Raw genomic sequence first — 957,635 nt, 5'->3', positions numbered from 1 at the left:
TCAGTTTTGTTCTGTTTGTTTTGTCTTCCCTGTATATACGAGGGTTTAATGAAAAGTAATGCTTCCACCTTCGTTACTTGGGTTTGGGTGGGAATATTTTAATAAGTCAAACGCAGAAATAATCCTGAGAATGTGGTCTTTCACTACCACTATTCACTTTTCCACATAATCACCAGACAATTGGATACATTTCTGCCAATGAAGAACAAGTTTTCTGAAGCCGTCATGAAAGAAGGCAACACTGTTTCCACCACCAGCATCTAACAGTTATTTCAATGTACTCATTGTGCACAGGTCTTCCAATAGCCAAGCAAAACAATAATGTGACCCACACGTTCTTGTGAAATGCCGATTATGGTTGAAATTTCTCTCTTGAGTGATACGACGATCGTCCTGAATCAATCTGTCAACCTTTTGCTTGTGAAACTCGATGGTTGCTGTCACAGGACATCCAACTCTTTGTTTGTCACGCAAATCAGATGTTCCCACCTCAACATCTTTAAACTTTCTCACTCAATGTACTTGCATCAACACAATCCCCATAAACAGCTTGCATTCTCTGATTAATCTCCTTTGGGGTGATGGCAATTCCAGGTGTTTTGGACTTCAACTCCCACAATTCCTAACAATGAATTCAATGACTGCACACTGCTTAAGTCGCATTGACCGACCATCTGTGCAGGGTTCCATACTTCACACTTTAACAACACAACCGTTCAATGCTAAGGCTTCCCACCAAAATGGAACTGTAGAGGAAAGTCTACTGAACAAGCCAGTACCTACCACATACCAGTACTGCCATCTGTTGAGTTATGAAGATGGAGGCATTACTTTTTCTGCTAAGGCTTCCCGCCAAAATGGAACTGTAGAGGAAAGACTACTGAACAAGCCAGTACCTACCACATACCAGTACTGCCATCTGTTGAGTTATGAAAGTGGAGGCATTACTTTTTCTGCTAAGGTTTCCTGCCAAAATGGAACTGTAGAGGAGAGTCTACTAAACAAGCCAGTACCTGCCGCATACCAGTACTGCCATCTGTTGAGGAGTTACAAAAATGGAGGCTTTAATTTTTCTGCTAAGGCTTCCCACCAAAATGGAACTGTAGAGGAGAGTCTACCGAACAAACCAGTACTTGCTGCATATCGGTACTGCCATCTGTTGAGGAGTTACGAAGGTGGAGGCATTACTTTTCATTCAACCTTTTTCCTGTTTGCAAACCCAACTCCTTAAAACCAAGGATGTACCCCTACCATATTATTCTCTTGTGCGTTTTTAAAGTTTTGTCCGCTGATGCAAAGACTGCTCATTAACGCCTTGTTTACACTGTATGCAAATGCACAGGTAACAAATCAGTGGCTGTTTTCGCCAGCAATACTTTCTTAAAATAATGATGCTTCCCAAACAACGTCCTGCATCTCATTCGATGCGCTTGGGTGCATCCCATAATTGCCCCTGGGAACAAAAAAGTTAGTTAGTTATCCCATAATTGGTACTAGTTAATCCCACTCAAGGCACATGTTTAAGCTTTCCCCATGTTTTCACAAAACAAAAAGACAACAAAGACTCAAACTCTACTTTGGACCTTAATCTCCTACTGACAACAGCATTTTGTAAATAGACAAAAAGGATGAACATAGAAAAATCAGAACAACTTCTGACTTTCCTATGATCTAAAATACATTTCCACTTAAAAGGTGGGACTGTTGTTCATAGAATCAGAGTTGGAAGAGACCTCATGGGCCATCCAGTCCAACCCCATTCTGTGTCCTAGTCTCCAGGGAAGCAGAAAACAAGTTCTCTCCCTCCTCCCTATGGCTTCCTTTGACATATTTATCCATGGCCCTCATCATGTTTCCTCTCAGCCTTCTCTTCTTGGGGCTAAACATCCCCAGCTCCTTAAGCCGCTCCTCATAGGGCTTGTTCTCCAGACCCTTGATCATTTTAGTCACCCTCCTCTGGACACATTCCAGCTTAGCAACATCTCCCATCAATTGCAGTGCCCAGAGCTGGACACAGTGTGATTCCAGGTGTGGTCTAACCAAGGCAGAATAGAGCATGGGGAGCATGGCTTCCTTGGATCTAGACACTAGACTTCTATTGATGCAGGCCAAAATCCTGTTGGCTTTTTTTGCCGCCACATCACAAGGTGAGACTGTTCTTCATCTGAAATAAAACTACTAATTATTTAACTAACATTTATTGTTCCTTCCTTTTTCACTCAATTCTCTTTCCTTTCTTCCCTCCTTCCTTCCCTTCTTTTTTCCTTCCTTCCTTCCTTCCCTCCCTTCCCCTTCTGTCCCTTTCTTCCTCATTTCCTGCCTTTCCTTCCTTACCTCCCTCCCTCCCTTGCTTCCTTCCTTTCTGTCTGTCTTTTCTTCCGTTGCTTTTCTTTCTTCCTTCCTTCCTTCCTTTTTTCCTTCTCCTTCCTTCCTTCTCTCCCTTTCTTTTCTTCCCTTCCTTCCTTCCTTCCTTCCTTCCACACTTCCTTCCTTCCCTTCCTTCGTTTCCTGCTATTCCTTCTTTTCCTCCCTCCCTTCCTTTCCTGCTTTCCTTCCCACCCACACTTCCTTCCTTCCCTCCCTTCCCTTCCCCTTATGTTCCTTCTTTCCTTCCTTCCTTCCTTTCTGTCTGTCTGTCTTCTCTTCCTTCCTTCTTTCCCTGCCCTCCCTTCCTGCCTTCCTTCTTTCCCTCCCTCCTCCCTTCCCTTCTTGTTTTCTTCGCTTCCTTCTTTTTTTCCTTCTCCTTCCTTCCTTCCTTCCTTCCTTCCTTCCTTCCCTCCCTCCCTTTCTTTCTTTTCTTCCCTTCCTTCTTTCTTTCTATTCCTTCCTTCCCTCCCTCCCTTCCCTTCCCCTTCCGTCCCTCCGTCCCTTCCTCCCTCCCTTCCTCCTCCCTCCCTCCCTCCCTCCCTCCCTTCCTTCCTTCCTTCCTTCCTTCCTTCCTTCCTTCCTTCCTTCCTTCCTTCCTTCCTTCCTTCCTTCCTTCCTTCCTGATCCTTCTTCTAATAAAGCGGATGCAATTTCCCACCTGGCCACGAGATGGCAGCAGAGAAATGCCTTCGGGTGTCCTACGCACCCCTGTAGCGGGTCTTAATGGCTCAGCTGCCTGTTTCAGAGCCACCTCTCACCCGAAGCCCTCTAAGGCTCAAAGGCGCAATTTCCCGACGTGACCACTGGATGGCAGCAGAGGACAGTACATTAGCGCCCAAGAGTCCCGGGCAAAAGGCGTCTCTGCAGAATATCAGGGGGGTGCAATTCCTGATGCGTCCACTAAGGGGCGGCAAAGGGCAACGGGGGCAGCATGCAGGTGAGCAAGTAGGCAACGTTGGGACCACTCTGCATGTGCTCAGAGGCAAGCTTTCTCTATAATTTCCATGGTCTAGCCCAGGCATGGGCCAACTTGGGCCTTTCAGGTGTTTGGACGTCAACTCCAGAATTCCTAAAAACCTCAGGCCTCGGTCTCAGAATTATGGGAGTTGGAGTCCAAACACCTGGAGGGAGGGCTCAAATTTGCCCATGCCTGAGCTACTCTTAGGCAAGAGGGCCTTTGGGTCGCTCTGCATAGGCTCAGAGGCACTCTTTTCCTCTGATCTCCAAAAGGGAGGGAGGGGCTGCACCATTGGGGTGGTCTGCCACATGGAAAGCGGGGCGTCGCTTGTGCCTTTATCCCCCCCCCCCCCCCCCAATAGCAAAGTCCCCGCCCAGGCAGCAGAGCTATTTAAGCCACAGTTGGAGAAGCAAAGAAGTGGACCTGCTGCCAAGAGCTCAGAGGAGAGCAGCGCGAGGGCGCCACCTGGAGGCCGCAGGGGGAACTACACGGCATCCATCCGTCCCTCCATCCTCCCGTCGGGGCTGTTGTTCATGGCGAAGGCTGGAGTTAGGGTCCTCCAGGCGGCCAGCCTGGCCTGCCTGCTCCTCTTGGCCAGCAGCGCCCTCCCGCCTGCCTTGGGGGGCAAAAGGGACGGGCCGTTCCGGCTCAGGGAGCACCTCTGGGCCACAGGTAAGACCCTTCCCCAGGACTGGGCTTTCCCCAAATGGTCCACAGGTCCGTCCTTCCTTCCTTCCTTCCTTCCTTCCTTCCTTCCTTCCTTCCTTCCTCCCCTCCCCTCCCCTCCCCTCCCCTCCCCTCCCCTCCCCTCCCCTCCCCTCCCCTCCCCTTCCCTTCCCTTCCCTTCCCTTCCCTTCCCTTCCCTTCCCTTTCCTACTTTTTTCCTTCCTTTCCTTAATTCCCTTCCTTCTTTCTTTCCTTCCTTTCCCCTCCTTTCCCCTCCTTTCTTTCCTTCCTTGCTTCCCTTCCCTTCCCTTCCCTTCCTTCCTTCCTTCCTTCCTTCCTTCCTTCCTTCCTTCCTCCCTTCTTCCCTCCCTCCCTCCCTCCCTCCTTCCCTCCCTTCCCTTCCTTCCTTCCTTCCTTCCTTCCTTCCTCCCTCCCTCCCTCCCTCCCTCCCTCCCTCCTTCCATTCCTTCCCCTCCCCTTCCTTCCTTCCTTCCTTTCTTTCCTTTCTTCCCTCCGTTCCGTTCCTTCCCTTCCCATCCCTTTCTTTCTTCCCTTCCGTTCCTTCCTTCCTTTCCCTTCCTTCCATTCCCTTTCTGCATTCCTTTCTTTCTTTCTTTCCTTCCTTTCTTTCCTCCCTTACCTTTCCTTCCTTCCTTCCCTTCATTCCTTCCCTTTCTTCTTTCGTTCCTCCCTTTTCCCTCCTTTCCTTACCTTCCCTTCCTTTCCTTCTTTCTTTCCTTTTGTTCCTTTCCTTCCCATCCCTTTCTTCCTTCCATTCTGTTCCATTCCTTCCCTTTCTTTCTTTTCCTTCCTTCCTTCCTTCCTTCCTTCCTTCCGTTCCCTTCCTTCCATTCCCTTTCTTTCTTTCCTTCCTTCCTCCCTTCCTTCCTTCCTTCTGTTCCCTTCCTTCCATTCCCTTTCTTCATTCCTTTCTTTCCTTCCTTCCTTTCCTTCCTTCCTCCCTTCCCTTCCCTTCCTTCCTTCCTTCTTTCCTTCCTTCCTTCCTTCCGTTCCTTCTTTCATTCCTTCCTTTCCCCTCCTTTCCCCTCCTTTCCTCCCTTCCCTTCCTTCCTTCCTTCCTTCCTTCCTTTCCTTCCTTCTTTCCTTCCTTTCCTTCCTTTCCTTCCCATCCCTTTCTTCCTTCCGTTCTGTTCCGTTCCTTTCCTTCCTTCCTTTCTTTTCCTTCCTTCCTTCCTTCCTTCCTTCCTTCTTTCCATTCCCCTTCCTTCCCCTTCCTTCCTTCCTTCCTTCCCTTCATTCCTTCCTTCCCTTCCTTATTTCTTTCCTTCCTTTCCCCTCCTTTCCTCCCTTCCTCCCTACCCTTCCCCTCCCTTCCCTTACTTCCTTTCCTTCTTTCCTTCCTTCTGTTCCTTTCCTTTCCATCCCTTTCTTTTTTCTGTTCCATTCCATTCCATTACTTCCCTTCATTTCTTTTCCTTCCTTCCTTCCTTCCTTCCTTCCTTCCTTCCTTCCTTCCTTCCTTCCTTCCTTCCTTCCTTCCTTCCTTCTGTTCCCTTTCTTCTATTATCTTCCTTCCTTCCTTTTTTCCTTCCTTCCCTTCCCTCCCTCCTTCCTTCCTTGCCTTCATTCATTCTTTCTTTCCTTCATTTCCCCTCCTTTCCTCCCTTCCCTTCCCCTTCATTCCTTCCCTTCCTTTCCCCTCCTTCCCTTCCCCTTCCTTCCTTCCTTTCCCCTCCTTCTCTTCCCTTCCCCTTCCCTTTCCCCTTCCCCTTCCTTCCTTCCTTTCCTTCCTTCCTGTATTTATCATCTCTTTATCATCTTTCTATCTATTTATCATCTGCATTTATTTCTCTAGCATATATCTATCTGTCTTTTCCTATCATCTTTCTTTCTACCTATCATCTGTATTTATCATCTATCTATCTTTCTTTATCATCTTTTTTCTATCTATCTCTCACCTGTATCTATCTTCCTATCTATTTATCTATCATCTGTATCAATCTACCATATATCTATATGTAACTATCTATTATATGTATCTATCTATCATTGATCTATTTATCTATCTATCTATCTATCTATCTACATCTTAGATGACTGGTGGATGATGGGATTATTGACTTATTTGGTGACCCCATTCATTTCACAGGGTTTCCTGAACAGAGGTTTTGCCCTTTCTTTCCTCTGCAAAATTGCTCATAGACCTGATATTCCTTGGCTGTCACCCATCCAAGAACTATCCAGGCCAGACCCTGCTTAGCTTCCAATATTGGACAGAATCGGTGGCCTTTGGAGTATTTAGCCAAGCCTGAAGTGCAATACCTGTTCAATTTTGTCTTGATTTTGGAGGCTTGGAATGCCATTCATAGGGTGCTGATTTCAGCACTAAGGACAGCTCCAGATACATTCCAATGGAGGGAATCCAGTCTATGAACCAAACACCTGTTGCACTATAGGTGATCTTTTAAAAGTATTGGTATGAAGGTGGATGCATGCAGGCAAACAAATGGGCAAGGTTTCCCCCCCCCCCTCTTTTAAGTGGGCTGCGTGAACGCTGGTCTGAGACGCAGTCAAGCAAAGCATCCCTTTTGCATTCATTCCGTTCTTTGCCTGAGATCCACAGATATGCTTCAACTGCTGTCTGGATGGGGAAAATTTCATTATTTTTTTTCCTGGTAAACTCTCACGCTGGGTTTATTCTTCTCAGTCCTGGAAATTTCCAAATGCAAAGTTGTATGAATGACATTTCGAAAGGAGCAATGACATTTTCTACAGATATTTTTTAAAAACTGACCTTCATTGCTTCATTTAGTATCTAATTACCACACTGAACCAATATTCCTTCCCATGTTCCTTTTCTTCTTTCTTTCTTTCTTTCTTTCTTTCTTTCTTTCTTTCTTTCTTTCTTTCCTTTTCCTTCCTTCCTTCTTTCCTTCTTTACGTCCTTCACTTGTTCCTTCTTTACTTCCTTCCTTCCTTCCCTCCCTCCTTCTTTTCTTTCTTTTCTTCTTTCTTTTTACTTTCCTTTTCCTTCCTTCTTTCCTTCCTGTTTTATGTCCTTCACTTGTTCCTTCTCTTTTTCCTTTCTTCCTCCCTCCTCCTTTTCTTTCTTTCTTTCTTTCTTTCTTTCTTTCTTTCTTTCTTTCTTTCTTTCTTTCTTTTTCCCCCCTTCCCCCCTTCCTGCCTGCTTTACATCCTTCACTTGTTCCTTCCTTCCCTCCCTCCTTCTTTTCTTCTTTCTTTCTTTTTCTTCTTTCTTTCCTTTTCCTTCCTTTCTTCCTGCTTTACATCCTTCACTTGTTCCTTCTCTTTTTCCTTCCTTCCCTCCCCCTTCTTTTCTTTCGTTTCTTCTTTCTTTCTTTTTTTCCTTCCTGCTTTACCTTTTCCCCTTGTTCAATCACTCCTTCCTTCCTTCCTTTCTTCTTTCCTTCCCTCTTTCCCTTCTCTCTTTCTTTTTTCCTCCATTTTCCTTCATTCCCTTTTTTCTTTCTTCCCCCTTCCTTCCCGCCCTCCTTCTCAACTTCCTTTTCTCCTTCCTTCTCTCCTTTCCTCCTTCTCTCCTCCCTTCTCTCCTTTTGTTTCTTCTTTCTTCTCCTCTTCCCTCCTTCCCTCCTTCCTTCTCTTTTTCCTTCCCTTCCCTTCTTCCTTTTTTTGTTTTCTCCTTCCTTCTCTTCTTTCTTTCTTTCTTTCTTTCTTTCTTCACAGATTCCTTCTCTTCTTCCTTTTCTTCCTTCCTTTCCTCTTTTCCTCCTTCTCTTCTTCCCTCCTTCTCATCTGTCTTCCTTCTCTTTTTCTTCCCTCCTTCCTTCTCTTCTTCCTTCCTTCCTTTCCTCCTTTGCTCCTTCCTCCTCTTCTTCCTTCTCTCTTTTCTTCCCTCCCTCCTTCCTTCTATTTTTTCCTCTCTCCTTCCTTCCTTCCCTCCCTCCTCCCTTTCTTTCCTCCTTTCCTCTTCCTTTCTCCTTCATTCTCTCCTTCCTTTCTTCCCTCCCTCCTTCTCTTCTTCCTTCCTTCTCTTCTGTTTTCCCTCTGTCTGTCTGTCTGTCTATCTATCTATCTATCTATCTATCTTCTTTTACACTTACAGTACTAAAGTGTCATAGTTCTCTAAAGCCATGACTGTGTGAGACAGTGAACGCAGAGACCGGGGAGGGAAATGGAGGAGGGAGATGTTGCGTTCATGGAGAGGATGGCGGGAGGATGAGAAAACCATGCCCACAGCTTCACCACACAAACAAAGGAGAGAAAAGAGCCACGGAAAACATAAATGGGTATTGGAGGTACTACTAAACTGGACCATGACCAGAAACAAATCAGCACCTGAATCCTTGTCTATGTTGAGGCTGTGATTAGATGTGGAAAGAGAAACACCCTCAAAAAAACATGAAGTCTCAAAACAATGCTTCCTGGACTGTTGGGAGGAGCCTCGACTGTCAGTCCAAGCTGCTATTATTATTAGTACTAGCTTGGGGACCTGGCGGTGCCCGTGTTATTTGACAAAGGCGTTGTTTGTCTGTGCTCCAAGTTTAGTCTAGAACCAATGTCGGCTAGGTTCAGTGGGTGCGGATAAAACTATAACTCCCATATGCAAGTCCCATCATCCATGGTCCAATGTTATCTACACCGCACCAAGATATGGAGTGGGTCATGGGGGCTTTGTGTGCCACATTTGGTCTTGATCCATCACTGGTGTGGTTCGCAGTGGTCTCAGGAAGTGAGTGAAGGTACTGTAAGTCCCATCATCCATAGTCCTGCCTCTTCCAAACTGCACCAGGATGTAAAAGTGGGTCATGGGGGGGGGGTGGGGTTCTGTGTAGCAAATTTGATCCAGTTCCATCATTTGTGGGCCTCACAGTGGTGTGTTGGAGGTGTATTGGATGAAGATACTGCAAATCCTATCATCCACAGTTGGTCTTCCCACCAAACTGCACCAGGACATTAAGTGGTCCATATTGGGTCTGTGTGCCAAGTTTGGTCCAGGTCAGTCATTCATGGGGTTTGCAGTGATCTCTGAATGTGAGTGAAGGTACTGCAAATCCCATCATCTGTGGCCCATACTCCTCCAAATGTAAAGTGGGTCATGGGGGTTCTGTATGCCAAGTTTGGTCCTGTTCCATCATTGGTGGACATCGCAGTGGTCTCTGGTAGCTGAAGGAATTGAAAGTACTGCAAATCCCATCACCCATGGTCTATCCTCCCAAGAAATGCATCAGGGTGTAAAGTGGGTCATGGGGTTATGTGTGCCAAGGTTGGTCCAGGTCCGTCACTCATGGGGGGTTGCAGTGATCTCTGATTGTAAGTGAAGGTACTGCAAATCCCATCATCTGTGTCCCAAATTCCTCTAAAACACACCATGATGTAAAGTGGGTCATGGGGGTTACGTGTGCCAAGTTTGGTCCAGGTCCGTCACTCATGGGGGGCTGCAGTAATCTCTGATTGTAAGTGAAGGTACTACAAATCCCATCATCTGTGTCCCATACTCCCCCAAAACACACCATGATGTAAAGTGGATCATGTGGGTTCTGTGTGCCACGTTTGATCCAATTCCATCATTGGTGGGCATCGCAGTGGTCTCTGGTAGCAGAAGGAATTGAAAGTACTGCAAATCCCATCACCCGTGGTCCATCCTCCCCCAAACTGCGCCAGGATGTAAAGTGGGTCATGGGGGTTGTGTGTGCCACGTTTGGTCCAGTTCCATCATTAGTGGGCATTGCAGTGATCTCAATAGCCAAAGCAATTGAAAGTACTGCAAATCCCATCACCCATGGTCCATCCTCCCCCAAACTGCGCCAGGATGTAAAATGGGTTGTGGGGGTTATGTGTGCCATGTTTGATCCAGGTCAGTTATTCATGGAGGATGCAGTGGCCTTTGGAGAGGCATCCACGGGTGGCAGCAACCCTAGTGATGCCATTCTATTATGGTCTCCTATTCTTCTTATGCTCACAATATGATTTCAGGGCACTTTATGGGGAAGAAAAGCACCTTGGGCCCTTCGTTTCAGTGGTGGTCTCCGTCGCTGAAGCGTGCAGAGCCCGAGAATATCCCCGGAGCCTCGAACCTAGTGACGGCGGCAGTCTTGGAAGAGGTGAAGGAGCAACTGAGGCGAGGCCTTCTGGCAACCTTCCTGCAGTGGAGCCTGGCAGAGGAGAACCAGGACAAGAAGGTGGAACCCAAGGAACAGGTAACAAGGGGCCTACAGTGGATAATGGGTTCGGGTGCATGTCCGTCCCATGTTCCATGCATTCTCATTTCAGTGATATTCCTATCGGAAGAGTATTTATTACCCACCAACCATATCATACTGAGGGCTGAGAAGGGCAGTATACAAACACAGTAAATAAATCAATAATAAATCAATATCTTCTTTCAAATCGTTGGTTCTGAACGAGTGTGAGATACAAGTATTCCAATATCACAAATAGATGACCTTGTTCCTAATCTGATTAGAATCACTGTACAGTGTTCGCAGTTCGCTTTTCACGGACTCGCCATTTTACGGTTTTTCCATAAATATAAATTTACAATATTTATTGATTTTTTAAAATATTCTCCCCCTGCAACTTCCTTTTCTTCTCCCCCACAACTTCCTTATTATTATTATTATTATTATTATTATTATTATTATTAGATAATAAGTCCCCCCCCCAAGGGTGAGAAAGGCAGTATATCAATACAGTAAATAAATAAATAATAAATCAATATCCTCTATCAGATCATTGGTTCTGAACTAGTGTGAGATACAGGTATATTTCAATATCACAAATAGATGACCTTATTCCTAATCCGATTAGAATCACTGTACAGTGTTCCCTCGCAACTTCGCAGTTCGCTTTTCACGGACTCGCCATTTTGCGGTTTTTCCATAATTATGAATTTACAATATTTATTGAAAATATTTTAAATATTCTCCCCCTGCAACTTCCTTTTCTTCTCCCCCACAACTTCCTTATTATTATTATTATTATTATTATTATTATTATTATTATTTGATAATAAGTCCCCCCAAGGGTGAGAAAGGCAGTAAATAAATACTGTAAATAAATAAATAAACAAAACTATTTAAAATATTCTCCCTTGCAACTTCCTTTCCTTCTTTGCGGATTTTCACTTATCGCGGGTAGGAACGTAACACCCGCGATAAGTGAGGGAACACTGTGCTGTGGAGCAATGCACAAATGTTAAGCTGGCTACAAGCTGGGTAGATGCGGGGAATGCCGTGGATGTAGCGTACCTGGATTTCAGTAAAGCCTTCGACAAGGTCCCCCATGACCTTCTGGCAAGGAAACTAGTCCAATGTGGGCTAGGCAAAACTACAGTGAGGTGGATCTGTAATTGGTTAAGTGGACGAACACAGAGAGTGCTCACTAATGCTTCCTCTTCATCTTGGAAAGAAGTGACGAGCGGAGTGCCGCAGGGTTCCGTCCTGGGCCCGGTCCTGTTCAACATCTTTATTAATGACTTAGATGAAGGGCTAGAAGGCATGATCATCAAGTTTGCAGACGACACCAAATTGGGAGGGATAGCCAATAGTCCAGAGGACAGGAGCAGAATTCAAAACGATCTTGACAGATTAGAGAGATGGGCCAAAACTAAGAAAATGAAGTTCAACAGTGACAAATGCAAGATACTCCACTTTGGCAGAAAAAATGAAATGCAAAGATACAGAATGGGGGACGCCTGGCTCGAGAGCAGTACGTGTGAAAAAGATCTTGGAGTCCTCGTGGACAACAAGTTAAACATGAGCCAACAATGTGATGTGGCGGCAAAAAAAGCCAATGGGATTTTGGCCTGCATCAATAGGAGCATAGTGTCTAGATCTAAGGAAGTAATGCTACCCCTCTATTCTGCTTTGGTTAGACCACATCTGGAATATTGTGTCCAATTCTGGGCACCACAATTCAAGAGAGATATTGACAAGCTGGAATGTGTCCAGAGGAGGGCGACTAAAATGATCAAGGGTCTGGAGAACAAGCCCTATGAGGAGCGGCTTAGGGAACTGGGCATGTTTAGCCTGAAGAAGAGAAGGCTGAGAGGAGACATGATAGCCATGTATAAATATGTGAGAGGAAGCCACAGGGAGGAGGGAGCAAGCTTGTTTTCTGCTTCCTTGGAGACTAGGACGCGGAACAATGGCTTCAAACTACAAGAGAGGAGATTCCATCTGAACATTAGGAAGAACTTCCTGACTGTGAGAGCCGTTCAGCAGTGGAACTCTCTGCCCCGGAGTGTGGTGGAGGCTCCTTCTTTGGAAGCTTTTAAGCAGAGGCTGGATGGCCATTTGTCAGGGGTGATTTGAATGCAATATTCCTGCTTCTTGGCAGGGGGTTGGACTGGATGGCCCTTGAGGTCTCTTCCAACTCTTTGATTCTATGATTCTATGATTCTATGATTCTAAGAGGTATTCATGGATGATTGTGAATGATTGGAAGACACTAAAGGACAGGCATGGGCAAAGTTGGGCCCTCCAAATGTTTTGGACTCCAAACAGCCTCAGGCCCTTTAATAATATTGTAATTTATTTATATTCTTCCCTATCTCCCCAAGGGGACTCTGGGCGGATCACAGTACACATACACGGCAAACATTCAATGCAGAAAGGAGACATGTTGTGTTTGACGTCAGCACCTTGGAAGGTTGTGCCTGAAATGCAGCCACAGGGGGGTGCTGTCGCTCCATCCTCTATGACAAAGAGCCATCATTACTTCCTCTTTCCTTTTTGGTCACTGGTATTTTCTGGACTTTCACTTTTTTATGGTGTCATAAAATACCTCCCCTGCTTGTTTTAGCGGTACCTAATTTCTCTAATTACAGTACAAGTTGTTTTTGAACTGCTTAGGTCAACAGTAAGCTGGGCTTGATAGTCGGCAGCTCACGCTGATCCGGGGCTTCGAAATTGCAACCTTTCAGTTGGTAGATGTTATTTTCTGGAGTTTCACTTTTTTATGGTGTCGTAAAATACCTCCCCCGCTTGTTTTAGTGGTACCTAATTTCTCTAATTAGAGCACAAGTTGTTTTTGAACTGCTTAGGTCAACAGAAAGCTGGGCTTGATAGTCAGGACTTTGAACTAGCAATCTTTCCATTGGTAGATGTTATCATTGCTGGTGATTTTACCACCTGTGCTAAACCCTGGCCCCCTCAGCTGCTTAAGCTGCTTCATAGGAAATCTGCTACAAAACAGGAGCTTTTTTGTTGAGTTCCAGGGTCAGAGAAGCAGATGACGAAGACAGAAGAATGGCCTGGCTCAGGGAACATGCTTGCTCCATCAATGTTTGACATTTACACAGATGATCAGCCACTGCCAGAAGGGACAGAGAGTTTCATCTATGCTGATGATCAAGCCATCACTGCTCAAGCTGAGGAGGAAAAGGACAGGGCCTGAGGCTGTTAGGGATTGTGGGAGTTGGAGTCCAAAACACCTGGAGGGCCCAGATTTTCCCATGCCTGCTATAGAAGCCCAATCCATTCCTGATGGTCTCTCATTCAAATAGGGTTCAAGCCCAATCCTGTTTCCAAAATCAGAAGGCAATGAGTGTTGCCTCTCTCACAGATTTGAAAACTGCTGCTGTGTGTCCTTTCATTGCAGGAAATCTCTTCGTTGAGGAAACTGCTGGCAAAATACATTTAAAAACAACGAATTGAGGACAACGCCATCACCGACAGTTGGAAAATGGCACTGGGGAGGACGCCCTTTCCGTTGAGAAGATGACAAGAGCTGAGCTGTTGAGTATCGAACCCATAACGGCAATCCTAATCTTGATGACTCCGCCAAAGGGCCACGTAGCGACTTGTCCTCCTCGTCCCTTTGGGATGATGGAGGGGTGAATAAAGGCCCCCCGCTTCGCACAGCCGAGAGCAGTCTTTTTGGTGGGTGGCGCATTGGAAGGAAAATGAGAAAAAAGAAAGGAGGAAAGACAGAAAAGGAGGGAGTGGGTTTCTTTCTGGCCGGTTCTAGGTTTCAAACTGAATTGAGGTCTGTTTAGGAACATAAACATCACCTTTTCAGGAGGCCGGCCATAGAAGATGTACACATCCATAGTTGTGACCCCTTGGGCTTTTTTCTTAGGCCCTCCTCTTGCCTTCCTATCCTTCCTTCCTTCTCTCTTCCCTCCCTTCCTTCCCTTTTGTCTTTCCTCCCTTCCCTTCCCTTCCCTTCCCTTCCCTTCCCTTCCCTTCCCTTCCCTTCCCTTCCCTTCCCTTCCCTTCCCTTCCCTTCCCTTCCCTTCCCTTCCCTTCCCTTCCCTTCCCTTCCCCTCCCCTCCCCTCCCCTCCCTTCCCTCCTTCCTTCCTTCCTTCCTTCCTTCCTTCCTTCCTTCCTTCCTTTCCTTTTGTCTCTCCTCCCTCCCTGCCTCCCGCCCTCCCTTCCTTCCTCCCTCCTTTCCTCCCTCCTTCCCTCCCCTTTTGTCTTTCCTTCCTTCCTCCCTTCCTTCCCTTTTGTCTTCCCTCCTTCCTTTCCTTTCCTTCCTTCCTTCCTGCCTTCCAGCCTTCCTCCCTTTTTCTTTCCTGCCTCCTTACCTCCCTCCCTCATTTCCTTCCTTCTTTCCTTCCTTTCATCTGTCCTTTTTGTCTTTGCTCCCTCCCTCCTTCCCTCCCTCCCTTCCTTCCTTCCTTCCTTCCTTCCTGCCTGCCTGCCTGCCTGCCTACCTGCCTTCCTGCCTTCCTCCCTTCCCTTTTTTGCTTTTCTCTCTCCTTACCTCCCTCCTTTCCTTCCTTCTTCCTTTCATCTGTCCTTTTTGTCGTTCCGCCCTCCCTCCCTTCCCTTTTGTCTTTCCTTCCTCCTTCCCTTCCTTCCTTCCCTTTTGTCTTTCCTTCCTCCTTCCCTTCCTCCCTCCCTCCCTCCCTCCCTCACTTCCTCCCTCCTTTCCTTCTTTTCATCTGCCCTTTTTGTATTTCCCCCCTCCCTCCTTTCCTTCCTTCCCTTTTGTCTCTCCTTCCTTCCTTCCTTCCTTCCTTCCTTCCTTCCCTTTTCTGTTTCCTCCCTCCTACCCTTCCTTCCTTACTCCCTTCCTTCCCTGTTGTCCTTCCTCCCTCCCTCCCTCTCTCTCTTCCCTTTTGTCTTTCCTCCCTCCTTCCCTTTTGTCTTTCCTCCATCCTTCCCTTTTGTCTTCCCTCCCTCCCTCCTCCTTTTCCTTCCTCCTTTCCTCCTGGGGGATGTTTTCCTGGGAGAAGAGAAGGTAGAGAGGAAACATAAGAATCATGTTTCAAGATTTCAAAGGGCGTCCCGTGGAGAAGGAGAAGGGGGAAAACTGACTTTCTCCTGCTCTAGAGACCAGGGCGCAAGGGAGCCATGGGTTCAAATGGCAGAGAAAGAGATATGACAGAAAAGATTAGGAAGAGCTTCTCCAGAGTGAGAGCTATGGGAGAGCGGCCTAGTCTGCCTTGGAGTGTGGTGGAGTCTCCTTCTCTGGAGGCTTTTCCGCTGAAGCCGTCTATCAGGTGTGCTTTGATTGTGTTGTCCTGAATGGCAGGGGATTCAACTTGTGACACCAATGGAGTACTTCCTCATTCTTTTTGCAAACTGCTGGAGAGTGTTTTTAAGGCACCGTAAATTAGTTAAATTAGCCTCCCCGCACAAGCGGTACCTAAATTTCCTACTTAACAGATGCAACTGTCTTTTGGGCTGAAAAGGTCGACAGCAAGCTAGACAAATGGCTGGAAGCTCACTCCGACCCAGTCTGGCTTCAAACTCGTGACGTCTCAGTCAGTAGTGATTTTAATGCAGCTGACTCCCATCTGTGCCACAACCCGGTCCTATTCAGACAGCCAATTCTCTCACACCAGATGCAACTTGCAGTTTCTCAAGTTGCTCCTGACATGGAAAAAAAAATCATATGTATCCCAGCGACAATGATGGACATAGTGAATGGTTTTCAGTGTTTTATTAGCAAAGGTGCTGCAGCAAAGCACAACAATATCATAATAATATAATACAAAATAGAACTATGTACACACCTAACTGGCACACCAATAGCATCTGCCAGGTCGCAAACAAACACACTCAGTGCCCAATACTGAGGCATGGGAGAGCTCAGACGTGGGGAAATGTTCATGTATGTCTCTTAAGAGGCTTACAGGCCAGTTCTGGCTTTCTCTTTGATGAGTCTGGGTAATCTAAGTGCAAACAGAAAAGAGGGCAAGACTGCTTTTTTTTTTTTGCATGTATGCAGATCCGAGCATGTTTTGCTAACGTGTTCAAGCAAGTTGTTCAAAGTGAAATGTTTTGGATCCCAAATAGAAGAGAATCAGAGGCAGAAATGGCCTAAGTACATGGCCGGAATCACTGGGTTGTTGTAGGTTTTTCGGGCTGTATGGCATGTTCTAGAAGCATTCTCTCCTGACGTTTTTCCTGCATCTATGGCAGGCATCCTCACAGCCTCAGGCCCCTTCCTTTTGCCCCTCAGCCGCTTAAGCGGCTGAGGGGCAAAAGGAAGGGGCCTGAGGCTGTGAGGATGCCTGCCATAGATGCAGGAAAAACGTCAGGAGAGAATGCTTCTAGAACATGGACATACAGATGAAGATGCCACATAACTAACCCTCAGAGTTAAACCTTCTTTGTGAACTATGCAATCGTTCCACTAAATTTGTGAGCAATACACTTGTGCATTTGCAATGTTTACCTATCCAGAACGTATGCATAATGCGTAGATCCATGTACAATGCATAACCACTTCTGTGGCCGTGAGCAGTATTCAGCCATTCATCATCCAACTGCTTCCATAGTTAAAGGTTTTCCCCTGACATTAAGTCTAGCTGTGTCTGACTCTGGAGGGTGATACTGACCTCCATTTCTAAGCTGACGAGCCGGCGTTGTCCGTAGACACCTCCAAGGTCATGTGGACTGCATGACTGCATGGAGCGCCGTTACCTTTCCACAGAAGTGGCCTTTTGATCTGCTCACCCCGCTCCTTGGATTCGAACTTGCAACCTTTCAGTCAGCAAATTCAGCAGCTCAGCGGTTTAACCTGCTGTGCCACTGGGGGGGGGGGGTTATACTATGATTTTAAGTCACTTTTGTACCTTTCTGCAACAAGAGAAGATAATGTTTCTGCAGAATTAAGTCTAGCTGTGTCCAACTCTGGAGGGTGGTGCTGACCTCCATTTCTAAGCTGGCGTTGTCCATAGACACCTCCAAGGACACGTGGACTGCATGACTGCATGGAGCACATAAGTGGTACCTTTTGATTAAATTGGTAATGGAGTGCGATTACCTTCCAGCCAGAGCGGTACCTATTGATCTACTCACATTTGCATGTTTTTGAACTGCTAGGTTGGCAGAAGCTGGGGCTAACAGCAGGAGCTCACTCCACTCCCCAGATTCGAACTGCCAATCTTTCGATCAGCAAGTTCAGCAGCTCAGCGGTTTAATCTGCTGCACCACCAGGGGGCCCAGCAGATTAAATTGGTAATGGAGTGCCATTACCTTCCAGCCAGAGTGGTAATTGATCTACTCACATTTGCATGTTTTCGAACTGTTAGATTGGCAGAAGCTGGGGCTAATAGCAGGAGCTCACTCCACTCACCAGATTCGAACTACCAATCTTTCGGTCAGCAAGTTCAGCAGTTCAGCGGTTTAACCTGCTGCACCACCAGGGGACCTAAATGCTTCCATAGATTAACTTAAACATGAATGGTATTCCATCCCATAGTGCATAAATACAGTAGTTTAGGGCTAAAGATCCAGACGCATGACTCCCTTACATCGCCTGTCCTTCTGCAGCAGACAAAGTCCTCTTGGGTCAATGCTTTGAGTTCTCTTCCACACTTGGTGGCATTGCAACACCCGTCTTATGGTTATTCTCCGGACTCGACTTAAATAATGAGATCTGAGCCTCAGCTGTCCAAGGAAGCCATGGAACACAAACCCCATTTTGGGGCATTCTTCTGCAGTTAGGACCATGCCATGCTTGGCTTGTCCAGGGCAGAACATGGCCACCGTCCCCATTGAAATCCAAGCCTAACTGTTCTTGACCGTCAGCCTGAAGCTGTGATGCGGAGAGATCTTCCGAAGGTGAGGGTAGCGAGGGTTGACGTAGACCTCTTCCAGCCCGTCCTTCTCCTCCTCCTCGTCCTCGCACAGGTCAAAGAAGGCTTTCAGGAGATCCGGGGAAGCATAGCTGGCGGCGATCACGATTGCGCCAATCAGGAAGCAGAGCAGCCCTGGAAGAGAAGGGCCCAGAAAGGCCGGTCAGTCAGCCATTCAGTCAGAACCAAACTTGGCTCCCGGGCTGGCCAGGAAAGGAGCATTGAGGGTGCGCTTCTGCGTCTCGGGTTCAGGGGAGAGCGCTCCATGTATTGGCAGAAAAGCACCGATTAATCTGTTGTTTATTCAGCCCTTTTCACATCACAAGAGTGCCACCCAACCATAAAACATCCCCACTTTCCGAAGCAGGAAACGTGAAATTCTTAAGGAGGGACAAATGCATTCACATGAGTATTGCAAAGTCTGGTTCACTGAGATGGAAACGGGTGGCACACAAGGATAGCAGACTAACAACACTTTATTGGCCATGGAGTCTGATATTTGGGGGGGGGGGGGTGCAAAAGAGAGTTCAGGTGCATTCTTCAAACTGCAGCACTCTCGTAAATATTTATTTTATTTATTACTAGCCGTCCCCTGCCATGCGTTGCTGTGGCCCTGTCTGTATATATGTGTTTTGTGTGTATATATGTGTGTATATGTGGGTTTGCGCATGCGTTGTAATGTATTTTTTGTTTTTTAAGTCTCTTCTGCTGTTTTTCAGTGTTTTTATGAGTGATGGTCACTTGTTGGCCTGATAGGCCAAATTTGGTGTCAATTCGTCCAGCGAACATTACATTTTTATTTATACAGACTAGCTGTCTCCTGCCACGCATTGCTGTGGCCCACATGGGGGTTCTGTCGTTGGTGGGGTTCAGAATGCTCTGTGACAATTCCTAACAACCCCAGGCCTTCATTTCCCCCCTCAGCCACTTAAGCACCTTGCTTGAGCAGTGATGGCACGATCGTCAGCATAGATGAAACTCTGTCCTTTCTAACTGATCATTTGTGTAAGTGTTAGTAGCTGATCATTTGTGTAAGTGTTAGTAGTAGTAGTAATTTTACTGATTAGCAGCTTGCTTGTGTAAGTAGCTGATCATTTGTGTAAGTAGCTGATCATTTGTGTAAGTGTTAGTAGTAGTAGTAATTTTACTGATTAGCACCTTGCTTGGGTGGTGATGGCACAATCTTCAGTATAGATGTGTCTCTGTCCTTTCTGACAGTGGCTGATCATTTATGTAAATATTAGTAGTAGTAGTAGTAGTAGTAGTAGTAATAGTAATTTAACTGATTAGCACCTTGCTTGGGTGGTGATGGCACAATCGTCAGTATAGATGTGTCTGTCCTTTCTGACAGTGGCTGATCATTTATGTAAATATTAATAGTAGTAGTAGTAATTTTATTGATTAGCCCTTAGGCCGTATCACATTATCAAACAAAACAAGTCTTGATAAGACTTGATTGCACTCTATGTAGTAAGTTAAAATAAGACACTTATAACAATCTATATAAATAAAAATGTAATGTTCGTTTGTGGGATTAACATAACTCAAAAATGACTGGGTGAATTGACACCAAATTTGGACACAAGACACCTCTCAGGCCAACAAGTGACCATCACTCATGAAAAACACAGCGGAAGAGTCTTAAAAAGCCAAAAACAAAAAAATAAATTTCAACGCATGTGCAAAACCACACATATATACGCAAACACACATATAAACACACAAAACACATATACACAGACTGGGCCACAGCAACACATGGTGGGGGACGGCTAGTACAGTAAATAAATATAAGATAAAACTGTTAAAACTGAGTATATACATCATATTTCCTTATCACCCTTACAATTTATCCCAATCAGCCCCACATACAAGATCTCAGATGTATTGTTTTGCTTAAATACACAGCTGTTGTATATGTTATTTTGGGGTGTAAATGTTAAACATGTATGAAGCAGGCACGCTTCTTTGAGGCTTTGGTTTTACCATCTGCTTCTCTGTCCCTGGAACTCAACAAAAAAGCTCCTGTTTTGTAGCAGATTTCCTATGAAGCAGGTGAGGTGGCAATCCTTTGTTTGTGTGTATGTGTGTGTATGTATGAGGGGGGAAAGGAAAGGGCCTGAGGCTGAAACTTGGGCTCTCCGGGTGTTTTAGACTCCAACTCCCACAATTCCTAACAACCTCAGATCCCTTGAGCGGTGATGATCATCAGCATAGATGAAACTCTGAATTATGGGAGTTGAAGTCTGAACACATGGAGGGCCCAAGTTTGCCCATACCTGAACTATAACCTGCTAGGAGTCAGTCCACAAAGCTGAAAAGGGGTCCAGAACTGCTCCAATGAGAAGATTCTTGGCCTATCTTGCAAGGTTGTTGGGAGAGTAAATGGGAAGGAATAACACCCACTCCCCAGAGGAAAGGCAAGATGAGTGATGCTCACCTGTGAAAAGCGTGAGCCAGAAAGACGCTCCGTACGCTGCCTCCAGAGAGGCATGGCCAAACTGGATGATGCAGGCCGGAGCGTTCCTGACGGTGGCGAAGGAGAGGAGGGCGAAGATCAGAAAGGCCCCCGTGACGAGGATCATGTAGCCTCCGTACACCGGAACCGGCATCGAGAAGAGCAGGTTGGAGACCAGCCAGGCGCAGAATGCAACCCTGTAACACAAAGAAGTTGTAGTTGCTGGGATTTGTAGTTCACCTACAATCAAAGAGCATTCTGAACTCCACCAGCGATGGGACTGAACCAACACACAGAACTCCCATGACCAACAGAAAATACTGGAAGGGTTTGGTGGGCATTGACCCTGAGTCTGGGAGTTGTAGTTCACCTACATCCAGAGAGCACCGTGGATATAATGATGGATCTGGACCAAACTTGGCACAAATACTTAATATGTCCAAATGTGAACACTGGTGGAGTTTGGGGAAAATAGAGCTTGACATTTGGGAGCTGTAGTTGCTGGGATGTATAGTTCACCTACAATCAAAGAGCATTTTGAACTCCACCAACGATGGAATTGAACCAAACTTGGCCCACAGAACTCCCATGACCAATAGAAAATACTGGAAGGGTTTGGTAGGCATTGAACTTGAATTTTGGAGTTGTAGTTCACCTCCATCCAGAGAGCACTGTGGACTCAAACAATGATGGATCTGGACCAAACTTGGCACAAATACTCAATATGCCCAAATGTGAACACTTGTGGAGTTTGGGGAAAATAGAGCTTGACATTTGGGATCTGTAGTTGCTGGGATGTATAGTTCACCTACAATCAAAGAGCATTCTAAACCTCACCAGTGATAGAATTGGGCCAAACTTTCCACACAGAACCCCCATGATCAACAGAAAGTACTAAAAGAGTTTGATGGGCATTGAACATGAGTTTTAGAGTTGTAGTGCACCTACATCCAGAAAGCACTGTGGACTCAGACAATGATGGATCTGGACCAAGCTTGGCACAAATACTCAATATGCCCAAATGTGAACACTGGTGGAGTTTGCGGGAAAATAGACTTTGACATTTTGGAGTTGTGGTTGCTGGGATTTATAGTTCACCTACAATCAAAGAGCATTCTGAACCTCACCAATGATAGAATTGGGTCAAACTTCTCACACAGAATGCACATGACCAACAGAAAATACTGTGTTTCCTGATGGTGTTTGGCACCTCATCCAACCCCCCCCCCCTCGTGACTCACAAGGGGTCCCGACCCCAAGGTTGAGAAACACTGCTTTAGGAGTAACTTCCTGATGGTAAGAGCCATTTGACAGTGCAATATCTGGGGGACTGCCCTTTTCTGGAGGTCTTTGAGCAGAGGGTGGATGGCCATCTGTCAGGAGGGCTCACAACCCCCCCCCCCCCGGGGTCCTGACCTCCAGGTTGAGAAACACTGTCCTATGCTATAGGATCACAGGTCTTGTAGTTTTGCAAGGTCTTTCACCTTCTCTGCAAAACAAGTGCCAATGTCTTCCCAAACCACAGCTCCCATAGCATTAAGCCATTGCAGTTAAAGTGGTGGCAAACCACATTCCTTCTGTAGTGTACATGCACCCTTAGTTAACGTGGTTTGCCCCTTTGTGGACATCAGAGAAACGCAGATGCTGAATAAATTATGGCTTGTGGGGAATTACAAAACAATGTGATTGCTACACATTGTGAAGGAGGTCTCGGGTTCAGTTCTGGGCAAATCTAACCCAAAAGCATCAAGGGTCTGAAAAGTCATTTTTCTCACCCAAAGCCTACAGCACTCCACAAGGGATTGGTATAGCCTGTTATATCAGGTCAATGAAAGGGTTGGACTAGATGGCCTTTGTGGTCCCCTTCCAATGATTCTATGCTCTCAAACATCACTGTTTCAGCCATGCATGGGAGGTTTTGCTCACCATAAAGTAGCGGATGCATAATGCCCAGCCATCCGGTAGAGGCTATGCAAGCCACAAGGGCTGTTTCCACTGAACGTCTCTGCCACGTAGAGGATAGGATTGGGCAGGCCTTGGTGCAAACCCTCGTCGTATTCGTGGTCATAGTCGGCACCAAACCACCAGGGAAAATACTCATTGTAGTCGATGGTTTCGTTGAGCTGATCCACAGGGTTTCCTGCAAAAGACAGGAATACACGCTCAGTATTCCAGGGAGGGAAGGGTTCAAGGAAGAACAGGGAGATGTCAAAAGAACGACAATGGATCTCATGGATAAGTTGAAGCGTGTGCCCCAAATAGCTTCTTTTTGCAAGCCTTCCCCTACTATTCCCTGGAACATCCTTTGCCTTGCCAGAAATGCAGTAAGTAAATAAATAAAATACTGAACCAGGTCCAACATGACGTCTAAAACCAACCTGAACCTTGTTGCTTTTCAGTTTAGCATCACAGACTTACCAACTAGTGTGATGTTGACACCCGACAAGCCAATGTGGAGACCGACATCCACATCCACCAAAGCAGAACTGAAGGACTTGTAGGTGGTGTTGGCCTTCACCGTCCCGCTCTGCCAGTCAGAGGAGAAATGAACAGCTGGAAGAGGGAGGGAATCCTTGTGAGTCTTGGGTTGCCTTATTGGAGACCATATTTGCCCAGAACTACTTTGCCCATCACATTCCTCTGCCTGGATTCCTCAACTTATTTCCTTATTTAGGGTGCATCTACACCAGTGGTTCCCAACCTTTTTTTTTTAACCAGGGACCTCTTGACCAAGGGCCACCTTGACCAGGGACCACCTTGACCAGACTCTCCAACATTAGTACCAAAAGCCTGTGCCCCTTGCATTTCAGCTGCCTTGCACTGCACTCGGGGTGCCTCAAGAGCGCCCCTCGGGGATGCTCGCTCTACGCAAATGCATAATTTGCATATTGCTTCAGCTGCCCCTGGAAAGGGCTACGAATTAGTTTTGGTTTGGTTATTTGGAGTGCTGATTCAGAAAATTGCATACTACTACCACATCAGCTCTAGTTTCTGGCACAGAACATATGCCATCCAGGAGTCGCCATCTGCTTGCCCACACAAAACCATAATTTAGTAATCTAGAGCTGATGTGGTAGTAGTAAACTTTCGTTGATAGTCAGCCTCTCCCCTCCTGACATCCCCATTGTCTTGGCACTATTAAGAGGGTTTTGCAAGACCAGTCACTCTCGTCATCACATAGTTTTGAGGCAACAGTGTAGTAATGGTGAGGCCGCAGACCATGTTTCCATTCTTGCGGACCATTGGTGGTCCACGGACCACAGGTTAGGAACCACTGATCGACACTGTGGAATTAATGCATTTTGACACCACTTTAATGCAATGGAATCCTGGGTGTTAAAGGTAAAATGCTCTTTAGCATGCCAGAGCCTCACCAAACTACAACTGGCACAATTCCATCGCCTTGGGCCATGGCTGTTAAAATGGTAACAAACTGTGTTAATTCGGCAGTGTAGATGCACCTTTAGAAACTGTTTGAAGCTCCCCAAGGGTTGGGCAAGGACAGAAGAGGAAAGCAACTCACCGACAATCACTCCTCCAATAAAAAGGCTTATGATGACACGGAAAAGCCAGTAGAGCCTCTGTCAACAAGAAAAAGCAGAGAGTCACAATAAGAAGGGCAACTCGGCAATATCCCTTGGACTAATCGCCTTTGACAAATGCTTCTGAACTTGAATGAAGGGTGGGGCTCATATCTAAGTGGCTGCACCATCAACAAGCCGGAACAGCATAGGTAAAGGTAAAGGTTTTTCCCTGACATTAAGTCCAGTTGTGTCTGACTCTGGTGCTCATCTCCATTTCTTAGCTGAAAAGGTGGTGTTGTTCGTAGACACCTCCAAGGTCATGTGGCCAGCATGACTGCATGGAGTGACATTACCTTCCCGCTGGAGTGGTACCTATTGATCGACTCACATTTGCATGTTTTTGAACTGCTATGTTGACAGAAGCTGGGGCTAACAGCAGGAGCTCTCTCCACTCCCTGGATTCGAACCTTCTTTGGAGGCTGGATGGCCATCTGTTGGGGTGATTTAATGATGTCTCCCTGCTGGGCAGAATGGGGTTGGACTGGATGACCTTTGAGGGCGGGGGTCTCTTCTAATCTATGATCTCGTGTTCAGAAGCATGAGGGAATCCCCTACTTTGGAGGCTGGATGGCCATCTGTCGGGAGTGATTTAATGGTGTCTCCCTGCCGGGCAGAATGGGATTGGACTGGATGACCTTTGAGGGCAGGGGTCTCTTCTAATCTATGATCTCGTGCTCAGAAGCATCAGGGAATCCCCTACTTTGGAGGCTGGATGGCCATCTGTCGGGAGTGATTTAAAGGGGTTTCCTTGCCGGGCAGAATGGGATTGGACTGGATGACCTTTGAGGGCAGGAGTCTCTTCTAATCTATGATCACGTGTTCAGAAGCATGAGGGAGTCTCCTCCTTTGGAGGCTGGATGGCCATCTGTCTGGAGTGATTTAATGGTGTCTTCCGGCCGGGCAGAATGGGGTTGGATTGGATGACCATTGAGGGCAGGGTCTCTTCTAATTCTAGGAATTCATGTTCAGAAGTAGGGAGGATCACAAATGGCACAACCCGACAATCAGAGCTCTCTGTGCCCCAAAAGGGGAATTTGGGGAAGAGAAGGCTCAGAACGACCCCTTACCGCTCTGCCCCGAATGCCAGGCAAGATCAGTAAGAAACTGAAGGCGATCACAAGGAAGACCACGATGACGATGATGAGGTTGACATCGAAGACAAAGGGCTTCCTAGACTGCGGGTAGAAGGGGTAGATGCCGTCGAAGAGCGTCATTTTGGGACCCTAAAGGCGGAGAAGAGCAGCCGTAAATCGGGGTGCCATTGAGCCTGGTTTCTTCTTGGCAGGAGGTAGGCATAGAGAGGCATTCACATTGCACAGTGGCTTGAGCATTGGACTCTGTGGATACTCCAATCCTATTAATTACACTATACAATCCCACCAAGACATTGGGACAGTGGGTCTCAACCTTCCTAATGCCGCGACCCCTTTACACAGTTCCTCATGTTGTGGTGACCCCCAACCATAACATTATTTTCATTGCTACTTCATAACTGTAATTTTCCTACGGTTTCCATTATGAATCATCACGTACATATCTGATATGCAGGATGTATTTTCATTCACTGGACCAAATTGGGCACAAATACCCAATACACTCAAATTTGAATACTGGTGGGGTTGGGGGAGGGATTGATTTTGCATTTGGGAGTTGTAGTTGCCGGGATTTATAGTTCACCTACAATCAAAGAGCATTCTGAACTCCACCAATGATAGAATTGACCCAAACTTGGTACAAGACTCCCACAACGAACATAAAATACTGGAAGGGTTTGGTGGGCATTGACCTTGAGTTTGGGAGTTGTAGTTCACCTCCATCTAGAGAGCACTGGGGACTCAAACAATGATGGATCTGGGCCAAACTTGACACAAATACTCAATATGCCCAAATGTGAACACTGGTGGAGTTTAGGGAAAGTAGAGCTTGACATTTGGGAGTTGTAGTTGGTGGGATTTATAGTTCACTTACAATCTAAGAGCATTCTGAACCTCACTAGTGATAGAATTGGGCCAAACTTCCCACACAGAACCCCCATGACCAACAGAAAGTACTAAAAGAGTTTGATGGGCATTGAACTTGAGTTTTAGAGTTGTAGTTCACCTACAATCAAAGAGCATTCTGAACTCCACCAAGAAAGGAATTGAACTAAACTTGGCACACAGAACTCCCATGACAAACAAAAATACGGGAAGGGTTTGGTGGTCATTGACCTTGAGTTTGGGAGTTGTAGTTCACCTACATCCAGAGAGCACTGTGGACTCAAACAATGATGGATCTAAACCAAACTTGGCACAAATACTCAATATGCCCTAATGTGAACACTGGTAGAGTTTGGGGAAAATAGACCTTGACATTTGGGAGTTGTAGTTGCTGGGATTTATAGGAAAGATCAACCTGATTTTCAGAGGCTGTGTCTACGCTCTAGATTGAATGCGGATTGGCATCACTTGAACTGTTGCGAATCATGGCGGGTGCAGTTTGAGAAGATCTTTAGCCTTCTCTGCCAAAGGACCACTCTGAGGATTCCCTAGCATTGAGTCCATGGAAGCAAAAGTGGCGTCGAACTGCGTTAAGTCTACAATGTGGATGCATCCAAGGAAAGAGAACCAGGGCTCTCTGAAATGCATGCATTCAGAAGTCCAAAGGAAGGGGCCTGAGGATGTTAGGAATTGTGGGAGTTGAAGTCCAAAAATCTGGAGGGCCCAAGTTTGCCATGCCTGAGCTGGATGGGCCTCTGTCAGGAGGGCTTGGATGGTGTCTTTCCTGTCTAGCAAAATGAATCTGGACTAGGTAGTCTTTAGGGTCTTTTCCAACTCATAGAATCATATCATCTCATTTTGAGACCCCACAAAGAGCATTTAGACCAGTGTTTCTCAACCTTCCTAATACCGTGACCCCTTCATACAGTTCCTCATGTTGTGGTGACCCCCAACCATAACATTATTTTCATTGCTACTTCAGAATTGTCATTTTGCTACTGTTATGAATCGGTATGTAAATATCTGATATGCAGGATGTATTTTCAGTCACTGGACCAAATTTGGCACAAATACCCAATACACCCAAATCTGAATACTGGTGGGGTTGGGGGTGATTAATTTTGTCATTTGGTAATGCTGGAGTTGCTGGGATTTATAGTTCACATTAAATCAAAGAGCCTTCTGAACTCCACCAATGGTGGAATTGAATCAAACTTGGCACACAGAATTCCCATGACTAAGAGAAAATACTGGGAAGGTCTTGTGGACATTGACCTTGAGTTTTTGGAGTTGTAGTTCACCTACATCCAGAGAGCATTGTGGACTCAAGCAATGATGGATCTGGATCAAACTTGGCACAAATACTCAATATGCCCAAATGAGAACACTGCTAAAGTTTGGAGAAAATAGACCTTGCCATTTGGGAGTTGTAATTGTTGGGATTTATAGTTCACCCACAATGAAATAGCATTCTGAGCCCCACCAACGATAGAATTGGACCAAACTTTCCACACAGAACCCCTATGACCAACAGAAAATACTATGTTTTCTGATGGTCTTTGGCAAGCCCTCCAACACCCCTTCGTGACCCCCTCAGGTGTCCCAACCCCCAGGTTGGGAAACAATGATCTAGACCAATCCTTTCCATGAAAGAGGACACCATCAAAGCCCTCCCGAAAGGGACCCATGCAGCCTCTGCTTTGAAACCTCCAGGAAAAGAGAGTGCATTGCAGACACCACTTTAACTATCCTGGCTCAAAGCTAGATTTTTCCTCTTCAGCCTACTTTGGTCAGAAGAAGAGCTTGCAGTGAGTGGGATCAAACTGAGTTAATTCTGCAGTGTAGAACCACCTCAACAGAAGTGGGATTTGAATGAGTGCTGATGGCCAGCAGTCCCAGTCCCACCGATTTCAAAGTATGCAAATCAGACTCCTTTCCCCTAAGTTCAGATTAATATAATTTCTTCTAACCCATTTTCCCTTTCCAAAATATACTTATTGGGCCAATCTTTTTTAGGAGTGCCAGACCGCATTAATTATACAGTGCAGATCCCCACCCAAGACTTACCGCCTGAGAGAGAGGAGGAGGAAGAAGAGCAGCGACAGTGTTGTCCTATTCAGAGAAGGAGAGAAGGGAATGGCCCCACAGCCAGGACCCTTCCCTTATATAGGGCTGCTGGCAGGTGTCATGCAAATGAAGTCCCCCTTGGCCACGCCCCTTGACCACGCCCCCAGGGAAACCTTCCTCTTGCCTTGGTCAGAGTGGCATTCCAGGTACAGGCGCCTGAGAGAGAAGCAGCAGCAGCAGGTGACTGCCCAGGTAAGAGAACCAAAGAAGGTATTTACCTGTCTGTGTGTTTCTCTGTCACTGTGTAAAAGCCATTGAATGCTTGCTTATGTAAACTATAGTCTGCTCTGAGTCCCCTTGGGCAGATAGGGCAGAATATAAATAAAGTATATTATTATTATTATTATTATTATTATTATTATTATTATTACTAAGGAAGGACAGAGGAAAGGTAAGAAGTCTTTCTTCCTCCTTTCAAAGCAAAGGAAATCTTTCCCATCTTAAATCCTGGCGAAAGAGACCCTTTCCATCAGTAGCATCATTATTATTGTACTAACCGTCCCCTGCCACGCGTTGCTGTGGCCCACATGACAGTTCTGTGTGGGAGGTTTGCCCCAATTCTATCGTTGGTGGGGTTCAGAATGCTCTGTGATTGTAGGTGAACTATAAATCCCAGCAACTACAATTCCCAAATGTCAAGATTCTATTTCCCACAAACTCCACCAGTGTTCACATTTGGGCATATTGAGGATTATTGTAGAGTTTGGTCCAGACTCATCATTGTTTGAGTCCACAGTGATCTCTTGATGTAGGTGAACTACACCTCCAATACCAGTTCCATCTGAACACGAGGAAGAACTTCCTGAGTGTGAGAGCCGTTCAGCAGTGGAACTCTCTGCCCCGGAGTATGGTGGAGGCTCCTTCTTTGGAAGCTTTTAAACAGAGGCTGGATGGCCATCTGTCAGGGGTGATTTGAATGCAACATTTCTGCTTCTTGGCAGGGGGTTGGACTGGATGGCCCATGGGGTCTCTTCCAACTCTTTGATTCTATGATTCTATGAAAGGACACCCTTCCAATATTTTGTGTTGGTCAGGGGAGACTGTGTGCCAAGTTTGGTTCAATTCCATCGTTGGTGGGGTTCAGAATGTTCTTTGATTGTAGGTGAACTATAAATCCCAGCAACTACAACTGCCAAATGTTAAGATTATATTTTCCCCAAACTATTTTCCCCAAACTCCATCAGTGTTCACATTTGGGCATACGGAGTATTCGTGTAGAATTTGGTCCAGATCCATCATTGTTTGAGTCCACAGTGATCTCTGGATGTAGGTGAACAACAACTCCAATACCAAAGGACACCTTTCCAATATTTTGTGTTGGTCAGGGGAGACTGTGTGCCAAGTTTGGTTCAATTCCATTGTTGGTGGGGTTCAGAATGTTCTTTGATTGTAGATAAACTATACATCCCAGCAACTACAACTCCCAAATGTCAAGATTCTATTTTCCCCAAACTATTTTCCCCAAACTCCACCAGTGTTCACATTTGGACATATTAAGTATTCATGTAGAGTTTGGTCCAGATCCATCATTGTATTCGTATATTGTGTTCAAATTTGGTGTCAATTAATGCAGTGGTTTTTGAGTTATGTTAATCCCATGAATGAACATTACATTTTTATTTATATAGATGATATATTATGATATATAACATGTAATTATATATTATATATCATATAATAATAATAATATTAATAATAATAATAAATTACTAAGTTACTGTATTAACATGATGATAAAGGATCCATCTAAACAAGGCATGGGCAAGCTGGTAGGCTGCCAGGAATTGTGGGAGTTGAAGTCCAAAACACCTGGAGGGCTCAAGATTGCCCATGGCTAGCCTTCAGTGTAGAATGAATGCAGACTGATATGATTTGAACTGCCTTAAATAGTGATGGTGCCTTGTTGTTGTTGTTTTGTTGTTGTTGTTGTTGTTGTTGTTGTTGTTGTTGTTATTTGAAATACAACAAGATGAGTCCACAGCAGAAACTCTGCTGGCTGTTGAATTGGATGACATGTTGGACACTTCCCAAGTACATTATTATTATTATTATTATTATTATTATTATTATTATTTGAAGCACAACAAGATGAGTCCACAGCAGACACTCTGCTGGCTGTTGAATTGGATCACATGTTTCTAGGACTGTGTGATGTATCGGTGAATGATGCGTGTAGATCCCGGTAAGGTGGCCTTTTGCAGCTGGCAGCTGGTAATTTTGTCAGTGCCAATTGTGTTTAAGTGCAGGCCAAGGTCTTTAGGCACTGCACCCAGTGTGTCAATCACCAGTGGGATCAGTTTTACTGGCTTGTGCCAGAGTCTTTGCATATTTATTATTATTATTATTATTATTATTATTATTATTATTATTATTATTATTACCGCTTGTGCAATCCGGATGATAATTTTGTCAGCACCGATTGTGTTTAAGTGCAGGCCAAGGTCTTTAGGCTCTGCATCCAGTGTGTGCCGATCACCACTGAGACCTCCTTTATTGGCTTGTGCCAGAGTCTTTGCATATTTACTATTTATATTATTATTATTATTATTATTATTATTATTATTATTATTATTAAAATGACCGCTTGTGCAATTCGGATGGTAATTCTGTCAGCACTGATTGTGTTTAAGTGCAGGCCAAGGTCTTTAGGAACTGCACCCAGTGTGCCGATCATCACTGAGACCACCTTAACTGGCTTGTGCCAGAGTCTTTTATTATTATTATTATTATTATTATTATTATTATTATTATTATTATTATTTACTAAGTTACTATATTAATATGATGACAAAGGGTACATCAACACTGTAGAACAGTGGTTCCCAGCCTTTGGGCCTTCAGGTGTTTTGGACTTCAACTCCCAGAAATCCCAGCCAGCTTACCAGCTGTTAGGAACTGTGGGAGTTGAAGTCAAAAACACCCGGAGGCCCAAAGGTTGGGAAGCACTGCTGTTGAATGAATGCAGTTCAGCACCACTTTAACTGCCCATGGCTCAATGCTATGGCATCCTGGGAGTTATAGTTTCACAAGGTCTTTAGCCTTTTGTATCAAACTACAACTCCCAGGATTCAAGAGCATCAATCCAGGGCAGTTCAGCTGGGGTCCTGCAATGCAGATCCACCATTCAACTTAAACAGATCCACCCTGAAGTTAAGCATTCGCTTTAAAGTTTCTCTCCATGGGAACCTGTCCCTTTGGCCCATCTATTGGCAGGTCTTTTTGGATCATTTGGACCCAGCTGGTGTTTTTCTTGTCGGAGGGATAGGCTGCCTCAAATGTCAGCTTTATGGCTTCCTCCAAAGAAATGAAAACACACCCTTTCGGAGAACTTTAGTTGCACTCTTTGCATTTGTAAAACATGTATTTTGCTCTTCAATTTTCTGCCTTAATCTCCAGGGCTCCAGGGCTGTGTGGAAGGGCCTCATATAATCCCTACTGATTCCTGATCTGGCAAGAGGGTGGACTAGATGACCTTTTAGTATCTCCTCGTTCTATGAGCCTGTCCTTCTCTTTCTCGCTGCAAACGCACTCAAAGTGAAGGGCAGGATGCATATTTCAGATGCCAAGCTCTTAAACTGGAAAGTTCGGATTTGCTTTAGATTGATCTGACATGTCGTAAATAGTGTTCTAACTCCAATGTGATTTTAGCTTTGAGATAGACAGGGCTGGCTCTAGCAGTATTTATTTATCACTAGCCGTCCCCTGCCATGTGTTGCTGTGGCCCAGTCTGTGTATATATGTTTTGTGTGTGTATCTATATGTGTATATATGTTGTTTTCTGCATGCATTGTAATTTATTTTTGCTTTTTAAGTCTCTTACGCTGTGTTTTTCAGTGTTTTTGTGAGTTATGTCACTGCCTTGTGTCCAAATTTGGCAGCAATTTGTCCTGTGATTTCTGACTTATGTTAATCCCACAAATGAACATTACATTTTTTATTTATATAGACTAGCCGTCCCCTGCCACATGTTGCTGTGGCCCAGTCTGTGTGTATGCTTTTTGTGTATATATATGTGTGTATTTATATGTTTTTTGTACATGCATTGTAATTTATTTTTGCTTTTTAAGTCTCTTACGCTATGTTTTTCAGTGTTTTTATGAGTGATGGTCATTTGTTGGACTAATAGGTGTCCAAATTTGGTGTCATTTCATCCACTAGTTTTTGAGTTATGTTAATCCCACAAATGAACATTACATTTTTATTTATATAGACTAGCCGTCCCCTGCCACGCGTTGCTGTGGCCCACATGGAGCCACAGCAATGCAGGAGGTGTAGGCGATTTGGCCCAATTCTATCGTTGATGGGGTTCAGAATGCTCTGTGATTGTAGGTGAACTATTAATCCCAGCAACTACAATTCCCAAATGTCAAGATTCTATTGTCCCCAAACTCTACCAGTGTTCATATTTGGGCATATTGAGTATTCGTGTAGGGTTTGGTCCAGATCCATCATTGTTTGAGTCCACAGTGATCTCTGGATGTAGGTAAACTACAACTCCAAAACCAAAGGACACTGCCCACCAAACCCTTCCAGTATTTTCTGTTGGTCATGGGAGTTCTGTGTGGCATGTCTCATTAAGTGTGGAATACATGGTGAGATGTATTCCACACTGAGCATGCGAATTCAGCAGCAGAGCAGCAAAGTGCAAGGGCAGGTGTCTTCACTGTGCCTGGTTGTGATCCCCAGGTTGTGCCAGTCAGCTTTCGTATGATATTATTTCCAGCATCCACTTTTTGCTTGATATTCAAGCAGTGCTTCTTGTAAGTCAGAGCATGGCCCAGAGTAACTCCCAGGTATTTGGGTGTGCTGCAATGCTCCAATTGGATTCCTTCCCAGGTAATCCTCAGAGCTCGAGATGCTTGTCTGTTCTTAATATGGAAATTACACGTCTACATTTTAGATGGATTAGGAATCAGCTGTTTTTCCCTGTAATAGGCAGTAAGAGCACCTAAAGCTTCAGAGAGCTTCAACCATTTCAAAGCTCCCTGGTTGAGCGGTGATGACACAATCGTCAGCATAGATGAAACTCTCTGGCAGTGGATTCCTTTGTGTGTCTGTGTATGAGGGGGGAAAGGAATGGGCCTGAGGCTGTTAGGGATTATGGGAGTTGAAGTCCAAAACACCTGGGGGGGGGGCAAAGTTTGATTTACAAGGTCATAATTTACCCGCTCTCATGATTCCATAGCATTGCGCCATTGCAGTTACGCATCTGGTCAGGGTATGAAGGCTGACTTTAATTGCCATGGCTCAATGCGATTCAACATGGGAGGTGTAGTTTGACGAGGTACCAACTTTAATAGAGAGGGCCAAAAACCTTGTAAAACTATAACTCCCACGATCCCAGGGCATTGAACATAGTGCAGATTCATTACTAGAAGGATCTTGGCTTATGTCAAATATTTGAGTGCGGTGGCTTTTGATGACTTCGTTTGTACAAGGCGTAAAGTGCCAAACGTAAACCCAGGTGGAATATCCAAGTTGCACAAGCAACGAAGGAGTCCTGAATTGCAGCACCTCGAAGCTGGAATTCAGGCGCAGGCCGCACACACGCATGGCTCTTTTTGTGACTCTTGTGCTCCGCACCGCTTGTGCGTAATCTGATAAAATAACATTGATGGAATGTCCTATGTATCTCTGATTATTTTTTTCGTTTTGTTCCGGAACTTGTAAAGGCAGGTGACTCATACCTGGGGCATATTTATCCAGCGCAAATAGTGTCCCGTGTTTCCTTTCTGCTTTCTAATGATCATTTGGTGAAGCATGCAAAGTCAGGGAATGCTGCCAGAGATGAAAGCTTATCTGCTTGATAGGGGAATTAGGTGAATCGGTCAACCCAAAAGATGAAGCTTCTGCTAATTGCTCATTGGGGTGTATCTACACCAGGTATGGGCCAACTTGGGTCCTCCAGGTGTTTTGGACTTCAACTCCCACCATTCCTAACAGCCTCAGGCCCTTCACCCGCTTAAGCAGTTTTTCAAGTCGCTTCTGACATGATAAAAAATGTAATATCTCCAATGTTATGGGGCAATGAATCCATTCCATGTTTTGATCAGGTTTAAAGGAGCTCTCCAAGGTGTTGAATCTACTTAGCAATAGAACTTGGCAAGTTCACCAACCCATTGAGTTAGTCATTTTTCCAGACAGTACTTGAATAATGGTATGGAATCTATCTATCTGTCTATTTATCTATATCTATACAAATAAAAATGTAATGTTCGTTTGTGGGATTAACATAACTTAAAAACCATTGGATGAATTGACACCAAATTTGTACACAAGACACATATCAGACCAACAAATGACCATCACTCATTCTTGTTTCTTTGTCAGTGTTGATGTAGAGATTGTCTGGTTTGCCTACTCTGGAACATGCAACATATACAGTAATTGTCCTTCTGTAGGGGTCCCTTTTAAATCTATGATACTATATCTGTGTGTGTGTAAATAATATCTATCTATCTACCTACATCTATGGCTGGATGGTTCTTTGTCAGGAGGGCTTTGATTACATTTTCTTGCCCTGGTGGAGAGAGTTGGACTGGATGGCTTTAAGTATTTTCTGTTGGTCATTGGGGTTCTGTGTGGGAAGTTTGCCCCAATTCTATCGTTGGTGGGGTTCAGAATGCTCTTTGACTGTAGGTGAACTATAAATCCCAGTAACTACAACTCCCAAATGTCAAGGTTTTCCCTAAACTCCATATGTGTTCATATTTGGGCATATGAAATATTCGTTCCAAGTTTGGTCCAGACCCATCATTGTTTGAGTCCACAGTGCTTTCTGGATGTAGGTGAACTATAACTCCAAAACTCAAGGTCAATGCCCACCAAACACTTCTAGTGTTTTCTGTTGGTCATGGGAGTTCTGTGTGCCACGTTTGGTTCAATTCCATTGTTGGTGGAGTTCAGAATGCTCTTTGATTGTAGGTAAACTATAAATCCCAGCAACTACAACGCCCAAATGACAAAATCATTTTTTTTTTAGTGATGGCCACTCCTTGGGTTAGTTAGGTATCTTGTGACCAAATTTAGCAGCAATTCGTCCATTGGTTTTTGAGTTATTCTAATCACACAAACGGACATTGCATTTTTATTTATATAGATATATATTTTAAATGGTGATTAAGTTTAAAAAGTGATGGGGACAAGTGGGTCTCCATCGGGAGGGAGTTCCTTAGCTGGAACTATGATGTGTTTTAGTTTATTACAGGGCTGCATATTTTGTCACCATTGCTATGGCCTTTCCTCATTTTTTTTTTCTGTCAGAAGAAGTTACAGGATGAACTATTTTGCATATTATGCCTTTTTCTGGGAAATATTGTTGCCCGTTTCCTTGTAGTTTGGACCTTGGCGAGGAAGAGATTAGTCAAGGTTGGTGGATCCTTGTGTCCATCCCTTCCGAAGATACCAATGCAATTGTGAGCAAACGGTGGCACCAATGTGTCACACGGAGGGGGGAAAGTCCCAATTATTCCTCTTTCTTCCTGTTCCAAGAGAGACCAGTTTTTCTTCTTTTGCATTCCCTCATTCTTCTTCTTCTTAGAATCATAGAATCCTAGAGTTGGAAGAGACCTCATGGGCCATCCAGTCCAGCTCCCTGCCAAGAAGCAGGAATATTGCATTCAAAGCACCCCCGACAGATGGCCATCCAGCCTCTGTTTAAAAGCTTCCAAAGATGGAGCCTCCACCACACTCCGGGGCAGAGAGTTCCACTGCTGAACGGCTCTCACAGTCAGGAAGTTCTTCCTCATGTTCAGATGGAATCTTCTCTCTTGTAGTTTGAAGCCATTGTTCCGTGTCCTAGTCTCCAGGGCAGCAAAAAACAAGCTTGCTCCTTCTTCTTTTTCTCCTCCTCCTCCTCCTCCTCCTCCTCCTCCTCCTCCTCCTCCTCCTCCTCCTCCTCCCCCTCCCCCTCCCCCTCCCCCTTCTCCTTCTGCTTCTTGTCCTCCTTCTTGTCCTCCTGCTCCTCCTCCTCCTCCTTCTCCTCCTTCACCTCCTCCTCCTCCTTCTCCTCCTCCTATTACTACTCCTTCTTCTCCGTCTTCTTCTCTGTCTTCTCCTCCTCCTCCTCCTCCTCCTCCTCCTTCTCCTTCTCCTTCTCCTCCTCCTCCTCCTCCTCCTCCTTCTCCTCCTCCTTCTCCTTTTCCTTCTCCTTCTCCTCCGCCTCCTCCTCCTCCTCCTCCTCCTCCTCCTTCTTCCTCCATCCTTTTTGCTCCCAGGCCCTCTTTCTTGGTGATGTCGGTATCCCACTCCACAAAGCAAGGAGCCTGGAAAACATTTCTCTTTTTTTGGACTGTGACTTCCAGAATCCTCCAACTATCATGGTCATGCAGCCTGAAGAATATCAATATAGTCATCGTCGTCATCTTCATCATCTCGACCTCTATCCCTTAATTTCAGACACAAAGTGTCTCACAACAACTATATAAATAAAAATGTAATGTTCCTTTGTGGGATTAACTTAACTCAAAAACGACTGGACGAATTGCCACCAAATTTGGACACAAGACACCTACTACCCCAAGGAGTGACCATCACTCAAAAAGCATGGATTTTGTCATTGGGGATTTGTAATTGCTGGGATTTACATTTCACCTACAATCAAAGAGCATTCTAAACCCCACCAACGATGGAATTGAACCAAACTTGGCATATAGGACTCTCACAATGAACAGAAAATTCTGGAAGGGTTTGGTGGGCATAGACCTTGTGTTTAGGAGTTTTAGTTCACCCACATCGAGAGAGCACTGTGGACTCAAACAATGAAGGATCTAGATCAAACTTGCCACGAATACTCCATATGCCCAAATGTGAACACTGGTGGAGTTTGGGGAAAATAGAGCTTGACATTTGGGGGTTGTCGTTTCTGGGATTTATAGTTCATCTACATTAAAAGAGCATTCTGAACTCCACCAACGATGGAATTGAACCAGCACACAGGACTCCCATGACCAACAGAAATAACTGGAAGGGTTTGGTGAGCATTTACCTTGAATTTTGGAGTTGTAGTTCACCTACATCCAAAGTGTTTTCTGATGGGATTTGGTGACCCCTCTGACTCCCCCTTGTGACCCCCCCCCCTCAGTGGTCCTAACCCCCAGGTTTAGAAACACTTGTCTATTTTATGCGGGAGAGTTGAAGCTGGAAAATCATTTATTTCCCCCTTGCTGGTTTTTAATGGGTTTGGTTTTGATTTTTTCCAAAATGCAAAAGACTACAGAAACTCTTCATTTGGAACCATATCATGGCTGACAGCTCACTTTTAGCTAGGAGTGTCCTTTAAAATGCACTCGAAATGGGGAGAACAAAAGGAGTGAGAGAAGAGCGAGTCACTTGCTTGGCTACTGAAGCATTGCATAGAGTTAAGGTGGAGTTCAGAATGCTCTGTGATTGTAGGTGAACTATAAATCCCACCAACTACAACTCCCAAATGTCAAGGTCTATTTTCCCCAAACTCCACCAGTGTTCACATTTGGACATATTGAGTATTTGTGCCAAATTTGGTCCAGATCCATCATTTTGTGAGTCCACAGTGCTCTCTGGATGTAGGTGAACTACAACTCCAAAGCTCAAGGTCAATGACCACCCAACCCTTCTAGTGTTTTCTGTTGGTCATGGGAGTTCTGTGTGCCACGTTTGATTCAATTCCATCATTGGTGGAATTCAGAATACTCCTGGATTGTAGGCAAACTATAAATCCCAGCAACTACAACTCCCAAATGCCAAGGTCTATTTTCCCCAAACTTGATCAGTGTTCCTATTTGGGCATACTAAGGATTCATGCCAAGTTTGAGTCCACAGTGCTCTCTGGATATAGGTGAACTACAACTCCTAAACTCAATGCCCACCAAACCTTTCCAGTATTTTATATTGGTCATGGGAGTTCTGTGTGCCATGTTTGGTTCAATTCAATCATTGGTGGAGTTCAGAATGTTCTTTGATTGTAGGTAAACTTCAACTCCCAAACACAAGGCCAATGCCCACCAAACCCTTCCAGCATTTTCTATTGGTCCTGGGAGTTCTGTGTGCCAAGTTTGGTTCAGTTTAATCGTTGCCGGAGTTCAGGATGCTCTTTGATTGTAGGTGAACTATAAATCCCAACAACTACAACCCCCAAATGGCAAAATCACCCCCAACCCCACCAGTATTCAAATTTGGGTGAATCAGGTATTTGTGCCAAATTTGGTCCAGTGAATGAAAATCCATCCTGCTTATCAGATATTTATGGTATGACTAGCCATCCCCTACCACACATTGCTATGGCCCAGTCTGTATATATGTGTTTTGTGTGTTTATATGTGTGTATAAGTGTGTTTGTGTATATATAGGTGGTTTTGCGCATGCGTTGTAATGTATTTTTTGTTTTTTGGTTTTTAAGTCTCTTCTGCTGTGTCTTTCAGTGTTTTTATGAGTGATGGTCACTTGTTGGCCTGAGAGGTGTCTTGTGTCCAAATTTGGTGTCAATTCATTCAGTGGTTTTTGAGTTCTGTTAATCCCACAAACGAACATTACATTTTTATTTATATAGGTTCATAGTAGCAACATTTATGAAGTAGCAACGAAAATAATATTATGGTTGAGGGCCATCACATTATGTAAAATTACATTTTGTAAAAAAAATAATTATATTATGTAAAAATAATATACATTACATTATGTTAAAAAATTAATTATAGAATCATAGAATCCTAGAGTTGGAAAAGACCTCGTGAGCCATCCAGTCCAACCCCATTCTGCCAAGAAGCAGGAAAATTGCATTCAAAGCACCCCTAACAGATGGCCATCCAGCCTCTGTTTAAAAGCCTCCAAAGAAGGAGCCTCCACCACACTCTGGGGCAGAGAGTTCCACTGTTGAACAGCTCTCACAGTGAGGAAGTTCTTCCTCATGTTCAGGTGGAGTCTCCTTTCCCTGTAGTTTGAAGCCACTGTTCCGTGTTAATTATGTTCCTGTTTTCAATAATATTAATAATAATAATCATCATCATCATCATCATCATCATCATCTTTATTTATACCCTGCCACCATCTCCCCAATGGGGACTCGGGCGGCTTACATGAGGCAAAGCCGAATTACAATAAAATAAAAACCAAAGCACAAAAGAACAACACAATAAAATACATAAAACACTGGAATACAGTAAACAATATAAAAATACAATGAATTTTTTTAAAAATCATGTACAATCACAGTAACAATGAGTGAGCCACATATACAAAATAAAATACTAAAATACTAAAAACTCAGGGTGAGATAGGAATGGAGCAGATTATTTGTGAGGGAGAAGCTCAAAAACAGGCAAGTGTTATTCACTGCTTAATTGTGCACTACTTCCTTTGAAAACAGTTGTTCTACTCCAGAAACTTTGTGTTTGTGGCTGGCATAAACTAGGTTGAACTGGTTGCGATTCGATGTGATATTCATTGAAAAACTATTGTAAAATGTGCTGCAGGATGTCCCTCCCGCCAAAACAAAGTTTTTGCAGTTTTATAAACTTTTTCCAATTAGGAAATAATATTTATTACCCAGGAAGAAAAATTGTGTTACGTGGTGTTATTGGTTCTATTGGCTATTGTTAGAGTTTAGTTTGTTTTATGACTTTTAGGAAAACATCTGCTGAAGAAATGTGGACCAACCCTATGAGTCAAGCTAAAATCGGCCACTGGGTTTCGCTCTGGTTTGCCCTGGCGGCTTTATGGCCTACTTCTGGTAAGTCCACATACAAGTGAACTACTTCAAAATGTACTTGTTCTGACTTACAAACATTCATCTTAAGAACAACCCTACAGAATCTATCCTGTTCTATGAGACTGCTTGTATATGTGTGTATATATGTGCATGTTGTTCATTCATTCAATCATTTCCAACTCTTCGTGACCTCATGAACTAGCCCACGCCAGAGCTCCCTGTCGGCCGTCACCACCCCCAGCTCCTTCAGAGTCAGGCCAATCACTTCAAGGATGCCATCCGTCCATCTTGCCCTTGGTTGGCCCCTCTTCCTTTTTCCTTCCATTTTCCCAACATCATTGTCTTCTCTAGTTGACCTCATGGACCAGCCCACGCCAGAGCTCCCTGTCAGCCATCACCTCCCCCAGCTCCTTCAGAGTCAAGCCAGTCACTTCAAGGATGCCATCCATCCATCTTGCCCTTGGTCGGCCCCTCTTCCTTTTTCCTTCCATTTCCCCCAGCATCATTGTCTTCTCCAAGCTTTCCTTTCTTCTCATGATGTGGCCAAAATACTTCATCTCTGTCTCTACTATCCTTCCCTCCAATGAACAGTCGGGCTTTATTTCCTGAAGTATGGACTGGTTGGATCTTCTGGCGGTCCAAGGCACTCTCAGGGCTTTCCTCCAACACCACAGTTCAAAAACATCTCTCTTCCTTTGCTCAGCCTTCCCTAAGGTCCAGCTCTCACATCCATAGGTGACTATGGGGAATACCATTGCTTTTACTATGCGGATCTTTGTTTCCAGTGTGATGTCTCTACTCTTCACTATTTTATCGAGATTGGTCCTTGCTCTCCTCCCAAGAAGGAAGCGTCTCCTGATTTCCTGGCCTCAGTCTGCGTCTGCACTCATCTTTGCACCTAGAAATACAAACCCTGTCACGGCCTCCACATTTTCTCCCTCTATTTCCCCGTTGTCAATCATTCTTGTTGCCATAATCTTGGGTTTTTTTTATGTCTAACTGCAACCCAGCTTTTGCGCTTTCATCTTTCACCTTGATTAGAAGACCTAATCAAGGTGAACCTTGACAGTATCATCTTTCAAGATTTTAAACAGACTCCTCAGCTCCTCCTAACTTTTGGCCATCAAAGTAGTATCATCCGCATATCTAAGATTGTTAATGTTTCATCCAGCAATTTTAACTTCAGGCTTGGATTCGTCAAGCCCCGCACATTGCATGATGTATTCTGAATACAAGTTGAATGGGTTGGGTGAGAGGATATAACCCTACCGTACGCCTTTCCCAACCTTGAACCAGTCTGTGGTTCCTCTGTCAGTACTGACTGCTGCTGCTTGGTCCTTCTACAGATCCCTCAGGAGAGAGACAAGGTGATTCGGTATGCCCATCCCACCAAGAACTTCCCACAATGTATTATGATCCACACAGTCAAAGGCATTAGAATAGTCAATGAAACAGAAATAGATGTTTTTCTGAAACTCCCTGCCTTTCTCCATTCTCCAGCTTCGGGATATTGGCAATTGGGTCTCTTGTTCCTCTGCCTTTTCTAAACCCAGCTTGTCCGTCTGGAAACTCTCTCTCCATGTCTTGCTGAAGTCTTCTTCCTTGCAGGATCTTGAGCATTCCCTTCCTGGCATGAGAAATAAAACCACTGTATGAAAGTTTGAGCAGTCTTTCGCATTTCCCTTTTTAGGTATGGGGATATAAGTTGATTTTTTCCAGTCTGATGGCCATTCTTGTGTTTTCCATACTTGCTGGCATATGGCATGCATCACCTTGACAGTATCATCTTTCAAGATTTTAAATAGTTCCGCTGGGATCCCGTCGTCTCCTGCTGCCTTGTTGTTAGCAATGCTTCTTAAGGCCCATTCAACCTCACTCCTCAGGATGTCTGGTTCTAATATGTGTGCATATTATTCTAATGTGTGTGTATATATGTGCGTATTCATCTGCATATATGTATATTCCTTGTTTGCTTCTTTCTCAGGTGCTCAGGAGAATATCAACTGGGAAATTCAGCGGTATGATGGCTGGTATAACAACCTTATGCATCACAGGCACAACTCTGCAGGTGAGAGCTTTGGAACAGGGGAGCCTTCGATTCCAGACATGGAAGAAAGTGCTATGAGAAATCCACACCCCAAATGGTTATAGATTTGTGGTGAGAAAAGGGGTCATTAATGGATTATCTTCACCACAGGGGGGAAAAGGTAAAGGTAAAGGTTTCCCTTTGACATTAAGTCTCTGGAAATGGTGCTCATCTCCATTTCTAAGTTAAAGAGCCAGCATTGTCCATAGACGCCTCCAAGGTCATGTGGCTGGCATGACTGCATGGAACACTGTTACCTTCCCATCAGAGTGGAACCTATTGATTTACTCACACTAACAGCAGGAGCTCACCCTGATCCTGGGTTGGAACCACAGACCTTTTGGTCAGCAAACTCAGCGGTTTAATTTGCTGTGAAACCAGGGGTTACCTTTTGAAATTGTTTGAAAAATGTTTTTAAGGTTGCATTTTACCTGTGTGTGTTTGTTGCATGTATTTTAATAGTGCTTTAACTATGTTGTACTTCGCCTCGAGCCACAAGGAGAAGCGAGTGATAAATATACTATTATTATTATTATTATTATTATTATTATTATTATTGGTTGTGTTGGAACATACTATGTAACAAAAACCATGTCACGTCTTTTAATAGGCTTTGCGGCCTAGGGACTGGAGAAGTTACTTCTCAATTTATGTAGCCCTCCATCCAGCTAATACTTGTGCTCAAGGGATGGTGCTAAGTTACTCATATTTGCATATTTTCGAACTGCTAGGTTGGCAAAAGCTGGGGCTAACAGCAGGAGCTCATTATGCTCCCCGGGTTGGAATCACGGACCTTTCGGTCAGCAAGTTCAGAAGCTCAGCAGTTTAACCCACTGCGCCAACGGAGGTTCCTACCACAGGGAAAAAAACCCTACCTATCCAATAACACCATCATGCAACAATGTCTGGAGAAGGGACAACATGGTGCTATGATGCCAAAATACTAGAGGGAGCAATACATCACTATTGCATGATAATGGAGAGATGTGATAATGGTCACATAGAAAGATAGTAGCTCCTAGGTTGAAATAAGGACTGGCAAGTCTGTGACCGCTAGGCATGGTTAGGTTCGGTCGGAATATTCGTAATTCGGAATAAATTCAGAAAGATTTGCTTTTTAAAGCAATTTTGAAGTTTTTAAGGAAACCGGAAGCCCCTTTGCCCTTCCGAAGCTTTTTCTGCCATTTCTGTTAGGAAGCAGTAAGTGAGTCGGAAATTATTCAGCTTTGTCCCCACTTCTGGTCCCTGGCTGGCTCAAGCCAGAGAAGCCATTTTAAACCAGAGTGGATGAATTTCCTCCCTTTCCTCTCCTCCTGCTTCTATCTCAAGCCAGAGAAGCCATTTTAAACCAGAGTGGATGAATTTCCTCTCTTTGCTCCTGCCCCCTTTCTGGAGTAAAACAGCTACTTTCAAAATAAAGACCACCCAATGAAACAGGAAACAACACTTTCAAACTATTAAGGAAGGATTTGAAAGTCTCGGAAGTTTCGAAAAGTTTTGAACATTTTTTTCTGTGAAAATCAGAATTAACTTTAGAATCGAACCTTTAAAAAAAATTGGATCAGACAAGCCTAGTGACCACATCTGATATGTTTATGTTCTCATTAGGATCGCTTTTGTCACGATTGCTCCCTGCCAACTACGCCGACGGGGTGTACCAGGCCCATCAAGAACCAGCAGTGCCCACTGCCCGTAAGCTCAGTAATGCGGTGGCCCAAGGGGACTCCGAATCCCCTTCTCAGGGGAACAGAACTGTGCTGAGTGTCTACTTTGGTAAGCTATATTTTAAAGAAAGCAGTGTTGGTATCTATATAAATAAAAATGTAATGTTTGTTTGTGGGATAAACATAACTCAAAAACCACTGGACGAATTGACACCAAATTTGGACGCAAGACACCTAACAGTCCAGCGAGTGTCTATCACCCATAAACACACACACACACAAACACACACATGAAACCCCAGAGGAACAGACTTAAAAAACCCCAAATACACCATATATACATATATTTTATGTACTTTATTATCTGTTTTTTTGTTATGCTTTTGTGTTATGTTGTGTTTACTGTATTGATGGGCATGGCCTCATGTAAGCTGCCCCGAGTCCCTTTGGAGGAGATGGAGGTGGGGTATAAATACATATTATTATTATTATTATTATTATTATTATTATTATTATATACACATACACTCATATACATATGCACATGCACACATTCATACACACACACACATATATATATGCACAAACACACACAAATATACATACAGCCTGCTGGTGCACCCCAAAGCCTGGTGGGCACAGCTGGGTGAGATTTACCCAGCTATGAGTTTTTTATTGTTGTATTGTTGTTGTTGTGTTTTTTGTTTCTGATGTATTTGGGTTCGGCCTCTTGTAAGCTTCACCGAGTCCTGCGGGAGGTCGTAACGGGGTATAAATAAAGGTTTATTATTATTATTATTATTATTATTATTATTATAACCTTATACACATAAACACACATATACATATCCACATACATATATACACACAAATATGCAAATAGACAAGCACACACATACAGGGGCGGCTCAACCCATTACACAAAGTAAGCATTTGCAGCATAGTTGATTTTGCCCAGGGGGGCTCTTGAGGCGCTCTTGGGGGAAAATAGACCTTGACATATGCGAGTTATAGTTACTGGGATGTATAGTTCACCTACAATCAAAGAGCATTCTGAACTCCACCAATGATGGAATTGAACCAAATATGGCACACAGAACTCCCACAATGAACAGAAAATATATTATTTATTTATTTATTTATTTATTAATGCGCTTGTATACCGCTAATATCTCAGCCTAAATCGGCGACTCATTGCTGTTTACAACACTTAAAAAACAACAATATTCAGTTTAAAAGCATAAAACACATATACAATACAAATTATTGGGCCACCAATAACCATCCAATGCATCTTGTAACTGGAGTCGCAATCCAAATTCATCGTCCATGATTACCAGTCCTTTAGTCATCATAATTCGTTGCAACGGATTAACCGAATGCTTGTTTAAACATCCATGTCTTCAATCTTTTCCAAAACACCATCAGCGAGGGGGCTGATCTTACCTCTATGGGGAGGGTGTTCCAAAGCCGAGGGGCCACCACAGAAAAGGCCCTGTCTCTCGTTCCCGCCAGCCGCACTTGTGAAGCCGGCGGGATAGAGAGCAGGGACTCCCCAGAAGATCTTAGGGTCCTGGTGGGCTGATAGGTTGAGATACGTTCGGATAGATAAGTTGGGCCAGAACCGTTTAGGGCTTTAAAGGCCAACGCCAGCACTTTGAATTGAGCCCGGTAGCAGATCGGCAGCCAGTGGAGCTGGTGCAGCAGAGGAGTTGTATGCTCCCTGCGCCCCGCTCCTGTTAGTATCATGGCTGCCGCCTGTTGGACTAATTGGAGCTTCCGGGCTGTCTTCAAAGGCAACCCCACGTAGAGAGTGTTGCAGTAGTCAGTGCTGGAAGAAGTAAAGACCACCAGCATTGAAGACCACCAGCAGTGATTGGTTGGGGGAGTGGACGCCAAAATACTGTTTGCTTACCATTGAAAATTACCTAGGGCCACCTCTGCACACATATGCATAATATGCATTTACACATACACACAAATATATACACATACACACACACATATACGCAAGCACACATATATACACAAACATATACACACAGAAAACACGTATACACAGACTGGGCCACAGCAACGTGTGGCAGGGGATGGCTAGTAAAATGTACAGTTGTTGGAGTGGGAGAGAATACAATGGGATCCAGAAGGATGCAAGAAACTCAGCGTACATGGCACCCAATGAGTGACTCATTAGACTGGATTCTGTGAGCCTGTTGTAACCACTTACCATCTGATTCCTATTTTTCTGCAATCTTCTACCGTGTTGCAAAGAACACAGTTTCACCAAGTCGTATTATTCAACTTTTTACGCAACTTTATGATGAAAGTTGGTGACAACATGAGTTGTCTTTCTGAAATAGTTCGCAACTGCCTGAGCTTACCTGTGTTTTCTGTTCCCAAATTCTTGTCTTCCTTTAAGTCAATCCTTTTAGTACACAAAGCCAAACCTCCCCCAAGCTAGAATTTTCCTTCCCTAGATATATTGGACTTCAATGCTCATCATCCCACACATGTTGTGGGCCAAAGGATTTGGTGGATGTATTATTGAAGGCTTTCATGGCCAGAATCACTGGGTTGTTGTGAGTTTTCCGGGATGTATAGCCATGTTCCAGAAGCATTCTCTTCTGACGTTTCGCCTGCATCTATGTCAGGCACCCTCAGAAGTTCTGAGGTCTGTTGGAAACTAGGAAAATTGGGTTTATATATCTGTAGAATGTCGAGGGCAGAGAAAGAACGCTTGTCTATTTGAGGTAGGTGTGAATGTTTCAATTGGCCACCTTGATTGCCATTTAATGGCCTATCAGTTTCAAGGTCTGGCTTCTTACTGCCTGAGGGAAAACTTGACTCTTTGAGCAAGCTTTTGAGAATGTAGCAGAGTAGATAACATGAAGCTATGAATGATGAACATGGAATGGCCAGACGATGTTACTGGAAAACGATTTTAACAAGATGATATTGGTGACTACATATTGTAATGGTTTTTATATATGTTTTTATATTGTTATGTTGACTGTTTTTAATCATACTTTTATGAATGCATGGCATCGAACTGTGCCAATCAGTAATCCGCCTTGAGTCGCCGAATGGTTGAGAAAGGTGGGCTATAAATGTCATAAATAAATAAATAAATAAGTTTGTTGGGCGGTGCTTAGCTGGCCCTGATTGTTTTTTGTCCGGAATACCAATGTTTTTGAGTGTTGTTTTTTATTTACTCTTATAATTTTAGAGGTTTTTTTTAAAAAAAAAATACCGATAGCCAGATTCTGTTCATTATCATGGTTTCTTCCATTCTGTTGAAATTGTCCAAGCAGTAAGAAGCCAGACCTTGAAACTGCTAGGCCATTAAATGCTAATCAAGGTGACAATACATTACAATTCATAACAGTATCAAAATTACAGTTCTGAAGTAGATACGAAAATAATGTTACGGAGCCTTATTCTTGATCTGCATCGTCTCCCACAGTGAGGGCATTGGCTTCCAGGCGGAAGGCAGTCTCGATCAGGGTTGGCTTGACACACCTTCCTCTTGGCACTTTTCTCTCTTTCGCCCTCCATTTGTGCCTCTTCAAATTCTGCAGCACTGCTGGTCACAGCTGACCTCCATCTGGAGCCCTCAAGGGCCAGGGCTTCCCAGTTCTCAGTGTCTATGCCAGAGTTTTGAAGGTTGGCTTTGAGCCCATCTTTAAATCTCTTTTCCTGCCCACCAACATTCCGTTTTCCGTTCTTGAGTTTGGAGTAGAACAACTGCTTTGAAAGACGGTGGTCGGGCATCCAGACAACGTGGCCAATCCAGCAGAGTTGATGGCGGAGGACCATCGCTTCAATGCTGGTGGTCTTTACTTCTTCCAGCATGCTGACATTTCCCTGCTTGTCTTCCCAAGAGATTTGCAGGATTTTCCGGAGGCAGCGCTGATGGAATCGTTCCGGGAGTTCCATGTGACGTCTATAGACAGTCCATGTCTCGCAGGCGTAGAGCAGGGTTGGGTGGACAATGGCTTTATAAACAAGCCCCTTGGCCTCCCTACGGATGTCCCAGTCCTCAAACACTCTCTGCTTCATTCAGAAAAAAGTTGCACTCACAGAGCTCAAGCGGTGTTGTATTTCAGTGTCAATGTTGACGCCTGTAGACTGTCCACGTCTCACAGGCGTAGAGCAGGATTGGGAGGACAATAGCTTTATAAACAAGCCCCTTGGCCGCCCTACGGATGTCCTGGTCCTCAAACACTCTCTTCTTCATTCAGAAAAAAGTTGCACTCGCAGAGCTCAGGCGGTGTTGTATTTCAATGTCAATGTTGCCGCCTGTAGACTGTCCACGTCTCGCAGGCGTATAGCAGGGTTGGGAGGACAATAGCTTTATAAACAAGCCCCTTGGCCTCCCTACGGATGTCCTGGTCCTCAAACACTCTCTGCTTCATTCAGAAAAAAGTTGCACTCGCAGAGCTCAGGCGGTGTTGTATTTCAATGTCAATGTTGCCGCCTGTAGACTGTCCACGTCTCGCAGGCGTATAGCAGGGTTGGGAGGACAATAGCTTTATAAACAAGCCCCTTGGCCTCCCTACGGATGTCCTGGTCCTCAAACACTCTCTGCTTCATTCAGAAAAAAGTTGCACTCGCAGAGCTCAGGCGGTGTTGAATTTCAGTGTTGAACTGCATTAAGGGGTTGCAGCATTAGGAAGGTTGAGAACCACGGCTTTACTGGAAAGGACCATGGTGTCTTTTCTCATTCATAAACTTAGATGGTGGGGTTGACTCCCAGGTGATTTACTAACCCCTTGGATTATAGGTTTGGTGCTGCCTCTCAGCAATGGTTGAGAAACCTCCTTGCGGGTTTGGACACTTGACCTCAAAATGATGTGATCCCTTAAACCCATTCCTCCAGGCGTTCATTCATCATGGTCACGGGTATAATTTAAAGCCCTCTGGCATTTCCAGCATGAGCTGGATTGAAGCTTTGGCCATTAACTTAATCCCTTAGGATATGATCAAACAGGCAGAGGATCACTGGGAGGCCATGAATGCTCTTCCGATGTGGTAATGGGAGGGAAAAGGACTAAGCTGAGCCAAGTCTTTCTTATATAATTGCTGTTGATTCACAACGTTGTCCACCTGCAGCAATTAGGAGGCAATCCTTAAGATCTAAATGTTGACATAATATATCCTGGCGAGACCTACTGGCCTAGAACGGCCTGTGCCTGGGTTGGGTTCGGTGACTTAAGACAGATGTAACTTGGATCAACTCTCTTTCTGGGGCCGTTTGTTTTGACATGGAACTCCAAGCATCCCATTTCTGCCAGAATCAGATGATTTAAATCCTCATGTCACAATGCCATTTCACGAGCCAAGATCTTCCATCATGTAGTCCGTCATATACTTCCATCAAGTATATTTACACTCATACATTATGGAGGTTTTTGAGACATGGAAATCTCCATAACTTTTTGGAAAATTTATTTATTTATTTTTATTATGAACTAGCCATCCCCTGCCAGGCGTTGCTGTGGCCCAGTCTGGTGATCTGGAAAATAAAGTAATGAGAAAGTGTTGGTTTCTAATATGTGTAATTTCTTTGTGCTTGTGGGTAAACAGTATTTGATTACATTTTCTTGCCCTGGTGAAGGGAGTTGGACTGGATGGCCTTAAGTATTTTCTTTTGGTCATAGGGGTTCTGTGTGGGAAGTTTGCCCCAATGCTATTGTTCGTGGGGTGAACTATAAATCCCAGTAACTACAACTCTCAAATGTCAAGGTCTATTTCCCTGAAACTCCATCTGCATTCATATTTGGGCATATGCCAAGTTTGGTCCAGATCCATCATTGTTTGAGTCCACAGTGCTCGCTGGATGTAGATGTACTACAACTCCCAAACTCAACGTCAATGCCTACCAAACCCTTCCAGTATTTTCTGTTGGTCATGGGAGTCCTGTGTGCCATGTTTGTTTCAATTCCATCATTGGTGGAGTTCAGACTGATCTTTGATTGTTGGTTAACTATAAATCCCAACAACTACAACTCCCAAATGACAAACTCAAATTTTTGGAGTGATGGTCACTCCTTGGGTTAGTAGGTGTCTTGTGGCCAAATTTGGCGGCAATTCGTCCAGTGGTTTTTGAGTTGTGTTAATCCCACAAACGAACATTACATTTTTATTTATATGGATTTACTATATTTATATACCATCCTTCTCAGCCCACAGGCAACTCGTGGTGGTTTACAAGACCATACAATACAATTTCAATACAATAAAAACAATCTATAAAAATAAAAATGTAATGTTTGAACTCTTGTCTGCTGGAGCTAGGTGTGAATGTTTCAACTAACCACCTTGATTAGCATTTGATGGCCTGGCAGTTTTTTTGGTGTGGCTTGTTAGTGCCAAAAAACTGCCATGCCAACAAATGCTAATCAAGGTGGTCAGTTGAAACATTTACGCTTAGCTCCAGCAGACAAGAGTTCTTTGTCCCTGGTCATTCCACAGATATATAAACCCAATTTTCTTAGTTCCAACAGACCTCACTACCTCTGAGGATGCTTGCCATACATGCAGGCGAAACATCAGGAGAGAATGCCTCTAGAACATTGTCATATAGCCCGAAAAAACCTACAACAACCCAGAGGTGGCATAGTTTCATCACTTGAGAATTGCCACATAGCAGAAACAAATGCATGTGAAATGGCATCATGTGTCTATGTGTGATGAAAGAATAATGATATTATAATAATAACTATTTTTATATCCCGCCACCATCTCCCTGAAGGGACTCAGGGTGGTTTACATGGGGACCAAGCCCAGCATAAACAAGGAATACAAACTAAAACATAACTAAAAACACAATAACATATAAACAATATAATTAAACTGAAAACCAGAAGAATAAAAACATTATAAAAATACATCAAAGATGCATCATATGTGAACCTCCATCCTATAGTGCTGCCTAAAGGTGCATCTACATGGTAGAATCAATGCAGTTTGACACCGCTTTGACTGCCGCAGCTCAAAACTATCAAATCCTGGGGAGGGAGGTATTTTTATACCATCTTGAGTCTTTCCCAAAGAGGGTCGGTGCTTAACTTCAACTTCACAATTCCATATCACTGAGCCACGACAGATACTTTGGTTCTTGACACACCTGATCCACTCCTTTCTGTGACACTGTTTTTCTGGCAGGTTTTCATGTTGTCTCCGAGATCTCAGAGGCCATCAAGCCCGGCTGCCCGGCTGAATTCCTCAATTTGCCCGTCCCCAAAGGAGACCCCGTGTTTGACCCCACAGGCTCAGGAGATATGGTTTTGCCCTTCCAGCGCATGCAGTGGGCTCCAGGCACAGGACGAAGCCCCAACAATCCCCGCGAGCAGGTACAAGCCATTTGGTTTTGTTGTTTGGATGGAGTTGTGCTCCCTTCTCATAGAGTTGTGCAATGTTTCTGCAAGATGTAGGATCAGGAAAGTAGGCCAATTTCATCTCCTGCAAGCAAGACAAGTTGCTCCAAAATGCTCGATGTTCTGCTTAAGATATTTTCAAGAGCATAGAATAATTCCCTCGAAATGGAGAGGATATATGTAAATCCAGGGAACAAACAAAAAAAATCACATTAGGGATGGACAATTCAATGGCTAGCCTAAAATCAATCATAGGGTGTATCTACACAAGGTATGGGCCAACTTAGGCTCTCCACATGTTTTGGACTTCAACTCCCACAATTCTTAACAGGCTTCTGGCTGTTAGGAATACTGAGTGTTGACGTCCAAAAGACCTGGAGGACTGAAGCTTGCCCATGCCTTGTTTAGATGTACCCGTTATCATCATGTTAATACAGTAACTTAGTAAATTTATTATTGTTATTATTATTATATACTGAACCGCGTTGAGTCGCCGGCTAGGCTGAGAAACGGCGGTATACAAGTATAGCAAATAAATAAATAAATCATTTATTATATTATTATTATACATTATTTTATTATATATCATTATATCATAATGTATAATAATAATGATAATATAAAAACAGGTTGCAGGTTCAAATCCGGAGAGAGTGTGGATGAGCTTCCTCTGTCAGCTCCAGCTCCCCATTCAGGGACATGGGAGGAGCCTCCCACAATGATGGCAAAACATCAAAACATCCTGGCGTCCCCTGGGCAACATCCTTGCAGACGGCCAGTTCTCACACAGCAGAAACGACTTGCAGTTTCTCAAGTTGCTCCTGACACAATAATAATAATAATAATAATAATAATAATAATAATAATATAATTTTATTTCTTACACAATTCTTGGCTTGAATTGAACATGCAAGCCAAGAATTCCCATCATGCGGATGCTAATATCTAAGCCATTTGCCATTTTGTGTTAAGTTACTATCTCTCCAATCCTCAGTAATAGAACTGATCTGATCCTACCTGTTCGGAGGTTGTCTACAAATCAACTCACCTGCTCCATTCTGCTCTCTCCATCCGTCAACAGATCAATGGTGTCACAGGTTGGTTGGACGGCAGTGCCATCTACGGCCCATCCCATTCCTGGAGTGATTCTTTGAGGAACTTCTCGCGAGGACAGCTGGCTGTTGGATCTGACCCACTCTTCCCAAAGCAGACCAAGCCAAATAGCTTGATGTGGAAGGCTTTGGATCCGTCCACAGGACAGGGTGGGACTGAACGGATCTTTGGTAAGGAAGGTTCTCTCTCAATTCGTTTTCCTTTGTGCCTTGAACTGTTGACCAAAGTAGGCCGCATTTTTTAAAATCTGTTGTGGAACGAAAATCATGTGTAGTTCACATCTTTACCGGTCTACACACTGTCTTGCCAGAGGAAAGATATGCCACACAGATGATCAGTAAAGAAGGAGTTTATTCTTCGTTATGCAGAGAAACATATATACAATCATGTGAACAGTTTCATTGACTTAAACCATGTCCTTTGAGAGAGGTTCAAATGGTCTTTAGTGTCCATATGAAAGACTTTCTTCCATCAGCCCAGAAGCAAATACTGGGTAAATTGCTGCACAGATAAAGCCTAAATATGTAACTGTTGCCAAAATTCCCACGCTCAGCTAGTCTCTTGGGCATAGCCCAACCAATCAGCTTCGTGTTTTGCATTTTCAGACACAACACACTCACCAACTGATTTTTACATGGTCCAACATTGTCTTCATTATAATTATTGTCTTATTTTCTTTCAATATTTTTGTTGTTGTTGATTCATTCAGTCACTTCCGACTCTTCATGACTTCATGGACCAGCCCACGACAGAGCTCCCTGTCGACGGTTGTCATCCCCAGCTCCTTCAAGGTCAAGCCAGTCACCACCCTCTATCTTGCCCTTGGTCAGCCCCGCTTCCTTTTTCCTTCCATTTTCCCCAGCATCATTGTCTTCTCTAGGTGACCTCATGGACCGGCCCATGCCAGAGCTCCCTGTCAGCCGTCACCTCCCTCGGCTCCTTCAAGGTCAATCCAGTCACTCAAAGGATGTCATCCATCCATCTTGCCCTTGGTCGGCCCCTCTTCCTTTTTCCTTCCATTTTCCCCAGCATCATTGTCTTCTCTAAGCTTTCCTGTCTTCTCATGATGTGGCCAAAGGACTTAATCTTTGCCTCTACTATCCTTCCCTTCAATGAGCAGTCAGGCATTATTTCCTGAAATATGGAGTGGTTGGATCTTCTGGTGCTCCAAGACACTCTCAGAATTTTCCTCCAACACCACAGTTCAAAAATGTCTATCTTCCTTTGCTCAGCCTTTCTAATGGTCCAGCTGTCACATGCATGGGTTACTACAGGGAATACCATTTCTTTAACTATGAAGACCTTTGTTGGCAGTGTGATGTCTCTACGCTTCACTATTGTATCAAGATTGGTCATTGCTGTGCTCCCAAGAAGAAAACATATTCTGATTTCGTGGCTGCAGTCTGCTTCTGTAGTCATCTTTATCGCTAGAAATACAAAATCTGTCTCTGCCTCCACCTTTTCTCCCTCTATTTGCCAGTTATCAATCAGTCTGGTTGCCATCATCTTCATTTTTTTGGATGTTTAACTGTAACCCAACTTTTGCCCTTTCTTCTTTCATCTTGGTTAGAAGGTTTCTCAGCTCCTCCTCACTTTCGGCCATCAAGGTGGTATCATCTGCATATCTAAGGTTGTTAACGTTTCTTCCAGCAATTTTAACTCCAGCCTTGGATTTCTCAAGCCCCACATGTCACATGATGAGTTCTGCATACAAGTTGAATAGGTTGGGGGAGAGTATACAACCCTGCCGTATTTCTTTCCCAATCTTGAACCAGTCTGTTGTTCCGTGGTTTGTTCTTACTGTTGCCACTTGGTCATTGTACACATTCCTCAGGAGACAAACAAGGGGGCTTGGGATCCCCATCCCACCAAGAACATGCCACAATTTATTACAATCCACAGTCAAAGGCTTTAGAATAGTCAATAAAACTTAGAATAGTCAACAATTTGGTAACAATATTAAAAGGCTATGCATCATAAGCTAGGGTGCATCTACACTGTTGAATGAATATCGTTTGATACTACTTATGGAATCTTGGAATGTGTAGTTTGGCAAGGCACCAACACTCTTTGGAAAGTAAGGCTAAAGGTTTCTTCCCCAAAATAACCTCATTCCCACAACTTATTTTAGCAGGAATCAGCAACTGTGTTTTGCTATTGCCTTCCCCTTGTGCTGTTTTTCACAAACTGAAGAAGGCTGTTAAGTTTAATGAGCCCTTCCTGTATTTTCATATGGACGTGACATGCCATCATATTCTCTGCTATTGCTTCTGGTAAATCCAAACATTTTATTGTTTTATATATGTTTATGGTGCCTCGTCGGTTTTATTTGCCGATCAGAAGGGGCTGTTTAGTCCTGGACATTCTCCATATGGCAGTCGTTCAACACTAATTTAGAGATGCAAACAAAATCTCAAAATCAAAAAAAAACTACCATCTGGTGCAGTCTTATTCTTGGGACAATATTGCCTCAATTTGCTGGTGGAAAACAAGAAAATGATACAGACTTGAATATCTCTCATCCAAAATGCTTTTGGGCCTTGGGATTATTATTATTATTATTATTATTATTATTATTATTATTATTATTAGAAACATCACAAGATGAGTCCACAGCAGACACTCTGCTGGCTGTTGTATTGGATCACACGTCGGACACTTCTCAAGCGTTATTATTATTATTATTATTATTAGAAACACAACAAAATGAGTCCACTGTAGACACTCTGCTGGCTGTGAATCATCTGGACCACAGAGTTGTGTCTTTGTTTGTGGTCCGTCTGTGCGATTTTCTTGCAACAGCTGAGAAGATTATTTGTTTATTTATTTATTTATTTATTTATTTGAAACATAACAAGATGAGTCCACAGCAGACGCTCTGCTGGCTATTGAATTGGATCACACGTCGGACACTTCCCAAGTGTCTAGGACTGTGTGATATTTCCGCAAATAATATGTGCAGATCCCAGTGAGGTGGCCTTCTGCAGCTGGCAGATGGTAATTTTGTCATTGCAGATTGTGTTTAAGTGCAGGCCAAGGTCATTAGGCACTGCACCCAGTGTGCCGATCACCACTGGGACCACCTTTACTGGCTTGTGCCAGAGTCTTTGCAGTTTGATCTTTAAATCCTCACATCGTGTCAGCTTTTCCAGTTGTTTCTCTGCAATCCTACTGTCACCTGGGATTGCGACATCGACGATCCATATTATTATTATTATTATTATTATTATTATTATTATTGGATTTCAGATATCTAGCAGATGGGACCCAAGTCTAAACAAACAACTAATTGATGTTTCATATATACTTTATGCACATAGTGTTAAGGAAAACTACCCTAAACTATAGCAGAGCATCCAAAAATTAAACAGGATACTTAAAGTTGAGCATTCTGCTCATTAGCAAGCAGAGCGGGGCGTACTATTGGTTGTGGCTGTAAGAATGAAGAGCATCGGCAGGCAAAGATGCAGAGTCCAATCTTAAGAAGCTTTATTTACAATAATAAGAAATAACTGCATTTCTTAATAAACAAGAACTGGGTCTGAGCTACTCTAACACTCATCTCTTCTAAAGTTTCAAGAGAGGGAAAGAGCAGGCCAGACCCTGTTTTTATGCAGCCTGCCAACGCACAGTTCCAAAACTTCCATAGCGCCAAACCTTCAAATGCATCCTTTCCCTAAGCACAATGCCTTCCAACAGAGCAGAGCAAGGCGGGTGAACCAGACTCCTCAGGTCTGTCAGAATTTGAGCATTATTAGATTGAGTCTTTTACAGGAATATTCTGCTGATGTAGTCCCAAAGTTGTAAATTAATGATAGACATCTTCCATCCTGGCTCCTTCTCCTTTTCCTGGCCAGATGTTGATTCTTCTTGATTGGTGTTGATCTTATGTTGACTTCCTTCTTAACAAGAAATGTTGTAAACATTTCTCTTAACTTGAAAGAACCGGTCCCAGTTCTTATCAGAGTTTACTTTTCAGTTCTTCTGAGCAACTTTTAATTATAGTCCAGCAAGCAGGTATTTAGTCATTGCAGGCCTTAATATTATATTGGTGTCTCCAAAATTATTAACTCCATCCATACATCCTTCCATTCTTACATTCATTCCCACACATATATTAAATTCACATTTATCAAATCTGCACATTGAATTTCTTATTACATGTGTACATTGAAAACAGAGGTGCTACTATCTCAGTCTCCCATGTGGACAATTTTTGGATTTTGGAGTGTTTTGTATTTCGGAATTCCACATAAGACTTGCTCAGCCCTCTAATGATTTATTAACGCTACCAAATGATAGTGGTATTGTTCCACTATAAGTACCAGGGATCTGACCCATTGAGTCCTGGGATTAGTTATCTGGCGATTCACCAGAACTCTGTCATTGAGCATTCCCTTCATTGTCAATTGAAGGATTCCATAAGAGAGAAGCATGGCAGCGGGATAATTGTGCTGTAACTCTGTAGTATGAACGCATCTTCTAGCAACACGAATTACAAAGACTTCTTTGGCACTCATGGATCCTTGGTATCTAATGTTATAATGTAATACATGATAATAATATCATAATGTAATACAATGCTAAGCTATATAAATAAAAATGTAATGTTCGTTTGTGGGATTAACGTACTAAAAAACCACTGGATGAAATGACATGAAATTTGGACACAACACCCCTAACAGACCAATGAGTGACCATCACTCATAACCCCCCCCCCAAAAAAAAACAACAATGGAAAGGACTTAAATCCCCCAAAAAGCAAAATGATGATACAGAAAAAAGGAAGGAAGAGAGAGAGAAGGAAGGGAAGAAAAAAAGAAAGAAAGAAAGAAAGAAAGAAAGAAAGAAAGAGGAAGGGAAAGAAGGAAGGAAGGAAGCATGGAAGCAAAGAGCGAAGGAAGAAAAGAAAGAGGTAGAGAAGGAAGAAAGGAGAGAAAGAGGAAAAGAAAGAGGAGGGAAGGAAAGAAAGGGGTAGAGAAGGACAAAGGAAAGAAGGGAAGAAAAAAAGGAAGGAAAGAGGGAGTGAAGGAAGAAGAGAAAGAGAGAAAGAGGTAGGGAAGGAAAGAAGGAAAGACAGAATGAAAGATGGAAGCAAAAAGCAAAGGAAGGAAGGAAAGAGGTAGAGAAGGAAGGAAGGAGAGAAGGAAAGAAAAAAAGGGAAGGAAGGAAGGAAAGGGAGTGAAGGAAGGAGGGAAAGAAGGAGAGAAAGAGGGAGGGAAGGTTGGCCACAACAAGGTAAAGCTAGTAATAATAATACGAAATAATAATTAGATATTTTATATTACAAGTAATATTACTAATAATACTACAGTATAGTAGTATTGTACAATATATAAAATTAATATTGTGCTATGCTAATAATATATTGTGTGTGTGTGTGTGTGTGTATATATATATATATATATATATATAAAACTTGTGAGCCGCTCTGAGTCCTCTTTGGGGTGAGAAGGGCGGCATATAAATGTCGTAAATCAATCAATCAGTCTATAGATGCTCACGTCCCATTGTATACAGCATGGCAATCCTTACCTAAAATAGCAAAAACAATGTTCATTTTTGGAATGCATTATTGGAAATGTTTTCAAACATAGATGGCTGACTATATCTGATGGTAGGAAATTATCTCCATTTCTTGACCTCTTATCATTTTCTTGGGTTCTTCTCCCCGCTTCCACCACAGACTTTGGAAATGCTAAAGGAAACGAAAACCCATTCCTCCAAGTGATTGGCATTGTTTGGTTCCGCTACCACAACCACTGGGCGGAAATACTTGCCAAAAAGAACCCCAAATGGTCCGACGAAGACGTCTTCCAACATGCCCGCAAAAGGGTCATTGCCACTTATCAGGTGAGTGAGGCATCAGGAAAAGAGAAAAAAATATTTTTGTAATTGTTCTGAAATAATTAGTGTCTGAGCTGGTTTTTTATTCTCCAAACCATTAATAAAGAACGAACCACCATTTAGGGTATGTGTATTGCATAGAAAAGACCTAGTGATGGGGAGATATTGGAAAAAATAGATATTTATTTATACGTAAATTGTATGTACTTTACAAACATTGAAATGTATAGAAAAATCAGGTTCTCTCTCTGTATTAGAAAAAATACTGAAGGAGATCTGTGTCCAAGGCATGGGCAGGAGGGGGATGAACATTCCAGGAAAGGGGGAGATAAGCCTGTCCTAGTAGCAACAGAGATAAGTAAAAACTAAGAAGCCAATCCCCCCTCCCTCTTGACAAGTCAAAGTAGGCCCCTTGATTGATGAATGTAAGCTGTAAGCTGTATGCTGCTCTTTAGAAAGAAATACTTTTGTATGTTGGAAGATAGAATTCAATATTTGTGTGATGTTAAAGTGATGCAGAGAATGATGTCAATGTATGTAGAAGCATGTTTCTTTGTTTGCCTGCATTTGAAGTGGGCAATCGACGCTTTTATTGGGCACTGGTTGCTTTTGGACACAGCTCCACTCCAGGGTCCCAGCTGGAAATAAAGCCATACTTTTCTATCTCCGGAAAGGATCTCTCTTGATATTATCTCTCCTATCATGCTGCAACACTAGTACTGTTAGAGTTTCAAAACAACAAGAAGTGACAACCAATATTCATGTATGGTTGAAGGCTTTCATGACCAGAATCACTGGGTTGCTGTGAGTTTTTTGGGCTGTATAATAATAATAACAAGAACAACAACAACAACACTTTATTTATATTCTTCCCTATCTCCCCAAGGGGACTCAGAATGGATTTTCATATACAGACACAGGCAAACATTCAATGCCCTGAAACAATAAAATACAAATGAAACACAAATACACAGACAAAGGCAAAGGCTTCCCCTTTCTTCTCCGACTCTGAGAGTGGTGCTCATCTCCATTTCCAAGCCAAGGAGCCCGCATTCTCCATAGGCACCTCCTAGGTCGTGTGGCTGGCATGACTACTTGGAGAACCGTTGACCTTCCTGATGAGGCAGTGCCTATTGATCTACTCACATTTGCATGCTTTTGAACTACTAGGTTGGCAGGAGCTGGGGCTAACAGCGGGAGCTCACTCCATCTCGTGGATTCGAACTGCCAACCGTCAGATTAGCAAGTTCAGCGGCCCCACAGTTTAACCTGTTGTGCCACCGCGGCCCCACAGAACATGTATGGTCATGTTCCAGCAGCATTCTCTCCTAACGTTTTGCCTGTATCTATGACTGGCATTTTCAGATGTTCTGTTGGCAACAAAGTGAGCAGAAACAGGAGAACTGCAATCAACAAGCAATCAGGGGCCAGTCAACACTTCCCAAACAGAGGATGCCTCCAGGCAACAAAGGCCAGGCTACCTCTATACCAATACTCTCACTTAGCAAGCTTCATAGCTACTTTAATGCTAATTCTAATAAGACAACCATATAATATGACTTCGCTTAGCATAGGACAGCTTCTCATGTCTCTGTATGTCTTATCCGCATTTTTTCCTCTTTCCTAGAACATTGTGCTGTACGAATGGTTGCCAGCATTCCTGGGGAAGGAAAACATTGCACCTTATGGAGGTGAGGAGCAGGATTTGTGCAATCGATGTAGCACAGGCATGGGCAAACTTGGGCCCTCCGGGTATTTTATTTATTTATTTACAACATTTATATGCCGCCCTTCTCACCCCGAAGGGTACTCAGAGAGGCTTACAAGATATATATACATACAACATATTATATTATTAGCATAGTACAATATTAGTATTAAATAATACTATATTGCATTATACCATTATATTGTAATATTATTAGTAATATTACAAGTAATATAAATATATAATTATAATATCATATTATTATTAGTAGAATTATATTACATTACATTATAATATTATAAATATTATATGTATGTACATTATATTATATTATATTATATTATATTATATTATATTATTAGAATAGCACAGGAGACAAGGTGGAACTGTCCCCTTTTGGACTTCAACTCCCACCATTCCCAACAGCCTCAAGTCCCTTCCTTTTCCCCCTCAGCCACTTAAGCTCCCTGATTGAGCGGTGATGGCATGATCGTCAGCATAGATGAAACTGTCTGTCGCTTCTGGCAGCTGCTGAGAGGGGAAAGGAAAGGGCCTGAGGATGTTAGGAATGGTGGGAGTTGGAGTCCAAAACACCTGGAAGGCCCAAGTTGATCTATTTCTTTCTTGGAGAGAATTTCATCTGTGCTGACGATCGTGCCATCACTGCTCAAACAGGGAGTTCAAGCAACAGAGGGGGAAAAGGAAAGGGCCTGAGGCTGTTAGGAATGGTGGGAGTTGGAGTTCAAAACACCTGGAGGGCCAAAGTTGGCCCAGGCCTGATGTAGAAGGATGCTTTGGGGAAGAAAGCTAGAAATGTGTCATGTTCCTTCCTCTCTGTGTTACAGATTACAACCAGCACGTGGATTCCAGGATCTCTCCTGAATTTCTGGTGGCTTCCTCTCTCTCCTTGGGCACAATGGTCCCATCTGGGGTCTACATGAGGTAGGAAGGAATGGGCTTGGATTCCAACATTTGTTGGTTCAGCCATCAGATGAGTTCTAAACCCTAACTGCGAAACAGCGAGTCCATGGAAAGTGCATCGCAAAACAGCGAGGAAACACTGTGTAACTCCTCAGTCAGATGGAACTGAGAGCCAAGAGGCTTCTTTAAGAACAAGTTGCAGTCAGAATATTAATGGAAAGGAGTGTTTATAATATATAATGCTGAGAAAGAATTACATTTAAGAGAGAAGAAAGTTACCTGACCAAGTTGATATTGGTTATACTGTTCTGAGAGTTATATAGTAACAGTTTCATGTATTCACAAGAGTATAAGACAATTGTAACAACATTCAAGTGGAACTGAAGGAAAGTACTGTGTAACAAATATGCTTTATGTGCAGAAGAATACATAAATGAGCATTTATTTATTTCATGCTGAGTTTCTGAGAGGTTTATTCTTCTTTCTCCTCTTTACCAGCAACATTGCCTTGGTACCTACGTACACATATAATATTAATTCGTGGTAGCGGTAGGATAACAAAATAAAGGTCCCTTCTGCCTGAAAATTTCTATCTTTATTTCCTAACTGACTATATATATATATATTCCCACAGTGGGGTTTAAATAAATAAAGTTTATTATTTTATTATAAACAAGCCAGTACCTGCTGCATACCAGTACTGCCATCTGTTGAGGAGTTATGAAGGTGGAGGCATTACTTTCCATTCAACCCTCGTATATTCGTTACAATAGTTACGCATAATTACAATAATTGAGGAAATTTCAGGGGATCCTTTCTCCCTCATTTTTAAAGCTATTGGAGTGAAACTTGCCACAATGGTAAAATGCACTGACCACTGTTAGCCCACCAAATTTCAGAACATTTCACTTATCCACTGAATTTTGGGGAATTTTCAAAATTTTTATGAATAACGTGTTTTTTTTAAATAAATCTACAAGAGCTATCTCCTTGAATTTTATATACAATGCACAAAATCACCATGGCATCAATCCCCAGAAGTTTCAGAAAGATTCACACATCTACAGAGTTTTGGGGATTTTAAAAAGTTTAGACGAAAACAATTTATCTCCCCAAAACACGACAATAGGAATCCCCTTGAATGCCTGTCTGTCATTATGACACACAACCACAAAACTTCAACCTTGCACAGTTTTATACTGTTACTCCCTTACTTTAATCCTCTTTGCAAACTCAATACTAGTTGTCCCCTGCCACGCGTTGCTGTGGCCCAGTCTGTGTATATGTGCTTTGTGTGTGTGTTGTATGTGTATATATGTGGCTTTGCACATGCGTTGTTTTTTTGGCTTCTTAAGTCCCTACGACTGTGTTTTTCAGTGTTTTTATGAGTGGTCACTCGTTAGCCTGATAAGTGTATTATGTTCAAATTTTGTGTCCATTAGTCCAGTGGTTTTTGAGTTATGTTAATCCCACAAACGAACATTACATTTTTATTTATATAGATGGAGAGTCCCATTTCCCAAAAGGTTATGGCATCATTTTTCCAAAATTTGAAAATACAGTTTAATTTGTATTGAGAGCTTTTTAATTGGGTTATTCAAAGCACTGGACACTACTTTGGATGCTGCGTTAGCAAAGGGTCAGCGTTAGACATAAATAAATAGTTCCAAAATCATGTGCTTTATACCTAAGGAGGTTAGGCATCATCCTCATCCCACGTAAGTGTTCTTCTCAATTCACTTTTTTTCTCCCTTCCTCCTTTTCTTTAGGGACACGAACTGCAATCCCCGAAATGTGCTTAATCCCGAGGGAAACCATTCTGCAGCACTCCGCCTCTGCAACCACTACTGGAGCCGAGGAGTAAGAGCTTTGCTTCTTGTGGGTTATCTAAGAACAGGAATCCCCAGTGGCGCAATGGGTTAAACCCTTGTGCTGGCAGGACTGCTGACCAACACGTCAGCGGTTCGAATCCGGAGAGAGTGGGTTGAGCTCCCTCTGTCAGCTCCAGCTTCTCATGTGGGGACATGAGAGAAACCTGCCACAAGGATGGTAAAACATCAAAACATCAGGGCAATGCCCCCTGGGCAACGTCCTAGCAGATAGCCAATTATCTCACACCAGAAGTGACTTGCAGTTTCTCAAGTCCCTCCCAACATGAGAACAACAAAGTATAGATTGCTAACTAAAGACACATTATATGAATATACACTGCCATATAATCCAGTCCAAAGCAGATAATCTGGATTTTATCTGGCAGTGTAGAAAGGGTCTCAGGCTGGATCTACACTGCCATATAATCCAGTTTAGGATTTTATATTGCAGTATAGATGGGACCTTAGTTTGCAGCAGCTGAAATAAGTTAAGGATAAGATGGGAAAATAAAAGAAAAAACTGGGAACATTTTAGAAGTAGTTTGAAAAGTTAGATGGCAGAGGATTAATTGCCAAATCAAGACTGTTGAAGGTTGAGAATTTCTAAGAAACTGCCTTTGGCCTTATTTATACTAATTCTAAGGCGTCCCTAGTTGTGCAGTGGGTTAAACCACTGAGCTGCTGAAGTTGCTGACCGAAAGGTCGGCAGTTCGAACCCGAGGAGCAGGGTGAGCTCCTGCTGTTAGCCCTAGCTTCTGCCAACCCAACAGTTTGAAAACATGCAAATGTGAGTAGATCAATAGGTACCGCTCTGGCGGGAAGGTAGCGGCACTCCATGTGGTCATGCTCCATGTGGTCTATGGACAACACCGGCTCTTCAGCTTAGAAATGGAGATGTGCACCAACCCCCAGAGTCAGACATGACTGGACTTAATGTCAGGGGAACCTTTATCTTTTTATACTAATTCTATGGGACTTTTTTCTGTCCTGGTCAGAATGTCAATCTCCAGATATCTAAGGATGTGGACGATTTGCTGCTGGGGATGAGCTCTCAGATCGCTGAGCAAGAGGACAACCTTGTGGTTGAAGATCTCCGAGGTAGGCCTTCTAGTCCTCTTCCTTCAAACTCCACCTCTTCTAATGACCAAGACTCTGCTCTCCCTGGAAGTTCTCCTTTTTTGCTTTGCCATTGACCCCAAATATTTGTTTCTCCTTCTACTTTTCCTTTTCCTTCTCTTTCTATTTCTCCTACTCTTTCTTCTTCTCTCTCTCCTTCTCTTTCTATTTCTCCTTCTCCAACTATTTCTTCTTCTATTTCTTTTTTCCTTCATCAATTTCTCCATCTATTTTCTCCTATTTCTCCAATTTTTTCTCCTCCTTTTTATTTTTTCTTCCATTTCTTCTTCTCCTTCCTCTTCTATTTCTCTTCCTTCTTCTATTTTTCTTTATCCTTCTATTTCTCCTTTTTCTTCTTCTATTTATCCATCGATTTCTCCTATTTCTACGTCTATTTCACCTCCTTTTCCTATTTCTCCTTCTGTTTCTCCTTCTCCTTCTATTTCTTTTCCTTCTATTTCTCCTTCCCCTTCCCCTTCTATTTCTCCTATTTTTCCTTTTTTCTCCTTTTTCTCCTCCTATTTCTCCTCCTTCTCCTTCTTCTCCATCTCCATCTTCTCCTTCTCCTTCTTCTACATCTCCATTTCCATCTTCTCCTTCTCCTCCATCTCCTTCTCCTTCTTCTCCATCTCCATCTCCATCTTCTCCTTTTCCTTCTCCTTCTTCTCCATCTCCATCTTCTCCTTCTTCTCCATCTCCATCTTCTCCATCTCCTTCTTCTCCATCTCCATCTTCTCCTTCTTCTTCTCCATCTCCTTCTCCTTCTTCTCCATCTCCATCTCCTTCTCCTTCTTCTCCATCTCCACCTCCATCTTCTCCTTTTCCTTCTCCTTCTTCTCCATCTCCATCTCCATCTTCTCCTTCTCCTCCTTCTCCATCTCCATCTCCATCTTCTCCTTCTTCTCCACCTCCATCTTCTCCTTTTCCTTCTACTTCTTCTCCATCTCCATCTTCTCCTTCTCCTTCTCCTTCTTCTCCTTCCCAGATTACTGGTATGGGACGGTGAAGTACTCCCGCATGGACTTTGTGGCCAGCTGGATTCAGCGAGGACGTGATCTTGGGTTATCCACTTACAATAAATACAGAGAGTTCTTCAAACTCCCCCCTGCAAAGGAGATCCCTCGGGAGAATGAAACGGTATTGCACATCACCCCAACTGTCTTTGGCAGGCACAGTCCCAGTTAACCCTATATATATATTGCCCCACTTTTCAATTGCTTTTAAAATGCCCCACTTTCCCTTTCGTCCTTAGTTTATCTCAGTTGCTGTGGAGTTCAAAATGCATATAAACTGTGTTAATTCTACCATGATTGTAGAGGCATTCATAAAGTAACATTGCCACTCCCAGAATCTGAAACATGGAGCATTGTTTGCATTGGTTTGGAAAGTGGGCACACCTGCACTGCAGAATTAATGCAGTTTGACACCACTTTAATTGAAATAGCTCATGGGATCAAGGGAGTTTTAGTTTTACAAGGTCTTTAACCTCCTCTGCCAAAGAGTTTTGTCCCATCACCCCCCAAACTACAACTCCCATGATTCCAGATACGTGGCAGTTGAAGGAATGTCAAACCACATCAGTCCCACAGTGTGGGAAATGTGTGGTTTTCTCAAAGGCAGATGAGACTTGATGGTTTATTGGGCCCTCCATGTTCGATGAGAGATTACTTTTTTATTGGCAGCTGATAGGAAGCAAAAGGATGTGCATGCGTGTTCCTTTCACCTTGTTAGTTTGTTTGCATTCCATAGATAAATCTCTGGCCCAACCCAACAATCTGGTTGTGTAGGCAATGTTGACATTTTGGAAATTTACAAAAAAAACCAAAGGGGAAACTTTAAAAAAAAATAAACATTGAAATAAACTTTTCCAGCACCTATAATTATTATATATATTTCAAAATAAGTGGGAAAGACCCTAGCTCAGATTTCTGGATTTCTCATTCATGAGATTGCTTATCTCAGATTTCCAAATTTGAACTTACCTCTGGAACTAAGAAAGTGATGCAATGGCCTTCAAGGCATTTGGGAGGAGGAAAAAGCCCATGGTGATGTCTTCATCCTGGATGGGAAACTATCACCTTTCCGGTGTCTTTAGTTTGCCTTAGGAGTTACGGGATGTTTATTTAATATGGCAAGAGTCCACAAGAGGTCTCGGCCCCATCTACCCTGCCAAATAAAATCCATATTATCTGCTTTGAACTGGATTATATGGCAGTGTAGACATATGATCTGTGTTATATGCCTTTCACACAACCATATAACACAGAATAATATTATATTATATTATAGTATAAATATAAAATTAATATATTATTATATTAATTATATAATCATAATATAATATAATATAATATAATATAATATAATATAATATAATATAATAATACTAGCTATTCCCTGCCACACGTTGCTGTGGCCCGGTCTGTGTATATGTGTTTTGTTTGTGTATATGTGTATATATGTGTGTTTGCATATATATATGTGGTTTTGTGCATGTCTTACAATTTATTTTTTTTATTTTTTGGCTTTATAAGTCTCTTCTGCTGTGTTTATTTATTTATTTATTTAGACTTTTATATCCCATCCTTTCTCAACCTCCGCAGAGGGACTCAGGATGGCTAACAAAGCGGCACTCCATGGTGCCCACATCAAAACATAAATATACAATTAACAGTAATGTAATAATAACAATATAAAACAGTATAAACAGTATAAAAACACTATAAAAACAGACAACAAATACAATTTAAATCATTATCCAAGGGCAGTCCATCAGTTCTAAATAAGTTAACACGTCAGTAGGTCAGCCTATTCTCCAAAGGCCTGATTCCATAGTCAGGATTTTACTTGTTTCTGGAAGGTCAAGAGGGATGCAGCTGATCTAATTTCACTCGGGAGGGGGTTCCACAACCAGGGGGCTACCACAGAAAAGGCCCTGTCCCTTGTCCCCGCCAAACACGATTGTGACAATGGGGGGACAATGAGCAGGGTCTCCTCAGATGATCTTAGGGCCCTAGGTGGATCGTAGCGGGAGATACGTTCATTTTTCAGTGTTTTTCAGTGTTTTTATGAGTGATGGTCCCTCGTTGGCCTGATAGGTGTCTTGTAGCCAAATTTGTTGTCAATTCGTCCAGTGGTTTTTGAGTTATGTTAATCCCACAAAAGAACATTACATTTTTATTTATATAGATTAATATATTATTATTATTATTATTATTATTAAGGTGGATAATCCACAATATCTGCTTTGAAACGAAATATCTGAGTCCACACTGCCGTATAATCCAGTTCAATGTGGATTTTATACAGTTTATGGTCAGCAAGTTCAGAAGCTCAGAGGTTTAACCTGCTGCACCACCACAGGCGTATAGGCGTGATCTACACTGCCCTTTATCCCAGGATCATGTGGCTGGCATGACTGCATGGAGCAGTACCTATTGATCTACTCACACTTGCATGTTTTCGAACTGCTACATTCGAAAAGCTGGGCCAGACAGTGGAAGCTCACCCTGCTCCCCGGATTTGAACTGCTGACCTTATAGTGGCAAGTTCAGCAGCTCAGCGATTTAACCCGCTGTGCCACCAGGGGCATATAGGTTTGATCTACACTGACCTTTATCCCAGGATCTGATCTGCTTTGAAGTATGTTATATGAGTCTACACTGGCAGACAATCTGGGATAAGAATATAATCTGGGATCAGATCTAGGGCAGTGTAGATCAAGCCTATATGCCCCTGGTGGCGCAGCGGGTTAAACCGCTGAGCTGCTGAACTTGCTGACCATAAAGTCAGCAGTTCAAATCCGGGGAGCAGGATGAGCTTCCGCTGTCAGGCCCAACTTTTCAAACGTAGCAGTTCGAAAACATGCAAATATGAGTAGGTCAATAGGTACTGCTCCATGCAATCATGCCAGCTACATGACCTTGGGGGCATCTGTGGACAACACTGGAGATCGCACCACCCCTTAGTGACAGACACACCACTCACATTCCCATCCTGGAGGAATATATAGAACAACCTTGGAAGTCACACCATTAATCCCATCCCTTTGGGACAGATGGCTGAACCTAAACTTATGGTTTGTGTCTAGCTTTTTGAGGAGGTAGCAGCCATGTATGATGGCAACCTGGACCACCTGGAACTATCTATTGGAGGCCTCTTGGAAACGAATGGAACCCTTTTCCACGCAATCATCGAGGACCAGTTTCTCCGCTTACGGGATGGTGACCGTTTCTGGTTTGAGAACATCAAGAACGGGTAGGAAGGACCAACCGTCTCTTTGAGTCTTAGCATCCTAAGTAGGTTCAGGCCAGGTTAGGACTTTACTGAGCTTTTGTTTTGTTTTGTTGACATCACTTTAGATTATTCTCTGCTGACGAGGTTAAAGAAATTAAAGCGACTACGTTCGCCAACGTCCTTGCTGATGTCACCTATGCGAATTTGAGTAATCTTCAAGCAAATGTGTTTCAAAAGGGGGCTGGTGAGTGTCGATGTCCTTGACTCCTGATCTCTGAGATGCCCATGCAGAGAGACATGCCATTCGCACTGTTTTTTCTCATCACCTGTAAGGTTTGCCGCCTGAGCATTTTTATGACATTCCTTCCTTCCAACTTGGTACACACAGACCTTTATTGACTCTGCGGAGCGGTTTTATTATGTTTGTATCGCAATGCTAACATCTCTCCAATCCACTGTTGCGGCAAAGTGTAATTTCCAGAATTACGACACACTCACCTCTATAACTGTAAATTGCACGAGGCATTATTTGAGGAACGCACAAATACAAGCAAACTCCATCTCTAGTCACCAAAATACCTGGCACAGTTTGGGGCATTTTGCCCTCGAGGAGCAGAATTCAAATCAAGTTGCTGGCAAAAGTTGGGTACATATTGTTACGGTTAGACGATGTGTGCAAACCAGCAGAAGATTAATTCTTTATATAGTCAAAAAAGAGTAAGTCAAGTAGAAGAAATGCAAAACTTAAATGCAACAGAGTACATGGAGAAAACAGCAACTTCAACACAATCTTTCTAGTAAAGATTAGTTCTTTATATATTCAAAAAAGAGCAAGACTAGTAGAAGAAATGCAAAACTTAAATTTTACTCTTGTGCAGCAGAGTACATGGAAAAAACAGCAACTTCAACACAATCTTTCTAGTAATAATACAGTCACAGTTCCTCTGGAGCAATGTTTCTCACTCTGGGGAGTGGGGCCCCGGGAAGTTCGCAAGGAGGGGTCAGAGGGGTCGCCAGAGACCATCAGAAAACACAGTATTTTCTGTTAGTCATGGAGGTTCTCTTAGGGAAGTTTGGCCAAATTCTGTCATTGATGGAGCTCAGAATGCTCTTTGATTGTAGGTGACTTATAAATCCCAGCAACTACAACTCCCAAATGTCAAGTCTACTTTCCCCAAACTCCACCAGTGTTCACATTTGGGCCTACTGAGGATTTGTGCCAAGTTTGGTCCTGATGGTTCATTGTTTGAGTCCACGGTGCTCTTTGGATGTAGGTGAACTACAACTCCAAAACTCAAGCCCAATGCCCACCAAACCCTTCCAATATTTTCTGTTGGTCATGGGAGTTTTGTGTGCCAAGTTTGATTCGATTCCATCATTGGTGGAGTTCAGAATACTCTTTGATTGCAGGTGAACTATAAATCCCAGAAACTAGAGCTCCCAAATGTCAAGTCTATTTTCCCCAAACTCCACCAGTGTTCACATTTGGACATATCATGGATGTGTGCCTAGTTTGGTCCAGATGCGTCATTGTTTGAGTCCACAGTGCTCTCTGGATATAGGTGAACTACAACTCCAAAACTCAAGGCCAATGCCCGCCAAACCCTTCCAGTATTTTCTGTTGGTAATTGGAGTTCTCTTTACTTATTTATTTTCATTCACTGGACCAAATTTGACCCAAATATCTGATACGCCCAAATTTGAATACTGGTGGAGTTGGGAGATGATTTATTTTGTCATTTGGGAGTTGTAGTTGCTGGGATTTATAGTTCACCTACAATCAAAGAGCATTCTGAACTCCACAAATGATGGAATCGAACCAAACTTGGCACACAGAACTCCCAAAACTGACAAAAAAAACTGGGTTTGGTGGGCATTGACCTTGAGTTGTAGAGTTGTAGTTCACCTACATCCAGAGAGCACTGTGGACTCAAACAATGATGGATCAGGATCAAACTTGGCATGGATACTCAATATGCCCAAATCTGAACACTGATGGAGTTTGAGGAAAATAGACCTTGACGTTTTAGAGTTGCATTTACTGGGATTTATAGTTCACCCACAATCAAAGAACATTTTGAACCTCACCAATGCTAGAACTGGGCCTCTCTAAGTGCTAACAGTGCTAAAAACAATACAACGTACCATTTTAAAACCTACAACAAACAAATGTTAAAGTAGAATTAAACATGAAGCTAATCTAAATAAATATTAAAACATATACTGCCTTATCTTATGTTTTCAGATGCTTGGTGTCATCTTCCCTGGCCAGTGAATCGACAGCAGCTGCCCCGTTGTGTGCATCTAACCATCCTGGATTATTTCAAAGGGAGTGGCGCCGGATTTGGGATCCTCATCACTGCCTTATGCTGCTTGCCTCTAGGTTTGTTTGGGTCCAAGTCTGAATGGTTCCTTCATATCCTAAGGAAATGCTGGGCTGGCTTTGTGTCCTATGGCTGGGCTTTCCTAAACTTGGGTCTTTCAGATATTTTGAACTTTAGCTCCCAAAAGACCTAACTGCTGGCCCAACTTCATGGGATCCTTTCTTTTAGAATTTAAGCCAACTTTTGGAAAACACTCTCCTTAGAGATGCTAAATACCTTTACTCAAAGTTCCAGATATTTCTATTACTACCATTATTATTATTATTATTATTATTATTATTATTATTTGAAACACAACAAGATGAGTCTACAGCAGGCACTCTGCTGGCTGTTGAATTGGATCACACGTTGGACACTTCCCAAGTGTGTAAGACTGTATGATGTATCCGCGAATAATGCATGCAGCTCCCAGTAAGGTGCCCTTCTGCATCTGGCAGATGGTAATCTTGTCAGCGCCGATTGTGTTTAAGTGCAGGCCAAGGTCTTTAGACACTACACCCAGTGTGCCGATCACCCCTGGGACTACCTTGATTGGCTTGTGCCAGAGTCTTTGCAGTTCGATCTTTAAATCCTCATATTGTGTCAGCTTTTCCAGTTGTTTCTCTTCAATCTTGCTGTCACCTGGGATTGCGACATCAACAATCCATACTTTGTTTTTTAACACGATTGTGAGGTCAGGAGTATTATGCTCCAAAACTCTGTCTGTCTGAATCCAGAAGTCCCAGAGGAGTTTGGCGTGTTCATTCTCTGTAACTCTTTCTGGCTTGTGATCCCACCAGTTCTTTGTCGCAGGCAGATGGTCTTTGTGGCAGAAGTTCCAATGAATCACCTGAGCAATTGTGTTGTGCCTCTGCTTGTAGTCTGTCTGCACAATCTTCTTGCAGCAGCTCAGGATGTGATCTATTGTTTCATCTGCTTCCTTGCAGAGTCTACATTTGAGATCTGTTGTCGACTTTTCAATTCTGGCTTTGAAGGCATTGGTTCTAATGGCTTATTATTATTATTATTATTATTATTATTATTATTATAATAAACTTGTCCTTTTCATTGCGCTTTCGGAGAGTGACCATGCACCTCTTTTTTGACACTCCTCCCATAATGTTGTCCTCTTACTATACTTCCCTCCGCCTGTGTGAAAGCCTGTTCTCACTACTCCGTCTCCTATGAGTTTATCCCTCACAAACATTTCTTTTTCTCTTCCTCATCCAGAGTTTTATCATTTTATATTGTACATGTGGCCTGCTCTTTGTGATTGATTTTTCATTGCATTATTTTGTTTTGTTTTATTTTGCGTTATCTTATTGTATTTTTATGCTTTATCTATTTAATTGTGATCTTAGTTCTGTTGTTTTGGTTTCAATTTATTGTATTTTGCTGTAATGTATGTCTGGGCTTGGCCTGATGTAAGTCGCCCTTGAGTTGTAGAGTTGTAGTTCACCTACATCCAGAGTCTCCTTTGGGGAGATGGTGGTGGGGCATAAATAAAGATTATTATTATTGTTGTTGTTGTTGTTGTTGTTGTTGTTTACAACATTTCTACCTCACCTTTCTCACCCCCCGAGAGGGGACTCAGAGCGGCTAACACTGGCAACAATTCGATGCCGCAATATCACAATATAACAAACAATATAAAACCATAAATACATAATAGATTAAAACAATGACATTAATTATACAGTCATATAGCCGTTTCCGTTATCATAACAATCCTCGTATGGTCCAGTTCAGTGTCCAAAGTGCCGTTGTGCCTGCTGGCACGATTTCAGTTTTTTCCTAAAGGAAAGGAGGGAGGACGCCGATCTAATATCACTGGGGAGCAAATTCCACAAGCAGGGGGTCACCACCGAGAAGGCCCTGTCCCTCGTCCCCACCAGACGCGTTTGCGAGGCTGGTGGGACCGAAAGCAGGGCCTCCCCAGTGGATCTTAAACTATAAGGCGGAACGTAGAAGGAGATACGTTCGGACAAGTAAGCTGGGCTGGAGTTGTATAGGGCTTTACTATGAGTTTTGATGTCATTCATTTTAATATCATCCCATTGCAGCCTGATAGGGATTTGTGTTTAGAAAATATGTCATTTTAAAAGATTCCAAGTGTGAATATGACATGAGCCACTGAAGGAGTGATAGTTAATGCAGCAACAGAAAGGAAGATTAAATATCATGTCGGTTACGGCAGGAATGTGAGCCTTGGCTGTTGCCCAACGATACCGATCTTGGCATAACGAGGCAATTGTGGCTACGGTGACTTAACCTATCAGTATTTGTATCTCTGCAGTAAGTCTGTTTGTCGCCTGGGTTGTTGCCATCTTCCGGAGGAGAAATTTCAAGAAACTGCAAAAGAAGCAAACCCCTTCTGACCGGACAGAGGTCAACGTGGATGGAGTCCAAGGTGAGGCATACAGTTTCAAGGATATTTTCCGATTGCAATCAATTCCTTATTTTAAGAATAATCTTTCTGAGCCCGACTGACACGTTCCTTTGTCCTCAGCCTTTGAATGGCAAGACTCCAAGACCCCGAGTTGCCCCGTCTATCTGCAATTGCATGAAGGCAGGTTGATCAAGGTTTTCGACAGCAAGTTGTCGGTGCTTCGGACCATCACTCTGAAAAGCCAACAGCCGCTGGAGACTATCTTGTCTAACAACAAAGGCAACAAGACTTTGCTTCTGAAAATCCCTAAAGAATATGATCTGGTATGTAGCATGATCAATACTTGGCAAATGTGTTGTTGAAGGCTTTCATGGCCAGAATCACTGGGTTGCTGTGGTTTTCCAGGCTGTATGGCCATGTTCCAGAAGCATTCTCTCCTGACGTTTTGCCCACATCTATGGCAGGTGCCGTCAGAGGTTGTGAGGTTTGTTGGAAACTAGGCAAGTGAGGTTTACATATGTCCAGAGTGGGAGGCAAGTGTGTGCTGTGACTCAGTCTGAAACTGAACCCTGTGGGTCTTGTGAGCCAGAGTTCCCTGATGAAGAGGATGATGGGATTCAGATTTCTGTGCCTGCCTCAGACAATGCAGCAGGGGAAACATCAAGTCAGTTCTCAGGGGAAAAGAATGTCAGTGGGATGGATAACGGCCAGGTGGAGTTGTCTTCGTCTCCCCAGCCTTCCCATGGTGATCTAGTCCAGTTGGACCAAGATAAAGAGAGCCTTGAAGATAGTGAAATAATGAGCAGGCAAGAACACTTAGAATTAAGGGTCTGGAGGAGCTCTCGCTTAGCTGGTAAGTGAGAAGCCAAGTCGGCCAAGGGTCACCGCAATGTGTTCATGATTGCAAAGGGCATTTAGCCTTCCCAATTTAAAACTCTGCATGTGCTGTATGATGCACAGCTGCATATGTCCCGAATAACATGCCGGATGTTGCCCCGCAGGTGTTGATGTTCAATGGCGAGGCAGAGTGCAAGGACTTTCTTGGGCAGCTGAAAACCTATCTGGAGAGAAGTGGACTTTCTCTCCACATTTCGGAGATGAAACAGCAACAGCTGCTCCAGAAAGCAGTGACCAAGAAGCAGAGGAAGGACATCCTGGAGATTTTCTTCCGGCAGTCCTTTGCCCAGGTATGTGAAAAGACTTTTTTATGTAGAGGCGGAGCATTCGCCGAGTGTTAGTTTTTCGAAAATCCAATCCAGAAAAAGTAAGAGGAGAAAGTGACGCTGTTAGAAGATAACATTACAAGATACTGAAGCATCCTGAAACAACGGTTCCCAGAATGGTTTGTTTCCCTCAATCCTCTAGTTTTCCACTTTGGAAAAGGATGAGTTACATTCTAGAACAGGCCTGGGCAAACTTGGCCCCTTCAGGTGTTTTGGACTCCAACTCCCACAATTCCTAAGAGCCTCAGGACCCTTCCTTTTCCCCCTCAGCCGCCTGAGGCTGTTAGGAATTGTGGGAGTTGGGAGTCCAAAACACCTGGAGGGCCCAAGTTTTCCCAGGCCTGTTCTAGATGCTGAACTTCCAAACTAAGCCAGTTTACTTCTCCCTTACTATGGGTACAGCATTATCGATGGTGATGGCGATGGTGATGGTAGTGCTGATGGAGGTGGTGGTGGTGGTGAGGTGATGGCGATGGTGGTGGTGAAGGAAATGGTGGTGGTAGTGATGGTGATGGCGGTGGTGATGGGGGTGGTGGTGGTGATGGTGATGGTGGTGGTGATGGTGATGGTGGTGGTGATGGTGATGGCAGTGGTGATGGTGGTGGTGATGGTGATGGTGGTGGTGATTTTGATGGCGGTGGGGATGGTGGTGGTGGTGGTGATGGCAGTGGTGATGGCCGTGGTGATAGAGGTGGTGGTGGTGGTTATGGTGATGGAGTTGGTGATAGAGGTGGTGGTAGTGGTGATTATGGTGATGGAGGTGGTGATAGAGGTGGTGGTAGTGGTGATGGAGGTGGTGGTGGTGGTGGTGATGGAGGTGGTGGTGATAGCGGTGGTGATGGCCATGGTGATAGAGGGGTGGTGGTGGTGATTATGGTGATGCAGATGGTGATAGAGATAGTGGTGATGGTGATGGAGATGGTGATGGAGGTGGCGGTGGTGATGGAGGTGTTGGTGGTGATGGTGATGGAGGTGGTGGTGGTGATCAACAGCATTTAACTGGATTATATGGCAGTTTAGACCGAAATAATCCCCTTCAAAGCAGTTCATCTGCATTCTGAAACTGAATTATATGGCAGGTCAGATCCAGCCTGAGACCCTTGCCTCTGGACAGAGTTACTCATCCTTCCTCATTCTCCTCCTCTGAGTTGCTTTTCTTTGCGGGAAATTCCTTGCCTATCTTTTTGTTCATATTGATGTTCCGAAGCACTGTGACGCAGATTGATCCATTCTTGAGGTTATACATAGACCAATATTTGCAGGGCAGGGAGAAGGGCGTCCCCGTTTTATTTAGATTTCGGTGGCTCTATTGTAGGAGATGTCAAGAAGGCAGTTCCGGGTACTCAACGGCCAACCTTCCCTTTTCAGGTTCTTGACATTGACAGATTAGATGCTGGGGAGCTGAGCCTGGAGGCTTCACAGAAAGCCAAGGAAGCGCTCAAGTCGGAGCTGAGCCGGGCGGAGTTTGCAGATGCTTTGGGCCTCAAGTCCCAGTCCGTGTTTGTGGACTCCATGTTCTCTCTTGCGGACAAAGATGGCAATGGATACCTCTCCTTCCGGGAGTTCCTGGACATCTTAGTGGTCTTTATGAAAGGTGACTTGTGACTTTGAGTCTGAATTTGGCACACAATTCAAGATGCTAGAATATTCCCACAACATATTTCCAAAAAACTTGCTTTCAGAAAAAAACGTTGAATACAGAATAATAATAATAATAATAACAACAACAACAACAATAACAACAACTTTATTTTTTACCCCGCCTCCATCTTTCCAAAGGGACTCAGGGTGGCTTATATGGGGACAAGTATGACCCTTGTATCCATGGGAGATATGTTCCTGGACTTCATGTGGATACAGTAGCCAACCCTATTGAAATCAAAGGACTTTTGACCCATGAATACCATAGAGTTGCACTGGAGGACCTAGAAAATGCCTAGATAGAGCATATTTTATCGCATATGGATAAATGAAACCATGGAAACCAGTCCTGTGTATAGGGGATTGGACTGTATGAAGAGTAGTAAATAATAAAGCAGTGGTGCAGTGGGTTAAACCACTAAGCTGCAGAACTTGCTGTCTGGAAGGTCGGCAGTTCAAACCCAAGGGATGGGGTGAGCTCCTGCTGTTAGGTGCAGCTTCTGTCAACCTAGCAGTTCGAAAACATACAAATGTGAGTAGATAAATAGGTACTGCTTTTGCGGGAAGGTAACAGTGCTCCATGCAGTCATGCTGGCCACATGACCTTGGAGGTGTCTACGGAGAACGCCGGCTCTTTGGTTTAGAAATGGAGAGGAGCACCAACCCCCAGAGTCAGACACAACTAGGCTTAATGTCAAGGGGAACCCTTTACCTATCTATATACCCAGTCATTTTTAGTCTATGGATCTAAATATGCATTTTATGGTATGAATGATTTCAACAAGTTTTCATCTTAGGTTTGTGTTTTTTAATATATGTGTTTTAATGGTTTTATTTATTTATTTATTTACAACATTTATATGCCGCCCTTCTAACCCCAAAGGGGACTCAGAGTGGCTTACAAGATATATATATACATATAATATATTAAAGTATTAGCATAGTACAATATCAGTATTATATATTACTATATTGTATTATACCATTGTATTATAATATTATTAGTAATATTAGAAGTAATATAAATATATAATTATAATACCATATTATTATTAGTAGAATTAATTACATTACATTATAATATGATAAATATTATATGTATATACATTATATTATATTATATTATATTATTAGAATAGCACAGGAAACAAGGTGGAACTGTCCCCTTTTGGACCTCAAGTCCCTTCCTTTTCCCCCTCAGCCACTTAAGCTCCCTGCTTGAGCAGTGATGGCATGATCATCAGCATAGGTGAAACTGTCTGTCGCTTCTGGCAGCTGCTGAGAGGGGAAAGGAAAGGGCCTGAGGCTGTTAGGAATGGTGGGAGTTGGAGTCCAAAACACCTGGAAGGCCCAAGTTGATCTATTTCTTCCTTGGGGAGAATTTCATCTATGCTGACGATCGTGCCATCACTGCTCAAACAGGGAGTTCACATCATTATATTGTCATATTATTAGTAATATTACATGTAATATAAAACATATAAATTTAATATTGTATTATTATTAGAAGTATTATATTTTATTGCATTATAATATTATAAATATTATATGTAAAAACAATATGTTGTATTATATTATATTATATTATATTATATTATATTATATTATATTATATTATATTTTGTACCCTACCTGAAACTATGAGGAGAGGAGATTCCATCTGAACATTAGGAAGAGTGTGAGAACTGGAGGCTCCTTCTTTGGAAGCTTTTGAACAGAGGCTGGATGACCATCTGTCGGGTGTTCTTTGTATGCAATTTTCATTCAACTTTTCATTCAACCCTCATATTTTGAACTAAGGACCTTGGAGAGCTCCTTTCAGCTTCAAACTAGCAGAGCATCTACACTGAGTGAATGTAGTTTGATGCAACTTGAACTGTCATGGCTCAATGCAATGGGGTCCTGGAAATTGTAGTTTAGTGAGGCACTAACACTTTGATAGAGAATGCTAATGACCTTTGCAGACGACAGCTTCCATAATTCCATAGCATTGAGTCATGGCTGTTAAAGCAGTGTTGATGCAATCTTATGTTTACTTATGCTGTGTGTTCCCTCCCTCTTTCTTTTTCTTAGGATCGCCGCAGGAAAAATCCAAGATGATGTTCCAAATGTATGACATAGATGGGAACGGCTTCCTTTCCAAAGATGAATTCTTTAGGATGCTGAGGTACCTGTTATTGCTTTAGGGCCTTGCAGCTTTGTAACCAACCTCTTTTGAGGGGAACCTCCTACTCATTCTACTGCATAGAACTGTGGACTTCCAATCCCCAAATTCTCCCCTATGGACAGCATGGGAAACTAGGCATTTCTATTTATTCTTACTGACTAGTAGTGCACTTATTCTGTGGAATGAATGCAGCTTGACACCACTTAAACTCTAGCTTGGTGAGGCATCAACTCTCTTGGACAGAGAAGGCTAAAGACTTTGGAGAAATACAAATTCCAATGATCCCATAGCATATGAGGTCAAACTGTATCAGTGATACAGTGTAGATGCAGCCTGTGTCATCTGCAAGAGGCCAAATCATTTTGAATTATAAAAATAATATAATATATAATCTATATAAATAAAAAAGTAATGTTTGTTTATGGGATTAACATAACTCGAAAACCATTGGATGAATTGACACCAAATTTGGACACAAGACACCGCCAACGAGTGACAATCACTCATAAAATACTAAAAAACACAACAGAGGAGACTTAAAAGGCCAAAAAAGCAAGAAGACGCTACAGCGCATGCACAAAACAACATATATACACATATAAACAAATATATATACACACACATATATACACACAAAAAACATATACATAGACTGGGCCACAGCAACGCATGGCAGGAGGCTGCTAGTAATCTCCATCACCACCATCACCACCACCTCCTTCACCATTGCCATCATCATCACCATCACCATCACCACCTCCTTCGCCATTGCCATCGCCATTACCATCACCTCCATCACCACCACCATCACCGCCACCACCACCTCTATCACCATCACCACCATCACCACCATCACCACCACCTCCTTCATTCACCATTGCCATCACCATTACCATTACCACCACCACCATCCCCGCCACCACCACCTCCATCACCACCATCACCACCACCTCCTTCACCATTGCCATCGCCATTACCATTACCACCATCTCCATCATCACCACCATCACCACCGCCATCACCACCGCCATCACCACCTCCATCTCCATCACTATCATCACCACCACCTCCTTCACCATTGCCATTGCCATTACCATTACCACCACCTCCATCATCACCACCATCACCACCACCATCACCGCCACCACCACCTCCATCTCCATCACCACCATCACCGCCACCTCCTTCACCATTGCCATCGCCATTACAATTACCACCACCTCCATCACCACCACCATCACCGCCACCACCACCACCACCTCCATCACCATCACCGCCACCTCCATCACCAGCACCATCGCCATCGCTAAGGGAGAAGTAAATTGGCTAAGTTTGGAAGTTCAGCATCTAAAGAGATCTAGAACAGGCCTGGGCAAACGTGGAAGTTGTCGCACTCTTTGGCCAAGAACTCTCAATACTTCTTAAGTTACAGTTCCTATGATTCCATATTATTGAGCCACAACAATCAGAGTGGTGTCAAACTGCATCAATTCTACAGTGTAGATGTTCCTTCCTTATGCCTTTGATTCACACTGTTTTGCTGACCTGCGCTGAATTGTCTCCCATTCTAGATCCTTCATTGAAATATCTAACAACTGCCTCTCGCGGGATCAGACTGAGGAAGCCATTGAGTCCTTGTTCCGGGAGTCCGGATTCCAAGATAAGGAGGAACTCACCTGGGAAGATTTTCACTATATGTTGCGGGACCACGACAATGAACTTCGCTGCACACAGCTCTGTCTGAAAGGTCAGCGGGAGCAAAAGGGAAGAATGTAGCTATGAGGTGCCCTTCCAAAGAAGAATGCTGCCCTTCACGCTTCCAATTTCTGGCATTTCAGTGAGATGTCTCACTGTGAATCTCAAGGCAGATCAACATTTGGTTATAACATAGTTACAGTAACGGCCTGGCTCTTGTGCTCCCTTCCCACAAGTCTGATTATTATAGTATTTCGTTATTTATGGTCTTGTTGTTGCTTATTTGTATTTGTATGACACTTAATGTTATGACATTCCTAAGTGGTTCATAATAAATGGAGATACAGAAACAGTGGGAAAGCACTTTAGAAATGACAAGCAATTAAATGATAAAAATAGTTAGTTGTGCCCAATACGTTCTGAGAATATTTACCTTTCTATCTACCTAGCTGTTTCCTTCCTTCCTCGCTTTCTTCCTTCTTCCCTTCCTTCCTTCCTCCCCCCTTCTTTCCTCCCTGCCTTTATTTCTCACTTCCTTCCTCGCTTCCTTCTTTCCTCCTTACTTTTCTCCCTCACTTCCTTGCTTTTATACTTGCTTCCTTCTTTCCTCTCTGCCTTCCTTTCTCACTTCCTTCCTTGCTTCCTTCCTTCTTACCTTCTATCCTTCTTTCCTCACTTCCTTCTTTCCTTCCTACTTTCCTCCCTTCCTTCCTCCCTTCCTTCTTTGTTTCCTTCTTACTTTCCTTACTTTCTTCCTTCTTTCCTCCCTTGCTTTCTTCCTCGCTTCCTACTTTCCTCCCTTCCTTCCTCCCTTCCTTCTTTGCTTCCTACTTACTTTCCTTACTTTCTTCCTTCTTTCCTCCCTTGCTTTCTTCCTCGCTTCCTTCCTTCTTTCCTCCCTGCTTTCCTCTCTCACTTCCTTGCTTGCTGATTAGCTTCCTTCTTTCCTCCCTGCCTTCCTCACTCACTTCCTTCCTTGCTTCCTTCCTTCTTACCTTCCTTCTTTCCTCACTTCCTTCTTTCCTTCCTACTTTCCTCCCTTCCTTCCTCCCTCCCTTCTTTGCTTCTTTCCTACTTTCCTTACTTTCTTCCTTCTTTCCTCCCTTGCTTTCTTCCTCGCTTCCTTCCTTCTTTTCTCCCTGCCTACCTTTCTCACTTCCTTCCTGGATTCCTTCCTTCTTACCTTCCTCTCCTTCCTACTTTCCTCACTTCCTTCTTTCCTTCCTACTTTCCTCCCTACTTTTCTGCCTCTCTCCCTTGCTTATTTCCTTCTTCCTTCACTTCCTTCCTTGTTTCCTTCCTTCTTTCATCCCTACTTTCCTCCCTCTCTCCCTTCCTCTCTCCCTTCCTTTCTCACTTCCTCCCTTGCTTCCTTGCTTCCTTCTTTTGCTTCTTTTTTTCCTTCTTTCTTTCGTCCCTCCCTTCCTCCCTTCCTTCCTTGCTTCCTCCCTTCTTTCCTTCCTACTTTCCTCCCTCCCTCCCTTCTTTCCTTCCTTCCCTTCCATCCTTCCTACTTTCCTCACTTCCTTCATTCCTTCTTTCCTTCCTTCTTTCCTGCCTAGCTTCCCCCCTTTCTTCCTCCCTGGCTTCCTTGCTTGCATCCTTCTTTCCTTTCTTCCTTTTCATATCCTTTGTAGAAAACAGGACACCAGATAGGTAGATCTTTGATTTGAGAAACCAGCTTGAGAGGCAGACCTTAGCAATATTACTTGGACCACATCTCCCAGAATCCCTGACCAGCATTATGGGAGTTGTCATTCAAACAATAGTTTTGCCAAGCCCTACCAAGGAGCCCCCGGTGGTGCAGTGGGTTAAAGCAAGCACTGAGCTGCTGAACTTACAGCTCCAGCAGGAAGGTAATTGTGCTCCATGCAGTCATGCTGGCCAAATGACCTTGGAGTTGTCTACGGACAACGCTGGCTCTTCAGCTTAGAAATGGAGATGAGCATCACCCCCCAGAGTTGGACACGACTAAACTTAACGTCAAGGAGAAACCTTGACCCTTACTACTCCCAAAGAACCACTCCTTTCCCCTCTTCCCCAAGCTGTGCAAAATCTTTGCTGATAACAGATTTCCTTTTCTGTCATCCAAAGGCGTTCCAGACCGACTGAGACAAAATGCAATCAATCGCATCTCGTTCTTACACAGAAGTAGAGAAAACGGGTAAGCAAACAGTCTGGATCTCAGAGACCTTATGTTTGAAAAATCGTTCATTAATGGAGAATGTCCCTCCCAAACTGGGGTCAAGTAGAGATCATGAAAAGGTGGTAAATTGTGAAGGTTTTGCAAGATATTAAAGGAGAGGATATATAGTTTGCTTAGAGCACACTTTCTCAACCTGGGGGTTGGGTCCAGCCCAGTGGTTTGGAAACAATGGCTTGAACTCTCGGCCTGTCCTAGATAAGCGGCTTCTCTGGAAAGTGTTTGTCTGCCGTTTTTTTGCAGTGAAATCCTAAACCACGACACACCCCCGATTCCAGAGGGCGAGGCTCCGTCTGGAGAAAACCAGGGTCAAGACCTGCGGAAGAGACCGGTCAAAAAGTAGGTGTTTCTTTAAACACGTCAATATTTGATTATTTGAAGCATTCACTTGTTATTTCTCAGCCCACTGGGTCTCCTGAGACATCATTTAGCAAATATTTGAATCTTCCCAAACCAGGAAATATTGCTGATCGATGCGGTATTTGCTGGAACCTCGAATGCATCTCCGAAAGCAACTTTCTGTAGTGATTTTGCACCAACTTGCTGCTAAAAATTGGTCCCACAAGTGACAATTATACTCTTCCAAATAAAACAGAGTGAATATAGGAAGGTTATATATCAGCGTTTCTCAAGCTGGGGGTCGGGATCCTGGGGGGTGGGGTCACGAGAGGGTGTCAGAGGCGTCGCCAAAGTCCGTCAGAGGACATCGTATTTTCTGTTGGTCTTGGGGGTTCTGTGTGGGAAGTTTGGCCCAATTCCATCACTGGTGGAGTTCAGAATTCTCTTTGATTGTAGGCAAACTATAAATCCCAGCAACTACAACTCCCACATGTCAAGCTCTATTTTCCCCAAACTCCACCAGCGTTCACATTTGGACATACTGAGTATCCATGCCAAGTTTGGTCCAGATCCATCATTGTTTGAGTCCACAGTGCTCTCTGGATGTAGGTGAACTACAACTCCCAAACTCAAGGTTAATGCCCACCAAACCCTTCCAATATATTCTGTTGGTCTTGAGAGTTCTGTGTGCCAAGTTTTGTTCAGTTCCATTGTTGGTGGAGTTTAGAATGCTCTTTGATTGTAGATGAACTATAAATCCCAGTAACTACAACTCCCAAATGCCAAGCTCTATTTTCCCCAAACTCCACTAGTGTTCACATTTGGACATACTGAGTATCGGTGCAAAGTTTGGTCCAGATCCATCATTGTTTGAGTTCACAGTGCTCTCTGGATGTAGGTGAACTACAACTTCCAAACGCAAGATCAGTGCCCACCAAACCCTTCCAATATATTCTGTTGGTCTTGGGAGTTCTGTGTGCCAAGTTTGGTTCAATTCCAATGTTGGTGGAATTCAGAATGCTCTTTGAGTATAGGTGAACTATAAATCCCAGTAACTACAACTCCCAAATGACAAAATCAATCCCTCTCCCCAACCCCACCAGTATTCAGATTTGAGTATGTTGAGTATTTGTGCCAAATTTGATCCAGAAAATACATCCTGCATATCAGATATTTACATTACGATTAATAACAGGAGCAAAATCTCAGTTATGAAATAACAATGAAAATAATGTTATGGTTGGGGGTCACCACAACATGAGGAACTGTATGAAGGGGTCGTGGCGTTAGGAAGGTTGAGAAATACTGCTAAATATAGATATACTGTATATCTTTAGACAACCTTATGATTTATTTGCCTTTTCTGATTTATCTCCGGCATCTCTAATCATTGCGTGCCTTGAGAGTCACCATATGACCATAAGTGCCTCCTGGCTTCTGCACGCTGCCGGTGATTCAGTGTGCCGATGACAGTTGTTTATCAGGGCGTTGCTCGAGGCAAACATATCATTTGCATTGTATACACAATTAAATTGTACTTCGGGCTATGAATTGTTTGCCTTGCACTCAGCTTCTGGGCCACAGAGTAAAGGAAGGCTTTGCAAGATGATACGCAAATATGGCCATACTGCCTTTGAGAGTGATCTACTCCAATATCTCAACCTCCAGGTTATAGAGTGAGGCAGAGAGGAGCATGGAGGATCCCAGCCCTGATTCCTAGGCAATCAATATCAACCATATACATCTCATTTTCATCAAGGGCTACATCAGCCTCATCGTTGCCTTCAAAGGGCTGTTAAATCTATGGATGGAGAATCTGTGGATACACAGAGCCAACTATAATTGGGTTGTTGTAGGTTTTTCGGGCGGTATGGCCACGTTATAGAAGCATTCTCTGCTGACACTTCACCTACATCTGTGGCAAGCATCCTCAGAGGTTGTGAGGGGTATTGGAAACTAGGAACATTGGGTTTATATATCTGTGGAAGGTCCAGGGTGGGAGAAAGAACTTTTTGATTGTAGGTGATCTATAAATCCCAGCAACTACAACTCACAAATGTCAAGGTCTATTTTCCCAAACTCCACCAGTGTTCACGTTTAGACATATTGTGTTTTCGTTCCAAGTTTGGTCCCGATCCATCATTGTTTGAGTCCACAGTGCTCTCTGGATGTAGGTGAACTACAACTTCAAAACTCAAGTTCAATGCCCATCAAACTCTTCCAGTATTTTCTGTTGGTCTTGAGAGTTCTGTGTACCAAGTTTGGTTCAATTCCATCGCCGGTGGAGTTCAGAATACTCTTTGATTGTAAGTGAACTATAAATCCCAGCAACTACAACTCCCAAATGTCAAGGTCTATTTTCCCCAAAATCCACCAGTGTTTACATTTGGGCATATTGCGTATCCATGCCAAGTATGGTCCAGATCCATCATTGTTTCAGTCCATAGTGCTCTCTGGATGCAGGTGAACTATAACTCCAAATCTCAAGGTCAATGCTCACCAAACTCTTCCTGTTGGTCATGGGAGTTGTGTGTGCCGAGACTGGTTCAATTCCATCGCTGGTGGAGTTCAGAATACTCTTTGATTGTAGGTGAACTATAAATCCCAGCAACTCCAGCTCCCAAATGACAAAATCAATCCCCCTTCCAACCCCACCAGTATTCAAATTTGGGTATATGGGGTATTTGTGCCAAATTTGGTCCAGTGAAGGAAAATACATCCTGCCTTTCCGATATTTACATTACGATTCATAACAGGAGCAAAATTAGTTATGAAGTAGCAATAGAAATAATGTCATGGTTGGGGGGTCACCACAAGGTGAGGAACTGTATTAAGGGGTCACGGCATTAGGAAGGTTGAGAAACACTGATCTAGAGGCATTTGTAGGTCCTCCAGCACAATTCTGTGGCTGACTTCCAATTAATTCAAAGACCAGGGGATTAAATGAAGACAGTTCATTGACCAGTGGAAGTTGGGCTGATTGGAGCACAAAATAAATCCCTCGTACTGTTAGGGACCCCAATTCAGGGTCCTTGCATTGGGTCTGGTTGCAGGAGGTAGAAAGACAAACACCCAGTCTCAGGAGAAGTACAAAAGCAAGGTTTATTTTCATCATGATCATGAAGAGACGGCCAGCCATACCAAACACGCAGGTCTTGGTACTTTCAAGAGGCTGCTGCTCCCAGTGTCTCTCAGACTCACATTATATAAACAACACTCTTTGGCACTGCAGAAAAAGTCATCCAATTACAAACTACCACCTAGGCTTAATTCCTTATTTAGCACATTGACTAACTAACTTCTCTAATTCCTTATTTGGCATATTGACTAACTGACTTCTTGTAAATCACATGATTTCTTGACAATGGAAAGTACAAGACCCAAATAGCTCTTTCCCCCCTCTAAATACAGAGGGGGTACATTTTTAATTTTGTTTTCTCTTTCATGATTATTGCCCTATCAGTACGAATTCATAATATTTTCCCATTCCTGTGTCACAGGCCCTCTTCCTCAAAGCCCTTTGTGTACACCGAGGCCCGGAGGGAGCGGTTCCAGAGAAGCAAGGTCCACCTGAAGATCCAGCAGTTCAAGCGCTTCATTGAGAATTACCGGCGCCACATCATCTGCGTGGTGATATTCTCCGCCATCACCATGGGCGTCTTTGTGGAGAGGGCATACTGTGAGTTACCAGCCTACTTAACGCCGCCGGCCCGCAAAGTGGGCCCTGAGAGCCAGAACTCCACACCCTCAAACTGTGAGGAAGGAGGGACACCTGCCTCCCGAGGAGGCAGAAAGTGGCCAGCGCCACTACAAGGGCCACGTATGTATCTGCTTGCAGCACAAACTAACCCCCGACTGAAAACCCGGACTCACATCCCAACACTGGCTGCAAGTAGAGCTTATTAACTGCTAACTGAGGAAGTTTGTGACCAAACTTCTTGTCCCTGCCTTTTTTTATTACTTATTTTAGTAGCCTCTTTGGTGACTCAAACCTCTAGGCACTGAGCTGTAGCTTTTAGTCCCCATATTGTTGCTATAAAAGGAAGTTGAATAACCCCACCATAACTTGGACCCCACCCTTTCTGGCGCACAACTCTTTCCAAATATGTATTGCTATTGCTCTTTTGCCCCTTAGGATTGCTTTACATTGACCTGTCGTTGTTTTTTTTAAATGGGACTAACCAAAGGTTTGGAAGACATGTACGTTTGTTTACTATCTAAGCATGCAGAGACCATGGGATCGTAGCCAATGCCAGGCTTTGCCATTCCAACCCATCCCGCTCTTTTCCTAGATTATGGCTTTGCATCTCCACCAACGGGGATTGCGGACACAACCTTCGTCGGCATCCTCATCTCTCGCGGGGCGGGCGCCAGCATCTCCTTTATGTACTCCTTCATCCTGCTCACCATGTGTCGCAACCTCATCACTTTTCTACGGGAAACCTTTTTCAACCGCTACATCCCCTTTGACTCTGCTGTGGATTTCCACCGTTGGATTGCAACAGGCGCTCTCATCTTTTCAGGTAGAGAGAGAGGCTGTAACAGATGCATGCGTTGAAGTTGATGTCAGTATGAGAACCTAACTTTTGGGGGTGACATCAAAGATCCAAATGGCTTAGAGCTTGGAAATGGTTGCTTCGCTGTACTACAAGTACCATTCAAAAAACCTGGTGGTTTCTGAAACTTGTAGCCCAAAGAAGTAGCACACTTTGATTTCATCTTGCTCTCCTGACTACTTACATGCTCTCCTGACTACATCAATGGGTCGACTAATGCTTGGCCTCAGGCCTTAGCCTGAAAGAGAGAGTGCTTGGTTCAGGATCTCTCACTGATTACACACCCGAGCTCCTTTATAGCTCTCTAATTTCCCTTAGTTGCTCAAGAGGAAATCATTGTAGTTCCAAGGAGTTTGAAATCACATTGAAACCTTTATTTTGGTGCAGATAATAATAATAATAATAATAATAATAATAATAATAATAATAATACTTTATTTATAACCTGCCCTCTCTCCCTGAAGGGAGTCAGGGTGGTTTACACAAATAATAAAATGGCAAACATTCAATGCCCAAAAACAGACAAAACATGAAATAAAATAGACATAGTATAACTTATGAACAACCAAAACTAAGGGTTTAACTCAGTGTTTCTCAACCTGGGGGTTGAGACCCCTGAGGGGGTCACGAAGGGGTATCAAAGGGGTCGCCAAAGACCATCAGAAAACACAGTATTTTCTGATGGTCATGGGGATTCCATGTGGGGAGTTTGAGCCAATTCTATCATTGGTGGAGTTCAGAATGTTCTTTGATTGTAATGAACTATAAATCCCAGCAACTACAACTCCCAAAAGTCAAGGTCTATTTTCCCCAGGCTCCACCAGTGTTCACATTTGCGCATATTGAGTATTTGTGCCAAGTTTGGTCCAGATCCACCATTGCGTGAGTCCACAGTGCTCTCTGGATATAGATGAACTACAACTCCCAAACTCTAGGTCAATACCCACCAAACCCTTCCAGTGTTGGAAGGTCATGGGAGTTCTGTGTGGCAAATTAGGTTCAAATCTATCGCTGGTGGAGTTCAGAATGCTCTTTGATTATAGGTGAATTATAAATCCCAGCTACAACTCCCAAATTACAAAATCAATCCACCCCCAACCCCACTAGCATTTATATGTGGGTGCATTGGGTATTTGTTCCCAGTTTGGTCCAGTGAATGAAAATACATCTTGCATATCTGATATTTACATTATGATTTATAATAGTAGTAAAATGACTGTTATGAAGTAGCAACAAAAACAATGTTATGGTTGGGGGTCACCACAACATGAGGGACTGTATTAAGGGGTCACGGCATCAGGAAGGTTGAGAAACACTGGTTTAACTAAATAATATACATTTTATTTCTACCCCTCCACCATCTCCCCAAAAGGACTCGCGTTGCCTGACAAAATACAACAAAGTGCTGCATATCGACAATACGTAAATCTAAAATAATAAAACCATAGAGTTACAATCACGCACATACATAATTACAATGTAAAACATTGAAATTCACAGTTGCAGTCTTAGCTGTGGATAAAAACAAGTCGTTTCCAATATGACACAGCCCAGTGCCGACGTAATGCCAACAGTAAGTCCTCGGACTAATCTTTAAAAACCTATGTAAGATCGAAGGCTTGTTGAAAAAAACTGAAATTGAAGAATTGGCGCAAGGGGGTATTCCAGAGCTGGGGCACCACTACTGAGAAGACCCTCTCTCTCATCCCCACCAACCATATTTGAGACAGTGGTTGGACTGAGAGAAGGCCTCCCCCAGCAGATCTCAATGTTCACACCAGTTCATAGAAGGAAATACAGCCTTGAAGATAGGTTAGTCTCAAAGCATACAGGGCTTTATAGGTAATCAGCTGCACCTTGAATCGGGCCCGGAAACTCATCGGGAGCCAGGGAGCTGCTTTAGAAGGGTGTGATATGCTCTCTTGCTGCTGACCTTTGCACTAACTGCAGCTTCAGAGTCATCTTCAAAGGCAGTCCCACATAGAGTGCATTACAGTAGTCCATTCTGGAAGTAACCAAGGCGTGGACCATAATAACATAATAAACATAATAAACACAAGGAATCAAACCAATTAAAACACATCGCATCAAAAGCATAATATAATATATCACTGAGGTAAGTATGTCATGTCAAGGCAAAGATGTACTGTATGTAAACTATGTTAATCCTCCTCCTCTCTGTGAGCTAAGTTACACAAATAGGTCTTTAAAAGCTTTATAAGGAGAGGAGAGAGGGGACCATTTTTAGTCCTTTAGGGAGGGAGTTCCAGAGGCGGGGAGTGATCACAGAGAAGGCCTCCTCTCTCGTCTTCACCAACTGCGCTTGAGATGGGGGTGGGACCGAGAGCAGGGCCTCGTCCATGTACCACAGTCCTCATGCTGGTTTGTACACGGAGATGTGATTTTTTAAATAACCTGGGCCTGACCATTTAGGGCTTTATAGGTAATAACCAGCACTTTGTATTTAGCCCGGAAGCAGACCGGCAGCCAGTCTGTTTCCACTCCCATGCTGTAACATGGGAGCGGCTCTCTCCCTGTATGGCGCTCCCTGGCTATTAACCTGGCTGCCGATTTCTGAAACAATTACAGCTTCCAAACTATCTTCAAAGGCAGCCCCACATAGAGAGCACTGCACCAGTCTAGGCGGGAAGTAACCAGGGACTGGACTACCATGGCCAAGTCTGGCATCTCACAGGTGTAGCTGACGCATAAATTTTAGTTGTGCAAGGGCATTCCTGGTTACTGCCTACACCTGGGGTTCCAGGGTCAGTGATGAGTCCAGGATCACCCCCAGACTGCGGGCCTGTGTCTTCATGGGGAATGTGACCGCATCCAACACAGGCTGTAACCCTAAATCCTGATCCACCTTCTGACTGACCAGAAGTACTTCTGTTTTGTCTGGATTTACCTTCAACTTATTAGCCCTTGTCTAGTCCATCACTGATGACAGGCACTGTTTTAGGGGCAGGGCAGCATCCTTGGCTTTTGTTGGAAAGGAGTAAAAGAGCTGGGTGTCATCAGCATAAATTTGACACTGAAACTCTAAAACTCCAGATGATCTCTCCCAGTGATTTAATGTAAATGTTAAACAACATTGGGGACAAAATTGAACCCTGAAGGACCCCAACAGCAACAGGCCAGGAAGTCAAACAGGAGTCCTTCAGCACCACCATCTGGGTACGGTCGTCCAGGAAGGACCGGAGCCAATGCAAAACAGTGCCTCCCAGTCCCATCCTGGAGAGACAACCCAGAAGGATACCATGATCTATGCCTTCTCTCTTTGCATTCCACAGTTCTGCACACTTTGGGCCATGTTGTGAACGTCTACATCTTCTCCGTCACTCCTCTCAGTATCTTGTCCTGCCTCTTCAGCAATGTCTTTGTGAATGATGGGTGAGTAGTGAGTGAGTAGTAAGATAAGAACTTAGGATACAATGGAGAGGGTTGAGTTGACCTCAGTTGGACAACCCAAATGACTGGAGAAAGATATGAAGTGTGGCATCTGAGCAATTGTCCAATTTCAGAGCCAGGGTATCATGGTGACAGGGGATACTTCATTTGATGGGTTTTGACACATTTCTTGAACAGAATGGCTTTACTTCCTTGTTCAGCTTCAAAGAAAAGGATGGGAAATTACCTCCCATGAATGACCAGTAGACATTTCTCTTAATCCCATTGGCAAATCCAAAAGTCAATGTGTATTTATTTTCTACGAATGGTTTGTGCTGGAAACAATACCTGTTGAACAAGAACAGTTTAATCTTTGGGTTGCTGTGAGTTTTCCGGTCTGTATGGCCTTGGTAATTGAGATACTTCTCCTTAAATAAATATGTTTTGTGAAAGATCTCCAGAAGAGTTTAAACAGGCTTATGGAAAGTAATTTGAGGTAAAGAGTGATAGGAATCCCCACTAAGAATGACAATGCACACTTGTCTATAGCAACACATTTGTTACAGGAGAATTGAAACTTTGAAGAGGATACCTTTAAGCTTAGTAATCACTGCCTTACCTTGAATGATTTTAGTGCAGTTCCACCCAAGGAGAAACCCAGTTGTCCAGCCCAGTCCTAGCATTGGCATTTGGAGGTTTCAGGAAGAATTTTATCTGGAGATCCCTGTTACTCTCTGATGGTCCTCCATCCAAGTCATAACTCAGTCTAACCCTACCAGTTTTCCAAACTCCCATGTGGTCAGGTGTGTTTAGGTTGGTCTGATCTTCCATCCAAGTCATAACTAACCCTGCTGCTTTTCCAAATTTCCATGAGATCAGGTGTGTTTAGGTTCCATCCAAGTCATAATCTGATGTGTTTAGATTGGTCTGATCTTTCATCCAAGTCATAACTAAGTCTAACCCTACTGGTCTTCCAAACTCCCATGTGGTCAGGTGTGTCTAGGTTGATCTGATCTTCCATCCAAGTCATAACTAAGTCTAACCCTACTGGTTTTCCAAACTCCCATGTGCCCAGGTGTTTTTAGGTTGGCCTGATCTTCCATCCAAGTCATTACAGAGTCTAACCCTGTTGTTTTTCCAAATTCCCATGAGATCAGGTGTGTTTAGGTTCCATCCAAGTCATAATCTGATGTGTTTAGGTTGGTCTGATCTTCCATCCAAGTCATAACTAAGCCTAACCCTGTTGCCATAACTAAGCCATAACTAAGTCTAACCCTACTGGTTTTCCAAGCTCCTATGAGATCAGTTGTGTTTAGGTTGGTCTGATCCTCCATCCAAGTCATAACTGAGTCTAACCCTGCTTCTTTTCCAAACTCCTATGAGATCAGGTGTGTATAGGTTGATCTGATCCTCTATCCAAGTCATAACTAAGCCTAACCCTGCTGCTTTTCCAAATTCCCATGAGATCAGGTGTATGTAGGTTGGTCTGATCTTCCATCCAAGTCATAACTAAGCCTAACCCTGCTGCCTTTCCAAACTCCCATGTGGTCAGTTGTATTCAGGCTGGTCTGATCTTCCATCCAAGTCATAAGTAAGCCTAACCCTGCTGCTTTCCCAAACTTTCATAAGATCAGGTGAGTTTAGGTTGGTTTGATCTTCCATCCAAGTCATAACTCAGTCTAACCCTGCTCCCTTTCCAAACTTCGATGAGATCAGGTGCATTTAGGTTTGTCAGATCTTCCAATCATGCCACTTTTTTTTTCTTTTCAGGTCACAATATCCTCCCAAATATTACTGGTGGTTTTTTGAAACAGTCCCAGGTAAGATTTGATTGAGATAATGGTGTCACATATATGGTGGTCTTCCAGGAGCTTGGTCCTCTACTTCACCACATCTTCCATCTCACTCTTTCTGTCCCTCATAGGCATGACTGGGGTGCTGCTGTTGGTCATCCTCGCCATCATGTATGTCTTTGCAACTCACCACTTCAGGCGAATTAGCTTCCAGGGCTTCTGGATCACCCATCATCTTTACGTCCTTCTCTATATCCTGGTAACCTATTCCTGAACCTTCACACTTAGCTGGTATCACAAAGGTTGTTGGGACAGACCTTGGCAGAACCTGCAGTGATTTTCTGATCTTGATGTGCCTTTACTTGCATGTCCCCTAGGTCATCATCCACGGCAGCTATGCTCTGATTCAGCAGCCCCGCTTCCATATTTACTTCATTGTCCCAGCCCTTCTCTATGGAGGAGACAAACTCCTCAGCTTGAGCAGGAAGAAAGTGGAAATTGCTGTGGTGAAGGCAGAACTGCTCCCATCAGGTACGCACTTGGTTTCAACTAGTCTCTCTCTCCATTAAAGAGCCCAGGATATGTCATCAGCAGCATTGCAGCAATATCTGGGCCTCCTGGGTTTGCTGGGCAGAAGCACCAGGATATTTCTGGTGGGCAGAAGCACCAGGATATTAAGATCTACTGGGGAGACCCAATTAAAGCTTGTGCCAGCTGCACCCGTATCTTGAGAAGTCTGACTTGGCCAAGGTGGTCCACGTTCTGGTTACATCCTGAATAGATTACTGCAACACACTCTATGTGGGGTTGCCTTTGAAGACTGTTCGGAGACTCCAACTAGTCCAACGGGCAGCAGCCAGATTACTCACCGGAGCACCATACAGGGAGCACACCACCCTCCTGTTATGTCAGCTCCACTAGCTGCCGGTCCACCTCTGAGCACAATTCAAAGTGCTGGTCTTGGCCTATAAAACCCTATACGGCTCCGGCCCAGGTTACTTGTCCGAACGTATATCCCTCTACGTTCTGCCTCGTAATTTAAGATCTACTGGGGAGGCCCTGCTCTCGGTCCCATCAGCTGCGCAAACGCGTCTGGTGGGGACGAGGTACAGGGCCTTTTCAGTGGTGGCCCCCTGCTTATGGAATTCGCTCAACAGTGAGATCAGGTCGACAGCCTCCCTCCTTTCTTTTAGGAAAAAACTAAAATCGTGGTTTTGGATCCAGGCCTTTGGCTAGTGGGCATAGCAGCACTTTAGACACTGAACCCAGGTCATAAGACTGTTACGACAATTGGAAATGGCTATGTGACTTTGTGATTTGTGATTATGTGATTTTAATTAATGTTTCTGTTTTTAACTTTGCTATGTATGATGATTTTATATTATGTTACTGATATTGTGGCATCGAATTGCTGCCTGTGTTAGCTGCCCTGAGTCCCCCCTCGGGGGTGAGAAGGGCGGGGTAGAAATGGTGTAAATAAATAAATACATACATACATACATACATATTTCAATTAGCTGGGACAATTATATAGCTACCATGTATACTCGAGTACAAGCCGACCCAAATATAAACCAAGGCACCTAGTTTTACCACAAAAAATGAGGAAGATGGATTGACTCGAATATAAGGTGAGGGCTGGAAATGCAGCAGCTACTGGTAAATTTCGAAATAAAAATAGGTACGAATACAATTATATTAATTGGGGCATCATTAGGTTAAATGTTTTTGAATATTTACCTAAAACTGTAATTTAAGATAAGACTGTCCAACTCGGATTAAACCATTATTCTAACCTTCTTCGATGTAAATATGCTTGCGTATCCTTCCAATAATAATAAAGAGAGTAAAATAATAAGTGTAATAATAATAATAATAATAATAATAATAATGTAAAATAATGGAAATGTAATAATAGAGTAAAATGATGATGATGATGATGATGATGATGATGATGATAAAGTAAAATAATGAATTATCTTGACTCAAGTATAAACTGAAGGAGACTTTTTTAGCCTTTTTAAAAGATCTGTGGGTCAAAAATTGAACACTATTCATCAACAGATCCTAGGATTACCCCATCATCCACTCAAAATATATATGGAATTGACTAGTCCAGGCTAGTTGTTTAGGACAGGATGCCTTGTGCTTTAATGGCAGACAAGTAAGAAATCCTGTTTCCCTGACGCAGGTGTGACTAACCTTCAGTTCCAAAGGCCCCAGGACTTTGAATACAGGTCTGGGCAGTGGGTTCGGATTGCTTGCCTGTCCCTGGGGACCAATGAGTACCACCCCTTCACCCTGACCTCTGCCCCCCACGAGGACACCCTGAGCCTCCACATTCGGGCAGCTGGACCTTGGACAACCCGCCTGCGAGAACTCTACTCCCCTGAAAGCATTGCGGAAATTGGCAAATATCCAAAGGTGAGGATGCGCTTTTGACTTTCGAGTTCCCTGATGTATATAAAACATTTATATTCCGCCCTTCTCACCCCGAAGGGGACTCAGGTCACTCAGAGCACAGCATATATACAGCAAACATTCAATGCCAGGACAAGAATCCATATACACAAACATAAACATTAAAAATATTTATCTAAATATTAAAATACACCATTAAAAACCATTTAAAGACATACATACACACTAGCTGTACCCACCACAGGTTGCTGTAGCCAAACCGTCCCTCCCTCCCTCCCTCTTTCTTTCTTTCTTTCTTTCTCTCCTTCCTTCCTTCCCTTTCTTTCTGTCTTTTTTCCTTCCTTCCTTCCTCCCTCCCTCCCTCCCTTCCTTCCTTCCTTTCTTCTTTCTTTCTTTCTTTCTTTCTCTCTCTCCTTCCTCCCTCCCCTCCTTCCTTCCTTCCCTCCTTCCTTCCTTCTTTCCTTCCTTCCTTAGAATCATAGAATCATAGAATCAAAGAGTTGGAAGAGACCTCATGGGCCATCCAGTCCAACCCCCTGCCAAGAAGCAGGAATATTGCATTCAAATCACCCCTGACAAATGGCCATCCAGCCTCTGCTTAAAAGCTTCCAAAGAAGGAGCCTCCACCACACTCCGGGGCAGAGAGTTCCACTGCTGAACAGCTCTCACAGTCAGGAAGTTCTTCCTCATGTTCAGATGGAATCTCCTCTCTTGTAGTTTGAAGCCATTGTTCCGCGTCCTAGTCTCCAAGGAAGCAGAAAACAAGCTTGCTCCCTCCTCCCTGTGGCTTCCTCTCACATATTTATACATGGCTATCATATCTCCTCTCAGCCTTCTCCTCTTCAGGCTAAACATGCCCAGTTCCCTAAGCCGCTCCTCATAGGGCTTGTTCTCCAGACCCTTGATCATTTTAGTCGCCCTCCTCTGGACACATTCCAGCTTGTCAATATCTCTCTTGAATTGTGGTGCCCTTCCTTCTCTCTCTCTCTCTCTCTCTCTCTCTTTCCTTCCCTCTATCTTTCTTCCTTCCCTCCTTCCCTTCCTTCCTTCCTTCCTTCCTTCCTTCCTTCCTTCCTTCCTTCCTTCCTTCCTTCTTTCCTTCCTTCCTTCTCTCTCTCCTTCCTTCCTTCCTTCCTTCCTTCCTTCCTTCTCTTCCTCTTCCCTTCTTTCCCCCCTTTTCTTTCCCTTCCCCTTTCTCCCCATTCTTCCTTATCTACCTATTCTTGGACTGAGACTTCCAGCAGTCTTCCTGATCAATTTATCTACCAATCTTTCCATCTCTTTCTAATCTATCTATCTGGAGGGTTGCTAGGGGTTGTAGTCCAAGAATAGGAAATTGGGAATATGCAGGGATTGGGATGCTCTCAAAGAAATCCAAGGAGAAGAAAGCTTGCATCTTGGAAGCAGTGCATTTGGATCATCCTCCTATCCCAAAGGGCCTGGTCTGGGGGATGCTGGGAGCTGTAGTCCGGAAGAGAGTGTGGCTATGCTATTTTGTGTGTGTGTGTGTTTGCCAGAGGAGTCAGTTTTGCACATGTACTGTAGCGTCTTTTGCTTTTGTGGCTTTTTAAGTCTCTTCTGCTGTGTTTTTCAGTGTTTTTATGAGTGATGGTCACTTGTTGGCCTGAGAGGTGTATTGTGTCCAAATTTGGTGTCCATTCACCCAGTGGTTTTTGAGTTATGTTAATCCCACAAACTAACATTACATAGATATTCTTATCCATGAGAGTAAGGATTTCATGAAGAGACATGAAAAATGGTGGGCTCAACTGAATGAATGACTTCCAGTAGAAGCATACCATAACACTGTACTGGATGACCAGTTGAAGACCCTTACTAGGCATCACTGGATCCTCCAATGCAACTCTGTTGTCAATGTCCAGCTGCTGCATCTACTTCCCTCTACTAGCAAATCATCCTTCTCATCCTTCTTCTAAATTGTGGACAGAAGTCATGTGGACAGACTCTGAGCAAGAACGTTTCCATATCTCTTTGCAGTTGTACCTCGATGGGCCTTTTGGAGAAGGACACCAGGAATGGAACAAATTTGAGGTCTCGGTGCTTGTGGGAGGAGGCATTGGGGTGACACCCTTTGCAGCTATCCTCAAGGATCTTGTCTTCAAGGCTTCGGTTGGCTCCAGGATCCTGTGTAAGAAGGTGAGGTTAATGAAAGTGAGATACATGAGTTTTTCATATACCTGTCCATCCAAGGACAACAGGCACTGAACTGTCTAGTACAGGCATGGACAAAGCTGAGATGTTTGACCTCTGTCATTGCCAATAAAGGATATATAACAAAGTATTGAGATAAACCTTTGTTATGGACCAAATACTTAATTTCCACCACAATTTGGATATAAATTCATTAAAAAATCAGGCAATGTGATTTTCTGGATGTGTTTTCTTGTGTTGTCTCTCATAGTTGAGCTCTACCTAGGAAGTCAATTACAGGCCTCTCTCATCTTTTTAAGTGGGAGAACTTCTACAATTGGTATCTAACTAAATACCTCCCCCCCCCCCCCCACTGTAGCTGCTTGTGCTCCTATTTCTATCGGTTTTGTACTTATTAGGCATGGATAGAGTCATGTCGGATAACTCGTTGCTCATAATAATTTAGTTAAAATTACCTTTTTGAAGTGATATCGAAGCTTTTTGAAAAACCAGAAGTCCCTTTGCCCTTCCGAAGCTTTTTCCGCCATTTTTGTTATGATTCAGGAAGTGATTCAGCTTTTCCCTGCTTCTGGTCCCAGGCCTCTGCTGAAGCCAGAAAAGCCAGTTTTAAACCAGAGAAGGAAGGAATTTCCTGGCCTCGGCTCAAGCCAGAGAAGCCAGTTTTAAACCAGAGAAGGAAGGAATTTCCTGATCTCAGCTCAAGCCAGAGAAGCCAGTTTTAAACCACACAAGGAAGGAATTTCCTGGCCTCAGCTCAAGCCAGAGAAGCCAGTTTTAAAGCCAGAGAAGCCAGTTTTAAACCAGAGAAGGAAGGAATTTCCTGGCCTCGGCTCAAGCCAGAGAAGCCAGTTTTAAACCAGAGAAGGAAGGAATTTCCTGATCTCAGCTCAAGCCAGAGAAGCCAGTTTTAAACCACACAAGGAAGGAATTTCCTGGCCTCGGCTCAAGCCAGAGAAGCCAGTTTTAAAGCCAGAGAAGCCAGTTTTAAACCAGAGAAGGAAGGAATTTCCTCCGCTTGCTTTTTCCTGCTTCTGGAGTACATCAACTACTTTCAAAGTAAAGACCACCCAATAAAACAGGAAATAACACTTTCAAACCATTAACGAAAGGATTTGGGAGTCTCAGAAGTTTTGAAAAGTTTCAAAAAAAATTCTGTGAAAATTGAACCACCAGCGCCCCCTATATCCGAAATGGGTTTTGAGCCCCCTTTTTTATCAAACAAGCCTAGTACTTATGTATGCAATACGTTTGATATGAAATAAATAACGTTACAGGATCAAAGAGGGTAGGAGAGCTTGATTCAGCATAGGACTTGAAAGCATAGGCTGTGGGAAAACCTTGTGAGAGATGCAGCAGAAAGAGGTAGGAAGGGAAAGCTCGGTCTGCAAAATGTAGGTAGAGGGGTTTATCACAGGGGCCAAACAAATTGCAGTTGCAACAGGACAGCAGTATCTTTGGCAGGGACTTATCCCGTGACATCTCTCTTCTCTCACCTCTTCCCCAGTGGGGGAAAACCTGGAAAGCATTCCTCTTACAAACACAAACGGTGCTTTCATGCCCTCCTTTTGTAAACAAAGGAGAACAATAGGGCAGGATAATTCTATGTGATATTGTCCTACTGTTATTGCGGTTTGCCTGCCTCTCGTGATACACTCCAAGGTTTTGCAAGGACCTCTGGAAATGACCTTATCCCCCTTCCCTCCCCCTCCCAGATCTATTTTATTTGGGTCACCCGGACACAGCGGCAGTTTGAGTGGATGGCTGACATAATCCGCGAGGTGGAAGAGAACGATAAAGGCGATCTGGTCTCTGTGCACATTTACATCACACAGCTGGCTGAGAAGTTTGACCTGCGGACCACAATGCTGGTAAGACCCACTTCCAGAAAACTCACAACTTCAGGACGCTATTGTGTGTGGCCTCCCAAAGAGTTACCAGCTAATTGGGTGTTATCTGCAAACTTGATAAGCATGCCCTCTACACCTTCATCCAAGCCAATAATAAAGGACCGAACCCTGTGGCACTCCACTGTGGCACTCCACCAGTCACTTATTGCCAGGATGAAGTGGAACCATTGGTGAGCGCCCTTTGGGTTCGGTCGTTTAACCAATTCCAGATCCACCTAATAGTAGCATTGCCTAGCCCATATTTGACTAGTTTCCTTGCAAGGAGGTCATGGGGAACTTGGTCGAAGGCCTTGCCGAAATCAAGATCTGCCCCATCCACAACATTCCCTGCTTCTACCAAGCTTGTCACTCTATCGAAAAAAGAGATAAGATTAGTCTGGCATGACTTGTTTTTGAGAAATCTGTGTTGACTTTTAGCAATCACAGCATTCTTTTCTAAGTGATTGCAGACTGCCTCCTTCATGATCTGCTCCAGAACATTTCCTGGTATTGAAGTCAGTCTTTCTTTGTTTCTAGTACATTTGCGAGCGGCACTTCCAGAGGGTCCTCAACCGGAGTTTGTTCACAGGCCTGCGCTCCATCACCCACTTTGGGCGGCCACCATTTTTCCCGTTCTTCTGCTCGTTGCAAGAGGTCCATCCTGAGGTCAGTGCCAGCAGTGGGCAGAGGGTTTTCATGAGCAGGCATGGTCAAACTTGAGCCCTCCAAGTGTTTTGGACTTCAACTCCCAGAAATCCCAGCCAGTTTACCAGCTATTAGCAATTGTGGGAGTGGCACTTTCTGTCCCATGTTGTAGCTTAGAACATCCAACCTAACCTAAATCCTAAACAATGGAGTTCAACAGGACCTTTAGAAAGCCTACCTAGATAAATCCAAATGCATCCTTTTTCTTTAAGAATGTTCCAGCATAGAAAGAGACCTGCTGGATCAGGCCAAAGGTCTGTCTATCTCACTGGTTCCCAACCTGTGGGCCATGGATCACCAGTAATCTGCAAGAATGAAAATATGGTCCACGGCCTCACCATTTCTACACAGTTGCCTCAAAACCACGTGGTAACTAGAGTGACTAGTCTTGCAAAACCCTCTTAAAGTGCTGAAGCAATGGAGGTGCCAGGAAGGACGAGGCTGACTACCCACAAAATATGACTACTACCACATCAGCTCTAAGTGATTAAATATGGTCTTCTGTAGGCAAGCAGATCATAGAATCATTGAATTGGAAGAGAACTCTTAGGCCATCCAGTCCAACCCGCTGCCAAGAACCTTGAACTTCTTGATGGCAACTACTGGGTGGCATATGTTCTGTGTCAGAAACAAGAGCTGATGTGGTCTATCCAATGCAATTTACTGAACCAGCACCTCAAATAACCAACCCAAATCTAAAGTTAGCCAAAAGCCAGTTTGTAACCCTCTTGGTACTAATGTTGGAGCGTGGTCCCTGGTCAAGTGGTCACTGTTCAATTAGTCCCTGGTCAAAGTGGTCCCTGGTTAAGTGGTCCTGGTCAAAGGGGTCGCTGTTCAGGTGGTCCCTGTTCAGGTGGTCCCTGGTTAAGTGGTCCCTGGTCAAAGGGGTTGCTGTTCAAGTGGTCCCTGTTCAGGTGGTCCCTGGTCAAAGTGGTCCCTGGTTAAGTGGTCCCTGGTCAAAGTGGTCACTGTTCAAGTGGTCCTTGGTCAAAGTGGGTCCTGGTTAAGTGGTTCCTGGTCAAAGTGGTTGCTGTTGAAGTGGTCCCTGTTCAGGTGGTCCCTGGTCAAAGTGGTGCTGTTCAAGTGGTCCCTGGTCAAAATAGTCACAGTTCAAGTGGTCCTTGGTCAAAGTGGGCCCTGGTTAAATGGTCCTTGGTCAAAGTGGTCCCTGGTCAAAGTGGTCCCTGGTTAAGTGGTCGCTGTTCAAGTAGTCCCTGGTCAAAGTAGTCCCTGGCCAAAGTAGTCCCTGGTCAAGTGGTCCCTGGTCAAAAAAAGGTTGGGAACCACTGATCTATCTACTCCTCCATCTTAGTTGGGAGGCAACAACTGAGGTTGTGCTGGATTTTACCAAAGTATGCAAGGCGGTGTTTATTTAAGATCACCATGCGATGACCTTCACTGGTGAGTTCCACCTGGGCATCATGTGAAAAATTTACAGCTACCATGGTGGAGAGTTTCAACAGAATAGCACGTAATGACACTTGAAATCATTGGTTGGATAACATGGTCATGGGAATCCAAACACAGTTGCCTAGCTAGATAACAAACATTGCAGGTCCTTCCTTTATTTGCATATATTCCAGATTTGCATGCTAAGGCTCCAATCCTGCACACATTAACTGGGAGTGCATCCCCATCAGACACAGTGGGTCATACTTCTTGAGAACAGGTCAACATGAGGTCGGGAGCAACCCATAGGATTCAGGCAAACTCGGGTTTCCAACTTTTGCTCCTTGGACCCGTCGTAGAGATTCAAGGAAAGTGTTACTCTTCCAGAAATGAGTCACCATGTCACCATGACATTTACGAATAGGGACAGCATGTTCATTTTACAGAGAAATACTTGGCCAGGCTGACTGAAATCAACACTTTAGTATTTAGGAAATCTGTTCAAACATATTTTCTAAGCCTTACAGTATCTTCCCAGGTGATACCTAGAGCTAATATTAGCCCTGGAACTGAAAGGAAAGGCAAATAGACAACAAACAATAACTTTGGCCAAGCCCAGGACTGCTTTTGTTGCAATCTACTCACAGCCCTGGACAAGATAAGAGTTTATTTCAAGTATCAGTATTTTATAGACTTCTTTCTCCTCTAAAGAGCTTTACAGCTGGGAATAATAGGAGTTTTCTCTTGAGGTCTTGCTAGGAGGGGTGTTCATGAAAGATTTCCCCTGACCCACTTGCTGCGGACTGAGAGCAATGCAACTTGGTCCAGTTCTGAGTCCTTCTCTCCATGGGTGCCACCATCTAGGGACACACACTTCTCCCATCTCTTTAAGCAATTGTCTCTTGGTTTTGATGGCCTCCCACAATTTCTGCAGCAGTGAAGCCTAGTCTGCCCCAGTGATCATGGTCCCCTTCGCTAGGAAATCCATCAATCCTACTCCGTGCTGTTCCCAAAATACTGTGAGCATGACCTTGCCTGCTGAGAGTTGGCATGTGCCTTCTTCAGAGGATGTGAGTCAGGATGCTTCCATTGCATCGACTTGACTCAGGATAAGAGTGATGGACCCAGCACCAACTGCTGCTCTGGGACCAGAGTGAAGAGAGGGGGGCAGGAAGACAGTTCCATCTTGTCTCCAGTGTCATCAGTTGGGAGCTCCTTCCCCCAGCACCAAGTGCTGCTCTGGGATCAGAGTGAAGAGAGGGGGGCAGGAAGACAGTTCAATCTTGTCTCCAGTGTTGCCAGTTGGGAGCCCCTCCCCCCAGCACCAACTGCTGCTCTGGGATCAAAGTGAGGAGAGGGGGCCAGGAAGACAGTTCAATCTTGTCTCCAGTGTCGCGAGTTGGGAGCTCCTTCCCCCAGCACCAAGTGCTGCTCTGGGATCAAAGTGAGGAGAGGGGGGCAGGAAGACAGTTTAATCTTGTCTCCAGTGTCGTCAGTTGGGAGCTCCTTCCCCCAGCACCAACTGCTGCTCTGGGATCAAAGTGAGGAGAGGGGGCCAGGAAGACAGTTCAATCTTGTCTCCAGTGTCGCGAGTTGGGAGCTCCTTCCCCCAGCACCAACTGCTGCTCTGGGATCAAAGTGAGGAGAGGGGGGCAGGAAGACAGTTTAATCTTGTCTCCAGTGTCGTCAGTTGGGAGCTCCTTCCCCCAGCACCAACTGCTGCTCTGGGATCAAAGTGAGGAGAGGGGGCCAGGAAGACAGTTCAATCTTGTCTCCAGTGTCGCGAGTTGGGAGCTCCTTCCCCCAGCACCAACTGCTGCTCTGGGATCAAAGTGAAGACAGTTCAATCTTGTCTCCAGTGTTGCCAGTTGGGAGCTCCTTCCCCCAGCACCAACTGCTGCTCTGGGATCAAAGTGAGGAGAGGGGGCCAGGAAGACAGTTCAATCTTGTCTCTAGTGTCACGAGTTGGGAGCTCCTTCCCCCAGCACCAACTGCTGCTCTGGGATCAAAGTGAGGAGAGGGGGCCAGGAAGACAGTTCAATCTTGTCTCCAGTGTCGCCAGTTGGGAGCTCCTTCCCCCAGCACCAACTGCTGCTCTGGGATCAAAGTGAGGAGAGGGGGCCAGGAAGACAGTTCAATCTTGTCTCTAGTGTCACGAGTTGGGAGCTCCTTCCCCCAGCACCAACTGCTGCTCTGGGATCAAAGTGAGGAGAGGGGGCCAGGAAGACAGTTCAATCTTGTCTCCAGTGTCGCGAGTTGGGAGCTCCTTCCCCCAGCACCAACTGCTGCTCTGGGATCAAAGTGAAGACAGTTCAATCTTGTCTCCAGTGTTGCCAGTTGGGAGCTCCTTCCCCCAGCACCAACTGCTGCTCTGGGATCAAAGTGAGGAGAGGGGGCCAGGAAGACAGTTCAATCTTGTCTCTAGTGTCACGAGTTGGGAGCTCCTTCCCCCAGCACCAACTGCTGCTCTGGGATCAAAGTGAGGAGAGGGGGCCAGGAAGACAGTTCAATCTTGTCTCTAGTGTCGCGAGTTGGGAGCTCCTTCCCCCAGCACCAACTGCTGCTCTGGGATCAAAGTGAGGAGAGGGGGCCAGGAAGACAGTTCAATCTTGTCTCCAGTGTCGCGAGTTGGGAGCTCCTTCCCCCAGCACCAACTGCTGCTCTGGGATCAAAGTGAGGAGAGGGGGCCAGGAAGACAGTTCAATCTTGTCTCTAGTGTCGCGAGTTGGGAGCTCCTTCCCCCAGCACCAACTGCTGCTCTGGGATCAAAGTGAGGAGAGGGGGCCAGGAAGACAGTTCAATCTTGTCTCTAGTGTCACGAGTTGGGAGCTCCTTCCCCCAGCACCAACTGCTGCTCTGGGATCAAAGTAAGGAGAGGGGGCCAGGAAGACAGTTCAATCTTGTCTCTAGTGTCGCGAGTTGGGAGCTCCTTCCCCCAGCACCAACTGCTGCTCTGGGATCAAAGTGAGGAGAGGGGGCCAGGAAGACAGTTCAATCTTGTCTCCAGTGTCGCGAGTTGGGAGCTCCTTCCCCCAGCACCAACTGCTGCTCTGGGATCAAAGTGAAGACAGTTCAATCTTGTCTCCAGTGTTGCCAGTTGGGAGCTCCTTCCCCCAGCACCAACTGCTGCTCTGGGATCAAAGTGAGGAGAGGGGGCCAGGAAGACAGTTCAATCTTGTCTCTAGTGTCACGAGTTGGGAGCTCCTTCCCCCAGCACCAACTGCTGCTCTGGGATCAAAGTGAGGAGAGGGGGCCAGGAAGACAGTTCAATCTTGTCTCCAGTGTCGCCAGTTGGGAGCTCCTTCCCCCAGCACCAACTGCTGCTCTGGGATCAAAGTGAGGAGAGGGGGCCAGGAAGACAGTTCAATCTTGTCTCCAGTGTCGCGAGTTGGGAGCTCCTTCCCCCAGCACCAACTGCTGCTCTGGGATCAAAGTGAAGACAGTTCAATCTTGTCTCCAGTGTTGCCAGTTGGGAGCTCCTTCCCCCAGCACCAACTGCTGCTCTGGGATCAAAGTGAGGAGAGGGGGCCAGGAAGACAGTTCAATCTTGTCTCTAGTGTCACGAGTTGGGAGCTCCTTCCCCCAGCACCAACTGCTGCTCTGGGATCAAAGTGAGGAGAGGGGGCCAGGAAGACAGTTCAATCTTGTCTCTAGTGTCGCGAGTTGGGAGCTCCTTCCCCCAGCACCAACTGCTGCTCTGGGATCAAAGTGAGGAGAGGGGGCCAGGAAGACAGTTCAATCTTGTCTCCAGTGTCGCGAGTTGGGAGCTCCTTCCCCCAGCACCAACTGCTGCTCTGGGATCAAAGTGAGGAGAGGGGGCCAGGAAGACAGTTCAATCTTGTCTCCAGTGTCGCCAGTTGGGAGCTCCTTCCCCCAGCACCAACTGCTGCTCTGGGATCAAAGTGAGGAGAGGGGGCCAGGAAGACAGTTCAATCTTGTCTCCAGTGTCGCGAGTTGGGAGCTCCTTCCCCCAGCACCAACTGCTGCTCTGGGATCAAAGTGAAGACAGTTCAATCTTGTCTCCAGTGTTGCCAGTTGGGAGCTCCTTCCCCCAGCACCAACTGCTGCTCTGGGATCAAAGTGAGGAGAGGGGGCCAGGAAGACAGTTCAATCTTGTCTCTAGTGTCACGAGTTGGGAGCTCCTTCCCCCAGCACCAACTGCTGCTCTGGGATCAAAGTGAGGAGAGGGGGCCAGGAAGACAGTTCAATCTTGTCTCCAGTGTCGCCAGTTGGGAGCTCCTTCCCCCAGCACCAACTGCTGCTCTGGGATCAAAGTGAGGAGAGGGGGCCAGGAAGACAGTTCAATCTTGTCTCCAGTGTCGCGAGTTGGGAGCTCCTTCCCCCAGCACCAACTGCTGCTCTGGGATCAAAGTGAAGACAGTTCAATCTTGTCTCCAGTGTTGCCAGTTGGGAGCTCCTTCCCCCAGCACCAACTGCTGCTCTGGGATCAAAGTGAGGAGAGGGGGCCAGGAAGACAGTTCAATCTTGTCTCTAGTGTCACGAGTTGGGAGCTCCTTCCCCCAGCACCAACTGCTGCTCTGGGATCAAAGTGAGGAGAGGGGGCCAGGAAGACAGTTCAATCTTGTCTCTAGTGTCGCGAGTTGGGAGCTCCTTCCCCCAGCACCAACTGCTGCTCTGGGATCAAAGTGAGGAGAGGGGGCCAGGAAGACAGTTCAATCTTGTCTCCAGTGTCGCGAGTTGGGAGCTCCTTCCCCCAGCACCAACTGCTGCTCTGGGATCAAAGTGAGGAGAGGGGGCCAGGAAGACAGTTCAATCTTGTCTCCAGTGTCGCGAGTTGGGAGCTCCTTCCCCCAGCACCAACTGCTGCTCTGGGATCAAAGTGAGGAGAGGGGGCCAGGAAGACAGTTCAATCTTGTCTCCAGTGTCGCGAGTTGGGAGCTCCTTCCCCCAGCACCAACTGCTGCTCTGGGATCAAAGTGAGGAGAGGGGGCCAGGAAGACAGTTCAATCTTGTCTCCAGTGTCGCGAGTTGGGAGCTCCTTCCCCCAGCACCAATTGCTGCTCTGGGACCAGAGTGAAGAGAGGGGGCCAGGAAGACAGTTCAATCTTGTCTCCAGTGTTGCCAGTTGGGAGCTCCTTCCCCCAGCACCAAGTGCTGCTCTGGGACCAGAGTGAAGAGAGGGGGCCAGAAAGACAGTTCAATTTTGTCTCCAGTGTTGCCAGTTGGGAGCTCCTTCCCCCAGCACCAAGTGCTGCTCTGGGATCAGAATGAAGAGAGGGGAGCAGGAAGACAGTGTTGTCAGTTCCTCTTGGCATGTTTCTCTCTTTCGCCCTCCATTCATGCCTCTTTAAATCGTACAGCACTGCTGGTCACAGCTGACCTCCAGATAATATCCCAATCCCAACTGCTTTCCCTCATCAACTGAATGGTCACAGCAAGGGGATTTTGGTCATTGCAAAGGACGGAAGAGAGAGAGAGATCCAACTTCTGCAAGACCAAACCCAAACACGCACAGGTGTGCTTACATTTGCATGCATCATGACCGGGAAACGATTCAGGCTATAAAATTTGACCTTGGTTAGGGTGACAGTTTTAATGTGTTTACCTTTCGCCTTTCAAGTTCTTTTGTTTGCTTCTAGGTGAAGAAGATAGGTGTCTTCAGTTGTGGTCCACCAGGCATGACGAAGAACGTGGAGAAGGCTTGTCAGAAGATCAACAAGCGTGATCAGACCTATTTTATTCACCATTATGAGAACTTTTAACTCTTTTTTTTCAAAGCTCTGGTGAATTCACAGGTTCAAAGGGTCTGTTAGTGTTCAATATGTATTCTTCATCTCCCAAGACTGATGCTTGGCCATGCTGGGATGGACTAGGAACATGGCTGCCGGGCTCTGCAATTAGGTTTCTCAGTTGTTAAACTGATGTACCTAGGCATGTCTTTGAACTGTTAGGGATAAAGATATGCCAATGCATAAAACACACACATATGTATAATAGCAGAGTTTCAGAAGTGTTCTTTTAGTTGCCCAAAAAATATCTACTTTGCCTTAAAACCTCTCAAAAATTAGCAGACTGCTTTAAAAGTTGCACAGTTGGTTTACTCACAAACTTCATATATTCAGCATACAGGTGCTTTGCATATCAATCCAGTTACAGATTGGATTTGAAGCAGTTTCTCTGAGGTAACACAGGACATCTTTTTTATTATCTTAACAGTTCATAATAATAATAAAACTTTATTTATACCCCACCACCATCTCCCCAAGGGGACTCGGAGCGGCTTACATGAGGCCAAGCCTGACAACACATCAATAAAACAAAAAACAATAAGCAAAAACAATACAATTAATATAACTCACATGTAAACAAGGATTTAAAAATTATGGCCAGGCCAAATGTGATAATTTAAAATTTAAAAAATAAACGCTAGGTATCTCTCTGTTCTGAGAGTCTGATAGAGTCTCTGTCTAGTCTGAAAGTCCAGTGGAGTTTGTACAGCCTGAGAGTCTGAAAGCATACATCTGTTTCTACATTGAAGTTTCTAAGCATACAGTTCCTATTGAAGTACTGGGTTGCCATGAGTTTTCTGGGCTGTATGGCTATGTTCCGGAAGCATTTTCTCCTGACGTTTTGCCCACATCTATGGCAGGCATCCAGGCTCTAACAGACCTCTCAACCTCTGAGGATGCATGCCATAGATGTGGCTAAAATGTCAGGAGAGAATGCTTCTGGAACATTGCTATACAGCCCGCAAAACTCACAGCAACCCAGCCATGAAATCCTTTGACAACACTCTAAAGCAGTGTTTCTCAACCTGGGGGTCGGGACCCCCGGAGAGATCACAAGGAGGTGTCAGAGGGGTCACTCAAGACCACCAGAACACAGTATTTTCGGTTAGTCATGGAGGTTCAGTGTGGGAAGTTTGGCCCAATTCAATCGTTGGTAGGGTTCAGAATGCTCTTTGATTGTAGGTGAACTATAAATCCCAGCAACTACACCTCCCAAATGTTAAGATTCTATTTTCCCCAAACTCCACCAGTGTTCATATTTGGGCATATTGAGAATTTGTGCCAAGTTTGGTCCAGATCCATCATTGTTTGAGTCCACAGTGCTCTCTGGATGTAGGTGAACTACAACTCCCAAAACTCAAGGTCAATGCCCACCCAACCCTTCCAGTATTTTCTGTTGGTCATGGGAGTTCTGTGTGCCAAGTTTGATTCAATTCCATCATTGGTGGAGTTCAGAATGCTCTTTGATTGTAGGTGAACTATAAATCCCAGCAATTACAACTCCCACAGGACAAAATCAGTACCCTTCCCCAATCCCACCAGTATTGGGTATTTGTGCCAAATTTGGTCCAGTGTATGAAAATACATCCTGCATATCAGATATTTACATTACTATTCATAACAGCAGCAAAATGACAGTTATGAAGTAGCAATGGAACTAATTTTATGGTTGGGGGTCACCATAACATGAGGAAGCGTATTAAGGGGGTCATGGCATTAGGAAGGTTGAGAACCACTGCTCTAAAGCTTACTGTTTCTAAAATGGAGTCTGAGTCCTGAACAAGCCCAGTTCTGATCACATGCTCTGCAGCCCCTCCGACAACATAGAGTTAAGGGAAACTGCAAACCAATACACACATAGACAACACAGTAAGCAATCTGAATTATATACATAACCAAATAACTTGTGGAGGCTTGAGAAGGTTGCTATTTCCAACAAGATAAAAAGTCCCCTTATATGGGTCTTAAAAATACAAGAACAAAACCTGTTCCAGAATATCTGGCTGGCTTTCGTCAGTATCCAGCAATGGAACACAAACCTCACAAAGAACTCTGATTTCCTTGAAAGTCAATTAGAATATACAATATAAAGGGCTTCTTTTTGTCATATTTTTAGCAGCAGCTTTTATAGGTTGTATTTTAGATTATACTCAAAGTTTGTTCTTGGAAGAAGATGAATTGATGCCTTGTTGGTGAAAGCAGGGACCGGAACGTGTTCTCGCTGGACTCAACTGCTTTCCGAGACTGGGCTTGGCAACACTGAATGTGTATCCCTCTGCTTCAAAGACTAGTTCGCTTTGGATTTTGTTCATCTCTTAACCCAGTTGGTATTTTGTTTCAGCTGTATTTTTGAATATGCTATTAAAGATAATCCTCTAAACTAAAGATTTGTGTGTATGTGTACCACTTTGTCAGGATCTGTGGGACCAATTCTACAAGTACACTGAAACCATAATGGTTTCAAATGGTTTGCAAATGGTAACTTATAGCTGCAATGCAGCATATTTTGGATCAAACCCAACCCATGCCAATATCTAGATCTTCCACTCGTCTCACAAACTGCAAATATAACTGCTCAGTAGGGATGTGCAAAGCTTCAGAACTCCAATGTATTGTCGAAGGCTTTCATGGCTGGAATCACTCAGTTCTTGTGGGTTTTTTTCGGGCTATATGGCCATGTTCTAGAGGCATTTCTCCTGACGTTTCGCCTGCATCTATGGCAAGCATCCTCAGAGGTGAGGTCTTACCTCTGAGGACCTCACCTCTGAGGATGTTTGCCATAGATGCAGGCGAAACGTCAGGAGAAATGCCTCTAGAACATGGCCATATAGCCCGAAAAAACCCACAAGAACTGAGTTTCAGAACTATATTTCGTAATTTTCTAGATTTGTATGATTTTTGATCAATCTTTCTGTCACATAATAATAATAATAATAATAATAATAATAATAATCTTTATTTATACCCCGCTACCATCTCCCCAAGGAACTCGGTGCGGCTTACATGAGGCCGAGCCCACAATACATCGATAATAAAACAATAGCAACAAACAATACAAAACAGTTAAAATACATCTCATAAACTGAAATAAAATAAAATATAAGCAGTACAGTAACACAACAAGCATTTAAAACCTATGGCTGGGCCAAATGTAAAATTAATTTTTTTTTAAAAAAAATGCTGGGCATGAGCAAGGTAGGATATAACTGGGATGGAAATTTTTGGAGGGGGATAGGGCGTGCAAATCAATCAATCCTAAATCAATAATAAAGTGCATTTTGAGGGCATATTGGTGAGAAAGTCATTATTCTGGAAAGGCACACTGGAACAACCACATTTTCAGGCTCCTCCTAAAATTTGCCAGAGTTGGGGCATCCCGGATGTCCTTGGGAAGCGAGTTCTAGAGTTGTGGGGCCACCACCAAGAAGGCCCTCTCCCTCGTCCCCACCAATCACGCCTGCGATGGAGGTGGGAGCATGAGCAGGGCCTCTCCAGATGATCAAAGAGATCGTGTGGGTTCGTACACAGTGATGTGGTCAAGTAGATAGGCAGGTCCCAAACTGTAGGTAAGAACCTGCACCTTGAATTGGGACCAGAAAATGAATGGCAGCCAGTGGAACTCCTTAAACAGGAGGGTTGACCGCTCCCTGTAAGAAGCACCAGTTAACAACCTGGCTGCTGCCCGTTGAACCAACTGAAATTTCCGGGCCGTTTTAATATAGAATCATAGAGTTAGAAGAAACCACATGGGCCATCAAGTCCAACTCCATTCTGCCAAGAAGCAGGAAAAAATGCATTCAAAGCACCCCCCGAGAGATGACCATCCAGCCTCTGCTTAAAAGCCTCCAAAGAAGGCGCCTCATCACACTCCGAGGCAGATAGTTCCACTGCTGAACAGCTCTCACGCTCAGGAAGTTCTTCCAAATCTGCAGATGGAATCTCCTTTCTTGTAGTTTGAAGCAATCGTTCCATTGCGTTCTAGTCTCCAGGGCAGCAGAAAACAAGCTTGCTCCCTCTTCCCTATGACTTCCTCTCACATACTTATACATGGCTATCATGTCTCCTCTCAGCCTTCTCTTCTTCAGGGTATAACGAACATGGGGGAATAGTAGGGAACTTTATTCGATAATAAAAATCCCAACGCTGCTTCACTCAAATTATAACGACCACACAGCAGCCTACCAAATTATAACGATGACACCACCACTACAGATTAGCTCACCAAAAATATAGAGGGAGAATAATTGTTGGCTCAACTGTCTATTTAACAGTTAGGAACTGGGAACTACTGGAACTGAGAGACCTAAAATGATTCTTTAAAAGATTTCCGCTGCCACCATATTACTAAACAGGCTGAGGTATTATTGAGAGGTTGTTCTGTGACCCACTCTGTGTCACTATAGATTTCTTAGGGGCTGATAAAAAGCTGACTTAAATAATGCTTTGACCACAAAGGTATTCACAATGAGGCTGGTATAAGTTGGTAAAAATAACAAGAACGTTTATTGAACAGGCTTGAATATCTCAGGTACAAAAGCTTAATGGTTTCAGTAAAGTTCTGGCATACAAAGCTTGTGGTTTCGTTTGCGAAAAGATCTTAAAACTTCTGGATTACAAGTCTTAAAGTTTCAACACAGAAAATTACTTCAGGAAATGAATCTCTGAAAGTAACTCCCACAAAAATCCCCCTTAGGAATCTAGCCAAAACCTGAACTAGCCTTCCTTACGAAAAGAACAGACCACTAACGGGGTTCTGCTCCACACAGTATTCTAGCTATACTTCTCTATAGCTACCCTGAATACTAAACAAAAGACTGACCCAAAGTTCTTCTTCAAAACCCCAAACTGCTCTCACTAACACCCAATGTCTTCACTCTACCCTTACCAAGCTCCAACTCCCAACTCAAAACTGGCAAACTGGGAACTCCAACCTCAGTTTAAAAGTAACTTTTTTCTTTCAAGCCACTTAGGTTCCGCCCCCATCTTTTTAACCAATCCTAGCTTTCTAACTTTCCCTCCAAGATCAGAACATGCCCCTCAAGGCAAACCTAACCTAAGATGGCTTCTCCCTGTTTCCCTTCTCTAAAATGGATGCTGTGGCTTCACCAGACCCACTCTCTTAGGCATAAGCTAGCTTGCCCCAAGGTAAGGGATTCATAGCACATGTCCTGCTCTTTAAGCCGCCCCTCATAGGGCTTGTTCTCCAGACCCTTGATCATTTTAATTGCCCTCTCAATCTATAACAGACATGGACTAACTTGGGCCCTCCAAGTGTTTTGGACTTCAACTCCCACAATTCCTAACAGCCTTCCCCCCCCCCCCCAGCCGCTTAAGCTCTGCATCTCATGGTGCCAGAGCACAGTCTGTTCAGCGCTTTCCAAGTCACCCAGTCTTCTGTGCACCCAGGAGGGAGTCTCTTGTTCTGTATCAGCCATGGATTGAAGTTCCAGGTCTTAGCCTGCCACTTTTGGACTCTTGCTTGCTGAGGTCTTCCTGCAACTTCTTTCTGCTTGCACATTAGACTCCCAGAAATTGAAGTCAGCTGAAGGTGGGAATGGGAGAAGGAGGGAGGAAAACCAGGACATTTGAAAAGCAGCTGACAACGTGGGAAGATAGAGGATGAATCAGGACTGTCCCTATCAGTTGGGATAGCTGCAGGATACACTTTAATAGGAGGAATCAAGGGTGGCACTTTGTCCTTTGCTCTGGGCCAGCATGGTGCCAAGATGTTTAGTCCACTGGACGGCAAGACGGCGCCTCCTCCCCGCTGCTTTGCATGTTCCTAAGAAGGGTGGCTAATACTTGAATCACACTTTAGTGATGCAAATCAGGACAACCCTCTTCAGGGCCCTTGAGAAGAGATGCCTTACTCTGAGGGAAAAGGGCAGGCCATTTGGCATGCATGGCTTTGCTTGCTCTCCGCCATTTAAGATAGGCTTCTTAGGAAGCCACTTGGAAGTCGAATTTAGACCGCAGTTAAATGCGAGCACTGCCTGGCAAGCATTGCTAACAACCAAAGTTCCGGATTAGAAAACACACTCACAAGGGTCGAAGACAGAGTAATGACATGCATTAAAGGGGTTGATCAATATTGCTTTTCCTTTCCATTAGAAAAACAAAGTTCCTGACTTAATAATTGCAAAGGAATGGATAATAAAAGCTCTATAAGTATTTCCTCTGTATTTGTCTATCAACGGTCTCATGCGGACAATGAGGAAAACAATAATATTCAGACCAAGTATCCAACTGACCGGGTCATCAAGTGTTTTTTGAGATATCACGTCAGCATAACATATTATTTCCAACGAACCTGGGCAACTCCTATCTCGTATGTTCTTTTGAGAAGAAGGAAACACCCTTTCTTCAGAAGAGAAATATAATTGCATATGAGGATCGGCGGAGGTGGATATGATTAGCGTAAATCAAGATATAGAGCAAGGAAGTAGATTTTAGTTTGGAAAGCTGGATATTTACTTGTCCTTAGAACAGCCTCCGGTGGTGCAATGTGCCGGCAGGACTGAAGACTGACAGAGACAACAATGTGATGTGGCTGCAAAAAAAAAGCCAATGGGATTTTGGCCTGCATCAATAGGAGTCTAGTGTCTAGATCCAGGGAAGTCATGCTTCCCATGCTCTATTCTGCCTTGGTCAGGCCACACCTGGAATCACACTGTGTCCACTTCTGGGCACCTCAATTGAAAGGAGATGCTGACAAGCTGGAAGGTGTCCAGAGGAGGACAAGTAAAAGGATCAAGGGTCTGGAGAACAAGCCCTATGAGGAGCGGCTTAAAGAGCTGGGCATGTTTAGCCTGCAGAAGAGAGGGCTAAGAGGAGACATGATGAGGGCCATGTATAAATATGTGAGAGGAAGTCATAGAAAGGAGGGAGCAAGCTTGTTTTCTTTTGCCCTGGAGACTGTTGCCCTTCAACCTACAAGAAAGGAGATTCCATCTGAACATTAGGAAGAACTTCCTGAGTGTGAGAGCTGTTCAGCAGTGGAACTCTCTGCCCCGGAGTGTGGTGGAGGCTTCTTCTTTAGAGGCTTTAAACAAAGCATTGATTCCTTGCATGCTCCAGCAATCTCTGCTGGGCAACAGACCCTACTTGTTGTTATTCTGGCTCAATGCCCTTTGAAAACTATACATCTTTTGGAGTTGGGGAGGGGTTCTGTGTTCGACAACAATTTCACTGTGGTTGTATTGTTGAAGGCTTTCATGGCCAGAATCACTGGGTTGTTGTAGGTCTTTCGGGCTGTATGGCCATGCTCTAGAAGCATTCCCTCCTGACATTTTGCCTGGATCTATGGCAGGCATCCTCAGAGGTTGTGAGAACATGGCCATAAGGTAAAGTTAAGGTTTCCCCTTGACATTAAGTCTAGTCATGCCCAGTTCTGAGGGGTAGTGTTCATTTCCATTTCTAAGTCAAAGAGCTGGCGTTGTCTGTAGACACCTCCAAGGTCATGTGGCCAGCATGACTGCATGGAGTGCCCTTACCTTCCAGCCGGAATGGTACCTATTGATCTACTTACATTTGCATGTTTTCAAACTGCTAGGTTGGCAGAAGCTGGAGCTAACAACCCAGTCTGAGGGTGCCTGCCATAGATGCAGGCGAAACATCAGGAGAGAATGCTCATAGAACATGGCCATAGAGCCCAAAAAACCTACAACAACCCATTAACTATGGTTAATAGTCAGAAACCAGTTCTGAGGAAATCTCTCCAAAATGCTCCCCTTTTCCAATTAAGTTCTGCAAGTTTCCTTCCTGGCATATCCATCTGCTGTGGCTTCTTGCCAGGAGGATCTGCTAATCTGGCCAGTTGATGGGTAGTGTTTGATTAACAAGGACCCCACCTTGGACCAAAGCCACATTTGCGGTTTGGTGCGGCAAGGAATGGCTATAATTATTGTCTAGACGAGAAGCAGCTGGCACCGTCGTCCATGGAGTTGCTGTCCTCTCGGCTCACAGCAGCTCAGAGTTTAGCAACGGTTCCCACAAAACTGGGCAGAGCCACAGAAGGAACCATGCACTAATCCCCACAAATCTCCCCGAAGTTGAGGAAACTGGCAGGAAAAGCTTTTGGGTATTTCCACACAGGGGACTTAAATGCGTTCTGCTCCAGTTTAGTTTATTCAGTTTCAGCCGGTTTGATATCCAGAGATGAAAGCATACATTTGTTATATTCCTCCTCACAACAAATGTCACTCTCTTGCTTTGGGTTGAATGAACGGCATTTTGCAGAAAATCCATATTTGTTTTTTTTCCCTCTAAGATCATGGGGTCAGGAGTCTTGTGTTCCAAAACTCTGTCTGTCTGAATTCGGAAGTCCCAGAGTAGTTTGACATATTCATTTAATGTAACTTTTTCAGACTTGTGATCCCACCAGTTCTCTGTCACAAGCAGGTGGTCTTTGTGGTACACGTTCCAATGAATCATTTGACCAACAGTGTTGTGCCTCTGCTTGTAGTCTGTCTGCGCAATCTTCTTGCAGCAGCTGAGGGTGTGATCCATTGTTTTGTGTTCATTTTCTGTAACCTTTTCAGACTTGTGATCCCACCTGTTCTTTGTCACACGCAGATGGTCTTTGTGGCACAAGTTCCAATGAATCATCTGAGCAAGGGTATTATGCCTCTCCTTGTAGTCTGTCTGCGTGATCTTCTTGCAACAGCTGAGGATGGGATCCATTGTTTTGTGTTCATTTTCCGTAACCTTTTCAGGCTTTTCATGCCACCTATCCTTTCTCACAAGCAGATGGTCTTTGTGGCACAAGTTCCAATGAATCATCTGAGCAATGGTGTTGTGCCTCTGCTTGTAGTCTGTCTTGCAGCAGCTGAGGATGGGATCTATTGTTTCGTCAGCTTCTTTGCCGAGTATACACTGTCGTCGACTTATCAGTTCTGGTTTTGATGGCATTGGTTCTAACTGCTTATTGTTGTTGTTGTTGTTAGCAGGCCTGTAGCGAGGGGGTGGTTTTAGGGGTTCAAACCCCCTCCGAAATGTTTCAGATTTTTTTTTAAAAAACTGGTTTACTCATGAATTTTAACTGGTTAACCAAATCCCCATGCTAAGTCTATGAGATGCAAAAAATTAAGAGTCCCTCCAGAACTGTAAGCACTATCTCAAGCAAATATTGACAATTTATTCACACTGTCATTACTTGCAGCAATAGCCGATGTAGTGAAGCAACCAAGTTGGGTGTGTGTGTGTTGAATGTTCTCATTAAGGAGGCCAGACTTGGTGGAGGTGGTTGACAGGGGTGGAGCTGCAGGCTATTGAAGGTTGCTCTGCCTCCTGCAGGTGTGCTCTTTGCTTCAGCGTGAGCTAGGAGGCAGGTTTCAACCCCCACCCCCTCCCCCACCCCGAAATTTTCAACCCTCCCCAAAATTTTCAACCCCCCCCCCCCCAAATTGTCAACCTTCCCCGAATTTTTTTTCTGGCTACGGCCCTGGTTGTTAGGGTATATAGAATAATGTGTTTATTGCTGAAAGCAACATTGAAGCAAACATGGGTTCGTGAGACAAAAAGGTACCCCAAAGCTGATGCATGTGTGCAAAAATGCATACAATTTTCATGCACATTTTTGTTAAATTGAAGGCTGGAAAGATCAGGATCAGCTCAAGACTGGAAACTGGGAAACCGGGAGAGGCAACAAATACCATCTAAGAACAGTCTCGACAACGCATTGTTTGGATGACACTATGCTACTGTTTTACTTGATGGGAGTAACGAAATGTTATCAAGCTATAAAAATGAAACAGAAATCATAACTGGCTAGGGATAATGCGCAAGGTGTGCCCAGAGCCAACTGACGTTTTTACCTCTTCTTACTCAGATCTGCAGAAGATGGAATTTCCCGGCTCACTATTTGAAAGCTCTCTTCCGCCTGAACGTTGCGCTCAGCGGAGAAAGTAAACAAGGAAGCCGTCATTTTACAAGAACTTTGTGATGAAAACCAATGCAAAAAATCCCATACACTGGGTAAATTCCTTCCTGGGTTGAATATTGAAAAATGTTTCCCACTTCCTGCTGTATAAAAGTTCATTCATGCAGTGCTGGATTATCATAAAGGAAGCAATACATTTCCAGAATTAATCCCCTTACCAGTTGTAAACACTACAGTTCAGTCTGGAAGCACATACAAGAAAATGTTTGGACATGTATAAGATACCTTCATCTAACCCAGGCATGGGCAAACTTTGGCCCTCCAGGTGTTTTGGACTGCAACTTCCACAATTCCTAACAACCTTACCTCCTTTCTCCTTCCATCCTTCAATTCACCTTTTTGTCCGATCTTCCTTCTCGCTTTCCTTCCTCCTTCCCTTACTTCCATCTTTACCGTCCTCCCTTTCGTCCTTCCTTCTCACCTTCTTTCCTTCCTTCCTTCCTTCCTTCCTTCCTTCCTTCCTTCCTTCCTTCCTTCCTTCCTTCCTTCCTTCCTTCCTTCCTCCCTTCCTTCCCTTCCCTTCCCTTCCCTTCCTCCCTTTCGTTTTTTCCCCTTCTCTCTTTCCTTCTTCCCTTACCTCCTTCTTTCTCCTTCCATCCTTCAATTCCACCTTTTCGTCCTATCTTCTCGCTTTCCTTCCTCTTTCCCTTCCTTCCATCTTTCCCTTCCTCCCTTTCCTCCTTCCTTCCTTCTCTCTTTCCTTCTCCCCTTCCTTCCTTCCTTCCTTCCTTCCTTCCCTTCCTCCCTTTCATTTTTTTCCTTCTCTCTTTCCTTCTTCCCTTACCTCCTTCTTTCTCCTTCCATCCTTCAATTCCATCTTTTCGTCCTTCCTTCCTTCTGTCTTTGCTTCCTTCTCACCTTCCTTCCTTCCTTCCTTCCTTCCTTCCTTCCTTCCTTCCTTCCTTCCTTCCCTTCCTCCCTTTCATTTTTCCTTCTCTCTTTCCTTCTTCCCTTACCTCCTTCTTTCTCCTTCCATCCTTCAATTCCACCTTTTCGTCCTTTCTTCCTTCTCTCTTTCCTTCCTCCCTGACCTCCTTCTTTCTCCTTCCATCCTTCAATTCCACCTTTTCGTCCTCTTCCTTCTCGCTTTCCTTCCTCCTTCCCTTCCTTCCATCTTTCCCTTCCTTCCTTTCGTCCTTCCTTCCTTCTCTCTTTCCTTCCTTCTCCCCTTCCTTCCTTCCCTTCCTCCCTTTCATTTTTTTCCTTCTCTCTTTCCTTCTTCCCTTACCTCCTTCTTTCTCGTCCATCCTTCAATTCCACCTTTTTGTCCTTTCTTCCTTCTCGCTTTTCTTCTTCCTCTCCTTCCTCCCTCCCTCCCTCCCTTCCTCCCTCCTAGCAAGGAGTGCTAACATAGGGCCTCCAAGTTAGAAATTTTGCCCATCCATGCATTCACAAGCTAGCTGGTATTGCCCCCTTGGTATGAGACGGGAAGTTGCTGCCAACTGCGAGAGAAATAAGGTTGAACATTGTGAAAGCCACCCACTGCATGGCTACCACTACTCCTCTAAATGTTCTCCCTGCGACAGCAAGAATATCATTGTGGGCAGAAGAACCAGGCAATCTCAACTGGAATCCCCCCCCCCCCAAGGGTCTTCCTCCAGGGACAAACCAAGAATGAGCAACTTGGAAGTCCCTGAACAGACTCAGAAGTGGAGTGGGCACGACCTAGAAGGATCCTCCAACTTGTGCAACTGTGGAGCAGAACAAACAACTCCACGGCTGTATGCTTGTCCACAATGCCCTGCTTCATACACAGAGGAAGAACTCTTTAAAGCTACAGACAATACAGTCGCTGTTGCCCATTTTTGGTCTCAAATTATTATTATTATTTAATTATAATTTTTATTGGTATTGTGTAGAGTTACATAGAAAGTGGGGGAATATTGCAAAGGAGATAGAAAAGTAGGGAAAGAGTATTTATAATTTCTAGGGAAGTAATGCTACCCCTCTATTCTGCTCTGGTTAGACCACACCTGGAATATTGTGTCCAATTCTGGGCACCACAATTCAAGAGAGATATTGACAAGCTGGAATGTGTCCAGAGGAGGGCGACTAAAATGATCAAGGGTCTGGAGAACAAGCCCTATGAGGAGCGGCTTAAGGAGCTGCGCATGTTTAGCCTGAAGAAGAGAAGGCTGAGAGGAGATATGATAGCCATGTATAAATATGTGAGAGGAAGCCATAGGGAGGAGGGAGCAAGCTTGTTTTCTGCTTCCTTGGAGACTAGGACGCGGAACAATGGCTTCAAACTACAAGAGAGGAGATTCCATCTGAACACGAGGGAGAACTTCCTGACTGTGAGAGCTGTTCAGCAGTGGAACTCTCTGCCCCAGAGTATGGTGGAGGCTCCTTCTTTGGAAGCTTTTAAACAGGGGCTGGATGGCCATCTGTCAGGGGTGATTTGAATGCAACATTCCTGCTTCTTGACAGGGGGTTGGACTGGATGGCCCATGAGGTCTCTTCCAACTCTTTGATTCTATGATTCTAGTGAAATTGTCCCAATCTAGAAAAACCTGGGGGAGAGAGAGAAGAAAAAAAAGTTTGTTGGGATTCCATCTATTCTTTGAAGATCTTTTACCAATTTTTTCAGATACAGAGTTGGAAGTAGCTTCCTTATTTTGTTTCTCCTCTTATATCGTTTTATTCCTTTCAAAAAATAATCTCTATTTTTTGTTGTTTAAAGTAGCTTTTTATCAAGTCCCAGTTCGTTCGCTTCTTTGGAATTCCTTCATTCGGTGATAACCAATAGGTTAATTCGTCCATATTAATTATTTCCAATATTTTATTTTGCCAGTCTTCTCTTTGGGATGTTTCCTTCTGTCTCCAATTCATAGCGTACACAATTCGGGCTGCGGTGGTTAGGTAATTAAAAGTTATATCCATATTTTTGTCACCTTCAAAATCAAGCATTCCAAGCAGGAAGAACTCTAGTTCCTTTCTAAATTGTATTTTCAAATTTTTCTGTGTATCATTGTATACCATTGTATACATTTTTTTAGCTTTTGGGCATGACCACCAAATGTGGAAGAAAGACCCTATTTGCTGTTCGCATTTCCAACATTAGTTAGAGGCATTTTTATAAAATTTTGAAATTTTTTGGAGTGTAATATACCATCTGTGAATCGTTTTAAGTAAGTTTTCTTTTAAATTGTAAGAATAGGTATATTTGATTTTTTTGATTCCAGATTTTCTCTCACTGATTCAGATCTATTGGATGGCCTACATTTTGTGCCCACTTAATCATATACGCTTTTATCTGTTCTGTTTCTGTAGCCCATTCTAAAAGTTTTTAATAATTTTTTGTAATTATTTTGTTGTTTGTCTTCATAATATTGTCCCAGAAGATGTCTTTGTCCACAAAGTTTAATTCCTTATCTGTTTTATAACAATCTATAAGTTCAGTTCTTGTGGGTTTTTTCGGGCTATATGGCCATGTTCTAGAGGCATTTCTCCTGACGTTTCGCCTGCAACTATGGCAAGCTTCCTCAGAGGTGAGGTCATAGACGCATTTGGGCGTATTGAGTATTCGTGTAGAGTTTGGTCCAGATCCATCTTTGTTTGAGTCCACAGTGTTCTCTGGATGTAGGTGAACTACAACTCCAAAACCAAAGTACACATTTTTATTTATAGAGATACTCAATACGCCCAAATTTTTCTGTGTATCATTGTATACCATTGTATACAATTTTTTAGCTTTTGGGCATGACCACCAAATGTGGAAGAAAGACCCTATTTGCTGTTCGCATTTCCAACATTAGTTAGAGGCATTTTTATAAAATTTTGAAATTTTTTGGGGTGTAATATACCATCTGTGAATCGTTTTAAGTAAGTTTTCTTTTAAATTGTAAGAATAGGTATATTTGATTTTTTTGATTCCAGATTTTCTCTCACTGATTCAGATCTATTGGATGGCCTACATTTTGTGCCCACTTAATCATATACGCTTTTATACATTAAATAAAAATGTAATGTTCGTTTGTGGTATTCACAGAACTCAAAAACCACTGGACAAATTGACACCAAAGTTGGACACAAGACACCTAACAACCCAATGTATGTCCTTCACTAAAAAAATTGGATTTTGTCATTTGGGAGCTGTAGTTGCTGGGATTTATAGTTCACCTACTATCAAAGAACATTCTGAACCCCACCAATGATGGAACTGAGCCAAGCTTGGCATACAGTTCTCCTATGACCAACAGAAAATACTGGAAGGATTTGGTGGGCTTGGATCTTGATTTTGGGAGTTGTAGTTCACCTACATCCAGAGATCACTGTGGACTCAAACAATAATGGATCTGGACCAAACTCTACACAAATACTTAATATACCCAAATGTGAACACTGCTGGACTTAGGGGAAAATAGAATCTTGGCATTTGGGAGTTGTAGTTGCTGGGATTTATAGTTCACCTACAATCAAAGAGCATCCTTAACCCCACCAAGGATGGAATTGAACCAAACTTGGCAGACAGTTCTCCCATGACCAACAGAAAATACTGGACGGGTTTGGTGGGCAGTGTACTTTGGTTTTGGAGTTGTAGTTCACCTACATCCAGAGATTACTGTGGACTCAAACCAAACTCTACATGAATACTCAATACGCCCAAATGTGAACACTGCTGGACTTTGGGGGAAATAAAATCTTGACATTTGGGAGTTGTAGTTGTTGGGATTTATAGTTCACCTACAATTACAGAGCATTTTAAACCCCACCAACAATAGAATTCACCCAAACCTCCCACACAGAACCCCCATGTGAGCCACAGCAACGCATGGCAGGGGACGGCTAGTTAATATATTTTTCCCAAATTTTAATTAGACCCGCTCTTATATAGTGGTTGTTAAAGTTTTTTTCCATCTTAGTTTTATCATACCACAAATAAGCATGCCATCCCTGTCTTAAGTCAGCGCCTTCTAATGTCAGTAAATTTCTTTTCTTTTTTTTTCTTTTTTTTAGGGTAGTCCAATCTTTTTTCCAACTTAGACCACAGGCTTCGTAGTAAGTTCTTAGATCTGGAAGTCTCAAATTATTTAGCTGCTTGTGCTCCTTCTATTTTATCAGTTTCGATACTTATTTATTTAAGCAATGCTTTTGGTATGAAATAAATACGCCTAAGACGGCACGTACAGAGAACAACTGGGAAGTGACACCAGTCTCCCGATGTTCAGGAAGTGCATATCGGTGACCAAATCTCTTAATTTCTCTGGAACTCTGAATAGGTTAAACATTTCTCTCTGGCACTTTATTGCCATATCCCCACCCATACCTATCAAGTATGCAAATCCATGGCTTCTCCTTTGGTGATGCATTTTGATGACTTTATGGGAGTCAGTTCTATCAGCCTCTCCTTTGGATTGAGTGGCTTATCTTATCAAAGGTGCATCACGTCAGAGAACTTAAGGCATTTCTCAAATTGGGCAGGAATGGACTTCCAGTCACTTCCTTTTATCAACAAAGGGCCTTTTTTGGCCCTAAAATAATACGGGAAGGACAGAAAATACCCCCCAAGCCTCTTAAAGATAATTTTTTAAAACACCATTTTTGGAAGGTACAGTCGTCTAAATTCCCATAGTTCTCCGGCTTTAAATAATCAGACAAAAGCAATAGATTGTTCTGGGTTGCTGTGAGTTTTCTGGACTGCATGGCCATCTTCCAGAAGCATTCTCTTCTGACATTTCACCCACATCTATGGCAGGCATCCTCAGAGGTTGTGAAGTCTGTTGGAAACTAGGCAAGTGGGGTTTATATATCTGTGGAATGATGTCCAGGGTGGGAGAAAGAACTCTTGTATGTTGGAGGCAAGTGTGAATGTTGCAATTGGCCAGCTTGATTAGCACTGAAAAGCCTTGCAGCTTCAAAGCCTGGCTGCTTCCTGCAAAACCCCACCTCCTCCAAGGTGAACTGAACCACCTCAACTGGGCTCCCCAGGCCAATGGAGACTGCACCACAGACATCATAAGAGTTGCAAGGCCAAGAACAAGCCTTGAGAGTCATGACAACAATCCACCCAGAGGAAAAGTGTTCTTGCCATACATCAAGGGGACCACTGACCGCAGAAGGAAGCTGATGAGGAAACATAACATACAAACGAGCTACAGGTCCTGCTGTTAGTCCCAGCTTCTGCTAACCTAGCAGTTCAAAAACATTCAAATGTGAGTAAATCAATAGGTACCACTCTAGCAGGAAGGTAATGGCATTCCATGTAGTCATGCTGGCCACATGATCTTGGAGGTGTCTATGGACAACGCGGCTCTTCAGCTTAGAAATGGAGATGGGCACCACCCCCAGAGTAGGACACAACTGGACTTAATGTCAGGGGAAACCTTTACCTTTACTAATAGATAATTATTCTATCATTATTTATTAATAAGGAGCCCCCGGTGGCGAAGTGGGTTAAAGCGCTGAGTTGCTGAACCTGCTGATCAAAAGGTTTCAGGTTTGAATCCTGGAGCAGCGTGAGCTCCTGCTGTTAGGCCCAGCTTCTGCCAACTGAGCAGTTTGAAAACATGCAAATGTGAGTAGCTCAGTAGGGGCTGCTCCGGCGGGAAGGTAACTGCGCTCCATACAGCCATGCTGGCCATATGACCTTGGAGGTGTCTACAGACAACGCCAGCTCTTCGGCTAGGAAATGGAGATGAGCACCAACCCTCGGAGTTGGGCATGACTGGACTTAATGGCAGGGGGAAACCTTTACCTTTACTAATAAATAATTATTCAATTATTATTATTAAGGGAAACCATTACTTTTACCTTAAGATGGATACAAAGAACTGTGGTTTGAACGATGCAATTTGAACTGCAGTTATGTGCAAACGATTGGGAAAGTGTATAAATATTGTCTAAGCAGGTTTTCATGGCTGGAATCACTGGGTTGTTGTAGTTTCTTGGGGCTGGATGGCCATGTTCTAGAAGCATTCTCTCCTGACGTTTCACCTGCATCTGTGGCAAGCATCCTGGCCTCAGGCCCTTTCCTTTTTCCCTTCTATCCTTCCCTTCCACCTTTCATCCTTCCTGCCCTCTCTCCTTCTCTTTCCTTTCTTCCCTTTTATCTTTCCTTCCTTCTGTTTCCTCCCTCCCTTCCCTTTCTCCATTTCCTTCCATCTTTTCATCCTTCTCTCTTTTCTTCCTCTTTCCCTTCCTTCCTTCCTTCCTTCCTTCCTTCCTTCCTTCCTTCCTTCCTTCCTTCCTTCCTTCCTTCCTTCCTTCCTTCCTTTCCTTCCACCCTTTTCTCCTTCCCTCCCTTTTGTCTTTCCTATCATTTCTTTCCTTCCTTCCCTTCCTCCCTTTCCCCTTCCTTCCTTCCCTCTTTTTTCTCCTTCCATCCTTCCCTTCCTCCCTTTCATCCTTCCTTTCTTCTCTTTCCTTCCTCCTTACCTCCTTTCCTCCCCTCCCTCCTTCTCCTTCCATCCTTCCCTTCCACCTTCTTCCTTCTCTTTCTTTTCTTCCCTTTTCTTTCCTTCCTTCTGTTTCCTAACTCCCTTCCCTCTCTCCATTTCCATCTTTTCAGCCTTTCTTCCTTCGCTCTTTTCTTCCTCTTTCCCTTCCTTCCTTCCTTCCTTCCTTCCTTCCTTCCATTCATCCTTCCTTCCCTTCCACCCTTTTGTCCTTCCATCGCTTTTGTCTTTCCTTCCGTATCTCCCTCCTTTTCCCCTTTCTTCCTTCCCTTTTATATTTCCCTCCTTCCCTTAAGCAGCTGAGGCGAAAAAGGAAGGGGCCCGAGGCCAGGATGCTTGCCAGAGATGCAGGCGAAACGTCAGGAGAGAATGCTTCTAGAACGTGGCCATCCATCCCCAAAAAACCTACAACAACCCAGTGATGTCCAATCATTTGCTCAAATCTGATACAGAGGAGTTGCGGGATTGTATGACAAAGCAGGCCAAATCCACAAAAGTCAAATCTACCTTCGACTCATCCCAGTTGCATGAAAGACATAGAGTTGCGGAGGCAGATTACTCATCGGAACGATTTTATTTCCAAGTTACCCTGAGTTTAACGGACAATGACATTTCGGAAAAATTAGTACCTCGTGATGGCTTAGACGATCTGTAAACGGAGCTAGATGATTGAAAGGCCGGATCAGTGTAATGGGACATTGAGTGAAATATCTTGTTAGTGGTTCCTGCCTGAGGCCCTTGTGGAAGCCCTGGGATTTGGGAGTAAATTACAGTCCCATCTCTAAGCCAGAGCGCTTGCAGAAACATGCCGACATGCCCTTAAGGGGTTTAACGTTATGAGGAAGAGCCTTTTCCTACAACAGTCATGGAAGGCACGGGCTTAGGTCATCCCCACAGGGCTCAAAAGCACAGATCCCTCCTCCCCATTATGGTCACAACCCGAGGTCAAACCAGGCACTTTTCTCCGTTTCCACTAAAATATCTTCTAAGTACTCCATCTTCATTAGAAGTAGGATGGAGCATTCTTGCTTCTTTTGTTTACATTTTATGGATTCTGGTCACTGGGATCACATTTCAGCATGATTTTTATCCCGACGCCTTTTTTGGTGGCTTCAAAAGCATCCAGGGCTTTTTCTAAAGGAAAGCGATGGGTGACCAATGGCTGGACATTGACTTTTTTGGACGCAAGCATCGCAATCGCCATGGGCCACCTACGAAACAAAAGGAGAGAGGTTACAAGTTGACCAAAAGAACCCCCAATGTCCTCTGAATACAAGGGTTGAATGAAAAGTAATGCCTCCAATATCATAACTCCTCAACAGATGGCAGTACTGGTATGCAGCAGGTACTGGCTTGCTCAGTAGACTCTCCTCTACAGTTCCGTTGTGGCAGGAAGCCTTAGCATTGATGGATCTGTACCCAACTTGGCACGAATACTCAATATGTCCAAATCTGAATACCGCTGGAATTTGGAGGAAATAGTCATTGACATTTGGGAGTTGTAGTTGCTGGGATTTATAGTTCACCTGCAATCTAAGAGCATTCTAAACTCCACCAACAATGGAACTGAACCAAACTTGGCACACAGAACTCCCATGACCAACAGAAAATTCTAAGATTCTAAAATATCTAATGTGTGCCACGCAAATGCTTCGTATATGTCTTCCGACTTACAAAACTTCCAATTTTCTTACAATTTCAGAAACTTTTTTTTGCACATGCCTAATAAATACCATTGCATACCTCAGTTTGTATGTTGCAGGCTACAACTCCCACCTACATATTGCCTCAGATATTCTAAGAACAGTGATGCAAAAAGGTTAAATTTCCAGATTATGTCATTTATCTTCCCTAATCTGGCATTTTCTGGATGTTTTTGCACTATAGAACCATAAACCCCAACCAGCATGGACACAAGCTATGTTGACTGGGACGTCAAGTTGGAAACAGCCATCTTACACTCAAAGTTCACTGATGTTTATTCATTTTGTGATATCTGGAAATATGCAGTCTTGAGTAGCCAAGTATTATGTAAAAGTCATTTGGTCATAATATAGACCAATCTCCCTGTTGTGCCACCTCTACAAAGTTCTGGAGAGACTTATGTTGCATAGAATTATGGAAAAAATAGACCCATGTCTGATTCCACAGCAAGCTGGCTTCAGGAAAGTCAAAAGCTGCACATCGCAAGTGCTGAAGCCATAGAAGATGGCTTTGAAAGGCAGCAGATTACAGGAGCTGTCTTCATAGACCTGTCAGCAGCTTATGAGACTGTCAACCACCGCCTTCTCCTGAGAAAAATGTATAATATCACAAAGGACTACCACCTCACCCGCCTCATAGGAAACCTGCTACAAAACAGGAGCTTTTTTGTTGAGTTCCAGGGCCAGAGAAGCAGATGGCGGAAACAGAAGAACCACCTGCCTCAGTCAGGGGAGCATGCTTGCTCCATCCATGTTCAACATCTACACAAATGACCAGCCACTGCCAGAAGGGACAGAGAGTTTCATCTATGCTGATGATCGTGCCATTACCACTCAAGCAGGGAGCTTTGAGATGGTTGAAAAGAAGCTCTCCGAAGCTCTAGGTGCTCTTACTGCCTATTACAGGGAAAACCAGCTGATCCCTAATCCATCTAAAACACAGACATGTGTTTTTCACCTTAAGAACAGACAAGCATTACGAGCTCTGAGGATTACCTGGGAAGGAATCCCACTGGAGCATTGCAGCACACCCAAAGACCTGGGAGTCACTCTGGACCGTGCTCTGGCCTATAAGAAGCACTGCCTGAATATCAAGCAAAAAGTGGGTGCTAGAAACAATATCATACGAAAGCTGACTGGCACAACCTGGGGATCACAACCAGACACAGTGAAGTCATCTGCCCTTGCGCTATGCTACTCTGCTGCTGAGTCTGCATGCCCAGTGTGGAACACATCTCACCACGCTAAAACAGTGGATGTGGCTCTTAATGAGACATGCCGCATTATCACAGGGTGTCTGCACCCCACACCACTGGAGAAATTACACTGTCTAGCCAGTATTGCACCACCTGACATCTGCCGGGAAGTAGCAGCCAATAGTGAAAGGACCAAGGCAGTGACATCTCCAACTCATCCCCTGTTTGGGTATCAGCCAGTACGACAACGACTTAAATCAAGAAATAGTTTTCTAAGATCTGCAGAGACACTCGCTGGAATATCCCAGCAAGCGAGAGTCCAAAAATGGCAGGCTCAAACCCAGAACCTCAAACCATGGGTGATACCAAATGAGAGACTCCCTCCTGGGCACACAGAAGACTGGGCAATTTGGAAGGCACTGAACAGACTGCGCTCTGGCACCATGAGATGTAGAGCCAACCTTCAGAAATGGGGCCACAAAGTGGAATCCACGACATGCGAGTGTGGAGAAAAGCAAACCACTGACCACCTGCTGCAATGCAACCTGAGCCCTGCCACATGCACAATGGAGGACCTTCTTGCGGCAACACCAGAGGCACTCCAAGTGGCCAGATACTGGTCAAAGGACATTTAATCAACTACTAAGCTTGCAAACTTTGTGTTTTGTTTGTTTGTTTGTTTTGTTTTGTTTTGTTAAAAATGTAATACAACTGTCTGATTGCTCCTGACACGATAAATAAATTTGGTCATAATAATGCAGTATGTAAATAATTTCCAAAAGAACATTTGTTTTCAAACTTGGTTGGGGAATCCACATCAAACGTCAGGGTAAATCAGAAAAAGCACCAAGTTGTGTATATGCTTTTGAAATCCCCGCACTGGTTTAGCAGGCAAGATGAAAAAAAGATCAATTGCAAAAGGTGGGGAAAAACATCTTCTCATCTCCTTTCACAACGTCTTTGCCGGGAAAAAGATTTAGAGATCTCAAAAGTATGCGCGCTATTTTGTGCTCTTTTTGATTAACTGATAAAGATATTAACTTGACATTGATATTGTGATTTATTTGATGACCATCATGGTCGCTTCTGCGTTCTGTGTCAAAAGAACATCAAAAGCCACCTGAGGCCCCATCTTCACTGCCACCATAATGCACGTCAAACTGCATTATATGGCAAGTGTAGACTCATATAATGCAGTCTAACTACATTGAACTGGTTTATATGTCTACAAAGTGTTTCACAACCTGGGGGTTGGGACCCATGGAAGGGGGGTCATGAGGGGTTGTCAAAGAAGTCGCCAAAGAGTATCAAAAACACAGTATTTTCTGTTGGTCAGGGGGGTTCTGTGTGGGAAGGGTTTGGTGGACATTGACCTTGAGTTCTGGAGTTGTAATTCACCTACAGTGTTCCCTCACTTATCGCGGGTGTTACATTCCAGGACCACCCGCGATAAATGAAAATCCGCAAAGTAAGGACGCTATATTTATTTTAATATTATTTTAATATTAGCGGTCCCCTGACACACGTTGCTGTGTCCCAGACTGGTGATCTGGAAAATAAAGTAATGAGGAAGTGTTGGTTTCTAACCTATGTAATGTCTTGATGCTTGTGGGTAAACAGTATTTCTTGCTGTTTCTTTGTCAGTGTTGATGTGAAGAGTGTCTGGTTTGCCTACTCTGCAACATGCAACATAGAATTGTCCTTCTTTAGGGGACCCTTTCAAAGCTATGATACTATATATCTCTGTGTGTGTGTGTGAATCACATATATCTATCTCTATCTATGGCTGGATGGCTCTTTGTCAGGAGGGCTTTGATTATGTTTTCTTGCCCTGGTGAAGAGAGTTGGACTGAATGGCCTTAAGTATGGGGGTTCTGAGTGGGAAGTTTGGCCCTGTTCTGTCATTCGTGGGGTTCAGCATGCTCTTTGATTGTAGGTGAACTATAAATCCCAGTAACTACAACTCCCAAATGTCAAGGTCTACTTCCCCCAAACTCCATCTGTGTTCACATTTGGGCATATTGAGTATTCCTGCCTTGAAGGAACTCGCTGGTGTGAACCTCCCTCCAGCCTTGCATGATCTCCCTCGCCCGCATATAAACACCATGCTGCCATGCACTGAGCACGCATGCTCTCCCCTCTCTGCTTGGAGTCTCTGGAACAGTCCTCCCATTGGCTGAGAGGCCTGCCAATCACAGCAAGAGGAGGGATTTTGATGAGAGGATTCGCCGTGTGTTTCCAAAAAGGAAGAGAAAGACAGGCAGAGAGATCTTCAGCCTTCTCTGCCAAAGGGGTTCCTAAGACCATCAGAAATATATGTTTAAGAAAGAAAAATAAGAAAAATAAGAAAGAAAGAAAAAGGGAAAAGAAGAATCACAAGGGCTAAGACATTGCAGGTCACAGATTATGTTTTTTTATTATTATTATTACTCAGGATATTGTGTGAAAGAAGAAATGTACATCTTCACTTGAGGAATCTGGAAGTTTAAGGGGAAATCTATATAATATTTGTACTTTATCGATGTCGATGTGTATGTGGGTTTTTTTCCCTTTTCTTTCTTTTTACCTTCTTTTATTCTTTTTGTTTATGCTTTTGTCCTTTTCTTTTTACCCTTTTGTATGGTAACTTTGGTACCGATATGTAGGTATATTAAGGTATATACATGCGAAACCATACACTTATATATATGTATGGATTTAACACACATGTAGGAAGTCATACAAGTCTTGTTATTGTTGTACCTATTTTCACATTTATATTTGTTGCGTCCAGTCTTCGTTAATAAAAAATGAAATGCAAAAAGAAAAGAAAAGAAATATATGTTTTCTGGTGGTCTTTGGCAACCCCTCTGAAAACCCTCATGACCCCCCAGAAGTCCTGATCCCCAGGTTGAGAAACACTGTTTTAGACATTTCCATGAACAGAGGCAGCCCTAGGTAATTTTCAATGGTAAGCAAACAGTATCCCCAACCAATCACTGATATATATTTTCTGTTCGTCGTGGGAGTTCTGTGTGCCATATTTGGTTCAATTCCATCATTGGTGGAGTTCAGAATGCTCTTTGATTGTAGGTGAACTATACATCCCAGTAACTACAACTTGCATATGTCAAGGTCTATTTTCCCCCAAGAGCGCCTCAGGAGCGCCCCTGGGCAAAATCAACTATATTGCAAATGCTTACTTTGCGTAATGGGTTCAACCACCCCTGTCCATGAATTTTTTATGCAACCTCACAACCTCTGAGGATGCTTGTCATAAATGCAGGCGATACGTCAGGAGAGAATGCCTCTAGAACATGGTCGTATAGCCTGAAAAAATCTACAACAACCCATTTTTATGCAATGTTTACAGTAGGCTCTGCAGAAGATGCTTCAGCTGTACGTCACAAAAAGGAAAATCAGCCTGTTCAGCAGGCCTTGAAAATACTGATTCGTTATCAGTAAATGTTTAAATTCTTCACCTATTTAATATCCCTATACCCCCAGGGACACATAAACATTTATCTGACTGAAAAGGGGTCCCAAAGGAAAAAGGGTAAGAAGTCCAGCTCTAAGGGAAGACCTGGGATTGTCATTTACACGCAAATTGGCTGGTCCTGTATAATGTCACAGAGCTTGGAGTGGTGGCTTTTTTTTTTTAACTGCAATTCCAGAAATCCTTCACCCAACGTGGCCAGTATTTCAAGTTTTTGCACAAACACAATTTAGACTGTTACAGTAAAGAGCATCGCAAAAACAAAGAGCCTTTTCTGAAACCGAATGCATTTCTCGTGGATGTGTCACAGAATTATGAGAAACCGGAAGACGCCGAAATGCAATGGGAGGCAAATACTTATAGGGATTGCGTGCCTTCGGCCATATTGCAAAGTTTCCTTGGAAAGATCTTCTCAAAGGTTGAAAGTGCACGACTTGCCTGAGGTCACCCAGTGGATTTCTATGTCTGAGAAGGAATGCAAAGAGTCATAGTCTTACTTACCTTACTTACTTACTTAGGTGATACCTTGTTATCTGAGGGTGATGGTCCTCCAAATTCGGTGTCCTGGCAGTGGGTCCGTAGCTGACTGTGGAGCCCTATTTTTGACCTGCATGTTCTCCCGCAGTGAGGGCATCAGTTTCCAGGTGGAAGGCAATTCCGGTCGGGGTTGGTTTGACGCGCCTTCCTCTTGGCACGTTTCTCCCTTCCGCCCTCCATTCGTGCTTCTTCAAATTCTGCAGCACTGCTGGTCACAACTGACCTCCAGCTGGAGAGCTCAAGGACCAGGGCTTCCCAGTTCTCGGTCTCTATGCCACAGTTTTTAAGGTTGGCTTTGAGCCCATCTTTCAATTTCTTTTCCTGTCCACCAACATTCTGTTTTCCATTCTTGAGTTCAGAGTAGAGCAACTGCTTTGGGAGATGGTGGTCAGGCATTCGGACAATGTGGCCGGTCCAGCGGAGTTGATGGCGGAAGACCATCGCTTCAATGCTGGTGGTCTTTGCTTCTTCCAGCACACTGACATTTCCCCGCCTGTTTTCCCAAGAGATTTGCAGGATTTTTTGGAGGCAACGCTGATGGAATCATTCCAGGAGTTGCATGTGATGTCTGTAGACTGTCCACGTCTCGCAGGCATATAGCAGGGTTGGGAGGACAATAGCTTTATAAACAAGCACCTTGGTCTCCCTACGAATGTCCTGGTCCTCAAACACTCTGCTTCATTCAGAAAAAAGCTGCACTCACAGAGCTCAGGCGGTGTTGTATTTCGGTGTCGAACTGCATTAAGGGGTCGCAGCATTAGGAAGGTTTCCTTAGGAAGGATAATGTAAGGGCTCACAGGCGTATAGCAGGGTTGGGAGGTCAACAGCTTTATAAACAAGCACCTTGGTCTCCCTTCGGATGTCCCAATCTCTAAACACTCTCTGTGTTGTGACACAGCTGGAATCAGAGTGTTTTTCTGACGAGGATGATGGGACTCAGGTTCACAGTTTGGTTCAAAATGTCCCTACTATAGACAATGAAGAAGAAAAGCACTTCCCCACAGCAAGGCATGAGAGTGTCAATACTGAAAATAGCCAGATGCAGATTGACTCCAAGAAGGAGGTCATCTCTTCGCCTGGTTCTCAGCCTGATAATGAGCAAGCAGGGAAACAGGCTGATGCTAACGAGCAGATTGACCTTGATGATATGGGAACTTTCGATCGGGCTGACTGGTTGGAATTCCGTGTTCGAAGGAGTGAAAAGATAGCTAACAAGAGTGAGGCCAGAGGCCAAAGAAACACCTCATGTTTTGCAAAGGGTATTAAACAGGGTGTTTGAGACCAGATCTTTGTCAAAGCAACTTTGTGTTTGCCTAAGGAGCTTGCTTAGGCTAGGCTGGATTATGTTGCAGTCTTTGTGTTCATGGTTCCAGGACTTTGTCATGTTCTCTTGGGTCTTGCTTTGCTGATGCCTATTGGATTATGCTTCAAGTGCTATGCTATCCTGATCTTTTGGAACATTAACCTTTGCTTTTAAGAATTTTTACCTTTTATTTTTAATAAACCATAAAGACTTCTGGCTGTGTGCAGTTTGGTGTTTTCAGCAAGGTGAATCTACTCTGAGGTGCAACACTCTGCTTCATTTGGAAAAAAGCTGCACTCACAGAGCTCAGGCAGAGTTGTGTTTCAGTGTCAGTGTTGACTTTTATGGAGAGGGGGCTGCCAAGGGAGCGGAAATGGTCCACATTTCTAATGCTACACCATTAAACTGTATCTCTGGCATTGGAGAGGGATTGGCTGGTGACTGCTGGAAGAGGACTTTAGTTTCCTCGATGTTCAATGACAGGCCAAGCTTCTCGTAACCTTCTGCAAAGGGGGTTTAGAGTGGCTTGTAGATCTTCTTCTGAATGCGCACAGACGACGTTGTCATCAGCATATTGGAATTCTGTAACAGATGTTGTTGTGACTTTGGTTTTGGCTTTCAGTCTGTGGAGGTTAAACAGCTCGCCATCTGTCCAATAGAGTATTTCCACTCCGATGGGAAGCTTCCCATCAACAAGATGAAGTATCATAGCGATGAAGATGGAAAATAAGATTGGGGCAATAACACATCCCTGATTCCGTAGTCTAAAGCAGGCATGGGCCAATTTGGGCCCTCCAGGTGTTTTGGACTTCAACTCCCACAATTCCTAACAGCCTCAGGCCCTTTCCTTTACCCCCTCAGCTGCTTAAGCGGCTGAGGGGGGGAAAGGAAGGGGCCTGAGGCTGTTAGGAATTGTGGGAGTTGAAGTCCAAAACACCTGGAGGGCCCAAGTTGGCCCATGCCTGGCCTAAAGTTCATATATATTACAACACACTGGGTCTCACTGCTTATCAAGTACATGTTAAAGCCAGAGAAGCACATCACAACTCCAAGTCACCCATCATCCCTTTCTCTCTCTGGAATATACTCACGTATTGCAGTATCGAAATATCCCCCGGATATCCACTTCCCGGATAGCAGCGTTCACAATAGGCACTGTTACCATTTCAGGGCCAAGGCCCACCAAAACCAGAGTTCCACCAGAACGAGTCACCTGGGGATCAAACAAAATATTAGCCAAAGAGTTCCAATACCATTCATCTTGCTGGATTGGTTGTGGGGAAATTTCGCCCCTAAAGCTAATACTGCACCAGCAAAAACATTAATTTGATGTGTTTTCTCTCATTTCATCCTCCAACAAGTTGTAGAGAGATTGGCAAAATTAAATATTGGACTATAATTAATAATTTATTATTATTATTATTATTATTATTATTATTATTATTATTATTATTAAGTGGTTGAAATAAAAAGAGTAATAGTGTCTTTTTATTATTACCATTATGATTATTATTTTTACTAAGTGACTGCCATAAATAAACATCAATGATGCCATTATTATTGTTATTGTTATTATTATTATTATTTGTACTAAGTGATTGTGATTAAGAGCAATGGTGCCGTTATTATCTATTAATAATATTGATTATTATTATTGATTATTACTATTATTATTACTTTTATTACGTGATTGCCATAAAGAAACAGTAATCGTGCCTCTGCCTCCTCCTCCTCCTCCTCCTCCTCCTTCTTCTTCTTATTATTATGGCGTGTCTGGAGAGCTGTTACCTTCTCACTGAAGCGGTACCTATTGATCTACTCATGTTTTCGAACTGCTAGGTTGGCAGAATCTGGGGCTAACAGCGGGAGCTCACCCCATCCTGGGGATTCTAACCGCCAACCTTTCAGTCGGCAAGTTTTTCAGCTTTGAGGTTTAACCCGCTGCACCACCACCGCTCCCAAATCATCTCTATATGGATCAATATTGATCATTTAAAAGATGCTTACATAGATTCCAGTTTGGATACAGGCCTGAGCTCCAGTGCATTCCAGGCTGATGTCAGGCATGCAACCAAGGGCATTTTTTACTGCCTTGGCCAATTCTTCGGGGCTTTCGCCTTTTACCTGGATGGTGAAATCAGCCCCAATTTCCTTAGCCTTTTCGAGACGAGAGGCAGATAGATCTATAAGAGAAGAACACAGGTAACAAAAACAGTTGCAATTGTACCATTAGAAAAGCATGCTGAGACTGCTAATGTCTCTCAAACAAATCCATCAAGATGGTCGCCACAGCTCCAACATTCCCATCAGAAACAAAACTTTACTTGTCATACAGTTCAGGAGGATCTTATTGCTAGGGAAAACCACCCTAATATAGCAGAGCATCCAAAAACAAACAGGATAGTAAAAGTTTGAGCTTCATCTCACAGCATGCAGAATTATGGTTGTTATTTATGATTATGTTATGTTAAACAAATAAGCTACTGAACTTGCTGACCAAAAGGTCGGTGGTTCGAATCCAGGGAGCAAGGTGAGCTCCCATTGTAAGCCCCAGCTCCTGCCAACCTAGCAGTTTGAAAACATGCACGTGTGAGTAGATCAATAAGTACCGCTTCTGCGGGAAGGTAACGACGCTCCATGCAGTCATGCTGACCACATGACCTTGGAGGTGTCCCCGGAGAACGCCGGCTCTTTGGTTTAGAAATGGAGGTGAGCACCACCCTACAGAGTCGGACACGACTAGACTTAATGTCAGGGAAAACCTTAACCTTTACTGAACAATGCTCTGTTCTGCGTGGACCTGTTTTTCTCTTGGCCCTGAAGGAGCTTTGGACACACGCTGACAACAACAGCACTTAATCCCACGTGAATCTTGAGAGCTGAACAACGTAAAGGAGAAGCAGATGATTGTGTTCCTTACCAGTTATAACAACTTGTGAAGCCCCCATTACCTTCGCAATCAGCAAAGACACAAGCCCAATAGGACCTGAAAAAAAAACAGAAAGGGATACATACATTCAGGGAGCTTTGTATTAGGCCCCTTCCACACCGCTGTATAAAATTCACATTGAACTGGATTATATCATAGTGTGAACTCAGATAATCCAGTTCAAAACAGATATTGTGAATTATCGGCCTTGATATTCTGTGTTATATGGCTGTGTGTGGATTTTTTATAATATTATCCTTCATCAAACATTTCTAAAGTGTATTGTCGAAGGCTTTCATGGCTGGAATCACTAGGTTCTTGTGGGTTTTTTCGGGCTATAGGGCCATGTTCTAGAGGCATTTCTCCTGACGTTTCGCCTGCATCTATGGCAAGCATCCTCAGAGGTAGTGAGTTTACAAAGTGGTTTACAGAGCCATTCTGAGTCATTTTGCTGACAGAGGCAACACTGCAAACAAAGGGGCATGGAAGACTTGCTCCCATCCCCTGGCAAGTGCACTTTGTCTAATGGTGCAATCGTATCTGTATCTCAGACCAGGTCTCGTTGAGGGAGCTAATAATAATAATAAAAAAACTTTATTTATACCCCGCCACCATCTCCCCAAGGGACTTGGAGCCTAGCCCAACAACACATCAATAAAACAGAAAAACAATAAACAAAACAATACAATGCAATACAATGCAATACAAATTAATATAAATCACATATAACAATAACACACGAGGATTTAAAAGCCTATGGACAGGACAAATGTAATAATTTAACATTTTAAAAATAATGCTGGGCATGAACAAGGTAGGATATATCTGGTAGGAGGGTTTTTAAGAAGTGTGTCCAATGCAATCCAGTAATTAAAGTGCATTTGTAAGGACATTTTGCTGGGAATTATTTCTTTATTCTGGAAAGGCACACTGGAACAGCCACGTTTTCAGGCTCCTCCTAAAGACCGCCAATGATGGGGCATGCCTGATATCCTTTGAAAGTGAATTCCAGAGTCAGGGGGCCACCACCGAGAAGGCCCTCTCCCTCGTCCCCACCAAATCGTGTCTGCGAGGGAGGCGGGAGCATGAGCAGGGCCTCCCCGGAGGAGCAAAGAGATTGTGTGGGTTCGTACAAAGAAATGTGTTCACGAAGGTAGGCGGGTCCCAAACCGTTCTGGGCTTTGTAGGTAAGGACCTGCACCTTGAATTGGGACCAGAAGATGAACGATAGCCAATGGAGCTCCTTAAACAGGGAGGCTGACCGCTCCCTGTAAGTCACACCAGTTAGTAAGCTGGCTGCCGCCCGTTGTACCAATTGGAATTTCCGGGCCGTTTTCAAGGGCAGCCCCACATAGAGAGCATTACAGTAATCCAATCTGGAGGTGACTAAGGCATGGACCACCCTGGCCAGATCCGACTTCACAAGGTACGGTCACAGTTGGCGCACGAGTCTTAATTGTGCGAAGGCCCTCCCGGCCACCGCCGACGCCTGAGCTTCAAGCGTAAATTATGAGTCCAGGAGGACACCCAAGCTGCGGACCTGTGACTTTAGGGGGAGCTGCAAGCTTGGAAAAGCAAACAAAAGAGGTGTTATCCATACCAGCACCACAAATGAAAACTTTGCTTCCCAGGGTCACTCCAGCCCTTCTGCAAGCATGGATCCCGACGGAAAGGGGCTCAATGAGGGCTCCTTCCTCAAACGTAACGTTATCTGGAAGCCTGCAACAAGACAAAACAAAGAGACCTTTCACCTAAAATGAAACCCTCATAAACCATTCTGAGTGCCTTCAGGGATAAATAAAGTTGTTGTTGTTGTTGTTTGACAAACAACAAGATTCAAACACAGCAAACAAGATCACTGTCCTGGCTTGTATATTTTATCACACGTTGGACACTTTCCTATGATTATTATTATTATTTGATACACAACAAGATTAGTACACAGCAAACAAGATCACTATGCTGGCATTTGTACACGTCGGACCCTTCCCAAGTGTTTAGGACTGTAATGTATAAAGTTGTTGTTGTTATTGTTATTGCTATTAGGCACACAGCAAGATTCGAATACAGTAAACATGATAACTGTCCTGGCTTTTGTATTTGATCACACATCGGACACTTTCCTATTATTATCATTATTATTATTATTATTATTATTATTATTTGATACACAACAAGATTAGTAAACAGCAAACAAAATCACTATGCTGGCGTTTTATATTGGATCACACATCAGACACTTCCCAAGTGTTTAGGACTGTGATGTATCGGTGAATAATGCATCCAGAACCGAGTAGGGTGGTCTTTTGCAGCTGACCAATGGTAATTTTGTCAGCGCCGATTGTTTTTAAGTGCAGGCCAAGGTCTTTAGGCACTGCACCCAGTGTGCCAATCACCACTAGGACCCCCTTGTCTTCCTTGTGCCAGAGTCTTTGTAGTTTGATCTTTGCAGTTCGATGATGATGATGATAATGATTATTATTATTATCATTATTATTAGAAACACAACAAGATGAGTACACAGCAAACAAGATGACTATGCTGGTTGTTGTATTGGATCACATGGCAGACACTTCCCAAGTGTCTAGGACTGTGTAATATATTGGCTAATAATAATAATAATAATAATATAATATGAGATCTATATGCTGGAGATATGAGATCTATATGCTGGATTGTTGTTGTTGTTGTTGTTGTTGTTGTTGTTGTTATTCTGCATAGACCTTAGGCTGCCTAATTTTCTCCTCTGCCACACTCCTGATTTTCTATTTCATGGAAAAACACTGTTTTGCAAGTAGAAGCAAGCCAGGAAAAAAGGTTTTTTAAAAAACTTTTGTGAACTTTGCATGGCAATTGTAAATTATCAACATATACAGTCAAGGCTTTTCTACTGGGTAAATCATGGAAACAGAAACATAAATCCATCAGGGAGCTTTGTTGTCATTATGCCAGAGAGGCTCATCTAGAAAAGATATCCTGCAGAGAACCTCTTTAGTTCTCAATTGTGTCTTCCCCTTCCTCTTTGGGCCCTTCCACACCGCCATATAACCCAGAATAGCAAGGCAGATAATCCACAATTAGGAGCCCTTGGTGGCACAGTGGGTTAAACCGCTGAGTTGCTTAACTTGTTGACTGAAAGGTCACAGGTTCGAATCTGGAGAGCAGCATGAGCTTCCGCTGTTAGCCCCAGCTTCTGCCAACCTTAGCAGTTCGAAAACACCAACCCCCAGAGTCGGACACGTCTGGAATTAATGTAAGGGGGAAACCTTTTCCTTTACCCAATCCAAAATATTTATTTATTTATTTATTTATTTACAGTATTTCTATTCCTCCCTTCTCACCCCGCAGGGGACTCAGGGCGGATCGCAATGTACACATATATGGCAAACATTCAATGCCAAAGACACACAACAAATATAGACAGACAGTCAGAGGCTATTTAACTTTTCTGGCCGCCAGGGGAGCTGTTGCTTTCATCGTCCATCTGCGACACTGATGAAGTACTTCCGCATTCCCCGCATGCTTTACTGGAGTCTGTTTTATGGCCTCGTAAATTAGTTAAATTAGCCTCCCAAACATAGATGGTACCTCATTTTCCTTCTTGACAGATGCAACTGTCTTTCAGGTTGCAAAGGTCGACAACAAGCTACACAATTGGTCGGAAGCTCACTCCGACCCAGGCTGGCTTCGAACTCATGACTTTTTGGTCAGAAGTGAACTTAATGCAGCTGACTCCCAGCCAGCTGCACCACAGTCCCAAATATCTGCTTTGAACTGGGTTATTTGAGTCCACACTGCCATATAATCCAGTTCAATGTGGATTTTAGACACAACCATTATGCTACTAAAAAGAGAGAAAATAATTCCTCAATGTCACTTCCGACCAAGCATTTCTTACTACTTATCAACTCATCTAGTTAACTGACAACATTTGGACTTGACAACTTTTTCTAATCATCGACTCAAGTGTCTTTTTTACTGTTACTTTCAGCAATGGTTAATAATTGCTTTTTCTTAGTAAGGCTGTAAGAAGACACCGGGCAATGATCCATAATCCTGTCACTCATTACGAGCGATTAGAGGTTTAGAAACACTTGGACGATGAGGATGAATCACATGCCAACTATCTAATCCTTCCTTTTAACCTGCACGTCCAAATACTTCTCAGATCGAAAAATATAATTGTATACAGTGACAAAACAATTACTTTGGTTTTAAACCCCGCTTGGCTCATCTTGCTCCACAATGCACCATTCCCAAAAGGTATCGGCAACTCACTTGTAGCAAAAGTTGGCATCATGCTTGTAATAGCGGCATAGGTTTCCATCATCCGGAGGGGTTGCACAGAAGAAGATGGTCGGGGAGAGGTTGTAGCGCCCCGTTTTGCAGAACTGATCATTTTCTCGGGGAACCCCAGGTTCAATCGCCACTCTGTCACCTGGGAGACAATAAAGGGCAGAGCGAGATAGGAGATTTGGGCAACTTCTCGTGCTTTCTCATGTGTTTAAGGAGTATTCAGACAAGACAGCACTCAGCTGATCTTTGGTTATGGGCCCAGCACTCAGCCGATCTTTGGTTATGGGCCCAGCAGCCAGCTTAACATTAGTTATGGGCCCAGCACTCAGCTGATCTTTGGTTATGGGCCCAGCACTCAGCCGATCTTTGGTTATGGGCCCAGCAGCCAGCTTAACATTAGTTATGGGCCCAGCACTCAGCTTAACTTTGGTTATGGGCCCAGCACTCAGCTTAACTTTGGTTATGGGCACAACACTCAGGTTAACCTTGGTTATGGGCCCAGCACCCAGCTTAACTTTGGTTATGGGCCCAGCACTCAGCTTAACTTTGGTTATGGGCCCAGAACTCAGCTGATCTTCGGTTATTGGCACAACACTCAGCTTAACTTTGGTTATGGGCCCAGCACCCAGTTGATCTTTGGTTATGGGCCCAGCACTCAGCTGATCTTTAGTTATGGGCACAGCACTCAGCTTAACTTTGGTTATGGGCCCAGCACTCAGCTTAAGCGGCTGAGAGGGAAAAGGAAAGAGCCTGAGGCTGTTAGGAATGATGGGAATTGAAGTCCAAAACACCTGGAGGGCAAAAGTTTGCCCATGCTTGGGTTACAGTCTCGGAACCACACATAGGCCTCAGTTCCTAGTCTAGCACCAAGTGGATGGTGAGGGAAATGCTACTATCCTCCAGAATCTTGATTTTGCGAACCATTTCACATGAAAGGCACTATATGAATGTTTCTAGGAATCAATAACCACTCAATCACAAGCAGGAAAATATGTCTTATGATGACAGAATGGCCCTTGCTCACCTTTTTTCAACTGTGTTACTGCAGACCCCACTTTGACGACTGTTCCTGAGGCCTCGTGGCCCAGCACCATTGGGGCCTTCACCACAAAATCTCCAATCCGCCCGTTCTGCCAATAGTGCACATCAGAGCCGCAGATCCCGACAGAATGCATCTTCAAAAGCACTTCTACCAGAAAAGAGACAAGGCAAAGAATGAAAACCTGTGAGAAAAATCTGCGATCTGCAGTATTTAAAAAGTTGGGTGGCTTAAATCCGTAGGTAATTGTACTTGGTCTTAAGAAAAACTATGGACTCAAACAATGATGGATCTGGACCAAACTTGGCACGGATATGTGAACATTGCTGGAGTTTGGGGGAAAATAGACCTTGTCATTTGGGAGTTCTAGTTGCTGGGATTTATAGTTCACCGCCAACCAAAGAGCATTCTGAACCCCACCAACGATTGAATTGGGCCAAATTTCCCACACAGAACCTCCATGGCCAATAGAAAATACTGTGTTTTCTAATGATCTTTGGCGACCCCTCTGACACCCCCTCGCAACCCCCAGGTTGAGAAACGCTGGTCTATACTAAACTAACTGCTCCTCATTGAGAACTTGAGACTTGGGCAGTGTGGGGTTGAATCCCAACACTTAGAACTGACCCACTAAAATAAATGGGAGCCATACTAGTAAACTCACACAGCTTCACTGGTTCTATTGTCAGGACTAAACTGTACAAGAAGTGTTAAATATTGTAAGCACGCCAATGAATAGACCTAATCTTTTAAGCAGAGAGTTGGCATAATGAGGTGGTTTAAATGTTCGATTACAACTCTGGAAAGCATGGTTTGCATCCCCACACTCAGCCATAGAAATTCACTGTGTGGCACTGGGCACGTCACAGTCTCTCAGCCTCAGAGGGAGGAACAGACCATATCCCTCGACAAACCTAATAATCATAATCATCATCATCATTGTCATCATCTTTATTTATACCCCTCCACCATCTCCCCAATGGGGAGGCTTAAATGAGGCCAAGCCCAAACAACAAATTACAGCAAATAAAACCAAAAACGCAAACCAAAAACGCAGACAATAAACAACAACATCATAATTGCATAAAACATGTGAATGCATAGCAATATAAAATTACAATAAACATAATCACAGTGACAATGGGGGGGGGGGCTACATGTAATGATAAAAAGAAAAAACTAATTAAAAACTGGGTTGTTGTAGGTTTTTTTCTGGCTATATGGCCATGGTCTAGAGGCATTCTCTCCTGACGTTTCGCCTATATCTATGGCAAGCATCCTCAGAGGTACCTTTGAAACCTACTGTAGAGGGGACTGACTCACCATAGTGGGAGTTGTAGTTTACCCTACAGCCAGAGAGCACACAGAACCCCATTGTTGATGCATCTAGAGCAAACTTGCCCAACATAACAAACTTTAAGTATTGATGGAGTTTTAAATATGGGCAGTGGCTAAATATCCCCCCCCCCCCCCAGCATGTGATGATCCCAACCTAGCGAGCATTTACACAATTTTATCCCTCTGTCTCATATTTTGCATTGGTGTTGTTTTGAAACATTATGCTACTCATTTAACATAATGTTTAGTCACATGTATAATTAGGCCTGGATCCATTCCAATGCAAAAAAAAAAAAACAACCCCAGAAAGTTTGAAAAGTAGTTGGCTTTTTGGTATTGTTTTCCTAGTTATGTGCTAATCAGAAGGTCTGAAATGGCGACGTTTCATTTCTTGTGTCTTTTCAGAAGACTGTGAGAACATTTCAACGATACGCTACCAACAGCAGGCAGGTTTGATTTGTGGACGTTTGAGTTTAATCACCATGGCCAAGATTTCCGTTGCAAGTTACATGCTAAGACATGTTGGATCTTTAATCTACCCGTCTGCCACATTTCTATGTCAGATTGAACTTGTTAACTTTCTGTTTGCTTTTTCACTCTAGCAGGGAAATCATGGATCAGATCACAGCGTTCAAGTTGCCTATTGCCTTAGGGCAACCCCATGCATTTCATAGGGTTTTCTCAGGCAAGGAATGCTGTGAAGAATCCTTACCTTTAGCAGCCAGAATGTAGGCCTAGCAAAGCCTGGCGGCCTAAACAGTTAGTGTGCTGGTACGACTGTACCAGGAGCTCCAACTTCTTTTCCTTTCTAATGAGTGTTTGCATGTATTCCAAAGTTCCATACATTTTGCAATAAGGTGGCTTCTCTTGGTTTGCAATCATAGGGCCAATAACCCATCAATTATCATAATGTTCTTTAGTTCCGCCCCTTTTTCTGGGTTAAGGAGGGGAAAGGGGGACCTCTAGTTCAGTTCACACAGAGAAGCCTTTCGTACAGGACGTGAATCAGTTCCACCTGTAGAAAGCTTCGTCTTTTACAGCTTTGCTGGGGGAATTCAGTCCCACAGCTCTACAGAGAACTACAGCACAGCCTTTGTTGGGGAATTTAGTTCCACAACTCTACAGCCAGCCTTTGCTGGGAAACAAAGGACTTCTTTCCGTTTGGAAATCTACACAGAGACTTTGGCCTGGTAAGGACCTCTGGCAGCAGCCATAACGCAAATTGGACCGGGTGTAGGGGCCCCACACCAGCAAAGCCTAAATACAGATTGCCTAAGGAGGGGGGTCAAGGATTTCCCTTATAGAAAGAAGAAACAGTTTATGAAGAAAGTTGCCTGTCCCTTGTGGACAAGATTTAAGCAAGCCACCAGTTGATCCAAAGCCTTGAAGTATTTGTTTGATATATTGAAGATTTAAGCAACAATAAAAACAAACTTTCTAAGTCTTTAAAAGAACTTTGTGTGGGGAAATTCGAAAGGCCTCTCAGCCGAGGCACCCCCGTCGTCCCGTTGGCCATTCAGAAAACACGTTTTGTCTACAGACTCTTTCACAGGCCCAGCGTGTGACAGCACAGTTAGAATGTGGGCCTAGCAAAGCCCTGGCAGCCATTTTAGATTAGGAAACAGGGAGAAGCCATCTTAGGTCAGTTTTCTTAGAGGGGGTGTGTCCTAGTCCAGTAAGCAAAGAGTAGATGGCCAGGATTGGTTAAGAATAGGGGGCGGAGCCTAACATTCGAATAGAGGAAAAAAGTGTACCTTTTGAATTGGAGGTTTGAATTTTGGCAGTTGGGATTTGTCAGTTGGGAGTTAGGTAGTCGGTTGGTGTTCACAGTCGGATAGTGCTAGATAGAACTGGGTTAATCTTTTGTAGGATTCAACGGCTAGAGAAATTAGGCAGGAGTACTGACAATGGGAACAGGACCTTGCTTATGGTCTGTTTCTTTTATTCCTGAGGAAGGCTAGGCCAAGGTTGTTTGGCTAGATTCCAGAAAATGGGAATTTGGTTTGGAATTATCATCAGAGATTAGTTTCCTGAGATAGTCTCCTGTTTGTTAACTCTAGATTTGAACCCAGTACTCATCTAAGAATTGTACATCAAACGTAACCAAAAGCTTTTGTGTCATTAACTTACAGAAACCATTACACATTTGTACCAGAAGAGTTTAAGCCTGTTAAATAAACGTTTTATTATAGTTAACACTTTACAACAGCCTGTGTGTGAACGTCATTGGTATTTTAAACCCTCTGAGGAAAATAAACACTATCGTAACACAGAAGGGTGTTACTAAGTATCCTCTCCACACATATAACTCAGCCTGAATACTAAACCATAAGGTGGCAGCGTACCCAATTGAAGAAGCCTTTTAAAAACCTCTCATTTCAAACGTTATTCAAATACATCTGCACACAGTTATATCTTTTCCTGTTTTATCAACTTCCCTCCTGTGATATTCCTTGTAACTGGTGGCACAGTGTTGTGATCCTTAGTGTGAAGTTCCTTATAATTGCTGGTAGCCTGTGGGATTCATAGAATCATAGAATCAAAGAGCTGGAAGAGACCTCATGGGCCATCCAGTCCAACCCCCTGCCAAGAAGCAGGAATATTGCATTCAAATCACCCCTGACAAATGGCCATCCAGCCTCTGCTTAAAAGCTTCCAAAGAAGGAGCCTCCACCACACTCCGGGGCAGAGAGTTCCACTGCTGAACGGCTCTCACAGTCAGGAAGTTCTTCCTAATGTTCAGATGGAATGTTCAGATTCACTATTCAAGAATTCCTTATTCCTTCTACCTGCTAAAAGAAGCTCCTTTGGTGTGAGGCTTTGTTATAAATGCCCAGGTCACCTTGACAATTGTTCAAAGTTGGAAGGAAGGTGGGATCAAGAGAAAAAGGACAGAGAGCCAAGTCAATTTTGTGCATGAATTGCACCTTCACACAATCCTATGCCTGTTTCAATGCTATTGCCATAATTTTATGATGCAATCTGAGTTTTTGAGTTGGGTTGCCTAAGCACCACGTCTATGGTGTTAATAACTTTCAAGATCAACAACACTTTTCTAGATCAGTGGTTCACAGTGTTTCACAGCCTTGGTCTTCCAGGTGCTTTTTCCAACCGTCAGGAAAGCTGGAAGCTGAAGTCTGAAACATCTGGAGGACCAAAGGTTGAGAACCAGGAGACACTGTCTAATTCGGGGGTCCTCAAACTAAGGCCCGGGGGCCGGATATGGCCCTCCAGGGTCATTTGCCTGGCCCTCGCTCAGGGTCAACCTAAGTCTGAATTGACTTGAAAGCACACAACAACAATAACAATCCTATCTCATCAGCCAAAAGCAGGCCCACACTTCCCATTGAAATACTAATAAGTTTATATTTGTTAAAATTGTTCTTCATTTTAATTATTGTATTGTTTTAAAGTATTTTTTGCACTACAAATAAGGTGTGTGCAGTGTGGATAGGAATTCATTCATTTTTTTTTTCAAATTATAATCCGGCCCTCCAACAGTTTGAGGGACTGTGACCTGGCCCTCTGCTTAAAAAGTTTGAGGACCCCTGGTCTAATTAATGAACCATCCTGGTTTCGGATTCAACAAAACAACCTTTCATATACACTGAAGCATACATAAGAAATCATAATTTGCATATCAACAAACCTAGTCAACCTACCATTAGGTCCTGGTTCAGGGATTGGTCGGTCTTCCTGCAAGAAAACAAAAGAAAGAAGATTCAACTTGCATGAAAACTGGCTGCTGCTTACATTAGGATTATATTGGATCCCGTTATTATTATTACCATTATAATTATTATTTTTACTAAGTGACTGCCATAAATAAACAGCAATAGTGCCTTAATATTATTACTAGTATTATTATTACTAGTATTATTATGAATTGTATTAAGTGATTGTGATAAATAAAGAGTAATGGTGCCCTATTATTATTTATTATTTTTATTATTTTCAATTATTACTATTACTGTTATTACTATTATTAATAATTTTATTATGTGACTGTCATAAATAAAGAGTAATGGTGCCTTATTATTATTATTATTATTATTACTTGATATGACTAGTATTATTATTGTTAATTCTACTAAGTAACTACCATAAATAAAGAGCAACGGTGCCTTGTTATTATCAATAATAATAATAATAATAATTTTACTAAGTGACTGTCATAAATAAAAGAATAATGGTGCCCTATTATTATTTGTATTATCATCTATTATTACTATTAGTACTATTGCTACTGTACCCTATTGTTACTATTACTATTAATTGTAATAAGTGACTGCCATAAATAAAAAGTAATGGTGCCTTATATATAGATTCTTATAATCTATTTTGTTGTTACTATTATTACTATTCTTATTTGTCATATATATATATATACATATATATATATAATTACTGTTATTAATTTTATTAAGCAACTGTCTGAACTGCCTATATTCTTATAGTCTATTTTTATTATTACTTTTATTACTATTCTTAATTGTCTTTACAATATATATTTATAGTCTATTTTTATTATTACAGTTATTAATTTTATTAAGCGACTGCCATAAATAAAGAGTAATGGTGCCTTTTATATATATTCTTATTATATATATATATATATATATATAGTCTATTTTTATTATTAATTTTATTAAGCAACTGCCCTAAATAAAGAGTAATGGTGCCTTATTATATACATATATATTTTTATTATTACTCTTATTACTATTCTTAAGTGTCTATATATGTATATATATATATATATGTATATGTATAAATCTATTTTATTACTACTCTTACTACTATTCTTAACTGTCTATATATATATATATGATCTATTATTATTAATTATTAGTTTTATTAAGCCACTGCCATAAATAAAAAGTAATAGTGCCATATATATATATATATATATATTCTTATAATTGATTTTATTATTACTTTTATTACTATTCTTAATTGTCTTTACTATATATATATATATATATGTATGTATGTATTCTTATAATCTATTTTTATTATTACTTTTATTACTATTCTTAATTGTCTTTACTATATGTATATATATATATTCTTATAATCTATTTTTATTATTACTTTTATTACTATTCTTGTCTTTACTATATATATATATATATATATATATATGGCACCATTTCTCTTTATTTATGGCAGTTGCTATATCAAATTAATAACAGTAATAATAAAAATAGATTTTATATATATAGAGAGAGAGTGAGAGACAATTAAGAATAGTAATAACAGTAATAATAAAAATAGATTTTATATATATATATATATATATATATATATATATATAAAGGTAAAGGTAGTCCCCTGACATTAAGTCCAGTCATGTCTGACTCTGGGGTGTGGTGCTCATCTCCATTTCTAAGCCGAAGAGCCAGCGTTGTCCGTAGACACCTCCAAGGTCATGTGGCCACTGGCATGACTGCATGGAGCGCCGTTACCTTCCCGCCAGAGCGGTACCTATTGATCTACTCACATTTGCATGTTTTCGAACTGCTAGGCTGGCAGAAGCTAGGGCTGACAGCGGAAGATCACGCCGCTCCCCGGAATCGAACCTGCGACCTTTCGATCAACAAGCTCAGCAGCTCAGTGCTTTAACCCACTGCGCCACCGGGGGCTCCCCATATATATATATATATATATATATATATAGACAATTAAGAATAGTAATAACAGTAATAATAAAAATAGATTATATATAAATATATATATATATATATATATAGACAATTAAGAATAGTAATAACAGTAATAATAAAAATAGATTATATATAAATATATATATATATATATATATATAGACAATTAAGAATAGTAATAACAGTAATAATAAAAATAGATTATACATATATGGACAATTAAGAATAGTAATAACAGTAATAATAAAAATAGATTATATATATATATATAGACAATTAAGAATAGTAATAACAGTAATAATAAAAATAGATTATACATATATGGACAATTAAGAATAGTAATAACAGTAATAAAAAAATAGATTATATATATATAGACAATTAAGAATAGTAATAACAGTAATAATAAAACTAGATTATATATATATAGACAATTAAGAATAGTAATAACAGTAATAATAAAACTAGATTATATATATATAGACAATTAAGAATAGTAATAACAGTAATAATAAAACTAGATTATATATATATAGACAATTAAGAATAGTAATAACAGTAATAATAAAATTGGTTATATATAGAGAGAGACAATTAAGAATAGTAATAACAGTAATAATAAAAATAGATTATATATATATATATATATATATAGACAATTAAGAATAGTAATAAGAGTAATAATAAAATAGATTATATATATATTCTTATAATCTATTTGTATTATTACTGCTATTAATTAAGCAACTGCCATTAATAAAGAACAATGGTAACCTATTATTATTACCATTATAATTACAATTTTTATTTCACTAAGTGACTGACATAAAAGAGAAGAAGAGTGCCCTACTATTATTATTATAATATTATTACCATTATGATTACCATTTATTTTTTACTAAGCGACTGCCATAAACAAAGAGTAATGGTGCCTAATTCATGAAATGAATGGCAGAGAGATCAGGATGGCTGATATATATAAACAGATCTTGGAGTCTTGGTGGCCAAGAAGGTGAACATGAGCCAAGAGTGTAAGGCAGCAGCATCAAAAGCCAATTTTGGGAAGATTCAAAGGGAGTCTGGTGTGTAGGCCAGGCATGGGCCAACTTGGGCCCTCCAGGCTCTTGGGACTTCAACTCCCATCATTCCTAGCGGCCTCAGGCCCTTTCCTTTTCCCCCTCAGCCGCTTAAGCGGGAAAAGGAAAGGTCCTGAGGCCGCTAGGAATGATGGGAGTTGAAGTCCCAAGCGCCTGGAGGGCCCAAGTTGGCCTCCTCATTCGACAAGCCAGAGACACGCCATCATGGCGGCCTCGCATCCCTACCAGGCGCAGATCTCCGGCCTTGTGCACCACCACGGAGAGGTTGCCCTTCTCGCTCTTCCCGGAAGCCGCCATGACCGTCGTTGCTGGTGTTGCGGCTTCTCCTCCGCTGCCTTGAAGCCAGACACCCCCGGGGCCCCTCTGCCCGGCTTTTATGACATCGCCGCGGGTCAGAGTCCGCACTCGAGGCCGAGGCTGCAGGCCTTGCAGAGCGCTCACGCTTCAGTAATCTCTTAAAGGCGCCAGGCGCGCGGCCTTGAATGGAAGGGGCCCAAGGCTGAGCAACACATTCCTGTTTCTCTGTACTATCACTTAACTGGATTATATGGCAGTGCAGACTCATATATTCCAATTCAGTGCAGTTCAGTCTGCATGATATGACTCTGCGCTAGGACCCATTTATTTGTCATTATTATTATTATTTAATCATTGTTCTATTAATAATAATAACGAGCCCCAGGTTCCTTTTTTTGTATACCATCACTAAACTGGATTATATGGCAGTGCAGACTCATATATTCCAATTCAATGCAGTTCAATCTGCATGATATGACTACACTAGGACCCATTTATTTGTCATTATTATTATTATTATTATTATTATTTAATCATTGTTGTAATAATAATAATAACGAGCCCCAGCTTCCTTTTTTTGTATACCATCACTAAACTGGATTATATGGCAGTGTAGAACCATATATTCCAGTTCAGTGCAGTTCAGTCTGCATGATATGACTCTGCGCTAGGACCCATTTATTTGTCATTATTATTATTATTTAATCATTGTTGTAATAATAATAATGAGCCCCAGATTCCGGTTTCTCGGTACCATCACTAAACTGGATTATATGGCGGTGTAGACTCATATATTCCAATTCGGTGCAGTTCAGTCCACATGATATGACTCTACACAAGGACCCATTTATTTGTCATTATTATTATTATTTAATAATTGTTCTATTATTATTAATAATAATAATAAGCCCCAGGTTCCTGTTTTTGTATACCATCACTAAACTGGATTATATGGCAGTGTAGACTCATATTCCAGTTCAGTGCAGATCAATCTGCATAATATGACTACACTAGGACCTATTTATTTGTTATTATTATTATTATGATGTTCTCCAGATTCCTGTTTTTCTGTACCATCACTAAACCAGTGATGGTGCAGTGTAGACTCACATATAACAATTCAGTGCAGTTCAATCTGCATGATATGACTCTACACTAGGACCCATTTATTTGTCCTTATTATTATTATTATTATTTAATAATTGTTGTATTAATATTATTAATAATAAAAAGCCCCAGATTCCTGTTTCTCTGTACCATCACTAAACTGGATTATATGGCAGTGTAGACTCATATATTCCAATTCAGTGCAGTTCAGTCTGCATGATATGACTCTACACAAGGACCCATTTATTTGTCATTATTATTATTATTATTATTATTATTTAATCATTGTTCAATTTATTATTATTATTATTATTATTATTATTATTATTATTATGTGCTCCAGATTCCTGTTTCTCTGTACTATCACTAAACTGGTTTATATTGCAGTGTAGACTCATGTATTCCAATTCAATGCAGTTCAGTCTGCATGATATGACTACACTAGGACCCATTTATTTGTCATTATTATTATTATTATTATTTAATCATTGTTCAATTTATTATTATTATTGTGTGCTCCAGATTCCTGTTTCTCTGTACCATCACTAAACTGCATTATATGGCAGTGTAGACTCATATTTCAATTCAGTGCAGTTCAATCTGCATGATGTGACACTACACAAGGCCCCATTTATTTGTCATGATGATTATTATTTAATCATTGTTCTATTATTAATAATAATAATAAGCCCCAGGTTCCTGTTTCTCTGTACCATCACTAAACTGGATTATATGCCAGTGCAGACTCATATATTCCAATTCAGTGAGGTTCAATCTGCATGATATGACTCTACACTAGGACTCATTTATTTGTCATTATAATAATAATTTAATTAATAATTGTTCAATTATTAATAAGAATAAAGAGCCCCATATTCCTGTTTCTCTGTATCGTTACTAAACTAGATTGTAGGGCAGTGTAGACTCATATATTCTAATTCAGTGCGGTTCAATCTGCATGATATGACTGCACTAGGACCCATATATTTGTCATCATTATTATTTAATAATTGTTATAATAATAGTAATAATGAGCCCCAGATTCATGTTTCTCTGTAACATCACTAAACCGTATTATATGGCAGTGTAGACTCATATATTCCAATTCAGTGCAGTTCAATCTGCATGATATGGCTCTACATTAGCACCCATTTATTTGTCAATATAATAATAATAATAATTTAATTAATAATTGTTCAATTATTATCAATTATTATTACATGGTAGAAGGGGCCCAAGCCTGAGAACCAGATTCCTTTCTGTTTCCCAATACCATCACTGAACTGGATTATATAACAGTGTAGACTCATATATTCCAATTCATTGCAGTTCCTAGGAGCCATTTATTTGTCAACCTATAATAATAATAATAATTTAATTAATAATTATTTAATAATTATTCAATTATTAATTATTATTAATAAAGAACTCCCGGTGGGTCAGTGGGTTAAACCACTGAGCTGCTGAACTTGCTGACCAAAAGGTTGGCGTTTCTAATCCAGTGAGTGGGGCGAGTTCCCGCTGTTAGTGTCAGCTTCTGCCAGCCTAGCAGTTTGAAATCATGCAAATGTGAGTAGATCAATAGGGACCGCTCCAGCGGGAAGGTAACAGCACTCCATACAGTCATGCTGGCCACATGACCTAGGAGGTGTCTACGGACAACGCTGGCTCTTTGGTTTGGAAATGGAGTAGAGCACCAACCCCCAGAGTCGGACACGACTAAACTTAACGTCAAAGAGAAACCTTTCCCTTTACTAATAAATATTTTATTATTATTATTATTATTTATTAATAAGGAGCCCCCGGTGGCGCAGTGGATTAAACCACCCCGCTTGGGCCAACTGCATGAACGTGGCCACAGCAGCAGCTGCAACTCAGAAGCCTTCTCATTCCTTTACCTTTTTTCCCCTTTCCTAACATTGTAACTAATCCCCCAATAAGAGTATCAATTAATTGCAACCTTTTTTTCTCTCCATAGTGTTACTTTGTGTCGCTTTACTGCCTTAAACCTTTCTTTCCATAAAACTTCCTTCTCCCGGGCTGCAGATGACTGCCGGCCCTCCTGGGATGTGATTTTCGCATCCCAGGGAGGCCGAAACTGCGTTCCCTTAAACTGCGGATACAGAAACCTCTCGGGCCCCCATATCCGCGAGTCAACGGATTGCGCCTCCTCCCCAACTGATGACAACAGCCAATTAGGAGAATGCCAGCTGAGGGGCAGGGGGCGGCACATTTGAACTCTGACAGCTCTGTTTTTCTATAAAAATGTACTGCAATGTATTTAAATGTATGTCTCTCCTGACGAACAATCGCGGTTTGATATCCGTACCAGCTGGATGAAATAAATACAACTTTTCTTCAACTTTGGTGAGATTTATTGGGAAAAATCTGGGAAAATTCTATTGGCTCTTTCCTTTGCTCGCCAGAGTATCAGATCCTTCTTGGTGGGTCTGAGGGCTTCTCTCTCCTGGGTGGGAGCCTCAAAATTCTAGCTCGATATCAAAACCAGCACTTTGAATTGTGCTCGGAAGCCGATCGGCAGCAAGTGGAGCTGGCGTAACAGAGGAGTTGTGTGCTCCCTGTACGCCGCTCCGGTGAACAACCTGTCTGCTGAACGTTGGACTAGTTGAAGCTTCCGGTCAGTCTTCAGAGGCAGCCTCACGTAGAGTGTGTTGCAGTAGTCTATTCGGGATGTAACAAGAGCATGGACCACTGTGGCCAAGTCAGATTTCCCAAGGAACGAATATATTTAATTGAACAAAGCCAGCAAGTATTATTTCCTTAATTCCCCATTCAATTTCTGAATAATTGTTCAACTTTGCCATACTTCTTTATTTGTTTGCAAGTTCAGAACAGCCTGGAATGGTTGCTCTATGCAATCCTGGCATGATAAGATGTAGACAGCAAATAAGCCTTACTCAATAGGTGCAACTGTCCAAAAAACACACCCAGTGAAGAAACAACATTGTGGTTTGCCTTTTTTACTTTGCCCCTCAGGATTTTAAGGAACTCCATAGAAGTACATAACTGTAGAGAGAATATTCAGGTTAGGCAATGATAACAAAAATCGTACCTTGAGTCCAATGTGATAATATTAATTGTGTGCATTAACAAGATAACAGACATGAGCGAGTGCCAAGAATGAGATCTTACCAAAGCTGAAATTCACAAAAAGCACAGAAGACAGTATAGTTTATAAATAAACTAGCCATTTCCTGCCACGCGTTGCTGTGGCCCAGTCTGTGTATATGTGTTTTGTGTGTATATATATTTGTGTATAAATGTGTGTGTTTGCATATGTTTGTGTGTGGTTTTGTCCATGCGTTGTAATGTGTTTTTTTTGTTTTTTGGCTTTTTACATCCCTTCCGCTGTGCTTTTTAGTGTTTTTATGAGTGATGGTCACTCGTTGTTCTGATATGTGTATTGTGACCAAATTTGGTGTAAATTCGTCCAGTGGTTTTTGAGTTATGTTAATCCCACAAATTAACATTACATTTTTATTTATATAGATTCAACCCAAGTGACTGAAATACCAAATTGCCAAGATTTTAGGGGAAAGGACTAACTTTGGGGTTACAACCAAAAATCTGAAACTTAGGGTGCATCTACACTGTAGACTTAATGCAGTTTTACGCCTATAGAATTACAGGCCTTGTAGTTTTACAAGATTTTTGGCCTTCTCTAGGAAAGTGTGCTGATGCCTTCCCAAACCACGACTCCGGCGATTCTATAGCATTGAGCCGTGGTAGGTAAAGTGGCGCCAAACTGTGTTAATTCAACAATGCGGATCCACCTTATGTTCTTTCTAGTAGTGCTCAAATCACAATATTGTGCAAAACTTGGAACAGATCGAAGTTTTACACTACAGCTCCCAAAATCCAATGGCTCTTTTTAGTGTATATATGTTATAGGTTTTTAAATGTAATTTGTGTTGTTTTAGTGTTGCGAACTGACTCTTCTTTAAGAAAGGAAAGCAGGATAGAAAGAAATATAATAATAGTAATAATAATAATAATAATAATAATAATAATAATAATAATAAATATACAGGGTTAGTCAAAATGAATAGGCCAATAAGAAAATTAATTGTACCCGAATTGGCCTATTCATTTTGACTAACCCTGTACAGTATATATATTTGGGTCAGAGGATATTGGTGCCATTGCATAACCTAAGGGAAAACGTCGTGTAAGTTTGAAACTGCATTATATGATGAGTGCAAACTTGTATCATGCAACTTAACAGCATTTTACGGCAACGTAGATAGAAAAAAAAACTGCATGTTGTGTGTTGCGTAATTTGAATCCTGCTGGACAAGTCTCCTGCACTTTGACCAGAGGTCTTGTATTATGCATGGAAATATATTTAAAGTAAAGAGCAAAAGAGCTACTAAAACAAACAACTGCACGAAAGCAAAATTATCATTTATGTCAAATAATTTACACAGCTTGTTATTTATTAATCACTGGTGCCATTTGTTCAGTTATATCATTATTTATCTTCTAGTCTCTGGTTAATATGGCAACTGCTTGTACCGCATCTGACATGAATCAGGACTATCACAACACATGAAACAAGGTGAAACTTTATCCATCAGTAGCAAAGGGCAGACGGGAGCTTGAAAAATTACTGTTTTAGATGAGATTATGGCTGAGGGATTCTGAGAGTTATAGTCTACAAATGCAGAAGCTGTGGCTGTTTGCAATTACTATTATTATTATTATTATTATATGCACAATAAGATTAGTACACACCAAACAAGATTGCTATGCTGGCTGTTGCATTGGATCACACATCAGACACTTCCCAAGTGTCTAGGAATATGATGTATCAGCGAATAATGAATGCAGATCCAAGTAGGGTGGCCTTTTGCACCTGACAAATGGTAATTTTGTCAGTGTCGATTGTTTTTAAGTGCAGGCCAAGGTCTTGAGGCACTGCAACCAATGTGCCAATCACCACTGGGACCCCTTTGACTGGCTTGTGCCAGAGTCTTTGCAGTTCGATCTTTAAATCCTCGTATCGTGTCAGCTTTTCTAGTTGCTTTTCGTCAATTCTGCTAATGCCTAGGATTGCAACATCGACTATCCATACTTTGTTTTTCCCCATGAATGTGACGTCAGGAGTATTGTGCTCCAAAACTCTGTCAGATTATTATTATTATTATTATTATTATTATTATTATTATTATTATTTTACTGACACAAAAACACAGTATGACACAGCAAACGAGATATATATTCTGAATTTTTATTAAATTATAATTATAATTATTATTATTTTACTGACACAAAAACACAGTATGACACAGCAAACGAGATATATATTCTGAATTTTTATTAAATTACAATTATAACTGTAAATATTATTATTATTATTATTATTATTATTATTATTATTATTATTGCTGCTACTACTAATTCCCATGGCCAACAGAAAATACTGGAAGGGTTTGATGGGCATTGACCTTGACATTTGGGGAATGTAGTTGCTGGGATTTATAGTTCACCTGCACTCGAAGAGCATTCTGAACCCCATTAACGATAGAATTCGGTCAAACTTCCCACATAGAACCCCCATGACCAACAGAAAATACTGTGTTTTCTGATTATCTATGGCAACCTCCTTTGCAATGCCCCCCCCCCTGCCATGGGGTCCCGACCCCCAGGTTGAGAAACTCTGAACTAGAGATTACTAGAGAGAACAAGCCCCTAAAAATCCAATCCACAAACTACAAATATGGAGGAACAACTGTGCAATTTCCATCAGCTCCAATGAATGGAAAGTATCAATAAGGCATGTCCTAGGCATAACTTGTGCATGGCACAACCTTACTTTTGCCAGACTACATCTCCCAGAATCCCAATGATCATTGCTTAGGAATTCTGAGAGTCATAGTCTTAGCATGTCATCACAAGTTTTGTTTCCTCCAGTGTGGATTCTCCCATTCCCACCACTTTGACACCCCTCTATCAATTGCATCAGTCAGTGAAGTAGCTGGAAGTCCAGGCTCCATGCAGTATTTTTCATGTGTGACCTTGGAGAGAGAAATATGACGAAACTGCTTGCTGAAATGGGAAAGCACAGTTAACCAAGATAATGACCTCCAGGAAGCGAAGTGTGACGGACATGGGAATGGATGAACACATAAATACAATAGAATCCGATATTGCAAAACTTAAAGTTAACGGGCCATGCACTTCAACAATAAGCAGGCATTCTTGCCCTCTTCGGGGAACTCCTCCTCAGCGAAAAATGAAAGATGAAAGATTGTCAAAGATATGGTGTGCTCATAAGATAGCTATTAGCTTCCCTTGAGGTTCTCCCATGCAAGAAAATAGAATTTCTGATGGATTGCAGGGTTTCCCTATTTCCTGGCCTAAAGTAAAAACCCAACTGCTTGCAAGATATTGCATCAAGGAATGGATGGTAACCAAAGCCTTCATAAAAAAAATTCTTCCTGCTTCTTGTGTAATATGCATAAAATAACGCAAACTTGGGAGCTTTTCCGTGTGAGTATTCAAAGTACCGTAAGAGACATTTTTAGATTGAGAGTAAGGTAGTTCAGGTTCTACTCCTATCCACATTCTTTAAATAAACTGCATATCATTGACTTCTCTGTATCTTTTCCCACTAGCCATCTATATAAATAAAAATGTAATGTTCGTTAGTGGGCCGCTTTAGGTCTCCTTTGGGGTTGAGAAAGACAGGGTATAAATAAAGTAAACAAATCTTCTATATAGATAAAAATGTAATGTTAGTTTGTGGGATTAACATAACTCAAAAACCACTGGGCAAATTGACACCAAATTTGGATGCAATACACCTCTCAGGCCAATGAGTGACCGTCACTCATAAAAATACTGAAAAACACAACAGAAGGGATTTAAAAAGGCAAAAAAGAAAAAAAGATGCTACAGAGCAAGCGTAAAAATGACTCCCCCTGGCAAACAACACACACAATAGCATATCCACACTTTCTTCCTGACTACTGCTCCCAGCATCCCCTAGACCAGGCCCTTTAGGAGAGGAGGATTATACAAATGCACTGCTTCCAAGCTGCACGCTGCATCCCAATCCCTGCATATTTCCAATTTCCCATTCCTGGACTGCAACTCCCAGCTATCCTCCATATAGATTCGATAGAGATAGATAAGTAGGTAGACTGATCAGGAGGACTGCTGGGAGTTGCAGTCCAAGAATAGGCTGAGAAGGAAGAAAGGGGAGAAAGAGGAAGGAAAAGAAAAGGGAAGGAAGGGAAGAAAAAGAAGGAAAGAAGGAGAGAGGGAAAGGAAGGAGGGTAGGAAGGAAGGAGAGAAAGAAAGGAGGAGAGAAAGAGGGAGGGAAGGTTGGTCACAGCAAAACCTGATGGGTACAGCTAGTCTATATAAATAAAAATGTAATATTTGTTTGTGGGATTAACATAACTCAAAAACCACTGGACAAACTGACACCAAATTTGGACAGAAGACACCTCTCAGGCCAACAAGTGACCATCACTCATAAAAACACTGAAAAACACAGCAGACGAGACTTAAAAAGCCAAAAAAACAAAAAATACATTACAACACATGTGCAAAACCACATATACAAACAAACACACAAATATATACATATACACAAATATATATACACACACAAAACACATATACACAGACTGGGCCATAGCAGCGTGTGGCACAGGACGGCTAGTGATTCATATTTCTTTTTAAATCTATATATTTATGTGTTGTTGAAAGCTTTCATGGTCAGAATCACTGGGTTGCTGGGAGTTTTCTGGGCTGTATGGCCATGTTCCAGAAGTATTCTCTTCTGAAGTTTTGCCCACATCTATGGCAACTGCCACATCTATGCCCTCAGAGGTTGTGAGGTCTCTTGGAAATTAGGCAAGTGGGATTTATATATCTGTAGAATGTCTAGGGTGGGAGAAAGAACTCTGTCCAACCTGAACACAGCATATTATTTGAGACCACAGAAATGCTAAACCACTCTGACAACCATCATGTTAGACTACATAGAGAAGCTATGGAAATCCACAAACTTGTGGACAATCTCAACAGAAAGGAGGAAACCATGAAAATTAACAAAATCTGGCTATCAGTATTAATAAATTCTAAAATCAGAATAGTAAATAAAGAGCAACACTAAAAAAAGGGAATTCCAGACAGGAAACAATCAGGGCCAGCTAATACCTCCCAGCAAAGGATTCCCCCAGGCAGGAAACAGCCAGGCCTTGAAGTGACAAGCCTATTCAGTGCTAATCAAGATGGCCAATTGCAATATTCACACTTGCCTCAAGCAGACAAGAGTTCTTTCTCCCACCCTGGACATTCCACAGATGTATAAACTTCACTTGCCTAGTTTCCAACAGACCTCACAATCTCTGAGGATGCCTGCCATAGATGTGGGTGAAACATTAGGAGAGAATGCTTCTGGAGCATGGCTATACAGTCTGGAAAAACTCACAGCAATCTATATATTCATTATTATTCAGAAATATTTCAGTAATATTTTTTTGATTTAAGCTATATATATATATTTTCCAGCAATATGAGTATTGTTATCATCCCACTTCCATACATATATTTTGGGGGAAATTAGAAAGAATTACCAGAGATAACTTTGAGTACTGTGCCTTTCAAAATTTTGGATGAATTTTTGGTAACCAAAAATTCAAAAATAGACTATGGAATTTAATATTTTTTTTAGAATGATTAATAAAATTACTTAACATGGTTGGTGTCCATGTACTTCCTCTACCAAAAGTATTTATAAGATCTGGTAACAATGTACTATATGTGATAACTGCTAGTCTCTGTTTCCTTTTTCTCAATACTATTTATGGGAACGAGGGCTTTATGTCTGGCATGGGAGAAACACACAAAACAGGTAAAATAAGGTATTGGGACAGGAATGGATCCTGAAGGATCTGGAACCATAACATTGGCTCAGAACTCCCCCCAGTCTTTTAGACTGACATGATTTGCACTGGATCAAATATTCTGTCCCCCTCATTAATGTCAACCTCTCCAGGAAAGGATTACTCTAACCATCTGTACTTGGCATAACATTTAATTTTAGTAATGAACATTGTCTTTGTCTATTATTATTATTTGCATATTGTATTCATATTTTTTTTAAAAGTATGATTTTGTAATGTGGGGCAGAATTGCTAAGTCAACCAATTCTTGTGTCATAAAGATTTCTATCTTGTTCACTTCCCTCTTCATGTCACCATTTGTGTTTGTTGAAAAATTCCCACCTTTTTGCGGTTGTCCGTTTCCTTCTATTATTGGACACAGTTCTGAGGTTGCTCAACACCTCTTCTGTGGCCGGGCAGAGTGAAGGTAAATGATTAATAATAAAATGGGGTGTTTGCCTCTCTGTCATTCAAGCTGCTGGATTCAAGACCTTGAAACAGAAAAACCTGAAATTTGGCACGAATAATAACAAGACAGTCTGTGAGAGTGTGCTGGGGAAAGTGAATTGGTTTGCAAAGTTCTTTAGCTAATTTAAATTCACAGACAAGCATCCCCCAGTGGCACAATGCGTTAAACTCCTGTGCCGGCAGGACTGAAGACCGACAGGTCAGAGGTTTGAATCCAGGGAGAGTGCAGATGAGCTCCCTCTGTCAGCTCCAGCTCCCCATGTGGGGACATGAGAGAAGCCTCCCACAAGGATGGTAAAGCATCAAAACATCTGGGCGTCCCCTGGCCAACATCCTTGCAGACAGCCAATTCTCGCATACCAGAAGCGACTCGCAGTTTCTCAAATTGCTCCTGGTATGAAAAAAAATCCATGTTTAAAGCATGCAGCACCATTTTCAGTCACTAGGGGGCAAGCTTTTCTAACCACCCATTTCAATCTATTAATCAAGTAGAGTCTTCATGTTTGCATTTACTCAGAATTGTGCACAAAGACACACAGAATCATAGAATCATAGAGTTGGAAGAGACCTCATGGGCCATCCAGTCCAACCCCCTGCCAGGAAGCAGGAAAATCACCTTCAAAGCACCCCCGACAGATGGCCATCCATCCTCTCTTTAAAAACCTCTTGCATTTGTCTCTGTTGAACTTCATTTTGTTAGTTTTGGCCCATCATCTCTCTAATCTGTGAATATAATTTTGAATTCCGCTCCTGTCTTCTGGAGTGTAGACTCTCCCTCCCAATTTTGTCCCGTCTGCAAACTTGGTGATCCTGCCTTCTAACCCTTCATCTCAGTCATGAATGAAGATCCTGAGCAGGACCAGGCCCAGGAGGGAACCCTTCTGGTGGCACTCCACTCATCACTTCTTTCCAGGATGAAGAGGAGGAAGCATTGGGGAGAATCACCCTCTGAGTTAATTCTCTTAGCCAATTACAGAGCCACCTAACCGTAATTTTGCCTTGCCCACATTGGATTAGTTTCCTTGCCAGAAGGCCGAGGGGGACCTTGCTGAATGCCTCGGTGAAATCCAGATATGCTACATCCACGGTGTTCCCTGCATCTACCCAGCTTGTAACTCTATTTTATAAAACCACATAGGCACACTTACATAGATAAAAAAAAATCTTAAAAGTGTGCAATCAGAGGCCGCAAAACACAATAAAGTAGCATGTGACAGACTTGTGGTTTTTCATTGCCTTTATTTAAATAATATATACATCTGTGGATGAATAGATCCATATGTATTTATATTGTATATTGTAATTGTGTCCTTGGTGGCATTGAATTCTTGCCTTGTAAACCGCTTCCAGTTGCCGGAAGGCAGAGAGGGGCGGTATAGAAATGTGCCAAATAAATAAAAATGCAAAAAGCCTTTTAGAATTTGTTGTCCAATTATTTGTATTTACTGCATCACTAAATTCGATAAAAATTCCACATTGTTTTGAACTGAGATTCGGTTTTGGAATGGGACTCTTCTGAGTACTTCATCACACTGACAGACAACATTACACAAGCGTGTGACGCCATGAAGATTAGTAAATATTTTTCGTTCCTGAGGTTACACCTACCATAGTTGCCACTCTGCTTGTGCGCATCATACTTTTAAATGGTTTTAGTTTAGTTTAGTTTAGCTCTAGCTCCATCTAGGGGCCACAGTCACACTTTATGAGTCCACTGAAACCAGCTGAACATACAACAACAATAATTTTTATTGATTAGCCAGTTGGCCTTATCAAAAACAGACAATGGAGACACAACATACAACAAGAAACCAGCTGAACATAAAAATCTAGATGTCGTTTACGAAGTTTATTGTCTTTTAACTTTTGTTTTTGCAACAGATAGATCATTTGTATCATTTGGAATCCAGTATGCCAAATAACCCGAAGATCCGGGAGTGAAATCACGTATTTCTCCAAGATATTTCTTCATGTCTTTAGCAGAAGGATAACCTGTGAAATTGTATGTAAATTGTATAAATATCACATGTTAAAATCATAGGTAGAAACTCCTATGAAAAAAGAAGGGTAAGCTAAAAGGGGGAAATAACCAGTATCTTCATTAGTTCGGGGGGGGGGGGGGGGACGACAGAAAGTTTCATCTATGCTGATGATCATGCCATTACTGCTCAAGCAGGGAGCTTTGAGATGGTTGAACAGAAGCTCTCTGACGCTCTAGGTGCCCTTACCACCTATTACAGGGAAAACCAGCTGATCCCCAACCCATCCAAAACACAGACATGTACCTTTCACCTTAAGAACAGACAAGCATCCCGAGCTCTGAGGAATACCTGGGAAGGAATCCCAGCATTGCAGCACACCCAAATACCTGGGAGTCACCCTGGACCGTACTCTGACCTACAAGAAGCACTGCCTGAATATCAAGCAAAAAGTGGGCGCTAGAAACAATATCATACGAAAGCTGATTGGCACAACCTGGGGATCACAACCAGACACAGTGAAGACATCTGCCCTTGTGCAATGCTACTGCTGCTGAGTATGCATGCCCAGTGTGGAACACATTTCACCACACTAAAACAGTGGATGTGGCTCTTAATGAGACATGCCGCATTATCACGGGGTGTCTGCGCCCTGCACCACTGGAGAAATTACACTCTTTAGCCGGTATTGCACCACCTGACATCTGCCAGGAAGTAGCAACCAATAGTGAAAGGACCAAGGCAGAGACATCTCCAGCTCATCCCTTGTTTGGGTATCAGCCAGCATGTCAACGACTTAAATCAAAAAATAGTTTTCTAAGATCTACAGAGACACTCGCTGGAACACCTCAGCAAGTGAGAGTCCAAAAGTGGCAAGCTCAAACCCAGAACCTCAATCAATGGCTGATACCAAATGAGAGATGCCCCCTTGGGCACATAGAAGACTGGCGACTTGGAAGGCGCTGAACAGACTGCGCTCTGGCACCATGAGATGTAGAGCCAACCTTCAGAAATGGGGCCACAAAGTGGAATCCACGACATGCGCGTGTGGAGAAGAGCAAACCACTGACCACCTGCTGCAATGCAACCTGAGCCCTGCCACATGCACCATGGAGAACCTCCTTGCGGCAACACCAGAGGCACTCCAAGGGGGCAGATACTGGTCAAAGAACATTTAATCAACTACCAAGCTTGCAAATTTTGTTTTGTTATGTTAGAAATGTAATACAATTGTCTGGTTGCCCCTGACATGATAAATAAATTAGTTCGGGCAATCTAAATAAACTTAAAGGATGTTGGCTCTGACATATATCCAGTCACAGACCTCTAGAGGCATATTATTTCCACCTGAAGAAATAATTCCTCCAAAGACATCCTCTTCTTACCTGTCACCATATTACTTGCTGGATAATCTCCAAGTGGAATGTAACTCCGTTTGCCTGTTTCTAGCGTCTCAGGAGCATGGATGTTTCTCGTGTAACTGTAAAAAGGAAATGTTTTAAAAATGCTTTCAGATTGTTTTTACTATTTTCAATTGATGGGTTGCTATGAGTTTTCTAAGTTGTATGGCCATGTTCCAGAAGCATTCTCTCCTGACGTTTCACCTGCATCTATGGCAAGCATCCTCAGAGGTTGTGAGGTCTCTTGGAAACTAGGCAAGTGGGGTTTATATATCTGTGGAATAATGTCCAGTTTGGGAGAAAGAACTCGTGTCTGCTTGAAGCAGGTGTGAATGTTGCAATTGGCCACCTTGATTAGCATTTAATGACCTTGCATCTTCAAAGTCTGGCTGGTGGGGGATCCTTTGTTGGGAGGTGTTAGCTGGCCCTGAATGTTTCCTGTCTGGAATTCTCTTGTTTTCTAGGTGTTGCTTTTTATTTACTGTCCCGATTTTATAGGTTTTTTTTAAAAAAAACTAGTAGCCAGATTTTGTTCATTTTCATGGTTATTTATTATTTATTGTTTATTTATTTACAGTATTTGTATACCGCTTTTCTCACCCCGAGGGGGACTCAAAGTGGTTTACACATAAGTAATGGCAAAAATCCAATGCCAGTACAATTACAATTATACATTACAATTAGACATAAATCAAATTAAAAAAATACATCCATGAGCAATAAAACAATCATTAAAACAATAAAACAGTATCATCCATCAAATCACTGTTCCAGTCATTGTCTTTCTGAAATGTTGCATACATTTTCTTCTACTGCCCGAAGGCCAGGTCCCAAAACCATGCTTTTATTTTTATTTTTCTAAAAGCCAGGAGGGAGGGAGCAGATCTTATCTCATTTGGGAGTGTGTTCCATAGGCAGAGGGCCACATCCGAGAAGGCCCCGTCTCTTGTCCCCGCTAGGCACATCTGTGCTGTTGACGGGAATGAGAGCAGGGCCTCCCCTGCTCTCACTCCTTTCTGTTGAAATTGTCCACATGCTTTTGGATTTCAATGGATTCTATGTGTAGGATCCTCTCAATTCTGCAGGAGTCTACCGTATGCTATGCAGCTGTGGACAAGTCTATATAAGAACCACCAAACGCAGCAATGCCCAAACACGAATCAAGGAACATAAACAGCACTGCAGACTACTTCAACCAGAGAAGTCAGCCATAGCAGAGCACCTGATGAACCAACCTGGACACAGCATATTATTTGAGAATACAGAAATGCTGGACCACTCCAACAACCACCATGTCAGACTACACAGAGAAGCAGAAAGGAGGGAACAACGCAAATGAACAAAATCTTGTTACCAGAATTTAAAAAACTCCAATATTAGGACAGAAAATAAAGAATAACTGTCAGAAAACTGGGGAATTCCAAACAAGAAACAATCAGGGCCAGCTAACACCTCCCAACAAAGGATTCCCCAGGCAGGAAGCAGCCAGGCTTTGAAGCTGCAGAGCTATTAAATGCTAATCAAGCTGGTCAAACAGGCAAGAGTTCTTTCTCCCACCCTGGACATTCCACAGATATATAAACTTCACTTGCCTAGTTTCCAACAGATCTCCCAACTTCTGAGGATGCCTGCCATAGATGTGGGTGAAATGTCAGAAAATGCTTCTGTAACATGGCCATACAGCCTGGAACGCTCACAGCAACCCAGTGATTCCAGCCATGAAAACCTTCGACAACACATTTTCAATAGAATTTTTTTGTTTTGCTTTGTTTTGGTCTTTTAACCATTATACAGTAAGATTTTTAGATGAGCATTGTTTTAAATTGTTGTAAGATGCTTTTAGTCCCATGCCAGTAGAAAAGCATCATACAAATTAAATAACTGATAATAAAATAAATAAATGTAAATGGTTAGTTGAGAATGTGCTGGTGTGACTGACTTTGGCCAGTCTGTATGATCACTGTAAGCAGGGCATTGCTGAATTATACAATCATAATAGATTTTTTAAAAAAATGAACCTTTTTTCCAGTGGTGTCTTGCTCTTTGGGGTCGCTTCCTCCCTGATTTCTGTGACTTCAACGGGTTGACTGCCCTGTGGAATCTGTGCATAAGTTTAAATTTCACTGTATTTTTACAAAAGTGATGAAGTCACTTTAAAAAATATTTCATAGGCAACAAATGAACGATTAAGATATGTGTCAATAACATCGGATTTTAGCTCAGTGAGCTAAGTAACTAGAAGATAGTGACCATATTTTTACCTAGTGCCAAAAATACTCAGTCTTCAGCTGTCATGGACCAGCAAGAAGTGGGTGCTAGAAATAACATTGTATGAAAGCTGACCGGCACAACCTGGGGATCACAACCAGACACAGTGAAGACATCTGCCATTGTGCTTTGCTAATGAGTACGCACGCCCAGTATGGAATACATTTCACCATGTTAAAACAATAGATGTGGCTCTCTGACATGCTGCATTATCACAGGATGTCTACGCCCTACACCACTGGAGAAATTATACTATTTAGCCCAGGGGTCCTCTAACTTTTTAAACAGAGGGCCAGGTCACAGTCCCTCAAAGTGTTGGAGGGCCGGATTATAATTTGGAAAAAAAATGAATGAATTCCTATGCACACTGCACATATCTTATTTGTAGTGCAAAACACTTAAAAACACTACAATAATTAAAATGAAGAAAATTTTAAAAATATAAATTTATTAGTATTTCAGTGGGAAGTGTGGACCTGCTTTTGGCTGATGGGATAGGATTGTTGTTGTTGTTGTTGTTGTTGTGTGCTTTCAAGTCGTTACAGACTTAGGCTGACCCTAAGTGAGGGCCAGGTAAATGACGTGGAGGGCCGCATTTGGCCCCCGGGCCTTAGTTTGAGGACCCCTGGCCCCTGGTTTAGCCAGTTATTGCACCACCTGACATCCATCAAAAAGTAGCAGCCAATAATGAAAGGTTCAAGGCAGTAACATCTCCAGCCCACCCTCTGTTTTGATATCAGCCAGCATGCCAATGCCTTAAATCAAGAAATAGCCTCCTAAGATCTACAGAGGTACTCGCAGGAACACATCAGCAAGTGAAAGTCCAAAAGTGGCAGCCTAAAACCTGGAAGTTCAATCCATGGCAGATACCGGATGAGAGATTCCCCCCTGGACACACAGAAGACTGGGCTATTTGGAAGCTGCTGAACAGACTGCACTCTGGGACCACGAGATGCAGAGCCAATCTTCAGAAATGGTGCCACAAAGTGGAGTCCACGACATGCCACATGCACAATGAGGGACCTTCTTACAGCAATGCCAGAGGCACTCCAAGTGGTCAGCTTCTGGTCGAAGGACATTTAGTATAATTTAGTATAATGCCAAGTATTTTAACTTTGTGTTTTTAAATACATTATAACTGTATACTCAATTCGCTTCTGACACAATGAATAAATAAATGAACCGCCAAAAGTTTTATTAAGTAGCAAGGAGCAGTTAATCTAAAACAGAATAAAGATGTTGCTTTATGTAGGATTCAGTGAAGGAGAGGAAGAGAAGGAGGGACACAAAGAAGCAAAACAAACCAGAAATGCAGGAAGAAAAGAAAAAGGAAGAACATATCAAGCTAATGATTTCTGCTATATAGTTTTAGTGGTTCATGTTTCATACTACTTATGCAAAATATTTCCTCTTTAAAGTACTACATTTAAAACAGTGGCTCTCAACTTTCCTAATGCCATGACCCCTTAATATAGTTCCTCATGTTGTGGTGACCCACAACCATAAAAATATTTTTGTTGCTATTTCATATCTATAATTTTGCTACTGTTATAAATTGTAATGTAAATATCTGATACGCAGGATGTATTTTCATTCATTGGACCAAATTTGGCACAAATACCCAATATGCCCACATTTGAATACTGGTAGGGTTGGGGGGTTGATTTTGTCATATGGGAGTTGTAGGTGATAGTTCACCTACAATCAAAGAGCATTCTGAATTCCACCAACTATGGAATCAAACCAAATTTGGCATACAGAACTCCCAACAGAAAATACTGGAAGGATTTGGTGGGCATTGATCTTGAGTTTTAGAGTTGTAGTTCATCTACATCCAGAGAACACTGTGGACTCAAACAATGATGGATCAGGACCAAACTTGACATGAATCCTCAATATGACCAAATGTGAACACTGGCGGAGTTTCAGGAAAATAGACCTTGACAGTTGTAGTTGCTGGGATTTATAGTTCACCTACAATCGGAGAACATCCTGAACTCCACAAACCATAGAATTGGGCCAAACTTCCTCCATAGAACCCCCACAACCAACAGAAAATACTGTGTTTTCTGATGGTCTTTGCTCTCTTCTTAGGCGATCCCTCGTTGGCCGAGTAGGATAGTCTTCCAGGATCAGTGTTCTGGTGGGTCCGTAGGTGACTGTGGAGCCCTATTCTTGACCTGCATGTTATCCCACAGTGAGGGCATTGGTTTCCAGGCGGAAGGCGGTCTTGGTCGGGGTTGGCTTGACGCGCCTTCCTCTTGGCTCGTTTCTCTTTTTTGCCATCCCTTCATGCCTCTTCAAATTTTGCAGCACTGCTGGTCACAGCTGACCTCCAGCTGGAGTGCTCAAGGGCCAGGGCTTCCCAGTTCTCAGTGTCTATGCCAGAGTTTTTAAGGTTAGCTTTGAGCCCATCTTTAAATCTCTTTTCCTGTCCACCAACATTCTGTTTTCCATTCTTGAGTTCTTTGACGACCCCACTGACACCCCCTCGCAACCTCCCCTCCCCTGGGGTCCTGACCCCCAGGTTGAGAGATGCTGATTTAAGATGTCATTAAAGGACCTATGGAACAAATTATTCAAAATTAACTTTGTCAAGACCCTTTAACTCGTTGCTAAAATGTACAGAAACCTCTAAATATTAAAAGTAATAGAATGGAGGGGGGGGGAATCGAAATTAATATGGAAAATAACAAAAGTTAAAGTACAAACAAGATTCATTTCTTACCTGCGGCTTCTGCGAATTGGGTATTTGTTCCCATATAAAGCTTCCAATTTTCTCTCTTATTTCTGCAGTGAATGCAAAACAAGTGCGTGTGTGCAAGATGGGGGTGATGCAGTATTTTTATCCTAAAATGTGAAATGATTATCCCTCACAGTATTTCTAAATGAGCTTCCAATTTATTACACTGAATGGCATGAGTCTTGAAAAGTATTTGCAAACACATTAAACTTGCACATTTTTGACAACTTAGCATTAAAATGACAAGGGAGGGGTACTATGGAACACTGAAACTCCATAGACATACACACATACCTTGGTGCAAGCAGGCTGGTGGGAGAAGGAAATGTCCCAATGGCACCGTGTTCCACATATCAGAGTTGGCACAAGCGGTAAGATAACCAGAATGAAAAACCGTAATTCTGTCTTCGAGATAATCTAAGCACTGGTGTATCCTAGAGAAAGATGGGGATTTATCAAAGTAAATACTAAACAGCTAAGCACAAATGTTTTCATTATTGGCACTCTCATTTGAAAGGGTGAACTAGGTCAATCCAGCGGACGGGCAGCTCTGTATGGAGAAAAAGAACAACTGTGTGGCAATATATGGGCCTTGGAGTCACTCATTAACTTCATAGTGTCTTTTTAGACAAGGAATGTCCATCACTGGTTTCCCATTGTCTTCCTTTGAAATATAGTCTACAGTACCTTTGCATTTCTTAGTCGCTTCCCATCCTAGCATAGTGGGCCCTCAATATCTCTACTAGGATCCTCTATAGATACAAAAATCTGTGGATGCGCAAGTCTTATTATATGCAATCTATATATATATAAATGCTCTGTGCATAATGAGTACCTTAAAAACAAAAGAACCAATGAACGAAATCACACCAAATTTGACAACAAAACATCTCACAACACAAGGAGTGACCATCACTAAAAAATTATGAGTATACGGAGATGCGTGACTGCATCTCCGTATACGAACCCACATGATCTCTCTGATCATCTGGAGAGGCCCTGCTCATGATCCCACTTGCATCGCAAGCGCGATTGGTGGGGACGAGGGACAGGGCCTTCTCCATGGTGGCCCCCCTGACTCTGGAACACTCTCCCCAAGGACATCAGTCAAGCCCCAACGTTGGCAGTCTTTAGGAAGAGCTTGAAGACATGGTTGTTCCAGTGTGCCTTCCCAGTGTGCCTTCCCAGAATAGGAAACTCCAAGCATCATGTCCCAAATGCACTTTACTAGAGATTTAAGATTGTCTGCACACCGCACCTACCTCCAAAAACCTATCAATTTCACCTGTCATGTCCAGCATTTTTTAAAAAAATTAATCATTACATTTGGCCCAGCCTTAGTTTTAAATGCGTCATGGTGTTATTGTCTAATGTTTACTGCTAGTCTTTTAATGTTTATTGTTTTGTTTTTATGAGTTTATGAGTTTATTTATTGTTGTATTTGTTATGCTGTTATTTTATTGATGTGTTGTGCCTCAGCCTCTTGTAAGCTGCACCAAGTCCTTCGGGAGATGTTAGCGGGGTATAAATAAAGGATTATTATTATTATTATTATTATTATGTCATTTGGGAGTTGTAGTTGCTAGGATTTATAGTTCACCTATAACCAAAGAGCATTCTGAACTCCACCAACAATGGAATTGAACCAAACTTGGTACACAGAACTCCCATGACCAACAGAAAATACTGAAAGGGTTTGGTGGGCATTGACCTTGAGTTTTGGAATTGTAGTTCACCTCCATCCAGAGAACACTGTGGACTCAAACAATGATGGATCTGGACCAAACTTGGCAGGAATACTCAATATGCCCAAATGTGAACACAGATGGAATTTGGGGGAAGTGAGCTGCTGAGCTTGTTGATCGAAAGGTCGCAGGTTCGATTCCGGGGAGCGGCGTGAGCTTCCGCTGTCAGCCCTAGCTTCTGCCAACCTAGCAGTTCGAAAACATGCAAATGTGAGTAGATCAATAGGTACCGCTCCAGCGGGAAGGTAACGGCGCTCCATGGAGTCATGCCGGCCACATGACCTTGGAGGTGTCTACGGACAACGCTGGCTCTTCGGCTTAGAAATGGAGATGAGCACCACACCCCAGAGTCAGACATGACTGGACTTAATGTCAGGGGACTACCTTTACCTTTTTTACTAGATCTTGACATTTAGGAGTTGTAGTTACTAGGATGTATAGTTCACCTACAATAAAAGAGCATTCCACCAATGATGGAATTGGGCCAAGCATCCCACACAGAACCCCCATGACCAGCGGAAAATACTGTGTTTTCTGGTGGTCTTCTGACACCCCCCTGGTGATCCCCCCCCCCCGGGGTCTTGACTTTCCAGGTTCAGAAATGCTGCCTTAAGGTCATCCAGTCCAACTCCCTTCACCAGGGCAAAAAAACATAATCAAAGCCTTCCTGACAAAGGGCCATCCAGCCATTCACACACAAACGCACATATGTATATGACAGATGCAGTATCAAAGATTTGAAAGGGACCCTAAAGAAGGAAAATTATACGTTGCATGTTCCAGAGAGGGCAAACCAGACAATCTCCACATCAATAATGACAAAGAAACAGCAATAAGTGCTGTTTTTACCCAGAAGCATAAAGAAATTGCATATATTAGAAACCAACACTTTGTCATTACTTTATTTTCCAGATCACCAGACTGGGCCACAGCAACGCATGGCAGGGGACGGCTAGTGATGTAATAAAATGGTGGCCCATATATAAAATGGCAAAGAAACATATGCCAGAGAAAGAGGATATATGAAACTGTGGAAGAATTACATCAGGATGTGTCTACAATTAGGGTAGTGCTTGTTGCATGGCGACATCAAAGTTGGCTTTTTTGGATTCTTCCTCCAAATTATTTCTAAGCTATGTTTGGTTGAACAAATGTATTAGGAAGCAACTATGTAGTAACAATAATATTTATTATTATTATTATTATTATTATTATTATTATCAGCCTCTCCTCACCCTGCTGGACTGGCCACATTGACTGAATGCCCGATCACCGTCTCTCAAATCAATTACTATACTCTGAACTCAAGATCGGGAAACGTAATGTTAGTGGACAGAAAAAGAGATTGAAAACCAACCTTAAAAACTGTGGCTTACACCTTAAGAACTTGGAAACCCTGGCCCTCAAGCACTCGAATTCAGCTGTGACCAGCAGTGCTGCAGAATTCAAAGAGGCATGAATGGAGGGCAAAAGGGAGAAACGTGCCAAGAGAAAGGTGCCTTCCACCTGTAAACCGATGTCCTCACTGTGGGAAAACATACGGATCAGGAACAGGTCTCCACAGCCACCTACAGACTCACTGCCAAGACACTACACTTGGAGGACCATCATCCTCGGGCTACAAGGGATCGATTAAGGAGAAGGAGGAGGAGGACCATCATCCGCAGACTACAAGGGATCGCCAAAAAGAGAGAAGCAATCATGAATGGTATTAATAAAGATTATGTGAAATGGTCAATGACAAAGGATACCTTTTTGTATCAGGATGGGAGGCATCACTGCTGAACAGATAGTCAGCCGCATCCTGGTTTGTAATGACTCCTCCTTCAGCAACTGCAGAAAAGCATCACAGGGATATAATCAGGAGGTTCTTTGGAATACCTTGATTCTGAAATAATGGATTTGCAGAAACATGTCCCTTGCTTTTAGGGTTATGCTTTTCTTTAAAAGAGACTGAGAATTACAAAGCTTTTTATCCATAACAGTGATTCCATTCTTATAGTTATTAATTATCAGTATTTGCAAGTATATTGTCTGGACCAGGCATAGGAAGGAAGGAAGGAAGGAAGGAAGGAAGGAAGGAAGGAAGGAAGGAAGATGGGAGGGAGGGCTGGAGGGAGGGAGGAGGAAGAAAGGCAGGGAGCTAGGAAGGAGGGAGGAAAGAGGAAGGAGGGAGGGAGGAAGAAGGGAGAGCAGAAGGAGGAAAGGAGGGAGGGAGGAAGGAAAGAAAGAAAGAAGGAAAGAAGGCGGGAGGGAGAGAAGAAGGGAGAGAGGGATAAGTAGTAGGGCGAGAAGAAAGAGGAAAAGGAAGGAGGAAAAGAGAAAGGGAGGAGGAAAGGAGGAAAGAAAGAGAGGAAGGAAAGGAAAGGAAGGAGGAAAGAAAGAGGGAGGAGGGAGGGAGGGAGGAAAGGAACAGGAATGGGAAAGGAAGGAAGGCAGGAGGGAGGGAGGGAGGGAGGGAGGGAGAGAGGGATGTAAGAAGGGAGGGAAGAAAGTGGAAGGAAGGAAGGAAGGAAGGTAGGAAGGAGGAAGAGAGGAAGGAAGCAAAGGAAGGAAGAAGGAAAAGGAAGGAGGGAGGGAGGAAGAAGGGAGGAAGGAAAGAAAGAAAGGAAAGAATGGGAAAAGAAGGAAGGAAGGAGGGAGGGAGGGAGGGAGGAAAGAAGAAAGAAAGAGGATGAAAGGAGAAAAGAAAGAAGAAAAGAAGAAAGGGGAAAGGAAGGAAGGAAGGAAGGAAGGAAGGAAGGAAGGAAGGAAGGAAGATGGGAGGAAGCAAGAAAGAAAGAGGAAGGAAAGAGAAAAGAAGAAGAAAAGGGGAAAGGGGAAAGGGGAGGAAAGAAGGAAAGAAGGGAGGAAGGAGGGAAGGACGGAAGGAAGAAGGGAGGAAGCAAGAAAGAAAGAGGAAGGAAAGAGAAAAGAAAGAAGAAAAGGGGAAAGGGGAAAGGGGAGGAAAGAAGGAAAGAAGGGAGGAAGGAGGGAAGGAAGGAAGGAAGAAGGGAGGAAGCAAGAAAGAAAGAGGAAGGAAGGAGAAAAGAAAGAAGGAAAGAAGGAAGGGGGAAGGGGAGGGAAGAAGGAAGGAAGGGATGGAGGGAGGAAGAAGGGAGAAAGAAGGGAGGAAGCAAGAAAGAAAGAGGAAGGAAGAAGAAAAGAAAGAAGGAAGGGGAAAGGGGAGGGACGAAGGAAGGAAGGAAGGAAGGGAGGGAGGGAGGGAGGAAGGAAGGGAGGGAGGGAAGGAGGGACGAAGAAGGGAGGAAGCAAGAAAGAAAGAGGAAGGAAGAAGAAAAGAAGGAAGGGGAAAGGGGAGGAAAGAAGGAAGGAGGGAAGGAAGGAAGGAATAAAAGGAGGAAGCAAGAAAGAAAGAGGAAGGAAGGAGAAAAAAAGAAGGAAGGGGAAAGAGAAGGGAAGAAGGATAGAAGGAAGAAGGGAGGAAGGGGAAGGAAGGAGAATGAGTTCCTTGTGTTGTCTCTTCTGGCCTTAGAAAGCTGCCTCCATTCTTCATTGCCATGGACATGACCCCACTTCCCTCAGTTTCCTCCTCGCAATGCCTCTTTCCCCCCTTTATTCACCCCAAAGTCTGCAGAGTTCTTTGCTGACGCTTTGAGAGAACCAGGCCCGGCCGCCATTGAACATCCTGCTCTGAGGGGGGAAAGCGATCCTTTCCTGCCTTTTCTTGTTGAGGGAATGAGACCAAATCAGGGCCAGGAAAAGGAGGAAGAAGGAGTGCGTCTCCTCTCATCTCCCCACATTGTGGGGTTTTCGCATTTAGGACCCTCTTTTTCCGTCACACGCAAACACGCGACTCCTGTGCTTTTGGTGGCTGTGTGGAAAAGAGAGTTCCTACAACTTGGGTTTTCTTTTAAAATGTCCTCTTCTGCACCACAACTAAAGGGACAACAGCCCTTTCCAGTTTTAACCAGTCTCAAATTCGAAATATTTCGATCATTTTCACTTATCAGGATTGTCCAAGATTTAAATCCATCCCAAAATGGTCGCGAACAAAACAGGCCCAAAGCCTGAAAGAAAATGGCCGCCCGAGGGAAGCCATTTTCCTGTCAGTGAGTCCTTTTGGGAAGCGGCATTGTTCGAGTTTGATCACTCTAAGTTTAAAACAAATTAATTTCTCAAATTGCCTCACGTCAATGGGTCATAGTGGGAAATCTTCCCTACTTTATCAAGTCTTCCTTTCTAGATATCCAAAGGCAAGACTCCATTTTCTACAAATTTTTCATTATTTCCTCCCCGAATACCAATGGAGAGCTTGGCCATTTTGATCTAGTCCAGGCATGGGCAAACTCTGGCCCTCCAGGTGTTTTGGACTGCAACTTCCACAATTCCTAACTAAGAGGAGAAAGGGAGGAGATGGATTTTGTCATTTGGGAGTTGTAGTTGTTGGGATTTATAGTTCACCTACAATCAAGGAGCATTCTGAACTCCACCAATGATGGAATTGAACCAAACTTGGCACACAGAACTCCCATGGCCAACAGAAAATACTGGAAGAGTTTGGTGGGCATTGACCTTGAGTTTGGGAGTTGTAGTTCACCTACATCCAGAGAGCACCGTGGACTCAAACAATGATGGATCTGGACTTCACTCAGGACAAATAATTAATATGCCCAAATGTGAACACTGGTGGAGTTTGGGGAAAATAGACCTTGACATTTCAGAGTTGTGGTTGCTGGGACTTATAGTTCACCTACAATCAAAGAGCATTCTGAACTTCACCAATGATGGAATTGATCCAAACTTGGCACACAGAACTCGCATGACCAACACAAAATACTGGAAGGCTTTGGTGGGCATAGACCTTGAGTTTGGGAATTGTAGTTCACCTACATCCAGAACACTGTGGACTCAAACAGTGATGGATCTGGACCAAACTTGGCACAGATACTCAATATACCCAAATGTGAACACTGGTAGAGTTTGGGGAAAATAGACCTGGACATTTGGGAATTGTGGTTGGTGGTTCACCTTCAATCAAAGAGCGTTCTGAAGTTCACCAACAATAGAATTGGGCCAAACTTCCTACATAGAACCCCATGCCTTAGAATCATAGAATCCTAGAGTTGGAAGAGACCTCATGGGCCATCCTGTCCAACCCCATTCTGCCAAGAAGCAGGAAAATCGCCTTCAAAGCACCCCTGATAGATGGCCATCCAGCCTCTGTTTAAAAGTCTCCAAAGAAGGAGCCTCCGCCACACTCCGGGGCAGAGAGTTCCACTGCTGAACAGCTCTCATGGTCAGGAAGTTCTTTCTCATGTTCAGATGGAATCTCTTTCAAATCTATGACACTATATCTGTGTGTGTGAGAGAGAGAATCATATCTATACTATATATCTATACTTATGACTGGATGACTCTTTGTCAGGATGGCTGTAATTATATTTGCTTGCCCTGGTGAAGAGAGTTGGACTGGATGTCCTTAAGTATTTTCTGGTGGTCATGGGGATTCTGTGTGGGAAGTTTGCTCCATTTCTGTAGTTTTTGGGTTTCAGAATGCTCTTTAATTGTAGTAAACTATAAATCCAAGCAACTACAACTCCCAAATGTCAAGGTCTATTTCCCTTAAACTTCCATCTGTGTTCATATTTGGGCATATGGAATATTCATGCCAAGTTTGGTCCAAGTCCATCATTGTTTGAGTCCACAGTGCTCTCTGGATGTGGGTGAACTACAATTCCCAAACTCAAGGTCAATGTCCACCGAACCCTTCCAGTTTTTTCTGTTGGTCATGGGAGCCCTGTGAGCTAAGTTTGGCCCAATTCCATCATTGGTGGAGTTCAGAATGCTCTTTGATTGTAGGTAAATTATAAATCCCAGCAATGACAATTCCCAAATGTGGAGGACATACATTGGGTTGTTAGGTGTCGTGTGTCCAAATTTGGTGTCAATTCCCCCAGTGGTTTTTGAGTTCTGATGGTATCACAAATGAACATTACATTTTTATTTATATAGATGTAATATTACTAATAATATTACAATATAATGGTTTAGTATAATATAGTAATATATAATACTGATATTGTATTGTGCTAATAATTTAATATATTGTATGTATATATATCTTGTAAGCCGCTCTGAGTCCCCTTCGGGGTGAGAAGGGTGGCATATAAATGTCGTAAATAATAAATAAACCCCTCTGAAACCTCATTGAAACCCTCCCGGGGGTCCCGACCCCCAGGTTGAGAAACGCTATTCTAAATGACCGTGTATTCTAGCATATAAGACTACTTTTTAACCCAAGAAAATTGTCTCAAAAGTCAGGGGTCATCTTATACATGGAGTCATCTTATACGCTGTAGTAGCCTTATGCATGGGGGTCGTCTTATATGCGGGAGTAGTCTTATACGATGGGAGTCGTCTTATAGAGCGGGTGCTGAAACTTCCAATCTGGATTAGAGAATCTGTGGTTGCTGCATATTGTGGGGGGAGCTCAAAAATGGCAGTGGACACATCTCTGCTGTATGCAGCGACTGTATGAAAGCATTAAGGGCGACGCTATACAAGTACGGTAGAAGAAAATCCATTCATCAGGATTCATGGACTTAATGCGATCCCGATGGTGAGGTGAAGGGGCGCCTCATCGGGAAGTGAAGGGAGGAGCAAGCTGCAGGCATCCAGGGCGCCCGAGGTATGGAAAAAAGAGATAGAGTGGCTCTGGGCCCAGACAAACATACCTCTTTTACCTGTCTAGCCCGCTCTTGTGTCCTATCACTGTACTTCCTCCTCTGCCTCTCAGATCTCGCTCCTGAAGACTGCAGTGAAGTGGTGCAGGTGCACATGTGCAAGATCTGAGAGGCAGAGGAGGTGGTACAGTAATAGGAAAATTACCATATTGAAATCAAATCTGATGCTTTTAAAAATTTTATTTGGTGTGTGTTGGAAGAGATGTAGTCTTATATGGCGAGTATATCCCAAACTCTATATTTTAATTGGAAAAGTGGGAGGTCATCTTATACGCCCAGTCGTCTTATATGCTGGAATATACGGGTAAGTAAAGCACAGTCTCAGTGAATTTTTTAACTTAAATAACTTATACAAGAATAGCCTTTAAGCATCAGTGTTTGCCTTTGTGATGCCGATTCAAGAATCCACCGACACAGTGCAGAATTTAGTTGATTTGTTTATTAGACTGCATCTAAACAATACAAAAGGACACGCTACAGTCTTTATTTGGTGTTACTTCTTTGCTCAGAGTTGTGACTTTTCCCAAATTCCAGCATCCTTAAGAGTTTTCCATCTTATCATTTTGGCTTATTGTTTTTTTAATTAGTTTATATCTTAAAACGAAACGTTCCCCACCATAAAGCGATTGCAGAATTCGGAGTCTTAAGGAAAAGTCGCTTTGCTGGATTACAGCTAAATCTCCAGTAAACATTCCTAAATGTTTCCTTGGAATTTGGAGGGTTCTCATTCAAAAATAAAAAAAGCAAAGTGTCCATGTTCTATGTTATATATTTTATAATAAATATGCATGTCAACAATTCTAAATTAGCTTTGCAAAATGAATCTACACAAGTTTAATTATTTTATTTTTTTATCTTTGTTGTTGTTTAAAGAATGGACTGTATGTATCGTAATTACAGACCGTAGATATATTAATTGCAGGCAGAATGGATTGTACATATTTTAATTGCAGACAGTTTACCTGAAACTTGTCTCTTTCCTGCTTGACTAGGAACTATAATCTAAATTATGGATCTAAGTTATAGCAAGACTTTTTCAGACAGGGCAAAACTGTATTAAAATCTGAAAGGTTAAGGATAGCAACTAAGGCAGGCATTGGAATGGGTCTCAAACTTGGAGTAAGGTCCTAAAAGAGGTCCAAATTCACCCTGGCACCGTAAACTGTCTATAAAGTAACTCATAGGCCACAAGAGTTCTGCTTTGCAGATGGACCTTTATTCCTTTATTCCTACATAGAATAGCCAATAATTCTCAGTGGCTGGCTGTTTTCCCCAGCATCGTTCAAACACGGACAAAAATAGGGGTAAAGTTTCTCAGTGAAGGTGTCCATGAAGGTGTAGATGTGGGCCATTTGGTTGGTGTCGTAAAAGGACACCTGGCCGCCTTCGTAATCCACGAGGACCCCGATTCTAGTGGGAATACTATCCAGGGTCAGGCTCTTGGGCTGGACATCTACCGCCTTGAAGTCATTCCTATTCCTCAGCTTGATGAGCCAGTGACCCTCCTTGGGTGACAGGGGGTAGTTCCCTTTGCGGTTAATGCTCTCTTTGACCACCCCCAAGGTCCATTTCGTCTTGTTCTTCACCTCCACCTCCCAGTAATGCTTCCCAGCGGTGAACCCTTCCGATCCCAGGACAGAAACGCTGCAGTCAAATCTCTCTGGGGTGTCAGGGACCATCTTCTTGGTGTCGCCGTGGCTGACGCAGGTCAAGTTTTCGGAGAGAATCAGGTTTGGATGCGCTGTTTTGGGGTCCAGAGTCAGGAAAGTAATGTCTGGTCGAGAGGGAAGAACAGAATGATTGTGCATAGAAAGCTCTCAGGCCCCTTCCACACAGCTGAATAAAATCCCAAATTTTCAGCATTGAACTGAAATATATGGCAGTGTGGAGTTAGATAACCGAGGGCCCTCCCACACAGCCCTATATCCTAGAAGATCAAGGCAGAAAATCCCACAATATCTGCTTTGAACTGGGTTATCTGAGTCCATTTCCTCTAGTTACATCTTGTTACATCCCGAATAGACTACTGCAGCGCACTCTACGTGGGGCTGCCTTTGAAGACTACCCAGAAGCTTCAACTAGTCCAATGCTCGGCAGCCAGGTTGCTCACTGGAGTGACGCACAGGGAACATACAACTCCTTTGTTACGCCACCTCCACTGGCTACCGATCAGCTTCCAAGCACAATTCAAAGTGCTGGTTTTAACCTTTAAAGCCCTAAAACAGTGGTTCTCAACCTGGGGTCCCCAGATGTTTTTGGCCTTCAACTCCCAGAAATCCTAACAGCTGGTAAACTGGCCAGGATTTCTGGGAGTTGTAGGCCAAAAACATCTGGGGACCGCAGGTTGAGAACCACTGCCCTAAACGGTTCTGGCCCAGACTACCTGTCCAAATGTATCTCCTGCCACAAACCATCACGAAGTTAAAGATCTTCAGGAGAGGCCATGCTCTCGCTCCCACCACTATCACAAACATGGTTGATTGGGATGAGAGACAGGGCCTTGTCAGCAGTGGCTCGCCATCTATGGAATGCCCTCCCTAGAGATATCAGATTGGCCACCTCTCTCTTGTCTTTTAGAAGGAAAATCAAGACCTGGTTATGGAACCAAATGTTTGATCAGTTAGCAGCAAGTGGAAGAAGATCACACAACTGATGGCATTGAATTGACCCAGACTGATTTTTGGATTTCGATTTTAATGGATGTGTCTTAATTGTTTTAATAATGGTTTTAATTTTTAATATTTTGATTGTACTGTGGTTGTTTTCATCGTATGATGCTTTTGTTAGGCCACCCTGAGTCACGCTTCGGGGGGAGAAGGGCGGGGTATAAATATAGGAAATAAATAAATAAATAAAATAGTGGACGTGAGTATGTTATCTTGTTAAATTGTATTTTATGTATTACATTGCAACTGGGTGCTGGTTAGCATATCTATTATTTTGTCCTCTTCAGGATTATAGTTTATAAAGCCTCAGAAGATTTTATTTCAAGCAACTGAAGAGACCTTGAAAGAAACCCGAAGAAGGGATACTCCTCCTGAAACAATGTTCGTTCATTCGTTCAGTCGTCTCCGACTCTTCGTGACCTCATGGACCAGCCCACGCCAGAGCTCCCTGTCGGCCGTTACCACCCCCAGCTCCCTCAAGGTCAGTCCAGTCACTTCAAGGATGCCATCCATCCATCTTGCCCTTGGTCGGCCCCTCTTCCTTTTTCCTTCCACTTTCCCCAGCATCATTGTCTTCTCTAGGCTTTCCTGTCTCCTCATGATGTGGCCAAAGTACTTCAACTTTGTCTCTAGTATCTTTCCCTCCAGTGAGCAGTCGGGCTTTATTTCCTGGAGGATGGACTGGTTGGATCTTCTTGCAGTCCAAGGCACTCTCAGCACTTTCCTCCAACACCACAGCTCAAAAGCATCGATCTTCCTTCGCTCAGCCTTCCCTAAGGTCCAGCTCTCACATCCGTAGGTGACTACAGGGAATACCATGGCTTTGACTAGGCGGATCTTTGTTGTCAGTCTGATGTCTCTACTCTTTACTATTTTATCGAGACTGGACATTGCTCTTCTCCCAAGAAGTAAGCGTCTTCTGATTTCCTGGCTACAGTCTGCATCTGCAGTAATCTTTGCCCCTAGAAATACAAAGTCTGTCACGGCCTCCACGGTTTCTCCCTCTATTTTCCAGTTGTCAATCATTCTTGTTGCCATAATCTTGGTTTTTTTGACGTTTAGCTGCAACCCGGCTTTTGCGCTTTCTTCTTTCACCTTGATGAGAAGGCTCCTCAGCTCCTCCTCGCTTTCGGCCATCAGAGTGGTGTCATCTGCATATCTGAGGTTGTTAATGTTTCTTCCAGCAATTTTCACCCCAGCCTTGCATTCATCAAGCCCTGCACATCGCATGATGTGTTCTGCATACAAGTTAAAAAGGTTGGGTGAGAGGATGCAGCCTTGCCGGACGCCTTTCCCAATCTTGAACCAGTCTGTTGTTCCGTGGTCAGTTCTGACTGTTGCTACTTGGTCCTTGTACAGATTCCTCAGGAGAGAGACAAGGTGGCTTGGGATGCCCATCCCATCAAGAACTTGCCACAATTTATTATGATCCACACAGTCAAAGGCTTTAGAATAGTCAATGAAGCAGAAGTAGATGTTTTTCTGAAACTCCCTGCCTTTCTCCATTATCCAGCGGATATTGGCAATCTGGTCTCTCGTTCCTCTGCCTTTTCTGAACCCAGCTTGAACATCTGGCAACTCTCGCTCCATGTATTGCTGGATTCTTCCTTGAAGGATCTTGAGCATTACCTTACTGGCATGAGAAATAAGGGCCACTGTACGGAAGTTTGAGCAGTCTTTCGCATTTCCCTTTTTTGGTATGGGGATATAAGTTGATTTTTTCCAGTCTGATGGCCATTCTTGTGTTTTCCATATTTGCTGGCAAATGGCATGCATCACCTTGACAGCATCATCTTTTAAGATTTTAAACAGTTCAGCTGGGATCCCGTCGTCTCCTGCTGCCTTGTTGTTAGCAATGCTTCTTAAGGCCCATTCAACCTCACTCCTCAGGATGTCTGGTTCTAATTCATTCACCATACCGTCAAAACTATCCTCAATATTATTATCCTTCCTATACAGATCTTCTGTATAGTCTCGCCACCTTCTCTTGATCTCTTCAGCTTCTGTTAGGTCCCTGCCATCTTTGTTTCTTATCATACCAATTTTTGCCTGAAATTTACCTCCAATGTTTCTAATTTTCTGGAAGAGGTCTCTTGTCCTTCCTATTCTGTTGTCTTCTTCCACTTCCATGCATTGCTTATTTAAAAATAGTTCCTTATCTCTTCTGGCTAACCTCTGGAATTGCGCATTTAACTGGGCATATCTCCCCTTATCCCTGTTTCCTTTTGCTTTCCTCCTTTCTTGGGCTACTTCCAGTGTCTCAGCAGACAACCATTTTGCCTTCTTGGTTTTCTTTTTCTTTGGGACATACTTTGTTGCCGCCTCCTGAACAATGTCGCGGACTTCTGTCCATAGTTCTTCTGGGACTCTGTTTACTAAATCTAGTCCTTCAAATCTGTTCTTCACTTCCACTGTATATTCGCTAGGAATGTTAGTGAGATCATATCTAACTGGTCTGTGTATTTTCCCTGATCTCTTTAGTTTTATTCTAAATTGAGCAATAAGAAGTTCGTGATCTGAGCTACAGTCAGCCCCAGGTCTTGTTTTCACCGACTGGATGGATGTCCGCCACCTTTGGCTGCAAAGGATGTAGTCAATCTGATTTCGGTGTTGACCGTCTGGTGAGGTCCATGTCCTGAAACAATAAATACCTGGAAATCCTTGTAGTATTCCCAAGACTTTTTATCTCATCTTGAACTCACATGGGACTATTTTGGATATGTTAAAGTTTGTCCACACGGCTTTTGGAAGATCCCACTAATTATTTTAAAAACATGAATATTATGTTTGTTACACCATTGTAAATAGTCCCATCGCATTTGTTCCCTATGCTTGTGTACTATACGGATTGAGTATTCTCATGATTAATTGAATTGATACTTTTGCTGAAGTTTATAGCAACAGGACATTTGTGTATTTACATTGTACTTACAGTTATCTGAGTCCACACTCAGATAATGTGGGATTTTCTGCCCTGATATTCTGGAATATAGGGCTGTGTGGAAGGACCCTTAGGCTGGATCGCCACTGCCATGTAATTCAGATTATCAAATCACATTATCTGCTATGAACTGAATTATATGAAGCCTCATCTACACTGCCATATCAAATCCAGATTATCTACGTTGATCTGGATTACATGGCAGTGTAGACTCATATAATCCAGATCAATGGAGATAATGTGAATTATCCATCTTGATTATCTGGATTACATGGCAGTGTAGAAGGGGCCTGAGACTACACTGCCATATAATCCAGTTCAAAGCAGTGTAGAAGGTATCTTAAGGCAACCAAAAACATAGCAGACAAGGCCATGATATAACACAGGCATAGGCAAACTTCGGCCCTCCAGGTATTTTGGACTTCAACTCCCATAATTCCTAACAGCCTTGATATTCTGAGTTATATAGCTGTCTGAAAATGTGAAAATAATCCAGTTCAAAGCAGATAACCTGGCGTCAGATCGTGGGATATAAGGACAGTGTAGAAGGAGCCTAGGTAGTTATCACACTAGCCAGTTTTTTCGGGTCATTTCATTTGAAAACAACATTTTCAATTGCATAATTATATAATGATGATATTATGGAATCAGCCTCATCCCCCCCTCCCCAAATTGCCCCAGTCTATTTGTCCTATTGACACTGAATGAGAGATTTCTTCCAAACCATCCCTTTTAATGCTTAGTGACATTTTCATGTTTTGCAGTCTAGAAGTATGCATTGCTATTTGTAGTCGGATATTATGGATTGCTAGTTTATGTTCTGATTCTTGTGCCTACAGTTGTTCTTAAATTTAATTACTAGCCTATGGTTGTTCTTAATTTTCCCCCCAATTACTGCAAGAAATAGTTTCATTTTGGAAACTCCCTTCTGTTAGGCTAAATGGGCAGGTATGAGGGGTTAGCTTACGGCCCTCGTATCCACAAGGAACGCCTCCCCCAATATGGATATGCTAAACTGGAGATAATAAAGTGCTGAATTTAAATTAAGGCCTTCTGGGCTAAGAATACCATTGTGCTGTGCTGCAGTACCTTAGAAAATGTCCAGAAAGGATGTATTTTGTCAGCTGCTGATAAATGAATTTGAGGCTAATGGTCCAATGGACACGGTTTCATCTCATTAAGGAGACAGAAGAAGAAGGTGCATTTTTGATGGTCGTTGTTAGAGCCTACCTATTAAAGAAACTTTACTTTGGTGCAAAGGTGGATAACCTAAACTGGGTGAGCACAGTTATACCTGGGTAAAGAATTGATTTCATCTCCTTCCACACAGCATAATGCACGGGGCTCTTGAATACACCATTGCTGAGAGTACCAGTCACCAGTTCACCAAGAGCTGAATTTTCAGTTCTCTGCTCCATCCTGCCAGAGAACATTAATACACACTGATGTTAGCAGAAAGTGATGGCACCTGAAAATGTTCTAGAAACAAGTATTATTCATATATTCCAGTACTGCGCAGACCTGCACCCAAATATCCAATTCACCATGGGAAAAGAAAAAAAAGGAAAACTGCCTTTTCTAGATGTCCTAGTCATCCGCAAACCAGATCAACAATTGGGTCGCACAGTTTACAGAAAACCTACACACACAAATAGATACCTACATAAAAACTCCAACCATCACCCAAGTCAAAAAAGAAGCACCATTTAAACCCTGGCAGACCATGCAAAAAGAATCTGCGAACCCCACTTCCTCCAACTTGAACTGAACCACCTCAACTGGGCTTTGCGGGCCAATCGAGACTCCACCACAGACATCAGAAGAGCTGCAAGACCGAGAACAAGCCACGAGAGTCAAGACAAAGATCCACCCAGAGGAAAAGTGTTCTTGCCATACATCAAGGGAACCACTGACCGCAGAGGGAAGCTGATGAGGAAACACAACATACGAACTGTCTACAGACCCACCAAGAAAATCCAAAAAAATGCTACGTTCAGCAAAGGACAAGAGGGACCCTCTCACTTCTGCAGGAGTCTACCGTATACCATGCAGCTGTGGACAAGTCTACATAGGGACCACCAAACGCAGCATTGCCCAAACACGAATCATGGAACATGAAAGGCACTGCAGACTACTTCAACCAGAGAAGTCAGCCATAGCAGAGCACCTGATGAACCAGCCTGGACACAGCATATTATTTGAGAACACAGAAATGCTGGACCACTCTCACAACCACCATGTCAGACTGCACAGAGAAGCCATTGACAGCTAATCACCTCTCAACAAAAGATTCCCTCAAGCACTAACAAGCCACACCAAACAACTGCCACGCCATCAAATGCTAATCAAGGTGTCCAAGTGAAACCTTCACATCTAGCTCCAACATACAAGAGTTCTTTGTCCCACCCTGGTCATTCCACAGATATATAAACCCAATTTTCCTAGCTCCAACAGACCTCACAACCTCTGAGGATGCTTGCGACAGATGCAGGCAAAACATCAGGACAAAATGCCTCTAGAACATGGCCATATAGCCCGAAAAACCTACAACAACCCAGTGATTCCAGCCACGAAAGCCTTCGACAATACATAGACCTGCTTTTGTTATATCTATTTTATTTTTCACCAGAATCTTAAGATCCACCAGTGAAACTCTGGTGCAAAAGACATCCAGGAATTCATTCTGAGTGCTGATTGGAGTTTCCCGTTCTTCCATGCACCAATCATTCATAGTCATCCCACATTTTCTTCATATGGGATGAATAGGTAGAATAATTTTGCTCACCTACTATGAACCACTCCTTGATTTCCTCATACCATATGCATACCATACTTTGCAAATGACAAAATATTAACTTGCTATTACTAATTTACAACTTACCTTCTCTCTTTCTCTCTTAAAAAGAAAAAAAAGCCTTCTATGGAAAATAAATAATCTTGAGGCCATTCTGTTGAAACATTCATATCAAAAAGAATGGTTTCCATAGACTGGAACCAAAGCAGTTAAAAGATGTCAAACTGCATTAAGTCTGCAGTGTAGATGCAACCTGAGAAGACCCTCTTATTAACCAGTACTTACCTTTCTATAAAAACCTTGATTCCCTGTCAGAGAGAAAAAAGGAAAAAATGTGTGAAAATTGCCTTTTAAAATAAATAGTTGTACAATATCACTAGGACTATGCTGAAATTATATATGCATTCATAGATCATATATATGGTCTCAGTTAACTCTCTTTTTTAATGTGAGGTGTTTTCTAACACCAAGTGAAAGGAAGTGGCCAGTCTAGTGTCTGTGACACTCTGGGATCAATCCAGAGCGAGACTGCATTTCGAATTCTTACTTTCAAGAAGCTAGCCGAATTCTGCTGGTACAGCCGGGCCTGAATGCAAACCAGAGTATCCTTAGCACTCTGGGTTCGGTCTTGGAGTCTGTTAATATTCGCTTCCATCTCCTGAAGCAGGATTTCACTCTCTTCCTTTAACTGGTTGATTAACTCCTTTTCCTTGCTATGAAGAAATTGGTGCAATTTTAGGAATTCCAAGGAGATATGGTACTGGAGCTGCAATTTGTTCTCCTGGAAATAAGAAAAGTAATTAGATTACGCAAGCAGGACTGGTGATAGATACTACAATGGGCCTTCCACATTTGCTGGAGTTAAGTGGGCAGAGACCTCATAAAAGCTGAACAAGTGCAAATAAAACATCCTCTGAATACTCTACAGCAGCTCTATTGTCAACTTTGGCCACTGGAAGACCTCCAAATATTTAGGAAGTGTTCTCGTTAGGAATTTCTAGGTCTTCCCATGCAACGCTATCGTCAACCTCTGTTGGAAGTTGACTGTAGAATTGCACCGGAGGACCTAATGATTCCTATAGAGCACATATTAATCAAATCCATGAATTATCAAATCCACAAAATCCACTGAAGTGGATTCATAGAATCATGGAATCCTAGAGTTGGAAGAGACCTCGTGGGCCATCCAGTCCAACCCCATTCTGCCAAGAAGCAGGAAAATTGCATTCAAAGCACCTCTGACAGATGGCCATCCAGCCTCTGTTTAAAAGCCTCCAAAGAAGGAGCCTCCACCATACTCCGGGACAGAGAGTTCCACTGCTGAACAGCACTCACAGTCTTCCTCATGTTCAGGTGGAATCTCCTTCCTCTCCTGTAGTGTGAAGCCATTGTTCCATTGTGTCCTAGTCTCCAAAGCAGCAGAAAACAAACTTGCTCCCTCCTCCCTATGACTTCCCCTCACATCTTGATCCATGGCTATCATGTCTCCTTTCAGTCTTCTCTTCTTCAGGCTAAACATGCCCAGCTCTTTAAGCCGCTCCTCATGGGGCTTGTTCTCCAGACCCTTGATCATTTCAGTCGCCCTCCTCTGGACACATTCCAGCTTGTCAATATCTCTCTTCAATTGGGGTGCCCAGAACTGGACACAGTGTGATTCCAGGTGTGGTCTAACCAAGGCAGAATAGAGGGGTATCATGACTTCCCTAGATCTAGACACTATACTCCTATTGGTGCAGGCCAAAATCCAGTTGGCTTTTTTTGCCACCGCATCACATTGTTGGCTCATGTTTAACTTGTTGTCCACGAGGACTCCAATATCTTTTTCACACATACTGCTTTTGAGCCACATGTCCCTCTTTCTGTATCTTTGCATTTCATTCATGATACTGCATGGCAGAAATTGCTTTCTAAAGTTTTCTGAATAATAATTCAGGAGCCGAAAATGGGGAAATACAATTTTTGTTTACTCAACACACCTTGAAGATTGGTTTTCAGTGGGTTTAGGCCAACATTTGGTCCCTCTGATGTTTTGGACTTCAACTCTCAGAAGTCCCAGCCAGCATACCAGCTGTTAGGAATCGTGGGAGCTGAAGTCCAAAACACCTGGAGGACTAAAGATTGGGAATCACTGGTTTAGGGTAATGTCATGTGGTGGTAAGTTGGTTTTTTTTTTTAATCTAGGGAGCCAACATCTGACAGCTTCAGGTGATAATGTCCCCAGTGTGTTCCTTTGCTTCAGAAGTACAAAACACAAGTTTCCATCACCTAAAATACTCAACAGTAAGATATTCAAGTAGAGATCTACTGAATCAATGATACTCACTTTGTGGTTACTGATCTTTTCTTCCTGGGCATTCTTCAACACCTCCAACTTCACCAAGATGGATCTGAGCTGAATTCTCATCATGAGCAACTTTTCCTGTGGGTAAATAGTCACAAAGAATGTTATAGAATAGGTAAGTCATCACACCTAAGTAAAATAGTGACATCAACATTTTCAATTTGGACATTCAATGAATAATTCTATATTTAACTTCTGTCAATTTTATATGTTTGGTTTTAAATATGTTATTGTATTTTTAATGTTTTCAATGTTGATATACTGTATTTTATGTGTGGTGTGGCATCATGTGTGCTATATATAAGACGTACCAAGTCCCTATGGAAGATGGTGGCATGGTATAAATAAAATATTATTATTATCAATAATAATAATAATAATAATAATAATAATTCTATTACATTTTCTCTCTATCTATCTATCTATCTATCTATACTGCTGATAGATAGATAGATAGATAGATAGATAGATAGATAGATAGATAGGCATTCTAGAGAATCTTTATTAGGTGGATGCTTTCCTGGTGTTTTTTTGGCCTAGGATACATTCATAATAATAATAATAATAATAATAATAATAATAATAATAATTCCATTACTCTATCTATCTATCTATACTGCTTATATACCTTGGAAATTCATACTTGGCCATGGTGGTCCATGCTCTTGTCACATCTAGGTTAGATTACTGCAACGCCCTCTACGTGTGGTTGCCTTTGAAGACTGCTCGGAAGCTTCAAATAGTCCAGTGAGAGGCAGCCAGGCTAATAACTGGGGCGGCGTACAGGGAGCACACAACTCCCATGTTACACCAGCTCCACTGGCTGCCAGTTTGCTACTGGGCACAATTCAAAGTGCTGGCTTTGGCCTATAAAGCCCTAAATGGCCCCGGCCATTTACCTATCCGAATGCATCTCCCCCTATGAAACACCACAGAGATTAAGATCTTCTGGGGAGGCCCTGCTCTCGGTCCCACCACCATCACAGGCGCGTTTGGCAAGGACGAGAGACAGGGCCTTCTCAGTGATTTTTTTAATACCGGTAGCCAGATTTTGTTCATTTTCATGGTTTCCTCCTTAACAAAATCTGGCTACCAGTATTAAAAAACTCTAAAATTAAAACAGCAAAACAGCAGAGGGAAAACAATCAGGCACATCTAATCACCTCTCAACAAAAGATTGCTCCAGGCACTGCCAGGCCATCAAAAGCTAATCAAGGTGGTCAGTTGAAACATCCACATCTAGCTCCAACAGACAAGAGTCCTTTGTCCCACCCTGGTCATTCCACCGACATATAAACCAATTTTCCTCGTTCCAACAGTCCTCACTACCTCTGAGGTAGATGCAGGCGAAACGTCAGGAGAGAATGCCTCTAAAACATGGCCATATAGCCCGAAAAAGCTACAACAACCCAATTTTTTGGGTGATGGTCACTCCTTGGGTGAGTAGGTGTCTTGTGGCCAAATATGGCAGTGATTCGTTCAGTGGTCTTTGAGTTATGTTAATTCCACAAACGAACATTACATTTTTATTTATATAGACTGGTGATGGCATGAGAGTTACCGTAAAGATCTGTACAGCATCTGGAATGAGAAGGAACTGTGTGCATTGCTCTTTGGGTAGCAGAGTTTCCCGGCAGGTGAAGCAGGCGAGTTTTTCTTGCGTCTTCCAGTAGAGAGTCATCGGCTCGCTGTGTTCGATGCACTTCTGTTGCAGGCACCCCACGTGGTAGGTCTTAATCCTATCCGCCATCTTCTCCAGGGCGGTGTTCGAGATGTACTTTCGATCGGGGACACTCGCGTGGCATTGTGGACAGAAGATGCCCTTTTTCTTCCATAAGTCTTCTAGGCAATCCCTACAGAAGTTATGGCCACAGGACAGGATAACCGGGTTCTTGAACAGTTCTAGACACACACCGCAGGACAATTCCTTGGTGAAATCATCCGCATGCAGCTCCCATGACGTATCGGAAGGACCCTGGAAGATTGGTCTTTCGTGGATTGAAACAAAGGAGGACGTGGAAGGGTTTTTGCTGGTAGAGGTGGACATGGTCTCAGAAAGAAAATGCTTAAAGTTGCTGCTCTGTCAAGGGGAAAAAAGGAGTGGAATTAAAGTTCAATCTTTATGTCAATGTAGAAGTGTTTTTCATAACTTTGAAATATACGAGGGTTGAATGAAAAGTAATGCTTCCACCTTCATAACTCCTCAACAGATGGCAGTACTGCTATGCAGCAGGTACTGGCTTGTTCAGTAGACTCTCCTCTACAGTTCCATTTTGGCAGGAAGCCTTAGCAGAAAAGTAATGGCTCCACCTTCGTAATTCCTCAACAGATGGCAGTTCTGCTATGCGGCAGGTACTGGCTTGTTCAGTAGACTCTCCTCTACAGTTCCATTTTGGTGGAAAGCCTTAGCATTGAACAGTTGTGTTGTTAAAGTGCTAAGTATGGAACCCTGCGCAGACGGTCGGTCAATGCAACTTAAGCAACGTGCAGTCATTGAAGGTGTCACCCCACAGGAGATTCATCTGAGAATGCAAGTTGTTTATGGTGACTGTGTTGATGTGAGTATTGTGTGTCACTGGGCAAGTAAGTTTGAAGATGTTGAGGTGGCATCTTCTGCTGTCAAGAATTCAATGCCTACACGTTGCTTAAGTCATATTTACCGACTGTCTGCGCAGGGTTCCATACTTCGCACTTTAACAACACAACTGTTCAATGCTAAGGCTTCCTGTCAAAATGGAACTGTAGAGGAGAGTCTACTGAACAAACCAATACCTGCCGCATACCAGTACTGCCATCTGTTGAGGAGTTATGAAGGTGGAGGCATTAATTTTCATTCAACCCTCGTAATAATGATTGATACTCATGTAAAGAAATTGTAGACAGGAGTATGGCTGCCGTATGTCGTTTGACATATGGAGCCACGTTTGCGCAATGAGTTAAGCCCTTGTGCTGGCTGAACTGCTAGTCTGAAGGTCGGCGGTTTGAATCTGTGAGACAGGGTGAGCACCCATCTATCAGCTCTACCTTCCCATGCGAGGACATGGGACTATCTTAAAACTATTTCTTACCTCTCCCCAGTTTATGTATTTAATTGCAAATCCATATGAAGATTTTGATGTGATACAGAACAATAATAACACATGCAATTTTTTTTTAAATCATGTAAGAAACAAAGAGCAGCTATCTATAATCTATATGGCAAGGTAGAAAATACATTAAGTAAGCTTACAAAATAAGTCATGAAAATTGGGAACTGCCATTTGTCTATTGATAGGTAACTATTGCTTGGGGCTGAGATATGCTAGAAGTACTATTCTCATGTTCTATGGTGGGTGGGAAAGAGCCTAAAGACACCCCAGACAATTAAGTATCTGTCCTGGATTTGAATTAAAGAGATTGTCAGCCATCTATCTGGGCATTTGGCATTAATATTACATTGGAAAAGTGTGGCCAGAATTATTAGCATCAGAAATGAGCTAGATGCTAATCCTGGTTTAGACCGAGTTCAGCAACATCTATATAAATAAAAATGTAATGTTTGTTTGTGGGATTAACATAACTCAAAAACCACTAGATGAATTGACATGAAATTTGGACACTAAACCCCTAATGGACCAATGAGTGACCATCACTCATAACCCCCCTCCCCAAAGAAAACCAGCAGCAGAAAGGACTTAAAAATCAAAACAAGCTAAATGACAAAAAGCTAAATGACAATGCAGAAAAAAAGGGAAGGAAGAGGGAGGGAAGGAAGAAAGGGGAGAAAGGGGAGAAAGAAAGAAAGAAAGAAAGAAAGAAAGAAAGAAAGAAAGAAAGAAAGAAAGAAAGGGAGATAGAGAAGGAAAGAGGGAAAGAAGGAGCGAAAGAGGGAGGGAAGGAAAGAAGGGAAGAGAGAAGGAAGGATGGAAACAAAGCGAAGGAAGGAAGGAAAGAGGTAGAGAAGGAAGGAGAGAAGGAAAGAAGAAAAAGGAAGAAAGGAGACAGGGAAAGAGAAGGAAGGATGGAAAAAGTGAAGGAAGGAAAGAGGTAAAGGAGGAAGGAGAGAAGGAAAGAAGAAAGAGGAAGGAGGGAAAGAGAAGGAAGGATGGAAACAAAGCAAAGGAAGGAAAGAAAGAAGTAGAGACGGAAGGAGAGAAGAAAAGAAGAAAAAGGAAGGAAAGAGAGAAAGAGAAGGAAGGATGGAAACAAAGCGAAGGAAGGAAAGAAGGGAAGGAATAGAGAAGGAAAGAAGGAAAGAGAGAAGGATGGATGGAAACAAAACAAAGGAAGGAAGAAAAGAGGTAAAGAAGGAAGGAGAGAAGGAAAGAAGAAAAAGGAAGGAAAGAGGGAGCAAAGGAAGGAGAGAAAGGAGGAGGGAAGGAAAGGATGAAAGAGAGAAGGAAGGCTGGAAACAAAGCAAAAGAAGGAAAGAGGTAAAGAAGAAAGGAGGAAAAGGGGGAGAGAAAGAAGGAGGGAAGGAAAGAAGGAAAGAGAGAAGGAAGTATGGAAACAAAGCGAAGGAGAGAAGGAAATAGGTAGAGAAGGAAGGAGAGAAGGAAAGAAGAAAAGGAAGGAAGGAAAGAGGGAATGAAGGAAGGAGAGAAAGAGGGTACAGCATGGTGGGTACAGCTAGTTATTAAATATTTTCATAGTAAGGCTGAGAGTGCTCCTCTTTTGCGTTCCTGTTTATTTCCCTGTTCATTTCTTACTGACTCACCTTTTATTTTTGAGCTAGCCTTGTCCAAGCAAGTCCTTATCCTTTTCTAGACGGTCCTTTTCCCCCCCTAGTCCATTTCTTACAGATTCACCTCTGTTTTTGAGCTAACCTTGTCCAAGCTGCTCCTTCCAGCTCTGCCTTTCTATTAGGCAGCTTTAGAATCCTATGACATAACTGCCACTGGCCAATTGTTTTCCTGAAGGTTCTACCTGGCTTCCAATGATTCTTTTCCGCTCTTTCTCTGAATGACAAAGATCTTGAAGTGAGGCCTCAATTCACATCTCAGGCCAATGAATGACCATCACTAATTAAAACACTGAAAAACACAGCAGAAGGGACTAAAAAGCAAAAAATCCCATAAAAATACATTACAACACATGCGCAAAACCACACATACACTTTATTTCCTTACTTACTTAGGCGATCCCTCGTTGTCTGAGGATGATGGTCCTCCAGGGTCAGTGTGTAGTATGCCGTGGATCTGTACGTGACTGTGGAGTCCTATTCTTGATCTGCATCTTCTCCTGCAGTGAGGGCATCAGTTTCCAGGTGACAGGCGGTCTCGGTCAGGGTTGGCTTGATGCACCTTCCTCTTGGCATGTTTCTCTCCTTCACCCTCTATTCTTCCCTATTCAAATTCTGCAGCACTGCTGGTCACAGCTGACCTCCAGCTGGAGCGCTCAAGGGCCAGGGCTTCCCAGTTCTCAGTGTCTATGCCAGAGTTTTTGAGGTTAGCTTTGAGCCCTTCTTTCAATCTCTTTTCCTGCCCGTCAACATTCCATTTTCCGTTCTTGAAGAGTAGAGCTGCTTTGGGAGACGGTGGTCAGGCGTCCAGACAACGTGGCCAGTCCAGCGGAGTTGATGGCGGAGGACCATCGCTTCAGTGCAGGTGGTCTTTGCTTCTTCCAGCATGCTGACATTTGTCTGCTTGTCTTTCCAAGAGATTTGCAGGATTTTCTGGAGCAACGCTGATGGAATCATTCCAGGAGTTGCATGTGACATCTGTAGACAGTCCACGTCTCACAGGCACACGCACACACATACACACATATACACACATATATATACATATACACAAATATATACACATATATACACACACAAAACACATATACACAGACTGGGCCACAGCAATGTGTGGCAGGGGACGGCTAGTTTGTAATAAGATTTGATTGACTCTGTTGTTGTTGTTTATTTGTTCAGTCGCTTCCGACTCTTTGTGACCTCCTGGCCCAGACCAGGCCAGTGCTCCCTGTTGGCCGTCACCTCCCCCAGCTCCGTCAGAGTCAAGCCAGTCACTTCAAGGATGCCATCCCTCCATCTTGTCCTGGGTAGGCCCGTCTTCCTTTTTCCTTCCATTTTCCCCAGCATCATTCCCTTCTCTAAGCTTTCCTGTCTTCTCATGATGTGGCCAAAGGACTTCATCTTTGCCTCTACTATCCTTCCCTCCAGTTAGCAGTCTGGCTTTATTTCCTGGAGTATGGACTGGTTGGATCTTCTTGCGGTCCAAGGCACTCTCAGAATTTTCCTCCAACACCACAGTTCAAAAGCATCTCTCTTCCTTTGCTCAGCCATCCTTGTGGTCCAGCTCTCAAATCCATAGGTAACTACGGGGAATACCATTGCTTTAAATATGCCGATCTTTGTTGCCAGTGTGATGTCTCTACACTATTTTATTGAGATTGGTCATTGCTCTCCTCCCAAGAAGGAAATGTCTTCTGATTTCCTGGCTTCAGTCTGCATCTGCAGTCATCTTTGCACCTAGAAATACAAAGTTTGCCATTGTCTCCACATTTTCTCCCTCTATTTGACTCTAGATATCTCCAAAGCACACAGGCAATGTGGAAACACACAGCCCTCCACACCTGGGACTTGAAGTCGTGTCACACCTTACTATTGTCTCTGCTGATGCAGCTTAAGTGACCTCTGTTCTCAACATATGGAAGTTTGGGATCTTTTCCTCCTTGGATGCCTACCTGTAAGTGGAGAGGGGAGGAGTCCAGGATGGCCTGAAAGAGCCATGAGCAAAAAAAATCTTCTGATGGGTACCCTCCAACATAAATGGGCTTAGTCTAATTTTGGCTATGAAAGGTACTTGAATTTATAATTCTCAGGTAAAGGTAAAGATTTTCCCCTGACATTAAGTCTAGTGATGTCCAACTCTGGGGGTTGGTGCTCATCTCCATTTCTAAGCCGAAGAGCTTAGACACCTCCTGTTGTGACTCAGCTTGAATCACAGAGTGATGGTATCAATGATTCTGATGGAGATGATGAGATTCAGATTCAGAGTCAGATGCAAAGCAAGGATGTTCCTGTGTTAGACGAGGATACCAGGACCAGGGGGCAGGAGTTCATTTGTTTCCCACAGCAAGGGTTGACGCTGGGGAAAGTGAAACTACTGAAAGTGAGAACCAGGTGCCTGATGAAGGAATGTAGGAAGGGAGGATCATTCTCAGCCAGCTAATGAGGGATTTGACTTCGATGGGGCCGGTGGTTTAGATAGAGTTGATCGCTTGGAATTGAAAGTGCAAAGGAGTGTCAGGATCACCGGAAGGCGAGAGAGAGAAAGAGGCCCGAGGCCATAGGAACGCCTTCATCCTGGCCCAGGATTAAACAGACTGTTTGAATGTGCCTCAGTGTCAGAGCAACTTCACGCTTCAACCAAGAGACTTTGGATTTATCTTGCAGCTTTTCATGCTCATGTTTCAGGACTTCGTCATGTTCTCATGGGACCTTGCCTTGCCTATGCCTTCATGGATCTTGTTTGCCTATGTTACTTTGGATTGATCTTTTGAAATATACTTTTGCTTTTTGAACCTTTTATCTTTTCTTTTAATAAAACTACAAAGACTACTGCTGGTGTGTTCTTTGGTGTCATAAGCAAGGTGGTTCTACTCTGAGGTGCGACACCTCCAAGGTCATGTGGTTCGCATGACTGCATGACCGCCGTTACCTTCCCGCTGGAGTGGTACCTATTGATCTACTCACATTTGCATGTTTCGAACTGCTAGGTTGGCAGAAGCTGGAGCGAACAACAGGAGCTCACCCCGCTCTCCAGATTCAAAGCACCAACCTTTTGGTCAGAAAATTCAGCAAATCAACAGTTTAACCCACTGCACCACTGGGGGCTCTTATAACCCCCAACATTGTACCAATCTGGAGCCTGAGGATAACTTAAAACCAGGTTATGTATTAGCATTGGGTCTTCCATTGCCAACTTAGTGGTACCTGAGAGCTGCCCAAAGCTGTCCGGAGCTGGTGTATATATTCCATGGTAAAACCGTCACAGCAGTGAATTGATAAGATTTTTAGATCTCAGTTGCGAAAGTGGAATTGCTAGTGAGATGCAAGCTGCGAGTTTCTTCCAAAAGACCAAAGCAAACTTGAGTGGGCAGCAGAAGATCACCGAGGGATTGCCAAGATCAAAGGAGAACACAAAGTGAATTTCTTTGCTGGATCAGGTCAAGGGAACATCTAGTCCAGGAATGGGTTTCCCACTGTAACGGAGATGATATCTGAAGCAACCTTGAGTCATTTTCCTTGCCAACCCTCTTCCCCCACAGAAACTGATACTCATATTTGGCTAATTGTGCCGGTGTCGGCCACATCCATACGTCTCCAATGAAGTTTTACTAGCCATCCTCTACCACGCATTGCTGTGGCCTAGTCTGTGTATATGTGTTTTGTGTGTGTATATATGTGTATGTGTGTGTGTATATATATTTGAATATATGCGTATATATGGGTGTTTGTGTATATATATGTGGTTTTGTACATGTGTTGTAATGTATTTTATTTGGCTTTTTAAGACTCTTCCGCTGTATTTTTCAGTTTTTATGAGTTTATGGTCACTCATTGGCCTGAGAGGTGTATTGTGTCCGAATTTGGTGTCAATTCATCCAGTGGTTTTTGAGTTATGTTAATTCCACAAACTAACATTACATTTTTATTTATATAGCTTCTATTATTATTATATTATTTATATTATTATCTATTTATTATTCTATGTTGTTGTTGTTGTTGTTGTTATTCCCCCTCATGGACTGTCACCTTGTCGTGGTGAGGGGGCTTGCGCGTTCCGATGAACCTGTAGGCACAACAACTGGAGTCGTGCACTCCCAGGAGTGGCCGCGGGGGAGGTTCCAGACCAAGCACAGTCCGAAGACCCAAAGACCTCAACGGCGGAGCAGGCGGAGGATAACATGGCACATGTTACAACGGCTGCGAAGGCGAAAGAAGGCCGCAACAGACTGAGAAGCCACGGTCATTGTGTTAAACTACATCACCAGTGGAACCTCACTCTGTGAAGTCTGTGTGTTGATCAGTTGTGCACTGACCTCCACACATTAAAAAAACCCACGCACAGGCGTCTTCCAAAGAAAATAAAAACAAACCAACCAAAGTCCCATGGCGATCAGCGAGTGGCGACGGGGGCAGGACTGTGAAATCTGGAAGCCCCTAGTCACAGACTGGCACATGGGCGGTGGGTACGGACTCAGTCGTTCTACCTCAAGGTCCGAGGGAGTTGAGTAGTTCGGCAGCTGTATCCGCGACTGAGCAGCCCTATTGAGGACCCACTCTGCTCACCCCACATGGGGAGGGGGCTAGAAAAGGTGCCCTAAACATAGTCTGCCTCACTTATCCCTGACTGGACTGCCGCGTCCAGAGGGGTCACCACCCTGCGGCCAAAAAAGGAAAATGAACTTCGGTACGTGGAACGTACGGACTCTGATGGACAACAGTGGCAGTGAACGCCCCGAACGCAGAACTGCCATCATTGCAAGGGAGCTGGGATGCTTTAACATCGACATAGCAGCCCTTCAAGAGACCCGGAGAGCAGGAGAGGGACAGCTAAAGGAAGAAAAAGGAGGCTACACCTTCTTCTGGAAGGGACTGCCCGAAGAAGACCAAAGAATGCACGGAGTTGGCTTTGCCATCAGGAATAATCTGGTGAAACATCTGTCCGAAGCACCCACTGGCATCAACGAACGACTCTCAACCCTCCAAATCGATCTTGCCAAAAACCAACGGGCAACCATCATAAGTGCCTATGCACCAACACTAGATGCTGACGAAGACATCAAGGAGAAATTCTACTGTCAGCTGGACACCGTCCTATCGGGGATACCTAAGGAGGACAAAATCATCCTCCTGGGGGACTTCAATGCAAGAGTCGGGCGAGACTTCGACCTGTGGCCAGGAACCATAGGAAAAGACGGGGTTGGAAACAGCAACTCAAATGGCATCCTGCTTCTCACCAAATGTGCGGAGCACAACCTTGTCATCACCAACACGCTCTTCAGCCAGAAAAACAAGTTCAAGACATCATGGAAGCACCCCCGGTCAAAGCATTGGCACCTCTTAAACTATGTAATCACACGCGCCAGAGACCGCCGTGATGTGCTCCTCACAAGAGCCATGACAGGTGCTGACGACTGCTGGACTGACCACAGGCTAATTCGATCCTCGATGGCTCTCAAGATTGCCCCCAAGCGCAGACTCCAAGTGAGGAAGACAAGGCGCAAAATGAACACCCAAGCCCTTCAGGAGCCTTCCAAGCATGGCAGAGAGACATCAACTGTGTTGCTAAGAAAAAGATCTATGCCAGTGCAAAAGCTGAGGTCCAAAGAAGGACAAGAGAACTCAAGAACATCTGGTGGACAAAGAAGGCTGAAGAAATCCAACACCTGGCAGATACCCATGATGCTCAGGGATTCTTCAAAGCCACAAAGGTCATCTATGGACCAAGAAACCATGGCATACAGCCTCTACGCTCATCAGATGGAACCAAACTCCTGAAGGACCAAAACTCAATTGCACTACGTTGGAAAGAACACTACCAAAGCCTCCTGAACCGCAGCTCCAATGTGGCCGAAGAGGTCCTCTCACAAATCCCGCAACAACAAACCAGGGACGAGCTTGCAGCACTGCCTAGTTTGGAAGAAGTCAGCAATGCCATCAGCCAACAGAAGAATAACAAAGCCAGTGGACCAGATGGGATCCCTGCTGAAATCTTTAAAGAGGGAGGACTTGAGCTGACACACCAACTCCACCAGCTCATAGAAAAAGTGTGGGTGACCGAGAAAATCCCAGCAGATTTCAAGGACGCCACCATCATCACCCTCTTCAAAAAAGGGGAAAGAACAGACTGCAGAAACTATCGAGGTATCTCTCTTCTAACCTCCGCTGGGAAAATCCTCGCAAGAATCCTTGCAAACCGCCTTCTGCCCCTCTCAGAAGACACCCTCCCAGAATCCCAGAATGGCTTCCGCCCCTCCAGAGGAACAGTGGACATGATCTTCACTGCAAGACAGCTCCAAGAAAAATGCAGAGAACAAAACCAACCTCTGTACATGGCATTCATCGACCTTGCAAAGGCATTCGACACAGTGAATCGCAGCGCTCTCTGGACCATCCTCCACAAAATCGGGTGCCCAAACAAATTTGTGAACATCCTGCGGCTCCTCCACGATGATATGATGGCAACAGTCTTGGACAGCAGTGGCTCCCAAAGTGACCCATTTAAGGTGGAATCAGGTGTCAAACAGGGATGTGTTATTGCCCCAACTCTATTCTCCATCTTCATCGCTATGATACTTCAACTTGTTGATGGGAAGCTTCCCACCGGAGTGGAAATAATCTATCAGACAGATGGCAAGCTATTCAACCTCAGCAGACTGAAAGCCAAAACCAAGGTTACAACAACAGCTGTTATAGAACTCCAGTATGCTGATGACAATGTTGTCTGTGCGCATTCAGAAGAAAATCTACAAGCCACTCTAAACACCTTTGCAGAAACATATGAGAAGCTCGGCCTGTCACTGAACATTGAGAAAACCAAGGTGCTGTTCCAGCAGTCGCCAGCCAATCCCTCTCCAATGCCAGTAATACAGCTTAATGGTGTCACATTAGAAAATGTGGACCATTTCCGCTACCTTGGCAGCCACCTCTCCACCAAAGTCAACATCGACGCCGAAATACAACACCGCCTGAGCTCTGCAAGTGCAGCATTTTCCAGAATGAAGCAGAGAGTGTTTGAGGACCGGGACATCCGTAGGGATACCAAGGTGCTTGTTTATAAAGCTATTGTCCTCCCAACCCTGCTATATGCCTGTGAGACGTGGACTGTCTACAGACGACACATGCAGCTCCTGGAACGTTTCCATCAGCGCTGCCTCCGGAAAATACTGCAAATCTCCTGGGAAGACAAGCGGACAAACGTCAGTGTGCTGGAAGAAGCAAAGACCACCAGCATTGAAGCGATGGTCCTCCAACATCAACTCCGCTGGGCCGGCCACGTTGTCCGGATGCCTGACCACCGTCTCCCAAAGCAGTTGCTCTACTCCGAACTTAAGAACGGAAAACGGAATGTTGGTGGACAGGAAAAGAGATTTAAAGATGGGCTCAAAGCCAACCTTAAAAACTCTGGCATAGACACTGAGAACTGGGAAGCCCTGGCCCTTGAGCGCTCCAGCTGGAGGACAGCTGTGACCAGCAGTGCTGCAGAATTTGAGGAGGCACGAGTGGAGGGTGAAAGAGAGAAATGTGCCAGGAGGAAGGCGCGTCAAGCCAACCCCGACCGGGACCGCCTTCCACCTGGAAACCAATGCCCCCACTGCGGAAGAAGATGCAGAGCAAGAATAGGGCTCCACAGCCACATACGGACCCACAAGGAAATCCATAATGGAAGACCATCTTACTCGTCCAACGAGGGATCGCCTAAGTAAGTAAGTAAGTAAGTAAAAGTGTTGTTATTATTATTATTATTATTATTATTATTATTATTATTATTATATTTCTATGGCCCTCTGTGCATGCTCAGCAACAGTAGCCCAGCTTTGCAGTACTGGATTTCTAATTGTTATTATTATTATATTAATATTATTACTAATAATTTTAATGTATTTTTTGGCTTTTGAAGTCTCTTCTGCTATGTTTTCTAGTATTTTTATGTGATGGTCACTCATTGGCCTGAGAGTTGTATTGTGTCCAAATTTGGTGTTAATTTGTCCAGTGGTTTTTGAATTATGTTAATCCCACAAACGAACATTACATTTTTATTTATATAGAAGACTACCTTCAGGGCATGACTCCTGATACAGCTGCCTTGTTGGAAGACTATTACAGGCTCCACGACGAAGACTCATTTAGTGAGCAAACTCTTCAGGTAGCGCCGAGCATTTTGTCGTCCATCTCTGAAGCCAAGAAAGAGAAGTGGATAAAGCTGATAACAGAAGTCAATATGGGCAAAAGTAAACAGAAGGCAGGCCCTTCCGGTGGTGCAGCAGTTAAACCGCTGAACTGCTGAACTTGCTGACTGAAAGGGTGGTGGTTTGAATCTGGGGAGCAGGGCAAGCTTCAGCTGTTAGCCCCAGCTTCTTCAAACCTAAGTTTTCCCCTGATATTAAGTCCAGTCGTGCCCCACTCTGGGGGTTGGTGCTCATCTCCATTTCTAAGTTGAAGAGCCGGTGTTGTCCGTAGACACCTTCAAGGTCATGCGGTCAGCATGACTGTATGGGGAGCCATTACCTTACCACTGAAGTGGTACCTATTGATCTACTCACATTTGCATTTGCATACTTTGGGCAACCCAAGGGTATATGTGGGCACCCTATCCCTCTTTTGATGCCCTTCAAAACCCCAGATCCAGAATATTCTTTTGATCAGAATGGTAAACTGCATGAAAATTAGTTTGTACATTTACCGCCCCAAACAGGTGAAAAAGGAAACACAACCCAAAGGTCACACTTCAAAGTGACTTCTAGTCCAAACTGGGCAGTGCAGCTTGCTTGTTGTTCATTTGTTCAGTCGTTTCCAACTCTTCGTGACTTTGTGGTCCACGCCAGAGCTCCCTGTCGGCCGTCACCACCCCCAGCTCCTTCAAGGTAAAGTCAGTCACTTCAAGGTAAAGTCAGTCACTTCAAGGTAAAGTCAGTCACTCTAAGCTCTCCTTTCTTCTCATGATGTGGCCAAAGTACTTCATCTTGGCCTCTACTATCCTTCCCTCCAATGAGCAGTCGGGCTTTATTTCTTGATTACCTGTCCCCTGCCAGGCGTTGCTGTAGCCCAGTCTGTTGATCTGGAAAATAAAGCAATGAGAAAGTGTTGGTTTCTAATATATGTAATTTCTTTCTGCTTGTGGGTAAACAGTATTTCTTGCTGTTTCTTTGTCAGTGTTGATGTGGAGATTGTCTGGTTTGCCTACTCTGGAACACGCAACATATCAATGTCCTTCTTTAAGAGTCCCTTTCAAATCTATGATACTATATCTGTGTGTGTGTGAATCTCTCATATATATATATATATATATATATATATATATATATATATATATATATCTGGATGTCTCTTTGTCAGGAGGACTTTGATTACGATTTCTTGCCCTGATGAAGGGAGTTGGATTGGATGGCCTTAAGTATTTTCTGATGGTCATGGGAGTTCAGTGTACGAAGTTTGCCCCAATTCTGTTGTTCGTGGTGTTCTGAATGCTCTTCGATTGTAGGTGAACTGTGAATCCCAGTGTCTACAACTCCCAAATGTCAACGTCTATTTCCCCCAAACTCCACCTGTGTTCATATTTGGGCATATTGAGTTCTGGTGCCAAGTTTAGTCCAGATCCATCATTGTTTGAGTCCACAGTGCTCTCTGGGTGTAGGTGAACTACAACTCCCAAATGCAAGGTCAATGCTCACCAAATCCTTCCAGTATTTTCTGTTGGTCATGGGAGTTCTGTGTGCCAAGTTTGGTTCAATTCCATCGTTGATGGAGTTCAGAATGCTCTTTGATTGTAGGCGAACTATAAATCCCTGCAACTACAACTCTCAAATGACAAAATCGTATTTTTGAGTGATGGTCACTCCTAGTGTTGTGAGACATTTTGTTGCCAAATTTGGTGTGATTTCGTTCATTGGTTCTTTTGTTTTTAAGGTACTCATTATGCACGGAGCATTTTTATATAGATAGATAGATAGATAGATAAAAGCATGGACTGGTTGGATCTTCTGGCGGTCCAAGGAACTCCCAGAACTTTCCTCCAACATCACAGTTCAAAAGCATCTCTCTTCCTTCGCTCAGCCTTCCTTCTGGTCCAGCTCTCACATCCGTAGGTGACTATGGGGAATACCATTGCTTAAACTATGTGGATCTTTGTTGCCAGTGTGATATCTCTACTCTTCACTATTTTATTGAGATTGTCCTTGCTCTCCTCCCAAGAAGGAAGTGCCTCCTGATTTCCTGGCTGCAGTCTGCGTCTGCAGTCATCTTTGCACCTAGAAATACAAAGTCTGTCACGGCCTGCTATGAATATGAAAACTGGCCTCTGGCGCTGATGTATAGGATTGTGCAGTGAACCCATCGGTCAAAGACACCAGTCATTGCAAGTAAAAGGTTAGTAATTGTCCTTTATTAGGTTATTCCAATCATTTTGCTTTTCAGATATGCCAAACAAAAAACAATCCGTCACCAATCTGTAATACGTAATCTCTTGAATTCTTTCCTTATATATTTCTACCAGAAAAGGAAGCAAACTTTCATGATAGCAATTTAGGCAAATGAACAGAAAATTACATTTTTTTTAAAAAAAGCTCAAATTGTAAATATATGAAGGTTACAATCAAGCCATGATAGCGCAAGTTTCAATGCAATCTTCAGTCTCGTCTAATGGAGGATCGACTGGAAAGGCGGAGACATTAGTAGCACGTCGATGCAAGGAGGAACGGGTGGGCAGCGTGCTTGAAAGCAAAGCTTTTCAAACCTGGGAAAGGAAAAACACAAGCTTTTGAAAAGATCAGACTGTGTTATACAGTGAATCCAATGATTGGGATGTTCTTAATAGATGAAGGAAACGTTGCTGTTCCGTCTTCCAGGAGCATGGTTTACGTTGCCTTTTAGCTGCATGGGATAGCATTCCTTTGCATTTCCCCAGGGTTGCTATAGACCCAGCAGCACCCTGGAAGTTAAACAGTATCAGTGTCTGGAAAGCCAGGCTGCAGGCCCTCTGCAGTTATTGGTTTAGAAAGTATCTCTTTGGGTTAGGAGTCTGCCCTTTCTTCCTGGGGTTGAGATCTCCATTTTGGAATCTCCCCTGCCTCCTTCAGTAGAGAAAAAAAAAACCTCAGATGTGCTGTTGGTCAGACAGGTAGCTCTGAAAAGCCATTGTGACTACAATTGAGAAATTGAGATAGATAGAATAGCAATTGAGTAATTGAGTTATTGGGTTATTTAGACAGAGAAAGAAACTGAGTTATTATGAAAAGCAATTGAAATAGAGAAGCTGATTGAGTTATAGATAAATATTGAGAAATAGAAATAGTTATTGAGTACTATTGAGCATTACTTCATCTCCAAAGCTAACCTTGAGCTTAGATAGGGGAAGACCTGTTCTTTCTAACCACAGCAGCTCAGGGTTAGGGTGAAAGATCCCAGGATTTTTTCTACCATTTGGAGAAAAGTTACCTCAGTAATTGAAGAAAAGGGAAAGAAAGAACATATCTATGGTTTCCCAAATTGACTGTTTGTGTTATAACTAAATCAAGCTGTGTCAAGTCTGCCAAGGACTTTGGAAATAAATATTTTGTTGATGTTCCTATCTTGACTGGCATCAGTTGCTGAAAGTATTGAGTTATTTCTTCAAAGAAAGACACCCAGTGGTTCACCCAGATAAAGAGAGAAGCACATCTTAGTTTTAACTTTGCAGTGTCTGGATGTAATGGCACAGTTGCCTCCACATGTTCAGGTATTTCCTTCCCACCATCTTTCCCTGGTTACAGCTTCTGAGAAATGAAATCCAAAATATCTGGAATACTGATGTTTTCCCATCCCTGCACTAAGTATCACTCTTTGAGCCTAACCTCTCAACATTGTGACGAGAATAAATATTATAGAAATGCAAAACTTCATTTACAGGACTAAACAGGACTCCATGAATTGCTGTAATCTATAGGGAGAAAAGGAGGCCTTTGTGGTGCAGTGGGTTAAACCACTGAGCTGCGGAACTTGCCGCGGTTCAGATCTGGGGAGCAGGGTGAGCTCCCACTGTTAGCTCCAGCTTCTGCCAATTTAGCAGTTCGAAAACATGCAAATGTGAGTAGATCAATAGGTACCGCTCCGGCGAGAAGGCAACAGCACTCCATGCAGTCATGCCGGCCACATGACCTTGGAGATGTCTACGGACAATGCTGGCTCTTTGACTTAGAAATGTAGACGAGCACCATCCTCCAGAGTCGGACACGACTAGACTTAATGTCAAGAGGATACCTTACCTTTACTATAAGGAGAAAGACTTAGTTATCAACCTAAAAGTTCTCGATTTGTATCTCACCTGATATGAATTCAGGGCACTTCCTTTCAGCCATATAACCCAGAATATCAAAGCAGATAATCCACAATATCTGCTTCGAACTGGGTTATCTGAATCCACTAAGCCATACAATCCAGTTCAATGTGGATTGTATACAGCTTTCTGGAAGGGCCCTCATTTGGTGGTAAGTCTTAGGTAAGCCACGTTCTCTGCTTCGGCTTCCAGATTTACAGTATAGCGAGAGGAAAACCAACTTCCTGTTTTTAATCTCTTCTTGTAAGATTATGACCAGAGGACATTGCTGTTTTTAAAGGTTGTACAGTACTAATAAAACTATGGATACATCCTATATATTGAGAAAATTCTCAAGTGGGAAAAATAATCTCAATCTCTGTTGGAAATAGCAACCTTCTCAAGCCTCCACAAGTTATTCAGATTGCTTACTATATTGTATATGTGTGCATTGGTTTGCAGTTTTTCTTTAACTCTTTGGTGTGTGTGTGGGGGGGGGCTGCCGATCATGTGATCAAGTCTGGGATTGTTCAGGACTCAGACTCCATTTTAGAAACAGTATACTTTAGTGTATTGTCGAAGGCTTTCATGGCCGGAATCATTGGGTTGTAGGTTTTTTCGGGCTATATGACCATGTTCTAGAGGCATTCTCTCCTGACGTTTCGCCTGCATCTATGGCAAGCATCCTCAGAGGTAGTTGAGGTCTGTTGGAACTAGGAAAAAGGGTTTATTTATTTGTGGAATGACCACGGTGGGACAAAGGACTCTTGTCTGCTGGAGCTTGGTGTGAATATTTCAACTGACCACCTTGATTAGCATTTGATGGCCTGGCAGTGCCTGGGGCAATCTTTTGTTGAGAAGAAACTCTATTAGACTCTCAGAACAGAGAGATGCTTTGGACTATGAACTATTGATTCTGTGTTACCTACACAGAGAAACTACTTCAAATCCTATCTGTAACTAGACTGATAAGCAAAGTACCTGTGTGCTGAATACATTAAGTTTGTGAGTAAACCAACTATGCTACTTTTAAAGAAGTCTGCTTATTTATAATAATATATATTTTAAGGGAAAGTAGATGTTTTGGGGCAATTAAAAATAAATTTTCTGAAACTCTGCTGAATGTGTGTGTGTGTGTGTTTTGTGCTATCATGAGAAGAAAGGAAAGCTTAGAGAAGACCGTGATGCTGGGGAAAATGGAAGGAAAAAGGAAGAGGGGCAAACCAAGGACAAGATGGATGGATGGCATCCTTGAAGTGACTGGCTTGACTCTGAAGGAGCTGAGGGTGGTCACGGCTGACAGGGAGCTCTAGCATGGGATGGTCCATGAGGTCACAAAGAGTCGGAAGCGACTGAATGAATGAACAACAGCAACATATGTTGTGCATTGGTGTATATTTGTCCCTAACAGTTCAAAGACATAACTAGGTACATCAGTTTAACAACCGAGAAACCTGGCATTTGGCATTTTCCCAAAAGGTTATGACATTATTTTTCAAAAGGTTTTGACTTCCAGCAAGGTCATGACTTTCCAAAGACCATAAAATCTCCAAAAAGGTTGTGGAGATTTCCATTTTCCAGTAATCTCTTAATGCTTACTCTATGCTGATATACCAAGTTAATTTTCTTCATGCTGAGCTCTTATTGACAACTTGTTGCTTTGTACAAAACAGGGAACTATGACTCTGCAATACACTTTGCATGGAAGAGTGAGTTCACAGGTCCCATTAAAGTAAGTGTCCCCTTTTAATATGTCTGCTTAAAGGTGGCCAGGAAACACACAAAAATAACCCATGTGATTTTGTTACCAATCCTGCCTCTTTTTTGAAGGGAGGAAAGTAAAATCGTTCTCCTTCCGTACATTCATTCAATTCACATCAACTTAGAACTTACCTTACTTCTTGGATCATTTCCTTAGTAGTCTTGCTCTGTAGAAGAGAACAGTATTAGTACACACAGCTGATGAAATTATCTAACTAAAAGCTTAGAATGCAGTGCCTAAATATTTGCAACCAACAAAATTATGACCGTTCCTCCAGAGTCCAACCGTCTACCTAGAAATAGACCCCAACGGCTTAATTGTTCGTGTCTTCAATAACAGGAAGTGGTTACGCAGCTTTCCGACAAAACTTGTTGTCACTTGAGCATTTATTTGTGAGTTCTACTTTCTCTTTCACGTCTTCGTGTCTGATAAATAACATTTTCATTTATTTATTGCGTCAGAAGCAAATTGAGAATACAGTTATAATAATAGAAAAACCACAAACAAAATTAAAAACTTGGCATTATACTCCCCCCCAGCACCAACTGACACTTTGAAGCCAGAGTAAAGAGGGGGAGCCAGGAAGACAGATTTCCACCATGTCTCCTGGGTCAACGGCTGGGAGCCCCTCCCCCCAGCAACAATACTACATCTGCCTGCCACCTCGGGAGGAGAAAGAGCAAATCCTGCTGCTACTCTCCCCCTCCCAAGCCAGCTAAGAGGAGGAAGGGGACTGAGGAAGAGACATTAAAAGCACATGTCTCCTGGCTGTTGCTTACTACATCTGCCTGCCACCTCAGGAGAAGGAAGAAATCCTGCTACTACTCCCCCCCCCCCCCCCAAGCCAGCTAAGAGGAGGAAGGGGACTGAGGAAGAGACTTTAAAAACTCATGTCTCCTGGCTGTTGCTTACTACATCTGCCTGCCACCTCAGGAGGAGAAGGAGGAAATCCTACTGCCCCCCCCCCCCCCAGCCAGCTAAGAGGAGGAAGGGGACTGAGGAAGAGACGTTAAAAACACATGTCTCCTGGCTGTTGCTTACTACATCTGCCTGCCACCTCAGGAGGAGAAGGAAGAAATCCTGCTACTACTCTCTCCCCGCCCCCCAAGCCAGCTAAGAGGAGGAAGGGGACTGAGGAAGAGACTTTAAAAACACCTGTCTCCTGGCTGTTGCTTACTACATCTGCCTGCCACCTCAGGAGGAGAAGGAGGAAATCCTGCTGTTTCCCCTTCCCCCAGCCAGGAGGAAGGGGACTGAGGAAGAGACTTTAAAAACTCATGTCTCCTGGCTGTTGCTTACTACATCTGCCTGCCACCTCAGGAGGAGAAGGAGGAAATCCTACTGCCCCCCCCCCCAGCCAGCTAAGAGGAGGAAGGGGACTGAGGAAGAAACGTTAAAAACACATGTCTCCTGGCTGTTGCTTACTACATCTGCCTGCCACCTCAGGAGGAGAAGGAAGAAATCCTGCTACTACTCTCCCCCCCCCCCAGCCAGCTAAGAGGAGGAAGGGGACTGAGGAAGAGACTTTAAAAACACCCGTCTCCTGGCTGTTGCTTACTACATCTGCCTGCCACCTCAGGAGAAGGAGGAAATCCTACTGCCCCCGCCCCCAGCCAGCTAAGAGGAGGAAGGGGACTGAGGAAGAGACTTTAAAAACACCTGTCTCCTGGCTGTTATTATTTCTGTTGTGGTTTTATAATGTATTTAATGTTTTTATGTGCATTTTGATATTAATTATATTATTTGTTGCCTGTAAACCGCCTTGAATCGCCGAAAGGCGGTATACAAATAAATAAAGAAATAAAGGCACCAAGGACTCACCCCATTTGACGATCTTTGGAGTGGGCAGGGTGATGTGCTCCACTTTGCAGGCATACTCCGTATACCCATCAGGAGTGACTTGAGCATGGACCAGGCGCTCAAAGGTCCAGTCCGGCTTAAAGGAAAGGTCGGACTGCTTCACGTCCGTCATCGGGACACCATCCTTCAGAAGAGTGATATTGATTTTGGGAGGATGAAAATTCTCCACATAGCAATGGACAGTGTTCTCCTTCCCCTTCACTGCAGGGTAGCGGGAATACACTTGCACATTGGGAGTCTCTGCAAGAAACAAAGAAGGCACAAAAGACAACGTGTCATCTCACATGAGTACGTCTTTGCCATTCAGCAGACACTGCACAGTTTCTCGACCCAGACATTATATCCTTCAGAGAAAGGATTCTAGGCCCCCATCGACACTGACCATTCATTGCCATTTCAAACTGGCATAGAAGAAAGTGGTTTCACTGTGCACATAACACAAGAACCAGTCTGAGACCTAGATGGAGACTGCAGAAACCATGGAGAAATGAGGCCCATTAACAGCTCTTTTGTAGGAGTTTACGGTCTGCATTAAATAGTCAGTGTAGGTAAAGGTAAAGGTTTCCCCTTGACATTAAGTCTAGGCGTGTCCGACTCTGCGGGGTGGTGCTCAACTCAACTTTTAAGATGAAGAGTTTGCGTTGTCCGTAGACACCTCCAAGGTCATGTGGCCAGCATGACTGTAATATAATACATTGTGTGTGTGTGTGTATAATGTAATACAATACAATATAATAGTAATTATAATAATATATTATACTTATATATTTTATACTAGCTGTACCAGCCACGTGTTGCTGTGGCCAACCTTCCCTCCCCCTTTCTCTCCTTCCTTCTCTTCCTCTTTCCTTCCTTCCTTTTCTTTCCCTTCTTCTTTCTTCCTTCTGTTTCTTTCCTCCCCTTCCTTTGCTCTTTGGTTCCATCCTTCCTTCCCTCTTTCCTTCCTTCCTTCCCTCTTTTTTTCCCTTCTTTCTTCCTTCTTTACCTGTTTCTTTTCTTGCTTCCTTTGCTCTTTGGTTCCATCCTTCCTTCCCTCCATCCCTTTCTCTCTTTAGTTCCTTCTCTCCTTCCTTCCCTCTTTCACTTTTTTATTTCCTTCTCTCCTTCCTTCTCTACCTTTCTTTCTTTCCTTCTCTCCTTCCTTCCTTCCTTCTTTCCTTCCTTCTCCCTTTCTGTGTTTGTGTTTTGTGTGTGCACATATGTGTGTACATATTTCTGTATATATGTATATATGTGTGATTGTGTACATACGTGGTTTTGTGCATACGCTGTAATGTATTTTTGTTTTTTGTTTTTTAAGCCTCTTCTGCTGTATTTTTCAGTATTTTTATGAGTGATAGTCACTCTTTGGCCTGAGAGGTGTCTTGTTGTCAATTCGTCCAGTGGTTTTTGAGTTATGTTAATCCCACAACAGAACATTACATTTTTATTTATATAGACTAACCGTCCCCTGCCAGGTGTTGCTGTGGCCCAGTCTGGTGATCTGGAAAATAAAGTAATGAGAAAGTGTTGTTTTCTAATAGATGTAGTGTCTTTTTTCTTGTGGGTAAACAGTGTTTCTTGTTGTTTCTTTGTCAGTGTTGATGTGGAGAGTGTCTGGTTTGCCTACTCGGGAACATGCAACATATAATTCTCCTTCTTTAGGGGTCCCTTTCACATCTATGATACTATATCTCTCTCTGTGTGAATTATATCTATCTATCTATCTATCTATCTATCTATCTATCTCTATGGCTGGATGGCTCTTTGTCAGGAGGGCTTTGATTACGTTTTCTTGCCCTGATGAAGGGAGTTGGACTGGATGGCCTTAAGTATTTTCTGTTGGTCATGGGGTTCAGTGTGGGAAGTTTGCCCCAATTCTGTCGTTGGTGAGGTTCAGAATGCTCTTTTATTGTTGGTGAACTATAAATCCCGGTAACTATAACTCCCAAATGTCAAGGTCTATTTCCCCCAGACTCCATCTGTGTTCATATTTCGGCACATGGAATATTTGTGCAATTGTTTGAGTCCACAGTGCTAACTGGGTGTAGATGAACTACAACTCCCAAACTCAAGGTTAATGCCCACCAAACCCTTCTGGTGCTTTCCGTTGGTCATGGGAGTTCTGTGTGCCATGTTTGCTTTATTCCATCACTGGTGGAGTTCGGAATGCTCTTAAATCCCAGCAACTACAACTCCCAAATGACAAAATCGTTTTTTGATTTTTTTATTTAGTGACGGTCACTCCTTGGGTGAGTAGGTGTCTTGTGGCCAAATTTGGCACCAATTCCAGTGGTTTTTGAGTTATGCTAATCCCACAAATGAACATTACATTTTTATTTAGATTACATGCAATATTACTAATAATATTACAATATAATTGTATAGTACAATATAGTAATATATAATACTAATATTGTACTATGCTAATAATATAATATATTGTATATCTTGTAAGCTGCTCTGAGTTCCCTTCGAGGTGAGAAGGGCGGCATAGAAATGTCGTAAATAAATAATAATAAATAAATCTTCCTGCAGAAGCAGTACCTATTGATCTACTCACATTTGCATGCTTTTGAGCTGCTAGGTTGGCAGAAGCTGGGTTTAACAGCAGGAGCTCACCCCACTCCCCGGATTTGAACTGCCAACCTTTCGGTCAGCAAGTTCAGCAGCTCAGCAGTTTAACCCGCTGCGCCACCTGGGGCTCAGTGTAGATAGTCACCCAAAATACAAACTTAGTGTGGGAACTTTTCACTACAAGTTGCAAATCCTTTATCTTCGTGGCACAAGGTTTTGCACATATGCCGTGTTTATCTCTGAATATCCTGGGATAATCAGGTAGTTATTCGCACCACACCCCAGAGTTGGACACAACTGGACTTCATGTCAGGGGAAAACCTTTACCTTTACCTTTAGACACATATAATCAAGTTCAAAGCAAATAATGTGGGTTGTTGTAGGTTTTCCGGGCTGTCTGGCCATGTTCCAGAAGCATTCTCTCCTGACATTTCACCTGCATCTATGGCAGGCATCCTCAGAGTTTGTGAAGTTTGCTGGAAACTAGGAAAATGGGGTTTATATACCTATGGAATAATGTCCAGGGTGGGACAAAGAACTCTTGTCGGTTGGAGGGAGGTGTGAATGTGTTGTTGAAGGCTTTCATGGCCGGAATCACTGGAATTGTTGTAGGTTTTTTCAGACTTTATGGCCATGTTCTAGAGGCATTCTCTCCTGACGTTTCGCCTGCATCTATGCCAAGCATCCTCACTACCTCTGAGGATGCTTGCCATAGATGCAGGCGAAATGTCAGGAGATAATGCCTCTAGAACATGGCCATATAGCCCGAAAAAACCTACAACAACCCGGAGGTGTGAATGTTTCAATTGGCCACCTTGATTAGCATTTAATGGCCTGGCAGTTTTTAGGTGTGCCCTGTTCCTGCCTGGGGGGAATTCTTTGTTGATAGGTGATTAGCTGTTCCTGTCTGTTTCTTGTCTGGAGTTCCCCTGTGTTTAAGTTTCCAACAGACCTCACAACCCCTGAGGATGCCAGCCATAGATGTGGGCGAAATAGTAGGAGAGAATGCTTCTGGGACATGGCTGTACAGCCCGGAAAACTCAAAAGAGTAACACATCTGAGAGCCTTTGGCTTTGAGATATATAGGACTTTCTGTAAACAATGAGAAGAGAAAAGCAGTTGGTAGTCAGTTTAATGATAGACATCTTCCATCCTGGCTCCATCTCAGTTTCTTTGCCCGATGTTGATCTCCTTGACTGGTGTTGATCTTATGTTGACTTCTTTCTTAACATTGTAAACATTTGTTATCACTGCCCCAATTGCTATCAGAGTTTACTCTTCGGTTCCAATTAGCAACTTTTAATTACAGTCCAGCAAACAGGTAATTAGTCATCGCAGGCCTTAATATTGTACTGGTGTCTCCAAAATTATCAACTCCATCCATACATTCATCTTCCGTTCATTCATATTAAATTCACATTTATCAAATCTGCACACTGAATTTCTTATTACACCTCCAACAGACAAGAGTTCTTTCTCCCACCCTGGACACTCCACAGATATATAATCCCCATTTTCCTAGTTTCCAACAGACCTCACAATCTCTGAGGATTTTTTTTCCGACTTGAGAAACTGCAAGTCGTTTCTGGTGTGAGAGAATTGGCCGTCTGCAAGGACGTTGCCCAGGGGACACCCAGATGTTTTGATGTTTTACCATCCTTGTGGGAAACTTCTCTCATGTCCCTGCATGAGGAGCTGGAGCTGACAGTGGGAGCTCATCCACGTTCTCCCCAGATTCGAACCTGCGACCTGTTGGTCTTCAGTCCTGCCGGCACAAGGGGTTTAACCCACTGTACCACCGGGGGCTCCTATCTCTTAGGATGCCTTCCACAGATGGAGGCGAAACATCAGGAGAGAATCCTTCTAGAACAGCGATTCTCAACATGGGGGTCGCGACCCCCAGGGGGGTCACTGGCCATTTTCTGGGGGTCGCGAAGGCGCCTCGGTTGGCCCCACCCCGTCTGCCTCCTCGATATGGTTGCCTTGCACGAAGCCTCCCTTGCCTGGATTGCACTCCCGCCAGCCCCATGTAAGGCCAGGCCTCGTGGGGGATCCTCCTGTGCCCGGCACGAGGCTCCCTGCCGGATTTGGGCCCAGACTCCAGACTGCACCAAGCAACAGCAATTGTCAAGGTATGTATATTTTCCCCAAACTTCTCCAGTATTTTATGTTGGTCATGGGAATTCTGTATGTCAGGTTTGGATCAATTCCATGACTGTTGGAGTTCAGAATGCTATTTAATGACAGGGGAACTATATTCCCAAGCAACTGCAACTCCCAAATGTCAGGGTCTATTTTCCCCAAATGTCTCCAGTATTTTCTGTTGGTCATGGGAGTCTTGCATGCCAAGTTTAGTTCTAAATGCTCTTTGATGGCAGGTGAATTATACATTCAAGCAACTGCAACTCCCAAATGTCAGGGTCTATTTCCCCCAAACTCCGCCAGTGTTCAAATTTGGGCATATTGAGTATTTGTGCCACGTTTGGTCCAGATCCATAGTTGTTTGGGTTCACAATGCTCTCCAGATGTACCGTATATTCCGGCATATAAGACGACTGGGCGTATAAGACGACCACCAACTTTTCCAGTTAAAATATAGAGTTAAGACGACTCCCATGCATAAGACTACACCCGCGTATAAGACGACCCCTGACTTTTGAGAAGATTTTCTTGGGTTAAAAAGTAGTCTTATACGCCAGAATATACTGTAAGTGAACTACATCTCCCCTAAATCACTGTCAATTCCTCCCAAACCCCTCCAGTATTTTTTGTTTGACATGGGAGTTCTGTGTGGAGGTCTCAGTGGTCTGTGGAAGTCGGAGCTGAATCAGTTGAAGGTACTGCAAATCCCATCATCTGTTTTCCATACTCCCCCAAACATATTTTTTCTGATTAATCACGATGCTTTAATTATGTTGAATTTGTAACGATGAAAACACATCCTGCATATCACATATTTACATTACGATTCATAACAGTAGTAAAATTACCGTTTTAAAGGAGCAACGAAAATAATTTTATGGTTGGGGGTCACCACAACACGAGGAAGCATATTTAGGGGTCACGGTGTTGGAAAGGTTGAGAACCACTGTTCTAGAACATGGCCATACAACCTGAAAAACCTACAACAACCCAGTGATTCTGGGCATGAAAGCCTTCGACAACACATCAGAAAATGTGGGTTTGATAATCTGGATTATATGGCACTTTAGAAGAGGCCAACGAAGTGGTGACTTTTGTCTACTGCGTAGTCACCGGGAGAAAGGGAAAGAGAAAGTATACGCAGCATTGTGACTCCATTTCATTCCCTCTCCAGCAGTTTACAACTTCTGTGAAGCTAAAACTAAGCAGAGGCCTGTGGCAATCCTTGGGAAGCCCCTGGAAATAAGCCAAAATATATTATCTTTTTCAAAAATATTCCTATCAGAAAACCCCAACAGTCCCGGTTTTGCTCTACATCTGACTAAAAGGTAAAGGTTTTCCCCTGACATTAAGTCTAGTCATGTCTGACTTTGAGGGTTGGTGCTCATCTCCATTTCTAAGCCAAAGAGCCGTCGTTGTCCGTAGACACCTCCAAGGTCATGTGGCCATTGACATGGCTGCATGGTGCGCCGTTACCTTCCCGCCATCTTCATCTACTCACATTTGCATGTTTTCGAACTGCGGACTACCAACAGCTTTTCTCTTCTCATTGTTTACAGAAAGTCCTACATATCTCAAAGCTAAAGGCTCCCAGATGTGTTACTCTTGAGTATTCCAGGCTGTACAGCCATCTTCCAGAAGCATTCTCTCCTGACGTTTCGCCCACATCTATGGTAGGCATCCTCAGAGGTTGTGAGATCTGTTGGAAACTAGGCAAGTGGGGTTTATGTATCTGTGGAATGATGTCCAGGGTGGGAGAAAGAACTCTTGTCTGCTGGAAGAAAGCGGGAATGTCCCAATTGGCCACCTTGATTACCCTTAGGCTCTCAGGATGGATCTCCACTGCCATGCAATCCAGTTTCTGAATCCAGATTATCTGCTTTGAACAGGATTATGAGTCTATATTGCCATGTAATCCAGTTTAAAGCAGATAAGTTGGATTTCATATGGCAGTGTAGAAGGGGCCTAAGGCTTTCAGGATGGATCTCCACTGCCATGTAATCCAGTTTCTGAATCCAGATTATCTTCTTTGAACCAGATTATATGAGTCTACACTGCCAGATAATCCAGTTCAAAGCAGATAATCTGGATTTTATATGACAGAGTAGAAGGGGCCTTAGGCTCTCAGGATGGATCTTCACTGCAATGTAATCCAGATTATCTGATTTGAACTGGATGATATGAGTCTACATTGCCACATAATCCAGTTCAAAGCAGAAAATCTGGATTTCATATGGCAGTGTAGATGGGGCCTTAGGCTCTCAGGATGTTTCTTGACTGCCATGTAATCCAGATTATCTGATTTGAACCTGATTATATGAGTCTACACTGCTATGTAATCCAGTTCAAAGCAGATAATCTGGATTTTATATCGCAGTGTAGAAGGAGCCTTAGGCTCTCAGGATGGATCTCCACTGCCATGCAATCCAGTTTCTGAATCCAGATTATCTGCTTTGAACAGGATTATGAGTCTATATTGCCATGTAATCCAGTTCAAAGCAGATAATTTGGATTTCATATGGCAGTGTAGAAGGGGCCTAAGGCTTTCAGGATGGATCTCCACTGCCATGTAATCCAGTTTCTGAATCCAGATTATCTTCTTTGAATCGGATTATATGAGTCTACACTGCCAGATAATCCAGTTCAAAGCAGATAATCTGTGGATTTCATATGGCAGTGTAGAAGAGGCTTTAGGCTCTCAGGGTGGATCTTGACTGCCATGTAATCCAGATTATATGCTTTGAACCGGATTATGAGTCTCCACTGCCAGATAATCCAGTTCAAAGCAGATAACCTGGATTTCATATGGCAGTGCATTAGGGGCCTCAAACACAAATCACCAGGAAAATATTCTCCATGAGTTTGCTCATAGAAAATCTTAGGATGCGTCTACACTGTGGAGTTAACGCAGTTTGATTCCGCTTTAACTTCTTGTGGCTCAAGGTTATGGATTCCTGGGAACAGAGACAGGAAGAAGACTGGGACAGAGAAGACTGGACGCCTTGTTAAAAAAAAATCTCTTTTATTCCGTAGCACTGATCCACAACAGTTAAAGCGGTGTCAAACTGTGTTAACTCTATGGTGTGGATGCCCCCATGATTGGCCTGCTGGAGAAAAAGAACTGGAGCTTTAAGGAGATGATCCGACCCAAGGCATTGTGATAATTTAACCTACCCAACAAATAAATATAATCCGATAGGTTGAGAAACAGGAAGTCGAGAACTAAAGTTTGAGAAGTGTGAGGCAAGTCTTACTTTGGATGGCTTCAAGGCAGGCAATGCAGAGGAGGAAGGCCACACAGGGAAGGAAGACGGCTCTGGCCATGGCTTTGGCCTCGAAAAAGACCCAAATGTTGTCTCCTTCTCGCTCAAAACCCGTCTGCAATTCAGATTAATCCGATTGCAACTGAACCTGGACAAACCAAACCCACGCCTATAACTCTGCGGTCTCAGCCAATGGGAATAATTCCTCCTTCCGCGTCACTAGTATCCGGGATGAGGTTCCTCCGCAAGCGAGGAGAAAGAGTGACTGGGGCTTTCCAGCGCATGCGCACTCTGGCGGCTGGAGGATTCCTACTTTTGCTTTCACTTTCTGGGAAAGGGATGGAAACTTCCCAGAAATGACTCAACACAAAGTCTCTAGGGCAGAGGAATGAAAACACCCCAGAAATGCTGGGATCAACCTGAAAATATGGAGTGAGGGCAAATCAGTGCAACAAACCCTGGAAAAATAAATAGAAAAGTGAAAAGAATGGGAGGATTAGGAGTCTATTGGGCTTTGGAATGCCTGCATTACCATATATGTAGATTAGGTGTTGGCAAACTTGGGCCTTCCAGATGTTTTGGACTCCAACTCCCACATATCCTAAAAGTCTATCGCGAAGCATGTTAATGGACAAGTTAACTGTATTTCACCACACAATAGTTGCACCAGCATTTTTTTTGGGTGGTAAATTTGGTATTCTTGTATTCCTCTCATAAGGTCACAGCATGGGCAAACTTTGGCCTTCCAGGTTTTTTTGGATTTCAACTCCCACAATTCCTAACAGTTGGACACAAAGCGAGTTAACTGACAGCTTTACTGTATTTCATCACATAATAGTTGCACCGGCATTGTTTGGGGGGTGGCAAGATTGGTATTTTTGTGTCGCAAAGCACAGGAAAACTTTAACTTTCCAGGTGTTTTGGATTTCAACTCCCACAATTCCTAACAGTCAGACATGAAGCAAGTTAACTGGCAGATTAACTGTATTTCATCACATAATAGTTGCACCGGCATTGTTTGGGGGGTGGTAAGATTGGTATTTTTGTGTCGCAGAGCACAGGCAAACTTTGGCCTTCCAGGTGTTTTGGACTTCAAATGCCACAATTCCCAAAAGTCAGACACGAAGCAAGTTAACTGGCAGATTAACTATTTCATCACATAATAGTTGCACAGGCATTTTTGGGAGGGTGGCAAGATTGGTATTTCTGTGTCGCAAAGCACAGGAAAACTTTGACCTTCCAGGTGTTTTGGACTTCAAATCCAACAATTACCAACAGTCGGATGCAAAGCAAGTTAATTGATAGATTAACTGTATTTCATCACATAATAGTCGCACTGGCATTTTTTGGGTGGCAAGAGTGGTATTTTAGTGTTCTTCGCAAAAGGGTCACAGAGCACAGGCAAACTTGGGCCCTTCCGGTGTTTTGGACTTCAACTCCCACAATTCCTAACAGCCTACCGGCTGGGAGTTAAAGTCCAAAACACCGGGAGGGCCCAAGTTTACCCATGCCTTCCTTAAGGGGTGCACACCTGGTGGAATGTATTGGAAACTCAAACAAGGAGTAGACATTTTTCCTGGGTGAAGCTAAGCAAAGTTCCCACTGCAAGTGAGTGACGTTCCCCATCTCTCCGTGTTCAGGGACATCTTATAAGTCAGCTGTGTCCACTTCAGTGGCTCAGAAACACAAGAGTGGAATCCATCTCCAAAGGAGGCAAAGCCCACTGCGGCCTCAAGCCCGATCTCATGAAGAGCTTGGATTCCAGGCAGAAGAGCGTCTCGGGGGAATAAAGGCTCTGCAGCACGCCGGCCAGGACCGTGTTGGGCAGCGGATCTAGAAGAGAAAAGGAGAAGGTCAGTGGGACGAGAGCAACGCCAGCCTTGCTCATGTGCTTTGCAGACAAGGAAGTTGATATAACGGTAACCCAAAGGGTTGTGCCCACCTTCCCTCGAAATGAACAGATTGGATCCAGAGTCCAGGTTTTTTATTAGAGTCCAGAGTCTGTTTACACGTGTGACGCCTGTCTCCATATTTAACAAAGAAGTAGGTGTGTCGTTAGAACTTACTACACGATGTAAATATGATTTTTGTTCCTGTGTTATAAATGCCATTTCCTAATTGGTTCTATCATTAAAAAAACATGGGGAAAGTTTATTAAACTGCCAAAACTTTGTTTTTGCTTGGGCATCCTGCTCCTCCTCCTCCTGATTCTCCTCCTGCTCCTGCTTCTCCTCCTCCTGCTCTTCTTCTTCTTCAATCCCTTATAGCCCAAGGATGATGGTCCTCCAATTGTAGTGTCTTGGTGGTGGATATGTTTTTGCTTGGGCATCCTGCTCCTGCTTCTCCTCCTCCTCCTGCTCCTCCTCTTCCCCTTCTTCTTCTTCTATCCCTGGTAGCCCGAGGATGATGCTCCTCCAATTGTAGTGTTTTGGCGGTGAATATGTTTTTGCTTGGGCATCCTGTTCCTGCTCCTCCTCCTGCTCTTCCTGCTGCTCCTCCTCCTTCTTCTTCTATCCCTGATAGCCCGAGGATGATGGTCCTCCAAGTGTAGTGTCTTGGTGGTGGATACGTAGGTGGCTGTGGAGCCCTATTCTTGATCCACATGTTCTCCTGCAGTGAGGGCATCAGTTTCCAGGTGGAAACTGATGCCCTCAGGGTTGGCTTGACATGCCTTCCTCTTGGCATGTGTCTCCTCCTCCTCCTCCTCCTGCTGCTGCTCCTCCTCCTCTTCTTCTTCTTCTTGGATCCCTGGTAGTCCAAGGATGACGATCCTTCAAGTGTAGAGTCTTAGCGATGGATATGTTTTTGCTTGGGCATCCTCCTCCTCCTCCTCCTCCTCTTCTATCCCTGGTAGCCCGAGGATGATAGTCCTCCAAGTGTAGTGTCTTGGTGGTGGATACGTAGGTGGCTGTGGAGCCCTATTCTTGATCCACGTTCTCCTGCAGTGAGGGCATCAGTTTCCAGGTGGAAGGCGGTCCTGGTCAGGGTTGGCTTGACATGCCTTCCTCTTGGCATGTGTCTCCTCCTGCTGCTGGTGCTCTCCTTCTTCTCCTTCTCCTTCTCCTTCTTTGATCCCTGGTAGCCCGAGGATGATGGTCCTCCAAGTGTAGTGTCTTGGCGGTGGATACATAGGTGGCTGTGGAGCCCTGTTCTTCATTCACATGTTCGCTTGCAGTGAGGGCATCAGTTTCCAGGTGGAAGGTGGCCCTGGTCAGGTTAGGCTTGATGCACCTTCCTCTTGGCATGTTTCTCCCTTTCGCCCTCCATTTGAGCCTCTTCAAGTTCTGAAGCATTGCTGGTCACAGCTGACCTCCATTAGAGTGCTCAAGGGCCAGGATTTCCCAGTTATCTTGTCGATGCCACAGTTTTTTAAGACTGGCTTTAAGTCTATCTTTAAATCTCTTTTCTTGTCCACCAACATTCCATTTTCTGTTCTTAAGTTGTGAGTATAGCAACTGCTTTGGGCGACAGTGATTGGGCATCTGGACAACATGGCCCGTCCAGAGAGGTTGATGGTGGAGGACCATTGCTTCAGTGCTGGTGGTCTTTGCTTCTTCCATCATGCTGACATTTGTCTGCCTGTCTTCCCAAGAGATTTGCAGGATTTTTCGGAGGCAACGCTGATGGAATCGTTCCAGGAGTTGAGTGCGACATCTGTAGACAGTCCACGTTTCACAGACATATAACAGGGTTGGGAGGACAATAGCTTTATTTAAAAAAACACCTTAGTATCCTTACGGATGTCCCAATCCTCAAACACTTAGCAAAATGCTGCACTCGCAGAGCTCAGGCAGTGTTGTATTTCAGTGTCAATGTTGTGGAGAGGTGGCTGCCAAGGTTAACTATATTTCATCACAGCACATTTTGGTCTAGTTTTTCAATGAATATCTCAGAGAATCTCAGTCAATTTAACCTAGTTTACGGCAGCCACAAAAACAATGTTTCTGGAGTGTAACAACTACTTTCAAACTAAATACTGCACAGTTAAAAAGGAAATAACACTTTCAAACTAGGAACATAAACTGTTTCACATTTTGCTACATAGTGTTATAGTTCTATCCATAGCGCATTACACAGTCCAACCAGAAAAAATCTTAGTTTTTAGGCCTGTTCTTGGGGTTCTTTGGGGCGCAGATTCAGAAAATTCAATAGGACAGACCGCATCAGCTCTAGCTTCTCAGATATGATTGTTATGGTTTTCTATGTGTGAGCAGATGTTGACTAGTAGATGTTGTGTGTTCCATATCTCAAAAACTAGAGCTGATGGGGGGAAACTGGAACCACTGGAACCACTTTTGGAACCCAGAAACATGTCTTAACAGTTGAGGCACCAAAATAGATTGCAATGCTGCAGTCTTAAACATCTGTAAAGTCACACATTCCCCATCCCTGATGTGAACATATATTTTTAGAACAAATAAACAGCTGATAACTATTATTTTGGCCACAGTGAGAAATACTGATGCCACGGGAGTTTTGTCCCAACCATTAGCATCCCAAAATTCCCACTCAACAACCTGAGCCTTTCCTAGGAAAGCCATTCTCCCCATCACAACTGCTGGACTTACCAGTGGAAGAGGAAGAGTGGATGTATGGGTCTTTATTGAAGTTCACAACAGGTCGGTGGAAGAGTAGAGAACTGGGGCTGGAAGGAGAAGGAGGAGACCTTATTTAAACAGGCAGGATGGGCATGGGGAGCTAGGGCTTATCACCTCCCACCAATGTTTAGATAGCTTTGCTGTTTGACTTATGACAGGCATGGGTAAACTTAGGCCCTCCAGGTGTTTTGGACTTCAACTCCCACAATTCCTAACAGCCAATCACAAAGCAAGTTAACTAACAGGTTAACTGTATTTCATCATATAATAGTCGCACTCCCATTTTTTTTATTGCAAGATCGGTGTTTTTATGTTCCTCGCATAAGAGTCACAGAACATAGGCAAACTTCAGTCCTCCCAGTTTTTTGGACTTCAATTCTCATAGTTTCTAACTTACTTTACTTACTTAGACAATGTAAGATTATCCTCCAAGTTTGGTATCCTGGTGGTGGGTACGTAGGTGACTGTGGGGCCCTGTTCTTGACCTGCATGTTCTTCCACAGTGAGGGCATTGGTTTCAAGCTGGAAGGCAGTCCCAGTTAGGGTTGGCTTGATGCGCCTTCCTCTTGGCACATTCCTCTCTTTCACCCTCCATTCATGCCTCTTCAAATTCTACAACACTGCTGGTCACAGCTGACCTCCAGCTGGAGCGCTCAAGGGCTAGGGCTTGCCAGTTCTTGGTGTCTATGCCACAGTTTTTAAGGTTTGAGCCCATCTTTCAATCTCTTTTCCTGTCCTCCAATGTTCCATTTTCCATTCTTGAGTTTGGAGTAGAGCAACTGCTTTGAGAGACGGTGGTCGGGCATTCAGACGTGGCCAGTCCAATGAGGTTGATGGCGGAGAGCGATCGCTTCAACACTGGTGGTCTTTGCTTCTTCCAACACACTGACATTTGTCCGCCAAAAGATTTGCAGGATTTTTTGGAGGCAATGCTGATGGAATCATTCTAGGAGTTGCATGTGACGTCTGTGGACTATCCACGTCTCACAGGTGTACAGCAGGATTGGGAGGACAATCGCTTTATAAACAAGTACCTTGGTCTCCCTACGGATGTCCCGATCCTCAAACACTCTGTGCTTCATTTGGAAAAAAGCTGCACTCGCAGAGCTCAAGCGGTATTGTATTTCGGTGTTGATGTTGACTTTGGTGGAGAGGTGGCTGCCAAGGGAGCGGAAAGGGTCCACATTTTCTAATGTGACACCATTAAGCTGTATTTCTGGCATTGGAGAGGGATTGGCCGGTGACTGCTGGAAGAGCACTTTGGTTTTCTCCATGTTCAATGACAGGCCAAGCTTCTCATATGCTTCTGTTTAGAGTGGCTTGTAGATCTTGTTCTGAATTCATACAGACAATGTTGTCATCAGCATTAGGCTGCTAGGAATTGTGGGAGTTGAAGTCCAAAATACCTGAAGGGCTGAAGTTTGCCTATGCCTGACTTATGCCAATCCCATCTCTATCCCATGTGGAAAGGATATGCCGATTTGAAGTCCTCCAGATGTTCTGCCATCCCTTCCCACTGGCTACACTGGACAGAGATTACAGGAAGTGCAGACCAAGCCTCTTCAAATCTGGAAAGTGCCCCACTTTTTCCTCTTGGCACAGACCCCAAGGTGGGAAACCTAATACACTTTGGAACAATTGGAAAGACAATTAGAGGACATCAGATTGTCCCTTCTAACACAGCCAGAGGTTACGGGCTTGGGACCACTCTGGTGCCTTGCTATTTGATTCCCTCTTGCTAGTGGAAACAAAACATTGGTATGAAATAGCCACTTGCCTGTTGTCCTCCAGGGAAATGTCATGGTCCACAAGGTCCCTATGAAGAAGAAGAAGACTAAGTGAGTCAACACCTCCTAAACATGGTGCTCTCTGCCCTTGTAATCTCAGCCAGATTACTAACTGGGGCGACATACAGGGAACATACCACCCCCCTGCTATGTCAGCTCCACTGGCTGCCGGTCCATCTCTGAGCCCAATTCAAAGGGCTGGTTTTGACCTATAAAGCTCTATATGGTTCTGGCCCAGCTTATTTGTCCGAACGCATCCACCCCTACATCCCACCTCGTAATCTAAGATCATCCGCGGAGGTCCTGCTCTCACTCCCGTCAACAGCACAGATGCGCCTGGCGGGGACGAGAGACAGGGCCTTCTTGGCTGTGGCCCCCTGCCTATGAAACACACTCCCAAATGAGGTAAGATCCACTCCCTCCCTCCTGGCTTTTAGGGAAAAAATTTAAATCATGGTTTTGGGACCAGGCCTTTGGGCAGTAGAAATAAATGTATGCAGCATTTCGGAAAGACAATGACTGGAGCGGCGATTCGACGGACGAGATGGTTCTATTGTTTTAATGATTGTTTTATTGCTCATGGATGTATTTTTTAACTTGATTTAAGTCTAATTGTAGTGGATAATTGTAATTGTTTGTACTGGCATTGAATTTTTGCCATTACTTATGTGTAAACCACTTTGAGTCCCCCTTGTGGTGAGAAAAGGGGTATACAAATACTGTAAATAAATAAAATAATAATAATAATAATAATAATAATAATGCATTGTCGAAGGCTTTCATGGCCGGAATCACTGGGTTTTTGTAGGTTTTTTCGGGCTATATGGCCATGGTCTAGAGGCATTCTCCCCTAACGTTTTGCCTGCATCTATGGCAAGCATCCTCAAAGGTAGTGAGGTCTCAGACCTCACTACCTCTGAGGATGCTTGCCATAGATGCAGGTGAAATGTCAGGAGAAAATGCCTCTAGACCATGGCCATATAGCCCGAAAAAACCTACAACAACCCAATAATAATAATAATAATAATAATAATAATAATAATTGTTAACAAAACTGGGCAAAAACTGAGACCTGTTTGCTCTGAAGCCTGAAAGCAGTGGTCTCCCCTAAGAGCAGACCTACACGACATTCAGCCCGCGGGCCGCATGTGGCCCTCAAAGGATTTCAAGTGGCCTGAGACTGTTGCCGGTCGGAGCGCATCCCAAACAACAACAATACAAGCCATGGCAGCAAGTCTTTCCCAAGCTATGGCTTAGCTTTCCATTCTCCTTCCCAGTTCAGGTGACACTCACCCCAAAAGGTTGTCCTTGGGGTCCTGCTGGAAGTGCCAGAGCTTCAGGAAGTCTAGGAACTCCTTGGGAAACCGTCTGTTATACAAAAGGATCCCCTGTAGATTAAAAATAATATGCAGGGTTTGCAGTAAAATGTTACTAAATAACAGAAATATAATGTGATAGAGCCATGGCAGCTAATTTTGGGTTGGAAGGCAGTCAGTCCAATTTAAATTTTCTTCTTTTGTGTTCTGGTGCCTATTAAAGATGTGAGGCTCAGGAACACTTCGGCTTCCTTGACCGAGGTGTATCTTTACAAGCTTTTCATGGACTACAGCTGAGTGTTTTTAGTTTTGGTGTTCAAACAACCGACCTGAAGATAGGCTTCCAGACCTTGACGCCGCTGCTCCAGAACCTTGGTCATCCAGTTGGGCACATGCTTTGGAGGGAAGTCCGGAACCTGGCATCTCTTCTTGATCTGGGATGTAAAAGAAGCCTGTCACTATATTGAGGCCCAATGAACTCAATTTGCATATACATTTGCATTTGCTTCACATCTCAGGTTACAAACATCTGACTTACAACTGGGGTGAGACAACAGGAAGAGAGAGAAATCTATCCCTCGGGAGGGAAATTCGCTCCTGAAAGAGTTTTGCAGGTATGGGCAAACTTCAACCCTCGAGGTGTTTTGAACTACAACTCCCACAATTTCTAGCCTCAGGCTCTTTCATTTTCCTCCTCAGCCGCTTAAGCGGCTGAGGGGGGAAAGGAAGGGGCCTGAGGCCAGGAATTGTGGGAGTTGAAGTCCAAAACACCTCAAGGGCCAAAGTTTGCCCATGCCTGCACTACATCCTCCAGTTTGATTCTATGCCCTCTACTCCAGTGTCCCGTTCCCAATATGGTCAGTAAGACTCCATAGCACCAGCCAATCCCTCTCCAATGCCAGAAATACAGCTTAATGGTGTAACATTAGAAAATGTTGACCATTTCCACTCCCTTGGCAGCCACCTCTCCACAAAAGTCAACATTGACGCTGAAATACAACACCGCCTGAGCTCTGCGAGTGCAGCTTTTTTCCAAATGAAGCAGAGTGTTTGAGGACTGGGACATCCGTAGGGATACCAAGGGGTTTGTTTATAAAGCTATTGTCCTCCCAATCCTGTTATATGCCTGCAAAACGTGGACTGTCTACAGAGGTCAACATGTACAACGTATACAAAATACAACACCGCCTCAGCTCTGCGAGTGCAGCTGTTTTCTGAATGAAGCAGACAGTGTTTGAGGACCGGGACATCTGTAGGGAGACCAAGGGGCTTTTTTATAAAGCTATTGTCCTCCCAACCCTGTTATATGTCTGTGAAACGTGGACTGTCTACAGATGTCACATGCAACTCCTGGAATGATTCCATCAGCGCTGGCTCCGGAAAATCCTGCAAATCTCTTGGGAAGACAAGTGGTCAAACGTCGGCGTGCTGGAAGAAGCAAAGACCACCAGCACTGAAGCGATTGTCCTCCGCCATCAACTCCACTAGACCAGCCATGTTGTCCAGATGCCTGACCACCATCTCCCAAAGCAGCTGCTCTACTCCAAACTCAAGAACAGTAAATGGAACATTGGAGGACAGGAAAAGAGATTTAAAGATGGGCTCAAAGCCAACCTTAAAAACTCTGGCATAGACACTGAGAACTGGGAAGCCTGGTCCTTGAGCGCTCCAGCTGGAGGTCAGCTGTGACCATCTGTGCTGTAGAATTTTTAGAGGCACGAATGGAGGGCAAAAGAGAGAAACGTGCCAAGAGGAAGGTGCGTCAAGCCAACCCCAACTGGGACCACCTTCCACCTGGAAACCGATGCCCACACTGCGGGAGAAGATGCAAGTCAAGTATAGGGCTTCACTGCCACCTATGGACCCACCGCCAGTACACCAATCTTGGAAAACAATCCTACTCTGACAATGAGGGATTGCCTAAGTAATAGCACTGAGCCAAGGCTGCTCAAGTGATGTCAAACTGCATTCATTCCACAGTGTGGACGCACCCTTTGCCTGACATACACAAGCCTTACCCTTTTATGAAGAGCGTAGAACTCACTGTAGCGTTTCTCGATGGAATGCTTCCTTCCATTGCACAGAATCTCCACCTTAAATACCTGCAACAATGGGACGCATCATATCAATTCAGCCAGCCTTATATCCCATGCCCAGCCAATGAACACTTCCACTGCACAATAATTTTATTTTCCTTTGTTAACGCAAAAAAAATAAAAATAAAAATAAAAGTGAAGGGTTTCTGGAAGCTGTTGTTCAGAATGGTAACTTTTCCAAGCTCTGATATTATTCAACCATGCTTCCCCATCCCAGCACCTGCCATATTATCTATATAAATAAAAATGTAATGATTGTTTGTGGGATTAACAAAACTCAAAAACCACTGGATGAACTAACACTAAATTTGGACACTATACCCCTAACAGACCAACCAGTGACCATCACTCATAACCCCCCACCCTCCCCCCAAAAAAACAGTGGAAAGGACTTAAAAATCCAAAAAGCTAAATGACAATACAGGAAAAAAGGGAAGGGGAGAGAAGGAAGAGGAGAAAGAAAGAAAGAAAGAAAGAAAGAAAGAAAGAAAGAAAGAAAGAAAGGAGAGCAAGAGGGAGGGAAAAAAGAAGGAAAGAGAGAAGGAAGCATAGAAGCAAAGAGTGAAGGAAAGAAGGAAAGGGAGAAGGAAGCAAGGAGAGAGAGAGAGAGAGAGAGAAAGAAAGAAAGAAAGAAAGAAAGAAAGAAAAGGAAGGAAAGAGGGAGCGAAAGAAGGAGGGGGAGAAGGAGTCATTTGCTGGGGGAGTCATTTTTGCACATGCACTGCAGCATCTTTTTGCTTTTTTGGCTTTTAAAGTCCCTTCCACTGTGTTTTGCAGAGTTTCAGAGTGACCAGAGTTTTCAGGTCACTCGTTGGCCTGATAGGTGTCTTGTGTCCAAATTTGGTGTCAATTCGTCCAGTGGTTTTTGAGTTATGTCAATCCCACAAACGAACATTACATTTTTTATATAGACTAGCCGTCTCCTGTCATGCATTGCTGTGGGCCACATGGGGATTCTGTGTGGGAGGTTTGGCCCAATTCTATCGTTGGTGGTGGTCAGAATGCTCTGTGATTGTAGGTGAACTATAAACCCCAGCAACTACAACTCCCAAATGTCAACATTCTATTTTCCCCAAACTCCAGCAGTATTCACATTTGGGCATATTGAGTATCCGTGTAGAGTTTGGTCCAGATCCATCATTGTTTGAGTCCACAGTGATCTCTGGATGTAGGTGAACTACAACTCCAAAACCAAAGGGCACTGCCCATCAAACCCTTCCAGTATTTTCTGTTGGTCATGGGAGAACTGTGTGCCGAGTTTGGTTCAATTCCAACGTTGGTGGAGTTCAGAATGCTCTTTGATTGTAAGTGAACTATAAATCCCAGCAACTACAACTCCCAAATGACAAAATCTATTTTTTGAGTGAAGGACATACATTGGGTTGTTGGGTGTCTTGTGCCCAAATTTGGTGTCAATTCATCCAATTGAGTTCTGTTAATCCCACAAACGAACATTACATTTTTATTTATATAGATTTGTGTGCTGTTATTGTGTGTCTTGTGTTGCCCATACCTGGTTTATATTGTCAGGGGATTATGGGGGTCGCAATCCGACACACCTGGAGGTCCCCAGATTAGAGAAGCTATCATTGGCTTCTAGACAGAGGAGGCCTGTGTTGCTTTTGAGTTGCTCTGGGCTGAAAAATCCAGCCCTGAGCTCCCAAAGGGATGGCCAGCTTGCTTGCTTGCTTTCCCAACCGCAGCCGGGTCGCTCTTTGAAGCCATTGGGGGGAAAAACCAAAATGAAAAGCCACTCCGACAAAAGCTTCTTTGAGGAGCCAAGGCAAGGCTGGGCTTCCACCCAGAAAGCAGGGCGGGGAGGGAAGGAGGCAAAAATAAACTTTGCTCTGCATGGAAAGCTCAGCCAAATGGAGCCAATTCATTTCAGGACAGAGAGGGGTTTGCAAGCCAATTCTCTGCAGCCTCCTTTAGAGATCAAATAGCCGGTGGTGGAGTCAACAGCAATGTCTTAAAAAGCCCACACATGGCTTACAAGACTTAATATTGTTTAATAACAATGTAAAACCGCCCCAAAGAGTCCCATCTCTTGGCGAAAACAAACTCATGCTCCCCATGCTCTATTCCGCCTTGGTTAGACCACACCTGGAATATTGTCTCCAATTCTGGGCACCGCAACCGAAGGGAGATATTGACAAGCTGGATTGTGTCCAGAGGAGGGTGACTAAAATGATCAAGGGTCTGGAGAACAAGCCCTATGAGGAGCAGCTGAAAGAGCTGGGCATGTTTAGCCTGAAGAAGAGAAGGCTGAGAGGAGACATGATAGCCATGTATAAGTATGTGAGAGGGAGTCATAGGGAGGAGGAAGCAAGCTTGTTTTCTGCTGCCCTGGAGACTAGGACGCAATGGGACAATGGCTTCAAACTACAAGAAAGGAGATTCCATCTGAACATGAGGAAGAACTTTCTGTCTGTGAGAGCTGTTCAGCAGCGGAACTCTCTGCTCCAGAGTGTGGTAGAGGGTCCTTTCTTTGGAAGCTTTTAAAAAGACGCTCCTATCCACAAAAGTCAGCATTGATACTGAAATGCAAAACCGCCTGAGCTCTGCAAGTGCAGCATTTTTCCAAATGAAGCAGAGAGTGTTTGAGGACCAGGACACCCGTAGGGAGACCAAGAGACTTGTTTATAAAGCTACTGTCCTTCCAACCCTGCTATACGCCTGCGAGACGTGGACTGTCTACAGACGTCACATGGAACTCCAGGTGTTTTGGACTTAGACATAGAATCCTAGAGCTGGAAGAGACCTTGTGGGCCATCCAGTCCAACCCCATTCTTCCAAGAAGCAGGAAAATTGCATTCAAAGCACCCCCGACAGATGGCCATCCAGCCTTTGTTTAAAAGCTTCCACAAATCCTTAAATGGCTGAGGGCGAAAAGGAAAGGGCCTGAGGCTGTTAGAGATGGTTGAAGTTGAAGTCCAAAATACCTGAAAGATGGAAGTTTGCCAATGCCTGGTCTACAATGCAGATGGTATCTTGGGCACATTTCCCCCCACATATTTTATTATAAATGTGTGTGTGTGAAATATGCTGTCTTGGAAGATTACAAAGAAAAAATCCCAACAAAGCAAGTTTTCAAAAGTTTGTGATGGGTTATGAGTGGAACTCACACCCAGAAAAGGAGGAACAGGGTCTTGCAATTAAGTCTACAGCAGGTATGGGCCAACTTGGGCCCTCCAGGTGTTTTGGACTCCAACTCCCACCATTCCTAACAGCCTCAGGCCCCTTCCTTTTCCCCCTCAGCCGCTTAAGCGGGGAAAAGGAAAGGGCCTGAGGCTGTTAGGAATGGTGGGAATTGGAGTCCAAAACACTTGGAGGGCCCAAGTTGGCCCATGCCTATTCTAGCTCTCTTTAGGTGCCAAGTCTACAGTGTTGTGTTGTATATAGAAGTCTATTTATCTGTCCTTGGGAGATCATTCCAAGCCTCTGATGGCACCGGCTTTAAAAAGCCGGGTCTGGTCTGAACTGGGTCCTTCTGTCCTACTTGGAGATGCTATTTCGGGGCTGCCTTTCCACCCCCCTCCTGACCTCCTCCTCCTCCTTGTGGGGAGGGGGTCCCTAGAAGGTCCTGCCACCCCCTGGGTGTCTTTCCCGGACCCACCGTGCGTGCTTTATCCTCCTGGCCGGCTTCCCGCAGCCCCGCCGAGGGCACCCGCACCTCCAGCCGCATCCTTCCTCCTTCCCACGCCTCCTGTTTGCCTTCCTTCCCTCCTTCCCTGGGAAGGCTTAAAGGCACGATGGACCCGCCTTGGGCCGCCCCCTCTGACTCATGGCCTCTCTCCTTAAGGTTCCCTTCTTGCAACCCTTTCCCTCCCGACTTTTTTACGGGCCACCCAGGAGAGGTCCTTTATGACTTCTGCTTCTTTCCGGCATAAAGCCACTCGTGGTCTTGACTACTACTACTACTACTACTACTACTACTACTACTATTACTTCTCCTCCTCCTCTTCCTCTTCCTTCCCCTTCTCCTCCTTTTTCCTTCTTCTCTTCGTTCTCCTCCTCCTCCTTCCTTCTCCTCCTCCTCCTTCTCTTCCTTCCCCTCCTCCTCCTCCTCCTCCTCCCTTCTCCTCCTCTTCCTTCCCCTTCTCCTTCTTCTCCTCTTCCTTCCCCTTCTCCTCCTTCTCCTTCTCCTCTTCCTTCTCCTCCTTCTTGTCCTTCTCCTTCTTCTCCTCCTCCTCTTTCTTCCCCTTCTCCTCCTCTTCCTTCTCCTTATCCTTCTTCTCTTCTTTATTCTCCTTCTCCTCCTCCTTCTCCTCCTCTTCCTTCCCCTTCTCCTCCTTCTTATCCTTCTCCTTCTCCTCTTCCTTCCCCTTCTCCTCCTCTTCCTTCCCCTTCTCCTCCTTCTTATCCTTCTCCTTCTCCTCCTCTTCCTTCCCCTTCTCCTCCTTCTCCATCTCCTCCTCCTCTTCCTTCTCCTTCTTATCCTTATGCTTCTCCTTCTCCTCCTTCTCCTTATTATTGTTATTCTTATTCTTAGAAACACAACAAAATGAATCCACAGCAAACAAGGTCACTCTGCTGGCTGTTGTATTGAATCACGCATTGGACCCTTCCCAAGTGTCTAGCACTGTGTGATGTACCAGGGAATAATGTGTGCAGATCCCAGTAAGGTGGCCTTTTGCAGCTGGCAGATGGTAATTATGTCAGCGCCGATTGTGTTTAAGTGCAGGCCAAGGTCTTTAGGCTCTGCGCCTAGTGTACCGATCACCACTGGGACCCCCTTGAGTGGCTCGTGCCAAAGTCTTTGCAGTTCAGTCTTTAAATCCTCACGTTGTGTCATCTTTTCCAGTTGTTTCTCTGCAATCCTGCTGTCACCTGGGATTGCAATATCGACAATCCATACTTGATTCTTTAACACGATCATGAGGTCAGGAGTCTTGTGCTCCAAAACTCTGCCAGTCTGAATTCGGAAGCCCCAGAGGAGTTTGCTGAAGCCTGTTAGTCCGTGGGCCAAAGCCAGTGTCCTTCTCAGGAGTGTGAGGCAAACCTCAGTGTGTGAGAAGCTTCGGTGAAAGAAGCCCTAAGTTAAAGCTCTCATGCATAAAGCTGTGTGTAAAGCTACTCTGTGAAGCTCCTGTGTAATTTCGGTGTGAGAGGAGGCTCTGTAAGTGTAAACCTGTTTATCTGCAGGAAGAAGCAGCCCAGCATGGAAACAAAGAAGGAAGTATAAAAGACTTATTTGTTTTGTGGAAACCTTGTTACTGTAAATAGTGTAACCATATTATTTTGCTACAAAGAAAAGCCTCCTATGGAAGAGATAACATTGGTCTGTGTGTTTTTGTTCTTTTTATCACTTTTGGTTAAACCCTTGTGCTGACAGGACTGCTGACCAAAAGGTCATCGGTTTGAATCTGGGGAGATTGGGTTGAGTTCCCTCTGTCAGCTCCAGCTCTCCATGTGGGGACGCGAGAGAATCCTCCCACAGGATGGTAAAACATCAAACATCTGGGCGTCCAATGAGCAACGTGATAGATGATGAGATTGGATCTTGATTTTAACCAGGAGACTTTATGTTTTATTGACCTTGTTATGATTGTACATTTATGCTAAGGTTTTTAATTGTTTTAAATGTTTTATGATGTTTGTGGGCATTGAATTTTGCCTCTGTAAACCACCTTGAGTCGTCCGTGTGCTGAGAAAGGTGGTAAACAAATATAATAAATAAATACAAAATAAACTAGCTGTGCCCTACCACGCCTTGCTGTGGCCTATAGTAAGACTTTTCGAAGTAGAGGTAGATATCCGGACTATTACGAAAGAGAGGTACCTACCTATTCCTTCCTCTCTTTTTCTTCCCCCTCCTCTCCTTTCTTCCTTCTCCATCTCTTTGGTTTCATCCTTCCTTCTCTCTTTCCTTCCTTCACTCCCCCTTTCTCTACTTCTTCGTCTCCTTTCTTCCCTCCTTGTTTCCTTCTTTCACTTTTAATTTCCTTTTCTCCTTCCTTCCTTCCTTCCTTCCTTCTTTACCTCTTTCCTGCCATTCCTCCCTTTTCTTTTCTTTCTACTTTCTCTTCTTCCTTCCTTTAGTGCCTCGTTCTTTCCTTCCTTCTCTCCTTTCCTTCTATCCGTCCTTCCTTCTCCCTTTCCCTCCTTCATTCCTTCCCTTTTTTCCTCCCTCCTTTCTTTTCTCCTTCCATCCAGTCTGTTCTCCCCAATACCATGGTGGAGTCCCTTCTAACTCTATTCCATGAGTCTATTTAATATAATACAGTATATATATATGTGTGTGTGTATTATATAGCAATATATATAAAAGTAATATATAAAGTACTAGCCGTCCCCAAGCCCTCATGGGGGTTCTGTGTGGGAGGTTTGGCCCAATTCTATCGTTGGTGGGGTTCAGAATGCTCTGTGATTGTAGGTGAACTACAAATCCCAGCAACTACAACTCCCCAAATGTCAAGATTCTATTTCCCCCAGTGTTCACATTTGGGCATATTGAGTATTCGTGTAGAGTTTGGTCCAAATCCATCATTGTTTGAGTCCACAGTGCTCTCTGGATGTAGGTGAACTACAACTCCAAAACTCAAGGTCAATGCCCACTAAACCCTTCTAGTGTTTTCTGTTGGTCATAGGAGTTCTGTGTGCCAAGTTTGGTTCAATTCCATCGTTGATGGAGTTCAGAATGCTTTTTGATTGTAGGTGAACTATAAATCCCAGCAACTACAACTCCCAAATAACAAAATCATAATTTTTTGAGTGATGGTCACTCCTTGTGTTGTGAGACGTTTTGTTGCCAAATTTGGTGTGATTTCGTTCTTTGGTTCTTTTGTTCTTAAGGAACTCATTATGCACAGAGTATTTATATATATATAGAAGAAGATAGATAAACGTCCTTGCAGACGGCCAATTCTCTCACACCAGAAGCGATTTGCAGTTTCTCAAGTCGCTCCTGACATGGAAAAAAATTACTTTGGGCTACTGCTGCTGCTAAGTTATGGCATTAGGAAGGTTGAGAACCACTGTTCTATGCAGAAAGAAGAGAAAGGAGCCATGGGACCCTGATTTTTGCATTTTATTACATAGTTGTCGTCATTGCACGGCAGGGGCCACAAGAATCCTCCCTGGGTCTGATACCAAAAGCCCCAGAAACAGAAACGGACCCACCCCTGCCCACTCTCCGCTATCTACCGCGGGAAGGGGGGGGGGCGACATAAGCAGGAAACTAGTCTCTCTTCAGTAGGAAAATATATAATATTGTGCATATGAACCTAAATGGAAAAAATATACAGTTAGAAGAGTTACTAGCTGGGGAAGCAGCTTCTCCTCCGGGGAGGAGTCGATCAGCTCGGCAAATTCCATCTGAAAGGCCAAGAGGTATTGTGTAGTAAAGGCAAAGTCAGTCCGGGACGGGCCCTTGCTCAGCCGCGTTAGGAGATGGCCTTGGCCTCTGGCAGGAAGGCTTCCCAGTACTTCACAAGCTGCAGGGACATCGAGAAAAGAGAGAAAGAAGGGTCAGTGCGCTGCATTGCTCGCATACTGTGGGCTCACATCTTGGTGGAGTTGGTGATTCACGATTAGCATGCTCTCTCTTGGAAAATTTAGGACCTCCAGCTTGACTCTAAGGCAGGTATGGGCAAACCCTCCAGGTGTTTTGGACTCCAACTCCCACTATTCCTAACAGCCTCAGGCCCTTTCCATTTCCCCCTCAGACGCTTAAGCTCTCTGCTTGAGCGGTGATGGCACGATCATCAGCATAGATGACATTCTCCCTAAGGAAAACATAGATCAACTTGGGCCTTCCAGGTGTTTTGGACTCCAACTCTCATAACTTGGGCCCTCCAGGCGTTTTGGACTCCAACTCCCACCATTCCTAACAGTCTCAGGGCCTTTCTTTTTCCCCCTCAGCTCCTTAAGAGCCTTGCTTGAGTGGTGATGGCACGATCATCAGCATAGATGAAATTCTTCCTAAGGAAGAAATAGGTCACTTAAGTGGCTGAGGGGGGAAAGGAAAGGGCCTGAGGCTGTTAGGAATGGTGGGAGTTGAAGTCCAAAATGCCTGGAGGGCCCAAGTTTGGCCATTCCTGCTCTAAGGTCAAATTGGAGGACGACCTCTTGCACAATTTAATTGTAAACACCACCTTGATGACCCTTTCGGAGAGAAAAGCAGGACATAAATTACCCAACCTTGCAAGCTTGCAGAGACACCTTTCTACAGGTAAGAACATGTTTTTTTGTTTGTTTTGTGGCTTTTGTAACGTATTAGAATATGTCACTCATATTCTGCCATCCCCAAAACATTCAACGAATGAGTCAGGATAAGGGGCACTATTCATCCCACCCTGGAGAAACAAATAATAATAATAATAATAATAATAATAATAATAATAATAATAATAAACCCTACTGAAAACATAAACTTTTCCGATCACTCGCTTACCTGTTGCTGTGAATGTAACAGCGTTTCCAGGTATTTGGTCACATTGGTCTTGAAATCTTTTGTTTTTTCCTTCTGTAATTAAAAAAATGACAGCAGGGGATGATGATGATGATGATAATAATAATAATAATGGAGTCCCCAGTGGCACAGCGGGTTAAACCACTGAGCTGCTAAACTTGCTGACCGAAAGGGGTGCAGGGTGAGTTCCTGCTGTTAACCCCAGCTTTTGCCAACCTAGCAGTTCGAAAACATGCAAACGTGAGTACATCAACAGGAAAGGCTTCGACGAGAAAGGTAATGGCGTTCCATGCAGTCATGCCGGCCATATGACCTTGGAGGTGTCTATGGAGTTGTAGTTTTCCAAGACCGGGAGTTGTAGTTCTACAAGACCGGGAGCTATAGCTTTACAAAACTGGGAGTTGTCATTTTACACTGCAGCCTGAATACAGTTTTGACTCCACTTTAAACTGCCATGACTCAGTGCAATGGGACCCAAGGCCTTCTGAGTGTCAGTACATCGGCAAACTATAGCTCCCAGGGCTCCATCGTTAAAGTGTTTTCAAACTAGAGTACGTCTACAGTGTAGATGCACCCTTGGACCCAGTGGCTGGCTTCATTCAGAGCTTGGGAAAGCTTGAGGGAAACTGGACTGCAAGGCCCAGTTTGGTGCAGAATGAAGGGAACTGTAGTCCTGACCCCCAACCTATTTATTTGCTATGCTCGACTGGAAATTGTGCATAATAAATGGAGAGATGGGTTATTTTTCTCTGTTGCAAATCCTCTACCTGCCTTAAAAGTTGTGTGTGCGTATTTTAATATGTGTTTTTTTGAAATATTTTAATATGGGCATTTTACAAAATGTATTTAGATGATTGTGTGTTTCTGCGATGTTGTCCGCCTCGAGCCATAAGGAGAGGTGGGAAATAAATAAAAATTATTATTATTATTATTATTATTATTATTATTTGAAACACAACAAGATGAGCCCACAGTAGACAATATCACTCTGCTGGCTGTTGAATTAGATCACACGTTGGACCCTTCCCAAGTGTCTAGGATTGTGTGATGTATTGGCGAATAATGCGTGCAGATCCCAATGAGACACAAATACACAGACAAAGGCAAAGGCTTCTCCTTTCATTTCCGGTTCTGGAGGCGGTGCTCGTCTTCGGCTCTGGGGGAGGCGCTGTTCTCCATTTTCAAGCCACAGAGCCTACATTGTCCGTAAACACCTCCTGGCTCTGTGGCCAGCATGAATACATGGAGCGTCTTTTTGCCTCTTCTCGCTGAAGCAGTACCTATTGATCTACTTGCATTTGCATGCTTTCGAACTGCTAGGTTGATGGGAGCTAGGGCTAACAATGGGAGCTGACCCTGTCCCACGGATTCGAACTGTCGACCTTCAGATCAGCAGGAGTGGTGTTCATCTCCATTTCTAAGCCAAAGATCTGGCGTTGTTCGTAGATGCCTCCAAGGTCACGTGGCCAGCATGACTGCATGGAGCCCCGTTACCTTCTCGCAGAAGCGGTATCTACTGATATACTGGCATTTTGATGTTTTTGAACTGCTAGGTTGGCAGAAGCTGGGGCTAACAGCGGATGCTCACCCCGCTCCCTGGATTCGAACTGCTGACCTTTTGATCAGCAAGTTCAGCATCTCAGCAGTTTAACATTAACATTAGGTCAGCCAAAAAAGGCACAAGGATGTGCAGAAAATTCCAGACTTTCCATCAAGTAAAATATTTCAAGTAGGCAGAGGGAAAGAGGCCGAGGGAAAAGAGGGAGCGACAAAGCAGCCTTGCTCTTGATAAGGCTGGAGGAGAAGGTTGTGGTCGGTGAAGGCAGCCTCCAAGAGGCCCGAGCCCTTATCTCCGTGCAGCAGGTCAGCAAATGTTCCTTCTGTACATCAGCACTGCGCAGAACGTCAGGCTTCCCACACTTCCTTTCTCACTCATTAGACAAAATCCACCAAACAAGAGGCAGGAACAAAACGTAGGCGAAAGCAGTGGAAGAACTGCATTGGGTGTTCCCATTTTGCAGAAGGTCCACATGTGTGAACCATTTTTAATTTCGCTACGGAAAACAAGAATATATTAAACAAGCTCAGTTCAGGGTTTCAGAATGAAGACTGAACTTGGTTCCTTTATTTGGAAGTCGATACTGTGATCAACTTTCTGTGTTCAAATATTGTGATTGTATATTGTTCTGATGTGTTTATACTGATGAGTTTATACTGTTTCTTATACTAGATTAGCTTAGGTCCTTAGCTTAGCTTAGCCAGAGCATTACAACCAGCACTCCACAGGCAGCTACTTGCGTGATGTCCTCACACAAGAGCCTCAGCTTTCCCCTGAGAATGACACAATGCTCCCTCCATTTCAATATGTGCTTTTTTGCAGCTACATCGCCTGCTGTGAAACTTCATGAAGACTCCCTGACCTATCTCAACCAAGGTCAGTCTTATTAAATCCGTCTACTTGAGAATAAGAAATTGGGAGAGTTTCAAGATTTAAACACAAAATATGTAAGCTCAGCTTAGGCCCTTAGCTTACCTTAGGCCCTTAGCTTAGGCCCTTAGCTTAGCTTAGGCCCTTATTTTAGGCACAACACGATCACCATAAGCAGCTTGCATTCTCTGATGAATCTCCTTTGGGGTGACACCTTCTGCTCTCAAGAATTCAAAGACTGCACGTTGCTTAAGTTGCATTGACCGACCGTCTGCGCAGGGTTCCATACTTTGCACTTCAGCAACACAACCGTTCAATGCTAAGGCTTATCGCCAAAATGGAACTGTAGAGAAGAGTCTACTGAACAAGCCAGTACCTGCCGCATACCAGTACTGCCATCAGTTGAGGAGTTACAAAGGTGGAGCCATTACTTTTTCTGCTAAGGCTTTCCTGCCAAAATGGAACTGTAGAGGAGCGTCTACTGAACAAGCCAGTACCTGCCGCATAGCAGTACTGCCATCTGTTGAGGAGTTACGAAAGTGGAGGCATTACTTTTTCTGCTAAGGCTTTCCTGCCAAAATGGAACTGTAGAGGAGCATCTACTGAACAAGCCAGTACTTGCCGCATACCAGTACTGCCATCTGTTGAGGAGTTACGAAGGTGGTGCCATTACTTTTTTGGCTAAGGCTTTCCTGCCAAAATGGAACTGTAGAGCTGAGTCTACTGAACAAGCCAGTACCTGCCGCATACCAGTACTGCATTCAGTTGAGGAGTTATGAAGGTGGAGGCATTACTTTTCATTCAACCCTCATACTATACTAAAATCATCCCACTGGTTGCCAATTAACAATGGTACAGACCCATATATCAGGATGACATGAAAATGTTTGGCGTGGAAGCTCAACCCTACCTCAAACCGCAACACTTCCTTGCGGAGCACCGTAGATATCCGCTCAAAGTCCCGTTCATATTGTGTCACTCGAGATTCCCACTGGAAACACAGAAGCAAAGGGTTAAAAAGCAACACATCCTTTTGACTCACATAGAAGATGGGTTATCCAATCAGCAGACTAATTATGACTTTTGTGGAACTTATCAAGTTGCCAGAGATGGCCAAACAAAGTAAACAAAGGAGTTGCTCCAATTCTCTAGCGTTGGCAAGGTCACAATGCATCCCACAGGACTGTGCAAACTTCACTATGTTATTGAGTAAGGCACATAATTTGGACAACTCATCCAGAAGGGCAAGGGAGAAAGGAATTGTCTTTGGATGGCCCTCTCACCTCTGAGATCTCCTCTTTGGCTTGCTGGAGCTTCTCAGGCTTATTGGCCCACAACAACCGAGCCTCTGTCTCTCGTTTCTTTTGCAGCATGACCTGGGCGTCTTGCCAACGCTGCCAAGTCTTCATTCGTTGGTCAAAGGCACCCTGTTGGCAAAGAAGGGCATCCCATTTTAATAATTTACCATATATATGTGTGTGTGTGTGTGTGTGACCTTTCTCCCAGAGCAGCTTAAGTTATAAACATATAACACACAATGCAGAGGCAATTAAAATCATGTGTTGTCGAAGGCTTTCATGAGCAGAATCACTGGGTTGCTGTGAGCTTTCCGGCCTGTATGGCCACATTCCATAAGCTGAGGGTGGGAAATGCAGCAGCTACTGGTGAATTTCAATGCTTTTGAATATTTACATAAAACTGTAATAATAAGAAGAAAAATAGAACAAAATAATGGAAATGTAATAATAATAGTAATAATAAAGTAAAATAATAAATGAAATAATAACAAAAATAATAAGATAATAAATGTAATAATAATAGTAGAGTAAATTAACAAATGTAATAATAACAACAATAAAATAAGGTAATAAATGTAATAATAATAATAGAGTAAAATAAATGAAATGATAACAACAATAAAATAAGATAATAAATGTAATAATAATAATAAAGTAAAATAATAAATGAAATAATAACAATAATAAGATAATAAATGTAATAATAATAGAATAAAATAATAAATGAAATAATAACAACAATAAAATAAGGTAATAAATGTAATTATAATAATAGAGTAAAATAATAAATGAAATAATAACAATAAGATAATAAATGTAATAATAATAATAGAGTAAAATAATAAATGAAATAATAACAACAATAAAATAAGGTAATAAATGTAATTATAATAATAGAGTAAAATAATAAATGAAATAATAACAATAAGATAATAAATGTAATAATAATAAGAGAGTAAAATAATAAATGTAATAACAACAATAATAAAATAAGATAATAAATGTAATAATAATAATAGAGTAAAATAATAAATGAAATAATAAAATAAGATAATAAATGTAATAATAATAAGAGAGTAAAATAATAAATGTAATAACAACAATAATAAAATAAGATAATAAATGTAATAATAATAATAAAGTAAAATAATAAATGAAATAATAAAAATAATAAGATAATAAATGTAATAATAATAGAATAAAATAATAAATGAAATAATAACAACAATAAAATAAGATAATAAATGTAATTATAATAATAGAGTAAAAGAACAGAATTCTTTTTTCAAATTTTGTGTGTGTATGTGTATATATATATATGTGTGTGTGTGTGTGTGTGTGTATGTATATATGTATATGTATATATGTATATATATATACACACACAATTTGAAAAAAGAATGTATATTTATATGGTAAATTCTGCAGTCTATGACTGCGTGATGCAAATAATGTCATTTTTTTTCTTTTTGAAAAGCAATACAAGTCTTCATTTGGCTTGTGTTTTTCACTGCCAAGGGCTGCCCACTTGCAAAGAAAGCAAAAGGCATTCTTACCCTTACGACGGAAAGAAGGCGAATGTAATCGCTCAGGAGCTCAGCCAAGAGAAAGAAGTCGCTGTTGGCTTGTTCCTGGTGCAGCTGTTCAATCTTCTCTTCCACCTCGGCCAGTTGGGAGAGAGCGCGGGAGAGGGCCGTGTTGTCCTCCGAACTCCCCAGCATGGCCAAACTCTTGGCAAACTGGCCCGTGTTCAGGGAGAGCTCTGGGGTGTGAGGCACAATGTTATGACCAGCAGGAAAAGATCCCGGGGGGAATGGAAAAGGAAAACTGTGTTTTATATAATGTACCGTATATACTCGAGTATAGGCCGACCCAAATATAAGCTGAGGCACCTAATTTTATCACAACAAACTGGGAAAAAGTATTGACTGGAGTATAAGCCGAGGGTGGGAAATGCATCCACTATGGGTGAATTTCAAAATAAAAATAGATGCCAATATAGTTACATTAATTGAGGCATCAGGAGGTTAAATGTTTTTGAATATTTACATAAAACTATAATTTAAGATAAGACTGCCCAACTCTGATTAAACCATTATTCTAACCTCCTTCAATGTAAATGTGCTTACGTCTCCTTCCAATAACAATAGAGTAAAATAATAAATGTAATAATAATAAGAATAGAGCAAAATAATGGGAATGTAATAATAGTAATAATAGAGTAAACGAATAAATGAAATAATAACAACAATAATAAAACAAGATAATACATTAATAATGGAGTAAAATAATAAATGTAATAATAATAATAAGAATAGAGCAAAAGAATGGGAATGTAATAATAGTAATAATAAAGTAAACTAATAAATGAAATAATAACAATAATAAAATAAGATAATACATTAATAATAATAGAGTAAAATAATAAATGTAATAATAATAAGAAGAATAGAGCAAAATAATGGAAATGTGATAATAGTAATAATAGAGTAAACGAATAAATGAAATAATAACAATAATAAAATAAGATAATCCATTAATAATAATAATGGAGTAAAATAATAAATGTAATAATAATAATAATAATAATAATAGAGTAAAATAATAAATGTAATAATAATAAGAAAAAGAAGAATAGAGCCATAGAATGGAAATATAATAATGGTAATAATAGAGTAAACGAATAAATGAAATAATAACAATAATAAAATAATATAATACATTAATAATAATAATAATAATAAAGTAAAATAATAAATGTAGTAATAATAACAACAGAGTAAAATAATAAGTAACCTTGACTCGAGTATAAGCCGAGGGAGACTTTTGCAGCCTAAAAAAGGGCTGAAGAACTAGGCTTATACTCAAGTATATACAGTAATTATATTAGTTGAGGTATCAGTAGGTTATATGTTTATGAGTATTTACATAAAACTGTAATTTAAGATAAGACTGCCCAACTATGAGTAAACCATTATTCTCGCCTTCTTCAATGTAAATGTGCTTACGTATCCTTCCAATAATAATAGAGTAAAATAATAAATGTAATAATAATAATAATAAATATGCAAAATAATAAATATAATAAATGAGTAAAATAATAAATGTAATAAAAACAATAATACATGGAGTAAAATAATGGAAATGCAATAATAACAGTAATAATAGAGTAAAATAATAAGTGTAATAATAATAGAGTAAAATAAGAAATGTAATAATAATAATAATAAATGAGTAAAATAATAAATATAATGAGTAAAATAAGAAATGTAATAATAATAGAGTAAAATACTAAATGTAATTAAATTTTTAAAAATAACAGAGTAAAATAATAAATAATCTTAAGTGTAAGCTGACGGGGGCTTTTTCAGCCTTTAAAAAAAGGCTATAAAACTCGGCTTATACTTGAGTATAGATGGTATCTCTATCCTGGGCATGGACAAACTTCAGCCCTCCAGATGTTTTGGACTTCAACTCCCAAGAGAGTTGGAAGTCCAAAACACCTGGAGGGCCAGGATTTGCCCAGGCCTGCTCTATCCCGTCTAGGCTTTTCCAACAGTGTTCTCCAAGTACGCTCTCATTTCCAATGCCATTTGGGAATGATAAGGGCAACCCAATCACTGAATGCAGCACTGAAATATGATGGACAGAGGCAGGAAATGCTATGGGAAGCAATTTTCCAGATGTGTCCAATAAGTGCTTGGATTTATACACTATGTGGCATCTCTTTTGCTACATCTCTCCCTCATACTCAGAGACATAACAGTTACATCTTGTTGGGGAAAGATAATATATAATATTATTATAATATTATTATAATAATATATAAAACATAAATAAATATTAAATAAAAAGTCTTAAACCAGAAAGGAATGCACTTAGCAAAGCTTGGATCGGGCCTGTCTGACAAATAGTGCATCCAATTGTTTTTCAGTTGCACAGAATTAGTTCAGCTGGGAAGTTACCTTTCCGGTGATTTACAAGCATTTCGACAACAGCATGAAGCTTCCGCAGGCGCTGCTCCTCGCATTCCACCTCCTGAAGCTTCTCTTCAAACCACTGGAAGCGGGAGAGAACAGATGAAGTCCCGTTGAAACCATGAAAGGCAATACATATCTTCACTATCTTTTGATACTTCACTTTCTGATAATTTGCTATCTCAATGCTGGCAAATTACAGATACATTCTATTTACTTGATGAAGGCTGTGCTCTTTTACGAGGGTTGAATGAAAAGTACTGCCTCCACCATCGTAACTCCTCAACACAAGGCAGTACTGGTATGCAGCAGGTACTGGCTTGTTCAGTAGACTCTCCTCTACAGTTCCAATATGCAGCAACAGCAGCTCACGCATGTCAGATTCATTCATGTTAATGGTCATTTTGCTGACGGCATCGGTAGCTCTGTTGAACATCTTCAGTTCCATTTTGGTGGGAAGCCTTAGCATTGAACAGTTGTCTCGTTAAAGTGCAAAGTATGGAACCCTGCGCAGACAGTCGGGAAATGCGACTTAGGCAACGTATCCGGCAGGTACTGGCTTGTTCAGTAGACTCTCCTTTACAGTTCCATTTTGGTGGGAAGCCTTAGCATTGAATGGTTGTGTTGTTAAAATGCGAAGTATGGAACCCTGCGCAGACAGTCAGTCAATGCGACTTAAGCAATGTATGCGGCAGGTACTGGCTTATTCAGTACACTCTCCTCTACAGTTCCATTTTGGTGGGAAGCCTTAGCATTGAACGGTTGTGTTGTTAAAGTGCGAAGTATGGAACCCTGCGCAGACGGTCGGTCAATGCAACTTAAGCAACATGCAGTCATTGAATTCTTGACCGCAGAAGGTGTCACCCCAAAGGAGATTCATCAGAGAATGCAAGCTGTTGATGGTGATTGTGTTGATGTGGGCAAGTAAGTTTAAAGATGTTGAGGTGACACCTTCTGCTGTCAAGAATTCAATGAGTGCATGTTGCTTAAGTCGCATTGACTGACCGTCTGCACGGGGTTCCATACTTCGCACTTTAACAACACAACTATTCAATGCTAAGGCTTCCCACCAAAATGGAACTGTAGAGGAGAGTCTATTGAACAAGCCAGTACCTGCTGCATACCAGTACTGCCATCTGTTGAGGAGTTACGAAGGTGGAGGCATTACTTTTTCTACTAAGGCTTCCTGTCAAAATGGAACTGTAGAGGAGAGTCTACTGAACAAGCCAGTACCTGCCGCATACCAGTACTGCCAACTGTTGAGGAGTTACGAAGGTGGAGGCATTACTTTTCATTCAACCCTCGTATTAATTCTTCTTGCCTACAGAAAGAGTGGACCCCTCCTTAAATAACCTTTTAGCTTTATCGTGCATTCAAAAATGATATATATTGTGTTGTTTACATTTTTCATAGCCAAAACAACTTGGGTTCCACTTTTCAACCAATTCCATTTTTGACAGCACTCAGATCCCTAACGCTTCAGATAAATTGGCGCGATTCCTCTATGTACAAAGATGAAATATGCAGCAACAGCAGCTCAAGCATGTTGTATACTTACGATGTCAGATTCATTCATCTTAATGGTCATTTTGCTGACGGCATCGGTAGCTCTGTTGAACATCTTCAGGAGCCCAGCACCACTTAATGTTTGGGTACTAACCGCTCGTGGCAGCTGAGAAAAAATGGGGAAACCCATTATCTATATTAGTATTTGTTTATTTACGACATTTATATGCTGTCCTTCTCACCCCGAAGGGGACTCAGAGCGGCTTACAAGATATATATACATACAATTATATATATCATAATAATTATATTATATTATTGTCATCAATTCTGGAAGGTATTCCTTCCCACATGGAAACCACCTCATTGCCAGCTCTGGAAGGAGGTGAACCTGATCTACTTGCTATTTGCTGTCATAGAGGTAAAAAGGGGAAACAAAAACCTAGTGACCTTACAGCATCCCCGTTTGATCATGTAGCAAAGCAAACTGCACAAAACGGAAAGGGATTGTGCAGCCATTGTTATATTGTCCAATGACCAGAGGCTCTCCAGAAAACCATCTATAGTCCCAGTTACATAATAAGTATTATAATAGCAACAACTCAGTAGTCCAGTAGCTTTGGAGAAGCTCCTACAATCTCTCATACAATTTTCCATCATGTTATTTTGCTTTATTTATTTAATTTTGCTACTGTATGTATTTTATTTTGATGGAATTTCTGTTGTTTTGTATTTTGTATTTTATTTTGCTGTATTGTATCTTCAGGCTTGACCTCATGTTAGCCACCCCAAGTCCTCTCTGGGGAGAAGGTGGCAGGGTATAAATAAAGTTTATTATTATTATTTATTATAATCCAGTTATAAAATAAGTTGTGTTGTCGAAGGTTTTTATGCCTAGAATCACTAGGTTGCTCTGAATTTTCCAGACTATGTGGTCCATGTTCCAGAAGCATCCCCTCCTGACATTTCACCCACATCTATGGCAGGCATCCTCAAAGGATATTACGTAACTAAGAAAGGTTTTGGGTTTTTTTGGTCGTGTCAGGAGCAACTTGAGAAACTGCAAGTCGCTTCTGGTGTGAGAGAATTGGCCGTCTGCCCAGGGGACATTGCCCAGATGTTTTGATGTTTTATCATCCTTGTGGGAGGCTTCTTTCATGTCTCTGCATGAGGAGCTGGAGCTGACAGAGGGAGCTCATCCACACTCTCTCTAGATTCGAACCTGTGACCTGTCAGCCTTCAGTCCTGCCAGAATTCTTGTCTGCTTGAGGCAAGTGTGAATGTTGCAATTGGCCGGCTTGATTAGCACTGAATAGCTTTGCAGCTTCAAAGCCTGGCTGCTCTCTGCCTGGGGGAGATCTTTTGTTTGGAGGTGTTAGCTGGCCCTGACTGTTTCCTGTCTGGAATTTTCCCCTGTGTTCTGTACTATAATCTGAAGATTCTTGGTATAATTTAAGAGTTCATCATTAGTTCTTCCAGATCAACGACTAGGCAATTTTGGAGAGATATTATAGCTTTGCTATTAGAATAAAGGCAGTACACCATTCTCATAACACACAGTTTGCTATGCTTCCTTGGCAGTAGTAGTAGTAGTAGTTGTTGTTAAAAGGTAGGGTGAAAAAGCTTTCAAACAACTCCTTCCACATTATTGGTGAAGACTTCCAAACTTTTTTTGTGGAGTCATATTTGTGTCTTTTTAAAAAATACGAATGCCACACCATCAGGCAGGTTTTTCCAAAAGAGAGAAGCTGTGATACAGAAGTCACAACCAAACCAGGAACGTTTCATAACCGAAAGAGTATGTGATTTAGTCAGCAAAAAAGGAGAAGCAAGTCATGATATCTCAGTTTGAAACCAAGAAGACGGAAAGATCGGCCTCTTTGTTAAAAACGGAGAGACCATCACAGCCGGTAAAAGGAGAAAGTATCCATGACCATGCGCTGTGATGCGTGATAACTTGACCCAGGCACGCATTCCTTTTCCTTAAGTGGCGTCTCTCCTGGATCCAGAGTTTAGACTTGTTTCCAGTCCAGTTGCAATACAAGAGTGATGCTTTCCCTGTCCCCATTCTTGAAAGTTCACCCATCCCTGATACACACCCCTTGAGCTCAAGAACATCTCAACAGATATGCATGAATTCCCAATGAACCATGTTAAGGATGCTTAGGTCACAAGCTCAGTAACATTTTGCAGGAAAGAGAGCACAACTCTCGGGAACAGCGGGAAACAAACCTCCTCTTTTTCCAGGAACTCCCTGACGTCTGGGTCCTGCAACATGGTCGGGTGGCTTACGGTCCTCTGAAGATACCTGTTGAAGAGAAAAGAGTGAGGGGCCTGCATCCTGCACTTTCATATTCTTGATACATGTTTATAACCCTTTCCAATGCCAGAAATGCAGCTTCATGGTGTAACATTAGAAAATGTGGACCATTTATGCTCCCTTGGGAGCTACCTCTCCACAAAAGTCAACATTGACACTGAAATTCAACACTGCCTGAGCTCTGCGAGTGCAGCATTTTTCTGAATGAAGCAGAGAGTGTTTGAGGACCAGGACATCCGTAGGGATACCAAAGTGTTTGTTTAGAAAGCTATTGTCCTCCCAATCCTGCTATACGCCTGCAAAACGTGGACTATCTACAGCAGTGGTTCTCAACCTGGGGTCCCCAGATGTTTTTGGCCTTCCGCTCCCAGAAATCCTAACAGCTGGTAAACTGGCTGGGATTTCTGGGAGTTGTAGGCCAAAAACATCTGGGGACCCAAGGTTGAGAACCACTGATCTACAGACATCAACATTGGCACTGAAATACAACACTGCCTGAGCTCTGCGAGTGCAGCATTCTTCCGAATGAAGCACAGACTGTTTTAGGACTGGGAAATCTGTAGGGAGACTAAGGGGCTTGTTTATAAAGCTATTGTCCTCCCAACCCTGCAATACACCTGCAAAACGTGGACTATCTACAGACGTCAACATTGGCACTAAAATACAACACCGCCTGAGCTCTGCGTGTGCAGCATTTTTCAGAATGAAGCAGAGAGTGTTTGAGGACCGGGACATCCGTAGGGAGACCAAGAGGCTTGTTTATTGTCCTCCCAACCCTGCTATACACCTGCAAGACGTGGACTGGAATGATTCCATCAGCGCTGTCTCTGCAGCAAATCCTGCAAATCTCTTGGGAAGACAAATCTCTTGCTGAAAGAAGCAAAGACCCCCAGTACTCCGCTGGACTGGCCATGTTGTCCGGATGCCCGACAACTGTCTCCCAAAGCAGTTGCTCTACTCTGAACTCAAGAATGGAAAACGAAATGTTGGTGGGCAGGAAAAGAGATTTAAAGATGGGCTCAAAGCCAACCTTAAAAACTCTGGCATAGACACTGAGAACTGGGAAGCCCTGGCCCTTGACCGCTCCAGCTGGAGGTCAGCTGTGACCAGCAGTGCTGCAGAATTTGAAGAGGCACGAATGGAGGACGAAAGAAAGAAACATGCCAAGAGGAAGGCACGTCAAGTCAACCCCGACTGAGACCGCCTTCCACCTGAAAACCTATGCCCTCACTGCGGGAGAACATGCAGGTCAAGAATAGGGCTGCACAGCCACCTATGCACCTACCAGAACACTGATCCAGGAAGACTATCCTACTCGGACAACAAGGGATCGCCTAAGTAAAGTAAGTAATGTGAGGCTTTATTCAGCTGTGTGGAAGGGGCCTGAAACAAGTTTAACAGTAATATCCCAAAGAAAAGCAATTATTTTTGAGTTTGTGTGTCTCACTTAAAGTGAAACCCGCAGAACAAGAACTGGGACATCACCGCTTCCCTTCTTACTTCCCCATTCACTGTGGGATCTTTGATGGCGGTTCCAGTTTGAACAACTCTCACCTGTCACACTTGTTGCCCAGTTTATTCCAGTCAATAGAAAATGGGAAGAGATTTATGTAAACCAGTCAAAAACTTTCATATCAGTGATTACTAGACAAAGGAACAGGCTTGTGTTCAAACCCTTAAAAAATCTTGAGGGGCCGGGGGGACCCTCCTTCCTGAATTCATTGATGGTAGATTTAAAATGAGCAGATACTTCATAGGTTGCAATTTGAGGATTTGAGGATTGGTACAAACAGGGACAGGGTTATTTCCTATCTCAGGAGTGGGCAAGAGAGCTGCATGCTTCATAGTTTATTCATTTATTTATTTATGACATTTCTATGCCGTCCTTCTCACCCCGAAGGGGACTCAGTGGCTTACAAGATATATATACATACAATATATTATATTATTAGCATAGTACAATAATAGTATTGTATATTACTATATTGTACTGTACCATTATATTGCAATATTATTAGTAATATTATATGTAAATTAAAATATATAATTATAATATCATATTATTATTATTAGTAGTAGTAGTATTAGTATTATATATGCCGCCCTTCTCATCCCGAAGGGGACTCAGAGCTGCTTACAAGATATATATACATACAATACATTATATTATTAGCATAGTACAATATCAGTATTGTATATTACTATATTGTACTATACAATTATATTGTAATATTATTAGTAATATTACATGTAATATAAAATATATAATTATAATATCATATTATTATTATTAGTAGTAGTATTATATTGCATTACAGTTGCAATTCAAACACATTCCACCTACAAATTGGGGCTGATTTTACTCTAAATCAGTGTTTCTCAACCTTCCTAATGCCACCACTCCTTAATACAGTTCCCCTACCATAACATTATATAACATTATTTTCATTGCTACTTCATAATGCAATGTTGCTACTGTTAGTAATTGTAAATATCTGATATGCAGTATGAATTTTCATTCACTGGACCAAATTTGGCACAAATACCCAATAAGCCCAAATTTGAATACTGGTGGGATTGTGGGGGGATTGATTTTGTCATTAGGGAGTTGTAGTTGCTGGGATTTATAGTTCACCTACAAGAGCATTCTGAACTCCACTAATAATGGAATTCAACCAATCTTAGCACACAGAACTCTCATGACCAAGAGAAAATACTGGAAGGGTTTGGTGGGCATTGACCTTGAGTTTTGGAGTTGTAGTTCACCTCCATCCACTCAAACAATGATAGATCTGGACCAAACTTGGCACGAATACTCAACATGCCCAAATGTGAACACTGGTGGAGTTTGGGGGAAATAGACCTTGACCTTTGGGAGTTGTAGTTGCTGGGATTTATAGTTCACCTACAACCAAATAGCATTCTGAACCCCACTGAGAGAATTCGGCCAAACTTTCCAGACAGAACACCCACGACCAACAGAAAATACTGTGTTTTCTGATGATCTTTGGCGACCCCTCTGACACCCCCTCGTGACCCCCCCCCAGGGGTCCCAACCCTGAGGTTGAGAATCCCAGCTCTAAATGGTCAATCACACTTCCAAGACACCATATAGCAATATCCCAGTGGTTCTCAACCTGTGGGTCTTTTGCAATTACAGCCATAACAGAAACCAGTATTTGAAATTACCTTTCTAAGGCAGCTCGGCGTTTTTCTAGGAATTCTGTGGAAGAGGAATCTTCTTTTCCAACTTTTACTTTGGTCATTCCTGGAATAAGAGAGGGAAGAAATACCACCAACTGCATCTTAGCAAGCCGTCGGTGACACAATGGGTTAAACCCTTGTACCAGCAAGACTGAAGACCGACAGGTTGGAGGTTCAAATCCAGGGAGAGCGCGGGTGAGCTCCTTCTGTCAGCTCCAGCTCCCCAGGCGGGGACGTGAGAGAAGCCTCCCACAAGGATGGTAAAACATCAAAACATCCAGGCATCCCCCAGGTGACGTCCTTGCAGACGGCCAATTCTCTCACACCAGAAGCAACTTGCAGTTTCTCTCTCTTTTTTTTCAATTGATTTTTAACCAGAAAAGATTTGTAGTGATACAATAAAAGAGGGGGAACATTGTGTGGGTACAGAAAAGTAGGAAGCTGCTGATATTCCGCAGGAAGTTAAAGACCTGGCTCTTTAAGAAGGCATTTGATCAAGAAGTGCAATGACTGGTAATGTGACCATAGGAATGGAATAACGGAAATGATATCGGATTGTGGGTTTGACGATGAGACGATTCGGAATGTAGTAGAAATTTGGTAGTAATGTTGATTTTTTGATAAGATGTTTTTATGATAATGATGAACTGTTGATTATTTTGCACTATGGTTTGTAATTTGCACCTGTTTTTTCATGTTGTACACCGCAATGAGTCGCCCTAGGGCTGAGAATTGCGGTATATAAGCGCAGTAAATAAATAAATAAATAAATAAGCTGCAGGTTCGCAGCTTGGGTGTGATTCTGGATTCATCACTGAGCCTCGAATCCCAGGTTCCGCAGTGACCAGGACAGCATTCGCACAATTGAAACTTGTGCGCCAGCTGCGCCCGTACCTTGGGAAGTCTGACTTGGCCATGGTATTCCACGCTCTGGTTACATCCCGGAAATTCTACTGCAACTAATTGCAGCTCCCGAGCAGTCTTCAGAGGCAACCTCACGTAGAGAGCATTGCAGTAATCTATATGGGATGTAACCAGAACGTGGACCACCGTGTGTGTGCTTTGCATTTCCAGCATCTGCTGTCACTGTTTTTTTTAAAAAAAAATCTATGCAAGTCCTACATACATGCGGGATTGCTTTAGCTTTGGTAGAAAAGCTCATACAGAAGATGAAAAAAAAGTAGTGGGAGAGGGTACTGTTTGTAAATAAAAGATCGCAAGGCAACACGGCAAAGAGTGCATGTGTGTCACATGATATTGCTAGTCAGGTTTACCATTCACACTCACCGATTAAGCTCTTCTCGGGGGGTGGAGGGACAATGAACCCGTTCTGTGCGTGTTTCTCAGACAGTTTCTCATACAAGCCCAAGAAGTCGCTGAACCTTCGCTTGACTGAGAACTGTTTACTCCTGAAGAGCGACAAAGTGGTCTGAAGAGACAATGAACATGAGATAAACATGGTGCCCTCTGCACTAGATTGTATAATAATAATAATAATAATAATAATAATAATAATAATAATAATTCCTGTTCTTTGGTTAGAGTTCCAATCTATATAAATAAAAATGTAATGTTCGTTTGTGGTATTCACAGAACTCAAAAACCACTGGGAGTTGACACCAGATTTGTACACGATACAACTAACAACCCAATTCCTTCCTTCCCTTCTTTCCCTCCCTTCCTTTCTTTTTCCTTCCTGTCCCTCCTTCCTTCCTTCTTCCTTTCCTTCTTTCTATGTAAGATATAAATACAATATTAAATGGGACAGCCAAGAAGTAACGAGAGAAGGAGGGAAAGAGGGAAGGAATGAAGGAGGGAAAGGGGGAAGGAAGGAAGGAGAGAAGGAGGGAGGGAAAGAAGGAAGGAAAGAAATAAAGAAACGTAGAGAAGCAAAGAAGGAGAGAAGGAAATAAAAAAGTGAAAGGAAAAAGAGAGGGAAGGAAGGAGAGAAGGAACGAAAGATAGGGAAGGAGGGAAGGAAGGAGAGAAGGAAGGATGTAACCAAAGAGCAAAGAAAGGGAGGAAAGAAACAGGTAGAGATGGAAGAAAAAAGAGAAATTGGGGGGGGGGGGGGAGGAAGGAAAGAGGGAAGGAAGGAGGGAAGGTTGGCCACAGCAACGCGTGGTGGATACAGCTAGTAATAATAATAAAAAAACTTTATTTATACCCCGCCACCATCTCCCCAAGGGACTTGGAGCGGCTTACATGAGGCCAAGCCCAAGAACAACACATCAATACAAAACAACAGGGAATAAGCAAAATAAACAATACAATTAATATAACTCACACATAGACAGTAACACACAAGGATTTAAAAACCTATGGCCAGGCCAGATGTAATAGCTAAAACTTTAAAATAAGTGCTGGACATGAACAGAGGTTGTATCTAGTAGGAGGGTTTTAAACGAAATGTAAAGAACAACCCACCTCTCGCTCCCACCTCCTTCGCAGGCGCAATTGGTGGGGATGAGGGAGAGGGCCTTCTCTATGGTGGTCCCCTGACTCTGGAAATCACTCCCCAAGGATATCAGACAAGCCCCCACATTGGCAATCTTTAGGAGGAGCCTGAAAACGCGGCTGTTCCAGTGTGCCTTCCATGAATAAAGGAAACAATTCCCTGCAAAATGTCCTCAGAAGCACTTTAATTACCCGTTGGGTTGTTCTTTACATTTCATTTAAAACCCTCCTGCTAGATACACCCTCTGTAAGCCGCCCTGAGTCCCTTCGGAGAGGAGAAGGAGAAGAAGTAGTTGTTTTATTTTTCTACCCCGCCTCCATCTCCCCGAAGGGACTCGGGGAGGCTTACATGGGGCCAAGCCCAGGGAACATACATTTAAAAGCAGAGCAATAACAAAATGCAATTTAAAACATAAAACAAACATCATAATAATAGACAAGCATCAAGCAACAAAAAAATTAAGGGAAAGGGGGAGGCAAAAAATACGAGCTGATTAAAGAGTTCAACAAGGTGGATGAAAATGTATAATAGCATAGGAAATATCATTAAAACAGAGCAACCTAACAGGATTAGAAATAATTCAGTATGACTTATAAAATCTGAATAGTAATGTAATATAGGAAATTCAGGTTGAATGATAATTAGGTTGCAAGAGATGGTGGCGGGGTATAAATAAAGTCTTTTTCTTCTTCTTCTTCCTATTATTATTATTATTATTATTATTATTATTATTATTGTTGTGGAAACATTCCTCAAGGCAATACCCCTCTATTCTGCCTTGGTCAGACCAAACCTGAAATCACACTGTGTCCAGTTCTGGGCACCACAATTGAAGAGAGATATTTACAAGCTGGAATGTGTCCAGAGGAGGGAAACTAATGATCAAGGGTCTGGAAAACAAGCCCTATGAGGAGTGGCTTAAAGAGCTGGGCATGCCTGGCCTGAAGAGAAGGCTGAGAGGAGACATGAGGGCCATGTATTAATATGTGAGGGGAAGTCATAGGGAGGAGGGAGCCAGCTTGTTTTCTACTTCCCTGGAGACTAGGATGTGGAACAATGGCTTCAAACTACAGGAAAGGAGATTCCACCTGAACATGAGGAAGAACTTCCTGGCTGTGAGAGCCATTCAGCAGTGGAACTCTCTGCCACGGAGTGTGGTGGCGGCTCCTTCTTTGGAGGCTTTTAAGCAGAGGCTGGATGGTCATCTGTTGGGGGTGCTTTGAATGCGATTGTCCTGCTTCTTGGCAGAATGGGGTTGGACTGGATGGCCCACGAGGTCTCTTCCAACTCTAGGATTCTATGAACTATCCATCATAAATATCTCTGCTATTAATAAAGGCTCCAACAGAAACAACAATTATATGTGGAAGGATTCCTAAAGAGAGGTTTTGGCAATAGAAGATGGAAAGGCAAAAGCAAACCTACCTGGGTGGAGACCTTGTAGGCGACGTAGGCGTTCATACCATCCCCTGAGAAAAGAAGAAACCAATAGGTCTATCGTATGCTGCGGTGAATGCCTCCATCTAGTGGGGACTTAATACACAAAAACTGTTGAAATGTTAATTGTTAACCTGAAATGCATTCCATACTATGATGTTCAAAACATTGGGCAAAGTCCAATGGTTTTGCAGCCGTGTCTCTGGCCCTCCATTTTTAGGGTCATAAAAAGGATGACCTGCTTCTCTTGGAAGCATTGAGGAGTGATATCATGCCTTTTACATGGATTACATTCCCCTTAATCACTGCATCTATATAAATAAAAATGTAATGTTCGTTTGTGGGATTAACAGAACTCAAAAGGCACTGGACGAAGTGACACCAAATTTGGACACAAGACACCTCTCAGGCCAACAAGTGACCATCATTCATAAAAGAACTGCAAAACACAGCAAAAGAGACTTATAAAGCTAAAAAAATAAAATAAAAATACATTACATTACAACGTATGCACATAACCACAGAAATACACATATACACAAATAATACACACACACAAAACACATATACACAGACTGGGCAACAGCAACGCGTGGCAGGGGACAGCTGTTGCTAGGTGAAGTGGCCCTCTGTGTTGTCATTGAGTTGGCTATTGCTAGTGAAGGATTAGGTGCTGCTACATAAAGACTGTTGCTAGGTGAAATGGCCCTCTCTGTGTTGTCGCTGGGAAAGAAAGGTGACGTGTATGAGAGAGGGACGGAGGAAAAAAAAGAAAGGAAAAAAAGGAATGAAGGGAGAGAGTGGGAAAGAAAGAAAAAGGAGGGAAGGAAGGAAGAGAAAGAAAAGGAGGAAAGGTATGAGAAGAGGGAAAGAGAAAGAAGGGATGATTTTTTAAAAATTAAAATCATGGTTCTGGGACCAGGCCTTCAGAAAGTAAATATATGTAGCATTTTAGAGGGACATTGACTGGAACGGCGCTTTGACTGACGAGACTGCTTTATTGTTTTAATGCTTGTCGATGTATTGTTTTAATTATGATTTATGTTTAATTGTGGTTTTACTATTGTAATTGTTTGTATCGGCATCATATTGGTGCCCAATGTAAGGTATTGAATCTTGTCATTATATATGTGTAAACCGGTTTGAGTCCCCCCGGGGTGAGAAATATTGTAAATACATCTATATATATATAAATGCTCTGTGCATAGTGAGTACCTTAAAAACAAAAGACCCAATGAACAAAATCACACCAAATTTGGCAACAAAACGTCTCACAACACAAGGAGTGACCATCACTCAAAAATTATGATTTTGTCATTTGGGAGTTGTAGTTGCTGGGATTTATAGTTCACCTACAATCAAAGAGCATTCTGAACCTCACCAACAATGGAATTAAACCAAACTTGGCACATAGGACACCCATGACCAACAGAAAACACTAGAAGGGTTTGGTGGGCATTGATCTTGGGATTTGGAGTTGTAGTTCACCTACATCTAGAGAGCACTGTGGACTCAAACAATTATGGATCTGGACCAAACTTGGCACGGATACTCAATATGCCCAAATATAAACACAGATGGAGTTTGGGGGAAATAGACCTTGACATTTGGGAGTCGTAGTTACTGGGATTTATAGTTCACCTACAATCAAGGAGCATTCTGAACCCCACCAACAATGGAATAGGGCCAAACATCCCACACAGAACCCCCATGACCAACAGAAAATTCTGTGTTTTCTGGTGGTCTTTGGTGACCTTTCTAACACCCCCCTGGTGACCCTCCCCCGGGGTCTTGACTTCCCAGGTTGAGAAATGCTGCCTTAAGGCCATTCAGTACAACTTCCTTCACCAGAGCAAGAAAACATAATCAAAGCCCTCCTGACAAAGGGCCATCCAGCCATTCACACACACATATATGTATATGAGAGATGCAGTAGCCTAGATTGGAAAGGGACCCCTAAAGAAGGACAATGATATGTTGCATGTTCCAGAGTAGGCAATGTCCACATCAACACTGGCAAAGAAACAGCAAGAAATACTGTTTATTCACAAGCAGAAAGACATTACATATATTAGAAACCAACACTTTCTCATTACTTTATTTTCCAGATCAACAGACTGGGCCACAGCAACGCATGGCAGGGGACTGCTGGTAAATAAATAAATGAAGGCAGGGGGCATCAGCCCATCCGACACCCAGGCAATGCCGGCCATGTATACTAACAATCTAATAAATATGGGCGCATGAGCAAACTGAGCGGACTTTCCAGGTCTTCTTCAGCTCTCCTTACTGTCCAAGCAACCGGATGCCCCCCCCCCCCCCCCCCGAGTGGCTCCCCAGCAGTGCCAAGGCCTGCCCGTGCTTCCTACAGAGAGGAGCCTGACATCATAATTAGCGACTTGTTCTGCTTGTAGAACCTGGGAGAGCTGGGCACATCTGCCTCAAACCGAACAAGGAAGTGGCTGTGATGGCCCTGAAGGCAGCTGGAAGGGGAAGGAAGAGGGGAGGAAGGTTGCACGCTGGCCCAGCCATCCCTTCAGTGCACGGGGCTTTCATTCTGGAGTTCAGAAAGTATTAAAGCAAAGAGCATAACACTCCACGGGGACAGAGAGAATTTTCCACAATCCTCCTCTTTCCTGTATTAATAACTGTGCATCAAAAACTCTGGAGCAGAATCAGGCACAAGAATGGATTTGCAGCAGTTCCAGGACTTGGAGTAGTCTGAGCCAGAGAATGTTTTTGCAGCTGTTCCTATTCCAAGGGGAACCGGCAGCATTGCGAATGCTGAAATGTAATTATAGTTTGTGCGCCCGCGCGCTCCTTTCAGTCACCCCTGTATGCATGAATCTCACAGGCTTTTCTTAGGCAACCTTACAATATCCCTCCTTCAAGGTCAAGAATAAATCAGATTACAGAGTAAGCCATTACGCAGCAGGCCTTGAACTACTCATCCTTCAAGGCTGTTGGTGGTGTTCAGAATGCTCTTTGATTGTAGGTGAACTATAAATCTCAGCAACTACAACTCCCAAATGATGAAATCCATCACCCTCAATCTCACCAGCATTGAAATTTGGGCCTATCAGGAATTTGAGTCAAACTCTGGTAGGCCACCAGCTTGTCTGTTGTTTGTCCGCAAGCCATTTTCAATGTATGGTGACCCTAAAGCAGCGTTTCTCAACCTGGGGGTCGGGACTACTGGGCAGGGGGTCAGACTACCAGAAAGCAATATTTTCTCTCGGTTCTGTGTGGGAAGTTTAGCCCAATTCTATCATTGCTGGAGTACAGGATGCTCTTTGATTGTTGGTGAACTACAAATTCCAGCAACTATAACTCCCAAAATGTCAATGTCTATTTTCCCCGAACTCCACCAGTGTTCACATTTGGGAATATTGCGTATTTGTGCCAAGTTTGGTCCAAATCCATCATTGTTTGGGTCCACAGTGCTCTCTGGATGTAGGTGAATTACAACTCCAATGCTCAAGGACAATGTCCACCAAATTCTTCCAGGATTTTCTGTTTGTCATGGGAGTTCTGTGTGCCAAGACTGGTTCAGTTCCATTGTTGGTGGAGTACGGCATGCTCATTGATTGTAGGTGAACTACAAATCCCAGCAACTACAACTCCCAAATGATGAAATCAATCTCCCTCAACCTCACCAGCATTTGGATTTGGGCCTATCAGGAATTTGTGCCAAATTCGAACCAGAGCCATCACTGTTGGAGTCCACAGTGCACTCTGGATGGAGATGAACTACAACTTCAAAACTCAAGGTCAATGTCCAACAAACCCTTCCAGTATTTTCTGTTGGCCATGGGAATTCTGTGTGCAAAGATTGGTTCAATTCCATTGTTGGTAGTGTTCAGAATGCTCATTGATTGTAGGAGAACTACAAATCCCAGCAACTACAACTCCCATATGATGAAATCAATCTCCCTCAACCTCACCAGCATTCGGATTTGGGCCTATCAGGAATTTGTGCCAAATTTGGACCAGAGCCATTATTGTTGGAGTCCACAGTGCTCTCTGGATGGAGGTGAACTACAACTACAAAACTCAAGGTCAATGTCCAACAAACCCTTCCAGTATTTTCTGTTGGTCATGGGAATTCTGTGTGCCAAGATTGGTTCAATTCCATTGTTGGTGGTGTTTAGAGTGCTCACTGATTGTAGGTGAACTTTAAATCCCAGCAACGACGGATCCCAAATGATGAAATCCACCCCCACCCCCAACCCCATCAGCATTCAAATTTGGGCCTCTCAGGAATTTGTGCCAAATTTGGTCCAGATCTATTGTTTTTCACAATGCTTTCTTGATGTAGGTGAACTACAACTCCAAAACTCAAGGTCAATGCCCACCAAACCCTTCCAGGATTTTCTGTTGGTCAAGGTTCTGTGTGCCAAGTCTGGTTGAATTCCTGCAACTACAACTCCCAAGTGACAAAATCAATCCCCCCGCAGCACCACCAGCATACAAATTTGGGTGTATCACGTATTTGTGCCAAATTTGGTCCAGTGAATGAAAATCCATCCTGCATATCGGATATTTACATTATCATTCCTACTAGTAGCAAAATTATGAAGTAGCAAGGAAAATAACTTTATGGTTGGGGGTCACCACAACATGAGGAACTGCATTAAGTGGCCGTGGCATTGGGAAGGTGGAGAAACACTGCCCTACATTTATTTATTTATTTACAGTATTTATATTCCACCCTTTTCACCCCGCAGGGGACTCATGTATACATATATGGCAAACATTCAATGCCAAAGACACACAACAGATATAGACAGACAGTCAGAGGCTATTTAACTTTTCTGGCCGCCAGGGGAGCGGTCGCTTTCATCATCCATCTGCGACACTGATGAAGTACTTCCGCATTCCCCGCATGCTTTGCTGGAGTCTTTTTTAATGGCCTCGTAAATTAGTTAAATTAGCCTCCCCACACATAGCTGGTACCTAATTTTCCTACTTGACAGATGCAACTGTCTTTCGGGTTGATGCAAAGGTCGACAACAAGCTACACAATTGGTCGGAAGCTCACTGTGACCCGGGCTGGCTTCGAACTCATGTCCTTTTGGTCAGAAGTGATCTTAATGCAGCTGACACTCAGAGAGCTGCGCCACAGTCCCAGTGCAAATTTACAATGGGTTTCGAATGGATAGCTTTTATTAGATACCTTTTTCCTCAGCAAGAAAGATAAGAGAAATGTTTAGAGCTGATAATCTCTGATGCATTCCATTGTTGGCAGTGATGGCCCAGGTCTTAATTTTCTCATGCAACACAAGTGCAGACCATAAGGAAAAACAGCACTTTGCTCGGTCTGGAAGCTTAAAGCTCAGATCCACGCAGCCTTTCCCTATAATTACGTTATTTCCATTTAATGAATGACTCACCAATCTTCTCAGGATCACTCACTCCCACGGAAAGTTCAAATTTGTCTTCTTCTTCTTCTTCTTCTAGCTGTAAGAGAAACAGAGGAGGACAACACCATCATAGCTATTTATTTATTGTGTCAGGGGCAAACAGACAATTGTATTACATTTCTAACAGAACAGAACAAACAAACAGACAGACAAAACACAAAGTTTGCAAGCTTGGTAGTTGATTAAATGTCCTTTGACCAGTATCTGGCCACTTGGAGTGCCTCTGGTGTTGCCGCAAGAAGGTCCTCCCTTGTGCATGTGATCTGTGGTTTGCTCTTTTCCACACCTGCATGTCGTGGATTCCACTTTGTAGCCCCATTTCTGAAGGTTGGCTCTGCATCTCGTGGTGCCAGAGCACAGTCTGTTCAGCACCTTCCAAGTCGCCCAGTTTCCTGTGTGCCCAGGGAGGAGTCTCTCATATGGTATCAGCCATTGGTTGAGGTTATGGGTTTGAGCCTGCCACTTTTGGACTCTCGCTTGCTGGGGTGTTCCAGCGAGTGTCTCTGCAGATCTTAGAAAACTATTTATTGATTTAAGTCGTTGACTGTTTGGCTGATACCCAAACAGGGGATGAGCTGGAGATGTCACTGCCTTGGTCCTTTCACTATTAGCAGCTATTAGTGACATCTCCAGCTCATCCCCTGTTTGGGTATCAGCCAGCACATCAATGACTTAAATCAAGAAATAGTTTTCAAAGATCTACAGAACACCCCAGCAAGCAAGAGTCTAAGAGTGGCAGGCTCAAACCCAGAACCTCAACCAATGGCTGATACCAAATGAGAGACTCCCCCCTGGGCACACAGAAAACTGGGCGACTTGGAAGGCGCTGAACAGACTGCGCTCTGGCACCACGAGATGCAGAGCCAACCTTCAGAAATGGGGCTACAAAGTGGAATCCACGACATGCGAGTGAGTGCTTTTGGTGGCTCCTCAGAACTATGGGTAAAAGCTGTCTGTGGAAGTGGGCACCCCAACCACATGCATACATACACACACACACACACACACACACACACAGAGAGAGAGAGAGAGAGAGATTTTCACTTTTATTATTATGTATATAGATTTGTGAGTGTAAGAAAGTTGGAGGCAGAGAGGCAGGGTTGTGTGCATATTTTGAATGCACAAACATGTATCCTTCAACCTACACAAAAAGAAAGACTGTGAGTTTACCACGAGTGCTGCAAACCCTCAAATTAGGCCAGGTTACACATATCAGATTGTGTATCCAAATTATTTGGCAGCTCTAGCCAAGCCTCAGTGCACAATGCAAGTTCTCGGGCACCGGAACCACTTTGTGAGAACACTCCATGCTTGAATTAAACACATTACATGATGTACTTAGATTGAATGGGTTATACATTCCCCAGTCTCTGACACCGTGGAAAAATGTTCTTGATCTGAGAAAATATTCCACAATACACAACCAAAGGCAGAAGCACATACCTCCTCGTAGGTTTTTGACTGATGCTTGGAAGAGGAATTTGCTTCTCTTTCAAGAGAAGGGGCAGGACTGAAAACATTCGCGTTCTCCTTCTTCTGGTTGTTTTGTGTATTGTCCAGGGATAATTCCACAGTAGCATCTGCAAAAGGACAAGATTTGTGTAACCAGGTGGAGGTCAAAATCTTCAGCCATTCAGGCTCAGTTTCTTTTCGGCCACAAGATCTGTAACAGGACGAGCATCTCCCCTGACAACCAAGCATGGAGGTTGTTTCAGGTAAAGAGATGCATTTCAGCAACGTGAATATAACATTCCCTGCATCGCTGGCATTTAAAATCAGGTCACAATGAGCATGCATATACATTGTCGAGTCAATGCAATGTGGCATCAACTGTCATGGCTGAAAGCGCCTCAGGGACACAACATGCAAATCTCGTTCAACTCATCTTCTTTATATTAGGGCACTATCCCAATTCCTGCTCTTTGGTTGGAGTTCCAATCTATATAAATAAAAATGTAATGTCCGTTTGTGGGATTAACAGAACTCAAAAACCACTGGACGAATTGCTGCCAAATTTGGTCACAAGACACCTACTAACTCAAGGAGTGACCATCACTCAAAAAATTACTTTTGTCATTTCGGAGTTGTAGCTGCTGGGATTTATAGTATACCTACAATCAAAGAGCATTCTGAACTCCACCAATGTGGCACACAGGACTCCCATGACCAACAGAAAACACCAGAAGGGTTTGGTGGGCACTGACCTTGAGTTTGGGAATTGTAGTTCACCTACATCCAGAGAGCACTGTGGACTCAAACAATGATCTCCACATCATTGGATCTGGACCAAATCAAACATCATTTGATCTGGACCAAACTTGGCAAAAATATTCCCTATTCCCAAATATGAACACAGATGGCGTTTGGGGGAAATAGACCTTGGCATTTGGGAGTTGTAGTTGTTGGGATTTAGTTCACCTACAATCAAACAGGATTCTGAACCCCATGAACGACAGAATTGCGGCAAACTTCCTACACAGAACCCCCATGACCAACAGAAAATACTTAAGGCCATCCAGTCCAACTCCCTTCATCAGGGCAAGAACACTAATCAAAGCCCTCCTGACAAAGAGCCATCCAGCCATAGATATAGATAGATAGATATGATTCACACACAGATATAGTGTCATGGATTTGAAAGGGACTCCTAAAGAAGGACAATTATATGTTGCATATTCCAGAGGCAAACCAGACACTCTCCACATCAACACTGATAAAGAAACAACAAGAAATACTGTTTTCCCACAAGCATAAAGAAATTACATATATTAGAAACCAACACTTTCTCATTACTTTACTTTCCAGATCACCAGACTGGGCCACAGCAATGCCTGGCAGGGGACAACTAGTATATTCAAATAAAAATGTAATGTTTGTTTGTGGGATTAACATAACTCAAAAACCACTGGATGAACTGACACCAAATTTGGACGCAAGACACCTGTCAGGTCAACAAGTGACCATCACTCATAAAAACACTGAAAAACATAGCGGAAGAGACTTTAAAAGCCAAAAAACAAAAAATACAACACACCTATCAGGCCAATGAGAGACCATTACTCTTAAAAACAAAACAAAAAAACACACACAGTGGAAAGGACCTAAAATCCAAATAACCCCAAAAAGACATTACAGCGCATACGTGAAAACAACTCCCTGACCCCGCCCCCTCCACTTCTACTTGAGCCAAGTGTGAATGTTGCAATTGTCCACCTGGATTACCTTTGAATAGCCCTGCACGTTAAAAGCCTGGCTTTTACCAGCCAGCGGGAAACCTTTAGTGGGAGGAGTTCCCTACTCCAGATTCTTTCATGTCTGGAAATCTTCTGTTTTCTGAGGGCCACAGCAATGCGTGGCTGGGTACAGGTAGTGATAGAATATTATCTAAGTCAGTATTTCTCAACCAGAGGGGTGTAATCCTTAGGGGAGTTGCGAGGGAGTATCAGAGGGGTCACCAAAGACCACCAGAAAACACAGTATTTTCTATTGGTAATGGGAGTTCAGTGCACCAAGTTCGGTTCAATTCCACCATTGCTGGAGTTCAGAATGCTCTTTGATTGTAGGTGAACTATAAATCCCTGCAACTACAACTCCCAAATGTCAAGGCCTATTTTCCCCAAACTCTACCAGTGTTCACATTTGGGAATATTGAGTATTTGTGCCAAGTTTGGTCCTGATCCATTCACTGTTTGAGTCCACAGTGCTCTCTGGATGTCGGTGAACTACAACGCCAAAACTCAAGGTCAATGCCCATCTAACCCAGTATTTTCTGTTGGTCATGGGAGTTCTGCGTGCCAAGTTTGGTTCAATTCCTTTATTAGTGGAATGCTCTTTGATTGTAGGTGAACTACAAATCCCAGCAACTACAACTCCCAAATGACAAAATCAATCCCTCCCAAAACCCATCAGTATTCAAATTTGGCCGTACCAGGTATTTGTGCAGTGAATTAAAATACATCCTGCATATAAATATTTACATTACGATTCATAACGGTCGCAAAATTACAGTTGTGAAGTAGCAACAAAAATAATTTTATGGTTGGGGGTTCACCACAACATGAGGAACTGTACTGAGGGGTCGCAGCATTAGAAAGGTTGAGAACTACTGATCTAAGCGATCTCTTAAAAATATAATATTATGCTCTGAGTAGTGGCTAACAATTTGCCACTAATCTTACTCATAAATCATCTTTCTAGCAAGTTGGGCCCACCAGTTTCCAAGCCAGTTGTTAACTGCCAAACAAACATGAAGAAAGCATGAATCCACAAACTAATTTAAGCCCACATACAGCATACTGCGGGCCAGGTGGCTGCGTTTCCTGTTTGGGAGTTGTCACACTTTACCGAAATCTAGAGGTCTATTGATTTTACTTCTCCAAACCAACATAAGGACAAAACAGCTACAAAACTGGGCACAAGCACTCTACAAAAGCCAAAGTTACAACATAATTATTCAGAATATTGGCCCTGTTTGTAAAGTCTTCCTGCCAGAATTAAGAACATAACAAATTTGACAACTTTAGGAAGTCAGCCATATTGAATGCAGTGCAATCCTCCTACACAGAAAGTTTTGGCTTTTCTAAAAACTTGTTTTGGATCATAGAAACACTTTACATGTCTAATATTAATTATTAGTCAGCTTTATTCAAATAACTACTGACCGAGAGGTCATGAGTTCAAAGCCAGCCCAGGTCGGAGTGAGCTTCTGGCCTTTTGTCTAGCTTGCTGTCAACCTTTGCAGCTCGAAAGTAGGAAATTTAGGTACTGCTTCATAAACTCACGACCTTTTGGTCAGTAGTGATTTTAATGCAGCTGACTCCCAGCCATCTGCACCACAGTCTCGGTGCAATTCACACTCAAACACACAAGAGTTCTTTCTCCCACCCTGGACATTCCACAGACCTATACACCTCACTTGCCTAGTTTCCAACAGACCTCCCAACATCTGAGGATGCCTGCCATAGATGTGGGTGAAATGTCAGGAGAGAATGCTTCTGGGACATGGCCAGACAGCCCGGTAAACTCACAGCAACCCAACCCAATATGTGTCTTCTTGCTTAATCTTTGAAGCAAAGTGCTTCAAATGTTTGAGACAAACGTTTCCCACACATCTTGTTGTTGTAATACTTTTTGAAAGGCCAGTCTTCTCATTTCCCAAGGTGCAGAAATACAGCCAACGGAACACTTAGTGAAGTCATGTCAGGAGTAAGACCCAACCAGAATCAATATTTCCCCCATAAAGTTTCTTTAACTCTCAGCCAACACACCTGCAAAGAGGTCCTGCTCGTCTTCTTCCTCCTGAACCCCGTTCGTTTTGGAGTCGCTTCTTTCTTGTGCAGGGGATTCCCTCTCAGGAGACATCGGCTTAGTCTAGAAATACAGTGGACATTATGTAAGCTGCAGAATTACATCCATTGTGGAAGAATACGCAAAAATGCCTCACAAAATAGCCCCCTGTGCTCTCAATTATTCTTCAACCACAAAGATGCCATTAGCTTAAGTATACTAGTGTGTGAAAGCTTTTTTAAAAGCCCCATTAACAACTTTTTTTTACTGTATGGATTTTTTCCAACTGCTTTTTCAACATACTTCTTTGAGTCCGAAAACAATGCGGGCTTTGGTACAATTTACACACTGTTCCACCATTGTTGTGCTCAGCTTATAAAGGCCAACTGTCTCCCCAACAGCTTTCCAAGGAAACAATGCTTGGGTATCTGGAGACAGCGTTGACATTGTCTGCATGGCTGAGTTGGCAGTTTAAAAACAAAACAAGCACAAACAGGGTCGCGGGCCCAAAAGGCACCACAAGCAGAGCTGCCTACGCCAGAAGTCAGGTTCCCTGTTACCAGGCAAAGAAAGCAGAAGCAAACATAGCTGAGAACGTTCCCCAGCAGCTCTGATAAAGCAAAGCGCTTTCAAAAGACGTTTTTAGGTTTTCTCTGCTATCAAGTTGAAGAAACTGTATTGTCATTTCGAAGCTATACGAAAGCCTTTTTGTTCTAAACAAGCTCTGTTGTGCATGGCAAAAACCTGCAGCAAAACAGGACAACACACTGCCTAGTAGACCTGGTTTGTGAGCCTCTTTCGGACTCTACATTCTGTAATGTATTTCTGCAGCTACAATATTTAAAATTAGAGATTATGGATCAGTTAAAAACATTATGGATGCAGCATTCTTAGGAATCAAAGTTTAAACTATAAACCATCAAGGACTTTAAGATCTTCCGGAGAGGCCCTGCTCTCGGTTCCACCACCTTCACAGTTGCGTTTGGTAGGGATGAGAGACAGGGCATTGTCTGTGGTGGCCCCCCAGCAATGGAACTCTCTCCCAAGCCATATTAGGTCTGCCCCTCCCTCCTGTCCTTCAGGAAGAAGCTAAAATCCTGGCTTTGGAATCAGGCATTCGCAGATTGATGGATGATCTGGTATAGACTAAACCATCAAGGACTTGTAAGATCTTCTGGAGAGGCCCTGCTCCTGGTTCCACCACCTTCGCAGTTGCGTTTGGAGGGGATGAGAGACAGGGCCTTCTCTGTGGTGGCCCCCTGGCTATGGAACTCTCTCCCTAGCGAGATTAGGTCTGCCCCTCCCTCCTGTCCATCAGGAAGCAGCTAAAATCCTGGCTTTGGAATCAGGCATTCGCAGATTGATGGATGATCTGGTATAGACTAAACCATCAAGGACTTGTAAGATCTTCCGGAGAGGCCCTGCTCCTGGTTCCACCACCTTCGCAGTTGTGTTTGGTAGGGATGAGAGACAGGGCATTCTCTGTGGTGGCCCCCCGGCTATGGAACTCTCTCCCCAGCGAGATTAGGTCTGCCCCTCCCACCTGTCCATCAGGAAGCAGCTAAAATCCTGGCTTTGGAATCAGGCATTCACAGATTGGTGGATGATCCAATATAGACTAAACCATCAAGGACTTTAAGATCTTCCGGAGAGGACCTGCTCTCGGTCCCACCACCTTCGTAGTTGCGTTTGTTGGGGATGAGAGACAGGGCCTTCTCTGTGGTGGCCCCCTGGCTATGGAACTCTCTCCCCAGCGAGATTAGGTCTGCCCCTCCCTCCTGTCCATCAGGAAGCAGCTAAAATCCTGGCTTTGGAATCAGGCATTCGCAGATTGATGGATGATCCGGTATAGACTAAGAGTTAATAGACAACATTTGGACTGAGTTGGATGATGTTTGAACTTGATGAATTGTTTTATATGTATTTTAGAACTTATTTATTGTGTATGTTGTTTTTATGATGTTTTTTAGTGTGCACGGAGGTAGAGAAGAATGGGATACAACAGTTCTACACTTTATTTTGATTTTATTTTGTTTGTATTTTAACTTATTATGATATTTTGATTTTATTTTGTTTGTATTTTAACTTATTATGAATTTATTATTTTTTAGTTGTATTTGTGTATTGATTTTCTGTTGTTAGCCGGTCTGAGTCCCTCTACGGAGCTAGAAAAGATTGGGGTATAAAAGTTTTAAATAAATAAGTAAATAAATAAAATAAACTCTGCCACTACTCAAGGTGTTAAGGACATTTACTATTATGTATTCACTGGCTTTCTAAGGTTGTTTTCTTTCACTGATAGTAATAATGCAATGTGAATGATAGTTTTGGGTTGTTGTGGGTCTTTCGAGCTGTATGGCTATGTTCTAGAAGCATTCTCTCCTGACGTTTTGCCTGCATCTGTGGCAAGCATCCTCAGCGGTTGTGAACACCTAGATCCAACAAACAAGAGTTTTTTCTCCCACTTTGGACCTTCCAGAGATATATAAACCCAATTTTCCTAGTTTCCAACTAACCTCACAACCTCTGAGGATGCTTGCCACAGATCCTGGTGAAACGTCAGGAGAGAATGATTCTACAATGTGGCCATACAGTCCGAAAGACCTACAACAACCCAGTGATTCTGGCCATGAAAGCCTTCGACAATATGATAGTTTTAATTCTGACGTGGTTTGTCAGCCACTTTTGAGAACCATTATAAGGAAAGAAAATAAATGTCTATATGTATGTGTGTGTATATACACATACACACATATATACACATTTATTATTTTCTTTCCTTCTTGTGGTTCTCAAAAGTGGCTAACAGAAACTATGTCAGAATTAAAACTATCATTGTGTGTGTGTATATATATATCACACAAAACAAATAATAGAGGATGGTGTTTTTCCTGTTAGCTCTAGTGATAGTGAGTGTGTAAGGTTTGCATGTTTTCTCCAGAAGTTGTGCAACTTCCAGCTCTCAAGACTGAGGTTTATTTTCTCTATTTGCATGTCAATCCAACTCTGGTTGTGGTTTTTACCCCCTCAGTATCAGCCGTCTGGAGCCCCCGGTGGCTCAATGGGTTAAACCCTCACCGAAAGGTTGGCGGTTCGAATCCACGAGATAGGCTGAGTTCCCGTCTGTCAGCTCTAGCTTCCCATGCAGAGACATGAGATAGAAGCCTCCCACATGATGGTAAAACATCTGAGCATCCTTTGTGCCAGCAGGATTGCTGATCGAAAGATCGGCGGTTCGAATCTGTGAGACGGGTTGAGCTCCCGTCTGTCAGCTCCAGCTTCCCATGCAGAGACATGAGAGAGAAACCTCCCCCAGGATGATAAAACATCTAGGCGTCCCCTGGGCAATGTCCTTGCAGACGGCCAATTCTCTCACACCAGAAGCGACTTGCAGTTTCTCAAGTCACTACTGACACGAAAAAAAAATCAGCCACTTAAAAATCTCAATTTATTCCCATTCATTACATTTTCATTAATTTTGCATGGACTTTTACCTAAATAATAAATAATATTAAGATTGTGCTATGATAATAATATAATATATTGTATGCAAATTATTAATCCGGCCCCGTTGGGCAGATGATGGTGGGGTATAAATAAAGATTATTATTATTATTATTATTATTATTATTATTATTATTATTATTATTATTATATTATGCTTTTGATACGAAAGAAATAAATAAACTTGTAAGCCACTCTGAGTTCCCTTCAGGGTGAGAAGGGCGGCATATAAATGTCGTAAATAAATAAATAAATAAATAATAAAAGTAGTATTTCCGCTTAGAGTATGATCCAGCTACTGAAACGTGTTCTAATGACAAATCCATTGATGTTTCTGATCTCAGCAAATTATCTGCTTCGAAGTTTCTTGATTCGACAAGAGCAAGACATGCTTTGTTTGCATGTTTTACAAGATAAGGCTTTCTTTTTCATTGCTTTGTAAGATATCTTTAAATGGTTGTCGTCCTCCCTCACTATCTCCCCTAAAAGGAATCAAGGCCGAATCAATTTGGTAAGAATGTATTTGTATCAAACCAATAAATTCTGTATGCCACAGGATGCAGGCAGGCCTGAAATGGATCCTAACACAGTTTGAGGCAAATGGACATGGAGTTTGTTCATATACTGACAAGATAGGCTTTTCAAAACACTTCTGGACAAGGACACGTGAGTGTCAAGACGACAGAATTGTTCTCCTTTTGCCCAGAAGGCCTTCAAAACAAAAAAAAGTGAATTACTAATCCGGCCACTGGACATATTAGGATGGTTTTAAATTAAATTATATTTCAACAGAAACAGGTGCTTTTTAAAGTGCCAACTGACATTTTTTGTGCTATACAATGAAGCGCAAGATTCATGTTCTTAACCATTGGAAAAAAGATACCAGTGACTTTGGAAAGGGCAAAAAACAACAACAGGTGAGTCCAAACTGTGAAGATGAAGTCATCTCCTAGACTTGCAGATAAAATTGAACATGAAAAGCTGTGGAAGAAGACAAAGATCAATAAATGCTGTAGGAGACAATATAAAGAGAAGGGACAAAACCAGTGGGATTTAGATAGCTTCTCCTGATCCAAGAGAGTGAGAAGTGTAAAACTACAGGGTCAATTATAAGTGTTTTCTGCTGTAACACACACCAAAAAGAGATTTTTGAAAGGTAGAAATTTCCAGCAGAGGAGGCAGATTCTGGCCTTGATGTGCAAAACTGGTTGATCCATTGATGGTGATGATAATAATAACTGCAAAGACTCTGGTACAAACCAGTAAAGGTGGTTCCAGTGGTGATTGGCACACTGGGTGCAGTGCATCAAGACCTTGGCCTGCACTTAAACACAATCACTGCTGACCAAATTACCATCTGCCAGCTGCAGAAGACCACCGTACTGGGATCTACACGCATTATTCGACGATACATCACACAGTCCTAGACACTTGGGAAGTGTCCGACGTGTGATCCAATTCAACAGCCAGCAGAGTGTCTGCTGTGGACTCATCTTGTTGTGTTTCTAATAATAATAATAATAATAATAATAATAATAATAATAATAAACGCTAGCATAGTGATCTTGTTTGCTGTGTACTAATCTTGTTATTTATCAAATAATAATAATAATAATAACAACAACAACAACAAATGTAGACTCTGCAAGAAAGCAGATGAAACAATAGATCCCATCCTCAGCTGCTGCAAGATTGCGCAGACAGACTACAAGCAGAGGCACAACACTGTTGCTCAGATGATTCATTGGAACTTGTGCCACAAATACCATCTGCCTGCGACAAAGAATTGGTGGGATCACAAGCCAGAAAGAGTTACAGAGAATGAACTCGTCAAGCTACTCTGGGACTTCCAAATTCAGACAGAGTTTTGGAGCACAAGACTCCTGACCTCATAATCATGTTAAAAAACAAAGTATGGATTGTCGATGTCGCAATCCCAGGTGACAGCAGGATTGCAGAGAAACAACCGAAACAACTGGAAAAGCTGACACGATATGAGGATTTAAAAATCGAACTGCAAAGATTCTGGCACTAACTAGTAAAGGTGATCCCAGTGGTGATCGGCACACTGGGTGCAGTGCCTAAAGACCTTGGCCTGCACTTAAACACAATCGCTGCTGACAAAATTACCAGCTGCAGAAGGCCACCATACTGGGATCTGCACACATTATTTGCCGATATATTACAGTGTCCTAGACGCTTGGGAAGTGTCCGACGTGTGATCCAATTCAACAGCCAACAGAGTGTCTGCTGTGGACTCATCTTGTTGTGTTTCTAATAATAATAATAATAATAATAATAATAATAATAATAAATGCTAGTATAGTGATCTTCTTTGCTGTGTGCTAATCTTGTTATGTATCAAATAATAATAATAATAATACAAAATGCCAGTATAGTGATCTTGTTTGCTGTGTGCTAATCTTGTTATGTATCAAATAATAATAATACTAATAATAATACTAATACTACTACTACTAATAATAAATAACTTTATTTGTAACCCGCCCTATCTCCCCATGGGGACTCAGAGCTACAGAAAAATGGCAAACATTAAATGCCAAAAAATAAACAATAACCCATAAACTACCAAACTAAAACCAAAAAACAAAATAATATAAGAACTTATATCAACAAAGTAATATATTCAAATAGATTAAATAGAACATAATCAATCCAAATCAAAAAGGAAGAAACATGTTTTTAGATTCCCACTAAGGCATGCACGGGCAAACTTCAGCCCTCCAAGTGTTTCGGATTTCAACTCCCATCATTCCTAACAGCCTCAGACCCCCCCCCCCTTTTTTTCTTCTTCTTTTCTGCTTAAACAGCTGAGAGAGAAAAAGAAAGGCCTGAAGCTGTTAGGAATTGTGGGAGTTGGAGTCCAAAACACCTGGAAGGCCAAAGTTTGCCCATGCCTGCTCAGAATCTGGCTGAGGGTGGATCTACACAGACATATAATCTAGTTCAAAGCATATTATCTGGATCCATAAACTGGATTGTACGACAGAATCCCAGCCTCGCCACTCCTGCAGAATCCCAGGACTTGCACAATTTCCTGAAAAGCAGCGAGGCCACATCTCTCCTTGCGACATCTTGAAAGCTCAGATTTATTACAGCGGAAGCTAGAGAGAGGCCAACTCAAGCTGGAAACTTCACTGATTTGAAATCCTGTGTATAGATGCACCAAAAGACTGAGGGGAGAAAATGTCTTTGCGTGATAAATGTACACACAGAGGCTGGGAGAAAACAGGAATAAACAGCACTAGAATGCAAAAAAAGTGACAAACTGAACAGGTCACATTGCATCTACACCAGGCATGGGCAAACTTGGGCCCTCCAAGTGTTTTGGACCCAAACTCCCACCATTTCTAACAGCCTCAGGCCCCTTCCTTTTGCCCCTCAGCCGCTTAAGCGGCTGAGGGGCAAAAGGAAGGTGCCTGAGGCTGTTAGGAATGGTGAGAGTTGGTCCAAAACACCTGGAGGAAGGGCCCAAGTGTGCCCAGGCCCGATCTACACTGTCGAATTGATGCAGTTTGGCACCATTTTGACTGTGGCCAAATACTACTTAAGCGGCTGAGAGGCACAAGGAAGGAGAGAAGGAAGGAAAAAAATAAGAGTAGAGAAGGAAGGAAGGAGAGAAGGAAGGAAAGAAAGAAGGGTAGAGAAGGAGGGAAAGAAGGAGATAAGGAGATAAAGAAGGAAAGAAAGAAGGGTATAGAAGGAAGGAAGAGAGAAGGAGAGAAGGAGGGAGAGAAGAAGGGAAAGAAAGAGGTAAGGAGAGAAGGAAGGAAAGAGAAGGAAGGAAGGAGAGAAGAAGGGAAAGAAGAAGGTAAGGAGAGAAGGAAGGGGAAAAAAGGGTAGAGAAGGAAGGAAGGAAGGAAGGAAGGAGAGAAGGAAAGAAAAAAGGGTAGAGAAGGAGGGAAAGAAGGAGAGAAGGAGATAAAGAAGGAAAGAAAGGGTAGGGAAGGAGGGAAAGAAGGAGAGAAGGAGACAAAGTAGGAAAGAAAGAAGGATAGAGAAGGAAGGAGAGAAGGAGGGAAAGAAGGAGGTAAGAAGAGAAGGAAGGAAAAAAGAAGGGTAGAGAAGGAGAGAAGGATGGGAGAGAAAGAGGGAAGGAGAGAAGGAAGGAAAGAAAGAAGGGTAGAGAAGGAAGGGAGGGAGGGAGGAGGAGAAAGAGGCAAAGAAAGAGGGAAAGAAAGAAAGACAGAGGAGGGAGAGAAAGAGGGAAAGAAGGAGGGAAGGAGAGAAAGATGGGTAGAGAAAGAAGGAGAGAAAGAGGGAGGGAATTAAATAAAAAAGTGAAAGAGGGAAGGAAGGAGAGAAGGAACGAAAGAGAGAAAGAGGGAGGGAAGGAAAGGGACAAGGAAGGATGGAACCAAAGAGCAAAGGAAGCAAGAAAAGAAACAAATAGAGAAGGAAGGAAGAAGAAGGGAAAGAAAAAGAGGGAAGGAAAGAGGGAGGAGAGAAAGAAAGAAAGGAGAGAAAGAAGGAGGGAAGGTTGGCCATAGCAAAACTTTATTTATACCCCGCCACCATCTATCTCCCCAAGGGGTATAAATGAAGCAATACAGTAAAACAATATAACACAAGAACACAGCAGAAAAATAAAGAAAATAAAAATAAAATACAAGGACCAATATAAACAAACACATCAGACAATATTTAGAACACGGAAAATTGATCACAGTGGGCAGGGCCTAAAAATTAAAAACACTGGGTGAGAGAGCAATGTATTTTCTCTGGGGACACCTCTGGAATTTATCAATAATAATGATATTTATTTATTTATTTATCGTGTCAGGCAACCGAACCATTGTATTACATATTTGACAGAACAAACAAACAAACAATAATTAATTAATAATCTTGTGTTGTCAAAGGATTTCATGGCCGGAATCACTGGGTTGCTGTGAGTCTTCCAGGCGGTATGGCCATATCCCAGCAGCATTCTCTCCTGACATTTCACCCACATCTATGGCTGGCAATCTCTCTGACCTCACAAGCTCTGAGGATATCTGTCATAGATGTGAGCGATACGTCAGAAGAGAATGCTTCTGGAACATGGCCATACAGCCTGGAAAATTATATATTCATTATTGTTCAGTAATAATTCAGAAATATTTCAGTAATGTTTTTTTTTAATGTAAGCTATATATATTTTCCATCGATATTATTTATTTACTTTACTTTACTTGTATACCGCACTCTCTCAGCCTGTAGGCGACTAAGTGCAGTTTACTGCCAGGACAATATACAAAGTGCACAACATTAGCATTTAAAATAGTAACTAAAGCAACTACATCGATATAACAATACAACAATACATCAATATAACATCTATACATCTATATAACTAATCCATTACATCTCATCAGTAAAGTCATAATCCGATCTCCTCGTCCATTATTCCAAGTTCCAAGATCAATCAGTCAAGATCAATCAGTTGGTTGCACTGCTTAATTAAACGCCTGTTCAACCAGCTTTCTCTCATCATGTATCCCTTCTCAATGTTCTTGGTCTTTTTGGTCTACCAGTCTTCAGAAGATACAATACTTGTTCTTCTTATGCACTTTCAAGTCATTTTCAACCTTTTATAACTTTACGGTGACACTATGAAGGGGCTTTCTTGGCAAGATATATTCAGGAGAAGTTTTCCACTGTCTTCTTCTGAGGCTGAGAGAGACACATACAGACATTTTCCTGCTGAGTCGACCCTGGTAACAGCTGGTATATGTGGGCACTGACTCTTTCAAGCATGGCTGGGAATTATGAATCTATATTGTTGAATTGCAATCTCAGCCTTCCTCACTATTAAGTGTGTTGCCCTTGGACTTGCAGACCAGCAGCACCAGCAGGACTACCTCTGCTTGGAAGCCATCTCACGTACAAAAATCAGATTCCCTCTTCCTTCATGCTGCTTTTCCAGAAATCTGTCTCCCTGCCACAAGGTTTGGAAAAGACGTGCAGTTCCTTGAGAGTTCAGTCACCACCCTGCTAGTCTTTATTACTGGGTAAATTTAGATTAGAAGGCAGCGGAAGGTCTGTACTCTTCTCCTGAACGCCAGCAGGGAGGGGGCCGATCTAATGTCTGCGAGAAGGGCGTTCCACAGCCGAGGGGCCACCACTGAGAAGGCCCTGTCTCTCGTCCCCGCCAGCCGTGCTTGTGAGGCTGGCGGGATCGAGAGCAGGGCCTCCCCGGACGATCTTAATGTCCTACTTAGTTCATAGGGGGTGAAGCGTTCGGACAATATGTAATTTAAGGTGCAGGTGCTTACCTACAAAGCCCTGAACGGTTTGGGACCACCCTACCTGCGTGACCGCATCTCTATCTACGAACCCACACGCTCACTTCGGTCATCTGGAGAGGCCCTGCTCGTGATCCCACCCGCGTCGCAAGCGCGCTTGGTGGGGACGCGAGACAGGGCCTTTTCTGTGGCAGCCCCCGACTTTGGAACGCCCTCCCAAAAGATCTTAGACAGGCCCCTACATTGGCAGTCTTCAGAAAGAATTTAAAAACTTGGCTGTTCCGATGTGCCTTCTCAGATTAGGAACCCCATCACCAAGTCCTAGAAGCACTTTAGTAGAATTAAGATCGCTGCACACCGCACATCGCACTTACTTTATAATCCTACATTCCTCCCGCCACTTCAGAACTTTTAACCTTGTACCCACTGCTCTGGCCGGCCCAGTTTTAAAGTGTCCCGATGTATTGTTATTGTTGTTGTTTAATGTGCTTAACCGTTTTGATTTGCTTCTGGTATTGTTGTTGTATTATGTTTTGTTGTATTGTGTTTTGAGGCTTCGGCCTATGTGAGCCGCATCGAGTCCTACGGGAGATGCTAGCGGGGTACAAATAAAGTTAATAATAAAATAATAATAATAATTGTTATCATCCCACTTCCATACATATATGTTTAACTGCAACCCGGCTTTCGCACTTTCTTCTTTCACTTTGGTTAGAAGGCTCCTCAGCTCCTCCTCAATTTCAGCCATCAAGGTGGTATCATCTGCATATCTGAGGTTGTTATTGTTTCTTCCAGCAATTTTCACCCCAGCCTTGCATTCCTCAAGCCCCGCACATCCTTGCCTGATGTGTTCTGCATACAAGTTGAATAGGGGCCAATAGAGCCAAGGGGCCACCACTGAGAAGGCCCTGTCTCTCGGCCCCGCCAGCCGTGCTTGTGAGGCTGGCGGGATCAAGAGCGGGGCCTCCCCGGACGATCTTAATGTCCTACTTGGTTAATAGGGGGTGATGCGTTCGGACAATACATATTGTTATCATCCCACTTCCATACATATATATTTAACTGCAACCCAGCTTTTGCACTTTCTTCTTTCACTTTGGTTAGAAGGCTCCTCAGCTCCTCCTCAATTTCAGCCATCAAGGTGGTATCATCTGCATATCTGAGGTTATTGTTTCTTCCAGCAATTTTCACCCCAGCCTTGCATTCCTCAAGCCCCGCACGTCGCCTGATGTGTTCTGCATACAAGTTGAATAGGGGCCAATAGAGCCAAGGGGCCACCACAGAGAAGGCCCTCTCCCTCACAAGTCCCCACAAGTCTCACTGACGATGAAGAAGGCTGGAGATCACGTCAAACTACAACTCCCAGGACCCCACGCATGGCAGCTGAAGCGCTGTCAAAGCGCATTACCTCAACAGTGTGGATGCGCCCTGTACTCAGCTCCCCCCTCACCTTGTGGTGGTCGCTGCTGCCGCCGCCGCCTCCGGTGAAGATGTCCTCGCCTTCGGAGTCGCTGCCGTCCTCCTCCGGGGCGCGCTCGGCCTCGGCGGCGGGGAAAGGCGGCGGGAGCCGGTCCGCGGGAGACCCTCCCGACGCCATGTCGCCGCTGAGGAAGCCACTTCCGCTTCTCGCCGGAAACAGCAACAGGCGGTGTATGTGGGAGGGCCCCCGAGGAAGAGCGGCGGGTGGGAGGAGCCACGCCTGGCCAGCAGCCAATCAGCGGTGGCAAGAGGCGGGACTAGGAAGATAAGGGGCGGGGCCTGGAATCCTCCTGATTCAAAGCAAAGGCTGACTTGTGGAACCCAATGAATTTTGTAGGATTGTCTCAGCAGTTAATATTCCCGAATATAGAAAACTATTTTTCTTGGAGGAGGAGGGAGAATAATTCAAAAATATTTGGCAGACATCAATATTTGATCTATGTCAGGCATGGGCAAACTTGGGCCCTTCAGGTGTTTTGGACTACAACTCCCACAATTCCTTAACAGCTTAGTTTAGCTTAGCTTAGTTTAGGGGTCTTAGCTTAGCTTAGCTTAGTTTAGGGCTCTTAGCTTAGTTTAGGGGTTTTAGCTTAGTTTAGCTTAGCTTAGCGGTTTTAGCTTAGCTTAGTTTAGGGGTTTTAGTTTAGCTTAGTTTAGGGGTTTTAGCTTAGTTTAGCTTAGTTTAGGGGTTTTAGCTTAGCTTAGTTTAGGGGTTTTAGCTTAGTTTAGCTTAGCTTAGGGGTTTTAGCTTAGCTTAGCTTAGTTTAGGGGTTTTAGCTTAGTTTAGCTTAGCTTAGGGGTTTTAGCTTAGTTTAGCTTAGTTTAACTTAGCTTAGGGGTTTTAGCTTAGCTTAGTTTAGGGGTTTTAGCTTAGTTTAGGGGTTTTAGCTTAGCTTAGTTTAGGGGTTTTAGCTTAGTTTAGCTTAGTTTAGGGGTTTTAGCTTAGTTTAGCTTAGGGGTTTTAGCTTAGTTTAGGGGTTTTAGCTTAGCTTAGTTTAGGGGTTTTAGTTTAGTTTAGGGGTTTTAGCTTAGTTTAGCTTAGGGGTTTTAGCTTAGCTTAGGGGTTTTAGCTTAGTTTAGCTTAGCTTAGGGGTTTTAGCTTAGCTTAGCTTAGGGGTTTTAGCTTACCTTACCTTAGTTTAGCTTAGTTTAGGGGTTTTAGCTTAGCTTAGCTTAGCTTAGTTTAGGGGTTTTAGCTTAGCTTAGTTTAGCTTAGGGGTTTTAGCTTAGTTTAGCTTAGTTTAGGGGTTTCATCTTAGCTTATCTTAGCTTAGTTTAGGGTTTTTAGCTTAGCTTATTTTAGGGGTTTTAACTTATCTTAGGGGTTTTAGCTTAGCTTAGCTTAGGGGTTTTAGCTTAGTTTAGCTTAGTTTAGGGGTTTTAGCTGAGCTGAGCTTAGCTTAGGGGTTTTAGCTTAGCTTAGGTTAGCTTAGTTTAGCTTAGGGGTTCTAGCTCAGCTTAGGGGTTTTAGCTCGGCTCAGGCTCAGGCTCCGCTCAATCATGTCTCCTCTCAGCCTTCTCTTCTTCGGATTAAACATGCCCAGCTCTTTAAGCCACTCCTCATAGGGTTTATTCTCCAAACCCTTGATCATTTTAGTCGCCCTCCTTTGGACACATTCCAGCTTGTCAATATCTCCCTTCAATTGTGGTGCCCAGAATTGGACACAATATTCCAGGTGTGGTCTAACCAAGGCAGAATTGAGGGGTAGCATGACTTCCCTGGATCTAGACACTATACTTATCTGCATTGAATCTTTGCATTTCTTTTCTTTAATGTTTGTCCTATTCAGTCACTAGAACTATTGTTATACATCTTAGCCATCCTTTCTGAGGTCAGCATACAACTATTGTGATGGCCCTGTCATCTAGGTACGTGTGTAAATTCTCTGTGGCCATCATTTTTGTCCTCCAAATGTTCAACTGTATGTCGGTTTTGCACATTATTATTATTATACTCCACTTTATCTCCTCAAAGAGGACTCAAAATGCCTTGACATAAAAGCATTAGCATGCAATTTGAAATATGCAAAAATGCAAACGTTCTTCCTTGGTTCGGGCTAAATACGGGATCCCTTATTTAACGTGTTTGGGGCTGGAACTGTTTTGGGTTTTGGAAACCGGCATGTGACATGTGAATGAGGGGGAGGGAGGAAAGAAAAAGAAGGGAAGAGAAGGAAAGGAAGGATGAAGGGAAGAGGAAGAAAGAAAAAGGAGGGAAGGAAGGAAAATGGTAAATGGTAGGAGTGGAGGAGAGAAAAGAAACAGAGGGAAGAAAAAGGAAGACAAGAGGGATACAGGGAAGAAATAAAGTTAAATGGGTTGTTGTAGGTTTTTTGGGGCTATATGGCCATGTTCTAGAGGCATTCCTCTAGAACATGGCCATATAGCCCGAAAAAACCTACAACCCAGTGCCATGAAAGCCTTCGACAATACAATAAAGTTAAAGAAGGGATGAGAAAGGAAAGAAAAGGTATCGGGGAAAGGAAATTGAAGAGAAGAGAATGGAAGAGAAGAAAGAAGGGACAAAGGAAGGAAAGAAGGAAGGAAGGAAGGAAGGAAGGAAGGAGAAAGGAAAGGGGGGGATGTATGAGAGAGGAGGAAAGAAACAGAAGGGAAGAGAAAGGGAGAAAGGAGGGATAGAGGGAAGAAAGGAAAAGAAGGGAAGAGAAAAGAAAAAAGAAAAGGTATGAGAGGACAGTAGCAATTGAAAGGAAGAGAAAGGAAGGGAAGAAAGAAAGGATAAAGCAAGGGAGAGAAGAAAGAAACAGAAGGGAAGAGAAAAGAAAACAGGAGGGAGAGAGGGAAGAAAGAAAGTTAAAGAAGGGATGAGAAAAGAAAGAAAAGGTATGAGAGGGAAAGAAAAATTGGAGAAAAAAGGAAGAGAAGAAAGAAAGGACAAAGGAAGGAATGAAAGAAAGAGAAAGGAAAGGGGGAAATATATGAGAGAGGAGGAAAGAAACAGGGAAGAGAAAGGAAAGGGGGAAACATAAGAGAGGATAAGAGGAAAGAAACAGAAGGGACGAGAAAGGAAAAAGGAGGGAGAGAGAGAGAAGAAAGTAAGTTAAAGAAGGGAAGATAAAAGGGGAAAGTAGGGAAGAAATAGAAAGGAAGAGAAAGAAAGAAGGAAGGAAGGGAGGGAGAGAATAAAGAAAAAGAAGGGAAGAGAAAGGAAAGAAAGAAGAGGAGGAAAGGTAGATAAGAAGGAAAGAAAAAAGTGAGAGTGAGAAGGTGTGTGAGGTAAACGGAGGAAGGAAAGAAAGAGACACAAAGAAAATGCATATGCAGGTAACACTAGGACCTTATACAAGTAGACTGAAAGTAAGGTTATACAATACCTTTAAATAGTTTTTTTTAATAGAGAGAAACCGTGTTTGGGGACACTGAGGAAAGCAAAAATGTCATTATCTTATGGGAACAGCTGGATTTTGTAGTATTTCAGGTTGTGAAATTCCAGATTCCAAGGATGATCAGCCTATATAAAAAATCGCAATGACTTGGCCTCAATGCATATTTAAGACAAGAGAACCACAATGATTTCTTTTCTTTTCTTTATTGAGCCATTGTAAAATATTAAATAGAACGAAAGTTCTATGAACTTTGAGGGGAAAAGGGCATTTTCCACCCCGGCGTGAACATTAAAATATACACCTTGAAATTGACCTACAAATCCAAAACCAAAAATAAACACTGACACAGATGTCCTTTTGTTGGTAAATAAAATGTCAACATTACATATGTACAAATCTACAGCCGTTCCTTTATGAAAGTGCTCTTTTGCAAGTGAATGTAATGTCTGTTTTGAAATTCCAATGAATTCATATTTTTATTTCTCTCTCTCCAGAAATAAAGTACAAGTTTGTACCTCTTGCGTTAGAATTCTTTTATATACACATTTACATGGAATGAAGATCCATTTCTCTCTTTGGAGTCAAGTATTCCCTATCGAAATACCAGAAGTCATATACACAATAAAGCCATATTTGTACAAACAAAGAAAAAAAATCCTGAAGTTACAGGGAATGATGAACATGGAACTGAGTGAGAAATTATGCTTTTTTGCTCTTCAAAGTATTGAACAGATATTACAAAACAGGTGAAACATCATATAATGGAGGCACAGAACTGTGGCTGGATTGGCATTGCCATAGAATCCAGTTTTTGAATCCAGCAGTATCTGCTTTGAACTGGAAACTCTTAACATTTAAGATTATTCATTTCTCCAGTTATATATCCTTGGATTAAGTTAGGAAAAGTTGAATGCCTGTGACTTTGGAGAGCTGTGAAGGAAATATCACAGTTTATGGACCAACGGTGCATCTAAGAAGCAGTTACTTGGAAAGATTTGGGGGTGAAAAGACCCATAAACTGATATTTGAAATGCCAACATAATAATAGTAATGTTTCATTTCCTACCCACCTCTCCTCAAGGTGGTTTACAATATAGTTAAAACACACAGAGGAAAACACGGAGCTGTTAAAACACATATTAAAAGATTAAAAGATATTAGGACAGTGCTAGAAGACTTGGAGAGACCTTGTTAATCAAATCTGCAAAATGTGGAGAGCCAACATCATCACTGTTGTTATTATTAACATCCTACTTTGATATCTATTGAGGCACACAACTGAACTGAAATGACTAGATCAGATGTTAGGATGACTTTCAGATTTTTTTTTAATTGTGTCACAAGCGACTTGAGAAACTGCAAGTCGCTTCTAGTGTGAGATAATTGGCCAGCTGCAGGGATGTTGACTAGGAGATGCCCAGATGTGTTACTATCCTGTGGGAGGCTTCTCTCATGTCCCTGCATGGGAAGCTAGAGCTGACAGAAAGGAGCTCACCCCGCCTCATGGATTCAAACTGCTGACCTTCAGGTCAGTAGTTCAGCCGACACAAGGGTTTAACCTAACTGGTGTGACTTATAGGGAGCGGTCAACCCCCCATTGGCTGCCGTTCATTTTCCAGTCCCAATTCAAGGAGCAGGTTCTTACCTACAAAGCCCTGAATGGTTTGGGGCCTGCCTACCTGTGTGACCGCATTTTTGTGTACGAAACCACACGATCTCTTCTATCATCTGGAGAGGCCCTGCTCTCGCTCCCACCCCCCTCACAGGCGCGATTGGTGGGGACGAGAGAGAGGGCCTTTTTGGTGGTGGCCCCCCGACTCTGGAACTCATTTCTCAAGGATATCAGGCATGCCCCCACATTGGCAGTCTTTAGAAGGAGCCTGAAAACATGGCTGTTCCAGTGTGCCTTCCCGGAAAAAGGAAATAATTCCCAGATGTCCTGAGAAGCACTTTAACTATTTGTTGGACTGTGCTCCCTTCACTTCTTTTAAAACCCTCCTACCAGATATATCCTACCTTTGTTCATGCCCAGCGTTTATTTTTTAAATTTTAAACTATTACATTTGGCCCATAGGTTTTTAAAGCTTTGTGTGTTATTGTTTATATGTATTGTTTTCTGTTTACTGCTTTTTTGTTTTATTGATGTATTGTCGGGCTTGGCCTCATGTAAGCCGCCCCAAGTCCCTTGGGGAGATGGTGGCGGGGTATAAATAATTTTTTTTATTTTTTATTATTATTAACCCATTATACCACCACGGCTCCCTTGACTTCCAGATAAAGAAATCTGCTCAGGCAACCCTGACACTTAACACACATTGTTTTTTCAAAAATATTTTGACAAAACTCGGGAGAGGTTTAGTTTTCTAAGCAAAGGTGAAAGATGGATTTGTAGGAGTTTTTTTTTTTACATCACAGCAAACAAGAAATGGAGCTCGGGAAGAGGACGTGGGCCTTCTTCCGTCATACGCTCAAAATTCCTATGAAAAAGTATCCCCCTCCCCCACTTCCCAGGATCTAAAGAAAGATAAGATGCTTTAGGGCCCTCCCTCTGGAACAGCAAGCAGTCAACCCCTTGAAATAAATGACAAAGCATTCAAAAAACAGTCTATGGCAGGCATGGGCAAACTTCAACCCCTCAGGTGTTTTGGACTTCAACTCCCACAATTCCTAACAGCCTTAGGCCCTTTCCTTTTCCCTTTTTTTCTGCTTAAGTGGTTGAGGGGGAAAAAGAAAGGGCCTGAGGAGTTGTAGTCCAAAACACCTGGAGGGCCCAAGTTGGCCCATGCCTGATCTATGGTCTGGATAATAATAATAATAATAATAATAATAATAATAATAATAATAATAATAAAAGGGCTTGCTGTTTGAAGAAAGATGGCCCAAGATCCTACAGATGGACATAAGATCCCTTTTTAGATCATCGCCTTTGGAAGGAATTATCTGCACAGCAGTGGCTTCTGGCCAGAGCTTGGAAATGTTAATACCAACACATTAGAATTGGAATAATTGGAGAAAATTAATTCCCTTGAGTCAAAATACTGAATGGCCATGTTCATAACTAATCTCATAACATTCATTAATAAAAAAGAGATAATTCAGCAACTGTTTCATTTAAATGACACAATTTTTTAAACTGTGACTTGAGAACATACTACAAGTTGCTTGTGGTGTGAGAGAATGGGCTGTCTACAGAGACTTTGCTAAGGGGACGCCCAGATGTGTTATCATCCTTCTGGGAGGCTCCCCACAAGCTAGAGCTAACAGATGGGAGCTCATTCCCTTCCGCACATTTGAACTGGCAACCTTCAGGTCAGCAACCCAACTTTCAGGTAGTCCAGCCAGCACAAGGGTTTACTCATTGCACCACCACGGCTCCCAAAATGATGACCAATCTCCTCTCAAATACGTTGTGAGTTTTCTGGGTTTTATGGCCATGTTCTAGATGCATTCTGTCCTGATGTTTCACCTGCATCTATGGCGAAATGTCAGGACAGAAAACTTCTGGAACATGGACATACAGCCCAAAAAACTCACAACAACCAGTGATTCCGGCCATGAAAGCCTTCGACAATACATCCTCTCCAATACTCCACAAAAAGCGACACATGTAAAGGGGGAAACATTATGAATCGATACAAAAATATTATTGACACTTTATATAATTTAAAATGTTTTTAAATTCTTGATTTTTTTTTTTTTTTGGACAAAGGAGAGGTCATAAATTCATTTCTAAGAGAATATTTCCAGTATTTGCTCCCAAAAGCCATCCTTCTCACACATTCCTTTCTGAGAAGATCCAGCAAAGGAGAACCCAAAGAACTTGTCACCTCAGATTTCTTAAAAGTGACCAAATGCATCTTTTATTCTGACATCTTCACATAAGGCTGTAATTCTTTTCAGCTAGTTTGCATTGTAGATTCCTCTTTTCCTTTTTTTCCCCCTTTTGGAAAATATATTGACAATTCTTATTCTGATCTAGTAAAAGTCATCTTTCTGTTTTAATTTTAGTTTTTTTTAGAAAAGGGGGGATTTTTTTCTTGGGAGGGGAAAAAAGACAATTTGCTATAAACCTTATTCTGAAGGAGGGCAAAAGGTATTGCTTATGCAACAGGCTCATTTAATTCGCTATTCAAAAAGTTAAAAAAATAGGAACTTACTATAAATAATTTAAAATATTATACAACTCTGGTATGCACTCTGTAACATTTCTCCCTCACCTAAACATTCTCTGTAAACAGTTTTGAAAAAAAGCTTATTTTGTTCACGCAAACTTTTAGTGCATGGTTTTGGTCCATATCTTTGCTTCATCTTCTATTGGATAATATCTCCATGTAGTGGTTTGTAGAGACGATCCCAGTAAACAGAGCCTTCCTTGGTCCATTGTTTACGAGTGAGACAAATTCCATTCTGGGAAATTTGGATGAAAAAGCAATCTGAATGTGAATGGAGGAGGGCGAAAGTCTTTCTGAAGTCTCTCTAGTTCTTTTTTACACACATGAACACTGCAAAGAATTCCTTACATAGCGAATCTTCTTTTTTATCCCTTAAAGGTACGGTTCCCCAAATATTTTCCGACACTCCATCACTCCGGTACTGGGAGGCCTGTCGCAATTGTGAGTGCTCTTGACCTGGTTTGCTGTCAGGCGGTCGTAAGCCATTTTGTACTCTCTGTCGAAAGCATCTGTAACAACAAATTGAAATCAATGGAATCGCTAGACCAGAGGCATAAGGAATATTTGAAAAATATTTGGAAATAGCAACCTTCTTCAAGCCTCCACTAGTTATTTGTTATGTATATAATTCAGATTGTTTACTGTATTGTATATGTGTACATTGGTATGCAGTTTTCCTTAACTTTTATGTTGTGGGAGGGGCTGCAGATCATGTGAACAGATCTGGGCTTGTTCAGGACTCAGACTCCATTTTAGATTTATTTATTTATCGTGTCATCCGCAACCAGAACATTGTATTACATTTCTAACAGAACAAAACAAACAAACAGATAAAAAACCCCACAAATTTTGCAAACTTGGTAGTTGATTAAATGTCCTTTGACCAGTATCTGGCACTTGGAGTGCAAGAAGGTCCTCCATTGTGCATGTGGCAGGGCTCAGGTTGCATTGCAGCAGGTGGTCAGTGGTTTGCTCTTCTCCACACTCTCATGTCGTGGATTCAGCTTTGTAGCCCCATTTCTTAAGATTGGCTCTGCATCTTGTGGTGCCAGAGCGCAGTCTGTTCAGTGCCTTCCAAGTCACCCAGTCTTCTGTGTGTCCAGGGTGGAGTCTCTCATCTGGTATCACCCACGGATTGAGGTGCTGGATTTGAGCCTGCCACTTTTGAACTCTCGCTTGCTGGGGTGTTCCAGCGAGTGTCTCTGTAGATCTAAGAAAACCATTTCTTGATTTACGTCGTTGACGTGCTGGCTGATACCCAAACAAGGGATGAGCCAGAGATGTCTCTGCCTTGGTCCTTTCACTATTGGCTGCAACTTCCCGGCGGATGTCAGGTGGTGCAATACCGGCTAAGCAGTGTAATTTCTCCAGTGGTGTAGGGCGCAGACACCCCGTGATAATGCGGCATGTCTCATTAAGAGCCACATCCATTTTAGATAAAGTATCTTTAGACTTCAGTAGGAACAGTATGTTTAGAGACTTCAGGAAGAAACAGATGTATGCTTTTAGAAGTTAGTTGAAACAGATTACAGAGTCTCAGAATAGAGAGATGCTTTAGATCAGGCATGGACAAACTTTGCCCCCCCCCCCTCCAGGTGTTTTGGACTTCAACTCCCACAATTCCTGGCCTCAGACTCTTTCCTTTCCCCCCTAAGCTGCTTAAGCATTTTACAGTGCCCAGTGTAGCCCAGTGCTTTATAAAATTGTCGCATCTGTGAGAAGGCATGGATCTGGGCTATTTCATAGCTCCACACATCTCTCTATCCAGCTGCATTTATTTATTTATTTCAAACATTTGTACTCCGTCTTTCTCAACGCCCGAGGGGGGGGGCTCAGGGCGGCTTACAATCAGCAGCAATTTTACGCCAACACATACATCATAACAATATAACAGAGATTCAACATTAATTAAAACATTAGATAATAAAATAGTCATTTAAAACATTGTTAATAACAATATAATTGCATCCAAGTTCAATTGAGCAACCCAGTCCAAAGCCTGTGCATTATCAATTCAAATATAACATTGCAACTCTGTTAAGCCTTCTGTCCAAATGCCTGGTTCCAAAACCATGTTTTGAGCTTTTTCCTGAAGGAAAGGAAGGATGGAGCCAATCTGATTTCCCTGAGGAGTGTGTTCTACAGATGGGGGGCTACCACCAAGAAGACCCTGTCTCTCGTCCCCACCAGTCGCGTTTGTGAAGAGGGCGAGACCAAGAGCAGGGCCTCCCTGAATGATCTTGGACTCTCCAGCCTCACAAACAGTACATACCAGTATATCTTGGAATCTCCCAAAACTTTAGGAAACTTCATTAATACCAGATAAGGGATACTCAACATACTCAACCTGTATTTACAATTTCCAAAGAAACCACTAGCAGTGAAGGTCTCTATTACCCTGTAACTCACCTATATCAATGTTCTCTCTTCCAAGGGCAACAAGGGAGAGGAATAAAATCTCTCTGTAAAGGCTCCTAAAAAGATATAATTGGAAAGTGTTACTGAGATTAGACATTGACATTAGACATGGAATTCCAGGTAATCTGGAAGATCTTTTCCAGCACAAATACAAAGTATTGATATTAAATTCAATTTAATGGGGAGGGAGGGGGTACACGCCTTACTCAGCATGGGAGTTTTAGATTTAGAAATATTTCTATTTTCAAGCGAAAAGCTCTCAAGAAGTAAAGCTTCTATCTGAAGGATGCTTCTACTAGCAGACGTAAAGCCATACAATGCAGTTCAAACAGAATGATATGGCAATGTAGATCCAGCCTTTGACTCCCACCATGTAGACCCTGTGGAGCAAATATCTTCCCGCCTTTAAAACACAAAACCGCAGCCTTCTTTGACTGATTTACCTTTGCCTCTTCATTTGTGGGACTCTATTAAGTCTTTCCAGGATTTGACTCATCGGTCCGTAGACGTCATTCATCTTAATGCTCTTCACCATGTTTCTTAAAAGCTCCTGGTTAAAGGAAGAGTCATCCTTCTGCAGGAGATGAACGATGGGGTACTTTTGAGCTGGGAAAAGGAAACAGGACATATTCAAGATGGAAAACAAGAGCAAGGGGAAAACAAAGGTAAAAAAGAAACAGATTTGAGTGTACTTCTTAAAAAAATCAGTATTTTATGATAGAAGACAAAAAGGTAAGGTGTAAAAGGAAAGCTGTAACCTAAAGAGTGCAGCAGCTGCAGACAAAAGGCTAAATTTGTATGTTGCAAGTATGAACACACCAAAATAAATAAATAACCAAAGGTACAAAACCTAGAGGTTGCTGGGACTGCTGCCCACCTGCTTCCTCCTTTCTCCAGCTCTGAGAACGCCTACCTCTCAATGTCTCCACGACAGAACTCTGGCAACACAGAGCAGGTTCTCTTTAAGGCTCCTTCTTTCCTTCCTCTGTTTTCCTCATACACCTTCTCCCACTCTCTTTGCTTCCTTTCTTCTTCCTTTGCTTTCCTCTCTTCTTTCTTTCCTTTCCTTCCTCTTTCTTCCTTTTTCTTCCCTTCTTTTTCTCTTTCCTTCCTTCCTTCATCCCCTTTCTTCCCTTCCTTTTTTCTCTTTCCTGCCTTCCTTTCATACCTTTTCCCCTTTTCCATGCTCCCTCTCTTCTCCTTTCCCTTCTTTTTCTCACCTCCCTCCCTTCTTTTAGCCCTTCTTTCTTCTTTTCCTTTTCCCTTCCCTTTTCTCTCTCCTTCCTTCCTTCCTTCCTTCCTTCCTTCCTTCCTTCCTTCCTTCCTTCCTTCCTTCCTTCCCTTCCTTCCTTCCTTCCTTCCTTCCTTCCTTCCTTCCCTCCATACCTTTCCCCCTTTCCATCCTTCCTCTCCTTTACTCCTTCCCTTTTCTCTCTTTCTTCCCCCCTCACTTCTTTCTCTTTTCCTTTCTTTCCCACCTTTTTCTCTTTCTTCCCTTCCTTCCCCTCCTTCACATGTCACTTTTCTTTCCCAGTTATATCACCTAGCAACAGCCAATGCTTTACCAAGTTGTAGCCAATCCAATAACAGAGGGCCACTTCACCTAGCAACAGCTTTTGTGTTATAAGCATACATACATAGACTTCATATAGAGAGAGTAGGTAATAGTATACAAAATATGCAACTTGGAAGGCGTTGAACAGACTGCGCGCTGGCACCATGAAATGCAGAGCTAATCTCAAGAATTGGGGCCACAAAGTGGAGTCCATGACATGCGAGTGTGGAAAAGAGCAAACCACACACCACCTAGTACAATGCAGTCTGAGGCCTGCCACAGGCACCATGAAGGACCTTCATACAGCAACACCAGAAGCACTCCAAGTGGCCAGCCTCTGGCCAAAGAACATTTAGTCTAATGTCAAGTTTTTAAACTGTGTTTTTTAAAAAATATATTAAAACTGTACCCTCGGTTTACTTCTGATATGATAAATAAACTAAATATGCAAAATATCTGCCAAACTGAATATAAATAACTTACTATGGGCATTCCACAAAATGTACAGAGGTTGCCCTGGATCTTTGTGTAACTTCATGTTATCCCATAACATCTGGATGAGGACATACTTGCTGTCCTCCAAGATGCAGTTTCTTGGAATCTGAAGAGGAAAAACAGAACCAAACAAGTCTATAAATATGTGTACAAGAAACTGCAGCATATCAGGAAACTTGCTTGATCTAACATATGCATAAAGGAGTGGGAACAATTCTACTACAGCTTCATGAGGTTGGTTTTTTTAAAAAGTGGGTCCCCATTTTAAGAGTGACTGATATCTTCTGATGTCTGTCCTTTTTTAATTTGTTACTTTAAAGAATTTTTACCCCAATCTTCAGATACAAAACCACTCAGAGCAATTTTCAAAATGGTAATAATAATAATAATAATAATAATAATAATAATAAATGTAATGTTCGTTTGTGGGATTAACATAACTCAAAAACCACTGGACAAATTGACACCTAATGTGGACACAATGCATGTATCAAGTCAACAAGTGACCATTACGCATAAAACACTGAAAAACACAGCATAAGAGACTTAAAAAGCAAAACAAAACAAAACATTACAACGCATGCGCAAAACCATATATATATATACACACACACACACACACACACATACAAACACACATATACACACAGAAAACACATATACACAGACTGGGCCACAGCAAAGCGTGCAGGGGAGGGATAGCTTGTAGATGTATAAAATCACATATAAACCAGTCTGAAGCCATTATCTTAGTAGAAAGGGAAATAATGCAGGAGAGAGCCTTTTCAGTGCCTACTCAGCCAGTAAGAAAGGGGAGAAACAGAAAGAAAAGTGAGCAAAAAGAAGAACAGGAATATGTGATCTGGGTAAACTGGACATAGTGTCCAAGGCCCAACTAGACAAGGCATCAATCATGCAAAAGGGGGCTTCACTGAGAAAGCGTTGGAGGAAGGGAAAGGGATATATGTAGGCATTAAATCAAACAGGATAGTCTCAAGAAAATCCATTTCTCCTTACCTTTGAGTTCTTATTGCAGTGCTCAGAGGACAGGATTAACCCTGGAAGGTTACTGGGCAGGTCCAGGCGACGGAAGTACCACACTAGGTTCCAGAAGACAATGGGATGGTGGTCCACAAAGGCTGCCACCGCAATTGCATGGTCCCCTTCATTTTCTAGTAAACTTTCAAGCTCTTTCCACACAACCAGAGGACTCAGGTAAGGGACAGTGATGGGCTCTGGGCTGGGGAAATGCCACTCTATTCCCAGAGGGTCCTGGTGGACAGAAAAAAAGAAAGAAAGAAAGAAAGAAAGAAAAGGGAGAGGGAAAGACAAGAAAGAAGCAGGAGCATTATTCATCTCTGTCCTGTAAGATTTTGGTTTGATTGTGCTTTTCCTGCATGGCAAGGGGTTGGACTAGATGGCCCATGTGATCTCTTTCAACTCCATTATTCTATGATTCCCTCAGGAACCTTTGCCATCTGAAGATAAATACAACAGTAAGAGGAATCATAGAATTGGGAGACGCTCCAAGTGCTATTCAGTCCAACCTGTTTCTGCCAGGCAGGAAATGCACAATTAAAGCCCCCCATCCAGCCTCTGTTTAAAACCCTTCAAAGAAGGAGACTCAATTACACTCTGAGGCAAAGAGTTCCACTGAGAAACAATTCTTTTTATAATCAGGAGGTTCTTCCTAATTATGTTCAGGTGGAATCTTTTTCCCTGTGATTTGAACCCATGGCCCCATTGAGTCCTAGTCTCCAGAACACCAGAAAACAAGCCTCCTTCCTCTTCCTTATGGTGTCCTGCCTGATACTTAAAACATGGCTACTATGTCTCTTCTCAACCTTCTCCCTTGGAAGCTAAACAGCTCTTTAAGCCGCAAAGAGAGGAACATTTTGATCCCGTGTCTATCATTCTCTCTCTTGAAACTCTTTCAGTGCACTTCCTGATATCCTCAGGTGACACGCAAAGACATTTACGCCTGCATTTCTTTTCCCATTCGATAGACTTTGAAATCATAGAATAACAGAGTTGGAAGAGACCACATGGGCCATCTAGTCCAACCCCATACCATGCAAGTATCTCTGATAGATGCCCATCCAGCTCTGTTTACAATTTCCAAGGAAGGCGCTTTCTCCAGACTCCAAGGCAAAGAGTTCCACTGTTGAACAGCTCATGCAATCAAGAAGTTCTGCATCACGTTCAGGTGGAATCTCCTTTCCTGTAATTTGAACCCATTGCTCCACTGAGTCCTAGTTTCCAGGGCAGCAGAAGACAAGCCCTCCTCCGTCTTCCTTATGACACTCTTTCCTATATTTATACTTGGCTCTCATGTCTCCTCTCAACTTTCTCTTTTACAGGCTAAACATACCCAGTTCTTTAAGACGCTCCTCCTTTCTGTTGTGATAAACTATTAATTATCTATCTCAGTTCGATTGTTACGGTTGAATTCCCCTTTTATGATTTCATAAAATTGAGCATGTTTAATTGGTGGCATCAAAATGTTTAAAATAAAAAGTGGCAATAGTGCGTGAGTAACAGAATCAAACTCCAGCACCACAACATTCTCCAAAGTGCTATCATATTGAGAGACCTTTCCTTGGCTCTTTTGTACCAGCCCGACAAAGAGAATCACCCTGGACAGGTTTTGTCCTTGCTTAGAATATTCAAAGCGAGTAAACGAAAGTCCATCAACTCACCGCTGTCCCTTGTAAGGAGGTGGGCAGGCTCCCTGTGGGGACCACATGGCCGTGCTTGTGGCCCTCAGTCTCCTCTGCTTCCAGGGGAATGGAGGCGCTGATGCTCCTGGACAAGGGGTGGCTGATGTGTTCAGTGCGAACAGAGTTCTGTTTCCTTCTGGAAGGGATCTGAATACCGCTGGTGCAGCTGGTAGGCGACTGTTTGGACTTGCTGCTGGCAAACAGAAATATTTCACTTTCTTTCCATCTAACAATTACATTTCCAAGACATTTTCTGAAAAGCTCCTCCCCATTTGCCCTACATTACATGTGTCAAACACAAGGGTCGAATCCGGCACTCCGTGTCCTTTTATGTGGCTCTCCTCCAGGGAGCTGTCCTGCCTCTTTGTGAAAACAACCAAAGAAGACAACCTTTCCAGGCAATGTGCGACAAGCCCTGATGTATTTTAGGAGCGCATTCACATTACTCCTCTATAATCTCTTCACCAAGCTGAACCCCTCCTCATATGCTTTGTTCTCCATCCCTCTTTTTATACTTCTCTGAACCCCTTTCAACTTGCCTTCTCAAAATGAGGGGCCCAGAACTGAACATAGTTCTCTGGATGTGGCCAAAGAAGCTCATAATGACGTGACACTACTACTCTCACCCTCTATAAGTTTTCCCATCTAAGGAATCCATAAATAAGTGCCCATAAGCAAACCAGCAACCTCAATCCAACTGCGAGTCTCAAATCGATCAGATGATGTATAATACAAGTAAAGATAAAGGTTTCCCCTTGACATTAAGTCTAGGTGGTGCTCATCTCCATTTTGAAGAGCTGTCCGTAGACACCTCCTAGGTCATGTGGCCGGCATGATTGCATGGGGTGCCTTTTACCTTCCCGCCGGAGCATTACCTATCGATCTATTCACATTTGCATGTTTTCAAACTGCTAGGTTGGTAGAAGCTTGGGCTAACAGTGGGAGCTCACCCCACTTCCCAGATTAGAACAGCCAACCTTTCAGTAAGCAAGTTCAGCAGCTTAGTGGTTTAACCTGCTGTGCCACCAAGGGGGCCACCAGGAAGTATAATATATTAATTGTTAAAATGGTTCAGGTGATACTTTTGTCTGCAAGTTGGGACTGGCAAAAAAAATGAGGCCAAAGGTTTTTTATATCAGATGATACGGGTTGCATTTACCTATCTGAGTGTAAACTGTCATGAGCAGGGACTAGGGATATTGTCAGTCCTGAAGTGGGATCAGAGGCACAAGGTTTTCCTGTATGGTTCGAAACAGAGGAGGGAAGCTGCATGTTCTCTGACGAGGGACTGGACTTCAGAAAATACCTACAAGAAGCAGAAAAATTAATGTGACAAAGGGCTTGTTAAAGAACTGTGACAAGAAACAGTCCAATGAATGGATAAATCTTATCCAGGGGGAGGCTGGAGCTGCGAGATGCAGGAAGGCACCTTTTTTCCACGTTTGATGGACTTGTAGGATGGTACAAGATTTTTGGACGAATGTGGACGAAACAAGATCATTACTAATAAGGTTAAGAAAAAACCCAGAAATGTGTCTTTTAGGACAATTTTGGGAGATAATTAGTAAAGAGAATGAAGCCGGGGGTTCTAGCTTCAGGGAAAAGATTTGTTGTTGTTCGTTCATTCAGTCATTTCCGACTCTTTGTGACCTCATGGACCAGCCCACGCCAGAGCTCCCTGTCAGCCGTCCCCACCCCCAGCTCCTTCAAGGTGAAGCCAGTCACTTCAAGGATACCATCAATCCATCTTGCCCTTGCTCGGCCCCTCATCCTTTTTCCTTCCATTTTCCCCAACATAATTGTCTTCTTTAAGCTTTCCTTTCTTCTCATGATGTGGCCAAAGGTTTGTTAGTGTGTCGTAATGTATCTGTTTTGCTAATTAGTGTATGTTTTTGTTTTTGTTTGTCACTTGTATACAATAAAATTTAAAAATTTGAACCATAAAAGGAAAGAAAGAAACAGCCCAATTAACAGCAATCAGTTACCTTCCAGGCCCCCGGAGGTCCCTGATTTCGATGTTCAGGAAAGGCAAGAACAAGTTCCCACAGAAAGGGCAAGTGGTGTTCAGGTTGGAATCGTCGGCGGTCCATCCGGCCATGATCTCTTCATCATGGACGAGGCAATCGCAGGTCCGGCACCGTGAACAACTTGAGATGAGGACCTGCAAGAAGCACTGAGTTTAAGGCCAGGCCACTGAGTTTTGCCTCACTGATAAGGACAATAATATAAATGGCAGGGATCTCAGGACCATCCAAGTGTGCCCTCTGTAAGGCGCCCCGAGTCTCTTTGGGGAAATGGTGGCGGGATATAAAATAGTTATTATTATTATTATTATTATTATTATTATTATTGGAGCCCCCGGTGGCACAGTGAGTTAAACCCTTGTGCCGGCAGGACTGAAGACCAACAAGTCGCAGGTTTGAATCTGGGGAGAGTGCGGATTAGCTCCCTCTATCAGCTCCAGCTCCTCATGTGGGGACATGAGAGAAGCCTCCCACAAGGATAGTAAAACATCAAAAACATCTGGGCGTCCCCTGGGCAATGTCCTTGCAGACAGCCAATTCTCTCACCTCAGAAGCGACTTGCAGTTTCTGAACTCACTCCTGACATGACAAAAAAATTATTATCATTATCATCATTGAAAAGATATAGCAAAATGTGCTATACCCGGATGCCCCTCCTGCAAAATAACATTTTTGCAGTTTAATACATTTTCTCCATGTTTTTATGATAGAAGCAATTAGGAAGTGACATGTAGAATCTAGGAACAAAAATGATGTTACACAGTGTAATTTCTTATTAGAAATATCTGCAAATGCATTTATTGCATTTGCTATCAATTTTTTTAAAGCATCAGAAAACAAAGAAGTATTAACTCTAATACAAACTGCTTCATGTCAATTAAAGCAATTAAAGCTATAGCTGACGATTCTGGTAATCTATTGGATGTTTAATTGTGTTTTTCGGTTAGATGTTAATTATGCTTGATGTGGGTTTTAAAATAATTTTTATTAGATATGATTATGCTGTTTATTCTTATTGTATGTCATGTCTTTGTTTTTTCTATGTTGTTCACTGCTTTGAGTCCCATTCCGTGGGAAAAGTGGGATAGAAATTAATTAATTAACTAATTAACAATAAAGCCAATTAAAGCTTACAGACCTGGGGGAGGGGGAGGATTTGATTTCAATGAATGAATCCAACAAAGCATCATCATCTTATTATTTGTTTGTTTATTGCCCGCCCCTCCTTGAGGCTCAAGGCAAGGTACAACATGATTAAAACAGTGAGATAAAACAAAACACTATTCAAATACATATACCAAATATACACAAATACAGATTAAAATTTGCCCTGCAGGTTAAAACAAAATGATGTTCGTTACAAGGTGCTTCAAAATCCGCAGTCAAATCCATTTTTAGTACCACCTCTCCCTCCCTCCCTCCCTCTTTGTGACCTAATTTTCAAACCCTGAGATTTAATTCTATTTTCCCGACCTTTTCGTATTTTCATATATTGCTTCACAGTTCTGCCTTCTTTAGTGGATTGTGTCAAGGACACTTCCTTGACACTAGAAATTAATTAGTTTCCTCAACAGAAAAAAAAATCCAAAGGCAGCTGTGAGGATTTGGAGGCAGTCTAATGTCAACAAATTAGATACTGAATTAATGTGTTTATAGAGCTGACAGCAGCATTTCAGATTGATTTCCCAGTTCCTCCTCTCAGCAGACTATCCCTGGGCAGCCATGATTGCTCATTTGCTAACATTAATAGACTTTGGAGGTTTCGTAATAGAAGCAACTGGATGAAGTGCTTCCATTCACATTGGAATTTGAATTTATTAAGAAAAATGTCATCAGGTCTTATACTGTATCCTAAAGTGGTTGACTCCAACCTGATGTCCTTCAGATGGATATTAGGCATGTGTGATCCATTAAAAAATGGTTCAAAGGTACTTACAGAACTGGGGCTGGGGCTTTGTTTCTAATGTGATTCTAAAGTTTTAGTGGTGAAAATTTCAGAATTCTAATGAAACTTACAGAATTTTGTAATTATTTTGTTAATGGCGATTGCAAAAAACGTCCCTGTCAATGAGGAAACTTCAGGGTCTTCTTTCTCCCTCATTTTTGAGCTATCCTGATGAAACTTGCTACAGAACACATTTACCACTGTTAGCTCACCAAATTTCTGAACATTTGACTTATCCACAGATTTTTGGTGAATTTTCAAAATGTTTATACAAAAACATTTTTAATAATAAAGCAAATCTGTTCCTGGTTTGAAAGTGTTTTTTCCTGTTTCATTGTGTGGTCATTACTTTCAAAGTAGTTGTTCTACTCCAGAAACTTTGTATTTGTGGCAGAAACTGTGTAATTGGTAGAGATGCAATATAGCAAAATGTGCTATAGGGCGATGTCCCTTGTGCAAAGACAAAGTTTGCAGTGTAATAGACTTTCACCATGTTTTTATGACATTTATAATCCAGGAACGGAAATCATAGTACAGACACCATCAAGGAGCATCCAGACTGACCCCCTTCTTCTGGGCAGAAAGGCACCATCCAAACTCTCCTGATATCCATTTGCTTCCACTATTGAGTTGGAGGGCATCCTCAAGATGCATTCATATAGGTCATTACTTTTTTTACAGCCCAGAACAGAGATTGGCTTAGAGCAAATCAATTTCTCCCATCAAAAAGCGCCAACAGCAATCCCCTTGAATGTCCATCTGTCTTTATGACACTCAACCACATAACTTCAATTTTGCTTACTATTACTTACTTACCTTTAGTCCTCTTTGCAGATTCAATCATTTTATTTATTATCATTATTGACTCTAAACGGCTAGCTGGCTGCCCCCCACAGTGCCTTCCTTATGGCAATCGGGCCAAAGTAAAAGAATTGTTTTTTTAAAGCAGTTTACTTTCTCTTGGCTTTGGAAAAGGTGCTTAATGCTTGCTTACTTTAGTCCTCTTTGCAGATTCTATAATTTTATTTATTTTATTTAGACAAACCCTAAACAGTGACTGTTGAGACCAGCCCTCACTTGGGTCCTTCAGCTTCATTTGGATCCTAAGCAGCATTACATTCTGGGAAATGTAGTTTAAAGCAGCGCACTTTGCAATCTCTACACTGGGGGCCTGGCCTTCCCAAACTACATTTAAGATGGCTGTGATTAGTCATGCCCACAGTGCCTTCCTTATGGTGGCGCCGGAGAAGATGGGGCCAAAGGAATGAGATTTTCAAAGCACTTTATGTTATCTTGGCTTTACCAAAGTTGTTTCATGGTTATAGTGAAAATTAAACTGACCATGGGAGAAACCTGAACGTTTCAGAAGATTTACGAGAAAAATGGGTAAGTGATACAATTCCTAAATTCCCCCCTCCCCCACCTTTCCTGCATGTCTCAGAAATCACTCCAAATGCCCACATTTAATGAATTTGATACAACTTCCAATTTTGATTTGAAATTATGCAAAAGCCTAATGGTCATGATGGCTGGAAATTTTGGAATTATAATACATATCTGAATCAAAGTATTGTAGTACTAGACTACACTAAAATGATTTCAAGGTACTCCTGAGTCTCTTTAAGAGCGAAATAGTCACATATAACAACAGCAGCAGCAGCAACAAACTGGAAAGCATGCTGCTTGCCTTTTTTGCAATTATAATAAATATGCTCTTTAAAACATTAAAAATGCTGTACCTCCAATGCATAATTCTGGAACACGCTCGTACTGCTCGTACTGCAAGATGACACCAGCTCCGACTTGTCAGGCAAAGGAAACTTTGAAAGGGAGCCTAAAAAGCAAACAGAGACTTATAATTGCAAATGGAAATGTTCTGTTTAACAATGATAATTCTTTCTAGTCATGGAAATCAGGATGTCCTACTCTGGACTTTATGATCTCTGGAATCTCACCTAGGAAATGCAGTTCTCAGTTTTAGAGGCCATTACATTGTTGTTAACCCAAGGAAGAGAAATAGCAAAACAGTAATACAGTAAATTCATAGAGAAAGATCAAGAAGGAATTATTGTTAAGGCCAAACTAGATATGGTTGTGATATCTGACAATAAATAGCAGGTAAAAATGGAAAGAGTACACTTTCTGATGGTTTTTGGGAAAGAAATTATTCATCGCTTTCTTTTTATTTTTATGGTTCCATTAATATGGCTGGGATGAAAGAAAAGGACAGAAGAAGAAAAGAGGGAAGGAAGAAAAAGAAGAAAGGGAGAAAAGAGAAAGAAAGAAAAGGATGAGAGAGGAAAAGAAAAAAGGAAGATGAGAACGTAAGGAAAGAACGAAAGAACGAAAAAGAAGAAAGAAGGAGAGATGGAAAGAGGATAGGAAAGAGATAGGAAGGAAAGAAGGAAAGGAAGAAAAACAGATTAAGATATCTGGCTGAGGAAAGAAAATGGGAGGAATCTCAGAAACTCACTGCGCTTTGAGGAGCCGTTGTTGGAAGCGGAGCTCTCCAGGCTCGTCCTGCTCAAACCCATCCCTTTCAAAACAGAGGAAGTATTCTCTTGAAAGGAAGAGTTGCTGTCGAAATCATTGCAGACGTCTTCATCAGTCAGAGAGGTAGATTCCGAATCCAGGGCTCCCAGAGAGGAAATGCTTGCCCGGTCCGAATTTTGGTCCTGAGGACAAAAACCAAGGGAACTCCTTTGTTAAAAGATATTGGGAAGAGACAGCAACACTCATGAAGTTCAGTGAGAGCCTGTTCCATGGCTCTGTTGGTATAAGCCTCATCCAAGAACTAGCTTTAAATGTCAAAGTTTACTTTCCTTAATCATAAGGGAAAGCTAGGTGCCCAACCCAGTCTTCTGAATAACACAGATGATGAAATTCCACTTCCAAAATCTCATATTATATATAAACATATATTGAAACAAATGCAAAGCTACTTCCCTTCTACAAGTTGAATAATTTGTCCAAAGCAGCATGCTTCCTCTACAATGCAAGACAAATATCCAAATCAATATCTCAGCTATCTCTCTGTGAAAACGCAAGTGTTCCTATTTCCATTTTGAATATCTCAGGAAAAAAGACACACTGGTTTTTGTGTTTCTTTGTTTTTCAATGGTTCTCAAACCATAGGATTCCTACAGACATACAGTTTCTGCAGTAATAGGGATACGTCTGTACATACATCCTCATTACATAAAGGGAGCTGTGCCATGATTAAATGTGTGTATGGTTTGAATAGAATTGAATGAAAGATGAATGAATGAAAGCAAATAATTTTGGAGACATCATTTTAAAAAAATGGGGCCTGGAAAACAACTAGACTCATGGACTGTAATTAAAAGTTGCTGATGAAAACTGTGACAATGATTAACTGTTGACATTGTTGACCTGATGAACCTTTGGGGGAAAACAACATGTTTATATTAGTCAGATACAATGGCTCTTTAAGTTAAGGAAATGTTTACAATATACTTTATGTTAAGAAGTCAACACAGAACTGCTTGCGTCGTTTGTTGTTGTTCATTCGTTCAGTCGTCTCCGACTCTTCGTGACCTCATGGACCAGCCCACGCCAGAGCTCCCTGTCAGCTGTTACCACCCCCAGCTCCCTCAAGGTCAGTCCAGTCACTTCAAGGATGCCATCCATCCATCTTGCCCTTGGTCGGCCCCTCTTCCTTTTGCCTTCCACTTTCCCCAGCATAATTGTCTTCTCTAGGTTTTCCTGTCTCCTCATGATGTGGCCAAAGTACTTCAACTTTGTCTCTAGTATCTTTCCCTCCAGTGAGCAGTCGGGCTTTATTTCCTGGAGGATGGACTGGTTGGATCTTCTTGCAGTCCAAGGCACTCTCAGCACTTTCCTCCAACACCACAGCTCAAAAGCATCGATCTTCCTTCGCTCAGCCTTCCCTAAGGTCCAGCTCTCACATCCGTAGGTGACTACAGGGAATACCATGGCTTTGACTAGGCGGATCTTTGTTGTCAGTCTGATGTCTCTACTCTTTACTATTTTATCGAGACTGGACATTGCTCTTCTCCCAAGAAGTAAGCGTCTTCTGATTTCCTGGCTACAGTCTGCATCTGCAGTAATCTTTGCCCCTAGAAATACAAAGTCTGTCACGGCCTCCACGGTTTCTCCCTCTATTTTCCAGTTGTCAATCATTCTTGTTGCCATAATCTTGGTTTTTTTGACGTTTAGCTGCAACCCGGCTTTTGCGCTTTCTTCTTTCACCTTGATTAGAAGGCTCCTCAGCTCCTCCTCGCTTTCGGCCATCAGGGTGGTGTCATCTGCATATCTGAGGTTGTTAATGTTTCTTCCAGCAATTTTCACCCCAGCCTTGCATTCATCCAGCCCCGCACATTGCATGATGTGTTCTGCATACAAGTTAAAAAGGTTGGGTGAGAGGATGCAGCCTTGCCGTACGCCTTTCCCAATCTTGAACCAGTCTGTTGTTCCGTGGTCAGTTCTGACTGTTGCTACTTGGTCCTTGTACAGATTCCTCAGGAGAGAGACAAGGTGGCTTGGGATGCCCATCCCACTAAGAACTTGCCACAATTTATTATGATCCACACAGTCAAAGGCTTTAGAATAGTCAATGAAGCAGAAGTAGATGTTTTTCTGAAACTCCCTGCCTTTCTCCATTATCCAGCGGATATTGGCAATCTGGTCTCTCGTTCCTCTGCCTTTTCTGAACCCAGCTTGAACATCTGGCAACTCTCGCTCCATGTATTGCTGGATTCTTCCTTGAAGGATCTTGAGCATTACCTTACTGGCATGAGAAATAAGGGCCACTGTACGGAAGTTTGAGCAGTCTTTCGCATTTCCCTTTTTTGGTATGGGGATATAAGTTGATTTTTTCCAGTCTGATGGCCATTCTTGTGTTTTCCATATTTGCTGGCAAATGGCATGCATCACCTTGACAGCATCATTTTTTAAGATTTTAAACAGTTCAGCTGGGATCCCGTCGTCTCCTGCTGCCTTGTTGTTAGCAATGCTTCTTAAGGCCCATTCAACCTCACTCCTCAGGATGTCTGGTTCTAATTCATTCACCATACCGTCAAAACTATCCTCAATATTATTATCCTTCCTATACAGATCTTCTGTATAGTCTCGCCACCTTCTCTTGATCTCTTCAGCTTCTGTTAGGTCCCTGCCATCTTTGTTTCTTATCATACCAATTTTTGCCTGAAATTTACCTCCAATGTTTCTAATTTTCTGGAAGAGGTCTCTTGTCCTTCCTATTCTGTTGTCTTCTTCCACTTCCATGCATTGCTTATTTAAAAATAGTTCCTTATCTCTTCTGGCTAACCTCTGGAATTGCGCATTTAACTGGGCATATCTCCCCTTATCCCTGTTTCCTTTTGCTTTCCTCCTTTCTTGGGCTACTTCCAGTGTCTCAGCAGACAACCATTTTGCCTTCTTGGTTTTCTTTTTCTTTGGGACGTACTTTGTTGCCGCCTCCTGAACAATGTCGCGGACTTCTGTCCATAGTTCTTCTGGGACTCTGTTTACTAAATCTAGTCCTTCAAATCTGTTCTTCACTTCCACTGTATATTCGCTAGGAATGTTAGTGAGATCATATCTAACTGGTCTGTGTATTTTCCCTGATCTCTTTAGTTTTATTCTAAATTGAGCAATAAGAAGTTCGTGATCTGAGCTACAGTCAGCCCCAGGTCTTGTTTTCACCGACTGGATGGATGTCCGCCACCTTTGGCTGCAAAGGATGTAGTCAATCTGATTTCGGTGTTGACCGTCTGGTGAGGTCCATGTATAAAGCCGTCTTTTAGGTTGTTGGAAGAGAGTATTCGTTATACACAGCGAGTTTTCCTGGCAAAATTCTATCAGCCTGCGTCCCGCTTCATTTTGTTCTCCCAGACCATGCTTGCCTGTGATCCCTGTTGTCATTTGACTTCCCACCTTGGCATTCCAGTCTCCTGTAATGAAAATAATGTCTCTTTTTGGTGTATTATCCAGTAGGTCCTGCAGATCCTCATAGAACTGATCTACTTCTGCTTCTTCAGCAGCTGTGGTTGGGGCGTATATTTGGATCACTGTAATGTTGAAAGGCTTTCCTTGCACTCGAATTGAGATCATTCTGTCATTTTTTGGGTTGTATCCAAGCACCGCTTTAGCAAATTTCTTATTAATTATGAAGGCTACTCCATTTCTTCGATGTTCCTCTTGTCCGCAGTAGTAGATCTGGTGGTCATCTGATGTGAAGTGGCCCATTCCAGTCCATTTCAGTTCGCTGACCCCCAGAATGTCTATCTTTAGTCTTGACATCTCACTAATAACAACATCCAATTTGCCCTGGCTCATAGATCTTACATTCCAGGTTCCTATGGTGTGTTGATCTTTAGAGCATCGGATTCGTCGTTCACCTCCAGTACCGTCGGCCGCTAGCCTTCCTTTCGGCTTTGAGCTAGCTGCGTCATCACATCTGGGGCTAGTTGCGTCGTTTACCAATACCAATTAAGAAGAGTCAACATCTGTTGGGAAACTGAGATAAAGCCTGGATGTTTCAGGCTGGAAAAACATCTATCATTCCTTTACAACTTTGGAAAAACGTCAGCAGAAATATTGCTGTATAAGAGAGCTTATTACAATCCAGAAATTGTGACAGACAGCAATGCTGTTCACCTGCCATGCTCTATCAAGAGAGATTGTGTACTTTGGAGAGTGTCAGAGCTGCAATGGAAAGCAGGAGTCTGGACACTTGGCCTCCTTTTCTCAAGGGAAGAGAAAGGAATGTGTTTTGGAGTAATATTCTTAGGGTAAGAGGATACATTTTAGTGTTTTAGAAATTTTCATGTGTTGGCAGATTTGCAAGGAAGCAGTCTGGCCTAAGAGATGATCTTCTCCTGGAGACAGAGGGAGAAATAGTGATGTATGCATGAGGAAGAGTGAATGTTTATGTGTGTGAATGCTGAGTAAAAATGGAACCCCTCCTTTGTTTGTTTGTTAGCCAATGTAACTGTAGGTTGTTTGTGCATCCAATGTAGTTACATAGAATCTGTATGTCCAATGACAATCTTTTTTGTAAAAGTGTAAAATTTCTGCTATACCCTCTAACACTGACATTGCAATAAAAAGAACCTTTGCTTTAAAATAATTTATAACAGCTGCCCATAGCGCCAAAGTAAATAAGACTTCAACGCTTTTCCCAAAATAGCTCACTTTTATCATAATCCACCTGGCATGGAGTGAGTGTGTGTGGAGACAATTGTGAGTTTTAAATGGAATTTTATTTGTATTTATTGTGTTTGCATTTTATATCTACACACTACTATTTGTTTTTTAAAATATTTTTTGCATTTGCTTTGTTTTAAATTGTGATTAGATTGAGTGGTTATTAACTGCCTTGAGTCCTCAAAATGAGAAATGTGTTATATAAATAAAAGTAACAACAACAACAACAACAACAACAACAACAGACCCAGTAGGCTACTAATATGCCAGGCTAAAGACTTCAAATAGTAGTTAGGAATCTTCTGCAAGAGATGATGATGATGATAATTTTTGTTTTTTTTCCTGCCTCTCCTCAAACTTGAGGTGGGTCACAACACAGTTTAAACAGTTATGTAAACAGTTATGTAAAACACATATATAGGCAGTCCCCAAGTTATGAACAAGATAGGTTATGTAGGTTTATTCTTGAGTTGAATCTGTATGTAAGTTGGAACAGGTACATTTTTACAGTGTAATTCCAACCAAATATATATATTTCTTAGCTATGGATCGCATAGGGAAGGATTAACACCCCTGCGGTGTTTCCTTTAATGCCTGTGCCCCTGTTCAGAACATTTCACATCACTTTCTGGATTTTGGATTTTGAAAAAAATGGGTTGTTGTGGAAACAAGGATTGGTGAGAAAGCCTCAGTGGAGAGCTCTTTTCCCCATGATAATTCTTTCAATTCCCCTTCCAGGAGATAGATTTCTCTCACTTCCTGTTGTCTCACTCTTTAACTAGGAGTCATTTGTAAGTTGGATGTTTGTAACTCGGGGACTGCCTATATTAAATATACAGAACAAAAATCAAAATACAGCCAAAGCAAGACAGAAGTTCAAATTTCACAAGTTAGAAAAAGTAAAGACCATTCTGCTCTTATAATGGCACTGATGTCATGCGAGGAAGATGGTATAAGTACTCACAACTTTCTTGACCCATTTTATGAACATGGCCTACGAGACGTACCTTGGATGACGATGCATACGTGGTAAACTTTGAGTACCACTTGCTGGCCTTCTCCGCCACGCCTTTCCCTGCAGTAAACATGCTGTTCTTCAGGACGTCGAAGGTCGGCGTCAGGAGAGTGTCCAAATTGAAGGCAGTGGGAGAAGCCAGCATTACGGTGCCCGCCACATCCTGAGACTGTCCCCTTGAGAAATCGTGTGGCGAAAACACCGGGGAGGACCAAAGCCTGTCCCTGACCCTGTCTTCATTTTTGGCCTGGTAGCTTTTGGATTTGATGAGGCTGGTGGGCCTGGGGGAGTTTGGAGGGAGGCTGGACCGCCGGCGTGGCTGAGCAAATGTCGGGCTCCTTTTCAGAGAGTTCTTGTCACTGCAGGCTTTTTGCAGATCGACACTTGGCGCCCGGCTTGTTAAGGGGCTGTTCATATTGTTCATATACATCTCTATTTCCTCAGCCAAATCTCGCCTTGCGGACGGAGTCGAGGCACTCCTATCCTCCTCTTCCTCCTCTTCCTGCGTCTCTACCTCAGCGGCCAGCAAAGACAATGGATCGAATCCTCTTTCAACACCCATTTTCTCAATAGTCTTTAAGGGAAAGCTGATAGCCCGCTGGATCCTTTGTGGTTTTTTATGCGATGGCTTCATGGTTTTAACTAAGATGGGTTCGTGGTCCAAATCTTCCAAGTCAAATATAACCGGAGACTCCATTTTGTCCACAAAACAGTTCTCGTAAGGCGTGTCCTCGTCACTGGATTCTTTCTCCAGGTTTCCTCTCTTAATGGTTTCCAAAGAAGACGGCTTGATATGGAGAGTCGTGGGCCTGATGCGCTTCTCAAATACTTTGGAAAGGATTTTGGCGTCTACTCCGAGTTTCTCAACAATTTCTTCCGGATTTACTTCCTGGTTAATCTGATTTTTCATGAGTTCGATCAGGGCATCTCCACTCAGGTTGCGGTTCCTGTTCCTCCAAACCGTTCGCTTGTGTTCTAAGTCAGCTGCATTTAAATGCTTGCTTCTTAAGTGTGAAACTTTGGTAACTCTTGTTTTCTTGGTGTTTTCAAAGGAAGAGAACAGTAACCCAGCAGAGCTTTCTGGGAAGGAAAATCAAACAAAAAACCTGAGTGGATTACCTTCCTGACAATGCGTAAAGTTAAAAACTTGCCCTACATTCCAATGAGCTATACATATTCTCTCTCTCATATATGTGTGTGTGTGTGTGTCTGTGTGTATATGTATATGTATATACGTGTGTGTGTGTAATGTTTATTTGTGGGGACCTCATAACTCAAAAACTTATGGACTAAATGACCCAATATTTGGCCATAAGACACCTACTAACCCACAGAGTGATAATCACTCAAAAAAAAAAAAAAGCACTAAAAAATTCCTCCCTCTTCTGGCCAGAGCAGGAACTAGGAACGGACAGTGCAATGGTGGGTCTAGCGGGGGGGGGGGGGGGGGGGGTCTCATTCACTGCCAGGGAAGGAAGGAAAGAGGTAGGGGAGGAGGGAGAAAAGGAAAGAAGGAGAGAAAGAGGGAGAGAAGGAAGGATGGAAGCAAAGAGCAAAGGAAGGACAGAAAGAAAGAGGTAGAGGAGGGAAGAAAGAAGAGACAGAAAAGGGAAAGGAAATGGGAGGGGAAGGAAGGAAAGAGGTAGAGAAGGAAGGAAGGAGAGAAGGAAAGAAAAAAAATAAAGGAGGGAGGGAAGGAAGGAAGGAGGCAGAGAACGAAGAAAGGAGAGAAAGAAAGGAGAGAAAGAGGGCGGGAAGGTTGGCCGTAGCAGTATAGTTGTCCATACATATAAAGGGCATGATAGCAGTATTTTGTATCATCGTCACAGGGATTAGAAAAATACAGTCGCTGTATGAATGAACATACACAATGGGGGCATTTTCTGAGAAAAAAATAAACACTTTAAAAAAGTTAAAAAAGGTAAGAATGAAACTTTGAGGATATCACCTCACCTGTACCAATATTTCCTGCTGCATCTGTTATTTTGCCAATGGTATCACTGATACGAACAATCCTTGAAGCAGTCTTAGTGCTGTTGAAATTCCGATAATTTAATGCATGGAGGCAGTCGCCACTACCTTTCCCATTCTCTATCTCAGATACTGCATTCAGACAAAACACAGGGAGAATTCATCAGGAGCTGACTTGCTCATAATAACCACTGAAAACACCCATTAACAGTAGACTGTTTCTGCTTGGTATTAAGCATCCAAAAGCCAAAACCTTTTAGAGCTTGAGGTTAATGCTTCCAGGACAACTGGAATGGTACAACAACAAAATACAACGTATGCACTACTGAAGAATTAGTCATTAAACTGCTGCTAATATAAACCCAGGTTTGATATAATGATAATGATAACAACAAGAATATTTTATTTATAAACCACCCTCTCTCCCTGAAGGGAATCATATCAAGAAACAGAACAGAGGCTTTGATATTTGATACATACAGGAGCGGGAGTCGCTCTCCTTTTTCTCTTCTTTTTGCTCTCCGTTCTTCTGAGTGGTTGCTTTCCCTTGCTTCACAGCTTCTTTGGAGAGTTTGTAGAAGAGATCCGAATGCTCTGCTTCTATCATGATACAAAAGCAATAGGTGCAAAAGTTAACAATCTGTTTTTATTAATAAAATAAAATACAAAGCAGAGGAAGAACACGGAGGTGGATTAGAACCTAAGGCTGCTTCAAGATAGAATCACAGAGTTGGAAGATGATGCCTTAAAGACACAATCATTAGATTATTACATATGGTACTTTATGAATGCACTCCTTCAAGTAAGTACTTTTCAGGACTAACAGGTGCATATCATGTGAAACGGAGTCCCCGGTGGCGCAGTGGGTAACCACTGAGCTGCTGAACTTGCTGACCAAAAGGTCAGCAGTTTGAATCTGGGGAGCGGGGTGAGCTCCCACTGTTAGCCCCAGCTTCTGCCAACCTAGCAGTTCAAAAATATGCAAATGTGAGTAGATCAATAGGTACTGCTTTTACAGATTTAGATCTACAACTGACGGAACAAGAGGATAAACTTTTTACATATATGATGACTGCTGCTAGAATTGTTTTTGCTAGAGAATGGAAGAAAGACTCAGTACCACCCGTACAGGAATGGGTGGAAAAAATCAGAGAAATAAAGGACATGGATGATTTGACTTTTTTGTTGAAGAAAAATACAGGTATGATACTAAGAAGAATGAATTGGGATAATCTCCATGAATATCTGGACAATTTGGGAAAATAAGAAACAAGAGAGACAATTTCTTTTTGAACTTATTTTATATTTTTGAATAATAATATGATCCAAGAAGATGGAATGGAAGTCATTTTTTTTTTGTTTTTCTTTTTTTTGTGTTTTTTGTGTATTTTTGTAGAATTTTTTTAAGGGGTTATTTGGGATTTTAGTATACTTTTTTGTTTCTTCTTTTTTCTCTTTTTTTCTTTATTTTCTCACTTTCCTATACTTTATTGTTCTCACTCTTTCGTTGTAATCTATATAAAAATTAATAAAATTCTAATTAATAATTAAAAAAAGGTACCACTTTGGTGGGAAGGTAACAGTGCTCCATGCAGTCAACTGGCCACATGACCTTGGAGGCATCTATGGACAACTCTGGTTCCTTAGCTTAGAAAGGGAGATGAGCACCACCCCATCAAAGCGGACATGACTAGACTTAATGTCAAGGGGAAACCTTTACCTTTTATTATATGAAACAATACTTCGGAGAGACCTTGCTGATTTTACTACGGTAGTTGAGGTTTCAGGATTTCTCATAATTTTTCATATAGATGATTATGGATGAATACATTTCCAATAGCTAAATTAATAATCAAGTCCAAGAAATCAACACTGGCACTTCTATTTGAATAGTATATTATTTGCTAGAACTATTTGCCTCACTACAAATATCCACATTCAAATATAAGCCAGCATTTGAAGGGGCCAATGGCTGCTTCTTTCTCTGTGCTTCTTCAGATAAAAGGTATCCTTATTTCACCTTAAATGTTGACTCTGTATAATTTGAGAGGAGTCGTCACAGTCCTTTATACTGAATGTTTCAAACTAAAAGATATGTATGAATGCTTTACCAGAAAGACTTTTGTGGATGCCGTTTGCAGGCTGCTTCCTCAGGACTCTTTTGAACTGTGCTATACCTAAGACGACGTTTCTTATCTTTGTCCACAGAAAATAGCCACTTCGGTTGCTGGATGGCCAGGTGCTTTCCAAAACAGCCTGTAACAACATCACAAGGATATTTATGCATATCTATTGGGGGGAGGCATCATTTTGATTATTCCTTTCTGAATTGAAATCATCCACTGAGTCAGATCAGGATGTAAGACACTATTTCAAGAAATTTATTACAATGAATGGATTAGGATTTGAATCTGTTTCCCTAATTATATTCAACATTCTGGCCTGCTTCTCATTAAAATAACAGTTGTGGCAACAACAGCTTTTTAGACCAAGTATTTGGAGATATGCCTGGCCAATGACAACTGAAGCAGCAGATAAGCCCTGCTACATTACAAATGTGGTGTATTGATTTCCTAATGCATTTGTCTGTTTTCTGAAAGGATTTGTGCCTCACCTCAGCACATGAAACCATTAATACAATCTATAATACACTATATGGTTATACAGAGCTCACAGAAGTTTGGAGAAGGTATTTTGGGTTGGGAATATGATAATAAAAAGGTGAAACATCCCCTCTCTACTGCTCAAAATCGGTATTTTTTCCAAAAACATAGGTCCAACCATCTGGCTTCTTTCATGTTACATCTATTATTTCCACAGGTTATACCAAGAGTACTTCAAGCTATATGCTGGTAGCTATTTGATAAGAAAGTGCGGGCTTTGGATTGCTGGGGCTGATAGTGCTGAGATAGTGAATAAAATTCTACCATAACGAAGCATGGAATAAAATGCTTTCACATAATTTACAATAATCACATGTTGTTGTTGTTGTTGTTGTTGTTGTTATTATTATTATTATTATTATTATTATTATTATTATTATTGGAAACACCACAAGATGAGTCCACAGCAGACACTGCTGGCTATTCTATTGAATCACATGTCGGACACTTCCCAAGTGTCTAGGACTGTGTGATGTATCGGTGAATAATGCATGCACATCTGAGTAAGGCGGCCTTTTGCAGCTGGCAGATAGTAATCTTATCAGTGCTGATTGTGTTTAAGTGCAAGCCAAGGTCTTCAGGCACTGCACCCAGTGTGCCGAACACCACTGGGACTACGTTTATTGGTTTGTGCCAGAGTTTTTCAGTTATTATTATTATGATTATTAATTTTATTTACATAATTGTGAATTTTACATATCCAGTGCTTAAAAATTCTTATAGATACCACTTCCCCATAACAGATTTGTAATACAGAAATATGTATGTCTTGACTCCTATAATATATTCATCCTCTAGCTCTATTACATACTTGTTATTTACCTCTATCTGCCGTCTCCTTGTTAACCCTTCACCTACTGCTTATCCTTCACCCCAGACCAGCCAGTTACAATATTTATTTCCAAATTTCCCCTTACCTTGTTCCCCTTACCTTCTATATATCATTCTCTAAGCCACGTTTCCTCCTACTACTGGTAGTAGGTGCATGAGACAGACGCTGAGTCTCAACAATATATACAAACTATATAAATTCCCCCATAACTCCCCAAAATCATCCTTTTTCAGTAGCCCTCTTTTAATCTTAATATTTCATGTCAATTTATCTATTGCAATACCCCAAATCTCCCTATACCATTCTTCCAATTGCAACAACTGCATCTTGAATACATTGTTTACCTTATTATAATAACCGTATGTAATGGCATTAGGGTCAACTCCAGCTTTTTTCATTTCAAAAAGGACCCTCACAGCTAACACAGGTTGGCCATATTGTCCACATAGCTGCATCAACACTCGGTAGCACACCTGAAAAGGAAGGGTATCTCCGTTTATGATTTCAACGTCAAGATGTTGACATATAACATAAGGATCGCATGCCTCTGAAAAGGTAACTGCATGAGGTAATAATTGACCCTTACCTCATCGGGTGGGTCAATCTTTTTAGTGTGCATCTTCCGCAGCACATCGTAGGCTGTCCTCAGCGCTCTCACTTTGGAGTGGCAGACTTTGACATAGGCTGGGAGGCAGATAAACCACAGGCCGTAACAGTGGCGCAGCAAACACCGGGACCACATCTGAGGGATGGAGGAGTACCTTTTAGCGATCTTATGGGCCGACCTGATTTCCTGCAAAGACACATTGAGAAAAGATACTTAGAGAACGTTACAACTTTGAAACAATGCATGGCTTCATAAAAGGAAGAAAAGGAGAGGATGTTGTGGCCAGCCATTTCTCTGGCCTGGCTCGGCTGTTTCTGGGGGCAGGTCTCCAACAGAGGAAGATTTGTGTCATGAATACTTTTTAAACCTTAAAAATGTTATTTTATCCCATTTTCATTGGGACAGAGTATATCAGGCACTTTACGAAGAAAGAAGGTATACACACAGATTATATAGCTACATTGGTTACACAAACAAAGGGGTTATTGTTGGGCAAGTAGGCTTATTAACAAAAGACGCTCCTCACAAATGCACAGAGTAACTTATCAGCAGCAGCATGACCCAGCACCAGTAGCCAAAAGTAATAAAAAGAACAAAAAACACACAGACCAATGCTATCTCTTCCATAGGAGGCTTTTCTTTATAGCAAAATAATATGGTTGAAATATTTACAAGAACAAGGTTTCCATAACACAAACAAAGCTTTTTGTACTTCGTCCTTTGCTTCCATGCTGGGCTTCTTATATATAGCATTTCTGCTGCTGTTGAAGTTGCAAATTGATCACCCTGTTATCCAGCTAAAACATGCTGACACTCCATCAATTTTCGACAGAACCAACAAATGTTGGTTTTCCTCCTTAATGTAAGGAACCATTGTTTGACTTAACTTAAAGAATCTGGGTCATGTAAACATGTTGTTTTCAACCATATTTCATCAGGTCAACAGTTCTAGTAGTTTTCCTTCATCAGCCTTTTCATCACCTCCATAATGTCATTGTAGGCCTCAATCTTCTTGGGATGGCATCTTCAGTCTTTGCCAGTTTTCATTCATTCCACACATCATACAATTTCGTTTATCCATCCACACAGAACATTTTGAGCAAGCTTGGAAAGGGTTAAACTGACCTCCTCAAAGAAAACATCACAGCCTTCTGGTTTTATCTGTGAAGGCTTGCTGAATCAAGCAGTAGATGAGATCTCTTGATAAAACAGCCTGGAAAAGGATAGATCTTTGATAGCAGAGAACGTTGTCTTTGTCCTCTTGTTCTAGATCTTGGCTCGGTTGTCCTCAGGTTAGAATTGGCTCTGAATTCTGGACTAACTTCCTGGCTCTGGTTATAGGCTTGACTTTAATTTGTATCCTTGACTATTTTGCTTTACTTCGGAACTCTGACTTTGGTTTGTACTTTTCAGATTCTTGGTCTATGTTTTATGAAGCCTCATAAGTGAGCTCCTAGCATCGGACTATTGGATTTTAATCTTTACTCCTGACCTAGTTATTATTATTATTATTATTATTATTATTATTATTATTAACTTTATTTGTACCCCGCGAGCATCTCCCGAAGGACTCGATGCGGCTTACACAGGCCGAAGCCATAAAACACAATAAAATACAGAACATAACAAATAATAATAACAAAGCAAATCAAATCAAAGCAAATCAAAGTCAGAAATTAGCAAGACAGCAATAACAATACATCAAGACATATTAAAAACTGGTTTCGGCCGGCGAGAGGGGTACAAGGTTAAAAGTGCTGACATGATAGGAGGGGCGTAGGAATTAAAGTACTGTGTGCAGCAATGTTAATTGTGCTAAAGTGCTATTAGGACTTGGGATGGGGATTCCTAATCCGGGAAGGCACAACGGAACAGCCAAGTTTTCAGATTCCTTCTGAAAACTGCTAGTGTGGGGGCCTGTCGGAGTTCTGTAGCATTCAGCTTGTCTGCATGAATTGGGACTCTTGACCCTGGCAGTATTCATCATTACTATGGCTGTGTGCTACACTTCTCTCATTTTGGCCAAACCTTGAAAGACTCTTTATAAGAACATATGGTTTTGACTTCCTTGCTTTTGTTTAAAAAAACTCCAGCCTTGGTACTTAGAGAGCCCGGAACACGACAACCAGTAGGATCCTCCCATTAATTGTTTCTGAGAACATTCATGCCAGAAATATTGGAGCTATTGAGGAGAAGCTTATCAGGTAGGCCGAAGCAGCCAAAAGCTTTTGATATGGTCTTTAAAAGCTTTGGGCCCAAATAAACACAAGATGAAAGAGAGTTGTCATGGCATCTCTTTGTATTTTCTTGAAATTTGGTAATGTTAGAATCATGGCTGCAATATGTGAGAGTTTGATTTCCCATTCCTCTCCCCCCCCCCCCCAATACCTGCTGTTAACCCCATGCCCCTTCAAGAAAATACTCCTCCCCAGCACAAATATCACATTTATGATTTACGGAAATGACTTTTTAATGCTGAGAAAGAAGCCAGAAAAGCCTATATTAGACAAGTCTTTGCACTCAGACAGTCCTGAATGAATGTTTTCTTAAGTATGAAGCAAAGGCTGCCTTCAGCCTCTGCCTTGGCTTTCTAGCTCCCTAATCCATCAGTTGACTGTCTGCTGACTGAGAAGCTTCTATGCTTTGCTTCTGAAAGCCCTCTTTTTCACTGATATGCAACTTTGCCCGCCTCGCGAAATAGAGCCATGCCTGGACAGTCAGCTCTGATGTTCATGTTAATGATAATATTGCATCACTCCGAACATAAATTCAGCTGGGTTTTCTCATTGTTCATAAGTGAGAAGACACAAGGATGATTCATTAGGCTAATGGCACGTTAAAAAGAATTGAAATGCAAACTGTTATCCGATGAAATCATTCCAGGGCAATGGCACAGAAGCATTGCTTAATATGGAACATAAATAGTCATCTCAAAGGCAGCAGAATATAAAGTCCATTAGCAAGGAGAATGGGTTTCTGAAACGGTTGCCCAAACCGCAAAACGGATCAGAGAAAAGTCAAGGTGATGGTATGCGAATGATGAACAAGAGCAGATCTGTAGAAAATAATGATGAGCCGCTAGCTCATTTGCACTCGCTGTGCGACCAGCAGGCCCTAGAAAGGATTTCATTAATTAAAGCACTGGGTGGTGTATCGCATCATTCCTACAGGCCAGGTTTTTGGCTCAGAAGAAACAAATAAGGTTGAGTGTTTTAACTATCCAAAATCAGATGTGAACTCTGCTTCTAGCTGCCTGCAACTACCACTGCCAGAAAGATGCTTCCAATCGGGAAGAAAATCTCTTCCACATGCCTTTCTAATTCTTGACCAAGGTTAGGGAAGAATCATAGAGTTGGACGAGACTCCAAGAACAATCAATCCACCCTGATAGATTGCCATTCAGTCTCTGTTTAAAAGCCTCAAATAAGGAGCCTCCACCAGAATCCAATGTAGAGAGTTCCATTACTTAACAGCCCTTCTAATGGTCAGGAAGTTCTTCCTAACGTTCAGGTGGAATCTTCTTTCCTGGGATTTAAACCCATAGCTCCATTGAGTTCTAGTTTCCGGAGAAGCAGAACACAAGCCTTGCTCCCTCTTACTTATGACACCCTTTCCAATATTGAAACATGGCTCTCATGTCTCCTCTCAACTTTCTCATCTGAGGCTAAACAGAGCCAGCTCTTTAAGCTGCTCCTCAGGGGGGATTCATGGCTTCCAGACCTTTGATCATTTTAGACGCTCTTCTCTGGATATGTAACTCTCGCCTTAGATCAGTTGTTCCCAATCTGTGGTCTGTGGACCACCAGTGGTCTGCAAGAATGAAAATATGGTACCCGGTCTCACCATTACTATACTTTGCTTCGAAACCAAGCAGCAACAAGAGTGACTAGTTTCACGAAACCTTCTTATACTGCTGAAGCAACAGGAATGTTGGGAGGGGAGAGGCTGACTACCCACAAAAGATTACTACGACCACATCAGCTCTACTTTTTCAGTGGGTGAGTGGCGACTGCTGGATGGCATATGTTCTGTATCAGACACTAGAACTGATGTGGTCTATCCAATGCAATTTTCTGAATCAGCACCCCAAATAACCAAATCGAATCTAAAGTTATCCGTAACTCTTTTGGTACTAATACCGGAGAATGGTCTCTGGTCAAAGTGGTCCCTGGTGGAAAAAAGATTGGGAACCACTGCCTTAGATGATGATGATGATGATGATGATGATGATGATGATTGTATTTCTTATTCGCATCTCCTTGGGGCAGCACATAGCTAAAAACACATCATCATAAAACATAAACAAAATACACATGCTTTAAAATACACAGAACAAAATGGTTTTAAAATGGGATGAAAGGACTACTTTGCGGAGAATATGTCTATCCAATGGCTGCAAATTTCAATGGCTTCCAGGCTAAGAGGCAGCACATCTCTCAATTCCTCTTCTGTAGAGAGGAACAATGAGGAAGTGCTTTCCTTTCATCCCCACCTTGTGATGCAATAGGCCTAATTCTAGCAGCAGCGTAACGACTGTGATGAACAGCAGCAAGAAAGAAAACGTGGGATTAGATGATCGTTCAGAGCCTCCAGGGAGGATGAAATCCTCTTCGGAATTCAATGCAGACACCAAACTGAAGTGCATGCCATGGAGAGGCAAAGTGAACACTGGAATAATAATTCCTCCAATGCAAGACAAATCTGTAAATCTGGATTGCAACAAGGATATCACTTCTTTTTCTTTTCAAAAGGCCACTATTAGAACAATGCATCCCATGGTTTTACACATTATGGTCACTTATGTCACAAAGTCTGTGTGGTCTGGAAGTTTTCTTCAATTCATCTAGGAGGCCAAGTGCTATTCTAGGCACAACCGTTGGGAATTCTGACATTTTTGCTGCCTCTGAACAACAGCTGCAATTTGACATCCTGTATCATGCTATTCAAATCTCCTGAGTTTCAAAAGCTTTTTCATTTCATGCTTTGATGGGCTGCTTTTGGAGGAGTACTCCAGGCCAAATCCTCACTGGATGTGAGATTTGACAACTGAATTGTATTTAGTGCATATGACAAGAAATTTGGGCTGGGAGCGAAGCAAGAAAGAGACAAATGCTTTTCACAACACTGTGAGAGACGCAGCAAACCTGGGAAATACGGGCTTTCTAAAAAATGAAAGGTGTAGCATTACTACACTGTACCTGTTTTGTTCTCCTGAACATGGGCAGAGGGCTGTTCGGACTGCTGGCTTTGGAAGATAATTTGTGGTTTTGTATTGTCAGGAGTCCCGCCGGCCGCTCAAACAAATCTTGCCTCAGCACAGGAAACCCATTGTAACTGGAGGAAATAAATATTATTACTATAATTATTATTTGTTGCATCCCACTTTTCCTCTTTAAGAAAGGAACTCAAAGCAGCACACAATAAAACCAATACAGTACAAGTTAAAGCCTAAAAATATACAAACACTAAAATAGATTTATTTATTTACCATACTTCTACCCCGCTCTTCTAACCCTAAATGGGACTCAGAGTAGCTTACAGTTTGGCCACTTTAATGCCACGTTGCAAAAACATGGTGTATAAATACATCCTATTAAACAATAAACAAACAAAACATATAAATACAATAAAACTGTTAAAACTGTAAAAAACAAAGCCCTAGACCCGTGGTCATCCTTAATGCTGCTGCATTCGTGTCTGTTCCATATTACACTATTGCACTAATAATAATAATAATATTTATTTATTTATCGTGTCAGGGGCAACCAGACAATTGTATTACATTTCTAACAGAACAAAACAAACAAACAAACAAACAGACAGACAGACAAAACACAAAATTTGCAAGCTTGGTTGTTGATTAAATGTCCTTTGACCAGTAGCTGGCCACTTGGAGTGCTTCTGGTGTTGCTGCAAGAAGGTCCTCCATTGTGTATGTGGCAGGGCTCAGGTTGCATTGCAGCAGGTGGTCAGTGGTTTGCTCTTCTCCACACTCGCATGTCGTGGATTCCATTTTGTAGCCCCATTTCTTAAGATTGGATCTGCATCTTGTGGTGCCAGAGCGCAGTCTGTTCAGCGCCTTCCAAGTTGCCCAGTCTTCTGTGTGCCCAGGGGGGAGTCTCTCCTTTGGTATCAGCCATTGGTTGAGGTTCTGGGTTTGAGCCTGCCACTTTTGGACTCTCGCTTGCTGAGGTGTTCCAGCGAGTGTCTCTGTAGATCTTAGAATTATTATTATTATTATTATTATTAATAATAATAATAATAATTACCAAATGCCACCTATCTGTGACAAAGAACTGGTAGGATCACAAGCCTGAAAAGGTTATGGAAAATGAACATGTCAAACTATTCTGAGACTTCCAAATTCAGAATGACAGAGTTTTGGAGCACAACCCTCCTGATCTCACGATCGGGGGGGGGGGGGGGGCAAGCATGGATCATCAATCCTGCAATCCCAGGTGACAGTAGAATTGACGAGAAGCAACTGGAAAAGCTTACACAATATGAGGATTTAAAGATAGAACTGCAAAGACTTTGGCAAAAGCCAATCAAGGTGGTCCCATTGGTGATTGGCACACAGGTGCAGTGCATAAAGACCTTGGCCTACACTTAAAAACAATCGGTGCTGTCAAAATTACCATCTGTCAGCTGCAAAAGGCCACCTTACTTAGATCTGCACAAATTATTCACCAATACATCACACAATCCTAGACACTTGGGAAATGCCTGATGTGTGATCCAACACAAAAGCAAGCATAGTGATCTTGTCTGCTGTGTACTAATCTTCTTGTGTATCGAATAATAATAATAGTAACAACGATAATAAAACTTTATACCTCACCACCAACTCCCAAGGGACATGGGGCGACTCATAAATCATTCAAGGTGCAAAGAAGTAAAATACAAAGTGCAAAGACAATACCACCAAAGAAGTAACAAACAAACATAAACATCACAACCCCCCCCCCCCCCCGCCATTAAGATCAGTAAAATGCAACAATAGCTGCAGTATGAAACAATTATAATCAATATCAGTCTCATAAAGTGCACGGTGATAATAAGTCTACAGTTCCTCAAATATGTTCATTAAGGGATTCTAAACATGGTCAAAGGCTTCTCAAAATAGCCATGTCTTCAGTTGTATACGGAAGGCTTGGAGAATGAGAGCTAGCCTAATCTCTCTCTGGAGGGCATTCCAAAGCCGGAGAACCACCACCGAGAAGGCCCTTTCTCTCATCTCCACCAACCGCACTTGAGACTATTAATGGGATTGTAAGTATTTATCATCATCATCATCATCATCATCATGTTTATGTATACCCCACTTTATCACTACCGAAGGAGACTCAAAGCGGCTTTCGTTAAAAATATGACCACCTAATTTAAAATATACAAATATGCAAACATTAAAACAGACTTAAACATAACTGTATTGAAAATTCACAGTTCAAATCCATTAAAACATATTTAAAGCTAAAACGCTAAAATAAACAATTACAAACCTATTCCACACTGTGTTATTTACAGTAGAGTCTCACTTATCCGAAATAAACAGGCCAGCAGAACGTCGGAGAAATGAAAATGTCTGATAATATGGAGTCTCCTACTGTTACCTGTCCAACACAGCACTAGACACCTAGAATACTAACAACAGGGACTCAATTGTTAAGGCAAGGCCTCGGGGCTAGAGTGGCCCAGCAGGAAGGGCCCGGATGCGGAAGAGGAGCATGGAAATCACAGAGGAAAGGAGAGAGGACGCTTCCAACCCTGCCTCTTTTCCTCCTCCCTCCTCCTCCTCCTCCTCCTCCTCCTCGTCTTGCCTTTTTCACTTTTTGGAAATGGAGAGAGTGTTGGGGAGTGCTCCTTTAATTGAAGGGGAAATGCTGGAGGAAAAGGTGGGGGGTGTTGGATAAGAGCATCGGATAAGATGGAATGTCAGATAAGCAAAGGTTGGATAAGCGAGCTTCTACTGTACTGACATCCCACATTATCCTGAGGCGTGAAGAGCCATCATGCTGCTCTGATATTCAAAGTACAACAGATACCCACAATACAGCCTGAAATTACATGAGGGAGGAAGTGGAGATGATAATGATGGCATTTCTATCCCACCTTCCACTCAATTTTGGGACTCAAGTTGCCATATAAAAGTTAGTGCGGATATAGTTGAAAGATGTATAAAAACATGTAAATTCAGATAAAAGTTATAGTTAAATGCAGTTAAACTATCCATAGATTTAAACTCATCTAAATCAGCAATTCCCAAACTCTGATCTTCGAGGTGTTTTGAACTTCAACTCTCAGACGCTTTAGCGGCCTTGGCAAAAACCTGGGATTCTGGGACCTGAAGTCCAAAACACTTAAAAAACTAAGGTTTGGGAAAGTGATCTAATACAAATCCATTCCAAGAAGTAGGCCAAACAGTCCCTTATCAAAAGCCTTTGCAGTCATCATTGACCCCTTTTTTTCAACCTAAAGATGACAAGGTTTGCTTGGCATGTCACTGAGTATGGGCTTGGCAATGGCAGTAGGTCAATTGGGAATGGGATACGGCCTTGCCACCCTCTTCTTAGGTATATTGCATGCTGACTTAGCATCCATGTGCTCAGTATTTAACTCAGGTTTGTGTTAAAGTAATCTATTCCACTAGATTGACAAGGTCAGTATTGATTGTATTTATGCGGGAAACGTCTGCAATGCTGATTTATTTTCTAACGGACAAAGCAGGATGGGAAACCCTTACAAATCAATGTCAATCCGCAAATTCGTTTGAAAGAGAAAATGAAGTCGGTGGATTTTATAAAATGGACTTGCAGGAAGACAAAACAAACCCTATTGAAATAGCTTGTCTGACACTTGTAATTACTAGATTCTTTTCCCAATTTGAAGCAAAACTGCAAAACAAGGGACGTTGAAACAATCTCTTCTGGCCTCTCTTCAGGCCTACCCAAACAGTCTTTAAACATGAATTTTAAATGTGTGAGATTCATTTAATCTCCATTTTGTGTATTTTAATGTTTATTTTATAGAGATACATTTTGGTGTGTAGCTTTTATAGAGGTACGTTTTAATATGTGTATTTGTGGTGTTTTTGCAGTGTTTATGTGTCTTAATTGTTTTGTAACCTGCCTTGAGCCATGAGAAGAGGCAGGTAAGAATTATTATTATTATTATTATTATTATTATTATTATTATTAGTATGATGGATTTATTTATTTATTTACTGCCTTTCTCACCTCTGGGGGGACTCAAGGCGGTTTACAACATACTAATGGCAAAAATTCAATGCCAACATGCAGTACACAAGGACATCATAATAACTAATTACTACACATAACTATGAACTTAAAATCAACTAAAACCATTAAACATAAGACATACATAAAATTCAAACATTCAGACAAGCATAAAATCATCCCAGTATAAACATTAAAATCCCATGATTCAGAAATCGTATACCATAGCCATTCCGAATTGCACATGTTCCTTAATAATTCTTTGTACTGCATTATTTATTAGCCAAAGGCTTGATCCTACAGCCAGGGGGGGCACTGATCTAAACTTGCTGGGGAGTTCCAGAACCGAGGAGCCACCACTGAGAAGGCCCTGTCTTTCGCCCCCGCCAACTGCACTTGTGATGGAGGCAGGACTGAGAGCAGGGCCTCCCCAGATGATCTTAGCCTCCAATATGGTTTATAGAGGGAGATACCTTTGGACAGGTAAGTTGGGCTAGAATCGTTTAGGGCTTTAGGCTAAATCCAGCACTTTGAATTCTGCTTGGTAGCAGATTGGCAGCCAGGGATCTTCCAGATGTTTTGGAAGACTCTCACAATTCGTTATCACTGATCATGCTGTATGGGGACTGCTGACCAAACCATTTGGAAACCCAAAAGTGTCTTACAGGCTAGGAGAGGCAAAGCCAATCTAACTGCAGGAAAGAAGATTTCACCTAAACATTAGGAAGAACTTCGTAATTGGTAAGAGTTGTATGGCAATGGAATAGGTTGCCTCGGGAGTCCACTGGAGTCCCCTTCTCTGGAGGTTTTCAAGCAGAGGTTGGATGGCCATCTATTGGGAGTGCTTTGATTGTGTGTTCCTACATGGCAGAAAGGGGTTGGGCTGGATGGGGCATCCTTCCAACTCTAGGATTCTCCTGAGGGAGGCCATTCTATAGACTTTTACTACACCTAAACATTAGGAAGAATTTCCTGACCGTGAGAACTGTTCAACAGTGGAACTCTCTGTGTCAGGGTGTGGTGGCTTTTCAACAGAGGCTGGATGGCCATCTGCCAGGAGTGTTTGGATCATGTTTTTCCTGCCTGGCAAAAAAGGGTTGGACTGGATTGTCAGGAGTTCTATGTACTCAAGTTCAAGTCCTGTTCTTGGGGAAGTGACTTTATTAGTTCCAGTTAAGGAACCAGGTATCCAAAAACACAGTTGTAGTAAGTGATCTTCTTCTACTTGAACAACAAAACACAGACTTTTATTCTTTCCCAAATAAACAGGAAGACTTTTCTTTATCCTTTGTTGCAGCAGTATGCAAAATATATACAAAACAGACAAACTTTACAGCTTCTACTCACAGCCTTAATTCTCCAACACACTCTCCAAAACATCATCCGTCCCCAACAACTTTCATCAACCCTCCTCAAACTTACTTAGTATAATTACAACCTTAATACTATTCCTATTGCATTAACCACCACATCCTAAATACAGTGGCCTAACTCTTCCAACTATATGGTTCTACAATAGAAATGACTCTGTCCAATGTGTCACTCAAAGCCAACAAAGAAACAAAGTTCTCCTGGCTCCTGAGTTCATTAACTGGAATGCCCAATGAGAACATTTTAATTTCTTGACTATTTTTTAAATCACTGGTCTATACCAAATTAAAGTTCAAAAGAAAGGCTGTGAATGCCTATAATAGTCCACTAGGTTCTTGCAATGCACCAAGGGGTTATTTACCTGTACTGCGATGGAAGTTCTTCTCCATTGGGAAGGTGAGGGATCTCAGGGGGAGTGATGAAAACTGTGTGCTCGCTCCTGTAGGACTCGTCCAGTTCCATGAGCCGCATCTCTCCAGTCCTATCCATATCAACCTGTATAAAGGGGATTTAGAATTACTATTGCATAGAATCATAAAATCCTAGAGTTGGACCTGGTAGGCCATCGAGTCCAACCCCATTTTGCCAAGAAGAAGGAAAATCACATTCAAATGAGATGGCCATCCTGCCTCTGTTTCAAAGCCTCCTAAAAAGGAGCCTCCCCCACACTCCAGGATAGAGAGTTCCACTGCTGAACAGCTCTCTCTCACAGTTAGGAGATTCTTCCTAATGTTCAGGTGGAATCTCCTTTCCTTTAGTTTGAAGCCATTGTTCTGCATCCTAGTCTCCAGGGCAGCAGAAAACAAGCTTGCTTCCTCCTCTCTATGACTTCCCCTTACATCTTGATCCATGGCCCTCATCATGCCTCCTCGCAGCTTTCTCTTCTGCAGGCTAAACATGTCCAGTTCTTTAAGCTGCTCCTCATAGGGCTTGTTCTCCAGACTCTTGATCCTTTGAGTTGCCCTCCTCTGGACACATTCCAGCTTAGAGTCAACATCTCCCTTCTATTGCCGTTCCCAGAATTGGACACAGTGTGTTTCCAGGTAAAGAGGTCTGACCAAGGCAGAGCAGAAAGGTAGCATGACTTCCCTGGATCTAGGCACTAGACTCCTCTTTATGCAGGTCAAAATCCCATTGGCTTCTTTAGCTGCCACATGCCATTGTTGTCTCATGTTTAACTTGTCCACGAGGGCTCCAAGATCTTTTTCAATGTACTGCTCTCAAGTCAGGCACTCCCTTTTTGTATCTTTGCATTTCATTTTTCCTGCCCTCAGTGGCGCAGTGGGTTAAACCCCTGTGCCGGCAGGACTGATGACCGATAGGTCGCAGGTTCGAATCCAGGGAGAGCGTGGATGAGCTCCCTCTGTCAGCTCCAGCTCCCATGTAGGGACATGAGAGAAGCCTCCCACAAGGATGGTAAAACATCAAAACATCTGGGCGTCCCCTAGGTAACATCCTTGCAGACGGCCAATTCTCTCACACCAGAAGCTACTTGTAATTTCTCAAATCACTCCTGACATGAAAAAAATGCCTATTTTTCCTTCAAATCATGACATTTGTGCTCATTGGGGACCAGGGAAAGTGGAATCCGCCATTGCAGGGACATGCAAGCAACACAAAAGCTTTCAGCTCTTAATTAAATATCATTAGTTGTCACTTTTTCCAGGCTTTCCCTCTCATCTCTTTAAAATAAAAAGGGAGAAATTCTGGGCCTCCAATTTCTTTTTGTAAATAACTCAAGCAGCTCGGCATCAAGATGATAGGTTGTTTTTCAACACACTGCTTTCAAACGACATCTGCAGTTTCAAAGCAGACTCCTTTAATGTTGAAAACCTCAAATTGACTTGCAAATAATTCAACATTGGGGTTTTTGTTTTCCAAATGAAGGATCTTTTTCAGCCATTCCAAAAACATGTCATGCTTATTTATTAATTTATTTATTATGTGCATATATATTTATACGATAGTTGATTTGGAATGCTAAGCTCATTTCCTTGCTCTGAGGAGTAGACTCTGTCCAAATGAGGAATAACAATCAGATGAATAAAACAGATTTGTTAACAGCCCATTTTTTTCATCGTTTCCTCCATGAATGCAAGCCGCCTGCACTTCGGCTCACAGGGAAAATGGACTGAAATCAATAAAGCAACCCTTGGGGGACCTGGCCACCTTCCTAGGACATGGGGCATAGGCTCCAATGTCACAGCTTTTGTATGCCTCTCAGGTGTGTGACTTGTTCTTTCATGATTGCAACAATTGCCTCAAGGGCACACTTGCTAAGAATAAATGTCACCACCTTCAGAAACATTTCTACGCTTTACAGAAATTTCAAGGGCAGCGGTCTGGATTGAACAAAAGCTGCAAATACGTCAATCCCTTGGCTGATGGACTTCAATTCTGTTCAAAGCAATTATATAAATGCAGTAGAATATATACCATGTGTTGCCCAGATGTCACTGGGATTGCTGTTCCCCTGCTCTTATCTCTTTTTTCTCCTTCCTTCCTTCCTTCCTTCCTTCCTTCCTTCCTTCCTTCCTTCCTTCCTTCCTTCCTCCCTCCCTCCCTCCCTCCCTCCCTCCCTCCTTCCTTCCTTCCTTCCCTCCATCTTCCTTCCTTCTTCCTTCCTTCCCCTTACTTGTTCCTTCCTTCCTTCCTTCTTTCTCCCTTTCTTTCTCCCTCTTTTCAGTCCTTCTTTCCCTTTGCATTCCCTTCTTTCCTTCCTTCCTTCTCCCTCTTTTCCTTTCTTGTTCTTTCCTTTTCTCGTTCGTTCATTCATTCATTCCTCTCCTTTCTCCCTTCTCCAGCTCAGAGGTCCTACTTCCCAATGTCTCCATAGCAACATAGCTCTCTCTGTGTGTCTTTCCTTCCTCCCTTCCACATATACACAGGTCATCTTTCTTTCCCAGTAACATCACAGAGGGCCACCACCTAGCATCAACCTTTGTGGTATAAATAGACATGCTGATAGATAGATAGATAGATAGATAGATAGATAGAGATAGATTACAAGGTACAAAAGCAACATCACAATATGGTGATATGCTCCATTCCTGAATTTTTCTTCTCAGCTAGTCGTCAGCTCTGCTTGACACAATAGTCTTTAAAAAAAAGCATTTTGCTCAATCTACACAAACTAAGACTAGAAGACCCACATAAAAAGAAAATGTGAACAACACAAGACAAGAATCTTCTAATTCTTCTGACAATGAGCAAACTCCACATCTTCTTGAGCAGAGAAGAATGGACCACAGTTGGAAAGAACATCCTTCTCCATGTTGTCTATGTGAAAGAAGTCCACTGATAGAATGTTGCCTCACAAAACAACCCAAAGTCCTGACATGTTTCTTTTGCAGCCTAATTCATGTTGTAAAGTTCTTCCACATTCCAAAATGGAGAGAAAACCATCAGAAAGTGATCAAAATCCCCAGGATTTTGGCAAGGGAATTTAGCCCCAAAAGGTGAGCATTAGACCATTACTTGAAATACATAGGGTATTCTGGGTTCAATTTGAGTAAATGCCTCTCTTTTAGGCATCTCACTGAAAACAACAGGAGTAATAGAAGAGCTTAACTACCTGCTCTGCATTGTATGGGAAGAGGCAATGTGGTGAGAGAAGAATTAACTCAGATCTGATTTAACTGCCTTCAGGAAGAAGCTGTTGTTTCACTGAACTCCTCACTGCACATTCCCATGAATGTTTGATACAGTTGAGTAACCCTCTCTAAATGGCTTAATGTTTGCAAAAACCTTGCCGGCTGTCTACTCGCTTCTTCCGCAACAGAGAAAGATAATCAGGCCCACACTTACTTTGTCGACACAGTCATCAAAAAACGCAAGGCTTGCATCTTTATCGCTCACGAAGGAACATTCCTCGATGAAGCGGATAAACATTTGCGTCTTGGTCATCATGGTGTAAAACTTTTGATGCGAACGATCGCGGCTTTTTAAGAACCCTGCGTGAAACAAGCATATAATAATCATGGTTGGGCAGGCGGGAGGAAAGAGCATTTGTTCTACTGAAAACTGGAATGAAATAAAACAAGTTGTGCAGAAAAGGAGAAAGTGGTTTACATCTGCACAAGCTGGGAATTGAGAACGGAGACCTTCACATGTGTGATTTCTTAGAGTCCGAACTGTTGTTTGGATACTAAATCTTACTGTATTGTTGTTTGGATGCTGTTCAAATAGTGCTAAAAGGGCTTGATAGTGGCCTCTTTGGTGTCAGCTGGTTAAATAGCAGTTCAGCACATTGGGATTAAATGCTGGCTCTGCAAAGCCAACCTTTCTGTCCTTTGAAATGGGAGAACGTGGCTTTTGAGAAGCAATGTGCTCTAAACGCACATTCGCATTGTGCTCTAAATGCAATGTGCTCTAACCACACACAGGCCACCAATAAAGACAGAAAGGGAGGAGGCGAATATGGGTCCCGGTTTCAGAAATTATAGTTTAACAAGCCAGGAAGACCAATCCAAACCAAGCTATAGGCTATTAACAAATAAAGAAAAATTTCCCATATGATGCTTAAATCAACTTGTTTCCAATCATTTCCAAACATACATGTACATTTACACTGGCTAGATCTTTTCATCATTTTATGAAACACCAGAACTTATTTCTTTATTTCTTTAGAATATTTATACCCCATCCTTCTCAACCTCCAAGGACGGACTCAGAACGGCTTTCAGGAGGCAACAATTCAATGCCAATATTTATTTATTTACTGGATCTGTATTCCGCCCCTCTCAGCCTGCAGGCGACTCAGGGCGGTTAACAAGGCAACAATTCAATGCCAACTGCAACATAGAACATTCAAATACAATGTAAACACATAATAAAAACCATCAGATACATAATAAAATAGTTATAAATATACATTAAAAACAGTTCACCAAGTTAAAACCATCATCCAACTCAATCCAGGACTGTGGCGCAGCTGTCTGAGTGTCAGCTGCATTAAGATCACTTCTGACCACAAGGTCATGAGTTCGAAGCCAGCCCAGGTCAGTGTGAGCTTCCGACCAATTGTGTAGCTTGTTGTTGACCTTTGCAATCTGAAAGACAGTTGCATCTGTCAAATAGGAAAATTAGGTACAACTTATGTGTGGGGAGGCTAATTTAACAAAAATTTACGAGCCCATAAAAAAGACTCCAGCAAAGCACTCCAGCAAAAGCATGCGGGGAATGCGCAAGTACTTCATCAGTGTCGCAGATGGACAATGAAAGCAACAGCTCCCCTGGCAGCCAGAAAAAAGTTAAATAGCCCTTGACTGTTTGTCTATATCTGTTGCGTGTCTTTGGCATTGAATGTTTGCCATATATGCGTACATTGTAATCCCCCCTGAGTCCCCTGCGAGGTGAGAAGGGTGGAATATAAATACTGTAAATAAATAAATCCAATTTGCGGTCAAATAAAATCTTGTCTCCAACAGTACAACTTTGCATATTATAGGTATTAAAAAAGCAACAACACAGGGTTGACGCTGAATTTAGCCTCAACGAAACAACAATAGGAATTTTAAGATAAGAAATTCAAGATAAATTAATTGCAGGGAAACCTGCATAATGTTAAAAAAAACTTAGGGAGACTGTTTGTTTACCTTGAAGTTCAAAGAGGGAGCTTGCATCTGTCGCCGTTTCAGATGGCGCTTGGGTAATAGGCCTTAGGTAGGACCGGTAACCTTTCAGGATTGAGGCCATGAAATAGAGAAACGCCTCCTGGATTTCCAAATCCAATAGATGCAGTTTTGAGCCCGAATAGAAATCATAGTCGTTCATGGCCAGCTCCATCAGCGCATCATCTCTGGGTCTTTGTTGCACTGTGAATAAAAGCAAGACTTAAATATGAGAACATTTATTTATTTGTTTATTTATAACATTTATATTCTGCCCTTTTCACCCCAGAGAGTACTCAGGGAGGAGCAAAACATTCAAATGGCAAACATTCAGTGCCGGTGCATAAATAAATAACATCACCAGGGTTTACAATGAGCAGTTTTCTTTCAAAAGTACATGGTTTATTACACTGTCAGGCCCATGAACTAATCCTCTGACATTATTATTTTGTCATGTGTAAGGAATAGATTTCCTATTTTTTCCATCAAAGATTTCTGAAACTGAGTTGCACCTTCATGGCATCATGTGCCATTCCATTTACTACTAGCGTATATATCCGACATCTCCTGGCTTGTCTTTTCTTTGTGGCTCTTTCTTTCCTTCCTTATTACCCTCCTATACCTTCTCCCTCTCTTATTTCTTTCTTTCTTTCCTTGCAACAACATCACTTTATTTGTAGTCTGCCCTATCTTCCCAAGGAGACTGACTCCTACACCTTCTCACATCTTTCTTTCTTTCTTTCTTTCTTTCTTTCTTTCTTTCTTTCCTCTTCTTTTTCTGTCTTCTCTTACACCCCTTCATCTCTTCTTTCTTCCCTTCCTTTCTCTTCTTTTTCCTCCCATCATATATTTTTCCCCTTTCTTTCCTTCCCTCCTTTTTCTTTCTCTTCCCTCCTTCCTTTATTCCCTTTCTTTCTTTCTTTCTTTCTTTCTTTCTTTCTTTCTTCCATCACTCCCTCCCTCTCTCATGCACATGTCACCCAGCAGCCAATCTGCTTTGCTCCCTCTCTTTCCCAGTCACATGTTAGAAGGCCACTTCACCTAGCAATAGCCAATCTGTCACCTAGAAACAGCCAATTCACTTGGTTCCTCTTCTTTCCCTCTGCTCTGAGTCTTAAAGAAATGTGGGATTTTTAGTTCAAAACCCTCAATTATTTTAAGTTGGATCATGAAGGGTCTGTGTGCCAAGTTTGGTCCAGATCCATCAAGACATGGAGGAGGGACAAACCAACCAACCAACATACATACACCAGTTCATTTACATGTACATTTTACAAGGGATGAAATTCTAAACATATATAGATCTAGTACTATTGAAATCAGTGTGGTTAACTTTTCTGGAAAGTGTTGCATGTTTCTTATGCCACTGAAGCACATTGGAAAGGTGAGTGAAAGTGAAATCTATTCAATTTTTCCTTAGTAAAGGAAAAGGTTTTCCTTGACATTAAGTCTAGTCGTGTCTGGGGCGTAGTGCTCATCTCCATTTCTTAGCCGAAGAGCCAGCATTGTCCATAGACACCTCCAAGGTCATGTGACCAGCATGAATGCACAGACGCTGTTACCTTCCTCTGTTACCTTCCCACCTATTGACCTGCTCACATTTGCATGTTTTCAAACAGCTAGGTTGGCAGGAGCTGGGACTAACAGCGGGAGCTCACTTCACTCCCCAGATTTGAACCGCTGACCTTTTGGTCAGCAAATTCCACAGCTCAGTGGTTTAACCCGCTGCACCACTAGAGGCACTATCTATCTATATCTATGGCTGGAGTGACACAATTTTTCCTTACTCAAAAATAATTTACTAACAGATTAAATTAAATTATTATATTTACTATGTACTTGTTAAAATTAGATAAAATATTCAAAATAAATAATTTAACAATATAAAATACAATCATAGAATCATAGAATCATAGAATCAAAGAGTTGGAAGAGACCTCAAGGGCCATCCAGTCCAACCCCCTGCCAAGAAGCAGGAATATTGCATTCAAATCACCCCTGACAAATGGCCATCCAGCCTCTGCTTAAAAGCTTCCAAAGAAGGAGCCTCCACCACACTCCGGGGCAGAGAGTTCCACTGCTGAACGGCTCTCACAGTCAGGAAGTTCTTCCTAATGTTCAGATGGAATCTCCTCTCTTGTAGTTTGAAGCCATTGTTCCGCGTCCTAGTCTCCAAGGAAGCAGAAAACAAGCTTGCTCCCTCCTCCCTGTGGCTTCCTCTCACATATTTATACATGGCTATCATATCTCCTCTCAGCCTTCTCTTCTTCAGGCTAAACATGCCCAGCTCCCTAAGCCGCTCCTCATAGGGCTTGTTCTCCAGACCCTTGATCATTTTAGTCGCCCTCCTCTGGACACATTCCAGCTTGTCAATATCTCTCTTGAATTGTGGTGCCCAGAATTGGACACAATATTCCAGATGTGGTCTAACCAAAGCAGAATAGAGGGGTAGCATTACTTCCTTAGATCTAGACACTATGCTCCTATTGATGCAGGCCAAAATCCCATTGGCTTTTTTTGCCGCCACATCACATTGTTGGCTCATGTTTAACTTGTTGTCCACGAGGACTCCAAGATCTTTTTCACACGTACTGCTCTCGAGCCAGGCGTCCCCCATTCTGTATCTTTGCATTTCATTTTTTCTGCCAAAGTGGAGTATCTTGCATTTGTCACTGTTGAACTTCATTTTGTTAGTTTTGGCCCATCTCTCAAATCTGTCAAGATCGTTTTGAATTCTGCTCCTGTCCTCTGGACTATTGGCTATCCCTCCCAATTTGGTGTCGTCTGCAAACTTGATGATCATGCCTTCTAGCCCTTCATCTAAGTCATTAATAAAGATGTTGAACAGGACCGGGCCCAGGACGGAACCCTGCGGCACTCCACTCGTCACTTCTTTCCAAGATGAAGAGGAAGCATTAGTGAGCACTCTCTGTGTTCGTCCACTTAACCAATTACAGATCCACCTCACCGTAGTTTTGCCTAGCCCAATGTTAGAGATACATTTAATAGACAGCTATTGAAATCTACTTAAACTAATATAAAGCTGTGTTTATTATTATTATTATTAATAATAATAATCTCTTAATAAAGCGAAACTTTATTCAGAGAAAAATACTTTTTTCTTTTTTCCCTCTATTTTAATTATTCTCTCTCTTCTATCATTTCCTACTTTCTCCTCATTTGATTGTTCCAGCACTTTACATGTAAAAACAAAATACTACTCTTTTTCCTCCTCCTTCCCTTACCCTAAATAAAAACATATATAATAAAAAGATATGGTACTGGACTTATTGTTTGGTGACAGCAACACTCCTCTCATTACTATAGGAGATAGTGGAAATTTGGGGTATTGTATATAATCTTTATAATTGATATGCAGAAATAGATGTATTAAAAAGAAAGAAATGGTGACTGTAATAATGACTTTTTTAATGTAATGAGGACATTAAGACAACTTTGCACATTGATGATTGTCTTTCCTCTTTTTCTTTAACCCCTTCCCTCTTCTTTTGTGACGTATTTAATATTTGTAATGGTTTAATCTACTAACAATAATTGAAACTCCCCCTTTCTCTTTCCTGTTTTCCCTTATTTTTCTTGTTGTATACATTTAACATTTTTCAACAAATAAAATATTTTGAGAGACAAAAAAGAAGGGAAGAAAGGAGAATAATAAGAAAAAGCCCAAAAAAATTAGGCGGGAACGACGAGCCACCAGAGGAAATTCAATAATACTTAGGACCCATCTCATGGATATAGCTGTGTTGCTAATTCTCCGGATGCGATGGCTCAAATAAGAAATGCCTAACTACGGCATGACATGGGAGCATGCAAATCGCGAGTCTCTAAGCTGCACAAAAAAAGACCCAGACAAGCGCAGTGGTTGCTATGGGAACAATGACAGTACTGGTCTGAGTGAAAAAAAAAACACCTCAGTGACATCCGTACAAGGACGTTTCACACAAGGTTTGGAAACGCAAGCGTGAGTTCATGCAATGATGTACGCGGGGGAGCAAAATGCTCACAAGGCACAGCAGGTACACTGCTGTATTGTATCTGGATGGTCTGCGCATGGTTCCAGAGCTCTCCTGGGTCTTTTTAAAAGGTGGATCAGGAAGAGCATTGTCACAAAGGTCACACAAGTACTGGCCCTGCTCCTCTGAGCTAGAGTCTCCCCACCTCAATCCTTTTAATCTATTCATGACATCTGTACTCCACCTTTTCTTTAATGCAGTGGTCCTCAACCTTCCTAATGCTGCGACCCCTTAATACAGTTCCTCATGTTGTGGTGACCTGCAACCATAACATTATCTTTGTTGATACTTCACAACTGTAATTTTACTTCTGTTATGAGCTGTAATGCAAATATTTGATATGCAGGATGGATTTTGACCCAAATTTGAATACTGATGAGGTTGGGACATTGATCTTGTCATTTGGGAGTTGTAGTTGCTGGGATTTATAGTTCACCTACAATCAAAGAGCATTCTGAACTCCACCAGTGATGGAATTTAACCAATCTTGCCACCCAGAACTCCCATGACCAACGGAAAATACTGGAAGGGTTTGGTGAGCATTGACCTTGAGTTTTGGAGTTGTAGTTCACCTACATCCAGAGAGCACTGTGGCCTCAAACAATGATGGCTCTGGACCAAACTTGGCCCAAATTTGAAAGTGGTAGGGTTTGGGGGAAATTGACCTTGACATTTGGGAGTTGTAGTTGTTGAGGTTTATAGTTCAAGCCATGGTATTCCCTGTAGTAACCTACGGATGTGAGAACTGGACCTTAGGGAAGGCTGAGCGAAGGAAGATAGATGCTTTTGAACTGTGGTGTTGGAGGAAAGTTCTGAGAGTGCCTTGGACTGCGAGAAGATCCAACCAGTCCAGCCTCCAGGAAATAAAGCCCGGCTGCTCATTGGAGGGAAGGAAACTGGAGACAAAGTTGAAGTACTTTGGCCACATCATGAGGAGACAGGAAAGCCTAGAGAAGACAATTATGCTGGGGAAAGTGGAAGGCAAAAGGAAGAGGGGCCGACCAAGGGCAAGATGGACGGATGGCATCCTTGAAGTGACTGGAATGACCTTGAAGGAGCTGGGGGTAGTGACGGCCGACAGGGAGCTCTGGCGTGGGCTGGTCCATGAGGTCACGAAGAGTCGGAGACGACTGAACGAATGAACAACAACAATAGTTCACCTAGAATCAAAGAGCATTCTGAACTCCACAAACAATGGAATTGAACCAATTTTGGTACACAGAACCCTCATGAACATCAGAAAATACTGTGTTTTCTGATCGTCTTTGGCGACCCCTCTGACCCCCCCAGGGGTCCTGAGCCCCAGGTTGAGAAACACTGCTTTAATGAGTTCAAGGCAATAGGAATGGCTTTCCTCGGATACTTTTCCCCACATAATGGATTGCGCCGAGAGACAACAATTGTCCCAAGGTCACAAGTGAACTTCATGGCTGAGTGGGGATTTAAATCTGGGTCTCCCAGAGGCAGTATGGTGTTTTACTGCTGCATCATAATGTTTCGTGCTGAATATATTCATGAATCCATGCATTAACGGCCACATTCACCATGATTTAGGCTTCTGATAATACAAAAAGGCAGCTACAACACTGAACATCCAACAGGCATCTCTTCACATCTAAGCAATTAGTTAAAAATGAGACTCTCACTGTTAATACTTTAGAACCTCTTAAGAAAATCCTGAAGCAACTTGTTTTGGGAAATGTTCCCTTTAATTCACTAGGATAAAGACTGCCAACAAGACAAAACATTTGCATAATTTTATTCTGTGTAGAATCCTAGAGTTGGAAGGGACTCCAGGGGTCATGTAGTCCAACCTCCTTTTGCCAGACATAAAAAGCTCAATCAAAGCACTAAGAGGTTTCAAGGGAGAGTATATGTTTTGGGCAACTGCAACTGCAACTGCAACTGCAACTTCAACTTCAAAGAAGCATTTTAAAACTCTGCTAGCCAAATACATGTTTTTTTATGCAGTGGCATGTCTTTGTCCCTGGCAGTTCAAAGACATGGTTTATCAGTTTAACAGCTGAGTTACCTGTGTGCTATTACATGAATGCTTGTGAACAGTACTTTTTCAAAGGGTTGACTTCTAACAAGGTCACATCTTTCGTTGACTAGTGGTTTTCAAAAGGTGGACTCCAGATGTTTGTGTAGATTCACATTTGCCAAAAGGATATGACATTTCTCCTTTTCAAAAATGTTATGAATGCCATTCTTTCCCAAAACATTAGTGTTCATGAAGAAACAGGACTATAGAATCAAAGACTCCCAAGAGTTGGAAGGCCACCTAATCCAACCCCCTTCTGTCAGGCAATACGTTTTCCCAGTTTTTGTGGCAAAATCAGCTTATATTCGGGCCAGCTTATACTCGAGTTTATAGGGTATTCATGTTTAGATCTCTCCAGATTTATTTCTGTTTTAGTGTTCATACCCTTTAGCTTTTAACTGCATCTGGTACCTTTTTTAGCACTTAAGAGTATCATCAGGACAGAAAGGGAAGAATATAAATCAATATTTGTAAAAATAATGTTTTTCACCATATATCTGAGACAATAAAATGTTGCCTAAGTTGTGACATTTGCAACCTTCTCATGCTTTCAAAAAATGGAAAACATCACTGCGAAATCCCCAGATACATTCTCATTCGTCAAATAATGCAGATTTCTCTGCATTATTCAAAGTGCTGGTTTTGACCTACAAAACCCTATACGGTTCCGGCCCAGTGTATCTGTCCGAACGGATCTCCCTCTACGTCCTACCTCGGAGTCTAAGATGTTCTGGGGAGGTCCTGCTTTCGACCCCGCCTCTATCACAAGTGAGATTGGCGGGGACGAGGAGCAGGGCCTTCTCGGTGGTGGCCCCCCACCTGTGGAATTCACTCCCCGGGGAAATTAGATCAGCGACATCCCTCCTTTCCTTTAGGAAAAAACTGAAAACATGGATTTGGGACCAGGCATTCGGACAATCTGGCAGATAAAGAAAGGACTTTGACGATGGACAGGAATTGACTAAGTGGAATGGAATTATGGAACTCTGAAAGACGAACACTGAGCATGAGATTAGTTTTATTGATTGTGTTATATACCGACTGTTTTAACTGTGATAATTGTTTTAACTGTTGTTTTGTACGTATGTGTATTTTGTGTAGGCATCAAATTGTGCCTTTTTGTAAGCCGCCCTGAGTCCCCCCTCAGGGGTTGAGAAGGGCGGGGTAGAAGTACTCAAAATAAATAAATAAATTTGTCTCCATCTAAGTGAACTTTTTATTCGTTCCTCATTGCAAGGATTTTAAAATATTCTACACAGCTGTTTCCTGACTCCAGACAGAGGTAACTCTGAATTTCAAATTTTCTACTTTGCCAAACTGTTGTCTTTAACTTTCTTATCACATTCTCAACAGTTGCAAGTATCCAAAATAAGAGAAAGGGAACAGGGACATTGTAAGCTCAGCCTTGGCAAAGGGCATTGCTTCTCTGGACCTTCAAAACCTATCTAGGGCATCTACTGAGAGATGCTAGTGATTGGAATATGGGTCCTTTAGCATGCAGAGCATGTTCTCTATGCTGAGCAACATCCTTCCCAAAATAACTGTCTGTACCATCTGCCCAGAAGAAGATACACCATATGTTTTTCCCCCTGGAGACTGAAGTTAACTTTTTCATCACATCCCCTAAAGCAACTGCGCCTTCTAAATAGCACAAACTGTGTAAACAATGGAAAACATGGACAAAGGCACCATTTTGGCTTTACCCTCACTTACATTCTGCTAGCTGTTGATATAAGTTATTTAAAGTGTTCATCAGGTTTTTGCACGGTTTCTTTGGCAAGATCTTCCAGGCAAGGTTTCGTTTGTCTCCAGGTCTGGAATGAGAAAACAAGCACGATGGAAAACATGGTCTTAACAAAATATAGAGGAAAAACAACTAAAGTGACTGCATAGCCAAAACCAAGAACTAGTATAAAACGTATTTATAGCTTTAATATATTGTTAAACGTGCTTCTAGAAAGGTGTTCCCTTTCCTGTTGGAAATAGCAACTTTCTCAAGCCTCCATTAGTTATTTGTTATGTATATAATTGCTTACTGTATTGCATATGTTTGTATTGATATGCAATTTGACCATAACTCTTTGTTGTGGGAGGGGCTGTAGACCATGTGACCAGAACTGGGCTTGTTCAGGGCTCAGACTCCATTTTAGAACAGTTTACTTTAGACTTCAGTAGGAACAGTATACTGAACAGAAGCCGTTAGTCTCCATTGGACTTTCAGACTAGACAGAGACTCTATTAGATTCTCAGAACAGAAAGATGCTTTGGACTATAGGCTGTTGATTCTAAGAAAGATGCCCTGTGTTACTTACAGAGAGACACTACTTCAGATCTACTTGTAACTGGACTGATAAGCAATGTACCTGTATGCTGAATACACGAAGTTTGTGAGTAAACCAACTATGTTACTTTTAAAGAAGTCTGCTTATTTTGTCTCTTGACAGCATGATTTAAAGGCAAATATATATTAAGAAAGAGTAGATGTTTTTTGGGCAACTAAAAGAACACTTCAGAAACTCTGCTGAATAGATATATGTTTTTTGTGCATTGGCATATCTTTGTCCCTAACCATTTAAAGACATACCTAGGTACATCAATTTAACAGCTGAGGAACCTAGTTGCCTTGCATGAATGCTGGTGAATGCCATTTACGCAAAAGGTTATGACTATAACAAGTCATGCTTTTTACCAAGAGGTTATATCATTATTTTCCAAAAAGGTTATAGCTTCTAACACAGTCATCCCTTTCCAAATCTCCAAAAGGTTCTCCAAAAGGTTCCAAAATTTCCCCTCCAGAAGCCTGCTCTAACTATAAATTGAACCCAAATATGAGACTAGGTGGTACATCTGAGTGGAATTTAGCCATTTGTGAAAACAACAGAATATCAATACTTTAAAATAACTGGTTCAGTGCCTCACCCTTCTTTTCAGAGATACCAAGAAAGTGCTAGCTTTCTTCTATCTTCCTGAATCAAAGAAACAAAAGTTTCACCATCAAATACTAGGGGTCTTTGATTATACAGTATGACAAAATGACAAGGTAAGAGAAGTAAAAGTAGCACCCAAATGGGAGCTTGTCTGTTAAGTCTGCTTATTTTACAGAGAGGTTTCTGCTGAAGCTCCCCCAGCCTTAACTCTGCCCGACAACTGCAAATCATGGAATCTAGACCACCAAGGGCTGCAGGAAAAAACATTTCAGCTCTACCTGCAAAGTGTGTGGTCTTGAAAACCACTCTTTCTTCACAAGCGCCAACTCTTCTTTGGAGGAAAGCTGCATGCTTTTCGCAAAACTCAAGGAGATTAGTGGGAGACTAATCTGTAATTTATTTGGGAGATTCATGCATTCATGTCTTGGCAAAGGCAAATGGTTGTGACAAACAATATACACATACGTATATGTCCTATGAAGGCATGACTCCACCGAATACTTAATGTATATTTATCTGGAGACTAGAGTTAATGTAACTAGAGTTAAGTAGAGACTAAACAAACTGAGTGAGAAGATTGAGAATTAATACATAGAGTTAACTACTGTTTTCTCAGTCTCAGACTATAAGTATTTCAGTATATGCATTTTATGATATTTTGTATCTGGGTGTTTTAATTGTGTTGTCTCAAGCTGTGAGGAATACTAGTCCTTGTGCATCTTATAGGATAGACTAAGGCCCCTTCTACACTGCCATATAATCCAGGGTATCAAAGCAGATAATCCACATCATCCGCTTTGAACTGTCTTATGTGAGTCTACACTGCCATATAATCCAATTCAAAGCAGATAATCTGTATTTTATACGGCAGTGAAGAAAGTTTTCGAAACTTGAAATCTTTATCACCTTTTGGGGATTTTATGATGTTTGGAAAGGGATGACCTTGTTAGAAGTCATAATCTTTTTGAAAAATGATGCCATAATCTCTTGATAAAAGCATGACCTGTTAGAGTCATAACCTTTTGGGAAAATGGCATTCATGCAAGGCAATTAGGTTTCTCAGCTGATGAACCTAGAAATGTCTTTGAACAGTTAAGGACAAAGATATGCTAATGCACAAACATATATATTCAGCAGTTTCAAAAGTGTGTTTTTTTTAGTTGCCCAAAAACATCTACTCTCCCTTAAAAAATATTTGCCTTTAAATCATACCCTCGAGAGACAATAATATGTAGACTTCTTTAAAAGTAACATTGTTGGTGTACTCACAAACTTCATGTATTCAGCATACAGGTACTTTGCATATCATAGAATCCTAGAGTTGGAAGAGACCTCATGGGCCATCCAGTCCAACCCCCTGCCAAGAAGCAGGAAAATTGCATTCAAAGCACCCCCGACAGATGCCCATCCAGCCTCTGTTTAAAAGGAGGAACAAGCTGAAGATTAATCCCGACAAGACAGAGGTCCTCCTGGTCGATCGTAAACTGGACCGGGGTATAGGGTGGCAACCTGTGTTGGACGGGGTTGCACTCCCCCTGAAGTCACAGGTCCGCAGTTTGGGTGTCCTCCTGGACTCATCACTTACGCTTGAGGCTCAGGCGTCGGCGGTGACCGGGAGGGTCTTTGCACAATTAAGACTCGTGCGCCAACTGCGACCATACCTCCTGAAGGCGGATCTGGCCAGGGTGGTTCCATGCCTTAGTTACCTCCAGATTGGACTACTTTAATGCGCTCTACGTGGGGCTGCCCTTGAAAACAGCTCAGAAATTTCAGTTGGTCCAACGGGCGGCGGCCAGGTTGTTAACTGGTGCTCCTTACAGGGAGTGGTCAACCCTCCTGTTTAAGGAGCTCCACTGGCTGCCATTCATTTTCTGGTCCCAATTCAAGGTGCAGGTTCTTACCTACAAAGCCCTGAACGGTTTGGGACCTGCCTACCCGTGTGCCGCATTTCTGTATACAAACCCACACGATCACTTCAATCATCTGGAGAGGCCCTACTCACGCTCCCACCTGCATCACAAGCGCATTTGGTGGAGACGAGAGAGAGGGCCTTCTCGGTGGTGGCCCCTCGACTCTGGAACTCACTCCCTAAGGACATCAGGCATGCCCCATCTTTGGCAGTCTTCAGGAGGAGCTTGAAAACGTGGTTGTTCCAGTGTGCCTTCCCAGAATAATGAACCCTTAGCACTATGTCCCCCAAAAGCACTTTATATTGATTTAGGACTGCTTGTACTTCTCCATCAACGCCCCACCTCCTGCATCTTGTCCATGTCTAGCATTATTTTTTAATCTTCAATTACATTTGGCCCAGCCATAGTTTTAAATGTGCACTGTACCTTGTTTAATGTTTATGCTATTTGTGTATGTGATTTATTTTTAACTGCTTTGTATTGTACCTGTTATTGCTTATATTGCTTGTATTGTTTGTATTGTGGGCTCGGCCTCATGTAAGCCGCACCGAGTCCCTTGGGGAGATGGTAACGGGGTATAAATAAATTATTATTATTATTATTATTATTATTATTATTATTATTCCAAAGAAGGAGCCTCCACCACACTCCAGGGCAGAGAGTTCCACTGCTGAATGGCTCTCACAGTCAGTTATCAATCCAGTTACAAATATATTTGAAGTAGTTTCTCTACGTAGGTAACACAGGACATCATTCTTATAATCAACAGTCCATAGTCCAAAGCATCTCTCTGTTCTGAGAGTCTAATAGAGTCTCTGTACTCTGTTTCAACTAACTTCTAAACTGTACTGTTTCTACTGAATCTAAAGCATACAATTCCCACTGAAGTCTCTAAGCATACAGTTCTTAAAATGGAGTCCTGAACAAGCCCAGACCTGCCCATATGGTCTGCAGCCCCTCTCACAACAAAGAGTTAAGGTATAATGGCATACCAATACACACAAATACAATACAGTAAACAATCTGAATTATATACATAACAAATAACTAGTGGAGGCTTGAAAAAGGTTGCTATTTCCAACAGAAAGGGTCTAAATATCACAGATGAATTACTAATGGCTTCAAATATAAATCTTATCAGGGAATAACATTCACAAATTTTCTGCTACTTGACCAATGCTAAAGAATCAAGTGATGAAATCTATGAAAGCATATGAGATGTCAATGGGACAGAATACCTTTCTTTTGGTATGAGACACTAGAAGACTGAGGAAACCAGATTTCACTCCAACAAGCAAATGAAACAGTACAGAAAAGTGCCTCCATGCTTACTGCGAGATGGTGTTTGTATCTAGGTCAACGCAGCTAACATCTGGCGGAGGGTCGTAGAGGTCAAAGTATCTGGAATCAATTCCTACGATGAATGGACACGGGGCGCTCAGCACATCTGCCAGGGCGAGGGGGCAGAGGGGAATGTAGGGGCAGGGCCAGTGGAAGGGAAAGATCATCTGGAAAAGAGAAGAAGAAGACGTGGAGTGTATACAAACAGAGGGGACCAACCCAGACCATTTCCTCCATCTTCAGCATGAAGTGAGGCATCCCTTTCTGTCCCATCAATGCAACTATAAGCTGAACCTTGTGGGGAAAATGGTCATTCCTATCTTTCATCCCGCTGGAGGCTTTGCTTTGATAACAGACCAGGACACAGTCATCTGGGAAGTCCTCCTGTTCCAACCCTTACATTAAATTAAATGTGTACTGAAGACCTGCCTGGAAGATTATTTATTTAGTGCATGTTCTAATCATCCCTCTAGTCTACAAGTGCCCATGGTCCTTTACAGTAAAGTCACAATAACAACAACTATTTTTAAAATCCAAACAAACCAAACATGAATAAAAATGAGAAACTTTCGAAAATGGAAGAACATATTTCTGGGTTTCACTTATCCATATCTTACAAAATATGTCCTCTCCAGGAATTTTCTAAGTCCTCCAGATGATTCTATGGTGTTCTTCTGGCAGAAGTTGTCATAAAGTCATGCCAGAGGATGTAGCAAATTCCTTCAGGGGATACCTCTCTAGGAATTAAGTCCTCCTAGGCGGCTTTACAGTAACTTAAAGCAGAAGTTTATTTCAAGAGTTTGCTATTATCCAGAGTTAATTAAGCTCAGAAACACATTTCCCAAAGATACGGGGGTTGCACTGTAGTTACGACAAACACAACAGTACAGATCACTGCAAGTGTATTGCAGTAATTTATATGTAAAGTGGTTAACAAATGGGGCAGATTTACTTTACCCAAGAAGAGAGGCAGGAGGCTCTATAGTTGAAGCTATAGATGCTGTTGAACACAGAATCCTAGAGTTGAAGGAGACCTTGTGGGCCTTCCAGTCCAACCCCATTCAGCCAAAAAGCAGGAAAATCACATACAAAGCATCCCCAACAGATGGGAATCCAGCCTCTAATTTGAAGTCTCCAAGGAAAGGGCTTCCACCACACTTCGGGGCAGAGAGTTCCACTTCTGAACAGCTCTAACTATTAGGAAGTTTTTCCTAATGTTCAGGTGGAATCTTATTTCCTGTAGTTTGAAGCCATTATTCCATGTCCTGGTCTCCAGGGCAGCAGAAAATAAGCCTGCTCCATCCTCCCTATGACTTCCCCTCACCTCTTTATACATCGCCCTCATCATGTCTCCTCTCAGCCTTCTCTTCTTCAGGTTAAACATGCCCAGCTCTTTAAGCCACTCCTCATAGGCCTTGTTCACCAGACCCTTGATCATTTTAGTCACCCTCCTCTGAACACAGTCCAGCTGGTCAACATCTCCCTTCAATTGTGGTACCCAGAACTGGATATAACATTGCCATCAATGGATCCACAGAAAGTGTGTGATCCTGTCTAAAGAAGGTTGTACTCTATCTCCAGCTGAAGCGTCTACTAACCAATAGTAGGCTGTCCACTGGTCTGAACAGAATATTCTTTTATTCATTCATTTTCCCAGTGCATCCAGATGATTGTACATGATGTACAAAAACGTTACACTATGTAACACAATTTTTGTTCCTGGGTTATTAATGTCATTTCCTAATTGATTCTATCATAAAGGGATGGAAAAGGTTTATTCAACTGCAAAAAGGACATCCTGCAAAACATTTTTCTCTAGTTTTTCAATGAATATCTCATCGAGGCTCAAACAATTCAACATAGTCTGTGGCAGCTCCAAAAACAAATTTTCTGGAGTAGAACAACTACTTTCGAAGTAAGTACCACACACTTGAACAGGAAATAAGTATTTCAAACCAGGAACTGAACATTTTTCAAATTCTGTTACATAGTATTATCAGAATAACAATTAATATCATAATCCAGCCTACAAACACTGAATGGCCTTCCTGTGGCTTCATGCAGATGTCAAAAGAGACAAGAGTCCAAAACAAGGCTATAGGATGGATATAGTGGAAGGAACAGCTGGTCAGCTTCACCCATCTAAAGACATTTTACACAATATAAACATGAAAGTGTATATTGTGTAAAATGCATTCTTGGATTGTACCAAAGTGCTGTTGACGAAAAGGAGGGGAGAGAACAGAGAGGTGAAGAGAGCAAACGCCACCAACAGTCCACCTGCACAAACATCCTCCGAAAGTAAAGGCAACACCACGCACCAAATATTTAACACTTGACCCTTTGCATGAACGAGAAGCCACAACTCCAAAGAGCTCCTCATGCCAAGGGCATGTGCAAGCTCAGTAGGATTTCTGACTTTATTCCTTTGAAGAATTGGCCTCGAATGTGTCCGAAATGCTCCCTCAGTTTGACATGCAGCTGGCGTTCAAAGCAAAACAGTCTAAAACCACTGGGTACCCAAAACCATTTTTCATGCAGCTGTAGAATCAAGTAAACAAATCCATAGCAAGCCATTGCACACCTGAATAAATAAAGGACTGCACTAATAGAATTTTTAGTACTTAGGTTACAATTTGTTATGTTTTTCTCTCCTGCTTTTTAACAGTATAGCATTTTGAAAATAAATAAAAACAAATGGTACTTACTGAGACAAGTGCTTCTGTCACACTAGTAAGGACCGAAGGCCGCAAAGAATGGATAAGGATCTTATGTTCTGTCACCGCAAAAACAAGAAGAGTTACGGCATTCTCGGGCCCAAGGTTCTGCAGAAGGGCAGAAAATTTGCCTCCACTAGCATATAAGGAAAGAGGAGGAGGAGTAAAGAATCAAGATGAAAACTATTTACATATTACATATTAATATTCATATTAATTAATCACCTTTCCTTCATCTCCACAAAAATTTTGTGAGATAAGATCCCAGGTCTAGTCACTATGAATTTTAAAGCCATATTCCATGTTTATTGAATTTTAACTTTCATTTCATGTACTAAAATATGTGTATATTTTAAGATGTGCTTTTATGGATGTATTTTAACTATGTTGGGCTGTGGTGGTACAGCAGGTTAAACCGCTAAGTTACAGAACTTGCTGACCGGAAGGTCGGCGGTTTGAATCTGTGGGATGGGGTGAGCTCCCACTATTAGCCCTAGCTTCTGCCAACCTGGCAGGTCAAAAACATGCAAATATGGGTAGATCAATAGGTGCTGCTTCGGCAAGAAGGTAATGGCGCTCCATGCAGTCATACCGACCACATGACCTAGGCGTCTAGGGACAACGTCGGCTCTTCAGCTTAGAAATAGAGATGAGCACCACCCCCAGAGTCGGACACAACTAGACTTAATGGCTAGTTGCCCCTCCTCAAGCTGTAATAAGAGGCGGGTAATAAAAATTACTATAATTATCATTATTAAATTCAATTTCTAGAATAACATTATTATTATTATTATTATTATTATTATTATTATTATTTAAAACTTCCATTTCTAGAAAGGCAGTATTGGGTCCTGCCCAAAGAACATAGCAACAGTGTATTTGGGACCTCTACTTCAATTCTGCATTCCAACAATGAATATGTGTATTCACAAATAATGGCTTTTCCTGACTTATGGTGAGCAAACAACACACTGCTGCAATACAGTTTGCTTCATGCCTGCTTTGCTCCATCCTTCAAGAAAGAAAGTAAAATAATTGGGGGAAACTGCCTCATTACTCCCAAATAAGCCATGAATTATACATTATCAATAATGTATAATTAAACAGATAAACTCTGTTTAATCCTGGTTTCGATTAATCCTGGTTTAATCCAGGCTTGTTATGATACAATGGTGTCCATCTCTGAGTTGTTTCACCCAGTGAAGGAAAGAGCAAATCAAGAACAAAACAATAATCAAACAGAAATGTTATTTTGAATATTGACTTCACATCACTAATTTCTCAGTTCCTTCTCATCCATCTGTCTCCACATCACACAAATCAATACTTGCCTCAGTGGCAGAGGTGATGAAATGGGTTGACTAAGGATCAGGCTGTCATGAGGTGATAACTGTTAAAAAATAAAATAAAAACAGCTTTATATTATGTTTTATGCTTCAAGCAACACATAACCAAAGAAAAGTCTTGGGGGAGGGGGGGGAATAAAAACCACTTTCTAGAATCATAGAGCTACACAAGACAGAACGATTATGTAGCAATACCCAAGAAACAGCTATTGTTTCACTGAAACAATGCATAAGTATCCCTACTATTTATCCTTTGTTGATAAGGGAACGGAAGATTTAGATGCTGGAAACTGTTCTTTAGCTTTGCATAAAATATACCAAAATTGCCACAAACAAGGGGAGGGGGGTGGTTATCTATTGGTATTTATTTGAATTCATGTTTCTTTGCTGAAGTAAGCTGAAAAGGCATCAAATAATTTATATGGCTTACCATATCTCTGCAGTGTTAGAAAGAAGAAGTTAGAAAAGGTTTTTTTCTGGACTAGAGCCTCCAATAATTGGCAATTATAGGATTCTGGGAGTTGCAGTCCCCCAAGTTAACTTTTCTATGCTCTGTCGAACCATCGTGGATTGAATAACATAGAACTATTGTAGCACTTTTCAGTGCAGCTATTTCACAGATTTACCTTTGAATTAATTAAGCATATATTTGTCTGTTGCCTGGTCATGGTTTCTAAACATATGAACAGAGAAAAGTTGAAGTTATACTTACTTGGACTAAAATTCTCGGCCTCTGTGGGGATGGAAAAGGAACCTTGTGCATAAAGTGGGAAATATGTCTGTGAAAGAGGAAACAACGTATTTCAACTTAACATAAACAGGTAAAGCAGCACTCGAACATATGAAGAGGTTATTACATTAGACATCTGTGTAAAAACAACAGCAATACTCTCCTCTCCATGTCTTTGCCACCTGCTTCACCAGCTCTCACACCCTATTTTTCATTTTTTTAAAAAACTATAGAAGACCCAAGCCTTAAAGCGGTTTTGATCCACATTCACTTGCTCTGAAACCTGATTATTCTATATCCTTACATAATCCAGTTCAAAGCAGATAATCTGGGATCAACCTGGGATATAGGGCAGTGTAGATCCAGCCTTACTTAGCCCCTGATGAGGCGACATTTAATTCATGCAATGGCAGACATCAGGAAACTCAGATATTAACTGATGGAAAGAACCTTTGGATGTGACACGAGGTCAAACTGAAGGCACTTTTAGGAAGTGCATTCTACATCAGTGTAGATGAGGCCTTAATTAGGAAACCTCTAATGAACAACATTGTGCTTACTACAATACTGGATATGGAATGCAGAAATATTCCATTGAACTTACTTTTCAATAGGCAGGACATGTGGACCGGATATGGAGTAACGATACAGAAAGGTAAGGAATTTCTTGAAAGCATCAAAGAATGGCCAGTGAGAAAGAAGACAGATGCATTTATTAGTCTGGACCGTTTTAGAAGCAGCAGATTTTCCATCTGCTGTATCCATGAGGCCTAGCTGAGACTTCTGCTTTTCTGTGAGTTTGTCCTCGGAATACGTTTCGTAGAACTGAATAGCAGCACCATAGACCTGGAGGTGATAATGCACCATATTCAAGGCAAGGAACTCCAAAAAGACATTTGGTTCACATATAGATTAACTTCAATACATGCAATGTCTTAAAATGAATATTATGAATAAATTATTTAATAATAATAATAATAATAATAATAATAATTCACCTAGGATTGCAATCCCAGATGACAGCAAAATTGACGAGAAGCAACTGGAAAAGCTTACACGATATGAGGATTTAAAGACAGAACTGCAATGACTCTGGCACAAGCCAGTCAAGGTGATCCTAGTGGTGATCAGCACACTGGGTGCAGGGCCTAAAGACCTTGGCCTTCACTTAAAAACAAATGGCACTAACAAAATTACCATCTGGCAGCTGCAAAAGGTCACCCTACTTGGATCTGCATGCATTATTTGCCGATACATCACACAGTCCCAGACACTTAGGAAGTATCCGACATGTGATCAAATACAAAAGCCAGCAGAGTGATCTTATCTGCTGTGGACTCATCTTGTTGTGTTTCAAATAAAAATAATAATCTAATGCTTTCTGTTGTTTTGTAGTAGTAGTAGTAGTAGTAGTAATTTATTTCATATCAAAAGCATTGCATAAATTAATATAAAACTGAATACATCTGTTGCATATCAAATAATAATAATAATAATCCAATTCACACTGCCTCTACACCGCATTGAATCGCATTATATACCAACCACATAATCAAGCTTTCAAGAAGTAACTATTCTACAGATCTAACAAAATCTTGTTTACATTCAGGCAGCCTAAAACCTTTTTATTCGGACAGGATTTTAAGCCACTTTAAGTCTCTTTCAGGAGAGATAAAGCGGGATAAAAATAAACAAACAAATAAATAATTCAGTTTATAATAATATTTCATAGAAAAGCACATAGAGAAACATGGTATAAAAGAGGTAGGAAGTTTAAAACATATCTGAGAGATGCCACTTCTTCCATTCGAAATCATTTTCTATGAGAAAGGAGATTGCACAGATATACAAAAGATGACTTTAATTATTATTGTATCAATTTATGACTAACATTTTGTCATCAACAAAAGAAGGGTTTCCAAGCCTGATCAAATTCAGACAAACGAAGAAATAAGTCGCACTTGAAAATGATAGTCAGTGGGACATACCTTTTCCGCAGAAGCTCCGGTAAGCACAAATGTAGAAAAAACTGGGAGGGGATATTTACTATTTGATGGCCAGCATTCAATTGTGGCACCCATTGGGAGGCAGAAGAGAGGGACTGATACTGGTAAGGGAAATGAATCGTAGTCATCTTCTGGATATCTGCATATTAGACCTAGAGAAAGCCATTGTTTGTGTTATTTATAAAGGCATGAACTCCACTATGCATCATATTGCATTGGTTAACATGCAAACAGAGAAAGAGTAAGATCATAAATGGTAACACTCCAAATGCCCAATGTTTAAACACATCAGGATAATTTTGAATCTTTCTTTTCCATTTAACTGTTTTAGCTATCCTTCTCATATCTGTATAACTGGAATATTTCATAAGCATCTTCTCTCTGCCTTCATAGTCTTAGTTATAGTCTGGCTATTTTCCACAATACTACATTTGGCTCTAAGCGGTTCATGAACAGTTACAATAACCTCATCTGAACCTGTAATATATTAGTAACATGAAACCTAAAATGTATTAATATCAAATGTCTAAATTAGCATAATGACTAGCAGTAGGAGATGGGATAATATTCACATAATTTATAACGAAATGTTGATAGAACCACTAAATGAAAACTTGCTGGTTATCCTGTTCAGCCAAATGCAGACAGTGGTATCATCCTGTTCATATTTTATCAACAGGAGGTTGATAAAATGCTTTTAGCAAATGCTTTGCTAAAAGCAAGAGAGACTGTGATCATGATATTCCCATGCTCTACAAACTAGCAAAACTATCAAAACAGAAAATAAGGTCATGTTGGCATGGTTCAAAATAAAACCAAAGAATTAAGGCATTCTTTTGGAGATGTTAAGCTGTATCGCCTTACCTATCCCCTTTGAAAATGCAAGGCAAGGGTCATATTTGCCTCTTTATGGATCCATCCCACTCTCAGAAGTGAGTAAACATGCTTTCTATCCTGAGGCTTGGATATCATTCTATACTGCATCTGAATAAAGTAGATTTATAGCCACAAAAGCTCATTCTAAAATAAAAGCCAGCTAGTTTTTAAAGGTACTATTATATATTATATTCCTTATTTCTTCCCCCTCTCCTCTTTCTGACATGGATGTGTTGGAAATAGCAACCTTCTCAATCCTCCACTAGTTATTTGTTATGTATATAATTGCTTACTGTATTATATATGTGTATTGGTTTGCAATTTTACCTAACCTTTTTGTTGTGAGAGGTGCTGTAGACCATGTGATCTGAATTGAGTATGTTCAGGATTCTGACTCCCATTTTAAATGCCATTAGACTCTTAGAGAGTAGAAGCCATCTGTATGTTTTAAAGACTGCAGAAATAGTTCAGTTTAGACTTCAATGCAGGAACAGTATGCTTAGAGACTTATTGGACTCTCTGAACTCTCTGCCGTGGACATATCTCTGTTCTAAGGAAGATGCCCTGTGTTACCTACACAGAGAAACTACACAAAATCCTATTGTAACAGGATTCATAAGCAAAGTACCTGTATGCTGTATACATGAAGTTTTGTGAGTAAATCAACTCTGTTACTTTTAAAGAAGACTGTTTATTTTGTCTCTTGAGAGCATGATTTAAAGGTAAATATATTTTAAAGACAACTAAAGGAATACTATTTTGTGCAACTAAAGGAACACTTCTGAAACTCCTCTGAATATATATCTTTTTGTGCATTGGCATGCCTTTGGCCCTAGCAGTTCAAAGACATACCTAGGTACATCAGTTTAACAGCTGAGAGACCTAGTTGCTGTACACGAATGCTGGTTAATGTCATTTTTCCAAAAAGGTTGTGACTTCTATCAAGGTCATGCCTTTCCTCTGACCAGTGGTTTTCCCAAAAGGTTATAATAACTTTAATAATAACTTCATTCTTATATCTCGCCACCATCTCCCCGAAGGGACTCGGGCGGCTTACAGATGGCACAAAGTATCTAAAAACAAGCATAAAAGTGAACACAAGATAAAATGCAATAAAATAAAAATAAAGCGACCTTGAGTCCCTTCGGGGAGATGGTGGAGGGATATAAGCATATGAATCCCATTTTCCAAATGGTTATGGCGATTCGCATTTCCCAAAATGGTGATATTATAGCTAGCTATATAAAAAAGACTGCCCCAAAATTAAATATTGGTTTTGTATGTGTCCGTGGATGTACATAATGGTGAACTTTGACATAAAAGAGCATTACAAACAAAATATGCTATCAAAGATATCTCTGTTAATCTGTGAATATACTAATGGCATATTAAGAGCAATTAAGGCACAAAATATTATAAATCAGTTGGAGGAGGGGAGAAGAAGAGCGCTCAAAGGGGGAAAAGGGCCTGCTTGAGCCTCAAAGAACTGAAATTATACCAGAGGCAGGAGATATTAGGGTCAAGCAAATGGGTTCAATGCCTCTTTTCTTGCACAATTTGGAAATATTTCAGGAAAGAGGGTATCTGCATAATGGTGGTATGATATTAACAATTTCTGGTTACTTGTGTAGCGTGCTATAAGGGAAAATTCGTCCTCCTCCCTGTTCCTTATCTCAGCATAGCCAGTTATCTCTTTGCACTCAGCCATGCTTCCTAAGAAGCTGACAGGCAGCCCTTTCTTTGCCTGAGGCCACCCCAGATGCTTCAGCAGCAATTTTAGCCCAGATCTCCTCTTAAGAACAGCTAACCCCCCATTCGTTGTACCATATTGGTTCTAATACAGATGGGGTTGCTACTTCGTGCTGCTTTCATACATTATCCAATTGATGCAACCCCATTTTCCCAGTCAGAAAATCAGACAAAGCAACTTGGCTTCATCCTCTGCCTATTTATTATTGCAAAGTAATGCTGCTTTCATTTCAACTAGTTCTTCTGTACATGGCAAATTGTATAGGAGTGGCTTCTGAGGAGCCCAATTAAGTGAATCGTTTTGTGTTTTTTATATATATATAAGAACAGATATGACAGAATCCCCATTGTGAGGCACACTGGAATTTAAAACTGGGTTGGAAGACAGAATTATAAACATTATCTTTTGGATTTGGGGGATAATAATTGGATTCCTTCTGTGCCGTAACATTCTTAAGTCTTTTGGAAATTGGGAAATTCATCTTTAAGTCTTAAACACAATATGAAATCGGAGTGTTAATTCAAGTAATTTCTGCATCATGCGACCAATAAACATTGTTTTCAAACAATGACTTACCCGCTTTATATGATATGGTGTTTGTTTTCGCCACTGACTTTTTATAACACAGGTAGACTGCTGTGCCCCACTGAAAAGCAAGGGTGGAAAAACATTGGTTTAATAGACAATGCCAAAACGAGGAGTCTAATCTCATAAAGCAGGAAGAAAAGGCAAAGCCAACTTGTACAAGGTCAAATTCTGCTTTTTAAAAATTAATATACACCTTGGAACAAATAATGGAAGCCCTCATGTGTCAGATCAAAGAACTTGACTCATAAAGTGAAATTGCTCGTTTTTCCTGGACTTGTTTCACTTGATTCATGCTGATGTTTAAGCCTTTTATAACCAGCTTGAATCTCTGAGCCTGTAATTTTTCACTCAGTGACCCCTTTTAACATAAATGTCGTACAATTTCATAATTTCTACACAGTGCCAACTTCCTTATGAGGCTGGCAAAACGATGAGGTAAACAGACATTTATAATACTTGGTTTAAAACAGTGGTTCTCAACCTTCCTAATGCCGTGACCCCTTAATACTGTTTCTACTTCATAACTGTAATTTTGCTACTGTTATGAATCGTAATGTAAATATCTGATATGCAGGATGTATTTTCATTCACTGGATGAAATTTGGCACAAATACCCGATATGCCCAAATTTGAATACTGGTAGGGTTGGGAGGAGGGATTGAGTTTGTCATTTGGGAGTTGTAGTTGCTGGGATTTATAGTTCACTCACAACCAAAGAGCATTCTGAACTCTACCAACGATGGAATTGAACCAAACTTGGCACACAGAAGGGTTTGGTGGGCACTGACTTTGAGTTCGGGAGTTGTAATTCACCTACATTCAGAGAGCACTGCGGATGCCAACGATGATGGATCTGGACCAGATTTGGCACAAATACTCAATATGCTCAAATGTGGTGGATTTTGGGGAAAATAGACATTGACATTTGGGAGTTGTATTTTCTGGGATTTATAGTTCACCTACAACCAAAGAGCATTCTGAACCCCACCAATGATAGAATTGGGCCAGACTTCCCAAACAGAACCCCCATGACCAACAGAGAAAACTGGAAGGATTTGGTGGGCACCGACCTTGAGTTTTACAGTGTTAGTTCACCTACGGGGGGGGGGGGGGGGGGGGGGGCTTTTGGTGGGAGGATTTGCTGTCTGTTTCCAAAAACAAAGAGAAGCCAGAGAGATCTTCAGCCTTCTCTGCCAAAAGGGTTCCTAAGACCATTGGAAATTGGTTTTCTGATGGTCTTTGCTGACCCTTCTGAAACTCCCTCATGACCCCCCTCAAGGGTCCCAATCTCCAGGTTGAGAAACACTGGTTTAATATTAAAGTCAAATGCAGAGGATTCATTTAATTCATTCATTAACGTGCTGGCTCCCTAAGCTATACAGTTTGGGTGTGTTTGCAGATGATTCGTAGCTCTTTTTAAAAATTCTCTAGAACTGGGCCTGTCCCTTTGTTCTGTTCTTCTAGGAAATAACTTAAACCACACTTTATCATTCAGAAACAGTACATTAAACCAGGGAGATAAGAGAAACTCTTTAGTTCTTCACTCATGTTAAATCAGATGTCAAGTTCGTGGGAAAGTTTTTAAAAATTTCAAACAACTGGACAATAATATGATCCCACAAAAGCCAAAATTACAGGAGACACATAACCCTGGCTCAATCTCTCTTTCCCATCATATAAAGCAGCCCTCAGTGAATCTGATGGGAGAGTTTCCACTTAACCCACATTATGCTTAGAAATCCATTCTATAATATTTAGCTTGGAATTGAAATATGCAACCTAACGCACTCATTGGAACATATAGGAAGGCCATTCAAAACTTTCTCTAAATAAATCACGCCAAGAAAAGTCCGCAATAGGGCCACCAAAGACTGGAGCCAACTCAAAGGCATTTATTATAATAAACCCAAAACCGAGCAACTGGCTGATCAAATAGGATAGTTTGGTTTTTTACAGTTCTCTGTTCATTCTACAATATTTGGATGCAGTGAGCTCTTGGCAGGCTGGTTTGATATTCTTTTTCATCAAAGCAGTGATCATTTACAAGAGCCAGCTTCTAAAGTATGAGAACAATCAATATTTTTACAATGTGGACAAGAGGTATTGGAAACTAGATCTACACTTCCATATAATCAAGTTTTGGAATCTAGATTATTTGTTTACACTCAGATTACACTACCATATTATCCAGTTCAAAGCAGGTAATATGAATTCAGAAACTGAATTAAATGGCAATTTAGATAGGGCCATAGTGCAATGATGAGAATTCTAGACTAGGATTCTGGAAAAACAATGTTCAAATCATTACTAAGCCATAGAAACATTATATTATTGTTGTTGTTGTTGTTGTTATTATTATTATTTAGTATATTTATATACCGTCTTTCTCACCCCTGGCAGGACTCAAGGTGGTTTATAACATATGAATGGCAAGAATTTAATGCCAACATACATATAATAAAAATAAAGTCACAATGACTAAACAGTGACATATAACTATAAATTAAAATCATTAAAACAATTAAACATAGGCATACACAACATGTAAACACTAAGGCAAAGCATTAAAAACATCATAAATATTAAAATCACATGATCCAAAAATTGTCCACTGTGGCCATATTTCCTGATTATTCTTTGCATTGTATTACTGGCCAAAAGCCAGGTCCCACAACCACATCTTTGTTTTCTTTCTGAAGGCCAGAAGGGAAGGTGCTGATTTAATCACAGTTGAGGAGCCACCACTGAGAAGGCCCTGTCTCTCGTCCCCACCAACCGCACTTGCGATGCAGGCAGGACCAAGAGCAGGGCCTCCCCAGAAGAAAACCCTGGAAAGGCAATGGCAAACCTCCTCTGAATAAATAGGTCAAGAAAATCTTATGCGTCAACTTGAATGCACACAACAACAATCCAGAAAAAGCTATTTACAATATGGCTCGGAGCTTCAGCAGAATACATCTTTCTATGAGATGGATATGACAAATAGGAGCAGCCAATATCATATTGTGGCAGCTTATGATTGTTTGACTAGAGGGACTCATAAAAATAGTTCTATTTTAATTACATTAGGGCTCAAACAAATAACCTCCTGAGAAGACTCTTGAATTATATTTATTCCTTTGTCCATAGGCACTGAAGAGAGGACGCAGCAAGAAACTTGCAACAGAATACTGGTAGTTCTCTGATTATGATATACATGCCAAGGCATGAAGTACACGCTCACATAAACCCCATGGACTTTTCAAAAGTTTGTATTAATGAGAAATATTGTTATTATAAATAAACATATTAACATTATAAAACAACAAAACACTTTTTTGTACAAATCCAGAAATAAGCTTACCATACTGTTGTTCAGATTCTTGTCAACTTTGCAAAAGGTATGTGGCGGAGTTTCTCCTTTGCTAGGTACAATTAAGCATATATCTGTCACAGCCAAAGTATTCTGTGTCATGTTCTCCATGGCTCTTCGGTAAGTGATGTATACTTTCTGTGAGGAGCTTCCCCCGCTGATATTTGCAGGGCGGCCATAGGGAGTTACTTGAATAATTTCACAACCCTGTTTGAGTCTCTCTTTCCCATCATATAAAACCCTAGAAAGAGATAAACCCCAAAACACAAAGTCAGACTTTAGAAGTATTATATTCAATCAGAAGCAGAACTAAAATACTAATATTGGAGTCTAAAATGCTAGGATTCCCAAAGACCCACGTATAACCCTGCAGATTATGCCTTGGAACTACCATATTTACTCAAATCTAATGCTCACCTTTTTGGGGGGCTAAATTATCTTGGCAAAATTAGGGTGCTCATTCAATCTGCGTCATACAGTAATTAAAAGGGAAGCTGCTTCAGGAGCTTCACATGGAGCTCCTCTTTGAGGGATGGCACCTCAAATTTAATTGCCATGGCTCAATGCTATGCAATCATGGAATTTGTAGTTTGGTGAAGCATCAGCATTCTTTGGCAGAGAAGGCTCAAGACCTTGTGAAACTAAATGATTTCATAACACTGAACCAGGGCAGTTAAAATAGACTCATTCAATAGCTGGCATTCTCAAACTGTGGCCCTCTGGCTATTTGGGCCTTCAACACCCAGAAGCCCTATCCAACTTGTTCAATTGTCAGGAATTTTGGCAGCCGGAGGCCTAAACAGTTGGATGGCTGCAGCTTGAAGATGCCTATTCTAGAGCACAGATGCACCCAAGGTTTTCTTTTCCATTGCGGGAAGCTTTCGTGCTCTAACACGTTTGTTTTTAAAGAAGGAATCCTAAGCAGGCAGCTAATGCAATGCACACTTTTTTTGACAAATTACAAAGAGTGCACTTTTCCTCACTGTGCATTACATTTGCCAGCATATACTTTTTGTTTCAGGGTTTTGAAATTTGTGGTGCACATTAGATTTGAAAGTGCATTAGATATGAGTCAATAAGGTACTCCTGATATGATCAGATATTCCAGGTTTCAGGCCCTTATTTCTTGCTCAAGCTATAGCTAATAGGCTAGTATTTTTTAAATTGAATTTGAAATTTCTACTCATTACAATGAGCCCAATAGCACAGTTAGGAAAAATCGACTCACCCCAGATCAGTTAGTGGAGGTTTGTCCCTTCCTCTCCTGTAGCACAAATATATTTGTGGTCCCACAAGGCTGCCATTGTTGAGATCTGCCGATAATCCTGAGGGAGTCACATCGATGCATCTGTAACCATGAGGGACCTCTTCCCCCAGAGATTTAATTATGACAGCAACATCGGTGATCGGCTCCTTTGGCTTAGCAAGTTTGTGACAGGCATCGTTGAAGTGGATTTCCTCCTCAAGTGGTTTTGAAATATCTGTCAATCCTGCCACAACGAAGTAGTCAGCAACCCGGGTTCCTCTGTCTTCCATTTTCCATCACAGAGAGGTTCTAGCTGGCAAGGAGCAAAGGAAAGTGAGATACAGGAAACCTGAACGCATGGGGGAGTGTCTGTGAAAATCAAAAACATCAGGAGTATGCAACAAAGCACTACATAATTCCATGGCCACTTTCCAGAGCCCAGTCTATGTAAAACAAACTTTTTTCACCCTTTAGATTTAGAACAAAAATAAAGATGGATGCTACTGTTTACTTACATATCTATCTTACCACTTCAGAAATAAAAATGCAGCTTGTTGAGCTTAATGGGATATGAGGTCCGCAAGCTTGCACACTTATTAAAAGAAGGATCTGTCTTTGTAATAAATGCCACGCTATATCCAATACATATAAAAAATCAACAGCACCAGAATCTTTTGAAGCATGCAGCCGGTATACAAAACATTACGTCAAAGAAAAACCTCAACCATCACAAACCGCCTGAGCCAACGCATCGAGACAGAGACCCTTTTCTAAAGCGGCAGTGCATTATATAAGCATCTGTTCCCAACAGCTTAAATGATGCAACGGAGCTTAGTCACTTGCTCACCATCCCTTCTTTTTTCTGCCCCCCTCGGCTTTTAATAAATCGATAAAAGAATACTGTAGAAAAGAAATGCATGCATTGTGGAAACCATCAGAGTATAAAATACAGAGAAGTATAAGCAATGATTGCTGTAGTCAAGAGGTTACGAACAGCCTGGCAGAGACAGAACTGGGTTAGTTAGACTGCTTCCTCTCCCATAAGAAGATTGCCTAAAACTAACTGCCTTGTGCTCATAAATCTAAAGAGAGAAAGGGGGTAGTTAATACCAGTCACTTGCTTATCAGCTGGATTGTTCCTCTCAAGGCGGAACACTAGTTGCCCTTCGGAAAAGAACATGGGATTCTCTCTTCTTCTTGAATCCAATGGAATCTAATTCTCTCCACTTTAAAGAACCTACCCTATATACTCATGGATAAGTCTAGGAATTTCAGTCAAAAACTCAGCACAAAAGAATCCATGATGGAATGGTGGTCTCCCTATCCAGGTCCAGGAACTTAGTCAATAAAAGTCCCAAATAGTTGCCTTCTAAAGTTTATCATCCTTTTGAAAAGGCATAGAAGTCAGGGGGAGGGACCTAAATGTCCCGCCCTGTTGAATATCTCACACACAACGTGACGTTAGCTTGAATGAGGCAATTTCTGATAGAAGACACAAAGCTACTATTTTTTTTAAAAAAAAAAATCTAAAAACATTCCATTCCTCGGGTAAGTTGAGCAACATCAAAGGGCCTCTCATATCCATCCTGTCCTCTTTCCTTCCCTTTTTGGACTTCCCAAACGTCACAAACCACAAAGAAAAGCATCCTCTTTTGCTCGGTCATAGCATTTTAGATAATTTCCCTCAATTGTTGATCACTGGCCAGTTTCAGCACAGCTAATAGATATTTGGCTTGTAGCAATGAACTAATAAATATTTTAGGTAGAAAAAAACCCATCTGCACTTTTTTTTCTGTGTCAGGAGCTATTTGAGAAACTGCAAGTCGCTTCTGGTGTGAGGTAATTGGTCATCTGCAAGGATGTTGCCCAGGGGACGCCCAGATGATTTACCACTCCATGGGAGGCTTCTCTCATGTCTCTGCAAGGGAAGCTGGAGCTGACAGACGGGAGCTCATCCCGCTCCCTGGATTGGAACCGCTGACCTTTCGGTCAGCAGTCCTGCCAGCACATGGGCTTAACCCATCTGCACTGCTAATGGCAGAGTAAAGATGTTAACAAACAGTAGTCATTATTTTGATACAAACTCTAGACAAGTATAATAAAGCTATAGAATATAATGTCGGGATTGTAATTCAGCAACTTCAGTTTCTTTCTTTTAAAGTCTGAATATAAAGACAGATTTATAGCATACAGAAAGATAACAGCAGCAGCAACTTATTAGTTGCTTTTCCTTGTGGTTCAAAGCAAGGTATAACAGAGCAATAAAACACAACACTAATAAAATTCATATAACAAAATGCACACAAGACCACACCATTAAAATGTAGTTTAAAATTTGCAAGTCCCAAGGGTCGTGTAACTAGATAGATATAGTATGGTTTTATTGGGGCTTCCATTTGCATGGGTGAAGTTTCATGACTACTGGAAGCTTTAGTTAATTCCTTAATCAAATTAAATCTGTAGTGTATATATGATAAAAGCCCCATAGTGCTCTTTATGATCACAAGATGAAAGTCCAAAGGTAAGCAAAAAATCTGACCCCCCCCCCCCCCAAAAAAGAGAGACATAAGTTCTGGCTTATTCAAAGAACAGCACACATTATATCAATCAATGCCGATAAGAGATTCGTTTAGAGATGTTCCAAACAATAAACATCGAGTTGCTGTGAGTTTTCCAAACTGTCTGGCATGTTCCAGAAGTATTTTCTCCCATAGTTTTGCCCACATCTATGGCAGGAATCCTCTGAGGTTGTGGGCAAAACGTCAGGAGAGAATGCTTCTGGAATGTGTTCATACAGCCTGGAAAACTCACAGCAACCCAGTGATTCTGGCCATGAAAGCCTTCGAAACACAATAAACACAGAGATAAACAAAAGGTAAATGTGGTTGTACTGAAAAGGCACTTGAAACATAAAAAAATCCTAGAAGGTTGATGTCAGCTTAAAACATATAAGCAAAAGGTAAAAAGATTTTTTCAAAAAAACAAAAAAAAAAACAAAAAACAAACCAGAAATGGGTTATGCAAGATTCCAACCTACTTTTTCAAAATAGAATCACCCTGTTGAAAAGCAGTCTCCCACTCCCATGGATGAAGGCTGTCGATTGATCTAAAGCCAACCAGTCACTCTGGCAGAACAGAGAAAAGAAAACAGAGATGACTCATGCCTGAGACACACAGTGGAGTCCTCTCCATCCTCTTTCTGTAAAGCAAGCTAATTCTCCTTCGAAACAGTTAATTCACAAGATTTCAATGAACTGCAGTCCTTATAATTAAGTTTCCCCTTTAAAGCAACCTAATTATCTCTTATATTGGCTTAAGGTGGCTTAAATATGCAATGAGTAAAAATATCTGGTTTATTTTGCAAGATTCTCATTCTGCCTAATTTTGGCAATTACACAGTTGTAAAATGTGTTTGGTTTCTCCTCGACGGAGTGTCACAGCATCTTGCAAAGTGGGATTTCCAAATTCAAGGCTCACAGTTCCAGGACCTAGCAAAGGTTGAGTCACTGAAACCTCCTTCTTTGTCACCCCATAATTGCCTCAGATTTCATTTCTGGGAAACTGTCGCAGAGTATTTAAAATGAGGATTACATCAGTTTTTATGAAGATTTGCTGTATTGTGCAATCCATTTTAGCATTTGCATTTTAGAAAGGCAAGTTTTTAACACAATTGTAAGTACAGGAGAGCTCAAGGTCCCACTGAGGCCACTGGAAGCTTCCAGTAATTTTGACAAACCAGGATTTCTTACCATGTTCATTTATTCATTCACTTTTGTCATTGTTTCAAAGGAACTTGGGGTTCAGGACATGTCCATTCACTTTCACTGAGAAAGGAAATACATTTCCTAATATCTCCATATAAGAGTACAAAGGACCTTTGCCTGAAATTTTGAGAAGTGAATTCTAATTGGTGCAGTCAATATTCAACTAGTTCAGTGACTCCCATGTACAGAAAAGTGTTCCGTGGGGTCTTTCATGGTTCGGGCCCCGCCTAACTTTGCGATCGCATCTCCCTCTATGAACCAGCGTGAACTTTAAGATCTTCCAGGGAGGCCCTTTCGCTCCTACCACCGTCACAAGCACGGTTGGTGGGGACGAGAGAGAGGGCCTTCTCGGTGGTGGCCCCTCGCCTCTGGAAAGCCCTTCCTAGAGTAATAAGACAGGCCCCATTTCTCCCCTCCTTTCATAAGAGCCTGAAGACCTGATGGTTTAAACAAACCTTTGAGAATGACTAGTTCTAGCTCTGCCCCAGATACTGTTGAAATTGGCCATATCTTCTTCTACCAATTACCCAGGTCAATCTCTTCTGTTAGGCCCTGGAAATGTACAGACATAGACTCTACCTAATTTCCCGGGCCCTCTAAAATTGCAGTAGCCCAGCCCGGCCTTTTAAACTGCCTTGATCAGGCATGGTTATTGTAAATGTATGTGCTTTGTTGTTGTTCATTCGTTCAGTCGTCTCCGACTCTTCGTGACCTCATGGACCAGCCCACGCCAGAGCTCCCTGTCAGCCGTCACCACCCCCAGCTCCTTCAAGGTCAGTCCAGTCACTTCAAGGATGCCATCCATCCATCTTGTCCTTGGTTGGCCCCTCTTCCTTTTACCTTCCACTTTCCCCAGCATAATTGTCTTCTCTAGGCTTTGCTGTCTCCTCATGATGTGGCCAAAGTACTTCAACTTTGTCTCTAGTATCCTTCCCTCCAATGAGCAGTTGGGCTTTATTTCCTGGAGGATGGACTGGTTGGATCTTCTCGCAGTCCAAGGCACTCTCAGAACTTTCCTCCAACACCACAGTTCAAAAGCATGTATGTATGCAAAATGTATGTGCTATTGTGGTTTTAATACTTATATTGTCTTGTTAATTTTATGTTTATGCCATTTTTCTTGTATGTATTGTTTATGTTACTTGGAAACCATTCTGAGTCCCCTTGGGGAGATAGAGCGGTATATAAATAAAGTTTTGTTGTTGTTGTTGTTTTACAAGCTTAGTCAATGCAGCATGGCCGTTGAGGAAGGGGGCCCAGATTCAAAATACACACACATACACACAAACACTTCTCCTGCTGGACATCCCCCCCTTCTTTGTCCCAAACAGAGTCCTGGCTCCTGTTAGAAATTGGGCCAAGAACGCTCATTTCCACTAGCCCCGCCACAGAGACAGGAGCACTCATGTGTTTCCTGCTCTCCCCTTGCTTTCTCACAAGTAGCCAGTGAGAATGGAAATATCTTGAAGAGGCTGCTACTAGCAGAAGGCCCAGGCGGCAGGAAGCCTGGTTGCAAGGAGGAGATTGCAAGCGGGGCTCTGGCAACAGCAGCCTTCTCAAGAGCAAGTAAGAAAGAATGGGTCCAACGCTGGGGAAAGGGAGTTGGCATTTGTTCCTTCATTCCCTATATGCTTTTGAGGCAAGGATGGAAGCCCCATTTGCAGGCTAGAGTACAAGGAGGAAGCAGCCAAAGACTAGATCTACACTGCCTTGTATCCCAGGATCTGATTCCAGATTATCTGTTTTGAAGTGGACTATATGAGTCTACAATGCTAGATAATCTGGGATAAAAAATAATCTGTGATTAGATCCTGGGATATAGGGTAGTGTAGATCCATCTAAAGCCAGGAGGTCAGTGAAGGTTGATACTGAAGGAAGCTCCATCACTGGCTCCTCATATGAAGGGAAGGGGAGGGGAGGGAAGGTGAGAATGTGGGTACCCTCATCTCTCTTTGGCTGGGCCAGCATAAAAGAAGCTCTCTGACCCCATTCTCCCAGACTGGCTCTTAAAGCCCAAGTATTAACAGGAGCCTGTGATGGAAGCTCCTTCTTCAGAGACTTTTAAACAGAGGCTAGATGGCCATCTGTCAGGGGTGCTTTGATTGTGCTTTTCTCGCATGGCAGGGAGTTGGACTAGATGGCTAATGTGGTCTCTTCCAATTCTTGAGTCTACTACAATAAAATGCCAGTCTACCATGACTCGACATGCATGTGGCTTTGAGCAATAGTATCAATCCAAGGATTCCCCGCCTAGTGAAAGAAATGCAAACTCAAAAATCACGTTTTTTAAATTAGGTCTCATGATGGTGTTTTGTCTTTATATCACAAAATAAAAAATGTATATGTAAATATTAGGTCAATGATTAATGAATTAGTTATTTGAAAACCAATTTTATTTCTTTGTGTGTGGCTGACTGGGAGACGGTTGACTGATCTTGACGGCCCATGATGCGTCTAATTTTTGCCTCAGTGGTCCGCGGTCTCTTAAAGGTTTGTGAACCACTGCACTAGATGGACCAGCTGTCTCACTAAGTAAAAGCCAACTTCTTTTGGAGAGTCTTGACCTCAATTAAACATGAAAATGAGACAGTTCCTGAACTGAGACTGAACACTTACATCTGTTCATTCGGCTTCCTTTTAACCTGTTCCAATCTTTTAATATTTTCATCCCTTTTTAGTCATCTGGGATGCATAGTGAAGTGGTCATGGGATGGGAGCATTCCACTCCAAAGCTGGAATCCAAGTTCATCAAATTTACCATGATAAATGAAGGATATGAACTGATTCCACACAGATCACTGGCTGAGAGTTTCTCCAAAAAGAAGCCACATATAATTTTGCTGAAACAACAAAAAGAAGTCAAGGCTGTTGCCAAACAAAAATAATGACTGTAGGACAGTCTCTGTCTCTCTCCCTGGTCTAATGGTCTGAGGTTACAGTGGGGCAGATTTCGATTGATTATTAGGACTTCCTTGTCAAACACATTGCTATAAAAAAGTGATGGGGCCTCCTTCTCTGGACATATTCATAAGTATGCTAAACAGGTAACTGCTTAGATCCTGCGTTGAAAAGTGGTGCATAAAACCCTTTCTTCCTCTATGATTCCACATTTCTATGATTTTTGATAGATGGTTGAAGCATTAAAAAACTTATTTTGTGCTTTATTTCTCCCAATGTGTGTTTATTTACATGTCAGCTCTGTTGAAGGCCCATTTCAGAATACTTCGATTTCATAAACTACAAGACTCAGGATATCTAATAGAGAATGGGTATAGATAATACTAAGGGTTAGATGATAGGCTTTGCTGCCATAAACATCTCTGCTTATAGTTTAGCACAAAGACTGTCTTGCTAATTTTTCTATAAATAAATCAGGTTGTGCCTTATTTAGGAGCCCAGTCTGCAACTGGAAAGTCACTTTGAACAAGCAATGCCAGATGCCTAAGCTAAACCCACAATTACCCTCCAAAGCCCTTCCATTATCATAACTGCTATTCTCTCCATACCCAAACTTATATAACACATTTTCATAAAACAGTACTAAGCAGTATGCACCAATAGAAGAAAACACAACTAAAATGATGAGAACACTTCCAATATCTAGAAAGTATACAACCCAGAAATAGGGAATAAAGAAAAGCATAAGTACATTCGAGTTTGCAGCCAAAGGGCCAGGTCAAGGCCTGCTATCTACTTGAAAGGGAAAATGGAAACAATTCCCATAGAGGATTGATTCAATTTATCAATTTCACTTCAGATATTTTTAAAATATACTGTTACGGCTTTAGTTTGTTTACCCATTACTTAAATCAATTCCCCCCCAGGGATTATATACATATTATTCGAAAAGTGAAAGATTATAAGCACAAGGCTGACTAAAAGAGTTCAGGAAAAATGCAAAATGTATTAAAAAGCTGTCCGACACATCACTCTGTTAATCAGCTTACTTCAAGCATTCAGTTTCGAAATTGCTTATCAGCATATGTCTTAGTTTGGGACTGTTCGGAGACACGTCTGTGCATTCTTTAAATAGAATCAAAGATTAACAAGGGCTCGAAGCTACTAACGCAATTAACAAGCCATTAAGTGTTATTAAAATCTGGCCCACTGACTTTTCAATTTATTACAATCTCAATGCTCCATGCTGTCAAGTTGAGTTTGAGATTTGGTGACCCTATGAATAAGGGACCTCCACTTATCCTATCCTAGACAACCCTGCACAGGCTTGGGCCTTGATTTAATATATCTGCCAATAATCAAATCCTCCCCCTTTTCCTTCTGCCTTCTACCTTATCAAGCATCTTTGTCTTTTCTAGTGAGTCATGTCCTTCTCATGATGTGCCTAAAGTCTCATTTTAGTCCCCTTTAGGGAGAGTTTGAGCTTGATTTGCTTGAGGAGCCATTTATCTATCCCTCTTTTTAGCAGCCATCCCTGGCTTCAGTTGAGAGCCCTTCTGAGTCTCAGTCAATTAGGCATGCAATCCCATTGAGATAGAAAAGCAATCCCCCGATGAGTGAGCTATTAGACACAGGACAAAATAGAAACCTTGCAGCTTCTAGAGCCTACCCTTTTGTGATATTTAAGCAAATGCTCTAATTCACCTACTTTTGATCTTTTCGAGAAATGGATGGTGCCAGAGCTTTCCAATGTATTGTGCCCTCACTAATTAGCAAAAAGGGCTGTTCTGTTTGGATTTTCCACATGAGTATGAAAGTGTGTTGCGTCAGTCTGGAATTATTATTGCCAGAGTAGCAGTCCACCCCAGCTGTAGTTTTCCTAAGGTGTAAGATTCCTGAACACACACCTAGCCTTTCCACATGTTTGCAACATCACAGGGTCACTAGAATAATAATAATAATAATAATAATAATAATAATAATAATAATAATAATAATCTTTATTTATACCCCACCACCATGTCCCCAATGGGGACTCGGAGCGGCTTACATGGGGCCAAGCCCGAACAAGAATTACAATATAACAATACAAACTGCAATAAAATAAACAACATAACATTAAAATATAAAACATCAAAGCATATAGAACACACAGAACACAGGAACTAAACATAATAACAGAATGACAGAGGGTGGGCCGCATGTACATAAAATGACTTGAAAAACTCTGGGTGAGATAAGGGGGCAGAACTAATTGTAAGGGAGAACTCATAGAGAGATAGGAAAATAAACCAACTTTCGTACATGGGGAGGGGCGGGGACTCCTGGGACAAGAACTTTGGAGGAGCACTGGCACAATTTTTTGTGGCTACTTTCTGAAACCGCAGTGGCAGAGCCAGGTCTTGAGACACTTTTTAAAGGTTTCCAAGGTAGGGGCTTTCCTGATCTCTCCGGGCAATGAATTCCAGAGTTGGGGGGCCACAGAGGAGAAGGCTCTCTCCCTTGTACCCACAAGGCGAGTCTGAGAGACTGGTAAGGGCAAAAGGAGGGCCTCGCCCGAAGATCGGAGGGTTTGGGCTGGTTCATGGAGAGATGCGGTCATGAAGGTAGGCGGGTCCCAAACCCACTGAATGCCATTGAAAACTAATGTTTACAAATTATTTATACCTGTAGTCATTCATTCCCCATATGATTTCAAGCCCCCCCCCCCCCGCAATATACACCTTTTTCAAGGAAAAGAGAATAAAAGCCTTAAAATAATTCAAGGACAGGGAGTAATTATATGTAAACACAAATCTTAAGAGACTGCCTCTTTAAAGAATCCTATACTATTTTCATGTGTTGCTAACATAGTTTCTGAATACAAAACATCAAACTCGCTGAATATTATTTTCACCACCTAATATATACCTGGCATTAGTTTAAAAGTTTATAGTTTTCTATCAAATGCTTTCACATCAAATAGTCTATTTTCTAATGTCAAATTTCAGTTTCCATTAGAAACAGGAGGGGGGAATCACATCCCGACACTTCCTGAAATAAAACAAATCCCAGACATCTAAATTTAGACGGCAGCATAATCCCCTCCTTACAGATACCAAAAGACACATAAAATCACAGATACACATGTCAGCCATGGTGAAGAGTCAATGGGTGTTAATGACAGGGAAATCAGTGCATACTTTTCCTAGGAAGCAAGCTCCAGAAGCCAGATGCACACCTCAGCAGGTGCCTTCCTGGAAAACCCCTGAAATACTCCAGGACTTTCAGTGATCACTGCCTTGTATTTCCCCACAATAAAAGGATGAATATACTAAGAAGAGTTGTTCTTCGCTATAACCCCAATATTGGTACAGAACACAAATGGGCCATTCCCACAATATTTGCACTCAGTGATAGCATTTCAAGCAGCAAATGACGCTTAATGATAACCCTTCATCTTTCAAATATTGCAACAACTCCTAAAATCAACTTTTCTAACATTTCCTCTCTAGAAAGACCAGCCTGGCTTCCATCACCAGTCTTACTCTCTATGACTTTATGCATACCAGCAAACAAATAGCAATTTATCACCCATTATATAAACCCCTCTAAAGTTTACAATTTTACAATAAAATAAAATATACTCCAGATTTCAAATGGTGCTGGTCAGCTTCATATTTTATCAAAGAGAACTAGTTAACCCCTCCTCCAATTGTATCATATCATGCCTGTCAAGTTTGTTTCAATGGACCAATCTGATTTGAACTGTAAATAATGGCACACAGACTGAAGGCTTGGGTTGTGTATAGAAGTTGCAATGACAATCCTTGTAGTTGATTTATTTATTATTTATTTGAAACATTTATATTCTGCCCTTCTCACCCCGAAGGGGACTCATATATATGGCAAACATTCAATGCTGGCACATAAATAACCACAAATATACACAAACATTAAAATCAGTTATATCTACTTTAAAAGCAGCTGTTTAAAACCATCTGAAGAGTCCATGCTGGCTCCGGTCAGTGTAGGTTTCCTATTATAGCCTCACTGCACTGCCCCAAAGGCTTGGTCCCACAGCCAGGTTTTTACCATTTTTCTGAAGGACAGGAGGGAGGTGGCTGATCTAGTCTCACCAGGAAGGGAGTTCCATAGCTGGGGGCAATCACTGAGAAGGCCCTCTCTCTTGTCCTCGCCAAATGCATCAATAACTGTAGTGGTGGGACCAAGAGCAGGGCCTTGTCAGAAGATCTTATTCTTTGTGATGGTTCATAAAGGGAGTTGCGTTTTGACAGGTAAACTGGTCCGGGGCTATTTGGGGCTTTATAGGCTAAAGCCAGCACTTTGAATTGTGCCCAGTAGCAAACAGGCAGCCAGTGGAGCTGACGAAACATGGGAGTTCTGTGCTCCCTGTATGCTGCCCTAGTTATTAACCTGGCTTCTCTTGTTGGACTGGCTGATGGTCCATCTCCAAGCCCAATTCAAAGTGCTGGTTTTGACCTATAAAGCTCTATATGGTTCTGGTCCAGCTTACTTGTCCGAATGCATCCACCCCTACATCCCACCTCGTAATCTAAGATCAGCCAGGGAGGCCCTGCTCTCGCTCTCGTCGACAGCACAGATGCGCCTGGCGAGAACGAGAGACAGTGCCTTCTCGGCTGTGGCCTCCCGCCTATGGAACACACTCCCAAATGAGGTAAGATCCGCTCCCTCCCTCCTGGCTTTTAGAAAAAAAATTAAAATCATGGTTTTGGGACCAGGCCTTTGGGCAGTAGAAGTAAATGTATGCAGCATTTCAGAAAGACAATGACTGGAATGGCAATTCGACAGACGAGACTGTTTTATTGTTTTAATGATTATTTTATTACTCATGGAAGTATTTTTTAAATTTAATGTATGTCTAATTGTAGTGTGTAATTGTAATTGTTTGTACTGGCATTGAATTTTTGCCATTACTTATGTGTAAACCACTTTGAGTTCCCCTCGGGGTGAGAAAAGCGGTATACAAATACTGTAAATAAAATAAAATAAATATTTGAAGCTTCCAAACAGTCTTCAAAGGCAACCCCACATAGAGCACATTGCAGTAGTCTATTGTGGATATGCACACTCCGTTCACTTATAGCCTGCATCTATGTACCAAGACATTTTTCATATATAAGCAGTCCTGAAGACAAGGAATTATCCTTTCTTTAGGCATTGCTCTACTACGTAGCCTAGAATTATTTCAACTGCCAAGCAACTAAACAAAATAGCCAGCTCAAATCTTGTTTCTGCTTCTGCCATCAACTCATGCATGAGGTGCCAAGCTGTTGTTTTGCATTTCAAAGAGCAACAGATACAGTTCTAACCTTCAAGGCTACTGTAAGGATTATAATGAGATTAGTTGTGCGTTAAGCCAAGGAAAGGTAAGAATTGTCCTTTTGCAATGCACAAATCAACATTCTAACATGGTTCTTCAATTACATCAGATAGTTCTTGAGAGTAAAATAAAATGCAAGGAGTCGAAGGAAGAAAATGTACGCAAAGTACATTGAATAATGTGTTGAACAAATTGAATTGAGGCTGAAATGCCTATCAATATGGACTGTATCATCGGAATTTTGTCAAATGCTCTGCAGCGTGTCTCTAAGGAAGTTGAAGAAAGCAATGTGGTTATGTACCAGTACCACCACAAGGCTGGGAGGTGTGGCAGTCGGTTTTCCCCCATAAGAGGAAGGGAAATAATTTGTTTGTGGGGTTTGCCCAAGGCATTTTATTGCCTGAGGCACGAGAGGAAACAGCCCACACAGACACATGCAGAAATGTTAACATTACTCAAGTACTTGGTACCTAGCTATGTTCCTCTAAGAAAACTCCCCAAGCACCTCTTCCGATCCCTATTTATAAAAATACAGTAATAATGACAATAATACTTTGGGTTGCTGTGAGTTTTCAGGGTCTCTGGTCATGTTCCAGAAGCATTCCCTCCTGATATTTTGCCCACATCTATGGCAGGCATCCTCAGAGTTGTGAGGTCTGTTGGAAACTAGGCAAGTGAGGTTTAAATATCTGTGGAATGTCCAGGGTGGGAGAAAGAATTCTTGTCTGTTTGAGGCAAGTGTGAATGTTGCAATTGGCCACCTTGATTAGCATTTAATGGCCTTGCAGCTTCAAAACCTGGCTAGTTGCTGCCTGAGGGATTCTTTGTTGGGAGGTGTTATCTGGCCCTGATTGTTTCCTGTCTGGAATGCCCTGTATTTTGAGTATTGCTCTTTATTTACTTTCCTGATTTTACAGTTTTTTTAAATACCGGTAGCCAGATTTTGTTCATTTTCATGGTTTCCTCCTTTTTGTTGAAATTGTCCACATGCTTGTGACAATTCCACATATATATAAACTTCATTTTCCTAGTGTTCAGCAAACTTCACAACGTCTGAGGGTGCCTGCCACAAACGTGCGTGAAACATCAGGAGATAATGCTTCTGGAACGTGGCCAGACAGCCCGGAAAACTCACAGCAACCCAATTATTCCGGCCATGAAAGCCTTCAACAATTCATAATAACACTGTGTTTATTACCCAGCTCTCCTTGTAACAAAGCAAACATCTAACAGGCTATCCTTTTACTATAGCAGATTTCAGAGAGGTACTACATTGGTCTTTTCCAGTAGTTTTAAAAAGGGAATGAAAGAATAGTCTTGTGACAGATTTAATGCTAACCTATGGTACGTATTGCAGGCACTTGTAACACCTTACAGACTGAGAGAACGAAGGTGGCAGCATAAAGTTATGCAGACCGTCTAATTCCTCAGGTGCTATGCTACTAATTTTCCCTCCATTTGTGCTACAAGATCCCTTTGCGTACTGAGATTCCAGACTAATATGGCTATACCTTTGAATTATCACCCCATTTATTTCTGTGCAAGCATTCTGATGAAGTAAATCAGCTATAAGCTCGTGCCAAACTAAACTATGTATTCTTCTGAGCAGGAATTTGAACACTGGTTTCCAGAATCAACACCCAAAAGTACTATCTCAAAAATGCTACTTTTTTCCTTCTAGTGGTTTGCATGCCATACCATGACAATGTAGATTGATGGCAACCGTCTTGGACAGCAATGGCTCCCAAAGTAACCCATTTAAGGTGGAATCAGGTGTCAAACAGGGATGTGTTATTGCCCCAACTTTATTCTCCATCTTCATTGCTATGATACTTCATCTTATTGATGGGAAGCTTCCCACCAAAGTGGAATCATCTATCAGACAGATGGCAAGCTATTTAACCTCAGCAGACTGAAAGCCAAAACCAAGGTTACAACATCTGTTATAGAACTCCAATATGCGGATGGCAATATCGTCTGTACGCATTCAGAAGAAGACCTGCAAGCCACTCTGAACACCTTCACAGATGCATACGAGAAGCTTGGCCTGTCACTGAATATTGAGAAAACCAAGGTGCTCTTCCAGCAGTCACCAGCCAATCCCTCTCCAATGCCAGAAATACAGCTTAGTGGTGTAACATTAGAAAATGTTGATCATTTCTGCTACCTTGGCAGCCACCTCTCCACAAAAGCCAACACTGAACACTGAACTACAACACCGCCTGAGCTCTGCGAGTGCAGCATTTTTCCAAATGAAGCAGAGAGTGTTTGAGGTCCAGGACATCCGTAGGGATACCAAGGTGCTTGTTTATAAAGCTATTGTCCTCCCAACCCTGCTTTACACCTGCGAGACATGGACTGTCTACAGATGTCAAATGCAACTCCTGGAACAATTGCCTCTGGAGAATCCTGCAATTCTCTTGGGAAGACAAGTGGACAAATGTCAGCGTGCTGGAAGAAGCAAAGAGCACCACTATCAACTCCGCTGCACCGGCCACTTTGTCTGGATGACTGACCATCGTCTCCCAAAGCAGTTGCTCTACTCCAAACTCAAGAATGGAAAATGGAATGTTGGAGGGCAGGAAAAGAGATTTAAAGATGGGCTCAAAACCAACCTTAAAAACTCTGGCATAGACACTGAGAACTGGGAACCCCTGGCCCTTGAGGCTCCAGCTGGAGGTCAGCTGTGACCAGCAGTGCTGTAGACTTTGAAGAGGCACGAATGGAGGGCGAAAGAGAGAAACATGCCAAGAGGAAGGCACGTCAAGCCAACCCCAACCGAGACCGCCTTCCACCTGGAAACCAATGCCCTCACTGCGGGAGAAGATGCAGATCAAGAATAGGGCCCCCCAGTCACCTACGGACTCACCAGCACACTGATCTTGGAAGACCATCCTACTTGGACAATGAGGGATCGCCTAAGTAAGTATGTAAGTAAGTAAGATCAGTGTTTAAATTCCTGCTTGGATATAGGCTAACCTTGGGCAAATCACAGTCTGTCAGCCTCAGAGAAAAGCAAAGGCAAACCTCACCTGTATGAATCTTGCCAAGAAAACCCCATCATGAGGGCCGCTTTCAAGAAAATAACTTGAAAGCACACAATAATAACATGCCCCAAATCTCTGGCCTGAAGTGGCTCCCTCAATCAGCCTAATAGTAGGGTTGTCAACACTACCTCTTATGGGAATAAAGGCATACGCTTAAGACATGGCATTTATTGTTAAGCTTGGCGAATAAATCATCAGCCAATCTAACTGCTAGGATCTTCCCTATCCCATCCTGGCTTTAAAATGCCTTGTTTTGATACTGGCCACATAGAGAAAAGATGGGAATTTGAGTCCGTACTGGCATAAATACAATCTGTGGCAAAGATATAAAGCCCTTCAAAGAGATACATAGGTGACAACTAGAGATCAACATTGTTTTCATCTCCATATATGCAAAAATCAGGAAGATGGGAGAGAACAGATGCAAAATGAATGCATCATTTTAACACAGGAAAGATACCACTTCCCCAAATTCTAGACATAAATACAGTTATTTCTTATCGGAAATACTCCAAAATTATCTATACATATGGCTGAGAAAGTTACACTTTGGAAAGTTCAATGTACTCAAACTTTTTTCTTTCAAACCAGGATAAAAATAGCATATAAAATTACCTTCAGGCTATGAGTGCAAGATGCTTATGGTGAATCAACGAATTCCGTGTTTAGATTTGGGTCCCGTCTCCAAGAGACCTCATTAGGAGCGTAGATCCAACTACAGGTATTCCCAAATCCAGAGGGGAAAAGCCCAAAACGATTTTGTTTGCAAGCATTTCGAAGACTGGAGATTCAACCTGTAAAAATACAAAGAACACTGTTTATTTGCAGGATAATTAGAAAGGCCAAGTATCTTGTTCCATGATTCACTCCCATCTTTGCCTATTACATCTTAATAACAACATGCAGACAACACAACTTTAACATCGAAAATAGTTCCAAAAGCATGCAGAGGTATGTTTGTCCTCCTTTTTATTATTATTATTTCTACATCCTTGCCTAATAAAAGTACCTGATGCTTTCAAAAGCATATGAAGATATTGCTTTGCCTCCCTTTTCACTTTTTTTGGAGGGAATCTGGTCAAATAACACTATTAATCCCTCTTTTGCAAATAATTTAACTGATTGTTGTTGTTAATATTATTATGATTTTCAACAACTCCAACTAATAAAGGATCTGCTTGTTTCAAAGGCATGCAGATACATTTTGCCCCCTTTCCATTATTGTTGTTGTTGTTTCTCCAAATCCTTGCCAAGCAATAATAAAAGGACCTGATGGTTTCAAAAGCACGCAAAGACATTTCTTAATCCGCCATTCCACTATCATTATTACCATGACTATTATTATTACTATGATGCTTCCTTCTCCAAATCCTTGCCACATAATAATAAAAGGACCTGATAGTTTCAAAAGCATGCAGAGTAATAATAGTAATACTAATAATGGAAAGGGGGGAGCTTTCCACAATTATTATTATTATTATTATTATTATTATTACTATAATAATAATGCTATTATTGTGTCTCCAAATCCTTGCCAAATAATAATAAAAGGACAGGATGGTTTTGAAATCATGCAGAGACATTCCTTTGCTTCCCTTTCCACTATTATAATGATCATTAATACTATGGTTATTTCTCCAAATCCTTGCCACATAATAATAAAAGGATCTGATAGTTTCAAAAGCATGCAGAGTAATAATAATAATAATAATAACAATAATGGAAAGGGTAGCCTTTCCACTATTTATCCCTTTTATTCCTTCCCCAAAGCCTTGCCAAACAATAATAAAAGGATCTGATAGTTTCAAAAGCATGCAGAGTAATAATGATATTATTATTATTATTATTATTATTATTATTAATGGAAAGGGTAGTCTTTCTACTATTATTACTATTATTATTCCTATTATGATTTCTCCAAATCCTTGCCAAGCAATAATAAAAGAACCTGGTGGTTTCAAAAGCACGCAAAGACATTCCTTAACCTGCCTTTCCATTATTATTATTATCATTACTACTATTATTACTATGATTATTCCTTCTCCAAATCCTTGCCACATAATCATAAAAGGACCTGATGGTTTCGAAAGTATGCCAAGATATTCTTTAACCACCCTTTTCATTATTATTACTATTATTATTCCTATTATGATTTCTCCAAGTCCTTGCCAAACAATAATAAAAGGACCTGATGGTTTCCAAAGCATGCAAAGACATTCCTTAACCTGCCTTTCCATTTTTATTATTGATATCATTTCTTCTCCAAATCCTTGTCACATCATAATAAAGTGACCTGATGGTATCCAAAGTGTGCCGAGACATTCCTTAACCACATTTTCTATTATTATTACTATTATTCTTTCTCCAATTCCTTGTCAAACAATAATAAAAAGTCCTGATGGTTTCCAAAGCATGCAAAGACATTCCTTAACCTGTCTCTCCACTATTATTATTACTACTATTATTACTATGATTCTTCCGATCCTTGCCACATAATAATAAAAGCACCTGATGGTTTCCAACGCATGCAGAGACTTCCTTAGCCACCCTTTCCAAGTATTACTAGTATTATTCCTATTATTCTTTCACCAATTCCTTGCCAAACAATAATAAATGGGTTATAGTGAGTTTTCCAAGCTGTCTGGCTATGTTTCAGAAGCATTCTCTCCTGATGTTTTGTCTGTATCTAGGGCAGGCATTCTCAGAGGTTGTGAGGACCTCACAACCTCTGAGGATACCTGCCATAGATGTAGGCGAAACGTCAGGAGAGAATGCTTCTGGAACATGGCTACACAAACCTCCCAACCTCTGAAGATGCCTGCCATAGATGCAGGTGAAACGTCAGGGGAAAATGCTTCTGGATCATTGTTACAGACCTCCCAACCTCTGAGGATGCCTGCAATAGATGCATCAGGAGAGAATGCTTCTGAAGCATGGCTAGACAGCCCTCCCAACCTCTGAAGATGCCTGCCATAGATGCAGGTGAAAAGTCAGGAGGGAATGCTTCTGAAGCATGGCTAGACAGAGCTCCCAACCTCTGAGGATGCCTGCCATAGATGCAGGCGAAACGTCAGGAGAGAATCCTTCTGAAGCATGGCCAGACAGACCTCCCAACCTCTGAGGATGCCTGCCATAGATGCAGGCGAAATGACAGGAGAGAATGCTTCTGAAGCATGGCTAGACAGACCTCCCAACCTCTGAGGATGCCTACAATAGATGCAGGCAAAACATCAGGAGAAAATGCCTCTGAAGCGTGGCTAGACAGACCTCCCAACCCCTGAGGATGCCTACCAAAGATGCAGGCAAAACGTCAGGAGAGAATGCTTCTGGATCATGGCCAGACAGACCTCTCAACCTCTGAGGATGCCTGCCATAGATGCAGGCGAAACGTCAGGAGAGAATGCTTCTGAATCATAGCCAGACAGCCCGGAAAACTCACAACAACCCAGTGATTCAAGCCATGAAAAGCCTTTGACAATAATAAAAGGACCTGGCGTCCCCTTTGCCCACAGCTAGCCCGTCAAACTTCCTCCCAGAAAGCACGCCTTCTAGCGACAGCCTCTCCTCCGCCGAAGGAGGGATGGAGGAGGATGGAGGAAGGTCTCCATCGCTCCCTGGATGGCGGGGAAAGGAGGGAAAGGGGGAGGCGCGGAAAGGGCCCTCCCCGCTGGCCCTGGGTGCTCACCTTCCCGCCACAGGTGGGCCTCAAGGAAGGAGGAGGAGGAGGGAAGCCTCAAGGGAGAGAACGAAGGAAGGAAGGAAGGGAGTCCCTCGCTCGCGCTCCCCGCCGGAGGCTTCGTCGTCGCCGTCGCCGTCGTGACGGGGAGGAGCCAGGCCCAGGCGGGGGAGCGGGAGGGCGGGCGGGGGAGAAGCGCGCCCAACTCCCGCCCCCTCAGCGCCGCCATCTTGGCTCCCATCACAGAGGGAGGGAGGCATGGGGGCTCCCTCACAGCTTCTCATGGAGTCTCCATAAGCGGGCCCGTTGGAGTGGGTCTCCCTTCTTCAGTTTCCCTCATGGAGTCTCCCTCAATTGAACTCCCTCAAGGAGTCTCTGTTAGTCTTCCTCAACTGGGTTTCCCTCATGGAGTCTCTTTTAGTCAGTCTCCCTCAAATGGGTCTCCTTCGTTGAGTCTCTCTCAATAGAACTCCTTCAAGGAGTCTCTGTTAGTCAGTCTCCCTCAAATGAGTCTCCCTCATGGAGTCTCCCTCAATGGGACTCCCTCAAGGAGTCTCTGTTAGTCAGTCTCCCTCAAATGGGTCTCCCTCATGGAGTCTCTTTTAGTCAGTCTCCCTCAAATGGGTCTCCCTCATGGAGTCTCTTTTAGTCAGTCTCCCTCAAATGGGTCTCCTTCGTGGAGTCTCTCTCAATAGAACTCCTTCAAGGAGTCTCTGTTAGTCAGTCTCCCTCAAATGAGTCTCCCTCATGGAGTCTCCCTCAATGGGACTCCCTCAAGGAGTCTCTGTTAGTCAGTCTCCCTCAAATGGGTCTCCCTCATGGAGTCCCCCTCAATGGAACTCCCTCAAGGAGTCTCTTTTAGTCGGTCTCCCTCAAATGAGACTTCCTCATGGAGTCTCCCTCAATGGAACTCTCTTAAGGAGTCTCTGTTAGTCAGTCTTCCTCAAATGGGTCTCCCTCAATTGAACTCTCTCAAGGAGTCTCTTTTAGTCAGTCTTTCTCAAATGAGTCTCCCTCATGGAGTCTGCCTCAATGGAACTCCCTCAAGAAGTCTCTTTTAGTCAGTCTCCCTCAAATGAGTCCCCTCCTGGTGTCTCCCTCAATAGAACTCCCTCAAGGAGTCTCTTTTAGTCAGTCTCTCTCAAATGAGTCCCCCTCATGGAGTCCCCCTTAATTCAACTCCCTCCAAGGAGTCTCTTTTAGTCAGTCTCCTTCAATGGGTCTCCCTCATGGAGACCATTTTAGGAGATCATGCTCTCAGCATCTCCCTCAACGTTTCTCATGGAATCTCCCTCATGGAGCCTGCACCAATGGGTCTCCCTCAATGGGCATATTTTAGTCAGTCTCCCTCAATGGAGATAGGGAAGGTTATAAATAAAGTATTATTGTTATGGAGTCTCCCTCAATGGGCCTAATTTAGTTGGTCTCCCTCATGGAGTCCCCTTCATAGAGTCTTTCTCAAGGAGTCTATTTTAGTCTGTCTCCTTCATGGAGTCTCCCTCAATGGCCAATTTTAGTTGGTCTCCCTCATGGAGTCCCCCTCCATGAGGGGGGACTCCCTCAAGGAGTCAATTTTAGTCTATCACCCTCAGTGGGCCAATTTTAATTGGTCTCCCTCACTAAGCCTCCCTCATGGAGTCTCCTTCAATGGGCCTATTTTAGTGGCCCCACCTTAGAGCACCTCCTTAAATGAGCGTCTCTCTCAATGGGCCTACTTTATTGGGTCTCCCTCATGGAGTCTCCCTCAATTGGCCTATTTTAGTGGGCCCACCTTAGAGCTCTTCCTCTAAATGGGCCTATTTTAGGGGGTTCCCTCATGGAATCTCTCTCAACTATTTTAGTGGACCTCTCCTCAGAGCTTCTTCAGTGTGTCTCCTTCAATGGGCCTATTTTAGTTGGCTTCCCTCATGAAGACTCTCGTGGAGTCTCTCTCAGTGGGTCTATTTGAGTGGGCCTACCTCAGAGCTCCTTCTTCAGTGGGTCTCCCTCAGGGAACTTTCCTCATGAGCCTTATTTTAGGGGGATACCCTTATGGAGTCTCCCTCAATTCATCTATTTTGGTGGATCTCCCTCAGAGCTCATCCTTCACTGTATCTCCCTCAATGGGCCTACTTTAGTGGGTCTCCCACACTCATGGTGACACTCATGGGGTCTATTTTAATGGGTCTCCCACAGAGGCCACCTCACAGCATCTATTTGGGTTTCCCTTAGTGGTCAACCTCAAGGATCTTACTGCGTATTCCATAGTTTCCCTCAGTTAGTCTATTTTATCAGTGGGTCCCGCTCTTTATGTTTCCCATAGCGATAGTGTTTTAGTGGGTCCCCTCGCTCAGTTGAAGGAGCCTCCTTAAGGGAGACCCCCTAAAATAATGCTCACAAGGGAGGTTCCCTGAGGGAGACCCACTAAAGAAGGAGCTCTGAGGGAGACCCACTAAAATAGACCCACTGAGGGAGATTCTATGAGAGTCTTCATGAGGGAAACCAACTAAAATACTCATGCGTTCTACTGCAGTGGATCTCCCTCAGGGCATCTATTTTTGTGGGTTTTCCTCAATGGTTTCTTCACTAGTGTTTCCAGCACACAGTCTATTTTGGTGGATCATCATCAGTGGATCTCCCACAATGGGTCTATTTTAGTAGGCCACCCTATTTCTGTGGCTTTCCTTGACTGGGTGACCTTCATGAGGCTCCTGCAATGGGTCTCTTGTAGTGGGTTACCCTCAGTGGGTCTTCCTGAGAAGGTCTCCCTCAATGGATCACTATAATGGGGTCTCCCACAGTGGGTCTATTTTAGTAGGTCACCTCACCAGATCCCTTTCATGCGGTAACATTTGGGGGCTGCCCCACAAGTTGTATGTCAGAAGAAAACCATCACTTAAGTATTAATTGTCTAAGAAAATCCTATGAAATTCAAGGTATTGCCATTAGGTCGACATACAACTTGAAGGTATACATAAAGAGAGATGTACTGTATTAGAAATGTGAATTCATCAATATGAGACAAGTCTTAGCATGATGCTAATTGCTTTGTCCCAAATTTAAATTTTGGCCCTTGCAATTGTAATGATATACACACATTGCAATTATTTGTTTTTGCAATATTATAGAATCATAGACTTAGAAGAGACCTTGTGGGCCATCCAGACCAACCCCATTCTGCCAAGAAGCAGGAAAATCACATTTAAAGCACCCCTAACAGATGGCCATCCAACCTCTGCTTAAAAGCCTCCAAAGAAGGAGCCCCCACCACAATATTGACAGCTGCTTCTCCTCCATCCAGGAGGTGAAAGAGAAACTTGTAACCCACAATAGGATTCTGATTTCAAAGTGGAAATAATTGCATTCTTTTTACTGACTTGCTTGTGATGCCCCATTGTCTCTTTCTTGAAGGTTATACTACAAAATAAATTGTGCTTTTGGCTTGGTGTGCTCCTCTTAAAAAGTCAGGCAGCAAAGCCAAAAAAGGTTTTGGATTAGTTCATTAGGAAACTTAGCATTGATCTCTTTTGTGCTTAAAGGGAATGGCATTTGACGAGATTGATTCAAGGGAAGAAGAGGCAGGGAAATGGCATACTTAAATGCAATGGGGGTGATGAGCCAGCAATAGAATGGCATAGCTGTTTTCTTCTGTTTTGCTTCCCAAGCAGGTCTGGGAAAGGAATTTCTTACTTCAGGGAAGCAGGCTGCCTATAAATTATAAAAGAGGAAACGGAATATCATGCATGGTAGTGTTGCAGAGTGCAAATCTCCAGAAGGCACTCTCTAAGCAGCTCAAACTGCAATGAAGCGAAAAGAAAGGAGCAAATTAGACTAGGGGAGAGGTTTCAGAGGCACTAATGTATGGATTGACATACTACGTATTCATTGTGAACTTAATTGTTGCCTCATACTTAAAAAAACAAATATGTGAGGAACTTGCTCAATGTCTGGACTATAGCAAGCTAAAGGGGGGATTTAAAAAAATACTTTTGCTCTATACCAGTGGTTCTCAACCTTCCTAATGCTGTGACCCCCTAATACAGTTCCTCATGTTGTGGTAACCCCAACCATAAAACTATTTTTGCTTCTACTTCATAACTGTAATTTTGCTACTGTTATGAACCGTAATGTAAATACCTGATATACAGGATGTATTTTCATTCAGTGGACCAAATTTGGAACAAATACCCAATACATCGAAATTTGAATACTGGTGGGGTTAGTAGGGCTTGATTTTGTCATTTGGGAGTTGTAGTTGCTAGGTTTTATTGTTCACCTACAATCAAAGAGCATTCTGAACTCCACCAATGATGGAATTGGTCAATCTTGGCACACAGAACTCCCATGACCAACAGAAAATACTGGGTTTAGTGGGCATTGACCTTGAGTTTTCGAGTTGTAGTTCACCTACATCCAGAGAGCACTGTGGACTCAAACAAGGCATGTATTGGGGTAATGATACAAAAGGTTTGCTAGGCTAGACCCTCTTTCACTCAGACTCAGCCCCCCCCCCTGAAACTCAGCCCCCCCGAACCCCCCTGAAATTTTTTTAGCCCCCCCCCCCCCCGAAACGAAATCCTGGCTACGGGCCTGACTCAAACAATGATGGATCTGGACCAAACTTGGCACGAATACTCAATATGCCCAAATGTGAACACTGGTGGAGTTTGGGAGGAAATAGACCTTCACATTTGGGAGTTGTAGTTGCTGGGATGTATAGTTCAACTACAATCAAAGAGCATTCTGAACCCCATCAACGATAGAATTGAGCCAAACTTCCCACACAGAACCCTCATGACCAACAGAAAATACTGTGTTTTCTGATGGTCTTTGGCAACCCCTCTGACACCCCCTGGTGACTCCCCCCCCCCCAGGGGTCCCGACCTCCAGGTTGAGAAATGCTGCTCTATACCATACTTCCCCTCCCAAATCTGTGTTTGCATGGTGAGAAAGGGTCTTCTTGGAGTACAACTTCCTTATGAAGGAAAAGTACTGTAACATGAAATGGATGGCTAAAAGATCACATAGATAACATCTTCACATTTAATTACAGTAATTTAATTACAATATCATTGTCCTCCATATGAGTTTTTCAGAGATAAAAACCATGCAACTGGCCTCATGACTACCTAGATTTAAATCTGCATTTTTTTTCTGATAACCATGCATCGAAGAAGTGGGTAACTGCAGACATGAAGGCAGCTGCTCTTTCTCCAAGCCATTTTCATGGCAGGGCAAGAGCCCGGTTTGCTTGCATGTAAAGTGTTCATTCTTCATAGTCTGTTTTTAATTATGTGTTTATTTAAACATGGATTTATTTATTTTTTTTGCTAATGCCAGGTTCTAAATTAAATGCTCAGTTTTTTATTAGTAATTGAGGTTATGCAAAGTCCTCTTTCTCACTTGGGAAGGGTTGATTTTGCTTAACAAAAGGCCTGTCCTAGGGATAACTAATTAGCATCTTGTTGTAAACTATCTGAATAAACCAAACCTTCATCTATGGTTCTCCCGGAGAAATGCTGCATTGTATTTGGTGATTCCAGAATTAATTAAGGACAACCCTTTTTGGAATGGGAGCTGACTTCGTTTCTGTTACATGGGATGTGTGAAGCAGGAAACAATGTTGTGAAAAATGGTGGTTGGAAACCCTTTTGCTTTCACCAATACTTTCTTGGATAAAGAATGGGAAGATGTCATGTGCAAACAAGCGTGAAATCAAGGAGGCTGCTATGTCCTCTCCCCTGTATTGAACCGGCAGGTGTATGCCCCAATTGCTGATGCTCAGAGTTATTTGAAGAAGAATAAATAATTAACAAGGCCATATTCCAGAGGAAAAGAGTGCAGGAACATTTCTCGAACAAGAGACATCTTCACTTATTTATTTTCTGTTCCACCTGTCTCTCCAAGCAAGGTAGCTCGCCACACAATTTAGGAAATGGATTAAACAACCAGTTGTACATTTGGCTGCTTGAATAAAAAGCCTGGCCTCCAATGGAAGGGAGTTTCATGAATAGTCACCACAAAAGTCCCTTTGCAGAATTTGGTTTGGAAAGAAACAGCGTACAAGGACCATCCAAGGACCTTATCACATTGGGATATACTCAGTATGTTTATTTTAGGACTGGATGCATATTGTATTCAGACGGGATGCATACTCTTTCCATCACACTCAGTTCTTACAATTCAAAAATACTGTGCTTTGACTGACCACGGAAGTCTGTCTCCTCCCCATTAATTGAAATGCCTCCCTGCATAGATAGATAGATAGATAGATAGACAGTAGACAGACAGACAGACAGATAGGGATAGTGCAGTAACATAATCTGGAAGTTTCAAACTACCATTCTCACAAGATTTTAGCTGATGTAAAAACTGCACCTCAGAATCATGAAAAATTGAAGAACATTTGAATCCCACGTACAATTACTCAATTTCTGCTACGTTTTACAGACATATACCAATGGATTGTCGACAGAATGAAGCAAACGTCATGTGATAGGATCTGTTTGGAATTGCGATCAAATGTCAGAATTGGGGTATATTCCAATGTGTTAAAGTTCTATGAAACATGCATAGGAGTCAATAGCATGTGGCTCTGTTCCCTCTTCGGAAACCAGAGGTATGCATATGAATGCTGCCTTGGTCACACTTGACTGTGGGTGAACTGACATCTGATAGCATATCTTCCAGTATTTCACTGATGAAAACCAGGTCATGTGTGACCAAGCAATATCACAGCAAAAGTTACTGGAAGGACAAGTTTACTTTTTCTTGAGCCGACTGAGAAAGACGAGTCTGCTCTTTTCTTTCCTCTCCCAATGACTTAATTCAGAAGAAGCTACTTTGGCATGAGGAGACAGAGGACAAGAAGGAAAGCATATGTTAAAACTTGCTTTAAAAGTGGTACAGCATTAGAGCACTTAATGCCAAATTGAGACACTTGGAGGGCATGTGATAAGCCTGGATCTTCTCTGATTTTGAGGGGGGTGGGCAGTGCAGATGCAAAACAACAAAGCCTCTAAATTGGAAGATTTAACACTACTTTTGGTAAAATTTTGAAAATTGTGCCTGATTATCATATGTGTATTTCATAATGTTTCATAAAGCGAGAGTCCAAAAGTGGCAGGCTCAAACCCAGAACCTCAACCAATGGCTGATACCAAATGAGAAACTCCCCCCTGGGCACACAGAGAACTGGGCGACTTGGAAGGCACTGAACAGACTGCGCTCTGGCACCACAAGATGCAGAGCCAACCTTCAGAAATGGGGCTACAAAGTGGAATCCTCGACATGCGAGTGCGGAGAGGAGCAAATCACTGACCACCTGCTGCAATGCAACCTGAGCCCAGCCACATGCACCATGGAGGACCTTCTTGCAGCAACACCAGAAGCACTCCAAGTGGCCAGATACTGGTCAAAGGACATTTAATCAAGTACCAAACTTCACAAATTTTGTTTTGTGTCTGTTTGTTTGCTTTGTTCTGTTAGAAATGTAATATAATTGACTGGCTACCCTGCCACGAGAAATAAAATAATGTTTATGATGATTATGTATTTTAGTTATGTTGTAACAAACCTCTAGCTGCAAGAAGAGGCAGATAAGAAAGATATTATTATTATTATTATTATTATTATTATTATTATTATTTACACATTTCTCCTTGTGTAGGATCTGATATTTCAAAAGTACAACAAATTCATAAAATACTTCCTACATTTTTAATTTTTTTAAAGGGCACAGATTTGTTGATTGAAATACAATTTCAAACTTGCTGATACAACCCCCTACATATCTGCATATTTTCATTTTGCTGCCATTCTTATTTTAGATTATTCTCATCTCTTGATTAATAAGTGCATATGTTCCCTCTAATTATCCTAATAATTATCTAGCCATGAAAGGCATAATAAGACCGTTTAAAACTTGAAATTCAGCAACAAACTGGCACCAAGGAGCCCACCCACATCACCAGCTGCTTCTGATTAATCCACTTCACATTCCGCAAAGCCTCTGATGAATCCTCTGTAGGACGAAGGCCCATATTTATTTGCAAAAACATCAGAGTTTTCTTCACAGACACTAATCAGGAGGAGGCGCAGGGGCTCCGAAAAAGAAACCTTTGGCTGCATACAAAATGAATATATACATCCAAAATACCTTGAGTACCGCATCTCGGCCTACGAGCCCACGAGGACCTTGAGATCATCCGGGGAGGCCCTTCTCTCGGTCCCGCCTGCCTCACAGGCACGCTTGGCGGGGACTAGAGAACGGGCCTTCTCGGTGGTGGCCCCCCGGCTGTGGAACTCCCTCCCTGCTGAAGTTAGACAGGCGCCCTCCCTCATGGCCTTCCGTAAGGGCCTGAAAACCTGGCTCTTCGAAAAGGCCTTTAATTAAGTGCTGTGTTTGGTATGACCACTGGAATGGACTATGATGACGAGATGGATTACGACCCAAACTAGACGAAGCGGATTTTTAGTTTAATTAATTGTGTGTTAGTAAGATGTGTGTTATGCTCCGGATTGCTGTAATTGTTGTCTTTATGTTCTATGTTCTGTACACCGCCACGAGTCGCCTCCGGGCTGAGAGTGGCGGTAAACAAATGCAAATAATAAATAATAAATAATAAATAAATAATACATCTGATACTGAAAATCAGCAGGAAGCAACCAAGATCTCAGAAGCAGCAGCAAGGATTGTTGGGTATTACCTGCCTTCGATTGTTCCAGATAAAGAGAAATGGTTTTATCACTTTCAACCAAACTCAAGCAGGATGCTCTATTGAAAAGTCAAATAGTACTATGTGGCATTTATTGATGTTGAAAAAGCATTCGACACAGTGAATCTCAGTGTTCTCTGGACCATTCTCCAAAAAATCGGGAGGCCTGACAAATTTTTGAACATCCCGCACCTCCTCCATGATAACATGATGGCAACAGTCTTGGACAGCAATGGACAGCCTCCGAAAAATCCTACAAATCTCTGGAGAAGACAGGCGGACAAATGTCAGCAAGCTGGAAGAAGCAAAGACCACCAGCACCTACGCCATCAACTCCACTGGACTAGCCACCACACTCAACTCAAGAACGGAAAACGTAAGGTTGATAGACAAGAAAAGAGATTTAAAGATGGGCTTAAACCCAACCTTAAAAGCTGTGGAATAGACACCAAGAACTGGGAAGCCCTGGCCCTTGAGCGCTCTAACTGCAGGTCAGCTGTGACCAGTTCTGCAGAATTCGAAGAGGCATGAATGGAGGGTGAAAGGGAGAAATATGCCAAGAGGAAGATGCATCAAGCCAACCCTGACCGGGACAGCCTTCCACCTGGAAACCAATGTCCTCACTGCAGAAGAACATGCGGGTCAAGAATTGGGGTCCACAGCCGCCTATGTATCCACTGCCAAGACACTACACTTGGAGGGCCATCATCCTCAGGCTACAAGATATCACCTAAGTAAGTAGTACTCCATGCAAGTAATATCTCAGTTTACAGAGTTACGTGGCATTTGCAATAAAACATCTGGTACTCATCTTCTGTCCAATTGTGCTGAACATATTTTGGTGCTAGAGTTCTGGAAACTGGGTATAATTCTGCTAAAGTTTAGGCTAAAACTTCAATCTAATTAACCTCTACTATGGAATCTACCAGCTGCCGCATCAATATAAGCATATTTTCGTAAGAGACTTCTGTACAAATAGATGAAAGTGATGGTCTCTTGCTGCTACCGAGTACTATTTACTTCCCAGTTACTCCACTGCTGACTCTAATAAAAGAGTATGTTACAAGATGCCTGTCTCCTCAAAATCACAGTCGGCCTCCCGCCTTTGACAAAATAATAGTTTAAGAAGCATTCTTGGCAAGACTTGGCTTCCACACAGGCTGCTGGCCCCAGTCTGTGAAAACAATAGAAAACAGCTGCTAAAACACAAATCTAGGGGCCCGGGGAATAACAGCTTTTTGGAAATGCATGGCATGCAGAGGAGCGGATGTGAAAAGGAAGAATTAATTAGGAAGCCCACATCTCTTTAGGAAAATCCCATTGAACCGAGGGGGGAAAGATAGATCTGCTTGCATTATTCTCCTACAAATGGATGATTGATCCCTTTTGTAATCTTGGTAATATTGCACCTTTCCTTCACCTAACCCAGTCTGGCACAACTCCAGTACAATTAATGTAGTGACATGTTTTTCATGCAAGAACAGCACCACCAGCTGCTAAAGTCTTATTTGGCACGAATGGCCACACCAGTTATGGACTCATATATAGTGATCATATATTAAACTCATATCTAGTGTGTAAGTGCAATCAACCCCACTTCATCTTCTGGATCCCCTATCCAGATATTTGCCATTGCTGTCTCACCCAGTGTTTTTAATTTTTAATTCCTTTAGAATTGGCCCATCCACAGTGCTTGATCTCTGTGTTTTAAATGTTGTGATTTTATATTGTTGATGTGTTATTTATAATGGTTTTTGCATTGTATTTTTATTTTCCTACATTTTATTGTTGTGTCCTGTTTATACTGATGTATTGTATTGCTGGGCTTGGACTCATGTAAGCCGTACCGAGTCCCCTTGGGGAGATAGTGGTGGGGTATAAATAAATTATTATTATTATTGTTATTATTATTATTATTATTATTATTACTATTCTGCTGTCAGCCCCAGCTTCTGCCAACCTAGCAGTTCACAAACATGCAAATGTGAGTAGATCAATAGGTACCACTTCGGCGGGAAGGTAACGGCATTCCATGCCGTCATGCCAGCCACATGACCTTGGCGATGTCTACGGACAATGCCGGTTATTCAGCTTAGAAATGGAGATGAGCACCACACCCCAGAGTCGGACACGTCAGTAAATAGTGATATGTCCTATACCATAGATGTAGCACATGTATGTGTAGAGTTCATCACTCATTATGAAGCAGAATTATAGAGAAAAATGCTTGTCTTTATATAAACAAAGCTAGAAACTGGATTTTAGATAGCACTTTGTGTAGCTGGGCATCATCTTTATTAAATGTTAGGTGATGCTCTAGATAGTACATAATACAGGGTGGGAAATAAGTACTTAATACAAAAAGCCCCACCAACTTCTTTCCTGCCCAGTTATTTTTGAGCATAGAAAGAATGGCACATTTCTTCATAAGGTCTAGAGGAGTCAAGAGGAACTGGGGAAGGTTTATGACGTCTTTCGCACATTTCGTGATCGTTACCCACAGCGGTTCAAATTCTCTCTGTGTTGCCTAGATGTGTGTTGCATCTCCATGGTGATACCCAGGATTACCGCATCAGAGAAGAACACATTTGCAAGGGGCTGATCAACGTACAGGAAGAAGTGAGCCAACACGGCTTTCGAAAGGGGAAATTGCCTTTGCACGCCTTGGTTGTACATTCTGCATTCTAGAGACCATGCTGGGCCGTTGGATTCTAGGAGTTGTAGTATTCTAGGAACTGTAGTAAAGACAAAGTAACATTTCTCTATGTTGGGCTATCTATGGTTCAGATCCCGACTTCTGTTTTCTTCTCTTTGTGTTGTCCTGCAATGAAGAAGTGCAGGGCATCTGTTGCCTGTCAGGACGAAACACATTCAAAACACCCCTGACAGATGGCCATCCAGCCTCTACTTAAAAGCCTCCAAAGAAGCTTTTAATTGTCAATTCTTAAGTAGCATTTCAAACAGCTTTACACCATCTATCTCCCTCCAGAGAGACTAGCGAAGATGTAAAACTGCACTGACAAATGTTGGAAATGTGGAAAAGAAAAAAGCACATTTTATAACATATGGTGGACATGCAACAAAGTAAACAACTACTGGAAACAGATTCATGTATACAGTACCTCCAAAGGATGCTACATATGAACTTCGAAATGACAACACAAATGTACCTTTTGAAAATGCCAGATGGAGAATTAGAAAATAAATTGAGAAAAAGTCTATTTTACATGACAGTGGCAGCTGAAACAGTATATGCTATATACTAAAAATCCTCACAGATACCCCCCTTAGAAGAATGGGAAAAATGCATGATAGATTTGCTAGTAATGGACAAAATAACTGTACTCTTAAGAGGATAACAACTAGAGAACTTTGTTAATGAAGGCAACTAGTGATTCACTATCTTAATAATAAAGGCAAACTAAAAAGGCATGTAGGGGATCCTATAACACTGTAAACAAGGAGGAAGCAGGTATTAATTTAGAATCTATGATGCTTTTTATCTGTACGAATGAAACAGTGACAGCTGGAAAATATTATACTGTTTGCAACAAGCACTAATAAATGTAAGTCTATTTCAATAAATAAATTGTTTTGTTTATTAAAAATTGACATTACTATACAAGAGATTTCACTTAAACAGTAATTCTCAACCTTCCTCATGCCGTGACCCCTTAATACAGCTCCTCATGTTGTGGTGACCCCCAATCGTAAAATTTTCGTTGCTACTTCCTAACTGTAATTTTGCTACTGTTATGAATTGTCATGTAAGTATCCGATATGCAGGATGTCTTTTAATTCACTGGAGCAAATTTGGCACAAATACCCGATATGCCCAAATTGAATACTGGTGGGGTTGTGGGGGTTCGATTTTGTCATTTGGGAGTTGTAGTTGCTGGGATTTATAGTTCACCTACACTCAAAGAGCATTCTGAACCCCACTAACTATGGAATGGAACCAAACTTGGCACACAGAACTCCCATGACCAACAGAAAATACTGGAAGGGTTTGGTGGGCATTGACCTTGCATTTTAGAGTTGTAGTTCACCTACATCCAGAGAGCACTGCAGACTAAAAACAATTATGGATCTGGACCAAACTTGGCACAAATACTCAATATGCCCAAATGTGAACACTGGTGGAGTTTGGGGATAATAGACCTTGACATTGTAGTTGTAGTTACTGGGATTTATAGTTCACCTACAATAAAAGAGCATTCTGAACCCCACCAACGATAGAATTGGGCCAAACTTCCCACACAGAATCCCCATGACCAATAGAAAATACTGTGTTTTCCGATGGTGTTTGGTGGCCCCTCTGACACCCTCTCCCGAATCCCTAGGGGTCCAGACCCACAAGTTGAGAAACGCTAGAGACTGTCAGAACTATCTGATAATATATTGAAAGGTGGCGGACTCTCCTTTTTAGTCTTTAAACAGAATTTGCATGAACATCTTTCATATGTGCCAGTTATATAATTCCCTTCCCTGCATAGTACAGGGCTGGACTAGATGACCCATGGGTACCTTTCTGCTCCACGATTCTACGATTCTAAATTGCCTTTGGACCACTATTCCAGTTGTGACTATTGCAAACCTGAAGTGTGTCCATCTGTCCGGGAATTACTCAAGATACGAAAGAAAGAAAAGTCAGAAAGATCCAGCAAACCATGGACTCTATTATCAAAACTCTGTTTCAGATTTTCACATTCCGATTCCATGTATAGTTTATTTGGAAGCAGTTCCCTTAGAGATACTTGAGTATGCGTGGACCTGAGCCTTAAAAGTTTACTAAGAGTATTTTTTTTTTGTCTTGTAACATAATTGTAGGAAATAAGGAAAGCAATTGTGAAGCTGTCACTTTTCCCCAGTGCTGATCTTTGTGTGCACACAAAATGTTATTTCAGAGGAGGAAAAATACAAAGGCATTTGTAGGTTCCACCGAGATTTGAACTCGGATCGCTGGATTCAGAGTCCAGAGTGCTAACCATTACACCATGGAACCGCCTTGGAAAAATGCAGCTAGAGCTCCCCCTAAAAAGCATCCACGATGTAGCAGCTTTCCCTTCTTCACTGGCTCCTCCTTCCAGGCCGGGAGCAAAGACTGTACAATAGAATGCATTTTCATTTTAAAGTCTTTGCTCTTGCATATTGCAAAGAAACACTGCAGCTCCAAATCTTAACCAGTTTAGCTTCCCAAATCAAAAGTGTTCTGGTGCCTTTGAGGCATTTCATCTAAAGCCTAAACCCAGCAGTTAGTCCTTCAAATAGACTAGACCAGTAGTTCTCAACCTTCCTAATGCTGCAACGCTTTAATACAGTTCCTCATGCTGTGTTGACCCTCCAAACATGAAATTATTTTTGTTGCTAGTGGTGGGGTTGGAGGGGGATTGATTTTGACATTTGGGATTTATAGTTCACCTACAATCAAAGAGCATTCCAGCGATGGAATTGAACCAAACCTGGCACACAGAGCTCCCATGCCCAACAGAAAATACTGGAAGGGTTTAGTGGACATTGACCTTGAGTTTGGGAGTTGTAGTTCACCTACATCCAGGGAGCACTGTGGAATCAAACAATGATGGATCTGGACCAAACTATGCCCACATGTCAACACTGGTGAAATTTGGGGGAAATAGAGTTGACATGTGGGAGTTGTAGTTGCTGGGATTTATTGTTCACCTACAATCAAAGAGCATTCTGAACTTCAGTAACAATGGAATTGAACCTAGCTTGGCACACAGAGCTCCCATGCCCAACAGAAAATACTGGAAGGGTTTAGTGGACATTGACCTTGAGTTTGGGAATTGTAGTTCACCTACATCCAGAGAGCACTGTGGACTCAAACAATGGTGGATCTGGACCAAACTATGCCCACATGTCAACACTGGTGAAATTTGGGGAAAATAGAGTTGACATGTGGGAGTTGTAGTTGCTGGGATTTATTGTTCACCTACAATCAAAGAGCATTCTGAACTTCAGTAACAATGGAGTTGAACCCAGCTTGACATACAGAGCTCCCATGCCCAACAGAAAATACTGGAAGGGTTTAGTGGACATTGACCTTGTTTGGGAGTTGTAGTTCACCTACATCCAGAGAGCACTGTGGAATCAAACAATGATGGATCTGGACCAAACTTGGCACAAACACTCAATATGCCCACATGTCAACCCTGGTGGAATTTGGGGGAAATAGACTTGACATTTGGGAGTTGTAGCTGCTGGGATTTATAGTTCACCTACAATCAAAGAGTACTCTGAACCCCACCAATGGGGCCAAACTTCCCCCATGACCAACAGAAAATACTGTGTTTTCTGATGGTCTTCAGCGACCCCTCTGACACCCCCTTGCGACCCCCCCAGGGGTCCCGACCCCCAGGTTGAGAAATGCTGGACTAGACCTATTGCACCAGTAGCCCTCGCCCAAGTGTTGATTAATTAACATCCCTGGATTGTTTCAATATTAATGTTTAATATTGTTTTCATATTTGTATATTTTAGGTACTATTGGAGTGCTTTTACTTGTGAACCATTTTGAGTCTCCGTATGGAGAGAAAAAGCAGGATATAAATTAACAAAATATTAATAAACACATAATCTCATGGGTCTAATCTAGTCAGCGCATTGAATGGACACCCTCCAAAGTAACCTTCCCAAGTTAGGCCTGCAACTAATTCATATAAATCCATATACCAAGAAAGAGACTCCAGTTGGAAGAAAACAAGTGATTTGCAAAATTCCTACTCTGTCCATGCTCAGAGGCATTTCCTTATTGGTAAAGGTGCATTGGCATTTCCTTATTGGAAATTGTTCGGAGACATTGTCTTACTGGTAAGGTGCATTGACATGACTGATCAGTTTATATTCGGCTTTATTTCTCCATTCTGTGACACAAAGTGGCTCACAATCAAAAACGTTATAATTTAAAATATACAACAATAAAACAGTATTATCATTATATATGATTATATATATTATCAGTAGTATTATATTTAATATATTAGTATTATTATCTGATATTATTATATTATTATTATATTGTACGATTATTATTATATTGTATTATATTATAATATCACACCCGGTGGCACAGTGGGTTAAAGCACTGAGCTGTTGAGCTTGTTGATCGAAAGGTCGCAGGTTCAATTCCGCAGAGCAGCGTGAGCTTCCGCTGTCAGCCCTAGCTTCTGCCAACCTAGCAGTTCGAAAACATGCAAATGTGAGTAGATGAATAGGTACCGCTCCAGCGGGAAGGTAACGGCGCTCCATGCAGTCATGCCGGCCACATGACCTTGGAGGTGTCTACGGACAACGCTGGCTCTTCGGCTTAGAAATGGAGATGAGCACCACACCCCAGAGTCAGACATGACTGGACTTAATGTCAGGGGACTACCTTTACCTTTACCTTTATGTACATATTATATTATTAGCATAGCACAATATTAGTATTATATTATAATATTTTACTATACCACTATATTGCAATATTATTAGTAATATTACATGCAATATATTATATTATATTATATTATTTATTTACTGTATTTATCTATTGCATTTCTCATTCTGGGGGGACTCAAAGTGATTTACAAAAAATATACAATTTATTGTCGAAAGCTTTCATGGCCGGAATCACTGGGTTGTTGTAGGTTTTTTCGGGCTATATGGCCATGTTCTAGAGCAGTGTTCCTCAACCTGGGGGTCAGGACCCCTGGGGGGGTCACGAGGGGAGTTTCAGAGGGGTCACCAAAGAAAATTAGAAAACACATATTTCTGATGGTCTTAGGACCATGTTAGTCCATTTAACATCATTGGCCACACAATCAACACACACATCTTTGAAATTTAATTAGCTTTTGTAAATTAATTTGGATGTTTTATCTTCACATTTTATGTTAGTTATAATTTGATAAGTTACATTTTTATTTAAGTTAAAGATGTCATGTTTTCTCATGTAGGGTTATTCTGGGTTTTTACATTTGTACTTGTTATTGAGGCACTGAATGTTCAGAATGCTTTTTGATCGTTAATTATAAATCCCAGCAACTACAACTTCAAAATGACAAAATCAATCCCCCCCAACCCCACCAGTATTCAAATTTGGGCATATCAGGAATTTGTGCCAAATTTGATCCAGTGAATGAAAATACATCCTGCATATCGGATATTTACATTTTGATTCCTAACAGTAGCAACAAAAATAATTTTATGGTTGGGGGGTCACCACAACATGAGGAATTGTATTAAGGGGTTGAGGCATTAGGAAGGTTGAGAACCACTGTTCTAGAGGCATTCTCTCCTGACGTTTCGCCTGCATCTATGGCAAGCATCCTCAGAGGTAGTGAGGTCTGTTGGAAGTAGGAAAAATGGGTTTATATATCTGTGGAATGACCAGGGTGAGACAAAGTGATAGCGCCCCAAGCGGCAGGGACTCCTGCCTTCAAGTTGGTTTGAACTGCGGCAGGGAGTTCCGCAGTTCCGGAGGGCCAGGTTGGGCCAACAGATGAAATGTGCCCCAGCCCGCAGCTCACAGCCAAGAACTGCATGAAACCTCTTGATTTTCTTTCACTTTCCCCTTCCCTTCCTTTGTAACAAAACCCTTAATAAACCACTTGAGTCTTGCAACTTTGAATCCTTTCCGCTTGATACTTTTGTGTCCTTTACTGCCTGAAGCTTTCCACATATCTAATGAACCTTTTTCCGAGCTCCGGGGAACCGTGAGCTCACCGGGGATGCCTTCCTGGCCTCCCCGGGCTTCTAAATTTACGGCCGAAAAAACCGCGGATACGGAGGGAATCCTAGTGGCCCCCCTTATCCGCCAAAACAACAACATGGCGGATCGGCCCCGTTCCAATTTTGTATTTTTCTACATTAAATTCTAACGCTAACTGCTATCTCGGTTTTTCCATTTTGGGCTCCGACTCTCGGGAAAAAATTGTGTTTGTTAAATGATTTAATTCGGCCAAGCAACAGCTGATTGTCAAATTTTAGCCGGCTTTCTGGATTGCTTTGCTCCGCTCGCTGCCGCTCGCTCTCGCATGGCCCCCACCGCAGGGGAACCACCGCCGCTGCCCGGCTGGGTGCCCTGGGAAGGGGGGGATTGGGCAGGGAGGCCCGATCCCCGGCTGGGAGCGTGGCTTACACCGGAGACGGAGCGCCAGAGCCTCGCTCCCCCTTCAGCTCCAGCTCCCGATGGACGGAAGGACTGATCTTCTGCCAGCCCGCTGGCACCCCTGGACTGCCCCCTTCGCATCCGAGCCCCCCGACCTGAATTTTGGGACTTTTTTAGTTTCCTTCTTTGCCAATTATGAAATAAATAAAAATGCCTTTTTCTGCGATGAACTGGGATGGGTGGTGGGAGGTGATGAGATATTGCCTGTATATTAATATTATCTATATGGTAGTGATGCCTTATGATTACGATGTATGTAACCCTATGAACTCCCCTGGATCCTCACCCCCTTGACCCTTGTTCCCCCCCAAAAACCGACGTGACCAGGAACTGCCCGAGGAAGGGGCCCCAACCTCTTCCTCAATCACCCAGTGATTAACTCAATTGCATGGACAGTGCTGCAAATCCCTGATCCTATCGTTCGGAGCAAGGCCAGAGGGAAAAGGAGATTTGCAGAGACTCAGGAAGAAAAGACTGATTAATTCAATCAGACATCGTCGACCCTCCGGGTGGTCCAATGTCGACATTGCCATTCATATTTATCCCCAAAACCCATCAAGGCCAAGGAAGTCTTTTGTTTCTTAAGGATCACCCTCTTCCCGCCCGGAACAAAAGCCGCATTCCAGCGGCAGGGGGTTCCAAAATTTCATCATCTTCCCCCTTTGTCCACGGCCGCTCCGCCTCCTCGCTCCTGATTGGTCTAGCCTCAGAGGCGAGCCGAGGGTTCCCATTGGCCCTCCCAGGGGGCGGGAGCGTCCTGATTGGCCAGGAGGCGGGGCGGATCGCCCAGCCTCCTCCCAGCTGTTTCAGGCACAGCCAATCAGGGCGAAGCCGGCCGGCAGAGGGCGGCGGGAGTTTTGAAACTGTTTTTTCCTTTGTCTGCATGCTATAAAAATGCCTGGAAATTCTGTAAAATTATGCTTATGGTGGAAATATCCCTGTAACGCATCCTTTTCAGCTGAATCGCAAAATAAACGCCTTGATCGTTGGATTCTTCCGCCTCGGGTGAGCTGATTACATTTTAACCTTCCTGCATGCTTGGATTGGCTCCCGGAAATCTCGCCGAGGTACCAGGACCCTCTTTGGTGCGGTCCTAGGGCTTTCTCTCTTGGAGAGGCCCCCCAAAAGAGCTCGATATCATTTGGCTTTACCACGAAGGGACTCCTGCCTGAGGTCCTGACTAAATTATAGCCCAAATTTTCAGGCAGGCACCTTGGTCTGATTCTTTGGGCCAGAGCGAAGGAGGAGCGGCTTGGGAAAAGAGGCGCCTCTCCTGATTCGGACCCTTATTTGACCAGCTGACCAAAACTACAAATTCTCCCACAGCCTTCCTTCCAAGCTCTGACCCGGGGTTTCAGCACAAAGGAGCATAGGGAAGCCCTGATCCAAGGACTTCCAGGAAGAAGCACGATCAACGCCTACGGGGAAGACGTCTGAAAGGGTAAGCAACCGGGGTCCCCCAAGACGACCAGGTGGAGGGGTCTCAAGTTTCTCTGGCCAGCTTCGGAGTTTGCCCACTGGAGAGGGATTTTCTTGGGATTCGGTAACAAATCCTGGGTGAGGGGGGCGAACATCTAGGCGTTTGAGGTCCAGACTTGCAATTCAGCTCGCCTTTTTGCGGACCTGATAGGGGCTGCGTGGGAAAGGGAGTCCCCCCTTTTGGACTGCCCAGCTGTTCAGGTGCTGGTCGCTCAGGGCTTTTCCGACTAGGGACCGTTCCGGGTTAGTTCTTTCTGTTCCGGTTGGCAGAGAACGCCCTGATTAGCCACTGGTCTGTGGGGCTAGAAGGAAAGATGGGCGCATGTGGGTCTAGGATCGAAAAACGTTCCATTCCATCAGAAACACCCTTAGGAAAGATACTGGCAGAATGGAATGGAGGGGCGACACGATCGTTGTCGCCAGCCAGTTTGGTAAAGTACAGCACGAAGAAGTGGCCCACCAGGCCACTGGAAGGTGGAGTCTCGTGGCCCCCTCATGGCAGCACTGACCCGGACCTCATCTTGAAGCTCCAGTCAGACTGTTGTGAGAGAGCCAAGTGGACCGAGCTCGCCTACGCTTCATGCTTCTTTACCTTGTACCGGAAGGAGGCGGAAGGGGGTAGTTGTGTCCAGCTCTTGCCATGCAAGGAGAAGGAAACAAAGCCCCAACCCCCTAAAAGCCTCCCTCCAGACCCTCTACCACCTCCTGAGGAGGATCCCCTTGAAGTACTTGCTTGTCCCCCTCCTTACCGCCCCACTGCTCCCCCTCCTGCACCCCCTTCCCAGCCCCTTCTCCCTGGCATCCCTACTCTTCAGGCATCCCCAGCCCTACAACCCAGCAGACCCAGCCCTCGTGAGGCAGAGAAATCTCCTCGCCCAGATTCAGGCCCTTCCATCAGGAGTGCTTCCACCCTGTATCCTTCACTGCCGTCCCCTTCAGCTTGCCCACCCTCCTCAGACACCCCTCCTAGCACCTCCCGGACTCCTTCTTTAGACCTCAATCATCTGCCCTCTCCGGCTTCCTCCTCATTTGTCCCCTCCATACATAGCAGCCCTCTGGAACTTTTCCAGTCCCCTGCCCAGACCCCCCAGAAACCCCCCTGCCCTCCAGAGAAACCATTCTCCCTACAGGACCTTGATCCCCTGGCCCCCACATTCCATCCTCAGCAAAGGCTCCCTGCCATCTGTGCCCCAACATCTTCCACTCCCCTCTCCTCTCATGCCCATCTACCCTGTTGCCACAGAGACACCCCAGGGTCCTCCCAAGGAACCCCTCCTCCGACCCTGATACCTTTGGTCCCCTACCCAGCTCCATCACCTGCCTCTGCCAAATCCCCCATGGATCCAAACAACCCCTTTGAGCCTCTCATCACCAAGGATAGTCTGCGCCGTCCCTATGCCCACATGCAGGCCCCCTTAAGGGAGACTGTGGGCCCCGGGGGCGGCTCTGTCCTTGTGCATGTCCCCTTCACCACCTCTGACCTCATCAACTGGAAGAGGAGCACGGCCCCTCTCCACCAAGATCCCACAGAAATGCAGGACCTGCTCAAGACCATCTTCATCACCCATCGCCCCACTTGGGGGGATGTCATGACTCTGTTAGGATCTCTCCTCACTCAGGAGGAAAAGCGCCGCCTACTGGCCGCTGCGCAGGCTGAGGCCATGAAGGGAGATGTGGATGATGGGGAAGACAGAGAGGTAGTTTTCCCCACCAAGGAAGATCCAGGGTGAAACTTCAATACAGAGACAGGCAAGCTGGCCCTCAAAAGCTTTCATCGCCACATCTTGGCTGGCCTTCCCTTAGTATATCCACGGCCCCTAAACCTCTCCAAGCTCCTAGACATCCAGCAAGGGTCTGATGAGAGTCCTTCTGACTTCTATGACCGGATGTGTCGCATGGCAAAAAATTGGACCAACATAGATCCCACTGACCCTGACAGCCAACGCATGTTAAACACTCTTTTCATTGGAAAGGCTACCAGGGACATCAAGCTCAAGCTTCAGAAGATAGAGGGAGGGGAAGGGATGCCCATCTCCCAGCTAATCAACATTGCCTTTAAGGTTTACCACAACCGTGAAGATGCAGCCGCACAGAAGGAAGAGGACGATCGAAAGGCCCAAGCAGAGGTCCAGGCCACCTGCATGGTGGCCGCCTTGTCAGAAAGGGACAGGAACAGGGGCTCCAGGGACAACAGGGATGGATCAGCCTGGAGGGATCGGGGCCCAGGGAGGCAGGGAGGGCAGAGAGAGATCCAATGTTTCCAGTGCAAGAAATGGGGACACATCAAGAGGGAATGCCCAGAGCTGAGAGAGAGGGAAGCACATGAGAGGGTCATGTGACTAGGAAAAAGGATATCCCTTGCCCCCTCTGATCCCATTGTGCCATTGAAGATAGGAAGAAGGATTATTGACTTCCTCCTGGACTGTGGGGCGACTCACTCAGTGCTCACAGAAGGGTTCAAGGGGACAGAGCTGGGGAACAGGAAGGCTCAGGTAGTAGGAGTCTCAGGGAAGGAGGCAGAGCGTTCTTTCATGAAGCCCATGGAATGTGAGGTGGGAGGGAAGACCTTGTCTCACGAGTTCCTATATATGCCTGAATGTCCTGTCCCCCTTCTGGGGAGGGATATCCTCTGTAAGATCAGGGCTCAAGTTGCTTTTGGGCCGGAAAAGATCATCCTAGCAGTGCCTGAGGAGGAAGGGTGGAGAGCACAGGCTTTCCTGCTCCACCAACCCAACTCAGAGGCTGACCTAATCCCCTTGGCCATTCTACAACAAGTAGATCCCATAGTTTGGGCAGATGGGATCCCTGGGAGGGCCAAGAATGTGGCACCGGTCTCCATCACTCTCAAGCCTGACATCATCCCTCCTAAGATTCCTCAGTATAGGATCTCCTTGGAAGCTCGACAGGGGCTCCAGCCCATTATTGACAACTTCCTGAAGCATTCCTTGCTTAGGGAATGTGCCTCCCCTTACAACACTCCAGTCCTCCCAGTTCGTAAGCCGAATTCTGTGGAATTTCGTTTTGTGCAGGACCTCAGGGCCATCAATGCCATAGTGGTGGATCTGCATCCCGTGGTACCTAACCCCTACACTCTTCTCTCCACTATTCCTCCCTCATGTGCTTGCTTTACTGTCCTTGATCTTAAAGATGCTTTTTTTTCAATTCCGCTTGCTAGAGACAGCCAGGAGATTTTTGCTTTTGAGTGGGAGCACGTGGGCACTGCCAGGCGGGTCCAGCTTTGCTGGCAAGTTTTGCCTCAAGGTTTCACTTCCTCACCCACGATCTTCAGCCAGAGCCTTGCCTCGGAGTTGGAGAAGTGGCCTGATCGTGACCAAGGAGTCCTGCTGCAGTATATTGACGACCTGCTGCTTTGTTGTGGGGACAAGGACACCTGCGAGCGCCTTACCATCAGCCTTCTCAACTTCCTGGGGGAAGCCGGGTTCAAGGTGTTGAAGAAGAAGGCCCAGGTCTGCAAGGACACTGTGAGGTACCTGGGGTTTGATGTCAGCCAAGGACAGAGGGCATTGGGGCCAGAGAGGAAGGAGGCCATCTGCAGGGTCAAGGAGCCTCGGACGAAGAAACAGCTGAGGGGTTTTTTGGGCATGGCTGGCTTTTGCAGGATTTGGCTTGCAAACTTTGGACTCATTGCCAGGCCCCTTTATGAGGCAACATCAGGGCCAGAGACTTTCCTTGTTTGGTCAGCTGAGTGCAGAACTGCCTTTGAAACCATCAAAAAGGCCCTCATTTCTGCTCCTGCCCTGGGACTTCCTGATATGACCAAGCCCTTCTTCCTTTATGTCCATGAACGCCAGGGGGTGGCATCGGGGGTGCTGACCCAGCCTTTGGGCAGCACCAAAAGACCTGTGGCTTACTTTTCCAAGCGCCTGGACAACACCAGCCTGGGGTGGCCAGCTTGTTTGAGAGCAGTGGCTGCCACGGCCCTGGTAGCTGAAGAGGCCAGGAAGCTGACCTTGGGCCAGCCAACGACTGTCTACGTTCCCCACAGTGTCCTGTCTGTCCTGGATGCCAAGGGAACCAACTGGCTTTCTGCTGGCTGGCTCACCCGCTACCAGGCTCTTCTCATCGATCAGGGAGACCTCACCCTAGCCACCACCAACTGCCTCAAGCCAGCCACCCTGATGCCCATCGAGATGGCCGAAGGAGACGACCAGGAGCCCCACGACTGCATCGCCACCATCGAGGAGGTGTACTCCAGCCGCCCAGACCTCAAGGACCAGCCCCTTCCAGATGCTGAGCTCGAGTTCTTCACAGACGGCAGTAGCAGTTGTCATCAGGGAGTAAGGAGAGCCGGGTATGCAGTGGTTACTCTATGGGACACTATAGAGGCCAAACCACTTCCCTCTGGCACTTCTGCCCAGAAGGCTGAACTCATCGCCCTCACCAGAGCCTTGGAACTGGCTGAGGGGAAGACTGCCAACATCTACACAGACTCTAAGTTCGCTTTCCATGTGCTACATGCCCATGGGGCCATCTGGAAGGAGAGGGGGTTGCTGACAACAGCTGGCAGCCCTGTCAAACACCAGGCTGAGATCCTGAGACTCTTGGAGGCTGTTTGCAAACCTGCTGCAGTAGCTGTCATCCACTGCAGGGGACATCAGACTGGGGACCAGGACACAGCTAAGGGAAACCGGAGAGCAGACGCAGCAGCAAAGGGGGCTGCCAACCAGGAGCCCACCTTCCTGGGAGCCCTGATCCCAGACACCACTGTGACCACTCTCCCTGTGTACGGGACTTTGGATGATGAGTTTGCAAAGGGAGAGGGTCTGAAGCTGGAGGAAGGATGGTGGAAGGACAACCAAGGCCGTCTGCTGCTAACAGATCCCCTTATGCGTGAAGTGGCCCTACGTCTCCACAAGAGCACCCATTGGGGTCATGATGCTATGCTGGTACATCTCAGGACTCTCTTCATTGGCCCCAGGATGGCCCAGCAATCCATCTGGGCTTGTCGACGGTGCCTTTTATGTCTTAAGAACAATCCCAAGATCCAGAAGAAGCCAGAAGTGGGGCATCTCAAGGCAGGCCTCCAGCCAGGGCAGGTGTGGCAGGTGGACTTTGCTGAACTGCCATCCAGTAGGAAGTACAAATACTTGTTGGTGTTTGTGGACAGTTACAGTGGCTGGCCAGAGGCCTTTCCCTGCTACTCCTGTACTGCCAAGGAAGTAAGCCATGCCCTCCTGAACCACATCATCCCCCGTTTTGGACTGCCCGCATGTCTGTCCTCAGACAACGGGGCATCTTTCATCTCCAAGGTCACGCAGCAGGTCGCCCAGGTCCTCCAGATCAAGTGGGACTTGCATACCAGCTGGCATCCTGAGGCTAGTGGGAAGGTTGAGAGGATGAACCAGACCATCAAGAGACAGTTGGCTAAGATTTGTCAGCAGGCGAGCTTGCCCTGGCCAGATGCCCTTCCACTTGCTCTCACTCGAGTTAGGGCAGCTCCTAGGGGAAAGTTAAAGCTGAGTCCCTTTGAGATTCTCTATGGTAGGCCCTTTCCTTCTTCTCAGGTTCCTTTAAAGGCTGATCACCTGCATGAGGTGGGATCCGAAAGCATTAGACAAAGGCTGTCGTTCCTTACTTCTATCCTCTCTTCCCTGAATAGGTACCTGCTTTCTCGCCTTCCTGTCCCTCTGGATGCTCCTGTGCACAACTTCTCTATTGGGGATTGGGTCCTCGTTCGCACCTACAAACCGGAGGCGTTGACCGAAAAGTGGGTTGGACCTCACCAGATCCTCCTCACCACCCACACAGCTGCCAAGGTAAAGGGCATCCGTGCCTGGATCCATCACTCCCGGCTGAAATTGGCCCCAGAGCCAGAAGTGGGGCCGATTGAGGGAGAGGAGACCGACGAGCAGTGGACCGTTGAGCCAGTGGAGGATCTGAGGCTTTTGTTCCGGAAGGCCCCTTCAGGAGACCCCCCTGCGGGTGGTCCGGCCGACCCGCCCCCTTCCAGAACCTCTAGGCGAAAAAAAACGTCGTGCAAGAGGACCCAGAGGCCCCCCTGGAGATCCCCACCAAATTCCACGTTCCTAGGACCAAGGGAACCTATTAATCCGCTACTTCCGGGTTTCTGTCAGCCCGCTTTTGACGTCTGTCAAAAGCCGTTCCAGCTGATTTTGACAGGAGCGCCCTCTACTTCACCCCAGCCTAGTTTCACTTTTCGCTACAAGCCGGCAGAGCGAGGGAGCTGTCTGCACTAGCACCACCTAGTGGTAAGCCTATTTTCCTACAATCCACGAGTGTCGCTGTCCAAAAATTTCAGCATGTATCTTTCTCTAATTCTTTGCCTGCTCTCTCTCTCTCAATGCAGGACCGCTAGTCCTGTCATTGATGACTGGTTATCTACAAAGGCCAACTTTTGGCAACAATTGGCATCTAGGGTTCTCAATATCTCTGATTTCTGTCTGTCAAGCGGAGTGACAGCCACGGATCTATTCTCGACTTGTTTGATCGGAATTCCAGAACCTCTGGAGACTTTTCGAAATTTTACCATATTTCAGCATATCCCATCCAAGCCTATGTCATACAGAGACCTGTCTGTATGGGGCAGGGCTGCCAAGGAAAGGGAACCGGGCATGGTGGCGATTAAATTGGCACATAGCCCCCATGCTCCACACTGCTTCAAAGTTCCCAAGTGCGTTGGGAAGTGCCAAAAATTGACCCAGGACAACTCCCTGAATTGCTCATCCATAGAGACCTTGCCTCACATGAATGCCCATTTGGTCTTGCCCCCAGGATGGTTTTTCCTGTGTGGGCAGACAGCCTATAGTTATCTCCCAGCCAATTCCTCCATAGGGAATTGCGCCTTGGGTAGGCTGTCAGTTTTTATGCCTTCCAAAAGTGACCTGGAACTGGCACATTCCCTGGCTAGGGAGGCTCGGTCCCTTCAAAACTTGGACCCAAATTGTGATCCTTCTGTGGTCATCAAGGGCATTCCCCAATTTGTAGCAACTGCCCTGTTCACCCCTGGGGTGGCAGCTGGCATGAACTACAGGGCCATTAAACATCTGGCCTGTGCTCTGGTCAAAAACCTCAATTTCACCTCACAAGCCTTGGCTTCCATAGCCACTGAAATGCACGAGCTGAGGGAAGCTGTGCTGGACAATCGTGCTGCCATAGATTTTTTGTTGTTAAAGAATCACTATGGCTGTGAGAGTGTGCGCCACATGTGTTGTTTCAATCTGACTGACCAGACCCCTGTAGTCCGTAAGGCCATAGAGGGAATGAATGATTTGGCGGCGGGCATCAAGGAGACCGTTGGCTTTGATCTCAGCTTTTTGACAGACTGGCTTCCTTCGTTAGATTGGCTCAGGAAGGGTTTTCTAGTTTTCTTAGGTCTCATAGTCCTTCTCATGGTTTTGAGCTGCTGCTGGTCTCACATTCCCGCTCTGTTCCAAATTTGCAAAAAGGGGAAGCGTTCTGATCCATCTCGCCAGATGGCCCTGCTGCCCCTGGCTGGGTACAATGCTTGGGCGGAAACATTGCGGAGTCCGCCGCCGCGGCTCCTGCAGTTTCCGAGTGGGGGTATGATAGCGCCCCAAGCGGCAGGGACTCCTGCCTTCAAGTTGGTTTGAACTGCGGCAGGGAGTTCCGCAGTTCCGGAGGGCCAGGTTGGGCCAACAGATGAAATGTGCCCCAGCCCGCAGCTCACAGCCAAGAACTGCATGAAACCTCTTGATTTTCTTTCACTTTCCCCTTCCCTTCCTTTGTAACAAAACCCTTAATAAACCACTTGAGTCTTGCAACTTTGAATCCTTTCCGCTTGATACTTTTGTGTCCTTTACTGCCTGAAGCTTTCCACATATCTAATGAACCTTTTTCCGAGCTCCGGGGAACCGTGAGCTCACCGGGGATGCCTTCCTGGCCTCCCCGGGCTTCTAAATTTACGGCCGAAAAAACCGCGGATACGGAGGGAATCCTAGTGGCCCCCCTTATCCGCCAAAACAACAACATGGCGGATCGGCCCCGTTCCAATTTTGTATTTTTCTACATTAAATTCTAACGCTAACTGCTATCTCGGTTTTTCCATTTTGGGCTCCGACTCTCGGGAAAAAATTGTGTTTGTTAAATGATTTAATTCGGCCAAGCAACAGCTGATTGTCAAATTTTAGCCGGCTTTCTGGATTGCTTTGCTCCGCTCGCTGCCGCTCGCTCTCGCATGGCCCCCACCGCAGGGGAACCACCGCCGCTGCCCGGCTGGGTGCCCTGGGAAGGGGGGGATTGGGCAGGGAGGCCCGATCCCCGGCTGGGAGCGTGGCTTACACCGGAGACGGAGCGCCAGAGCCTCGCTCCCCCTTCAGCTCCAGCTCCCGATGGACGGAAGGACTGATCTTCTGCCAGCCCGCTGGCACCCCTGGACTGCCCCCTTCGCATCCGAGCCCCCCGACCTGAATTTTGGGACTTTTTTAGTTTCCTTCTTTGCCAATTATGAAATAAATAAAAATGCCTTTTTCTGCGATGAACTGGGATGGGTGGTGGGAGGTGATGAGATATTGCCTGTATATTAATATTATCTATATGGTAGTGATGCCTTATGATTACGATGTATGTAACCCTATGAACTCCCCTGGATCCTCACCCCCTTGACCCTTGTTCCCCCCCAAAAACCGACGTGACCAGGAACTGCCCGAGGAAGGGGCCCCAACCTCTTCCTCAATCACCCAGTGATTAACTCAATTGCATGGACAGTGCTGCAAATCCCTGATCCTATCGTTCGGAGCAAGGCCAGAGGGAAAAGGAGATTTGCAGAGACTCAGGAAGAAAAGACTGATTAATTCAATCAGACATCGTCGACCCTCCGGGTGGTCCAATGTCGACATTGCCATTCATATTTATCCCCAAAACCCATCAAGGCCAAGGAAGTCTTTTGTTTCTTAAGGATCACCCTCTTCCCGCCCGGAACAAAAGCCGCATTCCAGCGGCAGGGGGTTCCAAAATTTCATCATCTTCCCCCTTTGTCCACGGCCGCTCCGCCTCCTCGCTCCTGATTGGTCTAGCCTCAGAGGCGAGCCGAGGGTTCCCATTGGCCCTCCCAGGGGGCGGGAGCGTCCTGATTGGCCAGGAGGCGGGGCGGATCGCCCAGCCTCCTCCCAGCTGTTTCAGGCACAGCCAATCAGGGCGAAGCCGGCCGGCAGAGGGCGGCGGGAGTTTTGAAACTGTTTTTTCCTTTGTCTGCATGCTATAAAAATGCCTGGAAATTCTGTAAAATTATGCTTATGGTGGAAATATCCCTGTAACGCATCCTTTTCAGCTGAATCGCAAAATAAACGCCTTGATCGTTGGATTCTTCCGCCTCGGGTGAGCTGATTACATTTTAACCTTCCTGCATGCTTGGATTGGCTCCCGGAAATCTCGCCGAGGTACCAGGACCCTCTTTGGTGCGGTCCTAGGGCTTTCTCTCTTGGAGAGGCCCCCCAAAAGAGCTCGATATCAAAAGGACTTTTGTCTGCTGGGGCTAGCTGTGAATGTTTCAACTGACCACCTTGATTAGCATTCAATGGCTTGGAAGTGCCTGGGGGGAATCTTTTGTTGAGAGTGATTTTATTGTTTCCCCTCTGTTGTTTTGCTGTTGTAATTTTTGAGTTTTTTAATACTGGTAGTCAGATTTTGTTCATTCGACAATACAATTAATATATTGTGATATTGTATTATATTGTACTATACCACTGTAAAATTACACGCAATATATAATATACAATTAATATATTGTTTTTTTGTATTATATTGTACTATACCACCATACTTCAGTATGATTAGTAATATTATATCCAATTATTATATTATGATATAGTATTATATGTTCTTATTGGTAAATGCTGCGGCTCCTTTAAGACACGTAACTTCCGGTCTGTTCTTCGCCACCGCTAGAGGCGTTTTGAGCTTCATCTCCTTTCTTCGTTTGTTTTAGACCTACTTCCGCCCTGGACCGGAAGCGGGGCCGCCATATTGAAGCCGTTTGTGGCGGAGGAGTGTGCCCTCTCAAGGAATGGCGGCTGGAACCGGAAGTGCCCTCCACCAAGCGGATGTTTGAGGCCGGAAACGCTATCCGTGTGGGAGGAGACCTGGGCAGAGAGAGAGAGCGAGGAGGGCCGGATAAGGAAGAAGGAGGAGGCCGGCTGAGTCGCTTCCGTGTCTGCCGAGAAGAGGAGCAGAAGAAGGCCTCGAAGCCGCCGCCATGGGGGGCTCCCGCGACGATGAGTACGACTATCTTTTCAAAGGTAGGCCTCAGGCCTCGCTCCAGGGCCTTTGGGGGCGCGTTTCCTTGAGAAAGGCCTGGCTTGGGCGTTTGTTGATTGATTTGTACCCCGTTTTCTCTCTCCCTACGGAGACTCCAAGCGGCTCACAATAAAAAAAACATGACAAATTAACATATGCAATAATAAAACAGTATTATCATTCTATATGATTATATATTCTCAGTAGTATTATCTATCTATATAAATAAAAATGTAATGTTCGTTTGTAAAATGTAAAATGTAATGCAGCTAAACATAAAAAAAACCAAGATTATGGCAACAAGAATGATTGACAACTGGAAAATAGAGGGAGAAAATGTGGAGGCCGTGACAGACTTTGTATTCCTAGATGCAAAGATTACTGCAGATGCAGACTGTGGCCAGGAAATCAGAAGACGCTTACTTCTTGGGAGGAGAGCAATGTCCAGTCTCGATAAAATAGTAAAGAGTAGAGACATCACACTGGCAACAAAGATCCACCTAGTCAGAGCCATGGTATTCCCTGTCGTAACCTACGGATGTGAGAGCTGGACCTTAGGGAAGGCTGAGCGAAGGAAGATCGATGCTTTTGAACTGTGGTGTTGGAGGAAAGTTCTGAGAGTGCCTTGGACTGCGAGAAGATCCAACCAGTCCATCCTCCAGGAAATAAAGCCCGGCTGCTCACTGGAGGGAAGGATACAAGAGACAAAGTTGAAGTACTTTGGCCACATCATGAGGAGACAGCAAAGCCTAGAGAAGACAATTATGCTGGGGAAAGTGGAAGGTAAAAGGAAGAGGGGCCGACCAAGGATAAGATGGATGGATGGCATCCTTGAAGTGACTGGACTGACCTTGAAGGAGCTGGGGGTGGTGACGGCCGACAGGGAGCTCTGGCGTGGGCTGGTCCATGAGGTCACGAAGAGTCGGAGATGACTGAACGAATGAACAACAACAAATGTTCGTTTGTGGGATTAACAGAACTCAAAAACCACTGGATAAATTGCTGCCAAATTTGGCCACAACATACCTACTAGCAAGGAGTGACCATCACTCAAAAAATTTGATTTTGTCATTTGGGAGTTGTAGTTGCTGGGATTTATAGTTCACCTACAATCAAAGAGCATTCTAAGCTCCACCAATGATGAAATTGGGCCAAACTAGGACTCCCATGACCAACAGAAAACACCGGAAGGGTTTGGTGGGCATTGACCTTGAGTTTGGGAGTTATAGTTCACCTCCATCCAGAGAGCACTGTGGACTCAAATAATGATGGATCTGGACCAAACTTGGCACGAATATTCCATGTGCCCAAATAAGAACAGAGATTGAGTTTGGGGGAAATAGACATTGACATTTGGGAGTTGTAGTTACTGGGATTTATAGTTCACCTACAATCAAAGAGCGTTCTGCATCTCACCAATGGCAGAATTGGGGAAATCTTCCCACACAGAACCCCCATGACCAACAGAAAATACTTAAGGTCATCCAGTCCAACTCCTTTCACCAGGGCAAGAAAAAGTAATCAAAGCCCTCCAGCCATAGATATTGATAGATATATTTGATTCACACACAGGAAGATATAGTATCATAGATCTGAAAGGGATCCCTAAAGAAGGACAATGATATGTTGCATGTTCCAGAGCAGTAATGAGAACACTGACAAAGAAACAGCAAGAAATAGTGTTTACCCACAAGCATAAAGAAATTACATATATTAGGAACTCACACTTTCACATTACTTTATTTTATTCACCACACTGGGCCAGAGCAACGCATGGCAGGGGACTGCTAGTATTTAAAATAGTTTTATTACTATCTTAGAATATTATTCTATATTATATTGTATTATTATTAGTATTATAATGTATTATATTACAATGTTATCAAAATTATATATATAAATTGTATAGCCCAATATAATTAATAATGAAACTTTGATAAATAATAAAACAGGCTTTGAAGCTGCAAGGTCATTCAGTGCTCAATCAAGCTGGCCAGTTGCAATATTCACACTTGACTCTAACAGACAAGAGTTCTTTCTCCCACCCTGGACATTACTCCACAGAGAGATATATAAACCCCACTGGCCTCGTTTCCAACAGACCCCTCAACCTCTGAGGATGCCTGCCATATATGTGGGCGAAACATCAGGAAATGCTTCTGGAACATGACCAGGCAGCCTGGGAAACTCACAGCAACCCAATAAAACTTTATTTCTATCCCGCTCAATGTCCCCGAGGGGACTCAGGGTGGTTTACAACAGATATCGGCAAACATTCAATGCCGTGAGAAGCTGAACAAAGATAAAATTAACCAAACCCCAATCCCAAAAACAAATTGGCATCTACGTCAAAAATAATAACACATTATACTGAAATACTATTCAATGTTATTATATTGTACAATATTACAATACGTATGTATAATATACTACCAGTATATTATACTAGTAGTATTATATAATATATTGTACTATTTCATAAGTTGTAGTATATATAATGTATATAATATATTAGTATTATTAGATTACAATGTTGTGGAGGAGGGGAGGTTTTTTTAAGCGCACTTCCTTCCTCCCTCCCGGCCTTCTCCAACTCCCAGAATGCCTCACCATTGAAGAAGCTGGCGAGGCCTTCTGTGAGTTGTAGGCCACAAACAACCGGACATTGAACTCATTGAAATACCCCTTTGGTGATCCTTAACCCCCTGTTTGACCAGCTCCGCCTCAGGGTGCCTCTGCAGGCAGCAAGATGCTGGAAACTGTAGTTTGGCACAGAAGAGGCAGAAGGTCATGCTACATAGATAGTTTATTTAATGCTTAGACCATAGGTTTTTCACATATAGGACAGACAAATAATAATAATTTTATTTCTTATCCGCCTCTCCTCATGGCGAGTTACAAAACAATTAAAATACATAAATACAGCAAAAACACTACAAGTACACACATATTTGTACCTCTATAAAACGTACCTTCATAAAAGTTACACACCAAAACACATCTTTATGAAATATATATTAAAATGGACAAAACCAAGATTAAACAATGGACATGCATTAAAATTCATGTTTATATTTCAAGACTATCTGGGTAGGCCTGCCGGAATAGACAGGTATTCACTTGTGTCTGAAATTCTGACAGCTGATTTAGGTGTCAGCGTTCTACCGGAAGGTCATTCCATGGTTGTGGGATGGCCAATGAAAAGATCCTTTGGGTGGTGTTGCCACTCCCGGTCTGGCTTGTTGGAGCAGATGCCCCCCAGAAGACCTCAGTATTCAGGGCGGATTGCACAGGAGAAGGCAATCCTTTAGGTAACTTGGACCCAAACCATGTAAGCAGTGACCAGGCACTGTTTTCCATTGCAGACTTATCACTCTGCTAATACACACACCATCTCTCTCCTCATAGAGCAGAGCATGATGGGTGGACCAGACTCTTCCAGTCTGCTACAATTTTGGAATATTAGAAGGTCTTTTATATAGCAATATTTCTGCTGATGTTGTTCCAAAGTTTTATTTATTTTTATTTAAGCTATTTCTACCCCACCTTTCTCTGCAGCCAGACCCAAAGTTATTTTTGTTGTTGTTTATTTGTTTAGTCATTCCTGACTTTTTGTGGCCTCATGGACCAGCCCACGCCAGAGCTCCCCATTGGCTGTCTCCAATATCAACAAAAATTAAAAAATAAAATGCAAAATAAATAAATAAATAAAATAAGACAACATATGCAAAAGCTAAAACATACAAAAACACAAATACAATAGAAACCAACTTCCAAAACAATGATATAAGTTTTTCCAGCTTAATTCCATCAGTTCCTGGAAGATGTTGACTTTGCTTCTTTAGCTGATACTGGTTGTTCTTCTTTAGGAACACTGTGCTTCCTTCTTAATGTAAGGAACCTTGTAAACTTTTCCTTAACTTAAAGAGCCATTGTCCCTAACATATTTATTTATTTACAGTATTTGTTTACCTCTTTTCTCAACCTGAGGGGGACTCAAAGCGGTTTACACATAAGTAATAATGTAAACATGTTGTTTTCTACCAAGAGTTCAACAGTTAATCCTTTGTCACAGTTCTCATCTACATGTAGTTGTTTTCCAGGACTCAAAATTTTAGAATTTTGTGTTCAGCCAAATTAGACCCCATTCATACTCCTTTCATACAATTCCATTCAAACCATATAATCATATTTATCCATTACAAAGTTACAAACAAGAGAGGGTCAGCAGGTTTGTTCTTTAGTTGAATTTGTATGTAAGTTGGAACAGGGACATTTTTGAAGTGTAACACCAGCCATATATGTATATGTGTGTATATAGTTTATTTAATGCTAAGACCATTGGTCTTTCATATATAGGACAGACAAATACATAAAAACCAGATTATAAAATACAGTACAAAATACACAATTAAAATATTATATAAATCATTAGAATCATTAAAATGTTAAGTAAATTGATGGCGAGAAAAACTGCATAAAATACTGTATGAATTGGCACAGTAGGCAGGGGCTCCAAATTATCTTTTGATTTGAGTGCCTCACTGATATTTTTTGGCTCAGAGCAGCGGCTACTTCGTCCAGCCTTCCTTGCAAGAAATGCAACAACCAGCAATCACATGTGGTTGGGCTACAAGTTTTGCATCAGTTTTATTTTATTTTTATTAATGATCTCCATTTTTGCAAATACTGGGGTTCATGGCAATTTGCAGCGTAAATTAAAGAATGGGTTAAGCAAGCTCTCAATAAGTTAGAATAGTAAAGCAAAGTAAATAATTTCATGTAAACTACAAAATTGCATGGCAAGGTGGGTTTATTTATTTATGTATTTTATTTTATTGCTCACATTTCTCCCCAAAATGGCAGAACTCAAGACAAATGAAATCTGTTGGAGACAGCAAAAATAAATGTGTGCTTCATTCCTGACAGGACATAATGCATGGACTTGCCAGATCATTTCCGGTGGTCCACCAAAATAGCCGGTAGTTCATTGCTCTTCTTAGTGTACTCGTGTGTCTCCTCTGCTTTAAACATCAGCATAGAGTATATGGAGGGTTGAGAAGAGAGTCTTCAACATCAGGAGTTGGAAAGCCTGTCCCAGAAACAGTCGTGGAAATGCCAGTTGCCCAAGGAGTCAGTTCAGATTGCTCAGGGGAGGCTTCTGGGGCAAAACTAATATGATGCTTCAGTATATGAGAAAGGAAGCAGATACATTTGTGTTAGATGTAAGATGAGTTTCTGCTGGATCACCTGAAAGTACCTCTCTGCTTTGGTACCTTCCACAATTTCTTTTTCCATGAAGGATGAGTTAGAAGTTGCTAAGGCCCTCACCTGCAATGCAGGAGTCCTCTGTGTCTCCGAGATAGACTGTTTCTTGTTATGGAGACTCTACTCAATTAACACAGTGAATTTTAAATAGGAGGAACTTACCTTTACACAAATGCCAACAAGAGTCAATGGCAGCAGAAATGAAAGAGGCCACCAACCTAAAGAATAGATCCACCCCCATCATATCACAGAGGTGGGTCTCCAGACCTCTAATGACTCGCAAATGGTATTTCAGATCTGTCATCCAGGTTCCTTTGTTTCTCTCATATTTGGCTTCTTCCATTATTTGGGAGGTGACCTTATTGGGAGTGTGATTGTCATATTTTTGACAATTCTTGGTGTGGTGACTTAGTTGTGTAAATAAGGGTTGAGGCAATTATTGGATCAAATAGCCTTGTTATTTCTCCTCGTCTTTGTACCCTTCTTTTTAACTTGGTGTTGGAAATAGCTACGCCTTCAGGAAGAATGTTTACCAACTGAAATGCACTCCCTTGTGAGAGATTGGGCTTCATGGTTTCAGTCTTAGGTGAAAGTCCTTCTTGAGTCATTCTTTACCTTGTGGTTTTCCGCAGATGTTTTGCTCTCTGAAAAAAAAAGAGGAACAACCTGGTAAAGAGGCAGCACTAGTCAAGGAGAGAACAAGTGATTGAATGGATAAACCTCAGCTTCCAGCTGTTGTTTTATTTGGAAGTGGGCTAATATTGTAGGCTTGTGCCTTTATTACCCATTCAAGATGATTATTTTTAATGCAGTGTACTTTTCTGCAGGACTGGGACTACATTCCTCTGGGGCAGAGCAGGTTAAACATTCAGACTAATTTCAGTCTGGAATGTTTCTCCCCCTTTTTGGGTTGTGGAGATAGGGGGGCCTGTCTCCTTATCGCTTAGAGGAATGCAAGCCTTGCATCTTGAGCCAAAGGTGGAGGCCTATCTGGAAATGGAGAGGTGAGGGCGCCATGAAGTAACTTCTGAAGATTGATTAGCAGCATCAGCAATTGCCTTGTGTTACTCAGTGGTGCTAAATAGCATTGATAAACAGCAATGCAGGCTTTTTCCCCCCAGCTCTGGCATTGCATTGTTGAGTGCCCCAAGAAACAGTTTTTTGCTGCCATTTCCATCGCAATAATGCCTGCTTTGGCTTTAGCATCCACTGTTTTCATTTCCCTTCTTGTTTTTGTTGCTTTTCCATTAGAACCACAACCCTCCTCCTCCATTGGGATATGCATTCATTCTTCCCAGATTGATTATTCAGCAACTTTTTCCCTAATAGTGTGCAGGATATGTTGAGAAATAACATGTTTGGCTGCCCAGATAACTGGTGCTTCCTTAAGCAGAGGAAGTGTTGCAAGAGGGTCATAAATCCATGTTTTAGCAGTAATTCTGCACTAGTGGAAATGCACTTTGAACAATTTCCTTGACTTTGGAACCAGCTTTCATTATGTCTTCCGGATGTGCCACATTCTGACGATGCACCATTGGGCACTTCATTGATTTGCCCAAGTGCACCACCTTCTTCTGTTCTGCTCTGTGCTAAAGAACGTCTGTCATCCAGATTGCTTGGGCTTGCTTGAGATGTGTGTATTTTAACACACAGGGAACTTTGAAGTTATCAGCAACAGCACTAATGGAGAGCTTCCTGTATTTATTTATTGGATTCCGATCTTGCCTTTCTCCCAGTTTGGGACTCAGGGCAACTTGCAGCATAGTTAAAAATAGTCACAAATAAAAGCATGGTTGAGTTATAACTAAAACATCAAAAGTAAATGTTGCAGCGACAAAGTTCCCTTGAGGGAGGCACAGGTTTCTTCTGAGGTGTGCAGTTTGGCATTTGGCAAGCACAGGAGGTAAATAACATGAAGGCTGTTTTTTTTCCCGTGCCAGGAGTGACTTGATAAACTGCAAGTCGCTTCTGGTGTGAGAGAATTGGCCATCTGCAAGGACATTGCCCAGATGTTTTACCATCCTGTGGGAGGCTTCTCTCATGTCCCCGCATGGGAAGCTGGAGCTGACAGATGGAAGCTCACCCCACTCCCCGGATTCAAACTACCGACGTTTCGGTCAGCAGTTCTGCTGTCACAAGGGTTTAACCCATTACTGTAAAAACAGTGACAACACAGGATAAATCGGCAAATGTCAGTGCACAGATATATGCTACCTTCTGATCCCAAGCATTTCTCTCAAAGCTTTTCACTGCACTTTTTTGAAACTGTAGTGGTGCCTCAGGTTTGTGCATCTGAGAGATGGCTTTTGTCACATTGTTCACTTTCTAGGACTTCTTAGCTGCTAAGGCGTAGCATATCCCCCAACCTGCCCCACTTGGTCTCACTGGTGTTACTGGTAAATGTCTGAGCCAGCTGGCTGCAGAATGAGGTCATTCCCCCCTCTTTCCTGTCTGTCTGTCCTTGGGAGTTGCTGAGTCCAGATGGTTGTTTTTTTTAAAACAATAGAATAGAGCTTTCCTAACATTTCATGTTGATGACACACATTTTAGACATGCATCATTTCATGATGCAGTAATTTAGTTTTACTAGTGAACTGGAGGTTAAACCAAGCCCTTGTAAGAAAATATAGGGGCATAGGCATAACTTGTAATAACAAAATATATGGGGACACAACATAAGAAAACATTTCATTTCAATACAAACAAACATGATTGATTGTTAATTTCCCGTAAACTTAGAGATTTCTCATAAAGCTTACATCCTGCAGACTTCACAGGAATGAATGTGTTGTGACACATAGTTTGGAAAGCTTTGCCCTAGAACAACATATCCCCACACCAACATATTTTGACTTCTGCGCCCATTTACTGGGGAAGATGCATTTTGTAGCCCGGCACATAACCATGTGAAGGTCAGCTCTCGTCTGTTTCTCCCTTTGCTGTCACCCACTTTGTTGCTTACAACACAAACCACAAGAGCTGGCAAGTCCAGTTAGTTTGGCTTGGAGAGTGTGTGCTTACTCATGCAGGTTGTGTACTTAGAAATGTCATAATCCCCCTTTTTTGCGCAGTTGTTCTTCTGGTTCGAAGTCAGTTGCCCTTCCCAGTATAAATGAGAAGTGTTTCATGTGGCCTGTTTTATCAGTGACCTTGGATAAGTTCTGACTTGCCTTAAAACATTCTTACAGCTTGGTTCTTCAGGGACACAGCAATCCTCAGCATTTTTAGATTGTTTCCCTTGAGAGCACAGGCCATGTCCTGCTGCCCTTTGGTAGGCTTTCCCCCAAATTGTTTTGTTTGTTCGAAAACTACTGTATATACTCGAGTATAAGCCTAGTTTTTCAGTCCTTTTTTTAGGCTGAAAATGTCTCCCCCGGTTTATACTCGAGTCAATATTATTTATTATTTTACTTTGTTGTTGTTGTTGTTGTTAATATTATTACATTTATTATTGTTATTATTGTTATTACATTCATTATTTTACTCTATTTATTATTGTTATTATTACATTTATCATTTTACTGTATTATTATTATTTCACTCTATTATTATTGGAGGACATGTAAGCACATTTACATTAAAGAAGGTTAGAATAATGGTTTAATCAGAGTTGGACAGTCTTATCTTGAATTACAGTTTTATGTAAATATTCAAAAACATTTAACCTACTGATGCCTCAATTAATATAATTTTATTGGTATCTATTTTTATTTTGAAATTTACTAGTAGCTGCTGCATTTCCCACCCTCGGCTTATACTCGAGTCAATACATTTTCCCAGCTTTTTGTGATAAAATTAGGTGCCTCGGCTTATATTCAGGTCAGCCTATACTCGAGTATATACGGTATTTATATCCTTGTCTGAATGTAAGCATCTCTGGGAGATACATCAATTCAAGTGATTTTAAACTATTAAAAATGTAAAGCAGTACAAATGAATTAAGTCTCAAAGCATATTAAATATTAAACTGTATAAGAAATTAAAATGAGTTAAAGCCATGTACACATTGCATAAAAGCTTGAAAAAATGGAAGAAAAAAAACTTAGTTTTAAGTTGGGCATTTCCCAACTTGGGTGCCATAGCAGCAAATGGTATATTTCTCCCTGCAGCAGAGGAAGGCATTTTGGTTCTGTGTCCTTCTGCAGTAAAATGTTGTGTTTATCAGAGACATTTAAATGTGGTTATGAATTGAAGTTATATGATCTGCTTGGAGGTCTGAAAGGATACACCATTGGATGATGATGAGCGACAAAATGAATGTTTGACGAGAATTTTATTAAGGCGTGTGCATTTTTCAGTCAGTCAAGGGGAGGCACGGGGATTAGTTAGACTCAGGATAGTTAGGTTCAGCTAGTATTATGAGGAGATAATGGGGATTGCTAGTAGAGTCCCTTTAAGTTTTAGATGTGTTAAATGAGTAACTTTGTGCGGCACTTTGGTTTAATGAATTATTTTTGTCTTATAGCCTGTGCTGTTGAGAATGTTACAACAGTTCTGTTGGTTGAGTTAAGACACATGTTGTTCATGGCGGCAGCGGTTCAAGGGTGGTGGTATCTAGTCACGGGGTCATAGAAATAACGTCTCACACAGGAGCCATGGGGAGATCTAGAATGCCCTACCAATGGTACTGGGACTGGTTTTAAACTTTGGTGTTATAGTGGTAGACCTCACAGAGCCCTCTAGCAATGCCCAGTCCTTGGACAGGTGCATTTTAGAAGTGGCGATCTTTCAAGTACTCTGGCTCCAAGCTTTCAGAGTGAAAGTGCTTAGCCAGATTCTCCTCATTTAGTTCCTTCTCAGACACAAAGGAGCAAATTCTCCTTCCCTTATCAACTCTTTAGAGAGGTTTGCTGTTACTATTCATATGAATTTGGTGATGTCTTAAGTTACCATTAGAAACATGTCCTTAAAGAGTATCTTATTTACTTGAATGTAATGCTCACCTTTTTTGGCAAAATTATCTTGCCAAAATTTAGGTGTGCATTAGATTCACATAATACGGTCATCTTAGTGTTGAGCCAAAGCCAAAGGGAAAGCTGCTTCAGGAGCTGCACCTGGAGGTCTTCTTTGAAGGACCCTGTCCCTCGTTTAATGGCCATGGCTCAATACTATGCAATTTTGGGATTTGTAGTCTGGTAAGACATCTGCATCCTTTGGTAGAGAAGGCTCAAGCCCTTAACAAACTACAGGTCCCATGACTCCATAGCATTGAACCAAGGCAATTAGAGTGGATTCCTTCTACAGCATAGATGTACCTCAAGGTTTCCTTTTCCATTGCTGGAAGCTTTGGTGTTCTAATACTTTTGTTTTTAAAGAAGGAATTCTAATCAGGCAATAACTGGATGACCATCTGTCTGGGGTGCTTTGATTGTGCATTTCCAGCACAATCAAATGTTGGACTATATTGCCCATGTGGTCCCTTCCAACTCAATGATGTTATGCAGTGCAGCTTGGTGCGCATGGATCATGCTCACTTTACTGCTGATTTGGCTGCATTTTCTCCCCCAAACAGAAGCTTTTCCTGCTAAGGAGTTCCAGCTGTGAAGAAAAGGGCTTAAAATAGCAGCAGAAAATACTGGCATCCCTTCTGTAAAGGAACATATCTGAAATGTAATAGTTAAATTTCAAATAGTGCACTTTTTGCTGATCTGCATTGTATTGAAAATTGAGGCGCGCATTACATTCAGTGGTGTATTAGACTCAAGGAAATATGGTTCTATTTGTCTGACCCCCAAGCCACATGCAGTGCTTGACCTCAGACATCCCCAACAGTTACAGTTTACTGCTTGAGATGTAGAACAGTTGTGGGGCTCCTTCACTGTATCCATCTTTCACTAAAACTCTACACCTCAAAGACCACCCAGCAGGGTCCCATCAATCTCAGTGTGGCCAATCGCTGTTTGAATTGGTGATTTGGTGAGGCACGACAACCTTTTTGATCGGAAATCCCCATATAGAAAATCTAGGAATCCACCAGCTGATGATTTCATGGGAAGGAAGCAGCATGACCCTCTGGGGAAACCCAGGATGGAAGACTTGGAATAGTGTCCAGAGACCTGAGCTCAATAAGTTTAGGTAAATGTACCTAACTGGTTCCCTTTTCAGGCAGAGATTGAATAGGCAGTTTCTAATCAAGGTGCTTTTTAAAAATAAGTAACCCAGAGAAGGAATTAGCTCTAAGCTTTGCTGGAGACAGAGACCTGGCATTTGGCTGAGGAAATTCCTCATGCTGACGGTGGGCAAGTTATAACGGCATGATACAAAATGCGATGTAAGAGATGGGCCTCCAGATAAGTGGGAAGGAGCCCTTTCTGCACGAAGGTATGGCTGTGTTTGAGTTGGAAGCTAATAATAATAATAATAATAATAATCTTTATTTATACCCCGCCACCATCTCCCCGATGAGGACTCGGAGCGGCTTACATGGGGCCAAGCCTAGACAACATATTACAACAAAATAAAACCAGAGCATAAACAATAAACAACATCATCAGATTACATCAAGAAAGAAAAAAAATATAAACACAGTCATAAAATAACATTCCAACAGGCACAATCACAATAACAATGGGTGGGCCACATATACAGGATAAAAACTATTCTAAGACTAATGAGATAAAAATAGGAGCAAGTTATGTGCAGGGAACTAGTAATAACATACATAGTTGTGAAGCTAAACTTCCCATTTGGAGGGCGTGTATCCCAGTGGGAAGAGTGTTGAGGGGTGCAATGGTGTCATATTGTGCACCTACTTGCCAAAGGCGCAGCAGAAGAGCCAGGTTTTAAGATTCTAGATTTTGAACGTTTCTAGAGAAGGGGCTTTCTTGATCTCTCCAGGTAATGAGTTCCAAAGTCGGAGAGTCACAGAGGAGAAGGCTGTCTCCCTTGTGCCCACAAGATGAGCTTGTGAGATTGGTAGGGGTGAAAAGAGGGCCTCCCCCGAAGATCTAAGGGCCCGGGTTGGTATGTCGAGAGATGTGGCAGTGACCAGATGTTCCCCTTGGTCCTGGCATCAAACTCCCCTCCCTCAAACAACTTGTGCCTGATCTGAGCTATTGAGGAGAGTACATTGTCTCCATCTTTATCCCCAACATTTGCCAAGTTAATGGAAAGTGGGAAATGCTGGCCTACCTTTCTGGTGGAGGGCTTCCTCTGAAAGTGCTACTTTACGTGTGAATCCTGGGAAGAATGCAAAAGGAAGGTGAAGGTGTCCACTCACAATCATTGGAGGAAACAGTTGGGATTTGTCTCCTTGTATCTTGGCTTAACATCAAAAGGAGAGGACATATCGGGCTCAGACTTAGCCCATGCGCTAGAAACACCCCCTCATCTGTTTTAATGCTTCATAGACTTTCAATACAGGTTCAGTATCCCTGATCCAAACTGCTTGGGACCAGATTTCAGTTTTTTTTGGATTCTGGAATACCTGTATTTGCATATGCATGTGTAATGAGGTACCTTGGAGACAGGATCCAAGTCTAAACATTAACTTCAATGTATGTTTCATATACACCTTATATCTCTGAAGGTTATTTTACACATAATATTTTCAGTGATTTTGTTCATTTAACAAGGTTTGTGACTATGGAAGCCATCAGAAAGTGAAGATGCCACTCTCTCAGCTATCCATGGGGACAATTTTGGATTTTGGGATAATTCCAGTTATGGACCTGTAGTCTGTTTTTCTCTGTTTTTGGTCTTAGATCATTTTGATTTTATTCTAAGCTAGCTTGTGTTTTATGCTTATGTTGCATTTTATAGTTTTGAAATATTTTCAGTGTGCGTTTTGTCGGTGGCGGGTGTCCAAATGTAGTAATTAAATGAGTAAAAATATTGCCACACGGTTTGGGAGCCAGGTGGGTATCCCTCCCAGAGATATATCAGCAGTTGAGCCTCATATGAATGGAGGAACTTTCACGCACATTACGCAGCCCAAAATGTAAGAATTGAATGCATTTCGGAAAATTGCTTTATCATATGTCAAACTGGATTTACCCCTTCCAGAAGACTGAATAGTTTACTAATCTAGGTGGTTAAGGCAGGTGGCAGAGAAATGGTAACTAATTTATTAACAGCTGTACGCCTATCTGTTGTTTATTTCTATTGTTTTGCCATTCTCAGAGCAGTTTTATAGCGGCATCTGCTCGCCTGGTGCCCACCATTTGTCTCAGACGACCACATTCTTGCTTTCCAATTCTAGCCAGGGTACTGGTGAAACTGGTTGGGAATGATAGGAGTTGTAGTGTCACACACCAAGAACACAGTTGGCACCAGATTGGGGGATGTTGAGACATCTTGACCAGAGCTGATGGGAGCTGGGATACAGGAACATCTGGAAAGCTGCAGTTTGTTCTGTTTAGCCAGGAGAGTGGGGTCTGAATTTAGACATAAGCTTAGGGATATAATGTCTGACTTTAACATGTCTTTTAACCTTTCCCCGTTCTCAGAGCTACAAGTCTGTTGGGTTGCAATCCCCATTATGCCCATCCTGAATGGTGGATAATCAAAAGTGATAGGAGTTGTTATTCAATAACATCTGGGTAAAATCTAAAGAGCACCCACCACTATGTAAAAATCCATCTTTAGCCACGGATTCCCCATCCCTGAATTCAACGGCCTTTGAAGGCAACCCTAAGGCTGATGTTGCCCTCCATGAAAATGAATTTGACACCCCTGTCCTAGGCCTAGAATAGCTGCATCAATAGGAGTATAGAGATGGGCAAAAAGATTGGATATTTTGGAATCTTTTTCCCCCCTCTCACAGAAACTATATTTCCAAAATACAGGGTGAGGCAACATAACTTCCTTTTTTCAAAACTTAATAAAACCCATTGTATGAATCAGATTTTTTTAATAATGTAGGCGTATACCTAAAGTTTTGATTTACGTAGTTTTGAAGATCAAATTAGGTAGGTGACGTCCCCCATTCTCCATACACTGAGTAAACCGATTTCTGGTGTTTGTCATGACTCTTGCCAGCATAGCAGGCATTATGTTGGCAATTTCTTCCTGGATGTTGGTCTTCAAATCTTGTCGGGTTCTTGGACGGTTTAGATAAACATAGGATTTCAAAAAACCCATAGAAAAAAATCAGAAGGGGCCAAATCTGGAGAGCGGGCTGGCCATTCCAAATCCGCTCGAAAAGTAGGCCTCAACGGCAAAAGCACGCTCCTCAATGTTCCAACGCATGATGGCGACTGAACTGTGTCAGGACAAAACTTTATACTCCCGCCTCTTGAACGAGACCACTAGCTATGTCTTCAACTGACTGAATGGCGCGCATTTTAAAAAAGGAAGTTATGCTGCCTCACCCTGTATATAACTGGTCTTAATACCCATGGGGTGGTCTCTTTTTCCCTTTGTTTTAATAACAGCCCTGACGTTGATGTTTACAGGACTCCAGGGTGACTGCCAATATATGTGTGTGTGTGTGTGTGTGTGTGTGTGTGTGTGTGTGTGTGTGTATATATATATATATATATATATATATATATATACATACTCACTGCCTTTCTATAAGTTTTCCCTTCTTGTCTTTCCAGTGGTCCTTATTGGGGACTCCGGAGTTGGCAAGAGCAACCTCCTCTCCCGCTTCACTCGCAATGAGTTCAACCTGGAAAGCAAGAGCACCATCGGGGTGGAGTTTGCGACGCGGAGCATCCAGGTGGATGGGAAGACAATCAAGGCTCAGATTTGGGACACGGCAGGGCAGGAGCGGTACAGGGCCATCACCTCTGCGTAAGTGATGCGGTTGGGGAGCTCTATCATCTTGTTTTGTATCATCAGTTTGAACACTACCATCCCCAGAGCACTCTGTTGGGTCTTGGCTGAGGCCAAAGTTAGGTCAGAAGCTTCCTTTGGGGGGGTGGGGGGGTGGGGAAGGGTGTAATTTCTGTTCTATAGAGACTTCCACTTTAGTCCAGGGAAGCAAATGCTGTTCACAGCCCCTCTGGTTGGGAGGTGACATAGATTTAGTATTTCTAGAGAACTAGATGCTGAATTGTATCTTTTTGAGGGGGGGGGGGAGAATAATAGGATTCTAGAGTTGGAAGAGACTCCAGGGGCCATTTAGTCCAACCTCCTGCCATGCATGAAAAGTAGAAAGCCCACCCCCTCTGACAGATGACCCTCTATCCCCTATTTCAAAGCCTCCAAAGAAGGAGCCCTCACCGGACACTGTTCAGTAGTGAGTTCCATTGTTGAACAGCTCTTCTTACTACCAGGAAGTTCTTCCTAATGTTCAGGTAGAATCTCCTTCCCTGTAATTTGAACTCGTGGCTCCATTGAGTCCTAATTTCCAGGGCAGCAGAAAACAAGGCTGCTCCCTTTTCCTTATGATAGTCTTTCAACTATTTATATGTGACTATCATGCGTCTCTCAGTCTTCTCTTCTGCAGTCTAAGCATAAAATGTAGGACTTTATTTTTTCCTTCTGGGTGTTTGGTTTTGAAACAACCTCTAAAACCAAACAGTGACAAAACCAGAAATCTGTAGGGCTTTTTAGGAAGCTGTTATTACAGATGTGGTGACAGATTCTCCTCTCAGGGCAAGGACAAGCCAGGCAGGTTGAAGCTGCAGCCAGGCAGAAGCAGGCCGTGCGCACGTGGGGAGTTTACTAATAGCTCTTAGCAATAGTTAGTAGTCATGTGCATTCGGGCCAAAAGGCATACCAGTTTTGGTTCTGTTTCTGTCAGATCCTTCACTTCGTTTACCAGAAAGTTACCTGAAATGGGAAGGGTGTTTTCCATTTTATTTGGCAGAGATTCAGCCCATTGTCTACAATGGGAAACTTAAAAAAATATTTGTAATTATTTTATTATTTAAAAATAAAAATAAAAAAATACATAGGGGAAACTGTAAAGGCTCAGTCCTCAGCCATTTTAAGGCCTATCTGCATGAAACCTACCTCAGTTGTAGACCCCATTTACGACTGCAGGCTTGCCAAGTTTCAAAACAATTCACCAGTCTACTGATTTTTTAGAATTATTTTAAGTTTTAACCATAATGTTTTTAAAAATAAGACAAACCTCAGAGAGGGTTCTGGGAATTGTAGTTGCCGGTTGTGTCCATTCTCAGCCAATCAGAGAACAGACACCACCAGACTTTTTATTGACTGAGAGACAGGGTGAAAAACTTAAACTCCCTTCATGTTCCGAGAGAAACTTTCAATGGCCACCCTATGCTAGTGCCACTGGGAAAGCGAATTCTAAGGGCCCTTTCTGGAAGAGGAGGAAATTTTCCAAGAAAAAAAATGGAGGAGGCTTCTTTTGCTGGGGAGGGGAAAAGACGCCACAGATCCCCCTGCCTCTGGTATTTTGTGGACTTGTCTCTTTCCGAAAGTATCGTCTTTTAAAATTTGTTTCACTCGTCTTTTTTGCATCTCTTCCCCTTTCTGGTTTCGGAAATCACATGAAAATGGCCATCTGAATACTACAAATCTTTTAGTTAACAGTGATTTGGGCCCAACCCTAATAGTTAGTTTTCAGTTTTATGTGGTGAGAGAGTTGCTGCTCTGAAGCCTTTGAGCTCCCCCCATTCTCACTAGGGCTTGTGTGTGCCTCCCCATAGCTATTACCGTGGGGCCGTGGGAGCCTTGCTGGTGTACGACATCGCGAAGCACCTGACCTACGAGAACGTGGAGCGGTGGCTGAAAGAGCTGCGGGACCACGCTGACAGCAACATCGTCATTATGCTGGTGGGCAACAAGAGTGACCTGCGCCACCTGCGAGCCGTTCCAACCGACGAGGCACGAGCCTTTGCAGGTGCTGCATTTATTTCTACAAAATTTGAATACTGCGGCATCCAGGTGTGGGAGGGCCTTCCTGCCACATTTGGATGCCTCCTGGGTCCCTAAGGAGTAAAGCAAAAAATGTATTAAGAGTTTTTTGTCCCCCAAATGACCTCTACATGGCAAGAGGGCAATTCTACCACGTGGGCCTCAAAGAGGACGTTTTGGAAAGACCCTCAAACATGATTAACCCCTCCTTGCCCCATAGGGAGCATTGGAGGGGGATAGTTGTGGGTATTTTGTGAGATTTATTTATCGTGTCAAAAGCGAGTTGAGGGTACAGTTAACATGTATTTGAAAACACAAAGTTTAAAAACTTGGCATGATGCTAAATGTGCTTTACCAGAAGCTGACCACTTGGAGTGCCTCTGGTGTCGCTATAAGGAGGTCCTCTATTGTGCATGTGGCAGAGCTCAGACTGGATTGTAGTAGGTGGTCTGTGTTTTGCTCTCCTCCACACTCACATGATGTGGACTCCACTTTGTAGTTCCATTTCTTAAGGTTAACTCCATCTCGTGGTGCCAGAGCGCAGTCAGTTTGGTGTCTTCTAAATTGCCCAATTGTCTGTGTGTCCAGGAGGGAGTTTCTCATCTGGCCTCAGCCACTGATTAAGGTGCTGGGTTTTAACCTGCCATTTTTGGATTCTCGCTTGCTGATGTGTTCCTGCGAGTATCTCTGTAGATCTTAGGAAGCTGTTTCTTGAAATGCTGGCCGATATCTGAAGAGAGGATGGACCAGAGATGTCACTGTCTTGGTCCTTTCTTTACAGGTTGCTACTTATTGACTGGTGTCAGGTACAATACTGGCTAAACAGTATTAATTTCTCCAGTGGTGTGGGGCATAGACATCCTGTGATAATGCAGCATGTCTCATTAAGAACTGCATCCATGTTTTAATGTGGTGAGATATGTTCCACGCTGGGTATGCATATTCAGCAGCAGAGTGGCAAAGCACAAGGATAGATGTCTTGCACTGTGTCTAGTTGTGATCCCCAGGTTGTGCCAGTCAGCTTTCGAATGATGTTATTTCTGGCACCCACTTTTTGCTTGATATTCAAACAGTGCTTCTTATAAGTCAGAGCACGGTCCAGAGTAACTCCCAGGTATTGTGTTTGTGCTGCAATGCTCCAGTGGGATTCCTTCCCAGATAATCCTCAGAGCTTGAGATGCTTGTCTGTTCTTAAGATCAAAAGCAAACACCTGCATTTTAGATAGATTAGCAATCTATGTTTTGAGAGAGGGGCTAACGTGGCCCCATGATATCAGTGCCCATAGGAAGCCATGAGTGTAGTTGCACCCTTTATTTCATAAAGAAGTGGTATGCTGCCATTCTGCCTGGTAGCCTCCAGCCATTTGTGTAACCCCTTTCTAAACCTTTTAAGGGGGCAGCATCTTCTTCCAGATGGCTTTTTGGCATTTGGCTGCTCAGGATCTCAGAACGGATAGCAGCCCCCAAAAAGTTGCCTTTCCTAAATGTAGCACTCTCTTCAGTTGTATTTTCTGTGGCCTGTTATATTAAGACTAATCCTTGGCAAGGTAGAAGGCATTGGGAAAAGGCTGCCTTCCAGATGGATGGACTCAGTCAAGGAAGCCACATTCCTGAGTTTGCAAGCTGCGGGTGGAGGTCGCCTTGACTGCAGTTAACACCAACATATTGATCAAGAGGGATGTGTGCATGTGTTTGCATGTGAGTGAATGTGTGCACATTTTTAATTAAATGGGAGCATGTTCCCCCTCCCCATGGTCAGGAGTAATTACGGCTGAAATCATTGGCCTGGCCATAAATCTGAAAGGTTTTCAGGCTCCCTTCATTCTGCCCTGGAATGTGTCTTGCATTTCTTTCCACTAATCATGATTAAAAATGCTTGATTTATGTCCCTTGCTGCCACTGAAGACTTCTGGGGGAAGGGAACGCTGGCATTTCCTGGCTCCCCTCCCAAAAGAACATCTCCCTCCCTTTTCATTGCATCAAAGGTGCAAATTTATAATATTTCTCCAGGCTGCGTCCTCTTTTGTCAGGTGACGCTTGGCTTAATCACTCAAGGAAGCAGGAACAAGAGGAACTTCAGCAGGAAACCTTGAAGCAGAGCCAGCTTTGTTCTCTCTTTTCCTCTCGTTTCAACCTTGCTTGTCTGGGAAACAGAAGGAGGCCAGATTCATGGGGCTACACATTGTATACAACAGCTCTCCTTAACTGTAAAAGAAGGCGGACCTGAGAGGATTCAAATACATAAGTAAACTGGTCTGGAAGGGAGAGAGATCCAGAGATTTACAGACGTCATTAATGGGATTTCCATATTTAAAAATGCTTATAATCCAGTTAACATCTCTCCTCAAACTATGCAGAAGTATCACAAACTTGTGCAGTGAAAACCCTAATATCTAGATGTCTAAATTCCAAAATAAGTTTGCTACCGGGCCCAATTCAAAGTGCTGGCTTTGGCCTATAAAGCCCTAAACGGTTCTGGCCCAACTTACCTGTCTGAACGTATCTCCACTTATGAACCACTGAGGACTTTAAGATCATCTGGGGAGGCCCTGCTCTTGGTCCCGCCTGCATCACAGGCACGTTTGGCGGGGACGAGAGACAGGGCCTTCTCAGTGGTGGCCCCTCAGCTGTGGAACGCCCTTCCTAGGGAGATCAGATCTGCTCCCTCCCTCTTGACGTTTCGGAGGCAAGTTAAAACGTGGCTATTTAAGCAAGCGTTTACAAATACAGAATAGCTAATATAGGAAATTTAATGACCTGACAATGGAATTGGACAATGCTTGAGAATAATGAGACGCTGATGGTGTTGTTTTTATTGCTTTTGTGATGTCATTTTAATGTTTTTTTTAATCTATATTATGTTTTATGTATACTGATTTGTTGGAAACCGCCTTGATTCGGCAATTGGCTGAGAAAGGCAGTATACAAATACAGTGAATAAATAAAATATTAGATAAATAAATAATCTAGATGTCTAAATTCCAAAATAACACCTTTCTCAAAATCAGAGTTTTTAGTTTAGGATCTGGTTTGATTCATCACTTAGCTCAGGATGAGTACATAAGCAGTTGGTCTGAGATCAATTCTAAGAAAGCCCCTCCATCGGCCTTTCTGCATCTCTCCTAACATGTCTGGTTTTTGACATGGCTCTCAAATCAATCAAACAGAGACGGTGGGACATTACCTTTTGTGAGCTGCGCTCTTGCTCTTACATATCTTCCTCCCCTAGGGCCCTGTCCATACATTATGTTGGGCCTTTCCACGCAGCAAACTGTCTAAAGAACTTGCCTGGGCCAAATACCACTGCGTATATTCCCAAGCAAGGTGCAGTGTGCTCCTGTCTGAATTTCTGCGTGGGAGATTTGGGGTATCCCATACAAGGAAAGACTTTGCCCATGTAACAAACAGGAAGTATAATGCATCTAACACATTCTACTGTCATGCAGTTTCGATGAACAGGCCTGAGCACACATAATCAACCCCGTACTAAGAAATTTACTAGCAAGTCCAGTGAAATTTTATGTGAAGTTTCTACTTTGTGACAACCTTCCCCAAGTGACCTTGGTGGTTGCCAAGTTTCTTTCTGAGGCAGCCAGGATTAGACAATTCCCAGTTTTAGACACAGGCTGAAACGCGCCTGCACTTCTTGTGGTCTTGTACCTATGTTTTTAGCAAACTGTTGTAAATGTTATCAATTTGTGTGTTTAATCAACTGGATGTTCTTAATACCTACATACCTTGTACACCCATGGTGCAATAAGGGTCTTTGGACCACAATAAAATGTTGTTGTTGGAGACCCAAACATTGGATATTGCTATTAACTCCAAAGAATACTGAATGAAGTATTTGGAATGGAATTCCATCCCCTTCTTTATTATAATTCTCTTCCATTAAAAAAAACAGGGTTGGGAGCCAAATGAGGAAGGAAAGAGAAGTCCTGCTTGTGGGACTGCAGAGAAGCCTCATTTGATATCCTTAGTAGTTGCAATAATCCCATGTGGGCAAGAAAGGTGAGGGAAAGGAGGTTACCTCTAAGTCACCATTTTCCCTCGTTGGCTCAGGAGTTGTGAAATTCGTTTGCCTTCATAAACAGTCCCATCGATTAAGTGTTCTTCTCTGTGCTTCCCCAGCTCTTCTTCCTTTTGTGGTTCTCAACCTGGGGTCCCTAGATATTTTTGGCCTACAACTCCCAGAAATCCCAACCAGTTTACCAGCTGTTAAGATTTCTGGGAGCTGAAGGCCAAAAACATCTGGGGTCCCCAGGTTGAGAACCACTGTTCTAGGATCAAATGGCCTGAGATGGGGTTGTGACAATTGCTGAATTAATATCTTTCTCCCAGCTGAGAGGAGAGTGCACCCGCACTGCCTGGGGAGCTCTGTTTTGACTTGCCAGGGGATACACAGCACGGGAAAAGAATGGTTATTGAAAGTGATGTTTTCGTAGCTTCCTGGGGAGAATACTGCACAGTTTGTCATTGAGAAGCTTTTGCACTGCAGTCAAGTCAGATCTGTGGGTTTTTTCCCCACTTACTAGGCTCTAAGAAAGGCAAACAGTGATGCCAAAACACGACGCAGGGCTCACTTGGCTGTTAGCATCAGCAATGCTTTTAGATTTCAATTTTGGCACTGAGGATTTTGGCTCTGTTTGTTGGGTTAACAATTGGATGTGAGGGTCACAGTGTCATTGGACAAATGGAAGCATCACTTAGTGAATTGGTTGGCTAATGAACAGACAAACCCAGACCAGAGTTGATTCTGTGCATAAGAGAGCTGGTAGGCAGTGAGGCCACATGGAAAAGGCAGTGGTTGTTATAATTGTATGTGTTATTGTGTTATGCTTGTGCACTGTTTTATATTATATGTTGCATTTTAGAGTGCCTTTGTAAGCTGTTCCGAGTCCCTTTGGGGAGATGGTGGTGGGATATAAATAAAGTTTATCATTATTGTTTATTAAGGTATTAAAATGGACAGGCTGGAGGAAAGTGTCACAGAACAAAAAAAAAGTTCCTTTTATTGAGGCCACTCTATTAGCCTGTGGCCTGAGTGATCCATTGGGTGCTTTCCTTGCTGATCAGCTTCCCCCTTTTCCCACAGAAAAGAACGGTTTGTCCTTTATTGAGACTTCGGCTCTGGACTCAACGAATGTGGAAGCTGCTTTCCAGACCATCCTGACAGGTGCGTTGGGTCCTTTGTCTGGGAACGTTCTTGCTCTTAGAGCTGGGCGCAATGGGGGAGGGGGGGCAGCCACTGCCTTTGGGCTTGGCTCCTGGCTTGCTTCACTGATAGCAGCAGTGAAACAGCACGGTCCTCTCATGTCACCTCCATGTTTTCCCAGGAAAGAGAACCCTGTTCAGTCCATCTGGTTACGAGAGTGACATGGATTGAGTTTTTCTATAGAGCAGATATTCTCTTTGAATGTTACTATATCACTGTAAGCCACCTCTGATGTTAATGTAGTGCCTCCTGAGGTGACTTGGTTTGCCAAAGAGACTGACTGTAAACACCTTCCGGTTTCATGGAGGGATGACACTGCTGTGCTTCTGTTTACATGTTGAAATGTGTTTCTAAGGCTGCCTCACCAGATACTTGTAGCTTGATGAGTTGTAACTGTTCCCACCAGGCCTGCTGATCTGCCAGTGATCTGCCTTTTATTTATTTGGGTAATGGTGGTGCAGTGAGTTAAACCACTGGGCTGCTGAACTTGCTGACTGAAAGGTTGGCGGCTCAAATCCAGTGAGCAGAGGGAGCTACTACTGTTAGCTCCTAATTCTGCCAACCTAGCAGTTCGAAAACATGTAAATATGAGTAGATCAATAGGTACCACCACTCTGGTGGGAAGGTAACGGCGCTCCATGCAGTCATGCTTACCACATGACCTTGGAGGTGTCTACGGACAACACCGGCTCTTCAGCTTAAAAATAGAAATGAGTACCATCCCCCAGAGTTGGACACAATTAGACAGGGGAAACCTTTACCTTTTTTTAACTTATGTATGCCTTAAATAATCAACACGGGTCCATGCTGGCAAATGGACAAAGTGCTGGCGCTATTTGCAAGAGAGCATTTGTGTTTCCTGAACATCTTTTAGATAACAGAAATAATGGCCACATTGTACCAAGAAAGGTTGGGGTGGGATCTCTGTTTTTGAATTAAGAAGAACACTCAGTGAGTTCCAGCAGTGTACAAATAGGATTTCTGGGCAGGTGTCTGTTTAGACCTGAAGTCCATAACAGAGGGACCGATCATTGGGAGGGTGCTGTTTCTGTAGTAACCAGGCTTTCCCCCCATTTTAGAGATCTATCGCATCGTGTCGCAAAAGCAGATGTCCGACAGACGTGAGAACGACATGTCTCCAAGCAACAACGTGGTCCCCATTCACGTCCCCCCGACTACGGAAAACAAACCAAAGATGCAATGTTGTCAAAATATATAAACACGTCCCGTTCCTGGAAAGTTGTGTATATTTCCCCAGGCCCAAGATGGAAATAGATCTTGAGTTCACATTGGCCTTTCTTCCCCCCACTCCTTCTGTCATTCTTGTCTATCCTATTTTATTTTTCTTCCCAGTTTTCTCCATGTCTTAACGCTTTCCTTTTTTTGATTCCAGCGTCATGAGCCATCCATCGTTTGCATGTGGCTGCAGCCTTATCAGAATGCCAGTCCTGGCAGGGCAGTTTTTAGAAATCATGACAAGATTGCGTTTCCAAATGGGTGGGTTGATTCCTAGTGAGGTCTAGATTAAGTTGCAATAACCTTTAGTGAGCATGACATGCCTGAAAGCAAGAGTAGATGATAGGCCCAAGTCCTTTAAGATAGCCTTTCAGTCACAAATATCAGAGGCTGAATGTCCCTTTGAGCAGTGTATGGCTTATTTCATGGCACCTGTCAGCACCCCCACTTCCAATAGCTGTGGTTTCTTGGCACAGCATTGGGTCCTGCTTCCGTTGGCAGAGTTTCTCAACTCTTTGCAGGCACATTTGGGTGTGGGGCCTGCAAGCGACATTCCATAAAGGGCCAAAGCAACTGCCTGCTCTCTGTGTCTTTGTTTGTCCCCCATATTGCCAATTGTATTGTTGTTGGGATGTTTTTTGTGGGGAGGCAACTTGTCACAGCACCACAGACTAGATTTAGATCAGAGTTTTATTCAGTTGCAGCAATCCAAGGGTCATCCTTGTGCAAGCCAGAGGGAGATGGCATGTTGAAGTTAGCTTTGTGTAAATTGTTATTGTGGTCAGTGGTTTCCAGGTGGAGCGGACAAGCGAGGGATTCTTTGTGTTGTGAAGTTTGCTCTGCCTGCTTCTTACGGTGATTTGTGCCAGTTGTGACTGGGCTTCTGGGCCATTTGCCACGTTGATGCTTGTTCTGCAACACAAACAAAGCCACACAAAGTGTAGAGAATGCATTGAGTTGGGTCTTGCCTGGCCTCTCAAACCTCTACCAACCCTGTAATCCTCTTCTGAAGTGTTTCTGGTTCCGAGTTTGCCACTCGCCAGAGGTGAGGCGGCTGCTTCATCGGTCTGGCCAGTGGCACATTGGCACTTCCTCGCTTGTGTTAGGAGCCCCTTCCGCATTCATTGATATCTCTATGTGCCTCCATGGTGCTCTCCAGAGCAATTCTGTGTCTTTGATTTGCAGCAGACTGTGGTTGCGCCTTTCCTAACGCACTGTCCAAGTGAGGGGTGTTCTCTGGAATTTGGAAAGCCGGGTTGAAACCGGAAGAGGAAATGGCTCCCTTGAGAGGAGAGGAAGGAAGCTTATTGCAAAGAGGTGGCCGGCCGGCACAGAGCGTGCCCTTGCCTTCCTGCCGCCTGAGCCAGCCGGCCTTGCGGTGCCCATGACGTGTGAGGCGCACAGAAGGCATTGCTGTAGTCCCTTCACCTCCCTTTTGCGCTCCCTGTTGTGTTTTTATTCATTTCCACACCCAATCCCTTTTCTCTAATCTTTCTTTTCTTTTGTAAATTGCTTTGTACTGTATGCACATCCTGTACCTTGAATATTTTTTAAGGATTGAGTTAAAGCTATTCATTATTGGAAAAATTCTAATAAAAGAATCGTAGGGGACTGTTTGGTGGTTGTGGAGTGGACTTCTTTGGAGTGGCGCTGTCAGGTATCTGGTGACAAAGGTCATTGCACTTAAGGTTTATGCAGCGGGTTATTACAGTAGACATTCTATGGAACGTAGATAATTCTTGGAGTAAATAATGCAAATTGATTTGAAGTACAGATCTGAATAATGTAGTGTGCCGACTTGCATGCTTTGCCCTGGAAGTGTGCCTTTGCAATATGTTGAGTGTTGTGGGGTACTAAAGACCAGCATATTGAAAAGAGCAAAAAAATAAACATTTGTTGGGGGTTTTCAATGGCATAAGAGAGTATATGAAAGGGAAGTGTTCAGGTCTCTCTTTTCTGGGTTGCTGTGACTTTTCTGGGCTGTCTGGCCATGTTCCAGAAGCATTCTGTCCTGATGTTTCACCTGCATCTATGGCAGGCATTCTCAGAGGTCTGTTGGAAACTAGTCAAGTGAGGTTTTTATATCTGTGGAAGGTCCAGGGTGGGAGAAAGAACTCTTGTCTGTTGGAGGCAGGTGTGAATGTTACAATTAATCGCTTTGATTAGCATTGTAAAGCCTTGCAGCTTCAAGGCCTGGCTGCTTCCTGCCTGGGAGAATCCTTTGATGGGAGGTGTTATCTGGCCCTGATTCATTCTTTTCTAGAATTCCCCTGTTTTTTCAGTGTTGTTCTTTATTTACTGTCCTGGTAGCCAGACTTTGTTCATTTTCATGGTTTCCTCTATTCTGTTGAAATTGTCCACATACTTGTAGCAACCAGCCAGACTTTGGAGCTACAAGGCCATTAAATGCTAATCAAGATGGCCAACTGTAACATTCACACTTGCCTCAAGCAGACAAGAGTTCTTTCTTCTACCCTGGACATCATTCCACAGATATATAAACCTCACTTGCCTAGTTTCCAACAGACCTCACAACCTCTGAGGATGCCTGCCATATGGGCAAATCATCAGGAGAGAATGCTTCTGAAACATGGCCATACAGCCCAGAAAACTCACAGCAACCCAGTTAAAGTCTCTTTTTTCTGTTGACAGGCAAGTTTTCATTGGTAGATTTAACAAAAGACATTGGAAAAGAAGCATGTTGGCTGACAGAAATTCAGTTTTATTTTTTACAAGGTACACCACCTTTTGCGTGGTCAAGAAATATTACAAATATGTCTTGCTTTAAAAAAGTATTGCCATTACAATGTCCAGAGGTTCCTTTTTAAAGGAAGGCTCTCTCTCTTTCTCAATATATATATATATATGTATGTATGTACGTATGTATAACATGAATGTGATTTCCATTGCCTCCTGCTGGGTGCAATGCACACTTTCTCCCTCTTCCTCCCAATTCTGGCCATCCACAAAGCCCAAGGACGGTCACCTACCTGGTGCAGTCTCAAGCAGGACAGTAGCGGAGTGTATGCATTGGTTGCAGCTAAGGAAGAGGGCTAAAAGGGTGGGCCCTTGGTGTCCCTATCTGCCTCCATCATTCCCAAGGCAGAGGAGGGACATGGTGGGCATTACCAAAGCCCATAATGTGGGAGAGACGCAGGATGACAAACCCAAGTGTGGCAGCCTGCGTGGCTCTGCTCCATCTGGGCTCAATATATGCAAACTTCCAAGTGAGATGATGCGAACACAGTCGAGAAGCTACCCTGTCTGAATACAAAGCCTTCAGGGAGGACCTTTCGCGTCGCTCGTCGTGAGGTAAGTCATCCCCTGTAATTAAAATATATATCCCTAGTGGCCCTACAAAATAAGGTTCTGCTACTTTTCTATATATATATTTTTGGATAAGGCTTTCCTGGAACGTAAAGCGGCTATTGCTGATCATCGGTCACTTTCCCCCCATGCACACATGCAGCATTCCTGTAAATAATTACATTTTCTTCTGGTGCAGTGGACAAGTCTGCTTCACCTGGGATCTCCCTGGGTTTTGGACTGGCTCTGACAGAACGACCTCCGCAAACCCAGCCCTCTGCCACCTAGAAAGGCCCATTTCAACCAAGGGACTGAGCTTTCCTGAGTCCGCTCAGATTTCAAGGCTTCTCTCCTTTACAATTTGTAATCCTAAGCAACGGAAAGGCCTTCAGAAGAGGTGCCCTGGTGCAAGGCAGATGCGTTGGAGAACGGCTCCCATTAGCCCCGGCCAGCATGGCAACGGGAGGGCAGGCCTAAGGCATTTGGGGAGCAAAAGTCCAATGTACTTGAAGGATTGGGTACCATTGGTGTCAACCATACTGGGATGTTTGGACTATTTTGGGGACAGACAGAATGGTCTTAGCTGGAAGAACAATTAAAGTTGGGTTTGGGAACATTTACCTTTTGAGAGACTTTGAATTATCATTGCTCTAACTATGGCTGAGGTTTCATTGCAAAGCCTTGCAGCTTCAAGGCCTGGCTGCTTCCTGCCTGGGGGAATCCTTTGTTGGGAGGTGTTATCTGTCCCTGATTTATTCTTGTCCGGAATTCCCCTATTTTTTTTAGTGTTGCTCTTTATTTACTGTCCTGATTTTAGAGTTTTTTAAATACTGGTAGCCAGATTTTGTTTATTTTCATGGAAGAACAATTAAAGTTGGGTTTGGGAACATTTGGCTCTTGAGATACTTTGAATTACCATTGCTGTAACTATCCTGGCTGAGGTTGCATTGCAAAGCCTTGCAGCTTCAAGTCCTGGCTGATTCCTGCCAGGGGGAATCCTTAGTTGGGAGGTGTTATCTGGCCCTGATTGACAATGTATACTATTTCAAATATATATCCATACATAATCAAATATAGCTGTAGTACATGTTTTTCTTTTTCTCATTAGTGTAGATTACCACAAATGCAAGGCAACATGTGTAGATCTTTTGTCTATAATACTGTATTTTGTCTGGAATTCCCCTGTTTTTTAGTGTTGTTCTTTATTTACTGTCCTGATTTTAGAGTTATTTTAATACTGGTAGCCAGATTTTGTTCATTTTCATGGAAGAACAATTAAAGTTGGGTTTGGGAACATTTGGCTCTTGAGAGACTTTGAATTACCATTGCTCTAACTATCCTGGCTGAGATTTCATTGCAAAGCCTTGCAGCTTCAAGGCCTGGCTGCTTCCTGCCTGGGGGAATCCTTTGTTGGGAGGTGTTATCTGGCCCTGATTGATTTTTGTCTGGAATTCCCCTATTTTTTGAGTGTTGCTCTTTATTTACAGTCCTGATTTTAGAGTTTTTTAAATACTGGTAGCCAGATTTTGTTCATTTTCATGGAAGAACAATTAAAGTTGGGTTTGGGAACATTTGGCTCTTGAGAGACTTTGAATTACCATTGCTCTAACTATCCTGGCTGAGATTTCATTGCAAAGCCTTGTAGCTTCAAGGCCTGGCTGCTTCCTGCCTGGGGGAATCCTTTGTTGGGAGGTGTTATCTGTCCCTGATTTATTCTTGTCCTGAATTCCCCTATTTTTTGAGTGTTGCTCTTTTATTTACTGTCCTGATTTTAGAGTTTTTTAAATACTGGTAGCCAGATTTTGTTCATTTTCAAGGAAGAACAATTAAAGTTGGGTTTGGGAACATTTGGCTCTTGAGAAACTTTGAATTACCATTGCTGTAACTATCCTGGCAGAGGTTTCTAAGCATTGAAATTCCTAACTTCCTGAGGGCACAAAGTGTCACCCAACATCTCACCTGTGTGTATATAATTTTGCTGCTGCGCCAAGCCTTTGACTGCAGCGAGCCTCACGTCTAATGTTTAGGAAATAGCACATGGAGCGTTGGAGCCTGATAGATAGCCACTGTGCTTTTGCTCTGTCCAGCAAATCTAGTTCCAACGGGACACAAGGCGCCAGGGAAAATCCAAGGGACGCACAGACGCTAATACTCCTTTCTTTGGGCCTTGACACTTACCGCTTGTTCTGAGCAAGGATCGTTTCGAAGCCATTGTAATCATTGGCGATTGCTACCAACCAAACTTTGGCTTCTTCCACCTTTTTGCATTCCACTCACAACCATAAATAGCAGGTTATACAACTCAAGCGTAACACAGAGGAACGAAACGGAGCCCAAACCACATAGTCTAGGTATGGCAGCATTGTGTTTAGGCAACGTTCCTTCCCTGCTGAAGCACCGTTTCCCTGGACTTGCACCGGGAGCGTCACCTTGGCCACGCAGCAGAGTCCCACCTCTTTCCGAACCTCTTTTGTCTCCAAAAAGTAAAAGCACTCCTTAAGCGGGTGATAGTATTGTACAGATGCAGCAGCGGCAGCAGCGATAAGAGCTTGAAGCAAAGGGAGTCTTGAGCTCCCTCCCTCCCTCCCGCACCCCTCCAAGTTAAAAAGCAAAACCAAGTCAAGAACATTTGCATCCGGCATCGGTCTGGAGAAGCCTTTCCAACGCCGGCTGTATGCAGCACTTTCTTGGTTTTGCTGTGATCTGTATCAAAACGGTCTTGTAAAATAAGAGTTTCATGCAGAAGGAAGTTGGCCCCTAATGAGTGTCCACTTAGGTTTGGCGTACAGCGCCTTACTTTTGTTTTGTTTTGTGTTCTCCAGCAAAACGGAAAGGATTGTCGCCTCCTCTTGCATTGCATGTCCGAGAGCAGTGTGTTCATGGGGGAATGGGTCTGTTATGGGCAGCGGGACACAGGCCTCTACGACGGCGTGTCCCAGTGGGTCCCGTGGGCAGGAGGGCTGTGCCGGGTGGGGAGGACATCATAATGGCAAGGGATGTGGCTGTTCCTGGGCAGGTCGTAGGGGTTCTGGAGGTAGCCAGCGTTGCGCGGACGGATCTCGTGGACCACGCTGATTGTGGGCTCTGCGGAGGCAAGAGTGGGAAGACATTGAGTCACATTTCCCCGATAAAGGACATGCTCAGAAATAAAACTGACCTAACGGCACTTCATGCAGACATGCTGGCCACATGACCTTGGAGATGTCTACGGATAACGCCGGTTTTTGGCTTAGAAATGGAGATGAGCACCAACCCCCGGCGTCAGACACAACTGGACTTAATATCAGGGGAAAACTTTTACTTTTACCTATAGAGCTGGAGGGGCTCTCTAGAGGCCCTCACTCCAACTTCTACCACTGGATACATCACAGCTTCAGAGGAAGGGAACGGCAGATCACTTTTGAGGAAATCAGGCTAAAACTTGAAATCATGCAGTGACTGGTTGAAAGAGGGCTTTGGCCAGCTAGCTTGCTTGTCTCCCATAACACAAAACATTTTGTTTATTACACTCTGCAGGAGCCCCCAATGGCGCAATGGGTCAAACCCTTGTGCCGGCAGGAGTGCTGACCGAGTGGGATGTGCTCCCATCTGTCAGCTCCAGGTTCTTCAGTGGGGACATGAGAGAAGCCTCCCAGAGGATGGTAAAACATCCAGGCAGCACCTGGCAACGTCCTTGCAGACGGCCAATTCTCTCACACCAGAAGCGACTTGCAGTTTCTCAAGTTCCTTCTGATGCCAAAAAAACAAACAAACAAAAAACAACTATATAACAACATTTTTGTTCCTGGGTTGTACATGTCATTTCCTAATTGTTTCTATCATAGAAGCATGAAAAAAATATTCAGCAGTAAAAGCTACGTTTTTGTGGGACATCCTGTAGCACATTTTGCTCTAGTTTTTCAATGAATATCTCAACCCATTCAACCTAGTTTGCGGCAGCCACAAAAGCGAAGTTTCAGGACTAGAACCACTGCGTTCAAAGTAAGGACTGCACAATTAAAGAGGAAATAACACTTTAAAACCAGGAACAGGTTTATTTTCAAATTTTGTTACATGATGTTGTTATAATTTATAATAATAATAAGGTTGTTGTTATTAATAATAATAACAGACTCAGAAGTGGAGTAGGCAGATCAAAACACAACCTGGCAAATGGCACTATCTAAAAGAATCCTCCACCTTGTGTGACAATGGCGCAGAACAGACACCTCTGCATCTGTATGCTTGTCTGCAATGTCCTGCATCATACACAGAGGAAGAATTGTTTGGGGCTACAGACAATGTGGTCGCTGTTGCCCGTTTTGGGTCAAAAGATATTTAGCCACTTGTGCTCCTTCTGTTTTTATCAGTTTTACACTAATTTATGCAATGCTTTTGAAAAATAAATTACAATTACTACTACTACTACTATTACTACCACCACCACTACTACTACTACTACAAAACAAAAGAAAGCATTGGATTATTACTATTATTTGAAACATAACAAGATGAGTCCACAGCAGACAAGATCTCTCTGCTGGCTATTGTATTGGATCACACGTCAGACACTTCCCAAGTGTCTAGGACTGTGTGATGTATCGGCTAATAATACGTGCTGATCCCTTCTGCAGCTGGCATATAGTAATTTTTCAGCACCGATTGTGTTTAAGTGCAGGCCAAGATCTTTAGCCACTGGACCCAGTGTGCCGATCACCACTGGGACCACCTTGACTGGCTTGTGCCAGAATCTTTGCAGTTCAATCTTTAAATCCTCTTCTTCTTCTTCTTCTTCTTCTTCTTCTTCTTCTTCTTCTTCTTCTTCTTCTTCTTCTTCTTCTTCTTCTTCTTCTTCTTCTTCTTCTTCTTCTTCCTCTTCCTCTTCTTCCTCTTCTTCCTCTTCTTCCTCTTCTTCCTCTTCTTCTTCTTCTTCTTCTTCTTCTTCTTCTTCTTCTTATTATTATTGACACAAAAGCACAGTATGTCACAGCAAACGAGATCTCTATGCTGGATTTCGTATCACAAAATCACAAGTTGAACACTTCCCAAGCGTCTAGGACTGTGTTGTTGTTGTTGTTAAGCCATCTAATGATCTCACACTTGGATTATAGTTTAAAGTGAAATAGTACCATGTGGATTAAGGTAAAATACATTAAAATATGATGAAGTCACTTAAAATACCCACAACTACCTCCCCAAGTCCCCCACACACTTCCCCAAACTTTCTTATTTTCCTCCTCATATATTCTGATGACAGAGCATGCTCAGTCCTGGTTGCCATTGCGTTTACCGAGACTTGTGGCCCCTTGAACTTATGGTTCAAGGAGTGGAGTACAGAGCACAGGGAGAGTACCAATCTTGGACTACCAGCATCTTTCGTGGATACCAGGCAGTCCCGTGGACTTCGGATCCCAGCACAGAGAAGCCAGATCCCAGCTATGGACTCTAGTGATAGGATTGCTTTAGAATTGTCCAAAGTCGGAAACAACTTGAAAGCACACAAGAACTACAGCCCTAATTAATCAAAAATTGTACCTTTACTTGGAAAGTGAGGTGCTAAAGACCTATCTGCAACCCCATGAGGTTTCACCTATTTAATTTCGGCCCCTTTATGCTGCCACAATGTGCAGGTATGTTCTTTGTTTTGAAAAACAGAGTACGATCAAGTTCTCAATTTCTTCCTCATCTTTGGTTCAGATTGCAACAAAAAATAAAACTTCGCTTCAAAATGCAAATGAATGTCAGGAAGATGAATCGAGTGTTTCTCTCTCCTCCTCCGCAGTAAAAGAGTGTCAGGGCAACGCTATGGAAGAGGCACAACTAACTCCAGAAGCTACTGAATAAGTATAAATGCTGCTATCCAATGCACTTTTCCTTATGAGCAAATTTTGCTGTATGCAGTCAGACTGCTTTCTCAACAAATAGAGAAGCGTGTTCTAAAAACTGCATTTATCCATTGATGGTATTTCTATCCAGTTTTTCTCCAAAATTGGAGTGGGTTTTGCTATTAGTGTTGTGCCTCCTAGGATGCTAAGGTTTCTGAAGCTAGAGCAGTGCTTCTCAACCTTCCTAATGATGCAACCCTTCAATACAGTTCCTCCTGTTGTGGTGACCCCCCAACCATAATATTATTTTCGTTGCTACTTCACAACTGTAATTTTGCTCCTGTTATGAATCTTAATGTAAATATCTGATACGCAAGATGGATTTTCATTCATTGGACCAAATTTGGCACAAATACCCGGTGTGCCCAAATTTGAATACTGGTGGGGTTTGGTGTGTGTGTGTGATTTTGTCATTTTGGGGGTTGTAGTTGCTGGGATTTATAGTTAACCTACAATCAAAGAGCATTCTGAACCCCACCAATGATGGAATTGAACCAAACGTGGCACACAGAACTCCCATGACCAACAAAAAGTACTGGAAGGGTTTGGAGGGCATTGACCTTGCGTTTTGGAGTTGTAGTTCACCTACATCCAGCAAGCACTGCGGACTCAAAACACATGATGAATCTGGACCAAACTTGGCATGAGTACTCAATATGCCCAAATGTGGACACTGGTGGAGTTTGGGGGAAATAGACCTTGACATTTGGGAGTTGTAGTTGCTGGGATTTATATTTCACCTACAATCACAGAGCATTCTGAACCCCACCAACAATACAACTGGGCCAAACGTCCCGCACAGAACCCCCATGACCAACAGAAAATACTGTGTTTTCTGATGGTCTTTGGTGACTCCTCTGATATCCCCCTTACGACCTCTCCAGGGGTCCTGACCCCCAGGTTGAGAAACGCTGAGCTAGAGGATGGTAGAGATCTGACATACTGAGAATTTATTAGGGAGCAGCTCCATAGTGATGCTGTATTGGAGCCAGATTAGACTGTCGGGCTGGGAGATCCAGATTCAAGCCATCATGACCTACAAACTCCTCTTCCTCTCTCCTAAGCTGACCCCACAGGGTTGCTATGAAGGTAAAACAGAGAGGAGGAGAACCAGGACCTTGAACACATATGTTGATCAGCAGAGGGCATTCTACACAGGCCCAAAACCGGTGATGGGTTGCAGGTTAACCTGAGACATCCAAACAGCGTCTCGGTTTAATCTAGAGTAAACCAGGATTTATCAGTTTACTTGAGATTAATAAAAGATCCAGATCTTTCCAGGCACTGGACCTTGGTGGTTAACTCTCGGGACTGCCTTTCGTGATCCCAGGGAACAATCCTGTAAGAGCTTGAACGAATGGGATGGAACCCCCAAATTTCCCTCTTAGCCACTTGTTTTTCCTCCAAAATTACTGGAGGGGCCTGGCTGCATCTTCAGACCCCTCAGAGAAACCTTCTGACTCATCAAAATCCCGGGGTTTAGAGCTGTCAATCCCAAGAAGAGCTGGGATATAGAATCTGAGTTCCTCTTGGTATTTGGGCCTGTGCGGAAGGGTCCTAGGCAAGCAACTGCGGAGCTAGCTCTCATGGGTTTCTGGAGGCACTTACCCACATCATAGATGTTCTTGTTGGCGCTCGACAAAGCTGGCGCATCCGCATACGACGAGTCCCGGTGCCCGGGGGACTTCATTTCCACGTAGCTGCTCTCAGGGTGTTTGCATGTCACAACAGGGGGGTCTTTGATGGTGGCGTAAGGGTTTTCGCTGCTGTTGAGGGAACAGGTGCTGGAGCTGCAGGCCGATTCCTTCATATAGTCTGCAAGACAAGAGCCGGCCCAGCAGCCCCTTAGCCGGCGCGCTAGGAAGCCGTGGGGAAGGGGAGAGGGTTCGGGGGGAGATCTGGCCCTCAAAGCTTCCAGCACCGTGACCCACCAGTTACGCCTCAGGTATCTCCGAACCACTGTCTCTCCAAACCATCTGCTCATCCAAACTCACTCGCAAGTCATTTCCTGAACATTCGGTAGGAAGAAAAACAGCCCTTCAGTGCCACGGCTCTCAGGGTTAAAAGGGTCTCATTGCAATTGTACAACATTGCATTCGGCCCGGCCCACCCGGCGCCCCAGAAGCCTCGCAAGGGGGAAAACCCCATTCCCCTCCATGTGTGTTAAGCCCCTGAAACCATGCGCAGTTGCCCCATTTGTCTGGAATTGATCTGTTTGATGCCCAACCCTCACAAAAAAACCCACAGCCAACCATGCGCCATTTCCCCGTCTGCCCAGAGACAGCTGTTCAACATGAAATGCAACAACGTACTGAAACGACATGTGCCAGGGATTCCCCAAAATGCATCACATGAAGGGTGCATCCACAGGACAGAATTAATGCAGTTTTGATACCGCTTGAATCAAATACAAGGAAATTGTGGGCGTTTTGCAAGGCCTTGAACCAAACTGCAATTTCCGGGATTCCGCAGCATTGAGCTGTGACAGCGAGTCAAAACTGCATTCATTTGCATGAACAGCTATCTGTAAAGGTAAGTAGCAACACAACAGTTGGATTTTGTGATGTTAAAACAGGTCTGAGTGGGAAAATGCATGGCTCATCACTGTAGACATTTTGTCTATGGTAGCATTAAGATCCTATATTTATTTATATTCCCCCTTCACCATTGTTCAGACAAGCATTTCGTATTTTGCAATAGCAAACCAATCCATGGTACTCTCTGCCAATTTCTTTTCTCACTGCCCAACTCACAACATTATGTTTTATACTTGGGTTTAAGGCTATGCCCCAAGCGTTCTTGCTTACAAGCACAATATTATGGTCAATAGCAAAAGCACATTGCACAGTGATACAGAATACACTATTTTCAGGCAAGGAGAGTAAACAAACAGCTGGCTGACCATTTTGCTTGCCTGTGGGCACAAAAATGAAAAGGTTTGGCTCCAGACATTAGCATCTTAAGAGCTCTTGGCAAAAGAGACTTACCTGTGACTTTTAAGGATTTTTTTTTTGCATAGTTCCTTAGCATAACTCCCCAAAGACCCAAACTATTACTGGAAATCCCATTAGGGCTTTGCTTCCCCTGCCATCACCAAACTGCAACTCCCAGAATCCCATAGGATGGAGACATGACACTTTCAGTGTCATGTCTCCATCCTATGGGATCCTGGGAGTTGCAGTTTGGTGACAGACTTCGATAGCACTTTGCTTACTTTTGTGCAATGCCCTGAAACTACTATTTCAAGATAGCCTGGTTCAATCTTCCCTTCCCTTCCTTGGTGCTTTGGGGATGATTAAAGGGGATGCATAGGAGCCTCTGCTTAATCTAGAGTGCTCTCAAGTCCCTTACAAAACTACAAATCCCTGCTTTTGATGGATGAAGGCAAAGTGACAGTAAAGTGATAATGGAACAGCTTCTGTCTGCATAGAATGGATTTATCTGACGCAGCAAAGCAGAATCCTGGCACCTTAAAAGCTCATGCGACCGTCCTGTTGGGAAATCAAATTAATGCACTTTGCTCATCCTTGGGATTTTAATATTATTGATTTTTGCTAAAGACAAGCCTGTCCTTGCATATTCTTCCATCAGAAGTGTGGTTCATTGAGCCACTTGGTTTAGAGCACAAGTTTTACCCATTGGCTCCATGATCCAGGCTGACTTGTGTATGATATGAGTGATCTATATTCGGAGCTATATATATATATGAGTGATCTATATTGGAGCCCCCGGTGGTGCAGTGGTTTAAACTGCTGAGCTGCTAAACTTGTTGACCGAAAGGTCGCAGGTTCAAATCCAGGGAGTGGTGTGAGCTTCCGCTGTTAGCCCAGCTTCTGCCAACCTAGCAGTGAGTAGATCAATAGGTACCGTTCCAGTGGGAAGGTAACGGCGCTCCATGCAGTCATGCTAGCCACATGACCTTGGAGGTGTCTATGGACAATGCCGGCTCTTTGGCTTAGAAATGGAGATGAGCACCAACCCCCAGAGTCGGAAACGACTGGACTTAATGTCAGGGGAAACCTTTACCTTTTTATATTCGGAGTAGCCCATTAGCCACACTGTGCCATTCCTGCAGTGCTAGCTGTCATTTAACTGTCAACGGTCCATCTTGTGGAATCCTGGGATTTGTAGTTTGGCAAAGCTCATTTATAATAATAACTAGCCATCCCCTGCCACACATTGCTGTGGCCCACATGGGGGTTCTGTGTGGGAGGGTTGGCCCAATTCTATCGTTGGTGGGGTTCAGAATGCTCTGTGATTGTAGGTGAACTATAAATCTCAGCAACTACAACTCCCAAATGTCAAGATTCTATTTTCCCCAAGCTCCACCAGTGTTCACATTTCGGCACATTGAGTATTCGTGTAGAGTTTGGTCCACATCATCATTGTTTGAGTCCACAGTGATCTCTGGATGTAGGTGAACTACAACTCCAAAACCAAAGGACATTGCCCACTAAACCCTTCCAGTATTTTCTGTTGGTCATGGCAGAACTGTGTGCCAAGTTTGGCTCAGTTCTGTTGTTAATGAGGTTCGGAATGCTCTTTGATTGTAGGTGAACTATAAATCCCAGCAACTATGACTCCTAAATGATAAAATCAATTTTTTTGAGTGAAGAACATACATTGGGTTGTTAGGTGTCTTGTGTCCAAATTTAGTGTCAATTTGTCCAGTGGTTTTTGAGTTCTGTTAATACCACAAATGAACATTACATTTTTATTTATATAGATAATAATAATAATAATAATAATAATAATAATAATAATAAAACTTTATACCACTCCATCTCCCCAAGGGGACTCTGAGCGGTTCCCAGGTAACATCACAAAACATACAAAGTAAAAAACAACATAACCATAAGAGTAACAAAACAAAATCTAAACATAAAAATTGTCGCCATAACACACATATTAAAAGAATCCTGCCTGTTCAAGGTAATTTAAAATTTTTAAAAGGCCGGGCCAAGATTTGTGCAAGCCCAAAAATTCTAGGGGCCCCAGGAATTAAGTGCAATGCTATGGCAGGCAACAATAATATTAGGTACAGGTCTGTGGCTGTTCATTCCAAGGTCGATTAGAGGAAAGAATCTGGGTAATTGGTAGAAAGAATAAGGCCGTATTCGACAATGTGTGGGGCTGAGTTAGAACTGGTCATTTTCAAAGGCTTGTTGAAACCACCAGGTCTTCAAGCTCTTACAAAAGGAGGGGAGGGATGAGGCCTGTCTTATTTCCCTTAGAAGGGTGTTCCAGAGGCGGGGGTCCACCACTGAGAAGGCCCTCCTTCTCATTCCCACCAACCGCGCTTGAGGTGGTAGTGGGACCGAGAGGAGGGCCTCCCCAGAAGATCTTAGAGCTTGCGCCGGTTCATAGAAGGAGATGCGATTGCGGAGATAGGCGGGGCTCGAACTTTCCCATGTTATTTGTGTATGCTTTGCCCATCCTAAATGGAGCACAGACAGGCAAACTTGGTCCTTTGAGAGCTTGGAAAATAGGTCTCCTAATACCCCAGGATGAACATTGTATGAACTTATGAAGGTCTGTCTTTCCTAACTTCAGATGTATTTGTTTTAGTAGGTCTATTTGAGACATAATTTTATCCGGATCTGTTGTAGATTGGGTGTCCCTCTGAGGCTTCACAATTCTTCCTTCTGCCACTACTAACAAAAACTAGATTTAGGTCTGAAATCCACCATATGAACCAGAGAGAGAACATATGCAGTATCATAACAAAAAGTTATATCGAGATGGGAGATGGGGAGAAAGACAATAACTAAGGTGAAGACTGAGATCCAATTGAGGGTTGGTAAAGTAGACATTTCTCCCAGTATGTTTTATGGCAGCTGTTAGATATTGAGATGGCTCCAGTTATACTGACTTATGTCTCCTAATGCGATGTGCCTTCAGCTTTCTGATGTGTGGGACCAACAAGACTTCACACCAAAGTCCCTGCAGATTATTTGTGCCGCTTGACTACATAATCAATGCCTCTCTTTCCCTGGACTGGCAGCCACTCGCATCTCATTCTGGAGCTGGTCTACGGACAACTACTTGGCCTAGAATCTGATGAGATTCAGGCCAAAACGCAGAGGACTTGATCTGGGAAACTGCCAAAGCAAAGTGCAACAAACAGCTTGTTCTCAGTCTGCATCTTCATACTGGACAGAAATATCAGAGTGAATGGGGTGTTGCCGAATGTGATGATGCTGGGCATGGAAATTTATTTATTTACTGTATTTGTATACCGCCTTTCTCAGCCCGTAGGCAACTCAAGGCGGTTAACAGGGCAAAATTCAATGCTTACAATGTCATAAATGCAATTAAACACATAACATATAATAAAAACTAAACAAATCAGTAAATTATAAATTCATAGTGTCTCCTTGTTAAAAATGTTGTCCGGCCTCATTGTCTAGTCGTTCCATTTTCCTATGTCAGTTACTCTGCATTTGCAAACGCTTGTTCAAAAAGCCATGCCTTGACTTTGTTCCGGAATGTTAAAAGGGAGGTGGCAGATCCAATATCTATAGGGAGGGTGTTCCACAGCTGAGGGGCCACCACCGAGAAGGCCCTGTCTATCGTCTCCGCCAAACTTACTTGTGACGAAGGCGGCAACGAAAGCAGGGCCTCCCCAGACGATCTTAATGTCCTAGATGGTTCATATGGGGAGATGCGTTCGGACATGTAAATTGGACCAGAACTGTTTAGGGCTTTATAGGCTAAAGCCAGAACTTTGAATTGTGCCCGGTAGCAAACTGGCAGACAGTGGAGCTGGCACAACAGAGGAGCTGTACGCTCCCTGTACGCTCCCTGAGCGCCGTTCCTGTTAGCAATCTGGCTGTCATTTGTTGGACTATTTGAAGCTTCCGGACAGTCTTCAAAGGCAACGCCACGTAGAGCACATTGCAGTAGTCTATATAGGATGTACTTTGGCCAAGTCAGACTTCCTAAGGTACAGGGGCAGCTGACGCACAAGTTTTAACATCTTTGGGATGGGTACAGCTGCACCCATCAAGATTGTTTTGGTTTTGCTGCTTGACTTCAAGGCACATGAATCACAGAATCAGAGTTGGGAGAGACCGCAATGGCCCTCCAGTCGAATCCCTGCAACATTCACAAAGTACCTGTTCAATGCCACGATACCTACTCTGCTACTCCCCCTTAGCCTTGGTGTAATTTAGCATGGTTTCTTTCACTGGAGCCCCCGGAGACGCAATGAACTGAACTTGCTGACCAAATGTCAGCTGTTCAAATCTGGGGAGTGGGGTGGGCTCCCACTGTTAGCCCCAGCTTCTGCCAACCTCGCAGTTTGAAAACATGCAAATGTGATTAGATCAATAGGTACCGCTTCTACGGGAAGGGAACAGCGCTGCATGCAGTCATGCTGGCCACATGACCTTGGAGGCATCTATGGACAATGCCGGCTCTTTGGCTTAGAAATTGAGATGAGCACCAACCCCCAGTCAGACACGACTAGACTTAATATCAGGGGAAACCTTTACTTCCTTTACTGTATCTTTACAACCACACTCTCCTTCTTTACACTGTTAAGGAAGAGAAACTGAGATGGAGAGAGTGAGTTGCCCAAGGCTGGGACATGAGTCTGTCGCAGACAAAAAAAGAACCCATCTCTGCCAAACTTGAATCTGGTGGCACTTCTCCTTGAAGGAGAATAGTTTACTGAGGGACGTGTGACCCAGTTGAAGCAACAACATGGGGCAAAGTGAGAAGATCCAGCACTGTCAGGGGAAAGCCCTGCATCCGAGGGAGAGTCCCATCCCCAAAATGTGCCCAGTTGGCGCCCACCTGCTTACTAACTGACCAGTAAGGCCTTTAGACCGGCCAGCTCGGCTCTCCTGCTAAGGGCTCACTTGCCGGCATCGGATACTATACCTTTGAAGCCTTTGTCCATAATGTATGTGTTCTGGCGTCTATTCATCCCACAAGTACCTGCACAAAAATGATATACAACGGAAAATGCATAAATATCTTTATGCAAACTGGAAGACCTTTCCCCCTCTGCTTACTGGGATCCCATAGGGTCGGGGGCAAGCTCAGCCCCCTCCGCTGCTCATGCAAAGGGGGCTTATGGGGAAACTGCGCTGGGCTGTTTCCAGGGAAAGCTGACTCGTTTACGGACCGAGAAGTCTTGGCTTCTCCAAGAGCCACTGAATGCCATCAATTGCACTCATAACTAAATAATAAATCTATGCTGTACCCTGCTACTTTGGTGTTGTTGTTTCTTTGCATCCAGAGAAGCAGGAATGTATTTCAGCCCAACATATTAGACCAGGCCTGCCTCTGCCAAAGCGGGCGTTGACGAAAAGGTTTTGGAAACAGATTCTGTGCCTCCACGCAACTTGCAATTTAGCCTCAGTAAGGAGAGGCCAGGCCCATTAGCAGCCACATGCAAGACCTTAGTATGGTGCAGAATAGAGCACTGGAAATCTCAATATTGTATTGAGAATACATATATTTATGTATATGTTTCTAGGCATCACAGACCAGGTTGAAATCTCAGAAAGCAGATGGGGAACTGAGCAGCTTCAACTGTGAGAGATGCAAAGAGAAGAGCGAGAATTTGCATTTGCATCTTCCTGTTGTTCTGGAAGGTGCAATCCTTCCCTCTCAAAACAAATCAGAAGCATAAAAGTAAGATAATTTGCACTTTCCACAGTCTCCGTACACCTAAGCCAGGCTTGGGCAAACTTGGGCCCTCGCGGTGTTTGGGACTTCAATTCCCAAGCACTGATTTACGAGGCCATAAACTGATTTAGGAGGCCATAAAAATCTCCAGGAAGTATGCAAAGAATGAGGAAGCGTCAGCTCCCCTGGTAGCCAGAAGCTGGAATGTTAAATAACCTCTGACTGGCTGTCTATATATGCTGTGTGTCTATGGCATTGAATATTTGCCATGTATATGTACATTGTAATCCGCCCTAAGTCCTCTGCGGGGTGAGAAGGGTGGAATATAAATACTGTAAATAAATAAATAAATAAATAAATAAATAAATAAATAAATAAATTTCCAAATAGGGGCATCTAACACCTCCCAACAAAGGATCCCCGCAGGCAGCAACCAGCCAGGCTGTGAATCTGCAAGGCCATTCAATGCTAATCAAGTTGGCCAATTGCAACATTCACATTTGCGTCAAGCAGACAAGAGTTCTTTCTCCCACCCTGGATATCATTCCACAGATATATAAACCCAATTTTACTAATTTCCAACAGACCTCACAACCTCTGAGATGCCTGCCATAGGTGTAGGTGAAACGTCAGGAGAGAATGCTTCTGGAACATGGCCAGACAGCCTGGAAAACTCACAGCAACTCATTACTGTATGACGTGCATCCAATGTGTACCCTCATTTTGGCAAGGTAAGTTAGCCGCAAAAAAGTGAGCATTAGTTTCAAGTAAATATGGTCTTCTGATTCTAGTATGTCACTAGAAATAAATGCAATGTATTGAAAGAGAAGAGAAGCAAATACGGTTGATGCACCTGGTTTTCTGGACACTAAGGGCCCTTCTACATAGCTTTATAACCCAAAATATCAAGTCAGATAATCTACAATATCTGAAACCATATTTCCATATAATCCAGTTCAATGTGAATTTTATACAGCTGTGTAAAAGTAGCTCAACACAAAGAGCAGTAGTCTTGGGGGTCTTTGATACTACACCATTATAGCACTATGATTCTAATTCAACTGCCATGACAATTACCTTGGGATTTGCAGCTTTGGATAGACTATTGAGACTTTCCTGCCAAATGACTCCGATGCCTCACCAAACTGCAAGCCCCAGAAATGCATACAGAGTAGCTGAAGTGCTACCAAAGCATGCTGCGTGAAAGTGCCTCTGTTGTGACTGGGGTCCAACATTATGGGACAGCAAATATAAAAATACTAGCCGTTCCCTGCTAGTAATTTTTTTTTTTGGCTTTTAAAATCTCTTCTGCTGTGTTTTTCACTGTTTTTATGAGTGATGGTCACTCGTTGGCCTAACAGGTGTATTGTGTCCAAATTTGGTGTAATTTCATCCAGTGGTTTTTGAGTTATGTTAATCCCACAATTGAACACTACATTTTTATTTATATAGACTAGCCGTCCCCTGCCACCTGTTGCTGTGGCCCACTTTGGTGGTCATGGGGGTTCTGTGTGGGAGGTTTGGCCCAATTCTATTGTTGGTCGGGTTCAGAATGCTCTGTGATTGTAGGTGAACTACAAATCCCAGCAACCACAACTCCCAAATGTCAAGATTCTATTTTCCCCAAACTCCACCAGTGTTCACATTTAGGCATATTGAGTATTCGTGTAGAGTTTGGTCCAGATCCACCATTGTTTGAGTCCACAGTGCTTTCTGGATGTAGATGAACTACAACTCCAAAACCTAAGGACGCTGCCCACCAAACCCTTCCAGTATTTTCTGTTGGTCATGGAAGAACTGTGTGCCATGTTTGGTTCACTTCCATCGTTGGTGGAGAATGCTCTTTGATTGTAGGTGAACTATAAATCCCATCAACTACAACTCCCAAATGACAAAATCAATTTTTTGAGTGAAGGACATACATTGGGTTGTTAGATGTCGTGTCCAAATTTGGTGTCAATTCATCCAGTGGTTTTTGAGTTCTGTTAATCCCACAAACAAACACTACATTTTTATTTGTATAGACTAGCTGTACCTGCCACGCTTTGCTGTGACCAACCTTCCCTCTTTCTCTCCTTCGTTCCCTCCCTCCCTCCCTCCCTCCCTCCCTCCCTCCCTCCTTCCTTCCTTCCTTCCTTCCTTCCTTCCTTCCTTCCTTCCTTCCTTCCCGTCTTTCTTTTTCTTCTTCCTTCCTTCTCTCTTTCCTTCCTTCCCCCCTTTTCTTTCTCTTCTGCTGTCTCTCTATTCTTCCTTCTCTCTTTCCTTCTTTCCTTCCCTCCCTCTTTCTCTACATTCCCCCCTTCCTTCGCTCCCTCTTTCCTTCCTTCTTTCCCCTTTTTCTTTCATTCTCTCCTTCCTTCTCTAACTTTCCTTCCTTCCCCCTTTCACTATCCCTCCCTCTTTCTCTCCTTTCTTCCTTCTCTACCTCTTTCCTTCCTTCCTCCTCTCTTTGCTTCCATGCTTCCTTCTCTCTTTCCTTCTTTCCCTCCCTCCCTCTTTCTTTTCTTTCTTTTCTCCCCTTCCCTCCCTCTTTCTTCCCTTTTTTCTGTATTGTCATTTAGCTTTTCGTCATTTAGCTTTTTTGGGCTTTTTAAGTCCCTTCTGCTGTGTTTTTCAGTATTTTTTGGAGTGAAGGACATACATTGGGTTGTTCGGTGTCTTGTGTCCACATTTGGTGTCAATTCTCCCAGTGGTTTTTGAATTCTGTTAATCCCACGAACTTTACATTTTTAATTATTTAGATAGATGCTCTCTGTAGACTGGAATGCACAGTGTTGTTCCTTCCTTTTCTCTCCTGACCATTCTGTGGTAATGTCTATGTCCTGCCACTAGATGGCACTGCAAGCACCATCTGCTATCCCTTGAAGGTCTGGTGTCACATTCAAACAAAGTTCTGGTTGACATTAAGGCTTCGCAGTAAAGAGACCTAAAAGCATATGCTTCCATTCTCGCTGTACAATACGGCAACAGTAACACCAAGTCCTCCTTCTCCAGATAGAGCTGAAGAGCAGACTTAAGGATGGTTTTGAGAGGGTTGCATTGAGAAGCATCTTCGTACAAGAGAAAAGCACAGTGTGTTCTACGGAAAAACAGCGAATCGTTACAAAACAAAAGCTACATCAATCTGGAAGATGGGGAAATGTACCAAAATGGAGACGGGGAGGTTCACTGTGATGGGCTGGAATGCAATTCATCGGGACACAGAAACAAACCCAACCGGATCTTTGCAAAAATGTAGAAGAACCCAGAACTGTTCTAGGTTCCCCTTCAGAGGATGGAATGCTTGAAATGTACTGACCTAGATCACTGAGATAGCTGTAGGCCCTCCAGTCTGCAGTGTCTCTGTCAAGGGTTTTGTTACTGCGCTGTTCAAAGAGGCACGACAGCAAGGAGTTAGAGGCAAAGCAACCAAAGGAGCCCCACCGAGGAACGATGAGGAGGGGGGATGGCTCTCAATGCAGGCAGATAGGGCTCAAAAGGGGGGCATTTTCCAATATGGGAGAAGGATATAGGACAGGCTGATGAAAGTGGGGCATGCAGGGAACCGAGCTTGCCTTCCAAGTCGAGCAAAGAAATCTAGGTGACGCAAGCTCTTTGGCTACAACCCAGGACAACACCGAAGACGTGGAAAGCGCCGTGTCACTATCACAAGGGACGCACCACTGTCATGCAGTCACACACTAATGGGGAAAGAAAGGGAAAGCCAATAATGTCAACAGAGAGGAGTTTCCCCAGTTCAAGGAACGCTGGAGGAGAATAAGGGAGTCCGAACAGTCCTTAGCCTTCACAAACTGGAAGAGGACAGAGCTGTCAAATGATCTGATCCAGAGTTTAGAAAGGTTGCTTTGGATAATCCTTATATAGAATACCCCAACCTCCACATTGGTCAGCTAGTTATGAAGGTCAAACTCCCCTTTGGCACCAGCATAAAAGGCACCAAGACATTTACGATGGAGAAACAAGGGTCTGATCCTGCTCTGTTTCTTCTGGTTGTCCAACATCCATTCACTTTTGGGCCAAGAGGATTGAGATGTATGGGCGTACTGAACCAGCTGTTGTTCCACACCAAAACAATGCTGTGCAACTTCAATTACTATCAGCATTGTGCAATTCCTGGGAAACTGCACTAGTCTAAATGCCAATCGTTGTAGATTGTATGCCACTATGCAACATGGTTTTTGTTCCTGGGTTATAAATGTCATTTCCTAATTGGTTCTATCATAAACACATGGGAAAAGTTTATGAAACTGCAAAAACTTTGTCTTTATGGGAGGGGCATCCTGCAGCACATTTTGATTTAGTTTTGTAATGAATATCTCATCGAGTCTCAACCAATTCGACTGAGTTTGTGCCACAAAAACAAAGTTTCTGGAGGAGAACAACTACTTTCAAAGTAAGTACTGCAGCATTAAACAGGAAATGATACTTTCAAACCAGGAACAGAAAAAAAAATCAAATTTTGTTACAAAGTGATATAGATATGTCTCTCTCTCTCTCTCTCTCTCTCTCTCTATATATATATGTATGTCAAAAAGGGGTGCGACCATTATGTGAAGCCTAAAAAGAGAGGGCCTGCTCATCTTTCAAGAGACATGATGAACCAAACTGCCCATGTTACAACTGCTATCGTGAGCCTTATTTGTGGGGACAAAAACAGGGTATAAATAATAATAATAATAATAATAATAATAATATGGCATATTCTATAAAAATACCTCTAATATCCTAGGCCCTTGGGAAGAACCCGATAATCAGAGATGAATTCCAGACACTTGGATCTAATGTGCATGTGGGCTGTGCTGTTATGTACATGCAAATAAAATAATAATAATTCATTATATAATAATAATAATAATAATAATAATAATAGCTCTAATATCCTAGGCCCTTGGGAAGAGCCTGAGATTCAGAGATGAAGCCCAGATACTTGGACCTAATGTGAATGTGTGCAGTGTTGTTATGTACATGTAATAAAATAATAAATATAATAAATATAATAATAATAATAATCATCATCATCATCATCATCATCTAATAATAGCTCTAATATCCTAGGCTTTTGGGAAGTCTGATATTCAGAGATGAATCACAGACCTAATACATATGTGTGCTGTGTTGTTATGTATATTGACTGTCTAATAATAATAATAATAATAATAATAATAATAATAATAATAGTAATTTGGTGACTGAAAAACAGGGAAATACAATAAAATTGAGGATGCTATCCTCCCTGAAGTGTCTTTTCAAACTCAACTAAAGATGTCTCCTGTTGTAATGTTCTCAGTGTCTCAAACTTGGGAAGGATGCCAAAGGAGAAGGGGAACGTGCACAGAGAAGGGGAGAATGCGGAGGGACATCTTCCGCCCAAGGTTTGGCCACCAAAGCCGCATGGAGCCATGTTTGGTATCTTTCCTTGAATGGATGGGGAAACAGGCCCAGGGAAGGGGAGAGGTCAATGGGTGGGTTGTCCGGGGGGGGGGGGGGGAGGAGACAAGGTCGATATCTACCTTACTGGAGAGGTTTCCATCCAGATTACTGGGGAAGACCCGAGAGGTCACGCCACAAGGCAAGGTGTGGTAGCTTGGGTTGGAAAAACAGTGAGCAGTGCTGCTACCTTGAGAGACATCTGGGGAGAAAACAAGGTGACACAAGAGTCTTTTTTTGGAGTTGCCAGATGGAGGGGCAAAGCAGGGGGAGGCCGTGCACACACTCTTGGACAAAGGTCTATTGTGGAATCGAAGAATAATAGAGTTGGAAGAGATCTTGGAGCTATGGAGTCCAATCCCCTTTATTCTGCTAGGCAGGAAAAGCACAATCAAAGCACCCCCAACAGATGGCCACCCAGCCTTTCAATAAAAACAGTAATAGTACACAACACAACAACAACAGTGATAGGAGCAAACCAAGGGGCCATCCATTACAACCTCCTTCTGCTAGGCAGGACAAGCACAATCAAAGCACCATCTAGCCTCTGATTCAAAGCCCCAAAGAAAGGGGCTTCCACCAGACTCCGAGGCAATGAGTTCCACTGTTGAAGAGCTCTTCTTGTGGAAAGGAAGTTTTTCCTAATGTCAGGTGGAATTAGGTAAGGTTAGGTTCGGTCAGAGTCTTCGTAATTCAGAATAAATTTGGAAATATTTGCTCTTTGAAGCAATTTTGAAGTTTTTAAGGAAATCGGAAGTCCCTTTGCCCTTCCAAAGCTTTTTCCGCCATTTCTGTTACGAAGCAGTAAGTGAGTCAGAAATGATTCAGCTTTTCCTCACTTCTGGTTTCAAGTCTGAGAAGCGTTTTAAACCAGACTGGATGGATTTCCTGCCTTTTCTCTCACTTCGCTTCTGGTCTCAAGCCTGGGAAGCATTTTAAACCAGACTGGATGGATTTCCTGCCTTTCCTCTCCCCTCGCTTCTGGTCTCAAGCCTGGGAAGTGTTTTAAACCAGACTGGATGGATTTCCTGCCTTTCCTCTCCCCTCGCTTCTGGTCTCAAGCCTGGGAAGTGTTTTAAGCCAGACAGGATGGATTTCCTGCCTTTCCTCTCTCCTCGCTTCTGGTCTCAAGCCTGGGAAGTGTTTTAAACCAGACTGGATGGATTTCCTGCCTTTCCTCTCCCCTCGCTTCTGGTCTCAAGCCTGGGAAGTGTTTTAAACCAGACTGGATGGATTTCCTGCCTTTCCTCTCCCCTCGCTTCTGGTCTCAAGCCTGGGAAGCGTTTTAAGCCAGACAGGATGGATTTCCTGCCTTTCCTCTCTCCTCGCTTCTGGTCTCAAGCCTGGGAAGTGTTTTAAACCGGACTGGATGGATTTCCTGCCTTTTCTCTCACTTTGCTTCTGGTCTCAAGCCTGGGAAGCATATTAAACCAGACTGGATGGATTTCCTGCCTTTCCTCTCCCCTCGCTTCTGGTCTCAAGCCTGGGAAGCATATTAAACCAGACTGGATGGATTTGCTCCCCCCCCCCCCAACTTCTGGAGTAAAATAACTATTTTCAAAGTAAAGACCACCCAATGAAACAGGAAATAATGCTTTCAAACCATTAAGAAAGGATACAGAATCCTCAAAAGTTTCAAAAAGTTTTGAATATTTTTTCTGTGAAAATCGGAATTGACTTCCGAATCGAACCACCAGCACCCTCTACATCCGAAACGGTTTTTGAACCATTTTTTTTTATCAAACAAGCCGAGGTGGAATCTCCTTTCCTTTAATTTGAACCCATGGCTCCATTGAGTCCTCGTCTCCAGAGCAGCAGAATACAAGCCTTGCTCCCTCTTCCTAATGACAGCCTTTCCAATATTTGAACACAGTGATTATGAATCCCTATTCTGAACCCTGCCATAAATCTGCAGGATCTTTACATTACACCCATTTCAACAAGCAGATCGTGAAGATCAAAACAATAGCTCACAGATTAAAATGACCCCACTTTACTAATTAAGCTGCCACTTGCAGATTTATTAACAGGCTGATACGTTTGGAAAGAACAACAAGAGAGGTTTGGAATCAAGGCCACGTAAATGAAGCACACTCGTTCTTGCCCTGTGTTAATTAAAGCCTTGAGGGGTTTTTTTAGTTTTGTTTTATCATTAGAGAAACAAAATGGCAAGCGGCTGAACTGATAGTCACCGGTGCATGGGAACGTGCCTTTTGTCAACAGATAGCTGACTTCTGGATTCTTCGCACCAGGAGTGTTTTGGAGTTTGCCTCTTGATGAGAACGAACACTCTGCCAACCAAGTGCCCTCTGCTATGGATGAAGATCAATGTGTGACGGTGAAGATGGGGTGGAAAATGTGAGAAAGGCAGCCTTGGAACAAACAAAGGGATCCATTTCAAATAAAGACACTTGGGAGTTAATGTGAGAGGCTCAACAGGTCTATTCTGGCATGGCAAGAAATGCTTCTTTTGCAAATAATGCCTCCGAGAGGCCCATCCCAATGGAACCAGTTCTCATCCATAGGCCTGGTGTCTGTTAAATATCGCCTAGTTCGACTAATCCTTGACTTCCATCCCAAACAGATTCATGATGCAAAACCAGTGTCACCAGCACTAAATGACCAGAAGCCTCTCTTCTCTATGGCTCCAAGGAGATGCTGAGACCTGAACCCAGTTCTCTCCAGTTGCCAAAGGAGTTTCTGGAGAAAGGTTTACGTTGTATCTCCACTGCACTTCATTTGGGGCACTTGGGGAAGTCATACTCTCTCTGTTCTTTTCTGGTGAAATGGGCATCTTTGTAACCAACTGAACCAGGTTATGGCCTAATGCTGCCAAGTCCAGACTAGTCTAACCCCATTTCAGTTCACCTCATCTACTTTTAGAACATATCACTTCTATACACGCACACATACATATATATGAATTCCAAAGAATTCATGGAATAAAACAACAACAAAAAATCCTCAATGTGTTGGGCAAAAGTTCTGATGTCTACTAATGGAAGGGTGCACCTGTCTTAAAGGTTTGGGGCCTTCACACTGGGTTGGATCCAAGTTTTGATGTCCACTAATGGAAGGATGCATATGACTTAAGCTTGGGTTGGGCACAAGTCTTGATGTCTACAAATGGAAGAGTCCATCCATCTAAAAATTTGGGGTATTATCAATTGGTTGGATCCAAGTTTGGATGTCTACTAACAGAAAGATGCATCTATCTTAAGTTTGGGGTCTTCACAATTGGTTGGACCCAAGTTTGGATGTCTACTGATGGATGGGTGCATCTGTTATAAATGTTTGGTGTCTTCATGATGGGTTGGACTCAGGTTTGAATGTCTACTGATAGAAAGGTGCATCTGTCATAAGTTTGTGGTCTTCACCATGGGTTGGATCCAAGTTTTTATGTCTACCGATCGAAGGGTGCAACTGTCTTAAGTTTGGGGTGTTCACGATGGATTAGGCCCAAGTTTGGATGTCTACTAATGGAAGGGTGCATCCATCTTACTTTTGGGGTCCCCTCACCCCCCCCCCCCCCAGGCATTAGAGATCCAGATTTAGGTAGCCCATGCCTAAATCTGGATCCCACCCCATTAAAATCATCCATAATACAACAGAACAGTGGTGGGGACATAGTAGAAAAGGTCCTCCACCATGGGGAAAGAACATCAGCATGATGTCTCCTCCTCAAACATCAATCAATGGGGTCGGATGGTGGCTTCCATGTCAGTTTGACACTGAATCCATGCTGGGAATTCATTGGAATTTCATAGAAGTTGTTCAAGATACTGAGCCCTACCCTCCAAAGAGGTTCAGCTCCTCCAAAAGTGGCTTTCAATACAGAATAGATTCACCTTGGGGCCACTGGGCTGCAAGGGCCAGTGTCTTCAAGGTGATCCTGTTCCTGTTCACAAAGATGCCCTGTAGGACATTCTCAGAGCATTCAGAAACAATCACCAACTAGGACCATGCTGATGCACAAACAGTATTATGTCTCCTTAAAGAGACTTACCCTGTTTCCCAGAAAATAAGCCCTACCCTGAAAATAAGCCCTAACATGATTTTTGAGGATGCTCGAAATATAAGCCCTACTTCAAAAAGAAGTTAATAAAAATGTGTATTTGGGGAAAAATAAGACATTCCCTGGAAATAAGCCCTAACACATCATTTGAAGCAAAATTAATATAAGACCCTGTCTTAATTTTGGGGAAAGAGGGCATTGCACAGCCTGAGGTTCTTGTGAGATACACACACACACACACAAGTATATACATCCAAGGCTCCCTCCCCTTTCCCACCTTGCCCTAATGAGAGGTTTTGCCAGGTGGCAAAGATTATTTGGCTTGGAAATCTGCCACCGCGTCTCTCCTTCCGTATCAGAATGTGAATGTCACCGTGACTTTTGCGCACCTCTCAAGACAAATTGGCAGCTGGTACGAAAACCATAAGCGATTGGACGTGTTCCCTTTGCATGCATGGCTCCCGCTGTGAGCCCAGGGTCCCCTTTTCACTGACGCAGTTCGACTTGGGAAACAATAATGGAAGATTTACTTTGGCGAGAAGTAAAGACAAATGTTCTAGCAGGCCTGGTCGACCCCAGTTGACGGCAAAATTAAATGCCGTTCCCAGTGAGAAAAGTAATTTCTCGAAAGCAGGCTCATGCCACAATAAACATTAGGGGGAATGAGGGAACGCAAGGCCTGAAAGTCGGCCAAGTCTATAAGAGGACATTAAAGGCAGGGGCTTCTAATCTCAGGAGATTCAACTGACCACTTTGTTGGGATTTTGGCACCTTCTTTGCTGTTGGAAAATACATGTTCATCGCCTTTTCCATCTATCTTTTTTTTTGGGGGGAAGGGGGCTCAGCGTAAACCTCATCATCTCCAGAAGGTGGGAAATTGGCCTTCAGCTGATTAGACCTGCACAACATTATACCTGTATGTATGTGTGTGCAATTGTACATATATATAGATCTATTGCTATATTAAGGGATGCATACCTCCACCACTGTATGGCCTGAAGCCTACTATTAATCCAAACTAGACTATATCTATTGAATCAACTGAAGTTGCCTGCACATTGACTAGGTTTCCCAGATCGTAAGGCATTTTTGCACCCCAAGCCAGTCCGCTGTCTTTTCCAGTCTGCAGGGCAATGGGGAGGAATCTCTGGGTGAGAGCACTGCAATGGGAAAACACCTACTTCCCTTGTTTGATTGACAAATATTTCCCTTGTTTGTAAGACTTGGAGGGTGCTTTGTTCGACACCACCAACATTGCTAGGGGTCACCCCTAGATCTGGCCCTGAAATCTCCAGGTTCAGTTTTGGCCTTTACTTCCATTGACTTGCCGCCCAACACATGGCTTGCCTCTAGTTGGGATGACCCAACTGGATGTGGGCCTTTTGGCTTCCAGTGTGAATGCCTATGGGCTTCCATGAACACATCATCTACAAAACGGCTTCTCAAAGTGAATGTCCATTGACCGCTGTTGGCTGCCAGTCCCTGACAAAGTAGCAATGAAGGAAGGAAGGAAGGAAGGACGGATGGGAGAGAAGCAAGGAAGGAAGGAAGGAAGGAAGGAAGGAAGGAAGGAAGGAAGGAAGGAAGGAAGGGAAGGAAGGAAAAAGAAAGGAGAGAAGGAAATAAGGAAGAAAGGAAAGAAATAAGGAAGGAAGAAAGGAAGGAAGGAAGGAAGGAAGGAAGGAAGGGAAAAGAATAGAAGGGAGAAAGGAAGGAAAGGAAAGGAAAGGAAAGGAAGGAAGGAAGGAAGGAAGGAAGGAAGGGAGGGAGGGAGGGAGAAAAGGAAGGAAGGAGAAAAGGAAGGAAGGGGAAATAAGAAAGAAGGAAGGAAGGAAAAAATGAGAAAAGGAAAGAAGAAAGGAAAGAAATAAGGAAGGAAGGAAGGAAGGAAGGAAGGAAGGAAGGAAGGAAGGAAGGAAGGGAGAGAAAGCAGAAAGGAAGGGAGAGAAGGCAGAAAGGAAGGGAGAGAAGAAGGAAGGAGATAAAGAAGGGAAAGAAGGAAGGAAGGAAGGAAGGAAGGAAGAGAGAAGTAAGAAAGGAAGGGAGAGAAGAAGGAAGGAGAGAAGGAAAGAAGGAAGGAATGAGTGAAGGAAGGAAGGGAGGAAAGGAAGGAAGGAAAGGAGGGAAGGAAGGAAGGAAGTAGAGAAGGAAGGAAGGAAGGAAGGAAGGAAGAGAAGTAAGAAAGGAAGGGAGAGAAGAAGGAAGGAGAGAAGGAAAAAAGGAAGGAAGGAATGAGCGAAGGAAGGGAGGGAAGGAAGGAAGGAAAGGAGGAAAGGAAGGAGAGAAGGAAGGAAGGAAGGAAAGAAGGAAGGAAGGAAGGAAGGAAGGAAGGAAGGAAGGAAGGAAGGAAGGAAGGAAGGAAGAAAGGGAGGGAGGGAGGGAGGGAGGGAGGGAAAGGAAGCCCATGGGCACAAATATGGCACCCAATCTCTGGCACATTGGGAAGAAGATAATTGGAAGTCCCCCACATCAGATCGCTTAGGGTCCAAACAAAAGACTCATGTTGCTGACTCTCTTATATTTGTGGCTATTTTAGATTGAGGACTGGCATTTCTAGCGCTGTCCTGTAACAAGAAAGGCGCTTACTGGGAAGAAGGGCATGGGGACCTGCACTTTGGAGAGAAAAGGCCATTGGTTCCCTCCCCGCCAACCCATGGAGGAGTTCAGTATTTCATTGTCCCAAAGAGCCTCTTACCGGAGAGGGAGTAATCGGTGTTTGTCATCCGCATGGCTGGAGTGTACGAGACGCTTGGCATGTCGTGGCCTTTCTTCTGTTTCCGCCGATACCACACAAACAGTGCCAGCAAAACCATAATAATTAGCAGGAGGATAATAATCCCAATGATTGCTCCCACTGAATGCCGCTCGGATCCAAGAGCCGGACTAATTTTAGTATAGGGGTTTAATTCTTCCATCATGAGAGCCGCTGTTAAAAATAATTCACAATGTGCCGTTAAAATTGAGTGGCAGCCTTGGGCCATTCTGCTGGAGAAAAAGGGGGCTTTGTGTTATAGAGCTCTTCCCCTCCCTCCCTCCCTCCCTCCCTCCCTCCCTCCCTCCCTCCTTTCCCCGTTTGCACTCTTGTGAAAGGCTGTAGATACTTCATAGGAAAGACTTGCCAGTCCAAGCCTTTTGGCTGCATCGTTTCTCAGCAAAGTGGGGCTTGGCACATGCAAAGGCCTTTCCCATTCATTTCAATGAGAACAGGGCCGGGAATTTTGGGGCCCTCCACATACTGTGGAGATGGCAACTTCCAATGCCTTGCCTGAATTGACCAGGAATGATGGGAGGTGCCATCCCAAAATATCATCACCATCATCATTATCTACATGGCAATAGAATTGCCATCATTTGCCTTATTGAAATTTCCACTCAAAGCCCTCTTATATAGACCAGCCCTATCTGTTGAAATGAATGGAGATGGCTCCATGCAACCAAAGTCTTGTTAGAGACATATACACACAAGGAAGGAAGGAAGGAAGGAAGGAAGGAAGGAAGGAAGGAAGGAAGGAAGGAAGGAGAGAAGGGAGGAAGGAAGGAGAGAAGAAATGAAAGAAGGAAGGAAGAAAGAAGACAAGGAGGGAAGGAGAGAAGGAAAGAAGGAAAGAGAAGGAAAAAAGGAGACAAGAAAAGAAGGAAGGAAGGAAGGAAGGAAGGAAGGAGAGAAGGGAGGGAGGAAGGAAGGAAGGAAGGATGGAAGGTGACAAGGAAGGAAGGAAGGAAGGAAGGAAGGAAGGAGAAGGAAGGAAGGAATTATAGAAAGGAAGGAGAAGAAAGGAAGGAAAGAAAGGACGGAGAGAAGGAAAGATGGAATGTGACAAGGAAGGAATGAAGGAAGAAATAAAGGAAGGAAGGAAGGAAGGAAGGAAGGAAGGAAGGAAGGAAAGAAGGAGAAGAAAGGAAGGCAAGAAAGGAAGGTGAAGGAAGGAAGGAAGGAAGGAAGGAAGGAAGGAAGGAAGGAGAAAAGGAAAGAAGGAAAGAGAAGGAAGGAAGGAGAGGGAGGCAGGAAGGGAGGAAGGAGAGAGAGAAGGAAGGAGAGAAGGAAAGAAGGAAAGAAGGAAGAAGGAAGGAAAGAGAGACGGAAGGAAGGAGAGAAGGAAGGAAGGAATTATGTTCCATTTGGTTGATGAAGGATCTAGAGCAGGCATCCTCTAACTGCGGGCCTCCAGCTGTTTGGGCCTTCAACTCCCAGAATTCCTGACAACTGAACAAGCTCATTAGGGCTTCTAGAAGTTGGAGGCCCAAACAGCTGGAGGGCCACAGTTTGAGGATGCCTGATCTAGAGTAGAAGATGCCTTTCCAAAACATCCTGCTTATTCTACAACAGATTCTGGTTGGTTGTGATTATTCTAGAAAAGCAATGCCTTTTTCTTTATATATATATAAACCTGCTCCATCATGACAGATTCTGGCACAGGTGAAGTATTCCTTATCCAAAATCCTTTTGATTTGGGAGGCTTTTTGTTTAGATTTTAGAATACTTATATTTTCATCTATGTACATAATGAGATGCCTTGCAGTTGGGATCCAATCCAAATCTAAATTTATATTTCATTAGCCTTGAAGGCGGCAGTCTCATACAACACTGGAAATAATTTGGGGATTTGAAACCAAGTCTGTGAAAATGAAAATATTATTGTTTCAGCCACTTATGAAGAAAACGTTGGATTTTGGAGTATTTTGGATTCTGGATTTCCAAATTAGGGATGCTCAACCTAAAGCTGCGAAACCCATTTTGAATTTTGAAAAGCCTATGTTTCCAGCTCTGACGAAGAGACAGCAAACCTGTGGGAATCACCACTCCTTTTTCTTTCTCTCTCCTGTCGCTACAATTCCTTCCCTCCTGCAAGTGTATTCAGGTCACCCACGGAAGTCTTTTTCAGCTCTTCGGGAAGGACAGCACAAAGAAACATCTGAAAGCTCCGTTTCAAAAGAAAGGGGGATGGAATTGGACTCACCTTGGTCGCACCGGATTCCTTTGAAGCCCGGGCTGCAATAACAAGTCCCTGTAACGTAGTCGCAGGTTGCATTGTTCATGCATTCGCACAGCTGCTGGCAACCGTAGCCGAAGGTTCCCGGCGGACACTCTGTGGACAATTCAAAGGGAAAAAAGGGGATGGAGAAAAAAGCTTGAAGACTCTGACAAAGAGAAGCAAACTCAATTTCTCAACAGAGGACTCGGAGAACGGAACCCACTCCTTACACATTTCAGAGAAGTAGGCTCTGAAGAACAGGGCAAATCTGCTCGTATGCAAGCGGAGAGGCACCGGGGAAAATCCTCCAGTCCCGTTGTTCTTTTTGGCCATTTGCAAGCTCTGTCGCATCATGGCGCGGTGGTTTGAGTCTTGCACTATGACTCTGGAGGCCAGGGCCCGAGTCCCTCCTTGGCGATGAAACCTTCTAGATCAGGCATGGGCAAACTTCGGCCCTTCAGGTGTTTTGGACTTGGAAGGATGCATCTGTTTTATGTTTGGGGTTGTAACAATGGGTTAAACCCAAGTTTTGATGTCTACTAATGGAAGGGTGCATCTCTCTTAAATGTTTGGGGTCTTCACAATGGGTTGGAACCAAGTTGTGATGTCTATTAATGGAAGGGTGCATGTGTCTTATGTTTGGAGTTTTAACAGTGGGTTAGACCCAAGTTTTGATATCTACTGATGGAAGTGTGCATCTCTCTTAAATGTTTGGGGTCTTCACAATGGGTTGGAACCAAATTTTGATGTCTATTAATGGAAGGGTGCATCTGTCTTAAAGGTTTGGAGTCTTCACAATGGGTTGGACCCAAGTTTTGATGTCTTCTGATGGAAGGATGCATCGTCTTAAACATTTGGGGTCATCACAATGGGTTGGACCCAAGTCTTGATGTCTACTGTTGGAAGCGTGCATCTATCTTAAAAGTTTGTGGTCTTCACAACGGGTTGAACCCAAAGTTTTAATGTCTACTGTTGGAAGGGTGCATCTGTTTTAAATGTTTGTGGTCTTCATAATGAGTTGAACTCAAGTTTTGATGTCTACTTATGGAAGGATGCACCAGTCTCAAAAGTTTGTGGTCTTCACAACAGGTTGGACCCAAGTTTTGATGTCTACTAATGGAAGGGTGCATCTGTCTTAAAAGTTTGTGGTCTTCACAATGGGTTGAACCCAAGTTTTGATGTCTACTCTTGGAAGGGTTCATCTTCCTTAAACATTTGTGGTCTTCACAATGGCTGGATCCAAGTTTTGATGTCTTAAGAGGCTGAGTGGGGGGAAAGGAAAGGGTCTGAGGCTATTAGGAATTGTGGGAGTTCAAGGCCAAAACACCTGGAGGGCCGAATTTTTCCCGTGCCTGCTCTAGATGACCTTGTGCAAGTCACATCAGCTTCAGAGGAAGGCAAGGGCAAGCCCCATTTTCCAAAACCCAGAATCCACCAACCATCTTGAATCAGGGATTCTGGGAGTAGTAGTTAATACAACCTTTCCAAGTTCAGATGCAGGGGCATCACTGTGATGCCTATCAACAACTGTAGTTGAACCAGGGCCACTGTCTATCCAGGGAGAGGTTGTTGTTGTTGTTGTTGTTATTTATTTTGTTATTTTGTTACACTGTGTAAAACCATTTTTGTTCCTGGATTATAAATGTCATTTCCTAATTGGTTCTATCATAAAAACATGGGGAAAATTTATTAAAATGCCCAAACTTTGTCTTTCCGGGAGGTACATTTGGCATTGAATATGTCATCATCGGGTCTTGACCAATTGCAACCTAGTTTGTGGCAGCCACAAAAATGAAGTTTCTGGAGTAGAATAACTACTTTTGAAGTAAAAACTGCACAATTAAATAGGACTTAACACTTTTAAACTAGGAACAGAAACTTTTTTCGAATTTTGTTACATAGTGTTATCCGTGAAAAAGGTAAAATGAAGTTGGGCGGGGAGATCTTCTTAAAAAGCAACGAGTCACTTACTTTGCTCACACTGTTTCCCCGTGAACCCGGTCCGACAGGTGCATTGCCCTGTGATGTGGTCACAGTCCGCCCCGTTCTGGCACTGGCAGACGTTGGCACAGCTTTTCCCGTAAAAAGCAGGTGGACATCCTAGAAAGTAAGGGATTGCACAGAGAGAGGAGAAAACGGAAGGTGAGGACAAGAAGATTAGCCATGTTTCAATATTGCAAAGGATGCCCCATTGAAGAGGGAGAAAGTTTGTTTTCAGCTGCTCCAAAGACACAACGGAGAAGTGGATGCAAACTACAAGAGAAGGTATTCTATCTCAACATTAGGATGAACCGTCTAGTGGTTAATGCTGCTCAATGCTGCCTTGGAGTCTGGCTGGATGTTTCCAACAGGGGTTGGATGGCCATCTGTTGGGAATGCTTGAATAGTACCTTTCTTCCCACCAAGCAGAATGAGCTTAAATTGGATGGCCTTTGGGGGTCTCTTCCAATTCAAGGATTTTTTGTCATAATGTAAATACTAGGTCTGGAGCCACTGGTGGCACAATGGCACGTGACCGCATTTCTGTTTCCGAACCCATGCAATTTCTTCGATCATCTGGAGAGGCCTTGCTCTTGCTCCCGCCCCCTTCGCAGGCTCAATGGGTGGGGACGAGGGAGAGGGTCTTCTCTATGGTGACCCCCCCCCCCGACTCTGTAACTCACTCCCCAAGGATATCAGACAAGCCCCCACATTGGCAGTCTTTAGGAGGAGCCTGAAAACGTGGTTGTTCCAGTGTGCCTTCCCTGAATAAAGGAAACAATACCTTGCTCTGATCAATATCCTGCAAAATGTCCTCAGAAGCACTTTAACTACCCGTTGGGTTGGTCTCCCTATATTATCCTTTTAAAATCCTCTTGCCTAGATACATCCTATCTCTGTTCACGCCCAGTGTTTATTTTAAATTTTTAATCTATCATATCTGGACTGGCCATAAGGTTTTTAAATTTTTGTGTGTTATTGCTTATATGTGAGTTATATTAATTGTACTGTTTTATTTGCTTGCTGCTTTGTTGTTTACTGATGGGTTGTTGGGCTTGGCCTCATGTAAGCCGAGTCCCCTTGGGGAGATGGTGGCAGGGTATAAAGTATTATTATTATTATTATTATTATTATTATTATTATTATTATGGGTTAAACCCTTGTACCGGCAGGGCTGCTGGCCGACAGGTCAATGATTTGAATCCAAGGAGAGCGGGTTGAGCTCCTGTCTGTCAGCTCCAGCTCCCCATGAGGGGACATCCTCCCACAAGAATGGTAAAACATCAAACATTCGGGTGTCCCTTGGGCAACATCCTTGCAGACAGAAAATTCTCTCACACCAGAAGCAACTTGCAGTTTCTCAAGTTGCTCCTGGGCACCACATTTGAAAAGAGATATTGACAAGCTGGAATGTGTCCAGAGGGTGACTAAAATGATCAAGGGTCTGGAGAACAAGCCATATGAGGAGCGGCTTAAAGAATTGGGCATGTTTAGCCTGAAGAAGAGAAGGCTGAGAGGAGACATGATAGCCAGGTATAAATACGTGGGAGGAAGTCATAGGGAGGAGGGAGCAAGCTTGTTTTCTGCTTCCCTGGAGACTAGAACATGGAACAGGGCTTCAAACTACAAGAAAGGAGATTCCATCTGAACATGAGGAAGAACTTCCTGACTGTGATAAATGTGATAAATCTATATAAATAAAAATATAATGTTTGTTGTGAGAGCCATTCAGCAGTGGAACTCTCTGCCCCGGAGTGTGGTGGAGGCTCCTTCTTTGGAAGCTTTTAAACAGAGGCTGGATGGCCATCTGTCAGGGGTGCTTTGAATGCAATATTCCTGCTTCTTGGCAGGGGGTTGGACTGGATGGCCCATGAGGTCTCTTCCAACTCTATGATTCTATGATCCTGACACAGAAAAAAAATACTAAGACTGAATAATTTCATTATGAACAACAGGCAAAAAGGTTCAAAACATAAAATGTATGGGGAAAACCCTACTAACCCAACTTTTTGGAATTACAGCTCGTCCCCGAGTTACAGACATTCGGCTTACAAGTGACTCCGAGTTAAAAACATGGCGAGATGACAGGAAGTGAGAGCAATCTATGTACTATGTGTGTATGTATATTTGGCTGGAGTTACACTTCAGAAATGTCCCTGTTTTGACTTACAAACAAATTCAGCTTAAGAACAACCCCACAAAACCTCTCTTGTTTGTAACTTGGGGACGGCCTGTAGTTGAAAGGAAAGCTTGCCCTGCTGACATCTGTCTCGGGAGGATGCCAAAAGGATGCAGCACATTCCTTTACAAACTCTGCCTCTCCACCAAAAGAGCGAGAGGCTCTTACATAAGGAAACCTCCTCGAATCCAACACATGGGGGTCTGTTGATTTATTAATCTGTTTGTTCAGGATTCATTTTCTGAGGATTCTCATATTTGTTTGCTGCAGGGGCCAAGCGGTAATAGTATGCTTTTCCAAGAGCTTCAGTGCTAATGATTAACACAAGGCGGCAGTGCATGCTTTCTGGAGATCCCTTCTTCCTTTTTTTTTAGTTTGTGGTTCCAAAACTCACGCTGGGTGCAGTAGGGCCCAGTCCATCCCGGAGTGCATCGGCATTCGCCGTCATGGGGGCTGCATGTAGCGCCGTTGTGACAACTGCAAGAATGGAAGCAATCCGCACCCCAGAAGCCAATGGGACAAGCTGCAGAGAAGGAAGAAAGGAAGGAAGGAAGGAAGGAAGGAAGGAAGGAAGGAAGGAAGGAAGGAAGGAAGGAAGGAAGGAAAGAAAGAGGAGGAGAGAAAGAAATAGGGTTATCTTTCACATTTCAAACTGGAAGAAAGTCAACCAAATAGGATTTTGCAGCAACCATAGAACTGGATAAGGAGCATCTTAAAGAGCTGGGTCTGTTTACCCTCCAAAAGTCAAAGTTGAGACGAGACATGACTATATTGTTGTAGGTTCTCTTCCAGCTCTATGATTCTATTACAATGCAGTCTGAGCCCTGTCACATCCACAATGGAGGACCTTCATATAACAACAACAGAGGCACTCCAAGTGGCCAGCTACTGGTCAAAGGGTATTTAGTATAATGCCAAGTTTTAAAAAAAACTTCATATTTTTAAAATATATTACAACTATACCCTTGGTTTGCCCCTAATGTGATAAATCTATATAAATAAAAATATAATGTTCGTTTGTGGGATTAACAGAACTCAAAAACCACTGGACGAATTGACACCAAATTTGGACACAAGATACCTACTAACCCAAGGAGTGACCATCACTCAAAAATTGATTTTGTCATTTGGGAGTTGTAGTTGCTGGGATTTACAGTTCACCTACAATCAAAGAGCATTCTGAACTCCACCAATTATGGAATTGAACTTAACGTGGCACACAACTCCCATGGCCAGCAGAAAACACTAGAAGGGTTTGGTGGGCATTGACCTTGAGTTTGGGAGTTGTAGTTCACCTATATCCAGAGAGCACTGTGGACTCAAACAATGATGGATCTGGATCAAACTTGGCATAAATATTCCATATACCCAAATATGAACACAGATGGAGTTTGGGGAAAATAGACCTTGACATTTGGGAGTTGTAGTTATTGGAATTTATAGTTCACCCGCAATCAAAGAGCATTCTGAACCCCACCAGACAGAATTGGGCAAACTTCCCACACAGAAACCCTATGACCAACAGAAAATACTTAAGGCCATCTGTTCCAAGAAAACATAATCAAAGCCCTCCTGACAAAGAGCCATCCAGCCATAGATATAGATAGATATACATGAGACACACACATAGATATAGTATCATAGATTTGAAAGGGACCCCTAAAGAAGGACAATTATATGCTGCATGTTCCAGACTAGGCAAACCAGACAATCTCCACATCAACACTGACAAAGAAACAGCAACAGATACTGTTGACCCACAAGCAGAAAGAAATTACATATATTAGAAACCAACACTTTCTCATTACTTTATTTTCCAGATCATCAGACTGGGCCACAGCAACGCGTGGCAGGGGACGACTGGTAAATAAATAAAACAGAAAATGACTCTTTCAAACCAGGAACATATTTTTTTCAAATTTTGTTCCATAGTGTAATGAGACAGTTTGCAAAATGTGCTTTTTTGCATACAAATCCATGTATGCAAAATCCATACAAAGTTCCTTTGGCAGAGAAAAAGTGGGGAATACAAATCATGAGGAAGAGGATGTTGTTGACGTGTCCACACTGGCTTAGGGACTGTGAAAACTGTAATCCAAAAAGGTAATATTTCTAAATTTTGGTGAGCAAAACACTTCTGGAAATATCAAGGAAGTAGAGAAGCGGTTTCCCCAGGACAGCAGCTTGTTAAGATGTTTGGAACCGTCGCTTCCAAAGCAAAACCACCAACCCACCGTCGGCACACATCAAATCAAAATGAGCAGTCATTTCCCAATTACTTTCTAAATATAATGAACAGCCTGCAAAATTGACAGCCGTCCTGATTCGGGTGTTGAGCGACAGCCCTGGGAAGCGGCACAATGCAAGCAAAATTACAGCTGTCTGTTTTTATCCGATCCCTACTTTATCACCGGAGTTTTAATATATTTTACTGCAAAAGGCCTGTCGAATGCCTTCGTCGCGCGGTGAATATGAAGCAACGCTCCCGAACGACGGGGCCGGGGTTTCCCCGGGACGATCTGCCTCCAATTAAAGGTTCGTTTGGGAAATGCCAGTTTTTGGATCCACCAACGTCAATCTTCCTGCCGAAGCAATTCCAGAGAAGTCACGGCACGTCTTTCCAGACTTTAACAAGTAAATTACCTGTAATAGGAATATCTCATCTCTCTAATTTCCCCGCCATATGGGCCTTGCAAGCGCAGGGCTGTCGATGGCTGAATGATTTCTTAAGAGAAGTGTTGAAAAGGATGAAGAGAGACCTTCCTTTCAGGATAAGAACAGGTGCCGCTGGGTTTGCATTTCAAAATAAACACAACCAGGTAAGGCCCAAATAAGAAGCTGGTTATAGACAGAACAAGAGTGTGGATCTGCTTAAAATTTTGGTATTGGATTGACTGTTTCATCAGTTCTGCCTTCTACTTGTAGCTGATTTATGGTTATTTACATGTTTATTTCTTCATCTCTTTATTTACAGTATTTATATTCTGCCCAAGTCACCCCGCAGGGGACTCAGGGCGGATTACAGTGCACATATACATGGCAAACATTCAATGCTATAGACCAGGGGTGCTCAAACTTTTTAAACAGAAGGCTAGGTCACAGTCCCTCAAACTATTGGAGGGCCGGATTATAATTTGAAAAAAAACATGAATGAATTCCTATGCTCACTGCACATATCTTATTTGTAGTGCAAAAAGCACATAAAAACAATACAATAATTAAAATGAAGGACAATTTTAACAAATATAAATTTATTCGTATTTCAATGGGAAGTGTGGTCCTGGTTTTGGCTGATGAGATAGGATTATTGTTGTTGTGTGCTTTCAAGTCATTTCAGACTTAAGTTGACCCTGAGCAAGGGCCGGGTAAATGACCTTGGAGGGCCATATCTGGCCCTCGGGCCTTAGTTTGAGAACCCCTGCCATAGACACACAACATATATAGACAAACACAGGGGCAATTTAGATCATCAGAGAAGGCCCTGCTCTTGATCACGCCTGCTTCGCAAGCACGTTTGGCGGGGACGAGAGACAGGGCCTTCTCTGTGGCGGCCCCTTGGCGGTGGAACTCTCTGGCTAGGGATATTAGATCAGCCCCCTCCCTCCTGACCTTTCGAAAAAGAGTGAAAACTTGGCTCTGTGAGCAAGCATTCGGAACCTCGGGATAAACAGACAAACTTGAATCGGAAAATGACCCAGGAACGGCCAAGACGATGGAACGGTTGAGGATTTGAACGAGAGGACGTAGTTTTTAAAATGTTTATTATTCATTGTTTTATGTTTCTAAATGTATTGTAATGTTTCTTTTTTTTTATTTTTATCAATGTATGTATTTTATACAGGGCATCGAATTATGCCAACTTTGTATGCTGCCCTGAGTCGCCTTCGGGCTGATATGGGTGGGATACAAATAGTGTAAATAAATGTTGGAGGAAAATTCTGAGAGTGCCTTGGACTGCGAGAAGATCCAACCAGTCCATCCTCCAGGAAATAAAGCCCGACTGCTCATTGGAGGGAAGGATACTAGAGACAAAGTTGAAGTACTTTGGCCACATCATGAGGAGACAGCAAAGCCTAGAGAAGACAATTATGCTGGGGAAAGTGGAAGGCAAAAGGAAGAGGGGCCGACCAAGGGCAAGATAGATGGATGGCATCCTTGAAGTGACTGGACTGACTTTGAGGGAGCTGGGGGTGGTGACGGCCGACAGGGAGCTCTGCCGTGGGCTGGTCCATGAGGTCACGAAGAGTCGGAGATGACTGAATGAATGAACAACAACAAAGCTTTATGAGGGTATGCTTGAATTTCAGCCACCGGGGGAGCTGTCGCTTTATGGTCCACTTGTGACACCAAGTCCTTGATGGATGGAGTGCTTCCTCATTCTTTTGGCCACTGCTGGAGATTTTTATGGCATTGTAAATTAGTTAAATTAGCCTCCCTGAATAAGCGGTACCTAAATTTCCTACTTGACAGATGCAACTGTCTTTCAGGCTGCAAAGGTCGATAGCAAGCTAGACAAATGGTCGGGAATTTACTCCGACCTGGGCCGGCTTCAATCTCATGACCTTTCGGCCAGTGGTGACATTGGTGGATACAAGGAATAACATTCCTGGGACTTCTCCACAAGGGAATCATATTCCGCAAACAAGTGCCAAAACAAGGTACCAATGAGATTGTTGAGGAACGGTACTTGCACAACTGGGAGCTGCTCTGAAATAAGGGCAATATTTACATATCAATATTGCAGATCCAGATGTAGCCAACTAGAAGTGGAGTCAGAACAAAGATTACCCATCCTATTAAACATATGCTCTTTTCAATGACGAAATTCCTCCCGTAGTGTGCATTCAGCCAAGGTCCCTTCCCATGTTCATTAAAAGTTTCCTGCCTGCGGCTTCACTTTCTTTGATTGCTTCCTGTGGAGCGCAGCCAGGAAATCAGTGTTGACTAGACTCTCGATTCCTCCGATGAATCCCTTCTCGCTCGATTGGTCGCTCTTTTCCATTTCTGGTTTGGAGAGGAGGATGGTGTGATTATACTTTCCACTCTCTCTCCCTCTGGCTTTAATTTTTCTGCAGTGAAACCATCCAAGCCAATGTGCTTCCTAGTCATTTCTCACCTACGGCAACCCCAAAGCAAAACTTGAAAAGGTTTCTTCGGAACGGGCTGTCATTGTATCCCACTGAGTCGTCCAAAGTCAGGGATTTGAAGCCAGGGCTAATACTAAAGGATGTATTTCTTGAAGGGGATTTTTTTTTTTGCCACCATCACTTTCCTCTGAAGCAGAGAGAGTGAGACTTGCTCAGCAGCACCCAGTGGATTTCCACTGGGTAATTCCGCTCTCCTAATATCTTAGTCCAGGATACAACCACTAGTCCACATGCATCAACTCAAGGCCCACTGGCCAAATATGGCCCATTGTCATATGTTATCTGGTGTCACTGTAAGAAGGTACTCAACTGTGCCTGTGGCAGGGCTCAGGTTGCATTGCAGTAGATGGTTTGTGGTTTGCTATCCTCAACACTCGCATGTCATGGACTCCACTTTGAGGCCACATTTCTTAAGGTTGGCTCTGCATCTCGTGGTGCCAGAGCCCAGTCTGTTTGGTGCCTTCCATGTTGCCCAGTCTTCTGTGTCTCTCATCCAGACTCAGCCACTGATTGAGGCTCCAGGTTTTAGCCTGCCACTTTTGGACTCTTGCTTGCTGAGGTGTTCCTGCGAGTATCTCTGTACATCTTAGGAAGCGGTTTCTTGATTTAAGGCATTGGAATGCTGGCTGATATCTGAACAGAGGATGGGCCGAAGATGTCAATAACTTAGTCCTTTAATTGTAGGCTGCTACTTCCCAATGGATGTCAGGTGCTACAACACCTGCTAAACAGTATAGTCTCTCCAGTGGTGTGGTGCATAGACATCCTGTGATAATGCAGCATGTCTCATTAAGAGCCACATCCACTGTTTTAGCGTGGTGAGACGTATTCCACACTGGGCATGTATTCAGCTGCAGAGTAGCAAAGCACAAGGGCAGATGCCTTCACTGTCTCTGCTTGTGATCCCCAGGTTGTACCAGTCAGCTTTCGTATAATATTATTTCTAGCACCCACTTATTGCTTGATAATCAAGCAGTGCTTCTTGTAAGTCACAGCACGGTCCAGAATAACTCCTCCAGATGCTGGGCTGTAACTCCTGTATTCCTCATCACTAGACATCATAAGCAGAGCTGATGGGAATTTTGATACAGTCACACCTGTTCTGTTTAGTCAGGAGAGAGGGGTTTGAATTTAGATCCTGGTGTATAGGATGCCTGCCTTTAAAACATCCTTGAACCTCTCCCCAAAAGTTTAAGGATGTTTTAAGAGTCACCAGGGCTGTTGGACTGCAATTCCCATTGTCCCCAGTTAAGAGTGGTGAGATTCATCGTCTAATATCATTTGGAAAGCCACCAACTGGGTAAAAACTAAAGAGCACCGACGTTCATGTAAAAAAAAAAGTGATAATTGGCCCTCTGAATTCACGAATTCTCTCTTCATGGATTTAATAACAAAAACTCTGGAGTTTTGAAGGCAACCATGAGGCTGATGGGATCTTTGAAAGACTATGCTCAGTCAAATTAACACATTCACCATAACAGCACAGTTCCCATCTTTCCCAGAGGTCTCCAAACTATGGCCCGCGGGCCGGATGCAGCCCTCCAAGGCCCCTTCCCCATCAATTTGCACTAAACTTTAGACTGAGGGTTGCTCTAAGTCTGAAATGGCTTGAAAGCACACAACAACAATCCTAATACACTTGACTCACTCATCAGCCAAAAGCAGCCCCACCCTTCCCATTGAAATACTGGTAAGTTTATGCTGGTTATAATTGTTCTTCATTTTATATATTATTCCATGGTCAGTAAGAACTGACCATGGAACAACAGACTGGTTCAAGATTGGAAAAGGCGTACGGCAAGGTTGTATCCTCTCACCCAACCTTGTATGCAGACCACATCATGTGATGTGCGGGGCTTGACGAATGCAAGGCTGGGGTGAAAATTGCTGGAAGAAACATTAACAACCTTAGATATGCAGATGACACCACTTTGATGGCCAAAAGCGAGGAGGAGCTGAGAAGCCTTCTAATCAAGGTGAAGGAAGAAAGTGCAAAAGCTGGGTTGCAGTTAAACATTAAAAAAACCCCAAGAATATTGCAACAGGAATGATTGATAACTGGGAAATAGAGGGAGAAAACATGGAGGCAGTGACAGACTTTGTATTTCTAGGTGTAAAGATTACTGCAGATGCAGACTGCAGCCTGGAAATCAGGAGACACTTACTTCTTGGGAGGAGAGCAATGTCCAATCTCGACAAAATAGTGAAGAGTAGAGACATCGCACTGGCAACGAAGATCTGCACAGTTAAAGCAATGGTATTTCCCATAGTCACCTACGGATGTGAGAGCTGGACCTTAGGGAAGGCTGAGCGAAGGAAGATAGATGCTTTTGAACTGTGGTGCTGGAGGAAAGTTCTGAGAGTGCCTTGGACTGCGAGAAGATCCAACCAGTCCATACTGCAGGAAATAAAGTCTGACTGCTTATTGGAGGGAAGGAAAGTAGAGGCCAAGATGAAGTACTTTGGCCACATCATGAGAAGAAAGGAAAGCTTAGAGAAGACAATTATGCTGGGGAAAATGGAAGGAAAAAGGAAGAGGGGCCAACCAAGGGCAAGATGGATGGATGGTATCCTTGAAATGACTGGCTTGACTTTGAAGGAGCTGGGGGTGTGATGGCTGACAGGGAGTTCTGGCGTGGGCTGGTCCATGAGGTCACGAAGAGTCGGAAACGACTGAATGAATGAACAACAATATATATTGCGCTACAAATCAAACATATATATGTCCAGCCCTCCAACATTCTGGGGGACTGTGAACTGGACCTCGGTTAACAAGTTTGAGGAGCCCTGATCTATCCATTCAAGCAGCAGGAGGAAAAACAGATCAACCTTTCCGCATTAAAAGAACCAGACACAGCAATGCAAACGAAGAGGAAGAAGAGAGCTTTCTGCTTACTTTGGGAACAGTCTTTGCCGATCCAGCCGGGGAAACATTGGCAGGAGCCGTCGATCGGGTTACAGGTCCCGTTGTTGGTGCACACACATATCTCCACGCAGCCCTTCCCGTACCTTCCACTTGGACACACTGCAGGGAGAGAAAGGAACAAAGGATTGCCCAAAGTTGAGTCTCAGACACAGGGATTCATGGCTCAGCCTCCAGAAGCCAAAGCTTTGCAGCCATGTCTCCAAAAAAGATCTCACCTCCTGTTGTTTGGGCCTCCAACTCCCAGAAGCCCCTATGGACAGTTTGTTCAATGGTCAGGAATCCTGGGAGTTTGAAACCCAAACAACTGGAGAGCTGGAGTTTGAGAAGGCCTGGAGTTTTGGATTTTGAAATCATGATTCTCATTCCAGCCCTATGCAATTCCCTGGAAGCTCAAATGTGAATGTATGCCTCCCATCTGCAGCAGAACTGAGAGACATTACTCTTTATTAAGATGACAGTCACCAGAATCCAATCCACCAACCAGCTTGAGTCAGGGATTCTGGGAGTAGTTCTTAATGCAACCTTTCCAAGTTCGGATGCAGGGCCATCACTGTCATGTCTGAACACCTAACAACAACTCTAGCTGAACCAGGGCCACTGTCTCTTAAATAAGAGATACGTTGTTGTTGTTGTTGTTGTGTTTTCGAAAGCTTTCATGCCTGGAATCACTGAGTTACTGAGAGTTTTCTGGGCTGTATGAATGTTCCAGAATCATCTTCTCCTGACATTTTGCCGACATCTATGGTATTCATTCCCAGACGCTGTTGGAAACTATACAAGTGGAGACAATATATCTGTGGAATGCCCAGGGTAGGAGAAAGAGCTCTCATCCGCTTGAGGCAAGTGTGAATGCTGCAATTGACCACCTTGATTAGCATTGAATAGCCTTGTAGCTTCAAAGCCTGGCTGCTTTCTTCCTAGGGGAATCCTTTGTTGGGAGGTGTTAGCGCCCATCAGCCAGGTTTTGAAGCTTCAAGGCCATTCATGGCTAATCAAAGTGGCCAATTGCAACATTCACACTTTCCTCAAACAGATAAGAGCCCTTTCTCCCACTCTGGACATTATTCCACTAACAAATAAACCCCATTTTCCTAGTTTCCAACAGAGTTCATAACCTCTGAGGGTGCCTACCCTATTTGTGGGTGAAACGTCAGAAGAAAATGCTTCAGGAACATTGCTAGACAGCCCAGAAAACTCACAGCAACCCATTATTATTATTAATTACACAAAGTAGCATGATTTTTGTTCCTGGGTTATAAATGTCATTTTTTAATTGGTTCTATCATAAAAACATGGGAAAAGTATATTAAACTGCAAAAACTTTGTTGTTGCAGCAGGGACATCATCATACTATAACACATTTTGCTCTAGTTTTTCAACAAATATCACATCAAGTCTCAACCAATTCAACATAGTTTGTGCAACAAAAATGATGTCTCTGGAGTAGAACAACTACTTTCCAAGTAAGGACCGCACAATTAAATTGGAATAATACTTTCAAACCAGGAACAGAAAACTTTTCAAATTCTGTTACATAGTGTTATTACAGTTCCCACTGAGCATCGCTTACTCCAACGTTTCTCAACCTGGGGTTCGGGATCCATCATAGTTTGAGTCCATGGTGCTCTCTGGGTGTAGGTGAACTACAACTCCAAAACTTAAGGTCAATGCCCGCAAAACTCTTCCAGTATTTTCTGTTGGTAATGAGAGTTCTGTGCGCCAAGTTTGGTTCAATTCCATCATTGGTGGGGTTCAGAATGCTCTTTGATTGTAGGTTTACTATTAATCCCAACAACTACAGCTACCAAATGACAAAATCAATTTTTTGAATGATGGTCGCTCCTTGGGTTAGTAGGTATTTTGAGGCCAAATTTGGCTGCAATTAGTCCAGTGGTTTTTGAGTTATGTTAATCCCACAAATGACCATTACATTTTTTATATAGATACTGTGAATCTCCCAATTTTCAACACTTGACGTAAAGTAGAATTTGAAGGGGTGTTCTTCATCTTTTCATGGGATTTCCGTGTGCCAAGTTTGGTTTAATTCCATCGCTGGTGGAGTTCAGAATGCTCTTTGACTGTAGGTGAACTATAAATCCCAGCAACTACAACGGTAAAGAATGGATTTTTGAATGAATATAAAAGAGCAGAAGAAACAGGCCTGAAGGAAAATACAACATGGAGTTCTCGCAAGGCATGATATGGGTCGGACTTGGCAGTCGAAGTGAGTAGGCAGCAAAGCATAGCTGAACAAAAGGTAAAGGTAAAGGTTTTCCCCTGACATTAAGTCCAGTCATGTCTGACTCTGGGGTGTGGTACTCATCTCCATTTCTAAGCCGTAGAGCCAGCATTGTCTGTAGACACCTCCAAGGTCATGTGGCTGGCATGACTGCATGGAGCGCCGTTACCTTCCCGCCGGAGCGGTACTTATTGATCTACTCACATTTGCATGTTTTCGAACTGCTAGGTTGGCAGAAGCTAGGGCTGACAGCGGAAGCTCACGCCGCTCCCCGGAATCGAACCTGCGACCTTTCGATCAACAAACTCAGCAGCTCAGTGCTTTAATCCACTGCGCCACCGGGGGCTCTGACAATAAGGTCTGCAACCAAGCATGTAAGGAGTGTGCAGGTGTACCCCATAAGTCATGTGGCCTGGAATGTGGATGTCCTGAGCTTGAAAAGAACAAGAACTTGAAAGGGACAGAATATTGTGTCCATTTCTTGGCACCAAAATTCAAGAGAGATATTGACAAGCTAGAATGTGTCTAGAGGAGGGCGACTAAAATGATCAAGGGTCTGGAGAACAAGCCCTGTGAGGAGCGGCTTAAGGAGCTGGACATGTTTAGCCTGAAGAAGAGAAGGCTGAGAGGAGATATGATAGCCATGTATAAATATGTGGGAGGAAGTCACAGGGAGGAGAGAGCAAGTGTGTTTTCTGCTGCCCTGGAGACTAGGACGCGGAACAATGGCTTCAAACTACAAGAGAGGAGATTCCATCTGAACATGAGGAAGAACTTCCTGGCTGTGAGAGCCGTTCAGCAGTGGAACTTTCTGCCCCGGAGTGTTGTGGAGGCTCCTTCTTTGGAAGCTTTTAAACAGAGGCTGGATGGCCATCTGTTAGGGGTGATTTGAATGCAATTTTCCTGCTTCTTGGCAGAATGGGGTTGGACTGGATGGCCCATGAAATCTCTTCCAACTGTTTCATTCTATGATTCTATGATTTGATTCTATGAGAACAGCCTGATTATTAAAAAGAAGAAAAATTGATTTTTGCCTATAAATACAGGGGACCCCAAGAACATGCACACTTCCTGATCTGCGGCAACGGAGTGTCCGCACCTCCTTGGAAAAGACTGATATCTTCACTGGATATGATTATGTGGTAATTGTATTTCAATAAATGTTACATGGATAGTATTAAAACCAAATTTGGTCTCTAAAGTGTCTCATTGGTCTAAACCGCCTTACTATTCCTTGAACACACAAAAGAATAGGAACCTCTTTGGGTTCATAACACAACTCCCAAATAACATAATCAACCCCCCCCCCCCCATCAGTATTCAAATTTGGGTGTATTGGGTATTTGTGCCAAATTGGTCCAGTGAATGAAAATACATCCTGAATATCAGATATTTATTTATTTATTTACTTTGCTTATATACCACTGTTCTCAGCCCGGGGGCAACTCACAGCGGTGTACAACATAGAAAGAACAAAATTCAAAAATTCAAGACATAATATAAAATCCACATCCAGCATTAGACAAAAACATCATCATCAAAAACATCATCATTACTACGAAAGCCATTCCACATCGTCTCATCGTCCAAACCACAATCCAGTATCATTTCCGTTGTTCCAATCCTATAGTCATTACCAATCATTGCACTTCTTGTTCGAACGCCTTCTTGAACAACCAAGTCTTTAATTTCCTGCGGAATATCATCAGGGACGGGGCCAGTCTGATGTCCACGGGAAGGGTGTTCCACAGCCGAGGAGCCACCACCGAGAAGGCCCTATCTCTCATCCCTGCCAGCCGTGCCTGTGAAGCAGGCGGGATCGAGAGCAGGGCCTCCCCGGAAGATCTCAAAGTCCTGGTGGGCTCGTAGGTCAAGATGCGGTCGGACAGGTATCTTGGGCCGGAACCGTTTAGGGCTTTATAGGCCAACGCCAGCACCTTGAATTGAGCCCGGTAGCAAATCGGCAGCCAGTGGAGCTGGCACAGCAAGGGGGTTGTATGCTCCCTGCGTCCCACTCCTGTTAGTATCATGGCTGCCGCACGTTGGACCAATTGAAGCTTCCGGGCCGTCTTCAAGGGCAACCCCACGTAGAGAGTGTTGCAGTAGTCTAAACGGGATGTAACCAGAGCGTGGACTACTGTGGCCAAGTCAGACTTCCTAAGGTATGGGCGCAGCTGGCGCACAAGCCTAAGCTGTGCAAATGTTCCCCTGGTCACCGCCGAGACCTGGGGCTCCAGGCTCAGCGATGAGTCCGGGATCACACCCAAGCTGCGAACCTGCGTCTTCAAGGGGAGTGCGACCCCATCCAACACAGGCTGTAACCCTATGCCCTGTTCGGCCTTACAACTGACCAGGAGTACCTCTGTCTTGTCTGGATTCAATTTCAATTTGTTCGCCCTCATCCAGACTGTTACAGCGGCCAGGCACCGATTCAGGACCTCGACAGCCTCCTTAGTAGCAGGTGGAAAGATATTTACATTATGATTCATAACAGTAGAAAAATTACAGTTCTGAAGTAGCAATGAAAATATTGTTATGGTTGGGGGTCACCACAACACGAGGGACCATACTGAGGAGTCATGGCATTAGGAAGGTTGGGAACCACTGGCTTACTCCATAAAACTGGGAGGACAGGGGAAATGTTCTTTCATTCCAAAGGACTGCAGAGATCTCGAGGGAATGGAAAGGAATGCTCCCACGTAGGCAACAGGAGTATCTTTCACTTCTCAGAAGATTATATAGAAAACCTTTAACATTCTAACAGATGGAAGCCGAAAAAACGTAGTCGCGGTTTCCGTCTCCACCATGAAGGAATTGTTCAATCGCAGGGACTGTATTGGATGCTGGCTTCTCTTCTAGGCGAAGACAGGCGCCTGATTCACCCAACTCCCTCCCCACAAAGACCAGATACAGACCATTCATTCATTCCATCTTCACAAAGAAAGCAACACAAATGCAGTCAGGCTCATATCACTTGTAAATAGTAGCAATCTTTTCTTCTTTTTTTTTTAAAGGAGGGGGGATTGCACATCCTCTCTATGCATTATTTTGTATTTGTAGCATTTTGACAATGCGCCGTTTCCGCCTTCACAGAAGATGACCTCAATCTGTTCCCAAAACAATTCAATCCGAGATTGAAATCTGGGAATCATTTACTCTTAGACAATGCGCCGGTCCCAAGCCTGACAATGACAGGATGGCGAGAATCGGCTGGAGACAATCGTACACACAGTCGAGCAACACAACTTATCTCTCCCAAAGCTGATAACGTTGACTTTGAAGCCAAACGCTAAACTGAAGGCATTCTCTCCTGAAAGGAGGCAGAAAAAGTATGACTTGAGGAGAGGTGCTTGAGGACAGGAAGGAAAGAAGGCAAACACCAGAAGCCATCTGTTCACCTGTCTTTCCTTACGGATGGTCCCATTGTTGCGACATCTTTGCAAAGCTACAAAACACAATTCGGGAAAGAGATAGTTCCCATCAAAAGTACTTCCCCAGTAAACTGATTCAGGGAGGTGATTGACATGCCCAAAAGGCACTTGTGTTGGAGCTCTTATCAGCCTCTGAGGTTAAGGAAAGCTGGCAAAGAAGGCAAGCAGATATCCAATTGTCCAAACCAAGCCCTATCCGCAGTGTGTATGAAAATACATGGCTACAGATTAAATGTGATTATCACAGAATCTAAAACAGCAAATACAGACCTCTAATGGAGTAAAGTAAAGGTGCATACTTGCACGTATTTATTCAATTTACATGTTAACTCACTAGTGGGAAACATGTAAAAAGAGGGCGCGCATCCACCTAATCTTGCAAACATGCTCACCAAATTTTCTTACAGGCAGGGATGTGTTATTGCCTCAACCTTATTCTCCATCTTAATCGCTGCACCTTGTTGATGGGAAGCTTCCCATTGGAGTGGAAATCATCTATCGGACAGATGGCAAGCTATTTAATCACAGCAGACTGAAAGCCAAAACCAAGATCACAACAACATCTGTTATAGAACTCCAATATGTCAATGATAACGTAGTCTGTGCACAGTCAGAAGAAAACCTACAAGCCACTCTAAACGCCTCTGCAGAAGCATACGAGAATCTCAGCCTGTCATTGAACATCGAGAAAACCAAAGTGCTCTTCCAGCAGTCATCAACCAATCCCTCTCCAATGCCAAAAATACAGCTTAATGGTGTAATGTTAGAAAATGTTGACCATTTCTGCTCCCTTGGCAGCCACCTCTGCACAAAAGTCAACATTGACACTGAAATACAACACTGCCTGAGCTCTGAAGCAGAGAGTGCTTGAGGTTTAGGACATCCATAGGGATACCTAGGTTGTTGTTTATAAAATTATTGTCTTCCCAACCCTGCTATATGCCTGCGAAATGTGGACCGTCTACAAATGTCACACTCAACTCCTGGAACAATTCCATCAGCATTGCTTCTGGAAAATCCTGCAAATCTCTTGGGAAGACAGGCGGACAAAGGACAGCATGCTGGAAGAAGCAAAGACCACCAGCACTGAAGCGATGATCCTTTGCCATTGACTCCACTGGACAGGCCACGTTGTCTGAATGCTCGATCACTGTCTCCCAAAGCAGTTACTATACTCCCAACTCAAGAATGGAAAACGTAATGTTAGTGGACAGGAAAAGAGATTGAAAGATGGGCTTAAAGCCAACCTTGAAACTATGGCATAGACACTGAGAGAGAACTGTGTCTAACTGGAGGTCAGCTGTGGAATTCGAAGAGGCACGGATAGAGGGTGAAAGGGAGAAATGTGTCAAGAGGAAGAAGGCATGTTAAGCCAACACTTGTCGGGACCACCTTCTGTCTGGAAACTGATGTCCTCACAGCAGAAGAACATGCAAGTCAAGAATAGGTCTCTGCAGTCAACTACAGGCCCACCACCAAGACCCTACACTTGGAAGACCATATTACACAGACATGAGTGATCGCCGATGATGATGGGATCATCGTCATCGTCATCATCGTCGTCGTCGTCACAGTCTATAACATGATATTTGTTCCCGGGTTATAGATGTCATTTCCAAATTGGTTCTATCATCAAAACACGGGGAAAGTTTATTAAACTGCAAAAACTTTTTGCTCTGGTTATGCAATGAATATCTCATTGAATCTCAACCAATTGCAACCTAGTTTGTGGCAGCCACAAAAACAAAGCTTATAGAATATCTCACAACTACATTCAAAGTAAGGATTGCATAATTAAAACAGGAAATAACCCTTTCCAATCAGGAACAAAACCTTTGTCAAATTTTGTTCCATAGTGGGGTTTTTTGTCGTGTCAGGAGCTACTTGAGAAACTGCAAGTTGCTTCTGGTGTGAGAGAATTGGCCGTCTGCAAGGACGTCACCCAGGGGACACACAGATGAATTGATGTTTTTATCATCCTTGTGGGAGGCTTCTCTCATGTCCCCGCATGAGGAGCTGGAGCTGATAGAGGGAGCTCATCCGTCTCTCCCCGGATTCAAACCTGCAACCTGTCAGTCTTCAGTCCTGCCGGCACAGGGGTTTAACCCACTGCGCCACCGGGGGCTCCTGTTCCATAGTGTTATGCCCTATCCTTCTCTTTCTCGCCTCACTTTACAAAATACGCAGGGAGGCAGAATGGAATGGAAAGCAAGGCAAAATAATGGCAAACGTAGCAAGCAAGCAATATAACAAATAACTTTCCATCTCTGTGAGAAGGGAAATTAAGGTGTTTCCCCAACAATGCAATGAATTTGTTTTTTAAAAGCCACTTTAAAAGCTGTGATGTTGTGGCTGGATTTGGGGCACAAACCCTGGTTGTAAGGGATGGAGATGGCGTTCATAGGCCTTTGTGGCACTAATAGGATTTCGGCTTAGGAGCTCAGACTTGTGAATCTCGCTGGAAACAAATATGCCTGGGCCAATTGCAAGGCTGCCTCAGAGATGCAGGAACTGTTTAAACATTTCATTAACTTGGGAGGCAAAAGGCTGTGTAATTTGGGAAGTTGACTCACGGGTGGGGGAAACAAGTCATGGGTGATATATGTCTGCAAAAATGCCTAATGTATCCTCATTCTGCGAGCCATAAAAGAGGAAAATCGGAGCCATTTCCAAAAGAGGCCTGTTTTTACAGCTGATTAAGTTCCTCCCTGAAGCTGCGAGGCACAAACAATGGCAAACATATAGGAGGCATTTTGCCAAGTGGGAAGGGAAGGAACGTGTGTGTGGGTGCAACACCATAACGATTCATTAAACTATGTAACACGATTTTTGTTCCTGGGATATACATGCCATTTACTAATTGGTTCTGTTATAAAAACATGGGAAAAGTTTAGTAATCTGCAAAAACTTTATCTTTGCGGGAGGGACATTGCAGCACATTTTGCTCTAGTTTTTCAATGGAAATCTCACTGAGTTTCAACTAGGGTGTGATTTTGGGGTTAACCTTGATCCGTTTTGTGTCCGTTTTGTGTTCGGTGGGGCCCCCGATCCATTTTTTGGTAACCTCCTGAAATCAAGAGGGCAGATATCTGCTTTTACTTTCTGAAAGAGCAATTTTCTATCGGCCCATTGGGGCAGGGGCTTCCCTTCCTGTCATTTTATGCATTGAAGCTGTTTTACTCTAGAGGAGAGGTGCTCAGCTGCAGGCAGGCCTGTGCTTTAAGGAGGATTCTTACCTGTTTCTACTCTAGAGGAGAGGTGCTCGGGTGCAGGCAGGTGCCGGCGCTTTAAGGAGGCTTCTAACTGTTTCTTTCTACTGTACAGGAGAGGTGCTCAACTGCAGGCAGTCCTGCGCTTTAAGGAGGCTTCTTATCTGTTTCTACTCTAGAGGAGAGGTGCTCAGCTGCATGCAGTCCTGTGTTTTAAGGAGGCCTGTTGCCTGTTTATACTCTAGAGGAGAGGCTCTTGGCTGAAGGCAGGCATGCACTTTAAGGAGGTTTCTTACCTGTTTCTACTCTAGAAGAGAGGTGCTCGGCTGCAGGCAGTCCTGCACTTTAAGGAGGCTTATCTGTTTCTACTCTAGAGGAGAGGTGCTCGGGTGCAGGCAGGCGCTGGCGCTTTTAGGAGGCTTCTAACTATTTATTTCTACTGTACAGGAGAGGCGCTCCACTGCAGGCAGTCTTGCGCTTTAAGGAGGCTTCTTATCTGTTTCTACTCTAGAGGAGATGCACTCAGCTACAGGCAGGTGCGGGCGCTTTCTGGGCCTGCACACCACACACACTCACTCTCTGTCCAAGGGAAGGAGGCAAGTTCTCATTCTTACTCCAGAGGTGGCGCTCAGCTGCAGACAGGTATTCATGCTTTCTGTGCCTGCATGCCACACACATGCAAGGAGGCATGGAGCGCTATGTGCTCATGAAAAGCAGGTGAGGAGCTGGGATCGGCTCCCACTTGCTTTCGTGTTGAGTTGAATTTTGTACCGGGAGGGGGCTTCCCGTTACGTGCTCCCAAAGATAACGAAAGTAACAAAAGAATGGTTTGAATGAAGAAAAATGGTTCCGTGCACAACTGTAGTCTCAACCAATTCAATCGTGTTTGTGGCAGCCACAAAAACGAAGTTTCTGAAGTATAACAACTATTTTCAAAGCAAGTACTGCACAATTAAACAGGAACAACATTTTCAAACCAGGAACAGAAAATGTTTCATTCGCAGTTAGAAATCTAGGGCCAAATCGAGTCCTATTTGGGCGGATCGACTCCTTGTTCTGGATCTATGGCCGCCTTCCTTCGCAGACATCTAACATTCCCTTTGAAGGGGAACCATTTAAGTGGCAGTTCCAATTCAAGGTTGTACAATGCTGGCCAATTACACCTTCAGATCTGAGGCATTGTTCTAGCTTCGTCCATTTAAAACCATCTCGGTTGGCACTTGCTCAATTGATTAAAGTTTTTGGTTTTTTTAAAACCCAACATTCACAATTGCTTCATCTCACCAATTAATCTATCAAACGCTGAAGCCAAGTGTCTTTGGTTTCATTCGTTTTCTTTCTGCCGTGGCTTTTAACGATTTCTCTTAGATTTAATACGACGGGGCTGTCTTGGGCAAGTCATAGGGATTTACGCTTCACAATCAATGTTTTAGTATCAACACATAAAAGGAGAACGTAAGGAATCTCGGCTAGAAATTTAGCAACAAGGAACTACTTGGTACAGTTCAGCAGAAAACAGTTGTGTGGCCCAGAAAGTGTCTCTCGGTACTTTTCTATTTTGGGAAGATTTAAAAAGAAAGGGCTTTTATGAGTGAGTGGTAATGTTTGAATTGTACTGGCTTGTTGTAGGTTTTTAAGGCAGTATGGCCATGTTCTAGACAGGGCCGTAGCCAGAAAAAAATTTCAGGAGGGGTTGAAATTTGGGGGGGGGGGGTTTGAAAATTTCGCGGGGGGGGGGGGGGTTGAAACCTGCTTCCTAGCTCATGCTGAAGCCAAGAGCACATCTGCAGGGGGCAGAGCAGCCTTCAATAGCCTGCAGCTCCGCCCTTGTCAACCACCTCCACCAAGTCTGGCCTCCTTAATGAGAGCATTCAACATCCCCCCCCCCAACTTGGTTGCTTCACTCCTGTTCTGTCATGCTCTGGGCCTGTAAATAATTGTCCTTAGAACAGGATGTGCAAGCTTTGCCCAGCGGGAAGCCAGGGGGCCTAAAGAGAAGTTCTCAGAGGTTTCCACCACAAACAGTCTTTAGATGGCTTGAGAAGTACAACAAAGTCTTTTATTAATGGACAATCAAACAGAAACTTCTCTTGTCTTCAGTAAAGTTAAGCAAATGATTCCAAGCTTTTAGGCAACTGGTGAATTCCTAATCTTGCCCACGAAGGACAGGCAACTGTCTTCAATAACTTCTTTAAAGGAAAATCCCCGTTTTAACTTCTCCCAGGCTGACTGTAATCTAACCCTTACTGATGTGGGCTCCGCTACCGGGTCGAACTGCATCTCGAAAGCCGAGTGGACCTACCAGCAAGGCAGTAGATGTTCTCCAGCTGGAGTTCTTTGGTCTTTAGGGCTGTTTTCCTGGAAATTCTTTGGAGACTCTTAAGACCTTTCTCCCCCGGAAGGTCTTAAGGGTTGAAGCTTTTGTACAAGGAAAGCTTGCACACATCCTATACACAAGCTTACCTGGCTGACACTAACTAAAAATGGCTCCCTTCCCTTCCCAATTGCCCTGAGCAAGGGGCGGGACCAAAACTTAACAATGATGGACAGGTGATTTGCCCTATGACTGCAACCAAAGAAGCCACCTATCTGCAGAGTCCCTGAAACCTTGGACTGCAAGCAAATATTTAATACAAAGGAAATAAAGTTGGAGCTTCTGGTACAGCTGTACCAGAACAACTACATCAGCTATTGCTGCAAGTAATGACAGTGTGAATAAATTGCTAATATTTGCTTGAGCTAGTGCTTGCAGTTCTGGAGGGACTCTTGATTTTTTGCATCTCATAGACTTAGCATGAGGATTTGGTTAACGAGTTAAAATTCATGAGTAAACCAAGTTTTTTAAAAAAAATCTGAAACATTTCGGGGGGTGGGTTGAACCCCTAACCCCCCCTCGCTACGGGCCTGGTTCTAGAACAGTGTTTCTCAACCTTCCTCATGCCGTGACCCCTTAATCCAGTTCCTCATGTTGTGGTGACCCCCAACCATAAAATTATTTTTGTTGCTACTTCAGAACTGTCATTTTGCTACTGTTATGAATCATAATATAAATATCTGATATGAGTGACGTATTTTCATTCACTGGACCAAATTTGGCACAAATACCTAATACGCCCAAATTTGAATACTGGTCGGGTTGGGGTGGGGGGTAGGTGGGAAACTGATTTTGTCATTTGGGTGTTGTAGTTGCTGGGATTTATAGTTCACCTTCAATCAATGACCATTCTGAACTCCACCAACGATGGAATTGAATCAAACTTGAGACACAGAACTCCCATGACCAACAGAAAATACTGGAAGGGTTTAGTGGGCACTGACCTTGAGTTTTGGAGTTGTAGTTTATGTACACTCAGAGAGCACCGTGGACTCAAACTATGATGGATCTGGACCAACTTGGCACGAACACTCAATAATCCTAAGTGTGAATACTGGTGGAGTTTGAATAAAATAGACCTTGAGCTTTGGAAGTTGTAGTTGCTGGGATTTATAATTCACCTACAATCAAAGAATATTCTGAAACTCACCAACAATAGACTTGAAACAAACTTGGCACACAGAACTCCCATGACCAACAGAAAATACTGGAAGGGTTTAGTGGGCATTGACCTTGAGTTTTGGAGCTGTAGTTCACCTACATCCAGAGAGCACTGTAGACTCAAACAATGATGCATCTGGACCAAACTTGGCACGAACACTCAATATGCCCAAGTGTGAATACTGGAGGAGTTTGGGGAAACTAGACCTTGAAATTTGGGAGTTGTAGTTCCGGGGATTTATAGTTCACCTACAATAGAAGAGCATTCTGAACCCAACCGATGATAGAATTAGGGCAAACATCCCACGCAGAACCCCCATGACCAATGGAAAATACTGTGTTCTCTGATGGTCTCTGGCAATGCCTCTGACACTCCCCCATGACCCCCCCCCCAGGGGTACTGACCCCCAGGTTGAGAAACACTCTTCTAGAAGCATGCTCTCCTGATGTTTCGCCTGCATCCATGGCAGGCATCCTCAGAGGCTGTGACGTCTGTTGGAAACCAGAAAAATTAGGTTTATATATCTGTTGAGAGTCCAGGGTGGGAGAAAGAACTCTTGTCTATTGGAGCTAGTGTGAATGCTTCAATTGGCTACCTTGATTAGCATTGGATGGCCTGACAGGTTTTAGGTGTAGCTTGTTACTGCCTGGGGGGATCCTTTGTGTTTCGTGTAGCAGAGCCTATTTCAGTGAAGGGTGAAGACCAATCCCAACTTAAAGAACGGATAGAATGGATATTTGCTGCTAAGTTTTGGACACTAATTCTCCTTAGCACAGACAGGAGTTGGGAAAGATAATCTGTTATGTATGACCATAATTGAGTTGGGAAGTTTTGAAGCCACATTTGTATCACAATATTAAATTTCCTCCTCTTTTTTTTGGGTACATGTTTATAAGAAAAATATATATCATACCCAATGCGGGCTGGTAATGACAAATTGCGACTCCGTCCCCATTTAATTAGAACATGAATATTTGATGGCAATTCTGCTGGTAGATCAACATTTCAAAGGGAGAGCAGGGACACTCAACAGATTGAATTCCAAGGAAACGGGATTGGTCTTAATGAGATAATTAGGCCGGGGCCAGACTTTGAAAGCGGAGTTGGGTTTTCTGCAGCGAAAGAGACACATTTCACGTATTTCACGGGGAAACAAAAGCGAAGTGTTGGGTCGCGGATTAATTGGGGTATGTCTTGATGGCGGTGAGCAGCAAGGAGAAAAAGAAAGCATATGTTTGCACTGAATCCCTGCGGAATGGTTTTGCCAAAGTGCCTCGTGTTAATTTGCAACTCGCCAAATAGCGAGTCATGACAAAAGAGGGGAAGTTCTGTCGTGTCCACTTCTCTCGTCTTTTGAGAAAAGACTGAGGTCCAAAAAGGAGGAATTGCCATTAAGAGCAGGTCCCTGTTTATTGCACAATGAAATGCAATTTTTATTCCCGTTTTATAAATATTGTTTCCTTATTTATTTCTCGTGTCAGGGCAGCCAGTCAATTATATTACATTTCTAACAGAACAAAGCAAACAAACAAACAGAGAAAATACAAAATGTGTGAGTTTGGTAGTTGATTAAATGTCCTTTGACCAGTATCTGGCCCCTTGGAGTGCTTCTGGTGTTGCTGCAAGAAGGTCCTCCCTTGTGCATGTGGCAGGGCTCAGGTTGCATTGCAGCAGGTGGTCAGTGGTTTGCTCTTCTCCGCTCTCGCATGTCGAGGATTCCACTTTGTAGCCCCATTTCTGAAGGTTGGCTCTGCATCTCGTAGTCGCCTTCCAAGTCGCCCAGTCCTCTGTGTGCCCAGGGGGGAGTTTCTCATTTGGTATCAGCCATTGGTTGAGGTTCTGGGTTTGAGCCTGCCACTTTTGGACTCTCGCTTGCTGAGGTGTTCCAGCGAGTGTCTCTGTAGATCTTAGAAAACTATGTCTGGATTTAAGTCATTGACGTGCTGGCTGATACCCAAACAAGGGATGAGCTGGAGATGTCTCTGCCTTGGTCCTTTCACTATTGGCTGCCACTTCCCGGCGGGTGTCAGGTGGTGCGATACCGGCTAGACAGTGTAACTTCTCCAGTGGTGTAGGGCGCAGACACCCCGTGATAATGCGGCATGTCTCATTAAGAGCCACATCCACTGTTTTAGTGTGGTGAGATGTGTCCCACACTGGGCATGCATACTCAGCAGCAGAGTAGCACAGCGCAAGGGCAGATGTCTTCACTGTATCTGGTTGTGATCCCCAGGTTGTTTCCTAATTGGCTCTATCATAAAAACATGGAAAATGTTTATGAGACTGCCAACATTTTGTGTTGTCAAAGGCTTTCATGGCCGGTATCACTAAGTTGCTGTGAGTTTTCTCGGCTGTCTGGCCATGTTCCTGAAGCATTCTCTCCTGACGTTTCACCCACATCTATGGCAGGCATCCTCAGAGGTTGAGGGGTCTGTTGGAAACTAGGCCAGTAGTGTTTATATATATATATATGTCCAGGTTGGGAGAAAGAACTCTTGTCTGTTGGAGGCAAGTGTAAATGTTGCAATTGGCCATCTTGATTGAGCACTGAATGACTTCAAAGCCTGTTTTATTATTTATCAAAGTTTCATTATTCTTATTATTAATTATATGGTGCTATACTAATAATATATATAGGTATAATTTTGATAATATAATGTAATACATTACAATACTAACAATAATACAATTAATAATATAGAATAATATTGTAAGATAGTAATACTAATCTATATAAATAAAAATGAAATGTTCGTTTGTGGGATTAACATAACTCAAAAACCACTGGATGAATTGACACCAAATTTGGACACAATACACCTATCAGGCCAACTGATGACCATCACTCGTAAAAACACTGAAAAACTCAGCATAAGGGACTTAAAAAGCCAAAATAGCAAAAAGACTCTCCCTGGCAAACAAAACACATAATTGCATATCCACACTCTCTTCTGGATTGCAGCTCCCAGCATCCCTTAGACCTGGCCCTTTAGGAGAGGAGGATGATCCAAATGCACTGCTTCCAAGATGCAAGCTTTCTTCTCCTTGGATTTCTTTGACAGTATCCCAATCCCTGTATATTCCCAATTTCCTATCCCTGGACTGCAACTCACAGCAATCCTCCAGATAGAGAGAGAGAGAGAGACAGATACCGTAGGTAGATAGAGCGATCAGGAGGACTGCTGGGAGTTGCAATCCAAAAATAGGTAGAGAAGGAAGAAAGGGCAGAAAGAGGAAGGGAGAGAAAAGGTGACAAGGGAGGAAGGAAGGAAGGAAGGAAGGAAGGAAGGAAGGAAGGAAGGAAGGAGAAGGAGAAGAAGAAGAAGAAGAAGAAGAAGAAGAAGAAGAAGAAGCAGCAGCAGCGGCGAAGGAAGGGAGGGAGGGAGGGAGGGAGGAAGGAAGGAAGGAAGGGAGGAGAAAAAAAGGGAAGGAGAGAAAGAGGGAGGGAAGGCTGGCCACAGCAATGCGTGGCGGTACAGCTAGTATATTAAATATAATACTACTGATAATATATAATCATATAGAATCATCTATGGCAGGCATCCTCGGAGGTTATGAGGTCTGTTGGAGACTACGAAAATGGGGTTTATATATCTGTGGGATGATGTCCAGGGTGGAAGAAAGAACTCTTGTCTGTTGGAGGCAAGTGTGGATGTTGCCATTTGGCCAGCTTGATTAGCATCCAACAGCCTTGCAGCTCCAAAGCCTGGCTGCTTCCTGCCTGGGGGATCTTTTGTTAGGAGGTGTTAGCTGGCCCTGATTTTTTCCTGTCTGTAATTCCCCTGTTTTCTGAGTGTTGTTCTTTATTTACAGACCCACTAAGAAAATCCAACAAATGCTCCGTTCAGCAAAGGACAAGAGGGATCCTCTCACCTCTGCAGGAGTCTACCACATACCATGTAGCAGTGGACAAGTCTACATAGGGACCACCAAACATGAATCAAGGAACATGAAAGTCACTGCAGACTAATTCAACCAGAGAAGTCAGCCATAGCAGAGCACCTGATGAACCAGCCTGGACACAGCATACTATTGGAGAACCCAGAAATACTGGACCACTCTATCAACCATCGTCAGACACACAGAGAAGCCATTGAAATCCACAAGCATGTGGACAATTTCAACAGAAAGGAAGAAACCTGAAAATGAACACAATTTGACAACCAGGATTAAAAAACCCTCTAAAATCAGGACAGTAATTAAAAAGCAACACTCAGAAACAGGGGAATTCCAGGCAGGAAACAATCAGGGCCAGCTAACACCTCCAACAAAGGACTCCCCTGGACAGGAAGCAGCCAGGCTATGCAGCTGCAAGGCCATTCAATGCTAATCAATGCAGCTAGTTCTTTCTCCCACCCTGGACATCATTCCACTGATATATAAGCCCACTTGCCTAGTTTCCAACAGACCTCACAACCTCTGAGGATGCCTGCTATAGATGTAGGCGAAACATCAGGAGAGAATGCTTCTGGAACATGGCCAGACAGCCTGGAAGACTCACAGTAACCCTGCCAAAACTTTGTTATTGTGGAAGTGACATCCTGCAGCACATTTTGCTCTAGTTTTTCAATGAATATCTCATAAAGACTCAACCAATTCAACATTTCCTGAAAGATTTCTTGTGGTTTTCTGATTGGTGTGCAGGCACTTTGTACTCGCAGGCACATACCTCACGTCTTTATTAAGAGCACAATTCACAAGTGTCACAAGAACTGGCAGCAATGAAAAGCAATGGCACAGCCAGGGGACTCTACCATTCCGCCTGCATTGGATTTATACTTAAGTCCCAAGCAATGCATCTGCTCAATTTAGGCCTATTAACATGCTGCTTATTTACAAACTGGAGACTTAAAGTGGCTGTACGCATTTTAATTCTATTAGGAAGGATTTGCTGGCTTGGATTTCAAAGCCTTTCTGGGTTTTTTTATATTATTATTATTATTATTAATAATATTATTAATATTAATAGGCCCCTTGGTGACGCAGTAGGTTAAACTCCTGAGCTGCTGAACTCACTGACCAAAAGTTTGGCAGTCCGAATCCGGGGAGTGAGGTGAGCTTCTGCTGTTAGGCCCATCTTCTGCCAACCTAGCAGTTCAAAAACATGCAAGTGTGAATAGATCAGTAGGTACTGCCTCTATGCGATGGTAATGGAGCTCCATACAGTCATGCTGGCCACATGACCTTGGAGGTGCCTACGGACAATGCCAGCTCTTCGGCTTAGAAATTAAGATGAGCACCAATCTCCAGAGTCAGACATGACTAGACTTAATGTCAGGGGAAATCATTACCTTTACCTAACAACAGCAGCAGCAGCAGCAACAACAACAACAAGTAACAAAATTTGAAACAATTTCTGTTCCTGTTTGGAAAGTGTTATTTCTTATTTAATTGTGCAGTCCTGACTTTGAAAGTAGTTCCTCTCCTCCAGAAACTTTGTTGTTTTTGTGATTGCCACATACTAGGTTGCGGAACAATGGCTTCAAACTACAAGAAAGGAGATTCCGTCTGAACATTAGGAAGAATTTCCTGACTGTGAGAGCTGTTCAGCAGTGGAACTCTCTGCTTCGGAGTGTGGTGGAGGCTCCTTCTTTGGAAGCTCTTAAACAGAGGTTGGATGGCCATCTGTCGGGGGTGCTTTGAATGCAATTTTCCTGCTTCTTGGCAGGGGGTTGGACTGGATGGCCCATGAAGTCTCTTCCAACTCTATGATTCTATGATTGGTTGAGACTCAACAATGAGAGATCTATTGAAAAACTAGAGCCAAATGTGCTATAGTAGGATGTCCCTCCCACAAAGACAACGTTTTTTTGCAGTTTTATACACTTTCCACGTGTATTGATGAGAGAACCAATTAGGAAATGACATTTATAACTCAGGAACAATAATCATGTGGCATAGTGTAATAAATGTATTACCCACCTCTCCCTGTGGCTTGAGGCCTGATACAACATCATTAAAACAAGAGATAAAGCATTATCAAAAGACATACAACAAAATTCATAGAATTAAAATACAAATTAAGATCAATCAATAAAGTATAGATTAAAACCACAACTTGAAATTGACCAGGTAGACTCGAGAGCAGTACGTGTGAAAAAGATCTTGGAGTCCTCGTGGACAACAAGTTAAACATGAGCCAACAATGTGATGCGGTGGCAAAAAAAGCCAATGGGATTTTGGCCTGCATCAATAGGAGTCTAGTATTTAGATCCAGGGAAGTCATGCTACCCCTCTATTCTGCCTTGCTTAGACCACACCTGGAATATTGTGTCCAATTCTAGGCACCACAATTGAAGAGAGACATTGACAAACTGGAATGTGTCCAGAGGAGGGCGACTGCTCTCGAGCCACATGTCCTCCATTCTGTATCTTTGCAGACCGATCGTCTGCACAGGGTTCCATACTTCGCACTTTAACAACACAGCCATTCAATGCTAAGGCTTCCCACAAAAATGGAACTGTAGAGGAGAGTCTACTGAACAAGCCAGCACTTGCCACAACTGCCATCTGTTGAGAAGTTACGAAGGTGAAGGCATTGCTTTTCATTCAACCCTTGTATTCAGCGAGCACATCAACGACTTAAATCAAGAAATAGTTTTCTAAGATCTACAGAGACACTCGCTGGAACACCTCAGCAAGCGAGAGTCCAAAAGTGGCAAGCTCAAACCCAGAACCTCAATCAATGGCTGATACAAAATGAGAGACTCCCCCTTGGGCACACAGAGGACTGGGCGACTTGGAAGGCGCTGAACAGACGGCGCTCTGGCACCACGAGATGCAGAGCCAATCTTAAGAAACGGGTTACAAAGTGGAATCCACGACATGCGAGTGTGGAGAAGAGCAAACCACTGACCACCTGCTGCAATGTAACCTGAGCCCTGCCACATGCACAAGGGAGGACCTTCTTGCGGCAACACCAGAGGCACTCCAAGTGGCCAGATACTGGTCAAAGGACATTTAATCAACTACCAAGCTTGAAAACTTTGTGTTTTGTCTGTTTGTTTGTATGTTAAAAATGCAATACAACTGTTTGGTTTGCTCCTGACATTGAGGATCGAATGGCACCTTGTGGGACACCACATAGCAGCTCCTTTGTGGAGGAGCAGCTATCCTTAAGCCCCACCATCTGGAACTGGCCTCAGAGATAAGTCTGGAAGCATTGCAAGAAAGTGTCTCAATTCCCAAACCTCCTTACAGGTGTTCCAGATGGAGACCATGGTCGATGGCCATTGAGAGGCCTAGGAGCACCAACATGGATCCCACACCCCTTGTCAGTATTAAGATGGAGATCGCCCACTAAGGCGACCATAGCAGTCTCAGCTCTGGATTCTGCTCTGAAGCCAGTTTGAAATGGGTCAAGGAAGTGTGCATCCTCTAAGACTGCCTAGAGTTGGAAGGCACCTGCCTTCACCATCACTTTGCCCCAAAAAGGAAGGTTGGACACTGGTCTGTAATTATTAAGGTCCAGGGGATCCAAGGAGGGCTTTTCCAGCAGCGGTCTAACTACGGCTTCTGCTAAACAGGGTGGGAAAACAGTTTGAAGAAAAACTATGGTAAGCTTGGCATAAATCTGTAACAGGCATGGGGAAACTTTGGCCCTCCCTCCAGGAGTTTTGGACTTCAACTCCCACAATTCCTAACAGCCTCAGGCCCCTTCCTTTTCCCCCTCAGCCGCTTAAGCGGCTGAGGGGGGAAAGGAAAGGACCTGAGGTTGTTAGGAATGGTAGAAGTCCAAAACACCTGGAGGGAGGGCCAAAATTTGCCCATGCCTAATCTATAAGCATTTGGACACCTTTGAGCAATACTCCCATGAAAAGCACTGATGGAGATCATACCTTGGTTGCAGAGTGGGCCAAAAAACCCCGGGAGGCAATCGCAGAGCCCTGTGACGTGATGGCAAGGGACGGTGCTGTGGATGCACTGAGGACACGGCTGGCTGCAGTGATGCCCATAGAAGCCGGGAGGACAAACTGAAATCGGAGAAAAAAATGAGTCATCTAAACGCAAGAAAAAAAACTCACCAAGTTCCTAGCCCTCAGTGTTGCTGCTATCGGTTGCAACAACATGCATGCATAGTTCTTGGAATGAAAGCGCTTTACAGTTTCTGGACTCACAGCAACCTTCAAGAGATTGAAAGAGGAGAGAATTGTCTAGGGAAAAAATATTGATTTGTCTGATGAAGCAGGACCTGAGAAACAGTAAGCCACTTTTTTTTGTCTTGTCAGGAGCGATTTGAGAAACTGCAAGTTGCTTCTGGTGTGAGAGAATTGGCCGTCTGCAAGGATGTTGCCCAGGGGACATCCAGATTATTTGATGTTTTTATCATCCTTGTGGGAGGCTTCTCTCATGTCCCCGCATGAGGAGCTGGAGCTGATAGAGGGAGCTCATCCACCTCTCCCCGGATTTGAACCTGCGACCTGTCGGTCTTCAGTCCTGCCGGCACAGGGGTTTAACCCACTGCGCCACCGGGGGCTCCAGTAAGCCACTTATACAAAGTGTTATGAATAGTTGGAATATCAAATGTGCAACTTATTTATTTCTTCCTTAAGTCAGTCAATGCATTCTTCTAGCTTCGTCACCAGAATTTTCTTCCTACTTTCTTCCAAATAATGAAGGCAAAGGGTGTTGATCTGCTAGGGTTCTTGCCATGCCATGCCATGCCCCAATTTCTCAGCGAATACTGGTTTCCTGCCTATCCTTTCTGGATAAAGGTGGGCACCATCCTCATTGTTAATTTTTTGGGGAACATTCAAAGATGGGCTTAAGCCAACCTTTAAAACTGTGGAATAGACACCGAGAACTGGGAAACCCTGGAACTTGAGCATTCTAACTGGAGGTCAGCTGTGACCAGCAGTGCTCGGGAATTCGAAGAGGCATGAATGGTGGGCGAAAGAGAGAAACGTGCCAAGGCATGTCAAACCAACCCTGACTGGAACCGCCTTCTACCTAGAAACCGATGTGGGAGAAGATGCGGATCAAGAATAGGGCTTCACAGCCACCTACGGAGCCACCATCAAGACACCACATCTGGAAGACAATCATCTTCGATGTATTGGCGAAGGCTTTCATGGCCGGAATCACTGGGTTGTTGTAGGTTTTTTTTGGGCTATATGGCCATGTTCTAGAGGCATTTTCTCCTGACGTTTCGCCTGCATCTATGGTAAGCATCCTCAGAGGTAGTGAGGTCACTACCTCTGAGGATGCTTGCCATAGATGCAGGTGAATGTCAGGAGAAAATGCCTCTAGAACATGGCCATGTAGCCAAAAAAACCCTACAACAACCCAATCATATTCAAGCTACAAGGGATTGTCTAAGTAAGTATGTAAAAGTAAAGCTGCCGGCCCAATGCCGAAGACATGGTAGAAACAAAAGAGATGTCTCACTTGGTTCTTGACTGGAGAATTGCAAAGCCCTAGAGAGTGAACGCTTTCCGAGCACCAGAAAGAAAGGGTCTTGTAATGGAAATGCTCAAAAGCCATTTATAGCAGCAGGGGGTCAAGGACAAGGCTGCCGCAGCTTTTAAATACAAAACGGGAAGAAAGAGAGGTTACAAATTCTTTCGGACAGAAGGGCCTGTGGCAGCGGGAAGGAGGACTAGTGGAAATCAAGTGGGAAATGGGCCTTTTCGGCTCTATTGAGAAAACGTTACTTGCAGTGTTCAAGAGCCCATTTCATTGGCAAAAAAAAGGCATTGGTCCCTTGATTATATACAACCTGCTGTGATAAAGCCCGGCCAGCTCCTTTGGATATCAACTATTACACCATTTGGAGGATGTAACAAAGTAGTGGTATGGATAGCTGGAATCTGCTCTGAGTCCCCTCGGGCGACAGGGCAGAATACAAACAAAGTGTTTATTATTTATTTACGGTATTTCTATCCTGCCTTTCTCAGCTCAAAGGCGACTCAAGGTAGCTTACAAATTGGCAGAAATTTGATGTCACACAGTCATAAAACACAATTAAAACATTTAGCACACACTATAAAAACCATATAAAATAATTAAAAACATATAATCACCAGTAACTTCCTGTTAACTCATTTTCCAGAAGCATTGACTAAGCTGTTCCATATTCACTTTTTCCTAGTTCCATGTTTATCTATTATGTGTTTTTCCAAAAGCTTGTTCGAAGAGCCAGGTTTTTACTGTTTTATACTGTTTTATACTGTTTTATATTGTTTTATACTGTTTTATTTTGTTTTATACTGTTTTATATTGTTTTATACTGTTTTATATTGTTTTATATTGCTATTGCTGTTATATTGATATTGCTGTTAAATTATATATTTATGTTTTGACGTGGGTGCCATGGGGTGCCGATTTGTTAGCCGTCCTAAGTCCCTCTGCAGAGGTTGAGATAGGACGGGATCAGACCCGTAGCCAGGATTTTGATTCGGGGGGGAGGGGGCTGAGTTTGATTCTTGGGGGGGGGGGTCAGGATCTACCCTAGCAAACCTTTTGTATCATTGTCCCAATACCCCCATGCATATGGGGTATATTAAGCATGGTAATCAGATCATGATATGAATAAACATAACAGTTTAAATAATGTACCAGTAAGACCTTCTGAGAATTTCAAGAGGGGGCTGAAGCCCCTCAACCCCCCCCCCCCCCGGCTATAGGCCTAGACGGGATATAAAAGCCCTAAATAAATAAATAAATATACTTTTTTTCTGAAATGTCAGGAGGGAGGGAGCTGATCTAATATCCCTAGGGAAGGAGTTCCACAGCTGAGGGGCCACCACTGAGGAGGCCCTGTCTCTTGTCCCTGCCTGCGTGCCTGCGACAAAGGTGGGGTCGAGAGCAGGGCCTCCCCAGAAGATCTTAAGCTCCTAGCTGGTTCATAAGGAGAGGTACGATTGGACAGGTAAGCTGGACCAGAACCATTTAGTGTTATTGTTTATTGTATTGTGTTGTTGTTGTTGTGGTTTTGCTAGTCATATTAAGGACAGTGTTGGGTGACTGTTATACTGCTGAATCTCAATGTTCGTTTATTCTCTATTCTGTTTATGAGCAATCTAAGATCTGCTTGCCCGGGGATTGGGATTCAGTATCATCTGAGTGCTTAGCTGTAAATAATAACAACTTAGCTGTAAATAATAACAATAACTACTATGTAACAAAATTTGAAAAAGTTTCTATTCCTGTTTTGAAAGTTTTATTTTATGTTTAATTGTGGGGTCCTTATTTTGAAATTAGTTGTTCTACTCCAGAAACTTCATTTTTGTGGCTGCCACAAACTAGGTTGAATTGGTTGAGACTCTATGATGAGATATTTATTGAAAAACTAGAGCAAAATGTGTTACAGGATGTCCTTCCTGCAAAAACAATTTCCCCCCCAGTTTAATCAATGTTCCCCTGTTTTGATGAAAGAACCAATTAGAAAATGACACTTATAACTCAAGAACAAAAAACATGTTACACATGTGCTATAACAGGATGTCCCACAAAAACAAAGTTTTCGCAGTTTAATCAACTTTTGCCATGTTTTGATGATAGAACCAATTAGGAAATGACATTTATAACTCAGGAACCAAAATCATGTTACACAGTGTAGTAAGTAGTAGTACTAATAGCAGCAGTAGTATTTATATCCTCTCTTATTGATAATGTTGTATATTTTATTGTCTATGTTTTAATTTTAATTGCTTGTACTGTTGTTGTTTTGCTTGTATTGTTGTATTCGGGCTCGGCCTCATGTAAGCCGCACCAAGTCCCTTGGGGAGATGGTAGTGGGGTACAAATAAAGTGTTGTTGTTGTTGTTGTTGTTGTTGTTATTATTATTATTATTATTATTATTATTTCCTCTCCAAAAGGACCTTCCTGCACTGAGATGGGGATTAGATGGCCCATGAATCCCCTTTCAACTCTACGATTCTAAGTTAGGACTTGTTGTTGTTCTTGCTATAGGGAGCCCCCAGGAGAACTGGGAAGCGTGGCACAAGGGATGTATGTATTGCCCTTTGGCTGTGGCAAGAGGCCCTTACTTCTTTGGCACATGGGTCCACGGAAGCCCGGTGCGCACTCGCAGGTTCCATCCTCCGGGGAGCAGGAGCCTCCATTTTCACAGCTGCAGGCAATGGAGCAGTTGGGTCCCCAGCGTCCTTGGGCACAGACACTGTCGCAATGGATGCCTGGAGAAAAGCAAGCAAGGAGATTAAGCTCACATTCGAAAAGGAGAGCTCTGGATGCCTGAGAGATTTTAAGGTGAATCTGAACAGCCACAGAGACATATTCTGCTTTGGAACCCAGGACATAACACTGGATCGAATTTCAAAAGCATCCAGGAACTGATCATATCTGTTGAGATTGGAATGATGCAACCAAAAGCAACCCAAAAACTCAACTGTTAGTCCTACTAGAGGAAATCAATGGAATTAATATAACTCAAGCATGGGCAAACTTCGGTCCTCCAGGTGTTTTGGACTTCAACTCACACAATTCCTAACAGCTGGTAGAAACTCACCTTGTTTTAGGAATGTGTCACATAATTACACAGCATTTTAATCATAAAATGGAGGGTTATCAATAGTGGTTCCCAACTGGTGAAAGAGTCAGACAAGACCGCATTTTATCCCCTTTTCTGGATGCTAAACATATCAGATACAAAACTGGATTAGACTCAAGAGGCATGAAAATTGGAGGAAGAACACCATCAATTTCAGGTATGCAGATAGCACTTTACAAGTAGCAGAAAATAGCAAAGACTAGGAACAACTTTTGAAGGTCAAGGAAGAAATTGTTTTCTTGAGATTCGGCTGTAAGCCCTCCTTTGCACTTTCTTCCTTGATTTTCTTAAATAATAATCATTCCAAGACTTTACTGTTTTCTGCGAGTAGTATGGTGCTAGGTCTATATGTGTGTTATCAAGTGCGGGATTTAGTGATCATTCAGACAGTTCCTCTTGCATTTATTTTAAAACTTACACTGCCTTGAGAGCAGTTTTCACTTCCATTCCCACATTTACTATTGGCACAATTTCTGTTGTGTATCCGCACATTGCAATATGCAACCTTCTCTCCTTGACTAAACAATTAGAGGACAAAATAAAAAAATGCATCCTTGTTACAAACTTGCTAAATAGATCAGAATGATGTTCCCCATATGATTAGGCCATAACTGAACCTGTGCTTTACAGGGCACTTAGCATAATCGTTGATCCCACTCTGGATGCCATGTCTCTATTCTCAGAAATGCGTCCGCTCCGCAAATATGCAGAGATGCAGAAAATGCAAATGCGGGCATCAAATGGCTCCCAAGACAATTCTTTGCCATTTATCCCAACATCTGAATCTGCTAAAGTTCAGGGTGCATGAGCTTATATGTGGCGGAGTATTTACAGGAGATTTAAGAAAGGCGCAGTGTGGTATTCTTTTAATTAATACCATTTAAATGAGGGCCTCTGCTCGTTCTCTTGTCAACAAATGAATTAAAATGAGTTGGGACCCAACCCTGCAAATCCCATGTAGTCTATAAAGCTATTAATGAAATGACTAGACTTGCTAAGCAAATACTTTCATTAAATTATTCTAGTATCAATACAAGCTTATAAGGAGCGGTACAGTACAGTACTACAATTTTATTTATCCGTATCTGGAAAAGATGCCCTTTCGGCATTGTCTAAGTTTTCAAGCACAGCTCCATGGTCTTCTTGAACCAGAAGTCTTTCATTTCCATAGGGATTGTTACCATCTCTGGTTTCACATATCTATACAAAGCCTGAGCGGCTATTCCGCACAAATAAGGAGCTGATATGGTACGTAACTCTTTAATACTTGCAAGTGAAGTCAGTGACGTTTTCTGGCGGGATGAGAAGCTTGCAGATACATTGCAGCAGACGACACCGAATCCTTCTGCTTCTATAGTTACTGTTATTTTCTCACCCCTTTCAGGCTGCAATAGCACTTACTGCTATTGCACCCCTTTCAGGCTGCAATAGCACTTACTGATATCACCATGTGTCATGAAATATGATGTATGATTTGAATGGAATTGTATGAAAGATGTATGGTTGAGGTCTACAGAGTCTAGAGCAGTGGTTCTCAACCTTCCTAATGCCGCGATCCCTTAATACAGTTCTTCAAGTTGTGGTGATTCCCAAGCATAACATTATTTTCATTGCTACATCATAACTGTAATTTTGCTACTGTTATGAATTGTAATGTAAATATCTGGTATGCAGGATGTATTTTCATTCATTGGACCAAATTTGGCTCAAATATCCAATACACCTAAATATGAATCCTGGTGGGGTTCGGGGGGATTGATTTTGTCCTTTAAGAGTTGTAGTTGTTGGGATTTATAGTTCACCTACAATCAAAGAGCATTCTGAACTCCACCAATGATGGAATTGAACCAAACTTGGCACACAGAACTCCCATGACCAACATAAAATACTGGAAGGGTTTGGTGGGCATTGACTTGAGTTTTGGAGTTGTAGTTCACCTACACTCATAGAGCACTGTGGACTCTAACATTTTTTTTGTCGTGTCAGGAGTGACTTGAGAAACTGCAAGTCGCTTCTGGTGTGAGAGAATTGGCCGTCTGCAAGGACGTTGTCCAGGGGACGCCCGGATGATTTGATGCTTTTATCATCCTTGTGGGAGGCTTCTCTCATGTCCCCGTATGAGGAGCTGGAGTCGATAGAGGGAGCTTATCCACCTCTCCCTGGATTCGAACCTGCAACCTGTCGGCCTTCAGTCCTGCCGTCACAGGGGTTTAACCCACTGCGCCACCGGGCAATCAAACAATGATAGATGTATACCAAACTTGGCACCAATACTCAATATGCCCAAATGTGAGCACTGGTGGAGTTTGGGGATAACAGACCTTGACATTTGAGAGTCTGGCCCACCTGCTATGTTTTGCTGCTTGGGAAGAAGAGAGATGGTGTATATATTTGGGAGTGGCAGGTCTGCAATGGAATGCGGCCTGGTCACTTGCTCCTTTACTCAAGTGAAGAGAAAGGAGTGTCATTTTGGAGTCATGATACATTTGCAGGGGATCAGTTTCTGCTGTAGGGAAAACAGATCTGATCCCTGGGAAAGAGGATGAGTTTTGAGGGAAAGAGAATCCTTAAAGAAAGAGGATCCTTAGGGAAAGAGGATGGGTTTCGGAAGTTTTGGAACTGTGCGTTGGCAGGCTGCAGGGAAAGCAGGGTCTGGCCTAAGCAAGTGCTTCTCCAAGAAGGGAGAAAGGATATGGTAATATTTATTTATTTATTTATTTATTTATTTATTTATTTATTTACAGCATTTATATTCCGTCCTTCTCACCCCGCAGGGGACTCAGGGCGGATTACAATGTGCACATATATGGCAAACATTCAATGCCAATTTGACATACAACGTATACAGACATACACAGAGGCAATTTAACTTTTTCTGGCCGCCAGGGGAGCTGTTGTTTCATCGTCCATCTGCAACACTGATGAAGTACTTCCGCATTCCCCGCATGCTTTTGCTGGAGTGCTTTGCTGGAGTATTTTTTTATGGCCTCATAAATTAGTTAATTTAGCCTCCCCACACTTTTAAGGTGGTACCTAATTTTCCTACTTGACAGATGCAACTGGCTTTCGGGTTGCAAAGGTCAACAACAGGCTACACAATTGGTTGGAAGCACACTCCAACCTGGGATGGCTTCGAACTCATGACCTTTTGGTCAGAGTGATCTTAATGCAGCTAACACTCAGCCAGCTGTGCCACAATCCCGGTGCTACTTGTATTTGTATGCATGAGGATGAATGAGTGTGTATGGGTAATGTGAATGCTGAGTAAAAATGTAATTCCACTCTGTTTGTTAGACAACGTAACTTTAGGTTGCTTGTGGATTTAATATAGTTACATAGGATCTGTATGTTCAATGTCATTCTTTGTGCAAGTGTAAAAGTTCTGATACCACTTCCTCATACTGGAAAATTGCAATAAAAAGAACCTATATACCATATACTATATAGACATGTACTAGTGGCCCTCAGAGGATAGTGAATACTACAGAATACAGGTTGAGGATCTAAAATGACCTCCATAACAGATTAGAGTCTGGTGGAGGCTTCTTCCTTGGAGGCTTTTAAACTGAGGCTGGGTGACCATCTGTCGAAGGTTCTTTGATAGTGCTTTTTTCCTGAATGACAGATTAGAGTTGGACTAGATGACCCCTGGGGTCCTCTTCAGCTGTATTATTCTATGACTAAGCTCCAAACACTGAACTTTGGATCCTGTTCCACAACCTTTGCACATTTGTGAGGCTGGAGCAGGCCTTGAACATCAAGGGGCTCACCCACTGTTTGGGTGGTTCTCGTGTTTGACCTAATGATAGATTATTTATTCCCCATCGTTTTGAATCCTGCCAAGCTTAGGCTGCTGGGACTAAATTCAAAGGGAGATGAAAGGAATGGTTGTCAAGTCCCATTTCCCCATTTTTTGCGACAGCAATATTTGGACACGGATTCTTTTATTGTAAGATGAGCTATTTATAAACGGAGACAATTAAGGAACATCGCTTCGTGTCTTTGGGTTGGGAGAGAATGGCACTTCTTCTTGCAAAAGGTGGAAGCATTAAAACCCATCTCTCTTCTTTGCAGCAGAAATGTCACTTCTAATGGCAGACTAATGAGCAGAAACTGCTCAGGACTGAATCAAGGCCAAATGATTCCGAATGGGAATATTGTCCTAAGGCAACAGAGAAACCCTAATTGCACGGCAGCAGATCCACACCTTTTAATGAGATTTAGATGCCGAATGCCTGAAAAGCAACGGTGCAAATAAGGTAAAAGAGCATTTTCAGTTGTTTTCAAGTACATTGTGCCGATGTTTACCTTTCATGTACAAAAGCCCAGCATTGATTGCATCTATTTCATAGGCTGAGCGGTGCATACTTTCTCCCACTCCCAGAAACTATAAACTCTGTATATATTACTCCACAATCTGGACTTAGTTTGGGGAATGACCTAACTAGAGGAGACAACACTTTCTTCATCCTGACACATTGGACATGTTTGAAAGTATGAAAAAAAGCATGCAACATAAACATGCGTGATAACTACTTGAAGGTCTACATCTAGCACCACATTCCCGGCACAACCAGGACATTTACTCTCCCCAGTTTTGCACTTTCAAGCGGAAACTTCTCTGGTACAATTTGGGGAGGCCTCAATAGGCATGGCGTTCTCCCTCCTTGTTGCAACTTCTGATGCCATCAAGCAATATTTTCCCATGGAATGAAGTGACATCAAAGAGATTGCCCTTCACCTATTAGTAGCAACCGGAATTCTAAGTGGCTTCCAACACTCCAGGGCTCTGATGTCAGTGAAGGAGTGAAACAATTTTGGGTTTAAATCCAAAACTGAAAGAACTTATCTAAAATGCTGAGCATATTTTTGTGGATACGACTTGGCAATGCAGATGGTTTCTTTAAACTTCAACCTAAACTTTGGATACACTGCACCACTGGCCTAGGAGCCACCAGTCATTCCTGTTTTAGAATCAACTTCTTGATAAGAAATCAATTTTAAACATCCATACATAAGTGAAGAGTCACGAAGAGTCGGAGACGACTGAATGAATGAACAACAACATAAGTGAAGCTGGAACTTGTGAGTAGATTTCCACATTGGAGATTAATATCAGACTGCTTCCATTGATGAATGTCTATATGCATGAAGCACAGGTAAGATTGTAGCCCAGGGATGGGCAAATTTCAGCCCTCCAAATGTTTTGGACTTCAACTCCCATAATTCCTAACAGCCTATTGGAATTATGAGTGTTGAAGTCCAAAACACCTGGAGTGACGGCCAAAGTTTGCCCATGTGTGTTCTAGCCTTTGTTGTTTTGGCTGCAAGTGACTTATCCCAACTGTTCCTGCCCATCTTGATAGTTTTCTCATGAAGCTGTGAGAACTTCTCCAGAAGGTTAACAACCGATCCTTGGGGTGTTTTTCTCACAGGCTTTGAACACCATCATCTTCTCACCCACCTCCTTCTCCTTGGTAGATGCAGAGAATGCTGTGGATGGAGCATCACTTGATTTCAGCCTAGCCTTTGACAAGGTCCGCTATGATCTTCTTGCAAACAAACTAGTAAATTGCTGACTGGGCAATGCTACTGCGAGGTGGATTTGTAATTGATTGAGTAACTGAACTCAAAGGGTGTCTCTCTCCAATGGCTCCTATTCTTCATCCTAGAAAAAAGGTACTCTTTGTGTGCAATAAAGAGGGCTCTGTTCTGGGCCTTTCATTGCTGTTCAACATGTTTATTAATGTCTTGGATAAAGGTTTAGAGGGAATGTGGATCAAATACTGTCTTGAGTCCCTCTTCTGAGGTTGAGAAGGATGGGATATAAATGTTTTAAATAAATAAATAAGTTTGCAGATGGGACCAAATTGAGAGTGAGAGCGATTACTTCAAAGTACGGGATCTGGATCCAAAATGATCTTAACAGGTTAGAGAGCCGATTGGCCAAAACTAATAAAAGGAAGTTCATCAGGGACACATGCAAGACACTCCACTTAAGCAAAAAAATTAAATGCAAAGAGACAGAATGGGAAACAATGCCTGGCTCAACAGCAGGACGTGGGGAAAAGACCTTGGAGTCCTCATGGGGAGAAAGGGGAACATGAGCCAGGAATGTCATGAGGCAGCTAAAAAAGCCAATGAGATTTTGGCCTGCATTAATAGGAGTCTAGTGCCTAGATCCAGGGAAGTCATGCTACCCCTCTATTCTATTCTGCCTTGGTCAGACCACTTAACCTGGAATCACACTGTGTCCAATTCTAGGCACTGCATTTGAAGGAAGATGTTGACAAGCTGGAATGTGTCCCGAGAGAAAGGCGACTAAAATGATCAAGGGTCTGGAGAACAAGCCCTATGAGGAGCAACTGAAAGAGCTGGACATGTTTAGCCTGCAGAAGAGAAGGTTGAGAGGAGACATGATGAGGGCCATGTATAAATATGTGAGAAGTCATAGGGAGGAGGGAGCAGGCTTGTTTTCTTCTGCCCTGGAGATTAGGACACAATGAAGCAATGACTTCAAGCTACAGGAGAGAAAGTTTACCCGTCCGAACGTATTCTCCCCTATGAACCATCAAGGATGCCAAGATCTTCCAGAGAGGCCCTGCTCTTGGTCCCACCACCTTTGCAAGTGCGTTTGGTGGGAACGAGAGGCAAGGCCTTCTCTGTGGTGGCCCCTCGGCTATGGAACTCTCTCCCGAGCGAGATTAGATCTGCCCCTTCCCTCTTGTCCTTCAGGAGGCTAGTGAAATCCTGGTTATGGAACGAAGCATTCCCAGAATAATGGCTGAGACTGGTTACAGACCAAAGTGAGTGACTACATATGCGGACTGAGTTGAACATGATTTTACCGTGGCGATTTGGTATATTTAATCTTGTATTATTGTATGATGTTTTAATTTGCATTAGTAGCATTGAATCATTGCTGTAAGCCGGTCTGAGTCCCTCTACGGAGGTGCGAAGATCGGGATATAAAAGTTTTAAATAAATAAGTGAATAAATAAATAAAGATTCCACCTGAACATGAGGAAGAACTTCTTGACTGTGAAAGCTGTTCAGCAGTGGAACTCTCTGCCTTGGAGTGTGGTGGAGGCTCCTTCTTTGGAGGCTTTGAAACAAAGACTGGATGGCCATTTGTGGGGGGTGCTTTGAATGCAATTTTCCTGCTTTTTGGAAGAATGGGGTTGGACTGGATGGCCCACCAGGTCTCTTCCAACTCTAGGATTCTATGAATTTCTACAAGGAAGAATGTAGGATACTTCATTTAGGTAAGAAATGTTCTATGAAAGTTTCTGAGCCGTAGAGATAGCAAACCTCCCTGTGTTGGTCCTTGCTGCTCCACTCCAGCATTTGTGAAGTGCAGCCCCCTTTTCCTTCACAAAACCAGTTGTTTGCACCTCTCTAGACAATACAGACAGACTTTTCCAAACAGGGGATAGAAAAGAGAACAGGAAAGAGGAAGGTAAAGCAGAATAAATGAGAGCGAGAGGCTTCTATCTGGCTCAGTCTTCCTATCCCCTGGACTGTAGCTGGGTCTTTGCGAGGCTAAGACTTGATGCTGAAATAAGTCTAATTATTTTTCAGGGATGTAAGACTGGGGGAAATGACTGAATGCAGCCATTTTTATTTTCAAAAGAGGGGCGAGGGGAACTCTGCAGGGAGACCGACAGATCAGTGCATCGCTGTAATTATTTCCCTTTCTGAGTTCTCTCTCTCTCTTAAAAAAAGCCATCCATCAACACCTTGAAGCAAGTGCCACTGAAGTTAGCGGTGACAGGGCTTGAATGGATGTGGCGGATCCAACACTAAGCACTCTGCCACTCTCCTCCGTCTTCTCCATGTGACGCAAAGTCATAACAGTCCCTCATCTTTGGCATCCGAACGGCAACAGAAAGAAGTATGGAGAGATGGTGTCCTACATACAGCAGACTCAGGGTTTGAAAAGATGACAAAGAATGATAGGAATCATAGAATCCTTAAAGACAAGAAAGTCCTACCAAAGATTCTCCTCCAAATAAATGGACCAAGGCAAGTGAACGAAGGTATTCCGCTCCCCAGAAGGTTCAGAATGGACAGATGGAATCATAGTATCACAGAGTTGGAAGAGACCTCATGGACCATCCAGTCCAATCCCCTGCCAAGAGGCAGGAAAATTGCATTCAAAGCACCCCTGACAGATGGCCATCCAGCCTCTGTTTAAAAGCTTCCAAAGAAGGAGCCTCTACCACACTCCATGGCAGAGAGTTCCACTACTGAACAGCTCTCACAGTCAGGAAGTTCTTCCTAATGTTCAGGTGGAATCTCCTTTCTTGTAGTTTGAAGCCATTGTTCCGCGGCTTAGTCTCCAGGGCAGCAGAAAACAAGTTCGCTCCCTCCTCCCTATTACTACCTCTCACAGATTTATACATGGCTATCATGTCTCCTCTAAGCCTTCTCTTTTTCAGGCTAAACATACCCAGCTCTTTAAGCCGCTCCTCATAGGGCTTGTTCTCCAGACCCTTGATCATTTTAGTCGCCCTCCTCTGGACATATTCCAGCTTGTCAATATCTCTCTTCAATTGTGGTGCCCAGAATTGGACACAATATTCCAGGTGTGGTCTAACCAAGGCAGAATAGAGCATGGGGAGCATGACTTCCCTAGATCTAGACACTAGACTACTATAGATGCAGGCCAAAATCCCATTGGCTTTTTTTGCCGCCGCATCACATTGTTGGCTCATGTTTAACTTGCTGTCCACGAGGACTCCAAGATCTTTTTCGCGTCCCCCATTCTGTATCTTTGCATTTCATTTTTTCTGCCTAAGATATATTACGTCTGATGCAGCTCCAGTGGCAAGAACAGGGAGGTTTATGGCACACGTGTTTTTGTGGACTGGAGGCTACATCAACGGTGGATTCTTGCTTCCAGATGGAGAATATGGACAGTTTGACTCATCAGGAATGGAATTATTTTCAAGCTGTAAGCAAGAGTCACTCTGGAAGCCAGCCTCTAACCTTCAACACAGTGAAACATAAATCAAATGGTCTTGAAGGCCCCAGGAGAAGACTCTTTGCTACTTGTGCTGCAACAGGTTTAAGATATGTACCTGTCAGGAAAGTTTAAAGGTTTTCTTGGGCTTTGTGTACTTTATGTGAGCTTCTCTCCCTATGGACTCTCTCCCTTCCAACAGACAAGAGCCTCAGGTGACATGGAGACATTTCTCACTCCTGTTCGGATTCTTTGAATGGGAGGTGATGGGAATTACCTGGGAACCTGCTGTGGGCAAGCACATGATCTACAACTATGCTTTTCTGCACCTTCCACAGAGCTGTCATTCATAACATCATGTAACACGGTTTTGGTTCCTGGGTTATAAATAGCATTTTCTAATTGATTCTATCATAAAAAACATGGGGAAAGTTTATTAAACTGCACAAATGTTGTTCTTGGGGGACATCCGGCAGCACATTTCGCTATACTTTTTCAAAGAATATCTCATTATCAAGTCTCAACCAATTCAACATAGGGTTGCTGTGAGTTTTCCAGGCTGTCTTGCTATGTTCCAGAAGCATTCTCTCCTGACATTTCGCCCACAACTATGGCAGGCATCCTCTGAGCTAGGAGCCTCCGGTGGCGCAGTGGGTTAAACCCCTGTGCCAGCAGGACTGAAGACTGACAGGTCGCAGATTCGAATCCAGGGAGAGCGCAGACAAGCTCTCTCTATCAGCTCCAGCTCCTCATGTGGGGACATGAGAGAAGCCTCCCACAAGAATAATAAAAACATCCGGGCGTTCCCTGGGCAATGTCCTTGCAGACGGCCAATTCTCTCACACCAAAAGTGACTTGCAGTTTCTCAAGTTGCTCCTGACATGACAAAAAATAAATAAATCTGAGCTTGAGGGATCTGTTGGCAAACTAGGAAAGTAAGGATTATATATCTGTGGAATAATACCCGAACAGGGTATAGGGTTACAGCCTGTGCTGGATGGGGTCGCACTCCCCTTGAAGGCGCAGGTTCGCAGCTTGGGTGTGATCCTGGATTCATCGTTGAGCCTGGATCCCCAGGTCTCAGCGGTGACCAGGGGAGCATTTGCACAGCTCAGGCTCGTGCGCCAGCTGCGCCCGTATCTTGGGAAGTCTGACTTGGCCACGGTAGTACACGCTCTGGTCACATCCCGCCTTGACTACTGCAACGCTCTCTACGTGGGGCTGCCCTTGAAGACGGCCCGGAAGCTCCAGCTAGTCCAGCGTGCGGCAGCCATGTTACTAACAGGAGCGGGACGCAGGGAGCATACAACACCCTTGTTGTACCAGCTCCACTGGCTGCCGATCTGCTACCGGGCCCAATTCAAGGTGCTGGTGTTGGCCTACAAAGCCCTAAACGGTTCCGGCCCAAAATACCTGTCTGACCGCATCTCGGCCTATGAGCCCACGAGGACTTTGAGATCGTCCGGGGAGGCCCTTCTCTCGATCCCGCTTGCCTTACAGGCATGCCTGGCGGGGACGAGGGACAGGGCCTTCTCGGTGGTGGCCCCCCGGCTGTGGAACACCCTCCCTGTGGACATCAGACTGGCGCCCTCTCTTATGACATTCCGCAAGAGATTAAAGACGTGGTTGTTTGAGAAGGCGTTTGAGTAAGTGCTGCAACAATTGGCAATGACAACTGGAACGGAACATGGATAACGAGATTTGGATTGTGATTCAATGATGAGACGTCGCGAATGATTTAGTGTAATTGTATTATGGATAGTGATGTTGTTTATTGTTGTTGTGATATTGTTTATGTTGTAATTGTTCCTGATTTTATATGTTGTACACCGCCGTGAGTCGCCCTAGGGCTGAGAATGGCGGTCTACAAGTGCAGTAAATAAATAAATAAATAAATAAATAAATAATCCTTTGTTGGGAGGTGTTAGCTGGCCCTGATTGTTTCCTGTCTGGAATTCCCCTGCTTTTTGAGTGTTGCTCTTTGTTTACTGTCCTGATTTTAGAGTTTTTTTTAAAAAAAACTGGTAGCTAGATTTTGTTCATTTTTATGTTTTCCTCCTTTCTGTTGAAAATTGTCCACATGCTTGTGGATTTCAATGGCTTCTCTGGTGGTTGTGAGAGTGGTCTAGCACTTCTGTGTTCTCAAATAATATGCTGTGTCCAGGTTATTTGACAACACAATTCAACATAGTTTGTGGCTACAAAAACAAAATTTTCCCAGGTCTGGTCTAGGTTAATATTTGCCTTCTCATAAAGCTTGCGAAAATTACCATTTGAAAACTTAGAATCCATATTGGATACATCCCGCTGGTGGTCATGACATGCCATAATCCAAAAAGGAACTTTGCCATAGAAAACTGCTCACAAGGTATTGACCAAAACACTGATCCTGCAAAACACCGAAAAGCTTCCTCGTATTTCAATCTGCACTCGCCGGATGCCAAGACCCCACAAAAAGAGCAGCACTATCTATGTCCTTTATATCTCATAATCCGGCACCTGCAAAAAGTCTTCTCTTTTGCTTCTATGGCTAATTGTACAAAGAAAGCATGGCTCTAAATCCACTCATGAATAATGACATAAGCCCTGCTCAACTGTATGTGTACCAAGCATGCTGTCGCATCAATTCGGAGCTGGATCACGGGATACTCGATACGAAGGTTTGATAGGCTTTCCCATTTGATGAGCTCCATATCAGCCACGGGGAGGAATAAGAACAAACATGGGTGAAGAGGACAGATCTCAAGGCAGTAATTCCCAAACGGTATGCCGGGGCACATTAAGACACCATGAGAAATTAATTAAAGGGCCCTGGGAATCCATAGAGCTCATTGCACCTCTGGAGCGGCCACACGGTTACATCGAAATGCTATCCGGATTGACAAAATATTACAAGTAACAAACAAACACCTCTCCAAAATCTACTGTCCTGATGCTAAAATGACACACGCGGAAAATGAATCTATCAAAGAATGTATGCTAAATTGGGCCAAAAATATTGGCCGTCCATTCAGCCTAGACACGTGGAAATGCCTCTGGAAAGTGCAAATAAAAACATTCAGGAATTACGCACTGCCAAAAAATGTTTGATAAAATGTGTTGTCAAAGGTTTTCATGGCTAGAATCATTGAGTTGCTGTGAGTTTTCCAGGCTGTCTGGCCATGTAGCAGAAGCATTCTTTCCTGACATTTCACCCACATCTATGGCAAGCGTCCTCAGAGGAAACTAGGAAAGTGAGGTTTAGATATCTGTGGAATGATGTCCAGGGTGGGAGAAAGAACTCTTGTCTGCTTGTTGCAATGGGCCACCTTGATCAGCACTGAATAGCCTTGTAGCTCCAAAGTCTGGCTGCTTCTTACCTGGGGGAATCCTTCGTTGGGAGGTATTAGCTGGCCCTGATTGTTTCATGTCAGGAATTCCCCTGTTATTTGAGAACACAGAAATGCTAGACCTTACTTATTTACTTAGACCATCCCTCATTGTTCGAGTAGGATTTTCTTCCAAGAGCGGTGTACTGACAGTGGGTCCATAGGTGACTGTGGAGCCCTATTCTTGATTTGCATCTTCTCCCACAGTGAGGGCATCAGTTTCCAGGTGGAAGGTGGTCCTGGTTGGGGTTGGCTTGACATGCCTTCCTCTTGGCACATTTCTCTCTTTTGCCCTCCATTCGTGCCTCTTCAAATTCTACAGCACTGCTAGTCACAGCTGACCTCCAGCTGGAGCTCTCAAGGGCCAGGGTTTCCCAGTTTTCAGTGTCTATGCCAGAGTTTTTAAGGTTGGCTTTGAGTCCATGTTTAAATCTCTTTTCTTGCCCACCAATATTCTGTTTTCCATTCTTGAGTTCGGAATAGAGTAACTGCTTTGGGAGACGATGGTCAGGCATCCGGACAACGTGGCCAGTCCAGCGGAGTTGATAGTGGACCACTCTCACAATTACCATGTCTGACTATACAGAGAAAACATTTAAATCAACAAGTATGTGGACAATTTCAACAGAAAGGAAAAAACAATGAAAATGAACCAAATCTGGCTAACAATATTTAAAAAACTCTAAAATCAGGACAGTAAATAAAGAGCAACACTCAAAACAACAGGGGAATTCCTGAGTTCTTTCCCAGGAATTCTTCCTGAGTTATTTCTCCCACCCTGGAGATTATTCTACAGATATAAATCCCACTTTCCTAATTTATAACAGATCTCTCAACCTCTGAGGATGCCTGCCACAGATGTGGGTGAAATGTTAGGAGAGAATGCTTCTGGAACATGGCCAGACTGCCTGGAAAACTCACAGCAATCCAGTTTACAAAATGTTCTATCATTCTTACATGACACCTGTAAATATAGCCAAAATGCAGCCACCAATGAAAGAAGTACTTGTTGGGAATGTAAACAAGCAATGGGATCATTTTTACACATGTGGTGGTCCTGCATGAAGGCAAAACAAATTCATAAAACTATAGAAAAAGTATTAAAACTAAAAAACAACCCAGTGCACCCAGAGGCATTCTTACTAGACAGAACAGACAAATCACTTTTGAAGACATACGCCAGACGTTTCATTTTGATGGCAACTGCAGCAGGAATTGTGTGTGTGCAAATGCGGAAACTCGAAGATGGAAGAATAGATAGAAAAAGTAACCAAAACAGCAGAAAAGGACATTTTGACAAGATATCTTCAGAAAAAAGACTGTTCAATATTCAAAAATGTTTGGGAACTCCTCAAAAAATTCCTGGAAGAAGAGAAACTTTAAAACAGTGGTTCTCAACCTGTGGGTCCCCAGGTGTTTTGGCCTACAACTCCCAGAAATCCCAGCCAGTTTACCAGCCGTTAGGATTTCTGGGAGCTGAAGGCCAAAAACATCTGGGGACCCCAGGTTGAGAACCACTGCTTTAAAAGGTGAATCAGTTACGATATATATATATATATAGATAGATAGATAGATAGATAGATAGATAGATAGATAGATAGATAGATAGATATCTGGTGTGAGAGAATTAGCCATCTGCAAGGACGTTGCCCAGGGGATGCCCGGATGTTTTGATGTTTTATCGTCCTTTTGGGAGGCTTCTCTCATGTTCCCGCATGAGGAGCTGGAGCTGATAGAGGGAGCTCATCCACACTCCCCCCAGATACAAACTTGCGACCTGTCCTCCCAGCACAGGGGTTTAACCCACTGCATCACTGGGGGCTCCGTTATATTATATGCAATGTACAAGATAATATGGAATTAATAAACATTCCTATGTATAGGAAAGAAGGATAAGTTAAAAAATGACGATTTATTTCAATTAAACGAAGAAGGAGCTGCAATGTGCATCACTGAATCATCTGCAAAGAAGAAGCACAATGATTCAATCCCTGGCATTCCCAGACACCACCATGATTGACAGCCAGAGTTCACAAAACTGATCCAGACTTGCTGTATAAACTAGGCATTCATTCCTCCCTTCATTTAACACTCCTGAACATGATGCAGGTTGCTTCGACCGCACCTGGGGTGAATCCTGGGCGGTTTAAGGGATGGAGAGGACTTAATTGGAGTCTGGAAAGAGACTGCCTACAATTCAGCTCCCTGTCTTAAAGGCCTTGATGCCAGATGTAGGCAAAGGGATCCTGCAGCACCTTTGAGACTAATTGAGAGACAGACGTTGGCAGCATAAGCTTTTCTGGACTCACGTCTGCTTCATCAGACGCATCTTTGCAGACTCAAGTCTCATACTATCAGCTTCTTTTTCTCGGTTAGTCTCAAAGCTGCTGCAAGATCACTTTGCATCTTCATTCGAGATGAAACAGGCTGGGTTGATGCAGACTGTGGCTCACAGACAACAAAAAAAATTGCACAGCCCTACTTATATATATATATATATATATATATATATATATATATAGCCACCTGGGGATAGGTCATCAGTAAGGGATACCGACCTCCTACTCTTTCTTTGTACTTGCAAACATTCGGAGTTATCAAATAGTGACATACAACATAGGCAGATACTCACACTGAGTCACACAGGAGAGAGAAAGATGGATTCTTTCATCCTCCTTATATATATAGCCACCTGCTGATAGGTCATCAGTAAGGGATACTGACCTCCTACTCTTTCTTTGTACTTGCAAATAATCGGAGTTATCAAATAGTGACATACAACATAGGCAGATACTCACACTGAGTCACTCAGGTGTAATATGTTCTGCAGTTGATGGCGGTTGGTGATGGAAGGGTTAATGTGAGTATTAGTTCTAGAGGGTTTGGTAATCTGTAAGTGGGAGTTCATGGGTGAAAGCAATTAGGGGTGGAGGTGTGCAGGAGATGGGTTGCAGCTGGGTGTTATTGGATTTAAGGAGCTAACCTTGTGATTGATCTTTGGGAGAAAAGTATCTGTTGCATTTTGGTGGTGGATGCTGCTGGTTTCCCCCCAGGTCTGTTGGATTTTCGGTATCCTGACCTGTCTCCTTTAATCTTGGAACCCTGGAACCTTTGGACTGGCTTTTGACTATGATATAGACTCTTGATCCCTGGACTCTGTTATTGAACTCTTGGTGTTTAACCACTGGACTGGACTCTTTTGACTGTGAAGTTATTTTTGTTTATTCTGTAGCTGAGTGCTATCTTTGTGTTTTATATTTTGGTCTATTAAAACAGGCAGCAAGTAAATGCAGTTTTAATTAAACTGTTTGATAAAACTGGGAGTTTGATTCATCTCTACCTAAATAAGGCAGAGCCCTGGCAACGTGACAACAGAAGAGAGAAGGACGGATTCTTTCATCCTCCTTATATATATAGCCACCTGCTGATAGGTTATCAGTAAGGGACTCTGACCTCCTAAACTCTTCCCTTGTACTTGCATACAATCAGAGTTATCAAATAGTGACATACAACATAGGCAGATTCTCACACTGAGTCACACAGGAGAGAGAAAGATGGATTCTTTCATCCTCCTTATATATATAGCCACCTGCTGATAGGTCATCAGTAATGGGATTTTGGCCTGTATCAATAGGAGCATGGTGTCTAGATCTAGGGAGGTAATGCTGCCCCTCTATTCTGCTTTGGTTAGACCACACCTGGAACATTGTGTCCAATTCTGGGCACCACAATTCAAGAGAGATATTGACAAGCTGGAATGTGTCCAGAGGAGGGCGACTAAAATGATCAAGGGTCTGGAGAACAAGCCCTATGAGGAGCGGCTTAAGGAGCTGGGCATGTTTAGCCGGAAGAAGAGAAGGCTGAGGGGAGATATGATAGCCATTTATAAATATGTGAGAGGAAGCCACAGGGAGGAGGGAGCAAGCTTGTTTTCTGCTTCCTTGGAGACTAGGACGTGAAACAATGGCTTCAAACTACAAGAGAGGAGATTCCATCTGAACACGAGGAAGAACTTCCTGACTGTGAGAGCCATTCAGCAGTGGAACTCTCTGCTCTGGAATGTGGTGGAGGCTCCTTCTTTGGAAGCTTTTAAACAGAGGCTGGATGGCCATCTGTCAGGGGTGATTTGAATGCAATATTCCTGATTCTTCGCAAGCGGTTGGACTGGATGGCCCATGAGGTCTCTTCCAACTCTTTGATTCTATGATTCTAAGGGACACTGACCTCCTAAACTCTTCCCTTGTACTTGCATACAATTGGAGTTATCAAATAGTGACATACAAAATAGGCAGATACTCACACTGAGTCACACAGGAGAGAGAAAGAAGGATTCTTTCATCCTCCTTATATATATAGCCACCTGCTGATAGGCCATCAGTTGATGTAAGTCCTTTGCAATAACCCTCAAATGGTTGTGACTCAGCCATTACCCAGGTGCTATCAATATTCCATATAGGTTCTTGTGGATTTTTTCGGGCTATAGGGCCATGTTTTAGAGGCATTTCTCCTGACGTTTTGCCTGCATCTATGGCAAGCATCCTCAGAGGTAGTGAGGTCTGTTGGAAATAGGACAATGGGTTTATATATATGTGGAATGGCTGGGGTGGGGCAAAGAGCTCTTCTCTGCTAGGGCTAGGCTCTTTGCCCCACCCCAGCCATTCCACAGATATATAAACCCATTGTCCTATTTCCAACAGACCTCACTACCTCTGAGGATGCTTGCCATAGATGCAGGCGAAACGTCAGGAGAAATGCCTCTAGAACATGGCCCTATAGCCCGAAAAAACCCACAAGAACCTAGTGATTCCAGCCATGAAAGCCTTCGACAATACATTAATATTCCATATGTTCATCAAACAGTCTTTTTTCCATGAGTAGAAATGCTATGTCATTTCTATCATCCCATGGAGAGGAGGAAAACACGACTCTGTTTGAGCATCTTTCCGATGTAAAGATCGTAGCCTTTCTCCACAGGACTCGGCTATAATCCACCTTCTTCCTTCCCACTCTTATCTCCTTATTTGAGGAGGCTTGCTATAATTCATTTCTCCAGCGCCTTGTTCCTTTTCTTGCCCACCATATATTTCCAAGCCAGTGCCCTAAAAAAAGGTTGGCCTCGGACTATCTTTAGAGCCGCGGAAAAGCAAACTTGGGGAAGATAGATCAGGATCTGATGCACCTCATCAAGGCTTTCCAAGCGGCACAATTAAAGCGAGGGCTTCAGAGGAGCCTTTGATATAACTCGGCCAATGCAGATTAAATGGAAGAGGAGGAAAAAAAAGAAATAGCCTGGTATCAGCAGGAGTCATCCTGAAAGGTTCCTTGTCAGAGAGAGAATTTTTAAGCAAAAGGAGGACATTAAAATCTTATCATCTCACTTGAAATTAAGCCAATGAAAAATTAAAGTTGATTTCTAATAGGCTTATGAGACATTTAAAGATTTAGAAGGGCACTCTCAGAAGCCGGAGCACTAAGTGTTCCTATTTCTGACAGGGAGGGAAATAAAAGAGACTTTCTTTCGGAACGGCCCAATGGGGGAGAGCCAAGGGAAAGAGCCAAACCCATGGCGGCCGATTGAGATGCGCAGCTTGCCTCCCGTCCACTTTTCAAAAAGGATAATGCAAAGATGCAGGACGGACGGCAGCCACGAACAATTAGCATGGAACTCTGAGTACGGTTTTCAAATGTATTTAAATGCAAAGTACGGCCGATAATGGGAACAGCCATCCAGAAAGCATGGCTTAATGGGAAACTGGCAGAATCTTCTTTCTATACGATGGAAGAAGACCGAAAAGGAACCAACTGAGCGTAATGCCTTTTGAAAACACACACTAAAATGCACCGTCAGAGCCTTGTTTAACAACCTGCCTGATGCAGCTTGCAAAAAGCTTGTGCGTTATCAACTCGCCGTTTTAAAAAGACGAGCTGAGGTCTTTCAAGGACAAAGGGGGTTGCATTCTGCTTTGGTATTGGAGACAGTAACTTCAACTCATGAGCTTGAGAGGGCAGGTTTACATGACTTGGTTTCTCCCCTCCTTTGAAGATGAAGAATGAATGATACAGCATGTATTTAAATAATATATTCCCTCTTGAAGGGAAAAAGATGTCTGTCTTGCATGGCACGTGCTTTTCCTCACCGCCATTTGCCATTCTCGGCTTTGTGATTGGTGGCTAGAAGGAAAAAGAAAGGTGTGTCTATATTATTTACAGCAGGGGTCCTCAAACTAAGGCCCGGGGGCCAGATGTGGCCCTCCAAGGTCATTTACCCGGCCCTCGCTCAGGGTCAACCTAAGTCTGAAATGACTTTAAAGCACACAACAACAACAACAATCCTATCTCATCAGCCAAAAGCAGGCCCACACTTCCCATTCAAATACTAATAAGTTTATATTTGTTAACATTGTTCTTCATTGTAATTATTGTATTGTGTATAAGATATGTGCAGTGTGTACGGGAATTCATTCATGTTTTTTTTCCAAATTATAATCCGGCCCTCCAACAGTTTGAGGGACTGTGACCTGGCCCTCTGTTTAAAAAGTTTGTGGACCCCTGATTTACAGGATGGGTGATACCTGGCTCCACAACAGAGTTACATGGGAAAGAGACCTTGAAGTCTTAGTAGACAACAAGCTGAACATGAGCCAACAGTGTCACGCAGCAGCTAAAAAAGCCAATGGGATTCTAAGCTGCATCTAAAGGAGTATATTGTCCAGAGCAAGGGGAAATCATGGTGCCTCTCTATTCTGCTTTGATTGGATCTCTGGAGACTCCTTCCTTAGAGGCTCTGAAACAGAGGCTGGATGGCCATCTGTCGAGGGTTATTTGATTGGGACTTTCCTGCATAACAGTAAGGGGTTGGAATGGATGACTCTTGGGGTCCCTTCCAACTATATGATTCTAATGCAGTTTGATACCACTTCAATTGCTATAGAATTATGAGTCTTCTGTGCCAAAGAGTGAGGTACCAAACTACAGCTCTCCAGATTCTAAAGTTTGATAGATGCAGGGAATGCTGTGGATGTGGCATATCTTGATTCCAGTAAGACCTTCAACAGAGTCCCTCACAACCTTCTTGCAAGCAAACTAATCAAAATGTGGGCTTGGCAAGGCTAATATTGGAACTGGTTAAGTGACTGAACCCAAAGGGTGTTTCTCTTCATTGGACCCTCCTCTTTATCCTAGAAAGAAGTGACCAGTGAAGTGCCATTAACAGGGTTCATTCCTGGGTCCAGTTCTGCTCAACATCTTTATTAATGACTTGGATGAAGGTTTAGAGGGTGAGCTTATCAAGTTTGCAGATTTATTTATTTATTTATTTATTTATTTGTTTATTTATTTACTGTGTTTGTATACCGTCTTTCTCAGCCCATAGGCGACTCAAGGCGGTTAAAAGGGAAAAATTCAATGCTTACAATGTCATAAATACAATTAAAAACATAACATATAATAAAAACCAAACAAATAAATAAAATATAAATTCATAGTGTCTCCTTGTTAAAAACATTGTCCGGACTCATTATGTAATCGTACCATTTTCCTATGTCAGTTACTCTGCATTTGCAAACGCTTGTTCAAAAAGCCATGTCTTGACTTTTTTCCCCGGAATGTTAAAAGGGAGGTGGCTGATCTAATATCTATAGGGAGGGCATTCCACAGCCAAGGGGCCACCACTGAGAAGACCCTATCTCTCATCTCTGCAAAACGTATTTGTGATGAAGGCGGTAACGAGAGAAGGGTCTCCCCAGACAACCTTAAGGTCCTAGATGGTTCATAACGGAAGATGAGTTCGGACATGTAAGTTGGGCCAGAACCATTTAGGGCTTTATAGGCTAAAGCCAGCACTTTGAATTGTGCCTGGTAGCAAACTGGCAGCCAGTGAAGCTGGTGCAACAGAGGAGTTGTATGCTCCCTGAGCACCACTCCTGTTAGCAATCTGGCTGCCATTTGTTGGCCCATTTGAAGTTTCCAGACAGTCTTCAAAGGCAACCCCACGTAGAGCGCACTGCAGTAGTCTATACGGAGACCAAATTAGGAGGGAGAGCTAATACTCCAGAGGATTATGAATTTCAGTAAGGATAAATGTAAGATGCAGAAAACAATGAAATGCAAAGATACAGGATGGGTGATGGTTGGCTCGACAACAGTCCATGTGAGAAAGATCTTGGGAGTCTTCATGGGGAACAAGTTGAACACGAGCCAAGAGTGTGATGGAGTAGCTGAAAAGCCAATGGGATTTTGGGCTGCATCTAAAAGAGTCTAGTATTTAGCTCAAGGAAGGTCATGGAGCCTCTGTATTCAGTTTTGGTCAGACCTCTGGAATACTGTGTCCAGTTCTGGGCACCACAGTTCAAAAGAGAGATCGACCCTAGGATGGAAGGGTTCTAGAGGACAGTGACTAAAATGATCAAAGACCTGGAGACCATGAATCTCTATGAGGAGCTTCTTAAAGAACTGGGTTTGTTTACTCTGCAGAAGAGAAGGTTGAGGTGACACATAAGAGTCATGTATAAATATGTGAAAGGTGTCATAAGGAAGAGGGAGAGGCTTCTTTTCGGCTGTGCTTGAAACTAGGACTCAGAGTAATGGGTTTAAATGACAGAAAAGGAGATTCCACTTGACATTAGGAAGAACTTCCTGGCTGTAAGAAAAGCTGTTCAATAATGGAACTCTCTGTCTTGGAGTCTGGTGGAAGCTCCTTCCTTGGGCACTTTTAAACAGAAGCTGGATGGCCATCTGTCAGGGGTACTGTGAGTGTGCTTTTCCTGCATGGCAGGGGGTTTGATTAGATGACCCATGTGGTCTCTTCCAACGCTATGATTCTATGTAAGCATTGAGCTGTGGCTTTTCAAGTCGTGCCAAACTACATTCATTCTACAGGGGAGATGTAGCCTGAGACTTCGTTTCCAGGTCTAATTGCTAAGGAATACATCTCCGAGGGAATTATTAATGGGAAGGGAAATGGATTATATGTATTCCCTTTCATTTTAAGGAGAGAGGAAAAGGTATGCCGTTTAATGGCATTGCACCTGAAGGTTCTGAATCCCGTGATGAATCGTCTACATATGCAAACCATGACTTCCCGTGCTGACTCTCAATGACGGCATTTGCAAGTGTGAAAAAAAGCAACTCCTCTTTATAATTCATGGCAGCACATGTGAACTGATTCCCCTGAAACACGTTGGGCTTGAAACCGGATAGGAAAATATGTTAATTCTCATGGGGATATTTAATCAATGGTTGTTAACTGGAGCAATCATGCAATCAAAACGTTCTTGCGAAGCGGGCGGTTGGCCTCCATTTGTATGAGTGCTGTAAAGCCTGGAAACTTGTCATGCATGTATATATGTGCTTAAGACTTTTTAGGCATTGTATGCTGAATCCTACACCCAAAACATCTTAAGTTCCTCATTAAACTTACACAAAGCGTCCAGTGACATTTTAGTTTTAGACGAAAACAACCCGACTGTTCATTAAGAGCTGATGCAATGCCCTCAACTCAAGTTTACAACATTTAAATACAGCTATTTGAATTAGTAAAACACAGATGTAACTTCTTTCTTTCCCCTTCTCCTCTTCCACAAAGCACATCAAACCCAGCTGTTTTTCCTGTTCTCTCCGACATCACCTGCTTCACAAACCCGGTTAAAAATACCTCCCAGCTCAGCGTCAAAGGGTCCGTTTCTCTCCAAATTCAAAAGCGAACTTCCCCTGAGTAGAAGGGGGGAAAGGAGGCTTTTTTCCGGCGCTCTTGAATTAATGTGTCCACAGGAGACAAGAAACATGTTTCGGTGTGTTTGAGTGACAGTGGAGATGTTGTTCGTGGCTCACCGAGCTGCATTTCCCAGCCAGTTACTTCTCCACACCATTAACTTCCATTGTAAATATCACGACCCTCTATCTCTTTCTTTCTTTCTTTCTTTCTTTCTTTCTTTCTTTCTTTCTTTCTTTCTTTCTTTCTTTCTTTCTTTCTGCCTGCCTGCCTGCCTGCCTGCCTGCCTGCCTGCCTGCCTGCCTGCCTTCCTTCCTTCCTTCCTTCCTTCCTTCCTTCCTTCCTTCCTTCCTTCCTTCCTTCCACTTCGGACAGACCACAACTGCCCTGTATTTAGTACTCTAAATCATAACCCGCTTTACTCCTGACATATGGAACATTTCTAGCCCTGGGTTGCTGTAGGTTTTTTCGGGCTGTATGGCCATGGTTTAGAGGCATTCTCTCCTGACGTTTCACCTGCACTTTGGCAAGCATCCTCAGAGGTAGTGAGGCCTGTTGGACCTAGGCAAAAGGGTTTATATATCTGTGGAATGACCAGGGTGAGACAAAGGACTCTTCTCTGTTAGAGCTAGGTGTGAATGTTCCAACTGACCACCTTGATTAGCATACAATGGCCTGACTGCGCCTGGGGCAAACTTTTGTTGAGAGGTAATTAGATGTTCCTGCCTGTTTCCTCTCTGTTGTGCTGTTGCAATCTGACATGGTGGTTGTTGGTGTGGTCCAGCATTTCTGTGTTCTCAAATAAAATGCTGTGTCCAGGTTGGTTCATCAGGTGCTCTGCTATGGCTGATTTCTCTGGTTGAAGTAGTCTGCAGTGCCTTTCATGTTCCTTGATTCGTGTTTGGGCAATGCTGCGTTTGGTGGTCCTTATGTAGACTTGTCCACAGCTGCATGGTACACGGTAGACTCCTGCAGAGGTGAGAGGATCCCTTTTGTCCTTTGCTGAACGTAGCATTTGTTGCTACGTTCTTGCGAAGCGGGCGGTTGGCCTCCATTTGTATGAGTGCTGTAAAGCCTGTAAACAACCACCATGTCAGACTACAGAGAGAAGCCATTGAAATACACAAACATGTGGACAATTTCAACAGAAAGGAGGAAACCATGAAAATGACAAAATCTGGCTACCAGTATTAAAAAACTCTAAAATTGCAACAGCACAACAGAGAGGAAACAGGTAGGGACATCTAATTACCTCTCAACAAAAGTTTGCCCCAGGCGCAGTCAGGCCATTGTATGCTAATCAAGGTGGTCAGTTGGAACATTCACACCTAGCTCTAACAGAGAAGAGTCCTTTGTCTCACCCTGGTCATTCCACAGATATATAAACCCTTTTGCCTAGCTCCAACAGGCCTCACTACCTCTGAGGATGCTTGCCAAAGTGCAGGCAAAACATCAGGAGAGAATGCCTCTAGACCATGGCCATACAGCCTGAAAAAACCTACAACAACCCAGTGATTCGGGCCATGAAAGCCTTCGACAATAAATTTCTAGCCCTCTTTCTCAATCCCCAAGGAGTCAATTGCAAATATAGGTGCAAAATCCATGGCTGCTGCATTCTTAGAAAATAGAGAACAAATTTGTTGTTTCTATTATAGAAATGGCTAAGGGTCAGCGGGGAGATAGAAGAAGAAGTGCCATCTTTAGATTGCCATTAAAAGCAGGTCTCTGGTACACTATGTAACAAAATTTTGAAAAAAAAGTTCTGTCCCTGGTTTGAAAGTGTTATTCCTGTTTAATTGCACAGTCCTTACTTTATGTTGCACTACAGCCCTGAAACACCTTTTCACCACAAACTCCACTCTGTCCAAATAATCCAGTAAGTAAAAGTTCATTAAGAGAAGTGTATATAAAAATAAGCAAATATACACAGAAGAATCAAAGTTCAAACAGTTATTTCCAAGACAGCCAAGATTCCAAAATCCTTTCAAATATAGTCTCAAGAGTCAATCCCCAGATATAGCCATAAACAAGATAGCGTGAATCCACGGCAGGCAACCTATGCCATACATGAAACTAGAACCAGGAACAAACTTAGAAACTTGATTACATGAATACACAAACATAGGACCAGGAACCGAGAGCTGTTCATCTGTATACAATGGTGCTCTCACCAAGGATTGTACCATCAGAAACCCACTTAAAAGGCCTCAAACCCTCCCATGACATCATTCCTCACACACCTGCTTTTCCTCTCCTTATATCTAAGCTGCTGGGAAAAACGAGTCTGTCTCTGTTGGACGCTCTGCCTATGAAGTTCCAAGCACCTTGATCTGGACAAACATTCATCTCCCGCATTTCTCTCAGTCTGTGCTTCTGGCAGATTCTTGTGGGAACTGCCAGGGATTCCAAAACAACTTTCTCCAAGCAACTTCTATCCTCCTCTGAGCCCTCCAAATCTATCCCAGCATCCCCTTCCCCATCTTCTGAGCACTCTCTTCTTCAGCCTTCTCTTCTTCAGCCTTCTCTTCTTCAGGCTAAACATGCCCAGCTCCTTAAGCTGCTCCTCATAGGGCTTGTTCTCCAGACCCTTGATAATTTTAGTCACCCTTCTCTGGACACATTCCAGCTTGTCAATATCTTTCTGAACACAAATCATGTTACAGTATTGTTAAAAGTGAGGTTGGCAGTCACTTTCAGATAGGCGTGTCTTTCTGACTTTCTCTTTTCGTGTGTGTGTGTGTGCATTTTTTCTTTGCATGTGAGTTGTTCATTATTATATAGGGGGCATCTACAATGCAGAGTTAATGCAGTTAGGTACCACTTTCACTACCCTGTGAATTGTAGATTGATGAGGCCTTACACCTTCTCTGCTAGACTACAAAGCCCAGGGATTCCATCGTATCAAGCAATGGCAGCTAAAGTTGGGCAAAACTGCATTAATTCTATGGTGCAGGTGCATCTTTAGTTACTTTGTCGATGTCGTTAATTTTTTTCCAGTTATTTTTGTGTTCATAGTGGGTTAGTACTTCATTCATAACAGTGTTTGGTGAGAGGGGATATGATAGCCATGTATAAATATGTGAGAGGAAGCCACAGGGAGGAGGGAGCAAGCTTGTTTTCTGCTTCCCTGGAGACTAGGACACGGAACAATGGCTTCAAACTACAAAAGAGGAGATTCCATCTGAGCATGAGGAAGAACTTCCTGTCTGTGAGAGCCGTTCAGCAGTGGAATTCTCTGCCCCAGAGTGTGGTGGAGGCTCCTTTTTTGGAAGCTTTTAAACAGAGGCTGGATGGCCATCTGTCAGGGGTGATTTGAATGCAACATTCCTGCTTCTTGGCAGGGGGTTGGACTGGATGGCCCATGAGGTCTCTTCCAACTCTTTGATTCTATGATTCTACCTTGAATATATGTAAACCTTATTAAATACTCATTTGGAAAACAAAATAAAGAACCACAGCTTCGCATAGGAGCCTAACTAAATAATAGAATCATACATTTGGAAGAGACCGTAGGGGAGTCCTGCTCTTTTAACCCAAGCCAATGGTGAGGGCTGACCCTGTATGGGAGTGTAACCTTTTTGCACACCCCCAGCTATATGTGGCTTTCCTTGCCTTCCTTTCATTCTGCAAGCTCAGAGTCCTATTCTTGGGGGAGAAAGGAAAGGTATAAATAAAGCATTTGAATGGATGAACCGCCTTGCGTCACCAGAGCTATGTCAGCATTATTAACTCTGAGCAAGGATTGATTCAGGCTCTGGAACTGGTTTCAGATCTTCCCAAAGCAAAACAGGAACAGGTGCTATGATTAACAGCCCTATTGGAGTAACTATGATTAATTTGTCATAACTATGATTAATGAGACCGTTGTAGTAACCCTTAACCATGGTTAAGGCTAGGAGGGAGGCAAATTAAGTATAGCAGAGCATCGGAAGGAGAAAATCCACCATTCTTTTATGGTGATGAATATGTATACCCCACTTTCTCTCCCCACAAAGGAGACTCAAAGGAGATATTATTATTATTATTATTATTATTATTATTATTATTATTATTATTAACACTCTGCTTTTTCTCTCCACAAACTTATTATGATTATGTTGTTTTCTCTCTCCACAAAGGAGACTCAAAGGAGACATTATTATTATTGTTGTTGTTGTTGTTGTTGTTATTATTATTATTATTTTACGCTTTGCTTTTTCTCTACTCAAAGGAGACCTATTATTATTATGTTGATTTACACCCCACTTTTTCTCTCCACAAACTTATTATGATTATGTTGATTAATACCCCACTTTCTCTCTCAACAAAGGACACTTATTAAAAGGGGGTGGGCTTCGCACAGCAAGCTAAACCACTGTGCTGCAGAAAAATCCTGCCGATCAGAAGGTTGGCAGTTCGAGTCCAGGTCAGGGTGAGCACCTGCAATTATTTATAGTATTTATAAATAAATACTAGTAGGTCAAAATCGGAAATGTGAGTAGATAAAATGGGTACCGCTTTTAGCGGGGAGGGTAATTAAGGCGTCCTTAAGGACACTGATTGGAAGAAAGCTCCTCGGCATGGAAGATGGAGCAACAGCACCCTCCGTGGCCGGAATCGAGCACAGCCTCCACGATGCTGGAAACAGGATGGGAAAAACTGCTTTTGCCTCTGTTTGTATTTGCTGTCCTTGTGGATTGTATAATCGGCACTGAATGTTTTCCGTATGTGTGTTCTGTAAGCCGCTCTGAGTATCCTTTGGGGTGAGAAGGGTGGGGTATAAATACTGTAAATAAATAAATCAATGTTTATTTATATCCTGTTTTCTCTCTCTACAAAGGAGATTTATTATATGTTTATTTATAACCTGCTTTCTCTCCTCATAAAGAAGGCTTATTATTATTATGTTAATTTATACCCTGCTTTCTCCCTCCATATTGGAAACTTACATATTATGACTATGTTGATTTATACCCTGCTTTTTCTCTCTACAAAGGAGACTTATTTTTCTTAGGTTGATTTATAACCCGCTTTTTCTCTCCACAGACATATGATTACGTTGATTTCTAGGCTGCTTTTTCTCTCCACAAAGGAGACTCAAAGGAGACATTATTATTGTTATTGTTATTGTTATTTACACATCGCTTTCTCTCTCCTCAAAGGAGACCTATTACGATTATTTTGAATAATACCCTACTTTTCCTCTCCGCAAAGGAGACTTTGTGCATGGGTGAGCCTCAGAGAACTGCTGTCTGGCATAAATCCGCCCATGTGAAGCAGGTGAATATAGCATTGAACAAAACATGCAGAATAATCACAGGATGTCTTAAACACTAGGTTTGGGCGGTTTCGTTTGTTAATTTCATAATTTGTTATTAATTCGTATTTAAATTAGCTTACGATCCAATATTGAGCCATGCTGGAATAGTGTGAGGAGTAATTAAGATTCGAAACAATTTTTTCAATTTATTTCATAATTATTTCATAATTATTTCATAATTATTTCATAATTATTTCATAATTATTTTCGCATGTCTGGTGCAAGTTTTATAGTTGTTTGTTTTAACACACCAACAGTCAACAACAGAAGGAGAGGGAAGCTTCAGAAGTTCCTCCTGTCCCATTTGGAGGTTTTTTTTAGCATATTGCGCAATCTCGTCCGCCATTAACGAATCAATTCGTAATTTTACGAAATTTCGTAAATTTCAAAAAATTTTAAAGGAACATTTCGGAATTATTAAAAAAAACAAAACGCAAGGGCCCCCTAAAAACAAAACGAGTTTAGAACCAAATTTTTCCGTGGTTACCCAAGCCTATTAAACACCTGTTGATAGACTCTACAAGCTAATTGGAATTGCCTCCTCCTCTTAATGTGTGATGGGAAGTTGTTACTAACTGTTAGAGAAATAAAGGTGAACACTGTGAAAACCGCCCACTGCATGGCTATCATCCTCTTCCCAGTAGACTCAAATCAAGGGAAAGTTTCATGAAAACCATCACTCCTCTTAATGTTTCTCCAGCAACAGTAAGAATATTCCTGTGGGCAGAAAAATCAGGCAGTTCCAACTGGATGGCCCCCATGAGGGTCTTCCTCAAGGGGCAAACCAAGGATGGACAACTTGGAAGTCCCTGAACAGACTCAGAAGCAGAGTGGGTAGATCAAAAGACTATCTGGCCAAATGGCATGACCTAGAACAGAGGTCCTCAAACTTTTTAAACAGAGGGCCAAGTCACAGTCCCTCAAACTGTTGGAGGGCCGGATTATAATTTGAAAAATCATGAATGAATTCCTATGCATACTGCACATATCTTATTTGTAGTGCAAAAAAAAACCCATTTAAAAATAATAAAACAATAAAAATTAAGAACAATTTTAACAAATATAAACTTATTAGTATTTCAGTGAGAAGTGTGTGGCTGCTTTTGGCTGATGAGATAGGATTGTTGTTGTTGTTGTGTGCTTTCAAGTAGTTTCAGACTTAGGTTGACCCTGAGCAAGGGCCGGGTAAATGACCTTGGAGGGCCGTATCTGGGCCCCGGGCCTTAGTTTGAGGACCCCTGACCTAGAAGAATCCTCCACCTTGTGCGACTGTGGAGCAGAACAGATAACTCTGCATCTGTGTGCTTGCCCACAATGCCCTGCCTCGTGCACAGAGGAAGAACTGTTTCAAGCTACAGACAATGCGGCTGGTCTTGCCCGGTTTTGGTGTAAATTTATTTCGCTGCTTCTGCTCCCTTTAATTTCTCAGTTTCATACTTATTTATTTACACAATGCTTTTGACACAAAATAAAATAAATCAGCCTGAAATTACTATCCAAGAAATTATGTTTGACCAGATCGAGAGACCAGCTGAAAGTTTAATTTTTCTTCTACCTAGACACTGATTCTTGACCCTGATTTTTCCCTGGATGAGAAATGGATGAGAAAATAAAAATTAAGCCAGAAAAGTCGAGGACTGCGTGGTTTGATCAGTTCTTCTCTCTCGGCATATCCTCTCTGCCTTATTCATATTATTAGCTTTAAAAGTAAAATGAATACTATCTCGGGAATCTACTTTTTCTTTTTAAAAATACAGTTATTTCCCTCTCCTTGATCCTCCGCACAGAAGCCGACATCAATGCGAGTCCCATGTGTGGAGATGAACACACAGAATAACTTTTTAAAGATCAGACCGGCGTCGGCCATTAGGATCTGAGCATCATCCGGATCGCCCCAGCCTTTGCCAGCCGCAAAAAGCTTCAGAGCTTCCTGAACTTTTCTGATCTTTTCTAGGCCATGTCTAATGAGGGCAAAATCCAGGACAACGCCTTCTCTTTCCCTGTGCAAGTTCAGCCCCTCCATTATTTATTATGTTTGCAAAACAGACAACGTGGCAATGTCCGCAACTTTGCAAATCTGAAACCGGACTCTTGTTGCTTCGAATGCAATTTCCTCTTGAGAAACTTTACAAATAGAAGGAGAAAACTCCATGCATTGCATGAAAGGAAGAACAAATCCATAAGTGGACTTGAGAGAGATTTTTTTCCCTCCAAAGACAACCGGGAACACAAATATCACAGCCAAATTATAATGCCCAGAAATACTCCTGAATGATTAGTCCTGTATCGTTTCAGGCTGCAAAGAGCAGGATTCATACATTTTAATGCTTCCTTATCTTAAAACACCTTTGCAGGAGGAAAGCTAGAATGTCAGCGAAAAGCTGGGCGACCGTGCCGCTGCAAAATGCTAATTTGCTATATATAGGAAGGCTATAATAAAACATTAGCTCAACTGCAAACATATCCCATGCCTGTTTTTTACCTTTTCATGGGGCATTCTCATGGTCCCCAAACTTCAACAGCACTTTCTTTCTCTAATTTCTCCTTTCCAGAGAGAGATCCCAGAGCAATACAATTATTGAGGGATTATGGGGACCACAATGCTGCCTGGACTGGTTCTCATGGATGATGGTAACCAAACCTTTGCTGGTGGATCATATCATAATCCTTCTTTGCAAATCGTTAAGGAATCAGGAGCATATTTATCTGGCAGCTGCCTTGGTGATAGAATATGGGTTGTTCTTGTTAGATATAAATGGTATAGCATTTCTAATCACATAAAATAGATTAGACCTGGTGGCAGCCAGGTTGTTAACTGGGGCTCCTTACAGGGAGCGGTCAACCCTCCTGTTCAAGGAGCTCCACTGGCTGCCATTCATTTACCAGACCCAATTCAAGGTGCAGGTTTTTACCTACAAAGCCCTGAACGGTTTGGGACCCGCCTACCTACGTGACCGCATCTCTGTCTACGAACCCACATTATCCCTTCGATTATCCGGAGAGGCCCTGCTCTTGATCCCACCAGCATCGCAGGTGCGATTGGTGGGGACGAGAGAGAGGGCCTTTTCGGTGGTTGCCCCTCGACTCTGGAACGCACTCCCTAAAGACATCAGGCAGGCCCCAACTCTGGCAGTCTTCAGGAGGAGCTTGAAGACGTGGCTGTTCCAGTGTGCCTTCCCGAAATAATGATCCCATAGCACTTTGTCCTCCAAAGCACTTTACATTTCTTTAGGTCTGCTCGTATGCCCTTCCGCAAACACCACTATCTCCTTTTCGTCTATGTCCCAACATTATTTCCAATTTTAACTGTACATTTGGCCTTCCCACTGTTTTTAATTGTGTGTTGTCTTATTGATAATGTTGTATATTTTTATTGTCTATGTTTTTTTATATTTAATTGCTTGTACTGTTGTTTATTGTCTGTATTGTTGTATTTGGGCTCGGCCTCATGTAAGTCGCACCGAGTCCCTTGGGGAGATGGTAGCGGGGTACAAATAAAGTATTATTATTATTATTATTATTATTATTATTATAAAATACTGTTTGATGAACATGTGGTTGACTGGGTAATGACAGTGAGGGACAGTTAGGTATTGCATCATGCCATTCATGATGTAATACCTAAGGGGATGTAGCAATGGCTGAATCACAACCATATTGCAAAGGCATTGCATCAGCCAATGTCCCTTACTGATGACCTATCAGCAGATGGGGAAGACTGAAAAATCCATCTCTCTCTCCCCTGTGTGACTCAGTGTGAGTATTTGCCTATGTTGTATGTGACTATTTGATGACTCAGATTGTTTGCAAGTACAAGGAAGGAGGATCTGCAAATCCTGATTGTAAATCTGTATATATTGCAACTGTAATGATAAAAGCCTCCTGATATTTTGAATGAAACCTGAATCCACGAGGTTATTAAGCAGTATGTAGATAAGGTCAGATGCTGGAAGTGGGCTCTGCTGATAGGCAGGTTGAAGCATGTTGTTGCTGTGAAAGAACTGCTGTATTTATGCTTCCTTCTGGGTAACTTGCTATCCAACTTGCAGTGGTTCAGGAAGGTCGTGATTTGGAAACTATAAATCACTTCACGTACCAGCATCCTGAGACAGTTCTCATCATCTGAAGCATCCAATGAGAGCCTATACATTTCTGTATGCAAGGAAGATGCTCAACCATTGACCCATGAAAGGTCTCCCTGGGAAGGTGAAGTTGGCCAAAACATATCCATGCCCTTTCAGAGCAGCCTCCCCTTGAAAACCACCAAAAGCTTGTGCCCCTGATAAAAACCATCTGCTCAGTTCCAACACACTCTTTTGTCTGCGTCCTTCTCTATAAAACAAAATGATTCATGCCTGTGCCTATGCCCTCTATATTTCTCTTCTGCATGCTAATGTTCCAGTTCAAAGAACATTGCATCCTATATTTCTCCATGCGTAGGCTTGCGCTAACATGTAGAGCCCGGCAGCCCCACTTCCACGGAAAGCTGAAGCAAGAGTGGGCCACTTCCGAAGGGACAAGAAGATGCAATGTTCTTGGTAACCCCCTATACGCACCCACACCGGGCCTCAAAAATGGGAAATATGTGCTGTATAAAACAAAGTGGCACTAGAAGGGATTGGGCGTTTGTTTCCTGCTTTGATTTTTGACTTGGAATGTGTATGGATGTGTTCCTTCTCTGCTGTTTTAAACCTAAAGAAAGTTGAGAGGAGACATGAGAACCATATCTGAAAGGATGACCTAAGGAAGAAAGAATGCTTGTTTTGCTACTTCGTTGTTGCAAATAAGTTTTTATTTTGTTTTCAAAGTCAAATAAACAAATTAAAAAGGGGGAAAGATGGGAAAAATCCAGGATATAGTATGTGAGTTATGGACTCATGTTAGTAAAACTCAATGGAGCAATGGGTTCAAATGACAGGAAAGGAGATTCAACTTGAACAGGAGGAAGAACTTCCTAATCACAAGAATAGTGGAACTCTCTGCCTTGGAGTCCAGTGGAGGCTTTTAAACAGACGCAGGATGGCAATCTGTTGGTGGTGCTTTGATTGTGCTTTTCCTGCATGAAGACAGATTAGGGTTGGACTGGATGGCCTTTAGGGGTCTCTTCTAACTCTATGATTCTAAATCTGCTTCTGGATGCTTTCAAGATCCAGTGTTTGCACCGCCTCATTCTGTAATATTTTCGAAGAGGTGGAGGCTTCAAAGAAAGCTTTGAGAGCCCGACGTTTGCTCACATGAGGCTCGGAGGGGATAACGCACCCACCATCCCCACCACCTTCCTTGTCTTTGCAACAATCCCAAGAAACAGATTGCAATAATATCTGTTTCGAAGTGGGGAGAAATGAGGCCCAAAAAAGAAGAGAAGTTGTTTCGTTCATAGGAAAGTGAACAATTGGAGAAGTTATGCATTGTGGTGCATCTCCGACAGGCGTGTGCTTTGTTGACAAAGGCCACTTATACTACAATACCTTTCCAAAAGGTATAAAGAGAGCCTTTGTTGTTTGGCTGCCCATCTGGAATAAAGGCTCTGCAGTGAGGAAACCAGGTGAGCATCTGGCATGACAAAGGCCATGGCCACGTTGTGGATTGCGATGCCGCCGGTGCCTCATCATAAATGTGCTTGGTTTCCAAGCAACGCCATTCCATCGCTTCCTCTCCTTCCTGTTTGGGTTCCTTCCATGCTGAGATTATATATATATATATATATATATATATATATATATATATATATATGGAGTTGCCTTGTGATTTTGGGATGCTTCAGAAAACTTTCTGTGCAATCCCACTGTTTTCTCAGCAGAAGTAATCCAGGGATGATAATTAAGGCCCAGCGCTTTAATGAAGGTGCAGCAATGAATCCAGGGATGCACCAAATTGCTTCCCATCTCTGGTTTGGAGGACACTGGCCACTTTTGCAAAGCAAAACACTGCTAGCCCATCAGCACCACTAGCCCATTTCCTCTGCCGCTGTCCAACTTGGCTCGAATCTGGAGTAAAATTGAGCCAGCATCTCTTAAAAACAAGATGTTTGCAGCATAAACCGCTGCCTTTTAAACAGCTCCCTAGGTTGCAGTGTTAGCCACCCCAACTTGGGACCTCATCCCATGAGAGATGGAAAGTGTCATATTGCCGTGGTGTTTAGTCCCATTGCATTAAATAGTGAATTGTATCATTTATCCATACCCATCACACCGTGTTGTTTCTTGTATTTTCTCCCGAAATTATCTATTTTCAGATTTATCAAGTGCAGCCAGATCCCATTTCTCCCCATGGGCTCTTCTGCTCCCCTTCCCAATAGTTTTTTTTAATGGATTGCTTGCTTTAGTTTTGAAATAAGTGAGGAAGAAAAGGCAGGTAAAGGCGCAATTTTGAACGGTTAGAATTAAACAAAAGCAAAGTAGCGATCTCCTGAAGTAGTGCAACATCTATAGAATAGATTTAATACAATAAAAGACCATGCAAGGATCAGGCAGCTGGATTTTGGGAAATTTGGAGACATTGCTCATAGAGATGCCCATTCCTTCCCATTACCAAAACGATTCAATGCAAGCGAATTTAACAGATTGGATGGGTGATGGATGCAAGGCAGAAGTTTTAAAGCTGTTCAAAAATGAGGAGACGGGGCTGCATGGGATAACATCCTTGGTTACTTTCCACTGCTTCTCAGTGATATCAACCTATTCATGATGTTGTTGGACCCTCAAAAACCGAGGCCAGCTCTTGGAAGAATTCTGGCTTCACATTTAAATAGTCCTGGAGTTTGTGGCTGTTTCCAGAAGCTGGACTTATTCTGTAACATTTTAGCAACCAAAAAATGGCATCTGATAACTCACAGACAGCTCATATGAACCACCCCTCTCAAAGCAAAGAGAAAGAAAGAAAGAGAGAAAAAAGGAAGGAGGGAATAGGGAGGGAGGAAGGAAGGAAGGAAGGAAGGAGGGAGGGAGGGAGGGAGGGAGGGAGGGAAAGAAGGAAGAAAAGGAAGGAAGGAAGGAAGGAAGGAAGGAGGAAAGAAGGAAGGATAGAACGACAGAGGGAGGGAGGGAGGGAGGGAGGGAGGGAGGGAGGGAAGGAAGGAAGGAAGGAAGGAAGGAAGGAAGGAAGGAAGGAAGGAAGGGAAGGGAAGAAGGGAAGAAAGAAGGAAGGAAGGAAGGAAGGAAGGAAGGAAGGAAGGAAGGGAAGAAGGGAAGAAAGAAAGAAAGAAGGAAGGAAGGAAGGAAGGAAGGAAGGAAGGAAGGAAGGAAGGAAGGAAGGAAGGGAAGAAAGAAAGAAAGAAAGAAAGAAAGAAAGAAAGAAAGAAAGAGGGAGGGGAGGAAGGAAGAAAGAAAGGAAGGAAGGGAAGAAAAAAAAAAAGGAAGGATAGAGAGAGGTAACTGAAAATGTACTTCTCTGTTGTTTGTTTGATAGTCATGTAATTGTAAATCCAAAGTAGTCACATAGAATCTGTATGTCTGCATGTCTAATGTCATTCTTTGTCTAAATGTTTTTCTGTAATCTAATGTACCATCTCACACTGGAAATTGCAATAAAAAGAACCTATGCTGTAAAGTTATTGAAAGTTATTCATGACAAATTGGTGTCAGAATGGGATATTCTTTTTCAGTGTAGGAAAGTTATTTATAACAAAGGGTAGAGAAAAAGAAAGAGGGAGGGAGGAAAGAAAGGAAGTTAAGAAAGAAAGGAAGGAAGGATAGAAAGAAGGAAGGAGGAAACAAACAAACAAACAAACAAATAAAGAAGAAAGAAAGAAAGAAAGAAAGAAAGAAAGGAGGAAGGAAGGAAGGCTAGAAAGAAAGAAGGCTAGAAAGAAAGAAAGAAAGAAGAAAAGAAAGGAGGAAGGGAAGGAGGAATGGAAGGAAGGAAATAAAAAGAAAGAGGAAGGGAAGGAAAGACAGAAGAAGTCAGGTATGGATGAAATGAAGTATCCAAGTGTATTTGGGGCATTTTGATATTTTTACTTAAATTACTAATTTCATTCTTTCCAAGGCTCATGGTGAGGCAAAGCACACTTCTCCTTGAAAATCTGCACGTTTGTGTTTCTTAAAAAAAGCACCCAAATCCAAATGTATGTTTCAAAAACAAATGCGACAAAAATGATACACAAATGTACTTTGCTCAAGTGAGAAAAGAAAGTATGAAGTTATTAGCATATATTGAAAAGTAGATCAATAATGTCTATATTGTGTGCAGAAGATGCATATTAATTTCATTGTGGGAAGGGATAATACATTCTTGCAACTAAATATAAACAAAAGGGGAGGAATGCAAAGGGGATCTGGAGAGATAAAATGAAATCAGCACTGAGATCATTTCACAACAGTAGTGTTTAGAGCTCAGGGACAATCCAGATATTGTCCTCGGGTATAAAGTCGGACCACGGCAAATGATACAAACTGAGGAAAAGTGCACCATTTGCATCAATTCTGCAATAAAAAAGAGATATTTGGCACTTTGTTCTTGACTTTGTGCAAGAAGAAAAAGAAGAAGAAGAAGAAAAGGAAGAGGAAAAGGAAAAGGAAAAGGAAGAAGAAGGTCTCTAAGGCCCACCATCCATCATTCCTAGCTAAAACAAATTACTCCAGAAATTCTCCCAAAGGAAAAACGGCTCTTGGACTGGATCTACATTGCAATATAATGCAGTTTAGAATGGTATTCATATGGTCAATGTAGACTAGTGGTTCACAACCTTTTTTGACCAAGGACCACTTGATCAGGGACCCTAAGACCAGGGTCCACTTTGACCAGGGACTACTCTCCAACATTAGTACCAAAAGGGTTACGAATCAGTTTTTGGTCAACTTTAGATTCGGTTTGGTCACTTGGGGTGTTGATTCAGAATATTGCATTGGATAGACCACATCAGCTCTAGTTTCTGATACAGAACATATGCCATCCAGTAGTTGCCATCTGATCACCCACAGAAAACCATATTTAATAAGTCTTGCTACTATAAGGGGTTTTTGCAAGACCCATCACTCTTGTTGCAACGGTGTAGTAACTGCGAGACTGCAGAGGATATTTTAGTTCTTGCACACCACTGGTGGTCCACAGACTACAGGTTGGGAACCACTGGTGCAGACTCATATAATGCAATTAAATGCCCTTAAAACCCATTATATGGCTTTACACAGACTATATAATGCAGTTTCAAACAGCATTATATTGCAGTGTAGATCCAAGTCGGTAGGATAAAACAGAGTCTAAGGATAAAGTTGCTGATTGATCTGGTTGTAGACCGAATATAGCAGGATAGTGTAATTGGTTACATCATCATCATCATCATCACCATCATCATCATCATCATCATCATCATCATCACACTGTATAACACTATATTCGCATTCATATTCTGCTTTTTCTCTCATGCAATTTTACCTGTCCAACCGGCAAGGCAACAGCAATATCCAGTGATGGGATCGCACCCGTCTGCATGGCTGCAGTCACAGTGTTCGCTGCAGTTCAGGCCATATGTCCCATCCTTCCAAAAAGAGAGGAAAAAGCATTACCTAGGCAGAGCTTCTTTGTCATATTTCTTTCTCATTGTATCTCAATGGCTGTGCCAGAGGAGGATGAGAGAAGGACTTACAGGGCAGGGTTCATCGCAGAACTCTCCTTGCCATCCAGGAGAACACAGGCAAAGCCCGTCCATGGGGTCGCAGGCGGCTCCGTTGGCGCAGAAGCATGTCTGGTTGCAGTTGAGGCCCCAAGTGCCACTTGGGCATGGGATGGAGCAGTCCGCTCCCTGCCACCCTGGAAAACCACAAAAAACAAGTTAAAATAAGATTCAAGGCAGAAAGCAAGACAAAGTATCCACTTTGCAGGTCCTGGGAAATGCCATGCTGTTGCACACATATACAGGTTTCTTGGTATGTGTCCAATCGATGGGCAAGAGCACACTTGGAAAAAATATGGCAGCATCTCATCTCCTTTTTTTTGTATCAGGAGCGACTTGAGAAAATGCAAGTTGCTTCTGGTGTGAGAGAATTGGCCAATCAGCAAGTACGTTGCCCAGGGGATGCCTGGATGTTTTGATGTTTACTATCCTTGTGGGAGGCTTCTCTCATATCCTCACAATGAGTTCCATCTGAACATGAGGAAGAACTTCCTGACTGTGAGAGCCGTTCAGCAGTGGAACTCTCTGCCTTGGAGTGTGCTGGAGGCTCCTTCTTTTGAAGCTTTTAAACAGAGGCCGGATGGCCATCTGTCAGGGGCTGAATGGCCATCTGTCTGATTTGAATGCAATATTCCTGCTTCTTGGCAGGGGGTTGGACTGGATGGCCCATGAGGTCTCTTCCAACTCTTTGATTCTATGATTCTATGATTCTATCAAGCTAGAGCTGATAGAGGGAGCTCAACTGTGCTCTCCCTGGATTTGAACCTGCAATCTGTTAGTCTTCAGTCCTGCCGGCACAAGGGTTTAACCCATTGTGACACTGGGGGCTCCATCTCATCTCCTGGAGATGGTACATTATGCTATATAGCACGATCTTTGTTCCTGGGTGATAAATGTCATTTCCTAATTGGTTCTATCATAAAAACATGGGGAAAGTTGATTGATTAAACGGCAAAAACTTTGTTGTTTTAGAACATAGCACATTTTGCTCTAGTTTATCAATGAATATCTGGTCTCAGCCAATTCCACACAGTTAGTGGTAACCACAAAAAATGAAGTTTCTGGAATAGAACAACTACTTTCAAAATAAGGACTGCACAATTAAAAAGGAAATAACACTTTCAAACTAGGAACACGTATAATTATACGGAAACAACTCCTTTCCACTCAATAGTGAAATTCAACTCTGCAAGTTCTCCCTGACCGAATGGTCTCCAGATGGGTTAGACGTCTTCCCTGGTATAGATCCAATATGACCAGCCTCCTTGGGGATGAAGGAAGCGGAGGTTTAAAACACATCAGAGATCCACGTTGGATGTCCTCTGAGGGATTTGAGATGTTTGCTCAGAAATATCCACAAACCATCAGATGTTAGTCGGAGACTGTGCATGACATTGATCACAGGAACAACTCTGGAAACTGTGGCTTCCTTCATGGCCTGAAATCCTTAGGTGAGAAAGACTAATTTATGCCACTTTAGGGAAAAAGGACAGACTTTACCTTCCCTGCAAAAGCATGCGCCATCCACCGGGGAACATGCGCCATCGTTTCTGCAGTAGCAAGCCATTGAGCAGTTGATTCCATAGGTTCCGGTTGCACATGTGACAGAGCAATCCTCCCCCTGAAAAGAAAGAGGAAACAGGACTGAACAAGAGAGGATTGTCTGTTCAAGAATGAAGAAGACTTTTGCATCGGAAATATTTCCAATTCCTTTATAATCCAATGGAGAGAGGGAAGGGATGCACTGCTTGGGTTGCTGATATACTTCGTGGGAAAGGAAGACAATGTGAAACATGTCCGTATTTTGAAAAACACAATTTATTATATAAAACATGATCATAGAAATTATATATTACATATTCTATAAAATATTCACCCATTAGTTGCTCAAAGTGACGTATTCGCAAATGAAACAAAACAGAAGACAGTTAAATACTTGGCCACGGTAATCCACGCTCTGGTTACATCCTGTTTAGACTACTGCAACGCTCTCTACGTGGGGTTGCCTTTGAAGACAGCTCGGAAGCTCCAACTAGTCCAATGCTCGGCAGCCATGATTTTAACAGGAGCGGAGCGCAGGGAGCATACAACCCCCCTGTTGCGCCAACTCCACTGGCTACCGATCTGCTACCGGGCTCAATTCAAAGTGCTGGCGTTGGCCTTTAAAGCCCTAAATGGTTCCGGCCCAAGCTACCTATCCGACCGCATCTCTGCCTATGAACCCACCAGGACTTTGAGATCTTCCGGGGAGACCCTGCTCTCAATTCTGCCTGCTTCTCAAGCACGGCTGGCGGGGAAGAGAGATAGGGCCTTCTCGGTGGTGGCTCCTCGGCTGTGGAACGCCCTTCCTACGGACATTAGCACCATCTCTAATGGTATTCCGCAAAAAAGTGAAGACCTGGCTGTTTGAGCAGGCATTCCAATAATTAGTGCAATGATTGGTTAATGAACACTGGAATGGAACAATGGATGACGAATCTGGAACATGTTTTTGATGACGAGACGACAGTGAATGGGTATTGTAGTAACTGTTTATTAATTGTGTAATGTGTTAGGTTGTTAACTGTTTTTATACTGCAGCACTGAATTTTTGCTGTTCGTATTGTTGTGAACTGCTGTGAGTCGCCTTCGGGCTGAGAACAGCGGTATATAAGTAAGGTAAATAAATAAATAAATAAATATACAACTCTGGAAACCAGGGCTTGAAACTGTGACTGTTTAAGAAATTCCTATGAATCAAGTGTCAGAATAAAGGAACTGAAAGGTAGTTGCTTGCCATTCAAAAATGAACTGCCGGTTGTATCTATGAAGCTCTGCTTGTGCAACTATGACCTGAATATCTATTGCATAATAACTAAAGAAGTACAACCACACACAGAAGTCAACAGACACATGCATAGGATACCAACAGGATTGCAATCCATATGTATGCTAGGAAATTGTTAGTTTTCAGACTATAAATACACTGTTGAGGCAGGATAGGTGCATGATTTATAGTTTTCTTTCCAATCACGCCCTTCCTAGATATGCTGCGCACCGGACTGAGCAGAGTTCTTATCAATTGTCAGCAGAGTGGAACCTTGCCGCATGACCTTGTACTGCTCACTGTTTAAGAAAACTCACTGATTCAGTTTTCCTCCAAACTCACAGGAGGCTTTTAATCTCGACATGTTGCTCTATGTACAAATATATACACACAAATCAAGATCCCCTGATTCTCTATCAGTCCATGGCATATGCAACGATATACTCACAATGAGCAACAGATATCAGCAACAGACATACGGCAAGATGGCAAGACATGAGAAAGAAGACATTTTTTCTGCCTTCTTTTATACACACTGCTTGTTCGTCATCAGCTGGGAACAAAAGTGAATGATGAAACTCTTCGTCATGAATGTCGCATGGTCATGACTCAGCCTTTTACAGATCACCAACTAAATCATGAAGCAAATGTGTGATCACATGCTCATTAGAACTGTATTTACACCAGGGTTACAGCCAATCCATTCCTTTCTAACAATGTGTCATCTATCTAACATGTACCTCTGAATTGTGTGATACAACTATGTGATGTCATATGTTAAGGTATTCAACACAGTGAATCGCAGTGCTCTCTGGACCATCCTCCAAAAAATCAGGTGCCCTGATAAATTTGTGAACATTCTGCAGCTCCTCCATGATGACATGATGGCAACAGTCTTGGACAGCAATGGCTCCCAAAGTGACCCATTTAAGGTAGAATCAGGTGTCAAACAGGGATGTGTTATTGCCCTAACCTTATTCTCCATCTTCATTGCTATGATACTTCATCTTCTTAATGAGAAACTTCCCACCGGAGTGGAGATCATCTATCGGACAGACGACAAGCTATTTAACCTCAGCAGGAAGCCAAAACCAAAGTCACAACAACATCAATTATAGAATTCCAATATGCTGATGATAGCATAGTCTGTGCACATTCAGAAGAAGACCTACAACCCACCATAAACACCTTTGCAGAAGCATACGAGAAACTTGGCCTCTCATTGAACATGAGATCGGCCTCTCATTGACCACCTTCCACCTAGAAACTGATGCCATCACTGCAGGAGAACATGTGGATCAAGAATAGGGCTCCATAGCCACTTACAGACCCATCGTCAAGACACTACACTTGGAGAACCATCATCCTCAGGCTATGAGGGATTGCCTAAGTAAGTAAGTAAGTACATAAGAACATTTTTTTGTCGTGTCAGGAGCAACTTTAGAAACGGCAAGTCACTTCTGGTGTGAAAAAATTGGCCGTCTGCAAGGATGTTGCTCAGGGGATGCCTGGATTTTTCACGTTTTATCATCCTTATGGGAGGCTTCTCTCATGTCCCCACATGAGCTGGAGCTGATAGAGGGAGCTCATCCACGCTCTCCCCGGATTCGAACCTGCGACCTGTTGGTCTTCAGTCCTGCCTGCACAGGGGTTTAACCCACTGTGCCACCGGGGGCTCCTTAACAAAAATTATACAGTTGGCCCTTCGAATTCATGGATTCTGTATCCACAGATTCAACCGTCGACATCTTGAAAATAATCACCCCTCCTAAAAATAAAATTCTAAAAAGCATACCTTAATTGTGCCATTTTAAATACGGGATGCCGTTGTATATAATGAGACTTCAGCATCCAGGGATCTTGCCACTGCATGTAAAAATTTGTATGTGAAGACTTCTATCCAAAAGCTCAAACCTTCGAAGAACAAAAGTTGGGATTCTCAACATTTAAAGAAAGCATCTTTGGGAATCTGGAGATAGATGAAGACACCCAATGCGGATTTTGACAATGTCCTTCTGCACAGCTTGCCTTGTTGCCTGAAATTACCATTATGGCATGAGCCGTTTTGGAAAGGTGTAAAAGGAGAACGGGGACAAAGTCCTGGCAGCGGTTCAGCAGGAGGTGGGCAAGGCAGGACGGCAAATCTCTCCCAACAGCTGTTTGCTCATTACGGAAAACATCACGAACTAAGCGCTAATCACAAAAGATGACAAGGGCTTCATGTCATGTGAATCCTGGCCCTCACCAATGTAGGCGAGCAAACAAATAAAGCAAAGCTCAAAGAAGCGTAACTTCAAAACACCGGGTAAATGGCCTGCCGTACAAAATTATATATTACTTACATTGCTATATCCGTGTGTATGACATTCTTTTCAAATTAAAATAAACGAAAGCGAAGTGGAAGCATGTCTCTAACCCATAGAGGTTGCTGCTTACATTTCAACTGGGCCACGGAGGCGGAGGAGCGATGGGAATAGAGAGAACACACAATCCTCACGGATTCTTAAGATTTAAATGGACAAAGAATATAGCATTATCCTAACAATGAATGCTGGCGACCAAACCAAGAGCTTGTTTACGGAGGATTTTGGTGAAGGATACACACAATGGAGTATTAGATTTGAGTAAATACGGGTAATTCCTGAATCCTATTGGCAACCCCAACTAGAGCAGGCCTATTTTAGTAGGGATTACTACGAGGACTTGGCTCTAATAATGATACAGGAAAAAAAGAAAGAAAAAAGTCCATTTGACACTGGCAGGATCCAGAGTGCCATATAATGCAGTTGGAATCTGCATTATATGTTCAGTGTAGACCTGTCTGTTGTTGTTGTTGTCCTTCTTCTTCTTCTCCTTCTTCGAAACACAACAAGATTAGTACACAGCAAACAAGATCACTCTGCTGGCTGTTGTATTGGATCACACGTCAGACACTTCCCAAGTGTTTAGGACTGTGTGGTGTATTGGCGAATAATGCATGCAGAGATCCCAGTAGGGTGGTAATTTTGTCAGCGCCGATTGTGTTTAAGTGCAGGCCAAGGTCTTTAGGCACTGCATCCAGTGTGCCGATCACCACTGGGACCACCTTGACTGGCTTGTGCCAGAGTCTTTGCAGCACAAGTCAGTCAAGGTGGTCCCAGTGGTGATCAGCACACTGGGTGCAGTGCCTAAAGACCTTGGCCTTCACTTAAAAATAATCAGTGCTGACAAAATGACCACCTGTCAGCTGCAAAAGGCCATCCTGCTTAGACCTGCCCACATTATTCGCCGATACATCACACAGTCCTAGACACTTGGGAAGTGTCCGATGTGTGATCCAATACAAAAGCTAGCAGAGTGATCTTGTGATCTTGTTTGTTGTGTACTAATCTTGTTCTGTATCTAATCTATATAAATAAAAATGTAATGTTCGTTTGTGGGATTAACATAACTCAAAAACCACTGAACAAATTCCCACCAAATTTTGCCACAAGATACCTACTAACCCAAGGAGTGACCATCACTTGGGAGTTGTAGTTGCTGGGATTTATAGTTCACCCACAATCAAAGAGCATTCTGAACTCTACCAATGATGGAATTGAACCAATCTTAGCACACAGGACTCCCATGAAAACACTAGAAGGGTTTGTGGGCACTGACCTTGAGTTTGGGAGTTGTAGTTCCCCTACATCCAGAGAGCACTGGGGACTCAAACAATGATGGATCTGTACCAAACTTGGCACGAATACCCAATATGCCCAAATATAAACACAGATGGAGTTTGGGGGAAATAACTTTGATATGTGGGAGTTGTAGTTACTGGGATTTATAGTTCATCTACAATCAAAGAGCATTCTGAATCCCACCAATGACAGAATTGGGGCAAATTTCCCACACAGAACTCCAATGACCAACAGAAAATACTTAAGGCTATCCAGACCAACTCCCTTCACCAGGGCAAGAAAACGTAATCAAAGCCCACCTGACAAAGAGCCATCCAGCCATAGATATAGATTTTATTTATTTATTGTGTCAGGGGCAACCAGATAATTGTTATAATAATAGATATGTTGTTGTTGTTGTTCATTCGTTCAGTCGTCTCCGACTCTTTGTGACCTCATGGACCAGCCCACGCCAGAGCTCCCTGTCGGCCGTCACCACCCCCAGCTCCTTCAAGGTCAGTCCAGTTACTTCAAGGATGCCATCCATCCATCTTGCCCTTGGTCAGCCCCTCTTCCTTTTTCCTTCCACTTTCCCCAGCATAATTGTCTTCTCTAGGCTTTCCTGTCTCCTCATGATGTGGCCAAAGTACTTCAACTTTGTCTCTAGTATCCTTCCCTCCAGTGAACAGTCGGGCTTTATTTCCTGGAGGATGGACTGGTTGGATCTTCTCGCAGTCCAAGGCACTCTCAGAACTTTCCTCCAGCACCACAGCTCAAAAGCATCGATCTTCCTTCGCTCAGCCTTCCCTAAGGTCCAGCTCTCACATCCGTAGGTTACTACGGGGAATACCATTGCTTTGACTAGGTGGATCTTTGTTGCCAGTCTGATGTCTCTACTCTTTACTATTTTATCAAGACTGGACATTGCTCTCCTCCCAAGAAGTAAGAAGTAATAATAGATATAGATAGATATATATGGTTAACACACACACACACAAACAGATATAGTATCAGATTTGAAAGGGACCCCTATAGAACGACTATTATATGTTGCCTGTTCTAAAGTAGGCAAACTAGACAATCTCTACATCTGCAAGAAATACTGTTTACTCACAAAGCATAAAGAAATTACATATATTAAAAACGAACACTTTCTCATCACTTTATTTTCCAGATCACCACACTGGGCCACAGCAACATGTGGCGGGGGATGGCTAATAATAATAATAATAATAATAATAATAATAATAATAATAATACATTCCCCTCTCATCCCAGGAAAGGATTTTCTGCCTATTCTGCTTCTCTGAGTCACACTCTCAAGCATTTATAAGACTGGAGAGTAAGGCCCTCTGAACTCTTTGGGACTCAGTTCTGAAAAGCACAAATAGGGTTTTAGTATTAATTCTGCAGGAGGCAATGGACAATTCAAAATCCACTGCAGCGGCTGCAAGAGAATATTAATCCTAGGGGAGAAATCATTAACATCCTCACCTCCATTTGTGGTATTGCTTATGGGTATTCTTACGCAAATAATACACCTGCATGCAATCTTCCCACCTCCACTAATAACAACAATGCGCTATCTCCCCTGCCAGTCGTTTACAAGTCCTACATTCCATTGGGCTGGGCGTCCAGTGTTAATTTGGATGCTTTCTCTCCATCCCATTGACTGAGCGTGGGCCACTCTCCTCCTCCATCCCAGCCTTGGCTCCTTTCTCTGGAGAGTGCGGCAACTTAATCAGTGTTGTACTTTCTAGGCCGCAGTTGCGGGAGAGAGTTAAAATGGGAAATGAGAGTTAATTCAGTTTCAAAAAGGTGGAAATGTACAACCCCAGGGGGATGGCGTGTTACATCTATATTAAGGGATGCTCCATAAATAGACTGGTATTTAATACCTCTTCGTTCAACAGCAGTGGAGTCCATATGGGCCGCTGCAATGGCACTTAATTGTTTGCTGTGGGATTTCTGCGCCACGCACCAGTTTGAAGAGGCTGCTCTTCATCCTTCCCTCTGTGGAATTCCAGCGTCTCCTCCCAAGATGTTGTTTGTAATGAAGGGAAAACAGGATAGGAAGCGGGCATTCTTACTTCCTTTAACTGTGGAGCCATTTTCATTGGAGCGTTAAGACAGAATGGTTATGCATCCATGTATAGCTTTGGATACATTTTTAAGGATTTTTTTAAATTTACACACCCCCTCTCTTCTGCTTTGGTCAGACCACACCTGGAATCACATTGTGTCCAACTCTGGGCAACACAACTGAAAGGAGATGTTGACTCTAAGCTGGAATGTGTCCAGAGGAGGGTGACTCAAAGGATCAAGGGTCTGGAGAACAAGCCCTATGAGGAGCGGCTGAAAGAGCTGGGCATGTTTAGCCTGAAGAAGCAAAGGCTGAGAGGAGACATGATAAGGGCCATGGATCAAGATATGAGGGGAAGTCATAAGGAGGAGGGAGTAGGCTTGTTTTCTGCTGCCCTGGAGACTAGGTCGCAATGGAACAATGGCTTCAAACTACAGGAAAGAAAGGAGATTCCACCTGAACATTAGGAAGAACTTCCTAACTGTGAGAGCTGTTTAGCAGTGGAACTCTGTGCCCTAGAGTGTGGTGGAGGCTCCTTCTTTGGAGGCTTTTAAGCAGAAGCTGGATGGCCATCTGTCAGGAGTGCTTTGAATGCGATTTTCCTGCTTCTTGGCAGAATGGGGTTGGACTGTATGGCCATGAGGTGTCTTCTAACTGTATGATTCTATGATTTTAGAATTGTGTTTTAATGTGTATATATTTTTGGATTTTAAATTGCATTATAATGCCTTCTGTTTGAGCTGCTTTGTGTCTCCTTTGCAGTGAAAAAGCGGGGTATAAATGCACATAAACATAATCATAAGCATAACAACAACGAACATAATAACAACAATAAGTAAGTAAATAAGGTAAATCAATAAAGAGAAAAAACCAAAAACCAGGAAACAATATGGGGCAGTTAACACCTTCCAACAAAGGATTCCCAAGGCAGCAAACAGCCAGGCTTAGAAGCTGCAAGGCCAGTCAATGCTAATCAAGGTGGCAAATTGCAACATTCACACTTTCCACAAATAGACAACAGTTCTTCCACCCTGGACATCATTTCACTGATATATAAGCCGCACTTGCCTAGTTTCCAACATACCTCACAATCTCTGCCATAGATGTGGGCAAAACGTCAGGAGAGAATGCTTCTGGGACCAGGCATTTGGACGTTCTGGCAGCTACAGGAAGTACCTTGATGATGGACAGGAATTGACTGAACGGAATGGATTTATGGAACTCTGAACACTGAGCATGAGATTAGTTTACTGATTGTGTTATGTACTGATGATTTTAACCTGTTAATTGTTTAATTGCTGTTTTGTATGTATGTATATTTGACATAGGCATCAAATTGTGCCTTCTTTGTAAGCCGCCCTGAGTCCCCCCTCGGGGGTGAGAAGGGCGGGGTAGAAGTAATAGAAATAAATAAATAAATAAATAAATAGCCATACAGCCCAGAAAACTCATAGCAACCCAGTGATTCTGGTCATGAAAGCTTTCGACAACATAACAACAATTCTTTGTGTAGACAACTACAACAACAATAATTCTTTGTGTCTCTTTCCTTCCAAAAGCACAATTGCATTTAACCTTCCCAAAATGTCTTCTTTTTTAATCATCAGCAGAAGGGAGGGATGCCAAAGAAAGGACATGTTTATAACGACTCAAAGCAAATAATTTGAAATGAATTCTACATTTCTCATCAGAGTGGCATGGAGTGGGAAGGGAGAAGGTGAACGAACAGAGGCCAAAAATCTATAAAACACACAGAGCTTGAGAAACAGGGGGAGACACAACCTTTTTTCTTGGCCTGAGTGACAAAACGGTGGCGGTGTCGGAGCCCAGAAACTACCGCTGCAGATAAGCCGATCCGCTTCATTTCTAAAAAGTACATATTGATATGCCGCAGGAAGCGTGCCAACGTTCCGTTCTGGCGTATCTGGGCATTGGTGCAGATCCCAGATATGGATCCGTATATATTTGCTAACTTGAGGGCAACGTTGACAATTAACCCGCTGGAACTCCCTGCAAAGCGTTCGCCTACAAAGCATCCAGCAACATAAACCAGGGAGAAAATGGCCCTGTTCCATAAATGGAGTCTTTACTAGCCTGGTCTTTTTAAAAATTGACCCTCTGCATTCAGTGATTTTAACTTTCTAGTGATCTCAGGTGGATGCTTATTTCGTCTCAGGGTGCTGCAAATTACTCTCTCTAGGTGCCACGGACAAAATGCTATGTGAAAGGTCAGGATGTGGGATAAACTGCAACAGGGGTGTTAATAGTATGACTGAGAATGATCAATACATCAAGAGAAAAATGTATTCCCATCTGCAAATGCATGGTCCCGAAACATGGGGGAAGCAGATGAGCGGAAGGGTGTCTCGTCTTTTCGAAGCACTTCCTTCCAGTCCTCAGTTTCTTCAATTTAAGCATTGCAATACACATTCAGAAAACCATTAAGAAAGATGGTTTAGGCATCAAAACAAAAGAGGTAAGCCAAGTTAGCCAATACTCCAGAGGACAGGAGCAGGATTCAAAACGATCTTGACAGATTAGAGAGATGGGCCAAAACTAACAAAATGAAGTTCAACAGTGACAAACGCAAGATACTCCACTAAGGCAGGAAAAATGAAATGCAAAGAGACAGAATGGGGGACGATGAGGCCTGGCTCGAGAGCAGTACGTGTGAAAAGGATCTTGGAGTCCTCGTGGACAACAAGTTAAACATGAGCCAACAATGTGATGTGGTGGCAAAAAAAGCCAATGGGATTTTGGCCTGCATCAATAGGAGCATAGTGTCTAGATCTAGGGAAGTCATGCTGCCCCTCTATTCTGCATTGGTTAGACCACACCTGGAATATTGTGTCCAATTCTGGGCACCACAATTCAAGAGAGATATTGACAAGCTGGAATGTGTCCAGAGGAGGGCGACTAAAACGATCAAGGGTCTGGAGAACAAGCCCTATGAGGAGCGGCTTAAGGAGCTGGGCATGTTTAGCCTGAAGAAGAGTAGACTGAGAGGAGATATGATAGCCATGTATAAATATGTGAGAGGAAGCCACAGGGAGGAGGGAGCAAGCTTTGTTTTCTGCTTCCCTGAAGACTAGGATGCAATGAAGCAATGGCTTCAAACTACAAGAAAGGAGATTCCATCTGAACATGAGGAAGAACTTCCTGACTGTGAGAGCCGTTCAGCAGTGGAACTCTCTGCCTCAGAATGTGGTGGAGGCTCCTTCTTTGGAAGCTTTTAAACAGAGGCTGGGTGGCCATCTGTCAGGGGTGATTTAATATTCCTGCTCCTTGGCAGGGGGTTGGACTGGATGGACCATGAGGTCTCTTCCAACTCTTTGATTCTATAAGTTACTAAATGGGAATGAACGCAATAAATAGAAGGGCTGTATGTCACAGCCATTTTCAGCATCTCACTCTCTGCAATGGTACATATTGACGGAGTAGAGAAAAATGGCATGTCCGAGCACAAATTCTCATTGGCGACCATACTTTCATTTCCTGCAATTCCTTGTAGCCTCGGAGAATGTCACCTCCTGAGCGACACAAGACAACTCCTTCGAGTAAAGATATTTCTAGTGCAGTGTTTCTCAACCTTATCTATCTATCTATCTATCTATCTATCTATCTATCTATCTATTTCTACATTTATATACCGCCCCTCTCAGTCCGCAGATGACTCAGGGCAGTTTACAGTCAACATCAAAGCATAAGAATACAGTAAAACAATTAAGATAATATAAGATCATGATAAAATCAATAAAACATATGTCCTAATATTGCAACCACTTAATACAGTTCTTCATGTTGTGTTGACACCCAACCATAAAATTATTTTTGTTGCTACTTCATGACTGTCATGTTGCCCCTGTTATGAATCGTAATGTAAATATCTGATATGCAGGATGTATTTTCATTCCCTGGACCAAATTTGGCACAAATATGAGATACGCCCAAATTTGAATACTGGTGAGATTGGGTGAGGGGGTTGCTTTTGACATTTGGGAGTTGTAGTTGCTGGGATTTATAATTCACCTACAATCAAAGAGCATTCTGAACTCCATCAACAATGGAATTGAACCAAACTTAGCACACAGAACTCCCCTGACCAACAGAAAATACTGGGAGAGTTTGGTGGGCATTGACCTAGAGCTTTGGAGTTGTAGTTCACCTACATCCAGAGAGCGCTGTGGACTCAACAATGATGGATCTGGTCCAAACTTGGCACAAATACTCAGTATGCCCAAATGTGAACACTGGTAAAGTTTGGGGGAAAGAGACCGTGAAATTTGGGAGTTGTAGTTGCTGGGATTTATAGTTCATCTACAATCAAAAAGCATTCTGAACCCCACTAATGATATATTTGGGTCAAACTTCTCACACAGAACCTCCATGACCAACAGAAAATACTGTTTCCTGATGGTCTTTGGTGACCCCTCTGACACCCCCTCATGACCCCCTTGGGAAATGGTGATCTAGTGGAATGAGGGCATTGACTGAGAAGGAAAGATTATGTTTATGTTTATGTATACCCTGATTTTCTCTCCACAAGAAGACTCAAAGCAGAAGGAGGAGGGTATGCTTAGTTTAGAGAAAACCAAGCAACAGGGTGTACTCAATTTAAAGAAGAGGTGATACAACAGATATCTTTCAATATCCGAAGGAATGTCATGGAGAAGATGGAGCCAGTCTGTTTTCTGCTGCTCCAGAGAATCGAATACAAAAAAAAAATTGATTCAATGATAAGAAAAGAGATTCCTCCTAATTATTACGAAAAGCTTATTTAATACAAGTGCTGTTCAATAGTATAATTGACTACTTCAGAGGATGTTGGGCTCTCCATCTTAGCAGGTCTTTAAACAGAGGTTGGATGGGCATCTTTCAGGCATGCTATATGGCCAGGGATAGAATTAAATGGTCATTGTTGGCCATTTCTTTCCATGTCAGGAGCAACTTGAGAAACTGCAAGTCGCTTCTGGTGTGAGAGAATTGGCCCTCTGCAAGGAAGTTGCCCAGGGGTTGCATGGATGTTTTACCATCTTGTGGGAGGCTTCTCTCATCTCCCCACATGAGAAGCTGGAGCTGACAGATGGGAGCTCACCTCATTCCCCAGATTTGAACCGCCAACCTTTCAGTCAGCAGTTCAGCCGGCAAAAGGGTTTAACCCATTTTGCCACTGTGGCTCCTTCCTTCCATTCCTAGGATACTATTATAACTGTTTTCCTTTTGTGGATCCTGTCAAGTGGGTCAGAAAGGTTACAACTATTTCCTCCATGAAAACATTTACAAAGCACAGAGCAAGTGGGGAGTGAGAGCCTTCTGCTAAGCCCACATTGTCATGCAGCGTCCTCACCATGTACGATCAGTTTGCTATTTAAGGTCAAAGTGGTAAAAAACAAACTCATTGTGTTGTTCAAACAGAAAAAACGGTGGCTTTGTTTATGCCATGAATATTTAGCAGGCGAAGCAGGGCCGCTACTGGCCAGGTAGCAAACGGGCTCTTTTGCAAACAGAGGAAGGTCGTTTGTAGCAACGGTGTCCAAGAAAAGTGCCCAAAATTATTGATCGCCGTGTTGAAAAGGAGCAAAGTCCCGCTGCTTGCCTTTCCCAGAGCATCCAATGGATATGATTGAGCATTCAGAAAGGTTTTCCGTGGCTGTTTTAGGGACTGTACAGAGCAGAACCCATTCCATGCGCATGAGAGAAAGAGCCATTTGAGTTGTCAAGAAAAAACAACAACAGATGCTCAAGGAGGATGAGTGATTAGGCATTGTGTGCAACTCAGGTTTGTGCCATAAAACAAACATTTTAAGTATATTTTAAGAGGACGGAAGGTGAGCTGTGTTTTAAGCTGTCATGCTTGGTTCCTTGACTGTGCAGTTTTCTGAAGGCGCATGTGGGCCTTCCGTTTTCAGCCTGAGCACATAAGTCAATGGGGACCGAGCTCCTGCTGAGTCAGGCAGGGCTAGAAGCCACTGTCTCTATGCAACCGCTACCTCAGTCCTTGCAGCTCCGTCTCCGAGGGCCGGTGATGCATGCTGTCATGTCAGTAAGACTTATTACATCCCAAAAGGGGAAAAAACTTAACTGCAGGGATGGATGCAGAAGGATCCGTCTTTGGCTGCAATGAGACCTTTCAACACATCAGAAAGCATGAGGACGTCTTGCAAAGAACAGAGGAAGGATTGATCCTACAGAACTAATGAGAAGAAACTGCCCGTGGAAACAAAGAGGGTTGCAACATTCAGGGAGTATCCTGGCGGATAATAATCACTACTAGGCCTGTGCCATCAATGGAATAAATGTTTCAATACTCATTACAAAATTAGGGAGTGGGGGGAAATAGTTTTTAAAGTGTTTACAAAATTGGATGGGGTCTGTATCATAACGATAATTAGTTAATTACTTTTTTGTTCCTTTTTGTTAAGTAATTATGCCAATGGGGAAACTTAAGGTGCTGCTTTCTCCTTCATTGTTAGAGCTAATGGCATGAAACAATGCTCTCTACGTGGGGTTGCCTCTGAAGACTGCCCGGAAGCTTCAATTAGTCCAACGAGCGGCAGCCAGATTGCTAACAGGAGCGGGGTACAGAGACCATACGACCACTCTGTTACGCCAGCTCCACTGGCTACCGATTAGCTTCCGTGCACAATTCAAAGTGCTGGTTTTGACCTATAAAGCCCTAAATGACTCCGGCCCAGTTTACCTGTCTGAACGGATTCTCCCCTATGAGCCATCAAGGTTATTAAGATCTTCCGGGGGGGGGGGGGGCTGCTCTCGGTCCCACTACCCTCGCAATCGCGGTTGGTGGGGATGAGAGACAGGGCCTTCTCGGTGGTGGCTCCCCAGCTTTGGAACTCCCTCCCACTAGAGATTAGATCTGCTCCCTCCCTCCTGACTTTCAGGAAATTACTAAAAACCTGGCTCTGGAATGTGGCATTTGAGGACGGAATCTATAACCTTCGTCCACATGGAAGAGGATGATGAACTGTGACTATGACTATGACTGTGACTGTATTGACAATTTGGCTTGGGTAATTGTGATGATGATGTTTTCACTGTATTTTATTGTACTATTTTAATCTGTAATGATGTTGTACTCTGTTGTACTTGTATATTACTGTATTTGCATATATGTTGTAAACCGACCTGAGTCCCTCGTTTGAGGTGAGAAGGCCGGTATATAAAACTTCCAAATAAATAATAATAATAATAAATGTGATTATAGAATGCATTTACTACTGTTGGCCCATCAAAATCACCACCTGTCAGCGCTGGATCTGCACACATTATTTGCCATTACATCATATAGTACTAGACACTTGGGAAGTGTCCAATGAGTGATCCAATACAAATGCCAGTATAGTGATCTTGTTTGCTGTGGACTCATCTTGTTGTGTATCAAATAATAATAATAATAATAATAATAATACAATTTTGAATGGAATCATAATACTGGAGGCAGAGGCCCCTTTCTGCGATATGCACACAAAAAAGGGAAACCCAGGTTCAGTGTCATACAAGATCCCATAGACATCCTAAAATCAGAAGCTTCACCTCAGCAAATGATTTCATCCAAAATGCTTCTATGCAATCGATAACACAGAGACGACACAGAGAAGCTCTGAAGATATGATTCCCTTTCTTCCTTAAAATCTGGCTTATCCTGAATATTTCCCAGAACAAAATTGTTTTAACATGCTCTTGACCCCTTTATCAGACTGTGAACTTTGCAAATGTAGAGGGGATGGGGTCATGTTCACGATTTTCAAGGAATGGGTGAGCAAACATAGTAGGCGGTGCTCCTTTTGATAGATATAATGTTTTTAAAAACACTGAACCACAATGGTAAAGGTCCTCCTCTTTAAGTCCCCAAACTAACCCCAATTTTTTTTACTTGAGAACCACCCTGTGAACTCACTAAATGTCCCTTTAGGAAAGATTTAACATGATCCTTTCTATGTCCGTATGAGAGAACTTCTTTCAGCAGCAAGTCAGTCTGTCTCTCTCTGCTTCTCTCTCTCTGACTGCCTGCTGAACACCTGCATAGCTAGAGCCTGAACAAAAATGTTTCTGTAACAAAAGGTCCCAGGCTCAGCCATTAACCTGGGTATTGCCCAATCAATCAGCTTCACACGTCTTATTTTACAGTTGACACACACACACACTGATTGCTTGCATTTTTTAAAAAAGTTTTCTATACCGATCTTCTCACCTACAAGAGGGACTCAGATCCTGTTCACAACATGTGTTCATATACAAAAATACAAACCACACAATGCATAATCATTACACAATTAAAAACATATTACAATACAACATCGTCATCATCACACTTATATAGCCACGTCGTCAAAGCATTCCTGGTCATAATTCACAGTTATTCATTCTCCTTCCATGTGGACCAAAGTTGACTCAGTTATCAAAGGCTGCATTCCATAGCCAAGTCTTTGTTAGCATCCTGAATGTCAGGAGGGAGGGGGCAGTTCTAATCTCCTGTGGGAGGGAGTTCCAAAGCCGGGGAGCCACCATCGAGAAGGCCCTGTCTCTCATCCCCACCAACCGCGATTGTGACAGTGGTGGGATTGAGAGCAGGGCCCCCCCGGAAGATCTTAAAGACCTTGATGGTTCGTAGGGGAGAATCCATTCGGACAGGTAAACAGGGCCATAGTCGTTTAGGGCATGCTCCAGCAGAGAGTATTTGTGCAGCTTCCATACACACAAACTGCCCTATGTAACCTTTGAGCTGCACAACACTCTGGAAAGGCTGCTTGAGTGGCTGTTCGCATGAGCCAGGAAATTAAGATCCAAGACTAGCCCATCTTTGCCTTAGAGGGTCTCAAAGGCGTGCCGTGAAATAGAAAAATCAAATCAAATCCTTGGATCCTATTGTAGATGTTCTCAGAAATATCTCAGGTTGCCTCCTTGGGTTTGCCTCTCTTTCCCAATTTGTGATCTGAGCCCCGAATGAAGGTAGCTCTGGCTCTTGATATGCAAGCAACTGCCTGAAATGAAGCAATATGAAGATATGCCGAAGCCTGAAAATGCATGAAGAGGAAGCCCGCGTACCGCAAAGGCGAGATCGCCCTGTGAAACAGAGATGAAACAAACTCAGTCTGAAGCCTAAAAGGTAAGGCCCCTGCGGTCCCCAACGGCAGCAATGGAAATGAAATCCAACGCAGTCACATTGCCAATTGCGTGGGGACAGAAAGAGAGACGCAGCAATGATTACAAGGGAGTCACCTGTGCTATGGGAAAGCCAAAGACGCAGAGGAGAGTTAGAGGAGAAGTGAAGAAGAGCAAAGGGAAAGGGATGGAGACATGGCTGGAGTTTCCATGACAAAAAGGCAGTGAAGCCGCTCCAAGTTGTAACCTAATAAGCAAGGTACTTAAGGCACTGAAACGCTGGGATGTTCAGCACTTTGGACAGCACTATGAAATACGATTTTTTGTTCCTGGGTTATAAATGTCATTTCCTAATTGCTTCTATCATAAAAACATGGGAAAAGTTTGTTAAACTGCAAATAAACTTTGTTTCAATGAGAGGGACATCCTGCAACACATTTTGCTCTAGTTTTTTTCCATGAATATCTCATCATTGAGTCTCAACCAACTCAACATAGTTTGTTGCAATCACAAAAACGAAGTTTCTGGAGTAGAACAACTACTTTCAAAGTAAAGATCACACAATTAAACAAGAAATAACACTTTCAAACCTTGAACAGATTCCCCCCCCCCCCCCCCAAATTTTGTTACATAATGTAATTCCTTTAAAACTCAGGCATCTGGATCTACACTGTCATATAATGCAGTTTCAGATTAACTACATTGAATTGGATTATATGGCAGTGTTGACTCATATAATCCAATACTGTTAATCTGCATTCTGAAACTGCACTAGAGGAAGTCCATGGGTTACAAAAATCGGAAGTGAGACAACAGGAAGTGCGAGGAATCTTAAATTATATTATTATTTGATGCACAACAAGATTAGTACACACAAGATTAGCTTGAGGTTCCTGGAAGTTAGGGGGAAACTATATGTATTTATGTATTTATGTACTGATGTGTATAGATATCGAAATGTGTTGTAGGGGGAGGGGGGGCTATGACAACATTTAGTCTAGGAATTTGGGCTAGGTAAATAACTTGGTAGATAGGAACGGATACGACTTGAGAAAATAGACATGGATGATTGCGTAGAATATAATACATAGAGAGAAATATACAGCCTTTAAGGCAACTATCCTTTTAATTTTGTATATAAATTTGTCTGTATTGTTCGTCTTGTTTGTCAATTTGTATACATCGAAAAAATCTTTTCAATAAAAATAATAATAATGAACAAGATTAGTATACACAGCAAACAAGATTGCTATGCTGGCTTTTGTATTCGATCACACATTATTGTTGTTGCTGTTGTTGTTATTGTTATTATTATTATGTATTCAATTGCACACATTATTATTATTAATTTATTTTATTTTATTTTATATTATTATTTTCTTTTATTATTATTTTATTATCATTTTATATGTATACAAGTTATAAACATCTGACTTACAAATGACTCCAAGTTAAGAATAGTGCTGAGATAACAGGAAGTGAAAGGAATCTTATATATTATTAGTATTATTATATTACCATTTTATTCTGTTCTATTATTCTATTATTAGTTTTATGATACACAACACACACACACACATGCAGTTCCAGAATTGCAAACACCTGACTTACAAATGACTCCTAGTTAAGAACAGAGGTGAGACAATAGGAAGTGAGAGAAATTACCCCTAGAAATGGACATCAACTCCTGGAAGAGTTATTTATTATCATTGGGTAAAGGTGTCTCCATTGAAGTTTTAACTCCAAACTTTGTTTCCACAACAAGCCAAATTTTCCAAAATCCAATTACCAAGTGTCAGAAAGTGGGGTGAAATCTGAACAGGAGCACAGACAGAAAAGGAAACCCCACATGGGTGTTCACCCTTCCCTATGCTGTCCAAAGCTATCTATCTATCTATCTATCTATCTATCTATCTATCTATCTATCTATCTATCTATCTATCTATCTATCTATCTAGCCACCCACCCACCCACTCACCCACCCACCCACTCACCCACCCACGTATCCATCCATCTACCATCTATCTATCTATCTATCTATCTATCTATCTATCTATCTATCTATCTAAGGTAAAGGTTTTCCCCTGACATTAAGTCCAGTTGTGTCCGACTCTGGGGATTGGTGCTCATCTCCATTTCTAAGCCGAAGAGCCGGCGTTGTCCATAGACACCTCCAAGGTCATGTGGCCGGAACGACTGCATGGAGCGACATTACCTTCCCACCGAAGCGGTATCTATTGATCTACTCACATTTGCATGCTTTTGAATTGCTAGGATGGCAGAAGCTGGGGCTAACAGTGAAAGCTCCTGCCGCTCCCCGGATTTGAACCTGCAACTTTTTGGTCAACAAGGTCAGCAGCTCAATGGTTTAACCCACTGCACCACCAGGGGCTCTATCTATTCACATACATATACGCGTGTGTTTATGTGTATGTGTGTTTGTCTGGAGTTATACTTTTAAATGTACCTGTTCCAACTTGAATACAACTTCAGCTTAAGAACAAACCTACAGAACTGATCTTGATCATAACTTGGGTACTGCCTGTATATGAAAGGGTAGATTTAGCCTCAGACTGAACAGTCAAGTAGATTCACAAGGCTGTGGCCACTAGGTTTCCTGATTGATATTAGCTTGGAATGAATATACTAAATTCATGGAGTGGGAAGGATCCCCCAAAGGCCATCCAGTCCACTTCCCAACTCAATGCAAGATCTCAATCCAAAGCATCCTCAGCAGATTGTTGTGCCGCACCTTTCTGAAGACAGGCACAACCTCTAGGCAACTGGCCCCATTTGAAAACAGTTCTCACTCTCGAGAAGTTATGTCCAAGACAATGGGGTTGGACTAGATGCCCCTTGCGGTTTCTTCCAACTCTATGTTTCCCTTCTCTGGAGTCATTCCAACTTCTCCAGAATGAAATGCAGGGCTCCAGATGAGACCAGAGCAGAACTGAAACTGACTGGTTTTGGAGAAATAGGTTTTTAATGAGGGAGGGAGATGCTACTTTGAAACTATGTCGCTTTTAATTCAATTTTGATTTCCCTTCCTCCCCCCACTGTGTTCTAATATTACAACTCCTTGCATTTTTATTTGCACCTGATTTCCCCCCTTAATCTTGTTGCGGCTTGCTGTTTGGGGAGAAAGCTGGGGCATAAATCAAATGGAATGAATGATTAATTTAATAATTCAAATTCACTATTGCTTTAGCAGCAAGCCATGGCAAAGAACAAAAGGCATGACAGTATAATAAAATAGGGTAACATTTCCACCGAAAATTAAAATACATTGCCAAATCGGAGCATTGGAAGGGTTGTAGGGATCCCAAAGGGCCATCCAGCCCAACCCATTCCGTCATGCAGGAACACACAAGTAAAGCACTCTGGAAAGATGCCCATCCAGGCTCTGTTTAAAGGCCTGGATGGAGCATATACAGTAGGCATGGACAAACTTTGGCCCTCCAGGTGTTTTGGACTTCAACTCCCACAATTCCTAACAGCCTACCGGCTGTTAGGAATTGTGGGAGTTGAAGTGCAAAACACCTGGAGGGCCAAAGCTTGCTCATGCCTGATATACAGCAAGGGGTATAACCTGCCCTATGAAAAACCCCATGCAAATGTCTGTTTCCACTCCCAACATAGATATCCTCACACAGGAAGCAAAACAAAGCACAATTTGCATCAAATTGTGTGTATTTCTATGCACATTTGCAGGCCCAAGGTGGCATCACGTTTGGCCATTAGCCTGGAAAAGGTCAGTCACCCCTACGGCAAAAAGGGAATGATTCACCTTAAGACAAGCAGCCAAAACAAATGTACAGTCCTATGAAACATAAGTGAGACACTAGTGCATTTCCTGTAGCATATCAGTGTGTCGCATTAAATTGCTTTTCCCCCTAGAAGAGAACCCCAGAGGGCATCTAGTCCAAACCCGTTCTGCCACAAAGAAAGGCACAATCAAAGCACTCCTGACAGAGAGACATCCAGTCTTTGTTTAAAAACCTTGAGAGAAGTTTAGTTTGTAGCAGTCACAAAAATGAAGTTTCTGGAGCAGAATAATAATGATGATGATGATGATGATCATCATCATCATGATGATGATCATGATCATCATCATCTTTATTCATACCCCGCCACCATCTCCCCAAAGGGGACTCAGGGCAGCTAACAAGAGGCCAAGCCCGAAAATACAACACAAGAAAATAAAATATAAAACAACAAAAATTACATTACAGTCAGATACATAAAGTAACAAAATAAAATAAACAGTCGTAAAATAATATAATGAAGAAATAGAACAACTACTTTCAAAGTAAAGGCCGCACAATTAAACAGGAAATAACACTTGCAAACCAAGGACATTTTTTCAAATTTTGTTACATAAAGTTATATAAAACGTATCTATAATACACACATCATATGTTATATATATTGTATGAAACTCTCATAAGGGGTTGGTTTAACCTCTGACTGAATGACCATGTCACACAAGGATGCATATCTAAAAAGTGTGCCCCTAACATTAAAAGTTTGGAAAGTTCTGACCTGGATCCTCAGCAGTGAATGCAAAGAGTGAGATAGTACTCTATATTCATGTGGAGAGAAAAAATGGGGTATAAATAATAATAATAATAATAATAATAATAATAATAATAATAATACCATTGCTGAGATGATTCATTGGAACTTGTGCCACAAATACCATCTGCCTGCGACAATGAACTGGTGGGATCACAAGACTGAAAAATGAACACATCAAGCTACCCTGAATTCAGACCGACAGAGTTTTGGAGCACAATACTCCTAACCTCATGATTGTGTTAAAAAACAAAGTGTGGATTGTCGATGTTGCAATGCCAGGTGATAGCAGGATTGAAGACAAACAACTGGAAAAGCTGACACGATACAAGGATTTAAAGATCGAATTGCAAAGACTCTGGCACAAGCCAGTCAAGGTGGCCCCAGTGGTGATCGGCACACTGGGTGCAGTGCCTAAAGACCTTGGCCTGCACTTAAAAACAATCAGCGCTGACAATGTGTCAGCTGCAAAAGGCCACCCTACTGGGATCTGCATGCATTATTCGCCAGTACATCAGAGTCCTAGGCACTTGGGAAGTGTCTGATGGGTGATCCAATACAACAGCCAGCATAGTTATCTTGTTTGCTGTACACTAATCTTGTTGTGTTTCTAAGAAGGAGGAGGAGGAGGAGGAGGAGGCGATGGCAGTAGCAGTTTTTGGAAACTGCACACATTTTATGAAAATGCCTCTAATATCCTAGGCCTTTGAGGAGAGCCCAATATGCAAAGGCAAATCCCAGACACTTGGACCTATGTGCATGTGTGCTGTTTGTTATGTACATGCACATGTACTACTACTACTACTACTACTACTAATAGACCATGTGGTTGTTAGCAGCTCAAGAGTCCAAGGGGCTGCATGTGGCCCCTTGTCCTGGGTTTACCCATACTTGCTCTATTGGATTGCAACTCCCAGCCAAAGGTGAGGCATGCTGGATCTTGTAGTCCAACTCCACATACAAGCCCATACTTCACTGCCCCTGATATGTCAGTGAAGTATCTGCTGTTCTGCTGTTTGCATGAGAAGAGTTACATTCAGAGCAACACCTCCCAGAATCCCCCTACCAACATGGCTAATAGCTGAGGAACTCAACGATTCAAGATAATTTTAAACAGTGTATTTTAATATTGAGAAATGTTTTCAATGTTTATGTATGCATATAATGAATTCATGTCCTGGCACTTAATGTTTGTCATTTGTATGTTATGCTCTGCCCCGAGTTCCCTTCAGGCTGAGAAAGTAGGAATATAAATGTTTTTTAAATAAATAAATAGCCTCCAAAAAGTAACTTTCCCAGGCTCTGGGTGATACCAGGCCATTGCACAAAACTTTGCTATTCTCCTTTATAATTCTTTTGTTTCCCTCATGCTGCTGTTTTCCCCTTATTAAGCCATTTTCTTGCTGACTGTATTTTTGCCGCAAAGCACTTCTGCTCAGAGTGGGACTGTATGACCTCCGCAGTTGCTCTTGACTCTACAATTCAACGAATTTTTACAAAAAGTGCAGTGTACAGACTTCCTCCCTGGATACGGCGACACGAAAATTAAAGTGTCGTCTTTTGGAAGAGTTCCCTGGGAAGTTCATTTCTTGTTCTTCTTCAAGGATATGAAAAGAGATTCTACCAAAGCCCTGCTCTCTGTCTCCTTCTTTTCCAACTTCTAGCTCTTTCCTCGGAAAACATACATGACTCTTTTGCCGTGCAAAATGTTGGCGGGGAAAGGCATCCCAACCTACGAGACGACGGCTGCCCTTTATTTCCAGTGTCAGCAGCAGTCAAGAGATGCGCAGCTGGTTAAATAGAAAGGGATGGAAGAAGATGTTCCCCCCGGTGCAAGGAAACAACAGCCCCTCGCTGAACACACACGGCTCTCTTGTGCCCATAGATAACGCGCAGAAATGAAAAGCTGGCTGGGTTTTGTATTTTATTTTTGCAAAGCAAGGCTCCACTTAATTGGACAACCGCTGTGCCGTAATACCTCTCCCGGTCGCACAGAGAGTGCAAATTTATGCTGGTGAGAGCTAACAAAAGCAGCCCAATAAAACAGGCAAATTTATTTTGCAAATGAAAAAAAGGGGGGCTGTTCACAAAGGGGGGTAAATCTAATGTGCTCACTAAATCAAAGGAGCTCCATTGAACGTTCCCACTCCACAAGATTGTTTTTTCTTTAACTTTCCTGCCAGAAACTCCTGAAGCCAACAGCATTTCCTCTGCGAAATGCACACTTTGGATTGGCACCAAAAGGAAATCGATCATGTCATAGAAGTAAACGGCCAACACAATACGTCAGCAGATGCCATCAGGTTCATGCCTGACATTTAAACACACAGGCAAACAAATATTATCCAGCTTTCCCCCTGTTCTCTACTCAAGGCTAGTTCTGAAACACTGGTCCTCACTTTTCAGTCCTCCAAGTGTTTTTGCATTTCAGTTGCCAGTAGTCTTCACCAAATGGTCTGGGATTCTGGGAACTTAATAGTAAACCCTGGAAATCATTGCTCTCTGAGATTGTGCTCACCAAAAGCAGAGGAGTGTTGGGTTACACTATGTAAAAAAAAAAAACAACCTGTTCCTCATTTGAAAGTGTTATTTCCTGTCTAATTGTGTGGCATTTACTTTGAAAGTAGTCATTCTACTCCAGAAACTTGGTTTTTGTGGCTGTTGCAAACTCTGTTGATTTGGTTGAGATTCGGTAAGATAATCATGGAAAAACTAGTGCAAAATGTGTTGCAGGATGTCCCTCCCACAAAATACAAAGTATTTGCAGTTTAATAAACTTTTCCCATGTTTTTAATGATAGAATCAATTAAGAAATTACATTTATAATCCAGGAACAAAAATCAGGAATGGGAAGAAAAATGCAGCATCGACTATAAGGGCCCCACCTGTGCCGTGAGACGGCCACAAACGCAGAGGAGAGATAGAGGAGAAGCAAAGGAAGAGCAAAGGGAAAGGAAAGCAGAGGGGATGGAGACCTTGCTGGGGTCCCCATTGCAAAAAGGCAGTGAAGCCACTCCAAGTTGAAACCTAATAAACAAAAGATCCAAGATGCTGAAACAGTGAGGAAGTTCAGCACTTTGGACAGCACCACATATCCTGGCTTATAAATGTCATTTCCTAATTGGTTCTATCATAAAAACATGGGAAATGTTTATTAAATTGTGAAAGCTTTGTTTGTGCAGAAGTGACATCGTGCTGTAACACATTTTGCTATAGTTTTCCAGTAAATATCTCATCAAGTCTTAACCAATTCAACACCGTTTGTGGCAGACACAAAACCAAAGTTTCTGGAGTACATCTACTTTCAAAGCAAGGGCCACACAATTAAACAGCAAACAACACTTTTCAACCAGGAACATAATTTATTTCAAATTTTGCTACATGGTGTAATTCCTTTAAACGGGGGAGTAAAATTAATTATACATTCACATTTCCCTAAAACTGAAGCAATAGCGAGCAACTTCATGTTAAGAAGGCAGCCAATGGTAGCCAATAGTCCATGTGGGGAACATCTTCAAGTTGTTCCATATGTGGTCCATGAAACCTGGTCCACCAATTTCCCCTCATTCCATCCATTTAGTCAAGTCAGGACAGCAACCCAAACTGAAACTGCATATTTACGGAAGTCAGACAACCAACTCCTATGACTACAGAAGTTTTTTCACCCAATGTATTCAACTCAAAAGTGAAAGACATGCACCATCGCCAATTGCCCCCAGTGGGGCAATGGGTTAAACCCTTGTGCCAGCAGGACTGCTGACTGAAAGGTCTGCAGTTCAAATTTGGGGAGTGGGGTGAGCTCCCATCTGTCAGCTCCAGCTTCCCATGTGGGGACATGAGAGAAGCCTCCCACAGGATGGTAAAACATTTGGGCATTCCCTGGGAAATGGTCTTGCAGACTGCCAATTCTCTCACATCAGAAGCAGCATGCAGTTTCTCAAGTTGCTCCTGACATGGAAAAAAAATCATCCACCTTTACTTACACCTCCTCTAGTGGGTGACCTATAGATGTATTTTGGACTACTGCAATCCCCACAAGTTCTGCCCAACACAGTGAAGAATGAGGCATAATTATGCATTTCTTGTATGGTGGGGGTTGGACTAGATGGCCCATGTGGTATCTTCCAAATCTATTACTCTATGATTCTAGGATGACGGTTGTAATCCAAGTTGTTGCAGGAGTTGGGCTCCACCGCAAGCTGTGTGAAGACTTGTATCAAGGAACATGGGCAGGAATAACTGGATGATGCGACAGATAAGCTAGCCTACATGAGAAAGGGCATCATACCCAGCAGATGGAGGCATTATCTGGTTGTGCGACTCCTTAAGTTGGCCCAGTGATGAAACTTTGCACAGAGATTTCCTAAAATCATGGTCATGGCATCAAACCAGTGATGCAAGCGCTGCCTGGTTTGATGCAAGAGCTCTGTCTTGAAAGCATCCCTCTTTCCCAATCCCCTCTGGATCATTGCTAATTTTATTACCAGACGTCTGCGGGATATGGCTCTAATGCCTTTGAAAAGGGCACAGGTCTGGGAGACATTACGGACTCTCCCGTTCCAAAGAGCATGTTCTTGTCTTCCGACCAAAGAGAAACAATTCTCCCCAAAGAGTCGTGAAGGGGGGACGGGAGAGCGCCGAGTTGATTCCTCTCCTATCAAAACCTTTCATGTCGGTGATGAAGTGTCAGCTGCTGCTGGCGGCCACGCTGGGTTCAATAACAGTGGACAGGCCTTCGACAAATTGAGGCTTAAAGAGATGAACCCGTTCAAGTAATACAAGTTCTGTCACCTGGCCGTGATATACGACAGGAGCGTGCACCGTGGAGCTAATCTCAGGCAGAGAAGGTCTCTCTTGTCGGCAAGAGTCAAGGGCTCCCAGCTTTATACACTTGCCTCTGGCTCAAGTGCAGAGTAGTTGCATGAGGGGCTCACTTGGGATCTTATCCCATGTGTGTGTGTGTGTGTGGGGGGGGGGGGGTAGTTGCCATTTGGGAGTTGTAGTTTGCTGGGATTTATAGTTAACCTACAATCAAAGAGCATTCTGAAATCCACCAACGATAGAATTGCACCAATCTTGACACAGAGAACTACCACTACCAACACGACCCACAGAAAATACTGCAAGGGTTTGGTAGGCACTGACCTTGAGTTTTGGAGTTGTAGTTCACCTACACCCAGAGAGCACCGCGGACTCAAACTATAATGGAGCTGATCCAAACTTGACATGAATATTCAATATGCCCAGATGTGAACACTGGTGAAGTTTTGGGGAAATAGACCTTGGCATTTGGGAGTTGTAGTTGCTGGGATTTATAGTTCACCTACAATCAAAGAGCATTCTGAAATCCACCAATGATAGAATTGCACCAATCTTGACACAGAGAACTACCACTACCAACACGACCCACAGAAAATACTGCAAGGATTTGGTAGGCACTGACCTTGAGTTTTGGAGTTGTAGTTCACCTACACCCAGAGAGCACCAACTCAAACTATAATGGAGCTGATCCAAACTTGACATGAATATTCAATATGCCCAGATGTGAACACTGGTGAAGTTTTGGGAAAATAGACCTTGGCATTTGGGAGTTGTAGTTGCTGGGATTTATAGTTCACCTACATCAAAGAGCACTCTGAACCCAGCCCACAATGGATCTCCATCAAACTTGGCACACTACCTACATGGCCAGCATTGAATAGTGGTTGGGTTGGCAGGGGGAGTTGAATTCTGGAACTTGTAGTTCACTAACACCAAAAAGGATATGCGAAGAAGTCTTCAGCCTTCTCTGCCAAAGGGATTTCTCATACCATCAGAAATATGTATTTTCTGATGGTCTTTGGTGACCCCTCTGAAAACCCCATCACAACCCTCCCAGGGGTCCTGACCTCTAGGTTGAGAAACACTGAGCTAAGGTTTTCCCTTTGACTCCAGTTCAGGCAACATGGCATTTAAGTTAACAGATAGGCCTGGATGTCTCATTCAAATCTTGGTTTTGGATCTAAGTATTTCATGTTCTTGCCATGTACTCTTGCTCAAGTTTTCCTTATGGACTTAAGCTGCCATGGTGTTCTGGGACTATCTTTGGACTATTTTACCCTTGGATTCACAATGTACAATTATTTGGATTATACTGATTATACTGATTTCAGGATTTTTTTCCTTAGATATCTTTTGGGTGTTTTTACAATAAACTGTTTGGTTCTCTCTTTGTCTCCTGTGTGATGCTGTGGTCATAGGTGGCTTCAGATCTTGAGTGCAATGTCATCCTTATCCCATGCGTGAGTGGATTTCCTGCCCTCTCTCTTTTCAAAAAAATAAATTGGGTCTTACTTAGACATTGCAAGATATCGTACTCTCGTGGTATCAAGATTTGCGCTATTAAAGGCAAAAAAAAATAGTGATTTACTAAAGTAGCGATAGTTCTTAGTTTTCAATGGAATTACTGAAAAGGATCAACTGGCTGCATTATGGCCAAGTACTGGGGACTCGAAGCTGGTTAGGAGACCGTCCACAGGACTGTCCATTTTGCCCACGTCATTGATTCAATTCAATGTGGGCGATTCTGACAGCTCTTATCCCACATGTTTGTGTACTTTTGAAATGGAATATTCCGGTTCCTGAATCCAGAAGATGATCTCAGACAGTTTATGATGTTTGACAACCAAATCATGATGGGCGCAGAATGGAAGTCCCCCTTCATCCGTCACCTTTCATTCCCTCAATGGCTTAGAACTGTTTAAAAACATGGGGAACATGGGATAACATCCTTTGAGGTACAGCAGAAAAACATCTCCAAATCTCAGCAGGGGATATTTAGGTCCTTAACAAACGTTGGCTGTCAGACCAACCAACGGGCAATGGTCTCATGGGTTCCCTGTTCTTCCTATAACAGGCCAATGTGCCACCTTTGAACATGAAACAATTCAAGCCAAAACAACCCATTGACAGTTTGCTTGGAGATACTCCATGTATGTCTCAGCCTGAGGATGCCTAGATTGCTAACCAGCATCCCCAGTGGCCATGCTGGTTGGGTATTCTGGAAGAGGACAAGTTTTGGTGGGACCTTTGCAGCTCCAGTCAATAGTTTACTCAATAGGATGGATATAAGTAACACTCAGATATTTGTGGAGAGCTTGGAGTCAGTGGAATGGCCCGCAAAACAGGTCAAAAAGAGAAGACTCCCTTCCCCAAATTCATGCCCATTGAGAAGTTACTTTTTCAGGCCACCATTCCCAGAATCCCGCAGCCATGCACTCAGCACTCTGGTACATTAACTGCCACATTACATAGTCTCAAAATACTTGTCGAAATTCTGCAAGCAAATGTTGTCACGCCTTTAACCTGTGAACTCACCCCAACTTTTTTTTTGAGCTTGGAAGAGTCTCTTTTGGGGGAATAACACCTCTAACAATCCCCAAGGCATGTTATCCAGGGTGTTCTGGGAATTGTAGTCCATGACATAATAAATTCCCAAGCTCTGGGAAAACAGAATAGACAAGTTGAGTGGGCATCCAAAGGGGTTTTGCAGCTTCGGTTCTGTAACGGCCTAAGTAAAATCCCTTTGGCTAAGTGAAAAGACAACGAAACGAGCTGCTCCTCCTTCTCTTGAAAAGGGGGAAAAATAAGAGAGTAACTGAATGCTAGCTCAGCATCTTGTTAATGATTCTCTCTCTGAGAAAGTTGCAATTAGTTGTGAGGCTTGGCAGGGAAAACACTCCAACGGCGGAGATGTTTCAAGGTCATATCTAATGACCCTCAGAGGGAACTGGCGATTCCCAAGAGTTTTTCGCAGGACTAAGCCGGGTACGGATGGCCGTGGCACTGTGTCATCTTTAATTGACACATCGGTCCTCCCCCTCTTTTGACATTTACTTCCCTTTCAGGCATAAGGTTAGAAACTAAACACAAACTCCAACCCACATGACCGGTTGGCCCCTTATCACCAAACCTTTCCACCTACATGTTCTGACTGTCATAAATGAGAGCAACAGCTTCAGTCTTTAGAACAGGAGGAATTCTGTATGGAAAGGCATCCATCTAAACAATGCAGAAAAACCCTTACAGCCAACCATCATCATCATCATCACCATCACCAACCATCTACCCCTCGGAAGGAAAGGCAATCCACTTATGGAAGAGTTATTATCATGGGGGAAAGGGGTCTCTGCTGAACCTTTCTCTCCAATCCTTGTGTGGTATGTGTGTGATATGTGTGTGGGCCCGTTCGTGGCACAGCAGGTTAAACTGCTGAGCTTCTGAACTTGCTGACCAAAAGATTGGCGGTTTGAATCTGGGCACCAAGGTGAGGTCCCGCTGTTAGGTGCAGCTTCTGCCAACCTAGCAGTTTGAAAACATGCAAATGTGAGTAGATCAATAGGTACCACTTCTGTGGGCTGGCCACATGACCTTGGAGGCGTCTATGAGCAACACTGGCTCTTTGGCTTAGAAATGGAGATGAGCTGGACACGACTGGACTCAATGTGAGGGGAAACCTTTACCTTTTATATGTGTGTGTGGCTGGAACTACATTTATCTGTTCTGACTCATATACAAATTCAACTTAAGAACAAACCTACTCTTGTCCGCCTTCTTGTTCTTAACTTGGGGATGGCCTGTATTTTGATTTATGGCAACTGCAAGAATGAGAAGGCTTCTCTCATGTCCCCGCATGAGGAGCTGGAGCTGATAGAGGGAGCTCATCTGCCTCTCCCTGGATTCGAACCTGCGACCTGTCGGTCTTCAGTCCTGTCGGCACAGGGGTTTAACCCACTGCGCCAATGGGGGCTCCTCTTGGAAACCATTTATCCATATCTTTGGTCATCCAGAGTATCTGCATACCTCTCCTCCAGCACCGAGGCAGCCTCTTAACAATCTTTTTTTGATGTTCAAGGTAACAAAATATGCACACTTAATAAAGTCCCTGAATTATTCCTATATATATTATTCATATAATACTATTAAGGCATAGAGTTCTTCAGATGACTTCATTCTCCAGGCAAAAGAGTGCTTTCATCCCCATTTCAGGGCAGGGAAGTGAAGTGAAAATGGAAGGACACATTCACAGCTCTAGAATTTGAACCCAGGTCTTCTGGGTCACTCCACGGGAAGTGTTCTTCTCACAATTAAGTAGATACATTTGCCAATTGAATTACAGGTGCCCCCTTTTTGCCCGGCAGGTTCTGCTCCTTCCCCTCTCCCAACAGCCAGGCGATGCTGTTTAAGAAGCACAATATTAAAAATAATTGGAATTTATTCCAAGGGGAAAGCAAATTCTGACCTCACTTCAACATAAACCTGAACTTTATCAGACAAGGGCGAAATTAAAGAGAGGGAGCATTTGAACTTTCTGATCTTTTGTGGATAAACTCGGCTCAGGAATGCCGAATGGAGCGGAGGCCGCAGGTGTTTTTCTTCTCCTTCCTAAATGTCCCCTAGACGTTCCCAACAAAGATATATTTGTGCATAGTTTATTGGCTAGGAAATGGAGAGGTTTGCACAGTGTTGCAGAAATCCACCTGCAATCAACCTCCAGGTGTTTTGGACTCTAACTCCCACAATTCCTAACAGCCTCAGGCTCAGGAAGGGGCCTGAGGCTGTTAGGAATTGTGGGAATTAGAGTCCAAAACACCTGGAAGGCTGAAGTTTGCCCAGGCCTGGTTTAGAATATGGCAGCTGAAACTGGTTCCACCCTATCGCCTCCTCTAGAGTAGAAACAGCAGGTAAGAAGAAGAGTCCTTAAAGCTTGCACCAGGAAGAGAAGCCTGGGTGAGAAGCCCTACCTCATAATGGTCCGATAGAAAACAGGTCTTTTGGGGACTGTGGCGCAGCTGGCTGGGAGTCAGCTGCATTAAGATCACTACTGACCGAAAGGTCATGAGTTCGAAGCCAGCCCGGGTTGGAGTGAGTGTCCGACCAATTTGTGTAGCTTGCTGTCGACCTTTGCAGCCTGAAAGACAGTTGTATCTGTCAAGTAGGAAATTTAGGTACTGCTTATGTGGGAAGGCTAATTTAACTAATTTACAATGCCATAAAAAAATCTCCAGCAAGCCTGCAAAGAATGAGGAAGTACTTCATCAGTGTCACAAATGGACAGTGAAGCAACAGCTCCCCTGGTGGCCAGAATACCCTCATGAAAAAGTAGGAATGTTAAATTGCCTCTGTGTCTGTCTATATATGTTGTGTGTCTATGACATTGAATGTTTGCTATGTATATATACATTGTAATCCGCCCTGAGTTCCCTGTGGGGTGAGAAGGGCAGAATATAAATATTGTAAGTAAATAAATAAATAAATTGGGGGTCCAGAGTGAAAACAGGTATCTGCCCTCCCAATTTTGGGAGGCTCCCAAAAAATGAATCAGAGCCCCCACTGAAAGCCGAGACACGAAATAGGTCAAGGTTTACCCCGAAAGCACCACCTTAGTGGGGATGAGGGGGTCTTAACAATGAAAATATTATTGAAGAGAAGGATGTATTTAAAAAAAGAAGGTGCAGACAAAAAATGTTACATGAAAATGAAGTGTGTATAAGTATGAGCACCAACGGAAACTAAGTGTAAGCAAGATATTGTAACAACAATAAAACTATTGTGAAATAAAAAGAGGAGGAGGAGGAAGAGAAGGTTAAAGGGAAGGAGGAGGAGGAGGAGGAGGAGGAGGAGGAGGAGGAGGAGGAAAAAGAAGTGGAGGAGTTGTTTTTGCCTGATCCCATTTTTGAGAGCCAGCGGATTCTGACAGCTCAATAACCCATTATGAAACAGCAACTCGAGCCCCAACGCTGCATATGCATGACAAACACACTTCCATCACAATAAATTAGCAATTCCCAGGCTTAACAACTCCTCCTGGACTAATTGCCAGAGATTATTGTATATTATGAGAGTGCAATGATACTAATGCCTAAATATGCTTCAGTGATTATGGTGCTATCTTCAATAACCAAGCTGTTTAAATGTCAGAGCGGAGAAGGCTCTTTAGCGGGAGATGAAATGTTATTTTCAAAATGGGCCAGAAGAAACTAATCAACCTTTGCGGGAATGTTGCTCTGAAACGATGTGTTGTTATTTTTGGTTACCAGCGGATAAACACACAGGCACACAAAGGGAGCATTGGTTACACCCCTTGTAGGCATTTAATGTTGTGAATCTGAGCATGGAGACAACCTGAAAATGATCTCCCGCATGAAAGTGAGCCTTTTGGGAGCCACACTCAGGATTGTGGGCTGTTGCTATTCACACCTCAACCGTGTTTGTGTGTAAATAGAGAAAGGGCTTGTGACATTTTTAACCTCAAAAGGATCTACATACATGAAAGGAGCCAAACTCTGTTCCAGAGCTTGGAAACTGTTTTTGGTGACCAGCATCCTCCCCAAGAAAGTTGTTCGGAAGCTTCCTGGAGACAATGATTTTTCTGAACCCTGTCTTAATATTAGCACACATCCTTTGCCCCCAGGTAAGCACCATACTGGATTCATGTGAATTAAATAGGAAGAAGGTTAGCTAAAGTATCAGCGTATAGCAGCCTACAGGTTGGTCCTCTACCTGTTGGCCCTTTTTGATGGTCAAGATGATCAGGTTGGTCCTCCACCTGTTGGCCCTTTTTGATGGTCAAGATGGAGACCTGTTGGCCCTTTTTGATGGTCAAGATGATCGGGTTGGTCCTCCACCTCTTGGCCCTTTTTGATGGTCAAGATGATCAGGTTTGTCCTCCATCTGTTGGCCCTTTTTGATGGTCAAGATGATCGGGTTGGTCCCCCACCTCTTGGCCCTTTTTGATGGTCAAGATGATCAGGTTTGTCCTCCACCTGTTGGCCCTTTTTGATGGTCAAGATGATCGGGTTGGTCCTCCACCTCTTAGCCCTTTTTGATGGTCAAGATGATCAGGTTGGTCCTCCACCTCTTGGCCCTTTTTGATGGTCAAGATGATCAGGTTGGTCCTCCACCTGTTGGCCCTTTTTGATGGTCAAGATGATTGGTTTGGTCCTCCACCTGTTGGCCCTTTTTGATGGTCAAGATGATCAGGTTGGTCCTCCATCTGTTGGCCCTTTTTGATGGTCAAGATGATCAGGTTGGTTCTCCACCTGTTGGCCCTTTTTGATGGCCAAGATTATCAGTTTGGTCCTCCACCTGTTGGCCCTTTTTGATGGTCAAGATGATCCTCCATATTTTAAATATGAGTCAAGATCCTGGATTTGGAGAAGAATCCTAACATTCTGCACCGCTTGAACCTTCACATCTCCATCTACTAGCTGGTGGAGACAAGGAGCACCAAAGAAGCATGTGGTCATATCGCCAAAACTGGATTCTCAATGAGTTATCTTCCAGGGTTGTGGAGGAAGACATCTTGTACACAAACTCATATTCCAGCTACACAAGACAGCTTGGATATGTGACATATTTTGGATTGCAAAGCCCAGACTCTTTCATATACACAGGCTGCACCGTCTGGAAGAATCTAAGACTCACCGTCCAAAAAACCCACTTTGCAAACATGTATCCTCCTGGCTGCATACTTCAAACTCATCAGCAAAGAAGAGGCCAGTGTCAAGGCTTATATGATTCCAGCCCAGCTTACTTGTCCGAACGTATCTCCCTCCATGTTCCACCTCGTAGTTTAAGATCCACCACGGAGGTCCTGCTCTCGGTCCCACTGGCCTCGCAAATGCTTCTGGTGGGGACGAGGGACAGTGCATTCTCGGTGGTGGTCCCCTACTTGTGGAATTTGCTCCCCAGCAAGATTAGATTGGCATCCTCCTTCCTTTCATTTAGGAAAAAACTGAAATCGTTGTTTTAGCACCAGACTTTTGGCTAGCAGGCACAATGGCACTTTGGACATTGAATCGGACCATATGATGATTGTTATGATAATGGAAATGGCTATGATTGTATAATTATTGTTTTAATCTATTGTGTTTTTATGGTTTTATATTGTTATTATCTTGTGATCTTGCAGCATCAAATTGTTGCTAATGTTAGCTGCTCTGTGTCTCCTCTCGGGGGTTGAGAAGGGCCGGGTAGAAATGTTGTAAATAAATAAATAAGGCTTACCACATATCCGGGTCCACAGGTGCATTTCCCCGTAATGCTGTCACAATCCGCTCCATTCTGGCAAGAGCAAAACTGCTGGCAGCTTTCACCAAAATATCCCAAAGGACAAGTGTCATTGCAGTAGAGCCCGGCCCAGCCGGCTTTGCAATTGCATTCTCCAGAAAGAGGATGGCAGCTGGGAAGAGAAACCAGGGACAGGTAATTATTACATGAGAAGCTTTGCCAGTGGGAAGGAAAGTCAAGGATACTTTGGGGTATTCGATTAATTAATAAACAAACAATACAACGAACAATTTGTAGGAAGAACAGTCAAGCACAATGCACACCAAGCACTGCCTCATACATCTGCCTCCCAAATCAAAACCCTTTAGTGCAAATGTCATTTTACCAAAGCCTCACATATATTTCTGGTATTTCCACAAAGAACTGAAAGCACATTTTGATGAGAAAAACATAGCTGTAATGATAATAATACATTATGTAACAACAGTTGAAATATTTTCTGTTCCTGGTTTGAAAGTGTTATCTCCTGTTTAATTGTGCAGTCCTCACTTTGAAAGGTAGTTGTTATACTCCGGAACCTTTGTTGTTGTGGCTGCCACAAACTAGGCTGAATTGGTTGAGACTCAATGAGATATTAGTTGAAAAACTAGAGCAAAATGTGCTATAGTAGGATGTCTTGGAAAAACAATGTTTTTGCAGTTCAATAAACTTCCCCCATGTTTTCAGGATAGAACCAATTAGGAAATGACAATAAGACCCCAGGAACAAATATTGTGTGACATAGTGTAAAAATAAAGGTAACAGTTTCTCCTTCATATTAAGCCTAGTTGTGTCCGACTCTGGGGATCGGTGCTCCATTTCTAAGCCGGAGAGCCAACATTGTCCTAGGTCATGTGGCCACCATGACTGCATGGAGTGCTGTTACCTTCCCGTCAGAGCGGTACTTATTGATCTACTCACATTTGCATATTTTCGAACTGTTATGTTGGCAGAAGCAGGGCCGAACAGTGGGAACTCCCCCTGCACTGTTTGGTCAGCAAGTTCAGCAACTCAGCAGTTTAACCCGCTGCATCACCAGGGGCTCCAGAATAATAATAATAATAATAATAATAATAATAATAATAATAATAATAATAATAATATCAAACTGCAAAGACTCTGGCACAAGCCAGTCAAGGTGGTCCCAGTGGTGATCGGCACACTGCCTAAAGCCCTTGGCCTGCACTTAAACACAATCGGCACTGATAAAATTACCATCTGCCAGCTGCAAAAGGCCACCTTACTGGGATCTGCACGCATTATTCGCCGATATATCAAACAGTCCTAGACACTTGGGAAGTGTCCGACGTGTGATTCAATACAACAGCCAGCAGAGTGCCTGCTGTGGACTTATTTTGTTGTGTTACAAATAATAATAATAATAATAATAATAATAATAATAATAACTCAGCTGCTATCAAGACCTCAAAATCAAACTGCAAAAGTTCTGGCATAAACCAGTACAAGTGGTCCCAGTGGTCATTGGCGCACTGGGTGCCGTGCCAAAAGATCTCAGTTGGCATTTGGAAGCAATAAACATTGACAAAATCACGATCTGTCAAACTGCAAAAGGCCACCTTACTTGGATCTGCACACATCATTCGAAAATACATCACACAGCCCTTGACGCTTGGGAAGTGTTCGACTTGTGATTTTGTGATACGAAATCCAGCATATAGATCTCATTTGCTGTGACATAGTGTGCTTTTGTGTCAATAATAATAATAATAATAATAATAATAATAATAATTTATAATAATTTATGTCTTGCCTCTCCCTTCAGTTTGGGGGGATAGGTAAAAATAAAGATTTTCCCCTGACATTGAGTCTCGTGTCCAACTCTGTGGGGTGGTGCTCATCTCCATTTCTAAGCCATGTGGCTGGCATTACTGCATGGAGCTCCGTTACATTCCTGCAGAAGCAGTACCTTCTGATCTACTCACATTTGCATGTTTTCAAACTGCTAGGTTGGCAGAAGCTGGGCCTAACAGCAGGAGCTCACCCTGCTCCCTGGATTTGAACTGCCAACCTTTTGGTCAGCAAGTTCAACAGCTCAGCGGTTTAGCTCACTGTGCCAGAAGGGAGCTGAGGCAGGATATAACATCATTAAAACAAGTCATACAACAAGATAAACAGAGTTAAAATATAAGTTAAAATCGACTGATAAAATGCAGATTAACATTCACAACTTAAAATTGACCAGGTAGGTCAATCTGGTAGTTTTGGTCTTGCTATTAATTAATAAAGGCCCCCAATCACAATAAATTATTTGAAGTGTGCATTTGTTAATCATGTTCCTAATATACTTATCTCCTCCTGTCAGCACATCTCCTGGGATCAAAGTCCACTTCATCTAAGTGGCTCTCTGTTTTATGGTCCAAAAGCGCCCCTTCCCTCTAATTAACTGTATTTCCATTTATAGTTCTCAAGATGTTGTCACATGATTTCCTGCTGATTTTTGATAACGCTGGCTTTAATTTGCAACAACAATATTTTTTTAATGGGATGCAAGTCCTGGAATTTCAGAACTTCCTTGCTGAAGCCAGAGATGCTGGCAAAATTAACGTGGCACTCAAATTCCTTGCTTGGAAACGGCAGCATTCGCATGAAGCCAGACTGCCTTGTCTCAGCAAAATCTGGCACTGGATGAGAAAGATACTTCATCTCAAAATGTATAGCCATTTTTACATATATGCTGGCAGAAAATAATTGTGTCCCTTTTGAAAGTGATGGATGATGGGGGAAGAGATGTAAATAAAAGAGAATGGGAAAGAAGCGTATTTTTGCAAATACCGTTGCATATAAATGGCTCTGTTTTAGCTCATCTTGTTGAAAAAGATGTATCATTTTGCATATTATCTCCTTCCAAAAATCTGGTAGTGTGAAAAAGAAAAGAAAGAACACTCTGTGAATGATGGGAGAGATAAAAACCAGGGTCTCTCTCAGACTACAGTTATAGCCCTTTGTTTCCACTTTAACTGCCATGGCTTTATACCATGTAATATGGGTTTGTTTGTTGTTTTTTTTTTTGTGAGGTACAGAAAACTATCCCCCACATCTACACAGGACACGCTGTAGAAATTTGTTTGAATACACAAAACCACAAATTGAACAAACAACTTCCAGCAGAAGCATACCATATGTTGGAAGACTTAGACAAAGCCTAGGAAATAATTTGCTAGGTTCTCCAACTGACTGTATGGGGACTTTGGGCAGAAGCATGCCATTTGGACAACTGAGAAAATGCCTAGAGAGGATATCTTTTGTCATACAGGGGGAAATGGAGCTGGCTACGAGTCCCACAGTTTGAGGGGGTACACCGTACTTTCAGTTCTCCACCAGAAGTGCATCAGAAAATTCCATGTCCCTCACCAAACTACAGCTCCCCAAGACTCCACAGAATTTAGCCAGGGCAGCTAAGCAGAGGTGCTATAAGGGTGACATGTGAAAGTGATGTGGCTGAAATCCATACAGGACAGTAATGTTTGTTACTGTCATGATGTGCCTCGTTCATGTTCAAACCATCAAGATCCAAGTGCACAGAGAGTTCTTGAACCAAAGTCTACATTTCCAATCCTAGTGCTAGTAAGTCAGTGTCCATGTTCCGAGATCAAACAAACAGTTTGAACAGGAGGTCACAGTATAACTAATTGTAAGACAGAATCCAAAGTACCAAAATCCAGTTCTGGTAGGGGGTTCACACAACAAGTTCACGATAACACCATGTAGCAAGACATTGCTTCCAGCAACAAGACTGCAAGCTCAAGAGTCTTTTATGCTAAGGCTGAAAGTGCTGTTTGTTGATAGCCTGTTTCTCAGCTAACTTGGCAAATCTACGTAATTGAACTTGCTCTCTGTGAAGCTGCACATGAGAAGGAACAGGGTTTTTTTTTTTTTGTCGTGTTAGGAGCAATTTGAGAAACTACAAGTCGCTTCTGGTGTGAAAGAATTGGTTGTCTGCAAGGACGTTGCCCAGAAGACGCCTGGATGTTTTGATGTTTTACCATCCTTGTGGGAGGCTTCTCTCATGTCCCTGCATGGAGAGCTGGAGCTGATAGAGGGAGCTCATCCGCGCTCTCACCGGATTCGAACCTGTGACCTGTCGGTCTTCAGTCCTGCCGGCACAGGGGTTTAACCCACTGCGCCACTGGGGGCTCCTTAAGCAGTTAACTTGTTGGCAGTCTGCCCTGGAGTGCTAGCTTCTACTTATTCTTCCTGTTGGGACCCGTGGCAACTGCAAAGGGTACTCCTTACGCAGCTGCTACACTCTTCTCTGCAGGCTGCTGTCTGTAGCTCCAACCACTTATTCTTGCTATCAGAGCTGACCAAGAGAGTTACACCACCACTTTATATCCAGGGTGCAGAATGTATGGTTCTCCAAATGTTTCAGGATCAAGCACCCAGGACAGAGTATGGAGAGGGTTGCATAAAGACGCAGTTGAAACAACATCCAGAGAGTTGAGTGATCCCCAGTCACTTCTAGTACTCCTCTACAGTAAATTTCAAGGAATCTGGTATGGTACCAAAATTTACAATTGCTGGGAATGGACTGGATGAGGGTAAACAAAGTGAAGCTTAATCTGGAGAAGACCTGGTTAGTGGAAAAGCAGGTTAGGAGATAACACTATGTAACACGAGTTTTGTTCCTGGATTATAAATGTCACTTCCTAATTGGTTCTATCATAAAAACATGAGAAATGGTTATTAAACTGCAAAAACCTCATGCAGCACATTTTTCAACTAACATCTTTGGGGATGCAGCACATTTTGCTATAGCTTTTCAATGAAGATCTCATAGAGTCTCAACCAATTGCAACCCTAGTTTGTGGCAGTCACAAAAACGAAGATCCTGAGTATAATGACTACTTTCAAAGTAAGGATCACACATTTAAACAAGAAATAATACTTTCAAACCAGGAACAGATTATTCTTTTCAAATTTTGTTGCCTAGTATAATGGGCAAAAGTGTGGAGAGAGTGGGTTGTTGTAGGTTTTTTCGGGCTGTACGGCCTTGGTCTAGAGGCATTCTCTTCTGACGTTTCACCTGCATCTATGGCAAGCATCCTCAGAGGTAGTGAGGTCTGTTGGAACTAGGAAAAAAGAGTTTATATTTCTGTGGAATGACCAGGGTGCGACAAAGGACTCTTGTCTGCTGGAGCTAGGTGTGAATGTTTCAACTGACCACCTTGATTAGCATATAATGGCCTGACAGTGCCTAGAGCAAATTTTTGTTGAGAGGTGATTAGATATCCCAGATTGTTTCCTCTCTGTTGTTTTGCTGTTGCAATTTTAGAGTTGTAATCACAACAACCCAGTGATTCTGGCCACGAAAGCCTTCGACAATACATGTGGAGAGAGTGCTCTTCCACTTGTTGACTCAAGATGGTTTCCATGAATACCTCATCCCCTTCCAACCCAGAAGGGAAGCAGTGTCCATTACATTGGTTTAAATTATTCATGTTCAGATAGATTTAGGTTTAATTCTATTTTAACGTTTATAGCCTGTATGATTTAAATTGTATATTGTATTGCTTTTATCACTCTGAACTGTTTTGAGTCTCTTTAAGGGTAAAAAAAACCAAGTGGTATATAAGTTTCATAATAATCATTTTTATCAGGAAACAAAAAAAGCAGCAAAGGCACAGGTAAAACAATACAAGTAATAAATATCTAGCTACCCCCCTGAGAAGGTGATATTACTTTCCCCTCTCTGTAAAATGACCATTGATGGGTCATACTAAAATTCATATTTCTGACCTCCCAAAACTGTTCTCTATTTATATATGAAGTTGACTTAAGTATGATACTTGACACTTGTGGCTTTCCCCCCTTTCTTTGCTTTTTCTCTTCCTTTCTTCCCAGTTTGTTTTCCTGCCAACGGAAGAGAGGAACACCTGATGTTGTGACTAAAAACTACCAAAGTTTTGTTGCTGTCATTTGCTTCTTGGGAGGATTTGAGTAACTAATTAAAACAATTCATCAGCTTAATAAAAACATGTGCGCCACGTTTCCGCTTGATAAAGTACTCCTGGAAATTACACACTGTTTGGTTCACACTTCTGAACATTTAGATGAAAAGTCATAAAATGCTGCTGCTGCTTCTCTCCGCATTAATCTTCATATAACGGGAAGAGAAAACCACACCCCGAAGGAGAAGAGTTGTCTCTTTGGTTTTGCAGCTGTCACAGTGTGCACCAGTTTAGCTTTCCAGCCAACTTTGCACAGGAGTGAAAGGAACTAGGGCCAAGGTAGTGAAGGGTGTGCAAAACTTCATTTGTAATTTGTTTTTTGTTTGTGATTCATTTGATTAGTACATACAAAGTGACATTTAGAAACACAAGGAGTGCCTATGCAAAAAACTTAAGATTCGAAACACTGGCTTATAATATATGGATGAGTTATTTAAGTCTCGTAAATAGCCCCACTTCTCCCCCAAGAGGGCTGGGTTTGGTTCCTCCAAAGGACCCCGAGGAGGGTGGTGAGGCCGGAGTGGAGGGAGAAGCCCTGCTCTTTCCCCTTTTGTGGGAGGGAGGAATGCCTGGTTGGATAGCCAGGAATAGCCCCTCCATTCTGCCTTGGTTAGACCAACCTGGAATATTGTGTCCAATTCTGGGCACCACAACTGAAGAGAGATATTGACAAGCTGAATGTGTCCAGAGGAGGGCAACTAAAATGATCAAGGGTCTAGAGAACAAGCCCTATGAGGAGTGGCTTAAAGATCTGGGCATGTTTTGCCTGAAGAAGAGAAGCCTGAGAGAAGACATGATAGCCATGCATAAATATGTGAGAGGAAGTCATAGGGAGGAAGGAGCGAACTTGTTTTCTGCTGCCCTGGAGACTAGGACGCAATGGAGCAATGGCTTCAAACTACAAGAAAGGAGAGTATATCTGAACATTAGGAAGAACTTCCTGACTGTGAGAGCTGTTCAGCAGTGGAACTCTCTGCCCCGGAGTGTGGTAGAGGGTCCTTCTTTAGAAGCTTTTAAACAGAGGCTGGATGGCCATCTGTCTGAGGTGCTTTGAATGCAACTTTCCTCTGGACTATATGGGCCATGAGGGCCCTTCCAACTCTATGATTCTATGATTGGAGGAAAGCTCCTCAGCATGGAAGATGGAGCGACACCACCTCTTGTGGCCAGAGTTGAGCATAGCCTCCGAGATGCTGAAGACAAGATGGGAAGAACTGCCAATAATAATAATAATAATAATAATAATAATAATAACTTTATTGATACCCCGCCACCATCTCCCCGATGGGGACTCGGAGCGGCTTACATGGGGCCAAGCTCGAACAACATATTACATCAAAATAAAACCAAACCATGAACAACGAGCAACATCATCAAAAGGAAAAAAAATATGAATACAATAACAAAATAACCGCAATGAGTCGCCGTTTTAGGCTGAGATATTAGCGGTATACAAGTGTACTAAATAAATAAATAAATAAAACATTGCAATAAACAAATAACACAGTTGCAGTAATAGTGGGCGGGCCACATGTACAGGATAAAAAGTTAAAAACTCTAATGAGATGAAAATAGGAGCAAGTTATTTGCAGGGAGCTCATAAAGACACACTGGGTTGTGAAACTAAACTTCCCATTGGGGGGGGGGGGGGGGCGTGTACTCCAGTGGCAGAAATGTTGAGGGGAGCAATAGTGTCATGTTTGTGTTTACCTCTGTTTGTGTTGCCTGTCCTTGTTAATTGTATAATCAGCATTGAATGTTTGCCGTATGTGTGTTCTGTAAGCTGCTCTGAGTCCCTTTCGGGGTGAGAAGAGCAGGGTATAAATACTGTAAATAAAAATAGAAGGGCTAGTCGGAACAAAAACTTGAGAAAGAAAAGTTTGAAAAAAAGGAAAATGTGTGTAAATTCTATTAAATTTTAAAAAGTTACTTGCAAAAAATGAAAGAGAGAGAGAGAGAGAGACCCATTCCAAAGTCAAGATGGTTTCCAAGCTCTTTGTTCAGTCGAGATCCCTGGAAACTATTTTCACAAATGCTGGGAAGAAGAGTTTTTCACGAGCGATGCTTCTGCAGGAACATGGGCTTTTCTTAAACCTAATACTAATCATATCCAGGGTGTCTTCGGAAGAAGCCAGTTGTCTCTTGGGTGAGTTGCCCCTTGTCTCACAACTCTGATAGTTGTCTGAAGAGTTCTGGAGACTTCCTTGGGAAGTCAAAAGCGGAAACAACGGAGAGACGAACTAAAAAGAACCTCGACGGATCTACGCCTCTCACTATCTGTTTTGTTCCTCGGTGACCGAGATAAGGCTGAGCGGAATGACAGATGTTATCAACTGAGAGACTAGACTCATTTATTAAGAGGAGGAGATACCATCAGGAGACAAGAAGGCTTCAAGGCAAGGCAGTGGAATATAGATAGACAGGAAGGTAGACAAAAATATACTAGCATTGAATAACATCCTGGCTGGATCAGACAAACACACTGCAAGAATCCCACCAGGAGAAAGGTATTTAATACCATTGAAACCAGAGTCTCTGGTAGCAAAGGGATTCTGGGAGTTTCTATCCAAAAAACAAGTTAAACACCAAGCTCAATTTCCAACATATTGCAAATGCAAGAATCGAATGCTGCAGCTCCCAAGCTTAAATCAAGGCCATCTCCAAAATGAACTACAATGCATATATTCAAATACAGCCATTCCAAAATCCCCCCAAATCCAAGATACTTCTGACCCTAAGTATTTCAGGCAACAGCAGGAGAGTCAGGGTCTCACACTCCTTATTTTAGATTTTAGGAATGACTTAATGGCACATTTGCTGAGGCATAAATTATGCTCACCTTATGGAGAAAGTCAATCCCACCGTCAACCTGCACATTTGTCCATGAGAGGAAGGTGGTAGAAATTAGGAACATGGGGCACCCTCATCCCCCTATTCTCTAAAATATTCAGTAGCTTATACCACTACATCTTCCTGTTTGTCTCTCTGCTGAAAACTGTCAATTTGAAATGTAGTAAGTGGAAAGCCAGAGAACGGGCTGACGAATGAGGATTGTCTTGGTTTATACTGGGACAAGGGAGCTTGAGACTACTCTCAAGTATTGCAGAAATTGAAAGGACACCCAAAAAGGAAGGAAAGAGATAGGAGGATTGCTTCAATGTCAGAAATGTAGGAAATGCTGGAATAAGGCAGGAAATGCTTATTGTGCTGAGCTAAGGAAGGAGGGAGGGAAAGAGGAAAGGAAGGAAGGAAGGAAGGAAGGAAGGAAGGAAGGAAGGAAGGGAAGGAGTGGGGGAAGGAAGGAAATAGGAAGGGTGGGAGAGAGAGGAAGGGAGAAGGGGGAGTGGGAGGGAAGGAAGGAGGGAAGGAAGGAGGGAAGGAAGGAAGGAAGGAAGGAAGGAAGGAAGGAAGGGAGGAAGGAAGGAAGGAAAGAAAGAAAGAAAAAGAAGGAGGGAAAGAGGGAGGAAGGAAGGGAGTGAGGAAGGGAGAAAGGTGGGAGGGGAGAGAGAAGTAAGGACGGAATGCAGGAAGGAGGGAGGGAGAGAACGGAGGAAGGAAACAAAGAAAGGGAGGGAAGGAGTGAAGGAAGGAAGGGAGGGACGGAGGGGAAAGGGAAGGAAGGGAAAATGGAAGTAAGGAAGGCAGGCAGGCAGGAAGGAAAGATAGTTGGATGGATGGATGGAAGCAAGAAAGGAAGAAGGGAGGGAGGGATGGAAGGAAAGAGAGAAGGAAAGAAGGAAGGAAAGAAGGAAGGAAGGAAGGAAAGATGGATGGATGGATGGAAGGAAGGAAGGGATGGAAGGAAGGAAAGGAAGAAAAGAAAGAAAGAATGGGGGAAGAAATAAAAGAAAGAAAGAAAGAAAGAAAGAAAGAAGAATGGTTGGATGGAAGGAAGGAAGGAAGGAAGGGGGGAGGGGAGGGGAGGGAGGGATGGAAGGAAAGAGGGAAGGAAAGAAGGAAGGAAATAAAGATGGATGGAAGGAAGGAGGGAGGGCTCCAATCATGGATAGCATATGCCCCCTACAAACTACCTTATTAGTATGGTCTTCAGGGGAAATAGTTTTTCAATCCTGCTGGAAATCCTTGCCCTCCCAAAGCTCTGGATGGCAATATGATCATGTGGGTGTCCATCTCATTTGCTCAACCCAGTTGCATCCCTTCCTTTGAGCCCATCTAACAAACCTTCCATCAGGTTCCGTTCCATAGGAGAGGTTGCCTTGCTGGGCTTTGCTCAGAGAAAGCCACTCTCACTCGCCTCTTTCCCTGCACTGCCTAAAGCAACATATGTATGTCTTGCTCCCACAGCTAATAGCGAAACATGATGTGCATACCTGGCTGTGTTTGGAGTGTGGCAAGGGCACCTTTTGTTGCATTTGAGCCCGTAGTATCCCTCCGGACACATCCGCTCCTGGCAATGGATTCCGGTGAAGCCTGGGTCGCACAGGCAGGCCCCGTTGATGTGGTAGCACTTGGCCCTGTTCTCGCAGTCACACTTCTGAAGGCACTGGAAGCCAAATGTTCCCACAGGACACTCCTCTTGACACCTGAAAGAAGTATTGGGAGCCATTAGGAACAGTGTGGTGGATGGTCATCTGTCAGGAGGGCTTTGAATGCAAATTTCCTGCTTCTTGGCAGGGGGTTGGCCTGGATGGCCCAAGAGATCTCTTCCAACTCAATGATTCTATGATCAGGTGATGGAGCGTGTGTAAGAGACCATCAAGATATACACATAAGAGGAGGCCTGCAACACAGCAGTACAGGAAATGTGTTGCATGCAAATAACCCAAATTCAGACTCTGCCATCTCCAAGAAGAACTTGCATTCTGACACCTCAGAGAAATGTTTGCTGTCAGGGTTGACTACACTGACTTTGTTGGATGCAAGGACGGACTGGCTTGCTCTAATGTCCCTAGCTCAGAGGAAGAGTCCAGCTGCTACAGGCCAAAAGCCTATCTAGTCTAGACTCGTTTCCACACCATCGTTCCTTCAATGACCAATAAAATGGCCCATATTCATGACGACAACTGATAACTTGCGGAGTGATTTTGTTGCTCTTACAATGTTCACCGTGTCAGTTTCCAATGGTGCATAAGATTGCCCTGTAATCGTAGCAATCCAGTATGTGAGCATTTTCGTGTGCGTTTTCATGCACAATGCATCTTTTAAATGACAGATTTTGAAGAAAGCCGTCGCTAGCAACCTGGAAAGGGAAACCGGGGCTTTCCATGTTGCAACCGTTTGTTTGCAAGTCCCGCTTATGTTGCTATTGAATCCATAGTTTTGATAAAGTAGTCTGCATTCACACATTAGGGTGGCCACGAGAAAGAAATCCATCATGACTCCCTCTGCAAGAAAACCACTTGACAGATTTGTGCTTAAACCTCCTCTGATTTCCGAAAGAGGCCGAGCGTCCTGCAAGAAGCTCATGCCTTTGTCAGTACGATCTGCCACAAAAGACCCCTCTGCCGCCTTGCAAATAAACCTCTTATCGGGAGGGCAGCAGGGACCGGGAATTGCCCAATCAGCATTGGTTTAATCCCAGCGTTGATTAAGATGTTTACTGCAACCACCCGAGGAGAGTGATCGGCACCTTTTTGTGTGTGTCATTTTGCCGACAACGCAGGAGAGAGTTAAAATATGATGATGAGGAGAAAGGATTGAAACAGGCATCGTTGGCACTAAGAACCGAGGGGCGGAGAGGTGGGGGAGGGGGGAAACAGTAATGAAATTGTCTGATGTGAAATGGAAAGTGCTTGTGCCGTTGTGGGTTCAATCTATCTCATTTTTCCAGGGGGGAAAAAGAACTGTAATAAACTTCAACATTGACCATTGCTCTATATACATCTATTGGGAAATGATTCCAAAACCTTTGCAATTATTTCTATTACATACAAATGGCCTTAATGTTAAGAGTCCAGCAGGGTTGCTCCCTTGGGCATCTACCAGAAAGCAGGTACAGTAGGGTTGCACCCCAGGCCTGGAGCCACCTATGACCACAGCATCACACAAGAGTCCAACGTATATCTATATAAATAAAAATGTAATGTTCATTTGTGGGATTAACATAACTCAGAAACCACTGAACGAATTGACACCAAATTTGGACAGCATACACGTAACAACCCAATGTATGTCCTTCACCCATACTGCTGGGATTTATAGTTCACCTACAATCAAATAGCATGATAGAATTGAACCAACATACAGGACTCCCATGGCCAACAGAAAACACTAGAAGGGTTTGGGGTTTTGTTTTGTTTTTTGTTGTGTCAGGAGCAAGTTGCTTCTGGTGTGAGAGAATCGGCTGTCTGCAAGGACGTTGCCCAGGGGATGCCTGGATGATTTGATGTTTTTATCATTCTTGTGGGAGGCTTCTCTCATGTCCCCGCATGAGGAGCTGGAGCTGATAGAGGGAGCTCATCCACCTCTTCCCGGATTCGAACCTGCAACCTGTTGGTCTTCAGTCCTGCTGGCACAGGGGTTTAACCCACTGCGCCACCAGGGGCTTGGTGAGCACTGACCTTGAGTTTGGGAGTTGTAGTTCATATTTGGACATATGGAAAATATTTATGCTTTTCTTATTGAGGGCACTGTGCTGTGCCGGTTGTTAGCTGCCGTGAGTCCCTCTGCGGAGGTGAGATAGGACAGGATATACTTGCCCTAAATAAATAAATAAATGAATAATAACTTACAAATTGTCACTCAGCCTAAGTCGTAAGTCACTTTTGACTTACAAACAGTCCAAAAGAGGCCCCCTTGCCCCCTAAACCAGTTCTAACAGCAAGGCAGAGAGAAACAAAACCTGGACTAGATTCCTAGCCAGAGCAAATCTGGCTCTTTCTACAAGGCAAAAGCTCCAACTCCATGTGATTGTTTCCCCTGAACATTCTGGGAGGAGTCCACCCTAGTGAAGCAGCGTCTTAGTCTAAACAGGGAGTACAGGGCTTCCAGAAGACTGGAGCAGGCATTGTACCTCATAGTTCAGTGCCTCAGCCTGCATGCTTTTGCCTGCGTGCTCTTCTCCACTTTGGGAGACTGCTCTCCACTGAAGAAGTTTGGGTTAGTTTACTGTGTGCTTTTTATTCCTGGTACTGTACGTTTCACTTCAAGAAGACAGAGAGAGAGAGCAAGAGAGGGAGGGAAGGAGACTGGAATTACAGTGTGAAGAAAATGCTGTTTTGCCTTGCTGTTACACAGGCCAACACACATTTTGTTGCCTCAAATGTGCTTCCTTGCCACAGTGGCTGATTGGAACCAAGCACTGACTATTTCTGAACATTTTATTTGCTGTTTATAAAGTACATTTTCTTATTTCAAAACAAAAAAAAAGTGTTTTTTGGGTGCCGGAATGGATTAAAAGCATTTCATTGCATTTCTTTTCTCTTTTTTTTTTGCATTTTATTTTTGCATTTCAGTGCATTTTAATGGGAAAATTTGCTTTGAGACAAGACTCTTTTGACTTAAGAACACAGTCATGGAACGAATTACATTCTTAAGTCAAGGTATCACTGTACATCCAAAAACACTTCTGCCCCAGAGAGCTACTTTACTAAGGCAAGGATTTGTGCCTTTCTATAACACCGGTGGGATTTTATATTTTTTAATGCATTAACCCACATATCTGGAATGAAAAGTGGAATTGAATCAGAAGCCAGCATTCTTGCTTCTGCCCCCCAAAAAACATGCAAATTGGCTCTTAAACTGTGTCTGGGATTGGCTCAATTTCCTTGATTGTATTGCATAAGCGTCCTTGACCCAAAACATGGCAAAGCTTGTAGATCATTTACAATGGCCGCCAATGAATTGTTTGTTTTGGTGCAATTCAGCCAAGTGTTGTTCATTGCAAATGACCATGTGCACCTCCAAGATGCATTGAGGCAACAGGCTTTGCTTCCTTTTGTGTAACCTTGAAAGTATGCAACAGCATAGTTGCACGGAAGGAAAGCCAATGGCCGTCTCCTTTCACTGCCTCTCCGCTGATGGCAAATCCCTGGCATTCCTCCTTCTTTCTGAAGAGTTGGCAACTCCTCCGAACACACTGAAATGGAAACAGGTTTACTTTCTGAGCCCAGTGAGTGGAAATAGTACAATACTCTGCAAGATGAATCGGCAGCCAATAGCCCACTATATCACCTCATATTTATGGGAGATAAAGGCATGATATAGCAGAGCAAAAAGAGCACCGAGAAATGAAATGTCAATGACCTCATCCATTTACATAATTAGCCGCCTTCTCCGTCTTACTGCCCTCCCACAGTTGGCAGGTTACAACTTATTTATGGGGACAGCAACCCCCCCCCCCCTTGCAAATGAATGTGATGCAATGCAAAACCAATACTGGATGGCAAGGATCCCTGCCATTGGAATAACCAACAAAGTGGACATCTTTCACCTTGTTGACAAGCTGCAATGTGTCAAGAGAAGGACTAAAATGATCAAGGGTCTGGAGAACAAGCCCTTTGAGGAGTGGCTTAAAGAGCTGGCCATGTTTAACCTTCAAAAGAGAAGACTGAGGGGAGACATGATGGCAATGTATAAATATGTGAAGGAAAGTCGTAGGGAGCGTCATACAGGGAGCATATCACCCCCCTGCTATGTCAGCTCCACTGGCTGCCGGTCCAGTTCCGATCACAATTCAAAGGTCCATTGAGTGCAGAAGCTTCATCACATGCTGGAGATCATGCAGAACTGTGTGGAGCTCCTCAAACTTGAGCAGGGTGTAATGAAATGCAAAACCAAATTGAGTATTGGTTTTGCATTGCATCACATTCATTTGCGGGGGGGGGGGGGGGTTTGCTATCCCCATAAATAAGTTGTAACCTGCCAAGTGTGGGAGGGCGGTAAGACGGAGAAGGCGACTAATTATGTGAATGGATGAGGTCATTGACGTTTCATTTCTCAGTGCTCTTTTTGCTCTGCCCTATAACATTCTGGCCCAGCGTACCTGTCCAAACATCTCCCTCTACGTCCCACCTCAGAGTTTAAGATCGTCTGGGGAAGCCCTGCTCTCGGTCTCGCCTCTGTAGCACACACGCTTGGCAGGTTACAACTTATTTATGGGGACGAGGGGCAGGGCCTTCTCGATGGTGGCCCCTCACCTGTGGAATTCGCTCCCCATCAAAATTAGGTTATCCACATCCTTTCTTTCAGACAGAAGTTAAAAACATGGTTGTGGGACCAGGCCTTCGGGTAATACGCTGACAATGACAATGGGAATGATGACAATTAGCTATGGAAATGGACTATGAACAAGCTTCTGATAGAGTCTCTGGTCGCAGAATTCGGCTTAGATTAGGCCACCAGACTGTAATGTTTTAAAGAGTCTTTAAATGTTTTATTTATATGTAATTATTGTGTTTTATTATGTGTATATAGGAGCATCAAATCATTGCCAGCTTTAAGCCGCCCTGAGTCCCCCCTCGGGGGTTGAGAAGAGCGGGGTATAAATATTTGAAATAAATAATTAATTAAAAAATAGGGAGGAGGAAAGCTTGTTTTCTGCTGCCCTGGAGACTAGGACACAATGGAACAATAGCTTCAAACTACAGGAAAGGAGATTCCACCTGAACATTAGGAAGAACTTCCTGACTGTGAGAGAGAGCTGTTCAGCAGTGGAACTCTCTGCCCTGGAGTGTGATGGAGGTTCCTTCTTTGGAGGCTTTTAAGCAGAGGCTGGATGACCACCTGTTGGGGGTGCTTTGACTGTGAATTTCCTGCTTCTTGGTGGAATGGGGATTGGATTGGATGGCCCAACATGTCTCTTCCAGCTCTAGGATTCTTGGATTCTAGAATTCTAACCTGCAAAAGAAGCTCCCTTGCTTTGCAAGGGATCCGTCTAATGGGGCCCGCAACACCATTAACAGCCCAGATGCATTGCTCAATTAAATCACACAACGGAGGGGCTGTGCTCGCATCATGTTTCTTGTCCAATTTTACATTGCTTCCTCCTTATCGGAGAGCCACATTATAACCACCGCCATTGGGCTTTTTAAACAAGCGCACAATTATTTGGGGCTGGGTTAATGCGCACGTCAGATTCAGAATTAATGCCCACAGTTTTGCAAAATATTACACAGTACAATGTCCTGCTTAACGCGTAACAATATTTTGTTCCCTCTGCAGACCTCGCAAGAATGGATGCATTATGTCGTCTACTTATTCTCTTGACAGCAATATATTTCAGTGCATTGAAATAGCATCCAAAGAATCAAAATCTTGGGCGATCGCATGTTTTCATAAATACCATTACGAGGTACTTGCGGGTAACAAAACAGCAGGGAAAATAAGCTTGCTCATTATATTTGTGGGCAAATGGATGGAATTGTACTCACTGTATACAGATCCTAATCGCACGGTTCAGCAAGGCAGTGGGATGGAAAAACACAGCGCAAATATATATTTCTTTGACAGCTGAAAGACGGGGAGCTTGTTTCCTTGGCTCATATTCACAGCAAAGCCGGTGCTTCCATTTGAAGGGGTTTACAATGCAAACATTTCCCAATGAATACTTAGATCATATAATTTCAGTGCAGTACAGAAGTTATCTGGTGATATCAACTCGCCGTTTGTCAAGCTATTAAAAATGCACAGCCGTATCCCACTAACCAGAAAGAGAACAAAAAAAAAATGTAGTAATTCAACTCCCACGGGTTTTTTTTTTTTTTGGTGCCTAAGCTATTTCTATCAAATATTTATCTAAAAATACATGTTTTATTATCTCTTTTACGGGACTGCCTGCTGCAGGCTAACACAGATTACCCTTCTCCGAGTATTAAAAACGGGTTCCAGGAGGGACTGTTATAACAGCCCACCCATTAACAGGAACATTGCCTTGATTTATTTAAAGGTCACCAGGAATGCGGAAAAGGGTTTTATTTCGGCCCTTCCATCCCAGGGAGCCAAAGAGACAAAAATGAAATGGGCTGGTTGGTCCCATTCAAATTAAATGGAAACAGCCCCAGGAAATGAAAAAAAGAAAGGGATTTCTTTATTCTATTTTTATTATTATTTTGTCCTTTAGTGAACCAGCAATCCATCATCAGCCCCAGCAGTGGAAACACGGAGGTGCCAATGGGCCTGGCCTTTGGACACAATTTGGAGATCCAAGCCGGTATTTATGTTTCTCTCCGCTTCCAGGATGCTCTCCGTTTACAAATTAGTAAGTATGCAAGTATGTAATGTTGTGTGGTCATACTTTTAATGCAAGCCTCTTTGAGATAACGTGGGGTATGAATAAACAACAACACTTACTTACTTAGGCAATCCCTCATAGCCTGAGAATGATGGACCTCCAAGTGTAGTGTCTTAGGCGGTGGCTGTGGAGCCCTATTCTTGATCCACATGTTCTCCCGCAGTGAGAATATTAGTTTCCAAGTGGAAGGCGGAACCCAGTCAGGTTTGGCTTGATGTGCCTTTCTCCTGGCATGTTTCTCCCTTTCACCCTGCATTTATGCCTCTTCAAATTCCACATCACTGCTGGTCACAGCTGACTTCCAGTTAGAGTGCTCAAGGGCCAGGGCTTCCCAGTTCTCAGTGTCTATGCCAGAGTTTTTAAGGTTGGTTTTGAGCCCATCTTTAAATCTCTTTTCCTGCCCACCAACATCCCATTTTCCGTTCTTGAGTTTGGAGTAGAGCAACTGCTTTGGGAGACGGTGGTCGGGCATCCGGACAACGTGGCCGGTCCAGCGGAGTTGATGGCGGAGGACCATTGCTTCAGTGCTGGTGGTCTTTGCTTCTTCCAGCACACTGAAGTTTGTCCGCTTGTCTTTCCAAGAGTTTTACAGGATTTTCCGGAGGCAGCGCTGATGGAATCATTCCAGGCGTTACATGTGACATCTGTAGACAGTCCACGTTTCGCAGGCATATAGCAGGGTTGGGAGGACAATAGCTTTAGAAACAAGCACCTTGGTATCCCTACGGATGTCCTGGTTCTCAAACACTCTCTGCTTCATTCAGAAAAATGCTGCACTTGCAGAGCTCAGGCGGTGTTGTATTTTAGTGTCGATGTTGACTTTGGTGGAGAGGTGGCTGCCAAGGGAGCGGAAATTGTCAACATTTTCTAATATTACACCATTAAGCTGTATCTCTGGCATTGGAGAGGGATTGCCTGGGGACTGCTGGAAGAGCACTTTGGTTTTCTCTATGTTTAGTGACAGGCAATCCCTCATAGCCCGAGGATGATGGTCCTCCAAGTGTAGTGTCCTGGTGGTGGCTGTGGAGCCCTATTCTTGATCCACAGATTCTCCCACAGTGAGGACATTGGTTTCCAAGTGGAAGATGGTCCCGGTCAGGGTTGGCTTGATGCACCTTTCTCCTGGCATGTTTCTCCCTTTCACTCTTCATTTGTGCCTCTTCAAATTCCACAGCACGGCTGGTCACAGCTGACTTCCAGTTAGAGCACTCAAGGGCCAGGGCTTCCCAGTTCTTGGTGTCTAGACCACAGTTTTTAAAATTAGCTTTAAGCCCATCTTTAAATCTCTATTCCTGTCCACCAACGTTCTGTTTCCCATTCTTGAGTTGGGAGTATAGTAACTGCTTTGGGAAACGGTGATTGCACATTCAGACAACATGGCCAGTCCAGAGGAATTGATGGCTTAGGAGCATCGCTTCAGTGCTGGTGGTCTTTGCTTCTTCTTCCACCATTTGTCCGCCTGTCTTCCCAAGAGATTTGTAGGATTTTTCAGATGCAACGCTGATGGAATCATCCCAGAAGTTGTGACATGTGTAGACAGTCCATGTTTCACAGGAATATAACAGAGTTGGAAGGACAATAGCGGATGTTCTGATCCTCAAACACTATCTGCTTCATTCAGAAAGATGCTGCACTCGCAGAGCTCAGACGGTGTAGTATTTCAGTATCAGTGTTGACTTTTGTAGAGAGGTGGCTGTCAAGGTAGCGAAAATGGTCAACATTTTCTAATGTTACACCATTAAGCTGTATTTCTGGCATTGGAGAGATATTGGATGGTCACTGCTGGACCAGCCTAGCAGTTTCAAGATTTGGCTTCTTAATGCCAAATCTTGAGAGGTGATTAGCTATCCCTGGTTGTTTCTTGTCTGGAGTTCCCCTGTTTTTGAGTGTTGTTCTTCATTTACTGTTATGATCAACAAAGGATTACTCCAGGCAGTAAGAAGCCAGACCTTGAAACTGCTGGGCCATTAAATGCTAATCACGGTGGCCAATTGAAACATTCACACCTACCTCCAACAAACAAGAATTTTTTCTCCCACCCTGGACATTCCATAGATATTTAAACCTCACTTGCCTAGTTTCCAACAGACCTCACAACCTCTGAGAATGCCTGCCATAGATGCGGGTGAAACGTCAGGAGAGAATGCTTCAGAACATGGCCATACAGTCTGAAAAACTTACAACAACCCAGTGATTATGGCCATGAAAGCCTTCGACAATAATTTGACAAAAGTCTGCAGATGCACAGCTACTACTTTACTTCTACTTAGGGGATCCCTCGTAGTTCGAGTAGGATTGTCTTACAGGATGGGCGTCCTGGCGGTGGGTCTGTAGGTGACTGTGAAGTCCTATTCTAGATCTGCATCTTCTCCCACAGTGAGGGCATTGGTTTCCAGGTGGAAGGCGGTCCCGATTGGGGTTGGCTTGACGCGCCTTCCTCTTGGCACATTTCTCTCTTTCACCTTCCATTTGTGCCTCTTCAAATTCTACAGCAGTGCTGGTCACAGCTGACCTCCAGCTGGAGGGCTCAAGGGCCAGGCCTTCCCAGTTCTTAATGTCTATGCCAGAGGTTTTAAGGTTGGCTTTGAACCAAACTTTATATCTCTTTTCCTGCCCACCAACATTCCGTTTCCCATTCTTGATTTCGGAGTAGAGCAACTGCTTTGGGAGACGGTGGTCGGGCATCCAGACAACGTGGCCGATCCAGCGGAGTTGATGGCAGAGGACCATGGCTTCAGTGCTGGTGGTCTTTGCTTCATCCAGCACGCTGAAATTTGTCTGCTTCTCTACCCAAGAGATTTGCAGGATTTTCTAGAGGCAACGCTGATGGAATCGTTCCAGGAGTTGCATGTGATATCTGTAGACAGTCCACGTCTCGCAAGCGCATAGTAGGGTTGGGAGGACAATACCTTTATAAACAAGCACCTTGGTATCCCTACGGATGTCCCGGTCCTCAAACACTCTTTGCATCATTCGGAAGAATGCTGCACTCGCAGAGCTCAGGCAATGTTGTATTTCAGTGTCAGTGTTGACTTTGGTGGAGAGGTAGCTGCCAAGGTAGCAGAAATGGTTAATAATTTCTAATGTTACACCATTAAGCTGTATCTCTGGCATTGGAGAGGGATTGGCTGGTGACGCACAGCATATATGTCAAGAATACAGCCCACGCCTTTAAAGTTCAGACTAAAACCCGTAGCGTATCTTTGCCACCTTGATGAGATGGAAACCACCTGCTGCCAATGCCTTTTCCATTATCTAACCCCACTGTGTTTTCCCCTGAACTTCAGAAATGAAGTGCTTATCCTCGAGATTAATTGGTGTGACTGTGTCTCATTTGCATCTCTTGTAAACACGGAGCCCTCTCCATTAAATTTATTGCTGTAAATATCTAAATTAAATTAAATGTAATCCATTATGCTTTATAAGAGGCATGGGGTGGGGGGTGGGGGGGGGGGAGAGGGGAAGCCACCTAACTAATAATAAAAATGGAGGAGTGTTGCCAATAATAATATTCCGCGTGATAACATCTCTTTAGAAAAATGCATCTAATTTCAGTAACGCAGTATGTTGCATGAGTTTACAAAAGAGGCTTCCCATTTGTCTTGGGCTGTTGTTGTTCTTTTTTAGCACTTGAGAACATCCTTTTCATAACAAACAATTGAAAAAGTAGGCAGACAAGAAAGCGCAACAAGAAAAGGATGTATGAGCAGACAGAATGTATATATTTTCACTCGTATATGTATAGGCCCCATGAGGTTCATAAATAATTCAATTGCCAAGGAGAAAACAATCTTGGCAATATCAGAAACAATTGTGTACAATGTGCTCTGTTCACCATTCAGGTGTTAAGAAGGAGTATAATGCACATCCATTGGGTTAGAATTAATGATCCTGCTCCATGGATCTCAAGATATACATATCAGCGTTCCCATGGAGCACCTTTAAGGGTATCATATGAGAAATTAACTCATTCCATAAAGTCCATACAGAACAGAAGTTACACTTTGGTTCTCCATCATTCAGTGGGATTTTGGGATATGTTGTTACATGATTTGACAGTCTTATCCAACATTCCTCACTAAACATACATACAGGTTTGAATATCCCTTATCCAGATGTGTTCCATATTCCAAATTTGGGGGTATTTGCACAGACTTAATGAGACACTGTGGAGATGAGACCAAAGTCTAAACATGAAATGCGTTTATGTTTCATATACACCTTATACCAGTGGTTCCCAACCTGTGGTCCATGGACCACCAGTGGTCCCCAAGAACTAAAATATGGCCCTGGCCTCACTGTTACTACATTGTTGCAACAAGCGTGACTGGTCTTGTGAAACTCTCTTATAGCGCCAAGGCTATATATGGTTTACTCTGGGCGAGCAGATGGCAACTACTGGATATCAGAAACTAGAGCTGAAGTGGTCTATCCAATGCAATTATCTGAATCAGCACCCTCAATAACTGAACTGAATCTAAAGTTGACCAAAAACTAATTTGTAGCTCCATTGGTACTAATGTTGGAGAGTGGCCCCTGGTCAAAAAGAGGTTGGGAACCATTGCCTTATAATGCACATCAAAGCCAAATTTTGTGTATGAAACAAAAGTGTGTGTACATGAAACCAACCGAAAGCAAAGAGTATCCAATGTTTGGGGAAATGGATGTACGTTGCCTTATGCTTTTGTCATTTCCGGCCCGTCATGATTGTGTGTGCAAGGATCTGTGTTTCTTATTCTATCTAGATTCCTCCTTTAACTTCTTTATTAAATGGATTTCTAAATAAAGCACCATTTTCTGAAACTTTTAGGTTAAACAGAGCCTAAGAATGCCTGACCTTGAAATGGTGAACTGGCCATTTCAACAATCGTGCCTTCTGAGTGGGAATAATAATAATAATAATAATAATAATAATAATAATAATAAATACTGCTAATAAATAATTGTTGTTGTTCATTCATTCAGTCATTTCCGACTTTTCGTGACTTCATGGACCAGCCCACGCCAGAGCTTCCTGTCCGCCGTCACCACCCCCACCTCCTTCAAGGTGAATCCAGTCACTTCAAGGATACCATCCATCCATCTTGTCCTTGGTCGGCCCCTCTTCCTTTTTCCTTCCATTTTCCCCAGCATCATTGTCTTCTCTAAGCTTTCCTTTCTTCTCATGATGTGGCCAAAGGACTTCATCTTGGCCTCTACTATTCTTCCCTCCAATGAGCAATAAATAATAATAAGGACTAAATAATAATAAACACTACTACTAAATAATAATATATGCCACTAAATAATAATAATAATAATAATAATAATAATAATTGTACACATCATGAGGAGACAGCAAAGCCTGGAGAAGACAATTATGTTGGGGAAGGTGGAAGGTAAAAGGAAGAGGGGCCGACCAAGGGCAAGATGGATGGATGACATCCTTGAAGTGACTGGACTGACCTTGAAGGAGCTGGGGTGGTGACGGCTGACAGGGAGCTCTGGCGTGGGCTGGTCCATGAGGTCACGAAGAGTCGGAGACGACTGAACGAATGAACAAATAATAATAATAATTACATATATATATATATATATATATATATATATATATATATATCTAAATAACAACAACAATAATAAAAATATGACTAAAGGAAAAGTAAAGGTATCCCCTTGACATTACGTCTAGTCATGTCCGACTCTGTGGGGTGGTGCTCATCTCCATTTCTGAATTGGTGTTATCCGTAGAAGCCTCCAAATACTGTGGGACTTTCGAATCCAGACTGACAAAGTTTTGGAACACAATACACCAGATGTCACGATTGTGGAAAAGAAAAAAAAATGGATTGTCACCATACCAGGTGACAGCCAAATTGACGAAAAACTGGAAAAACTCAAGACCTCAAAATCGAACTGCAAAGGCTCTGACATCAACCAGTACAGGTGGTCCCAGTGGTCATCGACACACTGGGTGCCATGCCAAAAGACCTCAGCCGGCATTTGTAAACAATAAACATTGACAAAATCATGATCTGTCAACTGCAAAAGGCCACCTTACTTGGATCTGCACTCATCATTCGAAAATACATCACACAGTCCTAGATGCTTGGGAAGTGTTCGACTTGTGATTTTGTGATACGAAATCCAGCATATAGATCTTGTTTGCTGTGACATATTGTGTTTTTGTGTCAGTAAAAAACAACAACAACAATAACTACTAAATAATAATAACTATATAATAATAACCACTAAATAATCATAAATATGTCTATTAAATAACAACAGCAAGAAATACTACAAATAACTAGTAATAATAAATACAACTACTAAGTAAAAATAATAATAAATACCACTACTAATACATCATCATCATATCATCATCATAATTTATTTGAGCACCTTTCCCAGGAAGGCCCGCCTGGCATCATACTTGGTGTCTTTGTAGCTCCAGGAGGAAAAGGCAAAGAGCTTTCTATCTGACAGATCATTCTGGGATGTTTCAATCTGGTTTGTACTTTATTGCTCTCCACTGGATGTTCTTTATTGTGTTCTATTGCTCCCTGGTGCTATTTCATATTTGAGACTGCAGTTATTTATTAATACTCATGCCTTTTTAATGATCCGCGATCTGCCTTGAGGGCTTGCTCACATCGGGGTGGCCTCATACATCTTTTGAATAAATAAAAAGCGATCATTGCATAAGATTCCTCCTCCCAGGGCCTAGGAGACGCAGCATTTCTCAAACACAACAAAGGGTCTCCTGGAACTTTATAGGTTAACTCATTCATAATAACATAAGTCAACACCCCCAACACAGGTATCAAGGACACTGAATTACTCAATGAGTTCCTGTATTGTAACAACTGGAGAAAACTTTAAGTACAATATAGGGAAAAATTGCCAATTGTGGTTGAAATGAAGGTGCTTTGTTGGAAAACTTCAAAAAGTGAAGTCCCGGTGCTTTGCTCTTTCTCGTTTTGCTGATACAGATCTCCTCCAGGCTTCAAAGAATTTGTCCAAACTATCTCCTTTAAAAGTTTGGACTTAAACACAGAGTGGATTCACCTCTCCATGGAAATGGAAGTCACCCTCCCATGAAATCTATTTGCTGTCATAGAAAAGCATTGCTTGGGAGAGCTTTCTGCTGGAAATGAAGGCATAGGCTCACATAGAACGTAATGGTACAGTCCTCCCACGAGGGACGCCTTGTCGCCTGATGATGCATATTTGATAGCTGATCACAACATTTAGAGGAATCGTGCAACATCATCAAGGGATTGTGCTGATTCATAATGCAGCAGCAGGAAAACTCTTCAGGCTTCTTCCGACACACAGTAGACTCATACATCAAGGGGGGGAGGGAGGAATAGCTCTCTTTTTTGACAGCTCTAGTTTGCCACATTGAAGGAGATTCTTACGGAAGGATTTTAACTTGATTGTTCATTGAAGTGGACAGGTTAACTATCCCACAATAGGCCCTGGTGCTGTTTATTCCTTGTAGGAATCTGGGTGATTGACCTTGAATTCTGGGAGTTGTAGTTCACCCGCATCCAGAGACCACTGACCCCAGCCAAAGTTAAAACCAAAGTTAGCACACAGATCAAACATGGCTAACTGTGAACAGGCAGGGTTTGGGGGTGAATTTTGAGAGCTGTAGTTCACAATCATTTAGAGAGTACTGAACCCAGCTGACGACAGATCCAGACTAAACTTGGTACACAGTCCCAACATAGCCAATTGTGGTGCAGCTGGCTGGGAGTCAGCTGTATTAAGATCACTACTGACTGAAAGGACATGAGGTCAAAGCCAGCCCGGGTCAGTGTGAGCTTCCGACCAATTTGTGTAGCTTGCTGTTGACCTTTGCAGCCCAAAAGACAGTTGCATCTGTCAAGTAGGAAATTTGCCGTGGGGAGGCTAATTTAACTAATTTACAACGCCATAAAAATCTCCAGCAAGCATGCTAAGAATGAAGAAGTACTTCATCAGTGTCACAAATGGATGGTGAAGCGACAGCTCCCCTGGTGGCCAGAATACACTCATCAAAAGCTGGAATGTGTCTATGGTATTGAATGTTTGCCATGTATATGTGCATTGTAATCTGCCCTGAGTCCCCTGTGGGGTAAGAAGAGTGGAATATAAATACTGTAAGTAAGTAAATAAATAATACAGATGGAGTTTGAGCATGATTGACTTTGAATTCTGGGAGTTGTAGTTCCCCCACATCCAGAGAGCACTAAGCCTGGCCGACGATGGATCCAGACCAAACTTGCACACAGTCCCAACATGGCCAACTGTGCATACAGGCGGTGTTTGGGGATGATTGACCTTGGCATATGGAAGTTGTAGTTCACCCACATCCAGAGAGCTCTCTAAACCCCACCAATTACGACTACACTTGGCTTCTGGACTACACCTGGCACCCAGACCCAACATGGCCAACTGTGAATACAGGAGGGTTTGGGGATGATTGTCTCACATCAAGTTTCAGAACGTTTCACTTATCTACGGAGTTTTGGGGAATTTTCAAACTTTTATCGACAATACCTTGAAAACTACAAGAGCGATCTTCTTGAATTTTCTGTGCCATGACACCAGATAACAGGGGATCATTCTACTCAACTTTCAGAAATATTTATACATCTACTAATTTTAGGGAATTTTTAAAAGTTTTGGCAAAAACATTTTTAAAGCCACGACAGCTATCTCATTGAATGTCTCTCCTAATAACCAATAGGAACCAATATTAACCAATTCAATATTTTCGTAGTACCCTAGAGTTGGAAGGGACCCCCAAGGGCTATCCATTTATAGATTTCTTCCCAGCCCAGCACTGATTTACTTACTAATACTGAAGTATCCGTCAATCCTCCTCTTTGCAGATTAAACAATTAATTGTAACTCTGGCTGGCTGCTGCAATGGAGGGACACATCTCTTCCCTCTCCTGATTGGGGCTTTCTGATGCTGCGCAGAATTCTGGGAAATGTAGTTCATGGCAGGGCCTTTTGCATTCTCTGGCATAGGACCCCTCCCCTTCCCAAACTACATTTCCCGAAGTTCTGTGCTTTCTTTTCCAGCGAACTCTGCCTTCTCCCTACTGCTTCCCTCTCCTCATGGTGAGAGGCCATTCATTTAAAGAGGAAATGCAGCCTTTTTGGCTTTGTTTTGTTTCCTTGCACTGAATATGAAGCTGACTTTGGGAGGCTTCGGAGATTTACAAAATGCAAATGAAAAAGTATTGAGTAAGTTTTGATGCTTAAGTTTTTGGTGCAGGCCATGCCTACATGTCGAATACTGTGTCATGTATGAATTCAACAAATTTTATACGACTTACGAGGACAAAAAAAATGCACACATCTATTGTTTAGTAAAAAAAAAGACTGAAAGATGGATTTAAAGCTAACCTTTAAAAATGTGGCATAAACATAAACAAGAATGGAAACAAGAGTTAAACCCACCCTTAGAAGGGTAGGTAGAAAAAATTAGGGAAATAAAGGATATGGATGAATTGACTTTTCTGTTGAAGAAAAATACTGGTGATACTTTAAAAAGAACGAATTGGGACTCTCTTCATGACTATCTGGAGAACTTGCAAAAATAAAGGACACGAGAGACAATTTTTTAAAGTAATATTTTTTTAAGGAACAGGAAGATATTATCCAAGAAGATGGAATAGAAGTCAATTTTTATTCTATTTTTTAAACTTTTTTTACTTCTATTTTTTGTACTTTTTGTATTTTTTTGGACTTTTTGTACAACTTTATGTTGTCGTTTTTTTCTTATATGACTCTATCTTTCCCTCCTTTCACTATACTGTTATTGTTCCCACTCTTTCGTTGTATTATGATAAAACGTAATATTTTTTTTAAAATGTGGCATAAACATTGAGAGAAAAAACTTCAGAGCCCTGGCCCTTGAGCGTTCTAACTGGAGGCCAGCTGTGACCAACAGTGCTGTGGAATTCAAAGATGCACCAATGGAGGGCGAAAGGGAGAAACACGTCAAGAGGAAGGAGCCGCATCAAGCAAACCCTTCCAACTGGAAATGTATGTCCTCTTTGTGAAAGAAAGACCATGTGGATCCAGAATAGGTCTCTACATGAACTTACAGAACCATCAAAGGCTCCACTCTTGGAAGACAATTAGATTCATGGACCACGAGGCATTGACTATGAGAGTAAAAGCCATGAAGGAGAGCATGAAATAAGTGACCTACCTGTCTCCGACATAACCCGCTGTGCAGAGGCACACCCCAGTCACATGGTCACACTGCCCTTCATTATGACAGGGGCAATCCTGGCTGCAGTTGACTCCATACGTCCCTGATGGGCATGGCTGGGCACACACAGAGCCCTATGAGGGAGAGGTAGAGATACACACACAGCTTAATTCAGTCTGATACCAGTTGCATTTGGAGACCATCAAAAAAGGCGTGTGGCTTACAATTCCTTCTAACACAGGCACGGGCAAACTTCGGCCCTCCAGGTGTTTTGGACTTCAACTCCCACAATTCCTAACAGCCGGTAGGAGTTGAAGTCCAAAACACCTGGAGGGTCTAAGTTTGCCCATGCCTATTAATAACACTATGTAACCAAATTTGTGATATATAAACATTGAAGCAACATAAAAACTAACATTTTGAACATGCATATATTTTTACTTTCCGATCTGTAATTTTCTTTCTCTTCTCAAGGTCGATTTTGCCCTTCTTAACAGAAATTATAGGTTCCGACCAAAATCCATAGCAGCATAACTATGCCTTGGGATTTGCAATGTAACCACCTCTGCTTTCAGTAATTGTAATGCTCACCGTAGTTAATACCTTCCAGTGTTTCTTTTCTTCTTATGTGGGTAGTGAAGACAACATATAGTTTCCCGGGTTTTCGGTAAGTTTAATTTGTCTTTTATTTGTGCTATCTTGGGTTTGCTTTTCTTTCTTGTATTTTGTGTTATTGTTATTGTTCTAAACCACTTTAAGGGCAGTTATGGAGAAGGTGCTCAAAGGCAGTATGTAAATAAATATACATCTCTATACACATAATAAATATATATGTGTGTGTGGCTAGGGTGTTCACTTGCACAGACAAGCTCTCAAATCCACAAATAGCTATGATCCGCACCCATAAGGAGCCACAAAAGCCCTCCCTCCAATGACATTACAGGTTATAGAGAGCACATTAAAAAGGTCCAAGAGTTCTGCCAATTTCCTCCACAAACACTATACTGCCCACCACCCAAGTGAATGCTTTCATATGGAAACAATTCCATCATAGATTTTATGTGTTTCCTCCACCACAGACATCCCAGTGTTTCTGACTTTCTCCATTGGTGTGGAATTTGCATGACCCCACCCATTGCCTCTCCCATAACCCTTTCCTATTATTTTCTATGGAGAACAGCAAACAGAGGAATTGGTCAACAACTGAACATACTACAGAGGTTTTGGGAGAAATCACCATAGGAGTTATAGGCACCGGGATGTATAGTTCATCTGCAATCTAAACACACCCTGAACTCCACTGACAATAGACCTGGAACTAACAGCACGCAGAACCCCCATGGCCAAGAAAACATACTGGAGGTCTTTGGAGGGATTTATAGAAGTTGTACTTAATCTACACCTAGAGTGTACTATGAACCCAAACAAGGCTGAATCTGGATCAAACTTGGCATGCATACCCAATATGCCCAAATTTGAATACTGCTGGTATTGAGGGGAATTGGCCTGGACATTTGGGAGTTGTAAATACTGGAATTTATAGTTCATCTGGAATCAAAGAGCATTCTGAACTCTACCAAAGGTGGAATTGGACCAAACTTGGCACACAGAGCCACCATGATCAGCAAAAAATACTGGAGGTCTTTGGGGTAATTCACCTCGATTTGGGGAAGTTGTAGTTCACCTACACTGTGAACCCAAACACTGATGGATCTGGACCAAACTTGGCACACATCCCAGATGTGCCAAAATTTGATTACTGGAGTGGTTTTGGGGAAAACTGATCTTCCTTTCTGGGAGTTGTAGTTCACCCACAACCAGAGAAACCGTGACCTTCACCAATGATGGACCTGGACCAAACTTGACACACAGAACCTTCCATGAGTAACTCAACCTATTGGAGGGGTTTGAGAAGACTAACTCACCATAGTGGGAGTTGCAGTTTACCCTACAGCCAGAGAGCACACTGAACCGCACCAATGATGCTTCCAGAGCAAACTTGCCCAACAAAACAAACTTTAAGTACTGATGGAGTTTCTTGGGGTTAACCTGGCATGATGGGAGTTGTAGTTCACTCACAACCTTATGCATTTTGTACAATTAAAAATTGACTTTTTCAGATAACCCAGGCAAGAACCAAACAAGTACTTTATAAATAAAGATTTAAATTCCAGAGAAAAAAAATGAAAAAATATGTTCCTGGTTTGAAAGTGTTATTCCTATATAACTGTGTGGTCCTTACTTTGAAAGTAGTTGTTATATTTCAGAAACTTTGCTTTTGTGGCTGCCACAAACTAGGTTGAATTGGCTAAGACTCGATGGGAAATTCATTGAAAAACTACGGCAAAATATGCTATAGCAGGTTGTCCCGCAAAAGCAAAGTTTTTGCAGTCCAATAAACTTTTCCCATGTTTTAATGATAGAACCAATTAGAAAATGACATTTATAACCCAGGAACAAAAATCGTGTTACATAGTGTAATGCATTTAAGAATTGAAGGATCTCCTTTTAGAAGCAAAGCAAGGCCAACAGAAATAAGGAGTTCACACAGGGGGAGCATAGCTTCTCCAAAGGATTTGGGTCCAGAGGCATTTTGGAATACCTTAATGAGGTCTCGGAGACCTCCTTTAAGTTCCAGAATGCACCTGAGAGCAGATTCCCCAGCCCAATAAGGTGGAAATTACCAAACGCCCTGTTTGCAAGGCATCACTGGAAGAATGTGGCTCCATCATTTGGAACACGCGTTGCTCTGAAACCAGTCATTTCACAAACAATGGCTGTTTTCTGCAGTTTTACAAAAGGCTCCAGCAGTGGCACAGAGTTAATAAAAGCACTTCTCGTTCAATTGCTACTGGCAGTTGACACCTAAAATAAAATGAATGCTCACACAATCATGCCACGTTACTTTGTTACTCTCTCCGAAGGCATGTGGATTCAGCAGCCAAAGACTTTTTGCACCTGGGCAGATTTATTCTCCCTTGTGACAGCTTCATGCGTTCCAGTTCTAAGCCCTGATACTGAAAATAAAGTAATCTGGAGAGAAGCTGCAACACATCTGCTTCTGCAAAAGATGGTCCTGGAAATGGACCTTGTTTGGGGCTCAGGATCCTCCACCGCCATAAAGCTGCATAAATGTAACTGATATAATAAAATTTGTTCTTTGTGACACTTTCACCATTCAGTACATCATCATCACTACCATCATTATCATTTCTTTATTTACGGCATTTATATGCCGCCCTTCTCACCCCGAAGGGGACTCAGAGAGGCTTACAATATATATTTTCATGCAATATATTATACTATTAGCATAGTATCATCAAGATGAGTACACAGCAAACAAGATCACTATGCTGGCTTTTGTTTTTGATCAGACGTTGGACACTTCCCAAGTGTCAAGGACTGTGTGATATATTGGCAAATAATGTGTGCAGATCTGAGTAAGGTGGTGTTTGGCAGCTGACGGAGATTTTGTCAGCGCCTATTGTTTTTAAGTGCAGGCCAAGGTCTTGAGGCACTGTACCCAGTGTGCTGATCACCACTGGGACCACCTTTACTGGCTTATGCCAGAGTCTTTGCAGTTCAATCTTTAAATCCACATATCACGTAAGCTTTTCGAGTTGCTTCTCGTCAATTCTGCTGCCACCTGGGATTGAATGATCTATACTTCATTTATTTCCACGATGGTGAGGTCAGGAGTCTTGTGCTTCAAAAATCTGTCTGTCTGAATTTGGAAGTCCCAGAGTAGTTTGGCATATTCATTTTCCATAACTTTTTCAGGCTTGTGATCCCACCAGTTCTTTGTCACAGGCAGATGGTATTTGTGGCACAAGTTCCAATGGATCATCTGAGCAACGGTGTTATGCCTCTGCTTGTAGTCTGTCTGCACGATATTCTTACAGCAGCCGGGGATGTGATCTATTGTTTCATCTGCTTTCTTGCAGAGTCTACACTTGGAATCTGTCAACAACTTTTCAATTCTGGCTCTGATGGCCTTTGTTCTAATGGCTTGTTCTTGGGATGCCAGAATCAGGTCCTCTGTCTCCTTTTTCAAAGTTCCATTTGTGAGCCACATCCATGTTTTTTCCTTGTCAATTTTGTTCTCAATTCTACCCAGGAACTGTCCATGGAGAAACTTCTTTAGTCAGTTTTTTCTTCTGTTCTGCATTGTGTTTTTATGGTATTCACTCTTTTGTCTATTGCACTTTGGGTAGTTTTCTACTATTGACTTCCCTCAATGTTGGTTCTTGACTGCCTTTCACATAATCTGCCAGTGCATGTTTCTCTTCTTTTATGGTTTGTTTAATTTGCAGAAGCCCTCTCTCTGCCTCCTGATTTTCTGGGCAGATAAAGTTTGTCGATATCACTATGTGGGTGTCATGAGTAGTGGATTGTCATGAGTTTTCTTGTTTTGCTGTCCAGATCATCCAGCTCTGCCTGTGCCCAGTTAACAATTCCAGCAGTGTATCTGATGACAGGGATGGCACATAATACTAATAATTAATAATAATAATAATAATAATTATTATTATTATTATTTAAAGGATTTAAAGATTGAACTGCAAAGGCTCTGGCACAAACCAGTCAAGGTGGTCCCAGTGGTGATCGGCACACTGGGTGCAGTGCCTAAAGACCTTGGCCTGCACTTAAACACAATCGGTGCTGACAAAATTACCATCTGCCAGCTGCAGAAGGCCACCTTACTGGGAACTGCATGCATTATTCGCTGATACATCACACAGTCCTAGACACTTAAGAAGTGTCCGACGTGTGATCCAATACAACATCAAGCAGAGTGATCTTGTCTGCTGTGGACTCATCTTGTTGTGTTTCAAATAATAATAATAATAATAATAATAATAATAATAATAATGGTTATTATTACTGTTATGTTTATTTATATTCCACTTTTTCTCTTCATATGGAGACTCAATGTGCCACACAATTAAAATGATTACAATACAACTGAAAATATACACATATAAGAATATTAAAACACTATTAAACAGTACTAGGAATATGCCTAATCCCTTACGCCTTCTGTCTCCTTCCTAATAACCACCTTACAGCCTTGTAGAGTGAGTGTGTGAACACTGAACAGATCTCAAGATAAACACAATGCCTCTCACATAAGACTTGGAGTTGATTTAGGTTCTATTTCCTGCTGCAGATCCTTCATTCGATGGCCAGGAAGTCCCACCAATGGCTCAAATGGAACACTAAACATCCCAAAGGATGTGGAAATCCTTTCTGAACCTGCTTGATTGGTGGTTCCCTTGAGAAAGAAACTCCTTGGGTTCCTTTCAAGAGCATCTGGGATCTGCCATAACAGTTAGTGTCGAGGCGTGAGCAAGATGCAATATTTGGTCTCTCTCTCCAGGAAGGCAAAATATCTGTTTATCTCCAAAGCAAATGCATTTGCTCATCATGTTTCAAAAAGCACAGGTTTTCTGTCAGCAAATGATGAGAAAGCAATGCCTTGGGATGCATCTCTCCAGAGAGGTGTGAATCGTTTGGCACAAATGTCTGTTAAGGGAATACAAAATGCCCATCTCCGGAGAAACAAATGTCAGAGCAAAGTTGCAAGCGAGCTTTATGCATCTCATCAGCGCAACGCAAGACTTTGGCGCTCTCATTTCTCTGCATCTTTCAATGTCCTTTCCCAATATTAAGCAGAGAAAGGGAACAACCCCACGCTTCCTTATTTCATGGAACAAAAATGACAACAACAAAAAAGTAGAGTAAGAAAAATTGTGGGGGAAATGCATTTTCTGAGAGTTCAGGGACACATAGCAATGATATAACACAATTTTTCCTGGGTTATAAATGCTGGGAGCGGTACCTATTGATCTACACACATTTGCATGTTTTTGAACTGCTAGGTTGGCAGAAGCTGGGGCTAACAGCAGGAGCTCACCCCTTTCCCCGGATTCAAACCTAGGACCTTTCAGTAAGCAAGTTCAGCAACTCAGGTCCAATTTAGCTGTCTGAATGCATCTCCCCCTATGAACCACCACAGAGATTAAGATCCTCCAGGAAAGCCCTGCTCTCCATCCCACCATTGTCACAGGCACGATTGGCAGGGATGAGAGAGAGGGCCTTCTTGGTGATTGCGCCCCGGCTATGGAACTCCCTTCCTGGTGAGATCAGATCAGCTCCCTCCCTCCTATCCTTCAAAAGGATGGTAAAAACTTGGATGTGGGACTAAGCTTTCGGGACAGTGCAATAAACCAGTGATAGGAAACCTTACCAGGCTAATTAGATTTGATGCGGATGATCGAGACGTTTTTGAACAGAGTATTTTAATACTGAGATAAATGCTTTTAATGTTTATGTATGCATATAATGAATTCTTGTCCTGGCATTGAATGTTTGCCGTATATATGCTGTGCTCCACCCTGAGTCCTCTTTGGGGTGAGAAGGGCTGCATATAAATGTTTTAAATGAATAAATAAATAAAAGCTTGGCATCCTCTCAATGGAAAACAACACATTTTAGATGTGGGCCAAATCAGGTGTTACAGGGAAGGGCATACGTCCTGCAGGAAGCATGTCATCTTCCCAACAATATAAATACATGCCTCTGGGAACAGTCTTGCAAACTGAGTCTGGAGAGCTCAAAGCTGATATTAGTCTAGAATATCACTCTGCAAAGAGACCAATATGCTTAATTGTAGGATCATATAGATGAAGTAAAGGACAAGAGATGCAAGATCTATATTTGTGGGGCCGAGGGTGGCACGATGGGTTAAAACCTTGTGCTGCTGAACTGCTGACCTGAAGGTTGGCAGTTCAAATCCGTGAGAGAGGGTGAGCTCCTGTGGTTGGCCCTAGCTCCTGCCAACCAAGCAATCTGAAAACATGCAAATGTGAGTAGATCAATAGGTACCACCTCGGTGTGGAAAAGGCTAAAAGAGGCTCCATGCATTCATGCCAGCCACACAACCAGGAAGTGTCTATGGACAATGCAGGCTCCTCAGTTTGAAAATTTTATTTGTTTGCAATATTTATATACTGCCCTTCTCAAACCTGAAGGGGACTCAGGGTAGTTGACAGCGAAATGGAGATGAGCACAGCCTCCAGAGCCGGAAATGAAAGGAGAAGCCTTTGCCTTTGTCTGTGTATTTGTGTTTCATTCTATGTCATTGCAACAAGGCATTGAATGTTTGCCTGTGTCTGTTTATATGCTGTAATCTGCTCTGAGTCTCCCCAAGGAGAAGGGCAGAATATAAATGAAGTGTTTATTATTATTATTACTGGGGAGAAACAGTTGCTTTGACAAAAATACGTCTTTACTTGAGGGAACAAAGCCTTTAAAAGCATGCTAAACACACAATTGAACCTGACTCTGAGACAGTTAAAAGTCTCATCTGAAAGTACCCTAAGAGATGGCTATTCCTTAGGATCAGTTAAATCAATAAAAAATGAGTGAAAATGTGAGAGTGCCCTGAAATGGAAAAGGAGAGTGACTGTGTATGTGTATCTGCATGCTAGACTTCCTTTTCCACCAGTTATTCCAGTTGGGAACCTGAATCTTTAGGGAGCAAATCTGTTTCCATTGCATGCCTCCCAAGAGAACACAAAAATATTGCAGAAGAGAAGTTTCTAGTCCCAATTGAAACCAAGTTGGCATTGCATTAATATATATGTACCAACTTGGCTTCAACTCAAGAGTTTGTGCACGTCCACAGAATGCACAAAATACACTCCATGCTTCTCCTCAAAGCGCATGGAAATCTGCAAGTATAACATATGCTGGGAAGGAGAATATTCTGCAGACCAGGGGCTGCTAACAGATCATTCAAGTGTAATTCAATGCTCAGCTTCACAACTGGGCTTCAGCAGCCTGTTCCAAGAACGGAGTAGCAAAAAAACACTGGCCAAAGATGAAGAAAAAGTTCTTCCTACTCGGTTGCTGTGCGGTGTCTTCCTCTTTTGTGAAAGCCCTGGAGAGAACCCTGAAGCTGAAAGCCCAACCTTCACAAGTGGAGAGCTTCTTTTCTAAGTTCTGCTTCTTTCCCCAAAGTTGGTGGCCTGGCCTTTTCTAGTTTGTTTGTTTGTTTATAGCTTGGCTCAAAAGCAGACATTGTTAACTGCAGCTGCCCCCCCCCCCCCCCGGAGACCAAAACAGCCAGCGATATGATTTTGAAATCTCTCTGAATGCCATTTCTTTCTGCTTCTTCCCAAATGTTTTGGTGTAGCTCAGACCATTTGTGGCTCCTCCGTGGTTCTACACTTCTATAGTTTCCCTTCCCCCACAAAAATTAATACTTTAGAACAGTGTTTCTGAATCTTCCTAATAACACAACCCATTAATACAGTTCCTCATGGTGTGGTGACCCCCAAACATAACATTATTTTTGTTGCTACTTCATAACTGTAATTTTGCTACTTTTATTAATTGTGATGTAAATATTGGATGTATTTTCATTCACTGGACCAAATTTGGCACAAATATCCAATACATCCAAATTTGAATTTGAATTTGGAAGGATTGATTTTGTCATTTGGGAGTTGTAGTTGCTGGGATTTATAGTTTACCTACAATCAAAGAGCATTCTGAACTCCACCAACAATGGAACTGAACCATTCTTGGCACACAGAACTCCCATGACCAACATAAAATACTGGAAGGGTTGGGTGGGCATTGATCTTGAGTTTTGGAGTTGTAGTTCACCTACATCAAGAAATCACTGTGGACTCAAACAATGATAGCTCTGAACCAAACTTGGCAGGAATACTCAATATGTCCAAATGTGAAACTGGTGGAGTTTGAGGAAAATAGACCTTGGAGTTGCTGGGATTTATAGTTCAGTGATAGAATTGGGTCAGACTTCCCACACAGAACCCCCATGCCTTCAAGGAATTGGCTGGTGCAAGCCTCACTCCAACCTTGCATGCTGTCCCTTAACCGCACATGCACACCATGCTGCCATGCACCGAGCATTCCTGCTCTCGCCTCCTCGCTTGGAGTCTCAGAAACAGCTCTCCCCTTGGCTGAGAGGAGAGGCTGGAAAATTACAGCAGGTGGGAGGATTTGCTGTCTGTTTCCAAAAAGGAAGAAAAGGGCATCCTTCTCTGCCAAAGGGGTTCCTAAGACCATCAGAAATATATGTTTTCTGATGGTCTTTGGCGACCCCTCTGAAACCCCCTCACGAACCCCACAGGGTTGAGAAATGCTGCTTTAGAACATCTCCATCCCCAAAGCAAGAGCCCCATGGCTGTATTTATCTTGGCACAAAGCTGCAAGAACGGACATGCATAATATGCTTAGTAAACGTTGGGATATTCTCCCCGAGGCTCAAGCGATCTCCTTTGCCTTCAGCAGAGAACGGAGCATGATGCTTATAGAACTAACAGGAGACCTTCTTTGTCCATTGAGTTAAATGTTATACGACAAGGAGCAACACTGCGGAGTCACTGCAAAGCAGGAAGGAAGAAACAAAAGCAGAAGGAGTTGTCAACTCCATAGAGAGCTTCTTTTTGGCATATGGCAATTTATGAATGCTGCCGTACATGAGGCACTTCTGGAAGCAATATTGCCTGTGACTCTAGTGTGCTTTCTGTGCACTCAGCATCTTATTAATGGCTACAACGTCGTTTTTATTATTACTCCACTGTTTAATGTAATTTACCGTCCTTTAATATTTTTTTTCGGAATAGTTTGCATACTTCTTGTTGAAGGATGTGCTTGGAAATTGTGGTTGTCTCCTGGGATGTTGCTGAGGTGCATCGGCATATGCAAGGAAGGGTATGCCATGTGTCTTTCCTCCAATTCCACATACATTTGGCATTGGGTGTATTGAAGGGCAAAGCAAATACATGCTTCCATGCTCTGACCATAGGCCACCAGAAGTACGCAGCTCTGAAATATCTTGTATATAAAGTATAATTTGGGCAGGACAAGAAGCAATTGCATGGGAGTGGAAGAACGAGGGAGGGGGGGAATGGAAAAGCCCTGGCAGACTGTGCAAAAAAAAATCTGTGAAGCCCATCTCCTTCAAGGAGAAGTAAACCACCTAAACAGGGCTCTACAGGCCACTGGAGAGTCCACCACAGACATTAGAAGAGCTACAATACCAAGAACAAGCCATGAGAGTCAAGACAAAGATCCACCCTGAAGAAAAGGGTTCTTACCATACATCAAGTGACCCATGGACCGCATAGGGAAGCTGATGAAGAAACAACCTACAAACTATCTATAAACACATTAAGAACATCCAACAAATGCTCCATTCAGCAAAGGACAAGATGGATCCTCTCACCTCTGCAGGAGTCTACTGTATACCATGCAGTTGTAGACAAGTTTACATAGGGACCACCAAATGGAGCATTAACCAAACACAAATCAAGGAACATGAAGGGCACTGCACACTAGGTCAACCAGAGCAGTCAGCCATAGCAGAGCACCTAATGAACCAATCTGGACACAGAGTATTATTGAAGAATACAGAAATGATGGACCATTCTCACAACCTCCATGTGCTTGCAGTCATCTTCTTGCCTAGAAATACAAAGTCTGTCGCTGCCTCCATGTTTTCTTCCTCTATTTCCCAGTTATTAATCCATCTGGTTGCCATCATCTTGGATTTTTGATGTTTAACTTCAGCTTTTGAATGTTCTTCTTTCACCTTGGTTAGAAGGCTCCTCAGCACCTCCTTGCTTTCAGCCATCAAACTGGTATCATGTGCATATCTAAGGTAGCTAATGTTTCTTCCAGCAATTTATCTCCAGCCTTGGATTTCTCAAGCCCTGTATGTTGCATGATGTGTTCTGCACACAAGTTGAATAGGTACTCCTCTCCCAACCTTGCACCAGTCAGTTGTTCCGTGGTCTGTTCTTACTGTTGCTAGTTGACTGTTATACAGATTCCTCAGGAGACAGACAAAATATAGATATAGATATATGAGGGTTGAATGAAAAGTAATGCCTCTACCTTCATAACTCCTCAACAGATTGCAGTACTGGTATGTGGCAGGTACTGGCTTGTTTAGTAGACTCTTCTCCACAGTTACATTTTGGTGGGAAGCCTTAGCATTGAACAGTTGTGTTGTTAAAGTGCGACATATGGAACCCTGTGCAGATGGTCGGTCAATGCAACTTAAGCAACGTGCAGTCATTGAATTCTTGACAGCGGAAGGTGTCATCCCAAAGGAGATTCATCAGAGAATGCAAGCTGTTTATGGTGATTGTGTTGATGTGAGTACTGTGCATCGTTGGGCAAGTAAGTTTAAAGATATTGAGGTGGGAACATCTGATTTGCCTGACAAACAAAGAGTTGGATGTCCTGTGACAGCAACCACCGAGTTCCACAACCAAAAGGTTGACAGATTGATTCAGGACGATCGTCGTATCACTCAGAAAGAAATTTCAAGCATAATCGGCATTTCACAAGAACGTGTGGGTCACATTATTGCTTTGCTTGGCTATCGGAAGATCTGTGCAGAAACAGTGTCGACTTCTTCCGTGACGGCTTCAGAAAACTTGTTCATCGTTGGCAGAAATGTATCCAATTGTGATCATGTTGAAAAGTGAATAGTGGTAGTTAAAGAGCACATTCTAAGGATTGGGTTGTTGTAGGTTTTTTTTGGGCTATATGGCCATGTTCTAGAAGCATTCTCTCCTGACGTTTTGCCTGCATCTATGGCAAGCATCCTCAGAGGTAGTGAGGTCTAAGGATTATTTCTGCATTTGATTTATTAAAATATTACCATCCAAACCCAAGTAACGAAGGTGGAGGCATTACTTTTCATTCAACCCTCGTAGATAGATATAGATATATAGATATATCCTGCATATTCAATGAAACTCATAACAGGTCTATACATTCAAAGGAGGTGGTGCAAGCGGTTGATACATATGGTGTGGGAATGCGAACATGTACAATATTTCTGGCAGACAATACAAAATGTGTCAAACCAAATATTAGGGACTGATTGGGTGATAACAAAAGAAATAATAAAAGAGAGGGAATGGAAAATTACACGGAAATAAAGGAAGCAATAATCGAGTACATACAAGCGGTGATAGTATTGGGATGGAAAGACAAATCAAAGTGGACAGTAAATAAATAGTATCAGTATATGGTGGACCAAATGGAATTTGAAATTATGGATGTAAAATTAAATGATACAAAATGTAATGAAAATAGAATGCAAGAAGTTGAAGAAAGATGGAACCAGGTCAAGAATTATATTATGAATAAGTCTAAAGATCAGGCCATAAGGAATAGAATACAAATGTTATACAGTATGTAAATCTAGAAGGGTTGTCTCAAAAAGGATTAATATGTAAAAGAAAATAATCCTCGTGGTAGTGGTGGGAATTGTAAATGTTGTGTTTGTGTATGTGTATGTCCTAAAATTTAAAAAAATCAATTAAAAAAAATCTTGTGTCTGTCTCTTGAAAAAAAAACTTTTTTAAAACAAACTTTCTCTTCAGCAGAAAGGACTGAAATTGAAAATGTAAAATCGAAATGCTGGGCAATTTTGAGGACTGTCAACTTGGAACGTGCCGCTTTGGCTCTCTTCACAGAGAAATTTATTTTTATTTATTTTGTGTCAGGAGCGACTTGAGAAACTGTGAGTCACTTCTGGTGTGAGAGAATTGGCTGTCTACAAGGACATTGCCCAGGGGACGCCCAGATGTTTTGATGATTTGCCATCATTGTGGGGGGCTTCTCTCATGTCCTCGCATGGGAAGCTGGAGCTGACAGAGGGAGCTCATTTACACTCTCCCTGGATTCGAACTTCCGACCTGTCGGTTATCAGTCCTGCTGACACAAGGGTTTAACTCACTCCTCTTGGAGAAATAAAAAGCAGACTATAAATCATCATCATCATCATCACCATCTGGCTGCTTGGCTACTCCCTGGAATCAGTGATGAGGATCCCATCCCAGTATTGTTTCAGGACCTCCTTGGCTGCTAGATTTTGCCTTTAGTTGCCAAAGGCTTAGGACGCTCCACTGGGTGTACATTACACTATGAAAGACAACTTTATTTCCTGGGTTATAAATGTCATTTCCTAATTGGCCCTATCATAAAAACAAGGGAAAGGTTTATTAAACTGCACAAACTTTGTTTTTGCAGGAGGAACAACCTGAAGCACATTTTGTGATAGTTTGTCAATGAATAGCTCATCATCGAATCTCAACCAATTCACGTCACAAAAACAAAGTTTCTGCAGTATACTTTCAAAGTCAGGACCACACAATTAAACAGGAAATAACACTTTCAAAACAAGAACAGAACATTTTTCAAGTTTTGTTACATAGTGTTATCTTCTAGCCACAGCTCAAGGGTACAGAGTTGATGCAGCTTGACACCACTTTAATGGCCACAGCTCCATCTTATGGAACCTTATATTATTATTATTATTATTATTATTATTATTATTATTATTATGCTATATTATTATTATTATTATTCCTTGAAACACAACAAGATGAGTCCACAGCAGACAAGGTCACTCTGCTGGCTGTTGTATTGGATCACACGTTGGACACTTCCCAAGTGTCTAGGACTGTGTGATATATCGGCAAATAATGTGTGAAGATCCCAGTAAGGTGGCTTCTGCAGCTGGCAGATGGTAATTTTGTCAGTGCCGATTGTGTTTAAGTGCAGGCCAAGGTCTTTAGGCACTGCACCCAGTGTGCCAATCACCACTGGGACCACCTTTACTGGCTCGTGCCAGAGTCTTCGCAGTTTGATCTTTAAATCCTGTTGTCCAGACTTGGCCTCATGTAAGCCACCCCGAGTCCCCGTTGGGGAGATGGTGGTGGGGTATAAATAAATTATTATTATTATTATTATTATTATTATTATTATTATTATTATGCTCCAAAACTCTGTCTGAATTCGGAAGTACCAGAGTAGTTTGACGTGCTTATTATTATTATTATTATTATTATTATTATTATTATTATTATGCTCCAAAACTCTGTCTGTCTGAAGTCTAAATCCAGAAGTACCAGAATAGTTTGACGTGATTATTATTATTATTATTATTATTATTATTATTATTATACCCTGCTTTATCTCCCCAAAGGTATAAGTCATTTGTTGGAGTACTAGAGCTCTCTGATAGAGAAGGGAAAATATCCCACAAAACCACAAATCCCATAATATGACAAAGAGCAGTGGCAGTTCTGCCTTGCAAAGTTGTCATTCGTTGACAATGATTTCATGGCCTGAGCCTCTCCCTGGACTTAGTCCTTTGCATCCTTGCCTGTTTCGGCCATTGCATGCATCTTCTGGTTTCCGTATGCGCCAGATGCAGAGAGTCGCCTCCTCTCCGTTCCCATAATTCACATCTTCCAGTCCTCTCTGTGACCTTCCAAGGTACGGACCAAAAAAAAAGTGCGTCCCCAGAGACACAGGCGTCTCTTCCTCCTTCCCTTTTGCTCAATTCCAGCAGCAGAACTTGCTCACCGGCTAATTGTCAAATGATGGAAGGGCACCAAAAGAATGGAGCTCAGCTGAACGAAGCCTTGGCAAATCCAGAGGGAGTTAATTATCACATTATTGATACAGATTTAGAATTTTTTCGGGGGGGAAAAAAGAGAGAGCTCAGCCTTTCTTCCCTGACACATAGAATTAAAGGCAAGGAATAATCCGTTGCCCATAAGCTAATCACAGTGACCTCCTTAACACTGGTGAAATTCGACAGGAAATCAGTTGGATTATGTCTAAAGGGGGGAAATTGCATTGACCCCTTGCATTAGACACTCCTCTCATGCGGCGGAGCATCCTGCAGATCCTGCCACTTTTCTATGACTTGGTGCACTCCTTATTGTTGCCAATAGAATGAAATACTGCCTATTCACCAGTAAGGACAGGATAATATATAGATGCCCCATGCACAACCTGATCATATGTTTTTTAGTCTGGCCAAGAAACATTAATTCAATCAGGACCAAGAAAGGGGACTTTTCTGAGACAACATCCATTGGCAACCTCACTGCATTATCTACACATGAATGTCTATTTGGTTGTTGTTCATTGCTATCTAGTCAACTTCAACTTATGGCGACTGTACAAAGGCCTTATTGCTTAGCAAAAATTGATAGGCAGTCCCTAAGTTACAAACAAGAGAGGTTCTGTAGGTTTGTTCTTAAGATGAATTTGTATGTAAGTCGGAACAGGGACATTTTTTAATTGCAACTCCAGACACACACACACAAACACAATAAAAGTGTATGTGTGGCTGGCGTACCCACATCTACAGACAACGCCCCACTTCCACAAATAGCTAAAGCTCCCACTATCCAGGGCACACCAGTGGTCCTCCCTCCAATGACATTATAGGTTATAGTGAGCATCATGAATATGTCCAAGAGCCCTGCCAATGGCCTCCACAAACACCACACTGCCCATCACCCAAATGAAGGCTTTCATACAGGGACAATTTCATTCTGGAGTTTATACGTTTCCTCCATTATAGGCACCCCAGTTTTTCTGACTCTCTCCATTGGTGTGAAATTTGCATGACTCCACCCACTGCCTCTCCCTTAACCCTTTCCTATTCTTTTCTATGGCACACAGAAAACAGAGGAATTGATCAGAGACTGAACATACTTGAGAGATTTAGGGAGAATTCTCCATGATTTATAGGAGTTGTAGCTAATGGGATGTATAGTTCACCTACAATCTAAGAGCACTCTGAACTTCACCAACAATGGATCTGGAGCTAACTTGGGACACAGAACCCCATGACTAACAAAACATACTGGAGTTCGTTGGAGGGATTTATAGTTCACCTGCATCCAGAGTGCACTATGAAACCAAACAATGATGGATCTTGACCGAACTTGGCATATGCCCAAATCTGAATACTGGTGGGTTTTCAGGGGAATTGGCCTGGACATTTTGGAGTTGTAGGTAAGGGATTTATAGTTCTCCTGCAATCAATGAGCACCGTGAACTCCACTAAAGATGGAAATGGACCAAACTTGGCACACAGAGCCCCATAACCAGCAAAAAATACTTGAGGGGAAAATTCAACTTGATTTGGGGGAGTTGTAGTTCACCTACATCCAGAGAGCACTGTGAACCCAAAAACCAATGGATCAGAACCAAACTTGGCACACATACCTGATATTCCAAAATGTGATTGCTGGAGGGAAAATGGGGTGGGGGGTGGGGGGAAATGACCTTCCTTTCTGGGAGTTGTAGTTCACCCACAACCAGAGAAACGGTGACCTCCACCGAAGATGGGCCTGGACCAAACGTGGGACACAGAACCTCCATGACTAATTCAACCTACTGGAGGGGTTTGAGGGGACTGACTCACCATATTGGGAGTTGTAGTTTATCCTACAGCCAGAGAGCACACCGAACTTCACCAATGATGCATCTAGAGCAAACTTGCCCAACATAAAAAACTTTAAGTACAAAGAGAACTGTATGACGCATATCTAAGGCGCAACCTTATTTTGGTTAGGTTATTTAGCCTCAAAAGTTGAGCATTCGGTTCGAGTAAATAGAGGACCGACCTCACTATATCCACAGGCAGCCCAGCTCCTTTTAGACTAGCCATAGGCAAACTTGGGCCCTCCAGGTGTTTTGGACTTCAACTCCCACAATTCCTAACAGCATCAGGCCCCTTCCTGAGGGAATCGTGGGAGTTGGAGTCCAAAACACCTGGTGGGCCCAAGTTGGCCCATACCTGTTCTAGAGCATGCATTTATTGTGACCCCGGCATTACCTACCATCCATCCTGGTGGGCAGGCGCATTCCCCTGTGATGTGGTGACAGGTCCCCCCGTTTTGACACGGGCACCGCTGTTCGCACTGAAATCCATGGCTCCCTGGAGGACAGCGCTCTTCACAGCTGGGCAGGTGTCGTTGGAGGAGAAGGAGACACAGCACAAAGGAGAGACACGGAAAAAATTTATGTCAGGAAACTCCTTGGGGGTGACCCATTGCCGTCGCGCTTTATGCAAATCACAGTGGATTCTCACCGACACTGTCAATGGTAAACTGTAGCGATCTGATAGTTATTGCTCCAAAACAGTGCGGCTTTTGTTGCAAACCTTCTGTTCGTGTGAACAGAGCCTTATTCACCGAGACAATGATTCATGGGAGCTCAGAAGCGCTTCCTGGGGAGCACTTGGCAGGACGGGCGGCAAGATGGGCAGAGCGGGTGAAGGCGTGCATTGAACTCTTCGGTTCAACAGGCAGTCTTTTGTGTAGCCTGGCCCCAAGGGTGACATCTTCTCTTCCTGGGGCAAAGGATCATAGGATAACATGGGAGGCATTCGAGAAAGAGATGGGCACCTCTAGGCTAAAGAGGGGAAGGCGGAATGGTGACAGGAGGAAAGGCAGTAGCAAGTATTTGGAGGCAGATTGGACAGAAAGTGGGGCATGTTTTGAGCATTCTACAGGATAAGACTCAACCTACTGGATTCAAATGACAGGAAAATAGTAAATACCGTATATACTCGGGTATAAGCCGCGTTTTCAGCCCTTTTAAGGTTGAAAATGCCACCTTTGGCTTATACTCGACTCAAGATTATTTATTATTTTATTCTATTTTATTATTAATATTATTTGATACACAACAAGATGTGTTCACAGCAGACAATATCACTCTGCTAGCTGTTGTATTGGATCACACGTTGGACACTTTCCAAGTGTCTTGGACTGTGTGATGTATTAGCGAATAATACGTGCAGATCCCAGTAAGGTGGCCTTCTGCAGCTGGCATGGTAATTTTGTCAGCACCAATTGTGTTTAAGTGCAGGCCAGGGTCTTTAAGCATTGCATCCAGTGTGCTGATCACCACTGGGACAACCTTTACTGGCTTGTGCCAGACTTGTTGCAATTATTATTATTCATACATTTATTATTTTACTCTATTTATTGAGTTGTTGTGTGTTTTCTGGGCTGTATGGCCATGTTCCAGAAGCATTATTTCCTGATGTTTCTATGGCAGCCATTCTCAGAGGTTATTATTATTATTATTATTATTATTATTATTATTAGATTTACACAGTTTTACTCTATTATTATTATTATTATTATAACATTTATTATTTTTCTTTATTAACTTTTATTATTACATTTATTATTTTTATCTATTATGTTATTTTTACATTTATTTTTACTCAATTATTATTGTTATTACTACATTTTTACTCTATTATTGTGATTATTACAATTATTATTTTCCTCTATTTCTTATTATTGCATTTATTATTTTACTATGTTATTATTAGTACATTTAATTTTTACTCTATTATTACTGTTGTTATTACATTTCCATTATTTTACTCTATTATTATTATTACATTTTTTATTTTATTATTTTTATTTCTATTATTTTTGAAAGGCTATGTAAGCACAGGTTAGAATAATGGTTTAATTAGAGTTGGACAGTCTTATTTTAAATTACAGTTTTATGTAAATATTCAAAAACATTTAACCTACTGATACCTCAATTCATGTAATTTTATGGATATCTATTTTTTATTTTGAAATTTACCAGTATGCGGCTGCATTTCGCACCCTTGGCATACACTCGAGTCAATATGGTTTTCCAATTTTTGTGGTAAAATTAGGTGTCTCAGTTTATATTCAAGTATATATGGTAACCAATAAAGCATTTACAGGGTGCATCTACACTGCAGTTTGGCACCACTTCCACTGCCATGGCTCAATGCTATGGAATCCTGGGAGTTGTAGCTTTTCAAGGTTTTTAGCCTTCTCTGCCACATGGTGTCTCACTAAATGACAACTCATACCATTCCATAGCATTGAAGCGCGACAGTAAAAATGGCATCAATCAGCATTAATTCTAATGTAAGAAGAATATTCTGGCAGTAAGATCTGTGGGACAGTGGAATGGACTATGCAGGGCCTTCACAAAAACCAAGAATTCTTTAAAAACAGTATTTTTTTTAACAGAGGAATCTCTAGGTCCTTTCACTGGAAACTGGCAACAGAATCACACTAGAGGATACACAGAGGTCTAGAGAAGTGTTCTCTCTAGAAATCCTTGTCCCCCAGTGCAACTCTTTCATCTAGAGATTCCAGATGACAGGCGGACAAACATTAGTGTGCTGGAGGAAGCAAAGACCACCAGTACTGAAGCGATGCTCCTACGCCATCAACTCTACAGGACTGGCTATGTTGTCCGAATGCCCATCTCCCAAAGCAGTTCCTATACTCCCAACTCAAGAATGGGAAATGAGGTGGAGGCTTCTTCTTTGGAGGCTTTTAAACAGAGGCTGCGTGGCCATCTGTCGAGGATACTTTGAATGCAATTTTCCTGCTTCTTGGCAGGGGGTTGAATTGGATGGCCCATGAGGTTTCTTCCAACACTATGATTCTATAATGTTGGTGGACAGGAAAGGAGATTAAAGATGAGCTGAAAGCCAACCTTAAAAACTGTGGTATAGGCACTGAGAACTGGGAAGTCCTGGCCCTTGAGCATTCTAACTGGAGGTCAGCTGTGACCAGCAGTGCTGCAGAATTTGAAGAGGCATGAATGGAGGGTGAAAGGGAGAAAGGTGCCAAGAGGAAGGCACATCAAGCCAACCCTGACTGGGACCACCTTCCACATGGAAACGTATATCCTCACTGTGGGAGAACACGTGGATCAAGAATAGGGCTCCACAGCCACCTATGGACCTACCACTTGGAAGACATCATCCTCGGGCTAAGAGGGATCACCTAAGTAATATAACATTGAATCTACAGTATTCAGTTTGCTGTAATGTACACCCGGTCGCTTAACTTACAAGACGCCTGTGTATCCCGGCGCGCAGTGGCACTCGCCGGTCTTGTGGTCACAGGTGGCCCCATTGTGGCACTGGCACTTCAGCTGGCAGTTTTTCCCATAGGTGCCTGGGTCGCAGAAGTCCTCACAGCGCCACCCTTTGTACCCAATGGAACAGACGCAGGCGCCGGTGATGGGGTTGCAGAGAGCACCGTTCTGGCATTGGCAGCGGTTGCTGCAGTGGGGTCCCCAGTGCTCGCTGTCACAGCCTGGATGGGGAGTAAAGGAAGCAACATGTTCATTTGGCACCATTACTAACCGATTGCTGGAGCACTTCTTTCCATGCTTTGGAAACCTGGGGACCGAAGGGAACAGTCTTCAAAGGTGTGTCTTTATCAAGAACATCAAGGAGCCTATCTGCAGGTTGTCCCTAACTATGCCGTGAGTAGATGACGTCTAACAGAGAAACAAAGAATCCCTCCACATTTTAAAAAACAAGTAAATATAACACTATATAAGACAGCATATCCATCACCTTTTGGAAATTTTAAGATCTTTGAAAAGGCATGACCTTGTTAGAAAAATGATGCCATAATATCTTGGTAAAAAACATCATCTGTTAGAGTCACAACCTTTTGGGCAAATGGCATTAACCAGCATTCAAGCAAGGCAATTAGGTCTCTGAGCTATTAAACTGATTAACCTAGGTATGTCTTCGAACTGTCAGGGACAAAGATATGCCAATGCACAAACATAAGTTCAGCAGAGTTTCAGAAGTGTCCTTTTCAGTTGCACAAAAACATCTACTCTCACTTAAAATATATTTGCCTTTAAATCATGCTCTTGAAAGACAAAAATATTATCTAAAAATAACATCGTTGCTTTATTCACAAACTTCATGTATTCAGCATACAGGTACTTTGATTATCAATCCAGTAACAAATAGATTTGAAGTAGGTTCTCTGTGTAGGTAATATAGGGCATCTTTCTTAGAATCAATAGTCCAAAGCATCTCCCTGTTCTGAGAGTCTGAGCCTCTGTCTAGTCTGAAAGTCCAATGGAGTCTTTAAGCATACTGTTCCTACTGAAGTTCAAAACAAACTGTTCCTGCTGGCACCTGAAAGCATACAGTTCCTCCTGTCTTCTTAAAAGCATACTGTTTCTGCAGTGAAGTCTGAAGCATACATCTAAAATGGAGTCTGAATCCTGAACAAGCCCAGTTCTGATCACATGGTCTGCAGCCCCTCCCACAACAAAGAGTTAAAGTGAAATTGCAAATCAATACACACATATACAATACAGTAAGAATACAGTAAGAAGGTTGCTATTTCCAACAATAAATGTCATTTCCTAATATCATAAACACTTGGAAAAAGTTCATGAAACTGATAATACTTGTCTTCGCGGGAAAGACATCCTGCTGTAGCATATTTTGCTTGATGAGATTAATATCTTATCGAGTCTCAACCAATTCAACATAGTTTGTGCCACAAAAATGACGTTTCTGGAGTAGAACAACGACTTTCAAAGTAAGTACTGCACAATTAAACAGAAATATTACTTTCAAACCAGAATCAGAAAATGTTTCAAATTTTGTTACATAGTGTGTTGTTATTGTTGTTGTTGTTATTTACAGGTAATCATTCCTAGTAGGGAGTTATTCTGAAGAGGTCAAGAGAAGGACCCTTCTCTCTCTTTGGTAATTGTTTCCATTGCTGAAACAAGTTCCTTTTAATGTTAAATAAAAATCTAAAATCTACCTTCTTGTAATTTAAAATCATTGGACTTGGTCCAGCAAAGAGCAAGCCTGCTCCACTCCTCTCTGTGATGTGTTTAGGATGTGATCATGTTTCTAGTGCAGTGTTTCTCAACCTGGAGGTCGAAACCCCTGAGGGGGTCACAAAGGGGTGTCAGAGAGGTCACCAATGACCATCAGAAAACACAGTATTTTCTGATGGTAATGGGGATTCCATGTGGGAAGCTTGGGTCAATTCTATATTTGGTGGAGTGCAGAATGTTCTTTGATTGTAGTGAACTATAAATCCCTGCAACTACAACTCCCAAAAGTCAAGGTCTATTTTCCCCAGACTCCACCAGTGTTCACATTTGTACATATTGAGTATTCATGCCAAGTTTGGTCCAGATCCACCATTGCGTGAGTCCACGGTGCTCTCTGGATATAGGTGAACTACAACTCCCAAACTCAAGGTCAATGCCCACCAAACCCTTCCAGTATTTTCTGTTGGTCATGGGGGTTCTGTGTGGCAAATTAGGTTCAAATCCATCGCTGGTGGAGTTCAGAATGCTCTTTGATTATAGGTGAATTATACATCCTAGCAACTACAACTCCCAAATTACAAAATCAGTCCTCCCCCAACCCCACTAGCATTTACATTTGGGTGCATTGGGTATTTGTGCCCAGTTTGGTCCAGTGAATGAAAATACATCATGCATGTCTGAGATTTACATCATGATTTATAACAGTAGTAAAATGACTGTTATGAAGTAGCAACAAAAACAATGTTATGGTTGGAGGTCACCACAACATGAGAGACTGTATCAAGGGGTCACGGCATTACGAAGGTTGAGAACCACTGTTTAATGTGATCTTCACTGACCCGATGTTTTTTTTTTTGTAGAAGCCATATAAACAGCATTTCCAGAGTAGAACAACTACTCAAAGTAAGGACCACACAATAAACAGGAAATACCACTTTCAAACCAGGAACAGAAAACTTTTCACATTCTGTTACTTGGTGTCATCTGTGGGTAGAAATGTGGCAAGTTTTGCAAGTTGGCTGTGGTCGCTGGGCCTGGTGCTGAGGAGGCTGGATGTGGACCAGATGCCCATTCAATTTGCGCTCTCACTTAATGGCAGATGCCCAGGCGCTGGCGGATCACCACAGCAACACCGTAACCCCCTATTTTAGGACTCCATCTGACACGGCCTTTTCTTCTCTAGCGCAGCGTAGGGAGCTGCTAAACTGGCAAGGGCCCATTTCCTACTTTGCCGGTGCCAAGTCCCACTGTTCCAAAGAGCTGTTGCAATGCAGTCCTTTGTAACTTGCTTGTGAATAATGAGGCAGATGTTGGCAGAGCAAAGGCCCACGGCCCCGCCAGGGAATACAGTGGCAGCTGCTATGTCAGCAAAGTGATGGATTTAGAGAGCTATCCAATGTGCTGAACTCTAACCCCCCATTGGTTCAGCACCTTGGACGCCCCCTTTAAAGTTCAAATTAAAATCAGGACAGGATCACCAACCTACTAACATCAATGGCACAAATTCTGAAGCTTCGTGCCATCCACTTTCAGATGCTAGTTAAAAAGAGATCCATTTACGCAAGCGTCAGAGAACAATGTATGTGTGCATGTGCCTTCAAAGTGCCCACCGACTTATGCTGACCCTATGGATTTCAAAGGGTTTTCTTAAGCAAGGAGTACTCAGAGTAGGTATGATAAAGATGATGATGATGCTACATAATATGATTTTTGTTCCTGGGTTATAAATGTCATTTCCTAATTGATTCCATCATTAAAAGTGTATTAATCTGTAAAAGCTTTTACAGGACATATTGCAGCACATTTTGCCCTAGGTTTTCAATGAATATCTCATAGAATATCTTATACAATCTCCACGATTGCTAGTCAGACTTGGCCAGAATGATCCACACTCTCGTTACATCTCAATTAGACTACTGCAATGCATTCTACATGGGCTTGCCTTTGAAGACTGTTCAGAAGCTTCAAGTGGTCCAATGGGCGATTACTCACTGGAGCAGCATACCGGGAGCATACAACCCCCCTGTTGCTTCAGCTCCACTGGCTGCCAGTGTACTATCAAGCACAATTCAATGTGCTGCCTTTAACCTATAAAGCCCTAAACAGTTTTGGCCCAACTTAACTGTCCAAATGTATCTCCCTCTATGATCCACCTCAGAGGTTAAGATTGTCTAGGGAGGCCCTGCTCTCGGTCCCATCCTCCTCGCAAATGCGACTGGCGGGGATGAGAGACAGGGCCTTCTCAGTGATGGCTCCTCGTCTATGGAACTCTCTCCCCAGTGAAATTAGATAAGTCCCTCCCTCCTGACCTTCAGAAAAAAACTAAAAACATAGCTTTGGGACCAAGCTTCCAGTCAGTAAATGGGAGCAGTGCAATAAGAAACTATAAATAACATAATGATGACTCAGATCAGTCCTGGAATATGACCTGGATTGTGTGATTTTAATTAATGTTTTAATGTTTATGTCTTAATTGGTTTGGATTTTAATGCATTCGTTTATTTATCGATATGTGTTTGTGTATGTGGCATTGAATTGTTGCCTTTGTAAAGCCACCGGGGTGAGAAGGGTGGGGTAAATGCATGTTAACTAAATAAATACATACATACATAAACCTGATTTGTGGCAGCCACAAAAATGAAGTTTCTGGGGTAGAACAATGACTTTCAAAGTAAATCCCACATAATTAAACAGGAAATAACACTTTCAAATTTTGTTACATGTTGTTATTATTATGTTTAAGTCGTTGACATGCTAGCTTATACCCAAACAGGGTATGAGCTGGAGATGTCACTATTGGCTGCTACTTCCCGGCGGATGTCAGGTGGTGCAATACCGGCTAAACAGTGTAATTTCTCCAGTGGTGTAGGACGCAGACACCCCGTGATAATGTGGCATGTCTCATTAAGAGCCACATCTACTGTTTTAGCATGGTGAGATGTGTTCCACACTGGTTTTCTAAGATCTACAGACACACTTGCTGGAACACCTCAGCTAGCGAGAGTCCAAAAGTGGCAGGCTCAAACCTAGAACCTCAATCAATGGCTGATACCAAATGAGAGACTCCCCCCTAGGCACACAGAAAACTGGGTGACTTGGAAGGCGCTGAACAGACTGTGCTCTGGCCCCATGAGATGCGGAGCCAACCTTAAAAAATGGGGCTACAAAGTTGAATCCATGACATGCGAGTGTGGAGAAGAGCAAACTACAGACCACCTGCTGCAATGCAACCTGAGCCCTGCCACATGCACAATGGAGGACCTCCTTGCGGCAACACCAGAGACACTCCAAGTGGCCAGATACTGGTCAAAGGACATTTAATCAACTACCAAGCTTGCAAACTTTGTGTTTTGTTTGTTTGTTAAAAATGCAATACAACTGTTTGGTTTGCTCCTGACATGATAAATAAATAAATTATTATGTTTATTATTAAGTTTATCATTATGTTTATTAGTATCCCGCCATTTCTCTTACAAAGGAGTGTCAAAGTGGTTTTACCAGTTCCTTCCCCTGCAATGTAGCCTACAGCATCCGGTATTAATTATAGTACAACATAATGGTTTACATAATGGAGACATCACACTGGCAACAAAGATCCGCCTAGTCAAAGCCATGGTATTCCCTGTAGTAACCTACGGATGTGAGAGCTGGACCTTAGGGAAGGCTGAGCAAAGGAAGATCGATGCTTTTGAGCTGTGGTGTTGGAGGAAAGTTCTGAGAGTGCCTTGGACCGCGAGAAGATCCAACCAGTCCATCCTCCAGGAAATAAAGCCCGGCTGCTCACTGGAGGGAAGGAGACTAGAGACAAAGTTGAAGTACTTTGGCCACATCATGAGGAGACAGCAAAGCCTAGAGAAGACAATGATGCTGGGAAAGTGGAAGGCAAAAGGAAGAGGGGCCGACTAAGGGCAAGATGGATGGATGGCATCCTTGAAGTGACTGGACTGACCTTGAAGGAGCGGGGGGTGGTGACGGCTGACAGGGAGCTCTGGCGTGGGCTGGTCCATGAGGTCACAAAGAGTTGGAGACGACTGAACGAATGAACAACAACATAATGGATTCATTTGCATTTGATACCATTTGTATGGCTGTTATGATAAATTTGCAAATAATCGTTATACGCTGCAATTTTAGATATGTGGAATTTCATGTTCTTATTTAATACTGTTACCTAGGGCAACTATGAGGAAGGTTGGGGTCTAAGGCAGCCTGTTGCTCCATCCATCAGATAAATAAATAAGTAACATTGCAGAGTCCATTGGGTAGTGGATATCTACTATAGAGCCTTAATGGCAACGTGGGCTTTGCCAGCAGAGAGAATGCGTGGCACAGCCCTGTTTCTGCTCCGCTCTCAGGGTGATCATGTTCTCTGGATTTACAACAAGAACAGAACAAGCCCTGGCAATTCAGCCACTTCCTAGTACATTGCTTTTATGATGTAATAAACAGGACTGGATTTATCTCCTTCCTTTACAGAAGTGTTAGAGAGAGCTTTAGTTTCTGCTAGACTGTTTGGCATGACCTTCTTGTGGCAAAAGGCATGCCGCTGGAAAAGGTTTGGGTCCCTAATGGCTAGTGTTGCCCTCTCTTTTTGCCATGAATGGACCTAGGAAAACTCTTTGAAAGGGGGAATTTTACATTTTCCACAGACAGGCAGGTCCCAGTATGCTTGGGGATACCAACTCTTCCAAAAAGGAGCTGTTATATGGCATCCCACAAGGGGCCATTCTATCTCCAATGCTTTTTTTATATTTATATGAAACTAATGGGAGAGACCATCCATAGGTATAGGGCAAAATGTTATCAATATGCTGATGACATCCAAATATATTTCTCCATGCCTTCCAAAACATCTGAGCTACTGATAGTGAGTCTCCTCTGAATGAATACCTGAAATGTAATGCTGGTGGACAGAAAAAGAAGCAAAGACCACCAGCATTGAAGCGATGCTCCTAAGCCATCAACTCCACTGGACTGGCCACATTGTCCATATGTGCGATCACCATTTCCCAAAGCAGTTACTATACTCCCAACTCAAGAATGGGAAACAGAACATTGGTTGGACAGGAATAGAGATTAAAGATGGGTTTGAAGCCAACCTTAAAAACTGTGGCATAAACACTGAGAACTGGGAAGCCCTGGCCTTTAAGTGCTCTAGCTGGAGGTCAGCTGTAACCAGCAGTGGTGTGGAATTTGAAGAGGCATGAATGGAGGGGGAAAGGGAGAAACATGCCAAAAGGAAGGTGCATCAAGTGCCCTTTACGACACTGGGGTCCCCTGGGTTTTAGATTGAAACCAACCAGCTAGAACCTGACTGGCAACTGTCGCCCAGAGGACATTTCATCAGCCACCCCAAGACTGTGGAATGACCTGCCAAAGGAAGAGCTCTGACAGCTAAACGAGGTGTCAGAATTTAATATGGAATTGAAAACTCATCTCTTCCATCAGAAGGTTGATATAATCATCTTTCAAATATGTTTTGGTTTACATTCTATTGCCCCTGTATGTTAGTTCTGTAGCAGAATAAGTTTTCTTGTATATATGCGTGTGTTACCTTATGTAATTTATTGCATTTTTATGTTCATTTGTTTTTTAATTTGTTGCACCTTGCCTCAAGTCATCAGGAGAGACAGGTAATAAATAAAATGCATTATTATTATTATTATTATTATTATTATTATTATTATTATTATTTGAAACACAACAAGATTAGTATACAGCAAACAACATCACTCTGCTGGCTATTATATTGGATCACACATCAGAAACTTCCCATGTGTCTAGGACTATGTAGTGTATCACTTAATGTTTGCAGATCCGAATAGGGTGGCCTTTTGCAACTGATAGATGGTAATTCTGTCAGCGCCAATTCTTTTTAAGTGCAGGCCAAGGTCTTTAAGCACTGTACCCAGTGTGTCAATTACCACTGGGACCACCTTGATTGGCTTGGGCCAAAGTCTTTGCACTACAATCTTTAAATCCTCGTATTGTGTCATTAAATAATCGTATCGTATTATTATTATTGGAGCCCCTGGTGGTGCAGTGGGTTAAACCGCTGAGCTGCTGAACTTGCAGACTGAAAGGTTGCTGGTTCAAATCCAGGGAGCAGGGTGAGCTCCCGCTGTTAGCCCCATCTTCTGCCAACCTAGCAGTTTGAAAACATGCAAATGAGAGTAGATCAATAGGTACTGCTCCAGCAGGAAGATAATGGTGTTCCATGCAGTCATGCCAGCTACATGGCCTTGGAGGTGTTTACAGACAATGTCGGCTCTTCAGCTTAGAAATGGAGATGAGCACCAATCCCCACAGTCGGACACGACTGGACTTAATGTCAGGGGAAAACCTTTCCCTATTATTATTATTATTATTATTATTATTATTATTATTATTATTATTCTAAAGTATATGCAGAGCCACACAATTTCCCTTCTTCTTGGGTTGCAAGATAGACCGAATATAATAAGATGCCTCTCCTTCTGCAGCAAATGACGGGACAGCACTTTTGGGTCCAGAAAGTCCTATGTAATCCCAAATTTCAGCCCCTCTCTCCACCTTCAGAAATAAGTCACAGACGTTGGACTTCTCTCAGACATTTGCCGATCAATTACGTGATTCCAGTGAGACAGCATCATTAGCCCTCTTAAAAAACCCATCACCTGAATCCTTCTCTGGAGAGAATGCTAATAAGGAAGCAACCTCCTCTAGATCTTTGTGTCCTTAAAAGATCTGGATTAATTTGACCTTATTTTTAGCATTTTTCTCTCTCCGTCTCTCTTGCTTTTGGTCTCCCCTCCTTTGCGGCACGTGACACAATCTATATTCTTTACGTGAGGCATCAGGGGGGCTTCATAAATATTCCATTAAAGGTAAAGAGAAGGAAAAGAGACTTCTTGGCCCAATCGAAACACGGGATGATTCCTCCCTTTACACCACGGGGCCACCCTAGGGCTGCTTGCTTGCTTGCATCCCAATTTGCATCAGGATACACGAGAAGCAGGAGAGCCAGATTCCGCCGGAATAATAAACTCCTCCAGAACATGTCTAATGTCAATTTTTTATCATTTAAATAAAATACTAATCTTGTTAGGAAGGTAGATAACGAACGGAAGGAAGCGAGCGGTACCTGAGATGAGGAGATGCCATGAGATGGCAATTAGAGAGATTTGCTTAAGAAAATTAAAGAGAAGACAACCGATACATTGCAATGGCAAAGAAACCAAGGATCAGTCCAGCAAAGAGAACCACATTGATTTTTCCACAACCATATATATCCTAACATGAAACAGGCTGCAATCGGGATGTTGCAAGACTTATTAAAATCCAAAGCTTTCGAGGGCTCTTTTCCATATTTTATCTTTCGAGTGCATGGCTGTGCTGTTGGAAGGGATATATATACGAACATGGTTTTCACACAGCATGTATATTTGACATCCACTCTCAAAAGCACAGCAAGGGTATAGCAAACTATACGTCTCTTGCCTTGTTGCGTGGAGAGGAATCAATCAGCTTGTCAGCTCTCCTTAACACAACTTACTTTGATCTGAGCTTTTCCAAGTTAATCAATGTTCTCTCTTTATAATAAGCACAAAAGTTCAACATCCATTATAATAATGGCCAACACACGTTTTGGTGCCTCAAATGTTAGACCTGTTTCTGGGTATATTTGACCTGCTGATTCCAAAAATGGCATCCGTTTCCACCTATCAGCTCTTGTTTTTGGGATACAGAACCTGTGCCATGTGCCTAAACTGGGTTTTAAAGGCCAATGGAGACTCCACCACAGACATCAGAAGAGCTACAAGGCCAAGAACAAGCCACGAGAGTAAAGGCAAAGATCCACCCAGAAGAAAAGTCTTCTTACCATACACCAAGGAAACCTCTGGCCACATAGGGAAGCTGATGAAGAAACACAACCTACAAACTATCTACAGACCCACTAAGAAAATCCAACAAATGCTCCATTCAGCAAAGGACAAGAGGGATCCTCTCATCTCTGCAGGAGTCGAACATATTTCATGCAGCTGTGGACAAGTCTACATAGGGACCACCAAATGCAGCAGCATTGCCCAGAGATGAGTCAAGGAATATGAAAGGCACTGCAGTCTACTTCAACCAGAGAAGTCAGCCATAGCAGAGCACCTGATGATCCAACCTGGACGCAGCATATTATTTGAGAACAAAGAAATGCTGGACCACTCGCACAACCACCATGTTAGACTACACAGAAAAGCCATTGAAATCCAAAAGCATGTGGAACATTTCAACAGAAAAGAGGAAACCAAGAAAATAAACACAATCTGGCAACCAGTATTAAAAAAAACTCTAAAATCAGGACCATAAATAAAGAGCAACACTAAAAAAACAGGGGAATTCCAGACAGGAAACAATCAGGGACAGCCATCACCTCCCAACAAAGGATTCCCCCCAGGCAGGAAGCAGCCAGGCTCTGAAGCTGCAAGGCTATTCAGTCACAACATTCACACTTGCCTCCAGCAGACAAGAGTTCTTTCTCCCACCCTGGACATCATTCCAGATATATAAACATCACTTATCTAGTTTCCAACAGACTTCACAACCTCCTAGGATGCCTGCCATAGATGTGGGCGAAACATCAGGAGAGAATGCTTCTGGAACATGGCCAGACAGCCCAGAAACTCACAGCAACCCAATGATTCCAGCCATGAAAGTCTTCGACAACACCGTCAAATCCAACTTTGTTATTCCAACTTTGGAAAATCATTCCAGTTTTAAATCTCTCCTGCCCCACTCCAGAAGACCAACTTCCTCAACATATGGGCACACAAATGCAGACATAACACTATGTAGCAATATTTGAAAAAATATGTTCCTGGTTTGAACATGTTATTTCCTGTTTAATTGTTCAGTGATTACTTTGAAAGTAATTGTTATACTCCAGAAACATTGTTTTGTGGCATGCTGAATTGGATGAGACATCTCTGGCCCACCCCATGTTTGGGTATCAACCCAGGAACAGAAATTGTGCTGCAGGATGTCCCTCTCATAAACACAAAGTTTTTGCAATTTAATAAACTTTTCCCATATTGTTATTATAGAACCAATTAGGAAATAACATTTATAACCCAGGAACAGAAATTGTGTTACATAGTGTAATCTTAAAGTACTGGTTGTGATCTTAATGCAGCTGACTCCCAGCCAGCTGCGCCACAGTCCCGGTATCAGCTCCCACTTGCTTTTGTTTTGGGTGGGTTTTCATACCGGGAAAGCCCTTACTGTTACAGGCTCCCAAAGTACCAAAAGTGCCAACGGAAACGAAAAAAACAAATTCCATGTACAACTTTAGTTTCCATAGCTCTCTCCTCCAGCATCACATTATTATTACTATGTTTATGTTTATTTATACCTCGCGTTTTCACTCTCTACAAAAGGGACTCAAAGTGGCTTACAGTAAAACTGAATGAAACCTAATTTAAAATCTAAAAATATGCAAACATTAAAATAGAATTAAATATTCATGGTTAAATTCCTTAAAGGCTGTTTAAAAACGAACCACAGCATTCCCTGACTTCACCTTCAAAAGACTTTTCTTTAAAAACCTTTCTGAATAAAAGCATTTCAAATGAGTTGATTTGATTCCTATCGAAGTTCTTCATTATCCAGCTCTCAGAACCGTACATAAACATTAGAATTAAAATGGCCTGGACAAACGTTATACACAGCATGAACTATTCCTCAGTTAATACGTCTTGCATGTAGTCTTGACAGCTCCTTGGGAGGTGCTGCTCCACAGGATTCTTCATGCAACAAGGAGAAGCTGCAACCATACTGGTTCTTAAACTAATGTTAGGATTATCTGCCCGACTTCCTCCTTTGGATCCAACTCTTGAGAGGTAAACAAGACAAGGATGGAAACAAAGAGGTCAACACCATTTGCGAACACTCTTGGAAAAGATAAATGATCGCATAGAAGAGGTTAATGCCCTCTTCCTTTGGCTCTAAAGAGATGCAAGAATGTCCTTGGATCCTGGAGGGAACGATCTGACTGATCTTATCTCAACAGTAGTCTCCATCTGATAACACAGAAACAGCTAATACATTCACTGTTTCATCCCAAGGCCCCATCTCATTACCCACCAAATTGCTAATTCAATTGCAGGACATCCAAAAGCTCATGGCTCCCTTTCTTTTTGCACTGTTTGGAAGGTTCTCTATCTGACAAAGATCCGTCCCATGGAGCTCCATTAAAAAAACCCCTTGTCTTGGCTATTTCATCTCCACATTATTACATAACACCAAAGGAAACGGGGCAAAGTTTTTACGTCTAATTGACAGGGCAAAGGGTTGAGCAGGCCTATGCAAACCCTGCCGGCCGATGCTCATAACGATCTTGTCATAGTTTGGAATGGAAACGCATAAAAGGATGAGCAAGACGCCAGTGACAGAAGCATCAAAAAGGGGTCGAAAAGAGATTTTTAATCAACAGTGACTTTGAGCATTATGGCAAGGAAAGGAAGACTTGAAAGGTCTGCCTTATGACACAACGTATGACTTTTTGCAGATAACACTGCCCATTAAATGAGATTCTAGTCCCTTTTCCTGATGTTTAGGTGACATTTTCCCAAACTGCAGCCTGTATCGAATGAATGCTCAGCTTTAATTAATAGGCGAGACAGAGCAAAATGTATTGCTCCAGAGAAGATGTACGCAACCAATGGGTTCAATTGACAAGAAAAGAGATTCCTATGGCACACTTGGAAGATCTTCCTGATCATGAGAGCTATCCAATAGTGAAATGGAAGTTTCTACAATGTTACACTATCTAACAAAATTTGCAAAATCAAAAAAAAAAAAAAACAATAAAAAAAACCAACAACAATCTGTTCCTGGTTTGAAAGTGTTGTTTCCTGTTTAATTGTGTTGGACTTATTTTGAAAGGAGTTGTTTTACTCAAGAAACTTTGTTTTCATGGCTGTCACAAACAAGTTTGAACTGGTTGTGATTTGATGAGATATTCATTCAAAAACTATTTCAAAATGTGCACCGGGATTGTGGCACAGCTGGCTGAGTGTCAGCTGCATCAAGATCACTCTGACCAAAAGGTCATGAGTTCGAAGCCAGGCTGGGTTAGAGTGGGTTTCCAACCAATTGTGTGTAGCCTGTTGTCGACCTTTGCAACCCGAAAGACAGTTGCATCTGTCAAATAGGAAAATTAGGTACCACTTTAAAGTGTGGGGAGGCTAAATTAACTGATTTATGAGGCCATAAAGAAAGACTCCAGCAAAGCATTCCAGCAGGGAAGCATGCGGGGAATGCGGAAGTGCTTCATCAGCGTCGCAGATGGACGATGAAAGCGACAGTTCCCCTGGTGGCCAGAAAAAGTTAAATAGCCTCTGTGTATGTCTGTATATTTTTGTATGTCAAAAATTGGCATTGAATGTTTGCCATATATGTGTACACTGTAATCCACCCTGAGTCCCCTGCAGGGTGAGAAGGGCGGAATATAAAAGCCGTAAATAAATAAGTAAATAAATATAGCAGGATGTTCCTCCCACAAGAACAAAGTTTGGGCAGTTTAATAAACTTTTCCCATTTTTTTCTGATAGACTTAATTAGGAAATGACATTTATAACCCAGGAACAAAAATCATGTTACACAGTGTTACGTATAAATGAAAGAAACACAGAAGGGGAAGAAGATACTTCTGCAAATAAACACACACAAAGAAGCACCACCCTCAGCCTCCATTTGACCAGACAGAGCAGCACTTTGAACAAAACAATGGACTGTCCTTCATAGAGATGAAGAGGTGTTTGTGGGGTGGCGGCGAGTGTGCGGTGAAGGGAAGTGAGTGTGAGCAGCAGTGGCAAGTGTGTAGTGGTGGTGAACGTGCAGCGAGAGTGAATATATATGAACAGCATGTGCGTGTGTTTGGCAGTGATGAGTGTGCAGTGAGGGTGAATGAGTGTGAGCAGAAAGTGCATGTGTGTGGTGGCGACAAGTGTGCGGTAAGGACAGGTAAGCGTGAGCACCAAGTGTGTGTGTGTGGTGACATCGAGTGTGCAGTGAAAGTGAGTGAGTGTGGGCAGTGGTGGTGAGTGTGTAGTGAGGGCAGATGAGTGTGAGCACCAAGTGCATTCGTGTGGTGGCAGTGAGTGTGTAGTGAGGGCAAGTGAGTGTGAGCAGCAGTAGCAAGTGTGTGATGAAGGCAAGTGAGTGTTAGCAGTGTGGCATGTGTGGTGAGGGTGAATGTGTGTGAGCAGCATGTGTGTGAGAGCAGTGGTGGTGGGTGTGTGGTGACACTGCGTGAGTGTGAGCCACAAGCATGCCTGTGTGACAGTGGCAAGTGTGCAGTGAGGTCAGGTGAATGTGAGCAGCAGTGGCAAGTGTGTGGTGAGGGTGACTGAGTGTGAGCAGCAAGTGCATGTGTGTAGTGGTGGCAAGTGCATGGTGAGGATAGGTGAGTGTGAGCACTAAGTGCATTTGTGTGGTGGCAGCGAGTGTGCAGTGAGTGTGAGTGCGTGTGAACAGCAGTGGTGAGTGTGCAGTGAGAGCAAGTGATTGTGAGCAGTGGTGGCAAGTGTATGGTGAGAGCGAGTGAGTGTGAGCCGCAAGTGGATGTGTGTGAACCCATGTCTCCATTTCGTCTCCCAACTAAACGGCACCTTGAGGTCTCCACAGGAGAAACTGGGGTTGAATTTATTTTGTGCATCCTAAAAATGGTCTCACTGTGGAACTACAGCCCTTCCAGACACAGCAAAAATGCACACAGCTCTTTGGGCCTCTTTTTGAAAGCCACCATGAAGCCAGATGGAGAATGGCATCAAGGACAACATCCTCGACTGACCACGCAGTCTGCCATCAGACTCTGAATTCTGTCTTTAATCCTGCCAGTTAGCAATTTATTTTTAAACCAGCCAAGAGAGAATAAAGGGCCAATATCAAGGTTTCCGTTGTACCGGTGCCTCTATTCTCCTGTTCCGCTGCACATTTTGAAAGAGCTCCCCTTTGTTTGCCGTAATTCAGTATCAGCAGTAGTTCCCGGAGAAGTGTGGATGTTCATTCCTCTGACTAACGGATTCTCTTCTTCCCTCTCGCCTCCCCTGCCTCGCTGGAAATATAAAACAATTATGTTCTCTAAAAATTTCAGAAGAGAATGAGGGAAGCAATGGGCTTATTTAGTCTTTGAAATATGGCTGCCTTTCATAATTCAAAAACTTCAAAGCCTGTTTCTCTAGATATCTACATGTAGTTCCATGCTGTTCCCTTTTCTTCCAAGTACATTTAAATCTTCTGATGTCCTTTTAACATTTAGCAAAGAATGCAGGATACTTGAAACGCACCTTTCCCTTTGTCTGTGGATGTACCATTAGTATTATTAGCATCCCCTTTTAACAACACACAAAAAGGAAAGGGACAGCTTTCGGGAGCTAAAGTCTCTGAACCAATTTACATGGTAAGCTAACAAGCAGTGGGTGCCGGGCAATAATCTCTCCTTGTTTTGCGAACCTGATAAAGTACTGCTCACATAAGACAGAACTCCTTTTGAGATCCCAAATATCACTTGAAGACAGGATAAATGTGGTTCAGGTTGATTTGTTTCCAGAATTTCCCACCTTTTTCTCTTTTCAATTGATGAAGGTCACTTTATCCAGAGCTTCCCTCTATGGTTCCCTGGTAATATAAAGCAAAAAGCCTAACAATCTCTAAAGAGAATCTCAAGGCATGCAATTCCCAAGGATGCTTTTGTTGCCTAGTTATTCCAGGAGATGCCCAGATCACCAAAAACAATTCCAGGATTCTAGAATTTAGCAGGATCAGCAATGTTGTTGACATATGAAAAAGCTTCATGCAGGATGAACAGAGCTCGGAATTTTACTTTAAAGGGGAGCGATTTGTTCTGTCTTCTGTCTTAGAAGTCACGTTTCCATCTATGGCAAGTATCTTCAAAGGTAGTGAGGATCCTCACTACCTCTAAGGATGCTTGCCGTAGATGCAGGCAAAACGTCAGGAGAGAATGCCTCTAGAACATGGCCATATAGCCCGAATAAACATACAACAACCCAGTGATTCTGGCCATGAAAGCCTTTGACAATACATTAAATTCATCTTGTTACTGTTGTTGCTAGGTGACTTTGAATCACTTATGATGTATGGTGACTCTAAGACAAAGGTATCATTGAATTTTCTCAGCAGAATTTGTCCAGAGGGGCTTTGTCCTTCCCATCCTCTGAGGCTGAGAGAGTGACTACATCATGAATACTTTTTGAACATTAAAAAGGTTATTTTATTCCGTTTATAGTCGGAAAGGGTAGATCAGGCACTTTACAGAGAAAGAAGGTAGACACACATATAGCTACACTGGTTACACAATCACACACATACATATTTTCATTCATCCCACATGCATATATTACCATTCCTTCTTCCTGCTCCTGGGCCAAACGTCATTCCCCGCAAATCTGCCGTTCTGCAAATACACCACCCTTCTCCATCCCTTTGAGAAAAAGGTGGGTGACCAGACCCTGATGTCTGCCACACTTTTGGAAAATAAAAATGTCTTATACAGCAAATTTCTTGCTGTTATTGAAGTTAGAAATGGCTAACAAGTTGTTTTCCTGCTAAAACTTACTGACTCCACCATTTCCCGGACAGATGTTGGCTTTTCTTCCTTAAGCAATGTTGATTTTCCTTCTTAACGTAAGGAACCATTGTGTTGACTTCCTTAACTTAAAGACTCATTGTTTCTGGTCATGTAAATATGTTGTTTACCCAAGAGTTCATTATTGCCTCTGGTTATGTCAGCAGTTCAGTAGTTTAGTGGTTTTTCTTTCATCAGCTTTTTGCAGTTTTCCAGACTTCATTCTTCTTAGGACAGTGTCTTCAGTCTTAGGAGTAAAATTGGCCATTGGGAGGAACTATGGGGAGAAATGGGGTCTGCCTGCATTTGCTCAAGTGATACATCTGAAAATGCATAATTCTGGGAGAAAAGGCAAGGAACAACATTGTGTGATGGGTACTGACAAATGATATGATTTGCTTTTTAACACAATGGGACTAAACACCACAGGACTCTGAGACTTCCCCCCTCGATGGGATGAGGTCCCTAGTCCAACACTTAAACTATTATATCACAAAGACAAAGTCTGTAATCCATAGTTCCTCAGGCACTGAAATGCTCAGTAATTTTATCCCCGAAGAATTTGGATGCTGCCATTTTTAGAGGTCCTATTGATGGACTATTGAATGCTTCTAGGACACCATGACTTGAAGTTCATCAGGCGCCAGAACATAAAAAAATCTGTTGATCTTAAAGACAGGCTTTTATTTCTTGGAAATGGAACAAAATAGCTTTTGAGGGCAGGTTGTTTTGAGTAATTTGTGAATACAAAAGAAATGACCCACAGGGATAGTTTTTCTATAACCACGGATCAGATTAAGATCAGTAGGTCTTTCTATGCTGTTGGTTGCAAAGAAGCAGCGATGAGTAGCAATGATGGAGCAATAAATCATGAGATAATGTCTGCAGTTTGCCATTTATTTTGTATCTTCCTTTGGTCACTCTCTGTCCAAGTCTTGTTGAGGTCACTTCCTCCATCTTCTGAAAGTTAGTACTTTCGCTCCTTTTGTGCAAGCTGAGAACAGCTCCACAAATGGTTTTTGCTTACCCGCTAAATTTAGAGCCAGAACTTCAATGCCCTGGTAACCTATTACCGATAAACGTTCTTTGTCTGCTTCCTTTCCTATCCAAAGATGGATTTCCTGAGTCATTTATTAAGTTATTAACAGTAATTGAGTTCTTTTATTTCACTTTACAAGAGCTTCCTGAGTAATTACTCCTGTTTCTACCACAGGTGGATGTCATATGAGCTCTGCTGCATAATACAATGACCAAATATTTCTAGACATCTAAGGTGCTAAAGACTCTTTATCATGAATTATGGAATAACAGAATCATAGTGTTGGAAGAGACCCTCGGAAAAGACCTTAGGGGCCATCCAACCAGGCAGGAAAGGCACCATCAAAGCATCCAGGCTTTTTAAAAAGCCTCCGAGGAAGGAGCTTTCAATACTCTCTGAGGCAGAGAGTTTCCACTGCTGAACAATACTTTTTTGGTCAGGAAGGTCTTCCAGATGTTCAGGTGTTGTCTCCTTCCCTGTTTCTACCACAGGTGGATGTCATTTGAACCCATTGCTCCATTGAGTCCCAGTTTCCAGGGCACCAGGAAACAACCTGGGGAGTTTGCTTTCCTGTCCTGGCTAATTGAGTTTAGTGGATGCTCACTAGGCAGTGACCTCTCTAACCACGGTTCTAGCTGAAATCACTGCAAGAAATCACAGCTTATTTTGCCTCCTTGCTCCACTGGGCCAGGAAGAAGTCAAAGTGGAGTAGAGGCAGTTTTGCCAGGAGAAGAAGGCAATCTCTCTCCAGAATCAATTATCTTCTATTCATACTTATGTGGGAGTCAAGGTAACATAGCCTGGATCCCAGCTTTTGATTCCCAAGAAGGAAAATAACATGCTGAAATATAATTCAAATCATGCTGCACTCATCCAGACAGTTGATAGCCAGACTAGAGGTACATCTACATTGTATGAGGTACGTCTACATTTTCCGAATGAACCACAGTGTGTTTGAGGACCGGGACATCTGTAGGGAGATACTAAGGTGCTTGTTTATAAAGCTATTATCCTCCCAACCCTGCTATATGCCTGCAAAACATGGACTAGCTACAGATGTCACATGGAACAATTCCATCAGCATTGCCTCCAAAAAATCCTGCAAATCTCCAGGGAAAACAGGCGGACAAATGTCAGCATGCTGGAAGAAGCAAAGACCACCAGCATTGAAGAGATGGTCCTCTGCCATCAACTCCGCTAGACCGGTCACATTATCCGAATGCCCGACCACCCAAAGCAGGAAAAGAGTTTTAAAGATGGGATCAAAGCGAACCTTAAAAACTGGTATAGACACTGAGAACTGGAAAGCCCTGGCCCTTGAGCGCTCCAGCTGGATGTCAGCTGTGACCAGCAGTGCTATAGAAGCTGAAGAGGCACAAATGGAGGGCAAAAGAGAGAAACGTGCCAAGAGGAAGGTGCATCAAGCCAACCCCAACCAGGACCGCCTTCCACCTGGAAACTGATGCCCTCACTGCAGAAGAACATGCAGATCAAGAATATGGCTCCACAGTCACCTACAGACCCACCACCAGGACACCGACCTTGGGGGGAAATCTTACTCAGACAACAAGGGATTGCCTAAGTTAGTAAGTAACTACATCTACATTGTAGACTGTGGCTGCAGTTTGACACCACTTAACTGCCATGTAAAGAGAACTGTAGAAATAGTCTTTGTTAACAGAAATACACCTGTAATGGAAAAGACAAAAAACCTGCTGAGAGTTTGTGTGGGATTTTTTTTCTATTCCTTCTTTTACATACCAATGACAAGAGGTTAGTGAGATGCATTCAATTGAACTCGTCTGTCATTTCTAATTTGCCCAATTGATTCAAAGGCACTTAATTATCATATAATTGACTTGTTCAATTCTTTTCAAATAATTTAAAGAGAAACTGTGCTCTGGCAGAGAAAAGACACAGATTCCAGGAAAATCTTAAACAAACTGACCCCGGAAAGGAAGTGGGAAACCTTTGAGAAGGAATGTCCATCTTCGGTTAACACTTTAAAAACCGAATTTCCAGGGAAACTGACCAATATCATCAAGAATAGTAGGGGGGGGTTGGACAATATTTTCAGAATACATTAACACTATGCAACAAATCATTCCACAAAGGTTCTTAAGCAGATCCAATAGGAGTTATTATGTTACTTTAAAGCAGTATTATCCAACGATCACTGCCAATCTGCAAACTAAGGTCTCTGGAGTCTTTCAAGAAATAAAAATGTCACATACTGGGATACCACATCAGACAGCATATATCTTAAATCATTTATCCAATGTTTTTTGGCACATTCCCCATTAGGGACACACTTTCCCTCAACTGTTATTGTTGTTGTGCCTTCAAGTCATTTGGAACTTATGGCGACCATACATTTTCTTGGAATTTACTGAGAGGATGGTCTACTTTTGTCTTTTTTTGAGGCTGAGAGAGTGGAACTTGCCCAGTGGCACTCAGTGGGTTTCCATGGTCTCCAAGCCTTAGCTCAATGCTCAAACCACTGCACTCTACCAAAAACTAGTTCCACATTTGGTAGGTAAAAATCCCATGAACGCACACACACCCCAACACAAAGGTTTACCTGTGTATTTTCCATGCGCCATAATCTAAGGACTTGTGTCAAGACCAAAGCCAGCACAGCCAAGTGGATTTGATGCTATTCATGGTGGAACATAGCCATTGCTTCCAAAGGAGATTTATTGATATTTTGTGGATTCAGTGGGTAATATATAGCAGGTAAAAAACCCTCCTGCCCCAGCTACCATGTCCAGAACCCAACAAATCCCAGAGTTGTGCTGAAGAAAACACCCTGTTCCCTGTTTTGTGGGTGCACACACCTACTATCTTGGGCCAGTGTGATTGAATGTGTGCTTTGTACATAGAAAGTTAGACAAAGAACCTCAAACTGGAGAAACTCTTCCTCTCTTTGGAGAAGAATGTTGGCCGCTGCAAGATGTACCCAGAGACTCAAAGAGGTCATTATCTCATGCCATCTTATTTACTGAAATGGGGGGGAACAATGCTATGGAGCGGCTCTCCTTCGCTAAGCCTAGAATAAGCATCTCCCACCTCAGTTGTAGGATTGCTCTATAACAGGGGGCCTCCATACACACACACACACTTGCTCCTCACACTCACTAGCTCTCACTGCACACTCGCCGCCATCACACATGCATGTTTGCTGCCCACACTCACTCAAACTGCAAACTGCAGCCACAGTCTACAATGTACACGTACCTCTAGTCTACACACTTGCCATCGCTGCTCACACTCACTCACCCTCACTGCATACTTGCTGCAGCTACATGCACGCGCTTGCTGCTCACACTCATTCACCCTCACTGCACACTCGCCACTGCCACACACATGCACTTGCTGCTCACACTCATTCACCCTCACCACACATTCATTGCCACTACAACTTGCCACTACTTCTCACACTTGCTTCCCCTCACTGCACACTCACCACCACCACACACACAATTGCTATTCACACTCATTCGCCCTCTCCACACATTTGCCACTGCCAGACATATGTACTTGCTGCCACCACGATTTGCATGCTTGTACCATATGTGTGTGGACTGATCATGCATGTATGGACCTATGGTAGCGGGGGGTGGGGGCGGGAGAGAGGCCTTTACCCATGGGTTTTAGTTTGGGGGGCCCTGTTCTATAATGTTCTCCATATAGGAGAGGCATCTATGGCAACCCTGGTTGATAGCAAGGATGAGGAGCAGCTTAAGGAGCTGGGCATGTTTAGCCTTCAGAAGAGAAGGCTGAGAGGAGACATGATAGCCATGTATAAGTATGTGAGAGGAAGTCATAGGGAGGAGGGAGCAAGCTTGTTTTCTGCTGCCCTGGAGACTAGGACACGGAACAATGGCTTCAAACTACAAAAAAGGAGATTCAATCTGAACATTAGGAAGAACTTCCTGACTGTGAGAGCCATTCAGCAGTGGAACTCTCTGCCCTGGAATGTTGTGGAGGCTCCTTCTTTGGAGGCTTTTAAACAGAGGCTGGATGGCCATCTGTCGGGGGTGCTTTAAATGCAATTTTCCCGCTTCTTGGCAGGGGGTTGGACTGGATGGCCCATGAGGTCTCTTCTAACTCTTTGATTCTATGATGATGTGTGACGACTGTGTTCGTCTCAGACTGGAAAATGTCATGGAAAGAGCAGGGAATCCAGGGAGTGGGAAATGCAGTAGAAAGCTTCCTTTAAAGGGCTGAGTTTTCAGGGTTGTGATGCCTTTAATGTTTCCTTTGTGACACAATATTCATTTTCCAAGGAACGCTAGCGGTTCATTTACAAATGGCTTAGAACTCAGGAAGGCGTTAAGTCTTTCTTTCTAGATTTCCCAGGTTCACCAAAGCCTGTTTTGAGAGTTTTCCAGAGAGTGGAAAGAGACTGATGTATTTCTGCTTGCAAAGCCCATGCGTCAGGTTTAACGGCCATTTCTTTTTTTATTTTAATAACCCCCAACAGAGCTCGAATAAAGGAGATATGAAAGCCAATCTCATAAGCCCCAAGACGCATCCCATCCACTTTGATGAGGTGCCGGAGATTCATTTTCAGTGCGGCCGTTAATGTGATGGAAACTACAGAGCCTAAGTGGGTTTAAAAGGATGTAAGAGGCCTGTCTTCATTATAAGCTTAAAATGATGGGAGTCCATGAGCGGTCAAGTGGCATTCGCATTATTTATATACCTGTACCTTTTATTTCCACACTAAACCTACTTGAAAAAAAGGCAGAAAAGCCCATTCTGAGCTCGGAAAGCAGAGAAAATCATCTGCCTGGCTCTTTTGCCCTGAAGTGGGCCCCATAACGCCGCAGTTTATTAATACTAATAAGTCCCTCAATCCCGACAGAGGCTCCAGTATCTAATTAATAGACAACTGAACACAGGAACTGAATCGTGTCAAGCCAAATCCCTATGTGAGTAGCTGGGATAACAAATCTGTGCAGAAAATTGAATGTAAACATGGATCCATTGCGAAATCTGTCACCTGTGACCCAAAAGATGGTATTGCACAAAGGCCAGAAGGACTTCAGCCGTTCAGTGTGGCACTTATATCTCTCTACATTTGGCTCTCAATATTTGTCAGATTGACTTTTGCATATATCTTATTGTTTGCAGATTTGATGAAAATGTTCTCTATCTAGACAAGGGGTATCAAACCCACTTTCATGGAGCCTTATTATGGTTGCCTTCAAAGGTCCACTGAATCCATGGACAGAAAAAACAGAGTGCCAACTACAATGTATAAAATGACATAATGCTCTTTTTAAATCCAGTTTGGATTCTCAGATGTTACTTGAATGACAACTCTTTGGTTATCCACCATGTGGACGGAGGATAATGGGAATCACAATCCAACTGCACTTTCTGAGGTGTGGAAAGGTGAAAAGACGTTAAATACAGACACCATATCCACAAGACTTATATCTTCAATCCAAACTCAATTGTTCTTACTCTCTGCAGCCTTCCAGATGTGACTGTATCCCAACTCCCAACACCTCTAGTCATGATGTCTAATGATGAAGAATAGAGGAATTGTAGTCCAACATAAAATTATATGTAGGGCCAGATTTCACCCACAGGCCTTCAGTTTGACGCATCTAGGTCATGCAGTGCAACTCTACAGCCAACGTCTAGCAGAGATTGTCCATAAAGTCAAGAAGGAGAAGCTAGAAAGAACACCTCTGTAGAAATACCTAGGTCACCTAGGTGCATTTCTATGGTCAATTTCTGGCACAGCTTGACCCTAGAGCTGTGCTGAGATAGTTTAATATCTTATAAATATCTTATATCACACGCACAGCCTTTATTGACACACAACAACAAAATTGGCATGCAACGCAGGTACAGACAACAAAAGGAAGTCACAGATAAAAATAAAACATGCTTAAAAGTTACTAATCTCAAGGATAAAATATGCAACAGTCTCACAAAAGAATGCCTCAGAGTCATTCAGAAGATATGGAATTTTATAACCCTAACCCTAACTCTTGTCATTGAGAACACTGTGAAAAAATTGAATTCCTGTATTTAATTTGTATATTATCATATTTGGGGAAAACAAAGAATGATGGAGTGTTTCAACAGAGACCAAGTCACTTTTTATATCCCCCATCCAAAAGAGATGATGGCAACACATGACATCTTGCAGTGACCAAAGCTCTTCTCTGAGTGGGACTGATCAAAATGTGAAGATATGCTGCCATGACCCCATGCTCGCATGGAATGAATGATGTGGTAGGGGAACAAGTCGTCTTTGCTGCAAGAGTCAAATAATGGAAGTAAAGATCCAAAAGTTCACTATATATATAATCTTATTTATGTTATATATATGAAGAAGTGACTGAATATGTATATCCTGGACAACAAGTACAGTCGAATAATTTGGCAAATGGTGTAAGTGCAAGAAGACGCAAGGCAGTTTAAAAGGCTTTGAATCGAAACCAGACAGTGCTAACAGATGATAAGCTGCCAATGAAGGTCAAAGCAGATATCTTCAATGCTACAGTTTTACCAGCAATGTTATATGCTTCTGAAACACTGGCAACAACAAAGTTAGTGGAGGAAAAACTGGTGGTGATGCAGAGAGCAATGGAACGAAAAAAGTGTGGAGTGACAATAAGAGATAAAGTCAGCAATAAAGAGCTGCATCAAAGAACTGGGGTACAGGATGTTGTCAGTGAAATCTATGAGGCAAAAAGAAGATGGGCAGGGCATATCACACGCACAAAAGACAACCGATGGACATGTCAACTCATGAACTGAATGCCAAGAGACCACAAGCAGCCCCTGCGCAGACCTCGTACTCGATAGTACGAATAAATGGTTAAGCTATTCGGCCAGAAATGGTAGAGAAAAGCACAGGATCATATATTTTGGCAAATGGTAGATTTGCGTGAAGCCCAAAGGAGTGGATCAATGACAAATTGGATAAGATAGGATAGATCTTATATATTAAAATAGGTTTTTAATGTGCAATTTTCCCCACTTTCACAGTCATCCTGCAGTATTAACCCCAGCACATGTGAACGGCTGTTTGTCTTCGTATATCTATATTCATGATTCCCAAAATCTACTTCTCTGGGTGTTTTGGACTTCAGCTCCCAGAAGCCTCAGTTGCCTTGTCCAATGATCAGGGATTCTGGGAGTAGAAGTCCAAAACATGTGGAAGTCCAGAGATTTGGAAATGCTGACTTGTTTCTCTCTATCTCCCTCCTTTACATGAAGAACTGGGGACAATGTATAGTAAAATCAATTCTAAAAGTTAACAACGATTTAGGATGACAGTCATAATGTTAAAAGACTGAAAGCGTATTAGACCAAGTCACATTTAATTCAAAGGGCTGATACTCATCTCCAAAATGAACTAACAAAAGGAATATGGAGATCCTTTCCAAGGATAGTTTGACTCGCATCTCTACTGCTGTTTTTGCATCAGAAGTGAAAGACCTTTGGCTTAGAAAGGGCCCTTTAAAATTGCATTGTAAATGCTGCTGTTAACTGCTCGTGTTGAAGTTTTCATTGCACATAGATGTTTTGTTTCTTTCATTTTATTAGCAAATAAAAAGAATGGACGTTGAAGGATGGCCCAGAAAGAAATCTCTTAAACAATTACATCCCCTGATCATACTGTTATGTTCCTGGTAAAATCTATTAGAGACACTGTCCTTCCTGTGCAAAAGGATAACAATTCACAGCAGGGTCAACAACTCAGGTGAATTGGAAGAAGCATTAAACTAACGTTAAACCTGGGAGTCGGAACCCCTGGAGGTTCCAACTCTTTGGCATATCAGAGGGGTTGCCAAAGACCATAAGAAAACATAGTACATGGGGGTTCTGTGTGAGAAGTTTGGCCCAATTCTATCGTTGGTGGAGTTCAGAATACTCTTTGAGTGTAAGTGAACTATAAATTCCAACAACTACAACTCCCAAATGACAAAATCAGCCCCCCACCATCTGTTTTCCCCAAACTCCACCAGTGTTCACATTTGGGTACATTGACTATTCATGCCAAGCTTGATCCAGATCCTGATGGATTTGTTTGAGTCCACAGTGCTCTCTGGATGCAGGTGAACCACAACTCCAAAACTCAAGGTTAATGCTCACCAAACCCTTCCAGTATTTTCTATTGGTCATGGGAGTTCTGTGTGCCAAGTTTGGTTGAATTCCATCGTTGGTGGAGTTCAGAATGCTCTTTGATTGTAGGTGAACTATAAATCCCAGTAACTACAACTTCCAAATGACAAAAACAATCCCCTCCAACCCCACCAGTATTCAGATTTGGGCATTTTGGGTATTTGTGCCAAATTTGGTCCAGTGAATGAAAATATTTCCTGCATATCAGATATTTACATGACGATTCATAACAGTAGCAAACTTACAGTTATGAAGTAGCAACGTAAATAATTTTATGGTTGGGGGTCACCACAACATGATGAACTGTATTAAGGGGTTGCAGCATTTGGAAAGTTGAGAAAGATTGCATTAATATATTTCCCAATAGGTTATCATGTAAGGAAACTAATATCTCATTACATAATTAGAAAAAAACCACTCAAGTTTTTCCCTCCCCACAAGTGTTTCCAAAAGAATATAGTCATTCAGTCCCAATTTAAGCAAGACGAATTCCTCCAGAAACAGGTGTTTGCCAATACACCCCAATGGTCACCAATGCCTTCTTTCCTCCAAAAGAGGAGCATCTTGCCAAGGATGATTAAGACTTGCTGCTCTTTAACCACCAATTCTTTTGCAAGGAGATGCTTCTGATGTATCCCTTTCCCATCTGCGCTCTGGATACAACCGCTTCACAAAAAATAACTAAGTAGGAAATTGATTCTTTTCCTGAGCTCAGACCATTTGGCACAACAAAAAATCTGTATTTTCTCAATGCTTAATAAATTTTTTGGAACTCCAGCTCTCTCTGCCTGCCGGAAACTCTCCAAACGCAGTCCCTTGCGGGGCTCATTTAGCTCCGAATGTATATCTACTGCTGTCCTTTTGCCAGGTCCAAGCGATCAGCCACATTTTATGCTATTTACACTGGCTCAGAAGACAATCCTTGTGTGCCGCCAACGCTTTGCAGATTAATTTGAAGGCACTCCATAGTTGTGACCCAATATGCTTGAAAGAGCTCTCCTTCTTTGGTCTCCATATGTTCTCGGTTGCCACTGAGATAGCACTGCTCAGCACAACGATGATATAGTCTTTTTAAACCTGTTCTGGGGAGATATATATATACATACACACACACACATACATACACACACTGCAATTTGCATCCAGCTACTCAGACCATCTCAAGCTTTCGATTGAAGAGATCTTCATTTTCTTTTCAGTGGATCAATATACACAAGCCAAAGACTAGACACACAAGAAAGATCCAGAATGCATCCCAGATGTGTATAGAAAATAAATCCCTAATGAATAGCCTAGGTTTTGGAATTTGTCCCAGACCAACAAGTTAAACACCTTGTTCACAACAGGAATGTGTCACTGGAGATGCTGATTTAAATCCCATGGAACCATGCAGAATATGATAAGTTTGTCTCCTTTCCTCTCACAATGATCTTGCAGTCCAGCATTTTCCCCATAGAATACTAGTTGGAAGAAAGTCCATGGGATATCTAGTTCAACCATGGGCCATGGAGTAAAAGCACAACCAAAGCACCCCCAATAAGTGGCCATCCAGCCTCTGCTTCAAAGAAGGAGCCTCCACCGGATTCAGAGGCAAAGAGTTCCACTGCTGAACTCCTCTGGATACAGCTCAGAATTCCACTGGCTTTTTACGCTCCTGCATCACACTGTTCTGAGAGTGCTTTGGACTGCGAGAAGATCCAACCAGTCCATCCTCCAGGAAATAAAGCCCGGCTGCTCACTGGAGGGAAGGATAGTAGAGACAAAGTTGAAGTACTTTGGCCACATCATGAGGAGACAGCAAAGCCTAGAGAAGACAATTATGCTGGGGAAAGTAGAAAGAAAAAGGAAGAGGGGCTGACCAAGGGCAAGATGGATGGATGGCATCCTTGAAGTGACTGGACTGACCTTGAAGGAGCTGGGAGTGGTGCAGGCTGAGAGGGAGCTCTGGCGTGGCCTGGTCCATGAGGTCACGAAGAGTCGGAGACGACTGAACGAATGAACAACAATCATACTGTTGGCTCATGATCAGTTTTCTGTCCACTAACCAGCTACTCAGACATTGAGAAATTTCACAGTGGTAGACACTCAGCCTCTATTCAAGCATGGAGAGGCATGGAGCTCACTGCATGAGTTAAGCTACTTCTGGCCATCATGCGTAGCCCTCCGTGGTTGAAAAGAGGCAAAAGACATGTGCAGAAGACTCATCTTCAGATGAAGAATCCACAAAGTGCCACTGCTGCTTTGTTGATTCTTGATCTCACAATGAATCTTCTGCACATCCCCTCGGACCTTTGCTTTCCTCCCAGGTTTGCTTTTCCCTACCATGCAAGGTGGGTTTTTTCCTATCTTTCCAATAGTGTGCAATTGTACAGATTCGTATCATCACAAGAGCAATCTCCCATCATTCTGAGGGATGGAGGAGGATCACTTCCATTCCCAATACAAGATTGGAGCAATTCCTGGATGGCTTCGGAAGGAAACTATTGCATGACAAATAGTGCTCACAGGTATCTCCTGTAATGGAAAATGGCGATCGAAGAACCAGTTGGATACAATGCAACAACAGGAATGGCATGGTATTGTACAGTAATCACCCACCAAATATGCTATTATAGCGCTCAATTTGTGCTTTACGAGCCTTGTGTGACAAAGCCCTATGACCTGAAGGGGTAGCTCGTATGAAGGAACTGGATGAGAACCTGAAGTGTAAAGATATTTATATTCGATACTAAAGCTATGATACAGTGAACAGGTGAGACCACTCAAATGCAGTATCAACGGGCTACAAAAAACATCTGGAGAATCGCACAGACCTTATTGGCAAGTCCCCAAGACATAAGTCTCCTTGTGGAGAGAAAAAGTGGGGTACAAATAAACATAAACATAAACATAATTATAATAATAACAACTTGTGCCACAAATACCATCTGCCTGTGAGAAAGAACTGGTGGGATCACAAGCCGGAAAAAGTTAGAGAATGAACATGTCAAGCTACTCTAGGACTTCCGAATTTAGACAGAGAGAGTTTTGGAGCATAATAATCCTGACCTCATGATCGTGTTAAAAAACAAAGTATGGATTGTCGATGTTGCCATCCCAGGTGACAGCAGGATTGAAGAGAAATAACTGGAAAAGCTGACACAATATGAGTATTTAAAGATCAAACTGCAAAGACTCTGGTATAAGCCAGTCAAGGTGGTCCCAGTGGTGATTGGCACACTGGGTGCAGTGCCTAAAGACCTTGGCCTGCACTTAAACACAATCGGCGCTGACAAAATTACCATCTGCCAGCTGCAAAAGGCCACCTTACTGGGATCTGCATGCATTATTTGCCGATACAGCACACAGTCCTAGACACTTGGGAAGTGTCCGATGTGTGATCCAATACAACAGCTAGCAGAGTGTCTGCTGTGGACTCATCTTGTTGTGTTTCAATAATAATAATAATAATAATAATAATAATAATAATAATTATTATTATTATTATTATTATTATTTGCCATCCATATGTAACATGAATGGTAATGCATGGATAAGACACTGCCACAAACCCAGATGCCAACTCTGTCTCCCCATCTCTACTCCAGGAGCAATACAACGGGGGATAATAACATTACTCATAACATTAAAGGTGCATTTGCTTGCTCTTCCTCCAATGCGAGGTATGCCACCCCATGCTAGTAATGCCCCTCTATGCTCTATATATTGAACAAATGCAAGAGGATTAATAGATGCAGATTTGATGCCAGAAGTGGCAATACTCCCCAAAACCCAGTTGAAGAACATTTTAACCTTCCTAGACACACTGCAAGTGATTCACAGGTTGTGGTCCTTGAAGAAGGAAATGACAAAAGAAGGCTAGACGGAGAAACTGCTGGACTGAATTATATGCACAAATTCCATCCCATTAGCAGAGGCATGAAGAAAGACAATGCCTTCATGGCACGCTATATATATTAACAAATGAGGCCTTGCTACTGCACATATAACAAAAAGACTCTTCTCAGAAAGAGGTTTGAACTCAGGAAAACTGGCTCTTGGAAAGCAGATTTATTGCGTTCATAGATCAACACTAAGTAGCCACTGGAAAGATCTGAAAACCCTGTCTGACCTTTCATCATTTAGGGCCAAGGTTTGCATCGTTCTGGATCCTATTCCATCCCACTACAACAATGTAATATGCTTTACACCAAGGAAGTTATTATCACTTTGTATTGAACCTGATTAAGTGGGTTTAAATCCACACCAAAACACACAAAAACAAAAACCAGTTAGTCTTAAAGAAGTTGCTACATTTCTTTTTCTATTCTCTGCTCTTCCTGTTGTAGAACATGGCATACTCCACCCCAAAGGATTTATAATTCACCTAGGACATGCAAGAAAAGAGAGATAAAATGATTTCCTTTATCCTAACCGTGACCCCATGACAGGCCAGCAGCAGGCAATGCCCCCATAGTACTTGCTTTCCACCTTCCATATATATGTGTGTATATATATATATATATAGAGAGAGAGAGAGAGAGAGAGAGGGAGAGAGAGTCCACAAAGATGTGCTGATTTGCACCAGCAGACATACGCAGATATCTTCCACCATAAATCCAATCTCCCATTTTTGATCAAATGTATCCTTTCTCTCCTCCATCGTGTCCATTTCTATATGCGTTTGTCTCCCGCCCTAGTTCTTCCTAAATGTCTCTCCCCATATGCCTATATCTATATGTCTACCCATATCTGCGCATGGGTGCACGAGCGGAGCACTAACCAGAAAATAAAAACAACATCCCAGCCCAGCTTACCTGTCCAAATCTCCCTCTATGAACCATCTTCTTGGGAGGCCCTGCTCTCAGTCCCACCTCCTTTGCAGGCATGACTGGTGAGAACGAGAGACAGGGCCTTCTTAGTGGTGGCCCCTCAGCTATGGAACTCCTTCCTCAGTGATTTTTGATCAGCTTTTACCTCCTAGCCTTCAGAAAGAAAGTTAAAACATGGCTATGGGACCAAGTTTTTAGAGCAATAAATGAATGTTGAATAGATTATGATCTTGGGTTATGTGATTTTAATAATTGATGCAATTGTTTTAGATGTTTGTAATTCTTTGGCTTTCAATGACAATGTTTACCTATTATATGTTATTATAAGGCATTGAATTGTTGCCAATATGTGAGGCTCCCTCAGAGGTGAGAAGGACGGGGTACAAATGGGGTAAATAAATAAATAAATAAATAAACTGACATACTGGCACTTCTATGAAATATATGTAATTAATATGGTTCGCTTAGACTGCTTCCTTTCCTCCTTATATCTAAGTTTATGAAAAGTATTAATTAAATGTGATTTCTGCACAAAGCCAGACACAGAGGTGGCCTCACTGAGGAATTTCCTGAGACATCCCAGATGGGCATGTCCCAGGACAAAGGGGGCAATCAAGATCCATTATGTACATATGCTGGACAAGAGGCGGTTTCCTCTGCAAAATCTGATAACCGTCAGATTGCTTCCATTTCCATTGAGCTGACTCAGGACAACAGAAACTCTAAGTGTTCACGCATACGGGATCCCTTTGCCTGGTACCCAAAACTTGATTGAAGAGATCATCACCTTTTGTCTCAGGACAACTTGCCCTCACCTTTCCCAGGAAACTTCATCATCACACAACTTTAAGACAATTAAAAACAACCAAGGACTTATTTGCATTCCCGAAGGTGGACACAGACTTTCCAGGGCTTGCCTCCACCTAGGAGAGCTGCCCCTCAACAGCTGATTGGTCCTCCCCAGGCCAATCCCCTCCATCTCCTCCCCTCCACCAGGGAATCCCCATTTGGGGGAGGCAACATTATCATTGGCCAATGGGAGAGCGGATCCAAACCTGTCCTCCTTCTGGCCAATCAGGGAAGTCGTGGGTGGAGCAGGAAGTTTTGAATAGCTGTCAAGTGTATAAAGTCTTGCATTTCTATATCTATCCATGGCATGTGTATGTTTTTGGTGCTAGCTGTACACGTATTTCTTCTGGCCTTCTGTTTCTGCTTTCAACCTTGTTGAGTGTGCTTTCGATTGGAGAAAATTTGGGTTTAGTGTAATGCTCACCGGGCAGGACCCTCCATAACCATGGTCCTTACTCTGAATTCGACCTCATTCCATTGAGTTTGCAAGACCTGAACAGGGTTTTGCAGAAGATAAGAAGGACTTGGAAATCTCTCACTTCTGCAGCAGCCATAAGTCGAAGTCAACTCGATGGCTGCGAATAACAGGAAACCATTTCAAACTCATGAAATGTATCCTTGGCCAGTTACCAATCTTCTAAACTAAAATTGTTCAGTGAAAATAAGACACATAGAGACAGGCAGATAAAGCCACTTTGAAGGGAGGGAGGGAGGGAGGGAGGGAGGGAGGGAGGAAGAGGCAAAGAAAAAAACTGATTCCAGATACGATATCCATTACAAAGCTGGCTAATGAAATGCCGTAGCAGAGTGCGGAAAAGCAGCAAATAGCATTAAGGGCGGCTGTAATGTTTTAATATCGAAAAGGAGCCATAAAGTTTCCCTCTGTGGACTCGCCGAGCACTTGATCCTTTAAATCTTGCCATTCACGTCCTCAATAAGAACTCATGCCCATTCATCTCACACAAGTGGCCCTGAACATTTGAATTATGCATGGCAGCCTCGGCATCAATTATAATTGGGGGGTGGAAAGGGGGGAGCAAATCATCATTTCTCAAGAAGTTGCCAAAGTCAATGTTAATTTTCTGGGTAAAAACCAAGAGCTTGGAAAGTTTGTTTTTGTAAAGAGAATTCGTTCCTGCTTTAGCACTTGAGTAGTGATTGCTGTTACCCCTTGCAACATTATTAAAGTAACTTATTCCATTAGTCCACCCCCCCCCCCCCAAACTAAGGCTTGCGGGCCAAATGCAGACCACCAAGGTATTTTCCTCAGCTCCCCCCCCCCCACATACATGCCCCTACCAGTGCATACAGGTACTCCCTTCTCCCCACCATGGAGGGGAAAAAGGAGGGAAGGAAGGAGGGTGGGAGGAAGAGAAAGGCAGAAGGAAGGAAGGAAGGAAGGAAGGAAGGAAGAAAGGAAGGAAGGAAGGAAGGAAGGAGAGGGAGAAAGGAAGGAAGGTGGGAGGAAGAGAAAGGCAGAGGGAGGGAGGGAGGGAGGGAGGGAGGGAAGGAAGGAAGGAAGGAAGGAAGGAAGGAAGGAAGGAAGAAAAAGGAAGTGAGAAAAGGAAGGGAGGGAAAAAGGAGGAAAGAGAGGAAGGAAGGCGGGAGAAAAGGAAGAAACAATGAAGCAAGAAAAGGAAGGCAGGAAAAAATGGAGGAAAGAGAAGAAGGAAGGAAGGAAGGAATGAATGAATGAAAGAAGGTAAGAAGGAAGGAAAGAAGAAAGGAAGGAAGGAAAAAGAAGGAAGGAGGGAGAAAAAGAGGTACGAATTATAGCTAGGGAATAGAGGGAAGGAAGAAAAGTAAGAAAGAGAGAAAGAAACATAGCCCGACTGTGAGAGCCATTCAGCAGTGGAACTCTCTGCCCCGGAGTGTGGTGGAGGCTCCTTCTTTGGAAGCTTTTAAACAGAGGCTGGATGGCCATTTGTCGGGGGTGATTTGAATGCAATATTCCTGCTTCTTGACAGGGGGTTGGACTGGATGGCCCATGAGGTCTCTTCCAACTCTTTGATTTTATGATTCTATGAATCAAAGAGGGAAGGAATTCAGAAAGTGTGGCATAGTGGTTTGAACCTCAAACTGTGGCTCTAAACACACAGGGTGCCTTTAACCAAGTCACTCTCTCTCAGCCTCAGAGGAAGACAAAGGTAAATACCTTTTAAATAAAACTTGACGAGAAAACTCTGTGAGAGGTTTGCTTGCCTAAGGGTCATCCTAAGTCTGAAACAACTTGAAGGCACATAAGAGCAACCCAAATTAACTTGACTCTCTCATCAGCCAAAAGCAAGACCCACACTTCCCACTGAAATACTGTTAAGTTTATGTTGGTTAAAATTGTTCTTCATTTAAAATATTGTATTGTTCTTTCATTGTTTTGGTTTTTTTTTTTTTTGCGCTACACGTAAGATATGTGCCATATGCATAAAAATCTGTTTTTAATGTTTTTTCAAACTATAGTCCTGTTTCTCAGCAGTCTGAGGGACCACGAACCAGCCCTTGGTTTAAAAAGTGCGAGGACCCCATCAGTATTCATTATTCTTGGGATAGAACAGCAACATTGTAATGTCAAGAGGATGGAGAATCTACTCTGGAATGTAGTTTGAACTTTAAGGCGTCTAAAATGCAGAATACAGTGTATTTGGGGCCTTTGGTTCCTCTTATTGCAAAGCTCTTTTAAAATTGAGACAAACACTTGGGACAGATTCATTGCCTCTCTAAAATGGGAGCCTCCAAACACTGCACTGAAAAGGGCATAAAGCTTGAATCCTGTCAAAACGCCTCTAAAACCGATAAATGCCCTTCCATAATAGCTTTAAAAGGTAACTAGTAATTACCATTGCCTTTTACACCGGTAAAAACCATTCCCATTTGCTTTTGGGAAACGTCTTTGTGGCGCCTTTCTTATGAAACGACATTTCGCAATCGCAGAGGCATTAAAATCTGTCACGGGTTGCTAGAAAGGCAATATTTCAATATCTGTTTTTCTTTCCTCTTCCAATGACATGTTAAAAACCAAGACAGCCTTCAAGGGAAGACAAAAGAGACCTTTCTATGAAGCCTTAACATACAACGTTTGCCCTGCCCTGTGTTAACACTGAATCACCAGGCGGAGCAATTAACAAAAAGTTTGACACAAAAATTTCAGAGTTAACTCTATTGAACGTCCTAGTTCTGATTTTTGTGATACCAGGCTCCATCAGCCTTGTTTTTTGCTCCCATCTTTGGACAGTTTTTTTTTTTTTTTTTTTTTGCTGTGACAACCCATTCAAAAAGACCCGCACACGATCCCATCACGAGTGTGTCATTGTTTCCCTTTTTTCCAAATGACATCTGGCCCCAGCCGTGTCCGTAATTGTCACAGTTATCAAGGCCTCCGGAGACAATGTCAAAGCAATAAAACACAATTTCTTTGTGGCTTAATTTGTGTCAATTGATTTCCTATTTTTAATTAATAATTCTAATTATGATGCGGCAAATTTACCCAACAGACACAACGGCTTTAATCAGAGCTCATTGATCGCGAGCAGCAGGAGCCATCCCAGCACTCCTGACACCATCGATTTCCTGTTGGGAGGAGAGCAAAACAATAACGGGGCTGACACCCGCGGCAGTTGCTTGCGCCAGCGGATGCCGATGCTCCAAACCGGTGCGCCCAACCTTAACAAATAGAAGCCACAGCTTTGCCGCTCTCCAAATCGAATCCTGTAGACTTGTTCTCATCCAAATTAGTGAGCTTTAGCAATAGGACGTGGCCATAGAGGAAGCAAAGGCACACCAATGGAAGGCAGAATGGGAAAAATGTCTGGATGCTGTTTTCAGAAACAGATTCCAGCCCAGATCCAAAGACTGACACAACTCATTCAAAACACCCAAGAAGGGCTTGTGTTGTGGAACTAAAGGAATGTTTCAAAGTTAATTTGTCAAGGGGCAAAGAACCTAAATACCTTAAAGGTGTTGGGTGGCATATGATCTTGGAAGCTAAATGAGTCAAGCTAAATGGGGTAGTGCTTGGAGGGGAGACTTCCTTTCTACATTTGCAGGTTTGTCTTTTGCCGATTTGATAAATTCTCTCTCTAGGTATTTCTAGGTTCCCTGAGTCATGATGGCAGACCTATTCTCAGGATGCTTCTACACTGACACTGTAATCGAGCTTGGAACTAGTTTGAGGTCTGAAAGGTGATTACATTTAATATTAAATAATAATAACACTTTATTTGTACTCCGCTACCATCTCTCCAAGGGACTCGGTGTGGCTTACATGAGTCCGAGCTCAACACAACAATACAAGCAATAATAACGACAATACAGCAGTTAAAATAAAAACATAGACAATAAACCACATTATCGATAAGACAACACACAAAACTGTGGGAAGGCCAAATGTAAAGTTAAAAATTGAAAATAATGCTGGAGCATGGATGAAAGATGATAGTGGTGTTTGTGGAGGGCATACGAGCAGACTTAAAGAAATGTAAAGTGCTTTACATTTACTACAGAACCTGCCCCAAAGTAGGCTTGTGCATGGATTCAGAGTAGTTGGTTCCCTCCGGGCAATCTGGCTTGTTCAGCTTGGTTGGATGGCCGTATCGGCAAGGGCCCAGTTGTTACGTTTTTTCGTCCATTATGAAACCACGTGGCAGCTAATCATGGCTCCTCCTCCCCTATTCGGCATCACGCAGCACGCAAATATGATATGTCTTATGCGAGCTGTGTCTGCTTCCTACACCCCGTTGGTGAAACAAAGGCTCCCTTGAAGGGGAAGAAAGGAAAGGTTCCCATGAATGGAAACTGGAGTCTCGTAAGTTCCTCAATGATCTAGCCGTATGTTTTGGTTGCATCGTGAAAACAGCTATCCAGCTACCTGCCCATTTTCGGGAGGCATGCAAAAACAGATACAGGGATCTACCAAAATCTGGCCAGCAGAAACGGATTGAGGTTCAGCTGAAATGCACAAGTCTACTTTGAAAGCCCCTGCCTTAATTTTCCAGAAAGACGAACATCAGAACATGAAAGGCAGGTGTGTGCGGGGAAAATAGTGGTGAGAATTATTCCCTCCTGCTGCCCAGTCATGCCCTGGTGCCACTTTTGGGCGGCTTTAATTTGGGATTCCTTATTGCACTTCAGCAGGGGCGAATGTCTACATTGTGCTCTGTATTTTGCAGATCTGGGTTACACAGGGATTGGCCATAGTGCATTTTTGGACAGAACTCAGATGTCACTGTGATTAGTCTACACAATGATTTCTCCCTGGTGGTGCAATGGGTTAAACCCTTGTTCTGGCAGGTCTGTTGACCAACAGGTTGGCGGTTTGAATCCGGGAAGTGGGATGAACTCCCATCTGTCAAGGTCTAGCTTCTCATACGGGGACATGAGAGAAGCCTCCCAAAGGATGGTAAAACATCAACCATCCAGGCATCCCCTGGGCAACGTCCTTGCAGACAGCCAATTCTCTCACACCAGAAGTGACTTGCAGTTTCCCAAGTTGCTTCTGACATAAAAAAAAACCCGATTTGCCAAAGGAAGTGATCCCACATCAGTTAAAGGAGCTGTTGGAATTTGAAATAAAATTGAAGGCTATTTTTTCCAGCAGGAGGCTGACCCAGTCAACTTTCTATCATGAATTATGATTGACATTATATTGATACTACAGGCGGTTCTCAAGTTACAAACAAGAGAGGTTCTGTAGGTTTGTTCTTAAGTGAAATGTATTTATTTATTTATTTATTTATTTACTTTGCTTATATACCGCTGTATCTCAAGCCCGAAGGCGACTCACGGCGGTTCACAAACAGTAAAAACAGTAGAAACAGCAGTGGTTCCATACAACATATAACAATTGACTTAACACATTATCCATAAATTACCAATAAGCAATTACAATGCACAATTATTACAAAAAACAACCGTACCCAATCTTCTCATCATCCAAGCGTAGTCCAGGTTCGTCGCCCATTGTTCCATTCCTATGTTCCATTACCAGATTGCACTAAATTACTCAAACGCCTGCACAAACATCCAGGTCTTCACCTTTTTGCGGAATACCATTAGAGATGGTGCTAGTCTAATGTCCGTAGGAAGGGCGTTCCACAGCCGAGGAGCCACCACCGAGAAGGCCCTATCTCTCGTCCCCGCCAGCCGAGCTTGAGAAGCAGGTGGGATCGAGAGCAGGGTCTCCCCGGAAGATCTCAAACTCCTCGTGGGTTCATAGGCAGAGATGCGGTCAGATAGGTAGCTAGGGCCGGAACCGTTTAGGGCTTTAAAGGCCAACGCCAGCACTTTGAATTCAGCCCGGTAGCAGATTGGTAGCCAGTGGAGTTGGCGCAACAGGGGGGTTGTATGCTTTGTAAGTCAAAACAGGGGCATTTATTAAGCGTAACTCCAGCCTAAAATGTCTATTTTTAAACTTTGCATAACATAAAGAAAGGTTATCACCCCTGTGGGGTTTCCTTTGTGTTTGTGCCCCTGTTCAGAAGATGCCACCTCACTTTCGGTCCTGGTGGTCACTGGATATTGGAAAATGTGGCTTGTTGTAGAAACAAGGCTTGAGTGGAGACCCCTTTTCCCCATGATAATAACTCTTCCAGGAGTGATTGTCCCTTCCTTCCAAGAGAGAGATTCCTCTCACTTGCTGTTATCTCAGCCTCATTCTTAACTATAAGTCGTCTGTAAATTGGATGTTTGGAACTCAGGGATGGCCTGTATCTGTCAATTTTGTACCTGTGTTTGGTGCCAGTTTTTTAAAAAAATACTTTTGTATTTTTATCTATTGAACATATTTAATGTTTACATGTTTTTGCATTTGTTGTACTTCTCAAGCCCTCAAGAGAGACAGGTAATAAATAAAATGCTTGATTATTATTATTATTATTATTATTATTATTATTATTATTATGAGCTGCACAATGCAATATGCATTGCCATGCTGTGTTTTATGGTTGCCATGGCCTCAAACTACATTATAGACAAACACTTTTCATGGGGGTTGGGAGGACAGTTATTCACAATTTCCACTTGTCACAGGGGTCAGGAGGCTTGTTATTCAACATTTTCCTTTTTCACAAGGGTCGGAAGGATTTTTATTCACAATAATAATAATAATAATAATAATCTTTATTTATTAGATTCTCCCCAAGGGGAACTTGGGGCAGCTAACATGAGGCCAAGCCCAACAATTACAACAGATCAAAATCAAATACACAGAAAATAATAAAATAAAATAATTAATTAATACAGACTCAAACATGTAATTGAAAAAAAAAACACATTTTTCCCTTTTCACTGAAGTCAGGAGGCTTGTTATTCACAATTTTCCATTTTCACGGTGGTCAGGAGGCTTGCTATTCACAATTTCCCTTTTCTCAGGGATTGGGAGGCTGTTATTCACAATTTTTCCTTTCACAGGGATTGGGAGGCTTGCTATTCACAAATTTCCCTTTTAACGGGAGTCAGGAGGATTGTTCTTCATGATTTTTTTCCTTTTCACAAGGATTGGGAGGCTTGCTATTCAGAAATTTCCCTTTTCACAGGAGTCAGGAGGATTGTTCATGATTTTTTTCCTTTTCACAAGGATTGGGAGGCTTGCTATTCACAAATTTCCCTTTTCACAGTGGTTGGGAAGCTTGTTATTCACAATTTCCCCTTTTCACAGGGATTGTGAGGGCTGTTATTCACAATTGTCCCTTTTCACAGATGTTGGGAGAACTGTTATTGACAGTTTTCCCTTTTCACAGGGATCAGGAGGATTCTTATTCACAATTTCCCCTTTTCATGGAGTCTTGTGCCCCAACCACAGTGAATGTAGATATTTTGGAACTAAATCCATCACTCGGTAGCAAATACAATGCCTGAGATGACAGATTTGTGACTATTCTCATTCTTGAACACTTATGAGGTATAATCTCGCCTTTGTTTACTAAACCTGTGTCCATACAAATAAAGAATATGGAATTGCATTACTTAGCTCTCTATGGCGATGCTCAGCTAATGAAAATCCCAGTGTAGTCAGCTGATTGGTAATAGCAATTCTGTAATGGATATTCCTTCCTTTGCCAAACTTCTTGCTAGACATTCTTGTGGGAAGAATGATGCTTTGCAATAGCAAAAGAGATTAAGGCTCCGGCCCATTCTATTACGCAAGATTCCCAGTGGCAGAATGAGCCTTTTCTGAAGGTAGACTGCCATTTGATACAAACCCTATCTATTCAAGTAAAATGGCATTATAATTGGCGCAGCTCACCTTCCCGATGTAAAACCTGGCATGAAAAATAATGGAAGTAAACCAGGTAATAGTGATCATTCATCATGACATAATATGTCGAAATACCATTTACATTTTAATTGCATGAAGTGCATTTTGGTAACCAAAACAATAATTCATTTCAGGCTCTGTATCTAGCTAGGCAGCAGTCAATATTTTAAATACCTATTTTTTTAAAAAATGGCAGGTGATAATATGTTAAAGTTTTTTTCAAGACTGGTGTAATAACATCAGGAGTCTAGGAAGTACAATTTCAGTCACTCAAATGCTGAGGGACAGTGAAATCCAGAGTAACGTTGGGGCATTAGTATTTGGGCAAACCTTTCCAAGAATGTTTGAATGAGACAAATAAACATTCAACTTGTAGAGAAGTCCTACACGGCTAGGAAGTTTGCATAAAGTAGGTAGATTAATCTCCAAAAACAGCCATTGGTAAGATATGCTTCAAGAGTTTGAACTTTCTGTTTGAACACTCCTTGCTCTGATTTGTCACTTGTGGTAGGAATTGTAGAATACTAAAATCGGAAGGGGCCCCAAAGGCCATTCAATTCAACCTCCTTTTGAAAAACAAGAAGACACAATCCCTCCCTCCTGACAGATGACCAGCCAACCTCTGCTTAAAACTCAAGAACAGAGATCAGTCCCTACACCAGAAAATACAAGAGCAGTTTGACAAGATTCAGAAGTTTTCATCGGATTGGACGGCCCTTGTGGTCCCTGCCAACTGTAGGTTTCTATGAAATGAATAATATGAGAATGCATATGTACACAAATACGTTCAGCATCTTCTTAGAATCATAGAATCCTAGAGTTGGAAGAGACCTGGTGGGCCATTCAATCCAACCCCATTCTGTCAAGAAGCAGGAAAATCAAATTCAAAACACTCCCAGCAAATGGCCATTCAGCCTCTGTTTAAAAGTCTTCAAAGAAGGAGTCTGTACCGCACTCTGGACCAGAGAGAGCTCTCTCTCTCACAGCTAGGAAGTTCTCCCTAATGTTCAGGTGGAATCTCATTCCCTTACGTCTGAAGCCATTGCTCCATTGTGTCCTAGTCTCCAGGGCAGCAGAAAACAAGCCTGCTCCCTCCTCCCTCTGACTTCCCCTCACATCTTCATCCATGGCCCTCATCATGTCTTCTCTCAGCCTTCTCTTCTGCAGCCTAAACATGCCCAGCTCTTTAAGCCACTCCTCATAGGGCTTGTTCTTCAGACCCTTGATAATTTTAGTCGCCTTCCTCTGGACACATTCCAGCTTGTCAACATCTCCCTTAAATTGTGGTGTCCAGAACTGGGCACAGTATTTCAAGCATGGTCTTAAGACTACTTGAAGGCTTCTTCCAAAATGTAGACCATGCAACCACATGTGCAAGGTTGTATAGGCCTGTATGACAAACATGTGGGGGTGGGGGTGAGGTGGTATTTTACTGTGTGCCTTCCAGTTGTTTCCATTATATGGGGACAGAAAACCAGACTTATCCCAGGTAAGAAAAGTTCAGAAGGCGTTGACCATTGACTTCCATTGAGGCTGAAAGAGTGAGATGTGCTCAATGTCCCCCAGAAAGTTTCAATGTTTGTTTGTGTTTCAAAATGGTCTCCTGGAGTCAAATCACTATAACTATACTGGACTTCATTTCAGAAAGATTAGTCTGGTTAAAAGCCCTTCCCCTTCTGCACAGAATTATTATCTGGGATTAGTGGAACAATATTATTAAGTGGGTTGTTGTAGGTAGGCATGCAGGCGAAACGTCAGGAGAAAATGCCTTTAGAACATGGCCATATAGCCTGAAAAAACCTACAACAACCCAGTGATTCTGGCCATAAAAGCCTTCGACAATACAATATTATTAAGTGCTGCGTATACAACACCCGCAATATACAGATTGGAGGAACAAAAGAAGCAGAAGAGCGTGCTGTTTATTTATATACATAAGGTTCAAGTGGTATGAAAAGTCCCAAGGCCAATTGACACCAAAGTCCCTGGATCAACTATCTTGGCACGACTGCTCTCTCCCCCTTTATTTCCATCTCCCAGCAAAGGGCAAGAGTGCAGAAAGCAGTTTCTGTTCATTATTATCTAGAATGAATGGCCATATACATTCTTAATTGCTATACCTAAGGAGGGGGAAAAGCTAACGTGCTCATTTAGCCGGAATGAAAAGCTGGGTGCCCAACACCTCCCTCTGCCTTCTTCCCTCCCAAGATAAAGGATGATGTGCTGCCAGAACAGAGCGCACGCTTGCTCACCCCGCAACTAATGCGCTTTCCGCAAAACTGATCAGCCAATAAGGCTTGAAGAAGCTATTATAGGGATGTGAGATCTCCAGGGTGGACCATAACCCACAGCAATGGCTCTGTTATGGCTGCAGAGCAAAGGGATTTTTCAGAAACGGTCCATTCGCCACATGCGTTGAACGCCGGCATTCTTCACACAAGACGGAGCCTCAGGATCAGCAACTCGCCACACCGAAGGGCACCAAACGCTCTCCAACACACACACAAAGTCAAGGGGAACATTGATTATATAGACTGATTTGTCCAAAAGGCTGTTTGGATCAATGGGCTGTCATATCCCAGCAGAGAGAGTCATTCCCTGACAGTCTTGCGGCGGGAGTTTCAGGACTGGCATTTGACAAGGTCAGTTAGTGGGAATCGTTACTTTTAAACAGGGAGATTGATCTTGCCGTAAATACATCAGAATTAAACTTTATCTGAGATGTCTCCCGAAAGGCAGGCTTATAGAAAGAAGTAACAAATGTTACAGGTGTTTCTCCGATTAGAGAATTCCATGTATATCCCATAAAAGCATGGAAGGGAGGGAGTGCAGCAGTGACCAATGGGAGGGGTGCAATTTGGTTAAACCCTGAATTCAGGAGCCGAAAGATCCATTTTTGCTCCAGAAAGATCCGGCCCATTGGCAGCAATGGAGGAACTCCCCAGGCTCCCCTTTCTGTCATTTTTAGGGCATCAGACTTAAGAAACCATCTTTACTGAGGTTCTTTCCTCTAATATCCTTCATTTAGTCCTGAGTTAAGACATCAGTCTTAAGATGCCACCTTTTCAGAGTCGTTTCCTCTCATATCCTTCGTCTAGTCCTGGAGTAAGGCATCAGACTTAAGAAATCACCTTTCCTGGGGTCATTTCTTCTAATAACCTTCATCTAGACCTGGGTTAAAGCTTCAGACTTTTTTAAAAACCCTCCTTTTCTGGGGTCCTTTCCTCTAACACCCTTCATCTAGTCCTGGGGTAAGGCATCGGACTTAAGAAACCTCCTTTTCTGGGATCCTTTCCTCTAATACCCTTCTTGTAGTCTTCACAGGGAAACCCGTGCCTATGAGGCTCTCTGCGCTCCACATGAAGCCAAAAGAGACAGAAAGCAGCCATTTTCAGCAGATGAGTGGTCTGTTGTGGCCAGAAAAAAAGGTGGTGGCACTTGTGCTGTTATGGCTGGCTGAAAAAGCCGAAACAGCCGGAGCCTGTTTTGAAAAACGAATGCATGCACAGCCCTAGTGGCCAGATGGAGCCATTCAGAGAAGGTTGGCTTACAAATTTCATATAATATTATATTATTATATTAAAATTATTATAGTATTTCTTACTATTGGCCACAGCCGAAGGGGCTGTTGGGGAACTGCACTTTTCCAGGCCCTGTATTCAAGGAGATAGATAGATAGATAGATAGATAGATAGATAGATAGATAGATATCTCCTGTACTGTTGGCCAAGAGTGAAAAAGCAATATGTGCATTTAGAATGAACATATACTGCCAAACTATGGAGGACCACTTTTAATTCAGGGGACCAATTTCATTTCACATCCTCAAGACTTCATTGTCAGATGGAGGCCAAAAGAGATAGGATCCAAATCCCCAGAGCATTTGGACTTCCTTGAACCCAGTATTAAAGAGCTGGCCATGTTTAGCCTGAAGAAGAGAAGGCTGAGAGGAGATATGATAGCCATGTATAAATATGTGGGAGGAAGTCACAGGGAGGAGGGAGCAAGCTTGTTTTCTGCTGCCCTGGAGACTAGGACGCGGAACAATGGCTTCAAACTACAAGAAAGGAGATTCCATCTGAACATCAGGAAGAACTTCCTGACTGTGAGAGCTGTTCAGCAGTGGAACTCTCTGCCCTGGAGTGTGGTGGACACTCTTTCTTTGAAAGCCTTTAAACAGAGGCTGGATGGCCATCTGTCAGAGGTGCTTTGAATGCACTTGGCAGGGGGTCGGACTAGATGGCCCATGAGGTCTCTTCCAACTCTATGATTCTATGATTTCAGGGTGCATCTACACAGAATTAATGCAGTTTGACATCACTTAAATGGTCATGGCTCAAAGCTCTGGAGTCCTGGGAGATGTCATTTGGGCCATCACACCCAGATCCTATAAAATTAAAACTAAGATGTGCTTCTCTCTTTGCCTGGGCGGACCATGGCGGTCTTTCTTTAGAAGCTCAAAATTTCTCAGCCACTGAGGTCACTTCAGGTTTGGAACATAAAAACAGAATATTTATTTCTCAAAGTCCTTGCATACTTGGCACAGCTTGTCAAAGTTACAAACAAAACAGTCAATTGGTGAAACCATAGATATGATCTTTCTTTCTTTTTCCTTCAGTTACTGAGGTAACTCTTCCCGAAATGGTAGAAAATATCCTGGGATCCTTTCACCCTAACCCTGAGCTGCTATTATTATAAAAAAACCAGGTTTTTTCACTATCTATAGCTCAAGGTTAGCTTTGGAGATGAAGTAATGCTCAATAATATTCAATAACTCGATATCTATCTATAACTCAATTGCTCACTTGCTATCTTTCTATCTCAATTAGACCCAATATTACTCAATCATATCTCAATTGCTATTCTTTCTTTCTATCTATCCATCTATCTATTTCAATTAGCTTCTTTATCTATATAACTCAATCCTCAATTGTACTTACAATGATTTTTTCAGAGCTACCTGTCCGACCAACAGCACATCTGAAGCTTTCTTTCTCTACTGAAGGAGGCAGGGGAGATTCCAAAATGGAGACTTCAAACCCTAGGAAAAAGAGCAGTCTCTAAACCCAAAGAATTACTTTCTAAACCAATAGCTGCAAATAGGCCTGCAGGCTAGCTTTGCAGACTCTGATACTGTTTAACTTCCAGGGTGCTGCTGGGTCTGTAGCAGCTCTGGGGAAATGCAAAAGAACACTATCCCATGCAACTAAAAGGTAATGCAAACGATGCTCCTGGAAGACGGAACAACCAGAACTCCTTGGCAGAGAAGGCTCAAGACTTTGTAAACCTCTTAGGACTCCATTGCATTGAGCCATGGCAGTTGAAGGAGTATCAAACTGCATTCATTCTACAATGCAAATACACACTGAACTTCAGAAAGAAAGCATTTTGGTCTCTAAGAATGAGGGAAACCCCATGCAAAATCTGTGAACAACAAAAGGATGGTGCCAAGAAGGAGGAAGAGGAGAAGAAGTAATAGAAGTAGTAGTGACTACTTGAAGTAGCCTAGAATGTCAATTTGCATGTAAGGAGGGCCACATTCAACCCCAAAAAATGAAGTTCTCCAGCAACCTGTCCCTTGCAGCATGTGCTGGCGCCACCAGCTTCGTCCTAATGCTATTTCAGAAGAACAGGAGCATAAATGATCAGTATGTTGTACACCTAATCAAAGCAGTTCTTCTTCTTCATCTCCTCCTCCTCCTTCTCCCTTCCTTTCTAGGTTCTATTTTACTTATCAAAGGAATAAAGTACAACTAGCCTCATCAAAAGTCAGTGGAAAAAATGCAACGTACAGATCAAAAAAAGGTTTTTTTTTGTTGCTTTATTAGCAGTGATACTTTAGATTTGATGTACTTCAAGTCTACTTTTTTCCTGTACTCTTGTAATCCCTTGGACAAAGGGCTTAGCGATAAACTATTTATAGGGCTGTTACAGAATGATTTATATGTGCATGTATATACGTGTATATAAAATTGAAAGCACTGAGTGCATCCTGACTGATTGAAAAGTCCCAGATTTTGTCCATGTTTTTTTTCCAGTTGTATACCTGGTTAAAATACATTGACCTTGGGAGCTGCTACAAAAGGTCTGTGATCGTACCATAAATTGAGAAAGAAAATATTCTGGAATGAACAACATGTGTATGGCTCTCCAAAATAAAACTGGAGAGAACACAAAACAAACTCTGATTATACAGTCATCCAGAGCAACCAAGAGATGGACGAACGTTTTGGAAAAGGAGAATTGTTTCTGAAGTTCTTCATTTTGAGATGCTTCCGATGGTGACACAAGGCACGGACATTTTGGTGGTTTCTCTCAGTCTTCAAAACTGAATCTAACCCTTGTAAAGAAATGCTGAAATACTTTAACAGCACACATGTTATTGAAACCCTAGGACCCCAAAACCCATAGCCATGGAAATGTCTCAATAGCCAAGTCCAAGCCTGCACAGATGACTTCTAGCTTGGATATACAAGTTTCACAAACACTTATACACTCAGTAAGGGGAACTTAGGGAAACCTCACCTTCAGGTGGTAGGCATAATCCCCTAACAATGGAGCCAAACCAAAGGTCACAGAAGTTGCCTAACACTTTGCTTCTATCCTTCTCCTGGGAACCCATTCAGGCTGGCTAACACCCATTGCCACCCATTGTTTCACCAGCACAAACCGTTGTCCTCATCCAGGCTGGGGAAACTACCTTCAATACTACTACTACTACTACTAATAACAACAACAACAACAACAACAACAACAATAATAATAAGGCTACCCGCTTTCTTAGCCTTCCACACCAATTAGAAACAGAAAAGGCAATGGCCACAAAACTTCAAACTGAGCAATGACAATTGATTAAAATTCCCTCCAAACCCAGAGACCAAACAGCAACAAGAGCAGACAGTGTATCCCAGCCAATCAACCTGCAGATCCTAGCTGACCACAATCTGAACCAATCAAAAACCAGGGCAGCAAAGGCCTTTGTTTCAAACCACGGTCAAGAGTGCAATAAATATTTCTGTACATTTGCATTGAGTTATGTCAGTTTTTGGAGCACAGACTCTGTTGACATCCTCTTTGGCCAAGGTGAACAAAGCCTCTGTTTTCTGCCTTCATTCCATCTGTGTCTTATTTGGTCCTTTGTGAACTTGACATGCCGGGCTCCTAAATGTGCAGTTCTTGCAGAAGTGAAGTCACTGAACACACAGACTTTTTAAAAAATGGAAGCAGAGCAGGATTAACTCTAGTTAGCACTTGGATGGAGACCATCAACAAATACAAGTTGCAATAGTAGATTATATTTCTGAGGAGGGAACTGGCAAAACAACTTGTGGGTCTTTTTTGCCTAAGAAAACCCTATAACACCCATATGGTTGTCGTAGGTCAACAGGACACTTGAAGGCACATAGACATATAAGATCTGGTCTTTGTTGCTCTCTTTCAAATGCTGCAGAACTTCCAGGGAGTGGGGAAAGCTGCCTTTTTGGATTATCACTCCCAGAATCTCCCAGCCAGATTCTTGAAGTCCAACAAGAAGTCCAGGACAACTACCAAGAAATACTACATGCTATGCAGGCCCGTAGCCAGGATTTCGTTTCGGGGGGGGGGGGGGGGGATCTGAACTTTTTTCAGGGGGGGTTCGGGGGGCTGAGTCTGAGTGAAAGAGGGTCTAGCCTAGCAAACCTTTTGTATCATTATTTATTTATTTATTTATTTATTTATTTGCTTTATTTTTATACCGCATTTTTCAGCCTAAATCGGCGACTCAATGCGGTTTACAATGCAATTTATATAACAATAACAATTAGATTAAAACACAACATACACGACAGACAATACAAGACAAAACAACGTGGTCATCAACGCCTCAGTAAAATCAGATTCCGTTCTCATAATCCTTCTACCATTCCTTTGTTCATTTATACCGTCTTCATGAGTTCAGTTGTCTTGTTGACCGAACGCCTGTTCATAGAGCCACGTCTTGACCCTCCTCCGGAACTCCAGCAATTACCCCAATACCCCCATGCATATAGGATATATTGAGTATGGTGATCAGATCATGATATGAATAAACATAACAGTTTAAATAATGCACCAGTAAGGCCTTTTCGCGAACCACCATGAGAATTTCGAGGGGGGGGGGCTGAAGCCCCTCAAGCCCCCCCCCCCCCCCCGGCTACATGCCTGATGATATGGGCTATATTTCAGAAGAAGGAACAGGCAAAACCTCCAAATCCAAAGAAAACCCTTGCAAAATCCATGGAATCTTCATAGGTCAATAGGTGACTTGAAGGCAAACACACACACACACACAATATCTTTTCCCCAAAAATCTTAGGCCAGGGGTAATATATATATACATAGTACAGGGTGATTTGCAGTTCTCCATGACAGGCCTCTCATGTACCTGCTAATAGAACAGCACATTCCAATTAAGCTGGCTACGGTTATAGCAGATGGCTTTTTACAATGTGAAAAGTCCATAAACCAAGGCCATTTATAGCTACTTCCCTACTAAATATTCTCCTTCTTTTATGGGCAGACTAATGCTTCGCCCCTTTCCCCCCACCTCCTTTTTTGGTCTCTTTGTTCATTCTTTGAAAAACTGAGTTTAATATTCGCAAGGAAGAGCGACAGCACTAGAAAGAGGAAGTCTATAATGTTTCCTATAATGTTTCTTATAAGCAGGGTTCGTGCCATGCTTCACAAGGGGATGAGCTGAAACAAATGATCCCAGGTGGAGAGTCCAGTCTCCCAAAGCCTTGTATTCAAAAGAACTCTGAAGGGAGCGCAAGTTGTCAACAAAACCCTGACCCTTCCAGGTAGTAAATCAGACCTTTGAGATGTGGCTGGATTACAACTAGCAGCAGCCAATGCAGAACCCTTGTTAGGTGTTGCAATTCAACAATATCTGGAAGGCTTCACAAGAGCCTAAATTAGAACCCACTCTCCGTTCCTCAGCTGTGAGCCACCATTGGAGAAGTGGTCCTAACCAAGGAAAGCAACGTCATAGAATTTGTAGGCTTTGCACTGGCAGAACATGGTGGTACACCTCATCGGGTCCACAGTTCAGGTGCAGATGACACACTTCGCATAGAGAAGGTCCCAAGGGTAATTCCCAGCATTTCCAACTGGAAGATGATGAGATTTCATAGCGCCTCTGATAGTCACAGTCAATATGACCATTGTTGCACAGATTGAAAATCTGGTTCTGTTACTTAACAGCCCTCCATATATATCTATCCACTCCAAACTTAGCAGTTGCACATGGTGTCTCTTTATTGCTCTCCTCCTCACCTTTGCTATTAGTTTTTGGACTAATCAGAGTGCCCAAAGAACTTCCTTTCAGACCATTTCAATTCAGAGGTACCCTTGGAAACTAGCTCAGTACTATTGCTTAGAACAGTGGTTCTCAACCTTCCTAATGCCGCGACCCCTTAGTACAGTTCCTCTCATTGTGGTGACCCCCAACCATAACGTTTTCATTGCTACTTCGTAACTGTAACTTTGCTACTGTTATGAATCGTACTGTAAATATCTGATATGCAGATATTTTCAAATCCCAAATACCCAACATGCCCAAATTTGAATACTCATGGGGTTGGGGGGGATTGATTTTGTCATTTGGTAGCTGTAGTGACTGGGATTTATAGTTTACCTACAATCAAAGAGCATTCTGAACACCACCAATGATGAAATTGAACCAAACTTGGCACACAGAACTCCCATGGCCAAGAGAAACTACTGGGAGGATCTGGTGGACATTGACCTTGAATTTTTGGAGTTGTAGTTCACCTACATCCAGAGAACACTGTGGACTCAAACAATGATGGATCTGGACCAAACTTGGCACGAATACTCAATATGCTGAAATGTGAACACTAGAGGAGTTTGAGAAAAATAGATCTTGACATTTGGGAGTTGTAGTTGCTGGGATTAATAGTTCACCTACAATGAAATAACATTCTGAATCCCACCAACGATAGAATTGGACCAAACTTCCCACACAGAACCCATGACCAATAGAAAATACTATGTTTTCTGATGGTCTTTGGTGATCCCTCTGACACCCCCTCGCGACCCCTACAGGGGTCCCGACCCCCAGGTTGAGAAACACTGGCTTAGAAAATTCAAAGGTGGCTCTCTCTGGTTTGGTATTCTTTCCAGCACTACTTGGGGTGCCATGCTTTCCAACAGTCCCAATTTAGTATGGACAGTTCTGATAAATCCCAGTTTTTCATGTCCATTTCCCTCTCCTTGCATTTTCCCTCATTATCCTCAGCTCACTCCAACTACTGCAAACCTAGTTCAATGTGGAGAATGGATTTGCACTAAGAAACAATTTATGCTACCATATAAAATCCAGATTATCAGATTTGAACTGAATTATATGGCAGTGTAGACTCACTTTAATAATCTGGATTATATGGCATAGAAGGGGGCTCAATTAATTCTGCAGGGAAGAAGAGGGAGTGAAAAGCCTACCCTTCCTGGTGGTTTCAGGCAAAAAGGAAACAGCCTCAGCCTCACCTGGATTGTCTGTTCTTCCCCATTCAGAGCTTTTCCCACACTCGAATGCTGCTTGGCCATACATATTCTGGTTTTCACCAGAAATGTTGGAGGATATAGGATGCCATACACTGACTCAGTTGTCTCTGGCATGAATATTAGATATTCTGTCATGCAGCTTTGCATGACAGTCTAATGTGCCATCAAATCTAATGTGCACCCCAATTTTGAAAACCCTGAAACAAAAAAATGTATTTGCTGACAAATATAATGTGCAGGAGCAAAATGTGCACTCTTGGTGAGGGTGCTGATGCCTCACCAAACTACAAATCCCAAGATCCCATCGTATTGATCCGTTGCCATTCAATTAGAGATGAGGTGCCCCAAAGGGACTTGGTGTGCCTCACGGAAAAACTCCAAGTGCCACAGGCAGGCAACAATACATAAGCACAAATATAATGACACAAATACAATCAATAGCTCATAAGGATGTGGATGGACTACAATTCCCAAAATCGTGAGTCAATCTTCTCCAACTCCCACCAGTATTTACTGTTGACCATGTTGAGTCTGTGTGTCAACTTTGGTCTAGATCCGTTGTCAGCTGAGTTTAGTGCTCTTTGGATGCGGGTGAACTACAACTCTCATATGCCAAGGTCAATCACCACCAAATCCTGCCTGTATTCACAGTTAGCCCCATTGGGTTTGTGTGCCCAGTTTGGTTCAGATCCATCATTGTTGGAGGTCACAGGGTTCTCTGGATGCAGGGAGAACTATTTATTTATTTGTCTATTTATTTACCATATTTGTATCCCACCCTTCCCTGTTCTGAGTAGGGCTAAGAGTGGCCTCACATATCGGCAACAATTCAATGTCTTAAAATAACACACAATTGGTAAACATCTACATTAAAAACCAGATACTTAAAACATCTAAAAACAATTACATTGATTATTAAGATCACATCATCCTACAATTACCATCCAGGAAAGGTGTTTCCTTAACTCTATTCTTCAAACCCAACTCTCCCTTGAAAGTAAGGAAGGAAAGGATCCCAGGAACAGAAAAGGGAGCCTTGTAAGCTCCCCACTGCTGCCAACTGGTTGGATCTTCCCAGATCTTTTGGTTACCTAGCCAAAAACAGATTTTTCTATTAGCCGATTTTCAGAGCACCTCCGAAAACGGATATGGGTATCCCATGAAATTAGGATACCAAAAACGGATCACCCTCCAGTCAAATTGCACACGCCTAGAACTCATCCACTGCAATGCGTGAACCACGCAGAGATCATGTACTTTGCAACCTAAACCTGAGTCTATATTGTGTTCCAAAGGTGAGGTGCAAATGGGCTGTAAACAGAGCTCAGGCAGAGCAAAGAAAGGGGACGTCATCTTCTGGATACAAAAAAGGGAATTGCCGGCTTTGCTCCTTATCTGCCTCCTTCCCCTGAAAAGCTGCTGGCGCCAACCCAAGACTGCACTGCAGAACAAGTGATTCCAATCAGATCATGTTATTTTTGGCAATGCCCCAAAGCCTTTACACATACATTTTGTTGTCCCAACAAGAAGAAAGATTTGGAAACCCCTCACGCTGCATTCGGAAGCACAATGTCACTCACTTTTTCCCCCTAATGAGGGAATTATTAGGGATCGCGAAGTTCGCATTCCATTAAAAATAATAAAAAGAGCCTCCGCGTTTCCTAATGAAGCTTTTTGCCCGTATTTCCTCCCCAGAATTCAAATCCATGCCGACTGCCAATAAGGAAACTGCAGTTTGGCTGAGCTATTTAAGCCGGTCCGGACCCTTTGGCTGAGCTATTTCGGCAGCCAAGGCGAAAGATTTCAAACATGATGAACAGGAGACATTTATACGAATCATGCATAATTTGGTCCAATATCCATTTTCTTGAAAATATAGCAGAACTTGATAGAGAGAGACTCGGAGTATTAAAGGCGAAAAATAGAAAACGAGAGCCACTATGAATATGCAGAAGGCCTCAGAGATGGAGGGTGAACGCAAACCTCAGGGTGGAAAATCCAGATGACGGCATCGTTCTGTGGTAATTCAGGCCTTTTTCTACAATGACGGCACATTTTCAAGCTATTTTGTACTACAATGATGAGGGCTGAAAATAACAAATGGCCTTTCCTCGGAGCAGTCTCCTTTGATTACTTGGGCGATACAAAAATTGCTATGCAAGGTTTGGACGGCTGCGTTACACTATGGAACAAATGTTGAAAAAAAATTCTGTTCCTGGTTTGAAAGTTATTTCCTGTTTAATTGTGTTGCCCTTTCTTTCAATGTAGTTGTTATACTCCAAAAATTTTGTTTTCGTGGCTGCCAGAAACTATGTTGAATTGGTTGAGACTTGATGAGATATTCAATGAAAAACTAGGGCAAAATGTGCTATAGCAGAATGTCTCTCTCGAAAAAACAAAGTTTTGCAATTTAATACACTTCTCCCATGTTTTGATGATAGAACCAATTAGGAAATAACATTTATAACCCAGGAACAAAAATGGTGTTACATTGTGTTGTGGTACCGGGGACTCATTGCCCACAGGATAACCCATTTGTCCATGTCATCGATTCGACTCAATGCGGTCGATTCTGGCATCTCCCATCCCGTGTGTTTTTTGGTGTTTTCTAATGGAATAGGGTTCAGTTAAACCATTGAGCTGCTGAACTTGTTGATCAGAAGGTTGGTGGTTCGAATCCGGGGAGCAGGGTAAGCTCCCACTATTAGCCCCAGCTTCTGCCAATTTATTTATTTATTTATTTATTTATTTATTTATTTATTTATTTAAAGCATTTATATTCTGCCCTTCTCACCCCAAAGGGAACTCAGGACGGAGCACAACATATAAATGGCAAACATTCAATGCCGAAACATATTAGACCATACACATACAAAAGCATTAAAAGCACTTGTCTTGATGTTAAAATCCACTAGTTAAAACTGTCTCAATAACCATATCGAATTTGGTTGACATACTAAGGGTTCCTATCGCTGCCTCATTGCACAGTCCCAAAGGCTCAGCCCCACAGCCACGTTTTTATCATCCTTCTAAAGGACAAGAGGGAGGGGGCGGACCTGATCTCATTAGGAAGGGAGTTCCATAGCCGAGGGGCAATTATTGAAAAGGCCCCCTCTGTGCTGGTGCGGCTGTACCAGGAGCTCCAACTTCTTTTCCTTTCTAATGAGTGTTTGCATGTATTCCAAAGTTCCATGCATTTTGCAATAAGGTGGCTTCCCTTGGTTTGCAAGCATAGGGCCAATGACCCATCAATTATCATTATGTTCTTTAGTTCTGTCCCTTTTTCTAGGTTAAGGAGGGAAAAAGGAGACCTCTAGTTCAGTTCACACAGGGAAGCCTTTTGTACAGGACGTGAATCAGTTCCACCTGTAGAAACCTTCGTCTTTTACAGCTTTGCTGGGGGGATCCAGTCCCACAGCTCTACAGAGAACTACAGCATAGCCTTTGTTGGGGAATTTAGGTCCACAACTCTACAGTCAGCCTTCGCTCGGAATTGAAAGCCTTCTTTCCTCTTGGAAATCTACTAAAGGACTCTGTTTGTTAAGGACCACTCACGGCAGCCATAAAGCAATTTGGACCGGATGTAGGGGCCCACCCCAGCAGAGCTTAAGTCAGATTGCCCAGGGAGGGGTCAAGGATTTCCCTTGTAGGAGGAAGAAACAGTTTATGAAGAAAGTTGCCTGTGCCTTGTGGACAAGATTTAAGCAAGCCACCAGTTGATTCAAAGCCTTGAAGTATATGTTTGATTTATTGAAGATTTAAGCAACAATAAAACTTTGTTGAACTTTCTAAGTCTTTAAAAGAATTTTGTGTGGGGAAATCCAAAAGGCCTCTCAGCCAAGGTACCCACAGCATCCCGTTGGGCATTCAGAAAACACGTCTTGTCTACAGACTCTTTCAGAGGCCCAGCGTGTGACAGCACAGTCTCTCTTGTCCCCACCAAACACGCCTGTGATGGTGGTGGGACCGAGAGCAGGGCCTCCCCAAAAGATCTTAATGTCCGTGGTGGTTCATAGGGGGAGATGCGTTCAGACAGGCAAATTGGGCCGGGGCCATTTAGGGCTGTATAGGCCAAAGCCAGCACTTTGAATTGTGCCCGGTAGCAAACTGGCAGCCAGTGGAGATGGCGTAACATGGGAGTTGTGTGCTCCCTGTATGCCACCCCAGTTATTAACCTGGCTGCCAGTTTGCTACCAGGCACATCCAAAAACATGCAAATGTGAGTAGATCAATAGGTATCACTCTCATGGGAAGATAATGGTGCTCCATGGAGTCATGCCAGCCACATGACCTTGGAGGTGTCTACAGACAACACCAGCTTTTCAGCTTAGAAATGGAGAGGGACACCAACCCCCAGAGTCGGACATGAGACTTAATGTCAATGGGAAAACTTTACCTTTACTAATGTAATATTCCAGTTCCTGAGTTCCTGATACGATCTCAGACCATCTTTGCTCTGCTCCCTTTTTTTGGAATAGTTTCAGACATTTTCCTTACGAATCATGACAGGGACAGACAAAAAATTCCCCTGCATCATGGGATGGGATCTGTCACTTTTCATTCCCTCAATGGATTACAACTGTTTTTAAACAAGGGGGGGGGGGATAAAGTCCCTAAAGCTATGGTTCTCAACCTGTGGGTCCCCAGGTGTTTTGGCCTACAACTTCTAGAAATTCCAGTCAGTTTACCAGTTTAGAACCACTGCCCTAAAGAGTGCTTGTGCTTCACCAAACAACAATTATCCTGATTCCATTGCAAATGGTGTCAAATTGCATGGATGCGCTTGTGATTCAAGGAAACAACGAAGTCTCGTTCCTCAAAATGGATGGGGATCAATGATCCAAATGTTGGAAGTTACGCCAGACACTTCAGCAAGAATGATGGGACACTGACACACATAACCACACACACCGATGTGGACACGACTTGAGCCCCACTGGTATGCATGAGAGGCATGCACAACAAACCGCCCCACAAGCCAACGAACACTAGCTGGAGATTGCTTTGGGGCCCACTCACTGTTGAAGGTGTGGTTTAGGCGGCTCCCTGCTGGGGACGTCTTGTGCCCGACTGTCTCTTCTGGCACATCCCTTCCTGACATTGGATGGGAAGCAAAAAAGGAAGGAAGGATGGGGAGCAACAGAAAGGGAGAGTGTGAAGGGAGGAGTGAGGTGAGGGGAGGCAGCAACAAAATGGCACAAGATGGGAAAAGCAGCATCTTTCACTGAACACTAACCGTGACACAAGGACACACAGTTAAGAAAGCAAAGGGACTTGTCCAAACAGCAACACGAAAAAGTAACCCAATTCCCTACAATGGAGAGGAGAACAAGTGCATTCTCCTTATCAAATTTGGGACAGGACAGGGAAAATGTCATTGTAATCAGTCAGATTTAGTCCAGCAGAAGAGTCAACGTAATCCATTCTATTCATCCCTGCTACAAGTCAGGGAAACATCTAATGACAGTGAAATTTAGCAAGTCAAAAACTCAGCAGGGATTGCCAGAGGACAGTTATGGCTCTCAATGTGCACATTTGTGTATTTATTTCTGTTCTCATTCTTGGGCTAAGTGGAGTCGAGTCAAAGCACATTTCTCCCCAGCTTCATATCCTGCAAAATTGTGTTAGCTCCAGCATGGGCTCTGGTCCAGGCTTAGCGCCTATAAGATAAACACGGGCTTAATGTTCAAGTCCAATTGCTGATGTTTGCTCCGAGGAAAAACAGACTCAACAGCAGGGAAGGAGGTTTCCGCTTAAAGTAGGAATGAATGAATAATTTATTATGCTCAACAAATCAGACAAAACAAGTCAAACCAAACAAACAATATTGATAACAAAGGCACATAAAAACAAACACTATTAAATACCCTTAAGTTTATGATGTCCATTTTTTGCTGACAAGAAAGCACTGCGGCACAAAACCTGGCCACTTTAACTATTACCATTGGATTCTGATGGAGCAGCAAATTGTGTATATAAAACTTGTTAAAGCATGCAAGGAATCAGTGAGTGTGTGTGTGTCAACTGGAAAATAAGATGCATGAAGTTGATTGGTTGGGCAATGCCTGGGGAGCAGGCTGAGCCTGGGACTTTTGGACACGGTTACATTTTTGTTCAGGCTTGAGTTTATGCAGGTGCAGAGAGAAACATTTTGAAGAAAGAAGCAGAGGGGGACAGAGTTTGGAGTATACTCTCGCTTCATGAGCTGCTAAAGGGGTTTATCCGCATGGATGAAAAAGACTATTTTAAACCTCTCATAAAAGGACATTATGTGATGCAACTGATCACATTGTACATTTGTTGTTCTGAATGAAGAAGAGTAAATTACTTGTTCTTTATTCTTCACTTACATGGCATATTTTCTTTCCCTGGCAAGGCAGTGTGTGGGGTGATCAAAAGTGAACTACATGTGGTTTATTTTACATTATGCCACAGAACTCATCAGTTCTTCCAGGAATGCTTTGTAGAATTGAGTGGATAAAAGTATGTCGAAAGCCACTGTAGAAGGAACAGTATAACAATACATGACTTATTATCTCAACTGAGTATGGTTTAACTTCCAGATGGAGCCCCCAGTATTGCAATGGGTTAAACTCTTGTGCCAGCAGGACTGCTGATGAAAAGGTCAGCAGTTCAAATCCGTGGAGCAGAGTGAGCTTCCGTCAGCTCCACCTTCTCATGTGGGGACATGAGAGAAGCCTCCAACAGGATGGTAAAACATCCAGGTGTCCCCTGGGCAACGTCCAAATCTCTCACACCAGAAGCAACTTGCAGTTTCTCAAGTCGCTCATGACACGAAAAAAAACAACAACAACAGATTGCTGATAGTGTGAATTCCATGAGCAATTTCACACACGCAAGTGTACATCTATACTGCAGAATTAATGCAGTTTGACCACCTGAACAGCCATGGCTCCATGTAATGTAATCCTGGGAGTTTGGCAAGGCACCAGCATTGCTTGTCAAGCTACAACTCCCATAATCCCATACCGCTGAGCCATAGCAGTTAAAGTGGTGTCAAAAACTGCATTAATTCTACAGCTCGGATACACCTGAAACATCCTTCAATGGGAACATATTGGTGAGGAAAGCAGTAAAAAACAGGATGCTGTCACATTTGGAAAAAGTGCATAATATACAACAGACTTGGAAATTGCCATTCCCTGAAGAGCTGCCGCCAGTCGCCGAGTCTCTGACCTCTTAACCCAATTACCAGAGATGTTTAAACATGGGGGAGATGGTGTAGCAATGCTTTGGGGCCCTCCGCTTGCAGTGCCAATTGCCAAAACTCCCTTCTCTGCGTGAGATGCTGCTCTTCCTGCTGGCCTTCCGTTGCGACCATGTTTTGCACCGGCGACTGGGACGTCTTTCTGTCACCTGAGCAGCCACGGACCGGAATGCCGCATGCGACAGGCATTCTATAAATCCATATTTTATGGTAAATAATATCTCAGTGCGGATCTGCCTTGACTCCAATCCCAGCCTAGCCCCGCAAATACTGCAGAGTCCCCTTTTATGCACAAAACCTGTGCAGACGGCGGAGAGCAGATGCTCTTTCAAGTCCTTCGCCAGCGCTGTCAAAGCCACCTTTTTAAAATGCAAGGGCAGCCCCTCGACTCTCGGCGAAGGGTGACATTCCAGTGCCCTGTATTACAAGCCGTGTCTGGAGGCCAAGCAAAAAGCTGGTTTTTTCTGTCTTCCTTGACTAGCAGTGATTAAACTTCGGGGGCAATGCGTTATTTGCTTCGGCCCTTGGATTTCCAATTCCTGTCTCGCATCCCATTCATAATAGTCAGAACCTAGGCAGGCCATTAAAAACAAAAGATCAAAGGAGCCTCCGCGGACATCTTTCTACCTCAGAGTTTTTGTGTGTACACAGGCTCAACGCTCACATGGTTTATTTATATATCTTAAGCTAGACTTTAAAAAATGGGACTGCTTCTGTACCTTTCTTTGCGACTGTACACAAACTTGTGTTTCAAACTTACATAAATTAAGGACAGGCAGAAGCATATCGACAGCCAGAGGCAGCATATCATAGCAAACAGTAGATTGTACAGGATGTCAATTAAAATGGGAACCCTTTTTTGGAAGGAAGGAGCTTCTGCTACCATCTTGAATCAAAGGAAAAGGGGATTTGGGGTTCTGCAGCTCAGGTGGCCTTTCTCCCTGTTCATCTTTCAGCAGTACATTAATTCTATTATTATTATTATTATTATTATTATTATTATTATTATTATTAGAAACACAACAAGATGAGTCCACAGCAGACACTCTGCTAGCTGTTGAATTGGATCACACGTCGGACACTTCCCAAGTGTCTAGGACTGTGTGATGTATCAGCGAATTCTATTATTATTATTATTGTTATTATTATTATTATTGTTATTATTATTATTATTATTATTATTATTATTATTATTATTATTATACCCTGCTTTTTCTCTCCATAAAGGAGACTCAAAAGTGGATTTTCTCTCTTAGAAGTGTCTTCAGTGCTGTAACCTGCAGTCTAGATCAGGTCTGGGCAAACTTGGGTCCTCCAGGTGTTTTGGACTTCAACTCCCACAATTCTTAACAGCCTCAGGCCCTTTCCTTTTCCCCCTCAGCCGCATAATCTGTATCCAATTCTGGGCACCGCAAGTTAAGGGAGATGTTGACTCTAAGCTGGAAAGTGTCCCGAAGAGGGTGACTCAAATGATCAAGGGTCTGGAGAACAAACCCTATGAGGAGTGGTTTCAAGAGCTGGGCATGTTTAGCCTGCAGAAGTGAAGGCTGAGAAGATACATGATGAAGGTCATATATCAATATGTGAAGGGAAGTCATAGGGAGGAGGGAGAAAGCTTGTTTTCTGCTGCCCTGGAGACTAGGATGCAATGGGACAATGACTTCAAACTACAGGAAAGGAAGGAGATTCCACCTGAACTTGAGGAGCAACTTCCTGACTGAGAGCTGTTCAGCTGTGGAACTCGCTCTCTGCCCCCGAATTGTGGTGGAGTCTCCTTCTGTGGAGGCTTTTAAACAGAGGCTGGATGGCCATCTGCTGGGTGTGCTTTGAATGCGATTTTCCTGCTTCTTGGCAGAATGGGGTTGGACAGTATGGCCCACAAGGTCTCCTTGAACTCTATGATTCTATGATATGCCCAACCACATTGACCATATGCTCACAGTGGCTAAACAGCAGGTTTAGTGTGGCATTAAATCCCACAATGTCGACATGCTTTTCTCCCTTGTAAGTGTCTTTAGTGTTGGATTCACAAATGTATTCACTAAATTTCCTTCACATGTTCATTTCTGTTCTTGCCCCCAAAGTTAAACTTGTGACGAGAACTGCTGCAAGCTTCGTGCCTCCGAAGATGGGTTTCATAGTCCAGGGGAGACAAAGGGATGTCATTTGAGTCCACCTCCAGAGGAATTAAGGCCAGTCCATTCTTAGACTTAAAAGCTTCCCTAGGCAGGAAAAGATGAGATGGGGGAAAGACTGCTGACAGGAGCGCAAGGCAGAAATGTGAAGGACACCCACTATTCATTCCGACAAAGCCCTCTTTTCTATTCCTTCTCCCCTCCCACCCAATTTGTTAAGAAGGGCACTGAGATAGAAAACGTTGCTGCCTGAACCCAGAATAAATACTGGACTTGAGGCAAAATAACACATCATTTGTTCTATTGTAAAGGCCTGTCTCTCTGGTCTGGGTCTCTCCTTAATGGCATCCTCATCTGCCCCAAGGCAAGGCGGCTGTTGTGTGGCTTCTGAGAACGAGGCTCTGATGACCCAGGCCAGAGGTCGGAAAGGAAGAGACAAACCACGGGGTTCATACTTCCCACACTGAGACAAATCTATACCAAAAAACTACATTAAACTATAGTGAGTTGAGAGTGAGTTGAGAGTAGGATACATTTGCAATGTACAGTTGATCTTTCAGTTCTGCAGCCACAGATGCAACCAACCATGACACTCAAACATTCAGGAGGGGAACTCCCAAATGCAAACTTTGTTTGTTTCCATATGCTGAGCATTGCACGGATGTGTCGGCATGCCCTGCTGCAGCATCCCTCGATTTCATAGGTCCTCTGGTTGTTTGCCAATGTGTATAAGGAATGCTGCTATTTATTTATCATGTCAGAAGCAAATTGAGAGTACAGTTATCATGTATCAAAAAACCACAAACAAAGTTAAAAACTTTGCATGATGCTAACTGTCCATTGATAGAAGCTGGCCACTTGGAGTACCTCTGGTGCTGCTGCAAGAAGGTCTCCATTGTGCATGTGGCAGGGTTCAGGTTGCATTGTAGTAAGTGGTCTGTGGTTCTCTGCACTCATATGTCATGGACTCCACTTTGTGGGACCATTTCTTAATGTTGGCTCTGCCAGAGTGCAGTCTGTTCAGCGCCTTCCAAGTTGCCCAGTCTTCTGTGTGTCCAGGAGAGAACTTCTCATCCACCATCAGCCATGGATTGAGGTTCTGGGTTCTGGCCTGCCACTTTTGGACTCTCACTTGCTGAGGTATTCCTGTAAGTATCGCTGTAGATCTTAGAAAGCTGTTTCTTGATTTAAGGCATTGGCATGCTGGCTGATATCTGAATAGAGTATGGGGTAGAGATATCGGGTGGTGCGGATATCGGGTGGTGCAATAAACAATATAATTTCTGTGTTGTCGAAGGCTTTCATGGTTGGAATCACCGGGTTGCTTTGAGTTTTCCAGGCTGTATGGCCATGTTCCAGAAGCAATCTCTCCTGACGTTTCACCCACATTTATGGTAGGCATCCTCAGAGGTTGTGAGGTTAGTTGAAAACTAGGGAATTCCACAGATATATAAAACTCACTTGCCTAGTTTCCAATTGACCTCACAACCTCTGAGGATACCTGCCATAGATGTGGTGAAACGTCAGGGGAGAATGCTTCTGGAGCATGGCCATATAACCTGGAAAACTCACAGCAATCCAGTATAATTTCTCTAGTGGTGTGAGGCATAGGTATCCTGTGATAATGGGGCAGTTCTCATTAAGAGCCACATTCACTGTTTTAATGTGATGAGATGTATTGCACACTGTGCACGTGTACTCAGAAGCAGAGTAGCAAAGCACAAGGGTAGATGTCTTCACTGTGTCTTGTTGCGATCCCCAGGTTGTGCCACTTATACCACACTATTATACAACACTATGTAATGTGATCTTTGTTCCTGGGTTATAAATGTAATTTCCCAATTGGTTCTATCATCAAAACATGAGGAAAGTTGAAAAAAACTGCAAAAAAACTTTGTACAAAACATCCTGTAGCACATTTTGCTCTAGTTTTTCAATGAATATCTCATTGAGTCTCAACCAATTCATCATGCTTCGATTTTGATTATTTGGTTTTGTTTTGATGCTATCTTATTATGTTTTTAACTTTGTGCTCCCTGGGCTTGTCCCTTTGTAAGCTGCCCCAAGTCCTTTACTGGAGATGTGGGGGGGGGGGGGTGTAAAAATAAATTATTATTATTATTATTATTATTATTATTATTATTATTAGTGGCAGCCAGAAAAATGAAGTTTCTGGAAAATAGCAACTTCTTTCTAAGTAAGGACCACACAATTAAATAGGAAATAACACTTCATACCATACCAGGAACAGAAACATTTTCAGATTCTGTTACATAGTGTAATGAGATTTCAATATCCATGGATTTTGGTATGTCTGAGAGGTCCTGGGGCCAAACTGCAGCAAATGCTGAGAGTCCATAGTAACTCGAACTACTTTCAGGCGGAATTTCCCCTTTGCATCTATCTGCCGTAGGGTTTTTAAAGAGTAGCTCCTTCTATTCCATTACTATGCCTTAATTTCAGTCCTATTCTACCATCGCCTGAAGACCCGACCAGAAGTTAATGCTTCAAAAAAAGGAACAACAGATTCTTAACATCTGTTGCATACAAAACGAATATTATGAATATATATACCAACTGAAATCAAGTCTCCTTAAGCCCAGTGCAGCAACGACACCGCTGATGAATAATAATAGTTTCTGCAGCTCTGTATATTGGGAATGGGAACTACTTTAGAAAAAAGATAAGATGTTTAAAAAACCCACCAATAGAATATTTTTACAGGCTGGTCTGATCTTGTAATCTCAATATTTGGTTCACCAGGTATTTTGCACTTAAGTAGACTGAAATCACCAAATCCTCAACCAGAAAATCTCATGGATTCTGGAAGCTGTGGTTCAAAATATCTGGTGGGTCAAAACCAGTGGATGTTGGTGAAACTATTGCATTGAGGCAATGGATTCATGCTGTGCTTTAAATGAATGTCTCATGGAACTGTGTCTGTCTGGATCCATTTCAGTGCTTCAGATCACACTCCTAAAAGGCTCCTGTGAAATCCAGCAAAGCTTCTGTAAACACCGCTGTGGATTCACCACTTGGATACGATGGCACCATTGGCTATTCCTGACCGAAAGTTGATAACTTCTGGCCTTGCCCATCTTATCTTCAGCCTTAGGTGGCCTGGCAATAAAGGGAAATTGCACTGATAGAAAACAACAATCGGTTATGGTACAGTTCAATCAGTTCAGGCTTTTTTTACTTTCTGAAGGAGCAGAAGTTCTGCCTGTAATGAGAAGGAATAATCTCACCCAATAGTAAAGTTTTTTGGGGAAAAGCAAGGGCGATAAAGTTACTTTATTTCAATTATCACAGGATGTCTATGCCCAAAACCACTGGAGAAATTATACTGTTTAGCAGGCATTGCAACACCTGACATACTTTGGGAAGTAGTAGTCAGCAATGGAAGGACCAAGGCATTGACATCTCCAGACCATCCTCTATCAGCCAGCAAGCCAATCCCTTAAATCAAGAAACAGTTTCATAAGATCTACAGAGATACTTACAGAAACACCTGAGCAAGCAGGAGTACAAAAGTGGCAGGCTTAAACCTCAATTGGTGTCTGAGACCAGATGATAGACATCCTCCTGGGCAAACAGAAGACTGCGTGACTTGGAAGGCACTGAACAGACTGCGCTCTGGCACCACAAGATGCAGAGCTAACCTTAAGAAATGGAGTCACAAAGTGGAGTCCTCGAGCCCAGCCACATGCACAATGAAGGACCTTCTCATAGTGACACCAGAGGCACTCCAAGTGGTCAGCTTCTAGTCAAAGGAATTTAGTATAACGCCAACTTTTTAACTTTGTTTGTGTTTTTAAATACATTGTAACTGTATTTTCAATTTGCTTCTGACACGATAAATAAATAAACCAGAAGGCAAGAAAAACTACTGAGAGGGGCAAAGAATTCCCTCATGGGAGATCAACTTGTATCCTGTTTCTCATTCAAACCATGGGCATCTGGAAATGACAGACGGCCGATAATTGGTTCCAAAATCTTCCACCCAGAGCATAACAATAGATGTGCCACAGCGCAACTTGGATTTCTCCAAAGGAATAATTTGAGGCAAACCAACAGCATAAAGGAGGCAGCCAGTTTGCAGAAAACCAGCTGAGTGCAGGCCCAACTTAAAGGGAAATGAAGAGCAAGTTGGGTGCAAGAATAAATGCCAGGGAAGGTACGCAGCAGGAGAAGGCATTCGATGCTGCAAAGCAGATTTGCAAAAAACCAAGAGCCTAGATTCATTCTTAATAGTGAGCCTCTTAGGTTTCCTGCCAGCATATCCAGAGTCTATTTGTATTCTAGACCAAAGGTTACCCATAAATCTGCAAGTTGGAAGAATGAGTGGAGTTTACAAAAAGTAAGAGAGCAGGAAAAGTATACATATACATATATATATATCAGTGGTTCCTAACCTGTGATCTGTGGTCCGCAAGAACTAAAATATGGTCTGCGGCTTCACCATTACTACACCGTTGCAACAAGAGCAACTGGTCTTGCAAAACCCTCCTATAGTGCCGAGGCTTATTAAATATGGTTTTCTGTGGGCAAGCAGATGGCGACTACTGTATTTCATATGTTCTGTATCAGAAACTAGAGCTGATGTGGTCTATCAAATGCAATTTTCTGAATCAGCACCCCAAATAACCAAACCAAATCTAAAGTTGACCAAAAACTGAATCGTAACTCTTTTGGTACTAATGTTGGAAAGTAGTCCCTGGTCAAAGTGGTCCCTGGTCAAAAACAGTTTGGGGACAACTGATACACACACACACACACACACACGTATATATACATATATAAACTGCCTGGATCATAAAGATGGGGGATAATTCTCTGAATGTGCCTGGAGGCTGGTCAAGTTTGTGCAAAAACAACTCTGCAACTTGTGCAAAGTACTCCCATGTGTGTAATTTATCCTGGGGTTAGGAGCTTTGAAGGGTTTGTTTGTTTGTGTGTTTGCTCTTCTTTGCAAAAAGAAAGTAGTTCTGTAAACAGACAAGAGTTTTGCACAAAGTGTATCTTATTTAAATACAAATGCATTTTAAACCGAATGAAAGAAATGTAAACAAATGCAAGGATACAGTCGACTCTCCTTCATCCTTGAATTGTGCCATTTGCAGTTATGTTTAAAAATGTTTTGAAAAGAAATCCAAAAAAAGTAAACTTTGATTTTGCCATGATACCACTGAACATAATGGAACTTGAAGATCTATGGGTTTTGGTATCCATTGGGATCAAACCCCAGTGGATACAGACGGCCACTATAGATGCATACAAGAGAAGACAGCATAGGTTAACATTGGATCAGATGCAGGAGGAGTCTTTCTGTATATATTCTAAGGCAATATGAAAGTAGAGGGGGTTAGGATTCTCAGGAATTCAGATGTGGTGCCAAATTCCACACTACATTTGGCCTGGAACTGCACAGAAAAAAATATAAAGACTTCAGGGGTTCCTTTTGCCCAAAGCATCCTCCTTCTTGCAACTCCTCCAAGTCAAATGGCTTGAGGCCAGGAAGGCGCTGGGCGCAATTGCGGCCACAAAGCAAGGAGAGACTTCTTCAAACAGCCTCTTCCCAATCATCGCTGCATAGCATTCCAACACAGAAGCTTTTAAAAAAAGAATAAAGGAAAGCACAGCCAAGTGTGGTGCCTAATAACACAGCAAGATGCTTATTACACGATACGGCTTTTTAAAAAGCTACCTGCTGTGTCCCTGAAATTGTCTTGATGTTGAGCCAATTCCTCATGGCACATTTGCAATTGTTCCTCACAGATCTGCTTTTCTTGCTCTCTCGTTCTTAGTAGTGACAATAAACCCTAGTTTTCTTTATTTTTAATGAACTAATCGAGGAGAATGACATCATATCTTGGCTTCTCTCATTTATGGGTAGCGCCTGCCATTTCCTTGCTCCAACTTGGAGAGGAAACAAGTGAGAGGCACCCTTTGAAACAACAGTTTATAAAACTTCACAACACGAGGCTGAAAGAGCACCTGCAAGTACCAAAGGTGACACATGACACAACAGCACAATCCACCATTCGCCAAGATGCCACTGCAGATAACCTTTCAGGAGTCGCGAGATACAAATGGAGCAACACCAGCCATCCTCAGATTCAAGGAAGCTGAAAAGCTGCAGAACATGTTTCTAAAAATTGCCAAGTCAGAGTCCTTTTCAACCTCCAAAATACAAAGTCTGGGCAGAAGTCCAGGACAGAAGTGGAGGCGGAGGGTGGAAAGATCTAATCTGTATTCAGGGATTTCTCAGAGGTTATCAATTCCAATGCTATTTGGGATTTTGATTTGCAACAGGGAGAAGTCCCAGTAGCGTTTGCTGCTGGGCTCCCCAAACTACGGTCCGCAGTCCAAATGCAGCCCTCTATGGTCATTCACCCGACCCCTTTCCTTGGAAGAGACCCCAGGGACCATAAAGTCCAACTCTCTGCCATGCAGGAAAAGCACAATCAAAGTATCCCTGACAGATGGCTGTCCAGCCTCTGTTTAAAAGCTTCCAAGGAAGAAGCTTCCACCAGACTCCGAGGAGGATTACACTGTTGAGTAGCTGTTCTTAGTCAGGCAGTTCTTCCTAATGTTCAGGTGGAATCTCCTTTCCTGTCAGTTTCAAGGGCAGGAGAAAACAAGCCTGCTCCCTCTTCCTTATGACAGCCTTTCACATATTTGTATATGGCTCTCATGTCTCCTCTCAACCTTCTCTTCTGCAGGCTAAACATGCCCAGTTCTTTAAGAAGCTTCTCAGAGGGATTCATAATCTCCAGACCTTTGATCCTTGAGTGACCCTCTTCCTCTAGACACCTTCCAGCTTAGGGTCAATATCTCTTTTGAATTGTGGAGCCCAGAACTGGAAATAGTATTTCAGGTAAAGCAGAATAGAGAGGCACCATAACTTCCCTCAATCTGGACACTGGATTTCTTTGGATGCAGCCCAAAATCCCATTGGCCTTTTCAGCTGCTGCATCATAATCTTGGCTCATGTTCAACTTATTTTCCACAAAGACTGCAAGATCTTTTTCACATGGACTGTTGTCAAGCCAGGAGACTCCCATCCTGTATCTTTGCATTTCATTTGTTCTGCCTAAGTGTAGGATCTTAATATGTCCTTGTTGAAATGCATCTTTTTTAGTTTTGGCCAATTAGCTCTTCAATCTTGCTTCCTAATCCTGTCCTCTAGGTATTAGCTCTCCCTCCTCATCTGATGTCATCTGCAAATTTGATAAATTCACACTCTAAACCTTCATTTAAGTCATTAATAAAGATGTAGAACAGAACTGGGCCCAGGACCAAGCATCTTTATAGTACTCCACTAGTCATCTCTTTGCAGGGTGAAGAGGAGGAACCAATTGAGAGAAGCACCCTTTGGGTTCAGTCACTTAACCGATTCCAGATCCACCTAAGAGTTGCCTTGCCTAGCCCACATTGGACTAGTTTGCTTGCAAGAATGTCATGGAGAACTCTGTCAAAGGCCTTGCTGAAATCAAGATATGCTCCACCCACAGGATTCCCTGAATCTACCAAGCTTGTAACTTTATTGAAAAAAGAGATGAGTCTGGCATGACTTGTTTTTGTGCACATGCTCTGCGCACTTTCCCCCTAATGTTGGCTTTATTTAGACTCTAGGTATTTTCCTGATTGACTAAAACACTTTCCTGACTATTCTTCTCAACTGTGCACAATTTAGCTGTGTACATTTTAACATGTGCACCTTATTTACTGTGCACTTTACTTCTCTGAATTATCCTGTGGGCGTTACAAATGTGTGAATTGTTGGGACAAGGTGTTTTGAGGGGGGTTTTTTGCTTCTCACATCCAATCCTGAAATGTGCGAAAAGGCAATTTTCATCAAGATTGGCGTCAGACAAAATTCTCTTCAATCCCAACTTTAATCGTTCTTTTGACAACAGCGATGGGAACTGCGTGCATTGCGTTGTTGTTACCAAGGCTGCTTTTGTGCTTTCAGTAATAGTTAAGTTGAACTCCAATTCCAGCAGAAAATGCTTTTGCTCTCTTTAGCTATCTTAAGCCATGAAGGCCCCAGCTAAAATGTAGGAAAGTTACTGCTTGCCCTTCATTGCCTCCCCCAAATAATGCTTCCAAGGCTTCACAAAGAGCATCGCAGCAGGGCATTGATAGTGGACTGCAAAAGGCTTTGCCCTTTGTGTAGCTCCTTTCTTCTCCCAGGTGAGTAGAAGCAAAGCTCAAAAATGTGCCAAAGAAGCCAGCTGGGGATTGATTGTTGCATTATCCATAGGCACTTCCCTTTCCTTGGACTGAGGAGAACTCAGCCCTACCTCCCATAAGTTACCACTAAGTAGTATCAGAACAAACTTTCACCTCGATTGTTACCATCGTTTGCCCAAACTTGCCAACTAGGACTCAAGACTTGGATGAAGGTTTATAGCGCAGCCTGATCAAGTTTGCAGATGGCACCAAATTGGAAGAGAGAGCTCATACTCCAGAAGACAGTTATCAGGATTCAGAAAGACCTCAGCAGATTAGAGAGCTGGTTGGCCAAAACTAACACAATGGATTTCAACAAGGAGAAATGTAGGATACTTCAGTTTGGCAGAAAAAAATGAAATGCACAGATAAATGATGGGGGACGCCTGGCTCCACAACAATGGTAAAGAGACCTCAAAGTTTTAGTGGACCACAAGCTGAATATGAGTAACAACAGCAGCAGCAACAACAACACTTTATTCATATTCTGCCCTATCTCCCCAAGGGGATTCAGGGCGGATCACAGTACACATACACGGCAAACATTCTATCTTGGTTTGGATAGGCAGGACAGAGACAGACAGAACAGAAAGGAGGTATGTTATGTCAAAGTCCAGCTTTTGGGTGCCTTGGAAGATTATGCTCGAATCCAGCCACAGGGAGGTGCTGTCGCTCCATCGTTTATGACAAAGAGCCATCAGGACGTCCTCCTTCCTTTTGATTGCTGGGCATTTTTCTTTATGGTGTCGTATAATACCTCCCCTGCTTGTTTTAGCCATACCTAATTTCTCTAATTACAGCTCAAGCTGTTTACGAATTGCTTAGGTCAACAGTAAGCTGGACTGACAGCAGCTCACGAGGACCTGGGGCTTTGAACTGGCAAACTTTTGGTTGGTAGGTCTTATCATGCTGGTGATTTACTAGCTGTGCTAAAGTCCAGGCCCAATATCAAGAATGTGATGCAGTAGCTCAAAAAGCCAATGGGATTTTGGGCTGCATCCAAAGGAGTCTAGTGTGTAGATCAGTGGTATCTCAGCCTGTGAGTCCCTATATGTCTTCAACTCCCAGAAATCCTAACAGCTGGTAAACTGCTTGGGATTTCTGGGAGTTGTAGGCCAAAACACCTGGGGACCCACAAGTTGAGAACCAATGGTCTAGATCAAGAGAAGTCTTCGTGCCTCTCTATTCTGCTTTGGTTAGACCTCATCTGGAATACTGTGCCAAATTCTGGGAAAAGAAGGTGTCCAGAGGAGGGCATCTGGAAGGTGTCCAGAGGAGGGCATCTGGAAGGTGTCCAGAGGAGGGCATCTAAAATGATCAATGGTCTGGAGACCATGAATCCCAACTAGGAGCATTTTAGAGAGTTGGGTCTGTTTAGCCTGCAGAAGAGAAGGATGTATAAATATGTGAAAGAAGGAGAGAACAGGCTTCCTTTCTGCTGCCCTGGAAACTATCCACCTTATCATATGGATACATTTCCCAGTTGAAAGAGACTTAAGCTTCCTTTCAAGCATGGAGAGGCAAGGAGCCCATCATATGTTCTGGGCTCCTGTCTCTTATTGCACTTTACTCCTATCTTCACAACAGAAAAACAGATGAAAATGGAGCAATCAAAAGTTTCCCATCCTGTTTCATTGCCTAACCATCAGCAATCTCTTGTATCCTATGAGGTTCCATGCAGATCAAGAGGACCCCATGGAAAGCAATCATTTTAACCTGGAGTGCTGTCTGTTGTATTCTATGGGCTTTGGTGCAGAATCATAGGATCCCATGGAAAGAAGTGGTTTTAAACTGGCGCCAGTCTCCTTTAATGTAAGCAGCTTTGGGCAGGGCAAGGGATCTCTTGGTTTTCTTGGTTTTGGATATTGTTGTTTCTCCTCGTTAAAAACAAAAAAGTAATACTGACTGTGTGATGGATTTAAGATGTGTTGGAGCATGTAAAAAATCAGATGGTGAGTGTGTTAACTGAAAAATGCAAAGCATGAAGCTGATTGGTTGAGCCGCGCCTGAGAGGCTAGCTAAGCCTGGGAGTTTTGGCAACAGTTACATGTTTAGGATTTCTGTACAGGAGCTTTCCAAGACAGTTGGTATTTTTGCTTCTGAGCTGCTGGAAGAAGATCCTTCACATGGACACCTAAGGACCATTTGACTCTCTTTCAAAGGACACTGTGTGAGTCAATGCAACTGTTCATATGATTGTATATATGTTGCTCTGCATAACAAAGAGTAAGCACCTTATTCTTTACTGTTCATCTGCAGGGCATATCTTTTCTCTAGCAAGACAGTGTGTGGATTGGTAAAGACGTGAACTACATGTGATTTTCATTCTGCCACAAGATGTGTGTATTGCCAGCTCTTAAGTTTCCATGTATGAGTGTGATCGGGGGGCAGAACTCAAAATGGGACTGAAAATGTAAGAGGAGTGATCCTCTACGCTTAAAAGGAGGGTCACTCATGCTTTCCCCTGTCAATGTGATGAGGTCGTAGGACTCAAAGGAAAGGAGATTCCGCCTGACTATTAGGAGGGACTTCTTAAAGTTGTTCAACAGTGGAACTCTTTGCCTCAGAGTCCTCCCTTGGAGGCTTTTGAACAGAGTCTGGGTGGCTATCTTTTGAGAGTGCTTTGATTATGTTTTTTTCCTACCTGGAAGAAAGGGGTTGGGCCAAATGACCCCTGTGGTCTCTTCCAATTTTATTATTTTAAGGCCAGAGAATGGTGGTGCAATGGGTTAGACCACTGAGATGGTGAACTTGCTGACTGAAAGGTCACTAGTTCAAATCTGGGGAGCTTCTACCGGACTCTGAGGCAGAGAGTTCCACTGTTGAACTGCTTGTACAGTCAGGAAGTTCTAATGTTCAGCTGGAACCTTCTTTCCTGTCATTTGAACCCATGGCTCAATTGAGTCCTAGTCTCCAGGGCAGCAGAAAGGAAGCCTCCTCCCTCTTCCTTATGACACCCAGCTTCTGCCAACCTAGCAGTTCAAAACCATACAAATGTGAGTAGATCAATAGGTACCGACGGGAAGGTAATGGCGTTCCATGCAGTCATGCCAGCCACATGACCTTGGAGGTGTTTAGGGATAATGCCAGCTCTTCAGCTTAGAAATGGAGATGAGCACCAACCCCCAGAGTTGGACACAACTGGACTTAATGTCAGAGGAAAACCTTTACCGGAGAGCCAGAGAACAACAAATCTCCACTGGCTCTTTGCTATCAACTTTGTGGAACTCTTGTTTGCTATTTCAAAACCTGCGCTGAAAGTAAGACTTCTGACACAGCAGCATCCACCAGCAAAAAAGCTTCTGTTAGCTGACAAAGAAACTTCTTCCCAATCACCTTAGATGCCACACCAAAATAATGAATGTTTCTTGGCTTCTAATGAGGAAGAACCACGACTCTTTGCTTGAGGAGAGGGAAACATTTTTGTAGGAAAGACACTGAATTCTATGAGGAAACTGGAGATGATATAGAATTCTTTCTCATTCCATTACAAGGCTTCAAGTGCTTTTGGTACTTCACGAATGCACTAAATTCATATGCAAAGGTTTTCCCCCTTTTTTTGCAGATTTCTTTCTTTTGAACTCATATTTCAGGTGCCTGCCTATAAGAGAGAAATGATTAAATATTTGCATAAGGCACACTGCGGAATAATTGTGCAATGATTTGCATTGCCACCCCAGCTACCACAGTAGGGAAAAAGAATCTCTAGAGATATACCCAACGCTCCAAGGCAGAGTTGCATCTGGGTGAACTTTAGAAATTTGCTGGCTTTTTATGGAGAGGAACTTTCTCGCTTTGAGTGCAATGAGTACTTTCCTGCTTTCCTGATTTACAACACTGTGGGGATCCTGAATGGAAGACTGTGTGCCAAGGTGAGTTCCTTGGCTTCCATAGACTACTATGAGCCTGAGAGTCAAAACACAGCAGGCAATGTATTTCGGAAGATGGTCGTGAGCCTCTTCCCCATTCACAAAACAACCTTTGATCATTTTCCAAAGCAAAGTTGAGAACACAGCTGTAAATACTAGGCATGGTTAGATTCGGTTGGAATCTTCGTAATTTGGAATAAATTCGGAAAGATTTGCTTTTTGAAGTGATTTTGAAATTTTCAAGGAAACCGGAAGTCCCTTTGCCACTTTCTCCACTTCTGGTCCCTGGCCTTGACTCAAGTGGATGAATTTCCTCTCTCTCTCCTCACCCCTCGCTTCTGCCTGTAGTCTGGGCATGCGTTTTAAAACAGAGTGGTGTATTTCCTTTCTCTCTCCTCTGAGTGCTTCACTGGCCCCTGGGCATGCGCTCTCAGCCCTCTTTCCCCCGCATGCTAGCCAATGCCAGGGCACCTCTCTCTCCCAGCCTTGGGAAGTGTGCACAGAAAAAGGCCCTAGGAGCACGCATCCAGAGCCGTGCTCCACCGCCCGGCCACTGGGCCTCCTCAGCCAGTCGACCTCACTTATGGCGAAGCCACCTCTGGCTGAGTGAAGTGGTTGGCGAGAGTGCCCACCACTGCTTCCTGCCTCCTTCCTCGCTTTGCTGTCCCTCCCGCTTCAGGCTTACACTAGAGAACCCGTTTTAAACCAGCGTGGATGACTTTCCTCCCTTTGCTCCCCCCCCCCTTTCTGGAGTAAAATGACTATTTTCAAAGTAAGGCCACCCAATGAAACAGGAAATAACACTTTCAAACCATTATTAGGAATTCAGAAGTCTCTGAAGTTTTGGACATTTTTTTAAAACATGATTTCCGTCTCGAATCACCAGCACCCCTTACATCCTAAATGAGTTTTGAACCATTTTTTTAAATCAAACAAGCCTAGTAAATACTGCATAAAACAGAGGAAAAAAGATGGACTCCATGTTCTGTAGTGGGAATGCCAATTAAGGCCCCATCTACTTTGTCATTATAATACGGATTGAATTCCATTATATTCTTAGTGTAGACCACACATGGGCAAAGTTTGATCCTTTAGATCACTGGTTCTCAACCTTCCTAAGGCCGCGACCCCCTAATACAGTTCCTCGTGTTGTGGTGACCCCCAATCATAAAAATTATTGTTGTTGCTACTTCAGAACTACTATTGTGAATTGTAATGTAAATATCTGATATACAGGATGTATTCTCATTCACTGGACCAAATTTGGCACAAATACTCAATATGCCTAAATTTGAATACCGGTGGGGTTGGGACGGGATTGATTTTGATATTTGGGAGTTATAGTTGCTGAGATTTATAGTTCGCCTACAATCAAAGAGCATTCTGAGCTCCATCAACAATGGAATTGAACCAGTCTTGGCACACAGACTTCCAATGACCAACAGAAATATATTGGAAGGGTTTGGTGGGCACTGACCTTGAGTTTGGGAGTTGTAGTTCACGTATATTCAAAGAGCACTGTGGTCTCAAACAATGATAGATCTGTGCCAAACTTGGCACGAATACTCAATATGCCCAAATGTGAACACTAGTGGAGTTTGGGGAAAATAGGCCTTGACATTTGGGAGTTGTAGTTGGTGGGATTTATAGTTCACCTACAATCAAAGAGCATTCAGAACTGATATAATTGGGCCAAACGTCCCACACAAAACCCCCATGACCAACAGAAAATACTGTGGTTTTTGATGGTCTTTGGGGACCCTTCTGACATCCCCTCGTGACCCCCCCTCGTGACCCCCAGGTTGAGAAACACTGCTGTAGATGTTTTGGACTTCAACTCCCACAATTCCTAACAGCCTCAGGCCCCTTCCTTTTTTCCCTCAGACGCTTAAGCATCTGAGGAGAAAAAGGAAAGGGTCTGAGGCTGTTAGGAATTGTGGGAGTTGAAGTCCAAAACATCTGGAGGACGAAACATTGCCCATGCCTGGTGTAAACTCATACAATCCAGTCTACACTGACCATATAATGCAGTTCAATCCGTATTATTAATGGAGGATAGTTGAGTCCTGAGTGGTATGCAACAGAAACAATTTGTAACTGATGTTTACTACTCCAGCTACTACGAAGATGATGGCGATGACAGGTCCATCACCGTATGGCACTATAAGACAGAGTGGTTAACGAGATGGCAAGGAAGAAAAGGAACTGATTTCCATTCTCGCAAGTTCACATTCTAATTGGAGAAAAAGGAGAGGAAAATGCAAAGGTACAATAACAGAGTTGGAAGAGACCACATGTGACATTTAGTCCAACCCCCTTCTGTCATGTCCGAAAAGCACAATCAAAGCACCTCTGACAGATGGCCATCCAAACTCTGTATAAAAGTTTCCGAGGAAGGAGCTTCCACCGGACTCTGAGACAGAGAGCTCCACTGCTGAACAGCTCGTACAGTCAAGAAGTTCTTCCTAATGTTCAATTGAATCCCCTTCCCTATCATTTGAAGGCATGGCTCCACTGAGTCCTAGTTTCCAGGACAGCACAAAACAAGCCTGTTCCTCTTCCTTATGTCATCCTTGTACATATTTATCCATGGCTCTCATGTCTCCTCTCAACCTTCTTTTCTGTAGGCTAAACAGACTCAGTTCTTTAAGACTCTCCTTATAGGGCAGTGGTTCTCAACCTGGGGTCCCAAGATGTTTTTGGCCTTCAACTCCCAGAAATCCTAACAGCTAGTAAACTGGCTGGGATTTCTGGGAGTTGTAGGACAAAAACATCTGGGGACCCCAGGTTGAGAACCACTGTTATAGGGATTCATGGTCTCCAGACCTGTGATAATTTTAGTTGCCCTTGTCCTCTGGAGACCTTCCAGCATAGAGTCAATATCTCTTTTGAGCTGTGGTGCCCAAAACTGAACACAGTAGTCCACGTAAAGATGTCTAACCAAAGCAGAATACAAAAGCACCATGACTTCCATTGATATAGACACCAGTCTCCTTTTGATGCACCCCAAAATCCCACTGAAATTTATCAGGTGCTGCATCTCAGTGTTGGCTCATGTTCAACTTGTTGTCCATGAGGACTCCAACATGTTTGTCACATGGACTGTTGTTGAATCAGGCATCACCCTTAGAGTCAATATCTGTCTTGAATTGCTGTGCCCAGAATTGGACACAGTATTCTAGGGAAAGAGGTCAGACCAAAGCAGAATAGATAGGCACCATTATTTCCCTCAATCTAGACCAATGTTTCTCAACCTGGGAATCAGGAACTATGGGGGGGGGGGGGGGGCGGTCACAAAGATGTGTCAGAGGGGTCACCAACCATCAGAAACACAGTATTTTCTGTTGGTCATGGGGGTTCTATGTGCCAAGTTTGGTTCAATTCCATCATTGGTGGAGTTCAGAATGCTCTTTGATTGTAAGTGAACTATAAATGAGAGCAACTACAACTCCCAAATGACAAAATCAATCCCACCCCAATCCCACCAGTATTCAAATTTGGGCGTAAGGGGAATTTGTGCCAAATTTGGCTCAGTGAATGAAAATCCATCCTGCATATCGGCTATTTACATTTTGAGTTATAACAGTAGCAAAATTACAGTTATGAAGTAGCAACTAAAATATTTTGTAGTTATATTGTCGAGGGCTTTCATGGCCAGAATCACTGTGTTGTTGTAGGTTTTTCGGGCTGTATGCCCCCCAGTTTTGTGGTTGGGGGACACCACAACATGAAGAACTATATTAAGGGGTCACGGCATTAGGAAGATTGAGAACCACTAGTCTAGACACTGGATTCCAAGATCCTTCTCACATGGACTATTGTGGAGCCAAGCATCACCCATTCTGTATCTTCGCATTTCATTGCTTCTACCTAAGCGTCGTATTTTACATTTGTCCTTGTTGAAATTCATTTTGTTAGTTTTGGCCAATCAGCTCTCCAATCTGTTGAGGTCATGATCCTGTCCTCTGGAGTCTTAGCTCTCCCTTCTAAGTTGGGACTGAGGGATGTTTATTTGTTTCAACCAATTTTGGGGTCTTTGGAGTGACAAAAACAGGGTGGTCTAGCAAGAGTGTTGGATAGAAGACCAATTCCAACTAACACTAAAGAGTAAAGGACTTCCAACAGTTTGCAACAGTGGGAGGACCTCTTTTTTGGCTGGAGCTTAGAACCATGGGGAGAAGCAGGTAAGAAATAAAAAATTATTATGGTCATGATTATGATTATGAGATGTGAGGCTACCGCTTCAAACAGGACTCTTATCAGCTCTGCGGGTAGCTCTTGCTCATTTCCATCCTGAATTGCAATTCAGAGGGGATTCCTTCCACCCCGAAAGTCTCAGAGTAGATGCATCCCATCCCTTTCCTCACTCTCTGGTGCCACCGAATGAGACTAACCTGGGAATCCGCTGCTGCTGCTATCCAGAGGCAGAATGTGGCCTATTTTCTCTTTGGAAAGACACATTAGCATGGCAGCGGTTTGCTTTATCCTTCGGAGGTTTCAGGGCTCATCTAAATCCTGTAAAATTCAACTCTGGGAGTAACACTGAAGGTTTCCCAGGTAGAAGCATATGTTTAAAAGCTTCAAAGGAATTGTCTTTTAAGAACTACAACAGCATTTGCAAATAGTCTTGTGCACAGAACAGCGCTGATGGACTAACGTAGCATAGTAAACCACGATCAGCCACAAACAGCATCAGAAGTACATAATCCCCTCATCATAACACAAGGCAAAACAGAAAAGCTGCTCAAGGTGGCTTCTTATATTTAAATGAGTGATAAAAATGTTAGCAACAGGGGCTTAATGCAGTTTGGGAACCAAATGGTAAACTCAGTCTAATCTATTTGCTTTAATTGGAATGGAGTTGTTAACATACCAAGTTGTCACTGTATTAGCTGTTAACGTTTGAGTTAGCAATCATCAGATGAAAAGGCATAATAGATCTGACAACAAGGTTTGGTAAAGCATAACTCTACACACGTAGAGCTACACATTGGCTCTACTCTTAGGTTGAACAGCACAAATGTGCGCAACTGAACATAAACTCGTATATATAGCTAAATGCACATCCATGTGCACCAGCATCGTCTGCGTATCTATCCACATATGTATGCCCAACTGCAGCTCATATACTGTATAACTCGGCTTCCACAACTCTGAATGGAGACACTTCATATTGGATAACAATAAGGATATTTCTGCATGCGTAAAACCACTAACCAGATGCCAGATTTGGTCGACTCTATTGCTTACAAGTGGCACATTTTGTTGCTGGAAGATTAAGCTCCTTTCCTTGAATTTGGTACTTTCCAGATACATACAACCCCAGCAATCCAATGGCTATCCATGGATAGTGGAATGTATAATTCATCCTGTCTTGGAAAGTGGTTCACTTTCCAAGTGAACCCTGGTTCAACCATTATGCCATCTTGCCTAGATACTAGGCATGTGTAATCGATTAAAAAAATTCAAAAGTTATTTCAAAATTAGGGGGTGCTGGCACTTTGTTTCTAAAGTGTTTCTAAAATATTGTTGGTGAAAATTCCGTTACAATAACAAGAGTAACAAAAATTCATTACTTTTTTGTTATAGTAATTGTGCAAGTGGGGAAATTTCATGGGTTCCTTTCTCCCTCATTTTTACAGATATTGGGGTACCACTTGTGACAATTGTAGAACACAATTATCACCATCAAGTTTCAGAACATTTCCCTTATCCAATTCAATTCAATTGCCCAATTCAAGGTGCAGGTGCTTACCTACAAAGCCCTAAACGGTTTGGGACTCATCTACCTGCGCGACCGCATTTCTGTATATGAACCCACATGATCTCTTCGTTCATCTGGAGAGGCCCTGCTCACAATCCCACCTGCTTCACAGGCGTGATTGGTGGGAACGAGGGACAGGGCCTTCTCGGTGGTGGCCCCACGACTCTGGAACTCCCTCCCCAAGGACATCAGGCAGGCCCCAACATTGGCAGTCTTTAGAAGGAGCTTGAAAATGTGGATGTTCCAGTGAGCCTTCCCAGAATAAGGAACCCTAAGCAATAGGTCCTAAATGCACTTTATGAGAGATTTAGATTGTCTGCCTGCCCACCTATCCCAAAATATCCCTCCTATTTCCCTTGGACATGCCCAGCATTTAATTTTTTTTTAATTTTTACATCTGGCCCTGCCATTGGTTTTTAATATGCATCGTGTTATTATTGTATTGTTTTTTGCTTTTATGAGTTATTTATTGTTGTTTTGTTGTTGTAATGTTTTATGATGTGTTTGGGCTCGACCTCTTGTAAGCCGCACCGAGTCCTGCGGGAGTTGGTAGCGGGGTATAAATAAAGGATTATTATTATTATTATTATTATTATTATTATTATCCGTGGATTTTTGGGTAATTTTCAAAGTGTTTATAAAACTTAAAAAAAAACTACAAGAGCAATCTCCTTGAATTTTATTCACAATGGCATAAGATAACAGCGGATAGTTCCCCTCAACTTTCAGAAATATTCATACATATACTAATTTTAGGGATTTTAAAAAAAGTTTTGACAAAAACTTCTTTTTAAAAAGCCACAGCAACTACCTCATTGAATGTCTCTCTCTCGTACACATTAACCAATAGAACTTCCATGTAGGGATTTCTTCCCAGCCCAGCACAGAGATTGACTTAATATAAGTCTCAGTCTGTCCTTCTCTTTGCAAATTCAACCATTCATTGCAACTCTGGCTGGCTGCTGCGATGGAGGACTCATCTCGCCCCTCTCCTGATTGGGGCTTCCTGGTGCTGAGAATTCTGGGAAATGGAGTTCAGGGCAGTACCTTTTGCATTCTCTACCATAGGGCTCCTCGCCTTCCCAAACTTCATTTCCTAGAATTCTGTTCTTTCTCAGTCTCTTTCCAGTGAACTCTGCTTTCTCCCTACTGTTTTCATCTCCTCATGATGAGAGCCCATTCATTTAAAGAGGAAAGGCAGCCTTTTTGGCTTTGGTTTGCTTCCTTGCACTGAACATGAAACTGAATTTGTGAGGCTTCCAAGGTTTACAATATGCAAACAAAGAAGTATTGGGTAAGTTTTGATTCTTAAGTTTTCAGAGTAGGTCACCCATATGTCAGATATCGCGTCGCAAATATGGCTCTAATTAATTTGATCCGATTTAATGAAAAAAATTCATGCCCTTACTAGATACCAAACACCACCCTGAGTTTGTCCCTTGGTGAATTTCTTTGGAGCTTTGTCCTGAGCCTGTGTCCGCCCCACTTGCTTGGAGGGCAAAGGAACCTATCGGATTAGCTGTTAAGCACTTTCCAAATAGAAGCTGCTAATGCCGATAAAGAAGAGGAATTTGCCCAATTTTTGCCTTGCTCTCCATTCTGCTCAAACGGATTCCTCCCGCGAATGTAAATGGAGTTTAGATGAAGCAGCAGTCTGGAAAGCAGCTGGTCGTAATCAGCCTGAACATTAAGCTAACAGATCATAAAACTTCATTACCAGAGTCCCATTTTGGGAGAAAATGATGTTTATTTGGGTTGCTTTTGTCGGAGAGAGATTGGCTTTGCTCTTGCGCCCCCAGAATGCCTTTGAACGGCAGAGTCTCCGGCTCAGGCAGCTTACCGACTTCTGCCCCACTTTGGGAAATTGCTTTCATGGCCAATGAGCAGTGCGAGAAAACAGAGCAAGAAACCCCAGCAATTCAGCCTCTGGATCGGCAGCAAAAGCCAGATGGGACTTGGTGGCAAATACAATGATGCATTGGGCGCATTTCTGAAGGATCAAGCAGGTTCGAGTCCCAAGACAGCTTTGGCATTTTTGTTTACTGAGCAGCACCGGCGAGGCACAGAAAGCATGGCTGCCGTTCAAAGGGAAGGAAGGGATTTTAAATCCCCTTGGATTTGCACCAGAGGTACTCTTTGGATGCCGATGTGTGCAGAAGGCCAGCATCGCAGCCACATTGAACAGGGTGCTGGAAAAAGCCCTCGAGGGAAGCAACTGCTTTGCAAACTTACCAACATTACAATAGCCCTGAAAACTCATAGGCAGAATCTGTGGTCTTTAATAATGATCTGGCATGGAGTTTTTTAAAAAGTATTCTTTTGCAACATTCAAATACTACCTTTTACGATCCAGTTAACGATTGCACTTACTGAAACTAATTTAATATGTCATAAAACTTCTTTACTATCATCTTCATTTTGAGGGAGAGGAATGGAAGGAGGAGGGAGAGAGTGAGGAAGGGCAATTAAGGCAGAAAAACATATGTCTGGGAAGGCTCAATGTACACGTGACCTTGCAAATGTCAGCCTTCTGACAATCCAAACTGGAAACGAAGACATGTTTGTAGGAAGGCTGCTGGAAGGTCTTTGTAGCTTCTACATATGTCGCCTTGGCTGTCACATATGTGTCCCAAAGCCTTGCCACTGCTTGGAGTACATTTGGGATGGAATAAGCCCTGTGACCTCATGTTTTCTTAAATACCATTTTTGGCTTCCTTCCAGGCTCAAGTGCCAGTGCTCTGACAGAATTGTTGTTCTTAGATGTATCCAACCCCATGATTACAACACTTCTGCCAGTCCTTCAACTGCTGTGATGCCTCTGCTAGATTACGCTACATTACAAAATGTGAAAGATTTTCTGAAAATGTTATTTTTGTTTAATTGTGCCATACTTACTTTGGAAGGCACCACAATTAAAGGGAAAGGTTGGAATGTGTCCAGAGGAGGGCAACTCAAATGATCAAGGGTCTGGAGAACAAGCCCTACGAGGAGTGGCTTGAAGAGCTGGGCATGTTTAGCCTGCAGAAGAGAAGGCTGAAAGGAGACATGATGATGAGGGCCATGGATCAAGATGTGAGGGGAAGTCAGAGGGAGGAGGGAGCAGGCTTGTTTTCTGCTGCCCTGGAGAATAGGATGCAATGGAGCAATGCCTTCAAACTACAGGAAAGGAGATGCCACTTGAACATTAGGAAGAACTTCCTCACTGTGAGAGCTGTTCTTCAGTGGAATTCTCTGCCCTGGAGTGTGGTGAAGGCTCTTTCTTTGGAGGCTTTTAAACAGAGACTGAATTGCCATCTGTCGGGGGTACTTTGAATGTGATTTTTCTGCTTCTTGGCAGAAAGGGATTGCACTGGATGGCCCATCAAGTCTATTATTATTATTATTATTATTATTATTATTATTATTATTATTAAACTTTATTTGTACCCTGCTACCATCTCCCCAAGGGACTCGGTGCGGCTTACATGAGGCCGAGCCCACAATACAACAATAAAACAATAGCAACAATAATACAACAATAAATAAAGCTCATAAACAGAAAATAGCAATAAACATTAACAATAACACAGCAAATCCTCCAACTCTAGGATTCTATGATTCTAAGAGTTGTTCTACTCCAGAAACTTCATTGTTGTGGCTGCCACTAACTAGGTTTAATTGGTTGAGACACTACTAGAGCAAATCTAGTTCAAAGCAAATATTTTATATGGCAGTGTAGAAGGGGCCTCAGTCTCTTCTGAAACTACAACTCCCAGGATATCATGGAATTGAGGCAGTAAAACTGTTGTAGTGAACTGCAACCGTACACTGTGAAATGGTCAGTAGCTTGTGCCTTCAAGTCATTTCTGACCTATGGCAACCCCAAGCCTATCACCTTGGATCGCAATCCCGCTCTGAAGTGAAGCATTTCTCCAACCCTCCATTGTAGCTGAAAATCTAGCCTTGTTTTTGAATGGGAAGTCCCTACCCACCACAATAATAGTACCCTTTGCCAGGTTCACAAGAAGGAGATAGCACAAAACAGGAAATGTAGGGTGAAAACCCTATTGGAATCTGGAACTGTCTACTTCCAGTTCTGGAACTGTCTACTTTCAAATTCATAGACTGGGAGGAAAAGCATGGAGAAAGGGATGTTCTATGTATTCTTTGCCCCTCTGGGTCTTATTGTATTCTCCGCCCAAGAAGCTAAAGATGAACAATTGCTTTGTGAAGATCACACCAAATTGGGTCTCCATCCTGCCCCATTTTGTTCTTTTCTTGTTCTGAGGTTGGGCTTTAACCTGTGTGCATTTTAATGCACAACAAAGAGGAGTCCCCAACGTCACACTCTTCCACTGAAATGCAGCCAATTGGTTTGTGCCCACATAAAGGCTCAGGAAGAGCAGAAGGTTGCATCCCTTTTTTTACAAAAAGGAAAGAAAGAAAAGCAACCCACAAGTGGTGCTATTTGCTTATTCAAGCTCTGCCAATCCAATCCTGTGATCCCAAGCCAAATACGGAGGGGGGAAAGACTCTGTGAGAGTTGCAAATAGATACCTCTTCTCCCAAATTCACAGAGACGGGAAACTATTGGACCACATTGGCTTGTGAAAGAGTTAGGATTTGGGCTGGTTGGCACTTGAATCATAAAGAAGTGCAAATGAGGAAAAAGACACTTGGAGGAGAAAGAGACACAAATATAAACATGACCCCCTTCTGGGTCCTGACAACTAGGCAACTCCTGGATGCTTAAACAGATTGTTTATTTTTAGATTTACTAGGGACCTCATCAATGACTTTCTCTCACATATTTATACATGGCTATCATGTCTCCTTTCAGCCTTCTCTTCTTCAGGCTAAACATGCCCAGCTCTTTAAGCAGCTCCTCATAGGGCTCATTCTCCAGACCGTTTATAATTTTAGTCACCCTCCTCTGGACACATTCCAGCTTGTCAATATCTCTCTTCAATTGGTGCCCAGAATTCATCAATACCAGGCAAGATTCTGGAGCACATCATTAAGGAATGCTGTGATTACTAAAGGTCAACATGGTTTCCTCAAAAACAAGCCATTCCAGACTAATCTTATCTCTTTTTTGGATGGAGTTACAAGTTTGATAGATGCAGGAAATGCTGTGGATGGAAAAGATCTCCTTGCAGGACATTGCTGCCTCTTTCCAACCCCAGAACATGGGATGAGCTCCATGCCTTTCCATGTTTGAAAAGAGGCTGAAGTGTCCTAAAAGGGGGAAATGTCTCAACGTTATGAGGCCGATTGCTGGAGTTCCCTCCTTTCAGGATACTTCTGCCTCTTTCCAACCATAGAGGGCTATGCATGACATCCGGAAGTAGTTTAACTCCATACCTCTCTATGCCTGAAAAGAAGCTGAAGTGTCCTACGACGGGGAAATTTCTCAATGTGATAAGGTGGTAAGATTACATGTGTGTTTGTCTGCATACATTTGGCAGCTCTATACAATTATCTCTGTGTTTGTCTGAGTGTATAAATTTGTGAATATACTTCATAGGAATGGTTTCCTATGTTGTATGGAGAGCAGACTGAGCAAAGTCTATTTCAGTGTTTCTCAACCTTCCTAATGCCGCAACCCCTTAATACAGTTCCTCATGTTGTGGTGACCCCCAACCATAACATTATCTTTGTTGCTACTTCATAACTGTAATTTTGCTACCGTTAGGAATTGTAATGTAAATATCTGATACGCAGGATGTATTTTCATTCACTGGGCCATATTTGGCACAAATACCCGATACGCCCAAATTTGAATACTGGTGGGGTTGGGGGGGGGGGTTGATTTTGTCATTTGGAAGTTGTAGTTGCTGGGATTTATAGCTCACCTACAATCAAAAAGCATTCTGAACTCCACCAGTGATGGAATTGAACCAAACTTGGCACACAGAACTCTCATGACCAACAAAAAAATACTGGAAGGTTTGGGTGGGTATTGACCTTGAGTTTTGGAGTTGTAGTTCACCTACATAGAGAGCACTGTGGACTCAAACAATGATGGATCTGGACCAAACTTGGCACAAATACTTAATATGCTCAAATGTGAACACTGGTGGAGTTTGGGAAAAACAGACCTTGATATTTGGGAGTTGTAGTTACTGGGACAATCAAAGAGCATTCTGAACCCCACCAACAATAGAATTGGGCCAAACTTCCCACACAGAACCCCCATGCCTTGAAGGGACTTGCTGGTGCAAGGCTCCCTCCAGCCTCACACGCTCTCCCTTGCCCGCACATGCACACCACTCTACCATGTACCAAGCATGCCTGCTCTCCCCTTCCTGCTTGGAATCTCAGAAACAGCCTTCCCCTTGCCTGAGAGGCCAGCGAATCACAGTGGAGGAAGTCTTTTGGTGGGAGGATTCGCCGTGTGTTGCCAAAAAGGACGAGAAGGACAGGTAGAAAGATCTTCAGCCTTCTCTGTCAAAGGGGCTCCTAAGACCATCAGAAATATCTGTTTTCTGATGGTCTTTGGTGACCCCTCTGAAACCCCCTCACAACCCCTCCAGGGGTCCTGACCCCAGGTTGCAAAACGCTGGTCTATTTCCTTCCCAGAGAGAATTGCTTTGAAGGACTTTTTCTAGCCACAGTCACAATAATATCACACAACCATCAGATAAATTGGGGACATTAAAAAAAGGAACAGAACATCCCCAATATTTGGCTTGTTTACTTAAAAACAGAAGAGAACTTTTCGAATTCAGGCCCATCTCCCTGCAACTGTTTTTGACTTTTAACATCGTTTTCTTTCCAGAGGGTTAACTTTGCACATGAATCAATCTCTGCAATCCCTGCGAGAATTTCTGGTTAAGTTTTGCTCCGAAAAATCAATGGGACAGGATGATGATATTTCAAAACCTACAGTCTGCAAATGAAAACCTCTTCATCGATCGTTTATAATGTCTTAAGTTTCCTCTGAATGTGTAAATACAAGCATGCTCAGTGATCCAGATGCAAAAGCGGGAGGATAGCGACGGCAGCGTGGGCAGCGAGATGAAGCACCGAGGGAGAGGAATGCGCTTATTGAAGGATTCTCCAGGTTTGGCAAACGCTTGCATTTTGTCAGAAAGCTATACTGTGCTGTGCTTCAAGGCAGCAGCAAAAAAGACCACCAACCAGGCTTGGAAAAGGTACTACATTGACTCAAGTCTAATGCACCATTGAATCTAATACGCATCTCAATTTTCAAAACCCTGTGGCAAAAGTGCATGCTTTGTCATTTGGCCAATACAGTTGCTGCCTGCTTAGAATCCCTTCTTTAAAAACAAAAGTGTTCAAGTACCAAAGCTTCCAAGCAATCAAAAGTAAAACCTTGATATGCATCTCTGCCATTAAATGAATCCACTTGAATTGCCTTGGTTCAATGCTATGGAGTCATGGAGGCTGTAGCTTCACAAAGCTATTGTCCTCCCAACCCTGCTATACACCTGCGAGACGTGGACAGTCTACAGATGTCACATGCAAATCCTGGAACGATTCCATCTGCGCTGCCTCCAAAAAATCCTGCAAATCTCTTGGGAAGACAAGCGGACAAATGTCAGCGTGCTGGAAGAAGCAAAGACCACCAGCATTGAAGCGATGGTCCTCCGCCACCAACTCCGCTGGACTGGCCATGTTGTCCGGATGCTCGACCACTGTCTCCCAAAGCAGTTGCTCTATTCCGAACTCAATATTGGAGGACATGAAAAGAGATTTAAAGAGAGACCTTAAAAACTTTGAGACACTGAGAACCAGGAAGCCCTGGCCCTTGAGCGCTCCAGTTGGAGGTCAGCTGTGACCAGCAGTGCTGTAGAATTTGATGAGGCATGAATGGAGGGTGAAAAAGAGAAACATGCCAAGAGAAAGGCTTGTCAAGCCAACCCTGACCGGGATCGCCTTCCACCTGGAAACCGATGCCCTCACCGTGGGAGAAGATGCAGATCAAGAATAGGGCTTCACAGTCACCTACGGACCCACTGCCAGAACATCGAACTTGGAGGACCATCATCCTCAGACTACGAGGGATCACCTAAGTAAGTAAGTAGATTAACACGACCTTCAACCTTCTCTGCCAAAGAATACAGATGCCTCACCAAACTACAAATCCCAGCATTGCATAGCATTGAGTCACGGCCATTAAATGCGAGATGACATCCCTGAAAGAGGAGCTTTTGACGTAGCTTCCCTTTTTTTGCTTTGGCTCAGCTCTAAGATGACTGTATGATGCAAAACTAATGTGCACCCTTGTTCTGGCAAGGGAATTTGGCCCAAAAAGGTGAACATTAAATTCAAGTAAATAGGGTATTTCCCCAACCAATAATAGCAGCAGCAACAACAACACTTTTTCCAGACTATTTCTGCCCTGCATCATCAGCCCATGAATCCTAGGTTGCTAGAGTCCTTGAACTAGTCCCAACTATATTGATATAAGTTACCAGTATCATGTTTCTGCATGCAGTAAAAGAATGTTGGAAGCAGAGGTCCCTATTTAACCCCCCAATAATCATCCAACTCTGTAGTTTTGGAGACTATTACAAAGTTAGAACTGTGCCTATTATAACATAGAGACCTCCACTTTTTGCAAGCTTTGGGGAGCAACAATTCTCCTTTCAGGTGGGGATTCGGAAGGAGTGTGGGGCTCAGCCTTTGGTGTTACAGACTCAAAGTTTTTGTCTAGTTTATCATAAATCTACCAGTAGATGTGGATCCTAATGGATTCCAAATTGCCATCCACTTTAAAGCCAACTTAGTGCAAGTTCAGGAATTCTATACATATTAGTAGTAGTAGTAGTAGTAGTAGTAGTCTAAATTCTGTTGGTAGTTTTGAGTAAAGCTGACCCACTAAATAAATTCCCAAATTGCAAACAAGATCGATTCTGTAGGTTTTTTCTTAAGTTGAATTTGTATGTATGTCACAACAGGTATACATAGAGAGAGAGACAGACAGACAGACAGACAGACAGACAGCTAGTTACATTTAAAATATACCTGTTGTGATTTAGAGAGAGAGAGAGAGAGAGATGGTTACATTTAAAAATATACCTGTTGTGACATACATACAAATTCAACTTCAGAACTAACCTATAGAATCAATTTTGTTTGCAATTTGGGAATTTATTTAGCGGGTCAACTTTACTAAAGACTAACAACGGAATTTAGAATACTACTACTACTATTAGTATGCATAGAATTCCTGAGCTTGCACTAAGTGGGCTTTAAAGTGAATGGCAATTTGGAATCCTCTCTCTCTCTCTCTCTCTCTCTCTCTCTATATATATATATATATATATGAGAGAGAGAGAGTGTGTGTGTTTTGTATAGTATAGGAAAGGGTGAACATCCCTGTAGTGTTTGTTTTGCTGTCTGTATCTCTGTTCAGAAGGTCTCCCTTCACTTTTTATCCCTGTGATAATTGGATTTTGGAAAATTTGGCTTGTTGTGGAAACAAGGACTGGAGATAAAACTGCAACGGAGACCCCTTTTTCCCATGATAGTAACTCTTTCAAGAGTGGATTATCCTTCATATGAATAGATTTTTCTCACTTCCTGTTGTCTCACCCTGTTCTTAACTAGGAGTCGGATGTTTGTAACTTGTAGACTGCTTGCACCTATGCATAACACCATTCAACACCTGATTGAACTGGTCTATTTTAGGTGGAAGTAACCAAGAGATGCTCGTTGTCCTCCTCCTTTTCCCCCTTTACACCCCAACTTTGGGTTAGTTCAAGTCTCAAGGGCACCATCGCCTTGGGAAGGCAGGTGACCTTTTATGTCTTTCCCTCCCAGACCTCCACACTATGGGCTGCCATTGAACTGGGTTGCCTGCAGACTCCAGCCTACATGCGTTTCATTCTCTGTATTTATTCTTCCATGTAATAAGGCTCTTGTCGGAATCAACTGTGAAGACGTTGTTCCTCTTTTGTCCTACAATTACAAGCGCAGGCAGCGTGAACTCCCCTGCCAGCCTCTTTAGCTTGGATAGCCATGTGGAAATGGTTTGTTCGTTCTGCAGCATTCACAGACAACTTTGAATGCAAAAAGGTGTTTAGAAGAGGTGTTCGCTCTGTCTTGAGCAATGGGAGGAAGGAAAGGAATCAAAACAGATAATACCTTGCTAGGCTTGCGTTCTAAATGCAGCTTGATTCAGCTGTTGATATATCCTACATACTTTCTTTAATAATAATAATAATAATCTTTATTTAATACCCCACCACCATCTCCCCAATGGGGACTCGGGGCAGCTTTCATGAGGCCAAGCCCAACAGCATATTACAATAAAGTAAAACCAAAACACAATAACAACACAGTAAAATACGTACAACATATGAGTACAAAAACAATAAGCAAAATCATACACAGTAAAATAAAATAACACAACATATCAATGAGTGGGCTGCATGTGCAAGATAAAAACTAAAATACTAAAATCAGGATGAGATAGGGATGGAGCAGATTATTTGTGGGGGAGAAACTCATAAAGGAACCGGGTCATAAATATAGACCTTCATACAGGTGGGGAAATATACTCTTTCTCTTTCCTGGTGGAATTGCATGCAACAGCATTGAATGGAAGATATACCTCAGGCACAAATAAACTTTAGGTCCCATTTCAATGAGCAGAAATTTCAAGTTAAGAGCACACTGTATTATTTAGACTATTCGTAATAATATGAAGGCTCAAATGCAGACATTGCACTGTCTTCTGCAAATACGATAGGATAGACTTCATAATAATATGGAGGCTTAAATGCAGGTATTGCATTGTCATCTGCAAATAGGATAGGATAGACTATTTGTAATAATATGGGGGCTTAAATGCTGGTATTGCATTGTCATCTGCAAATAGGATAGGATAGACTATTTGTAATAATATGGGGGCTCAAATGCAGGCATTCCATTGTCATCTGCAAGTAGGATAGGATAGACTATTTGTAATAATATGGAGGCTCAAATGCAGACATTGCATTGTTATCTGTAAACGGGATAGACTTTGTAGTAATGCAGACATTGCATTGTCTTCTGCAAATAGGATAGGATAGACTTCGTAATAATATGGAAGCTCAAATGCAGACATTGCATTGTCATCTGTAAACGGGATAGACTTTGTAGTAATGCAGACATTGCATTGTCTTCTGCAAATAGGATAGAATAGACTTCGTAATAATATGGAAGCTCAAATGCAGACATTGCATTGTCTTCTGCAAATAGGATAGGATAGACTTCGTAATAATATGGAAGCTCAAATGCAGACATTGCATTGTCTTCTGCAAATAGGATAGGATAGACTTCGTAATAATATGGAAGCTCAAATGCAGACATTGCATTGTCTTCTGCAAATAGGATAGGATAGACTTCGTAATAATATGGAAGCAAAAATGCAGACATTGCATTGTCTTCTGCAAATAGGATAGGATAGACCGTAATAATATGGAAGCTCAAATGCAGACACTGCATTGTCTTCTGCAAATAGGATAGAATAGACTTCGTAATAATATGGAAGCTCAAATGCAGACATTGCATTGTCTTCTGCAAATAGGATAGGATAGACTTCGTAATAATATGGAAGCTCAAATGCAGACATTGCATTGTCTTCTGCAAATAGGATAGGATAGACTTCGTAATAATATGGAAGCTCAAATGCAGACATTGCATTGTCTTCTGCAAATAGGATAGGATAGACTTCGTAATAATATGGAAGCTCAAATGCAGACACTGCATTGTCTTCTGCAAATAGGATAGGATAGACTTCGTAATAATATGGAAGCTCAAATGCAGACATTGCATTGTCTTCTGCAAATAGGATAGGATAGACCGTAATAATATGGAAGCTCAAATGCAGACACTGCATTGTCTTCTGCAAATAGGATAGGATAGACTTCGTAATAATATGGAAGCTCAAATGCAGACATTGCATTGTCTTCTGCAAATAGGATAGGATAGACCGTAATAATATGGAAGCTCAAATGCAGACACTGCATTGTCTTCTGCAAACAGAATAGGATAGACTATTCGTAATAATATGGAGGCTCAAATGCAGACATTGTATTGTCATCTGCAAATAGGTTGGGCCAAAGAACCGATCCATAGTAACCCAGTCAATTTCCTGGCTCAGAGATGATTTGAATCCATATCTCCCTCAGGCCAGTTTCATTAAACTAACCGGTATCCCCACCACTAATTTTATTTTTGGGCTGGTAGGTGTCTTATAACTATCAAAATACAGTTATTTTTTCTTCTCCTAGGATCTGCAGATTATTAGAACAAATCATCAAAAATTCCAATGTGATTCTCAGTCAGCACCTCTATTGACATTTGGGTAATATGCAAATGTATCTAAATATGTCTAATTGTTAAGAGAGAGGGAGGGAGGGAGGGAGAGATAATTAATTAACATTGATTGGCTGGCTGCCCTAGATGTTATTAAAGGAATCCAAGACGGAAGGGCCCAAAAGGTCACCCCGTCTGTGGAGCAAGAGCAGCCTCTGCATCAGTCTACCTTCATTGGCCTTGGGACAGAATGCAGGGCCCAAACCCAAAACAAAGAAAGAGACAGAAGTGGCAATGGGCAGAAGAACATCAGAAATCTGGCAGAGTCAAGCCAAGGCATACACTGCCTGGGAAGCTGCATAGCAAATGGAGAAATTGGATCCCCTCGGCATTGGCTTCTCCAGAAGTATCGCTCAGAAACATTTCCTAAGTTTGAATTCAAAGAGAGTCTCCTGCGACAGGTTGCATATTAATAATAATTGGTGAGCACCCTTTGGGTTTGGTTACTTAGCCAATTGCAAATTCACCTAGAATTTTGGACATTTCTAAAGCAATTGCATTGCCTTTTGATGGCATCTCCTCCACACACTGTGTGCATATTTCTGCAATTCTTTGGATGTCACAGTAGCTGCATCAAATGATCTAAGAAAGGGCAAAATAGGACAAGTTCACAGATGACCACTCAAACTACACTTTACTAGTTTTGTCGAAGGCTTTCATGCCTGGAATCACTGGGTTGTTGTAAGTTTCTCAGACTGTACAGCCATGTTCCAGAAGCATTCTCTCCTGACGTTTCGCTTGCATCTATGGTAGGCATCCTCAGAGGTTGTAAGGTCACACAACCTCTGACGATGCTTGCCATAGATGCAAGCAAAACATCAGGAGATAATGCTTCTGGAACATGGCCATACAGCCTGAAAAACTTCAACCACCCACATTACTAGTTTGTTTGCAGGAAGATCATGGGGAACCTTATCCAATGCCTCGTTCTGTAGTTTGAGCGGTCATCTGTGAACTTGTTCTGTTTTGCCCTTCCTTAGATCCTTGGATGGAGCTGCAACAATATGGCACCCAGTGAGAGGAGGGGATGCCATGAAAAGGCTTATGCAATCACTCTAGAAATTTGATTTCCAAACACTGCACTGTGCATAAATTCACTTCCATGAATTCACAGATTACTACCTGGGGGAAATATAGTTCCTTATCATCCTGGAAAAAGTGACTATTTGGGTGCCATAAAGAGGGTGCTGCCCTACACCTTTCGGTGATGTTCAACTTCTTTATTAATGACTTGAATGAATGTGCTGTCGCACGCTGCGCCTGTGCATATGACTGTAGACAGGACATAAATTCTGTGTGCCCAACGGGACGCCGGGGCTGCCTCAGATTAAAGGACCTTGGACCTCCCCAAAACAAAGTTCTGTAGAGACTTAAAGTAAGTCCAACAAAGTTCTTTATTGATGAAAAACAAACAGGTACTTTAAAGCTTTCTTAACAGTCTATAGGCTCTTGCAATCTTGTTCACTGGGAACAGGCACAATCTTCATAACTATATAATAACTAATAGGGAAATCCTTAACTTCCAATCTGGGCAGTCTGTACTTGCTTCTGTTGGCGTGGAGCCCCTGCACCCAATACCAACTGCGTCTCGATTCCGTGAGCGACCCTTACCAAGCAGAGCTTTGTAGACTTCCAGGGGAAAAGAAGGAATTCAGGTTGCTGTGATGGCTGGCTGAAGTCCCTCAGCAAAGGAGCTGTAAGGCTGCAAAATCCACAGCCAAGCTGTGGGGCCTTTTCTCCCCAGCCAAGCTGTAGGCTGTAGGCTGTATATCTCCCAGGCCAAGCCGTAGAAGACGAAGCTTTCTACAGGAGCTCTTCATTTTGTGTCCTGTGCGAAAGGCTTCTCTGTGAGAACTGACCCAAAAAGGCTCCTATTCCCTCCAAAAAACCCAAAGTGGGTGAGACCAGGGAACCTAACTATAATTAACAGGTGGCTTGCCCTATGATTGCAGCCAAAAGAAGCCACCTATCTGCTGAGTCCCTGAAACTTAGGACTATAACAAACATTAAATGCAAAGCAAACAAAATTGGAGCTCCTGGTACAGTTGTACCAGCACAATGAAGATTTAGAGGGCAGTCTTATCAGGTTTGCAGATGGGACCAAATGGGGAGGGAGAGCTGATACTCCAGAGGACAGGATCAGGATTCAAAACGACCTCAAGAGATTAGAGATGTTGTTGTTCATTCGTTCAGACTCTTCGTGACCTCATGGACCAGCTCACACCCGAGCTCCCTGTCGGCTGTCACCACCCCCAGATTGTTCAAGGTCAAGCCAGTCACTTCAAGGTCAAGCCAGTCACCATCCATCTATCTTGCCCTTGGTCGGCCCCTCTTCCTTTTTCCTTCCATTTTCCCCAGCATAATTGTCTTCTCTAAGCTTTCCTGTCTTCTCATTATATGGCCAAAATACTTCCTCTTGGCCTCTAATTTCCAGAGATTAGAGAGCTAGGTCAAAACTAACAAAATGAATGTCAACAAGGAGAACTGTAGGATACCTTATTTATGCAGAAAAAAATGAAATGCAGAGATACAGGATGGGTGATGCCTGGCTCCACAACATACTGAAAGGGATCTAGGAGTCTTAATGGAGACCAAATTGAGGATGAGCCAACAATGTGATGCAGCAGCTAAAAATGCCAAATGGGGTTTTGGGCAGCACAAAAAAGGGGCAAGTGTCTGGATCAGGAGAAGTCATGGTGCCTCTCTCTTCTGCTTTGGTCAGACTTCACCTGGAATATTGTGTCCGATTCTGGGCACCACAATTTAAGAGAGATATTGACAAGATAGAAAGGATCCAGAGGGAGAGTGCAACTAAAAGGACCAAAGGTCTGGAGACCATGAATCCCTCTGCCGAGCAACTTAAAGATCTGGGTCTGTTTAGCCTGCAGAAGTGAAGGCTGAGAAGAGAGTTGTATAAATATGTGAAAGGATGTCCTATAGAAGAGGGGGCAGGCTTCCTTTGTGCTGCCCTGGAGAATAGGACTCAGTGGAGCCATGGGTTCCAATGGCAGGGAAGGAGAGCCACCTGAATATTAGGAAGAACTTCCTGACCATAAGATGAGCTGTTGAGCAGTGGAACTCTGTCTCAAAGTCTGGTAGAAGCTCCTTCTTTGGAGACTTTTAAAAAGAGGCTTTCTTCTTGGCCAGTCCATCAATCAGATGAATAGTGAGACCCATGCACTCGCTTGGGGTAGAGGGGTGCAGTGATGCCCTGACATACAGCAGCCTTCTCTGTTTCTACCACAATGCAAACTGATCTGTTGCATGCCTAGGGAAGATTACTCCTAGCACTCACACAAGTGTGAATGACACACTATCCATTGAAATTGCCCATCCACTCATAGTTATTGACTATACTCAAGTTTGAACAGCAAAGGACTGATTTGGCATAAGCTTTCATGGACTACAACTCATTTCATGAGCCGCCTTGAGCTGAAAGAAGATGCAGGTGATGTATTATTATTATTATAATTATTATTATTATTCTTTGAAACACAAAAAATTAGTACACAGCAAACAAAGTCACTCTGCTGGTTGTTGTATTGGATCACATGTCGGACACTTCCCAAGTGTCTAGGACTGTGTGATGTAGCAGCAAATAATGCATGCAGATCCCAGTAGGGTGGCCTTTTGCAGCTGACAGATAGTAATTTTGTCATTGCGGATTGTGTTTAAGTGCAGGCCAAGGTCTTTAGGCACTGCACCCAGTGTGCCAATCACAACTGGGACCACCTTGACTGGCTTGTGCCAGAGTCTTTGCAGTTTGATCTTTAAATCCTCATATCGTGTCAGCTTTTCCAGTTGTTGTTGCTATTATTATTTGAAACACAACAAGATGAGTCCACAGCAGACACTCTGCTGGCTGTTGTATTGTATTGTATTGTATTGGATTGTTGTTGTTGTTGTTGTTGTTGTTGTTGTTGTTGTTATTTCATTAAGTGGACTTTGCCAGAGGAGTCCATGGAAGCCCAAGCAAATCAAACCTTGCTGTCTCCACGAAACCACAGGAGTATTTGCTGGTGTTGCTTCAGCAGAGTCATACAGCTCTCCCTCCTCAATATTCACAAATAATAGTGCTAATAATACTTTATTTGTAATCCGTCCTATCTCCCTGAGAGGGCTCACGGTGAATTTCAGCAATCACAAACATCAAGGCAAACAGCCATAAACCCAAATACAATGACAACCCACCTGAATCCCAAAGTAAATCAACATCTAACTGCAAATCAGAACATAAGACTAAAATGAAATCAAATTAATTTATATCTAACCTAAAAACATGAACCTCAATTTCAGAATCGCTATTGTGCACAAGATTTCACTACATATGTTCTACTCTGATCCCAATCTGAAAAGCTAAACATTTCCAACCATATTTGCATTTTTAAATAAATACTTTAAGAAATCCATCAAATGCAAAATGCCAGCAGTGTGCAAGATGGTGCAAAGGGATCCAGGTACCAGGTGTCCGGATTTTGATAACAATAGCTACAAGAATAATGAGACAATTATGTTTTGGCAGGCTGTTAAGGTTGTGTGTGTTTTTTTTTAAAAAAAATCAGTTTTGACATTTATATGAGTGGCATTAATGAAAAAGCTCGGCGCAAGATTATCTCTTTATCATACGACTAAAACAATTAGAGGCATTCCATTGATGGATGCTGTGGTCCTCTCTGCGGCACAATAATTATCTTTTAATGAGCCCACATTAATGTAAATTGGATTCATCAGGAAATAAAATTTGCAACGAATGGGAGGCGCTCCCTCCAGGTAACCTTTCATGAAAGCAGAGTCGGCCGTGTTGGTGGGCTTTCGGAGAGTTTCGTCCCAGACAGGAGACAAGGAAACAGTTCAGGTGAGATCAACGCATCCTTAGGCTCTGCGGCTCTTTTTTACGGGACTCGGAAATTATATCAAATTAGTTTGTTGCTTCGCCTTTGATTAAACATGGATTTATGGTTCATTAATCATGCAAATCTGATCCACCGCCCCTCCCTCCTTTCCTCGGAGCAAGGTTTTGCCGTCCTCAAGGGGTTAGTTGTTCAAAAGTACACACTCATTATTGCTGTTGGAACTACCCAAATGAGAGTCGAACCAGACAAACAGGCGTGCCGTAGCACAAGGGTCAACTAATTCACATTTCGCTCAAACTCCGCCGGGTCCCTCGCGACATCCCACAAATGTGCATCACTCAAAAGTCGAAATAAGCTACTTCACTGGAGTCCCAGGACTCGGTGCTCAAAACATAAAACATTTCTTTCCATGTTACTGTAGTCCAACTCTGAAGCCTTGAAGTTTTCAAACTGAGAGCGATCTCATTTTTTATCTCCAGAAAACAGGATATTTGGGGGTAAGGAGAGGTTGCAGAGTTTGGAGCTTTTCAAAACCCTGCCAAACTTACTCAGTCTGAGCTGACTTGGGATATGAATGGGGTTATGTGCACTGCCAACAACAACTCTGCTAGTATATTACACATGTAACAAAAATTAGGGAAAATTATGTTCCTAGTTTGAAAGTGTTATTTCTTGTTTAATTGTGTGGTACTTGCTTTAAAACTCCAGAAACTTCATTTTTCTGGCTGCCACAAACTAGGTTGAATGGATTGTGACTCCATTCATTGAAAAACTAGAGCAAAACATGCTGCAGGATGTCCATCCCGCAAAGACAAAGTTTTTGCAGTGTAATGAACTTTTCCCATGTTTTTATGATAGATCCAATTTGAAAATGACATTTCTAACCCAGGAACAAAAATCTTACTTACAAATGACCCATAGTTAAGAAAGGGGTGGTTTTTTGTTTTTTTTGGGTGTGTGTCAGAAGCGATGTGAGAAACTGCAAAATTGCTTCTGGTGTGAAATAATTGGCCATCTACCAAGACATTGCCCAGGGGATGCCCAGATGTGTTACCATCCTTTGGGAGGTTTCTCTCATGTCCCCGCATGGGAAGCTGGAGCTGACTGACTGGAGCTCACCCCCTCACATATTTGGCCATCTACAGAGACATTGCCCAGGGGACGCCCGGATGTGTTACCATCCTGTGGGAGGTTTCTCTCATGTCCCTGCATGGGAAGCTGGAGCTGACAGACTGGAGCTCACCCCCTCTCATGGATTTGAACCGCCGACCTTCAGATCAGCAGTTCAGCTGGCTGGCACAAGGGTTTAACCTATTGCGCCACCGTGGCTACCCATCATGTTACATAGTGGGTTTTTTGTTGTTAAAAGAGCTGTGTGTATGTATGTATAACATATGTTACCTAGTGTTTTATATATACACACACACAGCTCTCTTTTAACAACTAATCCTCCCCCCCCCCCCCCATGCTTTTTCCTTGAACCTAGAGCTCAGGTTTATTAATTGATTGGTGCCATTGAATCAGGGCAAATATGTTGAGCTGCAAATATTCACTAAAGCAACCAAACGGAAAGAAGACCATTGACTTCCCTAAGGCAGAAGTGGTCTGCGGTAGAAGGCAATAGTCAATGATGACGGATGGAGACGGCTGCAGTCCAAAACCATTAAGAAGATCACACCTGCTTTAGACATTTCTCACTATCTCAAAACAACCTTGGAGCCAGTAGAAAGTAGTACGCTCAAGTCACCCATCAATGTGTGCCACCTCAGGAATTTAGTAGAGTTTTCTTAAGACATTGGATAGTCAGGACTTGATCACACCAGTCTGTTGTCTTTGCAGCTATCAAACACAGAAGCAATCTCTTTCACACATTCTCCCTCTTAAGTCCTCTGCCTTGTGCAACTGTGGAGCAGAACACACAACTCTGAATTTGTATGCTTGTCCGCAATGGCCTGCCTCATGTACAGAGGAAGAATTGTTTCATGTTACAGACAATGCAGTTGCTGTTACCCGATTTTAGTCAAAAGATATTTAGCTGCTTGTGCTCCTTCTATTTTGTCAGTTTTATACTCATTTATGCAATGCTTTTGATACAAAATAAATAAATAACCCTTTGGTGATGCAGCAGTCTTCCATGCTGCCATACTTGACTCCACCTTCCTTCCTGTCTTCCATAACACACTGTCTAATCATTTCTCTTTTCTTTTTTTATTCGCAATTGTGCAGTTTCAATACTTCTTGTAAGTAGAGACCCCTTATGTATTTGCACAATCGTAGCATGCTGGATTCCCCTCATAAGCACACAGCAGAGCAGTTCCAAATATATCAGAAGTAAAAATCCAGTAAACAGAATAATGTGACATGACTTTTCCCTCCTTGGGGAACGAGAGGGAAGAGGGGAACCATGCTTACTTACACGAAGACTGACAATATTGCACCAGGAACAATTGGACCAGAAACAACAGCTGAATAACATCAGTATTTGGAGCTATTGATGGGTTTTTCCCATCAATGAAAAGGATGGAAATGCAGTGCAGCAACAGGAAAGTCATGATGTCATGTGATAAGAAATGACAGGAGAATTTGGAAGTGGCAAACCTAACCATCAATATTTCCCTGTGGGTTTCACTGGGGTTCACGTAATGCAACTCATGGCAAATGGAACGATTTGCCCCTCAACTCTGTGGTCGGCCTTGAGCGTCTCCACATCCGGATGCTTCCCAGGGGAGGGCGAATCACTTGCCCCAAAGCAGAGTCAAGGTATGGGCCATTCCATTGTGCTCATTAACTGCCACAAAGGGAGCCCCGGAATATTTCTAAATGGCTGTTCGAGCAAAAGACAGCTCCGGGCTAATGAGTCCCGTCTCCGAGGTGGAAGGGCGGAGGGGATGCTCCCTCCCAGGAGGCCAAGCTAATGACTGCCGAGATCCCACCAGGGACACATTAGCCTTCGGCACCTGCTCGCTGCCTTTCAATGTTTGCTTTTTTTTTGCAGCAAGTACACACACAACTGGCAGAGCAACCAGAAATGGGATAAAACCTTCAAGATCTCCATTATGGTTGTAGGCAGAACATAGCCAATGAGCGATGCATGGGAGGGAGCTCATGGGCACTCTTTGGAAAACCACAAAAGGACACAGAGCAAAGCACAAGGAAAAGTCCATAGGTCAAGCAGCATGAACTGTGAGCAGAAGGTAACATAGAATCATAGAAATGAGTTGGAAGAGTCCACAAGGGCCATCTAGTCCAACCCCTGCCATGCAGGAAAAGCACAAAGTATCCCTTGTTACGCAGCGACGTGTTTTGCCTAGTGTCCCAGCGCCCAAAGTTCAAATGCAAAAAACTCTCAGACTGGAGTGAAAGCGAACAGAAAAAATCTTTACACTTTACTCAGCCGAGATGAAAACATAAACTGGCAATGTTGCATACAAAAACAAGCAGTGCAACAAACTTTACAGTCTTTGTAAGAAACACAAAATAAGCAAATGAGAGATCAAAATAAACCTTGAGTAAATGCTATTTCACCATAGCCTCCTTCAGAGTACCTTCTCCAAACTGTTCCCCAGAGCAAAGCCTTTGTCCATGGGTCTCCTCAAAGAAAAGACTCTCCAGATGCTCTCTTTCAGGATCTCTCCATCAGCATCTCCTGCTAGAACTCCGTGCTGTAACTTCAGAATGTATTCAAGAAAGCCCAAACAGATATAGCCCCTTGGGACACACCCAAGCTTGCTGGTTGACCTACATTTCCAGCTGTACATGATAATTAAACACAATAAGGTTTTTCTTCAACACACATATACTTGGTTCTGCAAGGACTTATCATAACATCCCTGGCAGATAGCCATCCAGCCTCTGCTTAAAAGCTTCCAAGGAATGAGCTTCCACCACACTCTGAGGTAGAGAGTTCCACTGTTGAACAGCTCATACGGTCAAAAAGTTCTTCCATATGTTCAGGTGGAATATCCTTTCCTGTAATTTGAACCCATTGCTCTGAGTCCTAGTTTCCAGTACAGCACACACAAAAAGCCTGTTCCTCTTCTTTATGTCAATCCTTTCATATATTTATTCATGGTTCTCATATCTCCTCTCAACCTTCTTTTCTGTAGGCTAAACAGACCCAGTTCTTTAAGACTCTCCTCATAGGGATTCATGGTCTCCAGGCCTATGATCATTTTAGTTTCCCTCTTCCTCTGAAGACCTTCTAGCTTAGAGTCAATATCTCTTTTGAACTTTGGTGCCCAGAACTGGACACAGTAGTCCAATTAAAGATGTCTAACCAAAGCAGAATACAAACGACTTCTCTTGATGTAGACAGCAGTCTCCTTTTGATGCAGCCCAAAATCCCATTGAATTTATCAGGTGCTGCATCTCAGTGTTGGCTCATATTCAACTTGTTGTCCATGAGGACTCCAAGATGTTTGTCACATGGACTGTTGTCAAATCAGGCATTGCCCATTTTGTATCTTTGCATTTCATTTTTTTCTGCCAAAGTGTAGTGTATTTCCAATTAAAAGATCTCATATCTGGACAGAAGACACAATACTTGGTTTGATGTTCAAGAGTGGAACTCACTGCCTCGGAGACAGAAGATGCTTTGAAGCAGAAGATGGATGGCCATCTCTCAGGGGGCCTTAGTACTTTTCCTGCATGAAGGCAGAAGGGGGGTTGGACTGGGGTCTCCTCCAACTCTCTAACTCTATGATGCCACATATGTGAGCTTTCAGATCTGTATGACAAAGGGATGCCCAACCACAGGCATCTTCTACCGCCAATATATGCATTGCTCTTAAGAACATAAAGAGAGACCTGCAAGATTACACCAAAGATCCATGAAGACCCATATTCTTTTCATAGAGTGGCTCATCATCTGAGCATGGAAAACCCACAGACAGGACAAGAGTACATAGTACACATTCCTGCCTTGTATTCCAAAACAACTGTCACACAAAGGCACTCTGTCTCCGATGCAGGAGATGATCCAATTAGTAGCCACCGATGGCCACATCTTCCATTAATTTATTTTATCTCTTTCTAAAGCCATTCAAGTTGGCAGCCATCGCTCTATCAAGGCAGACAGGTCAGCAGTTTATGCACTGAGTGAAGAACTCCTTTCTTTTATCCGCCTTGTGAAATAGACTAAAGTAGAGCTTTCCAAACTGTGTGTTGGGACATACAGTTTGTATTGCTTGTATTGTTTGTATTGGGGGCTCTGCCTCATGAAAGCTGCACCGAGTCCCTTGAGGAGATGGTAGCAGGGTATAAATAAAGTATTATTATTATTATTATTATTATTATTATTATTATTATAGTAGTGTGGTGTTTATAGCTAACAGGTGTGTCGCATGAAAAATGCCTCCCCCACACACACCTTCCCCACCTCCACAAACAAACACCTCCTTCAAAGAGCATTTAGTCCAACCCCCCTTCAGCTAAGCAGGAGACACAGTCAAAACACCCTTGGATGATGTGTTGTTGAAGGCTTTCATGGCCGGAATCACTGGGCTGCTGTGAGTTTACCAGGCTGTGTTCCAGAAGCATTCTCTCCTGACATTTTGCTCACATCTATGGCAGGCATCCTCAGAGGTTGAGAGGTGTGTTGGAAATTTGGCAAATGGGGTTTATATACCTGTGGAATAATGTCCAGGTTGGGAGAAAGAACTCTTGTCTGTTAGAGGCAAGTGTGAATGTTGCAATTGGCCACCTTGTTTAGCACTGAATATATATTTATACAGATAGATAAACCCCACTTACCTCATTTCCAATCGACCTCACAACCTCTGAGGATGCCTTCCATAGATGTGGGAGAAACGTCAGGAGAGAATGCTTTCAGAACATGGCCAGACAGTCCGGAAAACTCACAGCAACCCAGTGATTCTGGCCACGAAAGCCTTCAACAAAATCAGATGATGTTTCCATCTCAGGAGGAGAGCAATCTCGATAAAATAGTGAAGAGTAGAGACATCACACTGGCAATGAAGATCTGCATAGTTAAAGCAATGGTATTCCCCATAGTAACCTATAGATGTGAGCGTTGGACCATAAGGAAGGCTCAACAAAGGAAGAGAGACACTTTTGAACTGTGGTGTTGGAGGAAAATTCTGAGAGTGCCTTGGACCTCAAAAAGATCCAACCAGTCCATACTTCATGAAATAAAGCCCGACTGCTCATTGGACGGAAGGATATTAGAGGCAAAGATGAAGTACTTTGGCCACATCATGAGAAGACAGGAAAGCTTAGAGAAGACAATGATGCTGGGGAAAATGGAAGGAAAAAAGGAAGGGGGGGGAGGCAACCAAGGGCAAGATGGATGGATGGTATCCTTGAAGTGACTGTCTTGACCTTGAAGGAGCTGGGGGTTGCCATGGCCCACAGGGAGCTCTGGCCTGCGCTGGTCCAGGAGGTCACAAAGAGTTAGAACTGACTGAATGAATAAACAACAACAACAATTGATGTACTATTCTGCCATGGGCACAAAGCCGTGGCCAAGGATCTCTGGCTGCGTTCTTTGACAGGAGGGGAGACAACCTGGGACTGATGCAGAATGTCTTGAGTGAAATGCAGTGAGTTTTGAGTTACTTCTGAGCATTATTTTTAGAAGAATGTCTCCACGAGTTTGAAGCCTAGCTTTGTTGAGTACAAAATGAGAATTTTACCCTTCTGCTTGGCAGTAACAACTGGATTTAGGCCAAAGCATCTATAACACTAGAACCATAGAATCATAGAGTTGGAAGAGACCTCATGGGCCATCCAGTCCAACCCCCTGCCAAGAAGCAGGAATATTGCATTCAAATCACCCCTGACAGATGGCCATCCAGCCTCTGTTTAAAAGCTTCCAAAGAAGGAGCCTCCACCACACTCCGGGGCAGAGAGTTCCACTGCTGAATGGCTCTCAGAGTCAGCCTCTGTTTAAAAGCTTCAAAAGGAGGTCACTGAATGAAGTGACTGAATGAATAAACAACAACAAAAGTTCTGATATCCTTTGCCATACTCAAAAACTGCAATAAAAAGAACCTATGCTTGAAAGTTATTGAAAAGTATTCATAACTCAACAAGATGGTCTTCATTTTGGCCTGCAAGGAAAGAGGCAACGATTAGCTTCCTTTGTCCGAACTAGAGGCAACTTATGTCAATATAGGGATCTGTTTTCGCCTCTTATAGATATTAGCACCGTACACAAATGCCTTCTCTCTTCCTAATAAACACCCTCCCCACACATATTCCATCACTGCGTGAACATCTTAAATGTCAGTATTTCCCTCATGATAACAGGAAGACTGTTGAAAGGTTAGCAGATTTGGGGAGTTAATTGCCACCAGCAAATTAGGAAGCGTGAACCAGCCTTGGCTTTTAATCACGGAGGAAGCCAGAGGATGCCACAGTTCTGAGGCTTTGCTATGAAATCGAGAAAATACAGTCGCTTGCTTTGTGTTAATGTTCTTTCTGTCACTGCCGGAAATTAAGTCATGTCCATGAGAAAGTATTGCATTAGTCACAGAATTATCTTTCTTTTTTCTCCGCTTTCTCCTCAAGTTATTAATAGGCTCTTGAAATGGTCCCAAGTCTGCAGGAAGAATCATTGCTGACTGATGTTTTCTGTTCTTGTCTGGAAGTCGGACAGAAACAAATGGATATTGGTGATAAACCATGACTATGACTACGAGGTTGATGAAAGTGCAGAAATGCCACAGTTTAGGAGAATGGCTGGATTCAATCAGCTTTCCTAAGCATCAAATATGTCTTTATGTTTGAAATTTGGAGGGTCTTTATTATATTTTCCATCATTGGAACTGGACAAAAATATAATACTGATCATTTGGCTTCAAATGAACAGGGAAGTTGGTGGAATTGCAATGGATAAAATACACTACTCGCAGCCAGCTTCTCTATAGTGAGCAAAAGCACAAAGGAAGACCTTTGGTCTCACCTATTGAACTCCTTTGGCCCAATTCCCCTTCCCCTCGTAATTTGAAAACACATGTCTTCCGGATCTATATAGATGCATCTCCCTCCAGGGTTTTCTCTGGCAGCAAAAGCACTGCTTCTACTTTCCAAAGGTTCAACTGATGCAAATCCATGAAAACATTTGTTTAGACACCAATGCTAAACATAGGCATTCAGGTTTTTTATGTTCAGGTTTTATATGCTCTAGCATTCTGGGATCTGACAACTTTTAACTGTGCAAATGTTTATTTTGCTTCTTTAAGGAAAGCTATTTTTTAAAGCCCTTGTAACATTGCTCTGGAAGGAGGCCAATTGTACGACTGCCACAGGAGCACATCAGTCACAGCCAGAGACATCATGACCATGGAAAGTAGGAAGATCTCATTGCTCTGGTGTTCAATTCAGTTGGGAAGCCTGGAGGTTAATGCAAATACCTATACTGGCTCAAGTCTAATGGACCATCGAATCTAATGCACAGCTTTATTTTCAAAACTCTGAAACCAACAAGACATATTATTATTATTATTATTATTATTATTATTATTGCCATTTGAAACACAACAAGATTAGTACACAACAAACAAGATCACTATGCTGGCTGTTGTATTGTTGTATCCAAGTGTATAGGACTGTGTGATATATTGGTGAATAATGTGTGCAGATCCCAGTAGGGTGGCCTTTTGCAGCTGACAGATGGTAATTTTGTCAGTGCCAATTGTGTTTAAGTATAGGCCAAGGTCTTTAGGCACTGCACCCAGTGTGCCAATCACCACTGGGACCACCTTGACTGGCTTGTGCCAGAGTCTTTGCAGTTTGAAGTTTGGAGCACAATACTCCTGACCTCACAATCAAGTAAAAAAACAAAACAACAATTATGGATCGTTGCTGTTGCGATCTCAGGCGACAGCTGGATTGAAGAGAAACAACTGAAAAAGCAGACACAATACGAGGATTTAAAGATTGAACTGCAAAGATGCTGGCACAAGCCAGTAAAGGTGGTCCCAGTGGTGATCGGCACACTGGGTACAGTGCCTAAAGACCTTGGCCTGCACTACTACTAGTACTTCTCCTCCTCCTCCTCCTCCTTCTTGTCCAAGGATACCACTGTGTCCTTGTGTGCAACACACAAACACCATAAATTCAATAATGTTGTGTGTAAAAGAAGACTTTATTTCTAAGAAGAAGAGACTGTGCATAGAGAAAACATTACCAATGATGTTGGGACTTTCTGGTTAGCCTAATAAAAGTGTTAGCACAACGTGGATGTTGGAATCCAGCCTGTGGCTGACACAAATATTCTTGAGTTTGGTGCCTCTAGGACAGTTTTGGTATAAGACCCAATATGTCAATTCAAGTCAGGCTGGCTATTTCACTTCTGGTGATAATACGAAGTTATTCTTCCCTCCCGTTCTTTGGGGAGGTCGTCTTGCCACGGAGGCAAAATATGATCAATGTGAGCTTCTAACCCAAATCAATCTTGCAGCTGCTCTTGTGTTGCCTTTTTGTGATGCATAGAATGTATAAATTCTCAAAATCTATTCTTGTACCATCGCCAGCAGCCTGGAAGTCAAGTAAACAAGAATAATAGCAGATATAATGGCATTGTTTATGAGGGAATTACAAAACTGAAAAAATCCCAAAACATGCCCATCTTGTAGTTCATAAATCTATTAAAATACTGCCTCCGCCGGTTTAGAAGGGATTTCTAATTTACTTCTTCTACCTCTGCACAACTGATACAAAATCAAATGAGATTTGCCAAACAAAGGTCAAGAAGTTGGGTTTGAAAGGTGGCATACTTTGAAGCAGTCTAACAATCAGTTCCCTTTGTTCAAACCATTTGCGAGTGGGTTTGGAGATTGGAGAAATGCTACCTTTCAGAGAAAAGAGTCAAACCAGACATTACAGGGACAGATTAGTCTAGCAATTAACACCTCTTTTGATTATAGGAACGGGAGGGGGGAGAGGGGGCTACACGCTTCAGCAAACTGAGATCATGTTTATTTCCTAACGACCAATCACAAAATAAAAAAGCAAATAGGGAAAAGCACATGCCGTGATAAACAGATGTCTTGCACCCTTTTAGGGGAGCTCCTTTGCAACCTCAATGGGATCACGAACCCACATTTGAGAAGGAAATCATACCGTTCTCAAGAAGTGGGTCTGTCTTGCAGGTATAAGTGAATGTGATATGTTCCTTCAACCTACTCACTTTGCCAAAGGACGTGTCAGAAAACCTTCGTAATGTTGAGGCTAAAAGGAGTGAGAAGTGGGCGAAGAGCCAGAAAAGAGCAGGGTTTTTTTTCTTCTCCTGAAGCAGAATGATGTGCAGAAGGAATGGATTGAGTTTAGTAGGACGGCATGGTAAATCCAAACGCAGCAGCAGGGAATAGATGCGGGAAGTCGTTTTTATTACAGCACCATTCATTCAGCAAAGTGACAGTCGGTTCAAGATGAAACAGGACTTCCATCAGGCAAATGTTAAGATGTTCTCTTTGCATTACAGGCTCCGAGGGAAGCTCTGTGCACCCAGGATGTTGACACCAATCTCCTCCATGAGAAAAGATGCACATTTATACTATAGAAAACAATTAAATCCAAACAATTTCATGAAGTAACACATTTTTTTGTTCCTGGGCTATCAATGTCATTTCCTATTTGGTTCTATCATAACACAGGGAAAGTTTATTAAACTGCCCAAACTTTGTTTTTGCAGGAGGGACATCCTGCAGCACATTTTGCTCCAGTTTTTCAGTGAATCTCTCATTGAGCCTCAGCCAATTCAACTTAGTTTGTGCCACAAAAATGAAGTTTCTACAAGGTCTTTCCATGCTTTCAGTTATATCCTTTGTACTATCCCAACGTGGTCTCTTTCTGCTTCCCAATATAGTGTGTGCACACTTCTTTCTATTAGGCTTGTACAATCCAGGTAAACCTTGACCTGTTTCATGTCCCAGCTTTTGATGGGAGCCCCGATCTATTTTTTGGGAGCCTCCCAAAATCGGGAGGGCAGATATCTGTTTTCGCTCTGGGGTGCTGAAAGATCCATTTTTATAAGCCTATTATGGGGGAGTGGGGCTCCCCAGGTTCCCCTTCCTGTTATTTTAGGCATTTAAGCTGTTTCTACTCTAGAGGAGAGGTGCTCAGGAGCAGGCAGATGCATGCAGGCAGGCGAATGTGCTATCTGGGCCTGCACACCACACACAGACTTTTCAAGGCAATGAGACAAGTTTACTCCAGAAGAAGCGCTCGGCTGCAAGTAGGTGCACATGCTTTCTGGATCTTCACGCCTCACATGCACTCTTTCCAAGGCAAGGAGTCAAATTCTGTTTCTTACTCTAGAGGAGGCGCTCTGCTGCAGGTAGGCATGCAGACTTTCTGCACCTGCACACCAAATGCACTTTTCAAGGCGAGGAGGCTGTGTTGTCACGTGCTGGGCCTGTAATAATTGTCTTTTGAACAAGATGTGCACTTTGTGCCCAGCGGGAAGCCTTGCTAGAGAGGCCCTAAGGATTTTCCCCTGGAAGAGTCTTTTAGAGGCTTGAAAGGTTTAACAAAGTCCTTAATTATTGAACAAATTAAACAAATACTTCTTCAATCTTCAACGACAATCATACAAATGACTGGTGGCTTTCTTTATCTTGTCCACAAGGGACAGGCAACTGGCTTTGAGAACGATTTCTTTTCTTTTGAAAGGAAAACCCTTTTTAAACCTCTCCCAGGCAATCTACTATCTAGGCTTTGCTGATGTGGATCCTACTACGGGTTCCAAACTACGTCTTGGGTCCCGTGTAGACCTACCAGTCAAGGCTTTGTAGATTCTCCAGCTGGAGTTCTTTGGGTCTGTAAAACTGTTTCCCCCGAAGCTGTCTCCCCTGAAGCTGTTTCCCCCAAAGCCATAGGGAATGCAGCTTTTCTGCAGGTGGAGCTAGTCCACGTCCTGTAGCTTAATTTCCTTCTCTAAGACTGAACTAAAAATGGCTCCCTCTCCTTCCAGAGCCCTGGGGAAAGGGGCGGAACCAAAACTTAACAATGATTGATGGGTCATTGGCCCTATAAATGCAAACCAAGGGAAGTCACCTTTGCAGAATGCCTGAAACCTTGGAATGCATGCAGACATTTAACAGAAAGAAAATGAAGTTGGAGCTCCTGGTACAGCCGTACCAGCACAGAGGCAAATTCTTTCTTACTCTAGAGGGGCTGCTTGGCTGCAGGCAGATGACCACACTTTCTGGACCTGCACGCCACACACACACACACACACACACACACACACACACACTTTCTAAGGCAAGGAGGCTGCTCACAAAAGAACAGATGTCATGAAGGAATAATGGATCCATGAACTACTCTACTTTCTATATGTATGTAAGACATATATAACACTATGTAACAAATATTGAAAAAAATTCTGTTCCTGGTTTGAAAGTGTTATTTCCTGTTTAATTTTGCAATACATACTTTGAAGGTAGTTGTTCTACTCCAGAAACTTCATGCCACAAACTAGATTGAAATGGTTGGGACTCTGTGAGCTATTCATTGAAAAACAAAATGTGCTATAGCAGGATGTCACAAACAAATTTTTTGGCAGTTTAATAAACCTTTTCCATGTTTTTATGATAGAACCAATTAGGAAATGACATTTATAACCCAGGAACAAAAACTGTGTTACGGAGTCTAATTTGCAACGGTGTCTCATTAGCTTTCCTCTAAAATCAGGAAAAATTATAGAGAGGTTGAAACACCATCTAGCCAAGACTGGCATCCATTATACCCAAACAATTGAGTCTTGTGCCAAAAGTATAGGAAAGTGGATTTACAAGATCTCATTTTGGTCTCATCTATAACTGCAACCAAAAAGAAAAGAAAACTCGTCCCTGATACTTGAGACTTAGTAAATAAACAGACAAAAATGTATCAATGCAAGTTAAAGAAAATGACTATGTTAATATGGAAATGGTACCTAACACCAGTAAGAATAGCAAATATAATTAAAAACTACTCAAAAAATTGCTGGAGAGGATGCCAAGAATCAGGAACATACGTATATATGTGTGATGGCAATGTAAATATGTAAATAATTTTGGGGGGAAAGTATTTAGAGAAATAGAGGATATAATGAACATTAAAATAGAAAGAAGTCCTAGTATAGCTTTAGTATCATTATATAATAATAAACAATTGAAAAAAGAGGTTAAAGATGTGATAACAAACCTATTAACAATAGCAAGATTGCTTATAGCAAGGAATTGGAAAAGAGAAATAAATATACAAATAAAGAAGTGGTACAAGGAAGTATGGAAATTGGCAATAAATGATAAGCTGACGTGTATATTAAAAGTTAAAAGAGCTATATGGAAACAAAGTGATTTTTATGATGTATGGAGAACAATTTTTGAAAAAGTATTTAAAAAGAAAGAAGGAAAGTTACCTCCACAAGAAGAATTGAAATTTTGGACAGATGATATGTAAAAGCTGTGACTTGGGAGCGGGGAGCACAGTGGTGAGGGATAGATAATATGTATAAGCAGAAAAATAACAGTAGATGCCAAAAGTTAAACTGTGGTAGGTTGTATTGAATAATATGTATCTGCTGTAAAATAAACAATATATAACAAATGTATTGAACTATGTAAAAAAACCTGATTTCTTAAGTGACAAGACCTGCTTGCCAGGACAACCCTTGACATGGAAAAGAGACGGTCACTTCTTCCCAGGCTTCCAGGGTTGGCCCCAAAATGTGATGGTCTTTAAAAGTTAAAGACGCATGGGAATTGAATGGCCTCAACTGTCCAAAATAATTTTCTGAAAAATAGGCAATTGCGCTCCCAAGAAGTCTGAATCATCACCTACCCGTCCCTCCTCTCTCCTGGCCTGATTTTAAGGCTTGAAATAGACTTTTTCCAAAACTAGTGTCACGTTCTGAGATCCAGAAAAGGCATGAATGTGGGACAGAATCACACACACACCCAAGACAGATGCCTCACTTTTTCTTAAAAGTAGGTTTTAAGCTGGCATAAGATAGGGAGCTTGGACAACAGAATTCCAGAAGACTATTTCAAATCTGGCACATGTGCACAGGATGGGTGATGTTTGGCTCCACAACAGAGTTACATTGAAAAGGGATCTTGGAGTCTTAGTGAGAACAAGTGAAACATGAGCCAACAGTGTGATGCAGCCACTAAAGGGCCAATGGGATTTTGGGCTGCATCCAAAGAAGTCTAGCGTTAAGAGAAGTCATGATGGCTCTCTAGTCTGCTTTGGTCAGGACTCATCTGGAATAAAAAAAACCCTGTGTCCAATTCTGGGCACCCCAGTTTAACTCTAAGCTGGAAGGTGTCCAAAAGAAGGGTGACTAAAATGACCAAAGGTCTGGAGACCATGGAAAATCCCTCTGAGGAGTGTCTTAAAGATATGGTTCTGTTTCACCTCAAAAGAAAAGGTTAAGAGGAGACATGAGAGCCATGTTTACATATCTGAAAGGATGCTCTAAGGAAGAGGGAGCAGGCTTATTTTCTGCTGCTCTAGGAACTAGGACTCAATGGGACCATGAGTTCAAATGACAGGTAAGGAGATTCCAATGGATCATTAGGAAGGACTTCCTGATTGTAAGAGCTGTGGAACTCATTGCTTCAGAGTCCAGTGGAGGCTTCTTCTTTGGATGCTTTTAAGTAGAAGCTGGATGGCCATCTGTCGGAGGTGCTTTGATTGTGCTTTTCTTGCATGGCAGAAGAGAGTTGGACTAGATGGCCCATGCTGTCTCTTCCAAGTCTATGGTATTTCAATGGCTGTTGACTAACAGCAACATCTGTTATGTCAGCTCCACTGGCTGCCGGTCCAATTCCGAGCACAATTCAAAGTGCTGGTTTTGACCTACAAAGCCCTATACGGCTCCGGCCCAGCTTACCTGTCCAAACGTATCTCCCTCTACATTCCACCTCGAAATTTAAGATCTTCTGGGGAGGCCCTGCTCTCGCCCCACCTTTGGCACAAACACGCTTGGGGGGACGAGAGACAGGACCTTCTCGGTGGTGGCCCCCTGCCTGTGGAACTCACTTCCCAGCGAAACCAGGTCAACAACATCCCTCCTCGCCTTCAGGAGGAAATTGAAAATGTGATTATGGGACCAAGCTTTTGGGTAGCTGGCAGATAATTGACAATGGTAATAATGATAATGTTAAGGAAAATGGACTATAAACAGGCTTCCGATTGTGTTGTGCTCACTGAATTTGTTTCTACATAACGCTAGACAGCCAGTATTATTGCATTTTTCATTAATTTACTTTTTATTTTAAAACTAATGTTGAAATCAATTTACTGTGTTTTTATATGTATTACAGTATGTATTATTTATATGTAATGGCATCGAATTGTGCCGGATGTAAGCCGACCTGAGTCCCGTCCCTCCCCAGGGGTTGAGAAGGGCGGGGTACAAAGGTTTGAAATAAATAAATGAATAAATAAATAAATTTGTGACACCCCCCCCCCCCCAAATATATTGCCGCAAAACACAAATGCAGCCTGCGCCCTGACATCATCTGGGGCATTCAGGAAAGAAAACGGAGCTGCCGGGGGAGTCAGGGAGATTTGCAGTCCGGGATTGCCTCTCGCATAAAAGTTCATGATTTTTAACTCAACTCTGTTCAATTACCTTACCCTTTCGAAACAGTGAAAGACGGGGCTGTTAATCAAACAGGTAATTTGCAAATGTTTTTCCTCGGTAAATGTCAGGCAGAAGTAGATATTTAGAACATACGGCGCAGAAAAATCGCAGCCCGGCAACTCTGCGTAACTTGTATTTATGTTTGTCTTGTCTGTCTCGAGGAAGAACCAAGGAAAGCACACAAAGCATTGACTGTCTGAAGAGAAGAGTTTTCCATCTTTCCTTCAATGGTGAAGGTTTTCAACAGTGCTGCTCTGAGACTTTTTGCTGCCTGAAGCAGAGTAAATACAATGGCCCCCAACTAACCCAGATCCAAAGCCAAGCGAGTTGTTTTGGGAAACGGCACGGAAAAGCCACACGAGCCTCCTCTCTCCTCAATAGTAAAACAACAAAACTACAAACTGCAAAAGCAAGCTGAATGAATAGGAATGTGGTGCCCTCTTATATCACCATGAACCTGCTGCCGGAGGCAATGAATCCATCCTGCCTAATAGAAGGAGCTAGGCCAAAGCTTTGGCAAACAGACTGTGCCATAAGTTCAATTTCACAGCATCACTTGCTCTCAGAATAAAAGTGTTTTCCTCTTTTATAGGTGCATTTCCCATGTTTTTCTTCGGTGCTGTAAATTTATGTTACTCTGCCACACGAAAGGAAAGGGGGTTGTATTTCCTCCTTACTGTGTTTTAAAAAATACAATTCAAGAGCATGTGGATGTTTTGGATTGTTTCTCATTGTCTATGCTAGCTGGGGGTTTGGAGACACTCAGTCCCAAACATCTGAAGAACCAAAGGTTCAGGGCTACTATGGTTCTGCAATAAGAACCTCAAAAACACATATTTTTATTTTTATTATTATTATTATTATTATTATTATTATTATTTACAGCATTTATATTCCGCACTTCTCACCCCACAGGAGACTCAGGGCGGATTACAGTGTACACATATATGGCAAACATTCAATGCCAATTAGACATACAACGTATATAGACATACACACAGGTTACTTAACTTTTTCTGGCCGCCAGGGGAGCTGTCGCTTTCATTGTCCATCTGCGACACTGATGAAGAACTTCCACATTCCCCGCATGCTGGAGTCTTTTTATGGCCTCATAAATTAGTTAATTAGCCTCCGCACACATAGGTGGTACCTAATTTTCCTACTTCACAGATGCAACTGTCTTTCAGGTTGCAAAGGTCGACAACAAGCTACACAAAATTGGCCGGAAGCTCACTCCGACCCGGGCTGGCTTCGAACTCATGACCTTTTGGTCATAGTGATCTTAATGCAGCTGACATTCAGCCAGCTGTGCCACAATCCTGGTGCCAACAGAATTGTTCCGAGTATTCTGAGGAATGTAATCCAAAAACAAAACCCAGGATAAGTATTATGAGCAAGCCACTGTGTTGCAAAAGAGGAAAAGGAAACTAAAAATGCACCCCTCCCATTTCTACACACTTTAAATATAGTTTGAAGACGGAGTCCCACAGGTACAAAACGACTTCCAGACAAAATGAAGTCCGTCTTAAAAATGTGTTTAGAAATAAAGGTTTTACAAGTCAGGTAGCAATGGTTTTCAGAGCTCCCGATTTGCACAGAATAGGTAAAGTTGATTATTTACACGTAGGATGGGAACTGTCAGATTTCCCCATGTTAGATTGTTTTAGTGACAATCCTGTGGGTGGTCCCGAAACATGCCTTGATGCTTCTCTTCTCGCCAGTAATCCTCTTAATTGATTCTTTTGTGGTAATTTTTAAAGTGAATTTATTTGTCAGTAATTGCGCAATTTCGATATATCACTTTGCTGTGGTTATATTTCCCCCTTTTTTGGGACCTAGATTTTGGACTTCGCTAATTGTGAGATTCCCTTAAAATGAAAAAGACTTCTGTATGCATGAGGACTAGTAATGGGAAAACCTGAGGGGGGGGGGGGGAATGGAAAAATTAGAGGAGAAAAAGGTGTAGAATATGTTTTTTCCCAATGATAAATACTATATGACATGCTATTCAAACTATATAACATACTTTTCCCCAATTTTTCCAGAATCTCTAGTGGGGACTACATTAGCCCATGTGATTGTGATTACAGTAGAAACTGACAAACGTACATTGCCTGTCATGTGGATGACTATATTCGTTTTCCTTATAAATAGAATGTTATAGTAAGGATATGATTCCTTCCGCTTTCCTACTCTTGTGGGATGAAGTTTTAAGGAAGTCTAGTTCTAAAAGTACCGAGAGATTGTCATCAAATACCAAATATGGAAATTGAAACTAATTTTGGTCTAGTCCAAACTCTTGTTACATCAAGAATAGACTACTGCCATGCACTCTATGCGGAGTTGCCTGTGAAGACTGCTCAGAAGGTTCAAATGGTGCAAAGGGCGGTAGCCAGATGTCTCACCAGTCCCGCCTCCTTCGCAAGTGGGGATGAGAGACAGGGCCTTCTCAGTGGTGGCCCCTTGGCTATGGAACTCCCCAATAAAATCAGATCAGCCCCCTCTTTCCTGACCTTCAAAAAGAGAGTAAAAACATGGATGTGGGACCAAGCTTTGAACAGTAAAACATTTTTTCAGTCCAATAAGTGCATACGGTAAAGTGCAATGACAAATGGAATGGCTTCAGAGTATGGCCTTGGATTACGTGGTTTTACAATTGGTTTTTAATATTGTGTTTAGATGTTTTAATTTCTTGGTTTTATCATATATGTTTATTTTATTTGTCTTATATTTTGTGTGGCATCAAATCACTGTCTTTTGTGAAAAGCTCTGAGTCCCCTTCGGGGTGAGAAGGGTGAAGTATAAATATGGTAAATAAATGATAGTCCCAATGAAAGCAGCATTTTCATGCTTCCTGTCGCTTCTTGTAAGAAAATGCACACCTCACTTCAAGCATTCACATGAATAAAAGAGTGTTCCCAAGATTTCATAAAATAATATGCATATTGATGGCTAACATAAATGTAATGGGGCAGAGCTTTCCAAACTTGTCATGTTGGTAACATGCTTTTCAGACATGCATCATTTCATAACACATTAATTCAGTTTTACTGGTAAACTGGAGGTTAACACAATCTCTGATAAGGATTTCATAAGGCTTGGAATGTTTCCTTTACACGTACATAGCACAGTTGATTCTTGTATTAGTTTCCTTTATAGCCACCCAGGTGGTTCATCACAAATACTGTCAAGAGATTTGGTTTTCTTAATTAGAATCTTATCCGTTTCAGTGGGAATTACTGAAACCCAATCAACAAATTGTGCAAATTATTAAAGTTATAAAGGCACCAGATGAGAAACATCCCCCGGACACACAGAAGACTGGGCGACTTGGAAGGTACGTGCCAGCCTGCGCTCTGGCACCACGAGATACAGAGCCAATCTGAAGAAATGGGGCCACAAAGTGGAGTCCACGGCATGCGATTGTGGAGAAGAATAAATCACAGACCATCTATTACAATACAACCTGAGTGTTGTGTACTCCTCTTCTGGGGAGGAGGAGGTAGAACAGGAGGCTGAAGATATAGTAGTTGGAGATTTGGGACCAAATTTTGAGGAGGAAGAAGAGGGCAAGGAAAACATACTGCCAGTTCCTACCTTTAAGGAACGTTGAAGGGCAAAAGAAGAAAGGAGAAAGTCAGCTAGAATTGCTACAAGGATGCTGACCTTGCCCTAGGAACACCTATGCTGGGAGCTGAGGGATATAAATCAGCAGTAAAGCAAGTGGTCAATGCTGGCAGCAACTATTCTACTCAGTGTTTCTGTGCTCCAGTTTCCTTGCTTGCAGCACCAGCAAGTGCTTCGCAAAGGGTTTTTTTTTTTTTTTGCCAAAGACTCTGGTTTTATGTCTGATGTAAGACTTTTGCTTTGCTTTTGGGATTTTCCTTTTGCTGCTGTTTGTTAGAATATTATCTTTTTGCTGAAGTAAAGCTTTTTAGTTGTTTTAATCCTTGTTGTAAGGTTGTTTCTGGGGCAAAACAGGACACTGAGCTTTGCCCCATGCACAATGGAGGACCTTCTCGCAGCAACACCAGAGGCACTCCAAGTGGCCAGCTTCTGGTCAAAGGACAATTAGTATAATGCCAAGTTTTTAACATTGTTTGTGGTTTTCCTATACATTATATGAGGGGTATTTTTTAAGTAAAGTCCGTTTTGTTGTAGACACTAGTAGTTTGTGCGCATACCACAACGAGCACGTGTGTTGTGTACCGGCATGCCTCGGGAACAACTGTGCTCAGTTTCCGCTCTGTAGCTAACCTGTACGGTTCTGTTCTGTGCTTTAAAAATGTTTAAGACTATCAACTCACTCTCTGCATGTGAGGTTCGCTCAGTGATATGGTTTTTGTCAGCAAGGAACCTGCCTGCTGCAGAAATTCATCGACAGATTTGTGAAGTGTACGGTGATATTGTTATGAGTGAAAGCAAAGTGCGTAAGTGGGTATGACAAATCAAAAATGCCCGTGACAACGTCCATGATGAGGACCGCTCCGGTCGCCCTACTTTGATTACAGACGATTTGGTGGCTTCAGCAGGCGGCAAGTTTTTATGAAGAGGGTATTTTAAAGTTGGTTCAGAGGTATGATAAGTGTCTGAACAAACTTGGCAACTATGTGGAAAAATAGAGTGAAGTATGTACTTTCTGAAAATAAATTTACTTTTTTGAAATAAACTTTCGTTGTGTACTTATGTTCAAACGGACCTTACTTAAAAAATACCCCTCGTAACTGTATTCTCAAATAACTTCTGACATGATAAATAAATAAACATAGATTTGAACTACACCACTCTTCGTTTGTGGTGGCAAGGGGGCATTTCTCACATGACACACTTAGGGTCTACAGGTAACACACTTGTCTGTCTCAACACACACTTTGGAAAGCTCTGTCATAGGGGAAAGTATTTTAGTCAATGGAGGAAAGTTGCATACACTGCAAACAAATTCACCAAGCTGAGAAATCTGGATGCATTTCAATACTCCCAGCAAAAACATAAAATAAAAAGTGACAGAAAGAAAATACAAGTGAAATTTGGAGACAACCCTCCCAGAGAATAACAAAAGGCTTTTTAAAAACCATCGGACATAAAAGCAAAAAGGCAGCTCCAAAACACAGCCGACAAGATGGAAAGGGTCTGGGTGTGATGGCTCTGCTGTTGATCATTCCCTGTCCCAAAGGCTTAATTAAAACTGGCCTTTAATTATAAGAGCTGGAAGCGGCGCCCATAAATCAATACGGAATATATGACCCAGAGGTCCGTCACCAGCCTTGCGTCTGATTAGACCTGACGATGGATTGTCTGCGTTTCCTCCAAATTTCCAAACTCTACAGGAGCCTCGGAAAGGAGAGATCCCCTAAAGTCCTTATGGGAAGTCTAATGGGACCTCCATGCGCAACGGTTGGGCTTTGTTTTGTTCTGGAGAGGGAGAAATACACAGCAGAAGGGGGGAAAGAAAAAGCAGAGTTGAGCTGTCAAGGGAGATAATTGGTTTTGACAGGCCGACAAGTCAATTCATCGCTGTTTTGCAACTTATTTGGGAAATTCTCCCACTGTCGGGTCCCAAAGGACGGTTTGTAATCACTGGTAAGCTCATATTAGGGGCAGACTTAAATATCATTAGATGGCAGGTAGAGCCGGGGCTCGGCAAACGACTACTAATGTGTTGCTCTAACCTTCTCCATTACTCCAAGGACACGCCGTTGGAGCAAAGGTGAGGGAGATTATGACTAAGTTGCAAATTGCTTGTAACCAAGCAAATTAAATTGGAGACCCATTCCAAAGGAGGCTGCGAAATGTTTACGAGGGATGAAGAGAAAGGACTATTGAAAAGTCATCCCAACACTCGCACAAATAGGAGCAGAATAATGGAAGTTATTAGACCAAACTCTGTATCTGAATTAATACACCATTAAAGTGCCACTCAGTATCACCAATGATGTCGATCCTCTATTATCACACAATATAAAAGGAGAGGTAGGCATTTGAAGCCTAGATTGTAAAAGGCCATATTGTGTGGCAGTTTCATTTCAAAGGGAGTTAAACATTAATTGCTTGACAAAAGGGGGGGAATAAAAAAATAATGTCGGAACCTAAAATAATTCAATTTTCCACAAGCTTAAAAGAATATTTGCATAATTCTCTTTGCTCAAGCTACATTTAATGAGCTTAATTGAAAGACACCCCTTTGGGCTGGGTTTTTTTAAGCATCACACTGAGAGTAATGTGAGCAGAGGAGAGCATTAAAACTTCAAAGGGATCCATCCGGACTTCATTCGTGTTGATGCAAATGCAGGAAGAGATCCTTCTAAAGGTTACTGGGGTATATAAACTAGGCATGAGCAAACAGTTGTTTTGGACTTCAACTCCCACAATTCCTAACAGCCTTGGGCCCCTTCCTTTCCCCCCAATAATTCCATTAAAATCTAAATGTTTGCAAATATTTGACATTTTTGCATGCAGAGCTAATGTTCCTATTTACAGATATAGAAATTGAAGTCACTGCTAATTCAAACGGATACCAGATTTCAGTGAGTCGCCCTAAAGGGCTGAGAATGGCGGTTAACAAATGCATCAAATAAATAATAAAGTAGTTAAGTAATGCACTTCGAATATGGAGCCCCACAGGAATCCCACGGAGACTGTCACATGATGTGAGGGCATTTCCGGTGGGAATTCACAAGGCTCCATTTCTGGAGCACACAGAAACAGAGTCAGGTGTTAATTGACTCCAAACAGGTTCCAGACTGGAGAAAGTGGGCAGAGATGGGTGAAAGACGGGGGAAAGGCTGGAGAAAGTGGGAAAAATATGGGGGGGGGGGTGACAAAAGATGGGCAAAAGACACAGAAAGATAGTGAAAGATGGGAAAAGATGGGAAAGATGAGGGAAACAAGGGGAAAGATGAAGAAAGATGAGGATAAGAAAGGGAAAGACAGGGAAAGATGAAAGAAAGATCGGGAAAGACAAGGAAGAGATGGGAGAAAGACAAGGGGAAAGATGACAAAAGATGAAGACTGGGAAAGATGAGGGAAAGACAGGGAAAGATGGAGAGAATGATGGGGAAAGATGAGGACAAGACAAGAAAAGACAGGAAAAAGATGAGGAAAAGATGGGAGAAAGATGAGGGAAAAGATGGGGAAAGACATGGGAAAGTTGGGGAAAATATGAGGGAAAGATGGGGAAAAGATGGGGAATGATGACTGAAAGTTGGAGAAAGACAGAGGAAAGACGAGGCAAAGATGAGGAGAAAGATGGGGAAAGACATGGGAAAGACGAGGGAAAGATAAGGGAAAGACAAGGAAAAATTAGGATAAGATGGAAAGATGGGGAAAGACGAGGAAAACATGGAGGAAAGACAGAGGAAAAGACGAGGAAAGATGAGAAAAGCAGCGGAAAGACAAGAAAAGATGGGGCAAAGATGAGGATAAGGCAAGTGAAATACGAGGGAAAGATTAGGAAAATACCCTGCTTTCCCCTCGCCCTACCTGATGAAGTTCTAATTCAGAAAAGGGAAGCACAGGGGACAGAATTTGGCCCTTCCCAGTAAACAGGCAACAGCAATCTGCTGCAGCCTCTCCTAGCGTGTGTGTGTTTTTTTCATTAATAACTTTTGTCATCTTGACCTCACTCTGATATTGCCTGTCCCCACTAGTCTGGGAAATGTTGGAAAGTATGCAAATACAAGATACTTCTGTTATGGTGCACCAAGTTTAGGCTTAGAATCATAGAATCATTGAGCTGGAAGAGACCTCATGGGCCACCCAGTCCAACCCCATTCTGCCAAGAAGCAGGAAAATCACATTCAAAGCACCCCCGACAGATAGCTATCCAGCCTCTGTTTAAAAACCTCCAAAGAAGGAGTCTCCATCACACTCTGGGGCAGAAAGTTCCACTGCTGAACATATCTTCCAGTCTTTCCTTTGTGCTCCCTGAAGCTCCAGTCTTGGGTGCTGAGAGTACAGGATACAGGGCTTCCTGACCTGGGTTAGGGTCTTTATTTAAATGCATGTATTCGGAAATAACATGGGTCAAGCTGAGCAAGTGTGGCAACACCACTGACTAGTGCCTGTTTTGCACGCAGGTTCATTTCCTGGTAAGGCTGTGCATGGGCCACCTGAAACCATGGAGAGCCACTGCCATCATAGTCCAAAAGTAACTTTTTCAATCGAGGTTTGCCTTTCTCTTCATATAAATATGGTCAACATCCGATATCCACTTCACCTTAGCTGAATCCTGAGAGGGTTTCCCTCCACAATGCTTTGTCTCAATTTATTAAGCTCACTCACGCACAAATAAAAAAATTAAATAAAACATGATTTAATGTTACCTTTTGGCTGGCAAATTGCAAGTGCAAGGCTTGTGGCCTTTTGAAAGCCCTCCCCCTCCCTTTAAAGTTCCCCTGCAAACTGCTTCAGCAGCAGAAGCTACTTTCAAGTGTTCGGTATCATAAAGTCAAGCAAGAACACTAATTCCACTAATGGCATTTTAATGATTGCAATTAAACAAAAGGCGCCTGGTTAATCTGTCCAGGCATGTTTGCCAGGAGAGTCGCTCCAAACGTAGAGACTAAACCCGGCACCCCTTATAATATCTACTCGGTTGTCTTCTCCAAAGAAAAGAGCCTCTAAGCTAAGCTTTCAGATGGCAGAATGGATCTGTGTTGGCAATGCCATTGTTGAGTCTAGCTGCCTCGCAGCAGGGAAAAGTAGACAAAAGCTGCACCCTGGCAAAAGGAATCAGTTGGAGATGCAAAACGAAGGCAATTGGTATTGTCGAAGGCTTTCATGGCCAGAATCACTGGGTTGTTGTAGGTTTTTCCGGGTTATATGGCCATGTTATATGGCCATCTTGAACATGGCCATATAACCCAGAAAAACCTACAACAACGAAGGCAATTGGGTCAATAAGAACACTACCAAAACCTACAGGTTACTGCAGAGTTTTCCAAACTGTGTGTTGGGACACACAAGAATGTTGCCTATAGCTGGTGTTTGGTTTCTAAAGTGTTTCCAAAGTATAAGTAGTGAAAATTTCGTTACTAGAACAAGAATAATGAAATTTTGTTAATTTTTCAGTTTTTTGCACAATTATTACTATAACTGGGTAATCTTCAGAGGCTCCTTTCTCCCTCATTTTTACAGCTATTAGGGTAAAACTTGCTACAGTGGTAGAATACATTTGCCATTCTTAGCCCATCAAGTTTCAAAACATTTCACTTATCAACGGATTTTTAGGAAATTTTCAAAGTTTTTATAAACAATATTAAAAAAAAACTACAAAAGCTATCTCCTTGAATTTTCTGTACAATGACACAAGATAACAAGGGATCATTCCCCTCCAAGTTTCAGAAATATTCATTGGAACTCTGGCTGGTTGCTGCTATGGAGGGACACATCTCTCCCCTCTCTTGATTGGGGCTTTCTGATGCTGAGCAGAATTCTGGGAAATGTAGTTTAGGGTAGGGCCTTTTTGCCTTCTCTGCCATAGGGGGCTCCTCGCCTTCCCAAACTACATTTCCCAGAGTTCTGTGCTTTCTTTTCCCAACGAACTCTGCTTTCTCCTTGCTTTCACTCTTCTAATGGCCATTAATTTACAGAAGAAAGGCAGCCTTTTTGGCTTTGCTTTGCTTCCTTGCACTGAATATGAAACTGACTTTGGGAGGCTTCCGAGCATTATGAAACTAAAACGAAACATGATTGGGTAATTTTTGATTCTTAGATTTTAAGTTTGGGCAATGCTCACATGTCATATATCACTTGGAAGTACAGATTCAACTAAATTTAATACAACTTACAAAGCTTCCTAAATTTTTGCGCAAGCCTAGTCCATAGGAGTGTTGCATGAAAAATGGCAGGACGACACAGTCAAAGCTCTCCCAACAGATGGCCATCCAGCTTCAGTTCAAAAGATTCCAGTGGACTCCCAAGCAGTTTATACTTCACTAGAGTCAGAAGGAGTCCCCAAAGGGCATCTCGTCCACCCCCCATCAGCCAGGCAGGAAGACACAGTCTAAGCCCTCCCATCAGATGGCCATCCAGCCTCCATTCAAAAACCTCCAGAGAGAGGACACCACTGGAAGAGGCCCCCAAAGGGCATCCAGTTCACCCCCTTTCAACCAGGCAGGCAGGCACAGTCAAAGCCCTCCCATTATATAGCCATCCAGCCTCCATTTAAAAACATCCAGAGAGGTTTAATCCCTACAGAAGTGGAATGCTGGTGCCGTTCAAGTGTTGGTAATGTTACCACTTTTATAATTTGCACAGTTTGTTCATTGAGTTCCAGTAATTACCACTAAAATGGATTAAGTTTCTAATTAAGAAAAGAAAATCTGTTGACAACGATGTTTGTGATGAACCAGATGGAGCGGCTATAGAGGAAAGTACAGAAGAATCAACGGTAGGAAATAAGAAGTGTCAAGGAAAAATGTCCAGACTTTGATTATACAATAATGTGAATTTATGTGTGTATTATGTTTTATCTGTTTTATTGTGCCAAATTATGTAAGCCGCTTTGAGTTCCCTTCGGGGTGAGAATAGTGGGATAGAAATATAGTAAATTATATACCCTATATATATATAGGGTAAAGGTTTCCCCTTGACATTAAGTTTAGTCAAGTCCAACTCGGGGGGGGGGGGCGATGCTCATCTCCATTTCTAAGCTGAAGAGCCAGTGTTGTTCGTAGACACCTCCAAGTTCATGTGGCCAGCATGACTGCATGGAACGCTATTACCTTCCTGCCTGAGTGGTACCTATTGATCTACTCACATTTGCATGTTTTCAAACGGCTAGGTTGGCAGAAACTGGGGCTAACAGCGGGAGCTCATCCTGCTCCCTTGGTTCGAACCGCCAACCTTTTGGTCAGCAAGTTCAGCAGCTCAGCAGTTTAACCCACTGTGCCACCAGGGAGCCATATATAATACATGTATACATATATGTATTCTAATTTTATAATACAAGCATATTGTATGAAACTCTTGTAAGGACTTGGTTTAAGCTTTGGTTTGCTAGTAAAATTGATGCAAGCCTAGAAAGTGTGTCACCAACAAGAAAAATTTGGTTTACTGAATTAACAAGCAAAGCACAAATAGTTTTCTCACACAGCTTCCCTAGAGCTTGGAAATGCTAAGTTTATTATAGCTCCCAAAATCCCCAATTGGTATGGCACTTATGGGACCTAGTGGATGCTGGGAAAGTTACCTATCAGAAGTAACTGTCCGAAACTTTGGTCCCCTCCCAATGATCATTAATCATGTCAGTTGATTTAATAATTGGCCCAGACAATTTTGAAAATCAATGGAAGTACAAGTCATGTGCCTTCCAAGTCGCCAATGGATTTACAGCACAAATTTTGTAAGGTTTTCTTAGGCGAGGAAAACTCAGAGATGGTTTTGCCAGTTCCTTCCCTTGAAATAGAGCCTACAGCTAATATTCCCCCATCCAAATATTAACCAGGACTGACCCTACTTAGCTGCCATGATCAGATAGGATTTGGTGCCTTTAGGGCAGCGTTTCTCGACCTGGGGGGTTGGGACCCCAGGGGTGTGTGTAAGGGGATGTCAGAGGGGTCGCCAAAGACCATCAGAAATCACAGTATTTTCTGTTGGTCATGGGGGGTTCTGTCTGGGAAGTTTGGCCTAATTCTATCATTGGTGAGGTTCAGAATACTCTTTGATTGTAGGTGAACTAGAAACCCCAGCAACTACAACTCCCAAATGTCAAGGTCTATTTTCCCCAAACTCCACCAGTGTTCATATTTGGGCATATTGAGGATTTGTGTCAAATTTGGTCCAGATCCGTCATTGCTTGAGTCCACAGTGCTCTCTGGATGTAGGTGAACTACAACTCCAAAACTCAAGGTCAATGCCCACCAGACCCTTCCAGTATTCTGTAGTTCATGGGAGTTCTGTGTGCCATGTTTAGTTTAATTCCATCTTTGGTTGAGTTCAGAATGTTATTTGACTGTAGGTGAACTATACATCCCATCAACTACAACTCCCAAATGACAATCCCCCCACTCTACCAGTATTCAAATTTGGGCATATGGGGTATTTGTGACCAATTTGGTCTAGTGAATGAAAATACATCCTGCAAATCTGATATTTACATTATGCGGTGGCGCAGTGGGTTAAACCCCTGTGCCGGCAGAACTGAAGACCAACAGGTCGCAGGTTCGAACCCGGGGAGAGCGCGGATGAGCTCCCTCTATCAGCTCCAGCTCCTCATGCGGGGACATGAGAGAAGCCTCCTACAAGGATGATAAATCATCAAATCATCTGGGCGTCCCCTGGGCACCGTCCTTGCAGACAGCCAATTCTCTCACACCAGAAGCGACTTGCAGTTTCTCAAGTCGCTCCTGACACGACAAATAATAATAATGATGATGATGATAATTCGTAAGAGTAGCAAAATTACAATTATGAAGGAGCAACAAAAATAATGTTATGGTTGGGGATCACCACAACATGAGGAACTGTATTAAAGATTCACAGCATTAGGAAGGTTGAGAAGTACTGCTTTAGGCTTATATAGGCTCCACAAGTCAGTATCTCATTTCTTAGCCTTTTTTTGAATCAGAAGCAGCACATTTGTAAGTCAAGAGATTATTTTGTACCTGAGCCTCAAACATGAGAGGTAGACATTTAGCACACAGGTGGCCTTTCCACAGGAGAAGACATTGTGGTTTCAGCCTTATATTTAGAGTTCAACATTGCTTCTACTGGGGTGCTTTGTTTTGCTGCTTTCATTAAATCAGACCTGCCAGAGTGATCTTTACAATGCAAAGATAGTGCAAATAGGAGGCTATTTCCCCCTGCTTTCTCCAAAAGGCGTCTTCGCTCCAAATTAAAAAGCTAACAGAGTGATGAATTTACCTAATTATGGCAAAAACAAACAACTCCGGTGACGAAGGCCAGTCTGCTCTCCTATTTAAAAAGCAATTACATCCCTCCACTGTGCAGACACACTCATCACTATCTCCGGATGGGGACCAAGATAACACCCAAGAAGGCTCCGTCGTCGGCTCCAAGCACAATTGCATTTCGGAGCCTGTGTCCTCGGAGATGTCAAAGTTTCTGTTGACTTTCAATCTGCACTTTCTCAGATAAAGAAATCTGTACCAGGAGTTGCTACAGGATTCAACTGGGAGGAGAAAGGGCAATCTATGGACCTTGTGAGGCCTTCAGGACTTTATGTTTTTGTCCCCTCCAAGATTCTGAAAAAGCCCCCCAAACAACGTCCCAAAATGTAGCCTAGAACACACAATACACAAATCACCCCATTGACTCGAATCTAATTGCTCACCTTTTTGGTTAAATGACCTGGCAAAAATGAGGGTGAGCATTAGAACCACATCATACGGCAATCTTACCACTGAGCCAAAGCCAAAAGGGAAGCTGTTTCAGGAGCTCATCTTTGAGGGACCTAATCTCTAATTTAATGGCTATTAATCACTGCTATATGGGATCCTGAGATTTATAGTTTGGTGAGGTATCAGCATCCTTTTGATAGAAGGCTCAAGACGGTGTAAAACAGTGGTTCCCAACCTGTGGTCCAAGGACCACGAGTGGTCTGCAAAAACGAAAATATGGTCTATGGCCTCCTCATTACTACACCGAAACCCTCTTATAGTGCCAAGGCACTATAGACTGACTACCCACAAAAGATTATTATGACCACATCAGCTCTAAATTATTAAATATGGTTTTCTGTGGGTGAGCAGATGGTGACTACTGGGTGGCATATGTTCTGTATCAGAAACTAGAGCTGATGTGGTCTATCCAATGTAATTATCTGAATCAGCACCCCAAATAACCAAACCAAATCTAAAGTTGACCAAAAACACATTTGCAACCCTTCTGGTACTAATGTTGGAGAGTGGCCCCTGGTCAAAGTGGCCTCTGGTCAAGAAAAATGTTGGGAACAACTGGTGTAAGATGACAGCCCCCATTATTCCATAGTTTTGAACCAAGGCAATTAAAGTAGATTTGTTCTACATTATAGATGCACCCCAAAGTTTTTCTTTTCCATTGCTGGAAACTTTGGTCTCCTAACACTTTTGTTTTTTAAAAAGGGATTCTAAACAGGCAGCAACTGTAATGGGCATATTACAAAGATGCCCATTACATTTATTATTACATTTTTTTTTTGGTTTCAGGGTTTTGAAAATGGAGGTACGCATTAGCTTCAATGGCGCATTAGATGCGAGTCAACACAGTACAAATAAATGATTTTAACTCATTCCTAGGACGGGAAGTGACATGACAACACATCTGGTCATGTTGAGAGTCACTGTGTGGCCAAGAGGTGGGAAAGGGCGCTGCTCCTTCTCTCTTCTCTTGCCCAACTTGATGAAGAAGTTTGCAGAAATCAGAAGCTCACTCACTTTTTGCAATGTGCTATTCAACCATAAATTTTATTTCCACTCATGGATCATGTAGTTATATGTTATCAAAAGCTTTCATGGTCAGAATCACTGAGTTGCTGTGAGTTTTCTGGGCTGTTCCAGAAGCATTCTCTCCTGATGTTTCACCCACATCTATGGCAGTGATCCTCAGAGGTTGTGAGGTCTGTTGGAAACTAGGCAAGTGAAATGAATGTGGAAGGATACCCAGGGTGGGAGAAAGAAGTGTCTGTTTGAGGCAAGTGTGAATGTTGCAATTGGCCAGCTTGAATTGCCTTGAATGGCTTTGCAGCTTCAAAGCCTGGCTGCTTCCTGCCTGGGGGAATTCTCTGTTGGGAGGTGTTAGCTAGACTTGATTGTTTCATGCCTGAAACAGGGAAATTCCAGGCATTAAAACAGGGAAATTTTTGACAGGAAACAATCAGGGCCAACTAACACCCCCCCCCAACAAAGGATTCCCTCAGGCAGGAAGCAGCCTGGCTTTGAAGCTGAAAGGCCATTTAATGCTAATCAAGGTGACCAAGTGCAACATTCACACTTGCCTCCAGCAGACAAGAGTTGTTTCTCTCACCCTGGACATTATTCCACAAATATATAAACCCACTTGCCTAATTTCCAACACACCTCACAACCTCTGAGGATGCCTGCCATAGATGTTTGTGAAACACCAAGAGATAATGCTTCTGGAACATGGCCAGACAGCCCGGAAAACTCACAGCAGCCCACCAATCATGTATCTACTTTTCATTTTTCTACTTAAAAGTACAATGCATGCTTTCCACACACTCCTTCACATTTTGCTCGCTACTCTTCCAACTGTTTCCATTCCGCCACCTCCAAACTTTTCAATATTTTTCTGTGCCTCGCAAACCATCAATTTCTTGTCCACAAAGCAAGCAATCAAACTCCGCAGGGAAGGAGCAGGAAAACACTCCAGTCAACCGCTGCTGGAAAAAAAGGACATGCAATGACTGAACGGCATCAGAGGAAGCTGAACACTAGAGCAAGGCACTCAGTTGCAGGAGGCCGGGATGGATTTCCTGACATCTGCCAGGTGGGGCCGGATTTGCAATGCTTCATCTGGAAACAGACCAAAAAAATGGATGCAAATGAGACTGTATCCCTTCATCCTCCTCACTCTTCCCCTCACCAACGTTTTCACGTTTGGGCGATGAACACACAATCACTTCCAGTAGATTGTGTTTAAACATTAAACAATGTTTATTGAGCCTATAGAACGAGGCGACAACAATAAAATGGATCTTTACACTCTTCATAAACACCCCGGCGGATACCTTCGCAGACTTGGGGAGCAGATGAATGCCTCTGGAGAGGGAACACTCATCTCTATCTTCTTCCCACTGTCAGGTTATTACAGCCAGTTTGCAACCATGAGGCCCTTTTCCTGCTTCACGCTAAATTGTCTGGCTGATAAAAAAAAAAGCAATGGGGCTCACTCCAAAGCATTCTGACTTGATAAAGGGGCTTTTCTTCTTGTGAAGCCTTAAAAGCAGGGAAGCCCACATCCAGCTCTGCTGGGTTTTTCCCTTTGTAAGGCTTTCCTCCTGCTCCTCGCTCTTTATATTTTGATGATGGAAATGCACAAACCTGCATCTTCTGCTTCCAACTGATAGCTCCTGCTCTCGAATAATCCCAGGTGTCTGCCTTAATTCTTTCCAAAGAGATCCACAAAGGCTAAATGATGAGCTTCTTTGGCCTCAGTAGAGCTGGGGAAAGTTACAGGCAGTCTCTAAGCTGCAAACAAGATTGATTCCGTAGGTTTGTTCTTAAGTTGAATCTTAGCTTTGGAGGGCCTAAAGAATGGTGAACATCCCCATGGTGTTTGTTTTACTGTCTGTGCTCCTGTAACTCCATCTATCTATCTCTCTCTCTCTCTCTCTCTCTCTCTATCTATCTATCTATCTATCTACCTGCCATATGCCAGCAAATATGGAAAACACAAGAATGGCCATCAAATCGGGGGGGGGGGGGGGAATCCACTTATATCCCCATACCAAAAAAGGGAAACTTTCGCACAGTGGCACTTATTTCACATGCCAGTAAGTTAATGCTCTAGATCCTGCAAGGAAGATTCCAGCAATACATGGAGTGAGAGTTGCTGGATGTACAAACTGAGTTTAGAAAAGGCAGAGAAACAAGAGACCAAATTGCCAACATCTGCTGGATAATGGAGGAAGTCAGGGAGTATCAGAAAAAAATCTATTTCTGTTCTATTGACTATTCTAAAGACTTTGACTGTGTGGTTGATAATAAATTGTGGCAAGTTCTTGGTGGTATGGGGATAGTAAGCCACCCTGCCTGTCTCCTGAGGAATCTGTATAACAACCAAGTAGTAACAGTCAAAACAGAGCATGGAACAACCACTGGTTAAAGATTGGGAAAGGCGTATGGCAGGGTTGTATACGCTCACCCAACCTATTCAACTTGTATGCAGAACACATCATGCAAGGATGTGTGGGGCTTGATGAATCCAAGGCTGGAGTTAAAATTGCTGGAAGAAACATTCACAACCTTAGATATTCAGATGATACCACTTTGATGGCTGAAAGCAAGGAGAAGCTGGGGAGTCTTCTAACCACGGTGAAAGAAAAACTGCAAAAGCTGGGATGGAGCACCTGGTGGCACAGTGGGTTAAACTGTTAAGCTGTAGAGCTTGTTGACCAAAAGGTCGCAAGTTCAAATCCTGTCAGCCCCAGCTTCTGCCAACCTAGCAGTTCAAAAACATGGAAATGGGAATAGATCAATAGGTACTGCTCCAGCGGGAAGGTAACGGCACTCCATGAAGTCATGACAGCCACATGACCTTGGAGGTGTCTACGGACAACGTCGGCTCTTCGGCTTGGAAATGGAGATGAGCACCACACCCCAGAGTCGGACATCACTGGTCTTAATGTCAGGAGAAAACTTTTACCTTAACCTTTGCTAGTTAAACAAAAAAAACTATGATCATGGCAACCAGACTGATTGATAACTGGCAAATAGAGGGAGGAAACATGGAGGCAGTGACAGACTTTGTATTTCTAGGTGTGAAGATGACTGCAGACGCAGACTGCAGCCAGGAAATCAGAAAACGTTTCCTTCTTGGAAGGAGAGCAATGACCAATCTCAATAAAATAGTGAAGAGTAGAGACATCACATAGTTAAAGCAATGGTATTCCCCATAGTAACCTATGGTTGGGAGTGCTGAACCATAAGGAAGGCTGAGTGAAGGAAGATAGACACTTTTGAACCATGATGTTGGAAGAAAATTGGGAGAGTTGCTTGGACCCCACGAAGATCAAACCATTCCGTTCTCCAGGAAAGAAAGCCCGATTGCTTTCTGGAGAGAAGGATATTAGAGGCAAAGATGAAGCCCTTTGGCCACATATTTGAGAAGCTTGGAGAAGACAATGATGCTAGGGAAATGGAAGGAAAAAGGAATAGGGGCTGACGAAGGGCAAGGTGGGTGGATGGTATCCTTGAAGTGACTGGCTTGACCTTGAAGGAGATGGAGGTGGCCACGGCCAACTGGGAGCTGTGGCCTGGGCTAGTTCAGAAGGTCATGAACGGAAGTGACTGAACAAATAAACATCAACAAAGTGTTTGTTTTGCTGTCTCAACCCATTCAGAAGATTCCATCTCACTTTCTGTTCCTATGATAACACCATGAAACATGATTTCTCTTCCTGGGTGACAAATGTCATTTCCTAATTGGTTCTTACTTATTTACTTACTTACTTTATTTATATCTCACTCTTCTCACCCTTGCAGGGAACTCAGAGCAGCATACAAAATGGCAAAATTTAATGCCGCATATTCCACAACATAAAATACAAAGCATCCAAGCAATAGACAATTAAAACTTATAAATGGTTGAGGGGGGAAAGGAAGGGGCCTGAGGCTGTGAGGAATAGTGGGAGTTGAAGTCCAGCAAACCTGGAGGGAGAGCTGAAGTTTGCCCATACCTGTTCTAGATTATATGTAACTCATAAAGCTTGACCACCAGTTGACATGTTGGGTTGTTGTAGGTTTTTCAGGATGTATGGCTATGTACCAGAAGCATTCCCTCCTGAAGTTTCACCTGCATCTATGGCAGTAATCCTCAGATGTTGTGATATGTTCTTTCCAAAGTCCTCCCTTGCTTAAACAACCATTGATGTAGAATCTACAGTTTGAAAAACTATCAGCATCCATGACAGTTTTAAAATGTGTCAAGTTTTTCTCGGAGAAGATTTCAGTGTTCTGCTTACCAATTTGCTTTCTTTTCCCCCCCTCTTTGGCTTGCTGACACATACACGCCAAAGAAATTATGCAAATCTGCACAGGTTTCATTTGCTTAATTTAGTTTTCAGAATTTGGATTTATTTCATTTTTTTTAAACCAGCTGTGCCTCGTTTTGGGTTGTGATTCCAAAGGTTATGGCTGAAAGTGAATAATTAATTGAAAGGAGGGTTTGTTCAAAGGAGAGGTTCTAAAGCCCCGATACTGATCTGATCATCTTTTTCCTTCTGCGCGGTGAATTTTACCTGCCGGAGGCCTCCTCATTCATCACCCAGCATTAGGTGCGTTGAACAGATGGCTTCTCAGAAATGCAAAAGCAGGTGGCAAACTCTGAGAGAGACCGGAGCCTCATCCACAGCTGCTCCTCTAAATCAGGCAATTTGTGGTGCTCTTTCCTAGTTCAGCAAAGTCAAGGAGTTTTATGTGAACTTATTAGAAGCATGGAGTGTGTGTATCTTCCATGGCTGAGCAGGGATTTGAAACTTGGTCTCCAGAGCCATAGCCCAACATTGATACGAATACTGATTTCTGGCTCTGTTTCAGAGCAGTTGGAGTGATGTTAAGGACTTTTTGCCTGCAGGATTCCGGGAGTCAGACAAATATCCCTATATCCCAGAATCTGATCCTAGATTATATGCTTTGAACTGGATTATATCAGTCTACACTGCCAGAAAATCTGGGACAAGAAGATAATCTGGGATCCGATCCTGGGAAATAGAGCAGTGTAGATCCAGCCTTAAGTACCTAGAATCAGAATGGTCAAGTATAAGAGAACTGTGTTGTCGAAGGCTTTCATGACCAGAATCACTGGGTTGCAGTAAGTTTTTTGAGCTGTTTGGCCATGTTACAGAAACATTCTGTTGCATTGGTTGAGACTTGTTAGGGATTCCTCATCTTTGGAGGAGGAAGGGGAGCAGGGAAGTCCCCAGGAATTGGAGGGAGAAGAAGAATCAGACGATGAGGGTTTGAAAGTGCCCACATTTCTAGAGAGACAAAAAGAGACAGAGCACAGACGGCATTCAGCTAGGATAGCTGTTGAAAATGCTGAGCTAATTGGGAGATGCCCTAGCACAGCGGTTCTCAACTTGGGGGTCGCGACCCCCAGGGGAGTCGCTGGGCCATTTTCTGGGGGTCACGAAGGCACCTCGGTTGGCCACATCCCCTCCACCTCCACAAAATGGCTGCTGGCCCCTGTGCCAGGGAAACAGCCAGGCTTTCCAGGTCAGCTCCTCCACCTTGCGCGAGGCCTCCCTCGCGCTCCTGCCAGCCGGCAAGGGCATGAGGCAGGTGAGGGCCCATTCACACAAGGCCTTGCCTTGCGCGCGGCCTCATTCGCATCAATTGTACTCCCGCCGGCTGCAGGGGCATGAGACCAGGGAAACAGACAGGCTTTCCAGGTCACATCCTCCACCTTGGTCATGGGAGTCCTGTATGCCAAGTTTAGTTCAATTCAATTGTTGGTGAAGTTCAGAATGCTCTTTCATGGCAGGTGAACTATACACCCAAGCAACTGCAACTCCCAAATGTTAACATCTGTTTTCCCCAAATTCCACCACTGTTAAAATTTGGGCATATTGAGTATTTGTGCCATGTTTGGTCCAGATCCATAGTTGTTTGGGTTCACAATGCTCTCTGGATGTAGGTGAATTACATCTCCCCTAAATCACTGTCAATTCCTCCCAAACTCCTCCAGTATTTTTTGTTTGACATGGGAGTTCTGTATGGAGGTCTCAGTGGTCTGTGGAAGTCAGAGCTGAATTGGTTGAAGGTACTGCAAATCCTATCATCTGTTTTCCATACTCCCCCAAACATATTTTTTTCTGATTAATCACAATGCTTTAATTATGTTGAATTTATAACAATGAAAACACATCCTGCATATCACATATTTACATTACAATTCGTAACAGTAGCAAAATTACAGTTATAAAGAAGCAACGAAAAAAATTTTATGGTTGGGGGTCACCACAACATGAGGAAGCATATTTAGGGGTCACGGTGTTAGAAAGGTTGAGAACCACTGCCCTAGCACCTCTTGCATGGAGAATTCGGGGCTATAAATCGGTAGTAGGAGTAGTCAACTTTTGCTGGTAACAACAACACTGATACGGATGTTTTCACTCCAAAGGAATCTGCTTTGTGTCTGCTGCTAAGAACTTAGTTCATCGTCCATTGTCTGATGAAAGACTGGTGTTTCTTTTGGGACTTCATAAGAGACTTTAATTTGTGTCTGGATTAAGAGTTCCTTGCTTTCCTTTGCACTTTTCAATTGCATTTGCTTATCCTTTGTGTTTGCTGAAGTAAAGCATTTTTCTTTTACTTTCAACATTGTCTAAAGGCTGTTTTTGAAGGACAACTCAAGACAAGACTAAATGATGAGAGATTCATAGAAAAACTATTGCAAAATGTGCTGCAGGATGTCTCTCCCACAGAAACAAAGTTTTGACAGTTTAATAAACTTTTTTCATGTTTTTATGATAGAACCAATTAGGAAATGACATTTATAACCCAGGAACAAAAATCGTATTACATACTGTAATAAATAGATAACCCAAATTCCCAGCTGAATGAGGCATTTGGAGATGGAGAGGGTTGTTTCAACAGTCAGAATCCAAGCTAGCCTTTGAACTTCAATGTTTTGGGAGGGAGTTGAAAACATGTCCTCGTGGACAACAAGTTAAACATGAGCCAACAATGTGATGTGGCGGCAAAAAAAGCCAATGGGATTTTGGCCTGCATCAATAGGAGCATAGTGTCTAGATCTAAGGAAGTAATGCTACCCCTCTATTCTGCTTTGGTTAGACCACATCTGGAATATTGTGTCCAATTCTGGGCACCACAATTCAAGAGAGATATTGACAAGCTGGAATGTGTCCAGAGGAGGGCGACTAAAATGATCAAGGGTCTGGAGAACAAGCCCTATGAGGAGCGGCTTAGGGAACTGGGCATGTTTAGCCTGAAGAAGAGAAGGCTGAGAGGAGATATGATAGCCGTGTATAAATATGTGAGAGGAAGCCACAGGGAGGAGGGAGCAAGCTTGTTTTCTGCTTCTTTGGAGACTAGGACGCGGAACAATGGCTTCAAACTACAAGAGAGGAGATTCCATCTGAACATGAGGAAGAACTTCCTGACTGTGAGAGCCATTCAGCAGTGGAACTCTCTGCCCCGGAGTGTGGTGGAGGCTCCTTCTTTGGAAGCTTTTAAGCAGAGGCTGGATGGCCATCTGTCAGGGGTTCTTTGAATGCAATATTCCTGCTTCTTGGCAGGGGGTTGGACTGGATGGCCCATGAGGTCTCTTCCAACTCTTTGATTCTTTGATTCTATGATTCTATGGCTTTTCAAGCAGGCCTTTGACTATGGCTAAGACACCAGCTAAACTAGATGACCAAACAAATTGATACTGACACTTTAATATTACTTATAACTTGTTTTCTGGCAGGGATGTTCAATGTGGTTGTACTGCCCATTTTAATTAGTAGATAATACTGTGTTTTATTGAGTATTTATTTAAATTGAGTTGGGTTTTTTCTTATTTTTTGTTAAGTGTTGTCTGATGTTAATTAATATTGTTATTATGTTGATGTATTTTATGTGTTCTTATATAGGAGCCCCTGGTGGCTTGTTGTTGTTCATTTGTTCAGTCGTCTCCGACTCTTCGTGACCTCATGGACCAGCCCACGCCAGAGCTCCCTGTTGGCCGTCACCACCCCCAGCTCCTTCAAGGTGGCACAGTAGGTTAAACCCCTGGTGGCACAGTATGTTAAATCCTTGTGCCAGCAGGACTGAAGACTGACAGGTCAGAGTTTTAAATTCGGGGAGAGCACAGGTGAGCTCCCTCTGTCAGCTCCAGCTCCCCATGCAGGGACATGAGAGAAGCCTCTCACAAGGATGGTAAAACATCAAGAATCTGAGCTTCCCTGGGAAATGTCCTTACAAACGGCCAATTCTCTCACATCAGAAGCAACTTGCAGTTTCTCAAGTCGCTCCTGACACCACAAAAAAGTGTCCTTATGGCACTATTATGTGCTATTCTGTAAGCCGCCCCAAGTCCCTTTTGAGAGATGGTGGCAGTACATAAATAAAACTGTTATTGTTGTTGTTGTTATTTGAAACACAACAAGATGAGTCCATAGCAGTCACTCTGCTGGCTGTTGTACTGAATCACACTCCAGACACTTCCCAAGTGTATAGGACTGTGTGATGTATCGGCAAATAATGCGTGCAGATCCCAGTAAGGTGGCCTTTTGCAGCTGGCAGATAGTAATTTTGTCAGCGCCAATTGTGTTTAAGTGCAGGCCAAGGTCTTTAGGCACTGTACCCAGTATGCCAATCACCACTGGGACTACCTTGACTTGTGCCAGAGTCTTTGCAGTGCGATCTTTAAATCCTCTTATCGTGTCAGCTTTTCTAGTTGTTTCTCTTCAATCCAGCTGTTATTGTTGTTGTTGTTATTGTTATTATTATTATTATTACTATTATTATTATTAGGAACTGACCCTTTCTGCTCTATCAGAACTATAACTGAAACCATGGCTGAGAGTGTACAACTTGCTCATAGTTTCCCAATGGTTTTCCATAGCAGAAGAGGGATTCAAACCCTGGCCTCCAGAGTTGTGGTCTTACGCAAAAACCACTGTCCCCTACTGGCTTTCACTTCAGCGTTTCCTCTGTTTGGAGCTACCTCTGCCTAAAGCAACTTTGAGGCTTTGAAAAATACCAGGATCGGCAACCGGCAACATGTGTGGGTGGGCGCAGCACCCTTGGGAAGTAAAGTATAAACACAAACTGTTTCTCCTGGTGCAATTAACACACAGCTTGGCAGCAGCCGGATTATTTTTTAAAATGCTTTAGAAAAGGGAGATGAAAGTGCCAGAATTTGTTTGGTGGGGGCAGGTGGTCAGAAGTGTGTATCAGAGAGAAGAGCCAATCTGGCTGTCTGTTCACTAGAAGGAATTGCTTTCCTTCCAGGAGTCAAAACAGTTGTGGCCGCTGTTAGGAAGTTCAGCTTCACTGGGTTTTATTCCTGAGCAAAGTGTTCCCCTTCGCAAATCTCACAACAAAAAGCTAAACTGCACCCACCATGGTGCATTTCACTGACAACAATAGAGTCAGTGAAGGGCCATCCAGTCTAACCCCCTTCTGCCAGGCAGGAAAAGCACCATCAAAGCACCTCCGACAGATGGCCGTCCATCCTCTGTTTGAAAGCCTCCAAGGAAGGAGCTCCCAGCAGACTGCAAGGCAGAGAGTTTCACTGTTGAACAGCTCTCCTTACAGCAGTGGTTCCCAACCTGTAGTCCATGGAACAAAAATGAATCATGGTCCGCAGCCTCACCATTACTACACCATTGCCTCGAAACCACATGGCAATAAGAGTGACTAGTCTCACAAAGCCCTCTTATAGTGCCAATGCAACTGGGATGTCAGGAGGGGAGAGGCTGACAACCTCCCAAAAATTACTACTACCACATCACCTCTAGATTATTAAATATGGTTTTCTGTGGTTGAGCAGATGGCGACTAATGGATGACAAATGTTCTGTATCGGAAACTAGAGCTGGTGTGGTCTATCCTATGCAATTTTCTGAATCAGCACCCCAAATAACTAAACTGAATCTAAAGTTGACCAGAAACTGATTCATAACCCTTTTGGTACTAATGTTGGAGAGTGGTCCCTGGTCAAGTGGTCCCTGGTCAACGTGATCCCTGGTCAACGTGGTCCCCGGTGAACGTAGTCCCCAGTCAATGTGGTCCCCGGTCAACATGGTCCCTGGTCAAGTGGTCAAGTGGTCTCTGGTGGATGTGGTCCCTGGTCAAGTGGTCCCTGGTCAACATGGTCCCTGGTCAACATGATCCCTGGTCAACATGATCCCTGGTCAACATGATCCCTGGTCAACGTGGTCCCCGGTCAATGTGGTCCCTGGTCAACGTGGTCCTCAGTCAACATGGTCCCTGGTCAAGTGGTTCTTGGTCAAGTGGTCTCTGGTGGATGTGGTCTCTGGTGGATGTGGTCCCTGGTCAAGTGGTCCCTGGTCAACGTGGTCCCTGGTCAACATGGTCCCTGGTCAATGTGGTCCCTGGTCAAGTGGTCCCTGGTCAATTGTTCCCTAGTCAATGTGGTCCCTGGTCAAATGGTTACTGGTCAAGTGTTCCCTGGTCAAATGGTCCCTAGTCAAGTGGTCCTTGGTCAAAGTGGTCCCTGAGCAAAAAAAAGGATACAATCATGAGTTCATCCTAATGTTCAGAGGGGATCTTCTTTCATCATTTGAACCCAGTAAAAGTCCACACACTCTGCTGGGACATTAACCATCCATTTCCAACATGTTTGGATTCAGAGATGCCAATCTGATACTGAGAAGCATGGTTCAGAAACTAAAACAAACAGAGAAGCAATTTCAATCAGGCATGCTCAGTGTTGAGTCGTGACTGGCACCTTTCCCTGCAGATGTTATAAGGCAAGTCATAAAATAAATAAGCGTTGGATGCCAATAATTTCATTTGTGGGATTATATCATTTTCGTACACACAGACTTTAGAAAGTTGGGTTCTTTCTGCACCTGTATGTGAAAAAGAAAAGAGAGATGGATACATTGTTCTCCATTCAGCTTTCATGCTGAGCATGAAACTGGATCCAAGTCACCCTGGCCTTCATTTAACTGCACTGGATCAAATCCAGTATCCACTGTTTATGGCGACCACTCCTAAAGTCCCTGGATATGCAAACAAGCTGATCTTTCCCCCTTTAGCTGCTCCATCTGCCCCATAAATGCTACATACCTAATCAACTTTATCTCTGTGTATTTCCCTGCTCACAGAACAGAGATAAAAGCTGTTCACTCGTGAATGGACATGATTGGGCCAGGTGAGAAACTGATTTCACTGCTGAAAAGCAAGACATTGCCATCCAAAAAAAAAACCCTAAATAATTTTCTAACAGACTGTGTTGCTATGCAAGAGGTTTTATCCTTATGTGCCTGTCTCTACCTTTTAACACATATTTATCTCTGAAAATGATTTGCATTTTAGTTGCCACTGAAAGAGAAGAAGGTGCAAACTGGATCCTTCTGATCATGGATAATAAACCCAAGCTGTTGGAGCATGCAATAAATCAGTTAGTGTATGTGTGTGTCAACTGTAAAATAAAATGCATTGGTTAGGCTATGCTTGGGACATGGCTGAGCCTGGGACTTTTGGATACTGTTACACTTTTCAAGCTTGAGCTGTGCAGGTGCTTGTAGAGAAGCAAAGAGAGGCAGACAGAGAAATAGAGTTTATAGTGTGCTCTTGCTTCATGAGCTGCTGAAGGAGATTATCCACATGGAAAAGGAAGGACATTATGTGAGTCGGTGCAGATTATCACATGATTTGATATAGGTGGTTCTGAATTGTGAAGAGTAAACTACTTGTTCTTTATTGTTCATCTGCATGGCATGTTTTCTTTCTCTGGTAAGGCAGTGTGTGGACTGGTCAAACGTGAACTACACGTGATTTTCATTTTGTCACACAAGTCACACATGAGAGTTTGTGTACAAGAAAGTTAGAGCTTAACTGCAATGAAAATGAGTCTGATTAGAAAGTTTAGGATTTAGCCATTCCTTACAAACGCAACATCCTCCTTCGTGGAAAATGCATGAATGTAGGAGATAACCTGGTGCATCCCCAAGCAATCCACCTTTGCGTTGTATTCCTCACACAGAAGAGTCCAAGCTTCCAGCTGTTCCGAGGCTATACCCTTAAGTGGGCTCTTGCTGAGATGGTATACAAGGTTGTTATGATTTGGACTATTTTTTCTCTGGACAAAGATCAAGTCAAAATGGGTTCTTGTCCTAATGACAGTTTGTCCTGAGAAGGCTGATGAAAACTACGCCATCTGAATAGATTACTGACCAACCTGTCACTGAGTGGTGCAATAATTTCTGGCTCCCTCTCTTTCTCAGATGATGAAAGATGCTTGTAGTCATTTCCCTTCCTCTATCAAAAGCATCAACGAGCAAAGAATTTTTAAAAAGCTTGGGACAAATACTGGATCTGCAACCCGAGAGATGTCAACAGGGCACCCAACTGGAAAATGTACTTTACTTCTCCTTTTGTTGCCTTCAGACTTTTGAAAAGCTATCTTAGGACTTCTTCATATGCAATTCTCCCCTCGTTTCTAAAAATTTCTAAAACTGTTCACAGATGAATCATCACTGAGCGCATCAAATGACACAGACAGACTACTGCCTTTCATGTGTGATGCTTCATCAGGGAACTGTTTCCGAAGTATGTGAAAATGGTAGGAGGACAGGAGACAGAGAGAAATGGTCTTCTCGGTTCATGATTCGCATGGAAACGGGAGAAAGTGGGGGAGGGGTAAACACATGGGATGGGATCTGTCAAATTTGTCTGTTAAATTTCTTCTGTGACATGGTGTAAGGGCTGTTACTATGGGCAGGCTCCTGTCAATCATTGACATTTCTCTCCCCAAATCTTACTTCATGAGCCTGGCATGGTCATTTTTAAAGAATTAAACATTAGGAATACCACAATTTCAAGATGTCACCGCTTTGTTTCTTCTGTCATTTCTTCTTCATAATAATCTTGATTTTCGAAATTGCACTACTGCTGGATTTTTAACTCCCCCCCCCTTTTTTTTTAACCAACTACAGTAAGTTTTAGTACCTAGTATGTTTTGGATTTAGAGTAAGGAGATTGGGAGGGAAAGGAGAGGAGCCCACAGAATGAAATGGTGCCCAGCTTAAAAATGATGCCTCTAAGGAGATGGTTGTACTAGAGGTGAGAGGACGTAATCCTGTGTGATGGGGGTAAGTACAATCTCTGTCTTCTTTAAAGATGGAATCCCATGCAAAGAAGATGATTCTACATCAGTGGTTCCCAGCCTGTGGTTCGTGTAACTAAACCAAGAACTAAAATATGGCCTGCCATTGCAACAAGAGTGACTAGTCTTGAGAAACCCTCTTATAGTGCTGAGGCTTATTAAATATGGTTTTCTGTGGACGAGCAGATGGTGACTACTGGATGGCATATGTTCTGGATCAGAAACTAGAGCTGATGTGGTCTAGCCAGTGCAGTTTTCTGAATCAGCACCCCCAAATAACCAAACTGAATCGAAAATTGACCAAAAACTGATTTGTAATCCTTTTGGTACTAATGTTGGAGAATGGTCCCTGGTCAAAGTGGTCACTGGTTAAATGGTCCTTGGTCAAAAAAAAGGTTGGGAATCACTATTCTACATGCAAAGAAAGTAAATTCCCCCATTTTCCCCAGCTCACTCTGATGAAGTCCTTAACTAGACAGGCCAGACTTTTTGCAAAAGCTTGCAGAAGAGGGGTCTATGTTACACTGAAATGCTAAGAATTGAGATCTGCCAAGGATCTCACACTCAGCCAGGTTCCATCAGACACATTGTCCTGACCCATCCTCTGCCAGGGCTTTTTGGAGATGTTCATTCAACAATAACTTCATCCAAATGGATCTAAGATATTTGTTCTCTTAGAAAGGCCTGTGCTAGGAGTTTTTCACCCACCAATGGCACTACCTTTCCATTGTGGTGGGACTGATTGCTCTTTTGAGGTCAAATTGTATTCTAATTGGACCAGTACTGACGGCAAGTTCTTCCAAACCAGTCTTTTGATGAAGAGCCAGACTAAATGGGCCAAAGCAGAAGCATTACTTTGGGGCGGGGGGGGGGGGGGGCTAGGAGATGACACTGGTGGAAAATCTCTCAATGACAACGGACAGCAATGGCACCAAATGTAATGCTTGTAAGTACTGTGCAGAAGGATTTGCTTGACTTTTGAATTCTGAATCATTGGTTTACTGAATACTCAGAAAACGGGGGCTGACTTGAAACCCATGGAACAATCACGCATCGTTTGATGGGCTCTGTGGGTGGCCGTTTCTTATGTGTTCAGAAATGCGGCAAAAACTCCGTGTGATAAAGTTGTATGATGAGAATGAAACAAAACACGACTCAGAATATGTTATTGCATACTAAAGATAGGTAAAGTAAAACCACAACACAGGCAGATTGAAACAAAACATGGCTTCAGGGCCCATCTGAGACCAAAACTGAAAACACCTTGTTCCCCTTTCCCTGCCCATGTAACTTGTCATGGTCTGCAATACAGTCAAAGATGAAGGGCTGCCAGGCCCAGCATCTGAGTCAGTAGCAAGCAGGGAACAACAACAGCTGCAGCCTGACACTGAGGAAGCTAACCCTGCAGTGCAGGACCAAGTGCTTCAGGCAAATGGGAGTTCTGAGTTAACTCAAGATCAGGAGAGCAATGAGGCAGAGTTAGGTATCCCAGAAAGACTGCAACTGAGGATTCATGAGATTCAGGTGCGCAGATCCACCCAGCTGGCACAGAGAAGGGCCAACAAGTGAGAGCGCTTGTGGGACATAAAGAGTGGCAGTTCAGATTTGGTCTTTGCTGGGAATGTTTAGAACCTGCTACAGCTTGGAGTTCTGTCGGATGACTTTGTGTGCCTTATCATGTTTTGAACCTTGGCTTTCGAATTTACGCATAGTCTTGGATGTTTTGGTGAGGATGTTTGGAATGGAGTATTGACTATGATTTCTGGATTATCCTTGCATGAATCTGCATTAGCTTGGATCCCAGACTGGCTGACGACAGTAGCAAATGACTGTTTATACTGAGAGATGCTGTGCAGGGTTACGACATAACTATACCTTCTGGAAGGACTGGAAGCAGACTGTTATGGTATGTCTCTAGGATCCCAGGAGGTTAATAATAATAATAATAATAATAATAATAATAATAATAATAATTTATTTGTACCCCGCTACCATCTGCCCAAGGGACTCGGTGTGGCTTATATGAGGCCAAGCCCACAATACATCAGCAAAAACAACAACAACAGCAATACAAAACAATAAAATGAAACTCATAAACAAAAAACAAGCAGTAAACATTAACAATAGCACAACAACGCTTAGAAACCTATGGCTGGACCAAATGTAATACTTAAAATTTTAAAAAATAATGTTGAGCATGACCAGGTGAAATATATAAGTAGGATAGAATTTCAGAGAGGAAAGGGCGTGCAGACAATCCTAGATCATTGATAAAGTGCATTTAGGGACATATTGCTGGGAGTGTCCTTATTCTGGGAAGTCACACTGGAACATGTTTTCAGGCTCCTCCTAAAGACTGCCAGAGTTGGGGCATGCCTGATGTCCTTAGGGAGTGAGTTCCAGAGTCAAGGGGCCACCACCAAGAAGGCCCTCTCCCTCGTCCCCACCAATCGTGCCTGCGATGGAGGTGGGAGCGCGAGCAGGGCCTCTCCTGATGATCGAAGAGATCGTGTGGGTTTGTATACAAAAATGCAAGCAACCCACCCAATGATGACAATTCTGCACCAGCCTCTCTCCCTTGTTTACACATGGGCTACCTCTTTGCAGTCACTTTGTGTGGCCAAAGAGTTAATTCAATTGACAAGTGGATTTGAGATCAGACCTACTGTTACTGATGTATTAGTGGCATCAAAACTAGGATAAAATAAGTAACGTATGTCCAATCAAAGAGTGCACTCCTAATGGGCCAAGCTGAGTCAAAACAAGGCTAGCTGAAGGGACCTTGGAAAAGATTTAGGACAACCTTTGCTTGATGCTCAAGTTGCGACTGGGCTCCTTGGCTGGAGGAGGTTTGGGTCTGGTGTAACCGAGCTCCTCTCCTGCCCGTTTCCTACTCTACTTTTTAGCCAGCAAAGCAGTTCTGTGAGCACATTGCTTTATTTGCAGATCTCTAAAATCATCCATAAGACAAGAGTGCATCTAATTCAAGCCCACTATTGTCAATCCACAATTGGATTGCACTGCCCTTTGCATAAAGCGTTTGGCTATAAAAAGAGGAGGAAAAATGAAGCAAACCTTGGCCAAAGTCCCTCTCTACAGCAAGATCATTTCAGCAAGGTCCTTCCCATTCAAATCCTGGGATGCAACGCCCACCGCAATCAGTCCCATAATGTGTCCTTAACGTCAAGTGCCCCAAACACAGCTTTTCGCAGAGCAAAGGCAACTCTTGTGTATGAAGGACGTTTGCAGAAGAGCTCCCTAATGGCACACTTATGCATTTGCCTTGTGGAGCGTTGATCAATCCGGATTCATAACTACAAGAACCTCTCATGAAAGCCAGGTATATTCCCAACAGCTTAGTATCTCCCAACAGGAAGCCCCAAATCAACTTGCCATGCTGTTAGAAGTTAATTGCTTTGAAATAATGGAGCAGGTGAGCAGGGAAAGTTCACACAGAGCTTTTGACGGCTTTCCTTCTGCATCCGAACAAGCAAAGTATAGCTTGAATATGGACACAAATGGAGCAGGAAAGGAGAGACTTAAAAGCAAAGGGCTGGGAGCTGGCCAAGCTCATTTTACTAGCTCAGAATTATTCCTCTTAAATGTCTTTGCTTTTAATTCAACGGTTGCTTTTCTTTAAAACCATATTACTTCCCTTTGTTATTGTTATGGTAATTGAGCCTTAAAATATTACTGATTTTGGGTATGAAATCAAACGTGAGGCCTGCGGGCAGGAGCAGCAGCATGTTGGGCAATGTGTGGGAAAGGAAAGGCAAAACACCACACTGAGTCAACTGTGGCACAGGTTGCCTTTTGGAATTGATAAGCCCTGTGTAGAAGTTGTTTCAACCTTGCCGACCATTGACCTCTTTAGTGAGGATTGCAATCCGTCAGGAGGAAAGCTATGCTGTGACATTTTCTAAGGAGCATGGTTTTAGATCATGCGTTTTCAACAAGTAGGGAGACACCCAATGGAGGAAACCAACAAAACCAGTTCATTTTCATGTGGGCTTTGGCCATTTGAGGATTAGATTGCCTGTGGGGCTAATGAGGCAGGCGGCAAGATCTCCTCCCTTGCAAAGTGTAAGCCAAAAGATTGCTAGAGTGTAACTTTGCTGAATTGCATTCCAACAATACAGTGAAAACCACATTATATAGCACTTGACTAATGTGATGTGATGGCAAAAAAGCCAATGGGATTATAGTGTCTAGATCCAGGGAAGTCATGCTACCCCTCTATTCTGCCTTTGTTAGACCAAACCTGGAATATTGTGTCCAATTCTGGGCACCACAATTCAAGAGAGATATTGACAAGCTGGAATGTCATAGAGTTGGAAGATACCTCGTGGACCATCCAGTCCAACCCCCTGCCAAGAAGCAGGAAAATCGCATGTAACACGATTTTTGCTCCTGGGTTGTACATGTCATTTTCTAATTCGTTCTATCATAAAAACACGGAAAAGGTTTATGAAACTGCAAAAGAAGAGACATCCTGCAGCACATTTTGCTCTAGTTTCTCAATGACTATCTCATCATCCGAGTCTCAACCCATTCAACCTAGTTTGTAGCAACCACAGTAACAAAGTTTCCGGAGTAGAGCAACTACTTTCAAAGTAAGTACAGCACAATTAAACCAGAAACAGAACATTTTCCCCCAAATTTGTTACATAGTGTTAATTAAAGTTAATCATGAGAAGCAGGTTCTGAGAACATCCCAGTAAACAACGTTTTTGCATGTAGCAATAGTTGCAGAAACACAAGTAGTAGCTCCCTTCAAAGCATGTGCTCCAGTTCCCTTAGCAACACAAACTACAATGAAAAGTGGCTAAGATCATGAATGTCAAACACGGGGACATGTGATTGAGTGATTCCCCACAAAATATTCCCTCTGCAACCTATAGGTGTCTATAGGTTGCAGAGGGAATATTTTGTCAATATTGTGTCAATGGCTTGTCTTGAGTATAACAGAAGTAAACAAAGGGAGCATGTTCTGAGATTTAGAGATTTATTTTATTCATTTATTTCGAATATTTGTACGCCGCCCTTCTCAACCCCCTCGGGGGGGGGGGGACTCAGGGAAGCTTTATATACACATAATAAAATACATAAAAACTAATAATTATAAATAGTTAAAAACGTTAAGACAATACAATTAAAATCTACTAACAATTACCAGTCTGGTGGCTGTTATCTAGCCGAATTCTGTGATTGAATACTCCATCAAACTTATCCATAGTCCATTTCCAAGCCATTGTCAACATTGTCATTGTCATTGTCTGCCTAATTACTCGAAGGCCTGGTCCCACAACCATGTTTTTAACTTCTTTCTAAAGGTGAGGACAGATGAAGATGACTTAATTTCCCTAGGGAGTGAATTCCACAGGCAGGGGGCCACCACTGAGAAGGCCCTGTCCCTCATCCCCACCAAGCACATTTGAAACAGAAGCGGGGCCAAAAGCAAGGCCTCCCCAGAAGATCTTAAACCCCGAGGTGGGATGTAGAAGGAGATACATTCCGACAGGTACGTTGGACTGGAGCCGTATAGAGTTTTATAGGTCAAAACCAGCACTTTGAATTGTGCTTGGAATTGGATCGGCAGCCAGTAGAGTTGGCATAATAGGAGGGTGGTATGCTCCCTATAAGATGCTCCAGTGAGTAATCTAGCTGCCGCCCGTTGGACTAATTGAAATTTCTGAACAGTCTTCAAAGGCAATCCCGCATAGAGCATTTTGCAGTAATCTATTCAGGATGTGACAAGAATGTGGACCACTGTGGCCAGCACAATACAAGGATTCAGATGCAACACAATACAAGGATTCAGTTTATGCAAATCTACTTATAGGTGAAGGAGACTGAGCAAATAACTAGTAAGCATGGGCAGGTCACCTAAAACATACTGTTCCATGCACTGATTGCCTTCTCCATTCATACTTCTTTGCAATACTAGGAAACTGTTTCTCTCGGTTTCCTCTTTGTCCAATCTTAACTCCATTCCCTCTTGATTTCACATCAGTTTGCAAGTTTTAAGGCCCACGTGGAAACGTGTGCACACTCACACATTTCCATGCATAATTCCCTTAATAAATACATTTCCCCTAATGAAGGCACTTTTGCAACTTCCCTGGATGTTTTGCTTCTCAAAAACATTATTTGCAGAAATACATTTTGGTGCGCATTCCCCCTCTAGGGTACGGTTTAAAAAATAAGACGACTACACCACAAAATTCAGAGAAGTACAAATAGCGAAGGCAGCTGTATTTGCATATCCGTTTGGGAAAGTGTGCGTGTAGCAAGCCCACATCAAAATGCAGTCCAAACACTTTTCTCCTACATCCTTACATATGCTAGCTGGGTAGCGTCTAAAAAGTTTGCATTTCCAAGTTCTGGGATTGATATATTGTCATAGATTTATTCTCCTTGATTTCTTTTTAATTATCTAAACCAGTAAATATCACCAACAGTGAACTGATACATGTTAACTGTGTATTCTTCTATACTTTGTCACCTTGTTGTGAGATGAAGGTGACCCTAGACCAGTGAATTTCAACCTTTCTAATGTTGCAACCCCCAACCATACAATTATTTTTGTTGCTACTTCATATCAGTAATTTTGCTTCTGTTATTAATCATAATGTAAATATCTGATATGCAGGATATATTTTCATTCACTTGACCAAATTTGGCACAAATACCTGATAAGCCCAAATTTGAATACTAGTGGGGTTGAGGGGGGAGTGATTTTGTCATTTGGGAGTTGTAGTTGCTGTGATTTATAGTTCACTGACAATCAAAGAGCTTTCTGAACTCCACCTACAATGGAATTGGACCAAACTTGGCACACAAAACTTCCATGACCAACAAAAAATACTGGAAGGGTTTGGTGCACCTTGTGTTTTAGAACTGTAGTTCACCTACATCCAGACAGCACTGTGGACTCAAACAATGATGGATCTGGACCAAACTTGGCACAATTACTCAATATGCCCACATGTGAACACTGGTGGAGTTTTGGGGAAATAGACCTTGAAATCTGGGATTGTTGTTGCTGGGAATTATAATTCACCTACAATCAAAGAGCAGTCTGAACCCCACCAACAATGGAATTGGGCCAAACTTCCAGCACAGAATCCTGTGCCTTGAAAGGACTCACTCCAGCCTCACCTGCACATGCGCACCATGCTGCCATGTGCTGAGCACACCTGCTCTCCCCTTCCTGCTTGGAGTCTCAGAACAGCCCTCCTCATGGCTGAGAGGCTGGCCGATCACAGAGGTGGAGGGCTTTTGGTGAGAGGATTCACCATCTGTTCCCAAAAAGGAAGAGATGGACAAGTGGAGAGATCTTCAGTCTTCTCTGCCAAAGGGCTTTCTAAGACCATCAGAAATATGTGTTTTCTGATGGTCTTTGGTGACCCCTCTGAAACCCCCTTGTAACGCCCTACCCCCGGAGTCCTGATGCCCCAGGTTGAGAAACGCTGCCCTAGAACTTCAAATGATGCACTGGCAGTTTTAGTAGATTCTGAGCTGTTCTGGATACGATCCAGAACATTTGGGTCTGTCGCATGGGGACCAGTCTAGATAAATATGGATATGTTGGCTCCAAGGTGACAACCTGGTCAGAGAAACCACAAACACAGCAACAGTGGGATAACTGCAATCCACATCCATGGAGGAACAATTTGCCATTACAAAATGATTTGCAAATACACAGGATGAGTGGTGCCTGGCTAGACAACAGGGATACATGTCAAATAGGTCTTGGAGTCTTCATGGACAACAAGCTGAACATGAGCTAAAAGTGTGATGCAGCAGCTAAAAAAGCCAATGAGATTTGGAGCTGCATCCAAAAGAGGATAGTGTCCAGACAATCATAGGAAGACCAAAATGCTTGTTTATAAAGCCATTGTGCTCCCAACCTTGTTATATGCCTGTGAAACATGGACTGTCTACAGACGCCACAGTCAACTCCTGGAACAATTCTATCAGTGTTACCTATGAAAAATCCTGCAAATTGCTTAGGAAGAGAGACAGACAAACATCAGCATTCTGGAAGAAGCAAAGACCACCAGCACTGAAGCAATGATCCTCAGCCATCAACTCCACTGGACTGACCATGTTGTCTGAATGCCCAACAACCATCTCCCAAAGCAGTTACTCTACTCCCAGTTGAAAAATGGAAAATTGAAGGTTGGTGGACAGGAAAAGAGATTTAAATATGGGCTTAAAAACTGTGGTATAGATACTGAGAACTGGGAAGCCCTGGCCCTAGAGCATTCTAATTGGAGGTCAACTGTTACCAACAGTGTTGTGGAAATGGAGAAGCATGTCAAGGGAAAGAAGGTGCATCAAGTCAACCCTGTCTGGGACTGCCTTCCACCTGGAAACCAATGTCCTCAATGTGAAAGAATATGCGGGTCAAAAACAGGTCTTCACAGTCACCTATGGACCCACCAGCAAGACCCTAACTTGGAGGCCATCCGACTTGGACATGAGTGATGGCCAATGATGATGATGAGTGTCCAGATCTTCCCTAAAATAGCCCTGTGCCCAATTCTAGGCACCACAATACAAGAGGGATGTTAACTCTATGCTGGAAGGTGGTCAGAGGAGTGTGTCAAAAAGGACCAAAGATCTGGAGACCATGAATAACACTATGTAATGCTATTTTTGTTCCTGGGTTGTACATATCATTTCCTAATTGGTTATATCATAAAAATATGGGGGGGGGGGACTTTGTTTTTGTGGAAGGAACATCCTGCCATAGCACATTTTGCTCTAGTTTTTCAATGATGATCTAATAGATATTTATGTATCTGAAAGGATACTATAATGAAGAGGGTGCTTGTTTTTTTGCTGCCTTGGAGACTAGGACTTAATGGAGCCATGGGTTCAAATGACAAGAAAAGAAATTCCACCTGAACATTAGGAAGACTGTAATGACCATAAGAATAACTGTTCACCAGTGGAACTGTCTGCCTCGGAGTTTGGTGGAAGTTCCTTCCTTGGAGGCTTTTAAACAGAGGCTGGATGGCTATCTGTCAGGAGGGCTTTGATGGTGCTTTTCCTGCATGAAGGCAGAAGAGAGTTGGACTGAATGGCCATTAGAGTCTCTTCCAGCTCTACTATCATTCTGTGACTTATCTTCCAGGTATTCAAGGTAATTACATGCCTAGTGAAATCCTTCCTTTGTCCATTCTAAACCTTTTGCTTCTTGACTGGTTGAGTTCAAGTTCATGGAGGGAAAAGACAAAATGTTCTGTGACAGCTTTCTCCAACCATTAATACTTTTATCATCATTGCAATTGTAATGAGATGCCCCTTTTCTCAACTAAAAAAGCCCAAATGCTCTCCTTCTGATTATACGGACGGCACTCATGTCGCCACATCGTTTCGATTGCCCTTTCCTTCATCTCCTCCAGCTTTATGAGCTCTCTTTGGAGATGGAGCAACCTGGAGATCCCAGCTTCAGCTGAACTATGGATTTATATCCAGGCATTATCGTAACTGGCAGCTTTATATTCCAATCCCCTCCCCTAATAATTCCCAACACTTGGGTTTGCCCTTTTCTGGGGCTCAGCAGCAAGTGACGGATGCAAGGGCTGAGATTTATATAGACGAGGGATGAGGAGAAATGTGTCAGAATGCTTGAGGAACAAGGTGAGAAAAGTGCAGATTACCCACTCGAAGGAAGTGGATTTATAAGGTCGAACACAGAGGGTGCCTCCTGATTTCCATTTATGCCTATCCACACTTGGTTGGAGACTCTTCTTTTGCTTGGAATGAATTGCTATTTCTTTGCATCCTTCTTTGGACTTCATCCCATGCAATTAGTAAAATGTTGGAGATCGTAGTTTTGTCATTTAGCTTTGCAATGCCCCGTTTGGAAATTAAACGAATGATTTTCCTTTCCCCATCACATGTTTTTCGCCATTCTGCTTTCTTTACAAATTATCCATTTGCCTTCCCATAACACTTGAGAGATATTTCTCCTCCCATTGTCCCCTACTTTGTTTTCTTGTTATTGAAAATAAATCCTCTGTGTTTGGGATACCTCTCAAGTGAAAAGGTAACTCTATGGATGTGCATATTTCACAAAGTTGACAAAACAAAATAAATACATTCCTGTTCCTTCCTCCACAGTCCCAAAATGGTAATGGCAGAAAAAAAGAATCAATATGTTCTATCTTGGTTCCTCCCTCCAGCATAACATCATCATGCTGTTAACAAGTGGACTAGAAGGATTCCCAACACATGTGAAATTTACCGGTTTTGCCCGTCTCTATGTGGGGATTGAAAATGAAGTCGATCTCCAATTGAAGGGAGATTTCTCTTCCAAATGTGCCATTTAGCCTGATTCCTGATAGACAAGTGACTGGGAAACTTCATCACACAGCTGTCTCTGAGTTTCTACACACTTTAGAAATGGCTAACCAACAGAGCCCATCACATGATACACCCTCATTCTGTGGGATTCTAGTCTTTCGCTGTTTTTAAAGTGTGGTTATTAAAGTGTGAATCATTGGGGGAAACCACACTTTAAAAATGGCAAAAGACTAGAAGCTCACGGAATGGGCATGCATTGTGTGATGGACTCAGTCGGTAGCCATTTCTAAAGTATGTAGAAACGTGGAGACAACTGCATGCTCTGGGCCAGAGTAAAGAGAGCGGGCCAGAAGACAGTTCTACCTTGTCTCCTGTGCTATGCTAATAATATAATATAATATAATATAATATAATATAATATAATATAATGTATTGTATATACATATAATATAGGAGCCCCTGGTGGTGCAGTGGGTGAAACCGCTGAGCTGCTGAGCTTGTTGACTGAAAGGTCGCAGGTTTGAATCCGGGGAGCGGCATGAGCTTCCGCTGTCAGCCCCAGCTTCTGTCAACCTAGCAGTTTGAAAACATGCAAATGTGAGCAGATCAATAGGTACCACTCCAGAGGGGAAGGTAACGGTGCTCCATGCAGTCATGCCGGAACACATGACTTTGGAGGTGTCTATGGGCAACGCCAACTCTTCGGCTTAGAAATTGAGATGAGCACCACACCCCAGATTCAGACACGACTGGACTTAATGTCAGGGGAAAACCTTTACCTTTGCCTTACATATAATATTTTTAATATTATAATGTAATACAATATAATAATAATATGATATTGTAATTATATATATATTTATATTACATGTAATATTACTAATAATATTACAATATGATGGTATAGTACAATACAGTAATATATAATACTGATATTGTACTATACTAATAATATAATATATATTTTGTGTGTGTGTGTGTGTGTGTGTGTGTGTGTATTGTAAGCTGCTCTGAGAAGGGCAGAATAAAAATGTCATAAATAAAATAAATGAAGTCCTTTATGTTTCCCATTCACTCATCTATCAGGAGTCAGGTTAAACAGCAAATTTGGAAGAGGAATCTCCCTTCACAAGAGTAACTTCTCCGCAGCTGGATCACCAACTGGTTGCAAGTCTGCTTCAAAGAAGAGCTCCTTCAATGTGAAAACCAACAGACAATTCAGAAAATGGACCTCAACGACTCTGTCTAAGACCTGATCCTAAGCTCAGCGGACTTTGCCAGGAGAGTTGTGCTCTAGAGGAGCGCCGGGACATCTAGAGTGCCAAGACTAACAAACGTGGTGATTATGTTGAACAAAAAAGAGCGCACTGAGAGTTCAGGACTAATCCTGGGATATCATTTGTAAAGACAACCGGGGAATAGTTAATTTGAAAGCTGGCTAACGTCTCTCTCCCCGAAGCCCCTCCAAACCCCTCGTAAATGAAATATCCTGGATGGCTGCCCAGAGAGGAAATAAAAGTTATGAATAATGCTCCCAACTCCGCCGTTGTCAGTGCTTTAATATTCCTAATTACCTTTAAAAGCTAAAATATTTAATAGAGGAAGCCCCTAACCTTTGGAAGAAAACCGGCACTTCCCAGATGAACCCATTTCCCTTTGTCCAAAACCCTTTACATATGGCCAGTGTTGTCTGGATCTTTCAGTATATAAAATATGACTATCTCATCGAGGAGAGAAAGCCAAAGGAAATGTGGTTATGGGATCATTCAGTCACTATAGCCAACCCCACCAGATTTACATATAAAGAGAAAAACAGGTGAATGTCTACACAAGGCGAAGGAAGAGACATGTATTTCAACTGCTGGCAAAGTTTGGTCTCCAGATATTGTTGGATTACAACCCTCAGCATTCCTTGCCATTGTCCATTCTAGTTAGGGATGATGAGAGCAAAAGTATTCCAACTTCTTAAAAACATCCCATAGTTAACATAGTTTTGTGACATAAAATGTCTGTCTCTCTTTCCCTCTCGTCTTCTCCATTTCAAAATCGACGGGTAATAACTAAGTTACCCCACTGTAGCCATAAAAAGTAAAAAGAGAGGGAAGGAAAAAAAAGTTTAAAAGGGAAAGAAAAGGAGATGAGAGCAAGGGTAATTCAGAATAACATGACTTCTGGGCAATATTTCATAATCACTTTCACGAAGGGCTTTTTAAAAGCTTTTCTAATAATAGCAACTCACTATTTCATCCCAGACTTTCCAACTCTTATCAGCTTTCCTTCTGAGGCACAGATCTCCACTCTCAAGGCAAGCCAGTGCAACAGCCTTAAACAACCGCAGTTTTGGGGGGAAAGTGACACGTCCTCGAAATGGTCTGTCGTCAGCTATAAAATTCTGTATCTCCTGAACAACTCTGATACATTCTTCTGCAAGACTGTGGCAAGTTTTATTCTTGAGAGTAGTCATTTTTAACCATGTTTTTCTTCTTTCATCTGTGACTTCCTTTTGTGATACATGTTTGTGCAACAATTTTGGTTAGTGTATGTCAATTGATTGATTTATTGCGTCAGAAGCAAATTAAGGGTGAAGTTGTAATGTATTGAAAAACACAAACAAAGTTAAAATCTTGGCATTATCTTTATATATAAAAATGCTCTGTGCATAATGAGTTCCTTAAAAACAAAAGAACCAATGAACGAAATCACACCAAATTTGGCAACAAAACATCTCACTACCCAAGGAGTGACCATCACTCAAAAATTATGATTTTGTCATTTGGGAGTTGTAGTTGCTGGGATTTATAGTTCACCTATAATCAAAGAGTATTCTGAACTCCTCCAACAATAGAACTGAACCAAACTTGGCACACAGAACTCCCATGACCAATAGAAAATACTGAAAGGGTTTGGTGGGCATTGACCTTGAATTTTGGAATTGTAGTTCACCTCCATTCAGAGAACACCGGACTCATACAATGATGGATGTGGACCAAACTTGACAGGAATACTCAATATGCCCAATTGTGAACACAGACGGAGTTTGGGGGAAATAGACCTTGACATTTGGGAGTTGTAGTTACTAGGATGTATAGTTCACCTACAATCAAAGAGCATTTCAAACCTCACTAATGATGGAATTGGGCCAAACATCCCACACAGAACCCCCATGACCAACAGAAAATTCTGTGTTTTCTGGTGGTCTTTGGTGACCCTGTGACACCCCCCTGGTGACACCCCCCCCCTGGGGTCCTGACTTCTCAGGTTGAGAAATGCTACTTTAAGGCCATCCTGCCCAACTCCTTTCACTAGGGCAAGAAAACATAATCAAAGCCCTCCTGACAAAGGGCCATCCAGCCATTTGCACACACACATATATACGTATATGACATATGCAGTATCAAATATTTGAAAGGGACCCTTAGAGAAGGACAGTGATATCTTGCATGTTCCAGGGTGGGTAAACCAGACACTCTCCACACCAACACTGACAAAGAAACAGCAAGAAATACTATTGACCCACAAGCATCAAGACATTACATATATTAGAAACCAACACTTTCTCATTACTTTATTTTCCAGATCACCAGACTGGGCCACAGCAACACGTGGCAGGGGACCGCTGGTACTATATGTTCTTTGACCAGAAGCTGGCCACTTGGAGTGCCTCTGGTGTCACTGTGAAAAGGTCCTCCACTGTGCATGTGGCAGGGCTCAGGCTGCATTGTATGCGGTGGTCTGTGCTTTGCTCTTCACACTCACATGTCATTGACCCCCACTTTCTGAAGATTGACTCTGCATCTCATGATGCCAGAGCACAATCTGCTCAGTGCCTTCCAAGTCGCCAAGTCTTCTGTGTGTCCAGGAGGGAGTCTCTGGTCTCAGCCACTGATTAAGGTTCCGGGTTTTAGCTGGCCACTTCTGGATTCTTGCTTGCTGAGGTGTTCCTGCAAGTATCTCTGTAGATCTTAGAAAGTGGTTTCTTGATTTCAGGCATTGACTGATATCCAAACAGAGGGTGGGCTGGAGATGTCTCTGCTTTGGTCCTTTCATTGCTGGCTGCTATCTCCCAGCAGATGTCAGGTACAATACCAGCTAAGCAGTGTAATTTCTCCAATGGTGTAGGGCACAGACATCCTGTGATAATGTGGCATGTCTCATTAAGAGCCACATCCACTGTTTTAACGTGGTGAGACGTGTTCCACACTGGGCATGCATATTCAAAAGCAGAGTAGCCAAGAGCAAGAGCAGATGTCTTCACTGTGTCTGTTTGTGATCCCCAGGTTGTGCCCATCAGCTGTGATGATGCCACATGTCTCATTAAAAACCACATCCACTGTTTTAACGTGGTGAGATGTGTTCCACACTGGGCATGCATATTCAAAAGCAGAGTAGCCAAGAGCAAGAACAGATGTCTTCACTGTGTCTGGTTGTGATCCCCAGGTTGTGCCCATCAGCTGTGATGATGCACATGTCTCATTAAGAGCCACATCCACTGTTTTAACATGGTGAGATGTGTTCCACACTGGGCATGCATATTCAGAAGCAGAGTAGCCAAGAGCAAGAGCAGATGGCTTCACTGTGTCTGGTTGTGATCCTCAGGTTGTGCCCATCAGTTGTGATAATGCCACATGTCTCATTAAGAGCCACATCCACTGTTTTAATGTGGTGAAATGTGCTCCACACTGAGCATGTGTATTAAGCAGCAGAGTAGCCAAGCACAAAAGCAGATGTCTTCACTGTGTCTGGTTGTGATCCCCAGGTTGTGCCCATTAGCTTTCCTATGATATTATTTCTAGCACCCACTTTTTGCTTGATAGTCAAGCAGTGCTTCTTATATGTCAATAAAGGCTGTTGTTGTTGTTGTTGTTGTTGTTGTTGTTGTTGTTGTTGTTGTCTGCCTTCCACTCCTTACCACTCAGATGGCCCAAACCTTCTCTCGGGGCTATTTCATTTGTTATAAGTCAAGCTTTGTGGGCTATAACTCTAAGAACATCACTAAATTTTGAAATGTTCTGTGTTTATCTCACATTTAAGCATGTTAGATCTATATGTTATATGTAATTGACCCTATGCTGCATTTTTTTTAAAAAAAAATCACAACATTTGTTTTCAATGCAAATGGCTCATGGCCCAAGAAGTAATGCATGAAACATGGCCTTGGTTTCTGTTCCCTCTCCTCGATTCAAAACCTCCTTCCCAGGTGAGCTTCAAGATTCTCCAGCACATCCCCTCCTTTTCTCAGAATGAGTGAGTTGGGACCAGGCTTTGCTTTTGCAATCCCTTCTTCTCCCTTTCACCAACCCTTGCAGCTTCCTACACAACTGCACTGCATTCCCAAAAGGGATATCTTTTTGCTGCTATCCAAGAACACTGTGTCCCCGTTGTTCCTTAGACGTGGGATTCAACTCCATGGAGGTGGAAAACCACTCTTGATTTGAGCACTTTTTCTCCCTACGGCAGCTTAGAGCTGAAGAGGAGTTCTCTCAGTTGTGGAGCCCATCCCTTCAGAGATGCCATACAACTTAGATTAATAGAACTATGCAACAAAATTTGGAAAATGTCCCGTTCCTAGCTTGAAAGTGTTATTTCCAGTTTAATTGTGTAGCCCTTACTTTGAAAGTACTTGTGGTACTCTGGAAACTTCATTTTTGTGGCTGCCACAAATTAGGTTGAATGGGTTGAGATTCAGTGAGACATTCATTGAAAATCTAGAGCAAAATGTGCTGCAGGATGTCCATCCTGCAAAGACAAAGATTTTGCAGTTTAACGAAGTTTTAGCATGTTTTTATGATGGAACTAATTAAGAAATTACCCAGGAACTAAAATAATGTTACAATGTTACAATGTATTGAGCTGAAAATATTCACTAAAGCAGTGTTTCACAACCTTCCTAATGCCTCAACCCCTTAATCCAGTTCGTCATGTTGTGGTGACCCCTAACCATAACATTATTTTTGTTGCCACTTCATAACTATAATTTTAATCCTGTTATGAATCATAATGTAAATATCTGATATGCAGGACGTATTTTCATTCACTGGTCCAAATTAGGCACAAATACCCAATACACTCAAATTTGAATACCAGTTGTAGTTGCTGGGATTTATAGTTAAGCTACAATCAAAGAACATTCTGAACTCCCTCAACAATGGAATTGAACAAATCCTGGCACGTCAAACTCTCATGGCCAACAGAAAATAGTGGAAGGGTTTGGTGGGCACTGACTTTGAGTTTTGGAGTTGTAGTTCACCTACATCCAGAGAGCACTGTGGAGTCAAACAATGATGGATATGGACCAAACTTGGCATGAATCCTCAATATGCCCAAATGTAGACAGTGGTGGATTTTGGGGGAAATAGACCTTGACATTTGGGAGTTGTAGTTGCTGGGATTTGTGGTTCACCTACAATCAGAGAACCCCACCAAAGATAGAACTGGGTCAAACTTCCCACACAGAACCCCCATGACCAACCGAAAATACTGTGTTTTCTGATGGTTTTTGGCAATCCTTCTGACACCCCTCTTGTGACCCCCCAGGGGTCCCGATCCCCAGGTTGTGAAACACTGTGCTATAGGAAACAAATGCAAGTGCAGCATGGGGTGTTCACCAGTAATCCAAAGTTAAGCATTTTTTAAAAAAACATAAGGATCTAGGAAACCAGCCCTAGAAATTTGAAAAAGATGCCAACCAAAATGGACGCAAGCAATATCTACATGGACACCTCAGGGGAGTCTACGGAGAGGAACTCGAGTTTGTGGAAGAAAACAAGAAGCAAAGGTTATAATAAAATCAAAGATATGTACGATATGAATGGCCAGTTAGATAAAATGATGGAGACAAAAGGTGATAAGAACTGGAAAAAATTATTGGGCCTATATAACAAACTAAACAAGGAAAATACAAAGGAAAAATACAGAAAAGGATGAATTGAGAGAAATCCTTAAAAGAATGGAAACATTTTAAAAATGTAGTGTAGTGGAAGGAACAACAAGAGAATAAAGAAGCTAAGGAAGAAGACAAGTCTGAAGCTGAACTGATGGTATTATCGTAGCCAAAGAAAGAAACGTGCAGAAACCGTGACAAGAAAAATATCTCAACATTCCAACATACGGATCCAAACTCTCAGTCCTTGATCCCCTCCCTTTGTACGAGACACCTGTCAAAGTTTCTGATCAATACTGGAAGGAGAAGGCAGACTGCCCACACAGTCAATAAGCTCCAGCATCGTCTTTAGACGAAAGCTGCCTTTGCTCGCTTGTTCAAGGCGCGTTAACAAGCTCCGTTCCATTATGTCAGTAACAGATACATCATCTTTGCATTGCATAACTCTCTGATGTTTACTTGCGAGGCAACGCTAGACATTTTGTTCTAGCACAAGTTCACGGAGCCACCAAAGCAGCCATTTGGCAATTCAGAAGAAATCAAACACATTAGGATAGGGAAAATCTCAAACCTTCCAGCAGATAAGTTGTCCTATTAACTATCCAAGGTGCCCAGTGATTTTCCCCACTTTGCCGTAAAACGAGAACATATCGGCAGGTGGTTTCCATGGCATCAGAAATGTCTAAGAGTCCGAGTGCCAAACTAATTTAAAGACAGGTTCAAGATCGTCCATGGTTCCTTTAAAGTCCAAACTAAAGCCTGGAGTAAACTCGCCACTTCACAGACATGGGAGTCACCAACTGCCCCTCAAATAGATGCGTGCAACATCAGAAAAGACATCAAGGCTTCAAAACAGCTCCTCTGCAACCAAGATAACTTCAATAGGATGGCTTTTTGGCATTAGTCCCTTCAATCCTAGAGTCCGCTTTGATATGAGACACCTTCATTTGCTGTACAAATAGAGTAAAAACCCACAAAATACTCTGAAAGCAGGAACAGTTTGCTTTGGTTGATCTGTAATAGGGGCCGAGATATTAGCCAGAAAGTGTTTGTAACACTCGCGCAACCACCAACAGCAACAGCTTCCCTGCCTCTGAAAAAAGAATTACATTTTATCCATGTGGAAAGCTACAAGTAGTCAGGAAATGCAATAATAACAAAAAAAAACCTGCCAAAGCTCACCCATGAATGGAAATCCCTGGATTGTGAGCAATACACGGCTAACGATGCATTTGTGACATTTTAAAAACTTGATAGTGCGGAAAAGCACGAAGGATCAAAATAGAAAGTGAACAGAGCCTATATTTTACTGAAACAGTTCCAATCTCAAAATAGATCTCATTTTTGATCAGACACAATCCACTACCCACCGGAGATGGCTTCATTCCATCACAAGATCACGAGGTCCCTCCTTTTGCTTCAGGATACGGACCATCAGCATTGGCAGTGTTGGAGAAACAGGAAATTGTTTCCAGGTAGATGAAACATACATTTGATGTAACGTCCTTAGGGTCTGAAAACAGTGGATTATGTCAAGGTTGCAGAACAGAAATTCACATTTTAAAACTCACCACTGGAACAATCTGGACCTCCCCATCCCGGTTCGCAGTGACACGTGTCAGGAGAAACACACCTTCCATGGACACATTCTTCAGTGCAGAGAGCTGCAAAAAGAAAATGGCTGTCAGCAACATTTTTGTATATTGTAATTGTTATATTGTTATGTATTCATATGTTTTATGTAACTATGTTGTTATTGTTTATTGTTTGCGTTTTCTTTATTGTAATTGTCATTTGGGCTTGGCCTCATGTAAGCCACTCTGAGTCTCCATCGGGGAGATGGTGGTGTGGTATAAATAAAGATTATTATTATTACTATTATTATTATTATTATTACTATCTGCCATGCAACGACCACTATCAGCATCATAGTATTATTTAGAGCACACTTTCCCCACTAGTAATGTGAAAAGTGGACCAAGTTGGCTGAAAGAAATGATATACAGGCTGTCTCTGAGTTACAAACATCTGACTTACAAACAACTCCTAGTTAAGAATGGGAGTGAGACAACAGGAATTGAGAGAAATCTACTTTTAGGAAGGGGTATCCACTCCTGGAAGAGTTATTATCATGGGGAAAAGGGGTCCCCACTGAGGCTTTATCTCCAAGCCTTGTTTCCAAAACAAGCCACTTTTTCCAAAATCCAGTAGTCACAGAGACAGAAAGTAAAGTGAAATGTTCTGAACAAGGACACAGACAACAAAGCAAACCCCACAGGGGTGTTAAGCCTTCCCTATGCAATCCAAAGCTTGTGTGTGTGTGTGTGTGTATACACACACAGCTGGAATTCCACTTTAAAATGTACATCTTTTAACTTAGAAACAAATTCAGCTTAAGAACAAATCTATATAAATAGTAGTAGTAGTAGTAGTAGTAATACAATTTTATTTATATGCTGTTTTCCCCCCATAATGGGTACCCACTGCAGCTTCCAACATGTTAAAAACACAATACAAAGTTAAACAACATTCAAATGTATGAATATAAAACATTGTAAGAAATCAGGTAATACATAAATAGACATATAAAGTGGTATACATTATTGCACTGTTCTGTCAGATCGTAGTGCACTTAGCACCGCTCAGTGAAGGTTGAGATATATATATATATATATAGTCTCCGGTGGCACAATGGGTTAAACCCTTATGCCGGCAGGACTGAGGACCAACAGGTTGGAAGTTTGAATCCAGGGAGAGCACGGATGAGCTCCCTCTGTCAGCTCCAGCTCCCCATGCAGGGACATGGGGGAAGCATCCCACAAGGATGGTAAAACATCAAAACATCTGGGCATCACCTGGGCAACGTCCTTGAAGACAGCCAATTCTCTAACACCAGAAGCAACTTGCATTTTCTCATCACTCCTGACACAGAATAATAATAATAATAATAATAATAATAATAATAATATAATAATAATAATAAATACTATGCTGATGCTCTAATACAAACCACCCCTTCCCCCACATTCTTCAATAAAACATTATTAAATAATAATAATAAAATACTATGCTGATGCTTTTTTGATATAAAAAGCGGGACATAAATAAACATAATAATAATAATAATAATATAAATACATATAATAATAACAACAACAACAGCAATAATTGTGTGCTGATGCTTTTATGTTAAGCTGCTTTGAGTGCCCTTCAAGGGAGATAAAGCGGGATATAAATAATAATAATAATAATAATAATAATAATATTTTATAAAAGATACATATTAAAACGCATTTCTACAAAATACATACTAAAATACACAATACGGACAAATAAAGGTACTGTTTTTTGCTATAACAGTCCAACCCACATAAAACCATCCCCATTGAGAAGACTTCGGGTCCCACCTGGAAACCAGTGCTTACTACTCGAAGTTTCCCTATCCATCCCATGGAGGAGGAGGCAGCAGAGAGGGGAGGCGAGAGCACTTGTCCTGATGTAATCTTTAGTGTTTAATTAATTTTTCATTCTATTAACATTCCACATAATAGGATACAGCAGTCCCCAAGGCACTCTTCCTAATGTACTTTTGCAAACGATCTTGCCAGTTAATGGAACTATAAAAATTACTTGCATCAAAAGGTCAGGCAAAAGTAAAGAGGAGCCTCCCTCTCAGTGTTTCCCCATTTCGTACACAACCCAAAGGCCCTCGATGGGAGGAAGGCGCTCTCCAAGCAAAGGTAGCCTAGCCTCCCTGGAGTCCCACCCCCGCAATGGGTGCCTCCTCTGGTTCCCACTCCCCTCTTTCCCCTCGCCCTGCAATGTCTCCCACATCTTGATTAGTTTATTATTAGCATTCTTGGCATCGGGACGAAGTTGGATCCAGCCTGGTCATAAAATGACCCACATCAACATTCACTTAGAAATGCCATCTTGGTAGCAGATGCATTTAGCGTGAGATATCGGGGCCTCTTCAAGGTCAAGTGGCAACAGTTCTTCAGCAGCAAGAAAAGGGAGCCTTTGAACAATCAACGGAGAAGAGGCGAGAAACAGATTGACCTCACACTTGCCATTAACTTATTCTCATTTATAACAAATGCCACCAGGTCACCCACAGTTGATATTATCATGTTGCTGCAAGACAGGCCTAAGAAGGCAAAATTTCAACTACACTTATTGCTTCGCAGCCCATTATGGCATTATTGTCTGTGACTAGTCAAGTCAACTTTATTTATACCCCATCCCATTCCCGCCTTGGGCAGTAGCAATACATATTGATACATCAGCACCTCTCCAAAAAATGTGGATAACATTATGCAACATGGTTTTCGTTCCTGGGTTATACATGCCTTTTCTAGAGATGTACAATTTGGTTAGACCCTGTGCTGTTTTTGGTGACCAGATTTCAGTGTCCCATCCCCTCCACCCTCTGATCCATTTTTCAGGAGCCTCCCGAATTAGGGTGAGCAGAATTCCATTAGTTTTTGCTCCAGAAAGATCCAACCCACTGGCAGCAATGGGGGAACTTACTAGGCTCCACTTTCCATAATTTTTAGGGCATCAGTCTTAAAAAACCACATATTCTGGGACTGTTTCTTCTAATATCCTTCAACTAGACCTGGGTTAATGAATCAGGCTTAAGAAGCCACCCTTTCTGGGATTGTTTTCCTGATTAAAGAACTGGGCATGTTTCGCCGGAAGAAGAGAAGGCTGAGAGAAGACATGATAGCCATGTATAAGTAAGTAAGAGAAAGTCATAGGGAGGAGGGAGCAAGCTTGTTTTCTGCTTGCCCTGGAGACTAGGACGCAATGGAGCAATGACTTCAAACTACAAGAAAGGAGATTCCATTTGAACATTAGGAAGAACTTCTTGACTGTGAGAGCTGTTCAGCAGTGGAACTGCCCCAGAGTGTGGTGGAAGCGCCTTCTTTGGAAGCTTTTAAACAGATTCTGGATGGCCATCTGTCGGGGGTGTTTCAAATGCAATTTTCCTGCTTCTTGGCAGGAGGTTGGATGGCCCATGAGGTCTCTTCCAACTCTATGATTCTATATTGTTCAACTAGACCTAGGTTAAGGCATCAGGCTTAAGACACCACCTTTTCTGATGTCCTTTCTCCTAATGTCTTTCATCTAGTCCTGAGTAAAGGCACCAGACTTAAGAAACCACCTTTTCTGGTGTCCTTTCCAATAATATTCTTCAACTAGACCTGGATTAAGGCATCAGACAAGAAACCTCTGTTTCTGGGATCCTTCTCCTAATATCCTTCAACTAGACCTGTGGAGGAATTGAATTCTCCCTGTAGGGACTCGAGGGAGTCAGGCTATCCCCTTCTTTCAGTAAATCACCCTAATATTTATACCCACCCACCCCCAATGTCCTTTCATGCCTCCTTAATTCACGCCCACCCTCACTTCTCTAGCAAAATAATAAACAAAAAAAGAAGGAGGAATGAAGAATACTAAACTAAGAAAGAAAATTGCCAAAGGAAAAGATTGGAATTGGGTCCAAATGCAAGCGAAGCGATCTTAAGAGCAGCTAAGGCACTGAGATAGAACATGGAGCTAGTACATGCGCTGTTTTCTTCTGATTGGCTCAGGCAGGCAGCAGGGCTCACAACCTCACAGGGAAATATGTGTGAGCATGTAGCTGCCTCTCTGCTCTCCACGTGTAGCCAAAAGAGATGGAAATAAAGCATTCATTTTTAGCACACACATGGTCTGTTGTGGCCAGGAAAAAAATGGTGGCGGTGCCTGTGCCATTATGGCCAGCCAAAACAGCCGAAGCCCGTTTTGAAAAATGGATCCGTGCACAGCCCTAGTCATTTCGTAATTGGTTCTATCATAATAACATGGACAAAGCTTATGAAACTGCAAGAGCTTCCGTTTTTGCGGGAAGGACATCCTGCAGCACATTTTGCTATCATTTTTCCATATCTCACCTACAACCTCATCACACTAGAGCATGGATCCACTTTAAATCCAGTTTCTGCCTTCTGCAGAATTCTGGGGTTTGTAGTTGAGTGAAGCCCAGGACATCTCTGCCCAAGCAGTTTAAAGGCTCTTCCCTAAAATACAAGCCCCAGAATTCTGCAGCAGGAAGAAGCCAGATTTAAAGTGGATCCATGCTCTAGTGAAGTGGTTCCCAGCCTGTGGTGTCTGCAAGAATGAAAATATTGTCCATGGCCATACACCCCTGCAATGAGAGTGACTAGCCTTGAGAAACTCTCTTACAGTGCTGAGGCTTATTAAATCGTGACAACTGTATGACATATGTTCTGTATCAGAAACTAGAGCTGGTGTGGTCTATCCAATGCAATTTTCTGACTCAGCACCCTAAATAACCAATCGAATCTAAAGTTGACCAAAAACTGATTCGTAACCCTTTTGGTACTAATGTTGGAGAGTGATCCCTGGTCAAAGTGGACTCTGGTCAAGTGGTCCCTAGTCAAAAAATGATTGGGAACCACTGTTCTAGTATGACGAGGTCCTAGTTTGTGGCAGAACAACTACTTTCAAAGTAAGTGCCCCACAATCAAACAGGAAATAATGAAACCATTTTATTAATCAGGCAATTGGCCTTATCAAAACAAAACAGGAAATAACACCTTCAAACCAGGAACAGTTTTTTTCCCATTTTTTATTTTAGATAATGTAATGAGACTTAACTGAAAGTAGAGCCCTGGAGAGCTTGGAATGGGAGTTATAGTCAAAGAGTAACCTTTCTCAGCTACAAGAGTTTATTTATAATGCTGGAGCTTGGCCATATAATGATTGCAAATGATTTTTATTGTTTCAAAGTACAGGTAGTCCTCAAGTTACAAACATCTGACTTACAAACAACTCATATTTAAGAAAGGGGCTGAGACAACAGGAAGGGAGAGGAAGGAACTTACGGAACCTATCTTGTTTATTACCTAGAGACTGCCTGTATTGTTGTTTTAATATGGCATCTTATTAAATTGTGTTTTAACTTTTTACTGCTCAGGTTTCACGTGCCAAGTTGGGATATAAATAAATCAAAACCAAATAAAATATATAAGAATCCTGTAACAGAATCTCTGCCTATGGGGAGAGTGTCTCTATATCAGCACAAAGCCAAATGCATCGTACCTCTTCCTCTGCCTAGGATTTTATATCAGTGTTACATAATGCACATCTTCAGACAGGGAACCGACTGTGCTGTGCAACCTTTGTATTGAATGGAAACACTTTGCAACTGAATGCACGACTTGAGGACGCTCAAGTCTCGTTACATGCAATCACATGGTTGGTCTCACTTATAAAACATGGCAAAATTAAAGTTTGCTGTTTGGATGTTTAATGGGGGGTAGGGGGTGGGTTGTATCTTCAAGCTATGGATACAGAATCCGTGGATATGGAGACCCAACTGTATAGGTATTTTCCAATAAAGAGAAGCCTACTTAGCCTCATTCATGTCTACTTGCTCCAGTCTACTAGCAACACATAACACACAATACTATTTTGCAATGTTTGTAATACGTTTCCAAGGATTTCACTGCTGACAGCCCCTGGTGGCACAGTGGGTTAAACCCTTGTGCTGGCAGGTTCAAATCTGGGCAGAGCACAGATGAGCTCCCTCTGACAGCTCCAGCTCTCCATGAGGGGACATGAGAGAAGCCTCCCACAAGGATAATAAAAACATTATGGATGCTTGCCCTAGATGCAGGCGAAACGTCAGGAGAAAAATTGCCTCCAGAACATGGCCATATAGCCCAGAAAAACCTACAACAACCCTATCCAGCAATGTCTTTGCAGTCGGCCAATTCTCTCACACCAGAAGTAACTTGCAATTTTTCAAGTTGCTCCTGACATGCTGAAAAATTCTCATCGCAAAAGTCTTAAGCCCCAGACATCAGAATGGGGTGAAAACCCTTTCTGATCTCATTTCAGCTAAAAAAAGCAACTTTCTCCCTCTCCAGCAATAAGGCAAAAAGCCACACGGGGCTCAATCAATTCTGCTCAATCAATACTCTTAAATACCATACGATTTCCCTGCATTTATGCCTAGCATTTAATATCCACCAATGGATGGCCAACGCACCACAAGATCCCAGTCTGCCATTAGCACACTTAGTAATGAATTACAAATGTCTTCATGGAGGTAATGAAGTTAAAGCAGCCCCTGAATCAGCACAACATGTGACCCTTGGCTCTCATCCGCCTGGGAAATTCACCAGTGTTACTATTGTGAGAGAACGCATCCTAGCACATTCGACTGTATATGAATACAGAGCTCTTCATATCCAATAGGAAAGTGAACTAAGCAGTAAATTTTCCAAGTTCTTCCAAGAATAGGGGAACAATGTATTCCAATGAGTAACATCAGAATGGGTCTCTGATACATAAGCAGACCTTTGGCATCTTGGGTATTTTCGTGGTTTCTGTGTCTGTTTGTTGGCAGTATCAACCTTCTACAAGCCTCCAAGCCTCCTATACTCGTTATTTGTTATGTTTGTTAGAACTGGACAGGCTTACTATATTGTATACTAGCTCCTCTCCCCCCCCCCCCCCCCCACGTGTTGCTGTGGCCCAGTCTGGTGATCTGGAATATAAAGTAATGAGAAAGTGTTGGGTTCTAATATATGTGATTTCTTTATGCTTGTGGGTAAACAGTATTTCTTGCAGTTTCTTTGTCAGTGTTGATGTGGACATTGCCTGGTTTGCCTACTCTGGAACATGCAACACATAATTGTCCTTCTTTAGAGGTCCCTTTCAAATCTACAATACTAAATCTCTCTCTGTGTGTGAATCATATCTATCTATCCATCGATCCATCTATCTATATCTACGGCTGGATGGCTCTTTGTCAAGAGGGCTTTGATTACGTTTTCTTGCCCTGGTGAAGGGAGTTGGACTGGATGGCCTTAAGTATTGGTCATGGGGGTTCTGTGTGGGAAGTTTGCCCCAATCCTGTTGTTGGTGGGGTTCAGAATGCTCTGATTGTAGGTGGACTATCAATCCCAGTAACCACAACTCGCAAATGTCAAGGTCCATTTCCCCAAAACTCCATCTGTGCTCATATTTGGGCATATTGAGTATTCGTGTCAAGTTTAGTCCAGATCCATCATTGTTTTGAGTCCACAGTGCTTTCTAGATGTAGGTGAACTACAACTCCAAAATTCAAGGTCAATGCCCATCAAACCCTTCTAGTGTTTTCTGTTGGTCAGAGGAGTCCTGTGTGCCAAGTTTGGTTCAATTCCATCGTTGGTGGAGTTCAGAATGATCTTTGATTATTGGTGAACTATAAATCCCAAGAACTACAACTCCCAAATGACAAAACTATAATTTTTGAGTGATGGTCACTCCTTGTGTTATGAGACATTTTGTTGTCAAATTTGGTGTGATTTTGTTCATTGGTTCTTTTGTTTTTAAGGTACTTATTATGCACAGAGCATTTTTGTATATATAGATAGGTTTCCCCTTTCATCTCTGGCTTTCTGCTCAACTCTGGCCATGGGGAGGTGCTCTTGTTCCATTTCCAATCCGAGGAGCCTGTTGTCCATAGACACCTTCTGATTGTGTTTTCCAGCATGGCTACATGGGCACCTTTATTACCTTCCAGCCAAAGTGGTACCTATTGATCTACTCACATTTGCATGTTTTCAAACTGCTAGGTTGGCAGAAGCTAGGGCTAACAGCAGGAGCTCACCCCATCTTGTGGATTTGAACTGCCAAGCGTCAAGTCAACAATTCAGCAGCACAAGAGTTTAATCCATTGCACGAACAACAGCCCCTTAAGGTTTAACCAATAAGGAGCTGGTCCTTGGCATCAAAGCACTTGGTCCTTTAGCCGGGAGTGATTGTGTAATGCTAGAAACTGGACAGGCCAATGAAGGAACCAACACAAAGTGTAGCTTTTATCAAGCTTAGGAAAATACCAGGCAGAATCCCACGGCTAAAGACGGCTAAAGAAAAAGCTAATGGGGATTTGCCACGCATCGCCAAGAGGTCTTGCCTCCAGAATAAGGCAAAGAGATTTCGTGTTGTGTTTTCTGCCCTTCGTATAGAATATCCACCCATAATGGTGACTTTCCCCCATTAAGAATACAAGCACAAAGAGACACGTAGCAAGCGCAGCAAGGAAAGGCCAATTGATCAAAAAGACACAAGCCGCCCACTCGGTGTTATTACTTTTAGTTGCCAACGTAACTAGGCAATGTCGAGCACTGTTTAAAGTTTCTGCATTTGAATGTTACAGGATCTTAATGAAAATTATTGGCGATTCTAAAATCCCCCCACCCTTTTCCTGCATCTTTCTAATATTTACTCGTATGCACGAATTTAACGAATTTGATACGACTTACGAGGAGTAATGATATTTTACACACTCCTAGTATATATCTTGCATGTTTCCCCCTTATTTCAGCACCTTGGACAACTCCTTTACAACCCAGAGTTGGCAAATTGACTCTCTCATCAGCAAAAAGCAGACCCACGCTTCCCATTGAAATACGGGTAAGTTTATGTTAATTAAAATTGTTCGTCATTTTAAATATGGTATCGTTCTTTTCTTTGTTTATTGCAGTGTTTCTCAACCTTCCTAATGCCACAACCCCTTAATACAATTTCTCATGTTGTGTTGACCCCCAACCATAACATTATTATTGTTGCTACTTCCTAACTCATTTTGCTACTGCTATGAATCGTAATGTAAATATCTGATATGCAGGATACATTTTCATTCACTGGACCAAATTTTGCACAAATATCCAATATTCCCAAATTTGAATACTAGTGGGGTTGGGGGGTGGGGTGATTTTGTCATTTGGGAGTTGTACTTGCTGGGATTTATAGCTCACCTACAATCAAAGAGCATTCTGAACCCCACCAATGATGGAATTGAACCAAACTTGGTACACAGAACTCCCATCACCAACAGAAAATACTGGAAGGGTATGGTAGGGAATTGACCTTGAGTTTTGGAGTTGTAGTTCACCAACATCCAGACTCAAACAATGATGGATCTGAACCAAATTTGGCACGAATACCCAATATGCCCAAATATGAACACTGGTGGAGTTTGGGGAAAATAGACCTTGACATTTGGAAGTTGTAGTTGCTGGGATTTATAGTTCACCTACAATCAAAGAGCATTCTGAACCCCAACGATAGAATTTGGCCAAACTTCCCACATAGAACCCTCACGACCAACAGAAAATACTGGAGGATTTTGGGAGGAATTGACAATGATTTAGAATCTAAGAAACAGCCCTCCCTTTAGTTGAGAGGACAGCCAATTACAGCAGGAGGAGGGCTTTTGGTGGGAGGATTCGCAATCTGTGAGATCTTCAGCTTTCTCTGACAAAGGGGTTCCTAAGATCAGAAATATGTGTTTCTGGTGGTCTTTGGTAACCCCTCTGAAACCCCACTTGCAACACCCCTAGGGGTTCCAACCCCCAGGTTGAGAAACACTCATCTACAGCATTCCCTGCATCTACCAAGCTTGTTACTCTATCGAAAAAAGAGATAAGATTAGTCTGGTATGACTTGCTTTTGGGAAATCCATGTTGACGTTTAGTGATCACAGCATTCCGTTCTGAGTCCCCTTCGGAGTGAGAAGGGCAGGATATAAATGTCGCAAATAAATAAATAAATAAGTGATTGCAGACCACCCCCTTGATGATCTGCTCCAGAATCTTTCCAGGGACTTCTCCTGTTCTCCAAGAATTCTCAAAGATTATTGCCAGTGGTCCTGAAATGACTTCTGCTAGTTTCTTCAATGCTCTTAGATGTAGTTCATCTGGCCCTGAAGACTTGAATTCATTTAGAATACCTTTAAAAGGTATTCCTGGACTACTTCTTTACTTATTTTGGGTGCATATTCCCTGTGGAACCCCCAGTGGTGCAGTGGGTTAAATTGCTGAACTGCTGAATTTGTTGACCAAAAGGTCGGCAGTTAGAATCCAAGGAGCGGGGCGAGCTCCTGCTGTTAGGTCCAGCTTCTGCCAACCTAGCAGTTCAAAAACATGCAAATGTGAGTAGATCAATAGACCAATCTGGTGGGAAGGCAATGGCATTCCATGCTGTCATGCCAGCCACATGACCTTGGAGGTGTCTACGGACAATGCCGGCTCTTCAGCTTAGAAATGGAGATGAGCACCATCCCCCAGTGTCGGACATGAATGGACTTAATGTCAGGGGAAAACCTTTACCTTTACCTATTCCCTATTATCTCGTCCACTCCATATTGCTCAGGTTGAACCCCAACCTCCTTTTGGGAGAAGACTGAGGCAAAGAAGGTGTTAAGCAGCTCTGCCTTTTCCTATCCCTTGTTAGCATTTCACCGCCTTCTTCTAGGAGAGGCCGTACCATTTCCTTTTTCTTCCTTTTTCTACTGACATAACCAAGGTTAGATGGCAATAGAGATGGGACCTGGGAGTAAAAGAAGACCCTATCTACACTGCTACTGTAATGTAGGAAATTGGAAGGGAGAACAGAGGAGCCAGTGGAAATGGTGTAGAACAATGCTTCTTGTCTCCATTATCTTTGATTCTGAGGGTCAGAAAATGATCCACCTTCTTTCAAGATGGAGCGCCACACAAAGATGATTCTGCGCTCCAGCTGGAGATCAGCTGTGACCAGCAGTGCTGTAGAATTTGAAGAGGCACAAATGGAGGGCAAAAGAGAGAAACATGTCAAGAGGAAGGAGCATCAAGCCGGGACCACCTTCCACCTGGAAACCAATGCCCTCACTGCAGGAGAACATGCAGGTCAAGAATAGGGTTCCACAGTCACCTATGGACCCACCGCCAGTACACCGATCTTGGAAGACAATCCTACTCAGACAACGAGGGATCGCCTAAGTAAGTACACACAAAGAGGATGCTTTCCCTGTCTTTCCCCCATTTTCCCCAGCTCCATCTGATGAAGTTCTTACTCATCTCATATTTGAAAATGGTTTTGCTCATTGACTCCTTAGCCTTTCCATGATCAATTCACTCTTTGACTTGAAATGCAAAAAGGTTTGGGGACTCCGGCTTCAGCTGAATCATCTGGAACAAAATTGCAGAGAGGGTTCCATGGAAAGGATTTCCAGCATCATAAGACCATCTGTCCCACAGGCCTTATTTCCCCAACTTACTGGAGAACACCTCAACCAGACAAAGACGCAACATATGGCCACCAAAACACATGGAGTGATGTCCCAGATGGAGAGGCAAACAGCTAAACAAAACCTACCAAGGACAGAGAGGACCATATGGAATTGACGTGGGCTGCTGTCATTAGCAAGTGAAGTGTGCGCTATTTCTAAACGCGCCCTCCTGGTTCAGATCACGGGGAGGGTGCCAATGTATCCTCACAGCTGTAATGCATCACTCAGAATAGAACAGAAACTCTTTAGCAGTCCGGAGCTCATTTGATTTAAACGGCGATAAGTGGAACCAAGTGGGACCATGCCAAAGTAAAGTGAGCTATTATCAAATGAGCCATTGCAACATACATCACAAAAGGGTCTCTAGCTCTGCCTCTCTATTTCTTGTGAAGGCACGTGCTGTCAGATCTCGAGACCCAGCCCTTTGCACCAATTCTGCAGTAGGCTTGTTCTGACTCAAGAAGTACGGAATATGAGGACTGAATATATTCCCATGAGCAACACCATTTAACACTGGAAAGAAAGGCCACCCAGCCAAGAATGAGAGAAACCTGGGTCTCCGATACACAATGGACCTTTGGCGGCTTGAATATTTTTCAATTTGTATAGCCTAAGGTTATGTGAATGGAATCTTTGGAGAGGCGAGGCTCATCTTCTCTATGTTGAACCTGTGCCCTTAATAAAATCCGCCAGGGAAAAGCTGGCCAACTAGGTAAAGGAAGCAATGGATGCTTCTCTGCAGCCAGGCAAAAGTGACAATGTGCCAAAAGCCTTCCCTGGATCCCAGTTTATTATGCAATTAATGGACAGTCTCCAATATTCTATTATTATTGGGCAATGTGATGGAGTAGATAATGGTATTTCTAGCTCCAAGGGTTCTTGGATAAGCTGGATTCCCTAGATCATTGTTTCTCAGCCTTCCTAATGCCACAACCCTTAATACAATTCCTCATGTGGTGGTGACCCCCAACGATAACATTATTTTCATTGTTACTTCATAACTATAATTTTGCTACTGTTATGAATCGTAATGTAAATATCTGATACGCGGGATGTATTTTCATTCACTGGACCAAATTTGGCATAAATACCCAATATGTCCAAATTTGAATACTGGTGGGGTTGCGGGGGATCGATTTTGTCATTTGGGAGTTGTAGTTGCTGGGATTTATAGTTAAACTACAATCAAAGAGCATTCTGAACCCCACCAACAATAGAATTGGGCCAAACTTCCTACACAGAGTCCCCATGCCTTGAAAGGACTCGCTGGCATGAGCCTTCCTCCAACCTCACACGCTCTCTCTTGCTAACACACGCACACCACGCTGCCATGCGCAAAGCATGCCTGCTCTCCCCTCCCCACTTGTAGTATCAGAAACAGTCTTTCCCTTGGCTGAAAGGCTGGCTGAAAGGTTGGCCAATCACAGGTGACGAGGGCTTTTGGTGGAGAGAAGGGCAGGTAGAGAGATCTTCAGCCCTCTCTGCTAAAGGGGTTCCTAAGACCACCAGAAATATGTGTTTCTTATTGTCTTTGGCAACCCCTTTGAACTCCCCTCATGAACACCCCCCCTCCCCCTGGGGCCCAACCCCCAGGTTGAGAAATGCTGCCCTAGATCCTTTTCAAAGTCATGTCAGGTTTTAAGAGAGCGAGGGGAGAGAGAGTGAGAGAGAGCTCACACTTTCACATTACTGGCAGGGAGAGTGTGACTCTGATAGGCACCTTTCAGTACCATCAACAATGGCATCCTAAAATGGCAATGGGATTGAGAGGTCTCTTTCCTGAAGTCACAAGATGGAATTGGGGAAACTTCTGCTCAATACTGTAAGTCTAAAGAGCTCTAAAGAAGCAGGAAACCCAATGCAGGCCTCATCAGAGGGCCCAAACACCCAAGGAAGTCATTCCAGAGACTTTCTGAGCCCAGATGTCAAGAACCTCGCCCTCGAATCGTCAACAAAATAGTCTTACAAGTCCAAAGTCAAGCCAATTAATTCACAAAAGTTAACAGAATGCAAGGTAGCAAGCAGAAGGGAAGCCAGCTAACAGTCTTGTGTCAATCCAACTATCAGAATTCCAAATGACTAAGTTGTGTCCACAAATCCAAAGTCACGAAGCAGTCTAAATTTTCAAAAGCACCCACGAGTCTCAAGAGCACAAAGTGCAGGCTTGGTTATGAAAGTTGCAACCATCAATTAGGCAACACACCATAAACCCTTAAATGCTGCTTTCATGGCAGATCCCTCTTGCCACCCTCTTCTCTGCAATCCTCAGCTAAGCTTTCTCTTTCCTATGCTCCACAAAGGAAAACTCAAGTTAACTCTTCCACAGCCTGCTCCTCAGATGGCTCTTGAATTTGGCCAGCAAGCTGAGTAGTTGTCCCCTCCCTCCTAATCTTCAGAAAGAAACTAAAAACATGGCTCTGGGACAAAGCCTTTGGCCAGTAATGAAGTGCAACTCCCAAATGCCTAGGTCTATTTTCCCCAAACTCCACCAGTGTTCACATTTGGGCATATTGAGTACTCATGAAACGTTTGGTCCAGTTCCAACATTATTTGAGTCCACATCTCTGGATGTAGATGAACTACAACTCCAAAACTCAAGGTCAATGCTCACCAAACCCTTCCAGTATTTTCTGTTGGTCATGGGAGTTCTGTGTCCTAAGTTTGGTTCAATTCCATCGTTGGTGCTGTGCAGAATGCTCTTTGATTGTAGGTGAACTATAAATCCCAGCAACTACAACTTCCAAATGATAAAATCAGTCCTCCCCAACACCACCAGTATTCAAATTTGGGCATATTGGGTATTTGTGCCAAATTTGGTCCAGTGAATGAAAATACATCCTGCATATCAGATATTTACATGACAATGCATAACAGTAGCAAAATTATAGTTATGAAGTAGCAACGAAAATAATGTTATGGTTGGGGGTCACCACAAAATAATAATAATAATAATAATAATAATAATAATAATACTATTTACTTATACCCCGCCACCATCTCCCCAAGGGACTCGGAGCAGCTTACATGAGGCCAAGCCCAACAACACATCAATAAAACAGGAAAGCAATAAACAAAACAATATAATACAATACAAATTAATATAAATCGCATATAAACAATAGCACACAAAGATATAAAAACCTATGGCCGGGCCAAATGTAATAGATTAAAATTTTAAAAATATACTCTGGGCATGAACAAGGTAGGATATACCTGGTAGGAGGGTTTTAAGTAAGTTTTTTTTTGTCGTGTCAGGAGCATCCTGTTGTGAGAGAATTGGCCGTCTGCAAGGACGTTGCCCAGGGGACGCCCGGATGATTTTTGATGTTTTATCATTCTTGTGGGAGGTTTCTCTCATGTCCCCGCATGAGGAGCTGGAGCTGATAGAGGGAGCTCATCCGCCTCTCCCCGGATTCGAACCTGCGACCTGTCGGTCTTCAGTCCTGCCGGCACAGGGCTTTAACCCACTGCGCCACTGGGGGCTCCTTTAAAGAAGTGAGGGGAGCGCAGTCCAATGCAATTCAGTAGTTAAAGTGCATTCTGAGGACATATTGCTGGGAATTATTTCCTTATTCCGGGAAGTCACACTGGAACAGCCACATTTTCAGGCTACTCCTAAAGACTGCCAATGTTGAGACATGACTGATATCCTTGGGAAGTGAGTTCCAGAGTCGGGGGCCACCACCGAGAAGGCCCTCTCCTTCGTCCCCACCAATCGCGCCTGCGAGGGAGGCGGGAGCGCAAGCAGGGCCTCTCCAGATGATCAAAGAAATCGTGTGTGTTTGTACACAGAGATGCAGTCACGCAGGTAGGTGGATCCCAAACCATTCAGGGCTTTGTAGGTAAGAACCTGCACCTTGAATTGGGATCGGAAAATGAACGGCAGCCAGTGTAGCTCCTTAAACAGGGGGGTTGACGGCTCCCTGTAAGTCGCACCAGTTAGTAACCTGGCTGCCGCCCGGTGTACCAACTGGAATTTCCGGGCCGTTTTCAAGGGCAGCCCCACATAGAGTGCATTACAGTAATCCAATCTGGAGGTGACTAAGACATGGACCACCCTGGCCAGATCCAACTTCACAAGGTACAATCGCAGCTGGTGCACAAGTCTTAATTGTGCGAAGGCCCTTCTGGCCACCACTGACGCCTGAGCTTCAAGCGTAAGTGATGAGTCCAGGAGGACACCCAAGCTGCAGACCTGTGACTTCAGGGGGAGTGCAACCCCATCCAGCACAGGTTGCCACCCTATACCCCGATCTGGCTTACGATCGACCAGGAAGACCTCTGTCTTGTTGGGATTGATCCTCAGCCTATTCATCCTCATCCAGACAGCCACAGCGGCAAGGCACTCGTCCAGCACCTGAGGGGCTTCCTTGGAGTTAGGTAGAAAAGAGTAGTATAGTTGGGCATCATCTGCGTAGAGATGGCATCCAACTCCAAAACTCCGGATGACCTCTCCCAGCGGTTTTATAAGGAACTGGATTAAGGGGTAGCAGCATTAGGAAGGTTGAGGAACACTGTCTTAGACCTTTAAAAGGATCGTTGTGTATTCAAACTGAGCCCAAAGATACAGTGGAAGCCTATATTTTTAAAAAGAGGGTGACTCTATGCATTCTTAGTGGGTAGTTCTAATCAACCAGGGATTATTTAGTGGGGAAGCCAACTGCTCATATTCCAGAACTTTAATCGCAATCCTGCTTAATTCGTTGCAACTGTTAAAACCAGCCAGGCTCCAAAAGACTCAATTAACATCTGCGAGTTTAATTAGGTTGTGACCAATGAGCCAGCTCTGCAGTCCCCGGCTTTTATTTATTGGGATTCTTCAAAGGCACTTCCAACCGCCTTGTTGCAGTATTGATTCATTTTCATTTCTGGTTTCAAAGTTGTAAGTCAGGCAGGATGCTTGGCAGAGAAGGAGAAACGCTCCAAGCGGCTGCCCCTCTCAATCAGCAAGGGAATCTTTTGGGGAGATTGATTCTCCTCCTTCGCATCCCTGATGTTCAGGGCTATTCTATGGCAGGGGAAACGAAGAAGAACAAGGGGGCTGGTTAGAAAGAAAGGGACACAGCTGGAGGAGAATATAAGAGAACGCGGCAGGGAAGATGCTATCTTGGAATTTGACCGTGCACATCAAGTCCTTTCAAAAGGTCATCTTGGTTTAGGCACTATTATGTTTCCTACTTTTTATGTATTTGAGGAGTGCTGCAAAGAGGTTTACCAGCACAAGAAGCAGAAATAAAGGCAAGGCGGGCAAGTGGGAACAAAACCTTGAAAAGAATTTGGAGAGATCTGGCCTTGAGGAGCCATCTGGGAAAGTTCTTCAAAAATGGACCAAAAGAATATATCACACTGAGCGAGTATGTCAGAAGAGTTTTTGAACCCAAGAGTTGTAGATGGAAAATATATCTGATGCAAATACAGAGAGAGTGAAAATGATAAAACAATATAAACACTTACCCTATTAACAATCTAAATGAACATTGTAGAACGGTATTGGTAGATATTATTTATTTATTATTATTTATTTCTCGCATTTCTATCCCGCCCTTCTCAACCCCTGAAGGGGGACTCAGGACGGCTTACAATGGGCCCCATTCCGAAGCCATTACATAACAAATTACAAAAATAAAACCATAATTAAACATAAAAGCATAATTAACAATACATAAGCCATCATTAAAACAGTAAAACAGTCTCATCAGTCGCATTCCCTTAACGTGCTGCTTGCATCTATTGTCCAAAAGCCTGGTCCCAAAACCATGTGTTTAGTTTTTTTCGAAAAGCTAGGAGGGAGGTGGCCGATCTTACCTCAGTTGGGAATGTGTTCCATAGATGGGGGGGGGGGGGGGCACTGCCGAGAAGGCCCTGTCTCTCATACCCGCCAGGCACATTTGTGCTGTTGACGGGAGCGAGAGCAGCCCCCCCCCCCCACTCCGGATGATCTTAGGTTTCGAGGTGGGACATAGGGACCTCACTTGGCACACAGTACCCCCATGAACAACCAAAAATACAGGAGGGCTTTGGGGAAAATTTACCTTGATTCATAGTAATTATAGTTCACCTACATCTAGAGAGCACTGTGAACACAAACAATGATGGATCTGACCCAAATTTAGCACGCATACTTGATATGCCAAAATTTGAATACTGGTGGGTTTGGGGGAAAATTGGCCTTGACATTTGTTAGTTGTAGGTACTGGGATTTATAGTTCACCTGCAATTAAACTGCATTTTGCACCCCACCAATGATGGACCTGGACCTAATTTGGCACACAGAGCCTCCATGACCAACTGAACATAGGGATTTGACTGGACTGACCCACTATGGTAAGAGTTATAATTCATCCTGCATCTTGAGAACATACTGAACTCCACATGCTCAGGGTGCTCTTGCAAATTAAAGAGGGTTTAAAAAAACTTATACCTATTGTTTCAGGAAATTCATCTGGGATAGAAAAGGGGGCAGAAAATAGAAAATTACGTATATATTTTTATCTGCCCACTGTGTTTGATTTTCCATTATGTTATTTTGCACTGTGTATTTTACCTGAATGTTTTATTTATTTTATTGTGATGTTATTTTTGTTGTTCTTTATTTTATTTTGCTGTAATGTATCGCCAGGCTTGGCCTCATGTAAGCTGCTCCAAGTGCCCTCTGGGAAGACGGTGGTGGGGTATAAATAAAGATTATTATTATTAATAATAATAATAATAATAATAATCTGTGGGTGTAAGCCCTCCTACAGCAGGTGCTGCATGGTTTCTTTCCCAGACAAGGAGGCATTGAAAAAGATAAACTAACTTTTAGAAGAAGGGGGAAATAACACCTGCAGGCAGGCAGGAAGCAGAAAGGGTTGCGTACATCGATCAAAGAAAGGAAACAGAGAAGTGAAACAAAATGGGAAGCACATTCTGTAGAATTCCCTCTGTCACTAATTATTCTTTATGAGCATTGATGCTCCTTTGCTTCCAGCAGCATCTCCATTTGTTCAAAAGGGTTTCTGGGAGGTCGGTGCACAGCAGGAAGATGGAAAGAATAGTTGTAGTATTTCTCCTCCTCAACAGAAAAGGCTTTGTGCCAAAAATATACTGGTGAAAACCTTCCATCGGGGAGGCAGAGAGGAAAGTTCTGCATGTGGAGTCTCACACCGATTATTACACCATGTAACAAAATTTGAAACATTTTCTGTTCCTGATTTGAAAGTGTTATTTCCTGTTTAATTGTGTAGCGCTTACTTTGAAAGTAGTTGTTATACTCCAGAAACATTGTTTTTGTGGCTTCCACAAACTATGTTGAATTGATTGAGACACACTGAAAAATAATAGCCAAATGTGCTGCTAGGTGCCCCACAAAAACAAAATTTGTGCAGGGTTGTTGTATTCTGGCCATGAAAGCTTTCGACAAAATTTGTGCAGTTTAATAAACTTTCTCCATGTTTTTATGTTATAAACAATTAGGAAATGACATTTATAACTCATTTTACATAGTGTTACATTATGCAACTTGTATTGAATAGAAACACTGCACACATCTGAATGCATTTCCATATCCACGTGCAATGTATATCCTTGCCAACTATGCACAATGCACATCTACATATGAAGGGATCCCACATGGGACCATTCTGTTCCTTGCCAAATAATTCGGTTCAAAGTAAATAATCTGGATTGTATATGCCAGTGTAGAAGGGGCCTAAGTCCTTGGTGAGGACCACAAGCTTCTGCAGGATGTGGTTGGGTTCCAACGAGGTGAACCTATTTATGCATGCATAAGACTCCAACAGGGTCTTACGCAGTGATTTGTGTCCAAAAACACATCAAAATTGCAAAGATTTTTGAGACAATTATTGTGTTTTTCATACACACACACATTTTTGGAGACAATAACTTGGCAACTTTACTTCCAGGAGAATTTGTTTTCCATGTCAGGAGTGACTTGAGAAATTGCAAGTCGCTTCTGGTGTGACAGAATTGGCCGTCTGCAAGGATGTTGCCTGGATGTTTTGATGTTTTACCATCCTTGTGGGAGGCTTCTCTCATGGCCGCGCATGGGGAGCTGGAGCTGAACCACTGACCTATCGGTCAGCAGGGTTTAATCCATTGAGTCCCCCTAGGAGTGAGAAAGACGGTATATAAATACTGTAAATAAATAAACTGTGCCATTGGCAGGGGCAGCTCGTCCATTACGCGAAGTAAGCGGTTGCAGTACACTTTTTTTGCCAGGGACACAGAGGCGCCTCTGTAAATGCCCCTCAAACGCCACTTGAGGAGCGCCCCCTCGGCTCACAACAGCCCTAGCAGCCCGGGGGGAGCCTCGGCTTTCTTGCCTCGCTGCCAGGTGATCCTCTTCCCGAAGGGGCCGGGCCCTTGAGCAGAGCGGGCACTCAATCGTTCTCCGCATTCGATCCCTTCCCCATGATCGGCTCCCTTTCCTGATCCCCCGGCGCTCCACCCGCCTCCTCTCCTCTCCCCAATCCGCGGGTGGGCCAAGGGGCAGAGCCGCCGCACTGCACTTGCTCCCTTGCCTGGCCCGCTTCGGGTCCGGAGGCATGTCTGAAGACCCCAGTGTACGCACTAAAACTTGCCTCTTCTCCTGACTTTCTCCTCAGCCATTGGACCAAGAGAGAGAGAGAGAGAGAGAGAGAGAGAGAGAGAGAGAGAAAGAGAGAGCCCCTCCGGCTAGGGGTATCTCCCACCTCCGCTTACCATTGAAAATTACCTAGGGCCGCCTCTGGCCATTGGGGACACCCTCTAGGAGAACTGTCCCACCTGGAGACTTCTAGAGGTGCAATTCGCCATTTCTCTCCAAATGGGAGTATCACAAACTCTTCCTTCCTGTGTGACTGTTGTTACATTATTATTATTATTATTATTATTATTATATTATTATTATTATTATTATTATTATTATTATAATATTATTATTACTACTACTACTACTACAAAACTATGAAAGCATTGGATTACTATTATTATTTGATACACAACTAGTTTAGAACATAGCAAACAAGATCACTATGCTGGCTTTTGTTTTCGATCAGACATCGGCCACTTCCCAAGTGTCTAGGACTGTATGATGTATGAGCGAATAATGCGTGCAGATCTGAGTAGAGTGGCCTTTTGCAGCTGGAAATTTTGTCAGCGCTGATTGTTTTTATGTGCAGGCCAAGGTCTTTAGGGCACTGCACCCAGTGTTCCGATTACCACTGAGAATACCTTGACTGGCTTGTGGCAGAGTCTTTCCAGTTCAATCTTTAAATCCTCGTGTCATGTAAGCTTTTCCCGTTGCTTTTCGTCAATCCTGCTGTCACCAGGGATTGCAACATCCACAATCCATACTTTGTTTATTTCCATAATTGTGAGGTCAGGAGTCTCGTGCTCCAAAACTCTGTCAGTCTGAATTCGGAAGTCTCAGAGTAGTTTGACGTATTCATTTTCTGTAACTTTTTCAGGCTTGTGATCCCACCAATTCTTTGTTGTATTTGTGGCAAAAGTTCCAATGGATCCTCTGAGCAATGATATTCTGCCTCTGCCTGCAGTCCATCTGCATGATCTTCTTGCAGCAGCTGAGGATGTGATCCATCGTTTCATTTGCTTTCTTGCAGAGTCTACACCTAGAATCAGTCGTCAGCTTTTCAATTCTGGCTTTGATGGCATTGGTTCTAATGGCATGTTCTTTGGCTGCAAGAATCAGGCCCTCCATCTCCCTTTTCAAAGTTCAATTTGTGAGCCACATCCATTTTTTTTTCTTTGTCAAGTTTGCTCTCTATTATTATTATTATTATTATTATTATTATTATTATCTTCTTCCTGTGACATACATGAATAAACCAAACACCATCTAAATGCAGCTTCCGGAGTCTCTATGGGTAAAACTGGGCCCCGACGGCTACTTCTTGCCCTTTGGGTGACTGAATCATTCTGCTGATAAAACAGTTTCTTCCCCCACCCGCTGCGCTCAGGAGAGAAATGATTCCAGACAATGAAAGATATTGCTTGTCTTAATTTAAACAGAATGGTTGGTACGACATAACGCTGAGAGACATACCCACGGAGATATATACTCTTCGCAGAAGCACTTCTGCTGTTTAATAGGCACTTCTCCAGAAAGTAAAAAAAAAACCCATCCCATTAAAACAAAAGAATTAAACCCGCTTCAGTCTATCATTCCAAAGTGCTAAAATGCAGAAATACCAACATTTGTTCTAGGATCAATAGTCTTGCTGCTCACCGCCACCAGCACCGCCCTTCCTTAAATATTTCCAAAGAGGAAATCAAATATAAGAAATGCAGAAAGTGCTGACATGGTGTTTCCCATCATATAGTTTGTCTATGAAGCTCTGTCTCTCTTTGCTTCCCAAGTCAGAAGCGCACTTGACGCTTGTCTTGCTGCACTTAATGCGACAACTCAGTTCCCCAATGGCAAGGAAATCCAATTCATGCAGATGGAGGGAAGCTCGCAAAGCTGTGGTTTCAACCCTCCAGATGTCGAACGATCAAGCCATACGGCTTAATTGATGGAGCAGTCCCTGGGGTTTTCTTAAACCCAAATAATCCAATACTTGTGTTACCTTGTCGGCATCAGGTGTGGGGATGGAAGGGGGGTCCAAACATACCAGAAAACACATGGTTGTCAATGCAAATTGCACTCAAAGGCTGGCCTGCAGAGTGAGGCTCTGAACAGAGGGAAACAGTGTAGGAGACCAGGAAAAAACAAAATAAAACAACAGATCAACAAGGAACCACAGCACAATGTTGACCTGTGAACCACTTGTGTTCAGGGTTCTTCCAATTCAAGTAATTTTCTTTTTATTTAATAGCCATTCCTCAATAGACAATAGTAGCTGTCTATTTCTCCCTCCCTCCCTCCCTCCCTCTTCCTTCCTTCCTTCCTTCCTTCCTTCCTTCCTTCCTTCCTTCCTTCCTTCCTTCCTCTCTCTTTCCCTCTCTTTCTATCCCTCTTTCTATCCCTCCGTGGGTATGTCTCTCTCTTTCTTTCCTCTCTTTTCCTCTCTCTCTTTCCTTCTCTTTCCCTCTCTCCCTCCTTTTCTTTCTTTCTTTCTTTCTCTTTCCTTCTCTCTCTTTCTCTCCTCCTCTTTCTTTCTTTCTCTCTCTCTCTCTTGTTATTGAACACTGCTACGCTCATCCCTAATAAAAAGGGATTTACAGTTAGGGATTTATAGTTTTTCAAAGGGCAACAAACCAGAATGGGATAAAGCATGAAGTCTTTTGCATGAAGTCTCCGGCCCCACCACCCCCAGACCCGTGCTTCTCTCCTCTATCCTCCTAACCATGGACTATATTTTATTCCACTTTATTCCTATAAATCTATTAAATATATTCCATTTTACTCCAGAGGTAAGAAACATTGGCCTCTGCATCCAGCTATTCTGCCATGCTTGGAATCAGCTCCCGGGCGCGACCCAGAGACAAAAGAGACTTTGGCCATTTCAACATTCTTTATTTGGCTGACATTCATATAATCCCATCATCTCCATGCTCTGACATCCAAAGACAAAACTACAAAATTAGGATCAAGCAGTCAGCATATTTATAGCTATTCCTTTCTGTATAACTTTTATCCTTTTATACATTGTATCTATTTCCCAAGTCTGAAATGTATAGACCAGGGGTCCTCAAACTTTTTAAACAGAGGGCCAGGTCAGAGTCCCTCAAACTGTTGGAGGGCTGGATTATAATTTGAACAAAGCATGAGTGTATTCCTATGCGCACTTCGCATATCTTATTTGTAGTGCAAAAAACACTTAAAAACAATACATTAATTAAAATGAAGAACAATTTTAACAAATATAAACTTATTAGTAATTCAATGGGAAGTGTGTACCTGCTTTTGGCTGATGAGATAGGATTGTTGTTGTTGTTTTGTGCTTTCAAGTCATTTCAGTCTTAGGTTGACCCTGAGTGAGGGCCGGGTAAATGACCTTGGAGGGCTGTATTCTGCCCCAGGGCCGTAGTTTGAGGACCCCTGGTATAGACAATACTTTTATTCTACCTTATTATTAAATGCACTAAATAAAAGAAACTGTCTAAACTGCCTGACTCAAGCAAAATGACCATTACTCAAGAATGCATTCTGAACCTCAGACAATAGCTCAACTGCAACAGCTCAACTCCAGCCACCTCAACAAACTTCCTGAAGACCCTCCTTTGTTTGCCTGGAAAAACCTGTTTGTTTGATTCCAGAAGCAAAGGCCTGTAATGTACCTCTTTTTTGTTTTCTAAAACCCTGCCTTTATTTAATATAAAGCTTAAAAGCCATCAGCATATCTTTATTCAATATTTTCAGGCTGTGCCCTCCCCTTGGGCTCTGCAGCCTCTTGTTGTTCATTCATTCAGTCGCTTCCAACTTTTTGTGACCTCATGAACCAGCCCACGCCAGAGCTCCCTGTCAGCCGTCACTACTCCCAGCTCCTTCAAGGTCAAGCCAGTCACTTCAAGGATCTTGCCCTTGGTTGGCCCCTCTTCCTTTTTCCTTCCATTGTGTCATATTCTGACCAGAACCAATTTCAGCTTCATCAATGAACCCCATATCCCAGGACAATAAAACAAAAGACCTAGCCAGTTGGGGGCTAGATAAAGATGATGATTCAAAGGACTAACACAATAACTCAGATCTGACTTGAGGGTCTAAGCTATCGTTGGGTCATTGGACAAACATTGGTCACCTTAATCCAGTCAACTACACATCTCTTCATTGTATTTTTATCCTTTACAATTTTAGCTTGTAAATCGCCTAGAGCATCTTGGATGGAGGCCGATTAATAAGTAATTAAATGATGATGATGATGATGATGATGATGATTGTTACCCTGTTGCCTGCTGGTTTGCTGATGTCACAGCCAATCATAACAAAACCAGCTTCCGGGGGGAGGGGCATGGGAACTTTTGAAACTGAAGACTATATATTTTGTATTTCTCTGCCCAATGGGCATGTCGATTTTTGGCAGGCTACTGCAATCGTCATCCTTTCCAGCTGGAATGAAATAAAACCTCAATGGCTTTCTCTTCAACTTGGTAAGATTTATTCTGGAATACTGGCTTCTTTTCTTACCAGGCAACCCACAATGGCTTGGATCTCTCTATCCACAGCCACTCTAAATTGCTCGACAACCCAATCGAATATTGGAAAATAGAGTTTGGTGGGACCCTAAGAATGCTTTGCTGTTAGACAGCCCCTTGCACCACACTTCCCAAGAGTCCACAGCAGCCTGTTTACATGGCATGGTAAAAGAGATTTATTGCCAGCCATATACATTTGCAGTTTAAGGACACAGGGCTCTCATGAAAGTGAAAAGATCATGAATTGAAAAAAATCTGTGTTTAACTTATAGTTTGCAAATTTGATTATGTATGTACGTCAAACCCTTCAGCATCACAACTTCCTTTGAACTGAAATGAAACCAAACCAAATTCCAAAGTCTCCACAAAGTAAACACACGCCTTCCGCAAATTGACAACCTTGGGTGCTATGGACTACAACTGACATCATCCTCTATTACTGGAGATGCTGACTAAAGCTGATTGATGGGGGACAATGTCTCTTCAAACTACACATACGCCTTCCACAAACTGGCCACTTCAGATACTATGGACTACAATTCCCAACATCCCCAATCACTGGAGACACTGCCTGCGGGTGATTGATGGGAGTCAAAGTATCAAATGGCGGAGACTGGAATCAGATTGGAAAAGTCTGCTGTGCCAAAAAGGCAGCCTGCCATGTGCAAAGATTTAAAGGAACAGGGTGAACAAAGACTCTGGGAAATAAATGCGTCCATTTAGTAAATTGAAGGCACTCTCCTGCCTGAATATTTCTTTTAAGAGAAGGGAGCGCTCCAATAAGCAGCTTAGATCAAATGGCAACATACAAGAGAAGCCCTCCAGAATGTTTTGAAACCACTAGGATACAGAAATCTACATTAGATTCGAGTAAAGCCTAAGTATCTGTTTTAAAAAATCTTTAAGTGAGTAGCTAAACAGGGGGAAATAGGTGTGCAAAGGGAAAGGAATGGAGTGCAGAAGATGTTCAGCAATTTATGCATTTGCTTTGCCAAAAAAGGGGGCTTACCTGGGCAAACAGAAACCACTAAATCATGCTTCTTCTGCATGGATTTACTGCTTATTGTACACGGCTTGTTTGCAAAGACAGGACCGCAGAAAGCAGCCTCGTGGATACATGCCGTCGTTGAAGAAGAGAGAAGTGGCAGCAAATCATTTCCCGGCAAGGAGAGGCAGGCTTTCAAGGGCAGGGAATTACACACAGCTGCGCATTGATGCCAAGTGATGGGTCCCAGCTTTGCTGGCTGCATTGGGATAAGGGGTGCTTTACATCTATTTAAAGTTTCCCCCTCTTTCGATGGAACAAGCCGCTCAGGATAGCCAGGCAGCTGTTCTTTTCCTAATGAAATTCAACAGAATTTCAGCATGGGCTCCTAAAGCCTGCTAGTCTTGACAATATACCGCTCCAACAGACCAAACAGGAAGGAATCATAGAATCATAGAATCATAGAATCAGAGTTGGAAGAGACCTCATGGGCCATCCAGTCCAACCCCCTGCCAAGAATTCTTGCAAGTCAATCGCATTCAAAGCACCTCTGACAGATGGCCATCTGTTTAAAAGCCTCCAAAGAAGGAACCACCACCACACTCCGAGGCAGAGAGTTCCACTGCTGAACAGCTCTCACAGTCAGGAAGTTCTTCCTAATGTTCAGATGGAATCTCCTTTCTTGTAGTTTGAAGCCATTGTTCCGTGTCCTAGCCTCCAGGGCAGCAGAAAACAAGCTTGCTCCCTCCTCCCTATGACTTCCTCTCACATACTTTATACATGGTTATCATATCTCCTCTCAGCCTTCTCTTCTTCAGGCTAAACATGCCCAGCTCTTTAAGCCACTCCTCATAGGGCTTGTTCTCCAGACCCTTGATCATTTTAGTTGCCCTCCTCTGGACACATTCCAGCTTGTCAATATCTCCCTTCAATTGTGGTGCCCAGAATTGGACACAGTATTCCAGGTGTGATCTAACCAAGGCCGATTAAAGGGGTAGAATGACTTCCCTGGATCTAGACACTAGACTCCTATTGTTGTACTCCAAAATCCCATTGGCTTTTTTTGCTGCCGCATCACATTGTTGGCTCATGTTTAATTTGAGGACTCCGAGATCTTTTTCACATGTACTGTTGTCAAGTCAGGCATCCCCCATTCTGTATGTTGCATTTCATTTTTTCAGAGTATCTTGCATTTGTTCTTGTTGAACTTCATTTTGTTAGTTTTGACCAATCATCTCTATAATTTGTGAAGATCGTTTTGAATTCTGCTCCCGTCTTCTGGAGTATTGGCTATCCCTGCCAATTTGGTGTCATCTGCAAACTCATGCCTTCTTACCCTTCATGCCTTCTAACCCTTCATTTAGGTCATTAATAAAGACTTAATAAAGATGTTGAGCAGAACCAAGCTCAGGATAGAACCCTGCAGCACTCTGCTCATCACTTCTTTCCAGGATGAAGAGGAAGAGTGTTGTATGTCAAGAATGTTTACAACGGTGAAGAAATCCATGACTTAAATCCAGGAAGCCAGATTGAAAGCCACTAGGTAAAAACTAAAGAGAAAAGAAGCAACGGGGACATCATTGTGGGGGCCCTCTGCATAACTCCAAGTTAGATTGAGGACTTGGGCTTCATCTACACTGCCATATCAAACAGTTTCTGAATCCAGATTATTGAGCTGAATTATATGGCAGTGCAGATCTAGCCTTGGATGCGGCCCTCTTGGAACAGATGAGCACACATTCAGAAAGGAGAGATGTAGTATTTATTTATCATGTCAAAAGTGAATTAAGAATACAGTTATAATGTATTAAAAAACAGACTACAAACAAAGTTAAAAACTTGGCATTATGCTAAATTTCCTATGACCAGAAGCTGGCCACTTAGAGTGCCTCTGGTGTCACTGTAAAGAGGTCCTCTATTGCATGTGGCAGGGCTCAGACTGCATTGTAATAAGTAGTCTGTGGTTTGATCTCCCCCACAGTCACATGTCATGGACTCCACATTGTGGACCGATTTCTTAAGGTTGGCTCTGCAACTCGTGGTCCCAGAGTGTAGTGCCTTCCAAGGCTTCTGTGTGCCCAGGAGGGAGTTTCTCAGCCGGTCTCAGCCACTGATTGAAATCCGGGCTTTATCCTGCCACTTTTGGACTCTCGCTTTCTGAGGTGTTCCTGCAAGTATCTCTGTAGATCTTAGGAAGCTATTTCTTGATTTAAGACATTGGCATGCTGGCTGATATCTAAACAGAGGGTGAACCAGAGATGCTACTTTCATTGCAGGCTGCTAATTCTCAACAGATATCAGGTGGTACAATACCAGCTAAACAGTATAATTTCTCCAGCGTGTAGGCATCCTGTGATAATGCAGCATGATTGAGAGCCACATCCACTGTTTTAACATGGTAAGATATATTCCACACTGGGCATGAATATTCAACAGCATAGTAGTAAAGGCAGATGACTTCACTGTGTCGGGTTGTGATCCCCAGGTTGTGCCAGTCAGCTTTTGTATGATATTATTTCTAGTACCCACTTTTTGCTTGATAGTCAAGTAGTGCTTTTTGTCAGAGCACAATCCAGAGTATCTCCCAGATATGTTAGTGTGCTGCAATGCTCCAGTGGGATTCCTTCCCAGGTAATTCTCAGAGCTCGAGATGCTTGTCTGTTCTGAAGATGAAAACCACACATCTGTATTTTAGATTGATTTGGAATCAGCTGGTTTTCCCTGTATAAGCAGTAAGAGCACCTAAAGCTTAGGAGAGTTTCTGCCATTTCAAAGCTATCTGCTTTAGTGATGATGGCACAATCATCAGCATAGATAAAACTTTCTATCCCTTCTGGCAGTGACTGGTTATTTCTGTAAATGTTAAACACTGACGGAGCAAGCACGCTCCCCTGAGGCAGGCTATTCTTCTGTTTTCGCCATCTGCTTCTCTGACCCTGGAACTCAACAAAAAAGGTCCTGTTTTGTAGAGAGAAGTAGTGGGAATGGGAGACTTCAACTATCCTAATATTTGTTGGAAGACAAGCTCTGCCAAGAATATGCAATCTGATGAATTCTGCACTTTTCTTGAAGACAGTTTCATGGTCCAGAAGTTGGAAGAGGGTCCACAAGGAGATCAGCTCTTTTAGATCATTAACCAGGAATGAGCTGGTGAATGGAGTGGAAGTGTTGGGATCCTTAGTTGGGAGTGACCTTGTTCTCCCAAAATTTGTTATACAGCAAAAACAGGAAGACACATGTCATCAGGCATACATTCTAGAATATTCTATGCTGACTATCTAATGCAGTCAAACTGTAGCCACTAGATAATGAACACCCACAAAAATGTGCTTTAAAGGCTTTATTTCACAACTCAGTGCTCTGTGATGTCATCACCATCCAGGCTTCCAAATGTATTCCGCAATTTCCTATGTAATCGTCTGCGTGGTGAAATTTCTTTCTTCAATATCGGTTTGAAACTGATTGGACCCGGAGGATGGATGGCTACCTGTCAAGAATGCTTTGTTTTCTCTATCTAGCAAAATTTGGGGGGAAATCTGTTCCTGGTTTGAAAATATTATTTTCTGTTTAATTGGGTGGTCTTTACTTTGAAAATCATTGTTCTACTCCAGAAACTTTGTTTTTGCAGCTTCCACAAACCATGTTGAATGCATTGAGACACTATGAGGTATTCACTGAAAAACTTTTGAAAAACTTCTGCAGTTTAATAAACTTTTCAAATGTTTTGTGATGGAACCAATTAGGAAATTATATTTATAACCCAGGAACAAACATTGTGTTACATAGTGTTACATGATCTGCATAGCAGAAGGGGGTGGACTAGATGGCCCTTGAGGTTCTCCTTCAAATCTAGGATTCTATGATTTCCTACCCCTCTTCCAAACACTCAATGCAGAACTGCTAATGCATGGAGAAATAATTACAGTAACTCAGGCATTACTTCAAAACATTAATCCTTCGTATGGCATATTCCCTCGTGCATGCTGAAGGATTATTATAGTACGGTGGGGAAGTGTGATCAAAACAATGCCTTTTCTCTGAGTCACTTTGTTAAAGGTTCCATAAAATGATACGATGGCATTGACAGGCTTAGTGGTTACCTGACATCCCCCACTGAAGAAGCACAAAGGGAACATCCTCTTTCCAAATTCCTCCAATCCCTGGTTTCAAATCTTTTGTGCCTTCCCCGCAAAGTACTTTCATTGATGGAACTCTTTTCACCTCTGGCCACCAATGCGCATCCATCATGTCAGAGTAAAATGAGATTGATAGTCTCCCTGTGATCGGAGGGGCGGTGGTGCAGAGGAAGGCTCATCCATAATACAAAACCACTATCCTAAGAAGAGTAGGCCCACCTCAGCCCCAGAAGTCAGGTGAAAAATGACCACATCCAGAATGGATTGCATGGTGGATGCAAAAGGGGTTGTAGCATTCAACTGTAATTCCAAAAATGAGCTGCTTAAAGAGTGTGCTGCTTCACAATTAGGCTGTTCCAGCCCAGCTAGTTCTTTCTTAGTAGCTTTGTGCACAGGATACAATGGCCTCCTCTGTTACTGGCTTCGATGTAAATATGGAAAGGACTGCACTATGGAACATAATTTTTTGTTCCTGGGTTATAAATTTCATTTCCTAATTAGTTCTATCATAAAAACATGGGAAAAGTTTACAAAACTGCAAAAACTTTGTTTTTGCAGGATAAACATCCTGCAGCACATTTTCTCTAGATTTTCAATGAATATCTCCTTGTCTATGTTGTAAGAAGTACTCCAGAAACTTTGTTTTTGTGGCTGCCACAAAGTAGTTGTTCTACTCTAGAAACTTTGTTTTTGTGGCTGCCACAAAGTAGTTATTCTACTCCAGAAACTTTGTTTTTGTGGCTGCCACAAAGTAGTTGTTCTGCTCCAGAAACTTTGTTTTTGTGGCTGCCACAAAGTAGTTGTTCTGCTCCAGAAACTTTGTTTTTGTGGCTGCCACAAAGTAGTTGTTCTGCTCCAGAAACTTTGTTTTTGTGGCTGCCACAAAGTAGTTGTTCTGCTCCAGAAACTGTTTTTGAGGGTGCCACAAAGTAGTTCTTCTACTCCAGAAATTTTGTTTTTGGAACTGTGACAAAGTAGTTGTTCTACTCCAAAAACTTCATTTTTGCAGCTGAGACAAAGTAGTTGTTCTACTCCAGAAACTTCACTTTTGCAACTGTGACAAAGTAGTTGTTCTACTCAAGAAACTTCATTTTTGCATCTGCGACAAAGTAGTTGTTCTGCTCCAGAAACTGTTTTTGTAGCTGCCACAAAGTAGTTGTTCTACTCCAAAAACATTGCTTTTGAGGCTGCAACAGAGTAGTTGTTCTACTCCAGAAACTTCATTTTTGCAACTGCGACAAAGAAGTTTGTTCTACTCAGAAACTTTGTTTTTGAGGCTGCCACAAAATAGTTGTTCTAGGTTGAATTGGTTGTGATAGTCATAGAAAAACTAGAACAAAACGTGCTGCAGGATGTCACTCCTGCAAAGTTTTTGCAGTTTAATAGTGTAATCAATTCTTGGTTGTTTCAGCTTTTAGGGAACCGAAACATTTGCCTTTGTGGCATTTTGCGATATCTGCACACATTCAGTCCTAACACTTGGGAATTTCAAATGTTGCTTTAAGAATAGGGAAGCCAAGCAGAGGGTAGGCTGAGAAGGATTTCCAATAGCCCCATTGATATGATGCTCCTGTAAAAGGTCATTATGCTGCCCTATGCCTATTAATAGCAGGCCCCACATTCTCCTCCACTTCTCTGCCTTTTTCCTTTCTGCACACGCTTGAAGGAGAAAAAGACAGAATGACTGCACAATGCCTTTTGATGGCAAGCACCCGGGAGCTGTCCGTTTGGAACCAGCAACCAATTTGTATACGAGAGAGAGAGAGAGAGAGAGAGAGAGAGAGAGAGAGAGAGCGAGAGAGAGAGAGAGAGAGAGAGAGAAAGGAAAGAAGGAGAGAATGACAATCTGCATGATTCCCACAAGTTATAGAAATTGGATTATCTTGCTGTCTGTGTGCGAATTTCTATTTTATTTTTGTTGCAGTGGACTATGCAGCCTTGAATATATATACACACAAAAGGGCTCTGCTTTCATGCGGAGCACAAGCGGGGGAGAAAAAAGGCAAACGAAATCGCAAAGCAGCAGGAAGGAAATCCCAACTTCATCCTGCAAAGCTCCAAAAGAGTGCCGTTAACAGAGATTTAAAAACTGGGCCCTCACTATTTCAAATGCACTACACTTAATTAGATAGCTGCTTTTCAAATACATATATATATACTGCAAGAAATCAAGAGCAGTATATTAGTGAAAGAGGTCCCAATTAGCTTTTAATCTTAAACTTTCCACGAAAAAAAAAACTTTTTAAAAGTAGGCTTTTGATCATGACACGCTCTGTGAGATGTGGCCTCCCTTCATCACACGCTATTAACTCTGCTGAGCAGCAACAGAAATGCTTTGCTTTGCAAGGTCAAGCGAAGCCCCCTCTCCAACCAACCACCATCCTCCTCCAAGGAGGTTGCCATCTGGGCCTCTGCTTCTTCCTGCAGAGACAACAGCCCCCAAGAGACCGTCTGTTTGGACATGATATTAACTGGGGGACTGAATAGAATGAATGCCTAAGAACAATGGCTCCCCTTTAAATGGAGCCGCCACTTTGGAGTGTGTGTGTTGCTGTTGTCATTCTGCTCTGCTCAGAAGGACAGGACTTGCCCTCTGCCCAGCCCCATTGACAGGACAAAAAGCAAGCATTCGTGCTATTGACTTGTACCTGCTTCAGTCCTGAGTTAGCACAATACAGGATCTGAATGCAAAAACGGCAGCAGATTCTGTCCCTGCCATCTCAATGTCAGGATTTAGAAAGTTTGTTGTTACTGTTTTGTGCCTTCTAAGCCTTTCTGACCAAGGACTTCATCCCACGAGCCGAGGGAAAGTGGGGGAGAGTGGAGGGAACCATCTTATTTCGTTTTCTACCATTGAGGTCCATTTTCTGGAATGGCCACCCACATCCTTTCTCCTGTCTTTCCCCCACCTTTCCCTCTTCTTTCCCCCATCTTTCCTTCACCTTCCCCCATCTTTCTCTTCTTTCTCTTGTCTTTCCCTCTCTTTCCCCCATCTTTCTCTGTCTTTCCCTAATCTTTCTCACTTCTTTCCCGTCTTTTCTCCATCTTTCCCTCTTCTTCCTTCCATCTTTTCCTCTCCCTCCCCCCATCTTTCCCTCTTTCTTCTCCCACCCTTTCCTCGTCTTTTCCCATTTTACCCCTTCTTTCTCCATTGTTTTAATGCTTGTTGATGTATTGTTTTAATTATGATTTATGTTTAATTATGGTTTTACTATTGTAATTGTTTGTATTGGCATCGTATCAATGCCCAATGTAAGGCGCTGAATTTTGCCATTATTTTGGCTTATGATCATGACACTCTCTGTGAGATGTGGCCTCCCTTCATCAAACACTTTGAGTCCCCCCAGGGACGAGAAAGGCAGTATATAAATGCTGTAAATACATAAATAATAAATAATTCTTTCCCCATCTTTCCCTCTTCTTTCCCACATCTTTCCCCATATTTTCCTCTTCTCCCCCCACCCCATATTTCCATCTTTCCCGCATCTTTCTCTGCCTTTCCCTCATCTTTCCCTCTTCTTACCCCCATCTTTCCCCCTGTCTTTCCCCCATCTTAAGCACCCAACTCCTGAAAACACATTCTGTGCTTTGTTTACATGCACTATGGAAACAGACTCCCACCAGAAGTGCCCTTATGTCATGTGATGTGGAACTCTGTGGGACTCTGTTCTCAAAGTGCATGGAAACTGAGCCCATAATGCATGAGATGAGGTCCTTAGAGTGAATGCTACAAACTTCAGACTATAATACAAGATTCATTTGTCTTCCTTCTGACCCACATAAGGTCATTAGTGAGGGTTTGAATGAGCACTTTAACCAACTATCTAATGGGGTAGCACATCACTAGATTAATAAAGGCAACTTAAAAAGTTGGACCCATTCCTTGTTTGGGATTAAAACTCCAAGAATTCCTCATCCAGAATGAATCTAGTCCCAAACAGAAACCCTTCCAAGGTGCAAAACCCAATCGTAGGGAAGGCCTATGTGTTGTTTGTGCAGAAGCTTGAAGAGCACGTCTTCGGAAAGTGACCAAGACAAAGTCACCGGAGTTGGCAACCCTGAGAATTTAAAATGACTTGTATGCATGTACTTAGCGATATAATTAGCCACATAACTCAAGCGTGCAACTGCTGTCCGACCGACTTTGCTACATTTAAGCCAAGCGTTTCCACCACGAAGCATCCATCATTCCTTATCAGCAAAACAAGCCTGGGAATAGTGGCAACATAACCAACTATTAATTCTATGAAAAGCAATTTTCAAACTACATTTTAATGTGCTATTTACAGGAGGCATGCTCTCTTTTCTCTCTCTCTCTCTTTCAATTCTTGCAATTCCCTGGGATGCAAATCTCATGCTTATTATTTCAAGCAGAGTTTGAAAATACTAAGACGGAATCAGTATCTTTGGAAGCAAGACTGAAATTGCTGTATGACATGTGTCAATGTCACTGCCACCAATACACAAGCTCAAATGGTATTTCAGGGTGTTTTTGCACAGAAAACATTATCTGGTGTGTGTGTGGTGTTGCTTTTTTACAATGGAAACAAGTTATCTGTGCAAAGAGTAAACATTATTTTAGAGCATGTATGTTATTGCTTTTTTACAATGGGACGTTATCTGTTCCAACAACTAAACATTATTTTAGCAAAGCATTTCTCAACCTGGAGGTCATGACCCCTGGGGGGGTCATGAGGGGGTGTCAGAGGGGTCACTAAAGACCATTAGGAAACACAGTATTTTCTGTTGGTCATGAGATCCTGTGTGGGAAGTTGGGCCCAATTCTATCATTGGTGGGGTTCAGAGTGTTCTTTGATTGTAGGTGAACTATAAATCCCAGAAACTACAACTCCCAAATATCAAGGTCTATTTTCCCCAAACTCCACCAGTGTTCACATTTGGGCATATTGAGTATTCATGCCAAGTTTGGTCCAGATCCATCATTTTTGTAGTCCACAGTGTTCTCTGGATGTAGGTTAAATCCAACCCCAAACCCAAGGTCAATGCCCACCAAACCCTTCCAGTATTTTCTGTTGGTCATGGGAGTTCTGTTTGCTAAGTTTGGTTCAATGCCATCATTGATGGAGTTCAGAATGCTGTTTGATTGTAGGTGTACTATATAAATCCCAGCAACTACAAATTCCAAATGACAAAATCAACCCCCTCCCCAACCATACCAGTATTCAAATTTGGGCATATTTGATATTTGTGCCAAATTTGGTCCAGTGAATGAAAATACATCCTCCAAATAATTGATATTTACATTACAGTTCATGACAGTAGCAAAATGACAGTGAAGAAGTACCAACGAAAATAATGTTATGGTTAGGGGTCCCCACAACACGAGGAACTCTATTAAGGGGTCTCGGCATCAGGAAGGTTGAGAACCACTTGTTTAGAACATATATGTTGTTGCTTTTTTTACAATGGAAATAAGTGATCTGTGCAAATGAGCTAAGTGTTACTTTTCTATTTGTATGTTTTTACTTTTTGACATTGGAATCAAGTTGTCTTTGTAAATGAGCTCAGAGTTACTTATGTGTATGTATGTTGTTACCTTTTGACACAGGGCACAAGTTATTTGTGTAAATGAGCAAAATATTGTGTTGTTTATTTAGATTGTTGCTCTTTTTTGTACACAGGAAATAAGTTACCATATTGTTTTTCCTGCGTAAAGTTTTTAATGATAAGTAACTTAGAATCATACAGTAGGAAGAGACTCTTAGGGTCATCTAGTCCAACCCCATTCTGCCATCATGAAGGAAAAGCACAATCAAAACAACCCTGACAGATGGTCAACCAGCCTATGTTTATAAGTCTCTAAAGAAGAAGCTTCAATCAGACTCTGAGGAAGAGAGTTCCACTGTTGAACAATCAAGAAGTTCTTCCTCATGTTCAGGTGGAATCTCCTTTCCTGCACCATGGATGTCTCTTTACAAGTTGAATGTACAACTCAGAATAGATTCTGCAATCCGCAGCCATTGAGGTCATCAGTTGCCTCCCTACTTCCCACTATTCTTAGACTGTTTCCGCTCCCTTGGCAGCCACCTCTCCACAAAAGTCAGCACTGACACTGAAATACAACACCGCCTGAGCTCTGCAAGTGTGGAATTTTTCTGAATGAAGCAGAGAGTGTTTGAGGATTGGGACATCCATAGGGAGACCAAGGTGCTTGTTTATAAAACTATTGTCCTTCCAACCCTGCTATATGCCTGCAAAACGTGGACTGTCTACAGATGTCACACTCAACTCCTGGAATGATTCCATCAGCATTGCCTCTGGAAAATCCTGCAAATCTCTTGGGAAGACAAGTGGATAAATGTCAGCGTGCTGGAAGAAGCAAAGACCACCAGCACTGAAGCGATGCTCCTATGCCATCAACTCCACTGGACTGGCCACATTGTCTGAATGCCCGATCACTGTATCCCAAAGCAGTTACTATACAGTACTTCCAAATCAAGAGCAGAAAACATAATGTTGGTAGACAGAAAAAGAGATTTAAATATGGGCTTAAAGCCAACCTTAAAAACTGTGGCATAGACACTGAGAACTGGGAAGCCCTGGTTCTTGTGTGCTCTAACTGGAGGTCAGCTGTGACCAGCAGTGCTGCATAAATTCAAAAAGGCACAAATGAAGGGCAGAAGGGAGAAATGTGCCAAGAAGAAGGTGGCATGTGAAACCAAGCCTGACCAGGACCACATAGATACCAAGAACTGTGAAGCCCTGGCCCTTGAGTGCTATAACTGGAAATCAGCTATAACCAGCAGTGCTGTGGAATTCAAAGAGGTACAAATGGAGGGCAAGGGGAAAAGGTGCCAAGAGGAAGGTGCATCAAGGCAACCTTGACTGGGACCACTTCCACTTGGAAACCAATGCCCTCACTGTGGAAGAACATGCAGATGAAGAATAGGGCTCCACAGTCACCTACATATCAACCACCAAGACACTACACTTGGAGGGCCATCATCTTCGGGCTATGAGAGAACGCCTAAGTAAGTAAGTTTGGGCCAGTAAGAAGGGAACATCCCACATCAAATCACTTGTTGTTCCTTTCTTTCTAGAAATGCAAACTATGCCCTAGGTTGTAATTCAAATATCTGCAAACCAGACTGCAAGGCCACCATGTGAGCCTCTTCCAGGAAAAGTAATAACCCACAAAGCCGCAGCTATACATACGGATGCAGAAGTCTCCGCTCTCGTAATATCCGGGACAGCACTGGGACCGCCGGCGATACATTGTCCTCAGCCCCCTCCGATAAGCCGTTTTATAACTTATTCTAAACGGTCAGGGGAAGAAGAAAAAACATACACACATTGGAAATCAATGCCCGCTACACTTGGAATTCAATTTGTGTTATGTTACTGCAAGGTTGCTATGTTCCATAATTACTTCGAAATGTGCAAAGTTTCTGATATTTAAAAAAGGATCAATACAAATGTGGAATCCTCTCGTTCGACTTGTGCGCAATGCTCTAATCAGGTTTCATGCGGAGTGATGAGTGAGCGAGAGAGACAGCTAGAAAATGAGTATATCAAAGCCTTTCTCATCTATCTCCGGACACAGAGCTCATTGATAAATAGCAAATAAACACGTAAAGGATAATAATGGGTATTCGCACACATACAATCCAAGGGGGTTTCATCACCAGGCACTAGCGTGGCATTTTATTAGGCTCTGCGGATTCAGCTATGGCATGATGGGTTTTGTAGTATGATGAGGCACCAGCATTTTTTGGGCAGAGAATACTATAGGTCAAGGTAAAGGTAGTCCCCTGACATTAAATCCAGTTGTGTCCAACTCTGAAGGTTTGTGCTCATCTCCATTTCTAAGCCGAAGAGCCAGCGTTGTCTGTAGACACCTCCAAGGTAATGTGGCCGGCATGACTGCATGGAGCGCCGTTACCTTCCCGCTGGAGTGATACCTATTGATCTACTCACATTTGCATGTTTTTGAACTGCCAGGTTGGCAGAAGCTGGGCCTCACAGAGGGAGCTCACGACTCTGATAAAACTTATCTTTCATTGATTAGTTTGATCCAACAAAAAGATTGATCCATGGTTTTTTTTTTCAAAACATGATATCAAATTAGCTGCAAATTTACAAGGCCTAACTGGTCAGGTTTTCAGAAAATAGGAAGACTTTACTTCTGAAAAAAATCGAAATTCTGTTAAATGTTGCAGGAGGGTTTCTTGCAGGAAGAGGCCTATATTTATCCCCGGCATCTGGAGAGTCTGGCCAAGGCACACAGATGAAAAGGCAGCACGATAGAGAAGATGAAAAGACAGAGAAAGGTTTGAAATCTCTCCCGATCGCCACTTACCTGTGTCGAGTGCACTTGAACCAGTTGAGGATATCGGTACATCTTGTGTAATAGATCTGATCAAAGGGATGCGCGTACGATTCCTGAACAGTCACGGCATAGCTAAGAAACAGGCAAGGAAAGAAGCAGAGGAGGTGGATCATTAGTCTCTAAAAGCACCTTCTCTCTCTCTCCGGTTTTCAAACCCAGAACATTGGGTGACTGCAAATCACTCCCCAAAGTTAAGGGGATTATTCATTGATTCAATGTGTTGTCTAAGGCCTTCATGGCAGGAATCACTGTTTTGCTGTGAGTTTTCCGGGCTGTATGGCCATGTTCCAGAAGCATTCTCTCCTTGCCGGATGGAAGGTTCAGGGTGTTGTAGTCCCAATAAGTAAAGAAGCATCTTAAATTAGTGTTACATTCAACACAGTTGGGAATTGGAGGAATTCTCACTCCGAAATGAACTAAAAGGGCAACTAAAAGGACCAAAGGTCTGGAGAACAAGTCCTATGAGGAGCGGCTTAAAGAGCTGGGCATGTTTAGCTTGCAGAAGAGATGGCTACGAACTTGTGCGATCCCTTCGATCGTTGGGGGAGGCCCTCCTCTCGCTCCCACCTCTGTCACAAGCACGGCTTGTGAGGATGAGGGAGAAGGGCCTTCTCCGTGGTGGCCCCTTGGCTCTGGAACCCCAGGGAGATTAGGCAAGCACCCACCCTGGCAGCCCTTAGGAAAAGCTTAAAAACTTGGCTTTTCTGGTGTGCTTTTGAGGAATGAACAACTAATTCCCATGCCATGTCCCATCCCAGTACCAATTTGTCTTTCTGATGCACTTCATCTCATCCCTCAGTGGAGATTAATCTCATTGTTTATCCCACTCAAGCCTCCCACTAAACACAGCATTTTATCTATCTCACCCACAGGTTTAACAATTTTTACCTTTTGCATTTGGCCCGGCTTGCCCTTGTTCAATTCTTTTCGCATTTTATACTTTGTTTTTATTATGTTAATGTCATTATTTTATTGCGTTACTATGTTATTGTTAAGCATTTTATCTGATGTTATTGTCTGTTTTGTATGTACTTTACTTTTCTTTCTTGTAATTATTTGGGCTTTGCCTCATGTTAGCCACCACGAGTCCCTTCAGGGAGATGGTGGTGAGGTATAAATAAAGTATTATTATTATTATTATTATTATTATTATTAGGCTGAGAGAAGACATGATGAGGGCCATGGATCAAGATGGCAGGGGAAGTCATAGGAAGGAAGGAGCAAGTTTCTTTCCTGCTGCCCTGGAGACTCGGACATGGAACTACTTCAAACTACAGGAAAGGAGATTCCACCTGAATATGAGGAACAACTTCCTGACTGTGAGAAAGAGCTGTTCAGCAGTGGAACTCTCTGCCCCCAGAATGTGGCAGAGGCACCTTCTTTGAGGCTGGATGACCATCTCTCGGGGGTGCTCTGAATGCGATTTTCCTGCTTCTTGGCAGAATGGGGTTGGACTGGATGGCCCACGAGGTCTCTTCCAACTCTATGATTCTATGCAAAAAATGGAAGGCCATTCAATGCTAATCAAGGTTGCCAATTCTAACATTCACAGTTGATTCAAACAGACAGGAGTTATTTCTCCCGCCGAGGACATCATTCCACAGATATATGAACTTCACTTGCTTGATTTCCAACAGAACTCACAAACTCCGAGGATGCCTGTCATAGATGTGGGCGTAATGTCAGGAGAGAATGCTTCTAGAACATGGCCAGACATCCCAGAAAACTCTCAGCAACCCATTCATTGATTTGTTTATTTTGCAAACAGGCATATCCCTAAAATGCATCCAGGGATCGCTGTATTATCCATACAACATAACACAACCATATCCACAAGGGCCCAAATAATGACGCCTTTATTGTGCCAACCAAAAATACCCAGAATACACCACACAAACTTTCAAAGCTTCTTCATATTGTTTTCTATCCACTAAATTTGAATCATTGTTCTGTATATTTTAATGTATTATTATTATGTTTATTTATATCCTGCTTTTTCTCTTCATACAAAGATTCAAATCAGCTCTCAATTAAAAGCATTGTAATATAACTTAAAATATATAATATACAAGTCTGAAAACAGTACTAATCATCATCAAAAGCATATAAAATCACAGCAGCTCCTGACGATCTTATATATCTAAAATATATGTATTTTTGGAGAAAGGCTATATATTTTAATATGTGTATATAATTATGTGTTTTCAATGATGTAGTAACCTGCCTCCAGCCACGAGGAGATGTAAGTTTTTGTTTTGTTTTTCATGTCAGGAGCGACTTGAGAAACTGCAAGTTGCTTCTGGTCTGAGAGAATTGGCCAGCTCTGAAGATGTTGCCCAGGGGTACGCCCGGATGTTTTATACTGGGTATATGAAATTTGTGAGTAAACCAACTATGTTACTTTTCATGAAGACTACTTATTTTTCTCTCTTGAGAGCATCAATTAAACCAAGATGTTTTAAGGGAGAGATGTTTTTGGGAAAACTTCTGAAACTCTGCTATATGTTTTTGTGCATTGGCATATCTTTCTTCCTAACAGTCCAAAGAGATATCTAGGTATATCAGTCTAACAGCTGAGAAACCTAATTCCCTTGCATGAATACTAGTGGATATTTACCATGAAGGAAAAGGTTAGGGTTAGGGTTAGGTTTAGAGGTCTTGGCTCACACTATTTGGAATAATCATAACTCTTCTCAGGAAGATAATACTTTAAAAAGGCTATAGTCTCTAACAAGATCATGTCTTTCCAAAAGGTTATGATTATTCCAAATAGTGTGAATGCCAAAACGGTTATGCTTCCAAAAGCCTGTGGAGATTACTGGTTTTCCCAAAAGGTTATGAATGTCAATTTTCCGAAAGTATCTACCAATCCAATATTTTTTTTTAGATGACTTGCTGTTAATTTAAGCTTTTAAGCAGAGAACATCTGAGCCAAGACCTCAAATTAGGTTTCCTGTTATATGCAACTAGCTTTGGTAGTAGTAGAAGAAGAAGCAAGGAGTTTGAGAGTAGCAAGGCGGGAGAGAACGTCCTCATAAAGAGAGAAGGGAAAATGCAAACTGATGGAAGCTTTCCGATAATATCAGGGGGGTGGAAACAAGGTCTGTGCCCTTAAATAAAATCCTATCAGATATTTTTCCTCCTGAGACAGCTTACTTTTTTTTTACTTGTATACAAAAAGCTAATTAAAAGCACATATTAACATAACGCTGTTGAGCCTTCCCAGCACTGTAGGATCCCAGCATTTCATTTCCATGATGAAGGAGCTCGAATCCTAATCGACGGGGAAACCCATCAAACTCAAGGCATTATTTTGTATTAAAAACAAAGGAGGGAGGTCTCTGGGGGTTGGCGTTTTTTTCTCTCCTCCCAATTGCATTCATTTCTATACAGAAACCATTTTAATTTGAGGTAATTTGTAGAAGGATATAAACCAGTAATTGAGAGTCATAAATTGTGAACGAAAAAGAGTCTCCCAGCCCTCTCCAATATATATATATATATCACACACACACACACACATACACACACACATACACACACACGCACACATACATACACACGCACACATACACACACATTGGGTTGTTGTAGGTTTTTCCGGGCTATATGGCCATGTTCTGGAGGCAATTTTTCTCCTGACGTTTCGCCTGCATCTATGGCAAGCATCCTCAGAGGTAGTGAGGACCTCACTACCTCTGAGGATGCTTGCCATAGATGCAGGCGAAACGTCAGGAGAAAAATTGCCTCCAGAACATGGCCATATAGCCCGGAAAAACCTACAACAACCCAGTGATTCCGGCCATGAAAGCCTTCGACAATACATACACACACATTCTACAAACAGCTGGGTCACAAAAGGAATAGCAAGTAACTATGCAGAAACTGGGCAGAACATCTCAAAAAGGCATGGATATATAGAATCATAGAATCATAGCGTTGGAAGAGACCTCATGGGCCATCCAGTCCAACTCCCTGCCAAGAAGCAGGAAAATTGCATTCAAAGCACCCCTGACAGATGGCCATCCTGCCTTTGTTTCCAAGCCTCCAAAGAAGTATCCTCGACCACATATATTATTGGCCAATGGCAGGTTGCCATGAATCTCTCTTCATATCAAAGGACTTCTGGTCAATTTGGCCAAACAGACACTCCAAGAACAACAGAGGAAGAAGTCTTTTAGACTTGAGAGCAGTACGTGGGGAAAAGATCTTGAAGTCCTCATGGAAAACAAGTTAAACATGAGCCAACAATGTCATGTGATGGCAAAAAAAATGGGATTTTGGCCTGAATCAGGAAAGTCATGTTACCCCTCTATTCTGCCTTGGTCAGACCACATCTGGAATACTGTGTCCAATTCTGGGCACCACAATTGAAGGGAGATGTTGACAACATGGTAACAATAACAGCAGCAGCAGCCATAATAATAATAATAATAATAATAATAATAATAATAATAATAATAGACTGACAGACCTTTGGAGCATAATACTCCTAACCTCAACATCATTTTAAAAAACCAAGTATGGATTGTCAATGTTGCAATCCCAGGCGATAGTAGGATTGAGGAGAAACAACTGGAAAAGCTGACACGATACAAGGATTTGAAGATCAAACTGCAAAGACTTTGGCACAAGCCAGCCAAGGTGGTCCCAGTGGTGATCGGCACACTGGGTGCAGTGCCTAAAGACCTTGGCCTGCACTTAAACACAATCAGCGCTGATAAAATTACCATCTGTCAGCTGCAAAAGGCGACCGTACTGGGATCTGCACACATTATTCGCCAATACATCACACAGTCCTAGACACTTGGGAAGTGTCCGACGTGTGATCCAATACAAAAGCCAGCAGAGTGATCTTGTTTGCTGTGGACTCATCTTGTTGTGTTTCTAATAATAATAATAATAATAATTCTGGGGATAAGTTCACTGCCTTGGAGAATTCCTTTCCAATTCCAACAAAATTTCTTAAGAAGCGCCATCTCCATCGGTCGCCGCTCCGCACCTGCTCTTTGCAAGACGGTTTCCTCCTGGCAAGGCTGTCCAAACATAATGCATTTGGACTAGTCTTTATTAACATACAGCCCCAGTCATCTTGATTACTATTTTATGATCCTGTTGGCTCCTCTTGACCTCCCCCTAACTCAATCTTTTGGGCTTGATTTATTACCCTCTAAGTATCACAGTCATCTTGGCGAGGGCAGCCAATCAATTCCGATATTTAATTTTTGTTTCTCCTTGATTGGGTCTCCGGGTTGCTGACTCCCTTCACACAAAATCAATATCAGATTGCTGGGCTTGAAATGGACTCGGCTTTGCCACCGAGCTGAAAACAATACCAGTTGCGGCTGCTTTTTTTCCCCCCACCCCGCATTTATTTTAGAAAGCTTTGTGTTGCGAGTGATCAAGATCCTTTTTTAGAACCCTAATAAATCCAACTATAATGAACTTCAGGATACCTGGAAGAGCTACCTGTTGCTTAAGACGAGTCACGCTCAGTTGGGCATGAAGGCAGATTATAATATAACTCCATATTCACTTATCATCAGGTTCAACATGTTTGAAACCTTTGTGCACTGACTTTTTAAAAAAACCAATTGCTTTCAGGTGTAAGGTCTGTATCTATGCTAAGAGGATGTTGAATGCATCATTTCTTTGGCAACATCTACACTGTTATATAATCCAATTTCTGAATCCAGATTTTCAGCTTTGAACTGGGTTATATGGCAGTGTAGATCCAACCTTTGCCAACAAACCATATGGGGTCATTTTAATTTTGATACATTACATTGGCTGGGACCTAAACATGCCCCAATAGCAAAAGAAATACAGGCAGTCCCCAAATTACAAACAAGATTGGTTCTGTAGGTTTGTTCTTAAGTTGAATTTGTATGTAAGTTGAAACAGATACATTTTTCAGTGTAACTCCAGCATATATATATATATATATATATATATATATATAGAGAGAGAGAGAGAGAGAGAGAGAGAGAGAGAGTAAAGCTTTTCCCCTGACATTAAGTCCAGTTGTTGTCCATAGACGCCTCCAAGGTCATGTGGCCAGCATGACTGCATGAAGTGTCATTACCTTCCTGCAGAAGTGGTACCTATTGATCTACTCATATTTGCATGTTTTCGAACTGCTAGGGTGGCAGGAGCTGGGCCTAACAGTGGGAGCTCGCCCCACTCCCTGGATTTGAACCAGCACCCTTTCAGTCAGCAAGTTCAGCAGCTCAGTGATTTAACTACTGTGCCACCGGGGCCTCCATATATACGTGTGTGTATATGTGTGTGTGTGTATCTAGCTTAGGTACCCAGCGATGCCCAAGTTAGGTAATTTGTAATGCTATTAGATAAACTCAATCTTTGTTTTTGTTTTTTTATGAATGCATCCATTAGGAAACGCATAAGGATGTGGGTGAAGTACAATTCCCAAAATCATAAGTCAAATATCCCCAAACCCTGCCAGTATTCAAAGTTGGCCACATTGCATCTGTGTGCCAAGTTTGGTCCAGATCCGTTGTCGGTTGGGTTCAGTGTTCTGTGGATGTGGGTGAACGACAACTCCCGGATTCCAAGGTAAATCACCCCCAAACACTAACTTAGTATTCTAAGTTGGCAATGTTGGGGCTGTGTGACAAGTTTGGTCCAGATCCATCAAGAGCTGGCTTCAGTGTTCTCTGAATACGGGTGAACTATAACTCCCAGATCCCAAGGTCAATCACTCCCAAACCACACCTGTTTTCAGAGTTGGCCATGTTGTCTCTGTGGAAGAGGAGGCAAAAAGATCTTGCGAAACGACAACCCCCACAATTTGACAGTTTTGAGCTACAAGAGTGAAACTGTATTAATTCTACCAGGTAGAAGCACCCCTAGACTTCAGCCCCATCTACACTGCTATATAATACAGTTTGAACTGCATTATATGGTAAGTGTTTACTTTCGTAATGCAAATAGAAGTGCAATGAGTCTACGTCGCCATATAATCCACTTCAATCTGCATTACAATGTAGATAGGGCTTTCCTTTACTCTCTGTGTGTTTAGATGTGCTATTTATATGTGATACCGCTGTATCCATTTATTTTTTTTCCCTGCTATGGTTTGCTGCTTCTTCTGCGTGGTTTATAGCACCGTGTTGTTGGTTTGTTTACATGGCTTTCAGCTCTTATTCTTAACTTCCCAGAGGGTGTTGTTCACTGAGGCTGAATCTACACTGCCATGTAACCCAGTTTCCCAATCCAGATTATCTGCTTTGGACTGGATGAGATGAGCCTACACTGCCATATCATGCAGTTCAAAAGCAGATTATCTGGATTCAGAAACGAGTTTGTATTGCAATGTAGATGGGGCCTGATTGGCATAGAAGTGGGAGTCGGTCGGCATATTTTACACCAAAACCAGAAGAAAGTAGCCAAGCCTTACCTTTCCCAATGGCTGCAGACATTTGGGTCGTCCGGGTTCAAGGAGGTGGTGGCCTTTAGTAGCAGAGAAAGCGCCAGGACTTTGAGGTTCCACCACAGAAGCAGACAGAACATCATCGCTGTTGCTTAACAGAAAAGAGAAACATATTAGGACAAAATAAGTAACACTCAAGACTGGGATCAGCTCTCCGAGCCACTGGGGATACTGGGAGTTGTGGTCCAAATCAGCGTTCCCAAAGGCCTGATCTCATGCTTCGAATCAGATCATTATGATTATGATTATTAATTACCATCTCACCTGAATGCGCTATAATTCCTTTTGGAGCTAAGAATCAGTCACATTGAGAGGCTTCATTGACAAAAGGAAGCCGTCACTGTTTAGATGTTCTTCAGGAGCTGAAAAGAGGCAAATACATTATTATTATTATTATTATTATTTACATGTATATAAAACATAGTACACATGCATATTAGGTCCAAATGTCTGGGATTCCTCTCTTATAATAATAATAATAATAATAATGATAATAACAATTATTATTATTATTATTATTATTATTATTATTATACTGTATGCTGCTTCTCTTAACAGAGGCTCAAAGTGGCGCACGGTCCTACAAAGAAAGAAAGATGGTTCAACAAAACTTTATGGAAAGTTATGGGTTCAGAAACGAAAGCAGTAAGGAAACATAGGTTGGGCATCCCTTCTCTGAAATGCCTCAGGATCAAAAATATGCTGTATTTGGGATTTTTAATGTATTTTGGAATACCTCCATGTACATTGTGAGATGTCACAGAGATGGGACCCAAGCCTAAACAAGACATCATTTATGTTCCAAATACATAATGTCTGGAGCTAACTTTATATAATATTTTAAATAATTTTGTGCATCAAGTTTAATTTGTCTACAGCCAACCACAAGAAAGCAAAGGAAACATTTTTGTTCACTATCTATCTATCTATCTATCTATCTATCATATATATATATATATATATATATATATATATATATATATATACATATACACACACACACATGCACAGAGAGAGAGACACTATATCATATCTATGTATGTATCTTTGCATGCAATGTATGTATTTTCCAAGATGGCCTCCTCTTCCAGGGAGCCCTGTGACTCCCACCAACAATGGATCCGTACCAAACTTGGCAAACAGACCCTCCCAGGGAATGAATCCTGGTTTTCAGGAGTTATGGTTCACCCACATCCAGAGAGTATTCTGAACCCAACCAGCAATTGATCTCAACGAAACCTGGAACCCAGACCCACCATGGCCAACTTTAAAAACTTGACCTTGAAATTTGGGGGTTTTGGTTCACCTACATCTAGAGAGCACTGTGAACCCAAATGACAATGGAGGTGGACCAAACTTGCTACACAAACCCAACATGGTCAACTTTGAATACTGGCAGAATTTGGAGGAAATTGACATTGAATTTAGGGAGTTATAGTTCACTCCCATCCAGAGAGCACTGTGAACCCAAATGACAATGGATCTGGACCAAACTTGCCACACAATACCAACATAGCCAACTGTGAATACTGGCAGGGTTTGGAGAGAATTGACCTTGGATCCTGGGAGCTATAGTTCACGCCACATTTAGAGAGCCCTGTGACTCCCACCAACAATGGATTTTGACCAAATTTGGCACCCAGACCCAACGTGGCCAACTTTGAATGCTGGCAGGGTTTGGAGGGAACTGACCTTGAATTTTGGGAATTATAGTTCAATCCCATCCAGGTTAATCATTGGTGAACCCAACTGACGATGGATCTGGACCAAACTTAAGCACGCTGACCCAACATAGCCAACTTTGAATACCAGCAGGGTTTGAGGACAACTGACTTGGATCCTGGGAGCTATAGTTCACGCCACATTTAGAGAGCCCTGTGACTCCCACCAACAATGGATTTTGACCAAATTTGGCACCCAGACCCAACGTGGCCAACTTTGAATGCTGGCAGGGTTTGGAGGGAACTGACCTTGAATTTTGGGAATTATAGTTCAATCTCATCCAGGTTAATCATTGGTGAACCCAACTGATGATGGATCTGGACCAAACTTAAGCACGCTGACCCAACATAGCCAACTTTGAATACCAGCAGGGTTTGAGGACAACTGACCTTGAAATTTGAGAGTTGTAGTTCACCTACATCTAGAGAGCATTGTGAACCCAAACAACAATGGATCTAGACCAAACTTCGCACACAGACCCAACATGGCAAAATTGAATACTGGTAGGGTTTGGGGGCAATTGACCTTGAAATTTGGGAGTTGTAACACCCAAAAAACAAACAATTATTTTTTATTTATCACACTTGTATCCCGCCCTTCTCTTCCCAAAGAAGACTCCAAGCAGTTTTACAAAGGCAACAATTGGCGGCGTCAAACTGCATTAATTCTACAGTGTGGATGCATCCTCAGACATGTACGGGTGTGATCCCATTCCATTACTTGTCAAAGGGAAAGGAAGTTATTTTTAAGCGTTGTCAAACTCCTTACACATTCAAGACGTGTTAATAGCCAGTCCAAACTATCTCATCCTGGTTGATATGAATACTATGACACCTAATCTTACATTTGCAGGAGAGACTATAATTGCAAAAAGGTGAGAAATATGCTCTGCACACTCTCAACCTTATTAAACATTTCTTTTTGTCTATTTCACAGATAAGACGTTCTGGTGTTGGAACTAGCTCCAGTCCTTGGCTTTGTATCCCATTGAAAATTTTAGACGGCTATTCATATTTCATGTTCTGTTTCTTAGTTCACTCCTTCGCTGAGATACAAATGGGTTTAATGCCTTGATGCACCAAACTGAGCCAAAATTGTTGAACCGTTGACACAATCTCTCCTTTCCAAGGAACAGTGCTTTAATTTTTATGAGCCATGCCAGCGGTCAACAGCAAACACAAAGCCAACAGCCTGTGACACCACGACGTTGCCTCTCTTCATCCATCTTCCACCTCCAATATTTTGCCTCTCATCTATTATCCATTGTTTATTTCAAAGGTGAGGTTTTCTTCTCCCCTCCACAAAATCCTAAGAATAAAAACCTGGCTTGTAGCAACAAAGCCGATGACATTGATCCATCAGAAAGACTGATGTATATATTCAACTTAATGACAATATCAGACATGATAAAAAGTAAGAGGCAGGTGGAAGAGCGGGAGAAAGATTGGCCAGAACTGCATCTGACAATGAAGTCTTGTGTATGCTACAGCTAAAGCCTTGCAGGGTTAATCTATTATTACTATTATTATTGCTCTATTATCCTGGTTATGCTACAGCTAAAGCCTTGCAAGGTTCATCTATCATCATCATCATCATCATCATCATCATCATCTAAATAACAGCTAAAGTCTTGCAGGGTCCATCCATCCATCATCGTTGTTGTTGTTGTCTTCGTTATGCTACAGCTAAAGTTTTGCAGGGGACATCTGTTATTGTGGTTATTATTATTATCATTGTCTTGGTTAAAATCTCGCAGAGTCCATCATCATCATAATTGTTGATGGTGGCGCAGTGGGTTAAACCCCTGTGCCGGCAGGACTGAAGACCGACAGGTCGCAGGTTCGAATCCGGGGAGAGGCAGATGAGCTCCCTCTATCAACTCCAGCTCCTCATGTGGGGACATGAGAGAAGCCTCCCACAAGGATGATAAAAACATCAAATCAACCGGGCGCCCCCTGGGCAACATCCTTGCAGACAGCTAATTCTCTCACACCAGAAGCAACTTGCAGTTTCTCAAGTCACTCCTGACACGACCAAAGAAAAATCATAATTGTTGTCTTGGTTATGCTACAGCTAAAGTCTTGCAGGGTACATCTATTTATTTATTTGGCTTATTTATATCCCACTTTCTCTACCCCAGCGTTTCTCAACCTGGGGGTCGGGTCCCCTGGGGGGGGGTCGCGAGGGGGTTTTCAGAGGGGTCGCCAAAGACCATCTGAAAACACATATCTCTGAAAACATTGGAACTCCTTTGGCAGAGAAGGTTGAAGATCTCTTAGCCTGTCCTTCTCTTCCTTTTTGAAAACAGACAGCGAATCCTTCCACCAAAAGCCCTCCTCCTTCTGTGATTGTAGATGTACTATAAATCCCAGCAACTACAACTCCCAAATGTCAAGATTTATTTTCCCCAAACTCCACCCGTGTTCACATTTGGGCATATTGAGTATTCGTGCCAAGTTTGGTCCAGATCCATCAGAGTCTACAGTGCTCTCTGGATGTAGATGAATTACTACTCCAAAACTTAAGGTCAATGCCCACCAAACCCTTTCAGTATTTTCTGTTGGTGATTGGAATTCCATCGTTGGTGGAGTTCAGAATGCACTTTGATGTAGGTGAACTATAAATCCCAGCAACTTCAACTCCCCAATGACAAAATCAATAACTTTCCCCCCAACCCCACCAGTATTCTAATTTGGGTGTATCGGGTATTTGTGCCAAATTTGGTCCAGTGAATGAAAATGATGTACATCCTGCATATCAGATATATAATTCATAACAGTCACAAAATTAGAGTTATGAAGTCACAACAAAAATACATGAGGAACTGTATTAAGGGGTTAGCTCATTAAGACAGTTGAGAAACACTACTCTACCCCGTGGGGGACTCAAGGCGGCTTATCATCACATCTCCACGGTGCCTTAAAACATATCACATCAGTTAAAATATTAAAACATAGGTATAAAAAATACATTTCAATGAATTACATCATCCAGTGTCATAGTCTAAAGGCCAATCCATAGTCAAATTGCACATATTCCATACTTACATTCCTGCACCACTCTGTTTTTCAAATGCCTGCTCCCAGAGCCAGGTTCTGACACTCTAAACATAGGGAGGGGGCTGTCCTGATATCGCTAGAGAGGGAGTTCACAACTGAGGGGCCACCACTGCGAAGGCCCTGTCTCTTGTCCTCACCAATCGTGCTTGTGAAGAAGGTGGGACCGAGAGCAGGGTCTCCCCTGTCAATCTCAATCTCTGTGATGGTTTATAGGGGCTAGTACGTTTGGACAGGTAGGCTGGGCCAGAACTGCTTAGGGCTTTATAGGCTAAAGCCAGCACTCTGAATTGTGCTCGGTAGCAGATTGGCAGCCAGTGGAGCTGACGCAACAGGAGGGTGGTATGCTCCCTGTACGCCGCTCCGGTGAGCAGCCTGGCTGCTGCCCATTGGACCAATTGTAGCTTCTGAGCAGTTTTCAAAGGCAACCCCACCTAGAGCGCGTTGCAGTAATCTATACGGAATGTAACCAGAGCGTGGGCCACCGTGGCCAAGTCAGACTTCCCAAGATACGGGCGCAGCTGGAACACAAGTTTTAATTGTGCAAAAGCTCCCCTGGCCACCGCTGAGACCAGGGGCTCAGCAATGAGTCCAGGATCACTTCCAAACTGCGAACCTGTGCCTTCAGGGGAAGTGTAACCCCATCCAGCACAGGCTGTAACCTTACACCTTGTTCAGCCTTTCAACTGACCAGGAATACCTCTGTCTTGTCTATTATTACTATTATTATTACTCTATTATCCTGGTTATGCTACAGCTAAAGTCTTGCAGGGCTCATCTATTATTATTATTATTATTATTATTATTATTATCTAAATAACAGCTAAAGTCTTGCTGGGTCTATCCATCACCCTTGTTGTTGTTGTTGTTGTTGTTGTTGTTGTTGTTGTTGTCTTGGTTATGCTACAGCTAAAGTCTTGCAGGGCTCATCTGTTATTGGGATTATTGTTGTTGTTGCTGTTGTTGCTGCCTTGATTAAAGTTTTGCAGGGTCCATCCATCATCATTGTCTTGGTTATGCTACACTAAAGTCTTGCAGATCTCATCTGTTATTGTGGTTATTATTATTATTATTATTATTATTATTATTATTGTCTTGGTAAAAGACTTGCAAGGTCAATCCATCTTCTTCATCATCATCGTCATCGTCTTGGTTATGTTACTAAAGTCTTGCAGGTCTCATCTGTTAGTGTGGGTATTATTATTATTATTATTAGTCTTGGTTAAAGTCTTGCAGGGTCCATTCATCTTCATCTTCATCATCACCATCATCATCATTGTCTTTGTTATGCTACAGCTAAAGTCTTGCATAAAGTTAGCTGTAGCATAACCAAGACAATGGCAACAACAATAATAACAATAATAGTATTGTTATTGTTGTTGTTGCCATTGTCTTGGTTATGCTACAGCTAAAATCTTTAGGGTTCATCTATTATTATTATTATTATTATTATTATTATTAAAAATTAGTATTATTATTAATGTTCTCTTGTTTATACTACATAGAAAATTTTGCAGAGTTCATCTATTATTGTTACTATCTTGTTTATGCTACAGCTAAAGTCTTGCAGGGTTCATATATTGTTGTTGTTGTTGCTTTGTTTATACAATACCTAAATATTGCAGGGTTCATCTAATAATAATAATAATAATAATAATAATAATACCAGTTTTCTTCTCTCAAATGAGACTCAAAGCAGCTCACAACACTAAAGAAAGTACAAGCACAGAATGAATGCAGTTTGACACCACTTTAGCTGCTATGAATCAATGTCAAAAGAAGAGTACAGTATTCTGAATTAAGGGGGAAAATATAAGCTGCAGAGTTATTAAGCTCTTATGAATCACAAGGAAAAGCAGATTAAGCATTACCAATACATTCTGACCCTATCAGTGACAAACGGGCACTTTCTTCTAATAGCATTAACCATCTGAAATGTAAGGCGAAAGGTTCAACGTAAATAGTTTGTACTGGGCTAATTTTCCAATATGGTTTCATGACTGATGTTTCATGATTGGCAAATGCAACATATCTCCAGTGCCTTCTTTTAATTTCCTATACATAGATAGATTCTCCAAAATAATTAAGTGTATGATGACTATATAGGTAAATGTTGACTTCAGTTGCGAAACTGCCCCAACAGAATGCTGACATTGAGACTGGAATGGCATCATGTTCTTCTTCTATCCACTCTTCCTACATTTTTGCAGTAAAACCTAGGAAATATCCCTTTCAGAGGCTTATGGATGCTCTAGCCCAAAAAGATTGGTAGAATGAGTAAGTTGCCTGTCTTCGGGCCACAGAGAGATGGGAATCACATCTTCCTGAGGCCAATTCTGAAAGTTAAACATGTGAAATACCATGATAATGCATATCATAATATATCCATTTTGTATTTATAATCGTAAAAGCTGGACAATGAAAAAACTGGACCCAGTTAGCTCATTGGCTGGACAAGGGTCCTATAGAGAGTACACATGGCCAAAAAAGGTAAATAACTGGGTCTAAAACTACTGTAAATCATGCTGGGTCAAAATGACTCAGCTTAGGCTACCGTACTTTGGACATATCATGAAACAAAGTGTCTCACTGGAAAATATAGTAATGTTCAGTAATAGGAGAAGATGCCCTTCTCGTTTTAATGCTGGCTAGCAGGGAATGAGAGTTGCTGTGGATCAAATATCTAGAGAATCAGAGTTTACTTGATCTACAAAGGGTTATGGGCCCAGGTTTTTCATCCCATATATGTGAAAAGCTTTGGATCCAAAACTACCCTTTGCAGCTTGACTCTCTGTAAAGTTAGAGCTTCTCATCTTTTCCTGGATGCTAATGTCTTTCAATGTGGCTCACTTTTTTGGTAACAAATACATACAAACAAGATTAAAAAATCTTTTTTTTTAGAAAAAAGAAAAAGAAAATATATCACTACATTCCAAACATCAAAAACCATGAACTATATACTCTCTACATCACCTAATTTAAGGGCTTTACATTCTCTGTCTGGTGGTCCTATTTTTTAGAATCATAGAATAATAGAGTTGGAAGAGACCACATGGGCCATCCAGTCCAACCTCTTGTCATGCAGGAAAAGTACAATCAAAGTATCCCTAACAGATGGCCATTCAGCCTCTGTTTAAAAATGTTCAAGGAAGGAGCTTCCACTACACTCATCAGTAGAGAGATCAACTGTTGGACAGCTCCTGCGGTCAGGAACTTCTCTACCCTTCTTTATTTCCTTTTTTCTCTCTTTTCCTCCTTCTTTCCCTTCTTCTTTCCCTCCTTTTCTCCCTCCTTCTCTCCTTCCTTCCTTCCTTCCTTCCTTCTCTTTCTTTCCTTCCTTCCTTCCTTCCTTCCTTCCTTCCTTCCTTCCTTCTCTCCTTTCAGGTGGAGAGAAGGAAGTTCAGGTGGAATCTCCTTTTCTGTAATTTGAACCCATTGCTCCATTGAGTCCTAGTTTCGAGGGCAGCAGAAAACAAGCATGCTTCCTCTTTCTTATGGGATCCTTTCACATATTTATACATGGCTCTCAGTCTCTTCTCAACCTTCTCTTCTGCAGGCTAAACAGACCCAGTTCTTTAAGATGCTCCTCGGAGGGGATCATGGTCAGTTCTGAAGGCCTTTGGTCATTTTAGTCACCACCCTCCAGACACTTTCCAGCTTAGAGCCAATATCTCTTTTGAACTGTGGTGCCCAGAATTGGACACAGTATTCCAAGTGAGGTCTTAGGAAAGCAGAACAGAGGAGCACCATGCCTTCCCTTGATCTGGACCAGGGGTCCTCAACTATAAACTATGGGTTCAAATTACAGAAAAGGAGACTCCACCTATGAACTATAAATCCCAGTAACTATAACTCCCAAATGTCAAGGTCTATTTCTCCCAAACTCCATCTGTGTTCATATTTGGGCATATGGAATATTCGTGCCAAGTTTGGTCCAGATCCATCACTGTTTGAGTCCACAGTGCTCTTGGGATGTAGGTGAACTACAACTCCCAAACTCAAGGTCAATGCCCACCAAACTCTTCTAGTGTTTTCTGTTGGTCATGGGAGTCCTGTGTGCCAAGTTTGGTTCAATTCCATCCTTGGTGGAGTTCAGAATGCTCTTTGATTGTAGATGAACTATAAATCCTAACAACTACAACTCCTAAATGACAAAATCATATATTTTTTTAGTTTGCGGACTTATACGCCTCCCTGAGTTGCCTTCTGGTTGATATGGGCAGGATACAAATGTTGTAAATAAATAAATAAATACTAATAAGGTTATATTTGTTAAAATTGTTCTTCATTTTAATTATTGTATTGTTTTAAAGTGTTATTTGCACTACAAATAAAATATGTGCAGTGTGCATAGGAATGCATTCATATTTTTTTCAAATTATAATCCGGCCCTCCAACAGTTTGAGGGACTGACCAGGCCCTCTGTTTAAAAAGTTTGAGGACCCCTGATCTGGACACTAGATTCCTTTTAAAGCATCCCAAAACCCCATTGGCTTTTTTAGCTGCTGTATCACACTAATGGTTCATGTTCAACTTGTTCATGAAGACTCAAGACCTTTCCCACATGGACTTTTGTTGAGCCAGGCATCAACCATCCTGTATCTTTACATTTCATTTTTTTCTGCCTAACAGTAGTATCTTACATTTGTCCTTGTTGAAATTCATTCAGTTTTGGCCAATCAGTTCTCTAATCTGTTACTGTCTTTTTGGATTCTGATCCTATCGTCTGAAAAATTCATTTTGTTTTGGCCTAGCTCTCTAATCTTTGGAGGCTTTGAAACAGAAGCTGGATGGCTATCTGTCAGGAGGGCTTTGATTGTGCTTCTCCTGCATGGCAAAAGGGGGTTGGACTAGATGGCCTCTTCAAACACTATGATTCTGTGATGCTGTCAATTTTCTACACCCATTGATAGTTCACATTATTTTCCTAACAAGGAGGCTTTGCTTAAGTCAAATAAAATGAACCAGAGCAGTGAACAGCAGGTCAGCTGGCATGGATTCAGCCAGGTCCAATTTGAAACCAGCCAGGTTGCCAGCCCTACTGATTTTTATTATAATTTCTGAATTTATTATCTCTGCACTTCCACTGGCACTACATTTCCACAGGCTTCCAAATGCCCTTTCCTCCCCAAGGCGGTGCATTTCGATTCTCCCCTTCTTACTGCCTGCAAAGAAATGCCGGAATCAAACCACATTGACACTCCCCCGCAGTTCTCTTTCCGAAGCCAACCGCCGTAGAGCAAGAAGTCATTTCAGGTAGCTTCCAATTCCCGGTGGGGAGGTTCGGATTTAATTACGGAGGCCCACAGAGGAGGCTTCGAAAGCCGTCTGCAGGCTCCCAGTGACAACTTTTAGCATCTGCTAAGCCTCCTGGAATGCCATCTGGACCAAGAAGCAATAGGGTCAAGAGCTTGTAAATAAGTGAAGAGTTTTCTCCCTCAGGTTAGAAGTGAAATGTCTGACAAAGGAGGCGTTTTGTTCAGCAAATTACTAGCAAACAACTCCCTAGCTCTTGCAAAGAAAAGGCACAAGACAAGTTTGATCTTGCTTTTTCCTTGGTTGCATTTTCACTGGAGAATTAATGTTTGATGCCCTGCGAGTTGTAGCTTTACAAAGTCGCTCAGTCTTCTCTGCCAAAGAGTGTTGATGCCTCACTAAACTGCAACTCCCAGTAGTAAGCCGTAACAGTTCAAGTGCATTAAGTGACAAATTTGTGAACATCCTGCAGCTCCTCCACGATGATATGATGGCAACAGTCTTGGACAGCAATGGTTCCCAAAGTGACCCATTTAAGGTGCATTCAGGTGTCAAACAGGGATATATTATTGCCCCAACCTTATTCTCCATTTTCATCGCTATGATACTTCATCTTGTTCATGGGAAGCGTCCCACCGGAGTGGAAATCATCTGTTGGACAGGTTGCAAGCTATTTAACCTCAGCAAACTGAAAGCCAAAACCAAGGTCATAACAAAATTTTATAGAACTCCAATATGCTGATGACAACGTCACCTGTGCAGATTCAAAAGAACACCTACAAGCCATTCTAAACACCTTTGCAGAAGCATATGAGAAGCTTAGCCTCTCATTGAACATTGAGAAAACCAAAGTGCTCCTCTAATAGTCACCAACCAATCCCTCTGTAATGGCGGAAATACAGCTTAGTGGAGTAATATTAGAAAATGTTCACCATTTCTGCTCCCTTGGCAGCCACCTTGCGACAAAAGTCAACATCAACAGTGAAATAAAACACCACCTGAGCTCTGCGAATGCAGCATTTTTCTGAATGAAGCAGGGAGTGTTTGAGGACAGGGACATCCATAGGGAGACCAAGATGCTTGTTCATAAAGCTATTGTCCTCCCAACCCTCCTATACAACTGAGAAACATGGACTGTCTACAAATATCACACTCAGTTCCGGGAATGATTCCATCAGCATTACCTCCGAAAAATCCTTGGGAAGACAGGCAAACAAATGTCAGCATGCTGGAAGAAGAAGCAAAGACTACCAGCATTGAAGCGATGCTCCTACAGCATCAACTCCGCTGGACTGGCCACATTGTCCGGTGCCCGATCACTGTCTCCCAAAGCAGTTACTATACTCCCAACTCAAGAATGGGAAACGTAACGTTGGTGGACAGGAAAAGAGATTGAAAGATGGGCTTAAAGCCAACCTTAAAAACTGTGGCATCGACACCGAGAACTGGGAAGCCCTGGCCCTTGAACACCCTAACTGGAGGTCAGTTGTGATCAGCAGTGCTGCAGAATCTGAAGAGGCACAAATGGAGGGTGAAAGGGAGAAACATACCAAGAGGAATGTGCATCAAGCCAACCCTGACCGGGACCGCCTTCCACCTGGAAACCAATGTCCTCGCTGTGAGAGAACATGTGGATCAAGAATAAGGCTCCACAGCCACCTATGGACCCACCACCAAGACACTACACTTGGAGAGTGGACCATCATTTTTGAGCTATGAGGAATTACCTAAGAAGAAGAAGAAAGTGCATTATTTCTACAGACTCTATGAAGGAAAAGCAGACACATCTCAAGATGCAATTTCTTGGAGTAATTCCATTCTAGAAATACTTCAGATTTGGGGGCAATACAAAAGCATCAACAGGAATCGCCAGCTGAACTCTCTGAAAAAAGAGGCAGATTATCCTACAATTAATACCTTTGGGCCTTACAAAGCTAGATGAAGAACAAACCAACTTCCATTATTGCAAAAAATCTTTCTGAGTTTATAAGCTTAAAAATGCAACAATCTCAAAATCTTCAAACTTTTTTAGATGAATGCAGAAACTGAGTATTCCAAGGGTCTCTTGCCCTCTAGCCAGCTCTATCTATGTGCCCTTGAATGTTATCTCTGTTTTTGATAACATCTACTTTCAAGAGGAGGGAGAAAACCATCCGCCTTGATTCACCTTCCTTTCTTTCATTTTGGCACCAAGTTGGCTTCGGAGACATTTCTGTTGCTTTGATTTAAAATGCATACATGGGTGTTACGCCCAATGTACAAACATCTCCATGCATTGATGTAATCGGATGCCATATATTTCCACACGGGTTCTGTACAATCCCAGAAAGAAAGACTTAGGACCAGCCAAATGTGTCGGGCTTTTTATCAAACACAAAGACGATCCTTTCAGATCCCGAGACAATTCTTCTTTTCCTTCACAGGCTTTGCTCTCCGAATTGTGCACTTCTTTCTCCTTCAGACTCTTCTTGGAGAATTTCAAGTTGTTCCATTTGGAGTGCAATACGACAAACCTTTCGGGGGAATTCTGAGGATCCTGAAAGTAACTATTTCCAAGCTCAAATCTTATGAATGCAATAGCAGCCTAACAGAAAGAACACTTCAACTCAAAGTCCCATATGCTATTTGTCTATGTGCCGTTTTCCTCCAAAACTGCTATCTGATCCCTGGACAGCTGGCCGCTTAATGTGTGAACCAACTCAGTTGGAAAGTTTGCACTGAGGTGACATTAACGGATGCTAGCCCTGTCCATGCACTTGTTCTGTGCTGGGATTGGAAAGATTAATCTCTGTTATTCATTTTCCAGTCAAAAAATGGGCTTCCTGACAGTTGGGAAGATTTATAGAGTACAATAGTTTAGTTTAGTTTTAGCTATCCATGTCTGTTTTGTCGGTATCATCTTGCTTTCCTCGAATGCTGCCTACTTTGTTGTGAATGAGTTTGCATGTATTAAAACTAATAAATATCAATAAAAGAAGACATTACTCTATATGTCGCCTTGCAATGGAGGAAGGAGGTGCTTCATTCCAGAACTGAGTATAGCCTCTCCAAGGATATTTCGGTGCCAAACATTGGAACATATTATTGCTATAATGTTATCAAAAAATAAACATCCCTCCCAAAAGATGGACCCAACATGAATTCTGAAATCATATATGAATTGTATTTTATTTTTGCAATATAGCAATATCACAATATCAAAAGAGTTGTATTCCTCCACACATATTTGGCTTCATTTCCAGTAGCATAGCCAGGAAACTACACATTCCAAAAGGTATTAACTAACCTTTTGCAATATTGCAATTTCGCAATATCACAATATCAAAAGAGTATTATTCCTCCACACATATTTGGCTTCATTTCCAGTAGCGTGGCCAGGAAACTACACATTCCAAAAGGTATTAACTAACCTTTTGCAATATTGCAATTTCGCAATATCACAATATCAAAAGAGTAGTATTCCTCCACACATATTTGGTTTCATTTCCAGTAGCATGGCCAGCAAACTACACATTCCAAAAGGTATTAACTAACCTTTTACCAACAAAACCACCTCAGAGGAACCAGGGAGGAAGTGTGCAGATGAAAAGCCTATCTGTAAATCCTTTTAACGAAAGTGGTTTCACTGCTGTCTCAGAATCACACATTTGTCCACTTTAAAACTCATTCATAAAACACACATGATCCATAACTCTTTGGGATCTTATGTATGCCTTATAATAAAGATAACTAAATGTGCTGGAATGCAGGAACATATCTGCACCAATGCAGTCCAGGGCTCACTTCTTGGGAAAACTAAAATGATATAATATGCTTATATATATATATATGTCCCTGAAGCGCTTTCTGGCTTCTCACCAGCTGAGAAGTGTGACTATCAAGAGGAGACAATGCCAACCCAAGAAGTTAATAGCATCATGTGAAGTTTTCCAACTTCCCAAGGAGATCCAAAGATGAGTTGCTGCCAGCACACAGATTAACTTTGTATAGTTTTTATTGATCTGTTTATGTTTACCAAGAAACCCACTGAGTTCTCTGAAGCTCACCCTTTGTGTGAATTGGACTTGTAATTAATCTCTTCAAAGATTGCTTTGTATATTGCCTCAAAACATTCCACTTGTCCACGGACCGTCCAAGCGGCTCCAGCTTCATACCCACTACAGAGGAAACCCTGACCCCCTCTGACATCAGAAAGAATCCCCAGACAACAGGAGCCTGGATTGAAACTGGGATGGTTTTCTGTCCAATCAGGAGAAGATGCAAGCATTTTAAATGGCTGTCAAAGGGAATAACATGTCCTGTACTGTACTGCATGTTTTATGTCTGATCCTTCTGAGCAGAGACTCTGTATCAGACATCCTTTCAAGCCTGAAAGTAATAAACCTCTGCTCCTGTTGCCTACAAACCCAGCTTGCATGTTGATCTGGTCTTCACAGTAGTGAGGCACAGCAGGCACCAAACCTCAGCCTTCTCCTTTTAGCTGAATCTCGGCCTCATATTCTATAGCATAGGCTTTATTGGAAGTAAACAATGCAGGAGATGACCAGTAGCAGAGAAGTTTCCCAAGTCTTTCTCTGATGGGATCCTTATGGTAGAACTCGGCTTCCAAAGAAATCCTACCCAGACATATCCTTTGACCAGGGATCACATTCAAATTCCCATCACTGGACATGGGGATCCCTTTGGTGCACCCCAAAAGGTAAAGCCCAATGAAAATGTGCCCCCAAGCTTTATATCGTACGATTTCTGTACTCATAGGACTGCACCTGACAAAATATGAATGTTTTAGTTGCTCCAAATGATTCTAAGATATGTTTCTGCTGAATGTTACCATATCTTTTCCCAGCCACAAACAGCCAAATAAATGCAAAAAAAAAAAGTATCCAACTAAATCACTCATGCAAATTAATCCTTTCACAGGATCCATCATGCAAAGAAGGACTCCAAAACCCATCTGCCTGGTGGCCAAAGCCCAGCTCCCAACAAAGCTTTTTCTTCATGCTGCCAGGCTGAAAAAGCAACTGAGTCCATGGACTACTCTTGTGTTTTGTTATTAGCCAAGCTTTCTTCCATAAAACACACTAAAGACTAACTGTCCTCCTTCGAGAGAAAGAAACATTAGCTTTGTTTTTAAGGAAAAAGGAAACAAACCTCTGGGCAGTTTTTAGCTTTCCCATTCAGTTTGCTTCCCCCATCAATAACAGTGCTAAGAAGGGGAATGGAAATGAAACACAAGGCACACAGCTCGGGTTTTCTCTGAAAGGTTTCTTGGTTTATTACTTTTTGTTCAGGGGAGCAAGGTTTGGGGTTTTTTTGGTCCCTGACGTTTTTCTACAAAGCAGCCATATCTACACATTTCTCATATCGACTTTGCATCACATGCTCAGATGATAAAATATTCCCTGAGACATGAAAAAGCCTCACTCTCCATGAGAAACATTTGTCAAGTAAGTGACTCAGAGGAAACAAAGAAGCAAAGACAGACGGTAGTTGCCTTGGCCCACGACTTATGGTTGGACCCAAGGAAGAGACCTATTTACTAGGCATGTGCGATCGATAAAAAATGTTTCAAAAGTAATTACAAAATTAGAGGTGCCAGCGTTTCATTTTTAAAGTGTTTCTAAAGTGTTGTTAGTGAAAATGTTGTTACTTTTTCATTATAGTAATTATGCAAGTGGGGAAAATTCAGGGTCTCCTTTCTCCTCCATTTTTATAGCTATTGGGGTGAAACTTTCTAAAATGGTAGAACACAGTTACCACTGTGAGCCCATCAAGTTTCAGAACATTTCACTTATCCATAGATTTTTGGGGAATTTTCAAAGTTTTTGTAAACAACGTTTTTTAAAAAAACTGCAAGAGCTATCTCCTTGAATTTTCTATACAATGACACCAGATAACAGAGAATCATCCTTCCTAACTTTCAGAAATATTCATACATCTACTCATTTGTGGGAATTTTTGAAAGTTTTGACCTAAACTATCATCTTGAATGGCTCTCTCCCATATTGACCAATAGAACTTCCTTTGAGTGATGTCTTCCCATCCCAGCACAGAGATTAATTTACTAGAAGTCTCAGCCAGTCCTCCTCTTTGCAGATTCAACCATTCATTGGAAGTCTGGTTGGCTGCTGCGACAGAGGGACACATCTCTCCCTCTCCTGATTGGGGCTTCCTGATGCTGAGCAGAATTCTGGGAAATATAGTTTAGGGCAGGGCCTTTTGAATTCTCTGGCAAAGGGCTCCTCATCTTCCCAAACTACATTTCCCAGAATTCTGTACTTTCTCTGTCTCTTTTCCCACGAACTCTGCTTTCTCTCTGCTGCTTCCCTCTCCTCATAATAATAATATTATAATAATAAAACTTTATTTGTACCCCGCTACCATCTCCCCAAGGGACTCCGTGCGGCTTACATGAGGCCGAGCCCACAATACATCAGTAAAAACAACAACATACAAAATACAAAACAATAAAATAAAACTCATAAACAGAAAATAAGCAGTAAACATCAACAATAACACAACAACGTTTAAAAAACCAATGACTGGGCCAAATGTAATAGTTAAAAATTTAAAAATAACGCTGAGCATGACCAGGTGAAATATAACTAGGATAGAATTTTCGGAGAAGAATGGGGTGTGCAGACAATCCTAGATCACTAATAAAGTGCATTTAGGGACATATTGCTGGGGGTTTCCTTATTCTGGGAAGGCACACTGGAACAACCACGTTTTCAGGCTATTCCTAAAAACTGCCAGAGTTGGGGCATGCCTGATGTCTTTGGAGAGTGAGTTCCAGAGTCGGGGGGCCACCACCGAGAAGGCCCTCTCCCTCGTCCCCACCAATCGCACCTGCAATGGAGGTGGGAGCGCGAGCAGGGCCTCTCCAGATGATCAAAGAGATCATGTGGGTTCGTACACAGAAATGCAGTCACGCAAGTAGGCGGATCCCAAACCATTTAGGGCTTTGTAGGTAAGAACCTGCACCTTGAATTGGGTCCGGAAAATGAACGGCAGCCAACGGAGCTCCTTAAACAGAAGGGTTGACCGCTCCCTGTAAGAAGCACCAGTTAACAACCTGGCCGCCACCTGTTGGACCAATTGAAATTTCCGGGCCGTTTTCAAGGGCAGCCCCACATAGAGTGCATTACAGTAGTCAAATCTGGAGGTGACTAAGACATGGACCACCCTGGCCAGATCCATCTTCATGAGATACGGTCGCAGTTGGTGCACGAGTCTTAATTGTGCAAAGGCCCTCCCAGCCACCACTGACGCCTGAGCTTCAAGCGTAAGTGATGAGTCCAGGAGGATACCCAAACTGTGTACCTCATGGTGAAAGGCTATTCACTTAAAGAGGAAAGACAGCCTTTTTGGCTTTGCTTTGCTTCCTTCAGCTGAAAATGAAGCTGTCTTTGGTAGGCTTCTGAGATTTACAAAATGCAAACGAAAAAGTATTGGGTAAGTTTTGATTATTACATTTTTGGCCCATGCGTCGGATATCATGTCGTAAGTACGAACTTAATGAATTTGATCCAAATTACAATGACTAATGAAGAAATTGCACACCCCTACTATTTACCCTTGATGTGTTGAGGAAACAGTCCTATCATGCTTTTCCAGTTGTCAGACTGGCTAAGACTAATGGGAACTATTCCTACAAGACCCATGGGGCTGTGTTTTCCCCAATGTGGTTGCAAAAGGAGCAAGACCTTCCTTGCTTCCATAAATGTGTGAGAAATTGAGCTTGTTATTATTGGGAATAGATGTCCCACTTAAGTGTTCAGAGTAGCAGAGATCTGCTCCCTTTTGTGAAGAAGAGGGGATTTCAACACATGACGGTTGTGTGAAATGCCAAATTGTCCTCTTCTGCACAAATATTAAAGGTGCTTTCACTACATCAGATCTCCTGCAAATGGAGTCATGGCAACTTCTTCACTCCTTTCCCTTGCGAAGACACTGCATCATATATTTCATGTTTTATGTTCCAGGAGAAGCGGACGGCAGGTCCATTGGGATACCTCTCATTAGCAATTGATATTGCAGTCCCTCGAAATTATTAATGGCTCTACACCAGGCCACCTTCCACAGACAAGAACTTGCTCACTATTACAGTCTTCTTTAGATTTGCTGTTTAAACTCAAAGTGAGTGATAATATAAAAGCAGGGCCTTTTGGTCATGGCACCCTTCGTCGATTCCTAGTTAGTTATCCATCTATCAGTCTCATTCTCATTCAGTGGTTCTCAACCTTTCTAATGACACAACCCCTTAATGCAATTCTTCATGTTGTGGTGACCCCCCAACCATAAAATTATTTTCGTTGCTACTTCATAACTTTAATTTTACTACTATTAGGAATCGTAATGTAAATATAGGATATGTAGGATGTATTTTCATTCACTGGATCAAATTTGGCACAAATACCCAATACACCCAATTTGAATACTGGGGGGTTGGGGTGGATTGATTTCGTCATTTGGGAGTTGTAGTTGCTGGGATTTATAGTTCACCTACATTCTGGACTCCATCAACGATGGAACTGAACCAAACTTGGCACACAGAACTCCCATCACCAACAGAAAATACTGGGTTTGGTGGGCACTGACCTTGAGTTGGGAGTTGTAGTTCACCTACATCCAGAAAGCATTATGGACTCAAACAATAATGGATCTGAACCAAACTTGGTAAGAATACTCAACATGCCCAAGTTTGAACACTGTTTGGGGAAAATAGACCTTGACATTTGGGAGTTGTAGTTGCTGGGATTTATAGTTCACCTACAATCAAAGAGCATTCTGAATCCCACCAACGATAGAATTGGGCCAAACTTTCCACACAGAACCCCCATGACCAACAGAAAAGACTGTGTTTTCTAATGGTCTTTGGTGACCCCCAGCCCAGGGGTCCTGACCCCCAGGTTGAGAAACACTGCTCTAATTGGTTATCAGAGGAAGGACAATGAAGCTGGTCTTGCTGTCGTTTCCTTCCACCTTTAAATACAGTTTAATGGCAAGACTTTTTGAACTGCTGTTTACTGGCTGGTTGACTTGTTGGTATTTCTGTGTGTGCGCACACTTTTATCGCGGCATTTAATATTTTTTATTTCTTCGCGGCCTCAGAAATCTCTACGATGTAAACACTGAAAGTGGAAATGAAATACATCCCCGCGCTGCTTTTTTTCTTCCTGTTTATCTGTATGCAGGACCTCCAACGTAAATGTTTACACTCCCCCTTTAAAGCAATTCTCAAGGCGGTGGAGATATTAAACTCAACCGCTATCAGGGAAAAGCCCTACAGCTATTCTATTTTTTTGCAGAGCAGCTGGGATTCTACCGATCCAGATGCGCACCGAAGACACCGAGATATAGAACCCAAGCACCTCAGCTTTCATTTTATTTTTTATTAATATGAAGTTACGGGGCTATAAGATAGACGGGCAATGCCTGGAGCAATCTATGAAAAACAGACGGAAGAAGTCCATGCCTTGCGTTGCTTGATGTTCCTTCCCATGATAAGAGCAATGGGGAACAAAACCTTTGTGAGAACTGGGCACATTCACCTTGGTGGAGAAAAAATGAGAAGGGCAATATGATTGCCTTCTTTCGATGGAGAGGAGGAAGCAGGAGGAAGCAAATAGGTGCTCTACTCCCCCAGAAGGCAAGTCTAAGCCTATGAACCGGCGCAAACTTTAAGGTCTTCCGGGGAGGCCTTCCTTTCGCTTCCACCGCCATCAAAAGCACAGTTGGTGGGGATGAAAGAGAGGGCCTTCTCCGTGGTGCCCCCCATCTCTGGAACGCCCTTCCTACAGAAATAAGACAGGCCCCATCCCTCCCCTCCTTTCATAAGAGCTTAAGACCTGGTTGTTTAAACAAGCCTTTGAGAATGACTAGTTCTAGCTCAGCCCCCAAAATTGTTGAATACGGCCATATTTTTTTCTACCAATTACCCAAGTCACTTCCTCCTATTAGGCCCCAGAAATGAACAGCCGTAGACTATACCTATTATTGCTGCATCCTCCTATAGCATTGCACCTAATTTCCCGGGCCCTCTAGAAATTGCACTTGCCTCAGCCTGGCCTTTTTAAATTCCCTGAACAGGCAGGATTATTTTAAATATATATGTGCTATTGTGATTTATTATGCTTATATTGCTTTGCTAATTTTATGTGTATGTTATTTACTCTGTATGTATTGATGATATTACTTGGAAACCGCTCTGAGTCCCCTCGGGGAGATAGAGCAGTATATAAATAAAGCTTTGTTGTTGTTTGTTGTTGTAGGTGAAACTACAGTAGAATAGATATCGACTGAACATTAGGAGGAATGTCTTGGTTATTAGAGCAGTTTGGCAATGGACTCAACTGCCCAGAGAGGTCTCAGCCACTGATTGAGGTTCAGGGTTTTAGCCTGCCACTTTTGGACTCTTGCTTGCTGATGTGTTTCTGCAAGTATCTCTGTAGATCTTAGGAAGATATATTTAGCTGAAGTTACATTTTAAAAATGTCCCTGTTCCGACTTACAAACAAAATCAACTTAAGAACAAACTGAAGGAACCTCTTTTTGTTCATAACTGGGGACGGTTATGAACAAGACACATTCACTAGGTCTGCAAGCATTTATATAGGATACAAGGTCTAGCTTTTCATTTCAACCAGAAAAGGGAGAAATGTTTCTACGGAAGAAACAAACAGACTGATCAAGGCAAATTTCAACCATGAGCTTTGTTTACATTCCTTTGCTACTACACATCTATTATGTATCTGTGTCTGGTGCAAATATATTATATATCTGAGATAGCCATTGTGACTTTATGTGTTTTTATCAAAACTATTTTAAAAATCCCAAGAATCGGTAGATGTATGACTATTTCTGAAAGTTGCAGGGAATGATCCCCCATTATCTTGTATCGTTGTGTAGAAAATTCAAGGAAATCGCTCTTGTGTTTTTTTATGTTGTTTTGTAAAAGTTTTGAAAATTCCCCAAAAATCTATGGATAAGTGAAACATTCCAAAACTTGGTGGGCTAACACTGGTCAACGTGTTTTAGCACTGGAGCAAGTTTCGCCCCAATAGCTGTAAAAACGAGGGAGAAAGGAGCCCTGAAGTTTCCCCACTTGCGCAATTCCTATAACGAAAAAGTAGTTAACTAATTTTACGTAGTTACCACACATCCTCCCTGCTAGTGCAGTGGATTAAACCCTTGCTTAATATATTATTATATCTATATAAATAAAAATGTAATGTTCGTTTGTGGTATTCACAGAACTCGAAAACCACTGGGGGAATTGACACCAAATTTGGACACAAGACACCTAACAACCCAATGTATGTCCTTCACTCAAAAAAAGTTGATTTTGTCATTTGGGAGTTGTAGTTGCTGGGATGTGTAGTTCACCTACAATCAAACATTCCGAACTCCACCAATGATGGAATTGAACCAAACTTGGCACACAGTTCTCCCATGACCAACAGAAAATACTGGAAGGGTTTGGTAGGCAGTGTCCTTTGGTTTTAGAGTTGTAGTTCACCTAGAACCAGAGATCACTGTGGACTCAAACAATGATGGATTTGAACCAAACTCTACAAGAATATTCAATATGCCCAAATGTGAACACTGGTGGTGTTTGGGGAAAATAGAATCTTGACATTTGGGAGTTGTAGTTGCTGGGATTTATAGTTCACCTACAATCACAGAGCATTCTGAACCCCACCAAACGATAGAATTGGCCCAAACCTCCCACACAGAACCTCCATGTGAGCCACAGCAACATGTGGCAGGGGACGGCTAGTATTATTATATATTAAGACCACCATATATATCTTTGTTTGACATAGTAACGGTCCTATCCAAAATGTTTTGGGCTGGAGCTTAGGGACAGATATTGTCTTCTGCATGATAGTTAAATTATTGTGGGAGCTGTAGTCTTATTATTACATGGTGGTGCAGAGGGTTAAACCCCTGTGCCGGCAGGACTGAAGACCAACAGGTCGCAGGTTCGAATCCGGGGAGAGGCGGATGAGCTCCCTCTATCAGCTCCAGCTACTCATGCGGGGACATGAGAGAAGCCTCCCACAAGGATGATAAAAACATCACATCATCCAGGCGTCTCCAGGGCAACGTCCTTGCAGACGGCCAATTCTCTCACACCAGGAGTCACTCCTGACACGACAAAAAAAATGGTGGTGCAATGGGTGAGACACTTGTGCCAACAGGACTGCTGACCAAAAGGTCAACGGTTCAAAACTGGGGAGCAGGGTGAGCTCCCGCCTGTCAGCTCCAGCTTCTCGTGTGGGGATATGAGAGAAGCCTCCCACAGGATGGTAACATGCTGTATCTGTGCATCCCCTGGGCAACGTCCTTGCAGACGACCAATTCTCTCACACCAGAAGAGACTTGCAGTTTCTCAAGTCGCTCCTGACACACACACAAAAACCATATGGACCCTGTCCAATTTTCTAAACACTTTAGAAACTATTTTTCCCACTCCCTAATTTTGTAAGAAGTATTGAAACCTTTTTTATTGATTGCACAGGCTCATGGCTATTAATTAGTGCCTTTTTGCCCCTTTTTTGCTCCTTCTTTTACCAACGCCATGCAATAGTTCTCACTGAGAACCACCTTTCCGAATTTGCAAAAAGGGGTTTTAATTTAGGGATTGAGTTTTTCTGAGTAGAAGTCCTCACTGGGGAAAGGTGCGTTAGAACAGTTCGCTAATTAAAAGGAAGGACCGCTATCATAATTATTATTCTTTCCCGTTGAAATAGATCCCGCCTGCAGATACGAACCTTCCCTTCTTCTCCTTCTTTAGTCCCTTCAAAGAAACAGAAGTGAAACAAATAGAGGAGGGAAAAATCCCCAAATCTCCCACCTCTTTCATGTGGCGTCTGACACAACCTGCTACATATATATATATATATATATATATATATATATATATATATATTCTCCACCAGGTTTTCAAAGTCCGTTAAAAGCCACCTTTTGAAAGCGGATGCTCAATTAGCCCCAGAAGTGATTAATGTGAGGGTTGTGAGAAAAACGGCAGCAACTGTTCCATGTTCAAAGCACCCCCAACAGACGCTATGAAGTCCAGTCCGTATCAATTATAATTAGGGTTTTCAAACTCTATATGTATGTATATAATATCCAACACCGTAATTAGGAAGCACACAACCGATTTCTCCATTTCTGCGGCAACAAACACCGGCTTTGATCTGCATTAAGTTCACTGATCGCTAATGACGTCTGATGTTAATTAATGACAACACGCGCAGTAAAAAGGTCCACAGAGAAAGGGCTAATTAAGTCTTGTTTCCCTTTTTGAAGAAAAAAAACCTGTTATAATTTAGGAATTATTTCAGTAACTGTTATTGCAGAAGACAACAGGAGTGGCTGAGATAAGGAATGAGCTCAAAGATTACACGACGTAACACGGCTTTTGTTCCCGGGTTATCCATGTCACTTCCTAATTGGTTCTAGCATAAAAACATGGGAAGCGTTGATTAAACTGCAAAAACTTTGTGTGGGAGGGACACCATCCTGCAACACATTTTGCTCCAGTTTTACAACTAATATTTCATTGAGTCTCAACAAATTCAACATATTTTGTGCCAAAAATACAAATTTTCTGGAGCAGAACAACTACTTTCAAAGTAAGGACCACACAACTAAACAGGAAATAACATTTTCAAACCAGGAACAGAAATTTATTGAAGGTAAATATCTTATTTAATGTTAGACCCAACTTCTGTATTTGTGGTTAAAAAAATTACGAGTAGACAATGAAGATGATGGGAAGTGAGAAGGCTACGCTGAAGGCATTTAAAGAATATAGCACTACTTTGGTGAGTGTGGTATGTTTATATTGATAGTGTATGAAGTGTATTGTCAAAGGCTTTCATGGCTGGAATCACTGGGTTGTTGTAGGTTTTTTCAGGCTATATGGCCATGTTCTAGAAGCATTCTCTACGACGTTTCGCCTGCATCTATGGCAAGTATCCTCAGAGGTTGTGAGGTCTGTTGGAAGTAGGAAAATGGGTTTATATATCTTTGGAATGACCAGGGTGGGACAAAGAACTCTTGTCTGCTGGAGCTAGTTGTGAATGTTTCAACTGACCACCTTGATTAGCATTTGATGGCCTGGCAGTGCCTGGAGCAGTCTTTTGTTGAGAGGTGATTAGATGTCCCTGATTGTTTTCCCTCTGTTGTTTTGCTGTTGTAATTTTAGAATTTTTTAAATACTGGTAGCCAGATTTTGTTCATTTTCATGGTTTCCTCCTTTTTGTTGAAATTGTCCACATGCTTGTGGATTTCAATGGCTTCTCTGTGTAGTCTGACATGGTGGTTGTTAGGGTGGTCCAGCATTTCTGTGTTCTGAAATAATATGCTCTAAAATTACAACAGCAAAACAACAGAGGAAAACAATCCAAACACTGCCTCCTTCATGATGAGAAAAGAATTTTGGGATCGTCATCATCACCATCATCACCATTATATTATATATTATCTATTAATACTACCACATATATCTTTGCTTGACATGGCAACAATGCAAAATGTGTTGGACTGGAGCTGAGGCCTAAACATTGTCTCCTGCATGATAGTTAAAGTATTGTGAGAGCTAGAATCTTAACAACATATTAATCATATTTTTTTATTTATTTATTATTGCACTATGATTCCAGGAGCACTCGGTGGCGCAGTGGGTTAAACCCCTGTGCCAGCAGGACTGAAGACCGACAGGTCACAGGTTTGAATCTGGGGAGGGCACGGATGAGCTCCCTCTATCAGCTCCAGCTCCTCATGCGGGGACATGAGAGAAGCCTCCCACAAAGATGGTAAAAATAACAAAACATCCGGGCGTTCCCTGGCCAATATCCTTGCAGATGGCCAATTCTCTCACACCAGAAGTGACTTGGAGTTTCTCAAGTCGCTCCTGACACGACAAAAACAAAAACAAACTATGATTCCACTTGAACAGCCATTGCTTTTAAAGTGAAATGCTGAGATTTGTAGTCTGGTGAAAATTCCAAGTACCCTTTCATCAAATCCCAGGATCCCATTATACAGAACAATGGCGATACAAGTGAAATACTAGCTCTATAATGCATAGTCCAAAAGGTCACTTTGAGTATAAGTAGTAAGTTAGTTATCTTGGATCTAGGCAGTGAACAAACAACTTCAAATAGGGAAAGGCAAAGCTAAAGGGATGGCCACCATTAAATGGTCAGGAGACCCAGAGTGCGACATGTCAATCCACTGCAAACACATCAAAGATGCAACTAGTCAATTATAAGCCCTGTTCCGAGGCCAAGAGCGGGTTTGCAACAGGAGCAGTGCCTAATGCGAACAAAAGTTTTAAGCCTTAATAAAAAGGAAAGCACAATGTCATCACTGTCAGAGCAATTTTCCACATCAGTGACCTAATACTCCGACGGCGGCGTGTTTTTTGCAAGCAGATGACGCCTTGGTGTTGCGCAAACACGCACCTGTTCTGCTCGGGAGCATCCGTTCCAAGAGATGTCAAAAAAGGAACCCGAAAGACATGAAAAAGCCGGGCCTTTTGCATAAGAGGATGGATATGGACACCAATTTGGCAGAGGAGGAAAAGGAGGAGGCTGGAATGAAACAGCGTGCGCACCAGGAACATGCTTCGCTTTCTGTAAACATCTCTGCTGTAACTCATTCCCACCTTAACATTAATGCCGCCTCCAACTCAACATCATAAAGATGGAGTTATTAACTTTAATTTGCTCAAGCTGTATTTCTCTCCTTTTCTTTTTTTTCATGGGAGAATAACATTCCAACGTCTATTACAGTCAATGCCCAAGAAATGCAAAGATACAGAATGGGGGATGATGCCTGGCTCAATAGCAGGACGTGTGAAAAAAATCTTGGAGTCCTCATGGGGAAGAAGCTAAACATGAGGCAACAATGTCATGCGGCAGTTAAAAAACCCAATGGGATTTTGGTCAGAATAAAGAGGAGCCTAGTGCCTAGATCCAGGGAAGTTGTGCTACCCCTTTACCCTGCTTGGTCAGACCACTTTACTTGGAATCACACTATGTCCCATTCTGGGCACGACAACTGAAGAGAGGTGTTGACTTTAAGGTGGAATGTGTCCAGAGGAGGGTGACTCAAAGGATCTAGGGCAGTGTTTCTCAACCTGGGGGTCAGGACCCCTGGGGGGGGGGTTGTGAGGGGGTGTCAGAGGAGTCACCAAAGACCACCAGAAAATACAGTATTTTCTGTTGGTCATGGGGGTTCTGTGTGAGAAAGTTGGCCCAATTCTATCATTTGTGGAGTTCAGAATGCTCTTTGATTGTAGGTGAACTATAAATCGCAGCAACCACAAAATCCAAATGTCAAGGCCTATTTTCCCCTCAAACTCCACCAAGGTTCACATTTGCATATATTAAGTATCCATGCCAAGTGTGGTCCAGATCCATGACTGTTTGAGTCCACGGTGCTCTCTGGATGTAGGTGAACTACAACTCCAAAACTCAAGATCATTTTCCCCGCCCAAACCCCTTCCAGTATTTTCTGTTGGTCATGGAAGCAGAGGCGGCCCTAGGTAATTTTCAATGGTAAGCAAAGAGTATTTTGGCGCCCCCCCCCCCCAAAAAAACAAAACAATTACACACACACACACGCATACACACACATATATATATGGGCATGGACAAATTTTGGTCCTCCAGGGGTTTCGGACTTCAACTCCCACCATTCCTAACAGCCTCTGGCCCCTTCCTTTCACCCTTTTCCTGCTTAAGCGGCTGAGGGGGAAAAGGAAAGGGCCTGAGGCTGTTAGGAATGGTGGGAATTGAAGTCCAAAACCCCTGGAGGGCCAGAATTTACCCACACCTGGTGTAGAGCCAGCCTATATTTTTGCATACAAACATTAGCATGAGTCATGGAAATGGGGTGTTTTGAGTGTGTCATGTTCTTACGAGTAACACTACAATTCCAAAAATCTGGTGATGCACTCTCCAGTGTGAGTGAAGGAGAGGCCAAAGAGCAATGGAAAGCCAAGACTTTGTCCTGAGGTTCTCTCTTCTTGGAAAGTCCAGTTTTGCACTAACACAGCCGCATGACCTGCAGCATCTCCTGAAAGCCTCGTTTTACAAGGCGAAGGAAGGCTTGAGAAAGGGTGGGGTGGGGAAGAAAGCAGGGTGCCAAGGCACGCAAGAGCACTCACAAACTGCCCAAGAAAAGGCTGAGGACAGAGGCCAGACACTTTGGAAAAGTCAAAGGGTGCATCTACACTGTAGAAGCAAAGCAGTTTGACACCACTTTAACTGCCGTGCCTCAATGCTCTGGAATCCTGGGAGTTTAAGATTTGTAAGGTCTTGAGCCATCTTTTCCAAAGACTAGTGCCTCACCAGCCTACTGGGTGCATATACACTGTAGCCTTAATGCAGTTTCATAGACTCCTAGAGTTGGAAGAGACCTCATAGGCCATCCAGTCCAACCCCCTATGATGAAAATAGTCTCATCCATGCACAGAGGCACTCTCTTAAGGACCTCAATTGGATGGTCATAAAAATACTTGCTACGTCCCTGCCATACTTGCTTTTTTTTTGTTGTTGTGTCAGGAGCAACCGCTCCTGTTGTGAAAGAATTGGCCGTCTGCAAGGACGTTGCCCAGGGGATGCCCGCATGATTTTGATGTTTTATCATCCTAGTGAGAGGCTTCTCTCATGTCCCCGCATGAGGAGCTGGAGCTAATAGAGAGAGCTCATCCGCCTCTCCCCAGATTTGAACCTGCGACCTGTCGGTCTTCAGTCCTGCCGGCACAGTACTTTAACCCTCTGCGCCACTTGTTGAATGCCTTGGTCCCTCACCAAACTACAATACTTTAGCCTTCTTTGTAAGTGCTGGTGCTCCACTAAACTACACTTCTCCAGGATTCCATAGCATTGACTCTTGGCACCTAAAAGTGGGGTCATAATGCATTAACTTTACAGTGTTAGATGCACCCAAGGTTTTTAGCCTTTCTTACTAAAATGCTGCCTCACCAAAAAAAAATTTACGTGTTAGGAATGACTTGAGAAACTGAAATTCCTGGTATTGAGCCATGGCTGTTAAAAGTCAGCCAGACTACATTCATTGACAGTGGAGATGCACTCTGAATTGCAATGAAAATACAGTCTTACCTATACAGAGAGGGTAAGACTCTTCCTTAGGACCTCATTTGGATGGCCATAACGATTGCAATACTTGTAACAGAGTGCTGGTGCCTCACCAAAACACAAGTCCTAGCATTGAGCCATGGCAATTAAAAGCGAGACTCAACTGCATTAATTCTACAGTGTGGAAGCACCCAACATCTCTCAGAATTCCCTAGCATTGAGCCATGGCACTTAAAAGTGGCGCCAACTCAGACATGGACAAGTTTTGGCCCTCTGGGTGTTTTGGACTTCAACTCCCACCATTCCTAACAGCCTCAGGTCCTTGAACAGCCTTTTCCCCTTCAGCTGCTTAAGCAGGAAAAGGGAGGAAAGGAAGGGGCCTGAGGCTGTTAGGAATGATGGGAGTTGAAGTCAAAAATGCCTAGAGGGCCAAAGTTTGCCAATGTCAGGGCTAACTTCATTAATTCTAAACTGTTGATGCACCTAAGATCTTTAGCCTTCTTTACCAAAGCGTCCTGGTGCCTCCAGGATTCCCTAGTATTTATTTATTTATGGTATCAGACCAAACCAAGGGTACCTTTGTACTGGATTTAAAAGAAAACATGCACACAATCAAAGTTTGAAAACTTGGCATTATATTATATAATTTATTTATTTACGGCATTTATATGCCGCCCTTCTCGCCCCGAAGGGGACTCAGAGCGGCTTACAAGATATATATGCATACAATATATTATAATATTAGCCCCTGGTGGTGCAGAGGGTTAAAGCACTAAGCTGCTAAGCTTGTTGACCAAAAGGTCGCAGGTTCGAATCCAGAGAGTGGCATGAGCTTCTGCTGTTAGCCCCAGCTTCTGCCAACCTAGCAGTTTGAAAACATGCAAATGTGAGTAGATCAATAGTACCGCTCCGGTGGGAAGGTAATGGTGCTCCATGCAGTCATGCTGCCCACACGACCTTGGAGGTGTCTACGGACAATGCCAGCTCTTTGGCTTAGAAATGGAGATGAGCATCAACCCCCAGAGTTGGACACGCTGGACTTAATGTCAGGGGAAAACCTTTACTATAAAATATATAATTATTATTTTGTATTATTATTAGTAGTATTATATTACATTATAATATTATAAATATTATATGAACACACAATATTAAATATCCTGGACTGGCTGGAAAGCCTGGGGTTGGATTTCAAGCCTTTTGCAGAAACCACAGCTCGTGGAGAGGGAAAGGGAGAGGAGGAGAAACTTGGGAAACTAGGAAACGCTCCATATTATCCAGATCTGACGCTTTACAAACCTCGAGAGCTTCAGGAAGATCTCGACGGAAAGTCTCTCCTTCCACGGAAGAAAAGGACGCGGGAGGGAGAAGGGAAAGGAAAAGAGAAGAAGTGGAGCCTGCTCTTGAAAAAGATGGGGGGGGGGGAGAGAGAGAGAAGGAAGGGGAAAGGAAAGGAATCTTGCTCTTGGAAAGGCCGAGGGGACGGGAGAGAGAGAGGGGGGGGAGGGAGGGAGAAGGGAAAGGAAGAGAAGGGAAGGGAAGCCTGCTCTTCGGGCAAACCATTTGCTGCAAGCCAAAGAGAAGCAGGCAGGAGCAACAACAAAGAGTTCAGTCCCTGAAGGCAACACACCAACACCTCAGGACTCCTCGCGACACCAGGGAGAAATCTCTGCTCGTCCCAAAGTAGTGGGAGGAGGAAGAGAACGAAGAGGGGAAGCCATATTCCAAGCCTTTCCTCCCCAAAACATTGCAGAAAAGTAACCAAATGGGAATGAGTTTCCCACACCAAGTCACGGATTGTGGCCAAACTGAGACTCCAACTCCCGAACCCAATGAAGGGGAAAGACAGGCAGAAGAGGGGTCTGTCCCTTTGCCCCTCCCACGGCTCTCCTTTTGCCCACTTTGCCCCCTCTTCTCTCGCCAGCCCTCCCCAGGCCAGGAAGCGCCATATTGATCTTCCTCATGCTCTCCACCGAGTCCCCCGTCAGTTCTCGTTTCCCCCGGAGGCCATGCGTGGGAGCTCAAGAGCGCCCCCCCCCCCCCAAGACGCGTGCTCTAAGCAAAAGTGTAATTTGCCTTGAGCCGCCTCTGGAGGCAGAGAAAGATTGCGACTCGCAACTGTGGAGGGGCATTTACGGAGGCCCCGAGGCGCCCCTGGAAAAACAAACTATTCCGCGACCGCTTACTTAGCGTAATGGAAGAACCGGCCCTGCATGGAAGTTCTGTGTGCCAAGTTTGGTTCAATTCTATTGTTGGTGGAGTTCAGAATGCTCTTTGATTGTAGGTGAACTATAAATCCTGCCAACTACAACTCCCAAAAGATAAAATCAATCCCCACCTCAACCCCACCGGTATCCAAATTTGGGCATATCAGGAATTTATGCCAAATTTGGTCTAGTGAATGAAAATACATCCTGCATATCTGATATTTACATTACAATTCATAACAGTAGCAAAGTTACAGCAATGAAGTAGCAATGAAAATAATTTTATGGTTGGGGGTCACCACAACATGAGAAACTGTATTGAGGGGTCACAGCTTTAGGAAGGTTGAGAACCACTGATCTGGGGTCTGGAGAACAAGTCCTATGAGGAGTGGCTGAAAGAGCTGGGTATGTTTAGCCTGCAGAAGAAAAGGCTGAGAGAAGACATGAAGAGGGGTATGGATCAAGATGGGAGGCCAAGGAAGTCATAGGGAGGAGGCTTGTTTTCTGCTGCCCTGGACACTAGGACACAATGGAGCAATGGCTTCAAACTACAGGAAAGGATATTCCACCTGAACATGAGGAAGAACTTCCTGACTATAAGGAGAGCTGTTCAGCAGTGGAACTCTCTGCCCTGGAGTGTGGTGGAGGCTCCTTCTTTGGAGGCTTTGAAGCAGAGGCCAGATGGCCATCTGTCGGGGGTGCTTTGAACGCAATTTCCCTGCTTCTTGGCAGAATGGGGTTGGACTGGATGGCCCACAAGGTCTCTTCCAACTCTAGGATTCTATGATTATACAAATACTAAAAATGAAGAAGTAATGTTTGTACAACCAGAAGCATTTCTCTTGCAATGGAATGAAGCCTGTGGCTGCTTCAGCACTGACCAATGAACGGCATTGAACTGCATGACAGTGTTCCCTCGCTACTTTGCAGTTTGCTTTTCGTAGACTCGCTGTTTCACTGGTTTTTGCCTCCCAGTTTATGAATGGTTGCCGTTACCCAGAGTGGCCTCCTGGCAACAATGGAGTATGGAAAGGGGTTTCACTCTCCCCCTCGGGAGAGAGGCAGCCAATCAAGAGAGATTGTAAGGCAAAGCAGAGATAGCTAGCAAAAAAAGTGCATGTTGCCTTCAAATTTCTCTTCGTTTCTGCCTCAACCTCGGAATGCGATATACATATATAGCATACCTACTTCGCAAATTGTCACTTTTCGCGGGTTGTCCTGGAATGTAACACCCACAATAAGTGAGGGAACACTGTATATCATCAGTACAGAACCATGTCTTTGATGCCAGATTCCACCAAAACATTAAAAAGTCCTTCCCAATATTCAGAGTTTGAAAACTCTGACTTGGGCACTATTGGAGTCGTTTTCTTTGAGGTTTCTGGCCATCTGTCAGGAGGGCTTGAATTGTGTCTCCTTGCAAAGCAGAAGGGGATTGGACTGGATGGTCTTTGGGGTCTCTTTCACCTTTAGGATTGTATGAATCCTTCCGCCAGGGATTCAGGGAGTTATAGTCTTAAAAGATATCTTTCCAACGCCAACAATGCTCAAATTTGCCAAATGCCCAACTTAGAAGGTACAGGCCAATCCTGTTCAGAAACGAGTGCTGCAAAAAAATGCACTGTTTTATTTTTAAAAAATTATAATAAAATGAAGTAAAAATGCATTGGAAGGTGATGATGGATGCATTGCAAACTCACTCGATAAAAAAGCATGCAAATCACTGTACATTAAACTGAGGAATTAGTATACGGCACACACATTGACAAATATACAATCGATAACGCTGCATCCCATGAACAGGCACGTTAATAAGCGAATAAAATAAAATCCCTCCAATGGAAATCTGAAAGCAGTGCCCATATTTGGAGCGGTTCTCCTTGGTGATGTCAAAATGCATAATGTGTATACTGTCAATGCACTTTTGGCTTAGCTTTGCTTTAGTTTTAAGTAATCTACAGCTGCCCTTCTGGAATCTGCATTCATGGATTCAGCCAACTACTGTTTGAAAATTTGTATTTTATAAAATTCCAAAAAAGCAAGCTTTGAATTTGCCATTTTCTATAAGAGACTGCTTTATTACACCATTGTCTTTAATGGGACTTGGGCACCTGAGGATTTTGGTATCTGAGAAGGTCCTGCAACCAAATCCCAGTAGATATTAAGGGTCCATTGTACACATGTCTCCAATATATATATAATAGCTTGGGTACCCAGCATTACCCAGCTTATTTGAAAAGGTCATTTATAAAAATCATACAAAATGCATCAGGTTATGGGTGAACTACAACTCCCATCATGCCAGATTAACCCCCTGAAACTCCATCAGTACTTCAAGTTTGTCATGTTGGGCAAGGTTGCTCTAGATGCATCATTGGTGGGGTTCAGTGTGATCTCTGGCTGCAGGATAAACTACAGCTCCCACCATGGTGGGTCAGTTCCCACAAATCCCTCCAGTAGGTTCAGTTGGTCATAAGGGTTCTGTGTACCAAGTTAGGTCCAGGTCCATCATTACTGGGGTCCAGAGTGCTCTTTGATTACAGGTGAACTATAAATCCCAGTACCTACAATGGCTATAAATCAATGTGAATTCCTCCCAAACTTCTCCAGTATTTTTCTTTAGTCATAGGGGTTCTGTGTGCCAAATGTGGTCCAGGTTCATTGTCAGTGTGTGTGTATGGGGGGGGGGGGGAGGTCACAATGCTATGACTTGATGTGGGGTGAACTACAACTTCCATCATGAGGAGTCAATCCCCTAAACTCTTTCAGTATGTGTAGTTCCTGGTTAGTTCTGCCCTGTTTGTTGTGCAGACAGCGTTGACAAGAGTAGGAAAGGGTTAAGGAAGAGGCAGTGGGCAGGGTCATGCAAATTCCACACCAATTAAAAGAGTAAGAAATACTGGGACGTCTGTGGTGGAGGAAACATGCAAAATCTAGGATGAAATTGTCCCCAAATGAAAACATTGCTTGGGTGGTGGGTATTGTGTTTGGGGAGTGCATTGGCATGGATTGGACGACATGTTCATGGTGCTCGCTGTAACTTGAAATGTCATTGGAGGGAGGGCTTTTGGTGGCTCCTCAGAACAGTTTGTTAAAGCTGTTTGTGGAAGTGGAAGCCTGTCTCTGGAAGGGGGCGCCCCAGCCACATACACACATACATATATTATTACACACACACACACACACAAACACACATACTGTTGGAGCTCAGTCTGTGAATGTGTTTCAGAATCAGGGTGCTTTGGATGTGGGTAGTGATGTCAATGAGTTTCAAGTTGAATTTCAAGACAGCAATGGTTTGACCAGTGATATTGATGCAGAGAATGACCAGGAGATCCCTGTTCAAGGTGCAGTTTCCCATGAAAATGCCCCTGAGGGGTGTGGGGATGATGGAGTGCTCTCTGAATTGTTACCAGAGAGTTTTCATGATAGGAAACATGTAAATAGCTCAGCACCTGGTCCAGCTGCAGAAATTAATGGGCAAATAGATAGATCAGTCAAAACAGGAGAGCCAAACAGTGGCTTCGGCGTTCTGCCAGGCTCCGAGAGAAAAAGATAAGACATTCTCAGCTAAAGCGAAACCAATTCCTGAGTGCTAGAGACATAACTAACAAGGAGATAAAAGTCCCAAGTATAAGATATGTAGTCAGATGAAGCATCATTTGGAATCGTCAAGATCTCGTCCTTGTTTCATGGAAGCTTTGCTTGGAAAATTCATGTTTTAAGTGCCTTTGTTTCATGGTTTTGATTCTTGGATTTTATGCTTTTATATTTATGCCTTTGATTTATGTTTCCTGATTTCTTGCATTTTGGGAAGTTTTAACTTTGTTTTTATGGACTTTGCTGGACTATTACCCTGGACTACTTTGTTCCTGCTTATCTTCCTACCTAATTGGATTTACCTATTTCTTTAAAGTGCTTCTTACTTTCCTGCTTTTTAATTATCTTCAATAAAAGGATTGTTTCCCTATCCAACGGTGTGGTGTTTAAAGTCAGAGGGCTTTTCCTGTCCTGGAGTGCAACACACACACACACACACACACACACACACACACGTGCATATTTTCTTTCTGTTCTTGCTGCTTTCTGTCCTTTTCTTTTTGAATGCCAATAACTTTAGTCTATATGGAGTGTCTGTATTAAAATTAGAAAATAAATAATGAGGGAACAATGATGATACTACACAACAAAATTTGGAACATTTTCTCTTCCTGGTTTGGGAGTGTTGTTTTTTTCTTTCATTGTGCGGTCCTTACTTTGAAAGTACTTGTTATAGTCCAGAAACTTTGTTTTGCGCCTGTCACAAAATCTGTTGAATTGGTTGAGACTCTATCTAATAGGATATTCATTGAAAAACTATTATGAAATGTGCTACAGCAGGATGTCCACCAACAGCAAAGTTTGTGCAGTTTAATAAACTTTCCCCATGTTTTGATGACAGAAGCAATTAGGAAGTGATGTTTATAACCCAGGAGCAAAAGACATGTTACATAGTGTAAATAAAGCAAAAGCAAGTGGTGATGAGACAAAGCAGCCCGTTTTCCCATTGACATCCCAATAAGGTCTTAGAGGATGAAACCTGCGGATGCTCCGGCCCCTGTCCTATCCAAAGAAGAAAACTAAATATATTTGTATCATCCAGCAAAGTGGAACTCCTGCTAAAACGAATCATATAGAGCTGTTTCAACCATTGCTAGCTGTTTTAATCAACTCCCAGTTGAGTCGGAGAAATTGGAACGGACACCACTGACCTTTTGGATACATTTCCAGCAAAAGCAAAGAGAAAAAAAACCAACCTTGCAATTTTCATGTTCATGGAAACAGGCCCCGGGGAAAAAGAAGCTGAACCTTCGCATTGATCTGCAGCTTTTCCAACCCAAATATTGCAGGCACTTTGTGGAAACCTCGTCAACAGCGTTTTGCTGCCACGGAGGCTCTATTCCTCCACAGTTTGGAGGCAGAGAAAATAGTATGGTTTCCCTGAGGCTATCAAAGGTGTATCTGGATATTTCATTTCTCTGTCACGCCCGTCTTCCTTTTTGGTCCAGAGGGACTCCCAGCCACTCTGCAATGCCAGAAAAATGCCCAATGCTCTTTCACGAACCATGCAACAGAAATGACTCGTTAACATGGCTCCCTGAGAGTCTAAAACATGAACGGAGAGAGGCCATAAAGACACATCTTACAGGAAAGGAGATCCCACCTGAACATTAGGAAGAACTTCCTCAGCCATACGCCCAAATTTGAACACTGGTGGGATTGGGGGGAGATTGATTTTGTCCTCACGCTCCCACCCCTGTCGCAAGTGCGGCTTGTGGGGACAGGGGAGAGAACCTTCTCGGTTGTGGCCCCCTAGCTATGGAACTCATTACCTGGGGAGATTAGGTAAGCACCCACCTTGTCAGCCTTTAGGAAAAGCTTGAAAACTTGGCTGTTCCATCTTGCTTTTGATGAAAGACCAACAAATCCCCATATCATCACCGTTCCCAGCATAAACTTGTCCTCTCTATGTATTTTATCTCATCCCCAGCAGGAAATAAACCCCATAGCTTGTTCCATCCATATTTATTATTTATTTATTATTTATTTACTTTGCTTATATACCGCTGTATCTCAAGCCCGAAGGCGACTCACGGCGGTTCACAAACAGTAAAAACAGTAGAAACAGCAGTGGTTCCATACAACATATAACAATTGACTTAACACATTATCCATAAATTACCAATAAGCAATTACAATGCACAATTATTACAAAAAACAACCGTACCCAATCTTCTCATCATCCAAGCGTAGTCCAGGTTCGTCGTCCATTGTTCCATTCCTATGTTCCATTACCAGATTGCACTAAATTACTCAAACGCCTGCACAAACATCCAGGTCTTCACCTTTTTGCAGAATACCATTAGAGATGGTGCTAGTCTAATGTCCGTAGGAAGGGCGTTCCACAGCCGAGGAGCCACCACCGAGAAGGCCCTATCTCTCATCCCCGCCAGCTGAGCTTGAGAAGCAGGTGGGATCGAGAGCAGGGTCTCCCCGGAAGATCTCAAACCAAATAAACTACTTACCCAATCCCCCCTATCTCCCACCAAATAAACTACTTACCCAATCCCCCCTATCTCACCCAATTTCCCCTGATTTTATCCTTGCATTTGGCCCAGTCCACTTTGCATAACCCTTGTTTTAACTTTTATTGTACCCATACCCTGTATCTTATTCCATTTTGTGATTTTTCCCCCTCCCTTCTTTTATTGTTTGTATTTATTTCAGTTATTATCTGCCGTATGTATTTTATTTTGTTTATTGTATTTGTTGGGCTTGGCCCCATGTTAGCCACCCCGAGTCCCTGAGGGGAGATGGTGGCAGGGTATTATTATTATTATTATTATTATTATTATTATTATGGAATTGTAGTTACTGAGATTTGTAGTTCACCTACAACCAAAGAGCATTCTGAACTCCAACAATGGAATTGAACCAAACTTGGCTCACAGAACTCCCACAGCCAACAGAAAATACTGGAAGGGTTTGGTTTGAGTTTGGGAGTTGTAGTTCACCTACATCCAGAGCGAACTGTGGACTCAAACAATGATAGATCTGGGCCAAACTTGGCACAAATATTCAATATAGCCAAATGTGAACACTGGTGGAGTTTGGGGAAAATAGACCTTGATATTTGAGAGTTGTAGTTCCTGGGATTTATAGTTCATCTACAATCAAAGAGCATTCCTAACCCCACCAATGATAGAATTGGGCCAAAGTTCCCACAAAGAACCCCCATGACCAACAGAAAATACTGTGTTTTCTGATGGTCTTTGGCAACCCCTCTGACACCCCCCCCCTGTGTGACCCCCCCCCCCCTCAGGGGTCCTAACCCTCAGGTTGAAAAACACTGCTCTAGAACCTTCTCTAGCAAAAGTGCAAATGCGTCCCCAAACTACAGATCCCAATATTTCAGAGCACTGAGCCATGACAGCAAAAGTGGTGTCGAACTGCATGAATTCTGCAATGTAGATGCATCCCTCCTCAATGGATATTAATTGAGCTCTCCAAGGTTCTGAAAGCAGTTGGACTGGTGGGTTTAGCACCTTGGAGAGCTCCTTTGAAATGCTCCTTTGGGGGCTTTCCCATCTCACGACCACCCTAGGTTTCCCAACCCCCAGGCTGAGAAACGCTGTCCTAAAACTTCCCAGGGAAGAACATTGGTCCCCAGATCGGTCACAATTGTCCAAGTTTATCCTGCAATGGACAACTTACAATGGAGAGAAGAACAGAGCAAAGCCAAAAGGACAAGAAGAGTATGTCTCAAGCTGAGGCTATGCCCAAGTGTACGGCAACGTGAAAGGCAACTAAAAATCCTATCCAGCTAGGACTTAGGATACATACAGGCTCAAAGTCTTGCTCCACCAAAGGAAAAACCTGCCTGCCAATCTCTGGCCTTTTTTCCCCAGAGATGGGTCTCTTTCCATAGCAAAGCTCACCGCAGTGGCTGGCCAGGAAGCAAACCATTTCCAAATTCTGCTCACATACAAAGGGACCCCAGTAATGTTTGTCAGGTGCAAAAGGTCACTTCCAACGGGAAGGTCTTGATTAATATTGACTCTCTACAGTATTTTTTTGCAAAACGACAGCTGAGATCCTAGATCAGCCGCTAACAGTGCATTTAGATCAGACATGGGTGAATTTCAGCCTTCCAGGTGTTTTGGACTTCAACTCCCACAATTCCTAACAGCCTCAGGCCCCTTCCTTTTTCCCCTCAGCCACTTAAGCGGCTGAGGGGGGAAAGGAAAAGGCCTGAAGCTGTTAGGAATTGTGGGAGTTGGAAGTCCAAAACACCCGGAAGGCTGAAATTCGCCCATGTCTGATCTAGAAATAATGCAGTCGACACTGCTTTCACTGTCATGGCTCAATGCTAGGAAACCCTGGGAGTTGTAGTTTGCAGCCTTTTCTAGCTAAGACTGCTGGTGATCAAACAACTGCTGCAAAAATGGAATTCCAGCCTACAATAACATTGCATTAAAAAAATCATCAGCATCATTTGTCCTTGTCAACAGCATCATTTGACTCAACATGATAAAAATCGGAGTGATGATCACTTCTGATTGGCAATTTCTCAGGAGCTTCAATTACTCAATGGTGCAATTTTGCCGCATCATTTCCAGGAGGGTTTAAGCACAATCTGGTTTAAACACCTCTGTTCTGAGGTTTCTTCCCATGCTTATGCACTTGACAAAATGTGAAATGCATGAATATCTAGCATCAATTCTGAGGTGATAAATACATGTGTTTCCAAAAAAAAGAAGGCTTAAGAGATACCCAACACGGCCCTGCCTTTCACTGCAATGAATTGATGCTTTTCTGCCACAGCTAAGCCTGCTCTGCATCTCGCCTGCTTTGCAAGCAAAACGAGGAGTCAATAGCACCCAACTTGCTCACATGCAAAGAGCGTCTAAGCCGTGATCAGCGGGCAATGATCAATCAAGGTGGTGATCAATAGCTCCTTACAGTCAGAAATAAGTTATCCCAGTCAACACCAACCTGGACTTGGATTGAATGTTTCATAAGAATTGATTCGGAAAGAACACCAGCTGAAGCCTTCAAGGTCCAGAGAAAGATTATGTCTTCAACTGGATTTTCCAGCCTCACAGCCCAGTCCTTTGCTTTCACCCCAACTGACATTGACTTGGCCTCAGAGGGAGAGAAGACAAGGCAGACAAGCCTAGATCCAGAAGCAAAATGAAGGCCAAAACTCCATCCCAACTGCCATTGCCCTGGCCTCAGAGGGAGAGAAGATGAGGCAGAAGAGCCTGGGTCCAAGAACCAATGAAGGAAGGAAGGAAGGAAGGAAGGATAAACAGACAGAAATGCTCTAGAGAGATAAATAGATATCTCTAGACAGACATGTGTATAGATATGCAATAGGGGGAAAGAGAGAGAGACATGCAATACATAGATAGATATGATAGATACGATAGATATGCTATAGATAGATGTTTGATAGATGGATAGATAGATAGATAGATATGCTAGACAGACAGGTGGATAGGTATGGGATAGGTGTTTTGGACTTCAACTAGATAGATAGATAGATAGATAGATAGATAGATAGATAGATAGATAGATAGATGATAAATAGATAGAGATAGATAGATAGATAGATAGATAGATAGATAGGCGATGGATAGCTAGATAGTGAGAAGCTAGATAGATAGGATAGGATAGATAGGTATGTGATGGATGGATGGATGGATAGATGAGAAATAGATAGAGATAGATATGAGATAGATAGATAGCGAGAAGCTAGATAGGATAGGATAGGGGATAGAATAGGATAGATAGGTATGTGATAGATAGATAGATAGACAGACAGACAGACAGACAGATAGATAGATAGATAGATAGATGATAGATATGCTAGAAAGACAGGTGGATAGGTATATTACTGACAGACATACAGACAGATAGATAGACAGACAGATAGGCTTTTTCACCAGAATAATGAAATATTTGTGAAGGCAGGCAGACAAATGCTGCTAGCTGTGAGCAGCCCAGTTTTCCAATGCAAACTCCTTTCCCAGTTGCTGAGCTTGCAGGTTTTCCCACCATCCCCATTAGCATAAACCTGCAGTTCTTTTGCATCAACTGATCCTATGGATTTGTCTTTTCCTTAAGCAGATGTGGCACCATTTGGGAGATCTCTGGGGAAAGCATCTCTTTGCAACAGGTCCTGCCTCTCCAGCATGAAACCCACGGAAAAACCCAACGATCCCCATTTGTCCTGCCAGCAGTATTTATTATCAATGCATCATGCCAAGCACAAGGACGTCTTCGAGACAGACCCCTCCCCCCTTTTCTTTTCTTTTCTTTTCTTTCTTTCCTGTGGAAATTTCATTTCCCTTCACTGTTTGGAATGAAACCCATTATTACCAATTAACCTGCTGCGAACCCCTATCACTGGCTGAATTGAACATAATTATTCATCCCTAGTAATAGCTAAAGAAAACTCTGGCCATTTCGCCTCCCTTGGCCTGCTCCCGTCGGGAAAGCTTTCAAAGATGACATGTCCTTGGTTACGGTTTGAACGCTGCTTCTTTTTTATTCATTTTGTGTATTTCTCTTCACCCTGGTGCCATCTTCTCCCATTCAAACAAGAAAATATATCCCTGGAATTTTTCATTTGCTTTTCTCTCTCTCTCTTGCCATATCAGTTGCTGAAACCATGAGATCAGAAGCATCCAATGGCCTCCGAAGGGGAATTTATAGATAATCAATAACAATATTTATGTATAGTCAATATCTACTCCCAAGAGATGGGAAAGCCTCCAAAGGAGCATTTCAAAGGAGCTCTCCAAAGTGCTAAACCCACCCGTCCAACTGCTTTCAGCACCTTGGAGAGCTCAATTAATATCCATTGAGGGGGGATGCATCTACATTGCAGAATTAATGCAATTCGACACCACTTTCGCTGCCATGGCTCAGTGCTGTGGAATCTTGGAATCTGTAGTTTGGGGACACATTAGCAGGCTCTAGACCAATGTTTCTCAACCTAGGGGTCAGGACCCCTAGGGGGTTGCACAGGGGGTGTCAGAGGGGTCGCCAAAGACTATCACAAAACAGTGTTTTCTGTCGGTCATGGGGGTTCTGTGTGGGAAGTTTGGCCCAATTCTGTCATTGGTGGGGTTCAGAATGCTCTTTGATTTTAGGTGAACTATAAATCCCAGCAACTACAACTCCCAAATGTCAAGGTCTATTTTCCCCAAAATCCACCAGTTTTCACATTTGGGCACATTGAGTACTCATGCCAAGTTTGGTCCAGCTCCATCATTATTTGAATTCACAGTACTCTCTGGATGTACGTGAACTACAACTCCAAAATTCAAGGTCAATACCCACCAAACCCTTCCAGTATTTTCTTTTGGTCATGGGGGTTCTGTGTGCCAAGTTTGGTTCAATTCCATCATTGATGGAGTTCAGAATGCTCTTTGATTGTAGGTGAACTATAAATCCCAGCAACTACAACTCCCTAATGACAAAAGCAATCCCCCCAACCCTACAGGTATTCAAATTTGGGTATATCGGGTATTTATGCCAATTTTAGTCCTGTGAATGAGAATGCATCCAGCATCTCAGATATTTGCATTACAATTCATAACAGTAGCAAAAATGCTGTTATGAAATAGCAATGAAAATAATTTTGTGGTTGGGGATCACCATAACATGAGAAACTGTATTAAGGGGTTGTGGCATTAGGAAAGTTGAGAAACACTGGTCTAGACCTTTTAAAACTGCAACTCCCATGATTCCATAACACTGAGTGAAAGCAATGAAAGTGGCAGCCTGATACAATCCTTACTCTTGCTTTTGCACAAGAAACTAAACACTTTTATTATTATTCTTATTATTATTATTATTATTTTGCTTTATTATTTTATATAATGATGATGATGATGATGATTGTTATTATCATTATTATTATTATTATAGCACATCTCCAGTAACTGTTTTGTTTCTCAACATGTTGGGCCTTTTATGACATGCTAGACATGTATGTCCTTCTCATAGAATCATAGAGATATAAGAGAGGATACAGTGTCACTGTGCCCCTGGTGGCACAGTGGGTTAAATCTTGTGCTGGCAGGACTGAAGACCGATAGGTCAGAGGTTCGAATCTGGAGCGAGCACAGATGAGCTCCCTCTGTCAGCTCCAGCTCCCCATGTGGAAACATGAGAGAAACCTCCCACAAGTATGGTAAAACATCAAAATATCCGGGCATCCCCTGGATAACGTCCTTGCAGATTGCCAATTCTCTCACACCAAAAGCAACTTGCAGTTTCTCAAATCACTCCTGACATGGAAAAAAAAAAGATATAGAAGCAACCCCCAAAGGCCATTCATGCAAGAAAAGCACAATCAAAGCACACCCAATAGATGGCCATCTCTGTTTCAAAGCCTCCAAAGAAGGAGCCTCCGCCGGACTCCGAGGCAGAGAGTTCCACTGTTGAACAGCTTCTGTTGTTGTTATAGGATTAGTTTATCTCTTTAACACTGTATCACTTCCACCTTCTTATAGGATCTCCTTCATCTTCTACTTCTGCTCCTTCTTGTTTAAATTTTAAGAATTAGTCATCTTTCCATCACCACTCACTCAATCAGAGCAGCCAAAGCGCTGCTGAAAGACATAGGCATAAATCATGGTTAGAATTTATTTCAAGTTGTCAAACATAATTTACTGGGAGCCCATCTGCCAAGTGTGTGTGTGTATGTATGTGTATCCAGAAAGCGACCCAAGTTCTTGGTTAAATTAAGCAAAGGCTTCCTTTTGGTCAAACTTAAAAGGATCTAGTTGGGGCCCCTTTCCAGCAATGAAGATGAATGGAGACAGGCTGCCTCTTGCAAAGCGAACATATGCTGGAAATGATTAAAAGGGACACCTTCCTTGCCCAGATCTCAGGAAACGGGTGGCTCTCTCTCATATGACAATTAAAACTCCCAAACCATGTCGGCTGTCAAAAGTTGCTTGAACTGAAGCAGTTAAGCAGCCTCTTCAGCCTAGGAAGGCAAAGAATCAAAAGCAAGGACATTTGGGAACAAAAGGGACCTCACCTGACAATTTGGGTGAACCATTTGAGGTCTCAATCAAGAGAGAAAAGTGGGTTATAATAACAATAATTGTTGTGGTGGTGGTGATAATATAATAAAACACATATTCATGCTTAGTAACCATGTCATAACCTATCCATCTCTGCATTCATTTCCACGTCATTTTTCCAAACAAAATAGAAAACTTTTACAATGGCATCTGAAGCTGAAACGATGGATGGATGGATGTTTGGAAAGAAGGAAGGATAGAAGGAAGGAAGGAAGGAAGGAAGGAAGGAAGGAAGGAAGGATAGATGGTAGGAAGGATAGATAGATGGATGGAAGGAGGGAAGGAAGGAAGGAAGGAAGGAAGGAAGGAAGGAAGGATAGATGGTAGGAAAGATAGATAGATGGATGGAAGGAGGGAAGGAAGGAAGGAAGGAAGGAAGGAAGGAAGGAAGGAAGGAAGGAAAGAAGGTTAGATGGATAGATAGATGGAAGGAAGGATGGAAAGATGGAAGAAAGGATATATGGATGGATATGTGGATGGAAGGATAGAATGAAAAAAGGTTAGATGGATGGATGGATGGAAGGGAGCAAGGGAGCAAGCAAGCAAGCAAGCAAGCAAGCAAGCAAGCAAGCAAGCAAGCAAGCAAGGAAGGAAGGAAGGAAGGAAGGAAGGAAGGAAGGTTAGATGCGTAGTTGGAAGGATGGATGGATGGATGGAAAGAAGGTTAGATGATAGATGGAAGGAAGGAAGGAAGGAAGGAAGGAAGGAAGGAAGGAAGGAAAGAAGGAAGGTTAGATGGATAGATGGAAGGTTGGATGTATGGAAAGAAGGTTAGATGGATAGATGGAAGGAAGGAAGGAGAGATAGAAGAATGGAAAGAAGGAAAGAAGGTTAGATGGATAGATAGATGGAAGGACGGAAGGAAGGAAGCAAGGGAACAAGCAAGCAAGGAGGGAAGGTTAGATGGGTAGATGGAAGGATGGATGGAAAGAAGATTAGATGTTAGATGAGAGGAAGGAAGAAAAAAAGGAATGTTAGATGGATAGATGGAATGTTGGATGTATGGAAAGAAGGTTAGATGGATAGATAGAAGGATGGATGAATGGATGGATGGATGGAAAGAAGGTTAGATGGATAGATAGAAGGATGGATGAAAGGAATGAAGGTTAGATGGACAGATAGATGGAAGGATAGAAGGTTAGATGAATAAATGGAAGGAAGGAAGGAAGGAAGGAAGGAAGGAAGGAAGGAAGGAAGGAAGGAAGGAGAGGTGGAAGAATGGAAAGAAGATTAGATGGATAGATGGATGGTTGAAAGGATGGATGGACAGATGGACGAATAGATAAAAGTATGATACATCCTATCCCACTGCCATTTCTTTGGTCAAATAAACACACAGGAAACTGAGAGTGATGGCATATTTATTTCAACCAGATCTTGGTGAAGTTACTTTTCTGACAACTCTCTCAACCAGGTAAGAGAGATTGGTTTATTTATTGCATTTGTATCTATTATTTTTTAATGTTTGCCCTTTTGTCTGTTGGAATCCGCCCTGAGTCCCCTTGGGGAGATAGGGCGGAATACAAATAAAGCATTCTTATGATTCTTATTATTATCTGTGTGGTGTTTTGGTGAATAGGAGTCATGCAGGCGGCTGGGCTGCAACACCGCCCAACGCTTTGATACTGCAATTTTATTACAACTTGGGAGAATTACAGCCACCTCTCCCTCGGGGTAGCCTTGAAGTTTCCGCATAGATTAGAAAGGACAATATTCTACACAGCCAATTAAGATCTTATCATATTAATTGAACTGCCATTAACACATCACCGCCAGCGGCTCCAAGTAATGACTGTGGGCAGGCGCGCATAGAGAGAGGCACAGAAATGCCACCTATGGAGGAGCTGTCAAAAAAGTGGCGCACGGAAAGGCGATGCAGACAACTCTGCACCTGCGAGAAGTCCAGGGAGAAGGGATAACAGAAGGAGGCAGTTTCTACAATGCAAAACAGAATGGATACTAACAACCAAACTTGGAGAAGACTTATAGGAAGCAACCAGTTTGATCACTTGTTAGCTGGAGATTGCAGCTAAGGAGATGGCCTGCTGCTCTAACGGGTTCATGTGGCAGGAAAAGGCATCCCATGCAAGTGAGAGCTGTTCAACCACTGAACACCACCAGGAAGTTCTGATACACCCAAATTTGAATAATGGTAGGCTTGGGGAGGGGGGGGGGTATTGATTTTGTAATTTGGGAGTTGTAGTTGCTGGCATTTATAGTTCATCTACAATCAAAGAGCACTCTGAACTCCACCAACGATGGAATTGAACCAAACTTGGCACACAGAACCCCCATGACCAACAGAAAATACTGGAAGGGTTTGGTGGTCATTGAGCTTGAATTTTGGAGTTGTAGTTCACCTACTTCCAGAGAGCACTGTGGACTCAAACAATGATGGACTGGACCAAACTTGACATTAATACTCAATATGTCCAAATGTAAACACTAGTGGAGTTTGGCGAAAACAGACCTTGAAATTTGGGAGTCGTAGTTGCTGGGATTTATAGTTCACCTTTAATCAGAGAACATTCTAAACCACACCAACGACAGAATTGGGCCAACGTTCCCAGACAGAACCCCCATGACCAACAAAAAATACTGTGTTTCCTGATGGTCTTTGGTGACCCCTCTGACACCCCCTTGCGACTCCCCTAGGGGACCCGACCCCCACGTTGAGAAATATTGCTCTATTGCATCCCTGAACCTTACTACCATCAAAATGAAAATAGTACCTTGGAGAGTTCCTTGCTGAGTGAATTCCTGCTGAGATGAAGACGTAATACCTTGTGTTCCCAAAAATAAGACAAGGTCTGATCTTAAGTTTTTCTCCAAAAGATGTGTTAGGGCTTATTTTCAGGGTATGTCATAGAATCATAGAATAGAATCATAGAATCAAAGAGTTGGAAGAGACCTCATGGGCCATCCAGTCCAACCCCTTTCTGCCAAGAAGCAGGAATATTGCATTCAAAGCACCCGTGACAGATGGCCATCCAGCCTCATAGAATCATAGAATCATAGAATCAAAGAGTTGGAAGAGACCTCATGGGCCATCCAGTCCAACCCCCTGCCAAGAAGCAGGAATATTGCATTCAAATCACCCCTGACAGATGGCCATCCAGCCTCTGTTTAAAAGCTTCCAAAGAAGGAGCCTCCACCACACTCCGGGGCAGAGAGTTCCACTGCTGAACGGCTCTCACAGTCAGGAAGTTCTTCCTAATGTTCAGATGGAATCTCCTCTCTTGTAGTTTGAAGCCATTGTTCCGCGTCCTAGTCTCCAAGGAAGCAGAAAACAAGCTTGCTCCCTCCTCCCTGTGGCTTCCTCTCACATATTTATACATGGCTATCATATCTCCTCTCAGCCTTCTCTTCTTCAGGCTAAACATGCCCAGTTCCCTAAGCCGCTCCTCATAGGGCTTGTTCTCCAGACCCTTGATCATTTTAGTCGCCCTCCTCTGTTTAAAAGCTTCCAAAGAAGGAGCATCCACCACACTCCGGGGCAGAGAGTTCCACTGCTGAACGGCTCTCACAGCCAGGAAGTTCTTCCTCATGTTCAGATGGAATCTCCTTTCTTTTAGTTATGCCTTATTTTTCCAAATGGGCTTTTAAATGAAATGTATCTAGAGCTTATTTTTGAAGTAGGGATTAATAATAATAAACTTTATTTATATTCTGGTGTGAGGACTCAGGGCGCTTTACATTTTGAGCACCCTCAAAAATCCTGAAAAATCATGCTAGGTCTTATTTGGAGGGGGAGGTCTTATTTGGACATAAGGTCTTATTTTGTGGGTGGGTCTTATTTTGGAGATAAGGTCATATTTGAATGTAGGCTTTATTTTGAATGTAAGGTCTTAATTGGATGTAAGATCTGATTTGGGGCTAGGTCTTATTTGGGGAAGGTCTTATTTTGTGGGTAGGTCTTATTTTGGCGGCAAGGTCTTATTTGAATGTAGGTTTATTTTGGATGTAAGGTCTTATTTGGACATAAGGTCTTATTTGGGGCTAGGTCTTATTTCAGGAAAGGTCTTATTTGGGGGGTAGGTCTTATTTTGCATGTAATGTCTTATTTGAATGTAGGTTTATTTTGGATGTAAGGTCTTATTTGGACATAAGGTCTTATTTGGGGCTAGGTCTTATTTCGGGAAAGGTCTTATTTGGGGGGTAGGTCTTATTTTGGATGTAAGGTCTTATTTAGATGTAAGGTCTTATTTGGGGTAGGTCTTATTTTGGGGGTAGGTCATTTGGGAGTACATCTTATTTTCAGGCAAGGTCTTATTTTCAGGAAAATATAGGCCACTCGGACCCTTGCAAGTTGCCCAGCGCTTTTCAAGGTCCAGAGCTTTCTCTTTGAAGGGATGCCCTTCAATCCCAAGACAGTGCCAAGAAAAAGACTCTCCGCTGTTTAATTTACAATCCCTGTCCGATGCCATTGATTACAGGTCAAGCGCTGCTGCTGAATAAGCTCCCCATTAGCAACACGCCGGCAACTTCCCCAATAACAGATGGGCCACATGAAGATCCATAAGGTCGCAAAGTATTAGCGACAAGCTGGAATGCAGATTTCTATGTCCAAAGCATTTTCTTCACATCCCTTCCTTTCCTGTTGCAGCAGCTTCTCCCAAACGCCTCTTTGCTGCTGTCAGATCTGCTCCAGAGAGGATGGAAATCTACATAGCTTTTGATCAAGCTGCAAATCTTAAGGCAAACATTTTCCCAACTGAAGCAGCAAGGGACATCTTGAAGACGGAGCCAGAGTCCAACGTCGTTCCATTGGGCTTTGCAAAAAATATCTCCACAGGGCTGTGAATGTCATAGAATCTCCCGACAGACTACAAGTCCCAGCAATCCTGGCCAACACAGCCAATGGAGAGGGATGCTAGAGTTTGCAGCACAACTGCATTTGCAGGCCTGCCTGGTTCATATCCCTTTTAAAACCTTTCATTTATTTTTTATTGTTTTTAACTAAGTATTTTAAATACTGTCACACTTAATTCTATTGTAGTAATTGAATGTTTTACCTTGTAATTTGCATATTGCATTGCTTTTAGTATTGTCAGCCGATTTGAGTCTCTTTTAAGAGTGAAAAAGAGGCATATAAATAAATGTTGTGATAACGATAACTATGACAATAACCAGGGTCGGCTCAACCCATTACGCAAAGTAAGCATTTGCAGTATAGTTGATTTTGCTCAGGGGTGCTCTTGAGGTGCTCTTGGGGGGAAAATAGACCTTGACATATGCAAGTTGTAGTTACTGGGATGTATAGTTCACTTACAATCAAAGAGCATTCTGAACTCCACCAATGATGGAATTGAACCAAATATGGCACACAGAACTCCCACAACGAACAGAAAATATATATCAGTGATTGGTTGGGGGGGGGGGCAAAATATTATTTGCTTACCATTGAAAATTACCTTGGGCCACCTCTGACAATAACAACAATGTGTTGTCGAAGGCTTTCATGGCTGGAATCACTGGGTTGTTGTGAGTTTTCCAGGCTGTCCGGTCATGTTCCAGAGGCATTCTCTTCTGAGGTTTCGCCCACATATATGGCAGGCATACTCAGTGGTTGTGAGGTCTGTTGGAAACTAGACAATTTAGGTTTTTATATCTGTGGAATGTCCAGGGTTGGACAAAAAACTCTTGTCTGTTTGAGGCGAGTGTGAATGTTGCAATTGGCCAGCTTGATTAGCTTTTAATAGCCTTGCAGCTCCCAAAAAATAATCCTCCAGGCAGCAACCAGCCAGGCTTTGAAGCTGCAAGGCCATTCAAATTGTCCAGAGAGAATGCTTCTGGAACATAGCCATATAGCCTGGAAAACTCACTATAATCCAATAACAACAACAACAACTATTATTATTATTATTATTATTATTTCCTGTGATTATGATGGTCATAATAATAATAATAATAATAATAATATCCCACTTTCCTCTCTTAAACAAGATTCATTTCAGTGCTCCCTGAGGTCGCCCTTGAGGTCGAAGTCCTGATTGTAACAAGTTCTGCAGAGTGTGTTGCCGGTTATTCTAATCAACTTTATTTTTTTAACTATGTATTCTAATACTATATGTGACATATACATAAATATAATGACGTCAACAACAACAAGAATATCCCACTTCCTTTTCTTGAATGAGATCTATTTGACGACTCCCTGCATTGCCCTTGAGGTCCAAAGCCTAGTTGAAACAAGTTCTGCAGAGTCTGTTACCAGTTATTCTAATGTTTTATTGCTTTTAACTATGTATTTTAATACTATAAGTAGGATACAAAGAAATATAATGAAGACAATGACGATAATGACAACATCAATAACAACATCCCATTTTCCTCTCTTAAATGAGATCCTTTCTCATGCTCCCTGCATTGCCCTTGAGGTCCAATGCCAAGTTGCAAAAAGTTCTGCAGAGTCTGATGCTGGTTATACTAATCAGTTTTATTGCTTTTAGCTATAAGTAGCATAAAAAGGTAGTCCCCTGACATTAAGTCCAGTCATGTCTGACTCTGGGGTGTGGTGCTCATCTCCATTTCTAAGCCGAAGAGCCACCGTTGTCCGTAAACACCTCCAAGGTCATGTGGCCGGCATGACTGCATGGAGCGCTGTTACCTTCCCGCCGAGCGGTACCTATTGATCTACTCACATTTGCATGTTTTCGAACTGCTAGGTTGGCAGAAGCTAGGGCTGACAGCGGAAGCTCACGCTGCTCCCCGGAATCGAACCTGCAACCTTTCGATCAACAAGCTCAGCAGCTCAGTAGCATTCTTATAGCTAAAGTACTATAAGTATACTATAAGTAGCATGCAAATAAATATAATGATAACAATGATAACAACAACAACCCACTTTCCTCACTTAAATGAGATCCATTTCAAGGCTCCCTGCATTGCCCTTGAGGTCCAATGCCAAGTTACAAAAAGTTCCACATGATGCCAGTTATACTAATAAGTTTTATTGCTTATAACTATGTATTTTAATACTGTAAGTAACATATAAATAAATACAATGATGAGAATAATAATAACAATAATATCTCACTTTCATCTCCTGTAAACAAGCCCCATTTCAAGGCTCTCTGCATTGCCCTTGAGGTCCAAGGCCAGGTTGCAACAAGTTCCCGCACAAAATCTGACGCTGCTTAATTTAATGCAGACTTTCCCCCTAATATTTCAGGATTGTAAATCCAGCCCCGGCAAAAACCCGAACTCTCCTGTAATTCATGGCGGGGCGAAATGTCATAAACCATGGCAGCCAAACCTGAGAGTTTTATGCCGAGGAAGGAAAACCTTGAGCAAGAAAGAATAAAAAGGGGGAAAGGTCTGCAAGAAATCCTTCATTTTTTCAGAGACATATGGGGAAGAGAAGGGAAGGAGGTCCCAGTTACATTTGACAATATGGAGAGGGTTGCTTTCCTCTCTACCTTTGTAGGGTTCCGCGATGATAGAGACTCATCTCTGCCCGAAAGTGAGAAGGATATTAAATTCTGTCAACAGTGACTATTTACAACTTGTCAACCCGGCAATATCCTGTTACAGATAACTGTTACTTTCCCGTGAAAATCTTTATTTGTTTTCCTTTAACGGGGCCGCCTGATCTCACATTTCAGAGACACAGGTGTCCTTTCTCTCTGGAGCTGCCACATAGTCAATTATTACAAGCCGAACGTGTTGGTGGAGAAAAAGAAAAGGAAGGAAAGGGGAAAAACAGAAGGAGGAGGAGAAGAAAGGACTAAAGGCCGGGTCAGAGCAAAAGGGTGAGGCAAAGTCATAGAACTGGTGCCAACAGGGCATACTTGGAGGTGGTTGGACTACAACCCCCATCAGCCTAAGTGTAGGAATTGCTGCTGGTAGTGTAGTCCTTGGGTTGGAGTCAGTGGTGACTCATTGGTTTTGATCTTGGTGGGGCAGAGAGTCCAGCCCTTAACCACAATGTTTGGCCATTCTTCTGAAAAGCAAGACCCTCCAAGCTAAAAGGGAAAAGGAGGAGATGGGAGTCAAAAAGCTGATGGCAAGGACTCCTTAACAGCTGCAGCCCTTTCTCCAAGAAAAAATCAGCTATACAGTTAATGATGCTGATTCGTACAAACTAATTGATACTTGTATCTCCGCCAGAGAAGGCCTTCAAACTAAAGAGTAAGCCCTGCTTTGAAGGACAGCAAACATATATCATGCTAGGTCTTATTTGGAGGGGAGGTAATTGCTGTTGCTGGGGAAATCCATGTCTCTTTCAGTGCAATTATTGCAAGGCTATTTCAGAGGGAAGCTAGGATTGGATGATAAGACCATCATAGAATCATTGAATCATAGAGTTGGACGAGACCTCGTGGGCCATCCAGTCCAACCCCCCTGCCAAGAAGCAGGAAAATCGCGTTCAAAGCACCCTCAACAGATGGCCATCCAGCCTCTGTTTAAAAGCCTCCATAGAAGGAGCCTCCATCACACTCCAGGGCAGAGAGTTCCACTGCTGAACAGCTCTCACAGTCAGAAAGTTCTTCCATCAATTTGAACTCAATCTCAAACTAAACTTGATAACTAAGTCTAACTCAATCTCTAACGCTAATTCGATCTTTAACTTTAAATAAATCTCTAATTCTAATTCGATCTCTCAATCTAACTAATTCTAACTCAATCTTGAACTTGATCTCTAACTCAATCTCCAACTCTAATTCGATCTCTCAGTCTAACTCTAATTCTAACTCAATCTTGAATTTGATCTCTAATTCAATCTCTAACTCAATCTTTAACTTAGTCTCTGACTCTTAATTCTAACTCTAACTCAATCTCTAACTCTAACTCTAATTCAATCTCTCAATCTAACTAATTCTAACTCAATCTTGAACTTGATCTCTAACTCGATCTCTAACTCTAATTCGATCTCTAAATCTAACACTAATTCTAACTCTAATTCAATCTTGAACTTGAACCTGATATCTTAACTTGATCTAACTTTAACTCGATCTCTAATTCTAATTCTAACTCAATCTTTGACTCTAATTCTAACTCTAACTCGATCTTTAACTCAATCTCTAGATACACACACACACACACATATATATATATATAGAGAGAGAAGTAGGGTTTATATTTCGAGCATCCTCAAAATTCCTGAATGCTAGGGCTTATTTTGGGGATAGGTCTTACACATGCACACCAATGCACACTGTAGGTGGGCCAAAGCAGCAGGTTGCTTTCGTTAATATTCTGGGATATCATGATAGTCATAGGCTGACAGAGTTTGAATAGAATGTAGAGTCATCTAATCCGACCCCATTCTGCTATCCAGGAAGTCCCAACTAAAGCGCTCTGGAAAGATGTCCTTTCAACCTCTATCTAATGATCCCCACTATTCTGTGATTCTGCTGCCCAAATGTTCTTCTTAGTGTTTAGGTTGAATGTCTTTTCTTGCCATAGGAATCCCTGGAGCACCAGAAGGAAATCGGATTTCCCCCATCTTCTACATCACATTAGATATTTAAATACGTTTTTAAAAAACCTTGATGTGACACCGATATTCAGTGGTAGACTGCTTCTTTATCTGGACGTTCCACAGATCCATCAATAGCCATTGATTGGATTGAATTGTTCATAGAAGTTATGCCTTTCTCAAACCCAAATGAATCTAAATTCAAACTATAGCTGAGAAAAGCTCCTTGGAGGGACTACAACACCCAGAATCCCTAGCTAAGGAAGCTGGGGTTTGTAGTCCACGGTTTCTTTTCTGCAGCATTATGCAGAGCCAAGGGAATCTATCCAAACTTCAGCTCTAAAGAGTCCTTTGCCTCTGGCTTCTCTTGGCTTTTCGGAGGAAAACGCAATTACCCTGCGTGGAGATGGAACAGATAAGAATCTTTAAAGGTTTATATCCACACTGTGGGAGGCTCAGGAAAATAAAGGCCCAGCACATGCCAAACATGAATAATGGAACACTGCCGTTTTATTCACCGGTGAAAGAGACAGCAGCCAGGAATAGCCGTGGCTTTCCTTAAAACAAGGGGGTCTGTCTATTAAGTAACTCAAAGGTAAGTTCAAAAGAAAACAGTTCTTTTGCAGGAATTAATTAGCTTCCTTTGGATTTTTAATTACACCGCCGTGATACGGACAGACTAATTACCCAATATAATCCTATTTTCCACCGGCAAAAGGAGATTATGAAGGAAAGCTCTGCGATGGGAGGCCAAAGGATCAACTGACGGTCCGTAATCTCGCACTCTGGGACAGGTTTGGCTCTTCTTTATTAGGAAGATCTAGATCTACTTTCCTGCAGTTCGGCATCTAAAGCAGTTTGTGTTTTAAAAGGCTCAGGCTTCAGAAACATGCACACAAATTGATAATTTGTCCATTTTTGCAACGACTCTGAATGCATGCTGGATGGCTATCTGTCAGGATGGCTTGGATTGTGTCTTCCTGCCTGGCAAAATGGGGTTTGACTAGGTGACCTTTGGGGTCCCTTCCAGGTTTATGATGCTATGAATCTATAGAACGCATGGGCAAATGTGTTCCCTCCAGGTGTTTTGGACTCCAACTTCCACCATCCCTAACAGCTTAAGCGGCTGAGGGGGAAAAGGAAGGGACTTCTAAGGGTGCTTGTCATAGATGCAGGTGAAATATCAGGAGAGAATGCTTCTAGAACATGGTCATATAGCCCAAAAAACCTACAACAACCCAGGACCTAAGGCTGTTAGGAATGGTGGAAGTTGGAGTCCAAAACACCTGGAGGGGCCAAGTTTGCCCATGCCTGATCTATAGCCTTCCTTCTCCATGAGCATACTAATATCGATGAGGTTAGATGGCTGTTTACACTACATAACATGATTTTTGTTCCTGGGTTATCAATGTCATTTCCTAATTGATTCTATCATAAAAACATACAAAAAGTTTATTAAAATGCCAAAAGACATCACAACCCCTGAGGATGCCTGCCATAGATGCAGGCGAAACATCAGGAGAGAATGCTTCTGGAACAAGGCCAGACAGCCCGGAAAACATGCAACAACCCACTGGTCATGAAAGCCGTTGACAATAAACTGCCAAAACTTTATTTTGCAGGACATCCTACAGCACATTTTCTCTAATTTTGCAATGAACATCTCATCAAATCTCAACCCATTAAACCTAGTTTGCATCAGCCATAAAAACAAAGTTTCTTTCAAACTAGGTACAGAAAATATTTCAAATTGTGTTACATAATGTTATCAGGAGGGCTAAAATTGTATGTTCCTGGATGGCAGAATGGGGTTGGACTGGATGGCCTTTGGGGATCCCTTCCAACTCTAGTACTCAATGACTCTATAGCAGGCATGGGCAAACTTTGGCCTTCCAGGTGTTTTTGTCTTCAACACCAACAATTCCTACTCTGTTAGGAATTGTGGGAGCTGAAGTCCAAAACACCTGGAGGGCCAAAGTTTGTCCATGCCTGCTTTATACCCTTCCTTCTCATAAAACTGCTAATATTGATTGAATTGGATGGCCATCAGTCGGAAGAGCTTGGATTGTGGATTGTTGAATTAATGCATAGTGAGACCACCTTAATTGCAATGGCTCAGTGTTATGAAATAATAATAATAATAATAATAATAATAATAATAATAATAATAATCTTTATTTATACCCCACCACCATCTCCCTGAAGGGGACTCAGGGCAGCTAACATGAGGCCAAACCCAAAACATACAATGCAGCAAAATAAAATACAATAGAACAGTAAAGTTGCATCACAACAAAATACATAAAGTGACAAAATAAAATAAACAGTGCAAAATAACATAATAAAAGTCAAACACAAAGTGAGTTCTTGTCTTATAAAGCCTTCTCTGCCAGAGAATGCTGGTACCTCAGTAAACTACATATCCCATAATTCCATAACATCAAAGTAGGCAAAGTGGTGTCAAACTGCATTCATGATAGAGTACAGATGTCCATTTAGTCCACATCCACACTTCCACGCAAGGTCCAATATATTTTGTACCATTCATGGTGCTATGTAATGGGTTATACATGTCATTTCCTAATTGGTTCTATCATAAAAACATATGGAAAGTTTATTAAATTGCATAAACTTTGTTTCTGCGGGAGGGACATCCTGCTATAGCAAATTTTGCTTTAGTTTTTCAATGAATATCTTATAAAATCTCGACCCATTCAACCTAGTTTGTGGCAGCCACAAAAACAAAGTTTCTGGAGTACAACAACTACTTTTAAAGTAAGGACCACACAATGAAATAACGCTTTCAAACCAGGAACAGGACATTTTTCACATTTTGTTACATGGTGTTATTATTTATATTTACGTTCCTGGGTTAAAAGATATATATAATAATCCTGTTCTACATCACACGACGGGGAAACGGCTCTTGCAAACCTTCCCGACTCTTGCAAAGCCATAAAGGACAAGAGCCAATTAAACGGAGGGAAAGACGGGCCATAAATTGTGTACATAAAATAAAAATTTAAAAACCCACTTAAAATTAAAGCCAATTAAGAACTTTTCCAAAAGGCCTTTGGAAGTCAGCCCTGATTAACTAGATGGTACCGTTTGAAAACATCGTCAGATATCCATATCTGCAAGGGATACATTCCCAAATCCCATATAGGTGTCGCAACACAATTGCACATCTATAAGGGACAAAAGCAATTCCTAATCAATTCCATGACTGATCCAATCTGCAAGTGTTGAGACCCAACAGTATAGCATTGTTTTTAAATGCGTTGTGATTTTTGTTATTGTTTTGCTTTGCTATGAGTTATTTATTGTTGTATTGTTGTTGTGTTTTTTGTTTCTGATGTATTTGGGCTCGGCCTCTTGTAAGCCACACCGAGTCCTGCGGGAGATGGTAGCGGGGTATAAATAAAGGATTATTATTATTATTATTATTATTATTATATTGTCGAAGGCTTTCATGGCTGAAATCACCGAGTTCTTGTGAGTTTTCCAGGCTGTATGGCCATGTTCCAGAAGCATTCTCTTCTAGTGTTTCGCCTGCATCCATAGATGCAGGTGAAACGTCAGGAGAGAGTGCTTCTGGAACATGGCCATACAGCCTGGAAAACTCACAGTAACCCAGTATAGCATTGAATGTAATGAATTCCTTTCTATCCTTCCTCCCATTCCAGCCCTTCAATGGCTTTCATATTAGCATCTTGCTTCCTTTCCTCTGTTTGCAGGAAAGAAAGGGAGGAAGAAAAGGAGGAGGAGAGTTCCTCCGACACAGCAAGCAAGGCTTCCTAATCCACCAAACAACTCAAGTCCACATAAAGTCAAGCCGGGGAGCTTTGATCAGCATTGGCAGGCGCAAGCAGATGTATCAGCAATATTGGACCAAAGCAGCCCAGCTCCCCAAAGGCAAATGCGGGGTTGTCATTATACGCCGCAGGGCGAGGAGGGGAAATCGTTGCCTGATCCATAAATGATTACACTGTGTCAGGATCCTGTCACTCCCCCTTCGACACCGGTTGCAGAATTTGGTTTTCAAAGCAGACCCAGGGGAACTCAAAAATGAAAAAAGAAAGAATTCATCAATTCCCTCTTCCACTGCATAAGAAAAAAAACTGCCCTTGAGAAAGAAATGGGGCAAAAGGCAGTTGGCCCTCTTAACATTACCCTTCTCCACTCTGATTTAGAGAAGAGACCCCCAAAGGACATCCAGACCAACCCCCTCCTGCTATAGATGAAGACACTGATCCTCAGGTTATTCTGTGATTACTAGAAGTCAACATGGATTCCTCAAAAACAAATCATGCCAGACTAATCTTATCTCTTTTTCAAATAGAGTTAGAAGCTTTGTAGATGCAGGGAATGCTGTGAATGGAGCATATCTTGATTTCAGCAAGGCCGTTGACAGAGCCCCCCATGATCTTCTTGCAAGCAAACTAGTCCAATGTGGGTAGGAAAGGCTACTCTTAGGTGGATCTGGAATTGGTTAAGCAACCAAACCCAAAGGGAGCTTCTCCCCAATGGATCCTCTTCTTCATCCTGGAAAGAAGTGACTAGTGGAGTGCCATGAAGAGTTGTTGTGTGTCTTCAGATTCCTGTTGGGCAACTTGGAAGTCCCTGAATAGACTCAGAAGTGGAGTGGGCAGATCAAAAGACAACCTGGCAAAATGGCACTACCTAAAAGAATCCCACAACTTGTGTGATTGTGGAGCAGAACAGACAACTCTGCATCTCTATGCTTGTCCACTGTGCCCTGCCTCATGTACAGAGGAGGAATTCTTAGAGGCTACAGACAATATGCATTCCAGGATGTCAAAGGTATTTACTTGGGGGAACAGCCCTGGTGATACCATGATGTGATCAATGGCACTGCCGCCTCGTTTGCTCAGATATGTGTAATAGCCTCTAGATAAGTCCTTTGGACTCCCGTGCAAAGTGTATAAGCTGGGATGGTATATGAAGTCTAAGAGTTTAATACCCTGCTGATTATATTTGTCATCCACAGAGATATGTGAAGTTAGAAAATATCCTCCAAATCTAGACCTAAGTGTTGCAAAAGGCCTTCTGAAGCATCTCCAATCCGGGCATTGAAGTCCCCACATATAAGGACCAATGCCGTGGGAGCTTTCGAATGTATCTCATCAAGCAGGAATGTTAGGTCTTCCCATACTTTGGGAGTCACCAAAGTATGGGAAGTTATAGGACCATTAAGAGGGGAAAAATAAACATTTATACAGAAAAAGATCTTCCCTGTATCTGTGATTATTTGCACTGGCAAGAGGTCATTGTTTTGCAGGCCAAAATCCACATGGCTACAGACAATGCCGTTGCTGTTGCCCATTTTGGTCAAAAGATATTTAGCCACCTGCGCATCTTCTATTTTTATCAGTTTTATACTAATTTATGCAATGCTTTTGATACAAAATACATAAATTCCAGATTGTGGTTGATCCTCAGTCTTAAGTTTAGGGCAGGGCCTGGGAAAGGACCTTGGAGAGCCACATCCGAACCACCTGCCATAACTTGGAGAGCCCTGTTCTTGAACAGATATGGGCAAACTTGGGCCCTCCTGGTGTTTTGGGCTTCAACTCCCACAACTCCTAACAGCCTCAGACCCCTTACTTCCCCCCCCCCCTCGGCCACTTAAGGGGCCTGAGGCTGTTAGGAATTGTGGGAGTTGAAGTCCAAAACACCTGGAGGGTCCAAGTTTGCCCAGGCCTGATGTAGATGCACACTGATATAAACAATGAGCTTTCCCCCCTTCAAAACATATACTGTGTTACTTTCCAAATATTTTAAAATTATAATGAGTAGTGTTAATTGTAACTCACATAACAGATATGCGTTTAATAGTTAATGGTGATCATCTCAATTGATATGGTTACCTTGCAAAGCTTTGCGATGTTTCAACCATTTTCTTCCAGGTTCCGATTAAGAAGGAACGCAGGAGAGAATCCCTACAGCTTCCCACAGAAAAAGGGACAAATTATAGTCCCAGCAGTATATAAAACATTCATCCAAAAGAGGAGGTAAGGAACCAAGGAGAATAAAACGGCTGCAAGTAAAAGCTCTGAACCGAAGTTTACAAGGTGCGTTTCTGCTGCTTTCAGCGGAAAAATGCAAGTTAGAAGAAACCACGTCTTCGCTGTTGTGTTTTTAATGATGATCCTACTTGGAACCCAAGATTTATATCCAGACTTCAGCCAATCAGTCATCAAGGAACATTTGAGCCTAGTCAGAAGCATCTTAAACAGAAGTTACTTCTCAAATGTTGCAAAAACTGGGTTTTTGCTGTACTAAGGGTGCTTCTATACTACAGAATGAATTAGGGTTGTGTATTCGGGGTAAACCTTGATCCGTTTCGTATCTTGGCTTTCGGTGAGGACAGATATCTGTTTACACTCTGGGGTGCCAAAAGATCTATTTTCTATCGGCTCATTATGGGTGGGGGGAGCTTCCTAGGCTCCCCTTCCCATCATTTTAGGCATTTACGGTGTTTTACCTTAGAGGAGAGGTGCTCAGCTGCAGGCAGCTGTGACTAGGAGGCTTCCTAGTCTTACCTGGTTCTACTCTAAAGGAGAGGCACTCGGCTGCAGGCAGGTACACACGCTTTTTCTCCTGGGCCTGAATGTCACACACACACAATCTTTCCAAGACAAGGAGCAAAGATCTGACTTTCTTACTCTAGAGGAGGTGCTTGGCTGCAGCCAGGCACATGCGCTTTCTGGGCCTGCACACCACACAATCACACTCTTTCCAAGGCAAGGAGGCATGGAGTGCGAGGTGCTCACAAAAAACAGGCGAGAAGCCAGGATTGGTTCCCACTTGCTTTCGTGTTAAGCTGATTTTTGTCCCAGGAGGGGCCATCCCATTCCATGCTCCTGAAAGTAACAAAAGTAATGAAAGAACGAGTGATCCAAAGGAAATCAGTTCTGCACACAACTCTAGAATGAATGCAGTTTGACTCCAGTTTAACTGACACAGCTCAATGCTAGGGAATCACGGCTGTTGTAGTTAGTTTCTTGCATTCTTTGGCAGAGAAGGCAAAAAAGCAAAACTACTAGGCCTGGGTAACAACGAAAAAATTTGTTTCTAAAATCGATTTGTATTTGGGGTTTTTTTTTTGTTTCGATATTTAAAATAATTACAAAATTTTCCTTTTAAAAAGTTCGATATTTACGAAATTTCGTAAATGGTAAAAAATTAACGAATCGATTTCCGAAACAATAACGAATCGATTCGTTAATGGCGGACGCGACCGCGAAATACACTAAAAAACCTCCAAAACCTTCTGAAGCTTCCCTCTCCCTCTGTTGTTGACTGTTGGTGTGATATTATAATTTTTTTTCACTAATTAAACCATAAAACTGGCCCAGACATGCGGAAATAATAACGAAACGACCTCAAAACAATAACGAAACTAATACAATATCGAAATACGAAGCATTTACAAAACGTTTTTGAAAATTCATTTTTTTTAATAATTGCTCCAGAATGGTTCGTTATCGTTTTGTAATTGAAAAAATTAACGAATTATTAACGAATTACGAATTAACGAAACGAAACTGCCCAGCCCTAAAAACTACCACTCCCAGGATCCCATAGCAGTTAAAATGGGTAGATGCACCTTAGGAAGGTGACAGTATTAGAGTCCATCCAATCACTGGGCTGAAAAGATGGAAGAAAACACTAGATAAAAGAATAGCAGAATCATAGAATCCCCAAGTCAGAAGGGACCACCAAAGGCCATCTAGTCCAACACTCTGCAGTTTAGGAATTGACAACAAAAGCACTCTTGACAGATGACCATAGAATCATAGAGTTGGAAGAGACCTCGTGGGCCATCCAGTCCAATTCCTTTTTAAAGGCCTTCAATAAGGAGACCCCATCACCCTCCGAATCAATCTATTCACTATCAAACAGCACACAAAACGCAACGTTTAGTTGGAATCTCTTTCTTTGTAATCCAAATCCTTTGGCTCATGTAGTAGTCCATGTTCTAACAGTGCTATTTTAACAGAATGTTTTTGGTAATAAGAAAAAAGAGAACCAGCACTTGAGAAATTAGTATTCGCCTCCCCGTATCAGATCTAACTAGGCATCCCTTTTATCACTGCAGAGTGAATTCCGGCTTCAAATCTCCTTTCAACGCCCCCTTTCTGTAAGCGCTTTGCCGATCGGCTTCCTCTGGGGAAGGACTCTTAGGTTGCCGCCACCATCAAGACCAGCAATTATGGGATGAATGCAAAGCACAAGGGAGACCCCGCAATTCTGGAAGTTTCACCTACATTGTGGAATGGATGCAGCTTAATGCCACTTTAAAGGCTACGGAATCATAGTTTGTAGTTTGACATGGTCTTTCTTTAACCTTCTCTGCCAAAGAGTGCTGGTGTCTCACCAAACAGCAACTCCCACGAGTCCACAGAAATGAGCTCTGGTAGCGAAAGTATTCTCAAACTGCATTGATTACACAGTGTAGATACACTCCCTGTTTTTAACAGCCATGGCAGCCCTGAATTTGGAAGATCCAAGCAGGGCAATTGGTTATAGGACAACTTGGAGGTCTCTTTTTCAAGGAGGCAACATGAGTCCAACCTGGATAGACTCAGAAAGGAATGCTATGGCCTGAATCTGGAAGGCCAGACCAAGATTGGAAAACCTGGAGGCATCTTTCATGAAGCCACCATAGGTCAGGTTGGATAGACTCAGACAAAGAAGCTAGAACCCAAATCTCATTCATGGAGTCAACATAAATCAAAGTTGGAAAGGGAACTACAAATCGGGTAGACTCAAACAAGGATGCTGCAGTTGGAATCTGCAGAACCTGAGCAAATTTGAGTAGGACCATTTAAGGTGGGAGAATGTGGAATTCTCTCCTTCATGGAATCACCATATATCCAAGTTGGATAGACTCAGACAGGGAAGCTATGGTTGGAATCTGCAAAACCTGAGCAAGAAAGGAGAACATGGAAGTCTCTCATTCATGGAGGAACCATAAGTCCAAGTTGGATAGACTCAGACAAGGAAGTTATTACCTGAGTATGCAAGGTCTGAGCAAGATAGGACAACCTGGAGGTCTCTCATTCATGGCATCAACATAAATCAGACTTGGATAGACTCAGAAAGGGAAGTAACTCCAAATCCTCAGACAATGATGCTACAGTTGGAATCTGCAAAACCTGAGCTAGACAAGAGAACCTGGAGCTTTCTTTAATGGAGTCACCATAAGTCCAAGTTGGATAGACTCAGACAAGGAGGCTAGAACACAAATCTGGGAAGATCTGAGTAGGAGTGTTTAAGAGAGGAGTACTTGGAGGTCTCTCCTTCATGCAGTCACCATACATCCAGGTTGGATAGACTCAGACAAGGAAATTATGGCCCGAATCTGCAAGACCCAAGGAAGATGGGAGAACTTGGAAGTCTCCCATTCATGGAGACAACATAAATCAAAGTTGGTCAGACTTATGAAGAGAAGTAACTCCAAGTTGGATAGACTCAGACAAGGAAGTTACGGCCTGAATCTGCAAGACCTGAGCGATATGGTAGAACATGGAGATCTCTAATTCATGGAGTCATCGTAATCAAATAGACTCAGAAAAGGAAGTAACTCTGAATTGGATAGACTCAGACAAGGATGCTACAGTTGGAATCTGCAAAACCTGAGCAAGACAAGAGAATGTGGAGGTCTCTCATTCATGGAGTCACCATAAATCAAATTTGGATAGACTCAAAAAGGAAAGTAACTCCAAGACGACTAGACTCAGACAGTGATACTGCAATTGAACTCTGTAAAACCTGAGCAAGATAGGAGAACATGAAGGTCTCTCTTTCATGGAATCACCATACATTCAAGTTGGATAGACTCAGACAGGGAAACTATGACCTGAATCTGCAAGACTTGAGCAAGATAGAAGATTTATCATTCATGGAGCCAAAATAAAACAGAGTTGGGTAGACTCAGACATGGAATCTAGAACCCAAATCTGCAAGATCTGAGTAGGACTGTTTAAGGGAGGAGAACTTGGAAGTCTCTCATTCATAGAGTCACCATAAGTCCAAGTTTTGAATTTAGTTAACAATGAAAACTCTGGAAGGGTACATTCCCAAGATTGGGGGTGGGAGGGTGGGGTCATAAAATGCTAAGGAGGCACCCAAGGTCACAAGGGACTTTGCAGCACTTTCTTGAAACCAAGGCTGGCGCTCTCTGCTCCGAAACAGGCTGTTTCCGTTGCCCATCCCACCTTGAAAGAGATCGGCAAGCCAAGCAAGGGAGATCTACTTAAGATGCATTGTTCTGCTCCCACCGCAATAATTACATCAAAATTGATTGGTTTAAAAATGTCCACTTCAATTAATTTATTATAAATACTTATAGAACAGTTTACGACAAGGTCTATTGCACCAAGGATTAAATGTCATTTACATACAGAGCTTGGGAAAAGAAAGAAAAGTGCAATGCCCACCAAAAAGAAATGAAGCTGGAACCTGTTGAAGTTTCCAGCTTTGCAAGGCTTGCTCTGCAAATGGCTTGGATTTTTTTTCCCAGCCCAAAATGATAGCAAACTGAGTTGAATATTATTTCAAAAGAACATGCAGTGCCAATTGTATCTTGTGTAGAATTAATGCAGTTTGACACCTCTTTAATGGCCATGGCCCATTAAACTGCAATTCCCAGGATCCCATTGCATTGAGCCTTGGAATTTAAAGGGACACCAGAACTGCTTTAATTTGACAGTGCAGATGCATCCTCAGACTGTGCACTATTTACAAAGCCAGGACAATATAAATGTTGGCAACATCATTAACAAAAAGTAAACTGATTTCGGTGCATAGATAGTAGGATTATTCATTTGTGTAGAATCGCTATTCGTTTGAACCGGAAGCCCCCCGTTGCCATTTTTACTCGCCTCCTGAAAGCAGGCGCTTTTCCAAATGGACGTTTTTATTCTATGTACGAAAACACAAAATGTTTTGACCCATTGGCAGCAACAGGGTTAAGAAAGCACCCATTATAGGGGGGAGACTTCCCACAGGCTCCACGTGGTTACGAAAGCAGAGGGGGAGCCGGTTTCGGCTTACACTTGCTTTCGTGTTGAGCTGATTTTCGTACCGGGAGGGAGCTTTCCATTTCGTGCCCCCGAAGGGAACAAAAGAAACAAAAGAATGAATGTCCAAATGAAATCGGGTTTTGTGCACAACTCTAATAGATAGTACAGATTGGTTACCTTGGCAGACAGTACCTTATTACCATGGTGGCCTAATCTATGCATTCACCTGAAAGCCCAGGTAATTCCGTGGTATGCATCTCTTTCCTGCACAAAAGCGAGACATTTGTTTATGCTATGCCACATTACAGATAAGTCCAAACAAGGCTTCCTTTCTATTTCCCCTTTCTCCTTATTTTTTCACCCAAAAAGCAGTTCAGCTTTTCTTCCATTAGAGAAACTCAGAAAGTAGCTGACAGCATAGAGATAAAAATAAAACCAACACACGATCAAACAGCCTGATAAAATATTGCAATGCCCTCAAGCAGACAGAACAGATTCCTGCTTCAGCTCCCCTCCAGTGCCTCCGAAAAGAGCCAAAATCTGCACATAGGAATAGATAGTCAACAAAAGGCAAGAGAAGGACTTTCCAGGAAGAGTGTCGGCTGAGACCACAACTCCCATCAGCCCCATCCTGGCTAGGGTTGATAGGGATTATGATAGCCATAATGGTGGCAATTGTCGGAGTTAGGAGTCCAAAACACCTGGAGGGTCAAAGTTTGCCCATGCCTGGTGTAGATACACCCATTGCGGTTGCCCTTGATTCTACCCTAACATTGTTGCCTTGAGAAGGCCATGATTCATTGCAAATGGTCAAAGGACATTTAATCAGCTACCAAGTTTGCAAAATTTGTGGGTTTTTTTTAATCTGTTTGTTTGTTTTGTTCTGTTAGAAATGTAATACAATGTTCTGGTTGTGGATGACACGATAAATAAATTGCAACCTGTAACAAGGGCAGCCACCCGAACTATGCCAGCACCCAACAAAGAAACTATGGTATTATTATTATTATTATTATTATTATTATTATTATTATTATTACTCCCCACTTTAGAATGCAATGGTATTGATGATGGCAGTGGTGGTGATTCCCCACTTTTCCCTCCAGATCAAGATCCAAAATTGTGGCCCATATGTGGTCACTATGAGAATGTTCAAGGATTTTGAAGCAACATAATTAAGGAAACATATAAAAATGTGTGCAATAAAATTAAAAATATTCAGGGATGTGTCTGCTTGGCTTATTCGGGGAAGGCTTCAACCGGGATGGTAAATAAATAAAAGCTCCAAAGTGGCTAGCAACGTTAAAAACAATTCATTTTATAACCCACAACATATACATTAGGGATGTATGATCCATTAAAAATGGTTTAAAAGTCATTACAAAACTGGGGACTCCTGGCATTTCATTTCTAAAGAGTTTCTAAAATATAGTCAGTGAAAAAATTGTTGCTATAATGAGAGATATGAAATCTGGTTACTATTTCGTTACAGTAATTGCACATAATGACCACGGTTACATCCCGTTTAGACTACTGCAACGCTCTCTACGTGGGGTTGCCCTTGAAGACTACTCGGAAGCTTCAAATGGTCCAGCGCTCGGCAGCCAGGTTACTAACAGGAGCGGCACTCAGGGAGCATACCACTCCTCTGTTGCACCAGCTCCACTGGCTGCCAATTTGCTACCGGGCACAATTCAAAGTGCTGGCGTTAGCCTATAAAGCCCTAAACGGTTCCGGCCCTACTTACCTCTCTGAACGCATCTCCACCTATGAACCGACATTAAGATCATCTGGGGAGGCCCTGCTCTCGGTCCCGCCTGCATCGCAGGCGCGCCTGGCAGGGACGAGAGACAGGGCCTTCTCGGTGGTGGCCCCTCGGCTGTGGAATGCCCTACCTGCAGACATCAGACAGGCCCCCTCGCTGTTGGCGTTCCGGAGGAAGGTGAAGACCTGGCTCTTCGAACAAGCGTTTGGCTAATCAGTGCAATGGAATATAGGAACACGGTGCAATCGAATATAGGAATATGGAATAAAGGATTACGAGAAAGGATTCTGATTTGTTGTTGAGGCGCTATGATTATGATCATGATTGTCTTTTGATATTGATTGTTATGTAGAATGTATAATGTGTTTTAATCTGCTTATGATGCTGTCTTGTGATAATCTGTATTATGTAAACCGCTTTAAGTCGCCTAAGGGCTGAGAAAAGCGGTATAGAAATAAAGTAAATAAAGTAAATAAATAAATAAATACTATAATTGGGGAAACTTCAAGGGCATCTTTCTCCCTCATTTTTAAAGCTATTGGAGTGAAACTTGTTACAATAGTAGAACACATTTCCCAGTGTCAGCCCACCAAAATTTAGAATGTTTCACTTATCCATGGATTTTTTGGGGGAGTTGTCAAAGTTTTTATAAATAACATTTTAAAAAAACTACAAACGTGATCTCCTTGAATTTTATATACAATGCCCAAGATAACCAGGGCATCAATCCACAGAAGTTTTAGAAAGATTCACACATCTACAGATTTTGGGGGATTTTTAAAAGTTTAGACAAGAACCATTCACCCCCCCCCCCCCAAAAGCAACAACAGCAATCCCCTTGAATGCCTGTCTGTTTTTATGACACACAACCACATAACTTCAACTTAGCACAGATTTATACTATTACTTACTTACTTTAGTCCCCTTTGAAGGGTCAGTAATTTTAGCTAAATGGCTGACTGCTGCAGCCCTTATTGAAGCTTTCTGATACTAAGCACTGCATTCTGGGAAATGTAGTGGAGGGCAGGGCCTTTTGCATTCTCTGCCACAGGGGGCCTCGCCTTCCCAAACTACATTTCCCAGAATGCAGTGTTCTCAAACTCCTACCCAACTCTGCTAGTCCTGTCCCCAGCTGCCCTTCCTTATGGCAATCGGAGCAAAGAAAAAGGATTGATTTTTAAAACACTTGATGTTCTTTTGGCTTTACCAAAGTTGCTTAATGCTTATACTGAAAATTAAAGTGGCCTTGGGAGGCATCTGAATGTTACAGAATCATAACAAAAATGATTGGTGAGTGTTTTGATTCTTAAATCCCCTCCCACCTTTCCTGCATGTTTCTAATATCGATTCATATGCACGAATCTAACTAATTTGATCCAAAAAACCGAATTAAAAACGAACATTTGCACATCCCTAATATACATATTAACGAGAGTAAGATATTCAAACAGACAAGATATCGGGACGCAGAGTTTCCAACTTGGCCAGTTCTTCTCCTTCAAAGGGAGGCATCTGGAAGGGACACAAAGCCATTCGTTCTCCTTCACGGGCTCAATTGATGCAACCTGGTCTCAACTGGGAAGGTTTTATGGCACACGCATCTCCTAAGAAATCTTAAAAGACTAAAAAGGAGGGTCAGTTGGCGTCCCTTCATGCCAATGTGAGCTTATTCATGTTTTTCTTGTTTATATTCAGGAGACCGTGGCACTCGAAACCGCCCTTGGTTGGCTCTGAATAAAAGAACAAGCCATTGAGTTAAAAGCTCGGCCAGACGCGGTGCCTCCGTGCTATTTGCTTTGTTGGGTTTTGTCCTCCCTTTCTCAAAGAGCGCCAAAGGCTATCTGGAAGGGTTTCTAGATGAAAAAGCCTGCAGTTTTGAGTGAGAGAGAGTGACCCAGGATGAAAAGAAGGCTTTGGAAGAAGAGGGATAAAGGCAGAGAGTGGCTTTGATAATATTTGGATGCAACAAAGGTATGACAAAGAGGGCATTAGAATAATAGAACAATATAGTTGGAAGAGACCGCATGGGCAATCTAGTCCAACCCCCTGCCATGCAGGAAAAGTGCAATCAAAGTATCCTTGGTCATCTGTTGGGGGTGATTTGATTGTGCTTTTCCTGCATGGCAGAAGGTGGTTGGACTGGATGGCTCCTGGGGTTTCTGCTATTATTATTATTATTATTATTATTATTATTATTACTACTATTACTAATACTACTGCTACTACAAAGGCCAGATGGCCATCTGTTGTGTGTGCTTTGATTGTTCCCAACAGATGGTCATCCAGACTTTGTAGTAGTTGTTGTTGTAGCAATCATCATCATAATAGCAGAAACCCCAGGGGCCATCCAATCCAACCGTCTTCTGTCATGCAGTGTAAATGCTGAAGTGAAAACCTTATGGTCCTTTGGCTATTGTTGGACTGCAAATCCTATCATTCTTCACAGGAGCTATGCTGGAGAGTGTCTGCTAGACATTGCCATCCAACCATGTCTGAGTCCAACCAAGGTCAAGTAAGGCAGTAACTGCATTGCAGGGTTTGAACCAGAATATCTCCACGGTGCTGGACAACATAGGCCCAGTGCTTGGAGAGCTCATTTAAAGCTGACAAACCTGCCATGGCTCCATTTCGAGGGATCCTGGAAGTTGTAGTTTGCTAAGGCACCCATGCTCTTTGGCAGAAAAGACCTTGCAAAACGGCAAGTCCCTGGGTTCTATAGCATTGAGCCATGGCAGTTTAAAGTGGTGCCAAACTGTACTAATTCTACATTGTACATCAGATGTTTCCAAACTGCATTCCACGGTCCAGATGCGGCCCTACAAGGCCCTTTCCCCAGCCCTTTGCCCTAAACTTTAGACTTAGGGTCACCTTCAGTTTGAAATGACTGCTGCTGGAAATTTGGACTTGATGGAGCCTTGGGTTCAAATGACAGGGAAGGAGATTCCACCTGAACATTAAGAAGAGACTGTAAGGAGAGCTGTTCAGCAGTGGAACTCTCTGCCTTGGAGTCTAGTAGAAGTTCCTTCCTGGGTAGCTTTTGAACAGAGTCTGGATAGCCATCTGTAAGAGGTGCTTTGATTGTACTTTTCCTGCATGGAAGAATGGGGCTGGACTAGATGTCCCACGAGATGTCTTCCAACTCTATGATTCTATGATTCTATAATTCTACGAAGGCCTACAACAACAACAGTCCGAATACACTCAACTCTCTCATCAACCAAAGGCATAGAATTTTATATTTTGGCAAATGGTTGATTTGCGTGAAGTCCAAAGGAGAGGGTTGATGACAAATCAGATAGGATATTGACTATTATTTCATGTTTTGGGTGGGATTTTGTTTGCATTATAAACAAGATCTGTGCAGGATGCATAGGAATACATTCATGATTTTGTAAACTATAGTCAAGCCTTCGACTTAAGAAGTTTGAGGAGTCCTGGTGTAGAAGCATCCTTGGTAAGGGGCCAGGATCATGTACACAACACACACACAGAGAGAGACACACACAGACACACACACATACACACAGACACACACACACACTGCAGTCTTCATTGTTTACATCCCAGCTGCATTTAAATCATGGTTGATGGCAAAAGGCGAAGGCAAGGATAATTAAGGCACCGGAGCATCCAAGTGACCCGCTTAACCTGGACCGCAATTAAGAGCTGACTCAAGAGGAACGGAGGAAGCCAGAGAAGTTGATGACGGCAGGACTTCCAAGGCGTCCGACCCGCTTCCAAGGGGGGAACACGTCCCCAGTGGCGCATTGTTAGAGGCTTCATTTGCATGACGCCGAGGCTCGAAGGACGCCGGGATAATGGACTCCGATGCAAAATTCAAAACAGGCGGTCAATAGATGTCTCTATCCCAGGGCCAGAGGTCTTGCTCAAAGGCAGGAAGGGCTCTCAACGCTGTCCACCGGGGCCACCCATCACCAGTCAGCAATTGGCAGCTGCTCCGTTTCCCAATGCTATATTCCTTTGCATACATAGAATCACATTTGAGTTGTTGGAGGTTTCCAGGTTGCAAAAGAAATGGTGAAGGAGCTGAACCCAAAAGTGTGCTTCTCTCCAATGGTTCCTCTTCTTCATCCTCTTTGGGTGCCAGAGGACTTGGACTCTGTCCTGGGCCTTTTAAGGCTATTTAACATCTCTATCAATGACTTGGATGAAGATATAGAAGACATGCTGATCACATTTGTAGTTGAACCCAAATGGGAAGGGAGAGCTAAGACCTCAAAGGACAACATCGGGATCCAAAGTTACCTTCACACATTAGAGAGCTGGACCAAAACTAACTAAACTTAAGTAAACAGGGATAAATGTTGTTTAGTACTCCACTTTGGTGACAAAAATGAAACACAAAGAGGTAGAATGCCTCGAAAAGAGTCCATGTTGAAGGAATCTAGGAGTCTTATTAGACCACATGCCAAACAGGAGCCAACAGTGTGATGTGGCAGCTACAAGCACCAGTGCAATTCTAGGCTACATCAAGAGAAGTTCTAGATCAGATGTCCTCAAACTTTTTATGCACAGGGCCAGGTCACAGTCCCTCAAATTGTTGGAGGGCCAGATTATAATTTGAAAAAAACATGAATGAATTCCTATGCACACTGCACATATCTTATTTGTAGTGCAAAAACACTTAAAACAATACAATAATTAAAATGAAGAACAATTTTAACCAATTTAAACTTATTAGTATTTCAATGGGCAGTGTGGGCCTGCTTTTGGCTGATGAGATAGGATTGTTGTTGTTGTTGTGTGCTTTCAAGTTGTTTCAGACTTAGGTTGACCCTGAGTGAGGGCTGGGTAAATGACCTTGGAGGGCTGTATTCGGCCCCCGGGCTGTAGTTTGAGGACCCCTGGCATAGAACCATGGCAGTGAATGTACTTTAACTGCTATGGCTCAATGCTATGGAATGCTGGGAGTTGTAGTTCAGTAGTACTATCTGATAGGGATGGGTAAATTACCTTGGAGGGCCATACCCAGCCCTCGGGCCTTAGTTTGAGGACCCCTGTTCTAGATGGAGGAAAGCCATAGTCCCCCTCTATTCTGCTTTGTTCAGGCTTCACCTAGAATAACCTTCTGTCCAGTTCTTGGTTCCAAATTCTAAGAGGAAAGTTGACAAGTTGAAATTTATCTTGGAGATGCACCTCCTTCTTGGGCGGTTTTGCAGCAGAGGCTGGATGACCATCTGTCAGGAGTGCTTGGATTGCGTATTCCTGCCTGAGAGCCATGTTTAACTATATTGAAACGGGTGCCCCATTGGAGGAGAGGGAAAGGCTTCCTTTCTGATGCCCTGGAAACTAGGACTCGATGGAGCCATGGGTTCAAATGGCAGGAAAAGAGATTCCACCTGAACATCAAGAAGAAATAGCTTCTGCTAGTTCCTTCAGTACTCTTGCATGAACTACATCCAAGAATATTGAAGGGACTAGCAGAAGTCTTTGGAATCATCTTTGAGAATTCTTGGAGAACAGGAAAAGTCCCAGCAGACTGGAGGAGGGCCAATGTTGTCCCTATCGATCTTCAAGAAGGGGAGAAAACAGAACCCAAACAATGATGATGTCCAGTCAGCCTGACATCAAGACCAGGAAAGATTCTGGACCATGAAGGGGGAAGTCTGCAATCACATAGAAAGGAATGCTGTAAGTACTAGAAGTCAACATGGATTCCTCAAAAACAAGTCATGTCAGACCCATCTCTTTTTTTAATACAGTTACAAGATTGGTAGATGTAGGGAATGCTGTGGATGGAGCCTATCTTGATTTCAGGGAGGCCTTCGACAAAGTCCCCCATGACCTTATTTCAAGCAAACTAGTCCAATATGCGCTAGGCAATGCTACTCTTAGGTGGATCTGTAATTGGTTATGCGACCGAACCCAAAGGAAGCTTCTCTCCATTGGATCCTTCTCTTTATCCTGGAAAGCAATGATTAGTGGATTGCCATAAAGAGGGTTCAGTCTCGGGCCCGGTTCTGTTCAACATTTTTATTAATAACTTGGATGAAGGTTTAGAGGGCAGGCTTATCAAGTTGTAGATGACACCAACTTGGGAGGGAGAGTGAAAGCTCCAGAGGACAGGATCAGAATTAAAAAGGACTTTCACAGATTAGAGAGCTGACTGACCAAAACTAACAAAATGAATTTCAACAAAGACAAATATAAGATAAAACACTTAGGCAGAAAACAATAAAATGCAAAAATACAGGATGGGTGATGCCTGGCTCAACAACAGTGCATGTGAAAAAAATCTTGGTGTCTTCGTGGAGGACAAGTTGAACATAAGCCAACAGTGTCGTGAAGCAGCTAAAAAGCCCAAAGGGATTTTGGGCTGCATCAGAAGGAGTCTAATGTCCAGATCGAGGGAAGTCATGGTGCTTCTCTCTTCAGCTTTGGTCAGACCTCTTTACCTGGAATAACACTGTGTCCAATTCTGGGTACCATAGTTCAAAAGAGATATTGACTCTAAGCTGGAAGGTGAACAGAGGAAGAGGGTGACTAAAAGGATCAAAGATCTGGAAACCATGAATCCCTATGAGAGCCACCTGTCAGATGTGCTTTGATTGTGCTTTTCCTGCATGGCAGGAGGTTGGACTAGATGGTTAATGTGGTCTCTTCCAACTCTATGATTCTGGTGGTGTTGGACAGTGTTGCCTTAGAGTCAAGCAGAGTCTCCTTCTTTGGATGGCCATCTGTCAGGAGGGCTTAGATTGTGTCTTTCTGCCTGGAAGAAAGGAGTTGAACTGGGTGGGGTTTCTTCCCACCATATTGGATTGTGATGCCTAAGTGTCTGGTGGAGTCTCCTCCCTGGAGAATTTAAAAAGAGGGTTGGACGAGCATCTGTCAGGAGGGCTTGGATTGTGTAATTGTGCCTGGCAAAAAGGAGTCAGACTGGATGACCTTTGGGGTCTCCAGCAGCACTAGGACTCATTTCAAACAGCTGGCAAATGAGGATATTTCACCCTTCTTTTCTGGAGAGGGTTAAATGCCAAGTTGCCAGCGTTGCAGAAAGCCAAGTCAGCCTTGGCTTGGAAGCGTGCGGCTTGGGCTTCCCTGCCAAGGGGTCACCCCATTGCAGAACCCAAATGCCTCCCGTCAACCAATCAGCCCTTCCCCATTAATCACTGCTAATTAACTCCATTGATTCTCTAGGCTTAGGAGCAGCAATCCCCGTTACATAGGAATAATGCAGCTGGCAATAACTTTAGGGAATTGGTGAGCTCCCATTAAGGGCATGCAAATGCAATAAGCCAAAAGGCTTTGCATTGCAAGTCGGAGGAAACTGTTGAATCGTTTGGAAAGTTGCATTTCTGCTCTTTGAAAGCTTGGATTTTGTTCAAACAAGTATAAGTTGCTTTTCTATCATTGGCCTCTCCAAAACGTCATTTGGTGTCAAACACTGACCCGAGTGACTTGGATAAGATAGGCTGGACTGATGATACAGGTTGAATGTCCCTTACCCAAAAGGTTTTTTGGATTTCCACCAATACCTCTATCTTCAATAGGTATCTTCGAGATGGGATCCAAGTCCAAACACCACCATTGTTGTTGATGTTGTTGCTGTTATTTTCCCCCTTTGTTTCTTAAAGAGACTCAAAGTGGTGGACAAACAATACAATATACAGTGGGTTGTTGTGTTTTCCGGGCTGTATGGCCATGTTCCAGAAGCATTCTCTCCTAATGTTTCCCCTGCATCTGTGGCAGGCATTCTGTTGAGACCTCACAACCTCTGAGGATGTTTGCCATAGACACAGGAGAAACATCTACTGCTTGAGAGCAGTACATGTGAAAAAGATCTTGGAGTCCTTATGGACAACAAGTTAAACATGAGCAAACAATGTGATGCGGCGGCAAAAAAAACCCAATGGGATTTTGGCCTGCATCAATAAGAGTCTAGTGTCTAGATCCAGGGAAGTCATGCTACCCTTCTATTCTGCCTTGGTTACACCACATCTGGACAACTGTGCCCAATTCTGGGCACCACAGTTGAAGGGAGAAGTTGGAATGTGTCCAGAGGAGGGCAACTAAAATGATCAAGGGTCTGGAGAACAAGCCCTATGAGGAGCGTCTTAAAGAGCTGGGCATGTTTAGCCTGAAGAAGAGAAGGCTGAGAGGAGACATGATAGCCATGTATAAATATGTGAGAGGAAGTAATAGAGGGAGAAGGGAGCAAACTTGTTTTCTGATGTCCTGGAGACTAGGATGCGAAACAATGGCTTCAAACTACAAGAAAGGAGATTTCATCTGAATATTAGGAAGTACTTCCTGACTCTGAGAACTGTTCAGCAGTGGAACTCTCTGCCCCAGAGTGTGGTGGAGGCTCCTTCTTTGGAGGCTTTTAAACAGAGGGTGGATGGCCATCTGTCAGGGGTGCTATGAATGCAATTTTCCTGCTTCATGGCAGGGGGTTGGACTGGATGGCCCATGAGCTCTCTTCCTACTCTATGATTCTATGATTCCACATGGCCATAGAGCCCGGAAAACATACAACAACCCAGTGATTCCGGCCATGAAAGCCTTCGAAAAAAACAATAAAATATACAGTTCAAAAGCTAAAGACTTGTATAAACATTCAAATGGAATTAAACCTGGGACTATCTAAAAGGGAATCGTGGGAACACAATATTCACTGAGATTGCGTGTAAAAGCAACTGCTGTATACAATATTTCAAATAATGTTGCGTTTGAAACCAAGTTGGTGTACTTCGAAGCTTCAGAAGCATCTTTTCGAAGGCTTGAATGAACTGTTTAAGGCAAGATGCTCCATTGTTTACTCTCCTCAATTTCCTAAAAGTGAAGCATCAGGAAGACTGGTTTTCTAAGAAAGAATGAAATAGTTCCCTTTGTTCTGCTAATGGCAACGATTTCCACTCTTTCTTCCACAGCTCCTCTTAAATTAGCAACACCAAAGAGTGAGGAATGAGTTACTCTATTTGCAGCAAAGGGTACGTTTGCAGAAAACTAAATTCCATGTGTAATTATTGTCTGCACAAACTAAATAAAGTTTATTGCTCTTTTATGCCAAAACAAATCAAACATAATGTATTTTGTTTATAAAGATAGAAAAGCGATTGCCAAGGGAAACTGATATGGCATTTCCCCTTATTTTTATGTATATTTCAATGTTCTTTCTAGGATTTGGTTCCAGGACTGATGACATCCCATTATGTACAATGGCAAAGTCAAAGCTGAAGTCCCAGGTTGTGGGTGGGATTTTGCAGGGATGGTGAGGGTTTAAATGCAACTTTAATTGCATTTATTGTATTTTAATTGTATTATTAAACTTATATCCATGCACTAATATTTAATTGATTTTAATTGTTGTATTTGTTTTAATTTTTTTATTAGATTGTGTAGTTGTTAGAGCTGCCTACAGTCCCTTCCGGAAGAAAGGCCAAATATAAATAGAGATGATAATGGTGATGGTGATGATGATGATGATGATGATGATGATGATGATAATAATAATATACAATGCCAGAGTCCAATTATAATGTTGAAGTCTCATTATATTCAATGGCATAGTAAAAGTTGAAGTTCAATTATATACAATATAGTGTTGAAATCCTATTACCAGTATACACAATGGCAACATCAAAGCTGGTCCCATTATATATATACTAGCTGTCCCCTGCCACGCGTTGCTGTGGCCCAGTCTGTTGATCTGGGAAATAAAGTAATGAGAAAGTGTTGGTTTCTAATATATATAATTATGCTTGTGCGTAAACAGTATTTCTTGCTGTGTCTTTGTCAGTGTTGATGTGAAGAGTGTCTGGTTTGCCCACTCTGGAACATGCAACATATCATTGTCCTTCTTTAAGGGTCCCTTTCAAATCTATGATACTATATCTCTCTGTTTGTGAATCATATCTATCTATCTATCTATCTAGGTTCTTGTGGGTTTTTTCGGGCTATAGAGCCATGTTCTAGAGGCATTTCTCCTGACGTTTCGCCTGCATCTATGGCAAGCATCCTCAGAGGTAGTGAGGTCTGTTGGAAATAGGACCTTGATGCAAGGAACATGAAAGGCACTGCAGACTACTTCAACCAGAGAAGTCAGCCATAGCAGAGCACCTGATGAACCAGCCTGGACACAGCATATTATTTGAGAACACAGAAATGCTGGACCACTCCAACAACCACCATGTCAGACTACACAGAGAAGCCATTGAAATCCACAAGCATGTGGACAATTTCAACAGAAAGGAAGAGACTATGAAAATGAACAAAATCAGGCTACCAGTATTTAAAAAACTCTAAAATTACAACAGCAAAACAACAGAGAGGAAACAACCAGGCACATATTAACACCTCCCAGCAAGAGATTTCCCAGGCTCAGGCAGGCCTTCAAATGCTAATGAAGGTGATCAGTTGAAACATTCACATCTAGCTGCAGCAGGGAAGAGCTCCTTGCCCCACCCCAGCCATTCCACAGATATATAAACCCATTGTCCTAATTCCAACATTGTCCTAATTCCAACAGACCTCACTACCTCTGAGGATGCTTGCCATAGATGCAGGCGAAATGTCAGGAGAAATGCCTCTAGAACATGGCTCTATAGCCCGAAAAAACCCACAAGAACCCAGTGATTCCAGCCATGAAAGCCTTCGACAATTTATCTATCTATCTATCTATCTATCTATCTATCTATCTATCTATCTATCTATATCAATGGCTGGATGGCTCTTTGTCAGGAGGGGCTTGATGACATTTTCTTGCCCTGATGAAGGGAGTTGGATTGGACGGCCTTAAGTATTTTCTGTTGGTCATGGGGGTTCTGTGTGGGAAATTTGCCCCAATTCTGTCATTTGTGGAGTTCAGAATGCTCTTTGATTGTAGATGAACTATAAATCCCAGTAACTACAACTCCCAAATCTCAAGGTATATTTCCCCCAAACTCCATCTGTGTTCATATTTGGGCATATGGAATATTTGTGCCAAGTTTGGTCCAGATCCATCATTGTTTGAGTCCACAATGGTCTCTGGATATAGGTGAACTACAACTCCCAAACTCAAAGTCAATGCCCACCAAACCCTTCTAGTGTTTTTGGTTGGTCACGGGAGTCCTGTGTGTCACCTTTGGTTCAATTCCATAATTGGTGGAGTTCAGAATACTCTTTGATTGTTGGTGAAGTATAAATCCCAAGATTTACAACTCCCAAATGACAAAATCAAAAATTTTGAGTGAAGCACATACATTGGGTTGTTAGGTGTATTCTGTCCAAATTTGGTGTCAATTCGCCCACTGGTTTTTGAGTTCTGTTAATCCCACAAACGAACATTACATTTTTATTTATATAGATACTGTTGAAATTCCATTACCAGTATATACAATGGCGGCATCAAAGCTGGTCCCATTATATATTTAATATAATGTTGGAAGTCCCATTATATACAATGGTGTAGTCAAAGCTGAAGTCCTATTATATGCAATATATATAATGTTGAAGTCCCTGTAGATACAATGGCATTGTCAAACTGAAGTCCCGTTATTAATGATATAACGTTGACATTCCATTATATATGACACAATGTTGACATCCCATTATATATGACATAATGTTGACATTCAATTATATATGATATGATGTTGATGTCCCATTATATACGATAGGATGTTGATGTCCCATTATACACGATATGATCTTGAATCCCTATTATATACAATATAATGTTGAAATCCCATTATATACAATGGCAAAGTCAAAACTGATCCCATTATATATTTAATCTAATGTTAAAGTCTCGTTATATACAATGGCATAACCAAAGCTGAAGCCTATTATATACAATATAATGTTGAAGTCCCTTTATATACATAGTGAAATTGAAGTTCCATTATATACAATATAATGCTGAAGTCCCATATAAACAATATAATGTTGACATCCCATTATATATAATATGATGTTGATGTCCCATTAACAATGGCATAGCCAAAGTTGAAATCCCATTATATACAATATACTGATGAAATGCCATTATATACAAGAACATGGTCTAACCCAGTGGTTCCAACTTGTGGGTCCCCAGATGTTTTGGCTTTTTGCTTTTTGGATTCTTAAAAATGTTTCCAAGCCATGCAAGACTGAAACCATGGGGGAACATGGATACGGAGGATCAACTGTACTACTGAAAGTGGGGAAGGGGCAAAATTGAAAACCCATTCAACTGGGATCATAGGAGCCCTGCCGCCTTCACTAAGCCCTCATCTTAGACTCCCTCGTTTTAAGAAATGCAAACTCTGGCCTCGAAGAAGCGCAGAGCGTTTGCCAAAATATCCGAAGTGGGTTTGCTCATCTTTCGAGGACAAGGCATCCATTCAGAGAGGACCCAGAAGACACAAAGAGCGGCTCAGAAGCCAAGAGGCAGCTCATGAAAAGGCCCCTTCCCCTGAGATCAAAGCACCCCCTTTTTTGGGGAAGACAACATTTCCTTCTCTGTCTGGCCATTTCTGGCCTCCCATCTTCTGGCACCAAAATGCACAAAGCGGCCTTTTAACTGGGAGATGCTGGCCTTGAACCAGCACGTTAATGCACAACTGTTGAGCATTGTCGCCTCTCGCTCCTCAGCTTCTCAGGTGCATCTACACTGTAGGCTTAATTCAGTTTTGACACTGCTTGAACTACCATGGCTCAAAGCTATAGAACCATGGGAGCTATTCTTCTACAAGGTCTTTTGCCTTTTCTACAACTCCCACAATTCCATAGCAATGAAGCATGGCAGTGGGGTCAAACTGCATTCATTCTGCAGTCACATCAACCCAACAAACAACTGTCAAAAAGACAGGCAACTTAACTGCATTTTCAATGTGGCAAAGCCATTATCCCACTAAAAAAATAACAAAGCCAGCAGACCTGATGGAATCCCTCTTGAAACCTTTAAAGAAGGTGGACCTAAGCTGATACAACAACTCCACGAGCTCATTAAAAAAGTATGAGTGACCACCTTCCATCCGGAAATATATGTCCTCACTGTGAAAGTAAGACTGTATGGATCCAGAATCAGTCTCTACAGTTACTTACGGACCCATCAAAGACTACTTTCAGAAGACAATCAGACATGCCCACGAGAGATCGCCTATGATGAGTATGCTGTTGAAAAGAGGTCCGGTGGTTTGGTTTTCAGACTAAGTTTCAGGAAAACCAGGGTTCAAATCCCTGCCCAGCCATGGAAACCTAATTGGGAGACCTTGGACTTCAGAGGAAGTAAATGGTGGAAAATCTCCTTTTCCTCAAAGCAGAAGGCACAGAACAACAACACATCCCAATGGGAAAGCTCCATGGTCTCAAAGAAAGACCTGTTGCTGCCTCAATTGTTTGATAAAGTGCACGTCTACACTGTAGATTTAATTCAGTTTGGTACCACTTTAACCACCATGGCTCAATCTATGGAATCGTGTGACTGGTCTTTTTATCATGTCTTTAGCCTTCTCTGCCAAAGAGTGCTGGGGCCTCACTAAACTACAAATCCCAGAACACCATGGCTCTGAAACCACATTGATTCTGCAGTGATGCACCTTAAACTCCATAAAAGAGGACAAGGCTGATCTTGACGGACCGCCAATCAGACACAACAAAAGGCAGCTTTCCATGTTCCACTCAGTGGCCTAGACAGAGGCAGCAAAGGAAGCAAATCAAACCGTTTCTGCTAAGATCAAAACCACCTTCACTTTCATACCATGACAGTCAGAACTGGGCTGGAGAGGAAAGTAGTCTCGTATTTCAACCTTCATCAAAAGGATATGCTCTGTTCTTTTCCTCAAAAGTCTATTCCACTGAGCAGAAACGCTCCAATGCTTATTAAATTGGCCGTTCTCAAAGCAAAGGGATTGCGGCTCATTTGGTAACACATGAAAATCCATTGCGACTCAAACAGAATGTGACTCATCACACTGAGTTCTAGGTGCATCACACACTGGGTTCTAGGTGCAGCGTCACATTTGGGTTCTAGATGCATCATCACATTGGGTTCTAGGCACATCCGGCTGGATTTTAACTCTCCTCTGGCAAATGTGGTCCCTCTAAGGATGCATCTGCACTGTAGATTTAATGCAGTTTGACATCACTTTAACAGATTCAATGCTACGCAATTGTGGGAATTATGGTCTGGCAAATTCTTTAGCCTTCTCTGCCAAAGCCTGCTGGTGCATCACCAACCTGCAACTCCTAGGACTCCATTGCATTGAGTCAGGGCAGTTAGTGCGGTACCAAACTGCATTAATTCAACAGTGAAGATGCAACCCATGAGTCCAAAAACACTTCCTGATCATTCTTGGCTGGTTTATTATAACCAGCAATTGTGTCATCTGCATAAATACAAGGCGGGGGGAATGGAGAGCGGAAGATTTTGAACCCTTTTCCTCCAAGAAGCCATTGATCTCGCCAAGCCCTAGAGAGAATTACAATCAACCGCAATGGAAGGAGCAAATTCAGGCCGCTGACAGATGAGCTGCCATATTAAGACACCCAGTTCAATTACGCTAAGAGCTTTCATTCATTCGTTGTTACAGTACTGGCATTTTGAGATATATATACATATATATGCACACATGCACATACATATATAACCATATGCATTACAATGGAACCTGGTGCTTAAAAAGTCCGCACCCCAAATGTTCCAGAAGCACCAACAATACTTTAATGTGGTTTCCGCAAAGGCTGCCTTTCCTGGTAATGCACTCGAAGTGACAGGCTGTCAAAGAAAGGATTTAATTTAGCATTGTTGCCTTGGTGCTGTAACAAAACTAGGAGGCATGCAAAGCCCCGACAAACAAACAGGAGAGCAGGACTTTTCAAGTAAAACACTGGTTCATTGAGTGCGCTCTACAGGACCGAAAGCATGATATTAAAGACTGTGGAATTGCCACCTGAGAAGCAGATGAAGGGCAGAAAAGATAAAGGAAGCCTAGGTATCCTCTTTACGAATTGAATTGGTCCTCCAGCATGACTCTGTAATACCTTCCATACCATATCCTGTTACATTGGGGTAGGTGAAACCGGGGATACCAATTGCATCGGCTATACTTGATGAACTACAACTCCCAGGGCACCACAGTATTAAGCCATGGCAGTTCAAGTGGCACCATCTTACATAGCTTCTTGCTTCCACATCTGGGGTGCATCTACATTGTTGGATTCATGCATTGCCATGGCTCAATGCTATGGAACCCTGGGAATTGTAGTTTCACAAGGTCTTGAGCCCACAACGACCAGGATTCCATAGCCTTGAGCCAAATGGGGTCAAATTACACTAATTTGACCATATAAATGCACCCAGAGATGCCATGCTCCCTCGTAAAACTATAGCTCCCATAGTTCCATACCATTAAGCCATGGCAGCTCAAGTGGCACTATCTTATATAACTTCTTGCTTCCACATCTAGGGTGTATTTACATTGTCAGATTCATGCATTGTTATGGCTCAATACTATGGTGTTGTAGTTTTGCAAGGTCTTGAGCCTACGACGCCCAAGATTCCATAGCCTTGAGCCAAATGGGGTCAAATTGCACTAATTTGACCATATATATGCACCCAGAGATGCCATGCTCCCTTGTAAAACTATAGCTCCCATGGTTCCATAGCATTGAGCCATGGCAGCTCAAGTGGCACTGTCTTATATAACTTCTTGCTTCCACATCTAGGGTGTATTTACATTGTCAGATTCATGCATTGCCATGGCTCAATGCTACGGTGTTGTAGTTTTGCAAGGTCTTGAGCCTACGATGCCCAGGATTCCATAGCCTTGAGCCAAATGGGGCTGAATTGCACTAATTTGACCATATAGATGCACCCAGAGATGCCATGCTCCCTTGTAAAACTATAGCTCCCATAGTTCCATACCATTGAGCCATGGCAGCTCAAGTGGCAATGTCTTATATAACTTCTTGCTTCCACATCTAGGGTGTATTTACATTGTCAGCTTCATGCATTGCCATGGCTCAATGCTATGGTGGTGTAGTTTTGCAAGGTCTTGAGCCTACAACTCCCAGGATTCCATAGCCTTGAGCCAAATGCTGTCGAATTGCACTAATTTGACAATATGAATGCACCCAGATATGGCAATATCCCAAGTAAAACTATAACTCCCGTGGTTCCATAGTACTGAGCTATGTCTGTTAAAACTGTGTCAAACTGCATTCATTCTATAGTGTAGCTACATCCCTGGCTCTCATTAAAAAATTGGTTCAGGGGCAAAAGCCTGCCAAAAACCCGGTTTTCTGCCATGAATCCCAATCAGAAAAGTAGGTATTTTCTTTGGCTGATGTAAACTCCAACCTGCTGCTGTTTTCTTGAAGCCATTGTGGGTTTCACTCCTCCTGCAAAGCCTTTGTTATTAGGAGCTTTGGGTGGGAGATCTGCATCTTTTTTCATTCTCTGGTCCTTTGTTTCCTGGCTTTAAGAGGAATGTTTTGAACAGGTTGACAACTGAATGGAAAACACCAAAGGCAGCTGCACAATAGCAAGAAAAAAGAGAGACGCTGCTTGGAACCAGACAAATTATCTGGATCCCGATCCCTTCCCTTGGACTGAATCCAAGCTGCTGCTGATCCAAAAGTCCAGATTGTGAAACCAAGATGATTCAGTCATAACTTTGTAACAACGATAACAATGTTGTTATTCACTACGGCACACTGATAGGACCATGCTCTCAAACACAGGTCTGTCCCTCCAGATGTGGTTGGACCGCAGCTCCCATCATTCCCAACAAGCAGAGCCCATGGTGAGGAATGCAAGCAGTTGCAGTTCAATAACACCCAGAGATTTGTAAACTAGATCCATTTAATTATGCAAAATGTTATTATAATAACATATACCCATATTCTGCAGCAGAGATGTCAGATCCATCTACACTGGAGAGTGAATGCAGTTTGATACCACTTGAACTACAATAGCTCAATGTTACAGAATCGTGAGGGTTGTAGTTTGGTGAAACAGTACAAATGATGCATATAACCATGTTCCATAGTCTTGGAATGCTCCCCCAAATCTTGGTGAAAAAGAAGAGGAAGTGAAAGAGGAAAACGAGAAAAAAGAAGACAAATAGGCAGAAGCAGAGAAGGATGGGAGATGGAGAAGAGGAAAGGAAAAGGAGAAGAGGAGGAAGAGGAGGAAGAAAAAGCAGAAGAAAAGGAAGACGACTTGAACAAGGAGGAGGAAAAGGAGGAAGAAGAAGAAGACAGAAAAGGAGGAAGAAGACAGAAAAGGAGGAAGAAGAGGAAGAAAAAGCAGAAGAAAAGGAAGAGGAAGAAGCAGAGGAGGAAGAGAGAGGGAGAAGAGGAAAGGAAGAAAAGCAGAGAAAAAGGAAGACAAAGAAGACTTGAACAAGGAAGAGGAAAAGGAGGAAGATGAGGAGGAAGACGAGGAGGAAGAGGAAGAAAGCAGAAGGAAAGGAACAGGAAAAAGAGGAAGAAGTGGAGGAGGAAGGGGAGGGAGAAGAGGAGGAACAGGAGGAGGAAGAGGAAGAAGACGAAGAAGAGAACAAAGAGGAGGAGGAGGAGGAAAAAGAGGAAGAAAAGGAAGAAAAAAGGAAGATGAAGAAGAGGAGGCAGAAAAGGCAGAGAAATGGAAGACGAGGAAGACGAGGAAAAGGAAGATGAAGAAGAGGAGGAAGAAGAAGAAAATGGAGACAAAGAGAAGAAAAGGCAGAAGAGAAAGATGAGGAAGAGGAAGAAGAACCAGTAGCAGCACACCTTAACCAGACCCAATAATGCATTTTTCATCACTCGGAATATTCAGCCTTAAATTTCCTGTGTACAAATTAGCTTTCAAATTGCAGGTTCATTCCTCTAGTGATCTCATTTGGGTCCTGGATACAGAAGCCCAGATTTCAAAGCGCATGAAAGGCCTCCTCTGGTAAATTAGCCTCCCCGATGCTTTTTCAAGCTGGTTGCTAATAAACTATTCCTAATTGGTCTCGTTAAAAAACGGATTCATGAATGGCAATTAGGTGGCTTTGATTCCTTTTTCGCCGCGGTTCTTATTTTTGGAGGAGGATCAAGAGGGGAAGCAGCAGAGAGGGAGGTCATCCAAACCAAGAGGACAGTTAATCAGAAGAGCACGGCACTGGGGAGGGATCTGTGGTTTGCAGAGCAATGTCCTCCAACTGGAGAAAAACCTACTAGTGGAGGATAATAAATCTACTCTGGATTCAAGTCCAACATTGACGGTGCTGGAGGCTGTATTTCAGAGGAAGGAACTGGCAAAGCCACCTCTGAAGTATTCCTGGCTTTGAGAACCTTGCATATGGAACTCACCTAAAGTTGACACTTGAAGCTTCTTTGAAGGCCCGGGGCAATTGGGCAATCTAGGGGCTGTCATGTTTTTGAAGCTCAGAAGAAAACATTAGACAAAGATATGCCTTTGGATGTGCAACATCCAACCAAATATATCACCAGCTGCAGTTCATTTTGTATGAGCAATTCCTAATGTTTAAGTGGGATCTCTGTCCTTATGGTTTGAATCCATCGGTTTGTCTTCTAGACTCTGGAGAAGGCTTCTCCTTGACATCCCTTCAGATGTTTAAAGGTGTTGCCTCTCCATCTTCTCATCTCCAAAGCAAAGCATTCCTCAAATGGCTTGACTTCTAAACCTTTGACCATCTTGGTGGACCTTCTCTGTGTGATGAATGGAATGAATGATTTGGGTCTAGCAAGGGCCTATTAAGGCTCACTGAGGCTGAAGATATAATACTAAGAAAACTGGAATGTGGAACGTGTGTTGTGGAGAAGCAAAGGAGGTGTAGAGATGTGTTGATGAAGGAAAACTACTAAACAGCTTATATAACTGATCTGGGAGCTTCTAGGGCACTGTTTCTCAACCTGGGGATCGGGACCCCTGAAGGAGTCGTGAGGGGGTGTCAGAGGGGTCGCCAAAGACCATCAGAAAACACTATATTTTCTGTTGGTCATAGGGGCTCTCTGTCGGAAGTTTGGCCCATTGGTGACGTTCAGAATGCTCTTTGATTGTAGGTGAACTATAAATCTCAGCAACGACAACTCCCAAATGTCAATGTCTATTTTCCCCAAACTCCACCAGTCTTCACATTTCAACATACTGAGGATTCCTGCCAAGTTTGGTCCAGATCCATCATTGTTTGAGTCCAAAGTTATCTCTGGATGTTGGAGAACTACAATTCCCAAACTCAGGTCAAAGCCCACCGAACTCTTCCAGTATTTTCTGTTGATCATGGGCGTTCTCTGTGCCAAGTTTAGTTCAATTCCATCATTGGTGGCGTTTTATTGCAGGTGAACTATAAATCCCAGCAACTACCAACTCCCAAATGACAAACTCAATCCTCCTCCCAATCCCACCAGTATTCAAATTTGGGTCTATCGGGTATTTGTGCCAAATTTGGTCCAGTGAGTGCAAATACATCGTGCATATCAGATATTTACATGACGATTCAAAACAGTAGCGAAATTAGTTATGAAGTAGCAACGAAAATAATTTTATGGTTGGGGGTCTGTATTAAGGGGTCGCCGCATTGGGAAGGTTGAGAAACACTGTTCTAGGGTAAACCAGACATGTTTACATGGTCAGAGATAATAATTCTTTAAGTTAAAGAAGCCAGAAACAATGCTTCTTACATTGAGGAAGAAAAACAACATCTGTGGAATGTCAGCAAGTTTTAGCTGAATAGCAAGTTGTCAATCTATCAAGAGAACAACAACAACAACAACAAGAAAACAACATAAACACTTTCCTCTTGGAAAAGTGTGGCAGCTCAATGAGGGATACAGAGCCTGCTCACCTGCCGCCTCTTTCCAAAATTGCCTGAATGCAGAAGGTGGTGAGCATACATGTGAAAGAATGCATGTGGAGTGAATGCTGAGTGAATGTTTCTCCTTTGTCTGTGTAATCAATATAGCTATCATAAAACACAGTACCACGAGTCTACTTTCTCTGAAAGTGCCTGATAGCAATCTGTCCCACTGAAAATGGACTAAAGAGCACTTTTAAGATTCAGAAAGTATTCATGCCATCCGGACATCTTCCAGCTTCTCAAAAGGTTTCTTGAACAAGATCTGGACAACAGATTTGAAGGGTTTTTCTCCCACCGTTACAATGCACCTCCCACTAAAGTTACTAAAAGTTGAATCTAAGCAGAAAGTTTTCTTCAAAACCTGGTTCTACTCAACCTTTAGACATCTGTGTTGAAAACCTAGGGATCAACAGGTCCCCCTAAGACAGTGGTTCTCAACCTTTGGGTCTCCAGTTGTTTTGGTCTTCAACACTCAGACATCCTAACAGCTTGTAAACTAGCTGGGATTTCTGAGAGTTGTAGGCTGAAACACCTGAGGATCCAGAAGTTGAGAACCACTGCTCTAAGAGGTCTAGATTTGATCTTGTAGATCCCAACAGACCTTCTCAGGAGGAGCACTGTCATCATTTTCCATGGAGCTTAACACTTGCAGAGTATCTAAATGTAGGATTAATGTCGTGTGAGATTCCAATACTTAGGAATGCTTAAATGGAGTATTGATGCTAAGACTGTGTATCTGGTTTTCACTACCATCTGAAAGTGGGGCTAAGGTGATAAGGGAGCCCAAGGCTACAACTACACTATAGAATTTATTTATTTTGGATATTTGTATCCCGTCCTATCTCGACCTCTGCAGAGGGACTATATATCCCACGGAATGGCTATATATCCTAGCTAACTTACCCCTTATGAACCTGTGAGGACTTTATGATCATCTGGAGAGGCCCTGCTCTCGGTCCCGCCATCATCACAAGTACGGTTGGTGGGAACGAGAGACAGGGCCTTCTCTGTGGTGGCCCCTCGGCTATGGAACGCCCTTCCTAGGGAGATTAGATCAGCTTCCTCGCTCCTATCATTTCGGAAGAATCTTAAGACATGGCTATTTGAGTGGGCATTTGAAAATACGGAACAACGGATATAATAACGGAATAACTATATGGCAGAACTGGACATTGTTTTAATGATTATCAATTGAAGTATGTTTCATTATAATGTTTGATTTTATTGTTGCTGATGTTTTTATATTCTGTATAAGTCGCCTTCGGGCTGATATGGGCGGGATAGAAATAAATAAATAAATAAATAAATAAATTGTAATTGTGTCCTTGGTGGTGGCATTGATTTCTTGCCTTGTAAACCACCTTGAGTCGCTGGAAGGATGAGAAGGGCGGTATAGAAATGTACTAAATAAATAAATAAATAAATCCTAGGATTGGCTTTTCTCCTTATGCTACATAATACAGATGCATCTACACTGTGGAATGAATGCAGTTTGACACCACTTGAACTGCCCTGGTTCAATGCGATGGGATCCTGGGAGATGCAGTTTGTTGAGACCAAAAAAGAAGTCTCAAGACCTTGTCAAACTACAACTCCCAGAACTCCATAGCATTGAGCCAGGGCAGTTATAAGCATGCCTAACTGCATTCATTCCACAGTGTAGAATGCATCCTTATTGTGTAGCATACAGAGAAAAAGCCAATTCGAACTCTTAGGATAGATATATCCCTAAATAGATATATCCAGACCTTTCCTCCTTCTTGATAAAAAGAGAATTTCACGTCCCATTGAGTTTTAGCAGGAGATGAGCAAATGAACCTCGCCATAACGCTGGGCTTAATGTTTTTTCGCTCCTCGCTTTTACAACAGTACGATAATCCTACACACATTCTTTCTTTGGAGAGAGAAAAAACAGGAAATCTTTTGAAAGCACCCAACTATAGAGACGTGGAAGATTAAATAAGTCCTTCATCTTCAGCACAGAGGAATCCAAGAGAACTCACGGGCCGTTCAGGAAGCTCGTTTCCAATGAAGTTGAATTGCAATGTTCTACAGATGATGGGTTTCTGAGTTAAATGAATGAGCATTTTTACAAGTGCGGCCTTGATGGATCGGCACCAGGAACAGATCATTCCAAAAATCACCCATTTAAAATAATAATAATAATGCGCTTCATAGTGTCCTTTATGCAGGAAAAGTTGGCTTGCAAAAATGCCACGGAAGTCTCTTTAAAGGGACATTGTATAATCTTTGCAATAAGAGATTTTGAACAGATGCAGTTTATCAACATTTTAATTGCCATGGCTCAGTGCTACGGGATCCTTTCCTTTGAAGTTTTACAAGGACTTTCTCTGGTGCCTCCCCAAACTACAACTCCCAGGATTCCATAGTATGGAACATAAAGTGGTTAAAGTGGTATCAAACTGCATCAAACTGCTCCCGTATTACCTTCTGCACAGTAACAATGTAGTAACAGTGAAAACCAGACATACATCGTGAACATAAACACTCCACTTAAGCCTTCGTAAGTATTGGCATCTCAAGGTATTTCTATAGAAGAATGAGCAGGCTCTTTGGTAATCTTTTAGGCTACCTATTATATATGTTTTCAAAGATAGATGTATCTTGGATCCTATTCTCCAAGCTATCATATTATTTTATGTATAACATGATTTGGATTCCAAAATCTAAATGTCTTCTGGTCCTAAGCATCAATATAAGGGAGACTCAACCTGTATAAGCCGTCTTGAGTCCTGAACTAATGTAAAGGTGAGAAATATTATTACAGATGCATTCACATATACATATAAAATTAAAACATATCATGTAAAATTAAAAGTATAAAATATAAAATTAAAATAAAGTATAATATAAAATATAAAAATAAAATAATAATAATAAATATAATATAAAACTAAAAGTATAGACTGTAATATAACATATAATATAACAGACATTATAGTATTTTATATATTATTATTTTATCTTTATATTTAATATTTAATATAAAAATAATTTTATATTTAATATAAAATACCAACAATATAGCATATAAAACATAAAACAAAATAAAATATGAAGCATAAAATATAATATATAATAGTATAAAATATAAAATAAAATTATATAATGTAATATAATATATATAATATATACTTATTATATAATAATAGTATTATATTATTTAATTAGTTAGTTATTTACGACATTTATATGCCGCCCTTCTCACCCCAGAGGGGACTCAGACTGGTTTACAAGATATATATACATACAATATATTAAATTATTAGCATAGTACAATATCAATATTAAATATTACTATATTATATTGTAATATTATTAGTAATATTACATGTAATATAAATATATATTATAAATATAAATATATAATTATAATATATTAGTATTAGTATTATATTGCATTACATTATAATATTATAAATATTATATATACAATATATTATTATCATAATTATTATATAAGTATATTATAATAGTATAATAATTACATTATTATATTATATTAAATAGTAAATAAAATATGTAACAACAACAACAGCATTTTATATGTTACCCACATCCTCCTATAAGCCCAACATGGTCAAAACAGGCAGGCAAATACATCCCCATTGAGAGGCATATATAAAAATACACGCAACGAACTTGAGCCAAAGTTCAGAGCTCGAAAAGAGCAGGGAAATAGGACAAGAACAGTTGACTTTGGTTCTGGAGAACAAACAAACAAAGGCCTCAAGGAGAATACTATAGTGCAGAAGGAAGGTGAGTGGCTCTGTGAGCCTGGGATGAAACAAAGGCAGTTGAAAGGCGGTGACTTTGACACGGCTGAGCCTGGCTCCCTTGCGTTGCTGATCTGTGCCTTGCAAAGGGAGCAGCAGATGAGGTCCTGGCCCTTTTCATCATCTCTCCCCCAAGGAGTTCAGAGGCTTCTGCTCCTTTTCATGCCACCTACTTTTGCTGCTGGGAATCCAGGAAAAAAAAGTGCCTCCTTTCCCCCCTTGGAAACTTTTTTCTGCAGGATCTGAGCCATCTGGAACATCAACGGTTCGGTTTCGCGGAGCAAGAGCCATCCTTTTGGGGAATCATGCTTACCTTTTGCAAGGGGAGCTTACTTATGTACCACTTAAAACACAACCTGGCATGTATAGTTTGGCCATTTCCTTGCGTCGGTGAGCCTATTTTCCTCTTAATGCACCTGGACAGCACTTTAATGCAAGTTTTAAAAAATGACACACAGGCTTCCATGGTAGATTGTAATGTTATTTGGTGGAATAAATGCCAACCAAACTAGAAAGTCGCTCAGAATATAATGTCCAGCTCCAGGGATGAAGTCAAAGCATGAATCCTGCCCAATTCTTATTGGGCCTTACCTGAAATCAGGGGTGGCTCAATCCATTGCGCAAAGTAAGCATTTGCAGTATAGTTGATTTTGCCCAGGGGTGCTCTTGAGGCACTCTTGGGGGGAAATAGACCTTGACATATGCGAGTTGTAGTTACTGGGATGTATAGTTCACCTACAATCAAAGAGCATTCTGAACTCCACCAATGATGGAATTGAACCAAATATGGCACACAGGACTCCCACGACGAACAGAAAATATATATCAGTGATTGGTTGGGGGCGGGGGGGAGGGCAAAATACTGTTTACTTACCGTTGAAAATTACCTAGGGCTGCCTCTGCCTAGAATAACTTTGTTTTCCCATAATGACCCAATAACCTATAGACCAGTGGTTCTCAACCTTCTATTTATTTGTCGTGTCAGAGCAACCAGTCCATTATATTACATTTCTAACAGAATAAAGCAAACAAACAGAAAAATACAAAACTTGTGAGTTTGGTAGTTGGTTAAATGTCCTTTGACCAGTATCTGGTCACTTGGAGTGCTTCCGGTGTTGCTGCAAGGAGGTCCTCCATAGTGCATGTGGCAGGGGTCAGGTTGCATTGCAGCAGGTGGTCAGTGGTTTGCTCTTCTCCACAATTGCATGTCGAGGATTCCACTTTGTAGCCCCATTTCTTGAGGTTGGCTCTGCATCTCGTGGTGCGAGAGCGCAGTCTGTTCAGTGCCTTCCAAGTCGCCCAGTCTTCTGTGTGCCCAGGAGGGAGTCTCTCATTTGGTATCAGCCATTGGTTGAGGTGCTGGGTTTGAGCCTGCCACTTTTGGACTCTCACTTGCTGAGGTGTTCCAGCGAGTGTCTCTGTAGATCTAAGAAAACTATGTCTAGATTTAAGTCATTGACGTGCTGGCTGATACCCAAACAGGGGTATCAACCTTCTTAATGTTCCACATGTTGCGGTGACCCCCAACCATAACATTATTTTTGTTGCTACTTCAAAACTATAATTTTGCTACTGTTATGAATCGAAATGTAAATATCTGATATGCAGGATGTATTTTCATTCACTGGACCAAATCTGGCACAAACACCCAATACACCCACATTTGAATACTGGTGGGGTTGGGGGGGTTGCTTTTGTCATTTGGGAATTGTAGTTGCTGGGATTTATAGTTCACCTACAATTAAGGAGCATTCCAGGCTCCACCAACAATGGATGTGCTGTCACATGCTGGGCCTATAGCAGTTGGCTCTTGAACAGGACGTGCTCTTTGTGCCCAGTGGGAAGCCGGGGTGCCTCGAGTGAGAGGCCCTAAGGATTTTCCTATACAGAGTCTTTAGAAGCTTGAAAGGTTTAACAAAATCCTTTATTATTGCTTAAGTCTTCAACAAACAATCAAATACTTCTTAGATCTTCAACAAATTAAACAAATGCTTCAAGGCTTTGAATCAACTGGTGGGCACCTTGCTTGGAGAACTATTTCTTTCTTTAACAAGGAAAACCCTTTTTGACCCCTCCCGGGCAATCTGTTTTCTAGGCTCTGCTGGTGTGGGCCATACTCCCAGCTCCAATTGCTTCTGGTTACCTGAGTAGACATACCAGCCGAGACCTTGTAGATTTTCCAGCTGGAGTCCTTTTGGATTTTCTCCACGAATGATGTGGATCTGTATCTTTAACCGCAACAAGGGTTGTGCTATTTCCCCTGGATGTTGTGAGAAACGAAGCTTCTCTACAGGTGGGGAAAACTCACATCCTGTAACTGGGTTTCCAAAACTGAAAGACTGCCTAAGTCTTTCTTTTCCCTCCCAGAGCCCTGGGGGAAGGGGCGGAACTAAAGAATATAATGATGATTGACGGGTCATTGGCCTTATAATTGCAGACCAAGGGAAACCACCTTATTGCAAAATACATGGAACCTTGGAATACATGCAAACACTCAATAGAAAGAAAATGAAGTCGGAGCTCCTGATACAGCTGTACCAGCACAATGGAATTGAACCAAACTTGGCACACTGAACTCCCATGACCAATAATAATAATAATAATAATAATAACAACAACAACAACACTTTATTTGTACCCCACTACCATCTCCCCAAGGGACTCAGTGCTGCTTACATGAGGCCGAGCCCAAACACACAATACAAGCAATAATCACAACAATATAAGCAATTAAAATAAAACATAAACATATAACATTATCAATAAGATAACATAAAATTAAAACTATGGGAAGGCCAAATGTAAAATTAAAATTGGAAATAGTGCTGAACATGAACATATTGGAAGGGTTTGGTGGGCATTGACCTTGAGTTTTGGAGTTGTAGTTCACCTACATCCAAAGAGCAGTGTGGACTCAAACAGTGATGGATCTGGACCAAACTTAGCATGGATACTCAATATGCCCAAATGTGAACACTGGCAGAGTTTGGGAGAAATAGACCTAGACATTTGGGAGTTGTAATTGCTGTGATTTATAGTTCACCTACAATCAAAGGCACCAATGATAGAATTGGGCCAAACTTTCTACACAGAACCTGACTCAGCACATAGAAGATGGTTTTGAAAGTAGCAGATTCCAGAATCTGTCTTTACAGACCTATTAGCAGCTTATGATACTGTAAATCATCACCTCCTCCTGAGAAAAATCTATAATATCAAAGGATTACCACCTCACCTGCTTCATAGGAAATCCATTACAAAACTGGAGCTTTTTTGTTGAGTTCCAGGGCCGGAGGAGGAGATGGCAAAAACAGCCTGTCTTGGGAGTGTGTTTGCTCCATCAGTGTTTAACATTTACACAAATGATCAGCCACTGCCAGAAGGGGCAGAGAGTTTCATCTATGCTGACGATCGTGCCATCACTGTGCAAGGAGAGAGCTTTGAAATGGTAGAACAGAAGCTCTCTGAACTTCAAGATGGAACAGAGGGTAGCAGCCTCCTTTTTTTGCAGGCTTTGACACAGAAGCTGGATGGCCATCTGTCAGGAGGGTTTGGATTGTTTCCTCCTGCCTAAAAGGGGTGAACTGGGTGGCCTTGGGGGGTCTCTTCCAACTCTAGTGCCTGAGAGTCCAATGGTGTCTCCTTCTTTGGAGGTTTTTAAGCAGAGGCTAGATGGCCATCTGTCGAGAGAGATTTGATGGTGTCTTTATGGCGGAATTGGGTTGGACTGGGTGGCCTTTTGGGGGGAGGTCTCTTCCAACTATAGTGAACTATAGACTGCCTGAGAGTCTAATGGTGTCACCTTCTTTGGAGGTTTTTAAGCAGAAGCTGGATGGCCATCTGTCAGAAGAGATTTGATGGTGTCTTTATGACAGAATTGGGGTGGACTGGGTGGCCTTTGGGGGGTCTCTTCCAACTCTAGTGAACTATAGACTGCCTGAGAGTCCAATGGTGTCTTCTTTGGAGGTTTTTAAGCAGTAGCTGGATGGCCATCTGTCAGGAGGGATTTGATGGTGTCTTTATAGCAGAATTGGGTTGGACTTGGTGGCCTTTGGGGGGTCTCTTCCAACTCTAGTGAACTCTAGACTGCCTGAGAGTCCAATGGTGTCTCCTTTGGAGGTTTTTAAGCAGTAGGTGGATGGCCATCTGTCAGGAGGGATTTAATGGTGTCTTTATAGCGGAATTGGGTTGGACTGGGTGGCCTTTTGGGGGATCTTTTCCAGCTCTAGTGAACTATAGACTGCCTGAGAGTCCAATGGTGTCTCCTTCTCTGGAGGTTTTTAAGCAGAAGCTGGATGGCCATCTGTCAGGAGAGATTTGATGATGTCTTTATGGCAGAATTGGGTTTAACTGGGTGGCCTTTGGGGGGTCTCTTACAACTCTAGTGAAATACAGACTGCCTGAGATTCGTATGGAGTCTCCTTCTCTGCAGGCCTTTAAACAGAGGATGGATGACCATCTGTCCAGAGTGTTCATATTGTGCCTGCCTAGCAGAAGGAGTGTGCACTAGATAGCCTTTGGGTCTGTCTTCCAACTAGTGACTTAAAATGTTTCCAAGGAGCAGAGTCTCTTTCTTTGAAGTTGTTAGGCCATCTGTCGGGAGGGATTGGATGGTGTCTTTATGGCGGAATTGGGTTGGACTAGCTGGCTTTAGTGGTCTCCTTCCAACTCTGTCACTTGTCTCTAATTAATGTCATGAGTTTACAAGTTACACCATCCAATTCCTGAAGGTATTATAAGGAAACAACACTTTGAGTGTCACTCCTCCATGTTTCAGGAAGACATAATTCTGGGTCTTGCGTATATCATTGCTGGAGAACAAGGGTCGGCGTGCCTTGTTTTGTTATTCCCAAGGATGAAAAATTCTTTTGTTCTCTGTGCTATTTATTTTTAATGTTGTCTTGGGCTGGTTTGGTGTCTCTGCTCTGCAGCAGAAGGATAACTGATTATTTGACTTGGTGTTTGCTTAAGAAAACAAGCCATTCTCTTTCTAAAATTTGCAATTCAACACGGCACATTTTGCAGGACTAGAGCTTCCTAACAAATGCCTTTTCTATCTTCGCGGCTCTCACTTATCTTCTTATCTTGCAACTGTCCTGGGAGGAACTCTAACCACTGCATCAAACTACAAATCCCAGGGCTCTCCAAGGATGCAACCTGCATTAACATTTTGGAGTTAATTCAGCTTCAAATGAAAACCACAATCAAAGCATCCCTGACAGATGGCCATCCAGTGTGTTTAATAGCCTCCAAGGAAGGAGCTTCTAACATAGAAGATGGCTGAAGTGACATGGGTTGCCTCTTCGCTATCAAATGTGTGCCTTTTGACACCCTTTTCACTAATGTGGAATCTTGGGAGTTGCAGTTTCGCAAGGTCTACCAAATTACAACTCCCGGTTAATGTACTTTAACTGCTATGGTTCAAATGCTATGGAATGCTGAGAGTCGTAGTTTAGTAGCACTATCTGGCAGAGAAGAGCTTGTGAAACTATAACTCCCAAGATCTCATAGCATTGAGGCATGGGAGGTAATGTACATTAACTGCTATGGCTCAACACTATGGAATGCTGGAAGTTGTAGTTTAGTAGTACTACCTGCCAGAGAAGACCTTATGAAACTATAACTCTGAGGATCCCATAGTATTGAGCCATAGCAGTTAATCTACTTTAATTTCTATTGTTCAAACACGATGGAATGGTGGGAGTTGTAGTTTAGTAACACTATCTGCCAGAGAAGACCTAGTGAAACTATAACTCCCAGGATCCCATAGCATTGAGCCATGGCAGTTAATCTACTTTAATTACTATGGTTCAAACACTATGGAATGTTGGGAGTTGTAGTTTAGTAATACTATCTGGCAGAGAAGACCTAGTGAAACTACAACTCCCAGCATTGCACAGCATGAAGCCATGACAGTTAAAGCAGTATTAAACTGCATCCGTTTGACTGTGTGGATGCACCTATGCTTTCCCAGAACAACATAGGCTTTGGCACATAATAATAATAATAATAATAATAATAATAATAATTTCCTTGTAGACTGCCCTATCTCCCCAAAGGGACTCAGAGAGTTTTCCAACACAAATAATCATCTCTTTTAGCTGTTTGCATTGAACTCATTGCTTCGAGACATCTCTGTACCACGTCTCCTTCCTTTAATTTTGACATAATTTCCTATGTTTCTCCTCCAGCTCGAGAACTCGATGATGATGATGATGATTATTATTATTATTATATTTATTTATACCCCACTTTATCTCCCCAAAGGGGACTCAAAGCGACTCCCCCTGCCATTGCTACTTTTTTTCCCCCCCAAAAAGAGAAAGTACAGTGGATACAGTCATACAAATATAAATCTCTGTCTTTCCGAAAAGCGTTTCAACCTCTACATTTATTTGATTAACCGGCCCAGCCCTGAATCAATGCCAACGGGTGACAATATGCCATTTCTGGTCGTATTTGGATATTATGACTTCTCCTGGAATATTAATTTCCTGGGGATATTTCGGGTACGATTACTCTAAATCATCATAGCCTTTCCAATGACATCAACCAGAGTTTCTCAACCTTCTTGATGCCATGACCGCTTAATACAGTTCCTCATGTTGTGGTGAACCCCAACCATAACATTATTTTTGTTGTTACTTCCTAACCATAATTTTGCTACTGTTATGAATTGTCATGTAAATATCTGATATGCAGGATGTATTTTCATTCACTGGACCAAATTTGGCACAAATACCTGATATATCCAAATCTGAATGCTGGTTCGGTTGAGGGGGATTGATTTTGTCATTTGGAAGTTTTAGTTGCTGGGATTTATGGTTAATCTACAATCAAAGAGCATTCTGAACTCCACCGATGATGGAATTGATCAATCTTGGCACACAGAACTCCCATGGCCAACAGAAAATACTGGAAGGGTTTGGTGGGCATTGACCTTGACTTTTGGAGTTGTAGTTGCTCTCGATCCCCCCTACCTCACAGGCGCATCTGGTGGGGACGAGAGACAGGGCCATCTCAGTGGTGGCCCCTCGGCTGTGGAACTCCCTTTCCAGGGATATTAAATCGGCCACCTCCCTCCTGACCTTTCAGAAAAGGGTGCAAGTTTGGCTCTTTGAGCAAGCGTTTGAAGCTTCAGCGTGACCAGATAAACACAAAATTGTAATACGAACACAGAACAGCCAAGACGATGTAAACGGATGAGGAATTGGTCTGGAAGACACTGTTTTCTTATAGATTTTTATAGTTTTTATGGATCTTATATGTATTTATGATGTGTAACTGGTGTGTGTGTGTGTCTATATAAATAAAAATGTAATGTTCGTTTGTGGGACTAACAGAACTTAAAAACCACTGGACAAACTGCCACCAAATTTGGCCACAAGACACCTGTTAACCCAAGGAGTGATCATCACTCAAAAAATTGAGTTTGTCATTTGGGAGTTGTAGTTGCTGGGATTTATAGTTCACCTACAATCAAAGAGAATTCTGGACTCCACTAACGATGGAATTGAACCAAACGTGGCACACAGGAATCCCATGACCAACAGAAAATACTGTAAGGGTTTGGTGGGCATTGACCTTGAGTTTGGGAGTTGTAGCACACCGACATCCAGAGAGCACTGTGGACTCAATGGTGGATCTGGCCCAAACTTGGCACGAATATTCCATATGCCCAATTAGGAACACAGATGGAGCTTGGGGAAAATAGACCTTGACATTTGGGAATTGTGGTTACTGGGATTTATAGTTCACCTACAATCAAAGAGCATTCTGAACCCCACAAACAATAGAATTGGGGAAAACTTTCCACACAGATCCCTATGACCAATAGAAAATACATAAGGCGATCCAGTCCAACTCCGTTCACCAGGGCAAGAAATACTGTTTACCCACAAGCATAAAGAAATTACATATATTAGAAACCAACACTTTCACATTACTTTATTTTCCAGATCACCAGTCTGGGCCACAGCAATGCACGGCAGGGGATGGCTAGTGTGTGTGTGTGTGTGTGTGTGTGTGTGTGTGTGTATATATGGCATCTAATTGTCGATGGTCTGTACGCCACCCTGAATCGCCTTCAGGCTGAAATGGGTGGGATAGAAATGATGTAAATAAAAATACATAAATAAATAAATATTTCACTTACATCCATAGAGCACTGTGGACTCAAACAATGATAGATGTGGACCAAACCTGCATGAATACTCAATATGCACAAATGTGAAAATAGACCTTCACATTTGGAAGTTGTAGTTGCTGGGATTTATAGTTCACCTACAATCAAAGGCACCAATAATAGAATTGGGCCTCACCAATGATAGAATTGGGTCCAACTTTCCACGCAGAACCCCCATGACCAACAGAAAATACTGTGTTGTAGTTGCTGGGATTTATAGTTCACCTACAGTCAAAGAGAATTCTGAACCTACCAACGATAGAATTGGGCCAAACTTCCCACAGAACCCTCATGACCAACGTAAAATACTGTGGTTTTTTATGGCCCTTAACGACCTCTTTGACACCCCTTGTGACCTCCAGGTTGAGAAACACTGAGATAAACGAATACCTTTGCAATCGACGCTTTGGGCATGAAGTCAACACCATCTACACTGTAGAATTAATCCAGTTTGAAACTCTCATGGCTCAAGACTACGAAAGAATTGGAGTTGTACTTTGGTGTGTCTTGTGCAAAGAAGGCGAAAGATCTTGTAAAGCTACAACTTTACTCTGTTGCACTGAGAATTAAAGTGGTGTCAAACTGTATAGTGTAGGCACACTCTTAGTTGACGGATATTCCAATTCAACAGAGAGCATTGCGTTTACTCTTTCGAATACTACATCCTTATTATGGCCACTATTTTAAGCAACACACGGTTTGGTTTGGTTTTCACCTATCATTTTCTGCAGGAGCCAAATAGTTTTCGGAGCCGTATTAATTCTAGGTGGAATGCAACCTGAAGACAAATGTTTGCGGACCCAAAAACATTTTATCATCTTGCGGCCTTTAAGTTCCCCATAAAGATTCCAGTCATTTGTTTTGGTTAAGCTTCTATTGCGCAATTTGATGCTTTGCACACATTTGTCTAGTTTCAGAGTGCTTGTGTTTGGAAGCAGGTTGAGTGCAGAAATCGCCCATCTTTTCCATTATATCACGAACGCAAAACACAACGACAGCTATTAAATTAATTTGCGCAGAATAACTTATTGAATCACTATTTTAAAAATAATATACATAAAGAAAAGGCTCTTCTACTGATAGTTTCTCAGCAAGGAATCGGCCCAATGGTGGAATTAGAATTCAAAGATCCCGGGTTCAAATCCCCAGCTTAGCCACAAGAAGTCAATGGAAAAGTCACACTCTCTCAGAATGCTGGGAGATGTAGTTTAGTAGTACTATCTGCCAGAGAAGACCTTGTGAAACTATAACTCCCAGGATCCCATAGCATTTAGCCATGGCAGTTAGTGTATGTTAACTGCTATGTCTCAAACACTATGGAATGCTGGGAGTTGTAGTTTAGTAGTACTATCTGCCAGGGAAGACCTTGTGAAACTATAACTCCCAGGATCCCATAGCATTGAGCCATGGCAAATAATGTATGTTAACTGCTATGGCTCAATGCTAAGGAATGCTGAGAACTGTAGTTTAGTAGTACTATCAGCCAGAGAAGAACTTGTGAAACTATAACTCCCAGGATCCCATAGCATTGAGCCATGGCAGTGAATGTACTTTAACTGCTATGGCTCAATGCTACGGAATGCTGGGAGTTCTAGTTTAGTCGTACTATCTGGCAGAGAAGACGTTGTGAAACTATAACTCCCAGGATCCCATAGCATAGAGCCGTGGCAGTGAATGTACTTTAACTGCTACGGCTCAATGCTATGGAATGCTGGGAGCTCTAGTTTAGCCGTACTATCTGGCAGAGAAGGCCTTGTGAAACTATAACTCCCCGGATCCCATAGCATTAAGCTATGGCAGTTAGTGTATGTTAACTGCTATGTCTCAAACACTATGGAATGCTGGGAGTTGTAGTTTAGTAGTACTATCTGCCAGAGAAGACCTTGTGAAACTATAACTCCCAGGATCCCATAGCATTGAGCCATGGCAGTGAATGTACTTTAACTGCTATGGCTCAATGCTATGGAATGCTGGGAGTTCTAGTTTAGTCGTACTATCTGGCAGAGAAGACGTTGTGAAACTATAACTCCCAGGATCCCATAGCATAGAGCTATGGTAGTGAATGTACGTTAACTGCTATGGCTCAATGCTATGGAATGCTGGGAGTTGTAGTTTAGTAGTACTATCTGGTAGAGAAGTCCTTGTGAAACTATAATTCCCAGGATCCCATAGTGTTGGGCCAGGGCGGTTAATGTGTGTTAACTACTATGGCTCAAACCCTATGGAATGCTGGGAGTTGTAGTTTAGTAGTCCTATCTGGCAGATAAGATCTTATGCATTGAGCCACGGCAGTCAAAGTGAAGTCAAAGTGCATTCATACTGCAGTGCTAGAGGCACCCAATCTCTCATCAAATGACAAGCCCCACAAAGCCAGGGCAATTAAAGCGGTCTCAAACTGTGTTAATTCTACAGTGTAGATGTAGCTTTAGTCCAAACTGCCGCACTACTTTCAATCTCTCACGCATTGCTAACGCGCATGACATAGGAGTTTTGCAAATGCGCCTTCTCCGCCTCCCTCTTTTCCTTCCGTTTAGTAATTTCTCAAGCAACCCAGCGGCAAGATAAATATTATATTTAATCTAGTATTATGCTTAAGATTGTTGGGTTGTGCTTTGCTTGAGCCCAGAAAGAATTCCTCCCATCGGGTTGAGAGGTGAGCTCCCAACGGAGGAAAAGAAAAAAAAACGCCTTGAAAAGCGCTAGTATTCACAATCCCATTAGGAGCTGCCTACTTTCCAGGAATCATAATTTTTGCTGAGCAGCGCATTCGCGTTAAGACACAGAGCGATAATGCATAATGCTTAAAGCATAATGGGAGACAAGCCTGAAAGGCAAAAACCATTCCACTGGCTGGGCATTATTGAATTGTGTTGTGTTGATTTTTTGTTTAGGTGGGTGTACACAACGTCCCCCAAAATATGCCTGAAATAATAGAATTGTGTGCAATTAAACCCACAAAGGAGTCAAATCTGGGAGCCTTTGCTGCAGTTTGAGCATTGGCGCATGACTCCAGAAACCTTTGGCTCAGCCACTGAAACCCATTGAGTGACCTTGAGCAAGTCGCACTCTCTCAGCCTCAAAAGAAAGCAATGGCAAACCACTTGTCAAGAGAATCCCATTATAGGGTCGCCTTAAGGCAGACGCAACTTGATGGCATACAACAACAACAAAGGACAACCTAATCACTTACTAAAATGTATAAGCCTGCATTAACTTGCATTTTAACTCTGTGTATCTCGTTGTATGTCTTTTAATAGCGTGCCCCCGGTGGCACAGTGGGTTAAACCCTTATGCCGGCAAGACTGAAGACCGACAGGTCGCAGGTACGAATCTGGGGAGAGCGCGGATGAGCTCCCTCTGTCAGCTCCAGCTCCTCATACAGGGACATGAGAGAAGCCTCCCACAAGGATGATAAAACATCAACTCATCCGGGCGTCCCCTGGACAAAGTCCTTGCAGACGGCCAATTTTCTCACACCAGAAGCGACTTGCAGTTTCTCAAGTTGCTCCTGACACGACAAAAAAAAATCTCTTGTTTTAATGATATTGTTTCCTGCCTTAAAGCACAGGGATACATCATCATCATCATCATCATCATCATCATCAAGAACCAGCCGGAGTATGACTTCTCCATTGGTTGTCATACCTTTGTTGTATTATTATTATTATTATTATTATTATTATTATTATTATTTGATACACAACAACATTGGTACACAGCAAACAAGATCACTATGTTGGCTTTTGTATTGGATCACACGTCCCAAGTGTCTAAGACTGTGTGATGTATCAGCAAATAATGCATGCAGATCCCAGTAAGGTAGCCTTTTGAAGCTGACAGGTGGTTATTTTGTGTGCACCGATTGTTTTTAAGTGCAGGCCAAGGTTTTTAGGCAGTACACCCAGTGTGCCGATCACCACTGGAATCACCTTGACTGGCCTGTGCCAGAGTCTTTGCAGTTTGATCTTTAAATCCTCGCATCGTGTCAGCTTTTCTCGTTGCTGCTCGTCCATTCTGCTGTCATTATTATTATTATTATTATTATTATTATTATTATTATTATTGGTCAATGGGAGGCCCCGGTGGCTCAGTGGGTTAAACTGCTGTGCTGTTGAACTTGTTGACCAAAAGGTCAGCGGTTCAAATCCAGGGAGCTGGGTGAGCTCCCGCTGTTAACCCCAGCTTCTACCAACCTAGCAGTTCGAAAACATGAAAATGTGGGTAGATCAATAGGTACCGCTTCTGTGAGAAGGTAACAGCACTCCATGCAGTCATGGTGGCCACATGACCTTGGAGGTGTCTACGGACAACGTCGGCTCTTCGACTTAGAAATGGAGATGAGCACCAACCCCCAGAGTCGGACATGACTAGACTTAATTTCAGGGGAAAATCTTTACCTTTACTATGGGTCAATGAATGCCAACTAGAAGCCTAGAGCTATCTGTATTATTATTATTATTATTATTATTATTATTATTATTATTATGAATCAGTAGACGTATCACTGCTGCATTGGTTACCATGCCTTTGTTGTTGTTGTTGTTGTTGGTATGGGTCAATGAATGCCCAGGGCTGTCTGTATTATTATTATTATTATTATTATTATTATTATTAAAATCCAGAAGGAGTATGCCGCATTAGTTGCCATTTCCTTTAATCTTTAATCATGTCAGATGCAACTTGAGAAACTGCAAGTCACTTCTGGTGTGAGAGAATTAGCCATCAGCAGGGACGTTGCCCAGGGGAAACCGGGATATTTTACCATCCTGTGGGAGGCTTCTCTCATGTCCACGCATGGGAAGCTGGAACTGACAGACAGGTGCTCATCCCATTTTGCAGGTTCAAACCGCCAACCTTCGGGTCAACAGTTTATCTGGCACAAGGGTTTAACCCATTGTGCCACCACAGCTCCTACTGGTTGCCATGCCTTTGTAGTATGTTGTTGTTGTTGTTGTTGTTGTTGTTGTTGTTGTTGTTGTTAAGAACCACCAGGACTATGACTGTTCCATTAGTTTCCATGCCTATTATTATTATTATTATTATTATTATTCAGAACCAGCATTAGCTGCCATGCTTTTGTATTATTATTTTTTATTATCATTACCTATCTGATTCTCCTTGAGGCAACCCAAGATAATTACATTTCATCTAATTCTCAAAAGTCTGAAGATCTCAGTAAAAAAAAAGTTTGGAAGTTTAGTAGGAATGCAGAGGGTTCTATTTGGAAACAAGACTGACTTTGCATAACTGGGAGGACCACTCAGGCAAATAAAAGGCAATGAAAATGTGAATAATATCTTGCATTTCTCTGGGTATCATTAGAAGACCCCCTTGGAATGACCCCAAATCCCTTCCATGCGCTCATCGTGGCAGGTGACTGGCATTCAGCTTGCAAGATATCTCTCCCGACTCCATATAGTTCGGCGCAAGTTACTTTTGCTCCATTGATTGCTCCGCTAAGATACACTTTGATGGAAATGCCTTCCCAAGGGAGGAGAGCTTGCAAATGGGAACATGCGCGTATATATATATATATATATATATATATATATATATTCCCATCCATTCCAAACAATAACTGCAATGGCCCATTCCATTATGTCAAATGAAGGACTCTCAAATAAAACTGGATGAGTTACTTTAAATATAGATTTATAGAGTAGGAAGGGACCCCCAAAGGCCATCCAGTCAAACCCAAGACGCCATCCAAACCTTCTCAACAGATGTCCATTTAGCCTCATAGACATTAGAAGGTTAATGGAAAAAGAGGTTCAAAGAATGCTAAGGTTGGAAGGTACCCCCAAAGGGCATCCAGTCCAACCCAATTCTGCCGTAAAGCCACCATCAAAACCCTCCAAAGAAGGCCATTTAACCTCATAGATATTACAAAGTTCATTGAGAAACAGAGTCAAAGATTGCTAAGGCTGGAAGGGACCCTCAAAGTCCATCCACTCCAACCTGCTTCTTCCAGGAAGAAAGACACCATCAAAACCCTCCCAACAGAAGTCCATTTAGCCTCAGAGACATTAGAAAGTTCACTACAAAATATGATCAAAGAATGCTAAAGTTGGAAAGGACCCCCAAAGGTCATCCAATCCAACCTCGTTCTTCCAGGAAGAAAGACACCACCAAAACCCTCCCAACAGATGTCCATTTAGCCTCTGAGACATTAGAAAGTTCACTACAAAATAGGATCAAGGAATGCTAAGGTTGGAAAGCCCCCCCCAAAGGTCATCCAACCCCGTTCTTACAGGAAGAAAGATACCACCAAAACCCTCCTAACAGATGTCCATTTAACTTCAGAGATTAGAAAGTTTACTACAAATTAGGATCAAAGAATGCTAAGGTTGGAAGGGACCCCTAAAGGCCATTCAGTCCAACCTGCTTCTTCCAGGAAGAAAGACACTATCAAAACCCTCCCGACAGATGTCCATTTAACTTCAGAGACATTAGAAAGTTCACTACAAAATAGGATCAAAGGGACCCCTAAAGGCCATCCAGTCCAACCTGCTTCTTCCAGGAAGAAAGACACTATCAAAACCCTCCCAACAGATGGCCTCCCAGCTAAAAAACCTCCAGAGCAATCATCTGGTGCTTCCTGGCTTGCAGTTATTTTCTGTGCCATTCTCAAGGCACTGCATGACTTGACAGTTGAAATAAAACCCAAAAGCACGCCAACCGATTCTTCCACACCATTATATATTCCAATCCATTATATATCCTTAGCATAAGGGACAAGGAGAAACGTATATATACAAAAGGCATGCTTTCGAAGGCAAGGGATTAATGCGAGGCAGGAGGACACAAACCTGCTGACCCAAGGGGTTTGTTTGGGGATTGCATGAAATCAATTAAACGTGCCGGAGCCGCTCTGCCTCATCTACATTCACAGCGAGGAACCGAAGGAGGAGGAAGCCTAATTTTTCCCCTCTGCAAGAGTTCAGCATGCAGATATAACACCCAAAGAGAAGAGAGAAGCATGTTCTCTAACAACAACAACAAAATAGATAATGAGAAGCTTCCTTACATTGGCTGCGATGCCAACTCTGCTGCGCACATGGGCCTATTAAAAAGAGCCCCCCCAAAAGGCTGCTTCCAAGCCCAACTTTGCTCGAGTTGCAGAGCTGGCTTGTATCAATATGGCCAATCAATAGCAAGCCATAAATGTTTCACATTTGCACATGCCCAGCCATGTCTTTCCGCCACAACGTTGGCTTCCCATTGCATTCAACACACACCGAAATGGGCCCTGCATTGTCCCTCCTTCTCCTCTTTCTCAAGTCACCCCCAGGGAAACCCCATTCATCAAACCAATGCTGCTGATGCTGATGCTGCGTGGAGGGAATGTGGAGCAGAGGGAAACTGCAGGGCTTTCGGAAAAGGATGTAGACAGACCGGCCTTTTGTATAAGGGAAATTCAGGGAGAAGTTGCCCTTTGACCAGGTTTCGGGGTATCCTCAAGGCTTGACTCAAGGGAAAGCAGACTTTGGGGATCCTATGTGAAGATTTACATGCGAAACTCCCAGCCAAAGGGGTGCCTCCAGGTCCCTCCTCTTCTTCATGGCAGCTTTTTGAGTTCTGATCCTGGCAAGGAATTCCCAGGAAGTCATTCGCCCTCAACTTTAGTCATAATGAAGCTCAACAACATGAATGGAAAGGTTCTTGGGCATCTGTCTTAGGAAAGGGAAGGTCTGGAAAGTGGCCAAGAAAGTGCCCTGGGAAAGGATGAAAAGGATGGAGATAGATGAAGAAGATGATGATGGAGATGAAGACAAAGATGAGGAGGAGGGTGAATATAATGATGATGATGATGGAAATGATAAAGATGAGAAGGATGGAGAGGATGGTGGAGATGACGACGAATACGAAGAGGAAGGTGAATATAATGATGATGGTAATGAAAAAGATGAGGCGGGTGAAGATGATGGAGATGAAGAAGATGATGATGGAGATGAAGACAAAGACAAAGAGGAGTGTAAATGATGGAAATGAAGAGGATGATGGTGGAGATGAAGATGGAGGATGAATATGATGATGATGATGATGATGATGATGATGAAAATGATAAAGTTGAGGTGGGTGAAGATAATGGAGATGAAGAATATGATGATGGAGATGAAGACAAAGAGGAGTGTGAATGATGGAAATGAAGAGTATGATGGTGGAGATGAAGATGGAGGATGAATATAATGATGATGGAAATGATAAAGATGAGGGGTGAAGATGATGGAGATGATCTGGATGAAGATGAAGAGGATGATGATGGAGGTGAAGATGAAGGTAAATGATGATGAGGAGGATGATAATGATGGAGATGGAGATGAAGATGGGGAGATGGATGAATATGATGATGGAAATGATAACAATGAGGAGGAGGGGGAAGATGATGATGGGGATGATGGAGATGAAGATGCTGATGGAAATGATAAAGATGGGGACGGTGAAGAGGATGGTGATGAAGATAATGTGGATGAAGATGAGGAGGAGGAGGATGTAGAATATGATGATAGAAATGATAAAAGATGAGGAAAAGGAAGATGATGGTAATGAAGAAGGTGATGAAGAGGATGATGATGGAGACGGAGGATGAATATAATGATGATGGAAATGATGGAGATGAGGCGGGTGAAGATGATGGAGATGAAGACGCGGGGGAGGATAAATATAGTGATGATGATGGAGATGATAAAGATGAGGTGGGTGAAGATGATGGTCAAGATGATGGAGATGAAGATGGGAAGGCGGGTGAAGATGATGATAGAAATGATCAAGATGAGAATGGAAATGAAGAGGATGATTATGTAGATGAAGATGAGGAAGAGGATGAATATAATGGTAATGGAAATGATAAAGAGAAAGCAGGTGAAGATGATGGAGATTAAGAAGATTATGATGGGGATGAAGACAAACAGGAGGATGAAGAAGATGATGATGATGGTGGTGATGATGATGGAAATAATAAAGATGACCAGGGTGAAGATGGTGGAGAAGATGATGGTGGTGACGATAAAGATGAGGATGAAGATGATGGTCATGATGATGGAGATGAAGACGGGGAGGCTGATGAAGAAGATGATGGAAATGATAAAGATGAGGCAGATGAAGAGGATAGAGATTAAGAGAATGATGGAAATGAAGATGAAGAAGAGGATGAATATAATGGTGATGATGGAAATGACAAAGATGAGGAGGAGGATGGGGATGAAGAGGAGGATGAATATGATGATGATGGAAATGATAAATATAAGGTGAAGACAATGGAGAGGATGGTGATGGTGATGATAAAGATGAGGAAGATGGAGAAGATGAAGATGAGGAGGACTAAGATAGTCATGATGATGGAGATGAAAATGGGAAAGCGGATGATGATGATGGAAATTATAAAGATGAGACAGATGAAGAGGATGGAGATGAAGAAGATGATGGTGGAGATGAAGACGAAGAGGAGGATGAATATAATGGTGATGATGGAAATGATAAAGATGAGGAGGGTGAAGAAGATGGAGATGAAGAGAATGATGATGGGGTGAAGACGATGAGGAGGATGAATATAATAACAAACTTTATTTTTAACCTCTCCTCTCTCCTCAAAAAGACTCATTATCATGATGATGATGATGATGATGATGGAAAGGATAAAAATGAATCATAGAATCATAGAACTCTAGAGTTGGAAGAGACCTGGTGGGCCATCCAGTCCAACCCTATTCTGCCAAGAAGCAGGAAAATCACATTCAAAGCGTTCCAGAAAGATGGCCATCCAACCTCTAGGAGGATGAGGATGGAAATGAAGAGGAGGAGGAAGACTGAGAGGAGGAGGAAGATAGAGGTGAAGATGACAAAAGATAAGGAGGACAAAGGGGATGGAGATGAAGACGAGGAGGACTAAGGTGAGAATGCTGATGCTGGTCATGATAAATAGAAAGGGGATGAAGATAGGGATGAGGAGGATGGAGAATGAGAAAGAAAAGCTTGGGAGGGACTAGGAACTTGAGCCAAAAGCTCCAGAGGGGAAGGATGAATGGAAGGAAGGATGGGAGGGAGGGAGGGAAGGAAGAGAAGGAGAAAGAAGGAAGGAGAGAAGGAAGGAAGGAAGGAAGGAAGGAAGGAAGGAAGGAAGGAGAGAAGGAAGTGAGGGAGAGAAGGGAAGGAAGAGAAGAAGGGAGGAAGGAAGGAGAGAAGGAAGGGAGGGAGAGAAGGGAAGGAAGAGAAGGAGAAAGAAGGAAGGAGAGAAGGGAGGGAGGGAGAGAAGGAAGGAAGGAGAGAAGGAAGGAGTTCTTCGTGGGGACCGAGAACTTGGGAGCCGGGAAAGGAGGGAATGGGCTTCTCTGCCGAAGAGACCGGTGCCTCCTTCCCGCTGCTTGAATTTTGGGCTCCGGAGGCTGCAAAGGAGGCACTGCACTTACCTGGGGGCTGAGGAAGAGGAAGGCGAAGAGGAAGGCTCCCGCTGAAGCCAAGGCGCAAAGGAGAGGATGCTAGAGATGCTGCCTGCCGGTCGGGGAAAGTTGCGGCGGCCGCCGGAAAGCCTCCTCCTCCTCCTCCTCCTCCTCCTGGCATCGGGGCGGAGCTTCCCCCGAAGCCCAGCCAACCCCAACCCCGCAGCCTCTGAGCATGGGCAGAGCGCCGCCCCCCGACCGAAGCCCAGCCGCCAAGAGTGCAGCCCTGGCGCTCAAAGCGGGCTCCAACCGCATGCCTGCCACAGTGTAGACTGAAGCACCTTTCCTCTTCCCCCCCCCCCTTCCTTCCTTCCTTCCTTCCTTCCTTCCTTCCTTCCTTCCTTCCTTCCTTCCTTCCTTCCTTCCTTCCTTCCTTCCTTCCTTCCTTCCTTCCTCTTCCCTTCTTTCTCTTCCTTCCCTTGCTTTTCTTGCTTTTCTTTCTTCCTCTCATACCTTTCCCACTTCCTTTCCTTTCTCTTCCCTTCTTTTTCTTCCTCCTCTCCCCTCATACCATGTTCCCCTTCCTTTCTATTCCCTTCTTTCTCTTCCTTCCCTCCTTTTCTTCCCTTCCTTCCTTTCTCTTCCCTTCTTTCTCTTGCTTTTCTTCCTTCCTCCCATACCTTTTCCCTCCTCCTTTCTATTCCCTTCTTTCTCTTTCTTCCCTCCTTTTCTTCCCTTCCTTCCTCCTCTCCTTTCTCTTCCCTTCTTTCTCTTGCTTTTCTTCCTTCCTCCCATACCTTTTCCCTCCTCCTTTCTCTTCCCTTCTCTTTCTTCCTCCTCTCCCCTCATACCATGTTCCCCTTCCTTGCTTCCCTTCCTTCCTCCTCTCCTTTCTCTTCCCTTCTTTCTCTTTCTTCCCTTCCTCCCTTATTTGCTTTCTCTTCCCTTCTACATCCTTCCTACTTTCCCTTTTCCTTTCCCTTCTTTTCTTCCCCTTTTGTTTTCTTCCTTCCTTTTTCTTCCCTTAGCTTTCTTCCTTCCATCCCTTCCTTTCTCTTCCTTTCTTTCACTTTCTTTCCTTCCTTCCCTCATATCTTTTTCTCTCTTCCTTTCCTTCCTCTTCTTTCTCTTTTCTTCCCTTATTTTTCTTGTTCTTCTTTCCTGCTCTCCCTTCTCTTATTCCTCTTGCTTCCTTTCCTTCCTCTCATACCTTTTCCTCTTCCTTTCCTTTCTCTTCTTTCTTCCTCCTCTCCCCTCATACTGTTTTCTCCTTTCTTTCTCTTCCCTTCTTTCTCTTTCTTCCCTCATGTTTCTTCCCTTCCTTCCTCCTCTCCTTTCTTTTCCCTTCTTTCTCTTGCTTCCCTTCCCTTTCTTCCCTTTCATTCCTTCCTCCTCTCCTTTCTCTGTCCTTCTTTCACTTGCTTCCCTTCCTTCCTCTCATGCCTTTTTCCTCTTGCTTTCCTTCCTCTTCTCTTCTTTCTCTTTCTCACCTTCCCTTTCTTCCCTTTTTCTTTTTTTTCCTTCCTCCTTTCCTTTCTCTTCCCTTCTTTCTCGTACTTTCCTTCGCTCCTCTCATACCTTTCCCCTTTCCTTTCTCTTCCATTCTCTTGCTTCCTCCTCTCCCCTCATACCATGTTCCCCTTCCTTTCTCTTCCCTTCTATTTCGTTCCTTCCTTCCCCTCATACTTTTCCCTCTTTACTTTCTTTGTTTCCGTCTAGCCTTTTGCTTTCTTCCTCCCTTTCTTCTTTCCTTTCTCTTCCCTTCCCTTTCTTCCCTTCCTTCTTCCTCTCCTTCTTCTCTTCTCCCTCTTGCTTCCCTTTCTTTTTTCCCCTTCTTTTTCTTGTTTCCTTTCCTACCTCTCATACCTTTCCCCCTCTTCCTTTCCTTTTTGGTTCAAATCCCTCAATTTTTTTCTTACGTTGGGTCATGAAGTGTTCCGTCCTGATCCATCAACCAACAAACATGCATACATACTTTTATCTATGATGAAAACTAGTCAGATTTCTCTTACCCACTTTGAAAATGATCTCCTTCCTTACCAAAACAAACAAATTGCAAACTTCCTATTAGGCCACCACATCAATAATAAATCAGGAATGGCTGATTAAATTACGGGAGGGAATTGAAGGCCATTGAATATTGATTGAAATCGGGCCATTGCTGTATTGAATAAATAAAGAAATGTCTTAATGGCTTCTTTGGATTATTTGCATCAGAATATTTGGGGGGGGGGGGGAGAAAGAAATCAGAAAATAAGCAGCGGTTTGCACATTCAGCTTTTTAACCCTCTCCTTCTCTCTCTCTTTTCATAAAGAGTTGCAAAACTACAACTCTCATGGGTTTCTGCAACGAAGTCCTGAGAGTTCTAGTTTCGAAGTCCTTTGTTTTTGCAACTGGAGAGTTGTAGTGATACACTTTGGGCCTACATTGCAGAATGAATGCGGTTTGATGCCGCTTTCAATGCAGTAGCTCAATGTAGTGGAACCCTGGGAGATGTAGCTTCCCAAGGTCTGCCAAAGAGTGCCAGGACCTTTCCAAACTATAACTCCCTGAAACCCAACACAAGTTGGGAAACCAATGGGGGGGAAATAGGTCTTGGTACTTTACCCCAAACTACAAATCCCAATGTTTAACATTTACACAAATGATCAGCCACTGCCAGAAGGGACTGAGTTTCATCTATGCTGATGATCATACCATCACAACTCAAGAGCTTTGAAATGGTTGAACATAAGCTCTCTGAAGCTTTAGGTACTCTTACTGCCTATTACAGGGAAAACCAGCTGATCCATCTAAAATGCAAGTGTATGCTTTCCACCTTCAGAACAGACAAGCACCTCAAGCTCTGAGGATGTCCTGGGAAGGAATCCCACTGAAGCATTGTAGCACACCCAAATACCTGGGAGTTACCCTAGATTTACAAGAAGCACTGCTTGACTATCAAGCAAAAAGTGGGTGCTAGAAATAGATCATACAAAAGCTGACTGGCACAACCTGGGGATCACAACCAGATACAGTGAAGACATCTGCCCTTGCGCTTGGCTACTCTGCTGCTGGATATGCACGCCCAGTGTGGAATATATCTCACCACATTATAACAGTGGATGTAGCTCTTAATGAGACCTGCCACATTATCACAGGATGTCTACGCCCAACATCACTGGAGAAATTATACTGCTTAGCCAGCATTGCACCACCTGATATCCACTGGGAAGTAGCAACCAGCAATGAAAGGAACAAGGCATTGGTATCTCCAGTCCATCCTCTGTTTGGATATCAGCTGGCAAGACAATGCATTAAATCAAGAAATAGCTTCCTCAGCTCGACAGAGATACTTGCAGGAACACCTCAGCAAGCAAGAGTCCAAAAGTGGCAGGCAAAAACCCAGAACGTCAATCCAAATGAGAGATTCCCTCCTGGCCACACAGAAGACTGGGCAACCTGGAAGGCACTGAACAGGCTACATTCTAGCACCACAAGGTGCAGAGCCAACCTTAAGAAATGGGGCCTCAAAGTGGAGTCCACGACATGCAAGTGTAGAGAAGAGCAAACCATAGACCACTGACTACAATGCAGCCTGAGTCCCGCCACATGCACAATGGAGGACCTTCTTGCCGCGACACCAGAGGCACTCCAAGTGGCCAGCTTCTGGTCAAAGGAAATATAGCATAATGCCAAGTTTTTAATCTTTGTTTGTAGTTTTTGATACAGTTATAACTGTAATCTCAATTTGCTTCTGTCACAATAAATAAATAAATATTATACAATATATTATTATATGTGTTGTCGAAGGCTTTCATGGCTGAAATCACTGGGTTGTTGTGAGTTTTCCAGGCTGTATTTAATGTTTACTTATTAAAAACTTTTCTCTCTTCCCTTTTTTCACATTTTCAGATGGCGTCACGGCTATAATAATAAGACTTCCTAATAATAACAAGTCTCAGTGGTGTGTCCCTTACAAACAAATGTATTTGTCACGCACATTTTTTCAAACCAGCCCTCATCGTAACAGTCCTCACAATGCTATACTGAATCTAATAAAAAGCATAATACGGTGCAATAAAAGCAATATCAACTACCTTGTATTTACTAGTCTGTAGTTACTCTGGCTGTAAAAAGGAACAAATACATAAAGTAGACTGCTCACATCAGCCGTTTTAATAAAGCAGCTTAACGCAGCAAAGAAGAAATGGGTTTCTTGGAAAATTCAAGACTCAAAGGGGAAATGTCCTTTAAGGGATTTCATGATCCTTCCAAAGGGAGCATTTGCAATGGATCCCAAAAGATCAATAATAGATCCAGGGTTTTTTTTTAAATGGGGGGCAGGGGTAAGATCTGTGGATTCAGTACCTACCTTCTGCCATTCAAACACTTTATCTGCCACTGGAGAAAAGAATATTATTATTATTATTATTATTATTATTATTATTATTATTATTATTATGTTTATCTATAACTCACTTTTTCCCCGCACAAGGACACTCAAAGCAGCTTTATCTATCAATACACATAATAAAAGTGAACATCTGTATGTGTGAGCGCCAGCTGCGCCCATATCTTGGGAAGTCGGATCTGGCCACAGTGGTCCACGCTCTTGTTACATCCCGATTAGATTACTGCAATGCACTCTACGTGGGGTTGCCTTTGAAGACTGTTCGGAAACTCCAACTAGTCCAATGGGAGGCAGCCAGACTGCTCACCGGAACGTCATACAGGGAGCATACCACCCCCCTGTTGTGTCAGCTCCACTGGCTGCCGATCCAGTTCCGAGCACAATTCAAAGTGCTTGTTTTGACCTACAAAACCCTATACGGCTCCAGCCCAGTGTATCTGTCCGAACGGATCTCCCTCTACGTCCCACCCCGGAGTCTAAGATCTTCTGGGGAGGCCCTGCTCTCGACCCCGCCTCTATCACAAGTGAGGTTGGCAGGGACGAGGAGCAGGGCCTTCTCGGTGGTGGCCCCCACCTATGGAATTCACTCCCTGGGGAAATTAGAGCAGCGACATCACTCCTCTCCTTTAGGAAAAAATTGAAAACATGGATTTGGGACCAGGCATTTGGACAATCGGGCAGTTAAATAAAGGACTTTGACAATAGTCAGGAAATGATTAATGGAATGGAACTTGGAACTCTGAAAGACGAAATGCTGAGCATGAGAATAGTTTTATATGATGTGTTATACACTGATTGTTTTGATTGTTTTAACTGTGATAATTGTTTTAACTATGGTTTTGTACAGTATGTGTAATTTGTATAGGCATCGAATTGTGGCTTTTTGTAAGCCGCCCTGAGTCCCCCCTCGGGGGTTGAGAAGGGCAGGGTAAAAGTACCCTAAATAAATAAATGTGTATCTGGCTTTCATTCCGGGACAATCCCATCCTAGATTTTATGTGTTTCCTCCACCACAGACATCCTAGTGTTTCTTATTCTCTCCATTGGTGTGGAATTTGTATGACTCTCCCCGCCACTGCCTCTCCCTTAACCCTTTCCTATGGCACACAGCAACTGAACATACTAGAAAGGTTTGAGCAGAATTCACCATGATTTATAGGAGTTGTAGGTACTGGGATGTATAGTTTACCTGCAATCTAAGAGCACTTTGAACTCCACCAATGATGGACCTGGAACTAACTTGGCACACAGAAGCCCCATGACCAACAAAAAATACTGGAGGTCTTTGGAGGGACTGAGAGGAGTTGTAGTTCACCTATATCCAAGAGTGTACTATGAGCCCAAATGATGGATCTGGACCAAACTTGGCATGCATAGCTGATATGCCCAAATTTGAATTCTGGTGGGTTTTGAGGGGAATTGACCCGGACATTTTGGAATTGTAGGTACTGGGATGTATAGTTCACCTGCAATCAAAGAGCATTCTTAATTCCACCAAAGATGGCATTGGACAAAACTTGGCACACAGAGCACCCATAACCAGCTAAAGGACTGGAGGTCTTTGGGGAAAATTCACTTTGATTTGAGGGAGTTGTAGTTCACCTACATCCAAAGAGCACTGTGAACCCAAACACAAATGAATCTGGACCAAACTTGGCACACATATTTGTTACGCTTAAATTTGATTACTGGAGGGGTTGGGGGGGGGGTGACCTTCTTTTTTGGGAGTTGTAGTTCACCCACAACCAGAGAAACTGTGACTTTCACTGATGGTGGACCTGGACCAAACTTGGCACACTGAACCCCCATGACTAACTCAACCTACTGGAGGGGTTTGAAGGGACTGACTCACCATAATGGGAGTTGTAGTTTACCCTACAGTCAGAGAGCACACTGAACCCTACCAATGATGCATCTAGAGCAGTGGTTCTCAACCTGGGGTCCCCAGATGTTTTTGGCCTTCAACTCCCAGAAATCCTAACAGCTGGTAAACTGGCTGGGATTTCTGGGAGTTGTAGGCCAAAACACCTGGGGACCCACAGGTTGAGAACCACTGATCTAGAGCAAACTTGCCCAACATAACAAACTTGAAGTGCTAATGGAGTTTTTCAGGGTTAACCTGGCATGTGAGTTGTAGTTCACCCACAACCTTATGCATTTTGGACAATTAAAAAACTGACTTTTACAAATAACTTGGGCAATGCTGCTACTCAAGCTAGTAATAAATAAACTCTACTCCCAGTCCCTTTAAGTAAATATTAAAGGACCTTAAAAACATACCTGACTTCTTTATTATTGGGCTTTTCTTCCACGGAGCTGCATTGACTTCTGTGGGAATCTGGACAAACCTCTTTAAAAGCATTGCAGTCTTTTTCTTCCAAGGAAAGCCAGATTTAGGGCGAAATATTAGAAGCAAGAAACCCCCAATGCTTTGGCATGTTCATCCCACTTCAATGGCTCCAGTTGGAGCCCTGGGGATGGTAGCTTTGGGAGGCACACAATTCAAAACAGTCCTTGGTGAACTATAAGTCCCTACCTATGGGTTCCAATACGGTTCTCACTGTAGAGTTCCCTGTTTTCCTTCATATTGTTCAGGGCAAGTGGCTTTTGCAGGATACATTGGCAACACCTGCGAAGCCAGGACACGCCTCAATTGGGAACACCTGGATAATACTACCCTAGGTTACAAAATATGGAAAGTGTTCTGTTCCTGGTTTGAAAGCATTATTTCCTGTTTAATTGTGCGGTCCTGACTTTGAAAGTAGCTGTTGTACTTCAGAAACTTTGTTTTTTGTGCCACAAACTATGTTGAGTTGGTTGAGACTCGATGAGCAAATCATTGCAAAACTAGAGTCAAATGTGTTATAGCAAGATGTCTCTCCATAATAAAGTTTGGGCAGTTTAATCAACTTTTCCTATGTTTTTAGGATAAAGTCAATTAGGAAATGCCATTTATAACCCAGAAACAAAAATGGTGTGACATTGTGTTTATAGTCACTTTGAGTCTCCATATGGAGAGAAAATGTGGGATATAAATAAACATAATAATAATAATAATAATAATAATAATAATAATAATAATATGACTTAGATAGATCAATACAGCAGAGGAAGCATCCAGTTTGAATGCTTCCTCATAATAAAACAAGAATATGGTCTTGGCTGGAAATTATAGTTCAACAAAGCCACATTTGCATCGTTGGACCTATATTTATTTATTTACTATATTTGTATACCGCTCTTCTCAGCCCTTGGGTGACTCAGAGCAGTACATAATAGCAAAATTCAATGCTTAAAACAATTAAAACAATAGCATTATAACAATCAATTAAACATCATATAACATCTCATTATCATCTCATAGTTAAAATCAAGATCCAGTCTCATCATCCAATTGTTCCATATTCCTATATTCCTTACACAAATGCCTGCTCGAACAACCAGGTCTTCACTTTCCTCCGAAATGCTAACAGGGAGCGGGCCGATCTAATTTCTGTAGGAAGGGCATTCCACAGCCGAGAAGGCCCTGTCTCTCGTCCTCATCAGACGTATATGTGATGCAGGCGGGACCGGGAGCAGGGCCTGTCCCAGACGATCTTAACGTCCTAGCTGGTTCATAGGTCGTTAAGGTTCATGTTGCTGCTAACAGACATCTTTGGTTGCCTCTACACTGTGGATTTAATCCAGTTTGACACCGCTTGAACTGCCATGGTGCCATGCGATGGAACTCTGTACTTATAATAATATAGTACAATATAATAATATAATAATAATTGTATATTATTATGTAGATAAGGTAAAGGTTTTCCGTTGACATTAAGTCCAGTCATGTCCGACTCTGGGGGTTGGTGCTCACCTCCATTTCTAAGCCGAAGAGCTGGCATTGTCCATAGACATCTCCCAGATAATGTGGCAAGAATGGAACGCTGTTACCTTCCCCCTGGAGCAGTACCTCCCATTTGCATGTTTTCGAACTGCTAGGTTGGGAGAAGCTGGGCCTAAAAGCGGGAGCTCACCCCGCTCCCTGGATTCTAACCTGTGGCCTTTCGATCAGCAAGTTCCGCAGCTCAGTGGTTTAACCCACTGTGCCACCGGGGGTTCCATTACATAGTATTATGTAATATTACTAATAATATTGCAGTATGGTACAATATAATAATATATAATACAAATATTATGCTATTCTAATATAATATATTATATATACATATATTATTGATAATAATATTATGATGTAATACAATATAATACTAATCATAATACAATATAATAATAATCTTGTAATATAGTAATACTAATATATTGAATATAATTATGACTGGTGATATATAATAATGTATAATGATCGCTATTTTATTATTGTATATTTTAAGTTGTAATGTTTTTGATTGTGAGCTACTTTAAATCTACATATGGGGAGAGAAAGCGGGTTATAAACGAACGAACAAACAAAACCTGGAAGCTGTAGTTTTGCAAGGCCTTTCGCCTTCTCAGCCCCAAAGTGCTGGTCTGTTGCCAGACTGCAAACACCATAGATTCCATAGCAGTTACAGTGGTATCAAACTGCATTAATTCAATGGTCTAAGCGCACCTCAATTAATTAGAGCTATTCCTGGGTTTTACTAGAAAAGTTGGATACCAGGGACAGGAATAGCATGGATGGCATAATACTCCAAAAACAAGATCATTCCAACACTTTCCAACAGGTGCAAAATTCACCTTATGCAAACATGAAACCAAAGAGCCAGGTCAGGTAAACCTTGCCTAAGAATCATGGGAGTTGTAGTTTGAGCACAATTGAGCACCCTTGCAAAACTCCTATGATTCCATAGCATTAATTGGTCAAAATGGCACCAGTTCTATAACGTTGATGCACTGTGCTGAGATAAACTCGTCTTCCCATATTTCAGTCGCATATGTCCCATTGGCGCTCTTTCCCAGTATGAGGAAGTTATAGTTGGCAGAAGTCCTCCTGCTCCTTCTGCCGGCATCTAAAGGTCCAATGGTCCTTTTGCAATGAAGGCCCGGAGCCAAGCTGTGGCAGCTGGTGTTTTTGGGTATCGGAAGGATGCATCCGCTTTGGGTTTTAGTCTGGACTTCATTGAAAGTTGGCAAAGCCAACTGACTCTTCATCTGTAGCAAGGATGGAATTACTCTCCAAGGAGCTGAACCTCAACTGAATAATGGAGTGTTGAACCCTATCCATAGAAAGGGCAGCAATTTCCAAGGTGATGAACCTCAACAGAAAGGATAATGGAATTTTAAATCCTATCCATAGAAAGGATGATGGAATTATCCAAGATACTGAATCCCAACAGAAAGGATAATGGAACTAGGGGTCCTATCTATAGAAAGATTTCCAAGGTCTGGAACTCAACAGAAAGGATAATGGAGCCCTGAGTCCTATCCATAGAAAGAATTATAATTCTTTCCAAGATGGTGAACCTCAACAGAAAGGATAATGGAGCCCTGAGTCCTATCCATAGAAAGAATTATAGACCTTTCCAACATGATGAATCTCATCAGAAAGGATAATGGAGGTCAGAGTCCTATCTATAGAAAATATATTAGAATTATTCAAGATGTTGAACCCCAACAGAAAGGATAATAGAGCTCTTTCTACCCATAGAAATAATTATAGACCTTTCCAAGCTGGTGAGCCCCAACAGAAAGGATAATAGAGCTCCCAGTCCTATCCACAGAAATAATGCTAGACTTTTCCAATATGGTGAATCCCAATAGAAAGGATAATGGAGCTCTGAGTCCTATCCATGGAAAGGGTGATGGGATTATCCAAGATGGTGAACCTCAACAGAAAGGATAAAAGAGTTTGGAGTCCTGTCAATCGAAGAGATATTTGAATTATTCAGGATGGTGAACCCCAACAGAAAGGATAATAGAACTCTAAGTCCTATCCATAGAAACAATTATAGACCTTTCCAAGATGGTGAACCCCAACAGAAAGGATAATGGAGCTCTGAGTCCTATCCATAGAAAGGGTGATGGGATTATCCAAGATGGTGAACCTCAACAGAAAGGATAATGGAGTTTGGAGTCCTGTCCATAGAAGTGATATTTGAATTATTCAAGATGGTGAACCCCAACAGAAAGGATAGTGGGCCTATTCATAGAAAGGATGATAGACCTTTCTGAGATGCTGAATATCAACAGAAAGAATAATGGAGCTCCAAATCCTATCCATAGAAAGGATTATGGGATTATCCAAGATGCTGAACCCCAGCAGAAAGAGTAATAGAGTTTGGAGTCCTATCCATTGAAAAGATGATGGGATTATCCATGATGCTGAACCTCAGCAGAAAGGATAATGGTCCTATTTATAGAAAGGATGATAGACCTTTTCAAGATGGTGAACCTCAACAGAAACTATAACTCAAATCCATAGAAAGTTTCCAAGGTCTGGACCTCAACAGAAATGATAATGGAGCTTGGAGTCCTATCTACAGAAAGGATGGTGGACCTTTCCAAGGCACTGACCCCATCCATAGACAGCATGATGGATCTAACAAAGGTCATTGCAAGAACTTCATCCTTTATCTTTAGAAAGGATTGAGTGATTTCCCAAGATGACGGAATCATGCAATACATAAAAATGGCAAGGTGGACCAGAAGGACACAGCTTTCCTCTATCCCCACGATGCGTCCAGTCTCTGCAATGTCCACATCTTGACCTAATCCAGCACAACAGGAACTAACCATTTTATCAAAATAGACAAATGCTTGTTAGTAGCAAAATTAGGAGAAAAACATAAAAAGCGGCGGAAAAGCCATTTCCTCATTAAAAGGCATCAGTGCCAAGAGTCTTAGAGCAGATATAATTGCGGCACAATCCCAATGAAGGCACAAATGTCTTAATTGCAGCACAACCCCTCGGAGCCAAATATGCTCCAGTTCGTACCAATATAGCTACGGGGCCTTTGTAGGTGTGTGGATCCATCCTGGGTTCTAGACCAGGCTTTAAGGGAACCATAAGTAAGTGCTGAAACCATAAGTAAGGCACCACTTATAAAATTCAGACTAAAACCCAAAGTAAATCTGGGGACTGGATGTCAATGTCAAAAAGATCTCCAGTTTGGGGAAGTTACAGAGGCTTGGTCCCTCTGGTCCCTGGCTGGTCCCTGGGGTTTCTGCTATTGTTGTTGTAGTTGTAGTTGCTTGTGTTGTTGTCCCAAAGGCTGGATGGACATCTGTTGGGATAGCTTTATTGTGCTTTTCTTGCATGGCAGAAGGGGGCTGAATAGCCCCTGGGGTTGCTCCTGTTGTTGTTGTTACAAAGATTGGGTGGCCATCTGCTGGGGGTGCTTTAAAAAACTCTAAAATTAGGACAGTACATAAAGAACAACACTCAGGGGAATTCCAGACAGGAAACAATCAGGGCCAGTTAACACCTCCCAACAAAGAATTCCACGAGGCAGGAAGCAGCCAGGCTTTAAAGCTGTAAGGCTACTCAACACTAATCGAGCTGGCCAATTGCAACATTCACACTTGCCTCAAACAGTCAAGGATTCTTTCTCCCACCCTGGACATTATTCCAGAGATATATAAACCCTTGCCTAGTTTCCAACAGACATCACAACCTCTGAGGATGCCTGCCATAGATGTGGGCAAAACATCAGAAGAGAATGCTTCTGAAACATGGCCAGACAGTCTGGAAAACGCACAGCAACTCAGTTTCAACCATAGAATGGACTCATGCTCCAGATACATTTTAGGCATTGGATTGAGAAATAAATAAATACTTTCCTGATCTGAGAGTTTTGATGTCTGCCATAGATGTGGGCAAAGCGTCAGGAGAGAATGCTTCTGGAATATGGCCGGACAGCCCGGAAAACTCACAGCAACCCTATGGAAGAGTTGCTCCTCAACTGTGATTGCTACAGATATTAATATTTATTATTATTATTATTATTATTATTATTATTATCTTTACTATTGAGTCCATCACAAGTTTATCAGTGAGCTCACTCCTTGCACGTCCAAACTTTCAACCAAGTTGAACGCCTTCCCTGTTTCGTTCTCTTCTGAGAGGAGAAAATCAGATCTTCGGAGAAAAATATGCTGTCAGGGAAAAAACACATCGGTTTCTCCCCTTCATAAATTCATCATATCTCTAATATCAAAGCACAAGTGATTAAGTACAGGCCTGGAGTTTGTTTCTAGAAGAAATAATGGTCGGCCGTAACGGCAAAGGGGAAAAACAAGGCACACCGGTGGGTTGTTATTTCCCCCCTTCTTCTGTGTTTTCGTTCTTTGCTTCTTTATGAATCGCTTTATTCTTTTCAATAAAGATACTGTCTGAGCAATCAGGGATGATAAATGGCAAATAATTGGAAACCTGATATTGGTTTTCAATATTGAATTTATCATGCTGTCCTCTTAACACATATTAAATACTTGAAAGGATTTATATATTTGTTAGATCGCTCTCAGATTCCTTCCCTCTCTTTTTTTTCCCTCCCTTCGTCCTCCAACCTTAAGTAAAATTTATGGGTTTTTCTCATTTGGGGGAATCTAAGACGAGACAACATCATTAATAATGCTGAATAATGATAGGGTCCTCTTCCTGGCTAATCTCTTTTTTACTAATCCAAAGAACCCAAATCGAATCAAATATATTAGATTTAGGTGCCAAGACCAAACGGAAACAAAAATCTAATGCAAACACCGGCTTTGCTGGCTTCGCTCGAGAGGGTTCGCCCAAAGGGAAAGCCGCATCCGAAGAACATGGGAAGGGAGGCGTTGCACAAAGTTAGACTCTCAGTTCTTGTGGGTTTTTTCGGGCTATATGGCCATGTTCTAGAGGCATTTCTCCTGACGTTTCGCCTGCATCTATGGCAAGCATCCTCAGAGGGTGAGATCTCACCCTCTGAGGATGCTTGCCATAGATGCAGGCGAAACGTCAGGAGAAATGCCTCTAGAACATGGCCATATAGCCCGAAAAAACCCACAAGAACTGAGTGATTCCAGCCATGAAAGCCTTCGACAAAGTTAGACTCTGTCCGCTCCATCCGTCTCAAGGGGTAAATGGAGAAGACACTCCAAGCAGAAGTCCAAGAAACCCCTGGAAACAAGAAATAATATGGATTATAGATAATATATAAATTGTAATTGGAAAACACAGTCATTTCTAATTGACCAAAGTAACCTGTATGAATTTCATTGGGATGCTGCTTCACCACACCTTGGAATCCCCTAATAATGCCCCACATCACTATAATCCCCTAACATCATGTCATCATGGAGGAGCCTCAGCAGAAGAAAAAAAGCCAAAACCAAGGTCACAACAACATTTTATTTTATTTATTTATTTACTTTATTTGTATACCGCTCTTCTCAGCCCTTAGGCGACTCAGAGCGGTTTACAACTGTTTCGGTACACACAATACAAAATCATTAGGCATTTAAAAGCAATAGCATCACAAATCATTAGACATCAGCAACAATACAACAATACATCAATATAACAAATCCATCAGGTCTCATCAATGAAATCAGAATCCAAACTCGTTATCCATTATTCCGTGTTCCGATAATCAGTCAATCAATCACACTGCTTAGTCGAATGCCTGTTCAAACAGCCAGGTCTTTACTTTCCTCCGGAATGCCAGCAAGGAGGGGGCCGATCTGATATCTGCAGGAAGGGCGTTCCACAGCCGAGGGGCCACCACTGAGAAGGCCCTGTCTCTCGTCCCCGCCAGGCGTGCTTGTGAAGCTGGCGGGATCGAGAGCAGGGCCTGCCCAGACGATCTTAATGTCCTAACTGGTTCATAAGAGTAGATGCATTCGGACAGGTAGGTCGGGCCAGAACCGTTTAGGGCTTTAAAGGCTAAAACCAGCATTTTGAATTGTGCCCGGTAGCAAATTGGCAGCCAGTGGAGCTGGCGTAGCAGCTCCACTGGCTGCCAATTATCCTGGAACATTTCCATCAGCGCTGCCTTCGGAAAATCCTGCAAATCTCTTGGGAAGACAGGCGGACAAACGTCAGCATGCTGGAAGAAGTAAAGACCCCCAGCATCGAAGCGATGGTCCTCCGCCATCAACTCCGCTGGACCGGCCACATTGTCCGGATGCCTGACCACCATCTCCCAAAGCAGTTGCTCTACTCCGAACTCAAGAATGGAAAATGCAATGTTGGTGGACAGGAAAAGAGATTTAAAGATGGGCTCAAAGCCAACCTTAAAAACTGTGGCATAGACACTGAGAACTGGGAAGCCCTAGCCCTTGAGCGCTCCAGCTGGAGGTCAGCTGTGACCAGCAGTGCTGCAGAATTTGAAGAGGCACGATTGGAGGGTGAAAGAGAGAAACATGTCAAGAGGAAGGCGCATCAAGCCAAACCTGAGCGAGACTGCCTCCCACCTGGAAACCAATGCCCCCACTGTGGGAGAAGCTGCAGGTCAAGAATAGGGCTCCACAGCCACCAAAGAACCCACCCCCAGGACACCAAACTTGGAGGACCATCATCCTCGGACTACGAGGGATCACCTAAGTAAGTAAGTAAAGTAAAGTAAAGTAAAGTAATTACAGAACTCCAATATGCCGATGATAACATAGCCTGTGCTCATTCAGAAGTCCTACAAGCCACTCTAAATGCCTTCGCAGAAGCATATGAAAAGCTTGGCCTCTCACTGAACATTGAGACAACCAAAGTGCTTTTTCAACAGGCACCAGCCAATCCCTCTACAATGCCGGGAATACTTATTTATTTATTTATTTATATATATATTTACAGTATTTATATTCCGCCATTCTCACCCTGCAGAGGGCTCAAAGCAGAGTACAATGCACATATACATGGCAAAGATTCAATGCCATTATTATTATTATTATTATTATTATTATTATTATTAACTTTATTTATACCCCGCTAGCATCTCCCGGAGGACTCGATGCGGCTTACACAGGCCGAAGCCTCAAAACACAATACAGTAAAACAACACAACAGTAGAAAACATAGCAAATCAATAAGTTAAGCAAGCAATAACGACAATAACAATACATCATGACACTTTAAAACTGGGCCGGCCAGCGCAGTGGGGTATAGGGTTAAAAGTGCTAGAGTGGTAGGAGGAGCATGGGAATAAAATAGTACGGTGTGCAGTAATGTTAATTGTGCTAAAGTGCTTCTAGGACTTGGGTGGGGATTCCTAATCTGAGAAGGCACATCGGAACAGCCAAGTTTTTAGGTTCTTTCTGAAAGCTGCTAAAGTAGGGGCCTGGCGAAGATCTTTTGGAAGGGCATTCCAAAGTCGGGGGGCCGCCACAGAAAAGGCCCTGTCTCGTGTCCCCACCAGGCGCGCTTGCGACGTGGATGGGATCACGAGCAGGGCCTCCCCAGATGACCGGAGCGAGCGTGTGGGTTCATAGGTGGAGATGCGGTCACGCAGGTAGGGTGGTCCCAAACCGTTCAGGGCTTTGTAGGTAAGCACCTGCACCTTGAATTGGGCTCGGAAAATAAATGGCAGCCAGTGGAGCTCCTTAAACAGAAGGGTTGACCTCTCTCTGTAATGAGCCCCAGTTAGCATCCTAGCTGCTGCCCGCTGGACCAGTTGGAGTTTCCGAGCCATCTTCAAGGGCAGCCCCACGTAGAGCGCATTGCAGTAATCCATTCTAGAGGTGACCAAGGCATGGACCACCCCAGCCAGATCAGCCTTCTCGAGGTACGGTCGCAGCTGGCGCACAAGTCTCAATTGTGCAAAGGCCCTCCCGGATACCGCCGACACCTGAGCCTCAAGTGTAAGCGACGAGTCCAGGAGGACACCCAAACTGCGGACCTGTGGCTTCAGGGGGAGTGTAACCCCGTCCAGCACAGGTAGCCACCCTATACCCCGATCCGGTTTACGATCGACCAGGAGAACCTCTGTCTTGTCAGGATTGATTTTCAGCTTGTTCTTCCTCATCCAGATCAGCACAGCGGCCAGGCACTCGTCCAGCACCCGGGAGGCATCCTTGGCATTAGGTGGAAAGGAGTAGTAGAGTTGTGCGTCATCCGCATAGAGATGGCACCCAACTCCAAAACTCCGGATGACCTCTCCCAGCGGTTTCATGTAGATGTTAAAAAGCATGGGCGACAGAATAGAGCCTTGCGGGACCCCACAGGTCAAAGGCCAGGGGTCCGAGCAGGCGTCTCCCAGCTTCACCAACTGGGTTCGACCCTCTAGGAAGGACCGGAGCCACGATAGAACCGCGCCCCCGAGGCCCATCCCAGAGAGACGACCCAGAAGGATACCATGGTCGATGGTATCGAAAGCCGCTGAGATGTCCAAGAGAACCAACAGAGTCACACTCCCCCTGTCCAGCTCTCTGCGGAGGTCATCCACCAAGGCGACCAATGCCGTCTCGGTGCCATGACCAGGCCTGAAAACAGATTGTGACTGATCTAGGTAGTTGGTATCATCTAGGAAGCTCTGGAGCTGGGAGGCGACCACCCGCTCCAGCACCTTACCCAGAAAAGGGAGGTTGGAAATTGGCCTGTAGTTACTCAGCACCGTGGAGTCAAGGGAAGCCTTCTTGAGGAGTGGACGAACCACAGCCTGTTTCAGGTTAGATGGAAAAATCCCTTGCTCCAACGATGCGTTGATAATCAATACAAACCAATCAACCAGCCCCTCCCTGGCTGATTTAATGAGCCAAGAATCGAGCATTAGACATACAACATATGTAGACAGACACAGAGGCAATTTAACATTCCAGCTTTCCGGCTTCATGAAGAAATGCTCGATTCTGGCCACAGGGGGAGCTGCTGCTTCACCGTCCACTTGTGACACCGAGTCCTTGATGGAGTACTTCCTCATTCTTCAGCACGCTGCTGGAAGGTTTTATGGTGTTGTACATTAGTTAAATTAGCCTCCCTGCATAAAGCAGTACCTAAATTTCCTACTTGACCGATGCAACTGTCTTTCAGGCTGCATAGGTCAACAGCAAGCTAGACTATTAATGGTCGGGAGCTTACTCTGACCCGGACTGGCTTGGAATTCATGACCTCTCAGTCAGTAGTGATTTAATACAGCTGGCTACTAACTAGCTATGCCACAGCCCGGTCCAATACAACTTAATGGTGTAATGTTAGAAAACATTGACCATTTCTGCTCCCTTGGCAGCCACCTCTCCACAAAAGTCAACATCAACACTGAAACACAGCACCGCCTGAGCTCTGCGAGTGCAGCATTTTTCCGAACGAAGCAAAGAGTGTTTGAGGATCGGGACATCCGTAGGGAAACCAAGATGCTTGTCTATAAAGCTATGATCCTTCTGACTCTGTTATAGGCCTACAAAACGTGGACAGATGTCACTCTCAACTCCTGGAATGATTCCATTAGCATTGCCTCTGAAAAATCCTGCAAATCTCTTGGGAAGAAGACAGGTGAAGAGATGCCAAAGCAAAGACCACCATCATTGAAGGCACGATCCTCCGCCATCAACTCTACTAGACTGAGTGCCACGTCCAAATGCCCCATCACCATCTCCCAAAGCAGTCACTATACTCCCAACTCAAGAATGGAAAATGGAAGGTTTGTGCACAGAAAAAGAGATTTTAAGATGGGCTTAAAACTAACCTTAACAACTATGGGATAGACATTGAGAACTGGGAAGCCTTGGCCCTCGAGCATTGGAACTGGAGGCCAGCTGTGGCCAACAGTGCTATGGAATTTGAAGAAGCAAAATGAAAGGAGAAAGGCAGAAACAAGCTAACCCCTGTCAGGACCACCTTTCATCTGGAAATGGATGTCCTTATGCAAGTCAATAATAGGTTTCTATAGTCACCTACAGACCCACCACCCTACGCTTGGCATTCATACTTGAAACCAAGGGATTGTTGATGATGACAATAGATAGGGCTTAAAGCCAACCTCAAAAACTGTGGCATAGACACTAAGAATCATAGAATCATAGAATCAAAGAATTGGAAGAGACCTCATGGGCCATCCAGTCCAACCCCCTGCCAAGAAGCAGGAATATTGCATTCAAATCACCCCTGACAGATGGCCATCCAGCCTCTGTTTAAAAGCTTCCAAAGAAGGAGCCTCTACCACACTCCAGGGCAGAGAGTTCCATTGCTGAATGGCTCTCACAGTCAGGAAGTTCTTCCTCATGTTCAGATGGAATCTCCTTTCTTGTAGTTTGAAGCCATTGAGAACTGGGAAGCCCTGGTCCTTGAGCACTCTAACTGGAGGTCAGCTGTAACCAGTAGTGCTGCAGAATTCCAAGAGGCAAGAATGGAGGGCGAAAGGGAGAAGCGTGCTAAGAGGAGGGTATGTCAAACTAACCCTAACCGAGACCGTCTTCCATCTGGAAACCAATGTCCTCACTGTGGATTTATTTATTATTTGTTTAAAAGTTTTATATACCGACCTCACCTCTCTTGAGGGACTCAGACCGGTTTCCAACCATAATATACATACAGTCAATAAAACATCATACTTCATATTGCAATAAAACATTAAAACATTAAAACAGCAAAACAGCAATTACATTCAATAAATACAATGGTCAGTCGTCCCACTAAATTTGATGTTCATCATCCTCCATCCATATCTCAGGGTATTGGCTCACTCATCGAATGCCTGTCTCCATAACCACGTCTTCACCTGCTTCCTGAATGTCAGGATAGAAGGGGCGGTTCTGATCTCCGGTGGGAGAGAGTTCCAGAATCGAGGGGCCACCACCGAGAAGGCCCTGTCCCTCATCCCCAAGGATAGGGCTCTACAGCCACCTACAGACCCACCGCCAAGACACCACATCCAAAGGACAATAATCCTTGAGCTACAAGGGATCGACTAAATAAGTAAGTAAGTTATGAAAATATATGAAAATATAGCCAACTGCATAGTTGTTTCTAACTGGCCTAAAAAGTAGATGTCTATGAATCTCATTGGAATGTTGCTTCACCACACCTTGGACTCCAGAGAACAATGCTCCATATTGCCTTAATCTCCTAACAATGCCCCACAACTTCCAATTGTTCTTCACTGCTTCTCTTTTCTGTCGAATGTACAATATATAAGTCCATGTGTTTACAGCTGGGGTACGTCGGTACTTTGGGCACTAGCTCTGCTGATATCCTCTTTGGCCATTGAGAATTGAGGACCTCTGCTTTTGCCTTTGACCTGTCTGTACTTATTTCAGCCTTTGGCTGCTTAGCACACCGGGTTCCCGAACCCCGCAATTTTAGGGGAGTTAAATTGCTTAACAAAATGACAAAGCAAAGATGGAAGTTGTTTGCAAAAGGAATGGATTTGGCAGGGATAATTTATTGCACACCTTGAACCGTAAGGATAATACAGTATTATTATTATTATTATTATTATTATTATTATTATTATTATTATTATTATTATTATTTGAAACACAACAAGATGAGTCCACAGCAAACAAGATCACCATGGTGGCTTTTGTATTGGATCACATGTCGGACACTTCCCAAGTGCGATGTATCGGCGAATAATGCGTGCAGATCCCATTATTATTATTATTATTATTATTATTATTATTACAAGTGTACATGTTTGCACAACGAACACTAGAAGACATTGAAGCACTACATACTACACCTACAATACTACTTTAAAGAAACAGAAGTGAAATGTTACTTCAGATTAGTATACTATCTCTGTTTTCTTTTTTTTTAATACTTCTAAATTTGACTCTAAATACGATATTATTTTTACATAATAATCCAACTCTACATATTTTCCCATCTCAAAGGATCACTGAGCTCCATTCTTTTCAGAATATATGCATGCAAATCATTATAGTTTTACACAACACAAATCCAGTGCTTCTGCATTGAGGACAACAGTTGTAGGATTATTTTCTCCTGATTAGTTTCCCTTAATGTTCAATTGTAAGATGATAAGCCAACATATAAATGAATCTCATCAATTCAATGGATATATTCCCGTTAGGCTTAGCAACAGAATTCAGGCCAGTAAATTATAAATTGTTATTGTTGTTGTTGTTGCTGCTGCTGCTAGCCGTCACATGCCACAGCTGGCTCCATTAACCCACTGTAGTAGTAGTAGTAGTAGTAGTACTAGTAGTTTTAGTAATACATCACACAGTCCTAGACACTTGGGAAGTGTCCAATGTGTGAACCAATACAACAGCCAGCAGAATGTCTGTTGTGGACTCATCTTGTTGTGTTTCTAATAATAATAATAATAATAATTTATTTATACCCCGCCAAGGGGACTCGGGGCAGCTTACATGAGGCCACGCCCAGCACTTACAACAATGCAAATATACAACATCAAAAATACAGCAATAAAGTAAAATGAAAATAATAATATCAAAAACAATACAAAGCAAACACACAATGCAATATAAAATCACAATAACTGTGTTCCTTTTGAGGCTGGCTTAAGCCTTTCTGGCTCTTTTGTAGGTTTAACAATGCATCTATCCTGCAGAACGAATGCAGTTTGGCACCATTGTAATTAGTACTTACTTACTTACTTACTTACTTACTTAGGCGATCCCTCGTTGGCCGAGTAGATAGTCTTCCAGGATCAGTATTCTGGTGGGTCCGTAGGTGACTGTGGAGCCCTATTCTTGACCTGCATCTTCTCCCGCAGTGAGGGCATTGGTTTCCAGGTGGAAGGCGGACTCGGTCAGGGTTGGCTTGACGCGCCTTCCTCTTGGCACGTTTCTCTCTTTCACCTTCCATTCATGCCTCTTCAAATTCTGCAGCACTGCTGGTCACAACTGATCTCCAGCTGGAGCGCTCAAGGGCCAGGGCTTCCCAGTTCTCAGTGTCTATGCCAGAGTTTTTAAGGTTCGCTTTGAGCTGATCTTTAAATCTCTTTTCCTGTCCTCCAACATTCTGTTTACTGTTCTTGAGTTCGGAGTAGAGCAACTGCTTTGGGAGACGGTGGTCGGGCATCCGGACAACATGGCCGGTCCAGTGGAGTTGATGGCGGAAGATTATCGCTTCAATGCTGGTGGTCTTTGCTTCTTCCAACACGCTGATGTTTGTCCGTTTGTCTTCCCAAGAGATTCGCAGGATTTTCTGGAAGCAGTGCTGATGGAATCATTCTAGGAGTTGCATGTGACGTCTGTAGACAGTCCACGTTTCACAGGCATATAGCAGGGTTGGGAGGACAATAGCTTTATAAACAAGCACCTTGGTATCCCTACGGATGTACCGGTCCTCAAACATTCTCTGCTTCATTCAGAAAAATGCTGCACTCGCAGAACTCAGGCGGTGTTGTAACTAGTACAATTGTTCAATGTTATGCTATAGTTTTACTTGGTCTTCAGCCAACCCTGCTTAATAGTGCTGGTGCCCCACCAAGCTACAACTCCCACAGTTCCATAGCAACAAACCATAGCAGTCCAAGTGGTGTCAAATTGCATTCATTTTGCAGTGTGGATACATTCATAATCTTTGGCTGCAAAAGGGCAAGAAAGGCTTTAGCCAGCCTTGAAAAGAAGAGGCTGGGGTAATTAGACCAGCTATACAAATCAACAGTTATAAATCAGCCCCAATCAGACCTTCCCATAATTAGAATTATCTGATCCTAGAGTTGGAAGAGACCCTCAAAGGCCATCCAGTCCAACCCCATTCTGTCAGGCAGGATGCCAAGCCCTCCAGACAGATGGCTTCCTAGGCTTTGATCATTTTTCTCTGGACGCTTTCCATCTTGATGCACTTTTTAAATGTCTTGGAACACAAGGTGATTCAGGTGAAGTCTGACCAAAGCAGAAGAGAGTGGGCCTATTACCATTGGGTACCAAAACAGAGAAGACCCTCTTGCATGACCTCCAATGCGTGGTGTCAATGATGGGACGCAACTCACTTACATCAATCCTTGGAAAAGTATATATATACAAGGAGAAGCATTCCTTCCAGTATCAACCAGACAGCTCTCCCATGTTTTGGCAAGGTTCAGAAAACAACAGAGATGCAAATCCTGTGGCTGCAGATCAAGAGATCAGCCTTCCATCGCCTATCCCACTGGCCATTTCCCGCTTGTGCAATGGTCCCTTTGCAGTGAGTCCCCCCCCCCCTTCCATTGCATGCTTGATGAATTTGCATTTTATATAAGTGCCCGCGGCGTTTAGGCAGCTTCGAAGCATCCTGCCCACTCCTAGGAGCAGACTGCCAGCGCATAAAGCAGACAGGTTGCTTGAAAAGAGAGAAGAGCAGTCTTCTGAGCAACGAATGGCTCATGGTCACCTTTACTTTTGGCAAGGGCTCTCTCTCAATCTCTCTCTTGCCTGCCTTTCTGTGCTTGGTCCCAATTGCAACCAACTGTGGGATGCAGCAAGCCCGCTTTGTGTCCCCCCTCCTTCCCCGTTTTGATCCGTTTGCCCTCAAACAGAAGGCAGGGATCCGCGTTGCCAGGTACGCCATCTGTCTTCATTATGTCCCAGGAAGGCGTCCAGGGCGACGTGTGCACATTCGTTCATTTGTTCGTTCATTCTTCTCCTGGCGCAAGGATGCCTTGCAAGTGATGCAAGGCCCTGGGGAGGAAAGTCCCAGTTAGATACACACATTGCTAGAAAGAGGAGAGAATTCAATGACCATTTTCTAGTTTATTTGGTTCTCATACAAACCTAGAGGTGGAAGGGACCCCTTGGGTCATCCAGGCCAGCCATGGAAGGAAGGCACCATCCATTCCCTCCTGACAGATGACCATCAAACCATAGATAGATGGCCATAGATATGATAGACAGACATTATAAAGACTCAGATAGATGGATGGATAGATAGATAGATAGATAGATAGATAGATAGATAGATAGATAGACAGATAGATATCTCGTAGAGCTGGAAGAGCCCATTTCTGCCATGAAAGGAAGGCACCATCCAACCCCTCCTGACAGATGGTCATTGGACCATAGATAGAAGGCCATAGATATGATAGACAGATATTATAAAGACTCATATAGATAGAGAGTTAGATAGATATCTCCTAGAGCTGGAAGAGCCCACTTCTGCCATGAAAGGAAGAAACCATCCAATCACTCCTGTCAGATGGTCATCGGACCATAGATAGATGGCCATAGATATGATAGACATCATAAAGGCTCAGATAGATAGATAGATAGATAGATAGATAGATAGATAGATGTTTCCTAGAGCTGGAAGAGCCCACTTCTCCCATAAAGAAAGGCACCATCCAACCCCTCCTGACAGATGGCCATTGGACCATAGATAGATGGCCATAGATATGATAGACAGACATTATAAAGATTCATATAGATAGTTATAGATAGATAGATAGATAGATAGATAGATATCTCCTAGAGCTGGAAGAGACCCCCCCCTTCTGCCATGAAAGGAAGGAACCATTCAATCACTCCTGACAGATGGTCATCAGACTTCAGATAGATGGCCATAGATATGATAGACAGACATTATAAAGACTCAGATAGATGGATAGATAGATAGATAGATAGATAGATATCTCCTAGAGCTGGAAGAGCCCACTTCTGCCATGAAAGGAAGGCACCATCCAACCCCTCCTAACAAATGGTCATCGGACCATAGATAGAAGGCCATAGATATGATAGACAGATATTATAAAGACTCATATAGATAGAGAGTTAGATAGATATCTCCTAGAGCTGGAAGAGCCCACTTCTGCCATGAAAGGAAGAAACCATTCAATCACTCCTGACAGATGGTCATCGGACCATAGATAGATGGCCATAGATATGATAGACATCATAAAGGCTCAGATAGATAGATAGATAGATAGATAGATAGATAGATAGATGTTTCCTAGAGCTGGAAGAGCCCACTTCTCCCATGAAAGGAAGGCACCATCCAACCCCTCCTGACAGATGGCCATTGGACCATAGATAGATGGCCATAGATATGATAGACAGACATTATAAAGATTCATATAGATAGTTATAGATAGATAGATAGATAGATAGATAGATAGATAGATGAGCTGGAAGAGACCCCCCCCCCTTCTGCCATGAAAGGAAGGAACCATTCAATCACTCCTGACAGATGGTCATCAGACTTCAGATAGATGGCCATAGATATGATAGACAGACATTATAAAGACTTAGATAGATAGATAGATAGATAGATAGATAGATAGATAGATATCTTCTAGAGCTGGAAGAAAGGAAAGTACAATGAAAGGAAGGTACCATCTAACCTCTCCTGAAAGGTGGCCATTGAACCATAGATGGCCATAGACATGATAGACATTATAAAGACTCACATAGATAGATAGATAGATAGATAGATAGATAGATAGATAGATAGATGGATAGATGGATAGATAGATATCTTCTAGAGCTGGAAGAGCCCACTTCCACCATGAAAGGAAGGCACCATCCACTCCCTCCTGACAGATGGCCATTGGACCATAGAGAGATAGCCATAAATATTATAGACATTCTAGATAGATACATATATATATCCTAAAGTTGACAGATAGATAGACATGCATATGTGTGTGAGGATATGAATTCTAGAGTTGGAAGAGTCCCATCTCGCCCCTTTCAGCCATGAAAAGAAGGCACCATCCAATCTCTCCTGACAGATAGCCGTTGAACCATAGATAGATGGACATAGATATGATAGATAGACAGACAGACATGTGTGTTTGTGTGAACCCTAGAATTGGAAGAGACCCCACAGACCATCCAGCCCAGCCATGAAAGGAAGGCACCATCCAATCTCTCCTAACAGATGGCCATTGAATCATAGATAGATGGCTGTAGATATGATAGATAGATCATCTATAGGTAGATAGTTAGATTATATATATGAATCCTAGAGTTGGAAGTTCCCCCCTTCTGCCATTATTATGATTATTATATTAATTTATTTATTTATACCCCGCTTTATCTCTCCCGCAGAAGACTCAAAGTGGCTCAACCTAAAAACATGGGCACACAATTTAAAATATACAAATATACAAATATTAATCATTAATATTTAAATCCATAAAAACATATAAAACCACAGACAGCTGGGCATCAAACCATAGATAGGTGGCCATAGAAATGACAGATAGACATTATAGAGAGAGATATGTGTCCTAGAGTTGGAAGAGCAGTCTTTTGCCATGAAAGGAAGGCACCATCCAACCCCTCCTGACAGATGGCCATCAAACCATAGACAGATGGTCATAGATATGATAGATATCTCTCTTTACAGGTAGATTGGTAGGTAGGTAGATATATAGATAGATAGGCAGGCAGACATCTGGAGGAGGCAGTTCTCACCCTTGGCATTGGCATGTGATTGTTTTCTGTTGAAAAGGGACAAGGCATCCATATATACATGTCTGAAAATAGAGAAGGAACTAGGCTGTTTCCTGCTGCTCCTGAGACTAAGACACGGAGCAATGGATTCAAACTGGAGGAAGAGAGATTCCACTTGAATATTATGGAGAACTTCATGATGGTTCTCCCTCTTTAAAGTTTGTAAACAGTTTGGATGGCCATCTGTTGGGAGGGCTTAGATGGTGTCTTCCTGCCTGGTAGAAAGGTGTTGGATTGAATGGCCTCTTGGGGTCTCTTCCAACTCTATGAACCTATAAGATATTAACAAGCTGGAATGTGTCTAGAGGAGGGCGACTAAAATGATCAAGGGTCTGGAGAACAAGCCCTATGAGGAGCGGCTTAGGGAACTGGGCATGTTTAGCCTGAAGAAGAGAAGGCTGAGAGGAGACATGATAGCCATGTATAAATATGTGAGAGGAAGCCACAGGGAGGAGGGAGCAAGCTTGTTTTCTGCTTCCCTGGAGACTAGGACGCGGAACAACGGCTTCAAACTACAAGAAAGGAGATTCCATCTGAACATTAGGAAGAACTTCCTGACTGTGAGAGCCGTTCAGCAGTGGAACTCTCTGCCCCGGAGTGTGGTGGAGGCTCCTTCTTTGGAAGCTTTTAAGCAGAGGCTGGATGGCCATTTGTCAGGGGTGATTTGAATGCAATATTCCTGCTTCTTAGCAAGGGGTTGGACTGGATGGCCCATGAGGTCTCTTCCAACTCTTTGATTCTATGATTCTATGATAATAAGAGTACCATAAAGTAAAATACGAGTTTGGATGGCCATCTGTCGGGAGGGCTTAGATGGGTTTGTAGAAAGGGGTTTAACTGGATGGCCCTTTAGGCTCTCTTCCAACTCTATGATCCTATAATAAGAGTAAAATAAGAGTTTGGATGGCCATCTGTCAGGAGGGATTTGATTGTGTCTTTTTGCCTGAAAGAAAGGGGTTGAACTGGATGGCCTCTTGGTTCTCTATGGTTCTATAATAAGAGAGTCATAAAATAAAATAAGAGTCTGGATGCCCATCTGTCAGGAGGGATTAGATGGTGCCTTCCTATCTGAAAGAAAGTGGTTGGACTAGATGGCCACTTGGGTTCCCATTAAATAAAATAAAAGTTTGGATAGCCATCTGTCGGGAGGGCTTAGATGGGTTTGTAGAAAGAGGTTGGACTGGATGGCCTCTTGGGTCCCTTCCAATTCTACGATTCTGTAGAATCATACAGTAAAATAAGATTTTGGATGGCCATCTGTCAGGAGGGATTTGATTGTGTCTTTTTGCCTGGTAGAAAGGGGTTGGACTGGATGGTCACTTCGGGTCCCTTCCAATTCTACGATTCTGTAGAATCATACAGTAAAATAAGATTTTGGATGGCCATCTGTCAGGGGGGATTAGATGGTGCCTTCCTGCCTGACAGAAAGTGGTTGGACTGGATGGCCACTTGGGGTCCCTTCCAATTCTATTATTATATGATCAGAGTAAAATAAGATTTTGGATGGCCATCTGTCAGGAGGGATTAGATGGCTTTGTAGAAAAGGGTTGGACTGGATGGCCACTTGGGGTCCCTACCAATTCAATTATTCTACGTTAAGAGAGTCTTACAGTAAAATAAGTGTTTGGATGGCCATCTGTCAGGAGGGATTAGATGGGTTTGTAGAAAGGTGTTGGACTGGATGGCCACTTAGGGTCCCTTCCAATTCTATGATTCTATGATAAGAGATTCATACAGTAAAATAAGAGTTTGGATGGCCATCTGTCAGGAGGGATTAGATGGGTTTGTAGAAAAGGGTTAGACTGGATGGCCTCTTGGAGTCCCTTCCTACACTAGTCCAAAGGACAGGGCCTAAACCAGAGAGTGAGGCTTTGCCCATTAGCCCTGCAATGCCATAACTTGCACCAATATGGAAAACAGAAGCCTTTAATCCCTTATGCGAAGGGGCTCCTCCTGCGAGGATGAAAAAGCAGTAATTATATCCTGTATAAGCTGCCCGAGAAGTCTTGAGATAACATTGGGAAGGGATCTAAATATAGTGCGGAAAGGAGTCTACCTTTGGGGCCGATAATGAAGGTTGGGACCCTGGTTTGCATGAAGGCGGGCTGCGGGGCGAGAGACGGCAATCACTTCTTTCTGCTTTCCCATTTGCATCCCTCGCTCGACTCCGCTACCGAAGAAGAAGAATAAAAGCTGACTCACGAAAATAAAGACCGCAAGAAAGAAAAGAAAAGAAAAGAAAAGAAAAGAAAAGAAAAAAGCCCTCCAAGTACAATAATGGCAATGTTGTTATGGACTTTTGTGAGCGCTCAGAAAATGGAATTGTCAAGGACGGCGTCCGCAACGCAATGCACTTGAGAAATTTTAATATCCAGGAAGGCCTCGGCCAATATGGATTTCCCAGGCCTTCTGTGCCCAGTGTTTCTCCAATTTCCATCTCTTTTCTTTTTTGTCTCAAAGAGTTTTTATTTCATTTTCTCACTTTGATACCATAAGGACTGGAAGTCAGCTGCATTAAGATCACTACTGACCAAAAAAGTCATGAGTTCAAAGTCAGCCCAGATTGGAGTGAGCTTCCAACCAATTTGTGTAGCTTGCTGTCAACTGTTACAGCTCGAAAGACAGTTGCATCTGTCAAGTAGGAAATTTAGATACCACTTCTGCGGGGAGGCTAATTTACGACACTATAAAAATCTCCAGCAAGCATGCAAAGAATGAGGAAGTACTTCATTCTTTGTGTCACAAATGGACGGTGAAGCGACAGCTCCCCTGGTGGCCAGAATACTCTCATGAAAAAGCTGGAATGTTAAATAGCCTCTTGTGTGTCTGTCTATATATGTTGTGTGTCTGTGACATTGAATGTTTGCCATGTATACGTACATTGTAATCCGCCCTGAGTCCCCTGCAGGGTGAGAAAGGCAGAATATAAATACTGTAAATAAACAAACAAACAAATAAGAGTGTGGGGGGGGGAAGCCAAGGTATAAGGGGGGGAAGCCAAGGAAACTACAATAAATTGATTATGGGGTTTCGTTAGTAAGTTAGGTCTATCCATAAGTCTAATATAGATCCATGAATGAGGAAAGGGACAATATTGAGTCCTGGCCGTTCAAGTGGCATCACACTGCGTTGATTCTGCAGTGCAGATCCACTCCAAGCAGAGGATGCAGAATGCTGGCATATATTTGTAACACTATTTTGTATAATTCGGCGGATGTAGCGCAGGACAGGAAACATACTTATACTTATCTCCAAATATTATGTTATTATAGGTAAAGGTTGTCCCCTGACATTAAGTCCAGTCGTGTCCAACTCTGGGGGTTGGTGCTCATCTCCATTTCTAAGCCAAAGAGCCGGTGTTTTCCGTAGACACCTCCAAGGTCATGTCGCCGACATGACTGCATGGAACACCGTTACCTTCCCACCAGGGCAGTACCAATTAATCTACTCACATTTTCATGTTTTTGAACTGCTAGGTTGGCAGAAGCTGGGGCTGATAATGGAAGCTCACTCCCCAGATTCGAACCTGCGACCTTTCGGTCAACAAGCTCAGCAGTTCAGCGCTCCTATGCTATTATACACATTATTATTATTATATATAGTATATATTATACTTATCACCAGATATTGTGGCCCAGTCTGTGTATATGTGTTTTGTGTGTGCATATATGCATATATGGGTGTGTGTATATGTGTGTTTGTGTGTGTGTGTGTTTGTGTATACATGTGGCTTTGTGCATGCGTTGTAATGTATTTTTTGTTTTTGGCTGTGTTTTTCAGTATTTTTATGAGTGATGGTCACTTGTTGGCTTGATAGGTATATTGCGCCAAATTTGGTGTCAATTCGTCCAGTGGTTTTTGAGTTATGTTAATCCCACAAACGAACATTACATTTTTATTTATATAGATATTACAATTATTATTATTATTATTAATATTACTAATAATAACATTACAATTATATTACAATTGTTGCTCTCATTATGATTACAATTATTAATAGTAATGCTGCAATTATTAATAATTTCATTGAAATTATTATTGTTACAATTATTATTATTATTATTATTATTATTATTGAACCAATTTGATTCCACAATCTACTAGGTGTCATAGATTCCATATCACTGAGCCATGGCAATTAAAGTGGGCGCAAACTGCATTCATTCTGCAGTGCAAAGTGAGTTGCAAATAACTTTTCGACAGAGTTAAAGAAGTACCTGTGGCAGGTTTCTCTGTTGCATACCACCTTTGTGCCCCCCTTCTTGGCCTTTTGCCATCCCACGCTTAAGTTACTACAACTCAGGAGTCAATGCCTTTGCCTTGACAGAAAGAAATGCAAAAAGAGGAGAGGACAGAGCCTTGCTTGCATTGATGGGCAGCGGACCAAGAACGGCAAGTCTTTTGACCTTCATGTGCCTTTCGCCGCTTGTGCCAACATCTCAAAGCCCTTTAGCCTTGCAATGATGCTCATCTGTCGCCAAGAAGACCTTCCTTGAAGTGTGAGAATGACACAGCTCCTTCTTCCGATCCCCTTCCCTTTTTTGAACCATCAGCAACTAAATCAATCAAGACGGGTGGCTGCCTGCACCGTACGTCCTTTTACCTGCAAACTTCGAGGCACGTCAGCAAAAACGCTATATTCTTAATGCCTCTTTGGAAGAGAACACAAGGAACAGATGGGAGAACACAAGGAATGGAAGCAAGAGAAAGAGAAAGAGAGAGCGCACTGTGCAAAAAAAAAAGGAGGCGATAGATAAATACAAATAAATCACAGTTATTCCCCTGCAAGAAAAATGTAAATCCTGAACCATGTGCAGAAATGAGTCCATGCATTTATTTGGAGGAATGGATAATTCATCCAAAGTTTCAAAGACTTTGGAAAGGAAGGAACAATTGGAATGCCAATGAATGCCAACCAGAAGTCCAGAGTTGCTGCTATTATTGTTATTATTTTACTGACACAAAAGCACAGCAAACAAGATCTATATGCTGGATTTCGTACCACAAAATCACAAGTCGAACACTTCCCAAGGGTCTAGGACAGTGTGATGTACATTATTATTATTATTATTATTATTATTATTATTACTAGCCGTCCCCTGCCACGCATTGCTGTGGCCCACATGGGGGTTCTATGTGGGAGGTTTGGCTCAATTTTATCATTGGTGGGGTTCAGAATGCTCTGTGATTGTAGGTGAACTATAAATCCCAACAACTACAACTCCCAAATGTCAAGATTCTATTTTCCCCAAACTCCACCAGTGTTCACATTTGGGCATATTGATATTTGTGTAGAATTTGGTCCAGATCCCTCATTGTTTGAGTCCACAGTGATTTCTGGATGTAGGTGAACTACAACTCCAAAACCAAAGGACGCTGCCCACCAAATCTTTCCAGTATTTTCTGTTGGTCATGGGAGAAGTGTGTGCCAAGTTTGGGTCAATTCCATCATTGGAGGAGTTCAGAATGCTCTTTGGTTGTAGGTGAACTATAAATCCCAGCAACTACAACTTCCAAATGACAAAATCAGGGTTTTTGAGTGAAGGACATACATTGGGTTGTTAGGTGTCTTGTGTCCAAATTTGGTGCCAATTCGTCCAGTGATTTTTGAGTTCTGTTAATCCCATAAACGAACATTACATTTTTATTTATATAGATTATTATTATTATTATTATTATTATTATTATTATTATTAGAAACAGAACAAGATGAGTCCGCAGCAGACATTCTGCTGGCTGTTGTATTGGATCACACATCAGACGTTTTCCAAGTGTCTAGAACTGTGTGATGTATATTATTATTGTTATTGTTGTTGTTGTTGTTGTTGTTATTATTATTATTTGATTCACAACATGAGTACATAGCACACAAGAGGGTGCAATACTCAATGTGTCCACTGGAGGGCGGCAAAGGATGAGAAGTAGGAATCCTGGGCCAAAGGCGTCTCCAGTGGAAGGGCAGATAGCAAGACTGTGCAATACTCGATGTGTCCACTGGAGGGCGGCAAAGGAGGACACATAGGAGTCCTGGGCCAAAGGCGTCTCTGAAGCTTCAGCGGAAGGGCAGATAGCAAGACTTGCAATACTCAATGTGTCCACTGGAGGGCGGCAAAGGATGATACATAGGAGTCCTGGGCCAATGGTGCTTCTTAGGCTTCAATGGAGGGGCAGATACCAAGAGGGTGCAATGCTGGACGTGTCCACCGGAGGGCAGCAAAACAACTCCAAACAAGTGCCAGAAGTTTTCAATGTTACAGAATTGAACAGTCAAGAACTGCTGCTGTTGTTGTTGTGTTGTTGTTCATTCGTTCAGTCGTCTCCGACTCTTCGTGACCTCATGGACCAGCCCACGCCAGAGCTCCCTGTCGGCCGTCACCACCCCCAGTTCCTTCAAGGTCAGTCCAGTCACTTCAAGGATGCCATCCATCCATCTTGCCCTTGGTCGGCCCCTCTTCCTTTTGCCTTCCACTTTCCCCAGCATAATTGTCTTCTCTAGGCTTTCCTGTCTCCTCATGATGTGGCCAAAGTACTTCAGCTTTGTCTCTAGTATCCTTCCCTCCAGTGAGCAGTCGGGCTTTATTTCCTGGAGGATGGACTGGTTGGATCTTCTCGCAGTCCAAGGCACTCTCAGCACTTTCCTCCAACACCACAGCTCAAAAGCATCGATCTTCCTTCGCTCAGCCTTCCCGAAGGTCCAGCTCTCACATCCGTAGGTGACTACAGGGAATACCATGGCTTTGACTAGGCAATGGATCTTTGTTGCCAGTCTGATGTCTCTACTCTTCACTATTTTATCGAGACTGGACATTGGTCTCCTCCCAAGAAGTAAGCGTCTTCTGATTTCCTGGCCACAGTCTGCATCTGCAGTAATCTTTGCACCTAGAAATACAAAGTCTGTCACGGCCTCCACATTTTCTCCCTCTATTTTCCAGTTGTCAATCATTCTTGTTGCCATAATCTTGGTTTTTTTGACGTTTAGCTGCAACCCGGCTTTTGCGCTTTCTTCTTTCACCTTGATTAGAAGGCTCCTCAGCTCCTCCTCGCTTTCGGCCATCAGAGTGGTGTCATCTGCATATCTGAGGTTGTTAATGTTTCTTCCAGCAATTTTCACCCCAGCCTTGCATTCATCCAGCCCCGCACATCCTCGCATGATGTGTTCTGCATACAAGTTAAAGAGGTTGGGTGAGAGTATGCAGCCTTGCCGTACGCCTTTCCGTACGTTGTTGTTGTAACTATCAGTATTAGATTGGGTCAATGACTAGCAGTCAGAAATCCAGAGCTGCTTCCTTAATTCAAATTGTTATTATTGTAGCTGCTGCTGTTCTTGCTATTATTATTGTTATTATTATTATTATTATTATTATTATTATTATTGTCAGTGAATGCCAATGAGGAGTCCAGAGCTGCATGCTCAATCCAAAATATTGCTATTATTATTTTACTGACACAAAAACACAATATGTCACAGCAAACCATAATAATAATAATAATAATAATAATAATAATTGTTATTATTATTGGTCAACAAATTCCAATAGAAAGCCCTTATTATTATTAGTCAATGAATGTCAATTGGAAGTCCATAGCAGCCTGCTTAATACAAATTGTTGTTGTTGTTGTTGTTGTTAAAGTGGTGCAAAATACAGGCAGCAAACTTGGGCACAATGTGTGCCCATGGCTGCAATTTATTTCCCATTTTACAAAAATCCATCTTGGTAAAATGAAACATGGAAGGGGCACATGACGCCCCTTGCGCTGAGCATGAATGGGGCAGACTATTATTATTATTATTATTATTCCAAAAACAAAACCTTGGACAGTTTCCAAATGCTTTCACGCTGCTGGCCATTCCTCTCCAGTCTATGGCTGGTATCCCATTGATGCCTTTCATGTGCCTTCAAGTCATCTTATGGTGATTTCTTAAGCATTTCTTATTCCAGGGGAGATTTCAAACAGCATAAACAAAACCTATTTTATTTGATCTATCTCCTATTTAACTGCAATGTTTCAATGCTATGGGATTCCTTTGCATCATTGCATGCTAGAGCGATGTTTAACTTTTCGATTCAGGGGTCAAAGGGAAGAAGAGATGGATTGAGTTTGCATGTTCTGGAGCAAAAGGAAGCTGCATGAAGCACAAAAGCAACCAAATTATCACTGAATTAATGAAACAGTGACTCCCAGCGAAAGTGGTGCAACATGCAGCCTGGAAACAAAATGCAGAGAAAGAGAAATAATCAAGTACAATAAATGCAGACCTATCTGTGCATCTACACTGCAGAATTAGCGCAGTTTAACACTACTTTAATCACCATGGCTCGATGTAGTTCTTGGTCAGAGAAGGCTAAAGATGTGAAAAAACTACAAATCTCATGGTTCCATATCCTTGAACCAAAGCAGTTAAAGTCGTGTCAAACTGCATTAATTCTACGGCGTGGATGCAGCCTTTTAAAGTCTGTGTATGTTGTATTTTATTTCTTTGTTTGTGTTGTATCCTGCCTAGAACCGTAAGGAGAGGCGGGTAATTAATTTGTTGTTGTTGTTTATTAATACCATTGAAGTTTAATTCTATTTGAATGTTTGTATACTTTGGGATTTTAAATTGTATTGCGATACTTTTATTGTAGGTATTGTGTTTGATTTTTATTATGTTGTTTTGCACTGTTCATTTTATATTGTTACTTCATGTATTTTGTTGTGATGTAAATTTTTTTGTTAAATTAGGTTTAACTTTGCTGTATTATTTTCGGGCTTGGCCTCATGTTAGCTGCCCCGAGTCCCCTTTGGGGAGATGGTGGTGGGGTATAAATAAAGCTTATTATTATTATTATTATTATTATTATTATTATTATTTTATTATCATTATATAATAATAATAATATATTTTATCCCTCAGTTCTTGTGGGTTTTTTCGGGCTATATGGCCATGTTCTAGAGGCATTTCTCCTGACGTTTCGCCTGCATCTATGGCAAGCATCCTCAGAGGTAGTGAGGTCTGTTGGAATTAGGACAATGGGTTTATATATCTGTGGAATGGCTGGGGTGGGGCAAGGAGCTTTTCCCTGCTGCAGTTAGGTGTGAATGTTTAGCTAATATATTTTATATATTATTATGTAATATATATAGAATTCTATTATTATATATTATATAGAATTCTATTATTAAAATATAATATACATTACATAGAAAATATAATTATTAAATAATATATTACAGAGAATTATATTGTTATATAACATATATTATATAATTATATTATTACTATAATATAATATATATTAAATTATTATATATAATATAGAATTCTATTATTATATAGATTTATATTATTATATAGAATGCTATTATTATGCAATATATATGGAATTTTATTATAATTACGTAATGCACAATATATAGAATTGTATTATTATAATATCATATACATTATAGAGAATTATATTAGTACTATTATATATTATGTATAATTTTATTATTATATATTATATAGAATTATGTTCTTACTACTCATATTATATTATTACTATATTATATTATTATTAATATTAATTTTAACAATAATAATCCATAGGATTGATTGCTAAGAATTTTAAAAGCAACATGAATCCCTGGATTAGATCTTTGTTGCCCTTTGTGGTCTGTCTCCTGAATTGGGCCTACAATAATAATAATAATAATGGATTTAAAGATCGAACTGCAATGACTCTGGTACAAGCCAGTAAAGGTGGTCCCAGTGGTGATCAGCACACTGGGTGCAGTGCCTAAAGACCTTGGCCTGCACTTAAAAACAATTGAGGCTGACAAAATAACCATCTGTCAGCTGCAAAAGGCCACCCTACTTGGATTTGGACACATTATTCGCCGATACATCACACAGTCCTAGACAGTGTGAGCCAATGCAACAGCCATGCAACAACTAATCTTGTTGTGTATAATAATAATAATAGAATAAGAATAATATTAATTTCTCAAAATGCAAAGAAAAATATTGACCTGGCTGGGGAGAAATTCTGCATTTTGTATTCAACACAATGCAAGGCTTACCAGATTAAAACGCCAAGAGATGATCCATCGTTGTTCTGCAGATGTGAAAAAGCAGACTTCTCTTCATTTTATTCAATCCTTTTTATTAAATAATTCATAATAATATGCCTGACGTGCCACTCCAGACCAGGATATTAACGAGGGCAGGATAACAGCTCTTAAAAACCTATATATACACACAAATCCCTGTCTCTTTGCAGCCTTGGGCTCATTTCCCCATAAACTATCAATCTTTGGCAAATGAGGGATTCCAATCTGGCCCCAAAAGGGAATAAAAACTATTAATAAAGAGAGCATTTATTGTTGTTGTTATATTGTATTACTAGGCCAATGAATTCCAATTGAAAGTTCAGATCTGCCTGCTTAATTCCAATGATGATGATGATTATTCCAAAACTGCTTAATCCAAACTGTTGTTGTTATTATTGTTGTTAAAGCCTAGTACTTTTTTGGACTCTGTCTCCTGATTTATTTGACTTGCAAACGAGAGTGCATCTACACAGTGGAATTAATGCGGTTTGATTCCACTTTAATTGCGCCCTCTTCTAGTTCCACCCCGCCCCTTTCCCTTCTTAGCTCCGCCCCCTTAGAAGATGGCCCCGCCCACTCCACTCTAAGACAGCCCCGCCCCCTTCTCAGCTCTATTGGTGCTTTCCATTCTGGCCCTGCCCACTCATCTCCATACTTGCCCCGCCCCTTTTCTCTTCCCTTAGCCATCTCCCAAAGGATCTGTTTTCCAGGCTAAGCCCCGCCCCTTTCAAGGCTAAGCCCCGCCCCTTTCTCTTTCTCAACTATTATGTTTTTCTCAAAGCCGGGCCCGCCCCTCTTCCTCTTTAGCCCCGCCCTTTCCTTTTAGCCCCGCCCCTCTAAGAAATGCCGAGCCTACTCTATTCTAGCCCCGCCCCTTTCTCTTTCTCAGTTCCATTCTTCCCTCCATGCCGGCCCCGCCCCTATCTCATGATAGCCACGCCCCTTTCTCTTTCACAACTCCATTGTATTTTTCTCAAAGCCGGCCCCGCCCCTCTCCCTGTTTAGCCCCGCCCCTATCAGATATGCCCCGCCTACTCTGTTCTAGCCCCGCCCCTTTCCCGGTCTCAACTCCATTGTGTTTTTCTCAAAGCCGGCCCCGCCCCTCTCCCTCTTTAGCCCCGCCCCTATCAGATATACCCCGCCTACTCTGTTCTAGCCCCGCCCCTTTCTTTTTCTTATTTCCATGCTGGTCCCTCCCTATCTCATGATAGCCACGCCCCTTTCTCAGATCTTAAGTCACTCCGTGCTGACTCCGCCCCTTTCTTGCCCTAGCTCCGCCCCTGCATTGCTCCCGGAGATGGCTCCGCCCACTCCAGGATAGCTCCGCCTCTTTCTATTTCCCGGCTCCATTCTTGTGTTTCTCTCCGTGCTGGCCCCGCCCCCTTATCTCTATGCTGGCCCCGCCCTCTCAAAGGCGCCACTTCCCCTTTCCCCAGTTTCAGAAGGTGGCCCCGCCTCTCGCGCCGGATTGGCGGCGGCGAGGGCGAATGGGAGGCGGCGGTCCCAGCGGGGGCGGGACTCTACGGCCCCGCCCCGCCCCTTCTGGGTCTTAGTGCCCGGATGTTGCGGACGGAGAAGGTGCTGCTGCTGCGCGGCCCACAAGGCCGCTCCGTGCGGGTCGTGCGCGAGCACTACTTGCGGTCCCACGTGCCCTGCGGCAGCGCCCTCTGCCGGGCGGGCTGCCCCAGAGGTGGGAAGGAGTGCGCATGCGTCAGGAGAGCGCGGGCAAAGCGGGGGAAGGGGCGGGGCCTGTGAGAAAGAGGTGTGGTCTTATATGAATGGGGCGGGGCTGTCAGGGAAAGGGGCGGGGCCTTGAGATTAAGTTGGAATAAGGTCAGGAGACAACACAGGGTGCTATTTTTTTAATTAATTTTTATTAATGGTAAAAAGGTGGGGAAAGGGGTATTTTGTGTAAACAATAATAATAAAGAAAAGTGGGAAACATAAAAAGATAGAAGAGAGAAAAAAAGAGATTATATATATATATATATATATATATATATAAATAATAATCATACAAAAATAGTCTGGTGCTATTGAGCATATACAGAGTTCCGCTTTATTATTCAGTGCATTTCAGTGACTAAGACCTGTGTTCTCTTTTCAGATGGGAAATTGCTCTCTGATGATGCAACCCATTACGTGGTTCCGGACTGGAAGGCGGTGCAAGATTACCTGGAAATCCTGGAATTCCCTGAGATGAAGGGCATCGTCTTCATGCAGACGGCCTGCCAAGCCATGCAACACCAGAGGGGGCGCAGGTACCTTCCAGACCTGCATCTACACTGCGAAATTAACCCACTTTGATAGCACTTTATCGCCATGGCTCAGTGCTATGTTATCCTCTGAGTTTAGGCAAAGGAGGCTCAGTAAAAATACAACTCTGTGATTCAGTAGCACTGAGCAGTTCCAAGTGGTACCAAACTGCGTTTACTCTGTAGTGCAGACGCACCTTAGTTCTCATTTCTACCTTTGCAATGATTGATAGATAGATGGCACATGAACTCATGCTTTCTGTCTCTCAATGTTAAGAAAGCCTGTTCTGCAAATTCCTCAAAGGGTGGCAATCTGTTGGGAGTGTTTTGATGGTGTCCTCAGACTGGATGGCCTTTGGGGATCCCTTCCAGCTCTAG

The 957,635-nt window shown here is 42.7% G+C and overlaps 12 protein-coding genes and 1 non-coding gene across 31 annotated transcripts in view; 3 read left to right on the top strand and 10 right to left on the bottom strand.

Annotated features, from left to right (window-relative positions):
- Window positions 1-16,359: 16,359 nt before the first annotated feature.
- Window positions 16,360-25,249, bottom strand: DUOXA2 (dual oxidase maturation factor 2). The gene is made up of 6 exons (XM_067471176.1): window positions 25,080-25,249; window positions 23,952-24,009; window positions 22,847-22,981; window positions 22,355-22,568; window positions 20,411-20,625; window positions 16,360-18,105 (listed from the first exon to the last, which is right to left on the bottom strand). Exons 1-6 carry the CDS (start codon window positions 25,224-25,226, stop codon window positions 17,903-17,905), a joined length of 972 nt encoding a protein of 323 aa, XP_067327277.1. The 5' UTR covers window positions 25,227-25,249; the 3' UTR covers window positions 16,360-17,902.
- Window positions 25,250-28,012: 2,763 nt separating this feature from the next.
- DUOX2 (dual oxidase 2) lies at window positions 28,013-106,031 on the top strand. The gene is made up of 34 exons (XM_067471389.1): window positions 28,013-28,310; window positions 39,719-39,822; window positions 41,786-41,869; window positions 43,496-43,660; window positions 50,719-50,906; window positions 52,012-52,213; window positions 57,730-57,896; window positions 59,518-59,581; window positions 60,444-60,540; window positions 62,289-62,379; window positions 63,386-63,488; window positions 64,492-64,643; window positions 67,597-67,763; window positions 67,868-67,986; window positions 69,988-70,125; window positions 72,402-72,515; window positions 72,615-72,817; window positions 73,496-73,681; window positions 75,086-75,311; window positions 77,432-77,525; window positions 79,097-79,272; window positions 81,315-81,384; window positions 81,667-81,762; window positions 85,263-85,441; window positions 86,055-86,285; window positions 89,612-89,711; window positions 91,479-91,528; window positions 91,633-91,760; window positions 91,879-92,032; window positions 93,693-93,925; window positions 95,921-96,079; window positions 97,807-97,962; window positions 98,518-98,646; window positions 105,675-106,031. Exons 2-34 carry the CDS (start codon window positions 39,738-39,740, stop codon window positions 105,795-105,797), a joined length of 4,629 nt encoding a protein of 1,542 aa, XP_067327490.1. The 5' UTR covers window positions 28,013-28,310; window positions 39,719-39,737; the 3' UTR covers window positions 105,798-106,031.
- A 17,689-nt stretch (window positions 106,032-123,720) lies between these two features.
- On the bottom strand, window positions 123,721-148,168 carry SORD (sorbitol dehydrogenase). The gene is made up of 9 exons (XM_060755342.2): window positions 147,966-148,168; window positions 144,640-144,673; window positions 139,625-139,789; window positions 138,583-138,742; window positions 135,905-136,023; window positions 134,296-134,361; window positions 133,383-133,558; window positions 132,467-132,588; window positions 123,721-124,372 (listed from the first exon to the last, which is right to left on the bottom strand). The coding sequence occupies exons 1-9, from the start codon at window positions 148,035-148,037 to the stop codon at window positions 124,207-124,209; spliced, it is 1,080 nt and encodes a 359-aa protein (XP_060611325.1). The 5' UTR covers window positions 148,038-148,168; the 3' UTR covers window positions 123,721-124,206.
- A 12,186-nt stretch (window positions 148,169-160,354) lies between these two features.
- TERB2 (telomere repeat binding bouquet formation protein 2) lies at window positions 160,355-172,295 on the bottom strand. Its single transcript, XM_060755913.2, has 7 exons — window positions 172,232-172,295; window positions 170,420-170,501; window positions 167,218-167,357; window positions 166,909-166,970; window positions 163,931-164,013; window positions 161,898-161,992; window positions 160,355-160,525 (listed from the first exon to the last, which is right to left on the bottom strand). Exons 1-7 carry the CDS (start codon window positions 172,293-172,295, stop codon window positions 160,383-160,385), a joined length of 669 nt encoding a protein of 222 aa, XP_060611896.2. The 3' UTR covers window positions 160,355-160,382.
- Window positions 172,296-176,322: 4,027 nt separating this feature from the next.
- Window positions 176,323-188,143, bottom strand: TRIM69 (tripartite motif containing 69). Its single transcript, XM_060755865.2, has 6 exons — window positions 187,658-188,143; window positions 186,079-186,174; window positions 184,303-184,536; window positions 184,041-184,063; window positions 182,256-182,380; window positions 176,323-177,128 (listed from the first exon to the last, which is right to left on the bottom strand). Exons 1-6 carry the CDS (start codon window positions 188,141-188,143, stop codon window positions 176,584-176,586), a joined length of 1,509 nt encoding a protein of 502 aa, XP_060611848.2. The 3' UTR covers window positions 176,323-176,583.
- Window positions 188,144-201,172: 13,029 nt separating this feature from the next.
- B2M (beta-2-microglobulin) lies at window positions 201,173-214,862 on the bottom strand. The gene is made up of 4 exons (XM_060755343.2): window positions 214,677-214,862; window positions 206,686-206,964; window positions 204,996-205,030; window positions 201,173-201,545 (listed from the first exon to the last, which is right to left on the bottom strand). The coding sequence occupies exons 1-3, from the start codon at window positions 214,744-214,746 to the stop codon at window positions 205,017-205,019; spliced, it is 363 nt and encodes a 120-aa protein (XP_060611326.2). The 5' UTR covers window positions 214,747-214,862; the 3' UTR covers window positions 201,173-201,545; window positions 204,996-205,016.
- Window positions 214,863-215,811: 949 nt separating this feature from the next.
- On the bottom strand, window positions 215,812-228,445 carry LOC132762677 (sorting nexin-24-like). Its single transcript, XM_060755866.2, has 7 exons — window positions 228,099-228,445; window positions 224,405-224,488; window positions 222,716-222,820; window positions 222,364-222,458; window positions 221,061-221,099; window positions 219,254-219,330; window positions 215,812-216,518 (listed from the first exon to the last, which is right to left on the bottom strand). Exons 1-7 carry the CDS (start codon window positions 228,165-228,167, stop codon window positions 216,355-216,357), a joined length of 633 nt encoding a protein of 210 aa, XP_060611849.2. The 5' UTR covers window positions 228,168-228,445; the 3' UTR covers window positions 215,812-216,354.
- Window positions 228,446-231,497: 3,052 nt separating this feature from the next.
- On the bottom strand, window positions 231,498-273,618 carry SNX1 (sorting nexin 1). 2 transcript variants are annotated; one of them, XM_067471388.1, is made up of 15 exons: window positions 273,396-273,618; window positions 262,217-262,319; window positions 258,393-258,529; window positions 256,917-256,983; window positions 251,512-251,555; window positions 248,916-249,057; window positions 247,614-247,692; window positions 244,337-244,412; window positions 242,157-242,270; window positions 240,587-240,680; window positions 238,178-238,383; window positions 236,607-236,750; window positions 236,234-236,314; window positions 232,878-232,949; window positions 231,498-231,918 (listed from the first exon to the last, which is right to left on the bottom strand). In XM_067471388.1, the coding sequence occupies exons 1-15, from the start codon at window positions 273,582-273,584 to the stop codon at window positions 231,868-231,870; spliced, it is 1,599 nt and encodes a 532-aa protein (XP_067327489.1). In that variant the 5' UTR covers window positions 273,585-273,618; the 3' UTR covers window positions 231,498-231,867. The 2 variants fall into 2 exon arrangements, with proteins under 2 accessions (XP_067327489.1, XP_060611327.2); XM_060755344.2 differs by having other exon boundaries at window positions 273,438-273,618.
- Window positions 273,619-276,997: 3,379 nt separating this feature from the next.
- On the bottom strand, window positions 276,998-368,399 carry DENND4A (DENN domain containing 4A). Of its 5 annotated transcripts, none has more exons than XM_060755346.2 (33): window positions 368,246-368,399; window positions 365,176-365,354; window positions 352,545-352,632; window positions 349,490-349,820; window positions 348,253-348,502; window positions 344,898-344,967; window positions 341,678-341,847; window positions 340,294-340,535; window positions 339,672-339,738; window positions 338,945-339,003; window positions 337,605-337,749; window positions 334,888-335,063; window positions 330,432-330,532; window positions 322,626-322,844; window positions 320,836-320,981; window positions 317,390-317,523; window positions 311,620-311,755; window positions 306,401-306,607; window positions 306,159-306,287; window positions 304,431-304,575; window positions 302,800-302,919; window positions 302,302-302,451; window positions 300,341-301,428; window positions 294,616-294,817; window positions 293,882-293,976; window positions 290,159-290,334; window positions 289,333-289,479; window positions 288,153-288,366; window positions 286,471-286,725; window positions 285,442-285,559; window positions 283,847-284,009; window positions 283,395-283,459; window positions 276,998-281,494 (listed from the first exon to the last, which is right to left on the bottom strand). In XM_060755346.2, exons 4-33 carry the CDS (start codon window positions 349,795-349,797, stop codon window positions 281,358-281,360), a joined length of 5,634 nt encoding a protein of 1,877 aa, XP_060611329.2. In that variant the 5' UTR covers window positions 349,798-349,820; window positions 352,545-352,632; window positions 365,176-365,354; window positions 368,246-368,399; the 3' UTR covers window positions 276,998-281,357. The 5 variants fall into 5 exon arrangements, with proteins under 5 accessions (XP_060611329.2, XP_060611331.2, XP_060611328.2 ...); XM_060755348.2 differs by having other exon boundaries at window positions 349,490-349,816; XM_060755345.2 differs by lacking the exon at window positions 352,545-352,632.
- Window positions 368,400-381,865: 13,466 nt separating this feature from the next.
- TRNAQ-CUG (transfer RNA glutamine (anticodon CUG)) lies at window positions 381,866-381,937 on the bottom strand. The gene has a single exon. It is a non-coding gene; the product is annotated as a tRNA-Gln (tRNA).
- Window positions 381,938-397,623: 15,686 nt separating this feature from the next.
- Window positions 397,624-422,926, top strand: RAB11A (RAB11A, member RAS oncogene family). Its single transcript, XM_060755362.2, has 5 exons — window positions 397,624-397,818; window positions 412,627-412,822; window positions 414,652-414,845; window positions 419,955-420,035; window positions 421,154-422,926. The coding sequence occupies exons 1-5, from the start codon at window positions 397,776-397,778 to the stop codon at window positions 421,291-421,293; spliced, it is 654 nt and encodes a 217-aa protein (XP_060611345.1). The 5' UTR covers window positions 397,624-397,775; the 3' UTR covers window positions 421,294-422,926.
- A 1,091-nt stretch (window positions 422,927-424,017) lies between these two features.
- On the bottom strand, window positions 424,018-919,439 carry MEGF11 (multiple EGF like domains 11). Of its 14 annotated transcripts, none has more exons than XM_060755350.2 (26): window positions 919,310-919,439; window positions 812,155-812,252; window positions 811,858-811,981; window positions 804,408-804,509; window positions 803,264-803,364; window positions 766,347-766,439; window positions 610,062-610,308; window positions 607,030-607,150; window positions 590,318-590,454; window positions 573,263-573,475; window positions 562,921-563,095; window positions 529,149-529,269; window positions 527,622-527,785; window positions 527,411-527,513; window positions 490,174-490,320; window positions 486,021-486,155; window positions 465,738-465,866; window positions 458,089-458,217; window positions 455,507-455,635; window positions 453,521-453,649; window positions 451,258-451,488; window positions 444,631-444,749; window positions 442,419-442,485; window positions 438,368-438,424; window positions 432,089-432,295; window positions 424,018-427,700 (listed from the first exon to the last, which is right to left on the bottom strand). In XM_060755350.2, exons 3-26 carry the CDS (start codon window positions 811,971-811,973, stop codon window positions 427,537-427,539), a joined length of 3,336 nt encoding a protein of 1,111 aa, XP_060611333.2. In that variant the 5' UTR covers window positions 811,974-811,981; window positions 812,155-812,252; window positions 919,310-919,439; the 3' UTR covers window positions 424,018-427,536. The 14 variants fall into 14 exon arrangements, with proteins under 14 accessions (XP_060611333.2, XP_060611334.2, XP_067327485.1 ...); XM_060755351.2 differs by having other exon boundaries at window positions 811,858-811,975; XM_060755358.2 differs by lacking the exon at window positions 424,018-427,700 and adding an exon at window positions 432,412-432,488 and having other exon boundaries at window positions 432,206-432,295.
- A 37,102-nt stretch (window positions 919,440-956,541) lies between these two features.
- DIS3L (DIS3 like exosome 3'-5' exoribonuclease) overlaps window positions 956,542-957,635 on the top strand; it is a 22,753-nt gene continuing 21,659 nt past the window's right edge. Inside the window, exons 1-2 of the mRNA XM_060755363.2 lie at window positions 956,542-956,692; window positions 957,110-957,263. Of these exons, the coding sequence (XP_060611346.2) occupies window positions 956,563-956,692; window positions 957,110-957,263 (284 nt within the window). The 5' untranslated portion in view covers window positions 956,542-956,562. The remainder of the gene's footprint in view (window positions 956,693-957,109; window positions 957,264-957,635) is intronic.

Source organism: Anolis sagrei, chromosome 9, assembly GCF_037176765.1.
Source record: "Anolis sagrei isolate rAnoSag1 chromosome 9, rAnoSag1.mat, whole genome shotgun sequence".
Taxonomy (NCBI): domain Eukaryota; kingdom Metazoa; phylum Chordata; class Lepidosauria; order Squamata; family Dactyloidae; genus Anolis; species Anolis sagrei.
This window is presented reverse-complemented; position numbering and strand designations above follow the sequence as displayed.

What these genes read in the sequence shown, in the direction of transcription:
- DUOXA2 (XM_067471176.1), bottom strand. Translation starts at nt 25,226, where the DNA reads ATGACGCTCTTCGACGGCATCTACCCCTTCTACCCGCAGTCTAGGAAG. An exon ending in CTGGCATTCGGGGCAGAGCG is followed by an intron (nt 24,010 to 25,079) that starts GTAAGGGGTCGT and finishes TCTTGTTGACAG; the next exon opens with AGGCTCTACTGGCTTTTCCG. An exon ending in CTGGCTCACGCTTTTCACAG is followed by an intron (nt 18,106 to 20,410) that starts GTGAGCATCACT and finishes CTTCTCTTCCAG; the next exon opens with GGCTGCTCTGCTTCCTGATT.
- DUOX2 (XM_067471389.1), top strand. Translation starts at nt 39,738, where the DNA reads ATGTGGACCAACCCTATGAGTCAAGCTAAAATCGGCCACTGGGTTTCG. An exon ending in CAACGTGGATGGAGTCCAAG is followed by an intron (nt 72,516 to 72,614) that starts GTGAGGCATACA and finishes CTTTGTCCTCAG; the next exon opens with CCTTTGAATGGCAAGACTCC. An exon ending in AATGTCTTTGTGAATGATGG is followed by an intron (nt 89,712 to 91,478) that starts GTGAGTAGTGAG and finishes TTTTCTTTTCAG; the next exon opens with GTCACAATATCCTCCCAAAT.
- SORD (XM_060755342.2), bottom strand. Translation starts at nt 148,037, where the DNA reads ATGGCGGCTTCCGGGAAGAGCGAGAAGGGCAACCTCTCCGTGGTGGTG. An exon ending in AGTAACACAGTTGAAAAAAG is followed by an intron (nt 138,743 to 139,624) that starts GTGAGCAAGGGC and finishes ATTGTCTCCCAG; the next exon opens with GTGACAGAGTGGCGATTGAA. An exon ending in TTCACAAGTTGTTATAACTG is followed by an intron (nt 133,559 to 134,295) that starts GTAAGGAACACA and finishes CTTCTCTTATAG; the next exon opens with ATCTATCTGCCTCTCGTCTC.
- TERB2 (XM_060755913.2), bottom strand. Translation starts at nt 172,295, where the DNA reads ATGTTCAATGGCGGCCGGGCCTGGTTCTCTCAAAGCGTCAGCAAAGAA. An exon ending in AGAACTCTGCAGACTTTGGG is followed by an intron (nt 170,502 to 172,231) that starts GTGAATAAAGGG and finishes GCTTTTCTGCAG; the next exon opens with TTGCTGAAGGAGGAGTCATT. An exon ending in AAGACACCACTGGAAAAAAG is followed by an intron (nt 161,993 to 163,930) that starts GTTCATTTTTTT and finishes TCCTTTTTACAG; the next exon opens with TTACACGAGAAACATCCATG.
- TRIM69 (XM_060755865.2), bottom strand. Translation starts at nt 188,143, where the DNA reads ATGTCCACCTCTACCAGCAAAAACCCTTCCACGTCCTCCTTTGTTTCA. An exon ending in ATTCGGCTAGCTTCTTGAAA is followed by an intron (nt 184,064 to 184,302) that starts GTAAGAATTCGA and finishes TCTCTCTGACAG; the next exon opens with GGAATCAAGGTTTTTATAGA. An exon ending in GAAATCAATTCTTTACCCAG is followed by an intron (nt 177,129 to 182,255) that starts GTATAACTGTGC and finishes CCTCTCGACCAG; the next exon opens with ACATTACTTTCCTGACTCTG.
- B2M (XM_060755343.2), bottom strand. Translation starts at nt 214,746, where the DNA reads ATGGCCAGAGCCGTCTTCCTTCCCTGTGTGGCCTTCCTCCTCTGCATT. An exon ending in CTGCCTTGAAGCCATCCAAA is followed by an intron (nt 206,965 to 214,676) that starts GTAAGACTTGCC and finishes TGTTTCTTGCAG; the next exon opens with AGACTCCCAATGTGCAAGTG.
- LOC132762677 (XM_060755866.2), bottom strand. Translation starts at nt 228,167, where the DNA reads ATGCGGCTGGAGGTGCGGGTGCCCTCGGCGGGGCTGCGGGAAGCCGGC. An exon ending in CCCAAGGACAACCTTTTGGG is followed by an intron (nt 221,100 to 222,363) that starts GTGAGTGTCACC and finishes TCTTCTTCATAG; the next exon opens with GGACCTTGTGGACCATGACA. An exon ending in ATTTCCCTGGAGGACAACAG is followed by an intron (nt 219,331 to 221,060) that starts GCAAGTGGCTAT and finishes TTCTCCTTCCAG; the next exon opens with CCCCAGTTCTCTACTCTTCC.
- SNX1 (XM_067471388.1), bottom strand. Translation starts at nt 273,584, where the DNA reads ATGGCGTCGGGAGGGTCTCCCGCGGACCGGCTCCCGCCGCCTTTCCCC. An exon ending in CCTACAAGGTCTCCACCCAG is followed by an intron (nt 249,058 to 251,511) that starts GTAGGTTTGCTT and finishes TTGTCTCTTCAG; the next exon opens with ACCACTTTGTCGCTCTTCAG. An exon ending in AGTTCCTGGAAAAAGAGGAG is followed by an intron (nt 242,271 to 244,336) that starts GTTTGTTTCCCG and finishes ATTTTTTCTCAG; the next exon opens with CTGCCACGAGCGGTTAGTAC.
- DENND4A (XM_060755346.2), bottom strand. Translation starts at nt 349,797, where the DNA reads ATGGAAGACAGAGGAACCCGGGTTGCTGACTACTTCGTTGTGGCAGGA. An exon ending in CCGGAGCTTCTGCGGAAAAG is followed by an intron (nt 340,536 to 341,677) that starts GTATGTCCCACT and finishes TATCACCTCCAG; the next exon opens with GTCTATGGTGCTGCTATTCA. An exon ending in GACCTCCGGGGGCCTGGAAG is followed by an intron (nt 289,480 to 290,158) that starts GTAACTGATTGC and finishes TGCTTCTTGTAG; the next exon opens with GTATTTTCTGAAGTCCAGTC.
- RAB11A (XM_060755362.2), top strand. Translation starts at nt 397,776, where the DNA reads ATGGGGGGCTCCCGCGACGATGAGTACGACTATCTTTTCAAAG. An exon ending in GTACGACTATCTTTTCAAAG is followed by an intron (nt 397,819 to 412,626) that starts GTAGGCCTCAGG and finishes TTGTCTTTCCAG; the next exon opens with TGGTCCTTATTGGGGACTCC. An exon ending in TACAGGGCCATCACCTCTGC is followed by an intron (nt 412,823 to 414,651) that starts GTAAGTGATGCG and finishes GCCTCCCCATAG; the next exon opens with CTATTACCGTGGGGCCGTGG.
- MEGF11 (XM_060755350.2), bottom strand. Translation starts at nt 811,973, where the DNA reads ATGATGTTCTGTCTGCTTCTGTGGTGGAACCTCAAAGTCCTGGCGCTT. An exon ending in CACCGATTACTCCCTCTCCG is followed by an intron (nt 444,750 to 451,257) that starts GTAAGAGGCTCT and finishes TTTTCTCCCCAG; the next exon opens with ATGTCTCTCAAGGTAGCAGC. An exon ending in ATGGAAACCTCTCCAGTAAG is followed by an intron (nt 442,486 to 444,630) that starts GTAGATATCGAC and finishes CTCTTTGAACAG; the next exon opens with CGCAGTAACAAAACCCTTGA.